Here is a 1,153,433-nt window from a genome sequence, read left to right as displayed (position 1 = left end):
GCCCCCCCCCCCCCACAGGTTTGGGAGTCTAATACATCTATCATTATGATGCATTAGGCCCTTAGGCCCCAGTGCCACTGCACATGCTGCACCATTGATAGCTACGCCCCTGCACTGGGAAATGGCTGGTCCATTGCTTTGGTTTGCAAAATATTTATTAGGCATGGGTCTACTGCTAATGATGCCATGAAACTGTGGTGCCACAGGGAATTTTGAGTCTGAAACAATGTCCGAAGTTATACTGTCAGGATTTCAAAGCCAGGCAAACTACTGTAGGAGTTGAAGACAAATAAATATTGCTTCTGCGATTGAAAACAAATATATAGGAATCAAGAGCAAACTCCTCATCCCACCAATACTCAATCCAAATTTGGGTGGATTTATGTGTGGCATAAACTGGATAATATTTAGAAGATTGTTAAATTTTTGGGACAAGGTATGATAAATGCAAGAATGTGCCACACTAGACATAGTGAAGATCTTTAATGTCGATGTTCCACAGTTTTAATGGAAGAAAATCATGATTTTATAAAAGGCACGGAGGCTAATATTGTTGCTGATGTGTATCAGGCAATGAAAAGAGATTATGCATAATATTGGCCTCTGGGTCTTGCCATAAATTCGAGATAAATACAATGAGGGTATCCACTCAAACTCTCAGGTGGTGGATGTTGGGGACTGAATAAAAATTCAGGATGAAGGAGTATCTTTGGGACAAATTCTATTTGCCCACAAGGTTGGCACGTGTTCCATACCTATCCTGTTTATCTCACAACCGAGTCATAACAGAGTCTTGCGTGACGTAAGAGTGCCATAATGCTAGCATCAAAAGTACCTCATTGGAGATGGAGTATTTAACCTTTCCTATTTTCAGATGATAATATTCTTGTATTATTCCTGGACGTGCTTCAATCAATGGTGCACAAATTGCATACTAATATTCTCTAGTTTCAATGTCAACGTCAATAACTCAGAGAATTTGAACCTCTTCTGAAGCAAGAAGTAGCTGAGGTGACTGACTGTCTTAGTCCCATTCAAATGAGTTGCTTGTTTCCGAGACAATTCAGCAGTAACATAACAGATGTTTATCACATTATACGCATAATTAAAGTCAAGTCTTTCGATGGCACAAAATGCCTAATCGCAACCTTCTATCAACACATGGTGACAACTTTTTAGACAGTTAAATGGAAGTACGCAAACCAATGGGAACATGTAGTAGGAAACAAAATACCCAGTGAAGGCTGGAAATGCTTGTGTAAAGACATCAATAGCCACAACAAGTCGGTTCTTTGCAGAGAATCCATAAAAAGTGATGGTAGGCTGCTACAGAATCTTAAACAGATTAAACAAAATATTCCAAGGAACAGACCGTTGATGTAAGACACGGGTACTCATAGTACGGCCCGCGGGCCGCTGGCGGCCCGCCCGGCCTTCGTTGGCGGCCCGCGGTCCGTTGTCCTTGAAGGATTCTTTACCAGACGCCATTCGTCCGTAATTTTAACCGGGCACCGATCGCGCCGGCACGGCTTCCACCCACCTCCCTGCTTGACTCCGATGCTGTTGAGGTCGGGTGTAACAGACTCCATGCAGTGCCAAAGCTCAGATCCCCAGCAGCATTGGAGAGGCACAGCGGGATGGCAGCCCTCGCACCTTCCGCCCTTGATGAGCTGTTAAGAGGTGCTTGAAGGTGACTGAGCGGGAGGGGCTGACGCTTCAGGAGCAAGGACATCTATTCAGCCCTGAATGCGTAATGTGTCTGCAATTTAGAGGGGCCTCACACATTCCTTTTCTGCCCAGGGCCCCAAACATCCTAGAGCAGGCCCGGATTACCCCGAGGCAGCACGTGTTTATCTTCACAGAGCTTAATTACTGTCACTAAATTGTAAGCAAACCTCGGTTCTTCAAACATGCAGTCTATAATGTAATTTAAAAGAAGAAATGGCACAATCACACCCACACTGATTAACAAAGTATGGCGGACAATCAGTTAAATCAGTTCTCTTGAAGTATCTCCTTTAAGTACTGTATATCACAGTGGGGGATGGCAAAACTAACATTTTAGAAAGAGAGCCTGTCTTCTCGTTGTTTTGTCCAGGAGTGGGTGAGGAGCCCTACCCCACCCTGGAAGAGACCAAGATACTAGAATAATGCATGCCCACCCTGGTGGATCCTGTTCCCCCTCCTGTGATGGCTCCTGCCCTTCCGCCCCCCCAGTGATGGCTCCTGCCCCCCCCATGTGGTGGCTCCTGTAACCCCACCCCCCGCCTCCTGTCCCCCCTGTTGTGGATCCTGTCTCCGCCCTGGGTGGCTTCTGTCCCAGTCCTGGAATGGCTCCTGCATCGAGGGTGAAGTTCTTGATGGGCCTCTTCTCAAAAGGCTCAGCTCAAAATTAATATGAAAAGTTGAGCGAGTGAGTAAGTGAAGGGATGGGTGGATGGCTGGATGAATTAGTGAAAGGGTGAATGGATGAATGAACGATTGAATAGATGGATAATGAGAGGATGGATGAATTGATGAGTGAGTGGAAGGATGGATGAGAGGAAAGGTAAATAGCTGGATGAATGGGTGGAAGGGAAGCTGGATGGGTAAAAGGGTGGATGGATGAATGAATGAATCTATATTTATAGAGCGCATGGCTACCAAAGGCCTCCCAGCGCTGAAGACAAAGAAAACAGTAATAGGATCATTTCAAGGGAACAGCTGGGTCTTTAGAGCTTTCCGAAAGGAAGAGTGGCTAGTTTCCAGCCGAATCTTATCTGGGAGTAGATTCCACTTTTTAGAAGCGATGGTGGCAAACATCCGACCCCCGCTCCTAGCTCTCAGCACTCTAGGGGTTATCGCTAGGCATTTTGATTCCGAGCGTAGAGTTCTCTTGGGGAGGTAGGGAGAAATGATGGATCTGAGAATAGGAGGCGCCCTCAAGGACATTACTTTGTGCGTGATACAGAGAGCCTTGAACTGGATTCTATCCGCCACTGGTAGCCAGTGCAGCGAGGCAATCAGAGGACTGGAAGCAGTCATGTAGGGAGCCTGCATCAGGGAGCGGGCCGCACAGTTCTGAACCCTTTGGAGCTTTTTTATCACGGAACTGGGGGCTCCAAGGTAGAGAACGTTAGCATAGTCAATTCTGGAGAGAATCAAGGCCTGGACCATCAATTTCCCAGCCTCAAAAGGCAATACTGGGAGAATATTCCTGATCATTTTGAGGATTCCAAAGCACGTGGCTGCCACTTTTCGTGCTTGTACATTGAAGTCAAGTTTGTGGTCAAACCACACTCCTAGACTCTTTATATGTTCTCTAGGCGTGGGCATCTCCCCTAGGCACTTCGGCCAGAAGGCCTTGGGGTTAATGTTGGTGGGTTTCCCTAGGAACATCAGCTCCGTTTTTTCGCCGTTTAATTTAAGAAAGGAGTTATCCATCCAGTTGGCAATGTGCTCCATGCAGTTAGCCAAACCGAACTGCTCCTTGTCCATATGATTTAGGGAAACAATCAGTTGTGTGTCGTCTGCATATGAGACGATCTTCACCCCGAATGGCCTAACCAACTCACCCAGAGAACGCATATATACATTAAAAAGCGTGGGGCTCAGGGAGGATCCCTGAGGAACCCCACAATGCAATGGCATTCTCTCCGAGACAGAGTCATTCTCAAAAACTTGAAATGATCTATCACTAAGAAAGGATTCTAACCATTTAAGCAGGATTCCTGAGACTCCGATCTCTCTGAGCCTTTCCAACAAGATAGGGTGGTTGACAGTATCAAAGGCCGCGCTGAGGTCAAGTAGCACAATGGCTACAGACCCTCCCGCGTCTAAGATTTTCCTTGATTCTTCCACCACGATTAGCAATGCAGTTTCAGTGCCCTGCTGTGGTCGGAAACCGGTTTGAGAGGAGTGAAGACGGTCATTTTCTTCCAAAAATGTAGAAAGAATGTTGTTAACATACCTTTCACATATCTTAGCGACCCCAGGCAGCAGCGAAATGAGTCGAAAATTAGCAAGGATTTCTGGGTCCAGAGAGGGTTTCTTGAGGAGGGCTCTTACCATGGCCTGTTTCCATAGAGATGGTACCACCCCCATAGAAAGAAAAAGGTTAATAAGGTCAAGAGTAACAGGACCAATGGCGTCAAACGCCTGGTTAAAAAGAGCAGGGGTAATCACGTCATGAGGGGAACCGGATTTAAGCTTATGAGCATAGACTTTTAAGGTGTTCAGATCCATCGAGGGGATAGCATCGATTCCAGACTCAGACATTTGTACAAGGCCATGGAAAGGGTAATCTCCTCCTAGACCTGAAGGGGGCGGGAAGGTAGAGTAAATGTTATCAATCTTTTTAAAGAAAAATTGAGTCAAGTCATTACACCGTACCAAAGGGTCAGCCAGTAACGGAGTAGGTTCCGGAGGCCTAATAAGGGTTTTCGCAATTTAAAAAAATTCGCGAGGAGCGTTCGCGGCAGAGAGAATCTTCTTCTCATAGTATTCTGCTTGGGCCTGTCTAATTGCGGCTTTATAGGTTTTGATGGATTCACTATAGTTCTGTTTTTTAGTCACAGAGAAGTCCTTTCTCCAGCCTCTTTACAAACGTCTACAAGTTTGTTTAAGCGCCCTAAGTTTGGGGTTATACCATTCAGGACCATGAATATCTTTCTTATTAATGGTCCATTCTTTAGGGATTAACGAGTCTAGCGAGGATTCCAACCAACTAGTCACTTTTAAATTGGCTGTTTCGGGATCTTTTCGTAAAAGAGGGGTAGATTCTTTAAGAGTCGCTGTCCAATGGTCAATATCAAGTCTAGACCAATTACGCTTCCAGACCTTAGTCTTGGATCTTAAATGGGCCCCATCCTGGTGAGTCCAGGTAAAAGGAATCAGAAAATGGTCGGACCATGGCAGCGGAGAATGGTTACCTATTGTAATGTCCATACTATTGGAGAAAAGTGGGTCCAATAAATGACCCATTTGGTGGGTAGGGCTGGATACTTTAAGTTTCAGCGCCAGGGCACCAAGACAGTCCGTTACGGCCGCAGCCTCCGCAGACAAGGTATTGTCAAAGTAGAGATTGAGGTCTCCTAGTACAGTGAAGTTTGAAAAAGAGCTGACCAATTTGGAGAGATTGTCTGGGAGGTCCCTAGTAAAATGTGAAAGGATGGATGAGTGAAAAGGTGGATGAGTGAGTGTGTGGATGAGTGAAATGATGGATGGATTGATGAATTGATAAGTGCAAGGGTGAATGGATGGACGGATGAGTGAAAGGGTGGATGTAAGGATGGATGAGTGAGTGAAAGGGTAGGTGGACAAAAGGATGAATAGATGAGTGAAGGAGTGAAAAGATAAATGGATGAGAGAAAGGATGGATGAGTGATAGGGTCAATGGATGGATTCATGAGTGGATGAGTAGATGGGTGGGTGGAAGGAAGGATGGCTAAGTGAAAGGGTCGATAGAGAGAGAAAGGGAGGATGGATGGATGACTGAAAGGGTGGATGGGTGGAAGAAAACTAATCGGTGACATGAAATGTAAAATAAGTTTGGAGTGTTTGTCTTTAACATATCTATTTTTGGGACTCTGAAGCCTGTGCTGCACTGGGCATGTACTGAATATCCGGTTACTGCAAATTGCCATGCAATCCCACTTAAGATTGCTATTGTCTGCTAATAAAAAAACATTATAACCATGTGCTCCATGTAGTTACATCTGCTTTGGAAATACAGCATTGTCTAGTAATGTTTTGAAACGGCAGTGATATTTCCCCCCCTATAGCCCCGCCCCACTGACCCCGCCCCTACTGACCACGCCCCAATGACCCCGCCCCTACTGACCCCGCCCCCAATGACCCCGCCCCCACCAGTGCGGCCCTCGGCCAGAAACCACACTGTAAATTTGGCCCCCGAGAGAAAGTTTGTGAGTACCCATGATGTAAGAGATGTTGACTTCGGTGTGATCCATGACATATTGGGTAGTCATATTCAATAAAAAGAGAAACATAAAAAAATTAACTATAACGCTGAAAGATATACTAGGTTTTCAAGAAGAAAACACTGCTCTTGGACATGAGACATGAGAAGCAGAAGAATCTCATTGGAAAAGAGTAGAAGTTGACATTCCAGCTCTCAGACTCAACGAGGATGATACTAGCAAGGTGGTTCTGGAGGTAAAAGGCCCTGTCTTTTAATACAAATGTAGCTGGGGAAAATATATTACACAATGGCCAAGGAGAGAATGTCACTCAACTTACTCCAGGATGAGAATTGCTTTCTACCTAGCTGGAGATCTGTGTTACCGTACCTGGAAAAATACAATAGAGATGTCATTAGAGATGCTCTCACAAGACCTATCTGACTAAGGGACAGGAACTGCATGAGAGTTCCACAACACAAATCTTAGCAGGCCAAAAAGACAATTAACACAGAAATATGGGGCTTGAATTCTGACTGAGAGAGACTCCATTAAACTGGTTTGTAAGAGGGAAGGAGTAAGGGCAAGATTTCACAGTCAGGGTTTGATTCATTATTTTTTTTACAAAAGATTCATGTGAAAATATGTAGCTGAGATGTAGGTGACAGTGGCACATTGGTAAGTAAATATTTGTAACTTTGCATGCAAACTTAAAAAATGTATTTAAAAAAGAAACACACTGAAAACACTGTACAAGATTAAATATCTCTTAGTTTTGTATTCCAGTTTCAGTGTGCTTCTTTAATGAAAACAACATCATTGCATCTTTAAGAAAGCCTATGTACACGCGTGTTTACTTTGTGGATATAAAAACTGTAAATCAAATAACATGTCATCAGGCAGTAAGGTAAAATAAATGAATATGCAAAGGTGATTAGTGAATAGCAATGCACCTTTAAGACTGGCTGCTTGTGTCAAGCTTTATGTCTTGTCAGATCTGCAGTCTAACAAAAGGACTACTAGATGCCCCATCACCAAGCTTAACAGAAACACTCACAAGGGAACGTAACCATCAACAACATGACATGGCCTTGATGAACAGCCATCTGAAACAATGGCAAACTATGAACAACATTAAATGGTGGAAGGTAGTTGACCCAAAGTCAGTTCTCTATGTGTGTTCTTCTTATTGCACATTGAATTGGAGACATTATGCCCCTTAACAAACTAAAGCTGTCTGTCTACACAACTCAAATGTGATATTTGAAATTAATACAATTAATCATACAGTCCCAGATAGCAAATTGTGTTAACTAGGGTTTTAACCAAATAAAATAAAATGTTTAAAATACAACCAAGCTCCATAGGGCATACATCACTTCTATAAAAACTGCTTGAACCCAGTTCCCAGGAATGTGCTTGGAATTCCATCAAGACCTGGAGCAAAGATCAGGTAAATCACATTAGCCAAAGTGAATGGGGAAACACCATGAGAAGGACAGTGCACTTACCCACCTGTGCTGAGCACAAAGAACACAAGACAAATTATTTCACAACACTCAACTTCATCTATCCTTTATGTACGTCACTTACGTCATGTGAATTACTTTTTTTCTCCACATCTTGGGGTCCAGCAATATATCACAAGTTTCCTAGAAAGAGATATCTTCCAGAAATAACGATGAATATGTGCTATCAGTCTGCATACCTATAATGTTATTCAGATCCTTTATGGCTAGTGTTATGATATGAATACTAAAGCAAAACGTTCATCACTGTTAAGTAGAACTAGTAGACCAGACGTGAGCATGGGATACAGCAGGTTCTGTGAGAGCATAGTAGAATGCAAATAAAGATATTTCATTATAAAACAACATTCTGAGCACATATGTTCCTTGTTATTGTACATAACCTAACAAGAGATGTGACCTGTCATGAGACAATATCATCACCTAATTTATACACTGTCCAGTGGATTGGCATACTGGCAATGACTAAAGCAAACAAATGACTTCGTTGTATCTATTGTATGTATGTAAGGACCTCGGATATTCTTGTCTAAACCCATCCTGTTTTTAACACCTTATTTGACCTTCAAGGAGGTCTGAAGAATGCATTTTGTGTCTCTGCCACAGGTGCCTTTGTTAATTGTACTAACCCTTCATCCCAGTGCAATTCATATTGGTGAAGATTAAGGCCTAGTCATTCCTGTTAGTCTTTGAATAGGGATATAACACACTAAGGGGCATATTATCAAGAACGGCGTTAAAATAATCGCCGCTTTAGCGGCAGGAAACTGCCGCTAAAGTGGCGATAATGGGCTTGATATTATGCACTTGAGAATTCCAATAGAAGCCCAGGTTCACACCAGAACATGGGCTTCTATTGGAATTCTCAAGGGCATATTATGAAGCCCATTATCACCCCTTTAGCGGCAGTTTCTTGCCGCTAGAGCGGCGATAATTTTAACGCCGTTCTTGATAATATGCTCCTAAGGCACCACAGAATTGTTACATTACAAGGTGCTGTGTAGTGTACATTGCCAATCCTAACACTGTCTTGGAGACAAATGTTAATTTGCCTCCATCTGCCTTTTCCTGCCATTGTCTCCTGTTTGCAAGTATGCATTGCTTATTTGTGTTGTTGATCCTTCCAACCCAGCATCTTTTTCTGTATAAGCATGGAGCACACCACACGCCACCCAAAGGAAGAGAAGAAGGGTACTTCAATGTGGTCTTTAGTTTGCCTCCGTGACTCCTTAAGGCCTGGATGTGATAGATATGCAACTAGATCAGACTTTAGAATTCATAGCCAGGTTTCCACCTCAACCTTGCCAAGGAGATTCTTACAATAACATAACACATTGATGAGGGTAACTGCAAGCTGTTTGTGGACATCTGGTATCATTGTATGGATGCAGAAATCTTGGCTCAGAAGTGCGGGGGAATGTATTTTTTTAATCCTGTTATAGCAAATATACATTTCAAGCCTAAACGTGATGGCTGTTATGCACAGTTCTTGTGCGGCACTGTGTAATAGGCACTTTATTTATCAAGCAGACCTCTCATAATGACTTCTTAACTAAATGTAAATCCAGTACTTGTATAGCGCACAAATCACCCCCGAAGTGGTATCTCGGCACTGGGGGCCATTGGGAAGATTAAGCGAGCTATTGCCCAGAGTCGCATGGTGCTGGGCAGACCCCTGCCGCCGGAGCCGGGGATCGAACCATGATCCCCAGCGTCCAGCGTCAGTCGCCCTGGCCGTGGCGCCACACATCGCCCCCTACATGAAATAAGCAATATCTGTATGATTGAAGAGAAAGCATTTACTTTAGGTAATTTGTACGTAGACCTTTTTTGTGTTGGAAGTAATTGAATTTGCCCTGCGGGACACCAGCTGTAGGTTTTCTGGTATCATGGCTTTTTTGGGCCTGCACACAGGATGACACTAGACCACGTAACTGACCATGAGACCCAGGGACTGGCTCTGAGGTCTATAGAAGTGCCTCAAGTGCTCTCACTAGTTGAACTACTGCCCATGTACTGTGATATATACATTGAGCGCTGCAGGAAGCACAAATATTTCTGATCAATAACAAAACAGACTTTTTTCATGTTTAGGTATGAGTGTAGTGCCTACAGGACCCACTCTAGTAAAGTTCCTTTTGAATGTATGCCCAGACCCTTCACTGACTTCCCTGTGTGCTATCATATGTGTACTGTACTTATGGTAACTAGAAGCAGGACTCCGTAGTTATTGTGAGCATATGTTTGCAGAGACCAATGGAATCCACTCTAGATGTCACTTGTTCAAACATGGCACAGTATTGAAGCTGTGGTACAGCCCCTTAGACAGTTATAGTGTATTGCTGGTATTGCAGATTAGAAGGGTGTAGCCTCAGACACTGAAATGAGGGAGGGTAGAGATGGGCTGCATTAGAAATGCAAGTGTGAACTTTGTTAGCAAGAGCCTTCTGTACCACCTCTTCCTGATTACTGCAATTTGGCTTATAGTGGATGTGTGTAGGTGAGAAGGGGGCTCTCTTTTGGTGTGGAGGGGAAATTGCCATGCTGTGCAGGCAGCTTGTCTCTTCGCAGAGCTCTACTCTAGAAGGTGCAGAGTCTTCACACTTCATTGTGCTTATGTATTGGGTGCTCCAGTTTGGAGACAGACTTGTCACCACCTGCTGTGAGAGCCATCACCTTCAACAAAGACTGTGTCTGCTCTGCAGAAGAAGAAGCTACTTTTAAAATGGTACAGATTCATATTGGGTCCAGAAAACCAAATGTGGGAACAATAATCCCTGTTTGAAAAAGTGCTATAAGAGGGGAACCAAAACTATGCCACTTCCATCATGGGTTAGCTTGTAAAGCTGGCTTAGGTTTTTCATGTATACTGTATCTCTCTGAATTCTCTCACGTCCTGAGGACTCTACTCTCCATTTTGGCTTTTCGGCTCCTGTGTACCTTGGTCTGCCTGGTCTGTTGAGGGTGCAAGAAGCAAGCAACCCTGCCAGGAGACGATTGACCTAGAAGCAGAAGCCCAACAGCCATGCCCAGATTAGGGGACAGCCCTGAAGAGCCGACTTGAGTCTAGTAGAGGTCAAGCCAACCTCCCTGTAAGTTTCCTGATGAAGGCTTGTTGTTTTTTGGCCAGTGAGACTACCTGGTCCTATGCTGCTGCTTTGTCTGAGACCTTGCATTCCATGACTGCCACCAGGAAACGGAGTTGGGCCTGCATGACTGTGCTGCTGCTGTGAACCCTAAGATGTAGTGCTCACACTGCTGTTGGCTGCAGGCCTTGAACTCAAGATTCCAAAATGCCTGATATTTCAGGTAAACAAACCAAGTGAACTTGAGAATTGAATGTACCACTGACAAGCATTCTTTGTAGAGGGCATCAGGCCTTCGCCCACCCAAATATCTCAGTTATGCTAAGAGCAATTACCATCTGCATAACTTCTTAAATTATTAATAAACTAAGGGCTTTAAAGTCAGTGCTGGGTGCTATCCTCAGTGTGTGGCTGCCTCTCATTCTTGCGGACACATGTAGCCAGGCAGTATTGTGACGGACACATGCACTAGTGCGCATGGGCTAAACAACATTTTCATAAAAAAAAAAAAAAAACCTAAGCAGTCTAAGGGCTAATCTAGTGCCAGCCCTGGCCTGCAATTTTCGGAGGTCCCATTCCTGATATGTTGCAGCATCATATTTACAAGCAGTGCCAGGCGTCGAAAGCATAAGCGCTGTATTATCGAGACGCTTGTCAATCACTTCACAGTCTGCAGGTTTCCAACTTGTCACCTGTAACGAGTTGGGAAAGAGTAGGGTCTACATGCTGCCTGTGAATGACTGAGGTCATGGGATCTGATGCCACAGAGTCATCAGACACACTGTGCATGTTTTAGGATGTGCAGTGTAGCTGTTTACGGTATATCTCCTCATTTTCATTGGAGTCTGAGAGGGCACAATTGCAATTTTCAATTCTAGCTACACAGACTGGCACAGCCGCAGGAGCACACCTTGTTTTGGGCCGGCGTACATCTACCAGAGCAGGAGGATAGGATCCCAGATAAGTTGGGGACGGAGCCCTCCCCCATGCCTGCCAGCCTGTGGTTTGTTTTTACTATCTAGAACAAAAACAAACTACAGGCTGGCACTGTTTGCTTTCAGCCTCAAGGCTGGATCTCTGCATTTTCTCATCTAGCCTTGGGGCTGAAAACAAGCACAGTGGAGCGTGAAGCTTCATTGCTTCCAGCGTGCACATCCTCACCTCATGTATTTTAAAACGCTCTCTTGTGTGCTAAAGAAGTCCTTAGCATATATGAGAGTGCCTTGAAATACATAAGCTCAGGATAGGCGCGGTATAACTAGGCTGTGCCACGTGTGTGCTGTTAGCCACTGATAAAAGTATGTTTTTCAAGCATTTTACTTTTAAATGAAGTTGCTATCTTTAAAATAATGATTTTTAAAATTAACAAATTCATTTAAAGGCAAAATGTGTGAAAAACATACAGTAGAGAAATCCTCACGCTGTATTTTATCAGTAGCTAACAGCACACATGCGGCACAGCCTACAATTGTTTTACACCCCAGAGAAATGTGGGCCCCACCACTTTTAAATTCCACCAGCCGCCCACTGGTGCTGCTACCACTAAACTGAATGGTCATTTCTTCATTATGCATTGAAGTCCTGAGAAAACATTTTTGTAATGGAGCATGATTGACTGACCTACCGTTTATTAAACCAGGAATGCCGCTTACAACTGTGCCATAATCATGCATAGGCATCTGCTGTGATCAGATTCCCATGGCACCTGTATTAGAACCCCATGCCTGATTTACCTTACTTTGTGCAGTATATGTGATCCAAATCCCCTGGCACTTGTATTAAAACATAAACACACCAAAAGAGCCCCTGGGTCTAGTTTTCGAAAGAGTGCTAGGATATCCCTTTTGCAGGACGATTTCCCTCACCCACCTGAAGGTGGCATGGTTCATTACAGGTCAACCACCTCGCATCGCAAACCTAGTCGTGATGCGGGCTACAACCCCCTCTCAGAGAGGGAGGAGCTCAAGAATTTTTTTTTAGTGTCAAGAGAGAGATATCCTGTAACCTATGAGAGAGCAGGGTGTGGTGAAGGGAATAGAAGAGAAATATATGTGAACTAAAACTGAAACTGCGTGATGCTGAAGTAGACTTTAATGAGCGTCTGGAGGTCAGGATTAAAAACAAGAACAATGTCTGGGGGTTATTCAACCAGTCATTGGACAGTGGGGGTCGATATGTTTCAGCCTTTTACCCTCCAAAGAGGTTTAGCGGCTTTCTTCAGGACCAACAACAAAGAGAATACGGTGGAGTAATTCTCTCCACATTAAGAGTAAATAGGGATTTATACAGCACCAATGAATGGAATGATTCGACACTTCAAAATGTTGGATCCACTGGTCAAAACGTTACCCGTGATTGCGAGTAAGCATATGGCACCTTGACCTCGGCTCGAAACTCGAGGTGGCAACCTAATCCTGTTGAGTCCGATGCACCAGGGAGCTCATTTACTTTTTGTAGTATTTCTGATACAAATTCCATAGCACCTGTGTTAGAACCCCATGCCTGATTTATCTTATTTTGTGCAGTATTTGTGTTTCGAAACCCATAGCATCCGTGTTAAAACCTTGTGCCTGATTTTCCTAATTTGTGCAGTATATGTGATCCGAATCCAATAGCACCTGTATTAGAACCCTGTGCCTGATTTTCCTAATTTGTGCAGTATATGTGAGCCAAATCCCATAGCACCTGTATTAGAACCCTTGCCTGATTTTCCTAATTTGTATAGTATATGTGATCTGAATCCCAAAGCACCTGTATTAGAACCCCATGCCTGATTTACCTTACTTTTTGCAGTACATGTGATCCGAATCCCCTAGCACCTGTATTCGAACCCCGTGCCTGATTTATCTTACTTTGTGTAGTGTTACCTTTTGACAAGCAGTAAAAGTTCTTCTCTTTTTCTATAAATGAAAAGCATTGAGCTGAACAGCATGTATTATCCCTGTAGGATAACTGCTTCAGTTCTGAATCTTTTCCACTTCACTGTACACCCTTGAGAAGCCTTTCACTGATCACTCTTGTTAGCCTGAGAGTCAAGTGTGACATGTGTGTTAGATCAGTCCCCAAGACATCACTAGTAAAAGACCCCCACATGATCAAGGTGCAGTAACTCCTGCCTGTCCCATGGGCCCCCGAAAGGGTTCTGACACAGTTTATTTTTATTGAGTTACCACTGGTAGCAATGAGAAATACTTGACATGGTGCAATATTGCGCTAACATAAAGCGCTCTGCTATTACCACTATTGAATCCAAATCCATCCAAATCATGGGGCACATGCATTCGGAAATGGCGCAGTGCGGCTGCAAAGTTTGCAGCGCCTCACTGCGTCATTTCCAAAATGCAGGGATGCACTGTATTTACAAGAATATGGCGCCCCCTGTGTTATCCCTAGCACTGGTGCTAAAAATAGCTGCCTAGCGCCAACAAAGACATTCTTGAGCCATAATGCAAGGGTGCCTGAATTTCAGGGATGATTGTTTATGTGCAGGATGAACAATCATTAATGGAGATTTGCTCTTTCTAGCAAAAGCAAAAACGAGGGTAAATAAAACTATTTCTACTCATAGCGCCAATGTAACGCCTGCTTTTGCACGGCGTTCGTTTTTGGCTCTACCTCAGATTTACACATCTTTGTAAATCTGGGGCAGCGTCAAAAAGCAGTGGGTGTTGCGGTGGAATGCCAACAGCAACACCCACTGCATGCCCCTTTCGCGCAGATACCTGCATGACAGGGTACCATATTTACAAATTTCGGTTAAGCCATGCACAGTGGCTTAGTGCCACTTTGTAGATATGATGCAGAACATTGCACCACCGGAACATAGAAAAAAATGACGTTCCAGTGGCGCAATCCCCTTTTACGCAGGAAGGCTGATACAGACGAAAACTCCCATGCCTATAACACAATACTAATGTGACCCCTGAACTAGCTCCCTGAAGCCTGAATTATTCTGAGTCATTACAAGTAACAGAACTAACAACGAGTAAATAAAAAAAATAACAAAGTGGTTCAACATTTTACAAATACAGATCCCGACTACTCCTGACGACACATCTGCACGCACACGCGGCTGCCCCCGGTCTGCGGAGCGAGACAGTTTCCTAATATAGACCACGTCTTTCTTGCCTCTGGATGAGACCACTTACCAGGGCTCATCTCTAGTTTCCTCGCTTTGCTTGTCAGGGCGCATCTCCATTCCAGTCCTCAAATGTGCTGCAGCTGAAGCATAAGTGATGCAAGTGGGCTAACATGTCCACGAACCATTGCTGCTTGTAAATACATCTTGATTCAGGGTCCCCAAGGCCGTCGGATTAAAATAATGCTGATGCTAAATATGAAGTTTGAGACCAGAGTCTGGCTGCAGAGCCACAGCAACAGGACTTGGCATGAGCTCTGTTGAGTTGTGTTCTTGATTGCAGTTATTTCCCCCTAAAGCATCACTTAATTAGACAGATTAACAGTTAATTCAATATTGCTCTTTTTTGCATTCCGCTATAACTCCATGGCAATATTTCACCCATGGTTCGTACTTTCATAAACATCACTACATAATAGCTGATGTAAATGCACCAAGGCCAGAGACTATTTTTTTCACTGGTGTCTCAAGTTGTGATGTTTAGGGGGCACACAAGGGACTACAGATACAACTATTGGGGCCACCTACAATGGGTGATCATGGAGATTGTACGTGTGTCTGTTTGCATGTATATATAGGTTTTTAACAGACTGTGAATTAAAGATTACTATGGTCTGTGCAAGAAGCACGGTCTTCTGACTGTCTCAATCACTCCCTCCTCCTGCAGTCTCTTTGTTAGACATTTACACTCGTTTTCTCCTCATATCTTTCTGAAGCACTCACTCTGTAAATCTCACATCTAATCTATTTCCTCTTTAGGACTCTTGGACCACTTTCTCCCCAATTCCCCCCACACACAACGCTCCCACTCACCTGTACGTAGTAACTTTCACCGTGTCAACATTTCTACAGCTGTGCATCTCCTTCACACACTTTTAATTATAATCACAATTACAATTGGCACACCTGACCATTACCCTCTATGCTCTGCAGAGAGGCCAAGGATTGGATGAGCATGTATGCCAAACCCCTCTATGATACACTGAAAGACACTGTGAGGAAGCCGCAATGCATTCGGGTTGAACTTCACAGCTCTCAATCATGGACCACCCACAACATGAACTTACACAGCTGCATAGGACCAACTCTTTTCACTTTACACACTATAAATGAGTAATACACATAAACAACTACAGAAACTTACCATTCCGAAAAAAGCAAATGCTCATAGGAAATGCAAGAGTAGGTTAATCGTGAAATATGAACGGGAAAATCGCTTTTCCCAGGCTGATGTCAATATTTGTTTTTTTGACTGTAGCTGGTACTGGTGCATGGGCACTAGGGGGCGATAGATGGAACAATTAGAGGTAGGGCACTGGCCCCACCCACATCCCGAGGCAACACCACTGATTTCCTTAAAGCCAGACACTGCACAGTACAGGGAAAGAGGCACTTATCATTGTGGGATGATCATTATTTCCAGACACTTTTCTTACATAAATGCCTTGCTTTGACTGATATAAGAGTATTTGTAAAGTATCAACCTACCTTGGGTACCACAGACGCTAACAGAGGATGTATTGTTCCATATCCTGAGTGCATGGGTATGAAGTTTTGACTTTGCATTTTATTCTTCATACATGGCTTTGTTTCTAGTTTCCAATGAAGAAGAAACCTACTACTAGTGATATAATACCCAGCACTGGGTGAAACATTGCACTGAAAGGCAAATATGCAAAATCAGTGCTTGGAAAAAAATTCATTCGCAAAATCAATTCAATAACTTTTTTACACTTTCAAGAATTTTGTGAATTTCCCAAGATTTTACAGTGGTTGTGGAATTTTGACACTCACCATGCCCACACGAATTGATGAACGTCCACAAACCAAAGAAACTTAATAGATTCCTATCCATAAACGTCATTGGATCCTATTCACAAACTGTATATGAAGCAGTTCTACAGTAGTAGTATTCTTCTTACAAAATGCTGTTCACCAACTCATGTGAGGAGAACTCTGCTTCCACCGTTCTCATCTTTTCTGTGTGGAGTTCTCCGCCACATGCACCTAGATCTCTGCACAGGGTTTATGCTTAGTAGACATGTGGGAGGAACAGGGGCAGTGCCTGGAAAAAGTGGGCAGTACTTAAGTGGGAGAGCAATAGAAAGAGATAAGGAGGGATTTACAGCAGGGCATGCTTTGTTACAAGCATCCTTCCTTTTGACCTGTGGTGAGAAGCTGAGCTGGAGGCAACGAAGCCCTGAAAGTTTGCAGTGGACCCTGTCTACGCTGCAGTGTCTCTTTGAGGGGGACCTCTCTTGTTTCTGGATCTTCTCGTTTTGTTCTCCCGCTTCCCCAGGGACCCTGGAGCTCCAGTACCTGGCTGTTGGCCTCTTCCCTGTTGGTCATTGGTGGAGTGCTGGACTGAAGGGGACTTGGCCCCACACTGTGTTTTGGACTTGGGGCCAGCGCAAGACCTGGTGCACATTGTGGAGGAGTCTGCAAGCATCCAGAGACATTCCTTGCATGCCGTTGTTACTCCACTTGGAGGTGGGTGTTTGATATGTCCACATGTGGGGCATCTTCCTCACTTGAATGACTGTGGGTTCTTCTATCCTCATTTTCAATGCTATAGTCTTTTGCTGATTTGTTCCCCTTTGTGCCGTCGGGAGAATTGGTGACTTTTCTAGTGTCTCTGTCTGTTGTGCTTTCTTGCGATTGGTTCCACATCCTAGTGCTAACATGGGGCACACCCAATGCTCTAAGGATGACGTGGCTGAGAGCACCACCTGCAGGGGATTAAGCAGGGCACTGGCGGCAGAGACACAACATGTATGGATGACATGGTCGATAAACTTTGCTGCCATCTGAGCTTCTGGGAAAAACTTAGAGGGCAAAATCGACTCCCTCTCTGTTGAACTGGGTCTGATCCATAAGGATTCGCTGGACTTTGTAGGGCTGGTAGCTACTCTGGAGAACTCAGTGCAGACCCTAGCTCCAGTGGCTCCATTGGCGTATCATCGTATCTCTGCTCTCGAGGTACAGCCTGAGTGCTTGGCAGCCCATTTGGATGACCAGGAGGGTCAGGCTGGGCGTAATAATATTTGTGCTGTGGGGTTGCCTGAGCATGCTGAGGGGAACTCCCTGCTGGCTTTTCTCAAGAACTGGCTCCAGGAGGTCATGGCCATGAAGGAAACTTTTATGCATTAGAACGTGCGCACAGGGGGCCTGCCCTCCTCCATGGTCCCAGAGCACTGCCGTGAACTGTGATGGCCTGCTGCCTGCATTTTCAGGACCGGGATCATATCCAGCAGCAGGCCTGTGCACAAGACTCATTTGCGGTAGACAATGCCAAAGTGTCTCTTTACCCTGACTTCACTCTTTAGGTTCATATGCAGCAGGCATCCATAGCAGTCAAGAAGAAACACATGCGGGTCCAGTCTGGGGATAAGATGCATTTTTTCACTGAGCTATCTGCGGCCTGGGATTGGATCGAACTCTACGACAAAGGCAAGGTGTGGGCCGAATCGTCTGGAGCTAATCAATTTATGCCCCCCAAGCACCAATGGTCTGTGTACCAAGGAGCAGCTTGCCCTTCTAACACACAGGTGGAGCTGGAGCAGTTGATGGCAGAGGAGACTGCTACTACTTTGGTATCTAGCCGTTCTTTCACTTCAGACTCATAGGATTCCACGTGTCCGAGTCTCAAAAACATTCTGCCAGGCATTATTTCTGGGTCTGTGGACAAACTGGTTTGATATGCTCCCTTGGACTGCCTTGAGTGGCTTGCCTTGTTTATGCACACTGTGTTTTGGGTGGGGTGGTTTGCTTGCTCTGTATTAATGTTTTTTTCTCCTTTTACCTTAAGGGTTGGCGGGGTCTGGGTGGGAGGGTCTAGGGGGTGTTTGCAGGCCATACTGTATTGTCTTACTGTCTTCCTTGAGTCTTGGTTTCCACTTGTTGATGCCAACTATCTCCACCACGTTTACTATTCCGTTATTTATCTTGCTGGCCTCTTGGCCTTTGGTTGGTTTCTCTTGGACCCTATGTGTGGGTTTGTTTGGACAGGATAATTGCATCAATCGGTCCTTGGGGTGGGGTGGGGATTACTGTTGGGGTTTTTATTTTATACTTTGTTATTGTTTTTTGCCGATAGTCATACATATGAGCTTATGGCACTGTATGCTTGGTGCAGTCGGGCCCACTTGGTTCATTGAGTTCCTTTTTCCCAGTGGGTCCTATGGGTGGTTCTTTTTTCTTTTTGGTTTGTTAAGAATGGCCAAGCAAATTAGGGTACTTGCGTGGAATGTACTGGCCTCTCTTCTCCCTCCAAGAGTTATAATGTATTGTCCTATTTGAAATGGTGGGGAGATATGTTGCATTTCTTCAGGACACCCACCTTACTTAAAATAAAGGCCACACTATTTGGGGATGCTGGCGGGGCCAGCTCTATGCTACTTCTTACTATGCCTTTTCTTGAGGCATCTTTTTTTGGGTTAGACCTGGTGTTAACTTTCGCATGCATATGGTGGTTGTGGACCTGGAGGGTCATTATGTTCTGGTATTGGGGAGTCTGAGTGGTTCGGATGTTGCCTCCTTAAATACTTATGCACTGAACGTGGCTCAATCAACGTTCCATACCAGCTTGGCTGCATTGCTTTCTCTTATGGTCTCCAATGGAGGGTGGTAGGGGGGATTTCAACTGTGTTGAGGACTTAAGCCTACATCGCTGACATCCGCCTACATGTTGCGCCTGCAGGAAGGCTAGCAATAGCTGGCTGTCTATGGCCTGGACAGCGGGAGGTGGGTTTGTTACCTGGAAGATTCTGTGTACTCCTACTGCTCTGGTCTACATAATCTTGAGGTTCGCCTTGGCAGGCTTTATACCTGTAGGGTGCTTTGTGGCCGAGTGGCAGGATTTGAATATCTGGTGAAAACATATTCTGACTATGCTTCCATGAGGTTAGTTGACTTTTACTCAGTGACTTGTTGCACTATTTGATTCGCACAGGTAGAGAGCTTTTTTCTTAGTGTGTACTACTTATTTCCCCTGTTCTCTCTACCTCATTCTTTTCAGGGGCCCCCTCTTTTGAGTGGATATGCTCCCATGCTGGGCACACTCAAATGATTCTCCTCTATGCCTAGTATTCCTACCTGGTGCCTTGATCCAGCTGTTGTGGATGATCAGGTCTTTCAGGTTTCACTGAGGGAGCACATTTCTCAGTACTGGACTGATAACGCAGGTTTGGCTTCATCGGTGACAGTGGGACGCTATGAGGGTGCTGATTTAGAGATGTTGTTATTATAGCAAAGTGGTGTCTCGCACCCAGCTCCTTACCAACCTTTGACACCAGGAAACTGTATTGGATGACCTTCTGGGTGGGCTGGAGAGGACCCCAGATGATAGTGAGTGCCTTCCAGAGGAGCAGGAGAAGATGTTTTAGCTTGTTCAGCGCCTTCGCCGATTCGATTATAAGGCGTATGTGGCTGGTGCAGATGCAGAGCAGGATAGGTCAGGCAGGATGTTGGCTTGGATGTTGCAGGATGTTGGGAGTGGTAATTCTATATGTCAGGTACATGGTCCTTCAGGGTGTGATGTCTTCACGCAGGAGGAGATCAATGCGTTATTTCTGCATCACTATCGGGAGCTGTACTCCTCGGGGGTGGCGAGTGATGAGAGGGACATGCTAGGGTACATTGCTATTCCAGTGACCCTTGAGTTGACAGTGGTGGGTCAGCTGGGTGTGTATATTACCAAGCAGAAGGTATAGGGAGCAATTAAGGAAATGGTGAGGGCTAAAGTGCCTGGTCTTGATGGGTATTTCTGATAGACATTTATGCCACCTTCGCATCTGACCTTGTTCCTAGGCTGGTGGAGCTTGCCAATGACTACGACACTGTGGCTGGATCCCACCTTCCCTGCAGGTAGCAGTCATTGCATCACTCCCTAAAAAAGATAAGGACCCCGTTCTTCTTGGTTCATAACGCCTTCATTCTATGCTTATAAAATTTTAAGTAAAATCTGGCGACCCGGTTTCTCCTCCATATGTGCTCTTTAGTTCACCCAGATCAAACGGGCTTAATCCCCAAGTGCAGCACTATGCCTAATATCCAGCAATTGTTTCTGGCCTTGGACCATCAGGAGCACCTCCCACCAGAGGCTCTAGTTATCTCAGTTGACATTAGGAAGGTGTTTGACTCTCGCAGCTGGGACTTCCTTTATGCTACAATGCTTAGCATCGGCTTGGGTGTGCCCCTTGTCTAGTGGACATAGCTTATATATTCTGGTCCCCGGGGCAGGATCCGTACCTGTCCCTTGACATCTGTGGCCTTTGTTTAAGTAGCAGGATACCCGGCAGGGTTGCCCTCAGTTTCCTATATTAATTTAATTGGCTATGGAGCCCTTTGCCTGCAAGGGTCACCGGGGCTTCACTATCAGGGCCTGAGCTTTTCCTCTAACTGTACTTTCCTTTCTCTGTATGCTGACAGCATGTGGATGTATCTTAGGGAAAGAAACAATGGCCTCCTAGCAGTGGTGGAGGCACTGACTGACTTTGGTGCTCACTCTGGGCTACATGTGAATTGAAGTCCTGTGTTTGTTTATTACTTGAGGGTGGATGCTCCTGACGGTGGTCCTATTCCCACGGCACCAACATTGAGATAGAAGTGAAACATGTGCGGTACCTTGAGGTGACCATTTATCCCTCCCCAGATTTGCTGTATGAAGGTAATTGTGGGTGTGTAAGGTGGGGCTAAGTTGCTCCATTGCCTTCTGGACTACCTTGCCTCTATCGGTCGGTGGCAGCGTGGCAGTTTCCAAATGACTACTACCGCAACATCTTTGCTTGTTTGCAGCACTTCTGCTTGAGTTGCCTCAAAGTTTCTTTTGGGAGCTTGATAGCCTGATTCTTTCTCTTTACTGGGGGCACTTCATGTCGCCATGTTGCCATCTGGAAGTTGTGGTTGCCCATGACCGAGGGGAGTCTTGCTGCATCCAACTTAGAATTATACTACTTGGTGGAGCAGCTACACTGGGTGGTTTGTTGATGGGCCTTGTTATAGGAAGGTGTGGGAACTGCTGAGTGTGGCTCTCCTTCCAGGGATTGCTTGTTGGGTTTCCCTTTGAAGTCCACTCCTGCTTCCAGATTGTGGACTTTGAAATTCTGATTTGGACTGTGCTGCATGTTTGGGCCAATGCCTTGCAACAGACTCTTGCCCCAACTCCGTTCTCCCATGAGCCTCCTCTTTTGGTGATCAGGTGATGGAGACATCCGGGACAGTCATCGGGTCTCTGTGAGTGGTCAGCGGTGAGGATTGATGTCCTGGGAGATCATTTGTGGAGGAGGGGGGTTTGTGTCCTATTTCAGACCTCCGGGAATCCTATGATATACCAGGGGACCATTTAATCCTCCATGATACTTTGGCATGCAACGTACGGGTGAGGAACTTCAATTTTCGATCGTGATCGTATCGACCCACCATTTTGTGCTCCGCCGCCATTTTGTGTTGCCCTCACTCAGGCAGCACGACGATCAAAGTCTTTTTCTGCTTTTCCTGCCATAGTGTGTCGAAATAACCTTGTGCCTTTTTTTACAAAAGCTGGTGTTAGAGACTGGCAGAGTACACTAATCCCTGTCTGTTTTTCCTAATCCCTGTCTCAACTATCTGTTGGTTCACACTTTTCTCTTCTAATTTTATCTTATCGTCTGGCCTTCGCTGTCCTCTGCTCGTATTCTCTTGTTTCACAACTATCCTCCAAAACACACAAACGTATCTCGTCACCTGCAAGACAGCTACAAGTCAGTTCATGAATTAGCTCGTGGGGTGGGGTAACAAACACAGTTAGAGGAGAGGCTTCTTCGAGTTACTCGATACTTTATTTTCAAACCTTTCCTATTGGTTCTGTTCTGTTTTCCAACTTTTCTTATTGGCTCCTTTTATATGTTTTAGGTGTGTTCTTAGTTAATGTATATGTCACCTATGTACTATATAAGATTGTGCGCCACGGAGTGAAGTGGCAGTCTCCTGAGAACATACCGTGTGTACTTCTAGGACAACTGTACTAGCTGCAGCTAATAAATCTGATCTTTTACGCCGACAGAGTGTCCCCGTGTCTCTGTGTAGCTAAGCAGGAGAACCCAGGAGATTAAGGCGTACCCTGCGCCGCCAGGCCCAAAAGGTTCTGGTTCTTCAACTGGCGCCCAACGTGGGGCGGCTTCAGTGGTACCGGTTCTGCCTGAAGGTCGTGAGGAACCCCGCAAGACAATTCTGGAGGAATCGCGAGCCACGTCAAGCGACCCCTGTATGCCGAAAGTGGTCCGAAGGTCTTTTTCAGCGCGGTTACTCCTTCCTGACGGCTACTAACGACAGCTGCCCTGACTGCCGCCCTGCTTTGGCCCTTCCTTTGGTGATGTATGGTAAGGCGAGACGATAGAAGGGCCTCTGTTGGCGTAAGAAGACGTCCTTAGTTAAGTATTTGGTGGGTCGCGCCCACAATTTTGGTTCTTTGTTTCTTAGTTTCTTTGGTCCTTAGATTCGACTATTGCAATAGCCGAAGCCGAGGGTAAGTGCATTTGTGCTGCGTAAACTGAGTTTAACCCCCTTGATGTTTGTTAACAGTCCGGTGAAATCACGAGATGCCTGGTCTGACTAAGTTTGGAAAACTTTATTGCTTTGGTTGTAATAGGGATTCCCGGCTTGAGGACTCTTGTCCGATTCCTTCGGTTGGAACTCCCACATATGAGCTCTATTCTAAACATGGTGTTGGACCCATTGCCTTTAACGAGGCATGGACCCGATACACGAAGAAAGATGGTGTTTTAAAATGGCCAGAAAATGGTAGTTTCGATTCTGATGTGCTAGATAATTTGGAAGCAGTTTTATTCAAAAGAAAAGCCCGGCCGGCAATGTTTGACTCTTTTCGCCTTTGGCGTAAGGAAGCCAAACAGAGAGAAATTAAACAAGCAAAACGAGATAGGAAAGCACAGGGTATGACAATTATACAGGCTGCCCAACAATTCAAAGATGATGAAATTAATAATGCGATGGAAATTTCAGAAAGACAGCATCGTATGGCGATAGATAAATGTTATCCGGTGTTGCCTGTTTCCCATTCCGATAACAAGAAAGATTTAGAAGAAGATCCCCTAATGTCCCATTTATTGAGATTGCCACCGCCCTATGCACAAGGTGCTAATGCACCCCAGTTGTTACAGCCTGTTCAGCTGCCAGCAGTACCTCCGCCTGTTCCGGCTCTTCCGCCTTTGCCCCTTTTAGTATCTCCGCCTCTACCAGTTTTGCCTTTAACTTCAACTTCTTTGCCCTCATCTCCTGATCTTCGATCTCCTTTGCCTTCTCCTCCTTCTGCAATTACCGGTTCTCCTTCCGTTAGTTCACCTAATACCTTGTCCCCTATTCTTATGTCCAATTCTCCATCTGTGCGTAAGCGTCTCACGGACACCGTCACTGGTATTCTATCTCCTTTCTTTGAAGCTTTAAATGTGTCTCCGGCTTTTGCTCGAAGACAATCTCGTAGTCAGTTCCCTGATTCTGAAGAACGAGAAAGGTTGGACTCTCTCGCACATAAATGGATCAAGAGGGGTCCCCAGTATAGCGTGCCTGATATTATGTCTACCTTCTCACAATGGAATGCGCCTACGCACAGATATGTTTTTAATGTAATGTGTGATACTCTCATTAAAGAATGGGAGGATGTGAATTCGAGTTCAATTTCACAGGGTCTGTTAGATGTTCAGACTGATTTTGACAAAGGACTTGTTGTGGGTTTTAAGGTTGAGAAAGCTGTAAGGACACTTATTTCCTTTAGATCCTTGTTGTCCTCTCAGACTTTCTCTGATTCCGATCCGTCGGTTAGACTGACACTGAAACATTATCCCATGAGAGAGGTTCCTCCAGTTTGGAAGGAAGAAGTTGCGGCTCAAGGTAATAATCCAGCTATTCCTGCTCATTTCCAACGTATATGGGTACATGTTTCATGGAAACGATCTGAAGTTTTAGCTCTTAAGCAGACTCTACCGGATCCTCGTAAGAACCCTGCAGGTTATTATAAAGAATTATCACAGACGGTTGATGCTTGCATCATGAATCTAGCTGATATCGATATGTTGATGGGAAATGTAGTTCCGCAAGCATTATGGGCTAAGATTCGTAGAGAGAATCATGATCAAGCATTAGGTGGTGATTGGGCTGCTATAATTGCCGCGGATGCAGCTCAAGTGGGTGGTGCTAAGACTTATGCTTTGGTTTCAGAACTCCCTGGTAGGATTATTACATTAATGAAAATGATGATGCCTGCTTTGAGAGTTAACTGGGATAAATTAGCAGCATGCAAACAGAATAAAGATGAGAATGTCTCTGATTTCTTTACTCATTTCGAGGAGACATTTATTGATCACAGTGGTCAAGATATGGCTACAGAGGGTGGTCAGCGATTATTTGTGGACAAATTTGTACTTAATTTGCTTCCCGAGTTGTCACACAAATTGAAAGATTCTGAAAGTTCATGGGCTGTTTCTTCTTCTGCCCAGATATTGGCTACTGCACAATATTATGGAAATAGAGATAAAGAAGAAAGAGAAAAGCAAGAGAAAAAGACGAAAGAATTGAAAACAAAGGTTCTCTTGCAACAAGCTTATCCTCCTCGCTATGTTCAGCCTCAGTTTCAACAGCCTCTGCAGTTTCAGAGGTTGTATCAAAAACCTGAGTCATATATTCCGTGAACTTTGTTAGGACCTAATAAATGTGCCTATTGTAGAGAAGAAGGTCATTTTAAGAGTAGTTGTCCGGTTTTATTACAGCGCAATGGAGCATTATCTGCTCCACGAGGTCGTGGTGGCCTCAAGTCTCCAAACAGAGGTAGAGTTCGAGGTGTGTTGACTCAAGAACAGCGTTCCCTTCCTCTTCCTAATTCCGTGAATTATTTTGATCAGCAAAATGTTAGGTCTACTCAGTATTACAATGAGGATTGTTATGTTGAAGGCGAGAATGAAAGTCTTCATGCTAACTAGGACAGCCATGGACAAAGTAAGGGAGTTGTGTCGATTCCAATAGATCAGAATGGACCCTATGTTAATGTCACTACAATGGGTGTTTCAGAGCCATTTCTCCTAGATACTGGTGCGATGAGAAGTTCTATCATTCATTCCAAACTCCCTGGGGCACCTTTGTCTGGCTTAACGAATGTTTCTGTAGGATTTTCTGGCGCCCCTGTTCGTAATCCGGTTTCTTGCCCTTTGCATATTTCAGTTGGCCCTTATGATTTGGAAGCTCCGCTTCTTTGAATGAATGGTTGCGGTGAAAATCTGTTGGGTTTGGACTTATTAAAAAGAATGCATGCTACGATATATTGTTCTCCTTTTGGTGTACATCTTACTTTAGGACAGAAACTGACTTCTCCATTGTATGTGTCCAAAGATCAGTTTCCACCTGAATTGCTTTCTTTTCCGGCAACGCTTTGGGCCACGGGTCCGAATGATGTGGGCTGTCTGGAGATTCCACCTTATGTTGTCACTCTTAAGCCTAATGTTGAATTGTCACGTATTCCGCAGTATAGAATTTCCACTGAAGGTGAAAAAGCGCTTTTGGAAATCATTCATGATTTGATTCAGAAGGGTGTGGTTGTGGAAACAAGAGGTAACATATGCAATAGTCCTATTCTTCCTGTTCTTAAATGCACTGATCCTTCTCAGCCTCCTGTATATCGTTTCGTAATTGATCTTCGGGAGGTAAACAAAATTGTTGTACCACAATTTCCTGTAGTCCCAGATATCACCGCTCTGTTGACGATGATACCTTCCACAGCGACTTGGTTTTCTGCTATCGATCAATCAATCAATCAATCAAGGTATTTATAGAGTGCACTACTCACCCAGAGGGTCTCAAGGCGCTTGGGGGGGGGGGGGTTGCCGCTACTGCTCAAACAGCCAGGTCTTGAGCTTCTTCCTGAAGGACAGGTGGTCTTGGGTCAGGCGCAGGTCGGTCGGGATGGAGTTCCAGGTCTTGGCGGCCAGGTAGGAGAAGGACCTTCCTCCTGTTGTCGCTCTTCGGATGCGGGGGACGGCGGCGAGGGCGTGACTGGTCGATCGGAGGTGGCGTTTGGGAGCATAGAAGTTGAGGCGGTTGTTGAGGTAGCTTGGGCCTTGGTCGTGTAGGGCTTTGTGTGCGTGGGTCAGGAGACGGAAGGTGATTCTCTTGTTGACGGGGAGCCAGTGCAGGTCTCTCAGATGTCCGGAGATGTGGCTGCGTCGGGGGATGTCGAGGATGAGTCTGGCTGAGGCGTTCTGGATCCGCTGGAGTCTCTTCTGGAGCTTGGAGGTGGTTCCGGCGTAGAGGGCGTTGCCGTAGTCCAGTCGGCTGGTGACGGGGGCCTGGGTGACCGTCTTCCTGGTCTCGGTGGGGATCCACCGGAAGATCTTGCGTAGCATGCGTAGGATGTTGAAACATGATGAGGAGACAGCGTTGACTTGTCTGGTCATGGAGAGGGAGGAGTCCAGGATGAAGCCCAGGTTGCGTGCGTGGTCTGTCGGTTTGGGTGCGGTGCCCAGGGCGGGGGGCCACCAGGAGTCGTCCCAGGCGGAGGGCGAGGAGCCCAGGATGAGGACTTCCGTCTTGTCTGAGTTCAGTTTCAGGCGGCTGGTCGTCATCCACTCGGCTACGTCTTTTATCCCTTCGTGGAGGTTGGTTCTGGCGGCGGCGGGGTCGTTGGTCAGGGAGAGGATCAGCTGGATGTCGTCGGCGTAGGAGATGATGTTGAGGTTGTGTTGGCGTGCGATGGCCGCGAGGGGGCTCATGTAGACGTTGAAGAGGGTGGGGCTGAGCGAGGATCCTTGAGGGACGCCGCAGATGACTTCGGTGGCCTCTGACTTGTACGGTGGTAGGCGGACTCTCTGTGTCCTTCCGCTGAGGAAGGAGATGATCCATTCCAGTGCCTTCTCCTGGATTCCGACGTTGCTGAGGCGCTGCACTAGGGTGCGGTGGCAGACAGTGTCGAATGCTGCGGAGAGGTCTAGGAGGATGAGGGCCGCCGTTTCTTCGTTGTCCAGCAGGGCTCGGATGTCATCGGTGGCAGCGATGAGGGCGGTCTCGATGCTGTGGTTGGCTCGGAAGCCAGACTGTGAGGGGTCGAGGGATCCATTCGTCTCGAGGAAGGCGGCCAGCTGCTTGTTGACGGTCTTCTCGATGACTTTGGCTGGAAACGGGAGGAGCGAGATGGGGCGGTAGTTTTTGAGTTCGGTGGGGTCCGCTGTTGGCTTCTTCAGTAGAGCGCTGAGTTCGGCGTGCTTCCAGCTCTCAGGGAAGGTGGCGGTGTCAAAGGAGGTGTTGATGATGTCCCGCAGGTGGGGAGCGATGACAGCGTCGGCCTTGTTGAAGATGTGGTGAGGGCAGGGGTCGGTCGGAGATCCGGAGTGGATGGTGTTCATCGTGCGGGTGGTGTCTTCTGTGTTGATCGGGGTCCAGGCGTTGAGGGTGGTGGTGGGGGGCGTTGGTGCGGTCGTGGGGAGCGTTGGTTGTGTGCTGAAGCTGTTGTGTATGTCTGCGATCTTGTTGTGGAAGTAGGAGGCGAGGGAGTTGCAGAGGTCTTGCGATGGGGTGATGTCGTTGGTTCCGGCGTTGGGGTTGGAGAGCTCTTTCACGATGTTGAAGAGTTCCTTGCAGTTGTGTGCGTTGTTGTCCAGCCAGTCCTTGAATGCTGTTTTCTTGGTGGCGTGGATCAGTTGATGGTGCTTCCGGGTGGCGAGCTTGAGGGCAGTCATGTTGTCCGGTGTTGGCTCCCTTCTCCAGGCTTTCTCGAGGGCTCGGCAGTTCTTCTTGGAGCTCGTGAGTTCATCGGTGAACCATGGGGCCTTCTTGCTGCCGGGTCTGCTAGGCGGGGTCCTCAGTGGGGCGAGTTCGTCCGCGCAGTTGCTGATCCACTTCGTGAGGTTGTCGGCGGCCTGGCTGGGGTTCGCTGAGCTGGCGGGAGGGTGCTGGCTCAGGGTAGCAGCGAGCTGGTCAGCTGTGATCTTGTTCCAGCTTCTACGAGCAACCTGTTGCTGGTGGTGGTGGGTCGTGGTTCTTCTGAAGGTGAAGTGGACGCAGCTGTGGTCCGTCCAGTGGAGTCCGGTGGCGTGGCTGAAGACGATGTCCTTGCTGGATGAGAAGACAGCGTCGAGTGTGTGTCCGGCGAGGTGGGTGGGGGTGGTCACCAGCAGCTTCAGTCCGAGGTTGGCGAGGTTGTCAAGCAGGGTGGTAGTGTTGCGGTCGTTGTTGTTCTCCAGGTGGAAGTTGATGTCTCCGAGGAGGATGTAGTCAGCGGAGGGGAGGGCGTGCGGGCTGATGAAGTCGGCGATGTCGTCGCTGAATTGTGTGCGTGGTCCCGGGGGTCGGTAGATGAGGGTGCCTCTGAGGGTGGTCTTGGGGTCGGTGTGGATCTGGAAGTGCAGGTGTTCGGCGGATGTCAGGGTGTCGTCGGTGTTGGTCGTGATGCGGATGGTGTCCCTGTAGATGATGGCGATGCCTCCTCCCATCTGGTTGACGCGGTCCCTTCGGGTGATCTTGTATCCGTCCGGGATGGCGATGGCGATGTCGGGTGCTGAGGAGTCGTTCATCCAGGTTTCCGTGAGGAAGGCGACGTCAGGGGCTGTGGTGTCGAGGAGGCTCCAGAGTTGAACGGCGTGTCTGTGGACGGAGCGGGTGTTGAGCAGGATGCACTTCAGGTGGTTGCTGCTGGTGTTCGGCTTGGTGGGTGCTGGTGCAGTGCCGGTCCGGGTGCAGGTGAACTTGCAGGCGTGGCAGCTGAAGGGTTCCGTGGGTGCGTCTCGGTAGCATCCAGGGGATCGGCCGGTGTTGAGTGCATTGAGGGTGGCGGCGTCGTACGTCCGGCGGGTGGGGTGGGCACTGCGGGTGCCAGGGGTCCTGGCACTGGGCGCGGTCCAGGCGCGGACGGGCGCAGACGGGCTTACCTTTGGCGCGCCTTCGGCGCGCTTAGGGCGCGCCCGCTGCGCGTCAAGGCTGCGCGTTTGCCACTCTGCCATAAGTGGAGAGTGGGGGGGCGGAGCGAGGGAGGAGCAGCTGGGAGGCCTGAGGAGTGTGCACGGTGCGAGGGGGTGACCGGCCCAATGGGACAGAGGTCACTGCTCTCCACCGTGTACACTACGCCCTATATGGTCCAGTGGGAGGGAGGAGCAGCTGGGAGGCCGGAGCGGGGCGGCGAATGGGTAGGGCTGTATAGGGAAGGGGGCGGGGCCGCAGGGGGCAGTGGCGGGGAGGTGGCGGGAAGCGCGGCAGGGGCCGGGAGAGACAGGAGGGGAACAAAAACACAGAGGAACAAAAAATAAACTACACGGGGCACAGGAGAAAACAAGGAGCAGAATTACACAGACAATCGGATTCGCAATACAAACGCGGCGCAGGCGGGGTCTGAGCACCAATCAGCGGTGCACAGGAACACAGCTTCTGGCAGCGGCGGCGCTGGTGGCAACGAGGGGCAGCCTGGGCTCAGTTAGCGGTGCGCAGGGTCACAGCTGCTGGCAGCGGCGGCACTGGCGGGAACGAGGGGCAGCCTGAGCTCACTCCTGAGGAGTGTGCACGGTGCGAGGGGGTGACCGGCCCAATGCTAAAGAATGCCTTCTTTAGTATTCCCATTGCAGAAGAGAGTAGGGATATTTTTGGCTTCTCTCTTGGAGGCCGAAGCTTCCGGTTAATGCGCGCACCTCAGGGCTATTGTGAAAGTCCCTCTATTTACAGTCAAGCTTTAAAATGTCATCTTGATGCTTTTCATTTGCCGTCTGGTGCTGCTCTTATTCAATACATGGACGACTTGTTGATAGCTGCTGATTCAGAAGATATTTGCAAAAATGTGACTGTTGCATTGTTACGCCATCTGTTTAATCTGAATCATAAGGTTTCACCTTCAAAACTACAATATGTTCGTCGAGAGGTTACCTACTTGGGTCATCTCCTATCAAAGGAGGGACGACGATTAACCCCAGAACGAATTCAGGCGATTGCGCAAATGTCTGTGCCATCCACACAAAGGGAGGTACGTGCCTTTTTGGGTATTACTTCTTATTGTAGGCAGTGGATTCCGAGCTTTTCTCTATTGGCTAATCCTCTGTTGGCACTCACTTTGAAAGATACGCCTCAGCCCCTTCCATGGACTGACGAATGTCAGAAGAGTTTCACCGACTTGCGTACTGCGCTATGTTCTGCTCCTGTATTGGGTACTCCCGATTACAGTAAGCCTTTCACGTTCTACGTTCATGAAAAAGAAGGTTGTGCATTGTCAATTTTAACGCAGCGATTTGGAGATAAACAGCGGCCATGTGCATATTTTTCGGCTACATTAGATCCAGTAGCTAAAGCATTGCCTAGTTATCTTAAAGCAACAGCAGCAGCAGCAATTTCTATTCGACAGTCTGCTGGAGTAGTGTTAGATAATACACTTATTGTTATGGTGCCGCATGCAGTGGATACCCTATTAAACCGAACGAAAACACAACATCTTACGAGTGCTCGTTTGTCTGGATATGAGTTGACGCTTTTGGCTAGTCGCGTGCACATCAAATGATGTAATACTTTAAAACCAGCTACTTTGTTGCCTCTTCCAGTGGACAAAGATGACCAAGAACAACATGATTGTTTCCTCCGTACTGAGGAAGAGACAAAAGGAAGAATTGACTTGAAAGATACACCGCTAGAAAATCCGGATGGAATTCTATGGGTGGACGGTTCTTGTTTCAAGCTTCCTAATGGAGATACAGTTTCAGCCTATGCTGTTACTACTTTACATACAGTCGTGGAAACAGCACGTATCAGACACAATTCAGCTCAAGCAGCAGAACTGATAGCTTTGACGAGAGCATGTGTGTTGTCAAAAGGAAAAAGAGGGAATGTGTACACTGACAGTCAATACGCTTTTGGTGTGGCGTTCAATTTTGGGCGTCTTTGGAAAGAGAGGGGATTCCTTACTTCACATGGCACTAAAATACAACATGGTCAATTGGTGACTGATATTCTTGAGTCACTTTCTTTACCTGCTCAAATAGCAATTGTGAAGTGTAGTGCACACAAAAAGATTACAGATGATGTTGGTCGAGGAAATGCATTTGCAGATGAAGTAGCGAAAAAGACAGCGAGAGATGCTACAAATCGAATGTATGTTGCGGGTCCTGCGAATTGGGTTAGAGAGAGAGGAATGTATGAGGATACAGTAGAAAGTGTAAGGTCGATTCAGAAAGAGGCTACAGAGAAAGAATTGAGCAAGTGGAAAGAAAGTACAGGAATGTTGGATGAGATGGGATGTTGGGTGGAATTGTCTGAGCACCAACGTTGGCTGTTACCAGACGCTTATGTGCTACCAGTAGTCACTATGGCGCATGGTCCAGCCCACTTAAGTGCAAAAGATATATGCAAGCTTCTGGCTCCAGTGTGGCAGAATGAAGGAATCCCAAAGTGTGCAGACAATGTAGTGAAACATTGTATTGTTTGTTTGATGTACAATCCGGGAAAGGGAACCCCAACTCCGGCAGGTCACTTTGCTCCTCCGACATATCCTTTTGAGGTGTTGCAGATTGATTACATTCATATGGAGCGATGCAACAACCTCAAATATGTTCTGGTGGTAGTATGCGCCTTTTCTAGATGGATAGAAGCATACCCTCTAAAAGACAATACAGCCTTATCCACAGCTAAAGTTCTACTAAAAGAATTTTTCCCCAGGTTTGGTTTGCCGCGCATTGTCTGGAGTGACAATGGGAGCGAATTTGTGGGCCAAGTCATGCAAAAAGTTTGTGCGGGTCTTGGTATCAAGCAAAAGTTCCATGCGGCAAATCATCCACAGTCAGCGGGTTTAGTGGAATGCTACAATGGAACTTTAAAGCTCAAACTAACGAAAGTACAGGCTAGTACAGGACTTAATTGGCCCGATGCATTACCATTGGCTCTTCTATCCACCAGAACAGCAGTACACTCTTGTTTGGGACTTAGCCCTTCCGAAGTGGTTTTTGGACGCCCAGCTAATGTATGGGAAATCCCTCGCCCTAAGAAATACTCAGACTTACCATATCCAATGTTAATTGATTACTTGCATGACCTTACGACTAAATTGCGTGTTCTCCATCAACAGGTTCAGAGTGCTTTGCCGGAGGTTTCCAGAGACCCAGGTCATTCCATCCGGCCAGGTGACTGGGTCTGCACAAAGAACTTCCAAAGGATGAAAAAGTTGGAACCCAGGTGGAGAGAGCCCCGAATGGTGTTGCTCACCACGAGAACAGCAGTGAAAGTCGAAGGAAAGAAAAATTGGATTCACGGTGTGCATTTCAAGAAAGTGCCTTTGCCTCGTCCGTTCGATCAGTGGGTATGTAATTGCATTAGAGACTCTGAGAGCGAAAAGGTTCCACGATTTGTACCTTTTAGTGATGCACGCCTGAATGGAACAATGTCTGAGAAAGAGGACAACGACATTCTTCAGGAAGCAATACCACCACATCGTCACTTGAATACGACCAATCGGCGAACATTGTTCCGAGACCAAACTGTACCTGATAAAGAACACTATAACTTAAGACCTAGACTAAAGAACACTTAAGATTTCTCTCTCCTATGTAGTATTCTATCCCGGTTGCAGGGTCACGGTAGGAGTCTTGATTGCGACCTGAGTAGTGGCAATAGGCCTGCAGGACTTGCAGTGTCATACGACGGCAGACAATCGTGATTAAGTGATTGAGGAAGATTGCCGTGAGCATTCACTTAGAAAGATGGAGACTACATTAGGCAAAAGAGAAAGTAAAGATAAAATGAATCATTGTAAAGAAATGTATAGTCGTTGTGGTATTGCTTTATGTATTATTATATTATTGTGTATTCTTTTGGCATGTATAAATTGTATTGTTATTGCTCTGCAGCGAAAAGTTGTCTCTCCTTCTACCTCTTCGTCTTCTTCTACTGTCTCTCCACATCTATTTCATACACTTCCTCAACATGAACTCATTAGAAGGACCGAATATTACAACAATTCATTTGTCCAGTTATTACATCAACATCAATTAGTGATAAATACAACAAACTGTTGGGTGTGTGGACTTATGCCACATACCGTAGAAAAAGGAATGCCATATTTCGTTCTTCCGTTCTCCTATGAAGGTTCTGCTTGGGCTTATTTTGTTATCTTCTCTAATGCCTATCAAAGCAAATTCAGACGATCCGTTAGTTCATATATTGGTGATCCAGATTTTAGTCATAGTTCATTGATAAAGGGAATGGTAGCTATGGCTAAAATCATGGAAAATAGTAAGATCTCCATTGATGAAAGAAAAGCGTACACTAACTGGAACGTCACCCATTATGTCACTAGCCTTAGTGATAAAGTTAAAAAAGGAAAATCTTCACCGATTTGGACTATACCACATCAGGGCAATTTCTGTCTACAGATAAATGGTCAGTCTGCTGACACCGTACAAAGAAATAGCTGTTCCCACACATACGTCTACTCCTCTCAGAATTCACCGCCTCTAGTACCATCTCAGGGTACATATTTCATCTGTTATAATAGGGCTTACACGTGGTTGCCAACTGGTTTTTCTGGTACCTGCTATATAGCTTTCCTTCTTCCCCCTACATACACCGCTTCTGCAAATCATCATCGAAACAGATATGGCAGAGGGATTATTAATTCCAAGGACACAGCAGGAAAAGAGGGAGGAGATTTCCTCAAAGGATTTCTTCCTTTTTGGGGTCCAATGGCCAACAGCAGAAATATAAGGCAATTGGTTTGTGTCGTAGAAACCACCATAGACATCACTGTAGGAGCCTTAAGTAATATCACGGCAGAACTACAGGCAGATCGTCTTATGACTTTACAAAATCGAGTTGCCTTAGACTTTGTTCTTGCAGACCGTGGTGGAGTGTGTAAATTGATCGGGTCAAGTTGCTGTATTTTCATACCTAATGACGCTCCGACACTATACCAAGCTATCTCTAAATTACATATAATCTCTGAGTCGATTCATCAGGACTTAGGAGATTGGTCATTATTGGAGTGGTTTTGGGGACTACTGTCCAAATGGGGTTGGAAGGTATAGACATTCCTTGGAGTAGTTTTAGCCATTGTATTCTCTTGTTGCCTTTGTATGCACTGTGGCCCCGCCATCTGCGACCTATGTGCTACTATATGCATCCCTAAACCCAAGCCACAAAGAGCAGAGAATATCAGAATGATGCTACAGCAACAGCTCGATGACCTCATGGCCATCGACATAGACTCAGATTAATGTGAGTCTGAGTATCTTGCCTGAGTTCTGGCAAAAGGAGAGTCTGAGGAACTTCGATTTTCGATCGTGATCGTATCGACCCGCCATTTTGTGTTCCGCCGCCATTTTGTGTTGCCTTCACTCAGACAGCACGACGATCGAAGTCTTTTTCTGCTTTTCCTTCAATAGTGTGTCGAAATAACCTTGTGCCTTTTTTTACAAAAGCTGGTGTTAGAGACTGGCCGAGTACACTAATCCCTGTCTGGTTTTCCTAATCCCTGTCTCAACTATCTGTTGGTTCACACTATTCTCTTCTAATTTTATCTTATCGTCTGGCCTTCGCTGTCCTCTGCTCGTATTCTCTTGTTTCACAACTATCCTCCAAAACACACAAACGTATCTCGTCACCTGCAAGACAGCTACAAGTCAGTTAATGAATTAGCTCGTGGGGTGGGGTAACAAACACAGTTAGAGGAGAGGCTTCTTCGAGTTACTCGATACTTTATTTTCAAACCTTTCCTATTGGTTCTGTTCTGTTTTCCAACTTTTCTTATTGGCTCCTTTTATATGTTTTAGGTGTGTTCTTAGTTAATGTATATGTCACCTATGTACTATATAAGATTGTGCGCCACGGAGTGAAGTGGCAGTCTCCTGAGAACATACCGTGTGTACTTCTAGGACAACTGTACTAGCTGCAGCTAATAAATCTGATCTTTTACGCCGACAGAGTGTCCCCGTGTCTCTGTGTAGCTAAGCAGGAGAACCCAGGAGATTAAGACGTACCCTGCGCCGCCAGGTCCAAAAGGTTCTGGTTCTTCACGGGAGTGGTGGGATACCGGCATTGCTGAACATCTGGAACATGACTGCCTGCATCATCCCTTCCTTATTAAGGGTTGAACAAAAGTGATCATGTTACTTTATAGGGCTTTATTGGAGGGTGCTTGTCCACCTCTCATATCTCTTTGATTTCATTGGGAGGCAGATCTAGGGTTGCCCCTATATTAATTTAATTGGCTATGGAGCCCTTTGCCTGCAAGGGTCACCGGGGCTTCACTATCAGGGCCTGAGCTTTTCCTCTAACTGTACTTTCCTTTCTCTGTATGCTGACAGCATGTGGATGTATCTTAGGGAAAGAAACAATGGCCTCCTAGCAGTGGTGGAGGCACTGACTGACTTTGGTGCTCACTCTGGGCTACATGTGAATTGAAGTCCTGTGTTTGTTTATTACTTGAGGGTGGATGCTCCTGACGGTGGTCCTATTCCCACGGCACCAACATTGAGATAGAAGTGAAACATGTGCGGTACCTTGAGGTGACCGTTTATCCCTCCCCAGATTTGCTGTATGAAGGGAATTGTGGGTGTGTAAGGTGTGGCTAAGTTGCTCCATTGCCTTCTGGACTACCTTGCCTCTATCGGTCGGTGGCAGCGTGGCGGTTTCCAAATGACTACTACCGCAACATCTTTGCTTGTTTGAAGCACTTCTGCTTGAGTTGCCTCAAAGTTTCTTTTGGGAGCTTGATAGCCTGATTCTTTCTCTTTACTGGGGGCACTTCATGTCGCCATGTTGCCATCTGGAAGTTGTGGTTGCCCATGACCGAGGGGAGTCTTGCTGCATCCAACTTAGAATTATACTACTTGGTGGAGCAGCTACACTGGGTGGTTTGTTGATGGGCCTTGTTATAGGAAGGTGTGGGAACTGCTGAGTGTGGCTCTCCTTCCAGGGATTGCGTGTTGGGTTTCCCTTTGAAGTCCACTCCTGCTTCCAGATTGTGGACTTTGAAATTCTGATTTGGACTGTGCTGTATGTTTGGGCCCATGCCTTGCGACAGACTCTTGCCCCAACTCCGTTCTCCCGTGAGCTTCCTCTTTCGATGATCAGGTGATGGAGACATCCGGGACAGTCATCGGGTCTCTGTGAGTGGTCAGCGGTGAGGATTTATGTCCTGGGAGATCATTTGTGGAGGAGGGGGGTTTGTGTCCTATTTCAGACCTCCGGGAATCCTATGATATACCAGGGGACCATTTAATCCTCCATGATACTTTGGCATGCAACGTACGGGTGAGGAACTTCAATTTTCGATCGTGATCGTATCGACCCGCCATTTTGTGCTCCGCCGCCATTTTGTGTTGCCCTCACTCAGGCAGCACGACGATCAAAGTCTTTTTCTGCTTTTCCTGCCATAGTGTGGCGAAATAACCTTGTGCCTTTTTTTACAAAAGCTGGTGTTAGAGACTGGCAGAGTACACTAATCCCTGTCTGGTTTTCCTAATCCCTGTCTCAACTATCTGTTGGTTCACACTATTCTCTTCTGATTTTATCTTATCGTCTGGCCTTCGCTGTCCTCTGCTCGTATTCTCTTGTTTCACAACTATCCTCCAAAACACACAAACGTATCTCGTCACCTGCAAGACAGCTACAAGTCAGTTAATGAATTAGCTCGTGGGGTGGGGTAACAAACACAGTTAGAGGAGAGGCTTCTTCGAGTTACTCGATACTTTATTTTCAAACCTTTCCTATTGGTTCTGTTCTGTTTTCCAACTTTTCTTATTGGCTCCTTTTATATGTTTTTGGTGTGTTCTTAGTTAATGTATATGTCACCTATGTACTATATAAGATTGTGCGCCACGGAGTGAAGTGGCAGTCTCCTGAGAACATACCGTGTGTACTTCTAGGACAACTGTACTAGCCGCAGCTAATAAATCTGATCTTTTACGCCGACGGAGTGTCCCCGTGTCTCTGTGTAGCTAAGCAGGAGAACCCAGGAGATTAAGGCGTACCCTGCGCCGCCAGGTCCAAAAGGTTCTGGTTCTTCACAGGAGTGGTGGGATACCGGCATTGCTGAACATCTGGAACATGACTGCCTGCATCATCCCTTCCTTATTAAGGGATGAACAAAAGTGATCATGTTACTTTATAGGGCTTTATTGGAGGGTGCTTGTCCACCTCTCATATCTCTTTGATTTCATTGGGAGGCAGATCTAGGGTTGCCCCTCACAGATTCCTCATGGAGGAGGGTCCTGGAATCCAGTGCTAAAATATCTGGAAATTCAAGCTGCAAACTCAAATAGTTCTTTTATCTACATTGGGCCTATACAACTCCCCACTATATACATGCTTTGTTTCCTACAGCGGCCTCGGAGTGTCCCGTTGCAACATTGAGATTTTTCCCATTTGGTCTGGTCATGGCCAATCTTACTACTCTATTGGGTGATGGTTCTCCAGGAGTTTTGTGGGGCCACAGACAGGGAATTCCTTCTGAGCCCTTCTGTGTGCTTTTTACGCCTTTAATGAACTTTCGGCAGCTAGAAAGGCCACTGATAGGGTTTTAGACCTTGCCTTGATCCCTGCCCACAGGCGATTGACTTTGTGTTGGAAGTCAGTCTGGAGGCCTGATTTTTACTGTTGGTGGTTGGAAATGATGAAGTGGGAAGACAGTGAAAGGGGCCAATCCATACGGGTGGGTCCCGATTATGCCTGCATACGATGCCAACTTGTTAGCTTGCCCACAATGGATCGTGGTGGCAAGGTGCTTGTTGATAGTTCACCCCCGGTTGCTCTGCACTGGCCTCGAATGCTTGAGCACAGATTTGGGCCCTAGCTGGCTCTCCTTAGTGGCATACTACTTTCTTTGTTTCCTTTCTTTACTTCTTCCCACCTGTTATGAATGGGGGAATCTGGAGTCCATGCATGTTTGATGTATGGGGAGGGGGATTTTGCTTGAGTAATTCTTTAATGTGTATGTCTTATTTGTGTGTCTCCCTTACCTTTGTCTTCTAGCTAAACCTGGGTGGAGTTTGCTTTAAAATCAGCACGACTGCGCCGTGCAAGAGGACCATGCTGCTTTCTGCCATCTCAAGTAGACAGTCTGCTCGAGCGGCAGCTTCCTCAACGCGAATGGCAGATTTCACAATGCAAGTCGTTGCGACATGCCACGACTGCCCGTAATGAGAAATCTCACCAGGAGGTCTAGAGCATGATTTTTTCCCGCAAGCGCTTGCCAACTCACCGATGGCAAGCCGCTCGAGAGAAAAACTCTGAACCATGTCACTTCGTGGAGTATTTCGGAACTCTGCACTCACGTGGAGCACAGAGAGGGCAAAACCCTGCAAACTCTGCCCACCCCTACTTCTAGCTCTGATGCTGTCCTTGTTGGACATGGCGTGGTTCCCATCACTATGAGATGTACCTGTATTATGTTATCAGCCTACTGCTATTCTGTCTCTGTATTATGCCTGCCGGCTTTTATGTTTTCAATGTTTTGTTGAATTGTCAAGATGAGTTGAAAAACCTTAATAAAAGATTTTCTCTAAAAAAGAAAATATCTATATATTTATAGATATATAGCTACATAGCTGGATAGATAATTTATATATATACATATTACTCCTTGTGGCGTCATGTGATCAAGGCTTCCCTGAAGCCGAAACGCGTCATGGCGGCAGTGCCGGTTTAAAGAAAATAAATCAATCAGCACTCATACCTGGGTCCGTACCGTCTTTTTGTGCAGAGCTTGGGAAGTGGAGTACTGCGACGGATTGTGTGTGCATCTGTAAACTGATTTGATTCATCAGTATTTTACGGACCCCTCCTGGTGTTTTGGGCAAGCGGCAGGAAGTATTCTTTTGTGTACCGGAAGAGATTGTTTGTTCCCGTGTGGTTCAGCCACGGTTGCCCCCGGACAGCTCTACGTTCGCATACCGAAGTTACAAGGCAACACAGCGCATCCCGAAGGATGCAAGCAACGCTGGAATTGACTGTCGAGGTAGGAGTGAAAGCTGGAAAGTCCGGTACAGGAGTGTCCGAGCAGCACAAGCAGGGACATTGTTTCTGCTTGTTTTTGCCAAGCTTAATTTTTAAACATAACCATTGTTGCACTATGTCTGCCGACGCTATGAGGGGTCACGAGGAGGCGGCAAATGAAATGTTTGATGACTCGCCTGTGAGTGAGATAACAACACGAACAAATTCAATTAATCAACCTGCAGAAAACATTAGTCTCTGGGGGAAATGTTTAAAAAACTTGGAAAAGACTATGCGCAGTGAACAATCAAAGTGGTGGGAGCATTGCTCTCTGTCTCGATACTTGGTGGTTGGGCGCATTCCCCGGGGGCTGCGCATTATGTTGGCCCCCAGCTACGAAAATCCAGACCCCAGGATGCTATCAGAGTGGGCGGAATGCAATTTGGAATCCTCTTGCAAACTCGTTAAAATTCTAGTCAAATATGCTGAGAGTGACCGTTTGGTCCTACAAGGTAAAATAGATGAATTTAATGTGGAAATAAATAATTTAGGACCATCAGATAATGAGAAAAAACTGCATGAAGAGATGCTAATCCGTTTAAAGAAGGAGGAAGATATAATCAAATAAACGGAAAGCTTTCAAATTCCAGAGGGATAAGCTTGACTATCAGAATGGTCAGGTCTTTACCTTTGCAAAGAAATTTCAGACTTTCAAGATGGCAAAAATAGGTAGCACAAGCAGAGCTACAGACTTGATTCAATCTTCTACGTCCATATCTGATCTTAGTTCTGCTCCTGGAAGTGAATCTGAGGGAGAACAGGCAATGGCATCAGCTAGTTTGGGGTTTACAAAGCGGTCCTTGGCGCAGGAGGTGGATTGCCTGCGCCAGGACAGAAGGCAAACCCTGAGACCAAGAATGCAGAAAGTATCCAAAGACGACAAAGACTCAACCAGAAGCGCAAGGAACGACGACAAAGCCATAGAACTAAAAAGTGGAGGGAAACAAAACAACAGAAAACCCTACAAGAAATGGAATCACATGTAGATGTAACTATGGAGAATAACCGATTGTCAGTAATCAACTTAACTGACATGAAATTGAATGATAACGAACGTAACATTCTGGCATTGGGATTGTCTCATAGCCCTGCCAGTGACTTTAATTATGTGGAGACGTGCATTGACATTTATAAATTTACAAGGAAATTGAAACTGCGCAAATTTCATTTTTTGCAAAAGAAAGGTCAATTGAATAATGAAACAATGGTGGTTCCTGCAGCAACAAGTCCATCCATGCTTACAGTTAAGGATATGGAGCTCTTGCGAGATTTACAGGAATTGCGCGAAGAAAGCACCAGCTCGCAGTGTTCTCAGATTAGTGGCAAATCCAATATATCAAACATTGGCATCGCAGGTTTAACGCACTTTAAGGCTAAGTCCACATTTAATCCAATCATGTTACATGACAATTTGGATGTCTTTAATGAGTTGTTGACCAATCAATTGAAAACACTACACATCTCTACGCTGAAATCACGGCGCAGAGTATCTAGGGAGAACAACTGTTATGGTCAACTGATACGAAAATTACAATCCAAAGACAACATAATTGTCAGACAGTCCGACAAGGGTGGCAATGTGGTCTTATGGCCACGTGAGATGTACTTGGAGGAAGCTTATTGCCACCTAAAAGACAGAGACTGTTACAAAATCAGTGATATGAAAGCAGTCAAGCAGGCATGGAGTGAAATTTATGTCAAGCTTGTAGGATGGAAGAGTGCGGGTCTAAGTTTTTAAAATGATTATCCGGTGATTCCGGTTATCTATTTCATACCTAAGATACACAAGGATGCCAACAAACCACCTGGGCGGCCGATAATTTCAGCCCGTAACAGTATTCTAGAGAACACGTCCACATATGTTGATTTTTTCCTGCAAGAACATGTTAAACATCTGTCTTCATACATTCAAGACACCAGTGATTTCTTGCGGAAAGTTCAGGACATTGTCTGGCAGGAAAACTACCTCCTCATTACCCTAGATGTCAGTACGTTGTATACAAGCATTCATCACCGTGATGGCATTAAGGCAGTGGACTATTTCTTAAGCAAGAGACCATTATGTATGATAAATCATAGCAAGATGTTGTTGAATATGATTTTATTCTGTTTAACCAACAACTTCTTTTTATTCAATAATCAGCTTTATCAACAGATGAGAGGAGTTGCGATGGGGGCTTGCTTCTCCCCAAGTTATGCCTGTCTGCATATGGGCCTTTGGGAGGAGCAGGTCCTCATCAACAAATTTGCGGAAGTGATGGCCAACAATGTAATTCGATGGTATCTTTACATTGATGATCTGTTCCTTGTATGGAAGGGCAATGTACAAGAAGCTTTGACCTTCATAAATGACATCAATGACAATGAGCTGAACTTGCACTTTGTTGCACACGTTAGTAGGGAAAGAGTCAACTTCCTAGATGTAGAGGTATACATCAATAATGGTAAGTTGGAGACTACTTTACATCGTAAGCCAACAGCAGGTAATACAATGCCCCACGCATCTAGTCATCATCCTGAACATCTGATTCGCAGCATTCCATATGGGGAAATGCTGCGAATCAGAAGGATATGCAGTGTTGAGTCAGAATGCACGCTAGCTCAAATTGAGAGTATGAAAAGATTCCTGACCAGGGGATATTCTAGGGAAATTCTTGACAGGGCAATGAACAAAACCAAGGTGATTTCCAGAGCAGTAGCCCTTGCACCCAGAATGTCCAATCAACTTAATGGCAGGTCTAACATCAGTAATGATTCACCTCGGTTGATTTTAACTTACAACAGGCAGCATTTGGCCTTGCGCAAGTTGATCAACAAAAACTGGGTTGTAGTACGTAATGACCCAGTTATAGGGGAACTTCTTCCTAAAAAACCTGCCATCACATTTAGCAAGGCACGCTCTATGAGCGATATGTTGGTTAAGAGTAGTCCTGAAATAATATCGTCTAAAACATGGCTCCACAACATAAAAGGTTTTCGCAAATGTGCTACATGTAAAGCTTGCAAGTATGGTAAAAACAAAACTACTTTTACCAGTCCATTCAATGAGGTGCCCATAACTATATTGAGGAGATTAACCTGTAAAAAAGAATATGCCGTATATGGGCTGGAGTGTTCATGTGGCCTGCAATATGTGGGCAGTACCAAGTTGCAGGTTCACAAAGGGATACTCCAGCACATAAGGGCAATCAACAACAGTGATGCGGCATATCCTGTCGCTCGTCATTTCAAAGAATGCCATGATAACTGCCTTGATCATCTCAGTTATTATGTGATTGATACGGTGCAGAAAATCACAGAAAATTAGAGACCAAATACATCCTGGAGTTGGATTCTAAAGTGCCCAATGGGCTCAATTCCAGTGATGATCTTTATACATGTATATAAAGTAACTAATAATGCTTCCTGTAGAATTTGATTTCTGGATTGAACAGTTTTTTAGCTGTAGTTTCAACCACCTCCTCTGCAATATAACTTTTAACATGATTTTTTTTATATGTAAAGAAATGAATTATTACATGTTTTCAAAACTTGTATAGTTGATTATTGCACACATGCACTTTTTTTGATTTTGTAGATATGGGTTCTTTCGACAGCGATTTATCAAGTAGAAGTATAGGGACAACAAATATATTACAATCTCTGCAAAACATATACTATTTAGCATTATTGCATAGAGTATATGGGTACCGCACATACGATGCATGGAAGTAGGGACGTTTAGGTGAATATTATTTAAAATCCATACATGGCCATTTTTCATGTGAGGAGTAGTATGATAGCCCACATGGGCTTGATAGGCGTAGTATTGGATTTTGGCATTATCGCATTTTTGATGTGTCTATTTCACCACAATGTCCATAATAATAACGTTTTCCCCATTAATGGTGATATAATACAATATAAACGGATATGATTGTTATTATTGAACGCTATTTCACATTTCAAGTTATTACGTGCATATTAAGGTCTGGATTATTGACCAATGCGGGCTGAAGCAATGTTGGCAGTTAATACAAAGGATTAGTTTTAATGTGTTTCTGAATTTTAATAGACATGTTTTTAAATTCTTGCGATTTTGCACATAACATGCAGCTATTTGCACATGCATAAAGCATATTTTGCACAAGTAGAAGCAATATATATTTGTCCAGGCTTCTGAAGATTTGGCTTAAACGTATTTATGAAGATAATAGATATGTTTTTTAACCAATGCGAATTTGCACAAAAAAGTGCAGCAATTTGCACATCAATAAAACAGTGTTTGCACTAGTCAAAATATGTTGTTGATGTCTATTATTGAGAAATAGGTTTAAAACGTTTTTCTCTAGACATGGTTTTGAATGTATGCAAATTTGCACAAAGAAAGCAGTATTTTGCACATTTGAGAAACTTCAAAGTATTTTGTCGATGTTTATGAACCCATAATCACATGTTTGTTGCACTGTCACTTTAAATTCAATGGTTACTCCTTGTGGCGGCAGTGCCGGTTTAAAGAAAATAAATCAATCAGCACTCATACCTGGGTGCGTACCGTCTTTTTGTACAGAGCTTGGGAAGTGGAGTACTGCGACGGATTGCGTGTGCATACATATATGTATATATATATTATTTGTTAAATGTACAAGTGTTCATATATAATATACAATAAACAATTATATATTATCAGAACATTTATTATACTGATTTTAATATAAAAATTAAACTTTTACACTTTGTTAAAAATTTAAACAATTTTAAATAAATTAGTATAACTTTTAATAAATGGCAATAAATATTAAATAAATATAAAACGGTTTCTGCCTATGGGATTTCCTAAATTCCTCTTTTAGATATATTATTTAAAATATGGAATACATTTCAGTTAATTATGACTTAATATACATTTAATCGGAGGGGCTGGCCAAGCACTTTGCCAGGGCCGGTTTTGGTTCCCAGTCCGGCCCTGATGGGGAGATGGGGACCCCGAGGCCGAAAATGGCCCGGGTAGAGGGTGGCGCTCTGGCCCGCTTACACATTTTTATTTATTTAAAAAAAAAGAGGATGTGACCATGCCCCGGGGGATGGGATCCACAGGGCAAAATCGGCCTCAGGAAAAAAAATCACTTAAAAAATAAACAATAAAGGGCAGGCCCCAGGGGAAGGGGTCCCCATCGCTGAAAATGGCCCAGGTAGGCGGGCTGCCTGGCCCCCCTCCTCAGGCCGATATCCTCTTTTTTTTTTAAATAAATAAAAATGGGTAATGGGGCCTGAGCGGCCCCCCTACACGGGCCACTTTATCCCCGGGACCCCATACCCCGGGACCTTCCCTTTATTTTTTTTAAAGTGATTTTTAAGTCATTTGAGATGTCATCAGTGATGTCATCCGTGATGTCATCGGTAATGTCACTGACCATGGCATGAGTTATGTGATATGTTAAGTCATGAGTTATGCATTGCGGGGGCGCGAGTTATAGTTAGCTCAGCTAACTATAATGGCTGAATTTCTCTGGTTTTGTATGAATGAAATGTCAGCCTAACTATGACGTCTCTGTAACCTTTGTTTTTTTCCGTGAATTTCGAAGGTTTTTTAAATGTCAATTCCTGACTATAACATTCCCAAAACCTGTATTATTTTTCAGTAAAAAAAAAAAATATATATATATATATATATATACAAACACGAATCCCGGAAGTGCGGGGCTTCAGATTACGGCGGTCCTGGATGGGCTCCGGTGGCCCCAAACATTACACACGCTCCTTTCTGAAAATCACGAAAAGAAATCCAGGACACCCAGGACTGCTGTTCACCAAGTTTTTAATCCAGGCAAGTGATAGCCTTCACCAACGTGTTTCGCAATAAGCTTGTTCACCGTGAACAAGCTTATTGCGAAACGCGTTGGTGAAGGCTATCACTTGCCTGGATTAAAAACTTGGTGAACAGCAGTCCTGGGTGTCCTGGATTTCTTTTCGTGATTTTCGGAAAGGAGCGTGTGTAATATATATATATATATATATTCACTGAAAAAACCATAGGTTTCACACACGTTATAGTTAGCTGGACATTTTACTCGTAAAAAACCAATGAAATTCCCCCGTTATAGTTAGTTCAGCTAACTATAACTCGCGCGCCCGCAATCCACTGCTGATGACGTCACATATTACATCACTCATGACATGGTCAGTGACATCACTGATGACATCACTGATGACATCTCAAATTACATCACTGATGACATCACTGATGACATCATCCAGTGAGTATGTGTTTTTGAAAAATTTCAATATGTTTAATATATATAGGGAAAGGCCTGTTTAAGAATGAGTGGGTGTACAAGTGTGTAAATGGATGATTTTCTGTGGTGCATAACATGATTCTTTAAGTTAGTCATTAAATGTATCTTACTGCAGACTAGTGACTAAACTGTGTAAATGTATGTATGTGTCTGTATGTTGGTGTATAAGTGGCTGCATGGTTTTGAGAACAGCTATATGAGTCTCTACATGGGTAATTCATTTGTTGTCTAAGTATCTATATGTGTTCATGAATGTTTGTGTGGGTAGGGTGTGTGTCACTCTATGCATAGATGTGTGAGTGGGTGATTCAGTGGGTGCATGGTTTTAAGACTGCATCTGTGATGGACTGTATGGTTGTGTGAGTGTATGTAAGGGTGTGTTAGGGATTGAATGTATATCTCAGTGGTACATGTGTGACTAACTACATATGTGAAAGGCAGTATATATGCGTGTAAGAGTATATAAGTGGTAGATGTGAGAGTGTGTGATTGTGAGAGTGACTGTATGGATGAGTGTGTGCTTGAATCAATGATTCTCTAAGAGCGTAAGAATGTGATGCTATTTTTATGAGTAAGTGAACTTGAGTGTGTTTCGCTGCCTAGGTGAGTAAATGGGAGTGTGATTATTTGCATGATTGAGTAAGTGTGAGAGTACCTCTATGGATAATTGGTAGTGTGTGAGTGTCTATATAGGTGTGTGTATAAATTCATATGATACTTTTGTATGGAGTGACTGTAAGTATGAGTGACTGTACAGGTGAGTGTGTGGAGGTGTATGTAGGCCTAAGAGTTAATAATTGGGTATGTAGTTATTGGTATTGCAGTATGTATGGTTTTGAGAATGCAACTCTTACATTTTTAGTTGGTGTATCAAAGGTTATATTAGAGTGTGAGAAGATGTGCTACTCTATCACAAGGATGATGTCACCAGTGATGTCATCAGTGATGTAATTTGAGATGTCATCAGTGATGTCATCAGTGATGTCACTGACCATGTCATGAGTGATGTAATATGTGACGTCATCAGCAGTGGATTGCGGGCGCGCGAGTTATAGTTAGCTGAACTAACTATAACGGGGGTATTTCATTGGTTTTTTATGAGTAAAATGTCCAGCTAACTATAACGTGTGTGAAACCTATGGTTTTTTCAGTGAATTTGCAAGGTTTTTTAAATGCTAATTCCTAACTATAACGTGTGTGAAACCTATGGTTTTTTCAGTGAATTTGCAAGGTTTTTTAAATGCTAATTCCTAACTATAAGGTGTGTGAAACCTATGGTTTTTTCAGTGAATTTCAAAGGTTTTTTAAATGCTAATTTTTGTATTTTTTAATTATATTTTTTAAATATTTCTTTTTCAAAAACTTCCCTATGTATACATTTATATATTTTCTGTATCCTTTAATTTGGTGTGGCTCATTTTTTTTAAAAGTTTTAATTAAGATGAAGTTGAACAGCATAGTTAATATCTTCTATTAAGTTATATCCACTTTTTTTTTAAATATAATTTCTTGGGGTGCGCGCTCAGAGGGCGCACGTAGTACGTTTGCGTACATTTTTCATGAATTCCGGCGTACGTTATTTACGTACGCATACATACGTTTTACTGCGCGCTCGGAGCGCGCACCTAGTACGTTTGCGTACATTTTTCATGAATTCCGGTGTACGTTATTTACGTACGCATACATACGTTTTACTGCGCGCTAGGAGCGCGCACTTAGTACGTATGCGTACGTACGCATGCTTACGCGCGTCGTACGTACTCCACGCGGTACACTTCTGTATACGCGTAGAGTACGCGCGCTGACGCTTACGCATACGCGCGTGCTGCGTATGCGCGTTACGTACGCGAATAGTACATAAGCGCATGCGCGCATACGCGTTCGCGCATGCGTAATTGTACCGTGCGCGCAGGGGGTATGTGATGAATAAAACAACACTTCTAATTGGTTTTCATTACTTTCAGTTTCAGATTGTTTCAACACCACTCATGGCAAGTCATGTGATCCAGAAACATCACTTTTCATTGGTTCAAAGTAATTTCATTTCCAGATTCTTCCAAAATCACACCCACCCCCCTCATTGTTAGTTCTGATTCCCTAGGAGAAGGAGCTAATCTGTGTGTTGAGATACAATGGCAGAGCAGCAGCCATCTTCTGAGAGTGAGCAGGACACTCTTGAGAGACAGAGGCAGAGGAAGCAGAAAGACTCCTTTATATGGCAGTTTTTCACTTTTCCAGAGGGACAAAAGAAGGTGAATGCACCAAAGGCCACCTGCAAACTGTGTCAGCGCGTCTTGTCACGTGGGAATCCTAACAAGAAGTATTCTTTTAGTATTCATACTATGACGAGGCACGTTGAGAAAATGCATCCAGTGACTTTTCGTCGAGCTTCTGGAGCAAACCCTCCACCTGCTCAGCCGACGACATCTGCAGCAGCTCAGCCGAGCACATCTTCGGCAGCTCAGGCAAGCACTTCTTCTGCAGTGGTGCCTTCACCTTCTACCACACCTCTGGATATTCGTCCTTGTTTTTTGAGGATGAGTACACACTGCATGGATTGTGGTCGTCTTATTACTTTGGGTGAGAGCAGTATTGATCTCATTCAAAGAAAATTTGAGGAGCATCCTTGCGAGAGACCATCATTTTCTTATTTTTTTTATCGTTTTTCTCTTCCTCTGTCCCTACATTAACTCAAGGGCTCTTTTTAGAGCCACCTAAAATCAAAACACCACAACTTGATTTTTACAATCTATTTCTTTTTTTTTTTTTAGAGTGCGCGCACCCAGCGCGCACCCAATGGGTTTTTTAAAAAAACACAAAAACAAACCTTTTTTTTCACCTTTAGTAAACCTTCAGGAACTCCCTGAGAAAGAGAGGGGAGTGGCAAAGTAATTAAAAAAGAGATGGTGTACATTTCACAGATGAATGGAAGACAGTCTTCCTATTAAACTTTAAACTCTGCATCAGTATTTATGTATAGGTACCCAAAAAACATAATAGCTCATTTTAGTGCTGTATTTGAATTGGCTGTATGTACAAGGAGAGGAAAAGACACACAGAGAGGCTTATCCTCTCCTTGTAAATATGGAGGAGCACCCTGCGCCACTAGTTCATCAAGAAAATTGACGTTGTGGTGGCGCAGGTGGCTTGTAAATGTGCCCCAGAGATGTTAAGGAAATTAAGGGTAAAACAGACAAACCAAGAGTGACAGATACAGACACAGAGAGCAAACAACTGACAAGGAGTAAGGCAGTTAAAAAGACTAAGATATATGGATACAGAAAAAGAAACATGGATGAAAAATTAGTGATGGAGGTAGTAAAGGTAGGGGAGTAGTATAGAAGGAGTGAGGAAGTTACAAAAGAGTAGTAAAGCAGGAAGAGAGAGTGAGAAGAGAAATGAGAAAAGTAGAGTAAGGAGAGGTGAAGAAAAGGAAGCATGAAACGAAACCAGTGACACATACAGATATGTTAAACTTACCTGACCATCAAAATAAATAATTTAGAATTAAATGTTTTTATTTAATTGCAAAGATAACTGAATAACATCTTCTAAATTTTCTTTCTAGTTCTGAAAAAAAGAAAAAAAGTATTAATATTCAACAATACACTTTATTAAACAGTACATGTTTTTTCATATTTAGCAAAGCAATTTTTTGCCCTTTTTTTGCTGTTTTCAGAATGTTTTGATGTTCACTGAAAATAGTGAAATCAATTGTATTCATCATTTAACAGCGGGCAAAAAAAAAAACAATCTGAAAGATTGTTTAAAAAAGCCCCAAATGTATCCTCACTAAAACATACCTTAATGGAAATGTTAAAAATACCTTTTAAAAGAATAACAATTTCCAAAAAATAACGTCTGTAAACCTTGTTGCAAAAGAACATTTTCCAAAATAATATCTGTCAAAGAAGTCCAAAATTGTTTGTTTTACCTTTCCTTACGGCCAAATGATAAGTTTAAAATCTCTTTTGAGCGAAATATCCAATTTAAATCCTTTTAAATTTTAATAATGCTTTCTTCCAATGATGATGTTAGCATTTAAAATTTGGGTTTCAGAAAAATTAGGTAACAATTGGGTAAATCATAAGGCAAACGTTGCTTGAAAATCAATTGAGAATCATTACACAGTGTCCATCCTTTTTCACATTTAAGATAAACTGTGTAATGACCAGAAGTTATAGAAGGCCCATCATGAAAAATTATTGCAACTGCAACAAAAGTTTTTCCAGATATTGATAATTGTTGTCCTGTAAACTTCTTTATTAAAGTGTCCAATTTTGAACCATCAGCTCTACAACGTTGCATCATTAAAATTACATACTGTCCATATTTCTTTAAAAATAACGTTGACAACATGTCTGATTTACATTGAGAACATTCCATTTTGTGATTAGCATCTTTAACTAATTTACTAAAAGTCACTGTTTTACTCTCTGGTAATGGTAAATATATGAACCTTTCAGAATCTACATTACTACTGCTTGTGTTCATACAGTTATCACAACAATGTTCCCATTTATAAGAGACACCAAATACATTTTCTACTTCTACCCCTTCATCTTCCAGTACCATCAGGATATACATCAAGAATTCCTGTGCATCTTGCTGGACATTTTGTGTAAACTGTGTACGTCCAGAACATACATCTAAAAGATTTCTAACATCAGAAGCACTTTCTATTTTAGTTTTATCATTACTCAGCTTCTCATAGAGGAGACTCAGCAAAGAACAGAATCTTTTTTCATGATTTAGTGTTATCTGCTCTTGCAAAAATTCAAGATAAAATACAACATTCAGCACTACATTTGCGTAGCAGTTGACACCAGAGCTATTTTCAAAATGACAACCAACAACCTCTTCAGCATTGTCCTTTTTCTTTTTGCTTGCAGTCACATCACTATCTTTTTGTTTTCTCTTCTGTACATCCTCATTACAGATATCCTCAAATCTCCTTTTCCGACAAACAACACGTTTTTCAAACACAGGATACTGACCTAAATGAGGAGCATAGCTTCTTCTTAATCTATTATACTCCTTTACACAGTTTGCATCAGCACTTACTTTTGAGTCATCAAAGTCTATCATGAATAAACCAGATAATTTTTTCACGCGTGACAAAGCAACATATGCCATACCTTCTTTAAACACACTAGATCCAATGTTTACAAAAGCACTATCTACAGTTAATCCTTGAGACTTGTGAATAGTTACAGCATATGCTAGAGAAAACGGAAACTGCTTCCTACGCACATATAAGTCTTTCACAAGCAAGAAACGAACTGAACAACGACAAATGTCTTTAACCTCTTGTATCTGATCAAATTTTATTTTTAAACATTCAATTCCAACTTTTTTCTGGTAATTAATAAAACCCACAACTCTTCCCATAGCTCCATTCACTAAACCTTTCTCTACATCCAAATTCCGTCTTAAAATTACTCTACAGTTCATACACACATAAAGATTCTTTTCCAAACCTGCTGTTTTTTAAATGTTTTTCTCCAGAGAATCCAATTTAGTACCCAATTTGCCTGTCAATATAACAGTTATTCGTTCATGTTCTATTTTATCCACAGCTTCCAGTTTTATAATCTCTTCATGTTCCAATTTCAAAAGTTCTTGATTGAATACAGAACATTCATGTAGTGTTGGCATTAAGCAGATTACAGTATTTGCTTCTGCAATTTCCTTGTATATTTTCTCTGGAACTATTTGTTCTGTTGGAAACAAATTACTCAGCAATCGACTCTGTAATGCTTTTCTGCCATGTTCTGTGAGTAGTCCAATTCTTATATCTTTCAGAATACTTGCATAGTCCTCATCATTTGCTTGCCTCATATTGGTAATGAGTTCCTTATACTCAAAATATGTCCAAATATTTACATTGCCTATACTTCCTAATGACTTTTTTGTGTCTTCATGTGTAAGTGTATGGAATACCGGTTGTCCTTTAACTGGAGTAAGTTGCAAAAGATCTCCAAAAACTATGACGTGTTTTCCTCCAAATAGGACGTCAAAGTCTGTCTTCAGAATTTGCTGCATTTTTAAATGCACAAAGGCAAGCATTAAGTTTGATACCATGCTAACCTCATCAATAATGAGTACTTTCATTTTCTTCAATACTCTTGAAACTTCCAAGCATGCTTCTCCTGCTAGTTTGTGGTACTGTATTTTGTTCTCATGCTCTACTGGTAACATTAGCAAACGATGTAAGGTAACTCCTTTGATGTTATACGCTGCTAACCCAGTTGGAGCAGTAACATCACAAGACAAAATGGAATCCATTTTCTTCTGTAGGTAGCTTCTAATTACATTAATTAAGAAACTTTTTCCAGTTCCTGCTTGTCCACTTACATACATTCTCATTGGTTCAAAAGATGTGCATGAGCACTCTTTATTTTCATGTAGTAATCCGTGATCAATTTTTTGTCTGACTTCTTCATAAATTTGTTTTTGTTTTTCATTCAGTTGCTCCTCCAAATATGTTAAGTCTACTAAATCTTCCTGAGCTTGATTCATAGCTGTTTCCCCTTCGTTCATGGCTATTGCTGCTTCATTTTCGATGATCGGTTGTCCTAGAGGATCTTGACTGAATGTCCCAGAACTTTGACTGTCTTGAGAACTGTCTCTTGCTACTTCAGCTGCAATTGTTGCTTCTTGTTCAATTTCTTCATTTAACATTTGAACATAAGTTGTGAAAGTACTGCATTCGACGCTGTCTTTGCTAGCATTGAAGGAATCTTCATAGCTCTGAAATTCTCCAAGTAGTTCCTCCTCTGAACGCCATGGTTTAAACAGCTGCAAAAGTACCAAGTAGTAAAATTCCTTTTTATCAGGAGTGTCGCAACTCAGCTTCCAGTGATTTATCAAACTTCCTTTTGTTTGCTTCACCAAACATCCTTCCTCACCAATGACTTTATATTTTCCATTGTTGATATCTTCTGTGACATTCCGTTCAAAAATAAAGTTCTGCAGCACTTCATTGAGACACATGTTCTCAAGGTGATTACTTCTTTGTGGATAATATGTGTCCAACATGTTTGTTCTTAAAATGTCTGTACTTTCTGGTTCGAACTCTGCTAAATATTCAATTTCTCGAATAGATTTCAGTACCCGATTTCGCATTCCTGCAAGGCCTAAACTTGCCCAAATTATTCTTCTGGATTTTGAGTACAGACTTGCAGATGATAACCTATCTGAGCAGTCGTAGGATCCAATTTCTCGATGCGATAACATCTTTAAACTGAAACTGTATAGCTTCTTACTGACAGTCTTCTCGTGAGAAATCTCATCCCACATTTCCTTCAATTCCGTTTTCTCAGATTTAGTGATGTAAGATGTGACATAGCGAGCAACAGCAATAGAATTGTCAGCCACATACTGTATATCCATGTTAGCATTCCACATGGATAAAATGACTGGGTTGTAGTCATTTATATATTTTGACTCTTCTTTTCTTCTTAGGTTGTAGGTATTCTTAGGCGATTTTCTTGTAATAGTATGTCGCACAGCTGACATAAAACTGTTTACTCTTCTTTTTGAAAGAACAGGTCGTGGAAATCCAAATCGACATTTTGTGTAGAATTTATCTTTACTCTTGTACTTCCGTTGACAGTATTTTCCACACCGATGACTTTGGAAACGTAAAACTTGCTCTTTTAAATTTTTCTCTTCTGTGCTTTTAGGTATAGCACATGTTGCATATCCTTCGATGAAACTTAAAACTGCATCATCAGAATCTGTTCCAAATTTTGGAGCATCCTTGATCCACAACAGCATATGAATATGAGGAGCACCTCTGGCTTGGTACTCTTTTCTCCAAAAGAAATCCATAACTTCTCCAAGAGGTGGATTTTTTTTATTGCAGATGAAGGACATCATAGCCTCAAATCTATGATTGAAATATCTACAAACATTAACTGGAGCCAATGAGCACAATTCTCCTGCTGTCTTGTATTGGATGTTTTCAATATTTGAATTTGCCTCTCGAAGAAAATCCAGAAGATCATCCCAAGCGTACTCAGCACAGCTTAGGGTAAGGAACCATGTAGGAGTTCCTAAATTCCGTAACATACATTTCAATTCTCCATGGCGTCGGTACCAATATTCATTCGTCCCACGCTGACAAGCCATCAAATTGATCAATTGAGATTCCAAATGATCATCTCGCTGTTGCACTTTGTTCATAAAATTCTTTGCAGTCACATTACATAGATGTACTCCAGTTTTCAAAATGTGATTTACTGCATAAGATAGTGCTGACAAGTCACTTTCAAATAAAAGATGGAACAAATAAGGAATACTTTGATGAAATCTCGGATCTTCAGCATAAATTCTTGTAGTCCGATACTCAGAAGCAGGAATCTGTACTGGACGTTCATCATATCGTCCTCCTTCTCCTGTAGGAAACAGCTGGGGAAAACAACGAGCTTCCAAGCTCTCCTCCCATACACTCACGGGAGTTCCTTGTGCTTTCTTCATCTGAAACAGATCAATAGCGTTTCCCATAACTTCTTTAGAATGTAGAGGATGTATGCTGAAATGTTCATAAATTTCTTCTTCTTTTGACTTATCCACTTTTTCAAGTTGCCCAGTTGGTATTCCTGTGTCTTCTAGTATTTCTTCTTCATCTTCATCCATATAAATGGCTTCATACCATTTATTATTTTTTTTCAAATACAAATTTGCTCTTTGTACTTTTCGTACATCCACCAGCTCCTGCCAAATTTTCTTATTTTTTGTAGGTACACCATTAACCAGAATAACTAATGGTTCAGTTTCCAAAGTATCTGCATCAATTGTTTCCATATTTCTTTTCAAATCTAATGGCAAATAGACAACTCTTCCTTTTAAACCTCTTTGTAAATCCGAAGGAGGTAATTTACCAGTTTTTGGCTCCATACGCACTATGGTCTGAAACGGATGGACACATTGAATGAGTATAGACTCATACGTATTTAAATCAGAAAGTTCTGGAGGAATATCAACCAATTCTAAATTATTATGTACAGCTCTAGCTGGCATTCTATTTTCTTCTAACTTGTTATAACAGTATTTACAAATATGCTGATCTTCACCCAAATCAAAACAATTTTCCAGAAATATATATGTTGCAAAATCTTTCCACTTATAATTATCTTCATTTTCACTTTTTTTATACAGATCAACATTCCTTGTTTGATTTTTGTAATGGCTTCTCCGGCAACATATACAAGTAATATTTGGTCTTTCATTAGAGATGATAGCAAATTTTGTCATTTCATCATCAAAATTTTTACTAACAGTGAGTTCTACATTCTCTTCCACATTTTCATCAATAACTGTGTCATTTTCTGCACTTTCTTGTTCTGGACCAAAGTAACAAAACTGAATTTCATCAGTAACCTTCACTACATCTGATACAGAACCACGGAACAGAGCATTATTCAACTCATTTACCTTTAGTGCTGGACTTTTAGCAAAATACAATGTTCTCACAAACTTTCTCATTTCAGTATGATGAACAGCCAGCATCCTAAAATGGTGAAAAACACTTTGACACACTTTCCTAGATAGACAAGCCAGAGAATGTCCTTGCAAACCAGTATTCTCTCTCACTCTGCATGGATCTAGTCTTTGAAGCACCTTCATTTTCTGTTTAACACTCTTTTTACTATATTCTCTTAGAAAGTCACGTAATTTATCAATAGATTCCTGATGCACAGTACAAATACTACTACAATTCCAAGTGTACACTGGGGCTTTAGGGCGTCTTCCCATAACCTCATCAGCCATCACTTGTTCCTCATTTCTTGGAACCATTTTCTCATTTTCCATTACACAACCATCCTTAACTTCATAAGTTCTACCATTGGTGTCAACTGCATGCAACAAACTATTACTTTGAAGATAACTCTCTTCAGTAAAAAATGGTTCAGTACTTGAACTATGTTTCCATTCTCCTAAGAACAATTTACAAAAGTTGTTTTTTTTACTTCTCTTTTCCTTTTGCTTTGTGACTTCATTGCATTCACTAATTTATCTAATCTACGCACCCTGTTCAAAATTAAAATGAATAGTTTTTTTTTTATTTCTAAAGCCTTTGTAACAATACTTTCAATAAATTTCTTTTTCTTATAAAATTTTGTTTTTTTCTTATATTTTTTCACATCCTTCAGCAAATTTAACATCACTCTTCTCTGAAACATTTTTCGACGAATGTTTTTAAAATCTATTTTCCGTGTTTAGTCACTCTTCCTAACTTCTGAGTCTATATTAGCATTTGCTTTTTGCTGTCGACTCTGTTGTTGTTTTGTACTTGAAACACTGTTTGAATGTATCTTCCGATAATTTTTTTTTTTTTTGAAGATATTTTAAAAAAATTCTTTAGTTTGCTTACCAGAAGACTTTTTCTGTTTTCCAACACGTGCTTCGCCTCCTATTTTTTTTTTATCAGTCGTCTTCAAATATAGTTGTTGTTTCTTTTCTTTTTCTTGACTTTATAGGCATCTTTAGATTTTTTCACTGTTGCTCACCAATACCTGCAAAAAACTAAAAAAAAATACCTTTATGTAATTTAAATTCATTACATTTTTTAAAAAAAAACTTTTCAAATCCTATCACATGAGCTGATCCTTTCCTACGAGTCAAACTCTTACAAAATAGAAGAAACATAAATTAAATCTCTGACAACAATTCCTGTGTGCACACAGACTCATGGTCTGATTCTAGGCAGAAAGCGATATTTCCTTTGGCAATTTGAAAGCACATTTACTACTGGGGTAGAGCAAGTGATCATTACTGTAACAGCCTGACACATGTTCCTTCTAGTTTAGACAGGCAGAAAAGAGCACATGTCCTAACAGCTCCTTGAGACCATGACCATGTGTTAGAGGGTGACTGATTAGACTAGAGCAAAGGAAATGAGCCTTGGTGATTTAGATTCTGTTTGCGTTACACACTGCTATCTGAAACACCACACTTAGCTGACTATTACACATGGGAGTGTAGCAGAAGCTGCTGTGCGTGTGCAAAGAGTGTGTTTCTGGAGACTGTGTATTGTCAGCTGCAAGAGAGATCTGCATGGAGACTCCCACAACTGCATGAAGAGTACAGACATGTGTGTAAGAGTACATGTGTGGTAAGGGTTCATTGGAGTTTTCAACATGTAGGAACCACCTCAGCCATTGCAAGAATTGATGAAAACTCTACCATGCTATTTTCAAATGTGTTTGCATTTGCATCACATTTTTGAGATACTGATTTCTGCTGAGTGATAACCAACACATTGGAAGAAAACAAGCTGGGCCTTTCCTGACTGTGCAAGTTTTACAGAACAACAGCAACACAAATTAAAAAGCTAACAACAATTCCTTTGTGCACACAGACTCATGGTCTCATTCTAGGCAGAAAGCGATATTTCCTTTGGCAATTTAAAAGCACATTTACTACTGGGGTAGAGAAAGTGATAATTACTGTAACAGACTGACACATGTTCATTCTAGTTTAGACAGGCAGAAAGGAGCACATGTCCTAACAGCTCCTTGAGACCATGACCATGTGTTAGAGGGTGACTGATTAGACTAGAGCAAAGGAAATGAGCCTTGGTGATTTAGAATCTGTTTGCGTTACACACTGCTATCTGAAACAGCACACAGACCTGACTAATACACATGGGAGTGTAGCAGAAGCTGCTGCGTGTGTGCAAAGAGTGTGTTTCTGGAGACTGTGTATTGTCAGCTGCAAGAGAGATCTGCATGGAGACTCCCACAACTGCATGAAGAGTACAGACATGTGTGTAAGAGTACATGTGTGGTAAGGGTTAATTGGAGTTTTCAACATGTAGAAACCACCTCAGCCATTGCAAGAATTGATGAAAACTCTACCATGCTATTTTCAAATGTGTTTGCATTTGCATCACATTTTTGAGATACTGATTTCTGCTGATTGCTAACCAACACATTGGAAGAAAACAAGCTGAGCCTTTCCTGAATGTGCAAGTTTTACAGAACAACAGCAACACAAATTAAAACACTAACAACAATTCCTGTATGCACACAGACTCATGGTCTCATTCTAGGCAGAAAGCAATATTTCCTTTGGCAATTTGAAAGCACATTTACTACTGGGGTAGAGCAAGTGATAATTACTGTAACAGACTGACACATGTTCATTCTAGTTTAGACAGGCAGAAAGGAGCACATGTCCTAACAGCTCCTTGAGACCATGACCATGTGTTAGAGGGTGACTGATTAGACTAGAGCAAAGGAAATGAGCCTTGGTGATTTAGAATCTGTTTGCGTTACACACTGCTATCTGAAACAGCACACAGACCTGACTAATACACATGGGAGTGTAGCAGAAGCTGCTGCGTGTGTGCAAAGAGTGTGTTTCTGGAGACTGTGTATTGTCAGTTGCAAGAGAGATCTGCATGGAGACTCCCACAACTGCATGAAGAGTACAGACATGTGTGTAAGAGTACATGTGTGGTAAGGGTTAATTGGAGTTTTCAACATGTAGGAACCACCTCAGCCATTGCAAGAATTGATGAAAACTCTACCATGCTATTTTCAAATGTGTTTGCATTTGCATCACATTTTTGAGATACTGATTTCTGCTGATTGCTAACCAACACATTGGAAGAAAACAAGCTGAGCCTTTCCTGAATGTGCAAGTTTTACAGAACAACAGCAACACAAATTAAAACACTAACAACAATTCCTGTATGCACACAGACTCATGGTCTCATTCTAGGCAGAAAGCAATATTTCCTTTGGCCATTTGAAAGCACATTTACTACTGGGGTAGAGCAAGTGATAATTACTGTAACAGACTGACACATGTTCATTCTAGTTTAGACAGGCAGAAAGGAGCACATGTCCTAACAGCTCCTTGAGACCATGACCATGTGTTAGAGGGTGACTGATTAGACTAGAGCAAAGGAAATGAGCCGTGGTGATTTAGAATCTGTTTGCGTTACACACTGCTATCTGAAACAGCACACAGACCTGACTAATACACATGGGAGTGTAGCAGAAGCTGCTGCGTGTGTGCAAAGAGTGTGTTTCTGGAGACTGTGTATTGTCAGCTGCAAGAGAGATCTGCATGGAGACTCCCACAACTGCATGAAGAGTACAGACATGTGTGTAAGAGTACATGTGTGGTAAGGGTTAATTGGAGTTTTCAACATGTAGGAACCACCTCAGCCATTGCAAGAATTGATGAAAACTCTACCATGCTATTTTCAAATGTGTTTGCATTTGCATCACATTTTTGAGATACTGATTTCTGCTGAGTGATAACCAACACATTGGAAGAAAACAAGCTGGGCCTTTCCTGAATGTGCAAGTTTTACAGAACAACAGCAATACAAATTAAAACACTAACAACAATTCCTGTATGCACACAGACTCATGGTCTCATTCTAGGCAGAAAGCAATATTTCCTTTGGCAATTTGAAAGCACATTTACTACTGGGGTAGAGCAAGTGATAATTACTGTAACAGACTGACACATGTTCCTTCTAGTTTAGACAAGCACAAAGGAGCACATGTCCTAACAGCTCCTTGAGTCCATGACTATGTGTTAGAGGGTGACTGATTAGACTAGAGTGTTACAAAAAACAAGCTGCCCCTTTCCTGCGAGTGCAAGGGTAATAGAGCAAGACCAACCGGAATGAAATCTCTCTTTACATTTCCTATGTGCTCACTGTCTCATGGTATGATTCTAGGTAGAAAACAGTATTCCTGAGTGATACCAGTACACATTAACTTATAATGAAGACATACTCCATAATATATAACATGTTCAAGCCACTTAAATATCTTCCTTAACATAAAATGTAAAACACAACTTTTAAAGTGGTAGGAAAATGTACCATACTATTTTCAAATGTGTTTGCATTTGCCTCTCACTGATCAGTAAATGATTTCTGCTGAATGCTAACCATCACACTTTAACATAACAAACTACCCCTTTTCTGCGAGTGCAAGGCTAACAGAACAAAAACAACACAAATTAAATCTCTGTCAACAAATCCTGTGTGCAGACAGACTCATGATGTGATTCTAGTCACAAAACAATATTCCTCACTAATACCACTACACCTTAACTTACAGTGAAGACATACTCCATAATATCTTACTAGTTCAAGACAGTTAAATTTCTCCTAAATCACAAAATGTAAAACACAACTTTAAAACAAGAATGACAATTCTATCATTTATATCAAAATAGACCACATACTTCCCCTCTCAAACTCATAACTCACCTTTAAAATTAATTAGTTGAGAAATAAATGTGGCACTCAAACAGCAGATTATCAGAGCCAGAATCTCAGAGCTGTACACCTCTCTCCTCTCAGCAGAACCAGTAAATGGCAATGTTTCCCTCTCTTTTTTCCCACATATACATGTTAATGTAAAATCACAGTCCTTCCCACATTTTTTCAAATGGAATCACACATTTCTATTGGTTGCAACTTTCAACCCCTTTGCAAATCATCCCTTCCCCCAACTTGACTTCTGCCTGCTACCATAGCAACAGCTCATGGAACACAGGTGTGAGCAGAGAGGTCAGAAGTTCAGCAGACATTGTTTCAAATCAAAACAGCAAGAGAGCTTGACTTTTCAAACATAACAGCAAATCCAAAGTAATGTTCAGTGGGAACACATTTTTCTGTACCAATCCAAAACATGCTTTTAAAAATTTAAACATACAGCCTAGTTTTAACTGTAAAATGGTTTAAATCAGCCAATGAGTTCTTTTTATCAAAAAAAGTATGTATGCCTCCATTTTCCAACTGTGTTTCTTTTCATATTGCCATTCTACTGAAAGACACCTTCTGAGTGCATCCAGATCTCCTTGAAAGATGTTCACAGTGTGGATTGTAGGTCATAGCTATGTCTTCTGGAGTGAAACATTTGCAGAAAAAAGAGGTATGGTGAGAGACCTTGCTTTGCCAAATGTAGACATTAAATGGATTGGTCAGAGAGGGTTAAAGTGGCACCAATTAATGCCTTTGGTGAAAACCTTTCTACATCTCCCACAGCCTAACCTTATTATTGTGCACTGTGGTGGAAATGACCTAGGCACTTTAACTGGGGTAGGTCTGGAAATGCTTATTAAGGACACCTTTGTGCAATTGATGTCGCTTTTTCCTCAATCTGCCTTTGTATATTCTAACATATGCCAAAGGCAAAAGTGGAACTGGTCCAACCAATTTTGTCCACAGATTGACAAAGCAAGAAAGCACGTCAATAAGTCTGTTTCTGCTTTCCTCAGAGACTATGGTATGGGTTCTATATACCACAACAACTTGCGTTACAACATGCAAGACATTTATAGAGGAGACGGTGTACATTTCAATGATGAAGGGAACAGAGTCTTCCTCTTGAACTTTAGACTCTGCATCGGTACTTACTTGTAGGTACCGAAAAACACTCAATGAACACAAGGGCTCTTTTTAGAGCCACCTAATATCTAAACACTTAAATGTGATTTTTCTTTCTATTTTTTTTAATGTTTTTTTTCAGGTGCGCGCTGGGTGCGCGCACGTCGTGATGTTTTAAAGGTTTTTTTGGGTATGCGTAGAGTGCGCGCACTTCGCGATGTTTTTTTAAAAATGTAAATCTTTTTTTTTGCCCTTCGTGGTCCTACTGTGCCCCCCTGACAATGGCTAGGGGGTCTAGAACTCCCTACCCTGCCCCCTTTTCACGGTCTCCACCTTTCCTTTTTAGTGTGACAGACAAAATGGCGGCCGACACTTCCTGATTTCGACCGATTCGAATGTTTACTAACATGTAACAACAAATCAGAATTACGCTCGCGCACGGCAGGGTGCGCGCACAGGGCTTGCTCAGTGCGCGCACGCTGCGCGCGTATAGATATTGATATGCTTTTAAATGCTATTTTCTCAGGAAATACTGAACAGATTTACACCAGACCAGCAAAAGGCACTTCCTTGGCCTTATGGCTACCTCTCTGCCAAATTTCAAGTAATTCTGTTCAGCCGTTCGGGCTGTAGCTGTGTCTAAAGGTCCTATGGAAAAATGCATGGGGAAAACGAGTTTTGGGACCCCCTTTTTTCTCGGCCCCCGCTTGACGAATCACCCCGAGACTTTCTGGGTAGGAGCTGAACGGTGCGCCCCATTAGTTTTGAAAATTTCGCGAGGATTCGTCAACCGGCGCCAAAGTTATTCAAAATACAATTTTGAGATTTCCTATGGAAACATGGTCCTAACTATAACTATCTACTGGCGACCGCCAGTAGATAATATATATATATATATATATATATATATTCACTGAAAAAACCATAGGTTTCAGGGGTGTTATAGTTAGCTGGACATTTCCCTCATACAAAACCCTAGAAATTCCCCTGTTATAGTTAGCTCAGCTAACTATAACTCGCGCCCCCGCACTGCACTGCTGATGACGTCACATATTACATCACTCATGACATGGTCAGTGACATCACTGATGACATCACTGATGACATCTCAAATGACATCACTGATGACGTCATCCATTGAGTATGTGTTTCTGAACAGTTTTATTATGTTTAATATATATAGGGAAAGGCCTGTTGAAAAATAAGTGGGTGTACAAGTGTGTGAATGGATGATTTTCTAGGTGCGTAACTGAGTCTATAAGTGAGTCATTAAATGTATCTTACTGCAGACTAGTGACTAAACTGTGTGAATGTCTGTATGTGTCTGTGTGTTGGTGTATAAGTGGCTGTATGGTTTTGTGAATAGCTATATGAGTGTCTATATGGGTTATTGATTGGTTGTCTGAGTATCTGTATGGGTGCCTGAGTGTGTGTGTGGGTAGGGTGTGTGTGACTCTGTGACTAGATGTGTGAGTGGGTGATTCAGTGGGTGCATGGTTTTAAAAGTGCATCTGTGATGGACTGTATGGTTGGGTGAGTGTATGTATGGGTGTGTTAGTGATTGAATGTATATCTCAGTTATACATGTGTCACTAACTACATATGTGAAACGCAGTGCATATATGTGTAACAGTATATAACTATCTATATGTGAGAGTGTGTGATTTTGGGAGTGGCTGTATGCGCCATAGTGCAAGGATATCTGTGTCATGTGCTGTTTGTTTTTCTGCAGGAAGACACAGAATTTGTTAGTATTTTTATGAGTAAGTGAACTTGAGTGTTTTTAACTGTGTAGGTGAGTAAATTTTACTGTGATTAATTATTTGCATGACTGACTAGATGTGTCAGTACCTCAATGGATGATTGGCGGTGTGTGAGTGCCTATATAGGTGTATAAATGCACAGAGTGACTAAGTATGAGTGACAGTACAGGTGAGTGAGTGGAGATGTATGTAGACCTAAAAGTCAATGAGTGGGTGAGTAGTTATTGGTATTGGAGTATCTATGTTTGTCAAAATGGCCGTCTGAAATTTTGAGTCGGTGTATCAAAGGTTATATTAGGGTGTGAGAAGATGCACTAATTTATCACATGGATGACGTCATCAGTGGTGTCATCAGTGATGTCATTTGAGATGTCATCAGTGATGTCATCAGTGATGTCACTGACCATGTCATGAGTGATGTAATATGTGACGTCATCAGCATTGCATTGCGGGGGCGCGAGTTATAGTTAGCTGAACTAACTATAACAGGGGAATTTCTAGGGTTTTGTACGAGGGAAATGTCCAGCTAACTATAAAACCCCTGAAACCTATGGTTTTTTCAGTGAATTTCTATGGTTTTTTAAATGCCAACTCCTAACTATAACGCCCCTGAAACCTTTGGTTTTTTCAGTGAATTTCAAAGGTTTTTTAAATGCCAGTTCCTAACTATAACGTGCATGAAACCTATGGTTTTTTCAGTGAATTTCAAAGGTTTTTTAAATGCTAATTTCTATCTATAACTTATCTCTGAAGATATCATGAAAAGCATTCTTTTTTAAAAGTAGGGTGCAAATTAGTTTTGTGGAAAAGCATCTTTGTGATTGGTTAAGAAAAAGCAGTTTCAACGTGGAGTACATATCATAGGATAAAATTTGCTCAGCTCAACCACACCTGCTACTTGCATTTGGAAGGCACTGTTCGAACTTAAAACAATCGTCAACTTTTAACCTGCACGGGTCGTTAAATGTTCAAGAAAATGTTACAAAAAAATATCGTAAGTTTTAAAAAATTGATGAACTTTTAACCTGCACGTATTGTAGAATGTTTTAGAAAGTGTATTGATAGAATACATTGCACTTCTGACTTCTATGTGTTGTTGAATATAAAAAAAACGGTTCATATGGAAAATTAAAAAGAAACCAATAGAGAAGTTTTGAAACCTAAAAGAATCAAGGAACTATTCTAATTTATTCTTTACATGTATTTATGTGTGCAGCAACCAAATTATAGACACAACAGCACTAGGAAGAGGAAGAAGAAGGGAGGGGGGGAGGGGGGAGATGGGCAGAATGGCACACATGCACAATTAAGTACAACACACATATAGACTAACAATGGCCAAAATGAAACACACCAACAAGGAGCACAGGTCACACAACCTGCCAACATCACACCACTGAACGAGCATAGAAGTGAAAACCACGCTGCATTCATACAGGATGTGTACACAGGCCAGTCGTTGGTGTTGTGGGATGTCTGCAACCGTGGTCATCATGGATGAGATGCCCAGCATGTGGCACATGGTCGAGTTCACTGTGTGTTATGTTGCCAAACCGCTGCTCCTCCCTCCCACGAGCCCCCACACTTTTGTACGGTGAGCTGTTGTATCTCGTGCACTCGTACGGCATGCCATTGTAATGCCTATTTGTGCATGTCCTGCTACATTCCGACTACAACATCACAGTGCCGTTTGGAGGTGGTGCATGCCACTTTACAACATCGACTGCTTGTAACAGGCCACACCAGAACACAGAGACACACTTACCGCACTTCCTGTACACGGACATATCCCAGACACCCCGTTCCCCTTGCCGGATAGGCACACCCCTGCACTGACCTGTGAACGACAGACCAGCACATGCCAGTTGTGCATGCAGGAGGATGCGTACGTAGCTACACATCCAGGCTCACTTCCAACGCTGAGGTGACAGCACACTGTGATGTTGCAGGGCTCGTGCCTATCATGCTAAGACAATGACCACAGGGACACACTTACTAAGATGTGGGTTTGGGGGGCATTGGCGGTCCTGGAGTTGTTGAGATGAGTCTTCTGGCCCTCATGGGTATCCCTGTATCATGCTCATTGACTCTATGGCACCTGTGGGTGTTCTGGTGTGGCTCTTGGGTGTGTTCCCTTTCATGGTGCAGGTAGTTGTCCTGCTTAACACCAGCAGAAAGCAGGTGTAAAATCCCTGGTGCTAACGTGTCTTATCGCCGGAATTTGTTTCGCATTGCAATTGGTGTGAAAGTTGTGATGTGATTTTTTTCGTGTGCACAACAATATACGAACTGAGCAGTGTATCTCGTCAAGATCCAGCACCTGACGCACTATTCCCAATCAATATAAATACAATGAGATTTCTTAATAGATTTTGTGTGTACACTGTAAGTGCAGCCAATACCTCAGTGCAATACAATACAGGATTTTACTATTTAGAATAAATCGCAAAGGTGCACCTCGTGTCTTTTTGCACGGGAACGGCTACTCTCCATTTCATTATCAGCACTTTAACGGAAGTAAAGTTGAGATAAATCTAACACACTAGTCAGAAGTTGGTGCAAACTGCAGATATCACCAGTATTCCAGCGATAAGTGCCCCAAAATTTAACACCATGGTGGACTCCATCAAATAACAGTAATAAGAACGAGAAAGAGTCACACAGCAGTTAAGAGAACAACCAAAAACATTATTAATATTTTTTTCAAACTTTATTTTTTATAATAATAAATATATAAACGATAAACTATTTTCAAACTTTATTTTTTTATTAACATAAATATAAACAATAAACTAATAAACAAAATGTAACAACAATAATACAAAACAACAAGGCGGAACACTCCTGTGGGAACCACGGATGTCGACGACAGACCTGGAAAATCTGAAAGATTGTTAAAAAAAACAACATGGTATTCTCAACAAAATACCACAAGAAACAAATCACAGATATATAAAATGTATACAGCTAACAAAATTTTATAAGTTTAACTTACAAAAACTGTAAATGTTGCTGCTTTAAAATATTTACCGAATCTGAGGAAATTTTTTGCAGAAGGCACCACGCCCACAACGTTTTTCTTCAGTGGTGAAGAAATTTTTAACTTTTTTCAAGGGGCCGACAAAGACCAATGCCACCTTCTTCATTCGCAAGATTTGCCAAAGAGTTCTATTACGAGGGGATCCTAACAAAAAATACTCGTGCGGCACAGCAAGTATGATGAAACACCTAAGGACCCTTCATCCAAACAATCTTGCACGAGAAGAGTGCAAACAGATGAGAAACACTCCTGTTCTGTATCTGTAAAAAAGAATCACAAATAAATGTGTATTAATAACTTTCAAATTTATACTATTCCATTACTGTACAAACACATTTTATATAAAAACTGACTAAGAAACTATAGCCCTGAACAACAAGTGTGACGATCGTTAAAACACTACATGCATAGTGCATACTACTTTGAAGCAGTTCATGCCCTAAAGCCTACCTCCCTAAAAGACTACATGCTAACTGACTAAATTATTACAGTACTATAAGGAGACACACTGGGTGAGTGACAGGGTGTTTGCTAGAAGAGTATGAATACTAACTAGGGAATTGAAGGTGTGAAACACAACTGTGTAGGTGATTAGGGGACTGCATCCATACTGCATAGGCATTTAAAGCAGTCCATGTGCTAAGGCCTGGCGCACTGCATGACTACTTGGGTACTGACTGAATGATTAGAGTACAGCAAGGAGAGTGCCTAAGTGAATTTATAAGTGCTAGGCTTTTCGCACAGGGAATGGATTAGTACTTGGTACTGAATGGGTCACTAGAGGAGTGCAAAGGCAGTCACAAGTGCTGGACTGTATGGATACTGACTAGGAAATTGGAAGTGTGAAAGACAAGTGTCTAGGTGGTTAGAAGACTGCATGCATAGTGCATAGGGGTTTGAAGCAGTCCATGTGCTAAGGCCTGGCTCAGTGTATGAATACTTAGGCACTGACTGAATGAGTCGAGTACTGCAAAGATAGCATCTTGGTGAATTTATAAGTGTTTGGGTTTTAGCACAGTGAATGGATTAGTACATGGTGCTGAATGGGTCACTAGAGGACTGCAAAGGGAGTGACAGGGTATTTCCTGGAAGTGTATGGATACTGACTAGGGAATTGAAGGTGAGAAAGACAAGTGTGTAGGTGGTTAGAGGACTGCATGCATTGTGGATAAGGGTTTGAAGCAGTCCATATACTAAGGCCTGGGTCACTGGATGAGTACTTGGGTACTGACTGAATGATTAGAGTACTGCAAGGAGAGTGCCTGGGTGAATTTATTAGGGTTTGGCGCAGTGAATGGATTAGTACATGATGCTGAATGGGTCACTAGAGGAGTGCAAATGGAGTGACAGGGTGTTTGCTGGAAGTGAACGGATACTGACTGGGGAATTGAAGGTGTGAAAGACAAGTTTGTAGGTGCTTAGAGGACTGCATGCATAGTGGATAGGGATTTGAGGAAGTCCATGTGCTAAGACCTGGCTCAGTGCATGAATACTTAGGCAGTGACTGAATCATTAGAGTACTGGAAAGAGAGTGTCATGGTGAATTTATAAGTGTTTGGGTTTTGGCACAGTGAATGGATTAGTACATGCTGTTGAATGGGTCTCTAGAGGACTGCAAAGGAAGTGACAGGATATTTCCTGGAAGTGTATGGATACTGACTAGGGAATTGAAGGTATAAAAGACAAGTGTATAGTATGTTAGAACACTACATGCATACTGCATAGACATTTGAAGCAGTCTATTTGGTACTTAGAAACGGACTAAATAATCAGACTATTTCTAAGACAGTGCTTAGGTAAAACTTTTAAATTTTCAGTTCTGCCACAGTGAACAGAATAGTACATGGCACTGCACCCTAGTGTCAAACCCTGACTCATTTTATCAATGCATAAGCAAAGAATAGCTTCTAATGCTACTAAAACTTGACAACATGAGAGGTTTTAAATTAGTTATCTGGCAGCAAATACACGATGTCACCAAATGCTTCTCTCACAGTGGTTCTCAAATGCACACAGACTCACAGTGTAATTCTAGACAACAACCACTATACCTAGGAGTTTACCAAAAATCATTCACTACTGTGGAAGTGGTAAGCGAACTGCACAAAATCTTCATATTTCAGGACTGCACTTTTATGTCAAAGCCTGACTCATATAATCAACGCATAAGCAAAGACTGGCTGCTAATGCTACTAAAACTTGACAACATGACAGGTTTTAAAACAGTTATCTGTCAGTAAATACACAATGTTACCAAATGCTTCTCTAACAATCCTTACCCAAATGCACACAGACTCACAGTGTGATTTTAGACAATCAACACTATCCTAGGACTTTACCAAAACTCATTCACTACTGTGGAAGGGGTAAGAGGACTGCACAAAATCTACATATTTAAGTACAGCACATCAGTGTGAAAGCATGACTCATTTAATCAACATATAAGCAAAGACTGGATTCTAATGCTACTAAAACTTCACAACATGACAGATGTTTAAACAGTTATCTGTCAGCAAATACATGATGTTACCAAATGATTCTCTCACACTGATCCCAAATACACACTAACTCACAGTGTGATTCTAGACAGGCACCACTATCCCTATGAGTTTACCAAAACTCATTCACTACAGTGCAAGTGGTAAGGGAACTGCACACAATCTACATATTTCACGACTGCAATTTACTGTCAATGCCTGACTCATGTAATGAAAGCATAAGCCATAACTGTCTTCTAATGCTACTAAAACTTGACAACCTGACTGGTTTTAAAACAGTTATCTGTCAGCAAATACACGATGTTACCAAATGCTTCTCTCACAATCCTTACCCAACTGCACACAGACTCACAGTGTGATTTTAGACAATCAACACTATCCTAGGAGTTTACCAAAACTCATTCACTAGTCTGGAAGAGTTAATGATGCTGAACACAATCTACATATTTAAGTATAGCACATCAGTGTCAAAGCATGACTCATTTAATCAACGCATAAGCAAAGACTGGATTCTAAGGCTACTAAAACTTCACAACATGACAGGTTTTAAAACAGTTATCTGTAAGCAAATACATGATATCACCAAATGCTTCTCTCACACTGATCCCAAATACACACTAACTCACACTGTGATTCTAGACATGCACCACTATCCCTAGGAGTTTACCAAAACTCATTCACTACAGTGCACCTGGTAAGGGAACTGCACACAATCTACATATTTCAGGACTGCACTTTTCTGTCAAAGCCTGACTCATTTAATCAAATCATAAGCCATAACTGTCTTCTAATGCTATTAAAACTTCACAACATGACAAGTTAAAACAGTTATCTGTCAGCAAATACACGATGTTACCAAATGCTTCTCTCACAGTGGTTCCCAAATGCACACAGACTCACTGTGTGATTCTAGACAAACAACACTATCCCTTGCACTATATCAAAACAAATTTCTTCATCTAGAAGTAGTATTACATTTTAGTACAGAAACATAACATAACTCATTTCACAAATTCATAAACAATGACTGGTTTCTAATTCTACCAAAATATAAAAACTGCACAGTTATCTGTTTACAAACACGTGAAAAACACAAATGCTTATCACAGAATGGTTTCTACATGCACACACATTGTAGAGAAAAAAAGTACTCCCTACACTTTAGCAGGAAAAATACATTAGTCTGATTAAAATCAAAATAGTCTACATACATCCCCTCACAATTAAATAACTCATCTTTCAAGTTCATTTGTAGATTAAGGAGTATATCAATCACTCACCATATTTTCTTTTACAGAATCTCTGCACTGTGCACCTCTCAGCAAAAGCAAAGAATGAAACAGTTTCCCTTTCATTTTCCACACATATACATGTAAACATCAAATCACAATCCTTCGCACATAAACTCAAAAGCAAACACACATTTCTATTGGTTAAACATTTCAACCCTTTCCAACTGAAATACATTTCAACCCTTCCCCCAATCGGCCTTCTGCCTGTTACCATAGAAACAGGTCATGGAACACTGCACTGAGCTCACAGGTCACAAGTTCAGCACACAATGTTCCTACACAAGACAGGAAGTGTGCTTGACTTTTCAACATATCAGCTTATCATATATAATGAGGCTTTCCTGTTTTCAGTTTCTATTTTTGGTAAATTCTGGTGGGGTTTTTTCAGTTATTTCAATACCTTAAAAAACAGTGGTTATCAGTGGTTACACATTTTCGCGCCATTAAAAACAACAGAAACAGTGTTTTTAAAGTGTTTATGGAATTTTAATTTAATTTTAATTTTTGTTTGCTTTCTGCACTAATGAGGTATATGAGGTCCAAATACATTTTTACTGCACCAGAATGGACTACAGAGTCAATAGCATTCTTCATTATCTGTGAAGATTATAAAGATGTTTTCAGCATACCGTCTAGCAAGTGACAAGGATCTCTTACAGGGAAGCACTTCAGCTTAAGTATCGATTTTGACAGACCATCATACAACTTTTTGACTTACTTAGCTGAATTACTGAAAATACAAACAATATCACTCCAATCTTTATTTAACTTGGTAGGAACTTTTTGCAGCAGCATTCCAAGCGATACTGCGTTCCATTTTTACCAAACGTCTGGTGTTATGTTTTCACCACTATCTCAGATGCTTGGTGACAACATTTTTTTTCACATATACCAGTCCCTTCCTCTTGCATTGAATGTTTAAAGCTTGGGGTGTTTGGCAATTCACTTGCAATCAACAATGACTTACTAGAAAAGGGGGGTTGATGTATCAAAGGATTTCACCCATTCTCTGTCTGTGGGTAAAAGTGATGGTACAAATTAAGAAAGATTCTCATGAAACCAGCCAAATGTAACCAAAATATCAAATATGATTTTGATATTTCCAGATTCTCTACAGTTTATAAAATAACTAAATAAGACCGAAAACATGCTTCTAAACACTGCATCTTTAGACCAAAGACCACAAAACTTAAAAAAGCAGAAGGAAGAAGAGACAATGTTTTAGTGACATCCCTAAACAACAAAAATCAAGCAGAATAAAGTTAGTCCAGTCTTTCTTGATGCTACCTTGCATAACAAAGTTACATTGTATTGCCCCCTCCAGGAAGAAATAAAAATGTCTCTTTCACTCATCTTTTCCTTTCTTTGAATGACACTCAGTTTGTGGTTGCAAAGGTGTTTTTTCAGTGTTTATATGTTTACACCAGTGATAGCTATTTTCCTTTTGGTGGGGTTTTATCAGTTATTATAGGTTTAAACCTAAAACCATACAGCCTATATATAATGTTTCTTACAATCTGTTTTTGTTAACCAATAACAATCATACCTTTAAAAAACAAAAATATACACCCTACCTTTCAGTGTAGAAAGTTGTCATACAACCAATGATTTCTTGTCGTTTTTCAAAAAACGTTGTCGTGGATCCGCGCACCCACCGCGAGAGAATCCGTGCATCCAACGCAATAGGATGCGCGCACCGTGCGCGCATCTCCCTGTGTTTTTTTTTTTAAAAAAGGGGGGCCCCAGGGGGTCCTTCTGGGACCCCCTAAGCACCTCTAGAGGGTCAGAGTATTTCCACTCTGCCCCCTTTATATGTTTTACACACTTATTCCCCTTGCTTCTTCAGCCTCGCATCTACCGAGGCAGAAAATGGCCGCCAACAGTTCCTGGTTTCGAATGTAGAGAGACACTCAACAGCCAATTAGCCTTCAGCGCGCGATCGGGAGGGTGTGCGCTAGGTTCGAGGAGGGTGCGCGTACAGTGCGTGTACGTTCCGCGGATCCTCCGCGGCCATAGATATCACTAACTTTTTTACCCTCATTTTCTCAGGAACTACTGAACGAATTCACACCATATATGCAAAAGGCACAAGTCCGAACTGAGGACTACCTCTTTGCCAAATTTGGTGTCATTCCTTTCAGCGGTCTGGGCTGTAGCTGCGACAACAGATCCTATGGGAAATTACATGGGGAAAACGTGTTTTGGGACCCCCCTTTTTTCTCGGCCCCCGCTTGACGGATCACCGCAAAACTTTCAGGGTAGGAGCGGAGCGGAGCTGGCCAAAAGTTTGGAAAATTTCACGAGGATTCGTTAACCAGCGCCAACGTTATTCCAAATAGAATGTTGCGGATTTCCTATGGAAAATAGGTCGTAACTAGAACTATCTACTGGCGACCGCCAGTAGATAATATATATATATATATATATATATATATATATATATATATATATATATTAAAGATTAATAAACCTTAATGATTTGCCCTGTACTGTCCTGTAGGGAGATTTCTTGCATGATGTATATATTTGTGTATGAGCATGGCATTTCTATAGCACAAACCTAGCCAAAAGGTAGCAGAGTGCGTTATAGGGTCAAAGACAAGCATAAATTCAAGTAGTGATAGAAGAGGTAGCTGGGATGTGAACAATTCATGCAGTGGGATGTAGTCTTCTGTAAAGAGGTGAGTCTTCCAATCTTTCCTGAATTGGAGCAGTTCTGATTGATGTTGTTCCAGACCCTAGGTGCATAAGTGGAAAAATCTTGATGCCCTGATTTTTTTTCTTTTTTACATATATTAGTCTGCAGTCTGATGGTGTCGTGGCTGCGGGTGTACCGAGAGTCACCAGAGACAGTGAGCTTGCCTGCAAGGCAGGCTGAAGTGGTGGTCATAATGACTGCTGTAAATGATACTGCTGGCTTAGAAGATGGTGCAGGCTGGCAAGGGAAGCCACTGGAGTTCCATCAGGATGGGGTGATATGATCATACTTCTTTAGGCTTGGATGAGTCATTCTGCAGTGTGTCAGATGACCTTAAGGGATGCCAGGGTGGAAGCTGGAAGGCCATGAAACAGGGAGTTACCACCATCCAGATGTGAGAGTATGAGGGCAGCAGTTCAGAAGTTGCTTTGTGGAAGTTATGATTTCCCTTTTTTGTCAGTGGCGGAGGTCTCCACTTTTGTGTAAAAGTTACAAGCAGCAACCTTGCACTCGTAAGTCCTGGTGCAGACATTTGCGGCTGGTAGGAAACAGGGGCGGCGGGGCAGAGTGACGGGGGGTTGAAAATATCAAAAAAGAAAACTTCCGTTTTCCGCCTCAACTTCTCTTCTCAAGTCCGGTACGGAAGAAGCTGCAGGAAGCACCCAGGCACACCGGCTACCCTGAGCCAATCACAATGCTGCAATGCAGCGTTGTGATAGGTCTGAGAGCCGTGGATCGGCTCTCCGACTGGGACAGGGAGCCTGTGCATATTCCCCACCAGGTTGTCCATTACAGCCCTGTGGGGAATATGCAAAGTGCGCATGACTGCTTGGCCCCCAGCCCGCCCTAACCCAGCCCCGCAGCAACCAAAACTAAATGATAATAACGTTCATCTATTATCATTTCATTTTGCCCTCTTTCACTGTTCTAAGAGCAGCGGGGCAACGCTCCTCTGCCTTAGCGGAGGAGCCCCCACTGTTTGCAGGAGGATCCACCAAGGGATTTGATCCTAGGGGTAACTTTACACTTCAAAATGGTGAATAGCAAAAAAGCATAAAGTTACTCCTAGGTGCAATTGTCGATTATAACATGAGTAAATTTGCATGTGTTAATTTACCTTTGAAAACAGGCTAGATAGTTTTGTAAGGTTGCAGAAAACTGCGAAAAAATGCAATTCCTGACACATTTATTTTTTCAAATGCTGAAAAACAAAACAAATATTTCTCCTGGGATAATAATATCTACAGAAGTTTAGAAGCTATTATGATCTATGTACATGGTTGAACAAAAGCAATCTATCTACCAATAATCTCTTACCAACAGTCTTCTGTGGTAGCACTTCAGCATATAAAGGGTCATTTATGAGGAAAAACTACTATATTATGTAATGACATGTATTATGTTAAGACGCTGGACAAAAATATTTCTTTAAATTGGTAGACCTTAGTTACGCTGACCACGACTTTTTGTCATTGTTCTTTTAATGGAAAAGATAACTTGCAGACCTATTTATAGACACTAACTGTGTGGATGTGAGAAACTAGCACAACAGCCCAGGGGCTAAATTACACCAATTACTTTGAGACTAGAAATAGCAACAATTGGCTCGTTAGTCCTCTCAGTGCATTCTGGCATTAGAGAAAGGGCTGCACGGATGCATAAAGTCCCTTTTGTAATAAAAAATGCTCGAGAGGAAATGTAATCCCAGCACAGTCCCAAGAATGCGATCCTGCTCTTGCATGGGGGTGCATCCAACTGAAAAGCTGTGACTACCTCTGTGTACATACATATATCCTGTATCCATTATGTAAACATGTGCAAAGATGCCCCAAGAAAGACAAACAATATTTAACATGATGTTTTGAAATGGGATATGGGTAGCCGCGGTCGGTAGTAGGAGTAGCTGCCGGGCGGTGGGGTGACGTGGGGAGGGGGAGGGGCAGGGTGGGGGGTAGTAAACTATGGTTTACGGAAGTTTACAGGTAAGTTAACATATAAATTAATAAAACGAATTTCGTTGCGTGCACTGCATCGCATTTGGGGATGCAGTGCACGCAACAAAATTCGTTTTATTAATTTATATGTTAACTTATCTATAAACCTCCGTAAACCATAGTTTACTACCCCCCACCCTGCCCCTCCCCCTCCTCACGTCACCGCCCGGCAGCTACTCCTACTACCGACCGCGGCCGGATATGGGACCCCAACGTATTCACAGGCTTGCCATGTATAGTTTTTGCCCCATTCAAAAGTAAACTTTTGAGAACCGGCAGGTTGGGCAGCTCTGCAAAGCGGACTGCTGAGAAATCTCTCCCAGAGCTGGATGCAATGAGAGGGCGTGTTTGCATGGGAGAATTCTTGTTTTGCATTTCATGCAATGATGCTCATGGTGCCAGTGTTGACATGACACAGCAACTTCCCACATGTGCACAAGCTCCTTCATGTAATACATTCGTAGGCGAACTACGAACCTCTCTGGTATGGAAGGCAACAACAATTGTTTTTGGCATATTAAAGCCAGTGCTAAGGAAGAGATCAAGGCTGTATATTCTAGATCTGTGAATTATTCTGATATGAACGCTTTTTATCAGAGTCTGCATGCATAGAAGCTCATTATACGGTGCAGGCTAGCAACCAAACTGTATGAAAAGGACTCATAAAGTTTTCACTGACAGCAAAGGGGTAGAATCTACCTGATAGATCATATACTATTAATGGGCTTGTTTCTGTCTGGTGCAAATTAGTGCAGTGCCAATGCACATTGCACCAAAAGGGCAACCTTCTGTTGGCAGTGTCCTTTTTTGTTCTTTCTTCATTCTTATTTCATATCTGTTCATACTTCTGTGCATGCATATCTACTCATGTTAACCTAGGATCTGGGGAATCTATTTCGTAAACTAAAAAGTTGCCACCTTTTTAGGTCTCGCCTGTCTCGAAGAGACATGCTGTATCTAGGACATGGGCTTAAAAAACTTGCATCTTTTTCATTGGTTGCTCTTGCTGTCCTTTGGGAATGCTGGCTTTTCATTGGTAAATACATTTAGTAGCCCCTCCTTTTGGAATTTTGCATCCTCCCATGAGGACTGCCCCTGTTACATGTGTTCTTATTGTTCAGGTTTTTTATACTTTGAGAGAACTCTTTTTTTGTTGCCCTGCTGCTTTGCTTGTTAAGTGCTCTGTTTACTTGTGCAAGGAAATCTCTGCTTCATTGCTTGCCATCCCTCAATCTCCCTGTGCCTCCCCCTCACCCCTCCCACAACACTGCTCGCAGGCCCCCACCATCCCTCTGAGACCACTGCCCATTTTGCTAATCTTCTCCCCTGCCCGTTTGCTTAATTTTACACATGATTTGCAGTGCACCTACACCCACCCCCTTGCCCTCCCCCACCTCCCAGATGCTGCAACGATTTCTTATCCTTATTTTAAATTAATAGCTCTCATTTATGTTGAGCCAACACCAGACTCGAGCACGTATCCTCAGCTCTCCAGTCGGCAACTCTCACCGCTGCACCATATCCTTTCTCTTTCCATGTTTCAGGATGCAGTACCTTATGTTGCCAAAGATGTCCCAAGGGACATCTAGTGACAGCCTGTGGTACTGCATCTTCACAACACTGCTTGTTTGTAATTGTTTTCTGCCTCTCATGTTCTGATGTACGTGTTTCTGCCCTACCCATTCACCCAACTAGATTTTTTTTGTTTTGTTTCATATAGCGCGAACTCAATCCGAAGGTTTCAGAGCGCTTTAAATGAGCACTAGTTGCGTTACAGGGAGACACATTCCTTTTTTGTTAGGCATGGGGAGATTACTTTATTTGCCCATAATCATAGGATGTTGAGTGTCCCTGCCGTGACTCGAACCCAGTTCCCCAGCTTTGAGGTTGACCGTTCTAGCGGTTATACAACATCCTCTGACCAAGTTCATTTGCAGGCAGTTTCTAACAGCAACGTGTTTCATTTTATAAATTTGTGAGCAATGAAAGTCTGCCTTCACAGTGTGGTTTTGTAATGGTTACTTTATTTAAAAATAAAAATGTGAGAATTTAAAATATGTATAATTACTTTCGGTTCATTTGTGCATTTAAAATATGTGTAGTTACTGTTTCTTTATGTTTAAATAGAATGTGCAGAGCAGCGTGCGCATGAGCCCCACCTCTTCCACTCCCACAGCTTTGGACGTCACGACTCCTTGCTGCTCACAGAGAATTGTGTGATCGGCACAACATTTTAGAAAGATCCATGAGCCTACTAATGCTTCCCCGTTTGACAACTTAAATAGTCGATCCCCGACACCATGATCAGTTCCTAATTGATGTATGCTGCTTCTGCACATGCTCGTGCTCATCCACTGCACTCGGTAAACAGACCGCCAAAATAACCACCCGTCATTGTCCATTTGGACTACCCTCTGTGCTGCCTCCAACCCCGCAAAAATACATAAGTGGTCAGACATGCCCAGCGCAGTCTGTTTTTTATCAGCCTACTCAACTGTTGTCCATGTTGCCCCCCACACACACTCACCCTCTATTTTTCCTCCCACCGTCCCTCCAATCAACAGTCACACCAAAAACATGACTTTTCAAACCGAAGGCATCCTACCCATAAATGTTGTTGAAAAAGCACAATACACAAGAGGCTACTTAAAACTAGTGCTTTCCTCACGTGCAGAGCCCTTAGTATCTGTAAATGTTGAAGTGTGCTCATCTTGTTGATGAAATTAAGGCACTTTCATGGAAATATTTATTCAAATATGGTACTAATAGAAACATTTTTCAAAATCATTGGAATTTTTACAATAAAACCAAAACACGGATTCCCACCGCTGCTGTGCAAGCAGACTGGCATTCATTTACGTAATCAATTTTTTAAAATAACTTTCTTAATGTATTTGCTCCCTTTAAATTATATACATTATGTACAAAAATGCCTTTTTTCATCAAAACTGGTCATGTGCATACATACAAAACATGCACAATTATTTAGTTGCAGGACTTCCAGCCAATAAATCCAGCTGCTCACCAACAGACCCTACGCAAGCGCACTAGTACCAGAGCATTCCTTAAAATACACAGCTCTTGAATCACCCTCCAAGCACTCACTGCACTCCAGTCCATTCCTCACGGTTAATATCTGGAAGTTTTGATTAAGAAACAGTAGTGCTGAGTAACATTGAGGGACTTTTTATTGTTTTCACAAATGCTGTATGTGGAAATGGTGTTTTCATGGATTCCAATATCCATTTTAACAAAGTTGCGTGACCATAAAAATTCTATTCTAGCGTTTCCTTCTGCAAATCCTCCCTCAGTCAGAAGCTTGATGGACAATGACTTTCTAAAGTATGTGCTCAGAGCATTACTTTAGTGCACAGAAATTCTGGGCAGGGATCTGATTTTACATATGACCCCCCAACATTACAAAAATAATGAGCTGTCATAGCAATTCATGTTAATTTGGAGTTTATACCGCCTTCTAATTTTATGCTACAATTGTGTATTGTTCTGCTTGTGCTGTGCAGAAAAACGAAAATTGTAATCCTATTTCTGCCACACAAATGAGAGATCACATTGCCTCTCACTTCTCAGTATTGTCAAGTTTCAAAGAAGGACATTTGTTGTTTGACTGAGTGTGGACAGACAGAGCAAAGCCAGTCAGCTTTTTTGCCTCATCAGGGGTCCTAAAAGCTATATAAATAAATTTTCAGTTGACTCTGACTGACATGACTTTTCAAAAGAGACTGTAAAAATTCCCCAAAAATTCAAGTCAGATCAGAAAGCGATAAAAGGTGATAGAATGTCTATAGTTCATGCAGTCGCACGTTTCCAACTTATAGCAATTCTAAACAAAAGACCAGATTTCATTTCAATGAAGTATTTGACTTGATCAGAGACTCTGAAGACTACTATTTCATCTTGCATACATTTAACAGGCAAGGTGAGCCAGTGTTCACTTATCCAACCATCCACTTTATAGACCCATCCATCCTCTCTTTCACTCAACCATCCATCCTTGCACTCAGCCATCACCCTTTGAACCATCCATTGATCGATCGATCCATCCATCTACCTTTTTTACTCATACATCTTTTCACTAACTTATCCATTACTCTTTCACTTATTCGTCCACCCATTCACCCTTCCACTCATCAATCCGTCCACCCTTTCACCCAGCCATCCATCAACCCTCACTTTCACTCATCCATCCCTTCACTCATCCATCCTTACAACCATCTTACACTCATCCTTCCATCCACTCATCCATCCACCCTTCCACTCACTCCATCCATTTACCCTTTCACTCATTGATCCATCCTTTCACTCACTTATCCATCCATCCTTTCCCTCATCCATCCATTCATCCACCATCCATCCATTCACTCACTCACTCATCCATCTGTCTATTCATCCTTTCACTCACTCATCTATCCACCCATCCTTCCTCTTACAATCATCCATCCCTACATCAATCCTTTTATCATTCATCCATGCATGTATCCACCCATCTTTGCACTCACCCGTGATCCACCATTTCACTCAAACATGTATTCATCCATTTATACTTTCACTCCTTCATGCACCTTTTCACTCACTCATCCTTCCATCCATTCACCCCTTCACTCATCCATCCATTCATCCACCCTTTTATCCAGCAATTCATCTGTCCTCCCTTTCACTCATTAATGTATTCTTTCACTCATCCATCCTTACACCCACCCATCCATCATGCATTCATTCACCCTTTCAACACGTCCATCCATCCAGCCTTTCACCCATCCATCCAGTTACTCTTTCACTTATCAACCATCATTGCACTCATTAATCCATCCATCTTTTCGCTCATCATCCATCCACCCTTTCACACATCCATTCATCCATCCATCCATTTATCCATCCTTCCTCCCTTTCACTCATCCATGTTTACATCCATCCTTTCACTCATTCATTCATGCATGTATCCATCTAACCCGTCTCTCACCCACCCATCCACCATTTCACTCATCTATCAATCCTTTCAATCATTCACCTTCCTACCCATTCACACAGCTATGCAGAAATAAAAGTTACACAATTTTAACAAAAGTTTCTTTGCTGTTTTTATTAGGTGACAGTGTACACTTGGAAAGTGCAGGAGTTTACCAGAGTGAGGAGTACTCAAAGAACGATTACACAGAGGCAACCCAATTATGTCATTGGTGGGGAAAAAGTTAAATGATCGCTGCCCTTGTCTTTTTTTTACCAGCCACTCACTACATACATCCAATCCACACCAAAGTTTTCCACATCATGCCACAAAATCCAACAGCATACACATAATTTAACTCCACTACATTCCACTCAACGACACAAAAACCATTTCCCATAATTACACTCCATAACACACAATCCCACTCCACATATTTCCAGTACACTCAATACCACATAATTACTATCCACATATTTCCACTGCACACCGTGCCACATAATTCCACTACAAATCCACTCCACACCAAACAATTCAGCGCCACACATTTCCATAACTAACAATTCGAATCCAACCCACATAATTCCCCTACACACCACTTACATGCGCTCCATAGCACATCGGTAAAAGACATTGTCATTTACAGCGCCAATAGCTCTAACTCAACCAAATGCGAGACCTATTGCATTTCCAATGCTTGTTCAATTTAGAGACCATCCTAAAAAGAATTTGCTCTAAGTACTTCTAAACAATTTGCAGACTATTTAATGCGGGCAAACTCCTGCCTTTTCGTGACGCGAGTGTTTTCCCCACGATGATCGCTGTGTTTTTTTGGGGGTGAGTGTCCCCCTGTTTCCCCACTGCCCTCCCCACCCTGCCCACAGGCATTTCACCACCTGCAACTGCAGTGCTGTTTAATTAGGCGCTGCAGTGCAGGAGGCGAAATGCCCTTCAGCTAAATCAACACGGTGCAAAGTCTGCATACCCTTCAAATCATGTCACTGTCTAATAAACCATTTGTACATCCATCTTACAGCAAGCGTAACTGATCCTCCAAGCCACTAAGGCTATATTGAGCCATCCGTTTTTTTTTGTATTTGTGGGAGCATTAGTTTACAATCTCCCCTTCGACAGGCCATCAACATGATTTGTGGCAATGTATGATTCTTCTCGCTATATTGAAGAGTCATAGGTGATTTTCGATCCCTGCGTACATGCAAGACCTATTTTTTATCCCTTCTGGTCTTGACTTTTTTTGGTTTATACTGGCATAATACAATCTGATTGGGCAGAACATTTCTGCTGTCATTGCAATGTTGTCTAAACTGTGTCCCTTATAATAATATCAGCACAAGAGAAATTGTCTATCTTTTATATACTGACAAAACAATTTGCATCAAATAATTATACTTGTGTACTGCAAGCATTGCAGGCAACTCTAGCATATGAAATGGAAAAAAACAGCAAGACCACAAGCGCGGAGAAAAATAGGACACAGACAGAGGAGGCCGAGGACCTCTTCAGTCTGAGTCCAGTCTTTTTTCTATTTTTCTCCATGCTTGTGGTGTGAGAAAGGTTGTACAGAGGCACAGAACAAATAGTGCACATTTTAGCAGTTTTCATGCATTAGCACATTGTAGCAAAGTCTGTTGACTTTACCAATGCTTGTTCCCAGTGAGTTTGAGATATCCAAATGTTACCATTTTTGCCTCTGGTTCAGCATGGGATAATGCGTTAATGTAATGATTTTCAAATAAGTGAAGAAGTTGTCAGAAGATTTCAGATTTCTAGACAGTGTTTTTACATCAGGTCCAGGTTACAGCTTTTTTTGCTGCTAAGAAATGTGTAAAGTCGTAATTTGTCCTCCAATAGTAAATATTCAAGGAGGGATGGGCGGGTATATTTGTATTTTCCCCAGTGGAGGTGGAAAACGTATAGGAAATTCTGGTCACAAAAGGATGTTTGTTGATCAGTAGCACAATCAAAGACACCATCAATTAAATATTATTTTTGCTGCCAAGAGGGAATAAGATATTTGGCATCAGCTACTTACACATCATGTTCATAATGTCCACAGTGAGGCACTGGAATGAGTTAATGAAGTAGGGAAGACACTGGTTGCAGTTCAAAGAAGAAGTTTAATGTGAGATACAGAGAGCCGCCCCAAACACCGCAAAGGCAGAGGAGGCAACTGACGCTTTCCAATTCAAAGACAGCTCGAGATAACATTCTCAGTGACATCATAATATACAGACATTCTACTAACTAAAGCACATCACCACACCTCCCCCCTTTAACAAGACTTAAGAAGTAAGAAAGAAGAGAGAAAAAGAGAGACAAAGAACATGAGAATCAATATAAACACAAGTTGAATGGATTTACATATAATCTTGCAACTTTCGTGGTCTAGCACAAATCCTAGAACTTTTCCTAACACTATCCTCCCCCACAGCTTTGGGTTTGACTTTACTGACCTCATGGGAAATACAGGGATCCTTCGCAACACGCGAAGTGCTCCACCAATTCCCATTGGACAATTTCACTGCATTCTTTCGCATATCAACAATTTGTAACGAGTCAAGAAATTTTGAATAACCTTTTCTCACTGACACTGGATTCTTGATTCTAACCCAGTCTCCTAAATTGAGCTTGTGTGTGTTACTAGTTGAGGAAAATTTACAAGATTTAGAAGAAACTTCATTCGAGGTTTTCCTCACAGAATCCCACATACACCTCATGTTGCAACCAAGATGAAATGATTTAACCATCCAAAAAGGGTAAACCTGAGAAGAGGCTTTTCTACCTCTCATCATTTCAAAAGGTGAAAAATTAGTAGCACTATGGGGTGAAGTGCGATAAAACCAAACTAGATCCTTAACAGCTTGAAAGACACATGATCTTGATCTAAAAGCAGCCTGTACACATTCCACTATTACTCTGTTGAACCTTTCTGCCTTCCCATTACTCTGAGGATGATAAAGTGGGGTCCTTGTGTGTTTGATGTTACAAGAATTCAAAAATGAAGTCATTTCGTGAGAGACAAACTGAACACCGTTGTCGGTGAGAATTTCCTCCGGGTAACCTTCCCTACGAAAGATATTTTCTAAACAGTTGATGACACTTTTGGAATCTGGTACTGAAATGGGTTCAACCTCTACCCATCTAGATAAATGGTCAATAAGAACAAAAAAATACTTTGAATTTGAAGGAAAAATGTGAAAAGGCCCAAGAAAGTCCATGCCCAATTTTTGCCAAGCTCTGCTAGGAGATTGCACAGGGGAATCAACTGCACCTTCAAGTACCAACACCTTGTCACTCGAGTTGCATCGTGAACACTGCTTCACTATCTCCTCAATTTGAGTGTCCATTCTGGGCCACCAAAAATCATCCCTGACCTTCCTCTTCGTAATGGTTGCACCAAGATGACCAGAATGTGCAGCGAGAATGATCTTTTCTCGGTAACAGGACGGTGGAATAAGTTTATCCCCTCTAACAACTTTCCCATCCTCTACCGATAATTCATCATTAACTTTCCAGTACGTTTGAAGATCAAGTGGAAGACACTTTTCCTTTGGCCAACCTTTCTTGATCAAGGAAATGACTTCCTTGAGGATAGCATCTTCGTTGATTTTCATGACCCAGTCAACTTCTGCAAAAGATAAATTTCCCTGATTGATTGCTGCAATGAAGCACTCTTCTACTTCAGTTTCCCATTCTTGGTCATCCGTTTCAGGAACTGGGAGTCTTGATAGGCAATCTGCTCTGCAGTTTTTCCCCCCAGGAATGTATTCCACATTAAAGCTGTATTCCAATAACTTTGTAGACAAACGAGCTAGACGGGCTGTTGTGCGCTTGATTTTTCTTCCTGAAAGAATGTCAACCAAAGGACGATGGTCTGTTCTGAGAATGAAAGATCTGCCCCACACGTACTGTTTAAATTTTTCGATGCTCCATACACAAGCAAGAAGTTCTTTTTCAATTACCGAATACTTTCTTTCAACAGGACGAAGCGTCCTGGATGCAAAACCCACAGTATCCTCTTTTTCACCAGAACGTTGAGAAAGAACAGCACCCAAACCATACTCGGAAGCATCAACGGTGACCACTGTTAGTTTACCCTCAACGAAAGCTTGTAAAGCAGGAGCTTGCACAATATGATCTTTGATGGATTGAAAACCTTTCTCACATTCTTCAGACCAAATGAAAGTCGATCCTTTCTTTAACAGTTCTCTAAAACACTCTGTTGTCTTCGCAAAATCTTTCAGAAATTTGGAGTAAAATTCGCATAATCCAAGAAAAGACATGAGTTGTTCTTTATTCAGAGGAGGAGGGGCATCAATTATACTTTTTATGAGACCCGGTCTGGGTCTGATGCCATGTTCGGAGATAACATGTCCCAAATATTCAATTTCTTTAACTTTTAACGTGCACTTCTCCTTTTGTAAAGTGACTCCTCTATTCGCCAGAACACTAAACACTTGGTCAAGTACAGAATCGTGCTCATCTTCAGTTTGAGTAAATATTAAAATATCATCCTGAAAAACAACAACGTTAGGATTATGTTCAAACATTTCAGTCATTAGTCTCTGGAATATGGCCGCAGCCGAAGCAAGCCCAAAAGGAAGTCGACAAAATTGAAATACCCCATCTGGAGTGACAAAAGCCGTGAGATGTCGGGACTGAGGATGTAGTTCAACTTGGTGGTAGGCTGCCTTAAGATCAAGTTTGGTGTACCATGAGGAGGAACCTACTTTGGCAATAAGATCTTCAATTCGTGGTAAGGGAAATCCATCCACCCAAATGGCTTCATTAAGGCTCCTCAAGTCAACGCACATCCTCAAGTCCCCAGACCTCTTTTTGGCTAAAACAATAGGTGAAAGCCATAGAGTAGATTCCACTTTTTCAATAATGCCTTGACTGCATAATGACTCTAGATGTTTTGACAGATCACCTCTAATTGATAATGGAACATTTCTAAGTTTATGCTTGATGGGAGTAACGTTTTCTTTTACCTTAATAAAATGTTGAAAATTTGTAATTTTCCCTAGGCGGTTTTCAAAAATGGTACTATATTTTTGTTCCCAGAAGGAAACAGGTCGAGAATCAGATAAAGAATTTACACTCTTATTAGAGAGGGAGTGATTATTGTCAATAAAAACTGGATTAGCTAAACCTGGTTTGATAGTGAGCTCAAACTCGGCTTGATGAATAAGGCCCAGAACATTAATTCCACGCCTGGCTACATATACTTTTCCCTTAATTTATTTCTCAAATACACTTATGGTCGCCCAGAAATACCCAATTAAGTCTATTCTACTGCCTTCGAAAGCCACAGTAAGAATGTCAGGAGGCAGTAAGCTCTTAGTGGACTTAAATTTCATGTACTTCTCATGAGAGATGATCGTTATACAAACTCCAGTATCCACCAGAAGTTGGATAACATTACCATCAATCAAGACGTCAACTTCAGGGTCAGGAATGTGTGATGTGGTCCCCTTTTCCAAACAACTCCTGACAACAACGACATACTCTTGATTAACAATATCATCAGAGCATGGTTCTTCCAATTGTCCATTAGAATCATCAAGAACACAACTTACACCTCTTCTGTTCCCACTCATACACACTTTAGCAAAATGGCCCATTTTGCCACACTGACCACATTGTTGACCCAAAGCAGGACAGTTTCTAAATGATGAAACATGCATATTAGACCCACATCTATAACAATTCACTCTGTAGTTGTATTGTCTATTAGTTGTGAAAGTTCTTCCTCCTCTATATGATCTCAAATTTCTTCCTCCCCTTGATATGGCAAACCCTCTAGAAAAGGAGGAGGTTTGCTTGACACAGCACCAGAAATGGAAACATTCGATAAAGCAGATTCAAGTTGTTTGGCATCCTCCTTTGATCTTTCGATGCTCTTTGCAATATCCATGGCTTCATCCAAAGTAGGATCTTTACAGGCGAGTAATCTCTGTTGTATTTTCTTGCAATGACATCGCGCAACCAGTTGATCTCTAACAAGTTGAGATGTGAACTCTCCGAATTCACACTTCGCAGCTAAAACTTTTAGTGCAGTGATGAAAGTATTTATGCTTTCATTAGGTTTTTGTGTTTTAGTGAAGAAATTGTACCTGTGAACAACAATGTTTTTAGTCTTCGTAAAATACTTGTCCAACTGTAAAACTGCCAATTCAAATTCATCTGGATCTGCACCTTCAGCTGGCTCAAAAGGTGGAAGGTGATCAAAAACATTTTGTCCTTCAACGCCCAAGTGATAGTACATCAGGTTTTTTTTTCTTTCTGGTCTATATCTTAGACCATCGATAGCTCCTAAATATGCGTTGAATGATCTGATCCACAACTTCCATTCAAGTTGTGGTTCTCCAGGTTCTTGTAGGAAAGGCGCTGGTGGTATAACACTTTGCATCTTAGAAATTAGGCCAACATAGGTTGCATTGAATAATTGAAAAGAGAAAAAAAAATAATAATTGGGTGACAAAATGGTACAGATTAGTTGCAAATGAATATTCAATAAAATAGGCCACAAGATGGCAGTGTAGACTTAACTTTCCTCCATTTTTGTCAAAAACCATATGCCTCGGTGTAATCAAAAACCATATGAGGCAACAGCAGAACACAAAAATAAAAAAAAAAATTATGCAAAAATAAAAGTATGTAAGTATACTACGCACAAAATTTCCTCTTTGCATGTATTGCAACCTTGTAAATATTACGTTTTTTTTTTTTGTAAGAAAGACGACTTATTGAGTTCCTTAATTTTTCAGGAATTGCAGCAACTGTGTGTGCCAGTTTTCGCTCCCAAAATGAATGACACACAACATCTGTTTGTGTTAGTACGAAACGAGTTCTCCACAGGTTTCTAAGCAATCAGCACGGCGTTTCAGCTCCAATTGTATCCTGTTGCTATGGCAACTTGACAAACGCTGCCTGCGTATGACGAACGCTGCCTGCGTATGATGTACTGTGCGTGTCAGCGCTGCGTTCCAGCTATCTTCACGTAGCTCGAGGATTGAATTCTACTTGCGTCTTCTAGTTACGCCTCGAGACTAGGTAAATTGTTTACTTTCGTTAAAATATATATACTAAAATGTCTTTTTCGTTATGACGCCTTAAATCCCCAAGTCCACTTTGCTCCACGGTGTGTGATTTCTTAGATCGGGGTGGCTCGGGGTAAATAAAAACACGGGCACGGCTCTCTGTCTGTGCGAATCTCACAAAGATAAAGATGCGCCGGAGTATATAAAAAAAATACTCACAGTTGGCAGAGTCTCAGAGACACTTCTGTTCCGCTCACGAGGCAGAAAGGAAACAAGACGATACGGAAATCTTTGAAGTCTTGTTGGAGATTACGTTCGGGTCTTACAGCTTGGTGGTAGAGTTCGATATACGACGTGTAGACACGCATCTCATCCTGTCGCCAAATGAAGTAGGGAAGACACTGGTTGCAGTTCAAAGAAGAAGTTTAATGTGAGATACAGAGAGCCGCCCCAAACACCGCAAAGGCAGAGGAGGCAACTGACGCTTTCCAATTCAAAGACAGCTCGAGATAACATTCTCAGTGACATCATAATATACAGACATTCTACTAACTAAAGCACATCACCACAGTTAATTACTGAGGTAATAACTTCACAGTTAAGGGACTGATTGTGGAAAAATACAACCCACACCATTTTTCTCTGTCGAGTTGAGGCTGTATCTTAGTGGTAAGAGAATGTATGGAGGATGTGCAGATAAAGATTTCTATGAGTGCAATAGTGTCAAGGTCAAATCCATGTATGAGGGCATATGTGGAAGTTGCTGCAGACCTACAATTCATCAGGGCAGCTTTGAAGTGATGCATAGGTGATGGGTCAATGGGTTGAGAGGAGATGATTGTTCTGATTCATCTTTGATCATATTTAGAATGTCTAGCACTGGAAAATGTGGTAATAGGGTGTGTTCTGATCAAGGACTGAGTATACGCTTGAGGTAATATACCTCAAGCAACGCTGGTGGCCCGGCAGTAGTGTGTATGTTAGCCAATTCAAGAATAGGCTCATTTTGGGTGAGACATTATTGATGTGGAAGACAAATAAAGACACTGGGAGACAGTACTTGTGAGGCAGAGAGCAATGGAGAGTCTGATTTGCATAATTTGCATCAACTCGTACAGAGGATTAATATTCCATTTTAAGTCAAGCATAGTATACTGGGAAGTGGGTAAGAGATTTCTGCACTGGTCAGTAGGGGCTGTAATAAAGTATGAGGCAAGTACTCCTCATGTGAATCATGCCTATGGGTGGTTGAGTCTTTCTGTGATGAGTTGGTTTACGTGCTGTTGTTGTGGCATCATCAAACTGGAGTGGGAGAGTGGTTTACAGAGGGAGGCGATATCGATGGCTGTGGGTTCGTTCCTTGGCAGTCTTTTGGTCTGTGTCAGTGTATTGCTCTAAGTTGTGTTCTCAACTACCTTGAATTATGCTGGCATTATGCCACCTGATCTCATTCGCCAAGGGGTGTGTTTGTGATAACAAGAAGAAAGGGAGAGTCAGTAATGAGGATAGGTGAGGTATCAGTGTTAGCATCCTTAGCAGTGGGAAGAAGCTCATAGGGTCTTCAGTGTATCACACAGTCTGGTGAAGAATTAGAGGGGGATATCCATGGATTGGAGAGACCTTTAGGTGAAGAAATACAAACAAAAGCTAAAATCACATTTAGGTGCAAAATCACTCAAGGTGAGAAGTCAGCAGTTACAGTGCCAAATTACTCATCCCTGAAAATGCAGTAGTAAAATGTTGCATCAGGTATCAAAGGTGTGCAGAATCATGACATCACATTTGCTTGGAAAGAACATTGAGGTGCAAAACCATTCTTGGTGGAACATCAGTGAAGATTAAGTTTGGGTTGAAGAATAACAGCAAGGTACAAAACTCCTGACAGCAGGAAAGAGTCAAATGCAGGTGAAGAATCCCAGTGGACTGTCAAGACGCTATAAACAAAAATCTGGGGTAAAAATAGAAACAAAGCGGCAAAAAATATGCTGAAAAATAGAGAAGGAATGAATGGATGAGGCATCCAGCACTTGAATACGGCTACTTGTATATGATACTGACAGGTACTGATATCACAGGAAAAACTAAACCTCATCTTGGATTGGGAACCTGTTAACATTCCCTAGGCATGCCATCAACTTGGATTGTGCCGCTCTGTAGAACTTCTTCATGCTCCATTCTGGCATCAATGGATTTCACCAGGTGGACAATGGAGAAGCCCAAGTTTGACAACAGCTCACGCAGTACATTCACTCAAAAAGTCACTGGATGCACCAAGATATATATATAGACATATATTGTGGGGTGCTTGGTGCTCTGCCATTGAAGGGCAGTATACTACTCTCCTCTTTGTCTAAAAATTCGAAGGGACTGGACTTATCCCTGTACATTATCTACCTGGTCATGGGTAGGAAAAGCCTGCAATGGAATTAAAGTGCATCCTGTTAGCTGTAGGTGCTCTGCTGACAGCAAACGATGCTGCTGTATGGGGCAGCAGCTGCAGTACTAAAGAAACATAATGACCTCCAATGTGCTTTGGGTTGTTTGGCTGTGCTATTCACACTGTGAATGTAGTTCATTTTACATTTTTTGAGTGTGCCAATGGGATTTTGTGTATATTTGAAAGCCAGCATAATGACTCTCAAGCACTGATTATTTACCAAGCCTGAGGCCCTTGTTTATTTGGAAGCAGTGCGGGGACTATGCTCATGTCAGGCATGTGTGAGAGTTGCACAAGATACTTTATCTTTGTGTTATGTGAAGATTGCACTGCTCTAGGTCATTTTCCACCTTGAGGGACAGAACAAGCACAGCCCAATATATTCCCAATAAGTGTGCATCAGGGAAGGTGAACAAATGGGAAACAGCCTTCAAGACCCGTTATGGCCACAATGAATATCTAGTAATGCCATTCATCCTCTGCAATGCCCCCGTTGCTTTTCAGCACTTCATCAATGACTGGCTCTCATCATTTTCAATTTCATATTATTAATGTACACAATAATGGTTTTTCTTATTCTGTCAATAGGAATTTCCAGATTTTATTTAATATTGTTGAGAAACCTGTGTCTAATTCTAACTCTGCTCAGTCGGAACGTAACATTATGATCTGTGCTGATTTTAATGCAAAACTCAGCTATATGAATTCTGATATTAGCTCCACATGCTATTGTAATATGGGTGCTACGACAGGCCTCTCCTATATGAGAGGTATTGAGTTAGGTCACCATGTTATGGCTTGTGACTTTGTCAAACATACATGAATCAGTATACAAGAGATTACCCAGGTTGCCTACTTTCCATGTAAGGGGTTGCAATTCAGTAATTGATTACTGTTTTATTACTCATGGTTTAGTACAGTATTTGTTTGATCGCTCAGTCTTCAGTGATCACAAATTCAAATTCAAATATTCTTTATTCGGTTTGTGAAACCGTAAAAGATATTTACATATATAATTTAACCCCTTCAGTGCCCGCCCCTTTCCCCGCCCTGTGCCGGCCGTTGTATTAGCGGGCGGGGTCTATGACGAGCTGGACTCGTCATGGGCACAGCGCCACCGCGGCCCATGACGAGTCCAGCTCGTCATGGGCACTGAAGGGGTTAAAAAATCATAGGATATACAATTTTAAAAAACAGTAAAAAACAAACACTGTTTTATTTTGTAATGTCAGATGATTTTATCAGACGGTCAACATTGCTAACCAGCTTGATGATGGCTACAAGCCTCATTCCCCTCTGTCACAAAATATAAAACGCGTGTATACATCGTGAAAGAGTATAATATTCAAGGATTATTGGACACAAAGGCTAACATTCACAGTATTCCTTTTGATAGCCATTTACTGAGATGATAATAATGACACTGCTTTATTAAATGGCAAGTTACCACAAGCTGTGCGTGCTATATCTAACCAGTTAAAATAATTATTGTTAAAACCATTGAGTGTCATTCATAAGTGCAAACATTTCAAATTATCAGTTATATCTCATGGCACTGTTATATAGGCTGCAATAATAATTTCCCTACTTGATTCCGTAGGCGTACGGCAGCAGAGATAAATGTATATATCATTAAACATATATATTCTGTTTGAAAAAGCTGAAGATAATACAATGCCAGCCTACACCTTCTGATGTTTAAAGCCTTTAATAACAGAATTATGAATACTTTCTGCGGTTAGATGTATAATCGACAGAGGAGAGTTTGAGTCGCATGGGCTTGGTTAAGGATGGGGTCATGATATACGTTGTTGAGGTAGGAGAGGTAGGAGACAAGGAAATGTTCAGTGCTGAACGTGAACCCGGTCAGGAAATATCTTTGTGAATGACATAGGGGAAACAAGAGGTATGGTTCCATGCATTCAGTGGTTCCAAGGGGGAGATATTCTGCCACTCTCTTTGTGTCCAACTCTGCACGTTCTCTTTGCTCTTTAAGTGTAATTAGAACTTTGGAATGCCGGTAAAGGCCCGCAGAGCAACATTCCAATGTTTTACAAAGGCCTCTTGGAAATCCCCCCGAGCTTTCAGAGGCCTTGGTTTTATTTGTTAGAACATTCTGCCCTCTAGTGGCAGAATGTTCTAATAGCCGTATAGCCCTTCGTAGCAGGGCTATACCGGCTATTAAAGTCCCACTCCCTTGTTAAAGTCCCTCACCTTCGTCTCAGGCCCTTAACGCGGGAGCCTGCTATGGCAGGCTATAAGGCTATATTAAAAGATCGTACTTTAGCTGATGCGTAAAAATGGAGGTGATAAGTTGTGGTTTATAGAAGCAGTCAGCTCTAACTAAAAGTTCAACCTGCTTCTTTACATATCTTAACCATGGCATTTTATGTGCATGGTCAAGATGCAGATCATCATGAATTATTGCTCAGTTAAGTGCTGGTTCGTCCTTTGCACAAATGGCGCGCCATATCATTAGTGGTGCAATTTGGATACGACCTTCTAGGGTGACCAAGCCAAGTTCAGTGTCGCATAGAATTATCAGAAGACTGTTTAGTACTGCCAGGAGTCTTCTGAAAAATACATTTTCTGTTGTTTGTAAGGGTAAGACATCACAAAACCCCCAGAGTCCTGCTCCATACATAATGACAGAGCAACAGCGTGCAACATAGATGTGGATTGCAATTTGCCAGTATCTTTAATAAAAACAAGGGCATCCTGCGTAAATGGGCATCAGTGAACCCTGATGCTGGTTTAAGGGAACTCATAAAGAAAAAGAGAGGGCAGTTTTTAGCTTGTTTAGAGAAAGAACTAAACCCGAGGTTTATGTTGGAGGCATTCAATGGTATGAGCCAGACAATCAATGAAATACTGTTGGATGACGGAGGAGTAAGAGCGACTAGGCCCCATTAATGGTTCGATAGAGATTGCTCCTTGACCCACAACATTTTCATCTCCGCCCTGAAACAGAAGCCCAGGGATAAGGGGTTGGTGAGACTATGTAGGAAACAATACAAATAAGCAATTATTTGCTGAAAGGCAGCTATAAGGCTAGAGGTTTGGGAAATATTACATGGAGCTGGTGCAAGAAAGGACTCTTGTCTTTTCTGGAAGTCCATTAATGTCCCCTATTTTGGAGATAGCCACAACACATGTATTGATGCCACAGACGCACCTGACAAATAAGTTGAACATTTTACCAGGGTATATGGGAGTTATGGGGAGAATATCAGCCACTTTGAGATTAGAGTCTGATGGGGGTGATTTGGAGCTAGCATTGCCCACTTATCAGGAGGTCAAACGAGCCTTACAGCAGACTGACAAGAAGAAAGTCCCTGGCCCTGATGGGGTTCATGCCGACCCTTTCCTTGAGAATCCTGATTTATGCATACCATTACTCATAAACATCATAAGATTCGCTGTAATAGCAGGCCCCACAAAATCATGGTCAAATGCGATCATAGTCCTATTTTTAAAAAGGGTTACAGGGCAAATTCCAAATGTTATCGTCCAATCTCTTTAATTGACACCACAAGCAAGCTCATGGGCAGAATACTACTAGAATGATTGGATGCTTGAGTAACAGAAAAAGGGAACTTCTTCAATGTACAATACGGCTCACCCTCCACCTGGTCAGAAGCAAATATGCAGTGGCAAATAATGGCACTCTCCACTTAGGATTAGGGTCAGCTTTTGACTTAGTGGACAAAGGGAAACTGTGGCTAAACATGCTGGGAATGGGCATAGATACATCTTTTTCACATAGATGCACAAAGATGTGACAGGGCTTATAAGATACGGAGTGACTAACTTACTGCTCCAATTAAAATGAAGTGCGGAGAGAGACAAAAGTGCGTTTTGGCCCCTTTCTTATTGTGCCAACATATCAATGATCTTAACGGTCACCTCAACCAGGGTGTGGCAGACACACCTAGAGAAGGTTCTAGAAACTTACCAGTCCTGGCGTCGGTCTGCAAAAACTCCTAAGCAGATTTACTTCATTCATGAGCGATTTGGATTTAAAAACAAATACGGCCAAATTGCATGTTATGGTAGTTGGAAAATCCCGACCCCCTCTGAAACCCTGTGATAAGTTCCAACTTTTACTTATTTAGACGTACTGTTCAACTAAAAAGGTACGTGGCGCTATCTCATCAAGGCTATGGAGTTGCGATTCGGTCAAACCATTGGAACCCTCTTTAGATTTACCAGGAAATTAGGCTCAATGATCCACAATTCATTGATTGCCACACCACTCTTACCATTAGATATCACTAAAGGTCCTGAGGCAACAGTTTAGCAGCCAATGCTACTACATAACGGTCTTATGCTTGTATGGCGTTTGCCAGAACCAATAGCATTTTCGAATGGGTTAGTTAAGTCGAATTTGGATATTTTCCTACTTTGTTTGGCTGAGGTTCCTTTGGGGGATAATGTGTGCATGTATTTTATAGCACTATGCAATGTAATAAAAGACCAGTTACTTAAACCATCTGCCAGCCCAGTCCGTGCACCAGTTTTATGGTTTGATAGATCGATTGATTGATTGATTGATCCTGTTACTCTGTAGACAGAGATCTGAGACTTGTTCTGTCAGCCAAACACAGAAATCCTAATGCAATTGCTTTACCTCAAGCATGCTATCGAGGCCCTGGGAATTAGGAAGCATAAAATGTAAAGAAATAACTGGGATCGACTTACTAACGCTGCCTGGAAAGTGGTTTGCGAACTTCATGAACAAAAGTCTGCTCTCACTTTATTGAGCACTCAAATTACGGAGGATCAGTGGGTAATTCATTTTAATAACATTAATTACAGTACTTCTGATGCCACTGATTATGTAGAGCCATCCTTCCCAATTGATAATACTGGTAGGCAGGGCTTAATTTGAGCCGGTGGTTTCTGGTGCACGGCACTTAATTGGTTTCCAGTGCTCGGAACCGGCATGTAATTTTCATCACCACAATTATGACACACTGTCACATGGTGGCAATGTTCATCTAATTTAGGGATCAACAGAACAACGGTTGTTTGTGAATACATTATACATAAAAAATACTAATAACTGCCTCCCCAGCCATTCCTTTAGCTTTGGGGACCCGGAATAATTGGAACTGTCTCACTTGAAGGCAAGAGAGATGGTTAGTAGTTGTTTTGGTAGAGTCATTGGCAGCAATGACGCGGCAATGGGTGGTGCAAGCTGCAGGGGCCTCTTGGTCAGGGTCCTGGCACTTATTTCTTTTTTACAAATTAAGCACTGCTGGTAGGCCTCAATTCACTGTCGAGGAGGTGATTACTACCTTCATAGTAGTTCACCCTCTAAAGTCCCTAGGTCGGATAGAGTACCCATCCATATTTTCAAATGTAGAACTGACCTCTGGGCACCGCTGTTGACTAATGTTTTTTAGCAATTTAGATCTGAATGCTCTCCGACCTTCATGGTCTAGCTCCATTATAGTTCCTGGTCGTCACACTGATCCTAAGTGCTACAGACCCATATCTGTAATTGATTCAACTCCCAAAGTTATGGATAGAATAATTTTTAACAGGTTAAGAGATTGGTGTGATAACAACAGTGTTTTATCTCCTTGTCAATATGGGTTCAGTCAAAGCTCAGGAACAATGCTTAATGTTAACTTCCTGCTTGGGAGATCCACTATTTTGAAAAAATTGCCTTTATACTGTGGAAATATGGATTTTTCTGGTCAGTTATGTCCCCTATCTTGGACCCCAACGGTTCTATGTGCATGTCGCAAGTACATGTATGTTCCCTCCAGTTCCAGTTATGAAGACGCAAATACATGTGCGTCCACCGTCAACATGTCCTCTGTCAGATCCGCCATGAATAGGCCAGATATTCCATTCCTAAGTATGAAAAGCCACCGGCTTTATATGGTTCACTTATGCCATTTTACAGTCCAGGCAAGTAGGCCCTGATTCTGCCATCAAACTCTTCTTGCCTTCTGCCTCTGAAAGCTCCAGTCTGAGCCTGCATCTGTGACCATGAACTTTGTCTCATTCTCTGCGCGGCTCACGAAGCCTGACATCAGCCTATTCTCTGCCAAGAACTGTATTTCACCTTCGAATTATCTGCTTCCCCCTCAGCCGATGCATTCCTGCCTAGTAGTTTAAGTAAACATTCTTCCAGTTACCAAGCAAAAGGCCCGGCTTCTCTGTCCTCATGCAAGTAATTCATAGCCCTGTTACCATGGAATATTTCTACCCCCTCGCATTTAGTGTAGACACTTAGACGCTTGTACACGCACGCACAGTCAGTATAGAATAGATTCTGTCCGAGAGTCCTTCTTTTGTGGATAACATAGTTCTTTAAACATAGGATGTTAGATATGATTTGGGATTAGGTTGACTTGACCCCCCAGACTTCTTGTCTCCACATGTAGAGCTAAATGTCAAGTCCCCTTCACCCCCTAGTTGCACGTCAATTACACGTCATGCTGCTGCGCGCGCATCTATGCCAAGTATTATCTTATAGATCCACCTATATGTGACATCATAACCAATTATGTTCCTTTTTACTCCTTGTTCCACCCATTTTTGGTTACGCAGATAAATCGTCATTTTCCTTATCAATTGTTACGCCTATTGCATTCGCTTCATTGTAATGTATGATCTATAAAAGTCATTTCATGTCAATAATGTATGTACTTCACTTCCTGAACCTCCGTGGTGATGGAACTTGGAGCAACCGATTATAATCGTTCATTGGAATAAAGCCCATTCCGAACCTCTAATACCACGGATTCTGCCTCTCATTTTTCTGAGCTATTTTATTATGTTTCTGTATCAAATTAAGTCCAGGTAAAGGAATTTTATTTACCACATGAATGGCGCCCGAACAGGGACACTTTCTCATCTCACGCGCCGGCGGTGAGTTGCAGGCCCGGTCTCCTGCCACAGCTGGACGGACAATAACGCGTACCAGCAGGATTTCCTGTATCTCCCTCCGGTCAAGCGGGGGCGACTGAGGCTGCGATCAACACCCAGACGAGGCGGTGAGAAGTGCGAAGTATCCCGACCAGAGCCTAGCTGAGAGAGCAAGATCCGAGGTACACAGAGGCCCACCAAATCGAAGTCGAGTCCAGTTTCCGACGAGTCGAGTCGAGTCCAGTCCGGTCCAAGTCCAGTTTCCGAGGCCTTCCGTTTCCGAAGCTACCCGGTGAGTACCATTGCTGGGGAGGCATTTCTGACGTGCACATAGGTTGTGCCGGTCAAGACGGGTTTGGGTACACAAATCCGGTCTGCACTGTTTTAGCAGTGTATCTGTACTGTTTAGCAGTATATCAAGTATTCCGAAGTATCTAGTTATTGTCAAGAATTAAGCTTGGTGATTAGTTATGCAGACGATCATCATTGTTGTTTCAGTTAAAGGTTTAATGTTTAATGATTAATGTGTTTAAAAACGTCCTGCATATTGTGGTATGAATGGTTGTTCATTATTGTGCTTTTGTATTAAGTGTGTTCAAGATTAAGTATCGGATCAGTTGCCAATATGCCGTTCTTTTCGAAATTAAGACAGATCACTACAAGAAAAGGGGTACTCGAAGAAGCCGTCCCTATTCCTCCTAGGGATACTCCAGGGCACTTCATGTATCACAAACATGGCTTAGACGCTATATTATTTCTTGATTTATGGGTAGACTACACCAAGGAATTACCAGAAAGTCAGAGGTGGCCCGCAGCGGGAACCTGGGATGCAGAGTGCATCATGAAAGTAGAAGAAGAGTTATGGAAAAGGAAAGTCAGACAGTCACAGAAAGACGCCGTTGAATTATGGCGTAAAGAATCTCATAGACGTATGGAAAAAGCATGTAGACAGGAAGAAAAGAATAAAGAGAGTTCCAATAAAGTTCGAGAAAACCTATTAATTGAGGAAGGTATCCGAGTGAAATCAGAACAAGTAGACAGACAAAGAAATGCCCATATGAATGGTATGTACCCCCTTCTGGCCGAAGGATTACCTAAAGCTACTCCAGAAATACCGAAAGACTTGCCACCCCCATTATTTCCAATAAAGGTACATCCTAAGGGGCATCCTAGAACCGCAGAAGATGTTTTTCTTTCTTCATATTTAGATGACGCAGCTCCCGAGTATGCTAATTCCGCCCCACATAGACCGCCTATCAGGGAGGTTCAACGCCAAGATCCAGTGCCCGTATCCCTACAGCAACAGATCGTGTCACAAGTTCCGGCAAGCACATCTGTTTCTGCATCTGTTCCTACAGCTACTTCTATAGCTGTGTCCACACCTATAGTTGCTGTGTCACGGTCAACGAATCCTTTCACACCCGACACCCCAGATGGGGCTACGGGAGGTGCTAGTAACATTTTTTCTACGCCACCCAGAATAAATAAACTTACTTTTCAAGAGTCAGCACATTCACGTACACCCAAACTCATAAGTGCCCGTACGCTGAAGGAACTTCTTATAGATTGTAGATATGACCCTGTGCCCGGTAAAGAGGACGAAATGACCCTGGCATCATTGCGTATCAGACGAGCCGCAGTGTATTTAGGGAAGTTACCAGGAATGACTGCGCATCTAGATAAAATATATCATTTTGTACAAACAGGGCGAGATCCAGAATGTATTAACAGAGCTATGGAATACCAGAAAGTAGAGATACAGGGGGAACTGTTACGTTTCCTCATAAATTGTGTGATCAGAAATCAAGACCGACCGGGGGTAAACCCGGAAGCAATGCAAATTCTTACCAGATGGAGCCAGAATATATCAGAAGGGAGACATGATAAGCAAAACTGTATAATAGCCATGTGCCGAAAGATCCGTAAAGAAATAGAATGCCTACACGAAGAGAGATTAGAGGTAGACGAGTTCGAACAAAGCGAGGAAGAAGGGTCAGGACTGCCCGCGAGACAGTCGGACACCATAGCCTATGTAGGAAGAGGAAGATCTTGTAATAGTAATAGATGTCTTATTGACCCGATACGTCCGATATGTCCAGATAATAACAGGAATTTCCAAATACCTATAATTAATATAAGGTCTAACGAGCATTCGTTCCAAACCGCCGACAAACTACTCCGAGAACGAAGGGGTTATCATTTTCTCGATTCTATGGATGAACAAGATTTAGCCAGGGCAGCTGTCCATTGGGTGGACAGTCCCGGAAAATATAGTGATGATACAGTAGTACGCACATTTTTGAATCTCACCCCAGATGAACAGAGGTTAGCTGGGATTTATATGATTCAACAACTCATTATACTATATCGGAGTCAACATTCAGATCCTGGTCCCTTACCTGACATATTGACTGAATTGCTTATGAATAAATGGAGAGGTTCAGGTACTAAATTAATTAAAGAAATTCTAGAATCAAGAAAGCAGTATATTCTTTTTGTATGTTCAGACCATGTCTCATTACCCATCAAGGAAAGAACCACGTATCACATGGATAGACAGAATCCCTTACGAGAAGTGCACCCAATAAAAGGCGAGGACAACGAGTTTAAGCGCGTATTTGTATATACGCCCATATCAAAAATAGAATTGTTACAAATGAAGAAAGTGGTACCCAGTCATGACAAAGATCCAGCGGGTTTTCACCGAGAAATTAAAGACATGTTACTCATGGGAGAGTATACCTATCCCGACATTATGACAATATTAAAAGTATTGATGCCTGCTGGTATTTATGAGAAACTCAAGGAAAAAGAGTGGGAGGTAGGAGACCAAAAGATAGAATGGTCAGTGTTAGAAGCGGAAGAAAAGGCCCGAACTGCAGGAGCAGGACTTGGGGATAAAACTAAAGCACTACCAGGTTTATTAGTACAGGTACTGCCACGTTTATTAACTACGAAAAAGGAAGATTGGGGTACAATTTCAGCCTGTAAACAGAAGCAAGATGAAGACACTAGTGATTACTATGCCCGATTTGAAAAATGTTTTGGTATAAATAGTGGCATAAAAGCAAGTAGCGAATCATACCCACATCTGTTCGTAACAAAATTAGTAGAAAATGCCCTGCCCCCAGTAAAGAATAGAGTATTAAAATTCGAGAGTACCTGGCAAGGTAACACTCCATCACAAATGTTACAAATGTTACAGTACCATCACAATAGAATTAGAGAGGAACAAGAACATGAACACAGACGCATGAAAGACACGAAAATGAAAATGCTAGTTTCCCAGACAGTTCCAGCTGAAGGACATAAAAAGGGTATGACACATTCCGATTCAGCAGGACCTGTAAAAGGGACATGTAATTATTGTAAAAAGCCAGGTCATTACGTACACGACTGTCCAGTTTTAAAACATAATATCGCCATAGGTAAAACACAAGAAAGATCACGGCCACTCAGACAAGATCAGAATGAACAAGGAGCTCTGCAGCATGCCCAGGCCATGCCAGCCGCACAACAGTCTATACAGTTTGTGCCAGCTGCACCACCGCTGCCTGTTGCTGCCACACAGACAACAACACGACAAATGTATCAGACCGCACAGTATGAATATCCTGAGTATCAGAGATACGCATGAACTAGCCTAGAGAGGGAAGTTGACTTACCCCTTATCGAGATCCCTGTAGATCAAGAAGGACCTTATATACATAGTGAATTATTAGGCCAAGATAGAAAATTTCTACTCGATACAGGGGCAAGTCGAACGACCATAAAACGTAGTGAAGTTCCAGGGGCACCCCTCTCAGGCTCACAGAATATTTCCCTTGGTTTTTCAGGAAAACCTATTGTTAATGAAGTATCACAGCCACTTCCACTTACGATAGGACCTCTGACCCGAACTACAGATTTATTGCTTACTAAATCATGTCCAGAAAACTTGCTAGGAATAAAAACGTTGAAAGCTCTAGGAGCTATAATATGTTGTTCTCCGGAAGGAGTAAGGTTGTTTTTACGTGATTTTAAAGGTCACTATGTGTCTAGAGACATGGATCCCCGACTGCAGACTTTACCTACACATCTATGGGCACAAGGCCCTACTGATGTTGGATGCATGAATATTACACCATATCGAGTCACATTAAAGGCAGGAGTGGTACTACCACGAATGCGACAATACAAGTTACCACCAGATGCTGTAGTGGCTTTACTACAAATCATTGACGAGCTCATTGCCCAAGGAGTAGTTGTGGAAACCGACTCCAATGTATGTAATTCACCGATAATTCCGATTCTTAAACGAACAGATCCAAAGGCCCCGCCAGTATATCGATTGGTTATTGATCTGCGCGAGTTAAACAAATGCATTGTGCCACAATTCCCTGTGGTCCCAGATATCTCGTCATTACTGACAGCTATTGATTCCGAAGCAACATTCTTTACTGTAATTGATCTCAAGAATGCTTTTTTCAGCGTCCCAATAGATCCGGAAAGCCAATATTTGTTCGGATTTAGTTTAAATGGACGTAGCTTTAAATTCTCACGCGCACCTCAAGGATTTACAGAAAGCCCCAGCATCTATAGCCAAGCACTGAAACGAGAACTAGATAGTATCCACATGCCAGTTAACACTGCTCTGCTTCAATATGTCGATGATCTGCTGATCACCGCGAGAAGTGAACCGGAATGTGAAAAAGCATCACTGACAGTTTTACAATTTCTAGCCGAAAAGGGGCACAAGGTGTCCGCTTCTAAGCTGCAATTCTGTGTCCAGCGAGTTATTTATCTTGGACACTCGCTGTCCAAGGAGGGAAGGCAGCTTACACCCGACCGCATTCAGTTAATAGCTAACATGCCAATACCCAAGACACAAAAGGAAGTACGGGCTTTCATAGGCCTCACTTCATATTGTAGGCAGTGGATCCCCCAGTACGCATTTCTAGCAAAACCACTCATTCAGTTGACAACACAGGAGGCAGCCACATCGACTGTTCTCCCTTGGACTCAGGAACATACACAAGCTTTTGAAAGCCTAAAGAAAGCTTTATGTCAGGCACCTGTCTTAGCAACACCATGTTACAGAAAACAGTTTACACTCTTTGTTACAGAACGCGAAGGTACTGCTTTGTCAGTACTCACACAGGAACAAGCAGGAGCACACAAACCATGTGCTTATTTTTCTAGTACATTAGATCCCGTAGCTCAGGCTTTGCCTGCATGCCTGAAATCAGTGGCAGCGACAGCTTTAGCAATCAGACAAAGCGATGCCATAGTGTTAGGACATCCATTGACAGTTCAAGTACCACATGCAGTAGAGGTTCTTGTAAATAGAACGCAAACACAACACTTGACTATAGCGCGACTTACAGGGTACGAACTTACATTGTTTCAGCCACATATAGAAATCAGACGCTGTAACACATTGAATCCTGCCACACTTTTGCCAGTAACCGGAACAGACCCACTAGCTCATGACTGTATTGAAGTTATTACTATAACGACAAAACCCAGACAAGACTTAACCGATGTCCCATTGTCAGATCCAGACCTGACATTGTATGTAGATGGTTCATGTATGAGAACAAGTACAGGAGAATTAGTGGCCGCTTACGCAGTCACAACAGATACTGAAGTCATTGAAACTAATCGTATAAATACTTTGTCAGCTCAAGCCGCAGAGCTCATCGCTCTGACACAAGCCTGTATTCAAGCCACGAATAAAAAAGTCAACATATACACTGATTCACGTTATGCATTCGGAGTTGTACATGACTTCGGCGTGCTGTGGCGAGAGAGAGGTTATTTAACTTCCCACGGTGCCCACATTCAGCACGGACCCCTCATTCATGCCTTATTAGATGCAATACATCTACCCACTGCAATATCAATTATGAAATGTAAGGCTCATACGAAGGTTACTGATATCATTTCCCAAGACAATGATCTAGCCGACAGAACAGCTAAACAGACTGCTCAAACTCAAACCCCCGACATGACAAAGACAATAGTCCTGACACCGACACATTGTATGACAGTTAAAGATCCTACTCTTGACGTAATTGACATACAGACACATGCTACACCAGACGAAATAAAGAAATGGACTGAATTAGGAGGGATCCAAACGGACCAAGGATGGATGATGAAGGAAAAGTCTGTATGGTTCCTTCCTGATTCAATGGTCCAAGTTATAATTAACACTATACATAGTCCAGCACATCTAGGAGAAAAGGCTATGCTAGACAGCATTCAACACATTTGGTTCAATAAACATTTACGAGCAGCAGCCAAACAAAAAGTCCGTACCTGTATGATCTGTTGCCAGTTCAACCCAGGAAAAAGCGTTCCCGTAGAACAGGGTGGATTTCATCCTCCTGATCACCCTTTTGAAGTGCTCCAGATGGATTATATCCAGATGGAACGATGTCGAGGATTCAAATATGTTCTCGTAGTTGTCTGCGCTCTGTCCCGTTGGACGGAGGCATACCCGGTTTCAGATTACACTGCCCCGACTACTGCCAAACAGTTGGTTCGAGAATTCTTTCCACGATACGGTTTACCACGTGTTGTCTACTCAGATAACGGCCAGCCGTTCTCATCCGAATTAATGAAACACGTGTCACTTCTGTTAGGATATCAGTGGAAATTCCACTGTGTCCGACACCCCGAGGCAGCAGGTCTCGTAGAAAGACATAATCAGATACTGAAAATCAGGTTGTCCAAAATATGCAGAGAGAAAGGTGTCGACTGGATAGTAGCGTTACCAGTTGCACTCTTCTACATGAGAATGATAGCACACTCTCGAACAGGGCTATCCCCGTATGAGGTGATCTTTGGCAGACCACCAAATATGTGGGGGACGCCTATACCACGCAAAATAACTGATGTTGACTGTAATATGCTGACAGATTACTTGGCTTCCTTGATGTCTGCACTACAATCTTGTCGTTCACAGGTAGCTGCAGCCTTTCCCGACAACACTGAGGTGAAACCCCATGACGTAGTTCCGGGTGATCTCGTATTTGTGAGAAATTTCGACCGAAAGACTCAGCTGGAGCCCAGGTGGAAGACACCCAAGTTGGTTTTGCTGACCACAAGGACAGCCGTGAAGATCGAGGGCCGCAAGGGCTGGATTCATTCAAGTCATATCAAGAAATTTCATGGACTATCCTCGGATATAGACATTGTGCCCTGCACTCCCTCACAGACTGATTCAAAACTTCCTTTGGTTGAAAAGACGAAAACCGAACTCTATAAAGTAAAATTGAGGCCTAGAACGTCAGACAATTTGATTGTTTAAGTCCTCTCCAAGGTGAAGCGGTTGAATTTGTCTCTGACATGTATCCTCTAGACCTGAATCATGGACAGTCGCGAAAAATGATGAAACGACAGGCGTATTGTAAATCACTGCGTAGCCATTGCATAGTGACATTAATAATCTTGTTTTCCTTAAGTCTTTTAATAATTACTGCAAGTATATTGTTGCACATATATTACCCTATTGCCAGAAACGTTTACAATGTTACCGCAGAACATTCTTTTAGTGACCTACCGCCGCATGAATTGTCTTATAGACTTGCGCTGCGCAATAACACTTTCATTAGTATGTTACATCATTCCCATCAGACTAGTAATGCCACCAATTGTTGGGTGTGTGGTCGGCTCCCTCCCTATCAGAATTATGAAGGAGTCCTGCCATTCTTTCCACATCCATTTACACATAATGGCTCCTGTGGAGCATGGTTTAGTTTAATCAATTCCATAGACTCAGACACAGCAGTTTACCAAGATCAGTGGGTATGGGGAAACCTGAACCTAGTTTTACTCAAGGTCTGCTACCCTGACAAGGAGGGTCGCCCCAAAAGAACAGGAACTGATCTAGAAAATGAAGTATATGGATTAGGTAATTTTACACCTAATCTCATGATTCTAAATGTCGTATCCGAAGTTGAACTAGTCTTACCCACCATGTCAGTATTCCCAGCGAAGGGTGAATTGTGTGTAAGAAAGGTTGGTTCCATACATATGGGCCATAGTAAATGCACTACTATAGTAGAATTCAGTGATCAAGGCAAATCTTCATTTAGAGCTTATCGCCACTCCTACTTTATATGTGGTCAGACTGCATATATGCGTCTACCTCTAGATTGGGATGGTACCTGCTACATTGCATTCCTTTTGCCACCTGTTTTCCTAGCTCCTCCTGATTATTACAGAAATATTCATTTAGTACACAACAGAGAGCGGAGAGATCTCCCAATTGTCGATTACACTGAAACAGCATGGGAAAAATACACAGATTTCAATAAAGGCATCTTTCCCTATATAGGTACTGTTACTAATAGTAAGCTGATACGTAGATTAACTAGAACCCTTGAAGCAGTAGTGAATGAAACTATTTCCGCCTTAGGCAATTTAACAGAAGAGCAGTCTGCTATGCGGATTGTTGTGCTTCAAAATCGTCTTGTCCTTGACGTCATCCTGGCTGATAGGGGCGGAGCTTGTAGGGTCATCGGATCAAGCTGCTGCGTATTCATACCAGAAAATTCGCCATCAGTATATAAAGCCATAACTCGCCTTCATAAGATTGTAAACCAGATACACCAGAACCCAGGCACTTGGACTTGGTCCAGTTGGTTTTGGAGTGTGATATCAGCCTGGGGATGGAGAGTTTTATCCTTCCTAGGTATTGGCCTTCTCATACTATTCAGTTGCTGTCTATGTCTACAATGTGGACCAGCGATCTGTGGTCTGTGTGCCACATCGTGTATTCCACCACCAAGATTTCATTCGTCACGGAAGAAGAAAGAAGAACAAATGATGTTATATGAACAGATCAATGGATTGATGAAGATTGATATCTCTTAACGGGCAAGTAGGGGACAAGGAGGGAATGTGGAAATATGGATTTTTCTGGTCAGTTATGTCCCCTATCTTGGACCCCAACGGTTCTATGTGCATGTCGCAAGTACATGTATGTTCCCTCCAGTTCCAGTTATGAAGACGCAAATACATGTGCGTCCACCGTCAACATGTCCTCTGTCAGATCCGCCATGAATAGGCCAGATATTCCATTCCTAAGTATGAAAAGCCACCGGCTTTATATGGTTCACTTATGCCATTTTACAGTCCAGGCAAGTAGGCCCTGATTCTGCCATCAAACTCTTCTTGCCTTCTGCCTCTGAAAGCTCCAGTCTGAGCCTGCATCTGTGACCATGAACTTTGTCTCATTCTCTGCGCGGCTCACGAAGCCTGACATCAGCCTATTCTCTGCCAAGAACTGTATTTCACCTTCGAATTATCTGCTTCCCCCTCAGCCGATGCATTCCTGCCTAGTAGTTTAAGTAAACATTCTTCCAGTTACCAAGCAAAAGGCCCGGCTTCTCTGTCCTCATGCAAGTAATTCATAGCCCTGTTACCATGGAATATTTCTACCCCCTCGCATTTAGTGTAGACACTTAGACGCTTGTACACGCACGCACAGTCAGTATAGAATAGATTCTGTCCGAGAGTCCTTCTTTTGTGGATAACATAGTTCTTTAAACATAGGATGTTAGATATGATTTGGGATTAGGTTGACTTGACCCCCCAGACTTCTTGTCTCCACATGTAGAGCTAAATGTCAAGTCCCCTTCACCCCCTAGTTGCACGTCAATTACACGTCATGCTGCTGCGCGCGCATCTATGCCAAGTATTATCTTATAGATCCACCTATATGTGACATCATAACCAATTATGTTCCTTTTTACTCCTTGTTCCACCCATTTTTGGTTACGCAGATAAATCGTCATTTTCCTTATCAATTGTTACGCCTATTGCATTCGCTTCATTGTAATGTATGATCTATAAAAGTCATTTCATGTCAATAATGTATGTACTTCACTTCCTGAACCTCCGTGGTGATGGAACTTGGAGCAACCGATTATAATCGTTCATTGGAATAAAGCCCATTCCGAACCTCTAATACCACGGATTCTGCCTCTCATTTTTCTGAGCTATTTTATTATGTTTCTGTATCAAATTAAGTCCAGGTAAAGGAATTTTATTTACCACAATACCTCGCCTTCATGGATCTATCTTCCGCCTTTGATAAAGTTAATCATAACAAATTGTAGACTGTTATGTTGGAGGCGGGGATAGGTGCCATGATTGTGCACTTTTTGGCCCACCTTCATTGAGATCTAAGTGCCAGAGTTAGGTTCGGTCCTAACGGTGAATTATCTGACCCTATTGAATCCCAATGTGGGGTTAGGCAAGGATGTGTTTTAGCACCTCTTTTATTGATTTTATATATTAATAAACTTAATGATGTTTTAAGTACTGTCACTCAGGATGTCCCACATGTTAATTCTGTTCCCATACCCGTACTGTTGTACGCTGAGGATACCGTGCTTATAGCATGGCCCCCAAATACTCTGCGGTGCCTGATACAAGCTTTTTCTGAGTTTCTGCTTGACCTGGATTTGCCTACTAACTATACTAAATCGCAAACCATGGCATTTGATCCCAAGCGTTATTTATCTATTGCGCACTCTACGGGTTGATGGGAATTATTTAGAGAGTGTTTTTAAATTGCCATAGCTTGGCCTAATGTTTGATGCTAATAGTTCTTGGGCAGAGAATAGGAGATATAGAAATACTAAATTCAAGCAAGATATTTGCTCACTTTTCAACGTTTTTAAATCTGTTGAGGGTAAGCCCATAGCCTCCCTCATAGATATATATTCAAAGAAATGTGCATCTGTTGCAAGCTATGGGTGCGGGATATGGGGTTACAGAGACTGTTGTGTGTTACAGAATAAAGAGAATCGCTTTTGTAGGCGTCTTCTCTTCCTTCCTCTTTCAACTCCTCATTATATCTGCCATGAAGAGATGGCCTTACCTTATCCTGAGGATTCCATTAAGCTTTTGTATGGCTATCAATTTGGAATAACCCGAGGGCTTTCTTCACTCATACATAACATCATTAACGACTGTATGCACAGTGCCCGGGGCCTGGATATCCCTTGGCTTTATTATGTTAAACCAAACTTTACTATTTTGGGTAAACCCATTTTATTTGATAATCCCTCATCTATATGCAACGCTGATAAGAATATTGTGGACCGTTTATTCATGGATAAACGCTGTGCTGAAAGGAATTATATAGAATTAGGCAAACCATTTGCTCTGAATTATTCCGTTTAGAAGAAGAGTCCTCTCTTCTGTTCTTGTCTTCGTCTGTCAGATGCCTTCGGACAGTGATGAGTTTTTGGATACCGAGGCAATAGCCTCATTACTCCACATTCATTTCGAGTTTTTTAGTCGCTGTTTCCGTTTTCTTACCGATGTGTGGCCCAGAACCCTATTTAATGTACGTGACTAATAACTAGGAAAGAACCCTATTGTAAAAATTCAGAGTCTGTACTATAGGTTACATGTTGTGCTTTCCGCAGGGACTCTATGGGGATTTAGCTAACAGGAAATGTGCTTGTGATAATCTTTCCATTCAATATTTGTTGCACTTTACAATATTTTCACACATTATATACATCTTTTAGAATTCTTTATTTATTACCTCTTTTTAAAATTCGTAATTTTAAACAGTGCAGGGTCGCCCTCAGATTTTTACAATCGTTACAAGTGCTGATGTTTGTTTTAGAGTGAGTGGTTTTCTCAAGACAGCTGTGTTTTATCGTAAATATCTTGATTTTTAAGTTGTAATATCCCTGTATTTGCCATTATTAACTGTGTGTATTTTTATAGTCTGTATGTTTATCTTTTATGATTGTCAACGAAATTCGAATAAAGAAATTAATTGATTGATTGACTAAACCTATATATACATTTTTTTGAATCAATAAATTCCTCTTTATAGCCAATTTTCAAACAGATATGGGTGTATTACCGAGTAGTTCAGGTTTCGAAAGCAAAACATTTTTAAGTTTAAGTAGGCACACATGTTTGAACGAGACCGTATAAACACTTTGAAAAAAAATCTTATTTTTTGGATTAAAAAAATATGCATGTCCTCATAGGATGAGGAGTATAATGTAAATTCGTTTGGACTGGACACTGTGCATTGGCTGAATTATAGCGTTTATGCAGCACTGTGAAAAGGTCATGTTTTGTTATACATTACAAGGAAAGTACTCATCAGTGTACATGCACATGACTGTTGAACACACTTGACATTTTCTGTTCTTCAAAGAGAGATGAACAGTAAGCATTAGAGCACACACTCTGTGCGGCCCCTGTGCAGACAGGACCAGGTTTAATTTGTGGCAACTGCCCTTGAGAGGCACTAGAATATCAGTGCCAGGAAAATTGTAGCCTGGACACTGTTGGAGAAGTGTTTGCCCAGCTGTCAAAATATTTGGGCTGCGTAAAATGCAAACACTTTTGAAAAGAAAGAGCTAATGCCCCCTGATGAAAACGTGAAAATCCATACTCATTTTAAGACAGTGTATTTGCTCGGATCAATATTTCTAATAGCTGCATGGCCTTTTCAGAGAAGCTTCCTCTGTTAAATGTGAAGGGCTGCCTTTTTTCCACCGGTGGGGGCTGAGGGGATACAGGCATCTGCACCCCCACCTGCCCCTCTGTAATTCATTGTTCCAGAAACAGCAGGCATCTAGAGCCAGGCTTCCGCACTGACATCATTTGTGAGCTTACTAAAGATTAAATAAATACTTGTGAAATTGACCGGATTAAGGGCCGTATGGCAGCATCTGCTTCATAGATTTCACGTTCACATTAGCATTACGCTGCTCCACAGTGTTGCTGCTTAATTAAAAGGAGGTTTAAAAATCTGCACTCCCATAACATTTAAAAAGAGACAGATTAGCCATTTAAGAACAAATACAATGTTATCAATGTAGTATTTAATAGTCATTTAATATTCTGTCTCACAGCAATAAATCAAGTACAACATCCAAGTCGATGGCTTCTTGAGTATATGAAAAGGCATTTATTTTTGTTCTCAAGCGCAGAGCCGCGGTACATTCTCCACTGCCACGGCTGCCAATTTCATTCTACAAAATTCAGAATAATGCTTATTTTGGTCATGTCAGGTCCAGACTCGGAATGGTGCAGGAGCAGCATGAAATGTGCAAAACCCCAGACTTCCAACATCAGTTTACGGATGGGGAAAACATAGGCAGCTATTCTAGGCAACAGCTAACACCAAGCTGGCTGTGCAATGACAACAGAAACAGCAAGGAAAAGCAGGCGATTGGCTGATTGGAAGGTTTGAACCGCAGCTGAAGGCAGCCGCAGGTCTTCAAGCACCAGTAGGCGGCAGATGGAGGGTGGAGGAAACAACTAGGCTGTCAGGATCAAAAGTAGGATGAAGGCTAGGAATGTATGTGAAAAATAAACAATAACAGAAAGGAACAGAGGGATAAGGAGTTCCTCTGAGGAATGCATTGTAAAGTGTGTACTTGCAGTGGCGGCTGGCACGGATCGGGGTGGGGGGCTGAGGGGGTGTAACAAAAGGGGAAAACAATGCCTCCTTGCGATGTCCCTCCTCCGCCGTCTCTCCCGGCCGGAATAGAACAGGAAGCACCCAGGCTGCCCTAAGCCAATTACAAGCTGCAATGCAGCGTTGTGATTGGTCTGAGTGCCGTGGTTCTGCACTCAGACAGGCAGTGGAAGCCTGGCATGTTCTCCACCCAGGCTGTGATATAGCTTAGGTGGAGAACATGCAAAGTGCCCATGAATGTTTGGCCAGCCCCAGACGGCCAACCAGTCATGCGCACTTACAGTGTGCCACCACTCCTCCCCCTGCTCCTCTGTCATCAGAGCAGCCTCATCCTACCCGCAAAGCTGCTGCAGCAGGAACAAATTTAATGATAATACCCTCGAGTTATTATCATTTTATTTTTCCTTTAGTTCACTGTCGCAAAGCAGTAGGGCAACGCTCCTCCACCTTGGCGGAGGAGCCGCCACTCTGTATTTGCTTTATATGTGGGGCATAAAGTTGTTTTTTGGAGAGCTGCCTTTTCCAAAGACACCATACTTTTTTGTGATTAGATGTGCATTTGAGGCATGCAAGGACTTGTTAGCGTTTGCATGGTCGGCAAGTGGTGGAGGCAAAGATTCATCAGATATATACTGTGGTTCAGTGAACACAAACACGCACTGGCAATGCCAATAGATCTGTTTTATGAATGCATTGTCAAGTCAGACCTAAAAATCTATGTAGGTTAATGACTATCCTCTTCCCATCTGTGCTACTGCAAGAGAAAATCACCATAAATTATCTAGTCATCTCAGGCACTTTAATAACTTTACAATGTAATGTATGTGTGCCACTGAAAGTTCAACCTGTCAGCTGGATAAAAGAAAAAATGATCATAGCTGTTTGGGAGCAAACACTTTTTTTTGTGGAAGTACACAACTTCTGCCTAATCAAAACATGTATTCCTAGCTCCTACTTTGTGGGTGGAGCTAAATACCCTCTCCTGGTGGTTCTCACACAATTGTCTGGCGACAGCTGCAATGTGAAGCCAGACCATAGAAAGCCCTGAAAGGTGTCAGGCCCTTCCCCCAACCGGTGTGGGCAGACAACTACAGTACAGGTTAGCCTGAAGGCTTAGCTGGTCTCAGGCCCCTCAGCTAGCCACCCGTGCACCCCATAAGATTATCCAATGATAGCCTTGATTGTTTTCTTTTTTTTCAAATTAAAAACCATGATTTTATGTGCTTGCTTTGGGCATACAAAATGGTGACTGCAGAAAAAATCGTGATGTAACTGAGACATATTTATTAATTTTCTGGTTTTTGCTCCCATTTACCACTACTCTAAGTGCTTAGTAGTGCACCCCTGTAGTCAGGCACTTATCACAGGGACTACCCTCAGCAGTGGAGTTTTTTTTCCATGATGGTAAAACCATGATTTTTGACCAAAATCTAAAATTTTAAAAATGGCAATATGAACCCCTTCATCGGCCAATCACATTTCAAGAAAAAATGTAAACATACTTAACAAAATTCGTGAATTTGGAAAGAGAAAAGTAATAGAAAAGACTTAACCCTTTTAAGCACACCGGTATCTTCTTTAAATGCTAATATCTTAAAATTTACTAAATGGGTTTACACCTAACCGCAAAAAGCACATTTTCTGTGTGAGGTTTTACAAACCAATGAGGGTTGGGTTGGGGGAGGTGCATGCCCATCTCCCCTTTTGTTCTCAATAGGTCCAGCAGGATGGGGACACCAGTGCTGGGAAATACCCCCTCTACTTTGTACATAATTTGCGCCCTCTCCCCATGCCCTAGCCCACCCCAGTTTATTTTTTGGAAGCACCCGCACATCATTTATTTTCAATTTTATGGTGGATCATCCGCTAATTTAATGTAAAATGTCACAACAAAAGGCATTTACTGGCTTAGGAGGGCAGGGTATTCCCTTTTTGTACCTTTTTTTTGGACAGGGGACAGAGTTGCCGAGTCCTAAAATGGCTGCAACCACATCTTTGTTGAAGTGGTGGCAGCCAGTATTAAAATCATTCAGCTCTGACAACTGTCCGTGGCGTGATTTTTTTTTAACCTCATATCTCTAAAATTACTGTATGGACTTACACCAAATCACAAAAATCTGGTTTAATTCCGTTCAGCCATTTTTCCTGTAGCTGTGTCTAATTCTTCTACAGAAAATGAATGGGTAAAATGTGTTTTGGGACCCCCCCCCCCTTATTTGTTTGGGAAAGTTTTGTAACGATTCATCAAACGGAACCAAAGTTATTAGCAAAACCAGAAATACTTTTCCTGTGGAAACATGGTCCTAACTATAACTAACCAATGGCGACCGCCAATGGGTAATTATCTACTGGCGGTCGCCAGTAGATAGTTATAGTTAGGACCTATTTTCCATAGGAAATCCGCAACATTCTATTCCCAATATGTCTGGCGCCGGTTGATGAATCCTTGCAAAATTTTCCAAACTTTTGGCCGGCTCCGCTCCGCTCCTACCCTGAAAGTTTTGCGGTGATCCGTCAAGCGGGGGCCAAGAAAAAAGGGGGGTCCCAAAACGCGTTTTCCCCATGCAATTTCCCATCGGATCTGTTGTCGCAGCTACAGCCCGAACCGCTGAACGGAATGTGTGAATCCGTTCAGTAGTTCCTGAGAAAATTAGAGTTAAAAGTACATATATATCTATGGCCGGGGAGGATCCACGCACCCTACCCGCACCGTACGCGCACCCTCCTCGAACCGAGCGCGCACCCTCCCGATCGCGCGCTGAATGCTAATTGGCTGTCAAGTGTCTGTCTACATTCGAAACCAGGAACTGTTGGCGGCCATTTTCTGCCTCGGTAGAAGCGAGGCTGAAGAAGCAAGGGGAATAAGTGTGTAAAACACATAAAGGGGGCTGAGTGGAAATACTCTGACCCTCTAGAGGTGCTTAGGGGGTCCCAGAAGGACCCCCTGGGACCCCCTTTTAAAAAAAAAAACGTCGAAATGCGCGCAGGGTGCACGCATCCTATCGCATTGGGTGCACGGATTCTCTCACGTTGGGTGCGCGGATCCAAGGAAAAAAAAATTGAAATTGTTGGGAGATAAAGATTAAGCTTAAGTGTTTTGTTCTTGAGTGGCTCTAAAAAGAGTCGTTGTGTTCATTGAGAGTTTTTGGTACTTATAAGTAAGTACCTATACAGAATCTAAAGTTGTTGAGGAAGACTCTGTTTCCTTCATCAGTAAAGTGTACTCCATCTCTCCTATACATCTCTTGCATATGAAAGCGCAGATTGTTATTGTAAATGGACCCCATTCTATAGTCTAGGAGAAAAGCAGAAACAGATTTATTCACATGTTCCCTAGCTTTCTCAATCTGTGGACAAAAATGATCGGACCAGTTCCATTTCTGCCTTTGGCATATGTTAGAATACACAAAGTCAGTTTTGGGGAAAAGTGAAATCAGTTCTGCAAAGGTGTCCTTCATAAGCATTTCCAGACCTACCCCCGTCAAAGTGCCTAGGTCATTGCCACCACAGTGCACTATTATGAGGTCTGGGTTTTGGATTTGTATGAAGGATTTCACCAATGGCATCAATTGGTGCCACTTTAACCCTCTCTGTCCAATCCATTTAATGTCTACATTTGGCAAACCTGGGTCTTTGTGAATGCCTTTGTTTTCTGCATACCTTTGGCTCCAGAAAATATAGCTGTGTCCCACAATCCACACTCTAAGCATCTTGAAAGGAGGTCTGGCTGCACCCAGATGGTCTCTGCAAATGAAATGGCAGTTTGGAAAGTAAGATGTTTCTAAAATGGTGGCTAAGATGCAATTTTGAAAAAAGACAAAAAATCATTGGTTGTTTGACAACCTTCTACACTGAAAGGTAGGGTGTATATTTCTGTTTTTTAAACACATAATTCTTATTGGTTAACAAAAACTGATTGTAAGGAACATTATATATGATAAGCTGATATGTTGAAAAGTCAAGCACACTTGCTGTCTTGATTAGCAACATTGTGTGCTGAACTTGTGACCTGTGTGCTCAGTACAGTGTTCCATGACCTGTTTCTATGGTAACGGGCAGAAGGCAGATTGGGGGAAGGGTTGAAATGTTTAACCAATAGAAATGTGTGTTTGCTTTTGAATTTATGTGGGAAGGAATGTGATTTGATGTTTACATGTATATGTGTGGAAAATGAGTGGGAAACTTTGCCATTCTTTGGTTCTGCTGACAGGTGCACAGTGCAGAGATTCTGTATATGAAAATCTGGTGTGTGACTAATATCTGGTGTGTGACTGATATACTTTTTAATCTACAAAACAACTTGAAAGGTGAGTTATTTAATTGTGAGGGGATGTATGTAGACTATTTTGATTTTAATCAGACTAATGTATTTCTCCTGCTAAAGTGTAGGGAGTACTTTTTTTCTCTACAATCTTATTGACAGTGTGTGTGCATGTAGAAACCATTCTGTGATAAGCATTTGTGTTTTTCATGTGTTTGTAGACAGATAACTGTGCTGTTTTTCTATTTTGGTAGAATTAGAAAACAGTCCATTGTTTATGAATTTGTGAAATGAGTTATGTTTCTACACAAAAATGTAGTACTCCTTCTAGATGAAGAAATGTGTTTTGGTATAGTGCAAGGGATAGTGTTGCTTGTCTAGAATCACACAGTGAGTCTGTGTGCATTTGGGAACAACTGTGAGAGAAGCATTTGGTAACATTGTGTATTTGCTGACCGATAACTGTTTTAAAACCTGTCTTGTTGTCAAGTTTTAGTAGCATTAGAAGGCAGTTTTTGCTTATGCTTTGATTAAATGAGTCAGACTTTGACACAAAAGTGCAGTCCTGAAATGTGTAGATTGGGTGCAGTTCCCTTACCACTTCCACTGCAGTGAATGAGTTTTGGTAAACTCCTAGGGATAGTGGTGCTTGTCTAGAATCGCACTGTGCGTGTTTGTGCATTCGGGAACCACTGTGAGAGAAGCATTTGGTAACATCATGTATTTTCTGACAGATAACTCTTTTAAAAGCTGTCATGTTGTCAAGTTTTAGTAGCATTAGAAGCCAGTCTTTGCTTATGCGTTGATTAAATGAGTTAGGCTTTGACACAAAAGTGCAGTCCTGAAATATGTAGATTGTGTGCAGTTTCCTTACCACTTCCACAGTAGTGAATGAGTTTTGATAAACTCCTAGGGAAAGTGGTTGTTGTCTAGAATCACACTGTGAGTCTGTGTGCATTTGGGAACCACTGTGAGAGAAGCATTTGGTAACATCGTGTATTTGCTGACAGATAACTGTTTTAAAACCTGTCATGTTGTCAAGTTTTAGTAGCATTAGAAGCCAGTCTTTGCTTATGCATTGATACAATGAGTCATGCTTTGACACTAATGTGCTGTACTTTAATATGTAGATTGTGTGTAGTCTCCTTACCCCTTGCACAGTAGTGAATGAATTTTGGTAAGGTGCTAGGGATAGTGTTGCTTGTCTAGAATCGCACTGTGAGTCTGTGTGCATTTGGGAACCACTGTGAGAGAAGCATTTGGTAACATCGTGTATTTGCTGACAGATAACTGTTTTAAAACCTGTCTTGTTGTCAAGTTTTCGTAGCATTAGAAGGCAGTTTTTGCTTATGCTTTGATTAAATGAGTCAGGGTTTGACTCAAAAGTGCAGTCCTGAAATATGTAGATTGTGTGCAGTTCCCTTACCACTTCCACTGTAGTGAATCAGTTTTGGTAAACTCCTAGGGATAGTGGTGCTTGTCTAGAATCACACTGTGAGTGTGTGTGTGCATTTCGGATCCACTGTGAGAGAAGCATTTGGTAACATTGTGTATTTTCTGACAGATAACTCTTTTAAAACCTGTCATGTTGTTAAGTTTTAGTAGCATTAGAAGCCTGTCTTTGCTTATGCGTTGGTTAAATGAGTTAGGCTTTGACACAAAAGTGCAGTCCTGAAATATGTAGATTGTGTGCAGTTCCCTTACCACTTCCACAGTAGTGAATGAGTTTTGGTAAACTCCTAGGGATAGTGGTTGTTGTCTAGAATCACACTGTGAGTCTGTGTGCATTTGGGAACCACTGTGAGAGAAGCATTTGGTAACATTGTGTATTTGCTGACAGATAACTGTTTTAAAACCTGTCATGTTGTCAAGTTTTAGTAGCATTAGAAGCCAGTCTTTGTTTATGCGTTGATAAAATGAGTCATGCTTTGACACTAATGTGCTGTACTTTAATATGTAGATTGTGTGTAGTCTCCTTACCCCTTGCACAGTAGTGAATGAGTTGTGGTAAGCTGCTAGGGATAGTGTTGCTTGTCTAGAATCACACTGTGAGTCTGTGCGCATTTGGGAACCACTGTGAGAGAAGCATTTGGTAACATTGTGTATTTGATGACAGATACCTGTTTTAAAATCTGTCTTGTTGTCAAGTTTTAGTAGCATTAGAAGGCAGTTTTTGCTTATGCTTTGAGTAAATGAGTCAGGGTTTGACACAAAAGTGCAGTCCTGAAATATGTAGATTGTGTGCAGTTCTCTTACCACTTCCACTTTAGTGAATGAGTTTTGGTAAACTCCTAGGGATAGTGGTGCTTGTCTAGAATCACACTGTGAGTCTGTGTGCATTTGGGAATCACTGTGAGAGAAGCATTTGGTAACATCGTGTATTTTCTGACAGATAACTGTTTTAAAACCTGTCATGTTGTCAAGTTTTAGTAGCATGAGAAGCCAGTCTTTGCTTATGCGTTGATTAAATGAGTTAGGCTTTGACACAAAAGTGCAGTCCTGAAATATGTAGATTGTGTGCAGTTCCCTTACCACTTCCACAGTAGTGAATGAGTTTTGGTAAACTAGGGATAGTGGTTGTTGTCTAGAATCACACTATGAGTCTGTGTGCATTTTGGAACCACTGTGAGAGAAGCATTTGGTAACATCATGTATTTGCTGACCGATAACTGTTTTAAAACCTGTCATGTTGTCAAGTTTTAGTAGCATTAAAAGCGAGTCTTTGCTTATGCATTGATAAAATGAGTCATGCTTTGACATAAAGTGCAGTACTTAAATATGTAGATTGTGTGTAGTCTCTTTATCCCTTGCACAGTAGTGAATGAGTTTTGGTAAGCTGCTAGGGATACTGTTATTTGTCTAGAATCACACTGTGAGTCTGTGTGCATTTGGGAACCACTGTGAGAGAAGCATTTGGTAACATTGTGTATTTGCTGACAGATAACTGTTTTAAAACCTGTCATGTTGTCAAGTTTTAGTAGCATTAGATGCCAGTCTTTGTTTATGCATTGATAAAATGAGTCATGCTTTGACACTAATGTGCTGTACTTTAATATGTAGATTGTGTGTAGTCTCCTTACCCCTTGCACAGTAGTGAATGAGTTGTGGTAAGCTGCTAGGGATAGTGTTGCTTGTCTAGAATCACACTGTGAGTCTGTGTGCATTTGGGAACCACTGTGAGAGAAGCATTTGGTAACATTGTGTATTTGACGACAGATAACTGTTTTAAAATCTGTCTTGTTGTCAAGTTTTAGTAGCATTAGAAGGCAGTTTTTGCTTATGCTTTGAGTAAATGAGTCAGGGTGTGACACAAAAGTGCAGCCCTGAAATATGTAGATTGTGTGCAGTTCTCTTACCACTTCCACTGTAGTGAATGAGTTTTGGTAAACTCCTAGGGATAGTGGTGCTTGTCTAGAATCACACTGTGAGTCTGTGTGCATTTGGGAATCACTGTGAGAGAAGCATTTGGTAACATCGTGTATTTTCTGACAGATAACTGTTTTAAAACCTGTCATGTTGTCAAGTTTTAGTAGCATGAGAAGCCAGTCTTTGCTTATGCGTTGATTAAATGAGTTAGGCTTTGACACAAAAGTGCAGTCCTGAAATATGTAGATTGTGTGCAGTTCCCTTACCACTTCCACAGTAGTGAATGAGTTTTGGTAAACTCCTAGGGATAGTGGTTGTTGTCTAGAATCACACTATGAGTCTGTGTGCATTTGGGAACCACTGTGAGAGAAGCATTTGGTAACATCATGTATTTGCTGACCGATAACTGTTTTAAAACCTGTCATGTTGTCAAGTTTTAGTAGCATTAAAAGCGAGTCTTTGCTTATGCATTGATAAAATGAGTCATGCTTTGACACTAAAGTGCAGTACTTAAATATGTAGATTGTGTGCAGTACCCTTATCCCTTCTAGACTAGTGAATGAGTTTTGGTAAGCTGCTAGGGATACTGTTATTTGTCTAGAATCACACTGTGAGTCTGTGTGCATTTGGGAACCACTGTGAGAGAAGCATTTGGTAACATTGTGTATTTGCTGACAGATAACTGTTTTAAAACCTGTCATGTTGTGAAGTTTTAGTAGCATTAGAAGCCAGTCTTTGTTTATGCGTTGATTAAATGAGTTAGGCATTGACACTGAAGTGCATTCCTGAAATATGTAGATTGTGTGCTGTTCCCTTACCACTTCCACTGTAGTGAATGAGTTCTGGTAAACTCCTAGGGACAGTGGGGCTTGTCTAGAATCACACTGTGAGTGTGTGTGCATTTGGGAACCACTGTGATAGAAGCATTTGGTAACATCGTGTATTTTCTGACAGATAACTGTTTTAAAACCTGTCATGTTGTCAAGTTTTAGTAGCATTAGAAGACAGTTATGGCTTATGCTTTGATTAAATGAGTCAGGCATTGACACTAAAGTGCAGTCCTGAAATATGTAGATTGTGTGCAGTTCCCTTACCACTTCCACTGTAGTGAATGAGTTTTGGTAAACTCCTAGGGATAGTGGTTGTTGTCTAGAATCACACTGTGAGTCTGTGTGCATTTGGGAACCACTGTGAGAGAAGCATTTGGTAACATCATGTATTTGCTGACTGATAACTGTTTTACAACCTGTCTTGTTGTCAAGTTTTAGTAGCATTAGAAGCCAGTCTTTGCTTATGCGTTGATTAAATGCGTTAGGCTTTGACACAAAAGTGCAGTCCTGAAATATGTAGATTGTGTGCAGTTCCCTTACCACTGCCAGAGTAGTGAATGAGTTTTGGTAAACTCCTAGGGATAGTGGTTGTTGTCTAGAATCACACTGTGAGTCTGTGTGCATTTGGGAACCACTGTGAGAGAAGCATTTGGTAACATCATGTATTTGCTGACTGATAACTGTTTTAAAACCTGTCATGTTGTCAGGTTTTAGTAGCATTAGAAGCCAGTCTTTGCTTATGCATTGATAAAATGAGTCATGCTTTGACACTAAAGTGCAGTACTTAAATATGTAGATTGTGTGTAGTCTCTTTATCCCTTGCACAGTAGTGAATGAGTTTTGGTAAGCTGCTAGGGATAGTGTTGTTTGTCTAGAATCACACTGTGAGTCTGTGTGCATTTGGGAACCACTGTGAGAGAAGCATTTGGTAACATCGTGTATTTGCTGACAGATAACTGTTTTAAAACCTGTCATGTTGTCAAGTTTTAGTAGCATTAGAAGACAGTTATGTCTTATGCTTTGAGTAAACGAGTCAGGGTTTGACACAAAAGTGCAGTCCTGAAATATGTATATTGTGTGCAGTTCTCTTACCACTTCCACTGTAGTGAATGAGTTTTGGTAAACTCCTAGGGATAGTGGTGCTTGTCTAGAATCACACTGTGAGTCTGTGTTCATTTGGGAATCACTGTGAGAGAAGCATTTGGTAACATCGTGTATTTTCTGACAGATAACTGTTTTAAAACCTGTCATGTTGTCAAGTTTTAGTAGCATGAGAAGCCAGTCTTTGTTTATGCATTGATAAAATGAGTCATGCTTTGACACTAATGTGCTGTACTTTAATATGTAGATTGTGTGTAGTCTCCTTACCCCTTGCACAGTAGTGAATGAGTTGTGGTAAGCTGCTAGGGATAGTGTTGCTTGTCTAGAATCACACTGTGAGTCTGTGCGCATTTGGGAACCACTGTGAGAGAAGCATTTGGTAACATTGTGTATTTGATGACAGATACCTGTTTTAAAATCTGTCTTGTTGTCAAGTTTTAGTAGCATTAGAAGGCAGTTTTTGCTTATGCTTTGAGTAAATGAGTCAGGGTTTGACACAAAAGTGCAGTCCTGAAATATGTAGATTGTGTGCAGTTCTCTTACCACTTCCACTTTAGTGAATGAGTTTTGGTAAACTCCTAGGGATAGTGGTGCTTGTCTAGAATCACACTGTGAGTCTGTGTGCATTTGGGAATCACTGTGAGAGAAGCATTTGGTAACATCGTGTATTTTCTGACAGATAACTGTTTTAAAACCTGTCATGTTGTCAAGTTTTAGTAGCATGAGAAGCCAGTCTTTGCTTATGCGTTGATTAAATGAGTTAGGCTTTGACACAAAAGTGCAGTCCTGAAATATGTAGATTGTGTGCAGTTCCCTTACCACTTCCACAGTAGTGAATGAGTTTTGGTAAACTCCTAGGGATAGTGGTTGTTGTCTAGAATCACACTATGAGTCTGTGTGCATTTTGGAACCACTGTGAGAGAAGCATTTGGTAACATCATGTATTTGCTGACCGATAACTGTTTTAAAACCTGTCATGTTGTCAAGTTTTAGTAGCATTAAAAGCGAGTCTTTGCTTATGCATTGATAAAATGAGTCATGCTTTGACACTAAAGTGCAGTACTTAAATATGTAGATTGTGTGTAGTCTCTTTATCCCTTGCACAGTAGTGAATGAGTTTTGGTAAGCTGCTAGGGATACTGTTATTTGTCTAGAATCACACTGTGAGTCTGTGTGCATTTGGGAACCACTGTGAGAGAAGCATTTGGTAACATTGTGTATTTGCTGACAGATAACTGTTTTAAAACCTGTCATGTTGTCAAGTTTTAGTAGCATTAGATGCCAGTCTTTGTTTATGCATTGATAAAATGAGTCATGCTTTGACACTAATGTGCTGTACTTTAATATGTAGATTGTGTGTAGTCTCCTTACCCCTTGCACAGTAGTGAATGAGTTGTGGTAAGCTGCTAGGGATAGTGTTGCTTGTCTAGAATCACACTGTGAGTATGTGTGCATTTGGGAACCACTGTGAGAGAAGCATTTGGTAACATCGCGTATTTGATGACAGATAACTGTTTTAAAATCTGTCTTGTTGTCAAGTTTTAGTAGCATTAGAAGGCAGTTTTTGCTTATGCTTTGAGTAAATGAGTCAGGGTTTGACACAAAAGTGCAGTCCTGAAATATGTATATTGTGTGCAGTTCTCTTACCACTTCCACTGTAGTGAATGAGTTTTGGTAAACTCCTAGGGATAGTGGTGCTTGTCTAGAATCACACTGTGAGTCTGTGTGCATTTGGGAATCACTGTGAGAGAAGCATTTGGTAACATCGTGTATTTTCTGACAGATAACTGTTTTAAAACCTGTCATGTTGTCAAGTTTTAGTAGCATGAGAAGCCAGTCTTTGCTTATGCGTTGATTAAATGAGTTAGGCTTTGACACAAAAGTGCAGTCCTGAAATATGTAGATCGTGTGCAGTTCCCTTACCACTTCCACAGTAGTGAATGAGTTTTGGTAAACTCCTAGGGATAGTGGTTGTTGTCTAGAATCACACTATGAGTCTGTGTGCATTTGGGAACCACTGTGAGAGAAGCATTTGGTAACATTGTGTATTTGCTGACAGATAACAGTTTTAAAACCTGTCATGTTGTCAAGTTTTAGTAGCATTAGAAGCCAGTCTTTGTTTATGCATTGATAAAATGAGTCATGCTTTGACACTAATGTGCTGTACTTTAATATGTAGATTGTGTGTAGTCTCCTTACCCCTTGCACAGTAGTGAATGAGTTGTGGTAAGCTGCTAGGGATAGTGTTGCTTGTCTAGAATCACACTGTGAGTCTGTGTGCATTTGGGAACCACTGTGAGAGAAGCATTTGGTAACATTGTGTATTTGACGACAGATAACTGTTTTAAAATCTGTCTTGTTGTCAAGTTTTAGTAGCATTAGAAGGCAGTTTTTGCTTATGCTTTGAGTAAATGAGTCAGGGTTTGACACAAAAGTGCAGTCCTGAAATATGTATATTGTGTGCAGTTCTCTTACCACTTCCACTGTAGTGAATGAGTTTTGGTAAACTCCTAGGGATAGTGGTGCTTGTCTAGAATCACACTGTGAGTCTGTGTGCATTTGGGAATCACTGTGAGAGAAGCATTTGGTAACATCGTGTATTTTCTGACAGATAACTGTTTTAAAACCTGTCATGTTGTCAAGTTTTAGTAGCATGAGAAGCCAGTCTTTGCTTATGCGTTGATTAAATGAGTTAGGCTTTGACACAAAAGTGCAGTCCTGAAATATGTAGATCGTGTGCAGTTCCCTTACCACTTCCACAGTAGTGAATGAGTTTTGGTAAACTCCTAGGGATAGTGGTTGTTGTCTAGAATCACACTATGAGTCTGTGTGCATTTGGGAACCACTGTGAGAGAAGCATTTGGTAACATTGTGTATTTGCTGACAGATAACAGTTTTAAAACCTGTCATGTTGTCAAGTTTTAGTAGCATTAGAAGCCAGTCTTTGTTTATGCATTGATAAAATGAGTCATGCTTTGACACTAATGTGCTGTACTTTAATATGTAGATTGTGTGTAGTCTCCTTACCCCTTGCACAGTAGTGAATGAGTTGTGGTAAGCTGCTAGGGATAGTGTTGCTTGTCTAGAATCACACTGTGAGTCTGTGTGCATTTGGGAACCACTGTGAGAGAAGCATTTGGTAACATTGTGTATTTGACGACAGATAACTGTTTTAAAATCTGTCTTGTTGTCAAGTTTTAGTAGCATTAGAAGGCAGTTTTTGCTTATGCTTTGAGTAAATGAGTCAGGGTTTGACACAAAAGTGCAGCCCTGAAATATGTAGATTGTGTGCAGTTCTCTTACCACTTCCACTGTAGTGAATGAGTTTTGGTAAACTCCTAGGGATAGTGGTGCTTGTCTAGAATCACACTGTGAGTCTGTGTGCATTTGGGAATCACTGTGAGAGAAGCATTTGGTAACATCGTGTATTTTCTGACAGATAACTGTTTTAAAACCTGTCATGTTGTCAAGTTTTAGTAGCATGAGAAGCCAGTCTTTGCTTATGCGTTGATTAAATGAGTTAGGCTTTGACACAAAAGTGCAGTCCTGAAATATGTAGATTGTGTGCAGTTCCCTTACCACTTCCACAGTAGTGAATGAGTTTTGGTAAACTCCTAGGGATAGTGGTTGTTGTCTAGAATCACACTATGAGTCTGTGTGCATTTGGGAACCACTGTGAGAGAAGCATTTGGTAACATCATGTATTTGCTGACCGATAACTGTTTTAAAACCTGTCATGTTGTCAAGTTTTAGTAGCATTAAAAGCGAGTCTTTGCTTATGCATTGATAAAATGAGTCATGCTTTGACACTAAAGTGCAGTACTTAAATATGTAGATTGTGTGCAGTACCCTTATCCCTTCTAGACTAGTGAATGAGTTTTGGTAAGCTGCTAGGGATACTGTTATTTGTCTAGAATCACACTGTGAGTCTGTGTGCATTTGGGAACCACTGTGAGAGAAGCATTTGGTAACATTGTGTATTTGCTGACAGATAACTGTTTTAAAACCTGTCATGTTGTGAAGTTTTAGTAGCATTAGAAGCCAGTCTTTGTTTATGCGTTGATTAAATGAGTTAGGCATTGACACTGAAGTGCATTCCTGAAATATGTAGATTGTGTGCTGTTCCCTTACCACTTCCACTGTAGTGAATGAGTTCTGGTAAACTCCTAGGGACAGTGGTGCTTGTCTAGAATCACACTGTGAGTGTGTGTGCATTTGGGAACCACTGTGATAGAAGCATTTGGTAACATCGTGTATTTTCTGACAGATAACTGTTTTAAAACCTGTCATGTTGTCAAGTTTTAGTAGCATTAGAAGACAGTTATGGCTTATGCTTTGATTAAATGAGTCAGGCATTGACACTAAAGTGCAGTCCTGAAATATGTAGATTGTGTGCAGTTCCCTTACCACTTCCACTGTAGTGAATGAGTTTTGGTAAACTCCTAGGGATAGTGGTTGTTGTCTAGAATCACACTGTGAGTCTGTGTGCATTTGGGAACCACTGTGAGAGAAGCATTTGGTAACATCATGTATTTGCTGACTGATAACTGTTTTACAACCTGTCTTGTTGTCAAGTTTTAGTAGCATTAGAAGCCAGTCTTTGCTTATGCGTTGATTAAATGCGTTAGGCTTTGACACAAAAGTGCAGTCCTGAAATATGTAGATTGTGTGCAGTTCCCTTACCACTGCCAGAGTAGTGAATGAGTTTTGGTAAACTCCTAGGGATAGTGGTTGTTGTCTAGAATCACACTGTGAGTCTGTGTGCATTTGGGAACCACTGTGAGAGAAGCATTTGGTAACATCATGTATTTGCTGACTGATAACTGTTTTAAAACCTGTCATGTTGTCAGGTTTTAGTAGCATTAGAAGCCAGTCTTTGCTTATGCATTGATAAAATGAGTCATGCTTTGACACTAAAGTGCAGTACTTAAATATGTAGATTGTGTGTAGTCTCTTTATCCCTTGCACAGTAGTGAATGAGTTTTGGTAAGCTGCTAGGGATAGTGTTGTTTGTCTAGAATCACACAGTGAGTCTGTGTGCATTTGGGAACCACTGTGAGAGAAGCATTTGGTAACATCGTGTATTTGCTGACAGATAACTGTTTTAAAACCTGTCATGTTGTCAAGTTTTAGTAGCATTAGAAGACAGTTATGTCTTATGCTTTGAGTAAACGAGTCAGGGTTTGACACAAAAGTGCAGTCCTGAAATATGTATATTGTGTGCAGTTCTCTTACCACTTCCACTGTAGTGAATGAGTTTTGGTAAACTCCTAGGGATAGTGGTGCTTGTCTAGAATCACACTGTGAGTCTGTGTTCATTTGGGAATCACTGTGAGAGAAGCATTTGGTAACATCGTGTATTTTCTGACAGATAACTGTTTTAAAACCTGTCATGTTGTCAAGTTTTAGTAGCATGAGAAGCCAGTCTTTGCTTATGCGTTGATTAAATGAGTTAGGCTTTGACACAAAAGTGCAGTCCTGAAATATGTAGATCGTGTGCAGTTCCCTTACCACTTCCACAGTAGTGAATGAGTTTTGGTAAACTCCTAGGGATAGTGGTTGTTGTCTAGAATCACACTATGAGTCTGTGTGCATTTGGGAACCACTGTGAGAGAAGCATTTGGTAACATTGTGTATTTGCTGACAGATAACAGTTTTAAAACCTGTCATGTTGTCAAGTTTTAGTAGCATTAGAAGCCAGTCTTTGTTTATGCATTGATAAAATGAGTCATGCTTTGACACTAATGTGCTGTACTTTAATATGTAGATTGTGTGTAGTCTCTTTACCCCTTGCACAGTAGTGAATGAGTTGTGGTAAGCTGCTAGGGATAGTGTTGCTTGTCTAGAATCACACTGTGAGTCTGTGTGCATTTGGGAACCACTGTGAGAGAAGCATTTGGTAACATTGTGTATTTGACGACAGATAACTGTTTTAAAATCTGTCTTGTTGTCAAGTTTTAGTAGCATTAGAAGGCAGTTTTTGCCTATGCTTTGAGTAAATGAGTCAGGGTTTGACACAAAAGTGCAGCCCTGAAATATGTAGATTGTGTGCAGTTCTCTTACCACTTCCACTGTAGTGAATGAGTTTTGGTAAACTCCTAGGGATAGTGGTTGTTGTCTAGAATCACACTATGAGTCTGTGTGCATTTGGGAACCACTGTGAGAGAAGCATTTGGTAACATCGTGTATTTGCTGACAGATAACTCTTTTAAAACCTGTCTTGTTGTCAAGTTTTAGTAGCATTAGAAGGCAGTTTTTGCTTATGCTTTGATTAAATGAGTCAGGGTTTGACACAAAAGTGCAGTCCTGAAATATGTAGATTGTGTGCAGTTCCCTTACCCCTTCCACTGTAGTGAATGAGTTTTGGTAAACTCCTAGGGATAGTGGTGCTTGTCTAGAATCACACTGTGAGTCTGTGTGCATTTGGGAATCACTGTGAGAGAAGCATTTGGTAACATCGTGTATTTTCTGACAGATAACTGTTTTAAAACCTGTCATGTTGTCAAGTTTTAGTAGCATGAGAAGCCAGTCTTTGCTTATGCGTTGATTAAATGAGTTAGGCTTTGACACAAAAGTGCAGTCCTGAAATATGTAGATTGTGTGCAGTTCCCTTACCACTTCCACAGTAGTGAATGAGTTTTGGTAAACTCCTAGGGATAGTGGTTGTTGTCTAGAATCACACTATGAGTCTGTGTGCATTTGGGAACCACTGTGAGAGAAGCATTTGGTAACATCATGTATTTGCTGACCGATAACTGTTTTAAAACCTGTCATGTTGTCAAGTTTTAGTAGCATTAAAAGCGAGTCTTTGCTTATGCATTGATAAAATGAGTCATGCTTTGACACTAAAGTGCAGTACTTAAATATGTAGATTGTGTGCAGTACCCTTATCCCTTCTAGACTAGTGAATGAGTTTTGGTAAGCTGCTAGGGATACTGTTATTTGTCTAGAATCACACTGTGAGTCTGTGTGCATTTGGGAACCACTGTGAGAGAAGCATTTGGTAACATTGTGTATTTGCTGACAGATAACTGTTTTAAAACCTGTCATGTTGTCAAGTTTTAGTAGCATTAGAAGCCAGTCTTTGTTTATGCGTTGATTAAATGAGTTAGGCATTGACACTGAAGTGCATTCCTGAAATATGTAGATTGTGTGCTGTTCCCTTACCACTTCCACTGTAGTGAATGAGTTTTGGTAAACTCCTAGGGATAGTGGTGCTTGTCTAGAATCACACTGTGAGTCTGTGTGCATTTGGGAACCACTGTGATAGAAGCATTTGGTAACATCGTGTATTTTCTGACAGATAACTGTTTTAAAACCTGTCATGTTGTCAAGTTTTAGTAGCATTAGAAGACAGTTATGGCTTATGCTTTGATTAAATGAGTCAGGCGAAACCCCAACATTTGATGGTTTTACCCAATTGCATAGATCAGCCAGGAAAAAAAGATTTGGGCGTCCTGCGGGGGGGATTATGACCTTATTGTCTACAAAAATAGCAACTAATGTGACTCCGGTAAAAGTAAAATGTAAATGGCTTTTGGTATGTAAACTGTCATTATTGATGCTAGGGAAAAAATATGAAAATGTAATTATTATAAATGTGTATATGCAATGGGGGGACATCAAGGAGTATGAAAGTGAGTTGGAGTATTTTAAAGAAGATCTAGATGTTTTATGTGAAATGTATGAATTGGATATGTTTTTCATAATGGGAGATTTTAATCACAAATTGAGTCCAAAGAAGGTCGATCTCTGGTATAGGGATATAATGGATGCATATGAGATAAAACAAGCAATTTTTCCGGTCTGCGACCCCCAAAGACGGGATGAATGGCTGGGAAATTATTTAGGGTCGAAGGGCCTTTATTGTCTGAATGGTAGATTTGAATCTGATTGCCCAGCAAAGAAAACATTTAAAATAGGTACACAAAACTGCCCAATAGATTATATGTTTATGTTTGCTTGGAACTTCCCTCTAATAAGGAAATTTAGGATACTCCAGTTAGAAGGGAGTGATCATCATCCCCTGCAGCTGACAATCCAAGGTGGACGTACGAAACCCTGTGATAAGGTAATTGAACAACAGGTTGAATACCCAAAAAGAGTAACAACTAGATTAACGGAAGAATATTTAGAAAAATTAAGGAAATTGCAAGAGAAGATACTTTTAGGAGATATAGCGGGTCAAAATCTGGAATGGTACGAGGGAAAAATAGCGCAAGTGGTGCAATGTCTACGAATCGAATTGAAGAGAAATAAAGTAAATCAACATACAATCCCTGTAAACTGCTTGAGATGGTTCACGGTAGATTGTCAGAAGAAAAAAAGAGAGATAAGGAGAGAAATTAGAAGTAGTAAAAAATCTAACTGGAAGAAACAAAGGCATCTTGAAAAATTGAAAAAAGAATATAAAAAGTTACTTAGAGATACAAAAAGAGCCTATAGAGAAAAATGTTGGGAAAACTTATTGGTATCTATTGAAACGAAGAACCTAAGACAGTTTTGGAAACTAGTGAAAGCAGCAGAAGACCATCCTGTCGGGGCCATGAATTGTGTGGTAGACGAGGCAGCATGGGAAAAGTATTTGAAGGTATTGTACGGCGTACGTAGAAAACCAGAAGAAACAGCCCCAGAGCAATGGCCAGGGCTAACGGATGAATTAAAATCAGATTTCTCAGTACAAAATGTAAAAAATGTTATAGCTGATTTAAAACTAACACGGGCTGCAGGGCCAGATAACCTCCCAGCAATAATAATAAAGTCAGAGATGCAGTGGTGGGCGAGTTTTTTTTCTCAGATGTTTTCGGTAATTTTAGAGGTAGGGAAAATACCTAAGAATTGGAAGGGAGCCGTAATAAGGCCAATCCATAAAAAAGGTGATATGAGCGCACCACAAAACTATAGGTTAATTAACCTGTTAGATATTGGGGAAAAAGTTTTCTCAAAAATAATTCTGAATAGATTAAAGAACTGGGTGGAGGAATTTTCAATTGTACCAACTGAACAGGGGGGCTTTAAAGAAGGACACTCCACAATCGACCACTGCTTTGCCTTATGGGCAGTCGCACGCAAGTCATTGGAACAAAATGGTAAGATGTGCTGCTGCTTTGTTGACTTTCGAGCAGCGTTCGATTCAGTTGATCGGAACTGCCTTTGGGAAACTCTAGTAAACAAAAACATCCCCGTGGGGTTGCTGAGTATAATAAAAGAGTTACATTGTGGCAATTGGGCCCAAGTAATAAGAGATACAGAGGGGTCACTGACACCAAAAATAGTAATTGAAAATGGCCTAAGACAGGGCTGCGTGTTAGCCCCCCTGCTCTTTGCAATATTCTTGGCTGACCTACCAGCAACCTTAGAGGTTGAAAGAAGTGCAAGCCCAAAAATGGAGGGTAAGAAAATTTCATGCTTGCTATATGCTGACGACCTGGTGATTTTGGACCAGACCGAAATAGGCCTCCAGAGAAAATTACATGCGTTTAGAGAATACTGTGAAGGGAAAAGTTTAATTGTAAATATGGATAAAACAAAAATTTTATGTTTCGGAAATAAAGACACGAGTTTTAAATGGATGTTAGGAGATTTTAAACTGGAAATAGTGAATGAATATCGCTATCTGGGCGTATGGTTTGACAGGAAGTTAAAATGGTATACACATTTAGAAGCTCAAAAAGCAAAGGCCGTCTCATCAATCTGCGGATTGAAGAAATTTAATCGGGACTATGGATATATGTCACATAGACCGCTGTTAAAGGCTTTTAGCTCTATGATCCCACCACAGGTATTATATGGAGTAGAGATCCTTTATCTAAGCGGTAAGCAAGTTTGGGACCAAGAGGAAGGTATGTGCCTGAAAACATTGTTGGCGTTACCACGCTCTTCGATGATCCAAGCAATAAGAACCGAGATAGGTACAACTGCTTGGAGTATTCAGGCTCAAATGGCTTTGGTCAGATTTTGGAAACGCCTGGATTTAGAGACAGGCCAGAAGATATCACATTGGTAGGAAAGAGATTATATCAAGTAGCCTAAAATGGGCGAAAAATACAAGAAAGAAATTATTACAGGCCAGTGAGAATCTAAAGGTAAAAATCACCCAAAGCCAGTTGCAGGTAGAGTTCTCTAAGAAGGAGCTCATAAAATATGGACAAGAAGCCTCAAGAAGAGGAGATATGGTCTACTTGGAGAAGAAAAAATCTGTGCAATTAATGAGGGATTCATGGCGAAAAGAAAATTGGTTCCCCTATCTGGAAATTTTACCAAATATGTGGTATAGATAGGAGATTTTAAGAATAAGAATAGGTATAAATCCCTTGTTGGCAAATGAGGAACTGAAAAGAAAAATGTTATATTTTGATGGCCATTGTAAGTGTAATTTGGGCACTAAAGGCGATATATTGCACATTCTGTTGGACTGTACAACGCTACTAGAACAGCGTAAATGTTATCTCCGCCCAATATTTTTAAAATATGAAATAAGGCAAAGGAATAAGGCAGCAGAACTACTTACTGAAATGCCAAATCTTGATATAGCGATTGCAATTGGGAAATATATGAAAGAAATTAAAAATAAATAAATACATTTCCTAGCAATGAATTAGTTAATAGATTTAATGATTTTAAACCATTTTAACTTTTGTATTATGGTACTAATATCGTATTTTATAAGAATATTTTTATATTGCATATATTTTAAAATGTGTTGAGCCTCCCTGAGCAGGAAAACTGGACTCATGTACTATTTATTGAAAAATTGATCAATTCCCTAACATTGATAATGTATATATTGTGATGTTTTTTTTTTAATTGGTTCCATAATTGTTTAAAGACCAAGGTCTAAATAAACATTGTTTTTGACTGTTTTTGACTGAGTCAGGCATTGACACTAAAGTGCAGTCCTGAAATATGTAGATTGTGTGCAGTTCCCTTACCACTTCCACTGTAGTGAATGAGTTTTGGTAAACTCCTAGGGATAGTGGTTGTTGTCTAGAATCACACTGTGAGTCTGTGTGCATTTGGGAACCACTGTGAGAGAAGCATTTGGTAACATCATGTATTTGCTGACTGATAACTGTTTTACAACCTGTCTTGTTGTCAAGTTTTAGTAGCATTAGAAGCCAGTCTTTGCTTATGCGTTGATTAAATGCGTTAGGCTTTGACACAAAAGTGCAGTCCTAGGGATAGTGGTTGTTGTCTAGAATCACACTGTGAGTCTGTGTGCATTTGGGAACCACTGTGAGAGAAGCATTTGGTAACATCATGTATTTGCTGACTGATAACTGTTTTAAAACCTGTCATGTTGTCAAGTTTTAGTAGCATTAGAAGCCAGTCTTTGCTTATGCATTGATAAAATGAGTCATGCTTTGACACTAAAGTGCAGTACTTAAATATGTAGATTGTGTGTAGTCTCTTTATCCCTTGCACAGTAGTGAATGAGTTTTGGTAAGCTGCTAGGGATAGTGTTGTTTGTCTAGAATCACACTGTGAGTCTGTGTGCATTTGGGAACCACTGTGAGAGAAGCATTTGGTAACATCGTGTATTTGCTGACAGATAACTGTTTTAAAACCTGTCATGTTGTCAAGTTTTAGTAGCATTAGAAGACAGTTATGTCTTATGCTTTGATTAAATGAGTCAGGCATTGACACTAAAGTGCAGTCCTGAAATATGTAGATTGTGTGCAGTTCCCTTACCACTTTCACTGTAGTGAATGAGTTTTGGTAAACTCCTAGGGATAGTGGTGCTTGTCTAGAATCACACTGTGAGTGCATTTGGGAACCACTGTGAGAGAAGCATTTGGTAACCTCGTGTATTTTCTGACAGATAACTCTTTTAAAATTGGTCATGTTGTCAAGTTTTAGTAGCATTAGAAGCTAGTCTTTGCTTATGCATTGATAAAATGAGTCAGGGTTTGACACTAAGCTGCAGTACCATGTACTATTCTCTTCACTGCGCCAGAACTGAAAATGTAAAAGTTTTACCCAGGCACTGTCCTAGCAGTAGTCTGATGATTTAGTCAGTTTCTAAGTACTTATGTTGTGAACCATACATTACCAGATAGACTGCTTCAAATGTCTATGCAGTATGCATGCAGTCTTCTAACATACTTTACACTTGTCTTTCACACCTTCAATTCCCTAGTCAGTATCCATACACTTCCAGGAAACACCGTGTCACTCCATTTGCACTCCTCTAGTGACCCCTTCAGTACCAAGTACTAATCCATTCACTGTGCCAAAAGCCAACCCCTTAATAAATTCACCAAGGCACTCTCCTTGCTGTACTCTAATCATTCAGTCAGTACCCAAGTACTCATGCAGTGAGCCAGGCCTTATCACATAGACTGCTTCAAACGCCTATTCACTATGCATGCAGTCCTCTAACCACCTACACAGTTGTTTTTCACACCTTCAATTCCCTAGTCAGTATCCATACACTTCCAGGAGACACCCTGTCACTCCCTTTGCACTCCTCTGGTGACCCATTCAGCACCATGTACTAATCCATTCACTGTGCCAAAACCCAAACACTTATAAATTCACCAAGGCGCTCTCCTTGCAGTACTCTAATCATTCAATCAGTGCCTTAGTATTCATGCACTGAGCCAGGCCTTAGCACATGGACTGCTTCAAACCCCTATCCACTATGCATGCAGTCTTCTAACCACCTAGACACTTGTCTTTCACACCTTCAATTCCCTAGTCAGTATCCATACAGTCCAGCAAATATCCTGTCACTCCCTTTGCACTCCTCTCGTGACCCATTCAGTACCAAGTACTAATCCATTCCCTGCGCCAAAAGCCAACAACTTAAAAATTCACCCAGGCACTCTCCTTGCTGTACTCTAATCATTCAGTCAGTACCCAAGTACTCATGCAGTGAGCCAGGCCTTAGCACATGGTCTGCTTCAAATGCCTATCCGGTATGCATGCAGTCCTCTAACCACCTACACAGTTGTCTTTCACACCTTCAATTCCCCAGTTAGTATTCATACACTTCTAGCAAACACCCTGTTACTCACCCAGTGTGTCTCCTACAGTACTGTAATCATTCAGTCAGTTAGCATGTAGTCTTTTAGTGAGGTAGGCTTTAGGGCATGAACTGCTTCAAAGTAATATGCACTATGTATGTAGTGTTTTAATCATCGTCACACTTGTGGTTCAGGGCTATAGTTTCATAGTCAGTTTTTATATAAAATGTGTTTGTACAGTAATGGAATAGTATAAATTTGAAAGTTATTAATATACATTTATTTGTGATTCTTTTTTACAGATACTGGTAAGATCACAAAGCAATTTATTAAAAATGTTTGTAGGAGCAAACAGAATGTAGATAATGCTGGAACTACTGAGAATTCTTCAAGTAAGAAAAAAATTCAAAATAAGAGGAAAAGTAAAAAAGCAAATGGTCAGTCAAAGGAGATAAAGTATGGTAAAAGAAGGCAACATCAGTATAAGGAATTACGCAAAAAAATATTTTACAAGAGAGTAGTGCATAATTTGCTGAAAGATGTGAATAAATATAAAAAGAGAGCTTTATTTTATAAAAAGAAGAAGCATATTGAAAACATTGTGGAAAAGGCTTTTGAAGTATAAAGGAAACTGTTTATTTTAGTGTTAAACTAGATAAATCAATCCATGTAATGAAGGCCAAAAGTAGGAGGAAAAGAGTTATTAATAAAAAAAAAAATTGTGATTTTTTTTTGGGAGAATGGAAACACAGTTCCAGTTCAGAGCCTTTTTTTAACAAAGAGAGTTATTCACTGAGCGAAAAATTATTGTATGCAGTTGACACCAGTGGTAGAGGTTATGAGGTTAGCGACGGTTGTCCAATTGAGAAAGAGAAAATGGTTGAAAGAAATGCAGAAGAAGTGATAGCTGATGAAGTTTTAGGGAGATGTGCTAAAAACCCTGTGTACACTTAGGATTGCAGTAGTGTTTGCAGTGTACGACAGGAATCTATTGAAAAATTATGCAGTTTTTTACGAGCCTATACTAAAAAAAGTGTAAAACAAAATATTAAGCTGTTGCAAGGACTAGACCCTTGCAGAGTGAGAAAACATACTGGTTTGCAAGGTCATTCTCTGGCTTGTCTTTCTAGGAAAGTTTGTGAAAGTGTTTTTCACCATTTCAGAATGCTGGCAGTACATCATACTCAAATGCAGAAGTTAGTGAGAAGGTTGTATTATGCAAAAAGTCCAGTACTAAAGTTAAGTGAGTTGAACAGTGCTCTTTTGCGTGGGTCAGTATCAGATGTGAAGCAGGTCTGTGATGATATTGAGTTTTGTTACTTTGGTCCTCAGCAAGAGAGTGAAGAAACTGACACATTAGTAGAACAAAATGTTGAAGACAATGTACAACCCGTAATTACAGAAAAAGTTGATGATGAAATCACAAAGTTTAAGGTAATTTCAGGTGAAAGACCAAATGTTTCTTGTATTTGTTGTCGGCGAAGTCACTATAAAAATCAGACTAGGGGTGTCAATCTGTATTTAAAAAGTGAAATAGAAGATAATGATAAGTGGATGGAATTTGCAACTTATTTGCTGGTAGAGGATTGTTTTGATTTGGGATGTGAGCAGCATATATGCAAATATTGTTATAAAAAATTAGATGAGAATAAAATGCCTGCTAGAGCTGTTCATAATAATCTAGAGTTGGTTGGTATTCCTCCAGAGCTGATAGATTTAAATACGTATGAGTCTATTCTCATACAATGTGTTCACCCGTTTCAGGCTATTGTTGGTATGGAGCCCAAAACAGGTAAATTACCTCCATTAGAGTTGCAAAGAGGATTGAAAGGAAGAGTTGTGTATTTACCGTTAGATTTAAGGAAAAATATTGAAACTATTGGTGTAGACCATGCAGAAAATGAGCCACTAGTCATTCTAGTAAATGGTGCTCCTACTAAGAATAAAAAAATTTGGCAAGAGTTAGTGGATGTTAGAAAAGTGCAAAAAGCATCGTTGTATCTGTTAAAAAATAATGAGTACTATAGAAATGTGTTTGTAGGAGAAGAAGAAATAGATTTAGCAGAATATACTGAAACATTAAGTGGACAAATAGAAAAAGTGGACATGTCCAGATGTGAAGAAATCTATGAACATTACAGTGTACATCCACTTCATTCCAAAGAGGTGATGGGGAATACAATTGAGTTGTTTCAAATGAAAAAAGCAACAGGAAGTCCCATGAGTGTATGGGAAGAGAGCTTGGAAGCTTGTTGTTTCCCGCAGTTGTTTCCAACAGGAAAAGGTGGACAATATGATGAACGCCCTGTGCAGATTCCTGCATCTGAATATCGGACAACAAGATTATATGCAGAAGATCCAAGATTTCGACAGTGTATCCCTTATATGTTTCATCTTCTGTTTGAAAGTGACTTGTCTGGACTTTCATATGCAGTAAATCACATTTTAAAAACTGGAATGCATCTTCAAAATGTAACTGCAAATGATTTTATGGATAAAGTGCATCAGAGAGATGATCATTTAGAATCTCAGTTGATTAATCTGATGGCATGTCAGCGTGGGACTAATGAATATTGGTACCGTCGACATGGAGAATTGAAATGTATGCTACGGAACTTGGGAACTCCTACATGGTTTGTTACACTAAGGTGTGCTGAGTATGCTTGGGATGATTTACTTGAATTTCTTCGAGAGGCAAATTCCAATATAAAAAATATTGAATACAAGACACCTGGAGAATTGTGCTCTTTGGATCCTGTCAATGTATGCAGATATTTCAATCATAGATTTGAAGCTATGATGTCTTTCATCTGCAATAAAAAGAATCCTCCTCTTGGAGAAGTTGTGGATTTCTTTTGGAGAAAGGAGTATCAAGCAAGAGGTGCTCCTCACATACATATGTTGTTATGGGTCAAGGACGCCCCCAAATTTGGAACAGATTCAGATGAAACTGTTTTGTCTTTCATTGAAGATTATGCTACATGTGCTCTTCCAAAAAGCAGAGAAGATAAAAACTTAAAACAACAAGTCTTACGATTTCAAAGCCACAGGTGTGGAAAATACTGTCGACGAAAGTACAAAGTCAAAGGATAAGTTCTATACCAAATGTCATTTTGGATTTCCACGTCCTGTATTATCCAAAGGAAGAGTGAACAGTTTTGTGTAAGCTATGCGACATACCATCACAAGAAAGTATCCGAAAAACACCTACAACTTAAGAAGAAGCGAAGAATCAAAATACATAAATGACTACAATCCAGTTATTTTATCCATGTGGAACGCTAACATGGATATTCAGTATGTTGCGGACAATTCCACTGCTGTTGCTCGATATGTAACGTCTTACATTACTAAATCAGAAAAGACTGAATTGAAAGAAATGTGGGAAGAGATTTCTCACGAGACGACTCTAAGTAAGAAATTATACAGTTTCAGTTTGAAGATGTTATTGCATCGTGAAATTGGAGCATATGAATGTTCAGATCGGTTATCATCTGCAAGTCTATATTCCAAAAGTAGAAGAATCATTTGGGTGAGTCTAGGTCTTGCAGGAATGTGAAATCGGGTACTGAAATCTGTTCAAGAAATTGAATATTTAGCAGAAAATGAACCAGAAAGTACAGATATTTTGAAAACGAATATGTTGGACACATACTTTCCAAATAGAAGTCATCATCTTGAGAACATGTGTCTCTATGAAGTGCTGCAAAACTACACTTTTAAACGGAATACTACAGAGAACATCAACGATGGAAAATATGGAGTGATTGGTTCCGAAGGATGTCTGGTGAAACAAAGGAAAGGAAATTTAAATAATCACAGGAAATTGAGTTGCGACACTGCTGACAAAAGGGAATTTTACTATTTAGCCCTTTTGAAAATGTTCAAACCACGGCGTTCAGAACTGGAATTACTTGGAGATTTTCCCAGCTATGAAGATTCATTTCATGCTTCTAAAGATAGCATACAATGCAGTGCTTTCGCAAATTATGTCAAAATGTTGAATGATGAAATTGATCAAGAAGCTACAATTGCAGCTGAGATTGCTAGAGACAGTTCTCAAGACAGTCAAAGTTCTGCTGCACTCTGTCAAGATCCACTAGGACAACCAATTGTTGAAAATGAAGCAGCGATTGCAATGAATGAGGTAGAAACAGCAATGTATCAAGCTCAAGAAGATGCAATACAGTTAGGAAACTTGGAAGAGCAACTAAATGTTGAACCGAAACAAATATATCAGCAAGTGAAAGAGCAGATTGATCATGGATTACTTCATGAAAAGAGAGGGTGCTCATGTATATCATTTCAACCTATCTGAATGTATGTGAGTGGTCAAGCTGGAAGAGGAAAAAGTTTTTTAATTAAAGTAATTTGTCTTGTGTTGTCACTGCTCCAACTGGGTTGGCAGCACATAACATTAAAGGAATTACTTTACATCGTTTACTAATGCTCCCAGTAGAGCATGAGAACAAATTGGAATACCACAAAGCTATCTGGAGAAGCTTGCTGTGAAGTTTCAAGAGTCCTGAAGAAAATGAAACTTCTCATTATTGATGAGGTGAGCATGGTCTCAAACTTGATGCTTGCCTTTGTGCATTTAAGAAGGCAGCAAATTCTTAAAACAGAGTATGACGTGTTATTTGGAGGAAAACACGTCATAGTTTTTGGAGATCTACTGCAACTGACTCCGGTAAAAGGACAACCGGTATTTAAAACACTTGCCCATGAAGATACCAGAAAGTCTCTTGGCAGTGTTGGTAATGTGAACATTTGGAGTAATTTTGAATACAAAGAACTGACAACAAATATGCGACAGGCAAATGATGCTGAATATGGAAGTATTCTTCAAGATATAAGAATTGGAATTCTTTCAAAACAAGGCAAAGAAGCTTTGGAGAGTCGATTACTTTGCAATGTCTTTCCAAATGAAAATGCAGTTCCTGCAAAAGTGTACGTGGAAATTGCTAAAAATAAGTCAGTGATTTGCTTAATGCCAACACTGCACGAGTGTTCCATATTCAACGAAGAATTATTGAAACTGGAAAATGAAGAAATTGTAAAAATGGAAGCCATCGATATAATACTGCATGAAGGAATCACTATTATTTTGACGGGAAAGTTGAGATCAAAACTGGATTGTTTAGAAAAAAAAATATCTAAAACTGCTGGTTTAGAAAAGACACTATATGCGTGTGTAAACTGTCGGGTAATTTTAAGGCGTAATTTGGATGTAGAGAAAGGTTTAGTTAATGGTGCAATGGGCAAAGTGGTGGATTTTGTGAATTATCAGAAAAAAGAAGGAATTGAATTTTTAAAAATTAAATTTGATCAGATTGATGAAGTTAAAGAAATTGGTCGTTGTTCAGTTCGTTTTTTGCTTGTTAAAGATTTATATGTCCGTAGGAAACTATTTCCATTTTCTCTGGCATATGCAGTGACTATTCATAAATCTCAAGGATTAAGTGTAGACAGTGCATTGGTGAACATTGGATCTACCGTATTTAACCCCTTGCGTGCGCTTGACGGAACCACGACGTCATGAGCCACGGGCGGCGTGTGCTCATGACGGCGTGGTTCAATCATGCTGCGGCCGCTCCGCCCACACGGCGGAGTTGTGACAGAACCACGCCGTCATGAGCACAGCTCGCCCGTGACTCATGACGGAGTGGTTCCGTCACAAGCAAGGCGGCGCCGCGCTCACCCCACACCCCCCCCAGCGCCGCGGCGGAATTTGCACCGCGGTGAAGGGGTTAAAGAGGGTATGGCATATGTTGCTTTGTCGCGAGTCAGATCATTATCTGGTTTGTTTTTGATTAATTTTGATGAGACAAAGGTTACTGCAGATGCAAACTGTAAAAGAGTATAATAGGTTAAGAAGGGTGTATGCTCCAAATTTAGGTTAATATCCTGTATTTGAAAAGCGTGTGGTTGGTCAAAAAAGAAGGTTCCAGAATAGCTGTTCTGAAGGTGTCAAGAAGGGAAAAGAACAAGATAATGTTGTGATTGCAGGTAAAAAGAAATTGGACACTGTTGGAGAGACTGTTGGTTATCAGTTTAAAAATAGTTCAGGTGTCAACTGCTATGCTAATGTAGTGGTCAATGTTGTTTTTTATCTGGAAGGTTTAAATCAGGAAAAAAGATTTTGTTCTCTGTTTCATTCTGTTTATGACAAATTGACAACAGATAAAAGTAAAATACAATCTGTTTCAGATATTCGTAGTCTTTTGGATGTGTGTTCTGGTTCTACACAATTTACACAAAATATCCAACAAGATGCTCAGGAATTTTTAATGTATATGCTGACCATTTTTGAAAATGAAGGTGTAGAAATAGAAAATATTTTTGGCCTTTCGTACAAATGGGAACATTATTGTGAAAATTGCATGTATACATGTAGCACCAATGTAGACACTGAGAGATTTCTGTATTTAACATTACCAGACTGTAAATCAGTATCTTTCAATAAATTAGTTAAAGTTGGAATTCAAAACATGGAGTGTAGCCAATATAAATCAGAAATGTTATCCACATTATTCTTAACAAAATATGGAAAATACATCATTTTAATGATGCAACGTTTTACAGCTGATGGAAGAAAATTGGATACTTTAATAAAGCAATTTGTAGCAGCACAACTATCAATATCAGGAAGGACTTTTGTAGCAATTGCAATAATTTTCCATGATGGTCCTTCCACAACATCTGGACATTACACTGCCTATCTAAAATGTGACAAAGGCTGGACACTTTGTAATGATGCCCAGTTGGTTTTCAAACAACGTTTGCCTAGTGAATTACCAAATTCCTACCTAATATTTTTCAAGCCAAAGTTTTAGGAAGATAATTCACTCTCTGAGGAATTTATTATTATAATTTAATAGGACTACCATTGGACAATTTACATAAAGAAGGAGTCCAAAAATACGATTTGGCCTCAAGGAAAGGTATATTTTTTAATTATGGACTTTTTCGTGCTCATTGACTTGGTGAATATTTTTAAGTGACAACATTTACAGTTTTTATAAGTTAAAGTTATACAATTTTGTAAGCTGTAAGCATTTCATATATGTGTGATTTGTATTTTCTGGTATTTTACTGAGAATAGTATGTTGTTTTTTTAACAATCTTTCTGATTGTTTTTTTTTTTGCCCGCTGTTAAGTGATGAGTACGATTGAAATCACTATTTCTAGTGAAATTCAATATATTCTGAGAACAGCAAAAAAGGCAAAAAATTACTTTGTGGAAATTATGCAGTGTTGTAAAAAATGTATTATTACATGTTATATTTTTTTTTCTTTTCTTTCACAGATCCAAATTTTAAAATAAGCAATTTATATGAATTTAGATTGCAATGAAAATCTGAAAATAATGTATACCATTTTTATTCCTATTATTGTGAAGGTAAGTTTAACTAAGTCTCAATATGCAGAATGAGGAGGTCTGCAAGAAGCTACAAAGTTGAAACACGTTTCTAAAAACACTCTGTGTATACCTATGTAGTTTTGAAATCTGACCATAATCAGATATCATGTGACCTGCAAAAAAAAGAGATTTGAGGGGTTCATAATATTTCCCATTGTACCTATTGAAGGACCGCAATCATTTTAATCATCCTTCTTTGAACATCTTTGCAGACAAAACTCTGTGCTTACCTTCTATCATTCGCAAGGAATTTTACAACCGGAAATATGTCACTTTTTGTAACATAGTTATTGCGCAAGACACTCTTTTATATTTACAAAGAGAGGAAAAGGCACTCTGTGTACTTTTTCTACACCAAGTAAATACAACCTCATCATACACACCACTTTGCGTTGAAAGGGTGTTCTATAAGTGTTGTTGTGCATGATTGCACTGAATACTCATAGAACAAGATACATCTCTAGATTTATCAGAAATCATAAATTTCGATGTGAATGCTGCACCATTCTAAAATTGGTGTAGGAAAGCACAATAAGGAGAATTATTTTTATTTCTCCACATTTTTATATCTTCAATGCATGCTAAAATGTTCAGCATACATTGAAGGAGAAAAATGCATTTTCTCAGTGTGTCTTCCTGCAGAAAAACAAACAGCACATGACACAGATATACTTGCACTATGGTGCAAGGGTGCCTGTGTCACCACATGGTTGTATTTTAAGCAGCCGTGCAGAGAGAAGCATAGATTTGCAACATATTTATGTACATATGTTGCATCCCTGTGCTTCGGAAGTACTACAGCACACTGCAGTTAAAGAGGTTACTGTGTGATGCTGCAGCACTTCCCCATAGTTCTGCACTTATACATTCACCATACACTATACACCAACACACAGACACATACAGACATTCACACAGTTTAGTCACTAGTCTGCAGTAAGATACATTTAATGACTCACTTATAGAGTCAGTTACGCACCTAGAAAATCATCCATTCACACACTTGTACACCCACTCATTCTTCAACAGACTTTTCCCTAGATATATTAAACATATTAAAACTGTACAGAAACACATACTCACTGGATGATGTCATCAGTGATGTCATCAGTGATGTCATTTGAGATGTCATCAGTGATGTCACTGACCATGTCATGAGTGATGTAATATGTGACGTCATCAGCAGTGCATTGCGGGGGCGCGAGTTATAGTTAGCTGAACTAACTATAACAGGGGAATTTCTAGGGTTTTGTACGAGGGAAATGTCCAGCTAACTATAATGGCCCTGAAACCTATGTTTTTTTCAGTGAATTTCTAAGGTTTTTTAAATGCCAATTCCTAACTATAACGCCCCTGAAACCTTTGGTATTTTCAGTGAATATATATTCCAACATACAGGTTGCCCCAATAGAAGACGCCAACTCGCGAGGAGGTTTGCTTCCTTTAATGGAGGACTTCAGCAGGGCAGCAAAGAATACCATTCCATTAGTACAACCGCCCAACGCGTTTCAAACACCACTGTGTCCTTGTTCACGGGCTTGAAGAACTGCAAACAGCCGCGCCTCGGGAACACCAGATAAACTGTCCAAGTCCCGCCCAAGTGGGCGTGTCCGAAGGTATGCTGGTACTTGTGGTTCCCTTTAAGTTTGTCTCAAGTGAGTGCTGCTGTGCCTTTCCAATTAATCCTTATTTTACCCCAGTGGGCTGAAAGGGTAAAAAACACTGCTCAAACTGTCTGTTCCAATGTCCTCTCACACGGACCACCTCGTTCCTTAACGCTCTTAGTATTAACCAAACGCAGGATCTGCCGGGATAGCAGGGGGGCGTCTTCGCGACCAAGCAGGCCACCAACATTCCAACATACAGGTTGCCCCAATAGAAGACGCCAACTCACGAGGAGGTTTGCTTCCTTTAATGGAGGACTTCAGCAGGGCAGCAAAGAATACCATTCCATTAGTACAACCGCCCAACGCGTTTCAAACACCACTGTGTCCTTGTTCACGGGCTTGAAGAACTGCAAACAGCCGCGCCTCGGGAACACCAGATAAACTGTCCAAGTCCCGCCCAAGTGGGCGTGTCCGAAGGGATGCTGGTACTTGTGATTCCCTTTAAGTTTGTCTCAAGTGAGTGCTGCTGTGCCTATATGTATATATATATATATATATTCACTTAAAAAACCATAGGTTACACACACGTTATTGTTAGGAATTAGCATTTTGAAAACCTTGCAAATTCACTGAAAAAACCATAGGTTTCACACATGTTATAGTTAGCTGGACATTTCACTCGTAAAAAACCATTGAAATTCCCCCGTTATAGTTAGTTCAGCTAAATATAACTCGCGCGACCGCAATCCACTGCTGCTGAAATGCAATCAAAATCATTAAACATGATATCTTTAGAGATAAGTTATAGATAGGAATTAGCATTTAAAAAACCTTTGAAATTCACTGAAAAAACCATAGGTTTCATGCACATTATAGTTAGGAATTGGCATTTAAAAAACCTTCGAAATTCACTGAAAAAACCATAGATTTCAGGGGCGTTATAGTTAGCTGGACATTTCCCTCGTACAAAACCCTAGAAATTCCCCTGTTATAGTTAGTTCAACTAACTATAACTCACGCCCCTGCAATGCACTGCTGATGACGTCACATATTACATCACTCATGACATGGTCAGTGACATCACTATGACCATATTAGTAGGGTTGCGTCCTCTTGCTTTTTCATTCTTCGAACCCTCGGGAAAATTAAACTTCTTCTCCCTGAAGATAGCCTGAAGACAGTAGTCACAGCACTCATTCTGTCGCGACTGGACTACTGTAACAGTCTCTTTAGTAACATCCAGGAGAGACATTTGGTCAGACTCCAGATCGTGCAGAATGCGGCAGCCAGGCTGATTACAGGGACACCTAGATTTGTCTCTGTAAGGATGGGCCCCAGGACACCTCACTGGCTGCCCGTAAAACAACGAATTCAGTTCAAGGCACTGTGTATTGTTTTTAAGGCACTCAGTCAAGCTGGTCCTGACTTTCTGAAACATGCCTTTCAGTGGTATGTGCCCGGAAGAGATCTTCGTTCGGCTCAGGCTAAACTAGTTACTCCTTCCCGCTTTAACAAAGCTAATTGTGGAGGTAGGGGTTTTTGCCATTGTGCTGCTAGGGCATGGAATGGTTTGCCTCTCCAGCTCAGAAACATCACCGAGCTCCTTGTCTTGTCTTGTCTTTTTATATAATCTTTTCTTTTAGAATAATCATTGGCTAATCTCAGGTGGGTAATGCATAGCGCCAGGACACCTCCGGGTAACAGAGCGCTTTAGAAATCATTTTAACATAACATAACATAACATATATGTGTGTGTGTGTATATATATACACACACACACACACACACACACTTATATATTATCTACTGGCGGTCGCCAGTAGATAGTTATAGTTAGGACCGAGTTCCCATAGGAATTCTGAAAATTCTATTTTGAATAACTTTGGCACCGGTTGACTTATCTTCGTGAAATTTTCAAAACTAATGGGGCGCTCCGCTCAGCTCCTACCCTGAAAGTCTCGGGGTGATTCGTCAAGCGGGGGCTAAGAAAAAAGGGGGTCCCAAAACACGTTTTCCCCATGCATTTTCCCATAGGACCTTTAGTCAAAGGTACAGCCCGAACGGCTGAACAGAATAGCTTGAAATTTGGCAAAGAGGTAGTCCTCAGGTCAGGCATGTGCCTTTTGCATATATGGTGTCAATCTGTTCAGTAGTTTCTGAGAAAATCAAAAGTAAAATCACATATATATCTGGGCGGAGCCTAACCACACATCTCATCGTGAGATCTGATTGGCTGTCAGCACTTCATCCAAGAAGTGTTGGCAGCCATCTTGGGACCAATATACATGATAGCACCTCATTAAAAAGCATTGCAGTTAATAGAAGGTTTTAAGACTTTAGTTACATTATAAATCATTTGTTGATGGTACCATACTCATTTTAGGAATTGTGGTGTGTTCTAAGGTGATTTTAGCATGTGAAAAAGCCTTCTGCTGTGATATCATGAATCATGTTTGAGAGAAAACTATTTTCTCATGCTTTTCCCACAGAGGTTTGGAAGGTGATCTATAAGCTAAACTGAGAGCATATTTTCTGTAAATTCACATTATCTCTCTCAGTCATGTGAGAATGAAGTCTGACATTCTCAGTAAAACATGTACATCCAACAAGGGCAGAGACTGTCAGTTGATTCCTTTGTGTTCTACTGCAGCTTCTCAGAGTGTTCTAAAGAACAACTAGAGCGCTAACAGTCCTACTTATGACAAACGTATGGCACACCTGAAGCCATCTTGGTTGGAATAAAGTGGTAACTCTTAATACATTTAATTTAAAAAGGAACAAAATGAGGGGGTTCATTTTGCCATAGAAAGTATGATTAGTGCTGCAGAAAGAAAAATTAGGGCACATTTTGAGTGACTTCTGAAATCCTCTTCTATTTCATTAAAAGATTCTGACATGCAGACTGAAACATGCACTTTCAATACCAGCAGCAGACTTCCCTGGTGAGCAGTAGCTTTACTACAGTGATCTAATAAGCAACTAGAGTGCTAACATTCTGAATTTATGGCAAATGTGTGACACATCTGAATACCTTCTTGATGGAATCAAAGTAAAAAACTGAAAGTATTTCCTACTGAGGAGACTGTAGTAAATGAGGAAATTAGGAAACTTCATAACAAATAAGTCTCCCAAGATGGCCACCAGAGACAAAAGAGCCCAAATGTAGCCCAAATATCACCCAGATGTAGCCCAAGTATAGCCCAATGACAGAATGTCCCAGAGTGTTCTAACGAACAACTAGAGCACTAACAGTCTTACTTATGACAAAAGTATGGCACACCTGAAGCCATCTTGATTGGAATAAAGTGGTAATACTTAAAACATTTAATTTACTAAGGAACAAAATGAGGGGGTTCATTTTGCCATAAAAACTATGATTAGTTCTGCAGAAAGAAAAATTAGGGCACATTTTGACTTCTCAAATCCTCTTCTATTTCATAAACAAATTCTGACATGCAGACTGAAACATGCACTTTGAATACCAGCAGCAGACTTCCCTGGTGAGCAGCAGTTTTACTACAGTGATCTAATGAGCAACTAGAGTGCTAACATTCAGAATTTATGGCAAATGTGTGACACATCTGAATGTCTTCTTGATGGAACCAAAATAAAAAACTGAAAGTATTCCCACTGAGGAGACTGCAGTAAATGAGGAAATTAGGAAACTTCATAACAAATAAGTCTCCCAAGATGGCCACCAGAGACAAAAGAGCCCAAATGTAGCCCAAATATCACCCAGATGTAACCCAAGTATAGCCCAATGACAGAATGTCCCAGAGTTTTCTTAAGAACAACTAGAGCGCTTACTGTCTTACTTATGAAAAAAGTATGGCACACCTGAAGCCATCTTGATTGGAATAAACTGGTAACACTTAAAACATTTAATTTAAAAAGGAACACAATGAGGGGGTTCATTTTGCCATAGAAATTATGATTAGTGCTGTAGAAAGAAAAATTAGGGCACAGTTTGAGTAACTTCTCAAATTCTCTTCTATTTCATTAAAAAAATTCTGATATGCAGACTGAAACATGCACTTTTAATACCAGCAGCAGACTTCCGTGGTGAGCAGTACCTTTACTACAGTGATCTAATGAGCAACTAGAGTGCTAACATTCAGAATGTATGGCAAATGTGTGACATATCTGAATACCAAAATCAACAATGAGGGGGGGAATAGACCACTTGTCCTGTGTACCAGGGTCTTAGTTAACGTGAATGGTCGTCGTTAAAAAACCCTCATATACGTACACAAGTATTGGGCGGTATATGTTGGTTCTCCGCCTTCGTGTATCGTAATAGCATGATCATTGGGCTTTTTTTGTCCATATGCTTGCCTCCCCATGGAGGAAGACCAACTGGTTCTACAGTAGTGGTCAAAGAGATAAAAAAGAGGGTGTGCTCGTGCTCAGTGAGAAGTGGTTTTGAAGATAAAATTCCCGGTTATCGAAACTCGTTTCCTTTATTCTTGAGATATATGATATTGGGAAATTTAAAATCATGAACGTGCATACGAAAACCTAGTTATTGGTCTAATGCACTGACAGTGATCTTGTAAGGTCTGGTCTACATGTTTCAGCCTCGTGCAGAGTCTAGAGGCTTTCGTCAGGACCAAAATCGTTTAGGGGAGCATTTCTGGGCTCACCTGGTGAATTCTGGGGGTGGTTATTGTGTACTCACCGCCCTCGGTGTAAGGAGTCAGAACTATTAGTATCTGTTCCTGTAAAAAGAAATAGTGCGTATTATCACATTCTAACAACACATTAATTGCTAGTGTTTCTCTTAGAATTATGCTAGAACGAATATTTAATCTTTATGAACAATCGTGGTATACTGTTTTAATTGCGCATTCCTAGCGCTTTTTCGTACACAGAGCGGACTGAGAAATGTGAAGATAGATTTAAAATCGAGTTAAAACAGAGGTAAAGCAAATACCACATCGGTTTTCATTACAAGTTCTTATTTGTCAATTTGTATTCAAAATTGACCGTTCACGTTATATAGTCAAAAATATGTCGTCATTTATTGTTTGGGTGACCAGTTATCTAACGGGATGAGTCTATGCGTTCGTATTAAGACTAAAAACACTATAGCACTGTAGGTAGATAGCTTCTCTTTGTTCATCCCCTATGTGATTCATAGCGCAATGGTAAGAGTCTGTATGTATACTCACCCAGTTACTACTGCCTTTACAAACGCGATGTCTCTGTTTGGTCTACTGAGAGTTATTTGAGTGAGCAAGGCGGTTACCTTTTTAGCGATTAGGACATCTTTCTTCAGGGTGTCAGTCAGATGGTAGTGAGCCTTTTGCTGTTGGAGAGGGGGAAAAAAATTAGTTACTTTACTCACTGTTTGACGCTTTTTGGAGACAGCTTCAGCGTAGCTTACCGGTTCCTCTAGCAGACCCACTTGTTCTGACTCTGACGTTATCCCTGGGATAACGTACGTTCCGGTAGACTCGCGTTACATAGCCTGTCGCTAGTGAAATCAAGGTAGGACTTATCGGTATTGGATGGCATTGAAGTAGGTGAAATGGTTGGCATTATTGCTCTTGGTTGTCAAGACAATGCGCAATGGTCAGTAATGGTGGAGGATGAAAGGACACTTTTAGGTTTTGGTTGGTATCTTAGGTGACTCATGTGGGTGACATTTCCATGATTGTATGAGTGTTTTTAGGCCGATATCAATGGTCAGCCTGTTATGGGAAAAATAGTAGGGCTAACGGGTCATGGTTGGCATTCCGGTGGGCACTCGTGATTGGCAATGTTGTTGTTTAAGATAGGGTGCCTGAATTAGGTGGGTAATGGTTATCAAGTTCGGGTTCATAATTATATGGAGTTTGGTATTCCTGATGTGGTATCTTCATGAGGGTTACCCTCTCATTGGTCTTTCTGAAAGTGGCGGGTGTTCATATAGTCTATATAGGGAGTTGTTATCACTTGCAGAGAGTAGACCAGGGTATGGTGTCATTCAGTCCCTCTTTATCTGTCTTGAGACGATGGACCCAGTGTTGTTCCTTTTCAAAAAGTATTTGTTCCACATTGTGGCTTTTGAACACTAGGGTCTCTAGGATTACCCAATTTAGATCTTCTGGGGTATGGTTTGCTTCAATAAAATGTTTGCTCATTTTTGTTGTCGCTCTTTTGCATGTGATGTTGCTACGGTGTTCAATGATCCGTTGTTTAGCCTTCTGGCAAGTCATTCCTATATATCTACGGTCGCAAGGGCAGACAATCATGTACACTACATGTGTGGTGTTGCAATTTGTGTGGTTGCGTAATTCCCATTTGAGGTTAGGAAGAAGTTGTAAGGTTTTCGTCATTTTGGTTAACTTACAGACTGAGCAAGAGCCACATGGGTAGTGACCCACTACCGGACTTAAATTCCATGCTGTTGTTATGGTTTCTCTTGTAGTTGTGATCCTTGGTCTTGTGTGGACCAGAATGTCTTTAATGTTTTTTGTCCTCTTATTGGCGAATCTTGGTTTGGGCCATTTCAGTGTGTTTGAAGTTAAAATTCTCCAGTTCTTATTGATGATTTTCTTTACTGTGTTTGATTCAGTATTGTATGTTGTTACACACATCAACAGATCCTTTGGTTCTTCTCGTTGTACAGTGGATAACAGACTTTCTCTAGGTTGGTTGCGAGCTCTCTTTTGGCATTTTTTTATAGTTTTGATGGGATAATCTCTTTTGGTGAGTTGATCCTCTAGACCTCTTGCTTGCTGTCTGTAGTCCTCCAAATTACTACAGTTCCGTTTCAAACGAAGGAACTGACTGTAGGGGAGATTGTCTCTTAGAGGTCGAGGGTGAAAACTTTTGTAAGAGAGAATACTGTTTCTTGCCGTCGGCTTGTAGAAAGTCCTGGTATGTAGTGAGTCATTCATGGAAAAGATAGTTACATCAAGGAAATCCAGTTGTTGTTTGTCTGCTGTCGAAGTAAATTGAAGGCAGTCGTCCCTTGTGTTGATCCAGGTCAGAAAGTTGTTTAAAGCTTCTTGGCTGTCTTCCCATATCATGAACCGTCATCTATGTAACGTCGCCAGAACTTGATCTTCCTGTAGAAGGGGTTGTTGGGGGTTTGTATGTGTTCCTGTTCGAAGTTGCTCACATACAGCCCTGCTACACTAGGAGCAAATGTGCTGCCCATCGAAGTTCCGTGGCATTGTCCAAATAAGGTCCCTTCGAATTCAAAATAATTTTCCGTGAGGGCTAATCTACAGCATTCCAACACGAAATGTCTGGGTGTTTTGTAGGTCCAGTCACAAGTGAATAAGATGTTTTCAAGAGTATTTAGAGTCTTTTCTTGGGGTAAGCTGGTATAGAGACTCTCAACATCTAGACCTACTAGGAGCATGGTGTTTTCGTTGTAGGTCTGACCTTCAAGTAGGTTAAGGAGATCACGGGTGTCCTTCAGATAAGTGGGGGTCTTCTGTACCAAAGGTTTCAGGAATTGGTCGGCAAATTGGGAGAGTGGTTCTAGGACGGACCCAATTCCTGACACTATGGGGCGTCCTGGTGGTGGTGTTTTGTTCTTATGAATCTTTGGCAGAGAGTAGAAATAAGGGGCTCTCGGTGTTTTGGTATTTAAAAAGGCGGCCTCAAGTTTAGAAATCCATTGATTAATTTCTGCCTCATCAACCGTTAGTTCGATAGTTCTTTGCAGTCTTTTAGTAGGGTCAGACGTGAGTTTGATGTAGAATCTTCCATCTGAGAGAAGGTCAGTACATTGTTGATTGTAGCCTTGGTTAGTTAGTAGGACAATGGCTCCTCCTTTATCCGCTGGTTTTATTATTAAGTTGTCTTTTTTGCTCAGTTCGTCCAGCGCTCTTTGTTCCTTCTTTGATAGATTAATGTAAGGTCTTTTGCTGTTAGTACTCAGATTGTCTACTTCTTGCATAATTGCTTGTTCAAAGGCTTGGATTTCAACTGGTATCTGAATACCTTCTTGATGGAATCAAAGTAAAAAACTGAAAGCATTTCCTACTGAAGAGACGGCAGTAAATGAGGAAATTAGGAAACTTCATAACAAATAAATCTCCCAAGATGGCCACCAGAGACAAAAGAGCCCAAATGCAGCACAAATATCACCCAGATGTAGCCCACATGTAGCCCAATGACAGAAGTGTGCAAAACACTTATTTTTTGTGTATTTGCAGTTTTATATAGTGCAGACTTGTCAGGTATTGGAGTGCTTTACATGAGCATTGGTTACATCACACAAGATCAAATTCACTTTGGTTGTAGACATGGGGAGATTAAGTGATTTGACCAGAATCACAGAATGTTGAGCTGACGCAGAAACTCCAACCTGGTTCCTCAGTTGCAAAGTCTGCAGCTCTGGAAGTAACATCACATCCTCTCCCCTAGGTGCAACATTTAATCAAGTGGTCAACTGGATAAAAAAACATAAAGATTACAAATAATTTAAAAGTTCTTTGTCGCTATTTGAAAACTCAGAAAATGTGTCCTCATTTTAGTTTTTTAGAGCACTAACCATAATTTTGATGCAAATAAGACCCTCTCATATATGTAATTTCTAAAGGAAATGCTCTAGGTATTACAGTTTTGATTACATCAAGATGACGTCAGACGTTCCACACTTTTGTAATAAATATAGAATGTTAGCAATCTAGTTGTTCATTGGGATACTGCTGAGAGGCAGAGGCCAGGGGCACGGACTCTGAAAATTGAAGGCAGGTAGGAGAGTGCAGAGGCAACAATTTGACCACACTGGGCAGGCAGGAAGGGCAGTGGCAGCACAACAGACTATGGAGGGCAGTGGCAAGGGGGGCAGGGGCAACAAACCAACAATACAGGACTGGCAAGAGAGGCTGTGGCAATATAATAGACCATTGTGGGCTGATGGAAGAGGCAGTGGTAGTACAACCATGCATGCCAACAGACCCTTTTCAGCCAGGAAACGTCCAATGTTTTTAAGCTCAAATGGGCTTTATTTGATCTGCCTCCTGTCTACAATCTCCTCTTTTTCAATGTACCTCAAAGGGGAAAATCAATACCACTGTTTTTTTCAAAATCTCCCTCTTACCAAGTTCAAAATGTTCGCAAGTATGGTACATTGGATCACGGTAGGCAGGAGGAATTGGGGTAGGGACATGGACTTGGATAACAGAGGACAGGAGGGACATGGAGAGGTGCACCAAACTGACCCTACAGGGCAGGCATCTGGGTTTGCAGCAGCACAATACACCACACAGCGCATGCGGGACGGGAGTGCAGCACAACAATCCATAGAAAGCAATAGGGAGGGGACAGGACCATGCACATGGACAACAGAGAACAGAGGGGAAATGGTAGCTAGCTGACCATAATGGAGAGACAGGAGAGAAAGCTGCAGCATAACAGACCATAAAGGGCAGGAGGGATGGATCAGGGGCATTACAATGGAACAGACAAGCCAGGAGGGAGGGAATAGGGGTCTGCACATGGAAACAGAGGGCTGGGGGCAAGAGGGCAGGGCAGGAGCAGCAAGATGACCATGACGGTCAGGCAGGATGGGCACTAGAAAGAAGACACACCATGGAGAGCAACAATGAGAGTATGATGGCATACACACAGATCATGGAGGGAAGGTGGGAGGGGGTCAGGGGCAGCTAGCTGACCACACAGGGAAGGTGGGAGGGGCCATGGCAGCACAGAAGACCATGCATGGCAAGCTGGAGGGTTAGTGGCAGCACAATGGCTATGATGGGCAAGAAGGAGGGTGCAGGGGCATGCACAAAGGACCATGGAGGATAGAAGGGAGGGTCAGGACCTGGGCACAGACAAGAGAGTTCAGGGGAAGGGGCCTCACAACAGACCGCGCGGGGCAGGCAGGAGGAGCAGTTGCAACACAACAGACCAGGGAGGGCAGAAGGGTGTGGCAGTAAAATGGACCATGGAGGACAGGATGAAGGGGATAGGGGCATGGCATGTGGACAGGCAGGGTGGAGGTGGCAGGGACAGGTTACAGTCATCTGACAATGCTAGGCAGGTGGGAGGGGAGTGGCAGCTCAACAGAACACTCAGAGTAGATAGGAGTGGCAGGTCCATGGAACATGGTGGGCAAAAAGGATGGAGCAGGGGGAAGGAGAATAGGGGCAGCAAGCTAAGCACAGAGGCTAAGCAGGATGTCAATGATGGGCCATAGAATTGGGCAATGGAGGGCAGGAGGAGTGGACTGGTACATCATGCTAAATGGAGGGCAGTGGCAGCACATCAGACCATGCATGGCAGGCGGGAGGAGGCTAGTCCATGGATTCAGACACCAGAGAATAGGGAGAAGGTGGATGGGGCAGCAAGCTAACTGTTCAGAGAAGGTGGGTATTAGGAACTTTATTGTTTTTAAAATGTGCAAACTACTTAAAATATGAACAAGTATGCAGCATAATCTCACTTTTATTCAGGAAGAAGAGGACGTTTGGAACTGTGACTCCAGGCTCACTTGGCAGAAACACCCCCTGACCCTCCACCCCCCCATCGCAAAATGTAATGCCCGTGAAAAGGGTAGGTGGACGCAGTGTTATATAGAACATAGCCCTGAGAGCACGATTGAAAATGAAAACTAGATATAGTATATGATATAAACTATGCACCAAAAAGTGTGATATAAGTTGAACCGGGGCATGAAACATAATATGCAATACATTGTGACTCTAAAGTGAGGTTTGTCTCCTTTCCAGAGAGTAAAATAAAAAGTATTACACATCCGGCGGTGGATGTGTGTTTTATTAAACGTGAGGGGGGTTTCTTGCATAGTTTGGTCGAATTTTTGTCGAATCCCCTTTGAATGGCTTGGTGTGCGTTTATATGAAATGTGCCCGTCAATAGCTACCCATGTTTGTATAAATAAACGACAAGGGTGTCTACTTGGAGAGTACCCACCGGCGGGGGCGCCGGGATTAGGCACGGTAGGGCGTCAGACACGTCAGAGCTTCACTAGCAGTGTAAATACATTCCATGTGGATTTATTCTATGCATAGTCGCCTTTTAATGAATATCACGCAAATCTTCAAGGTGATAGGTACATACGGTTTGTCATGAGTGATGTCACTGACCATGTCATGAGTGATGTAATATGTGACGTCATCAGCAGTGCATTTCAATGGTTTTGTACGAGTGAAAAGTCCAGCTAACTATGAACGCCCCTGAAACCTGTGATTTTTTCAGTGAATTTCTAAGGTTTTTTAAATGCTAATTCCTAACTATAACGTGCCTGAAACCTATGGTTTTTTCAGTGAATATATATACACACATATATATGAATGAATGAATGAAATGGAATTTGTAAAGCGCGTTGGCCACCCGGAGGCCTCCCAGCGCTGCGGACAGAGGACAAACGGAGAGCAAATCAAAGGACGAGCTAAAATAACCAGGTTTTTAAAAGCTTGCGGAACGATAGAAGGTTAGATTCATTCCGCAGAAAGAGAGGGAGTGCATTCCAGCCAATAGCGCCATTATACGCGAAGGACCGGCCCCCACATCTGGCCCTCCTTATTCTAGGTTGACAAGCAAGGAGGGATACAGACGACCGAAGGTCTCTTTTCGGGTGATAGGGGTGATCAGATGCTGAAGAATGGGAGGACTATTCTTCCAAAAAATGTTATGGACCATACACATAGCTTTAAATTGGATCCTTTCCCTGATAGGCAGCCAGTGCAAGGTTTTAAGAGCTTGTTTGGCTGAGTGCCAACGGGGAATTTGAAGCAATCTACGCGTGGCGGAGTTCTGAATGACTTGGAGCTTATCAATGGTGGACTGGGGAGCTCCTAGATATAATACATTCCCGTAGTCCGGGCGGGAAAGGATCAGAGCTTGAACCATGATCCTTCTAGCATTAAAAGGGAGAAAGGGCAAAATCTTAGAAAAGCATCCTTAGTATCCCGAAGCAAACTGCTGAGAGTTTCGCTGCTTGGTGACTAAAGGTAGGGAAGTGGTCAATCCAGATGCCTAGGCTCTTAATTTGCTCTTTGGGGGCTGGAGCAGGGCCTAGGCAAACTGGCCAGAGAGATGAAGGGTTGAAAACAGGAGAATTACCCAGAAACATCAGCTCTGTTTTGTCCCCATTCAGTTTCAAGCATGAATGTTCCATCCATTTAAAGACCTCCTCTAAGCAGGTGCTTAGGGTGCCAGGAGGCCCTTTACAATGGTTAAGTGCCACCACAAGTTGGGTGTCATCTGCGTAAGAGACAATTTTTATGCCAAACAGTTGGACAATCTCTGCCAAAGGTCGCAAATATACATTGAAAAGCGTAGGACTAAGGAACGAGCCCTGAGGGACACCACAATTAAGGGGGAACTCGTTGGAGACCACATTTCCCTCAAAGACCCTGAAAGAGCGGTCACTGAGAAATGAATGAAACCACTGTATTGCCATACCTGAGACTCTCATATTCTTGAGTCTGAGCAGCAGGGTGGCATGGTTAACAGTGTCGAAGGCGGCACTAAGGTCAAGAAGGATAATGGCCACCGTGCCACCCTGATCCATAATCATTTTTGTTTCTTCTATCACTGCCAGAAGAGCAGTTTCCGTACCCAGTTGGGGACGAAACCCCATCTGAGATGGGTGGAGCAAGTTATGGATTTCCAAAAAGGTTACCATAATATTATTTACGTATTTCTCTAGAATCTTGCTCACCCAGGGGAGAAGAGAGATGGGGCGGTAATTGGCAAAATTGTCCTGGTCCAGATAGGGTTTTTTTAAAAGGGCTTTGACCATGGCGCATTTCCATGCTACCGGGACTATTCCTGAGGAGATGGAGGAATTCACCATATCCAAAATAAGCGGCCGAATAGTGTCGGCAACTAAGGTAAGAACCTGGGGGGGCGGGGTCCATCGGGGAGCCTGATTTTATAAGTGCCATGATTGAATCCACCATGGAAGAATTGAGGAGAGGAAATTGAGCTAGTGAAGAGAAGGGCCCTACAGACGGCCCAGCAGAGGTGGTGATGGGAATAGTAGGCTGGGGGGCAGAAAGGCCTGATAGATGTTCTTAATTTTCTTATGAAAGAATTCTGCCAGAGTATTACAATGCGTTAAAGGATCCTGTAGCCTAGGCTGAGTTTGAGGCAGTTTAGACAGGGTTCTGGCAATTTTAAAAATTTATTTGGGCGAGTTAGCGGCTAATTCAATTTTCTGTTCATAGAAGATTGCTTGAGCGTTTTTAATTTCCAATTTGTAACATCTAATGGATTCCCTGTATTCTGTTTTACTAATGTTAGTGTAATCCAGCCTCCACTTCCTTTCCAACCGTCTGCAACGCTGTTTAAATTCTCTCAAATTACGAGTGAACCACGGTGCAGTGTTAATCCTGTTAATTATATATGAAGCTTTTTTGGGGAGAACTGTATCTAAAGAACATTGTATCCAGGAATTAAATCTCTTATTTGTGTGTTCTAGGTTCAGATTTTCCTCCAGGGATGGCCTGTTAATTCCCAGGACAGATTCCCACTGGTCCACAGAGAGTTTAGACCAATTTCGCTCACGTACCGGGATCGCCTTGGGAAGGCGAGCCGGGCCAGGGATTACCCAGTTAAGCGGAATTAAAAAATGGTCAGTCCAGGGTAGGGGGATGGGCAGCCCACTAGTAAGTTCCTTACAGTTACTGAAAACAGGGTCAAGAAGATGACCTTTAGAGTGAGTAGGGTTCGATACTTTCTCCGTAAGCTGGAGGGCTGACAAACTATCCATTAACTCTATAGTCGTTTTATCAGATAGACAATCTAAGTGTAGATTAAAATCACCTAATACGGTAAAATTACACACACACATATATATATATATACACATATATATATACACACACACATATATATATACACACGCATATATATACACACACACATATATACACAGACATATGTGTGTATATATATATATTTTTTTCAAATATATATATATATATATATATATATATATATATATATATATATATATATCCTGTGTCTGAGTCAAAACTTTGTTTCTGCACTGTGTTGCTTGAGGGGGTGCAGGAGATAAAGTGGGTGAGTCGACCCGCTCAACATTGCCACATGTGTTCTGTGCACAAGACATCCAGTACTCCACACGCCATATCTTGGCTGTGTATTATTTATTCAATCAATAGAGTTGTGATGGTGAGAACCAGACTCAACATGTTTCAGATATAGATATATATATATTAAAATATACAATCTATTACTGAACAGGGCACTTCATGAGCATATAAGGACAAGGGAAGAAGCATATAATAATCATGGCAGATAGACGGGCCAAACGAGAATTGAAGGCAAAGGTATTATTTGGTAAAGACTTAAATGACGGTGGAAAAGGCTTCAGAACAACAGAAATATCTCCTCTAAAATTGGTTAAGGAGTTAGAGAAAACAAGAATCACCAAAATAAATAAATGGTGGGAAATGATAACTCTGAAAAATTATCTGGATTGCGGAAGAATACCTAGAGGACTCCGAATCTTCGTATTCCCCACTTTAAGTGACAGCCGCTTCGCCTGATTTGCCGCGAGGATCTTTTGGAGGACTACAGTTCCCAGGGGGCCTGCTGCCATCGCCCACACCTGGTTGCAATTTGCCATCCCGCCAGGCGCCTTTAAAGCGCCTCGCCGCTCCCGCTGTCGCGGGAGCCGCTTCGCCTGATTTGCCGCGAGGATCTTTTGGAGGACTACAGTTCCCAGGGGGCCTGCTGCCATCGCCCACACCTGGTTGCAATTTGCCATCCCGCCAGGCGCCTTTAAAGCGCCTCGCCGCTCCCGCTGTCGCGGGAGCCGCTTCGCCTGATTTGCCGCGAGGATCTTTTGGAGGACTACAGTTCCCAGGGGGCCTGCTGCCATCGCCCACACCTGGTTGCAATTTGCCATCCCGCCAGGCGCCTTTAAAGCGCCTCGCCGTTTACGCGCAGCGGACGCGCACGGACGAAGCCCGGACAAAGGGCGGACAGTCTGTGACAGTCCGGGACTGTCCGAGGCTGGGCTGGGCCCTACCCTGCATGTCGACCCTAGCAGCCACAGAACACTGAAGACTTCCAAGTTGGTAATTTCGTCAAAGGGTTGACTGTACAGGCGAACTATTAACTGGTGTTAATTGCTTCGGCTATTGTCTTTTGTCTTTTTCTTTGCCTTGACCATGCCTAAAAGCTTAAGGGATCCAGGGCTAACGGGGACCGGCCCTCTTGATAACTATTTAGTTAAAAAGGTCAATAAAATTAACAGTGACCGACGGGCTTCCCTGGGGAAGGATTGCCTCCAGGTGAGCCCCCAAAACCCTTTAACTAATGAGAGTTCGCTTTCGGACAAAGTTATTTGTGTTTCCCCTCCCTTTATTCAAGCAAGCGCTACGATTACGGCCACTGCCCAGGTTCACAAGGGCCCTTTAGATCAGGATTTGGATGTGAACTCTGCAAGTGATGAGACAGTTGAGGATACATATGTTCCCAGACCAGTTAGGACCTGCAGAAGGAAACAAAGGAATAAGGGGGGGGCTTCTACCAAAGGAAAAAAAAGGGAGAACATTGGAGAAAAATCTCATATCGAGCCAGACGAGCCTCTAAACAGCAGTCCTGGTGCAACAACTACTTTACTCCCTGATCATTTTTCAAAATTGTTCAGCTCCTTTGAGGTTTTACTCGATACAAAGCTAGATCTACTTTTCCAACCTCTGGTAAGGAAACTCGATATGGTCGCTGACGAGGTAAAAAGGTTGGGAGGATTATTAACAAAACATCTTGATTGGGTTGACTGTAACAAAAAGAAGGGGCAGTGTGTAGCTGGGCACGACAATCTGGGTAGAGTAGAAAACCCACATTCTTCTTCTCAGCCCGTTAGCTTTAATGCTAGTGTCACGCCATCATCACCTATGATTACTATAGCCTCAAACACAGCTTGCCCAATAGAAAAGGAGCGGGTTTCAGTGTCTAAAGGTGAGGCGGTAACGAAAGCTAGATCTATTAACCTACCCCCGGCTTGCTCTCCTTACGTTGTGATCTTAGCCAATGTCCCTCCCCAGGATAGGTTGGCAGTTCCACTTCAAGAGGAATCGCACGACTCACTCAAGCAAAAGACAGTGTCGTGGTTACATAGGAAGTGTGGGTTCCCTTTTAACATGGCGAACGATATCTTAAGTACTCGCAGGGTAAACTGGATTGGGCCTTCCAAAAAAACGTCAAATGGAGATTGTGTTATAGTTAATTTTAAACACACACAACATGTGGCTACTGTTTTACTGAGAGCAGCTTCACTGCCATTAGATATTAATAGTATTCAAGTACGCCCCCTTGGATTCTTCTACTCTCAATTTCCACGGAGAGATAGTTTCCATCTGATTAGACAGAGAAACTTCATCTCAGCATCAAATTCGTTGCCTCTTTTTCACCAGGGGGCAGGTGCTCCCCACCAGGTTATGGGTGGGCTAAATATTCCCACATCTAATCGCTTTGAGGCACTCTCCCTGTTAGATACGTGCGACTGACAGGAGGTTGGTATACAGGGGGGGGGACGAGTCATCCTCGGTTAAGGCCCTTCACGTAGAGGATCAGCCCCCCGCATTACCTACAGAGATTGTTGTTAGTCATCTGCCTGCCGATGACCGCAAGGGGGGCCCACCCAAAAACTTGATCAAACTGTTAACATGGAACATTGCCGGTTTACGTGCTAAGAGTGATAATTTATTTTGGTTAAGCTTCTTGAAGGACTTCGATATCTTGGCATTACAAGAGACCTGGGAAACAGAAAGTAACTTTTGGCTAGATGGTTTTACTTCTCACTTTGTTCCAGCTTCTAAATCAGTTTCCGGAAGGGCCTCAGGAGGCTTAGTGGTTTTGCTCTCGGTGAAATTAAAAGGAACCGTTAGCAGGATAACTTGTACATGTAACAACTTTCTTATTCTGGAATTTAAACTCCCCAATGATAGGAAGTTGTTACTGATAAATTGTTATAATTCTCAACAAGAGGTCGTGCCGAATGAACACTTGCTATGGTTGGCGAATTTTTTAAAAATGTATTCTTTGAAGCAAACCACTTTTTGTTATTATATTTTGCTTGGTGATTTTAACGTACACTTATGTAGTCATAATTGTTGTTTAACTGATATTGATGGACCTGATCTGACATCACCCCAACATTTTGAGCACTCAAGTAAGGGCGAAGCACTGGAAAATCTTCTTATTGAAAACCAGCTGTATCAACCAGGCTTCCACGAACAAACCGTACGGGTGCCCACCTTTATTGGAAGGGACAGTAACACCATTATTGACTACATATTTCTTTCATCTGGACTTTTACAACTTGTATGTTTTTATAATGCAATTCCATCTATTTTTAGTGACCACAATCCGGTGGTAATCGAAATGTTAGATGGCCTCTCTCTCTTAAATTCCCTTGCCTCACCCATGTTGGACAACAATCTTAGGGCAAAGGATCAGGGTAGAAGGTTAAATTGGTCTAAGGTAGTCCCAGAGGATTTTTTTAACTCAATAAAGCTAGAGGCGGCCCTAGACTTGGAAATATGTGGGGACCAACTTGCTACAGGGAAGGAAGTAATCTCCTCGTTTGAAGCCGTATGTTCCCTAGTGACAAAGGACCTAACTAGTAAAAGTAGACCAGTACAAACTAAAGTAGCCTCCGGCTGGTTTGACCATAACTGCACTAAAGCTCATAATAATCTCAAAATTGCACTTCAGGCCAGCCCGAGGAATAAAATTTTAGTGTCGCAGTTAAGGAGCGACTATAAAGAAGCACTGTTGGTCCGGAAAAAAGAAATAAAACTTAACGCCTGGGCCGATCTTATGGATAAGGCAACTCTAAAAGACAGTGCGAAATTTTGGTCTATTATCAACACTCCTTTACTCTCTGATGTTAAAAATGGAGTGTTGGATACTAACATAACAGAGAAGGACTGGTTAAGCCACTTTAAAATTATATATGGTAGCGACTTAGATTTAGAACCCTTAAACAGGCAAGATTCGGCTTCTACTTTAATTCCAGTTAATTTTCATTTAACTGAAGTTTTAAAAGCAATTGAAGACTCTGCGGGTAAGAAGGCTCCCGGACCGGATGGGGTCCCCACCGACCTGTATAAGGCAAATCCTGTTTTTTGGGCCAATATATTAACCAATGTATTTAACTCCTCAGCTATCGCAGGTTTTCCTAAATCCTGGTCCCATTCTATCATAATACCAGTGTTCAAGAAAGGCCAAAGGGCAGACCCTAAGTGCTATAGGCCCATATCCTTGATAGACTCCTCTATAAAAATCTTGGGGAAAGTCATACTTGCTAGGATAACCAATTGGGCCTCGGACAATAACATCTTGTCCGATGCTCAATATGGCTTCAGAGCTGGCCGGAGCACGGAGGATCAATGTCTGAACCTCCTATTAGTAATAGACAAATACACTAGGGTGGCCGGGGGCTCTTTTTACTTGGGCTTTATGGATTTGTCCACGGCCTTTGATCTTGTTAATAGGTCAAAGCTGTGGACAATGCTTCTGGATTTGGGACTCGACCCCCCACTTGTGTATTTCCTTTCAGAGCTCCACCAAGATTTGAATGCATCGATAAGGATGACGACGGATGGGAAGTGTACGGCCAGCTTTAAGTCTAGCAGAGGGGTACGACAGGGATGCATTCTTGCGCCCATGTTGTTTACCCTATACATAAACTCCCTGGAACAAAATCTGCTGGCCGCAACGCAGGACATTCCGCGCATGGGAGGTACCCCGATACCGGTCCTCCTATACGCGGACGATGCTGTCCTGCTGGCTAGGACTCCCCTGGCGCTGCAAAGATTGCTGGACTCGTTCGGGGACTTTATGCATAACCTGGATTTGGTGGTTAATAACGGCAAATCTCACGCTATGTCGTTAGGCCTTGCGAAAAATAAGGTAAAGCCTTTTTATTGTAGGGGAGCCGTAATCTCAAGAGTAAAGACTTTCACTTACTTGGGAGTAGTCTTTGACGACAAGGGCTCATGGTCCCCCCAGCTTTCTATAAAGATAAACTCAATAAAAACCTCAACTGCGGCTGTACTTGGCTTTGCAAAAAGGCTGGGGGGTAAACCGACAGAGGCAATACTAACAATCTACAAAGCCAAAACAGTTTCCATTGTAAGGTACGGGGCGCCAATCTGGGGTTACATTAAACATGATGCGATCCAAACGGAAGAAAATAAATTTCTTCGCACCCTCCTCGGCCTCCCACAATCTACTGCTTCTTTCTCAGTCCATTTGGAACTCGGGTTAGGATACATAGCAGACATGATTAAATTAGCCCCATTATTGCTATGGATTAAAATTTGGCTAAACCCGAAACTTACTTTAAACCGTAAAATACTAAAGGACTGTACTCGACTTGACAACATGAATAAAATTCCATGGCTGTCAAATATCGAGAGGTTATCTGCCTACATTGGGAGACCGGAAATTTTTTCTAGCCCTGAAACTCTCTGTAAGGCAGATCTTGACTGGGTAAAATCCAATTTCACGAAGTTAAGGGAGGCCGAGCGGGAAGAAGTTGAACTACGTAAACCTTCCGTCAGGGGACACGTCCTGGTATCTCAATCCTCAGGGTTGTCTTTATATCTTACAGTGGTAACCCACCCCTTTCACAAATGGTTGTTGACCAAATTCCGGTTCAACCAATTACACCTTGTACTTTGGGATGTGGCTGGCTGGCATAAGCCTGAAGATGTTGCACCTTGCAAGTGCGATGATATTTCTCCACAAGACACTACGCACTTTATGTTATTCTGCCCCTTTTTCAAACATGCCAGGAAGAGGTTTATTATTCCCTTGCTAAAGAGTAGGAATTTTACTCAGTATAAACCAGCTTTATTGTTCCTAAGCATGCTTGATTGTCCATTAATTATGTTCTGTGTCGCTAGTTTTCTGGTGGCAGCTGTTAGAGAAAGGAGGGTCAGACTAAAACCTATACAGGATGTGGAGCCTATCTGATATATGGAATTTGATTCTGTATTATTGATCGCACGTTGTTTATGGTCTTTTATGAATTTTTATTAGGACCTGTTTTTAACTGTAGATTTGTGAATCGCAAGATTTTATGTATTTATTTGTGTAGTATACTTTTATGATTTTAAGTAATCGAATAAAGTGGTTTTGACTTGACTTGAAGTGACAAGGATCCGGATTTGACTAAACAATGGCAGGATGACACCACAGAATGCTTCAATAAGTTAATGCAAACATTAATTACACATGCAGACAGAAAACTACTAAAAGCCGTTGAAAAAATTGAAGAATTAGAGGAGGCTTTGGAAACCTTGCAAGATAGGGAGGAAATAAAAAACGCATTAACCAACATGCAAAAGAAATTGGAAAAACATGAGCAAGAAGTGGAGTTGAAGAAGGCTAAAAATTTCAATCGAGATAAAAGAGATTATGCTGTCAGACGGGTTTACACATTCGACAGAAAATGAAACTATCTATAGTCGAGGCAAACAGCAGTGATCAAGATGACAGGGGCAAAATCAGCAGCCTCAAGTGTGGAAAGCTCAGAGGTGAGTTTGGGGGTTGAGGAACCCACAACAGCATTTCCCCTGTTGGATTTTTCAGGGGAAATGAGTCTCTTTCAAATGACAACCAGAGAGGAAGGGGAAAAATGAACAAAACATAAGGGGGTTCTACAAGAAAAGAAGATCAAAGGGGAGTAGCAAAAAGAGGGCGAAGAATGCAAAACAAAAAGCAATAATAAAGAAAAGGGTACAAGATAACAACTTGATTATAAACCTCTCTCAAAATATCACTGAATATCATACAAGCCTATTGAACATAGGCCTAACATTCTGCCCAAACGCAAGATTTGGTTTTGTGGATGCTAGAATTGATCTTTACAAATTTACGAGAAAAGTCAAACTAAAAAAATATTATGCACAAAAGGTAGAGTTAAACCTATGTTGTCGTAAATTACAACCAAGGAGTTGACACCTTTACATTACCTAACTAGTTTGGAGATTGAAGCATCTGGGATAAATGCACAGTTGATAGAACATGTATCGGAAGGGGTTCTATGTGAATTTTTGTAGATTACCACAGATTTGGCCCCAGAGAGTGGATGTAAATCCAAATCAAAATTTTCTCCTAAACTTCCATTAGGAAATAAAATTGATTTGTTTCATGAAACTGTGACTGGTGGACCAATAAAAATGGTGTCTAAGGAAGCAAAACAGAAAACAAAGACTGGTAAAAATCTGACTAATAAAGAATGGGAAGCCCTAAAAGATTTGCAAAAAGATGAAAATATCATCCATCGAGTGATAAAGGAGGAAATATTGTAATTATGAGTCTGGAGAAATCTATGGCGGAAGCCAACAGACAACTAAACAACATAAATCATTACATAAACCTTCCTGGGAATCCAATCAAAGATCACATGGAGTCTTTTCATCTCATGCTTATGGAATGGTAGAATAAAGGCCTTTTGGATTTAGAGGAATATAATTACCTAAAAATCACACATCCAATCATGCCAATGATTTATTTTCTGCCTAAAGTGCATAAAGATATGGTAAACCCTCCAGGTGGACCTATAGTTAGTTCAATAGGTTCACTATTAGAAAACACCTCGGGATTCATTGACATATTTCTCTTCCCATATGTATAAAGTCTTCCCTCTTATTTGCGGTATCCGCAAGATTTTTTTCATAGAATAAATGAGTTACCATGGAAATCAAATTATCGTATGGCAACTCTGGATGTTGTCTCATTATACACATCGATACAACATTCAGATGGGATTGAAGCGTGAAATTATTTTTTTTTCAGACTCGCTTCAATTCTTTGTTCGGACACTCAGTTATGTTGCTGGATATGATCAATTTCTGTTTTCATCATAATTTTTTTTATTCAATAATAAATATTTCTTACAAGTACAAGGAACGGCCATGGGCACATCATTTGTGCCCACATATGTAAATCTTTTATGGGTCATTGGGAAGCAGAAACAGCCTGAATGAACAGAATAAAGTAATATGGGACAAATGATTTTATGAGTTCGCTTCATAGACTACCTTTTTTTAATATGGGAAGGTGGGAAGTCAGATCTGGAATCTTTTTTAAGATCTTTGAATTGAAACAACTTCAGTTTACTATTCACTTTTGATATTCAGGCTAAAGAAATACATTTCTTATAAATCAAAGTCTATATTGAAGAAGACAGAATTTGCACCAAGATGTACAGGAAACCTACGAGTACCAACAGTATAATCCATGCCAACAGTGGGCATCCCTTATCACTTAAATGGAGTGTCTCTTACGGAGAGTTCCTAAGGGTGAGATGATGTTGCTCCGAGGAATCTGACTTTAAGGAACAAGGCAGTGAGATTTTGGAAGGATTCAGAGTGAGGGGATATCCAGAAATGATCCTGTATGATGCCTTAAGGAGTGCTGGATTGAAGAGAGAAAGATTCATTACTGAGAACTAAAGATAAAGATGAGAAATCAAAGAATGAAACTCAGATCATCATATACATTGCAGATTATTATAATTAAGGCTCCCTGTTTTCCATTTTTATGGATCTTTATAGATAAATACAGACAGAAAATAATGTGTTTTCTGCCTGCATTTATTTTTAAAAGTGGATAAATACAGAAAATCTTGCTGCTTTTAAGTGACTCTCCATGCTGTCTTTCATGAATTATAGCCCAACAGCTGAGCAGATGGACAGCTTGGGAATTAAAAAAACAGGATGACATTTCTTTAAATAACGGCATGTGTCAATATACATTTGTGGTATAATGCTAATATTTACCAGTGGATGTATTATTATGTAATATTTGGCAGCTTAAATAGCTAAAACACGACAGATATCAAAGAATGAGTGCATTTCTATCAGTTAAATGAATATGGAAATATACAGTTTTACACCTTCATGTATACGCAAAACACAAAATAAATATGGATAAACACAGATAAAATGGCCCAGAAATAAATTTATATAAATACAGCCGGAAATGTTAAAAAAATAAATACCATAAAACCGGGAGACCTAATTATAATACATCGAGTGGAAAAGTAAGGAATTTACAATAGGATCATTGGAAAATTTTACAAATGGATGAGGATTTGAGAGACACAACTCCCAAAATACCGAACATTACTTACATAAAAGCTCCATCTTTAGGAGACCTTTTAACATGCAGTTACATGAAACCAGTGATTTCGCAAGGCAATATGAATACTTGGCTCCTGATCCAAAGGAAAGGGTTTTTTAAATGCACTAAATGCAAATCCTGTAGATATGGCCAAAAAAAATAGAATATGAGACTGTATATGGAAGGAAAAATAAAATACAGGAGAGAATTACATGTGAAACAGAATCAGTAGTGTATGTTCTGGAATGCTATTTTCTGCGAGGGGTTTCAGAGGGAGCACGAGGGTGGCACTCAGGCAGGTAACCAGTATAATGTATTAGGGGAACGAAGAACAAATGCTTCACGGCGCAACCAGGGTAGGGGTAGACCCCAAACCTCTGAATGAGTTATGAGCCAAAAGGCCCTAAACACTGAAATCACAAAACAAGTCCTGGGCACACGTATATGATGAACAGTTAATACAATCATGAAAATGATATGGAGGTTGACACCGGTAGTTCCATGAAAGTTGTTTTATGTAGGAGGTATTCGTGAAAAAAACAATGCCAGTCGACATGTGTTTCGTCAACAGGTCACTGGCTGTGACTCTTCAGGGCTGGAAACAATATAATGCAACATAATCATAATGCGGTAATTCACAATGTAAACATGTACGTGATGCTCATTATTGAAAATAGTGAGGTGACTTCACACGACACCCAAATAACCGTGAAAACCCTAAAGAAACCTGTTCTAGGAGAGAGAAAAAAATATATAATTTGGAGAAAAAAATGGCTAGTTGAACGACGCTGCAGTAAAATACATACATAGTAATGGGGATGGAAAGGAAAATAACCAAGAGGAGAAAATGTCTTCAAAAATGGGTAAACACGCATGTTTCGCACTAAACGTGAAGATCACAACAGGAAAGCAAAACCGTCAGGATCGAGCGTGCGGGAGTGACACAAAAAATAGTGCATGCGCGGGCGTTAGAGTGACATATGGTGTAAAACATGAGTACAATAAATATGAGAATTAAAAGCCAGACTAAATGTTCCTGTTCCTGTGAAAGAAGATAAACATAAGTACCAATGTAACTGTAAGGCTATTGAATCATTGCCCAAATGGGTAGCATGACATAACATGTGAATAAAGGAATGAGAATTAAAAGCTAGTCTAAATGTTCCAAATCATGCGTAAGTAGCTTAACACAAATACTAAAATTGCTATAAGGCTATTAACTCATAGCCCAAATGGGTGAAAAGAGCACTCATGGTAGCCCTACCCCAACATACTAAAACGATAATAAAGAACAAGAACACGGTGCTGAAATAGCTGAAGTTGGCACTGTAACATACATACTAAGTAAGCGAGAATAAATAGGCGGTGTGGGAGAGTGGCCGGGCCAGGGGGTTTACCGAACAGAGTATAGAAAACGGCATGCACGTAAGTGGAGGTCGGGTGGAAAGAATATATAACGAGGGCAAAGTTTTACCTAAAAGATGCGTATAGCGTAAATCTAAAGTCGGGAAAGGAGAGATGAACTCGTAATGAGTAAGCAAAACCGCATAGGAAAGGATAAAAAACAGTGAAATGGCGATGTGAAACATGAGAAGATGGCTGGGAAAACTCACCGATGAACCGGTGATAGTTCCGACCCGGTTAACGGGTATGATCGGGAGCCGGAGGTATGGCTGTAAAGTAAGCGGAAGAAACACGGGCGGGTGCGTCTGTGAAAATGGCAGAGCCTGCAAGGAAGCATGAGTACCGGTAAAAAAACGGGTACAGGGAAAATGGCAAACAATAATCAATGACCACGTGGGTCGGGTTCGTAAGGTGCCTGAAGGTGCAGGATCCAGCCTATGCTCATCTCGTCCTGGAGAAAGGGAGCCCGAGTGACTACAGGAAGTGGTTTAAATCACGATGGGTGTGGAAAGGCTGGAGTGCTAACCGTGCTGAAATGCCGGTGTGTACAGGAAGTGATGAGCAGTGAGGGTTACGCGTGAGAATAAAGTGGAACATATAACTTAGAAGTGCATTAGACACGGCTAGAAAAACTGCTCGCAATGGTTATTACTAGAGCTACATGAATAAAAACCGACTGTACAGTCTAGTAGTCGGCACACGATGCAACGCGGCTACGCATAAGTAATAATACGTCTAAACGTTCATTAATAGTAACAGTGATAAAGCTAACAAAATCTGTGCATAGATTTCGGTACATTTGTATGAGGGTGTGACATGTGTAACCCTAAATATTGGCAGGTTACAGTCAGGAGTGCCAGAAGGAAAATACTTGGTGGACATTTCTTTGTTAACAGACACAAATCACAAATTCAATAATAAAAAATATAATAACTATAGCTAGAACAAAGGGAAAAGCAGGAAGTGTAGTAAAGCATTCATATCAGGTTGTGATGTATGTATCCTGGCAAGCTATGTGTTATAGTCAAAGTGACAAGAGGGCTATTTGCAGGTATAAGGAAAACAAGACAGGAAAATCAAACAGAACTAGTGAAAAACAATCCAAAGGAGAGCTAAAGAGTTGAATCATGATGTAGTCATGTATGAGCAAAGTGGGACGGGGATTACAGGTCCCTAAGTTGCAAGCGGTGAAACTAGTAAGAGGTATAACTGGGAAAGAACAAGCGTGTCTTGAGAGGGGTTAAGGGGCGCTTGTCATTGCTTGCAAAGTAAGAAAGGCAAGACCATTGTAAGGTCCTAAGTGCCCAAAAAGTATTGTAATTCATGGTCGGTGTTCTGGCCATGTCTCACAGTATGTAGGCGCATGATCCAGGTGGCCTCCAGGCATCTCAGTCTGAGTTCACGGTTAACCCCCCTTATGTTAGGTTGGGCAATGTCAATTCCAAAAAAAAGAGAATCTTTTGTGAGTGCCCTGTGATGGGCACGACGACATATGTAGAGCCATTGGGTAACGGGTGTCTTGTTGGTGTATTGCTCTGCCGTGTTCTCCGATGCGATCTTTTACGGCCCTGATGGTACTGCCAACATACTGGCTCTGACAAGTGCACTCAAGCACATACACTACAAATTTAGTGTTACAGTTAATGTTCCCTTTGATTTCATAGTGACGTTTGTGGTAACTCTTGAATTCCTTGACTCCATTCTGTGTCCATTTGCACACTCCACAACATCCACATTTATGAAACCCTTTGGTATGTGGTGTGAGCTAGGTGGTGGTATTAGCAGAGTGTGGAACAGTGGGACTTAGTCTATTCCTCGGAGTCCTGCCGCGTCTGTACATAATTAGTGGCTTGGTGGGGATGTTTTCACTCAGTGCTTTGTCAGCTAGTAGGATGTTCCAGTGTTTCATGAGGCTCTTTCTGATCACTGTGCTGAGGTCATTGTAGTCTATTATCAGCCTGGTTTGCGTGATTTGAGGTGCCTTGCGTGTCTTGGGTCAGAGTGTGCTGTCTCTGTTCGCTTTCTTTATTCTAGTCATGGCTTTGTTAATCGTTCTGGGTTTGTAGCCTCGTTTGCGGAATCTGTCCTCCATATCTGACATGCAGTTGAGGAATTCAGTTTCTTCGCTGCAATTCCTACGTGCTCTTACGAGTTCACCATAGGGGATGGACTCTATCTGATGTGCAGGGTGGGAGCTGTCGGCATGAAGGATAGCATTGCAAGAGGTCTCTTTGCCATATAATCTACTGTGTAAAGATATATCGACCCCAGTATATGATAGAATTAGTCCATTGCGCACCTTTCTCACCCCAGATCCAGATTGCCTCTAATGAGCCCATGTAGAGGTTAGCGAAGAAGGTGAGAACCTAGAGCCCATGGCTACTTCTTTGGTTTGCTTGTACCATTTCTTATTGTACATGAAACAGTTATTCTTGAGTATAATGTCCATCATGGCAATTAGCATGTTCGTGTGTTGCCACAGGGTGGCCGGTCTCATGTCTAGATATTTTGTCACGCCTCTAGGCCTATATCAGGTTTGATCGAGGTGTAGAGACACCACATCAAGTGTTGCCATAATTATGCCTGGCTGCCATTGAACGTCACGGAGAATACCAAGGATGTGCTTCGTGTCTTGTATGAATGACGGGAGGTTTTTGACTATGGGGTTAAGAAAAAGGTCAACATATTCCGCCAGTCTTTCAGTCGGTCCCCCTATACCAGACACAATGGGTCTGCCAGGTGGGAAGGTAGATTGTTTGAGAATTTTAGGGAGGGTGTATAGCCATGGTGAGATAGGTCTGTCCACTCTCATGTAAAGGACCTCATCCTCATCTAATAAACCCGCAGAGTGCCAGTCATTTAAGTGTTTGTTAATGAGGATGACCAGAGCGCCTGTAGGGTTGTTACCCAGAGGTTCATAGCAAGTGGGATCATTGAGTTGTGAAAGGATTTCATGATGATAGTCTGTTCTGTCCATTATAACGACATTGCCGCCCTTATCGGCCTCTCTTATGAATAAGTCATGGTCAGAGGAAAGGGTTTTGAGGGCCATGTGTTCGTTTCTTGTGAGATTATTCCTATTCCTGTGTTTGTGTTTGTCCAGTTTTTTCTTGTGTTTGTCAATGTCTTCTAAGACCAAATTGTAAAAGGTGTCAACTGGGTTGCCACCTGGTAGTGTAGGGGTCCAATTGGATTTAACCTTAAGCCCACTTGCAATTGTAGTGTCAGTCTCATTGTCGAGTTCATGTAGAAGCTGTTCAAGTGTGCAGGGATGATCGTCCAGGTCACTCAGTGTCATGAGTAAGTGAGTGTCTTTGATGTCTTTGATGCTTTGCAGAGTTGTGAGGGAGGGATTGTCAGGGTTTCTGGTGTTAATGATGTCCTTGGGGATATTGGCAAAGTGTTTTCTAAGTTCCAGACCCCTGATGAATTTGAAAAGGTCAATCTGAGTTCTGCAAAGCTCGCCTGTTTCATGGGGATTAAAATTGAGGCCCTTGCTCAGTAGAGAGACCATGTCCTTATTTAATGGTTTGGAGGAGAGATTGACTACCTGAACTTCCTCTTGGTGATTAGCTATTTCCTCGTGTCCCCTGATCTTAATTTTTTCTTGTATTCGTCCTTCGCCGGATCTTTTCCCTCTGCGGGTTTCCTTTCTTGCTTGCCCTGTCTCTGCGTCTGATTGTTTGGACCTCGCATAAAAAATTAGAGCTGGTGGTTCCTCTCTGTGGTTTGGGTTCACTATCACTAGGGAGGGTGTTAGGTGATGAGGAGCTAGAGGAAATGGAGGATGCGTCCACTGTCTCTGGTTTGTCACTGTGTTTTGTGGTGTGGACTAGTTTGTCGTACTTCCTGGCGAATGTAAATACGCGCCCTTCTTTATAGTCAGCCTCGTCTCCTCTTCCTGTCTTTGATTTCGTTTTGGTGTTTGTTAAGAATCTCTTTCAGGATTATATAGTTTTTCTCTGTTGCCTCCTTGAGGTCCAGATGCCTTATCTCTAGTTCTAGTTGTGAGATGTCTGATTGTAGTTTGATCACCTTTCATTCGGCGTTTTCAATTAAAATGTGGATAAGTGTGTTTGAGTTAATTGTGAGTGCCTCTTCCCATCTACCTAATAGATCGTCGTCAAGGTCATCGAATGTCGGGAAGATCTGTGAGGGCAGTCCCCTTGGAACTCTGTTTAACCTAAGGTACTGTTTGAGGGTGGCACTGTCCCACCACCTGGAGTTCTCAGCTTTCTTTAGCCTTTCTAATTTAATGAATTTCTCTTTGAGACCTTCTCTGCGTTGGGGGTTTCCACCTGTCGATGTACCCACTGTTGGGTGACTTCACACGACACCCAATTAACAGTGGAAACCCTAAAGAAACCTGTTCTAGGAGAGAGAGAAAAAACGGAACATTTAGTCTGGCTTTTAATTCTCATATTTATTGTACTCATATTTTACATATGTCACTCTAACGCCCGCGCATGCACTATTTTTTGTGTCACTCCTGCACGCTCGATCCTAACGGTTTAGCTTTCCTGTTGTGATCTTCACATTTTGATGCGAGACATGCCTGTTTACCCATTTTTTAAGACATTTTCTCCTCGCGTTTTTTTTCCTTTCCATCCCCATTACTATGTATGTATTTTACTGCAGTGTTGTTCAATTAGCCATTTTTTTCTCCAAATTATATATTTTTTTCTCTCTCCTAGAACAGGTTTCTTTAGGGTTTCCACTGTTATTTGGGTGTTGTGTGAAGTCACCTCACTATTTTCAATATTGAACATCACGTACATGTTTACATTGTGAATTACCACATTATGATTATGTTGCATTATATTGTTTCCAGCCCTGAAGAGTCAAAGGCAGTGACCTGTTGACGAAACACGTGTCGGCTGGCGTTGTTTTTTTTCACGAATACCTCTTACATAAAACAACTTTCATGGAACTACCGGTGTCGACCTCCATATACTTTTCATGATTGTATTAACTGTTCATCATATACGTGTGCCCAGGACTTGTTTTGTATGTTCTGGAATGCATCTGTGGAATGCAATACGTGGGCAGTACCATCAATGAAATGAAGATCCGTATATTGCATCATCTGAGAGCTATAAAGAATCGAGATTTTCAATATGCCATGGTTAAACATACATGTGAAATACGTGATGGAGGACTGAAAAATATAAAATACTATGGCATCAAACATGTTATGAAATGACCTCGAGGAGGCAATCAGGAATTGGAATCACGCAGAGAAGAATCTAAAAAGATATTATGGATGGGTACTGAGATTCCGAACAGTTTGAACATTGATGCCAAAATGTATGTTAATCTATAGAGAGGCCCAAAAACTAACGTTATATTCTCCTTTTACCTTCCTTTCACTTTTACTTGTTGGAAAGAGTTAAGAAATGTAAAGGAGATGAAGAGAAAATGAACCACCAAAAGGAATCAGTGATCTTTTCCTAAACAAGGAATTAGAGCTAAGGCTCCCCCCTTCCCATTCCCCCCTGTTATGCATTTGCACTTTATGATACTAAGTAGTAGAAATTGATGCTATGTGCTAATATTGCTAAAATTGATTATATTCTTTCAATTTGCTCTTGTTTGCAATGAACTGCCACTTTATAGTTAACAACATCTCTCGTAGGTTATCTGAACACAGGACTGTATATAATTCTTTTGTATAAGATTATTATAATTAGAGTACTCAATGCAACTTTTGCATGAGCTAGAAGAGATTATTGTTTACAACGAAGAAGCACTTTAACATCAAGACATTTGTAGTAAGGTATCCAACTTTAGCACGAATTGGAGAAAATCCATATTTTCAAGGAATATGCACTTTTATGTTAAGAATAGATTATTTTGAACTCAGTGCTCTATATTTTTCCCTTATATATGCTGAGTGTGTTTGTTTACAACAAGTAGACATTTGTGTAATTGTTTTTGTGACAAAGAACTGGAGAGAGGAAAAAGAAAAGAAAGAACATACATAGTCCCTCTAAATCTCTTTACTACTGTTTCTCTCCTTTCATAGATCTATATTTATTCACTCTTCCTTTTTTTGGCTTTGTATTTAATACGCTTACGTTTTGACACTAATGCGTGATCTGGAAAGTGAATTGTACTTTACAAGGAATGCAAATTGAGGAACAATATGAATTGAATAAGGGTACTTTACCTAGGCTGATTATAACTGAATCAAATTATTAATATTTGAAATATAGATCATAGGAATGCAAATGAATTTTAGTGTCACATACATAAAAATGCAAAGGAATTGAGAATGAATGTATAAAATTCCAATGAATTTGGCCCAGTGGTCCCTGATGAATGTCTTAGAATCTTAAAGGCCTTAAAATCTGTATCTCCTTCTGATCCATGTCCGGCCAGAACATTGGCAAAAGTCTCTGAGACCGTCTATAGAGAAGTTACCACCATCATTAATTTTTCCCTGAAGGAAGCGGTTGTACCTCTTCCCTGGAAGGAAGCAATGATTCTTCTTAAAAAACAAACGCTTGACCCCCTTTGCCCTGGAAATATCATCCTATCTCTTTACTTCCGGCTTTAGCAAAGATATGTGAAAAGGTGGTAAATAAACAGCTGACCGACTTTGTGGAGAGGGAGTTGATTTTACACCCAGCCCAGTCTGGCTTCCGAGCGGGACATAGCACTGAAACTATGCTGGTCGAGGTGGCGGAGGCCATACGTGATTGCCTGGATGCGAGCGGGAGGGCGGCACTTATCCTGCTTGACCTCTCGGCCGCATTTGACACGGTCCCCCATCCATTGCTCCTATCTCGCCTGGCTAGGATTGGGATATCAGGGGCGGTATGGGAATGGCTTCGCTCCTTTTTGGAAGCCCGGACGGAGCAGATATGGATACCACCTTTTTCCTCCTCTCCACAGAGGGTATCAAGGGTCTTGCCTTAGCCCCCTTTTATTCAATATCTTCATGACCCCATTGATCTATCTAGCGGAAGGATTGGGAGCTAAGGTGATGGCATACGCGGACGATACCCAGCTACTATTCACCTGGAAGAGAGAGGTGAGCTCGGTATCTCAGGCACAAACTTGCCTGGCCTCAGTTTTTAACTGGATGGCGGAGGCAAAGCTCAAGTGTAATGAAGGGAAATCGGAGGTTCTACTATTTGGTATGTTTCCCCCGAATTTTAGAGAGCAACTTTGGCCACCTGAATACCCCTGTACAATATCTTCTGAGAAATCGGCAAAGAATCATGGGGTTTGGTTTGATGAGCGTCTCTCATTTGAGACGCACATCAAGAAGGTGGCTGGTGGCTGCTTCGGTCTGCTTAAATCATTTAGAAGTTTTTTTCCCCCTCTGCCAATAGCTGCAAGACAAACACTCATATGTGCATTGATTATGTCCCGTTTAGATTATGCTAATGCCCTCTTCTCTGGTATTCCGGCCTATATGCTAAAGAAACTGCAGGTAGTCCAGAATACTGCTGCTAGATTGTTATCTGGGCTGTCCTCTAGGGACAGTGTACAGAGCCAGCTCCGTTTGTACAACTGGCTACCAGTAGCAGCCAGAGTTAAATTTAAGCTACTGATTTTTGCCCACCGGGCACTTCATGGTAGCGGGCCCATATAGCTTCAGAAGCGGATCGCTTTTTATGTACCTGGGCGGGCTTTGCGCTCCGCGGCTTTGTATTTGGTTCATGTCCCTCGCTTTAAGCGACAGAGGATCGGAGGTGGCTCCTTCACAGTGAAGGCAGCTACTGTATGGAATACACTCCCGCTGAGTTTGCGTACCATCCAGGACTTGGGTACGTTAAAAAAAAAATTGAAAACTTTTCTTTTTGTTTGATGATGAGTATACTACTTCTATAGCTTCGCGCCGGGACACTCTTGAGTATCTGTGCGCGTAATAAATGCATATAACATATAACATAAGCTATGTATGAAACGAAATCCAATATGGTTGAAGAACTGTGTCATTCACTTAAATGCACAGCAGTCTATGCATTGTGGTGGTGTTTGAAAGGGTGGGTACCCTTTAAAAGTACTGTTTGCGCATTTGAACTCTATGACAGCGTTGAAGGCTATGGCTAAAACACGTAAAATCTTTTAAGAATACCTACTTTTGACTGTCAAGCATCCTGGTACTTTGAAAATGTGGCCTTATATTTATGCCAGTGTTCATGCCAGAAAGCCAGGTCCGCATTCCACCCCCACTGTATATGGTGAAAAACTGTGCTCACTGGAGGTTGGTTGCATTGGAGATAGGTGCAAGGCCTGGTTGAAGGTCAGCACTGCACTCATATTCGATCGTACACAGCTGAAGGACATGCACTGCAGCTAATGCCATGGGGCTGAGCGCAGTGCCAAGCAAAAGGCAGGGATAAGAGCTGGGCCTGGCTAAAATCAGCTAAGATGAGGCACTGCAGCCAACTCCTGCAGCAGACAGCTGAAGGTCGTGCACAGCTTGTGTTTTTTTGCATGGACGGTTGTTGCAGAGCCTGGCCAGAGGAAGGGGTCTAATTTCTGAAACGTCAAGCTGAAGGCTTTGCACAGTATTTTATATGTACATACATGGAAGGTGCATACAATATATTGTAAAAAAACAAAAATATATTAAGAGACTTGTCAATCAGTCATTCAAACAATCATTAGTTATTGAGCACAGCTATTCACCCCGAGGGAATCCAGGTGCTGAGGTTATATATATATATATATATATATATATATATATATATATATATATATATATCACTCAACAAGATGCCTCTGAACAAGAAGACGCCACTCCGTTGGTGCAGGTTAACAAACCTATTTATTTCAAGAGACTGCAACTGGTGTCCGGTTTAAGAGTTCCCCCAACGCGTTTCAAAGCCACCGCTTCTTCTTCATGGGGCAGTTTGGCAGCATATGACGGGTTGAACCACAGCGCTTAATTTATACTCCTCCCCTTGCATGCTCCCTCCAGTGAGGCATGCTGGGTGCTGTAGTTAATGTTTTATCCCCTCCAGTGGGGTCCGTTAATATGCCTCAGTGTATGCCATTTTAATATATATCATTTCCAGCCCTCCAGTGGGCTCCCAGGCAACCAGTTCAATCTCGCCTTTATGAAAACACCATCGCCGTTTTCAGACCGGGAAATCCCAGCCTTCGTAGACCTGCTCACAGCCTTCGCAGACCTGCTGGCAGGCGGTGCATCCTCCGCGGCTGAGGCCGCCGCGTACAATATCACTCAACAAGATGCCTCTGAACAAGAAGACGCCACTCCGTTGGTGCAGGTTAACAAACCTATTTATTTCAAGAGACTGCAACTGGTGTCCGGTTTAAGAGTTCCCCCAACGCGTTTCAAAGCCACCGCTTCTTCTTCATGGGGCAGTTTGGCAGCATATGACGGGTTGAACCACAGCGCTTAATTTATACTCCTCCCCTTGCATGCTCCCTCCAGTGAGGCATGCTGGGTGCTGTAGTTAATGTTTTATCCCCTCCAGTGGGGTCCGTTAATATGCCTCAGTGTATGCCATTTTAATATATATCATTTCCAGCCCTCCAGTGGGCTCCCAGGCAACCAGTTCAATCTCGCCTTTATGAAAACACCATCGCCGTTTTCAGACCGGGAAATCCCAGCCTTCGTAGACCTGCTCACAGCCTTCGCAGACCTGCTGGCAGGCGGTGCATCCTCCGCGGCTGAGGCCGCCGCGTACAATATCACTCAACAAGATGCCTCTGAACAAGAAGACGCCACTCCGTTGGTGCAGGTTAACAAACCTATTTATTTCAAGAGACTGCAACTGGTGTCCGGTTTAAGAGTTCCCCCAACGCGTTTCAAAGCCACCGCTTCTTCTTCATGGGGCAGTTTGGCAGCATATGACGGGTTGAACCACAGCGCTTAATTTATACTCCTCCCCTTGCATGCTCCCTCCAGTGAGGCATGCTGGGTGCTGTAGTTAATGTTTTATCCCCTCCAGTGGGGTCCGTTAATATGCCTCAGTGTATGCCATTTTAATATATATCATTTCCAGCCCTCCAGTGGGCTCCCAGGCAACCAGTTCAATCTCGCCTTTATGAAAACACCATCGCCGTTTTCAGACCGGGAAATCCCAGCCTTCGTAGACCTGCTCACAGCCTTCGCAGACCTGCTGGCAGGCGGTGCATCCTCCGCGGCTGAGGCCGCCGCGTACAATATCAATCAACAAGATGCCTCTGAACAAGAAGACGCCACTCCGTTGGTGCAGGTTAACAAACCTATTTATTTCAAGAGACTGCAACTGGTGTCCGGTTTAAGAGTTCCCCCAACGCGTTTCAAAGCCACCGCTTCTTCTTCATGGGGCAGTTTGGCAGCATATGACGGGTTGAACCACAGCGCTTAATTTATACTCCTCCCCTTGCATGCTCCCTCCAGTGAGGCATGCTGGGTGCTGTAGTTAATGTTTTATCCCCTCCAGTGGGGTCCGTTAATATGCCTCAGTGTATGCCATTTTAATATATATCATTTCCAGCCCTCCAGTGGGCTCCCAGGCAACCAGTTCAATCTCGCCTTTATGAAAACACCATCGCCGTTTTCAGACCGGGAAATCCCAGCCTTCGTAGACCTGCTCACAGCCTTCGCAGACCTGCTGGCAGGCGGTGCATCCTCCGCGGCTGAGGCCGCCGCGTACAATATCACTCAACAAGATGCCTCTGAACAAGAAGACGCCACTCCGTTGGTGCAGGTTAACAAACCTATTTATTTCAAGAGACTGCAACTGGTGTCCGGTTTAAGAGTTCCCCCAACGCGTTTCAAAGCCACCGCTTCTTCTTCATGGGGCAGTTTGGCAGCATATGACGGGTTGAACCACAGCGCTTAATTTATACTCCTCCCCTTGCATGCTCCCTCCAGTGAGGCATGCTGGGTGCTGTAGTTAATGTTTTATCCCCTCCAGTGGGGTCCGTTAATATGCCTCAGTGTATGCCATTTTAATATATATCATTTCCAGCCCTCCAGTGGGCTCCCAGGCAACCAGTTCAATCTCGCCTTTATGAAAACACCATCGCCGTTTTCAGACCGGGAAATCCCAGCCTTCGTAGACCTGCTCACAGCCTTCGCAGACCTGCTGGCAGGCGGTGCATCCTCCGCGGCTGAGGCCGCCGCGTACAATATCACTCAACAAGATGCCTCTGAACAAGAAGACGCCACTCCGTTGGTGCAGGTTAACAAACCTATTTATTTCAAGAGACTGCAACTGGTGTCCGGTTTAAGAGTTCCCCCAACGCGTTTCAAAGCCACCGCTTCTTCTTCATGGGGCAGTTTGGCAGCATATGACGGGTTGAACCACAGCGCTTAATTTATACTCCTCCCCTTGCATGCTCCCTCCAGTGAGGCATGCTGGGTGCTGTAGTTAATGTTTTATCCCCTCCAGTGGGGTCCGTTAATATGCCTCAGTGTATGCCATTTTAATATATATCATTTCCAGCCCTCCAGTGGGCTCCCAGGCAACCAGTTCAATCTCGCCTTTATGAAAACACCATCGCCGTTTTCAGACCGGGAAATCCCAGCCTTCGTAGACCTGCTCACAGCCTTCGCAGACCTGCTGGCAGGCGGTGCATCCTCCGCGGCTGAGGCCGCCGCGTACAATATCACTCAACAAGATGCCTCTGAACAAGAAGACGCCACTCCGTTGGTGCAGGTTAACAAACCTATTTATTTCAAGAGACTGCAACTGGTGTCCGGTTTAAGAGTTCCCCCAACGCGTTTCAAAGCCACCGCTTCTTCTTCATGGGGCAGTTTGGCAGCATATGACGGGTTGAACCACAGCGCTTAATTTATACTCCTCCCCTTGCATGCTCCCTCCAGTGAGGCATGCTGGGTGCTGTAGTTAATGTTTTATCCCCTCCAGTGGGGTCCGTTAATATGCCTCAGTGTATGCCATAGGTTTCACACATGTTAAAGTTAGCTGGACATTTTACTGATAAAAAACCAATGAAATTCCCCCGTTATAGTTACTGTAGGCAACTATAACTCACGCGACCGTAATCCTCTGCTGATGCTAATACTGTATTTAGACACTTATTTGCCCATGTCTTCTTCCATTAAATTTTAGCTATACATATATTACAAATATTTTTTTTTCATAAAGACACATATGTCATCAGCAGAGGATTACGGTCGCGTGAGTTATAGTTGCCTACAGTAACTATAACGGGGGAATTTCATTGGTTTTTTATCAGTAAAATGTCCAGCTAACTATAACATGTGTGAAACCTATGGTTTTTTTCAGTGAATTTGTAGCGTGCCCACGTTACGCTAGATGGGCCATGAACGCACGATGCGCTTCGCGCACCGTGCGCACATGGAGGACATATGATGAGCATCGTTGTGACAGGTAAAATATATGTTTGGTTTTGAACAAATAAGCCATGCACAAATGGTGCCCTTCAGAGCACCATTTGCACGCGGGGTGGGGAGAATGTGGATATATATATATTTTTTTTTTTTATTACCGTACGCGTACGGTAAGCGTAATACGCGAAATTTTCGAAAAAATTAAAATTGCCTTTTTTCACTTGGGGGATCGTTGGGGACTCCCTCGACATGGCTAGGTGCTTGGGAGCTGTCTAAACGGCCCCTTTACATGTTTTTGCACTTTGTTTTTCAACCCCCTGTCAGAGTGCGAGAGAGAAAATGGCGGCCGCCGCTTCCTGGTTTCGACCGATTTGAATGTTTACTAAGATCTAACGGCCAATCAGAATCGCGCTCGCGCACGTCACCGTACGCGTACGGTAAGCGCACCGTAAGCGCACCGTAAGCTGGCTCAGATATATATATTGATTTAAAGGCTATTTTCTCAGAATCTACTGAACAGATTTACACCAAACCTACAAAAGGCACTTCCTTGACCTGAGGACTACCTCTCTGCCAAATTTCATTAAATTCTGTTCAGCCGTTCAGGCTGTAGCTCTGTCTAAAGGTCCTATGGAAAAATGCATGGGAAAAACGCGTTTTGGGACCCCCCTTTTATCTCAGCCCCCGCTTGACGAATCCCCCCGAGACTTTCAGGGTAGGAGCGGAGCTCAACGCCCCACCTATTTTGAAAATTTTGCGAGGATTCGTCGACCGGCGCCAAAGTTATTCAAAATAGAATGTTGCGGATTTCCTATGGTAAGAGGGTCCTAACTATAACTATCTACTGGCGACCGCCAGTAGATAATATATATATATATATATATATAGAGAGAGAGAGAGAGAGAGATATATATATCTATATATAGTCATCGAACAGGAACCCATAAATGAAGCCTCTCAGAGAATAATGCTGCTCATTTTTCTTTATTTCAAATTTGGCACCCTGCCAGCAGGACCCAGTTCATGGAACAAAAAACACCATTCCGTTTCAGGATGTGCTCCTTCCTTCAGTGGCATTTGAAACGGGTATAAGGAAGCGCTGCTGATCGCACACAAGTTATTACCAACACCTGCCTCAGTGGGCGCGGCCATCAAGGGCTTCTGGGTGATGTAGTGCGCTCCCGTGACTCCAAGTGGATGTGATCAAGGGCTGTTGAGCCCGAAACGCGTCATGGCGGCATAGCGCACGAACAAAACAAATTGGGAACAATTAAGTGGAGTCCGTCCCCTTCTTGATCGATGGTAAAGACGATCGTTTGAAAGAAAGGTTTACTGCGATATATATATATATATATAGTCACTGAAAAAACTACAGGTTTCAGAGACATCATAGTTAGTTGGACAGTTCATTCATAAAAATGCAAAGCAGCTAGCTCTATTGAGAATATTGTGTATTACCCTAAACTATTACATATTCTTATCTCAGAGGCAAATAAGACTGAACAAAATGCCGGCAAAATAGAAATTTTAAAATCATTTTCTATTCCCAGATAAACCATTGGTCGACTTAAAACATGGTCTCTCCAAGGTTGGAGTAAAGAACAGGTTTAAAGACACTTGTCCCATTATTAAAAGCCCAGCACAACTTAATTTAACCTACACATCCTTTTTACTGTCATTCTGAAAGGCTAATCACCGTCTATCTGACACTCATTGGACTGGAAACAATGATCCAAGCATCTGTCATAGGGAAAGTGCCTGTTGTAATATTCGACTTCTGATTTATGATTCAATAGGTTTGTGCACCAGATTGACATGGATTACACATTTGTTCAATAAAAATGATTTGTTTCCAGGAGGTTAAATTTTCAGCCGCAGGAGCATTGAAAAAGCATCCGACAAATGCATCAGTTCAGATCTAATTCTTGCATGTGTTCCAAGCAAGTAATATATGTATCGCTGAGGATTTTTAATGAAGCTAAAGAAGTGTAGATCCTGGGTGATATAAAGCGTTTGAAAAACATTTAGATCTTCCATTTGAAAAGCAAGTTGCAGCATTTAAAAATGACTCCGCCGCCGTCACTTGTGACCTTCTTTTGTTCCCGAGAGCACAGAGCAGGCTTTGCAGAATGTGATTGACAGACAGTGCTGCAACCTGATGCGGGCTGCCATGGTGTTATTACATCAGGCTTCATTTAGCTATCACAGGCCTGAGTTCACTGAAGAAGTATGAAGTGGAGGAGCATGGCTGTCAACTAGGGGGCGCCAAAGGTCGTAGCTTCTACCCCGGCTTGACCTTTAATATCCCTGGAACGGTGTGCTCAGCACGTTTTGATGCATTCACAAGCATATTTCTGTGAAAACTTCAAATTGCACTGGAAAACGATATATATATATCAAAACCAGTGAAATTCTGCAGTTATAGTTACAAGTTATAAATATGTTTGCAGTTTAAAAAAAAATCTTTTTAGTAAAGAAACAATAAACAAGACAATAAGAACAACAACACAAAAAAGAAGAGCAGTTGTCAAAATGAGCATATCACATAAACTAGACACATTGTACATGTGATCAATAAACTGAAAAGAAACAATACAGATAAGGGTACCAGCACACAGTGACATTAAATCATTAAAGAGTCTCTTTATCAACATTGAATGGGGAATCATCATCAAAGGGGGTGCACAAAAACCCTCTGCTTTCGTTCCAAGGGCCCCATATTTTAGTCCATTTGCCTGGGCATCCCCTGCTCTCATATACCACCCTTTCGGCCTACATGCACCAGTCAATGTCCTCGGCCCAGTCCTTATGTCAAAGCACAACTACCCCCTTCCACGTTCTGGCTATATTGCGCTTTGCTATGGTACAGCCCAAAGAATCCCATATTTGTTTGGTGCGATTGAGGTCAGTGGCATCCCAAATATTTAAAATACAAAGTCGAGGGGAGGGTTCTATAGATCTCCGACATGTTCGGAACATAGTGGACAAGATCGCACTCCAATACAGTTGAAGAACTGGACAGTCCCACCATTGGTGCAGGAAGGTACCCAAGGAGCCACAATCTCGGGGACAAAGCGGGGAGATCTTTAGACCCATCTTAACAAGTGCTGTGCTGGTGTGATAGGCCCTGTGGAGTATTTAAGTTGTATAAGCTTAAATAGAGAACGGATCGCCACCTCCCAGGGTGATGCCAGGGCCTCCTTCCAATCTTCGTCAAGTAAATCTCCCACGTCATCAGACCATTTCGTTCGGAATTTATCGAGAGGTTCAGGTAAGTTATTGAGTATTTTGCGGTAGTTCAAAGAGATGGCCTTATCTGGAAGGTAGTCGTCAAGAAGCCTATCCTCTAAAGGTGAAGTAACGGGCAGATCGAAACCCTTGGGAATGGCTTTACTTAACGCACTACGCGCCTGAAGATATCGGAAAGTTTCCCCCTCATGCAGCTGGTATTTTTCTTGCAACTCACCAAATGGAACTACCGCTCCCTTCGCCCACATGTCCCCCACTGCAGAAAGACCAATCAGGTCCCATTTGTCAAATCCAGGTTGACCCGACAGCATGCCCAAGTAATATGTTTGCAGTTTTGGCAGATATGCACGACACCTCTGGGGATGAAATGTCCCAATCAACACCTACAATCCCTACTGAGATTATTGAAGAGCAAACTCCCCTGTCACATGGCATTTTTCAGATTGTTAGCTCCCTTAAGCTGGAGATAGGAACCATGAGACACATGATTGAAGAACTTATTGCCACGGTCAAACTCCTATCTTTGAAGAACACACCCCACAGGAGCTGCCATTCAGTCATACGAGAAGACATTGTTAGGGCCCGGAGATGTACGTCCCTCACCCAACCCCTGGATTGTATCGAGCTTACTCTGTCTAAGGCCGACTTGGCCGAAAACCTCCTTGCACTGGAGTACCGTATCTGCCCTCTGGGCTCCTCATCCATACAGTTCCGGCAGTTCCAAACAATCACAGCAGCCAGGCCACATGAAAAGCAATCATAGATGGCCCTAAGCGGAGGGACCCCCTGGGAAGCCATCGATTGACTGCAACGAGAATTTCAGCCACATCAGGAACCACACAGCACCCCCTCAACTACTAAACACAGCTCCCAAAACACCCCCTCGGATTGATCCCAAGCTATTGAAAACTAGATTGGGAAGTAATGGTCGAAGTAATCACCCCGCTGATACTTTAAGGGTTTAGGAGGTTAATCCCCCCCACATATCCAGACCTCCTTGCTTTGCCTTCTGTCCCATTGTCGCTCTGCCAACATATCCCTAGTAGAGGCACAACCCCCGCTTCAGCTTTAAACCATGAGCTAAAGATTATCTCCTGGAACGTTGCAGGGCTCAGTAGGTGACCACCTCATGCCGACCTCGCTAGCGCTAATTGCGCTTTTTTACTTGCTTATCAGTTTTAAAACTACCCGTTTTTGTATTTTATTTTTATTGTGTTCTTTACCTTGTTTTTAATGCTGCTACCCCCTTGGCCGCATACTGCACCTTAAAACCCCCCTTGGGGACCACCACCACTGCCTTTGGCGGGTCCGGAAGCACGGGAAACCCGGGGGACGAATTTCAGCGCCATTTTGGATTGGGCACGGCCACTCTCGCGGATTATCGCGAGATTTCGGCCTTCTGAGCCTACTTGAGGCAGCGAGAGATGGCAGGTCAGCCTGGAGAAGGTGACCACCTCATGCCGACCTCGCTAGCGCTAATTGCGCTTTTTTACTTGCTTATCAGTTTTAAAACTACCCGTTTTTGTATTTTATTTTTATTGTGTTCTTTACCTTGTTTTTAATGCTGCTACCCCCTTGGCCGCATACTGCACCTTAAAACCCCCCTTGGGGACCACCACCACTGCCTTTGGCGGGTCCGGAAGCACGGGAAACCCGGGGGACGAATTTCAGCGCCATTTTGGATTGGGCACGGCCACTCTCACGGATTATCGCGAGATTTCGGCCTCCTGAGCCTATTTGAGCCTCTGTTGGCCGCGCAGCGGTGACGCGCAGCGGAGTGCCCTCATCGCGCCTGAGTCCAGCCAGAGTCCTGCCCGTCTGCGCTCGTCCGCGCTAGGCAGGGCCTGGCAGGGCTCCTCGTCGCCACAGGATGTTATCCTCTGAGGACATACGCGCATTGCACTGCGAGGTAGGTGGATGCCGCCATGGTACCTTGGATCCTCTTTGTGGTCCTTATCAGTGCCCTACTTGTTCGTTCACCCTCCCGGCACCACAACCCATCCTGCTTTTTCAATCTAAACCCCCCAGAGCACGCACTACCGGTCCCACACGGGCTTCTGACAGCTGTTCGGCTCTTAAAATATTCCATTTGAATGTAAGGTCATTGGCTTGCCATTTGCAAGTAATTTTTTCATTGATTACTGATGAAAACCCAGATATTTTTTTCTTCACGGAAACATGGCTTCACGATAACTCTATGGCTGTGATTAATTTAGCCCTCCCAGCAGGCTATACCATGCACTCATTCCATCGCAATGGTAGAGGTGGCGACATTGCTGTCGCGGTAACAACCTGCTATGCGTGTGCCTGGCTACCCACCACTATAGCTGGATGTGAGAGTGCGCACTTTAACATTACTGTAAGTCCCCATCTCACATTCGCGGGGCTTTTAATCTATAGGCCTCCCGGCCCTGATGGAGTTTTTCATGCTAGCCTTCCGGACGTGGTTTCTTCTTTAGTTATGAAAACCAATAATTTCACGATCATTGGTGACCTGAACCTTCACATGGAAGCACCGCTTTCCAATCCAGTCCAAAGCTTGCTTTCTGATCTTGAGGCATTTCAATTGGTCCAACTGGTTAAATTCCCGACTCACATCGGTGGTCACCTGCTGGATCCATTTTTAACAAACATCTCCTCTAATATTGAAGTGTTCCATCCCAAGCCTATGGCTTGGACTGATCACTATTTGATCGAAATACATATTGCTACTAACATCCCTCCAGCTAATAACAACCTGCCTAAGACCCTCAAGCGCCCTTGGAGAAATTTAAACTTGGAGCACTTTCACAATCTGCTGCTGCAGTGCCAACCTCAACCCCCTCAGGAAGTCTCCCGTGGCTATGACGATTTTTGTAAATGGCTTGCCCAGTCTCTAGATGTCCTTATACCAGCTAGGTGGTGTAAGGTTAAATCCGGCCCCCCCAGTCCCTGGTATGACGAATCTCTTAGGGTACTGAAAGCTTCTTGTAAGAAAGCAGAATGCGCTTGGCGCAAAAACTATGATACTGAGCTTAAAGCAGCCTATAGATCTTGCATCAGGAAGTATCATAGGGCCATTTGTTTAGCCAGGGCTGCTTTTTATTCACAAGAAATAAAAAATAGTACCAACCCTACCAAGACCATCTTTAGGGTGTGCAAGGACCTCACCAACAAAAGAACTGCCTCCACGTTCATTGCCTCTATGACACACTGCGAAGATCTGGCCTTGTTCTTCGTTGAAAAAGTGGAGTCTATATACAGGTCGTTCGCTACGCCTTTTGTCAGTGAAATTAACAGTGCCCCTTTGACCTCTAAATTTTTATTAGCCATCCAAGGTCCTACCCAAGAGGAGTTTCTAAATTTGACGATCAAAGTTAAATCTGGTTCTCCGGATGATCCTATGAGACCCATACAATTCCGTGATTTCGCCGATTGCTGCTACCCGGCGATGCAGAGCTTAATTGATCTTTCTTTTAGAACTGGTAGTGTACCCACTGCTTGGAAGCAGGCCACTATTATACCAATCTTAAAAAAGCCCTCTCTTGACCCTTCCAAATCAGAGCATTACCGACCTATTTCCCTCCTTCCATGGATGGCTAAATTAGCCGAAGCTCACGCCAACAGGGTTTTATCCCTTCATTTGCAAGAAACAAACATTCTAGATAACTCCCAGAACGGGTTTCGAGCTGGTCACAGTACTGAGACCGCTCTCTTGGCGGTCGTGGAACATATTAGGACAATATTAGACCAAGGTCAGACGGCGGCACTGATCCTATTGGATCTAAGTGCCGCTTTCGACACGGTCTCCCACCATATTCTTCTACACCGCCTTGTGGAGGCAGGAGTTGGAGAACTAGCACTTGATTGGTTTCGATCATTTCTTACGGGTCGAACCTTTAAAGTTTCTACTCCTCCCTATACTTCTGCCCCACGCCCCATTCTGCAGGGAGTACCACAAGGTTCGGCTCTCAGCCCCACTCTTTTTAATTTGCATGTTGCTCCGTTGGCGCAGGTAGCTGCCAGCTTTGGTCTTACTATAGTGTCATACGCCGATGATACCCAGCTGGCGGTCTCACTTAATGGCGATTCTAACATGACTGCCCCTACCTTTCAGGCAGCCCTCAAAGCTGTCGCCGGTTGGTTGGCGAACAATCGCTTACAACTTAACGCCACCAAGACGGAGGTCATTCTTTTTGGTAGAGACAGCGCGCTCTGGGGAGACCAATGGTGGCCTCCTGAATTGGGTCCTGTCCCTACTCCTGTCGCCGAAGCCAGAAACTTGGGCGTATGGCTTGACGATTCATTGTCTTTTATTCCCCACATCAAGCGTGTTGCGGGAACTTGTTTTGGTGCCCTACAATGCCTACGGCCTATTTTTAAATTTTTTGATGCAGACACCAGGCAGACCATAGTCCAAGCTCTTGTGCTGACCAGATTAGATTACGCCAGTTCCTTATTTTTAGGTGTTAATCAAGCTGAGCTTGCCCGCCTTCAACGGGTACAAAATGCTGCGGCCAGGATGCTGGTTGGTCTCCCTAAATTTGTTTCTGCTCGCAGCACTATCCATGACCTCCATTGGCTTCCAGTGGCCCAAAGAATTAAGTTTAAGGCGTTGTGCCTTACTTTTAAAATTCTCAATTTGGCCTCCCCTCCTATTCTCGCCCAGACTATTCTCCACTATGTCCCCTCATGAGCTCTTCGGTCTGCGGGGTCCAATCTAGCCATTATCCCTCGTTTTAAAAAGTCCAGAATGGGTGGACGCTCCTTTTCGGTAATGGCGGCGACACTTTGGAACTCTCTGCCTGCCTCACTTCGCTCCATCCATGATTTATTTCTGTTCAGGAAACTATTAAAAACTCACTTATTTTCTTCTGTATAGTTTAATATGTCGGTCTTCATTGTTGTGTTGTGTGTTTCCATCTCCTGGAGCGCCAGGACGCCTCTTGGCTGCGGCATCTGTGCGCTATATAAGAAATAATAACATAACAACATAACATAACAGTAGCAATTTGGCATTGCCCCACTGGAACAAACCGATAGAGGGCTTTGACATTTGTATTTTTCAAGAAACTTGGAGCCTGGTCCCATTATACAAGTCAGGCTACACCTGTTTCCACTCACCAGCCATCACCATGGGGAGAGGGCGCCCCTCGGGCAGTCTGATTATCTGGGTTAACATTGCTTTGGGCTGCAGAATCGCTGAACAACAAAGTGCAAGCCCTGACATCTTGAGGCTCACTATCAAGGGACCCAGGGCGGGGAGAAACTCTTGACCTGTTTAATGTTTACATAAGGGGGACCATAGGGGGCAAACAATCATCTATTGTCACGCTATTGGAACAAGGTTTATCCAGCTGCCCGTGGAACTCTAGAGTTGTGGTTGCAGGAGATATTAACTGTACTTTTGAGCGGATATGTTGGGGGTTGTGGAAGATGACAGAAAATGGGCTGTTCCCCCACTAAGTATACCTGCCGTTAAAAGATGGTCCCAGATAGCAAACCAACTCAATGTACTTACCTTGGAGTTTGGCTTGAGGGCAGCCAATGGCAGAACTTTATCAGATGCAAAGGGGGCTTACACTTATAACAGAGCCAGTTGCCTGTCTCGCATTGACTATGTCTTATTAGACATAAGGCTATGGGGAAATATGATAGACATGGTAGTGGGCACTACCACTGACAGCGACCATAACCCCCTTTGTGTGAACTTGAAGATCCCATGGGTCCTCCCGTGTCCTTCTCCAAGCACCAACACGCTATATCTCTGACCAAGGAGGTTGTCCCCTCAAATTGCAGAAGGTTTCTTAAATGGTGTAAGGTTGCCGTACAAGATTCAAAAATAGCCGGAATCAGGCAAGTCCTGAGTAAGAACACCTTAGAGCTTCAGGAAGCAACTATAGGCATAGACGGGTTGACAAACGTCCCTGCAGTCTATTCGCGCACAATTGAACAGATAGGTGTATATTTCCAAGCACCTAATAAGCGTAGTAAACCCGGTGTACAACCAAAGAGTCGGTAGTCATGGTATACTAAGGACTGCAGGCATAAGAGGCAGGCACTGGCCCTAGCAATTAGAAGCAAAAACTGCCCTTTGATTAAAATCGCAAGGAAGGAGTATAGAGCGGCTCTGCTCCAAGCAAAGTTGGATTGGGACGAGTCTCATTGGCAGGATCTGATGGACGCGAGCATAGCAAGGGACACTAACTCTTTTTGAAACCTTGTCAGACAGGCGGACAAGAAACATTCAGATCTAATCCCCAACCACATTTCAAGCAAGATTGGTATGATCACTTTGGGAAACTCTACTCCGGGACCGATTATGTTTGCCTGGAAGGGCCATGTGACCAATTACACACTCTCTCTGACTGTAATACCAGCGAACCCTTCACGCTGGTTAAAGTAGAAGCTGCCATAAGGAGGATGGTCCCTGCCAAAGCCCCCGGATCAGACGACCTCCTAAGAGACTTGTTTCTCGCAGATCCCCGAAACTGGGCACAGTACATTTTGCTTTTAATTAACTCTATCTCTAATGGCTGTCCAGTACCAGAATCTGTGAAGGGTGCGGAGGTGGTCCCGGTTTTCAAAAAGGGTGCCAGAGAGGACCCTGCCAACTACAGACCAATTAGTCTGATTGACGCAATCCAGAAGGTAAGAACAAGTGGAGCGGTGCACTACCCCAGTAGTCTGTTTCAGTAACAACGAATGGTAATTGGAGTCCGCCGTTGATCCTCGCCCTCCTCGCAATCCAGAAGGTAGTTGGCAGAGTCCTCCTACAGATGATCCATTCCTGGGCTGAGGACGAAGATGTCCTCTCTCAATATCAGGCGGGATTTAGGGCCAACACTGGAACGATCAATCCAGGTATTCAGGCTGCTACTTATATATTGGAAAGTTGTTGTGATTGACAAAGGCAGTCTTTATCTCGCTTTTATTGATTTAATGACTGCCTTTGACCTGGTTTCCAGGAAAAGGTTGTGGCAAATATTAGAAGATATGGGCATCCCTCCTCTAATCCTCAACTTACTTATCCGGCTTCACGAGGGCAACTAAGCACAGGTGAGATGTGGGTCCCAAGGTCAGCTGACGGAAAGGATCCCAGTCAACAGGGGAGTCCGCCAGGGCTCTGTCATAGCACCCACCCTGTTCTCCTTATACGTGAATGGGGTGGTCAGTTTTCTGCAAGAAGTTCAAGCTGATGCCACAGCCCTGGCGGGTGACAAGGTACCGACTCTCCTGTTTGCCTATGACACACTGCTGGTCTCTAAGACCCCAGCCGGGCTGCAAAAACTACTAAACAGATTTCAATCTTTCTGTGACTCTTGGGGGCTGGTCATTAACACCACTAAGAACAAGTTTATGACATTTAAGCCCCACAAATCATTCAGAAACAACCTCACCTTAGATGGGACCCATTTGGAAAGAGTCAGTACGTTTGACTATCTTGGTATCTGCCTCTCAGAATAAATGCAGTGGAGGTCCCACCTGGACAAAATGCTCTTGAATCATAAACGTGCGGTCAGGGTACTGGGCAAAGAACATCGCTCATCGCAAAGCAGGCCATTTGCCCTGGCACTCACGATCTTTGATGCAAAGGCAGTTAGCTCGGCCCTCTTCAGAGCCGAGCTATGGGGATTTGACAATGTTGATGAGATCTGCAGATAAGAGAACAAGTTTTTGAGGGATTTGGTGATGCTCCCCCGGAATGTCCCATTAACACCCTTGATGTATGACATGGGCAGGCGCTCATTTAGTGATATTGCCAAGCTGCGCCCACGGCTTTTTTGGGCCCACTTTAGGCGAACTCCCAAACTCACTAAATATGCGACAGCACTTACCGAGGTAATGAGATTAGATGTCAACCAAAGGGTTAATTGGATAACCAACGTCAGGAAATCAATGACAGCTCATGGCCTTAAGGAATTCTGGGATAACCAAAACCCCCCTAGTATGGCAGAGCTTAAATGCATCTATTGCATCTGGATACCCAGGAGCTCTGTAATCCAAAAGTGGGAAGGCTAACTGAAGAATTTCACCAGCACAAGCAGCGTAGAAGCCTTGAACCATATCTGGATATAATCTGGACACTACGAGATAGGGCGCTTTATATCCAATTTAGGCTTGGATCACTCCCGGTCCATGAACTAACTGCAAAATGGCGCCCCCCAAAACAGACAATAGAAGATTGTCCTTGTTGCAGGGCACTGAAGGAGATTGTTGGACATCTTATGTTTGCATGCCCAGTGCACGAAACATCAAGGTCTAAATGACTAAAACCAACCGGCAGACAATTTGGCACTCTTGACCATCGTGTCACCTTTCGTATTCTTGAAGTCGGACACAAGAACCCTTTTTGTTTGCGGAGTGGTGAAGTTCCTAAGCTGTACCTGGATAGTTAGGCGTAAAGCCTTGTGAAGGGCGATTTAGTTTTATACCACAGGTCCCAAAGTTGATTGACCAAATATTGCAAGAATTCATCTCTATGCTCTGTCACTTATAAAAGCTACATTGGGTATCATTGTTTTAACCATATATTTAAAATTTCAGTTTTTATTAAAAATTAAATACTTTTATTATTGAATTTTTTGGATCTGTGCTACATTGTCTTGGTAATATCTGTTTTATTCCTAGTGATGTAACAATGTGTCACCATGTTTTGGCCACGTAGACATCATGTACCAGCTATGTTTTTTATGATGACCTTTTTAGCGTGAAACCTTTTTTTATATATAAGATTGCCTGATGCTTTCAACATATTTGTTATCGAAATAAAGCAATTTGACTTGACTATAAGTTAAAGCTAACTATAACTTATGCCTCTGCAATGCACTTCTTATGACCTCACATATTACATCACTCATGACATGGTCAGTGACATCACTGACTTCTCAAATTACATCACTCACTGATGACATCATCGACATAATAACTCACATACCCACTGACTCCCCATAAATCCTCTTGTACGCCCACTGACCCGCACAGCCACACACCTACCCATTCATAGACCCATACCAGTACTCATATACCCACTCACTCCTCCATAGAGGCATTCACACATCCACTCACTCACTCATAGAGCCACTCACACAACAATTCACTCATCCATACAGCCACTCACATAGCCACACTCTCATCAATACAGCTACTGACACACCCACTGATTTACATATACAGTTACTCACACACCCACTCACTCACCCATACAGCCTCTCAACACAGCTACTCACTCACTCACTCACACATCCACACAACCACTTACATACCCATTCACACATCCATACAATCACTCACACATCCACTCACTCACCCTTAGAGCCATTCACACACATACTATCCAATACAGCCACTCACACACCAACTTACTTAACCAAACACCCAATCAAACAGCCTCTCACTCACCCACACAGCCACTTACACACTGGGTCACTCACTCATACAGCCATTCAGAACCCCACTCACTCACCCATACAGTCACTACACACCCACTTACCCACCCATACAGCCACTCACACTGCCACTCACTCACTCTCACAGCCACTGACACACCCACTTACTAATACCCTCACTCACACAGCATGTTACTCACCCACACAGCTACTCACACACCCACTTCTTTACCCATACTGCCACGTACACACCCCTACACACAAGGACACACACAGTCACATAACCACTCATATAATATATGTTAAAAGTAGTTCCACTCAGTAGTGGAACTAGTATACTAAGTTAATTTTTGTAGTAGGTTATTATATATTATTAACACCCATACACTCTTGAAAACACGTACGCTCACTTGATGATGTAATCAGTGCTGTCATTTGAGATGTCATCAGTGATTTCACTGACCATGTCATGAGTGATGTATTATGTGAAGTCATAAGCAGTACATTGCAGGGGCGAAAATTATAGTCAGCTCAGGTAACTATAACTGCTGAATTTCACTGGTTTTGTACGAGTGAAATCACGGCCTAACTGTAACGTCCTTGTATCCTTTGTTTTTCTAGTGAATTTCTAAGGTTGTTTAACTAATAGTCACATTTGGTGGAGAAAGAGGGCGGTACCTCTGACCAGTTCTCAGTAATCCAGCAGTAAGGGACTTATTGGAGGTAACAGGAGGGCTTCCTGGCACCCAAGGTCCCTCAGCAGCCACTGGGATTTTATGCCCCAAGTAGTAGTGCACTAGCACCAGGAAGCGCATTTGCCGAGTGGTGGAGAAAAGGGTCATTGTCTTCAAAGTCCTTACAGCAATCTTGCTGTGTTGGACTTAATGGAGTTAACAGGAGGGCTTCTCGGCCCTCACGGACCCTCTGGAGCCAAGAGGACGTCATCTCCCAACCAGCAGTGCGCCAGGAGGCTCGTTTGCAGAGTGGTGGAGAAAGGGCGTGTGGCCTCTAATGTCCTCTCAGCAATCAGGCCATGTGAGACTTACAGGAGGTAAAAGAAGGGCTTGTTGGCCCCCCAAGGACCCTTCGCATCCAAGGTGACCTCAAACACCCACCAACAGGGCTCTAGGACAGTGGCTCCCAAACTGGGGTCCGTGACACATTCACAGGGGGGCCGCAGGCAGCAGTTTTAAAAACACTGCAGAGTTCCTTATATAATCAGCAGTTTTCAAAGCAACAACAAAAGTGTCAAGATAACTCCAGCCATTAATGTTCCTGCTGGAGAGAGATGGGAGTTTTGTCTAGTGGCAGCATTGACTCCTCTAAGGAAGTGCAGAGGTTTAATATGCCTGCTGCAAAGAATGTGTGCCATGCATTAGAAAAAACAATCTTTTATGTGCATAGCTCAGTGGGTTATTGTTTTTGTCACATTGCTTCTGTTGTTACTGTGCAGTTCATAAGTTACAATCGTAAACTAGCACAGTGAGCTATGAACTGCCATTCAAACTGCATGGTACAAGTTAGTAAGTTATTTTTATCTCAGTCTTTCATTATCCTGATGCTGCTAATAAAGGGTAGAAATAAATTCTTATTATTAACGTCAATGATAACCACTGTGTTATGTTCTGAATCCTGAGTTTGTGCTTCTCCAGACCAAGCAATCTTACAAAATGCCTACCAGTGTAGATGACATGTGAATCCTACACCTTGAAGTCCCCTTAGCCTTTTGTAACATTTTCTATACACTGATGTACACATATATGATTCATGGTCTCTGCCCTACACTGGTACGAGAGATGCTATAAAACAAATGCAAGACATGTGACAGGGGCTATGGAGAGATGGTAGTAGTCAGGCTCACTAGCTGCACTTGGCGCGCACCGTACAGGGACTGGTCTGACAATATTTGCCAGGGCTGCTTTGGGTTTCCAGTATGGCCCTGGCAGGAGCAGGAACCTTGTACTGTGAAATAAAAGCAAACTTCTTTGGATTTTTGCAAATTATTTCAATATAAAATAGTAAAATCTTTAGCTATTTGAGTATTTGTTTGGTGTGCACTTGTTTGTGTATTTTTCACAAATTACTGTTTTAATTTTTGAAATTTAAATAGTACAAATTACTTGGGAGTCCCCAGCTTCCAGTAGTGACTCACTGGGGGTCCTCAGGAGTCAAAGGTTTGGGAACCACTGCTCTAGGAGATGCATTTGCAGAGTGGTTGAGAAAGGGGGAGTGGCCTCCGAAGTCCATTCAGCAATCCCACTGTGTGGGACTTACTGGAGGTGACAGGAGGGCTTGTTGGCCCCCAGGGACTCTCTGGAAACAAGGGGACTTCATCCCCCAACCAGCAGTTTGCCAGAAGGCATGCTTGCAGTGTGGTGGAGCAAGAGGGCGGGGCCTCCGGCAACTTGCCAGCCTTTTTCTTTATTTATTTCTTTACTCTGGGAGGGGGGGCTGTGTGCCCCCTTCCCTGGGCCAATTTTTGCCTCGGGGACCCCACTACCCCCCCACAGGGCAAGACCTATTTTGAAAAGAGGAGGGGGGGCACATGGTCCAGGCTTTTTATTTCTTTCTTTATTTTTTAATATTGGGAGATAGGCCACGTCGCACCCCTTCCCGGCCAAATCTGACCCTGGGCACCCAGTTTTTTGTGTTGGGGACCAAGGGGGAAGCCTCAAGGCTTAAAGCAGAGCTCAGTTTGCTATGGCTTGGTGTGAGCATTAAAGTTCCCACCAAGCCATGGCAAACAGCTAGGAGGAGCCAGCCCTAGGGGGTGGCAGTCCCCAGGGACATGTTGGTACCTGGAGGGAGGCTGCATGGCCCCCCGCATTTCTTTGTATTTGCCCCAGGGAGGTGGTGCTCCGCTGAGCTGCAGACCCACGTTGCCCCCTCGCATTCAATACAGAAAAAGCCCTGGGGAGGGGGCGGTCCCTAGGGCTGCAGTAGTGAACGCATTGCATACCGGAAGGGTGAAGTTTACTATTCCTACTCCAGTTTCTGCAACAGTAGGGAAAGCGTTGGACACCGAAAGGGTAAAATTTTCTATTCCCACTCCAGTCTGTGCAGCGGTAGGGAAAGCGTTGGACTCCACTCAGTGCAATAGTATGGAAAGTGTTGGACACCAAAGGGATAACATTTGCTATTCCCAATCCAGTGTGTGCAATAGTAGGGAAAGCAGAGGACTCAGGAGGAGTAAAATGAACTACTCCCATTTCAGTGTATGCAATCGTAGGGAAAGCATTGGACTCAGGAGGGGTAAAATGCAATAATCCCACTCCAATTGGTGCAACAATAAGGAAAGCTTTGAACAATGGAGCTGTAAATGTACTCCCACTCCAGCCTATGCCGCAGTAGAGAAAGTGCTGGACTCAAGAGGGATAACATTTACTATTCCCACTCCAGTGGGTGAAACAGTAGGGAAAGCATTGAACTCAGGAGGGGTCAAATTTGTTATTCAGACTCCAGTGTGTGCAACAGTGAGAAAAACATAGGACTCAAGAGGGGTAAATGTTCTATTCCTGCTCCTGTGTGTGCAACACTAGGGAAAGCGTTTGACTCAGGTGGGGTTAAATGTATTATTACCACTCCAGTAGGTGCAGCAGTAGGGAAATTGTTGGATTCAGGAAAGTTTAAATTAACTATTCCCACACCAGTCAGTGCAACAATAGGGAAAGCATTGGACTTAGGCAGGGTTAAATTTACTATTCCCACTGCATTCTGTTCAACAGTGGGGACAGTGTTGGACTCAGAAAGGGTAGCATTTACTATTCCCACCACTCCAATCAGTGCAACAGTAGCAAAAGCTTTGGACTCAGAAGGGGTACAATTTACTGTTCCCACTCCATTTGGTGCAACAGTCAGGAAAGCATTGGACTCAGGAGAGGTTAAATTTACTATTCCCAATCCAGTCTGTGCAACAGTAGGGAAAGCTTTGGACTCAGGAAAGATTGCATTTACCATTCCAACTCCGGTCAGTGCAACAGTAGGGAAAGCTTTGGGCTCATGAGGGGTCAAATTTACTATTCCCACTTCAGTTAGTGCAACAGTAAGGAGAGCATTAGACTCAGAAGGAGTAAAATGTACTATTTCAACTGCATTCACTGGTATAATACAGGGAGAGTACTTCACTTCAAAAAAATAACATATTTATATTTTAATAACTCTATCAAATACCCAAAATATACATTTCTCTACAAACTAAACAGCACACACCTAAAATATAACTTAACAAATATGATAAGTTCACAATTAACATGATTATCAATTAAATAAAGAATAATGAGGTAATAATTAATCATCAATAAATTATTTCTAAATTTACTTCCCACCCTGTACCCCTATAAACTCCACAAACTTCAACTAAAACATAACTTAAAAAATACATTTCATAGTTCACATAATTAATTATCAATTAAATAATGTAAAATAATTTACTTCCCACCCTGTACCCCTACAAACACTTCAACCCACACCTAAAACAACTTAAAAAATAAATGAATTGCACGTTTTACATATTTAAGAATCAATTAAATAATTACTAATTAATTAAAATTGAATTACTTCCCACACTGTAGCTCTGCAAACCCCACAACCTGCACTTAAAACATAACTTACAAAATAAATTAAATAATTAATAATAATAAAAGCTTAATTATTAAATCATTACAATGAAGTTACTTCCCAGCCTGCATCTCTACAAACCCTACAACAAGTGCCTAAAACTTAATTTGAAAAATAAATGAAATCTAGAATTTACATAATTGTCAATTAAATAATTAATGATAATTATAAACTAATTATTTATTAATTATAGTTATATTACTTCCCACCATGAACCCCTATAAAACCCACAAGGCGCTTCAACACTAAAAATTACAATAAACAATTAAATTAAATAACAACAAACAACGAACACACTATATTAAAAAACATTAACAATAATTATACAAAAAAATATACAATATATACAATTAAAAACATATATTAAAATACATAAAAATAATTAAATATTAAATAATTTACAATATTTTTGTAAACAATATTAACAACATAGATATTGATATTTTTAACATTGATATTAACAACTTGATATTAAAAACATAGATTTTTTGTAAACAATATTAACAACATAGATATTTTTTATATAACTTACCATAGAAAATCGATATTCTTGTCAACGATATTTCTAAATCCCGATATTTGTGTATTACGATATTAAAAACTTGATATTACCCATCCACAATCACAGAAAATTCCAGGCATGAAAAAGCAAACCGTGAATAAGCTGAAGACAAGATGCAGTCCACTGGAAACCAATAAGGTATATAAACTATATGGCTTTTCTCCACAATGGAAGACTCCAACGAGAAAGTATGGTAAGTCAACGACTCAAACGTGGGACTATGCTTCCCATTGGCTCACCTTTGGCACACCACAGCTGCATCAACAACTTAAACACACTACCAACTATCATATATTCAATTGGGAGCAATGTTAGTGGGCTGGCCCTATAACCTAGTGTTGCTTACCAAGCCATACAGGTGTGGCCGAAGCAATCTCACAGCGATAAATAGAAGCTGTACAGGAAAAGAAAAGTTGTAATGTATCCTGACCAAAGGACACAATAAAGAGCAGGGGAGTGGGTGGGGATCACACAAATAAACCTACATTAAAGAAAAAGGAGGGGCCAGTAAAAAAGAAAAAAATAATTAGCAAGTAAATGCATTAAAGTGTCCCTGCAGGATATAAAAAAATCACAGTCAAAAGAACTCAGCAGCAACATCTAAAACTAGGTGCCCAATCTTCCAAACAGCACATATGACAGCCAGAACTTAACTCAGCGTTCTGAGACAAAAATTTGGAGTTGTCCGTCAAGCCTTGCAGTCATGAGATCAGAAAACCTTTAGGCTACTGTTGGAGCTGTACAAGGAAAGAAAAAGTTTCTAACTAATGGATACAAGAAAGGGGAGACTATAGAGTCACAACCAGCACCCAAATACTGAGAATGACCCTTATATGCCTAGTGGAGAGTGCACTGCTGACTGGAGTTCCCTTTCTACAGTAAATTTCTATACTTTCATTTTTCACGGCACTACACAAAACAGTTACGCATGTTTGCTGCGGGCAGTGCGTGTAAAATGACTTGAGATCAAGAGCACAGCTCTGTATGCAACAGAGAAACCTAAAGTGCATTCCTACTTTCTCTGGTTTACTAAAGTTTGACAATAGTGGCTCCAGTTTATATTGGACGTATAATGGTGGCCTTATTCCTGCTACCTTGAAGGAGACACTACATACTGGCATATTACATTGGTCTGCCAATGATTTTCAAGCTGATTAGTTTGCTACATGCATGCGTGACATGGATGGTGAGTGCTAATGTACCCGACATATGTGGGTTAGCATGAACTTGGTGTGCATATATGTTCATCACTGTACAGAGACATGGACCCATTTTTATAACTCCTGTGTGGAAGTGGCCAACAAGATGGAAGTCACATTTGAGATTTGCGTGTTAGAGGAAACTCCCAGAACATCCCTGAGGTCTGGCTACAGTGGACCAGGCTGCTATGAAGGATGGTTGGGGATCAGATCATCTTTGATTGGGAAGATAACTCCTAGCCACCTTCCTACATTTTCTCTTCCCCAGAGGTGCGGTGCAGAGATGTGTAGTTGCCACTTAGGAAAGTGCCTCACTTTTTAGTGCCTTTTTTCTTTTACTTCAAGTGGCTGATGCGGGGTGTTACCCCGATCCCAAGATGCTTGTTTCTGGTCCAGGGAGGAACTGGCTTGGCAGTTTGGGCTGTACTGCCATGAAAAGTGTGGTGGTGAGGAAACGTGCCTCACGCCAACATGAGGAACAGGGTCAAGACTGATTTGCATATGGCTGGGTCTGAACTGGGGTGGTGAAGTGAGCTAAAGAACGATGATGGATTCAACCAAGATCTGTGACTGGAGGTGAGTGTCTGAAAAGTTTCAGCGCTCCATCTTTCATCTTCTTGTGTTTTCTTTATTAAATAGGATACTCCACAAATGTCAACCTAGTTACTGACCCTGGATGGGTTCTTAATTCCTGCTTGATGGCATTAGAGAGAGAGCTGCTTTCATGTCTCGTCATGCTTGACCTTTCTGCAGAATACAATATAGAGGACCATGCTATTATGCTCAGCCAACTGAGGACATGGCCTGGCATTTCAGTCTCATACCCCAGTTTGCCTGTCCTGTTTGTTCCTCATTGTTGTCACTATTTTCTATTTAGGCAGGTGCCATGTGCTGTGCTATGCTCTTCTCACTGTTTTCTGGTTGGCAGGTACCCTGTACTCTGCTATGTACTTTCCACAATGTTCTAATTAGCTAGGTGACGCACTGTGTTGTGCATTTTATTTAGGCGTGCTATGCACTTTAGTTTGACTGCATTGTTTCAAGATGTAGGACAAAGAGGTGATGATGATTAGTTAAAAGCTTTTGTGTCCTGCTGACCTCAAGTTCACCCCATGTGTGTCTGCTGTTCAACTGCCCTAAGCAATGGTGTGGATTAGTTAAAAACCTCTGTTGTCTGCAACCCCAAAGTCATCTGGTATGTTTGCTTGCTGTTTATTTGTTCAGCTGCCCTGTCATCTAATTAAAGGACTCCACTCCCTGCCTCTGTTTCCTGCTGGAGACAGAATTCTAAATGACAGAAAAGACTAATAATAATGAACTGATCTATGTTGGAAAAAAAATATAGTAAGTGAAGGGCACCAAATCAGATATAAGTTTATATGGACAAACCAAAATTATAGAGTAATCCAAAACAGGAAATCAGGTGTAGGCACAAAAAATGGTGCGGGGCTAGAAAATATGGATGAGGTCCTTAATTTCAGGAACTATCTAATTTCTTTATGCTTTTCTTCCAATAGGCAAATGCACAGGGAAATGAGATCTCCAGAACTAAGTGAACAAGTCAATCAGATCAGTATCATCACCCATTTTTTATTATATGCACTGTTGAAGCACCCATTAAGTAATTACTGTACAGCTTAGCAATACCACCTGATTGTAGATAACATGGATTCTTTCAATGTATTTCGTTTCCTTCTTTCCTTGATGTTATTTCCTGGAGCAGAAAGCAGAGCCCTGTAGGATCAGAGATACACCGAAATGGCGTAAGCAAGGATCATGAGCCGGCATTCACCAAACCCGGCGAGAAGCCTCCGGAGTGAAGATGTAGGGCAGGATACACATGCGTCAACTAGAACGCAAAGTACTCTTACGCCTGGCCGGCAACCTTTATTCGTGCTATTGCTCAGCACTGTCTGCAACCGCGATCAGGAGTGTAGCAATCTTGGCACCGTTTCTGGGGAGGCCAGGAGGGAAGGGAAGGCACAAAGAATGGTGGGGATAGGTTGAAGAAGGCATGTATTTTTTGTTCTGGAAAGGGAAGAGGCCATGTTATATATGGATTCCCCATTACTCTTGTGGGACAGATTATTAGGGGGCCATACATAACATAAAATTATAAATGAACAAAAAGTGAATTTCAGGGATGTTTTTCACCTTGGGGTTCTGAGTGACATCATACACAACTCGAACTTCACTCTTGTTATCTATTTGATGTCACTCAGAAACCCTCAGTGAAAACCAGCCTTATAATTCACTGTTACTTATCTATAATTCTGTGTTGTATGTGGCTTCCACAGTAAGCCTTTGTATATGGATGCTGTTTTTTTCAGGAGGGTGATGCGGGTGGGTAGCAGGATTTCAGATTTTTTATGTTTTTTCACATGTTCCATAGGGCTGCCCATTATTCCTCTGCTACTACTTATATATTGGATGTAGCGACAAATGGTTATGTTGACCATACATAATATAAAATTATAGGTGCATATAAACTGAATAACTGGGATATTTTTCACCTCATGGTTCTCAGGGACACCACAGGCAAACCAAGTTGTATTCTCGTTCTTTACTGGATGTTATTCAGAATAATTTGGTGAAAAACATCCCTTATTCACTGTTACCCATCTATAATTCTATGTAAACACTCCATTTTGCCATTTTGCCACAATGTGACAAAAAAAGTGATGAGTCCTGTATGTTAATTCAATAAACAATGAAGGAAAATATTGCAAAATTAATACATTGTGTCTTTTTAAGTTGAACATTTAAGCTGTTTAAGCATTTATTTCCAGCATAATCTAGAAACGCAGTCACTGAGTCAGCATTCAAACTAAAATGATTGTGCAGTTTCAAATGATACCCACGGTTCTATGTGAAGCATGCACCATCGGAGAGACATGATATTGTTGAACAAGATTTTTCAGCAAAGGAGAGTCTTCATTTAAGTAAAAGTCATCCGTTAGGAAGGGAAAAAGACGTACTTGGGATTGTGTTATTTTTCCCTAAACTATTTGGTGGGCAAGAAATGGCCTGTAACGGAAGTGCCTGGTGAGCAGCAACCACTGGTGTGGTTCCCCGGCAGCAGTGATGTGTGTTTAGTGGCTGGGAAACCGAGAGTGTCGGAGTAAGTCACAGCCCGAATGAACTCTGCTGCCGCAGGTGTGGAAATAATAAACTACTTACAAGTTATTTTGGTTAATGAGGCGTGACTTATGATGGCTGGTTTTCTGCTGCAGGATTTAAAGACCTGGCAGCAGGGCCGGCAGCACAGCTCTAGGAGGAGCAGGCACACTGTGAGAGCTGGTACTCAGCTTGAATTGCTTAAAATGTGTGCTGACACCTAAAAGCGTCTCCTTGTGCTACTAAAACAACTCTTGCCTACAAACAAAACACGCAAATAAACAGGCCAAAATGTCGACATGTTTTGAACTGCCTGGATTGTTTAATTTTGCCCAAAAATGTCCTCAATGTATGAAATGTTTCACAAACAGGCGCTGTTGAAATAGGTTTGCAGATGTTATGGGTCTTTCGCTTCCTTTCCTTTTCTACTCTTTACACACCAGCACTTTCTTTTGAGCAGATTGTTATGTTTTTTGGAGCGACCAATGTATGAAAATAGTGGAGGTATAGCGTTAATATCAATTGATATGTTTGTTTTGGAGTAATATTGTGTTATGGGTGACGATTCTTTGACTCATATATTCTTTCCCAGTTGTTTTTATATTTTTCTGAAGATTGATTCAGGATGGTTGAATTGAATTGGTCTAGCCTTTCTGCCTGTCAGGACGATTGTTTTCGGTATTGATTTGCAATATCAACACAATTTTCCTTGATGTTCAAAGTAGTCCCTCCGTATGCATTTAAGTCCATTGCCCACATGTTCTGTTCATCAGGTGACTAAGGCACATTGCATATCTGGAAATCATGGTGCATCTCGTTTGCAAATCAGTCAGTGTATGTGTATTAATTCATGGATTATGGGTAAGGTAAACAGGTCTCTTTCCTCTACCTGCCCGTGTCAGCAGCAGGGTATCTCAGAGCTTCCAGTACCTAACATTCCTGGTCTCTTTCATTTGACATCCAGCTGTGATGTTCCTGCTCTCTGACCACTGAGTCTCAGCAACACCAGTTACCTCCTCCTTTCATCCACTACCACGATACTCTCACTGTAGCTCTTAACCCTCTTCCTCGTTGCTGTTTGAACATGGGTAATATATGGCATGAATGTTGTTGTTGATCAGTGCAAGGTCTGGGGTTACAGGGCCCTTCAGTTGGGCTCAGAGGGCTCTGGTGCTATAGTACATCAAAACAACTTCAAGAAGCAGACCACATATAGTTCTGTGCAGTGCAGCATGCAATCGATTTGTTGGGATACACATATGTCCGGTGGGGTTCAGGCGTCCAGGCCTTTTATTGTGTTAGCTCCAAAATTGTATTACTGGGACCACCTGCATGAGACGCTCTTCCCCTAGTGTCAGTCACCACCGCACTGAAGTGACTCTATATGGCAAGCGCCTCTTCCTCATTGGAGTTTTCAGCTTCACTCTTTTCTCTGCTACAGCCTCCTCAAGTCTCTGACTGCCTCGTCCGCCTCCATCTATTGGAAATCCCTTTGGCCGTTGACCCACTCCATTACTTACGTGCTGTTTCCGCTTCTGCTGCATGGATCGTCAGAAGTCCGCACAGGTATTTGTGGTGTTGATGTGAGCCCACTGTGCATGGTAACTGGGCCTGCAATCACAGCACCATATGGAGATCAGTCATGGAGAAGCCACCTTGGCCGGGTCCCGGTCCCACCTCCTATATTCTAGTCTAATAAATCTGGTATACATTTTCAGCATGTTGTTTGTAAACAAGGGAGATTGAAGTCTTGTTAGGCAGATTTAGCAAAAACATGGAGTATCAAAGTTTTAACTTGGGGTCAAAATACATTGGAAAATGAAGCATGCACTCTGGCTTGAAAATAAGGCTTAATGTTCCTTTTCTGAAAAAACTCGCAGTTCAGCTTGAGATAAAGTAACTTCTTTTTTGGAAGGTGTGTCGGACAGTTGATGAGAAATTCTTATATGCAGGGCTTTGGTGTCATTAGACAAACCTCTGCCCCCCTCCAGACACAAATAGTGTATTTAGCATACTGCTGCAATGCCAGGCAGACCAAGAAACATTGTAGATCAATTTTGGCTTGCTGATATGAGAGAAAGTAAAGCAATGAACTCTAAAGTTTCTTCCATAAACCAGTGTTTTCTATAGGAAACATTTGATCTCTCAGTCATGACAAAGTCAGCAGCTTGTTATAAATCATAAAAACAGAAAAGGTGTTAAATACTTTTGATCGATCAGATTTATTATGATCCTTAATTTAGATGCATTTGATGGAACTGGATGTATTAAATTTCAAAGACAGTGAATTAGACTCATTGGTCTAGAAGACTTGGAGTCTGGAGAGGAAAACTGAATGTCTAGAGAAGCTTCACTTTAAAAAATAATGTATTTTTTTAATTTTGTATGCAAAAAGGAGCATAACATGTGCTGCAATGCAAATTTTGCCCATCCTTTACACGTCACAACTTCATAACCGATACCCGAAAAGAATGTGCATTTAGCATTCAATACTTATATGGTCTAACATTATTAAAATGAGTGTTGCATTTGACCATATTACTAAAGTGCATTTACTGTAGGATTAGTGAATTTACTAGATTTTGGTGCCGATTACGATCCGGCAAAAAAAATCCCCGTACGACTCGTATCCGGTCTTTTTACCGTACGAATCGTACAAGTGCCGTACAAACTGCCAATTACGATTCGCATGGTAAAAAGTCCATACGAATCGCATTGGGAATTATTCCCCACACGTCCTCGGGTCGGAAAATGTGTCCGACACGTCCTCGGACGATTTACCGTACAAATGTGAAAAGTGAAGTCCGACCGCGGAATCACGATCCATCCCGTGCGTCCGATGTTACAACCGTATGGAAAAAACACCGTCCGCACCGAACTCCCATAGCAACCATGGAGACATGTGCCCGCAAACGCGCCGACTCCCCCCAGCCCCCGTATGTACGTGCCGTACCCCCCCAGCCCGCGTACGTTCGAGTCGTACCCCCCCAACCCCCGTACATTCGAGTCGTACCCCCCCAGCCCCCGTATGTACGCGCTGTACCCCCCCCAGCCCGCGTATGTTCGAGTCGTACCCCCCCAACCCCCGTACATTCGAGTCGTACCCCCCCCAGCCCCCGTACATTCGAGTCGTATCCCCCCAGCCCCCGTAAATTCGAGTCGTACCCCTCCCAACCCCCGTACGTTCGAGTCGTACCCCCACCCGTGTATGTACGGTGCGTACCCCCGCGCGTAGCGCAGGGGGTACGCACCGTACATACACGGGTGGGGGTACGACTCGAACGTACACGGTTATACATACATGGGGGTTCGACACGTACACGGGTGTACATACACGGGGGGTTCGACACGTACAAGGGTGTACTTACGTACACGGGTGTACATACACGGGGGTTCGACACGTACAAGGGTGTACATGCACGGGTGGGGGTACGACTCGAACGTACGCAGGCTGGGGGGGTATGGCGCGTACATATACGGGGGCTGGGGGGGGTACGGCGCGTATGTACGGGGACTGGGGGGGCTCAGCGCGTACATACGGGGGCTGGGGGGGGTACGGCAAGTACGTACGGGGACTGGGGGGGTCGGCGCGTACATACGGGGGCTGGGGGGGGGGTACGGTGCGTACCGGGCCACCTACTTTGGTCGTTTCGCGCCGCACTTCGCTTTTCCGGCACTTTTTGGGTGCCGTGAAAATATTGCCGTCCGGACTGCTGTCGATTCGAATCGTAATTCCTGGGTCGTGAAACGCTGCCTGAAAGCGTCCCGACGTCACGTCGCAGCATTCCCGGATCACATTCGTATGTATATTTTCGTCGGTCGGTGTTTTTTACGATTCGTACGGAAATGGCGTTTCCGTGCGAATCGTAATTCCATGTTTGTAAAGTTTTACGACCGGGTACGAGTCGGACGGAGAAAACGCTCCGACCGACGGTTCGTACCCGGTTTTTACCGGATCGTAATCGGCACCTCAGTGTTTAACCGTGTTACATGAGAAATTAATAAACCATCCGTGTTTAGCAGAGATGTACTCACTCATAATCTGTGCCTAAACACATTGAATCGTGTTAACTGTTTAGATAATTAAATATAGACCATCCTTATACATGTAGAATGTGATTACACATGAAACGATAAAGAGCTTATTGAATGTGTGCATTAATATTTTATATATGACATAAATGTAGTTTCTTAGCTATACTTACACATGATTATTCAAAGAATTTACTGTATGCCTTATGTATAGTCAACCCAACACCCTGATTATTTATATTCATCGGTGTTTAAACGTGCACATGCATATTACATGTACACTCTTGCTAACTTTAAGTTTACAATTTAGGCCTATATTTCTTCATACTACATAAATGCTGGTTTTCATTTTCTGCTAGCGGTGACATTTCTTGCAGGCATTTACCCAATTGTTAGTTGTAGAATAGATATATTAATGTACTGGAGATAGAGAAAGAGCCTGAGAAGATGACCTTGATGCAACAACATGGAGGGTGATGAAGCAAAATATTTCAAAACCACATTACATGACACTTTAGCGATTTAGATAAAAAATCCTGAATGTGCACATTAAACAAAATACACAAAGTGATACAACAATAGAGACAAGTAAAGTAACAGAACGGTAAAAGCATGCTTGAAAGAGTTTGAAAAAGAGAAAACACATTGTTAAATAGCTATCTGGCACATGCATCAACAATGCCATTTGCGATTCCTTATCAGCGAAAAATAAGGGTTCGCTACTAAGGAATAGCAAAAGGCTAGGCATGTAGAAATCGCTTAAAAAATAGCGATTTCTAAACATTCCTTAATTGCGACTCGCAAATTGCGAATCGCAATTAAGGTATACCTCCCCATTCATTCCTATGGACCTAAAGGCCCATAGGAATGAATGGGAAGACATTCTCAATTTGCGATTCTCAATTAGAGAATCGCAAATTGAGAATGCAATTTCAAGGGTGGCAGGGTGTCAAAAGGACACCCTGTTGCACCCCTGAAATCTGCATGTGAGTACATCTTGCACACACACATGCCCCAAGGGCATGTGTGTGTGTAAAATGGAACTTTGAAAAATGCACTTTAGTGCATTTTTCAAAGTCTTTGCAAATTACCATGAAGTTCAGCTTCATGGTAATTTGCTCCCTCTATTAGCGAAATCGCTAGTTTTTTTACTTTAATACATTGCATTTAAGGAATCTCAATTTGCGATTCCTTAAATGCAATGGTAATTTAAGTAATCGCAATTTAGAGATTACTTAAATTGCGATTTTTGCATTTGGGATGATGCATCCCAAATGCAAAAATAACGGTCGTAAAGGGGCAGATTCTGAGAATCTGCCCGTTTGCAACCGGTTTTTGCTTTGATGCATGTGGGCCTAAATCGCTTATTAGAACAGTGAAATGTTGGGAGCTTCATTGAAGAAAATGGAATGTTCCATGCTTTTACGAGCCGGTAAAGGCCCGCAAAGCAACATTCCAATGTTGTTTTCAAAGGCTTCTCAGAGCCCGAGGGAATTTAAACCCCTCGAACTCCAAGAAGCCTTTGTTTTATTTGTTGGAACATTCTGCCCTCTAGTGGCAGAATGTTCTAATAGCCTTCTAGCCCTTCGTAGCTGGGCTATACCGGCTATTAAAGTACCGCTCCCTTGTTAAACTCCCTCGCCTTCGGCTCGGGCCTTTAAAGCTGGAGCGGGCCTTTAATAGCTGGTATAGCCCGCTACGGTGGGCTATAAGGCTATATTAATAGATTTTCATAACAAGCTTATGAAATTATGTTTTATTATTAATGTACAGATGAAAACTAATTAATCTAATTATGAGGCATAACAGTTCTATTGCCATTCAATGAAAATGCATTATGAAATAGATTGTGGTGCAATTATGCAATACAATTAGCTAGGAAGCTGAAACTTGCAGATGGGATAATAGAGACCCTAATGATTTTAAAAATTAGGAAACAATTTTAGTTAAATGGTTTTTAAGAATAATTTACATGTATGGATGTTGAGAAATTGTGGCAGTAGACCATAGGTAAAGCTAATCAATTTCTTGTGATGATATATTGGTGAAACATTTATAATTTTCTTTGTATTATGAAATGATGATCTGATTATATTTTCTTCCAATTAAGTTTACTTCATTTAGAACTGATGTATGCATTTTAAGCTTTAAGCGTATTCTTTATAGAGTGTTAATTTTCCCTTAGCAAGCATTATAATTCATTGACACTTTTGTAAATGTTGCTTTATTTGTTCTGGTCATGTTTCAGTATACATACAAAGTACATTCTTTCGAAGTTCGTGGTGGAATGGTTCAGTGGGAAAATAAATTCTCACCTGATGCCATAGTCTGTTGCATTGTATATTTTCAACCGTTGCCTAACCTTTGGGACCAGGAAACTTAAGTCGTTCACATGAAGTACTTGGGAAAGAATGCGGAGTAAATAAATGTATTTTGTGATAACATACGTAAACTAATCGTTCCACTGACTAGTGGAATGACAACACGTCATTAAGGTGTCATAAAGACTATATAAGAAGAATCCCCAAAGGAGGGGCAACGCCATTATTGTTCTTTTTCCTCTCAATGCAAGGACGCTCATGTCGCAATGCAATGCAATGCTAATTTTTCCTTTCTATGGGACACAACTCATCACGCTTTGGATTTTATCCTTTTATCGCAACACCCTTATTTTCCCTATCTTTGACTGCCTTTTTTTTGCTAAAGGTGCTGCATTCATGCAGTTGACCTGGAATCCTTCTTTGCCGACCTAATTGATTTTTGCTTCATATTTTCTTTTTGCCAGTGCTCATGGATTCACCCTTAGAGGACTTTAAAATCGATTATTTTACCCTTTTGCTTTAAATCTTTATATGTTGTTAAAAATAACTGAACTGTTCTGCTTTTAATGGTGGTAGAAGTCTGTAATCTTGTATCTGATGTTTGTTTAAAACCATCCTCTTTAGATTTGAACTGCTAACTAAATGTGTGGTCTAGTGTTTTAATATTTTTGACTGAGATGCTTAAGAAATTGCTTATTTGTATCAATTTTGGCACATTAATACAATTACTATCTAAATTTCAGAATTCTATTATTGTGTCTTGATGTTCTTTATTTGAAACTGTATTGAATTTGTCTTTTAATCTAAATTAGTTGTAGGGAAAATCAGAGAATCTTTTCAGAATATCAAGTTCGACTTCTTCTATTCTGTGTCGTAGTAGCAGAGCATCTAGTTTATATCATTCTGGTTAGACTTAATTTCTTTAGGAGACTGGGTCTCCCCATTTGATACTTTAGTTTTACAGTATGGTCCTGAGAGTAGTGTGTTTGAACCTTATTTCAAACTTGTGAGTTAATCAACAATTATTGCACCTCATTGGGTAGCTAACGTTGCGTTTCCGACATCCTAATTACCACCCTTCCTATCGGTGGAGAAAGATCCACCAGAGGACCATTTGCCTCCGTGGTAAAAGTAATGTTGGAATCTGTCTAGCTGTAGGGGGCCCAGTACACTTAGAGGGATAGATGAGTTAGCAGTGAGTTGAAATTTAAACTTTAAATATTTATACCGCTGATACGCTGGATCAAGGGCCAAGGCATTAATTGAAAGACCTACTCAGCAATGTTTCAACCTGGGATGTGCATGAGAAGACAATGTCGTTCCCATGTCTGATGTGGGATATTTGGAAATTGTTGCAGTCTGCAACGTGAGAAGTGGAGAAAGACAATAGACCCCTGATGATGTGCGCAAAGGGGTGTTGCCGAAGAAGATTCTTGTGTGTTATACCTTAGGGGCTGATTTCGATATCGACGGTCGATATCCCGGTGTTCAGGAGACCACCCGACAGGCAGGTGGTAGTCCGACCGGCAAATTAGGATGCAACTGCCGGGCTGGAAGTCACAAACTGCTCATTTACAAGGTGGCTTGTGCTGTTGCCCAGGAAAAGGGCCGCAGCACAAGCCGCAGTGTATAGGAGCACTTTCTGCACATCCATGCACTGTGTGCCATGCACCAGTGCATGGTACACAGTGCATGGAGGTGCATGGGGGCACTACATATGCCCCCAGGGCCAATTAACAGTGGGCCACGAGGGACGGGGCTCTGTTTAGGGCCCATAAAGTCCCTTTCAACAGCCTTTCCATGGCAGTCGGACCACCATGAACAGGCTGTCAGAAAGGGACATTGTAATTCCGACAGCGGTGCCTCAGCACCACAGTCATTCAGGGATTATATTGGGCTCTCCGATCCTGACGGAGGTGGTGGTCACTCCTTCGCCCGCTTGGGGTCCGACCGCCTGCATTATAATGCGGTGGTCAGCTCGAAGGGCTTTCTGTCGGTCGGACCACAAGTGACAGCCTGTCGTGGTGGTTCAACCAGCACCATAATGACGTTCTTAGTATTCACACCATTGAAGTTTCAGATGCTTTCCAGATTCATTTCAGATGCCCTTTAGATTCCTTGCAGATCCCTTCAGAGACTTTCCTCTGAATGCTAAGTGCACTTTTCCCTCTACTTTGAGAGGTTTAGACCCCTACCTTTTCCTTGGATTCTTTGTTGAGTGTGGCTTAGGCTAACGCTTGCTTGCATGACCCAAGAAGACACTTGAATGAGCTCCTGAAATGCTGACACTATTCCTACTTATTTTTTCCTTGCCTAGTTTTTATTTCATTTATAGAATCACCTGATTTTTGAGAATCTTTAGATTTCTAGAACCATACTTTTAGCTGGACTTCTACCTAGGTCATTTATATGTATCCATGCATAGACAACAAAACTTGCGACTCTTCTCTGAGCATCAGATACTACTCTTGATCTTTTGTATTGCTGTGACACAACTGCTTATTTGCCTGATATTGGTCCGCCTCAATTTCTTCCGTAAGTTGGGCCTGCGTGTTGTTATTCTATTGCTTTATAGCATGGTGCTATGAGTCGTGTATCTGAACCTGATTCTGAAATTTTAATAAATCTTCTTAACCTTTGCTACCAATTCCTGGTCCTCATTGTGCAGCCAAATGCGTTGCATTGTTAATTATTATTGATTGATGAAACACTAACTCTACTCACCCCTCAGTGCGGATAAGAAAGGTTCATTGTATGAAGATATATGGTAAGAGAGTGGGCCCAGAAAACGCTGGATCAATTTGGTAGCACTTTGGATGGTTTATCCACTGACATGAGGGAGTTAAGCTGTCCTATTTAGAAATTGCCCAAACCCCAAAAGCCCATGGTTAGGTCCGAGGATTGATGGAGTTCCGGCTGTTCAGAAACTAATTGTAGCAGTGGAAGAATGTGAGTATTAATAGGGTTGTGCATTGCAATTGCTATGCTTAGATTGTGGTATTTTGCAATCATGAGGTCTTCTGCGGAGATTATTTGAGTTGTTCTGTGAATGTGTTGCTTAATACAGAAAAGTTGAAGTGGTTATTGGTATTGTCATGGCCTAAGAGCCCGTGATAAAAAGATGAAGTTCAAGTTTCAGTGTAGAATACACTGGGTGTAGTTGTCTGATGTGTGGGTTTTCTGGTTGGCTAGGTTATGCACTAAGCCAGACAGAACCCAACACTCTAGTCAGGGTAAGTCAGATATACACCAAGGTAACCTGTGCTCCCCCTCTGGTAGCTTGGCGCAGGGTAGGCAAGCTTATCCTTAGAGGCAATCTGTAAAGCGTTAAGAATTATTCCCTGTAAGACAAACCGGGAAACAGCCAGAACACTCACAAGGTAGTTACTTTAAATGTTCCACATCTCGGGAGGCAGTCTCACGCTCTTCTCGGGGTCCTCCATGGAGGATTCACCCCAGAATTTAAACAAAGAGCAATGCCCCCAAGTTTGTCAAGCCCAAAAACCGAGCCACCCGTGAAGGAGCGGCGGATGGCTTTACCCCCTCTATGGCCCTAAGTAGCCACCCCAATACCTTTTGGTGAGGCCGGGCCAAACTCAGGGGAGTCCGCAACCTCAGGAATTGTTGGCGGGCTATGGAAGCAAGGGACACATTGCCATCTTGACAAATGCACTGATCCTGGGGGCAGGACTTGCCGGCACAAGCATTGTGTGCCTGGCCCGTCTGTGGTTGCTGGGAAACGTGTCAATGTTGGGGGTCGTGCTCAGAGGTGCTAAGGTGGCTCCTTCTCACGTCGGTGATTTCACTCCACACCCGCCGTAATTTAGATTCTCCCATGCTGCTCTTCATAGGGACAAATTCAAATAAATCTTTATTCAGATAAAAGAAGTATCCATAAAAGTGTCACAACAGATAAACTTTGCACTGTTAAGTCACAATGAACATTAAAGTCATATACAAACACATGCATATATTGGTATATGTTATCATCTTAAAAAAAAACACCTCTCTCATTATGTTAGGATTATTATATTACAGCACTACAATAATGTACAAAAATCTCCATATAAAAACACAGATGAATAAAAACCAATAATAAAACCCATACTCATTGGCGTCAACAATAAATATTAAAAAGCCAATAGACTTCCTTAACTCAACTTCATATGTAAGAGCATCCTTCTACATGTAGAATGGGCAATATAAACTGATACTCTGTAACATAAGGCCACATTATCGAGTTTACACACCAAGTTAAATGCATCTTTATGATAGATAAGTCTTTCTTGCAAAACCAATGATCATGATATTTGATCCTTAGATCACTCTAGGATTTACAAAAAAGGATAAAGTGCAGAGTGGACTGATTTGACTTGCCATCGCATGAGCATATAGGCAGCTTTTGCGACCATGCCCCTGTCTTAGAGAAAGCACCATAAAATGTGTAATGCACAATTTCAATCGAGTTAGATAAAATATGTTTGAATATTAAAAACGAATAAAAAATAGCTTGGAATGCTTTGTTGTACCAGGCCTGCAAAATACATTGATTCGGTTGGCTTAGAGTACTCTTTAGATTCCCTATCAGCCCTCCTTTTGTCTATAAGGATTTTCTTTAAATCTTTCTTATCTAATTGTAGCACACTAGCAGGGTCCTCTCTCTTAGTTCCTTCCACTTTCTTTAAATGGCTATTCATATAGGTAAGCCATGGTATTTTATATCTATGCTCCAGAATAAGACAGTGGGTTATCACTTCTCTAGTAAATTTAGTGCCGGCCTTACTTAATATACTATGCCATAAAGTAATCAGGCTCATCTTCAGGCCATCTTCTTGGTAGGGAACCGCTAGTTCATTGTGGACTATATAAGAGGAGGTTGATCGTGGTATGGACAGAAGCGTGCGTTAAAAATCAGATTCCCCTGTGTCTGTTAATGGGGACAATTAGCCAAGCCCCAGAGAGAGGACCCATAATTAACACTGGGTATATATTTACTTTTGTCTAGGGTCAGAAGTTCTCTAATGGGCTTATTCCCTATTTTAGCTGCAAATATGAAGAGTGCCTCAGAGGATTTTATGAATTTCAGTCTCGCTGCTTTTAGATGTGACCCCCAATATCCATTGCTAGTAACGTGAATACGCAGCTAAGTGAAACTTTTTATCATTCAGCAAGTGCCTCGCCCTTGTTATAATGGATTTTCCTTTTGGGCTTCCCTTTCCCACATATCATTGTAAATGTTTTCCTTAAATTGATTTTCATGCCCCTGTTCTCCATATACGGGACGAAGCTATCTATCAATAACTGGAGACCATTTGCGGTTCTTAAAATCAGAACTGGGTCTTCTGCATAAAGGACAGGGGTTACACACTCACCAAACTTGGGGACATCCGCCTTGATCTTTTGCAGGGATTCATCAATCTCCTCATCTTATAACAAGAATAAAAGCGGCACAAGGACACAACCTTGTTGGATTCTGAATGTTACTTTAAAGCATGATGTAACCTCTCCCCTTGGCCCATAAGGTACTCAAGCTGTTAGCTTTGCATAAAACTGGAAAAGGATGGTAACAATCTCAGTGGGAGCACCCATCTTAACCAACGCCTGCCCCAATTTGGAGTGACTCATCAAATCAAATGCACTGCTTAGGTCGGCAAAGCATAAATGAATGTGGCCCTCTTTGGCTAGAGTATATTTGCCAATGAGGAGATATAAGTTGACACATGGTTCAATGGTTCCCACATCTCTTCGAAACCCATACTGGGCATCTGTTCAGTGGCGGCTCGCAGTGTGAGTGCTGCGGGGCGGTGGGGCGTGGGAGGGACAGGGTGGAGGGGTAGTGGAGTCAGGCATACGACGTCCACGAGTAACGTAAGTAAATAAATGAATAAAACCATTTACCTTGCACTCGCTGCACCGCCAACTCGGCTAATAACTAATAATAAAACCACAGGGTGGTTCGATCAGGACTGTTTATGGGCTGATCGGAAACTCAAAAAGGCTCTCCAGACTCAGCCTAGAAATAGAGACACTAAATTTGAAACGGTCCTATAAACAGGTTCTAAGAAAACAAAGGGTGAACTTGCAGCAGAAAGCATGGGCCAATTTACAACAGGCAGCTGAAAAAGGGGATGCCACTCTTTTCTGGAAAATCATCAATCACTCCTTTTTAAAAGGCGCATCACCTCCTAGGGTGGAGTCGCTTGTACAGCAGGCTGACTGTGTAGACATTACGGTGGTATTTTTAACCCAGGTAACCAAGACCTTGTTGTACTCTTACATGAAGTAGACGCTGATAGCCATGTAAGTTCTTTAGTACCTTTATTCCAGTAGTACAGCAAGATGGTTCACTGGTACATCCAACAGGTAGTACAGGTAACAGGATAAGGTAAAGTAGGTTAGCCCAGAAGTAAGTCCTTGGTCCTATGCCACAGGTAACACCGTTGTAGTATCAAACCCCCTTGGTAGTATCTAACCCCACCAGGAGCAGCCTGCCTGCTACTCAGCCCATCTGTAACTGTCATCTGTCACCCAGTCAGACTCCCAACGTTCTATGCATCACAGCATTCTCAACATTCTACTCCAAACACACGCTGTGGCTGATCAGCAGGAGAACTGGGAAACTGCAAGATATGAAAATACTATGCAGGGCATAACATATACCCCTTCTTTTAAAAAGAAAAACAAAAGTGACATTTGTACTATGGAAATGCAACAATGCAATATGAGCAAGCCATACACAAAAGAAAATACACTTGTAATAAAAGGAATACAATAGATTGAGACAATAAGTAGCGTATAGCAAAAAGGGGAACAAACCCACATCAAGCACATATTGCCAAGTCTCAAACATAGCAAAATTACCCAAGAAAAGAATGAAACAAAACCAGGGATGTGCAAATAAGAACATCACGAGAGATAATGAAACATTCAAAGTAGAGAACGGATAATATACAACAATTGTAAAAAATTGAGTACAACAACCCATCCTCTCCCAAAAACAAAAATGAGAAAGTGTCATCGCGTTAGACAAAAGGTAACCACCTTTCCACTGTATTCGAGTCTAACTCCCATGCATGCACATCCTGAGTAGGATTGACCTAGAAAAACATGGGACCCATCCGACACATACCAACTCTATAGTACAATCCCTAAAGAAAGGGAACAAATGAAAAACACAGTTCCTAGCATAAGGAAACTCACCTACGTTGTGAAGATGACTAAAAGCAAACCTTCACTCCTCTTGTGAGGTACAAAAACTCGGGATTATGACCCTAAAAACCACCCTAATGAAAGGGTCTAAGACTATAACAATGAATATGGGACCACATAACAAAAAGATACACCCTGTGTAGGGGAACCGTACCCATAAATCTAAACCAACCCTGAGAGGGTAAAATGTTATGTTAACTGGTGGAAACCAAGCAAACATGACCCGCGTCCGGGTTACCATAAGAAACTAATCTGTAAACCTTGAATGGGAACAATACCCATAAACTCACCTTAGTAAAGGCTGCGTGTAACGCACTATGGAAAAGGGGTCGTACCCAAACCATGACCATCCCTTATGTAAGGGAACTGTGAGTAGAAAACACACTCACCAACTCGCCTCAAAGGCCGCGAGTACCGCTTAATGTGTAACAAGACCACATACCCACCCCAGAGCAGGGGTTCCTATAACTCTAAATGGGAAGAAACTAGAACCAAACCCATACCCATCCCTAAAATAAGGGAACGTGTAAACACAGCCCCTTAAAGACACTAAGAGGGCAACCTGTGGAATTTGAACCACTGAGGACAAGACACCTCAACTTTACACTCACTAACAAAACCAGGCATACGTGTAGCCTCTGCCCAATAACACCACTAAATGGGCATCCCTAAACTAAGGGTACTGTAACTATGCAATGAGCGTAAACTGAACACATCCCTGAAACTAGAGATGAACCTGTGATTACCACCCCGACATAGATGTCCAACCCATATGTAGGGCAACGAATACTGTGGAAAATCACACTCCAAAAACACATTACATAAAAAATTTGCAAACATTTTACATGCAAAACATCTTAAAACTGTACGCCGCACCGGTGAGCGAACTCTCACCCGAAAACGTTTCCACCGTTAGTGTTGCTAAATCACCAATGCTCCGAATAGTCATACCATAATATTCAGCCCGAATGATCAGAAGAAGGATCAATCTCTGAATATAACTCTCTAAATGTCCAGCGCCAAAAAGTAGATCCAAGAAAATTTTGCCACCGGATACTCTTAAAGCTGAAGGAACCATAAACTTCCACTCACCGCTGGTGTACCAAACAATCACCTGGATCATCAACATCCCGCTCACACACCAGTTGAGACGACCTTCTCGATCATCTTCGTGCTTTAGATAACTTTATCAAACTTTGCGCACATGAAAAAAAAACTGGTTGGCAAAATTGGCAAAATTGCGTGGTTGTCAAATAACGTGGTTGGCCAAGTCTTCTCTCGGTGAACAATACTTGTGGGCGATTGCCAACCTCAAAATGGCGCCACGCTTCATCACGCCGTGTCGAGTGGCTCACGGCACGCTGTGTGTGCCAAGCGTCCAAAACAAGGCAAAGCAAACTCTGTAAGACGTCACAGAAGAACACCCTGAGCAGCACGCGTCCCAACTGAGGTAAGATTTCACGCGCTATACAGAGCTCGTGCCACAGTTTGAATTTAAACTTAAATAGGCGGTTGAGAGTCACCGCGAGCAGGGGTCTCAAAACGGACTAAAATTCCATGACAAACCAAAAATTAGGTCTCACCTGCCGCTCCACGAAGAAAATCGTACTTGACCATAACTTGCCAGTGTCACTGCACATCACACACTTTCCATCATGTGAATTATCCACGCTGAGAATGGCCCACAATGCTCATATTTCTTTAAAACCACATCGCAGTGAGAGGAAACAACCATAAGATCCATCAAAACGTTGTAGAACCTTGTACAAAACCACGTAAAACCATGAGACAAAACGTATTTTCAAAGCCTTAAAATCACCACCAGATGTCAGACTTGACTTGCGCTGTATCCAAAATACACTGTAAATTGTAACTACTCCATCAAGCTCCTCCAAAGTAGCGCCAACAGCAGGAATCCCCAGAATATGGCACTAAACAGCAGTCCATGTTTGTCTTGATCTTTGCTGCGCCTAAGAACATGAAGATCAATTTTCCCAAGACTTTAACTTTCCTTTTAGGCGCAGAACTTGTGGGTGTACGCACAACCACACTGTACAGCACTCTGTTGCTGGGGCTGTCCGATGTACAGGACACTGGTGGGGTTGCGAAGAGTGCTGTGCCACTTTCCTTTGTAGCTTGAGTCATCTTGAGTTACTTCTTTTGTTGCGCTGTTTAAAATTTCTTCTTCTTGTTACTAAATCATCTCCAAGGGCATGTAGGGCAGTGAGTAAGTCTCCAACTCTCGCTCGTCGCCAAAAATAATGTTGTACTCTTACATGAAGTAGACGCTGATAGCCATGTAAGTTCTTTAGTACCTTTATTCCAGTAGTACAGCAAGATGGTTCACTGGTACATCCAACAGGTAGTACAGGTAACAGGATAAGGTAAAGTAGGTTAGCCCAGAAGTAAGTCCTTGGTCCTATGCCACAGGTAACACCTTTGTAGTATCAAACCCCCTTGGTAGTATCTAACCCCACCAGGAGCAGCCTGCCTGCTGCTCAGCCCATCTGTAACTGTCATCTGTCACCCAGTCAGACTCCCAACGTTCTATGCATCACAGCATTCTCAACATTCTACTCCAAACACACGCTGTGGCTGAACAGCAGGAGAACTGGGAAACTGCAAGATATGAAAATACTATACAGGGCATAACAGACCTGGATACACTTCCTGCTGAAAAATGCTTTGCGGGACCACCACATCTTGATTCTTTTAGCCTAGACTCCTGTCCAGCCTCAGGGTACAGACCCTGGGCTGAAGGACTAGTCTTAGGATATCACACCTGAACTGGTGGGAGGTGGAGTGGAGAAAGGATGTGATGCACCTGGGGCTACCACCCACCACTTTGAGGAACCAAGGATGGCAGAGACCCCTGGATGGCCTTGGGTCTGGCTCTGGACATTAATAGCTGTCAGTGGCCTCTATTGGTTGCTGTCCTTGTGGACAGAATGTTCCTTGGATTGGGAACAGAAGTCAGACCACATCACTTTGTTGGCCATGGTTGTACTATCTGCCTACGTGGTTGCATTTGTGAGCAAATTTAAGTTAGGTGCTTCACAGATGGGTTCCACAGATGAGGAGAAGGATTCCCCATGGGTTAGATTAGTGGGCCCTGAGATTATAGACAGAGGGATCCAACTGAGTTCAGAGAGGTGTAGAACTGGCACGTGCCCATGCAGAAGTGGGCCAGGGTCCTTGCTCTATCGCCTGAAGCAGGAAAAGCCCATAAAGGTATTGATTAATCTACCCTGGCTTTAGGCCATAAGGAGGTTGTGTTGGACCTTTCCCTTTCTGCAGGGTTATCTCCAAACTTTTTTGCCTTCCTCTGCCTATTTTTCTGACCTTCGTTTTATTAGCTTTAGGACTCTGGGCACTTTACCACTGCTAACCTGTGCTAAAGTGCATGTACTCCCCTAAACATGGTATTATTGTTTTACACCTGTTTGGCATATTTGATTTGCTTGTAAGACCCTTGTAAAGTGTTATACCATATACCCAAGGCCTGTAAATTAAATGCTGCGAGTATGCCTGCATCTCTGCTTGTGCCACCCACAGAAGTAGCCTTTCAAACCAGTGTCTGGCCTGCCACTGCAGGACTTGTGTGTGCAGTTTACTGTCACTTTGACTCATCATTTAAAACTACTTGCCAAGCCTTAAACTTCCCTTTTATTACACATAGCTCACCCCTAAGGTAAGCCTTAGGAAGACCTATGGGCATGGTGCTGTGTAAGTAAAAGGTAGATCATGTACCTTTATGTTTGGCATGTCCTGGTAGTAACAAACAGCCTATTTTATTTTTCACTGCTGTGAGGCCTTCTCCTCTCATAGGCTAGCATTGGGAATACCCTTATATACTTTTAAGTGCAATTTCCTGATCAGAAAGGAGTGGCGTTGCCATGTTTGGTATCTTTAGAATAGTAGTGATAAATCCTACTTACTGGAGAAGTTGGATTTCACATTACTATTTTAGAAAAGCCACTTTTCGAAGTGGCCATTTCTCTGTGCTTATAACTCTGTGCTTTGCAGCCTGTCTCCAATACACGTCTAGGCTGCTACAATTTGTGCATACTCTCTAGACAGCCACAACACAGTAAGGGCTGGGTGTGACAGGGGATACATATGCTTTCATCTGCATACTAATAGTCTTCCTGGGCTGAAAGAGGTGGTTCACACTTACACTTGAATAGATTGTTTCCTGCCCTCACACAAAGGGCTGATTTAAACCCCTTATGATCTTCTGGAACCAGGGCTGGGCTGAAAGGGACTGTTGTACACTTCTAAGGGTTCTTTTGAAGTCACCCCCTACATCAAAGGCATTTTTGAGTATAAGTACTGGGGCCCTGATCCCATAACTTTAAACACTGTGTGGGACTTGTAACCAGACACTTCTGGCTCTACATCTGCACATTGAAAGGAAGACTGCTGTGCTGCTAGGAGGAACCGCCATTCTTGCTACTTGCTTTGCAGTGTTGGCCTACTGACATCTGGGCCGCAGGAGGGATTGTCACTCTGCAAACTGCCTTGATGAGCTGGCCTGCTACCTGCTTCCTGCTATTATGCCACAAGCGTTCTCCAAGGGCTTGTTCACTTGCCCCAGTTTCTGCAATCTAAGGGCCTTCAAAGTTTGCCCCCAAATACCTCTGCTTTCGAACTCTACCTCCTTTGAGTACGGCAGTAGTGTGCTTCATCCAGGAGCTGTGATTGACTGCTCTGTACTTTCCAAATCAGTGCATGGTGCACACTCTACATGTCCCCCAGGCCAAGGTTGAAAGTATCAGCGTGTTTGGGGCACCCACGTCACATCAGCACATGCAAAGTACTTCGGACCCTGTGGGACATCTTGCCGCATTGGAAAGGGGGGGGTATGAGTGCCATTTGTCTTTGGGCTCTAGGGGGTGGACCTCGGTCTTCCCGCATCCACAACTTTGCTGCAGTGTGAAAGCACTATATAGCGCTTAGAACTCCTACGGTTTGGGACATCTTGTCACATTAGAAAGGGGGACTACAAGTCCCAGTGGTCTTTGGGCTCCAGGAGGTGACCCTCTGTTCTCCCTCACCTGTGCTGAGGTGTGAAAGTGCTGTTTAGCGCAATTGAACTCCAGTGGAGCAGGACATCTTTCCACATGGGAAAGGGGGACTATGAGTCCCAGTGGTCTTAGGGCTCCCGGAGGCCGTCCTCTGGTCTCCCACAGAACCTATGCTGCAATGTGAAAGCGCTATATAGTGCATTGGAACTCCAGTGGGATTCGTGCAGCACGCGCCCAGGCAAAGCCCAGGCCAAAGGCAGGCCCATCTGTGCCCATCCACAGCTGACCAAGGCTGGACTGAGCCACCCCTCTTCATGCTACCATTTGGTAAGAAAATCATTGGCATTCTCCTTTTAGCAGATAAGGAGGTTATACAAGTTGTCTGTTCTGTCTATATAAAGGAGCAAGCATGGGCAAGTGGAAACTAACTAAGGCTAACTAAGGCTCCCGAAGGGAAAAACACAAAAATGAAGGCTGGTGAAAGCACTAACTCCATTACAAATTATTTAAATAGTGTTGTGGGTATGTTAAACAAAGAGATTGACAGTGCAGAAGAAAGGCTGGCTGCAAAAATAAAATCCGCCCTCCAAAGTACCGTCAAGGACGTTAGAGAGGAGATTGTCGACTTAAATGTGAAGCTTAACCACCCAAATGAAAGTGATTCTACTGTAAACAATAAGTCCACACATGGTCAACCCCCCTGTACTTCAAACTGCCTTGCTCAAACTATTGAACTCTCTCAAAACAGTGAACCGAAATCCCCTCGGCAAAGAAAAGTCACCAACCACCGGCGCCTTTGGTTGCAAGACCCAAAAAATTAACCAGCATTTAAAGACACAATGGTAGGGGGGTGACATCAATAGCCTCACTCATGAACAGTAGTATGAATCAGTGCTTCAAAGAGCTTTGAGATAGAGATAGTGATAAAAAGGGTTCATGCTAAGCTCGACAATCTCGAAAGAAAACCTCTAACCGAGCTAAAAGACAGTAAGGAGAGAGTTCACAATCTTGAGAAGTCGGTCAATAAACTTGTGGCCCGTTTTCCTAACAATTTAATTCCCTGCAACCTAGGTACCTTGTAGCCACTGAGCCTAAACCTATACTTAAAAGCTCAGAACCTTCAGGCCTGTCGGTAGCAGGCCCTACAATAAAGAAATCCTCTAGTATTCCTGTAAGAGGAACTACTGGAACGACTTTTGATTAAGGCTCCCAGTTTTCTGTTTTTACTGATTTTTACAGATAAATACAGAAAGAAAACAAATTGTTTTCTGTCTGTATTTATTTTAAAAAGCAGAAACATGCAGAATATTGTGCTTCATGTGGGTGACTCTCCATGCTACCTTTGTGACTTCCAGGACAAACGCTGAGCAGATAGAGAGCATGGGAAGTTAAAAAACAAGTTGATATTTCCCTAAATACAGGCATACATTAATATATATATTTGTATTATAATGCTGATATTTACCTGTGGGTGTAGTGTTTCGCTATATTTTGTTGTTTAATTTGCTAAAACTCGACAGGTAAAAAAGCGCAAGTGCATATTTATCAGTAAATAAATGTGGAAATATACCAATTTACGACTCCATTTATTCTCAAAATGAATATGGGTAAATACCAATAATGTGGCCGAAAAATAAATATGGATAAATACAGACGGAAATGTTAAAAAAATAAATACCATAAAACCGGGAGCCCTACTTTTGATCCAAGCCCTGTTACCCAGCAAATGGTTTTAGCATCCCAGAGTTCCAGCGCATCAGTACAGCAAATGCGGGTCTTAAATATGCCTTTAATGGAACCTGTGTCAGCCACACCCCATTTACCACCGGATGCTATCCCTTATGCCATCATCATGAAAGATGCTCCAACTCTGGACCCTCATACTTATGAGTCTTGTTGGATTTAAAATTCAAAGTGATACATTGGATATCCAATCAGATCTGTGAAACAAACTTTATTTTTCAGATCATTCTTATGGTGAGAAGGGTAAAGTGGATAGGCCCTAAAAGGAAAATTGGGCAGAGAGATTGTATTGTCGTAAACGTTTGTTCTCCCATGGTGGTAAAATCCCTCCTTTTTGCTCTTGGATGTAGTCCAGCCACTATAAGCAATTTTACGAGGAGAATTAAAGTTGTACCCCTTGTGTTGTTCTATCAATCTTCCGTGTATAGTTCGATTCATCCACTCAATCTGTCCCCTCTACTCCTAGACTCCATGCACCCATCCAAATGTCCAACAGATTTGCCCCTTTTACTGGGTGTAGCGAGCAAGACTGACTACAGAGAATTCCTGACCCTGAATGGTGGAAATCTGGGGGTAGTGCAGCAGCTTCCGCCTTAGTGGAAAGTCTAGGCCGTCTTATTCTATACAGTATGGGTGTCAAAGTTGAAATTATGTCGAGGAACATCGCTGGTATTAAAAACAAACTGGGGAACAAGGACTGGATGAGTCTATTTAACACAAATAGCTGATTTGCCTTCAGAAAACCTGGCTGTGGAGGGATTTCCATTTAGAAGGGTACATGACTTTTAGTACACCGGTGATTCCCTTCCAACATGGTTGAGCGAAGGAGGACTTAGCTCTACTAGTATGTATCACCTGCCCATTTATGGTAAAAAAAGATATCAGCTAGTCCACCTTAGTTTCAGATATTCCACCTTCACACTGCTGAGAAATTGAACCTTAGTCTAATTAATTATTATATTAATATCTTTGACAATACAAGGAACAGGGTCATAGTTAATCTAGAGAGGGAGCCGGAATCTTTAGAGAGTCATGTTCCAGATAATTGTATTTGCTTATGGGTTGATGATTTTAACATTAGCAAATGCAATAGGGCCAATAGTAGGATTTGTTGCTACAAGGATGCATTTTTGGGCAAGCAAACTAATTTTCAACATAACCCATAAGTTGAAAATTAACTGCCACACTGTAGGCCCGCCCACCGTATTCAGAGTGTGGCAATCGGACAGCCACGTCCCGTGGCGGTCGCGCATCAGTCAGGAGCTGGTATATGCCGGCGGTGCCATTGCGGCACCGTCGAGCCTTTTCTGAGTTCCCTGTCCAACGCCCATTTCATGGCGATGAGCTTGGCATGGAAAGGGTGGTGAAGAGGTAACTAAGGAGGCTGTTCCTGGGCCTGGAGGTGCATGCAGGGAGGTACATGTTGTGACCCCTGGAATTGCACCCCTGTTCCTGCATGATGTGGCATGCAGTGCCATACCGTGTCAGAACGTGGTGCAGATGCTCTCATGCCGGCGATCTGCATGTTAGGCTCTGCTAGGAGCCTAACAGACCACCACCGTGAGACTGCTTCACGACCGCCCACCCGACCAGGATTACACTCAGGCAGGCAGGCGCATCGTGGCTTTGGCCGACCCCCAGCAGATGGCGTGGTGCCATAGTCGTAACAAGGCCCTTAGAGTTTTTGGTAAATACTCAAGAGAGAGATGGAACTTCAATCACTACTTTCCAAGATTATAGCAGTAGTTCTATCATTGATCATGCTTTGATCTCAGAAAAGTGCTATGGGGTTGGTAGATTCCTTTAAAGTCAAACAAAGCCAATTTAGTGACCATCACACTTTATTGATGGTATTTAGCATCAAGAATAAGCGGGCCAATGGCCCACAACTAGCTGAACATATTAAGCCCAGGTCACAAATGGTTTTAGCCTCAGGGGGATAAACATTAATGAAACTGTCCTGTTGGAGAAGATTACCAAAGATAAACCATCTGCACAGAATTAAACTCCCTCTTACATCAAATCATAGTTGCTTTCAGTAAGATATTAACAGCAATTGCTGGGAATCTGATATCATCTGGGGTTCGATACCCCCAGAGTCCCAAACTGTCAGGGCACTTGTGGCAGCCATCCTGCTCAGTTCTCCCATTCATGGGTGCTATCCTGCAACTGGTCTACCAACCCAGGGTCTGTACCCTTAGGCTGAACAGGGGTTAGGGGAAAGTCCTTCCTCCCCACCCTAATCTGCGTAGTGGAACTTCCAGACACCAGAACTGGTTGGATGCTGGTATCAGTCACCCCCCTCCCAAGCTGTCTAACACTAGGGGGTCCCCCACAGTGGTTGGTCTCCCAGTACAGACTAGATGGTGCCCCTCTGGGTACTATCCATTCTCTGGAACTGGGCGTAGGGCACCTTGGGACTATGCCCACCTCCACCTCTCCACCTACCCTGAGAATGGACATTGGATCCTTTACGCACCCCACTTCACTGGAACCCCTCTGGGCTACTGTGAACCTCCCCCGGCTCGGTTGCGGGAACCTAAGCCACTCCCTTTAGGATCAATCCCAAATACCTTTCTCAACTCTCTAGTACTCCCCCGGAGGTCTGCCTCCTTTTAAAGGTCCCTGGTATCAGAGAACCTACACTCCAACAGGTGTTGGTGTAGGCCTGGAAAACAACAATGGAACATGTACTCTCTGACAATCAGATAGTACAGCCCTTCAAAAGTGTGTACTGTGCTTTCCTTCACCCATCCGTCCAGTGCTCTACAAAAATACTTCACAAATTCCTTCCAAGACTGGTGAGGCAGTCTGTGGCTGCCCCTGAACCTCCACCTATACTCTTCTAGAGTGAATCAACGCTTTGTTATCAGGGCTTCCTTCATGGAGATGTACCTCTGCCTGTCTCTCCCTTCAAGGTCTAGTAGGGCATCCCTCCCATCACCAGGAACATGACTCCACATGACAGTTCCCCAATCCTCCCCAGGGATCCTGTGCACCTCTAGAACTGTCTCATACGCCTGAAACCACTGATGTATGTTATCCCCCTCCTTGAAGCTAGGCATCAAGTCTCTGGGCATGCAAATGGTATCTTAAACACAGGACTCAATACTCTTGCTGCCACCACTGAACTCTACTTGCTGTGTTTGGAAGTCCAGAACTTTCACACTACGCTCAAGGGCCAATTTCCTCTTCTCAAGAGCACATTTTCCCCTTGCAAAGGCCCTTTCGGCCTCTGCCATCCTCTCCTCGGGTAAGGCTCTGTCAGCTTCAGCTCCTTTCGCCTCTACAGAAAAACAGTGGTCCCTCAAGAGGGAAGGGTGAACCTCTACTTTCTTGGAGAAAATTATTGTAACCATCAAAAGATTGGTTCCATTTCTAATCCAGACAGTTTTATTCAGTTATTTCAATAATATAAAAAATTATTGCAATTTTATACTCATGCCAATTCGAAAGTAAAAAGGTGATCCCAAACTGCGCAACGGCGCAGTGCAAGTGAAATATGAGAGTGTAAAGTGTGCTGGTGCTATACTCTCTCTGTACATAAATAGTGACTGATCCAGGATGCAAAAGTGGTTGATACACACTCTGACACAGAGTGAAATGCTCCAGAATCAAATAAAAACAGTGCACTATTATTGTGTCACCATTTCGACCATATGCATACAATTTAGACAGAGTCATCATCAGGACACAGGTTTTGGAAGCTTCTGATATGCTGACACCTTTCCTAGATATTTTTTCCTTTCCTAGTTTTTATTTCTTTTATGGAAATGCCTGATTTTTTCGATACTTTAGATTTCTTGAACCATCCTCTACCATAGGTGATTTAGATGTATTCATGTATAGACCGCAAAACTTGGAACTCTTCTCTGAGCATCAGCTACTCCTCTTGATCTTTTGTATTGCGGTGACAGAACTGTTGGTTTGCCTGATATTGGTCTGCCTCAATTTCTTCCATAGGTTGGGCATGTCTGTTATTATTCTCTACCTTTATAGCATGGTGTTTAGAGTTGTGTATCTTAATTGATTCTGATTTTGTAATAAATCTTAACCTTAGCTACTGATTCCTGGACCTCATTGTGAAGCCAAATTAGTTGCACTGTTAATTGATATTGATTGACGAAGTACTAACTCTCCTCACCCCTCAGTGGGGATAAGAAAGGTTCATCAGATGAAGACATATAATATTAATAGGGAAACTTATAAAGTGCATGGCTACTTCAACAGAAGTGTCCCAGCGCTAGTAGGTCTAACTCTTGAGAAAAGTCGCAAAAAGCCTAAATAAAAAAGACAGCCGATCCAAAGAGCCATGTTTTTACTGTTTTTCGGAAAAGAGGCTCAGTCTTTGATTGCATCAATTGAAGCAGAAGAGAGTTCCATAACTTGGGTGCAAGAAACCTAAAGGAACTGACCCCAATGAAAACTTTTTGCACTCTGGGGACCTGAGCTAACAAGGCCCCCGAGGACCTGAGGCACCTCGAAGGAGAATAGGATCTAATGAACAGGTGCAGATAGCCTGCACCTGTCTTCCTAAGGACCACATAACAGTAGCAAAGGTCTTTGAAAGAGAGACGGTTCTTCAGTAGGAGCCAGTGTAATTTGTAAAGCTCCCAGCCCTGTTAAGCCCACTTAGGAAGATTTAGTAAAAGCCGGGCTGTAGAATTCTGAACACATTGGAGTCTCATAAGCCAAGACTGAGAGACTTCCAGATTTAAAATGTTGTAGTTATCCAGCCAAGAGCTAACTAAAGCTTGGATCACTGTTTTCTGGGCAGATTCAGGCAGAAGGCTGATAATGTTCTTAAAAAATGTTAAACTCCTCAAGCATTTACCTGCTAAAGCCATGATTTGGCTGTCGAAGGTAAGGTTTTCATCAAACCAAATGCCTAGGTTTTTATTTTAACCCTAGGCTATGGTGAAGGGAGAGGACCCAGTAGTGCTGGCCACCAATTGGGGGCCAATTTGAAGATTGCTTACCCAGGATAAGGGCTTCGCTCTTACCTGCATTTAATTTCAGGCAATTGAAGTCCCTCCATTGGGCTACCTCCGACAAGCAAGCCCTCAAAGAGATAGCCACACTAGCAGCGTTCTTTGATAAGGTGACAATCAACTGAGTATCATTGGCGTACTATTTGATGTAAAAACCATGACGCCTGATGATATCAGCCAGGGGGCGCATATATAGATTCAATATATAGACTCAAAGCGAATCCTGTGGCACCCCCTGCTGCAGTGGAAGAATCTTCGATCGAAAAGGATTCTGCAGCGCCTAAAAAGTGCAGGCCTGTAGAAAGATGCAAACCATTGCAGAGCCCTGTGACCAACAGTACAACTCCACTCCTGCTCTAATAGGAAATTGTGGGATACGGTGTGGAAGGCCGCACTCAGGTCCAACAGCAGCAATGCTAAAGTGTCACCCTTATCCATGATCTGGCGCATGGACTCAGAGGCGATCAGAAGAGCCAACTCTGTTCTGTGCAGCAAGTTCTTGGCTTCAATAAACATTGAGAGCTGCTGATTGATGTAATTTTCAGCCACTTTTGAAAGAAAAGGAAGTAGTGAAATCAGTCTGTAGTTCTTAGGTTTAGTGGGGTCAAGAGAAGGCTTTCTTAACAGCGGAACCACTGAGGCATGCTTCCATCTCTGATGTAATTATTAATCAGTTCTCTAAACACTGGGAGAAACTCTTCACTCCTTGCTCTAAAATAGCAGGAGAGGCCGGATCAGAATGAGATCCAGATGTTACAGGTGACAAAAGAGACTGTAGCTTATCCAGTTCAAAAGGTTTAAACTTAAGCAGGCTACAGCGGTTTGTTGCGGGCTCAAACCAGACCTCAAGACATGGGGAACTTCCAGAGACCTCCTCGAAAGAGGAATAGATGGAAGCTACTTTGTGAGAGAAGAATTTAGCAAGAGCATTGCATCTATCGTCCAAAGAGAGAATAGAGATGGAAACTCGGTCCATCGAGGAAAGAGATTTAGCAATGGAGAATATTTCTCGTGTTGAGTTCTGTGCCGGCTCAATTTTGCTGGCATAAAATTTATGTCACAACTTAGTGTATAATACATCTATGGTAGATTTTTAAGGCTGAGCGATATATATCCTTACTGGCATCAAAATCTTTATGCCAGATGCATTTGTAAGCTCTTACAGTACCTTTTGAGCATGGCTAGTTCTTCATTGAACTACTCCGCCATATGCTTGGTTCTACGTGCAGTTCTATCAACCACTGGTGCAATTTGGTCCCGTGCCTCAGATATCCAATCTTCTAGATGGGTGTTAGCTATGGCAACACAGTTATCAAGTTTAGGGCGGTTCACAGCCAGGGCATTAGTAAAGTTAGCAGGGGTAACCTTAGCCCATTTCGTAGACCTGACCCTTTGTCCAGAGGCAGAGTTAGAAAGACATTTGCACATAGGAAGCTGCAAAGGAATAGATAAATTGTCATACCATAGAAGAGGCAATGGAAGATCAACAACTAGCTCACTTAGGTTGGAAACGATAGGATCGAGCGTATGCCCACACCTGTGTGTTGGAAAGGAAACTAATAGTGGTAGCTGAAGTTCTAGGACTAGCGCGGTTACAGTGGGGCACGCAGGATCCCCAAAGTTAACCCTGAAGTCTCCTGCAACTGTAAAGTAAGAGTAGTGCAAAACCAGAGGGGGCATATCAGCAGCAAATCATGCAATAAAACTAGAAGCTGGACATGGTGGAAGAGAAGTTACTAGAGTAGGCCAAGCAGTGCCGTCTTAACGCATTGGCACACTGGGCAGTTGACCGGGGGCCCCACGAGCATAGTGGCCCCATGCAGACCAGAATTTAACACACATTTTCCGTTAAACCTTTTTATTCCTGTGAGTGGTTGTGAAGACCGGGCCCAGTGCACGGCTTTGCCCAGGCACCGATAATGGTGTTAAGACACCCTTGAGGCCAAGGTAAAAAGAGCCACCTCGCAGTCAGCTATAGTTAGTTCTGTAAAAGTACATGACAGGGACTGTTTAAAAATGATGGCAATGTCTCAACTTCGTTGGGCTTCCCTATCTAATCTCACTATTGTCTACCCTAGTGGAATAGCTGACAGAATATCTGCACTTGGTACATAATATAAAATGAAATCCGACATTTCAAACTTAAGCTTCACCAAGGAGAGACAGTTGAGGGAATAGAAAGGAGCCATAAGTGGAACCCGGAGGGGCCCACTCACATTTAGGATGGAGGTTGAAACACCCAAAGGCACAAACCCACAGACATTACACGCCAAAACTGCGCGAGTCAGGTCGAGCGCCTGATGGCAAGTATGAGGGAGCGTGGTTGCTTGCTTCCTAAGTTCCAAGGATGAATACTGCTTATGGGCTGAGACCTCACAGCCAGGGTTCCTAGCCCCTGGGGCCATCTAGGCATGGACGGGTGCTGACAGACATGCCTTAGCCACACTTTCGGCACGCTAGCGGCATGCCCGCTACCATACGGAGCCACATCTTGCATCTTCAAGTAGCCCATCTCTAAAGGGGTTGTGGCTAAGGCGTGACGATGCTGAAAGACAGGGAGGGTAAAACAGCTAACTAGAGTAAAGCAGCTACCCTACCTCCTGGAAGGCTTCCCTGCCAAGGAGGAGTACTAGCAAAATCAAGATAACAAAACAAAAAGGTGCGAAAGTAAAACATAAAACAATTAAAAACATACGGTGGGCAACCTGACCACAAGATGGCTCCCAAAGGTGACTGGAGCCAGGCAATTTTGACGCCTATACGTGCTACAAGGAAAGTAAAAATGCCTTAGTAGTTGGCAGGTAACAAAGAATCGTTTGATATCTTTAAGCGTAGAATGCTCCACTCTAAAACTCAGACCATCTGGTAAGAGAGTGGTCCCAGAAAACGCTGGATCAATTATTTTGTTATTCCCCAGATGTCTGTAGCTTAGGGAAATCTCCGGTATAAACCCATTCCTCATTGGAAGTTGAATTGTTTGAAGTTTGTTGCGGTTTTTATTAAAAGCAAGTATACTGATGTAATGAAGTTAGCAGCCTAGTAGTTGGGGGGGCGGAGCGAGTGGGGTTGAGGGGAAGAGGAGGAGTTGACACAGGATGGGGGCAGTTAGAGTAGGGACAGGGCTGAAGTTGGAGGCAGAGAATAAAGCTACTGATATAATCATAAGAGGTGTCCGTGATTACTTGCAGCGCGATGCCACAACTGGCGACGAGGGTGGGATGACCAAACCTCACCGCTCAGAACCCCACGAGACACCGAAGCGCCGAAGGGCGACTCACGCCAGAAGCGTGTGCTTTGGGTGAGGCTGGCGAGCACCGAAGTCGGGAGCCCACCCGACCCTGCCTCGCACCCGAGAGCGAAGGAGAAGTGCCCCAGCGTGGAGGACGCCGTCCCTAAAGGCCTGCTGGCGCGCGCCGCCGAGTGCCTTGAAGTCCGGGCTTGAGTGCCCGTCGATGTTGGAAGGTCTCACGCCTGATGCGTGAGTCTTGGCACGCTGTCGCGAGAAGAAACGCGGGAATCTGCAGAATAAGGCAGGAGCCCACCCCAACCTCACCTGATAGTAGCCGCCGTTGAGGTGAGGCAGGCCCTGATGTGTGCTGCCTCTGAAGCTGCCCGTCGGTGAGTCCAGAGTGAAAGAGGACCGAGTGAGCCATGAGAGCAAGCCTCGTGTGCATGCAGTGACAGCGGCCATCTTGGAGTCAGGCACTTTTCAAGACAGACCCCTTGATTGTTGTAGAGCGGCCATTTTGAAGTCAGGCATACAGTAACAGAAACAAGCACTGACAAGAGCAAAGAAACAAGCATTGGCAAGAGCAAATAAACAAGCATTGGCGGTAAGAGAAAAAATAAACAAGCATTGACAAGAACAAGTAAATAACCATTGGCGAGAAGAAATAAGCAAGTATTGACAAGAGCAAATAAACAAGCACTGACAAGAGCAAGTAAACAAACATTGGCGAATGGAAATAAACAAGCATTAACAATAGCAAAGAATAAAACACTGGCGAGAAGAAGTAAACAAGCATTGTCGAGTGTGAATAAACAAGCAGCAGTGAGAAGGCATAAAGAAACAGGCACCAACAAAAGGGTGAACAGGACACAACGACACCATGGTGACCCCCAACGCCTCGCCACAGCGGAAGCCCCTCGTCGCGGGAGGATCACACCTGCGAGCTCCGGAACCTCTGACCGTGACCACGGGAGGGAGTATGGGCCCCAAGTGGCAAGAATGGTTGGAAGACTTCGAAGACTATATCGAGGGATCCAAAGTGACGGAAGACAAAGAAAAGTTAATTGCCCTCCGCAACCTAGCAGGACGGGAAATAAGCAAAATTATCAAGGATTTTTCGCCTGCAGATACTGGAACATATGACAAGGTGCGTGAGGCACTGAACAAAAAGTTTCTCCATAAAAGAAACGTGGACTATGAGCGCTACGCTTTTCACCAAGCGCGTCAAGGAAAAGAGGAAGCAATGAGCGCATTCATCACCCGGTTACGACGGCTGTCGAGACACTGTGAGTTTGAAACCTTCTCGCCTGACGCTGCCATCAATTCGCAAATCATAGACGGCTGTCACTCAGAAACACTCAGGAGACGGCTACTGAGGAAACCCCATGAATTGGAAGAGATCGAAGAAATGACTCGTATATACGACCAAGCGGAAGAACACGCCGCCACCATCGAAACAGGACACAACGGCCGTCAGGCGCAAGCACACCATGTTCAAGAACAACCTCGTAGCAGAAGGAAGTATTCGCGGGAGAATCAATGGAGACAGAGACCGTCGTCTCACCAACGACGCCCGGAGTACAGGAGAAGAGAAACAGGGTGAAGGGACCGAAAGCCAGAAAGGACTAACCGATGTTATCGGTGTAGTTATGACTATCCTCATATAGACACCTGTCCGGCCATGGGTCAGCGATGCAGGAAATGTGGGCGATCAAACCACTTCGAAGCCATGTGCGGGGACTATCACAAAGAAAGGCGAAGTGAAACAACGAGATCGCCCCGCTCTGACACAAGGAAACATCACATACGAGCTGTTCAATGAGAGCCCATGCGGTCCCCAGGCTCATCACATTCCAGCCGGGAATCACACAGGTCACGATGGGAACGCAGATCCCCATCTCGGGACTCGAGATCATCATCCTCCAAAGACTCGACCTACACTGTGGAATACTTGAACATGATTGCGGACCCTGATCAACTGAAAAAGTATCCACGCCTAGACATTAGAGTAGGGAATCACGACACCAAATTTGTAAAGGACAGCGGAGCCTCGCTGAATTATATTCCAGTCACGGAACACAAGAAAATGGTCCCGAAACCCCCACTAACTTTTGCACCGGTCCGCGTCTTCACGTGGATGTCCAAAAAACCACTCCCCTGCCTGGGTAAATTCCACACAACACTCACCCATGACAACATCACCATACAGGCGGTCATACATGTCATCAAAGGGCCTGAAGCCGACTGCCTACGTAGCCTCCCCACGGCTGAGCGTCTTCGTCTGGTGGGAATCTTATTCAAAGTCAACGATAATCATAACTGTGTCAGCAAGTTTCCCAAATTATTTCAAGGCTTAGGCAAGCTGAAAGGTTGTCAAATTCGGCTGCACATTAACGAACGGATCAAACCCGTTGCGCAGCACCCACGACGTGTTCCATTCCATCTTCAAAGTGCCGTCGAGGACGAACTTCAGGAACTCCTATCCGCAGACATCATTGAGCGCACGGATGGCCCGACCCCTTGGGTGTCGCCGGTGGTCATCGTACCTAAAAAAGGGACTCCCAACAAGGTGAGACTGTGCGTTGACATGCGCCTACCCAACACCGCAATTGAAAGGGAGCGACACCCTGGACCGCATCTGAGCGATATGATTGCTGCACTGAATGGTGCAAGGGTCTTCTCGAAGCTAGACCTGAACAAAGGTTATCACCAGCTAGAATTAGACACCAGATCTCGCTACATCACCACGTTTGCAACTCACCTAGGACTTTTTAGGTACAAGCGGCTGAGCTTTGGTGTCTCGTCGGCCGCGGAAATCTTTCAGGAGGCAATCTGTCAAATCATTCAACACATCCCCAACACCTTGAACTATAGCGACGACATCCTGGTCTATGGGTCTGATGTTCGTGAGCACGACATCGCTCTTGATCGCATTTGCCATGCCCTGTTGGATGCGAATTTGACGCTGAACAAGGGAGAAATGTGAGTTTCACCAGGCCACTTTGAAATTCTTTGGCCACATTTTCTCGGACGAGGGCATGAAACCGGACCCGGACAAGATCGCGACCCTGAATAACACCAAGAGCCCGCAGGATGTAAATGACTTGAGGTCCTTCTTAGGGATGGCCAACTACTGTGCCCGCTACATCCGTGACTATGCGACCATCAGTCACCCCCTTCGGATTCTCACCAAGCTTGGTCAACCGTTTGACTGGGCCCCTGAGTGTGAACGGGCGTTCAAAGACATCAAGCGCGCCGTAGAGTCGGCCGACAGTCTCTCATACTTCAACCCTCAACGGAAGACTGAGATCACCGTCGACGCTAACCCCGTTGGATTGGGGGCCATCTTGGCTCAATATGAGGATGACTCTGATCTGAGGCGGATCGTTGCCTATGCCAGCCGCAGCCTGTCTGACCCTGAGAGGAAGTACTCGCAGCCTGAGAAGGAGAGTCTTGCTGTAGTCTGGGCATGCGAACACTTCCATGTCTTCGTATATGGCAAGCACTTTACCCTGATCACTGATCACCAGGCGTTGGTCACTATCTACGGCAACCCGACATCCAAGATGCCTCCGAGAATCGAGAGATGGGGTCTCAGACTTCAGGAGTACACGTTTACTATTGTTCATAAACCGGGGAAGGCGGAGAACCCGGCTGACTACATGTCCCGCCACCCTCAGCCGTCTTCAGACTCCAAACCATCGATCGCTGAGGAGTATATCCACTTCGTGGCTGACCAAGCATTGCCACCTGCCATTCCCATGGACGTCATTCGGGAGGTCACCGCTCAAGACACTATCTTGCAAATGGTACTCCGCCGGATCCAAACTAATAGATGGAGATATAACCCGCAAGAAGAAGACACAGACCCTACAATCCGGAAAGAGATACAAGCATTCCGGCACGTCTGCGATGAACTGCCGGTCACCACTGATGGAGTCATCCTAAGAGGTCAACGACTTGTCATCCCCAGTCAACTACGGCAGGGAGTTATCAATCTGGCCCATGAAGGCCACAGAGTAGTAGTATCTACGAAGCGAGCTCTACGGGAACGCGTCTGGTTCCCCTTTCTGGACCAAATGGTGGAGTCTACACTGAAGGAGTGCCACCTCTGTCAGTTGACCAGCAAAAGCAACCCACCGGCACCCCTACAAATGACCACCCTACCCAGTGGAGTGTGGCAAGAAATTGCCATGGACTTTTATGGACCGCTGCAGTCTGGAAAATATGTGGTTGCCATAATTGACGAATATTCACGATTTCCCATCGCACAAATAATATCGTCTACAAGCGCCTCCTGCACTATCAAGGTGCTGGATGAGGTATTTGCAACATGGGGTGTCCCCAAGAAGTCAAAACGGACAATGGGCCTCCATTCAATGGACACGAATTCAGTGCCTTTGCGAAACACATGGACTTCAAGCACAGAAAAGTTACACCACTCTGGCCACAAGCAAATGGCACCATCGAAAGATTTATGGCTACGATCAAAAAGACAATTCAGCACGCCACTGCTGAGAAGAAAGAACTGCAGGCAGCTCTGAATGAAGTTCTCAGAGCCTACAGGACAACTCCCCACTCAACCACCGGACAATGCCCTGCAACCCTCATGCTAGGGCGGCCAATGAGAAATCGCATCCCGACATGGGAAGGTGCCTTGCAAGCGGTATCGCCAAACCACATTCACCAGTAAATGGCTGTGACTGACAGGCATAACAAGGACAGAATGAAATCGTATGCTGATGTCAAAAGGAGAGCGAGGTCTCCATCCTTGCATGAAGGGGATCATGTCTTCATCAAACAGGAGCAGCAGAGAAAGACTGATTCCCGATTCCGGGACGAGCCACTGTTAGTGACCCAACAGAAGGGCACCATGTTGACAGCGGAATCTGAACAACGCAGAATCACCAGGGACATCTCCCACTTCAAGAGGTGTCCGCGAGACATACAGGGACCTGGGATGAGCCCTACTGGCACCCCCGCACTTGAAGAGCCTGACCTTGGTGCCACAGAAGGAAGAGGTCAGCAGAGTGAGCCCAGGCCGAATGTGTCCACCGGGAACATGTCATTGCGGCCACGTCGTGATATCCAGCCACCAAAGAGACTCATTGAAGAGATGGACTGAGGCACTGTTGTTTGTTTTATTAAGAAGAGGGGAGATGTAATGAAGTTAGCAGCCTAGTAGTTGGGGGGGGCGGAGCGAGTGGGGTTGAGGGGAAGAGGAGGAGTTGACACAGGATGGGGGCAGTTAGAGTAGGGACAGGGCTGAGGTTGGAGGTAGAGAATAAAGCTACTGATATAATCATAAGAGGTGTCCGTGATTACTTGCAGCGCGATGCTACAACTACAATCCATGTCACCTCTGGCAAATGCAGTTGATAAGGGCTGGACCAAGACGTTTAACTTTACTCGGAGCTCCATTTTGTCTGTTTGAAGTTGCACACAGTTAGAAGTAATCTTAATAATGGCGGGTGGTGGTTCTTTAGATTCAGCTGAAGCTGCTGAATTGGTGTTAGATAAGACGCCTGTGTGTGCATCCTGCTACCTCTAGGGAGGTGGAGATAGGCACAAGAGACAACACTTGGCCAGCCCCAAGCCAGCCTCCACTAAAAATACAGGTAATATGACATGCATGTATGATTTGATTCTTGCCCTTTGGTTTACATTTGTATTTTTTTCAGGGCTTTGCACAAATTGAATGCTCCTTGCATTCTGTATATTTTTCTACCTGGGCTATCTTGAACAAAAAGTCACACACGAGCTAGATTGAGACAAAACACATGTAAATCTGACAGCTCTTTCTTTTACCAATCACATCATTTTAAAATGTGCATGTATAATTAACTTCTGCATCGCTTCACAGACAAAGCAACTGCAGCGACAATAAGATGAAAAGTCCAAAAGCTCAGCTTCTTTGTAATTCGCATAATAATAGTATGATAAGATTTTAAAATTGAGATAACAATATACAGATCAAAGGCTTTAAAAACACATGCATGATTTTATTGTTAGCAAATACTCACACTGCCCACCGTTACATCAAACAAGACTTTCTAAGCTGGTAAACTTCAATTGTTGTCAGAAATAGAGAGTTTCTAACTTATATCACTGCCCAGAGTCAGAGCTTGTTTTGTTATTGTAGATTAAATGTGCCATGACGACTTAGTTAATGAGAATTGATGGCACAATGTTTAATACTTTTAGAAGTAGCATTTGTTTTTCCAAAGTGATATTTATTCCATCTCTGCATCATTAGTTTAATGACCGAAATAGCTAGTTTCCTCCATAGTGCAGCCCCTGTTTTCAACATAAAATATATGACATATATGTGGCACCGTCGTTGAAGCTGCATGCTTGAATTTGCAGGAGTGCCAAGTGCGTGAACTCATTGCTAGGGTAACATTGTGCAGAAACATTTGTTGAAGGCTCTGAAATATAAGCGCACAGTGGCATTTTGGAAGAGATTCAGGGGCATATTTACAAGGGCATTGCACCAGCGGAGCCGTCACTTTTTCCGATGTTCCGGTGGCATAATGCCCTGCTCCATATTTACAAGGCAGCGCTAAGCCACTTTGCGTGGCTTAAGGCCACCTTGTAAATATGGGCCTCCTCGCCGCAGTTTTCTGCGGCAAAGGGGCGTGCAATGGGTGTTGCTTTTGGCGTACCCAGGCAACACCCATTGCTTTTTGACAGTGCCCTATATTTCCAAGGATTTGTAACTCTGAGGTAGAGCCAAAAATTAACGCCTCTGAAAAGGAGGCGTCAGAGTGGCGCAACAAGGAGAAATATTTGTATTTCTTTGCGTTTTTTGCTCTTTCTATGTGTGCTGCATTCTGTAAAACACCAATAATAATTGTTTTTGAGCAGGAAGATGTCCCTTCCTGCACAAACACAATCATCCCTGCATCGCAGGTACCCTTGCACTGGCGCTAGATAGCTTTTTTTGCACTGGCCCAAGAGCAAACACAGGGATGCTCCGTATTCTTGTCAACACGGTGCATCCCAACGTTTTTTAAATGATATGTCACTGCTAAATTGCTTACCCTTGGAACTAGCGTTCACATGGAACTCATTTAGGAAACTTTTCTTAAGTATCACAGATATTTCTATGTAAAATAAATCTTTGTAACATCAACCTTGTTCTGCAATAACAAAGGAAAAACTGTGAATACAGTATTTATGAGTAACTACGGTTCAGACGAAACAAATTTTATCTAAATAAGATTATCCAGATCAACATTTCATCGGTGTATCTCAAAACCATGAGAAGAAGAAAGAAGAGAGATGGGTGGACCCCAGGTGTAAAGACAAATCAAAACTGAATTCAAAGAAAAACAGTGAAGTAAAATGTGAACATCAGCGGTGTATTGGTTGCTTTATATCAAAGGACAGCACTTTGAATTCAATCCAATTCAGGACACAGGGAATACATCGTATCACAGGAAATGAAAAACAGTCTGCCTTTGTACGTTTGCCGACATCAAGGATGCATCGCCCAACTGAGGTGATGTGAGGTCCTGGTCGGAGATGAGCCACGTACTGCATGTTCTAAGAAGCTACGAGGCTGCGATATGAGGTCTTTCGTCATCATTGAGGAGACCGTGGATGAGGGGGCTTCCAATGCGAAGTGCTGCATCAAGGATGCGTCGCACACCGGCTGGTTCTGAAGAAGCTGTGGCACTTGTGATGTGGAGTCCTTCGTCATCAGGCTTGTGATGCGAGTGTCTGCGTCAGGGATGTGTTGCCCAGGGGCAATTTTGATGGGGCTGCGAGGGCGATGTGAAGTCCTTGCGCCAGGAAAATCCACACAGCAAAGGCGATGAGTCAGTTCTGCTGGGTCCACAGATGGGCTGGCAGAGCACCTTCATGCTCACTTCCAAGGGTCCAGGACTGGGATAGCATCACTTTGCAGGGTAGGACCCACAGATGGCAGAGTCCAGCTGTTGGGTTCAAGGTTGCGGGAAGCCTGTTATGTCCCTGATGCTTTTGATCAGGAAGCCAGCCAACTAGCCCTTGGAGTCATTCTGGCATCCTAGGTTTAGAGATACAGGTCTAGTCCTTCTCACCTAGGCAAGAGATGCAGGGCAACAGGGTAGCACAGTAGGGCAGCAGTCCTTCAGAGCAGCAGTCTAGCAGAATGGCAGTTCTTCAGCAGCACAGCAGTCCTACTTCCTGGCAGAGTCCACAGATCCAGAGTTGCTATTTGAGGTCAAATATTTATACCTAGTGCCCACTTTGAAGTGAGAGAAGCTTCTGGAGGACCCCCCTCCCCCTCCCCCAGAAGTAGTTGGAATTCCTGCCTCCATGCCCTGGCCCCAGATTGTCGTATGTCTACAGTCACAATAGAGTTGTGTCTAACCCCTTTGTGAGAGTACTCCGGCAGGTCCATCCTGCAAAAACCTGGCAATAACTGTCTGGTAGTAATACACAAGGACCGATTGCCAACTACACCTACGCATATGAACCAGGATACTAGCAGCAGACACCAAATGGTTGGGGCGAGAAAATGCCATCTTTCTAAATGTGGCATTTTCAGTAAGTTGGTAAACACTGCTCCACCGGCAGAGTTCACAGATCTCTGCCACTCTGTGCTACTCTTCAAGAAGCGGAGTTAGGCAAAAAAAACTCTGCTAACTACAGGCGGAGCAGAGTTCAGTTTACTGACATGTCAAGTTTGGCAACCATGTGTACCAGATAGGCAGTTCGCCTTCTCCAGGGTGGAACGATTCCACCCTGGAGAAGGCACTCCGGGGGATTTCTCCTCTGGTGGGAGGAGCCTGCTACAACAGTAGTTAACTTTTCACCTCCGGCTCAGAGCCCGGGACCTCACGATTCACTGGCTATCTGCATGCTTATCTCCCCCTCCTGCTCTGGCCTCCTCCTCCCTAAGTCTCGCTGTGCTAGCTTGTGCTGTCCTGTGACTTTCTCCTGGCTCAGAGAGGAGAAGGCTTCGGTGCTCAGACAGCAGCTGGGATCACTTGGCTACAAGGAAATCTGCTGGGAAGCAAGGAACAGGGTATTTCCCACCTGGGAGCTTAGACCCTCGGAGTCCACTCCGCACCTGCACCCCTGGAAATCCTACTTGAAACCCCGCAGGTGATCATGCACTTCCCAATTAGATATGCAGGTTGCTGAGAGTAGCCTCGGGGATGGAGGCATACAGGGGTAAATAACAGTGGCTCGGGGTGCATGGGGTAGACTGGGGGTGTATGCCATCGTCTCGGCAGATGTGGGCTCCTCTCAGGGTGCAGTAGCTGACCTGTATTCCGGGCGATGTTGTCTCATGGTGGAAGAAACTAAGTTCTCTGAGGACAGCCTTTTTAGTATCAGACCAAGGGCAAGACTTCTCTTCAGAAAAGATAGACAGATGTACATAAGAATCCCGATTTGAGGAAATTGGTAATGTTATGCATTATGCACGTTTACAAATAAAATCACTCAAATGTGTTTAACTGTCTGTTACCCTGCAGAGTGTTACACAACCCAGCAAGAGCACTTCCTAAGGCTAGTAGCACTCCAGTCGCCACCTTTGCTAATGCAAGCATGTCCAAAATGTCCAAAGGTGAATTGTATGAACTAATGTAATGTTTGTTTGTTATAAATGTTTTGCTTCTATTAACATAGAACAACTCCAAGATGCCACCATTTTACTGGCATAACTCCTCACATTTAGCAGGGGTGATCTTGAAAGCACTGTGCTTCTGCGGACAGCAGCCAGCAGTGTCCAAAAATTAATTGCGTTCTGGGCAAATAGTGAGCAAAGCGTCTGAAATGGATTTGAGGTTCTTTTTTATTATAATGGCTGCATGCTGATTGTCAGAGTCAATGTTGTGTTATTAAAGTATTAAAGATGATCAAAGTTATAAAAAGCGAACATATAATGGCTGTTATTCCATAAAATGGATTAGTCGACCATGCACAAAATTAACAGTGTTTGCAGTTACACTGCCATGCTGTAGACTAGAGAACACGGCTTACGGTTGCAACAGCCTCTCCCTGTTGAACCCTAAAGGTATTTAGGTTCACTTAATGTCAGCTTTTGGCATAACCCCAGGTTTGAAACCGCCCTTTGGGCTGGCCACTGTGTTCTAGCTTCTTGAGAACAATGGTGATATTCAATAGGCAAATAATCTTGTCACCACAAGCTCTGTTTTTTAGCATTCTCAGCTGTTGAATCACCCCATACGCAACTGGTTACAATTAGGGCAGAGCGGAACTCTGCAGAATTTCACTTATTTTATTTGCAACTCTGCAGAATTCCATGTAGTGCAGCTCCGTGAACTCCACCCACTCTTAATTTTCAGAATTAAGTTAAAAAATCTGAGTTTACCAATAAACAGAGTTTTCAATTAAAATTCTTTAGACACCAAACCCAACCTGTCGACTTGCTCCAATTGGAAGTTACAGCTAATTAAATGTAATAAGAAAACCCCAATGTTATCCTATGGGAGAGGTAGACCTTGCAGTAGTGAAAAATACACCAAGAGGTTTTCTCTACCAGGACATGTAATGTCGTACTTTTTCAATATACTGCACCCTGCCTTCTGGGATGTTCAGGGCCTACCCTAAGGCTAACTTATATGTATTAAAAAGGAAAGTTTGGGCCTGGCAAAGGATTTATTTTTGCTAGGTCAAAAGGCAGTTTAAAACCGCACACACAGGCTGCAATGACAGGCCTGAGACATGTTTAGGAAGGCCACTCAATTTGGTGGCACAATCTGTACTGCAGGTTCACTGGTAACCACAACAAGATGATGGACGTAGTGCTGAAACTTTTCAAACACTTAACCCCAGTCAAGCGATCTGGGTTAAATCCATCATTCTTTTGCTTACCATGCCACCCCAGTTTGGACCCAGGCATATGCAAATCAGTCATGACCCTGCTCCCCATGGGAACAGTACAGCCTGATCTGCCAGGCCTGGTCCTCCCTGGACTGGAAGCAGCATCCTGGGACAGGTTTCAGGGTATCATTACTCATCATCCAAGTTAGCTGGAATACAGTGGCATGGAGAGCACAGGACCCACGTCTGGGCATACCCTTGGCCACTTGGGTCCAACATAGCAAACAGAACAAGATGATGGACGGACTGCTAAAACTTTTCAAACACTCACCCCTAGTCAAGAGATCTAGCTTAAATCCATTGTTCTTTTGCTCACCATGCCACCCCAGTTTGGACGCAGCCATATATAAAAACGTCTTGACCCTGCTCCCCGTGGGAAAAGTCTAGCCCGACTGCCCTCCCTGGACTGGAAGCAAGCATTCCAATGGGAGCAGTCCAGCCTAAACTACCAAGCCTGGACCTCCCTGGGCTGGAAGCAAGCATCCTAGGGCCGATTTCAGGGTATCACCCCTCATCAGCCAGGCTAGCTTGAATCCAGTGGCAGAGCTAGCAAAGGATCGACGTCTGGGCATACCCTTGGCCACTGAGAGCCAACATAGCAAACACAGCAAGATGATGGACGGAGTACTGAAACTTTTCAAACACTCACCCCCCCCGGTCAAGAGTCTGGCTTAAATCCATCATTATTTTGCTCACCATGCCACCCCTGATTGGACCCAGCCATATTCAAATTGCTCAAACTGCCAGGCCAGGTCCTCCCTAGACTGGAAGCAAGCATCCTGGGATTAGTTTCAGGTTATCACCCCTCATCAGCCAAGCTAGGCTGAATCCAGTGGCACAGCGAGCAAGGGACCCATGTCTGGGCATAGCCTTGGCCACTTAGGGCAAACATAGCAAGATGATGGACAGAGGTCTGAAAGTTTTTAAACACTGTCCCCCAGTCAAGCAATCTCGGTGAAATCCATCATTCTTTTGCTCACCTTGCTGCCCCAGTTTGGACCCAGCCATATGCAAATCAGTCTTGACCCTGCTCCCCATGGGAACAGTTCAGCCCGAAATGCTAGGCCAGGTCCTCCCTGGAACAGAAGCAAGTATCCTGGGACCGGTGTCAGAGTAGCACTTCTCATCAACCAGGCTGCTTGAATCCAGTGGCACAGCGAGTAAGGGACCCAAGCCCGGGCATACCCTTGACCACTTAGAGCGGCCAATGCAAACACAAAGTGATGGATGGAGTGCTGAAACCTTTCAAACACTCACCCCCAGTCAAGAGACCTTGCTTTAATTATTCATTCTTTAGCTCACCATTCCGCTCCAGATTGGACCCAGCCATATGCAAATCAATCTTGACCCTGCTCCCCATGGGAACAGTCCAGCCCGAATTGCCAGGCCAGGTCCTTCTTCGACCGGAGGCAAGCATCCTGGAACCGGTTTGAGGGTATCACCCCTCATCAGTCAGGCTAGCTTGAATCCAGTGGCACAGTGAGCAAGGGACCCACGTCTGGGCATACCCTTGGCCACTCTGGGTGATCATTGCAAACACAGCAAGATGATGGATGGAGTGCTGAAACTTTTCATGCATTCACCCCCAATCAAAGGATCTGGGGTAAATCCATCATTCTTTTTCTCACCATGCCACCCCAGTTGTGACCCAGCCATATGCAAATTAGTCTTGACCCTGCTCCCCATAGGAACAGTCCAGCCCGAACTGCTGGGTCAGGTCCTCCCTGGACTGAAAGCAAACATCCTGGGACCAGCTTCAATGTATCACCCATATCAGGCATGCTAGCTTGAATCCAGTGGTACAGCGAGCAGGAACCCATGTGTGTACATTTAATTTACAGGCCCTGGCCACATGTGGTACCACACTACAAGGGACTTACAAGTCAAATAAATGTGCCAATTGGTTTTAAGCGAATTCCACCATGTTTTAAGGAAAGAGCACAAGCACTTTAGCACTGGTTAGCAGTGGTAGAGTGTGCAGAGTCCTAAAGCCAGAAAAAATCGCTCACCAAAAATGGGGTGAATGCAAAATATTTGGGGGAAGACCACTCTAAAGCTGACAGGTCCAACACCCACAGTTTATGTAATTTTTCCGTACAGATATGTGAGGAAATTGTGTTTTTTAGCCAAAGTCTGAGTTTTGAAATGCCTTCTGGATAAGCACACCTGGGGAGAGCCATGCAACACACCCCACCCTAGATTCTCCAGTGTGTCTAGTTTTCAAAAGTGTGCAGATTTGCTTGGTTTCTGTAGATTCTGGCTGCGCTAGGGTCCAAATTACACAACTATCCTCTTTTCAGAAAAGGGTCAGTTTTGAGGGAGGGAAATGTGTTACATTCATGTTGCATTTGGGCCCTTTCCAGTTACGGCTGCTTGGCCTACCCACCCACGCGAGGTGCCATTTTTACTGGAGACTTGGGGGCATATTGGGTGGTAGGACATTTGTGGTTCCTCACAGGTTCCAGATGTTTTCCTCACAGAATTGTGAGGACAATCATTGTTTTTATCAAAGTTTAAGGTTTGCATAGGCATCTTGGTAAGAAAACCTGGTCAGAGTCATGGCAGTCACTCTGCCCTGGATTCCCTCAAGTGTCTATAGGGCTCAAAATCTAGAGCTTCCACACTGCAAAAAACAGGTCCGTTTTCAGTGGAAAAATTTGATGTGTCCATGTTAAGTTTTGGTCCTTTTCCTTTCAAGGCCACTTGGCCTACCCACACAGGTAAGGTACCATTTTTATTGGGAGATAAGTTGGAACACACAATAGAAGAACATTTGCTATTATCAATTGGGGTTCTCTGCATTTTTGCTTTACAAATGCAAGCCAGTGTGTAAGAAAGAAGACATTTGCCCTATGAATCAAATGCTAGTACATAAATAAAGACGTGTACAAATAACCACTTCTCCTAAACTCAGTATTTTATGTTTTGCCATTTAAATTGCTCTGTACTCGGTACACAATGATTTTTTTTCATAAAGTGCAGCTCAGTTGTTGGCTCTGTGTGACTTGGTTTCTTGGACAACATTATATATTTCTGGATCAGAAGAGTCTATTACACATGATATATTGCTTCTGTAAATCGGCCATCGTGACAATATTTTACAGGTGATAACCTCATCACATATAGTCATTTTTTCCTACTCATTTTCAATATTTTTTATTTCAACAGTTAGCTTCTTTGGGAAAACCTTGCAAGAGCTACACAAGTGGCCCCTTGCTGAATTCAGAATTTCATCTACTCCTCAGAAATGCACAGCTTTCCGGGATCACCCATGAGATTTACAATGGTTTATACCACAAACTGGAAGTAGGTTTAAACCACAAAAAATAGGAAACATGGGCTACCTCTGTGAAAAATGTCAAACTGTGGTATAAAAATAGTGTTTTTAGACTCAGTTCTGCATGTTCCTGAAAGCTGAGCAGATGGTAACTTTAACACAGCAAACCTTTGTTGATGGCATTTTTAGGAGGGAAAATACACTTTTTTGTGGAGTACTTGTTTTTCCTACAAAATGTACCAATATTTTTGCTATTTTCTTGGTCGCCAGAAGGGGAATCGACAAACCTTGGGAACCTTTAGAATGCTCATAATGCCGGGGGAAAAAGAGTGCAAATTTGGCAGGGATACCTTCTGTGAAAGAAAATAATGGAGTCTCAGCACTGGATTGACAAAATCTCAGCAGTTAACAGGTTTAGTATCTCTAGGGACCTGCTTCTGTCAGTATTGTATTCTGCTCATTAAATCCTCTTTTCTTCTAGCTCATTTTATTATTCATCCCTCTTCTTATCATTCCTTCCTCTAACTTATCCCTTCTTGTCTTTCTCTCTCCCCTTGTGATACTTCTGTCATTTCCTCTTCTCTCCCTATCCACTCCATCCATACCCTGCTTCATCTTCTCATTCTCAAGTAGTGGTAGCTAGTGAACTTTCAAGTTAGTTGGTGGAAAGATCCGACGACTTAAACTAAAGAATAGGCCACGCATCCACCACCCATCCCACACAGAGCAATCTGGTGGGATTCTCCCAAGCATGTAATTTGAAGTAAAATGTGGGTGCTCATGCACTTACATGATGTTTTGAGGAACCATTTGTGAAATAGATTGTTATGTCTCAATAAATATTCAACCACTGTGATCTTGAATGTCCTGTCTGCTTTGCCGAATTCTTTTTAGCTCTTGGCGCTGTCTTGAAGGGACATATTGTTCAGTGGGCTTTAGCCCGCCCATAGGCTAACAATTTGTATGCTCCATTGTCCCTCTAACATGCTTCGTTCCCGTTTGCGACAGCATGAATGCATCATGCCTCTTCCTGTGTTTGGCGCTCCCCCAGAGCATGGACCACTTGTGTACAACGACTGCTCCTGTTTTAGGAGCTACTTTTTTCTTTGTCTTTGAGCACTCCACACGAGTGTTCATGTTTTCACTCACTCTGTCTCCTCCTGCCCTCCCCAACCCTGTTGCTTCTTTGTCTTCACAGATCGACTTTATTATTCACTACCTCAACTGCCCTTGCGCGTTCCATTTTGAAACTTGTTTTTGTTATATTATTATTATTATTAAAAAAAAAAAAATCACAGATCGGCTATATTATTCACCTCCTCCCCTGCCCTTGCGATGTTTCTGTTGCATTTTGTACCTTGCTTATGCTGTTTCATTATCTTTACAAAATTGAAATAGAAACCGACATTCTGAAATGTAGCAAGGCTCTTAAAATGAAGCTTCACAAGGGATATTGGTTATCAAGCCAGGCGCCACCCACATGTCCTCTTTTATTTAAATGTAACTTTCATTTTATTTTTCACTCTCCCAGTTCACCCACGCACCTCTCTCATTTAAACATAATTGCCAACTTCTGGCAGATGAGTTGGAACGGATTACACTTCCGCTCAAGCAGGCACAAACAGGTCTGCTGTTGGGGTCTGGGCACGCTCCCGAGAATAGGCCTGGTCCCGGACCACGTATCGGAGCTGGGCTCAGGCAGCTGGTGCTCCAGCACTTTGTTTCAGTTTCTCTAAGAGCTGCTCTTTTGTGCGCTTGCCCAAATATTTTATTGCACCAAACCTTTTATCTTCATTATCACGTATGACTGCGCTTTCAAATATGTGAGTTCAGAATACAGTGCAGTGTGCTTTTTCTTCAGGTTTAATAAAGGTGGGGGCAGGGGTCCATGGGTGCTCCAGAGTGGATAGATGTTCATTATGGCTGTTGTGCTCTGTGTGGTGAGATTTAAACATTCCTCATTCACACTCAAGTTTCCCTTTATTGTTGGGGTGGATGGGAAAGATTTAAAACAATATTAAGGTTTGGAAGGATTTTGGCCAAAAGCAGGGGAGCAGAGTCGAGGAGGTTGCAAAGTGGGTTGGGACCTTTGACGCAGGTTTGACTATAGAGCCACCCACTCATACCCCACGGAGGTAACAGCTTCCATTGCTCTGAGAACTACCCAGATTGGCATGTATTAGCACTGCCTGTGCATGCTTTGAATGTAATTGCATGCCACACACAAAAACACACAATATTTAAGTTTGTGGGGGTGATATTTGCACGATTCCACCCTAAAGAAAGCCCAGGACCGTTTAGGCTATCAGTATAGGACTGAAACGTGGTGTTGGTTTTGGGTCATAGGACTATTATATCCTTCCAACCCTTAACATAGTTTTTAATCTTTCCCATCCATTCCACCAATAAAGGGTACCTGAGAGTGGATGAGGAATTTTTAAAGCTAAGCCCCTTTTTTTTTACAATCTACATAAGGGCTCCCTGGGATAAGATCGAGCCCACCCGGGCCTTTGGGAGCTAGGGTGAACCCAACGATGAAGCATGCCACTTCTAGAGTGGGTGAAGGTTATATAATAAAAAAGGATCTTTGCCTTTACCTTATTAGAGTTTTGCTTTTATTTGACATGTGATCCCTTTGTTCCCTTGTACCTACAAAGATAGTCTAGAGGGGATACTTTTTAGGTCAAAAGTAGTCACATAGGGAGGATGTATCCCTCCATTCTTGGTCAAAGGATCTCTCCAACCTTTTGGTGCTGTGGGATTCTCCTGAATCTCCAGACCTTCAAGTTTCGAGTGAAAACCTCCGCTGGTTCCTCATCCAGAAAAGATATACCAATTCAAAATGCTGATAAACAATAACAAGGCCCTCCACCACCAAAAACCAGTGTACATCAACCACTGTCTGAACTTCCATCAGTCCTCCAGACACCTGCGCTCTGCTTCCCTTCCCCCGCACAATTTATCCGCATCTGCTGAAGCTACAGTGGAGGACAATCCTACTCCCACCTCGCTGTCAAGTCCTGGAATGAATCAAGACCTGGCTTTTCAGCTGATCCCAGCAAGAACCTAGTGCCTGGATACCATCACGGGTGATTAGCTGCACTCTACAAATCCGAGTTAATTGATTGATTGATTATTCAGTTTTCTCCTTCACCAGTTTTTGATGTGACTACAGTGGTTATATAACTTCCCTATTGGGTAATACGTTTTTCAAGCTCTTCTTCAAATGTTTTATTCTTGTAGTCACGTTGTAATTACAGGTGAAGTTAACCTTTGGATTTAGGACCTACTGACCCCTCTTTCCCAGACGTTGCTTTGAAAATTAAAATCTCTAAGTTTCAATGGTACATTTCAGCACGTCGATTCATTTGGGTGGGCACCTTCTTCATTTGATATTTGCTCCTTTGGGCATTGTTGTAGATGTTAAAGTGGTGTCAATGGTGTGGTTATACCGCAGCAGAATGCAGTTCTTTACATCTTTACAGGAGCCCAGAGTAGACTTCCGGATCCTGGGGTGCCAAAGTGTGATTCAACTAAGATTACTCGGAACTTCCTCATGGAGAATGTGGGTTAATCTTCTTGTTTTCGCAAAAGTCAGATTGTAAATAGCAATAGGTGGCCTTCACAAACTAGGCTATCTGCTTTTCACAATGCAATTCCTGTCCGATTTAAGATCAAACTGGTCATGTTGGTTTTCCCAATTCATTGCCAGTCCATCCCTGGGATAACGTTATTCCTAATAGGTATCAAATTGCGACATACGTCATTAATATTCATGAGGTAGATCGATTAAGGACCCACTGGAAATCGTTGATTTAAAAACAAAACATTCATACATTAAAAGTAGCAATTAAACAAAATAGCAATACAGAAAAAAATTGCTATTTGGAAATCAGTATTCTAACCGTTAGTACATCTGCCCCTTACTCCTTTAACTTTACCTAAAATCTGCATCACTACATGGTCCATTACTGACCTGGCAGCTGTCGCAGACTGAGACTTTTGTTATACTTTCTATATGCACAGTTAATTGTAGATGTGGCTGTGGGGCCTCAGTTAAAAAAAACGTGGTTTACAGCTCATCGGCCAACCCATCGATGACTGATTCTCCGGATTGCTATGGGTCCTAAACTTACAATAATTCCAAGTTGCTATACAGCTGCAATGAAACTTATTTAGACCACCAGCAAAAATCTTTCCATACCAATAGAATGACAGAGTCAGTCTTGGGGCCATATTATATGATCTTCTTAACTCTTTTGATATTGGTGGATGAGAACACTGATTCTATTAGACGGATTAGCAGCATTTTTCAACATTGACAGTGTAATTCTTAACAACATGTGGGAGAGTATATTTTTATCTCTGTTTTCTAAGTGTTAGGATAGTGTTCAACTGACCTAACACATTGTGTCTATTCCCCCTTCCCTCTATATATCCTAGGCTAACCATTTTTGGTGTGGGATCCCTCGATCTGCTTCCTACCGTCCTCTAAAAGCTACGTTAAGCCTGTGACAATACTCTTCCAGTCCTGCGACTCCCACTTTTTCATGCGTAGATTTGATACCCTAATCTATTACCATTTGGGGCAGTGGTAGCACATCCACAATAGAATGTAAACAATGTATGGTGGAGTGGTGGAGGTAAGTTCTAGATGAGATGTCATCGGTTCTCCTAATTACCCCAGTTTACAACCTAATGCCCAGATGTCATCAGTGTCTTTGGTGTGTTTCTTTCATTTGCAACAGCTGTGGAGGATCACATCATACATTACGTTTGAGGGTATTCATGTGAATATAAGGACTGTAACAGGTTGCAGGTCAGAAAAAGGTACTGCAAAATATTTTTGTATTTCTAAAAAGCCTCTGTTATGTTTGCATGCGTGACAAATCACTGGCCATCCATTGTGAAAGAGCATCTTAATGTTTTCATTACACTCCCATTTTACACATGTTTTATGGTTTGCAATCTCAACCAGTGGCTGCTGATCCATAACGGCGGTGAGGGGAAAACAGAGGGACTAAACAAATAAAAATGAACTTACCTTTCCACAGTCGCTGTCTTTCTCGGTCATTTGTCCTCGCTTCTCTTCCCGGAAGCACACAGGCTCCCCTGAGCCAATCACGACACTGCTGTCACCATTACAGCAGCGTTGTGAGTGGTCTGAACGCTGTGGTTTGGTGCTCAGATGGGGACTGCAAGCCTGTGCATGATATCCACCCAGGCTGTGCATCACAGCCCGGTTGAGAACATGCTAAGTGCACATGACTGTTTGGCCGGCCAAACTGCCATGAGCACTCAAGTGCGCATACCATTCCTACCCCTGCTGGCTGTGAAGACAGCCAATCCCTGCCCGCCCCAAAACTGGCTGCAGCAAGGAAAAATAAAATGATAACAGCGAGTTATTAGCATTTTATTTTTCCTTTTTTCCATTGCTGAAAAGAAATGGGGCGACGCTGCTCCGCCATAGTGGAGGAGCCGCCGCTGATATCGACTCAGGTATCCTTTTAGATACTATGTGTAACACATAGGATTTTATGTGGCAAGGCCCCTATATTTCTGAAAAGGAGACTTGCCTGAATGTGCCTGTCAGTCACTCACTTCCTAGCTGTGGTGTCATTTTCGGATTAATAGTGGTAGAGCCATATTTAGGAACCCATCAGGCTTCTAGACCTTGCCTGGCAAATTGCCGTTATTTGCATTGGCTTCAGCTTCCATACTAATTCGCACTCGTATTTTTCCCTCATGTGTGTTGTTATTGTTCCTCTCAGTTCCCTCCATTCCCCAATTAGTTGCTCATGCTCCTTACTACATTATCCTATACTTTATACGCTACATCTCTACCTTTTGTTGTAGCTTCTCTCCACTGTGCTACTTGTAGTAACATGTGGCTCTCCACTAGATTCTAGGTTGGCACAAGGCTCAACAAAGCAATATCCATGGACGTCATTTAGGAATTGCCAGGGTTCGCAGCTGTAACCACTGGCTTGCCCCTAGTGACTGCTGGCACTGCCTTTGCAACCCCTGGCCTCAGAATTGGCAAAATCTTTGCCTGCAACACAGGAGTAGCTCATCCTAATGGACATTGGTTGCAGATAATTTTTCTGTTTTTACTATGGTAAGTACAACATGCTTTTAAATGTATATTTTACGCATGCTTGCACGTGAGTGTGTTTATCTGAGAGAGAGTGTGAATGTGTGTGTTTGTGTAAGCATGCGTGTGTGCAATATCTGTTACAAAACCCACTCTCCGTAAAGCTATATGAACATCATATTGTTCAACTGACTGGCCAAGCATACCTGTTGTCCACTGCCCTCCAGTTGTTTAAGACCTACTTGTCTACACAACATCAAGATAGAGTTGTGCTGTCTGAGATGATTCCATGCTACAGAGTGAGCACAAGTTTGGTCTTTCATATCCCAATTCACTGATTTTCGCCAGATTCTTGAAAGCAGATCTCTGTTCAACGAGTGGTGGCTGGCATCTAAGTAGGGGAGGGCCAAAAAGATGTGCACAGTGAACCGTGCACAGACAGCCCATCCTCCTCCCTGCTGCTGTCACTCAGCAGGCCCCACCCGCCACTTCCTGATGCTATGTTCGGGACAGATGGATGAAAAATAAAATGGTAATAAATTAACATTTTACTTTTCACCTCTGGGGCTTTGGGGAGCTTGTAAGTGATACTTTTCATTTTTAATAACTGAACTAATTTTCTACCCAGGATCAGCCTGTAAACCCTGGTATTATGTTCAATATTCACCAATAGTTGTATGTACCCATTTACCACCATCATATTCTAAGAACTGGTTAAAATACCTACATTCATAAATCCTGTGTGTAGCCTCGTGCAAATTGAAAGCCTCATATTACTCATCACATTCTCATGTGCCCATGATTCAGCGTTATGTTCCATGAGTAGTTTTTGAAACCCAGGTTCAGTTCAGCATCTCATGACAATCTCATATGCCCATAGAGCAATATCCAATGCCAGCAAACACTTCAGATAATCATGTTCATTCTCAAATCCCCAAAATAGCATCATATTCCTTAATAATTCCCCAGTCTAAGATGCTACATTTCAGCCTCAGTGCCATTGTACCTTCTCATGTCCATGTGCAATATCGTATGACCATATACAAACTTACATAGCAAGTAGAACGTATCTGTTGTCCATATACCGATACTAACAAAGGCACCTGCACATATTTCAGGCAAAGGAAGGTGTGCACTGTCCAGCACTGGCAGCTTCCACTCTGGCTTCTGGAATGGTGATTCACTATCTGCAATGCCTAACAAATGCTTAAAGGAAGTGGGGATGTGAAGGGTTTGACAGTGCTGGAAGCAAGAACTTTCAGAATTCTGGTACAGGCAGTATTGCTGTATCTTCCAATGGAACCAGTCATTACACAGCAGCCTTACATGAAGGTGAAGTAACGGAGGGAGATGGGAGGGATGAGCAGACAGGGGGGGGCGGGGGTTGACTCCAGGACGGGCAACAGGAGATCCGTCGGAGTGACCTCGTAGGGTTTCACGCATGACTTACACCTAGATTGGGTGATGTGGGAATACGCAGCTACACACAGGATTATGTGCCGTAGCTTACTCACTGAACATTACCAGGGGAGAGGGGGAGTATACGGGGGGCAGAGACGGTGATATGAACAATGGAGCTGGTCTAATTTTGAGGTGGTTGAGGTTTTCTATGTTTGTTTCATTATTGTTTCTTGAAAGTAGATATGGATTCGGCTGAGGGACTCAATGGGACATCCTGACGTGCTCATGTAGGGGAATAATGGGCTGCACACACCAATGCTTAAGATCTGTACTTTATTAGGGGTTCCGAGCAACTGGGTGGAGTCTCCATGCTGCGTCCCAACTGTGTCCCTATCATGTGCACCATATAATGCTGTTGCAACGAAGGAACTCATATGCAAGTAAATCGAATTCCTGTAATTGTGTTTGAAAAATCAATAAAAACAGATGATAAAAAAAAAAAACAATGAAGGTGAAGTAACCTAAAAATGACCCCAACGAACATGTAAATAGTAACTAAGTATGTGGTATCTAAATGGGTTAGCCACCAGGCCTCTCCCTTTGTCCTCGTCCTTTTCCTAAACTCACTCTACCGTGTCTCCCTAGCCTCATTTTTCTCACCTTCTGTACCATATCTGCTTCATCTCTTTCTCTGTTCCCTGTTCCTCTCATGCTCCTGCCCTCTCCTCTCCTCCCTTCCTTTTCTGTTACCTTTTACTACCGTGCAACAAGAGTAGCAAAATCATAGGGTCAAAAGATCTCTTCATATCCCACAAACCTCCTCAATGTTCCATACTGCCATAAAAATGCATAGGATGGATTCAATCCCAGTGCAGGCCACTAACTACAGAGCAAATCTCCAGAAAAGTTATGCCAATTTGCATCTTTTAAAGTTACAGACCATTCAATACAAAAACATGATTCTTCCCAGGTATAGTCCTAACCAGAAGACATCCACACATATCCTATAGATTGCCTTTCATCATTTCCACCTACATATAAACAACCATAAGTCTAAAAGGCATACCAAAGGAAGGCATGTTAACAACTAGTAGGTTCACACTATGAAGCAACAAATAAATGTCAAATATGGTGCCTTATCTAAGCGTAGTGATCAGAACAAAGAATAAGATCCCTTTGACACCAACACTGAAGATGAGAGGAATACACTCCCAGACCTGGGAAGAAAACAGCTGAAAAAGAGGGCCTTGCTGGAACAAAGAAGTCTTCCAACGCGAGGCTCCTTCTGGAAGGACAGGACTCAATGATTCTTGACTGCTGATGGCATCAAGGGACTGGAACGACTATCCTTGGGCCGCGTGGTTAGCCTCCTGTATCACGATGTACTCTATGGACACCAGCAGAAGGACTCGTAATGGCCCGCTGACAACAGATGACTGGGCCCTGCAGGAGCCCTCGTTAGAGGGAGACCTAATTCCTAGAATCCTGCCCTAAAGGCCTTGGAACTGAAGAGCTGGCCAGGAGTTTTCTCAGTAGTTGGTGAAACGTGAGAGTTAGTCGTTTCCTTTCACCTACAAAGGATTAGGAGAAGGGCTGGGCTTGCCCAGAGAGCTTGTACCCAAGGCCAGCAGAAAACCAGGTTGGTATCTCTCAAAGCTTTTTGTTGCACTAAAAGCAGGCCTGTGATTTTCTGTACTTAAGTGTCATGTAAGGTACCTTGAGACCTGGGCAGTAGTGTGATGGAATCTAGCATGTGGGGTTGGTTGGTAGTGTGAAATGTAGATCTCGGAGTAAAAGGCAGCTGGACCTTCCTTGAGTGTGGATGGGGTCTCTGCTGATTTACTAATCAATAAACTCATATTACCATGGTCCCATGTCGTTCTTGGAAGATAAGCGTTCGACACACTTCTACATTTTGGCGACCATTGACCGGCTCATGCGCATGAGCTGCAAAGAGACCTCAACCTCGTTTTCATCAAATCTAGCCAAGCATCTACATCTGGCAAGCTACTTACAAAAGCTTTACCTGTGCAGCCGTGGATGGCTTGCGGTGGCGTCTTGACTCTGGAGCTCCATTGGTTCCCTTGTCTCACTGCTTGTTTTCCTTGTGAGGCCGACGTCAGGCAGAAGACGAAGTAGGGTGAGGCTGACATCGGACAGAACACTGAGAAAGGTGAGGACGTTCAATGTGAAGGGAAGTGAATAGGAGTTTCCTTTTGACATTCTTTGTTTTGGGGACCCTGTGTGCACGGAAGGCAGGTGATACACAGGTGTCATTTGCTGAGTGAGGATGAAGTTATTGCACATCCACCCTCCATTTGCTGCTCGAGGACAAATTTGTTGCGCGCACGCTCCAAGTGCTGCGAGTCTCCCCTGCATGAGGACACACTGCCCGGTGATTTCTCCACATCACAACAGAGCAATGTCACGTTTGTGGTGGTCATCTTAAATGAGGACACGCACAGGCACGATGTTACGTTGATGCCGGCCATTTTGGATCAGGCAGGCTGTAATTCTGTGCCGCGTGGAAGCTTATGCACGCTGCAGGTCCGACTTGAAAAACATCAGTGTGCATTTAATTACCACGCTGATACACACAGCTTGTGGGGGTGGTCTTGAGAGTCCTCAAGGCACATGGGATTTTTGGAGCTGATGCACACAGCTGACATACGTCTGGTGCCAGTGGCGGCTGGTGGATTTTGAAAGTGGTGAGGCGCGAAAAATGTTGTACCCTAATTGAATAAACGAAACAAAAGGCTGCGCATGGTTTGAGTTGGGCAGGGTTTGATAGTCTTTTGGACATTACACTGCTTTGTTTGGCAAACATAGCAAACTGTTATTGGGAGACAACATTGTGCATCACAACACACAAACAGCACTCCACACAACAAACCAATGAGCATTGCACCGGCGAAAATATAATGTGTGGCACACAGCACAGGCCGCTCTCAAGCCTTTCTTATTGCCTGCATCCTGAGGTCTCAGCCTCGACACTCAGATAATGCTTCCCACTGTCAGACCCTAGGCATCTTACTAACAGAACATCTCACTGTAGTCGGAATACATTAAAAACCTTAAACACAAACAATAACACAAACCCTTCTAAAACTGCGTCTACAGATATAGTCTTTACCTGACAATATGCGCACATATAATGCTACAGGGAAAAGCAGCCCTTCTTAATTTTGCATGATTTACATGGTGTGATAAGTTTGGTCAATGAGGCTCAGATATGTTCAATGGCCTGTTAAGGGAAAATCCACGTCATTTGTGACCGCTCATTACATAAAACAAAACTCAGACATGGCTTGCATGGCTTACGTCTCCTCTGGTTAACACTGCCATTTACCATAACATGAAACAGATTGAGAGAACAAGTTTCATTGTCCAAAGCAAGTCTCAACTGTTTTTGTTAGAACTTTGACTAAAGACCTAGCCTCAGACAGGTTAGTAGTGGATCTCTGTGCAAGACTTCAATAAGCTAATTCAATGCGCTACATATCAAGGTAAGGACAATGCACAGTGCCAAACTCTCAGAGCTGGTACTATTCATTATGCAGAGCAAAAATACAGCACACAGCAGAAGTCTGCTAATTTAATTACAAAGGACATAACCCTTCAGCATTGCATATAGATGGGTAAACCTGATTGTATTTAAATTAAAGCTACAAAAAAGTGCCATATTACTACTCCAAGAAGCTATGTTTAATTTCTGAAATGGTTACAGTGAGACCGAGATGGGCTTCATTTTTTAAAGCGAAGTGACTGCACTAAGAAACATGGCGAAAGCCGAACTTTGCATTATGTTAGATCAAGATCAAGGGGACAGCAACCATCCCTTACACATGAGCACTGGCATGTACTAAGTGTCTGCTTACATTATTTCCCATATTCACCATTTTCAATCTCATCTTTAATTGAGTCAAGATGCAGCTTTCACGCAATGTGTGTAAAATACAATAAATCAGTGAGTTTCCAGAATAATCAAGTCAGGGGCTGCATGTGACCACTGTCTGAACTACCTCAACCCAACTGTGTGCATGCAGTTTCTGATATATGCATGTAAAACACAAATTCGGCAACATGAGGTTTTTCATAGGCACGGGCAGCTTGAAAAGTGCAACCCCTGAAACTGGTGTGGCTCTGACATACCGAGATCTGCACATGTTGCTTGCAGTCCGAATAGACAGCCACTTCACCTTTTCACGTCGCACCTGCGACTCCACTAACCATTTCAAAACAGATTGGAAATTTACCTCTTGAGGATAGTAACAGTATTTCTCAACAGGACTGTGTGCTTTGAGTGGGACCCCCATCCTTACAGACCGGGCACGCAGGCATCTTAGCATGCCATGCAATCATGTGCTAGTGCTCGTGGTACTTTAAGCCTGCATACTGTTAACGTACTAGCATAGTAATAAAGGCCCTTACAAATGCCATTCATTCTTGGGCCGTCAACTTCAAGCAGACAGTGGTAATCACGCCGCATTGTAGCGGGTGTTGGGATGACGCAGGCACCCCCTCTCCCCCATAACTCTGAAACACAAACACATGCAAACGAGCTAAAAAAAAAAAAGCACTGCCTGCCACGTTGAACAAGACGTGTACAGCAAATCACAACAGATAATCTAGCTCCAGTCGCGGCTCGCGGGGGGGGGGGGGAGTCGCGCACGGGGGGGGGCTATGAAATATTAAACGAAAAACCTACCTCACAGCCGGTCCCGGGTCCACGGCACGCCACCTCTCAGACCTCTGCTCCCCTGGACTGCGCGCCTTTCACGAACAGCACTGGAGGGGCCTGCCAACCCCTCTCAGCCAATCCTGGCGCTGCCAGCAGCGCCAGGATTGGCTGACGGCACAGCTTACGCTACGCCCGCTGCCTGCCCATTAGGAGACCGAGGGGCTCCTAATGGGCATGCGCAAGCCAGTGCAAACACAAGTGCGCATGACTGGGCACGGGTGAAAATTCGCTCACCATCCCCACTCATGCGCACTTGTGCTGCTGCGCTGCCTGTTGCCCCTGGTCTGACAATCATGTCAGTCAACATGACGCCGGACTGCCCACCCCCTTCAGACTCTGAAGGGGGTGGGTGGTCCAACGTCATGCTGACTGACATGATTGTCAGTTGGTTCTCTCTGCGTCTCTGAACTTAAGTGTACTTAAGTTTAGAAACGCCGCGGGAGCTACGGGCGGGAGCTACGGGGGGGGCGACGCAGCTACGGGGGGGGCGACGCCCCAACGCCCCCAATGGACGCACCGCCACTGTCTGGTGCCCTGTGTCAGGTACTGGTACTGTTGACACATTTACTGTCACATCGATGTCGCTGCGCTGCTGCGGACAGCTGACATATCACATTTCTTCTGCTCTCTGTCAGCCACTGCTACCTTTGACACGCCTAACTAGTACACATTAAGTTTTGTAGTGCACTCACTGTTCACGTTGATGTGCACAGCCTTATCTTCGAATTTTAAAGTTCCACTGGAGACGGATGTAGAGTTCTCATTTGTCTGTGAGATTTCTACGAGTCAAAGTCAGTTTGTTCTTCATTGGCAATTTTAGTGTTGTTTACGGGTCTTCTTGTGTTTTCCTCATGCAGAATGTTACTGCTCCCCCCCGCCCCCCTCTTCCTCTCTTCCCTGGAGACCCTCCTCTCTCCTGGTTGAAATGAAGAAGGTTTTTGGGCAATATGCTTGGGTTTGTGGCACATTGCTCAGTGCAGAGAGAAATACCTCATTACTCATGCATTGCTTGGGTTCCGAAGGTCAGGATGTTTTTGAGCACCTTCCTGATCTCGCGGAAAACGAATCCTCCAGTCTAAATGAGCACGAGATTTGCATCAAGAAGTCAGACTTGCATTATCTCCACAAAGTGAGTACTGTTCTTGAGCGGTATCACTTGGGACCTTGACAGTCATGTGATGGAATCTAGAATGTGGGGTTGGTTGCTGGGGTGAAATGTAGATCTCAGAGGAAAAGGCAGTTGGACCGGATATGAGTGTGAATGGGGCCTCTGCTGATTTACTACTGAATAAACTTGTAGTTTGTCGTTCTTGGAAGATAAGTGTTCGACACACTTCTACACAGCCCCTTGTGGTAATACCCCATTTGTGAATTCTGCAAATAAGAAACAATTATTAAGGGACTGATTACAAGTCTGGTGGTCGGAGGACCGCCAGACTTGTTGGGGTGCGGAGGTGGTCCAGCCACCACCGTATCGGCGGTCCGACCACATATACCAACTTTGGTGGTCGAACCGCCATTGTACTACCACAACCGCTAGGGAACCGCATTCCCTGGCAGTCTTGCTGTGGTCTTGAGGCCGCAATATGCTTGGTGGTGCCCTGAGAAGCTGCCAAGCATATTACGAGTTTCCTCACCACCGCAGCATTCATGCCAGTGAGCCTGCCATGACAACTGCAGCGGTGAGGAAACAAAGAGGGGCCCCTTGTGCTTCTGGGCCATGGCATGCATGCAGGGGGGGCACATAGCGTACCCCCGTCTACATGCACCCCAATTTTCTTCATGTCATGGAGTATGCAGTCCATGCCATGCAGAAACTTGCTTTGGCGTTCCCATGGCGGTGCCTTTTTTGAAAGGCTCCACTGTGGAAATGCCAAAGGACCGCCTGCCTGACCAGAAACAAAATCCTAATCGGTGGGCGGGCACTGGTGAACTTTGGCAGTGCGGGAGCGGGCGGCGTAGCTCGATGACAACGTACCTAACTTTAACCGACCATTGATGGTCCTAACCCCACTGAAAGATTTTTACTTCCCTTTCAGGAACTAAGCCGAAAGGCAAAATCATGGACATTCTGCTTGGTGTATCCAACCTCCACTCCATTGCAGTCAGCCTAAAATCATGCCTAGATCCTGCATGAAGCCATGAATTGTTGTTTTTCAATTTAACTTTGCTTTTTGTAGCAGCTTTTGCCTTAAATCGTTCTTTCTGTAGCAGAGAGCAAAGATTCCTATAGGTTTAATGTGGTAAAAGCCTGCCACATTTCATGCAGATTCATTACAGAGCCTCAAACCTCTTAGCACAGGAAATCAATTTTGGCCACCCTTGATGGATCTATCTGAAACTAGCCATGCCCATGGAAGACTAAACTTGCTAAATAGCTGCCAAATTTAATGTGGATTCAACACATGATGTCAAAGTTATTATCAAAAGAACATATTTTGAAGCCCCCCATTTTAAAAGTGCCCCCTTGATGAATCTGCACTAATTTGGAAATGCAAAGATAAAGCTGAACATGCTAAGCAGCTGCTAAATTTCGATCAAATTCGCCCAAGAGAACTAAAGTTATGGGTACTTCACAAATACAGCTTTCCAACTTTAATACATTTCTAAAATTTGACCTCTTAATGCCCAACCTACGCACCTCTTCAAATGCCAACTTCTCAACAAACCATCAAAAGCACAATCTCGTATACAAGCATGGCCGGACTGGCCGTAGCAGGCATCGGGCATTTTCCTGGTGGGCTGGGAGGGTGGAGGCCAGTTTTTGAGCGGTAGAGGCCGTTTTTGATACTGAGGACTGGTTTTGCAGTAGTGCTGCAATATTGGCGCCCATCAATAAATGCAGCGTAAGTGCTTCACACTAGCACCCCGTCCCATGACACTTACCCCCTTCCCCTCTGGAGCAGTACGGATGAATTGCCAGGGCGGGTTTGTGTTCCCTGTATACAAGCCCTAACTTTGTGGCAAGTTGGTGTAATTCTGTAATTATTTTTTTGTATCGAACAGCAGAGAACCCCCTGCGAATTAAGGTGAAAATCACGCTTTTGGGACTCCCATTTTTGTTGACCTAGGCCTGATGGATCTCCGCAAAACTTCCAATGACCGAAGTAGGTGGACATTTTCTTACAAAGTTTAGTGCAGATTCTTCAATGGCCACAGTTATTAAAAATACAAAAATGCCTTTCCTATTGACATCATGACTCAACCATAACTATTCTGTCTCTATCACCGCCAATGATAAATATTTTTATTTTGAAAAGTTAATAAAATGGGACATTATCATTTATTACATATTGTTTAATCGAGCATTTCCTTTGTAAATTTTACGTTCTGTTTAGGATTATGTAATTTATTTAGATGGCACAGGGCAATATTTATTCTTGTGTTCAAAGTTGACATTGTTACATATTAATTATAGATTCAAATATGTATCGTGAATTCAGGGGCCCATTATGAGTTTGACCAGCAGTGGCGGTGCAGCTACCGACCCACTGGCAGTCTGACCTCCATATTAGGAGTTGGGAGCCGGACACCATAGGACTGCTGCCATGGCCAGGGATCTGCGATCCCTGCCGGTCTTGCAGTGGTCTGAGGCTCTCAATATGCTTGGTGGTGCCGCTGCTGCACTGCCAAGCATATTGCGAATTTCCTCACTGCCACAGTTTACATGGCTGTGAGCACGCCATGAAAAGTGTGGCGTGAGAAAATCCCTGTTGCCTCAGGGTCAAGGTATGCATGCAGGTGGGCACATTTTGTGCCCCCGCTGTATGCGTGCACTCTAAGTTCCTGCATGGCATAGACTTAACAGTCCTTGCCGTGCAGGAACGTGCTGTGGCGCTCCCACTGCGGTGCCTTTCCGAGGCTCAGATATAAGTCTTCCGATCTGTATTCCAATCGGAATACGGCGGGGGGGGCGGCCAGACTACGGGTTTGGAGGGGGGCGCTGGCATGGTGGCCAGCTCCAAGACCGCCAAACTCATAATCAGGCCCTCAGTGTTTTACAAAGTGGTAACACAATTCTGTTTTGAATAAAAGCTTTTCAAGCGACCTAATATGCATGACGTTATAATTGTATTGTATTATATAGTGATCTATATAGCGCTTTTCTATTCCTTTCCAGGTCTAAAGCGCTTCCTTTGTTGTCGAGTAAGTAGCAACTCAATATACTCCATTTATATGGTGCTTCGAAGCCGTGACCTGGCCATGAACCATCGGTTCCTGGGCGCCCTGCAAGGTTGGAAAGAAAGTTGGTTGTAGTTTGGTCTGAATGGAAACAGTTTGGTCAGTGCATGAGACTTAGACGGGGTTTTTATGGTTGGTTTTGTTTGGTTTATTTAATTTTGGTCTACAGCAGTAGATTTTTTTAGCAGCTCCCTTCTCAGGGAGGCCCTGGTGCTGCCCACGCGCAGCTATATTCTCCGCCGTTTCAGCTCACAGACAGTGACAAACTACACAGGAAATGAAAGAAGAACAGGCGAACATGAAGATAATAGCTGCAGCGTTTCAGGCATTAACCAATAACACACACAAGGCAAGCAGGGCAGAAACAAATTGATGTCTCACTGATATAAAAATAAGTAAGACCACCAGTGCTTTTATTAATTATGATCTCTCAGGGGGCGAAATTGATTTCTTCCCTCAACCATGGGAAATGTAACACTGCGTTTTAAAATATTAAGTTAAGTGCTGTGATGTTGCTAGGAACAGGGTCTCAGGGTCTGATGTTTTTTAGTCAACGCATGTTTCTGGTTAGATTATGTTATTTATTTTTTAGTTTTCTAAGAATCAGGAGTGTACTCTGCCTATGCCAGGCTATTTGGAATTCATTTATTGAATTTTTAAAATATATTGCTGGTAAATTTCATGAAAATAAATGACATAAATAAACAATAGTAGTTATAGGTTTTTGTGTCAATATTCAGGTCTTACATAACTGCATGGGCAGAAGGGAGAAATTTCGGGGCAGGATTTAAAATGGCAAAACACCAAAGCCATTCACAATGTAGTAGTCTCATGGCCTCACTTTGTATGGGCGACCGGGACCCAGCTTTAAGACACCAACGTTTAGAGGGGTGCTGGGAATTGCCTGCACATTGGGCAAGTAGCAGTCTGACTAGATCCAAAGAAAAGTGTTTTTAATCATTTTTTTTATTTTACACTTAGGCTGCAATTGTGTTCACCTCGTGTGTAAATCTCCTCATCCTTCCTTCACCCTCCCATTTATTCGCACATTTCAAATGCCTAGCTGCATATAAATGCAAAGAAGGCTTTGCATGGTTCCATGACACAATATAAAACATAAATATAATTGACAAAAATATAAATATTGTTTACCACAATATTGTGTTCCCATACATATATTGGAAATGACAAAAATGTAAAAAAAAACAAATTGTGGACTGTAATATCAGCCAAAAACATTGCTTTTCTTATATGCAGTTTAAATGTATTAATATAGTATATTCACTTAAAAAAACATAGGTTTCACACATGTTATAGTTAGCTGTACATTTCACTCGTAAAAAAACAATGAAATTCCACGTTATAGTTAGATCAGGTAACTATAACTTGCGTGCCCACAATAAACTGCTGATGACGTCACATAGTACATCACTCATGACATGGTCAGTGACATCACTCATGACATCAATGATGACATCTGAAATTACACATTGTGGATTGCGGTCGCGCAAGTTATAGTTACTTGATCTAACTATAACGTGGAATTTCATTGGTTTTTTACGAGTGAAATGTACAGCTAACTATAACATGTGTGAAACCTATGGTTTTTTAAGTGAATTTGCAAGGTTTTGTAAATGATAATTCCTAACTATAACGTGTGTGAAACCTATGGTTTTTTCTGTGAATTTGTACGGTTTTTTAAATGCTAAGTTATGTATTTATTTTTTATTATTTTTTATGGTTTTTCACTATGCGCACACCCTGCGCGCATGGTGCGCTTCGCGCACCGTGCGCGCGCTGTCCATGCCGCGCTGTCCATGCCGCGCAGTCCATGCCGTGTGCACCTCGCCTTTTTTTACACAGTAACATTTGCTTTTTTCTCCCTTGTGGGTCCTTTAATTTATTTAATAAATGTGATTGTTACTTCTTTCTTTTTTTTTGCCGTGCGCGTACGGTAAGCTTACCGTACGCGTACCCCGTGATTTTTTTTAAAAATTATTAAATTTATTTTTCGTACTTTTGGGTCCTTCTTGGACCCCCTGACAAACACTAGGGGGTCTGCAACTCTCTTCGTTGCCCCCGTTTCACGTTCCCCACCTTTGTTTCTCAGTGCGAGAGACAGAAAATGGCGGCCGACACTTCCTGATTTCGACCGATTCGAATGTTTACAGTCATGTAACCACCAATCAGAATTGAGCTTGAGCACGGCACCGTACGCGTACGGTAAGCTTACGGTAAGCGCACGGAGCGCGCTTACAGATATATATATTGATTTAAATGCTATTTTCTCAGGACCTACTGAACAGATTTACACCAGACCTACAAAAGGCACATCCTTGACCTGAGGACTACCTCTCTGCCAAATTTCAAGTAATTCTGTTCAGCCGTTCGGGCTGTAGCTGTGTCTAAAGGTCCTATGGAAAAATGCATGGGGAAAACGCGTTTTGGGACCCCCCTTTTTTCTCAGCCCCCGCTTGACGAATCACCCCGAGACTTTCAGGGTAGGAGCGGAGCGTAGCGCCCCATTAGTTTTGAAAATTTCGCGAGGATTCGTCGACCGGCGCCAAAGTTATTCCAAATAGAATGTTGCGGATTTCCTATGGAAACACGGTCCTAACTATAACTATCTACTGGCGACCGCCAGTAGATAATGTGATATATTAGAGATATGTATTAATATGTAACTGTAATATAATGTATAGTGAATAAATTCACTAATTATATATATATTACCTACTGGCAGTTGCCAGTAGGTAGTTATAGTTAGGACCATGTTTCCATAGGAAAAGTGTTTTTGACTTGCCTATACCGTTGGCGCTGTTTGAGGAATCTTCGCAACATGTGCTCAAAAGTGCCCCAGTGATTCTAGTAGTGCATGGAAAGTTTCGGAGTGATTTGTCAAGCAAGGGCTGAGAAAATGATGGGGGGTCAAAAAAAATGCACTTCCAATGTTAATAGTGACTTTGAACACAGCTACAGCCCGGACTGCTCGACGGAATTGCACCGAATTTGGCAGAAAGGTGTATTACCCTTTCAGTTATTCGGTGTAAATCCATTCAGTCATTCAGTAGGGTGCGAGAAATTAAAGGAAATCCAAATTCGTATATCTACTACTGCAAAGCCTTCGCGAATAATGATGAGCTCGTGCAGAGATCTCCAGAGCTGTAACTAGCAGCCAACACTTCAACCAGGAAGTGTTAGCAGCCATCTTGGGATTCCTGAATAAAAATACAGAAAAATTGAAAAGGGGGCAGGGTACGAATACCCTAACCCCATAGCCTTGGTCCTGGGGTTCCAGAAGAACCCCGGCAGGGCAAAATAGCTATATATTTTTTAATTCATGGAAAAATTGGCAAATTTTCTCAAATATTGCTGTGAATTAGGAAAAAAAAGTGCGGTCTCCAGCGCTTGCTTTCAATATTGCACCCTGGTGGGTCAGGGCATACTGAGTTTAATTAATAAGGGGGTTGAGCGCACAGGCCTATTCCCTCCTAGGGTTTATCTATGCACCGGGGACCACCACCTCCCTGGGGCTTATGTTTTACTAATGTGGGAGTGCACTAAGACCCCCCAGATCCCAGGGACCACCATCACCTCCCTGGGGCTAAAACACACATTAAAGACATGGTCCACGCAGACCCCCAGGGACTACCACCTCCGTGGAGCTTTCTATGTATTTATATAAAGGAGGGGGGCTGTGCGGCCCTCCTCCTGAGCCATTCTCTGCACCAGGGACCACCACCTCCTTGGGGCAGGCCCTTAAAAATCAAATGCGGGGGCAGCACGGCCCCACTCCTGGAGCCATACATGGCCCTGAGAACTGCCACACCCTCACTCTATGCCTGAAAGGGTATCGTTTTGACTTATACTGGGTGCTCCCTTGTATCTGGACAAAGCTATATCTTTCTGAAGAGCTCTAATGAGAGCAAAACACGTGTCAGGTGTTGCTTTAGACAATTTTAGGTTGGCTTGGTTGGTATTTTACTAATTCAAAGCTGTAATACAGTGCCTGAAGTGGCAAAAGGCTTTTGTTATTTTACAGCTTGGCGTGGATAGCACTGTGCTAGTCCTATGCTTAAAAACTTTGAGGTGAGCAGATTTAGTGTCGCTGGTGTTGAGGGTGCTCTATACAGGAGCTGCTTTCCACATAAACTTGAGACCTACCCAGCGTTCTCTGCTTCTTTTTTGCATACTTTATGCGGCACTCTATGCCTGAAAGGGTATAGTTTCAACAAAAATATATACCTATATATATATATATTCACTGAAAAAACCATAGGTTTCACACATGTTATAGTTAGCTGTACATTTTACTGATAAAAAACCAATGAAATTCCCCCGTTATAGTTACCGTAGGCAACTATAACTCACGCGACCGTAATCCTCTGCTGATGCTAATACTGTATTTAGACACTTATTTGCCCATGTCTTCTTCCATTAAATTTTAGCTATACATATATTACAAATATTTTTTTTTCATAAAGACACATATGTCATCAGCAGAGCATTACGGTCGCGTGAGTTATAGTTGCCTACAGTAACTATAACGGGGGAATTTCATTGGTTTTTTATCAGTAAAATGTACAGCTAACTATAACATGTGTGAAACCTATGTTTTTTTCAGTGAATTTGCAAGGTTTTTTAAATGCTAATTCCTAACTATAACGTGTGTGAAACCTATGGTTTTTTCAGTGAATTTGTACGTTTTTTTAAATGCTAACTTACTTTACGCCATTCGTGGCGTGCGCGCCCAGTTAACGCAGTTCGTTCCGTGCGCGCAGGGTGCGCTTCGCGCACCGTGCGCGCACAGTGAGCACGCGGTGCGCTTCGCGCACCTCGCGCCCACTTTACGCAGTTAGTGCCATGCACGCACGGTGGTCACGCGGTGCGCGCAGCGCACCGCGTGCCCACATTATGCGGGATGGGCCATGTACGCACGATGCGCTTCGCGCACCGTGCGCACATGGGGGACATATTATGCGCATCGTTGTGAAATGTTTTGTTTATTATTTTCGTTTAGTTGTTAAGCCATGCACAAATGGTGCCATTCGGGCACCATTTGAACATGGGGTGGGGAGAGAGTGGATAATTTTTTTTTTTTAAACAAATTTTTACCGTACGCGTACGGTAAGCGTAATCGGCGATTTTTAAAAAAAAATATATATATTTTTTTTGGCCTTGGGGGTTGTTTGGGGGCCCGTATATCACTGCTGGGTGATTATTATCTCAATATACTGCCCCTTTACACATTTTTGGGCTTCATTTATGCTGCCCCACTCAGAGTGCGAGAGAGAAAATGGCGGCCGCCGCTTCCTGGTTTCGGCCGATTCGAATGTTTACTAAGATCTAAGAGCCAATCAGAATCGCGCTCGCGCACGTCACCGTACGCGTACCGTAAGCGCACCGTAAGCGCACCGTAAGCTGGCTCAGATATATATATTGATTTAAAGGCTATTTTCTCAGAATCTACTGAACAGATTTACACCAAACCTACAAAAGGCACTTCCTTGACCTGAGGACTACCTCTCTGCCAAATTTCAAGTAATTCTGTTCAGCCGTTCGGGCTGTAGCTGTGTCTAAAGGTCCTATGGAAAAATGCATGGGAAAAACGCGTTTTGGGACCCCCCTTTTATCTCAGCCCCCGCTTGACGAATCCCCCCGAGACTTTCAGGGCAGGAGCGGAGCGTAGCGCCCCACCTATTTTGAAAAATTCGCGAGGATTCGTCGACCGGCGCAAAAGTTATTCAAAATAGAATGTTGCGGATTTCCTATGGAAACGTGGTCCTAACTATAACTACCTACTGGCGACCGCCAGTAGGTAATATATATATATATATATACACATATACATACACACATACACACACACTTAACTAAACTAAAACAATTTAATATGTAAAGGGAAAAATAAAATTACATATAATAATATCAATTCCCTTACCTATCAAAACAATAACAAAATAATTAAATCATTACTTATGTAATTAATTTGTATTAATACAGAAAAAATAAAATTTAAATAATAAACATAATTCCGCAAACAGAATTTCGCAAACACCACAGCTACTTAATATAACTTGCTATTACTAATAAACTAAAACAAAGAGTAAAATTCTATTTTTTTAAGTATAACACTTAAAAATGCACATTAGTAATCAACAGTAGCAATTAACAATAAAAAACAATTACGATTAATTTAAAAATATTTCTAACTTAATGATATCCCATCCTATCTCCCCACAAAGCCAACAAACAGCTAAGACACTGTAACTTACTGATAACATTTTTTTTTAAATACTGAGTCACTTGAAATTACAAACTATATTTTATAAAATGAATACAAATTATATTAACAATCAACAATTCTAACACCTAAAATAAATCTATTAACTAAACCACATGACAATAATTGAAAAACATGTTTTTACAACTATATTACTGAAAACAATATTAAACACAACAATATTCTTCAAAATTAGATTATTTACCAAAAAATAATATTCTTGACAATTATATTTAATGCCATGTAATTTTTTTACTCATAATATGTTTTGGCTTCCAGGACGAGAGCAGCTATGGACATTCAGATGACGTGGGGGGGGGGAGCGTGCAGTATGCGTGTTGTGTGAGATGTCTTGCCCTCATCACAAGAGGTTTTAATAGCTAATCAAGTAAGAAGAAAGTGTCCTAACTTTTATTGGGGCAGTTCAACAAGTGAGTATGGGGAAATTGGGTAGGAAGGATCTTCGAAGCAGCATATGGTGTATCGCAAAGGAGGAACTCTGTCACATATATTTATGATTCGTGAAGACTATCTCGCATGTGCCCTCCTGTTATCCAGATTCCAGATTTCACTTCTTGTAGCGCAGTTCAGAAACTATAGCACCACTATTTCTGCCCACATCATGAAAAAGGAATTTCATTGACTAATAAAGATTTGAGTGGCCTGTATAGTCCAGTGAGACTAATGAGTATTTTGTGCACTTGATAGAAACTCTGCTATTGCAGCGGTGAAGGCATGATAACCAAAGTTCCTCGGTATGCATCCATCCCCCGGGACAGTTTGCTTTGCGATCATCAAAAAGTATTTTACCTTAACAGCACACAATCGCTTGCCAGATTCCGTACCTCGGTGAGCACTATTCACTTGTGTGTGTGCAGTACTTCATGTGTCCCAGTCATGGTAGCATCCCCAGAAATTAATGGATTTATGGTTTGTATGCTGACTGCAGGAGGTTACACAATTTTAACAATGTAGCAGATATATTATTCGGCTTTCAAGGACGCTCTAGTTCCTTTGGAGAGAGAAATCTTGAGAAGTAATCTACAGTGCTATGGGGGCTGGGGTCTTTCCTCTGGGGAGGTCTAATGTGGAATTTGGAATCATGCAGTCACAAACCACTATTTCTCAATCCCAGATTAAATCTGTGCCTTTGAGTTTCTTAAATTGAAGAGGAGCACTTGGTCATTTTTGTCTTTAGAAGAAAATGTGGAAATGTTTGCAATGTTAGGATTTCTTTCAATTCCTGAACATTGGCACACTGCGTCCATCAAGCTATTCATTTCAAAGGCTACTATCTTACTTGGTTTATGAACTACTGGTTTTTGCTGGGCTAAGATACCCTTTAGAGGAAATGAACCTGTCTCCACAGTGACTTCCATATAGGAATCAGTATTGAAATGGGCCATGCATCCTTTGTGTGAAATATAGAGTTTTAGTGCATTAATAAGTTTGACAGCAATCAATTTGCGCAAATCTCTGTCTCTTTGATATGAGATTTTGCTGGGGGCACACAGAGAGGCAAAGTTTGCTATTACTGGGATATGAATAGGGATAGGATGGGTTGTGAGGCCCTCCACAGTGTCAGTGTTTTGTTTCATTCCTAGAGTCAAAAAAGATATCCATAACATTTCATAAAAAACTTATTGCGGGCAAATTTCGTTACTGAGCATTAGGTTGGCATTGTCCAGATAATGTTTATCATGCTCTGTCTGAGTCTTGACCAACACTGAGAAGTTGCCACTGTAATGCAAGCATTGTGCTATATTTGAACCACTCAGCAGTTGTTCTCTGGAAAATCTTCAGCTGTCGATGAAACACCAAACATAAAACTTTTTGTAGATGACCAGTCGTGGATGAACAGCAAATTCAATAATATAATTTTAAGTTTCCTCTAATTCAAGCTGGTGGTATCCTTTGTTGAGATCAAGTTTTGAGAGCATAAAAACTTCATTAAGTTGGTGATCAGTTTATTGTTGTGTGGACACATGCTTCTCGCTCTCTGTCTGCATGGGTGTATTGTGTTATTTCAAATTGATTCGCATTTTAATCTGAACACTAGTATTTTTTCTTCAGGACATAAATGATGGGATAACACGTGGTGTTGTCTCTATTTCTGGTTCCGTGATGCTTTCTCTAAATAGTATGGAGACCTATCTTCCCCCTGCTTATGGATGTTGTAGGAGATCACCTAACAGAGCTGGATAAGCTTCCCTAGCAATTATTCAAGGTCGAACCACTTTGTTAACAACTTCTCAATTCTGAACCCAGTAGCTAACTATGCATTCAACAGAAGTTAGCATATGAAGTACTGTAGATCCATCTTGACAGCAAACTGGAAGCTATGTAGGCATCCTGTATCTGTTTCAGCCTCCATACTAAAAAATAAAAGCCTCCAGGTGAAACTTGCAGCTATTTGTTATATGAAAGTACCCTTTGCACATAAAAAGCACAATAAAGCGGTTGGGGTAAATCCAGGCGTTGAAGGAGGTCAGTTGACACTTGACAGGTAGATTTGCGACTTCTTCTAGTTTACTTTGGTTTATTATTTATAATATATAAATTACAGTTGTGCCTTCTGGTGAAACACAACACAAAGCAAATGATGAAGACAGAAAACCATCCCACAAGACACATTTAAAAGGCCGATTAATAAAATCAAACCAACATTTTCTGTAAACAAACTATCATTAGAAAATAATCAAGAGGTTTTTTTGTTAGAGGTAAGTCTTTAAAGATTTTTAGTATGGCTGGACATAATTTCTATTAGGCTGCAGTAACTGCAGCAATTTCAGTAATTCCTCGTTACTCTTTGATGTGGAATTTCCGATAATCACGCAATTATTCCTGCTCACATAATTAACAGTAATTTGGGGGGATAAATCCTACCGCGAGAGCACATTTAACAATCACAAGCAGACATTTATGCTTGGTATTCTTTTTCTGCTGCATTTAGCTCTGTTTCTTGGTGCCACAAGCATCCTTGCATTCATTTTGAACGTGAGGGTGCATTTCGCACTAAGAAAATACTGTTAAAAGCTAATAGTAAATTGGGGGAAAATCCTACACCAAGAGCATATTTAGCAAGCAGCTGCTCACGCTCACTTTTCGTGTTCTGTTGCATTTAGTGCTATTTCTTAGAGCAAAAAGCATCCTTGTGTCCACTATATAATATATACATAGAATATATAATAAACATTGCTAAACGCAGAGTTGCTCTTTTCATGCAATTTAAGCAGAATCTCATGATAACTCCGTGTGATTGTGCTACAAAGAATTATGTGAGTTACACCTACCCTTGGTTTGAGAGGATTGTAGCTTTGCAAACAGTTTCCGTAAAATGTTGATGGACAAGGCCTTCCAATATTGTAACAAGACCTAATCACGAATTGAAAAAAATACTTTCCAATCTTCCGATCTGCCAGCTCAACCAGTAGGCATATTTTTGATTTTGATTAAAAAAAAATGTGCAAATGGTAATGAGATAAATCTGTTACTGGATTCATCTGCAGGTCAGACAACAGAGTTTCATAAAAAATGGTCTTTGTAGACCTAACCGCAGCTTTTGACTCGGTAAAACATGCAAGATTGTGGGAAGTTCTTGAGGACCTAAAAGTAGATCCTCAAATTATTGTCTTCTTAAGGACTCTTTATAGCAGCCTCAGCTTATGTACGTTTTGGAACAGGGGGGGAATGTACAGCTGACTTTCCCGTTAGAAGGGGGTTGAGGCAAGGCTGTGTCCTGGCCCCCTTTCTTTTTAATCTATATACTAACGGGCTAGGAGAAGCATTAGTTAGAACAACACATGACTTTTCCCATGTAGCCGGCCGACCCATCCCGGTACTTCTTTATGCGGACGACGCAGTTATGTTGGCAGGAACCCAAATTGCTCTCCGAAGGATCCTCAATGGTTTTTGTGTTTTTATGAAGGATCTAGGCCTCAGTATCAACATCTCAAAGACATATGTAATGAGATGTGGCCGTGGACCTATGCGAGTGAAGGACATCTTTGTCGAGGGGCAGAAATTAAGCTCAACTAAGAGTTTTTCATATTTGGGCATTATGTTTAATAACAACGAATCATGGGCCCAAACTATAACTGCTAAAAAACTGATGCTCATCCGGACAACAAATGCTTTGGTGGGGTTTTCTAAGAAACTGGGCAGGAAACCCCCGGTGGAGCTGATACAAATCTATAATGCAAGGTGTATCAGCTCCACATTGTACGGAGCTGAAGTCTGGGGACTAGCAAATATTTCACAGCTGCAGCAAGTGGAGAATTCCTTTCTAAGATTTATATTATCCCTCCCCCCGAGCACATCAAGTTTTGTATGTCACGAAGAGCTGGGCTTCCCTTTTCTATCTGACCTAATTAAAATAGAACCAATACTATTGTGGCATAGTATTTGGATTAAGGAGCAGACCCAGTTGAACCAGGATATACTAGCTGATTGTCTCAAACTAGATGGAGCCTTAAAAATACCATGGATCAGCTATATTCTGGATTTTATGACTAACTTAGGACACCCTGAGTATTTCATAAATCCGAGCTCCTTACAGAAAATCTCACGGGAAACATTAAAAAGAGAGGGGCTCTGCATGTTAGAAGAGGCTAGACTGCCCAGCGAACTCATTAAGCCCGCTGTTAGCCATCACCAAATGATTGTAACGGCTTTTGGAATGGAGCCATACCTGTCTTACGTAATTGTTATTTTTGACAGACTGTTATTGGCTAGATGTAGGTTAAACACATTCCATAGAATGGTGTCGTGGTCCAAGATGAATGATTGGTCGAGACAACTCCCATTGTGTTCTTGCGATAATCAATCATGCCAGACTACAATTAAAATTTTGTAAATTTTATTGTGAACTAAGAAAAGTTTGGCTGATCCCGCTTCTAAAATCTTACGGGCTAAGACAATGTCGTCCTGCTTTTTTAAAACTTCAATTACTGGATAGTGTTCATGTAGTATGGAGACTTGCAATGTTCTTAAAGAGAGTATTCTTTTTGAGCAAAAGCATAACTACCATTGACAAATTATAACCTCTGATCGAATGATTTTTAACTTTTTATGTAATACCATTGCACACTGTATGAAAGCATTTTACACAACATGATAGCTGATAGTTTGCAATCTCCATTTTTATTGAATATAAATGTGAATATATTTTTTAATTTGTGCTTTTATGATTGTAAATTTTGTAACAATTGAATAAAGTTTTATGATGATGATGATGATGATGATGATGACACTCGGGTTGCTCGCCTTCTCGACTGGAATATTTGGTGTACTCAACTGCAGCAAATTGTCAAATGCCATCAGAAAGGGGTCAGTGTAGGATTGTGCAGAAATCCCTTGACACACCCAGCTTCAATGACACTAACAGTGTTGCTAAAATATGACCTGTGCTATTATGAAGAAGACCTTCCTTAACTTAACACCTCCTAAACCATAACACACCTTACAACACCCAGTTTTAGAGAAAGGAGCGCTGGATGTACAGTGATGTTGTCTGCAATGTGGAAATGAAGTATTGCGTTGCAAAGGCATTCAAGCCTAAAATGTACAGAGGGATTTTACACATTTAGGTGGGTCTCAAAAGCAAAGTGAGAACTGAAGACCTCTGTTAGATCTGGGGGTCTCTAGTTGGCAGGGTAATGTAAATGTAAATGTTTTTGTACTTGTATAGCGCACAGCTACCCGCAGTGGGTTTCCCGGCGCTTGTACGAATACCGCAAGGGAACCCTTCCTGGTTTTTCCTTGTGAAGTGTCCACTCCTGGGTACCCCCATGGTGAAACCAGGCATCCTTCGCGCTGTGGGGGCCGTTGTGGAGACTAAGCAAGCTATTGCCCAGAGTTGCAGCGTGGGACCCATGATCAGAAAGGCACTGAGGCGAGAATATCCGGTCAGAGGAATTTATGAGCCCAAGACCCGCCGAGGCGGGAATCGAACCCTGGTCCCTGGCAAGAGCTCTGCATCAAGGTCTGCCTGTTCTAACCATTGAGCCACACTGTCCAAGTAGGGACCCTTGCTTCTAGTCAGGGAAAGGGGGATACACTGTTAAGATAACCCCTGCTCACCCTCTAGGTAGCTTGGCCTGAGAAGTCTAGGCTATCAAAGGCAATGTGTAAAGTATTTGTACCAACACTCACAGTAACACAGTGAAAACACCACAGATTTACTCCACACCAGTTTTAGAAAAATAAGGTATCTTTACTAAAAACTTCACAAGACCAAATACTACAGAAAAACCAACATACAATTAAAAAGGTTACTTTAAAAATAGTTCAAGAGTTTGCAGAAAGTACTCCAGGATGTAAAAGTCAGTGTCTTGCACAATGCGACTCTCAATGCACAAAATGCGACACTTTCGTGCCCAACAGTACCTGTAGTTGCGATAAGGTTCCCAAAAGCTATAACAAGGAAGATGGCAAAGGCGATGCGATACTCCTTAGATCCTGGGGAGGCTTTGCAGCAGCCCTGCTTCACGCAGCAGAGGTGGATGCGCCGGCTCCGATCTGTAGGGGGAGGATGCGATGACTTTGGCTTTCGTTGCGTAGGTTTCTTAGGGGGAAGCTTCACGCACAGGTTCGATGCGACACTCTTCGATGTGGCACAATGCGCGGCGCAGCGTTGTCTTCCGGCGCCGCAACTCTCGATGCGCCACGGAACGGGACTCTGCGTCGACGCACGCAGCGACTGGATACTTTCACGCACCGGCAGTGGTGCGGCCCGCAAACTGGTTCTGCGACGACCCTCGCAGCGTCAGGAATCTTCTCGCACCGGGACGATGCTCGACGCACTCGGCGATGCGGGGACCCTGCATGTTGCGATGGTGCGGCAATGAAATTTTCCTCGCACTCTCGTTCTTGCGACACGCAATCGGATGATGCGTTGGGTACCAGTTACTCTTTTTCATGCTTCTGCTTCCCAGCTCCCAAACACAGCAAAAACGACCTCCTGAGGCCCCAAGACTGGGAAAGCACTCCAAGGCAGGTCAGAACTCTCTCAGCAGAGTTCCAGGGGAGCTGGTGGTGAAGTCCTTTTGTTCCTGGGACTTCTTAACAGGGAGCCAGCTCTTCTCAGGCCCTTGGAGATCAGAATCAAAAGAAGGGGACACAGCAAAGTCCTTCCCCTCTCCTTGGCAGCAAAGCAAAACAGCAAGCAGGCAGTCTTCTCCTCTTCAGTCCTTTTCAGCTTTCTCCTTGGCAGAGGTTTCTTCTTAGTTCCAAAGTGATCTAAAGTTTAGGTTTCTGGGGTCCTCTTCTTATACCCCTCCAAGTCTTTGTCTCTCTTTGTTCCAGTGGGGGGATTCCCCTGCTCAAACCGGTTCCTGGGTGTGCTCTGCTCTGGAGCACCTGGTTCCTTTCAGAGTGAGGGGCAGGGTCGTTAGACGCTCAGCAGGAGGTGGAGCCTTCTTTGTGCCAGCAGAGGCAGAGTCCTCAGCCTGGCCAGCAGGGGGTGGAGCCAGCTTTGTGCTGACAGGGGCAGCCCTATTCAAACCAAGGGACTACTCCTCCCACCCATCTAAAGCAGATCTCCCTATTCACCCTGCTGCTGACTCATCCAGGCTCCTGCAGCCACCTAGCCCATCACATGACACTAGTCAGCCAACCAGCACACAGGCACACAGGAAGGTTAAACAGGAGAATAGCTACTTTCTAAAAAGTGCTATTCTCACACAGTGAATTTAAAAACCATCTTGCTAAAAAGATGTATAATTAAATTCTGAACACAGAGATACCAAACTTGGATTTTCTATCTTGCCCTTATGGGAAGATAGGCATGTAAACAGCCTTCCCCATTCTATCCTATGGGCAAGATAGCCTCTCAGCAGTGAAAAACGAAAATGGCTGTAATTCACTACCAGGGCATGTTACACACCTCAGTACATGCCCTACCTTTCAGATACACTGCACCCAGCCCAGGGGGTACCTAGGGCCACCATAGGGATGCCTGACATGTACAGAAAGGGAAGGATAAGGCCTGGTCAGTGGGTGCACTGGCCAGGTCGACATGGCAGTCCTGGACTACACATAGGCACTGCAAGCAGGCCTAAGCCATTATTTTAGCGCTACTCCTGTGGGTGGCACAATCAGTGCTGCAGCCCACTAGTAGCATTTGAATCACCAGCCCTGGCACACGCAGTGCACTTTACTAGGGGCTAACAGGTGAAACAAATATACCAAACATGGATAACCAATCAATATAACAATTTACCAAGGGAGAACTTGCACTTTGACACTGATCAGCAGTGGCAAAGTGCCCAAAGCATCTAAACCAGCAAAAACGAAATCCAGCATAGCATCAAAAATACAGGTGGTAGAGGCAAAAAGTCAGGGGTAACCACGCCAAAGATGCCAGGTCTAACACGTGTCCCCTCCAGCTGAAAGTGGGGAGAACTACCCACCCTCTTGGGAGTTCTCATCGCTGAGGCGGAAAAACCTGGACAGACCATCAGCGTTGGCTTGTTCTGTACCGGGGCGGTGTTCCACCGTAAAGTCCATCCCCTGTAGGGAAATGGACCACCTCAACAGCTTAGGATTCTCACCCCTCATCTGCATCAACCATCTGAGGGGCCTGTGGTCCGTCTGAACCCGGAAGTGAGTCCCAAACAAGTAGGGTCTCAGCTTCTTCAGCGCCCAGACCACAGCAAAAGCTTCCGTTTCAATCGCACTCCACCTCTGTTCCCTGGGAAGTAGCCTCCTACTAATGAAAGCTACAGGTTGGTCCAAGTCCTCATCATTTAGTTGTGAGAGCACCGCTCCCACTCCATGCTCAGAAGCGTCTGACTGCACTATGAATTCCTTGGAGAAGTCAGGCGCCTTGAGTACAGGTGCTGTACACATGGCCTCCTTCAGGGCATCAAAAGCTTCTTGGCAGGCACTGGTCCAAATCACTTTCTTCGGTAACTTCTTGGAAGTTAGTTTTGTCAAGGGAGCAACAATGGTGCCATACCCCTTGACAAAACGGCGATAGTACCCGGTGAGTCCTAAGAAGGCTCTCACCGCTGTCTGGGTCTTGGGGGGTTCCCAGGCCCGGATGGTATCTATCTTGGCTTGTAGGGGCGCCACCTGGCCGCTTCCTACTTGGTGTCCCAAATACACCACCGAACCCTGCCCTATCTGGCACTTACTGGCCTTGATAGTGAGGCCTGCACTATGCAGAGCCTTCAACACTGCGCAGAGGTGTTGCAAGTGTTCTTCCCAAGTGGAGCTGAACACAGCAATGTAATCCAGATATGCGGCGCTGAATTGCTCCAGCCCGGACAATACCTGGTTGACCAGTCTCTGGAATGTGGCTGGGGCGTTCTTCAACCCAAAGGGCATGACACGGAACTGGAAGTGCCCCTCTGGCGTTGAAAACGCAGACCTCTCCTTGTCCCCATCAGTTAAGGCAATCTGCCAGTACCCAGAAGTTAAATCAAACGTACTGAGGTAGTTGGCAGCTCCCAACCGATCCACGAGCTCATCAGCTCTGGGGATGGGGTGTGCATCAGTCTTCGTGACCGCATTGAGCCCACGGTAGTCCACACAAAACCTAAGTTCTGGAGTGGCACCTGGCGCAGCAGCTTTCGGTACAAGTACTACTGGGCTAGCCCAGGGGCTGCTGGAGGGCTCAATCACCCCTAGCTCCAACATCTTAGAAACCTCCTTCTTTATGCTGGCCCTTACCTTGTCAGCCACCCGGTAAAACTTCTGTTTCACAGGCATGCTATCTGCCGTGTCCACGTCATGGACACACCAGTTGGTGATACCGGGGGTCAGGGAGAACAGAGATGCAAACTAACCCAGCACATGGCGACAGTCCCTCTGCTGTTCTGGGGTCAGGGTGGGCGAGAGGACCACTCCATCCACTGACCCATCTTGCTCCTTAGCTTCCAGGAGGTCAGGAAGAGGATCGCTATCCTCCTTCATCCCTGCATCTGTAGCAAGTAGCATTGTTATTTCAGATCTCTCAAAATGGGGTTTGAGGCGGTTCACATGTAGGACCCTCATGGGGTTCCTGGGAGACCGCAAGTTGACCAGGTAGGTCACTTCACTCTTGCGCTCCACCACCTCATATGGCTCAGTCCACTTGTCTTGGAGCGCGCAAGGCTCCACTGGCGCCATTACCGACACCATCTGCCCAGGTTGAAATTCCACCAGAGTGGTATGCTGGTCATACCACCTCTTCATCTCATCCTGGCTGGCTTTCAGGTTCGCCTGAGCGAGGGCCCGGAAGCGCTGTGTCTGGTTGCGGATGGCCAGCACATAGCTGAACACATCCTGGGGGGTTTTCCCAGGGGATTTCTCCCAACCCTCCTTCACCAGACTGAGAGGTCCTCTAACAGGGTGCCCGTACAAAAGCTCAAAGGGACTGAAACCTAGAGACTTTTGTGGTACCTCCCTGTAGGCAAATAATAGGCATGGCAAAAAGACGTCCCACTTCCGTCTCATGGGCTCTGTCAGCCCCATGATCATGCCTTTCAGGGTCCGGTTGAACCTTTCAACCAACCCATTTCCTTGAGGGTGGTAAGGAGTGGTGAACTTATAAGTTACCCACACTCCTCCCACAGAGACTTCATATACCTGGAGATGAAGTTGGTACCCCGGTCAGATACCACCTTGTTGGGGAAACCCACACGGGAAAAGATCCCCATCAACGCACGGCCCACCACCGGGGCTGTGGTTGTCCTGAGAGGGATAGCCTCCGGGTACCGGGTGGCATGATCCACCAGGACCAGGATGAACCTGTTGCCTAAGGCTGTCCTGGGGTCCAGTGGCCCCACAATATCTATCCCCACCCGCTCGAAAGGGATGCTCACTACAGGAAAAGGCTGGAGAGGGCCTTTGCATTTTCCTCCAGCCTTGCCACTTGCCTGGCAAGTCTGGCATGATTTACAAAAGGAAGCGACGTCCGTCTTCATCCCGGGCCAGTAAAAGTGGGTGGCAAGCCTTTGTCGGGTCTTGTCCTGCCCGAGATGTCCTGCAAGCGGCACGTCGTGAGCCAGACCCAGTAGGAAGTCTCTGAACCCTGCGGGTACCACCAGGGTACGTGATCCACTGGGCTCAGCAAACCTAGGCTCACTGTACAACAAGTTGTTCTCCCAGTAGAGAAAGAAGTTCTTCGGATCAGCACCTGCTGCCTGGTCTGCAGCCTGGTGCCGCAGACCTTCAAGAGTAGGGCATGCCTTCTGCGCTCGGCAGAACTCCTCTCTGGAAGGACCACCCTCTTGCTGCCAATGGGTCAGCTCAGGTATGTCTCCCAGCTCAGCTACCTGTTCCCCTGTAGACTCCAGGGCATCCCCCGCAGGTTCTGCTCCTTCCTGGACCGTGGGAACAGTGGGAGGTGGACGCACCACGCCCCTTGCCCTTCCTCTTTCTGGCAGGGACCTGGGCCACTGTTTCAGGCTCCAGGTCTGCTTCACAACCCTGTCTGGCTGCCATGGACCGGGTGGTCACACAGACCCACTCGGGCAAACCCAACATCTCCAAATGAGCCTGGCGTTCCACCTCCTTCCATGGGGAACTCTCCAGGTCATTACCTAGCAGACAGTCTACTGGCATGGATGGACTCACAACAACTCTGAGAGGACCTGAGACCCCCCCCACTCAAAGGGAACATGTGCTACCTTGCAAAGGCGCACAGAGTTGTCAGCTGACACTACAGGGTGAAGTACATCGGGAATGATCAGCTCCTCAGGGACCCACTGACACCTGACCGTGGTCACACTGGCTCCAGTGTCCCTGAGAGCCTCCACCCTCTTCCCATTGATGGTCACCCACTGCCTGTACTTCTTAGTGTTATCAGGGACAGGGGTTTCCTGGACCATCTCTGTGTCTCCTAAAGAGACAAGGGACATAACTGTTAATCCCTCCAAATCGCTAGAAATTAAATCCCCACCAAAAGCTACACTAGCTATACCTGGTGTTGGGGCACCAGAGGGTGCCTGGGATTTCTTGGGACACACAGGAGACTTGTGACCCAATTCCTGGCAGTGATAACACTTAATGGGACCCTTGTTCTCCGACCTGCCCTTAGGGGGCCAGGTTGGTTTGGGTTTTGACTTGGGGGGCTGGGACAGGTTACCCTGGGAACTGTTTTGGGGCCCTTGTGAGAACTCCTTTTGGTTACCCTTGTCCCCCCCACTCTTCTGCTGGGGCCCCTGCCCACCTTTGGCAATGGTACCCACAATTCCTCTGTGGACCCTGGTACTGGTCCAGCGGTCCGCCTCCTTAGCAAGCTCAATGGGGTCCGTCAGCTTGCTGTCTAAAAGATGCTGGCGCAGCTCTGGAACACATAGACTACTCAAGTGCTCCCAACTAATTAAATGTAACAACCCCTTATAATCAGTTACCTTGCTGCCCTTCATCCAACCTTCCAGTGCCCGCGAGTACAGATTCACACACTCCATCCAAGTCTCAGACTCTTTCTTCTTGGAGTTCCTAAACTGCAGTCTATACTGTTCTGGAGTAAGTCCATACCTGAGACATAGGGCCTCCTTCATATTGGGAAAGGTCATGGCACCTGCTAATTCTAAGGGCTCTAGAGCACTCCTCCCAGAAGCCTCAAAATGTTTCCACAGGCCCGCCCCCCAATGCTGTTCAGGCACACCATTCATTCTCAATGTTATTTCATACGATGTAAACCAGGCATATATATCTTCACTCCTATTGTAATTCTGTACTAAATCCTTGGGGATATATACTTTACCCCCCTGCACTGGCTGTGCGCTGCCACCATTTGAACCGGACTCCACCTGCTTGGCCTTGATGTCCAGTTCTCTCATGCTCACTTCATGAGCCAGAACCAATTTCTTCTCCTCCACCGCCTTCTCTACTTCCAATTGCTTCATTTTCATTATTTCCAATTCATGGTTTCTCACCCTTTGATTCTCCTCCAACTCCTCTGGAGTGAGCCCCCTACTGGAATGGGAGCTGCCAGCCCTTGAGACTGCTCTGCCCACGGGCAGATCTTGGGGAACAAAACCATCCTCTTCATTTGCACCACCTTCCTCTTGGGCCTCCCACCAGGCCTTCAAGATTCTTTGTAGAACATCCTTTCTAGCTCCGCTTTTCACATGGCAACCAAGGTCTTTGCAGAATTGTTTGAGCTCCTCAACTTTGTATGAATATAAATCCGCAATGGAAAACTCCAATTCTGCCCTCTCACTTGTTGCCACCTGAGACATGATGCTCTTGAAGAGTTACTCCAAAATAGAATCAAAAATAATACAGTATGTGGTTGTGTATTGGTCTGCACTTAAACTAGTGATGTACACCAATTACTGTGGGTCAAGTACAAATACAAGTTCAATCCTCACCGCTGACCACCAATGTTAAATCTGGGGGTCTCTAGTTGGCAGGGTAGGTACCACTGTCCAAGTAGGGACCCTTGCTTCTAGTCAGGGAAAGGGGGATACACTGTTAAGATAACCCCTGCTCACCCTCTAGGTAGCTTGGCCTGAGCAGTCTAGGCTATCAAAGGCAATGTGTAAAGTATTTGTACCAACACTCACAGTAACACAGTGAAAACACCACAGATTTACTCCACACCAGTTTTAGAAAAATAAGGTATCTTTACTAAAAACTTCACAAGACCAAATACTACAGAAAAACCAACATACAATTAAAAAGGTTACTTTAAAAATAGTTCAAGAGTTTGCAGAAAGTACTCCAGGATGTAAAAGTCAGTGTCTTGCACAATGCGACTCTCAATGCACAAAATGCGACACTTCCGTGCCCAACAGTACCTGCAGTTGCGATAAGGTTCCCAAAAGCTATAACAAGGAAGATGGCAAAGGCGATGCGATACTCCTGAGATCCTGGGGAGGCTTTGCAGCAGCCCTGCTTCACACAGCAGAGGTGGATGCGCCGGCTCCGATCTGTAGGGGGAGGATGCGATGACTTTGGCTTTCGTTGCGTAGGTTTCTTAGGGGGAAGCTTCACGCACAGGTTCAATGCGACACTCTTCGATGTGGCACGATGCGCGGCGCAGCGTTGTCTTCCGGCGCCGCAACTCTCGATGTGCCACGGAACGGGACTCTGCGTCGACGCACGCAGCGACTGGATACTTTCACGCACCGGCAGTGGTGCGGCCCGCAAACTGGTTCTGCGACGACCCTCGCAGCGTCAGGAATCTTCTCGCACCGGGACGATGCTCGACGCACTCGGCGATGCGGGGACCCTGCGTGTTGCGATTGTGCCGCGATGAAATTTTCCTCGCAATCTCGTTCTTGCGACACGCTATCGGATGATGCGTTGGGTACCAGTTACTCTTTTTCACGCTTCTGCTTCCCAGCTCCCAAACACAGCAAAAACGACCTCCTGAGGCCCCAAGACTGGGCAAGCACTCCAAGACAGGTCAGAACTCTCTCAGCAGAGTTCCAGGGGAGCTGGTGGTGAAGTCCTTTTGTTCCTGGGGCTTCTTAACAGGGAGCCAGCTCTTCTCAGGCCCTTGGAGATCAGAATCAAAAGAAGGGGACACAGCAAAGTCCTTCCCCTCTCCTTGGCAGCAAAGCAAAACAGCAAGCAGGCAGTCTTCTCCTCTTCAGTCCTTTTCAGCTTTCTCCTTGGCAGAGGTTTCTTCTTAGTTCCAAAGTGATCTAAAGTTTAGGTGTCTGGGGTCCTCTTCTTATACCCCGCCAAGTCTTTGTCTCTCTTTGTTCCAGTGGGGGGATTCCCCTGCTCAAACCGGTTCCTGGGTGTGCTCTGCTCTGGAGCACCTGGTTCATTTCAGAGTGAGGGGCAGGGTCGTTGGACGCTCAGCAGGAGGTGGAGCCTTCTTTGTGCCAGCAGAGGCAGAGTCCTCAGCCTGGCCAGCAGGGGGTGGAGCCGGCTTTGTGCTGGCAGAGGCAGCCCTATTCAAACCCAGGGGCTACTCCTCCCACCCATCTGAGGAAATATGAATTTTGTGATCAGTTATGTCCCCTATCGTAGACCCCAACGGCTCCATGTGCATGCTATAAACACATGTATGTTCCCTCCAGTTCCAGTTTTGAAGACGCAAATACATGTGCGTCCACCGTCAACATGTCCTCTTTCAGATCCACCATGAATGGGTCAGATATTCCATTCCTAAGTATGAAAGGCCACCGACTTTATGTGGTTCACTTTCCACATTTTACAGATTCAGGCGAGTAGGCCCTGAATTCTGCCATCAAGCCTTTCCTGCTTTCTGCCTCTGGAAGCTCCAGCCCGAGCTTGCATCTGTATCCATGAACTTTGTCCTACTCCCTGCGCGGCTAACGGTGCCTGATCCAGCCTGATTGCCTGCCAAAAACTGTATTTCACCTTCAAGATTATCTGCTCCGCTCCTCATCTGATGCATTCTTGTCTAGTAGTTTAGGTAAACATTCCTCCAGCTACAGTGCAAAGGGCCAGGCCTTGCTGTCCTCATGCAAGTAATTCATAGCCCCTGTTACCATGGAAGATTCCTGTCCCCTCGCATCTCATGTAGACACTTAGACGCTCGTACACGCACTAAACAGTCAGTATAGAATAGATTCCGTCCGAGAGACCTTTCCTTTTGGATAATACAGTTCTTTAAACATAAGATATTAGATATGATTTGGGATTAGGTTGACATGACCCCTCAGACTTCTGTCTCCACATGTAGAGCTAAATGTCAAGTCCCCTTCACCCTCTAGTTGCACGTCAATCACACGTCATGCGGCTGCGCGCGCATCTCTGCCAAATATTTCTGCTGACATTGCAGGATTCTCTTATGGATCCACCCACTTGTGACATCATGTATAATGACGTTTTCTAAGTTACGCCTATATGTCCGCCTTTTTGGTTACGTATGCATATTTTATCTCTCTTATCAACTGTTACACCTCCTGCATCTGTTTCACTATAATGCATTTCTTATAAAAGTGATTACCTGTCAATAATGTATTGCCTTCCTTCCTGAACTTTCGTGGTGATGGAATTTGAAGCCTGCAATTCGAATTGGATTTCCTTTGTAAAGGAATAAAGCCTTTTAGAACCTCTAATACCACGGATTCTGCCTCTTATATTTACTGAGTTATTCTTACTAGATTTTACCGCATAAAAAATAGTACCGGTAATGAAATATTTACCACATAAATTGGCGCCCGAATAGGGACACTTTCTCATCTCACGCGCCGGAGGTGCGTTGCAGGCCCGGTCTCCTGCCACAGCTGAACGGACAAAAACGCGTACCCGCAGGATTTCCTGTATCTCCCTCCGGCCAAGCGGGGCGACTGAGGCTGCGATCAACACCCAGACGAGGCGGTGAGAAGTGCGAAGTATCCCGACCAGAGCCTAGCTGAGAGAGCAAGATCCGAGGTATACAGAGGCCCACCAGGTTCCGAAGTTCCGAGTCCAGTCAAGTCGAGTCCAGTCCGGTCCAGTTTCAGTTCAGTTCCGAGGCCTTCCGTTCCGCGCTACCCGGTGAGTACCATTGTCGGGGAGGCATTTAAACGTGCACATAGTCTGTGCCGGTCAAGACGGGTTTGGGTACACAAATCCGGTCTGCACTGTTTTAGCAGTGTATCTGTACTGTTTAGCAGTATATCTAGTATGTCTTGCATATAAATAAGTATTACCTAGTGTCAGTATTATGTCAGTAACTAGTTTCCTATTAGTCATCATTATTCGTTAAATGTTAAATGTTTTAATACGTTCTATACATTGTGGTGTGAATGACTGTTCATTATTGTGTTTATTTGTATTAAGTGTGTTTAAGATTAAGTAACCAGATCTAAAAATGCCGCTCTTTTCGAAATTAAGACAGATCAAAACTAGAAAAGGGGTACTCGAAGAAGCTGTTCCCATTCCACCTAGGGACACTCCAGGATACTTTATGTATCATAAGCATGGCCTAGATGCCGTATTATTTCTTGATTTATGGGTGGACTACACCAAGGATTTGCCAGAAAATCAGAGATGGCCCGCAGCGGGGACCTGGGATGCAGATTGCATCATGAGAGTAGAAGAAGAATTATGGAAAAAGAAAGCCAGACAGTCACAGAAAGATGCCATTGAATTATGGCGTAAAGAATCATATAGACGTACAGAAAAAGCGCTCAGACAGGAAGAGAAAGGTAGGGAGAATTCAAATAAAGCCCGAGAAAATCTATTAATTGAGGAAGGTACCCGAGTTAAATCGGAACAAATAGATAGACAAAGAAACACTCTTATGAATGGTATGTATCCTCTTCTGGCCGAAGGGTTACCTAAGGCTACCCCGGAAATACCAAAAGACTTGACTCCTCCATTGCTCCCGATAAAAGCCCATCCCAAAACATATATATTCTTTTTGTTTGTTTTGGTCATTTTGACCTTTTTTTAAATTGCCCCTTACCTGCACCATAAATTGTGCCCCTTCACCGCCGTTTCGGCGGGTCTGGTCCTGGGGTGGGTGCCTGGTTCGTTTTTGGCGGACATCTTGGAGTGGGGTGAGTGGAGTGAGGCTTTTCCACCTGACAGCGCTTGAATGCACATGTGACGCCTGGGAACACCTATTTAGGGCGAGTCCCTCCTGCTTTCAGCCCCTGACAAGGTAGCTGCTGCTGCGAGAGCGCTTGCGCGTTTTTGCAGTAAAACTGCTGTTTTAAAAACGTTATATATTCTTTTTGTTTGTTTTGGTCATTTTGACCTTTTTTTAAATTGCCCCTTACCTGCACCATAAATTGTGCCCCTTCACCGCCGTTTCGGCGGGTCTGGTCCTGGGGTGGGTGCCTGGTTCGTTTTTGGCGGACATCTTGGAGTGGGGTGAGTGGAGTGAGGCTTTTCCACCTGACAGCGCTTGAATGCACATGTGACGCCTGGGAACACCTATTTAGGGCGAGTCCCTCCTGCTTTCAGCCCCTGACAAGGTAGCTGCTGCTGCGAGAGCGCTTGCGCGTTTTTGCAGTAAAACTGCTGTTTTAAAAACGTTATATATTCTTTTTGTTTGTTTTGGTCATTTTGACCTTTTTTTAAATTGCCCCTTACCTGCACCATAAATTGTGCCCCTTCACCGCCGTTTCGGCGGGTCTGGTCCTGGGGTGGGTGCCTGGTTCGTTTTTGGCGGACATCTTGGAGTGGGGTGAGTGGAGTGAGGCTTTTCCACCTGACAGCGCTTGAATGCACATGTGACGCCTGGGAACACCTATTTAAGGCTCCTCCCCTAGCGCAGCGGGATCGCGCAGCGGGCGCGTCCTCGCGTGGCCGGAGTCGTGCCAGAGTCGTGCCAGAGTCCTGCCCGTCTGCGCCCGTCCGCGCTCGGTTGCGCTGGCTTCGCGGCGATATTTACATCAGGTGCATCTTTAACCATGCTTATGTATACCAGGGATAGTCTCCTGGCATTTAATACCTGTCTGCCTCCCTGCGCCGAAGTCCGCGTTGACCCTTTGTGTGGCCCCCATCGCTGTGCTTGTGGCGGCTGGCTACTCGAAGCCCCTTCCTGTTTGGGGTCTTGTATAGTGCAGCCTGCCATAAGCAGTAAGGTCTCTTCGCGACATCTCACCATCTGGAATTTAAACGTCAGATCGGCGGTCAAGCATTATCAGGATATTGCTGATCTTGTGGACAATGACCCCCCTGACATCTTTTGTCTGACAGAGACATGGCTGCAAGACACCGATTCTACGGTATTGAATCTGGCGTTCCCCGTTGAGTATTCCATCTACACGCTCAACCGCTCTTCGAGAGGGGGTGGCGTCGCTCTTGCTGTTAAATCGTGCTACTCTTGCGCCTGGAGTGTGCAGAACATCACGGGCTGCGAAAGCGCCCTGTTCAAGGTTGCGGTTACTCCGCATTTTACCTTGTCAGGATTGCTGATTTACCGTCCACCTGGTAGCTCAGTGGCATTTCGAGAGGCTCTCCCTGAGGCGGTTAGTTCACTAGCAGTAGGGTCTGCCAATTTTTCTATCATTGGTGATTTGAATCTCCATTTTGACACTTTGTGTCTTTCTTCTGTGGGAGGGATGGTGGCGGACCTTGAGGCCCTTCAATTGTTCCAGCTGGTCTCGGACCCCACTCATAGTGGTGGCCACACTCTGGACCCCTTTTTTTCTAACTTAGAAGGGGTTACAGTGGCCCCCCCCCTCCCCCTGACCTGGTCAGACCACTCACTCGTGACCATTCACTGTAGTCTTGATGAAGCCCCACTTAAGGTGCCACTGCGAGCCATGCCCAGACGGCGCTGGAGCAAATTAAAGGCGGAAGATCTCCACCGCCTTCTCACTGACGACCCACTGGGTGCAGTGGAGAACGTGGAGTCTGGTTATGACCATTTCTGCGGATGGGTAACCAGGGCCCTCGACTCCCTTATCCCGATGGTTTTCAGTAAGTGTGGCTCCCGCGCCCCCAGTCCCTGGTATGATGGCAATCTGAGGGCTCTGAAAAGTGTCTGCAGACGTGCAGAGAGAGACTGGAGGAAGAGGTATGACAGCAGCAAAAAAACCCTGTATATGGCTGCGGTCAAGTCTTATCACCGCGCGGTTTGTAGAACCCGGGCTGAATACTACGCTCTGGAGTTTCGCAATAGTGGGAATCCTGTTAAAACCATCTTTAAGGCCCTTAAAGACCTAGTGGCAAGGAAGCCGGCCGGTAACTCCATCAGCTCCAATACTCATTGTGAAGCGCTGGCGGCTTTCTTCCTGGAGAAGGTCCAGACCATATATAGGGCCTTCCCCTCCTCCACTGCACAAACCAGTATGGGGCCTCCCATCCGGTTGGATCAGGTGGTGCTAGACTCTCTCCCCTCTCTCTCTTTGGAGTCTTACACGGCCTTGGCTCTCCGAGTTAAGTCGGGGTCGCCGGACGACCCGCTCAAGCCACCTATGTTCAGAGACCAGGTTTTTGCTCGCCCGGTTTGCGACTTAATCAACACGTCGCTATCATCAGGCCAAGTGCCTTTGAAATGGAAGCATGCGGTAGTAATGCCCATTTTGAAAAAACCATCTCTCGACCCTACAAAATCGGAGAACTACCGCCCGATTTCACTTCTCCCGTGGCCAGCCAAACTCGCCGAGGCGCATGTCAACACCGCCCTCTCTGGTCATCTGTTGCGTGCCAACATTCTGGACGACACCCAGAATGGTTTTCGGGCTGGCCACAGTACGGAGACAGCACTGTTATCTATGGTCGAGCACCTCCGGGTAGTTCTGGATGCAGGTCAAACGGCGGCGCTTGTTTTGTTAGACCTAAGCGCCGCCTTTGACACGGTCTCCCATGACATTCTCCTGCAACGTCTTGAGGAGATAGGGGTTATCGGCACTGCACACCAGTGGTTCCGTTCGTTTCTCAGGGATCGTTCCTTCTGTGTGGCGTCCCCGCCCTACCAGTCCAAATGCCATCCTCTGTCTCTTGGGGTCCCACAGGGTTCCTCACTGAGCCCCACGTTGTTTAACATCTACGTGAGGCCGCTGGCTGAGGTTGTGAAGCTCTGTGGTATGACCATGGTGTCGTACGCAGATGACACCCAGCTAGCGGTCACGATCAGCGGGGACTCTGGGGTGGATGCCCCAAGATTCAGAGAAGGACTCAGGGCGGTGGCTGGTTGGATGACGTCCAACTGTCTCCAACTAAACGCCAAAAAAACGGAGGTGATGATCTTTGGGAAGCGGACGGACCTATGGGGAGATACTTGGTGGCCCTCTGAGCTGGGGCCGACCCCCACTCCGGTTGCGAAGATCAAAAATCTTGGTGTTTGGCTGGACCCTTCCCTCAACTTTGTTGGCCACACCAAAAGGACGGCGGCTTGCTGCTTCGGCATCCTGCGCAATCTGCGCCCTGCCCTTAAATACTTCGATGCCGCAACTCGTCAATTTCTAATTTCTAATTTAAAACACTTGTAGAGCGCAGCATACACCTAGCGGTTTCTTGGCGCTGAGGGTTCATTGGCTGAGGGAAAGGAAGACCGGGGCGATAGTTTTTAAGCGGGGAAAGCCTGGCTGAATAGGAAGGTTTTTAAGTCTCTGCGGAAAGGAAGGTATTGGGTTGCGGAGCGGAGATTGTCAGGGAGGGAGTTCCAGAAGGAAGGGGCCAGAGTGGAAAAGTTGGACCCGCCCCACTTTTTGCGCGAAAAGCGGGGGATCTGGAGAAGGGACTTGGAGGAGGACCGGAGATTTCTAGCGGGGACGTAGGGTTTGATGAGTGAGGTGATGAAAGCAGGGGCAGTGCCCTGACGGGCCTGAAAGACCATGCACCCGATTTTGAAAAGGGAACGTTGTTTCACAGGGAGCCAATGGAGTTTTTTCAGGAGGGGAGTGGTGTGGTGATAACGTGGAAGGCCAAATATCAGTCTGGCCGCCTGGTTCTGAATGACTTGGAGTCTACGCAGGCTGTAGGCTGGGATTCCATGGAAAAGGGCGTTGGCGTAGTCCAGACGCGAAATCACCAGGGCGGCCATAATGGTCTTCAGAGCCTGGGGGGAGAAAAAACGGGATACAGAGCGAATGGTTCGAAGAGTGAGGGAACAGGAAGAAACCACGGAGCTGATGTGTGAGTGAAGGGTGAGCTGATTGTTCATTTTGACACCCAGTGTTTTGACAGTGGGGGAGGGGGATGGTGCGGGACCGAGGGAAGAGGGCCAGAAGGAAGAGTTCCAGGGGCTGGATGAACCACCAGTAAGAACCAACTCGGTTTTGTCAGGGTTCAGTTTAAGATGGTTGTGGTTCATCCAGTCCCTGATGAATGTCATAGTAGACTGGAAGTTAGTGACCGAGAGAGAAGAGGAGGACAGATCAAAGATGAGCTGGAGGTCATCCGCATAGTTGAAAACGGTGACCTCCAGCTGCTGAAGAGCAAAGATAAGAGGAAAGATGTAGAGGTTAAAGAGAAGAGGGGAGAGAGAGGAACCCTGGGGAACCCCGCAGGTGACAGGAAGGGGAGTGGAGGTGAAGTTGCCTAGACGGACCGCCTGGGTGCGGTCCCTCAGAAAGGACGGTGCAAGCAACGGTTTTGGCACGGTTGGACTATGCCAGCTCCCTTTTTATAGGATTAAACCAGGCTGAGTTAACCCGACTTCAAAGAGTGCAGAACGCTGCGGCCAGAGCGATCATAGGTCTTCCTAGGTTTTGCTCGGCCGGTCAATCTTTGCGAGCCTTGCATTGGTTACCCGTTAGGCAGCGGATCCACTTTAAAGTTTTGTGCCTCTCCTTCAAAATTCTGAAGGGCCTATCACCTCCCTTACTGCACCAACTCTTGCGCCCTTACATCCCGGGCCGCACTCTGCGCTCGCTAGACCAAGAATTAGCGGTAGCCCCTCGGTTCAAACTCAGTCGGGTGGGGGGTCGCTCTTTTAAGGTGCGGGCAGCCGCACTCTGGAACGCTCTCCCTTTGAAACTCCGGACCTTTGGTGACCTGCTCTCCTTCCGCAAGGCCGCTAAAACTCATTTATTTTCTGAGCTTTGTTAAATCCTTCACTCCCCAATTTCTTAATAATTATTTCTGTTCCCCAGTTGTGTTGTGTTCGCCACCTTGTCGGTGCGCCGGGACGCTCCTTCGCTGGAGCAGCCGTGCGCAATACAAATAGCACTAACATAACATAACATAACATAACATCCCAAAACAGCAAAGGACGTTTTCCTTTCCTCCTATTTAGATGACGTAGCTCCCGAGTATGCTAATACCACAACACACACACCGCTTGCCGATGGTGTTCAACGTCAAGATCATCCGTCTGTATCCCCGCAACAACAAACTCCTACGCCCATTCCCACAGGTCCGTCCGTTTCTACTGTTTTTCCGGCATCTACAATTTCTATCTTACGTCCAACGAATCCTTTTTTGCCTAGCACCTCAGATGGTGCTACAGGAGGTACGACAGACATGTTTGCCACACCGCCGCAAAATAAACAGACCCTTAGAGATTTAGCACTCCAACGTACACCCCAACTAGTGACATCCGACATGTTTAAAGAACATCTTGTGGATTGTAGATACGATCCAGTGCCAGGAAAACAGGACAGATTGCTAATATCATCACTACGTATACGACGAGCTACATTATATCTAATGACAATACCAGGAATGGTTGAACACCTAGACAATATATATCACTTTGTCCAAACAGGGCGAGGTCCAGAAAGTATTAACGAAGCTATGGAATACCAGAAAGTGGATGTCCAAAGACAACTACTACGTTTTTTCATAAACTGCGTGATCAGGAACCAAGACAGGCCTGGGGCAGATCATGATACCATGCAAAAACTTGCCAAATGGGGTCAGAACATATCAGAAGAGAAACATGATAAACAGGCGTGTATAATCGCCATGTATCGAAAAATCCGCAAGGAAGTAGAACGAATACATAAAGAAAGACGAGAAGCAGACAGAATTGAATCAGAGGGAGAGGAGGAGCAAGAATCAGAACAAATAGAAACGATAGCTTACGTAGGTAGAGGACGACCCCATAATAATACTAGAGGCTTCAATGATCCGATATGTCCGATACGTCCAGAATGTAACAGACATTTTCAAACCCCTATGTTAAATACAAGGTCCCCTGAACACCTATTCCAAGCCGCTGATAAATTACTCCGAGATCGAAGGGGGTACCATATGCTCGATTCTATGGACGAACAAGAATTAGCCAGGTCAGCAGTACAATGGGCTGACAGTCCCGACAAATACAGTGAAGATGCACTAGCACACACATTTCTGAATCTCACCCCAGACGAACAGCGTTTAGCTAGTATATACATGATTCAACACCTCCTTATATTATATAAAAGCCAACACTCCGATCCAGGACCCTTACCTGACATATTGACCGAATTACTCACGAATAAATGGAGAGGTTCAGGTACTGATTTGATTAAAGAAATTCTAGAATTTCGAAACCAGTATATAATTTTCGTATGCCCAGAACACGTTCCAATTCCCACGATGGGAAGAAAAATGTATCACATAGATAGACAGAATCCCTTACGCGAAGTACACCCAATCAGAGGTGAAGGTAATAACTTTACACGCGTGTTTGTGTACACGCCTATAACTAAAATTGAATTATTAGAAATGAAGAAAGTAGTACCCAGCCATGACAAGGATCCAGCAGGTTTCCACCGTGAGATAAAAGACATGCTACTCATGGGAGAGTATACCTACCCCGACATTATGAAAATACTGAAAGTGTTAATGCCTGCCGGTGTTTACGAGAAACTCAAAGAAAAGGAATGGGAGGTGGGAGACCAAAAGATAGATTGGACCGCATTAGAAAACGAAGAAAAGGCCCGAGCTGCAGGAGCAGGGCTTGGGGAAAAGACTACAGCACTACCAGGATTATTAGTGCAGGTACTACCACGTTTATTAACTACGAAAAAGGAGGACTGGGGTGCAATCTCAGCCTGTAAACAAAAGCAAGATGAAGACACTAGTGATTTCTATTCCCGATTTGAAAAATGTTTTGGTATCAATAGTGGCATAAAAGCAAGTAGCGAGTCATATCCACATTTGTTTGTGACAAAATTAGTTGAAAATTCCCTACCGCAAGTTAAGAATAGAGTATTGAAATTTGAGAGTACCTGGCAAGGTAACACCCCGTCACAGATGTTACAGATGTTACAATATCACCACAATAGAATTAGAGAAGAACAAGACCATGAACAAAGACGTATGAAAGATACAAAAATGAAAATGCTTGTTGCTCAGTCAGTTCCAGCTGATGGTCATCAAAAAGGTGATTCAACAGGTCCGGTTAAAGGGACATGTAACTATTGTAAACAACAAGGTCATTATATACACGATTGCCCAGTCCTGAAACATAATATTGCCACAGGTAGAACACAGGAAAGACCACGTCCACCTAGACAGGATCAGAATCAACAACAAATTTCTCAGCATGTACAACCTAGGTCAGCTCCGCAACAACTAGCTCCGCAACAGGCACCTCCACAACAGACCATAGCACCACCACAAGCGCAGCCTATTGCTGCCACACAAGCGACAACGCAACAGATGTACCAGTATGCACAAGCAGATTATCCCGATTATCAGCGATACACATGAAATAGCCTAGAGAGGGAAGTTGGCTTACCCCTTATCGAGGTTCCTGTAGATCAAGAGGGACCTTATGTACATAGTGAACTATTAGGGGAAGACAGAAAGTTTTTACTTGATACAGGGGCAAGCAGAACAACTATAAGATGCAGTGAAGTTCCAGGGGCACCCCTCTCAGGCTCACAAAATATTTCCCTTGGTTTCTCAGGAAAACCTATAATTAATGACGTAACACAGCCTCTTCCACTCACGGTTGGTCCATTGACACGTACTACAGATTTATTGCTTACTAAATCATGCCCAGAAAACTTGTTAGGTATAAAAACATTGAAAGCTCTAGGAGCTATAATATGTTGTTCTCCGGAAGGAGTACGATTATTTTTACGTGATTTTAAAGGTCACTACGTGTCCAGAGACATGGATCACCGGCTGCAGAGTTTACCTACGCATTTATGGGCACAAGGCCCCACTGATGTTGGTTGCATGAACATTACACCATATCGAGTCACACTGAAAACAGGAGTAGTACTACCACGAATGCGACAATATAGGTTACCACCAGATGCTGTTGTGGCCTTACTGCAAATCATTGACGAGCTCATTGCACAAGGAGTGGTTGTCGAAACCGACTCCAATGTATGCAATTCCCCGATAATTCCGATTCTTAAAAGAACGGATCCAAAGGCACCACCAGTATATCGATTAGTTATTGATCTGCGCGAATTAAATAAATGTATTGTACCACAATATCCTGTAGTCCCAGATATCTCTTCATTACTAACAGCTATTGACTCAGAAGCAACGTTCTTCACTGTAATTGATCTCAAGAATGCCTTCTTTAGCGTCCCAATAGATCCGGAAAGTCAATATCTGTTCGGATTCAGTTTAAATGGACGAAGTTTTAAATTCACACGCGCACCTCAAGGATTTACAGAAAGCCCCAGCATCTATAGCCAAGCACTAAAACGAGAACTTGACAGTATCCACATGCCAGTTAACACTGCCTTGCTTCAATATGTCGATGATCTGCTGATCACCGCCCGAAGCGAACCTGAATGTGAAACAGCGTCACTGACGGTTTTGAAATTTCTGGCAGACAAGGGGCACAAGGTGTCCCCTTCTAAGCTGCAATTCTGTGTCCAGCGAGTTGTTTACCTTGGGCACTCGCTGTCCAAGGAGGGAAGACAGCTTACACCCGACCGCATCCAGTTAATTGCTAACATATCACCACCCAAGACACAAAAGGAGGTACGGGCTTTTATAGGTCTCACCTCGTACTGTAGGCAGTGGATCCCTCAATATGCATTTCTAGCTAAACCCCTCATCCAGTTGACAACACAGGAGGCAGCCACATCGACAGTCCTCCCTTGGACTCAAGAACACACATATGCCTTTGAAAGCTTAAAGAAAGCTTTATGCCAAGCACCTGTTTTAGCAACACCATGTTACAATAAACAGTTTACACTCTTTGTTACAGAACGCGAAGGTACTGCTTTATCAGTACTCACTCAGGAACAAGCAGGATCACACAAACCATGTGCTTATTTCTCTAGTACATTAGATCCAGTAGCCCAGGCTCTTCCTGCGTGCCTGAAATCAGTGGCAGCAACAGCTTTAGCAATCAGACAAAGCGATGCCATAGTGTTAGGACATCAATTGACAGTACAAGTACCACACGCAGTAGAGGTTCTCTTGAACCGCACACAAACACAACACTTGACTATAGCGAGACTCACCGGTTACGAATTGACATTGTTTCAGCCACACATAGAAATCAGACGTTGTAATACGTTAAATCCTGCCACACTGTTGCCAGTAAACGGAACAGATCCATTAGCACATGATTGTATTGAAGTCATTACTATCACGACGAAACCCAGACAAGACTTGACAGATATCCCTTTATCAGATCCAGACTTGACATTGTATGTAGATGGTTCATGTATGAGAACAAGTACAGGAGAGTTAGTGGCCGCTTACGCAGTCACAACAGACACTGAAGTCATTGAAACAAATTGTATTAACACTTTGTCAGCTCAAGCAGCAGAGCTCATCACTCTGACACAAGCCTGTATTCAAGCTAAAAATAAGAAAGTCAACATATACACAGATTCACGTTATGCATTCGGAGTCGTCCATGACTTCGGCGTACTGTGGCGAGAGAGAGGTTATTTAACTTCTCACGGTGCCCACATCCAACACGGACCCCTCATTCAAGCCCTATTAGACGCGATTCATCTACCTACTGCAATATCAATTATGAAATGCAAAGCCCATACAAAAGTTACCGATATCATTTCTCAGGGTAATGACCTAGCTGACCGAACAGCTAAACAGACTGCTCAGAATCAGACTCACACAACTGACACGACACAGACAATAGTTCCGACACCAACACATTGCATGACAGTTAAGGATCCCTCCCTTGATGTAATTGACATACAGACACATGCTACACCAGAAGAAATAAAGAAATGGACTGAATTAGGAGGGATCCAAACGGATCAAGGATGGATGACGAAGGAAAAATCTATATGGTTTCTTCCCGATTCCATGGTTCAAGTCATCATTAACACAATACACAGTCCAGCGCACCTAGGAGAAAAAGCTATGCTAGACAGTATTCAACACATTTGGTTCAACAAACACTTGCGAGCAGCAGCCAAACAGAAAGTACGTACCTGTATGATATGTTGTCAGTTTAATCCAGGTAAAAGCATCCCCGTAGAGCAGGGTGGATTTCAACCTCCCGATCATGCTTTTGAAGTCCTCCAGATGGATTATATCCAGATGGAACGATGTCGAGGATTCAAATATGTTCTCGTAGTTGTCTGTGCTCTTTCCCGTTGGACAGAAGCCTACCCGGTTTCAGATTACACTGCCCCGACTACTGCCAAACAGTTAGTTCGAGAATTCTTCCCACGGTATGGTTTGCCACGTGTTGTCTACTCAGATAACGGCCAGCCATTCTCATCCGAACTAATGAAACATGTTTCCCTTTTGTTAGGCTACCAATGGAAATTCCACTGTGTCCGACATCCCGAGGCAGCAGGTCTCGTGGAACGCCATAATCAAACTCTGAAAATTAGATTGTCCAAAATATGTAGAGAAAAAGGTGTCGATTGGATAGTAGCCTTACCAGTTGCACTCTTTTACATGAGAATGGTAGCACATTCTCGAACAGGGCTATCCCCGTACGAGGTGATCTTCAGTAGACCACCAAATATGTGGGGGACGCCTATACCTCGCAAAATCACTGATGTTGACTGTAATATGCTGACAGATTACCTGGCTTCCTTGATGTCTGCACCACAATCTTGTCATTCACAGGTAGCTGCAGCTTTTCCCGATAACACTGAGGTGAAGCCCCATGACGTGGTTCCCGGTGATCTGGTCCTAGTGCGGAATTTCGACCGGAAGACCCAACTGGAGCCTAGGTGGAAATCGCCAAAACTTGTTCTACTAGCAACAAGGACAGCCGTGAAGATCGAGGGACGTAAAGGGTGGTTGCACTCGAGTCATATCAAGAAATTTTATGGACTACCGTCCAGTATGAACACTCAGCCCTGCATTTCCTCACAGACAGACTCAAAGCTCCCCTTGGTTGAACCCACGAAAACAGAACTTTATAAACTGAAATTAAGGTCTAGCAAGTCAGACAATTTGATTGTTTAAGTCCTCTCCAAGGTGAATCGGTTGAATTTGTCTCTGACATGTATCCTCTAGACCGGAATAGAGAAAGAAATCAACAGATGCAGCTTAAAAAGCATGCGTATTGTAAATCACTTCGTAGTCACTGCACAGTAACATTATTAATTTTGTTTTTTCTAAGTCTTCTGATCATCATTTTTAGTATATTGTTGCATATGTATTACCCTATTTCTAAACGTGCTTACAATGTTACTGCTGAACATTCTTTTAGCGCATTACCTCCGCATGAGTTGTCCTATAGATTTGCGCTGCGCAACAACACATTCGTTAGTATGTTACATCATTCCCATCAGACCAGCAATGCTACAAATTGTTGGATATGTGGCCTACTCCCTCCCTATCAGAACTATAAGGGAGTTTTGCCCCTCTTTCCATATCCGTTCACACACAATGGCTTCTGTGGAGCATGGTTTAGTTTGATTAATTCCCTAGATTCAAATTCCGCAGTTTATCAAGACAACTGGGTATGGGGAAACCTGAACCTAGTTTTGCTTAAAGTCTGCTACCCTAACAAGGAGGGACTTCCCCAAAGAACAGGAACTGATCTAGAAAATGAAGTATATGGATTAGGTAATTTTACACTTAACCTCATGATCCTGAATGTTGAATCCGAAGCCACACCAATCTTGCCCGCTATGTCAGTATTCCCAGTTAAAGGGGAATTATGTGTAAGAAAGAATGGTTCCATACACATGGGCCATAGTAAATGCACCACTATAATAAAATTCAGTGATCAAGGCAAGTCTACATTTAGAGCTTCCCGTCATTCCTACTTCATATGTGGCCAGACCGCATATATACGTCTACCTCTAGACTGGGATGGTACCTGTTACATACCATTCCTTCTGCCACCTGTTTTCCTAGCTCCTCCTGATTATCACAGAAATACCCATTTAGTACATAATAGACAGCAGAGAGATCTCCCGATTGTCGATTACACTGAAACGGCTTGGGAACAATATACAGATTTCAATAAAGGTTTCTTTCCCTATATAGGTACAGTCACTAATAGTAAGCTGATACGTAGATTAACTAGAACCCTTGAAGCAGTAGTGAACGAGACTACTTCCGCCTTAGGCAATTTAACAGAAGAGCAGTCTGCTATGCGGATTGTTGTGCTTCAAAATCGTCTTGTCCTTGACGTCATCCTGGCCGATAGGGGCGGAGCTTGTAGGGTCATCGGATCAAGTTGCTGCATTTTCATACCAGAAAATTCACCGTCAGTATATAAAGCCATAACCCGCCTTCATAAGATTATAAGCCAGATACACCAGAGCCCAGGCACCTGGACTTGGTCCGGTTGGTTCTGGAGCGTGTTGTCAGCCTGGGGATGGAGGATCCTATCCTTCCTAGGTATTGGCTTTCTCATACTATTCAGTTGCTGCTTATGTCTACAATGTGGGCCAGCGATTTGTGGCCTGTGTGCCACATCGTGTATCCCACCTCCAAGTTTTCGTTCAAAATCCCGGAAGAAGAAAGAAGAACAAATGATGCTATATGAACAGATCGATGGATTGATGAAGATCGATATCTCCTGAGGGTCCGTAGGGGACAAGGAGGGAATGAGGAAATATGAATTTTGTGATCAGTTATGTCCCCTATCGTAGACCCCAACGGCTCCATGTGCATGCTATAAACACATGTATGTTCCCTCCAGTTCCAGTTTTGAAGACGCAAATACATGTGCGTCCACCGTCAACATGTCCTCTTTCAGATCCACCATGAATGGGTCAGATATTCCATTCCTAAGTATGAAAGGCCACCGACTTTATGTGGTTCACTTTCCACATTTTACAGATTCAGGCGAGTAGGCCCTGAATTCTGCCATCAAGCCTTTCCTGCTTTCTGCCTCTGGAAGCTCCAGCCCGAGCTTGCATCTGTATCCATGAACTTTGTCCTACTCCCTGCGCGGCTAACGGTGCCTGATCCAGCCTGATTGCCTGCCAAAAACTGTATTTCACCTTCAAGATTATCTGCTCCGCTCCTCATCTGATGCATTCTTGTCTAGTAGTTTAGGTAAACATTCCTCCAGCTACAGTGCAAAGGGCCAGGCCTTGCTGTCCTCATGCAAGTAATTCATAGCCCCTGTTACCATGGAAGATTCCTGCCCCCTCGCATCTCATGTAGACACTTAGACGCTCGTACACGCACTAAACAGTCAGTATAGAATAGATTCCGTCCGAGAGACCTTTCCTTTTGGATAATACAGTTCTTTAAACATAAGATATTAGATATGATTTGGGATTAGGTTGACATGACCCCTCAGACTTCTGTCTCCACATGTAGAGCTAAATGTCAAGTCCCCTTCACCCTCTAGTTGCACGTCAATCACACGTCATGCGGCTGCGCGCGCATCTCTGCCAAATATTTCTGCTGACATTGCAGGATTCTCTTATGGATCCACCCACTTGTGACATCATGTATAATGACGTTTTCTAAGTTACGCCTATATGTCCGCCTTTTTGGTTACGTATGCATATTTTATCTCTCTTATCAACTGTTACACCTCCTGCATCTGTTTCACTATAATGCATTTCTTATAAAAGTGATTACCTGTCAATAATGTATTGCCTTCCTTCCTGAACTTTCGTGGTGATGGAATTTGAAGCCTGCAATTCGAATTGTATTTCCTTTGTAAAGGAATAAGGCCTTTTAGAACCTCTAATACCACGGATTCTGCCTCTTATATTTACTGAGTTATTCTTACTAGATTTTACCGCATAAAAAATAGTACCGGTAATGAAATATTTACCACACATCTAGAGCAGATCTCCCTATTCACACTGCTGCTGACTCATCCAGACTCCTGGAGCCACCTAGCACATCACATGACACCAGTCAGCCAATCTGCACACAGGCACACAGGAGAATAGCTACTTTCTAAAAAGTGCTATTCTCACACAGTGAATTTAAAAACCATCTTTCTAAAAAGATGTATAATTAAATTCTGAACACAGAGATACCAAACTTGGATTTTCTATCTTGCCCTTATGGGAAGATAGGCATGTAAACAGCCTTCCCCATTCTATCCTATGGGCAAGATAGCCTCTCAGCAGTGAAAAACGAAAATGGCTGTAATTCACTACCAGGGCATGTTACACACCTCAGTACATGCCCTACCTTTCAGATACACTGCACCCAGCCCAGGGGGGTACCTAGGGCCACCATAGGGATGCCTGACATGTACAGAAAGGGAAGGATAAGGCCTGGTCAGTGGGTGCACTGGCCAGGTCGACATGGCAGTCCTGGACTGCACATAGGCACTGCAAGCAGGCCTAAGACATTATTTTAGCGCTACTCCTGTGGGTGGCACAATCAGTGCTGCAGCCCACTAGTAGCATTTGAATCACCAGCCCTGGCACACGCAGTGTACTTTACTAGGGGCTAAAAGGTGAAACAAATATACCAATCATGGATAACCAATCAATATAACAATTTACCAAGGGAGCACTTGCACTTTGACACTGATCAGCAGTGGCAAAGTGCCCAAAGCATCTAAACCAGCAAAAACGAAATCCAGCAGAGCATCAAAAATACAGGAGGTAGAGGCAAAAAATCAGGGGTAACCACGCCAAAGATGCCAGGTCTAACAACCTCATATTAGCAATGTTCTGTCTGATCAAATGTACATGTTCAGTTCAGAACAGACTGAAGTGTGAATAAAATGTATGTTGGTTAGAGACAATTGTTCTTGGATGGTGGATGTAAAGCTATTGTCAACATAGAGGTGGAAGCCAAATCCCCAGACTGAAGAAATTCTTCCAAAGGGCACGTGTAGGCAGCAAACAGTGCCAGGATGTGATCAGGCCCTTGAGCATGTCACAAGACATTTTTGATAGGAGACTAAATGAGTATTTGGCTTACTTGAGTACAAGTGCTTGAGAACCAAATTAAACATTTGCAGAACATGTGAGCGGGAGACCAGTGCAACCGACGTGTGTGACAAAGTTGGACCAGTGTGTCAAAGGCTCCAGAAAGACCAGGGAGGATAAGGAGAAAGCAGGTAATGGAGCTCAGCATTTGTAGAAGTTCAACAACAGTGCTACCTTGGCAGATTTAAAACCATGGATCCCTGGCAGCCCGATGGAAAGAACTGAAAGCTCAAACATTGTCAAAGAAGATCCACAGTTTACATGCGATGACGGATTCCAGGAGTGTAGTTAAGAGTTGAATGAATACTGCTTGTAGGACGTTGGCTTTGACATGGGTTGACGCACTTTTTTCAATTGTTGGTTTGAGCCAAACTAGATTCAGGGCACCTGAGGTACAACTAAGTAAGAAACCCAGTTTGCATAGGGTTGTAATGGGTAGGATTGCACTGGCACAATAGTCATTGATCAAACAGGGCAAGCATATGTCATAGGGGAGCTAAATAGTTTGCGGATAGAGTTTCTAACTTCCTGAGGTGCTAAAGGAACTATTTAGAAGGGAGGTGGGTCTGGGGAGCTGGTCAAGGTGTAAGTAATGGGTGCACCGGTACTGATGCCTTAAAAGTTTATATTTTGGATGAGAGGATGTTTGGATGTTTTTTTACCACTTTAAGGAAATAGAAAGTCTGGCAGTTCCGGCACAGAGGGTGTATCAGTCAGAAGACCATCCGGAATAAGACACAGGGCCTAGCTGGCAATTTGCTGATCTTCTATGATATTTGACTGGTTTTATGAAGTGTTGGGATTAGTATCCCTGGGTATTTTTGTACTTGATAAATGTGAAGTCTGTACATGTCCTTAGCTTGTGGTGAAGCTCTTGTTTGAGAATCATGCAATCTCCTGAGAAGCAGCTTCTGCTGAATTCTTTGTCCTTGTGGCTCGTTTTGATGGATAGCGGAACACAGTTACTCAACGACTGCTGGATGTAGAGCTCCTGGAGCATCAGGGGATCATCTATGGATGGAAGACCATGTAATTTAGGGATAGAAACTGATCATACTTCAAAAATAAAGGTCAGTGCTGTTCTGATTGTGAAATCATTGGAAGTGCACATGTCATCCTTTACTGTGGAGCAACTATAGGAAATTACATTTTCTGTCCCAGACAGAAATTTACTTTGAGTCCATCTGCATGCATGGATGGGCCTAAAGAGTAAATAAGTAGTGAGCCAGCCAAATGGCAAGACTGACCAAGACTACAATATCGAGAGCAAGGGATCTGAGGACAAGAGCAAGGTGTGATCTTCAACGTGGAGGTGGCTGCAAAGCAATTAAAATAGAAGCTACAATGGTGTTTATTGATGGAAGTACAAATGTTAGTGGCCATCAAGAGTAGTCTGAAGTCACCAGTAGCAATTACTCATTGTGTTAATTTTAGAAGGTGATAATGAGATCTAGAAAGCCTCTGAAGGCAAGGAAAGTTGTCCTGGTCAAATAGCAAATGGAAATAGATGCTTCAAATGAGGGGTAGGAAATGCTTATTTAATATTAAAGTAACTCCAGTGACCTCACGCTCTTGGCATTAAATGCACTGTAATCACTGGATGTGTCATCTCGGACTCCCGGGGAGCACTGTCATCTGTGGTGCACTACAAAGCCCCGGGCATGGAAAGTGAGAGACACGCTTCAGGCTTATCACGGGTTAAGAGCAGCCTCCTAATGTTGCTGAGGAAACTCCCAGGGGGGATGACGCCTGCTGTGAAAGACAAGCAGACCATAGTGCCTGTGGCCTTTGATGCTGAGCATAGCGAGAAGCACCGGCAGGGCAGGGAGAAGGCAGTGCGGCCAATCAGCGCAGAGGACGGGGAGCATCCTTCTTCCTGCCTCCCTGCTCTCTCTGTGGGCGGGCTAGTGATGAACACGCACCGCTCTCCGCGGTCCCCGCCTGCCTGCCGCTCCCTCCTTCCCACCGCCCACTCAGCTCCTCATTGGAAGGCGCAAGGTGCCCCTGCCTCGGAGCCCGTGCGCTGCACCGAGGGGTCATTACAGAGCTATTCCCATTAAAAGGGCACGAGCGGGGCGTGGCGCGGGAAGCAGGCATCGCCAGCAACCGCGTGAACGCAGCGTGTGCATCGGTGACTGCTCCCCGGGCTGCTCACCTTGCAGCGCGCGCGCCAGCCTGGACCGTGCAGAGCGTGTTATCATAGCCCGAGAATAGGCTTCTTCCTGCACTATCAGAGCCCAGCAGCCGCCGCATCACAGCTGGGAAGCAGGTCAGTCCGCGGCATGGCATGGCTATGCGTCGAACAGGCCTCGCGCACATTTATTTTAAAATAAGTCACGCTCCACATAGGAGGTGTGCCTCCCCCGCCTATAAGGACTTCCTGCAAGTTTTATTTCAGGGAGCGGGGGTGTAGCCTGGTCTCTCAACTGGGCTCTGCAGAGCCACTCTTGAGGCTCTTGTGGGTGCCGCCGCCGCGTGGAGGTACAAGGCTGCTCTGTGCGTGTGTTGTGGTGCTGGGACCCGGGGTCTGCAGCGGCACACTGAGGTCTGTCGGTGGTGCCTTTCAGTCCTGCATGTACTGTGTCGCTGCATAAAGGCCTGGTGCACAGTGCCTGGCCCTGCAGGTGGTCAGTCCTCAGGCAGAGTGCGTGACGGAGAATACAGTTTTAGGATGAAACGTTGTACGTTTTCACCTGAGGCTACACGTTTAGTGCAGTGTATTTCAGTAGAGCACGAGGTGTGTCTCATTTCAATACCAAGTTGTTGCTTGTGCTGTTTTGATGTGTGTGGCGCTGCAGGAGAATCTGGAGGTAGTTACGCCCCTTTTGGTGAGGTGCATTGAGCACAGGGTGGCATCACTGCTCCCTGTGTCTGATATGGCGCTGCTTCGGCCCAAGGCTTCACGCTACTTTGTCTGGTGGGCGTAGTTAGGTGGCGGCGGCATGCTCCATTCTAGGGTGAGCCTGATGTAGGAGCTGAATGTGAGGTGTTTAGATGAATGGGTTGTGCATCAGGAACATTTATAATGGTCTATGTTTTTATTTTAGTGCGTCTGGGAGATTCTGGTGACAGCGTTTCCGTGTGCCTGTCAGAGTGGTGCTGCAAGACCACAAGGCGGCCGGCTCGTTTTGACCATCCGCGGGGGCAGGAGGGGCGTTTGATGGAGCAACACTTGCTTACGCACTCTTTTTTTGGCATGTATGTGATGCAGATTCACCTGTCAATATACCCTGTTGTTGGGCGTGGGTGTGTTAAGTTGCAGAGCCACCTGTTAACATACTCTTATTGTAGGCGTGTGTAGTGTAGGGACACCTAGTAATACATGTTTTTGTGTGTGTGGTGTTGAGGATGCACAAGGTGGCACACTGTTGGCCTAGTTATGAGTGGCTCATTAAATTCCATCTGTGAGTAAACGGGAGATAACCTTTACATTGCGGTCATCACACTGCAATGCTATTATAACGCAGTTGTTACAACGACTGCGTTGTTACCACGCAAAGCCATTACTATGCAAGTCATTACATCGACTTGCAGTAGATGGCATGCTACCATTAGGAATAGTATAGTTTACTATTCCAACACCTTCCCTACCGTTACGTAGGCTGGAGTTCGAATAGTAAACTATAAATTTCTAATGTCAGCGCGCCATCTACTGCAAGTCGATGTAATGACTTGCGTAGTAATGGCATTGCGTGGTAACAACGCGGTTGTTACAACGACCGCGTTGTAATGCCACACAATGTAATGACTCGCGTTGTAACGAGTCACATTCTCCAACATTCGTTAAATGAATTTAACAGGGGAAAATATGGTAATTAACGTATCATGTAGATTTTGGTGTGTGAAACACCAATGTGTGCATGTTATTCCCCATAAACTCATTATAGGTATTATTTATCGCACCCGGTAAATAACATACCCTGTGGTATCGCTATTTATGAGGGGCAATAAATAATGTCTCAATTCATAACCATGCCCATAACAGGTGCTAGTTATTGCACCTGATAAATAACGCAACACGTGGTATTGTTGTTTATCAGGGGCGGTAAATAATGCCTCATCAATTTGTAAACTGGTAGAGTATGTTGTGCTTTAGGGGCATAGCTACAGCACTTTGGTCCTGATTACGAGGTAAGATGTTATTCATCACCCCTGATAAATAATAGATAATACCTTTACGAGTTCATAGGGAATAACATGCGGATGTTGGTGTTTAACGCACCAAAATCCGCATGATACGGAAACTACTGTATGTCCCTGTTAAATGTTGTCGGGTTTGGCCTGCCAAAATTTAATAAAGGTTGAGCTACTTAAAGCTTCTGATAATTATCTGATGTGTTAAATACCTTCCAACTCGTAATTCTGACCACTCGTGAACAGGAGTTTACGCATGGGTCGAAATATTACGTGGAACTCATAATTAGGCCCTACAACTGCGCAATCGAGGAGAGCCTAGTGGCACACTGTTTTTGTGGGCGCTTTGATTTTGATAGAGTACCTGAGGATACATTATTTTGTAGTGTTGCTGCAAAAGCACCTTGTAGCACACTTTGAGGGTATGTTCTACATTGCAGGAAAACCTGGTGGCAAACGGAACGTTAGTGTGTTTGATGAGTCCGCTGCACCTGGTTGTGCACTTTCAGTGGGCGTTTTGTTGTTTGAGGGGCACCCGGTGATACTTTGCGAGTGGGTATGCGTGGTGCTAAAGGTGTGGCTTGGAGCCAACTTTCTTTCTGTGGGGGTTTTTGATGAGGCACAACTTTCTATTTGTATGCTTGAGGACTGGAGTCAGGTGTACCGGAGGTACTCGCTTTGGATGGATATCTTTGATGCTGCAGGAGTGTCTGGTTGTGGCACGCTGTTTTTCATCTTTTTTGGATAGGCGCAGGGGCGTCGCGGCACAGGCACACTGTCGCATGCTTCTGAATCTCATGAATTTCTCAGCTGCGGCTCGCAGGCTCCTGTTGGACGCCCCCACCCCTTCTCGTTGCGCTGCTGCGGATATCAGGTTTACTATCTGCTGCAGGACCCGTGCTGCAGTTCACTCCTCCTCGTGCTCGCTTCCGGGGCTCGCCTTGCGCGCGGAGCGGCTGCTGCAGCGCACACGCGGCAGGTCCCCTTTGTAAACTGTTGTCCTTTCCTCCCACAGAGTCAGTGCAATATCCCGGCCAGGATCACGCTCCCTCCGAAGAGTGTGAGGCGTCCCAGCAGGCTTCTCACACCTGACTCGATGGAGGTCACTGAAGCCACTACTGCCCCTCGCGCCCGGTGCCTGTGCGCCGGGCGCTGCAGGTGATCGCCCTCCCGTTATGATGATGGACCCTGATTGGCGCAGGTCGAGGAACCGAGGCGCAGCCCCCTCGGCTCCCAGGAAGGCTGGGGGCGAGGCCAGGCGCGCGCCAGCTGAAGCCAATGCTGCACATGATGACACGCACATGAATATTGATGGTCCTGCCGCTGCTGCAGGCAGGCGCGTGGCGAGCAGGATCCCGGCTGCTGCAATGCTTCCCACCGCTGAGCGCCCCACGCCTTTCGCCACCGCGGCCAAGGACCCCAAAATCGTCAACCTCCGCTTCCTGAGGCGGACTGTGGTGGAGTCAGACCAGGAGGAGCCCGTGCTCGAGCTGGCCGTGCCTCTCCAGCAGAAGAAAGCCATCCCTATTTCCAAAACCAGGAGGGCCATTGCCAAGAGGGCGCAAGGGGTCAGCGAGGAAGGAGGGTCCAGCGGCGGGGAGGGCTCCTGCGACCCGGCGGGGGTCACTCCGGAGAGCGGCAGCCTCCACGAGCTCCGGGAGCAGGTCAAGGTTGCAGAGCAGAACCATGTCCCCGACGCCCCTCAGGAGCCCCCCAAATCCACGCAGGGGGGAGAGGTCAAGGAGGACGAGGAGGAAGAGGCCGACAGCAAGGCGGTCGCCACCTCCCCCGACGGCCGCTTTCTGAAGTTTGACATTGAAATTGGACGGGGCTCCTTCAAGACGGTTTACAAGGGCCTGGACACGGAAACTTGGGTGGAAGTTGCGTGGTGTGAGCTCCAGGTAAGCGCGCGACTTCCTGTGCTCCCTGGGGCACCACTTCAGTCTGTCTACTGCATGTACGCAATAGTTTTTGAGTGTTGAGTAATTCCCTTGGTGGTAAATAATGAATGTACAGCTAAACAACTCGTGCCTGACTCTGAAAGTTAAAATCTATTGCAAATCTTTTCTCACTCACATTCATTGTGGATATGCTAAAAAAAAAAGTGGATTTTTATTTTTGGTAGGCCTGCAATTTAAGACACAAATTGGTTTCAGGGGTGTCCTGGGCCAGTTGGTTACACAGGTTTTTCATCAGCCAGGGCTATCTGTGCACGTGCACACATCAGATGGTCTCGTGTGTGCGCATGACGTGCTTCTGAGGGAATTGGATAAATAACCGTGGCTCTTGCTTTCTATGTCTGGGAGCCTTGTTTGGGGCTTGGAAGACCGGGCCTCTCTCCATGTTTGTTCCATTGCTGCCAAGTTTCCCAGGTCCGTGCGTGATCTGCTGGTCCAGTACATTTTTTTCCCCTTTGAATTCTGGGGCTTTGTCTAGTTTGTTTATTAAACAAACGAGACTACAAATCCCATAATTCAAAGAAAAAATCTGGACTGATGCATGGACCGGGGAAACTCGGCAGGGCATTGATACCAGTTGCACTTCTCTACTGGTGCTTTGAGTCGTACAGTCAAGCAGTATTTCTTCCAATTTGTCCATCTTCTGCCCTGGGTTATACAGATCTTGCCTCTTGTGTGCAGCTTTAACCCCCAGCTGTCAATCGACTTTCATCTTGAAATAGGCAAAATGATAAATGGAATTGCTTGACTCGGTCTGACCCCTGGCAATCTTTCTTGGCTCATTCCATGCAATAGTTTTGATCCGATTTTGAACAAAAAACATTGGAATGGAATGCTATGGAGAGTAATTACCGGTGGATGAGATTCCAGCAGTGTGCCCGACGCCTTCTTGCTTTCTTGGATAACACGGACGAGGTTGGGTAATTAACCAGGCGCGCGCTAGCCTGCAGTAAAAACAATTGGAATCGACCTCTTGTTATCATATCTTCCCCCTCCCCTGATTTCGTCGTTTGCCCCCCCCGGTCATTGCGCATCTCCCATCCTGAAATCCCACACTCAGGCAGTAAACTTGATTTACTGGGTTAATTTTGGAACCGCAGTCGCGTGTGTCGTGAAGCACCACGGGAAACCGTGTAGCTGCGTTTTTATGCCGATAACCATGATTGGACTTTAAAGCAATAAACCGCCTGGGACTACTGTCATGTGTGCAAAGAATATCCTGTTGGAGACGTCATTTTTGTGCCGTACTTAGCAATGTTTTGTTTTGCATTCTTCAGCTGAGTAAAAATTGTAATGAAGACTCAAAAAAAGTTTTATAAAATAGTGTTTGGAAATATCATTGTGGCGTTCGGGGAGAAACGCCATGGGTTCTGCATCGACCCCCACTTTTTAAAGAGCAACTCCACTGTATTTGTATACTTTTTAATTGTCACTTATATAGCGCCCAGCTGCTGCTCGTGTGGTGTTGTGGCACAATAAGGGCCTCGTTTTTGATTCTCTGTTAAGTCTTTTTATTTTTTTACTGTGTGTTGTGTCCGTTTTTTTGTTTGTTTTTTTTACTTCAAGAGTTGCACACATCACAGTGCAGGTGGTCTCACATAATCATAAAGCATGGAGTATAACTGATATTTATCAAGCATGTCAGACTAACATTTCAGCCAATCCAGTGGCTCCTGTGCTGGTCTACGCTTCCAGTCCTGGAGTAGCATCAAAAAACCCGACTTCATGTTTAATAGGTAATACAGTTCCCATAAAAAGGAGTTATGTAGATGAATGTACAGCTAGAAGTAAAACCACGAAAGGGCATGGCAGCAATGGGCAGTCAGGTGCTATTCCCTATAAAATCCCCGATCGGAGATGGATCTGGCTTTTCTCTCGAATCTACCTTTCCCGGTGTCCGGAGGTAGTCCGCCGTCTCACCTAAGTATAGGGCAGCATGTAAGCAAACGTGTAGTGCTGGTCCAGAACAGTCCTATCTGCTGACACCAGTGTGTGGGCCATCTAATCCTCAATAAAATCCAGCAGGAGCATATGCCCGCCCCATACAGGTCTGCAGTATCCCTCTCTGAGGTCACCAACTCCACCACATTGGGTGGTGCCATGGGACATGACCCCCATGTGCACACTTCACACTCGCAACCCACAGGTACACATGTCCCTGTCCTATACAGGTCTGCAGTATCCCTCTCTGAGGTCACCAACTCCACCACATTGGGTGGTGCCATGGGACATGACCCCCATGTGCACACTTCACACTCGCAACCCACAGGTACACATGTCCCTGTCCTATACAGGACTGCAGTATCCCTCTCTGAGGTCACCAACTCCACCACATTGGCTGGTGCTGCAGGACATGACCCCCATGTGCACACTTCACACTCGCAAACTGCAGGTACACATGTCCCAATCACATACAGGTCTGCAGGATCCGTACCTGAGGTCACCAACTCCACCACATTGGGTGGTGCCGCAGGACATGGCCCCCATGTGCACACTTCACACTCGCAACCCACAGGTACGCATGTCCCTGTCCCATACAGGTCTTCAGTATCCCTCTCTGAGGTCACCAACTCCCCCACATTGGCTGGTGCTGCAGGACATGACCCCCATGTGCACACTTCACACTCGCAAACTGCAGGTACACATGTCCCAATCACATAAAGGTCTGCAGGATCCGTACCTGAGGTCACCAACTCCACCACATTGGGTGCTGTGGCAGGACATGACCCCCATGTGCACACTTCACATTCGCAAACTGCACACCGTGCCAATCAGTCAACCAAGAGGCTATCCTGCGGTGTAAAAATTGCTCCGTTTTATGTAGAAAAATTGATTTTGTTTGCAGATTGTAGTCAGTGTGCAGTACAGATTAATTTATACAAACTGTTTTTTTCAATGTTAATTTCTCCACTAGTTTAGCCTAGAGCAATTGTTTTTTTTATGCCACTCTTGTGTTACGCCCTGACGTTCTGCAGTCCCAGATTTATTTACTTTTGTCCTCCCACAGTAGCCAGGAGTAGGCTCTGCTGCGATACACGACACCCACTGGTGCCACATACCTCCGAGCTCTAGCCAGATGCACGTGCCCTGCCCACCCCAACAAACACTGAAACATTCATCATAGCAACTCTCTGCCCTCCACTTTTAGCTTATTGGATCACCGCAGCAGCCCTTTGTGTCTAGTGCAACAGATGGAGTCACAGGCTGGGTAAGGGAGAATCTCTTAATTGCTGAGCCACTGGCAGAACAGGTGCCATCTTCACTCAGTCGTACTTTTTAGTACCCTACTTCCCCCTTCTGCCTTCCTCTTCCTTCCCCAGCTACACCTACAGGGAGTGATCATTTGGGCCCTAGGTCACTTGGCAGGGTCCTAGTGAGTAGCAATGATCTTTTGTGCTGTGCACAATTCTACATCCTTTATTCACCAGCCAGGCCAAGAAACGGGTTTTGAGGGTATCCCCATCCAAATAAGAAAATAAACATATGTTTTCCACCAATCACAGGTAACTAACTGAGCTATGCAAATTAGCAATAAGAATCCTTTAAAAATCAAGACTATTAAGGGTCTCGGGCTAACCATTCAACGTTGAATGGTGTTTGTTCATTGCTCCAGAGATCAGTGGAGTTAAAAAAAAAATAATCTCACGTGTAATGTTACTCACAGTTTCCCAATTTTCCAAGTTCTTGTCAGTGTAAGGCATCTTTCCACGCTGTTTTCAGGGAATAGTTATTCTACTACAATAAATAGATGATGATAGCATGATCATTTTTTTTTTCCAGCTGAAACTTTCATATAAGTGTAGCTGGAATTGGCGGCAATGGCTTTGGGGTGGTCCCTGTATCCACCAGGACCACCCCCAAAACTGCCCAGTTTACAGTTGAGGAAACAGTTTTTCATGAGCATCACAACACCTTAACAGTCCACATACCAGCTACCTCTCCCCATCACCTGTTGACTGCATGCTTGCCTTTGATCATGTACATTGCTCCGCCGCCTTTTTGGCTAGCCTCTCCTTATACAGATGCCGCATGCATACATACAGCAATCGCATGAGAGTGAGCATTATGTGTCACTTTTCCTCATTATTCTAATGTCCCAATCTATTCTGGTCTGTGAAGTTGGATTACAAGCAAAGCTTCCAGGATCAGTAAATTGGCCTCCATCTCATACAGTGCATGGAAATTGCTTTTCCCACAGCCCCTAATTTTATAGAGGGAGGAATCGAACAAGGAAGAGAAAGTAGGGGAGAGGTGGCGAGGTGAACCAGTGCTCCATATCAATCTTGCATTGCTTGGGGTATGTTTAGTCCAGTAGATTGATATGTGATAAAATATGAGCTTCCATTACATAACACTTTTGATTGTGTGTTGGTGGGCGTGCCGGCAGACTACCCTATGAGATTACAGCAAGATAGCTTGAGGTTGTGAAGCCCCCAGACCATCTGTCTGTGCCATTACTGTGACCCCCTTGGTAATTTGTTACAAACTTTCTTTCAATACTAGTTTATTGTATTCCATTTTTTAACATTATTTTTGCAACCATGTTCAACAGTCTGCTTCATTATTGCCTGCAGGCTGTGCACTCCCTGCGGTAGCAGTAGTGAATACACAAATAGCATTGTATCTATTTTGAGTTTGATGTTGGATTGTGCCGACTCTGCCCTTTCAATCGCCCTTCATTTGACATGGCTTCATAGTGTGGAGAATTGCTCACCATTCTCTCCACTGTCTTCTGGTGTCATGGTGAAGGTTTCTATTAACCTCCACTTGACCACTGAAACCTTTTGTTTACCTTGCAGCACATTACATTTTGTTCACCGCAAGGCTTTTGTGACCCAAGGAGCTACATAATTGATTTTCTGTGAAGGAATGTTTCATGAGCAAAGCAAGGCTATTGGCGGATTCGTTTATTACCAGGGTGAAAATTGCAGATTGCGCCTGGTCAATCTTTGACTTGTTAGCTTTGTTTTGTGAACACCACTAGCATGCAACTTATGATGTACGTTTCTGACCACTGGAACGTTTCTCATAAGGAAGTTCAGTGGTTGCATTTTGACTTTGTCAGCAACCTGGCCTTTATGAGATCAGAAGGTGAAATTGTGGGCGTGCTCAATGCCGAGATAATTGTTGGTACTGTATTCCAAGTGAAAACAAAAAAACTCATTTTTAAACTTGTATCTGTCCTCCATGCATCTGCAATGTGCCACTAGTCTTCACACCTTGATCCATTGTATGAGCCTGTTGATGCTATATTATCAGATAGTCAGAAGCTAAAGTGCCTACACAGGATCAGGGGCGCTATTGTCCTTGAATTTATGAGTTTACCATCGATGAAGATTATCCATACTTCCAGTATCCTATTCAATTACATACACCTTCTCAAGACAACACATGAGTTCTAAGCCATGAAGGTATGTTTAATAGGTTAAGATCGTACATTCATTCATAGGGTATTACCGAAACCCTGAATTGAACTCAGTAATCCATATTTGATTCTAATTTTTGTCAAGCCTACAATATGAGTAATATTAATCTTATTTCTAAGAATTGAGGGAAGCAGCTCCAGAGGCTCGAGATTGAAGTCTGTCTCGCCTCCAAAATCACGACACTTTATTTTTTATAGCAAAATACACCAGAAAAGTCAATACAGTCCGCATGAGGTGGGTGAAATGATACATAGACTCAGCAAATCACAGCATTGAATAAAATGCGACATTGCATAACACCATCACCTAAGTGAATAAAATATAGTCCCCTTTTGCCCTAATATCATCGGATATGAAAGTAGAAGTCTAGTAACACATATAGCATTGAAAGGCTTATGACACACAGGCTCACTGAGCTTCAGGCAGGAAGAACCTCGAGCATTGACATTTGAAAGAAAACTTCCCCTAGAGTTCACCAAGGAAAATATCTAATTTAAAACGGAAATAACAGAATCAACAAAACAAATTAATACATTTTCAGTGCACATTTTGCTGCATGGGAAGACAGAAGAAATGAAAACACAGTCCTGTTTGAAATACAAGATGGAGCCAGGGCCTAGTGTTACCACTTTAAGGAAAACCTAGTTTTGTAGTGTGCAGCAAGTTAGTAATGCAAATCATTCATGATTTTATTAATTAAAAATTCTCTCTAACATGCCCCAAGATTGATCAAAACCCTTTCTTTGCACCCTTCATTTGAGATAGTAAGTAATATTGTTCACGTGTCATAGAGCAGTTTCTATTCATTTTCATTTTGTAAGAGTCTGGATTTCTTATATTGAAAAGTTGTGGGGTTCCAGTGGTGCTGAAGAGGATTAATGTAATATAATAAGATAACAACCATCTTTATACCAAAATCTAATTGGGTTGACCTCTTGAATATCTAAAGGCAAAATGGATGATCCCCATAGATTTGAACAAACCTTGATAACCATTCCAACATGATTGAAAAAGACAATTGGTTTGTTGTGGTCCTAAGACCTTTCAGTCACATTAATTAGTTTATGGTAAGGTCTGAAAAAAGTTTTTTGTTAATTGCTGTAGTTTACCAGTATATAGTTTACTCTTTGTTTGTAGTGTTTTCCATACCACTGATATATGGACTACTTCTGCTCTTCAGAATAAGTTATTCCAGGAATACCTGTATTTCAGGGATTCGCCAATCGTATAACGCACCTGCTTTGCCACCTACTTCAAGCAGATGACCTGCTAAGGGTGTGGCTTGCAGACCTATTTCAAATATCGAAATTCCCAAGGTGACGAAGAATGTTACCCTCTTCCTCCAACTACAGACGAAAGCTGCCAGTAATGTCGCTCATCCTACTTAGTATTTCTGCGAGGTTTTTCAGTTTGGCCCTAAGGTGGGCTATGGAGATTTGTTAAATCTTCAAATTATTTCAGTAAATATTGGTATCGGCCCCAATCTCTTGTTCCCTACCTCGCTGCTATGCAATGCACACAAGTTAGCAGGAGGAATGGCACACAACACGTGGAGCAAAATATTCCCATAGCCACGACTATGTTCTTCCGACATGTTTAAGAATGATACAGCATGTGTCACTGCTGATCTGGCATTGAAGACCATACACCCTTCTTTTATCACTGCTGGTTTCTACTGACTTTTATATTAGCCACTGCCCTGTTCACTGGAATACCTAGATCCATTCCTATGTGCTCAGTGCCGTTATGAGCGTTGTTTTAAATAATTATTGGCATGCCACAGGTTTCTTGCTTCAACGTAACCAGGCAGAACTGGAATCTGAGGTGCTCCAATTATGTTAGTCAACTTATGCTTTGCTTTTGTGATCTCATGTTTTTTGGACCAACATCGAGTTGCTCCAATTTAAAGTAAAGCACTCCTCTATTGTAAATAGGGAGAGGGGTAAGAACCATTCCACCCCAAAGCGTCTTTGGGACTTTCATCCGTGAGGATCGATCTTTCGTTCCATTAGGAGTGAACTCTCTTCATCCACAACGCATCAGTTCATTCTTAATACTAAGGCTTTGCTTAAGAAGTGCATTTGATGCTGTTATTGCTAGTGAGCTTCCTATTATAAGGCATGTTATATTTTACTGCCTTTTTATAAATCTGCCCACTTCTTCAATATATGGATGAAAACATCCATGTAAGGCCATATTTTTGTGTTCCAGTCATATTTCGAATTTATGTTCATTTATTTAGTCAATGAGGAATCGGCATTAAAAGGTACGGCACCTAAACCTTACCACCAGAACGTTCTACAAATGTAATCTGCAGAGAAACACAAGATGGTGTTAGACTAATGGGCCCTCCCTCTTTCTCACTGGAGTTAATTTGTATTGGTATTTACACCTTAGCAACCGCCAACAGAGATGCATCAGAATTTAAATTGAACTTTACGGCACCCCTTTAGAAGATGCCTGGTCCATATCCAGAATATTCTTCAATGTGTCATTCCCATCATTGAACTTTACGGCACCCCTTTAGAAGATGCCTGGTCCATATCCAGAATATTCTTCAATGTGTCATTCCCATCATTGATTGACCAATCAACTACTTGTCCAGCATATGGACCGACCTCCACAGCCTCCTCGCGAAAGCAGACATCACCGACAATCCTCCACTCATCGCTTGGAAATAGCTCACCACACAGGACACTATGGCCATCATGAACTCCATCCACTCAGGAGCACCCTCTGTCCCCACTACTTTTTCAACCTCCGGAGCATGGAAATCTGCATTCAACTCACCCCCATCCTCAATGCATCCATCTCCGCGGCCACATTCCCAGAGCAATGGAAACACACAGAGTGCAGACCCCTCCACCAAACCCTCCCTCCCCCACCCTGCAAACCCAAAAACTACAGACCCAACTTTCTGCTCCCTTACCCCACCAAAGTCCCCGAAGGTTAACAACTCGCTGAACAGCTAGAAAACAACAACCTGCTGGGCACATCCCAGATCGGCTTCTGCACCAACTGCAACACCGAGACCGCCCTGACCGCCACCACATCAGAACCCTCCTCGACCCGGGTGACACAGTTGCTCTTAACCTCCTCGACCTCTCAGCAGCATTCAACACAGTATCCCATCACACCCTCATCAAGAGGCTTCACCACCTCGGCATCCAGGGAAATGCCCTCTGATGGGTTGCATCCTTCCTCACAGGATGAACCCAGAGAATCCACCCACCTTCCTTCATGTCAGAACACAATAGCATCTGCGGCGTTCCGCAAAGATCATCCCTCAGGAACTGCGTTGCCTACTGAATGAAAACCAACTGCCTGAAGCTCAAAACAGACTAGACTGAAGTACTGAACTTCAGAAACAACACCTCACCGAGGAACAATATGTGGTGCCCCCCTCTCCGAACTCAGACCCACATCCTCACTAACAGATCACACCTGCAACCTTGGCATCATCCTAGACCGCAAACTCACCATTAAATGTCAGATCAATGCAGTTGCCTCCGCCTGCTTCCACACCCTTCGTATGCTCCGAAAGATTTTAAGATGACTTCTCGCCGACACCAGGAAAACAGTCACCCAGACCCTATTCACCAGCCGACTCGACTACGGCAACACACTCTATGCAGGAATTTCCACCCAACTCCTGAATTGACTCCAGACCATTTAGAACTCAGCGGCAAGCCTCATCTTGGAGCTCCCCAAAAGGACCCACATCAACCTCTACCTCAGGAACCTCCACTAGATCCCTGACCAGAAAAGATGCCAGTTCGAGGATGTTGACAAATGCCTACAAAGCCCTCCATGATCAAGGACCTGCATACATCAACCACCGCCGAAACGTTCAAGAACCCTCCAGACACCTGCGCTCCCCACCCTCGCCTGGCACATACTCCTCGCTTCCATCAAAGCCACGGTGGAGGTTGCTCATTCTCCTACCTCATCGCCAAGACTTGGAATGACCTCCCCCTCCACCTCCGAACAGCATCCTCGTTCACGGAATTCAGAAAGGGACTCATGATATGGCTTTGACTCACAGCAGCATGATTCCTGCACCTGGATATCCTACCACACTCTATGTCCTACCTGATGATGATGATGATGATGATGAACTGATGATGTATTTCCTCTCAGCCCAGGAGCACTAAGTGATGGCTACCACTGAGCAATATCGCATGGTGGGCTGTGTACTTTACCACTGAGATTCCCGGACTTCCCATACTGCTGTACTACAAATTAGTAACCAAGATACCACTTTTACACACCTAATAATTCAAGGTTCGTGAATGTGAGTCAAACGCAGAAATGAAACCACAGTTCTCCCCATTTAAAGTGTTCTTCACAAAGTGAAAATCCTTAACGAACAGAAACCAGGCTGGCCCTAGCAACAGAGGATGCTATCTCCACTAGATTATAACTTTGACGAAGCATTCTTGTGAAGGCACTGTATGCTACTGTGGCCTGTGTTGCTGCTGTACGACAATTATTTTAGCTGGGTAATAAAACAAAGAATTATTAATCTGGGCCCCTATATCTGTCTCTCTCCAGCTGTGTTGTAGTCTGTGCCGCGCTACAGGGTTTGTATCCCGAAGGACTATGAAGTCTGTGAATTGATATGTCATGTCATTATGTTGACCAAGGGAGCTATCGGTCAAGGCTTACTCCAGGAGTTGAGCTAGTGTACTGCTTTACACATATAACTTATTGTGCAGTCCTAGCTTTGTTTTGAAAAATAATATTTTGATTAAATTAAGGAAGCACATTGAAAGTGTGCACCAACTAGTCAAGACTTCTTAATACACGATCTTTGTAAAGGAGTGTTTGCAAGCAGTGTGTGCTCAGTTATGGCCATGTAATGGGCAGGGTAGTAGTCTTGTCTGATTCGCAGTCTTCTCTTGGGACCCCTACATGTCAATGATGCCTAGCTAAGAACATGCAAAAACAACAGTTGATTGACAGAATGCAGAACAATGTCATACATTCACCCCAGTACAGAGATCTGGGCCTAAATCCATCGTCTTTTAGCTCGCCATTCCAGTTTGAACCCAGCCATATGTAAATCAGTCTTGACCCTGTGCCTCATGGGAACAGTCCAGCCCGAACTGCCAAGCCAAGTCCTCCCTGGACTGGAAACAAGCATCCTAGGACCGGTTTTGGGGTTTAACCCCTCTTCAGCCCAGGATAGCTTGATTCCAGTGGCATGGAGAGCACAGGACTTGCGTCTGAGCATACCGGTCCCACTCGGGGTGACAAATGCAAAAACAACAGTTGATTGACAGAATGCAGAACAATGTCATACATTCACCCCAATACAGAGATCTGGGCCTAAATCCATCGTTTTTTTGCTCACCATGCCATTCCAGATTGAACCCAGCCATATGCAAATCAGTCTTGACCCTGTACCTCATGGGAAGAGTCCAGCCCAACTGCCAAGCCAGGTCCTCCCTGGACTGGAACCAAGCATCCTAGGGCCAAGACTGATTTGCATATAGCCAGGTCTAAACTGGGGTGGCATGGTGAGCAAAAGAATGATGGATTTAACCCAGATCTCTTGACTGGGGGTGAATGTTTTGTTCTGCATTCCGTCCATCAATTGTGTGTCTTAGCTGAGAACATAGCTTGGATACACTGTGGGTTCAGTGCTGTTCAGAACATAATGGTGGATACTCCTCATGCGTCACTTGTACACAAGAATTTATAGTAATTTCTAAGTTAAAAATCTATCTAAATAAAGCAGTGCAACAACAACCTTGTTCCACCCCTTACAATCGTAATTGATTGATCAATATTAGTTTGCCCTTCTAAACACGCGCTCAGAATAACTTGTACCAGAACATATTGATATATTTTCACGTCAATTTCTACGAGTTGAAAATGTTACCTACCAGAATCAAGTCAATATCATTACCAGTTAAACATGCGCACTATTTTGAGAACAAACGAGGAATGCAAAATAAATGCATGAAGATACAATGTAACTACTGGTCCATACACTGGCGTTTGAGTGTAGCGAACTCCTTTTTTATTTGTATCTTAAATCAACTTCGCCACATTGCAATGCCTAACCGCCTCAGTGTATGCACAGCTTACTATTTAAAATGTAAATTAGATCTGTATTTCTCATCTGACACAACCATTGCACAGTGTGCAAGCATATTAATTATTCAGAGATTTTCTTAAACATTTTGAAAGTAATATATTCTATTAAAATGCTTGTAATGATGACACTGGAAGTTGTAAAAAGTAAGTTATTTGATTCATTTTTGCTAATTTGCTGCATGAAAATGTTTGTTCTGGTTAGCATATGACTTTAAAATATTCCGAATGCAATTAAACAAGTTGCGGTGAGGTTTACTCTGATTCTTCATATAATTTCCCCCCATAATGCCCCACAGATTACTCAGCAGTTCAACCATCAGTGCAGCTAATCAGTTACAACTAAACTTGGAGCTATGGCCACGCTGGTGGCTAATGGTAGCTCTGGTGACCTCCAGCCCTTCATCTCCTATGGTGATACCTACAGTACAAATACCATATGTGCCTACAACGCTCTCATGGCAAAGTTTCAGCATGCTGACTTACACTGGCTCATGTTCACTGTCGTTCAAATAAATGATGCCAGTTTTTTTTTCCAGTGTTTTATTAAATCTTCAATCTTTCTTTTCCCCCATGGATGTTTTCCATCTGATTTAAAAGATAGAATTTTGTTTTGGTTCCTCTGTTTTTTGTTCAGATTTCATATGTTTCTCCAATTCTATACTCTCTCCATTGGTACACAAAGATATTAGCCAAGGAGTTTCCCCAGGCGGTAGCTATATGCCATGGCTTGTGTATGACTTGCAGGACAGTTTCTGTCCCACCAGGTCCGCCAAGTCGTTCCTGCAGCCAACCTGGCTCACCCATCAGCAGGTCACCTAGGCTGAGAGTCTTTCCCCTAACACTAGCTATTGTATCCGCAGCTTTTCACACCACTAACCATCCTGCACATTGCATTTTCTGATGTTCTGCAATCACTACTCGGCATTAAGAAGGAAATATTTGATCCCGATCCTAAAGGAGGCAGGGTTTATACAGGTTAAACCAGCACACCTGTTTTTACAGTTAATGCAGACCCCCAGGATTATGTTCCATGTTGCTAGTTTTCTAGTGGGGGCGGTTAGGATCAAGAAAAGTAAGTTGTCCAATAATCTAACTAACATGGTTTTATAATGGTTGAATTTTAATATTTTAATATTGTCCATATGAAATGCTTACTTCATGAAATTAATATACATATATGTAAGTGATGTGAAGAAATTGTTTTATCTAATTGACCTTTTTAATATATTTTAATAACTGACCTCTTTTTAATACATTTTAATAATTCAGTTTTTATAAAGAACTTACTGTAAATTTATCATGATTTGATTTTGTATTAATTATGAATTGATTGTGTGAAATTGTATTGTTCCTATGTCTTTTTATGATATTAATTTATCGAAATAAAGTATTTTGACTGACTGTCACTAACCATCCTGTACATCTGGAGCACATTGGACCTGGGGCTCAAGCTCTGACATGGTTGACCAGTGTCCTGAACATTATTGTACATTCAGTCTGGCTTCCTCCTTATTCTACAGACTTGCTGTGCACCCAGGTTTTTTACCTCTGTCTCTCTACCCCCCCCCCCTCCCCGCTTGAATTACACCCTTTCACCACCCTCACACCTTCAGGTAATTTACTGCTGTTGATACATTTTTGATTGTTATCTCCAGTTGGGTGTCTCGTTCTTGATTTTTCATGCATATTCCAGCCCATTTCACAAGATAACAAAAAAATGGTTGAAATCTTTTCTTAAAAAACCGACTCACTGGTGGAGAAGACGACTTTGGGCTGCCATGAAAGAGTGAGCGGCAATGATTATTACTGAAACCCTTCCAGCGACTTCAACTGTAACCAGAAATAATTCCAAAAAATCTGATTACTGCAGACCCAATTAGCACCCACAAAATGAAGAAACTCTGGCTTTGTTTTGGCTCAGATTTTTTTTTTTTTTAGTTTACCAATCACAACGCTACAATGCACTGTGGCTCGGCACTCAGCCAGGGACTGGGGGCCTGGGCATGTTCTCCACGCAGGATGTAATGCAGCCTGCATGGAGAACTTGCGAAATGCGAATGACTGTTTGGCCGACCCAAGAGGGCAGACCAAACAGTCATTGCGTATTTAGACGGGTGCTACCCCTCTTCCCCTGCCCTACTCTGTGAGCAGAGCAGCCCGCCCCGCCACCTCACGCAAAGCTGCCAGCAGGATAAAATAAACTGATAACATTACATTATTTTCAATCTATTTTACTTTTTCACTGCGTCAAAGTAGTGGGGCGACGCTCCTCCACCTTACAGGAGGAGCCGCCACTGCATATATTCTCTAACCAACAAAACCAGAACCCCCAACCCTAGATGGTTTTATTTTAAAGTGATCTCCAGGGAAGAAATGCAGATGCCAGATTCGCTCAGTCTCGCAAACTGATGTTGAACAAGATCACTCAACCCTGGTTGCTGTCATGAGAAATTCCTATTATTGCGAGCTTCCAAAGTGTCTAATAGGGATCTGTTAAGTCATTCACATTTGTGTACCGCTATAGTCCATTTCCTTGGACTTGTACTGTGTCTGTAAGTGGGTGATATTTCTGCTAGACTGGAACGCCATCAATCGGCTGTCTACCATTTGTTAGTGTTTGGTTGTTTGAGTTTAGATGAAAGGTTGTTTGTGTAGTTGCTTGTGAAGAGAACTTGATGCTAAAGACTCATGGGTTTTCTTATTTTAGAACCAAAACGTCACTTAACCCATTGCTTACTGTAACTACTGACATGTTTCTAATGTAGATGACCGTCCCACTGTAAATGCTCGAAGGCCAGAACCTGCTGCAGCAGCAAAGATTAATGAAGAAGCACTATGCATTGGCTGAAAGGTACCCTAGGTTTCGCCCCAGTACGGGCGCAAAGTCTATACCTCTGGGTGTATAGTAGTTCACCTCTGACTTTCTGGATGATGAATTAATCTCTGTTAATGCTTTTGACGCTCTAGATGATGTATTCATCCTCTAGGAGAGAAGGATTGATGTGTTGGTAATGTAGGATGAAGCTAGGGTCTGTTGTATTTAGGTGCATGATGGCTAAGGGTGAGTCTCTACTGCAAATCTGAGGCAACACAGCTCATTTGCGAAGCTCTTGTGGCTCCAACTTAACCCTCATTGTTTAGTTGTACGTTGGTCTCTTAACTAATTTCTTAAGAATTACACTGTTACACAAATGGCCTTTGAGATGTACATATGGGGGGGGGGGGCGCATTTTCAAGATGGCGCCCTTGTAAGCGTGTTCTCCGAGAGCTCTACTGCCCACGCTCTGCATCAGGGCAAACGCTGCCCTTCCCCTGGCCTTTTCTCACCTGGGGCTGCATCTGTAACTGGTTTCGATTTAAAAAAAAAAAAAAAAAAAAAAAAAAAAACAAACAAGGTGTAAGCTGCTCTGGCATGTGCAGTGCCTCAATTGGTGGCAGTCAGCTGCTTATCGTGTCACTTCACCCCGCTGCACCCCTGCGAAGACCGGCGCTCTTCCGGCAGGGACTTAAATCTCCAGCAGTGTCCTCCTGATTAACTGCACGCCTGCAAATCCCAGTGGCTAGCCGCCTGCACCGTCCTGGAGCTGTTTCTTCAGCCCAGGCTCCTCCTGTGGTGAACGGCCATGCATCCCCAACTGGATTGCTGACCAACTCTGCTCTGCTGCTCCGAGCTCTTCATCTACCAGGAGTTGCCGGTACCTGGAGCTGGGGGCCAGGAAAGAGCCCCATGAACGACTTTTCTGCCACCCATAGGGAGCTGGGGGGGAGAGTTATGTGGCGGGGCCTGGTGCTTCCTAGTGGGATACCTCAATCGCGCTAGCTTTCAACTGCACACTGTATTACTGAGGAAGGCCATTCTTGGCTCAGCGCCTTTCCTCTAATTAAGCGCCACAGCCACCTGGTGTCCTATGAGCAGGGGGAACATCCAGAGGAGAAGACTGGCCTTGGGCTTGGTTGGATGGGCCTTTGCATGTAGAGGGAAAGTGCTGGGCTGCGCTGAGGACTCTGCCTCCGATTTGAAGTTTCCATGTCTTTCGTGGGAATCCTCCTCCTCGGCTTTGATGAGCAGTGCCATTGTGGCCCATTGGAAGCCTTTTAGGACTATTGAGGGTTTCGTCTCACTGCCTGCACTTAGCCCTTCTGCCTGACTTAGGAAGGTGGACATTTTCTGGTCACGCATACCCCCAGAAACAATCAGGCTACCACTAAGGGCACACTCCAGTGCCCTGAAGCAGATGATTCGGACTGTGCAGCACGGAGTGGTAGATTTTCCTGCCAGAGGTGCTGTCTTCAGCCCTCCATTGACTGTACATCCCTAGATTACACCAGATTCTAGTGGGGGACACCGGGCTCGGAGTGTTCTGCCTACCTCCTGGTGCTGGCGGACACGTTCCACACTTCAGTGATCCTCTCTTCTGCAGAAATAGGAGTCCGTCTGCAGCACTACCATGACCTCCCAATGCAACCCAATATGTTTGCTAAAACGGTGGCAAAGAAGTCTGTTCAGAATAGAGAAGCATCTCTGCCCCACCTCTCCTCAATTAGACTGCGACGGGAAGCTCCCACGGGCCCGCGCACCTGTAACAAGGGCACTTCTTGAAAAACTCTTTGGGACCCTCAGGGAGGATTTTGCAGCACCTAAGCAAGATCTAATGATGGAGGTGAAGGACCTCAGTCGAGATCATGGTGACCTGAGTTAGCGAGTGGACTCTTGGAACAAACCTACAGCACCCATGAAGAGGAATTAGACGGGCACAGCCAGGAACTCCTTGAGCTAAAAGACAAAAACGTGGAACTTCAAGATCTCTAAAATAGATCTTGGTGTTCTAATATTCACATAAAAGGAGTATACTTGAAGGCTGTACCTGGAAAATTGGAGGACTGTTAGCCACCTGTTTCACCATGTGGCCCTAGAACTTGCAGACCAAGACATCACCCTCGACTGAACCCGTACAGCGGGTCGCCCAGCCCGTTCCCTGAGACAAGTGCAAGATATTCTCTCTTCCTTAGACTACTATAGACAAAAGGAGGCCATCATGTCCGTGGTGCGTGACAAGAATAATGTTGACTTGGAGGACATAAAAATGTGGCTTTATCAGGACCGTTCCTCAATAACCCTGCAACGCCGTAGGATGCTTCGGCCTTTGACAGATTTCCTACGCAGGAAATAATTAGATGCAAGTAGGGGCACCCCTTCTGGCTCCAATTAATCTGGAATAGCAAGACGCAGAGTATCTAACCCTTAGAGGAAGCCCGATCACTGCTGGACATGGCGGCTCTTCTAGAGAAACCCTCCCGCTTGCTCACCTTTACGGGGTCCGGCCTCCCTTCATGTAGAACTGCGCCATTCTACACGCTCAAAGAAGAAAAAAGTTTGTAAGCCCTCTGAAGCCGAGAGTGGTAGAGAAAGGACAGCTCTTCTCTGCCAGCTGCAATATTGTGACAGCGCCTCAGATAGCGAACACTGATGGCCTAACGGATCGGAGGCTGTTCCTACACCAACTAGCCGGCGAAAGATCGTCCTCCCTCCCTCGAGGCTCCAATTTCATTTTGTTTGTAAATTACTTGGGCCTAGGGATCTGCTCCCTCCTCACTGCTGCTGTCTTCTTGGTGGCACAGCTCCTTGGTTACATCTAGTTGGAGAATGGAGAGACTTGTTGCTGATGACATGGACCCTCAAACTTTGGTTATTGGTGTTCTCAGGCGGGGGACATTTTTGACTTGTTCTCTTCTTCCCCCCCCCCCCCCCCTTTCCTCCCAGCTGACAACATCCATGTTCTCACATGTGCTACAGAAACCACATAACCACAATGAATTCAGGGGATCTGTGTGCTTCTTGACCCGTTAGACCATCCCTGGACTCCACATCCTCACCTATGATTAACACACACTGCAGCAATGTCAGGGGTCTTAATGTACCAGCGAAGCGTTTTGCGCTCCTTTCTTTCCTCAGGGATGCTAATTACGACGTCTGCCTCATACAGGAAACTCATTTCCTCAAAGCCGACTGGAGGCATTTACGCTCTGTGTGGTTTGACCGCCAATACTTCTCCTCGGGTCAAGGGAAGAAGGCAGGGGTGGCAGTTCTTCTAGCAACTAATTTTCCAGGAAGGGTGTCATAAACGCACATTGAGTTGCCTGGTAGGCTCCTTTCGCTGCACATCGATCTGAAGGGTCATAGGCTTATGTTGGTTGATCTCTATGCCCCCAAAGACCACCAGGAAGTCTTCCTTTAAAGACGCAATAGGCCGCGTCCTAACCACTCTAGACACAGACATCATTATTGAGGGTGGCTTTAACATAGTATTTGATTCATAGCTGGATAGATCCACCCAGATGCCAGGGCAGACTGGTGCTCTTGCACATGTCTGTAAACAATGGCTGTTATGGGGTAGGGAGTGAACTCCTAAAGTTAATCAAATTATTCACTTTTAATGTGGTGCTGCAGCAAGCAAGAGTTGTCAGCTGATGCTATGGGAAACCTAGTGAATAACAAGTATGAGAGCTTGTGTTTGCTGCGCACAATTCACGTGGTGTGTACACACCGGCATGTAAACATGATTTCACAAATGTTTGTTTTATTCTTGAATTCATTTTCAATTCAAAAGGTGCATATACTTCTATACAGTTACACAACTTTTTCAAAAGAAATGTTTAACATTGTACATCTGTTGCTCATGCATGTGAGTTTCAAGTAAACAATGGCTGGCAGATGCAGGACTCAGACGTGTGGCGACAAACACACCCAACTGTGTAGGACTACACTTTGTTTTCTGCGGCACACCAGACGTATGTCTGAATTGATTTCTTCTTTATTCCCTCATCCATCACTAGTGCAACTGTGGCAGTGGATATTGGGATAGCTGCCCTTTGGCACCACTCTCCTGTCATCTTCAGATGTGCACCTCCTAGCTCCACACATCCTCCCCGTAGTTGGCATCTTAATGCTAAGCTTCCTACCTATGAAAAAACACTCCTTGAAATAACAGCCACTGTTAACTCATTCCTGGCTACTAACAACACACCATCCACGCCTATAACACTACTGTGGAATGCATTTAAGCCATAGTACGGGGCCCATTTATTGCTATAGTGGCCCGCCTCTGCAAAGATAGAAGGGATATGTTAGCCCACCTGGAGACTAAAGTCAGGAAATTAGAGGGATCGCATAAGAGCTTTGGCTCGCTTGCAGTGTGGCGTCAACTTGCAGCGGCTCGCATGAAACTAAAGGCCCTAGATATGGATAAGGCAGAATATGACGCAAAAGTATTCTGTAGGAGGGAACAAAGTGGGACACTTAAATGCCCACTGCCTCCGTTCCTAAGCTGTACAACATAGGGTTCATTAACTGGTGGGTTCTGATGGAGTTCCAAACCATCAGGAGGAGCTTATCATCCAGGAATATGAGCGTTTGTATGCCGCTCTCTATTCACCTGAGTATCTTGATGCTCAAAAGCTTGACGCCTATCTGGTGCCGATCCCTCTAGCCTGCATCCCTCAGAAATATATCTCCAGTTTAGATAGAGACATCACTCCCAATGAAGTCCTTCTGGCTATACAATTACAATGTCTACAATGCAGTAAGGCCTCTGGGCACGATGGGTATATCACAGATTTCTATAAAATATTTGGCCCATTGCTAGCCCCCATACTGACTAGGTTATACAATGCCTTTAGCACTACTGGTACCCTGACAATCGCAATGCAACTTGCCATGATCAGTGATGCCCAAGCCAAGTAAGGACCCTAAGCACTGCTCCTTATACTGCCCTATTTTGTTACTAAATATGGATGCTAAGATCTTTACGGGCATTCTGGCAAATAGACTGGCTCCCTACATGTAAGGCCTGGTGGACCCCGACCAGACCATGTTTATACCTGAGAGGGGCTGCAGCGATAACACAAAACGTATGTCATCTCTTACACCAGATTCAGCCCTCCAGTACACCGTCCTTTTACTCTATTGCTGCAGAGATGGCCTTTGATTGGGTACACTGGCCGTATCTTTGCTCCATGTTGACACGGTTTGGCCTTGGTCCACAGTCCATCAGGGGATCCAATGTAGTTATTCCTCCCCTAGGGCAATGGTGAGGGTTAACTGGATGCTGTTCCATCCCTTTCAAATCTCCAGGGGCACTCGACAGGGCTGCCCCCTGTCACCCTTACTATTTGCCTTCTATATGGAACCATTTGCCGAATGGCTACATAATTATCCAAACATCACAGGTATGCAGGTATAGGGTGGCAGGGAACACAAAGCCATGCTATACGCTGATGATGTATTACTAGCTTTATCAAACCCGTATGATTCCCTGTCAGCAGTGATAAGAGAACTGGTGGACTTTGGTGGGGTCTCTGGCTTAAAAACTAATCTCAAGAAATCCTCTATTCTGAACCTCACCATTCCAAAGGCTGATCAAGCTCACCTTGAAACTGGATTCCCGTTCTCTTGGGTCGCACAGGGGATAGGGTACCTGCGGTGCTCCTCATGACCGCCCGCTCATATCTATCCAAGAGGAAGAGGTACAGTCCTCTAGTGGCTGGGACGTTTAGTGGCTGTCAAGATTACTGTTTTACCGAAAATTCTATGTTATGCAAACTCTGCCACTCCAACCCTTCCCCACGCTTGATATTTATTTATTTATTAATTTTATTTTTATTTTTTTAGAAAGTTTTGTATAGCGCAAACTAGACCCTTACGGGTATCAGAGCGCTTTACAGGGTAGAAAGTAAAACAGAACAAGCATGGAAAAAATGTAGGTGAGTCTCATACAAACCAGTAAATAATACCAACCAGGAAGTATATAACATGTAGATATAAATAGTTCAGGTTTATTTAGCCATGAGAATAGCTTTCACTTCCTTTTTGAGGAATGCAGTAGAAGGATTCTTTCTTGTTTCTGGGGGCAAAGCATTCCAAATCCTGGGAGCCATTCCTGAGAAGGACCATTTATGTTTTCTTCTTGACAAATCGTTGAGGTTTCAGTAGAAGATTGTCGGAGCTCCTTGTGGATCTATTCCCACAAGAGAGCACCAGTTTCTGAGCTAGATAACTCGGAGTTTTGTGATGTAGTGCCCTGTGTGTCATACAGGCGATTTTCAGATGTTTCTAGCCTCGAAAGGTAACCAGTTGAGGGTTTGAAGGTCATGGGAGATGTGACTGTTTCTTTTGGAGCCTGTGATGAGTCTAGCAGCTGCGTTGATTGAGGTTCTTAGGGGGGCCGTTTTTGTTCTGGGAAGGCCGCAGAGCGTGACACTCCCATATTCTAGGGATAACAAAAGCTTGAACTGCCTGTTTGAAGTCATTAGCTGGCAGGAAGGGTTTCAGTCTTCTCAGTGTGTTCATCTGAAAATGTGCTCCTTTTGTAGAGGCGCTGATGTGTTTCTGCATGTTTAGATTTTAGTCTAGGGTCACTCCTAGCGATTTTGCTGAGTCTATAACGAGAGGTTGCCGTTTGAGTGCTGTTAGGTGGTTCATCCAATCGAGGATGGTGGTTGATTGGTTGGGGGAAGCGATTACGAGGAATTCAGTTTTGAGGGTGTTTAATTTCAAATGGTTTTCTGCTAGCCAGGTCTGTGTTTTTAGAAACGTTGAATTGAGAGATTTGATGTCCTCAAGCGAGTGGATTTTTATGTAGAGGTATGTGTCATCTGCGTACATGTGATAATGGATATTCGAGGAGTTAAGAAGTTCTGTGAGTGGTTCCATGAACGGGTTGAACAATGTTGGTGAAAGGGATGATCCTTGTGGTACTCCTAAGGTGACTGGGACGGGCTTCGATAGTGATTGGTTAACTTTGAATCTTTGGGATCTATCTTGGAGGAAGGAGGTGAACCAGTTTAGAACAGATGCATATAAGCCCATTCTGTGTTTCAGGAGATCGATTATATTGTCATGTTTGGTGTCAAATGCAGATGATGGGTCAGGCGAAATTAGTAGACAGGCTTCGTTTAGGTCCAGGATTTTTAGCGCGTCATCTGTTATGTTGGTCATGGCTGATTCCATGCTGTGGCCTGCACGGAAGCCGGATTGGAATTGGTTGAGCAGGTTGAATTGATCTGTGTTTGCTGAGCTGCGTGTGAACACATTTTTCTAGGAGTTTTGCCAAAGTGGGGATGTTGGATATTGGGCGGTAAATATTTAAATCAGAGGAGTTCGCTGATGGCTTCTTTAGGATAGGGGCTACCTGTCCTGCTTTAAGGATTTCTGGGATGTTTCCTTGAAGGAGAGAGGTGTTTATAATCTTTGTCCATAGAGGTAATACCAGTGGAGTGAAGTCTTTATGTAATTTGCAGGTAGATGATCTTTGAAATGGTTGGAAGGATTTAGGGCAGTGACCGTTTTTAACATAGTTTCTTCACTGTAGGTGCTGACGGAGGACCATGATGCGTTGTTTTTGAGGTAGAACCATGTAGGACACACGAGTGGAGCTCCTAGCTGGGGCAATGAATTGACCATGTGCGAGTCAGTATGGGACATTAGGTCGTTGAGCAGGATTGATTTTAAGTTTTCTGTCTTCATAGTTAAGAAGGAGGCAAACTCCTCGCAATTGGGTAGTGTGTCTGGGTTAATTTGGGGGCGGTGGGGTGCACCCTTTGATTGTGATTTGATAAGCTCGAATAGCTTTTTGGGGCGGTTCTTGGCTTGGTCTAATTGTTTACTGAAGAAGTCTGCTTTTGACCGTCTGATCTTTCTGTAGTAGGAGTTTCTCGTGCTCCTAAGTAGCTAGGTAGCAGCTGATAGGTTGCAGCGTTTAATTGGGGCATTCATATGGGAATGTAAGAAGGCGCAGATGGCAGCGTCTTATTTGGGAGTTCATATGGGACGGTAAGCAGGTGCAGATGGCAAAGACGCAGGCATACCCGTCTCAATCAGATGGTGGACTTAGTGTCCCCAATCTAGTGTGCTATTATCAGACTGCGTAACTGGGTTATATGGTGGAGTGGTCTTGGCCTAGTGCTGAAAAGCACTGGTGTTTTATCGAGATGGCAGGCATCCATATTTGGAAGGTCCCATGACTTACAAAACTACACCGGCCAGTCGAGCCTATATTTCACCGGTACTACGTGCCACCATGGGTGGTTTTGGATAGGGTTCAACTCCAACGGAGACTTATCTATTCCCTGCATGTTTGCAGTACACGGCCGTCCGTCACTGGTTATCACTGCCCCTGATCCTCCCCATGCCAGTAGATCTCTCATGCCGTTTGAAAAATGGCTCTATATCTGCTCTTCCAATAAGCACCTCCTCTCAGATATCTGTACCTTTCTCATTGCACCGCAGAGACCATAAAACATCCACACGACGAAGGTGGGATGTGGAATGCAAACGCACCATTACTGATAAAGAATGGCGCGATATTCTCCATTGCACCTGGGATTTGGCCCACAGTACCTGCAGCAAAGCAGTGTTTCTTAAAATTGCACATCATTGGTACTCTACACCGGCCTTGGTTGCCCAGTGGAAAGCGGGCAGGGACAGTATATGGCGGCGCTGTGGACAGACTGGCACCCTCACTCACATTCTTTAGAAATGCCCCAAAATAAGTTCCTTTTGGAGTAAGGTATTGTCTGCGGTGGATGAAATGAATGGCACAGACATAACCAGGTTTCTCCGCTACACCTTACTGAGACTCTCAAACTCTCTGATGTACCCCCCTAAAATGTGCAAAGGAGCACACCGTTACTCTAGCGCTGGGAACCACCAAACAGCTCTTGCTCTCCTGCTGGGGCTCAGATGCAATCCCAACACAACTGGACTAGATGCACAAACTAAGGGAACTGCTGGGACTGGAGAAATTTATGGCGGTGACGACAAATATGTTGCAGTAGTTTGATAAGACATGGGGGTCATGCAACCGGTACCTGTCGGATGAATTTAGAGAACCAACCTGCCCGATATATCTGCAAGTTCCCCGTCTGACTCACCCGGACTGTATGCCTACCTAAACCAACAGATGATGTGTTGCCCTTCGCCACTCTCTCATTCCCCAGCCATTCTTAACATGTGACTTGTGTCCCGCCTCACTCAGGTTATCAGCACACACATCCACACCTTCTCATACCCCTATCCTGACTGTTCTTCCTTCTCTTTTCCTATCGTGACCTCCCATGTTATAAATTGAATCAATTGCTTGGCCAATGGGTGGACCCATGTGGGCTAATTGTTGTATCTTGTTCCCTATAATAATAATAATAATAATAATAATTAATAAAAAGATCTTAAACCTAACATGTACGTATGAGAAAGACCCAGGTCCAGTCTGCACACTAAGAAGTCTGTATCTGTATTGGTTAACTCTGCATGAATGAAGAGGACTGAGCATGCCATTGCTTTGCAAAATCAAATTCCAAAAATCTAACTTCCATAATCCCCAGTTGTGGTTTGTTATTTGCATTTGAATACCACCAACCATGTTCTCTTGGTCCATTGTGGATTATATGATCTGGACTCAAACTAAAGCTAAGCCATTCGTAATTTATGTCTGAGCCACTGTTGTAAGGAATCTCATGATAACCAAGTTGTCTTTTCCTAGAACTGCTGTTTCATTCTTCACATCCGTGGCTACTTTTTTTTGTTCTTGTAGTCAAAATCACCTAGGAGTAATCATAAAGCCATCATTGGCTCGAAGATGAATCACTGTAATTCCTTATATATTGGTATTGATGAGAAACTACTGTCGAAAGAATTTGCAAGTTTTGCAGAATGATGCTGACCCGTTTGTACAGGAAGTGTGTGATACCAATCCTAAAGGCATTTCATTGGGTGCCTATGGATCCCATAATTCAGTTAAAGCAGTCTCATTCGCCCACTGGGCTACTTACCAAACTGATGCAGCCAGCCTTAAAAAGAGGATAATAAACTCCTAACCCATTCAGTTTATCCAAATCTAGAAAGTTCCCAAAAGTGACATGGGGCTGCTATTCAGGTTCGGGTTGGGCAGGGGATCTTCAGCTGGGGCGATGGCCACTGTTGTTGATACCTGAGCTATGGCCTTGCTGAGCCTGACACCAGTGACCTGATGCATTCTGTTGTGTTGGGCACAGACCTTGAGAATAGTTTTGGGAAAGGTTATGTCTGACAATGAAGGTGCTGTTCTGGTTGACCTGGCGTGCAGGTGCTTCAGAGCCCGACCCAGCTGGGTGGGCTTGGCAGTTCGGGCTGGACTATTCCCATGTGGCACAGGGTCAGACTGATTTGCATATGGCCATGTCTGAACTGGGGTGGTGGAGTGAGCTAAAGAATGATGATGGATCAAACCCAGATCTGTGACTGGGGGTGAGTGTTTGTTTGATTTGCTCAAGTGCTCCGTCCATCATCCCCTTTGGAATCGCTGGGTGGGGTGTCTCTGCATTTCCACAGCTACAGCTTGTTGACTGGTCATGGTTCTAAACACAAGCCTGCAGGGCTAGAGGGGCAGAGATGCTGTCCTGTCTAACACTACAGAGTGGGGAGCTTCTGAGCCCAAGACTGGTGGGCAGTAGAACTGCTACACCCGATGAACAGTAGTCAGCCACTGTCACTTGGGGCCCTACCACTATATCGAACTGTGAGGGGGTGAGTTCACGTTGTATGGCTTGCCAGGAAGGTGAACTTCCTTTGTACGACAGTGCAGGGGTTGTGCCTTATTTAGTAGTGGTACACGCTGGCTTCTAGAGTGCTGGTTCGCGGCTGGCAGATGAATCTGGAGTGCACATTAATTATCTGTCCTTACAGAGGACCAACTCCTACCTATATTTAAAGAATGTTATTGATTTTACAGAAATAAATGGAGACTTGCACTGTTGGCGTTCTGCGGTAGGGACGCTGGAAGCTTTTGCTCTGTATTGCTCTGTGATCTCGTACAGGGAGTTAATGGCATTTTTAGGTTCATCGTGAAACGAACAGACTGAAAGGGTCGTCTGCTAAGTTGAAGATTGAGTGCCGAGGAGGGTAAATGAACTGCACCAAACATAACTCCAAGGTCACGCGAGGCTGGGGAAATTCATGAGGTCGGAATAGAAATTAGCAAGTAAAAAAAGTGCAATTTCTTTGGCATGTTATTGGGCAGTATATCGCTTTTAATTCTGTTAAGTTAAATGCCCATAAAGTATTATTTTAATTTGTCCCACACATACTCCCATAAAGCCTTCTCCTCACCCTTCTGCCACCATTTCATAGGCCCATTTAGACTTAATATTACGAGGGTATTTCATCAGCTAATTTAGTCAGCCTGACTAATCCTAAAAACAAACATTGGCAAAGCTAATGGGTCTGAATTACATTTGGAGTACTGACTAAAATAAGAAAAACATCCAGCAGTAGTAAAAAACACAACCTTTGCCGTTTAGTGTGTGATGATTAAGCTTACTTTTAAGATTAAAAATAGCCCATAATACATGGCAATGCAAACACTCAATGGGAGGACAGAATGTTATAACAGCCAATAGCATGTGGCGAGAGAATGATGCTCCTACGGTGGGAGGCAGGGCCCACCTTTGCATAACCTAAAGAAATGGAAATAGTAGGTCACCCGGCCCAGAAAATGCGTCTGATGGAGCGAAACTCCTTAGATCTCAACCGCTTCATGACATTTTACTGTTTAAATGCTGCATAATTTGCTGCTATTTTAGGAAGTCTGCAAATGTATAGCTTATCTGATAACATTAGCACAGTGGAATTCAAAGTCAATGTATAAGGTGTTGTGGTGTATTTCAAAACGTATGCCACATTTTCTTGTTTCTACCAAGCCCTTGATCCATGGGCATGCAGTTGCTGTAAGGAACAATAGTATCATTCCTCATTCCAGCTCAAAGTTGTTTCTTTGTATCGGTTGCTGATTTGAGTTCAAGCGCTGGTACAAAGGTGGAAGAGAGAAGTTACTTTTCCTTAAGTGTATTGCCTAAAAAATGCGTAGAGTGGAATACTTCAGTCCATAAATGCAGATTTAAGCTTCAGTATCACCCAAGGAATTTATGTGTTAACAACAAGCTGAGTAGTAAGCCATTTATCAGAAGAAAATCTCATGTAGTTTTGCTTTATGCAGAATTCTAGAGATAATGCTTTTATGCCGGGTCGCAAGCTGTTAGCAGCAAAAATGTACCAAGCTGGTAAGCAACGTGGATAACCAGAATGCGAGCGACTTATGTTTGTAGCACTTGTGAGTTTTGCGGTAATTTATTTATTTATTTATTTATTTATTTTTTTTTTTTTTTAAGCCAGTTATGTCCTCACATCCAAAATGGAAATGGGGATCCATTCTGCTCTAACATATAGCACCAATTGTCGGCTTTGCATTTCATATAATTTACCCCAAATTTTGTTTGATTATGCAAATTACACGAATTTCACATTCAGTTGAAGGATGACTGGTTGAGCAGGGTATGCTACTTTTTGATTCTCGGACCTAGGGGCAGTGCTTACATGAGGCATGGTGAGGCACCATCGCTAGGTGGCTTCCAAATGCAATGCAAGGCAAGAAAAACTATCTTTTTAAGGTATTGGCTGTGGACTACTTTAACAGTCTTGAACTCATGTCTCCATACACAACAGCACACTTGATATGCACACACACAGGCATTTCAGCAGCCTCCGGTAGCCATTAGCTACTGTCATTCAGATGGCCATCGGGGTTATCAGCCTTCGCCATTTTGCAAATATGAACTACTTACAAATAGTCCACATTGGCATTGAACTAATTGGCAAAGCTTTTTACTTTTGTATTTATTTATTTAGTTTTTATTGGGAAAGCCACTGCGCCCTCTGTACTTCTGATCCCCTCCGCCCGCTTGTCCTCTTCTCCAGCGTGCTTGCTCACCAGTTCATGTCTTGCCGTCAGCGGCAGCTCCTCCGCTATAGTGGAGGAACGTCGTCGTCCCCACCCCAAAATGGCAGGAAAGGAAAAATACAATGACACTTGTTTTATTTCTCCTCTCCTGCAGAGTCTTGGGGGGCAGGTCTTGGGGGTGACAGCACTGAGGGGAGTGGTAGTGCACTCCCTTCACTGGGCATGACTGTTTGGCCGGCCGTCTCAGGCCGGCCAAACCGCCATTTGCAATGAAGCTCTCTCCAACCCCAGCTGCATTGTTGATGAGAGCAGGCGCTGGATCGCTTATTGAGTGCGTTCAGGCCAATCCTTAAGCTACTGTCCCGTGAAAGCCACTTCAGAATTGGTTACAGGGCAGGCAGGGAGCCTCTTTCTGAAGAAGAGGAGCGTGACGCAGCCGTTTGAAGGTGTTTATTTTTCATTTTGCCCCCTACCTTCTTGACCGCTATGCCCCCCACCACACCACTTATAGCAAACATTGTCGGCTAGTGCTTGTTCTGCATAAAAAAGTTTTTTTAAAACATAATGTGTTCAGTGGTATAGCAGGTTCAAAGGGCTACTGGGTGTAGTTTTAAGCTACCGGTCTACTTTATTATTTATAGTTAGCAACTACTTCAACGTAGTCATGCGTGTTGAAATGGCAAACTTAAAAACAAAAGAAGCTAAAATAGCTGCTGGTGTATCAAAATGCATGTGCGTTCATGGTGGCCATGGTGGAATCACAATATCTTAACTGGTGTTGTGCGTACACTTGCCAGAGCATGTATGTGTGTATTTGCTTTTGTGTTTGTGTGTATGTATATGTATGTGTATGTGTGTGTATGTGTGTGTGTATGTGTGTATATATATATATATATATATATATATATATATATTCTTTTTCCAATACGTGCACCCTTTGTCAACATTTTTGAGATTTATATAAAAATATTTGTAATGTATATTAAATAATTTATTTACCTGCCCACTACTTTTTTCACATTTTCTTTTTTTTAATTTTCTTAACCTTTTCCCTGTCGTGTGTGTGTGTGTGTGTGTAACACTTACCTGCAATGTAATAACTCTTGCAATTTAGTCACTACAATAGAGTGGCTTAAAGTGTTGTTTTGCCAATGAAGGAGGGGGTATGCTGCTGGAGGTATTGCTGCCCTTCTCAACTGCCACTCTGGGCTGATGGTGTCAGTGAACGTTGCTCTCTCAAGGCAGCTGTTTTCCTGCAGCTGGATTACATCCCACTCCCTTTTTAGGTCTCGCCTGATTCAGCGCTTGCGCTGATCTGTCCGAGACATTTTGTAAACGGGCTTTTTCAAAGTGCTGCCGTGGCCTAAAGCTACAGTGCACGTGAAGGTGCACGCGCGCCCTCCGTTGCACGCGATCGTAATCGCGATTGCGATCACTTTCACTTTTGCGGCCGCGTTGCCAAAGCTTGTTAATGCTTGTGGCCTGGCCATAGCTAACTAGATACCCCTGTCATGAGAGCAATCCTCAGCAGACCTAGTTTGGCAGCCTCCAGCACTAACCACGCCGGGGCATGTCAGGACTTTTAGTTTTTCTTTTCTATTGCATGCACCAGGCTAAAAATCGCAGTTGGTGCACTGCTGCCTAAAGCGTGCCAGTGAAACCCACCCTCGCGCTGTGGCTCTGGTGGACAGATGTGTTTTGGGGGCTGTTTTCTGCAGCTGTAGCCCTCCGATGGCTTCCTTCCTGGCTGGAACAGTAAATGACTGCTCTCACACCAGCATTACCAGGTCCTAACAACGGTGTAATCTTTTTTTTGCAGATTTGTAGCGCTAACTCGACCTGAAGGTGTTGGAGCGCTTTGCATGCGCACCAATTACATTACACAACGGCACATTCATGTTTGTAGGCTCTGGGAGCTAAGTGATTTGCCGAGAATCACAGGATGTTGAGGGGACGCAGAGACTCGAAACCAGTTCCCCAGTTCTAAAGTCGGCAGCTCTGGTTGTTAAGCCACATTCTCCTCAACCTTTAACAGAGCATTGCATTTCCCTGTGCCTGATTTCACCGTATGACTGAGACCCGTCTCTGACTCCCCGCAGCACCCCTCTCTCCGCTGCCAGCCGCCGCTGATAGAAACGCCTCTGTGCTGCAGGCCAGCCTCGGCCTCGTCATTTGTCATTCGTTTAGCCCACACCTGTTTGCGTTCGCCAGAGCTGTCCAGGGGCAGGGAGGAAGGCCGGGATACAGGCTCTTTCATCCCTGGGACTCGGTGTGCTCGCAGCCTCGGCCCTCAGGGACCCTGGGGTCACATGCGGGGGGTCGAAGACATACGGTTCTCATTATGGGATCTCTGCCAGACCCGGGGCTCCGCCACTTTCCCATTTCTCTCAATTACTGTGTGTGCCCTTTATTAGCTCTGTCTTTTCATCCTTTTCAAAGGAGCGGTCTGTTCAGGACAGGTCTCAGCCCCCTCCCGTGTCACTCCGCGATGCGCGCCCCTCACCCAGCTCAGCGTTGAGTTGTGCGTTCCTATGATCAGACACGTCCCCTGCAGGCCCCTCTTCGGTCCCCCCTCCATGGATGGGATTGCTGTCTGTCTCTCTGCATGGCAGTTTATTTGCCTGTCTGCCTCTTACCTATATACCTACCTGCATGTGGTGATCTATGTACCCAATCGCCCGTCCTGTCCGTCTGTCTGTCTGTCTGTCTGTCTGTCTGATGGACGGACAGACAGACAATCCATCCATCCATCCACCTACCCATACGCTTGTCCGTCCGTCCGTCTGTCCATCCATCCGTCTGTCCATCCATCCATCCACTTACCCACATGTTTGTCAGTCCATCCATTCGTCTGTCCGCCGGTCCATCCATCCAGTCACCCACCTACCCGTCTGTCTGCCCAGCCATCTATCTATCCACCCACCCACCCACCCACCCACCCATCGCTAGTATGTTCTTCTGTTTATCGATCCTAGCAAGAACAACCGGGACGATGGATGACTGAATTTAAAAAGAAAAGTTTATTAATTTTTGTAAGTTTATTTGAGAATTGCCCGTGGTCCCCTTTGGACCCCTTTCCCTTTTTGAATTAAAAGAAACCCATACTAAATGTTTATTTTTAAATGTAGTCCCATTTCCTTTAAGGAAAATGGGCTACATTAAAAAAAAGTTTCTTTATTAAAATGTGGACACAACATTGTGGTCTGATGACCCCAGCAGGTCACCACCTGTCGGTGCGTGTCCTTTCTTTGTTTCCTGCTCATGTTTGCCTTGTGTTTCAGTGTGTGCCCAACCCCAGAATTTAAGGAGGAAATAGGCACGAAGAGAGGGTTGTCACAGAGGGAAATTAAACGAGCATTTGCAATGCAATAGGTCTCGCATTTACGGGAGTTTGAGCTATTGGCATTGTAATTGACAATGCGTTTTATTTATGTTTTACAAAAAAAAACATAAATAAGAGGCATTGTCATTTACAGTGCCAATAGCTCAAACTTGTATAATTGCGAGACCTATTGCATTGCAAATGCTTGTTGGTAAAGTCACCCAGCTGAAGCAGACTTTTTAAGTTTAGACACTGGTAACTGTTCAACGTATTTTGCAACAATCCCTGGTAGGTATATCTTTCTCAGGACCAGCCCATGTATGTATGGATTGACTACCCCCCACTGCTCAGAAGCCATGGCTGAGTCAAGGTCGTTAAAACGGCTTCATTGCGTTCTGTTAATATAACATTTTAAAAGAAATAAATGTGGGCAAAAAGAATGTTATCCGAGCTCTTCTCTTTACCCCTTCTCCTACGATTCACCAATACCCCAATGATGCACAACTCTACTCTAAAGTTTTCTCTGCTTTAGACAACTGATGCCTAAAACACAGCCTGCACATCATCCAGACCTGGATGTCTAGCGCCTACCGCCTACCCGGAGCTTGACCCAACAAAGACGGAATACCTATTATTTACCAAGACCTACAAAACAAACCCAGTTCAAACGTGGCGCAGTGTTATGCATCTAGATGCTTTCAAACCCCAGATTTCACCAAATGCCAATCACTTAAATTAATCCTGAACAGCCTCCCCCTCAATGAACACATTGTCTAAAAAACATAGCCTAATACCAGCTCTCCCTTTATAAAGAAAGTGATATATTTTTTTTTGCAGAAAACTAGTTCGGACCTGCTGTTCAACCCACTGTACTCTTGCATTTGAAGGTGGTAACACTCTACTCCATGACCTCCTAGGCTACATGCTGCCACCCCTTAAGTGCATCCTGCATACCACAGCACTAAAATATGATATTACCCCCATCTCAATGGAACTCCATTCGCTCCTCTTGGCGACCCGCACTATATTCAAAACTAGCTGCATCAGTCATCACTACAAGAAATCCCGCTTATCTTGCATGCAAGCTCACCATCTTGGATGGTTCTCAGCTTACCCACCACCAGACAACCATCAGACTGCAGACTACATAGTACGTATATATATATATTTTTTAAACCACAAAGCAAAAAGCATTTTCCATGTATGCTCCTGGGACCGGGAGCAACTTCCCTGTGCCCATAAGGAGAGCCAAACCCTGCTTCAATTTAGAAATTAATTGAAGATTCACCTCTTTAAAGAACACTGCATCACAATCCATTAAGTATCCACAGACCAGCGACCTCTCCCATCACTCGTTGACGTTTTTGCTTGTATTTCACCCTGTACACTGCTATGCTACTTATTAGCTAGGTTTGCAGTTTTGAAATACCCCACATACATAATCACATACTATGATAGTACTATTAATTATAGGGCAGACTAGGTAAGCGTTCAACCCAGCGGTTTCTAGCTACTTGGGATGCATCAAAGCCAGGCAGAATCCGCTGTCCTAGATAGGATGAATATGATGCGCTTGTTTGATAACCTGTGCTCAGCCATGGGTAGCTTGGCACAGAGCAGTTGGGCTTATCCCTGGGGTCAAAGTGTTAAGTATTGGCACAGCCCCCACCCTCGCAACATACTGTGCACACTACGAAAAGTCTCCACACCGTATGTATAAAACACTGGTCTTTGTATTACACACACATTGAAATCAAAATGACCTACACATTTAATGTATACTTTACAGTTATAGGCAATTGTCAATCCCTTTCATTAGCAGCAGAACGACATGAACAATATATGCACTAATTATAGGTATTCACTTGTCCCTTGTACACAACATAAACCCATATGCATACTTCCCCAAAGTGGTCACGATCCAAGCAATGCCTCCCACATCAAAAGCGACAAACATATATGCAGGCTGTTCAGAGATATTGCACTTTACCGCCAACATATTAGCATAATCCACAACATTCTCAATATCACTTACCCCATACAGTTGTAATGGTCAAGAAATCACTGGTTCTGATTACACCTCGTGACCCAGCTCCTCAGCCACTCAAACTAAAGCAGCCAAAGATGATTGTTGGACCTGCTGGCAACACTTTGATTTGACTGACCGGACCACCTGAAGTGGAAAGAAACAGTTACGTGTTCTCGTCCATCCAGATTAGGCCCTCGGGCACCCAGCGGAACCTTCACAAGTGCAAGATCACTATTCCCCCTTAGGCAATAGACTGTGACATCTGAAGCTGGCACGCTTCTAATTTGGATAATTGTTCCCCTCCGGTGGAGGTGCAAACTGCAGTTGTTCCAGGCAGCCAGCCGTGGGTTCACACAAGGCACAACGAGACCCCTTGGGTCCAGTCACTGTATTCTAAAAATGAGTACCTTGTGCTGTGTGTCCAGGGTGAGGGATCCAGTGACCTCTGACTGAGGCCACGATGTCTGGCACGGTCTTCCTCCCAATCTGGAGGTCACAGACCGTCTAGGGCGCCAGTTCGGGTCCCTTGTACTCGACAAACTTCCCCGAACACCCCTCGGACACCACAAGATACAGAGTGCGAGATAGCACAAGTTTCCAGTTGTAAGCTCGGGTCCCTCAGACAACTTCCCCCGCACTCCTCTAACTCCTCATGCTTCAGCACCCCCAGGTAGGCTGCTAATCATCACGAGCACACTCCTTGGCACAGTGTGATTACTGCACACGTCGCGACAGTCCTTGTCCCAACTGACTATCACTTGCACCAAATTTCCGCCACACCCTGCGCAGTTCTTACGATCTTGTGGATACTGGGAGATCCTTTCTGTCCCTGGGACCACGTGGACAGGAGGCCAGCCAACCAGCCCTCGGAGAGTGCACAGGGACCCGGGCCACAACAGTTGGTTATTAGCCGCAGGCTAGCAACATCCAGGCAAAGTCCACCAAGTGGTAGTCCCCTTCCTAGAGCACCATAAGTTTGCAGCTAATTTGGTTGCAGTCTCTCCTGTCCCAATAGTTCCTCTTGTCAATGTCCCAGTATCAAACAAACCTGGTATGGTTCTAAACCCCAAAGCTTCTCTAACTCCTAAGGGGAGAACCCCAGTAGTTCTACCCACAATGGTCTTTGAGATGATATCAGTTCAAAAGGCCACCTTTGAAATGCGCGGACCCTCCTTAATTTTGTCCTGTCTACCATCCTACCCCAGGAGGCTTGAGCAATATGTTTAGTGGGTCTACGACCATGCCCCTTGGAATCCAGGTGCAAATTCCACCCCCTCTTAAGCACCCCAAGAAAGTCCATCGGAGTCGGAGGTCTGCAGTGTACCTTGAGCCCCTAGTTTATGGCTGTCTTATCAGGAATGCACAGATGTAGATTGGAAACAGGCTGGCAGGCACACAGAGCCACAAGCACATAAATGTCCACTTTTCCAAAGTGTTATTTCCACCATAGCAATGTCTAATCCACTCGCACCACCAGAGAGGATTCTTCTGCACATAGGAAATACAGCTCAATAAGCTTTCCAAAGATCCATCATGTCAATCCAATGCGAGAAGCAGGCCCTGCCATACCGAACACACACCATCTAGTGCCATTTATTACCAATGCATGTATCGCACATGCCCTACCTCTTCCCGATAATGCACCCTGTCCCCAGGGAGTACTGATACAGCAAGAGACATGCAGAACCTTGGCAAGTAGCTTTTTAAATGCCAAGCCAAATAACAATAAGCTTCACACACAGGCCACGCCATGGCAAACCTGTGGCATGTTTGAAGAGCTGCCTCCGTGGGTGGCACAACCAGTGCTGCAGGCCCACGGAGGAACACTTGAGTTACATACCCGAGGTATATGTCTTACCCGTAGACCAGGGACTCGCCACCAACTTAAATCAGCCAATCATGTATGCACTAATCACCAGTATGTATATGCCAAGCACAGCGCTTTGGCTTTGAATGGCAGTGTCAAAAGCACTCAAAGTCCTAAGTCTAGCACATTGATCAGTGGAAAACCAGGAAGGAATCCGGCAGAAAGTCGAGGGAAAGCGCCCTAGAAAGGACCATTTCCAGCACCAAGTATTCATCAAAACAAGAGAGTAAGTAGACCGTTTATCTAACGATTACACGCCAATAGCTAAAATTCCTAAAAAGTACTTGTATGTTTTAATTGCAAAACATTATTTTAAGAATGCATCCTCTCTCTTGACTTGAACGTAGAGTAGCATTTTAGAAAGTGCGGCTTTGATTGACCTAACACAAGTGTTTTTACTAGCACTGTAGGCCCAGATCTAGGCCCAGGTTGGAAAGAGGTAAAGAATTACACTATATCTATGCACACATTTTGCTGAACGGGGGAATGAGCCACATGGGTTGTAAACGGAATGCCCTGGATCAGTTAATTAGTTCAGATGGTGAGCATTGATTAGCACTGTGGTTTTCTGGCTCCATGTGATGAACCTGGACACAATGGCCTAAAATACAAAATTGATAGCAGTGCAGTTTCGCGGCAAGCAAACTGTACAACAAACATTGGCAAAGCAAATAAGTGTTGCTTTTCAAATGCCTGCACTGAGCAATGAACTTCGCCAATGCTTGTTGCTTTTGGCATATTTTATTGGCAAAGTTATTCCAAGATGGCCTCCATTCCTCCATATGTGTGCCGATGCAATAAAGGATATAATGGATATTTATTTTTATTTCTTAGAATGTATTGTTTAATTTTTAATATACTATTCCAACATGGTGGACAGCATTTTCGAAAGGTAAATAAAAACAAATATTTGCACAGGATGCTGTGATATTGGGTAAAAGTGAGCCGTCTGTAGCAGAGTGTAGCTGTCTGGCCTTTACAAAAAGGGAAAAAATGCTTTAACAAAAATATAACTATCACTGGCAAAGCTAGTTGGTCTGTTGTTGGCTGTAGACCTTTTGCTTTGCCTACACTTATCTGGGATTTTTTGTGTGGAAAATGTAGCCTTCTTTGAATTGAATTTTAAACTATCCTAAAAATGCATTACAGAACATATTTAAAGAACTGATGCTTATAGTGCCTGCATGAGATGTGGTGCTCTGCAGGCAGCAGTGAGGGCTGTGTAGAAGTGTCTGGGAAGAAGTAAGGCACTCAAAATATATGTTTTTTTAAAAGGGTTATTACAAAAGCAAATGGGCCATACTGTCCCTGGCACTGCAGGAATTTATTTTTGAGTGGGTGAGGACATTGTACATGGACAGAGAGCCATCAGTCCCACAGTAGAAAACCTGTGGCTGAAGTGGTTTGAACTTTTGCCTTATGTTGTAGTGGGTGGGTGGAATAAAAATGTGAATATCTCTAAAGAGATACGTGGAGAAAGGCAATGAAAGCCTCTGTATGCAGAGGTAACTCCAGACCTAAAAATAGTACCTTTTATGTGAGCAGTGGAAGAATAAATCTCATCCACATAAACGATGTGAAGAAGAAATGCGCCACTGATGGGTGAAATTCAAGAATAAATATGAAAGCCATTGAATAAGGAGCAGGAAACTGAAATAGACAAGAATGCTATCCAGTCATGAGCAAGGGTCTGACCCAAAGCCCACTATGTTTTATATTCTAGAAAAGCTGTCCTAAGGCAAAACCTAAAAATATGTTCTGTGCCCACTGTCTGATGTCCAACTGACACGAGTTATCTTTTTTGTGTTTACTAATCATTTGAGATGTCGTTTTTGTTTTTCAGTGGTAATATTTTTGCAAAAGTGCAGTGATGTAGCTTTGCACACTGTCATTTGGTTTACAATTGCAGTGGGATTGCATCGCAAAGTATAATTTGATACTAGAGCAATTTCCCAAAGCTTCTATAAAACGTTGCTGGCTTGGCTTGACTTGTATCTCCTTTTGAGTATTGAAGTGAGAGGAGAAGGTCATATCCATATGATGATTAATCTCTTCTAAATTTCCAAGCTGGAGATTCTGCTAGATCATTGAGTAAAGGATGGGAAATACAGACTTTCCAAAATAGTAAGGGTAGTTCCAACTTTAGAAAGCTAGGTTTATTCAGGAAGCAGTAGAACATAAAATGATATAACGAAGGGTCTCCGGTGCTTGAGGTCACAGACATGAGGGAAATAAATAGTTGGATGGGAAAACACGGTCTTAAGCTTAACTCTGAGAAGACCGAGGTAGTAGTCTTCAGTAATGTACTACCCAGATCTGATAACCTCTGGTGGCCGGCAGAAATGGGTGAACTTCCAAAACCAGCTCAGAAAGCCAAAAACCTGGGAGTAATGATTGATAATAAACTCGCACTATTGTAGAAGTGAGATATCTTATCTGTCTCACTGGTGCAGGGACACCCTTAGTCTACAGGTTCACAGAATGAGGATCGACACTGGAGTGGAACAAAACACAAGTTTATTATATCTCATGAGATTGACTCCATCATACAGACACTACAAGTGCCTGAGGGAACAAACTAGAACAGTTTCAAACCTGTCTTTTATACATTTTGGGTACCATAGGAATTCACCAAAAACCCCTTTGTCATGGTTACATCACACTTTACATAACCCTCTTATGGCATTTTTACATAACGCTTACACGGCCCCTTACACAACGCTTGTATGCTGAACTGTGGAATCCTGATAAACCCCTACCCACATCTTTGTAGATAGGCATGGGAGGTTACAGGCGTTGGTGGGCAAACGGATAAAGCATCTGTTCACTTAGGCCCTTTGGCAGGGCAGGCCTGCTTACTGTGACACGCGAGCATTATCAGTATAACCAGCTACCCAGTGAACATGTAACTTCTGACTTTATGAAAGTCCCCGTAGAAACACAAAAATGGGGGCTGGGAGACAACATGGAAGAGGAGTAGAGGCTAACTTAACAGAATACATTTTTTACTGTTCAACAGTCCCTCCTATTATACTCTACTAAACACATTTTGTATAATTAAATAATAAAAAACATATATTCAAGATACATAAAACTTCATGAGTACAGAAAGCATAAAAGAGAACATGTTAACATACTTTGTTATATAATCACCATATTCCTCCACTTCTAAGTCTGATCCTTTTGCCTGTGGGTTACCATCATCTGGATAACATGGTATATTTAGCTCTTTATTAAGACCTCCTATATCAAAGGTAAAAATCTTACTAACGTGTGCTGCCCATAAATTCCAAATCAAGCCATGCAAGAGCCATTGTGGGAGAATGGGAGTGGTATGAGAGGCATTCCCCCTTTTCCTGGTGTGCAGGAAATAATCCACAAACTCAACAGTCAAAAAATATTAGCAATACTATGCGTACAAGTATAATGCAACATTTGAATAAATGAATTGTTCTGGTAAGAGAACCTATGTTTCTCATCTAACAATGAAAGAATAAAAAAATAATATTCGGGTGAAGGTGTTGGACATACAAGTGTATGTATAGGACATTTCACATGTAGGAACCAAGCTATTACACAAATACTCATAACACTAAATAAACTAGCTGCCAAATAAATTAATGTCCATATAGGTTTAGTCTCTCTCGACGCAGGGTGTTGAATTTCCAGGCGTTCTCCCTACATGTTTGACATCCAAAAATCAACAATGTCTTTAACTGTATTGTCTCTTAAAAAGTTTGCACAAAAATGTTCTTTTTCAAAAATGTCTATAGTTTATGTCCAATGCATATATCAGTCAATGGGGATTTTCAGAAAGAAAGGAAACATTTGAAACAATCAAAGCGCATTTCCACCTCAAAGTCCCAGCTAAAAGAAAAAAAATTGTTGAAGACTTGCAGTTCAATAAAACCATAGTAGTGAAAAAGAGTCAATATAGCAAGTGTTCTGGGCCAACTGGTGGAAAGTTCAGATTCTATTTCCAACCCTGGGCAGAGCAAAGTAATGTACACACAGATAGTATCGGTGGATTTCTGCACCACAAATCATCTTCTTTCCATTCAAAGGTTATTTTCTCTTCAGCTCTTGACAGTTCTCAGTTATTTATTTCGGCATTTCTTGACTCTCAACTGTATGAGCCACCCTGATGGCAAGCTGATAACAAACTTTGCATTGCACAGTTCATTCAATGTGGCATTCTTTTTTTTCTCTTCATGCAAATTGACCACTCGGGTGCTGAGAAACTCTGACAGAGCACCATCTATCCTTTGCACGTTTTCAATCCAAGCTTTTCACTTTTATTTTCACTTTGATCATTTTCAGACGTTTCGACTATGGGTGCAAATTATTTTTTAAGGGACTACTGCAGACCTTTTGGATAACCTTTCAGACAGCTTTTTTCTTCCTTCACTCGTAGGCCCATAGCACTAATTTTTCCTTCAAAGGCTGCACCTGACTCATTCACCTCTTTGACACCGCTTTCATCTGAGTCAGGTTTCACTTTTTGCTTTTCCAGTGCAGTTTGCTTTAGTGCTGCTTCAGACTGTGTGTGTTCCCTTACAGCTTGACTGACCCTCTTCTGTTGGCTTTTGACCACTGCTGGCATCTTTTCTTGAAGAGGAGCTGTTTTATCAGGGGGACACGGGACCATAGTGTGTGAGAGGCACATACCCAATTTGGAAGGCCACCACATTTCACAACCATCTTTGCCAGGATCATTTGGAACAGGCCTTTCCATTTCATAACATCTCTCAGATAAAAGTTTTGGCACCAACCATTATGCAGATCTTGTGTAGCCACTGCAATCTGGTGAGAAACTGCACGCTCCACATCAGCCAGACCTTCACAGCAATGGCTAGTCTTTTCATCAGTGATTTTCACAAGTGCATTGCATGTACATATTCAAGCCACTTCAGTGATGCTGAAACAGTCTTTTGCAAAGTATAACTCTGTGCTGTCTTTGTGTTGCTTTATTGTGCTTGAAACTTCAGGCAGATAGCTACAATCCAATCTGTGGTTCTGCACTCCTCATCTTTGAGACCTCATTATGATCTTATTTCAGAGAAACTGGCATTCTATACCTGGGCATCAGTGTTTGCAATTACACATTTGCTACTATACAGTCGTAATTTTTCTAATTCTGTTCTGATACAACCTTGTTGTTCTGCTTTTAACATATTTCTTGTTCCTCTTTAAGTCCTTAACATCAGCATTAAATAAACAGTATCCTTTTCATATTCACCTGTGAAAATTCCTTTGAATGTATATGCTGACCGGACACAATATTGTACAACTGAATTAGCATTTGTCTCTCCCATGACAATAATGACTCCCATTTGAGCAGTTATACTGCATGTTATGGTGAGGGCAATCAATTTCGAATTTTGGGCTGATGTAACTACTGAAAGCCATGAAGCTTTGACAGCATAATATATAGAGAGCACAGCATGTGCTGTTCCTAATCTGCCATTGTTACCTTTCAAACCTGGGCAATCTACAGAATGGACATTGTTGGGCCCAATCAGACGTTCATCCTTAAAATCTAACTTTGGCTTTATGCATAGATTCATGACACCTAGACATTCAGATTCAGTTTCATTACAAACAATTTCATTTGTTGGCTGTAAGCTCAATACATTTGAATTCGGACATTTCTTGGTCACAGTATTATCCCAAAACAACTTTACAAAGGCAGGCATTATTTTCTCACTCTTTTTGTGACTGACATTTACCATAACCACTAAATTAAGGCAGCTGGGCATTTCTGTGATGTTTGGGTCAAGGGTCATTGGGGAAATATGTCTCAGACCTTTGAACACATTCATGTCTCTGAACAGGCACTGAGAGCGCGCAGCCCTCCCTCTCACTGCAAATTGGTGTATTTCCTTTTAAATAAACTTGCACTCCTAGTGCCGCGGCGTGACACTTTTTTTCTCTTTAAACTCTAGGAATGCTTTTGTGCAATTGTTGTCCAATGGAAGCAGATCAGACACATCCTTGTGTGTCAGCGTCCATGAAGGCTTAGCCACTAGGGAAAGGTTTGGTAACTACTCACTACAGCAGCCAAACATTTCCAAAAAACATCTTGACTTCTTTCTGAATTTGCGGTGGATTCATCTGGTGAAGTATTTCAACTCTCTGGTGACCCCTTTCTAGCTCCTTTTTCTAATTGTGTCCCAGACGTTCATCTTCTTTTTGACAGTATTCCTGACTATATATATATATATATATATATATATATATATATATATATATCTATATATATATATATATCCAAACACAAGAGCAACCCATATGTCCCTGTGAACTGGGTATTTTGCAGTAAGCAATAACAATGTCCACAAGGTTTTGCAGTAAGCAATAACAATGTCCACAAGGAACTTATTTGAGATAATACATTTTTCAATAAGGAGTACAATTATATACTCATAAATGAATCAATCACAAAAACGAAGAGACAATTATTAAAAATAATTTTGCGACAGTAACCTGGACCCTTATTTACTTCAGCCTAAGTAAAATTAATTTATTAGGCAAATAGCAATTCTTCACATAAGCATTCAAGGTCAGATGCTTGACATTATTCCTGACTATTCACATACAATAGCACTGTGACATGAACTTGACAAAAATCAATAACAGTAAACCATTCTTCAGCATAAGGAATGTGAAAAATATATTGGCTGGATTCAGTACCATAGGACAACCTAGAAAAGTTATACTTCTACTCTCCTGCATTATTCTGTTATTTTCATTTAGTTTCTGTGAACCTTTGATCCGAAAACTACATAAACATCCAATCAATTCCATCAAAAATCCTTCACTGAGTTTATCTCCAATTATTAGTAAAATTTCTGCAACTGATGGTGTTCTTGAACACATGTTTTATCAAAAAGAGCTAGCTCTGGAGTGGGTGCTCCTAGCGTATGTTTGTTTTTGAAAGGAAACACATTATGTTTATAGTAAGACCCTCATTCACCAACCTAGTTGGTGGCATGCTTTCATCGGGCCCCACCCAAGGCACCGAGTGCACCTTGGGTGTGCTACGATGCCTGGATACAGCGGAGCTGATATTGTGCCGTGAAAGGAAGTGAGTGAATGTTAAAAAAGCTGTCCTTAGGGTCCCTGGGATAAAACATGACTATTTTAATGAGTGGGGGTGGTTAATAAAAATGTGAGTCGGATATTTAAGGAGATCTTAAGGTAACTCCATTATCCTAGACCGACTAGGATATTGGATATGCACCAACTCCCCCAGCTCTTTCGTACATTCTGCTCTAGTCTCTTCCTCACAAACTCACCACTGCTCTGTTTCCCACTCCCGCTTACATTTTTTTTTTTTTTTACCTGCCCCATGCTACTCTAACCATCTGTTTCTCCCTGTCACTCAGACACACTTCTCTCTAAACCCTCTTTTGCTCTGTCTCTCACACACTTATCCTGCTCCGTTAACACACACTGTCCGGTCATGCATTATCCTCGACCCACTACAGCAACTCCTTCCCCATTTGTTTTCATTACTTTTTCCATTGGTGTCTTGGTTTTTCTACCTCCCCTCCCACGTAACCTATTTCCCATTTCCTGGTTCTCCAGCACTGCAAGATAAGACAAATTACAATAGCACTATACAAATATGATCACTCGACTGTGAACAAAAAACAAAAGTAAAAAAAACATTGTCATTTACTCTGCCAATAGCTCTAACTTTCACAAATGTGAGACTGATTGCATTGCAAATGCTTGTTAAATCTTGCTACAGCGAGCAACCAAATATTTCACAGAGAGGAATTTCTACCTGCCTCTCACCTACCCATTGGGTAGAAAAGTCCTTCAAAGTAGAAAATCTGACCGATATTATAGTGCCTGTGTCACGTTTGCTTAGTTCAATGTAAATACTAATATTCTTTGTAAATAGGCATCATTGTGGTCTCTGCTGACACCACTGCTGCATGCATTTATTCAGACTTCTGCAGAGTCTTTAGCCTCTGAACTGCTATAAAGGCCGTTACATCTCAGGTGAATATTGCATTTCAATTGCCTAGCATAATGAGCTGAAAATACACCATTCTAAGCTGTCTGCAAACTATGTGCACCCCATTTACAGAACAGTGATGTCAGAAAAATCCCGTTAGATTTACTTTCATGACACTCAAACATGAAGTCGGTCTTCTGTAAATGCCAAATAAAGAGAAGCTCAAATATTGGCCTGAGGTCCGCCTGTTCTGTTATATCCTGTACTTCAAATGAATTCTCCATGGTGAGGCTAAACAAAGGGAGGGAGCATGCTGTGTTTGAAGCCAGTGAGGATAGTCAACAATCCTGTTGGAAGCAAGCTGCACTTAATTTCTTAAGATTCACCATCATTGGCTTTATAAATACTGGCCCAAGCAAAGCTTCCCACATTCTATCTTGTAAATTCATTGAAGGTTGAATTAAGTTTTTTGTGTTATTTTTTAACTTCATATAGCCTTAGAGCCTGCTGTAGCGGGCTCTATCGGTCATTAAAGGCCGCTCCAGCGTTAAAGGCACGAGACAAAGGTGAGGGCCTTTAACAAGGGAGCGGGACTTTAATGGCCGGTAGAACCCGCTACGGAGGGCTCTAAGGCTATTAGAACATTTCACTCTTCCCCCCCCCCCCCCCCCCCCCCCGAGGGCAGCATGTTCTAATTTGTAAAACAAAAGCCTCATGGAGCCCGAAGGGATTGAAATTCCCTCTGGCTTTGTGAGGCCTTTGTTCACAGCTACTGCTGTGAACAACAAACACTGGAATGTTGACACTCCGGGCTTCTACCAACCATTAGAAGCCAGAAGCAATCCATTGTTTTAAATCGAGCTCCCAGTATTCCAATGTTAGAATATGATTTGAAAGCATAAGCACAGAAAACATATTTGGGAGTTCACAGGGCTGATATTTCTTACAGCTGCTGATTCTACCAAGACGCAAGCATCCCATGCTGTTAAAAAATGTACATTGTCCAGCTCCTACAAAACACTAAAATTCAGATTTTCTATTGTCCGTATCCAAGGTGTTATCCAATTGCTTGTGATGTAAGGAGAGATTGAGGGTTGTTTTTGAAGCATGCGCAAAATATTTGGTAGTTGGACTGTAAAAACACAGTTGCTCGTGTACAGAGGAGCATCCATCTCCGCTACTGCATCACACATTCTGAACTGACTTCACCTGCACCTCAGCCAGAACAAAATCTCATTTGATGCTATGCCACATTTGCTTTCTCTTCCTCCGAACCCAGTCTCCTAAATCAATTAGCAGTCCTTTTGCAGAGCACCTCCAATCTCTGCGAGTAATATAATCTCAATACTTCATGAATTGATTGAGTCAAAGACTATCATTCTGTGCAAACTTGAAGTTTTCCTGAACCATTAAATTCCATACAGTTAAACTCCCTACTGTTTTGTGAATGTGAAATATAGGGGTGCGGATGGTGGGGGGGGGTGGGTAGAGGGCACAGGTTTTGTTTAGGATAGGGAGTATGCAACTAAAATAGGACGGTCCTTACGTTCAGTCTTCTTCTAACGTTCACTTCCCTCAGAGTAGTCTATGGAAGTCTTTGCATGCTAGGACAACCCCCTGACTCCAGTTGAGAAGCAAATAAAAAATGTGGCACTCCTAGAGGCAAGAGGAGAGCAAAGTGTGCCTGACCATGGTGCAGTGGTCCCGCAATGCCTAATGATCTCAGAGCTCCAATGATTTGTGGCCCTTTTCTAAATTTGAATGGGAATAATCTGTGAGTGAAAGCGTGGGGGCAGGAGGTTTGTGAGTGTGCAAGAAGCCTTGTTGAATTGAACACCTGCTGCTATCTCTGGGTCACTTGTTTGACGCCCAACAATATCAAGTCAAGCTTTATTTCTAAGGTTGATAAAATGAGTACCCGTGATTCTGGTACTAATAACTCATCTACGCTTTAAAAATGACCAAACCGCTTTAATAACTACTGAACTATGAATGCATACATATAGGTTATTCTTATTTGCTCCTCAAAGCATGCCAACACCACTACACCAATAGTCACTGTTGCATATCTTCCTTCTCCATTTCATTTTACTTCTTGTGGCATCAAAATTGTTTATTTGATTGTAGAAGGCAAATAAATGGACAGCTGCTGTCAGCAGACAGAGCAAAAGACCCGCTTGTGGGTGGGTCCATCGTCTTCCGAAACGTGGCCTATCGGAAATCCATGTGAAAATATAAATTGGAAAACTATAGACTGCAAAAATATTGCTCAAAATATCTTGCATTATTAAGAATGCATGACAAATGGTTTTTTTTTTTGTTTTGTTTTTTTTAATTCCGGAGTCCAATGATGCTGCTTTCTAGGGGTGGGCAAAATTTGCGTAATTGCGTTACGCAAATCTCCGCGAAACGGTAAAAAATCTCCGTGAACACGCAGAAATTCCGCGAACACGCGTAATTGCTTGTTCGCGATGCTTTTTTCCTGTTCGCAATTGCTGTTTGCGTGCTCGAGGAGAAATATCTCGCGAACATGCATTTTGAGAACGCGAACAAGCTAAAATTTTGCGAAATCGCGGAAAGCAGACTTTTGAGCAATTTCGCGTTCTCCGCGGAATGCGAAATTACGCAAATTCCGCAAATTCCGCGAGCGGAACGAAATTTGCCGCCCAGGCCTACTGCTTTCCCACCTGCTGTAGGGCTTGGTTTGTTTGCGGTTATTTTACTATTCTAATCGCAGTTCTAGAAGACTTGGGGCATGTACTTGACAGTACATTTTAAATTATTCTAGATATTTAAGATACAACTGTTGGTTGGAGATGTTCATGCAGTCTATATTTTAAAGTCTGGCTTAAAACTGATTTAGTTGTTTCACCAGCCTTGTGCAATAAAAAGAAGTCACAAATAATGTACGTTATAAATAGTACATTAAAGGGCTTTTGGTCAGCCCACTTCAGCGATTCGTTATCTTGCACTGTGATTAACAACGTATTGCCTCATTACATGTGCGCATCAGTTTAATAAGAACTGCACTTTATTGTCATGAGTTTAACGCAAATAATACCTTACTTTGCCATGGGTTTTTTTTTTTAATCCCTTTTAAACACACTTGATAAGGGAAAACTTTGTGTTCAGGTTACTTTTATTTAAAGCCAATAGTTTATTTTCTTTGCGTGGTTAAGAATTATATTTTCCTTTTGATATGCATTAAAATAAAGGTGTATGTACCTGTTTGAAGAGCAATGCTTGTTAGTAACCTCTTGAACTGTTCTATTAAGTGTGTGTTTACAAGGCCATACTAATTTGCTTGCCAATGCTCGTTTCAGTTTGTATTTTGACATGTTGCTGGCAGTAGTGGTGGTGGGCAGTGATGTACATGATTTTCGAACTGACTCTACACCGCACCACGCTAAACCCCGAATTTCCCGAGATTCATAGACCTGTTCCCTGGACTGCATAATGAGACCAGTTTAATTTAAAGACTCTTAGGGTGTTTCTGCTTTATGGAAACCTGACTTGAATCCAGTACCTGCTGCCAGTGTCCAGTTCCCTGTGACGTCTTGCTTCCCTCCCAGCAGGGAGCCTCGTTTGCCGTCTCATTTCCTGCCTATGGATTGAAAGGGGACGGTCGCTGTCCCGGCTGCCGGATGCGCGTTAGATGAAGCACACGCAGATCACGCGTTGCATATTCAGCGGTTTCTGGACAGGCTTGGTGTTTCTAACAGTGGCCGCTGGGATCTGTAATCGATGCCGCTGCCGCGCGCTCAATCACTCAGCGATGCTTCTGGTGACACGGGGAACATTTTGCTTCGTTGGTGATGTTTTAATGTGCAGAATAATGCAGGACAGGCCGAAAGGAGTGGTGAATATTTACTCCTCGGGAAGAAAGGAGAGCTGTGCAATCTGCCTTTCACCTCTTAGTTAATGGCTCTTCAGCTATATGTTGCCTTGCTCTATTTGTGAAAGCTCTATTTCTACTGATTTTGCCCCTCTTCCCCCCCCCCCCCCTTAATGTCCTAAGCAGAATGTTTACAACACTGCATTCCAGGCTGACAGCAAGACAATGCAGGTTCACATGAACTGCAATCACCCATAGGGGTAGCGAAAGTGACGTCATGCATCCCTTGACCCTCCCACGCTTGGATCACAGGACTGATCCCTCTGTCAAGCCCATAGTTAGCAATGAATACCCTCCCATTAACTACCGAGGCGCTAGATAAAGGGGATGGGGTAGGAACTACAGGAAGTAAGACGCACCCTTCTTTTCCTGTTTAACTTGTGTTCCTGTTGCTGACTTTTTGACCTCTGTGACCTGTGGTTGCAAGGGGCAGTGCCAGGGCTGTGAAAGGACCAGCCTGCTGCTATCATTGTCTGCACCCAATTGGCACCCTTGGTAATTAGCTCTTTATGTGTTTGATTGTATATTATATTGCATACTGTCTTTCATGCAGACAATATCCCTGGAATTTGGTAGTAGAACACAACTGATTTCTACATGAGGGCCTGGGGCCCAAAGTCGGAAACGATGCCCATTTAGGATAGTTTGTGTTCAGAAATTACATTTTCTACCATTTTAAAATGCTACATTAATGATAATGTTGCTTCCGACTATCACAGGCCAAAAAAACAAAAAACGGAGTATGGATTGAGGATTACATTACAGGCAAAAGTACTACAACGGCTTTTATTGAATTGACAGTAGCATTTATTTTATTCTCTATGGTACTGCCTTTTGCAGTCGTTCTCTGCTTCGATTAATATTTTTGTGTGCTGTGAAACCACATTTCTCACGATTTTCACTTCTGATGTTAAGTCGGAGTGAACCTGTTAAGATGGGGCGACACATCACCCCAATGTCGAACGCACAGCATTGTTCAAGCATAACTCTGATGCCATAAATTCATCCAACTTCATCATTTTTATTCCAATTTCATCCATATTTCACTTTTCATCCGTTGTCCTCTTGTCACATGAGGGACATCTTATGTATTTTACTACATCCTTAAAAACTGCAGACATGCCAATCCTGGCCTTGTACTGTAGCGCGGAGTTCTACATGAGCAATCCTCATTTGTGTGTCCTGATAACCCAATGCATTTCGGGCCCATTCCTGGCCCTTCGTCAGGGGTACTCTACAATTTAAAAACATAATTGTGAAACCATGTATTTGAGTCGGTGCAACATATTAAGATCTACACTAAATGATACTATGCTTGCCTTGTATGCATTAGCTATAATCGACGTTTTCCCGCTAAACGTAATCAAAAAGCTACTGTTAAAAGTTGATGCCCAGAGCCACCTCTCTCATCCTCCCACGTTTCCCTCCTGTAGCAAACCATCATTACAAGCCCTTAAACCTTCTTTCCAGTAAACCCACATAAAACCCCTTTCTGAGCCAATTATTACCTAACGAAAAAATCTCCCCGTGCCTTTACCTTCAAAATCTGCTTCTGTGAAAATCGGAGTGGCCAGACATTTTAAACTTTGCCAAACGAAGCACCTGCACGGTGGTCATCCCGGAAACAGAGTATTGGTGTTGAGTACATAGGGCAGTAAGCAGGTTTATGTGTACTCCTTTATTGTCTGGAGCCTCCTGTAACCACGTCTTCCTCCTCCGCTCCGTCCCTTTCCTAGTGACACATCTCCTGCCCCAGGTCCCACAACAGAATCCCTTTTGTTGCCAAGGAACACATGAATACAATAACATCCCGGTTCTAAACTAGTACAGAATGGAAAAGCTAATCTATAATGGAATTCCTAAAATAGTCAAACAAAATAGTTAGCTTGAATACAGTACCTAAACAAAACAATAACTATCACTCCAGAATTATTTATATCCCCAAGTGCTCACCATCACATACATAATCTTCCACCCATTTAGGAGGTCTCCTGGTTCTACCCGCTTTGTTTTCTTCGTACTCTCCAGGAAGATCTTCCTGTTCCACCATTGTCACCTCAACACTCTCATTATTTTCCTCTGTTACATTATTAGGCTGTGTGTCCACACTACACCCATCATCTCACTTCCTTCTGCACCCTCCTCAACCACCGTTCATTCACTGTCACCATCCTTTCCATCTCCATCGCTGGCAGAATCAATACCCAACCAATGGAAGTCTCCACCAAAACATGGTATGGAACCTTCTCCCAGCATCCTACAAGTTAAGGCAACCCGATCCATATTCCACACCTTTCCACTTCTGACTCTAACGGCATTCTTCAAGACCTCCACAACTTACTCCGGCTCAAAAAACTGTCTTTCACCTTCCTTTAGTTTACCAGGTTTCTTTATACGGGCCCAATCCCCAGTATCAATTCTAGCAGGTTTAACTCCTTGTTTTCCACCATAGTAATTCTTTATTTTAGCATGGCATTCCATCAACCTGTTACGAACTGACGTTAAGGAACAATGATAATTGCCCGAGTTATGCAACCAAACAGGATTGTACTTGGACCTAGGTTTACGCCCTCTCATCACAAATGGAGAAAGTCCTGTGCAATCACTCTTTGTAACTCTGTATGCCCAAACTGCCTTATGCAATTGTACCACCCAATCAAGCTTGTTATTGCAAACGGATTGTATGACCCTTTTAATCACTCGATTGAACCTCTCCACAGCAGCGCTCCCACTAGGATTGTACAGTGCTGTGGTTTTATGGATGATGCCAACTTTCTTAAAATGCTCCTTCGCTGCATTTGACAAAAATTGCATGCCATTGTCGCTTAAAATAGTCCTAGGTAACCCTTCATACACAAGTCTTATCCAAAAACTCTAGAACCACAGAAGTGTTGATTTCTTCCATCACAGGCCACCTAGAGAACAGATCCAGTAAGACAATTACCTATTTTTGATCAGTGTCAACCGGTCCAAACAAACAACCGTGACCTTAACCCAAAAAGGTCTTAACTTTCCGTCACTCTTAGACTTATTCGCCCTATTGTTCTGGATGCTTTCTGTGACTTTTCTGAGCACATCATCCTTCCCACACTCCAGTAACCATTCCTCCTTGCTCACTGCACAATCGCCGTTGCCATGCACAAATTACACTTGAAAATTGTTGCATGTGTCATCTTCAGTCTTCTAGTTTAACAGGCACCCTAGACCAACAATCTGCTAGCACTTTGTCCTTACCAGGTATATATACAACCTTGTGGATAAAACTTGCATACACATAGATAGTCTCGCAATTCTTGTGGATGCTCCCACAGTACCTTCCGTCGTCAGCAGTTTAACTAAATGTTTGTTTGGAAAAAATTGTAGCTGGTTTACCCCCACACAAAGGCTGTAAAATGATTCAAGGTCCAAGTGCAAGCCAGTGCCTCTCTTTCTATTGCATTATATTTTTCTTCTGTGGCACTTAAAGCCCTCAAAGCAAAAGACAGGATTAGTTCTTTACCATTTTCATCTTTCTGCGATAGTACAGCTCTTTCTATTGCAGGATATTTTTCTTCTGTGGGAGTTAAAGCCCTCGAAGCAAAAGACACGATTAGTTCTTTACCATTTTCATCTTTCATTGATAGTACAGCTCCTATTCCTTTCCCTCTTGCGTCAGTGGTAATGTAACTATCCAAATTAGGATCAAACCTTTCCAAGGCCTGAACCTTATAGTTGTAGTGAGCAAAAGGAATTCCTCCTGACAAGCTCTTGACCATCCAAATGTTATTATTTTTTAATAACTGCCTTATATTGAAACTCCCAGGAGCAAAATATGGAGAAAAAAATTGAGCAATATTCGACTAAGCCTAAAATGGACCTCCATTCATCCTTGCAGCTAGGGGCTGGAGCTTCCTTAATGGCACTTATTAAAGAAGCCTTAGACCCCATCAACACCAATTTCATGTCCCAAATACGACACTTTTTCTTCAGCAAACTTAAATTTAGTTAATTCAACTGTAAGACCATTATCCCCCAAAATGCTCACGACCCTCTTAAGTCGGCTGTAGGGAACTTTTTTGATCTCTCCAAAAATGAGGATGTCGTCCTGAGAAAATCTAGTGCCATCAACTTTACTAAACAAATTAAACATTAATCTTTGCACTACTGTGGCGGCTGACTCCAACCCGAATGGCATCCTCCTAAATTGGAAACATCCAATGGGTGTAATCAACGCTGTTAATGTATTAGAATCTGCTGTCGGCAAGATCTGGTGATAGGCCGCTGACAAATCGCTTGTGGAGAAAATGTTTGCGCCTTTTAAACTACTAACCATCTCATCGATTTTTGGTGGTGGAAAACGATCAATGACTATGTTATCATTCAAATGGCGCAAATCAACGCTCAAACTATTTTTTGCATTGCTACATCGTGCTATGACTAAAGGAGAAATCCACTCTCAGCCTTCAATAGGTCCTATGACCTCAGTCGCTACCAGTTTGCTAAATTCATTAGACACTTCCTCCCTGAGCAGAATGGAAATGTTCCTAACACTATGTATTTTCGGAATCGCATTCTCCTTCAAAACTATGCGATGCTCAAAATGTTTTTGACTCCTTAGTGTTTAGTAAAACAGACATCCTGCTGGCCACAAAGGTTCCATCATCCACCACCTTAACTTGATCCTCACTGTTGTGGTCCAAAATGATGTGCAATTTACCTTGGTCCTTCCAACACAACACTGGTGGACCCTTCTTTCAATGTACAGTTTAGCACGTGTGCTTCTTCCTTTAATCTTAAATGTAAACCATCTGTATCCCAACATTTCAATTGTTTCTCCAGAATACCCTTGCGGATGTATATAAGAATCGTATCAACTGTCACCCATTTTACCAACAAACTTACTTTTCCATAATTATTTATAATGGTGTACAGTGAACCTGAATCAGCAAAGATTCTGATCTCCACCCCGCCTACACTTAACATGCATTCAGGTTTATTCATGTCATCTATATTAAGAACCAACTTGTTAGACAGACTTCCAATATTATTGACATTGCCGTCATCAAACTTTGTGTCAAGGTCGTCATCTGGATTTTCCTCTTCTAACACGCAATTCATGACAACTCTTTTCTTTCTACACACTTTGGCATAATGTCAGATTAAGCCGCCATTTCTACACTTCTGTTTTCAGGCAGGCCAGGATTTGCCATAGGCTAAGTGATCCTTACTGTCACATCTCTAACATCTGTTTCTACCTGCAATACCAATTCATGTTTGTGGCTTGAACTGCTTAGGAATAACTTTACTATTTACTTTAGCAACAATTACCATGCCTTTGCTCTTTCCAGTTAACTCTTTTGCACACCCACCGGAAATTTCCCCTTTATGCACAATACTGATTATATCGACCAAAGTGGCGTTCCCATTCACCCATAATCGCTCCTGAACAGCTCGAATATTTGTATGCATTACAAGCTGATCCCTGATAAAATCATCCAGTGGAATTTTAAACTTACAATCCAAGGCCGGCTTCCTCAATTTTGTCACATACTGATCGACAGATTCACCCTCCAGCTGAAAAGATTTGTACTTAATTCTGCCAATACATACTTTAGCTGCGAAATAACCATCAAGGTCTTTCAAGGCTGCAAGATAAACATTAGCATCACCCACAAAAGGTGCCTTTTGACATTTGGTTATAAACTTACAAACAATACGGGCCTAAGAAATGTAATGAAACTCACTTTTGTGCAGCAGGCTTTTTTTCTGACTCCTCAACTGCTGTAATGTAGTTTAAAAAAAAATCCTTCCATTCACTCAATTTAAGTGTAGGTTCCACTCCGGATGGACAAAATTCACCCGTCGTCGCTATTAAAAAAATTTAGAGTTGCCCTATTGCTCCAAACAGTTTGCAAAACAAAGATGCAGTAGGATAAAAATGATATTGGCAGTCAATATATATGTTGCGGTGAATTAAAAAAAAAAAAAAAAAAAAAAAAATTTCACAACAACCTAAATAGTCCAAATGTTAATCTCAAATGTACCTTGAAGTTGTTGTGTGCCTGTGCAATGCGAAACATGCAGCTCCCTGTTACAAGGTTAATATAGAATGTACCTTTTAGTTGTTGAGCGCCTGTATGATGCGCAACGTGGAGCTCCCTGTCACTTTAGAAACATCCAACTCCCTGTTACCTTGGATCCGATGAATCGCTTCCTGTGACCTTGCTATCATGGTTGCGCTGCTCCGTGTTGTTGATCCTCCCCCGGAGGTTCCGATAATTTTAGCAATATTGCAAAAGAAAACAAAATGGAGTCACTTAAGCATCACGTAGGGTCATGTTTATTGACCTGAAACGCTGAAGTATTGACGCCCGTCGATGAAGATCCTTGGCTCAGATGGTTCCAATTCTTCGAGCTTACGGATTTCATCTCGGAGTCTTGGGACAATGCAGATTCATGGCTCCACTGGTTCCAAATCTAGGTCGTAGAATCAGCAAAGTTTCTAGCGGTTTCACACCTGAACACTGGAGTGGCGGTTGAAATAACCACCAACTTCAAAGGTAATCAAGTCCCTTTTAACGATCCGTAATGATCTGTACTTACAGCGAGTAGATTAGACACGCAGAGAACCACACAAAAAAATACTTGCATTGATGTTCCAAATACTTCCTCGATGCGACCTTGTTCCTTGTCAGTGGCTGTCTCCTTATTCTCTTCAAGTTGGATGATGTACTCCACATTGTAAACGATAACAGTCGAGTTTGATGTTGTGTTGAGCCTAGTATACGTGGCTCTTCCTTGTAAGGTACCAAAGATGACCCAATCAGTTCACGAAGCTGCAGCGAACTTCCACAGGTCCCAACAGTAGATGTCGGTTTCTTGCACTGCTATACGGTTATTGCTCCAGACAATCATCGCCAAATTGTTAAGTACATAAGACAGCAAGCAGGTTTATGTGTACTCCTTTATCTTCTAGAGCCTCCTGTAACAACGTCTTCCTCCTCCACTCCGTCCCTTTCCTAGTGACACAGCTCATTCACCAGGTTCCACAACAGAATACCTTTTGTTGCCAAGCAACACATGAATACAAGAACACAACAATTGGCAAAGCCAGTCGGTTTCACAGACAAGATATTTGCTTTTGCCAGTGCTTGTTATTTTGAATAACACCCTTTCACAGCTGTGAACAAATATGAACTTGTGGGTTGAAGTTCTGAATAACTTTTACAGAAATCTCATTTGATATGAATATCCTATACTAAATATCTTTCATGAAAATCTCTCATTTAGGTGCAGATTTTCCATTCACTCCAAGATACAATATTTGTAAAACAATATTCTGACCATGATATTTTGGGAGTACATCATACTGGTGTTATCTTATGTGAAACACAAGGTGAAATTTAGATGCTTTTCTTGGTCAGGAGACCTGGTCCCCAAAAAGGCATATGCACGCATGTTTAAACTCTTTTGAAGAACCTAACTAAGCACATCTAAAATAACTTTCTTCTAAATTTGATAACGCCAAAATATATCAAAAGAAGCAATTGAAATAATCAACCTTCACCTTTCTCCCAGGCTTCCCTTGATCTGTGCCTACCAAACTCCTTATTGACCAAACTCTGTTCCCTTAGCAAGGAGTCATTAAAAAGTCTGGAAATTAAGGTCAGAGTATCTAATCTCTCAATGGAGTAATGTCACTCCAACTGTTACATCAAATTTTCTGTCAATGTACGCATACATCACAAACATGCTAAAATGATTCTTCCTCAGATCTATATGGCCAATTGGGCATGATGGGTGTTCATGAAATGTGTGCGTTGGCCAGGCAGGTGTAAGCAGACTTGTCTACAAATATCGGGGAGCTGGATGAAACTTTCCGCTAGGAGAGAATAACAGGGACCATAAAGTGACTCATACCAAAGAGCCCTGACCCAGATGGCAGTACGACTCATTTTACTAAACTTTCCAACCAGCTACATTAGACTTTCTAACAGGTCTCTTCAACTCATTTCCCAGCACTGGGAGTGTAAGTCATTCAATGGAAGAAGGATAGTGTATCACTTTAAGCCTGGAAGGTATAACAAGTACTTGTACATTTTCACAAGTATTCTGGCGACAAGAATTAACACTGTGTTGCTCCAGCTAGTCCGTTCGGAACAATGAGGCGTTGGTGAAGGATGCTGAGTTGGTGATAACACCATAAAAGTGGTACAGACGCTTGCCGCAATTCCACTCAAGGGGGAGGTTGTACTCCTATCCCTTGATGCCATAAAAGCTTTTGGAAAGGTGGAATGGAGTTTTTTTTTTTTTTTTTTTTTTTTTTTAAAGTCCATGACAGTCTGCAGATTTAGCCACCCCTATCTTGGTGAGCTACGCTGCCCTGAAGGCATGAGTTAGAATTGATTTGCTTGATTCCCAGGAAAAACGGGGCTAGAGAACAGAGTGAAACGAGGTTCCCCCCAATCTCCCTTCTCCTCTTCTTGTCCATGGAGCCATGGGCAACAAGGGTTGAGGCTGAGCCCTGAACTGCCCAAACATACGATCTTTGGGTATGATGTGTGAGCATCACTGTCTGACCCGGTTTCACCCATCTGCTTGTTGCGTCTGGAGCTTTAAGTATTTCACAGGGTATCTAGTTTTAAAATAAACATGACTAGATTGGAGACTTTGAGCCTTCTAGTGGGTCAAGAAAAGATGACGTTGTTACTAGAAACCATGAAGTATTTTGGAATAAAAGGGGAGTCTTTTTCTAAGGCTAAATATTCAACGTTAGCCGACTCAATCAAAATTAATTTCAGACATTGGTATAACCTGCATGTGATCTAGCGGTTTGAGCTGTTGCTTTTGAAAGCGGGGGAGCCTGGTTTGAATCCTGTCCTCTGCCCTAGACTCAACATTGTGATTTTGAGCAAATCAATTCATTTTCCTGTGTTTAAAAATTTGAAAGGTAATGTGTGTAAAACGTATTTGTGCGATCCCCGTTTGATGCCCATAATCTTGTAGATCATTTCCCAACCACTTATATAATATACAGCGCTCTTTTGCTTGACAGGTTTGCAGCATATAAATAGCAGTTCAGGGCATACATGCTAGGTTGTATAGCAGTCATAAAAACGACAATCCTCCTAAAGATTGTCATCCTTCAAGCTCTGCCAGTACTAATACCCACTACTAATGTGGTGGATCTACAGTGGTTGTGCACCAACTTTATAGAGGGAGGGAAGAAACTGAGAGTAGGTCAGGGGCAGAGCTTTGTACACCCCAAAGCAGAAGGATGGAGGATACCACACTTTTTTTTCTTCTACAATTAGTTACTGAAATCAACCAGTGCCACATTTACCTCACTTGTGCAGCTCTAAGAACTGCTGCTTTCTTGACCATATGTTAACTGGTCTCTCATTATTGGAGTATCCTTGTATATGTAAGCAAGATGGGCCCTCTCATCCACTAGCAGCTGGAGTGAAAGGTTAATCAAACTATCAGTGAGAAATTGGGTTGTAGCTTGTGGGGGATGAGGGTGTCAGCCCTTTTCAAGCAACCGCCTCAATCATTGTCCGGGTGAACCACAAAACTCGCTTAATGAACCTGAGCTTGATCCTCGGTAGCTTGGTACAAAAGCAGTGAAGCTCGACTTGGAGGCAAGGTCTAAAGTATTTTATGCACCACTTCAAACAGTAATAAAATGAAATACACAACACAAGAAAAATCCCACACTAATTTAGAAAAATAGAGTAAAATGTAATAAATTATTTGACACCAAAACAACAAAAATCCAATTGGTGGAGCTGGAGATATGCAATTTTAAAGATTGAGGTAAGTATAGCTCCTAAGAACACGAAGCGTTGGTTGTCTGGACCGAGAAAGTCACAAGTTCAGGCTGACTGTGATTCACGGCAGGCTGGATACAGGGACTAGGTTGAGCCTGCAGATAAAGTTACCTTCTCAAAGTTAACCTCTCAAAGTCCTACGCAAAGTGTCCAGTTGCAATAGAGGAGGTAGCAATCGGAAAGCGTTGCGGGTGGTCTTCATTGTTGCACGAAGAGCAAGCCAGGTGTCATGGATGGTCATTGTGGGAGATTTGCTATAAAGGTCACAGTAGGCTATTGATGCTGTAGCACGAAGTGCAGATCTCATGTTGCTGGTCGTCGCTGGCTGTAGCGCGAAGAGTCCAGTCACCCAGAACTTCGTGTTGACGGTCATCTGTGGTGGTGAGGTCTTCAGGATTTCTCTATCTTCTGATGCCAGCTAAGGGCTCAAAATCTGAAGAGGCACCTCTTGGGGATCAGGACTAACTCTTAAAGAGGCCAGCAGGGCTCATGCAGATCCAAGCAGGGCCAGTTGCAGCAGGTCAGCAGGCATTTGCAAGGAGGCCCCTCGAGCTTATCTCCCTGTAGCTCCGAACAGGTCTGTCAGCTGACCCTTGGAGTCAATTCAGGTAGCCTGGGATGAAGGGAGCAGGTCCAGTCTTCTTTCTTAAGCAGCAGGGCAGTCCTACTTCTGTAGTATCCACAGGTCCAGGAGCGATTGAAGACTTGGAATGAGGATCCAATATTTATAATTGGTGCCAGCTTCGAAGTGGGAACAAATTCTAGTCTCTCTCCCCTCTCCCTCCCACGCCACACACACTCACACATCTGGTTCTGGAATTTCCTTTCTCCCTAACCTGGTCCCAAGATGTTTGGAGTCACAAAACACTAGTGTGGAGCTCTTTGTGTGTGCTGAGGCAGCTCATTTGAAGTGCAAGTGTCATAGGTGGCAACTCCACCCTTCCCATCAGGATGACCCATCATGCCAACACCCACTCCACCTCAGTGTTTGTCTGTGAAAATTCACAAAGGCCAACTACACTTAGTCATGTGTCTCAGGATACAGGCACCAAATGGTTATGACAAGCAAAGGTAACTTTCTAAAAGTGGCCTTATCAGAATTGGGACTTAAAATCTGACTTTTAATAAAAGAGGGCTTTAAATTGCAATTCATTTGAGTGTAAACATGACACTTCTGCCTGTTCCCAAACAAAAGTTATCACTTGTTAAATGTAATAATGAAACCCAATGTTATCCCATGGGAGGGGTAAGCCTTGCAGTAGTGAAATACAAATTGGTGTTTTTCACTACCAGGACATGAAAAACTTAACAGTACATGTCCAACTTTTTAAATGTACTAAACCCTGACCCATGGGCTGTTTAGGGCCTACTCTAGGGGTGAATTGTATGTATGTATCCAGGTTTAGCCTGGAAAACAGTTTACTTTGCTAGGTCAAAATGTGAGTTTAAAACTGCGCACAGACTGCAATAGCAGACCAGAGACCGGTTTATAAAGACTACTTAAGTGGGTGGGACAATCGGCGCTGCAGGCCCACTAGTAGCATTTGATTTACATGGCCTGGGTACATATAGTACCGCTTTACTAGGTACTTATTCGCAAATTAACTTATTGGGTCAGTCGGTTTTCTAGTATGTGCAGTACAGAGTCATGCAGAGTGCCACCTGGTCATCCCTGCCACCCTTCTTCTATATCTATATCCCCACTCTGGCATAGGTATTTCAACAGTATCAAGTGCACTCTGAAATGTTCGTCTAGTTGTCTGTCCTTTCACAGGTCCTCTTGTTCAATATGTTTTTCAAAACACTTTAAAGAAGGCAAAACATGTGGATTCCTATTTGAAACAGCACTTTTACTCTCATCAATAATATTTTAGTATGTCTAACATATGGGTGTCCCTACATAGATATTTTAGAGTTCTAGATATCCTTTTCTACCTGGAAGAAGCTTTGATGGTCAGCCTGGGACACTGCAAGGTAAACTTTGAGCTCCCAAACAAATGTAACCAGCAGGCTAAGCAGTTGATTGACCCCCGTTGAGTCCAGGTCAAGATTACGTGCACAATCCGTAGAAGCTGTTGGGGCAAAGGGATCTGGTTGTACCAGAAGCTTTCTTATATGCTCCAGTCAGGGGCCGACAGTTTTTGATAGGACACCAGGTTAGCTACTCCGCTCTCCCACCAGCATTTTAAATATGGCGGAAGATCATGGTGAGACTGGTGAAAAGAATTCAGAGTGTGTTAAAGATAAACCTCAACGCAGAATGTAATTGTGTGCATTTCAGAGAGGTCCTTCATATGGTTGGACAGTATCACCAAAGTGCCACCATCACAAATAATAAACCTCCCATCCGGATTCATTTTTACTGACCTTTATGTTCTAGTCACATCAAGTGAGCTTTTAATCTCTTTCTAAATGTTGAAAGCCCTCTAATTACATAAGCATATAGTTAAATGGTCATGCTAGTATTTTTAGGCCAGTATCCTTTAATTTCCCCACCATTCCAGGTAAACCTCACTTTTTAAGGCTTATATTTTTGGACACTTATGACCCTCTTTGTTTTAGATTCTATAATTTTGTAAGATTGCTTTCCTGGTACATTCTTAATTACTTTTTGTCATACTTTTACTAAGAGTGTTAAGCTGACTGTCAACATGTTGGTCTTATTGGGCATGGAAAATGAAGGCCCATTACACACTATGCCCAAGTAGCACTTGTACGGATAGATGGCAATTTGAAACTGGCACCCCGAGGTAGTGAGTCGTTGCTGAGAGGATGGCTATGACAGCTCTTTCAATTGACCCATCAACATTAGAAATGGAATCTGAGGTCTTTACACTGGTACCTTAGCTCGGTCTATTTCACGTTCCCAGAGATGGCAATTTCTCCCACGTATGTTACAAGGAAGAGACCTCATCAGAAAACACCTACTAAGATTTCAAAGGATCGCTCTTGCTTTAGAAGAAAGTAATTTGGATAAAACGGTCCCACATCTGTCTGCACAATGGAGGTGGAAGACTGAACATAAATATTGTTTGTTTAGTATTTTATTTGTATTGGTATGCCAAAAAGGCCATCTAACCACTGTAATGCAGTATACATTCAAATTAGGCAGACTATAGGCCGATTGTTAAGCTTTTAAGAGATCTTCATAGCGCCTTTTGCCTAGTGTAGCTCCTCGGCTGCACTTGTTCAGCACTGAGGCAGCCTTTTCATTTGTGCTGGAGAGTTTTTCCCCTAGAAGTATTTCAATGCGGATGCGAGCCCAAAGGCTCCCTCCTTACTTTCCAGTATCCCATCTCCAGAGGCTTTAGGGAAAGTATGGTTGCAAGTTCAACCTGTCAGATCTCACGAACCTTTCACTGACCCTGACAACTTGTGTGACGGTATTGCCTCAAAATGACTCCCTTCAAAGACCCCAAAACAATACATTTCGGGAGGAAAAGAATGCTGTGTTCTTATGAAGATAAGTAAATCCAGTCTTTTCCCATATTTGCATGTAGTTAAAGTCCATAGTGAGTTTTATTTGTTTGTTACAAGTGAGTCCTTGAATACTTCCAGTAATGATGCTAAACTCGTGCTACTGGCAGGCAAAATGCACATTTTAATTGTAATCCTATTTCTAAACGTGTACTACTTTTTATAACGCATTATTAAGTGTCTGATTATCATTAGTGGGAATTGACTTTACTGTGAACAGTTTTAAGTGAATCAACGTTTTTCTTGTTAATTGGCCTTTTAGTCCCACAACAAGAAACATTTAAGTAAAAAATTTAGACTGATATTTTATTAAAACATGCTAATTCATAATGAAATTGTTCAATTTGAAGTGAAATTGAGTAATTGGCAAATAATAAAGAACAATGCGGCAGATATAGCTTTTGGTCTGTGTTCGCGATTCAGTTCGGAGGCTTCAAATTATGCTGCACTCCATTTATTTGACCATCTCTGTATTAGTGTAAATGAGAACACATTACACAAAAAATGAAAAATTTAGTTGAGAAAAGAAACCTTTATCATCCTGTTTACTGGTTTTTCTGCCCTCAATTTTGTTCATAATTTTACTATCATTGAAGGGTTAGGGAACAAAGTTGTCACAAGACCCTCTGGTCTCTCAGTTTTTGTTCCTTAATACATTGGCGATTGCTTTAACCTGTATTTTGTTATAAACAAGCGGTGGGTGGAATGATTCATATAATTCTAGCTACTGGTATTTACTCGAGTGTCATTTAATTGCACCCAAGACGTATTTGCAGAGGGCTAGTTCCTTTTTGAGGTGAGATAGCGGGCTAAAGAAAGATGGACTGGAATTCCGGTGGAGTAATTGAAAGGCTAAGGTCAATTTAAGCTTGCCACCCAACACCTTTTTTTATTTTCCTGTTTATTTTATCGTACCTCTTGTGTGGTTCTTAATGTACCACATCTCTGTGATAACTGATGTTGGAGGCCAGAATGGGATCCCTTTGTCCTGTTCTCCATTGAAATATTTCTACCCACTGGTTTGACTCCGTAACCTCCTACAACCAGGTTGCTGTGCATGTGTCCATGAATGTTTCTAATATAATCTTAGAGCCTGCCGTAGTGGGATCTACCGGCCATTAAATGCCCGCTCCAGCGTTAAAGACCCGGCCGAAGGCGATGGCCGTTAACAAGGGATCGGGCCTTTAACAGCCTCTAGAGCCCACCACGGAGGGCTTAAAGGCTATTAGAACATTACGCCCCTAGAGGGTTCAATGTTCTAATTTGTAAAACAAAGGCCTCACGGAGCCCGTGGGGGTTGAAATCCCCTTGGGCTCCATGAGGCCTTTGTTCATAGCTGTTGTTGTGAGCAGACATTGTAATGTTGATGCTCTGGGCTTCTACCGGTCATTAGAAGCCCAGATCACTCCATTGTCTTCAACGGAGCGCTCAACATTCCAATGTTCTATTAAAAAAAAATATGGCAACCCAGTATCCCTTGGAGAACCTAGATAAATGTAGTTGTACAAAAGCAGAGGTTGAGACGGTCGTATTATTTTATTCTAACAAATGTGAAACTAATTCTTAATATCAGCATAAAAACATGACTTATTTCACTTCTACAGTAGAAGGCAAGTCCAACAGAATAATCCTGTTTATTTAAATGTAGGTAAAATACACAAGAACCACATATTCAGTGCAGTTTCTTGGCTAGCCATTTGTGTGTGGTGATGACCGGCCACGCACTGATGGTTTTCTTTGTGCAGTGTTTGGACACCGAACTTAGGTTATTTTCTTAGGAGCCGCTTTCGAAAGAAAGGGGTCTACGGCCTTTAAAATGTGCAACACAACATTAGTGAAGGCAGTTTCATGCACCCCCCTACATTCCTTATAGTTTAAGTGAGACTACGAGTGTAGATCTCGGTTTGAGAAAATACATTAGTCTGCTAAAGTCTGAGCCTAAAGTAGAGCAGAAGTTCATTTAGTGTGCTGTCTTCTGTTGCACATCTTGCTTCAGGCGAGGTACACGGAACAAAGCTCCCCTTGTCATCTTCTAAATGGTAAGTCGATCATTCTCTCTGCCACTTCTAAAACTCATTTGTTTCCTCTGCCTGTGCTCATTGGTGAAGTCTGTTTGGGTGGGGGTGGTGGTCCGTAGTCCTAGTTTGCCTACCTCCTCTGCATGAGCTTATTCTGTGTGTCCAAAGTCCATACTGCTTTTGGCATAGTAGCATGGCAATCCTGGCACACTTGTATGTGTTTCCTGTCATACGTGTGTGTATGTATGTGTGTATATATATATATATATATATATATATATATATATATATATATATATATATATATATATCTTTGTGTGATATTTATTTCTAAAGCAACCTGTAATGTGGGTCAATTATGCCCCTTAAATCCCTGGGCCCTTCTGCCTCTCTTGATAGCTACGCCCTGCTCTGGCCATGCATAATTCTGCATCAGTGGGCCTGACCTACACCCGTTGGCAGCTCCCTGACGACTTCAGCTTCCTATTGCTATTTTCATCTTCCTCGTCCCAGGAGACTGCACATGTCTCGGTTTCTGAGGCAGGGCCTGCTGGGTAACATTGCAGGGGCTAGGGGAACAGAGGCCTATAGGCCCCTTTATGAACATTCTACCAGGCATATTTGATCAGAGAAAGAATGCCTGAGCATTTAATGCAAAACTAGGTCAACATTGCTAGAGGAGCCAATTTATTATGTGCCGCAGTGCATGGAAATGGTTGTGGAGTCGGTTGCCAACAAATTGTTCTTTTTTTAAAACCATGCTGCAGACCATATTCTATAACAAGTTAAACTTCACAGCCTGCAGCGGGTAGGGCAGGGAGTCCATAGCCTTTAATGTACAACGGACCCTATAAGCTTGTTCAGATACTCTTGTTTTGCTTTACATATGACTATTATCAAGGCGTTTAGCTGCATTTTCTCAGCGTCTTTGTACTATCGTGTCCATCAAACATTGGAACTTACTGGTGCATTTTTGCTGGTACAAGTTTAAATTGGCATGGCCCTTGAGAGAGTGTTTATTTTTGGTGGTCGCAATTAAGAGGAATATGCCAATTATCCCTTTGACGATCTGGTGTTGAAAGGTAATGGGCCTTTTCAATTGTGTAACTTGAAAACATGTGGTTTATTTTTACACCCATTTTCGAGCAAGAGTCACTTGCTTTTAGCCCAAATTGTGGCTGTTCAAATGGGACGAATTCTCTAGCAGTAACAGAGTTGACACATGTCTAAGCATTAACGAGTGTCTTGTCATGCTTTTCATTTAAAAAACTATCATAACATTTGAATGAACTTTTCACAGTGAAATAATTCATATTGCACCATTTTTCTCTTTTTCTCTCTCAAATGAAGAAGGGAAACAGAGAGAGGATGTGGCTTAACAGCTAGGGCAGTCAACCTCAAATCTGGGGAACCAGGTTCGAGTCTCGGCAATGCTCAAGCGGAAAAGGCAAATTTGCATATTCTCCTTATGTCACAGACTCATTCATACATTCATTCATTGGTGGGGCCCATAACACCAACACTCATATGTCTCACTCGAATCTGTACACAGGAGGAAAAGTGCTGGACATGTGGGGGTACATTGTTACCTATCGGGAGTAATTCCTTTACATTATATACATCTGCACCTATAGAATCCTGACTTTGACATCAAGGCACTCCACCATTTGGTCGACGGACCAATTAGTTGGACTGGTTGATGCTGATTTAGAACCAGCTAAAACACAATTTAAAGCCTAGGAAACATTTGTTTAAATTCCAGTACTCCGTTAAAGAATCACAAACTCATTCCTTATTAATCCAAAATTTGTTTATCTAATATTAGTTGGCTCTGCATTAGCATTTAGGCGCCTCAGAATATAACATAATTCGATTTATTTCAAGTCTTTAGAATATAAGCATAGATTTTGCATTGCATTATATATACCGAAATCTCGGAATTGGCGACCCTCCGATCACAGAGGATTATTCAAGTCTCTGTGACAATCTCCAGGATAAACTGTCCAACCCACGACAATCAAACCATCAGATGGAATCGCTCTCTTGAATTTAAAGCAACCCAAGGTAAACCATGGAAATCTTCATCAGTTCAACGTAGACTTCACGCCATAGACGACCATCCCAGTAAACCACCCCCCTTTGCAGATCAGTCTTTTATACCCTTTTTCCCGCTGACTTCAGATCAATATGCTACAATTTTAGGGGTAAAAACTGTTCCGATTGGCTAATCCTATTCAATTTGTAAGTTCTCCCAGTTTTCTCATGTCCAACTGGTTTCCCGTGAGACCTGGCATGGCAGAGAACAAATGTATATCCTTCTCTGTGTTTCACAGGCAAATGTTCCAGAGTTATAATGAACTATTGTCCCCTTGGTAGTTCACACCGTTCATCACTTGGCAACCCTCCATGCTCCTATCCTTGACAAGGGACATGACGGTACAGGAACTAAGGTCACTTGGAGATCACCCGAGCCATCCGATTGTGTGCAGTAGACATTGCGCTCACATAACGGAGACATCCTCGGAGCTCCATCTTAAGTACTGTGGCCTAGCAGGCCCGAATGCCAACTTAAAGCAAAACACACATCAGTAATTAGAATATAGAAATTAAGATGCTAATGTTTAATCCCACACTATATATTAGTATTTTCCTAGCTTGTAGCAACATTAAAAGCAATAATACTCACCATTTTGCATGTCTGAAAGAACAAAACATCACAAAAGCAACATGAATCATGCAATTCTCTATTTCACCACAATCCAAAGTTAGTTTGCGTACCATAGTTAATTAATTTAGTTGTTCTGCCATGCAATTAGCATTTTAGTCCCACGTGTATCTTGTTTATCGAGGTGTAAGGATTGGTTAGTTGTTCCACCTCGAACTAATTAGTACGAGTTAACGCTTAGAATGATTACGTAATTAATTTCATGCAAATAGAGGAGATATACAAAATTTTGTTTTACCTGCTCCATCAGCAATGACGCTCACCATCCTGTGATTCTGGGCAAATCACGGGCAAATCACTTAATCTCTCCATGCCAACCCAAAACATGAATGTGTCCGGTAACGAAACTGGTAGTCATGTAAAGCGCTCTGATACCCAATACCTTCGGGTCAAGTTAGCGCTATATACAACTCTGGGAAAGATAAAAATATTTTTATTAAGATAATTCTTAAGGTAGAATAACCCCTCTGTGTAATGTTGGCTCTGTGGATAGCTAGTGGATGTTTTTTTGTTACCGGACTTGATAGTAATGCACCTCCTGGTCATTTTTGGCTCTTTGTTCAAACGCCCTCGACTAAAAAAGCCTTTCACTTTCATCTGCCATAATTTTGGGTGAGAGGTAGACACAATATTTTTTTGTGGTTCAATTTTTTATTGAAATTTACAAAAGAATACATATAGTATAATAACTGTTTGCATTATCATACAATAAATATATAAGAAAATTGTTATATATAAGCATATAATAAAACTTTCTGAATAATTAATCATATTATATAATTTAATAAATACATAAACAGATCCATGCAAAAACAAATATTTGACTTTATATTGAGGCCATAAAAGATGGAATTACGGGAAGGGGGGGAGGAGAGAGAAAGGGAAGGCAAAGAAGGGAACACAAAAGAACGATAAATGAAAATGTACACAAATATAAGACATAATGCTATGTAAAGCTATATAAATATGTTCCTGAGAAAAGAAGACACTCTAGAAAACCAATAAGAATAGAGAAAAGATGAATATAAGGGATAATAATTTCACTTGATGTATAAATATATATATTAAAAGATACAGAATTATATGTAAGTGTTCTGGTGAGTAGCTATTAAAAACAACAACAAATAGGTAGACACAATATGTATTAAGATTTATTAACCACCAATAATGAATGATGAATGAGAATGAAAAGGGATAAGAATTAAATTACTGCGTAGATGGGTCATTAATATTAGCATCGGTATTTAAAGCTAGAAAAGGTGACCATACTCGAAGAAAGAGATCAGATTGATCCTGTATGTTGTATATAATACGTTCGTAGGAAGCTGTTTGAATCATGGCCACCATCCATATTTCTTGTGATGGTGGTTGAGGTGACTTCCATTGCCGTAGTATACAAATTTTGGCTGTAGCTAAGGCTGTGTGTAAGAGTCGGGCTTGTGGTTTAGAGAGTGATTGTGATTGACGTGTATCATGCAGAAGAATGGTAGCATGCGAAAGTGGAGTTTGTAGAGGCATCGTGGAATGTAAGGTTTTACCTATATAATTCCAAAAGGGTTGGATCACTGGACATCCGCAAATGATATGAGAAATGTTACAAGACGTACTATCACATCTCCAGCAGTTTGAATGGGGAAGCAAGCCAGCTTTATGCAGTTTTGTTGGTGACCAGTGCCAATCATGTAAGATCTTGAATAAGCAAAATTTCAATCATGCTTCACGTGCACCCTTGTTGAGATTGTTAAGAATGTCAGACCATTCATTATCAGTATAAGAGACTGATAATAAGGTTTGCCATTTAGTACGTAAAGTTTGCGATAAGGTTTGAGAAAAAAGATGCGAAGTGAGAGTTTGGTAAAAGCCAGATGTAGCTCCTTTCATCTTACCCCAAGTGTGGAGATATGTTACAATTGGTGAGTCAGGCAAGAGCCATGGTGGAGGTCCTAGACTCCGCCGTAAGGATTGTCGTAACAAGTTGTATTTTGAGACTTGTATATCAGGCAAATGGAATTCTTCCTGCAGTTGGGCAAATGATTTAATATCTCCTTTTGAAAAAAGTTGATCTAAGGTGGAAACACCTGCTGTTTCCCAAATAGGCCAAGATATTGATTGTCTATTAATACGAATTGCAGAATTATTCCATAATGGGGCTTTTCGATGAAGACGAGGATGTGAGCCCAGTAAGCGGTGTGCCCTTTGCCAAGCAGCACGCATAGCCGACAAAATAGGATTAGTGGTGGAGTCTCGGGGACGAAATTCCGAGCCGTATAAAACAGAAAGACCTGCGTTTGTTAATGAAAGGTGGCGTTCAAGATGTACCCACTGTGGTGTATCCGATGAATGTGAAAGCATATATGACATTTGAGAAAGCTGTAATGCCAAAGCATAATGCTCCACTGAGGGTAGACCTATTCCTCCATAGGAGCGATGAGCCTTTAGTTTTGAAGCTGAGACACGGGGTTTGGCAGAGTTCCATATAAAGGATTTTATCTTAGAATCAATTGAACGTAGCGTGGTTAAAGGGATTTGAATCGGAAGCATCCCGAGGACATAAAGAAAACGGGAAAGAGTAACCATTTTCACGGCTTGAACCCTTCCCCACATTGAGAGACCCAGTGCCTTCCATTTTTCAAAATCACGTTGCATTTGAGCGATGAGGGGATTGAGATTATCCGTAACCATACTCTCTAGGCCTTTGTTCACTAGTAGGTAGACACAATATTGAGTTAGTTTCTGGATCACAACTTCAGCACAGATGTTATAGGTGACTTTGAAAGGCCTCCGGACAGAAGACTACTTTGGTGAGCGAGTATAGTTTGTCAGTGTTAATGTGAGATGGGCTCCACTTCTTCGAACGGGCTTCTCCAACGAGTAGCTCTCCAGCTACCTGGAAATAGCTTTACTGTGTGAAGCATATTAAATTTGAAGCTTTTGCTTGCTTTAATACATGCATACTAAAATTGAAAAGCATATGTTTGAGATGTAAATGTGTGTATTTTCAGAACTCTTTTTCTGAAGCTGATGTTAGAAGAAAAATGGTTGTATTTCCAAAATATATTTAAAGTTTATATATGAGTGATAAACCACGTGGCATCTGGGAGGATTATTACCTTGCCAGGGGCATGGAGCTATGACTTTTATGTATTGCTCATGTAGAGGCATTCCAAATTGTTGAAGTATTTTTAGATTGAGTCTGCGAAAGCACACGCGCTCTTGCTTGCAAGAAAACAAAAAACGAAGTAAAGGGGTTGGAGCCCACCCATTATTTACTATTTGTTGCTTTCAGTGTCACTCTTCTTTGCTGCCTTCAAATTAGCCAATGCTTGTTTACATTTTTGCTTTCAAGCCTGTCTGATGCCCTGAGGTGATCACAGCTGACAATTTTGCACGTGGCTGTAACAACTGTTATTGTTTCTGATATGGTCACTATTACAACACTAATATTAGAAGCTAGGGATTAATTTCATTGAACAGAAGTAGCTCTTACTACAGAAAAAGTCTGGAGACCCCTGCCTTTCAGTGTTGTGGGAAGCTATTTTTTAAGAGGGCTGGGAGTGTTATCTAGCCTTAAACAAATGTGCAACCCAAATTATACAGCAAACTGGCAAGGGCTTTAGGTGCCAGCCATTCAGGTGTGGCTCACACATCCCCCGCCCTTCAGAGGTCCATTAATTTGCTGCATTGTTAATTCTTTCAGTGCAGAGTGTAGCTCTGATAACTAGAACAGCTTTGTCTTTCTGAGTTTCCGCAGGGGAGCATACCTGTAGGTAACGGAGGAAATAAGTATACTGTTTCTTCTCAAACCTAGTGAAGTAGCACTAAACTTTTTGATGAAGCATGTGCAAGCTATCTTTAGGGAATAGCACTTTGTTCGTTTTTTTTAATTATGTTTCCTTCCAGAGTGTTACTATTCATTGTAATTTCATGTGAAATTACATTTGCTCTGAATTTTATTAAGAGATTTCAATTTATTTCAGAATTAATTTTACATTACTACTATGATCGCTAAAATAATACTACCTAGACAATTCCCTCCTCTATCCCACCTTTGACTCATCCCAAACCTCATCTAGCTAAAATGATCTCCTAAATAACACTACCTAGACTCTTCCCTCCTCTATCCCGCTTTTGTCCTGTTCAATCAAACTAACAGATTCACATGTCCACTGCACAAGTTAACAACTTATATTTCCTTATATTAATCCACCAATAATCCTTGAGTTCCGGAGTAGCGTCCTACTCTCGGAAAATCACCTCACTGCCACTTCAGGTGTAGTAAGCGCTATTATAAATACAATACCATACAATTACATTGTATTTTAAAAGGTATAGCACAACTTCTTTTCACTATTCAACGCATACACAAGAGAAGGGGAAAGTACCACACTAATCTCTTAAATTCTCCTTTAGAAATGGGCTTCTTCAGGACTGTTTGTAGATATGTTCAATGCCCATACACGGTAGTTTGAAAAACTGTGTCAATGTCAGAAAATGTGTTTTCCTATTAAGAACTTTTGATACTAGAGTCTGTGACTTGGAGGAAGTACTTTTTATTCAGACGAAGCTGATCATCTGCACTTATTGTGCATCCAGGCATGGCAAATTATCAGCTTGAACTGGGATTGGTGTAGTCACTCAACATTTGCTGGACATGGTCACTGGAGGCTTGTCCTGAAGCTTTGTAGAGGAGAAACGTGTTAACCACACTTATAATCATTATATTGGATATACAGAATGCCTAAGGTTTTCTGAACTATCCAACCATGCACACGCTTTAATGGCTGCCCCTTTAGCTGGGGTAAAGGTCTGCCATATTTAAGTTGGCCCTAATACCTAGCCTGTTTCTTCATGTGAATGGGGGAGGTAGCAGTGGTTACTCGGGGTCAAGGACGTAATATCTTTTGGTTTGTGTCTCATATAAATAGATGAAATTATAAGCCCTGCTTGGTGTTTTCATATGGTACCAAAACTTTAGCCAAACAATTTAGTATGTGTTTTTCTCTTTCTTTTTACTTTTGTGATGCCCAAACGAGGTGCCTTTTTTAAGGCTCATAGAAAAGTAATGTAGCTCTTTGAAGCAATCCCATCTATTGACCACAGAGAAGACCACTCTACAGACCGCAAGAGATTTCCACTCAGATTTCTGCATTCCGATTTAAATAAACTGGCTTAATTCAGTCAAACTGAAGTAGTCTCACAGCTGGTCTGGGCTCATAGGTGCCAAGTGATATATTTCTGTACTATTAGAACATTAGCACAATCTCTATATGTGTGTCCTTTAGTTATTTGAGAATGTCTTTTGTTTTGTTGGTGTTCGGTTTAGTGTGGTCATCGTCCATTTATTCACTTATGTTTTTACTTGGTATATGTGTGGGTTATAATGAAAGTAAAAGGAGTTTGATTCAGGAAAATATGTATGGTGTTTGTGTGCGGGGTCAATGTGCCAGAGGACTATTTGTCTCAATTTTAAAGTGGATTTTCCTTTGGTCAGCTAGAGTGTATTGCTTTCAATGTAATTAACATAATCCATGATGGTGTTTTACAATCCAATATTGTGTGCATGAGTGACATTTTGCAAGCGTATCTGCACTTTTCTAGGTTGTATGTTCGGGTTGGGGGGTAGTCCAGTTTACTTGACAACTGTCTGCCACCTATTCAGTTTTGATGCTGTGTTGTGCACATGATTGGGTTCTGTCTAGAGTATGAACATGTGCAGGTCAAATTGGAACAATGATGTGTGGTGCTAATGTTTGGTAGAAAGTGCTGTTGAATGCAGAGTGAAATCTAAATTACGGGATATCCATGGTGCTATTGATGCCTGTGGTAAGGATGGTAGGGGAGAAGCAATGCTAGCATGTCAGGCAAATAAAAAAAACATTGCAGTTTTAGGATCAGCATAACCTGCTTAGAAGCGGTAAAGCCCCTTTTGTACCGCTTTGTTCACCATAAGTTGGCAGGGTATGCTCAGACGTGAGTCCCTTGCTCACTTTGCCACTGGATTCAAGCAAGCCTGGCTGAAGACGGCTGAAATGCCAGAAACCGGTCCTAGGAAGCTTCTTTCCGGTCCAGGGAAGGCATGGCTTGGCAGTTCGGGCTGGACTGTTCCCATGAGGCACAGGGTCAGACTGATTTGCATGTGGCCATGTCTGAACTGGGGTGGCAGAGTGGGCTAAAGAACGGTGATGGATCAAACACAGATCTGTTGACTGGGTGTGAGTGTTTGATTGGTTCTTATGCTCCGTCCATCACCCCCCCCCCTTTTGTACCGCTTAGAAGCGGTAAAGCAACAGTCGCGAGAAGTGACAGCTCTCTATATTGGGATCTGCTAGGAGCCATTCTGTTTTGTGTGAGAAATTGCAAGAAGAGGCTGTGTACACACAATTCCCTGACTAATGACCCGCCTCGAGATATGACCTTTTTCTACACAATACTGTCCTGAACTACAAGCCAGGTATATTTCCATCTGATTGATACCTGGAAGCTCTCGTACCACCATGTACACATAGTTGGGATATACTCTGAGTGATTACAGCTTGGACCTCTCCAACATGGGTTGAATCTGAACACACAGGTCCCTGAAGATGTTGAGTTTTAAGTGGCTCATTAGTGTAAGATGCTCATTGGGTGGTTTGTATTTGCTTCAATAAATGATGCTCCAGCTTTCATGCCAAGCTCCCCATACTAGTTGAAGAACTAGCATAGATTAATTCTAAGGTTTAGGCCAGAGATCATAAATTGGACCCGAAAAAGGAAACTCAAACATGCCTGCACCAAAATTTCCATGCCCACTCCCAGTCGAGGATGTGAAAAAAAAATCTCTCCTCATTATATCAACAGGAAATCAGTTTGAAGCGCTCCACGAAACGTTCCTGATGAGCTTTAAATCCAGTGGACCAATTCACTGTAGTTAGTAGGTTTATCACTGTAGCAGTGCCCAAGTTATATGAAGGAGCTGTAAATACCTGTAATGCCTCGGATGATCTGGTCATTGGGCTTTGACACTAATAACCAATGCACTTGTGTAGTTGGCTTTAAAGGCCTGGTGTAAAGAACAGTATATCAAGATTCAAAGTTCAGTCTTCTGCAGACCTGAGCAATGAACATCATGTAGATTATTTGTGCCTCAAAATCTGAGCTCCTGTGCCCCAAGATGGCAAATTATCTTCCAGAAATCTTTGAACATTGAGGTCCGGACTGGCAGGTGCTAGAATGCCTAAGGCCCAACATGCAGGAAAAAAGTGGATAATGCAAAGGTGCTAGCTCCTCATGCTAATCTTTGTTTCCAAATGCACAATGTCATGTAAGGACATGTTTCCACACTTATCCAGCCACAATTGATGATATTTGAGGTACTAGAAGAGACCATGTGTCCAAGGCTGGATGCTGAAATGTCCTCTTTGTCTAGTTCTTTGCCTGCCCAAGGTATGGGTGACTACTTTGAGGCCATGGTCCTGTCACACTACTGATCTTACTTGTGATCTGCAGGTGTCTGCAAGAAGGACCACAGTCTGTGGGGGAAAAAGTCAGTTGTACAAAAAACCTCCAGGAATAAGCAGCCAGAAATATAAGATGTTCTCAGGAAGAGCCGTTAAAAAAGATTCTTTGAGGACACAGCTGAACTGCTAGGAGCAAGAATACAGTACGACTGAAAACAGCGTAGGTGCAGAAGGAAAAGACTTCAGAGGAAAATCATGGATGCGTTGTGACACCCTTCGACTAAACCAAGGTCCCGTTAAAGGATAATGACATGAGCAATAAATGCAGGAAGTCACAAGACCAATTTGTCATGCTGGATTGGGGAAAAACCCATAGAACACAAATTCCTCCATCTTGGAATAGGAGTAACCAAAGCTCGAAAAACCTGGAGAGGAAAACCTTCAATGAATCAAATGAAAGGATTCTAAAATCTTTCAGACGAGTGATTGCCATTTTATTTTTCTGCTGCTCACCTCCAGCCTAGGAAAGCTGATCTCCAGCATGCAAAGCTGTGGAGGAGACGAGACTGCCAAAGAAAGGCGGTGCTATAGGCTAAAGAGGAGTGGGCACCCCAAAACCCCAAGGACTCCTGTAGTGTAATCCAAGATGTGCTCCCCTGCTAGTCACCGCCAAGAATCTTGACCCCACTATAACCCATCTGAGCCATGTTTTCTTTAGTAATGCCACAGATCCAGGAAGTGGTGGCTGCCAGAAGCAGAGGGCGCAATCCAAAGCTGTCTCCTGGATCTGTGGACCCAGACCTTTGATGCTCCACCTGCTCATAAGTTTTATTTGTTTCATCTCCATGGACTGGAAAAATTATTATTTTTCAATATTTACTCGCTGCTTGTCAGGCTTGTAGTCCCTCAGATGCAATATGACATGTTGACTGTTCTCATGCCCTCTCTGTTTTTGCCCATCTCTAGGGCCACCGGTGGATCTGAAAAAGTGGGGGAAAGGGAAATCTGATGAGACCAGACTATATGCCTTCCCCTTCTGGTTGCCTCAGACCTGATATCTTCCAAAAGCAGTCTCCTGAAAGAGGAGACAGTCAAATGCAAAAGTTCAAAAATATAGTCCTACATTTCAGTGAATACATAAAATGCATGATCTGGAGCATTATCTCTTAGTGTGTGTGGTATAACAGCTGCTCAACCTCTTGCAGTGATGAGAAATCGAAGCAACATTAATTCAAAACAATATCTGAATCAGCACAATTGTCTCACTAGAGCAGACTAAACATCCTATGTTGTTCATTGTCCAAAGCAGAATCCACTGTTATCTCCCTGAGGTTGAACACACATTCTTGTTAGATTACAGTGAGTGCCAAAATCTTACTGTTTAATCAAGTTTTGGGTCACAATTTCTGAGAACACAACTGGCTCTAGGGAAACAGTGGAAATACTTCAGAGATGGCAGGCTTTCTGGAATATGATTCAGAATGAGCAGGATCTTCAGAGCCAGAACACGACACAATGCAGACCAAATGATCTAGGGGAAGCATATCAGGGAAGTTCAATTGGAAATCAGCATGACTGACATCAAGTTAAAGGCACTGGCACAAAAGACAATGAAGGGTAGACCGCTACGTGACTTGGAGGTAAGGCGCTGAGGTGTGCATAGACCCGAATACCGTTGTTTTTTCCCCTCCTAATATCTCAGTTTCCATCTCTAATGCTGCGTCAAAGGACTGTGACAATAGGCAAGGTAGTTTCCATGTTGCAGCCTGTAAAGCAGGCAGCACCCTTGGGGATATATTCTAATGTAAATGCAGTAATGCAATGTATAATGCCAATGGGTTTCTGACACTATTGGCAAACAATAGATACATTAGTGCACTGTGATACCAGCTCTGGTGACCCAGAGCCTGCTTGACCCTTTTTTTGAAAAAGATGACCAATTTCATATCCACATACATCACTCTTGACAAGGCCCAGTTATCAATCTGTGGGTAGAATGACAAAGCCCTTAAACAGGATCCGCTGAGGTCAAGGCTGCTGCTGTAGACATTTTTGAAATTGTGTATGGCACCTTGCAGAACCTGCATCATTGCAACACTCACATCTGCAGAGACTGCAGGCATAGTGGTTGATAGAAAGCCATGGGATAGTAATAGTTTTTCGCAAGTGATTGCTCCCATGTCCCCATTTTCAGGACTAATTACAAAGGGAAATTCTCATTCCTCAGGCAATTGTCCCAGAAGTGGTGTTCTCTGAAACATTGCAAAGTGAAATAATTTAATTGGATAGGGAACATTTTACCCTTCGTTTTTCACTGAAAGATCTCAGAGTGACCCCTTTTTGGCGATTAAAGACGTCCAGGGACCGCAAACGTAAAACAATGTAAAGGAATTCAAGTGACTGTTAGTTTACGGTCATTTCAAGTTTGAAGGCTTTGGTTTTGGTTCATATTATTCTTTGAAGATGGGCTAGCAAGATGGTATCTAGGAGATGGATATCGGACATACTGTCACATAACCCTCACCACCAGGGCCGGACTGGGAACCACAACCGGCCCTGGCAAAGTGCTCGGCCGCACCCCTCCTCCCCCCACCCGGGGGTGGGGGAGTGACGCCGAACTCTTTGCCAGGGTCGGTTTTCGGGCGATTTTGTTACAGGGACGATTTTGCAGCTATGCTGCAAAAACGGCCCAAAAACAAAAACGGCCCCCAGGGGCCCAAAACTGGCCCCAACCCGTGCGGCGCACCGGGGGATTGCCCGGTGCCCGCTACGGCCAGTCCGGCCCTGCTCACCACTGATGTTTTTGGTTTCTTTGTGAAGATCAGGTCAAAATGTTCTTGACCTGCTATCCAATTTCAGAGTGTGGGAATTCATCAAACTTCCCAAGACCGTGGCGGTGGCCCTGTGAACAATTATTTGTCATGTCCCTGAATGAGAGCACCTTGAATCATCATATATGTATGCCAAGACCTCTTCCTGGACCTAGAATTAACAATCTATCTTCTTTAGACCCTAGTTGGACATGCTGTACTTCATATTGGCAGCTGTGAATGCTACTTGAGATTCTTTGGGCAGAAGATGTTTCCATCTAGATTAGGTTACAAGAAGAGAAGTTGATTTAACTCTGTATTGAGAAGTAAGGTATGGCTCCTTTCTCCTGAAGTCAGTGAAGAGGCTCAAGTTCCAATATATGAACAATGGTTTATTTTACACCAAAAGAGTTTATCTTTCAAATCTAGTTCTGTAGTATTTTCAGTGAAGAATAAAGCAATATTAGAAATTGGTTAGATACTGTTCACCATGCTTACCAGAGCCCTCAGCTGAGTGAAGTGGGAATGTAGGGTGCCACTCTTCAGTGGTTTCAGTCTAAAGTAGAGGGCCTTTCTTATACCCTACTGTTCTTTACATTCCGGTGTAAGTCCTACTGTGTAGAATCGAGTGCCTCCGGTCTCTTCCCTCCCAGCTATTATTAATAATAATGCCAACCAGCCTAGGAGGGCCGCACCACCTCCGTCCCTGATCATGACCTCTCGCTGAACAACCAGATAAATGCTATTTGTGCTTCCAGATTCCATCGCCTCTTCTTCCTTTGAAGGGACTTTTTACCATACCTTTCATTGAGATATCCTGATTAAGCACTCTGCAACCTCAACTTGTCCAAAATCTAGGAGCTCTTGTTTTTTATTATTTATTTTGCTCACCTTGTGAAGTGAGATCCTGCTTCACGTAGCTGGAGTCTGCATTCGCTCACTATGGCAGAGTATTCAATTTTAAGTCCCTTTACTTCTGAAAACCAAAATCGGAGCATGTCTCTACTGTAGATCATTGTTTCATTGCTGAAACTGGATATTTTGCGCACACTACGGTGCGATTTTGTCGAATAAGATGACCTATTTACCATGTATATGTTATGTGTTTGTGTCTTTGATGGTTCCCTAATTAACAGAGTAAAGAATTTGACTGATGGGTTTAGCAGCGTGAAGGAAACTAAATAGGAATAAATAGTGATCCTCTAGTTTAACCTCAATGCAGGTAAATGGTATCCTAAATATTTAGTTATGTCAAAATGCACATGTAAGGTATCTCCTTTATAATAGACCAGGATATGCTAGATTTGTTCATCTACAAAGCAACCCAAGCCAGAGATTCAAATCCGTGAAATTGCAGATGCTGTATAAAGTTAACAACACATTTATCTCTGCATCAAACTTTCCACTTTAGAAGATTGGGTATGGTTTCATTCTGTAAAAGTGACTAGTAGCATGGCCATCACAAATTTATAAAAAAACAATGAAAAAATAGATGCAGTGGTATCTATTTTTGACAGCTGTGTTAATTTGTGAAATCACCTTCTACTGTCTCACTACACAACCTCAACCAAGCACAGGAAATTCGGAAAATGCGTTCTTGGGTATGGGGCTTGGTGTGTTCTTTTATGTTTTATTCCCTTTTGCCTTTAAGAGCATAAGAAAAATATCAAGTTGTCCTTATAAAAGTAAGTAAGAAAGCAAGAACGCGTATATTGGGTTCATGAAAGCTTTCTTTGTAATCTTTTTCCTGCTCCTATTTTCCTCTGGGCAACTTTGTTTGAATGTCAGCGGTTCGTGTGGCATTTTGAACCTATCCGGCCATGTGTGCTTGGTTCAAAAGGAGTAGGCATAGTTTTGCTGTCCTAAAGCACACTCCAGGAATAAAGTGCATAACTGCAGCAACAGGTGGTGCAGGAAGCCTGTTAATCTTGCTAGGCATTGAAGGGTCTCATCACCATTGAATGTCTACTCATTAAAGCGAGCTGCTTGACCCATTCCAAGATGAGAATTTGAATTGAAATATAGACGACTTCCTTGATTGCTGCTGGTCTGAACAAGCCTGCTTTCCTGCCGTAGGGGTTAAACAACATATATATCTCCTAATTATGTCAAAATGCAAACCTCCAGCAAAATCAAGTTGCTTCTTTTTATGGAAAAAAAGAGTATTTTTAACATGTAAATCCAAAGAGCAAGCCCATGCATAGAGTTAATGTTACTATATTTATTCACTTAGACTAACCTATAAAACTAACACATCATTTACATTTTTTTAATGAAATCAGTACATTCTCTAGCAAAGTATGTATCGTGACTATTGTGTTTCCAGTTCATTAATTAATCTTACAATGCAAGAGATTTGTCTCGCTCTTTTTCTTGTAACTACTACTCGGGTATTTTTTTTTTACTAGTACTGCTGGTGCTGGTCTCTGGCTGACCCGGAAGGGGTCGGGTACTGCCGCAGAGGTCCGCTGGCCTCTGTGGGATGCCTCCCCTGTTGCTGGAGGGTGCATAAGGTTCTGAGACAAACTAAGCTATTGCCTGCCTAGATCTATGCCTATGGAACAGATGGCACTGGACGTTCCCTGTGGGCCTGAAAGCAGAATTGCAAGAACTCTCCTCTAGCGAGAGCAGATTGGGTGGAAAAGGGAACTGCAAAAAGGGAACTGATAATGTCCATGAAATAACTCTCAGGAAGCTAAATAACTAATTAAAACATAAATGAGCCGACTTCGAAACTGCTTCTTTGTGATGGGACAATCCTGAAGATTTGAGGATTTTGCTTCAAGGTATCTGATGTGCCAGAAATAGTGAAAAAAATGTAGACTTTAAACATTTCCCTCCTGGAGGACAAGAAACTACAAAGCATAGAAAACAAAAAAAATCTTCACATGTGACTACATCTTATCAGTTTCCTCTACGCTTTGGTGTGAAGTTCGAGACCCTAATGGAACTGCTCAATCAACATCTGATGGAACTTTGCAATTCCTTCTCCGCTACATCTGCTAGACTTGCCTCTCAAGCTCTTTGAACTTAAGTAAAGTTTGTAAGTTTGTTGGCCCAAACTTTCAGAAAATTGATCTATCAACTTCTACCAGGTCACGGTCACTCGTTGCCACCACAGAAGTCCTTGGTTTTATTAACAACATAGAAGGCACTTTGATACCCTTTTATCTTTCTTATTGTTTGCTGCAGTAAAATAGGAGTGGTGAAAATCTTCTGTCTGTAGTACATTTCTTCCAAAGTAGGTGTCCGTTTCCCTTGTACCCTGGAAGCAACCTCCTAGCAGAAGGGTTGAGTTCCTGGAATAATTCTCATTACCCCACCACTAATTCCCCCATGAACTCCTTGGCCCGCCCCAATAATTTACCACAGGTACACCTAAATGTGACTGTTGACTCGCGGTATGACTGATTGATTTATTATTCTAAATATGGGTGTGTTTAGCAAACCATGGACACCATGGTAACTGTGGATCTTTTTCTATTGGGCACTTCTTTTTCTTTAGGTTTTCTTTCACAAGATTTACAACGGTTAGATCTTCCGCTTAGTTTTCCCACCAAAGTCGAATTGGTAAACCAGAGCTATAGAGATGTGTGTCAAATGGCCTGCAAGCTGTGTTGCCAGTACACCACTCTCTGTAAAGCACTTGAAAAAACACTATTTATTATGAAAGGTCTGAATCAAACCATGAACCCAAGCTTCTTTTTTATGTACGGTATCTAAACCAGATTCAATCTGCTGGCCAGATTGAGTTTAAACAAACTAGTAGAGGCCGTGTGTTGGATGAGTAAAGGTGTTCATACTGTATGTTGGAACAGAACACGTTAATCATCTCATATGTATGGGGTATATCTTTAAACCTCCATATAAACATGTACCATCCCACTTAAGGCTTGCACGGTACAGGGGACCTTCTTATTTTGTAGTTAATTGATATTTTGTATTTCGGTTCTATGTTTTTCCTCATTCACATAGTTCACTGACCTATAATAGTAGTTACCTCCTTTGTTCATATAAATCCTTAAATAAAGAAATGAAGATTCCAAGAAATAATGGGAAGGTGTCACTGCTATTAATCAGTTGGTAACCGAATACAGTGATGGACAAACGTGTATCAACTTTCAGTTGTGTAGGAGGTCAGTCGTTAGTTTTACACACTGTACCTGCCAGGGTGAAGATGCAAGTGTATGGAACAGGCTCCTTTCCATCCCACTCCTCTTGTCGGAGAAGGGGCAGGACCTCTAACTTATGGTCGAGTGATCCTGTATCTGCAGAAGGAGTGGCCAAAGTGTTTGAGTCTGCCAAAAGGTACCTGATCACGACCAGAAATCTTTCTAAGGCCGAAACGTAACACCAAATCGGTCCCGTTCCAGGCACTGAAATTAATATCGAAAATAATTAATATGCTTTCCTAGAAGACTGCAGGCATGTTTTGATCTGAAGAGAAACGAATGAATGAAGGGATTGTATCCCTGGGCTCGTCTTTCGACCAAGTACCTGGATACCGCTGACCACGTGCTGCATCGATGGGATTTTTGTTATCTTTAGACATAAATCCTTCACTCGGCCATCTTTACTGCACGGGGGAGCAAAGTAATTAATGGGGACAGAGGAACTGCTGCAAAAAGGGAACTGATCTTGTCAATGAAATACCTCGCAGGAATTTAAATGACAAATTAAACATAAATGAGCCTTCTTCGAAGCTGCTGATTTGTAGTGATGTGGGATTTTTGTGGTGGTAATAATTCTCCTGGTAATATTAATAAGAAGTGTGGCTTCTAGAGCGCATGGCTACATTGGGCGAGGCGTCCCGGCGCTGGTAGCGGTAAGGAGGGGGTTGTTATTTAAATTCATGATGAGGTCATTACCAAATGCTCAGTCCCACACCACTGCAAATTCTGCACTTTGGAATAAGGCATAATGCTGTAATATTGGTACATCGCTTTATATAGCATGTGTTGGCTAATTACATGGCCACTTAATGGGTTTTCCCCATTTAAGTTAACAAAACTTAGAATGATGCAGTTTTTCCCCTGCAATAATTCTTCCAAGTTGAAATGCTGAAAACCATGTGGGAGAAAAGCCTACGAGCGTGGCAATTACAAAAAATGTTGGAAACCTAATTCAAGGCCAACTTCCAATTGTGCCCCTATCGGGATGTAAACAACACTCCGTATGAGGGTTTAAGTGGGCATGAAAAAAGATAAAAAATGTAATTCCTAGATTTTCTACTTGGATGTGGGGGGGGGGGGGGGGGGTAGATCCCCAAACTATTTCAGGGCTGGATTTAGAATAATAAATTAGCACTCCCCGGACCACTTCGAGTCCTTTCCCAAAATATTTTAGGATGTTTAGAAGAAGGGTGGTGCGGCCAGAGCCACTGCACCGGGGACTGACTTTAGGTGGGGGCGCTTTCTTTGCAAGTACATTGTGGTTTTAAAAGCGCCAGCTGCCCGTTCTTAGCCTGCAGAAAATTTCAGGCAACAATAAAAATGTCAAAACTCCAGTTATTTATGTTCTTCTGAAGAGACATTGGAGTTGTCTAATGGAAGTTTTGACTCATCTTAAGGGATATTTTGCCTGCTGGAAAGAATGTGTACTATGGAGATCACACAGTGCATAGATTGTAAATATGTCAATGGGCTACTGCTTTTGTCAGAGATCCTTTTGGTACTTGCAGTTTATAAGTTAAAATCCTCATATAGAACAGAGAGCTAGAACTGCCATCAAAGAGCTGCATGCTAACTGCATGGTATAGATTAGAGAGTTATACATTTTCCCATAGTCTTTAATAATGAGAATTTATTTCTACCCAAATGAACCCTTTTTGCAAAAATAGGATAATAAAAGAGAACACACAACCCTGTTACAGTGTATATTCTGAGTTTGTGCTTCGCCAAACGAAGCCTCTTAAACTATACTGCCTACCAGTATGATTAACATGACTCCTACACCTGTAGCCCTCTCTCATGTAACACATCCTATACACTGACAGTCTCTGATTGATTGTCTCGGTTCAATATGTGTGATGTAAAGTGTTCAGACGCCCTACACTGGTATGAGTGGTGCTATAACACTAATTAAATGCATCTGAGAAAGTGGTTATGGAGGCTTGAGGGGTACTGTTAAAGGGTAGTAATGAGGGAATCCGTAGCGGAGGTGGTCCTGATGGGGGCACCAACAGCGCTAAAGCAGGCCCTGCTTAGAAGAGTGAAATAGCCTTCCCAGCAGCCACAAAAGTCTGTGCCTCCTTGCGGGAGTCTCTGAAAGCAAGGTACTGTGAGAATGCACATGTTTACTGTAACTATGAATGAAGATCTGTGCTCTGCCTTACTATTGGGGCCTTGGATATAAAAAGCGTATAACCACATTGTGTGTAACGTTTTGCGACACAAGTATTTCTGTAGGTTAAAGCAAACCGTATCTTAAAGCATACAGTTGTAATCTCGAAACATTTCTGGACTGGCTTATAATGAAAACGTCAATGCAATTTTGCAACCTAAGCGCACTAGATGCAACCGTGGTGAGGTGATCAATTGATACAATGACTGGCTGGCAATTAATTTTACCCAGACCTATTTACCTGAAGTGCATAATCCAAACCTAGCTACAGAGCATCCGTGCAGTGTGTTGGGTAGCAATGGGTAGAAGTGCGATACAACGCCTCGAGGGTTTTTACAGTGGGGAGTGTAAGGCGACTGATGGGGAGTGTAGTGTGGTCCATTGTTGTGTAGACCAGCACACACGTGAAGAATACCAGTCCACTCCACTTCTGCCCAGTTGCAGGTAAAAAATGCAAAAACAACAGTTGATGGACAGAATGCAGAACGCAGAACAATGTCATGCAGTCACCCCAGTACAGAGATCTGGGCCTAAATCCATCGTTTTTTTGCTCACCATGCCATTCCAGTTTGAACCCAGCCATATGCAAATCAGTCTTGACCCTGTGCCTCATGGGAACAGTCCAGCCCGAACTGCCAAGCCAGGTCCTCCCTGGACTGGAACCAAGCATCCTAGGATCGGTTTCGGGATTCCACCCCTCTTCAGCCAGGATAGCTTGATTCCAGGGCATGGAGAGCACAGGACTCACGTCTGAGCATACCCGTCCCACTCGGGTGACAAATGCAAAAACAACGGTTGATGGAAAGCATTCAGAACAATGTCATACATTCACCCCAGTACAGAGATCTGGGCCTAAATCCATCATTTTGCTCAAACGCTCTGTCCATCATCCCCTTTGGTATCGCTTTGTTCGCCCTAAGTTGGCAGGGTATGCCCAGACGTGGGTCCCTTGCTCACTTTGCCACTGGATTCAAGATAGCCTGGCTGATTAGGGTTATGAACCCGAAACCGGTCCCAGGATGCTTGTTTCCGGTCCAGGGAAGACGTGGCTTGGCAGTTCGGGCTGGACTGTTCCCATGAGGCACAGGGTCAGACTGATTTGCATATGGCCATGTCTGAACTGGGGTGGTGGAGTGAGCTAAAGAACGATGGATTAAACCCAGATCAGTTGATTGGGGTTGAGTGTTTGATTTGCTCAAATGCTCCGTCCATCACCACCCCCTTTGGTATCGCTCAGTTGCAGGTGAAGGCACTCCGCATCCTAAACTACTCCTGCATCACCTTTATCAAAAACAGGGAAAGGCCATCCTCAACCTCGCAAATTGACTGGGGGGGGGGGGGGGAGGCGGTAGCACAACACATTAAGGAGAGGATTTCTCTGCGTACTAGTTTTGTTGGTTAAGTTTCCCACCAATGCCACAAAAGCTGGCCGGTGCAATTGTCTCCTGGGTTTGTGGGGTCTGCAAACGCTAAAACAAACCTTTGTCGAGGACCTAAAGTGCAGGAGTATTCAGACAAATTGGCCTCCCCTGAGAGTTTTCTGGACTTCAGTCTCCTTTTGGTCTTTTTGGCGTGCAGATATATTTGTATGCGTCTAGTTAACAAACGTGGTATTTTTGAAAATGTTCTTGTGAATGGAGAAGTTTTGATGTTTCTAAACACCCGGGAGGCCTACCTTGAGTACTATTTCAGGGTCTGTGGCACCATCCGTCTGGGCCACTGTGTTGCTGCAGGATGTCGAACTGAAGGGCCGAAACCAAGTGTGCTGTGAGCTGTTCCTTATTCTGCCCTCTTGTGGTTAACTCCATGCTTTGGGAGATTAAGGGGGGAGTGGGGGGCAAGCCGACACCAGACCATTTTATTGTGTGTGAAAAAGGCCGCTTTATTGAAACGGGTGCATATCACAATAAACTCCTTGGCCAATGCCTTACAAAACTAACACCTCGCTATACAATAACCTCCTGACCCCTTGAGTCTTCCCCCCCCCCCCCCCACCCCTACGATCCCACATCCTTTCCCCCATCCCCCAAAATACAACATAACATTCCATAACCAACATATAACCCAATCCTACACCATGTAGCCTTTTCTAACTCCCAAACTCCCCTGACCGTAACCCCTACCTGCCTTCTGTGCAACTGTAACTATCCAACCTTTAATCTAAACTTATCCAACCTGGATACCCTTTACCTGTCCCTGTACCCAAATTACCAAACCTATAACAACAAACTCTAGCCAATCCCGGCCAACTGTCAAACCACCCCGGAAAAAGGGGGGAAAGTGTCGGCGATTACGCCTCTTCCTCCCCTTTTTTCTGCCCCCCCCCCCCGAACGCCGCGATCCCGCGTGATTTAACGCCTAGCAACTCCCAACAATCGTGCCAAAACCTCCCTCAACTCCAAAAGGTAAAGGTCCATTCCCATCCGGGACAAATGGACCCCATCATCCCTGAACATTTCCCGTGCGTCATAGCGGATGTCCCGATGCACCACGCGTCCAATCCCGACATGCCTGCAAAACCTCACCATCTCCGTATTAAGCTTTCGCCGTGCCTTATCCACCGCCCCGGGGTTAACCGCCCCTCTCCAACTCCTCCTGGGGACAAACTCCGTCCACACAATGGAACAACCCGCCCAACGCTCCTTAATCAGCACCAAGTCCTTCTTCATTGCCCGCATCAGAGCCAAACCCGTCTCCCTGACCATGTCGTTCTCCCCCAAATGGAGCACCAACACATCTGGGCATCGACCCGCTCTCATAATTCCGTTCAACACCGGCACCAATTCTTTCCATCGCATACCACCCCTGCCCCGCCATCCCACTGAAAACAATTCATTATTGAAACCCAAACGCTCCCCAAAATAGCTCTCCTGCGACTGAATTTGCGCCCTCCTCACGAACGAGTGCCCCACAATCCAAATGGACATTTCTCTGGTGAGGGGTCCCATCACTGAACCTGAAAAGAAAACAAGAAAGAGAACCAAGCCACTTCCAACTAAAACCCAACTCTTTTTTTTTTTTTTTTTTTTTTTTTTACAACAAACCGCCCCCATTTCGCTGCGCACATAACGACGGTAGCAATTTGACGACCACCTACCCAACTTCATGATGTCCCCGGTGTCCCAACCCCTCGCATGCGCTTCCGACGCTGCCCCAATGCGAAAGGAATGCGTACCAAATCCCTTATCTTCCATCCCCAATCTCCTGAGCGCTTTCCGCAGCACCGCCAGCAGTTGTGAAGCTTTAATGCCCCGTCCCCGCTGATGGGGAAAAAACCAGTTCCCCCAGCCCTTCTGAACACTCTTTCCACCTTTGCCCCCAACGAAACGGACAAACCGTCGGAGAGCGCCCTTCCTTCAGAGCCACTCACTTCCCCCTACGTTTTTGCCTTCCGAAGCCAAACACTCACTACCTTCTCTCCAAAGGAGACCTCCTCCCAGGTCAAACCCTGCTCCCCTTTCGATCCCAACAATTCCGACACCCGAAAGGCCCCAAAAAACATCCAAGACATGAGAGTTGCGAACAGCGCGGCCTCCCCTTCATCCCAGCACACCTCGGGCAGGACCCCCAGTACCATGTCTAACAGCTCCCAAGACAGTGGCTTCCTCACCCGGGCCCATCTACCGCATTCCCTCACCCAGCCTTCCAAAATCCGGGCCCCCAGTTCACCCGCGGAAGGCGCATAGCCCCACAACAACTTCCCGACGAATGCGACCCCTGCCAATTTGCCCACTATCGTCACTTTCGTCAGCCCTTTCTCTACCAGGTCCAGTATGAACTGCACGACATCCTCCCGCCTCGCCGCCCCAGCAGCTCGCCACTTCGCCCCAGAACAGATAAACTCTTCCCACGCCGCCCGGTATGCCAGCCTTGTAGATTGCGCTAAAGAGCCTAGAACCAATTGTAACATCCGGTATTGCCTACTTCCCATAGTTGGTTCGGCATCCTGGTCGGGTCCGCGTCCTTGGCGAGCCCACGGAATCTCCCCCACTGTGAACGAGACAAGGCATCCGCAATGTCATTGTCCATCCCAGGTACATACACCGCGCGAAACGCAATATCATGTCGCAAGCACCCCAGCACAAAGACTCTCAACAGCTTGAGCACCTGCGCATCCCGTGCCGACTGCCTGTTCACCACCTGCACCACCGCCATATTGTCGATCCTGAAAGTGACCTTCTTGTGGGCCAATAAAACCCCCCACAGTGTGACCGCCACCACTAAGGGGAAGAATTCCAAGAACGCAATGCTCCTGCCTCCCTCCAACCATTCCTCGGGCCAGGGCTCTGCACACCACCTCCCCTGCCAGTACAGACCAAACCCCTTGCTCCCCGCTGCATCCGAGAAGATCTGCACGTCCCACACCATGTCCACCTCTCTCATCAAAGGCACCCCATTAAACTGGTGCTAGAAAAACTGCCACATCCTTAAGTCCTCCCTCACTCCGGCTGACAGTCGCACATGATGATGCGGGGGTCCCTGTCCCTCCAACGCTCTCCCCAGTCGCCTACAGAAAGTCCGCCCTACTCTGACCACTCTACAGGCAAAATTAAGATGTCCCAGCAACACCTGTATGTCTCTGACAGTCACCTTCTGTCTTGCCAACACCCCGGTCAGCAGTTCCAACATGTTTTGCTTTTTGTCCGCCGGGAGGCGCGCCTCCATCAGGACGGAGTCCAGTTCAATACCTAGGAAAGCCAGTGCCGTACTGGGACCCTGTGTTTTTTCCGGGGCCAGTGGCACGCCTATGTCCCCCATGATCTCATGGAAACTGTCCAGAGCCTTCTGGCAGTCCACGGAGTCTGAGGTGCCGACAAAAAAGAAGTCGTCCAAGTAATGTGTCACCCCGTGGTGACCCGTCCGTTCCGTAAACAACCATTGTAGGAACGTGCTGAAGGATTCAAAAAGTGCGCAAGACATGGAGCAGCCCATCGGCAATGCTTTGTCCACATACCAGTGACCGCCGAATTGTATACCCAACAGATCCCAGTCATCTGGATGAACTGGCAGCAACCGGAAAGCCGACTTTATGTCGCACTTTGCCATCTGCGCTGTTGCGCCCGCAGTCACCACCAGTGACATTGCCACGTCAACAGATTAGTATGACACAGTGGCCGCCCCTTCCGCAATGAAGTCATTGACCGACCCACCTTCTGGCCATGACAAATGTTGTATAAGGCGAAACTGGCCCACCTCCTTTTTGGGTACCACTCCAATGGGTGACACGATCAAATTGGGCAACGGCCAATCCTGAAAGGGGCCCGCCATGCGGCCCTCCTGTACCTCCTTGTCCAGTTTCGCCTGCACCACCTGCGGGTGCTCCCGCGCCGATCTCAAGTTGTCCGCCCATCTCCGGACCCTCGGACCCCAATCTGAACCCCTCCCGAAACCCCACTCTCAGCTGCTCCGCCGCCTCTCTGTCTGGATAATCCCCAAGAGCCTCCTCCAACATCCCCACCCTAACCGGCGTATGAGCCCTTTGGCCCAGGCCCCTTAGCCCCCCTCCCCCCCCCCCCCCCCCCCCCGCTTGCTGTGACTGCTGCTGGGTTCCGGCCCTAGGGGCTCCTGACTGCTGCGCGCCTGACCCTGAGCGCCCCAGCATTTAACCAACGCATGCCGCTTGCCGCATCCTGAGCATTCGTGCCTGAACTTGCAGTACTCCTGTGTGCAGAGTCCCTTGTTATAATCCCAGCAGGCACCCTTCTCCCCTGTCGACCCCTTGCTGTCCCCACCCAGCCCCCCTCGGGTGGGACCCCCTCGAAAGGGCTGGTATACGAGCGGTAGCCCGCTGGCCGTAAAAATAGTCTTCCCTGACCCAGCCAGCCCCATGGTATGCTGCCACAAGTCCGTATCCAACTCACCCCACTTTGCCTCTGCATCCCATGCCATGCGCGCCCGGAATTCCTCATCATACTGAGCCCAGGCATAGCCGCCCCCGGTGATCTGCGCCTTTCGGATGACATCCATGTATTTAAACATGGCCACTGACCTCTCTGGGAACTTTTCACAGTATACGCTGGCATATATGAGAAACGCCGCTGTCCAGTTCTCTATCGTCAAGGGCACTTTAGGCCTCTTGGCCAGCTCGAACTCCTCCTCCTTAGAGCCCTCCTTTGCCCTGACCTCTCTATGCAGGAGTTTGAGCATCTCAACGTATTCCCCTGTCCAAATTCTCTCCTTCGTTGTCAACATCAAGTGTGCCCCCAAGGGCTTGGTCACCCCCATATATGGAAACCGTTTAATCTTCAATTCCTTACTCTCCAACTTGGTGTCCTCTGCCTTCGCCCCACTTGTCCCTGTGTCGTCCGTCCTCCCCGTCTTGGTCGCCCCTGCGTCCTGGCCTATTCCCTCCGTGCCCACTGCCACATCCACCACGTACGCACCCCTGCGCTGCCTACCCCCGTCCCCCCCCACCTCCCCAGCCCCCCCACTCCTCTTGACACCATCCTTGCGCGCCCGAGCAAATGTTTATTACCTGGTGCCAAGTCCTCCGTCCGCCGCTCTTCCCGGCTTCCAGTCCTGGGGGCCGAGATGCTTTCCCACCGCGATGTCCGACCCGTGGGCCGCGCCTGGCGTCGTGACACCTGTAAGAAACTATCCACAACATTACTCGGCCCCCCGTCCCTACCGTCCCCCCGTCCCTACCGTCCCCCACCTCACGCAGCTCCCCTTCCTCCATGCTCTCCTCATCATAATCTAATTCCTCCTGTCCTGCACCCCCAGCGCTCCCCGCTGGACATGCCACCTGCTGCTTAGGAAAACAAAAAACATCCCTGGCGGTGCTCCTTCGTCGCTGCCCCCCGGGGCGCTGTAACCCCGTGGGTGTTGGGGCTGGCGAGCCCGTCTCGGGCCTACTTGTGCCAGCCGCGCCGGGATCCCTCGCCGGTACTGGGTACGCCGCCCCAGGCTCCACCCTCCCTTCTCCTTGGCGTCGCCGGGCCGCTCCCAGCCTTGCCAAGTCCGGCACCCCGCGATGTTCCCGCTGTTGCTCCGCTACCTGCAAAGAAAAGGCATGGTCTGGTATGCTGGGCCTACCACCTATCTTCCTGCCATCCCATCCCCGCTTACCTGCCCCCAACGTCCCCGTGACCCACGCCTGCCCCACCGCGCTCAACTCCACCACGTCCTCTTCTCCCCCCTCTCCGTCGTCACAGTCACTCCACTCCCATCCCTTGCCCCCCCCACCCCGTGGCCGCTCGCCCCCACCCCTACTGCTCCCCCCCTCCCAACCCCCCTCACCGTTACTCTCCGTCCTCCCCGACCGGACGCCCCCGTCTCCAACCCCTGACGCCCCCTCCAACCCCTCTGCCCAGGACTCAAATATGTCCAGGCCGTCCCAGTCCCTCTCACTACCCTCCGATTCAAACAGCACTGGGGATTCCCCCCCGGCTGCTCTCCCTCCAATAGCCTCCGTCTGGCCCCTCCCGCCGCCGCTAGGTGTCGCCACGCTCCTGTCCCCTGCTTCCTGCCGCCCACACTACGCCCCCCCACCCCTCCCCCACTCTTCCCCGGTCGCTTCCTGCCCCTGTGTAGTCCTCCCCCCCCCCCCCCCCCCGCTGTGCCCCGGGCCCCTCCCCCTCGCGCAGCCCCCTTCTGCCTGTTGCCCCGACCTAGCCTCTCCCTGCAGGCCTCGCTCCAGCCCGCCCTCCCCTGTTCCCCGCCGTCCCTGTCCCCCTACCCCCTCCCCGCCGACCCCCAACCGCGAGGCGGCGCGGCGCTGCTCTGCGCCGCCCCCTGACATTCCCGTCGGCAATATTCCCCATGTGGGCATTTCACTCAGCCCTTCCTCTGCCTCCAGCTGATCCGCCCGCCCCCGCGCTCTCCTCTCATCGCTATTTGAGGTCTCCCGGCCCACCCAGGAGCGTCCCCGCGCCCCCGCCGTTGCCCTGACAGTGGCCGCTCCCCTGCCTGAGGAGCGGCCCGCGTACGATTTCGGCCTCCCGAAGGAGGCACCCGATGCCTTTCCCTGTCGCGCCGCTCGTCCCCGCCCACTCCCGCCCTCATTCCCCACCGCGCACTCCTCCGCCCCCACCTCCGCCGCAGGGGCAGCGCTCCTGGTATACGCGCTGCCCCTTGCATTCACCGCTCCGCCCAACGGACTCCCGGGGGGCGAACACGCCGCGACTGCGGCCACCACCCCCGCGGACTCTCGCCTCGCCGGGCGCCGTGTCCAATTCGCGTCCTGCACGAGGAGGTCCAACCTTCCCGCCTCACTCAGCAAGCGGATGGCCTCCAGAACACGAAAATCACCAGCCGCCATGACCACGGTATGAATTCTACTCGAGGCCTACCACTACTACTACAACAAATTAACTCGCACACACCCAGCCACCAGGTCACCAAGTCTAAAATGGTGACTGGGCTGGCGCGCAATTTCTCTATATACCCCTTGGGCTTATTTGGCTGTATTTGGGCTACATTTGGGCTATCCCCAAATGTAGCCCAATTTCCTCAAAATGGCCGTTCGGCCACTCCCCCCCCCCACCCCTCCCCCCTCCCAATCTGCCCGGGAGGCAGACCTCGCGGTGCTCGGCTGCCCCCCAGGCTCCCATTGTGAAAGTGGCACTTGTGTTTACTGTGTGTTTTTATACTTGATGAAGCACTGTATGTTGGTGAGGAATGGATCTCCTAAGGGTTCTGTTGATTCTTTAGGGCAGATTTACAAGCCCCTTGTGTCACTTTAAACATGGGAAAAGTGACGCAAAAGTGGCGCAAGGGGATTGTAAATCTGCCCCTTAGTGTGTACATGTACAGCGATATTTTTCTGGCAGCCATGTGAGCGGTTTAAAGGCATTGAATATTGCATTACTCTAAAACAGGGATTGCCTGTGTCGCTGTAGGGTGTGATCTTTAAGCTATAGGTGCACAGTTATGACACAAGTCTAGCCGACGTCATTGCTCCATTGATGCTCTTTCCCAAAACATAATGTAGCCTTTTTTTGGAACTAATCCTTGAAACTGCTCAATTTGGAGTAAGATTTTTTTCCACGTCATTGTTATATTTTCGTTCTCCGTGTCACTCTCTGCCCTCCCCCTGCCCAGAAAATAGGAGGTCATTTGCTTTTTCAGTTGCCTCATCTATCCGGGCTAGAAGGTCTGATACCGGCTTTTCCACCACCTGATCATTTTGAAATGTTCTGCCTAATCTGTAATGTATCTTTAAGACCTGTTCAAAATATATATTTACCTTTGTGCATTATCTGCTTATCTCGCAAACGTCTCAACTCGCTTTACTTGTAGTGTAAGCTAAGGAGGCCTGCTTCTTCTTTTTCTTCTAAATTTTTTTTTTTTTTTTTTTTTTTTTTTTGTACGTTGATTGCCTCAAGGTGCAGCCAACATCCTTTCAAAAAATAACTTCTCTCTGCCGGTTTTGCGAACTCTTTAAGACTTGGGCTTTTGTTTTCTAAAGCCGTGGATTTCTGGAAAGCGGATTGTTCCATCCTTCCCATGCTCTGTTTTCCCCCTCTCGGTCTCTCATTGCATATGCAGTGTGTCTGGTGTTGAGTGTCCAGAGATCTGCCAGGTAGTGTGTAATGCCTCACCGCTGTATAAATGAAACTAAAAGAACTAAGGTGCTTTTTCCACACTCCCTTTTTAGGTCGGGCTTTAGTTGAGACCTTTTGGATTTTCTAAAATTAAATGTATCATATACTTAAAGGTGCTTTCACCCACCTCTCTTCATTCATTGGTCTTTTGTTGCATCATTCACATTTTGCCTCCTCCCGCTATAGCATACAGCATGGCGCAGTGGGTCCGCCTACTTCAGCCACTGGCAAACTGCACTTTGAGTGACTGCGTTTCACTCTTTCACATCAACCACTTACACACACACATTCACATATAAGGTAGTTCTCATTCGTGCCAGTGTTTTTATTCTCACTTTATTGTTCAGTGTTGCCTTCATGTTTATAGCCTGATGTGATAGCAGGACACTAACAGATGTGAACATGGGGCGCAGTCCAGCTTTATCCGTTCTGTTTCCTGCTAGCGCAGTTGTAAATTCTTTTTCAGTGGCCTTTCTTTATCGGACTTCTGCTGTTTCACAGCATACCAGATTGTGTCCGTTTTATATCTAATACATCTATCCATCTATCTGATAAATTTATCCATCTATCTGATACATCTTTCCATTTATCTAATACATTTATCCATCCATCTCAGATATTGGCAGCTAGGGGACCCGTTACTGCACTTCCAGAGATGTTTTTTATGTCTTGAGCAAATGTTGCTCACATCTAATGACCAGCTACCAATTCGTCATACATTCGATATATTTGGACACAGAGAGGCAACAAAACAGTGTACTCTCATGGGTACTCTGTTTTGTTGTCTCTCAACTGTGTCCAAATCTGTCTATCAAGCCCTATCTGTCTCTAAACCAATCTGTCTAACTCGATCGATCTCCCTATCTATCTCTCTACCTGTCTTTTCCCCTATCTCTCTACCTGGCACTCTGTCAACCTACCTTTTAAATGCACCAGTCTGTCTCCCTGCCTGTCGATCTTCCTGTCTATTTACCCGACAGTCTGGCTTTCCGTCTTCATAGCTCGATAGGTCTGCCTGGCCACTGTGTATCTATCCAAGCAATCCTATCCAGATCTATCTTCGGAATTCTACCTAACTATATCAGTCTGTCTATCTTTGAAACACTATCTGTCTACCTATCTGCCAGTCTGATCTGTTTATCTACAGGTCTACCTCCTTGTCTGTCATGCGATCGGTCTGCCTGCCTATCTAACTGTTTGGCTATCTGTCTGTCTGCAACTCTGTCAAACTGTCTGTATATCTACCAATCTCTTTGCAACTCTATCTCTCAAGCTCTCTGTGTATCGATCTTCACAACTATAGCTACCTATCTTTACAGCTCTATCTTTACAACTGTGTCTGTGTACCTATCTCTCCGTTTCAATAGCTCTATGTCTATCTAATCTAGCTATTTTAGCAACCCTCTGTCTGTCTAAGCAACCCTATCTCTAATCTGTCTAACCAACCGTATCTATCTCTAATCTGTCTTTTCGAGCCCCTCTGTATGAAAGCTTTACAAAAATATTACAAGAAAGCATTTACAAAGGGAAGAGGCCAACCGACTAATTGATTTTTTTTTTTTTAGGTCTGGTGTTAGCCAAAACATTTTGATTCTACTAAAATTATGTGTATAACCTAGTTATAGGGGTTTTCAGCCTCACTGTTGTCAGCCATATTTTTCTACCACCCTCTCCAGTATGCATCATGGGGCAATGGTTCACCCCACTTCAGCCATTGACAAATTTCACTATGAGTTACGGCATCGTGCCCCTTCACAAGAATCGCATCCACACACAAAGTAGTCCTCTTCAGTGCCAGAGACTTTAATGTTAATTTGTGCTTTTTTGAGACCAAATGAATATTTTTCTGTAGCCAATATTTATTTTTACATATAGATTAATTGAAGGCCTGGCAGCGTCCCTAACAACGTTGAGCAAAAACCCTGAGAGAACAAATTAAGAATTGTCTCGACTAGCGACCATCGCCACACCTATTGGCTTTGCCATTGCTTGTCTATTTTTGAAGTCCGACTCCATTTCTTACTCTCATTTGTGGACAAGTTGATCTTTCCCAAAACAAATGTAATCCACAAGTGTTCTCTTCTAGGCATTTGCACCCCATAGCATGTAGAATTAATTATACCAATAGTTGTGTTTCAAGAGGATGGGCTTTGGGATTGTGGTGCTCAACTCTCTGTGAAAGAGCTGGCTGTAGCTTACTCTTGGGCTCATGAGTGGCAAATGGATAAAACCTTATCAGTTCCTCGATGAGCAACTTTCCACATCCAAGGAATAATTTGAGGTCTGCTAATTATAGTTAAAAAAACAAGAAGACAAGGAAATAATAGAGAATAGAGGGTCTTGTACCAAATGAGGACTCCTCTTCATAATATGGTAATTTGCACCGTGGTTTTCTGGTGTCCCCGGATCGAATCCCTCCGTTGTACTGACGGTTAGGTTCTTGATATACTCTACCTCAAATGTGTAAGCAAGATTATGTAAACCAATCCAAGCAGCATTGCTTTAAACCAGAACCAGGATCTTGGCTATTTAGATGCGGACGACTGGGTCAGGACTGTGTACTGGGCTTGCTAGGTCACTATATTTACTTGAAGAGAAATAACGATCAGAACCAGTTAGTGTCCCATACACTAGGTCAAGAAAATTGTTCATCGGCCATATTGCCCATCAGACAGTATCGTGCATTTACTGCTTCTAGTGGATGAGCATGTACAGATGATTTCACCATCTCACCCATTCTATCAATTTCATGCATGCGCACACTCATTCTTGCATTAACATGCACTAACTCTGGTATCAGCACACACTCACACTAGGTCTGCCACATTCACTGATTTGCAGTGGTAGGAGGAAGAGAACATCTGAGAAGATCAAAGCCTAGCAGTGGTGGTCTATTTTTGCCAAGCATGAGTGGGAGGACAGTTTAGGCTGGCATGTGCACCAGACTGCTGCGTAACCTGATGAAGAGTCTTGAATGTGAAGTCACTTTGCTGGTGTTGCTGCTCTATATGAGAGCCAAACTGAGAATCTTGTAGGACTTTCAGATACATCTGTTGCTGCATGTTCTGATGTTCCTTGCCTGCAGCAGCCTTTTTTACATTGTCCGGATGAGTGCCCAGGGACTTCGTCATTCAGAATAACTCTCGAGTCAAGGTTGGAGGTTCCTTTTAACAGGGTAACTCTTTAACTTTCCAGCTCACAGCTTTGGATTTGGGGCACCAGCGCAAGAGCTCCTAGGGATCACAATTGTTTCTATTGCATATTGTGATCTGAAAGAGCATTTGTAGTGACCCTTAGAAAAGAGAAGCAGACTAAAGTACGTGTCAAATGGCCTGTTTGGATTAGACACAAATGCATAGTCTTTATAAATATCTTGACAAATATTTTGACTCCGAATTGTTTGATTAAAGTAAGGTTGTAAATTTGAGCCCTTATTTATGTAAATTTTTGCTTCAGTGTCTTGAATTCCCATTCCAGTCGTGGATGGAATTCGGTGAGCGGCGAAGAGCTAATTGCCAGATGTTGTATTTGTATCGCAAATGCTACCCTCAGTAGGTTACAGAGCCTTTTCCGAAGTGTTAAGGTGCCAGTCTAGAGTTACAAGAGAGGCTACTAATTATATGTGAAGAAATGAAACAAAAGAGGGAGATTGTAGAATCACAAAAGAGGCCAAGCAACAGGTCCCGTTAAAAGTGCTATACAGTATAAAATGGTGGACAAAGGAATTGTCTGCTTCAACCAATCTCGAAACAAAATTGTACTGAATCATCAAGAATTATAAATCGATTTTCATATTGAATTAATATCAACACAGTTATGTGTCACTCTGGTTGTGATGCGCCGTTAAAATGATAAAGACTGCAACTATTTTCAAATTTTCAAATGTACACTCAACAGATGGTGTTCTGATGGCTGGAGGCAGGGCCGGCTGTAAGACAGTGCGACTGGTGCAGCCGCACTGGGCGCTGACCTGGGGAGAGGGCCCTGACCTCGGGGAGGGGTGCTGGGCTTAACAATAACTACGATTTCAGTACACGCTCTGCAAAGTTCCTTGGGCAGTCAGCTTTCAGGCAGCAATAAAAATGTAAAGATACCTCTTGTGATTAATGTTCCTGTTAGAAAGGGAGATCAGAGTTCTGTCTTGTGGCATAAAGTATTGCAGAGGATTAATATGCCTGCTGTAAGGAACACTTACCTTGCGGATCACAAATCTGTATTTTGTATCGAGAGCAAAGATCCTTGTGTTGCCGCAGTACATTCAATACATCCCTAATATAGAACAGTGACTGTTACAAACTGTCATCAAAGAGCTACATGCAAACTGCGTAAGATAGTTCAGACATTGTTTTTTCAGCGGCGGCTTCTCCGCTATGGCGGAGGAGCGTCGCCCAACCCCCGCCAGCAGCTACAAAACTCAAAAAATGATGATAATGTAGGTTTATTATTGTTTTATTTTCAACCTGAATGAATCTTGAGGGCCGGGCATACAATAACAGGCTGGAGGGGGAGTGGTGGGCAGTACTGCTGTCTGCTGGCCACACCGACATGCACACTAGCCGTCTCCAACCCGAGCTGTGTTGCCGGGTTGAAGAAAGCAAAGCGCAGGCTCCCAGTCTCCCTGGGAGCGCAAATCAAGGGCGCTCAGGCCTATCCTGATGCTGCTCTCATGCATAAGAGCAGTGTCGGGATTGAGCGCAGTGGAGTCTGTTCTTCTGCTGCACTGCACAGGCTCCCAGAGTCTGCGGTGCAGCAAGAGGCAGGTAAGTAGTTATATTTGTATTTCTTTTTTATTCCGCCCTTGCCACTCAGACCTGATACCAGCCACCACAGTCCCCCCGCCCCCCACTCCCCATTTTGTATTATCTAGTTCTAATGTTGCTAAAAGGGGTTAATTTGGGTAGATGTACATTCTTATTAGTAAAGCCAGCCTTTACCGGTGCTTTAAAACAAATGAAATGTCTGTGAGAGAGGGGCTATGGAGAGAGAAGGGGCACTTTTGCCCAGTGGTAGCCAGGGAATCTAAGGAAGAGGTCATGTGGGAGGGGTGCCAAAACTGATTGCCCGACTGGGCGCCACCAGCCCTAAAGCCGGCCCTGCCCGGAGGGATGGCATATCAGATTTTATGTTAACTCTTGGTAGAATATTGTTTTAGCACCTTTGCCTTGTTGAAAGATGGTGTTTAAAGGAGGAGGGAGTCAGAGCCACCGTAAATGGTTCGTTTCTGTACCAGAAAGGAGTTGGGTTCAGAAAGGAGTCCTTTTATGATTAACGCAGGCTGCCCCATAGATGCTTCTTACCTCGTTTAAAGCCTGTTCAAAGTGACTAGCACTGGAATGAAACAATCAGATTTCTTAGTGCCATTGTTTTGTGGATTTCTACTGACATTGTGTTTCCTAGTTCAGTCACAAGAGCACATACTTGAATTGCTTTTTTGAAATCATTGTCGGGTTTAATATTTGTTGAGAACCTTTCCTGATGATGTGATCCTTTTTGTCAAAGTACTGATGTAAGCTTGTCTGTTTCAATTTCGATATCCTTGATGGAAGAAGTTTTCCTAAACACCTGCTGCTGTTAGCATAAAGTGGTAAACAATGCTTTTGTGACTTGGATAGGATGACCGTGGTGCCATATAAAGGCTGAAAAGGACGGGGAGGAGATGAACCTGTATGAGACGCCTTGACAGAGCACTGAAACATTTGGGGGAGATAGCTTCTCATTTTTACATACTGATATCTATGGTGAAGATATGACCAGAACTGAATTGAGAAGATCCACCACATTTCAGAGTTTTCAGTTTCAAATTCTGGTGGAAGGTCCAGAAAGATGAGCAGACTGGAGTCTCCTTAGTGCAACTCACAGAGCGTATCATCTACTTTCAAAATTGCTGCTTCAGTGCTGTAATCTGATTTAAAGCTGGATTTATGCAAGCCCAGGAGGTGACTTTCGGCAATGAACATTAGCTAACCTTCAGTGTGACTTTTCAGGTCTTGGTAAGAATGGGAACTTTGGAGCCAGGGAGGACATTGTTTGGATCATCCAGGGCCCTGTATTTCTGATTGCAGTACTTCACTTTTGGGAAGTGTTGATTTGAAAGGATTTAAATAAAAGACAAGGTAGGTTTAGTTTTGACAACCATGTTAATCATTTTAAACTAATCTGAACGATGGCTAGGCGAAGTTAGTTGTTTTGTTTTATGAAGAATCATTTGTGGGCTGTGTTCAAATTTATCGCCTTTTCGACAAAGAAGGTAGAGAATTTCTAATTTTTCTGTTCATTAGTCTTTGTTTACTTCTAATGTGTGGGTGCGGTGTGGGGGCGAGTGGTAAGAAGGTTTCTCAGTCTTTAAGCTTTCTAGGGACATAGATTCTTGTTCAATTTTCCTTCTGATAAAGCTGGACTTGGCTTCAGAAATGTTTTGTATTTATTCCTCAGTCATGTGTTTAGCCAAAATTCAAAAAGGATTTTTCTGCCATGGGTGTTCGGTGTTTCTAAAAGCCTTCCTTTCTTTGCTCTTGACTTTTTATTACCCTTGTGGTGATTTGATTTTTTTATTTTTATGTTTAGCAATGTTTGGAGCAAATTTGTTCAGGGTATGACTTTGTAGAAAGAAGGGAATAAGGAAGGGATCCAATGAGTTCATTGACTGGTGCCTCTATCTTGAGCTTCTCTTCCTTAGCAATTGTCTAGAACGGAGCCTGTAATGTAAGGAGTAGTGCAGATCTGTGTGTTTTAATTATTCCCTTACAATGAAGAGAACTCGATTAATCAATATGGTACTGTATTGCCAATATATTCAAAGTGAACACTGATGCACCCACCCTCTTTATGTGGTCTTAGTGGGAGCTTAGTAGTATAGGTGAGAGGTTTACAAATATTTAACTTGCCCCTCAGTCCAGTATTTCAAGTTTAGAATTCTGGATTTCTAATATTTGCTGTGGCCCCGGGTATGCTAAACAGACTCCAGACTTGTGCGTTGTGTAAAACCTGCCTTCCTTTGCACCCCTGAGTACAGCCTCAACTGATTTGACCTTGGGCTGTCACTGATGCCTGTTAAAATGCTAATTACTAACTCTTTATAGCTTAGTAATATTTTTCGTGCTCGAAGCTCCGCTATTAAAGATGCATCAATATCTTATAGCTGTCACACCATAACCATGTATCTAATAATAAACACTGCTGCTTTTGGCATAATTGAAACACTGCTTTCAAAAATGTAATCAAAATCCTATCATGAATATCCTATCTCAAAGGATATCTGACCTGTTCCAATCAAACCTGTAATAATGCGTACCTTCTTGTTTTTGTATTTGAGGTTCCTTGAGTAATTTTATGTTGGGTGCTCTGATGCTGTAGTGAGATGCCATCATTAAAGCCGTTTAAACATCGACTAGGCATGTCTTCTAAGGTGCCAGTTTCCGTGTACTCCTTTGAACAGTATTTCTGGGGTGACATCCATGGCCCTAAGGTAACTATAACGCGCTCCCGCATCATGCATAGTTTATGCAGCAATAATTTCACTGCAGATGTTAGCGCTATTATCAATGATGTCATAGAAGATGTCATGAGTAATGTAATATGTGGGGTAATTAGCAGTGCATGGTGAGTTGTAGATACCTTGGGGCATGGGTTATAGTTTCTTGAGATAACTAGAACGGCTAAATTTCTATGGTTTTGTGTGTGTAAAATCTGAACCCAATAGTGACATCCCAGTAACCTGGGTGTTTTTGCAGTGAATCATTAAGTTCTTTTAGTTCTATTTCCCAACTATCACGTCCCTGTAACCTTTGGGTTTTGTTCAGCTAATTTTACGTTTTTTTTCTGCTATTTCCTAACACCAGTAGGTAAGATGAATGGATGGATATTACCTACTGGAGGTCACCAGTAGGTAGTTATATCTAGGACCTAGTTTCCATAGGAATTGCACTTTTTGTTTTTTTCATTTTTTTAGTGCTGTTAAACGAATCTCCACGCAATTTTGAATAATGGTTTGCCATTTAGTTCAGCTGTTGTCTGGAAGGATTTGAGGTAATTTATGAAGTGGGGGCCAAGAAAAAGTAGTGGTCCAAATGCATTTTCTCTATACAATTTCCCATTTGACAAGACTACATCTCAAGCTGCTGAATGGAATGACAGCAAATTTGTCAGTAAGCTAGATCTTGGTCCAGAAAGTACGTTTGGAATTAATAAAGATTTATGTATATCTAGAGACTCGGATCCACCGTGGTAGACATGCGGATCCACACACCTACAGCAGTGCCATGAATGGCTGACTGCAACCTGAGAGGATATGGTTCCTGAGGGTGGTGGTGATGGAATTAAAGTGGAAATAGGATATATGGGGTCATGATAGAGGTATCCTGACCTCATGGGACTGATGGAGGGGTCTGTGAGAAGAAATTGTGAAACTTGTTTTGTGTGCCTTAGGACCCCCACGGCGCTCAGCCTGGCCCAGTGTAAATCCACAGTGCATTTAGTTAAACTTTTGGCATATTGTGGATACTCTTGCTGTGATGGTGCACACACATTTACAGTGATTACAATTAACATAATCTTATTTTGGATTATGTTAAAGACCTTTGGATAGCACTGTATTGTGAATAATATGCCATTGCAGCATTGTTGAAGTTTGGGTACATTTATGCTGTAGATCGGAGTATCCCATCCCAGACAATTTATTTTCTGGCTGCTAGAGTATAGATCATCGCTACTAATAATGGTAATTCTTAGCATTATGTTGGCATACCTGGTATGATATCTATCCTAGACATAATACTGGTCTTGATATAATAATGCTAATTTTTGACATTTCAATAAATTTGTCTTGCTGTGAGGTTGCCACCCCGACAAATTCTGATGTTGTAATGGTGGTTAATCTTGCCACATTGGCATCAATTGCATGATGGTCGCAACCCCCAACATAATGCTGAAGCTGGTGTTATGGTCATAATTCTTGGCATATTATCTGTGTAGGAAAGTAGATTCTAACGTGAGAATCTCTAGGTTTTTGTTTGGGGCATTTACTTCTGCTGTTAGTCTCCCAAATGAAGGCGCACTCACTAAAAGTTTCTGTTTAAAATGGTTTAGAGCTGTAATGGTCAGTGCCTACCTTCTAAAATACTGCTGCACAAATTGGAAAGGGGCTCCATGCGGGTCCTTCCCAAACATTGTGCAGGCTGAGCGAGGAAGACTGTTGTCTGACTTTGGTCTCGGGCATCTACATAAAGGGACTGTGGCAGATGGGGTTTAGAATACGTTGGTTATGGCCTCCTGCAGCCTGATTGTTCAATTGGTAATCTCTTGATTGGCTGAAGTGTGCATTCTGTAGTTTTTACACTGTTTTTGCCCTTTGGAGAAAGTATGCCTAGGCCATAACATTTGAGTGGAATTAAGTAGGAAAATTAGACTTGCTTTTCTATACCGCACTTTAGGTCCTGAATAAATATCCAAATTAAGTTTACTATATGTGCATCTTTTATACATTTTAATTTTTCTGAGCTATAATCAATGGAATTTAAGCTTTGAGCTACCCTGTTGGGCCAAGGTCATTACTCTACTAGCAATCAGGCACTTCAAAGCTCCCTCTGAACAATAGGCTCATTATGAGGAATGTAAATGTAAATGTAAATGTGTGTGTGTGTGTGTACTTGTAAATTATGAGGAATTGGCCTTCTCCTTGGAAAGAAGAGGGGTGAGGATAAACTCAAAAATGTAATTATCTGTATGTCTTGGAGAAGCCCTGGCAAGATGATCTCCCGAATGAATGAGAGAGCAGGCCGACTTGGATCTCGCCTTGTTTCAGAGTGGTTTCTTTGAAGCATTGATGGGATGTAACCAGATCTGACTGGGAGGTGTCTGGCTTAGGAGAAGTATTTTCTAATGTCCTTGCAAACTGCCGTTTTAAAGCTTTCCAGAATGATGTGTAGGGGTTTGGATATACTGAGGGCTACTCATTGGAATTGCTAGCCTGGGATGGAGGACTGCTTTGGCATATCCGGCCTGTGTAGTGACTCCCACGTCTAGAACTCTGTACCTCCTATTTTAAACCCCAGCAGAGGTGAAACCGAGGAAGAAAGACTCACCCACCCTGATGATAAACACATTACTGGAGTGGGAGGACACTTTGTAATTGTACTACTTGAACATCTGTCACCAGAACCTCCCTCCTGTGACAAGTAGAAGGTGGATTTGCTGGAGACCCTAAAGGAAGGGTAGGCCCTTAGCTGACAGTTTGCTGGTTCTGGCTTTTGGTGTGCTATTAGTGGGTGCTACAGGAATCTACTGGGCACACATGGACTCTGCAAGTGGCAGAAGGCTTTGCATGCTTGCAGAGTGCAGGCAGGGAGAGTGCTCTCATTTGAGGACCATTTATACTGCTACAGCACACCCCAGGTCAGAGGACTAGAAAAAAAACTGGAAAGAAGGCTGGGTCCTAAAGCGTTTTTAGTGTGTTGTTGCTAGGAAGAGGAAAGTTTCTGTGTCAAGGGGCTGTAAAAATGCCTTTAAACTATTCAGAAATTTACCAACCATAACTTGAGGACCACAAGACCCCACTGGAGTATTGCTTGTGGCCGGTTCGTGCCACCTGGAGCAAAAAAGAGCAACACTCCATCGCAATTAGCTCAACTGGATTTCTCAAAAAAGAAAGACCATAAGGTGCCATATCTTCGGATTGCAAGTTGGATTTTCATCACACCTTGAGAGCCAGAGTCCTGTTGTGCTCCTCTTACTCATCCTCACGTTATTATGTGGGAGCATCATTGTTTGGCTGCTCAGTTGCAGGGTCAAGAGCAGTATAGTATGTGACCACACAGAGGCCCTGGGCATGGGACATGATCTTCTCTGTTGTTGGGGATCCCTGAAACAAAAGGGACACAAGCATGCTGTAGGAGAAGGCACCAAGCATGTCTGGCCTGGAGTGGCAGCATGTCACCAAAATAGCTCCTCATAAATCGTTTGAATTTACCCCCCTAGGCGTCCCTGGGTATTGTATGTGTTACCAGAGGAGTGGTTTGGGATGGTTTCCAGCTCCTGGGGCTCACCTCTCTGTGTGCTATGTGAGTGTCTGAACCTAATCAGTTTCTTAGGAAGTCAGAGTTTGCTAAGCATCTTATTTTAATCCTAGAAAGCTGACTTTAATTGTAATGTAAACACATAAGGGTGCCTACAAGGGATTTGTTTTACAAAAGTTTTTTATAAGTCTATATCTAATATAGCATGTCCAACAATGACGTCGCAAATTAATTGAAAAAATACACGCGCATTATTTGTCTGCAGAAATAAATTCAATTAGCTGGATGTATCTCTACTTATTAGGTTTATATCAAAATACAAAGAATTAGGGGTTCACACTGTAATTCGCACATAGTTTGAAACCTGTGAATGTTTTACTAAGATAATGAACCAGTCATTAATGCACAACTAACCATCTGTTAATAACAGGATCTGAATCTGTTCTGAACACAGGATCTAGCTCTCCTCACTTGAATTTAACAATAAGAAAAAGGAAGATTGGATTAGATGTGGACGTTTCGATCTCTGTTGTAATATATTTGGTGAGACCATCTTCAGAAAATAAAGATTTGTGTGAAGATCCACGACTTTTCTAGAGAAACAATTTATTAAAGAAAACAACCAGTACCACTGGCTATTCACCCGGAATTTGGTGTGCGAGGTTTATTTTTGAAGAAGACACATTTCTATTGACGGATCCTCGCCACTGAATATAAAATTAAGAGATTAATATAATAGGTCATTTAAAGTGATCAAAGACCTCATGAATTAAAAAAGAATCCGATATAGAGAACTAAATTGTTCCTCCACCCATAAATACATGCATTTAGTGAATGATTAAAATCTTACTGGTCAATAACTTGAAAACTGAAATGTTGGAAGAATGGTCTCTTCAAATCAATTGGAAACAGATCTGAAAATATCTTCTAAGGAAGGAGAATCAGGACCTCCTTTAATTTGTGTATAATAGAGTGTGGTCTAGAATTAATATTTGCTTTGGATTAAATTTATGTAGCCTCACAGGGGACTCATACAGTATTCATACACAATCCTATAAGTAATATATAAAGTGTTAGCCGACTAAATAGAGACTATATAATATAGTGATAGCATTACGGAAATAATCTGAGATACTATATTTCATAGATTCTCCATGTGTAAGCTTCTGTTTATTCTTAATCATAGTTGACTCTGGCTTGCCATATAATAATAATCTTATTTGCATCATAAAGGAATTCAAGGTCTCTGTAAGGATAATCACTGAGCATTAACTTTAAAAAATCCCTTCATGCAAAAAGCATAGCCCTAATATGTCATAATAGAGACATCAGCTGTAATGCGTAATGTTGGTATTTAATTTAGTGTACATTTTTAAGTCAACAGACTTGTGCAGTGTATGGAAAGAGTTATTATCCTTTACAATGCTATGTGCTGATGTCTATTTTCTTACAGCGTGCTGCTAACAGCAACAGTGTAACTTTAATAAAAATGAATCTGTATATCTAGAAACACAAGAAGATAATGGAGTGCTGAAACATTTCAGGCACTCACCCATAGTCACAGATCTGGGTTGAATCCATCATCATTCTTTAGCTCGCTTTGCCACCCCAGTTCAAACCTAGCTATATGCAAATCAGTCTTGACCCTGTTCCTCATGGGAACAGTCCAGCCCGAACTGCCAAGCCACATCTTCCCTGGACCGGAAGCAAGCATCCTGTACCCGGTATCGACGTAGCACCCCTTATCAGCAAGGCTAGCTTGAATCCAGTGGCAAAGTGAGCAACGGACCCACATCTAGGCATACCCTGCCAACTTAGGCCGAAGAATGAAATTACAAGGAGATCATGGACGGAGCGCTTAAACTTTTCAGACCCTCTTCCCCCAGACACAGATCTGAGTTGAATCCACCATCATTCTTTAGCTCACTTCGCCACATAAATACACACAATTCATCAAAAACAATTCTGTATAATGCAGTGTACTAGTGCCAACTTTCTTGCACCGTGCTATTTATAGGTTGTCAGTTAAATAATCTAAAATTAAGCATAATAAATGTGGTCAAGAAATGCTGGTTCTCAAAATAATATATAGAAACGCCGTGTACTTTAATAAACAAATTTGTCAAAAACCGGTTCTTACTTTTGAAAGTAGTTGCCGCAGCATCGTTTTGGCTATCTCTTTTTTGTATTTGTTATGAAAGTATGTCACAGACCAAAGGTAATGCTTCTTAATTCAAGCTCCTATGTAAGGCATCTTAATACCTTAATCAAAATCTGTCAATTTTAGTAACATGCTGAAATGCTTAATGCTGGTTAAAGGCTCATATTCTGTTGAAGTTGTGCTTAGACCTTACATTTTAAATTAGTGTACCATATGATTGCTATAAAAAATATATTCATGTATTTTGACTTCAGGAATTAGGGTTTGCTGGCACATAAACCATTAAATGTACCTTGGATATTACTTTTGATCTAAATAGAAGGCTTTGAGTACTATGAGCTTTCCTGAGTATGCTCCCTGTGTACTTTGTGATGCCTTTTAGTGTGAGTTCCCATTGGATGTGCCAGCTGCAATTTTGTAAATAATTGTAATTGTGTTTAGTATTTAGTTTTGCATGTATTAGATTACATTTTCGTCTTTAAAAAAAGCATTGACTTGACGTCTATTTACCTTGACATTTATCTATTGTCTGGTATTTGTGTTGTAAGCTAGAAAAATCTGAAGTCAAAACTACCACCCTTAGATAGACTTGAACTGCTCTTTGTCGCTACCCTGAGAGTCCAGTGTTAAAAGGGTTACTTTGTTCTCAGTTTGAGGATCTTTAGGGCAAGAACCCCAGACATCAAACAAATTGGAGCAATAGAGGGATAGTAGCCAGGTCGCCCTCCACTCACTGATCCATACACAAATGACCTGGTTACATAGAACACTGCAGCCTTTCAATGTTGTATCTACAAAAGAAAGGGAACAGGTTTTCTTGAAATCTATCTTCTGAAAGTTACCAATGATGACAACTTGAGCATAGTTGAGTACCAACCAGCAGCTCTACAGGTGTTGCTTACGTGACGTACGTTCTGACTTTTCGCACCTTTTTTCTTTTCTGTATTTGATATGAGGATGTGCTTGATGGATTAACAAACTGATTTTTTTCTTTTGAAAGAAAGACTACTTTGGGTTGGGCACGACTGCTGAATATGAGTAGACTGACATAGGAATAGATGTACTAACCCTGTTCTAACTGGAATTTTTGGCATAAGATTGTTTTTCTGCACCTCGGGCCTAAGATTGCCAGTTATGCAAGGAAGTATTCAGCCATGAGTGGCAGGAGTACTTGTGAATGTAAGTACTTGAAAATTAAGAGCTGATACTTGCACCAAACATTTTTAACAAAAGTTAAAATGTTTGTATCACAGCAACATTACTCTATCCTCCTTCCCCAAGAGAAAAGCTTGTATTTATTAATAAAATATGTATTTTGTTCATAAACTGAAACCATATGAATGTCTTTCCAAATACATGTTTGTAAACGTTTTTTAAGTGATAAACCCAATTGCTATTTTTTTCGTTGAGTTTTCTATAGCGCGAACTCGACCCGAAGGTATCTAAGCGCTTCACATGACCACCAGTTGCAGTACAGACGGACACATTCATTTTCTTAGGCATGGGGCGATTAAGTGATTTGCCCAGAATCACAGGATGTTGATCATCCCTGCCGAGGCTCGAACCCACTTGCCCCGCTTTGAGGTCGATCGCTCTAGCCATTAGGCCATGTCTGAAACTGACGTTGTTGTAATGCCAGCAAGGTCTCTGTAATCCGAGTGATGGTACTGCTTAGTGAACCTGTAAAATCTGTGTAGCTCTGCAGTTTACAGTATAACATTGTGAGATATTTATAGTTTCAGTATTCGCATACTCCAGAATCTGTGTGGAAAAAATGAAAAGGAGAGATCTAGAAGCATAGAATAAATCCTAGAAAATGATGGATCATATGAAATTACTTCCTGAACAGGCTCTGTTATCTACTTCTTTTTTTGCTGAAAACGGAAATATTTTGCCCCTTCTTGCCAAAATGTTATAAATTTCCAGTACCTCTGGGGAGGGCCAGACACACCATGAACATACTGGAATATTAATCAAGGGTCTCTTCAGAACATATGGCTTTTTAGGAAAACGATGTGAATTATTCACCATGCACCATTTGACAGATCTTTTCAAATTTCTTGGGAGGGGGCATTGGATGGTAGCAGAGGTCCTCCAATCCCACCCCCTTCTTGTATCGATGTGCGGCAATGCGAAGTCATGAGTTGCCACAGATGGCCTTCTAGTTAAGTGACCTGTCCTACAACAGGCACCCTGACTTTTTATTTTGAATTTGTACCCAAGGCTTTAAACCCCACGTTTGTAATTCATAATATTGAAACTTTATTTCGGCAACACATGGCTTACAAGTTATGGACGTCGGATACAATTAGATACAATTTATGGTGCTTAAAAATGGAATAAGACCTTAGACCACAAGAATACCTCGGTTATAATTTCATGTGAGAAGAAAAACGACCTTGTCATTTCAGAATTTCCTTTTCAAAGTGCAGTAAGATCGTCCAGAGTGCAATACATTACCTTGTTTAAATGTTGTCTTTCTTCAGTCCTTCAATCCGAGTCGAAATTGAAATAGCCGCATTTGTTCCCCGGTTGTTCGAGTATTCAGAAACTGAACTATCTGTCCATCAAAGCAAGACTGGGTTACATTTCTAAGGAGAGAATTCCTCCCGTGAGCACAACACATAGAGGCCTGGTCTATTATCTTTGCGCTTAAATTGGCACAGTAATTTATTATAACAAGGTGAAGCAAGCAGCTCTATGACCCACTCGGCACGAATGCCACCCAGCGAGAAGGAGATTACTATGGCAGCATTGAAGAGTGTTATTAATGTCGCTCTGCTGCACACCCACTTAATGACGGGGCTTGCCGCTGCACTCGGCTCTGCTGGAGGCAGCATGATTCAGCAGGACTTGGCTGCCGAGGGCAGACCTCGTACGCTCGTGTGCACTACCAGTCCACCCAAAGATTGGATCTCTTTGGAACAGCAACAGCTCAGACTGGGAGTGGAAGGGCCAATTAAAAAGATTTGAGGAGGACAACGCAAATATGGCGAGCATATTCATCCCGAAGAGGACCAGTGTATTTATGTACCAGTGCTTGTTTGATTCAAAGCTAGGACTGTCTGCTGTGTATCTATACCAGTGGTCGAAGTGGGGGGAAAAAAGTAGGGGAACTGTGGGCGGAGAATCAGAGGGCGGGAATAACCCAAGTATTGGATCAGTGGGCGGAGCCAGAGGTGTGGCCAGAATGCGCAACCATCCCAATTTTTAGTATTTGTTTGGCATTTTACTGCCCAGTTTAATCAACCAATGGATACACATGATTATTTAAGGTTATAATGAGTTATTGACATTAAAATACATTCACGAAGCGGGATAAACTTCTAATCACCGAATGTCCTAAATGCGACAAAATGTGGAAGCACAAGCCATTTGTCTCCGAGCCATGGAGTTTCTGTTATCAGCACTTCTCCCTTTTTCCACAACAGCAGTTCAAACATAAATGGCAAAATATCTAGTTCTCAATTGTTTTCTATATAATTATGGCTCTGCCATATTTGCCTCATAATGCAAGATCTACTGCATGATCTGACCATTTAAACTAATACATTGTTTGTAGTTCAAACGTATCAAAAGCTAATCAGTCAGTCAAAGAGGCTTTATTTTGATATAAATATATCTTAAAAAGCAGAGCAACAACATTGTACAATAAAAAGATAAAAGGGAAGCAGTGCAAGGAAAAATATTTAAACAGTTCATGCTACTACTAAAGCCAATAAATTAGCTAAAAACAGAAATTAAAAAACAGATTAAACAACAAACAAAAGCCTAGATGACCTAATACGCCAAGCCCAGCCTAAGAACTTGGCTAAACCACAAGCAAAGAGGGGCCTTGAATCGTTTTTTAATATTCGTAAGGCTTCTATGCAATGTCTGGTACCAAGTTCTCTACAAAGCGGTTTTAACCACCTACTCCGGGGGGGCTGCATAAGCGGGACATTCAAACAAAAAGTGAGGGACAGACTCAGACCGCTTATCACAAAATGGACAGAGGGAAGTTGTTTGAAGTGGGACTTTCCACCTGGAAGTTAATTCTCCTACAGGAAGTAAACCTATTCTAAATTGAAAATATAGGGCCCTGTCTTTACGATTAGAGATAACATCCAGGTACGGTTCACAAAAGTAAATTTCTTTGACCAAAAGAAAATCCAGAGTGGACCTGCACAGATTGGCATTACTGCTTCTGGTACCCGCCACCCAACTCCAATAAATCTTTTTTAGCTCAGACTTGGGTGGTGCAGTTCTATTGGACCAGGCCTCACCAAGACCAAGGCAAACAAGGAGACGCTTAACCTCCCTCAGCCAAAAGATCTTGGACCAGCCTGTTGACCCCAGCACCTCATTAAGGCCCTCCGCATAGCTAGATAGTTCAGGTGTTCTCCATATGCGTGCCCATAAAAGGAGAGGGCGGAGCCTAGCCTGATCGCTGATTGGCCGGGTGCCCAGGTCCAAGAGCAATGGAAGAGTTGGGGTACTATAAGGGAGCCCCATAAGATCTTTATGGAATTTATTTTCTGAGCGGGACAAGTGGTCAGCCTTATGGACGCCCCAGAGTTCGGCCCCATAAAGAGCTGCGCTAACCCCCCTTGCCCTATATATATCAAGGACAGGAGCAATGGGTTTCAATAATGAAGCACGATGTTCCTTAAGCAAGGCACCCATCACCCTCTTGTGGGTCAGCAACATTTTTTGATGGTGGCCCTTCCATCTCATGGAGTCGCAGAGGCGGATACCAAGATAGTCAAATTCTGACACTCTTTCGAGGGTAACAGAGTCCAAAGATGGAGGTTTAGCCAACCTTTTCGGGGGGTTAAGGACCAAATACTTGGTCTTAGCTGTATTAATAACTAACCCTCTCACATCACAAAAAGACTTGAAGTTGGTTAATAGACTCTGCAAACCCACCGGGGTTTTAGAAATCAGGAGGGTGTCGTCCGCAAATAGAAGGGTAGGGATTCTTCTACCAGCCAGGGTTGGTGCATCTGCAGGATGTTGTAGCAGGTGCTCCACCACTCCGTTGACATACAATGAAAACAGAGTGGGGGCAAGAACACAACCCTGGCGTACCCCTCTATTTACTGGAATACGGGGTGTTTTTTGTCCCTGATTTCCCCACCTGATCTGGGCAAAATTTTCCGAATGGAGGTTTATCAACAAGCTCAGCAAATAAGGTGGGATACCCTGTTCGCTGAGCACACTCCATAATTGGCTACGGGGAACTAGGTCAAAGGCAGTCCGTAGGTCAATAAAAGCAAGATACAGGCTGCCTTTGCCCAGTAGAACCACCTTCCAGTATAACATTAAGAGGCGAAAAGATTGCTCTATTGTCCCCGTGCCTGATCTAAAACCAGCCTGAAAGTCCGAGAGAATGCCCTTTTCCTCTATCCATTGTAATATCCTTGCCAAAACCACTTTTCCTGCCACTTTTTGTGAGGTATCTAGCAGGCTTATTGGGCGATAATTAGCTGGGTCGTTACGACATCCTTTTTTGAAAATAGGAACGACCTCCGCGCCCTTCCAAGAGGTCGGCAGGGCGGCCCCACTGAGGCTGACATTCAATAGTGCGGAGATGAGTTTTCCCCATTCCTCAGGATTGATGCGTAGCAAATCTCCTGGGATCCCATCCGGACCAGCAGCTTTGTTGAGCGTAAGGGAAGTAATCGCCTCAACCACTTCCTTGGGTGTAAACATAATCTCATCCATAAATTGAGAATGAGCGTAAGGGTGGCATATTCTCAGGCTTTTAACCTGGTCCGGAGTCATTGAATAGAGTTGGGAAAAATGAGAGACCCATGCACTCTCGGGAACATTGCAGGTGATCGGAGTATCCACAGGTCTTTCTCTATTTCTAAGTAGATCCCAGAAACCCTTGGCGTCCTTCCTAAGACTTGCAGCCTTCAGGTCACACCAAAACTGATCTTCCCAATCTGACTTTGCCTTTAATAGTACCCTCCTATAGTTACCCCTCGCAGCACAAATTCGCGCTCTAGTCTTGGATTTAACTGCCATTAAAAGATCCCGTTTGGCCATGCGGCATGCAACTGAAAACCACCCAGCAGGACCCTTCCTGTCGCCACTCTTGTTGGCCCTCTTCGCAACATTTGGGGCTATAAATAGATCGCCTATAGCCTTTGTGGTTTGTTCAAAGATTGTAGGTACCTCTTGCACACTGAATGAGGGGGAATCTAGATAGAGTATGATATTAGCCATCACAGATTGCACCTCCGACATTGTCAACAATATTTTTCCATTTCAGGCGCCTCCCGCAATTAGAGGGGCGCACTTCATGGGTTGTTTTCCATACATGAGGGGTTTGGGGAGGAGACCAGCCCTTCCAAGGTTGAGACAGAGACAGGATTAGGGGATTATGGTCACTATCAATAGAAGGCCAAACCTCCATGTCCACCAGAAAAGACCACAACCGAAAATTCAACATAATGTAGTCAATTCTAGAGGAATGCCCTATTCTATTAAACGTATGTGCCCCCATTTGGTCCGATTTGGATCTGCCATTTGTTGCTCTAAGACCATGCTCCAGGCAAAGAGCATTAAGGTCTATTGCATTTTGGGTCCATTTTCTAATAGGCGAGATAGACAATGGAGGAATGCCTCTCCTTGCATCATCCTCACCAATGCCCAGCACATCTTCCAGAGCAAGAGGTTCGAATGTGCAATTAAAATCCCCAGCTAATAGGACATGGGAATCTGGACCACAGCGCTTGAGTTCCTCGTCGATACCAGATGGGGCTAGAATAGATAGACCACCTCTAGTACTCCTAACATAGATATTGAATATTTCAAGCACTCCTCCACCAGACGGGCATCTTACAGTTAGTCTCAAGAGGTCTGGGGAATTGGTGGCTATACTTTTAATAGAGTACCGCAAGGAAGTGCTTACCCACATTAACAGTCCTCCGGAGGGGCGCCCTTTGCCTCCATTCGGTCGGACAGCTGGTGCAAAATAAGTAGTGTATCCCAGCTTATATTGTGGGTCCATGCACCAGGTTTCCTGGAACAAACAGATCGAGAAAGATTCGATAAATGTGTTCCAGTCTGGGATACTTATATTTCGGGTTAAGCCGGCAATATTCCAGCTTACGACCTTCAAGGGGTTGTTGGGAATCTCTCCGTGCTCCGAAACCAAGTCTCCTGTAGAGGGGGTACAATCCGTAAAAATATCCTTATGGTCAACAGGTGGTACCACAGTAGAGAAAGTTGGGAGATTTTCGACAGGCGTCTCCCCACTAAGTTGGGACAACGCCTGTGAGTATCCCCCAAGCATAGGGGTAGGAGGAGGAAGGATAGTGATTGGAGAGTTCACCTGCAGCTCTCCAAGGGGTAAACTTTCCAATAAAGGGTCCCCAGATGGTTCAGCGTGTAGCTCACATATGGGGGAAATTACCTGTCAATTCCCCTTCCACATTCGACCCTGCAAGTGACCAGGGCCATTATTAAGTATACTGGATTGAGAACTACAGCCACCAATATGTCTACGGACCCAACCATCCCTCATATCAAAACCGGTCTGCCTTGGCAAAATTAAGGGATAAAAATAGCTGAGGTCACAAGTGCCAATTGAACCCAGGCTTCCTACTAGACTATGTTCCTTTGTAGCGCCACTACATATAAAACTGGCAATCCTTGGATCTTCGAAATTCACTATAATACAATCGCCAGAAATAACTTTTTCCCTAGAGCCAATCCAGCCAACTCTACGTACGTGTAGTATCCTGCCCCCCCAAAGCTCGGGCAGAGGTCTGTTCTCTTTGAGCCAAAATAGGGTCTTATTAAACAGTTCAGCATAGGACTCTTTCTTGCCTGGACTAAGGGCGGGAACCCCAGTCAAGACGACTACATAGGGCTTACACTCAGGGGGAAGATTAATAATAATAGCGTTTCTCCCGCCAGGAGGGGCCTCGCCTGGATACAACACATGGGCTTTTGCATTTTCTGATTGTTCCGTGGTCAAAGATGTAGCAGTGCTAGTAGAATTATTCTCGCCTATGCTAGCCAATGCCGGGGGACAAGCAGTTTTTTTGCCCAAAGTGTTGGATGTAGCTTTGGGGGATTTAAACTTCTCAGCCGGCTTAACGGAAGACAGGCCGACGGCACTAGAAGTGCCATCGACAAACGCCGTAGAGAACAAATTGTGATCAGTCACCTCCAAGACTACTGGTTTATCAACTGTAGGAGCTAGATTGTGTCGGACAGTAGACGTCGCCTTTTTGTCAGAGCTCCTACCCAAGCTGTCATCCCTAGATTTTAACTGCATTTTTATAAAAGATTTTAATGAGAAAAAATTATCTAAGGTTGTCTGCTCCATTTTATCCATTCGCTCGGATAGCCCTCTGATTTTGTCTAATACTGGCAAAAGTAGGGATTTCATTATTTCCTCAATTTTTTTTGCCAGAGGTGAATCTGAGGGAGGGGGCTCTAAGCTACCGACATTTTGGGTATTAACGGCAAAAGTTGCATTCCCCTCAACGGTGCCCTCTTCTCTATCTACCTGGAATAGACTGGATTCCCCTCCTGTAACCTTAGTGAGGCAGCCCCTCCTAACAGCCACCCGCCTCTTGTTTTTACCAGTTCTAGAAAATCTATTTTTCTGTAAGGTGGTAAGTTTTCTAGATTTAAGGGGGGCAGGGTGGATATCCGCCTGTACCATGATAGATTTCGGGTTAGGTATAGTTGAGGGAATGGTGGGGACAGTCAAATGGGAAATAGCAGTAGCAGGCTTGCTTAATACTACAACTGGTGTCACTAGGCTTTGGGCATTAAGTGCCGTATCTGACAAGTTTTCAAGCCCTTCTATATTGGCTCTCAAGGCCGCCACACGAAGATGGTCCGGAGGAGAGGGGCCAAGAGGGTGCGAAAGTGGGACCAAAGCATGTTCCGGTGAAGATATCTGGGCTATCGGGCCAATCGAAGATCGTCTGTCACCAAATGGGCTTCCAGATAGCCGCCGCTCAGCCATAGATATTTCTTTGTCGATGACATTGGCCACACGGGTAATAAACTGGTCCATGGTTCCAGCCATGCCCCCCACGTTCCCCCTCAGACTTTTACCTGAACGTGTTGGCATTAGTAATAGTACAGGGCCGGGCCGTGAGGCAGGACAACACAAACCCCGGTCGGGTATACAATAAGCAGCAAATGTATAAATCAAGAACCAACAAGTAGGTAGAAGGGGGGGTTCTAGACACAAAAACGCCTGACGTAAGTAGGGCGGCTAATGCAGGAAAAAATCAGTCAATAGGCACTACCCAGTCCAAAACCACCACAGGTGGTGGGTGACGGTGCTACTCGATCACAGTACCTGTTTAGTGTTCAACACATCAGTACCAACGATTTAGAGGGGTGGCCCAGCCCGGCCTCTTCCGGCCCCGGATGGCCACAGATGGTCCCGCCCTTGTCCCGGGCTTCTCCCGGCGCCGACCCGCGCGCAATCCCGCGACGCGGAGGGAGCGTCTGTCTTTTAAACGCCTCCGGGCGCTGTGGTGATGTCTGGGGCGCTAAGGCGCCTGGGAGCAGTAGTCTCCCCACACCGGGCCGCGAGGTGATCTGGCGGCGGCGGCGGCGGGGAAACGCACAGCGGAGCACCAGCGGTGCGTGAGTAAGGCAGAAAAGGGCAGGACACCAGCGACTCCCTTCACAGCTCAGGTAAATGTCAGGTCTCAATGCACACACCTCCCGCTCCACCGAGGGAGCGACTGTCTTTTAAACGCCTCCGGGCGCTTTGGTGACGTCTGGGGCGCTAAGGCGCCTGGGAGCAGTAGTCTCCCCACACCGGGCCGCGAGGTGGTCTGGCGGCGGCGGGGAAACGCACAGCGGAGCACCAGCGGTGCGTGAGGAAGGCAGAAAAGGGCAGGACACCAGCGACTCCCTTCGCAGCTCAGGTAAATGTCAGGTCTCAATGCACACACCTCAAAAGCTAATAAAAAATGTGACTTGTGTTGCTGGGGAGTGGATGGCATATTGCAAAAGATGACTGATCACCTTTCTCACTGCTACAAATGTATGTTACATTGGTACTAATAAGGCAAAACCTTTCCAGGTACGGTTAGCGTGGGTACACGTGTCAAAATAATAAAATGTCAGAAAATATACTGCATTACGCTGCAGCCTTTTTTTAAATACAGAATTTAGTCTACACTGTAGCATATGTTTGTCCTCCTTTGCTGCATAATTAATTCCAGTGGCCCCACAGCAGGTAAAAATGCTAAATGTTAAAAGTGCTTGTGAATGAAGCAGAGAGATTGTAAAGTTTTCGAACTTAGTTTGGTGTGAGTGCATCTCCTGCATTGCCAATCCCTGGTGAGTTGCAGCTATTACTGTTGAAACCAGGCCAATGGAGTTACCCATGGGTGAGGCAGAATGGCCTCAAGGGCAGGGCCGGCGTTAGCACTGGTGGCGCCCTATGCATTAATGTTTGTTGGTGCACCCCAATGACCACCTCCGCCATGGATTCCCTCACTACCACCCTTTAACAGTGCCCCTCCAGTCTCCATAACCACACTATCTCTTAGATGCATTTAATTTGATTTACAGTGCCACTCATACTATTGTAGGGTGTCAGAGCACTTTACATCATACACATTACACAATCAATATGTGTAAATCACTGTATAGAAAATGTTACATAAGACTAAGGACTACAAGGTGTAGGAGTCACATGACAACCATACTAGTAGGCTGTATAGTTTAATAGTGATTGGTCTGGAGAAACACAAACTCAGAATTTAAAACATAAATACCATGGTTAGGGGTTCTCTTTAATCAAAATTGATTTCTATCCAAAAGAACACTCTTTGCAAGGTATAAATTAGAGCGTTATGTTTTTCCCCTAGTCTTTGATTACCCTAATGTTGCAGTTTGTATGCAGCTCTTAGATGACCGTTAATAGCTCACTGTTCTATGTTAGGATTTTTACTTATAAACTGCAAGTAACAAAAGGATCTCTCTGACCAAAGCAGTAGCCCACTGACCTATTTATATTATGTGCACTTTGTGATCTGCATGGTACATGTTCTTTGCAGCAGGCACATCAAATCTCTGAGCTACCTTTCCATAAGTCAAAACTTCGACTAGACAAAACTCTGATCTCTCTCTTTAGGAAGAATTTTAATCACCAGAGTCATCATGACATTTTTATTGTTGCCGAAAATTGCTGGAGGCCACAAAGGAGGCAGCAAGCGCTTTTAAAACCAGAATATACTTACAGAAATGATGCCTCTACCCAAAGTCAGCACCCGGTGCATTCACACCGGTTGCACCGCCCTAGAGCTGGCCCTTCTCAAAGGTCTTGTGACTTCAGTGACAGTCATTGTTGTTCTTGGGTGAGCTGCTTGATAGGCCTGCCCGCAAGACTGGAGGTGAACTTCAGTATGGATTGTGGTGGACAAGCCTTGAAGGTTAACTTAAACTTGTCATGCGAGGGTCCACCTGGTGGTGCTAAGACACAGGACTTCTAAAGTCTTGCGAAGCCATCTAAGGTCTAGCATGGGATTGTGCTCCCTCAGGAGAGTGGTCTGGTTGACTGGTTTTTAAGGCTAAACCTGGTTCCCCAGTTCCAAATTCAGCAGGTTTGGCCATAGTGTCACATCCTCTCCCCCACTGAACACCATCCTGCCCCACTGAGGGAACTCACACTTCCTTCAACTACAACCCAATTGTTGCCGGCTATAAACACCTGGATGCGGCTCAATTTAAAATTACGCACTAGACCAGAGCAATATGCGGCCTACAAAAAAAACGTAACATCTTGGAAAAAGCAAACACTTACAGGGAATGCAAAATTTAGCAAACCATGCGAAATGTAAGCAGGAACAACATGGTTACCTTAACGCTTTTACACCCACTATTCAGAAGTCAGTGAGCGCTTTTGCCTGAAAAGTAAAGGACATGACTACAGGGCCCTGTCCATTGCTTATATCCTTACAAAACGTAAGCAGTTTTTGTATAAAGACCACATCCCTGAACGCGGAGCCGCAGTACACATTTTGTTTTCCAATCCATGCATTACAGTACCTCCAGGATTGGTGCACTAGTTCCAAGCCCAGGGAAAACAAAGACAAGCAAACAAACAAAATAGCGCTTCACTAAAAACTTTGTAAAAGTGGCGCTAATGTGTTTGGGTGTGAATAAAATACATCTGGGCAGTTTGCTACCACTCTGTCTTACTTTATTTTTCATATTTTTAACCTTTTATTCCCTATGCTTACTTTGGAATTAAAATGTCAAACGAGTAAGACACTTCCAGCAAAAGTGTTTTTTCTTTTTTGCATCCATTTCACAGGGTAGCAAATAAAAGAAAGTAGAGGAAAGAGAGTGAGAGCCCCTTCTTGAAGTCACGGTTTTCAGTAAGAGTGGAACTGCTAGACAGAAAGAAAGGGGAAGAGGGAAAGCGTGAGGGGGCAGCTGAAGCGGCAGAGCACAAGTCGACACGGTCTTTGTCTTCTCTGGGCAAGAAGGAAAAGACAGAGTCCTGTTACTTCTCTGCCTCCCCACCCATCACGAATGCCCAGCTTTATTTATAGGCGATGGCGATTTTCTTGCGTCCTGGGAGGCGTTATCATAATAAATAAGTTGGGGAACGGAATCTGTGGAATTTAAGAAGTAGGGGCACACCGTGCCCTACCGATCCCGCCCACTTCGACCACTGATCTCTACGAAGATATTTATATGCATCGCAGACAGGGCACAAATTCTAAAATAAAAAGTGGGGGGGACTGACCAAGTTAGGCAGTATGCAAGTGACCTTGACGCGTGCCATCAAAACACATGACATCACGACGCGTGACATTCCATGTGGCATCACAGGAAGTGAAAAACTTCTTTTTTTTTTTTTTTTAAAGTTGTCTCCTGCAAAGCATATCATGTAACATGCAGATCACAGATTTTTATTTTATGTAGATGGGTAAGTGGATTACTGGTTTGAACACAGATCCTTTTGTTACTTGCAGATGATTACAAGTTAATAAATTGTAATCCTTCTAGTAGACCGCAATGAAGGGTATTTGACTCCTACACCTTGTAACCCTGACTGTCTCATGTAACACATCTTGTACATTAATTTACACACTCACATGATTTATTTGGAATGGATAATTTGTATGTTATGTAAAGCGCTCTAACACTCTGCACTGGGATGAGTAGCGCTATAAAAGAAATAAAATAGTGCTATTTAAATTATTTGTGTAAATACTGAGACAGATCAACCCATCTGACATTCTTACAGTGCATGGACTTATATACAACAAAGTAAAAAGCATGCATCTCTTAAGTACCTGCGAAGAGATAAGCTGTGTGCTTTTGTTTCCTCGCTGGTGCATTTGCGAGGTTCAAGGACACCTCCAGTCCCATACTCGATCAAAAGGTCCCTTAACTTCTGTTTTTATCGTTGCCCAGCTGGAGGTAAAAAAATTAAAATCCCGTTGCTGCCTGCAAGTTGCTGCTGGGAATGGAAAGCAGCCAACGTGCAGAAGCTGAGGAACTTGCCCCAGTGGAATTTTTGAGACACCGGACATGTTGAACATTTTTCTGCAGGGCTCAACTTCTTAGCAGGGTGGACGGCATCCACCTTGTGAAAATAGTGGTTGGATGCCGTGTACCCGCGTGGATCCCCGACTCGTGCCCTGATCGCAGAGTTGTACTGCAAGGTTAGGGTAACACACAGGAGCTGAGCTATCAATAGTGAATCGGGCTCAGTGCCACCTGAACTCAGAAGTCTGAGCCCTCTTGCTACATCCTCGGTTATGCCAAAGAATTAGCTGATGATTTAATTCATTTGTTACATTCATTACAGTTGTTGAAGGAAATGTTTGTGCATGTGCTTTTTAGGCAGTTTGTTGCATTACACAATAGATCATTCATGTGAAATGAGTTTTTTGAGTTTTCCATGCAAAACACTCCTGATATATTCCCACACACAGATTTTGGCATTTTTCCGGTGCTATAAATCGCGCCTTTTTAAGATGATCGCCCTCATAATGGTAATGCAAAAAAAGGTACAGAGTTCCTCTAACAAACATGACCATACATTGTTTCTCCCCCTTATCTTTCTTGTATCAAGGGGATCACGTGGGCCTGGCTGTCAGTGGAGCAGGTCGAAACAAACAAGGGGGGGGATTCCCTTGTTGGACCTAGGGCTCTCACACACCCAGCAAGCTAGGTGTCATGCTTCATCATATGAGCCTGCCCCTCGTCAGGTCGGCGCAGCAATACTTGATGGGCACCCAATATTGGGGCTCTTTGGCAGGCATCTTTTGTTTCTGCCGATGGGTGCAGCGGGGGTAAGGGGCCCTAGCATGTGTAGATGTGAGTGATAAGTGTGTGAATATAAAATAGGTACTGTTAGTCCATAAGCAAAATTTTATTATGATGGTAAACAGCCTAAATAAAAATTAATTGAGGTGGGTATTAGAACTAGAGGTTACGATACTAGTTGTACATGCCCTACTCTCAAAGAGATCTACATGTTTCGTGCCATGGTGGCCATAGAGGTCAGGGCACTTCCTCAGGATCAGTGTTAGAACTATCTACAATTTGTGGGTACGTAAAAAATATACATACCTAACAGGCTTCAGCAAGGTAACCTGGAATAAAAAGACGTGAAATGACATTGAACAATACATGTAGGTGCACTCGCATAACGAAAAAAGATCTTGTCTACTGAATGCAGAGTTAGAGAAGCAGGTATCATAATAAATAGTGAGGCAAAATGTTATAAGAACAGGGGATAAAGTGGTGCGTATAGGCATCACAAAAATAAGTGAGTATATTAAAATAAATATCTCATAGTAAAGATATGGGGGGTGCGGTTATTAAAACAAGGTGGACACTCACCTATACAGCTAACAAGGAGATCTTGCAGCAGTGGCCGGCGGGCGTGTAAGGACTCCAATTTGGGTCCTAAAGGCGTATGCCGATAAAGTAGAAACGTAAGTTTTATGGGACTAAAAGGTGGTTGATGCGATAATAAAAAGGGAGCATGTTGCTGCTAGGAGAGCTCCTGGGGGGGGGAGAGAGAATGGGGAAGGGAAACTACACCACCAACAAGGTACACACTCCCATACGTGATGCAGTGTGCAGCCATGGTGATCACGCACCCAGAGACGGGCGGTCAATGGCCGAACATACCAGAGGAGACCGGGTGAATTGACCGAACTCTCCTCATGGCGCCGGACGATTAAACCGTCACCCCTGAGTAACGCGAAGAGCCATAGACGGTAGCGCCATACCAGTGCAGCCCGCGGAGTGCATTCCGTTCCTCGATTGAGATCTCACCTCGGACGAATTCCAAGTTGGAGCGCACACGAGGGGAGAAGAATAAGGTACTCCCCAGCATGTAACGACGCAATGGCTCGTAAACCTACCCCTGCCGCCGGACCGGGGATGGTGGAGGCAAAACAGGAGTGAGTGCCTAATGTGCTGCAGGATGATGACGTGCGTACGGTCATGTGACCGGAAGTACGGAGCATCTCATTGCGCACAGAGGTTCTATGTCGATGGCAGCAGCCATATTGGAACGGGGTGGCGGTAAAGGTGATGCAGTGAGCAATCCATAACCGGATAGTACCGTGGATACACAAAGCGACAAAAATAGGATTACTAAGCGATAGAAAGACTACAAAATAATGTAAACAAGAGCCAGTGTGGTGTATGACGTGGAATCACAAGTCATGAACACTGGTGGAATATGTTTGTCTGGGAAGTAAGCAAGGGGGAGAGCTGTGCCTACTGGGCAACCGATCTAAGGGGGGGTATGTTCCTTCCATAGCTAGATATGGAAGGGGTTCTCTGAAAGTAGGACATGTAAGGGGTGCAGAAAACGGTTCAATACTAGGGGTAGCCCAGTGGGGAAGCTAGACCTAGGGACAGTCAGATCCAATCACGTGAGTGCACCCCACGGAATGTCATCATTCAAGCCCGTCAAATGTGTAGATAATCTGAGGACCCATCTCTGTTCAAGCCTGAACAGTGCGTGTTTAGAAATCTGTGGATGAGCCTCTAGAACTAACCAGCTCATAGAGTCAGCGGGATGTCATGCTTCCTTGAAATGTGTGTATAATCTAGTAGTAACTCTCTGACAGCGTATGTTACTCCTGTGTTCAGTTATCCTAGTCTTTACCGTAAGCATGGTCATACCTACATATTGTAGGCCACATGGACATGTAATCATGTAGATACATTTTTTAGTGTTAGTTTGTGTGTTTGGTCAAAACTCAGTGAAAATCATTCTTAAAAGTAATATCCTTAGTGGTAGTGGTCAAGCTACATACCACACATGAGCCACAGGGAAAGTGACCAGTAACTATGGGTAGGTCCCACATAGTGCGTTGTTTGTTGGTTGTATTTTGCCTAGGTCTTGTTTGGACCAAGAGGTCCTTGAGATTTTGTGTTCTTTTGTAAGCAAACCTAGGTTTCGGTATATTCAGACTACCTGCGTCTAGAATGTTCCAGTTTCTCAGGATGATTTTCTTAATTCTTGTAGAGTCTCATAATGGGGCATGGCGGACCGATTTCAGTGCTTAATACATCAAAATCAGCATGTCCTACTATTTAGGGAGCAATTTCCCCAGGGAAAGTAGGCCTGATTTTACCTGCTGAGGAAATTTACTGTTGAACAATGCAGGGCAGGTGTGGGTGAAGTTTCACGCTCGAATCTTAATTGATGTGTGTAGGGTTACTGCACACATCTAGCAGACCAAATCCGGGACATTGTTCTGGAGAGCTAAATAGCTACTCCAGACAATAGTTTTGCAAATTGAGGGTAGTCTGTGGGGATGAAGGAAGATGGCATGGTGGCACGCTTTGAGTGCGTGAATGATGAACTGTTCTCATCAGAGTAGGGTCGAACCAAACTGATTTGAACATGGGCATTTAAAAAATGATGTTCCATGGTGTGCAAAATAATAAAGGACTGGGATGCTGCTTGAGTAATTTCAAGTGGGAGAGATTAGTTAAAGAATTCAATCATCACTTTTTTGCATGATTTTAGTATATTGCCCTAAGTGGGACAGGTGTTTCCAGATGTGGGTCCCGTGCTATCTGTGTCACTGGAACCAAGCTATACCTTGCTGATGAGCCCTAATTAGGGTGAAACCAATAATGGGTTGCTTGTATTCAAGTTCAGGGAGGGCCTGGCATGGCAGTTTGGGCTGGACTGTTCCCATTGGAGGAGGGTTGAGGCTGATTTACACATGGCTGGGTATTTAAGTGAGGTAGCATGGTGTGCAAAATAATGAGAGACTGGAAATCAGCCAAAGTAATTTCGAGTGGCTGAGATTAGTTCAAGCGTTCCAGTGCGTATTATGCTACCTCATTAACATCCAGCAGGATACCAGCATTCATCGTTCATGTATGGTTTGTTGGGCACTGCTTTGTCCACTGGTGTCGTGGTGTGCCTAGGATTGCCTCATTGCTAAAAATCTAGGGTTTCCAAATGTGGATATTACATGGATTGCAAACGGGGGTGAAATGGCACCAAATTATACCTATGACTTAAAGCATTTCAAATTCTGACCATGTGATGTGATGGTAGTGCATTGTGAAAGAAAGGGCACAGTTGCAAGGGCAGCGTTATCAATTGCAATGAAACTCCAGGAGAGTTTCCCCCACACACCCTTTTTGTATTCCAAAGGATGTTGAAGGCAGAAGTAGTAGTGGCCCAATGAATTGTTTCCCAAAATTGAAAAATTCTGTAAATATGTTCAATTAACTAATTTCTGCTTTTCTAGACTATGGCATAACGTTAATCCACCATAGCATGTGCTTCGACATGCCTGGTATCTACAGAACAATGGAGTTCATTTTACAGCAGAAGGAAGCAGGCACTCCCTCCTTAACTCCAAGAAATGTATCAGTTCTACCTCTTAGTTTATGTAACGCACTATGAACACAAAATGCTTTTGTCAAAGCGACCCCATATTCAGTATTACGAGTCTTGCTTCTACTTAAAACTGTGTGATAAAATTTGAAGGTATAGCAGTGCTTCAGTGAACTCGGACAAATATTAATTTTTCCCAAAGTTTGAGGTAGCTCCCATGCCAGGTCCGTGGATGTACAGTTGATCGTTGTATTACCCCCCAAAATAGTATCACTCATTTTAACCAATCCTCTGCATGCAGCCAACCCTTCAGCCTTGCGCTGCATAGGGTTGGATGCAGCAGAGTGTTGGTTGCATGCCCGGCATCCAACCCTCCAGAGCCAAGGGAAGGATTGGACTAGAGCCTGGCATCTGACCAGGCCTTACCCTCTCCCCTGTATATGCAGCCAGCCACTCTGTTGTGCACATCATACGCAGGGTGGCAATCTGCAAGCTTTCTTTCCAAGGTGTTGCTGTCCCTTGTAACCGTTAGTTGCTGGTGTTGGTACCACGGTACTGTGAAACTGCCACAAACAAAACTTGTACGGGACTGCAGCACCATGGTGGAGAGCTTGCTGTGTGAGACCCATGTTCGTACTGCAGAACCACACTGGAGCCTCACTGAGCCCCACGGTTGTACTGCAGATCCAGGTCCAAAATACTTTTTTTTCTTTCTTTCTTTTTTTCCCCTTTTATTCTTAACCACCACAGGGCTCATTTTGGATGCTCTCCACATGGGCAGTGGGATCAGGGCCTCCTGTTTGAGCCTAAACAGCCTGTTTTGCAAGACTCGAGGACTGAGTCCCTGAGCCTTGCATTGAGGGCCATAACTTTTTATAATGACGTTGGGGCCAGCTAGTGGCATCACTTCTGTACTGCGTATCCTTCTGTGGATCTGCAGTACTGAAATGAACAACTGGAGAAAAGCTCTAGTGTAATCAAAATAAATCCTGGAGGTGCTGCAGTACCAGATATCTCTAACTTTTAACCCCTTCGTGCGCACTCTGAGCACATTTTTAATCTCTAATTTCTTTAAAACTAGTAAACCTACTTATACCATCGAAAGGCATGGTTTCTGAGTAAAAATCTAACCTTGTGCCAAATTTCATGTAATTCCATCCAGCCATTTTTTGAAATATCAGATGGCAACCTTTGCTAAGAGAATTGAAATGAGAATTGCCACTTTTATGACACCCCTTCCCTATTTGTTCAGAAAAACTCAAAGCTTTCCATGAAAGAGCCAAAATGGATGAACGTTGTTTTAGAAAGCTTTGCTTTTTGGTTCATATTCATCAAACGGTGTCACAGTTATAAAAGGCCTTTCCAATGGAAATAAATATCTGTTAAATCTTCACAAAATGTGGCAGGCATTTATCATTTTTCGGTTACCATTAGCGTTTTCAAATGTGCACTGATTGATCATGGAGGGGAGGGGTATTGGGGGGGCACATTTACAATGAGAGGGGGAGACCAAAAAGTGGACATTTACTAATAACTGTGATACTGTTTCATGAATCAGCAGGATAATTGGCAGATCTTTAACATGTTGATTGTTCTCTTGGTGTGTCATGTTTAACGGAGGCTCTCGCCACCTAGGAAGAGCCGCTAATATGGCAGGGGAGCGGGGGACCCCCTGCTGGGAATGGCGCATTGGTCTGCGTGCCCGCTGCACAGGAAGCACTTTAGGCGGGGGTTTAATCCCACCCCTATTTAAGCGGCTGCGAGCGGGTCTCTTGTAGCCTCTATCGCCCCAGGAGCAATGTGCTGTTTGCGGCAGGTTGTGGGCCCCCTCCCTTCGTTGTGCCTTATCCGGGAGCAGCACAGGCTCAAGTTTTACCCACCCACTATTCCCAGAGCAAGGGGCCCACAGGGGTGCTCAGAGGGGCTGTTGGGGCGATAAAGGTTTTTTTTAATTTCAATGGTAACATGGGTATTGTTTGATGGATCATGACATAAGTATGGTGTTTAATCATGCGTTTGTTCTCTTGTATGGTTTGACAGTAATAGAATTTTGCTATTTCAATTGAATTGTAGTATTTTAGGTTGGCGGGTGAGGTCAAGATTGGGGGGGAACACTTAGGGCCCCTTTACGGCATCCACTTTTACTAAATTTAACATCTGCATCCATGGACCCTCCAGGGGGTGCTGCCACCAGGTCGGAAGGGGGGGGCAGGGGTTTAGGGCGTTCGCTGACACGCGGTCCTTTACCTATCAACCACTGCACAGGTGCATTTGGGCACAACCTAGCAGTGGCCCTTGTGGAAAGGAAAACCTGGGTTTCAGAGATGGGAGACTTCCCCCATAGGGACGGGAGAGGAAAAGTGGGCTCATCCATAAGGAGGGCCCCGAAGGGGTAAAAGAAGGGGCAGAGCCACTCTTGATCTCACTTGGAACAGTTACGGAATAATGTTGGTTTATTACACAGGCACAGACTAGCTATGGTTGGGTGATTCCCATGTACTAGAGTCTCTGTTAAGGCTAGATCACAACTGTAAGCTAAACTGTGAATAATGTGGTTACTGTGTAAAAAAGGTTATAAATTGTGCTTTTATTGTGTGTGAAATGATGATAAAATACAGCAAACACAAGGAGATGATGGACGGAGCGCTGAAACTTTTCAGACACTCGCCCCCAGTCACAGATCTGGGTTTAATCCATCATCGTTCTTTAGCTCACTTCGCCTCCCCAGTTCAGACACAGCTATATTATACAAATTGGTCTTGACCCTGTGCCTCATAGGAACAGTCCAGCCCGAACTACAAGCCATGTCTTCCCTGGACCAGAAACCAGCATCCTGGAACCAGTTTCGGGCTAATAGCCCTCATCAGCCAGGCTAGCTTGAATCTAGTGGCATGGAGAGCACGGGACCCATGTCTGGGCATACCCATCCCACTTGGGGTGACTAATGCAAAAATAACAATTGATGGACAGAATGCAGAACAATGTCATACTTTCACCCCAGTACAGAGATCTTGGCCTAAATCCATTGTTTTTGTTTATCCCCATGTCATTCCAGTTTGAACCCAGCCATATGCAAATCAGTCTTGACCCTGCACCCAATGGGAACAGTCCAGCCCGAACTGCCAGGCCAGGTCCTCCCTGGACTGGAAACGAGCATCCTAGGACTGGTTTTGGTGTTTCACCCCATATCAGCCAGGATAGCTTGATTCCAGTGGCATGGAGAGCATGGGACCCACGTCTGGGCTTACACATCCAAATCAGTTTTGACCCTGCGCCAATGGGCAGCCTGAACTGCCAGGCCAGGTCCTCCCTGGACTGGAAACAAGCATCCTAGGACAGGGTTCGTGGTTTCACTCATCAGCCAGAATAGTAATAGGCAAAATGTTATTTATTTGCTAATATCACAGGTGCTGTAAAATGAATCGGTATGAAATTTGGCAGGTGCTTGGCATGTTTGGGGGAGCACAGTTCCAGGGGGCATGGATGGCAAAAAAAGTTAATTCGCTGGTAATATGCTAACCTACTGCAGATTGCCAATCAACGCATTGCAAAGCCTTCAAACATGTAGCAATGGCTAGGGCCTGGTATAACCTGGCCAGGTACTTTATTTGTGAACAATATTTTAATTGGTTCGTAGACCAAAAGTTGGTACCGCAGACTCGAAAGGGATAACAGGAGGTAAACGCTTCCTTGTCCAATGTGGCTTTTTATTTTTAAAATAGGACTACAGACCGTTGACAGACCTGGGCTTGAGGTGTAGCCGCTCACTAACAGTCCTGATGTCTTTAACTTTAAACACTAAGCCAACGGATGCATTATTGTAATGATAATTTCTTGAAAAGTACTGAATGGATTTAATCCAAATCAAGCAATGGATATTCCCTGATTAAAGATTTTCGTGCCAAGTTTGCTATAATTCCCTTCAGGAATCCGTTTATAGCTGAGAGCAAAAAGGTCTATGAGAGTTCAATTCGGAAATACTGCATTTATGACAATTTAGTTGTACTGCTCATTCATTGGTTTGCAGGAAACTCAACATTTCAGAAGTAACCTAAACATGGTAAGTGTCTGGTGTAGTTTTACAGATCTGCATATTATTTGTCAAAGTTATGAGCAAAAAACTGTTTTTTTTCTTTTTTTACCCCTTCATTTAACTTCACCTCCTAAATATACATGACCCCTTGGATTCCCACAATGTGCTTAATGTGTTAAGACCCTGTCAAACGTCATGTTGATTCGTTACACAGCACCAAAGGTATTAACATATGTAATTGTTTTTGCCATTCCCCCAACTTTGATGGATCTGCATGAAACTTTCCATACCAACACAAGTTTAAACAAGCTACTTATGTGCCAAATTTTATGTGGACTCATCAAATGACACCATAATTATTAGCAGATTGACACACTTTTAAAAAAATCTCTTCTTTAAAAGTTACCCTCCTTGATGAATTTGAACACATTTAAAAATACAAATTTGTGAAGCAATGCTTGTCATGGGCCAATAAAAAGAAAATACAGCTTTCCAGCTCTCAGTTAATCTCGAACGTTTTTGAGGGTTAACTTCATACCTAATGTCCGCCCCTCTTTATACCCTAATTTATCAAATGATTGAATTGTACTAACACCAAATCACTAAAAAACATAATCCTGGGTGAGGTAATAACTTTTATTTGCCACGTTTGGTGTAAATTCCATTGAGCGGTGTTTTCCTGTATCAGTTAGCAATTATTCTTCGTGGAATCAAATGGGAAATTGCATGTTTGGGGCCCTCTTCTACTTTCCTGCACACAACGTTTCATGAAGGAGCCAAAGTTGAGTAAATTTTTCTCTTTGACGTTTTGTGTGGATTGTCAACCAGTCCTAAAGTAATTAAGAAAACAAAACTTTACTATGGAAACGTACTCCATACTATAACTACGCTGGTGCTATCGCTGCCAGTGTAATAAATATATTAAAATGTATATCTCCAAGCAAAGTCTCAGAGACTGAACGTGGCACTCCAAGAGCTGAAGTCAGTAATCTCAGGTTTATTGGCAGTTAACAAAGGGCTACACTTTTCGTCATCTTTTTCAAGACCCAACAGTTTTGGCTAGTGATAACATTTGGAGCTCCATTCCTGCTTACCCTTTAATGATTCTGAGTCCATTCATGTGGTGTTTTGCTCGGGAATCCGCACTGATTACAAATTTGGTTACCACATTCTCTTCTTTCCAATTGGCTTTGTGGATACTTTTTAACTCTCCCAACCTTCTCCTTCACTAGTGAGTGGAAGTAGTTCCACAGTTTCCTTCCAATAAATCGTTCTTATACTTAATTGATTGATTCAGTCTCCTATTTGGAGGATCTTTGCCTACCTCTGCAGTCCTGCAACCCAAATTTCCAAGATTAATCTGCCTCCAACTATAGTGGTCCTCACTGTTCCCTGGTCCTGATGATGACTTGCCATGTAAGGTTGAAATGCTATTGACTGTAGACAAACTCATGGACTCATTGACCCTAATGTTAGGAAATGTTCACCTGTCAAGAATGATGACTTTGTATGTATACACATCACTGATTTCATGTTTGTTGCACCTTGTCATGATTGATCAGAGCACATAAATTCTTTAAACACCAATGCATGCTTATAAACAAATACAAAAAACGTATTGATTTTTTTCAGTAGTTGGCTGGTTGGTTTTAAGTAATCTACCAATTGCTTTTTGTTTCTATATGGATTATGCATCCTCATATTAATGAATATTGTCTCAAAAGGTGTCTACAGTGACCCTCCTGTTGTATCTACAAGTTATTAAGAAAACAAAAAAATGCCTTTCCAGTAGAAAGTCTTAATCGGAACTACAGAGGAGCCATTGCCGAGCACAACTCTCCTAATAAACATTCACACTATAGTACCAAAAGTTAAATTCGAGTTTAGTACAACAGTAGAGCAAAATAGACCTATGAAAAACACTGTTTACTGATCAGATTCCATGTTATAGTTCATTTACAAAGAGAGACAACTCTCCTATTAGTCTGGAAGTCTCTGAAACGTGATTGTAACTTACTTAATATTAAACTGCTTGCATCACGATTTTGATTAAATTCCTCATTTAAAGCTAATACACATGAACAAATGGAATACACAAACCATATATGCAGATACTTAGTCTAAACTGATGGTTTGCCTCAGTACAGCTGCATGTGATTTATGCCACGCAGTGAAAGTTAATGTGGCCCAGCATCACATGTTATTTAGAGCAACTGTACTAATAAATGCCCATTCACACATTAACTTGTACAGTGCAAAGGTCAAATTCGAATGGATTAACCATAGTAAAGCAAAGTTGACATGAGCAACACTTCCCCACACATTTCATGTAACAATTACTTTACAGAGGGAAACAGTTCTCCCTATAGTGAAGCAGTCTCTCCAATATGATTTTTAAAATAGTGTACATATTTAACCCCTTGCTTCCTGATTGTGAGTAAATATCTTCTGCTAAAACAAGTACACTTGAAAAAATACCATAGCATACAGCATGTATGAAGATCCACAAAGTAAAATACAGTATTTCCTACCATTTTTGTGGTAGGAAAAGGGCATCTTGACTCACCTGAGTTTTTGAGTCATTGTCCCTCCATACACTGTTAACAAATGGCATACAATATTGTGCATCTGCATATACTATATTCAATTAAAAAACAAAGTTTAGGTAGAAGTTATTTTTTGGGAAACTTTATATAATCTTTCTATACAACCCTACTAAACTACACAAACATTAAAAGTTCTATAGTTGTAGCTGTAATTTATGCACAACCCTCAAATTAATATGTGGTGGCACTCCGTACCCAGTGTTGTCACCTCAGTAGCCACCTTATTAACTATATTAACTATAACTCATCAATCTACCATGCACTGTGTTCTCAGAAATGATGGGGTTTGAGATGTCATAAGTGTTGATATAAATACTTTGATTTCACATAGTATAAGTGATGTGATATGGAAGGGTATACGTAGTGCATGGTAGAATGGCAAGAAACTGTGTGTATGGAGGAGTGCTAGTTACTATAATGTGAAAGTGGTGCACAAATTATAAATTTAAGGTATAACTAATTTTTTTTTTTTTTTTAATGAACTTAGTTTGATTTGTATAGAAAGACATAGTTATTGTAATTTAAATGTGATGTGTACATTAGAAATTTAAGAGAACAATAACTTTAGAGTTTCTAATGTGTGTGTGTATATGTATGTGTGTATATATATGTGTGTATATATATATATATATATATATATATATATATATATATATCGTTTTCCTAATTATAACTAAGTTTTGACCTTTTATTTTTTTGTGTGAAGGTCAATGTTTATTTTTTATTATTATTAATAATGTGTTTCAAATCCTAGTCCATTTCGTCGAGTGGAGTGCTGTTATATGGCGTGTCGTGCAGTACATTAGAAAACAGTGTCATACAATGTAGTCTTGTAGAGTAAAGTGGTGTTGCCTATAGTGGAGTTAAGTGCCATACAGTAGAGTGGCCTCTCCTAGACTACAGTAGCATGGAGTGGCATAGTGTACGGTGGAGTAAGTGTCATAAATTGGAGTTGGGTCTTGTAAAGTACAGTGGAGTGCTGTGTTGGAAAGTCTCAGTGGAGTACAGTGTTATACAGTGGAGTGTATGAGGATAGGGTGGAGTAGTCCCATAGAGTGGCATACAGTGTAGTATAGTTTTGTAGAGTGGATTTGCATAGAGTTGATTGATGTGGAGTGTCGAACAGTGACATACAGAGGCGTAGAGTGTGCAGGACAGTGTGGTAGAGTGGAGTGGACTAGAGTTAAGTGGTCATAGTCAAGTGCAGTAAAGTGTGATGGAGTGACATAGAGGAAGTTGCGTAGGGTGTCATACAATGCCATACTCGAAACTTGAGTGGTGTAGACTGGCATTGACTGGAGTACATTGTTGTACAGTGGAGTGCTATAGAGTGAAGTATAATGTGGTAGAGTGGTGAGCCTTAGACTGCTATTTAGTGGAGTACAGTGTTGTGGAGTGGTGTAGAGTGGAGTGGCATATAGGGGCGTGACATTTCATAGATCGTATCCATTTTACCACCTCTGGAAACTATATCTTCCTTTAAACTTGAAATATTGGCTTATCCAACATAGCTAAGTTTATTTTATTTTCTAAACAGCCAAAGTATCTTGTAAGAGCCACCCTGTATTATGTATAATATAATGCGATATTGTGAAATAATTTTTCTATTTTGCTGGTACCTTCAGTTCCTAGAAACTACCACGGTAGTCTGTAAAAAAAGAATTTCTTTTTATAAATGTGTACATATTAAATGGCATAAAGTTTTTGACATTATGCACATTTAAGGTATGTGCCCTCCCTTCCAACTTGACTTTCAGCCATGTTGCACCTTCAAAAATTACAAGTGGGTACAGCTTACATTGGAGCATTATTCAGGTGGGTCTTCATTTTACAAGGTACTGGGACAGCGAAATTCTTTCCTGACAAATATAGTTCATTAATCAAAGTGCCATGGTGATGGACTGCTAAGTGGCTTGGGCTGTATCGTTCAAATTGGTCACTGTTGTCTGCAAAGTGGTTTGACTGAGTGCTTTCGAAATTGATTGTGACCTTCAAACAATTAAATGAATGATTGCAGGGACTCTGTCTTCATGGTGTGACCAGGAGAGCATCATGCTATCCATAAGTCGCCTACAAAGATAGGTGTGAATGCCATCTAAGTAGCTCTGTTTAGGAGGGCATGTTCCAGCCAGGTATTGTTTGGCATCAGGTGCTACTTACTTTGGAGTTAAAAATGCATTGCCAGAGAGTGATCTATTATATCATATACATATATTGTATATCTATTACATCATATACATGTATTATGTATCGTGGTTCTCTGTAAATGACCTGAAACTAGACAGAACGTTCGCGTGCTAGTGTGCAACAGAAATCTGGTTAGCTAATTTTTAAAAATAGTATAGTACAGAATACATCAATACAAACCTTGTAGAACCCTGTTTTTGAATGGCATGCACAGCTCGTGCCTGTCCACACTAGCGAACCCCTTCTCTGCAGGCTTTCATTGATGGGAACCCTCCGTTCTTGCTGGTGCCTACCGATCCACTTTCTGCAGTCTGTCCCAGCGAGTAGAATCGTTGTCAGTCTTTCTCACTCAGGAGAGCTGGCTACGCAAGACAGCACCTACCCTGCCTGACTCCCAAAGCCTCCTTTGTTATAGAAGTTGGATGTGCTGCTTGCCCAGCCATCTAAACTCTGCTGCTCTCGACTAAAGAAGCTTTAAGCAGGGCATTGGAGATGGAAATAGACCTGACCCCACTCGTGCTTGTGTGCCTGCCCACTATTACTGATGCAGGACCTACATGTAGGTAGTGCTGGGGCCCAATTTACTTGTTTCCATTTATCTCCAAGAACCCACTCTGGTCGATTGAACCTTTTTATTTGCCCAATAGCGTGGAGGGAGCAAACACAATTATCAGAGAATACTTTCCGCAATTTGACATAATTAAGGACTCGAAACTCAATCTCTATTGCTCTCGGGATTTTATTATCAACATAAACATCTGCAGATATAGGCACCTTAGCACAAGGCACAACAGGTAAATGGGTACCAACACAAATGCCACTCTACGAAGAATCCGCATTCGACTAAATATAAACAAAAGTACAGCTTCTAAAAGCATGAGGTAGATGACTACCAAGCTAATGTCGATATTAGGAATCATTAAACCAAAGCATCTCTGTCCCTACTCTATGCTAGATGACATCCCTGCTTACCATTCCCTTAAGACCCAAGAAATCGTGAAAAGGTGTCAGAAGTGAACTTCCTAAGAAGTCTTCACTTGGAGAGCTTGATCTAAAACGCTCCTTCTAGCTCCTCGCCTACCTCTTCTCTGCTCAACCCTCGGGGCGCTGTCCCTAATACAAAACCCCAAATCACAGAACACGCCCTCCGACACACCTCCTCGATCAGGTCTTCTTCCAGTAATTTTCCGTCCAGCTCTGTCCATCTTCCGTCGTCTATCTGCTTGGCCTTGAGTCCCAGACACCGTCCGCACTAGGAGATTGCGATTGGCACATTCCAATGCACTCCCATGTCTGGCTTCCCTCATAATTCAATTCTTAGACAAAGACCTGTTCTACTAACGAACCAACTGTCCTTGCACCTGCGGTGAGATCATGGGATGGAGAAATACTTCGCATCTTTTAACTTTACAATTTACTGCAGCCCAAAACCTCTACCAGAATAAATCAATTGAGGCCTACCGCATTCAGCTAACATAAGAAATACCAGGCCTTTCTTCTCAACGATATATGTGTAATCGGGCCTCTACTAGGTTAAACACGCTATTAAATCACATTCTAAACATTAGTGCTTTTACTTTCATATACATGAATAAACGACATACATGAGTAAATTTAATCAGGTTACACGTTTAGCCTAATACATTGCATTGGACTGAAACTAATCGTTATGCATTTTACTGAATACATTCACTATGTCTTCACATCTTATAACGCTTCTACATTGCGGTACAGCTGATACATTTCTTAATACATTTCGCACAACACATCTAAATATACATTGATTATATGCGGGTGCCAACTAACGGTGAATATGATGCACCCCTACAAATTTCAAAACCTTTAGGCGCTACATCAGTAGGTCGGTCATCAGTCGAATGGCGAGCAAGGGCCCACGTATCCCCTTGTCCTCTCATGCGCTTATGAAGGCACTGTGCCTTTGACCTCCTGCCTCTACGTTGAGATGGAACCCCTTGGTGACCTTCATTATTCTGATAATGTACAGTTGGGGGCATATTATGCTCTATATCCGAATCCAGACTCCTAGTCCTTTATTATCTAAGCATATTATTTAGAAGTATTCCTGAATCAAGCAGACTGTTTGGACCACCTACAAGTCCAGATCGGAATTCAATAACTTAAGTTTTATATTTTTGTTTGTTGGTCTGCTCCACTAAATTGGTGTTCCAAGTTAAAGAGGATTGTTTCACAAATGCTGCAATAATTTAACGCATATTAAGCACATTCGGCTTCACTGCTTATGAGCAGAGAGTATTGCACCAGTAGTTCTTCTTCTGCCATTGCTAATACAGTGGCCATCTCTGAGCAGAAATGTGCCTAGCCTGCAAAATGGCTAAATGGATCCTCTTCTCCTGATGGACGATTCTTTTGCTGATCTGTGCAGGAAGCAGAGTGCTGGAAGACTAGACCGGGGCTAAGAAGCAATGTATGTTTGTTGTAATAAATCTTGTGCTTTTATCTCTTCTGAAAGCTCAGTTTTACATGCGGCAAAAAATCACCCTTCTCCTTCCTAATGGATTTCAGGGATGAGAACTGAATCACTAAACAGCTGCTGCTAGATTGGTATGTTATGTGGAAGTTTAACCCCCCAAAAATATTTTAGGTATGTATTTTAGGTAATGCAGTAGTGAACCTCAGGTGACAGTAAAAGTTCATACGCCTGTCAGCCTGGCTTACGCTTAAACCACGCGCTTTATAACCGGTTCTTCTACTTGAGGATTTTCAATGAATATTTTTATTTGAACATTAATGAGGATTTTGTCTATTTATGGAGGTAGTAGGTGAAGTAATGGAACAAGCTGAGGATGGGTAGAGCTGGTTAAAGCTGTGGAAGCGGTAGCAGAGAGCATGTGGGTGCAGCAAAGCCTCTAGTGCACCGGCCTGGTACTCTGATGGTCCCAGGCCATGCTGCTTCTCGGAGACATCTGCATCTGGACCACCGACTGTTTGTTGTTGGCCAAGTTGAATGTGTCCGCCTGAGATGGGCCTATAATCGCAATAGAGTTTTCGGATGAGAATAATTTAACATCGGGGCAAGCATTGCCGCTGAATTCCACACATTATTATAATCTTTGTGGGGCTCAGGGCGCCCCTTCTGAACATTTATTTGTTTATTTAATTAACTTTTTACAGATCCTATTGACTCCAGTGACTTATGAGGGCATTCTGTAATGCAGAATACAGAGCGGTATGTATGATGCTGAAGTTGCCCTCTGTGTACGAGGGCTACATCGCAGTCTCCAACCTCACTGCATGTGCCACACACAAAACTGGTCTCTGGACGTCGCTGTGACTGGGGATGCTTGTGTCGCACTGCTTGTGTTCTTGGTGCTCACCACCCTAGCGGAATCTGACAATGTTGCCAAATTCCGCCATTCATTCATTCATTCATTACTGAAACTTTCAACACCAAATGGACTTTGGGCTGATAAAAAATAAATAAAAAATAATTCTTCCAACAAGGCAAGCGCTGAAGGGTGCTAACCTGAAGCCCCTCTCTGTAAAGTGTGTTGTATCCATCACGTAAACTCTGGCAGACCGCTCAAGTTATCTTCATGCCAGACATATGTCATCCGAATAGCTCTATGGACACTATTCCCATATGGCAGAACTCGTTGAGACCATGCCTTGTCTCCCTACTACTAACCGTTCTCACTTTCCCCCTGCCACCCTCCCTATAACAACAAGCATTTGCAATGCAACAGGTCTCGCATTAGAGTTAGTTATTGGCCTTGTTATACAATTTTGCTTAATGTTTGTGTGTTGTGTAGTGAATGTATTTGCCAGCTAAAGAGCTGCATGTATGTGTGGAGTACTTTGAGGGTGGCCTGTAAAATGTACCATGTTAAATGACGTACTGTTTAGATAATACAGCTCTACAACTATAAAGTTGTAATCCACCCTAAAGATGCCTTGCATAGGTTTGCAAAATGCACACCACTACCCTCCGTGCACGATTGCAGACACATTTCAACATTTTGAAACAAAATTTATTCTAAATTATTTTAAAAAAATTTGTATTTCAAGCACAAATCTCAAGCTTTCTAAAACTATTCATATAACAAACATTCAACATACTTTCACTTCAGCTTATGGACCTTACGGTATTAAACGTATACTATTAATTATCAAATATAAGAATTTTTATCTTTACATGGATTTTACTCCATGGTTCTAATCAAAAATGTGTTTTACACATAGTGTCACAAATAAAAGCACGGAATGTCCCACATAACTGCGCTTAAACTATAGTAATGTCACACATAAACAACCTGAAACGTGGTAGGTATGTACAGGAGGATGAATTGGTGAATGTGCAAGTTCTGAAAGCATTCTTGTTTATGTGCTATTCCAAGTCGGCATCCTGAAAGTCCTGCTGCTGTCAGTTGGGAAACCCTCTGTTTGTGTCGATTCTTTTGTCATTCTGTGTTTTCAGATGTAGCCGTTAAATCGTAGGTCATTGTTATTTGGAGTATCCTAGGTAGCAACCTCTTAGAAAAGGTTATAAATGCATGCTCTCGTCATCCCAGGCTCGGTGCTGCACCTGCTCAAAATAATCAATGTTGATAAATCAAAGGACTCTCGCTCAGCTTCACGTGGCACTTCAGCAGCAACCGTGAGACTGTTGAATAGTTGTGGGGTCATCCCTGAGACGCCATCTGGGTGAAAGGGTGCGTGGCGCGTCACATGCTACCCCCGACGTTAAGTGCGTTGATGTCCAAGGAACCGGCCTCAGAAGCTTATGGTAAGGCTGACTTTTAATGGCAGTTTAAATTGTCTTGTATATAGTTTTTATAAAGCGCAACGATCACCCGAAGGGTACCTTGGCGCTGTAGTACATGACTGATCATCAAACGGTCGGGTGGAAAAATGAGTGAGTCAAGTGGGACCGTTCCAAGACCATCAAGTTTTAATATTCTTTCTAAACTGCATAAGATCATGAAACTGTCTAAATTCCAAAGGAAGGCTGTTCCAGAGTTTAGCTGCAGCATAGCTGAAGGCCCTACCCCCTGTCCTGACTCTCCAAATCTTCATAACTTTCACCAAACAAGCAGTGGCAGAACGGAGACACCGTGTTGTATACCATGTAAAGGTTTCTTGAAGGGGTATGGGTCCAAGGCCATGCAAGGCCTTAAAGACCAAGCATAGGGACTTAAACTGGACACTCTGCATTAAAGGCAGCCAATGAAGCTCTGCTAGGGCCAACGAGCCCGATGAACGACGTGGTTTCATCAGAGCCAGTTTAGCCCCAACAGTTTGAACTCTTTGAAGGCGTTCAATCAAAAATTTAGGGGCCTCCAACAATAGGGCGTTACAATAGTCTAAAGTACTGAGGATGATACTACCAACGACCAGCGCTCTGGCCATCACTGGTAGTACCGGGAGAATCTTCCTCAGAGCTCTGATCGGAGAAAAACAGTTCCCTACCACCTTGTTTACATGCATTTCCAAAGTTAAGGTAGCATCGAGCACCCCTCCCAAATTACGTACAGATTTGACCGGAACCACAGTAGACGTGGATGAGGGGGGCCAAAAATTTCCAGGAAAAGGGGAGGAGCCCTCCCTGTAGTACAGTATAAAACTTCAGTCTTATCGGAGTTAAATTGAAGTGAGTTAGCGCTTAGCCAACATGCAGTATCCGGCATGCAATCATGGAAAGCTGTCAAAGGAATCGACTGATTTCCCTCTAGGGAAAATAAGATTTGGGTGTTGTCTGCATAGTTCACCAATTTCACACCATGCGCCTTTATAATTTCAATCAGGGGTCGCATATAAACATTGAAAAGAATAGGGCTTATTGCCTATCCCTGTGGGACGCCATGGTGAGCATTGGAAAACTTAGATTGATATGTCGGGAGAGAGACCGCCTGACACCTATCAGAAAGATGGGAACGGAACCCCTCTAGAGCCATCCCTAACACCCCAACTTCTTCCAGCCTGGTCAGCAAAATATCATGCTTGACCGTATCGAAAGCGGGAGACAGGTCAAGCAAAATGAGAATGCCCGATTGCCCCCTGTCTGCCCGCAATCGGAGATCATCTAATACGGTCACTAGAGCAGTCTCAGTTCCATGGCCAGGTCGAAAACCAAACTGAACATTATCCAGCCTGAGGTTGGATTCCAGGAACTGAGACAAACTTTTGCTGACCAGTCGTTCAATGATTTTAATCGGGTATGGTAGAAGAGAGAATGGTGTATAGTTAGCGGCACAGGTCGGATCCAAAGTCGTTTTTTTCGAAAGTGGGGTAACCACTGCCCGTTTCCACCCCACTGGAACTGATCCAGAGGCTAAAGAACTGTTACAAATCTGACGCAAAATGGGAAAGCATTCAGAACCCAGCTCCTTCCAGATGTTATATGGAAGAGGATCCAAAGGGGATCCCGAAGACACATTTGCAGCAGCTCTATTAAAAATCTCCTCCGAGAATGGCTCAAAGTGGTTCAAGACGGATGTCAGACCTATCTCTGGCCTTTTTTTACTCTTCCCGGCTCCCTCATTTCATTAATTTTAACAATAGAGCCATCTTTCCTAGGAGGGTCATTCATCTTTAATCCATCAATGATGTTACTTATTTTATCCATGAAAAAAGTTGCTAGACTATCACACAGGGCCTGGGTTGGCATGATTTAGACTGTGTGCACTCGGGGGGCAGTCATATCTTTCACTATTTTAAAAATTGTTCGAGAGTTATTTTTAGAATTTTTAAAATAGTGTTATCAAAATATTCAGATTTGGCCAGAGCGATTTCCTTCCTGTATTCCATAAGTACAGCCTTCCAGGAAGACTTAACCTCATCCGAATAAGTCTTCCTCCATTTTCTCTCCGCCTGCCGGCAGATCAATTTCAAGGATTTGAGATGATCATTATACCAGCAGGCACACGGCCTGCTTATCTTCTTACAGTTTTTTATGGGGGTGATTTGGGCAAGTTGGCTTTCAATCTGGTCACAGAAATTCGTATAATTATCTTCCACTGTTCTTTCATTATTAAAAATGGTCCCAAGGGAAAATACCGAGGAGGAACTGGCCTTCCTTTTAAGGAGTCCCTTCCAATCTCTACTCCTGAACACCCTAGCCTCTCTGGTGGCGGGCCGTACTCCTCTCAGGTCAAGTAACTGAAACTTGACCAAATGATGATCGGACCAGCCAACCGGGAGGATCTCTACTGCTCCCAAGGCCTGTTCCTTAGAGAAGATTAAATCTAATATATTTCCTCCCTTGTGGGTAGCCTCACTAATCCACTGGCACAATTGCAAACTCTCACAGGCCTGGATAAGATTACTACGTCCAGAGTCCAAAGTTCCATTGCACCATAAATTAAAATCACCCATTATAAACAGATTAGAATGGGTAAGGGCCATATTGCAGATGACGTCTATCAATCTCTGCAGCTGAGATAAACTTACCGTTCCTGACTGTCTATAACAGACAATACCCGCCAGTACACAACCTTTAGGATCTTTAGGTGAGAAACCAAAATGTTCGAAGCCCTCTACTTCATCATTCTCCAGTTGAATGAAGTCCAGGGCTTCCCTAAAAATAATTCCCACACCACCTCCTCGTCCTCCACTTCGGGGTTTATGTAGAATTTTATAGCCCGGAGGACAGGCCAGGCCTAATTCCACCTCCAGACCCAAACGTGTCCAGGTCTCTGTCATAAAAAGGGCGTCTAGACAGTGAAATTTGAGCAGCAGTTGCATCTCCACCTGATGCTTTGGTAGAGATCCAACGTTGATCAACCCTCCCATTATGACATCTTTCCTAACAAAGTCATCCTTGATGCCAGCTGTACCCTCCAAATGGGGTGTGCCAGTTCTATCACTCGCCAGCTTACCAATCTGTTTTAGCACCTCACTGGAATAGCTAATATTCTTGCGGCGATCACCCCCTTCATTGATTTTAGCAGCATGGCTGGCGCTGTGAGAGGCCGGTGCGTGGACAGGCGCAGACTGGCTTGCCTTGGGCGTGCCAGCGGCACGTCCGCTGCACGGCCACGCCAGTGTGCTGCTTAAGTAGGGCAGGTCGAGAGAAAGACTAGACTGCTGACCTCAGAAAAGAACACCGCGAGGTCAGACTAAAAGTGAAAATAGTGGCGTAGTTTTAATTTCTAAGTAGTTCTGAATGCCAGACAAGTTAGTGCAAATAATTCTAATAAAAGCACAGTCACAATTTAAAAACAATACAAAATGTGCAAATCCGCGATTAAGATTCCCCCCCACCACATAAACAATCAACAAAAAATTCAAGTTGGAGGAGGACAAATGGATGTGCTCATGAACGGTCCTGTCTTTCACTTGCATTTGCACGATAGTAAAGCCTGTCACAAAGGTTTCCCAGAGTTCTAACTCCGCCTCGCATGCCCACGGCCGACACAGCAGTCCCGCCCCTGGAATACAATCGCCTCCTCTCACACCCCACCAGCCAAGTGCTCACAGCTTCGGACGGTTGGCAGGGAGGAAACGGGATGCTTTAAAAGGCGGGGCTACGGCCCTGTGACTAGTGCTGTATTTTAAAACATCGCACCACTATTGCCACAAAGTATATGTGGAAACAGAAAAACATGTTGCGCCCTGCAAAATCTCCAGAACGCCGTGAATGGCGTATTTTAAAACATCGCACCACCCATGTAAAACATATTTGTAATAAAACACGCCATGACTGCTGTATTTTAAAACATCGCACTACTATTGCCACTTAAAGTATATGCGGGAACAGGAACACCTGTCACTCCCTGAAACAACTCCAGTCCGGGTGGGCGAGGAAAAACGGAGACAGGGAGGGAACAAACAAACCTCATTTCCAGTAAAAAGCGAGTGCTTATGACGCGCTCCAATAAAAAGTATGGGTGGAGCTTCCACCCCACTTCCAAAGAAGCCCGACAGAAAACCATCGACTATAGAACTCGCAAGCGTGCAACGCATGCGCTGCAACGCTAGGCGAGACCTAAAGAGTGGTTTACACTTTGCCACCCTTCCCAACTGATTTCTGCACCATAGTATTTTTTTCTTTTTAGCTCGAGTACTAACACTGCAACTGTGTGCCCCCATACACTACACTCCTCTATTTCCGCACTGTTGGTTTGCGTCCCTTAAACTTTCATTTACTGTTTGTAGGCTTTTTGTCCATGCATGCCACCCTTTACACCACTTCCTAAATTCAGTGTAGGCCACATGCACCCCCTTGCATCAACTAGCAAAGAGAGGATTTGGTCCGTCGGCTAAACTGCCGACTTTGGTGCTGGAAACCAGAGTTCGAGCCTCGAGGTCGCGTCCACATCCTGTGATTCTGGGCAAATCACTTAATCTCCCCGTGCCTGAATGTGTAATGTAAATACGGTGCTCATGTAAAGCGCTCCAATACCTTCGGGTCGAGTTCGCGCTATATAAATATGCAAGAAAAAAAAAACGCTAAATAAACTGAATGGTTAAAATGCTCGCCGCTGACGCCTCCAGTGATCTTTGGGTCACAGGTCTGTGTTGTGTCCTGGCAAGGTGAACTTAACCTTCCACTCAAGTCGGTAACATCTGCTATGTATGGATTTATTAGTGGTAGACGTTCGATGTGAAGCACTATCTAAAACCAGTTAGGATTACTGACCAAATATGTAGAACACTTATTTCGAGGGACACTTTCCCATTAAATAGCAGGATTGCATCTTGCACGGATACCTTTGCAAGCACCAGATTTAAAGTGTTTCTTTTTACGTGAATATTTGTTATTAAATAAATTAGAAGATTTTGTTTAAGCATCATTACAGCAATATTAAACCACGTTCTGTGAAATATTTACTTAACACATTTTCTGGATATATTGTTATGAGGGTTTCCTATGCTCATTTACTTGCGCAAAGAAGATGGAGAAGAAAAATGGGCATAGGGGCAGTCAAGAAGGCCAGAGACAGGCATGGAAATCCTGGCACAAGTGTAGAAATAGCATATCCTAGTAGGGTCCGTCCCCCTTAGCACTACCAGGTCCCCAATTTCTGATGTTGATTTAGTTTTTCAATGTTGGACATGAATAAAATGTTTTTCAATGAGTAGACACTATATAATCGTTCTTCTTTTCTTTGAATTAAATTTTCATTCATTGCTTAGTTTCAATAATAATGTGAACATCCATCATGTAGTTACATACAATCCTCTTTCCTTTTTCTCTATCCCTCCCGATGCATTTCGGGCATGTGCCCTTCGTCAGGGGATAGTTCTTGGGGTCCCGGGAGCCGCTAAGTCGAGCTCTCTAATGGACACGGCGAGTTAGGAGAAAGAAAGGCATATCCTTTGTAGTGGGCTGTCTTCAATATGATAGTCCCCGAAGGAGCACGGTTAGCTCCTGTAAACGAGGATGCTCCTGTAAGGGTTGGGATGCTATGGGCAAGTACATAGGATGGGTGATTTATCATGGACGGGGGCCATGGGCCCAGCGTTGGGCAAGGGGCTGCAAGGTAGCCGCAGGCTGTGCAACGATGGTGCAGTTGCTTGGGGGATCAGCGACGGAGGATGAGAGCATAGAAGAAGAGGACGAATTGCTGAGGGCGCGGTGTGAGAAGAGAAGTGACGAGGATGTGTAGTTTTAAAGGAAGGTAAACCAATAACCACTTTTATTGGTTAATAAGCCATACTCCAAGATGCAGAATCACTGAGCCCAGAAAACAGCATCCAGTCCCCAACGATTTCTCTCTGTGTAACCTCCGTATTCTTTTACAAAATCTTAAAATGCCTTTAGCTGATAATGGATGATGACATACACATATAAAAAAGCCACCCATAACTATACCACACATCCCCCCTCCCCTTTTTTCACGAAACCACTCCACAAACCATGCATACGCCAGATAAGAAAGTAAAGAACTTATTCAACATATCTTTTAGGCACTCTTTACAGGTGAACTCTTCCTTAATCGACTAACCAGATCCATGGACTGTAGGCAGTTCACCTGACCATGAGTGTCCTCTCATGAGACTGTGTTTCCACCAGCGTTGTCCCTCACATCATTAAGACTGTCTTTATACACTTTTGTCACACAGGACAAGTTCCACCACTGTCTATTAGAAATTTGAACTGAATTGGCACACACTCTCTTCACTTGAATGGGTTAAATTTGACAAACTCTTTCTTAGCCGCAATGGGTCTTTGATATGGACCTAATCTTGTACGACCATAGCTTTCTTGTGCCTTTTTCTTAACACACAATCCATCTCTAATTTTAATCCTCACTAGCAGCTTTTGTCTTCTCAGACAAAAACCAGCACATCAACACACACACTGAACATCAGAAATCCACACAGGAGATAGACATGATCTCACACTCCTTTCCCTCATGATTTTTAAAAGTTGTTGGGTATTGCAATACGCCCATATGGTATCCGGGCAATCAACATGAGACTTCAACGCACTTTGAATACACTCTACTTAGACTTTGTTAAATCTTTCCACTTTGCCATTGAATTGTGGACAATAAAATGGAGAATGTGTCTAATTCTATTTTTCTTAATCCCTTGCCTGGTTGCCCAAGTCAATTTCACTCTGTTGTGTGACAGTACTTTAGCTGGGGTACTCTCTCTAGAAAATACTTCTGTAAAGAATTTGATAATGCTGGCGATTATTAGGTTCAGTAACCCCTTTCACTTCCACTTATCTTGACCAATGGCCATTCATAGCATCAGATACTTTATGTGCACTGGCAAAACATGAAAAGGATCCAAAAAATCAATTGACACTTTTTTCCATATTTTTTCAGGACACAGACACTCTGGGTTCTGGAACTGAGGTGACCAAAGGTTCATCACTAGGACTACATTTCTAGGACCCACGGAGAACATCGTCCACTTCACGATCCATAGCCTGTCACCAATGCACACTCCTCACATGCCTTTTAGTGGCAGTCATACCCAAGTGCCCTGTATGCGCTGTGCTGGACTTGGCCTTTTTTTGCAGGTTCACCCCTAAAACTTATGGCCTTTTCTCTGACATGGTGTTGGTGGTTTTAGGCCTCCTGGCACTTTAGCACTGTGGTCCAGTGTAAAGTGCGTGCGCTCTCTAGGTACGTTTGGTAAAGTTGGCCTGCTCTCCCATAGGAATGCATGGGGGATTCCCTGATTAAGTGTCAGTGGTAATTCCTGAAATGAGAGGAGCAGCGTGGTCGAGTTTAGTATGTATGAAATTGTAAGAATAAATGTTGCGCAATGGTGTGCGCAGATTTATTATGACCATGGGAGAAATGCCACTTTTAGAAGTTGGCATTTCTGTGTACTATGTGTCTGCCTGCCTGATGTGAATTGCATGTCTGGCTTGTGAGTGACAGGGGCTGGGAGGTGTGTGTGGCTCCAGGAGGGGCAGGGTGAGTCAGCACTAGGCTGAATGGGACATCTGTGCTGAGAGTAGTGGGAGGAGTAATCCCCTGACCATGAATAGGACTGTGCCCAGCCTGGACAATGCTGGCCCGCCCCCTGTGGTGTCTGATCACCTAGCCCTCACCTGACAAAGGGGAAGAGGAGATTGGAAAACAAAGTGCTCCAATTCCCCCCTGAACCAGTTAAATCTGGTTCCCCATGCCCTGTACTGCTGCCAAAGAGATGGTGTAGTAGAAGTATAGGGGCTGTGACCCCATGAAATTTTTCTGTTCTCTGCTTGTGCTGGTCCAGACGTGCTGGGGGCTTGCTACTGCTGGGGCCCAGGAGGAACCACCATGGGTGCTTACCTCCCTGCTGGATGGCACTGTGTGCTGGCCTCCCTGGGCCCAGCTTTGCCCCAGAAATTTTAAGGACTTCCTGCGCCCTGTGAGCGATTTTTATTTTTGACTTTCCCCAGAAGAAAAGGAAGCGCAAGGGCTTTGCAGCACTGAGCTGCAGCCCCTCTTAGAGGACAGCCTGGCGTGAGGGATTCCCCCGTGATGCTAGAAATGGCGGGTGCCCACCCCACGTTTTTCTCTATTTTTAGCGGGAGCCCACCCCGCATTATGGTGCCTTTTTGGTGGGTGCCCACCCCGCCTTTGTGATTTATGTAGAGCGGGTGCCCACCCTGTGTTTGCCGAAGGAAAATCACCGCCACGACCCGGGGAAGAGGAACGCCGAACCGGAAGTCAGACGAGGCTGCCTGACGTTGGGTGGAGCTTCAACCGCCATGGCGAAGAGTAAGTTCGGTGAAGCGGGGCTCCAGTGTGTGAGGGAGAGCCCCGGGGTGCCAGCGGTGTGGTTATTGCAGTGCAGGGGGCATGAGGCACATTGTCGGTGCCAGCCCCCGCGGCATTGAATGAGAGAGAGGGAGCCCCCGAGGAGAGGGGCTCTCCTGTGCATGTTGCCTGGGACCGGAGGAATATCCAAATGAACTCCGGTGAGTGGGGAGGCATGCGGGCACATTGCGAGTGCTGATGTCCTGAGCAGCCCCCGCCTAATAGAAGGCCGCTCCAACGATGGGCGCCATGGTGCCGGGCCCCTCTAGAGATATGGTCACAGCTGCGCCGCCGTAGAGGGCAGCTGCAACGTTATGGGCATTTTATTGTGTAGCCCCAGTGAAGGCCCCGAGGGCACAGTTGTGCCAGGGCTGATTATTGCTTCCCAGCTACGCTGCACCAGCACGGGCAGCTGCAACGTTTTGGACATATTTGTTCAGAGGGCAGAGTGAGTGCCCAAGCCCCACATTTGATTGTCACAGCTGCACGGCAATTAGCGGTAGCTGCAAAGTTTAGGCTAACATTTCTTTGGGGGCATTTTGAGTGAGACAGGAGTGAGATACACTTCTGTGCCCCAGCGCAATTGCACACTTGTGGATTCTGCTGCATTGGCAGCCGCCCTGACATTTGGGACATAGGGCATTTGAGCCCTCTCAGGAGGCCAGTTGGCCAGGGGGACTGTTGGGTTGATAGGGCGCCAGGCCCTAATGTGATTTATGTGGTGCGCAGGAAATGTGATTCATGCCTCTACTATGGTTTGTTATGAGGTTTTGCATATTGTGGGTTATGCTTGTGAGGTAATGCCCCTAATGTGAGTTATGATTAAGAGGTTATGGTCTAATATGTTTAGGCTTATGAGGTTGGCGTATAATGTATTTTCCGCCTGATGTGATACTGTGCATAATATGATTTGTGTTACAGGATGATGCGGAGTACAGTGTTTGCCAGTAATTACTGGTTGTGTTTTATGCTTATTGTATGTTCTACATTTACTAAGTTCACTTTGTGATGTTTCTGACAGTGGTCCAAGTGGCCCTGTCATGTGTATAGAATCCCCTGTGAATATTGCCTAGTGCCAGGGAGCACACTGTATTTTGTGTGATTACTATTCTAATGTGCTTTATGATAATACAAAGGCTACTTTTGATATAACCTTGTGTGGAGCTCTTTTTGTGGTGTGCCTAGTGTGTTTTTGCTGTGGGTGTGTTGCGCAAACGCTTTACACAAGCTACCAAGGGTGTGAGCAGGGGTTATCTTTGGCGTGTAACTCCCTTGCCCTGACTAGAGTGGTGGTTTCTACCTGGCTTTGGTGCAAGCCTTAACCAACCAGAAATCCTATTTCTAACACGCTGTTTCAATAAATCTTTGCTTGTAGCATGCAGGAGGAATTCATTTCTTTCCACTGACAACTTATCCAGAATTTTCTGGAATGGTTGCAAGCTCATTAGGTCTCGCCTGACCCAGAGCATGCGCTGGTCTGGCGAGACTTATTGAGAGGGCTCCAAAAAGTGCTACCAGGCCAGCCAAGAGCTACAGTGCATGTGCGCAGGCGCACGCGCTGCTTTTACCGCGATTACTTTCACTTTCACGGCCGCTTTGATGTTTGATCGCATCGCGATCACTTTCACTTTCGCGGCTGCTTGGCATAGCCAATAGGTCTCGCTTTTGCCACCTTAGAAGTGTTTAGTTATGCAACTGTTGCATGGCTTAACACTTATAAGGTCCCAAAGGCGAGACCTATTGGCTATGCCAATGCTTGTTTTTACATTATTTTCTCGAAGCCAACTCTTCAATATGAAATCCATGACCTCTTGTAGATCACCAATCACTGCATTACACCACTCATCCAGGTTTTCTCATATAACATGCTACTCTACCTTCGGGATGATGCACTCTACAACCTCCTCTTCCTCCAGAGGATCCACCCGATTTACCTCTCGGCAGCCTTGATAAACAGTCTGCTTTACAGTTTTTACCTCCCTCTATATAAACTGCTACAAAACAAAATTTCAACAATTTTACAAAAACTCTGTCCACTCTAGCTGCGGGCTTCTTTATCTTGAGACCTTTGAGGATGTCTTCTAATGATCTATGGTCTGTTCATAAACCAAACAACCCACCCCATAAATATGATTTCCTTTTTCAACACCCCAAGTATATGCCAACATTTCTTTCTCAGTGACAGAGTACCTTGTTTCAACTTCAGTCAACCTTCGTGAAGCAAACCCTACAGTGGCCTTTTTGACTCCATCCCATTGGGAAACTACAGCTCCCAGGCCACACGCACTAGCATCCACAGTGATTAATGTTCTGTGTCCTTCTACGTAAGACTTTAAGGCTGGAGCAGATTCAATGCTTCTCTTAATGAAGTCAAAATTCTGTTGACATACAAGACTAAATAAAATCTGAATCCTTCTTTAAAAAACTTCTGAAATACTGTCTTGTCAGAATAATTACGCATGAATTTAGAATAAAATTTGCAGATCCCAAAAAAGGATCGAAGTTGGGCCCTGTCCTTGGGATGATGAGCTTTAACAATTCCATCCACCAACCCTAATTTGAGTTTGACCCCCTTCAGATGACCGAATGACCAAGTTGCTATACCTCGTTGACTGTGAATACACTTATCTTTTCTTAGAGTAACACCATTGTTTCATAATGCATTCAGGACAAGTCGTCATGTAACATTATGCTCTTCCAAAGTATTAGCAAATACCAAGATGTCATCTTAAAACACAGCAGCATTTGTTATTGCATGAAGTATTTTTGTCATTACATTTTGAAAAACTGAAACATCTGAGGTCAGACCAAATGGCAACCTGCAAAACTGAAAGGCGCCATCAGGTGTCACAAACACCATCAAGTGAAGTGATTCAACCCCTAAAGCAACTTGGTAGTACGTGGCATTTAGATTCACTTTTGTGTACTGTTTGAATTGACTCACTGATGTAATAAGATCCTCTCTGTGAGGAATTGGAAACTTTTTCACCCAAATAGCACAGTTTAAACTCCTCAGATCCACATGCAATCACAGTTCTCCTGATCTCTTTTTTGGCTAATACAGCTGGGGATAACCATAGTGTGGCATATAGAGGTTTGACTATACCACCCTGTTGCATTTTAATCAAAATTGCCTCTCACACTAAAAGGCACTTTGTGTTTCATGGGTGTACAGTCCTCCTGTACCATAATTTCATACCTAAAAATTTACATTTCACCATTTTTGTCTGTGAATACCTTGGTGAACTCTGAGACCCATTAGACCTTTACGTTAGTAAGGGTCCCCCCAATATTGTGATTGTCTTCTTGCATTACTAGGCGTATTTTTCCAGACCATATAACAATACTGAAATCTGCTTAATGCCACCAACCTAGCAAGTTGATACCCTTTTTCGTTACGTACATTTTCCCCTTCGATTTACCTAGTGAAAATTCAATCGTTGCCCAGCAATAACCCAATGGGTCAATCCTGCTTCCCTCAAAGGCAGTAGTTATCACGTCAGGAGCTGATAACATCTGATCAGCCAACTTATCATTGAATTTGGTTGGAGATCAATTATAGTAACCCTAGCACCAGAGTCAACCAGGAGGGTTATGGCACACCCATGAACTAAAAATTCAGCCAAAGGATCGCAATAACGTTTGGTAGTTGGATCACCTTTTGCTTCTGTAACATCTACTGCTAGAACCAATTCCTCTACCTTATTCTCTAGACATTCAATGTTTTCAATGGCATCCTGACTTTGAACAAAGCAAACACAAGGAGATGATAGATGGAGCACTGAAACTTTTCAGATAGTCACCCCCAGTCACAGATCTGGGTTGAATCCATCATCCTTCTTTAGCTCTCTTCACCACCCCAGTTCAGACACAGAGAGATGGGGATATATATATATATATATATATATATATATATATATATATATATATATATATATATGTCTTTTTTTCTACGGAGTTTTATATAGCGCGAACTTGAGCGCTTTACATAGCACCAGTTGCGTTACATGAGGACACATTCATTTTTGTTAGGCATGGGGAGATTGTGATTTGCCCAGAATCACAGGATGTTCAGTGTCACTGCCGAGACTCGAACCCAGTTCCCCAGATTTGAGGTTGACCGCCCTAGCCGTTAGGCCAACTCCTCTCCCCTATATGCAAATCAATCTTGACCCGGTGCCTCGTGGGAACAGTCCAGACCGAACTGCCAAGCCATGTCCCTGGACTGGATTTGCATATGGCCAGGTCTAAACTAGGGGGCATGGTGAGCAAAAGAATGATGGATTTAACCCAGATCTCTTGACTGGGGGTTAATGTTTTGATTTGTTCTGCATTCCGTCCATCAATTGAGTCTCTTTTTCCATCCTGACTTTGAACAACATGAACAGACACGCCTTTTGCTGTGCCTCTACTACCACCAGAACGTACGTCTGCCTCCCCTGCATACCTTGCCGAAGTTCCCTGGTTTGTTGCATTTCCAACACTTGAGAAATTGCAGGACACATTTTAAAACTAGAAACATAAGAGGAACCTCATTTAAAACATTAAGGATTAGTGCTTTTCTGTCCGTTGCGCATAGATGTTGGGCTTGGCTCCTGATGACAGTTGTCCTCTGTTGTGCTACAGTTCACAATATTATCTTGTTTCAGACTGTTTTCCAACTGTTTTGAATCTACCCTTGAAGTCTCAATGCTCTTTGCAATATCAGTAGGCATGTCTAGTGTTAAGATTTTACAAACTAATAGTCTCCTAATTATTATTTTTTTTTTAGAACTGCACCTTGCCACTAATTAATCCCTTATAAGTTACGCTGTCAAATTCTCAAACGGCAGTGATGTACGCATCAAACTATTGGGCATGGGCTTGCACTCAATCAATCAATCAGATAATTTGTAAAGCGCACTACGTACCCGCAAGGGTTTCAAGGCGCTGAAGGGTGGGGACGAAGAGGGTGCTGTTGCTACTGGTCGAACAGACAGGTCTTGAGTTGTCTCCTGAAGGTTAGAAGGTCTTCGGTTTGTCGTAGGATGATGGGGAGGGTGTTCCAGGTCTTGGCGGCCCGGTGGGAGAAGGATTTGCCTCCGGCTGTGGTTCTACTGATGCGTGGGACGGTAGCCAGGGAGAGGTCTGCGAAGCGGAGTTCCCTGTTGGGTATGTAGAAGGAGAGTTGACTGTTGAGATAGGCTGAGCCGGTCTTGTGGAGTGCCTTGTGTGCGTGGATCAGGAGCTTGAAGGAGATTCTTTTGTCGACAGGAGCCAGTGCAGGTTCCTCAGGTGGGGGGTGATGTGGTCGCGGCGTGGGACGTCGAGGATCAGGCGTGCAGAGGCATTCTGGATTCTTTGCAGTCTGTTGATGAGCTTGGTCGGGCTCCGGCGTAGAGAGCGTTTCCGTAGTAGAGTCTGCTGCTGACTAGGGCCTGGGTGACTGTTTTTCTTGTCTGTCGGGATCCATATGTAGAGTTTGCGGAGCATACGGAGGGTGTTGAAGCAGGAGGAGGAGACAGCGTTGACTTGTTTGGTCATGGTGAGTTTCGAGTCAAGGATGACTCCCAGGTTGCGTGCGTGGTTGGTGGGTGCGGGGGTGTCCCCAGTGATGCGGGCCACCAGGAGTCATCCCAGGGTGAGGGGTTGGGCCAGAGGAGGAGGAACTCCGTCTTGTCTGTGTTCAGTTTAATGCGGCTATCCTCCATCCAGTCGGCGACGGCCTTCATTCCCTGGTGGAGGTTGGATTTGGCAGTGAGGGGGTCCTTGGTGAGAGAGAGGATCAGTTGTGTCGTCAGTGTAGGAGATTATGTTGAGGTCGTGATGTCGGGTGATGCGTGTGAGAGGCGCCATGTAGACGTTGAACACCGTCTTGCTGAGGGAGGATCCCTGCGGGACGCTGCAAATGATCCCGGAGGCTTTGGAACGGAACGGGGGAGGCGGACTCTCTGGGTTCTGCCGGAGAGGAAGGAGGAGGTCCAATCCAGGGCCTTGTCTCGGATCCCTGCGTCGTGGAGTCGTGTGCGGTGGCAGACTGTGTCAAAGGCGGCGGAGAGGTCCAGGAGGATGAGGGCCGCCATCTCGCCGTTGTCTAGTAAGATCCTGATGTCGTCTGTGGCGGTGATTAGGGCGGTCTCGGTGCTGTGGTTGCTGCGGAAACCTGACTGGATTTTCGACCCCCGACGTTGCCCAGCAGGAAGGAACTGAGGCAGTGTGTCCCGAGTTCAACGCCTCACCTCCCCTGCTTAGCAGTAAGGAACCAATACATCACCTCCCCTGGTAGTAAGGAACCGACGCACGGCTTTGCTTTTCTGGTGCCTCACCTGGCCTGTGCCTCGCATCATCTTTGAGTTTTGACGCATCAAAGGTACTTAGTGCTAAAAGAAACGCAGCCATTAATTTCTATGGGTTGAACTTGCTTAATCTTTGAAAAGTGATATCTTTACTTTGGTATGTTAGATTGCTGTCATTTTGGTCTTGTTTTCTTCAGTGAAATATTGGCTATTTATCTAAACTGGTGTGGACTCCTTTTGCAGTGTTTACACTGCATTACTTTGTGTGTATGTACAAATGCTTTACACGTTGCTTCTGATATTAGCCATACTGCTCGTGCCAAGCTACCAAGGGGTGAGCAGAGGTTATCTTAGCTGTGTGACTCCCTTACCCTAACTTAAGAGAGTCCCTACTTGGACAGGATACAAACCACTGCCAACTAGAGACTCCATTTCTACCAAGTGTGCTAATTACGGTCAGTACAGAGTCATTTGAATCAATATAATCACTCCACTGTAAGGTGTGCTAATCGCTGTTAACACAAGTCTTGTAGTGGGCAGTGGTTAGAGCTATAGGCCAAGTTGGGGAGAGGATGTAGCCTTACGGCTAGAGCGGTCGACCTCGAAGCTAGGGAACCGGGTTTGAGTCTCAGTAATAACAATGACGCTCAACATCCTGCGATTCTGGTCAAATCACTTAATCTCCCTGTGCCTAACAAAAATTAATGTGTCCATCTGTAACGAAACTGGTGCTCATGTAAAGTGCTCTGATACCCGAAGTCTTGGGTCTAGTTCGCAACTCTAAAAAATAAATAAAAAGTAACCAAAAGCTGCATGACTTCTGTAGTCAGAACTTCAACGCTGCAGAGGGAGGTGGTTGCAAACAGCTGAGTACATGATCCACTTCCAGGTAGGGAAAGCGCACGGCAGCAAAGCCCAATATGCTGAAGTGGCTGTGTTAAAAATATAAAATTGTGGCCTGCAAAGCTATATGGTTGCACACAATAACACACTATCATTCTCTTTGAAGATCAGCTGCACACGCTGACTGTAAGGTGCCTTGAATGTGCACAGGGCCTTTAACGTGACTCGAGTGGGAGCAGCTACTCAAGACCACTGCACGATGTACGCTCGAGCCGGAGTGGCCCTCTGTCAAAAATAATTTGTGGCTATTAAATGGCAAAAAAGAGTTATCATAGGCTTGAAACTTGATGCGTCCAATACATGCGCTCTATATAGAGGTAGATCTCCTGGGCTCTGAATGTAGCTTCAGTCCAAAGTTCACCTGGTTATCAAATACGAAGTGATAAGGACCTGTAGTCAAAGGAAGGTAAATCAATAACTACTTTAATGGTTATTAAGCCATACTCCAAGATTAAGAATCACTGAGCCCAGAATACTGCAACAATTCCTCTCAGTATTCTTTTACAGAATCTTACCATGTCATTAGCTTATACTTGGGGCTCCTGGTTTTACTGCATTTCTTTTTTTGACTTTTCAGTCTGTATTTATCTAAATTTATTTTTTGCTATTTTTATCTGTATTTATCTATATTTATTTTGGGTTTTGTGAAAAAATGGAGCTGAAACTAGTATATTTCCATATGTATTTAACCGATAAATGTTCACTCATTCTTAAATGCCTGAGGGATTTCTATGATATGAAAACCAAGAGACGATAAATCAATGCACTGATATAAAAACATATGTATATTAGTATCAACCTTGTGCATATTTACTGCTGTTTGAGCAACTTTACTAAAATTCCTTTATTTTTTAACACCCATGCCTGTCAATCCGCACAGCTATACGCTTGCCAGCCATGACTGACAGGATTTAGAATCATGTAAAAAAACGCCCCATTTCCATTTTTATCCACATTTAAAAATAAATAGACAAAACAATAAATGGGTTTCTGTCTGTATTTATCTGTAAAAATCCGTAAAAACGGAAAACAGGGAGCCTTACTTATAATGGATGATGACGTACACACACACACACACACACACACATAACAAAGACACCCATAACTATACCACAGGATCCTTCACCAAGGATGAGAGCATAGAAGAAGAGTTGCGATTCACGGCAGTGGGCAGGGTGTAAGTGACAGATTACTGTGGGCAGATTGAAAGGATTGAGAGTGCGTTGCTGCGTGAAGCAGTAGGCAAATAGAAATATGAATTGAGGAACATGCCAGAACAGGTTGTCCATTTGAACTTTGTTTGCAATGTAGAGGCCCCAGATACTGACATTTGTAGGCACATACCACTGGTAATGAGGGTGGGGGCATCAAACCCCCACCACAGGGTCAGGATAACTGAAGGTGTGAGGCAGGACCTGGAAATATAGATGAGGTACCTGGACAAATACAGTGCAGTGGCACTGTGGATTGGAGACAGACGCCTAAACTTGGGTCATGGAAATCTACTTTGATGCATCTCGTGCAGAGGGCTTTGTCCTGTACTGGAAGAGAAATTGATGCACTGAATGGAGGCTGGAAGACTTGGGGATACTGAACCATTGCCTTGCTTTCCTAAATTTCTTTTCAGTTGTATTGGCTTTGGCGAACTCTGAACTGAAAACCAAAAGATAACTTTCATGATAGAGGGTGAAGTATTGGTGAGAGTACTAAAAAAGCTGTTAGCACGTGACAAATGGCTTGTGTGTCTGTTGGGGGAATTGGTACTGAGCCTGAACATTTTGTTTAGGACAAATCTGATACCAGGACTTAAACAAGGTGGCTTATTCATTATTTTATTTTCAATGGCCGAGATTCTGTGGTTTGGTATCGGCAGCCAACTGGAATGGATCTAGCGTACCCGAAGAGGTGTGGGAGTTGGAGAGATGAGAGCGCTGGGCTAGCTGAAAACCCACAAGATTAGCATTTAGACAACCCTGAGCAGAACTTCTGAAGAGCGGAGCATGGTGGACCAAGGAATAGTGTCTGGTAAGGGAATGCAGGGCAAGAGAGAGTATGTGATTCATTTTGTCATTCCTTTGTTAGGCATGCATTGTTCACTGCTGACAATTGTTGGAAAACTAGCAGGGATAACATTCTATGGGAAGATTTTCTGGGGTTATGTGCCTAATTTGGGGAGTGTGAAGATTGTTGGGGTGATGAGGTTGAGCATGAATGAAAGGAAATGCGAAGGACAGAATGTAAGCTATTCCTCTGGTTATGCTGGGAGTATTAATTACCCAGGTGAGAGTTGTATGCATCTGCCCGTGAAACCTGCTTGTTTTGAGCTGTAGTCTCAATTTTATTTATTTGCTCATTTGTTTTATTTGTTAAGCGCACAAATCTTCCCTGAGGGTATCTCGCGGTGCCATAGCATCGGGGGGGCATTTCGAAGTACAATATTGAGGCTAGAGATTAAACAGCCAGGTTTTCAGAAGTGTTTTAAAGTGCGTGAAATCAGGGTAGGTCTGATGGACATTTACAGCCGGTTCCAGCGATGCGGAGCTAAGAAAGAGAAGGAGCGACTCCCAAATCTGGTTGAATGAATACGTTTGGGGCATGGCACTAATAGATCACAGGATCTAAGCTGGCGAACTGGGATATATACGGCTGTAGTTTTTTCAGATAACAAGGTTCCTTTCCGTGCAAAGTTTTGTAGACCAGACAAAGAAGATTAAGTAGTGCACGCTCTTTTATCGGTAACCAAGGTAGAGAGCGCAGAAGGGGTTCTGATGAGGAACATGGTGGAAGATTATGGATGAGGCGTGCTGCAGTATTCTGCCCCACCTGAAGCCTAGCAAAAGACGTTAATTTATACAGACCAATAGGGCGTTTCCATAGTTGGGACTACTTACTATCAGAGCCGGGACTAGAGTTTTCCTTGCCTGTAGAGGGGTCCACTGAAACACTGTCTTGCGCTTCAGGCCAAAGCAGGTTCCAGAGATGCTTTTGATGTGCTCATTCATGGAGAGATTTTTATTTAAGGGGACCCCTAGACCTTTTACGTATTTTTGAATCTGAAAATGATTGTTTCCTCAGCCTTCAGGGTGTTTTAGATAATGGATACAAAGACAAATAACTGTTTACAGTTGGAGGCCATGCAGATGTAAGGGGACGTGATATGACTGAGGATTAAAGCAAGATAGGCCAGAGGCAAAAAGGGCGCTAGCTGATTTTAATGCAGGTAGGAAAAAATTCTGAGAATTGCCCGGTGCGGGCTTCTAGAGGAAATTGGAGAATGAGGACAGCAGTCGGGTAACTGATCAGCAAGTGCTACTGGTGTTACATAAATGCTTGCAGTTGGGGGGGGGGGGGGGGGGGGTTAGACCAGTCAATTTTAGGGTTACCATCCTACCAACCTTTTGCCTTCCTCCTCCATTTTTTTCTTAACTCGTTTTTTGCTGGTCATAAGACACTGAGCACCTTACCACTGCTAACCAGTGCTAAAATGCATGTGCCCTCTCAACATGATATATTGACTCACACCCAATTGGGATATTTAATTTACTTGTAAGTACTTTGAAAAGTGCACTACATGTGCCCAAGCCTGTGAATTAATTTCCACTAGTAGGTCTGCAGCACTGATTGTGCCATCCTCCTAAGCAGCCCTCTAAACATAGCTCAGGCCTGCCATTGCAGAGCCTGTATTTACAGTTTTTAACTGCCATTTCGACCTAGCAAAATAAATATTTTGCCAGACGCATACTTTTTTTTTTTTTTTTTTTTTTTTTTTTTTAATGCATATAAACCATCCCTAGGGTAGGTCCTGCACAGGGCCCCAAGGGCAGGGTGGAGTGTATTAAAAAAGCAGGATTTGTGCTTTGAAGTTTTACATGTCCTGGTAGTAAAAATACTATAAACTGGAAAAAAATAGTTTTCCACAATGGCAATCTCCTATAGGATAACATTGGAATTACCTTACTACATTTTATGTGTCATTTCCAAATGGGAAGATGTAACGGATTCAAGTTTGGTGTCTGTGAAATCCTACTTTGAAATCCTAACTCCTGGCGTAGTCTGATTGTAAAGCTACCTTTATAAAGTTGGCATTTTCTTGTCTTAGCCACTTGGTGCTTGCAACCTGTCTATGGTCACATGAATCGGTGTAATTGGCAGTTTGGCTTTGTGTGATCCTCCTAGACAGCCACACACAATGGGAGCTGAGGTGTGACTGAGTGGGCCATACTGGCAGGATGGGAGGGAGGAGCTGGTCCCAGTCTCACTTGCACCTCATTAGGCTGTGTCCTCTCCCCTCACAAAGTGCTTCAAATCTCCTTTAGTGAGTCTGGAGACTGAGCAGGGAAGGCAGGGCATCTATGCACTTCAAAGGAATGCCTCTAGAAGGGGTAGATTTGTCCCTTAAGGGCAGGACTTAATTTGAGCCTGTGGTTTTCCAGTACTCAGCATTGTCACCTAATTTTAAGCACCTGCACTTATGACAGTCTGCCCCATGGTTGTTTTGTTTGCGCAATTCAGAAGCACACAATACTTGTTTAGTAATTCAATATATATTAAAAATGACTAATACTTGCCGTACTAGCAAATCATATAGCTTTAGGGACCTGGAATAGCCTGAATTATCACACTTGGAGTGTGACGGTTAATAGTTGGGTTGGTACTGGAATTGGCAGTGCTGACTGGGGCAAAGGGTGATGCAAGCTGCAGAGGCATCCAGGCCAGGGTGCTGACACTTAGTGTTTTTGCAAATTAAGCACTGCTTCTGGGAAATTGGATTTTCTCTAGGGGGTGTTGGAGGAGTGATGGGCAAGGCAGTAAAGAAAGCGAGGGTGGTGGGCAAAAAACACCTGGGGATGTTTTTTCTAGACATAGGGGAGCTTGGGATAAGGCACTGGTATAAAGGGGTATATTAGGATAGGAGAACTGCAGAGAGCAACCAGAGCCTGGTGCATGCAGGCAGAGTAGAAAAGTAGGATGTTAATGACAAATGTTACAAAGCGGGAAGAAAGTTTTTATAGGAAATATGTTAAAAGGTTAGTTGTTGACTGGGGGTGGGAATGTTTGTGGACGGATAGAACTAGATTTCAATGTTAGCAAAGATGTTATGGTCATTTAGAGTGTGTGATTAAGCCATAGGTTGTAACAGTTATGAGCTTTGCTTACTTCCAGAAAGCAGCCTTTTTCACACAACTTGCATTGGGAGTGATCCCTCCCGGACCGAGTCAGGAGCTCTCAGGCAAGGGGCCCGTGCACAGTCAGGGGCTACGGGGGCTAATTTTACACCACTGCGGGGGGAGGGAGGGTTGATATACGGATTTTCTTTTACTCTGGGGTTCAGAGTAAATAATCAGATCTTCTTTTGTTGCCTATAGTGCTCAGTGAATGTGTGAAGGAATGTTCTACTGCAAGGAACTCTTAGCAAGCTGCTGATGTAATACAATTGATCGCTTCAGATGGTTCTTATAGACATTGCAGCTATATAGATCTCTTTCCCGATACCTAAGAGTACTATCCATGGGAGTTAACTCGCAACAGCTGACCCCTTCCAAACTAGGTTTATGTGCCTGTGGACAAGACTTAATGATTGCGGTGTAACCTACTTGATGAACAGTACAAGGCGGTGTACTTCTGTTGCCTTGATAGGCCAATATGAATGTCAAGTTTCCTCTTTACACTGTGAACTCGTCCAGTCTTACTTAAGAGTCTGATGCATGATTCTGGTTCTACTCTGGCCATCTTAATGTCAACAGCATTACTCAACCTACTGCATTTGAACTGGTTATCAATACTAGAGCCTGTAGCATTCTAGTTTGATTGTTCTCTCTACCAACCTTAGTTGGAGATCAAAAAACTATGAAATGAAGCTCTCCTCTCATCCAAGTCTGCTGCAGTTTGTAAGTTGTTTTTGGAGATTGGTCCTGCAAAGACCATCCTTAGAAGTAAAACCCGTCCAATAGACCATTTGGAGCCCTGTAAAAGCTCTCGGGATGATGGAACATCAGAAGTGATTAGACGCACCTATCTGAACGTATCACGTCCCTGCAAACACCTGCATCGTAGACCAAACTTCAACCTACACATTGTCAACCATGCATCGTCCAGCATGCAATGAAATGAACAAAAATATTGCATTAAAGCCGCACAGGGGGTATACAGTTCAAGTAAGAAAAAGTAAGCAAGGCAACCCTGCATACACACAATTGATTCAATATTTTGTCACCAACATCTTGTAACTGTGCATTTTTCTCATTTCGAAAGTATTTCTAGCTTGAAAGCCATGCCCTGTAGCCCCAATTCGGTTAAATTATTTTAAAGGTCATTTTTAACTTTAATACATTTTTAACTTTAATACATTTTTAAGTCAGTTTAACTTTGGTAATGGTGTACAACGTAACCTACCTAAATATCACTTCAGGGGACAGAATTGATTTTACTGAAAATAGCAAATAGTTAGTGGTCTATATTTAATGGTTCTAAAATGCGTCTGTCTGCAGCCAAAACGTTTTATTTATTTACTGAACGGCTGCCAACGGGTCGATCCGTGTTTTGAAGCCCGAGTTGGCAACTTGAAATCGTACTAATCATAACATTGTTATAGAAATGTGAATACCACGACAAATGTTGTCAATTATGGATTGACTGGTCTCCTTGTCAGAGCAAACGTACAGAATAAGTAAATCCGTTAGATGATCCTTATTTCCAAATTTACACTGTTATCAGAATGTGAAATGTGATGTTTGAGTCTATAAAAGTACTATATGGATGTTTAGCTGGAGTTAACTACCCTTATCCTGAATTCTCAGATAGGTCGATTCTTACACCATGAATCACTACACCCCAGTAATTTCCCGACCTCCTGCTGAGAGGTAAAGTAAAAACTCTAAACTTAAACACAACTTGCTAACAAGGAACGGCGCTTTAAACCAATCATGCAGACATTAAAACGTAATTTTAACTCCAAGGAAAGCACTGAATACAATGAAATGACAAGCATTTGCAAAAAGAAGAGTTCTAGCCTTGGCTGGCACAACTGTTTTTTCCCAATTCTTTTTTTTATTGGATGCATTGTTTAAAAAAACTAAATAAATAAAACATTAAAAAAACATACTGCCCTAACTAAACATGGTGGTGGTAGGCTTACAAAAAAAAAAAAAAAGTTTAAAAAAAAAAGTTAAAAAAAAAAAAAAAACATACACACATGTAATACAGTAGCACGAGTGCTTCCTACGACCCAATGAGTAATTAGCACCAATATGGAGTATGGGGACCATTTTATGTTTAATGCACTACATGAAAATGTAAGGTTTATTGGTACAGAGAAAAGGTACTGGTGACTTTGAATTACTGTGACCTGAAAGCATAGTTTAAGTATCAGCCCTGTCAAGTTCAGTAAAATTGTGTCTGTGAAGTGCACCTCTGTGATTGCCCTCGAAAGGACTTGCTCTCGGGTTGACCCATTGCCACATGGGTGAGTGCTGTGGTGGGTGACAGAAAAATGTGGTGACACCTGTACAGTACCAATGGATGAAGAGGGCTTAACTAAAGCAGTATGTGTGTATTAATGAATGTGTTTGTTTTTTTTTTGTTTGTTTTTTTTTAAATGAGGTTGGCTAGACAGCCAACTCTGTCTGTGTCAGACCTAACATGTTAATTCAGAGTTTGTTGAGTGATCCTTTTACATGTCTTACAACTTCAGTAATTTTAAGCTTTTGAAATTAACAAATGTGTTTCTGTAGTCCATTGAAGACCGTCTCAATACCGAATTAGACCATACCCTAAGGATGGTACTGATGTGTAAGTATTTGGTGATTCTCCAGGAGCAAAAAGAAAAACTTAAAGCGAATTAAGATTTGAGCCCCATGAGTAATGCAGACATTGCAAAGCTTTTAATTTCATGTTCCAGGGAGCTGAACATAGGCTTGTATTCAGATGCTCTTCTTGGGAAGTGTGCAGTTAGCTCAAAACCGACTCTGAATCAGATTATCAATTCTCCGGTGTCTCTCCCAGCTTGGAGTTTGTATTCGATAATGGAAGATATATATATATATATATATGTGTGTGTGTGTGTGTGTGTGTGTGTGTATGTGTGTATGTGTGTGTATATATATATATATATATATATATATATATATATATATATATATATATGTGTGTATATATATATATATATATATATGTGTGTATGTATATATATATATATATATATATATATATATATATAGATATGTGTGTGTATATATGTGTGTGTGTGATATATTTTTTGGCTGTGTCCAAGTAGAGCAACCTGGTTCCCCAGAGGCTGCTTCTGTATGACGTTGGTATGTGTTGCTTACCAGAAAAAGAAGGAAAAGGCCAGTTATAAAATTAACCTAGTGCTTGTCAAGGCCTTCCTCAAGAGCATGCTTGCTTTCTTAAAGAAGGCACAAACACTGTAGGGCAGTATTGACTAGCTAGTACTGCAAAGTTTAAAGGACTTCGCATACTTTCATCTTCTAATGTCAACAAGGCAGATCACGAGTCATTTTTGCAATGGGAAGGGTCTGCAGGACAGGACCAGTTGCTTAGAATTTAGCAAGGGTAGCCTGAGACATAGTGCTCAGCCTTAAAGTAGTATGGGGTGGTCTACCTTTTCCTACAATGTGTCTACATGGCCCAAGGCTGGAATTCCTGACCGACCAAGACAGTCCAAAGCTCTACTTTCCCAGGGCAAAGCGGAGCTGCAGTATTCGGTAGACGTCTGGCTGGAGCCATCTTTCGGAGAGGCTGATTTGGGTGTTGTCTAGGACAGGAAATAACACTCATTGGCTACCGTTGTTTTAGTTTAAATGACTTCTGCTAGAGGCGAGCACAAAGTTTATGAAGGGGCTAGTGGGAGGTTGAAAAGACCGGACATAGGATATTGAAAGGGAAGTTAACTTGTGTATAACTATATAAAAGTTGTTTCATAAGGGTCTTGGGCAGACATCTGAGCTAACATTGAACAAAATGAAAACTACCAAATCTGTGCCATTTTGCTGTCCTAGCTGAAAGAACGGAAAAAGGGACAGTCTCCTTTCACCATAGCCTTTTTTACTCCGAAATGTTATGCATTGCTAATAAAAATGGAAGGGGTTCTGAGAGGACATTCTAGAAGGTCAGGAGGATGTCTTATGTAAATTAGAAAAAACTCGGGGCTCTATGATGTAAGAAAAGTGTTGTGCTGGCATGGAGGGGTGATGAGAGCTGGATAACGGGAGGCAGGCCGTTACGCTCTTGTGCTGGCAGAACACAACCCTACCAAGCGCTTCGCCTCTGACACTCGCATGTGCTGGATGGCAGTGTGGCAGGGGTCTGGACCACAGCCCGACTAGAGGTACCCGACATGGGCTTATCCACCTTTGGGAGTCTAAGGGAGCTTGAGAGGGGCATGGAGTGTGAACCTTCCGCTTAAAAGCGGAATCCTGTATATTTTAAAGTTTGCGTGACTGGTCCGGTTGGCAGCCTGAAGTGCTCTTCCATTTCCTTCCTTCAGGTGGTGTGTTTATTCGTCATTAAGCAGTACCCCTGCCTTAAAAAGCAAAAGAAGGAGAAAAAAAATTAAATGGTGCATAGCTACTGCTTATGTGACCAATTCCCTTTGCAGCACTTGTTGGCATCCTTCAACAGCATCTCTGGTGCATATCACCGTATGGATTACTGGGCCCTCTCTGGTTACCCCTCTTTTTGGTGTGCAAGCACACAGCATCCTGCAGTCTGTTTAAACCGGTTAGTTCTTACAATTCTCATTTGCACATCTGTCTCCTATATACCCTCACCCATTTCATCTACATGTGCTGTGTCCCATAACACCATAACCGCTCCTCTGTGCTAATCACGCACACCATGAAAACACTAACCACATACGCTCAAAAAGGAAACACCCTTCCAACCCCACACCGTACAAGGTGTAGCTTGCTGTCCCTGTGGAGAAGTGCTTCAACCCCCCCTCCCCCCCCCCCCCCCATAGCGGTGTGAGGGGCTATACAAATGCTACAGTCTCATATATTACAATACACGGAGTTGATATAAACCGGCTCACTCTTGGAAATCCCTGCTGTTTAGGCAAGGCAGTCATGCCTTCAGCTTGCGATTAAAATGTTATGTGCATGAGTTGAATTTTTCTTTTGAATTATGTATGCAGCTGCATTATTTATATCTCCACTTTCGCATCCTTTTCGGAGCGGTTTGCATGGAGAGTGGTGAGCAGAGCTGCCAGTGTGCCACGGCTCTCCACTCCAGGCGCGCGCACGGTGGAGTGCCTTGTAAGGGCCACAGGCTCTAGAAACCACGGGTTGTTGTGTGACCTCCACTCCTCTGGCAGTGGTGCGGTGCCTTGGTTTAATGGATTTCAGTTGCACTGGTGATGGTGAAAAATGATTCCTCTGTTTATCATCCAGTGGAATGCCGGAGTGCGAGCTCTGTTGTTTTTCATATGAAGTAAACCGGTTATGTCAGACTTAAATTCATTTTACTGGGCGGAAACATGTTCGTCTAATCCATGTCTGTCCTCTTAGCGTCCTCTTAGCCGATTTTTTTCCGGAACTGTACCTCCACGCGCCCTCCCCTTGCATTACCCTTTATCGGAGCGTACTGATGCTGGATGTAGGATAGAATTCCGTTTACATCTACAGTATTGAGCCACTGATGCAGACTATATGGACCTTTCATTCTTTGAGAAACCCCTTATTTACAATCGGTGATACTTATCATCCGCTAAAAACTGGCTGCAAATCTTACCTTCTGCACCCCAGTTATTGTTCACAATCATTCCTTCCTGTTCTCCAACATAGATCTATGACGCCCCCCCCCCCCCCCCACCCCTGACTTACATCGCTCCTTTGTTCCCAGTCTAGGTTTTGTTTCCCTACTAAATGCCAATATATAATATACACATTGAATCAATCGAACATTAGTGCTTAATTTGAGCCGGTGGTTTCATGGTGCTTGGCACCAGCACTTAATTGTCAACACAGTCACTTATGAAAGTCTGCCCCCTGGTGGCACAGTTTGTTTAATTTGGAGATGAACACAACAACAGTTGTTAGTTAATACAATGTACATTAACCATGGCTAATACCTGCCTCTCGAGGCATCCTTAGTGTTTGGGGCCTGGAATAGTCTGAATTGCCACATATGTCGTAGAGTGATGGTAGCTGTGTTGGTACTGTCATTGGCATGAGTAATGGGTGGTGCAAGCTGCAGTGGCCTACTGACGAGGGCACTTGCACTTACTTATTCACTTGAAAATTAAGCACTGTTTAACATTACATTGCATAGTACCAGATAATAAAGCATAAATGAACGCAGAAACACAAACGCACACTGCCAGGAACTGGATGTAATGGTTGAAATATTTCCCGATTTGATGGCGATAAAAACAGGCGAATACTTCATGGATTCTGGCTGCCCAGTTAAAGAAAAAATACATAAAGCAGTAGGGGTCTCTAAAAAACTATTGATGAGGAAAGAGAAGACCTAAACTTTCTCATTTGAATTTCAAGCTAGGGAAGCTTGATTTGTGCAAGTGCTGAATACAAAATAAATTCCATGCACAAAATATGGAGCATAGGCAGAATATGGAACAAAATTCAGCAAGGGGACTGATGAGAGTGACAAAAGAGTGAAAAAGCTTTTAAGTTTTTGTGTGCTTCATTGTAGGACCCCAAGTGGGACAAGTATGCCCAGATGCGCAGGTCCTGTGCACACTGTGCCACTGGTACCAAGCTATACCTGACTGATGGTCCTTAATCAGGAAGAAACTGGTCTTGGGTTGCTGGTGTTCCGGTTCAGGGAGGACCTGGCCTAGCAGTTTGGGCTAGACTGTTCCCACTGGAGCAGGGTTCATAATGCTCTGCATATGGCAGGGTCCAATATAACATGGTGGCATTGTGGGCAAAATAACAATGGACTGGAATGGGGCTCTAGTCCCTCCAGTGGCTGAGATAAATTCAATCGTTCCATCCATCATTTTTTTGCATGCTCAAGTGCAATATTTGGGTAACAGCAGGCCCGACTCCAGGAATTTTTACTTGGGTGGGCCAAGGATGCATTCGGGTGGGCCACTGCGTGCCCGGTTTGTCTCTTATGACTAGCCAGGCATGCTTCAGGGCTCTCCTTTTTCGCTCCTTAGTCTTACAAGGGCCCGGCAAAACGCATTATTTTCTTTCCAAATCTTTCTAAATGTTATCGCTCTCAAAAAGTGTTTTTTTCCTATGAAATTTCCCTTTGATGGGAAGAGGAGGTTTCTGAGGTGGGAGTATCAGGCAAGTCACACTTTTCAGACTCTCCCTCATGACCTCCTCCTCGGACTCCCTCACTGCCACCTTCCACCAGCACCCCTTATCTCTCTGTAGTCACTCTCTCATATGCATTTCATTTGTTGTGTAGTGCTACTCATATCAGTGTAGGGAGTCAAAGTACTTTACATCACGCACACATTATACAGAGAATCAATCATGCAAGTATGTAAATCAGTCTACAGGGAATGTCACATAAACCAATGAGGATTACAAGGTGTAGTAATCACGTCATCCATACTGGTGGGCAGTATATTTAAAGAGGGTTTGGTCTGGAGAAGCACAAACTCTCAATTTAAAGCATACCCCAGTGGTTAGGGGTTGGCTTTACTGATAAAAATGTGTATCTGCCCAAACAAACTCGTTTTAGCAGCATTCCAATAATGAAAGTCTGGGAAAGTTCTAACTAAATTACAACACACACACAAAAAAAAGCTAAGTTCTAACTATATCATTCAGGTTTGCATGCAGCTCTTTGATGATAGTTCATAGCTCACTGTCCTATGATAGGATTGTATCTTTTGAACTGCAAGTAACACAAGAATCTCTGTGACAAAGGCAGTAACCCACTGAGCTATCCACATAAAATACAGTTTTATCTGCATTTTAAAAGTACCAACCGACCAGGGATTGGCAAGATCATTAATCACCAGTTATCTGGACATTTATATTGTTGTCTTACATCTGTGGCAGAGTTGGCCTTGATAATGATAAACTGTTCAAATAAAGCATACAGGAAGTATGTGTCTTGCTGGGCCTTCCCTGATGATTTTAAAAAGAACAGTTAGCCAGACAACAGACCGATCTGATAACCAGCTGCAGGGGCGAGGAAAGATGAATCCAGAGAGAAAAACTTTGTTATTTCCCAGCGTGGAATAGAAAAGGAAATATCCACACAGTAGAATGGTTAAGGTTACCCGATGCCAAAGAGAGGATTTGTCCCCTTCGCCATGCCCCTATTTTAGCTGCATGAGTGGGTAGAGACGCAGCCCACCTTTCTAAAAGGAGATGTGTGATTAGGGGTGCCTGTGAGAGAGCCCAGGCCCAATCTTGCAATTCCTAGAACAAGAAGAAAAATTACGTTCAGAGGAACGTTTTAAATGAAAGTGGCAATTTACCACTGGCCTTCGTGCCGTCACTGCCAGGGTCAAGGCTCATGTTTGTGTGGACCTGGCCCACCCACTAGACAGGGCCTGCGGATGATCAGGAGTCTTTTTGTGAAGATGCAGATGTTTGCTCACCATGTTGCTTTGGAATCATACATTTGAGAGCCCCTGGTGACGAGATCTTGGATTGGGTAAATCGGGAAAGACCCTTCCTTCACAGAGGTAGAGAATACTAGGAAAAAGGCAGCATGAAGGGTGGTGTGGCATGCTTAGGGCTTTCAATGCAAATGTTTGTACCACAACACCCTCTGATGTGGTGGGGTACCACGACAGCGGACTGTTTGGTTTGTGATCAAAGCTGATCCAGTAACCGTGATTGCCAGGGAAGAGCTCCTGTGCTGCTGCCCCGTAAAGGGAAGAAAGGGAAACGAAGGAGAAGAGCTCGAGAATCTACTGAAACCCGTGTCTCTGCTCATTTGCAAAGAAGGTAGAGCTATTATAGTAGAAGTTAAAAGGAAATTGCACATGGGGCAGATGCACTACATGCACTTGGCCTCTAGCAAGGAAAGCCCTCTCCTATTCCACCCACTCGATTCTTCTACCTTTGATGTAATGTATATCACATGTTCATGCAACATAAAGACCCTAGATCTCTATGGCCTGGCATTTGACCACTGCACCTTGTGTCCTGCACCTGATAACCTGCAATATTACTCTGCCCCTTGCCGCCGCTGCAGGCGGGCAGCCAAGAGTACTGCAATAAATAACGCATGCATTCTAGGGAGTCCGTTCTTTCCATGATCGAACCGGGGGAAAAAACAGGCCTGGGCACCAAATAAAAGTGGACCCCATTAGCAAAGCAGCTAGCTAAACGAAAGTGCTAATAACCGGTAAATTAACTGTAAAACCCGGCCCGCAGATCATTAAACCGGCTCACAATTGCAGAAGAACTGCCCCACACATTGGGCATTACCTGGTTGGCCTATAGACCACTTCGACACCGGTTATTTCTGGAGATAATAGTTGTGCTTTATGTTAACATTAGGACATTTGAACGCTGCCCTCCGATGGACCCGAGCCTTGCGTGACTCAGAGTTGGCCACTAACTTTCATCTTGTGCATGGTTCAGAGAGTTCCGTTGTAGAACCATGTGCCTCAGGATTAAAAGATTCGGGCAATCCCAAAAGCCTCTCTTATTGAAAAGAAACCTTATGTTGGAGTTTTAGTTCCATGTTTGGAGTTAATGTTCTTTGAAAATGATTGCAGCCGGCATATGTTTCTATTTATTACACTTTTCCTGCAAAATTGATACAGTCTTTGCTGTGGGCGATCCGACGATCTTATTAAATTCTTTTTAAAACCATGCACCTCTTGAAAATTCAATTGCGGAAAACAAAACCTTAATGCTGAAGGCTTCATAAAAGACGACCACACTACATGAGCACCAAATTACATTACACAATCCTATTTTTTCTTTTTTTCCAAAGGCACAGGGAGATTGTGATTTGCTATAACATTGTGTTGATGCCAGAAGTGAATCTGGTTCCCCAATTCCAAAGTTGACAGTTCTGGGCAATTGCGTATCTTATCCCTACGACTATGTAAGATGCCTTCCTTTTGGTGCTGTTAATGTGCTTGCTTTAGTTTGTTTTTTGCAAAACCTTACTGTTAATGGGCCTGTCAGCATGTCGTCAATATATATCAATAACATGCATATTACCATAGTGGTCCATGGCATTGACTGGAACTACATTGTGTGGATGGGATCCTTGTGAAAGATTGCAGACCCTCACAGTGAAGGTAGCCAGTGACTGGAGTGGGATGCCACACTGCCTCATGCTATAAGCTGTTTGCAAAGCAAAATCTCTACGATACATTAGGCCTAGGGATGAAGAAACCTATTTTTAGTAAAATCGTAAGGTCTTGGCTAACCCCATACCTAAAAAAGAAATGGGTGCAAACCAGGGACCAAACATGATTGTGTACTGTGTACGTCATTTCTAGTGTTTTGCGCAAATTGGCGGTAACGTGAACGCCCAACACGAACTGAAACCCTACTGTAGAAATCGGCCTTTATGGAGGAACCCTAGGTCAAATGCATCCCTTTTAAACCCAATCTAAAATGCAAGTATTCTTGGAGGGACCTTTTATAGAAAAGTCGAAATTCTGACCAGCACCCGGAAAATGGCGATTTCACATCCCTATTCATAGAATCACAAGAGAGTCTGCCCAGGGATCGGAGCTTCAGGGCAGCATTTAAAATAACACTGGTTCCTGGAACTAGTGGGTCTGGTGTACGTGCCCATGAGATGCTTCGTGGGTCGAGCCTTTGAGATCATCCTTTTATTTAAACACTGGAAAGGTTAAGCTGCTCTGGTTTTAAACAAGCGAGTCATCTTATAGCATCTATGGCTCTTAAATACATCAGGACACCGAGAGGTTCATTTGAATAGTAGTGCAGCTGCCAAGTAAACATGTGCGATCCAGTGCATGGAACAGTTGTGTGCAGTTGGTAAAATAAACCTTGCACATATAATTTCAAGCTTTTGTTTTACCAGTCTCTATATTGTGTGTTTGTATTTTCTCTGCGGTGGTGTCGCTAAAGTCATGGATGTTTTTTCTGAGATGAGAATGTTTTCAATGCCTTCCAGCAGACGAAGAGTGCTGTGCTTGCTCCTGTGTCTTCTCAGTGCTCATGCTGCAGCCCACTTGTTTCCAGGATCCTGGGCTCAGACAATCCTCGTAACTTGTTTGATTACTTCTCCGCCATCTTAGTCATAAACAGTTGTAATAGGTAAAGTAAGGGAAAAATAATGACAGTAAAGGTGTGCATAAGAAATGTGAACCAACAAAGAGCCCTTAATTTGCAATACTAATGATATTGTCATGTAACAACAATTTAACAAAACCACTAGTCAAGCTTCACGTGATATTTAATTTCCTCATTTTTTATTTCTATTTTAAATATTTTTTGGGGGTAAATGAATAAATATTCTATTTCTTTCTTTGTATCAAAATTGTTACATGTTTTGTTAATACACAAATATGCAAGGGCATGAAACATAAATATTCAGAAAAGGTTATGAAAATATCTTTTTCACAAAATTGTTCACAAGACTAACAAAATTACAAAAACACAAACATTTAACAACACCTAATTAATAATGGTGGTTTGTTAATGATGATTATCTTCACAGTTATAGACACGAGAAAATATGACAACCAATTGATAATGACGACTATTGATGATGATTGTCTCCATAAACAGTTGTGTCAGAGGGCTGGCATCCTCGGAGCATGCCCTCCTTTTCTTTACAGGAACTTAACTTGATCAGAATCAAGAAGAGGCCTTTTATTTCGCTAGTATCTAGTCTGGATGAAGTCCTCTTCCTTTAGACTCTTCCATCTGGAGAGAGACCCTTGCTTGCTGCTTGTGGGGTGTGTGCTAGATCAGGACGGGACCTGGATTTCCACTCTGGATGAGATGTGCAAAGCCGGAATATTATCTATGCCCCGTGTTTCCTGTGAATGCACAGCATGGGGGAGGGATCAGGAGTTGGTGCTTTGTACCAGCAGGTCCTGCTTTGGATCATCTCTGAGTAGGACCTTTGCTCCTCCTATGATGTCTTCTTCTCCTGGTTTTTTTTCTCGCATTTGTTGGCAACATCCTCAATCGTCTGACGCATTTCTGCAACCTGCCCTGCTTCAAACAATTTGCTTGTCCTTCTTCCTCTGTCTGTAGCTGCCTCATGAGCTCCTTGTAACTGACACTTTAGTTGTATTTGCACTTGAGAAATCTTCCGAGGCGAAGTTTGCCTCCCCCCACACTTTATAGATGGTGGTGTGGTTGCGTGCATGTATGCAGACATTGCCTAAGAGGCAGCGGAACACTTCACAGATCTCATTGAGTGCTTATAATAGTACACAACGTAGAAAGAATGACATGAACAAGTAGCATAGAGAGAGAGAGTGAAAGGCTGTCTCACGAAGATGCGACTTGTACAAGTGACCCTTAAGGTTTTTTCTGAACGAAAGACGATTAAAGTTAACTCTAGTGGTTTCCAGGATCCAGCACCATAGTCTGGAGAGTAAACATGAGAAGGCTTCTGTAAAATGTCTTACTGCTCTTTGTTTGAGAAATCTCTAGCAAAAGACTGAACTTGGTTCTTGTCCTCCTTGTTTCCTCTGGTAATATGCATTTTGTCCTTAAGGCAGAACTAAAGTCAGAAGTGCGGAGCGTTATGTATTATGCAGACTAATTTGCAGAAATGCGTCTCTCTAAGGTCTAGAAGAGCTGTTTTTGGATCAGTGCTATTTATTTTTGCAACTAGAGACCGAGGGGCTCATTACGATATCAGGCGAAAAGCCTCCGCCCGACACCATCTCATATTTGGGACCGACTACTTGCAGATTATAATGCGACCAAAAACTGTTCGGTCGGATTCCCATTGTTTCCTATGGGAGCTGATGTTACGCCAGAGAACTGCCGTAACACAGGCTCCTATGGGAAAACTGTGTGTGTGTGGAAAATCCTGCACCCTGTCACAGGCACCCCATGGTGCCTGCCACACAGTGCAGGGTTTTACAGGGGGGTACCTTTGGTACGCCTCGACCACCAACCATAGTCCACAGGGGCAAGGGGGCCCAGCCAGGGGTCCCCAAAGTCACTTGATGACAACCTTTCCATCTCAGACAGGCTGACGCAGAAAGGCTGTTGGAAACTAACATCTAAATCCCGATGGCGTAAACGCCATTCATAGGGGTTACAGTGCGGTTCCGACCGATTACTCCACGAGTTGGAATGATCGGCTGGTTTATGTTCCGACCGTGAACATCCTAATCAGACGGTTGGACTGTAAACCGACCGAGCCAGTCGGAAGGGCTCTGATACGATCGTGAAGATTCCGACTGTCGAGCGGAGGCTTTCCGCCCGACATCGTAATGAGCCTCCAAGTGTGCTGTTGGTGTCCTGCAGAGGTGTAATTGTTTTTTGTCTCGCCCTATACCACCCCCTCCCCCCCCCCCCCCCTCTCCCCTCCCCTCCCCACCCCCCACCACCACCACCACCACTACCTTCCCCTCTGCTTCAATTTTCCCTACTAGGATTTTGATAGGAGGCAACTTTTGCCAGGTTTTTGACATGCTAAATAAGTTTGAGGTTCACATCGAAGATGAAGCTAATGCAGTGGTGAGTTATACTATTGATGAAAGAATGCCAAGAAGAGTTTATGCTCATTATTTGAATTGCTATATCTGAATAAATCCCTTTCAAGAGTCACTAGATTCAGGGAAATTGTATGAGCTTGTATAACTCCCCAGTACTACAGAAGTGAGCAGGTATGCACAGACACTGGAAAGGAGGGGTGCTGGTGATGCAGCACCATCATGATAACCTTGCAAGAGTTTAGTAGATGAAAGAGCAATAAAGGTCTTTTCATTTTTAACTTCTCCATTTGCATGGGGCTTGTGTTCTGATAATCTTCTGCTTATTTAGCAGCATTATGTATACTTTGCCTTTCCTTCACTGAAAAGTGAGGCAATTTATCTCTGTGAACTTCTGGCCAGATGTACAAAGGTTTTTTGAGATCATAATCTTCCAGATTTGTAGAATCGGGTCTTTTGCGAACACATAAGTTATTTTAATGTACAAAAGGCAAATTGTGATGAGGTAAATTTGTTACCGACTCACATTTTGCAAATGCAACTCGTATTTTGAAGGGGCATGTTTAGGGTGCGGCTTCCAAATATCGATTCACAGTAGTATGTATTAATGTTTTGGAAACTTATTACAATTGCAAAGCATTGATACTTTACCACCAACTCAAAAGTAGTGGTAACCTATTCGCAAATGGGAAGGGGTCTCAATGGGACCCCTTACCCTTTGAGAATGTAATGCAGTTGTATCTTAGACTCTTAAAAAACAAACTTAAAATGTTCATTTTCTTTTTTTAAATATCCTGTTTTGCTTTAAGGATAATGGACTTCATTTTTTTTTTTAATGTCTTAATAAAAAATAACCACACACGGTGATCCAAAACAGGCCGTCATCCCTATGATGGTGGCAATTCCGAATGGGCTGCAAGTTGCAAACTACATCATTAATATTCATGAGGTACGTCAATTTGCGACCCCTGAGGAATTGGTTTTTGAAAATGTAAAGCTTAAAACATTAGGAATTTGATTTCCTAATTGTGATTCAGCTATTATTGCAATTCGGAAAACAGTATTCCCAATTTTCATACATCTGGCCAAACATCATGAAGTTGCTTGAGTGTAGGAAGTGTGAAAGGAAAGGCTGCAGGTTGTCAAATGTTTCCTTACACAACAAAAATTAAAGGACTTTGTTTCATTGTGTGATGGAAACGGAGATTTTAATAGGATCAAACAAAATCAAAACACCTTGTTACTGTTTTTCATACATGGTGAATTTGTGCAAAAATATGGTTTTCATTGTGTGTGCTTAAGATTGGTTTAGCAGGAAACGTGTCGGATGCTACTTTAGTAGTCATTTCCAGAGGGCCTTTCAATGGAAAATGTGCCCTCTAGAAACGTAGAACACAATACTTTAGTCCTGTTTGAGGCAGGGTATTCCAAAATGCACAACTGCATGCAAAATACTCCCCGAAACAATCTTTCTGAACAGGCAAGGCTTATTTACTACACTTGTTTTTTGTGTAATGCTTGGATTTTTTACCATCCCTATGGCTTCACTAATGTAACATTGGTGACAGCACCCCACTCTAAAAATTGTTCCAGCACCACAGAATTATGTGCCCAAGATGTGATGCACTTCAGCTCCTCAAGGTATATTCTGGCTTTGTGTGCACCTACTAAAATTATATCTGTGTACTTTGTAAACGTAAGAGGCAAGTTACATTTCCACCTACATCTGCTCCTCCAGGCAGAAATGTTCAGCATAAAATGATGTAGGTAAGGAGATCTACCATTGCATGGCCATTTTCATTCGGAATTCCATTAGATTCTATGCCTAGGTGAGTTCTAAATCTTGTACACAACTTTCTAACTATTGTTGCACAGTGAATTGCTGGTTCTCAGCCTTCCAATATGTAAGTACTGCACCAAGAAATATTTGTATTGAATCGATTCCCTGAATCCTCAACAACAATTTAAACTAATACTTGTCAAATAATTTTGAACCATGAAACAAAAACTGAGTGATCTTCTAGATGCTGTCCTCCTAAAGAAAGTTTACTGTATGTAGCATTCTTCTGAATTAAAGTTCTAGACTCTGAAATGCCTGCCAACAGAGTCTTAGATCCACATCGTAGCTTTGGATCTGTTAAGTCCGTTACTTCTGTTGTTGCATCTTACCTCACTAACAATACTACAACCCATCAGCTTCACTTAAGCCAAACAGATGCACATACTCCGTACACACATTTCTACCAGCATAAATAGTCTGACTAAATCACCAAAAGCCAGTCATCTGACATTTCCCGCTAAACATTACCACTACATGTACAGAATCGATGGCTGTGCCTTCACTTTTCAAATCCACCTATTATCCCACATAGTCATTATGACTGTTTCCAACATTTCACTTAAGGTGGTGCTATTAAAGCAAATATTGTTTGGAAACCCAAAAGATTCTGCCGTGGTATACATTTAAAATCCTTGGCTTAACCAAAACCTAGTTCTTGGATAACTTCGCAGCAATGCGGAGGGAGTGACCAGAGCTGACCCTAGGGCTACCTTTAGACGCTGCTGGCACAAACTTGAGCTGCAAGATCGCCTTGCCTGTTTGGCTTCTTGCCCTCCTGTTCTTGATACTAGTCCGGAGCAATCGTATGAAACAATCTGTGAGTGGATACTTCAGGCATTAGACACTCTTATTCCTGCCAAATGGTCCAAAGGCCGCGGCTCTAGTTCCAACCCTTGGTACAATGACTCTCTAGCTGCCCTGCGTACCACATGTAAACACCTAGAACGAGCCTGGAGAAAAGACTATGACTTCACAGATAAAAAGCGGTATCGGGACTCTATCAAACGCTACCATAAAGCCATACATTTGGCCCGAGCTGCCTATCTCGCCAACGAGATAGCATCCAGAAAAAGCCCTATGAAATGCATTTTTAATATACACAACGATTTCAAAAGGAGGAAGGATCCACCTACCTCAACTATTACAATCTGAACAGCAATGCGAGGATCTAGCCACCTTTTTTGTTCAAAAGGTAGAAGCTATCTATAAATCCTTCCCTAACTGCTCCACGGACTTGGTGACCCCTTTAATATCTAAGCCTAACGCCATATTGGCAGTAATACTCTCCATCTCCCAGGATGAGCTTCTTGCCCTGAGCACTAAAGTCAAATCTGGCTCCCCTCATGATCCTATGAGACCGGCCCAATTTAGAGACTGTCTACCCATACTTCTTACACCTATATGGCAGATGATTAACTCCTCTTTCAGCACGGCAATGGTCCCTTCGGCCTGGAAGCAGGCAAAGGTGCTCCCCCTTCTGAAAAAACCTTCATTGGACCCCATCAAGCTGGAAAATATCCGACCTATTTCTCTTCTGCCCTGGGTCACCAAAATGGGGAAGGCCCACACCAATTAAGTCCTTTTGGACTTCCTGAACAATAATAAGATCTTGGACCACTCCCAGAATGGTTTCCGCCCCGATCATAGTACAGAAACAGCGCTCTTAGCAGTGAGTGAACATCTGCGGACCATTCTGGATGAAGGTCAAACGGCGGCGCTCATATTACTTGATCTGAGAGCCGCGTTTGACACAATCTCCCACCAGATCCTCCTGCGCCGTCTAGAGGCAGGGGTAGGCGGCTTGGCACTGGAGTGGTTTCGGTCCTTTTTGTCCGACAGATCATTTCAGGTCTTTGCCCCTCCCTTTGCCTCTCACGTTCACTCCAAGCAGGGAGACCCCAGGGCTCGGCGTTAAGCCTGGTTCTGTTCAGTATTTATGTCCAACCCTTGGCAGAAATCATGCAAGACCATGGTTTGACCATGGTCTCCTATGCTGATGATACCCTGATGGTGGTAGCCCTCTCTGATCATCACGCTCGGGATGCTACAAAGTTCCGAAATGGTCTAGAGGCGGTCGCATGCTGGATGACTAAGAACAGTCTCCAGCTTAACGCCAATAAATCTGAGGTGCTGCTGGTGGGGAAGGACAAGGGGCTTTGGAGTACGCAGTGGTGGCCTTCATCTCTGGGCAGTGCTCCAACCCCTAAGTTGCTGGTAAAGAATCTAGGGCTCTGGCTCGACTCTACTCTGGGATTTCAAGATCATACCAAAAAAATCGCTGGCACCTGCTTCGGACTCCTACGGGGGGTCTGTGGCCAATATTGGGGTTTTTTGATTTGGCCACACGTCAACTAATAGTCCAGGCGACTGTCTTATCGAGACTCGACTATGCCAATTCCCTTCTGTTAGGTGCCAATAAGGCAGAAGTGAACCGCCTTCGAGTTCAGAACACAGCTGCACGAGTCTTGCTCAGACTTACGAGAACGTGTTCCGCGTCGGGCGCTTTACGCCGCCTTCACTGGCTACCCATCTCTTAAGGGGATAGAATTTAAGACTCTGTGTTTAGCCTTTAAAATTTTAAAACTGTCTACGCCTGAGATCCTATCTAATCTGTTGGTCCCCTATGTCCCTACCCGCCAGTTACGCACAGCCGAGCAGATCCTGGCTACTGTTCCCAGCGTGAAATGCACCTGGGCATGGGGCAGATCTTTCCGATTCCTGGCCGCTAAGTTGTGGAACTCCCTCCCTGTGAAGAGTTGTCGTTTAGACTGTCTGTTATCCTTCCGCAAGGCCATTTAAAACGCACCTATTTCCCACAGCCTAGCCTGGCTCTCCCTGGACACTGCTGTTCGCGCCGGGACGCCCCATCGCTGGGGCAACTGCGCGCTCTACAAATGGCTATAACAAAACAATGAGTAACACACTTCTGGTAACAATCAACATTACCTGCAAAAATAGAGAAACTAGGAAGATGGTGGAGTGGTCACCATCTATCATAAAGTTCTAAACTTTGAGATTCTCTGCAATAAAATTCCTCCTTCTATTTCCTGGCAATCCGATTAAGTTAATACCAATTTCTCAGCTATTGATAGTTATTATTTATTGCCCACCAGGTTGCAATTTATCATTCCTAGAAGAAATCCTGAGCTTCACATTACATCTACAATCCCACTCACACAAAGTTTTAATTAATGGCAGCTTCAATCTATGGATATACTCTGCCTACTTGTAACCTGTCTGTAAACTTTATTGAAAGATGGTGCTAGTATATCTAATTTAACTGGTCCGCTCACCCACACACAAGGCTGGTCACATGCTTAACTTTATCTTAAATTCTGATACCAGCCTTGTATCTTCGTCTGCCCACTCACTGATACAGGCTCAATTCCAATTAACCAATTCACCTCTACACAGTGCCACTTCAGATTCCACATTAGAAGTTCCTTTCGGACATTTGATTAGTTTCCTTAAGTTTCATCAATCGTTCACTAAAGTTGTTACAAAAACAATCTCCAAATACTCAGACTACAATTTCAATCATTTTTATGATGACACCTTCCAACATTTGGCGTACTTGGGCCCACTTTGTAGAGGTGCAACAAATCAGCCACAGAATCAGCAAAGAAATAGTTCAGTGCAGAATTGGCTGAAATTGAAAGGATAGACTAGATGAGCATGAGAGAAATTCAGATTGGAAACAAAAATAAAATTGAAATGTAAAGCCCACATGAGAGGCTAACATAAAGCTATTAAGGGTCAAGAAAAGTTGTCTGCTCACTGCATACGGACTTCTTCTAACAAGCAAAATCGAAGGGATTTTTTGTATGTTTTTTTCTGAGAAATCTAATTCTCTATCCGGTTAAAAAACAAATCACACTAGTTCTGAAAAGCATCTCATTGTTTGAGGAAATGAGCAGGTGACCATCACACCACTACTAAATAAAAATAAAACACTGTAGTAGCCCCTGATCTGATGGAATCTGATTTTGGATCACTTTCTGTACATTTTTAGGGTAATGGTAAGAGAAATATTGAACGTGTTTAAGATCCTCTGGAATCTAACAATCTCATGCATGACTACCACTCAAGCTTTAGGTCAGGAAGAGAAGCAGAATCTGCAATATTACATATCTATGTAAATATCCTGGCACCCATGGATTCAAACTGGTCCGCATTGTGGATCTTTTTCTATCTTTAAGCTGCTTATGTCTATCAGGATCCACATTGGAGTAGATCTGCCCATTCTTTTCTAACCAGAAATTCCAAGTTAGTTTGGAAATACATGTGCTGTGAGGCTCCACAATGCTTACAATTGTCATCTGTGCTATTTAATGTCTACATTTATCCTCTGGCTCAAATTATTGATCCAGTTCTAGTTGCACACAGTGACAAATTCCAAATGTTTCTACCTCCAGATTAAAGTATTCCCGAACATACCATCTTATTTGCTTGGAACATAGTCTCCCTTGGGTGTGGAAATGTTTTATTTGCCCTTATGGGGATGAAATAGAGATGCCTTATTCACCATCATAGCTGAAAGACCTATTACGGAATGGAAACCGCTTTGCTTCTAAAAAAAATATACAATTTTTCATCAAGGCAGCCAGTTTCTAAAGACTCAACCTAATATTACCAGGAAGTGGCTCTAGTTTTAACACAACTGTCTTCCCAGCTTCTTTCCATGTCGTCATGCCTCTCTGGACAAAGTTGTACTGATGTGAATGCAGCAAAGGAAGGCCTATAATTCAGTCCTTGTTAAATTAGAATTCATCCTCCATTCAAGACTGAGATTTCTTGTACAGTTCATTATCTCCTTCAAACATCCAATACCAATGGAATAGCAACAAGATTGCTTCCTTTTCCCTTTTCCTGGCATGTACCCATCAGACTTTGAAGGGTGGTTATGTAGGCTATCCTAAATGCATTTTGCGTGCTTATAACTGTTGTCGCAGTTTATTGTACAATGTGCAATTTAGCTACAAATTTGAAAGGTGGTAAGGCATTAAGTAGTTGACAATGAGAGTGTTGGACTAGGTTAACAGAGTTCCCTAAAATGGTTTGTTTTCCCTTTTCAAGAACGTAATCTGAATTAACTGACTGGACAATTTCAATGTGTCCACTCAATGCTAATTGGGGCCGGCTCTAGGGCGGTGGGATCGGTGCAACAGCACCCGGCACTGACTTGAGGTGGGGGTGTCATGTTTATTGTTATAAAAGCACAAGATGACACTTTTCTTGTCCCAGCAATCTTCAAGCATCAATAAAAATGTCACGGTAAATCCAGTGTTTAATGTTCTTCCTGGAGAGAGACCAGAGCTTGGTCTGGTAGAGGACATTTTGACTTATCATAGTGCAGAGGGTTAATATGCCTGCTGCAATGAACGTGTGGCATTCAGATCACAAAGTGCATGCACTATGAATAGGTCAGTGGGTTACTGCTTTTGTCAGAGATCCTTTTGTTACTTGTAGTATAATAGTTAAAATCCTAATATAGATCAGTGAGCTATTACTGTTGACAAAGAGCTGCATGCAAACTGCAAGGATTATATTACAGCTACATGTTTTTTGCCCAGTCTTTCCTTATCCTAATATTGCCAAAAGGGTTCATTTGGGTAGAAATCAATTCTTATTATTAAAGAAAACCCCTAACAATGGTGTTACATTTTAAATTCTGAATTTGTGCTTTTCCAGACCAACTCTACTGCCTCCCAGTATGGATGACGGGACTCCTACACCTTGTCAGCCTTTGTCTTATGTAACATTTCCTTATCAGTGATTTACACACGTATGATTGTTTCCGTGCAATGTGTGATGTAAAGTGTTTTGACACCTTAAACTGGTATGAGTGGCTCAATAAAACTAAATGAATCTTAGAGACACTGTTTATGGAGACATGGGGGACATTGTGAAATGGTGGTAGTGGGGGAATCCGTGACAAGGGGGTCATTGGGGGCGGAGGGCACAAACATTGTCGCACAGGGCGCCACAAGTACTAAAGCCGTCCCTGCTGCTAATTTCTTAGCACTTTCACAATAAACATACTTTTGTATAATCTCTCATTACTTCATAATGGGTTGGTTTTAGTTTGCTATGTTGATGCTTTCACACGGTCTTTTCCATACCAGTTTTATCCTTCTGTGAACAAAAGATTTATGCATTTATGGATTTTCAATTAAAGTGTTTCAGGCTTGGAAAGGTTGTTGAAAATGTGTGACAAGGCATTAGATTATCAATGGATTTTACTGATATAGTTGAATGTGTGGCTGTACACCATTTTTTCTGAAACAGGAAAGAGATTGGGAATTATGCCTGGCTAACAGAATAAAAGGGGAAGGGCGTTAATACTGAGTAACCTTAGGAGGAAAATTAGGAGTGAGAAGACTAACAAAATTTGAAGCTGCAGAAAAGATTATTTTAGTTTCTATAGGACTGCGGTGTAGTGGTTGACGTTAATCTAGGTATTGACTAGTGTTTAAGAAAATTGGAGAAAAGGAACAAAGATTTGTTAATCGGCCAAAAAGAAGTGAGAAGATGACCCAAGTGAAGCTATCAAGTAAAGCAAGAGGGGTCAGGATAATAACAAACTACTGAAACTTGATGTAGGACAACAGAGCTCCATCAAAATCGAACAATAAATAAATGTAAGATAGAAAAACGCTGATGCTAAAGCACTGCTTGATCAAGGAAGGAAAGGAATTTCAAATGAGTTGTGAAGTATGCCTCTTCCAAAGTTGTAAAAATCAAATTAAAGAGGATGCCAATGGTAAACAACTATACTTGAAAGTCTCCTCTCCTTCAAACACTGCTTGCACATCAATCCACTTTATTCAATCTAATGAAACATAGATCATAAAAGTAGAAAACAACGTTAGATTTCAGTTTTGTAAAGTGTCGGTGCATAATACAGAGATATTGACAACGTTACAGGAGCCATGAGGCAAAAGATCGGGCATAAAAATAGAGAATTGAATGACAATATCAAAAAAGATCAGTGAATGATGCAAAGTTAATAACATGAATGCTAAAACCTTACTCAAGGGTCCGTCAAGCACTCCAGTTACCTTGGTGTAATACAACAATATGGCTATATTTCTTTATTCATTAAATTCTTTCTATAAGAGTTTCATAACAATGAGCCTGGGCAGAATTAAAAAGTATAATCGCTATTGTCTATTGTGTTATAAATACACTATAGTAAAAGATTAGAAAAACACGCAGACCGTTAAGAAAAACCTTAAAATTGCTATCAGCATAACAAACTTAATCAATTAGACCTTTCTGCTGAAGAGGTCGCCTAGTCCTTAATGACAAACATAAATAAGATGCTAAGCAGTAGCAGAAAAGGTGATCAGACAACATTGGTAAGAAATAGTGCTAGGCGACACTGCCTGAATTTGTGTTTCCACCTGAGGGGAAGGATACATCTTTTGCGATGCACTGCATAAAATTAGCAAAAAAAAATAATGTGCAGGTTTGTTTGAGGAGATACTCTATTGCACGAACAAGTCGGCAAAGCTTGCAGAGAGAATTCCCATGGGGTGGCCCAGCATTCATGGTATAAGGTTTAAACGAAATGTTACTAATACATATCGATGTTGAGGATTAGTCACAAACGGGTATGAATTTGCATCATGGGGACGGAGGGTGCCATCAGATATATTACAACCATGGATTTGTTACGGTTATTTTCGTATCTCACTATCCATTTTAGTTCAAAACAAACTTTTAATTAGGTCTTTAGGGATTGTCAAGCAATTAGCTGGGTTCGTAAACACAACTGTAAACCCAAGTAAGTCCATGTGTTTTTAGCATAATGGATCCAGGTAACCTTATATACATGGTCAAGGGTTCCGCAGTTCATAATAATATTATGTGCCAAATTAGCAGTTTCCCTTCTCCACAGTTAATGCCATAATAAAATCAGTGCCTGGTGAACCACGCCGGATATATAAGCGAAGTGCAGCTCAGAGTGGGTGTTAAAGTTTGAACAACTTCTGGGGAGGGCTAAGTTTTTTCATCAAGGTATCTTCTATGCTTTGAAGGGAGTCTGTTTGCCAAACCCCACACCCATGCCTAAAATGTGGCTACAGAGGTGGCTTTTGCTGTATAGGTCTTTTTGATTGCCTCCAGTGACTTAGACCCTAGTTTTTTATTAAAAGAAAATATGGCCATAATACTTTTTTTCCCAGCAGTAGACCTCTGTTAGCTACCATATTTGAGCACATGGTCATTCTGTTGAACAAGACCCCCAAATAGGAGAAGGTTTCTTTCACAATAACTTTGCGTCCCACTATGTGAAAGGATGGCAATTTCTTTATGCCATTTCTCTGTTACCAAGATAAAGGTTTTTGATTCATTGACTTAAAATGTAACATTGTCATAAATATGACACACTCCTCTGAGTTTCTGCCGTGACACACCTGTCTGCGCTAATAGCACTTCATCATCTGTATAGAGTAGAATAAGGATACAGACTTGATTTACCATGGGGGACATCTGATGTAGAGTCGAAGAGGACTGCTTCCACACCATTCGTGTAAATAGAAAATAGGAAGGGAGCGAGGACGGACCCCTGTCTGACTCAACTATTAATGGGAAACTTCCTTGTTCATTCCCCCTGGCTTTCATACCGAATGGAAGCTGAAGCTTGAGACTACAGCTGACTTATAAATGGGCATAGATAAGCCAATAATCCTATCTGCTTCATAATTCTCCAATGAAGGGAATGGGTAATGCAGTCAAAGGCTGCTGATAGGTCTATCAACACCATATAGGTCCTACCCTGTTTGGCTGCAGTATATTTGGCATCAGACTCTGGTTTAGACATTGGTCCAATGTCCCTTTCTTAAACCCATACTGTACTGGAATTAGAATATTTTTTGCTGTGGCCCACTCCTCTAATCTGTTCAGTAGTAAGCGGCCCGATTGCTTGACTGTGCCATCCAGTACAGAAATGGCCTTTAATTTTTTGGCAAGCATTTATCCAATTTTTTGTGAATGGGGATATTAGTCTTTTTCCAAGATTCTAGCGGCCCCACCACTGCAACAGCGTTAAGGACATTAGTTAACAAAGGTACCCAAAGGTCCAAGTTTTCAAAAGTCTATAGGGGCCCCGTCGGGGGCCTTAGCAGTGCTGCCCTGCAGCAATTCTTATCTGACCTCTGCCAAGGTAAATATTAAGGTGGGTGAGGGGTCAGCTATGTTTTCATTGGGGAGGGGAGTTCCCTATCTTTGCGAGGAAGCCCAAAGTATTTTACGAAGTGTTCCACCCAGGTGTCTTCATCCACATGGCGGTCTAGGCTAGGGTCTGTACCCTGTTTCAGGGGCATTGATTACAGCACAGAAGTCCCTTGCATTTTTTGTGGATGTTTCCTGTAGGAGGTTTTCCCATGCCGCCTCCTAGACTCTGTCTAGCCTTCCTGGTTACTTTGTGTAGGTGTCGCAAATGCCTGACTAAATCCTTGTCTCTTGGATTTCTTCTAAGGGCCATATGGAGGTTATTTAATGTCTTAGTGCAAGCTGCATCGAACCAAAGAGGTTCAAAGGAGTTAAAGGATGACACTGGGTGTGGTAAGTTATTTCTTACTTTGCCCAGAATTATCTCAAAGACTAGCACTGCTTTAATATGATCTATTTAGTGGTTGAGGTAGGACATGATCTCCTCCTGGCTGTTGGCTACAATCGGAGGAATCAATTTGTCCTAGTTGATCTTGTCCCATTTCAGGACTATACAGTTCTTTCTCGTTGTATGGGGTTTGGGAACTCTCCTGGACGGAGACTGTCTATATTTCCATTTTAGTTGTGAGGTTATCGCTGCATGATCACTAAAAGCTGAGATGTTGATTTTAGTATTACTAAAAAGGGCTTTTTGGGGGACTGGTACAACCAGATAGTCAATGGTAGAACCCTGAGAACTGGTGCCAAATGTTTTTTCTAGGAGGCCAGAAATCGTATCAACTGGGTTAATAATTTCCAAGTTCCTTATGGTAAGGAGCCTGTTTAACAAGTTACCATATGCATTGTGTGTGAAGTGTGGAGTTACCTCCCCCTACTCATCAATTAGACCACACATTGACTTTAACACGCACAGTTGTGGCAGAATGTTAGTCTCCCATCCATAAAATGTTGAGTGTTATGGTGGGCTATGAAGGTTGCTTTGAGCACCTTCTCAAATGAGTTGGCTACCCATGATACCTCACCCTCAAAGTTATTATAGGTAATTAGCAGCATGTTTCCTTCGAAGTCTCACCAGAAGATGAAAATATGTTGAATCATTATAAAAACCTTTAGATTTACGGTGTTTCAGATTAGGATTAGAATGCCCCCTCTCACTTTACCTGCTCTCGGAGGGGGTCACTGGAGTATAGAAAGAGTGGAATCTGTCTGTATGGGTTGGCCCAATTTTCCAGGTTTCCTGTAGACATATTAGGGCGAAACAAGTTCTATACCTAACCCATTCAGGATCTTCCAATTTCGACCTTAGCCCTGATATATTTCAGGTTATTATTTTTGAGTCGTTACCGGTGTCTTTTATGGGAGAGTTCTTCGGAGGGTTACCTGGAGAGCATGTGAGTGCTTGTTGGGCCACCCTATCTCCCATCAATCACAGGCTTCAAGGCAGTGCCGGCTTTAGGGCGGTGCGACCGGTGCCACCGCACCGGGTGCTGGCTTCCTGGGGGCGTTGTGTTTGAAAGTTTATTATGCTTTTGAAGCACCTGCTGCAGCGTTTCTTTCCCCCGGCAATTACCAGGCCTCACATAAATGTTAAGGTAACTCGTGTGATTAATTATCTTCCTGGAGAGAGACCAACATTTCCTATAGATGAGATTTTGACTTGGGTGAAGTTAGTGCAGAGGGTTGATATGCCTGCTGTAAAGAACGTGTACCAAGTAGATTACAGAGTGCGCATGATGTAAACAGATCAGCAGATTACTGCTTTTAAAAGAGACATCCTTTTGTCACTCGCAATTTATAACTTAAAGTTCTAATATAGGATAGTGAGCTATTAACTTTCATCCTAGAACTGCATACACACTGCAAAGTATACCTTATTAGAGCATTGATTAATGTTGTAAAAAGGGTTAATTTGGCTAGAAATCGATACTTATTTTTAAAGAAAACTCCCAACTATGCTGTTTCTTTTTCGACTCTGAGTTTGTGCTTCTCCACACCAAGCACTATAAACTATACTGCCTACCAGTATCGATGACATGTGACAACTACACTTTTAGTCCTTTGGCTTATGTAACATTTCCTATACACTGATTTACAGTCATATGATTGATTGTCTCTGTGTAATGTGCGTGTGATGCAAAGTGCTCGGACACCCTACACTGGTATGAGTGGCACTATATAACTAATTCAATGCATCGGAGAGGGTGTGGTTATGGAGACTTGGTCACTGTTAAAGGGTGCTAGTGAGAGAATCCGTGGTGGAGGTGTCATTGGGGGTGCGCCAACAAACATTGTCGCACAGGGCGCCACCAGCACTAAAGCCGGCCCTGCTTCAAGGCCTTCCAAGACAGCAAATTGATTGTGTGTTTTGGGAAGGTACCCGGATTCTTGTGTGAATGAAAATAAAAGGGGGAGGGGTGGAGAAAGTATCCCTGTGTCCCTATTCCCTTGTATTTTGGCCTCAGTCTGTAGAAAAAGCCTAGCGGAAGTGCGTAAATCTGTGCCTGTATCAGTAGAAGGTTGGTTAGCTAATATATGCCACAAGTGCCTCAGCCAAATTATGGTCATTGAAGTTAACTATTATGCAGTCCCCCTCTAAATGTTTTGATTTAGTTGCCCACCCACGTGACTCTCCTAGCCATAATGATATGATTGGAAAGGTCACGTCCCCCTTTAATATGTTTGGACATCCAGTGTAAGGCTTTAAACATCAATTGATGTGTTGACTCTGTATGTGTGTGGTTCAAATCAGGAATGTTTGCCAGGATGAAAACATCAGGGCAAACTGCTGGGGGGGGAGGGGGAGATCGAATGTTTTATGGGTCTTCTGCCATTTACCACCCTCCCATCTTTCCACTGATCGCGGCTGCCCCCCTCCGACAGTTGCTCCCGATCTGGATTGTGTAGGGGCATTCTGCCTTTGCGTTGCTGGGGGAACTTGTGGAGCAAGACCACTGCTATGTGGAAAAGAGGAGATTTGGGCGGGATGGGGGCATTAGCTGAGTGTTAGTGTTGGAATGGGTTTTTCGGGGTTCCTTGACATTGGATGAAGATTAGGGTTATTTAATCCACCCCCCCCCCCCCCCCACAAAGTCCCCGTAGCTGGCCTGTCTCTGATGGTGTTGTTCAGGGGACTCAGTTGTGCCCGATAGCTGAGAAAAGGGGATAGCATTGATATTTGGCAGTTCCTGTGTATTCTCTCCCGGTTGTTCTCTCCCCCTTGGATTTTAGCCCCTCGCGTGAAGAGTGATGCTAAGTTATCTTCGACCTTTCTTATTTGGTCAAGAACTGATTGCAGCAGTAAGGAGAGGTCCTACCCAATTTTTACACAGAGGGCCTCATTCTCGGTCAAAATATCTGGCTTTGTTCCCACTCTTGTGCGTGCATCTGCTCTTGTCTTCATAGTTGTGGCCTTGCTAACTCTCCCTCCCCCTCTTTTCTTCTTCACTGGTGGTTCCGTAGGGGAACCAATACCCCCTCCACTAGAAACTAGAGGGTTATTAGATTGACCTGTATCATGGGGGGATTGGGGTAAGGTAGAAGTATCACATATAGGCATTAGAACAATGTTTACAGGCACTGTTTGGGGGAGGGTCTCACCTCTCCTATGGAGAACTGGCATTCTATGAATTCAATCTTTTGACAGGACGTCCGCAGCTCTTGTGAGGAAAGAGTCCAAGGTATTAATGTTCTCACCCCCTTGTTTACCATTTTTGCTTTCCATTTACCCATTGACTTTCAATGGCGGGAGACATGGCTCTAGTGCAACAAAGTAGTGGGGTTTTGAGGAGGGGCCCAGCCCAGCCTCTTGTGGGCTTTGACAGGAGTTTATGGGCCTGCCCTTGGCCTTGCGTTCGTCCCGCGCCACAGGTCAGCGTCATGCTTTTATGTGCCTGTTGTTGTGAGGGATGTTTGGGATTGTACTTTTCCCCCAGCGGTTGCAGTAAAGTAATTCAGTTATACATGGCGGCTCCTCCCTCTGCTGCTGTCAGGCAATGGGAATTCAGTCCTTGATGTCCAAATCCTACTGGAAACAACCCAACCAAGAGAGAACTCCTGTTTATTTGCCAAGAACAGCAAACAAGATACAGTAAAAACCTGGATCAATGATCTGAAATGTGGCCGCAATTGTATGCCAAGTCACTTGGATTCAACCTGTACACTGACCTCACCCTCAAGGAACACATTACCTAAATAACATGGACAGCCAGGTACCAGCTCTCTTCTAAAGAGAGTCAAACTGTATCCTCCAGAAAGCAACTTCAGAACTGCAGTTCAGGCCCTCGTACTCTTGCATACCGAATGGTGGTAATGTCATCTCCACTGCCTTCTAGACTCTACATTGGCACCCATAAGGCCCTCCTCCAAGCTGCAGCTCATCTCCACCAAAGCATGAAAAAATACGATCACATCAATCGCATCATGATGGAATCCATTGCACCCACTTGCTAACCTGCACCATATACAAAACCGCCTGCTTCACTTACAAAGCCATCATAAACTGTACCCCATTTGTCTTGCAGACAGTCACCATCTCTGGTGGTTCTCAGCACACCCTTGGCCAGGACACCTTCAGACTACATACTAAGAAGAGTAAAAAAGCAAAAACAAGACAGCATGCCTTTTCCACCTGTGCAGGATATTAAAGAAAACACCCCATCCATCTACTTCAACTGTCAAATCCACAGAGAAAACTCAATCTTTACACATACATTTTATTACATATTATTTTTTCAAATTACTTTTGTTTAAGGATTGTTTTGTACAATTTACATTGTATCAATTACATCACATCAATTATGCATCTTAACAGAATAGTGTAGAATGTATCTCAAAATTAACAAAACGTAATACACAAACACCTGCAGATCACATACCATTTACTATATTTCTCTAAAACTATTCCAACACACTCCCCATCAATCGGTCAACACAATCCACTCACCACGACCAACAATCTCTCATTTACTACGGCCTTCCATTCAATAAACATGCCTCTGCCTATAATACAGAATACAGCTCTCCCAATATAGGATTAATATTACCCCAAAAAAATGGCAAATGATCAGTTATCTTTTTACAATTGTACCTTCAGTAGATGTAGGTTATATACATTCCTGCAATGACCGAACATTTATTTTCATATATTCCTCAATGGCTGTGACCATATATATATATTAATTGGGTGGCTACGGGTATGACTCGTATGTATTTGTTAGGTGGCTACCAGTATGACTCCTATCTGTAGCCACCTAACAAATGCATACGAGTCATATCTAAAGCCACCTAATGAATACATAAGGTCCACAGCCATTAAAATTATATTAAAATAAATTGCTGGTTTGGATGACAGGATTTACAAAATGTTGGTTTGACAGTTGAAGTAGTGGAGGTGAAGGCTGGGGTGTTTTCTTTAATAGATTGTATTTTCTCTGTTCTGGTACCCTATTGAAGCAGGGCTTCCTTTAATTTGTATTTTTTTCCACCTGTGCGTCCAGGAAATGGAACCTCCCCTTATCCATCAGGACTGCCCCAACACTACTTCAATTTGGGAAAGAGTTAGACTCACCTTTTTAAAGAGCACTGTATCACTACCTCATAATTAATTAACCTCCCAACACATTTCCTCACATATTGCTCATTGGCGTTATGCTTGTCTTTGACCATAGACCACTCTCCACTGCCTTTTGGCAAGGAATGCACCATAGAAATAACATAGAAATGCATGCATACCTGCATATCCGTATCCAGCAAAACCGTAAAGAATTCCTAGAGAAGGCGTATCGAGTGTCTATCCTGGGGGGGAAAGAAAGCACAATTTAATGATTGCTTTCTAAAGGTATCCAAGAAAGAGAACCTGTCCGTGACTGGGCCATCCTTCACCTTTGTTAGATAGCTTTCTTACTTCTCCACTTTAGACTGCTTCTCCCATAAACACTAATAACCCATTGACCGTGAACCCAAAGCTGCTCAGACCCATGTCTTAGCTAGAACAGAACACTCCATGTATAAATAATCTGCAGTTTGCCTCTCCCATCCACTGTATACAGCACTCTTTTCCTTAGGAGTTTCACGTTAAGTGCATACATAAGGTGTGACACCTTACCCTTCAAGAATTTATTATACTATGTAGGTCGTGGCCCGTATGTGTGGTGGAAGATGGTGAAAATTCATTTAAAACATCTAGGCATCCTAATGAGAACTCAAATTAGCAGCTAAAAATACATTAGCGAGATTAGTGCTGAAGGAGCTCTCTTAAGGCTAATAAAAGCATTTTTACAAATAAACATTGGTAGTGCAGAAGTATGTGAATGTTTTAATTGATTTCTGTAAAACTTTAGCTTTATTCATACTTTCTTGCAAAAACTTGATAGACTGAAAAATCTTAACTATTCTTATGACTACTGTATGATATTGTAAAGTACAATTTGGTTTTTGTGACAATTAAATCATGTAAAATAAAATGAGTTCAACTTTGTTGTAATAGACCTATATCTTATTTACAGGATCGGAAACTTACAAAGATGGAAAGGCAAAGGTTTAAAGAAGAAGCAGAAATGCTGAAAGGTCTCCAGCACCCAAATATTGTTCGTTTTTATGATTTCTGGGAGTCCTGCGTGAAAGGAAAGAAAGTCATAGTACTGGTGACAGAGCTAATGACGTCAGGGACGCTGAAGACGTAAGTGTTTAAGAAAGGAAAGTTAAACGAATAATGGTGCCAAAATCATAAAATAGCCAATTGCTCTTCAGTTGTAGCTCGAAAAATGCACTCTGGGGTTCAAGATTTTCTTAAAAATATATGTCCATTGAAAAAGCCAACAAGAGATTAAAATCACGTACAATGTTCACATGTATCTGGGAGATGTACTCTAAATGTTCTTAATTTGTGACGTACACGTGAATTACGTTCATTCTTGAAGAATAAAGTGACGTCCTTTGGTAGCGCAACATCTAAAACTATTTAAACTTCATTAAACCACAAACTCCTTCTGCTTCTTGTTTAACTTGAAAACAGATACATCCCAACCAATTGTTTTCAGTGTAAGAAGATATTTATTCAATGTAAGTCTCATAAGAGCCAAAGTTGGGCTGAATCTTTAACAGTTCATGATTGTTTATTCAAGCCTATGATTTCAGTAAACCTTGCACAAGCACTTTATGATCTAACTGTGGCACATGGAAAACTGTGATATTGTATTTGCACTAAAAAGTACCTGTAGCTTTTAGAAGATCATATAAGAAACTGCACGGGAAAGTATAAATAATGGAAGATGAGGTTAAGCACTCTATACAAATGATTTTATAACATAATAAATGCCTAGTTTTAGTGTATTTATTATATTGTATATTTTTTAATCGTGATATTGCCGAAAGGTCATACTACTTCTTTTTTCTATAAATGCCTCTACCTTGCTGAATTGTCATTAACACATTTGCATCAACTGTACTTAAACAATTGAAGTGATTTTATATATGTATCTTTTATCGTTTTAATTGAACCGAAATAAAGAATTTTGAATTTGAATTTGTTTAACTTTATACAACTGTAAATTAATGTTTCTAGAGAAGACTGAATCAAATCCCGTTTGTCTTAAGTAATACAGAATAAAGGGCACGTTTCTACTAGCATCCTTTAATTGTAATATTTTTTTCCAGGTACTTGAAGAGATTTAAAGTGATGAAACCCAAAGTTCTTCGCAGCTGGTGCCGACAAATCCTGAAAGGGCTGCATTTTTTACACACAAGAACTCCTCCGATTATTCACAGAGACTTGAAATGTGATAATATCTTTATTACTGGGCCCACTGGATCTGTGAAAATAGGAGATTTGGGCCTGGCAACCCTGAAAAGAGCATCGTTTGCCAAGAGTGTAATAGGTAAGTGGCATCCTTTTTCCGACATTATACTTTTAGTGTAATTCTTAATTCCCTGTGTTTGTGACTTATTGTACAGTATTACAGAAACTGGGAAAGCAACTTTACTAGGAGTGGTCGTAACTTGCAGAATTTGACTCTGCGGAATTCCGCAGAGTTAAGTAAAAACTACACGAGATTCTGTGGTGTTCCTCCAACGGGCGGAAATAGGCATATTGCGCTGCTCGCGCTGTGATTTAGCACCAGGAGAGCATTCCATCCTGACAAATCAGCACACTGGGCTCAATGAGGCTCACCGGAGGATGCAGCTACTTGAGCTGATTATGCTGCCGCTCAAGTAGATTTATACACGACTGGCAGCCTTCTGACCTCGAACTGTCACGACCACTCGCATTGGAAAAATCTCACCAGATGCCCTGCTGGTGAACAGAAATTTACGCTAGGGTATGCCAATTCTCAGTCGCGAACTTACCGTTCTGGTACGGCGTGTGAGAAAACAATCTGTTAGATGCAGATTGCCGGATTTAGCAGGAACTCTGTGTTACAAGAGTAATGCGGAGTCTCGAATTGTGCCAATTCCGGGGGCGGAATGGAATATTTCACCCACCTCCTGGTTTTCACACCTTTCAAACACTCTACAAGAATTTGGAATATGAACTTGTGAATGAAAAACGTATTAAAGCATAGGCGTGGTGGTTGCTTCAACGCTCCAGCGTCTTTCTGTTTTTAATTAAAGTACATTTATTGTTTGATTAATTAAAATCTTATAATGTAAAATCCTTAAAACAATTCTATTATACAATCAAGTACAATAAAAATTAATCAATACATCATTTTATACAACTGAGTAAAAAGATTCCAGGTTTGCTGTTTAAAAACTTTCTTTAAAAAATTGGTAAAAGGCAAGCAGCTATCAAGACATCAATGACTGACTAAAAAGTGCAAAGTAGTCCTCTTCTTGATATGTTTAGTTGCACCTACTAAGATTAGGTTACTTAAACCAGCAGCAATTCATGAATGTTTCCTAAAAACAGTGCATCTGTAATTCTATGCTATGTGTAAATTAAAAATTCAGCCACTAGCAGTAAATTCAAACCAAGATAGCATTGTGAGTCCAATGTTCTTGCTGCAAGCTTCAATAACTTTGTAAAAATACAGTTCAAGGATGTATCTGATGTTTTAAAGCAAGTAATCATAGCTTGCTTCAGGCATTTGATGTAAGTGCAAGGGGCTCTTTGTCTTTATACATCGAAATATTTGTTCATTATTCTGTTGATTGCTTTTTTAAAGTACTCTGGGGGTGAAGAGATTTCCCATAAAGTGCAAGCTGGTAACTTATCAAACGCCGGGTCTATATACTTCCAAGATGGAGATTGAATATGTTTGAAAGTCTTGCCAAAGGACTTGGCATAAATGATATGAATTTTAAATTTTCTTTTCGAAATTTTAATATAAGCTCCTTTCCTTCCGATAGTTTTATTCAATAGTCCAAATACAGGCCTTCACTTTGCCGGGGAGGCTTTGCACGGGAGATGGAAAAGAGATCTAAATGTTATTACAAGAATTGTGTTTAGAGTTACTGCGTCTCCACCACGCAGTTCCTCGCTTCCATAAGAGATGCTTGGTCAGAGTTGTGTGGTTATAGCTGTTAAAAATGGGAGATGGGTTGGACTTCCTAGTGACCTCCTGTAGTATGCGAATGCTAGAAGCAGAGTGTTGTCTTTCCTCTGCAAGTCTTGCTTATGCTGCTAAAAGGAACCCTCATCAAATAGTACTCCAAGGTATCTATAAGTTTTGACCTGCTCCAGTTGTCAGCCTTGTAAGTACCACTTATGCTTTTTCTCTATCCTATTGCTTAGTTCCTTAACTTTTATTTTATTCTCATTTATTGCCATGAAATTTACTAATAGTTTGGTACAGTAGCAATATGTCGTTGCAGGCCATTCTTTGTTTGACTTAACAAAATCACATCATTAGCATTCAAATGGTCCGATATGTGCTTGTCCGCTAACTTGGGAGGATACAAATGTAATTCATCCAGAGCTTGCATTTGATCAGTCAAATATAGGTTAATTATGTATGGTGCAAGAATGCACACTTGTTTTAGTCCCTGTGAGGTTTCAATTTACCTTGGCAGGAAAGAACCATCACCTATTTTCACACTTACCCAGGTATCCGAGTACAACGTCTGGATTGCTTTTAAAAAACAAGCTGGAATGCCTAGATTAGACTGCTTTTGCCAGGGGAGGTGGTGCTGTATGCAGTCAAACACTGACTAAAGATCAAGAAAAACAAAAAGGTAGATTGGTTGCTAACTTAATTTGTAATTATCTATAATTACTGAAAGTTCTAAAATATTGGTCACTGTACCTGACCCTTGAACAAACCCCGATTGGTTTGGAGGGATAATCTGCCTCTCTACCGACCAATGTGATAATTCGGTCAGGAGGATCCCTGTGAAGAGTTTTACCTCCGTATCTTGCAACATGAGAAGGTAATAATTTTCAAGTTGGGACCAGTCTTCTCATTTAAAAATGGGTCTTATTTTAGAGCCTTTCCGTGAATTTGTCATGGTCTCTACCTGGAGTGAAAGCGGATAGGCCTTCTATAGGGCTTGTGGGATTCCGTTCGGTCCAGGTGTCCCATTTAGTCTTCTTATTTTATTAAATTTGCATATTTGGTCTTCTGAAATAGTAAGTGCAAGTTCACCTGGGTTTATCAACTTCATTGAAATTTTACTTTCTGTTTCTCAGGTAGAAAGTAAATTAGTCTCCAGAACTTGATTAAAATGTTTTGTTAAACTGACCCAGTCTGCTTCTGTTGAAGATGAAGTTGTGATCGCCATTGGGGTCCCGTTCAAGCTGTTAAAAATTCTCCAAAAATCCCTGGAGTCTTTCCATTTACTAATATATAGTGCTTTTGCCAAACGGGTTTGTTCTGCTGTTAGTTTCTCTTTCCCAATTAACCTCCAGTAATCTATATAGTCTTCAAATCAATTTAGAGCTCTTGGTTCCCTGGTTCGCTTCCTTGCTTGTCTTTAAATTCTATTAAGATTGCCCTTCAGAACAGAGGGAGAGGGAAACTTGTTAGGAGATTGATGTCTGAGGAGGAAAGTGTTCACTTGGGCAACAATATAAAGTATGGCAATGTAAAGAAGGACAGGCATTCAACTGAAGATGTGCCCTATATGTGGGGGGGTAATTGGGTTGAAAAGAAAACTTTATAAAAATATTTTTTTTTTAAAAGATTGCCCTTCAGAATGCAGCATGAGGTCGATGTTTTAATCCTGTTTAGCTTTTTGTAAATTTTCTTTAAATTGCCGGGTAGTAGTATTAATTTCTGATGAGTAGATATTCAATAATGTTTCTGTGAAGAGGGCCCACTGCACCACTGAATCGCAAGAGTCAACTGAAAATCTGTGTTCGACAAAGATTGAAGCTGTGGACTTAATTGAGTCTATTGTTCCTACAGACCAGCGCAACCTCCTGTAGTTTGATGCTATTAACTCTCCTGGGAGCAAATTTGCCTTTTGATGGGATGTGCATTGGACCTGGATCTCAATGATTTGTTGAATAAGGTTGCTTTTGTTTGTTTTATTCCGAAATGAGGATATTAATTGAAATCCAGGTAAGGTTACTGCTGTCAAATCAATTGAGTGCAAGCCTGCTACTTCATAGGTCGATGTAGGTAGAGTATCTTGTTGATGCTTTCGATTCAATACACTTAGGCCAAAGGATTTGAAGTGTTTTACTAGTCCTGCTCCCCTTGCATCTCTAGGCCTATTTAGCTCAGGGGTGACGGACTGGTTGGGGATAGCCTATTGGTGGTCTTGTTGTATTATATTTTCCTCTCTGCTAAATGGCCACAGCGAATTCATATTGAAATCTCCTCAAATTATAATGTCCATGGATGTTACATCTTGCGATGGTTCTAGTAAAATATTTATCCATTTGCTGGACATAGACTTCCTTGCATTTGGCTCCAGATGGTTGCAGTCATTAATTAATTGGACAACAATATCTCATTATTTTAACATCTGGACTAAAGTAGCCAATGAATCATTCCAACGCAAATTTCTGAATTTCTTGTAATAGAACAATAGGAACTTTTCTAGTGAAGGTATTCAGATATGTTATGGTCTTTGGATTGCATGCCATTTATTTTCCATAACCATAACTTTAGAGTTTCCTTTGAGTTAACAGTTAAGATTTTCTGAAAGTGCTGTGTTTTTGCTTGTCAAGCACAAGAACCACTATTTGAGTTGGTTTAAACTCAGTGTTCTGATTAGAATACCCCAATTTATCAAAGGACTCTTTCCTGAAGGACTTTCCCTGCTACATGATTAGAGGTCCAGGTCACCAGGGTGGGTTCTTGTCCTACCCTCTGTATGGGGTAGAAATTCAACGGATTCAATATTTTCTGTAGTGATATTTTTAAGAAATGTGATTGCCATTATAAGTCTTAGGATGTTGCCATGATTGTGAATATTGTGATTTCCCTTAGTGTTGTATTCTGGTGTGAAAATTGTTTGGCTACTAACGTCTGAAGAAGCATATATATGGTGACTACCTAACCCAGTCCAAAATTAGCATTACCATTACCGGGTGGTACATTGACCCAAAGTGGGTCTCTTGGTTTTCTCCAATTGCCTTGTTAAGCTGGGTCAAGAACTTTTTTTTAAGGTCTTGTAAGTCGTAACTTTTGGTTTTCTTTCTGCGGGTGAGGGATGAGCCGTGGCTACTACAGATGTGAGTCTATCCATACTGTTAATTGCCAGATCTTGATAAGACCAAGTATATTCCCTTTAATGTTGATTTAACATACATGACCTCCCAGAAGATCTAGGGATCACTGGAGCTGTAGGTCATGTTAATGTTGAAGCTTTACATTCTACAAAGGAGGTGGTATTTTGGGGGCTTTCCCTGATTGTTTTGTCAAAGAGGGAGTAGAGCTTCTTCCTTTTCACTGATCCCTTGCAAACTGTCTTCCGTGCTTTTCCTGGCTCGTTCTTAGGCTTAGTTAAATTATCGGCCATTGTAGTAGTGGTGCTTATACAAGGGATATTTACTGCAGTTTTTTTATTTTATTTCTGGCTTTTCATTGTTTTTTTTCTGTTTCTTATTCATTGTATATGATGGAGAAGATGGTGAGTGTCATCAGTTATGCACGCACACAAGGTAATGTCTCTATTAGCAGCCTCATCTGTCTTCCCTAATGGCTCTGTAGTTTGACTATAAATCACTGATCCAATGTTCTTACTCCTACTGTTATCAAATCGGCAGTTTTTTTCCGTTGATTGTGCGGGCAGAATGGAGTCCTTATTACGCCCAGGAACATCTTGATTTACTTTTATATCTTCGATTAGGGTGGTTAAAGCATCTGGAATTGTTGCTAGTTTGAGCAGTGGTGCGCAAGTGCAATCTATGCAGGATGTTGCTGCTTGTGTTTGCTCTCAGGTCATTAGATTATATCAGAGACTGATTTTGCAATGACATTGAGGAGGTCCTCTTGTACATCCATTTGATGTGATTGAATAGTCATGGCATCTAATGTCAATTGCGATGTTCTTAAGAAGATATCCCATATGGCTCCTGGTTCGATAATTAGTGCAGCTGAGGAGCTTGATTTTGAAAAGAATCGGAGTAGCATTTTTAGGGTCTTGCTTACTGATGATTGACCTGGTTGAATCTCAGTTTCTAGTTTAACTTTTGTGGGTTGGATTCTATTGATTGATTTACTGTATAACACAGAGTAGTCCAAAGGTGAAGATTATCCTTTTTTTATTTTTATATAAGATTATCAGTTTTCTAATGGTCTAACCTTTCTGGAGTTGGACTAGGGCAGCACAGCACCTCCTTTAACATACCAGTTTGTATATCGGAGACTAACTGCAGTGAGCTCATAGTGCGACTGGGATTTAATTGTTGCTGGTCCAATTGTTTGCTTGCTGCATGATATAATTGATTTATTTGGAAAGTGTGATTCACTAATTTCCCAGAATCGTTATGGTTTTGAATAATTTTTACATTCACTTCAATTGGCAGTGGCGCACCAGTTCTTAGTGACTGTCTTTGGGACTTTTGAGAGGACTTTTGAGGTGGACGTAAACTAATAGAAAGTTGTGGCAACAGTGATCCCAGTGATGACAACCCCAGGTCGGTTATAGGTCCCCATTGAGAGTCTTTATATTCTCTCGACTCCAGATTTGGTTCCATTTCAGCCAGATACAAGGTGCCATTCATTTTTATCGGCAGAAATAAGTTTAGTACCTGTCGTTAGTGTGATTGGTGCTGGGAGGGTACCTGTATTCTCTTGAATGGTCAATATTGCCCCAACTGGGTCATTCAGGGAGTCAAACCTGTGCAGGATTTTAGTGGACTTTACAGACATTCACAACACAGGTGGAATTTTGCGTTAGTAGTTTTTTATTGTTGACAATGTTTGGAGTTTTTTCTTCCTCCTTATAGGAGGAAATGGCTCGCTGTCATGACCTGACAGCATAATTGACTTTTTGTAGTGTGAACAAGTAGTCAATAGGTATTCCTGATATTTCGTGATATTCCAAGTGGAGTTTTAAACTTATGAATGTTCCAGATTTTTCCAAGTGGTACTTTGCGCTTATTGATCCCAATTTTATATAATCAGTGTATTATAAAAATATTCGAATGAGGATATTCAATATTCCCTATGTTTCCAATCCAATGATTGCTGAAGAGGTAGGTACTCTGTTTCCTGCATGTTTCCACTATGAGGCACTCAAGAAGTGGAAGCCTGTCCCGTCCGCAAGGATAATGGTTCACACAGAGGTACTGGTCTGATAAAGAAAATGCTGGTCCGTGGCCCCTGGAGATCCGAGGCTGCGGGGAGCACCAAATTGACTTTGTACAGTGCTGCCTTCTCCGGTGTCTCACGAGCCGGTCTTCCTGAGCTATCGGCAAGCACCCAGCTTGCAGAACCACAGCAGCTTCCGCACTGGAGGGCACGAGTGCAGTGGCTGTCTCAGTTTCTCAAGACTGGTTGGGGTATCAGGTGGCAAGGGGCAGTCAAGTGGTGAGATAGGGTAAGAGGGTAGAGCTCTGATTCCTGGTATTGGGCTCCCCTTAGAGAGCCGCTCGCTGCAGCTGGGCTTGCATCTTCTGCAACATCCACTGCTCTCTATGCTAGGACATGTGATAAATGATGACTCCTGTCTTCCTGATTCTGTTTTACAGTTCTGTGTCTTGTCAATAGAACTGTAGGACAATAATGTATAAGGGGTGGGTGGAGTACAGTGGCGAGCCCTCCACAAGAGCAAGCAGCAACGGCCTAATGCCGGCTGCTTCCGAACCTGCACTGAGGAACCCTCCGCTCTGAGCCTCACCTGCTCTCCCTGACTACTCCCCCAATGTCTCAAACTGCTCCCAGGTACCTTTAAGCAGTCCTGAAGCCACTCTCGCCACATCGTGCTCCCTGAGTTCGGTGGCCAGAGGTGAGGGTGAACATTTTATATTGCCACGTCCGTCTGCGTGGTCCATTGTCTGGGAGCAACAAGCGGAAGGTGTGCTCTCGGAGTGAGGCACAGCGTAGGCAGAATGTGACGGCTGTTGCTTATACCCCCCCCCCCCCCTGCTATCGTGGTCAGTCCAGCCTATACAGCTGCCACGGAGCTGGGACCTGCCAATTGGGGTCCCCCGGCCCTAGACTCTTCAAGCCGCACCGAGCGCTCAGGCTCTTGGACCTCTACATTTGTCCTCCTCAACCTCTCGCACTACCCTTTCCACGTGCGTCATGACACCGAGAACAAAGCTTAACCGATGAGAAAAAGCAGACAAGTGACATAATTTACAACATTCTACTCTTCTTGGGTGGAATTTGTTATTAGCTTTATAGACTTTTTAAGCCTTTTTATCTTGAACTATACCAGACCTTACCATCATCAGAGGTCCTTACCTGAGGCGTAGCACTGTAATTTGGGAGAGGGGCTGTAACGACTCCTATAGCACTCTGCAGCGAGCTGTAATGCAGTAGTGAAGTCAATTGTAGTGCCCGTGTGTATTGTTTAAGCCAAAAGTATCCGGTGTGTGTGCTTGGTAAATTTTCAGGATAAGTACTGCTTGTTCACCCCTGTTGAAAGCATATGGATTTCTAACATCTATGTTGAAAATATATGATTTCCATTCGTAATGGAACAGAGATGTTCAGCCTCCTGGATCTTAAAAGTGCGTTTAATTAAAGGATAATTGTGGTCAGTGGCCTATCAGAAAATGATGCCCTCACCCGCGGAATGTAATGAGGCCCCTGAGTTTCCCCCAAATCTCACAGAAATTAATTGACATTAAGTTGAATTGGACCACTTTAAAGGGTTGAAGCCCTCTTAGCGGTTTGGGTACCCCTTGCAGTGCAGGGGCTACAGTGGCCTGCATTACGCCCCTGATGCCATTGGACCAGAGCACTTGTGAGTGAACTACACACTTTATCTTGTCCTTCAAACAAGTAGGCACAGTGCCTTGTAGACATTTGGGGCCACCCTGCTGCTTTTGATACATCCCTGCAGAGACGTTTTAAGGCATGGGCAAAGTGGGCCCTGGCCCAGGGCGACAGGATTTATTTTAGGGTTCCCCCGCATAGACCCAGCTCGGTTCTGCAGAGACTCTTACCCTGATGACTTTTAATAATTCTTACATTGTTTTAAATACCGTTTTTATTTATTTTATTTTCAATGTAGGTGATGTGTGAAAGGTTGCTGCAGACAATTTGCAGAGAAATGTTTGTTTCATGCAGCGTCCATAAAACAAGTTTCTTTGAGATAAAAACAGGACCTCACATATGACAAATGGGAGGAAGTCACAGATTTTGTTTCACAAAATTATTAGCAGTAATACTAGTGAGCTGCTGCTGTTACAATAGGCAAAACACACATCTCTATATGTGAATATTGGATGTAATTACATTTAAAATTTGGACAAGTGCAACTGTGACCTGGCCAGAGATTGCACAAAAGAGCTGAAATTGGTTCATAAATTCAAAACTAATCCAAACAGGGCCCCCCAAATAAGTTTGGCCCAGGGCCCCCAAAATCCTTAAGATGTCCTTGCATACCTGTATGTACAACAGCAAGCTAAAGAGGGGATGTACAAATCTAAGCCATGATGCCGCCTTGAAGTGCTACATCAATCAATCAAGAACTTGTTTAGCGCTACTATTCACCCGTGTGAATATTGGATGTAATTACGTAAGTGACTATTTCTGGGAGTGCAGAAAATGTAAACTGCACACCAACACAGCATTTCAAGGGGTATGTTAGAGGGAAGAAAAGCTGCAAGATTTGTTGGCTTTGTGAAAGTCCTAACTTTGAAGGCTGACTTGACACCCTTACAGAACGACCTCAACATTGAGGCACTGAGCAGTGTGAGGGTTTTGAACATTAGGCGGATTGCATGCCTGGCCATTGGAGAGACACTGGGTAGTTGGTCAGAGGAGCTAATGGAGGAGTGAAGACTGCATTCAATGTGGCAGGTGACCTGCAAGGTATCACTGGTGATATCACAACTAAAACCCTTAGTCATGAGGTAGATATCAGGCCTGGGCAGAATTTTCTATTTCGTTGGCAGAATCTGAGGAATTTTGGTAATCGTGTGTTACTTGTGTAACCCATAATTACTGGTAAATTAAAATTGCATTGCTCTGCCAGTCTGAATAAAAAATTATGCAGTGGTTTCTGAAGATTAAAAACCACTGCATAACAATCGGCGCTCACACTCTGAAGTGATTAAAGGTTTTAATCACTGCAGAGTATGTAAGAAGGGATTCAAGTGGTATACGGAGTGGTTTCTAAAGTTTAGAAACCACTGCATACCCCTCGTCAGCAGTGTCTTCCATACTCTGCAGTGACTATGCAGGGCGCCGAGGGACATTTGGCTGTGCTATTCCTTAGCGCAAAATGCATTCTCGCATCCATTTTTGGACACAAGGCTGCAGTTCATTCAAAGTAATTGCGACGAATGCCCATTCCGCTGCAGAGTTTTAATGGAATCCCGCTGAATCAAACCCTGCAAATTCAGACGCGGCCTGTGCAGGTAAGAGCGGTGGGGTGGTGGGGCCGTGGGGGGGCGGATTTCGACAGACGATGACGAGGGAAAATGATTTAATATTCCTTTGTGGTAGTCTCTCGAATCCTCTACCCCCTCCCCCCCCCCCCCCCCCAACCTGGCCCCACCACTCTTAACTGCACAGGCTGCAGCTATGCGAATTCCTCCCACCCCTATTAGATCTTTACCGAGATTGTATGAAAAGGAAAAGACTATGAATCAGACTGATAAAAACATCAGTCACAAATAGATCTCCTTGCACAGAAGACTATTTTATAAAAGAGCTGGAAGACCATAGCTGCATTTTTTGTGTCATTGACAAAAAAAGAGAAACGTGCATATTCCCACACACCCAAAGTTCTCCTGACTCGTCAATAAAGGCAGGGGAGGTTTGCACCGAGTAGATTCCTTAGGCTGCACTGACTAAAGATAAATATTTTTATAATTTTCATTGCTGTCCCAGGATTGAAATGTTGTTTTAATTGTGCACTATAAACGGAGATTATTCGTGAAGTCACCGATATGCACGAACATTGAATGTGTGCCGATGATAAATCTTAAATTAATACACCCAATAGTGCAATTTTGCCAGGATTTGCATTTCAACGTTTCTTTAGTTGGCCTCCCAGAAATTATGTTTGCCTGTTCAACAAAGTGTGTAAAAGATCAAATGGTCCGAACCTATTTCATGACATCTTCAGTGTACGAGATATTCATGGAGGGATGCACCAGTAGATACTCCTGAAAGTGCTGGAAAACATTTTATGGGAGCTGAGCAGGAACGTGCGTTAACAGCTTAGTGTTTTGAAATGTGTACAAGGGTTACCAGACGTCCCAATAGTGAGCAGGATCGCTTAAATCCTGGAGTGTGACGTGGCAGATCATGAAGCCTGGGCAGTGATTACATTCATAGATTCATTTTAATGGCCTGTTTGTATCATTGTGTTTAAATATTCAGTCCACATTTCTCCGACTGGGAGTTTAATCCTGTCCTGAGAATCGATGTCAATTGCTTCTGTTGGGCTCATCGGATGCTATTTGTGGCTGGCTTTAGAGTGCTGGGTGCTGGCACGGAAGTGCTGCTGTAGATGGTTCAGCAGCAGCGCTCTTCAGCAGGAGTGTGAGTTTTTCTATCAGATGAAACCCGCTTGTAAAGCCCAGCTTGGTAAAGTATGATATCCTTTGAATGCAGAACGCAGAAAATATACTATGAACATAGCATAGCAGGTACGGTTTCCTTGAGATTAAACGGGGCTTGTAAAGCTGAGGAGGAAATTGTAAACTAGGTAAAATTGTAGCTATGATAGCTTTTCAATGTAGGACACCTTGTATGTATTGTGAGCTAAGCGTAGCAAAGTGTAAAGCTGCTCTCGCCACGTCATGCAGAAACCTAATGAAATGAATGTTTGTATACATGTGTGAGTGCGTGTGCACGCTGATGGAGCAGCACCGGAGGGCCTACTCCTTTGTAGTCCCAAACTGAGGGGATCCTGCACACTGAGGCGGCCCCCTCCCCAACACAGGCAAAGGATCAGCAGCAACATACACTGGAGGCTGTATCTCATCTGGCGGCAGAGCGTTCCTTCCACCCCCCCCCCCCGCCACAATTACCTGAAGATTCATTGAACCCCACAAACTACTGATTTGTTGGCTTAGCTTTTCAATGTGGTTGGGATATATATATATATATATATATATATATATATATATATATATATATATATCTACTGGCATACTGGCAGTTGCCAGTAGGTAGATATGGTTAGGACCTATTTTCCATAGGAAATCCGCAACATTCTATTTGGAATAACGTTGGCGCCGATTGACGAATCTTCGCAAAATTTTCCAAACATTTTGCCAGCTCCGGTCTGCTCCTATCCTGAAAATTTCATGGTGAGTCGTCAAGCGGGGGCCGAGGAAAAAAGGGGGGTCCCAAAACGCGTATATATATATATATTCACTGAAAAAACCATAGGTTTCAGGCCTGATATAGTTAGGAATTAGCATTTAAAAAACCTTAGAAATTCACTGAAAAAACAATAGGTTTTAGGGGTGTTATAGTTAGCTGGACATTTCACTTAAACAAAACCATTGAAATTCTTCCGATATAGTTAGTTGTACTAACTACATCTCATGCACCCGCAATCCATTGCTGATGTCACATATTACATCATTAATGACATGGTCAGTGACATCACTGATGACATCTCACATGACATCACTGATGACTTCACTGATGACATCCAGAGAATGTGGTTTGGTTCGTTATTTAAATATGTATTATATATATATATATATAGCAATTTGCATTGAAGAATGAGTGGATATATAAATATAAATATCTGGATGGAGGATTTGGTTGCAGTGTGATTGACTGTTTACTTGACTAATTTATGGTGTCTCACTAAATATATTGGATAGTGACTAAACTGTGTGAATATCTGTATCACTGTCATTTGTGTAAACTGCTGCACTAGTTGGTTACTAGCTACGTGAAAGTCTATATTATTTGATTAGTTAACTGACTATTTGTATGGGAGAGTGAATGTGTGTGTGGTTCGGTGGGGGGGTGTGTGACTGCCCAAAGATGTGTGAATAGTTGATTCAGTAGGTATATGAAGTTAAAACTACATGTTACAACAGTTGTTTGGGTGAGTGAATATCTTTATGGGTGTGGCGATGAGCAAATGTATGTCTCAATGGTACATGTCCAACAAACTAGAAAAATAAAAGCCAGCGTATGTGTCAGTTGTTGTATATAAATAAGTATACATAAGACACAGTGATTGTATCAGTGACTGTATGGATAACTGTATAGTTGTAATAGTGATTTTAAAACACACCAAGTATGAGCTATTATCTATATGAATAGATGAAGTGGTGTTTTTATAAGTGTATAGCTAAGTAAAAGTAAGTATGATCCATTGTTTGCGTAAGTGAGTAGGATGACTTCATAAGTGATTAGGATGTGTGCTGGTGTGTAATGTTGATATAGGTGTATAAGTATACTTGATAGTGTTCTATTGATCATTGACAGCATGTATGAGTGAATCTATAGGTAAGTGATTAGATGTGTGTATAGATCTAGGAATCAGTGAGTGGGTGTTTAGAAACTTGTATTGGTGTGTCAATGGTTTTAAATTTGGCACTCCATTTTACAGTGAGTGATGAAAGCTTATACTAGTGTATGATGAGGTGTATCTGATTGTCACGTGGATGATGTCATCAGTGATGTCATTTGAGATGTCATCAGTGATGTCACTGACCATGTCATGAATGATGTAATATGTGACATCAGCAGTGTATTGCGGGCGCTCGAGATGTAGTTAGTACAACTAACTATATCGGAGGCATTTCAATGGTTTTGTTAGAGTGAAATGTCCAGCTAACTATAACACCCCTAAAACCTATTGTTTTTTCAGTGAATTTCGCAGGTTTTTTAAATGCTAATTCCTAACTATATCTGGCCTGAAACCTATGTTTTTTTCAGTGAATTTCAAAGGGTTTGTAAATGACAATTTTTAATGTATTAATAGTTATACTGATTTTTTTGATACTGATTTACTACATTGTTTAAACTGTTTATTTTTAGATATTTTTTTTTTTAATTACATTATACATTACAATACAAAATATACTTTCTCAGAATGAATTACTTTAGTTTAAATACTTTGCAAATAGGCAATAGACTTAAGTACAGTAGTTACAGTTGTTGCAATGGGCAACACAATTTCAAACACAAAGCAACATTGAGCTCAATGTGAATTTCTAGTCAAATGCAATTAGTTACTTTATGGATTACTTTTCTAACCACAGGACTGGATGCTAGATTCAGTCCTTGGACATCTCCTGTAAACAGTTGAGTAAAAGCGTTTTGGTTACAGTAGTGATTTTTAAGGATTATTATTGTTTTTTTTAAAGTTGACACTTAGAAACTTTTTCACACAGAATCACCAATGTTATCCTATGGCAGTTAATTCACTTAGCAGGTAAGTACTGTTATCGTTACTTTTTCTTACTCAGTGGTGGATCCTGGATCCAGCACAGGTGAATCTCCTGTAAACAGTTGAAAGAATGTGTTTGTCATACAGACGATTTTTTAGGAATATTTTTAGTTTGTGATAATAGTCACTTAGAAACTTTTCTACTTCAAAGCACACGATGGATTCCTATGGAAGGAAATACAAGTTACTGGTAAGTACGCTTAGAATTATTTTTCAGGGTCAGTGCTAGTCTAAAAGATGCAGCCCTGGGTTCTCTCCTGATAACAGGTGAGTAAATTGGAATTCGTAGTTCGGCTGATTTTAGAGGAATATTTCTATGTTTCAAAAATGGGCACTTAGAAACTTTTCTGCTGAAAACCACACAATGGATTCCTATGGAAGGAAATACAAGTTTCTGGTAAGTACGCTTAGAATTACTTTACAGGGTCAGTGCTGGGCTAAAAGATGCAGCCCTGGGTTCTCTCCTGATAGCAGGTGATTAAATCTGAATTCGTAGTTCGGCTGATTTTAGAGGAATATTTGTACAATGGTAAAGGAACGGGGCGGGGCCTGAGGTGACGTGTGCAAACACGCCCTGTGGCGCGTTTTAAGTTGGGGAATTAATTCCTCTTCAATCCTGCGGTCCCCTGGGGGCCGACTAGCCCACCAGGTACCTCCAGTATGCGTCAGGGAGCTGCGTTGCAGAGAGGTGTTCAGAGGCCATGCCCCTTTTTACAACCCTCTGCAACGCAGCTCCGTGGCACTTACTGGAGGTACCTGGTGGGCTAGTTGGCCCCAGGGGACCTCTCGATTGAAGAGGAATTAATTCCTCTTGCACAGTATCACCTCAGGCCCCGCCCCCTATCTTCACCACTGTGCAAACACGCCCATGGTGCGTTTTAAGTTGGGGGATTAAGTCCCCTTGAATCCGGAGGTCCCCTAGCGGTACCTCCAGTAAGCGCCACGGAGCTGCATTGCAGAGAGGTGTTAAAAGGGGCGTGGCCTCATTACACCTCTCTGCAACACAGCCCCCTGGCGCATACTGTGGGTTCCTGGTGGGCTAGTTGGCCCCCAGGGACCCCCAGTATTCAAGTGGAATTAGTTCCCCCTCTGCAAACGCGCCAGTGGGCGCGTTTGCAGAGTGGTGTAAGGAGGGGGCGTGGCCTCCGGTCCGATCCCGTTTTTTGTTATTCCTTTTTTTTTTTTTAGAAGGGGGGCTTTGTAGCCCCCCTTCTTTTTCTATTTTTTTTTTTTGGCCCTGAGGACCCCATCCCCCAGGGCCTGACCCCAATTTATACGTTTGAAAAAAAAAATTGTGAAGGGGGCCGCGTGGCACCCCTCCCGAGGCCATAATTTGCCCCGGGACCCCATCTCCGGGGCATGGGCCTTTATTTTAAAAAAAGATTAGGGAGGGGGGCTGCGTAGCCCCCCCTCCTCTGGCCACTTTAAGGCCCGGGGACCCCATCCCCGGGGCCGGCCATTTTTTTTAATTTAAATTTTTATTTAATGGGGAGGGGGGGCTGCGTGGACCCCTCCTGGGCCACTTCTGGCCCCGGGGACCCCATCCCCGGGGCCTGGCCTCTCGTTGGAGACCGTGGGGGGGTCCCCAATCCCCCCACGGTCCCAGCCGGCTCCCCGCCTCCTGCGGGAGCCGGCATTGCTTTTCCACATGGGGAGCAGCTAACCTGCTGCTCCCCATGTGGAAAAGCACTCTGCCGCTTGCCTCTTGGACCGTTATTCTCACTCTCTGTGGGATACAGTGGAGGACGTGCTGCCCCAGTGTCCGGAGGAGGCCCGGACGCGGCTCGCCCAGGTTCTTGCCGACGGGCGGGATGCAGCACGACATGCTATTCGATGTGGACTAGACACTACCGACTCGCTGGGTAGGGCGATGTCAACCACGGTGGCGCTCCGCGGCCACGCCTGGCTGCGGTCCACGTCTTTCTCAGGGGATGTCCAGAGAACCCTCATGGATATGCCCTTTGATGGCACTCTCCTTTTTAGCGAAAAGGCGGATAGTGCGCTGGTGCACTTCAAGGACTCCCGGGCTACGGCCAAGTCTTTGGGCCTCTCAGGCCGCGACCGCAAACTTCCGCTTTTTGTCCCTTTCATGGCCAAGGAAGGGGCGCCCCCTCACGTCCGCCTAGCCACCGGCCGCAGAACCAACCTGTATGCGGTCGCGGACGTGGATTCTGCCGAGGCTGTACCGGGGGTCAACGTGCCGGTCAGTCTACATCAACCCCGGCAGCATCCGCCTCAAAGCCCTCCTAGTCTGTGCTTTCAGGCCCATTCCACGCAAGTGGGAGGCAGAGTTCGCCATCACCTGCTCCACTGGCGTTCCATCACTTCGGACAGGTGGGTGCTGCAAATCGTCCAAAGGGGCTACTCCCTCCTCTTCGAGACGACCCCTCCAGCCATGCCACTGCAGTGCCACCGCATGTCGCGGGATCACTTGAATCTTCTACGGGAGGAAGGTGCAGCCCTCTTGCCAAGGGGGCCGTCGAACACGTTCCTGGTCCAGAAGTAGGTCGTGGTTGCTATTCCCACTACTTTCGGGTTCCCAAGAAGGGCAAAGGGGGCCTACGCCCTATCTTGGACCTCAGGAGCGTCAACGCCTTCCTTCAGAAAGAGAGGTTCAAGATGCTTACCCTAGCTCAGGTTCTGGCTGCCCTGGATCCAGGAGACTGGATGGTAGCGTTGGACTTGCCGGACGCTTATTTTCACATTCCCGTCCTGCCGGCCCACCGGCGTTACCTGCGGTTCAAGGTGGGTCAGGAGCATTTTCAGTTCATGGTGCTCCCCTTCGGCCTCACCAGTGCCCCTCGGGTGTTCAAGAAAGTGATGGCGGTGGTCGCAACTCATCTGCGCAGATCAGGGGTTCCAGTCTTCCCCTATCTCGTCTCCCACCTCCAGACTACGGCCGACCTCCTGCATTTGCTGGGGTTCTCCATCAACGTGACGAAGTCGCATCTGAGTCCCTCCCAGAAGCTCCTTTTCATCGGGGCGGTTCTGGACTCTGCGCAGTTCCGGGCTTATCCTTCGGAGCAGCGGGTCCGGGATATTCAGGCTCTGATTCACATCTTTCAGCTTCTATCCCGGGTTTCTGTCCGGTTGGTGCTGCGGCTTCTGGATCTGATGGCCTCCTGCATCCTGTTAGTGCATCACGCCAGGTGCCGAATGCGGGCTCTGCAGTGGGACCTGAAGTTTCAGTGGGCCAAGCATTGGGGCAACCTGTCCGACCATGTCTTGATCTCGGAATGCACTGCAAAACAGTTGCAGTGGTAGCTCACGAGCCGCGATTAGGTCAGCGGCATATCCCTCTCCCTACCCCACCCGGAGCACGTAGTGGTGACGGATGCATCCCTCCTGGGATGGGGGGGACACATGGGGGAGGCAGAGATCAGAGGACTCTGGTCTCTGGCGGAGTCTCGGCTCCATATCAACCTTTTGGAGCTGAGAGCGATCCAACTTGCACTGAAGGCATTCCTTCCCGTTGTCCGGGGAAGTGTGGTGCAGGTGTTCACGGACCACACCACCGCCATGTGGTATTGCAGCAAATAGGGCGGGTTGGGGTCATGGACCCTTTGTCAGGAGGCTCTGCACCTCTGGACATGGCTGGAACATCAGGGCATCACCCTGGTGGTTCAACATCTGGCGGGCTCTCTGAACGCCAGAGCAGACGAACTCAGCCGCCGGTGCATGATGGATCACGAATGGTGTCTCTACTCGGACGTGGCGCAAGGCCTCTTTCGGCAGTGGGGAGAGCCTTGGTTAGATCTATTCGCCACTGAAGAGAACGCACAAAGTCAGCAATTCTGTGCGTTGGAGTTTCCAAGGTGGCACTCGCTTGGGGACGCCTTTCGTCGCGAGTGGAGTTGCGGTCTGTTGTACACCTTTCCGCCTATACCACTTCTGCCCAGAGTGCTGAAGATCAGGCGCGACCGGGTTCAAGTCATCTTGGTGGCTCCGGATTGGGCACGAAGGTACTGGTATCCCGAGCTACTCAGTCTGTCAATCGATGCCCCGATACGACTGCCTCTTCAGGAGGACCTTCTGTCTCAGCAGCAGGGGACGGTCCTCCACCCAAACCTGTCCAGTCTCCACCTCCATGCGTGAAGATTGAGCGGCGACAGTTGATGCCATTTGACTTGCCTCCTAAAGTCTGCGATGTGATTCTGGCAGCCAGACGTCCTTCCACTAAAAAGGTATACGCCTGTAGGTGGAAACAATTTGTGGCATGGTGCACAGCAAAGGCTGTGGATCCCCTTTCCACCCCTCTTTCTGAGGTTCTCCTCTTTCTTCTTTCTTTGGCCCAGCAGGGATCTGCTTTGGGCACTCTTAAAGGTTATCTTTCTGCTATCTCTGCCTTCCTCCGGATTCCTGATCAGCCTTCTCTTTTCAATTCCCCCGTTTCTCGATTCCTTAAGGGCATTGCTCGCACGTTTCCTCCTGTCCCTTTCGTAATACCTCAGTGGGATTTGAATCTTGTTTTGACATATCTGATGTGCGCTCCCTTTGAGCCACTTCATAATTGTCCTCTTCATCTGTTGACGCTTAAGACTGCTTTCCTGGTAGCCATCACCTCTGCTAGAAGGGTGAGTGAGCTCCAGGCTCTCTCTCCTAAACCTCCTTTCCTTTCTATCCATCCGGACAAGGTTGTGCTCCGCACTCGCCCTTCCTTCCTAAGATTGTGACTGCCTTTCACATCGGGCAGACCACCACTTTGCCCACCTTCTTTCTGCCTCCGCATCCCTCGAAAGAGGAAGAGAGGCTCCACCGTCTGGACCCAAAATGTGCGCTCTCCTTCTATCTGGACCGCACAAAACAATTCCGGGTGGACGACCAACTCTTCGTTGGCTACGTGGGCACTAAGAAGGGGCGGGCGGCGAAAGAGGAAGAGAGGCTCCACCGTCTGGACCCAAAATGTGCGCTCTCCTTCTATCTGGACCGCACAAAACAATTCCGGGTGGACGACCAACTCTTCGTTGGCTACGTGGGCACTAAGAAGGGGCGGGCGGTGCACAAGCGGACCATCTCTCGGTGGGTCGTTTTGTGCATCAAAGCTTGTTACTCCTTAGCTAAAAAGGAACCTCCTGTTGGGCTGATGGCCCATTCCACCCGGGCCACGGCAGTGATGACTGCCCTGGGTCGGGGAGTCCCCTTGCAGGACATTTGTCAGGCAGCAACGTGGGCCTCGCTGCACACGTTTGCCAAGCATTATTGCTTGGACAGCCAAGTCCGGAGAGACGTTTGGCCGTTCCGTTCTCCAGGACTTTCTGGTGTGATCTTGGTTCGCAGACCCACCACCGGGATTGGTATTGCTGGGGTATCTATTCTAAGGTGAGGAATCTAACTAACGTGTTTCTTTCAGATGAACAAGTTACTTACCTTCGGTAACGATGTATCTGTAAGAAACATTAGTTAGTTAGATTCCTCACCGACCCACACATCCTCCCCGTTCTGCGAACCGACATCTAGGGTTAAGGTTATCCTTTACAGGGCCCTAGACTTTTTTGGCACCAGTGTCGGTCTCTTGCATGGCTCTGCGTTCCTGGCGCGGAAAGCTATGTACAAGAACTGACGTCAGCGCGCGAGGGCGGCATCCAAGTACTCCAACGTCATTCCGGCGCACAACGCCAATGACGGAGGCGGAGCCCAGACGACGCCGAGCGACGCGCAAGGGGTATTGCTGACGAAACATCTTTCCGGATCCAGCCTGACGCCTGGGTATATTCTAAGGTGAGGAATCTAACTAATGTTTCCTACAGATACATCATTACTGAAGGTAAGTAACTTGTTCTTTACTGCATTTAGACCATCTTCATGTTTTATACTGGTATATAACGTTGTAACGTCCACAGTAACCAGCAAAAAATCCTGCTCCCAAGGTAAGTCATAAATTACTTTTAGAAATGCCCCCCTTATCTTGGATATATGAAGGAAGCATTTGCACCAATGGGTTCAGAAATGAATCAATAAATTTAGAAGTATTTTCCAGCCCGCTGCCTATTGCTGATACAATTGGGCGGCCAGGTGGGTTCTCGATGTCTTTATGCACCTTGGGTAATAAATAAACAGGTGTCTCCGTGTTACTGATCTTCAAGAATTTTAACTCATCTTGTGTAATCATGCCCTGGCTATGCCAATCTTGCAAGTGTTCATTCTGGCGATAATGGCTTTGTAACATAGTCTCCATGGGTATTCTGACGTAACATGCCCTGTTGTTCAGTTGTTTATAGGCTTCATTCAAATATTTTTGTTTCTCCCATAGCACCACGTTCCCGCCCTTATCTGCATTACGTACTATGCAGTTCTTATTGGATTTTAACTTTGCAATGAGTGCCGAATGGGCTTAATAATTACAAAAGCATGGTGACATGATTGTGAATATTGAAAAAATGCGATAGCCCACTTGGGCAGTATGAATTGTAAATAACATTGTACAAGCTTAGTCATTAACCTGAATGGAGAATGTGCTCCAATGATCGTATTCTACCAATGTTGATGAAGGGTCTATTGAAATCATTAGTTTCTGGCCGTTTTTTATTTATCTGCTTTGTGCAATGTCAAAGTATCGTATATGCGCTTCTTCTGTAAATGATAACACTATGTAAGAAAAATATCATGTTTTCATTGGGAGACGGACGGAAAACTAGGAGTCTGTTTTCCAATGCATTAGTAGTGTAGTTCAACGCGTGGCTGAGTCACATGCACAGGAATTTAAAAATGGTGAAAATTGTCAAACGTTGTTGGTGAACAAGCCTACAGGTTCAGGCGAAACGCGTACAAGCAACTGACAGTCTATTTGTGTCACAACATGGCGTCGTCCGTCCTTTGTGATACTGAGGTATTAGCAGTGATATATATATAATATATATATACACTGAAAAAACCATAGGTTTCAGGGGCGTTTTAGCTAGCTGGACTTTTCACTCCTACAAAACCATTGAAATTCCCCCGTTATAGTTAGTTCAGCTAACTATAACTCGCGCTCCCGCAATGCACTGCTGATGACGTCACATATTGCATCCCTCATGACATGGTCAGTGACATCACTCATGACATCATCCAGTGAATGTGTGTTTTTCTGAAAATTACATATGTTTTATATATGTATATCTCAAGGTCGATGGAAGAATAAATGGGTATATAAGTGTCTAAATGGATTTGTTTTTGAAAAATTTATTGTATAACTGACTCATTAAGTGTATCTTAGTGAATACATGGCTTAGTGAGTAATGTTTAAATACGTAAATATCTGTATCAGTCTCTCACTTTGTGTATAAGTGGCTGCATGGGCTGGTGAGTAGCTACATGAGTGTCTATATAGGTTATTAGTTGTTTTTTTGAGTATCAGTGTGAGTGTCTGTATGGTTCGGTGGGGGGTATTACGTAGTGCATAGGTGCATGAATGAGTGACTCACTATGTGTTGAAGACAGCATGTGTGCAGGACTGTATGGGTGGAAGAGTGTGTGCATGGGTGTGTTAGTGAGTGAGTGACTGTCTCAATAGTGTCTTTATGAGTAACTACATATGTTTTAAACTAGTACATGTGACTATTGGTATATATAAGTGAGTATATGTGAGAGTGAGAGATTGAAAGAGTTCCTGTATGAATAAGTATGTGTTTCTATAAGTGATTGTTTAAAAGACTAATTATGTGTAAGTTTCTGTAGAAGTAAGTGTGGTGGTGTGTGTATAACTGTATATGCAAGTAAATGGATGTTTGATTCGTTATTAGCATGAGTGACTGTGTGTGAGTAACTCTATGGATGAGTGACGTTGTGTAACAGGATTTATAGGTGTATGAGTACATATGATGAGTGAGTACATGTATGAGTGACTGTATAGGACTGTTGGTGAATGGGTGGATGTGGATGTGGATCTTAGAATTACTGAATAGGTTATTGTGACTGTTATTGGTATGTCCATTGTTTTGAAAATTTTAGTTTCTATTTTTGAATGTGTGTATCAAAGGTTATATTAGGGGGAGAGGAGGTCTGCCACTCTATCGCAAAGATGATGTCATCAGTGATGTCATGAGTGATGTCACTGACCATGTCATGAGTGATGTAATATGTGACATCATCAGCAGTGCATTGCAGGCGCGTGAATTATAGTTAGCTGAACTAACTATAACGGGGTAATTTCAATGGTTTTGTACGAGTGAAAAGTCCAGCTAACTAACGCCCCTGAAACATATGGTTTTTCAGTGAATTTCAAAGATTTTTAAATGTTCATTTCTAACTATGCCTACTGAGATAGGACATGTGAAGAAAGCAGAAAAAACGCACAGAAAGAAAAAAAAGAAATGCAGAAAGAAGCAACAGAAGTTCTCAAAGACGAAGAAAAGTGCAGGAAGAAGGATAACGTGCAGAAAGAACAAACAGAAGAGCAGAAAGAAGCCATGTTGCAAAATCATGCTGTATCCTCAACTTTTTCAGACGGATACTGGTGGCAACTGAGTCTGACTAACCAGTCCTAGAGCCAGTGCTATGTTAAGACACTCAGAATACAGTGAAAACACCTACATACACTAGGGAACACTATGCGTTGGGGTCCCCCTGTGATTAGCATGACCTCCTCTGTAAGCCCCTAGTAAATAATAGGGCAGGGGATTAAAACTACCTCTTAAAATGCGCCACAGGGCGTGTTTGCACACGTCACCTCAGGCCCCGTCCCCTCCCTTCCCCACTGTGTAAACACGCCCTGTGGCCGTTTTTAAGTTGGGAGATTAAGTACCCTTGAATCCTGAGGGTCCCTAGTGGCAAAATAGCCCACTAGGTACGTCCAGTAAGCGCCATTGCAGAGAGGTGTAAAAAGGGGCACGGCCTGCACCACCTCTCTGCAACGCAGAGCAGTGGCGCTTACTGGAAGCACCTGGTGGGCTAGTTGGCCCCCAGGGTCCCTCAAGATTGAAAGGCAATTATTTCCCCAACTTAAAACGCGATACAGGGCGTGTTTGCACACGTCTCCTCCGGCCCCGTCCCCTCCCTTCACCACTGTGTAAACGTGCCCTGTGGCCGTTCTAAGTTGAGAGATTAAGTTCCCTTGAATCCTAAGGGTCCCTAGGGTCCAACTAGCCCACTAGGTACCTCCAGTAAGCGCCACAGAGCCGCGTTGCATAGAGGTTTAAAAAGGGGCATGGCCTCAACACCTGTCTGCAACGCAGCTCCCTGGCGCATACTGGAGATACCTGTTGGGCTAGTTGGAAGGGGGAATTAATTCCCCAACTTACAACTGGAAAGGGGGCACGTTTACAGAGTGCTGCAAGGAGGGGGCGTGGTCTCCGGCGCGATGCCGGTCTTTCATTTTTTTTTTTTTTTTTCAGAAGGAGGACTGTGTGGCCCCCCCTTCTTTTTCTAATTTATTGGCCCTGGGGACCCCATCCCCCCGGGCCTGAACCCTAATTTTTTTTGTTGAAAAAAATTAATTTGGCCCTCCCAAGGCCTTAATCGGCCCCGGGGACCCCAACTCCCAGTTCATGGCCTTTTAAAAAATATATATTCTTTAGGAGGGGTCTGCGTTGCCCCCCTCCTCGGGCCACTTATGGCCCCGGGGACCCCATGCCCCGGGGCCGGCCTTTTGTTTTTTATTATTTTTTTTAAATATATATTTATAGAAACACCTAGGACAGGCTGGACAAACCGTATGTACCTATCACCATGACGATTTGCGTGATATTCATTAAATGGCGACTATGCATACAATGAATCCACGTGGAATGTATTTACACCGCTAGTGAAGCTCTGACGTGTCTGATGCCCTACAGTGCCTAATCCCGGCGCCCCCGCCGGTGGGTACTCTCCAAGTAGACACTCTTGTCGTTTATTTATACAAACATGGGTTGCTATTGACGGGCACATTTAATACACACGCACACCAAGCCATTCAAAGGGGATTCGACAAAAATTCGACCAAACTATGCAAGAAACCCCCCTCACGGTTAATAAAACACACATCCACCGCCGAATGTGTAATACTTTTTATTTTACTCTCTGGAAAGGAGACAAACCTCACTTGAGAGCCACAGCGTGCTCCTGGCTGAGCTCAATGCTGTGTTACACCCACCAGTGCCTGCCTAGTGCCACACACCTCTGTGTTGTATTCCACCAGCTAGTGCGTATGCTATGACACTCTCTAGCCCATGTGCACTGTAACACCACCCCGTGAATATGACATGCCACACTTGCCTTCGCACGGGTTATATTACCCCATCTAAAGTGCCTTCCTCGATGCCTATGCTATAACGCACAGCGCTATCCCATACATATTACAATCTGGGATCCATATCTTTGTCACAGTGCATATGCAACGTTACACTCCCCAGCACATATTTTATATTACAACTTTAGAGACTAGTTAGGTTACACAACACTGCCCTGTGCATATTACACTCCTTCTATCTCGCGCTCTCCTATGAATCTGTCATTGCACACAATGTATTGCATATTATATTTCACGCCCCAGTTCATCTTATATCACACTTTTTGGTGCATAGTTTATACCATATACTATTTCTAGTTTTCATTTTCAATTGCGCTCTCAGGACTATGTTCTATATAACACTGCGTCCACCTACCCTTTTCACGGGCATTACATTTTGCGGTGGAGGGTCAGGGAGTGTTTCTGCCAAGTTAGCCCAGAGTCAGTCACAAACGTCCTCTTCTTCTTGAATAAAAGTGAGATTATGCTGCATACTTGTTCATATTTTAAGTAGTTCGCACAGACGCACATTTTAAAAACAAAGTTCCTAATACCCACCTTCTCTAAACAGTTAGCTTGCTACCCCATCCACCTCCTTCCTATCCTCTGAATCCATGGACTAGCCTCCTCCCTCCTGCCATGCATGGTCTGATGTGCTGCCACTGCCCTCCATTTAGCATGATGTACCAGTCCACTCCTCCTGCCCTCCATTGCCCAATTCTATGGCCCCTTATTGACCTCCTGCTTAGCCTCTGTGCTTAGCTTGCTGCCCCTATTCTCCTTCCACCTGCCCTCCGATGTCTTTGTGCATGCCCCTGCTCCATCCTTTTTGCCCACCATGTTCCATGGACCTGCCACTCCTTTCTACTCGTGAGTGTTCTGTTGACTTGCCACTCTCCTCCCACCTGCCTAGCATTGTCAGATGACTGTAACCTGTCCCTGCCACCTCCACCCTGCCTGTCCACATGCCATGCCCCTATCCCCTTCCTCCTGTCCTCCATGGTTCATTTTACTGCCACACCCTTCTGCCCTCCCTGGTCTGTTGTGCTGCAACTGCTCCTGCCTGCCTGCCCCGCGCGGTCTGTTGTGAGGCCCCTTCCCCTGAACTCTCTGGTCTGTGCCCAGGTCCTGACCCTCCCTTCTATCCTCCATGGTCCTTTGTGCGTGCCCCTGCACCCTCCTGCTTGCCCATCATAGCTATTGTGCTGCCACTAACCCTCCGCTTGCCATGCATGGTCTTCTGTGCTGACATGGCCCCTCCCACTTCCCTGTGTGGTCAGCTAGCTGCCCCTGACCCCCTCCCACCTTCCCTCCATGGTCTGTGTGTATGCCATCATAGTCTCACTGTTGCTCTCCATGGTGTGTCTTGTTTCTAGTGCCCATCCGGCCTGACCTCCTTGGTCATCTTGCTGCTCCTGCCCTCCCCCTTGCCCCCAGCCCTCTGTTTCCATGTGCAGACCTCTATTCCCTCCCTCCTGGCTTGTCTGTTCCATTGTAATGCCCTTGATCCTTCCCTCCTGCCCTTTATGGTCTGTTATGCTGCAGCTTTCTCTCCTGTCTGTCCATTATGGTCAGCTAGCTACCATTGCCTCTTTCCCCTCTGTTCTCTGTTGTCCATGTGCATGGTCCTGTCCCCTCCCTATTGCTTTCTATGGATTGTTGTGCTGCACTCTCGTCCCGCATGCCCTGTGTGGTGTATTGTGCTGCTGCAAACCCTGATGCCTGCCCTGTAGGGTCAGTTTGGTGCACCTCTCCATGTCCCTCCTGTCCTCTGTTATCCGAGTCCATGTCCCTACCCAAATTCCTCCTGCCTACCATGATCCAATGTACCATACTTGCGAACATTTTGAACTTGGTAAGAGGGAAATTTTGAAAAAAAACTGGGGTATTGATTTTCCTCTTTGAGTTACATTGAAAAAGAGGAGATTGTAGACAGGAGACAGATCAAATAAAGCCCATTTGAGCTTAAAAACATTGGACGTTTCCTGGCTGAAACGGGTCTGTTGGCATGTTTGGTTGTACTACCACTGCCTCTTCCTTCTGCCCACAATGGTCTATTATATTGCCACAGCCTCTTGCCAGTCCTGTATTGTTGGTTTGTTGCCCCTGCCCCCCTTTACACTGCCCTCCATAGTCTGTTGTGCTGCCACTGCCCTTCCTGCCTGCCCATTGTGCTCAAATTGTTCCCTCTGCACTCTCCTACCTGCCTTCAATGTTCAGAGTCCGTGCCCCTGGCCTCTACCTCTCAACAGTATCCCAATGAACAACTAGATTGCTAACATTCTATATTTATTACAAAAGTGTGGAACGCCTGATGGCAACTTGATGTAATCAAAACTGTAATACCTAGAGCATTTCCTTTAGAAATTACATATATGAGAGGGTCTTATTTGCATCAAAATTATGGTTAGTGCTCTAAAAAAACTAAAATGAGGACATATTTTCTGAGTTTTCAAATAGCCACAAAGAACTTTTAAATTATTTGTAATCTTTGTTTGTTTTATCCAGTTGACCACTTGATTAAATGTTGTACCTAGGGGAGAGGATGTGGTGTTACTTCCAGAGCTGCAGACTTTGCAACTGGGGAACCAGGTTGGAGTTTCTGCTTCAGCTCAACATTGTAACTCTGGTCAAATCACTTAATCTCCCCATGTGTACAACCAAAATGAATTTGATCTTGTGTGATGTAACCTATGCTCATGTAAAGCACTCCAATACCTGATAAGTCTGCACTATATAAAACTGCAAATACACAAAAAATAAGCGTTTTGCACACTTCTGTCATTGGGCTACATTTGGGCTACATTTGGGTGATATTTGTGCTGCATTTGGGCTCTTTTGTCTCTGGTGGCTATCTTGGGAGCTTTTTGTTATGAAGTTTCCTAATTTCCTCATTTACTACAGTCTCCTCAGTAGGAAATACTTTCAGTTTTTTACTTTGGTTCCATCAAGAAGGCATTCAGAAGTGTCACACATTTGCCATAAATTCAGAATGTTAGCACTCTAGTTGCTTATTAGATCACTGTAGTAAAGCTACTGCTCACCAGGCAGGTCTGCTGCTGGTATTCAAAGTGCATGTTTCAGGCTGCATGTCAGAACTTTTTAATGAAATAGTAGAGGATTTGAGAAGTCAAAATGTGCCCTAATTTTTCTTTCTGCAGCATTAATCATAATTTCTATGGCAAAATGAACCCCCGCATTTTGTTCCTTTGTAAATTAAATGTTTTAAGAGTTACCACTTTATTCCAATCAAGATGGCTTCAGGTGTGCAATACGTTTGTCATAAGTAGGACTGTTAGTGCTCTAGTTGTTCTTTAGAACACTCTGGGAAGCTGCAGTAGAACACAAAGGAATCAACTGACAGTCTCTGCCCTTGTTGGATGTACATGTTTTACTGAGAATGTCAGACTTCATTCTCACATGGCTGAGAAAGATAATGTGAATTTACAGAAAATATGCTCTCCGTTTAGCTTATAGATCACCTTCCAAACCTCTGTGGGAAAAGCATGATAAAATAGTTTTCTCTCAAACATGATTCATGATATCACAGCAGAAGGCTTTTTCACATGGTAAAATCACCTTAGAACACACCACAATTCCTAAAATGAGTATGGTACCATCAACAAATGATTTATAATGTAACTAAAGTCTTAAAACCTTTTATTAACTGCAATTCTTTTTAATGAGGTGCTATCATGTATATTGGTCCCAAGATGGCTGCCAACACTTCTTGGATGAAGTACTGACCGCCAATCAGATCTCACGATGAGATGTGTGGTTAGGCTCCACCCAGATATATCTATCTTGTTAACTCTAATTTTCTCAGGAACTACTTAACGGATTTACACCATTTAAGCAAAAGGCATGAGTCTGAACTGAGGACTACCTCTTTGCCAAATTTGGTGTAATTCCGTTCAGCAGTTCGGGCTGTAGCTGCGTCAACAGGTCCTATGGGAAAATGCATGGGGAAAACAAGTTTTGGGACCACCCTTTTTTCTCGGCCCCCACTTGACGAATCACCGTGAAATTTTCAGGATAGGAGCGGACCAGAGCTGACCAAAAGTTTGGAAAATTTTGCAAAGATTCGGCAATTGGCGCCAACGTTATTCCAAATAGAATGTTGCGGATTTCCTATGGAAAATAGGTCCTAACTATAACTACCTACTGGCGACTGCCAGTAGGTAATATATATAATATCTGTCTCTGGCACACACTTCAGTTGTCCCTTTCTGTTACAACACAGGGTTGGACAGACCTAGAGGGGCAAATGCACCAGGTGTCCTTTGCCTCTGCTCTCCCTCGCTGGGTGTTTGGGTACTGATCTGCAATACTGGTTGCCTCCCTCCTTTTTAGACAATTTTCCTCTAATTTTTAGGTGGAGACTTTTGAGGCCTCACTACTAGAGTTCCTCTGCTATGGGTCTGTTTGTTCACTGTTTGGGTATTCGCTGTTCTGCATCTGCCCTGGATGGGCGGGGCGATTGGGTTTATGTTAGTCTTGCTGTTTTTCTCTTTTTGCAGGTCATACATCACACACCTATCAACACTTGGTCATGCTTCCACCCCACGTGTTTAATATGCCATAACTAGATTACAGGTACTTACTTGGTATGTGCATGGAATGGGGACAGCACGTAAGTGACACCTAGTTCACCAATACATACGGCAGCGCAACACATTCAATTTCTTCAGGAAAAGCACATGGTGGGAGGTGAAGATATTCGACTACATGAACGATGACGAGGACAATGTTATTGTGCTACGTCCTTTGGGTTTGCCCAAGGGGTGTTGGTCTAGATCTGTTCTTCTGCTCCCTTTATTTGCCTGGCCATGGAAGTTGACCCTGAGGGGTGCTACATTTTTGTGTAGGGTCAACTCGATGGCCGGCCGCTTCGGTCGGGCAGCACATGTGCACTGACTGTGGCCCAGCAGGCCTTCGTGTTCACAACCCCGCTGCTGGCCTCCCCTATAGCGGTGACTGCGGCAGGACTCAGACAGTGGCTCTTTCATTGGTCTCTCCTAGACAGCTGGCTTGGGTTGTGCCCTCATGTGAAGGCCTACTCCTAATACTCAGCATCTCACGATCTGCACGTGCGATTAGATCACATTCTTTAACCTCGCATGAACTGCTGAGTGGCAGTGACCGGAGAATACCTTGGTCAGAACTTCTCCGATCGTAACCCGCGCAGCTCCATTTCGACTGGGGGACCCATCGTCCGCCCGTCTCCATGTGGCGATTTCAACCCACCTTATTGGAGGACAGTGTGTTTTGGAGAGTAACCGAGAGGTGCTGGCTAACTATATGGCAGAAAAATGGGGCTCAGCAGCGTCCAAGCACATAGAATGGGAGGGCACTGCATTAATGTGGTAGTGGGGGTGCAGGCTTACCTGCACAGGGAAATAGCGACTCTGGAACAGTTCTTGGGCGCGTTGGGGGTGACATTTCGCAGAGCCCTTACGGGTCGCCATGCGCTCACAGATGCCTGGGAGAGGCATGCCCAACTGGTAGCTCAACTGAGCTGCTTTGATTTCCAGGCCTATCAGGCTAAGATGCACACTGAGGAAGAAAAGTTGTGCTGCTTATTGGCATGGCTACTCCGCAGTGCATGCCCAATCACACCCATCACTATGATTCCCCAATCCCTGATACAAACCATCAACTGTCAGTCAGATATTCACACCACTTTCACAGCCTATTACAAGGCGCTTTATGGCCCGCCAGCTATGGACCAGACTGATAGTCTTTAGGAATTCTTGGTGAATATTGAGCAGCCCGCAATTGATTGATTGGCCCAAGAAGAACTGCAATTTCCCCTCACAGAGCAGGAGCGAAATGCAAAACTCCAGGCCTGGATGGTTTTCCTGTTGAGTTTTATAAGGCTTACAAAGGTATTCAAGTTCTTAAATTACTGGAACTATATCAAGCGGCCTTGGAGGAAGGAAGATTACCCTCCACACTCCTAGAGTCCCTTATAGTTTCACTGCCAAAACCCGACAAGGACCCTCTAGAGGTGGCATCCTACTGTCCCTTATCGATGTTGGGCACGGATTATAAGATTCTCAGTAAAGTCATCGCTGGCTGCCTCTTGGAACATATGCCCCAGTTGGTACAAGCCAAACAAAACTGCTTCATTCCCAACTGTTCTAATACCCTTAATGTCTCCAGACGCTATAGAATATTAGAACTGGCCAAATCCCACTGGCCGTATGCTGCCTGCCTAGTTATAGATCTGGAACGGTCATTTGATACTGTGGCTTGGACCAACATTTTTGTGGTGCTTTCCCGATTTGCCATCCCAGCGTGTTTTTTGCGCCTCATCGATTGTTTTACACGGCCCCCATTGCCTGAGTCAGCATGTGCCAACTCATTTCGGCCCCAATAGAGATCAGCAGGAGCACGCGTCCGGGCTACTCACTGTTGCACACTTATTTGCATTGGCAGTGGAGCCATTAGCTCAGCGACTGCAGAATAAAGGGGAGGACTGGGGAATTCGATTGAGAGAGGAATTGCATTGTCTCCCTTTATGTGGACAACATCCTCATTTATATCCATGACATTCAACGGGGACTCGGGAAGATCAAAGAGGCCCTAACAATTTCAGGAGGCTTTCGGGCTTGATGTGAACTGGGCAAAGACGTTCCTGTTCCCTGTTAGCCTGGACTGTCCACCACAGCATTTGATGGTAGGACCCAACCTGGTGAGATGGGAACCTTGCACCTTCTTGTATCTTGGTGTTCAGATGCATCATGAGCCCCGAGATTTAATAGATGGTAACCTCAACTGGTCGCATGCCTCCTTAAGACCGCAATTGGTATTAAAATAGCGCTTCCCCTAACAGTGTGCACTTTGCTTTCTTCAACCAAGCTGTATTCTACAGCCGGGTGGAGAAATGGCACAGACTCCCTGTGCCTGAACGAGCGTCAAACCAGCCCACTCAGGGCAATCCCGGGGCATGAGAGCAGCATCTGTATTGGATGGGAAGTCTGTCCCAGGGACTGACTGAAGCAGCAGGCGAGCGGAGAGGCACGAGGCGTCTGGAAGCATAATGTAAACCTTTCGGAAAAAGAAAAAATGATCCTGTACTCTGTCCCTCCCCCGTCCTTTCCCCCTGAACCCTACCAACCACCCCCCTTGCCCCGGTACTGAATATTTGCAGCAGCCGCGACTGTTAAGTAGTAGTTTGAGGACTGAACCGTGGCATTGAATTGACACACCATGGACATGATATCATTGAACCATATTCCTAGGATCATAACCCAATTGATAACTTTGAAGTATTTTCCTACACACGTGTACAGTGGTGGTCCACTGATTTTTTTTTAGCTGGTGCTTGATACTTGGAGTGATCGTTTTGCTTTGTAGTGTTCAGACATGTGGTATTTGCATTCATCCTATCCTTGATCCTTAAATATCTTATCCGCTTCTGGGTTGCATGATAACTGTACCACTACTTAAGTGGCATTGGTATTGTTTTGGAAGATGACTTCCTGATCCAGTAGAATATTGTGCAGAGGTTTTATGTGTATGATGCAAAGAGAAGTCCCAGGCATCACCTCTGTGGAATCGCATAGTTCACTAAAGCAGCTTCTTCATGTTGCAGAGTGAACTACCCAAGAAGGAGACACTTAAGTTGCCAGACAGACACTTAAATCTGTTTGTTGATGGCTTCAAAAATAACGGTTAATAAGCGCACTAAATGCAAGCCTTTTTTGTCCCTATGCACACAGCGCCAGCGATGCTTCCAGTTTTTAACATAGGGGGAAGTTCCAAAACAAAAGTGTACTATTCTCAGGCTTGCTTGCTGGATGGTCAAAGGAAATACTAGGGCCTGAGCATTTTGTAGGTAATATTAAGGCTTTAGAGTAGAACAGAGTATGGCTCTACCCAAGCATGGGGGAATAATATGTAGTCTGAGATGATGTATAATACCTATACAGAGGTGGTGGGGACAGATTGAGGAGGAAGAGGCACATGGCACTTGCGTGAAAGGGCAGGGAGAGCGACTCACCAATTAAATGGTACAATGTTGCCTGATTAATGCCAGCCCTAGAAATCCATGACCTCCTACTTGATACAACTTATGATATGTTATGCATCACAGGAAACCTGACTTACAGAAGTGGTTCGAACCTAATGTTTATGTGCCTAGATCGCTTCAAAATTATGCACCTCATGTGGCGTAATCAGTGCAGAGGTGGATTGGCAATCATTCTCCAGGCGAATCTCATGGTGATGGAGTTTCAGTGAGGGCTGCAAAGTTCTGGAATGAGCTACCAGGTCCCTTAAGACTTGCTCTTTCTTACTATGGTTCAGGACGGCTTTAAATACATTACTTTTCAATAACTAGGACTGGTTGAGCTGATCCCAAGTGGTTGACCACGCTGTCTCTGTGCTTCGGTTCGGACACTTCATTCCCTGTGTTTACTTGGCTCCAGGACAACTTTTGGGGTATTTTCCGTGCTTTACAAATCTGGTAACATAACCTACTCAATCCATAAGGAAGAACTTAAAGAAACTTAACGCCACCTCCTGCAGCCTTTTGACCAGAATGTCATGATCTGTTGTATCAAAAGCTGCGGATAAATCAAACCACATTAGGAGTGCTGAATCTCCAGAGTCTAGCAATCGGAATTGCGGACTGTATGTTAAGTGCCTTCTCTGTACCTATGTTTGGATGGAAACAAGATTGAAATACCCTGAGGTGCACAGTGGATTCCATGTGATTCTGAAATGTTATGGTAGCTGTTTTTAGGTCAATCCTAGTGCAGCACGCATGTGCTGTCTAGGAGAGGACCTTTAGAAATCGGTCTGCACTTTTCAAACTCTCGTGCTTGTGTTGGCATCCACCTTGCGGGAGAGAGCAAAGGCGCGCAGGGGCCATCTGTTTGTAACTAACGTAGCCGTGCGCGCTTGTTTATATTTCTTCACTTTCCCTTCCACTGCCTGCCTCACCCTCCCTTGTCAACCGGTTCCTTTTAAACGACTTTGTGGCTTTTCGATCTCTGCAATTACTGTGCTACATATCTAGCAGTTGTACTTAAAAAAAAAAAAAAAGTTTAAAAAAAAAATCAAAAAAAAAAATCGTAGTTTGTTAAAAGTATATGCTAGCATGTATTTTTGTATAATACATTAAAACAGGCTCTGCTCTCTACACACACCATATAAACAAGTGCTCTCTCCTAGCACATGCTGCCTCTCTTCTCAAGTTATAGGAAGGATGAAACTTAAAGTCAGCCCTGCTTTAATTTGAACCTGTGGCTGCTGTGTGCGCACAGATTTCTGGGGCCATATGTTTTTAATTAGCGTGGCCGCGCCCGCTTTTTTATATTTGTTTACTCTCTTCCCCATTCCTGTCTCACCCTTGCCCTCCCTTGTTAACAGTCTTCTCTTAAACAAGTTTGTGTCTTGTTGATCTCTGCCAATAACTGTGCTACATATCTAGCAGCTGCACTAAAAATAATCGTATTTTGTCAAAAGTATCGGCTAGCATGTATTTTAGTATAATACATTAAAACTGGGGCTGCTCTCTACACACACACACACACACACACACACACACACACACACACACACACACACACACACACACACCATATAAACAAGCGCTCGCTCTTAGAACAAGCTGCCTCTCTTCTCAAGTTACGGGAAGGATGAAACTTAAAATCAGCTCTGCCTTTATTTGAACATGTGGCTGCTGCGTGTGCACAGATTTCTGGGGCCATCTACAATAACACAAGTGCACAATACTAAAACACATCAATCTATGGATATTAGCAATGAACTTCTAATGGACTGGTTTATAATCAATACAGATGTGGAAGACTTATCCGATGCAGTTATGCCATATTTACCGCAGACATGTGAAGTAATATTTTGCAATGGCATTATTACAAAAATATTAAAAGATATTGCAACAGAATGAATATATTTAGAAAACATGTATAAATGTACATCATAAATGTATTTTTCCCACTCAAATTACTTTAAAGTACTAAAAATGTTAACTAAAAATGTTTACAATAAAATTTAAACTAACAAACATTTGTCAGTTATTCCTGGACAAACCATTGCCAATATCTTTGGATACACACTTATAAGGTGCCAAACAAACACATATTAGCAATGCCAATAGCTCAAAAATAAAATCCAAACTACCAAGCTCTAATTGGGTGTTTTATGTATGCTAAAAAAATATATCACTGCACATTGCTCAGGAGGTACTTTTTGTATTTTTAGCCTTCAGGCTACTTTAGCATTAAAACTAATTGTAAAGCTGTTCCACATTTGCTTTTTAAGCAAAAAAACTAGAACAAGATTGTTCAGTAGCACACAATTAATTACTTTGTAGTAGTGTTTAGAAACATAGTTATGCTATGAAAACATTACCATAGCCAATATGTTTTGCCTTTAAGAACATACAGGTATTTAGTTATGCAGCACAATATCCTTGGTGCAACAACATCAACTGTTGCATGGCTAATCACTTATAAGGTCCCAAAGGCAAGACCTATTGGCCATGCCAATGCTTGTTTTTTTTCAGTTCCAGAAGCCAAGGGTTGCTGGAGTTCGAGCAATAGTCTGTACAATCCACGGTATCCAAGCCAGGTTTCTTAAGGAGCATGGTATATAACTATTTCTCTAAAGGAGGTCTAATGTAAGGAACTAGCTCCAGATAACCTACCTGAGCAATTTTTGCTGAACACGGATCTTCCAGACATCTATTTTTGCCCATCTTAATAATTCTGGACGAGCTCTCACCTCACGGCGTCTTTAATCAATGACCCGTCCGCAGACTGCTCAATGGTGGTGGTGGTAGTGGTCATTTCAATCTTGTGTGCCAAACTGTAATGTAATTTAACTTACCAAACAAAGTTAAAGACCAGCCTATACTTTACTTATTAGGAGTAGAATTACGGCATCTATATTTCAAACCTTCAGCTCTGGAGGCCTATGGAAAAGGGAAACCGAGCACACAAGTATCTGGGTCGAAAGCTTATACTATCTGTAACTCTACAGTGGCTAAACTTGTCACTGAGTACGAGGTTGCTATAATGGAAAATCCATTGACAATGTGATAAGACGTCAGGCTTATGTGATTAGTCTTACCCAAGCCCTCTGACTGCGCATAAGATACATGATAAAAGTCCTTACATTTACACAGATCGTTGAAAAACTATTGTCATACCTCGGTGATACGAGGTGTTTAGATCTGTCATTTATATTAAATGGCTGCTTATTATCGCAATTAACTGCTGTCAACCAAGAAGGAAGTAACTGCGTGGGAGGCTCTTTAAAATTGTGTCGCGATTCCATTCCTGCAGGTTCTAACTCCACCCACTCTTCTAACCAGTCAGGGAGAGCTGAGGCTAAGTCATATGGATATCTATAACGATCCCACACATATTGATGTAGAGGATGACTTGGCCATTGTATCAGGATGACCTGGGAGGGTCAGAATACATTTTATGTTAAACAACTGTTCAATGTCGCTGCTAATCGCCTAAGTATATTTGCCTTCAGCTCTTTGTTTTCCTAGATGAAATACAATAATGGCCGCTAAAAGCTATTGAGCAATTAAACCACTAAATAGAAAATGGGAATCTCATGCAGTGGATGGGAAGAGAAAGTAGCAGCAAGCCGTGCCTCCCATGCCTACCCTATCTTACCAGACTCTAAACCGATACATGCATAGGTGGTGCGAGTCAATGCAACTTCTTTAGAGACCTGTTGCGGGCAGAAGACAGGCTACCAAAAGCATCTTAGTCAACTCGTGGGAGATGTAGCTCCATAATTAGTTTGGCACAGCAATCAATCGCCTTCTGCTTTCACAGAGCAGCAATTCCACTCACGCTTGACTCCACAGGGAGCTGCAGTACGCGTTGGTGCAACATTTATGGGCTAGCCCCCTTAAGGCCATTTTTTTCTGTGGGTAAGCCCTTTCCAGCCATTGGCATGTGAGATGGTCCGTCACTCTGTGGGTGAGCTCGAGAAGTATTTTAGTCTCAGTATCCTGCTATTGACTGTTTGGTTGTATCTGTCTAACTCCAATGAAGTGCTTCCATTTTAATGCATGAGGATTATTATATATCTGAAGAGTACGCGCAATCAAACTTTTTATCACATTTAGTTGCAATTTATTCATACAAAAAAATCCTTATATTAATATTTTTTTTTCACTGCAAGACCCAATGGTTTATTTAACACCAACAAAATAATTGCTAGAGATACCAGCGGTCTGCCTTGCTAATAGTTTTCATTACAGGAATAACCCTTTAGTATCCCTAGCAATCGCATTCGGCCAACGGGTCATCACCAAAATACAGCACGCCTGGCAGCAACACTGCTCCTGCTGAAAGGCCATACCTGAAAACACATTCAATACACCTGGACCTTGTGGCAAACCAGTGTCTCTGGCTTATAACTGCATATACAAACCAGACCTAGTGGATTTGCCAATGCTTCTTTTTCCTACACCCAGTTTTAAATTGAAATTTGTATTTATATAGCGCTTACCACCCTTAACGAGGCGTTGAATCGCTCATAATGTACTGATTGTCACATTTAAAATGTTGGAATAATTCACAAGACTTTGTTCCTTGCATCCAGGTACTCCAGAGTTCATGGCCCCAGAGATGTATGAAGAACACTATGATGAATCTGTGGATGTATATGCCTTTGGAATGTGCATGTTGGAAATGGCTACCTCAGAATACCCATACTCAGAATGCCAGAATGCTGCTCAAATTTATCGCAAAGTTACAAGTGTGAGTACTTGGAGATGTGCTGTTGTCAATCATTTTTCTAATTTTGTAATTGATTTATACTTTGAGGTCTGTAACACTTCTTATTTATGCTTAAGAGGTGGAATTTATTGTGATTACGGGATACATTCCATTACCCATAATTATTGATATCATTGAATTCTGCAAATTTGATTTGGTTTGTTTCGTAACACTTTTTCATACCAGCACACATGGTGTCATGCAAAGACACAAACATGTAAGATGACTATCTCAATTTGGTAATGATTTGTGATTCATGTAGTGAACATAATTCAGCATAACAATTTCTTTGTTTTCCCATTAAAGTTCCTAATCAATATGCATCCGTTCGGTAAGTGTGTGCAATTTTACCCAAGGCACACCTATATCATTTGTGAAATTATACAATTCTTTTGTTGTTACCCTCTGGTGGATCGGAAGGCAAAATGTCATGACCATAAAAAATAATTGAATGGAGGGCTATATCATATCCACTAAAATGCCGCATGCAGTATCATTAACAAGAGTAATGTTCATCCTCTTGTGCAGAACGATTACAAATGAAGAATCTTCACATCCATCAACCAAACAACACAATAGAGCTACAGCAATGGTCCTCTCTAGCTAACGATTTTAATCTGTGTATATTTGTCTTTGCTCATCAATTATGGCAATGCCGCTGTTTTCTTAAATCCATATGAGAGGCAGGTAAGCAGCAAGTGCTCTGGAATCAACAGAAGCTTGAACCACCTGCACTGATTTTCTGTTTCAAGCGTAAAACTGGACAATCAGAAGCCAAAGGATCTTCTGTTGTAGCTCGTTGCAACAGAGGTTAATAAAGCAGGTTTGGATGAGGAAGAACCCTCAGAGTTCTTGAATATCTCACAAAATAAAAAAAACACTGGTAGAGGCGTGCCTCTTTCTAACCAGTGAAATTGCCAAATGGTTAATTATGAGTTTTCCATTGAAATTAAGCTGGTTGATGTACATTTTAGGAATTTCGAAAATCTGAACTTTTGGACGATAAAACAATGCACACCTTGAATAAAACGCATGCTACGTTCGATGTTTGATACCCTTGCATTGAATTGTTTTTTGTTAATCTGTTGCTAAATTGAGTCCACTTGGTGTATTTGTGGCATTTGTGATGGCATGCGACATTCTGTTCTTTTTGAGCAGCGACAGACACAAACCTTCACATACTTGGTAAGGGCAAGCATTTTAAGATTTCACATGGTTGGTGCGTGTGCCATTATTGGCCAACATTTTATATTCCAGATTTACTTTAACCCTTTCACCGCGGCGGGAATTCCGCCGCGGTGCTGGGGGGTGCGGGGGGGCAGCGCGGTGGCGCTGTACTCATGACGGAGCCGCTCCGTCATGAGCCACGGTTGGGCTGTGCTCATGACGGAACGGTTCCGTCATGACTCCGCCCATTTGCGTTGTCCCCCCGCACAGGCGGGGAAACAGCGCCGCGCAGGCGGAGCGGCCGCCAACGGGCGTGTCATGACGGAACCGTTCCGTCATGAGCACACGGCAACCGTGGCTCATGACGGAACGGTTCCGTCATGAGCAGGGAAGGGGTTAAGGGGCTTTGGGCCGGACCCGGTCCGCTATTTGCTTCTTTTCTCAGACCTTTCAGACACTGGCTTGGGACATTGTCAGTCACACTTTGGCTCAGCCCAAAGGAGTATTTCAGTCTCAACATATATTTGGGTGTGACCACTCACCTTTATTACAATGCATGAGGGACGGTCAGTTTTTCCCAACTGCACTGGGCGGCTAGTGTTGACAAAACCATCTGAAAAATGGATTCGACAAAGTGTCTTTTGTAGCGTTCATTTTTTGTAATTCCTTTGTCTGTGTACGCTCCACAATACACAAACTACTACTGAGAAAGCCTATAACCATGGCAAGCTTATCCGCTTTGCCAAAGCCCATTAAGCCTTATCCTTACATCAAAATTATTCTTGTTCTGACGTTACAACATTGCTTGTGCGTTCATGGTTTTATTTAGATTTGGAAAACAAGCATCTGAGATGCAATATGGACTACCCTAAATTACATTCATTGGTGATTCATCAGCATATGTTTGTTCACAAGGTTTCATATTTGTGTGAACTTTTAAAATAAACTTTTATTAAGGTTTGTTTTAGAAAACTAGCTGCTAGATTATCTCTGTATGGGAAAAATAACTTCTGCCACATCTTGTATATAAAACATCACGTGGGTAAAAGATTTCACCATCTAAAGTTGGAATTCAAATCCATGGTAAATGCCATACTGAGGTCCCTCTTCCTCTGGATGCTTAAAGGGAGTTATTCTATCTCACCTTTTCCTTAAGGGTTGATTCAGGGGTTTCAAGCTGTTTGTTTTAATCCAATAAAGTTTACTTCCGTATTCTAAGGTTATGGCCCCTTCTTCTTTGGCATCTATAGAGATTACATCATGCCGCAGAATCCCTGATGAGAGATAATAGACCTCCAGCTTTACATAGTATCAGGAGTTCTACAATCCATAATCTCAATGGGTCACAACTAGTCTCAAGAGGATGCAATCAAGTTTCACAGACCTATCAGTACAAACCAACTATGGGCCAGTTTTTAAAGCTATGGAGGATTGGCCACTGGTGGCTGGGAAAGTGAAGGGCAGGTGGAGTCACAGGGAGGCACAGCACACCACTACCGGGGCAAGGTGGGAAGAGTTGGATCACACTGCACTTCCAGGTCAGTATGAACCAGGCAAATATAAACACCAGTCATGTTGCACCTTCCCTGACAGCAGCAGACTGTGCCCTCTCTTCTCTGATCACCCAGTTTGCACCATGTTCAGTCCTTGTAATTTTTTCCCCCCTTTAGGTCCTCTGGGGTGGTTAGGGCAGCTTAGAATTTCCTTCCATTTGCAGACACGGAGCATTGCTTATCACCTTACAAAAATCTTGCTCAAATACAGACTCTACAAATTGTCTTGCCACCCAGCATATCTACTATTGCGGTGGACCTTTATATTTGGTTGCAAGATTATAACTTGGTCATCTGGGAGCTAATCACAGCCTTTCAATTTCCCTACTTTGGTGAGCCTGTTTATATCAACAAAGGCCCTTTTTCAGTAATTTAAGAATGCACATCTTCAAAACACAGGTAAGTGGTTTCAGTTAATATTTAATGAAAATAAGTGGAATTATGGGGTGTAAGTAATTTTAAGGGTTCAGGGATGGGTAAGAGTATAGGTTGGGGTAGATCTTTTAGGCCTTAGTGCTGGATTCGTTCAAGTGGGTTGTTGGGGTTTTCAGGGTTCCAGTATGGGAAAGTGAAGGCATTAGTAACAGTTATAGGGTTCAGGGTTGTTTAAGGGTAGGTAAGTGATTTTAGGGTTAATATAAGAATGTGGGGTTTTAAAGGTTTTTCTAGGATTTTTATGGTTCAGGGACAGGTAAGGATTAGTGGGTTTCTATGCTTGAGGGTTGAGTAAGGGCATAGGCTGGTGAGGGTTTATTAGGGTTTTTAGGTTTCAGAGGCCAGGTGGGGATTAATACGTTTTTATGGGTTCAGCTGTGGACAGGTTAGTAAGTGGGTATTGGGTTTCAGGATATGGGGCAGTATGCGGTTGTTAAGTTGAGGGATGGGTAAGAAGTTAGTAATGGGTTTTTAGGGTTTATGAGGTGATTAGGGATAAAGGTATGCTAAGGATTTAAGATTTTTAGGTTTCTGAGTTGGGCTAGAGAAGAGGTTAGTAACAAGTTTCAGGGTTGGTTAAGGGTGCATGGTGGTTGGGATTTTTAGGGTTCGGGGATGGGGAGGGTGTTAGTAGCAGGTTTTTAGGGTTCAGGATTGTGTAACTGTTTGGGAAGTAAGGGTTGTTTAGGGTTCAGGTAAAGGTAGGGGTGTTATAGTATTTTGTATTGATGTTAGGGTTTTGTGATGGATAAGAGAATGGATTGGAAAGAGGTATTTGGGGATATGGGATCGGTAAATGTATATCATCTTAATGGTCATTTTAGTTTGAGAGGTGGGTAAGGTTAGGTATAGGAGTTTAAATGATCAGGGATTGGGAGGTATCTAATTAGTTTTTTACATAACTTGATATGCATTTTCCAAGTCCTGAGACCGGCGACTCCCAGGTATATAGGTCGGGGTTCAATGTGGTGGGGGTCTCTACACCCCACTGACAGATTCAGCAAAAGCTTTCCACACTCTTCCACAACCAGGGGATTGCTTAGCTGTTTTCTTTTATTGTCAGTCAGAGGACATGACCCGTTTCAACCCCTTGAAGTCTTGATCACATACCTGTGCCCTACAATTCTGTGCAGAATAAGTGGCAGAAATCGATGGTGCACAAAACATTTCACTGTGAAAAGGTCTAAAGAAACCAACAAATACAACAGTGTGGATTGTGTGACAAATTGAGTCACGCTATTATTAAAACAAAAAAGTTTAAGGATGAATAATCTGATAAAACCAAGGTCAAACGTTATACATCCAGCCTCTTACAGTTAAGCGAGCACTATATATATATATATATATATATATATATATATATATATATATATATAATATACACCTACTAGCAGTCGCCAGTAGGTAGTTCTAGTTGGAATCTATTTTCCATAGAAAAAGCACTTTTTGTTTTTCCTATAACTTTGGCACTGTTTGGTGGATCCTCACAAAACTTGCCACTCGCTTTAGCTGCTGTGTTGAAAGTTTTGGGGTGTTTCATCAAGCGGGGGCCAAGGAAAAAAGTGGGGTCCCCAAAACACTTTTTCCCCATGCAAATTTCTAGGGGGATTTTAGACACCACTACAACCCGAACCTCTGAACGGAATTGGACCAAATTAACAGGAAGCTAGATCTTGGTCCATAAAGAGTGCTTTTTATGATGTGTTGTAAATCTGTTCAGTAGTTTGGAGTTATTAAAGAAAAAAGAAATATAGATATCTAGGGACGTGGGCCCTCAGCTGATCCCCTATGATGGATACGCGAAGCCGCGTGCCACCAGCAATGCCGTGATTGGCTGGCCACAAGCTGAGAAGAAAGATATGGCTACCATTTAGATGACCGGGAACGGTTGCCAGTTCTGAGAATTTATAAAAAATGGAATTAAAGGTTGTAGGGTAGAGGTACCCTGACCCCTTATGTGTAATATAGGGGTGTATGAGGGATCTATGATTAGAAAGAAATGGGCCTAGACTTATTTCTTCCATGTGCGGAATTCCCAGATCCACCGTGACCCTCCATGCAGCCCTAGTGTAAAATTGTGACAGATCTGTGACTTTGGTCATAAATACAAATAAAAAAATGTAATCCACTCAGTGACCCACTCAGTCAGATACCCACTCTTCGACACTGACACCCTCTTACAGACCTACACACACTCACTCTCCCACTCAGTCACAGATCCACTCACAGACACAGACACACAGCCACACACTGACATACCCACTCACAGACCCACACCCACCTCAGACCTACACCCACTCTCATAACCACTCCCACAATCACACATGCACTGGCCGACTCAGACACTCACATTGTCACAAACCCACTCACACTTTCACACACACACTCAAACATTCATGCACACATTCACAGACTCACTCAGACACTCACACACCCACTGATAGACCCACTCACACATCCACTCATAGGCCATCACAGGCCCACTCACACACCCACTCACAGACCCACTCTCGCACTTGTGCATCCACTTAAGACCAGCTCAGACACCCACTGAGCCGCTCAGACACTCACACACCCACTCAAATACTCGCACACCCCCTCACCCACCCCCTCACCCACCCACCCACACACTGATTCACAGACCTACACAGACCCACTCAGATGCTCACACATGCACCTAGTCACTCCACTAATACACCCACTCACACACATTAATCCACTTACAGATCAGCTCAGACACACATGCTCACAGACCCACACAATACTTGCACACTTACATTCTCACTCATGCAACCACTTGAAGTTGTGACCACCATTTTAGATAACAGGGAACAGTTGCCGGTTGTGAGAATTTACCAAAACATGAATAGAAGGGGTTTGTGTAGGGGTACCCTGACCCCATGTGTGCATTATAGGGGTGTATTGATTGAAAAGAAATAGGCCTATAAGTATTTTTTACCACATGCAGGAATTCATGAATCCACGACAACCTTCATCGCGGCCCCCCCCATGTAAAATCGCGGCAGACACATGACTTGGGTCATGAATTAAAAAAAGAAAAAATACATCCAATCAGTGACCAACTCAGATATTCATTCACCCACTCACACATCCAGACAGTCACTCATACTCTGACACATCCATTCACAGACACACTCACACTGTCATGCACCCACTCACAGACCCACATAGACACTCCATACAGTGATGTGTTAGATTTGTAAATAGTATTGAATCTTCATTAAAGTCAAGAAACTACATTTCCAACCAATGTTCTATAAAGGATAAAAAATAGTAAGAAAATGCCACCAAAAAGGTAAACATTGGATTGAGGGAAACCGAAGTATCTACAAAGCATCTATGCTTGGGTTGACTGTCACCTAGGTGCAATTTCAGTCCACTTGTGATAGAGCAGGTGTTGGGTGAGCCTAGTGATCTGTTCTGCTCAAGAGTTTTACTATACAACTTAGTCTTTTTTTGAAGTCCTACTCCTTTTTGCATGGAAAAAATGTAAGCTGGTGAGATCTTCATGAAGGTGAATGCTCAATGTCCTGGGGCCCACTGAAGCCTTGAAGAAATCCTCAGCGAGGGACATTCTTAAACAAAATTTTCATCAAATGCCTTTCGTTGCCAGGATCGCTTTGTGACCTTGTCCCATTGTCCAGGTTTATCTTCCCCCTAATTAGTCGGGTTTTTTGGAGATCAAAATCATGAACTGGCTCAGAACTCAACATTGTATAGAGAAGCTGAAAAAGGAAAAAGTTGCATGTTTTTCCAGATTCTGTATATCGTCCTCCTGATTGGTCCTTAAACTCCTGGGAATGGAAGGCATGTTCAACCACTTACATAAAGGGCTACAGCAAAGTCCAGTCTACTTCCAAATTGCAAGATCTTTCTCTGACAAAGAACGCCCCACCCTCTCTAGCTGGTTGATAAGCACCAGGTGGTTAATCATATCAAACACGTCTAAGAGATCCAGAAGGTTCGGTGCAGCCTTCCCTACCTTGTCCACCTGCATTCGAATCTCCTCAGAAGCAATAACGGCTTATTCTGTACAGTGCTGCGACTTGAAACCATGTTACGATGGATCCATAATGGTTTAAGCCTCCAGAACCACCATCAGATCTTTATTTATAGCCTTTTCCAAAATCTTTGCAGGGAGTGGTAGAAGGGAAATGGGCCAGAGGTTTTTAACCTCTGCCGGATCCTGGGAAGGTTTTTATGATTTCAGTATTGCACCTTTTGAATTTTATAATAAATCTCTCAATTTTACATTTGGTCTGGAACTCACTTATGGACTCTGTCTTTAACTGTATTTTGAAATGCTGATTGGTTCCTTGTCTTGGGACACATTGCCTCATGAAATTGAGGTTTAACACTGTCCTCAATGTATCCACCCCAGGACGTGTCAACTGCTGAGATTGATGACTGCTTGCGATAGCAGATGAAGGTCTCCTTGGGATAGCAGACCTTCTCCCCATCATTTGCAGTGTGCAGTCATTGCAGCCCCTGCCCTTTCGCCTGACAGGGCTCACAAGTACTGGTACGCTGTGAATGTGACGCTCTGCTTCTGCAGATGTCGAGGCTTACAGACTTTAATCCTGTGTCTCAATACACTGCATGGCAAAGAAGTCCCATATTTGACATGTGATAGTGAAAAGAGAACTTCTCTGCCCCTGAAATGTGCATAATGCTGAGCCATTTGCGTGGAGTTCCAGAGCTGGTTCACTGGTTTGTGTGCCCAGCTGTATATGGTAAACTGGATTGAAGTGAAAAGGATGGAGCACAGATAGCCATGGACGTTACAGGGTCTACAGATGTGTAGGGTTACAGTTGGGGTATAAATTATGGGGCATTAAATAGACCAGTTCTTCTTATGATTCAAATCTGTTTATTCGCGTTTTCATATCAGATATAGCAACAAAAAGTGTCGTAGCGCTTAGCGTATGGCATATATAGCGTTGTTAACATTAGCAAATAACAAAACAGTCCCTCCAACAAAACCTCCCTCCCTCACTCCACCCCCTTAGCACTCAAAGAAGGAAAAGCGTTACGACGCAGGACAATTTGCCTAATTAACATTCGCCAATGGGCCTGTTCTTTTTAAAGATTGTATAAAGCTTTGGGGTTGGTAGAGGCTTATGTTACATGATTTAAATGTGGTTTCAGGATTAGGTTTTCACTATTGCGGCACCGCTAAGATGAACATTCAGACGCATCAGGCTCTTCGAAATGCAGCATCAGACTGTAGTAAAGCCCTCAAAAAAGACTTATCCATATGTCAATGTTTCCAACATGATACAAGATATTCTCCCATATGCGAAGTCTTCATAGAGAAAAAGTCCAGTTTTGGAAGATTGGGCCGGCGTCCATGATAGGCCAGGTTAAAACCCAAAGTATTGACACACCAGTGTCACGGACCACCTGAGCAATAGATGGTTTACTATCTTGCAGGAGCTCTTTGCTCTGAAGGCACATTCCTTTCAGCAGATCCAAGAACGTGAAGGCTTCACGCAGGAGGTGCCTCGTGTCCTTCACGAGGTTGCTCATTCTGGAGGACACCGCCACAACAATGTGTGTAAACATTGCGAGCGTTCACACGGCTCTCTAATCTGTTTTGAACATCTGGAATCATTCGCTTTGATGCACGGCGCTCTGGTGCCAGGTCTGGGATGGTTGGCACTATACACCTGCGCACTGATCACATCTTTGGCACATAGGGCAAATAACATTCGTATTCTGATCCGCCATGTCTATGCTTAGGATATTTCTTTGTAGAGCGTGTGCTCCAGAATGTAATTGCTTCTCTGCCATAGATCTGATAGGCCATGTGTTTGTCATTGTAGTCTGCTGACCAGGTTAATTATCATGCCTTGCCCTGACATACATGCATTGGATAACCATACATTGGCTTAGTCATATCTATTACATGTAGGCTGATTTCCCGCGTTTTGGATGCCATGTTACAGGCTAGAAAGATGGAATTGGGGCTACTATACCACCTGGATTGAAGACTTTTTATCTATGAAGACTTCGCATATGGGAGAACATCTGGTATCATGTTGGAATAATTGACACATGGATTGTCTAACCCTGATGAAGTCCTAAGGGATGAAACGCGTTGGCGGGGCGGATTGACTTTTGTTTGAAAAGAAAATACCAATATTTTAAAAATAAATACATGAATCTTTTCCAGTGCTCTAATTGAGTGATACTCGTGTTATATTTTACGCTCCTTTTTCAGTTGTTGCACTAATTAAATTGAGTGTGGCTCCTAAGCAGTGGGGGTTACTAAACGTTAAGCAAAAGAGTCTATATCACAAGAATAATGCACTAGTGCGACACCAGACGCCCACACTGCTGATGCCAAGCTTCCATGTCTATTACTGTTGCATCGAAAGGGTGAGGGGGTAAGACACAATGAACGCGACTTGAAGATGTAAGAATTGGGCAGAAGGTGAGACAACAGAACAGAGGGCAGTAGTTGGAGGGCAGAGCAGTGAGTTGGTCTGAAGAGAGGTTTTGAGTTTGCTTCTGCATTGAATTAGACTTAGTTTTGTTCAGATGTTTGAGTCGCTCTGCTGTGAAATGCTTTTGTGGTGCTTTAGCAACGTTCGTTCGAGAGTGTTTGTGTCCTGTGGTATTTTTAGCCGGGGTTGTGGGTCACTGCAGAGGAATACATTTCTGTGACGTCCTTCATTCGATTAGTGTCGCCCCGCACCCCGCCTCTTCTGCAAGCCGCAGTGTTGGCGTTTATGAAATATTTATAATGCTGCCATACGGATAATAATGTACACGTTGAAATTCTATCTTTCAAAGGTTTCAATGACTTATTGCTAATAATAGGCTTTTCTGTCCTTGCACGCGTCTGCTGCGTCACAGCCCTGTCTGAACTAATGGACGCGGCACAAATACTTTTAAGACTGCATCACAAATATTTTTCTTTTGAGGGCTTTTTATGTGCTTGAAAATTTGGGCGGGTGATGGCAAGATACCACAAGCGCGTGGGATATTAAGCATTTAAGGCATCCTCACATTGTTAGTTTAGTTGGTGATCTCCTGTTTTGGTCTCGGCGGAGCCATAATGATTATTGCCCTTTACATGAAAAAATCAATCAATGACGCAGCAACATTTTTCCACTGGCTCCGAGAACCAAGGTCAGTTTGCCCCGATATAGTATCGGAACACACGGGCCAGTTAAAGTCTGCAAGAGTCTCTTGTTGTGCGAGGTTTTTATGGAAGGTTTGTTTTTGTACACACAGTTTAAAACAAAAAATACAATGGTAATACAATTCCGATCTGTATCATTATCTAAGTCGGTCGCTTTTCTGTGCGGCCTTTTTTTTTTTCGTGCATTGGCTGCCTTGTAGCATTAGGGTAACGCTCCATTTGCTGATCAAGGTATTCTGGCGTGCAAGGCAAAGGGCACATTTTACATTCATTATGCCTGGCAGAACTCTTCTTTCGGAGTGCTTGAACAGTATGATTAAAGCTTCTTTCTCTCTAGTTTTCCATCAGATTTGGTGTTACATGCCATTTTAAGGATTTTGTGGGCCGCGGGTAAGGCATTTTTGGGGGGCCCCTACAACAGAACAAAATTGAATTTTATTACCCATGTATTGCTAATTCAAGCCTGCATGATGCCAAACAATGCTTAATAATATTTTACACTTTATCAGAGTCTCAAAACACTGTTGAAATATATATTACCCGGATCCCAAAATTCCTTAAAATGGCCCTGGGTGGAGAAACAGTCAGAAACAAACGTAGGCAGAGAGGGTGAGAGGTTTAGATATAGAATCGGATTAGAAAGAGGTCTAACAGAGAGATGGTTCACTTTCTTAGGGGGCTCCTTGGAGGGTAGGGGCACCAGAAAGGTGAATGTAGATTGTACAATTCTGTGCCGGCACATATGACACAACTTTTCTGGCCAGGGGAGTATTGCGATTTCTGTGTACTGCTTTGCAAAACAAACATGGGCCCTGCCAAACCCTCGGTCCGTCTACCTCATTTCAGATGGGCAGACATTTAGTATGCTATCAACGAAGCTCCCGTTGGGTCCATCACCAGAATCCTTCCACCAACAGAATCCAAGTGGATTAGGGGCTGTCGGAAAACGGAAATTACACCGCCTGCCATATATAGGGTGGATGGTATAATGTCTTTTTCTTTTTTCTGACCATCACTGCCAGGACAAAGAAAATTACGCCAGCGTCCCCTATTCTATGGAGAAAACTCCCTGGGTGTGGGGATCATTAGTTTTTGTTTTTCAGAAACAAGCTCCTGTTTTGAGAGTTTTTCAGAAAAACTAAAAGTTAAGCTTGGAGGACGGCTGTCAAAGCAAGTGGCGAGCATCTACCAAACCTTCGAAGATTGAAAGGAATGCTGTGGCGGAGATGATTGCTGGGCCAGCGGGCATCTCTAAATTTGACAGACAGCAGTCCATTGAAACTGCAGGCCATCATGATATCAGTGGTAACAGACTGAATACCATCCGTCAAAGTCGTAATCAGCCCCATAGTGATTTAAAAATGACCCATTGCTTTACAGGTAGCCAGTGAAGGTCACAGAGAGCAGGTGTGACTGAGTTAAAGTGCCAAAAAATTGCAAATCAGTCCAGCAGCACAGTTTAAGACCAACTGGAGCTTCCTAATGACTTTCTCTGGTAGATCTAAAAATAAAAAAAAGGCCTTGACAATCTGTTCCTGTGTTTTTGTAAAGAACAGAATGTTTCTCAACTTGGTCAGCTGAAAAAGCACATTTTAATCCTAATTTAATATGCTCCCTCCGATCTAGCTGCACATTAATTACATTTTACACCCAGGATTTGCACACCTTCTGATTTCTCACCGAGACCGGCAGTACAAAATTGGGGGAAGGGTGTTAAAATCCATGGGTATTAGCATTACAGTCTCTATTAACCTTCAGCTGTTTGCATATCATCGATTTTCGATCATATTGAGGTATCAAAATAAAATCATTAGCACTGTGAATTTCATCTAATTTAGAGATGATTTAACATCCACATACATGAAACATTCCAGTTTAAATGACTGAATTATGTATGTCAATAGGGGGGGGTGTATATGTTTAAAAACAGAAGGGACAAGAACAAACTGTTTGGCACTACACACAGGATTACTTTGCCGTCCGACACACATGACTCTAGTTGGACCTAAAGGTTTCTACGCATCAAGAAACTATGTAGCCATCTTAGCGCCATGGGTTGTATACCGACCTCCCCAAGCTGTTTCGGTAATCTAGGACGATACCAGTATTAAAAGCAGTTGATAAGTCCAGTAGCGCCAGCACTGATGGAACAGCTTTATCGCAATGCCATAGTAGGATGTTACCACCATCTTGGCACTGCAGCCATGTCTGAAGACAGCTTGCAACGGATGTAACCTGGTATCTGTATTGACATGGGCAGAAAGTTGACTACAAAAGAGCACACATGAAATTTTGCCAAGAACAGCAATTGAGACACTGGTCTACAATTCTCTAATCTGGATATATCCACAGTAGTTTTTTTTTTTAATTGTGTTTTTCTGTTGTTTTTTTAAAGTATGATCAGGGCTGATTTTATGCTGTCTGGTACGATACTCTATGATGGTGAGGCATCAATTTTATTTTTACCTGCACAAGGATTTGAGAACATGACCTCTTTAAATTCTATGGGCGGCAGTGTATGTGCTCTGGAACCAGAAGCTTTTCACCTTTTAATCAAATAAATCCAGTCCGCATCAGATAAAATCGAAACTGTTGTCATCTCTGGCTGAACTGGAAGAAGGATTACAAGTGGTAATGGAGTTTCCTGTACTGGCTGATGCATTTCTACAAATCTTAGAGTCCAAGAACTCTGCAAAGTTGTTGCAACTGGCTTTAGACTATTTTATTATTGAATTTCTAGGAATATTCTAGAAATTCTAAGACTCTAACATATAACCCCAGAAATGACCACCATGTTATTAGGCGCCCACAAACATCCTACTAGGAAATCGGAATTTAGCAGTTATTATGGATAATAAAATCATATTTCAAGTCTAGCCAGTTTTGTTTTGCAGTTTGAGTATTCTCCAAGTCATAACCTTCCAAGGTGGGGTACACATTCTCTTGCTTTCCATAAGTCTTCTTAGAACCCTTGTTAATAAATTACCCTTTCTGCAGGGACACCCAAAACCTTTGCCTTCTTCCTCCTACTTTTTGCATCATTTATTTTGATAGGCCTTAGGACTCGGAGCACTTTACCACTGCTAACCAGTGCTAAGTGCATGTGCTCCTCAACATTGGGTCATACCCAATTGGTATATTCAATTTACTTGTACGTCTCTAGTAAAGTACACTACATGTTGCCAGGGCCTGTGATTTAAATGCTACGAGTGGGCTTGCAGAAATGATTGTGCCACCAACTTAACTAGCCCTGCAAACATGTCTAAGGCCTGATTTTTCACTCTTTCCCAATTTGTGGTATTTTCTTTCAATCAATCGATCAATCAGTAGATTTGTAGAGTGCTACTTTGTTACCCATTGGGTATCCAAGCGCTCGGACAGAGGTCAGTGTAAACCATATTGCAATATATCAAACATGTTATTACCAGAGCACATGTAAGCTGTGGCGGTCAGTTTGAACGTTCTAGGTATTTTTGAATAGGTTTATTCAGATTTTAGTTCTCTGTGCATTTTACCTGTGTGACCCAGTACTAACGTGCTTGTGCTCTCCCCTTTAAACATCGTAAAATTGTCCTACATGCAATTGACACATTTTAATTTACCTATAAGTTCCTAATGAAAGGGGTACAACATGTATCTAGGGCCTGTACATTAAATGCTGTCAGCCGGCCTGCAGCACGTATTGTGCCACCCACTTAAGTAGCCTTTTAAAGCCTGTCTCAGGCCTGCATTGCAGCCTCTGTGCAGTTCAAACTGCCATTTAGACCTGGCAAATTAAGCCTTTTGCCAGGTCTAAACCTTCATATTTAGTACCTATAAATCAATCCTAGGGCTTTAAAGTGCTTATAGGGTAGGGTTCATTGTATTCAAACGGTTGGACAAGCAGTTTTAAGTTTTACATGTCCTGGTGGTTTAAAAAAAACCTACAATTGTTTTTCACTACTGTGAAGCTTGCTTTTCCAATAGGCTAACATTGTGTGCTAACTTTTGTTTGAGAACAGGTAGGACTGTCACATTTGGAATCTAAGGAATTGTGATTTAAAACCCTCTTTAATTGTAAAGTCTGATTTTAAGTCGCCATTCTGAAAAAGCCCCTTTTAGAAATTCGACATCTTCTGGTTCTAACCTTTAAATAACACTCTAACCTTTTGGTGCCATCAGCCTGTGTCCTGGGTCACATGACTAGGTGTAGTTGGCCTTTTGTGTATTCCTCCCAGACAATATCACAAAAGTAGACTGACCGTATGGGCCATCCTGACCTGGTGGGAGGTGCAGACCTGTCGCCTACCACATTTGCATTTAAAATGAGCTGCATCAACACACACACCCACAACCTCTCTCTCTCTCACACTAGCCTTTGGTGACTCCAGACATCCGGGGACCAGGGCAGGGAGGAAGTCTATTCCAGAACCAGATGTGGGGGGAGGGGTAGAAGTATAGAAGTTTCTCCCACTTTAAAGCTGGCACCAGGTATCAATATTGAAATGTATACAAGTAGTAGGGACTAAGGGCTTTTTTTTTTACCAGGTTCAGCATACATGCCCAACAATTAATCAATACAGAAGGGTATGCAATTCCTGTTTGAACAGTACAGGTTGCATAAGTGAGGCAGAGCTTACTTAATAGCCAGATGGAGGGGGATTCCTCCTTTTGGAATTAGGACCCTCACACACCCAGCCAGCTTGGTGTCCTGCTTCATCGGGTCTGCTCCTTGCCGGGTCGGCGCTGCAATACCCAACCGGCACCCTAGAAGGGGCTCTTTAGCTGAGATCTTTTATTCTTTGCCGTAAGATGCAGTGCATGTGAGCGGCCTAGTGAGTGTGGATGTGAGTGTAAAAGTGAGGCTAAAACCGGAAGTAGAGGTACAGTCAAAACTACTTTAATGAGTGTGGCCCCTATCCTGGTTAAAACGAAGTGTGGTGCACCCCTGCTGTAATGTTACAGGCTACCGCTCTCCAGGGTCGACATGTTTCTTGTCTAAATGTCAATTAGACGGCAATTCATCAGGACTAGTAACAAGTTCTGTCTACACTGTCGATGGTGGTCCAATGTAACAAGAGTGATACACAGCACCCTAAGTGTGGTACCTGTAAATCTAGGAAGTCAACCTGTAAGAAAAAGAAATTCACAACATAGTCAAGTGGATATTCATGATGTTCGTCGCTCAACTTTATAAATAACTGTGCAGCACTCAACCTGTGAGGAAAGCATGCTTCACGCTGAAGTGCTGTGACCATGCGTGAGGCAGCGATGTTAAAATAGGATAAAAACATTTGATTGTCATGATCTTAGCGTGGCTGAGTAGTTGAAAAATAAGTGAGGACTCACCCCACTGGGGTCAATGGCTCGTATCACTGTGTTCCGGCAGGTGTTGACACTGAAGGATGCAGTGTCCTATGGAATGGAAATGCGGGAGGAAATTCGTAGTAGGGTGAAAAGCAGTATAGTACAGCTGGTCAATGGGTGTCCCCACCTGTCGCAATGGCCAGGGATTCAACGACACCGTCGGGCCAAGGTGTCCAATAAGATTGATTACGAGTACCAAAACGGGGAACACAGGGTGGGGCCGTGTCAGTCATTGAGCAGCGTGGCATGGCGTGAGGGGGCACAGCACATCCCAGCACCCAAATGGCATGCACCATGATGGGACGGGAACGTGCCCAACATAGGTGCAGTTTGGGGCCATGGCGGCTGCACCACTCTCTGCGCAATATTGAAATCTCAGACCAACTCTTTAGGACTGCCTTACTGCCAGAGGACTGCCCTGCTGTTTTAAATTAAAGACTTGCACCCTTCATGGCAGGCTTAATTGAGTGCAATTATCAGCTGCCTGACCTCCTGTTCAGAGCTACAGAGACATAACAAGCTCCAGAGGGCTCTCTGAAACTGCTCTGCTGACTTGCTGCACTGGACCTGCCTAGTCCCATAACTGGACGTGCCTGAAACTTGTTCGCCTCAGTACCTGATTCCCAGGAGGTGCCTCCTAGGTCCTGGATCTTTGGTGTGGCATCAGTTGAGCTTCTCCTTGAAGAAAAGTAGGAATCATAAAGATTTTGCCTCTTCGCAACCACGAACAGGCCTGTTCATGCCAAGATCTTCCTGCTCTCCAACACAAAGCTTTGGTGAACCTGACTCTTCGCACTATAGCAGCGTCATTTACGTGAGATCTACACTTGGCATTACAGCATTAACAGTCCATAGTGGCCACCAACGTGAAGCTCCAGCTTCCACTGTCTGCAAAGCCTGACAGGGTCTTCACACTATGGCAGCGAACATCCGCAATGCCTGGTATGCTCTTTGCGCTGCAGCGGTGACCTTTGACGGCACTCGCAGCTTTCTCCACTTCTGACTTTGAGAAGGTAACGTATTTAGCAGGGCAAGCCTGGTCTCTGTATCTGACCCACGCTCCATTGTGGTCAGCCGGAACTTGTGACTTTCATCTGGTCTAGCATGATCAGGTGACCACAAGTGGCTCTTTGTGCTTTTAGGAGATATACTTACCTAAATCTTTAAAATTGCGTATCTCCAGTTCTAGTGATTTATATTTTTGTCGCTTTGGTGTCAAATAGTTATTTCAATTTTACTCTATTTGTCTAAAGTAGAGTGGGAATTTTCTTGTGCTGTATTTTCACTTTATTACTGTTTGTGTGCCACATAAATATTTTACACATTGCTTCTACATTAGGCCTGCCTGCTTTTGTGATGAGGTACTAGAGGGTTCATCACGGGGTAATGTGATGTCTTATTGTGGTTACCCTGACCAGGATGGTAGTTGTACTTGTTGACTCAAGTTGAAAACAATGGAAGGAATCCATTTGAGGACAAAACCGAATAGCCCTGGCATGCATTTTGAGCTTGTTAAAATGGTGGTGCTGTGGACCCTGTAGGAGGCAGCAGAAAGGTTAATGATGATCAGAGCCGCTTGCTGATCTTTATCGAAGGTACCCAGGAATTCTGGCCAGTACTAATTCTGTCTTGAGATGGTCTGAAATCAGACTGTCAATCATTTCTCATATGATTGTGTTATGTGTACTCTTGTCGCTGGCTGGTGACTTAACTTTCTACTATTTTGCTTGCAATGGGGAGTTTTGACATTGGCTCATAATTAAACAGTACCCGCAGCTCTGCCACTGGTTTCTTGTACTGGGATGTGGAGGTGGGGATAAGTGTAATTTTTTTGTGTTTCAAAGAGTCCGAAAAAGAATCATATAAGAGAAGTGTTTATTATGTGTGTAACAGCCTCAGAAATGGACGGGAGAACTTTCTTCATAAATTCAGCTTGGCAGTGCTCCTCTTGAATGTTGGTGGTTTGTTTACTATGTGTAACTTTCTCTGAAATAGAATTGAAAGATTGGAGTGATGAATGGTACCTGATTTTAAAGATGATTGTGCTGCTGGTGACATATTTGCACACATTCAAGATCTAATTCTTGTAGTCCATTGTCTTATCATTGTTAGGCCATATACTGTTAAGTTCAGGACCTTTCTCCCTGCTGGAGATGTAAGTTGACTGGGACCAGGGTCCAGGATTAGAATAATTTGGAAAAGTCTTTGTTCTGTTGGATAACATTTGGAGTGCAATGCTGATTCTCTAAGGCAGCATTTGGAGATCCCACCCAAAGTTGGGTTACTGGATAAGAGAACCTTGGCGTTTCCATTCCAGATCAACACACTGCCTGGGACGTAAGAAGGCGAGTCAGAAGCATTTGTTGTTGTAGGTGACCGTAGTCTGCAGGACCCAGCAGGCTATATTTAGTCTTAAGCGGAAGGTGGACTATTTCTCCAAAAGTGCTCAGATTCATGTAGTTGGCTCGGGTCATGATGGTGCGTATGTAGTAGATGAGTGTATACCTTCTGTGGGAGGTGAGATTCCTACGGTGTCTAGCTTACAGCATCCTTGGATCTCCAGGTTCTTGGGGGAGTGGGAGAAAAATGAGAAGTCTGTTGCTATGATATTGATTTTTAAATTAGCCTGCGATGAGGGTTTTTCTAAGTTCTTCCTAAAATCTGTTGCATAATTTTGATGGTGGGAGTAATTTAAAATCACTTTCTCCTCACAATCACCTGATCTTGAATGCAAGTTTAGCATGCTACTGCAAATGGATCTGTTCTGATAGGACAATGCTGTAGGTTCACTTCACTTCATGGAAGTATTTAATACTTTGATTGGTTTGTGTGCACCATATGAAAAAGATATTGCACTAGCAGTGTAACTATGTGTAATTAAATGTACCTTAAACATTAACTAAGAGTAAAGACCATACGGGCCAGCAAATGCATATAATTCGAAAAATGCCAAAGTACTTCATGTTTTAATGGTAAAAACAAAATGTGGTAATTCAACGTTTGAATGCTTACTTTCAGGGTGTCAAGCCAGCTAGCTTTGAGAAAGTGTCTGACCCTGAAATTAAAGAAATTATTGGCGAATGTATCTGCAAAACTAAAGAAGACAGGTATTTTTGCTATTGTTTTTTATGCTTTCAGTTTGGTTGGATCACAGACCAAAGCAGTCAGTAGCATATTGTGTTGCGTAAGAAGCGTAAGCTTTCTTGTATGGTAACATTTGCTCCGATTGTTTACCACTTTACTTTAACCTCTTCAGTGCCCATGACGAGCTGGACTCGTCATGGGCCGCGGTTGCGCTGTGCCCATGACGAGTCCAGCTCGTCATGAGCCCCGCCCGCTTATGTAACGGCCGGCACAGGGCGGGGAAAGGGCGTGGCACTGAAGGGGTTAATAACGAGAGATGTTTTTTGAAATCTAGACACATTGCCCAATTTCTTGCAATACGAGTCACTTTATATATCCGAAATACTATTTTATAGATATACAACATTATTTCTATATCTAATCCTATTTGCAAATATAGCCATGTTGATGGCAGACATTTATTATCCTTGTAGCAGGAGTGCATACCTCAATTCCAGTCAATAGAACAAGCCATTTTGAAAAGTGTTAGCCTAATTTTGATCGTTGCATAGATAACACATCTATAAATAGCTTAAGTAGTCAGTCAGTTTGTAACCTTAGTTTTGCTTATTCCATCAGTGGTATATTCCGCTCACTTTTCTGTATTGCTAATCAGACATTCCATGTGGTTGATTCATGGTGCAGAAAGCGGAACGGAGTCTGTGGTGGTGATATCCTCCTAATCCTGCCTACACATCACTAGATGTTGCACTTCATACAAGTTTTGGTCTAAGTTGTTAGTTCCCTCTAATTAACTCTAAATAAACTATGATATTTAAATAGTTTGTGATTACCAAATTCAAATTGTATTTATTAACCACTGGCACTGTTAAGATACTCATTGATTGAATGAAATAAGATATTGATTTTTATTACTGCAGCTACTGAATGCTGCATGCATGCCTCGTAGATCTGTTAATCAAGCTTAGTGACAAAGTGAAATGTGCTATGACTAACGTTTCCTAAAAATTATTTGTAGATATGAAATTAAAGACTTATTAAGCCATGCCTTCTTCGCTGAAGATACAGGGGTACGAGTGGAACTTGCAGAAGAAGACCATGGAAGCAAATGCTCTATTGCCTTAAGACTCTGGGTGGAAGATCCGAAGAAACTGAAAGGAAAACCAAAGGATAATGGAGCAATAGAGTTTACTTTTGATCTGGAAAAGGAAACTCCTGATGATGTTGCACAAGAAATGGTAAACAGTTTTTGAAATTTCTTGTACCTTCTCTTTTGAATCATCTTCTGTGGGCCCGAAAAGCTAATGTAAGGACTTCCTTCACATAAGGCAGATTATTTCTGAAGGATTTTAGAACATTAGGTTGTGAAAAGTATTACGTTATTCAATGTTTCCTTTATGTGGAAAGCTGTGTATATTTATTGGTCTCTCTAAAAATAGATGCAGGTTTGAGTTAGTACAATGACTTATAGAATGGGTTAGATAGTCTATAGCAAGCAACTATTATTGTGCCAACCAGGAACAGCTTAAGGATTTTATGGGCCCTGTGCCAAACATGATTTGAAGCCCCCTGCTTGGAACAACTCTGAATGTATCTATTTTCAGCTCATTCACACCCTCAGCAAATTTGGTCAGATCATTGACAACCCTCTTCTTTGGCCAGCCTACATCTGGGCCCAACTCTGGAACAAACAGTTTCTCTCTGACAGGCAGCACCAGAGGAGCAGAAATACGAGCAGCCTGAACAATCCTGTTGCATGTGGTACAGTGGACTGGTGCCTTAACTTTTGACATTGTGTATAGGGAGGGTGTTATTTTGTTTACTGCACTCCCGTCGCTGCTCTGTGAGGTACAGGGTTTCCGAGTCAGGTGGCACTAGGCTTTGATCGCCCCATCTCCACATGGACAGTGCAGTCTTAGAGGAAGCATATATTGCCAATCTAAACTGCTCATTGACATATGGCCGACCATTGGACCCCACCTCGGCGCAAATGGTCCCCAGCTGGAAGGCACCAGAAAAGCAGAAAGACTAGTGGTCCAGCCAAGCCTTCCATCCACAACGTAGGTCTGCACCATTTGGGCATACTGTGTAATGGGACCTTTTGTTTGATGCACTGCCTCTCCTGCATGGGGCTGGTTTTCGGAGCCAGATGGTAGCAGGCTATTATAGCACCAGTCTGGAAGCAGCTCCAGAAACGTAACACAGTCGCAGAGGGAGCACACTTTGCTAATCTCTACTGCACAATAAGAGACACATGCTGCATATAAGTCAGTTGGACTGGGCCTATGCACCGGTAAAGCGCTTGCTCAATCTCACCAGAATAAAATAGGTATTTAATTTTATCCCTTACTATCTCTCAGGTGGATATGTGCTGGTGTTACATCCTGGGTTGACTTTAAAAAAAAAAAAAAAATTAAAAAAACCAGAAAGCAAGTCAAACAGTTAAAGTTAAAACATCTCTGTTGCCAACTGATTTCTTTGTATGGGCAAAACAGGGTATTTAGTTGTGCAGCTTTTTTTTGCAAGCAATTTATTCTTTGTGAAGCCATCTCCATGATCATTGGTAGTTTAAATTGTTTCCATTGTCCATATGTTAATTATTTAGGCCCGGTTGATTGGCAGGTGTTAAAGTAACTGAGCGAAATGTATGTCACCAGCTGTATATTGTAAGATGCACTTAACTTCTTGAGGGATGAAGCACAAGAGCATAATCACCCCATTGTATTGGGTGTTCACTTTTACAAGTAAGGGAGGAGATGTGTCAAGTGGTTATCCTGCTGTCTTTAGAACGCGGATCTTGTGCACAGTGTGTCACTGGAACCAAGCAGTACCCGGCAGATGAGCCCCAAACTAGGGCGAATGCGGTCCGGGGTTGCTTGTGTTTCGGTTCAGGGAGGACCTGGCTTGGCATTTCTTGCTGGACTGTTCTATGGGAGCAGGGTCAAGACTGATTTGCATATAGCTGGGTCCAAACTGAGGTGGCATGTTGAAAGAAATAACCATGGCTTGGTATGCGGACCTAAGCAATTACCAGTGGCTGAGATTAATTCAAGCATTCCATCCATCACTGTCTTTAGAACAAGAACACCAGGGTTTGAATCCCAGCATTGACACTTCACTGAGACATATGTGATTCAGGGCAAATCCCCTAATCTCCACGTAATTAAGACATTTGTATGCACACATCATCTGGTATCCTCTTCCAATGCCCCCATAATGGGCAATCCTTTGCTCACCACATGAGTTTGTGTTCTATACATTTCTCAACATACATAGGACTTTATCTCCTTAAATTGCGCAGATGCTACCCTTGCCTGTGCTTTCTGCTGTTCCTACATACCGACTCATGACCATTTTAAGTTAATTCATGTTTTATATTAATTCAGAATTTGAGTCAACTGTTCTTGACAGAAGTTAATTTTTGTGATTATCATATTTGAAATGTCTGATAATGGTTGTGAGATGCATCTTTTTTTCCTTTTTAAAAAAAATTAAAGTGACTGATGGGCCCAGTTGTTGTAACAGGATGTATTCCACCCTGCTGTAAACATGTACAATATTCGCCTGTGGTAAGTTATTAAGTCCAATGCACCCTGAGTCTAAAACCCAGTGACCTTTTTCTGATGTGATTCACTGGATGATACTAATGCATATTCAGGTAAATCTAGCACTGGCATGCTGAAGGACTGAGTTAAAAGCTGTTGAATTTATATTATTTTTTGTTAGTAGGTTACAATAGTGTCAACGGAAGGAGGATTTTTTTAATTATCCTTATGTGCACAGGTGTTCTGCCAGGCTTACCAAAAGGCATGCCCCTTTTGTTGCTTTGCAAGCTAATTTAGGAATGATAGTGAGTGCAATTTAATTTGAGTTATGCCTGAAGGAAAAGCATGTAAATGTCTCTTTGCTCGCTGAGTAAGCACACAGGAACGAGAATTCATGAGTTGCCTCAACATAGTCTTATGGCATGCCTTTCAGTTTAGGAGTTATTTATTTACAATACCTGGTGAATGGGTGAGCATAAGCATTTGTGGTCTGGGCTTGTAGGGAGGGTGTATGGTTCTCTTTGGCACACCGTTGAAGCTCTGGTTGCTGAAGATCCGCATTTCTGTCCGAGTATGAACCCAACTCCCCATCATCTACAAGACACTACGGATGCTTGGTGTGTTCTCTTTTTCTTGCTTCTTCCAGTCTGTGAGTTATTCATTCTTTTTGTCCAAGTCTCCATGGTCCATAACCAGAAGGTACTTTATATTGTGCTCTGCTTCCGATGCATCTATAGTGGTTGCAACAGTTGAGTCTGGTTGGATTTGGCTGTCATTCTTTCCTCTATGAAGACAGTATCTTATCTTTTCGTCTCACCAATCCTTGGAGAAGATTGTACCCCATTTTATGGGGGGGGGGTTTATAAAGCGCAAACTAGACCCAAAGGTATCAGAGCTCTTTACATGTGCACCAGTTGAGTTACAGATGGTCACATTCATTTTGTGTTAGACACAGGGAGATTAGGAGATTTGTCCAGAACCACAGGATGTTGAGCGTCCCTGCCGATACTCCAACCCGGTTCCCCAGCTTTGAGGTCTACCGGTCTAGCCATTAGGCCACATCCTTAAAGAGTAACCCGTGCCTAGTTACTCGGTTGGGGACTAGGCTTGCATTGGTTCACTTTGATATTGGATATTAGCTTGCACAGGCATTTACCTTTTCTATGCAATTTTATTGAAGCCAGTCAAATTGATTTTCCTTTTAGAAAAAAAAAAAATCCTCTTCCTCAACATGTCATTTAAATGCCTGTTGTCGATCTATTGGTTCTCTTCTCACACTTGGGATAGATCAGCCAGCTTGTGTTGCATGCTTTATCATAGAACCTCCTTCTTACTTACCTTTTCGAAATATGAGAGCTCAAGACTTTTTTTTCTCTTGAACAAAAATGCTATTGCTAAGCTTAACAGGGCGAGAGTTCAATATTTTCTGTGTGGAAAGAGAGTGCTCTTGCTCCACTTCAAGCTGAGCTTTCTGGGCCTTGGCAGACTGGAAGGGTTCTTCTGTCAGCATACTGCTATATAAGGCAAATCCGACTGATCCGGTGAGACTTCAATAACAAGGACCTTATTGATGAGGCCTGGCAGATCAAACCGATGTCCTTGTAAGATGGAAAAAGCAAGGAGAAGGATACAATTCTTCCCTTCTTCCTTATGTCCTAAACGAAGCTGTCCATTTTTTATTACATTTCTTTAACCTCTTAATTGCAGAGGTTCTACCCTAGGCTGAGCCCTTTAAAAAAACATGTGTTCCAGTTCCCTGTTAAAACTTCGTAATTGTTTTCTACAAAGTTAACGAGGCTAAACTTGCATCTTTTTTTTTTTTATGTTGGAATTTTGAAAGAAACCTAGGCGCTGTTTATCCTGGAACAACTGACAAAAAAGTAGTTTTGATGAAAATGGGAATCCTAGGTGCTGTGCCAGAATGTTTCATTTCTTAAGAATACAAAAAGTGATGGATGGAATGCGTGAATTAATCTCAGCCACTAGTAATTACTCAGACCTGCATCCCAGTGCATTGCTACTTTGCACACCATGCCACCACTGTTTGGACCCAGCCATTTGCTTTTCATTCCTGACCCTACTCCAGAAGGTACAGTCCAGCACAAACTGCCGGTCCAGGTGTGGACAAGACCTAAATCTAGACATACTCATCTCACTTATAGCAGCTGGGACGAAACCGGTCCTGGGTTGCTTGTGTTCTGGTTCAGGGAGGCCCTGGCCTGGCAGTTCAGGCTGGACTATTCCCATTGGAGCTGGCTCAAGACTAATTTGCATATGACTGGGTCCAAACTGATGTGGCACGGTGAATAAAATTATGAAGGACTGAGGTGCAGCCCTGAGTAATTACCAGTGACAGATTAATTCAAGCCTTCCATCCATCACTTTTTGTTTTTTTAGATTAATTTAAGCATTCTATCTATTGCTTTTTTATGTATACTTTTCTGTCAAAAGATGGCCTCATTAAAAGGTTTGTTCTGCTAAAATCACTCTCTTCCTATCATTCAAAATGGATATAGAGGAAAACATTTTAACTACTTTTTCGGACTTTTCTAAGTGGTATGCATAATTTTCTATTTTTGGTGTTTCTAACTATTTGCAGTTTGTAGATGTAACACAGAAGCCATATGCTTGTGAAAACTAGGCAAAATTCCGAATTCAACAATTTATTTGTTTAGATTGCTGGTGGTTTTTCTGCACGCACTAATTGTTCAATAAAGAAATAGTTAAATAAACAGGAAAAACAAAATGTGCCAATTTTCATCTGTGTTACTCCGCTGAAGGCTGATCTGCAAGAGTAATTTCACGTTACATCCAGCAGATTTGTTAGTTCTGGCAATTTCAGGTTTTTGAAAGTAGACTATCAACCAAGCTGGAAATTGCAATTAATTTTTCATTGTGTACTGACCATGCATCACTTTATTAGATAAAGTCTAATGAATAAAAATGCAACTGAATGTAAACTATGCATGTTTGAACTGCAGCAAAGAATATGCATCTTGGCATAGAGGTTATTCAGCCACTCAGAATTCTACATTACCCACAGTGCCAAGTAATTTTGGAGCGGTTTAGCAAAATCGTTTCTTTGCACAAAGGCTTGCAATTAGAAACCAAAACTAAAGAGAAATGCAGTATATAATTGCAGGAGTCCTACCATTTTTCATTTCCATACACCAACCGATCAAACCTATACTCCACATGTAAGTGAGCCTGTCGCACAAGACAGGAATGGCCCAAAAATGCAACCATGTTAACTAATGAATGTTTGGATAAGAGACTTTTGTGCTGGTGGTTTCCTGTCTTATTTAGGCCAGGTTCAGCCATCACCCAAAGAAACCTACCAATCCAAGATATTTCTGAAAACAGGATATCTGGGGAAGAAAGGAGTAGTGTGGCTTGTATGTATTCTGCCACTTTGTCTTATGTAGTATGCCTTTAAACCTTCAAACTATGCTTCAAGAAATCAACATTTTCACATTTGTTGGCCATTTTGAGGAAGTTGCAGAGGAAGGCAAAATTCCGATCACCCTGCATTTCTACACTTGTCGAATAATAATGGTATGCGGGGGACTGCTGGAAGAGTATGGCTCACATAGATATAGAACATTTTCTTACCCAGAATTCCGTGCAAACCTCTTAGTTATGCCTAAAAAATACATGGAAATTCGTCTCACTTTCCATAGGAGATAGATTTAATATTTTGGGGCCAATGTCTGTCAGCTTGCGAAGCATAGTTTTGACATCTAAAGTCATTCGGAGTAGGAAAAGGTGCTGGGATCCATGCAAGTCAGACCGCCCTTCATTCACCCTGTCCCTAATTTTCACAAAGGCGAAGTGTTCATCCCAAATACTGCAGCCATGCCCCATGGAAAGTGTGAGTAGTTTGCAGCGGAAATGAGCCCATCAACTGGAATATCTGTTGAAAAGGACCTGGTAAAACAGGACCCTGTTGCCCATTCCAGGCCCATCATAGTTTAACAGCTGCATTGTTGGTGTGCGAATACTGGCAGGAATTAAATTCTAACCTTCCACCCATTGTTTTTCCACAGCAATAACCACTTTGCTTGGAATGAGCGTGCCCTGAGGATAGGGAGCTATCACCCAATGCCAGGGAAAGCTGATCCTTCTCACCGAAAACCTACTTTTCTGGGGTCCAGTAGGTTTCTTGGCCTCGTTGATAATGTTACACCTCACCCCCCAATCTGCCACCCAAGTGGTACAGGAAACCGTCAGGGTACAGTGTGATGGAGAGCAATACCTCAGCCTGGTTTTAAACTCTGGCATTACTTCAGTGATTTCTTGGTGTCTAGTGGGCTTTCTGCCTCCCCTGGATGAACAGATTATGGGTAATCTCCTCACATAACTTGGCCGCAGAAAGTCCATCACAGGTCCTTAATGGGCTTTCTACACCATCTTGGGGTGGCTAATTGCGGAAACCTCCTCAGATGGCTGTGCTCATTATCAACAAGATCATGGTAGTCCCTACTGGGGGCATAAATGTCAATAACCGTGCAGTTTCGATCCCAGTATCTTAAAAAGTGCATGTCAGGGTATCCAAATCAGGGTTAGGTTCCCGAAGTCAGAGTGTAGGGGAAAGTGCCGGGTTAGGGAAAGCCAATGCCTATCTGCACATAGCATAAGTAACAGGGATGAGGTCAGTTCTCAAAATTGTGAGTACCAATTCTAAAGTTACAAAGTTTTGGGGCAGCACATGGCCGGAGCAAGTTGGTATCAGTCATTGTATGTCAGAAATGTCACAAATGAGTAATCCGGTATCAGTCATTACATGTCAGTAAAGTTCCAAAGTTTTGGGGAAGCGTGCGGCTGAAGCAAGCTGGTGTTAGTCATTCTATGTCGGAAATGTCACAAACTGAATTGGGTTCCCAATTTTGAGGCTTTAGAGGTGCTTGGTGTATTCCAGTGCTGCGGTGTCCACAGTGGGTTAGGTGATAGTAGACATGAGGTCCCACGTAACAGTTTCAATGTGAGGTAAGGGAGTAAGAAGGTTCATAATTGCCTATATATCATGTCTCTAAGTCGGGGGGAAAAAACTGTTGGCCTCATGAGCGTATGTTAGCGCGTAAATATATGCTGGCAGGACCACCTTAAAAAATCCTTGTTAAGAGGCAGCTACCGTAATTGACAATTTGTTCTAGACTAATCTACGTCAATATTGACATTGCGGGTGACCTGTCTAAAAAATCAGGCTTAAAGCTTACCTGTAAGTATAAGTGTTTTTGTTGGTTTCTGCTGTCCCGTTCAAAATGTAAGTGGATTTTAGTTTGTGCAGCTATTTATTTCAACTAAGTGCCCTTTGCTCGTCAGTTATGAACAAAGTTATGCGGTCTAAATTTACCTTGGTGGTCGCAATCTTAAAAGGGGGACCTAATCTGTAATTTGAACTACAGTTTTAAGTAAGTGTGAGTGGGTTGGTTATCAGACAATCTAACCTTAATTGAGCTTTTCTTTAATCTCAAACTTTTGTGTCCACAATGTTTGTCCCAAAAAATTCTGGTGAATTTTTTACTATTGTCATCTTACTTTTGGTCAATTAAGTTTACTTCGCAGAAACTTTTATTGCAGCAAAGTGCGATTACTGACACCTTGTGTATTTATCATTCACTTTATTTATGAAAAATGCAGGTATAAAAAGGAACTCTTAGAGGTTTAACTATTGCCAGTGTTTCTTGACATTAATTGCACACCCATAATAATGATAGGCCACAAAGGAATCTTTACATTCTTTCTTTGCTACAAACGTCCAAACCACTTTTTTCTAACTATTTAGTATGGGAAATTTCCTTTATGTTGATATTCTTTCTAAATCCCACTCTTATACGCTGGAATACCTTTTTGGAATTTACAATGTCACAAGGTCACCTTTTCTCAGGCTACCACATCCTTTTAGTTTTTGAAATATGTGCCAACAAAATCCCCTGCCACACAACATGGTTCCATAAGTTTGTTTCTTATCTCTTTAGCCTTGAAAAAGCCACAGGCTTGCATGCTTCTGGAGGGCAAAAGGTGTGTTGGCTACAACAGTTACAACAATGTTACTTTGGCTACAATGAGTTACAACAATGTGATCTTAGAATAATAATAAAAATAAAAATACATATCCAGGACCAAATTGCTGTATGATTGGCTTTATACCCAACTAATATACTCCACACTAAACTTCACCCTGAGAATTTTGTGAAGTTCTGAATGATAACAAGAAGATTTTGGAGGATACACTAATTGTTCCTGAATTTAAATTAAAAATAGATGTGTAGGTGCCCCTACCCTTCCATGAGTATCTCTAGATCCTCCAACTAAAAAAAGCAAGTATACGAAACGGGCATTCACTGGAGGGCCTAGATTGTGTTGGGCCTTTGGAATTGTTCATACTGCTGAGTAGAGTATCGTAGAGTGCAGTGGTGTACAAAAGAGTGCCATAAAGTACATTGGTGTTGAGTTCAATGGTGTAGAGTGTCGTAGAATATTGTGGCGTCCAGTACAGTGATGCATACTAGATTGGCATAGAGTGCAGCGGCTTAGAGTGTATTGATTTTGATTAAAGTGGTGTAGATAGCATTTGTGTAGAGTCCAGTGGCATAGAGTGCAGCAGTGTAGAATAGAGTGGCATAGGGTGGAGCACCGCAGAGTAGATTAGTGGTGTAGATTGCAGTGGCATAGATTGTTTCAAAGTAGAGTGAAGTGGCATAGAGTGCAGTGGTATAGGGTAGAATGTCTTAGAGTGCTGTTTGTGCAGAGTAGAGAATACTGGATTAGAGTGGATTGGCATTGAGTACCGTGGTATAGAGTGGAGCAATGTAGAGTAGCGTATAGTTCAGTGGCGAAGAGAGCAGTGTTGCAGAGTAGAGTGCAGTGGCATAGAGTGGTGCAGAGCAGTGATGTAGAGTACAGTGTAGAATAGAGTGGCTTAGTGCATTGACATAGAGCACAATGATGTAGAGTATAGTGGCTTAAAGTGCAATCATGCAAAGTAGTATTGGTGTTGAGTAAAGCAGTGTAGAGTGAATCGGCGTAGACTAGTGGTTTAGAGAAGGACAGCGTAGAGTGGCGCGGCGTAGAGTGACATAGAGCACAGTGGTGCAGCGTGGCATAAAGTGCAGTTGCATACAGTGCTGTGGCGTAGACTAGATTGTTTCAGAGTAAAGTGGCATAGAGTGGCATGGTGCAGGGTAGAGTGAAGTTTCAGAGTGGAGTAGAGTGGTGTAGAGTGCAGTGGTGCATAGCAGAGTGGAGCAGAGTGTACTGGCATAGAGTAGAGTGATGTAGAGTAGAGAGGCATAGAGTGATGTAGAGTAGAGAGGCAGAGTGAAGTGGTGTAGAGTGCAGTGGTGCACAGTAGATTATAGTGGCATAGCTTGCAGTAGAGTGGCGTTTGATAGTGTAGAATGCAGTGGCACAGAGTAGAGTGGTGCAGAGTAGAGTTGAATAGAGTTCAGAGGCAAAGAGTGCAGTTCTGCAGAGTAGGGTCATAAAGTGCAATGGTGTAAAGTAGAGTGGCGTGCAGTGGCATAGAATATAGTAGCATAGTGCAGCGGAATAAAGTGATGTGTACTGCACTGGCATAGAGTAGATTGTTTCAGACTGAAGTGGCAGAGTGTATTGGTGCAGAGTAGATTAGAGAGGCATAGAGTGCAGTGACATACTGTAGCAGAGACTGAAGAGTATACAGTCATCGAGTACAATGGCTACAGTGCAGTGGTGCGGAGTAGAGTGCAATGGCACTGAGTGCATTTTTTTTTAATAGTGCAGTGATGCAGAGCAGATTAGACTGGCATAGAGGGGATTGGCATAGAGTGCACTAGCACAGTAGAGTGCATTTGCATAGACTGCTGTGGCATAATGCAGTGTTGCATAGCAGAGTAGTGTGGGTTAGAGTGCATTGGCGTGGAGTGGTGTAGTGGAGTAGTGCAGAGAAGAGTGAAGTGACGCAGTGTGGAGTGGTGTGGCGTAGTGTGGAGTGGTAAAGTGTAGAGTGCAGTGGAAAGGTGAGGTGCAGAGTAGAGTGGGGTAGTGTAAAGTACGCATGGTATGGTAGCATACTGCCATTACAGACAACACATCTTCAGTTGAAATGACCATTACGTTTGCACTCACATAGTTCTACGAAAAAAAAGTATACAGCGCGCAAACAATGTGTGGAAATATCATCACCTATTGTATTGATTTGATCATCAGCACAGTTCATTTACACACATTTAAATTAATAAATCATACAGCCTTCCTCAAGCACTGATCCAGAGCCAGCATGATTGTCACATAAATCCTCTCACTTTGAAGTTAGAGAAAGAAAACTAAACACCAAGCCCCCTGGAAGACACAGCCTGACATTTGACCTCTGAAAATGTGACAAGAAAATAACAAGTTTTAAAGGCCTGTTTACCAAAAGCAAGTCAGTGGAAGTATACCGTAAACAAGTGGGGGCAACAGGAGGGACGAACTGTAGCTGGACAACCTAAAGCAAATAAAGCCAGCAGAAAGCCAGAAAATGAGTTACAAACCACAAAGCCAATGGTAAGCAACAGGTGGCATGCATTCCTAGGTCCGCTTTCTGAATGTAACCAAACAGCTGTGCTGCAACCTTAAAGAAAAGGTCTACCCTTAAAGTTAGCAGTGAAATGACACCAGTAAAGAGTGTATGTTCTAGGGGAAGGGACAAATGCAAGATGGACAAGGAAAGCTATTGAATAAGAAGAAAGTAAATGAGTGCCAAAGCCAGGAAATGGTAAACAATTGGCGGGCCAAGAGCCCACTGTAAATTCTTGATAAACAGAAAAAAGCTCTTTTAGAACCACCCACAAATTGTAGACAAGCCTTTAAAAATGTAAATGCAATTTGTCCATAATGATTTTTAGTTTAGAAGGTTATTACAGTTTCAAAGAAGTACATTTATGACCATGCTATTTCTAGCATTTAAGAGCAGTTACAAATATTTGTTTTTGTTTAAATGTTGTTTAAACATGTGGCTTGTTACAGTTGATTTAAATATAGCAAGTTTGGATTTTTTCACTACTGATTAAAACGTTAAAAAAAGGTATTTTTACTTAGCCATGAAATAAACATTTAAGAAAGTTCTGGCATTCAATTTTTACTTTTCCTGTGACAAACAGACTTCCAGATGGGGAAAGTACCATTGCTAAGAGGATAGTAGTGTGCTTACCGACTTAACATCCTCAACCTGAGCGGTAATCGCTCTTTCATCATGGTTGTATGATGGAGCGATGCAAAGAAAATTATTGCATTCCTTTATAGCGCCTTTTTTTCCTCATGTTTCTTAGCACACATATACTTTTACCTCGCATGCCATTACCAAACATTATTAGTCTAACTAAGGTAAGTATTATGAAGGTTTGTTTAAATATATGTGTGTATGTATATATATATTTTTTTTCTTTTTCGGGGAGCTCCACCCCCCAACCCCCATACTGACCTTAAGTGCATTGTGAAGTCATGTGTGGTAAAGGTATATACATGGTAAAACCTTTGCAGGGTAATAAATGTGTGGTAAAGACACTGCGATGTAAAAACACATAGTTAAGACTATTCCCCTAATCATCCAGTTTGACTTCATGAAAAAGAATAAATTGTTGTTTTTAAATATGAATGACACTGTTAGTTTGAAAATATAATGAAATCTGCCTAGTGCATACTTAAACAAGCAATTTTCTTAAGTTAACAAAAGTTCCCACCCATTCTGGAGTAAGGGTCACATTATTGAATGGAATATATTGTCATAAAAATACAGGTCACAAGGCAACTGTATGTACTTATTTGTGATTTTGTAGCACAAGTAATGTATTGGCATTTGGTCTTTCTGCAGGTTGAATCTGGATTCTTTCATGATAGTGATGTCAAGATTGTAGCAAAATCAATTCGAGACAGAGTTGCATTAATTAAGTGGAGAAGAGCGAGAATGTGGCCTGCAAAAGTGGTGGAAGACCAGAGAGAAGTAGAAACAAGTGAAAAACCTACACAACTTCAAGCACAGCCACAGGTTCAAATTGCACACCCTACCAATGTTGGACAATACATTTCCTGTGAAACAGAAGAGTCTGAACTTGACCAGCACCCATTTCAGCAGAAACTTCCTGCGAGCATTACATCTGTTGCATGTAAGTCTGGTGTTTGCATTTATTTTTGTCTAAGCTAATAGTTCTTCTCCACGTTGATAGGTCAGATGTTTTGGGTTTAGTTTCCTGCATGATTCTGCAGCAGGGTTTGCAGCTCTTTTGTTCTCACATCTGGTGAGGCATTGTAATCTGTTGATGGCTCAAGAACTACAACATAATTGGTTTCTGGTGACACTATTCACCATAAGAAATGCAATAAAAGAAGTAGAAATTCCAGTAAAGGTGTCTCCAACCTTTTCTGTAGCGAGAGCTACTTGTGATCAGTGAAAATTATTGAAAGCTACTGAAGACTAAGCAACTTGCGCAGTTACCAGACACCCCCATGCCCAACTTCATTGGCTTTAACCCCAATGTCCATAGAGCCAGATAGTATTGTTTGAACAAAAAACTTTGACTAGGGGCACTATGACAGGGCTATCATATATGTCAGCGAGAGTGTTGCCTTTGGGGATGTATGAACATGTGTGCATATGAATAGTATTTGTGTATGAGTGACTGAGAGCCCATGTCGTATGTACTTGAGGCACAGGACATACCTTTCACAATATGTTGCAATGTTGCATGTATACCACAAACATACAAACATTTTTTTTATGGGAGAATTCTAAAGTGCAGAAAATTGTTCTGCAAAAATGTTCATAATATGGAACATTTTTCTGCACTTTAAAATACTCCCACCTAAATTAATGGCTGTATTTCTCAGTTATAAATATGGTACAGTGTTTTACTACCCACTGGGAGCAAGATGTCTGCTGTGTGCAAAGGCAACTCTTGAAACTGAAGAGAACTTTATTTATATGGATTCCATAAAACTCATTTAAATTTTCTCCCATTTCCAATTATCCCACTTACAAATATCAGGCACCTTGCTTCCATTGGCCTGTGCCATATTTGCCATTTATTTAAATGAGAGGAATTTAAAGTGAAGAAACATGCTTCATAAAACATGAAGTAATTGAAAGTGGAGAAAGACATTAAGACTTAATGTTTCATAGAAATATTTTTCCTCACTTTAAATTTCTCCAATAAAAAAAGACTATTTTTCAGTTATAAATATAACAGCATCTACTAGCTATTGAGAGGCCTGATGTTTACAAATGCGACACTTTGAAATCGGAGAAAATTAAAATGAAGAGCTATCTTAATCATTAAGGTAACTTTTCTTTTTAATTTTCTCCTCTTTAAAATCATTCAGAAACATCATGTTGATCTCATGCTTCAATTTTGAGGTAACAAGGTCTTTTGTTTAAGAGTTAAACACCTCAATGATTCAGTTCTTCACCTCTGTGCCCCAGCTCCAGCCTGGGTCATAACTCTGACTGAGCACTGCTCATTCTCAGGCCCTGCTACCTGCAGCCTGATGATAAAAACAAACTCATTCTTCCCTTACTGTAAATGAAACATGTGGCCCTTTGCTTATTTAAAAATGAACTCCAGGCTGTGAGCTACTTTGACGGTGTCTGCGAACTGGTGGTAGCTTGCGCTTGACTGGCTGGAGACACCTGTTCTTACAGTTGTGGTAGATGAGTGTCTCTCAAATTATCCCCTTGGCCCTGCTGCATTTCTGACTTCTTCTGCATTGTCTAGCAAGTGGTGGAGTTGTAGACCACCTCTCAGAAGTGACCTGCATTTTTACTTTGTAGCGTGTTTCCAGCATGTGGATGGAGACTCGCATGGATGAATGGTTGGTGCTTTTATTTTAATTTTGTGTTTCAGAAGGTAGGAGTGAAGGGCTGCCTCATCTTAAAATGGTGTTGGTTTCTGGAGACAGTAGAAAGAAGTTCACGTTTGTGTAACACATTATTAGTGAAAAATGTTGTAACTGATATAAATAGTAACCTCTACTGCATCTTCCATATGCATACAACTCCAATCACAATCCTTTTATCATTTTAGAAGTCAGTGAGGCGGTTTTCAAGATGTATTGTATTTATTTGTGGTAGGGAGTGGATTATTGAATAAGGCATTCTTTTAAATTGTCTACCTTACAAAATATCAGCTGTTAAGACTGTAAACTTGCATGTCTCTTCGTGGGTTGTTATTATCAGTACATCAAACCACACTTGGAGCTTTGTTTTCTGCATTAATAGCCATGTTTTAATGTATAGGTTACAGAAGAAGCTCTAATTCCTACATTCTAATGAGATTGCACTGTATTTCGGCTCGCTGTTTAATGCATATGTTTTAAGGAAATACATCTTGTGTGCTTAGGCTTGAGGCTGCATTAGGATCCAGTATGGTTCTACCTTACTACACTGAAATGCAGTTGAAGGCTAGCTAGATGTCACACTAGACTCTGAAAAAGAAACATTAATGTGTGTGTGTAAGTTTCATTTCTAGTTCATGTTCTGAGGATTTTATATTGGTAGTCTAACTTTAGCACTAGAGTTCTTTGGGAAGGGTTGGGTTTACGTCCAGCAAATAATGTATAAAAGAACATCTTAATCTCAACTTTGATATTAAGAGTTGGTTGTCTCTCCACTCTGCTTGATTTCTATTTTATGAGCCCCCGTGCACCCCCTCTCCTTTCACTGCATCACTGCCTACCTCTGTCTCTGTGCCCTTTCCCTTTCACCCATGAACCTTTGTCTTCTATCCCCACAGTCCAAATCTTGCCTTCCTTCCCTCCAAACTTCTTAGTGTACACTAGACATGATGGCCCTATTTATTATGAATTCACAATAATTATATTTAACACCTTCTAATGAAATCCTATTTTTTGGGATGCTGTACCCACTCTAGCATTTTAAAGACCCGGTTTTATTAAACCGTTCCAAGAAAAGTCGATAACTGTTTACCTGTTTTCCCTGTGGTGCAACCCTTAAAATACGTACACTCTAATGTATCTTTATTTGATTTTTCATATGCTTTTTAAAATAAAACAAATTTAATGCAGTTTTTGTAACTTGCATAGAGGTTTTTAAAATATTGACAGTGGGGATAGATTCATCTTCGTGTAATTTTTTATTGGAATTCGTCATCTTTGTACTAAATGGGTAAGTCAGATGAGGATTAGACAAGATATAAAGATTTAATCTGTGCTACGATGTTTCCACAGAAAGCTATGCCATAGCCCAAGCAAGCTTACAAGACTGCATTTCATTGATCCAGTTGTCTACTGCTGGAGTTAACATTTCTTTTCCCAATTTCTTCCCAGAGCTCTTTCTGATTGAGTATTTTCTAGATCTTTGTTGATGGTGGTTTCTTTTCTCTGCGACACCTTGTGGATCGGGTCAGTGCACAGAGGTATACTGACACTCAATCACAAAAACAATGCAGTTAATTCGGCCAACTGAACAGTTGTGTGTGTTCTGTACAGGGCCTGGGGAGAGGTGGATTGCCACAAGTCTCTTAATCCATGGTGAAATGCAGCTTTTCAGCACATGTAAACTTTCAAGTGTCCCTAGACCTTTTTAGATTATTGGTTCAAAAAATAAATGTTCTATGTTCCTTTACTCAAGTCCCAGAGTAGTACTTGGCACCATCTTGCCTGCTATTCCCCCACAAATACCCCTGGTATGGGTCCCTCCTACTCTTCAGGCTCCAAGTGCTGTATATAAGATGAACAAACACTTCTATCACAATGATGATCCAGGAGCATGGATGGGCATATTACAGCTCCTTTTCTGCTCAGATGGACTCCGGCTCCAGTCCTCCTATTGATCTGTGTTCAGAAGATGGAGGATAAGATGGTAATCTAAACTAATTTTGAATTTGAATAGTGCCTAAACCCTAGTCACACCAGCAGAATCCTTATTTCCTAGCAAGGGATCTTTGATCCCTTTCTTCCTTATTTTAAAAACAGAGGTCCTCCATCTCTCTTTGGGAGGCTGTCTTTATTGTGAGCAGTAGAATTTGACTCTTTGCCCAGCAGCAAGAATAGGACGGACAACTTCCCCTTAAGAGATTTATACAATCAAGGCTAATGTTCTACCTCTCATGCCTCTGCTACAAATTAAGTGTAGTTGCCAGTTGAACTGGAAAAGTTGTTACCAGCCTTATTGGGGATTTCAAGGAATGTGGAAATATTGCTTTTCCGGGAGTAGGAGTAAAAAGAGTAAGTGAATTAGGGGTCTTTGTGGTGTGAAGCGTGCAAGAACTCGCTCAATTGCTCCTTTGTCTGGCCTGGAGCAAATCTGGGATCTATAAGGGCTTGTACAAGGTATATCGTTTCTGTCAATGACTATGTTCAGGTTCATAGAATTGAAACATTTTGGTAACTAACTCCAAAAGAATATTTACAAAAAAACAGTTGTAGCCTGAAAGGGGAGAACTTGACGGAGGTTTTTTTTTAGCTATCTCAAGGAGAGGAAACTCCATTCAGGGCTTCATAAGGAGGACCATTACTATCCTTACCTCACCAGACTCTGGCAAATTCATTTGAAAAGAAACACACTTCTGCGGCACAAACTCTCAGATAATATGCATCCGACATCTTAGTTAGCAGTGTGCCTCCTGAATATCGAAACTACAGTATCAATGGGACACAACAGAAATTGACAGGTCCCTACATTTTATATGCCTAACTTTACAAATCTGTAACTACGCTCTACATATATCTTCAAGGTACTTAGATGTGGAGTTGAGAATATCACATCTATACTTCCCAACATGCACATACCTCTTCATATTTTGTCCCTCAATATTGTTGTACCACGATGTTGGTAGAGTCCGTATTTAGTGGTTCAATGTCACCTAGGTGTAATTTTAGAAAACAAAATCCTCGTGTACATCCTAGTAGGTTTGGCCTGTGCTAAGCTTCTCTTATCACTCCAGTGTGATGGGAAAATGAGGTAAGGGTTGGTATTTTGAATAGAAGCATGCAATGCCCTAAGCAGATAAATAGGTCTCGGACCTCTGCAGAGTCAAATTTGGGGTGTAGAAAAAGTCAGCAGTCTGTGCTTCCCAACAATCTAATAGTTACATCTGGTCATCTATTTCCCACCTTCTGGGAGCTATTTAAATACTACTGCTTGTTGTTTGAATAATGTTCTAGGAGGAGGGCACTTTTAGAGCTTCACTGCCTTAATTTCAGAAAAAACTGGAAGGGAACTGTGGTCATGTTTTACTCTATAGTGACATGGGACCTTTCAGTACAGTAATCTTTTCACACAACAAGGTCCACCCCAACCACAGATCCCTTTGACTCGCACCTGGTAATGACTGGAAAAGTGTGCTGCAAGTATACCATGAGGCTTGTGAGCTGTCACATGGCGACAAATTTTAAGAGGGATTTATGATGCTGTCCAGTAAGCTCAAAATGGAGCATTGTCGACGTGTGCCTCATCCCTAAAGAGGCTGAGATTGAATTCTACACCATCGTAAAGCTAGCATACTAGTGCCAGCTCTGTGAGCCTGCACAATTTCTCAGGTTTATCAAACATAATGTGCCACTTGGAATTCGCTTAGCTGTGAGATGTACAAGCTATCGATCAAGCAAAGCAGCCTGTGTAATACCGAGCCCTGGGATCGTACAGATGCTGCAGGAGATTTGTAAATTGAAAAATCAATACGCGGCTAAGTGTGCAGTGCGCTTGCGTGCTGGAAGTCGATCTGAAAAAGGATCCGTTTTAATAAATCCGGGATTTTATTAGACCCTGTACTTTGATAGTCTGGTTCTGCATTGAGTTCTATGTGTTGTAGACTCTGGCAGTAAAAGAAGTACTAAAGCAGTTTAGTGCATTACCTTTTAGGACAATATCATTTTTGCTAAAGATTTCGAATGTATTATGGCTCTATTTCTAAAGTGATCAACAGCCTTTTTGGCTAGTTTATCACTGTGCAGGGACAAAAGCTATGATACAATCAAGTAGATTTTAGACGGGAGGCTGGGTTTTATGAGTTGAATGGACTGTTACTTCGTTGTGAGGTAGTGCTCTTTAAAGAGGCGTGTCTTCAGCTTTTTGTTAAATTGGAGAAGGGTTGGGGCCAGTGGTTAATTTGTGTATAATTTTTTTTAAAGTGATTGTGCTCTTGCCAGGAGGCAGCTTGCACCAGCCCATTTCTCCTGTTAGTGCTACCTAAAACAGAACCAACTACTACCCATGACAGTGGGGAGGGGGGGGTTGTGGCATAATGGCCAGAGCTGCTGACTGCAGAGCTGGGGAACCAGGTTCAAGTCTTGGCGTCGGCTCAACATCCTGTGATTCTGGGCAAATCACTCAATCTACCCGTGCCTACCATAAATGAATATGTCCTTAATGGTGCCCCTGTTGATGATTAAGTGCCTGTGCTGACTGGAAATTGCAGGCTCAAATTAAGCACCAGTGGGTCATTCGTGTTGAATACAGGGATGTTTTTCCAGATTCTCGGAGCATACCCAGAGAATGTACTTTTTCGGGGGCGAGGAAGTTGTCCATGGACGTCAATTTACCAAGAAGCCAGGGGTAGCGTAAGTGATATTACACGCCATTTGGCCTTTACCTTGACTCACAAACATGCTTACACATTCACATACACACTCACGCACATAAACACACTACTGGCAAGTATGCATATAACATACATTTAACAGCATTTTTTACTTACCTTAGCTTCCAGATAGGGTCATATTCCAGCTAATGTACTCCATTTTTTATTACACTAATAGTGAATATTCTATCTGAAAGAAACACGCAGTGATAGATTCCTCACCTTAGAATTACCCCCAGGTGTCAGACTGGATCCGGAAAGTTTTCATCAGCAGTACCCCTGCGCGTCAGGCGTCGTCGTGCGGCTCTGCGTGCGTCGTTGGCATCGTCGGCACCGAGATGACTTCGCTGGAGCTACTTAGACGCACCCACGAGGGCTGACATCAGTTCTTTCTTTTTCCGCACCAGCAAGCGCAGATCCGGGAAGAGCAACTACCCCCCCAGTCACTTTTGACTTCGTTTTTTCGAGGCCTTTTGTCTCATATTCTTGGAGTCAATCGACTCCTGGTGTCGTAGGGATGCCCGGCTTAAGGAACTGTGGGGACTGTCACCGCATGATGTCAGTGACGGACCCACACCGCGTGTCTCTACTGCCTGGGGCGCGACCACGACTCCAAGTCGTGCCCCGACTGCCGGGCCATGGCCTGAAGACTTTGCGGGAGCGGTTCCGAAAGTTGCTGGAAATCCGGCAGTCGGCTCAGTGCCGCTCAAGATCCCGGTCCTGTGGGAGGTAGAGGGACCGGTCGCGGAGCAGTCACCATCGTTCCTCTGGATCTAAGTCTCTGCACTCGGGGTCAGGTAAGTAGAAGCATTCCAAAAACAAGTCAAAGAAGCGTAGTCACTCCTTGGCTTCCCCTCGCCTGTCGCGGCTGAGGGTGCAGTTGGTGCCACCCCCACGCCTCCGGCGGAGCCTGCGATGTCGCCGGCTCCCTACCCACCATTTCCAGGTCCGTCGGCGACACCTGCTCAGGTGCAAGAGTTTCTTGCTGCCATGGCCCGACTCTTTGGGCCATCTGGCCCCAACGGTGCGCCTACGGGCCCCATGGGCCCGACTGGAGGTCCTATCCTTCCATCGCCGGCGACTCCGGCCCCGGCATCACCGATGGCTCCGGCGCCACAGGACTTTCCGGGATCGGACCCCGGTCGACGCCGGATGACCTTATAACACCTCGACTGACGTCGACCAAACCGGCACTACTTCCAACATCGCCTGCTCCTCGAGACAACGTCAACCCCAGTTTCAGCCCTGAACCGAACACTGAGCCGAATCGGCGTCGCTCGGCACCGATTCAGACACCGATGGGGCCATTTTTCCCCTATGTCCGTCCTCCTTATTTTCAGCCTGTTTCGCAGACTTCGGAGGAAGGGGAGGACTGGGAGGGGTCTAAGGACCCTCTCACACAACAGTGTGATTATGATCCGGACTGGGCAGAGGATTTGGGGGATGCCAGTGGTCTTGACACCTCATCTGACCTTGGCATGCTGTCTTCTCCTACCGTAGCTACGGCGGAGGGAGCCAGTTACGCAGTGGTAGTAAGTAGGGCAGCCGAGGCCCTCCATCTCGAAATCCCTACAGTGGCCATCCAGACTAACCTGACAGAAGTGCTTCAGCCAGCGGTGACTTCTTCGGAGCCCTTGCTGCCGTTTAATGACTCCCTTTCTGACGTCCTTTTGGGCACTTGGTCCAGGCCCAACACAGGGGCTCCTGTGGACAGGAACGTGACCCAATGCCATCGCCCATCTCTGGGCGAACCCCATCTGTCTCTCCCAACACCCCACTCCTGAGAGCCTGGTTGTCCAACGCCTCTGCTTCCCAGAGCGCGTTCCATTCCGCACCTCCGGATAGGGAATCCAAGAAGCTAGAGCAGCTTGGCAAAAAGCTGTTTTTATCTGCCAGCTTAGGGCTACGGTCGGTGAACACTGCATGCCTCTTGGGCCGTTATTCCCACTCGGTGGGATACGGTTGCGTAGAGGCTGCCCAACTGTCCGGAGGAGGCACGGACAGTACTCTCCCAAGCTGTTGCAGCTGGGAGAGACGCAGCAAAGTTCAACTTCGTTGTGGGCTCCATACCGCCGACTCGCTGGGCAGGGCGATTTCCATGACGTGGGCGCTTCAGCGCCACGCCTGGCTGAGAACAACTGGCTTCTCGGGGGATGTCCAGAACACTTTGATGGACATGCTTTTTGATGGCATTCGCCTTTTTGGCAATAAAGCGGATGGAGCGCTTTAAGGACAAGGGCTACGGCCAAGTCCTTGGGCCTGTCAGCCACTCGCCCTCCACCGCCTTCTGCTCCTTTCGTGGCCACAGAAGGGGTGCCCCAACAAGTTTGTTCCAGAGCCATAGGCCTGCGCAGCAACCTCCTCAGCGCGGACGTGAGAACCGTCGAGGCGGTTCTGGGGGCCAGCGGGCGGGTCAGTCCACTGCAAAGCCTTCCTAGTCCGACCTTTCAGGCCCACCATGACTCCCTCTCAGAATCTCCTCTTCATTGGAGCAGTTCTGGATTTGGCGCAGTTTCGGGTTTATCCTCCCGAACAGCGAGTCTGGAATATTCGGGCTATGAATCCGATCTTTCAGCCTCTATCCCGGGTTTCAGTCAGGTTGACCCTCCGGCTACTAGGCTTGATGGACTCCTGCATCCTGTTGGTGGATCATGCCAGATGGCATATGCGGGCTCTGCAGTGGGACCTGAAGTTCCAGTTGGCACAGCATCAGGGCAACCTGTCCGGTCACGTCCAGATCTCGGAGGGCACTGCACGACAACTGCAGTGGTGGCTCACGAATTGCGATTGGGTCAGTGGCAGATCCCTCTCCCTTCCCCAACCGGAACACACAGTGGTGACAGACTGGTCCCTTCTGGGATGGGGCGGCCACATGGGAGAGGCGGAGATCATAGGACTCTGGTCTCTAGCGGAGTCCCGGCTCCATATCAACCTTCTGGAGCTTCGGGCGATCCGACTTGCACTGAAGGCATTTCTTCCCTCTGTCAAGGGGAGAGTAGTGCAGGTGTTCACAGACAACACCACCGCCATGTGGTACTGCAACAAACTGGGCAGGGTGGGGTCGTGGACCCTTTGTCAGGAGGCTCTGCGTCTCTGGACTTGGCTGGAACATCAGGGCGTTTCCCTGGTGGTTCAACACCTGGCAGGTTCTCTGAACGCCAGGGCGGACGAAATAAGCCCCCGGTGCATGATGGATCACGAATGGCGTCTGCACTCGGACGTGGCGCAAGGTCTCTTTCAGCAGTGGGGAGAGCCTTGGTCAGATCTATTCGCCATCGAAGAGAAGCGCAATTTCATCAGTTCTGCGTGTTGGAATTTCCAAGGCCGCACTCACTAGGCGACGCTTTTCGTCCCGAGTGGAGTTGCTGTCTACTATATGCCTTTCCGCCTATACCACTTCTACCCAGAGTGCTGAAGGAGATCAAGCGCGACTGGGTCCAAATCATTCTTGTGGCTCCGGACTGGGCTCTCAGAGTATGGTATCCCGAGCTATTCAGCATGGCTATCGCTCCCATGCTCTGACTGCCTCTTCGGGAGGATCTTCTGTCGTAGCAACAGGGCACAGTTTTCCACCCGAACCTGTCCAGCCTCCACCTCCTTGCGTGGAGATTGAGCGGCAGCAGTTGACGTCTTTTGACCTGCCTCCTGAGGTTTGTGATGTAATCTTGGCAGCCAGGCGTCCCTCCACTAAGACTGTATACGCCGGCAGGTGGAATAAGTTTGTAGCATGGTGCAGAGCAAAGTCTGTGGATCACCTTTCTGTCCCCCCTTTCAGAGGTCCTTCTATTCCTCCTTTTTTTGGCCCAGTAGGGCTCTGCTCTGGGCACTATCAAGGGCTATCTCTCAGCCATTTCAGACTTAATCTCCCCATGCCTATGGACAGTGCCTGGAAACCCTCACGGGTGATAAGCTGCACTATACAAATCCTATTTATTTATGTTTAAAATGTATACGCACCTTACACTGAAGCACGTGACATGACAGCTGTGATTTATAGAGCAGCCACATGGGGTACTCCTAACGCAACACTTTCTCAATGCAATGTGTGTTGGAGGCTAGCACAAAAGCTGGTGCTCGTTCCACTCGGGCTCTTTTATTAAATATCTGTGGCTAAATACAGCGGCGGCTCCTCCGCTAAGTTGGAGGAGCGTCGCCCCACTGCTCTGCGAGCAGTGTATAAAGGAAAACGAAAATGATAACCAAACGTATTATTTGCATTTTCCATCCTGCCGGGGTGAGAGGTGGGGTGGGTGGGGTCGGCTGTCTAGTGCAGGGAGCAGGGGAAGGAGTGTTAAACACACTCCTTAAGTGCGCATGACTGGCCCTCTTGGGCAAGACAAACAATCCTGTGCACTTTGCATCTTCCCCACCAGGCTGCGTTACACAGCCTGGTGGGGAACATGCCCAGCCCCCAAGCACCTATCTGAGCGCCTTAGTCAGAGCGCTGCTGTAAGGCAGCATTGTGATTGGACAGGGGGATTCTGGGAAGGTATGTGTGTTCTGTTGCTGCAAGAAGACTACAACGGAGGAGCGGCGGCGGCACCCAGGTAAGTTCTCCTTTTTTTTTTGTGTATTCCCCTCCTACGCTCCGTTTCACCAGCCGTGCTCAGTAGCAGTCGCTACTGGCTAAATAATTATGTCCTTAGTACCTAGCTCCCATTTCGACCTCTTGACTGACACACACTCACTCACTCACTCACTCACTCACTCACTCACTCACTCACTCACTCACTCACTCACTCACTCACTCACTCACTCACTCACTCACTCACTCACTCACACACTCACTCACTCACTCACTCACTCACTCACTCACTCACTCACTCTCACACTCACTGACACTCACACTCACACACACTGACACTCACACACACTGACACTCACACACACTGACACACTGACACTCACACACACTGACACTCACACACACTGACACTCACACTGACACACACACTGACACTCACACTGACACTCACACTGACACACACACACACTGACACACACACTGACACACACACTGACACACACACTGACACTCACACTGACACTCACACTGACACTCACACTGACACTCACACACACTGACACACACACTGACACACACACTGACACACACACTGACACACACACTGACACTCACACTGACACTCACACTGACACTCACACTGACACTCACACTGACACTCACACTGACACTCACACTGACACTCACACTGACACTCACACTGACACTCACACTGACACTCACACACGGACACTCACACACGGACACTCACACACTGACACTCACTCACACACTGACACTCACTCACACACTGACACTCACTCACACTGACACTCACTCACACTGACACTCACTCACACTGACACTCACTCACACTGACACTCACTCACACTGACACTCACTCACACTGACACTCACTCACACTGACACTCACTCACACTGACACTCACTCACACTGACACTCACTCACACTGACACTCACTCACACTGACACTCACTCACACTGACACTCACTCACTCACACACAGACACTCACACTGACACTCACTCACACTGACACTCACTCACTCACACACAGACACTCACACAGACACTCACACTGACACTCACACTGACACTCACACTGACACTCACCTTTTTAATTCTTAGGAATCCTACAATGGAAAATAAGAGAGGGTGGCTGGACACTGGAGTAAAAGCAAGCTACTTTGTCCAGTAAAACTACTCATTTTTTATCGTAAGCTCAATTCTCTGTGCGATGGCCTACTCGTTCTTCCTTGTCTGCGCTCCACCCTGTTGCTTCTTGGTGGTCATAATGGACATTGTCCAAGTCATTACTCCTAGCCTTCAATTTTGTATTATGGACACATACTGAAAAAGGGAAAAACTGCTTAGGAGTGTTAGACTTATTAGACCTTTATCTGGCGGCGTGTTGCAAAATATTCTCACAATATTTTCTGCTTATATGTTTCACAATCTCAGTGTAACTTCATTCAGCGGGTTTTTCAGTGGTTCACAAACCCCCAATACCACTAGTGAATAGTTTCCGATATTTTAAAAGCTTCCTACTGCGATTACAGTGGCAGAGCAGACTGCCGGGTCTAATCCCTTGGGATAATGTAGATGAAGTCTTCCAACAAAATGAACTGTGATCACTGTTTCCGTGGCCTCCTGAAGGAGAATGGGATTTGATTTTAATAGAATATGGCAACCTCCTGCTGGACTTCAACCCACTCAAGGAAAGCCTCGAGATACTGCGATATGGAAGCTGGCATCCCTTCTGAATCCATTTGTGGCAGCTCAATTCTGGACAATTGCATGATGAGCTTGACAGTAATGTTTTCTTTTTGACACAGTGGTAAGAAATCCCTGTGCAGGGCGATGGGGACCATTCGTTATTTGTACTTGCACAGCCCAAATTCAATTTGTAAAGTTCGTTGCCCTTTTTGAAAAAAGACTGTAACTTGCAGCCAGATTAGTAAAGGTGAAGTTGGATACAAACTCGGTTGTTTTTAGTCTGTCTACGTTTTATAAAGTATTTTTTGTATTTGATTCATGCACAGTTCTGACCTACATCTGTGGGTGTCTAATACATTTGAATTGCATAGACTGATAGTTTACCAACATCAAAAGCTCTAAATGACTGCTTTTTTTTTGTGAATTTGTTTTTATATAGGGTGAACTTGACCCGAAGGTATCGGGTATCCGAGCACTTTACATAGCACCAGTTGCATTACATGAGAACACATTCATTTTTCTTAGGCACCGGGGAGATTAAGTGATTTGCCCAGAATCACAGTATGTTCAGCGTCATTGCCCAGACTCTAACCCGGTTTCCCAGATTCGAGGTCGAACGCCCTAGTCGTTAGGCCAACTCCTTCCCCCAACTCCACTGCTGCTGCAGTAAGAGGAGCCAACAAAGGGTTTAACACCTTTATTTGGGGCTTCCTGCTTTCCTGATCCATAGGCTGCAGATCATACAGAATGCGGCTGCCAGGCTGATTTGGCCAACACACCTCGCCCCATCTCAATCATCTTCATTGGCTGCCTTTTGCAACAAGCACTGTCAAAGTCAATAGCCTATGGTAACTTGAGTGCTAAGGTATTGTTAGGGCCACTTGCATTATGTGGCTGGAGAGGGCAGGGCCAAAGTATGAAGCTGGGTAACCAAGCATCCTTTTTAGTACAGATTGGAGCTGACAGTCCAATGACCTCCCCCCCTGAAAAGAGCTCGGCTTTTAAAAGGAGCTTTTCAAAAGAATAAACTATTTAATAAACGCATATGCGTTTCAGACAAGCAGACTAACATGCATATCCACAAACTTTTTCTTATTTGTGCCTTGCTCTGAAATGGGATCTCAGCCCTCCCCCCACCCCCTTCCTGTTGTGTTTGTCAGCCTGGGCTGAGACAGCTTCCCGGGGGGGCACACACACAGTGTTTGAGCTGCTGTGGCATGGTTGGTAGGGCACCCGAGTACTTCACAGGTCTTTAAAAGACCCTTTACATGTTAACAAGGCTTGGTTGTTTTTTCACCCCCTTCTTAGAGCCCCTGCATCTCCACTCTGCCTACTGAACCTCGACACCGAGTGCTTTGATATTTTTTTAGAGAAAACTGCTTGTCTGGCATTTCGTGTATTTAATTTTTTTAATGCGTGAATACTATTTGCATTGTCCCATGGAATTTTTGGCGTCCTCACAACAAATCGTAGCACCGCGAGCACGGAACCCACACCTGGGCATGCACGTCACGAGTTCAGCCATTGCTTGAAATTAAAATATTAAGGTGGAGGTGCTCTGACTCCCAGGGTACCTGGCTGCTGCTAGATAGTAGTGCTGATACGCTATGTAACTAAGGGTCTTAATTCAGCAGTTGAAAGGCATCCATTGGTATCCCTCATGTAACACCTTGTGATGCCGCTGTTGATCTAACAATAAGTTGTTTATATAGATCAAATATAATCATCATTCTAAAGACGTTTAAAGATAATTATCGACTCAATTAAAAAGGGCAGGCATTTTTTTATATTCTTTCCCCCCTTTTCTTTTTCCATTAACAATTTGGTTATGAATCACTGACTATTTTTGTCTCCGTTTCCAAATCTCTTTCATAGGACATTATGCCTATGCCCGTTTTCCTTATGAACCCCGTCTGCCACAACACTGCAGAATGTGTGCCCCAAATAGAAAGGATGTTGTCATTGATCTCATGCAGACATTCAGTTTTCAGTATCTCATACTATGATTTTCAATCACCTGATACCATCAAATATAGATTACCGTGTCCTACACGACACTTTAAGATGGCTGCCATATTCCGTTCAAGGACTTCAGCACCATTCTATAAATACTTCTGCTATATAATTTGTTTGTTTAACTCAATCTACCCTCACATAAATACTATTAGTTTGGTCTTGGTATCTTTTTTAATCTGTCTTATTGGTTTTATTGCACAATAAAAAACCTAAAGCATATGAACTCCATTCCCACGACATTTCAAATTGTTCCATTACCTCATTGTTATTGACATGGTGTTTGCGCTGACAATCTGCAGCGCCCAGTCGCTGCGAGCTGTGACAACGTTGTGCTGCTAGTACCTCCAGGATTCAGCAGGACTCCACCCATTCCCCTTAAGGTTCTGTAATCAATAGTTTCCTCTCTCTCCCCCCACAGCCCCATCAGTGTTTGATTGCGCAAGGAGATACTGTTAAGGGATCCCAAATGTCTCTTGGGCGGGACGAGGGGTGGTAGCAGTTCAGCGTATGTATGCAGTTGTTCCTGACAAAATATCAGGCTGTTTAACCAATCTTTAAATTTGGGTGCTCTCCCTCTCCCCCATCTACACGCCACTGTGCGTTTGGCCAGTAAAAGCGCCAGTGATATTAACCGTCTGAATAGGGCATCAAGATCCTTAGTGTAACCCAGCAGCTCAATGAGTGGGGAGTCCGGTATGTAAATTCCAGTCATCTGGACGAGCGCCTCGAGTACCTCTCCCCAGTATCGTTGGACCGGGGCGCAGTCCCAGGATAAGTGGCAAAAGCCAGCACCCTCCCTACCGCATCTGTCACAAAAGTCAGTATCTCTTAAGTGGAATTGCTTAAGTTTTGCAGGCATATAGTATAGCCGGTGCAAATATTTGTAGTGGATCAGTCACAGTCTGCTGCTAGCTGACACTCTGCCCAGCTGCTGACAGCAATAAGGCCATTGTTCATCAGTTAAAGGGAGATGCAGATCCTCCTCTCAGTGTGTTTGCGCAGCGGAGGTTGTGCGTTGTCTGTCTAATTGGGTGGTCCGGTATGGCATGTATACAACATGTGTGGGATTATCTTTTTAAAGGAGGTTGTGCAAGGGACCCATGGTGGGGGGTTCATGTGGGGAGTCTGGGGTAGTGGATTTGACTTCCTGACGTACAGAAAAAGTCCAAGAGCTGTGGGTGGGTTGCTTCCGTAGAGCTCCTCTTGGGTGCGGAATTTCCTGTTTTTATACAGGTCACTCAAGTTTAAGACCGATAGTTTTCGGAGCATTTGACGCAGCTACCCTCCTGAGTGACCGGGAGGTCATGTCTGTCATGAAGAGGCAGCAAGGGGGAATATAATAAGTCAAGTTTGAAGTGGCCAGCTAATTCTTTCCAAGTGTGGGTTGTGCACTCAACTGTGGTTGGAGTAGTGCGCTTATGAATGATGGGCGAGCTAAGATAGGCCGAGTATGGGGTTAGGGCCATATAGCAGTGTTTCACTGCTAGGTGGGGCATGTAGGGTGGAGGGTCCATCCAGAAAGCTGCATAGTGGGTTTGTGCGCAATGGAAATATAATTCCATGTCCGGGAACTCAAATCCTCCGGCAGCAAATGGGCAAGTGAGGGTTTCCTATTTTAGTCGCGGTTGTTTCCCTCCCCAGGCGGATAAGCTGAGATTTCAGAGTTTTGAAGAAGTGTCTGCTGGGGGCGTACGGGATGTTAATAAATAAGTATAGGAGCTTAGGGAGGATTACTATTTTTATCAACGACGTCCTGCCTGCCAGGGAGATTGGCATCTGGTGATCTTGTCAGTCAGGAGATCTAGTGTTCTCCCGTAGTTGGCTCTCATCAATTCCTCCCTATGCCTAGTTACTACAATGCCTAGGTATGTGACTGTGTCTGCACACCAGGTGAGAGGGTAATCTGGATCAAATTTTGGAGCTGCTGCGGTGAGAGGGACTATTTGTGATTTACTCCAGTTTATCTGGATGCCGGAGAGCATCCCAAAAAGTATCCGTACCCGTAGTATGGGATTTAGGCTGTCTGCTGGATTGCGGAGGTGGAGTGTGAGGTCATCCGCATATAGTGAAATTAACAGTTGCCGCTCGGAATAGATGAGGGCATGTTCTCTGTGTTGCTGGCATAGTTTAGAATCTAGTGGCTATATTGCAAGGGCAAAGAGGAGCGGCGACAGCGGACACCCTTGCCCCTCGCAATGCTGAAAGCTGGTGAGCGGATGCTATTTATCAGTATACTGGCCTGTAAATTGGTGTATAGTAGTTGGATCCAGGACAGGAAGGGTATAGGGAAACCCATCTGTTGTAATACAAAGGCTAAGTAAACCCATTCAAGGAATATCACCGGCTTTGGTCGCGTCGAGGAAGACGGCCACCGCATTGGTCTCTGGGTCAATGCCTTGCAGGACTGCAAATAAGGTGCGGTGGTTGAGCGATGTAGCCCTGCCGGGAATGAAGCCTGACTGGTCTGGCAGCACCAGGGCAGTCATGAGGGGGCTGATGCGGTTCGTGATGATCTTGGCCAGGATTTTCGCATCAACGTTGGATGAGGGAGAGCGGCCTGTACGAGTCGCACTGGTCTGTACGTTTCTCAGGCTTTCGGAGGGAGACGATGAGCGCTTTGCGCATCGTCTGGGGCAGGGTCCCTGTATCTCTAGCTTCCTCGTAGACCTGCCGGAGGATTGGGGATGAGGGCGGAGCTGAAAGTTTTTTAAAATTCGACTGAGGCCATCAGGGCCAGGGGCATGATCCGACTGTAACTGCATGATAGCAGCTCTTATCTCATCGTCTTCATAGTCTGCCAAAAGATATTCCCGGTGGGAATCTCCTAGCCACCTGATTGCTGTGTCCTCAAAGAAAGGGGTCAAGTCTACCGGCTGTGTCCTGTGAGACTTGTATAATGTGCTGTAAAATTTCTGAAATAGTGCTAGGATGTCTGGGGTATCCCTATGTGTGTGGCCCTCGTCGTCAAATATTTCGAGTATCGTATTAGAAAATCTAGGTGGTCGGATAGTTGCTGTGAGCGCTTTCCCTGGTCTTTCGCCCTCGCCATATTGCCGGGCCTGATGGTATTTGCCCCTAAATTTACACTCTTTCCGCGGTTTCTTGATATTCAGTTATGGTCTCTTATTTTCGCCTGCCATACCATGGCGTACTGTGACACTGATTTTATGTTGCGGGGAAAGAAGTCCTCTATGTCTTGCTCTAGTTCTGATTTGAAAACTGGGTCCAACAAAGTGTGTAGGTAGGTGCCAGGATTTGTATGGTGAGTCTATTTTGGGGGGTGTGAGTCCGCAGGACGGGCGAGTGGTCTGAGTAGGTGCGCGGCAGGTGTGTGACACAAGTTATCCAGGATATCAGACCTCTGGCTAAAAGCCACCCATCAATGCATGACCAGGAGTACTGCACAGTGGAGTAACAAGTGCCTTCCCTGCTGTTGGGGTGGAGATGTCTCCAGGCGTCAATCGTCCCGTGGTCTGTAACAATGTTGTTGAGGTGGCGTTGGGCATTAGAATAATGTTGCGGTTGAGGGTGCGAGCAATCTATTGTTGGATCCAGTGTAAGGTTAAAATCGCCTCCCCAGACCACGTATTTTGAGCCAATGTCTAGGATCTTCCCCCCACAGAATATGAAAGAATTCGGAGTCATCTATGTTGGGGCCATAACAGCTGATGAATTTGATGGATTGTGAGGCTAGTCGTCCCCAAAGGATGCAGTATTGTCCTGCTGGGTCCGAGTAGGAGCCTATGGCAGTGTATGGGAGAGTATGTTTAACTAGTAAGGTGGTACCTCTTGCGTATGTGGAGAAGGAGGGAAAGCTGTGATGAGCTGTCCATCGGGCTGCGAATGAGGGTATTGCTATTGGACTGAGGTGTTTCTTGCAGCATAGCACATTGTATGTTGTATCTGTCTAGGCACGCCAAAATATTCCTCCGCTTCCGGGGGTTACCCAAGCCGTGCACATTTCATGTCAGGAGGTTGTAACTAGGAAGGCGAGGCTGAGTCGTGCCGGCTGTTTAGTCGGTTCAGGACATTGAGTGTCATGTCTGTCATGTAGTCTGTTCATGTCAATGTGGTTTGTCTTTACGACATTGTAGAGCGGTGTTCCTTGAGTGAAATCCCCCCTCCCACATCAGCAGTCCAAACCTGCTGTGGTGTTTGGCCCTCCCACCTTCCCTGCCGTCCCCGTAACAGTGCTCCCAACAGGGGAATAAACAATAACATTAGTAACGTTCAAATACCCAATCAGATTAGCGGTTTCCTATTGGGTGTAGGATCGAGGGTGACACAGAGCCTCCTCGATGGTGCAAGGGTGCTCAGGGACAAATAGAATGTCTCATGTAGCCGAGTGTGGTGTGGAAACGTGTAGCATGACCGCTGGGTTCGGTATCGCAGGACGATGCATTCTGTTTGCTGCTGCCCAGGTTCAGTGTATAATGCACGGAGCCAGCACCCTCCATCACCTAACGATATCCACGGTCTATTGTTAAGCTTGCCTATGCCTGAGAGGTCCGCAGCAGCGGTGTGCGAGTTGTTTGGTGATGCTTGGCCAGGGGATGCCTTAGGCAGGGACTTAAAAACTCATTGACCTGCTGAGAAGTGGTGAAAACATGCTGCTTATTATGGTATATTACTTTTAAGTGTGCTGGAAACAGCAAGGCATACGCTATGTTCACTTGCTGAAGCTTCTTCTTGGCAGGAAGAAATTTTCTGTGAGCGTCCTGGACAGCCGTTGTGAAGTCTGGGTATATTGATATTGCTGTGCCCTCGAAAGATAGTGTCTGCTTGTCCCTTGCCAGTTGTAGGGCGGTGTTGCGGTCTCGATAGTTAAGTGTCCGTGCTATAATTGGTCAAGGGGGGGGGGCTCCTGGCGGAGGTCTGGGGCTAATGACCTGTGGGTTCGCTCTACTATCAGCATCACGGAAAACACTTCTTCCCCAAACAGCGTGGTGAGGAGGCGCTCAACATATTCAACATATTCCTCCATTTTGACGATGTTTTTGGACTCAGGCACGCCAACAATGCATAAGTTGTTACTGCGTGATCTAGTTTCTAAGTCCTCATTATTGGTGGCAATGACCTTCAGGACTTTTTCCATATTCAGGAGTTTCTCTTTGCTATCGTTGGAAGTGTCCTCTAGGTCCGAGATGCGCTGCTCATCTTCTTTTATACCAGGGGTCTTCAAACTGTGGGGCGCGACCCCCAGGGGGGCCGTGGAGTGATGCAAAGGGGGTCGCGCCTTCCCAGTCACACTTCTGCCCAGGCCCAAGGGCTTCAGCATCCCCCCACACTTCCCCCCGTCCTGTGTCTCAGCCCGGGCTGCTGCAGTGAAACTTGAGCTGCTGGGGGCTCAGCTGGGCAGTGTCTGGATTCCTATCTCCGGCACCCCCGTGTTTTTTCACAGGCCATTTGCATTTTAACATGCCTTTGTAAACTGGTTACAGAGGCTTAGGTTTTTTTGCTGGTTCCAGTACCCCCTGGGTCCCCACTGTGCCTATTCCTTACATTTGGATTTTACATTCACTGCTGTAGTGTGAGAATGCATTTCATGGAAAGGAATACAAAGTTGGCTTTCTGGGGGCGCCGTGTGTGAAAGTTTATTGTGCTTTTGAAGCACCTGCTGCAGCGTTTCTTTCCCGGCAATTACCAGGCCTCACATAAATGTCAAGATAACTCCTGTGATTAATTATCTTCCTGGAGAGAGATCAGAATTTTGTATAGTTGAGGTTTTGACTTAGGTGAAGTTAGTGCAGAGGGTTAATATGCCTGCTGCAAAGAACGTGTACCAAGTAGATTACAGAGTGCGTATGATGTGAAGAGATCAGCAGGTTACTGCTTTCAAAAGAGACATCCTTTTGTTACTTGCAATTTATAACTTAAAGTCCTAATATAGAATAGTGAGCTATTAACTTTCATCCTAGAACAGCATGCACACAACAAAGAGTACATTATTAGACCATTGATTAATGTCGCAAAAAGGGTTAATTTGGCTAGAAATCAATTCTTATTATTAAAGGAAACTCCCAACTATGCTGTTTCTTTTTCGACTCTGAGTTTGTGCTTCTCCACACCAAGCACTCTTGAACTATGCTGCCTACCAGTATGGATGACATGTGACTCCTGTACTTTTAGTCCTTTTGGCTTATGTAACATTTCCTATACACTGATTTACACACTTATGATTGCATCACACACACATTACACAGAGACAATCAAAGTGCTCGGACACCCTACACTGGTATGAGTGGCACTATATAACTAATTCAATGCATCTGAGAGTGTGGGGTTATGGAGACTTGGTCACTGTTAAAGGGTGCTAGTGAGAGAATCCGTGGTGGGGTGGTTATTGGGGGGGGCACCAACAAACCTTGTCGCACAGGGCACCACCAGCACTAAAGCCGGCCCTAGGAAGTATGCACAGATAAGCGCTGAAAATACCGCTTTAGGTGACTGCTTTTTTTTGTACCGACTGGGCCATCAAAATAATCTGCTGGTAACCCCAACCATAGGACTGGAAGTTTGTTGCAGGATCAGCACATTATTTATTTCCTTCACCCTCGATCCCCGATTAATGCCGCAATAGTTTAACTTAGATCTTAAATTCTACGCCCGTCAATAACATGCTGAGTTACTTCATGGGTCTGGGAATGCACCCTGCATTCAGACAACTCATTCCTCATTCTCGCCCTTTATTGTCACGCTCACCTTGCACTCACAGTGATCACAATGCACTCACACTGATCACCATGCACTTGCACCATTCACCCTCTCACCTTGCACTCACAGTGATCACTCTGCACTCAAAATGCACTTGTCCTGCTCACACTATACCTCAACCTGCAGTCACACGAGTACACTACTCATCCTGCACTCATGTGACACTTCACTCACCTGTCCCCCTCACTACTCAATATGCAACTCACTCAAACAAGCCCATCAGTAATCATACATTCATTCATCCCATTCTGAACTTGCATCCGCACCCAAAATGAGAGAGGACCGCAAGGGAGTGAGAGAATTTGATTGAAAAGGTCAGGGATGAGGAGAAATGTGAATTGCCGAAGAGAAGTGTGGACACGCAAGAAGTGAGTGTGATCCAAAGGTGAGGGCTTCTGTTAGAACAAAGGGGAGATGTGAAAGAGGAATGGGGGGACTGGAGAGGTGTAAGATACAAATAGACAAAAATTTGAATGAAGAGACGAGGTGAATGAGAATTGCTGAGGGGCACGGGAGGTGACAGGGCCAGAGAGGCCATGAGATAAATGTGAGAGACTGTTCGAGATGAGGGCAGTGAAAGGACAGAATGGCAAGAGGTGATTAAAGGTGAAGTGAGAGGTTGAATGGGGAGAGTTCAGAAGTTGTAAAAAGGGGTGAAAGAAAATGTCCTGCAAAGTGAGAGAGGGATCCGGGGTTAGGAGAGGAGAGAGGGATGGGAGGGAGGGGGTGAGAGGAAAGCTGCATGGGTAAACGGCTTAACTCTACACAAAACCGCCAGGGTTTTAAGGGACCCCTGCTTCTTCCGGTCAGGGCCAGGTGAGCTTCTAATGTGGCAGCACGTATTACTGCAGAGTGGAAGGCCCTTCACAAAGGTTGACTTGAAATCTTTCTGATGATAATTGCTGTATTTTGGTTATAAATGGGTACTGATTGGGTGAAATCTTTCCTCAGCGTTACTGTGTGTAACAAATATCAAAATAATGAAGCAATGCTATCCCAAAATACGCGGCATCACATAACCTCATTTACATTTTCATCCCACGCAATTTAGTCAACAGGTTTAGACATTTTTGTCAGGAGGGGGTCCTTACGCCTCAAAATGTTGACAGGGGGGTCTCGGCATCCAAAAGTTTGAAGACCTCTGTTTTATACGCTCCTCGTGCTGATCAATCTTGTGTGTGGCGTTATCGAGGCACGTACACATGGAGTCCATCTTGGCATCTATGGAGGTTAGGCTGGATATCATGGTGAGGAGGAGGTCTCTCAGATCTGTTGATATGGGCGCTCCTGGAGGGGGGCGTCCGTCATGTTTTCCTCAGTCTCGCCTTGTGTTCTGGCTGATTTGCGAGCTTCAAACTGAATTTTCGTTTGCTTCCTGTCTGGTTTCCCCATGATGGTCCCTGTGCGTCAGGTATGCGGTCTTGGTATGGCGAGGTGAGTAGGAAAGAGTGAACGGAAAGGGTGTAGGAGCGTCGCTTCACCTACGTAAAGCTGTGGCCGGGGTAATTACGCCGTCGTTGCAGGGTTAGCATCCGATTGCATTCGGTAGTATTTTAGGAATGTAGGTGTATTCCTTTGCCACAATGCTGATAGATGGGGAATATTGCTCCACGTGCCCAGATGTGTGGTCGGCGTTATTGTAAGTAGGCTGTCGGTAATAATTTGCAGATCCAAAGGCGGTGACCAGGAGGGAGGTCCAAGCTTGACTAGTCTTGGCGAGCGCAGCAGTTGGTTTGTCTGTGACTGTGATTGTTTATGGCAGCGCCGTGGGGCGCGCGGTTGCTCCGGGCACAGCGGGTCCTGAGAGTGATCTCTAAAAGAGTGGCAATGGCGAAGCAGCAGTCCTCCCCCGTGGACAGCAGCGCCTCAGGCAAACTGCCGGGCAGGATGGCTGTCTGGCACCCATGACATTGAGTGCCCAATTGATATTGCAGGTGCAATTTTTGCCCTCACTGGCCAGACTGGCCCCGCAGGAGCAATGGTCGGCAGGGTCCTTCAGGACGTTTTGGTCTGCACTCCGCCCCACAACCGGTAAGTCCCGGGACCACGTAGGAGGTTGAAGCGGTGGGGGCCCAGACCGCACCACTCGCAGTATGCTGCGATCTCGCTGGTCTCAGCTATCTGAGCAGCGGCTACAGGCCCGGCGATTCAGGCAAGGATTTTGAGGCGGGAGGGCGGGGGGGCATTTGAGCGAGGCCGTTCCCACCCGCAGCTCACTTCCACGAGTTGGCTCCCACTCACCGGGTGTGCTCCGCTCCGTCGTCGGCATCTCCAGGGTGGCCGGCAGCTGAGGGCGATGGCAGACCACATCAGCAGCAAAGGGCACAGACACTCCACCGGGCCGCAAGGGCGGGAGGGCAGCATCCGTATGTGTCAGCTGTCGGGTGCCGCAGTAGCCAGCGGGCCACGCCACCCAGCTGGGTCAGGGGTGTGTCACTCAGCGCACCACCCTGGGTCCCCCGCCCCGCATCAGTGCCGCCACCGTTCACCGGCCACAGAGTCATTGGCTCCCTCCGGATCAACGCGGGCAGTTGGGTGGGTGGTGCGCCCACCATCATGGTGTCATGGCGCCGCTGGGTTCGGAAGAGAAGAGCTCTGCAGCGAAGCTGGTTCCAGAGAAGCCACTGGCAGCAAAGTATGGCGGCGAGTTTCCAATTTACTTTCCGGAGCTTTCTGGGTCGATTGCTCAGCTTATGAGGAGGATTATCATGAAAGGCATCCCTGAGCAGCAAGAGCCTCACACAAGTGCGGCCATCTTGCTTGTGCGCCCTCTAGCGCCCCCTGGTCTTGGTATCCTTGAGTGGAACCTGACAATATTTACAATCAGAGCAATTTATTGCTACACTTCGGTCTCTTCACCACTGTAAGATGGCCACCACTCTTTTTCAATTTTATATACACATACACGCCCCGATTAACACGTCACCGCACACGGAAATATTTATATACTCCCAGGTTCCTCCTTCAATTCTACACTGGATCGTATGAGTGACGCGACCTCCGCATTCGAATTAGTTAGTGTTGCTTCTCTAATGATTCTCTTTCCAAGTCCATAACGATATGTCATCTAAAAGTTTCTTTTCATTTAGCCCGAGTTGTGCCTCTCTGTAAAGTAGTAGAAGGACCACCCTATATCGAGGAACTTTGGTAAGACCGATTGTATTCAGACAGATCTTTTTCACACCGATCAAGTACGTTTGGGTTTTGTTGCTCAACAGTTTGTTCTAGCTTGCGAGCACTCCATTACTTATAAGTATAATTATAACTTTTTACCAGTGCTTAGATTTATCATTAGTCATTCTCCAACTACATGTTTAGATCTCTTGATAACTTGGATGGTTCCCTATTCATGATTAAGGATAATATAGTTAAGGCTAGGACCTTTTAATCCAACAACTTTCTTAAGAAGAGCCTACAATTTCTTGTCATGGGAGATTTTCAGAACGATCCATGACAATTTCCCTCCAGTAGCAACTATTTATGTAAACACAAGGCAAAGCACCATTTCTTGGTTTGGTAAGCTGCTGGAGCTGTATTCACTTCTCAATTTCTACTCTGAATTTGGTTTAGCATTAACATTACGATATTTCTTCTTTAAACAATTGGAGTATAATTATTCTATTGCAAATTGAGTTGCACTCCACACAGCCTGGAACATATATCTTATGTTCATTCCTCCCAAGTAAGCATATAATTCTTTTTGTGTGCACATGGTGGGTTTAGGTTCTTTCCACTCTCAGCAGAGAGTGTTCTGTTAATGATATAAGTCTTCAAATTAACAACCTTTTACTGGATATTTCTGGGTATTTTTACCCTTTTATCTGTGGGCACTTTATTTTAATTTCCTTTTTTTTCACCCTTTGGTGTATATTCTTCTTTTTAATATCTTTCATTGATGCATACAAATTTTATTGGAGATTTCATTTCTATAGGGGTCTTCAGTTCACATTTGAACACCTTGTCCTGAAGATGGTCTTGTAGATGACTACACAAGATAAGACACTCAACCCATTTTCATTCATATTTGTATATAGGAGTTGCTCATTGTGTTACGATAAAGTTATCCTTTCTACTAAGTACAAGAAAAGGGTTTTTACAAAAGTGCTCTTGAGAAGATCTGTGTAAAAATAAGCATTCGTCTCAGCTTCTTTTGTAAATGTGAAACGTTCTTTGTACCCTCTTTTGCTTTATTTAAATACATTTGTATTCAATAAGTATACACCCTCTTTTGCCCCTTTTTCTTGTCTATTGTCCATTTGTTTTGGATGAGTGCATTTGGAATTGTCACAAATTAATGTTTGGAATTCCTTTACTAGAGGCCAATAATATGGGCTCTCACAATTTGCTGAATATTATCGAATAACTCTGTACATGAAAAAATCCCTTGTGGGCATCGTTACCCTATACTAGTTCCTATTACCCAAGCCTCCAAGGGTTTATTGGGTTGCCCATTTCCCCCATCTGCACTCTATTTAAGAACCTGCACCAGTAAGTTTGCAAAGATGTAGTTTCATTATTTCAGTTTTTCTCTCCACTTAAGTCTTTTATTGAGCATAGACACACCGAATGAAACATATATTACTATAGTGCGCAAATACAAAAGCTGGTGTTGATGGTAAATGGTGGTATGAATGACAGATATCTAATACAAACAATTGTTTTAATGCCGCTTCCTATGTTGTTCTGGACTTTATTGTACTTTTTCAATAATGTTTCTAAGAGCTCTATTGCCAGTTCTAGCCATCGGCTGAAAAATCTGGTAAAAATTATACTATTGAGACTACAATACATTCCGGATAGCTGGCTAGTGGCCCTGTCATCATGCTCGACACTTTCAGACAGTCTCAGCCTGGTATTCAGCCGACTGCACTTTGGAGTCTGGGATATGGAAACCAACTCTTATGATGGGGAAAAAATATTACTATTAGCCCAGAATTCAAAGAGCTATTTACCAAAAGCACGGACTGATTGAATATGTCACAATTATCCGTAGTAGTGGCAAGCAATTTTTATCTCGCCGCCCATGGGATGTCATTTAAAATATATGGTATTATGTTGGCCAGAGTGTGTACACTGTATACAGCCAGAATTTGAGGGAAATTATATATATATATATATATTTAACGCTGTTTTTATTTAGCATTATTTTTTTTAAACATTGTTTTTAGTGCATTTTTAAAATCTACTTTAAAAGTTCAATATAGCTAATTGCCATTGCACCAAAGCCCTGCCCCATCACCCATACCATAGAAATGACACATCCAGTAGTATGCAGTAATCCACACATTTACGAAAGACTCTACCTTCACACCATTCTTGATTGTCACAAGGCATCCATGTTGAGCACATAAATTCCCACCAATTTGTTTTAATTTGAGTCGAAGTGTCCAATCCAAGGCCCATACCACTTGTGCTTTTTGGTGAATTCCATACGATTGCATATCAACGCTTCGCAGCCATGCACTAGACATTTATACAGCACGTTTCCAGTGGCGGAGGTGGGGGCTGTGGGCTGCTCCCTTAATCACTGACCTTAACAACCAAAGCTAGGTTTGCCTACAGTCTGACATTGATGGAGTTCTCAAAATTCCCAGTAGGCTGTTCTTGACCTGTAGGCACAGCGGCACTGCCATTATTCTACAAATGCGTCCCTAAAAACATTGATTCCTGAGACACTGCCGTAAGATATGATAGGAGGGACCCTCTTGACCTCAATCCCCGAGACATGCACAATGGAAGTTCTATCAAACATTTGTTTCAGCATCCTCTTTTGACAATGGCTCAGGCTGTGTTCTGAAAATCAGACATATGCATGTTTTCAGAAACCCTTTAAGAGGGCCAAGGGGCAAGCAGGCATTACTGGGTTCAACTATAGTGGTTCAGGCCTTTCACGCCCTGAAGTCCCGAGGTCTGGCCTACTATAGGCCAGAACAACTGGGTCAAGTAACACTTCAGCACCTGACTCTCAGTAGTAGAGCAGATCGAGCAATCTAAAGCTTCTCGGAAGGAAGTAGGTGTAGGGCGACCACAAGTTCACAACTCAGAATATATCAATTAAACCCAATAAATGTCCACACCAATACGTGCTTTTATGAATAAAGGAGTATTTATCTACTGACACAAAGTACAATATGGCACACCACATACAATGTACAGTCATCATAAGGCAGGCACGCTACTGTTAACTGGGTCAGCTATCAAATCAAACTTCCCCTTCTAAGGATCTTGTTTATTCCCCATTTACATGTGGCAGCATCATACTTGCTATTGCTGGAATAATGGTTCAGAGCTCCCGGGTGCATGTCTCCAGACTGGCAGTGAGCAAAGTGAGGATGTTGCATAGAGTCGTCAGGTGTCCATGGCACTTCTCCGATCATGGGATAAGTCTTTCTCTTTGTGCCCGGTGGCAGGTCTTGGGTGCTCCTAGATTCAGGGAGTTGAATCATTACTCTTTTTCGTGGGTTATGACCCACTTTTCCTTCATGGTTGCACACTTGCTCAGGATGCCACCCCTTACACTTTACCACACCCTCCCTCCTGATATATGAAGGTTGTAGCAATGTACATAGGATAATGACCCCTTCAAGGACATGGAGCTACCCAGAGTGATGGGCCTCTTCTTGATGTAGCACAGTACCAGGGTGATGGCCCTCACTCTTTACTGGGCCCTCACCTGGTATATGGCATTCGCATGTGGCACAAACACGGTGACAGCCCTTTCAGTGCTGCAGCGCTATACAGGGTAGCGACCCTTATCTTGACGCAGTGAGGCACCAAGGGTGAGGACCCTTGTTCTTGTTATTAGTCCCCAGCTGGAAAGAGGGCATGAATTCCACACGTGGACAGATAGCCCGATCGGTGCAGTGGTGCATATGAGCAGACTACCTGATCAACGCGACAAAACTGACTGACGCAAATCTCACACTCTACTCCCAGAATCCACTTGATAGGATCCCCACTGGACCTCACTCACTCCAGCTGATCATTCTCCTCACAGGGTCCTCTTGGTTTGGGTCAGGCAGGCAGAAACTGGTGCTTCAGGCGTGTGTTCTTGATTCTCCTGCGTGATGTCCCCTCACCCAGCATGGAAGTCTGGAAGACCCACAGTTCCCAGTCCTGATCAAAATAGGCAGAGTTTGTGCTGAGCTTCTCCACGCTGATGCAAGGCTTCAATTTAACAATCTTGAAGTCTCAAGCTCCTATTTTTATAATCTGTTTCCAGACACAAATGTGATTTAGTGTCTGTCTTTTGAAGTCTGTGTTCTGGGGGTAGTGCCTATTGCTTTGTCTTGGTCTTCCTCCAGAGAACAGTTTATCATAACAGGAGTGTCTCCAAATCTAATTGCCCCAAACACGGGCCATGATAGTGACTAAAGGATCAAACCTGGATATCCACCTCAGTGATATGTCTATCAAAAGGTTACAAAGGGCCTAGCCCTACTCTCTGATTCCCTTTTCAGCCCTGTTGCCATTGGTCTTCCCTTTGACCAATTACCTCTTTCAGAATCAAAGAGCCTTTTTAAAGAGTACTAAAGAGCCTAGCTCTTCCTTCCTCCAGTGTGTGTCCCACCCAGCTCTCAAGAATACACCAATCCACTAATCTGTCCGGGGGCACCTCTACATACCTCCAGCAAGCACTGGCATTCCCACTGTGGGATCCAGAGGGCCCTCCTACTCTGTGCCACTCATAGGCACTCGTGTATCCTTATCACTGTACACAAATACAGGTGTAGCCCTTTATGTACTGGACCACTCCTGCGCACCCGAACATAGCAGTGATTCCTAGAAACATTCATGCTGTGCCCCCGTGTATTGTACCACTCACCTGCTCATGTACACTCCAGTGGGAAGCACTTAAACATTCATGGGCTGTCTCTATGTACTGTAGCACACACTGGCTGATGTACACACCAGTATGGTGCCTTCAACCAGCATGCTCTGTCTCAATTTACTATAACACACACTGGCTCACGTACACACCTTCGCAGTACACACAACAATGCCTGTGTTAGCCCCCCCACATCTATCCTGGTGTAGACCAAAGTTTAGCTGAGCACACAGCAGCAGGACTTTCTAGGAGTGGGCCAGTAGGCCCTACTCCCATAACACAGGTCAGAAGACCTGTCCATATTACTTGTTATATAAATGGTATGCTGCCAACACTGCTTCTGGTAAAGGTGGTAGCCCTCCACAATTATGAGGATAGCATGTGGTGAGCCTCTCCCTGTCTAACCAGACTACAATCCCTGAGACAGTTCTACATTATAGTACACATGCATGATCCGTGTTTGCTCATGACCAAAAAATATTTACCAAGTATCCAGAAATCAACAAAGCTGGGGCACTCAGGGGTGAGTTTGCATCTGCTACCATACTAGGGATTATTCCATCTCAACACATTTTCACCTATTTAGTCAAACCGATTAAATCTCAGCTTTGAAAATTTCCAGCTGGGTATTTTTGTAAATGGGTGTGACCTCCTTTTGTAGTGTTTTCACTGTTACTGTGAGTGTATGTACAAATGCTTTACACATTGCCTCGGAGATCAGACTGACTGCTCGTGCCAATCTACCAAGGAAGTGAGCAGGGGTTCTCTTAGCTGTGTGACTCACTTACCCAGAATAGTGTGAGGGTCCCTACTTGGACACGGTGCAAACCACTGCCAACTAGAGACCCCATTTCTAACAGTTGGTTACATGATATAGAATTTCATTTGCTTGTAGGGTATCCTGTCCTCCCATTTCAAATGCCAATAAATCCCCCTGACCAACGCATCTCTTTGAATTTAACTGGCCAACTGCTCGAACGTGAAGCAAACTGCAATGGGGAGAGGGAAGCACGCCTGTGTTCTGCCTCTCCCTAGGCCTAAATCATCAAACACCACCCTGGAAGTCTTGCAAGGGGTTGGAGTACAGAAGTTCAATCCACAATAAATGCTGTACGATGAATACAGTTTTCTTCAGTATCATAAAGATTAAGGGACTTTCCACTCATTTGAATTCCTTCTTGACATCCAACTAATATATTTTAACATTAAACATTTACATTACATGCCCTACTTTTAAAACCATGCACCCTGTCTTATGGGCATTTAAGGCCTACTCAAGGATGAATCATTAATATTTAAAAGGAGAGATCAGGCCTGTCAAAGAGGTTATTATTACCTGTCTGAATTGCAGGTTTAAAACTGTGCAGGCACGCAATAGTGTCCTGTTTTGCACTGTCACTCCAGTGATGTCACGAGTGGACTGCAGCACACATTGTGCTATTTAACGTACAGGCCCTGGTACACTTTCTACCATATCCTAGGGACTGATGGGTAAGTTAAATATGCCAATTTGGAGAATAGGCAATTACGGTATGCTTTAGGGGTCAAAGCACATGCAGTGGAGCCTGGTTAGCAGAGGCCCAGATCACAGAGCCGCGAAACAGCAGTATCAGTCTAAACCAAATGGGGGTCATCAAGCAAAAAGAGGCAGTCTCCTCCAAGTCTTAAACTGTTTTGGAAATCTGTTTTTATTTTGTACCTTTCCATATTGCCACTGTGATTGGACTTTTGAGTACATCTTTGTCAAATATTCCTTCCACAAGTCAATCCTATCCCTCAATCTTTCCTCCTCACCACTCAGTAGAGTGACTGACCGTGTTTGATAGAGTTCTGCTAAAACTGTATCCATCATCTAATTTTCAGTGGTTTGTCATCCAGTTGAACCCTTATCTTCCTGAATCCATTTTCAATATAATCTCTATTGCTAAACAACGCAATTAATTCTCCCTGATGAACACAGTTTATGCTATAACCCCCAATCGTGCCCATGACCTGCCCCATTAAAATGTTTTGTACACCTCATGTAGTACCAGTTCCTAGTCTCCCTTGCCTGAGTTACCTTTAAAATAAATTTCTGCTAACTGATTTTAGTCCGCGTTTGCCCCATCCCGCAGTGTGCATGCCCCAGGCTCACCCATCCCTCTTTTTACCTGATATGATGTCTAGTATCAGAACAAGTAATGCCTGGAGGTTCCCATGTACCCAAATAGGATTTTTTCAAACACCATTGTGCTGGTCTGGTCAATCAGTCTACGAGTCTGCCTAATTCTCTAGATCTAACCGGAATGCACACAGCAGAAGATGATGTGCCAGTAAGATTATAAAAATAAAATACCAGTTACAGTCCAAATATGTAACCAGCATTGTCAACCTGTGTGGACCCTCCGACCCACTAGGGTGTGATAAATCACTGAGCAAACAGTCACCATTGGCCTAAGCAAACCTTAGGTCCTTTACACTTCACAGACACAGCTCACATAAGCAATATAAAAAAGTTCCCACATTGGTACACATAATCAAACACTAACAGTGGTAAGGTGACCAGCAGCACTCGTGTTACCGTGAGACACTCAAAGGTGGAACAGTAATAGAACGAGCATTAATAAATGCATTAGGCTTTCCGTACGTGATTAATAATAGGCTGCTTTTTAGGTCTCGCCTGACCCAGCGCATGCGCTGGTCTGGCGAGAAATTTTGTGAGGGCTCCAAAAAGTGCTACCAGGCCAGCCTAGAGCTACAGTGCATGTACGCGGGGGCGCGCGCCGCGCTTTACCATGATTACTTTCACTTTAGCGCCCGCACGGCCGTTTTGATGTTCTCGTGAGGCTTCAATAGATTGCAGCAGTTAAAACAAGCATTGGCATAGCCAATAGGTCTCGCTTTTGGGACCTTATAAGTGTTTAGTTATGCAACTGTTGCATGGCTAAACACTTATAAGGTCCCAAAGGCGAGACCTATTCGCTATGCCAATGCTTGTTGTAAGTTGTAGCTTGCTGAGTAGTTGAACAATATAAGTTACAGAAAGTCTGTTAAAGTGTTATGACTTTCTATATGTACAAAAAGGCAATCTAGTGTGCTGTTAATAGTGGTATAGTGCGGGTAGGTAATTGGACATTTTCAAAAATAAAAAGAAAGAGGGAAATGGTATTAATTGATGTGGAAGTAATATGTGTTTAGAGGAGTTCTGACAACTTTTGGGCCCAGTGCCACTGCACCATTCAAATTCTGTCCCTAGTGCCTGCAAGATAACAGCCTTTGTGACTGTCTGTTTAGAAGTAAAATATGGCAACATTTGGTGTTTAGAGGAGTTATGACAACTTTTGGCCCAGTGCCACTGTACCTGCTACACCATTCAAAACATGACTATTGCTTGTGACTGCTTATTTAGTAGCTAAATATAGCAATATTTGGTGTTTAGAGTAGTTCTTACTAATTTTTGGCCCGGTGCCACTGCACCTGCTGTACCATCATGACCCTATTGCTTGCTAGATAAATGCACTTGTGACTGTCTTGTGTAGAAGTAAAATGTTGCAATAATCTGGGCTTAGTGGCGTCCATAGAGCGTTTGGCCCCAGCACCACTGCACCTGCTGCACTATTGCAATTATGACCCTAGTGTTTGCTAGATAAATGCACTTATGACTGCATGTTTAGTTGTAAGCAATATTAGGTGTTTAGAGGAGCTCTGATAACATTTGGGTCCGGGGCCACTGCACCTGTTGCACCATTCAAATAATGACCCTGTTGCCTGCAAGACAACTGCACTTGTGACTGACTGTTTAGTAGTAAAATATATCAATATTTAGTGTTTAGTTGTTATGACGGCTTTTGTCCCTGGTACCACTGCTGTCTGCCTTCTCCAGTGGGAAAAGGTCTTATCTTGACAGCAAACGGGGCTTAAACAGTGTGAACCGCTTTAGTAGAAGTATCATAAATATGTGCAGTCAGGGGAAGTTAACAAAAAAAAAATCCTTACAAAAGTGAATTTAACAATAATTCAGTGATTGGAACTGATAAGAGTCCCCTTTTTAAGATGTATTAAATACAAGAGATTTCACAAGCACAGTGCAAGCTCTGTGCAGACGAAACCTAAAAAGCATGGACTATTTGCACCCAGTGATAATTGTATCATTTGGTTGTGTATCTTGATGACTGAGAAGAGATGAGATAGCTCTTAGAAAAATGCATTGGTATGTGTCCTCCTAACGCAGAGCACACCCTGGTGTTGAGCATCAGGGATAAATCGTTTTATGAGTCTTTACCAAGTGTGGTCGTCGTCTTTGTCTTTTTTTGAGCCGTTAGTATAGACTGAATGAGAGAGGATTGCAGACATCTGACTTAAGAGTCACTTGTGCCCATTCCAATTTTCCAAAAACCTATTTGGATAAGAAACTAGTCACGCTGGCAAATTGTCACACGTCCGTCCCAGGTGCTTTTGCAAAGGGTGTATAAAATTTGTGTAATTTCCTTTTGCTCAATTTTGTGAAAATCTGAAAAATTAACAAAATGCCAATCTGGCATTTAGTGATGTACATTAGGGCAAAATGGGTCCTCGTATTGCCATTTCATGCTAAAGAAAAAACAGAAGTGCTGTGAACGGCCATTCAGGTTCTGTCAGTCAGTCAAAAACATCTTTACGTTCTATTTATTCATGTTTTGCTCATTTGTGTTCTTCCTGTAGTCCAACAATCGGATTTTTATCTGAATGGAAATGAAATTACGCGGCGTAGTGGCGTAATGTTTTTACATTTTGCGTATCGGGCATCGTGTGCAATGCCAGAAGTACAGAAATTTTAACCAGGCCTACTTTTGAGTTTGTTTTAGTGCCCTGATTGACCTAAACGTTTAATTTTTTATGTTCAGCAACTCTAAATTGCTCGCTTAGTTATATTTTTTTCAAGACACCTTTAAGAAATACAAACATACGTGTTCTGTGGAAACGAGGCCAAAATAAAACTAAAGCAATCCTATTGTGTGTGCAAGCAACTAAATGCAATACAAAACGAGCATTGGCATAGCCAATGGGTCTTGCCTTTGGGACCTTATAAGTGTTTAGGTAGATCTATTGGCTTTGTCAATGTTTGTAAGCTATGTTATAGAGAAGTTAAGGATTAAAATGGTTAATAAGCTGTCATTGAATTCCAAGGTTTCTTTGGCAACAGGAGAAACAATGTAACTGCATCACAGAGGTACATAGCTGTAGAAACACACAATTAAGGAAATGTATACATGTATAACTACATAGATGCATAATAGTCAACAATTAGCGGATCTGCCCAGAACATATATCAAACATAACTCCCTGCCCAGAACATATATCAAACGTGACTCCCAGCCCATAACATATATCAAATGTGCTTCCTTTAGTAAGCAGTGCACATTGAAATATAAATGCACAAATTGATTGCCCCGTCAATCCGTCGAATATCCTGCATAACCACCGCCATCCAGCTGTCATATATGTACTTCTCTACAAGAGAGGAACAAATTGCTGGGTGATACATCGCCATACGAGAGCTCTGTAAACAGTTTTCGGCAGAAGCGAGAAATGCACAACATGGCGGCTCCTGCGAGTCACTCTCGCGCTGACGATCTCATGGAGCTGTAGGCACTGCTGAGGGCTTGGCAGGGCCTCTGTCCGGTGCTCTGATAGCGGACAGAAGTGAAGGACCTGAACACCCCCCTCCGCCCGAAGAGACGCGGTAAGGTGTTGCCGCTGCACGCACGCAAGCAACCCGGCCGGTCAGCGGGGGGAGATATGCAGCCTAAGCATATGGGCGGTGTAGCGGAGAGCGCTACACTTTAATGAACATAACCGGCTGCTTCAGTGATATTAATGCGGGTCCTGTTGGGGCAGAGGAGCGAGCGGACTGCTGCTGCGAGCACCGCAACGAATAATATGCTACATTGAGGCCATCAGATATGCGATATTGGCCTGGAGTAGCCTGAATTGGAGCGGCCGCCCGCAGACATAACAAAAGCGAACTACAGCAAAATCACTAACCCTCACTTACAGGGTTGTCCTGCTGCATCATTACTGTCTGTGCCGGCCAGGCGGGAGCGGAGAGGAGTGAGAACCACTGCTACGGGCACTACAGCGACGTATTGCAGCCAATGAGGAGCAAGCTGCCGCGCTGCCTACAGAAAACAAGCCCAGGAGTGGTGCGTGCGCGCGCAGTCTTCACTTTTCAAGCACTGCACTCGTGGTGCGCCGCTGCTTGCTCCCTCAAGGTGGATGTCGCCACAAGCATGAGTGCAGTGCTTGAAAAGTGAAGACCGATGGCTAAAGGCCCTCCTAGAGCAACGTATGTGCGCTGCCGAGGCGAGACCCAAAAGTGAAATTAAATTGCAAATACCACAAGTTTGTTTGGTGTACAAAAATACATTTGGTTAACGGATGACTCAGACTAACTTGGGGTGTCTGGGGTGGCATGACACGGGATGTTTGACACGGTGTGGGAAGAGGGTGTTGGGGTCCTGAGGAGACAGAATGGAACCTTTGAAGCGCGGCAGCGGCTGACACGAGCAAACTATGATGTACTTTATTTTGCACGATATGGTATTGCAGTATTGGTTACAAATGAAAATGTTAATAAAAAGAGTTTTAAAAAAAAAAAAAAATACATTTGGCACGGTTACTGCATGCGCGAAACTAAGAGCGCCAGATCTCTGTATAAACACTAAATGCCATGTTTATAGTTTGGAGCTTTCGTTCAGTAGATGAGTGCACTTTGGGAGTCCTGTTTCTTGTTAGCATGTTTTTAACCAAATTTGACTTACCTCCTAGGTGAAGCTAAACCCAGTGAGGGTAGGAAAATTTGCTTCTTGAAGGTTGTAGCGAACATAAACCCCAATCAGGAGGCAGTAGCAGCCACTACCGAACTGGTGTGGGGAGTGGGAGGGAGAGGGGAGTGGAGGGAATTAATAATTAATAAAAATAAAAAACATACCTGGATGTGGCTGACCGCCGCCTTTTCGCCCTCCTGTCCCTCCTCTTCCTGGCTTCTGTGGAAGCAGGAAGCACCCAGGCTTCCCTGAGCCAATCACAACGCTGCAATGCAGCATTGTGATTGGTCTGAGTGCCGTGGTTCAGCACATAGACAGGGAATGGGACACTGGGTATGTTCTCCACCTAGGTTGTAATGCAGCATGGGTGGAAAACATGCAAAGTGTGCTTGATCTTTTGGCTGCCCGAGATAGCCAGCCAAAATGTCATGCGCACTAAGAGGTCCCTACCACTCCTCCACCAGCCTCGAAACATCCCAGCCCCGCCTTGCCCTGCCATAAACAACTGAGCCAGTAAGTATAAATAAAATTATAATAACTGTTATTGTCATTTTATTTTTCTGTGTTTAATTGCTCACTCAAGGAGCAGTGAGGCGACACTCCTCCATCTTAGCGGAGGAGCCGCCACTGTCTGGAGGAAGTATTGCATTCCAAAAGGAACTCCTTGAAATAAGATGAAAAGATGTGCTAGACCAGAAAAGGTTCTCAATGGCCTGGCTTAGATCTAAGTCCCAATGTTGGGAGAGCTTCTACATGAAGTGTCATTGCAAGTTCCATTGGTGAGTATATGTGTGCAGGGCTGAATGAGTTGACATCTTAGTTAACCATGCTGCTGTGCTTAGCAGCCACCATACCGTTGTCTGTTTTTCTCCTCGGGGCTGAGTGGGGTGTCATCGGTCCTTAAGCCTTCAACACCCTGGAGTTAAGGTGAAGTCAGTACCAATATGAGAGGAGTTTTGCTCCTCTTCAAATAACCTGGATTGCAGGCAAGTCTGAATGCTCTTTGCAAAGTTCAGTGGTTGCGTGCTTAACTCCGCCTTGGCCTACATCAGTTAGATGTGGACGGCTGCTCAGCGAGGCAGTAGTGACTCTGTTCAGGATGTGTGTGTCCCTGGGAAGGGTACTGTGCAGTGCATGAGCACTTAGTGTGTGTAGGTCTGTGAGGAATACATTACATGAGAGTTGCTGAGCAGTGCTTGTGCAATAAAAGAGCAGATGTGCTTGCCTGGAGTACAATACATCAAGGGTGAAGTATTGTGCAGCTCACACCTATGGGGGGTGTGTGTGATCTATCCATTTGTGCTCTGAAACACTTGTAAATCAGTGCAATTCAATGCACGTATTCTTCCATCGATTGACTCTTTCTAATTTCTTACACAACCCAATCCAAACAACCATAAACAAAACTCTCCCGTACATGAAGATGTATGCGCACTGCTAAGGTACCCAGACCTATTGGTTTTCCTAATGCTTGTTCTCAGTGATGTTGCATTCTAGGCGGCTGGGGTTTATTTTAAATCTGTGGTATGTGGGAAGTTTTGTACAGCCAGTGAGTTATTCAAATGTTTGTTTATGTCCCAAAAAGATTGTCTGCTGTGCTTTGTCCCAAATAAATTGTTGAAGGGACTATCTGTTTCTTTAACATTGATTAAAAATATTATATCAAATGTTGCCTAGGTCTTGAAAAGCATACATTGGGTTAAACAGCTGGAAACCATAGATACGTCTGCTGCTGTACTTGCTGTTTGCTCAGGTCGTTATTCAATGCAAGGCATCTTTGCCTCGAGCTGATATCGTCCCAGAACAGAATTACACTTCACTGTGAGAAGTAACAAAAGTCATGTTGTCAAGAAAATAAAAACCATTGTCCAATGGCTAAATTATTATGTAAATCCATTTGCCGGGGTTTGTTCAACAGTAACTGAAGTGTATTGTAAATCAACAGGAAAGGTAACCTGTATTGTTCTCATTTTGAATGTTGTTGCTCAGAAATTCGTTTTAAAGAGGCTTTACCATTCTTTGTTTGATTTTGTAACACTGAAAAATGACCTTGTCTAGGTTTGAGACAGTTTGACGTGTATATTTCATTAGACTATAAAGAAGGGCAATGTACAGCGCGAGCTCCTTAAGCAGTTACGTCACTGCGTAGGACTGGCTGATCCCTTTGAGTAAACGCAGTTTCTTTTTCAGCCGACAGCACTTTTGACAGTGGCCAGGGGTCTACTGTTTATTCCGACTCCCAGAGCAGCCATCAGAGTGTCATCTACTCGTCTGTGCCCGAGTCCGCGTCTCCTGCCGTCCAGCGTGTTTACAGCCCCCCTCTCGCGGACCACCAGGCCGGGCCCCACAACCTGCCGCAGCAGGGGCACTTCCAGCAGCCGCCCTGCGTGAGTTTACACTCCAAGACGCAGCTCAACGCTTTATTTAACGCGCGTGTTACTTGTATAATGATGCTTCATGCAACTGTGCGGTTTGTGGTGTGATTTTTCGCAGTGTTGTTCCAAAGTGTTTCCTTTGCAATATCATGCTACATGTTCACCATTTAGTCATCTTATCGCAAAAACTGCAAGGTATACAATTGCAGACAATTTTAAAAATAAAATGGTAAGTCTATCTACGTGTGTATGCACTCACGTGTGTGTGTATATGTATAGAATGTAGTGTGTGTATATAATGTTTGTGTGATTATATATTTTGTTTGCTCACTTGTTCTGATTTTGTTTATTCATTTATACATTTGAACACTTTCATTTTCTCCATTTTGCTTTCTTCACTCTGTTATAGCCACGCATTGATATTTCTCTGTCTGGGTCAAATGCTCCCATGATTGGTGATAAAGGGCAAACATCTGTTAATTTACTTGCACAATCTGTTTCTGAATATAACCTTGCTCTGAGGCGGAGTAGTACTTCAGTCATTGAAGCTAAAAACTCCAGTAGTCGCTTTGGCGCTCCCTCATGTCGTATGTGCTGCAATGCGTTTGGTCAGCAAGAATACACATCCCCTTTGCTGCAAAAAACAGGATATTCCTTTGAAACTGGACAGTCTGGTCCAACAAGGACCATGCACAAAGGTGTTGTCTACCCAACGGAAGCACCTGACGTACAGACCTCCAGTGGCGTTCAATGTTTATTACATACACTACCTCATGCTTACTGCACCTACCGTCGTCACAGTGATTCTGTAGTTGACTCTGCTTCGACTGTTCACTCACTTCCAGGACCTTTTCCAACAGAGCAAACGGAGGAAGACATTGAAAGCATTCAGAAGAACCAGGAGCTAGAAAATGGGGCTAGTTTGAAGGCAACAAACCAGTTAAGTTCCTCCGAGGGAATGATCAGTCGGCTCCAATACAACAAGCATTCCCCAAAAACAGCATTGTTGCTGCCTAAACATCAGTTTAGGCCAGGTTGTCATTGCTTAGACAATGAGTCAACAAAGCATGTGGTTGCTTCATCACTACTTAGAGAAAGCAGGCCTTGCAGAAAAAGTTTGGACCTACCTTGGCTGCACGAGTCCCTACATTTCATAATTAGCCAGAAGACTAGTTCTTCAAGGCTAGCAAACTATCCCTGGAAAAGCCTGTGTTGCTCTTGCTTTGCAAGGGAAGCCATTGCCGAAGACACCAAAAGTATTTCACGGGCTCAGGACAGAAGTGGAGTGGAAAACCTGTTGAACGAAGAGCCCTCGCTGGCGCCTCCAGCTGTACTTTGCAACAGGATTCCTTCAGCTGTTGAAATCAACACCTATGATGTGGTAGGTTTGAGAACTTCCTTACTCTGCTTAGTGTTACCAGAGTGGAAAACTCCTGTCCTTGTTCCTTCATTTCATATCCGAAAATGATGGGATACCTTCTTCCCATTCTTACCTATTGTTTTGTCCTCAACCTACCTCAATGGATGTACCTTAGACCCAGTGCCCTGCATGTAAGTTGAACTGTTGTACTTAAATAGTACTACATATAAATATAATTGCCAGTGTATGTGTTCCTTGGAAGGTGCAGGGACTTATGAAGGAAAGAGTAATATGACGATAGAGATTAAAAACTTATCTTATGGAGGTTGGGCAACTGTCCAGGCTCCCAAACCAAGCCTCCTTTTACATGCATTAGTATTGTGTCCTGTATCTCCAGTATTTGGTAGTAACATCACCCTTGGTTTGAATCCATCAGTTAAGGTCTTCAGCTAAAGAAAAACAGCACATGAAGCAGCACATTTCTTTTTTCCAGAGCTGTTGCATCGCTCCTCTCCGTCCATGCAAAATAATATTTGATTCTCATAGTAAAATCATACAAGTCAAAAGCAATAAATATTGTAATGTTTGTATAGTCGAGATGTATACATCATAGTAACCGGCTCCAATGGAATAATAGTTTTAGATGACTAATTAGTTTATTTCATTATAATAAGTACTTTAGCAAGACTTGCAGAAATATGAATCTTAAACCAAAATCAATTACTTAATAAGAGAGTAACTAGGGTATATAACAAACAAAAAAACTACCACCGTGTATAAAATTAAAGAGACTTCTGTACACAACGTTTGAAAATGATATTGTAATAGATTGTAAACATGTGTAATCATACCTACAGTATACATTTATTCAATACATGCAACGTTAATACTAATAGGTTTACTGGAGATTATGGGCGTATGAGAAATGATACAGGGGGACCCATAGAACATGTAATTGCATCATTTCTGTAGAGCATTAGTTTGAAGTTTAAATAATTATTGGCCTCTTTATATATGAAAATCATAAGTTCCACGCTCTATTGTAGTTCAAGATTTCTCCAGTTTGCTACTATACTTGAAAAATGTTAGTCAGTCTCATTGAGCAGCTTCTGATTTTTTTTTTTTTCCACTCCCGGAATAGCATGTTGACTTAGTCATATTTAACAATAGCAACTGTGTGCTGTTTCTCACTGGACTCTGCTGATTAGTCTAATCCATCTTTGTGTGCCTCCCTAGCCAATGAGAATGCTTGAGCATGCTCTGATGTTGTAGTTAGGTTGTCCTTCGAAGTATACAATCACAATTGAGTGGTTTAAAATAGTGTCCGCACCCATCTTCCTTACACTCCTGGTCTTTCGCTGTCTAAATCTCCCATGTTCCTGGTGGAACAGTACAAAAGATGCACCTACAGTCCAAGCTCACACATGCTGATTAGCATCATGGATGTAGAACCAAGATCTTATCTGCAAATAAATACTTAAGAACCATGGCGTTTTGGTACTTGAGTAAGACCTGCTACAGCTGGAAGCTGCTAGTAGGGATCATTTCTCATTAGCTAGGCAGGCCCACATAAAGATACATTTTTGCTCTGATGCTAATAATCCATGCAATGATCCTGTTCTCAGCAAACTGGCTTTACTGTCCTTATTCGGATCAGCTGTTATTCTCCCTGTCAAGCTATTGTGGTTTATGGCATATTCACAATATAACTCGGCATTACAAAGATAATTGGTATCGCCAGCAATATGGGTTAAGAAATGACTTTTATACTAGTGTCTTGTGACCAGATGTACGACGGTTATATGCATGCGCAAATGGGTTTTAGACCCGTTTGCGCATGCAAAAAACCTGTGGGCCATGTACTAACCCTATTTTGCAAGTCGCTAATTAAATAGCGACTCACAAAATAGGGTTAGCGACTCGCTATACGTAAGGGGCGTTCCGAGGGCGTCCCTTCCTAATAGCGAGTCTGACTCCTATGTAAGAATGTTTTGCGACCACAATTGCGGTCGCAAAACACACGGTTTACCACCCTGTTCAAGAGGGTGGTAAACCATTCGCAAACAGGAAGGGGTCCCCAGGAGACCCCTTTCCCTTTGTGAATGGGCGCCCAAACATTTTTTCAGAGCAGACCGTGGTCCTAGGGACCACTACCTGCCCTTAAAAAATGAAATAAAAACGTTTAATTTTTTTTTGTTTTTGAAAACATCCTGTTTTCCTTTAAGGAAAACGGGCCTCTTTAACAAAAAAAAAAACTGCTTTATTTAAAAGCAGTCCCAAACATGGAGTTCTGCTGACCCCAGCAGGCCACCATCCCTGCGAGTGCCAGCCATTCCCTATGGGGTTGCAAATTGCGACTGCCTCATGCATGAGACATGCAATTTCTGACCCCATTGGGAATCGCAAACAGTGTCTCAGACACTGTTGTACATTGGCAATTGTGACTCGCAAATTGCAACTCGCAGTTTGGCGCAATTTGCAAGTCGCAATTGCCAATGGTCGTACATCTGGCCCTTAATGTCATGATCTGCAACTGAAAGCTTTTTGCGGTTTAGTACAGAAGATGTTGCCCATGTATTTTTACATTAGCTAAACAAAGCCCACAAGAAGAGATTCAGAGATTTCTAATAAAAAAAAAAAAAAGCATCAATCGAAAGTGTCAAAGTGGAAACCTCAATGCTTCGCTACGGGCCGCTGTTTATGCTCTTTAATTGGCTAAAATAACTACAAGTACAGATCATTCTTAAACCATTTGTGACTGAAAAACAATCCCTGCACTCAATCTACCCTAGAGGATTCTGGTCTTGACCAGGTGAGTGTCTTATAGACTCTTAAAATCCTCTGACACAGTGATTTATCCATAGAAAATTCTACTTGTACCCAAGCAATCAAACCACTGACAGCCTACATTAACAAAAGCCTCCAATTCGAAGACCCTTGTCTGCTGAAGTGCCTCTTGGCCACACCCCTCACGTAAAAGTCCTTCTTTAAATCTGCAGACCCTTAGAGCTGCTGCCATATTGCAGGCTTCACTTCCATATCTAAAATATCTAAAACGTGATAACTTCCCACCTTGAATCCAGCTTCATCCTGGACACCTCTCAGTCTGGTTTCCATCTCAAACATGACACTGAAACCAATCTTCCTGAATGTATGGGCTAAAAGTCTCTGTTTGTCTGAGCGATCTAGGTATATGCTAATCCTCCTTGACACCTCTGTTTACTTTCAACACAGTGGATCACAATATCCTTCTGGATTGTCTTGAGGTTTTAGTCCAGGTACTTGACCACTTTCTGCTCTGGTTTAAGCAAGGGGAGCGGTCTGCCCCGGGCGGCATAGGTTTGGGGGCAGCGGACCCCACTCTTACCTGCGGCCATCGCGCAGTGGAAAATGAAGGGACCGCCACAGCTGGCCAAAGGTCTAGCTACGCCACTGGGCTTAAGGCATTCCTCAAGTTCAGTATTCAAGGATTCAAGACTTGGAGAGTTCACCTCCCAGTCTAGCCCTTTGACTTGTTTGGGGGGGGCGGAGGGGGGGGGGGAGATCCCTCAGGCCTCCCCTTTTTTGCCCCTCCTCATCAATATTTGCAATAAACCATTATTTACTTTATTCACTCATTCAGTCTCTAATTCCAGCCCTATGTAGATGACACTCGACTTTACCTTGAAGTCACAGGAACTGAAAACCAGTTCACTAATGTCTCCCATGGACTCAAAGCTGTAGAAACATGGATGTAGCAAAACAGCCTTAATCTCAATGGCTCCAAGACTGAACTTATGGTCCTTTGGCCTCGCTACTGCTTGAGAAAAATCAACCTACTCTGCCCCACCTGCATTTAGGGAGACAGCACCTCTGTCGGAACCGGTGCCAGAAATGTGAACACCTATTTGAGTGCTGATAGTCCGCCTTAATTCACAAACTGGAACTATGGGCAAGTGAGCCTTTTACCAACTCAAGCTGTTCAAGAAAACCCTACCCTTCATCACCAAACGTGCCAGACCCTCATAGTGAACTAGCTTGTGTACATCAGCTTACATCCTACCAGATGAGTAGAATTAAATGTGTCTAGAGTGCTGGTGTTCTCCCCATCCATGGCCAGAGTAAAAAAGAAACAAAGAAGCCCCTTGCTACCAAAAAGAAAAAACTCCATTGGTTCCCAGTCAAAGACAGGATACCTTTCAAACCCACCATCTGACGTTCAAATGGCTCAGTGGTTCTGCACCCCCACCTTAAACATATTAAACAATAAACCCTCTCCTAACCCCTAAACTCCAACATGCAGAAGTTCCTATGCATTCCCAAGTCCAATGGCAAATCCAGAGGTCTCTTCTAAGTAGCTGCCCCCTCCCACCAATCCCCACACCTGTGCAACGCAAACAACCTGCTCACTTTCAGGAAACTGCATCTCTTCTAGAACACGTTTCTGGCTTTCTTGCATCCTTCTCTTTTCTCTCTGCTCTTAGAAGCAATTCATTTTTGCGGTGCACACTATATAAATATACGTAAATAAATATTCAGTGACAGTGCAGCTTGCATTGCTCTTGTGTGGGCACGCCACCTACAAAATCGTATGCAGTGGTGTGCGAGGAGTATAGGGTGGTACTTGGGCAGGCACAGCGGTCTTCCCTAAAGGGCTGTAGTGACTTCTCTGAACACCCTACTCTACACTGTGCGAGGTTGGACCTGAAGAAAGGCTCCAATGTACAGTAGATCAAAACAAACACTCCTTGGTGCATTGTGGTGTCGTATTTACCAAAGCCTCCATCAATCTGGGTGTGCACCTGGCTATGGAATAAAGGACCCTCCCTGGCAATTGAATGTCATTTATTCTCTACCACAGATAAGCAAGTAGAAATAACGAACTCCAGTTCTCAATTCAATCCAATGAAACGTTATTTGGTTGTGAAAAAGTGTGCATAAAATAGATACAATGCAATGTATTTATGGGAGACAATGAACACAAAAGAATCGAGCGTGCATCAGATACTTCTGGGTGTAAAAAGGGCTCCTGCCAGCCTAACCAACACTCTGATTCAATCTGTGTGTATATAGGACCCGAGGAACTGGAGATGCACATCTGTGATTGAGCAGAATCCCGATCGTGGATGAGAACATTCACTGGCAATATTAGGCATCGTTGCTACTTCTGCCAGCAAAATTCTGTTCTACATCCTGCGCAGTAGCAGATCAAGGATGTCCTGGGCTTTGTTGCAAGCAATGAAAATGGCTCCATTAACTCATGTTCACATAGTAAAATAGAGCAATTATCAGGGTTCAGTGGGTCCCTCAGGGTTCTGGGCCCTGGTTCTACTGCAACTGCAGTTTCAAAAACTTAGCCTAGCATCGGACTGGCGCGGAAAATAGGCCAGTCCAACCCTAGCCTCGCCTTTAACGTAAATCGTGAAACTGAAAATGTATTATTTACATTCTTGTTGCCATTTTCTCAGCCAAGAAGTGTACAGAGGTGCATCACCATGCAGGGGCTTGTCGTGCAAATCTCTTCACCGATTCGACTCCTTATATAAGAGACGCTGGCAAATTAATTCTGCGATTTAATATTTTCCCTGGCATTTGTGCAGTTGTTAACATAAAGCGTTGGTTTTTAAAAATGAAAAGGCATCATCCGTTTCCATTTACGAGTCACAGGGGCCAGAACGAAAACCAATATCTCCCTTCCATCCTCGTTAGTGTAAATACATCGACCACTCTGACCTGTAGGGCAGAGTACATTTCATAATGCAGTTAAGGTTTCTGCGTCTGCGGAGTATAATGATGCAGTCTCTGCTGCGTTCGTGGAATATTAATGCAAACTGCTGACTCAGAAGAATGTAAAACTGAATGAATCCATTTAATTTCATTTCCTCTTCTAAGCCTGTCCTTTGCATTCTTCGAAAGGAGCTCGAATTCTAGGAATGCGTCTGCTTCCAAAGTGAGCTTCCGTGCTCGGTCCTACATTATCCTCCAGACAGATGTTAGTAGAAGCATCTCCTTGGCCTGGCTTATTTCTTGGCAGGCATCTGTGCTGATAACTGTGGGTGCTGCAGATAGTTTATTGGCAATAGTTGCCTGTGCAAGCCCCCCTTTAATTGATTAGAGGGTGCCTCTTTTCCATTGCAACATTAGAACTCCTCTGGTGCCTTTCTTTCTTCTAGTGAGACATCGGGGTTCAGCTACCACTGTTGCCATAGCATTGTGCCCACACGTTCAGTTACGCACGCACAACAGTGTCCCAAGGCCTTCCCCTGCTATTCCTTCCATGCAGTGCTTAATTTGTAAAATAATAAGTACCAGGGCCCTGACCAGGAGACTACTGCAGCTTGCACCACCCATTGCCCCGGTCATCGCGGCCAAAACAACTACTAACCATCTCTCTCGCCTTCAAGTGCGACAGTTCAGATTATTCCAGGGCCCCAAAGCTAAAGGAATGGCTGGGGAGGCAGGTATAGTAATATTGAATGTATATTGTATTCATAATCCTGTCAATCTGCTCATCTCTAAATTAGATGAGCAGCGCCACGATGTGGCAGACTGTCATAAGTGCAGTGTTTACAATTAAGTGCGGGTGCCAAGCACCGGAAAACACCAGCTCAAATGAAGCACTACTTCCATGTCACAGGGTTATCTCCCCTCTCCCGACTTTTCTTAAATCCTGTTTTGTGCGACTAGTCAAGTTCATTTCATTACATGAGATAGTAAAATGGTTCCCTTCCCAGGGCTTTCTATCCGAACCACAGTGAAGTCGCCCTACCCTGGACATTTCACAAACTCCATTGTGAAACCATACCCAGACCACTCCAAAGTGGCCATCGAGGAAGCGTCTCCTCCGATGCACCATTATACAACACCACCATGAAAACCAAACTGGTGCCCCCAACAGGCGATTCTATACTAAACATAGTCCAGTTGTACCTAGATCTTTCCACTCAGATCTCAGTAGAAAGATTCCCCATAAGCCAAAGTCCACAAATACCACTGAGCTACTCCTCAAGTATAGAAATAAAAGGGGAAAGAACTGGTTGGATATTTTATTCATAGGTTTCCCTGGCAAGATTAAAATGGTACAAAATATACTGCGTAGGGCTTTTACCCTGCTGCACATTAATCTGTGAGCCTTATCCAATATATTGCATAGATTGCACTTTGGAAAAATACCTGCTGCGTTTGTGTGCACGTTTGGTAATACTTTCTACTGGACAAAACTGTTGTTGCTTCAGTGCATCCACATCACAGCAGAGGTTTATGCCAAATCTCATACTTTTGGTAGTGCCCTAATTATTTGACTTTACAGTATACCACACCTCTTATTGCAGTTCATTACTGTCGGAACCCCTTTTAGAGGGGCACCTAGGAATTACTGGGCCCAACCGTGGATTTTGAGGCCTTTTACTCACTAGTGGTTGCATCCTTGGAATGCTCAACAGTATTCTTGACCCTGTTCTGGGGGGAACAGGGTCAAGACTGATTTGCATATGGCTGGATCCAAACTGGGGTGGCATGGTGAGCAAAAAAATTATGGATTTAAACCCGATCTCTGACTGGAGGTGAATGTTTGACAATGTTCAGTATTCTGTCCATCTTTTTGTATTGCTATAAATGCTCACTAGTAGGCCTTACTTAAGAGTCCACTCTCTCAGGAAGTAGCCAAACATGTCTTTGATGCACCAGCACCTAAAGCAGCAAGCCCCCCAGGGCCAGGTGTGCACGTATCAAGTCTTACACGCTCCAGCAGAGAGGAAGCATTTACTGTCTCTGTGGGTGCCCCAACCGTGGGCACTCGGAATGATCCAGTCCTGCTTGGTCAAGTCAGGCTGCACTTGGGAGGAGCAACAGCACCCAGTAGACGTGAGCCCCCTGTGTGCTTGTGCAGCCGGATCCAGCAGCTATCGGAGGTGCTCTGGTGCTTCCTCCTCCAAGAGAAGTTCAGCACTCCCCACTGGGGGATGGAAGGATTTATCCTGGCACTCCTGTTCTGGTCCCAGTGAGGTTGATGAACTTACAGCATCCTCAGTCCACAGGGCAGGTTTGAGGGGCAATTTGTCAAAGCTTGATTCTGACCGTCTCACTTCAGTTCATGGGTAGCTTCCCAAACTCCACAAGTTAACTAGTACTACCAGCCCCTTCTAGAATACAGGGCTGCAGTGGTACTTGCACAAAAGTCACCAGTCCTTCCTTCATGGCAGTCCACACCACAAAGGCCGCTACTGACATACAGGGTCACCACTAGGCCCAGCAACAGTCTACTGCTTGGCAGTATTCACTTGCGCAACAGCCCCTTCTGGCATACATGGCTGCAGAAATGGTACAGTACAGGCTTCACGCTCCCCACGTGGTACTTCACTTCCTTCTATCTTCATGGTGGCCATCTCCTGACAAAAATGGGTCAGCAACCTGATTGTACACATGGACAACGGCCCACTTGGTGCAGCAGCCTTCCCACTGGATTTCGCTGCCTCCAACTCCTCTTCCTCACTGGGCACACTGGTCCTTGCAGGCAGGCAGGTGCTGGTGCTCCAGAGCAGGTGTTCTTGGTTTCCCTGGATGATGTCTCCTCACACAGCAAGGAGATTAACCGGCCTTGCCCCCCCCAGTCCTGGTCACAGGCAAAAGTCTTGCCGAGCTTCCCCTCCTGGCTGTTTGGCAGATGACACATTTTGTGGGTCTCAACCTCGCCTTATAGTCCATTTCCATTCACCAAAAGTGATTTAGGATCTGGGCCTTTGAAGTTTTCTGTTGGCATTCTGATGCTTTTGAAATATACACTTTTCTTCTCTCTCTTCCTCTTGAAAGGCTGTCTCTCAAGTCAGAAGCCATTTTAAAGTTGATAGTCCCATAGCACAGGCCTTGGTACGTGACTAGAATTTACACCTTGATGTGAGCAACAGTGATATCTGCATTAAAGGGTTAAGGTTGGACTCCAGTCCCACTCGTCATGATTCACTTAGCCTCCTCTCCTTCCTGAGAAGTGTCCAGGTCACTTCTTGTGAGCTCTCACTGAATCAAAGAGCACCGTTTCAAGTTTAAAGGAGAGTCTCTTTATACCTTCTCCAGTATGCTCCACCCAGCTCACAGGAATACAACAATACACAAATTGGTCTTGGGGAGGGGAGGGGGGGGGGGAGGGGGGGGGGGGAATTCCTCTACTCCACATGACTTCACCAGGCAGGCCTAGGCATCCCAAAATGGAAACTGGTGTCCTCCATGTAAAGTACCATCACAGGCACACTTGTACTCAGTGTATGTACACAGCACACACACTGTTCAGTACTGTTACCTCCGTGTATTGTGCTACCCCAGGCACACACAAATTCAGCACCCACAATCATTATGAGCTCTATTCTGTACTGTATCCTTTCTGTAATGTGCCATGGTGTGCTACATGCAAGCCCACCCACTGCTAGTTCACACATTCACCATGAGAGCATTGCACCACACTTTACCCGGCATGTATTGTATTTTATGTAAGCACACATACACCCAGCACAAGTTTTAATTGAGCACACACTGCAGAGCACTACATCTCTCCTTAAACTTAATCCTCTCTGGTCCACATACTCCCATTGCCTGCACTCACCATGCATGCATGCACTGCACAGCACTGCTGTGTCCCTGTACTGTACCCTTCCCAGGCAAACATTCATCCAGCTCAGAGTGACCACTCCTGTGCTGCTCGGTGCTCTAAATACAGCTGATGTAGGTCAAGGGTGAGTTAAGCACACAGCAACGGAACTATGATAAGATGAGTAAGCCTGTAGGCCTCACATCATTGCCACAGCTTAAAAAGAACCTGTTCACTTCTACTGACCACTACACGGTATGCTGCCACCACCGCGCTTGTACTGCTTAATTCTTGCTGAAGGCAGTAGCCTTCCACCACTGAGGGTACAAGACCGCAATCTGTGAAACAGGCCTATATCATACTGCACACACATGATCCGTGTTTGCCTATGACAACAAAAATCAGCATTAGAGAGTCAAGACATAAGAACTGTTGGGCACACAGGGCAGGGGTATATTTCCATACCTATGCAGAGGACTTTTCCTTCCTAACAATGACACATTAACCAAGGCATCTCAGTGCAGTCGTACTACAATTGGACATTCATTATATAAAGGATTCCAATCAACCACAAAGCAAGTTGGGCAGCCTTTGCACAGCCATAAAAAGCATTGGCAAACCAATAAGTCTCGCCATTTAGACCTATTGTTTGCTGATGTTGTGCAGCATTGGGCAAAATAAAAAATGGACAAAAGCATGATACAGCCACTGGTTACATCATTTAGGAGACTTTCATATGTCATCATGTATGCGTGCCTAGGAAATGACAGTCCCATTTTATTTATCAATCTGAGATGCATCCGTAAGTTAAAAAAAAAATGTATATAATTTAGTACGCAGCACTTTATGATAATGGGACAGGAACCATTTCCTCTCTGGCCTTCCCAAAAATTGTGTGCATATTTATTTAAGGTCTGTTGTAATGTGCACACATCACTGAATGGCAGAGACTCAGATACCTGACAGAGAAACGCATTCCATACCAGCCAAGCAGACCTTTGCAGTCCCGGGTGAAATCTCTTCTCACTATGCCCCGCATTAGAAAAACACGCTAGGGGGGGGGAGGTTTCTCTTATCTGGCCCTTTTATATTGGAATCTGCTACCCTCCCATCTACGTAAGTGCATGGACCACTTTCATTTTAGAAAACATCTCATCTGTTTCCGATACTAATACTGCTTGCCTATGTGCACTGTGGCGCTGAGATATCACTTCCCGGGTGATTCATGCGCATTATAAATTATATTAACATATCATAGTAACATATGTATACATGTTTATATCCATCCATGTGGCTGGGGCAGCAGTCAAGGAACGGGTGTGGGCAGTGATGGGGAGTGGGTGATAAAACTAAAAAGAAAAAAATTGGTGGTGGGGAAGTGAAAATCAGCACACATGGAGGTCCAGCTCAGGGGTGGGGGAGAAGCTCTTGAAAGATAGAGGAACATGAAGGATCAGGGAAGAAGCACACAAGGGAAAGCGAGCAACACAGAGCACAGGGAAGAAGCACACAAGGAGAGCGAGCAGGAAAACATATGCATCCTTATGAAGTGCTTGAACAAAGAAAAAAGTAGATCCTTAAAAGTGAGCAGTAGAAAGGTACAAGGTAGCCAATCAAAAGGATAGTAAAATGGTTGTGCTCTAGGTAAAGGACAACTGCAAGAAATGGAGGGCAAGTCATGAAAATAAGAAGCTAGCAAATGAGTGCCAATAAAGCCAACTCCTGGTAAGCAATGAGTGGACTGTAAATGCACTTTAAGTTCTTGGGAAACCCACAGTCGATCTTTCACAAAACCTAGCAAAACAAACAATAAAAACAAAAGTTTGAATTGGCGATACTAGGGGTTTCATATAGGTCGACGAAGGTGTGAGTGTAGAGATGTTATATAATGCCCTTATTCGTGTGTTGAAATGTATGGAGGCCCAGTGAAATTGAGTGCGTTCATCCAACAAGATACTTCTCTCATATTCCCATTTCACCTACCCACTGGATTAAGATGGAATGAGCAACGGTGTCTAGAGGTCCAAAAGGACCATAATTGACACCACAACTGTGCCCAATGTGGTTTGTAAATCACGCACTGCTGCATTTAGGGTATGTTCATTTACATGGTTGAATTTGAGGCTGGGCTCATGAGCTTGTAGTAATTTCTGTAATTAGGTAGCTGGAAATTCACTGCACAGTTGCAATTTAGTAGCAAGTAGGAGTGAGATGGACCAATAGAAATTACCATGAGATAGGCATTGAATTAGCAAGGGGTACCTCTTGCTCCCCCCTACTCCAAGTCTTTGGTACTATCACTCTTCTAAGTGGCTAATCACATAAATCGGCCAACTTAAGTGCACTAATTTCAAGCACTTTGGTGGATCAAGGTGAGTGGCAGTCTTTATTCCAGGTAATTTGACCTCCATAAACTGTTCAGGTATAGGTGCAAACTTGGTGAGTCTGGATGTTGAACAAGACAGCAGATCAGAATTACATTTAATCCGAGAGAACCCTGTATTTCCTGAAAAAAGTAGATAGATCTAACAGTAATATTTGATGGACAGTATAGATGAATGAACTCTAGTATCAATGAAGTGAGGTACTTTGCAATTACAAAGGAGAACAGATGCACTTAAAATAACAAGCTTCATTAGTGGTCTCGTGGTGCATAACCTTTGGTTTTTATTTGTGTGGGAGGAATGCCATCAATTGCTCCTGTGATCCATTGGTGACAGCTAGTGGAACAAAGAAGCTTATAAAGGGTTTTGCGGAGTGGGAGGAACATAGTAACTAGCTTTCCTACCAGCCTACCATACCCACAGAGCCTCCACTGTCTTTATTGGTGATACCACTTGACCTTGCAGTACTTCTGCCACAGGACCGCTGGGTTGCAATGACGGTCATGCCGCCCTATTGAGGGCTGGATGACCATCTCTTATTTTCCATGCCTGTGCCCCCAATGCAAGGCATGGAAGAAAGAGGTAGGGAAAATGAAAATATTAAATGTCCCCCAAGTGCAGGGACACATCTCCTTGCTCATGTAGGACATATACATTTTGTTCAGAAAAAAGCAAACTTCCACTTGGGCACCTTTTTGATCTCAGAAAAAAGTTTGTTGAGCAGGCATTTTTAAAAAGGTGCCTGTTTGGCAGCCTTCACTATTGTGAAGGGGGCCGCCATGGAAGGAACCTACCTTTGTAGATGTGGGATTCCTCCTAGGCAGGTGGGGTCTCAAAACTTGGCGGTATGCCTCCACCAAGTTGGCAGAGGTCAATGACCGCCACCAAGGTCTAAAGAAAGCCCTACTTGTTAATAGCTTTGAATTGTTGATAAATGAATTACTTTGCTTGATTTCTTTTTTTGTTGTTGTTTGTTTTACAACTAATCCAATGCAAAATGTTTAGGCATTGTGCAAAAGATATTGTACCAAATTATAAATTTTCGCAAAGAAGTGTATCAACACCTAAAGGAGTATAAAAACAGGATCATAGCAAGCATCCAAGCCCCTGGAGAGGACAGGAGGCTGCTAGTCAGATACTCGTACCAAAGAGATGTACACTGGCTGGTGGCCAAAGTTGCTAAAGCTCTTCTCAAACATAATACACAATCCAAAACAGTCTGGAAAGCTTAGAGAGTCCTTGCTTAAAAGCATCGGAGTTGTATTTTAAAATGTTGAATTTAACGAGGAATTCATTGCAATTCTCCACCTTTTTCTCAGCCTCAAAAATTTAAATTATACCCCTGGGCCTCTCAGCTGCTTTTTTATGTCTTTGTTTTATTAAAGTAGACCGACTATGGCACCTACTCTCCCTGTGCATCTGATCCCTTTGCTTACCCTCCTCTCTTTGTCTGATATGCGTATGTGCACATGGAGCCAATACTGAAAATATTGAAGCGTGTATGTTTGTCATCATCAGCAGGGTCTGGGATTGGTCACAACTTCGGTTCCCATCGTCCCACAGCCAACACAGCAGCATTACCAAGAGCCTACAGTGACTTTACCAGCAGTGCCCCCACCTACAGTTACTTCCATGCAGTATGGACTGCCTCAGTCTCTCTTGAACAGCCAGGTGAGGACAGGACTTTCAAGTAACATTTCCTAACTTACTGTCTAACCTATTGATACTCAACAATAGTAGAATTAGATATTTCTGAATAGTTTGTATTTGGTTAGGCTTACCTTGATTTGTGTTAACTTCGCTGATTTGAAAACCATCTTTTATGGTGTACAATACAATTGAGCGACTCGCATGACCAGGCAAAGCCATCTTGCCCTAATTTCAACAGACACAATGGAGGGAACTCATTTCAGGAAGACTTCTTTTACGACCTACCGGATGTTTGTTGCGTTATGTTGTACTCCTACTTATATGCTAGAAATACTTCTATATTGTCACATCCAGGCCTTATAATTCACTGGGCATTTTCCCAGTGGGCTTGGGGCCCTTGGAGACAAGGTTTGAAAGCCTTGGGCAGCTCCTGGTTCCTCTTTCAGCTTCCCCAGCTCCCCGGCGTTACTTGCAGCAGGATGGGGGAGGGGAGGCTTCAAGAAGAACAAGGAGAGAGAGAAAAAGTAACAAGAAAGTGATCAGAGTGAGAGAAAGAGGAAAGGGAATGGATGGATGGAAAAACTGAGGGCACGCAGAGGGCAATGGGAGTGGGACTGGTTTGAGCATTTTCGACTTTTGGTTCCCCAGTCCAGCCCTGGGCATAGCTCTGTAGTTAAAATTGATGCCTCACTCCATAGGAATTCAGATTTTTGGCCTCCCTTTGTCCAGTTTGCACCAATCTTGGGAAAAAATAGTCCAGGAGGATATCTTATAGCATGCCAAATTTGATGTAGATCGGTAAACAGGCCAAAAGGTATAAGTGGATACCAAAATTGTATTTCACTAGCCTTTACAATTGGATTTCCCATAGACGTATTTATGCATGCAACTCGGAGACTGCTGAATGGATGGTCACCACATTTTTAATAGCACAACACCCTTTCGGTCATCGTGTGCCTTTTCTTGGTTTGGTGAAAATCGGTTTGTCATTTTGAAAATGGAAGGGAAAATCATTGTCCAATACACGTCAAAGTATGTTTTCTAACAAGTTTCCAAACTCCTAATGGGGATGCAAACAGTAGGACTCAAGTTTGCATGTTGTTCATGCGCACTGGATACCCAGAAATGTTTTCCTCCTAATGGTAACAAAATTGTGTTCACAAGAAACGAATCCCTATGTTCCTCCCAATGTTTGCAAGAAAAACTTAAGTATAAAGGCGGTAGAGCTGACGCATGTTTCATAAGAGAATGACAGGCCGGAGACCGATTAAAATATGGCCTTTAGACCCGACCCTCCCCACCTCATGGGGTGTCAGGCCAGGGACCTAATCTTGCTCGCACACTGCCTTGCCCGAAGGTGGAGGGGGGGGGGGTTAATTCCCTCCACTTAGGTTTCACTGAGGGCTGCTGCACCCCAAATCTACAAGGGCCTGCCCAGGTTGAGTGATCTGCCATCAAGACTACAGTATGTAATGACCTTGCTAGGGATATCTCTTGCTTTAAAGTACAGCAAATGTTCCCGCACTGGATTTGTAGTGTGGGGTTAGTTGGGAATATGCAAAATCATCTGAAAATTAAAAAATGCTGGAGAATCTCTGGCACAAAACAAACAAGCTCTGGCACAAAACAAACCAGCACTGACAAGGCCTGTAGGTCTAGTTTTGCTATGCCAGCACACACCTAGGTGATAATGCAGCCTGGGTACAGTATCTGTACAATTTAAAGCACCTGAAGCTCAGCAGAAAATTCAGAACAAAGGTATGGGATATAGAGAAAGATATGTTCCAGAGAGACACTGCAAATAGTATTTTTGCATGTCTGAGTGTACATGCTTTAGCACATTAATGAAAGACCTATTGGCTTTGACAATACTTGTTTTAAAGGATGCCATTCTTTTAAGGCATATTACCTGCTAGATCTTCTGCTCAAGACCACTGAAGTACCATGCGTATATGTAGGAGCAGCTGAATTATCTGTTATTTTCCCACATTTTCATATGCTTGGATTTACTGTTAATTCATAATGCACTTTCATTCTAGCAGTTGGATGGTTATTTTTATTCTCCATCACAGGAGCTTTAGGTGGTGTTCATCCTTATAAACTTCTTGCTGAATTGTAGTTTACGGCTCTTCTTTCTGCATTTTACCATCTTCTACCCCATCTGCAGAGTACCTGGCTAAATTCTGTGTTTATTGAAGTGGAATATTTGAGAATTATATTGATTCATTCCTTGCCTCTCACTAGCTACTATAGCCCAGTTGTAAGGTGTATGTTATGCCTTTAACATCACACTCTTGAATCTGTGCAGTAATGCACACTATATGAACATTTGAGGAAATTGCAAGGGATGAGATGGGTCAATTGTTGGCAGAATCAGGGAAGAGGAAGTCCTACTGGTCATTTATCCCTCTGAGAGAAAGCAGAGGTGTTGCGGTAGGTGAAACGACCCTTCCAGAAGAGGCAACTCCAGACCCCTCCGAATTAGCACCGCTGACCTCCACCCAAAGTCTGTTGCAATATGCGATGGTCTACTGTATTGAAAGCAGCGGCGTGGACAAATAGCACCAGTGTTGTTAGCTTCTCTGTGTCCCTTATCCTTTCAATGCTCTTCACTATAACTGAGAACTGTTCCTGTTCACACCCAGAAATATAACCCTAATTGATATATATCTAGAGCACTTGCTGTGTTTGTTTCTTTAAAGTTACACAACCATTTCATCCATTTAGCTGATTATCGGGGGCTGTTGGTCGGTAATGCTGCATGTCTTCTGGGTTTACATTAGGTATTTTCAGAAGTTTAGTCACTTTCTTTAAATGGTACAAACATAGTATCACACCCCATTATTGTGAGCTTTGATGTTGAAAGGCCCCCCTCTAGCATTACCATTTGCAAACCCAAAATGTTTAATGTATTCTAGCGATGCTAACTGCTCCTCCATTTGACAAACCGTGCTAGTTCACAGGTAACCTTTGAAAAATGCCCACACAGTACATTCCAGTGGCCTGTAGGATGCAATGAGTTTTCTAGTAAAGGTACTTTGCAACTTCGAATATCTCACACACCTTGTTGCAGAAAATTGTCAACTTATTTGGTATTTCGCTCAAGGCTCGTGCTCTCAGCATATAACATGAAAGAATCTTTGTACTTGACACAATTTACTAATTGTTTTTAACAATGTCTCTTTAAGATCCTTGGTCTTTGTTAGATTTTTTTTCTTGGAACATAGTATTTTGTGATGACGAAGTTTTTGAGTTTGTGACAGATTTAAAGTGAGCTTGGCCTAAACAGGATCTTGTACTTTTCAGGACATGAAGATCAGATTTCTTGACAAGCTTTTAATTAACGTTTATAATTCAGTTAGGGACTACTTGGTATCAAAGGCATAAAGAGTACAGGCAGACTTCCACTCTGCCTTTATTGCATAGCATATTAGCGAAGCTTTAGAAATCTAATATATTAATCGTTGTTTTTCCTTGAACTTATTGGCTCCACAGCAGTCCACTCAGTGTCCCATGCAACCGGGTTGTGCAGTACAGCCAGTTTGCCCCCTGCCACCAACCTCCCACCCGTTTACACAGTACCAGACTCAGAGTACTGTTCCCCAACTTGCACCTCTACTGGCTTCTGGCATTCCGCTGCCACAGCTTCCTCAAGGGAATGTTGTTCAGGTAGGAGGTCGCAAGACTACAAAAAGCATTCATCCATGTCAGAATACCTTGCTTAATGTTTTCCAATTGTTTGATTGCATGGGTAGTGTATATTACAATTGCGCTGTAAAATGTTCTGTTTATTGCACCGGTGGGTCCTATGTTGGGAGTCCAGAGCTGGAGTAGAACTTTTAATGAGTTTGGTGAGTAGAAAATAGTGCTATTTATGCATGCATTGTGCCTATGTTACAAATTGATTGATGGCCCCAAGAACTTATGGTTTCCACTTCAGGGAGGTGGTTTCACCAGTTAATTGAGGTCATTACAAACTAATAACAAAACATACATATCTAATCATTTATTTCTTTGCATTGTTCTACTCTTGTGACTACCAACTCTGAATTGATTTAATTTAAATTGATTTAAATATTTCTACTCAGGTTTCCTGATGTGAATCTAGCCTAGGAAATGGATGAGCCTACTTGACAGTCACTTGTGAAAACAGTTTGATAACTGGAATTCGCTATATAGAAAGTTATGCACTACTTTCGCAGACTTAAAATAGCAGTTTTATATGGAATTAAATATCCTCTCTGCTCAACCCATTCCATTAAGACTTCTTTGTGGTATAATAAGTCATTTGTCATATTTTTGCAGTGCGCAATACAAAAACTTGGTTCTTCGTTTCGAGTGCTACTTGACGGACAAGAATTGGAAAACTGAGTGGCACCTAAATCAGATCTGGAATAAATCATGGGTATTTAAAATTTCAAATGAGCTGAGGTTTTGTATGCAAAGGGCAAACGTTTTCAAACCAAAAGCACAAATCTCCTGACCGATCAATTGTTTTCAGTGCTACGAGGGATTTATGCAGTAGTGTCCCAAGGCGCATATTTCTTCTACTTGCCGTCCCTCTATCGCTTTGACTTTTGGTGCCCTCTTAAAGAATTTATCATGAGCATACAGAATAGGTAGAATAAATTGGCTTTTTATGCTTCCAGTAACTCAAAAAAGAAAAATCTGTGTGCTCTTTTCTCTTTTATAATACTTGAGGGCAAATTTGAATCAGATGCCCTTTGGGTTTTGTACTGTTCATGGATTAAATCTTCAAGTGTTTAGCTTGACTGTTTTCTTTATAGGCTTATTTATCCTTTGTCAGACTCTCTGCAGTCAGACGTTTGTTGTAATGAATCTACAAATACTGTGTCATGCCCCAAAAGTAAGTAGTCACTTTACATCTGAAAGTTTTTAATCATGATTCAACTACTACCACCACCTCCCCTGCCAAGCGGTGCCTGACAGCCATGCAGTAGAGATTGAACCTGATGGAGAGCCTTATATTTACATTTATATGGTGGTTGAACCTCAATCAATTAGAGTGGGAGTAGGTTCTATACAATGAAATCTTGGCATGCACAAATTTGCTGTACAGGAAATTGCAGTGAATTAGTCTTGAGTTGAAGAACTGGACAAAACCAATCAGTGTGAAAAGTACGTGAATCAATTGTGAACAATAGTCAATGCTTCGATTTTGGTATTTAGAGCAATATGTCCTTCAGCTGAAGCATGCCAAAGAAGACTTGCATCTTCATATTAGCTTCATGTATGTTTATGTTGAAGATCTCATACAATTATTACAACTCTCCAGGCAGGAGCGTTCTCTACTAGAGAATGAAGCACAAGCGAAGATTGTTCTATAAGTGCGCACTAGCTTCCAGTCCCTTTTTGTTGATGTGTTGATGAGTATCGGGTGATGCCTGGTCCAGGTTTTTTGCTGATGTCACTAGATTTCCTATTCTGCTTCCTCAGTTGATTTTATTTAGCACTTTGCAAAAACAGTAATATTTGGAATGAGTTTTTAGTAAACATTAATGACCATTTTGCACTGTATTTTTGAGAGCACCTGCCATTTTTGTTGCATTCTTAGAGTGCAACTTGAAGTGCTGCAAAGGTCTTCCATGGAAGTTATGAATACCTGAACAATACAGGTATGCCCTGTAGTCCAGTCTGCTCAGGTAAAACCTCCGCTCACCTTTTGGTGGCATGCCTTTCGGTGACCAGGCATTATTCAGAGAAAATGTGTCTAGCTGTGGTGCAAAATAAAGCAACCACTGAAACAATCCAGTAAGAAAAAAAGAATTGTATCGTCAAAGTTTGAGTAAAGTAAGAAAGCATAATTTAAGTACATTGGACAAAGAGTTCAATTGTTAAAACATACTCCACAATCACTTTCAAATCAAATGAAACGCAAAATACATAGAAAAATTCATGCATCACCTCTTGTTGACTTTTGAACATTTGCCATCAGGTCAAAGTAGTAATAGGTAAAGATGACTTGAAGGGATTTCATTAAATACTCAGTCAAATCTGTTCAAAATAATCACTTGTTGGTCTAGCCCCAACTGGTAGCTAACTATTGCAATCAAAACATCAATGTCGTTATTTAAAACATGAATATTCAGCAAAAGATAATTTTCAGACACTGGTATGTCTTCTTTGCAATGATAAACAGTTTTTAATGTGAACAGAATTAGAAAGGGTACATTGGAATACAACAAAACACCATGATGGAGGAGATACAAAAAATAAAACCTTCAAATCATAGGCGTAAAAATCTATACCAAATAATAATAGAGAAGGAAATGAATCTGGAAACAACATACAACAGTTCCTAAAAGCAACCAATGCTGAGGAAATGGATGTATTTGTCGATGTTTGTAGCCACTACATATTTTTCTTGAAGCTCGATCCCATTGAGCGGCGTTTTTTAACATTCCTATTCGGACTGAGACTATTGCCTTTCCGATGTAGTTTTGATATCTATAGCAGCTTATTCATAAGGCCCCTTTAAAGTTTTTAGATCAAATTGCGATTCCTCTGGTTCAAATTGAGTGCTTGACCAGATCTAAGGGACTACTTTAACAATCTACTCTTCGTCCTGAAGATGGTCTGATGGACAAATCTGCCACAAAAGACCGAAACGTCGACAAATGTATCTATTTCTCCAGCATTGGTTGCTTTTTAGGAACTGTTGTCTATTCTTTTCAGATTCATTTCCTTCTCTATTATTATTTGGAATAGATGTTCACGCCTATGATTTGAAGGTTTTATTTTTTGTATATCCTCCATCATGGTGTTTTGTTGTATTCCAATGTACCCTTTCTAATTCAGTTCACATTAAAAACGGTTTATCATTGCAAAGAAGACATACCAGTGTCTGAAAACTATCTATTGCTGAATATTCAGGTTTTAAAAAACTACATTGATGATTTGATTGTTCAGTAGTCGGCTACCAGTTGGGGCTAGACCAACAAGTGATTATTTTGAATAGATTTGACAGAGTATTTAATGAAATCCCTTGAAGGCATCTTTACCTATTACTAGTTGTTTTGCCCAAGCCTCCAAGGGTAGATTGCGTTCCCCACTTTCCTGTTACTACATCAGGTTAAAGTGGAATGTTGTCTCATGATGAATTTTACTTTCACACTTAGAAAAAAATCCAGAGGTCACAAATGAGAAGCTGACCCAAGCTGGATGGACTCATCTGCTTTTAATTCTACAATGCATTGTCTCTTTTAGCATACTATTATCCAACACTGCCTTTGACAATGCTTGACAATTAAATGTTTATAAAGCTCTCCAATACCCTCAGGGCTTGCGGGCACCATATAAATCTCTTTAAATAAATAAATATGCTCCCTGTGGATAAAAGTGTAAAATCTATGCAACTTTCAAGCTCATATGATTGGCTTGACCCACTTCCGAACAATTTTTTAAAATTTGGGACATAGATACTTTTACTGAGCTCAAAACCTTTCCACAGGACCAGCCTGGAACCATGGCATAGCTACGCGTTGGGCCGCCAGAGGCGGCCCCTGCGTTTGCCACCGGCGGCACCTCAATCTAAGAGTTGAGGGTGCTGGTGATTTCTACTGCCTCCGCCACGCTACAGCCGCAAATAAGAGGGGGGCCACCCCAAAACTCGCCCTCCCTTTGCTACACCACTGGCCTAGAAGCAATTAAATGAGCAGACTCCAGGATGCCTGATATTTTTTGCAGGGGCCTTCAATCAACCAAAGTCCTCTGAAATCCTAGTGGTAAGTCACATTGAGTGGCTATCATCTGAGAAGCAGTGACCGACTTGTTGCCTTTCTCCTTTCAAACTATGGTTTACAGTTTGAACTTCAATGGAGTAAAGATATTTTTTGTTTTCCTAGTCTTCTTTAAATAATCAACCCACATCTCCAGTGATCCTGCCCACTCTGAAAAGGTTTTAGGGGTGTCCTGCCACAGGCGCAGGGCGAGTTTGTTGCTCATAACTGATTTAAGTCCATTTCAGGTTTCAAGAACTCAAGTTGATTGTCAGTTCCACACATGTCAGCAGCTCCCTGTAGTTTCACAGGGCCTGCTCCAAGCCAAAACATGCCAGAGCAAATGTCCACCAAACACCACCAAAGTTTTCACCAGGGCCAGGTACCTCTTTAGACCTGGAGGCCCCATTCAGGAGGCACTATAGGGTACACAGAAATCTCTACACTGAACTTGCACTCTTCAACACACAGAATAGTAGTTATGTATATTTAAGAAAAACACAAGATATTTGAGAGAGGATATCTAACCAACGCTAAAATATTTTTCACTCTTATCTTTCCCTTCCATTCAGTAAAGTGATATAGGACGTTTTGTTAATTCAATCTAATAAGATCTCCAATTATTGATGAGTAAAATGACATTGGTTACGGATTCCTCCCAGTAAACAGCCTACATGTTTCCCTACAGAAAGAACAGTATCTCACGTGTTCTGTAGGAAATAGGCCAGCATCTGCGGATCTGTATCCCAGAAAGCCTTAAATCACTTTCTTGGGGAACAGTAACACCCATAAACATTTTCTAGGCATAGGAAGATGTCTTAACAACTCCACCCCTTGTCTATACTATTTGTCCACCCAGGCATTTGATTGGATAACACGTTCTATGGTAGAAGCTAATTGAACTTTGATCTGCAGGCCAGACGTTTTCCTACAAAGTCATCAGTTTCTTATTGGGAAATATTAAACTATCATTCCTCATAGCATTTTTACAAAGAAGAAATCCGAGTCGGATTTATTGTAACAATGTGCTACAAGCTAAACCACATCCTGCTGAAAAATTATAATATTCAGTAAGAGCACGCCTGAAATAATAATAATAATTTATAACAACTTGACGTTATTTGAAGAAATGTAGCTGCAGCTGTAAGTGACTTTAAGCCTGCTTGTGACATTCAAGTCACAGCGGTATATTTTGGTATTTTGAGAGCAATTAATTTATTCCCCATAAACCTTTAACTGCCCTTGTGCCAGGCATGCGTCATGTACTTTTACTGTTAACATACAAAATGCAAATTTTTCATTGAAATGCCTGGCTTTGTGCCAGCCAGGCGTTCTAACTCAGAGTAGGCTCAGGAGCAGTGCTGCAGGACAAGGTCCTTCTGCACATAGGCTGGAGCATGTCCAGCTGCAGCAGAGGCCAGCAGCGGGCAAATCCTAGGGGGTCAAAAAACATAAAAATCTAGGATTTTGGCACATGAACAAAGCAAATTGAATTTATCAGACAGACTCTTTATTTGGGTTGGCTAACTATTTTACACCTATCAAGCAGAGATGTTTGGGTAGCAACCAGGTGCCTGGCACTGGTATTTGAAGTCTGGCACATGGGCATCTGGCTGAGGAAGAAGTCCCACTATAGCAGAAGGGATCACACAATGCATGGTGAATGGGTCATGGTATGGGCCTTTCCTGTTGCAAAATCTCTTCATAATCCCTCAAAGGCAATTTGGCATTGTTTTAATGATCATATTTATTGCCCAACGTTGCCAACCAAATTGGCTCATTTAGTCGGATCAGTGAAACTAAATTCTCATTACTGTTGCATGAACCAAAGAAAATGTTGACACTGGGGATATATAAATTCACAGAGTAGTTCACCTAATACATGTTCCTACCACTACCCAGTCTCTCTGATAGTAATCATTACTAACCTGGAATTCATTCCATACTCTGAAATGGTGGCAGATTCAGTCACTCACCTGCTCCAAATAATTTTACAGTTGCATGTGTTCCTTTCTCTTAAACCTTTCATTATCCTCTTTATTTTCACACCTTTTGTTTTGTTTCCTTTTGGTTTTTTTTGTGTCAAAAAAAATACTTTAAACTTGATATTGCAAAAATGGATGTTCTACAAATACATTTCAATTGTAGATGAGAAAAAAAGGAAAACTCCCTTGCAAATGCAAAATGTCCTTGAAACCCAAGAAACGTATACACACATTCTTATTTAGGTTTAAAAACAGACATAACATAACGAAAATATCAGCGATTGAAAAAAGAAAAATACATTAATATAAAAAATATATAGCAATTGACATATTCAATTAAAAACATAGTTGTAGGATACCTATAGCATATAGTTGGGCATAAATCCAATGATATTACTTTTAGAGTTCAACGTATAACACTTGTGTAGTAACGAGGTCCAGACGTATAGAGGATCTTCAGGTGTTTATTTGTAGATAATTACAGGACATGTAGTTAAGTCCAGTACAGACCCCACCAGGAGCAGCCAGCATGCTGCTCAGCCCTTCTCAACTGTGACTTCTGACTCCCAACATTCTGTAATACATCATCCTTGGAACATTCCACTGGCAGAGCATGAGGTGATATGAACAACATTAAAGCCAGGTTACTACAACTTGCTATATCAAAGCAATCAATATAGTAGTAACTGTGAACAATTGCAGTAGTAACTGAACAATTGCAAATGATATCAACAAGTAGCCTAGGCTACGAAGAATAAGGAACCACATTCATTGAAAAAAGTTTTGCAGAAGATATAGTGAAACTTCAGGAAATGCGACCTTTTCTTCTTTACTTTTCGCGTGCACCATTTTAATTTGTGTCGGTTTCTTCGCAGAAGTTGTGTGTAGAAGGATCATTTTTAGCCACTTTCACTTTGAGTGGAGGAATGACCAGAGTTCCCCTAGATTGAGTGGTTCTACTGGTAATAACAGTGTTCTTTATTACATTTTTCGTGGTGAGTGATCAAAAATCCCACCACATAGTCACTCAATGCAGTTATACATTTGGTTTTGTTTTCTTGGGGTCCTTGTCTGAGCTCCTTCTATGCCTTATGTTTGTGTTACTCTCAACTGAAGGCCACCTGTGATGGAGCTCCTGGTTAGCAGGCTGACACATGATGGTGTGGATTCAGTTTTGAGGTTTTGGCATTCTCAAGAACTCACCAGACTTCAGGTGCAGTGTAAAATCAGATCCGTGGTAGCTCTTTGTGGGTTAATGGTCTTCAGGGCTCTGGACTTCCTATTCCGTCATACAGATTGTGGTAAAGGAAACCGCTTCTGCAATTCTATTTTGTATAGACACCTTCCAAGATCCTTTCAGGGAAGACTTAACAAGAGACCTCAATGTTCTGTCTTGGCATTCATTCACAGGAAGATAACACCTCCCCTACCCCCCCCCCCCCAGATGTCCATAAAAGGTTTGATGGCTGGGGTCCTCCCTGGCCCAAATAAGTTGCATCATGGTCCCACATTCCTCTTGAACACAGAAGGGTAGGGGGCCCTGGATGGTAACTTGCAAGCTGGTTGGGTTGGTAGGTTGCTAAATTGAAAGATGCCTTTGTGTGCCTGTCTTATTCCACAGTGCTCCACTGTGCCATCTGTCAGTGCACCAGCCCCCTGGGGCCTTTCATAGGACCCCTCGTTCTCATGATGCTGGCACTGTTCTATATCCCTGTAGCTGCATCAAGGGCATCGTTGATCATCTTTTATTTTGGGGCTGTGCAATTCTCAGATAAGATCTTGGGCACCCTACAGTTTCGTTTTACAATCCTGTTTGAAGGGAGCTACATGGAGCCCAATAGAACTAGGCAATTTAATTTAATTTGCTAAATGAAATAATGCATTTTATATTCCTAGAAGTTCTTTCTCACTGGGCTTTGATCAAGTATTAAATATTTGAGTAGTTGTGACAAAGGGAGATTGTTCTTTCTTTGATAGCTTCATTTCGGTCGGATGACCATAAAAGCACAAGTAAAATGTGTACATACAAGATAAAATACATAAATAATTTAGCACTTAAGAATTAAAAAGTTATTAAACAGAAGTTATCAAAGAAGAGATAATAGGCAATTTAATTCATCATTATTAAAACAATTGGTTAATTGGTTAGTTTATCAGGGCAGACCTACAAGAAAATGGAATATTAGTTGAGGAGGGTAAGTACCTACAAAAAAAAACGCCTTTAGAATACGGTTACGCGTATGCCAAACGTTGGTAAGAAATTTTGTTAATGCAAAGACAGTTGGGCCGGAGACATCAGATTTTAAAATCCTATACATTGGTGCATATTCCCTGCAGCCCATATTCCTTATCAGCGGGAGAAGCCAGTATTTTCGTGCTACCTTGTAGGCTGGGCAGAAGAAAGCCACATGCAAGTCAGTTTCCTCCGTAGCATCACAAACCGGACACTGCTTTGTGGTGGGAGCCGATGACCAGGTGCTTGTAAGAGACCGGAAGGGCAGTGTGCCGTATCTCCATTGGAGAAACAGCTTCCGGGCCAGTACAGGGGAAATAGGATCCAATACCTTCTCAAACCTATAGAGATCCTTGCTTTGCAGAAACACGGAGGATAAGGACCCTTCTGCCTGGGTGGCTTGGGCCCTGGCTAATTTGTGTTCGTGATATACATTAGCCAGGGACTTTTTGGAGATGTTTAGTGCGGCTTTCGCTGGCTCCGTCCATAAATCAGGGAGCCCTATTTCCATGCAAGTGGCTAGGATGTTTTTGACCCAAGGGATATTGAGCACTTTTGGGTGATTCAGAAGTTCGACCAGTTCCGCCCGATATTCTGCAAGATCATTGCTACTCCACAGCCTACGCCAGAAGGCTATGGGTCTCAGGCTTATTTCATCAGCTAACGGTCGTAAACCCAAATCAAGCCTCAGGGGGAGGAGCGGGGTGCTGGGCGGGAGTGCGGCTATCTGTCTTATAAACTTATTTTCCGTTAGTGACAGACTCCGGCAAGACGTGTGACCCCATAGTTCCGCCCCATACATTATCGCTCCCCTAGCCTGGGCCTTATATATCTGGATTAGTGCCCCCAATGGACGGTATGATGAACCAGTCATCATTCGGGCGATGCCCCCAGTGGTTTGTATGAGTTTGAGGTTAGCCCTACTCTGATGAGATCCCCAAGTCATGGTTTCGTTTAGAGTCACACCAAGGTATTCAAAGGTGGCTACTCTCTCGAGCCGTACAGCTCCCAATTGCGGATTTGGCCGCAATTTTTGGCTCGGATTCAAAACCATGAATTTGGTTTTTGCCGCATTAATTTCCAGCCCCCTATCAGTACAGAAGGCCACGAAGGAATCAAGAATCCTCTGTATACCCATAGGGGTTTTGGATAGCAGCAGGGTGTCGTCCGCAAACATAATTGCGGGCACCCTGCTGCCATTTAATTTGGGGGCGTCCGTATAGTCAGTGGCATTCAGATGGGCGATTACCCCATTGACTAAGAGGCAAAACAGGGTTGGTGCCAACACACAACCCTGTCTTACCCCCCGGCCAACGGGGAATCTATCGGTCAGTTCCCCCGACCTCCCGCACCTCACTCGGGCGTAATTATTGTGGTGCAGCCTCTGTAAGATCAATAGGATGTCCGGGGGAACACCCATCTCTGCCAGGCCGCTCCAAAGTTTCCCCCTGGGCACCAGATCGAAGGCGGCCCGTAAGTCCACAAAAATTGTGTACAGACTACCGCCCTCGAATTTTGCTGTCCTCCAATAGATTAGGTTCAATCTGAAAACCTGGTCCACTGTGGATACCCCCTTCCTAAATCCCGCCTGGTAGGGACTAAGGGCACCCACCTCCTCCATCCAGTCCTGGAGCCTATTCAGCAAAACCCTATTAAACTGATTGGTCTGTAGTTGGCTGGGAGGAGAGGCGAGCCCTTTTTAAAGATGGGGACCACCTCTGCCCCCAGCCAAGTACTAGGGATTTCCATGCCACCAAGAACTCCATTGAAAAGGGCGGCAAGGTAAGGGGCCCAAACAGTGGGCTCCTGTTTAAACATATCCCCTGGTAATCCATCCAGTCCCGGCGCCTTTCCAGAAGCCAGTCCTGAGATGGCAGCGGTGACCTCGCCCAGCGTTATTGGCTCCCCTTCACAGTCCGGCCAGGCCACCTCAACAACAGCAGGAGATTCTCCCGGCTCAGAACTGTATAGGGTCTGGAAGTGAGCCTGCCACACCCCTGGGGCAATGTTGGGCTCTAGTGCCGATTGTAAATTCCCCGACCCCCCGTTCACTATCCTCCAAAACAGACGTTGGTTTTGGGTCGCTAAGGCCTTGGTGAGTTCTTCCCACTGATTTTCCTCCCATTCTGCCTTAGCGTGGGCAATGAGTTTCTTGTAAGCTCGCCTGCTTTGTTTAAGGCTATCCCCCCCTTAACCCTCCTTGATTAGTCTAAGGAGTTCTGTTTTTGCCCTTCTGCATGCTAGGTTATACCATGATGTTTTGCCTTGCCGCCCCCCTTTTAGTTTTCGTGAACTACAGGTGAAATGAGGTGCCGCAGTTTTTATGAGGTCCTCATGAGCCTTGTACAATTTGCCCTGGGAGTCTTTGTTGTTTGCCTCGGTGTCCAAGCTCCCCACAGTTTCCAAGATGGGGGTTATCCCATCATAGAGCATGGGGAGTTTATTCTTGCTTGTAACCAAGTGCTCCCACCTGATCCTTCTCCTGCTGTTGTCAAGGAGGAGCGCAGGGTTGTTCCCTTCCGCGTTAGTCACGAGAGCTTGGGGGCCAGGGTGAACAAGGTCAAGCTCGAGTGCATTATGGTCACTATCGGTCCTTTCCGTCACCCTAAAATCCTGGATTGTCGGCCACTTCACTATTTGAGCTAAGACATAGTCCAGACGGGACTCTCTTCCCGGTCTGTTGTAGGTGGTTTTACTAGGTATGTCGGATTTCATTAGCCCATTACAAGCTCTGATTCCGAACTTTAGGGTGAGGGCTGTAATTTGTAGTGCTAGTGGGGTCCAAGCCTTCGGAGGTGGAGCTTCCACTAAAGGCACTGCCCATCTGGCCTCTTCTTCCGATGATAACCCGTCCAGAAGGCCAGGGAGTGGCTCAAAATGAGAATTAAAATCCCCTCCCACTACATAGAATGAATCACTCGGTAGGTCAGATATAAAGTTGGAGAGTTCATCTATGGTCGGTGATTCCTTTGCAATTCCCATTGGCCTAGAATAAATGTTAATAAACACAAGTTTAGCTTGGTTGGGCCATGATAATGAAACCGCAAGGATATCTTCAGAGTTAGCCGACAACCGCGTTGCCACACAGCCCAGATGAGATGCGACCCAGGTCGTAAGCCCTCCTGACGGACGACCTTTGCCTTCCCACCTCGCTGGAATGAAGAATGACATGTAGCCTTGGTGACCATAGTCCTCTCTGGCCCAAGTTTCCTGGAACATACATTCGTCTCCAGTCTCGATATAATTTGCCCAGTCCGGGTCACCCAGTTTATTAGCCAGTCCAGCAACATTCCAGCAAATTAGCCTCAGATGTTCAGGGGTATTAGTTGCCGTACCAGAGGGGTTAGAGGAGATGGTTCCAGACTCTACTGCAATCGGGAATTCTGACGCATTACCAACAGTAGGGACCGATGGTTCGGAAAGTCCACTGGAGCCGTTCTCCACAGGTGTTGGCTCATTCAATATTCCAGAGGCATTGTCAACATTGTGGGCAGATAGATCAAAAAGTCTGCTGGTGCCATCATCCAGGAACACTGGATCGTTCAGTGGACCAAGGGTTTTACCAACAATCGGGGTGGATGGCTTGGAAAGACTACAGGAGCCACAGTCTTGGGTCATTGGCGTGTGAGCGGAAAGTCAATCAACCCCATCCAAACCATTCAAACAATTGAAACGGTTGAAATGAAAATAGGGTGTGTCCTGCAATTGGAGATTTGGGCGTTGTACATAGTCCTTATGTCTGCGTCTATGTTCCACCCTTACCCACTCATCATGCGATGGAGCATGGTGCATGCGGATAGGGGGGAAAAAGAAGGATACTGGAAGGGTCTGAATAGTGGAATCCAGTGATCTATTTATTCCTTCACAGATATGCAGAACAGTGCCCGGATCTTTAAAAGTTACCAAGATGCAATCCCCTATTATTGTTTTTCTGGTCTTCCCTAACCAAGGGACCCTTCTAACCATAATAATCTCATTATTAAAATGAGATGGTAGGGGTCGGTTCCAATTTAGCCATTTAATGACCTTTTTCTTTAGGGATTGGTAGTCTTCATTTTCCCCTGATCTTAGATGGGGGGCACCTGCTAGGACCACCGTTAGACTATTAGCTTCTGGCGGCAGATCTGGTCTCCGTGGTCTTGGGGCTTGCCGGCCCGGGGAGAATAGAGGGGCGCTGCCGGCTTCTTGGTGGCCGCCATTAATCCCTGTCTGGGAACTTTGAGGGGCAGAGTCTATTGGTTGTAAAGGCCTATTGGTTGAGTTACTGCGCGGTGCCTGGACTGAAATAGCCATTAATGGCTGCAGGGGGGGGGGGGGCAGTAGGCACGCTCTGAGGGGGGACTTTGTTAGCACCCTGTGGGACTCCTATTTTAGGAGGGTTTCCTGCGGGGAGATGAGGTCCCATATTATTAGATTGCTTACTAACTAAGGTGTTCAAGGTAGTAAGAGATGTCTCTAGTAGAGTGAGCCTAATCTCCACTTTTTTCAGGCTATCGCTAATGGGCTGCAGAAGGGAACAAAGTAGGAATTCTATACTCCCTATAGATGTGAGAGGGGGATTTATATTAGATGTATTGGCCACTGGGTCGTTATTAGTAACAGCTATATTGGAGCTGGGGGCCTTGGAGGGAAGAGCAATAGGCACAGTCTCATTGTCCCTCCCAGATTGTAGTGCGTTTGTGTGTTTTTTGCCAAAATCTAGATGGGATAGTTTGGCTTTCCCCCTCCCCCCCATTGACTTCCTACTACGTTTGCTTGGTGGAGGCCTATGCAGCTCCACCACAACACTTTGTTTTGGCTTACTTTTCTTAGTTGCATGCAAAGGGGGAGTTTGGGTAACCAAATTAACGGGGGTAACACATGTCATGGGAGGAGTTGTGTCTATGGACTTTCCAGGGACCAACCCAGGGGAACTAGGAATTTCCCGAAATAAGAGGGGGAAGTCCTCAAGAGTCAGAGGATTTAAGCTATTGGGGGGCGTACCTTCCTCTTGGGAAATAGGATACGGGATGATCTCTGTCAAGGGTCTGCTCTTCATGGATTCAATGGAGCGCCGCCGCTCCGCCCTGCGTCTCTCCAGAGAATTTTCCTTGCCTGCGTCTCCTTTGGCAGATTTGAAGTAGTTGTCCAGTGTCCCTGTGTTGCTGCCCCCCTCCCTTAACCCCTTCAGCGCTGCGGGAATTCCCCCGCGGTGCTGAAGGGTTCGAGCGCGGGCGGGCCCATGACGGAACGGTTCCGTCATGAGCACAGCGCAACCGATGCTCATGACGGAACCGTTCCGTCATGGGCATGGAAGGGGTTAAAGGAGTTTCACGTGGTCCTGGCGAGGGCATCACCTTAATCAGATTTGGAAGTAAAAGGTAAGGGATATGGCCCAGCCCGGCCTCCTTTGGCCCCGGACGGCCACAGACGGCCCGCCCTTTGCCCGGGCTTAGCCCGGCGCCGCCCGCGCGCGGTCCCGCGATGCGGGGGGAGGAGTCTTTTTTAAATCGCCGTCGGGCGCGAAATGCCTGGTGTCCGCTTCCGGGATCTGCGGCAAAGGAGCCTGGGATATGTAGGCTGCTGGACCCTCCACGCAGCAGCCGCTACACACACCACCACATCAGCCGGAGAAGAAACAGCCGCTCCGCAGCGAGGACCCGCCAGCCCCCAGGGAAATGCAGCAGGTAAGGAAACACCACCGTCAGATGTCCGCAGGTGTTCAAAGAACCCGCTCTGCCAGGGGCGGAGACTTTTTTAAATCGCCGTCGGGCGCGAAATGCCTGGTGTCCGCTTCCGGGATCTGCGGCAAAGGAGCCTGGGATATGTAGGCTGCTGGACCCTCCACGCAGCAGCCGCTACACACACCACCACATCAGCCGGAGAAGAAACAGCCGCTCCGCAGCGAGGACCCGCCAGCCCCCAGGGAAATGCAGCAGGTAAGGAAACACCACCGTCAGATGTCCGCAGGTGTTCAAAGAACCCGCTCTGCCAGGGGCGGAGACTTTTTTAAATCGCCGTCGGGCGCGAAATGCCTGGTGTCCGCTTCCGGGATCTGCGGCAAAGGAGCCTGGGATATGTAGGCTGCTGGACCCTCCACGCAGCAGCCGCTACACACACCACCACATCAGCCGGAGAAGAAACAGCCGCTCCGCAGCGAGGACCCGCCAGCCCCCAGGGAAATGCAGCAGGTAAGGAAACACCACCGTCAGATGTCCGCAGGTGTTCAAAGAACCCGCTCTGCCAGGGGCGGAGACTTTTTTAAATCGCCGTCGGGCGCGAAATGCCTGGTGTCCGCTTCCGGGATCTGCGGCAAAGGAGCCTGGGATATGTAGGCTGCTGGACCCTCCACGCAGCAGCCGCTACACACACCACCACATCAGCCGGAGAAGAAACAGCCGCTCCGCAGCGAGGACCCGCCAGCCCCCAGGGAAATGCAGCAGGTAAGGAAACACCAAGGGAGATTGTAATTTTGCCAATTTTACAATTTATCAAATGTAAAACGGCTATGCCAATTATGACTTTCATGTAAGATACTATATACAATTGTCATTTTGAAAGAGCAAAACAAAAAATCACTTGATCAGATAAGTAAAATCTTTTAATTTTTTCTGCATTTTGGCTGGCACCTTCCCCACCGTCCTCAAAGTGCCTTGAGACCCTTATGGGTGAGTAGTCTTGCTTTACAAGATGATTGATTGATTAATTGGCAAAAGAAACACAGAACCAATTTTCACAAGTATATAGCCTCTTCATAATAATAATAATTGGTAATTTATTTGATTAAAAATATAATCATAAAAGTAAAACATACATACAATACATATACAAAACTGAGTGGTTAAGATGACCAAAGTGTAATAAGACAAAACATTTTTTTTTAAAACCACATTGTCTTTCGGCATGTCAAGACAAATTAAAAAAAGAACTTGCAGCAAAAGAAGCAACATCCCCCTTTAGTAAAGGTAAGAAGCAAAAAAACTCTTTTATGCTGAGCAAAGTTGTATCTTTTCCATGTAGGAGTTAAAAAAACATTTTGAATAAATACAGTGCAATTTGCTGAAAGATTCAAAATGTAAAAATGCCTGGACAGAGACGCCATCAAAGTGACAAACACGCGAAGTGGTAGTACCGACCCAGTGGGAAACAGATTTAGAAATGAGTAATAGCGGTCCGACAACAAATAGGGAGTGTCCTATTCACGCACCCAGCCACCTTCGGTGAATCAGATTCAGTTCTAAGGCATGACTGCAGCATGATCTAAGGTCTAAATAATGGTTTAAATAGTTCCACATCTTCATTTTCCAAATATCTATTGTTCAAGAACTGAACCGTTATATTATACATATCATATTTATAAATATTAGCTGGAACTGTGGGTGGACTAGCTTTCCCCAGGACCTTTAAAACATCTTTCATATAAGGCAACCAGGGAATTTTTAGACGCTCCTTGCAGCCTAGACAATCCTTGATAACCCATTAAGTAACAAGAGGATTGGATCAAACTGGGATTGATTGAAGGTAGCAAGAAGATTGGGCCGAACTGAGAACCTGGGAGATAATGAGGTTCATTTAATGAAATGTATAATTACGGAAAACCAAGCTCCTCATAGCATATAGAAGTAGAAGACACCACACAAACATTGGTCATCTTCAAGTTGTAAAGTGATTGATGTAGAGTTTCTTCTAATGCAAAATAACCATCACTTGCGTAAACCCGCGTCGTAGCATAATGTCATTGAAAAACAGATAATATAAAAAGAAAATAAAAGTTGCTGCTAAAAGCCACAGATAGGACACGAAGTTGTAAAGTGTCCCCAAAAATAGGTACAGATCGATGTGGCAGCTGTCAGTTGTCTGTAGTAGATGTCGGGTCATCAGGATCGCGTTCCATATTATTGCAGGGGCAGAGTACATAGATTTTGCTGAAATTCGGCTTCGTGGATATGCCGTTGTTTTAGTCACCTTTGCACATTCCTCGAGGTTGGTACAGGGCCTGGAATTTGCTGGTTGAGCTTGCGATATGCACGGTGAATAAAGATTGTGAAGCTTATGTTTAATGTAGTATTCTCTGGATTCAATGCCGCAATGATTGCCTGCCTACAAGACCGGACTCCCAGTCTGTTCCACTCTGGCCTCCGTTTTAGTCTGCACTGGGCCAGCAGTGCTGGGCAGAAGCATACAACGTGCTCCAAAGACTCCGCCAAGTCCCCGCAGCCCCTGCACTGTAGCTCGTCTGATGGACTGTAGGACCCACCAGAATTACTAAAGCGAATATCAGACCATAACAGAGACTCGAGGGAACCAACTATGGCCTGCCTTAACTTGAGGCACAGTTTTAGATAGGCACCTGCACTTAGCATTTCGTGATTTAGAAGGCCCAGTTCTATTCGGATATGTGCAGCAGATGCGGATTTTGGCATTTGAAAGACTTTTGTAGATCTTAGTCACATGTTGGTTTAATATTGTGCTCAGTTTGCCCCGGAACATTTCAATGCCATACGACAGCATGGGGCCTATTTTGCTCTCATGACTTCCAACATTGGAGTTAAACTCTGGCTTGTCAATTTTTTGTAAAGTTTTGAAAGATTCACTTGGAGAGCCATACCTTTCATTGAGATGTCGCTGCGATGTTTGGCAAAGGTGCCCCTAGAGCCAAAGTTAATCCCCAGGCATTTGTAAGATTTTCCTGCCACGAGTCCAGAGTTGTTATACGTCCAACCACCTCCTCTATAGTGCTTGCTGCCGAATATGACCACTTGGGTTTTCTTTAGGTTTACCTCTAAGTTGTTCATAGCGGTATAACTATGTAGTTTGTTTAACAAACGTTGCAGTCCTACTCGAGGGAGACTGAAGAGCAGTGGCGGCTGGTCCATAGTGGGATCAAGGGCGGCAACCTCACATCACCAGCACACAGGAGGAGAGAAAAGCTACTCTACGTTTCCAGCCTCCAGAAATGCAAACGGACGAACTGACAGATTTGTCAGTTTGTTTTGCTTTCATTTCTGTGCAGGTGTCAACGGAACAGCACAGAGAAGCAACACAGGGCATGGGTGCTTCAGCTCGATGTTTTGCGCATGTGTGAAGAGCGCTTTTCATTTCAGCCCTCTTCACACATTCGCAACCCATAGACTTGCTGCGCATGCTATTTGCAGCTCAGCATGTCTAAGAATGGATGCGTGCTCGGGCGCTGAATAAAATCGCTCCAGGGCCTATCAGGAGTCAGGATGGAGCAGGGTTGAAAAGAGGGTTAAAGCTCAGCTCTAACCTGATTCCTGATACGGCCGTGATCAGCACGTTCCTGGCGCTATAATAAAAGGACCGAATGGAGCCATTCAAGACGCGCAGAAAAACGCAGGTAAGTAATCTATGGAAAGGAATAATTAATTTAAAAACCTTTCCAATACGTTTGAAGACTGCACGCAATGGTTAAGCACTCTCCTCGGATAACAGCTTAGCAAGGGTGGCCCACGATTATACTCTGCCACTAATAGCCTATTGTGGGAGAAAACTCACACTAGGTTGAAAAATAGGAGGCCCTGTTCTCCCGGAATGTGGCAGTTGCCTTACACACTACTCCAAGAGTGCAAGGGGCATCAGCGGTTGTAGGCACTAGCATCTGAATCCTGTGAGGAGTACTGCTTTCCTTGGTTGTAAAGGTCCTGGGGAGTTGCCAGCGATTGACACACACTACTAGAGCTTAGTTGTTAATGAGGGGTAGACTAATAGGCACCCATCTCTATGTTTGGACCATTTCAGAGACCTCAGAATCTACGGTGATGGGCATTTTTAAACTTAGAATTGGTGAGAGGAATTCTCTGAGATTGCAATATTTGAGAATCATGGGGAATCAGCAGTACTAGGCACCTTCACTAATGGCACTCTTCGCTGAGATAGCAGTACTTGAGATTCTTGGGTAATTGGCAAGGATCGCCACCTTCACCTGGGGTTGGTGAGAGGAATGATGAGTACTCTTTGGTAAGATTTTGGTTTTTCAGAATAACGGAGATCAGCAGTGAAGGGCACATTCCTTTAGGGGTGACATCCTGATTGAGCACAAGATCCTGAAAAAGGCAGCAGTTATCAGCACAGTTCTCCAAAACCGCATTGTTTCAGAATGCTGAAGTTTTGACCATAATTAACTGACTAATATCCACCACTCAAATTACTTTCATATTTCACCATACTAATTCACCACTAATCCTTTATGGGTTTCCGGAGCAGCGTGCTTCAACACCCCATCAGGGGTAACACGCGCTATATAAATACAAACCTTTATTTCCTCTTCTATCCTTCTGCTATCCTTCCTAATCCAAATAACTGACTAACCTATCCACCACTTAAAATATACTTGAATGTTTCACTATACTAATTCAACACTAATCCTCTATGGGTCCCAGAGTAGCGTGCTACTCGCCGAAAAAGCGCTTCGACGCCTCGTCGTGGGTAGTAAGCGCTATATAAACGCAGTTACAATACAATACATCGTACATGACAATCACGCTTCTGTACACGTTTTATTTAGATATTCTGTACTCATTTTTCTGGCTTTGTTTGCTGTAATTATCCGGGAGTTGAAGTGCTTAATTTGGAAAACATACTCTAATGTTGGCACAGGAAAGGGGGTTTAATTCATGAGGGCCAGAGCTTGAGAACCAGATTCTGACAGTCTTTTTCCAAATGTATTTCAAAATAAATCTGCTGCAATGAAATTGGCATCACAGATTTGACTGTAAATCTGTTTGAGATTACCTAACTGGTTAAAAAAAGAGGCTGTATTGGTTAAGACACCTGATGCAGAGGTCTGTGTCCCCAAGCAATTTTGAGGAGATTATGCTGGAAATGATGACTCTAGTGATTAACACAGCTCTGGGAGAGTTCTTTGTTTTTTCCAATCACAGTTTTGACTCATGAAGTAGTATAGAGGATGAATGTGCCTGACGCAAGGCACACTGTGTAACATGTAGATCACAGAATATTGAGCTAGGTAAGTGGGTTACTGCTTCTAACACTGAGGCAATTTTGTTCCTCCCAGTTCATAAGTTGAAATATTCTAATATTGTACAGTAATCGATTTACTGCTATGAAGGTGCTGCATGCAAACTGTTAGTCTTGGGTTTACATCCTTATTTTTTCTCAATCTGTTGTTCTAAGATTGCAAAGTAGAGTTCCTTTGGGAAGTGATAGTCTTGTTAGAGCAGACAATTACAATCAACTGCATTACGTTTTATATTCTAACTATATGGTCCTCCCAGCCATTCACTCTTAACATAGAACGTCTAGAAGTTTGGATGATATGAGATTCCTACACCCTGTAAGACTCAATGTCTTGTGTAACGTTTCCTGTACATTGATTTACACACTTGTATGATTCATTGTCTCTGTTCAATGAAAGCACTCCGACACCCTACACTTAGGTGAGTGGTGCTATAAAATAATTACATAGAAGAATTTAGGAGATGACAGTTAAATCGATATTACACTATTTAAAAAAAAAAAAAATGTTTTCAGTGTTAGAACTCCCTGCCAATTCCCATCGGGAGTCGGGCTTACTCCCTTCGCATACTCCTATGATAATATAAAGTGATATATTTTTGCCTCACCACTTTCAAAGTTCACCAGCAGCCACTGCAGAAGAGGGCAAGGTCATCGGCATACAGAAGGTTGCTTAACTGGGCACCACCAATCTTTGGGGGGGGGGGGGGGGGCATGGCTTTTTATCGCATCTAGTTCCACTGAGAGATCGGCGATGAACAAGTTGAAAAGCAGTGGAGCTAACACACATCCCTATTTAACTCCTCTTGTCGTCTTGATTTTTCGAGACAGATGTGAGCTGGTGCCAAGCTTGACTTGTATCCAGGTGTTAGTATGTAGTTGGACTATGGCCTCCAAAGGTTTGACCGGGATTCCCCATTTCATTAGCTTCGCCCAGAGTGCTGTCCTAGGGACCCGTCAAAGGCAGCTTTAAAGTCAACAAAACAACCTTAAATGAGATTAGTGCTTTATCGAGGAGTATTGATAATGCCAATAAGTTGGACATGGTGCCTGAGTTTGCAATGAAACCAGTTTGATTTTTTGGGATCAGAACTTTCAGGTCAGCCCAAGAACTCAGTTCTTCGAGTAAGATACTCGCAAAGTACTTTGCCTCATTGTCCAGTAAGGCTATCAACCTATAATTGTTTGGGGACGAGTAGCAGCCAGACTTGTGCATTGGGTGGATTATTGTACTTTGCCAGGAGGAGGGTATGGTTGAACTCAGTGTAAAATTGAAGAGTTGTTAGTTGTTTTTACCAGAGAGGAATATTTGATTTAAACAGGACCTGTGGCAGGCCGTTTGGACCTGGTGCTCCGTCTGGTCTTGCTTTTGATAGTATTTTTGCCAGCCTTACTTGGGTGATTGAAATGTTCTCACATTGATATTTCATCGACTCATGTGAACAGTCCTGGCACTTTGTAGGGCAATTTTTAATCATTGTGGAATTGTTTGTTTCTGTAGGATCTGCTCCTCCATTGGCCCTAAAATGGCCAGTCAGAAATATGACCCATTCTGCCTCTGCGATGTTTGCACTCCCCTGGCTGGTTGTTCCGTTGATTTGTCTATTCATTAGCGCCCAGAATTTTCTTGTATTCTGGTTTGTGCTTTCCCAGAGAAGCTTACACCCGAGTTGTTCAAGGTGGGATTTTTGGTCCTTTTGGCAGGCCTGTCTGTGGTTTTTTTGTGCAATTTTATAGTCGTGCAGTCGATCGTTAGTCGGGGTGCTTCCTGATTGCCCGTAGGGCAGTGATTCTGATTTTCTTTAGCACCATGGTTTGATTTGAAATAGGGAACTGGGTCCTGCTAAAAAACATATAGGGGTGCGAATGAGATGGAAAAAGGCTTAACAAATGAGAACAGAAGTTTGACCAATCAGTGATGGGAGAGGCTGTCAAGGGGAAGCCACCTGATATAAATAAGAGGCATTCCTTCATGATGTTAATGCTGATATCATCATTCCATCTTAAACGTTTTAAGTTTTCGGAGTGAACTCCCTTGTGAGAAATTGGAGCAGAATCGTGGTGAGCTGCGTTTAGGGTGACGGTGACAACTTGTGGGTGGTGGTCACTCTCAGGTCACGCTATGATGCTATAGTTTTCCAAGTATGAGAACAGGCCTGAGTTACAGATAGTGTAGTTCAGGTAAGAGTGCTTTCGACCATTTGTCCATGTCCAATTCAGGGGAATATCCTGTTTGAACCTATCGTTCATTACGATGAAACCGGCGCTATAGAGTAGCAACACACAAAGCTCCCTAAACCACAATGTGGTAGATTTGGGGGTTTGAACTGATCCTTCAATGCCGGCGGAAGGAGTGGTAGAAGACCTCCAAAATCCGATGGGTTTCCCTGAAAAAGGTTGGTGTTAAAGTCCTCAGTGAGCAAACAGTCTGCCTGAGGAAACTCCCCAGCCAGATCGCACAGAATTTTGAGCAGACAGTTTAGGTGAGCCCTTTTTGTTCGTGCACTTGATTTGATATAAACATTAAGAAGCAGCAGGGATCGCTGTTGTCTCCATGAGTTGATTTTAACTCCACGCAGCCAGTCCTCATCGAAGTTTAGTGACTCAATTGAACCCTTGTTGTATGTTGCTTTATCTAAATACTGTGTTCCTTGTGTGTGGTTGGAAGTAGAACCATCTGATTTATTTGTGAGAATTCTGAGGTTTCTGAAAGCAAAGAGTGTGAGCTACAAACAGTACTGGGACATGGAGATGCGAGGCATTGGTAAGGAACATCCAAGATGTCGCCTTGAGGGGTTGGGGTTTCACAACATTTGTATCATTATAAATTATGAAAAGATAAACTGCAAAGGAACCTTATTTGAACATCACCAGTAGTTCGCAGTTGTTTAGTGTTGAATGTCTAGCTTTACATTTGTGTTTTAAAATATGCTTCGTAAACATTGTGTAATTAGAATTAATGTTTCCTTGGCTTTTGCCGAAATAATTTTCTTCTTTTGTAAGGGCTGGTACTGTGGTTACATAGCCATTCTAACCATTATGAGCATTTATTTCTCTGCTCTTGTATGTTGTTTTGCAGTTTTCGCAATATGCCACCCTGCCTCCAGTTATTTCGATGGCAGGACTTGACATCCTTCCTTCAAATGTGTCTGAATTACCTTCTGCCACCACTGTGTCTATTCCCACTGCAGCGGGTATGCCAAGTCTTTCAGTGAACGCTCTGACATCTCTAGCTCCAGCCTCTCCGGCTCCTCTTGGGCAGCCAGTTAGCCCATATTTGTTCTTGCCTTTCCAGGCAAGTGTGCCAAACTTTTCAGCTGCTCCTGTACCTACAGTAACTGCAGTACCTTCTGAAGTGGTACAGTCAACGTCAATCCACCTACCACAGCCACACAAGTACCAGCCTGTTTTTCCACCAGTAATCCACTGTGAGACTCACTACCCTGTTCACTCTCAGAACATGCAAGCAGTGCCACAACTTTTTCCTCCACTCCCTCATTTACTTCATCCAAGCATAATTCATCCTTCAGAGCATGCTCTTTCTACAGTTGGGCCTAGCAACCAGGTAATACTTTTGATATTATCACAGTTAATGAAGAAAAGTACAGTGTAGCATGTGTCATAATAAATACATTACTCTGTTCATAGGCAACTCATGAACGTCAACAGGAGAAGCATGGGCTTTCTGGTTGCAGGTCCTCAGTTGCTCTGATATAGTGAGCTGTAAGTGATCTGACCTGTGAAATAGTAGTCTCTACATTGGCATTTTAGGTCAAACATTCATCTCTCCTTCCCAACTAAAAGACACTGATTAAATTGTACTGTATCGGTGTTTGGATGAGCTTCCACAGTTTCACTAAATGAGGAGCCATAACTGCCTCAAAAGAAATCTAGTATAACCGATGTTAAGCGTGTATCAAAGCAACAGGAAAAGATAATTGTGCATTTCTAGTTTAACACAAACAAAATATGCTTTTAATTAATCGATCTTAAAATGACTACTTGAAGTGGAAGAATAGCACATTTAAAAAACACAGAAGCATCACTTAGGGAAACAAAATCGGAGTGCTGTATGCCAGGCTGCCTTTCAGAAGTCAAGGGTTTGTATCTGTTTGCAGTTTTATTATTTTAATGATCTTTGAACTTTCTCCAAACAGACCATCGTTACAGGTCAACATTTTATTAGCAAATTAAAGATTAAGTGAATTAAAGTATGATTACATTGTACCACTTCAGAGATTACCTTGAAACTTGCAAACATTGCCAGTTTAGAGGGCCATTTCTCTGTGTGGCGGTATGCCTTAGCAATTCCTGACTTACCCAAGAAGCAGCATTACCAGGTTTTTACAGGTTGCCACTGGCCTCAATTAATTCCTTGGACTGGCTCCTTATTTAAACTAATAAAAAAGTAGCACTCACATGGCATAGTTTTCTAGGGTATTAATCTAGCTATTGATGCATTCATGCATATTGTGATGTGCTTTCAAAACCATGGGTTCATTGTTAACCCTCTCTTCTCCCATCTTGGAAGGTAGTGTGCCAGGGAACCAAGTGATACATTACATCACCATCCAGAATGTAACCTTAAAAAGCATGATACATGAGCTATATATTCTTCAGGAGGCTGACCATGCTAACTTGTTTTACACAGTTACACGCCTCTTGTAAAAATATCAGTAATGCTCAGTTAATTAATGAGCTGTATGTTTAGAAGTAATCTGTAGCCTAATTGTGCAGAGTGGCAACATGAAGTTCAAATGTGTACCAGGCATTTGATGATTTATTTTTCATAAAATATACACTGTCCAGTTGGATCATCCACAACCACCCCTCAGATGTTCTGTTTGGAACAAAGCAAATTTTTCAGTCTAAGCTATATATTTAGGATTCAACCAAGTACTCCATTTTCCCCGTCTTTAGCACTGGAAATGTTATGGATATGACCTACAAGATTTGCTACTTCCTCCTTTCCCACAGATGGATGTGTTCAACTTCTGCCTACATGCTTGCCAACATTAATCTCCCACTGCATCCTTGAATTTGGAAATTGTTGTCTTAGTTTATCTATAATAGTGCAATGTTTGTTTCCTTGATACTGTTCCTTGAACAGTAAAGGCTGGATCCTCGCAAGCATATCAGAATAACCATGCATTAACTATTTTCCATTAAGAATCCCTGTATGTAAATTTACTTTCTCTGGACATCCTGAAAATCTACCATAATCTTATGGACTTGAATCTAAAATGAATATCCCAGGTTTTAGCCAACCCACTTAGTTATAAGCTGGGAAATGGAGAGATGGAAGTCAAAAGTGCTCAACTTGCAATGTTTAGTAGTCCCTTTGCCATCTTCTTGAGCCTTTCAGTGGAATTATGAAATTCCATTCCCATATTCTTGAAGCAAGAAAAAAGAATCCCAAGTGTGTGCACTCATTAAATGTCTCATCCTTTCCGATGGCTGGCTGACCACACCTGGAGTGTGTTTAGCTGTCTTTACCAATTTGAGCCTGGAGAGAGAAATGGAAGAGTATAATATAATATATTTCATCTGTGCAATTGGCTGATCAAGTGCTACAGATCTGACTGCCATGTAAGAGTGACAGGCATTATTCTCTTGATAAAATAATTATATTTTAGAATTTCTATAAAATAATTATATTTTTTTGTTTTTCTACACTGAGGTCATGACACGCATACAGTGTATCCATAACGACTGCACTCCTATTGACAATACAAATGAGTCGGTCTATGCACAGTAAGTGAATGTATGCATTCTCAGATGATCTTCTTTTCAGAATTACCACTTGCATTGTTCAATTGCTTCTGAAGATCCTATGCCCTACATTTAGGAAAATTTGATTGTAGTCAACTGAGTGTCATTTGCAAATGCTTGATTTATGAGCCGTATCCCAATAATTCATGCAAAAGGAAAATCAAATTAGCTTTTTCGTGGATGGTTGCAAGAATGCCTATTATTAGAATTAGCTCTTCTTTTGATAGTTGTATGAATTCCTGTTATTACTTTCGCTCAGTTTTGGCAAGCATCCAGCTCTCCTTACCATTTAGGAGGCTATGGAAGGTTGCTGCACTTTTGGGTGTTGTATCTGTTCCTCAGGTCAACAGTGCTTTTAATGAATAAAAAAACACTTTTACCTTTGCATTTTCATGTCTTGTTTTTTCTTTGCCATCATTGGTTCATTTCTCATGTTGGCACATATCATAGCAGATACGCGAGTCCCACTACTTGGATTGTGTACACTTATTATAGAAAGGCTGTGTGCAGCTGACCTGGTCTGACTTAAAAGGAATGGGTTTCAGGTTAAACCTGCTTCCTTCCATTCTGGTTGCAGGCTGTGATCCTGATTGCTTATAGTTAGGGTAATGGCTTGCTGCAGGTCATGGTTGCAGATAATTTCCAGTTCTGTGTCCCCTGTGTTTTCTCCTCGTTGTGTTATGCAGTGTCCTGTAGCATTCTCTGTGACTAGTCACTTAACTCTCTAGACATTTAAATGTCCCACTTCTCTGTTGGTAAGATGCTCTGGCGAAATGAAATCTATTTAGTGTTTATTTTGTAGATTCATATAATGAATTTCTCTGGGGATTTACTGTTTCTTTGCAAATATCCTTTGCAACATCCAATCAGGAATGAGTACGCTTTTCACACACCTATTGTTTCCTGACTTATGCAAAGCCAGTCGCCCGCCCATGCAAGACAAGAGCGAAGCAGAATCTGCGTGTTTACGCTGCTTAGTTAAATCTGCTCCACAACGGTGTCTTAGTGTTGAAATCTGTTGATATTTGTAGACCTTGAAAAGGCCCTCAGTTAAGTTGTTGAAGACCTGTGGGTTGCACTTGAACTAAAAGGTAGGAAGGAGCTATGCTTGCGATACTGAGAGAACTTCACCTTGTCACCAAAGTAAGGTAACACTGTGGCACAACAATTTGAAGTAAGCACAGCACATAGATAGTATGCCCTCCTACTACGTGGCAGGCTGTCAAAAATACCATTCTGGAGGTTCCTGCTATAGACTCTGATTTGTATAGAATAGTTTAATCATTCCCAACACGGGTAGAGAAGCCCCATTGTTGTGCAGACCCCGAGTTTAGTTGCAGTTTTACTGTTATGCTTGACTTGGCTTTTGTAGGGAAACTAGCACTAATTCATCGTGTTATGGTCGCAGGATCTGTGGTGGTAGCTCAAACATTGAGGGCAGTGTCGGAGGTACTCACATTTCACCCATACACACAACTCTTGTATGTTTCATCTTCCATTCCATCTAGCGTAGACTGAATCTTAGCACACAACGCTGCCAAACTATTATTATTTGTGTATCATCCACATGTGTGAGGTTTGAAGCTTTGTTTTTGCCTCTGGAATTATTGGAAGAGCATTTGTAGTGATTTATATCAATACCTTGCAGGTCTTGGAGCATTTAGATGAAATAAAACGCTAGTATCACAGGCCCAAATAGTTGACCAAAGTATGACCAAACACACAGAGTTTTTTCCAACTTGCTGATTTGGAGTTGTCGGAACTCTGCTAAAAAGTGGTTTCTAGGATCCTTTTGGAAATATTGATGGCCAGAGGGGTAAGCCTGCTCGAAGTACATCTGAGAATGATTATGTACTGTACATTTCATGTGAAGAGTATTACACTACAGTTATAAGGTTATTTTGTAAATGATGTACATACTTGCCTTTTGCATATATGGCGCAAAAATAGTCTGAAATTGAAAATAATTGATCTTCCATCAGCTCTCACAAGGTTGGTCTGTGTAAGTATTTGTGAGAAATTAATCAAATGCATATTTTCTAGCAGTTAACATGCATTTTAACTTGTTCATAGTGAATGCCCAATTCATTCATTCATGACTGTTAAGATTTCAGAGCGAATTAAATGAGCAGTGCATTCCTATACACCAACACTTGCGCGCTCTTAACATTGTATTTCTTCACAATGGGTGAATCTTCAAATCATTCATGAGCAGCAGTGCTGCCCAAAATCAAAACAAAAAACTAAATTACAATTTACTAGCTTTTAACATTTGTGTTTCTTAAATTTTATATCTGTATTGTTTGTGTTCCAGCGCCATAAGTTCTATGAACACGTTAATTCTTACTGGACTGTACTAATGCAAGTGCCTCAGTATTTTCTCAAAAGGGGTGGACTAGAATACAAGAGTGACACTGCCCATGTCAGTCCGAGGCTGGCACTTGCCCAGTTGGCTGCCACTGCCCCAATCTATTTTTTTATCTCAACCTAGCAGGCAAATGGTGCTTAGTAGTTCTTTATTTGTTATTTCTGTGGCAGGGCTGTGATTTAAGGGTTGTAAGAGTTTCCTTCAGTGTGCCTGCCTTTCAGAACTTTCTCCATTTCAGAAGTAGTGAATCAATGATGAGTGGCCCTCCCTCTTTCCTGATCCACACAAGTGTGATCTCCTATGACCGAGTCATCAAAATCACCAAAGTAGCTTAGATTATTAAATGTGCTTTCTTGAAAGAGAAGACTCCGTGTCTAAGGAGCTACAGGATTTTGGTTAAAAAAAATAAGGTGAGAAAATGTTTACTTACACAGCTGCTTACCATGTAGGGGCTCCAAAGGCTAGAGAACACTAGTCACCCTGCTGCCCAACCAGCTTCGTGTGCTCAACAAAATCTATGTCTTAAACTAGAGGTTCACCAAAGTACGCTCTGTTATTGCGCTCACACTCAAAGCGGCCTTTAGGCCTGATTAAAATTTTTTTTACAAAATCCTTGCACTAGAACTACCCAACACTGGCGGCTTGCTTGAAAAACCAGACCCAATTCACAGAGTATATAAACTGAAGTGGTGCAGCATAGCTTTGCCTGCCGCCCACTTGGCCATACCAAACTAGTAGCATGTTGCATTGGATGGACAGCCAAGGCCTAGAGGGTTAAGCACTGTGCTAGAAGTACATTGTGCAATTGTTCCAGCAAAATCGAGTGACATTGTCAGACACCACTGACATGTGAAGCATCATTAAGGTGGCAGATTGACCCAGGTTTAAACTCATTATAATAATTTTAGAGGCTTCCGAAAGCGTTGATTCAGTACTATAACTCGGTCTGAAGCCAGATTGTGTGCTATGGAGCAATTTATATGCATGGTGGTAATGTGGAAGCTGACCGGTTACCTTTTTCTCCAGCATTTTAGAAACAACTGGGAGGAATAAAGGCCGGTCATTGGGCATACAGTCCGCCTTTTAAATAACCTACCTGGGCTTTTAACAGCTTTTTGGAACAGTTGCTGAAATAGGAGCTTGATTAAATAAATTATCTGCAAAAGACTGAAATTCTAAGTGAATTTTCTCAATTTTATTTTGCAAGAATTACAGACCAGTTTTCGGACAGTTTTGCTGAATGGGTAATCAAGACTTACAATCAAGCGGTTCTCTCATGCGATCAATATATTTATGTAGAAACCAAGGTATTGGGTCATATCCACCTATTTTTCCCAAAATCCTCTTGAATTTAAATCTGGACCAGCAGTCTTCCTTCCAACCTTCCAGAATATATTGGGATGCTTTCAGAAGGCCTTCAACTATTGGATGTTCATGAAGCCTCAAGACGTTTTCTGTAAGAAATTCCGAATTTTTACTCACTTGTTGACCAAGCCTCAAGCCAGCAGCCAAGGCTGCTGCAAGAAGATGAGATGTCATCTGTTTACTACAGTTGTACGCCGTGGGATTCCTTTGGCTAGATAGAATTTATGCACTTGTGCTCATGGCTAAATAGTGATATAGAAGCCATGTAAGTACACCTCACTTTCTTTTATAAACACAATCCATGTTGTGTCCCCGGCAGGGCAAAGACCACTTTTTACATGCTTTGATTTAGAATATCTTTAGCTACTCCTTCAAGCACTATTGATACAGCAGTCTGTGTGTCTTAGATGCATGGGAACCTTTAAGTCTATGGGAACGAGATTGGGGTACTATATTCAAGGAACTCACCATAGTTTCCCCTGTTCCTGCAGTCCCACAGAATCTTCCTCTAGAAAACCTTTTTCCTGTGTTCGCTTTGTGGTGCACTTTTTCGTCAATATCTGGAGTGGAAACAAAAGTAACCTAACTTGGTGCCCATTTTGGTGGTCTTCATCATCTCCCTCTCGGTTGATGCTTGTGGTGTGCTCATGGTGGCCCTTTTGTGTTCACAGGTCAGGTTTCTGCCTCCCCCCCGCCCCCATGCTACAGCATACCGAGCTCCTTCAGAATCAGATTGGAAAAGGGAAACAAAGTGAGGGTGTTGGGGCTAGATGTGAGGGAGAAGGAAGATAGATGAATAGAAAGGGAAACGGAAACCAGAATATTTATGGACCGCCAAGAATGAATCAACAGGTTTAGGTGGGCATGAATAAAAAAAATAATTAAAGCCGTTCAACAGGTGAGCTCCAGGTGTGCAGAACTGAATCTAGGTGACACGGGCCTGGGCCCATCTCACCCATACATACACAAGACCTGGTCATGTTATGAAATAAGTTTGCCATTTTCTTTTTGAGAAAGTGGTGAGGGAAGTGCCCTGTTACTGTCTTAGAGTGTGACGCTGCATCCGAGAAACAAAGTAGCAGTATTACTTACAATGGTAAAACTGGTTAAAACATTTTTGCCAATGTATTACGTCTTGTGCAATCTGTGATGCTTGTACTTGCACATAAAATGCTAGAACCAAACCTTTTCAATTGGCATGTTAAGAGGGTTCAAACATTGTGAATAATGTTTTTGGAGGAATACAATGAAATTTCATGAAAATACCTTTATGAATGTTTTGGTTTTGTCTGTCTCTTAACTATTTTTTGTCTCAGAAATTTTATTTGGTAATTCTACTATTTATGTGTGCCTAGTTATACATAAATCTTTGTCTGCTACTGATTACCTAACAATGTACTAACTCGTGTTAAACATTATCTTTGGCTGTTTTATTTGAAGTAATTTGCATGCACGTGACATAAAATATGGTGTGTTTATTGAAAACATGTTCAGTAAACCAGCTGACTGTATTGGGAAAAACGTAATTTTGCTACAATGCAACAAACTAATTTTTGGTTTGTAAAGCAGAGAAATGCGAATATTCTTTTAGCAACCCAATACAAATCCATATTTTTATTTGCATCCTGGTTTCTTCCGACGTAATAGAGCATTTGAATGCAATAATTTAAGATGCGCATACATGCCCTGCTTTCAGAAATTCATTGACCTGCTGAAAGTAAATGAGAGTTCACAGAAAGCAGTTTGCACCCACTGCATATTTAATGCTATCAAAACAATGCTCACTCAAAGTATTGCCAGGGACTAGAGCTGTTGGAGGAGGAGATGAAAAGGGCAGAAGTGCCAGGACTGGCAAGTTCATTTGCAAATGACATTAGTGACCGGAGCTGGTCATGTTATCACCGGGCGACTTCGGCGCTATTGCTTTGAGTCACCTCATTATGTACCCTTTCCAGCAGCTTGGACTCTTGAGTCGAGAGGAAAACTAGTACTGATGTAATTTACCAGCAGTTATTCAACCTTTATCAACCGCTATCAAGTTAAAAACAAACTAGAAGCAAAATTAAGAAAAGAAAATGAATTTAGACTCTGTATTTAAATGATATAATTTGATAGTATGTGAATGAAAAAATATATCTGATAGAGACATCTAGCCACCGATTGCTTAGCTTGGAATACCTAGGCGTCAGGTTGGATCCGGAAGACTTCTGCTCGAGCAACACCCTTGAGACGCCAGTGGGTGACGTCAGTCAGCTCCTCATGACGTCATATGCGCGTCACCTATTTAGGTGCCACCTCAGCTTGCATGACGTCAGTTCTTTTCTTTCGGCGGCAGCGTGCGCAGATCTGTGAAGAGAGCTACCCTCTCACTTTTTTACAGGCTTTTTTCGATGTATTGTCGACTATGTTTGATGTGTAGGTTTTTCCTCAATGTCGAAGAAGACTTTTGGATTTAAACTATGTGACTCCTACCATAGCGCCATGTCATGATGGATCCACACTTAATTTGTCTCTGGAGCGTGACCATGACTCAAAGTCGTGCTCCGACTGCTGGGCCATGGCTCTGAAGGCTTTGACGGAGCGGTCCCCAAAGCTGCTTGCGTACTGGCATTCGGCTCCACGTCTCTCGCCCCAGAGGTCTCCTTCCCGGTCAACAGGAAGGTACGGGCACTGCTCCAGGAGTCCTAAGTCCCTGTCCCCCTGCTCGAAGTCAGTCAATTAAGAGGCATAAAAAACATAAGAAGTCAAAGCATTCTTCCACCTCTCCCCATCCGGCGGCCAACGCAATGGAGGAATCTCGGCACACTAGTCCTCGTTCTGCTGAACCTGCATCTCGGTCGGCTCCGCGCTTCTCTGCCTTTTCAGGAGCCGGAGCGACTCCTGCCCAGTTTGAAGAATTCTATGACACCATGTGCCTCATGTTTGGGCGACCTGACTCCCAGCGTGCCTTCAGCTTAGAGGGGGCTCTATTAGGTGCCCTCCGGCGGTGCCAGTCCCATTCTTATCCCCAATGACCCAGAACTAGATGAGGTCCTAGGTCGGAGCCTTATTTTGAGGGACTGCCAAGGGTCAATAGACCCTGTACAAGACCAGCCTGTGCACAAAATGGACTGGTATGAAGGATTGGGTGAGGCCAGTGGACTTCTACCTCAGCAGAATCTGGCCTGCTTTCTCCCCCTACCATGGTATACCGAGGAGGGAGCTTCATGTGCTGTGGTGGTGAGAAGGGCAGCCGAGGTTCTTGACCTTCAGCTCTCTTCGGTGGAAGTCAAGAAGCACATCTTGACAGAGGTCCTGCAGCCTGGTGGCTTCTATTCGCAACCCCTCCTGCCGTACGAGGCCTTGGCTGATGTCCTTCTGGGAACCTGGTCCAAGCCCAGCACAGGGGCTCCTGTGAATGACAATTGCCCACCACCATTGCTATGCATCGGGTGACCTGAAATTTCTCTCACCTACCACCGAGAGTTTGGTCGTCTAAGCCTCCAACTCAAAGGGCATGTTCCCTTCCACACCCCCAGACAGGGAATCCAAGAGGCTGGATAGTTGGGGCAAGAATAATGTTTCTTTTGCCAGCCTTGCATTGTTGTCAGTGAACACTGCATAGCTATTGTGCTGTTATGCCCACTCCTTGTGGGACAGAGATGCACAAGTCTTTCTCTCCCAAACAGTATCAGACAGGATAGATGCGCCCAAGTTCACCACTGACTCAATGTCCGACGCCATCGCTGGCTGAGAACTTCTGGCTTTTCTGGGGATGTCCAGGCTTCCCTTTTAGGCATGTCCTTTGATGGCACTTATCTCTTCGGAGACCATGCAGACATAGCCCTGGAGTGCTTTAAGGATTTATGGGCTACGGCCAAGTCCTTGGGCCTATTGGTGACCACCCGTCCCCCATCTGCTTTTCTTCCCTTTTGTGGCCGCTAACGGGGCTCTCAACTGCACCAGCCATATCCTAGCAACAAGACCGTGCAAGTTCAGCAACCTCTGCGCAGCCGTGGGCACGGCTCCTTTCAACCCCGTGGGTCAGGCAGCCAGAGGTCGAGTCAGTCCACTCCTACGCCTGCAGCCTCTAAACATTCCTAGTCCAGTCCTTCAAGATCATGGGTGGCCAGATGGTGGCAGGATCAGCCATCAACTCTACAACTGGCAACACATTACATTGAACGAGTGGGTTTGTCAGATAGTCCGAAAGGACTACTCCCTATCTTTTGAGGCTTCCTCTCCAGACCAACTCTAACTGCACTGTGACCATAGCTGTTCTGGACACAGTGCAGTTGCAGACATATCCTCCTGAGTGGCGGGTTCAGGGTATTTAGGCTGTGATACTGGTGTTTCAGCCTTTATCCTGGATTTTGGTGAGATTGACTGAGGCTGCTGGGCCTCATGGCCTACTGCATCCTGCTAGTGACACATGCCAGATGGCATATGTGGGCTCTGCAGTTGGATCTGAAGTTCCAGTGTGTGCTGCATCAGGGGAATCTCTCCAACACTGTCCAAATCTTGGTGGAAACTGCACAGGATCTGCAATGGTGGCTGGCCAACTGCGACTGTATCAGAGGCAGACCCCTTTCCCTTCCAGATAACACAGTAGTGGATCACGATTGGTGTCTTCATCCGGAGGTGGAGCAAGTTCTCTTTCAGAAGTGGGGAGAGCCTTGGTTGGATCTGTTCACCTCGGCGGAGAGCGTGCAATGTCAACAGTTTTGCGCGCTGGAGTTTCCAAGGCGGCCCTTACTTGGCAATGCTTTTTGTCTCTAGTGGAGCTCAGGACTCCTATACACCTTTCTATCCATACCACTCCTGTGCAGAGTGCTCAAGAGGATCAGGAGTTCAGGAGTGACCGGGCCCAAGTCATTCTGGTGGCTCAAGACTGGGCACGGAAAGTCTGGTATCCCGAGCTTCTCTAACTGAGCATCAATCCTCCAATCAGGCTGCTCCTTTGGGAGGATCTTCTGTCGCAGCAGCGGGTGAGGGTCCTCCACCCGAACCGGTCAACTCTACGCCTTCTTGCATGGAGATTGAGTGCCAGCAGTCGATCTTCCTCCTAAATTCTGTGATGTGATTTTATCAGCCAGGCGTCCCTCTACCAAGACTGTGTATGCCTGCCGGTGGCAGAAATTTGTAAAATATTGTGCAAAATGGTCTATTGATCCTCTTTCTGCTTCCTTCTCTCAAGTCCTTCTGTTTATGTTGACCCTTTCCCAGCACACTCATAGGGTACTTTTTGGCACGGTCTCCCTGATAGAGGCTGCCAGAGCAACCCTCCTTATGTAAATCTCCTATTGTAAATAGATTTCTTAAGGGGCTTATACATATGTTCACACCTGACCATTCATCATGCATCAGTGGGACCTTAATTTGGTTCTCACCTTCCTGCTGTGCGCTGCGTTCGAACCTCTGCTCAACTGGCCACTCCTGCTGCTTTCCTTCAAAACAGCCTTTTTAGTAGCAATAACTTCTGCCAGGAGAGTGAGCGATTTGCAGGCTCTGTCATCCAAGCCTCCTTACCTGACCATCTTCCCTGAAAAGGTGATGGTTCGCACTAAGGCCTTTTTCTTACCGAAAGTGGTAACACCTTCCCACGTGGGGCAACCAGGCACCTTGCCCACTTTCTATGCTCCTCCACACCTGTCAAAAGAGGAGGAGCGAATCCACCACCTGGACCCAAAAAGAGCGCTGCTCTTCTACCTTGACCACACTAAAGAGTTCCTGGTGAATGACCAACCCTTCGTGGGGTACGTTGCATCTAAGAAAGGTTGTGCTGTACAGAAGAGGACTATCTCGCGAATGGTTGTCCTCTGTATCAAAAGCTGCTACACTCTGGCCAAGAAACCGCTCCTGAAGCTTAAAAGCTCATTTCAACAGATCTAAGGTTGCGACCTAAGCGTTGCAACATGGTTTTCCTGTCCTTGACATTTGTCAGGTAGTAGCATGGGCATCACTTCACGCGTTCTCTAAGCACTACTGCCTGGACAGTCCAGTCCGCAGGGCGGTCTTTTTGGCCGCTCTGTCCTGCAGGACTTCCTTGTCTAAAATTGTCAGCAGTACCTCCCCCGGGGATGGTATTGCTGGGGTATCTTTTACAAGGTAAGGAATCTGTGGCTAGATTTCTCTATCAGATGGTCAAGTTACTTACATTCGGCAATGCCTTATCTGGTAGAGACCTAATCTAGCCACAGTTTCCTTACCCACCCATCCTCTCCTCACTGCGGACAGGTTTTTTGGGTCAGGGCTGATCCTTTTCAGGGTCCTAGTTGTTCTAAACACACCACTATTGGTGCCGTTCATGGCTCCGTGCCTCTGGTGTGGAAAGTCGTGGAAAGTAACTGACGTCAGGGTGTTGAGGTGGTGCCTATATAAGTGACGAGGACATCCCTTCCAGCGCGGACGCTGCCGTCATGTGGAGCCGACTGAAGCCACCTACCGAGGTGCAATGGTATTACTCAAGCAAAAGAATTTCTGAATCAAGCTTGACGCTTGGGATATTCTAAAGTAAGGAAACCCTGACTAGATTATAACTTGTGCTTATTGAACTTGTTCGGTGAACATAGTTTAGTGAAAATTGAGAATGAATATAAAACTGAGTTCATAGAAAAGTACAATAACATGTCCATACCAGTGACTTGTTTGAGCTCAAAGTTCCTAGCACACTGCACCTTGAGAATAAGACCTGTAACTCATAGATGCAACTCATAGATACAACCCAACAAGCATGGAGTGGGAGTGCTTGTGTTCTATGCTCAGGGGACTGGCCCTAGTAGTTATTTCTGAATTGCTCCTCCACGTACGGTTTTGCAGATGTTTAAAACCTTTCTCTATGGTTGCAGATGAGCTGGCAAAAGTCCAATTGAGTCCTGTCAGGTTCCAGTGCTTTTAATTTTAACCCCTTCAGTGCCCATGACGAGATAGTCTTGTCATGGAGCGCGGTTGCGCTGTGCCCATGACGAGACTATCTCGTCATGAACCCCGCCCGCTAATGAAACGCCCGGCACAGGGTGTGGAAAGGGCGGGGCACTGAAGAGGTTAAGCATCTTCATTCTCCCTTAGAGCTCTTCCCAAATGTTTTTAAAGTAGGTACCAGGTTTAAAGGTGAATGATGTTAGACCTTGCCTGTATTTACAGTGATCAGACCCTTGTCTTGCCTCCAATTCAGAAGAAAAAAGAGATTTAACCGAAGTGTCATCTGCCGGAGAAAAAAGGAATAGTAGAAGTCAGATGTAGACAGATCTTGCAGTGCAGCTTTATATGCCTTGACACTTGAGTGAGTGATTCGTAGCGTGAGAGAGATTCATATACATGCCATGAGGCATCATTTTCAAAGGTTTGCTGCACAATTTAGATGATAGGGGAAGACCATATTTTTTGTAGAAGAGCTAAGCAGCACAAGCTATGGTGGTCATAGTGGCTTCTTCCTTGAGCAGGGCAAAAGCGAAGTTGCTCACTTTATAGTGGAAGGGCCAGTAGATAACACTTCCAAAACACGTTCAGTTTCATGCAGTGTATTTGGCCTCAGGATGAGTTCATGCACACTCGTTAGAGAAAGGTTGTCTACTACAGCAGATCCAATTAGTGCCTACATTGTACTTCACAGCCTTGTGGCAATATCCAACTACTCCATTACTTGGCGTACAGAGAATCGTAATTTGATATCCCTACTTCAACTGTCTTGACAGACTATTTGATCTTTTTCTGGAAAGCAAAGTCACAAATGCCAAGCTTTTCATTAATTATGCAATAATTCATTCATTATTCGGTCTTGCCAAACATTCAAATACAGTGCACAAACATTCTGCTCACGGGTACCAAACACTTCCCCAATGTATTACAACTAATGGCCATGCTTATCTGCTGTTTTTCCTAAGTTTAAAATAATGGATGTTCAATTTGTTACTGTTTTATCTCCAAAACTAGAGATATTTAAATTGTTCTCATACTGCAAAGCCCATGTGTTAATGACATCCCACACTCTGTATCAGAAAGTAGACGGACAATGTCTCATCTGTTTAATACTGAACACCAGTATTGTAGATGTTTTTGTGCTTGAATCTAGAGTAGTGGTCAAGCAAACTAAGGAGAATGAATCCACCTGGAAGTTAAAATCCGCATCAGGTTTGCCCTTTCTTATTACAGCCATTCATAAGACATTCTCCTTCCTCAGCTTTAAGATGGAACTTTGAGTTGGCGGTTCCTGAAAATTAAGAGTAACTGAACACCACAGTGAGCTGGCTTTAACTGTCAGTTGGATACAAGTCCATGCTGCTGTCTTGAAGAGAGAGATTCAATGCAATGTATTTTAACAAGTTGGCTAACTTTTGCTCAGAGGTGTTGGTGTCCATGTTGAACTGGATAACTGTGAACATCTTGGTTAACTGGATAGTTGCTTGCAGTTTTATAATTGATGACTGTAAGATTGGCATAAGTACTGGTGGCTGGTATTTCTTGGGGCGTGGTAGGGTATTTTAAATGGAGAATGTGCTGTATTCACCATTAGAGATCAAACAGCCACCTATTCCGATACAAATTCAACGGTTCACCGAGGGCTAGCTTCCCCCATTCTTGACTTGAGCAGTGTGGGAGCTGCATATTTGTTGGTCATACATACAGGAAGTGAGAATGAAGCGCTACCTACTATTGCCAAATGACCCACTTTCATTTTTTTTTTTACTGCATCCTCCACAGCCACTGGTAGCATACGTTCAGGAACCTATGCAAAACCACAATTAAATAGCAAATTTCTTGGGAAGATAGAGTGCAAATAAAAGTAAACTAGTTGCGGGGGGTTGGAGGTGAGGGAAGGCAGAGTGACCTCAGATTTCTAAATAACACCATCCATTAATCTTAATAAACACCATGCATTAAATCCTACATAGCTGAATGCATCTAGAGAACTGCAAAACTCTTTTGCAGTCCCTGATCCCCTTTACAATTGTTACCTATTAGTCTAATGAAGAACAAAACTAAAAGTAATTCCACACCATTGTGCTGAGAGATAGCACAAAGTCTCATCAACCATGACTGCAGTGCCTGTGCTTGGAGTTGTAGAGGTGAGACATTGAGTGGAGGCCAGGGACCCTGCCCATCACCTGGACACCTCCGAGATTGAGGCCCCAGGAGGTGTACATGAGTCAACCGTGCTACACAAAAAATACTTCTGGTTAAGCAATGCAGAAAGGAAGGATGCAGCACATTAAGTATTGATGGGTGCCATGCTAGATGCTTCTAGATATCTGGGCTTCACTTTATCATGCTAGGAGGACCTCCGAATGAGAAACTGTGATCTGTGAACCAGAAATTGGAAGTGCAGCCCACCTAAGACTTAGATCTGAAGAGGTCCAACAGGTGTTTGCTACATTTAAAGTTTAGCTTCTTCAGAAGTACCTGCAGTGCATTAAAAAGAAAAATGCCAGTTAAGAAACTTAAGAGCACATATTTTGCAAAGCACAGGTGATGAGTGCGAGACTAGGAAGAATGTGAGCATTCTTTCGTAGCAGAGCACAGAGTTTTCCCCAGTGAGAATGCACCAGAAATGCTGGATGAATAAAACATTAAGAATTTATACCATGAGGTTTAACAAATACTTCCCACGGGTTTTCGGTGAATATTTTTTGCATTGTACCTACTTCACCCAAACGAAATTAGGGCTCCAGGTGAGGAAGATGTAGTTGCATTAAGAGATAGCTGGGCAGGTGATAATCAGTGGCCCTATGAAATTGGGACTGAACCTGCTTAGGCATAGTGAAAAGTGATGAGATAAAACATGGAGCCTACCTCACCGATTCTAGAACCCTGTTATTCCCTAACCTTAGGGAGTACAGAATTTCTATGTGTCGGAGTGATATTTTTTTTTATGAGACTGTAGATACTCAAGGTGAAGGAAAGTTGCTTAGCTGTTTTAGGTTGAAGAAGTGTTGCAGCATTGACTTAGTTCATTGTTTTGAACTACAAGAGTATTATGAATCCCTTGTATTGACCGTAATCTTTTCCTGCATTTATTGCCTTAGTTTCTATCCGGGTATGATGGTGTGTATTGAAGATGTTGTATCGGAGTATATTAGTTGTATACTGACATCACAAGCCCTGGCAATCAATATACAAAGTAAGTATAGGCTGCTATTAAGCAGTGGTGGCCGCCACCTATTGAAAGTGGTAGGGAAGATAGGGTGAGGGTGTCTTGGGGGGGTGGGAGAACGGGGCTTGGGTGCTAAAATTGAAAAAACGTACCCGCTGCTCCATTTCTGTTGACACTGCTGGCCGCCTCTGGCCCAGAAGTAGATTGGCCTCAAAGCTCAGGCTCCCCACCCAATACAGGCACAGCTCTCTAGCATGAGATTAGTGCCAAGATTGGTCTGAGCTGCCTCATTTGCCGCTCAGACAGTGCCTGGGAGCTTATGGCTTTTCTCCAACCCGGCTGTGCAACAAAGCTGGGTTTAAGAAACCTAGCGCGCATGTCTGTTTGGACAGCACTTACAAGGGCACACTACTTCTCCCTGCCATGCCTGGCCCTCCCAATACTCATTGCCTGGCTCAGACAGCGTTAAATAAAATTATAGTAACGTTGTGATATTATTGTTTTATGTATCATCTGCTGGCTCTGGGTAGTAGGGCAAAGCTTCTTCGCCAATACGGAGTAGCCGACCCGCTATTAAGTTGAGGAACTAGTGTATCAATTTGCAAATCCCTCTGTTTTTATTCCACCTTCCATTGTTTAGGTATTACTCAGCTGGCACAATGTTCTTAGAAGTGGACATAGTGGCCTGACTCCTTCATGAGAGAAATGTCACATGCAGTGCTAAAAACGTCAATTTGCATCTTTAATGGTTAAATGTGTATATGCCATAGTTTGAGATGTTCGATGCCTGTGGCATAGTTAACGCAATATTTGGATTGTGTGGCATGGCTAACGCTATATTGTGACTGGAGTGATCTTTTGTGGAATCTGTCCAAGATCCAGAAGCTGTCTGATGCAAAAATAGCTCCTTCAAATTGATGCCAAATTTAGCCACAGCAGAGAAATAGTGGGAATATTCAGGAAATGGATGAGATATGGAATTAGCTTGCAAACATCTGAACCTCAGGAGTTTATTTAAAATTAATCTTACACTCAGCTCAGCTGAAAAGATTAATGACCTGATTTAAAGTAAGGCTGAAGAGTACTCCTTCACAAACATGATTTTTATTTTATTTATTTCATTCATAAAGTGCATGGTTACACCCACTGGTGTGTCACCGTGCTATAGATCTAATCTCCCAGCAATAGGGAGAAAGACAAAGGAGATCCAGGCTGAATAGCCTGGATGCCTTATCACAAGTACATTAGGATATAATGCACTAGCAATAAGGGGATGGGATAGCTGTCACATTTGTGACTTTAGTGCCCGACTGCCAAAATCTAAATTGAGTCCTAAGTCCATCCAGATGCTCTAAGTGGCAGAAATGGGCATAATTGAGCTTCAGTTAACCACAGACATAGGTGAAATTGTGTTTTCTATGAATACAATTTAAAAGGGGTCATAAGTGCAAAAGAGAAACCCTAACCCTACAAGACCACCTAGTGCAGCCTGACAAGAACTGTAGGTTTCTGGGGACATGAAGGTGTATGTTCATGGCCACTGCCCTGTGTGTTGATGCCCGAAAAGACGTACAGCGAGCTCATGTAAAGCCTATATGGAAATGTCTTATTCACAAGTATTGGGTGTGTGTTTCTTGTGACTGTCATACCCAATAAGAGAAAAGATTTCTAGCTGGACCAACTGTAGGTAATTGCAGAAGGTTTCAAATTTATAATAAGGCCTCTCATATCATCAACAGGCCAATGTGAGCAGGAGCTTTGGAGTCTCATTGATTAAAAAAAAAAAAAAAAAAACTAGAGCAACTACATACTTACCTTGCTCTTGCAATCTAAAGGCGGCAGGTTATTTTTACATGTGCAACTGTTGGAGGAACTGTTGAAAAAATCCCTTTGAGTAAGCAATTGGCAGACGTTATTGGAAACCTACATGCCTAAACACATCAGATGACTTCATTCACTGCCTGTAGGTGCATATGCATATGAGACTGGAGAACTGTGCTGGGGCCTACAATCTCACCTGGATATATTTTATTCAAAGAAAAGAAATGGCAAAAATCAACAAACGTGAGGGGTACTATTGAGAGCAATTAAAAGCATATTACAGAATCAGATCTCAAGCTCTTTTCCATTCTAATGTAGTGTGCCATCAAATGTACACCATGGGATATAGTGAGCACGTGGGAGGCATGGAATTACAAACTCCAAACGTGACCGCATGTGACAAAATAATGCTAAACTGTGACTTAAATAACATGGTAGAAGGTCCACTGTCTAAATTTCATGGGTAAACTTGTAAGAACTAGGCTCCTACAACTGTTTAATGATGCATCTCTGTGAAGTTGGTATACCACTAGCACTCCCTATTGACAGGCAAACATACATTTTCTTCAGCGAAAGTGTCCAGCAGAGAAGGTTTTTTGAAAATCTAAAGAGCTTACATTTCGCTAAAAGCAAATAAGCACGGCTGACTGGTTTGCAAATACATTAGGCTGAAAACCTATTTACCACTGAGTACTTTTATGGCCATTAGTATTGACAATAGTTTAGTTCACGTGCAGTTCATAGTGCAATCAGCCAACATGCCAGGCATAATATTGTAGGAAGCAAATTGTACATGGTTATATTGCTAGATCACAAAAACATAATCAATGTCAAAAGCAGGCACCATCTCAAAATGCCATTTACTGCATCTGTCTTCTTGAAATGCGGCGGTAGTAGCACATGGAGTAGTGTCATTCTTACATTTTCTGCTTTAATAGCAGCAGTCGGGATTAAACATTATGTTAAGGAGAAGCTTTTGTACAGTAACAACATGAATTGGTGATCAAACTTCTTTGCATCATGCTAGCACCGATCTACAGGATTTCAATAGACAACATTGAAAGAATAGCCAACAAGATGCACTCTTGACCATGAGATGTTATGTGGATTCTCCTAAAGTGTTTTTAATGGCACACGACACAAATTGATGTAGATTTGGATACTAATGTTTGTGTAACAAATATGAGCAAAGGCCAAAAAACGGAAATCCTGAAATCCAATTTGATGAAAGATCAAAATTGGAACAATTCATATAAATTTCATTTAAATACTAGAAGAACATTAAATGTTAAACAGTTTCAGCGATGTGGTTATCTTAACCAGGTGATTGATAATATTGATACCAGAATGTATGGTGGGAGATCAACATGATTTTTATATTGCACGGTAATGTGCATGATAAATTGAAGGTGTTCACTGCGATCATCAACCTTGTAGGCACTATGGCAAAGCCTATAGAAGTTAGTGGTTTAGAAGTCACCTCCTATGTGCATTCTTGAACCATACAGATGTATCTAATGGTTCTTAAAAAACATTCAATCTGTTTATCAAAACACGCTTGTTATCATGGTTCATTCAAATACTTTATCATGATTAATGCAGAAGGAGGTACAGTGCAGGATATGCTCCAGAGCCTTTATTTATAGTCTTAACTAGACCTATGGAATCACTACTTTGGCTTTGTGTATGAATTGCAAGACCGCGATTAAATTAAAGGAAACCGAAGAGCTCACTTTATGCCCATGACCTTGTTACATTGTATTAAACCAATGGAGCGTTTAATATTGGTAGCAGTATTGTTTGAAGGAAAAATTGTTTCATCCTACATGGTGAATAAAAATTCCAAAAGTTTAATAAGGACAAATAACTTGAAGCTGTTATTGCTCCGATTATAACGAAATGTAGTGTCTGGTTTTGCCAATGCCAAATGTCAAGCTCCGATGTCAGTCCGCCGCACTCCTCAATGTGTCTTCGTCTGTGCCAACGAGGACATACCAGTCACAGCCAAACGCCAGATGGAATGGGGAATTTAAGAGACAAACTGCATGATTAGATGTTCTTTAGCATAGTGATCTCTGGTGGTACATCATTGGTTGCCATATAAATGGGTATTCATGGAGATTCTTGGGTGGTAGGACCATCCACTAATCAGAGAAGGTATATGCAGCATTATATTATTTACAAAAAGCGCTCCACATTCAAAATAAACATAGAAGCATGTGTACTCATGGTCTTCGGAAAGGTGGATGATAGTGAACCTAAGCAAATCTGACGCGTATCTGGTAAGTCCAATACTTAAGAAATGGATCAAGGGTTGTCTGAGCCGCAAAGGGAGAAACAAAGCAATACAGCAAAGCCAAAACAGATTTCAGAGCACAAGGTGAGCATAACAGGCATGGAAGTCAACAAACCGTGATCCTAGAAATACATCACGGTGTAAATTCTCAGGAGACTGCTCATTTTACTAAGGCGAGATGTCTCCTTTTATACCCAATATTCACATTATAAATGTACACCCACTGCACAAAATTCTAGCCAATAAGGTACATTTTCAAACGGTGTCACATAACCACTCCATTTACAGTATCCCAACCCAAAAGTTAATTATTAAGAATGTCCCAAATTCAATCTCCACAAGCCGGACAAACCTATAATTGAAAGCATAATCCATGTAATGAAGAAACATAAAAAAAGAAACGGTAACAGATGCTGAACAAGATAAGGCATGTGCAAGGAAACTAAAAGTTAACGATGTCCTGAACATTGATTGGCAATCTCAGACAAAGATTGATCAGGGAAATTGGCTTTGCGGGGTCAGTTTCAGGTGCAGAGTTCAGTTTCTTACAGTTCATTTCAGAGTCAAAATGAAACCTAGTTAATGTATACATGAACTAAGAAGCCAGGCCACTTTATTCGCCAGGCTACCTTCACAGGCCTACGTAAGGGTAACACAAAATGGTGGCACAGAACAAAATGGAGTCAAACTCGAGAATTACAGAACCTCAACAACATGAAAGTTGCCTGGCAGCTTTATCAAGTCTTTGTGATATTTAAATACTGCAGCTTTCTGTCATGACCCAGAAGTCCTCTCCTTGACTAAGGATGTCTTGCTATTCATGTTGTCCCAGCCACCATAGGCCAGTTTGCCACAGCCTGGAAGGAATACCCCATACAGGTGTTCTCATATCGATCCTCAAACTCTGAATACCTTACTGGTTCCTGAAATGTATAAACCAAAGTCCAAAATTGAGTTGCCTGCTTAAATCTTGAATTGTTTAGCCCCACACGTTACCTTAAACTCTTCTTGGTACAGTCCTTCGTAGTTCCAAGCCCATGAGTGTTCAGGATTCAAAATGATGCATGGCAGGAATACTTTCCCGCATACGTTTTGCCAAGATCTCTTATTCGAAACAGCTGAGTTCTAATGACAGTAAGGAGGGATTCTCCCAACTGCCAATAGAAATATGCTGTGACCACTGGAAAGTGAAGTTTAGTTTGTTCAGAAGTAAGAGGATAGAGTTACACCTACATTTCTATGTCTCATTGGATGTAATATGGATTTCTTCATCAAATCAGCCACCTCACTGCTGTTGGGCAGTGTCTGGTGCATTTTTAATCAAAACTCAGGATCACTCTATATATCTTCATGTGAAATAACCATGTGAAATAGCACAATGTTCCTGTAGGTTTTACGGAAGGAGGAACATTGGCTTGTTGTAATTAGGCAAATGCTAACAAATTTAACAATTTTACCTCACTATACTTATTTATGAAATTCAAGATGGCCTCAAAGTAATACATGCAAGTGAAATTTTTACAATTCAGAATCTTACTGAAAATATTTTAATAGTCTGATTATCTCTTCCTTGGTATTAAATTGTTTGGAACAATTAGTTGTCGCAAGTGATAAGGGATTACAAAATAAGTGGACACAGGAACTACATGAACAAATATCAGAAGCTCAGTGAAATTTGTTTTTTAAACACAAGAACTACTATTACCCCAGCTTACAAGCAGAAAAACAGTACTTTACTATGCACAGGTGCCTATATTCAAATGTGGCATGTACATATGTAAGTGAAATAGCAGGACAAAGGAGTGTGTTTTGTCCACACTGTCAAAAACTGATTGTAATAATTAAGATAACAATGAGAATAGGCCAAACTTCAAAACTGTGGCACGTAACTTGCATCAGGAAATTGGTGGACCATGCTACTGCTAAGCAGTGAGTGAGGTTTTCTTCTGTACCTTCAGCAATTTCGCGGTATTGTCTTTTGAGCACTAGGATGAGCAACTTTATTCCACATAATTTTGTGTCGCGTTAATATACAAACTATTGTTTTCGGCTCAAAGCCACAGTGGGTGGTGTGTTTTTTTTTCTTTTCTTTTTTTTCTTTTTTTAATGAAAGTAGCAGAATGCCTATTCTGGTAATACTATTACCTTTAAACTAAGTCTATTTTTATTTTTTGAATCCTATTTTTGTCAAACCTTTCTACAATATATAGTCATCCAGGTTGAAAACCTCAATGGATGTTAGTCAACAAATTGGTAGGATAGATGAATTGAAAAGTACCAATACCTAAGCTAACATTGCTGTGGATAATATACTAACGGGAACTGAAAAGCATTGCAACCAATAATAATCAGTAAATATTTTGAGTAGTGTTGCGTCCGATTGTTATGTATGCGACACTGAACCCCTAAGGTAGAAAAAAAGTAAACAGTACACCAGCCAGGTCCCCTCAGGGGCTACAAAGGGGAGCAGGAAACTCTGGCCACAAGTCTGTTTTAGTGCGGCACCTGGAGGGAGAGTACACCAATTATCCAATGTATCAAAAAGGAGACGAGCGATTCCAACCCCAAAGTAGATTAGAAGGGTGTATAAGAGGGAGTGTGAAACAAGGTAAGAAGCCAGATTATGTAAGGCCACGACGGTGAGAATTTGTAAGAGAAATGGTTTAGGGAGTCTCTCTTGCAGCTCTAAAAGGATAGAGCACTGATACGGTTGGCAATAGCATGGATTTAAATAGGGTTCCATGGCATCATCCTTATCCTGCTCCATAAAGGCATCAAGCAAGACATCACAAATTGCGATCGGTCACCTTCGGATACTGTTTTTCCTTCCCTGAGGAGAGTTCTACCCTTCACTCTGCTTAGGGCCTCATATCTCCAGTGGGCAAAACGGGGCGTAAAGGGGAGTTCTCCAGCACATAGATATGGCTGGCGTGGTAAAGAACAGCGAGAGGTACATTAATCTACTAAGGAGGCCAAGCAGTCAACCTCCCGGGTCCACAGCTATCTAATGTTCTATTATAGTAGATATGTCTGCAATTACTTAGGAGCAAAGCAATTGTAAAGGTGGGCAGTTCCAAAAACATATGGAGAATATCAGCCAGAGCTGCATAACTGTATAGCACCAGAGGCAAGCATGGGCGCTGGGTATATCCTGTGAAGTTTGTGTAAGGTCAAATAAGCTCCATGCTAGACGTGAAATTGAAAACACTTTAACCAGTCATTGTTTGGAACCTTTTGGGGGTATTCCAGGATTTTAGCCACCCTACATCAGTGAAGTGCTGCCCAAGTGTTTCCTCCAAATTATCTCGCAAAGGAAGCGAGCTAGTACCCATGTATTGTTGGATAGCTTTCAATAACCAGATAACCAAACGTCTGCCATTCACAATTGTATGTAGTCTTTGCAAGAATATATTTTTTGATCCTGGTTCAGCCAACTGTATGTTCCACTGCTTTTTAAGACTTCATGAACTCTACAACATAACAGGAAGTTACTTCCACGTAAATCATGCATTTCCATCAGGTCTTAGGAGCTAGTTAGGAAGCCCTCCTTGAAGAGGTCCCCCACTGTACTCAAACATACCTCTGTCCATTTGTTGAACTCTGTAAATCGGAGGGGACCCTAGTGGTTGGAAGACCCTGTAGGGATGTTGTTGGGGCATAGGAATCTAGCAGTTTTGCATAGGAGATAGCATGTTTAAAAACTAGCTAGGTCTCTCTTGAGTAAAAGGGGAAGTTTAACAAACTTGGCCGTACGATGGAATAGGACTGAGTGGAGGGCCCTGTTTCAGATCGGAGTTAGGAAGAAGCTGGTCTCTCGTATGTGATATTCAGAGAGCCATTCCACCGGCCATTGCAGTTGTTGTGCTGCAATATAATAGCCAAGAAAGTCTATAACCTCCAAGCCTCTGCCTGAGGTTGGGAGTTTCATCTTGGATAAAGCAACGCGTTTCCTTCCTGTCTTTCAGATTAGCGTGACTAACAATGACTCAAGTTCCTGGAAGGTGGTAGAGGGAACCTGTAGTCGAAGACTAGTGAAATGATATAGGAGCTATAGTAGCATTATCATTTTAGCAAAGGATATCCAACCAGTCACTGTGAGGGAAATTCTTTTTTTTTTTTAAAGATAATTTGTGAACGGAGTGAGCTAATTGCCTTAACCAGGTTGCCCTCCAACAGATCTGAGTGTGTATGTATTTTTATACCTAGATGTTGAAGAGTGGCCAGAATTAAGGCCAATAACCTTTTAACTGATTCTATGTCTGATTCTCCCTTTAGTTGTTACTCAAAGTGTATTATGTTTAAAAAAAAAAAAAAAAAGTGGCCATAGGTAATGGAAAGAACTGTTGTAATTTCTAATATGAGGTGTAGCTGTGAGCAAAAATTCAAATATCTTCAACCTGTATACACCATGTGGGGACAACTGACACAAATGTACACACAGGGTTGTTAATATTAACTTAAATCACTTAAGGATGCTGTTCCATTTGTAGAGTATAGTCGGGGGATAGTATTACGGTCTTGCAGTGCTGCCTCAATCATCTTCTCACAAGCTGTTTGTGTAATTGAAATGTCCATGTCTTCATTTTTACCTGTGAAAGTGCAGCATTTCATAGAATGCTAATTAATTTCCTGGGCTATTTTTTTAAATGGGGGTGTCTGGTAGGGCATATTCAGGACTTTCTTTTTAAATGCTTTTGTCTAAATCCTTTGAGTTAAGGCTGTGAAAAGTAGAGGATCTTATGTTTATTGAGCTTGATTATTTCAACAAAATGGGTCTTTTTGCAAGAAGAGAACATGTTATCATTGTTTCAACAGTGAATTTGGTCCAGGCTCTCACCACAGTTTGACTGATGCGATGTGCACATTTGAATCTGTGTTAACCCAACTTTGTAAAAATTACATTGAACTTCAACATTCTTTAACAATCCCTTAACTGAGACCATAAACTAGATCAAAGGTGCTGTCAGGAATTTGTCGTTTTCAGTAATCATCCCTGCCATAGACTAATCCAGATGTCCCATACTGACACCATTTGAAAAATCCTTTAAATCATGTGAATGGAATAAAAGCAGGAAGATAATTCTACCGCTGCACTCCTCACAATTCTTTTAAATAATGATAAAATGGCTACAGTTCTCTTCATATTTGTATTCATTGTGTTGTGTGCTAAATTACATTTATTATGTTTCAGGAGCATGTATCTCAGGAAAACCAACAAACTCAAGTACAGACCAGTGATAGGTAATTCTCACTGATATCTCATTTAATTGTTAGACGTGTCCACCTGCAATTGAAGTGTCTTAGGTACTGCAGTGTGTAAATATCATGAAATATAACATTTCGGATACATAGGCAATAACTCAAATCACAGGGTTCTTTGTGAAAAAAATGTTTGTTGATTGTTTTAACCTATAAAATGAACTCTTTAAAGTAACTGGTATATGGTAGGAGCATAATGTAGTTACTCGACTAGTACTATCAAGCATTGTTAAAGGAAAAACCTGACTACAAAAACTCATTGAAACCTCCCCCCCCCCCGCCCTTGCTGTTGCTACTTACCACATGAGGGGGCAGTGCCTGATTCTACTCCTCAAAATACTTTATGTAACACTGTAAAGTGCAACGGGTACCTTTTTTGAAAGGGAAAAAAAAAACTGAATTGACTTGGTGATTACCCCCAACTTTTTGTTTTGATTAAATCATGAACATTTTGCAAAATGTAACAAAATAGCACTTCTATTTACTTTTGTGAAACTTCACGCTTTACCTTCATTCACGTTTGTACACACAGCATCCTGGGGAGTGGAGTACTACCCAGCTTTGCTTTTTGTATGCATGAACGAGCTGCCACCTTTCTTACTCAGCCATTGTAAGAATGGTAGTGTACTGGTTCAAAGATATTTGGCTAACCTGTCTACCTTTTAACTGTGGATCCCATTCTGTAAACAATAGAATTAAGTAGGAGTAACACTGCTTCCTCCTTAATGTCATCCAAATAGCCTTCTGCAATTGCTAGCTCACACTACCACCACTCACTTTTACCCATTTCTTAGTCAGCCATTTCCAGATTCCCATGTCTTCGCTTTGCTCGATATCACCCACTGCCATAACCCAGGTTTCAATTGTCCTATGGTTACACAGTGTTCCCCACAATGCTTTGTGTATTTTCACTCACCCCCAAAAGTGTTCTTAAAGGTTAAAACCCCACAACACAAAGACCTGATAACCTTGACCTTCTTGTCTGTCCTTCTTTTAAATAACACGCCAGTCCTCCTATTGTGCACACACCATGATGTTGAAGGTCCCATCAAAGAACTATACTTTTCTTACAGTCCACAAAATTCAACAGACCTTGCCATTCAATGCCCAATGCTATACATATACCCAGTGTGGTGCCCTATCTATCGCAAATGAGCATGACAGACCACTTGAACTAATGGAAACTTTGCTGAGTAACCTGTTAGCGCCCCTGGGCCTTCTTTGTTTACAGACTTGGTTGAATAGTCTACTGGAGCTCTAGAGGTAGGGGAACTTCATTTTTTTCTGAAACCATCTAACTGACTCTCATTTAATCTCTTTGTATATCTGCTTGTAACATGTATCACTGTGCTTGCATCTTCCTTTGCCTGTGGAGTTCACTGTAACCCCGCACTTCCCCCTCCCCCCCCAAAAAAAAACATTTATGCAACATTCTACTCAAATGTACTAGATCAAAACATGCTGTCTATCTTGGAGTAAACCCTTCTTCCAAAAACATGGAGTGGTAGAAGTCATGGATAACCATGCATACTCCCATATAAAAGACCGGTAATAGCTTTGAAGTGATCTTTGCTCTGATAAGCCACCTCCTATAAAAGCATCAATCCCTGTCGTGACCCATACTCCGCTTGTACAATGCACTGTTCTTGATCAGTTTGTTAGTGCCACAAACAGGTCTACTTCTGTGACCAGAAACTTGAATAACAATCATGGTAACTTCTGCCACACTTATCTGGGCATTGACGTATCAGTAAGAGAGTCACCTTCAGACATTTGAACTATGATGACCTTTAATAACGTCCAGAAACTAGTAAAGCATTGTGAAAAGGCAAACCTCACTTGTGAATGTAAAGTGAGATGCATTTACTGTCCTGCATGCTACCATGGGAAAGAAATTAAAAGTCTCCTTTTGATCCCAAGTTATGGAAGCAGAAACTTATTCAGTTATATACTACACTCTGTTGTCTTTTTACCCGTTTCCCCCCCCCCAGTGTAGGTTCCTTCCAATACCAGAGGGATGACTTAATGACCTTCTCCCATATGGATAACTGGCTCAAAATCAGTAAGCTAGCCAACTAGCCCCTCTCACCCCCAACAGATGCCTATGCAGAAAAACAGCACTGGGGTGCTAAAATGTCACTTTAAGTCATCTGAGTCGGTTACGTCACCCACACTCCCCATAGTTGGGCCTCCACACCACACCCTCATATTCATTCTCTCCTACTCTCATATGACCCAGCACATCCCTACACCATAACAAACCTCCAACTTGAATCCATCCCCACAGATCCCTTCAGGGAACCTACGCCAAACACCAGAGCATTAAATGAAAACAACCTGTCAAGAGTCACCACCTCACTACCTGCACCAACGGACACCAACATAAGTCTAAAATGCGTGCTCCTAAATTGTAGATCGGAAGTTATACATGCTGCGGACATTGCCAAACTCATCCTTGCCCAGGACCTTGACCTCGTAATGCTGACTGAAACCTGGCTAAAAGACTCCGCTTCTCCCATCCTGGACATTTTAGTGCCTCCCAACTACGATATCATTAGGTTGGACAGAACAAGTGGACAAGGTGACGGCATTGCATGTTTGCACCGTTGCAATCTAACAGTGAAAGTACTCAATCCAACCTCCTGCCGTCTTGTGAATACCTATGCATTGTAGTGACTGGTAACAACACTCAGTCTTGCAAACTTCACACGTACTGCCACCCCCCTCGCGACAACCTTCCCTTCACAGAACAGATCATGGACATTATCTCAGCCAATGTGGATTTCCATGGCCCTCAGGTCGTCTTGGGAGATTTCAACCTCCACTGGAATGATGGGAATGATGTGGTGGTCAATAGCCCTAAATCCTTCCTACTAGACCTCAACCTAATACAAATCTGTGATAGCCCTACTCATATCAAAGGAACTACCTTAGATCTTGTCCTTAGTAAGCCCAACTCCATCCTTCTGGACTCGATCCTACTGTGTGACTGGTCAGACCACTAGTGCATCACATTCCTCATCCTCGAGTCGATAAGAGCAAGCAGAGCCCAACCTAAAAACACTAAACAGTTGAAAAGATGTTTACGGATCATCAACTCTCAACATCAGACTGCTTTCTGCGAGAACATCCTGCCCCCTCCCGCGAACATGTCGGACGTCCACGACCTTACAACCACTCAATGCTCAATGTTCTAGACTCAGTTGCACCTCTACAGCTTAAAAGAATATCCTCTAAAATCTCCAAACCGTGGTTCAATGATAGTCTTAATTCCGAAAAAAGAAATTTAAGACTTGCAGAAAGGTCGTGGTGATCCTATCCCTCCCTTGAAGATCTCTACCATCTGAGATCCCTAAAAAGCATGTACAATACACGCATCAGATGCTCGAAGGCCGCCTTTTTCAGAAAACAATTTGAACTCATCAAGTCCCAAGCTAACAGTCATCCTAATCTCTCGTTACTGGGTCAATGGTCACTGCCGAACTGCGAAGAATTTGCTTATTTCTTCACTGGTAAGACCACTAAGATTGAAACTGAATTACGCTGTGCCCTTGATCACCTGTCTACCAGTCCACTGAACACCCTCCTTCCCCCAGGTTTTGATACCACAGTCCCTGCGCAGCCCCACCTCCCCAAAAACAATGCATCCTGTAGTCTTTTCCAAACTTTGGATGAATGCACTATTCGCGAAATGCTGTAGACTCTGAAACCCTCCAATCACTACAACGACCCCCTGCCATCGAACCTTTTCCCGGAAGTCAGAACCTCCTTATTAACTCTTGGCACTACGATTGTCAACTCATCACTTCGGCAAGGTGCTAATCTGGTTTGCCTTAAATCGGGTCATGTTACCCTGATTCTAGAGAAACCATCTGCTGATCCCACTGACATTCACAACTTTCGCCCAATCTCTAACATCCCCACCTTGGCAAAGCTCCTGGAGAAATGTGTGCTAGCCCAACTCTGTAATCACATTGACCATTTCCAACTCCTGGACCAATGCCAATCTGGTTTCCGCTCGGGCCATAGTACAGATTCTGAGCTAATGCACATTGTTGTTGATGCGCTTAGAATGTTGGACCATAATGAGTTGTACCTACTGATCCTTCTTTACCTTTCGTCAGCATTGGATACTGTTAAACATGATAACCTAATTGACCTCCTAGAACACAGGCCTAAAACACAGGATGGGGTTGTCTGGGCCTGTTCTAAACTGGTTCTCTTCATTCCTCCATAATAGATCCCAAAGCTTCAAGGTGAACCAATCCCTGTCCCATCCTTCGGTCACTGTGGGGGTTCCCCAAGGCTCAGCGCTTTCTCCCACGCTCTTTAACCTGTTCATGGAGCCACTGACAGAAATTCTGAAAGCATCCAGCATTCTCTACCACATGTATGCGGATGATACCCAACTATACCTGAAGATCGCCTCCCCGAGGACATTCAGGCCTTCAACTCAGTCCTTCTTGAAACACAAAGCTGGCTGACATGTAACCACCTGAAGCTAAATGCTCTCAAAATGGAATTCCTCCTAATCTCACCTCGCAATCAATCTCCGGTCTTGGAACAATGGTTGAATCAGCTTACTGCTTTCAACTGTAGACCTCACCTCGTTGATTCGGCAACCGCTCTGGATATTGTGTTAGACAAATTTTGAACATGCAGAAGCACACCAGTACCCTCACCAAAGGAGCGAACTTCCAACTCCGCTTCCTAAGGGAAATCAAACCCTATCTCCCTGCTCCTGACCTAAAGGTTGCAGTGCAAGCATTAGTGATTTCAAAGCTGGACTATGGTAGCGCAACGCTTTGCGGCTTGCCCAGAGTGATGACGGCTCCTCTTAGGGTTGCCCTCAAATCTGCTGCTAGGCTCATAACTGGTACAAAAAAATTCAACCATATTTCTCCGGACTTAAGGGCCTTGAATTGACTAACACATGAAGCTTGGATACAGCTAAAAATCGTATGCATGGCACAGTCATCCACTTCAATACCCCGCTATACCTCGCTAAGAAACTGGAGCTCTCATGTGGTTCGAGAGCCTCCAGAAGTGCCAGTACTCTATTGCTCAAACCACAAAAATTCAAGAAAAAGACCACCTACATTCGTGCCTTCTCAGGGGTGGCTCCAAAGATCTGGAACTCCCGTCTTCCCGAAATCAGAGTGAACCCTTCCACTGTCCTCTTCAAAAAAGAAGTCAAAGGGCTCCTGATGAAGACATTTCTGCTTCAGTCGGGCGACTCAATTTGATATGGGGATTCTGCCGTGGACTTGTAGCCCAGGTGCCTGGTTCACAAGAATTTCGGACTCTATTAGACTGTTTTTGTTTGCTTCTACCCTTTCTGGATGTATAAACTGTAAAGCGCTCGGATACCCTCGGTGGTCATGTTCGCGCTATATAAAACTTTTAAAATAAATAAGTCAAGAGGTAGGAAACCTAAGGATATCAAGCTAAATAACATTGCATTTGCAATAGCTATCCCATCAGGGTACATGCGGAGAGACTGGCAGTTTAGAGGGCAGTAACTAGCCTTCCTTGCATGGAAAGATCTTTACTTCACACATACCATTTCATCAAGAACAAAACTGCCTCCTCTGCTGTTTCTAATCTCGCTTCTGCCCATGTCTTGGGCTCAAAACTACTCACCAACACTAGAAAGAGCTGTTTCCATCCAAAGGCCATGCTAGTGCCACACTCCTTAGTGAACTTTCAAAGATGCTGGACAAGTTGGATGACAGCAAGCACATCTGCCATCTACATAGGTCTACCATAATCGGTTGCAAGATATCCTTGTTTTCTTGTCACAAATACTGGTCACAATTTGTGAACCAGAAAGTTTTTTTGCAAATTGGCCTATGCACAAATAGGTTGGTTCACAATAAAAGAATTACGAGTAGGTCGCATTCAGACCTACCACATTAATTTAATTGTCACTCACTTAGATTTGAGAATACCGCAGTAATGGTTGCCTACTGGAGCCAGCATAGCACCATGTCTGTTTGACTTTAAAGTACCTTTTTACGTTTTACAATTTTTTTTAGAAACTGACAGATTTCCTAAGAAGTTTTCTTCTTTTTCTTATATTTTTTAAGTTTCTTTGAAAATTGGCAGTGGTCCCCTTGAACTCTATGGAATCAGTAACTTTTCAATGGTTTGCGACCAGAATTGCAGTTTCAAACTATCATGACATATGAGGAATCGCTATTTGGAAGCAACCGCCCAACATGCCCCTTCCAAATAGCAATTCATAAACAATTTCTAAAATCATTTAACAAACTGCAAATACTTTTGAAACTCTGTAAGTGGGTTTAATATGAAGGTAAAAACATTTTAGCAGTTGCAAACCCACTAATTTAGCAAATCGCAGGTAAATCGTTTTATACATATGGCTCTCTGTTTCTTGACTTCATTAATAATAGTATCCTGCTGGATGGTGACCGAAGAGTCAGTACTGTTCCAAGTCCTCTTCATTATGTACATGCCACCACTCAGTCCTTCAAGGGCCTCAGTTTAGCACATCATTAGTACATTTGTGGCACCCAAATTCAATTCATTTACGTGAGGCACTGACTGCCTCAACCACGCACATGTGAATGAACCAGAATGGGTTGTGCCTCAGCACATCAGACCAATGTCTTGATGCCTTGTCCATGCTTCTTTCATGGTCTTCCTGTAAACTCTATTCTTGAATGCTGCCATTTGTACTGTAATTTTCCTCAGTTATCCTTACCTCCTCTGCTGCATCTCATTTCTGCATCCACAATGGATTGCTTCTGTCGTTTTCCTAACTGATTATTGTAATGTTGTGTGTGGTGGTCGTCTACCCAAGCTCAAGGCTAAGCTAGGAGCAAACATGAATGCTGCTCAACTAACCCTTTCTAAATAAAAAGAAAAGACAGATCGCACCATAACAGCAACTTAAGGCTACTATCACTGCCAACATCCTCTCAAATCAATTATTTGACAATAATCAGGCCTATCTTTGATCTCTTAAACCCTCAGGTGCCATTAATTACTCTGTACCAGAGCCAATTTATAAACAACTGCTCACCTCTGTAGATACAGCATAGAAGATGGAAAGCTCACTGTGCCACTGGAATCCAGCTATCCTGGCTGAAGAGGGGTGAAACCCTGAAACCGGTCCTAGGATGCTTGTTCCCGTTCCAGGGAGGACCTGGCTTGGCAGTTCAGGCTGGACTGTTCCCATGAGGCACAGGGTCAAGACTTATTTGCATATGGCTAGGTCTAAACTGGGGTGGCATGGTGAGCAAAAGAATGATGGATTTAACCCAAATCTCTTGACTGGGGGTGAATGTTTTGATTTGTCCTGCATTCCGTCCATCAATTGTGTGTCTTTTGCTTTCTCACTCCAATAAAGAGGTGCCAGATATGAAAATGCTTTTCCCCCTGTCCTTAACTTCTTAATCTTCAGTATCTTAAGGAGAGATTTCGAACCAGAGCGGGGATCTCTTTGGGGAATGTAACGGTTATGTTTCTCTACCAAGTAGATAGATTCTTTACCCCACACTGCTTTGTGAGTAATACAGCCAGGGCCGGACTGGCTGTAGCGGGCACTGGGCAATCCCCCCAGTGGGCCGCATGGGTGGGGGCCGATTTTGGGTCCCTGGGGGTCGTTTTTTGTTACAGGGCTGTTTTTGCAGCATAGCTGCAAAATCGGCCCTGTAACAAAATTGGGCGAAAACCAGCCCTGGCAAAGAGCTCGCCGGTGGGGGGGGGATCCGGCCGAGCACTTTGCCAGGGCCGGTTTTGGTTCCCAGTCTGGCCCTGAATACAGCAAACTTAAAATTGTATTAGTTTGCGTACAGGCAGCCAGTGGAGCTTTTGGAGAAGGGGCAGTGAGGCAGTTCGATAAGGGGCATTCTGTGTTATCAGGGCCGCCGTATTCTGTACTACCTGTTGGCGATCCAGGGAAGACTCATTGGCTGCAATCTGCAAAGCGTTGCAATAATCCAACCTGCCCAACACAAGAGCCTGAACAAGAGACTTCCTTGTAGAATCATGAAGGAAAGGGAAGACTCTCCTTAAGCTTAACACGTGAAAGCAAGAGCTAAACGTATGGGTCACGTGTTCCTTCATGGTTAGGGTCTGTTCGATACGAACCCCTACGTTTTTTTACCATTGTCTTTGGTACTGGAACAGTCCCAAGCTCTCTTGGCCACCACTCTGGGGTCCACAACAGTGGAGCCGCTCCCAACAGCATGATCTCAATATTTCTGGCGTTTAGTTGTAAAAAGTTGTTACACATCCATTGAGAGATTGCCAGCATGCCGGAGGAGAAGGTGGCTTGAGCCCTCTGGAGAGGTTTCTTAAAGGAAAAAGTAAGTTGGGTGTCATCTGCATATGATATCGGGATGAACCCATAGTTCCTTAGAAGTGCGGCCAAAGGGGCGATCTAGATGTTGAATAAGGTGGGGCTTAAACAAGACCCCTGGGGCACCCCCTTGGTCAGTTCTTTGGGCTTAGAACGGAACGGCCCTAGGTTCACGGTCTGAGAGCAATTTGTAAGGAAGCTTGTCATCCATTGCAGTGCCACACCACCAATACCAGATTCCTCTGTGCTTAAATCCTTACAAAATCAACCATCTCCCCACCAAATGTATCTCTTGTAGCCTAACAACCTTCCAGTTGGTAATATAAAAATATTTTCATACATATATTCCAGAGGAAAATACATTTCTATTGAAGCCCCAGCACTTTGGAAATCAGTTCTCTGGCCATCCACTACAAGGCAGGCTCTGCAAATTGCCGCAAAGGATTTAAGGAGTCGTCTTAAAATAAGCAATGTAGACCTGACAATAGAAAACCTTCTATCTGTCTTGTTTAGTGTAAATCTAGAGATGAGTTGGTTATAGTGAATTAGTTGCAGAATAGGTTAAGGCATTTGGAAGTAGAAGAAAGAGATAAGAAAGGGGGAGGGCAAATACAAACAATATAGAAATGTGGCAGCATCAAAAGAAGAAACATCTAAATCACAGACGAGAGTAACAGCTGGGTGAAGACCAATTCAACACCTATAAGGATGGAATACAAACCAGAGAAAGCCAACACAAGCCTCATTGCGATGTTTGGAGGAAAAGAGATTTGTCTGGGAAGCTACATTTAGGCAGTACAGTGACTGTGCCCATTTTCAGGTCTTTGTCTCTTCCCCTTGCTAACACCCCATATAGAAATTTATTTTCTTTTAAAGCTATGCAGGTTCTGATGCTGCTTCAGGAAGAGAATTCAGCGATGGGTGTGAAGGTATGCAAGCCGGAGGGAAACCAGCAAAGAAACATCATAGGAGATCTTCTCGTACTCGTTCACGCCAAGAAAAGACGTGCAGACCCAAACTGACCATCTTAAATGTAAGCCTTTTGCTTAAATCTGTTGATTAGAGTTGTTATTATAGGGTACTGTGTTGCATATTCCTCAATTTATGTTACCCCATTGTGTTTCTAACAACTTATTGTGTTCTAGGTTTCAAATACTGGTGATAAAATGGTGGAATGCCAATTGGAAACTCACAATCACAAAATGGTGACATTCAAGTTTGATTTAGATGGTGATGCGCCAGATGAAATTGCAACTTATATGGTAAGAATAATGGCCTTTTACTTTTGTGTCTGTAATAACACAAGACTGGCTATATTTGAGTGATGTGAATGTTCTATGTAAACGTGATGGTGCGTATCCATTCAAAGCACACACATAAACTGTCCTTGGCTCAAAAAGATAGTTTGCATGAGCGCAAATTTAATGGATTTGTCAGTCTAGCGTGCTTCTGCTGTAATCCATTGCTACATTTTCCTTGTAATCACGTTGCAAAGAGCCATTTGGGTTTTCAATAACTTTTATAAGTACTACAGTACAATGCAGAATGGGCTTTGCCATCTCGAATGCCATATAATTTCATAAAAAACTGAAGAAAACCTAAGCAGAAATCCTACTTTGCAACAAAAGAGAATTCTACTCCGAGCACTCCCAGCTCCCTTGTAATTGGCCTTGGCTACACTTTTTGGGGGAGCTTTACATAGCGCGAACTAGACCCAAAGGTATCAGAGCACTTTAAATGAGCACTAATTGCGTTACAGACACATTCATTTTTTTTTTTTTTAAACAAATTTGGGCCACTGTTGGATGGAGTATACACGTGCCAATCAATAAACAGCAACCCATTCCCTAGAACCTTGCACTAGATCCCCTCCAGAGTATGGATCCCTGTTGTAACCAAGAAGAATAAACCCCCTATTTCTCATGATTAGAATTCAGAATGACCATCCAAACCTTGGTCCTCTCAAATGTGACTTTGTGTCAATGTCCTTCTAATGGCACCTTGATCTCCACAACACGTTTTCTGAAGGTTGTCCTGATTAATGAAAGGTTTACAGAAATACTATCAAATCACACAAAACACTACTAGATTCAAGGAAGCATTCTGCTGTAGCAAAGCAAAAGCAGAAGACCTGATAGGTTTGGCAGGCTCAACATGCATTCCTTCAAGTGGCCCTCATGTCTGAGGTCCCACCAGCCGCATCACGAAAAGAAAGAAACCTGGGTGTCATTTGTGATGCCGAACTTTAATCTACCCCAGACTCATAACAGATGTTATAGCGGGCAATCTGTTTGTTAGTACTTATGAAAATCCTTGCTCCTTTGAAAACAAGGCACTGGAACCAGTTGACATGATGATTGAACTGTAATCTCCAAAAACATCCCACAGACTGCAAATGCTACCAGCCTAGACTGCCAAACTATTTAAAAAAATTCTTTCAACTACTCTGCATGATTCCAGTCCTAATTCCTGTATGTTGAAGATCAAATTAGGTCTTTACACCAATCTAGGGTCTTTATACCATTCTTCAGCAGTGAGGGCCGAGGCTCCAGAATGCTTTGAACCCCACCATGAGAGTTGAACCCAAAAACTTTATTTCGGAGAACCACTAAAATGGAACTCTTTAAGCTGCTGTTTTGTTGAACTAGGACAACTAATTACAAAAAACTAGGGCAGTTAATTACAAACTAAAAATTAGTTTATACTTTGCATTTTTTTGAAGTCTTGCTGTTCCCTGTTTGCAGTTTTCAGACGTTCAACTGGCTCTGCAAGTGCCCTGCAGTGGGCAGAAAATGATAAATTGCACTTCATAAAAAATGTCAATAATTAAAGATTAATTTTACTCTAATGGGGCTCGACTGACTGCCTCTTAATCCTTTATCTTCAAGACCTGCTGCGTTTTCTAGAAGAGGATAAACACCAGCTCACCAGCATACCCATCTAAATATTAACCCATCTCAGGAAGCGAACTCCACATAAGTTAAGAGATGGGGAGAATCTAAATCAAGAAATGCCCCAAAAGGGAAAACCAGGAGACAGTACTTTTCTTAATAAATTGCTGTACAGGGATGCGATGACCACCATCCAGAATAATGCTAATTCATGAGCAGACATATGGCCTGTGCCCTGATAGTCCTACTGTCAATGACTTCTCAATAAAGAAAAATGAAAAATTCAAGCTTTCAACTTGCCAAGTATCCCATTTGTTGACGACAAATGTCGGGCTCAATGGCTATGCTACTGGTTTTTCTGAAGCTCTTTGCCATTGTAGGAAAATCTGCAAAGTGCATAATTTAGGAGTAATGGCCTCTCAGATCCTCTTCAGAACACCCCAACTTGAAACTGGCAAGCACATGTGAATATGTATATATGTACAAACAGCATGCATTTCAAATTCACCAGCATTAATGCCAATATGCACAGAATGCAGCCATGGTACATGCTTACAACGCAATTTGCATCTCCAAGATGAACTGGAAACACCCACAAGGAAGTGAATCTGGTGTAGAGGCCTCTCTTGATCCTTTTCCAATTCCCAATTTCCAAGCTTTATTTCGATCATTACAGACCATAAAAGCAGAAGATAAAAAAGCATATAATACATAATTTTTTTTAAGCATCACAAGGTATAACCAATAGCAGTTCATTATACAATCTTTATAACAAGTTAAAAAGTTATTGGAATTTGGAAAGCATTTAAAACCGTGAATTCATATTTAGTAAGTTCGAAGCTGTGGAAGACGGAAAAGGTACGTTTAGTCTGCACTAGTGGAAAAAACTTACGACGCCGAAGTCACATGGAGTTATGGAAGTGGGACACAGCAAAAACAATCGGGGGGGGGGGGGGGGGGTGTAAGGGACTCTTTCTGACTCTCACAGGCCGGACAGCCAGATGGGGAGGCTTTGGTCCATTTGTTTGTGAATGCATGAACTGGCAGGCAACCCCATCTAAACTGGACATAGTTTCCTTGCCATAAGTGGATAGAAGTCATCGAGAAAAATCTCAAATAAATATTGGTCTTTAAAATTTAAAAAATCTGAAGTTAAACAGCCATTTTTAGCATTCCTATAGAGGTGTGTAAACCTCTATGAACCAGATTTTTTAAAACATATATATATATATATATATTCACCAAAAGGTTTCCCTTGACTTGAGACCGCACTCCACATCAGGATAAAGTGTCCACTTTCTTTTATTTTGAAGACATGCAGCTTTCCATCCTTATATATCGTCCCTAGCCTGACGCGTTTCAAAGCATTGTGCTTCTCTTCAGAGGCCCGTTGCTGCAGCCCTTTCAGGATCGGCCAGCTACCACCATCCCCTGCGCTGCTCAAAAGTACTTGGCTTCCGGTGTGCCACCATGACGGAACTCCTCGTTCTGCAAGGCACGCTGGGATTCGTAGTTTTTGGCCTTCATTTTCATACCCTCCAGTGGGTGTGGCTGCTGGAACGAAAAATTGGGGACACAATTAATCACCCTCTATTGGGCTTTGGAGTCGAGACTGCATGGCTGACATACATACATACATACATACATACACACACACATATATATATATATATATATATATATGTGTGTGTGTGTGTGTGTGTGTATGTATGTATGTATATATATATATATATATACATACACTGAAAAAACCATAGGTTTTACGGAAAGTTATAGTTAGTTGGACATTTAACTTGTACAAAACTAGAGAAATTCCCCCGTTATAGTTAGTTCAGCTAACTAACTCGCGCCCCCGCAATGCACTGCTGATGACATCACATATTACATCACTCATGACATGGTCAGTGACATCACTGATGACATCTCAAATTACATCACTGATGACATCGTCCAGTGACTGTGTCTTTTTGTAAAGTTGAAATGTGTTTAATATATATAGGGAAAGGCGCATTGAAGAATGAGTGGGTGTATAAGTGTCTGAATGGATGATTTAGTAGGTGTGTGACTAACTCTATAAGTGAGTGATTAAACATATCTTACTGAATGCATGGGTTGGTGACTAAACTGTGTGAATGACTGTATCCGTCAGTCTGTTGGTGTGTAAGCGGCTGCATGGGTTTGTGAATAGCTACATGAGTGTCTATATGAGTTATTGATTGGTTGTCTGAGTATCTGTATGGGTGCCTGAGTGTTTGTGTGGGTGGGGGGTGTGTGACTCTGTGTATAGATGTGTGAGTGGGTGATTCCCTGGGTGCATAGTTTCAAGAGTGCATCTGTGATGGAGTATGGGTTAGTGAGTGTGTGTGTGTATGGGTGTGTTAGTGAGTGAATGTGTATCTCAGTGGTACATGTGAGTAACTACATATGTGAAAGGCAGTATATATGTGATAGAGTATATAAATGGCTAAGTGAGAGTGTGTGATTATGAGTAGCTGTATGGATGAGTGTGTGCTTGTTTCAGTGATTGTAAAGAGCGTAAGAATGTGCTAGTATTTGTATGAGTAAGAGAGCTGGTGTGTGTATAACTGTATAGGTGAGTAAATGGAAGTGTGATTAATCATTTGCATGATTGACTAGGTGTGTGAGTACCTCTATGGATGAGTGGCGGTGTGTGAATGTCTATATAGGTGTATGAGTGTATATGATAGTCCTGTACTGAGTGACCGTAAGTATGAGTGACTGTACGGGCGAGTGAGTGGATGTGTGTAGACCTAAGAATCTGGGAGTGGGTATGTAGTCAGTAATGTTGGAGTGTCTATGGTTTTGAGAATGGCAGTCTGTAATTTAGAGTGGGTGTATCAAAAGTTATATTAGGGTGTGAGAAGATGCATGAAACTATCACATGGATGATGTCATCAGTGATGTCACTGACCATGTCATGAGTGATGTAATATGTGACGTCATCAGCAGTGCAGTGCGGGGGCGTGAGTTATAGTTAGCTGAACTAACTATAACAGGGGAATTTCTCTGGTTTTGTACGAGTGAAATGTCCAACTAACTATAACATTACCTAAAACCTATGTTTTTTTCAGTGAATTTCTAAGGTTTTTTAAATGCTAATTTCTAACTATAACGTGCCTGAAACCTATTGTTTTATAAGTGAATTTCAAAGGTTTTTCAAATGCTAATTTCTAACTATGCCTACAGAGGTAGGACATGTCAAGAAAGGAGAAACCACGCACAGAAAGAAGAAAAAGAAATGCAGAAAGAAGCAACAGAAGTCCACAAAGACTGAGAAAAGTGCAGGAAGAAGAGATGTGCAGAAAGAACCAACAGAGCAGCATAAAGTCCTCCTGTGCCCACAACTTTTTCAGACGGGTACTGGTGGTAACTGACTCTGACTAACCAGACCTAGAGCCAGTGCTATGCTGAAAGACACTTGGAATTCAGTAAAAACACCTACATACACCAGGGAACACTATGCGTTGAGGTACCCTGTGAATAGCATGACCTCCTCTGTAAGTCCCTAGTACGTAATAGGGCAGGGGGATTGAAACTACCTCTTGCACACGGGTGAAGGGAGGGGGGGGCATGAGGTTACATGTGTGCAAACACGCCCTGTGGCTATTTTAAGTTGGGGGATTAAGGGGCGTGGCCTCTGAACACCTCTCTGCAACTCAGCTCCCTGGCGCATGCTGGAGGTTCCTGGTGGGCTAGTTGGCCCCCAGGGACCCCCAGTATTCAATGGGGATTAGTTCCCCCATCTTACAACGTGCCAGGGGGCACGTTTGCAGAGTGCTGCAGGGAGGGGGCGGGGCCTCCGGCACGATGCCAGTCTTTTTTTGATTAATTTTTTTTTTAAGAAGGGCTTTGTGGCCCCCCTTCCTTTCCTTTTTTTATTGGCCCTGGGGACCCCATCCTCCAGGGCCTGACCCCTATTTTTTATTCTTTTTTTTTTTTAATTGGAAGGGGGCCGGGTGGCCTCCCTCCCGAGGCCATATTCGGCCCCGGGGCATGGGCAGTTTTTTTGTTTTTTTTTAATTATTGGAGGGGGGCTGCATGGCCCCCCTCCTCAGGCGATTTATGGCCCCGGGGACCCCATCCCTCGGGGCCCGCCTTTCCATGTTAGTAAAAAAAGAAATTTTATAATGGTGGAGGGGGGCCGTGTGGCCCCCCTCCCGGGCCACTAATGACCCCAGGGACCCCATCCCCCGGGGCCTTGCCTTTCGTTGGGGACCATGGGGGGAGCCCCAATGACCCCACAGTCCCGCCGGCTCCCTGTGTCCTGCATGAGCCGGCATTGCTTTTCCACACGGGGAGCTGCTAACATGCAGCTCCCCATATGGAAAAGCAATTTGGTTTGGACTTTTAAAGCGAGAGCAGGTTTCCCTGCTCTCACTTTAAAAATCCAAACCAGAGTTTACTATGACAGGGCGGGAGCCACGGGGCTCCCGCCCAGTCATAGCAAACAGCAGTGTACCGGGGGTGGGCACCCCGGGACACTGCAGGAGCCAGCCCTGGGGGGTGGCAGCCCCCAGGGCCATGAAGGGCTCCGCGCGGCCCCTCTCCCACCTAGTGCACAGGTGGTGGTCCCCGGGGCTGCAGGGTCTGGAACAGACCCCCAAATTTAAATATTTAGTGCCCCGGGGAGGTGGCAGTCCCTGGGCGTGTGGGGGGCTCGAGCCCTCCACACAGGTTATTTTTTCTTTTTTTTTTTAAAAAAAGCCTCGGGGTGGCAGTGTTCGGGGCTGCGGGGGTCCCCCTGGGCACCCGCATAATATTTTTAAGATGCCCCCGGGACTTGGCCCGCCTGGAGGCTAATTTATAACGAAGCCCGGGAGCCCACGCTTCGTTTTTTTTATTTTTGCGGCCGGATCCGTTGGTCCTCCACGCATCCCGCGATTTAAAAAAAAAAATATATATATATATATATATATATATTACCTACTGGCGGTCGCCAGTAGGTAGTTATAGTTAGGACCACGTTTCCATAGGAAAACCTCAACATTCTATTTTGAATAACTTTGGCGCCGGTCGACGAATCCTCGCGAATTTCTCAAAATAGGTGGGGTGCTACGCTCCGCTCCTACCCTGAAAGTCTCGGGGGGATCCGTCAAGCGGGGGCTGAGATAAAAGGGGGGTCCCAAAACGCGTTTTTCCCATGCATTTTTCCATAGGACCTTTAGAACGAGCTACAGCCCGAACGGCTGAACAGAATTACTCAAAATTTGGCAGAGAGGTAGTCCCTAGGTCAAGGAAGTGCCTTTTGTAGGTTTGGTGTAAATCTGTTCAGTAGATTCTGAGAAAATAGCCTTTAAATCAATATATATATCTGAGCCCGCTTACGGTACGCTTACCGTACGCTTACGGTAAGCGTACGGTGGCGTGCGCGAGCGCGATTCTGATTGGCTCTTAGATCTTAGTAAACATTCGAATCGGCCGAAACCAGGAAGCGGCGGCCGCCATTTTGTGTATTTCACTCTGAAAAAAAAGAGTGAAAACAAGGAAAGGGGGCAATGAGGAGAGTTACAGACCCCCTAACATTTGTAAGGGGGTCAAAGAAGGACAGAAAAGTACAAAAAAAACATTTATTGATTTTAAAAAAAATCACGGGGTACGCGTACGGTAAGCTTACGGTAAGCGTACGGTAGAAAAAAAAAAAAAAAAGGAAATCAGATTTAAGTGTTTAGATATTAGGGGGCTCTAAAAAGAGCCGTTGTGTTTATGAAATGATTTTTAGTGGTACCTACAAGTAAGTACCGATGCAGAGTCTAAGGTTCAAGAGGAAGACTCTGTTCCCTTCATCATTGAAGTGCACACCATCTCCTCTATAAATGTCTTGCATGTCATAACGCAAGTTGTTGTGGTAAATGGCACCCATACCATAGTCACGGAGGAAAGCAGAAACAGATTTGTTGACGTGCTTTCTTGCTTTGTCATCGCACCGCGTGCCCACCGTGCGTGCACGGCACTAACTGCGTAAAGTGGGCGCGCGGTGCGCGAAGCGCACCGCGTGCTCACTGTGCGCGCACGGTGCGCGAAGCGCACCGTGTGCGCACGGAACGAACTGCGTTAAGTGGGCGCGCACGCCACGAATGGCGTAAAGTAACTTAGCATTTAAAAAACCGTACAAATTCACTGAAAAAACCATAGGTTTCACACACGTTATAGTTAGGAATTAGCATTTAAAAAACCTTGCAAATTCACTGAAAAAACCATAGGTTTCACACATGTTATAGTTAGCGGAAATTTTACTGATAAAAAACCAATGAAATTCCCCCGTTATAGTTAGTGCAGGCAACTATAACTCACGCGACCGCAATCTTCTGCTGATGACATATGTGTCTTTATGAAAAAAAAATATTTGTAATATATGTATAGCTAAAAATGTATGGAAGAAGACATGGGCAAATAAGTGTCTAAATACAGTATTAGCATCAGCAGAGGATTGCGGTCGCGTGAGTTATAGTTGCCTGCACTAACTATAACGGGGGAATTTCATTGGTTTTTTATCAGTAAAATTTCCGCTAACTATAACATGTGTGAAACCTATGGTTTTTTCAGTGAATATATATATATATATATATGCTTTTTTTGGCCCTGGGGGTCCTTGTGGGACCCCCTAAGCAGGCCTAGGGTGTTTCTACCCAGGCCTCACGTCACAGCTCCCTCTTCTTTATTTTTAGAAATGGCCCTGGGGGGTGTGGTCCTCAGGGCCTTACAAGGCTCTGGAGAGAACCAGGCCACGCAGCTCCCTACCCTTTAATTAAAAACCAAATTGCCCTGGGTATGGGGTCCCCAGAGCTGATCAAGGCTCAGGGAGGCATGGGCAGTGCTGTCTCCCTCCAATCATATATGTACTGCCCTGGGGGATGGGGTCCCCAGGGCCTAAAGAGGCAGAAAGCGAGGGGCTTTGCTTCATCCCTCTTATTTTACCTTATATGTATGGCCCTGGGGAATGGGTAGCCCAGGGCCTAAAGAGGCTTGGGAAGGAGATGGGGGGGGGGGAGGGGCACATGGCCCTCCGCTCCTTTTATTTAAAAAAAAAAAGGCCCTGGGGTTCCCAAGGCCAGCTCTATAGCCAACCCCCAGCACACCTGTCCAAAGGCCATCTGCATTGTGTTGTTGGCCACAGGGCCTGACCACACCCTAGCCTTGTGACCTTCCCCCACCGTGTGATGCCAAAAGGCCATGCACAGCATGGGGTTGGCTGCATGCGAGCGACTGGCCATAGGGCCTTGCTGCAGACCAGGTTCTGCAGCCAAGCCCCCACTGTGCACGACCGAAGGCACTGCGCAGTGTGAGGATTATGCCGCCTACCTAGCTCATTACACAGGGTTGAAGGGCATGCAAAGCCATGGGTTTGGCTGCATGTGGGCCGCCAGGACTTACAGCCAACCCCTCGCTATGCAGTGCAAAGGGTTGCTTTTATGTATGTAAATCAAATATTACTTTAAATGTAAGTCCATAAATTAACTGAAAAAAACGAAGGTTAAAGTTACGTAGTTGGGTGTGATAAAAAGATCTGTTTTGAGTCTGAAAAAAAGTTAGAAATTTGTTGAAAAAAAGCAAAGGTTAAAGTAATGTTTTTTAGGTAAACGCCAGTGACAGCATTCAAATTTTGAACTAAAAACCCACAACAAGCACATGTACTATAACTTGCACCCCCACCATGCACTTCTTATGACCTCACATGCTATTCATTACTTGTTCTATGACATAATTTATGACATCACTAATGACATCATACAAGCTTCTTTTGTATACATTTCTCTATAAACAGGCATAGCATTACAGCTATGAAAGCAAGTGCAAAATAGCTCAGAATAATATAAAGCATTATTACTGTTAAGATACATACAACCCCCATAGGTAAAGCAAGTTTGTGTTATGTGTAAGATTGGCCATATACCATGCACTTCATGGGTAGCAGAGTTCATGTTGACTGAACCACAAATGAAAGGGTAACCTATTCTGCACACAGTGTTCAATCTGTATACAACTGGTCAGGGAAAACCAAGTTCCTCCAGATACTGAAACTCTGTGGCATAATTAATACCAGTCTATGGACCGTCTACCTGCATTAAACCTATTTTGAGGAATTGAGTGAATGTATGTAGAAAAGTGGGTTCTGTTTTCTCTATGGAGAGAGTTTACTTTGCACCACACTGTTGGCAGACAGTGAAACTCTCATGAGAAATACACCAGAGTATTAAAAAGTCTCTACTAACCACAGTGTACACTCTTATGCAAAACATGTCCAAAGAGCGACAATTCACTTAAAATAACCAAGTTCTGAAGGTGCAAAGAGACCATACTACCTGCAGCCTTCATACTGTGGTGAAACCTTTACAGATATCCCATCCTCTGAAGCAAAACAAGCAAATGTGCATAGCTTAGTACCTGGTGCACCCAGCCTTCTATGAAAGTAGAAACGGTCATGCTGAGATGATTCTGCCTAATAACTCAAGGCTGCTTACAATATTTAGTATGTAGTACATAGAATATTTTCCCTGCTGCAAACTTTTTCTGCAGTTCCAAAACATGTGTGGAATATTATGAACACAAGTAGTAAGCTGTCACCTACACACAGTTAGTCTTCAATACAAAGATTTACAGTGTGTTCAATACCTCTACACACCTATGGTGCATTAGGAGAACATGTGTTTTGTAAACACTTGCACTATTTAGCTGGACCCAATCTGTACAAATCTAGGTAGAAAATTAATATGGTAGTTATCCACCTGTATGTAAACTAGAAATCAAATTAACACTCATTGGATGATGTCATCCATGATGCCATAAGTGATGTCATGAGTGATGTAATATGTGAGATCTTAAGCAGTGCATGTCAGCGGTGCAAGAAACACAGAAATTAACCAGTTATAGTTGGCTTTGCTAACTATAAATGGTTAATTTCTGTTTTTTTGTTGTTGTTCAAAACGTTAATGTTGTCACTGAAACATATTCACCTAGCTTTAACTTTTGCGTTGTTTGATGAATGTTCGTGAAATTTTAAAAACTAGTTTGCCACTCACTTCATCTGTCTTTAATGTTTTGGGGTTATTTGTCAAGCGGGGCCGAAAAAAAGGGTGGGTCCCAAAACAAGTTTTCCCCATGTTAATTTCCATAGAAAATTTTAAACCAGGCTACATCCTGAACTGCTGAAGGAATTGCACCAAATTTGGCAGAAAGGTAACTCTTGGTGCAGAAACTGACCTTTTACTTAAATGGTGTAAATCTGTTCAGTAGTTGCCGTGTTAAAGAAATTTCTAGTTGTGTACATAAGGACATCGTAGCTGCCATCTTGTGACTAAGTTGAACTGACTCACAGGAAAAAACATTAAAAGAAAAGGGGGCAGGGTAGAAACACCCTGACTCCCCTGGGCCTTTTGGGGGGCTCCCACAGGGAACACCGCAAGGTCAAAAAAGCTTTTCTTTTTTCTTAAACAAATTTGTCAGCAGCTGCGCTGGATCCACGACTCCTACGGAACGTTTTTTAAATATCGAAGTGTGGTCTCCCATGCTTCGTTTCTAGTCGGCCCTCAGGTGGTCCAGGTCCCTGGAGCATGTCCAAACATGCAGGAGCTCGGTGCATGGGACCCACCCCCTCCTAGGATCCCTAAAGCCCTGGGGACCGCAACCTTCCTGGGGCATTTTTTAAAAATATATGCGAGGTTTGCCCTTGCTGCAACCCTCGTGCCCTGGGGACCACCACCTACCCAGGGCAAATGTTTTAATAATGTGAGGGGCCTGTGCAGCACCCTCCCCACAGCCCAGAGGACCACCACATCCCTGGGGCAAAACATTAGTGGTTTTTCATTATTCCACAAACATTTGTCATGTTTACTTTGGGTTCCTAGGCAGTTTCTTTTTTGGTTTAAATAATTTCTTCATATTGTGAATCTGCAACGTTCAGAAATAATTTAAAGTATTTTTGACCATTTTTGAGGTTCTGTAAGATTCACCACATTTTGTTCACCTTCTACAAAGAAACCTTTCTGTCATCTACTGGGCTCCCTCAACATTAATCTACTTTTTATGCAGATATGAGGTATTTCTGAAATTCCTAACAGAGCAACAATCTGAGAGTGATAATACCAACTAGAATACAGGACAGCTGTCACAGCCTTTACACCAAAACAGTCATTATAATTGATATAGTAGCTATGATCAAAACCTAAAAAAAGACCTCCAGGCTATTTCAATGATTACTTCTTCAATACTTGAGTCCTGGAAATCCTTATCCATGCATAGTGTAACAAATAAACAATGTTCATGGGACACTGCAGGTACAGAGTGTGGTATACAAAAACCTTTCCCCATGCTGGTTAGTTTGTTGTATCTTGTTGGCCAGAGAGCCTTTGCATTCTAAACAACTTAAAAACCCCTCTGACACCCGTCCCTGACCCCCCTCCTCGCGCCTGTGGACCTTTCCGATCTCTCCCGCAGCCCGGCCATTTGACTTTGGGTGGTCTTCTGTCTTGGCAACAGCTCTGGCGGCCCGGTCCCGCGGCTGGGGCCTCCACCACGGACCTGGACTCAGCGGATTTCCGCTCATGCGTAGCAGTCTAGGCCGGAACACTTGCATCCGTACTTCTGGAGGGGTCCACCACGCTCTTGACACCGAGCGCTTCGCTTGGGGCTTTTGTAGTACTTTTGTGGTTCTTTTAGTTTGGGTCTGGTTCTTCTTGGGTGCGCCGCATAGCAGCTTCCTGCGTGCGCTACTGCAAAGCTCCGCGCTGGCTCACACACACACGATCTGCTGCCGCCCGCTCCCAGCCTGGCACCCCTGGTCCCCTTTTGTCTGTCCCCTGCTCTCCCCATGGGGCCTGGGCGATCCTCCTTTCTTCCCTGCACACCAGCGCGGCATGATGTCCTCCTGGCGCCCCTGGGGTGGCCCCGATCCCGCGGCGTCCCAATGCGACCCTTGCTTCCATGGCTGACATAGCCCCCAGGGCGCAGCTGCGTATCCTGTCCTGGAATGTGAACGGCCTGCTGGATAGGCTTAAGCGCACTGCAGTCCTTGAGTATGCTCAACGCGTTGGGGCCGACGTGCTCCTCCTTCAGGAGACCCATCTCCTCGGGGAAAAATGCCCCTTCTTGGCGCGTTATGGGTACGACCGGGTGTGGCATTCTGGGTTTTCCCGTGGTTCCCGCGGGGTGGCGGTCCTGCTGCGTCGTTCCTTCCCCTTTGTCCTTCAGCGGGTGGCCCGTGCTCCCCATGGAATCGGGATTGCTATTTGCGGTACGCTGGATGGTCGACCGGTCAGCTTCCTTTCGCTCTATGTGCCACCCTCGGGACTGTCGCAGGCTTTATCCCATGCCGCCTCTTTGTTGGAATCTCTCCCCGTGGGTGCTGTTGTGCTTGGGGGAGACTTTAATGCTGTCTTGGCCCCACAGCTGGATTCGTCGGGACCGATTTCGGATTCCCGCGCCGCGCGAGCGAGACAGCTGGCGGGATGGGCAGAGGCCCAGGGCCTCTGTGACGCCTGGAGGCTCTGGCATCCTCACGATCGTCAATACACCCACACTTCGGCCGCTCACCATTCTCACGCCCGTATTGATGTGATTTTTGTCCCCCCCACCGAGCGCGGAAGCGTCCAGGATGTCTGCATCCTTCCCAGGGGCATTTCGGACCACTCGCCGGTCCTCCTGGGTCTGGGCCCCCCGCCTCACGCGGCTAGGCCGGTGTGGAGGTTCAGCGCCTGGTTCCTCCAGGATAAGACATTACGTGAGGCGGTGGGCACTGAGATTACTCAATATTATGGTGCCAACGAGGGCTCGGTTTCGTCGGCGGGCACCCTTTGGGAGGCTTGCAAGGCAACCATCAGAGGGGCGGCCAGGGCACATGTGGTGCGGCACCGCCAGACACAGCTGCGGCAGCTCACTGCTTGCGAAGCCCGGGCGTTGCGGCTGGAGCAGTCGCTATCTGAACACGAAGACCCGGCGGTGGACCGGCAGCTGCGGCTCCTTCGCCAGGAGATTTGTCAGCGGTCCCTCGAGGCGGCCAAGCTTCTTTGGCAGTCCTCGGTGGCGAGGGTGTATGGTTGGGGTGACAAGAACGGCGTGCTGTTGCACCGCCTGGTCACCTACCCCAGGGCGTCGCGCATCATTCCGGCGATTACCGACTCTTCGGGGGTGCTCCAGTCCTCCTCCGTGGCGATGGCGGCAGCATTTGCCCAGTTCTATTCTCAGCTCTACCGAGCTTGTGCAACAGATCTTTCCCTGGACGCCCTGCTCGCGTCTGGGAACGCCTGCCTGGCCCGGCTTCGGCCGGACGAAATGGAGAGCCTGGAAGCCCCCGTCTCCATCGAAGAAATTGGGGAGGCAATCGGGCGCACATCAGCGGGGAAGACACCGGGACCGGACGGCTTTCCCCAAGAATTCTTTGCAGCCTACAAAGACACCCTGGTCCCGCGGTTGAGAGCTCACTATGCGGAGGCGCTTGAGAGGGGTTCCTTCCCCCCGGAGACTGACCTGGCCACGATTGTGGTTTTGCCCAAATCCACGCCGCCGTCCACTGATAGAGCTGCCTATCGCCCAATTTCGCTCATCAACACCGATGTGAAGCTCTATGCGGCGGTCCTGGCCCAACGGCTTCGGCCCCTGTTGTCGACCTTGGTCCACCCGGATCAGTGTGGCTTCATGCCCGCTCGGGGCACGCGCCATTTTCTGCGCCGTCTCCATGTGGCCTTGGCCCACCGCCATCGTCTGACCCCGTACCTCGCTCTACTCCTCGTCGACTTCGAAAAGGCTTTCGATTCGGTGGGGTGGAACTACCTCTTCGACGTCCTGACCCGCATGGGCTTTGGCCCTCGGTTCGTGGGGATGGTGCGAGTCCTCTATGCCCAGCCCCGTGCCCGAGTATTGGTTAACGGTGCGTTGTCGAGGCCCTTTCGGATCGGCCGGGGGACGAGGCAGGGTTGCCCACTGTCGCCCCTTCTCTTCGCTCTCGCGATGGAACCTCTGGCCGCCCTGATTAGATCCGACCCCCTCCTTCGGGGCTGGAAATGGCCTGGCCTGGAAGCTGACAAAATCGCCCTCTATGCGGATGATGTCCTGCTGTACCTTGGGGACCCGGCGCGCTCCGGGCCACGTGCACTATCCATTCTGAGCCGTTTCGGCTGGGCGTCAGGTCTCTCCCTCAACCCGCGGAAATCGGTCCTGGTTCCGTTGCACCCCTCCAGGGAATGCTTTGACTGGCAGGAGACCACCCCTCTGCGCCGATTATCATTTCAATACCTGGGCATCTGGGTCTCCCTCCTCCCGGAGCTGAGCTGGGCGCTTAACGTCGCCCCCCTGGTCAAGAGAGCCAAGGTAGATTTGGCGCGCTGGCAACAGCTGCCCCTCAACCCGCTAGGGAGGGTTGCCCTCTACAAAATGATGATCCTTCCCCGGTTTTTATATGTGTTGCAAAACACTCCCCTCTCCTTTCCGCGACCTTGGTTCTGCGAACTGGACGGGATGGCGACGAGATTTCTCTGGGGCGATGGGAGGCGGCGGCTGGCTCTGTCGACGTGCCGCATACCCACCTTTGACGGGGGCCTGGGCATGTCTGATCTCTACCTCTACTACATGGCCACCCGCCTTCTGGTCATTCATGACTGGTTCGGGGGGGGGGGTTGGTCCGACCCGGCCTACAGGGTGGAACTTGACGGCTTGGGTTTCTCCGGTATCCAAGATCGCCTGTACGGCGCCTCCATCCCGGCTTCTTGCCCGGACATCACCAGGGCTGTATTCCTGTCCTGGCGAGCGGCACTCCGCCTCACCCGATGGACGGGATGGTTGACCCGGGTCACTCCCCTGTGGCACGGGACGTGGTTGCGGGAGGTCACGAAGTTGGAAGGCTTCAAATCATGGGATCTCATTGGCATTTCCCAGCTTGGGGACGTCTGGCGGGGAGGGCGGATGTGTTCCTTTTCAGAGCTGCAGGCGTGTTTTTCCCTCCACTCCTCTCAATTTTATAGGTACCTCCAGCTGCGCCACGCCATACGCACCTACACCCCGCTGGACGTCCGGCTGCAGGACCACAGCCCCCCGGAGGCTCAGGTCCTGCTGGGCAACCTGGGGAGGGGGGGCATTTCCAGGATTTACCGCTCCCTCGTCAACTGCACCCCTACGTCCCTTGCGGGCCTTAAGGAGCGCTGGGAGGGTTGGGTGGGCCCCCTGGATGAGGCCGACTGGCGGGACGCCCTTATGGCCCCCCGCTTGGTGACGGCCTCCGCTAAGCTGCGACTCATCCAAATTTATTAACTCCACGCTGCTTACCTCACACCGGCTCGCCTTCACCGTGCGGGCCTCTCCGGAGACGCGGCTTGCCCCCGATGTGGTTCCGAGCCGGCAGACTTCCTGCATATGGTGTGGTCCTGCCCTGACCTGGAGGGGTTCTGGAGGGGCATTGAGACCGAGCTTACGGAGGTCCTGGGGTGGGAGGTGCCGCATGACCCTCGACACTCCCTGCTGGGCATCACAGATGGCTTGGATGGCACGCGTTCAGAGCAGCTGTTTCTCATGACGGCCTTGATGGTGGCCCAGCGCGACATTGCAGCGGCATGGAAACAACCGCTGCCGCCAAGTGTGGCTAAGTGGGGTGCTGGGGTGGACTGGTGCGCGGCGCAGGAGCGGACTCTATCGGGCACGAGGTTGCCCCAAGAAATACCGAAAAGTTTGGGGGAAATGGCTAGGCAACATACTTTAGTAGGGCGGTTTGGAGGGTGGAGGAGAGCTCTTGGGGGCGGGGGGGGAACGGGGTGTGCTTTCTAATGTATTGCTGTGTGGTACTGCTTCGGAATGCCAGACTGTTTCTGTTGTTGTACTGTTTAAAACAATAAAAGCTTGTTTATCAAAAAAAAAAACCCTCTGACAATACCAGCAAGAAGTAGTCTATTTCACTATAACATGGTTAGAATGGATGTACTAGAGTTGTTAATCTGCATCATTGCAGTCCTTTCATGCATGTCCTGAGACAAATACATTGACCACCATACGATCTTGTCCTTACATAAAATACTTTAAGTATCTTGTTGTGCAATATGATCATATTCCCCTGGCTTACCAACATGTCAGTCAACACTGGGACAATAGATACTACTTGGCCCTCATGAATCTATATTGATGTGCCATTGTTGATATGTGAAGTTATGGATCTTAATATTACTCTTACATTGATCATTTTAAAGACAAGCCATATGGCGAACATATGAAAACGAAAACATTTAATGCCATCTATTACATTAGAAGATGTTTTCTCATATCAAGACTGCAAGGAAAGATGCAGAGAAGCTCATAATCACAAATTACACTTGCCAAGTAACAAATGGCATGTTATTTTAGTGTAGGCAGCTACATATTCACATTTGTATTTATATTATTGCTAATGCTTGGGACTCCTAAATGTATTCAGATTTGGCGCCGAACATCAAAATGTAACCGATGCAGTCCATCAATAAAAAGGATTTAGTGGTGGCTGGTTATCCTGTTTTCAAGTATCTTATCTTCTGCAAACTATGTTCACTTTTATGACATTCCAGATGAGGTGTATATTTTGCAGGTTAAACAATTTCCCCACACTTTCTTGTGTACATCTGTGGAAAATAGAATGTCCCACCTCTGGTGCTGTAGAACATATTCTTTCTGTGGCATAAGCTTATCTTCTGTCTCCTCAGCTTTTATTTAGTAAAGAGTACTCCAGTCAAATAGGTGTTTGGCAGGCTATTAAGATAACTTCTTTGGCTGGTTGTGTTTTTTTTTTCTTAGTATGTGAAACAAATTAATTGGAACTTTGTTAAACTGTGTACAACGACAAATTAGCACTGCTTGGCCTGATCTCCATACATTAAAGGTTGTGTTACCAAAACTGCCACCACAGTTCTTTCACATTAGGGTGTTCTACATTTCCAGGTAGAAAATGAATTCATTCTTCAGATAGAACGAGAGATATTTATTGAGCAAATGAAAGATGTTATTGATAAAGCAGATGATATGCTGAATGAAGATACTGAAGGAGAAAGAAGTTCTGACCAAGGAACAAGTCCTCAAAAAGCTGACAACGGCAGGGTGGACATGAAAGACGTAAGTAGGACCACGTTTGCTGTGGTTTATTTATTGCCCTTTTCAAATGTTGTAAGAAGCATATCCTGATTTAGTGAAATCTAAAGAAATTCTTGCATCTTAAACATCAGTACTCTTTGCCTGGTCAGTCTCTCACGTCCATTAGCTGACCCCATGAATCCTCTTGCAAAGGCTGCAAGACTAATATTGTATTGCTAGCCGGACTTTGATTAATTATAAAGTTTGTATATCTTCTGCCTTGTTTACTTTTTCATTGCCTACAGTTTTCAAAATGTTGTCGGTGATTAGACATAGTAATTTGATGTCTGAGCAGCTTGGTTTGTGAATGCACATTTTCATAAAATGTATATGGTGTATAATGTTATAAATAGTACAGGTACAATACACATGTTCCCCATCACACAAATTCCCTAGCAGATTGCCACCATATTTGGATGCAAGTTTAATTGCTCTTCTCAGGATATACAACAGTGCAGGCCATTCATTATCTGGCTCAAGAAACTGCACATTTGTTTGGAGTGTTGTAGTCTGGAAATATCAGTTCTTCTGTCAACATCCCTTTGACATGTGAAAACAGCCTCTGGACTACTCCACTGTTAATAAACTTTTTTTGTCCTTTTTTAGGCCAGAATAAAATTCAGTTTTGCTTCCATTTATAAAACAAATATTTATGGTCTGTTTCTCTTGTCGAAATGTTACCCGGCCTCTACGTGTAACATGTTTCAGCCTCAAACTCCTTGGTGATCCTAGCGCATTTGTAAATTATTCTCTGCACAAATTAAAAGTGAAGAATATATTTGTAGTCATAAAACCCTTAACTAAATGAGAATTTAAATTGTATATTGAATTACTTCCAGTCGAAAGTTATTTCGTACAGACAAAATCTGTGCAGAAGGGATACGGACGGAACTATTGAACAAGGCTAAAATGGAAAATCTGAACCCACTCTATCACACAGAATACAGAACTAAATAGAGGACAGGAAATTGCATGAATTAAAAGGGGTGTTGTGCAGCTGCAGTGTGATTTGATATTTTGTTTTTATCCAAATTTCTCCTATGTATCTGAATTGAGCAATAAATGGATCAGGCAGAGAAAAATGGTGAGATGGGGTGGAAACTGTACAGAAGCCAGTTGTCCTTGGTGATGTTCATAGAGGCACATGCACCTTCATCAAGTTGATGTTAAAGTGCCAGTAAAAAACGAAGTATAATCTGGAAATGGTGCATTATTGCGCTCTTTCTTTTCTCTCTTTTGTGAGTTGATTAAAAGATTGATGTATCGAAATATATTCTGGCCTTGAATTGGCATTAAAAATATCACTGCACTCTACATACTGATTGCCTTATCCTCTGCAATAGTAGAGCAGTTGTTTTTGATAGGTGTTAATGTCCTTAAATTGTATTAATCTTGAAAATGGACAAGTTATAAATGTAAAGAGAACGTATTATGATATTTTGAATTTCAAGATATAGGGGGAAATGGTGCTTGCGGAACTTTAGGTTCATACAGGTAATTGAATGTAGGTGCATTGGATTGTGTATTAACAACAAACTGTCCTGGACAACTCTTCAGCAGGCTAAGGGCAGGTTCCTGCAAGTGCTGAGTAATTGGTTTACTAATCCTATGGAAAGTCAGTAGATGATTGTTAGAATTTGGGTTTCTGGTTGACAGAGATATGCTGCCTATCCAAGCAGGAACCAAAATCCTAGTCAGGGTCAGTAGGATACTCACTGAACGTTTACCTGTGCTCACCCTCAGGTAGCTTGGCACAAATGAGTCAGGCTAAACTAAAGAGGCAACGTGTAATGTATTTTTGCAACACACTCACATAGCAACACAATGGAAACACCACAAAGAGACCCCACACCACAAAAAAAATTGATTTTATAACTAAAACTAGACCAAAACAACAAAAATCCAATGCGTAGGAGTCAAGATATGAATTTATTTTTTAAATAAAGAGTTCTAGCAAAAGGCGCCAATGGGGGTTAATTGGTGGTGCTGGACCAGGTCAAAGTCAAATGTTCAGGTCGCCCAGGATGAAGCACAGCCCGGCTACAGAACCCATGCAGTGCCCGCTGAGCAAAAGTACCTTAATCCTTGTCGCAGAATGAGATGCTTCAATGATCTCCATGCAGTGGGGGTGTTGCGCCGGATTCCTCCACGCAGCGATGTATCTGGTCCATTGAGCGAAGCGCCGGTTCTGAGTGCAGTGGTTCAGAATGCAATGCGCTTGGTTAATCCACGCTGGAGAGGTGATGCGTCTATCTTCTTGAACAGTGGCGCCAATGATTTTGTTCTAAAGCAGTGGTTTTGGATGTGATACGGTGGTTTTAAATGTGATGTGCCGTTTCTACTCCTGCAAAAGGGTTGATGCGCCGGTTCTGATCCAAGCAGACTGGAGATGCATCAATTTCTCTAAGTGTCTGGGTCCACTTCCAGTGAACCAGGAGCAGGGGTAGAGACCTTGATATCCCTGAGGTTCAAACAGGAGTCCAGCCAACAAGCCCTTGGAAATCACTCTGGGATTGAAGCAGAGTCCTGCTCTCCCTCAGCACAGTCCGAGTGTTGCAGGGCAGCACAGCAGAAAAGAAGTTCTTCCAGAGCAGTAGAGTGATAATCCTTGGAGCAGCACAGCTGTTCTTCTGACAGAGGTTCTTTACAGATCCAGGAGGCTCTGATTTGGTGGGGTCAGAGACCCAGTACTTATCCCTAGTTGTGTCTGTGAAGTGGAGGTGACTTCAAAGAAGGGTCTTTAGAGTGCACAGAACCCCATTCTTCCCAGCCCTGGCTCTAGACAAGCTATAAGGGATAATGAGCCCTCTGTATGGGCACAGGACCCGGACTATTCAGGTGTCGGCCCCTCCCTCCCTCCCCAGGAAGAGTCACCTGAATGAGACAGACAAACCTAACCATCCTGTGTTTGTGGCTGTCTTGAGGGAATGCACAAAGTGTTGCTGTCACCCATCCCAGATGTTGATTGGAGACCGGCTGCAGGCACACTGAGCTGTAAGAGCAGTGAAATGTCCACCTTCTAAAAGTGGCAATTCAAAAATAGTAATGGCAAATCCACCTTTACCAGTAAAGAGGATTTGTCATTCTCATTCAAAAGATGTACAATATGAAACTGGTACTCTTTTCTAATCGGGAATTACAGATTAAGTGTATTAAGGAATTACCAATGTTCTACTATGAGAGGAGAAGACCTCACAGTAGTGAAAAACAAATGTAGGTGTTTTTCACGATCGTGATATGCAAAACGTAAAAGTTCAGCTTACCTTTTACTTACATAGCACCCTGCCCTATGGGCTTCCTAGGACCTACCTTAGGAGTGCCTTATGTGTAATAAAAGGCAAGTTTAAGGCTTGGCAAAGGGTTTTAATTTCCAAGTGGCAGTAAAACTGCGCTCACAGGCTCTGCAGAGGCAGGCCTGACACATGTTTGTAGGGCTACATGTGTGTGTGGGACAATCTATGCTGCAGACCCACTAGTAGCATTTTAAGTCACAGGCCCTGGGTATATATGGTATACCACTTTAAAGGGACCTACAAGTAAATTAAATATGCCAATCGTGTTATACACCAATGTTACCATGTTTAGAGGAGAAGCAAATGCACTTTGAACACTTTACCACTGCTGGCCAGTGCTAATGTCCTAAGGCCAACAAAAAGATAAAGCAAAAGAGGAGGAGGAAGGCAAAAATCATGAACCTAAATAAGATCTCATAGGGCTTATAATGCAAAACATTTGAGTTATTACATATTGTATTGTAAAAAGTGGCTAATGTCACGAATATAGATTATAACGAAGAGTATTCCATAATGAATACTGGCCTAAGAAAATTGAGGGTATCTCTGGTCACAGTGATGTGCAAATCCGATGGCCCGTCCTTGCCCGTCAGTGGCCGGTAGAGGCTGGGCTGGGCTCCTTCTCTTGGATTTTGAGTTTATTGTATAGTAAATTGTATTGGGGCCCGGAGGTTTTACTTGGTATTAGGGTACAGCGCTATTGGTGGGCTGTTTGTTGTGTAGTGTCCCCCTCAACATGAGTAAAAGGAAGTTGGAGGGAAGGATAGCGGGCACTCTGGATGATTACCTTACAAGGGTTGAATCAGAAATAACTGATAAAATCCTAGCTGTGGAACGGAGGCTGTCATTGGATCCATTGGCAACCTTGACCAGTGTTGCCCCTGTTGCCACTAATGACATCCTGCCGGACGCGTGCTCGGCTCCCTGTTTATTGGGGGGCTTGTCTAATGCGACCTCATGTACTGGTCATATTGATCTATCTCCTCCTTCTAGTCTCCCTCCCACTCCTGTAATGGTATCCACACGTGCGAATAATAGAGCAGCTGGTTCTAAAGCCAGAGAACCCCCTTGTAAAAAGAGGAAGAGCAGGGTACAATCTAAACTTCCCACTTCTAGAGTTCCCACAGGCCCACTGGATATGCAGCCCCCAACCCAATTCATTGCTCCTATAAGTACAAGTAACTTACAGTGTCCAGGCCAACAGAGCTTTGAAAGTTTAAACTCCTTATTGCGGGACCAATTAACGTTACTGATCCAACCAGTCCTTGCCAAGCTTGATACTGTGGTAACTAGACTTAACCACATAGAAGATAACTTGGCGAAACTCCAATTGCTAGCAGTAACTACATCCGCGCAGCTTACTGTGGAAGGGACCAGCAGTACTAGTGCTAGGCCTATGATGGCACAAAATGCTATAGGACCCTACACAAATAATTCTGCGACCATAACTTCTCCAAGGGCTCAACCTCTCAGACCTCCCACTGCTCATAATGTTCTTAGAAGTCCTCTGACCAATCATCAGCCTACCGAGGAATTGACAAGGCCTGTACCACCAAACGTAGTGGCTTTGGAAGAACCAAGGAGTCTTCATCTCCCCCCTGAAGCCACACCCTATACAATTATCTTAGCCAATGTCCCACACCTGGCGGAGGGGTCTAGTGAGCATTGGTCTAATTTAAAAAATAAAGCTTTGTACTTCCTAGGTAGGAAGTTTGGGGCGACCCAACCACTTTTTGAAGAGTTTAAAATGGTCAGGCGTGTGCCCTGGGTTGGGCATGATCAAAAGGCCATAAGAGGTGACTGTGTTGTACTAAGCTTTAGGTCTCCCCTACTGGTAGAACGTATCCTGGAGCAGGCAACACATCTTGCTCCCTCCCAAGAAGAGATTCTAATCCTACCCCTAGGTTACTTCTACAGGCCAGTAAGGGTATTGACCCATATGTCACTACGTGGGTCCCATTGTGGCCCTTTATTGGGACCTCGTCCAATTAGGTTAACTAATCGCTTTGCTGCACTGTCCACTCTGGAGGACAACGATTGACAGGGGGATAATTCAGTGTCGACCTGTCCTGTGTTAAACGGGAGTTTATTGCGGGTCTGTAGGGAGCCAGTTCTTCCCCTACAATCCTTGTCACAAGACAACGAACTGGCCCCTTCTGCTACACCTGTACCCATGAGTGTATCCCCCGTCTGCCTTATTAATGACCCCCCAACGGAGGCACAGCTAGTAAATTCGTCAAATATTAATGCCTGCTCATCAATTTCTTCCTGGAATATAGCCGGACTTCATTCTAAACTGGCTTCTCCTGACTGGGTGGCGTTTGTAGATCGGGTGGACATTTGGTGCTTCCAAGAAACATGGGCAGTTGACCCAATTTATCGAGTAGGGTACCTAAACTTTTATAAAGCAGCTACGAGGGGTATCAGAGGCAGACCGGTGGGTGGCTTGTCAATATGGGTACGCCAACGTGAAGGTATAGAAGTAAGGGAAGTCCCCACGGATAGCCCTGATATATTGGCCATACATATTTCCTCTACTAGGGGCCTCAACGTTTATATATTTAACATCTACCTTAGGGGTGTTCCAGGTGGAAAATGCCCTCCCCCCGTCTTTGTATTGGACCAAACTCTACGAATTTTACCTAGAACTGGCCACAGGATAGTGGCAGGTGACTTTAATGCCTGTTTCGAACCGCTTGGCTTCGATGATGGGCTTCTTTCAGAGGCTGAGGATTCCGTGTGGGGCATTCCCCAATTAGAATTAAACCCCATAGGCAAATGGTCACAAATAGCCCTGTTCCTAAAAGGGCTCTGTTTGGAAATGGGGTTGCGTGCTGTCAATGGAAGAACACCATCGGATAGGGTTGGCAAGTTCACCTTTGATAACGGAAGAAGTAGGAGCAGAATCGACTATATTTTAGTTAATTGTGAGCTATGGGCAGATGTCATTGACATGGTTGTGACGGACAGGCTAGAGAGTGATCACAATCCCCTGATGCTGACCCTTTCCGATAGCAGTTTCTCAGGAGGTGCTACGGATGATGTATGCTCCTTTCAGGTCCAAGTCACCACGTCAAACGATTTGAGAAGGGTCCGTTGGCCTAAGATTGCCCCTGATCCTACTGCTAGGGCTGCTATTAGGGTACTGGTTAATGATGCTCTGTCTAAGTTGTCTAATTGTGACTCAATGGAAGAGATTATTAACTGCACCCCAGACATACATTGTGAATTATTTACTGCTCTTAAAATCTTTTTCACTAAAAATGTCCCAGCCACTGTTAAACCCATTAGCCAGCGGGAAAACACGTGGTTTGATGCAGGGTGCAGAAAGTCACGTAAAGCCCTAATTCAAGCTATCAAATTAAGGGAGCCGATATTGATCAGGAGCTGTAGAGCCGCATATAAATCCGCCCAAAGGGCAGCTAAGTTAAACTGGGATGAATCTCGCTGGCGTGAGTTATTTGAGGCTTGTGTGGGCAGAAACATGTGCCATTTTTGGCACCTTTTGAAATGGGGCAGTAACCCGCAGGCTATGACCCCGGCCAACCATGTTGTACCCGACCAGTGGGTTAGTTACTTTGAAAATCAGTTTAAGTCCACTAATACCTCACTTAATGCCTCGCTGCATCTCAGTGATGCAGGTGTGTTAGAGTTTACCTGTAGTGAGGTGACTCTAATACTAAAATCTCTCCCCAACGGTAAGGCCCCAGGTCCTGACTGCATACCTGCTGATCTATTTAAACAGGACTTGGATCTATGGGTCCCCTATCTAAAGAACTTAGCTAATGCCCTGGCCTGTGGTGCGTCGGCACCGGAATCTTGGTTCGGGGCTGAAATTCTGCCAATTTATAAGAAGGGCGATCGTTCAGTCCCCGCCAATTATCGCCCAATTAGCTTAATAGATGCGGCCCAAAAAATTACTGCGCGGTTGTTGTTGGGCCGCATCACTAGTTGGATCACTGATAATAATGTCCTGACGCCCCTTCAGGCCGGGTTTCGGTCACATGTTGGAACCTTAGACCAAGCCCTTAGGTTTACACTTTTATATTGGAAGGAAGTCTATTTAGGGGGGGGTATGCTCTTTGCAGCATTTGTCGACCTAAGGTCCGCATTCGACTTGGTGCCTAGACCAAAACTGTGGGAGGCTCTTCGGGAGATGGGCATGCCTGCCGAATATCTGAGGCTTTTAGTTAAATTGCACACTAACACATATGCACAGGTTAGATGGGGTAAGCCTGGGGAAGTGACTACGAGATTCAAAGTGTCTAAAGGGGTCAGGCAAGGGTGTGTCCTGGCCCCCACACTGTTCTCCTTGTTCATCAATGGAGTAACTGGATACTTTTCTGACTGCCCGACTGATGCCCCCTCGTTGGCAGGAATGAAAGTGCCCCTGCTCATGTTCGCGGACGATACGCTCCTCATTTCTAAAACCCGACAGGGGCTTCAATTGGCCCTCTCTAGGTTTGAGTTACTCTGCCGCGAACATGAGCTCGAGGTCAACGTGGGGAAAACCAAATTTATGGTTCTTCGTGGCCCACGCCCCGTTAAAGCTAGGGTTGAAATGGGTGGTGCAAGGCTGGAACAGACCTCTACATTTACATATTTGGGGGTCACCTTTAGTGATAACCTAAGTTGGGGGCCCCAGATAGAATTGCTTAGGTTAAAGCACTCCCAACTTGGTGGTGCCTTATTAAAGGAACATATGCATTCCTGCACTAAACCCATTGCACCTGTGATACAAATTTATGGTTCTAAAATCCTCCCTGCAGTCATGTATGGCGCCGAGCTATGGGGGTTTAGTAATCTTGACTCCTTGAGGATGGCCCAAAACAACTTCTTGAGATCATTGATAGGGCTACCCCCCTCCACCCCACGTATCCCCTTGTTATTCGATCTGGGCTGCCAACCCATAGAGGATATGATCCGGTATAGGCCCCTGGCGTTTTGGCGACGCCTATGGACTACCCCGGAGCTTTCCATCTATACTAAAGCGCTGCATGAGGTAAAGGATATGAGAGGCTCCCATAGAATTTGTTGGCTTACAGAAATTAAACTTATTCTGACAGAAATGTGCATGGGTGACTTGTGGTCCAACCCTGTGTCTGCTGTGTTTCCCCCTAAAAAAATATATAGGGATGCCTACTGGCTTTGGGCCTCACAAAAACGATTTACTCCTTCTACTGGTGGTTCCCTGACCTCAATTTATTTGTCTATTAAGGATCAATCATCTTTAGAAGTATATTGGGACGTAATAACCAAAAAGCTGGATCGGAAATTATACCACCAATTCAGAATTGGTACCCTTCCTCTAGGTTCCTTTACTTCTAGCTGGTCCTTAAATGGCACTGATAAATGCCCATCCTGTAAAAATTTGGTCGAAACAGAAGATCATTTTTTATTTGTATGCCCGGCATATTACCAACCTAGGCGAGTCTGGCTGCGACCTGTGTGTCGTGAACTAGGTGTCAGATCAGCCCAGGCCGCTAGAAGGATCCTAAAGACTGATACATCCTCTCTTGTGGTCATCGGTCTAGCCAAATATATTAGTTGGGCGTGGCTTATACGGAAAAGATGAAATTTTACCACTGGTTATACATACTATAGCGTAGCATTACCCCCAACTGTAGAATGAATTTCAAGTCAAAGTCTATGTATGTTTAATACTTTTTTATTGATCTTAACCTGTTATTTATTAAATAGCTTTTAGTCTCAATTGTTATAAATAATACATTAACTTTTTAATTGTATTTGATGAATTTTAAATGTCTTTTAAGATGAAATATTCGAAATAAAGACTGTTTTGACTGACTGGCAAATCCGATGTTGACTCCCTAAGGAAAGAAACTGTTCTGCTCATTATCGTGATGTACTTTTGGAAGACAAACTGATGAATTATATTTTACTTCTGTGAAGAGCTGACTACTATTTTTGAATTTTAGGTTTGGCCATTTGCTTAGATTGTGTACTGAAGCATGATCAAGTATTGTTGAATATGACTAGAAGTGTCTTTTTTTTTTTATCGATGTCTTTTTGACCTCTATTCATATTTTATTCCATTGTGGTGGACTTGATTTTTTAAGACACTTAATTATTATTTACAGGATTTTAGACCAAAAAATTTCAATTTTGATGATTGCTGAGTTGAGAGTTATTATTTGTTCAATGTTTAAATGTTTTAAACATTCGTCTGATTTGTTTTCAAAATCGATTCTATTAAAAATAAACAGAATAAACAATTGGAAGACATATGTTAATCCTTCCTCTGAAGAGTAATGCTACTTTGTCCATTTTAAGTCCGTCTCAAATTAACCCTGCAAGGCATCAAAATTAGCATACTTTAATCCATCTAGAAATGTTATTACTTTGGTCAAGTATTCAATATTTGTAGCTGTCACCTCAGCCATGACTTGTTGCCTTACCTTTTGTCAATCCTCTCACTTGCAACTATGTAGAAAATAATTGCAAGGTCGTTGGCTATGAAGGTGGAGCACCTTGGACTGAAGAGATTCTCAATGTGTCAGTTTGTTTCCATATACTTGCAGTTTGAAGGGGCCTATCTCACTGCTCAGTATCCTCTCTTTAGTGAGAGGTTCTATGTAAAGGTCATGGTGACCGGTTATATGTAAAGGTTTTACTGCCCCCTACCAACTTGAACATGTCAATTTGTGTACTGATCATCAGAATTCAGCATCTTTGAGTATTAGCAATTTGTATTTCCCTTATTCTTAAAACCAGTTATAACTTAAAGTTTATTCCCTCATGTTCTCCAGCCTGCCCTGTTAAGTACTTTTTCAGTAATTTATTTTGTGTTGCTGAATACATTCACCTTCTCTATATTTTGTGGTTTCTAATAAAAATCTGAATTATGGTCTTTAAGTTCTTTATCATTTAAATGCATCATTTTTCAAAGTGCTATTTCTGCACATAGCTTTAAACAGTAGACATTGTGCTCACCAAAGATACCAAAGGGGATCCAAAAGGATACTTTATGAGGAGGTAGAGGTCAATCAAGCCAAAGTGAATGTAAGTTCAGCCAAGAACCTCAATAACCCTTGGCTGCCAGGTGGATTTCTTTTACACCCTTGGCTATACTGCAGGAGCCAGCGTTTTTTATGAGTTTGGTACAGTGGCTGTAGGTAACGTGCCGTTCAGTCTGGGGGAATATGGGAGCAAAGGTCGATTTTAAGAAACCTGTTGCAGCTATCTGCTGTAGAAGTGGCTATGAGGGAAATATTCCCTGCCTATGAAATCTGTGTCTGGATGGTAAATTTTCACTGCCAAAATATCGAAGTGCAAAATATAGAAGTAAAAAATATTGATGTAAAAATATAGAATGCAAACATATCGACCCCCTATACTTAAATAGGCAAGTACAAAAATATCGAAAAAATATATAATTATAAACAAAAATCACTTCCCACCCTTTACCCCTATAAACCCCACAACCCACACCTAAAATGAATTACACAATTTCCGTAATTTTCTATCAATTAAGAACTAGTTATTAATTTTAAAAAATTACTTCCTACCCTTTACTCCATAAACCCCACAACCAAAAAAATCACACAATTACCATGATTACAATTAATTAGTTGATATAAATTAACAATTAATTAATTCAACATAAATTACTTCCCACCCTTTACCCCTAGAAGCCCCACAACCCGCACCTAAAATTATTAACACAATTTCCATAATTCATTTTCAATCAATTAATATAAATTAACTAATTAATTAATCAAACCTAAATTACTTCCCACCCTTTACCCCTATAACCCCCACAACCTGCACCTAAAATAAATTAGTTACCTTAATTATCAATTAATTAACAACCAATTAATAATTACAAATAATTACTTCCCGCCATTAACGCTATCAAATATGAATTAAATAAAAAAACATGTAATATATAATAATTAAATTACTTTCCACCCTATTCCTTATAAACCCACAACCCGCTACAGAACTAAAAAAAATGCAAAATTTTATTTAAAAAAAATTCATAACTACTAAAAATTCAACACGTATATTAAACATAAACAATGCTTATACTAAAACATGCATCACGTGCATTTTAAATATAAACTAAAATACATAACACTAATAAAAAAAATCGATATTTTAAACTTCTATATTTTTGCAAAAAATATTGACTTCTATATTTTTAAAAACCGTGTTTCTTACCTTAAACACGATATTCTTGCTGTCGATATTTCTGAATCATGATATTTCCGACTCGATATTTGTGTAAGTCGACATTTCTAACTCGATATTCTGTCTCAGCTCGGTTATAAAAAAAAAAAAAACATTATTAATCTAACAGCAGGGTTATTCATTGGGTACTGAAAGTGTGTAGCATTTTGGAATTTAGTTTAGACAGAAGCCTTAATTTGGGCCAACATTCAGCTATTGAGTAATTGCCAAAAAAAAACAAGCATTCGCATTGCAATAGGTCTTGCATTTGCGAGAGTTTGAGCTATTGGCATTGTAAATGACCATGCCTTTTATTTGTGTTTTGAAAACCTGAAAGCGGATAGGTAAACACACATTTTTACTGTCAGCCTTGCTTCTTATAAGCAAAGACTACAAGTCCAAAGGGCATGTTTATGCACCACTTGCAGGTTTTCAAAGCACATAAATAAAACGCAGTGTCATTTACAATGCCGATAGCTCAAACTCTCGCACCTGTAAGTTTTAAGGCAAACTTAGTTGTGCCCAGCCAGGTATAAAATTCCAAGATGGTAACAAACCAATTAGATATTTCAATAATTTAATGTAAACGTGGAAACTGGATCATAAGTAGGATTGCCTTTGACTATGAATATAAGAATTTATGACCATTTAAGCATACAACCATTTGCTCAGGGTCAAATAGGATAAATGTTTGAGATGCAATTTATTTTCTTTTCCCAATAAATTATTAGATGCATTGGCATTCCATTGCTCCTGGTGAGGAATTTCCATAGTTTGTTAATACTTACTCTTTAACACTAAGGGGTTGATTATGATGGCGGGCGGATCGCCACCGCCCGGCGGCAGTGGCGATCCGTCCGCCATCACAACCACACTTGCCCCCTGCCATTTTACCATGGTGGGGGGTACTGCGGCGGACGGAAAGTCCGTCCGCCGCTTTTCCGCTGGTCGGCAATCATTAGGATTGCCGGCCGGGAGGAGCTGGGGCATAATTTGGTGGCAGTGCCTAGAAGGCACCGCCATCCGTATTATGATACCTGGTTCAGAAGACCTTTCCATGGCGACAAAGCCGCCATGGAAAGTCTGGCGGAAATTGCTTTGGAGGCCCGTTGTGGGCCTGGGGGGGATTGGGGGGCTGCACTTGGGGGGTACCTATTGTACCCCCCTTCATTGCTATGCACAAGGTGGCTGGCGCCGTGCGGTGCCTGCCACGTTGTACATGGCAATGTGCAACATGCCTCGTTGGCATTGCAGCGGATGCTGCTTACAGCAGCACCCGCCGCAATGTCAAAGATGGGAATGCAACCACCACGGTGTCGGTAGCATCCTAATTGGCGGAGCGGAACCACCGCACCGCTGGTGGCCGGTCCCACCACCACTAGGGTGGCGGGCGAACGGAAGACCGCCTGCCATCCAATTGGGGCCCATAGTTTTTAATGCAGGGCCTAAGTAATTAAACTGACGTTTTAAAGTTAATATGTGTTGTCTAAAGATGGTTTGCTCAACACACAATATGTCTAGATGGAAACTTATTTTATTGGAATTAAAATTTTATGTGCAAAGTTTCTTGATTTTTCAACCAATGACTACTACTTTGGGTTCATAAAGGTTTATTTCCTTATAATTATTTCAATAGAATTGCTGAACAAGAAAGAGGGCAAACGTTTTAATAAGTCTAAGCAGACAGACTGCCTTTTTGCTTTACAAGACAATATACTCAATAGTGACTCTAAAACGCATTATTATTTAAGCCCTTTCTGGTTTTCATTTTGCAGGGAAATTATATTGCCTATCTCAATTTATCATTTGCCTAGTTTTTGGAAAACAGTTGCTATATTGCACATAGGAAGGTTGTAGGGGTACCCATCCTACTTAATTAATGTTGTATATGATTTCTGTTGATTCTGAATACCAATCGATGTCCAAAAAACAGAGATAAATAAGGTTTTACTTGAAATCTATGTTTCAGCTACTATAGACAATGCAAGAATAGTAACTAATGTTCTGAGAGTGTTTAAAGCCTGTTAGATTGGTGTAAGAAGTTGGATTATTATTTGGTGACGGTGGCTACCCACCTGAAGGAATAATCACAACTCTTGTCAGGGTGAACTTTCAAAGTCACTAAATGAATATGAGCTCAACCCACTGATAGCAATGGCAGAGAGCATTCAGGCTTGTATGGTAAAGTGTAAAATATTTATACAGTACCAAAACCGTAATGCAAAACAATAACAATCCCAGACTGAATTGGAAAAATAGAGTAACCTTTTGTTGGATTTGGGCCTCTTTGCAGGGTCATCCTCAAATGTTATGTCTTCACCCTCATGTTTTCTGAACTCATTTATGTTGGCTTTTAGAACTCTGTGTACTTTACCACTGCTAACCAGTGCTAAAGTACCGGTGGCGCTCTTCAAACTTGGTGAAATTGGATTACACCCAATTGGCACATTTAGTTAACGTTTAAGTCCCTAGTAAAGTGGTACTACCTGTGCCCAGGGCCTGTACATTAAATGCTACTAGTGGGCCCGCATTGTGTCACCCCCTTAAGCAGCCTTTTAAATATGTCTCAGGCACCTGACATTGCAACCTGTGTGTGCAGGTATAAATCATCATTTGCTATACATATACATGGTAGTCCCTGAATGGCCCATGGCCCAAACGAGCAGGGTGCAGTGTATTAAAAAAGTTGGACATGTACTTTTAACTTTTGCATGTCTTGGTAGTGAAAAACTACATTTGTTTATCGCTACTGCAAGGCCTACCTCTATAAAAGGATAACATTGGGTTGCCCTATTACATTTAATTGGTGAAAACTTACAATTGGGAGCAGATAGGAATGTCGAGTTTGGTGTCTAAAGAACTGTAATTTAAAACTTTCTTTAATGGTAAAGGCGGATTTTTAAGTATCATTCTGAAAATGCCACTTTTAGAAAGTTGGTGGCTTCTTATCGTAACCATTTGGTGCCTACAGCCTGTATCCTGTGTCAAATGAGTAAGTGTAGCTAGCAGTTGGTCTTTGTGTATTGCTGCCAGACAGGGAAACCAAGGGGGAATAGGTATTGGCAGGATGGGACTTCTCTGACCTATCACACTTTCACATCACAAAGGCTCTACCTGAGCACACTCACAAAGGTTTAACACTAGTCTTTTGTGACCCCAGACAAGCTGGAGCAAGGACATGGAAGCAGGAAAATCCAAGCACCTCTGAGGGGTGGAAGCCTCTAGAAACTTGTCCTACATGAAAGTGGGCAACAAGTATACATAATGGACCTTCAGGCCCAACTCTTCAATACACCTCTGGACCTATGGAATACTCAGAAGGACTGGTGTGCTTCTCTCAAAGAAGGACTGCTACTCTGTTGCCTGGTGCCATGCTGCCTGAGTAAGAAGGACTGAACTTGCATCTTGAACTCAGGACCATCAGAGTCGTTCCAGGGGCTAGTGGGCTGGCTTCCTGATCAGTGCCTTCGGGACCGAAAAGCACCAACCACCTTGAACCCAGCACCTGCACTGTCTTATGTGAGTCCTACCCCCCAAGTGGTGCCACCCCAGTCCTGGCCCCTTGGAAGTTGACCTGAAGGAGCTCTTCCAGCCCATCTGTGGCCCTGTGAGCAGATCCTATGCAGTGTGATTCTACACCAACTCAAGACCTCGCATTGCAGCCCGCAGCCTCCTCTGAACCCCCACTGTGCGACACATCCTTGACGCAGGCCTTCTCAGCGCAAGTCCCTTGTCTGCAACATCCTCCACGACATAGGACTCTGCATCGCAGCCCCACACATGTATCCTCGATGCGGGATCTCGCAATGCTTCACAACCAAGATTTAAGGTGCTTTGTTCAGCTGCCCAATTCGGTCTCTGTACCCAGCCCTCACTCTATCGTGGTCAGCCTGAACTTGTGACTTTGTCCCGGTCCGGTACGACCAGATAACCTCAGTTGCTGCTTAGTACTTTTATGCACTATTTTCACTTAAATCTTTAGAATTGCATATCTCAAGCTACCTATTGAATTTTTGTTGTTTGGTCTTGAATAATTTGCTCAATTTTACACTTTGTAAAATTGGTGTGGGATTTTTCTTGTGGTGTTTTCACTTTATTACTGTTTGAAGTTTCACCCCTCAACCAGTAATCCACTTTCCTACACCTTTATTACTATTATTATAATGCGTATTCTTTAAGAGCATGGCTACCTAAAAGGTTTCCCAGCACTTAGCGCAATATGGAAAATGGGAGGAGCCTCAGAAACACTCTGACCTTTTAGGAAGGGTCAGAGGTTGAGAACAACCACGTTTTTAGCAATTTACATAACCGGGGGAGTGAAAAAAAAAAAGAAAAAACTACAGTCTCGGATGCAGCTCATGACGAAGTTTTGGTCCCAAAAAGAAAAATGCTCAACAGCCCAGCAAGATTAGGATGACTAGAGCACTACGAACTGCCAGTTTTGTACCAGGACACCAAAGGTCTAAGGTAACCAGGACTACTGTTTGCCAGGCATTTGTGCATGTAGTACAATGCCTTAAATTGTACCCATTGTTCAATGGGCAACCAGTACAGGTTTGTTTACATGCTGGCAGGGGAGGTGAACCTAGGAGGGTGGAGAAGGAGACTGGCAGCTGTGTTTTGTACAATTTCGAGGCGTTTAATCAATGTTTTTGCCACCCCAGGTACAGACTATTCTCTTAGTCCGGCCTAGAGATAACCCGTTTTGGACTGCGGTCCTCTGAGTAGAGGAACGAAGGCAATGAAGGATCCTCCTAAGCCATTTCAAGATCCCAAAGCATGTAGCTGCTACCTTATTAATCAGTTGGCTTGTATGTAGGTTTATCATTCAACCAGGCTCCTAAGTTCTTCATAACTGGCACAGAGCTAGGGAGAAAACCCATAGTTGTGGGCCACATGTGCCCTCCTCAAAGATTGAGGATGTTGATCACTAACAGGACCTCCATCTTTACACCGTTCAGTTTTAACTTATTAGCACCCATCCATAGTAAGACTCGCAAGAGACCGGAGTTAAGGGTCTCTACATTCTGATTGTCCCGAGATGAGAGATACCATGATTTGTGTATCATCCGCATATGAAAAATGAGTGAGGCTACAAGTTTCTACTATCTCAGCTAATTAATGTACATAAAGGTTGAAGAGCAAAGGGCTCAGTGTCAGGTGTGTCTCAGGGATCCATTCTATTAGGTGGATTTTGTACCGGTTTGTTGGTGTGCACCTGAAGGGATACGGTCCTACAGAAAAGATCTTAGCCAAGACAGGGCTGTAACTTCATTAGCAGTCCCTCTAATCTCTCGAGGAGCATTATGTGGTTAACAGTATCAAATGTTGCATTGAAATCTACCAAAACCAGTGTAGCAGCTCCACCATAATTCCGGCCATGCCTGAGGAACTTAGTAACACCAAGAAGTGCCGATTTGCTGCTATGACCGGCTCGAAACCACAATTGTGAACGGTGGAGCAGGCCATTAAGTTTAGTGTTCTCTGAGTTGTAGGTTCACGTGCTCACCTTTAGTAAACAGAATGACACCACAATGACAAAAATCCAGCAAAGATCACCATAGATAGGATTTTTTAAGTAGAAATTGTGCCAAAAGCACAAAGCAACAATGATCATCTAGGGTCTCTTTTAAACTTCTTCACCAAGCATCGTCCCCCCACCACGGGTCCGAAAATATTAACAATACATATTATATTTACAAGCAGTGAGAAACAGTCAGTCAGTTATAATAAGAATTTTAGCATTATTTAAACAAAAAAGAAGAAACATCCTATTTTAGAAGAGAGCGGAAGCTGGATTAGCAGAAAAACAATCCTAGACGGGGAGTGGAGGGGGCGGGGGAAAGGCACCAAAAGGGGGGGCAAGGGAGACGGGAGGGTGAGCCCGAACGGGGAGGGGGGGCGGACGGGAGACTGGGAAAAGAAAACGGAGAGAGGGAGTCATGAAATCAGAGCATAATAGTGGCGTAGTACATTTATTATACTTCCTGAGTATTCAAGGTATTAATCCATCTGGCCATGGGGTCCCAGACCACTAAACCCTTTTTTGTTTTTGCCCGTCTACCTTTTTTAGCATAAATTGCCTTCTCTAGTCTATAGGTGGCAAGCAATCTAGCTTTCCGTTGGCCGAAAGAAGGAGGGTTCAGGTCTTTCCAATACATAGCAATACAAATCCGGAGAATGGTCATTGCAACAAACAGTAGTGCACCCCCTTCCTTAAGACTGATCATATCATATAGACCTAACATAATAGTAGTTGGTGTAAGTTGGATGTCTAATAGAAGAACTTTGCTTAGAGACCATTGCACTTCTGTCAGTAAAGGCTCTAGCTTTGGGTATGTAGCAAACATATGCACGGAGTCCGCACTATATTCTGCGCAGTGCGGGCAAGTAGTTCCACAGCCAGTAGCCCATTTAGCAATCCTGTTAGGAGTAATATATAAAAAATAGCCCGTTTTATGTGGTAGCAGATATGTTTGCGCAAGGCCCAGAGCTGTACAGAAGGTGTTAGATGGAATATTTAGTTTCAGCTGCCATTTCGCATCTATTTTGTTTGTCATCAGGTCGTCGTTCATTCAGCATATAATATGTTTCCTATCCTTGGTAAATTAGAACCAAGCAGTTTATCTAAAAGTTCTAGCCTTGTGAACCCTGCTGATCCCCTGGTTTTGTTTGTTCGATATCTTGCGATGACTTGATACTGAAATATCTGATTGTTATTCAATTTATAGCAGATTTTCAGATCTTCAAATGGCCGAATGCCGTCTGAGCTAATCAAATCTCCTAGTCTGAAGATACCTGCCAGATACCACTGTTGAAGGGGTAGATTATCATTATTTCTGATAGGGGTATAATAGTCTAATTTAGTCAATCCAACCGATTTGCGAATGTTAAAAATGACCCAATAAGCACTAGTCATTGTTTTAAATCTAACTCGCTTGTAATAGCTGAATTCCAGGTGACGCTAAAGACCGCCTCTAACGTTTTCCGCTAGTAGTAAAAAATAAGAAGAAGGCAATCCTGATGAATTTAGGATACAATCCTCATGCAATAGTTCGGAACTGTATTGCAGAGCAGCAGCCCAATAATAGAGTTTTAAGTTGGGAAAAGCCCACCCTCCCCTGCCTCCGGGGAGAGAAAGAAGATGGAAAGGCCTTCGTGGCTGTGAGTAGGCCCAAATGAACTGAGAAAAAATTTGTTCAAAAATTCGGAGCATGTGGTTGTTAAAATCTAGCGGGATTGTCCGAAAAAAATAAAGTAACTTAGGAAAGCAAGTCATTTTTAAAACATTACATCTCCCTACTATTGTAAGGTGTAGGTTATTAATTTTTTGGAGTGATTTCTTCTTGTGAGCTGCCAGCTGGGTCAGATTTCTTCAACTAATAAGTCTAGATCAAAGACTATGTTGACTCCTAAATATTTGGCTTTCTTGGTGATTCTGTCATCCGCCCAAATTATTTTCTCATTTATAACAATCTGCGTTTTTGTTTTATTAAGGGCATATCCTGAAATCGTTACAAATTCTTGAGCTTCTTGCTCCAGGGCCCGAATAGCGGACTTGGGTTCAAGTTTTGTTATAGCTAAGTCGTCGGCATAAGCTGTGATCTTTGTGTCAATACCAAACCTACTCCCTGGCGAAAAGTGCAGGGTTTAATTCAATTCTTTTAATCAAAGGGTCGATGTAAAGGGCGAAAAGTAAAGGGGAGCAGGGGCACCCCTGCCTAGTTCCTCGTGATATCTTTATTTGCTCTGACAGGTGTCCATTAATTAGTATTCTAGCTGTAGGGTTTTTATATAATGCCTGTACAGCCTGAACTATCCTTGGACCGAAACCAATCCGCCGCATGATAGCCCACAAGAATTGCCAGGAGACCCGATCAAACGCCTTTTCAGCGTCTAGAAGGATTAGTGAGATCGGGTCTCCTGTCACTTCTGCGGCATCGAATAGGGTAATGGTCCGACGGACATGTTCGGCAGTGCCTTTTTGGGGGATAAAACCATGTTGCCAGCTAGAAACAAGTGGCTCGATGTTTGAAGATATCCTAGAGTCAATAACTTTGGAAAAGATTTTTTAATCTGTATTGATTAGCGTTATGGGTCTGTATGATGACATCTCCAGTGGTGATTTATCTTTTTTGGGAAATATTACAATTTTAGCAGATGACCAAGAGTTCGTGGTGAGGCCCAGTCAAAGGTGGATCTTACAACATCAGTGAAGAGGTCTTTTATTTGTTGTGAGAACTTTATAAAATTCAACTGGAATGCTATCCATACCGGAAGCTTTACCATATGGGAGACTAGCTAATGCGACTGCGATCTCCTCCCATACTGGAGGAATTTCCATTATATCATGTTTGTCAATATTAAGTTTAGCTATTGGTGTTGTCTCTAAATAATCACTAATCTTGATTTCTCAACATTCAATAGACCATACAGTCTCTTCTAAATATAGCTTCTTGTAGAATTTCCTAAAGGCTTCCTCTATTTTTTTGGGGTCAGTGGTTATGCCCTCGGTGTCGGTTTTAATTGAGGTGATGGTGTTCGCAGTTATCTGTTGTCTAGTAGAGATGGCTAGCTGATGAAAAATAAGTTCTCTCCATTCGTAGAGTTTTTCTCTCGACGCTGCCCATTTTGCAGCTATTTTCTCTGCTAAGACAGTCCCCATCTTTGATTTAGTGACGGATAACATTATCTATACCTCTTCTATTCCTGTTCCTGCCTGAACCGCCTGTATTATTATTTTTTCCGCGTCTATCATTTGCTTTTGTAATAAATTACCTTGTATTTTCTCTTTTTTATTCCGCCTGATTGAAAAACTAAGTGTCTCGCCCCTTATGCCTACCTTTAGGGTATCCCAAACCACCATTGTTGATGCAGTCCCGACATTTATATTCAGAAACTCCCGTATCCAGCCCGCCATATATTCTCGATCGTTATTAGCATATAGCAGTGCCTTTTCAAATGTCCAGTTCGAGCTTGGCCCCTGATCGACCCATCCCTCTAGATTTAAAATGAGCAGGTTATGATCCGACAGTAGCCGGGGAGCTGTATCGATACAACAATCATGAGTTAGTGAAGATGAGACAAAAAAATAGTCAAGCCTTGCCAGCGAGAGATGAAGGGCTGAAAAAAAAGTGAAACCGTTTTGATCAGGTTTCAGGTGGGCCCAGACTCTTAAGCCGTGGGTGTTTATCAAGTTAAGCACTGCCCGGAAAACTTTAGGCTTCCTTCCTCTGTAACTCAAGGATTCATCCGACTCCCAGGCACTAGGCAGATTTAAATTTAGGTCGCCACATAAGATTACCAGGAGCGGCCAATGCACTAGTTCTTCATTTATGCAGTTAATTGCCCCTGGGTCATCTAAATCACTTGCGTAAATAGAACAGATCGTGAAAGCAAAATTAGAAGGAAGAGAGTACCTTACAATCACCCATCTCCCTAATGTGTCAGATTTTACCTGATTCACTGCTAGAGGTAGTGTTTTCCGTACCAAGATCCCAACTCCCTTCACCCGAGCGCCCTGCAAGGTTGCCCCGGCAATTTTAAATCCTAAAGAATTCAGCAAAGATTTCTGGCCCCCTTCAATGTGAGTCTCTTGAAGACGCACTATATCCGCCCCATTAATTTCAGTACCTGAGCAGTTTTTTGTCTCTTCAGAGAGTCGTTCAAGCCGCAGATATTTATCGATACAATTCTAAGTTTATTTGGTGTATTCATTATCTTATTTTAAGCATAGTCTACATGTGGCTCTCGGGGACCGTAGCCCACTTATACTGTTTGGTTCTATTTCCTCAAAAGAGCAATTTTTTTTTTTTTTAAAGTTGTTTCATCCTTTGATTAAAAACACATAATTGACTTCCACCGTCCCCCTCCCCCAGGCCCACCCAGCCCCACATCACCCACCCCCCACATCCCGCTCTCCTGCAGATCACTGCGAGTGTAGTTTTTCCTAAAATGGCAAACCAACATTTTAAGTTTTAGCCCCACTGCATTCATTACGGACCCCCATTCCCTCGGCCCCCACACCCCCCCAAGAAAAAGCAGTCCGGGGAACCCTGAATGATGGTGAACTAATGTGAGACCCCAGCCGCCAACCCACTCCGTTTTTGATCTGCTGGTCATCGAGGTTAGGCTAGTCTGACCTCCCAGTGATGAGAAAAAAATAAAAATAATCTTAAAAAATGAAAAGAAGCATGCAAAAAAGGTTTATAGTAAGAAAAAAACAGTTAGAACCCCCATCGCATTAAATTTTGAGTAGTCCATATCGGGGTCTTTAGCTTCGAGCCTCACTTTTTCTTCCTCCCCACGATATCTTTCAGGTACTCTCCAGCTTTAATATCAGATAGAAATCGATCCTTCATGTGTTACTTTCAGTCTTGCTGGGTTTATTAGAAATACTTGAGCCCCTTGTTGTTGCAGGGGAGTTATCATTTGGTGCAGTCGCCATCTTTGCTCGACTGTTGCATGGGAGAAATCTGGTTTGGACATTTTTTTTTTTATTCCACCTACTTCTTTCTGGGAGTTGGGCCTGGCCTGGTCATATAAAACCAAAAATACCCTAGGTTTCTCATTTCCAATGTTACTGCCATCACGCCTTTGTTTCAAATTAAAAGGGAAACGGTGTGCCCTTTGGACCTCCTGATCCCAGTTCCATCTAGTTTGTGATGGGAAAGTGGCCCGGAGTAATTTGACAATGTATCCTCTGGGGTCCTCACCCTCCACGCCTTCCGGTATCCCCAACAGCCTCAGGTTGTTTTTCCGTAGCCTATTTTCTTTTTCCTCTAATTTAGACATTAAGTCAGTGAGGCAGGCTTCGTGGGAAGCTCCTTGTTCCTTTACTTGGGATACTTCACTTTCAAGGATCTCTGTTCGCCCTTCGACCATTGAGACCCGATCGCCAATATCGGTGCATATTTTGTTTAATTTCCTGATGCCACCGCAAAGTTTTTTGGACGCCCCCTTGGCGGCAAGATTGTCTGATCTTACTTCTTCCTGGAACTGTTTGATGGAATCAAGAATGGAGGACAAGGAGGGCTCAGTCGGGGTTTCAGCGGTTAGCTGCGGGCTCGCTTCGTGTTGAAGATTGGAGGCCCCCACGGGCAGTGGCCCATATGAATCGGAATAGTCCCACTTCAATTGGCTACGTCTTTTACTCCTAGTCTTTTTCTTTTGGGTGGTTCTAGATGTGGGGTCGGAACCTTTTCCTTCAGACTTGCTGCTTTCTGTTGAACTGAGGGACTCCTTTCCTGTTCCAGAAATGGATCCATCCGAGACAGAAAAGAAATTCTCGACCATTAGATCTGGGGTCTGTGGATCTATTGGTCGGGGGCTCAGGTGCTCAGAGCCTCTTTCCTCAGCCTCTTTCCACCTGGGGAGTCTTTCCTACAGCTTCGTAGTTGGGGGAAGCGGTAGCAGTAGCAGGGGGAGTATCTTGGGCACAGGTAATAGGCTCCAAAACCTGCTCTGTCTCACTCGCGAGAGGCCCTCCACCAGAATCATCTGTGACCGGCTGCAAGATTGGTTGTGTGGCCCCTTGTTCTAGATTCAGCTGGTCAGATAGCTTTGGGTGATCTAAGTTACCCCCAGCAGGTGAGCTTAAGTCAGTAGAGGTGGAGGTAGGTGCTGATGGCACTTTAAGAACAGTAAAATGCTTGGTGATAGATGGAGAACCCCCAGCACCTACCGCTGCATTCTCTTTTATAATGTTTGCTCCTCCCTGCCTCCCCATATTCTTTTTACTGGTCCCTTCATCCCTTTTACCTTTGGGAGGAGGGTCCGTTTTATCTGCCGTTTTCTCCATTTTGTCCTTCTCTGGCTCCTCATGGGTTACCACTCACGTTAATTTAGAAGCCTTCTGTCCGCTGGTAGTTATTCGGCACTCTCTGCCGCAGTTCTTCCAGGACGATACTTCGGGCGCCTCCTCACCGTTTCTGCTACCACTGCCCGGCAGCTTGAAGCACTCTCGGGTCCAACCAGCGATAATGGCAGCCGTCCGGCCCTTGTCTGCAGCAGGCCTCGCGCTGCAGAAAAAACGTAATTTCACAGAAATCCAGGCTCGGGTTTTTGCCCTTCTACTGCCGCTCCAAGTGTGGAGAAAAGCTCTGGATGTCCGGAACTCTGGTTTGAATGCCGCCGAGACTGCCGCAGACATCTGCCAGGTGTGAATCCTTACAGGTCAGGTCAGCTAGCTGATCACCGAATGCTGTTAGTCAGAGCTCCTACACGTAGCATGTGGCATGGCGGCTGGGAGGAAGAGCGCTCACACTAGCGCCATCTGCTAGTACCTTAAGTTCCTATGCACAACAGGAGTACACTTCTAAAGCCCTCCAGGACCTCAGGGAGTGTACTTTAAGACTCAGGGTGTCAGGAAGAGACAAACCGCAGGGTTGCCACGGGTCATCTGTGTACTTTTAAATAGGCCTTTTGTAGCTTGTTGTATCTCTGTAGCTTGCAATGGCATCCATGTGACCCTCGGAATCAACTTTTTCATCCTGGGTACAAGAAAGAGCTGGTCCAGTCCTTCAAGGCTCCTCCTAGGATATCGACCACATTTCCAGTCCACTTCTGTTCTTCCACAGGTCCAGACATTTTCTGAAGTTGGTGTATGAAGGTCCCACATTTGTGCCCGGCATTACTTAGTGGGTTGGAATTACTCCTTGGCACTCCATAACCAATGGGAAAAATATTTCGGGGCATTTTCAAGTTGGCTAAAGTCTTCAACCACAGTAAACTTGGGCTCTGAGACCGGTAGGTAGATGTGTGTGGTGTCCCATGATAATCCTAGTATCCTCCCACAACTAGCACTAAAATGCAGTTTAAGGCAGTCGCTGTATCTACAACAAACCCAGAGACAGACGTCTAGTAGGACAAGCGTAGTCTTTCAGCAACCAGATAGTGGATCCACAAAATTCATCTTGGCATTCTTCACATGTGCCCCAAGTGTTATATATAAACCCAGCAGAGGAGTCAAGCAAGATTTGACACTCAAGCAGAATTTGACTCCTAAATGTTAAAAAGATGCTCAGAGCTTCCACCCTGCATATTCTGCGGAGTACAGAAGAATCAAAAATTCAGGTCAGCCTATTGTTTGCTCCTGGGAAGCATCTCATATCTATTCACTCCCATTCAAAGCTACTGTCTGGGAGAAGCTGGAGAGCTAATGAAATCCACCTCCAAGAACGTCTGACATGCAGGGAAAAGGTATTTCTAAAAGTTACTTTTCCTTAATATTTATAAAAAATCTGACCACTATTGAGTTTTATTTTCAATAACTATTAAAAATAGTTGTTTAAATATCTTGTCCCATTCCCAAAAATAAATTAGGAGCATTTTAATCTGTACTCTGGATTCTACATGGGACAGCTAGGCCTCTAACAGTGAAAATAGCTTTTGCATACAAGTCACTGTAAGGACATGTTGACATTAAAATTCTATGTGTCCTATTTTTTAAAACCGCACACTTGAGCTGAAGAAACAAGTTCCCCCCCCACTTGCAGTTTCTCTGCAACAACAAATCTGTTTCAGCTGGACCTCGGCAAGACGATATCCGCCTCATGGGGTCTTTGTCAGATACAGCTTGCAGCCTTGCCGCACTATAGAATTTGGAGCTTTCTATACAATTTGGAGCTTTGACAAAGAGCCTGTTTGAAGGTAAAAATCTTGACTGGGCAAAAGCGCCAAAATTATCAAACTGGTGAAAGGACTTCCTGGGTGCAAAATTCACATTTTGACGCTCTAAACTTTTCAAGCCTAAACCATTGTCTTCACTGAGACCTTGTCCAATGCCTAGCCAACATCATGGAGCCCTCCTCAGATAAAGCCTTGTGTAGCTGTAGTATTTTGACATCCGGACAAAGACGAGGTCCCAAGGTAAACCCTCTGACCGGGTCGAACCTGGTTGGTGTATCAGACCTGCGCTCTTTTCCGTTTAGCATGAAATCACGTCTAGGTACCAGTCTACCACAAACATTGACTACCATTGGCGATTTGCACTTTTTGGTGCCACTTTTTCTTAAATCATTAAAAATGCATATTTCCAATTACCCTTATTGGATTTGTGTCATTTTGGTGTAATTTGGTGTAATTTACTTCATTAAAGTATTTACTACTTGTGGTGGACCTTAATCGACTTCTACAAATAACCACTTTCTGACTACAGGTCTTTTGCAAAATTCTTTGATAAGGGTTTTGTAAAATGTATCACCTGTACATTTTTTTCAAATTGTCTTCTATGAGGTACTTTGCTTTCCCACTCAGTGCAAGTTTTGGATGGTGCATCACTAGTTTTAAATCTTGCCAACTACAAGGAGTTTGTACTCTTATTTGCTTGCTGCTGCTGTAACATTCTACTTTCATCTATTCACAGTCTTTGGTGAGAGAAGAAGCCAGAGTAACAGTGAGAACAGTTAGCCATGTGGTTACTGCTACCGGGTTAATCCTTAGGCTGTTTCTTGTTGCCAAAAAGAGCTTCCACCCCAGTCCTGCTGGAAAAGTATAAAGATCTGAAACAGGCAGAAAGAGTAGGAAAGTGATGTTTCAGGTTTGCCATGTTCATGCACACAACTGGAGTTGCTCCTATGGGAATTTTAACAGTGCAGAATTACAGATTGTAGTCCCACCTCGAATGACGGATGTAGAAGTGATTTTAATATATTCCAGTTTATTCTTGTACATGGCCCCACCTCTGACTGGTGTAGAAGTAATGCCAACACATCCCTGTAAGTTCTTCTACGTAGTTGAGCTGTATAAGGGGACATATGTTCAGGTGGCTTGCTTGGGTCACTGGTGTCCTGTAAACAGTTGCAGAAATTAGTAATGCTAAAAGGAGTGGTGGTGGTCAATGTCGAAATCATTGATGTGTTTTATCTTCACAGGAGAGTCAGCAGAATCAATCAAAATCCCCAATTTATCAACAAAATGGTAAACATGTAATTTCTTAATGTCTGTGTACGTTATGGCGGTGTTACCCACTTGTTTCTCATTTAACTGCTATATCCTGTAATCGCTGACCTGATTGATGGCGTGGAAGAATTAAGGTGGCCTTAAGCATCCATTTGATATTTTTTTTTCCCCACATTGTCCTCAATCTCAGAATAGCAGACATGACACCATGTTCTAGTGCGGTCTGAGCAATATTTCCTGACTGATTGTGTAAAGCACAGTCTTATGTCCCACCACATCTCGAAACCATGTCCTGGGATGTAGGACGGCAGTCGTGTTCATGGAAGGTGGTGGCTTCCATGCGCGCTGATCTTTTCTCTGGCTGCTACCTTCATTCGAGTTAAAGGGTGCACAATATTCCTTGATTGTGATGATCATCTTGAGCAATATCAGTCCTGCAAATGGGAATTTTTTGATATGTGGAATTCCTTTGCTTCGAGTATGAGTGTAGAGAATCACTGGTGGGATTACAATTACTGAAATCCTTCAGTGGCACTTTACAAGCTTCACTGTGTATGTATGTGGGTTCTTTAGTCAGGCTAGTAAACAGAATATTCTGCCCAATCCATGACCCTCCTGCTGCCTCACATAATACTCCCAAACATGTAGACCTGGCACAGAATGAAAACCTGTTGGAGATGGAAACCTTTAATAATGATACAATCCCCCCTAATGTTCCCTTTAAGGAAACTACATGTCACCTTAGGACACTCATAAAGGCTACTGGTGACTTTGTGCCTCCATATGGTCCTAGTGACTTGCAATTTTATTCTAATATACACTTGAGGTATTATATCCCCAAAAAACTTTCCATGTCATCCCTCTGAAGAACTTGAGTAGCAAAAGACTTATAAATGTAATATGGTTATCTAATGTCACTTGGGGGACTTGACAAAATATTAGATATACATGGTTAACTTTCATAAGGTTAGCAGCCCATTAGAAGTGGTTTGTATTTCTTTACCAGTGTTAAATTAATCCAATTTCAAAAAAAGTATTGAAGCAGGCCACTATACAATGAATTTGCTGCATGTCAAAGTATTAATAAAAAGATTTTCCTAGAAACAATATTTCTTTATATTGGCACGAGGCACACCGAATATCTCATACGGAACCCAAACATTGCATTTTGAGACAAAAGAAATGCAAGATTTCATAATCTCCATTGAGCAACCTCTACTAGAAGACATGCCTTTGATTTTTCGTTCACTGTCTTAGTGTGTCATATTCCTCAGTATTCTGATAATTAAAATACAGTTCACATTGTTGCCTAGTGGGAGTTACTTATTGTTATAAATTAATCTGTTTAGGGCTGATCGTCTTCTAATGCTGCACAAGTAACTTTGACTTTTACGATTGCAGTCTTACATACTGGAAAAAGATGGTTCATTGTGTGTCCTGTTGTGGAGACTGCATCTTCTGAGCGTTCGTCCTCTGCCACTTTGCCTGCAGAAGATTTTAAAGGTATAGTACTGTATACTAACCCGCATTCTGTATGCTTTCCAGTAAAACATTCAATGTGTGTATTTTGTTGACTTTCCAACTGTTTGTAGTACTTTGCCAAAAAAGGAGTAGAATGTCTTAGTATGTGGGGTTAAAGCGAGTAAATACACTCATAATGTTAAAGGTAAAAAATATTTTTATGTCGTACTGTGTGATACAAAGGACCTTGATCATATAGCATCCACTAATTACTGTGCCATGGCCCAATGCTGCCATTCAGATTTCCATCCATTCAGCTGGTCATTCAAGAAACTTTCAGGGGAAACTTCCTCCTTCCATTAACTCTTTCCTCAAGGGAATTGCACAGGCTTCCAAAAAAAAAGTAACATTAATCCAGGTGATTTTTGATTGTTGTTTTCATAGCAAACACAATATATTGTTTCCTCTGCACGCATATCTTCTGCGCTCTGAGATATGGAATTGAATTGTAGCCTAGCCAGGCCTGCTTTAGTTTCCAGGATGGTGCATGGAACATGGATGGTGCCTACATGTGCTCCTTTGGTACATTGTTTGTGCCAACTGGCTCTTGGGGAGGGAGGGGAGTCTAAGTAACTTTCTTGACAACACATTACTGGTATCACAGTATGCATCCAGATGTCAAAACATGCAGGCTCTATTAGTCATGAAAGGGGAGAGGCTGTCTGGATAGCACAATACTTGTGTACATTGCTGTGCCCACTCCTGTCTTCTTCAAAGAAATCTCTGCACCACATTTGACACTTAAAGGCCATTCCTATCGCATCGTAATCTCCTGTTTGGATTAATTTACGACCGACCCATTTTGATGGAGTCGGTCGGAAATTAATCCAAACAGTATTTCTGAATGTCTTACGACGGGCTTGGAGAGCCCTTCTGCCATTCGGAAAGGGACCTGTAATCCCAAGGTCAGCTCTATCCACCCGAGGGATTACCATGGCAGATTCCACCGGACTTTCTGTGCCGCCTTTCCCACACAGAAAGGCTGTGGGAATCAGACTTTGGGGGCCCCCAGCAGGGCCCTCATGAGTGCAAGACCTCCGGATGGTGGCCTACTGTTGATCCCTGCACCTCGAGGTGCCTGCCACGGGGTGCAGGGATGAACTGCACCTCAGCTCTTTAAATCGAGAGCATGCATTCCGGTTGTTATTTTAGCATACTCGCATAACTTTGTAATTACATTTATGCTATAAGGTTCGTACTTCATTAGCGTCTACATTCCCCCTTACCTCAAAACAACAGGTCAAACGTAGACTCCACTAATCTCTCTACAGGATTATTCCACTCGGGTATTAGTAGGCTGCACTTAGAACTAGTTATTCTTCACTCCGTGCTGGCAGATGCTCCTGTCGTCGCACCTCCGATGCTCTAGGCCTTCAAGGATAGGGAAGGGTGGGTGGGGGAGGGAGGGAGGTGGTGGAGGTTTTGGGGATTTTGGGGGTTTCTGTTTTTATTATTGTCATATTGGTTATTAGTAGTATCATTATTGTTTTTGCTGCTATCTTTTTCTCCGCAGTTTCTTGCTATACATAGTAAACAGCCATCACACCATTCATTTCTGCATAGTAAACATCCACTATACCAATGTTCGAGCTCATATCTGCACAGTAAACACCCATCACTCCAGTGCTCGTGCACATATAACTCTGGGTTTATCTTCTCACCTTCTACTAGCCCTTACACAGAGCTGGTTCCCCTCCTGAGCCACTGCACTAAATGACTTTCTACATGCACAATGGGAGATCACAATAAAATACTCACTCATATCTTTATATGAGAAAACTCAATTACCTGCACTAAATAGAGAAACTTGCTGTTGAATGTATTAATTTTCTTCCGCCACAAATTCACGCACATATGACTAACAATTTTACAGATAATCTTAATGTCATTTCTTTCAATGTGAAAGGGTTAAACCACCCGATCAAACGTTGGACAATTATGGACTACCTAGCAAAATCAAAAGAAGACATCATACTCCTTCAAGAGACCAAACTAGCTAACAAAGATGCTGAGTTGCTAAAAAAATAACTGGATAGCACGTCTTGCTCCCCAGCAAACCACAAAAGAAAAGGTGCAATTACCCTAATAACAAGAAAGTGTAACATCACTCTTGAATCAACCTCACACGATGCGGATGGTAGGCTATTGATTACTAACCCACATAGAGAAGATTCCATTCATGTTGTAAATATGCATGGGCCGAATAGATGATTTTTCCTTCTGGGAAAACGTATCTAATAAGATCGGTCACTTACCTCTGGATGACCTGATCATAGTGGGTGGTGACTTTAATCTTCCCCTAGACCCCATTCTAGATTGTCAATTCACCTGCAAATAACATACATCGAGATCTCACTGCATAGTTCAGAAAATTTGCTCAAAATACAATCTTAAAGACTCATGGCAACTATAACACCCGGACTGAGACTACACTTTTTACTCCGTGCCACACAACTCATACGCAAGGATAGACTACATACTAATATCAGGCCCTTACACCGATCTAATTGACCAAACTAACATATCCCCAAAATTTGTCTCTGACCACTCATGTATCAACGTACTATTAGCTGTTAGTCATACAAAACCACTGTTAAAAAGATGGCGCTTCAAAAACGAGGTTTTGTTGGATCCCCCGTTCTGATAACCCCCAACAAACAATTTACGTCCTTTCTTTAAATCATTGATTTCATTATACTTTCATAACCCAAATGTATACTCCTTGACCAGCTCCAGTTTTTTTCAAACCAGTTCCAGGAAAATTTGCTGTTGAAGCTCTAGTCTTCGGTTATCAGAAGGAAATATCCAGCAACTCAGTTAAAGAAAGCAATTTGTGGCTTTTGCAAGAATGACAATGTGTTTTTGTTCTTACAGATTCGGAGCAACACATAGAGGACAAAAAAGCATATTCTTCAGCAACAGATGAACTCACAGCATCAGGCTTACAGAAGACACCTTTGCAGCCAGTCATCATGGATGGACCAGTTGCTCCTCCCTCCTCATCTTGTGCGGATGCTTTGGGCACTCGTCAGAACCAGTCAGAGTGCCCAGCACAAGCACCACAAGGACCTACTCCATATACTAAAGAGGCTATTGATGTCAGCCAAATTGCACCAACAACTACACAAACAGTTTCAAGTAGGCAGACTGATGCAACAGAAAGTGTTGATTCTCTACAAGACTTTTGCTCAACCCAGTTTTCTACAACATCACAAAGTCTGTCAAATCCACCAACAAATGAGGCTTCTATTGCCATGGCCATTCCTTGTAGTACAGTCAAGCCTTCCGAATCACACTCAACTGTTTCAACGCTAAAAGCGAACATAGGTTTACTTCCTATTTCTCCTGGCAGTGTAGGCTGTCATTCTGAAATGCAGATTTCCTCTCCATCGGAACCCAATCAGCATCTTCCTAATGGCAAGCAGTTTGCTGGCCTTGAATCTCCTAATCTGACTGGATCTCACCCTCCAAGTCCTACCATAGTCCCTTCTTCTACATCTGAGCTTGGATTACAAACCCAGTCTCAGGCTTCAACCTCAGTCGGCGGTAATGCCGGGGTACAGCAGTCCAGTATTATCGAGTCAGATGGTGAAGGCCCACCTAGAGTTGATTTTGCTGATAATACCATTAAAAGTCTAGATGAAAAACTTCGCACTTTACTGTATCAAGAATATGCTCCAACTTGCCCCTTGGGAGAAACTCCTGAAAATGGTGGGCAATTAGATTTTCCAGTTGACTTAAATCATGTGCAGAAGTTGAATGATGAAACAAGTCTTGCTTCTGGCCAGGGAATAGAATCTGACCTTGAAGACTCGAATGTATGCAAACATTTTAAGGCAGGTTCTGACGTGGATCAGCAGCCTATCCCATTAAAGCATTTGGAACAAACACATAAACACCAATTACTTCATAGCCAATCGGGCAATATCCCTGATGTGCCAGTTAAGTTATCAAAAAGGAATTCATATGAGGTAAGCCTTAATGCTGTATTTTGTTCATTTCCATCCTTATTCACTCTGTAAACTGCATCTTTTATGTAAAACCATAATGAAAACACATTTTATTTAGATAGTCCACACAAATATTGCAATCTTTTGGAACCTACTGCCTTAGACTTTTAAACAAAATGGTTGGCCCTCTGTTCTGCTAGGTCAGTAATTTGTGCTCTCGCTGTCACTCTGCTGTGACCTGTCTCTAGAGTCCTGTGTACTTCAACTCCATTTTTATTTTTGTGTGGCTATAGTAGAATGTCACTTGTTATGGTTGAACTGTTGTGGTTCTAAATTGAATGAGGACAGCCTCTTGTATTAATCTCCTAATGCAAGGCAGGCCCAGCATACGGAAAATGCAAAGACAGTTATTCCCTGGGGTTTGAGAATGGGCCCTTACATGCGTGCAATGATTATTTTGAAAACTTTGGTATGGATTATGGAAACTATTAAACATGGAACATATTTTGTTCATGAACCATCAAACAAAGGGTAATATTGACCAAAAGAAGTTCCCTATTTGATTGAAAAACATGTTGGCCGAATTGTGGACTGTCTGTGAAAATAATTGAAAATTAATCTGTTGGAAAATATACAACAGATTGGATTCTAATATTGAATTTCATTATATTGTTAAAAAATTGATTACAAAAATGTAATGATGTAAAAGCAAAATCACTCTTGATATGAAAAGTGAGTGTATCCCCAATTATAAATAACCAGTGTTACTGAGAACTGTTAAATTGGAGCTCATATGCAGCTGAGATATGAGGGTTAATGTATCACTTAATATTATCCGGGGGGGCTTGTTGAGAAGGGTATTCACATCTAGAGCTTCTTTTATAAAGTAAAGAAGATGGCAGAGCAGTAAATCAATAATAAAGTATGGCAAGCAGCCTGGTAGAAGTGTGCAGCTGCCGGGTACTCGCAAAAACAGTAGGGGAGCAGAAAGAGTAATAGGGAGTAAATGAAGTGTAAAAAAATGAACTGGTGGCTGAAGGTAATCGGACAAGCCTTAGGATGGAGTGGTGAGTCCCCGACACAGGAGAGCGGGGGAGAGAAGAGAGCAAGGAAAGCAATGAGCTTCTATTGAGATCAAGTGATGGAGAATAAATTCCCGGGGGGAGAGGGGTTCAGAGCAAATGCAAGACATAAGAAAGCTTTTGAATGAGAAGCCATTCAGTCATGACCAATGGGCTGCCCTGGAGCCCACCCCAAGGCCGCAATCACAAGTTGTGCAGTGTAGAACTCTGATGTGGCAATTATCAGCTGGCCTGCCTATTGTGGCTATTTTTGTCCAGAAAGATGCTATTTTTAGGCTTCTAAACCACATATAAAGGAGTAGTCTCTTGATGACTCAAGTGCATATATTCGGAGAGGCTCCCTCTCACCTTCATCACGTCTTCCTCTCATCAGAGGACCTCTGCCTTATTTATTATACCTCAAGGTCCTCTAGTTTTTCTCTAAGTTGGTATAGAATTCTTTATGTGCATTGGTGTGTTTTTGTAAATTGTAATCTAAAACCTTATTACAAAAAAGGATTATATTTGGAACACAAACTTGGAAGTATTGGCGTTTTGGCTGTCTCAACTAGGCCAGCATAGTGCAGAACGACCATTGTAGCCTGTTTGTTTCAAGGTTCTTTTTGGTACAGGCAATATCAGTTATCCAGTATTAGGGTATCTTTCATAGATTCACATGCCTGAATCATTCCCCGTCATCGGGAATGGGAGTCACCGGTAAATAACAAAGTAATGTCCAGAAGACATAAAACAGCCATAGGCCTCAGAGGCCTTAGCTTAGTAAGCTATCCACGTCCTTATGTAAAAAGGACCAGATTTTGGCCAGAGCCAATCAGCTAACACCACCCTCTAGAACCTTCCTGGTAGGAGCTCTAGTCCCTCAGATTTTCTACCGCACGTCGTGCTAAGGGAGTCTCCACTGAGCTCTGCTCATTTCCTTGGATTTAACAGTATTTCTTCTCAACTTTCTGGATTTTCAGCATGGCTGATACACCTAAGAAGGGTTTATTCAGGCCCTGTGCCTCTTGCGGAAAGAAGAGGCTACATATCGACGACCAACACAAGGACTGCTTGTATTGCCTCTATCCCAGTCACAGTTCTAAGGACTGCAAGGTATGTCGGACTTTCTCTTCTAAGACCTTGAAAGACCGAGAGGGGCGCCTTTTAATCTGGCTGCAAAGGCTAAAGGACAAGGAGGCTGTGGTGTCCTCTGAGGAGAGTGAGAGTTCCTCAGTTTCGTCTCACTCTTCACGTAAAAGACCAAGGGTGGCATCGCCGGGCCCTTCGTCGCAGCCACCTCAGAAGAAGACGCAGAAAAAGTCTTCAGAGGTCCAGGATTCGCCTATTCCAGGGAGCTCGTCTCCTAAGGTGATGCCCCACACCTTCAAAAAGCCTATTGCCACCTCGTCGACGACAATGTCGACAGTAGCGTCGACGAGAAAATCTCCGTCTACAGCGATTTCAGTTACATCGTCGACGACGACTCTATCGACGATGACGTCCCATTCCATGTCCTCGACGACGACAACTCCATCGTCGACGGCAGGCAAGTCAATCTCGTCGACGTTAGCCATAAAAAAGTCATCGTCGTCGTCGTCGAGTAAGCTGTCGACCGGAGGGTCGACGACGACACCGTCGACGAGAGCTCCATCGTCGACGACGAGGACTCCGTCGACGAAGCTGCCAACAACGAAGACACCGTCGACGACGAGGGTACCGTCGACGAGAATATCACAGTCGACGCCGTCGTCGACGCCATCGTCGACGAGGAAACCGTCTTCATCGTCCTCGTCGCTGACGACGACCCCGACGACGATCCCGTCGACGACATTGACACCTGTAACGTCGGTTACAGCTATACCATCGAGCCCCTTGAGGGGTATGGACACGGAAGACCAGAGTACATTTGTGCATGTACAAATAACGAAACGTGCATTAACTCCGGCCCTCACTTCACCCAGTAAGGTCCCAACCTTGCCTCCTACTCGCCTCTTTGAAGAGGAGGATTCGGACGACGCTAGTCTCTTTCCTGCGGCGACTAGTCCATCACAGCTCCATGTAAAGTACCAGGATGTCTCGGATTACGAAGACATTCCCCAGGATTATGAGGAGGTTCCTCATCAAGAATACATGCCGCCTCCACCTTCCATGGTGTGTCTACCGGCCTCCTTGGTCACAGACCTTCAGTTCTTAATATCGGACTATAAGCAACGATTTCCGACTCAAGCACCTCCACCGATGCCTGCGGGGCCTTCCACTCCACGGTCACGACCGCCTCCACTACTTTTGCAACCGGAGAGGAGGGCATCTCCGCCTCGTCCCACCACGGACGACGAGGAGGAGGAACCTGAGGAAGGAGAACTCCAGGACGTCCAATCCCAACAAGATGAATGGGACGATTACATCCTTCCGGGTCCGGTTTCGCCAGTCCCTACCGCAGCCGACTCACCGCCCGACGACATCGGCGGTTTCCACAACATCATTGAAAGAGCGGCCCAGCGCTTCCAGATCCCGATGCCTTCGCATCAACAAGACTGTTTCTTATATGACTTTAAGGAACCCTTCAAGAAGTCCGTCCGGGCGATTCCGATAATTGATTATATTTGGGACCAGGGCATAAAAATAATGCAGAACCCTTCATCAGTACCACCGGTTCTACCACGCCTGGACAAGAAATATAAAGCTCCGGACACTGCTCCGGTTTGTCTTACAGGCCATCCAAAGCCGGACTCTGTTATCACTCAGGCTGCGCAGAGGAGGTCAAACAACCCAGCTGCGCTGTTGACGGCTCCGCCGGATAAAGAAGGACGACGTATGGATAGTATAGGGAAACGTTTCTCCTCTGTCAGCCTTAACAGTGCGTGCCTCCAACGCTACTGCACTATTGGGACGGTACAACCGACAAATGTGGGCGGACATTGCCCCATACCTAGCGGATTTGCCTTCTGAATCAAAAGAAGAGGCAAGGAAGATTCTGTTGGAGGGTGAAAGATCTGCCACGGAACTGATAGACTGTGCAATGGATATTGCTTCCACAGGTTTTAGACAGCTGGCTGGTGCGGCTGTTCTCCGGCGCCAGGGTTGGCTCAAGGCAACTTCTTTCAGGCCGGAGGTCCAGACAAAAGTCCTGGACATGCCTTATGATGGCCAACTTCTATTCGGTTCTCTTATTGACGAGGCATTGCAAGGTATCAAAAAAGATACAGATACTGCCAGAGCCCTGGGGTCTCTGCAATCTCGGAACCCTTCCTTTCGTGGGTCAAAAGGAAGAGGTCAGACTTCCACCAGAGGAGACTTTCAACAGCCTTCCTCTTTCTCCTCTTCCCAGCAGTACCGTCCACAGTATCAGCAGCGACAACAGTCTTCTTACCACAAAACTTCCTTTCGTACCAGAGGAGGAAGACAAAAGGGTGCCGCGCGGCGGCAATGACTTCCGGATGCAGCCGGTCTCAAACTTGTCTCCACCCTACAAGATTGGCGGAAAAATCTCCCATTTTCTCAAAAATTGGCAAACGATAACTACGGACCGATGGGTCCTCCAATTAATACAATTCGGCCATTCCCTGGAATTCATACAAATTCCTCCTCAAACTCCTCCCCGCCAAAGGACTCACAAAAACCTACGCCCATTACTCCAAGAAATAAAGATTATGCTTCTAAAGGGAGCTATAGAGAAAGTTCCCCTAAGCCAACGAGGGAGAGGGTTCTACTCCCATTTCTTTCTCATCCGAAAGAAAGAGAAAAAATGGAGACCCATATTGGACCTCAGAAATCTCAACAAATTTCTGAAAAAACAGTCGTTTCGAATGATTACCATACAGGAGGTTTTGCATTTACTCAACTCAAACGACTACATGGTGTCGGTGGACCTTCAAGACGCCTATTTTTATGTCCCAATACACCGCAACCACAAGAAGTTCCTGCGTTTCATGGTGGCGGGCAGGCATTACCAGTTTCGGGTTCTGCCATTTGGGCTCAAATCGGCGCCACGCATTTTCACCAAATGCCTAGCACCAGTGGCGGCGTACCTACGCCGTTTCCACCACCAAGTCTTCCCGTATTTAGACGACTGGCTTATCAAGTCCCCATCTCAAGAAGGCGTGATAAGATCTTCCAACGCTTGTCTGACACTCTTCGAGTCACTGGGGCTCACTCTCAACCGCGACAAATCTGTCCTGCAACCATCCCAATGCATGCAATTTTTGGGAGCTACACTAGACACCATTCACAAGAAAGCATTCCCGTCACAGGAACGCCAGGACAAACTTCAATCTCTGGCACTCCAGGTAATGACAAGAAAGACGCTGTCGGTGCGCCTCTTCAAATCCCTCCTCGGGATGATGTCCTCCTGCATTCTATTAATCCCACATTGCCGCTTACGGATGCGACCCCCTACAAGAGGCTCTGTCGAACCAGTGGATCCAGTGTACAGCGTCTTTCGACGACGTCATCCAAGTAACCCCGGCGATCAAACAGGCTCTGCAATGGTGGGTTTTCCCCAAGAACCTTTCGCAAGGCTTGCCTTTCTTGCTTCCTGCTACTCCTCATATAATCACCACGGACGCCTCCTTAGAAGGCTGGGGAGCTTTCCTTCAGGAGCTACAGATAAGCAGAAAGTGGTCCCCTTCTGAGAAAATGCTTCATATCAACCTTTTAGAGCTCCGAGCAGTCTACCTAGCTCTAGTGGCTTTCCTCCCGAGGATAAAGAACTCAGTAGTGCTTGTCCGGACAGACAACACCACGACAATGCACTACCTGAACAAGCAGGGAGGGACTCGTTCACTGACGCTTTCGCACGAATCGCAGAAAATCTGGAACTGGCTGCTCCGCCACAACATCTCTCTCCGAGCAGATTATGTTCCAGGCACCCACAACGTGTTGGCAGATTATCTAAGCAGGAGGCAGGCAGCGTGCCACGAGTGGGAACTGGATCAGCAGGTCCTCAACAATATCTTCGCCCAATGGGGCACACCTCGGCTGGACCTATTCGCCACGCAACGCAACGCCAAATGCCAATACTTTGCAAGCTGGCATCCCCAACCAGGATCCCTGGGGAATGCCTTTTCGATAGCATGGTGCAACGTCTTTGCATACGCCTTTCCGCCATTTCCCCTGATCCCCAGGGTACTACGGAAGATGAAGGCGGAACCTTGCACTTTGATATTGATAGCCCCAGCTTGGCCACGCCAACACTGGTTCTCGGAACTTCACCTCCTCTCCCAGGAACCTCCGATCAGACTGAAAACGTTTCCATCTCTTCTGACGCTCAGCGATCAGCAGATTCAACATCCGGATCTAGCCTCTCTCAGGTTATCAGCTTGGCTCCTGAGTTCAAAGAGTTTCGGGGCCTAGACATTCCTCCAGACTGCAGACGAATTCTAGCTCGGGCTCGAGCAGATAGTACCAACAAGACATACTCACTCAAGTGGAAAAGATTCTGTATCTGGTGTAAGACGAATAGGTTGCATCCTTTCTCTTCCACCCCAGGACAAGTCTTACCCTACCTTTTACATCTGGCAGAATCTGGTCTTGCTCATGCCTCCATTAAAGTTCACCTAGCTGCAATCTCACGTTTCAGAAGATCTTCTTCCGGCCCCTCTTTATGGTCTCATAGACTCATAAAGCAATTCATGAAAGGACTGTTTCGCACATTCCCTCCAGTAAAGCCTGTTCCACCGGCTTGGCACCTTAACATAGTTCTAGCTCAACTAATGAAGCACCCGTTTGAGCCCATCCACAGAGCTGACCTTAAATTTGTTTCTTGGAAGGTGGCACTTCTACTAGCTCTTACCTCGGCAAGGCGAGTGGGGGAGCTCCAAGCGTTCTCTATCCAGGACCCATTCCTGCAATTCAAAAAGGATAGAGTCCTTCTCCGCACAAATCCAGCTTTCATTCCCAAGGTTCCATCTCACTTCCACCTCAACGAACCTATTGTTTTACAATCATTCTTCCCAAATCCACAAACAGTGGCGGAACGAACTCTACATTCACTAGACATTCAACGTTGCTTGAAATTTTACATTGAGAGAACGAAATCTTTTCGTAAATCAAATCAGCTATTCATAGCCTACAGCAGACCTCGCAGAGGGCTTCCGCTCACAAAACAGAGCATTTCCCGCTGGATTTCTTCGGCCATTTCCTTCTGTCACCAACAGGCAGGACGTCCGTTGAGAACAACGATCCGTGCCCACTCCACAAGGGCCATGTCTACTTCCATGGCTCTTTTTGCTGGGGTGCCCATTGTGGACATTTGTAGAGCGGCCACATGGAAGACGCCGCATACCTTCACCAAGCATTACTGCCTGGATGCGGAGATCATGAAGGATGCGTCAGTGGGTCAAGCGGTACTACGTCATCTTTTTAAATAGAGGTGAGCCCTTTCTTTCATCCCACCATCCTGAGTTTATGCACATTTCGCACTATAATGTATGCATTACTTACTCATTGATTTACAGTAGCACTGTTGTTTATCTCAGATAGATGTGGTTATCTAATACCTGTATGTTATCCATATCTTTCGAAATATGCTTTTCACTGCTTGCTACTCTGATTCAGGCATGTGAATCTATGAAAGATACCCTAATACTGGATAAGGAACGTGTTACTTACCTGTAACTGCGGTTATCCAGTATTGGTATCTTTCATAGATTCACATGCAACCCACCCGCCTCCCTTGGAAGGGCTCTCTCGGATCTCTCAGTATACAGCTGCTTAGCACTGTGCTCACGAAAATCTGAGGGACTAGAACTCCTACCAGGAAGGTTCTAGAGGGTGGTGTTAGCTGATTGGCTCTGGCCAAAATCTGGTCCTTTTTACATAAGGACGTGGATAGCTTACTAAGCTAAGGCCTCTGAGGCCTATGGCTGTTTTATGTCTTCTGGACATTACTTTGTTATTTACCGGTGACTCCCATTCCCGACGACTGGGAATGATTCAGGCATGTGAATCTATGAAAGATACCAATACTGGATAACCGCAGTTACAGGTAAGTAACGCGTTCCTTCTTCTGCAAACATGTGGTAGAGAATGATCTTTTTAGAAAATTAAAGATGGGCTTGTGATTTGACAAGCACACCTCTTTAGTCTCATTCTTGAAGGTCCGCCAAAGGTTATGCTAATGCATTCTTGATTAATATCTGAAGTATAACTGTATTTCGCATTGCCTGCAGAGGTTACTTGCATGCTAAAGTGAGACTTACTAAAGATTCCTTGGCTTCTGACAAGAAAAGGTTTCCTTCATTTGTGTAAGGTTTTGTAATGGCTTAGAACAACATTAAGACAGTCAAAACAATTTTGGAACTGCTTTAAGGTCGACAATTCTGTAGTACACCAGACTTATTTCTAGTTGTATGCAGTCTCGTAACTTAGGAAATCTTAAGTAAACCAGGCTCTAACTACTTGGAAGAGCAGCAGACTTTGCTTTGATGAATTTTGCATAAGCTTGGGATTTTATTAAGATATCTTTTTAAACTCTGATAATGAAGTTTGTACATTTAAAAACTAATATGCTTTTGCAGGCTGCTACGTCCACAGCAAAGAAGACTGATCCCATCAAAAGGACAAAGATGAGGATTTCATCAGGGCAAATGGCTGCCTCTTCATGTGGATACTCTGGAAACTCTCCTGGAAAGCAGGCAAGTGGTGCACCATCTAAAACTGTGGGAAGATTTTCTGTGTCTGCCACAGAGGCGGAATCGTCCATAGCTTCTCCGCAAAGTTTGAGATATTCTGCACCCCCTGATGTCTACCTGGGTGATCTTCCTTCCAGTGTTCAAGTATCCGTCCCTCGTGCGCAGACTGCATCACCCATTTGTGGACATGTTTCGAGTGATTCGGAAGGTGGTGGGTCCCTCAAAAATAAAATGAGATACACTAGGACTTCTTTGCCAAGCAAGGGTTCAGCAAATGATTTCATGAAGAAGGCAGCAGCTTTTTTGCATCGATCCAAGCAAAGCAGTATGAAGACGCCTGCTTCTCCTAGTGGCAACGCCATAAAGATTCCTGCTATAAACATTAGCAATTTTCACTCCCAATCTTCATACATGAGCAGCGACAATGACTCGGAGTTTGAGGATGCAGATATGAAGAAGGAGCTGCAGAGTCTCAGAGAAAAGTATGTTTTGGTAAACCTATACTTTTAACATTTTCTGTGAAATCCAGTGAAACAAATTATTATTTTGTACCAGTAGATAAAGAGAAGAAACATGTACATATCCAACATCTAAATAGTTAAGCCATGTTGTTCAACATGTATATGTATATATATATATATATATATATTTCCTTAGAACCAACTGTATACCCTTCTCTTAATTTGTTTTTTACCCAGTTAGCCTGGTGTCCATATTTGCTTATTGACATGGGGTGTAAAGGCTTCTTGGACTTTGCACTACTCAGATGGGAAAATTTGTAAGATATCAACGCCTGAGTAAAAGGTTACAGTAGAACTCCCAGTCTGTGAATACCCTGCAACTTAATAGCTTTCCAGAAACTTTCTCAATTCTGTTTAACCAAAGACCAGTTCTCTTTTTTTCCCCTGCGGATCAGTGTGGACTGGATTATGTTCCTGTCACAATACATTTCCACCCCACAGAGAGCAAACCTGTCTCCCTTCCCCCCCCCCCCCCCCTGAAAAATGAATCTGACTTTATGTAATGTACCTGGTCCCCGTGTAAAGCGCTCCAATTCCCATGGACAGAGTTTGCACTATATAAAACAGTATGTTCAATACAGATATGTTGTGCTGTATGCATTTTTGTACTCACTAACCCACATGCAAACAGCTTTCCTGTGTGTGGAACACCAATTTTGTCAAAAGTGAATGATCTAAAAATTGTTTTATTGGTATTTTGTAGGATCTTTTACAAATTCAGTCTGAAATGGCGATGTGGTGTGGGGCGTTATGGTAGTTATGGTTATCTATAATTTTTAATATACTTTTTCTTTGCTTCTGGTACACTTTCAAATGAACAGAAGGATTCTTGGCACTGTGGCAGGTGGGACTAGGATGGGGAGATGGTGTGAGATGACTTCCTGGAGGATGGCATTCTGGAATGCAATGAGGCTGAGTTCTTGCATAAAGTCAGAAGCAGAAGGTGCTAAAGCCTGTCTTTAGCAAATCCAGAAAATTCTAAATTGGTTATTAGGTTGAAATGTCATGTGTTCTCCTGTTTCTTCTTGTACGCAAGTGACGCGACAAAGGGTAAGGCCACCTTTACAGATTTAAAGAATGGGTGACTGGGGTGGAGTAGTGTTATTGAGTCAGGTTGCTTAAATGGCTGATCAGTGTTTTATGTCACCATTGTGGACACAGCAATGATATTTTTGGAGGTAAAGCGTATATGCAGCATTTTAAGGGTCACTTTAATGGCATTGGCTGAAGACTTGTTCACATTGTTGCACAAGGCTGACTATCCTGAAGATCTTGCCCATATTGTTCCTCAAGATGCTTTGCAGTTAAGTTCTAGAATGTGTGATAGAAGGCCTTCACCTGGTAGACATAGGGCGATCTCATCACAACTCCTGCAATAACGATTATTCATTGCTCTCCTGGCACTATTTACCCACAAGATCTGAGTGCTCTGTTTGTTGGCACAGAATTTGAAAATTAGTTTTAAGATATGGAGATTCTTGAAGTACATTTGCTGAATATTGGTACCTTGTCGTGTAGTGCCCACAAACAAGTCTGTTTATAAAATGTGTATCGTAGCAGTAGAAGGAAGTTAAAATTTACATTTCTATCATTGAATACATACAAGAGATTTTCGAATTAAAAATGTAGTAATGTACATGTCATACGTGGTGAAAAAACTATCGCAATTGTGTGCTTATTTTGGATTGAAGTAGTGGCTATACATGATATAGCACCTGGACTGATAAACAGTATTTAATTTGGGGTGTCAGAAATACACACATACAAATTGTATGTCTCCCTGGGTGCCTCACCGGTTCTGTCTCTATAGGAACATTTTGGGATGTCATTGAAACTACTTTCAGGAGCACATGAACACTGGCTGATGTGGGGATGAAATGTGAAGCAATTAAGTTCATAATGAATGTGTGTCACTTGATCAGACATTTAACCAGCTTGCTCCTGTCATGGAAAGGAGGAGTTAAAACCCTGCACACAAGATTAATGCTTGGTTCACTAAGGGAGTGAGAAAGGTTAACAGAAGCGTTAGGCATTTTGAAGGGCTGTGGAGAAGCTCAGGAAGAGCAGTAGACTGACATGCAGAATTGATGAAAAGGGACTGCATAAAATGATCTGCAGGGATTAAAGTGTTAGTGTTAGAAATGGGGGTCTCTAGTTGGCAGAGGTAGGTACCTTTGTCCAAGTAGGGACCCTTGCTTCTAGTCAGGGTAAGGGGGATACACACTTTAGATAACCCCTGCTCACCCCCTTGGTAGCTTGACACGAGCAGACAGTCTTATTGTTACAAGGAAGAAATGTACATAGGCCGAGTGATGTAGAATAAGATGGATTTATTCATCAAGTTACTTCCTTGCTGGTTGGTTACAGGAAACAAGATAGATACATATTAGGCCCCACCAGAAGCAGCCTCCTTGCTGCTCAGCCTATCCATTCTAACTGACACTCTCGCCAACTCAAACACTCTAAACATTACGATGACTTCACCAATGGCTGAGCAGCAAGGCAGAGGACATCAATAGCGAGGATGCATTAGACAAGCAATACATTACAACACATCTCCCCCTTATAATGGTTATACTATGTTGTATGCAAGATGAAATATACACAAGATGTCCAACAATTTCATAAATATCACATGCCCAGCCCCACTTAGAAAAGATAGGAAAAGGACAAGAAAAGCGTTCCATTTTATAAATCAGTGAGAACACACCCACGTTAACTCACACTAGGGTATTAGACAACCACAAAATAGTGGCAAACCAGAGAAGCTTAACAAAAAGGAGTCTTCTCACATGCAGACCCACAACGCACATTCCAAACACCTCACACGAGGCAGCAACCATTCAGTGGGTATAAACAAAACCGGTAAGTCAGAGAAGCTTCATAAGAAGGAGTCTTCTCACGTGCACACCCTCAACGCACAGTCCAAACACCTCTCATGAGGCAACAATCACTTACAGGGTAACCCCACAACCGGTAAATCAGAGAAGCTCCATACGGAGAAGTCTTTTCACAACGCACAGTCCAAACACCTCTCACGTGGAAACAATTACTCAAACGTAAACCAACACTGATCAGGGACATTCCCTCTATTCCATACAGATTCAAAACAAGGACACAACACTCTCACACCCCCACCCATAGGAAAAGGCCTAGTAGGAAAGCAGAAAAATGGAGCAAACATGTGACAGAAAAACAAGAACATGTAAAATATCGAGCACTTGCTACCAAGAACCAAAATGTCCCCCATTACCACCAGTGAGCAAAATCTCACTCGAGACGACCGTCGCAACAGCTTGAGACCCGCACTTTTGCTTGACGTAAATTCTGCATGCGTGATGCAGTGCTCTAAATCCAGTGTGCTCCATATCCCAATCGGCAGAAGAATATCCATTAAATATGCTGGTGACAGGAGATTCCTTCGATTCCCAGAACAACGTCTCCACACCGCTCTGTTTGTCAAAACATCAGCAATTTCTTCTTTAATCATGCTGGCTCACCATATATCCTCAAAGAAGTTTGTTTCCCAAGGTGTAAGGCGGAAGACAACCGGAACTCAAAAACACTTGGTAGGCAGAAACGTGGTTGGCACATCGGCAGCGTACAATGGCACCTGCAAAGGGGAAAGGAAATCGGTGGCCGCCAACCACAAAATGGCGGCACACTCACAGACACCACGCCGGATGGCTCACGGCGCGTTGCTGAAAACAGGCGTCACTAGGCAGCAAAGAGGATCGCAGGAAGAAGAACGTCATACAGGATTCCCTTAGCCAGCGCGCGGCAGCAATAGACGGTAAGGCTGCACGCATTGAGGGCTCCAGACCAGTTTGAATGGCAGAGGTTCAACTGCCTAGTTTGAAAGGTAGCGGTACAACTGCCCAGGTGCAGTGGCAAACAGTTAAGCATGCAAACAGTTGAAAATAAAGTGCCCCCACTCGCCAGACTTCACACGGCCACAGTCCCTGCCTCTCCAAACATGGGCATTGGCTCACATGAGATGCAGCTCCTCAAAGATCAAGTCGCTCGCCAGACAGCAAAGTGCCCCCACACACCAGACCTCACACGACCATAGTCTCCATTTGTCCAAACATGCAGATGAGGTCACCAATGGTGCTGCTGTTCCCAGAAGTTGTCGTGCCTCAGTATCCTCAATGTCCCAAAGGCTAGACACACTCAACATAACAAGGGTGTCTACACTGTAGAATGTTGGATCTTGTTACTGCCTGCGCACAAAGCACTTCCTGAGCACAGACACACGAGTTGCTTGCAGAAATGAAATGCTGCCCACACTGTAGGAAGAACACACTAGTCCTACAGTAGATACAGACAAAACCTGCTGTCAGACCATGACACTTCTCACGCAGGTTAAAGGTCCAAACAAGGCAGGGAAAACACAGCAGGATGTGCAAACCTACTGTGCCTCTGTGAAACTAGTTGCTGGAGAGACAGTTCAAGGGGCAGAAGTCCTCCAAGTGACAGCAAGGTGACGGCAGGCTCCTCAATGTGAAAAGAAAAACGCCCAGGCTGCAGGCTGTTCAGGTGGTATAGGACACTGCTGGGGCTTACCAGGGCATTTCTTTAGTTTCAGTTGACGAGATTTACAGTCTTTAATAAAGTCCTTAGTTCCGTAGTCCCGGTCTTCCTTCCTCAAAGCGTAGGTTTGTTTAAGATTGTCGCCAGTGTTACAGAATAAGATAGTAGATTTATTCATCAAGTTACTTCCTTGTTGGTTGGTTACAGGAAACAAGATAGATACATTCTAGGCCCCACCAGGAGCAGCCTCCTTGCTGCTCAGCCCTTCCATTCTAACTGACACTCCAAACATTCTGATGACATCACCAATGGCTGAGCAGCAAGGCAGAGGACATCAATAGGGAGGATGCATTAAACAGGTGTAAAGTATTTGTACCAACACTCACAATAATACAGTGTAAACGCCACAAACGGACACCACACCAGTTTAGAAAAATAAAGTATCTTTATCTTAACTAAACAAGACCAAAACGATATCATTCACGTATTCAGAGAAAAATGTCTTTCAAAACGGATGTTACCAAAAATCAACTGGTAGACTCTGTAGTTCTTCAGGCAAATGCAATGTCACAAGTTCAAATCCCCTTTGGCACCGACATATGGTGCTACTGAGGTTACTGGACCTTTCACCGCTCTAAGACTGGCTCCGCGGTCACCTTCCGTTCAAGTATGGGCCGTTTGGGTCACCAGGAGAGGAGGCCCCATTGTTAGATGGCAGTCAGAGCAGTCCCTTGCAGACCCTCAACCCGCCCCAGGCAGAGACGCATGCAGCGGCTCAGGACTTCGGTCCGAGCGTTACCTGGGTGTTGCTCTTTTCTTCCTCTCGCAGCTGACGTCCTGCTGGGTAGTTCCAACTGCAGCAGCTGATCGATGCAGGGGAATCCCGGTTGCCAGGCAACGCCTCTTACCTGCTCAGGTTACGGTGCTGCTCCTTCCCTTGCACGGTCTTGGGCAGTCGACTCGTGGCGGTGATGGGCACGCAGCACTTTCGTAGTTCACAGCTCGGGCGGCGGTGGTGAAAAGCACGCAGCTCTTTGTTGATCACGCTACAGGTCACAGTGCAGGCAGGGCTGTATACAGACACACGTACACAGCGCAAACTTCACAACGGTCTCAGTGCAGGTAGAGCAGTGGGCAGACACGCACACAGCGCCGCCGAGACGTTTTTTGGAAACTTTTATGTCCCTGTGTTTCCTCAATAGGAGGCCAGCTCACACTGGCCCTTGGAGACTCCTCTTCAAGCAGAGGGTGGACCCAGCACACAGCGAAGTCCATTGTCCTTTCCTCCGCAGCAACAGAAAACTGCAGGCCAGCCCCAGACACACAGCAACGGTAGCGTTTCTCTTCAGTCTCTTTAGCTGTCCTCTTCGGTAAAGGTTCCTCTTGATCACAAAGTAGTCTAAAATTCAGGGGTTGATACTTATACCCAAAAATTTCTTTGATCCCTTTGTACAAGGGGCTCTGAACCCAGTCCAAACCAGTTCTGGGGGCACTCTGCCAGTGCACAACATCTTCCTTTGTTAGTGTGGGCCAGGGTCTTCAGACACACCACAGGGGGCGGAGCCAGCATTGTAGAAGGCAGACACAGCCCTATTCAGGTACAGGTGCTACTCCTCCCACTACTCCCAATGCAGATAGGCCTATTCAGCCTAGTGCTGACTCACCCAGACTCCTGGAGCCACAATACCTCACCAGCCCCTGTCACTCTTAAAGTCAGACAGTCAATCCACAACCAGGCAGAGGCACACAGAAAGGTTGAACAAGAAAAATAGCCACTTTCTAAAAGTGCTATTTTCAAACACAGAATTTAATAAGCGTTGAAAATGCAATAGGTCTCGCCTTTGATTAAGTTAAAACCATTTGCTTTGCTAATGATATTGTATAGCAAAGCAAATGGCTTTAACCTAATAAAAGGCGAGACCTATTGCATTTTCAATGCTTGTTTTTTCTACAGGTGCCATTACTTCCTAGTGTTTCTATATGTGCCATTACTTCCTGGTGTTGCTACGGGTGCCATTAGTTCCTAGTGTTTCTCATGTTCCATTACTTTCTAGTTTTTCTACAGGTAGCATTTATTTCCACAGGCTCCAGCATTACCTCACAGTATTTCTGCAAGTAGCAGTATTACCGTCAATCTACATGTATGCTGCACAGTCGCCTCCTTGCGTTTCTCCATGTACTATTACTTTCTAGTGTTTCTACAGGTACCACTATTTCTCCCTGCGGGGTACAGAATTACTTCCTAGTGTTTCTCAGGTACCATGTATTTCCACAGGCTGCAGCATTGCTACTTAGTATTTCTACAAGCCTTCACATTGCCTGCCAGTATCTCTATAGTTTAGGTGCCGTATTTCCCCTGAATGTTTAATAGGGAAGTATTAATAACACATAACCATACAGATTATATACCTACTCGATAGCAGGCAGTTCACCAGAAGGTGCACTCTGGGTGAAGGCATCTTACCCTGTGCTTGAAATGGGAAAATAGAAGTGCAGGTACTCTGTAGCAGAGTACCTGCTTGTTTCTGAGAAGTGCTGGTACTCTCCAATTAAAAGTATAGCTAGCATTTCTCTTGAGAAGTGCAGGTACTCTCACTCTCAAAATAAAAAAGTGCTGGCTCTCCGTATTGGACAGTACAGGCCTATTTAAAGCACTGATCTTACCTCTAAAATAAGATTTCAGAAATCCTTCCGGGTAGTGACCTCATCCAGGTTCAAGGGCCCCATTGCATTCTGAAAATTAAACAAGAAATATTGTTTTAGTGGGTTGTCTTCTCTGTGACGTCATCTGTTGCACAGCGCCTCTCACACACTGAAGAGCTCAGAGTAGGTGGGTGCCCTTTTCTTCTCCCACGCCCTTGTCATCAGAGTGAGGGGTATGTTTTGCTGCGGAATATAGCATTGGCGTTTGTTTAGCAACGTGCACCAAACTTACCTTTGAATTTGTTTTGGCGGCTATTTTTGAAAGGGATGGAGAGAGTCTGGATACATACTGTCCAGAAATCGAATCTCTTAATTAAAACAGGTTATTATTGCACAGTTTGAGGGCGTGCATTAGTCATCCTGGCAGGAGTTTCATGTATTTATATTTGCAGCTTTATATAACGTGGACTTGTCCTAACGGCGTTACAGCACCTTCCATCAGAACCAGAATGGGAGAAGTTAAGTGATTTCCCCGGAATCACAGGTTGATAAGTTGTGGCCGGGATTCTGACCTGGTTCGCAACTCCAAAGTGGGCAGCTCTAGCCGCTAGGCCGCAGGTAGCCCATCCAAGCTTTAATCTGAGACCATCGGATCTCTGCAGTAAGAGCATTAACCGAAGCGTTATCTTACCTCAATGGAAAGAAGTGACTGAGGTGGACAGTGGCCCAGATCAGAGAGCGCGCAGAGTTCAGGCCCTTAGGTATACACTCTGCCCCACCCACAGGCTGAATCAGTTTCCGCTAGGGGGTCGCTCTTTACCACGGCCGAGCCCAGTGCCGTGTGGCCAGTCGTTCAGTGTCTGTGACTCACACTGACCATCAGTGAGAGACAGTGACTCACTCTCTTGCCCCTCCTGACTTCCTCTGACCTACCGCAAGCACGACCAATCAATCTCTTAGGAGGAGACGAAAACACGCCGGTGACAACTGGTGTCCACATAGTGTACAGAGAGACCAATACTGCCACCTCTACAAAAATTACAATGGAGGCACTGGGTTTTACTGTAAAAGACTGACCCGCCACAGATGGCTACCAGATCACAGCAGGGGCCATTACACCTTAAAAGACAGAGGCTTCATTACATGCTCACCGGGTCCCACTGACTCCGTGAGAGACAACCCTCAACAAGTGCAAGACCATGATGCACCTAAAAACAAGTGTGGCCCGTCCTGGGACGGACAGAAGATGTGCACGCGGGGACTGCCTTTACTGGCGGCAAAAAAAAGTCCCCTGTGTATCACGCCGCCAGTAAAGCATCCAAACCCCACATGCGCATCTTCTGTCTTCCCACGTGCACGCTTTGAAATCGTATTGATTCAAAAAGGCCCTCGTCCTGGCCGAGAATAGCACGTGTGCGCTGCTAACGCCAGACGAGACCTGACAACCATCCTTCCTAAAAGATGTTATTAAATTCTGAGTTCAGGGATACCAGACTCCAATTTTCTATCTTACTCCCATGGGATGATATGCTTGTAAAGCATTCCCCATTCTGTCCTATGGGCAAGATAGCCTTTTGTCACAATTAAATGAGATGCGTAGTCCAGAGATGTATATTAGAATCACACCTTTATTCTTCAGACAGGATCCAAGTTATGTCTCATGCTATGCCTCATACTATGCCCCACCAGGAACAGCCTCCTTGCCGCTCAGCCCTTCCACCCCAACTGATCTCTTCTTCCACTCAAACACTCAACTTTCTGATGACATCCCATAGACTGAGCAGCAAGGCGAAGGGCAACAGAGAGGATGCATTAATCACTTACTAGATTATAACACATCCCCCTCATCAGAATTGTAAAAATACAAGCATGCGAGATCATTGTACATACTTGCAATATGACTAGTTATAAATAAAATGTGCGGAGGTGGACATACACACATACAAAAAGTCAACGAGGTTCAAGAATAACACAAAGCTTCAAGACGTAACACTATCCAGGTAATTTTGCAAACCCTAACCACAGGGTAATAGAAATACCTCAACCATAAACAAGAGTAAATCCAGAGAAGCTAAAAAGCATTCTCTTCTTCCCAAACAAGGGTAAATCCAGAGAAGCTAAAAAGCATTCTCTTCTTCCCAAAACAAGGGTAAATTCAGAGAAGCTAAAAAGGAATTAGTCTACTCATGTGCGCACCTGTAACACACAGTCCAACACCTCACACGAGGTAACAACCAAACAGAGGGTATAACCAGGAAACGTTGTGTCCGCATTGGTGGCAGTTTGAAGGCAGAGGGCAGTAGGCATCCAGAGTAAACAGCATAGAACGTCTGAGGGGAACCACAATGACATCATGGAAACAGGCTCGTGAAAGTAAGAGCGCGCTATTCGTGACACGCGCACCGATTTTAAACGACAATGTTGCAGTTAAACTGCCAACCGAGTGCCAATGTTGAATGTAAAATAATCACAAATATTAACTTACTTGGGCAAATGTCACAAAAGAAGCAGTGAGCTGAATCCAAACAGAGTGATGGGGAGACACAGTCCAAGTAGTAACACCGCAAAGCACTGCAAAATGACCCAGAAAGCAGCTGTATAAAACAAGCAGTGGTTGTAGATCCAGTTAAGCTGAAGTGGACACAACAGAGTCCAGAACACTCTGTTAGAGTCACAGCAAGCAAAATCCCAGGGTTACGAACAAAGAAAATGCAGCACAGCATGGTAGACAGCAGAACAGAAAAAACGCTTTTCCAAAGTGACTGCACAGGCAACAAGGCAAAGACAGTTCATCCAAATCAGGAGGGCAGAATTCCACCAAGACAGGCAGGCAGTGGACAGCAGGCAGGCAGGTAGGAACTGGCACCTTAGATCACTGGTAAAACGTTCCTAAAATCCAACAGGTAGCAGGAACCAACCCAAATCCAAATCCACACTAGTACACGCAAATAATGTCCAGGTTACAGATAATGTTCTCTGTCAACATGTTACAGGACACGAACAGTTCAGCAAAGATAGTCCGGCTTCAAGACCATGAAGTAAAGTCTAAGACAAACTGGCACTTACTAGTTGGGGCGACAGATTAAATGGTCATTGGTGAGGCATTAGGGGTGCCAGGTTTGTTCAAATCCACAGGTTGTAGTTTCTTCAGTTTTTAAAGTCCAATCTCCATTGAAGTACCACGCAGGTTCTTTAAAATCGTCACCAGTGTTACAATTAAATGAAAGATACGTAGTCCAGAGATGTATATTAGGATCACAGCTTTATTCTTCAGATAGGATCCAAGTTATGTCTCATGCTATGCCTCATACTATGCCCCACCAGGAGCAGCCTCCTTGCCGCTCAGCCCTTCCACACCAACTGATCTCTTCTTCCACTCAAACACTCTCAACATTCTGATGACATCACATAGACTGAGCAGCAAGGTAAGGAGCAACAACGGAGAGGATGCATTACTCACTTACTAGATTATAACCCCTTTCATTAATGAAAAACGAAATTGGCAGTATTTCACTATCAGGACATGTTACCCAACACAGTACATGTCCTACCTTTCACATACACTGCACTCTGCTCAGGGGGGTACCTTGGTCCTTCCATAGGGGTGTCCTATGTGCAAGGAAAGGGAAGGGTAGGGCCTGGCAAGCGGGTGCACTTTCCAGGTCGACATTGCAGTTAACAAGCCGTGTCCAGGCACTGCGGTGGCAGGCCTGAGATCTCTTTTCTGGGCTACGCATGTGGGTGGCACAATCAGCACTGCAGGCCCACGGGTAGCATTTGGTTGACCAGCCCTAGCACACGTGGTGCACTTAACTAGCGACCTACTAGTAAACCAAATATGCCAAGCAGGGAGAACCAATCTTATTCACACTTTAGACGGGGAGCACTTGCACTCTGACACTGATCCGCAGTGGCAAAGTGCCCAAAGCATCTAAACCTGCAAAACGAAATCCAGCACCGCATCAAAAACACGGGAGGTAGAGGCATAAAGTCAGGGAAAAGCACGTCAAGGATGCCAGGTCTAACAGTTAGTATGCCAAGACAATTGAGGAGGCGCAGAATACTACTTCTGGCTTACAATGGTACAATAACCTGACCAATCCAGTGTCCTTGCACCTGACCATTGTATAGTTGCTTCTAATGACCATAGCAACCAGTTTTAAAGCTAAAATTATTACCTGCCATTCAATCAGGACACAGGCTGGATAGTTGAGAAGGGGCACAATAAGGTTTTTCCAATCAAGTCGGTATTAGTATAGTGCAACACTGTCACCACCTCAAATCTACTCTTAAAGCATCTTAAAACTTCCTCTAATGTAGTTCTTTCCCATGTCTTGTTGTTTTATTGTCAGAGCATATGTATATCTATTTGGTATCTCTTTTCCAGGCATTAGCACAATTACATTGCCTACATAATCTCAAATTATTCTGGAACTATCCAGTCTATAGAATTTTTTTGTGGGAAAGACATGGATCAGAAAACACCAACGAAAACAAACAATATAGAGAGAGAATGGATGGAAATCAGAAAGTAGAGACAAAATAAAGCAATGAAAAACAATGAACTACAGAATAAGACAGAGTTCTGACATGCAGATGTTTGTCGATGGGTATATATCAAATTGGCCTGAATGCGTTCTTTCTGGATCATTCGAGAATTTAAACAAAACTGCACAATCTTAAGTTCCACTTTAGTGGATCCGTGTGTATTCAGGTATACTCTTTGTCCACATAAACCATCCACTACATCTGATACTTCTGGATTCATTTATTTCAAAGTCCACACATCCCAATTTCCAGCTGGTGAATGAGCCTCATTGTAAGTCCCTCCATGACTCCTGCATACCAGAATGCCAGCCTCCAGGAAGCCATCTCACACTGTCTCCCCATCCAATTCCACCCGCCTTAGTGCCAAGAATCCTGCTGTTCATTTGAAAGTGTAACAGAAGTAAAGGGAAAAGTATATTAAAAATTATAGATAACCATAACTACCATAACGCTCCACACCACACTAAATTGACACTTAAATCTGAACAGACTTAAGCCTCCTTTCCTCCTAGATGTACACTCCCCTTGAATCGGAGAGGCCCTCTCTCTTCCTTCAATTATTTTCCTCCTAGACCCATCCCCGTTTTTCCTACTAAACTTAGCTTTTATCTGTCTTCTACTGTATTATGTGCATCAGCTCCTTGGTTCAGGGTCATGATAAACATAGAAGTAAGACTACCATTGCCTGTTTTTTTCTTTTAGTCATTTCATCTTTTTTAAACTAGTTTTCCTAATAATTTTTCTTACTATTCCTAATTTTGTAGAAATTGGAAGATTACATTTTTAATACCCATGTAGACGATATGTGAGACAAATTCTGGTCCTGCATATTTTTTCCATAAAAATTATTTTATTGTCATGGAAGAGGTATTTAGCCATTATGGTGTAGTGTTTCATCAGACCGCCAGACTTTTTGAGTTTTTGATCTATGACTGAATGCCATACAGCTTCCTAATGACAACCCTAGTCTTTCAATGGAATATGAAGTTCCACTTTCAAAATATTTTGCAGTCCACGTCACTTTGGAAAGAATTTTACGCTCAGGCTGTCTCTGCAATGATCACACATTGTCAGTTTGATAAACATGAATACTTCTTTCAAAACCCAGTTTCTAATGTTTTTTATTTTTATATATATTTTAATGATGGATACTTCGAACTGCAGAATCCTCACCTTTAGAATATTCGTAGATGCCATACTGGATTCAGTGATTTTATTTTTTTCATTTTTCTCCCCAGTAGATGATCCCATATAGCTCTGCGTTGACATGAGACAACCCCAAAATTGAGGGAGAAGAGATGCATTGATTCCAGTTCTTTTCTTTCTGTGCCCTTCAATGTAGATCTGGAGCTGCACGCCCAACTTTCAGTTTCCAACAAATCCAACTTTTATTGTATTAAAGTGTGCCAGGAAAAATGTTTCCTCTGGAAATGACAAGCTGTTCCATGAACGCAGAAAACGGGTTTTGATCACGGACCCGCACATTTGTGTGCCTATGGTGCTTGGGCTTTGGCCGCAACTTGAAGTGTGTAGTAAGTTCAGCTTCATCGACCTGAAGGCAATGAAGGGGCGAGATGCAAAGCTTTGTGTCGCCTTGCATATGGAGTTGCGGGGCTGTTTTCAATGGCAGTCATGATGCCTGTCCCACGTAAAATCCCACTCCTGCTTAGTGTTTGGTAACTCGAAGTAAAAAATATGACATAAGCTCGAAGGGTACAGCATCTTACGATTCTAAGCTGGTCCCACATTTGGTCCAGACACACCCTGATTTCCCTAAGCCATCTTAGACTCTGAAGCAAATTGTGACCTTCCAGGGTACCATGTTAAACATTTTACAGATGCTACCTCCTCACTAATGTGTGCCTTATGGTCCCACTGACGGCAGGGTCTCCCAGTTGGCTCTCTGAAAGTGGGATTTCCCCTGATGCTGACTGCTGGATTGGTTGTGGTCCCTGGGCCCATTCCAAAGTCAGTCACAGGGTCCACGCCTGTTCCTTTCATTCTGGCTTAGGTGCCAGATCCAATCACACTGCTGGTCTCCAAATCCGAGCTGAGGCTTATGCCACACTATGAATTAATAAGGCACAACTAGTGGTTATGCAGGTAAAGTCTCAGCCCCACCATTGATGCTAGTACTAATTGAGGATACAAGCCTTCTTCAGCTCAAATTCCAATGCGGTCGATTGCATACCCAATGAACCTCACAACGTCGATGACAAGGAGGCAAACAATCTGCTCACCTCCGTATTGCATTGATGTAGGACTGTATTTAGACTTGCTGAATGCCAATATGCTAGATGCTGCACCAGAGAAAGAGATGGACTTAGCACTTGCTCCACCAGTAGAAGGAAGTGCCTCTTTTGATGTAGTAGTGTGAAGAGCAGCAGAATAGCTGCAATTACCTACTTTGGAAACCAAAGCAAATTGATTGACTCAAATTCCTCTGCTTGGTCCAACTTCACCCGAGTCACCAGTACCATTTAAAGAGACCCTTACAGATGCTGTCATGGCCACTTGATCTAAGTTATGTTCACCCACTCTGGTCAGCTGACCTGTGGCTAAACGTCATAGACCACTCCCCAGTGACCAGGGCTTTTTGATGAAACACCCAATGCCTGAAAGCCTTGTGGAAGACGCGTCTACAAATGAAGTCAGTCCAAATGCTTTTCCTTTAAGTCCTCCATATAGTCAAAACATATCAATGCTTTTCACAAAATGTTTTCTTATATATAGCCTGGCTTTACTCTTTAAATGCGATCTATCTTCTGTGCAGGTACAACAATGCCTTATTGGACATGGCCTGTTGGATCTTGCTGGTTGTTTTGAGAAGACCTCAGGAACTCACTAGCCCCAGTGTTCTAAGACAGAGCAAAGTATGTTTTGCTTGCAGGCCATGTAAACCTCCCACTGCACCGGCAAGCTGCCTGGATGCCATCAACTGGATTTTTAGGAGGTGTCGAATGGACAACACAACTGCCAAGTAACACTTTAAAAAGTAGGGTGGAGTCCTGGGTCTTATGTGGGGAGGCTGTATGCCCAGGGCCGGACTGGCATAAGGGACATCTGGCATTTCCCTGGGGGGGCTGGAAGGGTGGGGGCCAGTTGTGGAGCAGTGGGGGCTGTTTTTGTTACTGAGCGACGGTTTTGCAGCAGTGCTGCAATATCGGGACCCAGTAACAAAAGCAGCAGTGCTGGGGGCCAGTTTAGTTAAGCAGCAGTACTTCACACTAGCACCCTCTACCACTCCCCACTCCGGGGCCAGTCCGATAGAATTATCAGGGTTGCTTTGTGTTCTCTATCCAGCCCTGTGTCTTTGGAGGTGGCTGGACTAGCATAATAGCTTTCTGGTAGCTAACCAGCTAGCGCGGTTTCTGAATGCCAAGGCAGATGAGCTGAGCAGATGGCTGGTGGACCACTAGTGTCTTCTCCATCCAGAGGATGTACAAGGCATCTTTGGTCAATTAGTGTGCTCTGGCTAGATCTCTCTGCCACCATCAATAATGTGCGATGTCAAGGCTTCTGTGCTCTGAAGATTACTCTAAAAAGGTAGTTGGGCGAGGCAGCCCATCTACAATAGGGAACTTGTCTCCTGTAAGAATTCCTTCCACTCCTGCCTCGAGCGAGGAAAAATCGCTCCCAAGTCATCTTAATAGCCTCAAACTGGGAAAATTAAAGTGTGGTACTCAAAGCTCCTTAGAGTGAACATTTAACCTCCAATATGGCTACCCCTGCAGGTGGTCCTTTTTTCTCAAACAGGGGAGGGTCCTGTATTCAAATCTCCTCAACCGTGCACCTCCATGCATAGAGATTGACTGATGATAGTTTAAGTCTTTAGACTTGCTGCCTGAAGGGGTAGATATCTATCTTGTAGTCCAACACCCATCCATGGTGTGATGTATTGTTGTTGGCCCAGCACAGTTTTGTGGTGGTCACAGTGAAAGGTTACTTGGAACTTTTGACCTTTTTATGTTTTGTCTGATCAACCATCTCTTGAAATCACAAACCCTCTCTTGAAACTGTTGGTTATGATGAGTTTTCTGAGGGGCCTGATTCATATGTTCCATACAAAACAGTTTGTCATACCCGAGTGGTGCCTAAATCTAGTCCTACATCCAGCATGTGTGGTTTTAGACATATATGCTCTGCATACTACTGCCATTCAGTGCTGGAAACGTATCTTTGCCCAAAAAAATTCTTCAACAAGACCGGTTGAGATTTCTCCTTTGGTCCACAATGCGCCAGGACACAGCTTCACATCAGATTGTTTCCTTCTGCCATCAGGTTCGGACCTCTGGGTCCAATGTATTCTTCTGGATTCTTTGGGACCAGCCTTCAAGTGTTCCATCCCAACAACATCGAAAACAACTGCTGCTTATCTAATGCCCAGTCGGAGGATTTTCTACAACGCTTAAGATCTTTCCTTCAAGACGCTTTGTCAATGACTCTCTGACCACAATTGACTCTCCCACCTACCAACATAGACAGGACTTCGATACTGCTGGTTCTCATACTGAGTGACTGTGTTTTGGATGGCTGGGTGGTATTTTGGCGCAGACACCTTTTCAGTTTTGACCTAACTGCAAAGCCATGGTTGGTCCATCACAGTTTGTGCAACCTCTGTCAGTTGCCAGAGCTTTACAAGGCTGTCTGATTCAGTCTCTCTTTGCAAAAAGACACTCCTTAATCGACAAAAGTATGGGGCACACTATAGGATGCAGCAACAAGCCTCTCAAACTCCTGACATCTTCGAATAAGGAGGCTTGTTCGAACCAGAGGAGGAAGCTGGCTCATAAGGCCTTCAGCCACCCAGGGCAGTGACAGCCTGAGATAGTGTCCTCAAAAGGCTCCGATGTCAATCAAGAGGAGCCTGTGTCAACAGCCCTGAAGCCAATAGTGACTGAAGACCAGGTCCACAGCTAGGGTCCCAGTAGCACAGCAGGGTCCATCTTCTCAACCCTATAAGCATCCCCAGATGTAGGCAGAGCCCATCCAAAGGGAGTTGGACATTAAGCCCAGAGTCCAGCCTCAAGAGGCACCAATCCTTATGTCCAGATCAGCCAGCAGACACAGCTTGATCTACAGATCTTCCTTTGATGCCAAGTGAGCCTCCACCAAAAGGTGCTGAACCATGCTGCTTGTCGATGCCCCCTCAGCATTAAACACCCAGGTTCACAGATAAAATAAACACTGAAAGACCCACCCAGATCCTCATCGACACTGGCACTGATATCAGTCACCACTGAAGAAGCTAGATGGAACTGCCAGAGGTCCTTGAAAGGAGGCAAAAGATGACATTTATCCACCCCTCTACTGGGAAGATGCTTGCCACGTCTCCAGCTTCCACCCTTTACCATCCTCCTGAAGATGGAAATTTTCTTTCAATAAGGAAGAGTCACCATTTTAGTCTTCTAGATCTCTAGCTAAGGGACGTGCCTAAAAGCTCATCAGTCAACACTCCCTGCTGATTGGCATTCCCCGTCTCCACTGCCGCTTGTAAGCCCTTGCACACCTCCACAGCTTCACTCTCTTCAATACACTCCTGAATCCTTCCACTCTGATTCAGATCCCTGCTCTCCTCACCACCCTCAGTACCCATACATCTGAAAGAAACACGTTAGATTCCTCACCTTAGAATATCTCCGGGCGTCAGGCTGGATCCGGAAAGATTTTTCATCAGCAATACCCTTGCGCGTCGCTAGGTGCCGTCTGCGGCTCCGCGTGCGTCGCTAGCTTCGTGTGCCAGGATGACGTCGTCGGAGTACTTAGACGCCGCCCTCGCGCGCTGATGTCAGTTCTTCTTTTTTCCGCGCCAGACAGCGCCGATCCGGGAAGAACATACCCTTAAGTCACCTTTTGACTAAACTTTTTGACTATTTTGGTCTCTGTCGACTCTACTCTGGTGCCGGTAGGATGTCTGGTTTCAAGCCCTGTGACTCCTGTAACCGACTGATGTCGGTTACGGACCACCACCACCGCCGGTGCCTTTACTGCCTTGGGGCCAACCACGAATCCGCGTCGTGCCTCGACTGCCGGGCCCTGACTTCGAAGGCTAGGCGGGAGCATTCCCGCAAGCTCTTGGAGTACCGGCAGTCGGCTCCGCGCCGTTCACGGTCCCGGTTGAGGAGGAAGTCGTGGGACCGGTCGCGGAGCCGCAGTCATCACCCCCACTCGTCTGGTTCCAAGTCTTCGGGTAAGTCGAAGCATAGTAAGTCCAAGAGGCGATTCGGACTCCCCTCGCTGGTCGCGCGACTCGGCTGAGGGTTCGGGTGGTACCACCCACGCGGCTCCGTCTGAGCCGCAGGAGTCGCGTCCGTCCCCATACCCGCTGGTCCCTGGGACCGACGCGACTCCGGCGGAGGTCAGTGCCTTCCTCTCGGCCCTGAGGGGCCTGGCTCCGCCGTCGACGCCTGCCGGCGTGCCTTCGGGCCCTGCGGGCTCGACTGGGAGACCTAGCGAGCCGGCGGCCCTGGCGCCGGCGCCGACTTCGGTCCCGACGCCGCAGGTCCCCGTGCCGGTCGACCTCACGACCCCTCCGCCGGCACAGACTCCAGTACAACCTCTGGCGCTGCCTTTGGATGACGCCGTTCCCTGGTTCAGTCCCGGTACGGGCCCGGCGTTGGAGTGGCACCGCCCAGCACCGCGGCCGCGTCCGCCGCCGATGGGTGGCAATTTCATCTTCTGCCCGGCTCCGATCATTCCACCTGTCTACCAGGAATCGGATGACGGTGACGACTGCGAGGGGTCTGAGGACCCTCTGGCCCAACAGGGCCAGTTATCACAGGACTGGGCAGATGAGCTGGGGGATGCCAGTGACCTCCCCTGACACTGGCTTCATCTCTCCTCTGACCGTGGCTTCGGAGGAAGGTGCTGCATTTTCTGTGGTGCTGTGCAAGGCGGCCAAAGCCTTTGGGCTGGAGCTGCCTGCTGTACCCGTGAGGACGAACATACTCACAGAAGTGCTTCAACCGTCAGCAAGCTCCTCGGAGCCTCTGCTGCGGTTCAATGAGGCACTCAGTGACGTTCTGAAGGGCACCTGGTCCAAGCTCTCCACAGTTCCTCCTGTGGACCGGAACGTGGCCCGGCGCCACCGCCCTGCACCGGGCAACCCCAGTTTTCTGTCCCAACACCCCACGCCCAAGAGCCTGGTTATCCAGGCCTCTACCTCCCAGACCTCCTTCCCGTCCGCTCCCCCGGATCGGAAATCCAAAAGGCTAGAGCAGTTTGGGAAGAAGCTGTTCTCCTCTCTGTTTGGGGTTGCGGTCTATCAACACCTCCTGCCTTTTGGACCGTTACTCCCACTCCCTGTGGGATACGGTGGAGGACGTGCTGCCTCAGTGTCCGGAGGAGGCCTAGACCCGGCTCGCGCAGGCTCTTGCCGATGGGCGGGATGACTGGGTGTGAGTGCTTGATTGGCTCTGATGCTCCGTCCATCACCACCCCCGTTTGTACCGCTTTGCTCGCCATAACTTGGCAGGGTATGCTCAGACGTGAGTCCATTGCTCACTTTGCCACTGGATTCAAGCAAGCCTGGCTGAAGACGGCTGAAATGTCAGAAACCGGTCCTAGGAAGCTTGTTTCCGATCCAGGGAAGGCATGGCTTGGCAGTTCGGGCTGGACTGTTCCCATGAGGCACAGGGTCAGACTGATTTGCATATGGCCATGTCTGAACTGGGGTGGCAGAGTGGGCTAAAGAACGGTGATTGATCAAACCCAGATCTGTTGACTGGGTGTGAGTGTTTGATTGGTTCTGATGCTCCGTCCATCACTACCCCCTTTTGTACCGCTTTGCTCGCCATAAGTTGGCAGGGTATGCTCAGACGCGAGTCCCTTGCTCACTTTGCCACTGGATTCAAGCAAGCCTGGCTGAAGATGGCTGAAATGCCAGAAACCAGTCCTAGGAAGCTTGTTTCCGGTCCAGGGAAGGCATGGCTTGGCAGTTCGGGCTGGACTGTTCCCATGAGGCACAGGGTCAGACTGATTTGCATATGGCCATGTCTGAACTGGAGTGAATCAAAACCAGATCTGTTGACTGGGTGTGAGTGTTTGATTGGTTCTGATGCTCCATCCATCACCACCCCCTTTTGTACCGACGGGCGGGATGCAGCACGGCATGCCATCAGATGTGGATTGGACACTACGGACTCGCTGGGTAGGGCGATGTCGACCACGGTGGCGCTTCGTCGCCACGCCTGGCTGCGGTCCACGAGCTTTTCTGGGGATGTCCAGAGCACCCTCATGGACATGGCCTTCGATGGCAGTCACCTCTTTGACGACAAGGCGGATAGTGTGTTGGAGCGTTTTAAGGACTCCAGGGCTACGGCCAAGTCCTTGGGCCTCTCGGCCCCGCGCCCGCAAACTTCCGCTTTTCACCCCTTTCGTGGCCAAGGAAGGGGCGCCCCCTCACGTCTGCCTAGCCACAGGCCGCAGAACCAACCTCCACGCGGTCGCGGACGTGGATTCCACCGAGGCGGTACAGGGGGACATCGTGCCGGTCCGTCCACATCTGCCCCAGCAGCATCCGCCTCCTAGTCCGTGCTTTCAGGCCCATTCCACGCCAGTGGGAGGCCATCACTGGCGTTCCATCACGTCAGACAGGTGGGTGCTGCAAATCGTCCGAAGGGGCTACTCCCTCCCCTTCGAGGCGACCCCTCCAGCCATGCTCTCGGGGGATCACTTGAATCTTCTACGGGAGGAAGTTATGGCCCTCTTGGCCAAGTGGGCCCTAGAGCGCGTTCCTGGTCCAGAACTAGGTCGTGGTGGTTGTTCCCTCTACTTTCTGGTTCCCAAGAAGGGCAAAGGGGGCCTACGCCCTATCTTGGACCTTAGGAGCTTCATCGCCTTCCTACGGAAGGAGAGGTTCAAGATGCTCACCTTAGCTCAGGTTCTGGCTGCCCTAGACCCTGGAGACTGGATGGTAGCGTTGGACTTGCAGGACGCTTATTTCCACATCTCCCGTCCTGCCGGCCCACAGGTGTTACCTGCGGTTCACGGTGGGCCAGGAGCATTTTCAGTTTACCGTGCTCCCCTTCGGCCTCACCAGTGCCCCTCTGGTGTTCACGAAAGTGATGGCGGTGATCGCAGCTCATCTGCGCAGATTGGGGGTTCCAGTTTTCCCCTATCTCGACGACTGGTTGTTGAAGGCGGGCTTGCCCCAGGCAGTCGTCTCCCACCTCCAGACTACGGCCGACCTCCTGCATTCGCTGGGGTTCTCCATCAATGTGCCGAAGTCGCATCTGAGTCCCTCCTAGAAGCTTCTCTTCATCAGAGCGGTTCTGGACTCGGCGCAGTTCCGGGCTTATCCTCCGGAACAGCGGGTCCGGGATATTCAGGCTCTGATTCCCACCTTTCAGCATCTATCCCGGGTTTCGGTCCGGTTGGTGCTGCAGTTCTGGGTCTGATGGCCTTCTGCATCCTGCTGGTACATCACGCCAGGTGGCGGATGCGGGCTCTGCAGTGGGACCTGAAGTTTCAGTGGGCCCAGCATCGAGGAAACCTGTCCAACCACGTCCTGATCTCGGAGGGCACTGTAAGACAGTTGCAGTGGTGGCTCACGGACCGCGATTCGGTCAGCGACAGATCCCTCTCCCTACCCACACCGGAGCACGTGGTGGTGACGGATGCGTCCCTCCTGGGATGGGGGGGCCACATGGGAGAGGCGGAGATCAGAGGCCTCTGGTCTCCGGCGGAGTCCCGGCTCCATATCAACCTTTTGGAGCTGAGGGCGATCCGACTTGCACTGAAGGCATTCCTTCCCTCTGTCCGGGGAAGTGTAGTGCAGGTGTTCACGGACAACACCACTGCCATGTGGTATTGCAACAAGCAAGGCAGGGTGGGGTCGTGGACCCTTTGTCAGGATGCTCTGCGCCTCTGGACATGGCTGGAACATCAGGGCATCGCCCTGGTGGTTCAACATCTGGCGGGCTCTCTGAATGCCAGAGCCGACTAACTCAGCCGCCGGTGCATGATGGATCACAAATGGCGTCTACACTCGGACGTGGTGCAAGGCCTCTTTCGGCAGTGGTGAGAGCCTTGGTTAGATCTATTCGCCACCGAAGAGAACGCGCAATGTCAGCAGTTCTGCGCGTTGGAGTTTCCAAGGCGGCACTCGCTCGGGGGCGCCTTTCGTCACGAGTGGAGTTGCGGTCTGTTGTACGCCTTTCCGCCTATACCACTTCTGCCCAGAGTGCTGAAGAAGATCAGGCGCGACCGGTCCCAAGTCATCTTGGTAGCTCCGGATTGGGCACGAAGGTACTGGTATCCCGAGCTACTCAGTCTGTCGATCGATCCCCCGATATGACTGCCTCTTCAGGAGGACCTTCTGTCGCAGCAGCAGGGGACGGTCCTCCACCCGAACGTGTCCAGTCTCCACCTCCATGCGTGGAGATTGAGCTGCGACAGTTGATGCCATTTGACTTGCCTCCTGAAGTCTGTGATGTGATTCTGGCAGCCAGGCGTCTCTCCACAAAATCGGTATAAGCCTGCATGTGGAACAAATTTGTGGCATGGTGCACAGCAAAGGCTGTGGATCCCCTTTCTGCCCCTCTTTCTGAGGTCCTCCTGTTTCTTCTTTCCTTGGCCCAGCAGGGCTCTGCTCTGGGCACACTAAAAGGATATCTTTCAGCTATTTCTGCTTTCTTAAGGCTTCCTGATCAGCCTTCTCTTTTTAAATCCCCTGTTTCTCGATTCTTTAAGGGCATTACTCACATGTTTCCTCCTGTCCCTTTCGTAATGCCTCAGTGGGATTTGAATCTGGTTTTGACGTATCTGATGTGCGCTCCCTTTTGAGCCACTTCATAATTGCCCTCTTCGTCTTCTAACTCTTAAGACTGCTTTCCTGGTTGCCATCACCTCTGCTAGAAGGGTGAGTGAGCTCTAGGCTCTCTCTTCTAAACCTCCTTTTCGTTCTGTCCATCCGGACAAGGTTGTTCTCAGGACTCGTCCTTCCTTTCTCCCTAAGGTGGTAACTGCCTTTCATATCGGGCAGTCTGTTACGTTGCCCACCTTATTTCCGCCTCCGCATCCCTCGAAAGAGGAAGAGAGGCTCCACCGTCTGGCCCCAAAACAGGCGCTGTCCTTTTATTTGGACCGCACCAAGCAGTTCCGGGTGGATGACCAACTCTTTGTTGGCTACATTGGTGCTAAGAAGGGGCGGGCGGTGCACAAACGGACCATCTCTCGGTGGGCCGTTTTGTGTCTCAAAGCTTGTTACTCCTTAGCTAAAAAGGAACCTCCTGTGGGGTTGAGGGCCCGTTCCACTTGGGCCACAGCGGCGACAACTGCCCTGGGCCGGGGAGTCCCCTTGCAGGACATCTGTCAGGCAGCAACGTGGGCCTCGCTGCACACGTTTGCCAAACAATATTGCCTGGACAGCCAAGTCCGGAGAGGCGGCTTCTTTGGCCGTTCTGTTCTCCAGGACTTTCTGGTGTGATCTTGGTTCGCAGACCAACCACCGGGGTTGGTATTGCTGGGGTATCTATTCTAAGGTGAGGAATCTAACTAACGTGTTTCTTTCAGATGAACAAGTTACTTACCTTCGGTATCGATGTATCTGTAAGAAACATTAGTTAGATTCCTCAGCGACTCACCCCTCCTCCCCGTTCTGCGAACCGATATCTAGGGTTGAGGTTATCCCTTTCAGGGCCCTAGACTTTTTTGGCACCAGTGTCGGTCTCTTGCATGGCTCTGCGTTCCTGGCGCGGAAAGCTATGTACAAGAACTGACATCAGCGCGCCAGGGCGGCGTCTAAGTTCTCCGACGTCATCCCGGCGCACGACGCCGATGACGGACGCGGAGCCACAGACGATGCCTAGCAACGTGCAAGGGTATTGCTGACGAAAAATCTTTCCGGATCCACCCTGACGCATGGGGATATTCTAAGGTGAGGAATCTAACTAACTAATGTTTCTTACAGATACATCGTTACCGAAGGCAAGTAACTTGTTCCTCAAGCACTTATTACACAAAGAAAGTGATGACCTGTGGGAGGACTACTGCATGGATCCCACAGATGAGCTTGACCTAAAACCAAAACTGTTCCCACAGGATGACACCACTGCTTATGCACCATTTCAGAAGGCTGCACACCACCACAAGATGAAGATGTCAACATCAATTATTTCTCTATCAAAACCCTCTCAAAGTCTGAGAGATCAGTGCAGTATATCCCTATGCTCAAAGGCATGCTGAAGTCTGCACCTGAGAATTTTCAGGAGTGAGTCAAAGCAAGGGTCATCACTCCAAAGCTTGAAAAGAAGTACAAACCTGCTCCAGGTGTATATTTGTGGTCAGGTTCCACCAGAATCAGCGGTTGTACACACACAGCACTCAAACCTGCTTCAGCCTGACAAATTATGAAAATAGATAGATGCTTCTGGCAACATTGTTGCAGTGGGGGTTGGCACACACTAGCGTTTTGCAAACTCTGACTTGCTGTCCAGCTACAACAAGCATCATTGTGAGGAAATTAAAGATTTCATCAAACTCCTCCTTTCAGCACCCAGGAACTGAGGAGCTGGTAGCTTAGGGAAAACTCCTATCCAGTGTGAACACAAGATGTTTTCTGGATGCTGGAAACACTGCCTCCAAATGCATGAACACCAGCATCCTCCTATGCCACAACGCCTGGCTCCAAATCTCAAGTTTCCGGCCTTGGGTGCAACAGCACCTCCTCAACATGCCATTTGTACCTGAGATTCTCATCAGCCCCCAGGTCAACGGGATGATAGAAAACACTCAAGGACACAGATCTTTCCAAATCCATGTGTGCCCTTCAGTCCTTTACATAAAGCTCCACCTTTTCGTAAACTCCAAGCCAGAAGAAGATTCAAAACTCCTGCATCCACCCCAAAGCAAGGCAACCGGCACCAGCAACAGTCCTTTCAAGACTCGGAGCCCTTCCTTTCTCATGCAGTGTCACAAAGTTAATGGCAGGGGCAAGAGCTAAGGTAGCGTCATTCAGAGCACCTTGGCATCAAACAAGTGACTCCTCTGCATTCATTCACACCTCACAAAACTTGACTTGTCAGGGAAAGACTGAGTAGTACCCCCAGTTACTTTGAAGAGATGTGTGCTGAACAGATGAGTGTTTTTGGAAGTATAGGACTGGTGCTGCCCAGATTTCCACACTACGTCACTAAACCTCCTCAACATCCTGTCCTCCATGCACATCATCTTCAGCTGCTCAAAGAGGAAATGCAGGCTATCCTAGCCAAAGGAGCCAGCGAGCATGTTAGAACACCTTTACAGGACTCCCCTGCAGCCATCATCACACTGCTTCTAAAAGTGGACTTCATGGTGGCACTGGACTTTTAAGACCTCTCTTTCCACACAACCTTTCATCCTGCTCACCACCTGTATATTCACTTTGTGGTAAGTGGACAAAAGTACCCATTCAGAGTTCTACTTTTCAGGGTCAACGCAGCTCTTAGCATGTTCAAATAGGGTCTAGTGGTGGTAGCTGCACATCTGTCAAACTCAATTCACATCTTTCCATATCTAAAGGACTGGCTGATCAACAGTGGCAGCAAACAACAATACCTAGCACAGACTCAAACAGCAGGGTTGTTTCTCTACAAGTTACAATCCGCACCAAATGGTTCACCTACAACCACAAGAGATCTAGTCCTTCCTAGGGTCCAACCTAAATGCTGTCATTGGAAAAGCATACCCCAACCAAGAGATGATAATGGTATTCTAAAGACTGCTGCATCTTTTTCAGATATGAGGTCTTCTTACTGTAAGGCTAGTAACGATGTTATTTGTTATGATGGCCTTTTGCTTTGCCATAGTGCCGCACACCAGGGTGAACATGTGCCTCGCTGGCCAATGGTCACAAGCGAAGGGTTTGTGGGATAATCTAATGTGCAGCACCATTAAATGAGGTGGTCTGCAAATTCCCATTATTACATTTAAAATTAAATGGGCAATCAAAGAGGTAACCCATCAGAAAGAGGAAAAGATCTTGCCTGTTTAATGTTTCTTCAAGAACATCGTTGGATGTATACTTTGGACATTGTTTGGAACTTGTTCAGTATGGGTTCGAGGAGAACTTTGAATGGATACCTCTGTTCACCATATTTCATTAATGTTTTCTTGTTATGCTTACTGGATATGTTGAGAATCTGTTCTCGGCCAGTGTTTGACTTTCCACCATTCTCTTTACGCTTTCTATGTGTCTTCCAGATACATAATGTGCCACTATGTCATTGCTTGAACAACTGTATCCCATATGTCAATAGATTAGAAACATTCTTTTCTGACTATAATTGCCAATAGGAACCGAAGATTCACCTTTCTGTGTTAACTAATAGATGGTTGACAACTTTGGGTTAGTCAAAATTTCCTTCGTAGTTTGATACATTTGTTGTGATTGTCTTTCTCATTTCCTTCTGTTCATAGTTGGTGTTACAACTATCCATTTAGGGCTGGTCATTTGATTGCATTTTAATTTAACAGATTTGTATGTAAAAAAACAAAACCTTGCAGTTGATAATTAGTGTGGCTGACTATTGTCTTATTTACTGCACTGTTCCCTTAATCAATTGTGTGATCGCACCTGAGAATAATTCTCATTTCTTTCCATTATACGTTATTATGGTACTAGGTATTACTAGGATTTAGTGTGTTCCGTTTCTAAAGTCCTTCTTTGCTGTCTTTCAATTTGACTTGATGAGTTGCATTTAAAGAGACGTGTGCTCCACTAGGTCTCCTCTTTGGGGCTGAGATAATATGGGCTCAAATAATTATGGTGTTCATGCCAGAAACCATTTAGAACTTGGGAATTGATAAGTGCTTTTTCTGGTTCTTGCCTCATCGATGGCATTTAGTTTGCTGATTATATTTATGTATGTATTGATACATTTCAGCATGATAAAGCCTTGTACAGCACTACCAACCACTTTAGAGGTTCTGTAATTTTGTAATTGGTTCGATACCATTATGCTAATAATTTGTTTACTGTGTAAAATTACTGATTTGGGAATTTATTGAATCTTTCTTAGTATGATTTCAGAGCAGTATTCGATGATCACTGAAGCCTTCCCGGACTTTTTTGGTTTAGATTTGCTTTGTGTAAGAGGATGTGATCTTCACATGGCCCTTCCCTTTGTATATGACTACCATTGCAACTCTTCAGCCAGACCTCACCTACTACATTGCTTTGTGCAGTTCAGTTTGTGAATTTTATAGACTTTTTCTAGGCCTGTTCTTTTTTTTGTTTGTAGAATGGTTGCTACTGCAGTTTTGTTATGTCCTGATGATGACTTCAACCACTTTTGACTATTGAGGTTGAAACGCCAACATTAATAGAACAGACTGACCACTTTTCTGGATTCAAGAATATATTGAAAAATGGCTTTTATAGTAGGCGTTCTGGAAATTGCGTGTGCCCTTATCAACGCTGTACATAATTTACCACCAAAATCACATTCTCACTGCGCCTTTTTTCACACTTTTGCCACCATTCTATCTTTAGGTGAATATACTACATTCTGATAAGGTTTGTAATAATAGGAAATTTCAGGCCTCCTCATTTATTGGTCATGTACAGAAGTTTCTGACAATAGAATTCATATCATTCTGAACAATGGTTTTGCTGGAATTTTAGTACCCAGGCGCCCAGTAGGTTATTGGTTTGCTCTGGGGTTTTTTTTAAGGATGAACTGGTCGGGAATATTTGCACTTGCTTTTCTTTATATCTCACACATTCCATACGCAACCAGAAAAATAAACCAGGTATCCATGACTCTCATCAAAGTGATGCCTTCCTGTGCTAGGCAACCTTGGTAGTTAATGCTCCTTGAGCAGTCTTTAAGACCAAATCAGAAACTTCCCCTGATGCTCGACCTTCTCACTCGGCATTAGGGCCTGCTCAGACACCCAGACCGCATCCAGCTCAATTTGGCACCTAGAATTCAGGTACCTCGCACTCCTAGAGAAGTACATGCTCATCATGCGTTGGGTGCACAGACCTATTGTGCGTACCCATCATGTGGCAAAGTGGAAAAGGTTTGTCCACTACTGCATAAGTAAATAAACAGACCCTCTTAAGGTCTCCATACAAGATATCTTATGCTACTGGCTACATCTCAAAGGTTGGATTAGCATATACTTCCATCCTCCTACACTTGTCTGCAGTTGAAGCATACATGCAGAACAAGGAACACACGCCCTTTTCAAAATTCCTATTAAAGCTTTGATGATACCTCCCAAAACCCCCAGCCTGGAACTTGAATGTAGTTCTCACATGCCTCAAAGGCCATCCTTTCCACCATTCCGCTCCTGTGCTAGACAGTTTTGGCATGGAAGGTGCCCTTCTTAGTAACAATTAACTCCCTCACACACACCAGTGAGTTACAGGCTTTAACCATTGAGGAAACTTTCAAGTGCAAATGGTCAGAGTGGCCCTTGAAACCAATCCCAAATTCTTGCCAAAGGTAGTGTCATCTTTTCATATTAATCAAACTATGGACCTGACCATCTTCTTCCCACACCCAGACTCTGCAGCAGGAAGAGCTTTATATATGTTAAAAGGATGCTCATGTATTATATTGGTTGGACCAAGTCTTTCGTAGAACAACTGTTTGTAGTCTTTGTACAAGCCTCACAAAGGACACCACATTTCGAAGTAATACATTGTAAGATGGATTCTTAAATACATACAGAACTGTAAGGCCAAGCACTCATTAGCAGGACCTTCTGGAGCATGTGTTCCTACTCTTCCACTACTCGAAGCAATTGATTATCAGATTTTCTAATGAAAACCAGCTGCAAATGTTCAGGCCCAACACTAGATGGAAGGAGTAAGCAGAGCATGCGACTCTATAGCACTACACATTATGAATAGATCGTTGCAGGGTAAATTGTAGTTTCCATCATCAGTCATCTTTGTTACATTGGTGAACTACAGGACCTCTCTATACCACCTTTTTCCTGGGAATACTCGTGTAGTATATTTTAACATCTGTTCTGCCACAGGTGGTATCACCTTTCCATGTTGGTCAATCGATCAACTTGCCTCCATTTTTCTCTCCACCTCACCCCGCAAAAGAGTTGGAGGGCTCTACTGGTCCGGCCCTGGCACAGCTTTGATAGTCTACGTTGATTGTACTAAAGACTATTGTGAGATGATCAGCTCTTTGAGTTTCAGTGGGACCATGAAAGGAAAGGTGGTGCAAAAGAGTACTTTCACCAGCTAGATAGCCCTTTGTTATAAAATCTGCTATGTGCTGGTGAGGAAGGAACACCCAGAAGGCCTGCAGGCTAATTTCACCATTTCCACTACAATGGCATTAGAAACGGGGGATATCTGCCAGGTCTGGATACCTGCAGGCTGGGACGTGGGAATTGGTGCGCACGTTTGCAGATCTCTACAAACTTCACAGCCATTTTGCCTACTATGACATGCAAGACTTCCTAATCTGAGGCCAGTCCTCAGTCCCTCCACCTTTGGTCGGTACCTCTGTGGTATCTATTCTAACGGTGAGAAATCTGTAGTTATAAGTATCCAACAGAAGAAATATTTCTCATCTTTGGTAACACTCTTTCTGGTGGCTATTCTAACTGTAGAGTCCTCACTTTCCTCCCAAATCCTAGTTCTGTGGAGTTGTGAAAATTATAATAAGATCCCACGGTAGATTTTGGCACACTGTGATCTGCAATTAGTTTGTTCCGTGACTGCGGGTCTGCGATAAGAACAGAAACTGACATGAGTGCACAGAGCTAGCATTTGTATTCCGGTACGCACCATCACTTCTGGGCAGTGTGAATTTACCAGAGAGCCATACAGTGCCATGGCATGCAGTGAGCATCGCTGAAACAAATCTCCTCATCCAGTCTGATGCCTTGAAATATTCTAAAGGTGAGGAATCCTTAGTTTGAGTATTTACCATCAAGAGTATTACCAAAGGTAAGTAACTTGTTCTTCAGAATCACATTTACATTTCCTTCATCTAATTGATTCATTTTGGTCAACTCAATACTAAAATAATGTGCAAGTAGAAAATAACAGCAAGCATGGTTGTTGGCTGACTCTCCAGTGAAGTTTGAACAAATTCAATATTTGTTTTCATCTGACATTATAAAGTCAACCAATTAGTGAGACTACCTCTTAAACAACTAGACGTCACACCCTGGGCATCACAGCAATCTCTCCAGATGCCTCTAAATTGAAAGCCCGCAAGGATTTAAATATATGTATTATTATTTTAGGTGATTGTATCCAAGGGATTTATCTTTGTTAGAACCAATGTCATTAATTACCCGCTTTGGCCTACTAATGCTCATGGCATGTAGTATGTGTGTAAGTCAGGGTGATGGGACTTGATTCAAATAGTTCAGATGCTCAGCTAATTATATTTGACTGTCTGAATGTCTTCCATGTGTGAATCTGTTCCCTGCAGGCAGTGATTCAGAGCCGTCTGCTCTCTCTAAATGACTGACGGTTCATACATGAGAATCCTTTAGTCAGAGTGTGTAAAAATGTCCCAAAATAAAATGAATAGCAATCTGTTCTCTCCAAGTATGCATACGCTAAAATGAGTCTGCAAGCAATTGGGATCTTTAGAATTAGCTACTAGAAAATGTTTAGCTCTTTAACAATCTGTGTTTGTTTCCAGAGGTTTGTAAATAAATGAAAAGAATCAATCCATTCTCTCTTAAGCTCAATTTTAAATTAATCCAAACTCACTCTGACTTGCAGGAAACTCATATGTGTTGTGCTTCTGCCTGTTTATTTCAGGTCCAGCTCACTCAGACTATCAGCTGCTCTCTCAGACTTGAACTGACTTCCTTGTTAAACTGTTCTCCACTAACTTCCTTACTCTCATAACCTGTTGATATATAACGGATGCTGGCCCCTAATTGCATTTCTTGTAAAGTGACTTACAAGCTGAGCCTTGGGGCCTAGTCTTGTGTATCGTAACATTGCACCTTTCTTCAGAGCCAAAATTGGTTCCAGCTCCCAAACAATACCAGGATTTTTTTCATCCGATAGTCCTGCGGGTGATACGATGTACCTAAAGAAATATATTTTGGTAATTTGTTCTGAGCTCGTGCTGGTTAGCACTGTTTAGGGCTCACAATGTATTTACATCTAGGCTCTTTGGATTTCAGGAATGGCTACTATTTTAGAAGAAATGAAACTCAACTTGTTCCCTGTAAGCAAAGTAACTGAAAGCCTAACTCATGGGTTAATGTGGTGTAATTAGCAGAGTATTTACAGAAAGCTTCATTATTCAGAGTCCTGGTCTTTCTCGTCGCAGTCCTCTCCTCCTGGGAAATTTGCCTCCATTCTCAGCAAAACCTATTCAAGTTTACAAATAGCCCACCATTACAATATGGCTCTTTCTGATACTCCACCTCCTGTAGGAAAGGAAGAAGCTTTTGCTAAACACTTCCTGTATTTCCTTGATTAACCAAAAATAGGAAATCAATCTTAAAGTTTAGGCAGGGAGGGTGGAAACTTTGGTTGTGATGAGGAAGACAAGGACTCTGAATAGTGAAGATTAACAACCTACCTTGGCTGAGGAAAACCATTGAGAGATGCCCTGTGATCCAAATGAAAAATACAACTCTATTCTGGTTTTAGAGAAGGGAGCAGTACTGAAATAGCAATGTTAAAAGTACTGGATGACATCCATGATTTGTTACAGGAAGAGGAGACATTCAACACTGTGGACCACGATGTTTTACATCTACATGGTGCTAAGCTAGTTCAGATTCTTCCCGTCAGACTACTCTTAATTATTCATACTGGGGAACTTTAGGTCACAACCAAAATAAATGTCATGCTTTCTGCAGCATCCTGCAAAGCTAGACTCTTTCCTTGAGATGTCTTTGTTGAGCAGCTTTGCAAAAGCATGGACTAAAAGTTACACGGATAAGCAGATGAGAACCAACTGTATATAAAGATTTCCTCTAACCATGATCTTCTCATACTATAGAGAGGTAAAAAGAAATGACTCAAATGGGTGTCAGTTGCTTGAAATGTAATCCTCAGAAGACCATATTTCTACTACTCTCCTGTAGGTTCAAGAATAAAATGGATCCTACTCTGTTCACAGAACTTGTAGATATTGGCTGAGTACCATCTTCCCTGGCTTCTATCAAAATTGTACGGTTTTGGATTGAACCTCCATTCCTATGCTACCATTGTTGAACAAACCTGCTCAGAGAGCTAATTACTTTTACCATTTAAAGAGAATTAAGTGCTTTCTTCCGAATGACTAACTGAAGTGAGCAGCACATGACCTAATCATTTCAATAATCGATGGGGGAAATACCATCCCAGAGGATCTACTAGCTAACACTGTGTCAATCTAAAGGCTAGCCTCTATTCCACAACCTTCATAATTGATGGTTGAAACACGTGATTGCATTACCCCTGTTCTAAAGGAAGTTCACTGGCTTCAGCTAGATGCTTAGATAAAGGTTAAAGATCTGCTGTCTCACACGCTAAACCCCCCTTACTGATGGACCAAGCTCGTATAGCTAATTTACATAATATTTCTGGAGGCCTAGTACTTTCCAGCAGCAAGAACATGCTTCTTTTGGACATTCTAAAATTGTGATCTTCTCAAGCTCTTTTCTGACTGTCACTGCCACTTGGAACTCTCTCACATTACATCTAAAATTAATCCTGTACTGCCTTTCATCCAAAACTGTCTAAAAATTCATGATTTCCAGGCAAACCAAACCTCTGTTCTGAAAGACTTGGTTCTTGAGGTAAGGCATATAAAGCTGTGTGGACATCAACTTTGTGGATTGAAGCATCGGATGCAGAAGAAGGAAAATGGAAAATACAAGAACACCAGGTCTTGCTCAGAGTGAACAGATAATGGAACCTTCAGAGTAAAATCCAGACTAGGCCTCAAAACTACTATGGTAGGAAAAAAATGTAAAATTTGTTCTCAGATCAGCAGTGCTGCAATCTCACCAGTTCCCCTACCTGAGTAAATGGCAATCACAAATAGAACACCCAATTATGAGAATTTAAAATCAGGACTCTGACGGTTCACAAAGTGATTCCTGTAATATCTGTAGGACTAAAGGTCAATCCCAAGGTGCAGCAGGAGGATTTATCACCAGTCTTTGCAGATAGAACGTATTTAGTTATATAATAGCCTAAAAGCAAATGGATTATACTTGCGAGCCTCTGAATAACTGCCCATTGGCTATGCAAAGTGGATACTGCTAACCATCTCAGAAAACCATCCATCAAAAAAGACAGGTTTTTTGATAGTTCACAATAGTAGGGTTGCAAACCTTTGGGAGAACACCACTTCTCAGAAGTCTTCTAATGACTAGAATATACTTTTAGAGTGAGGGCTAGTTGGACTGTATTCCTGGCCTTGTAATCTTGAGAGGTCAGAGTCCAAAAGTGAAGATGTTTCACTAAAGTATTAAGATAGTCTTGACTAAGGATGAAGTACCAAGGACGCAGCTATATATCCCCCTATACTACTCTCAAGCTGTCTGGAACGGCTTGCTGAGAGGTCTAGAAAGACATCTATTTTTTTTCCCATATCGAGAGAAGAAAAACGTCTATCAGATCAGTCCTGAAGACAGCTACAATGAAGGTCTTATAAAATCATCAGTTGGGGTTTCTTTATTTTGATGAGAGAGCTATGGTTCCAAAGGGCATCGCATACTTTTATCACTTGATTGCATGCCTTTGAAAAGAAGAGGAAATTAGCAAGTTATCGAAGTATGGAAATACTTTACTACTAATGGAATTAATCGGACCCACCACAGCTGCCTTGACTGAGATAAACATTTTGGGGGCTGACTGTAGACGAAAGGGAAGTACTTTGAAACAACAATGCTATCCCTGATCACAAAATCGAAGTTACTTCTGATAAGGGTTTTGAATCGGTATGTGGATGTTATCTCCCCTGGCAGCAACTTCTTTTCTGTATCAGACAGTCTCAGGAGTTTCCTTTCCACTCACCATTCTCCTAACGCTCGCGCTTCGGCTGATGTCTCATCTGAATATAAGCTGTGAAATGTACTACATATTAATTCTTGTATCTTTTCTTGATTGTATGACCAGTTTCCCTTAAATATAAAGCTCTTGTATACCATTCCTCGCTCTATTTGTACTGGCTTTCCATACAAATAGTCTTCCGTACTTCTCCCCAAGCTCAAATCGTCTTAATTTATTTGCTTACCACTGTTCCTGTTTATAAAGATTTTTCAGTCTCCTCCACAATAGGTTAATCCAAATTTGTTTCTTAGCTGCAATAGATGATCCTGGCACAGCAACCAAAGCGGCCAAGAAATCAAAGAACACCTCTTAAAGCAAACCTCTAGAATATATATCATTTAGATTTTTAAAAAACATGGGAATGTTTGTTTTGCCATTTCATTCTACAGCCTTGTGAACTTCAGCATGGAGTGGCAGGGACTCTGGTTCTTTCTTATAATATTGAATAAATAAATAAATGGTTGTCCTCGGATTGCAGTGTAGACATTGGAAAAGATGGATTGTTTCTTAGTTTTGGACTATCTCATCCAGGTCAGGATCCTGAATGAAGTGGCTTCCTGTTTCCTTCTCTGTATTTTCCAGCATATCACAAGGGCTAGAGATTTCTACATGAGGTGTATTAGATGTAGAATTGTCTCTGACCATGAAAGGTGCTGCAGCAGCTTGTTTACATAGCTAAAATGTCCCATAAAGTTGGGTTTTGTGACAAAAGTGTAATTCTCAGCTTTTTACCACTGGAGAACTGGAAGAATGTTCTTGCAACGCTTTCTCTTTGGCACATTTTTTAAGTGATACCATGTTTGGCAATACTCTTGTTCCAGACAATGAACAACAGCTTTGTGTTCCCTCTGGTAAAGAGAAATCGCTGTAAATGAAGATGCTGATACTTGCCTCACCGGTCTGAGCAAGCAACTTCCGTTTCCTCAGTTACCTAGGAGAGAGGAGATCACATCTCGCCCAAGTTTCCTGGTACCACCACCATTGCTGGGTAAGGCATGGAGGTGGTCACACTGTGTCATAATACTGCCATCAAACTAGGGTATGCTGAGAATTACTCAGCTAGAATTCTGGATTGCGTCAGCTGATTCAAAGACTCAACAGCCAACCTAAAGAAAATGTTTCATTTTTTTCAATCCTCTAAACTGCTACAGTGGAGTTCCATGATGATCGTCCTGGATACATATTAATGGAAATGAAATGCTACAGCAAGTTCAACAACTGAAAGAAGCAAAATATACTATATAGTAACTTAATGTTACTTGCCACATTACTTTACGACAGGTAGCTGTCACGCTTCCACAGCAAACAATAAACAGGAAGTTTTTAGGGAAGGCTACCACCTTTTCTAGAAGAGTGGGAGTTTTTGAAGTCTGCTTGTAACACATCCTAATAGATTGCAATAAGTTGTATCCTGAAAAGTGTTTCTGGAGCTGTTACAGTTCATTAATGCAGAACTAACATGTTTGGATATTGGTTGAGACTTCTAGCACTTAATTTAGCAACAGCATAAAAATAAATGCTCCTATGGCTCCAAAGAAGGTTTGGTTAGCAGCATGCACATAATGGGAGTCAAAAGGATGTCCTAAATGAAGAACAACATTCTGGGAAGGTATGTGGTTTTCTAAAAAATGTCTGTTTCTTAGAAGGTAACTCGCAAAGGAGAAAAACAGATACATCTTTTAGAGACTCATTGGTTTTTTCCAGGGTTGCCAGGCTCATAACCAAAAGAAAGAGGATGTGTCCTGCTTGTGGAAAGCTACACGCAGTGCAGATAGTTGGCTTTCCAGAAAGGAAATAACCAAATAGGAATGTGTGGGACATTGATCTTCGAGGTTTACCCTGTGATTCTGACTTGCCTCTAAACTATTACCCAAATCTATTGATACTGTTAAAGGTATAAATAAGTTTGATTCCATAGCTGTCCTTTGGGCACTGGGTTTAGCCAGTCCTTGCTGGAAGAAACAATGGTTGGGCTTGACCAGCAACTAGGGGTTGAGCATGATTACCCTTTCCCAATTTTTACACTTCAATAGTTTGTTATTCATAGTAGAAGTTCTCTAGGCTCTAGCCTTTTCTTACAATGCAAGCTAGGAAAAAATAATAGGCAACAGCGGCCCAGGACATTGGTATGTAATAATGTAACCACCCTGAGACTGGGAGGAAAGGGCTTCTACCATTACCTGCTGAAGAGGAGATCTAAACTTTATAGATCTAGAACAGCAGAATCAATAAAACTGAAGCAGTTCAGCCTGAAGACCTGCATTTCTGACTTGTTTACCAGGTGCTCTTGGTTGGAACGTTTAACTATTGTTCAAGATTCCTCTCTGAAACCTCTGACAGAACCTGTCTAGTTTTGTCAGATGCAGATTTCAGTCGACTGTCCGTGGAGAGTATGATGCTTCAATAAAGCTTTAAAGTGTAAAGGTAATCGATTTCTCTGTAGCAAGACCAAAATTCAGCCTCAATCACAGTTGAATTAGACTAACCCCTCTCCTAAGTACTTCTATAAAATCCCCTCTTCCAAACTTAGTTTCTTTCATTGTCACACAATTTCTGACTTTGCTACTGCATCTTTTCCCCATGTTATCAGTTGTTTACTTTGACTTTTACTGAAAATAGTTATAACTTTTTTTGACCGTTTTACATTTTCTGCTTTCCTTTAATGTTTAGTTGATTCCTTTTCACTATTTTATAAATACTTCGCGTCTTCTATTTTGTATTCATATACCGGTTTTGCTATTGACATGCCACTCCTGCATCACGAAGCACCTATCTACGAGTAAACCTGTCTACTAAAGGGCGGGTCGGAGATATTCATGACTATTTTATTTTTCATCCCCCGTCCTGAACAGAGCGTCTGAATGGGACTGGGCCGGCTGAGTGACAGCAGTAGGGAGGAGGGTGGACTCTATAAGCAGTGTTTAAAGTGCGCATGCCTTTTTGGCTGGCCGTCTTGCAATGGCCAGCCACATATGCACACTTTAAACATCTCCAACCCAGCTGTCTTAAGACAACTAGGTTAGAGCAAGTGCAGGCCTCCCGAGTGAAGTGGAGCGCCGAGTGAGCCTACACCTCCCAATCAGGGCGCTGCTCTCATGCTGCATGCTGCATGAGAGCAGTGCCAGGTTGGTCAAGGGAGTTTCCTTGTGGCTGGGCTGCAATTCAAGATAGAAGAGGACTCAGTAAGTATTTAATTGAATTTACTTTTTTTTTTTTTTTTTTACTTGCACTTGCACGAGTCTTCCCCTCCCCCCCCCCCCCCCCACTCCACCTCCACCCCCTTTGTAGATGACCGCAACCACTGCTTAAGGAGACCTTAGGATTGCCTCTTCTGAAGACTTCCTAGTCAGGGTGTCATGAAGTGACAGATACAGTACATATAGAGGTATCTAGCTACTTTCCCTCCATTTATCTAACCGAGAAATGTCCTAATTATGGTATTAAAGGTCTTCAAGTTGCACATTGGGTCATGCACGGTTCCAAAGTCAGTACTTACCTGGATTTCCACCATTTTAATAATTATTTACAGAGATATGTTATTGTAAATATCAGCATGACAGCATAGACCTATTGCTGTCAAGCAGGGCTTGTATACAAAGAAGTTTACTTTAGTTAGCTCAAGAATGAAGTATGGAATGAATTTCAGTCATCTTCCAAAAGGCACAGCCTTAATTTAGCCATTTATTTCATTACCTCCTAGACACATGAAGGAGATTGCAGAACTTCAATCCCAGCAAAAGAATGAAATCGAGGCTCTCTTTATTCGACTTGGAAAGCCATTACCCCATAACGTAGGGTTGTTTCAGGTGGCGCCACCAAGTGGCCGGCGGCGAAGAGTGAGCAAAAGCAAACTGAAAGCGGGAAAATTGATCAATCCTTTGGTTCAGCAGCTGAAAGGCGTCCCATCAAATTCAAGTAAGTTCATTAGTTTTTGGTTGATATTGTACGTTTTTTTAGCCCTATGAATAGATCACCAATTAACCATGATTTGATTATGATATTTACAGTTGAAAAAATGCAATACCCAGGGCTGATGCTAATGTGCTACAAGGAATTATGTTACTACGAGGAGACCTTCATGAAAAACAGTATGGATCAATAATACATTTTACTATTAGGTTACTATAATGTAGATAAAACAGAAAATCATTGAAAGGGACTATTTTTAGGCAAAAGGCATTTATAGCTTAAAAATAACTTGTGTTGTAAAGGGCAAGGTTTACATCTAGATTTAGGATTAGGGTCTGGGCAGGGTATTAGAAGAGTGATGATGAGGGTTTTTATAAAGGTAATATTGGGAATAGGGCTATTGTTAGGTTGGGGGAGAGAAGATAAAATACACTTTTTTCTTAAAGGAACATCTGGGCCTGCATTATATAAAGGGTGCACTGTTTGAGCTATGGGGCACTTTTAAGCAATTGAGCTGGTGCAAACCGGAAGAATGTGTCCTACAACCAGTGGTTAATTTGTAATAAAGAAAATAAGTGCTGGGGCTCTTATCAGGAGGCAGCTTGCACCAGCCCGTTTCTCCTGTTAGCACTGCCTAAAACAGAGCCAACTACTAACCATGAAAGTCAGGAGAGGATGTGGCGTAGCTGCCGACTTCTGAGCTCGGGAACCAGGTTCAAGTCTCTGCGTTGGCTCAACATCCTGTGATTCTGGGCAAATCACTTAATCTCCCGGTGCCTACCATAAATGAATGTGTCCTTAAATGGTGCTCATGAAAAGCACCTCTGTTGATGATTAAGTGCTGGTTCTGAGCACCGGAAACCACCGATTCAAATTAAGCACTGCCTACTTCAATCAATGACCTGCCGCCAGGTCATCCACGAACGTTTGCAGACCCTGGGGGCAGCGCATTCAGTGAAATACAAAGTGGCTGATTACATCTGTGTTTCACAGTGCAGGTGGTAGATGCCTACATTTAGCGAGGGGACAGATCCCCCTTCAGACGGATTTAGTGAATGACTGCGCCTGCTTTAGGGGGATCCATGGCACCCCCTTTACTCCTCAGGAGGGCTGCCCTCAGCAGGGGGGACCCTAACAGTGCTCCTTCTAAAGGCTGGATTGCTGCTGCACCCGCGCACATAATACAGTTTGTATGCCGGGGCAAAGTGATTCCATTATTTTCATGGGGCCATGTCTCTGTGCAAATGAGGGAATGCCCTCTGAAAATAGTGATGGCATTGCATGTGCACCATCACTATCTATAGAAGGGACTGTCCAAGAGCCTGCAGGCCCTTCTTCAATACCATGAAGTCGCACTATTCGGCGTGCACTCCCGCTGTACCCTCTGGGCACTGTGTGTAATCAGACCCCTAGTAAAGGTAATGTTATAATGGCATAATGTTTTTGAATATGCTTCATACAGGCTTCTTTGTAATAGCTTTTATTCTAAAATTTGTCTTCATTTGAACATAGTTCTGTGCCCTGATAGATCATTGTGCAGTTAACTTTACGTTGTTCTTCATATCTTAAAATATGTTTCTAGATCAATCCGGTCCATGTACTGCCTTTTGGCAAGTAGAGTTTTTTTTTATTTTTTATTGTAGCTGAACCTACCTCCCATTTCTCGTTGAATTATATCAATAAATCCTACGGTGCACCTAACTGAAAGAATGCTTTGGGTATTACATTTTAAAGGGGAATCTTGGTACTTTTAGCAATGTTTAGTTCCAGTATATAATATTTTAAAGGTCATTTTACTTCTTTACTTGTGGGTAGGTTGGAGAGAAGAGCAATTGGATATTCAATTTAGTTATTTTCATATAGCGCATAGCTACCCGATCGAGCCTTCCAGAGCTTAATTCAACCACCTCTCCTGAATATCTGCATGAACCTTTTGGCTAAAGCCCCCACTTGAGAAGATGGGTTCTAAGACGTTTTCTGAAGCAGACTTCCAACTAATGACTTCTGAGGGAGGTGGGGAGGGTGTTCCAGAACTTGGGTACAAGATACGCAAAGGAGCGGCCACCACTTCTCATTCTTTTGACCTTGGGCACCGACAAGAGCTCTTGACTACTTGATTGGCAAGGCCTCCCTGCAACAGATAAGTAGGCCTATCCCCATGGATGGGCCGATATACGATGCAAAGAGCCTTGAAGAGAATTCTCTGAGCCAGAAGTCAGTAAAAGGCTACTAGGGCTGGTCTGGCTAATTTTTTATTTATTTTTTGTGTTTGTTTTTTAAGGATTCTGGACAACTTGGTCTTTTTATTAAGTATATTGGACTCCCCAAGTAGAGAGAAATCCCGTAATCTAGACAGGAGTTTATTCGACCCTGCACAACTATCCTCCTAGTGGATTGTCGTAGGATGTGTAGGAACTTTCTGAGATGTCCTCTAATTTCATCCAACTAAAGTTTATTGGATTTTTACAAACTAAAACGAGAAGTAACCACACCCCAAAAGTAGGCAAATACTCATTCTACTACTTGGGTATACTTTGTGACTAAATCTAGCCGCACTTGACCACCTCCCTTGAATCCAACGGAGGAAAAGGCTTAACACCCACATGTTTACTCCTCATCAAGCGTACAGTGTTTGCACTCCCAACAGATCCAAGAGCCCTTCAATAATGTACAACTGTTACACCTGGCACCATTGGCTTGGGTCTCCCCTGCATTTTTGCCTTTGCCTCCTGTGTTTTTGCTTTGTGTTGTATACCGTTTTGCTGGTCCAGATGCTTTGGGCACTTTGCCACTGCTGTTCAGTGCCAAAGTACAAGTACTCCCTTTGTAAATTGTTGTTATGGATTAGTGATTCCATGATTGGCATATTTGATTTACTTGTCAGACCCTAGTATAGTGCACTGTGTGCCCAGGGTCTGTAAATAAAATGTTGCTAGTGGGCTGCAGCACTGATTGTGCCACCCAATGCAGCATCCTGTAAAATGTAACTCTGGCCTTCCATCGCACAGCCTGTGTGCAGTCTGGACGGCCATGTTGACTTGGCAAGTGCACATACTTGCCAGTTCCTAAACCTTACCTTTTCTGCATATTAGTCACCCTTAAGGTAGGTGCAAGGTACCCCTGTGAGCAGGGTGCATTGTGTGTGAAAGGTAGGACATGCCCTGATGTGTGTGGCATGTCCTGATAGTGAAATACTGCCAATTTCGTGTTTCACTATTGCAAGGCTACCTGTTCCCCTAGGACAGAATGTGGAGTTTGTTTAGAACATCTTAAAAACCTAACTGGCCCTGGGAACAAGGTCGAAAAATAAAGTTTAGTATGCCTGAACTCAGAATGTTAAAATGCATCTTCTAGTGATGGTGATTTTTACATTCTGTGTTTGAAAATACCACTTTTTAGAAAGTGGGTATTTTCTTGCCTAACCATCCAGTGTGCCTCCGCTAGGTTTGTGTATTGAATGTCTGACTTCTGGATGACAGGGGCTGGAGAGGGCCCGCGGCTTCAGAAGTCTGATGAGTCAGGGCTGGGCTGAATAGACCTGGGTTGCATTTAGAGAAGGGGGAGATTTCCTTTCACCTGAATGGGCCTGGTCTACCTTCAACAATGCTGTCTCCACCTCCTGCCGGGAAGCTGCATCAGTGAGGACAGGACTGGTTTTGGCTAGGTACAGACACTCTGCCTTCAGAGAACAAAGGATTGTTGTGTATAAAAAGTGGGGCCCAGACTTTTAGATCACTTCTGGAAATTTAAGAGGAACCTTTGCCAAGGAGAAAAGCCAGATAAGCCGAGTAAGAATACTGCCCCTGTGCGGTTTGCTCTCTGGGGTTGATCTGAAGTGGCTACTTGCTGCCAAGGAAAGGAGAAAAGGACTTTACTGTTTGCTTTGTCATCTTGAGGTAGATCTCCAAGGGCATGAAACTGAGCTTGCCTCGTGTTCTGAAGTCTCAGGAACACAGACTTCACCACCAGCTCCCCTGACCTTCCTTGCTGGGAGTTCCGACCTACAAGAGGTGCCTGCTGTTGTTTTGGGCCTCTAGAGAAATGTTGTCTGCCGGGAGCTGGAAAATCGATGCAACATCGAAGAAGCATGACGCATCCCTGCCGGTTTTACGATGCATCGCCAAAGAAACCGTCCCAGCGCCTGCTGCGGCTCAAGAAATCGCTGCACACCGCATCGAGTGCAATGACCTCCGAAGTCACCGCATCGATCCCAACACAAGGCCTCACATCGTCCCGGATCGTCGCATTGCATCGGGTCGCCAGGTCGGTCGCATCGTTGGGGGATGCAGTAAGAAACAGACGCATCAACTCCTCACGCGGTAAGAAATTGACTCATTAACTCTTCTCCAGTAAGGAACAGACACATCAACAACTACTCTGCATTACAGTAAGGAACCGACACATCACCTCCCCCTGAGCAAGGAACTGACGCATCATCTAACCTGAGTGTAAGGAACCGATGCATCATCTTCCCTGCGGCCCGTTTTGTTTGTGTGACGCATCCAAGGTACTTTGTGTGAAAAGTGTTGCATCTGCATTGCTTTGAACTAAACTATTTCTAACATCTGAAAGTCCTATTTGTATTACTGTATTGTGGATTTTTGTCGTTTGGTCTTTTGGTTTAGATAAAGATTACTTGTTTTTCTAAACTGGTGCGGTGTCCATTTGTAGTGTTTTCGCTATTACTGTATGTGTTCACAAATGCTTTACACTCCACCTCTGAGATAAGCCTGTTTACTCGTGCCAAGCTACCAAGGGGGTGAGCAGGGGTTATTTTAGAAGTGTATCACCTTTACCCTAACTAGAAGCAAGGGTCCCTATTTGGACAAAGGTACCTACCTCTGCTGACTAGAGACCTCCCTTTCTAACAACGACTAAACCGGGACTGTGAGCTAATCTGCACACCAAAGTCACCTTAAGCGTCAGAGACATATTCTCACCAATTCCTTGAGCAAACATGTCAGAGAGAGTTGTCTTATCACTCATGTTTTTCATGGGAATCATTAAGCAAAGTGAGTCTGCCTTTTCAGGGCAAGACAAGCTCACAGTCCATGGGCCCAATACTCCACATGGTTGGATTAGTCTTTTCCGCGCACATCCAGCAACAAGCACTATCTTGCTACTTCATCCCTTCTATCCTAGGGTGTCTCATTCCCAGAATCTGAAATTCTGGGTGTTCTTTGAGTAGGTACCCCCCAAAACCCCTCCATCTAGTAGAGCGCTACAAACATGGTTCACTCCTTCATATCACAACCCCAAATATTTCAGTTCAGCATTTGGGTATATTGGTTTATTTGCTGGGTGACATGTACCAGTTCTTCATTAATGTAGATTGTATTTCCCGACGATGTACAAATCTCTCATGTATCTTGGCAGGCCCTCTATAGCTGCTCTCATATTACTTGATCTGTTTCTGCTGCAGTGTTTTTTTGCAATACGTCAAGTGTGGCACTTGTATGTGGTATAGACTGCCCGCAGAGATAATAATTTAAAGTCTCAAAAGCTTTTGGAAATAGTCTTAACCCTAGTACCAGTAAGCCGGTTTTGTGACCATCCACCCAGTGTCATATCTGCAGATAGTCCAGTCAGTCCCCATTCTCCAAGACTGATTTCTCTACTCTTTTGCATGGGATAATGGATCTAATATTTCTGCATGCAAATCTACAATTTTATCACTTCGAATTCCGACTAATTAAAAGTAACACCTGTACTAGATGCAACTGCGATGTCAGAAATACATTTTTGTTAGTTCAACCATCCAGCGTTATGAGACATAGAGAAGCTTCTAGTAAGTCAAAACCTTGAGGTCATCCTGCATTGTTGGATGAATAGCCTGATACAGTGCTTGCAGTTTTGAAGTGATACTGATACTCCCTTATATGATACTTTATGATGAATACTTTGATCGGCATGTCATGTGCCTGGATCTGGAAACTTTTACAATGGCCCTTGTGTGCCAGCAGGTGGCACAAGTGCCCACATTGTGGCTCCATTCTGTTTCTGGACACAGCATCCCAGAGCTATTTATAAGCATACTAGGCCATAATGAAGACCATAAGGTCACAGACCACTTACTCACTCATTGTACTGATGTTGGCTGATATTTTTAGCTCCAAAATGGCAGTGTATTGGACACTTAAGCAGGGCACTACGGCAGACCATTCTTCCCTACTCCTTCAGAGGTTGAAGAGGTCACCTGGACTATGTGGAAATTAGAGGCCTTTAGTCTGTCAAGAACCAGCACCATCACATCAATTGTTTGGCGATGCGCACAATCTATCAGGCCCTTTGGGCCTTTCTGCCTTCCATCAAGGGTTGGTTTATCCAGGTGCTAATAGACAACACTACTTCTATGTGGTACTGCAACAAGCAGGACAGAAGTGGGTCCAATGACCACTGGATACTGAGATGCTGCGACAGTGTTTGGATCTTCTTAGGATCATGCAGACAATCGATTACCTGGCAGGTTCTCTCAATAGCAGGGCAGGTGAAATGGGCAGGTCTTATTTGGATGAGTAAGACTTGTGTTTACATCTGCACGGAGCACATAATATCTTCTAACAGTGAGGTATATATGTGGTAGACCTCCGAAAACCATGTCTGTCTCTTACGCACTAGAGTTTCCTTATGTGCGTTTGTAGGTGATCCATTCCTGCATCAGAGGGGTTCTGAGCTCCTATAAGTATGCCTGTCTCTACCGCTGATCCTGCGGGTCCTGAAAAAAGATGAGCAGGAGCGAGCGCATGGGAACAGTCCAGCCCAAACAGCTTAGCCAGGTCTTCCCTGAACCGGAAACCAGCATCCTAGGGCCGGTTTTGGGGTAACACCACTCATCAGCCAGGCTAGCTTGAATCCAGAGGCAAAGTGAGCAAGGGACCCACGTCTGGGCATACCCTGCCAACTTATGGTGATCAAAGCAAACACAAGGAGATGATGGACGGAGCATTAACTTTTTAGACACTCACCCCCAGTCACAGATCCGGGTTGAATCCATCATTCAGGGAAGACCTGGCATGGCAGTTCGGACTGGACTGTTCCCATGAGGCACAGGGTCAAGACTGATTCGCATATAGCTGGGTCTGAACTGAGGTGGCAAAGTGAGCGTAAGAATGATGATGGGTTCAACCCAGATCTGTGACTGGGGGTGAGTGTCTGAAATGTTTTAATGCTCCGTCAATCATCTCCTTGTGTTTGCTTTGTAGACATAGGTTCCCATTACATCTCATCAGAATTGCAGAAGCCAATCATAAGTAAAGTACATCTGACTTTTGGATAGATGATCAGGCTAATAATTTTGCCCTGTACTTAAATGTCACGTCTTGTTGCAAAGAAATATATCAAAACTAAATGATTATGTAATCTGGCATGGGATTCCTAACCAAGCAAAGGCAATAACAGTTTAATGGCCCAACAGAAAAATCATGTGTGTTTCTGTCTTCTGACCCAACAATATGGTCAAATCAACCTGATTCAAAGCTAAGCCAGCACATGTGTCAACATCCATAATTGCATCAATACGACAAAGATATAGCTTTTCACTCAATGGACTGAGAGAGCGGGCTTTTCTTCTATACCTTAATCTTCAGGTGTAATCAATAAATAACCCCCGTCACTGGTCATAAGGGCCTTTGAATGAGACCAGGAGAAGTAAGGAGCAATCATTTACATCAGTCCAATAACATGCTTAATCGTAAATGACTTTTAGTTCGGTCAACAAAGAGAATTAATGTAAATTGAAGAGTTTTATTTTCAGTTTTTAGTTTTCCATGTTTCATTCATTAGGTTTTCATCTTTGGATCTGAGCGTTAAACGTTAATATGATCCATCAATTGATATTTGATTATAAAATAGGAAACAATATTTGTTAAAATAACAATGAATATTGTAATAATACAGCAAGCGTGTTCCATAAAGGAGAATTCCCTAATCTAAATTAAATTGGAATGACATGAAAAAAGGGTCAGTTCAGATACGCATAAAGAGTAGTCATGAGAGTCAATGCTCAAGCATAAAGCGTTTGCATAATCGGATGGGAAAAATTCTCAGCTTAGAATTCAGCAGACAAGCAGTAAAATCTAAGTAAGACAGCCTCTCATGAACAAAATGCATGAGAAGCTCAAATGTCAGTCTCCAGTCAGAGTTGGGGATAGGAATCCGGAATCTAGCTGCTACTCAAGAAACACTCACTAATATAAACACACAGTATTCTATGTTGCAATGTTTTCTTTAATCTCCTGTCTCCTCCAATAGAATTTGAGTAAACTCCTGGTAATAGGCGAACTTTCCATTTTTCCAGACTGGAGTGTCTGTAGAGTCTGTAGAACTAGACCTTGAAAAGTTAAATCGTTGAGATTCTGTGGTCCTGACTGTTCTTCTCATGACTCATTCTTCCTGTTGCCTCCTCTCCTCCCGGCGTGAGCCTTACTATCAGTTGTCTAATACAAAACAAGTTTCTTTTCACTAGCTAACAGAAGACTTTTGGAAAATTACAACATCTGCAAAAAGAGAGAAAAATATTGTGTGCAAACAACTATTCTATGTGAAAACAGGCCTTTCAATATTTTTTAGTTAACATGGCATCAACAGTTAGGTTAACTTAAATCGGCCCTTTTATTTCACATTTAGTCCTATAATATTTAAGTATGATTACCTACTACAACTTTTGTGTTTAGTATATGTACTGATTTAAACTCCGGCTTTACACCTTAGTAACATAGTGTTTCTGTTTGCAAATACAATTTTGGGTTATCACTTTAATCAACAAAGTCAAGCTAGCAGGCTTTTTTCCTTTCCACCTGCATCATTTCCCTCTCATCTCCCTTATGCATCTTTGTCTTACATGTGTAAATATGTTAAACATATTTAAAATTTGAGGTGCGAATAGACTAAGTAAAAATGGATTTTTGTTTATTCACCTGAAACAAAAATAACCTAGCATTGCCCTAGTCTCCCTATCCGTTATACTACTTTCTCAAGTGATGGTGTTTGTGGATGACTAGCCCCTCACTAGACTCCACTAGGTAAAAAGACAGGTTTTTTGGGAAATTATTCCTGTGTAGTAGAATTTGCACAGTCTTATCAGTGGGGGCTTCCACGAGGTGGAATCACACACTTGAGAGGGAAACCCGTTTCTCAAATACTTTTTTAATGGCATAATGTAGCATGCTCAAACTGTTGTTGGAAGCTATTGGTTTTAGAATTCACTAATGGCATGGCATTTGTTATATTTTTATGCACCAAACATATTGAAAACCAAAACTAAAAACAGTACAAACCTCACCTAAAACTCTAAAAGGAAGTATCAAGCAAGCTCATTAATTTCACCCCTCCTGGATCTATGTCCCCACAGAAGGCAAACTGGCTTTAACTGACCAGTATGTATATTTTATTCTGCTTTCTGGGTCCCTGACAATAGTACCCATGCAAAAATGTGGAACACCGAAGTTGCACTACTGTGGGTTAGGACTGAACAATCACTCCACGTCCAGCAACTGAGCAAAGTTGAGTGACAATCAGCATGGTGATAATAGCCTTGCTGTCCAGACACCTCAGAGGGCCTGGTGGTGTTTGTCTTGTAGCTCTGGAAGCTCTGACCTATACTTTGTGGTGTGGTTTCAAAGTTTCATGTACATAGTATTGTCTTTTTCTGTAGCCTTAATATTCAATGCCTGTTGTTCGCATAGCCTTCCCTGCCTATAGTCAATTCCTGCCCTTCAGACTCCACCAGGTTTGTCACCACCTCAATATCACTATCATTTCCACCAGATAGATTAATTTACCTTGTATATCTTAGGCAGGTTCTCAGTTTAGCTAAAGAGGATCAAATACATTTTTCTCTCTTCCTATTCAACCATTGAGCACCTCAACATCTCTTGACTGACAAAATGTATTTAGCACATTATTCAAGGGGTCTCCTATGGGTGGTGTTAGAAATCGCTATCTAACACAATTATGACTTTAAAAAGGTTCAGAAGATGATTATGGTGAAGGCCATTGTGGCGGTGAGAAGCAGAGCATTCCACAAGATAGTGATCTGCAGTGCAAAATGTTTTCTCCTTTGAAAGATCAGTAGGGAAGGCTAGGGCTATTAGTACATTTTATGGCACTCCTAAGGTCCTAACTAGGAGTGTAAGGTATGATGCTGGCTTTTAGATCAGAGAGGGCTTACTGTGTTGGTAATTGATAATGTAAAGCAAATGCTTACAGTGGAGAGACTGATTGCTTCCATTGACATGGTCCAAGCCCAGCTGAACAACTGCATGCTCTGTAGCCTTTAATGTAGATTACTCTTAGGCCAGCATAAAGGTTATTGCCACAGTCATTGTGTTAGTTAATGATGGCACCTTCTGCAACCATTGTTATGTAGAACACCAAATTGGTATTTTTCAAGCTGTTGAGTTGGAGGAAATGACTACACACTACATTGTTCATTTGCAGGACTTTGGTAGTATCACAGAATAGGCTCCCAGGCAAGACTTGATTACAGTGTGTGGGTTGAATGTTTGTCAAACACCCTAACTGTAATGGTTTGTCAAACACACAAAAGTTAATGGGAGAAATGCTTGCAATAAGTCCAACAAGTAGCAATCAATCTTGGTAGCATCCCAACCCATAGTTCTTTTGCCCACCAAGCCGCCTCAGTTTGGGCCCAGCCATATGCAAATCAGCCTTGACCCTGCTCCAAAAGGGACAGTCCAGTTCGAACTGTCACGTTAGGTCCTACCTGAATCGGAACACAAACAATCCAAGACCAGTTTCACCTGATTGGGCTTTTTCAATCGATTGTAGCTTGGTTCAAGTGGTACAGTGAGCACAGGGCCAACATCTAGAAGGAACTTTGGTCAATAAGGGCATGACATCTAACAGTCAAAACGCGATTGAATGTTCAGCCTGCATTGCCAGCTGGCCTTTAGTTATCAAGATTGTGGCCCCAGACTGAGAGAGGTATAGTTCCATCTCCTGCTTCCAGTTTTAGGCTTGTTTTAGGGAGGTTTAAAGAGCGAAAACTGATTCCTCTTACGGTTTAAGTTAATATAATTGTTTTGCGTAAGATTGCACAGACATCAATTTATGAAAGAGAAAATTGACCTGTAGAAGTCCCAAGGAAAATGTGGGGCTTAGTCTACTTTTGTTCAGTGCATAAGGAAAGGTTGCAAAACCAATTGTGACAGGAGTGGGGCACACCACACTATTTTGGATAGTATCTGTAGGCTATCCAGGGGATAAACATTGTCGATGAGAGTTCTTAGAGCACCAGTAGGACCCCAGCATATTTACGTGCAATATGAAGGGCATCATCAGAGAATCAGACAGCAGTGCTCTGGTAGGCACCTATGATTACATGGAAGAGATGCAATGATTTATTTTCAAGGAACTTCGTAGCTGTCCGTTACTTTCTCAGAACCCATTGAGACTTCCAGAAAGGTGGTTGTAGAATGGCCCTTTCAAAGGATAGAAGAGTCCACACTAAGTTTTCCAAAACTCAACAACTCTTCTGTACCCATGTCAGCTGCTACTGTACCTTAGACATCATTTAAATGGCGTATCTCCAGCCTTTTCTGTAATAAAGGCTACTTGTGTTCAATGGAAATCCTTCTGAGGTAATAATATTAGACATGTGGTGGTAACCACAATGGACTAGATTAAATTAGCAGCCACCCTATGAAAGATTGCTAGCAGTGATCACCTCTGTGCTTCTGGCACTGTTGCCAGCAGCAAAGTAAAAAAAAAGCTTTGTCATTGTGGAATGCCTCTACATGGGTAATACCCAATAGCCATAGCTATAATGCACCAAGTTAATAATATTAGTAATAGTCTCCCCAACGCAGTATAATTTTGGTCAGCTTTAAATATATTTTGGGAAGTCATCCGTTTTTCTCCAAACATTAGTTTATGAATGCATAAATTACACATATTTGTGTTTCAAATACACGTTATTCAATTCTGGAAAACATATATTAAACCTACCAAGCAAAAGCTTCTCATTTAGTTCACTGGGCTGCACACAGGAAAGCTGCTTACAATTGCAGGTGGGTAGAGGCCTACCAGTAGCTCACAAGCTTCTCGTCCAAACTAATCAGCGAACAGACTAAACGAGTTAAAGTGAGGCGTCTTCTGAGGATCCAGGAATAGCCTGAGTAATGGCGAGCATTTGTGTTTCACATTTGGCAGATTTAAAGGGGTAAGAGCTGGAAAGCCACACCACAGGGTGACACTCTCTCCTGTTATATTCTTGAAGGAGATTTAGCAAAAGTCTGTTTGCTGCACCAATTTCATGTTAGTTTTCTATCTGAAGTATACATTTAGGTTTTTGTGTTGTGCCAGAGGTTGTGAATTATTAGCTGATGAAATAAACTTTACCAAGTTACAGACTGCTTTTTAGATGGTATTTTACTTCATCGGGTGAATGTTTTGCCAAGTCATAGCTATTCTTTGATTGTTTAAGTTTAATAATAGTGAAGGTTTACCACAGTAATATTTTAATATCTGGACTTGCTTAGGGGATACCTCCAGGCATTGGCTATTCCATGGTCTGTCCATGAAGAGAGAAGGGCTGAAAGCAGTTAAAGGGAGTGCGGTTGTGTGTCTCAAAGGTTTTTTACAAGTGGTTGTAAGGTATTTTGCAGATAGCGTAGGATGTGTTGATTTAAGACTGGAATTCCTGGGATTAGACGTAGTGGACAGGTGTCATTCAGTTGTGCTGGAACAGTGCATTATGAAATCTTCAGACCAATGTATCTGAAGTGTGATCTATAACTTGAGCTAGTTCAATAGTAAATTTGTCTCTGTAAATGAGGCTACTCTGTCAGACTGGTATTTTAGTCAATAATTGGAGTCTCCCAGTGCAGACCAGGGGGAATACTGTAGAATGATGAAATATGTCTAGAGACACCAGCGGTGAGATCCCGTCCAGGGAGCTATAGAATTAAATATTAGAAGTTTTCATGTGAAGAAAGCCTGCATGCAAATGCCACACAGATTCTGGTCCTAGACCGAGGATGTACAATAAGGATACTGATGGATGTTTGTTGTGAATAATACTTGGCTCTATGTTGTCAAAATAAATCCACATGAGAGATGAGACTCCACTTCTCGAGTTGAGCCAGGCTTTTTATAGTCTGCGTAGGAAATCCATCTTTTTGAGTGTATCCTTAGATTTCTTTTTTATTTTTATTCATCTGGGTACATTGCAGATTTGACACCTGGACAGCGAGGAACTGCAAGCAGCCCCGTCGCAAAAGGCTTTTCGAAAAACTGTGGTTATTGTTTGGCTTGATTAGTGCATTTTGAAGTTTGTCTTAGATGCACAAGAACACTGCTGGTAGAATACCAATTAAACACCCTTTTTGGGCAGCTACACGGTTTTTGAAACCCACATGTGGCGCAAATACCTAGCAGATTGGATGAAAAGAAGTTAGGTGGCACGAAAGACGAGAGGTGTACAATTGTTACATTGCCGTCTGAACCCGTTGTTGGTTTTAAAATGTTAGAATTGTCATCAGGTAAGTCAACTTACTGGTTCCTTTTAAAGCCATATCCAGCAGCCCTATGCGCAAAAGTAACGCACAGTCTGAAGACATATTCTATAGGTCTGGCATAGAGACAGCTTTACAGAGTTTCGCCAACCTCATGTAATTTAAAATAAAATCATAATAAGAAAACCTATATACATAAAGGCATTTTAGAGTTTGTTTTTTTCATCCACGCATTTTCTCTGCAGTGTGATTGACTGCATTTTGGATGATCATCTGTCACAACTGCCTAGAAACACGCGCACTTTGGTGCCAGGGCTGTTTGGGTTAATCCCATATTTTGCTAATGCTGGTCTTTTTCTCTGTTTACTTTGTTTAGCCGTCTTTGCTTGTTTAAACTATATCTTCAAGTTAACACAATTGAATGTCAATAGTTGTTTGGTCTTTTTTTTTGCGCCAATAAGAATCACATTTACTTGTGAAGTGAATTAAAATGTTACGGGATTTCTATGCCTCGTCCAAGTACAACCTCCTGCTAAGAAGCATTAGTAGTGTTATATTATAATTATATGCAGTGGTTATTTATTTTTCAATTAAAATTTTTTATTGTATTCATATTGTGACTATGTTTAGACGAAGGCAGGTTTGCTTTCTATTTTTTTTACTTTTATTTTTTTTGTGGGATATTATTGTAAAAATAATAAACGTTTTAACCATCGCCCCGGGTAGTCAGGCAAGCCCTTTTGGCTCTGCAATAGCTGTTCTCATTTGGATTTGGGATAAGCTAGTAATGTAGCATAGGTCTAATTAATGAAAATGAACACATTTCTGATGTACATTTTTATTATGTGTCAAAAGAAGACAATTGACTTCCTGAGCTTCAGCATCCTATTGGTTGATAGCCATTTGTAAAAGCAGAATATCTCTAATCAAAGGCATGTTTAAACGAAGGACGGATGCCTAGGACTGCTTTCTCTTCTAATAGCCTGCTAACAAGAAAGCAACCATAGCCAATCCTTTTGAAGGCGTGTGGTCTTTTGATTGGGAGGGAACACAAGAGTGCCTAGAAGGGGTGTGCTTCACTTTATCATGAAGGGACTGAACAAGGTGGGCTTTGGGTGGAAGTAGAAAGATGGAACTGTAGTATAGAAATTTTGAGAATGTATGAAGTGTGAACTAAGAAGGCAAGCTGCTACAATTATGACTAAAAACCACATTTTCTAAGAGGAAAAGAAATCTACAGTCTCCTGAAAACAGAACTAAGAAAGCAAAACATAAACACTATTCACTATTGTATTCACTCTAAACAAATGTAAACATCAAAATATTTTGTAGGTTTTATCAATTATTGAACTCTCACTCCTCTCCCGATATAGCGTTGGTATATTCAGCATTTCTTCACTCCCGGGACTATATACTACTGATACATGTCCCAATGCTTTGCTAACAGACTTCTAAGCATTAGGTTCTAGTGCACTCTGACAATCCACAGAACCATCCTGCACTTATCTATTATCCTCACAACGTTTTCCTTACTTTAACAGCTTTCTTCAGCTCTATGGTGATGACTTTCCTCCAGGTCATTATAGACTCTAGTCATGGATTTCTCACCTACAAATGACTGTTGTGGTAATGTTATAAAGTCAGAATAAACAATGCAAGACTGCAACACAAGATAGTGCATTATGTGATCACTCAAAATTTCAGGACTGGAAACTGCATCTGGAATGACCTGAAAGGAGGCCACTTTACTCTGATCTACTCGTATCCCATTCCTCTGCATCCACATCTTCACATCTTCTGTAACCTTGCAAGGATATAGCTTTTTATCTGCTCTCCGCAACATCCATACTGAACAGGCTAACGAGTTAATTTGCTTCCCAGAATGGTTCCCTTTTTTATAGTTTCTTTTTTGGGCCATCTTTGAATCACATACTGTTCTATGCTTTACAGGTATTGATTCTTCTCATATTCTCCTATCTGCTTATCCTTGTGAATGGCATGTAACCAACTGTTCACACCCATGCAAAACAAATAATCAGACAACTCTCTACCATTTTCCATAAGGTGTAGTCGGTCTTATGAGGTAAGCCACAAAGTTTTTCATCCCAGGCAAATACTCCAGTTTATAAGCAAAATATTGCAACTGAATGGGCAGTCTGATAGAGACATCTAGCCGCAGATTGCTTAACTTAGAATAACCCCCCAGGCATCAGACTGTATCCGGAGAATGTTTTCTCTCAGCAGTACCTCTGCGCGCCGGGGGACGGTGCTGCATGTCTCCGCCCTGACGTCGTTCACGTACATGACGTAAGGGGAGCCATATAAGTCGCCCTCCGGCGCGCTGTCAGTTTTCTTCTTTTCCCCATCTCAATGCAGATCCAGAGTAGCGGTTACCTCTGGCCTGTTCCGGCCCTCTTGACACCTTCAGGCGTCCGGGTACAGTGTCCGATGCCTTCGTGTTTCAAGGAGTGTGCTACCTGTACGCAGCAGATGTCTGCGATGGATCCACATGCGATCTGTACGTGGTGCTTAGGAGAGCACCACGACTCCGTGGAGTGCAACACCTGCCGGCACCTAAAGCCGAAGTCCCTGTGGTAACGTTGTATGAAGTTGTTGTCCGCCCTAATATCCTGTTGGGAGTCCTCCCACCGCAGGTCTCCCTCTCGTGCTGGGACATCGGGTTGGGACAGGTCACGTAGTTGTTCCCACAGTCTACCTCGCATAAATGTGACATTGTGGCCCGCTGCTCCCGGTCTCTGCCGGAAACGGGCCTTCAAGGAGTCTCCCCCTCCATTTACTGGAGCTGGGGCGACTAGGACCCAGATGGAGGCCTATTCGCTGGCCTTACTGGCCATCTTTGGGTCACCCCCTCTCCCTGGCGTGCCTTCGGGGCCCACAGAGGGGGTAGGGACCAAGATCAGGATTTCACCAGCGGGTTCGCCCTTGGCGCCGGTCGAGTGCCTTGACTCCTGAGTCGCTGCGACATCGGGACATGGCCTATCCTATTTGCACGTCCAAGCCTGCTATGCCATCTCCGCACAGCACTATGGGGCTCCCTGCGCCAACGCCAGCTGAGGCGCAGCTCTTGACTTGACTCCGTTCCTCTACGCAGTTTCCCATCTCGGTGGAGGTAATGTCGATGCCGGGCAGACGGGACTCCTTCGGGGGTCGTCGACGTTGAGACGACGCCGTCTCGATGTCGATCGATGCCGGTGTCATCCTCGGTGGATCCTCGGTTGGTAGTAGATGAGGAGGCTGAACTTGAGGAGGACCCTGTGGGTTCGCCACCCCCTGGATTGTTTCGCTGCCCCTCAGAGCAGGAAGCCATGCCCTGGCTGGGCCTTGGTTGTCCTCGGGCTATGGAACCCCCATGGTTTGGTGGATGGGTTAGCCTCCTGCCGTCACCTACGGATGACTTGTTGCCACCTAGGATGGCCATGGTGGCTAGTGCAGTGTTTGCTAGGGTGGTTCACATGGCTACAGATATTTTACAGATGCAGCCGCCCCCGGTCTCTCTGCCCTCTGATCCCTTGTTAGATCTACTCCACCAGTGCGCCATGGCCCCCTTGTTGCTTTTTGGTGAGTCGTTATATGACCCTCTTCTTTGGACTTGGGCGAGACCCTCTTCGGGGGACCCGGTGGATCATGCTATTGCACATCGACATCGCCCGGCTCCAGATGACCCTGCCTGTTTGTCCCTGCATTCTTGGGCTCAAGGGCTGGTGGTCCAGGCAGACTCAGTCTTGCTGCCTTCTGCCCCCCTCCTCCATTACTCCCTCCCACTTGGGAGTCTCGCTGGTTGGAGTTGTGTGGCCGCCATATCTTTGCATCCACCAGTGCGGGCCTTAGATCCCTGAACACGTCTTTCATGTTTGCACGGGCTACCTCAGCCCTTTGGGACTCGGTTGAGTGCCTCCTTCCCTCTCTTCCAGAGGGCCCTCGGACTGACCTGGATCGGTTGATACGTGATGGCCGGGACATGGCCCAGTTTTCCATTCGGTCGACCATAGACACCATTGATTCTGTAGGTCGGCCTATGGCCAGGTCAGTTGCTCTGCATCGCCATTTCTGGCTGCGCGATGGCCGTTTCCCTGCAAATATTCAGGAGCGTCTTTGGGATTTGCCCTTTGATGGGGTCGCCCTGTTTGACAGACATGCTGACTCGGCAGTTCAGCGTCTCATGTCTGGGTTTCCATTAATTCCGTGGTTTCTATTCCTTAATGCAGACTTTGTCTTTCAGTTGCAGTATTGTCACTACTTTAACCTGATGTCAGTCTTTGGGTTCAAGACGTTATTTCCCGGATGGACTGTATGGCTATTTCTTTGTCCTTCTTTTGCTATAGCTGGCCAGCTGTTTCTTCATTTCTTTTAGGGTACCTCGGCCTACGATCTCGTCTCAAGAGGTGTCCCTTGCTTTTATAGGGATGTTGTACCCCATGTGGGGTGCTCGTTGGCAATTGTATGGCTGCTCTTCCTTGCATGGGAAGTTTCGAAGGCTCCTCTGGAGTCTTCTTAGGTTTCTTCTCTTCTGTCCCTCTGGGGACTCGTTCTATGGGCCATACTACAGGCCTTCCATTTCGTCACGTTCCTACTTTTGTAGGATGTACCCTCTGGTGAGATCCACTGGGTTGGGTTTTTTCCTGGGGTTGTGCGCTGTAGTCTACAGTTGATCCGTAGCGCACTCTTGCCTCTATGGAGGCACACGTCCCCACAGTGTTGTGGAGTTTCTGCCACGCCTGGGTCTCCCCGGTGTGTTCTTTCAGCTTTCGCTCTGCTTTTTCTGCCTACGTGGCCTGCCTTAGATGTCAACACGTGTCCTTTGGAGGGCTTGTTGCTCTGTTTCGACTTGAACTGTTTCTTCCGTGTTCTGTGTGGGTTCGACATGAGAGTGCACACAGGATATGTTCGCTTTCACGAGGTGCCGGCAGTGTTCCTTGCGCCCCTGTCTTGGCAGTGTTCTATTCTGGTGGTTTGTCTCTCACTTTCTGGTGTGGGGAATTGCTTGTATCTTCTATTTACGTATGCACTTCCTTGTCAGGGGCTACGATCCCCTTTCGCTTCTCGCCGCTCAGGGGTTTAGGTACTTCCATTCCTAGCCTCTACTGATGTTTTATGACTAACTGTGGACTTGTGGTTGAGGTCTATGACTCTTATTTCAAAGGTTCAGTGTTCTCCTCTAGGTGTTTCACTGGTTGTGTCTCTCCCTCATGACTAATGCAAAAAGAACAATTGATGGACAGAATGCAGAACAATGTCATACATTCACCCCAGTACAGAGATCTGGGCCTAAATCAATCGTTTTTTTGCTCACCATGACATTCCAGTTTGGACCTGGCTGTATGCAAATCGGTCTCGACCCTGCGCCCAATGGGAACAGTCCAGCCTGAACTACCAGGCCAGGTCCTCCCTGGACTGGAAACAAGCATCCTAGGACCGGGTTCAGGATTTCACAGGCACATCCTTGTGACTGGGGGTGAATGTTTGCATTGTCCAGCTTCCGTCCATCAATTGTTTCTTTTGCATATGTCGCCCTAAGAGGGAAGGGTATGCCCAGACGTGGGTCCCGTGCTCACTACACCAATGGATTCAAGGTAGCCTGGCTGATGATGGGTGATGCCCTTCGACCGGTCCCCTGATGCTTGTTTCTGGTCCAGGGAGGACCTGGCTTGGCAGTTCGGGCTGGAGTGTTCCCACAAGGAACACAGTCGAGACTAATTTGCATATGGCTGGGTCCAAACTGGGGTGGTGTGGTGAGCTAAAGAATGATGGATTTAACCCAGATCCTTGTGACTGGGGGTGAATGCTTACGTTGTCCAGCATTACGTCCATTAATTGTTTCTTTTGCATAAGGAAAACAAAGTGACAAAAATAAAAGTCAAACTGGCACATGAGACAGGCTAGCCAACTACACCCAGGGGTGAACCAACAGGCAGAGAAAAAGAAGAGCAGACAATTGGAAAACTCTACAAGGAGGAAGGCAATCCGAGCACATGCCTGAAGAGGAAAGGGGGAGGGGAGATCACACATGGAAGACCTGTCTCCAAATTAAGACAGAACTGGATAGTACTAGAGGCTTGCAGGTAGCTATAGCAGCAAAAAAGATTGGAGTTTGAATAGGAGAATATTTTTAGTATGGGGTAAGTGAATTGCTTGTCTTCTTGGTGAAGTCATACTTCATTGTGTATGGACCATGACAAAGTGTGATGTTTAAGCCCCGACCTACGTCAGTAGAGACCAAAAATATTTCCAACATGGCTGGCCGGGGCCTTCGGAGAAAGGAATATTTGGGGTCTCAGTTTAGTGGTGGGATTGCCAACTATCATATGGCCATCCTTTCCAGAGCTGGTGACAGTCTCCATAGAGAGGATAAGGATTGGATGGCGATGGAAGCTAGCCTGCCCAGGAACAATGTTGGCTTACAATGTGGGGACCGTGTGGATCAATGGGGGGCCGTTACCCACTAGGAACCGTGCACTGTGGGACCCGTGCAGCAGCTGATCTACTGAGAAACAGATGCAGGAAGAACCAGGCGTGCAACACCCATTGGACTCACAGGGCTTCAGCCCCCCCCCCACCACCCCCCCCCCCCCGTCGTGTGTGGCAGCCCGGGATGAGACAGCTTCCTGGGCACACACTCAGCCGCACCCGAGCACTTCACAGGTCTTTAAAAGACCATTTGCATGTTAATGGGGCCTCGCTGTTTTCACCCCTTCTAAGAGCCCCTGCAGTTCCACTCTGCCTATGGCTTAAGATTCAGCCCACCCCCCCGAATTTTTTCTTAGCCCCCCCCCCCCCGAAATTTGGCTCTAGTTGCGCCTCTGGGAAGAACGCATGAACCACTGCTCCCATGTGCAGCGAGGTAACGTCAAACACAAACAGCTGTTTTGAAAAGCGTACGAAAGGCATCATTTCTGGCATGTTGAGTGGCCATTGTAAACTAGTGTTAGGTTCTGCTTCACACAATCAGCTTCGCCAGTTTTACTTGGTGGAAGCGAGTGGTTTATTGTGCTTTGCATCTGACTACCCCCTCTCCCCTACCCTCCCCCCCCCCCCCCCCCTGCAATGTTGATGCATATTTTTGGACGTTTATTTGCTAAAATGTCTGGGTGAATGACTGTGACGTCACGCCCCCATTTGAAACCACCGGTGACGTCACAGGGGGACCCCTTTTGTCTCATAATAGCATCCCTTACTGCTCAGCCCTACGTATACGCAAGAAAGGGTTAAAGGCGAAGGGTAAACACGACACACAAAACGCTGCATTTCTAGACCCCGGTGGCCCAGAAAAGGTCAAGACCGGGGTCGCAGCACCTGACTACATCCAAGTGCCGTTCATGTGCATTTGTTGCTATTGGCTGTCCGGAGACTCATAGATTGTGAAAGAATGCTCTTGAGGCAGCATTAATCGCACACAACTCGTACTCTGAATGTGAATTTAGCTAGCACAATAAAATTCAGAAGAAACGGGTACTTTTAATTAAGGTCTATATAAGAAATCAAATCTGCGCATCAAGATACCGAAAAGTTTAGAACATTGAAGTACTTCAAATAATAAAATAATCTGCGTACATGAAACTCAAAGTACAAATAGTGCTCTATCATTATCTAAATAAAGAATTCTCGATTGTAGCAGCCACGCCAAAGCCCGAGCAATTTCCTTCATCAGAGAAGCCCGGGTACATTACAATCATTAAATTGCATCCTCGTCGTTCGTGCTCTCATCTAAATTATGTGACCTTTTTTGTCTCCAGCAGAGATTGCTCTCGGATTGCTCTCTAAGGCGCGCTATTCAAGAGAGGAGATGGCCCTCTAGTGGCCTTTATTTTTATTCATACCATCCTCGCACTTGTTTTCCAATGTTTTCCACGGGTTTGTTCCCTCTCGTTTGAGCAACTACTTAGCCGTGCTACCTTCGTAAACATGTTAATGTTTCTCATTTGATGTGTGGAGCAGAAATGTTTAAAACGAGAACCTGAACCATCAATTCAAGAATTACAAAAAAAAGTGTTTCATGTGTGCTTTCCTAACAACTGGTATATTTGAAATGTGTGCACTGTTCATTTACAGATAATTAGATATTGTCGTGTGTTAGGAAAAAAACTGACATCTAACAGCCTTTCCTTAAGCACTCATTGTATCCCAGCAAGATTGTTCACTGTACAAAATCCTCTAACTCTGGAGTTGGAGAAATAAAAGTAAACACCAACCTCCATGTTAAAATACTATTTTGTCAGAAGACAGCCTGAAGTTTGACCTGCTTTTGAACGCAAAACAAATGTGAAAAGATAAAAAAAAAAAAAAAATTAAATGCATCTCTATTGCTCATTCACCATCTGAACGCCAGCATGGTTATTTTTGGAGTAATGCAGCACCCCCACACCCTTACTTCCAGCGCCGACCCTTAGCGCGACTGGTCAACAGTGGCAGCTGCAACTTGACAGGGGAGGCGTGGTAATTTAAAGAAAAGGCATTTAAAAAACCCTTACCTGCCGGCAGGCTGGCCGCCGCCTCGTGGTCCTCTTCGGTGGACTCCAGGAGCAGGAAGCACATAGGCTCCCAAACTCCCCTAGCCAATCAGTCGTTGTGATTGGTTTGAGCGCCGTGGTTCGGAGGTTCAGAGAGGGACTGGGATGCTGTGCATGTTCTCCACACAGGCTGTGTAATAGTCGGTGGAGGACATACAAAGTGCGCATGACTGTTTGGCTTGCCCAAGATGACCGGTCTAACAGTCGTGCACACTTAAGAGAGTGTCCACCACTCCTTCCCCTGTTCCTGTGACAGCCAGCCCCACCTCTAACCAGCTGAGCCATGACGGAAAAATAAAATAATAACGTTGCGATATATTTTTGTTTTTCCTTTTTCAACTGCTCCCAGAGCAGTGGAGCAACACTTTTCTGCGGCCCTGGGGTCAAGATGTTTTTTCAAATAGCAAACTTAATTTCGCTGCTGTCACAATACCCATCTAGGGTCAATGCCCTAAAATGTAAGTTTTCGAATTATGAATCTGCCTCCCTCAGGTAATTAATATTTTCCTTGATTGAGAAGCAGTTAATTTATGGATTTATTATGTAAATAGCGCTGTTATTGCCAGATTTTCCATCTTTCCACTTTCAAGGTACCAAAGAGAAGCTCTGTTTCTGTTGTTTTAAAGCGCAGTTCTTTCAAATTCAGGCGATTATAATGATTTGCATAGTGCATGTACATCCGCTAAACGTCTTTGCACTACTCACCTGCTGATTGGATGATGGGGCCTAGTTGGTATAGAGGAACATCAAGGTTATCTGCTAACGTGTCGTTTTTTGTTTTTTTATAGACAAGAGACATTCTTGCATGCCAAGTGCTGTTGACTTGAAAGTGTCAACTGTCTAAATGTGTCACACGTGACATGGAGAGAGAGGGTAGTAAGGAGCACTCTCGTTTATGCGAGTAGTTTAATTAAAGATCAAAGCTGTTTAATAAAAAGTTCTTTTGGAGGGTGCTGAGGTACAACATCCGAAGTCACTACGGGTGTATAGTAAGTAAAGAACAAAAGGAAGTGGGAGAACCCACTGAGTACCTCGCACTGTTCACTGTGCGGGACAAAACCCCTTTAAATGTGTGTAGTCAAAATACGAGTTTCAAACACAAATAACGTTCATTGTAAACCAATAGTCTAGTGTTAACTCACAAACAATTCAAACCTTAAATATAAGGCAAGACCAAAGGTATTTCATTTTCACATGTATATTGTTGATTTCACAATATATTATACAGTAAATGAAAACATCTTGTATACATTATACAATTTCTCATTAAGGAAAAAATGCATTGGGCTGCAACATCTATGAAGATAAAAGCAATTCGCTTGATTTGTTTTTTCCTTAACTTACTATACACACGTGACATGGAGCCACTTCTCAGCTATGGAGAAACTGTTGGTTCAAAGTGGATCACTCTTAGGCAATACTGCTTCTAAGGGGGATGTACAATATGGTCCCCAATCAATGCTCACATCGACTGCCAATAAGATACCTCCCCCAAAAAATCCTAGAGCAATAGGACAACTCCAGCAGCCCCTGGTTTTTGGACACCTTCAGACTGAAAAAACAGGAGTGTCGAAGACAGGAGAGATGTTGGAGAAGACATTATGAGGAACATGAACTTGTAAAGTACAAAATTACATTAGCCGATTATTTAAAAAAAAAAAAAAAAAAAGTCTGAAAAGAGCTCCTTCTCTAATCAAATTAAGGCGGCAGAAAACTCCTCCAAGGAGGTGGTGACTTAATTATCCACAACACCCGAAAGAAAGGGGAATGATCATTCTCAGGAGTTCTGCAATTCACTGGCACAGCACTTCCAAAGCAAAGTGGAGCTAATCTTTACTACTTTTGATAATAGAGTAAAATTGGATACTTACAATACCATAAGTCCACAACAACAGAGTGCCTCCACCTTCTTAGAATTCAGAGCAGTAACAATGGATGAGATAACTTCCAATATTTAAAAAACAAAAATCGGGCTCTCCCTATGATCCTATTCCTCCTATGATATTTAAACAAGCCCCTGAGACCCTAGGCTCAAGTTTAACCTCCATCTTTAATTCAATGTTCACAGAAGGTGTTTTCCCCTCTATCTGGAAGAGGGCCTCGATTTTGCCCCTTATGAAGAAATCCAGCCTTAATGCACCTGACCCAGGCAACTATAGACCTATCTCGCGTCTTCTATTTCTAGCTAAGTTGGTAGAAAAAGTTATGAATAACCAGCTAACATCATATTTACATGAATATAACTTGCTAGATGAGTCCCATTTTGGACTCAGGGCAGTACATAGCACCGAAACGGCCCTAATAAAAGCCACCGATGAAATCAGAGCAGTACTGGACACAGGGGGTGCTGCAGCTTTGGTCCTGCTTGATATGTCGGCAGGATTTGACACGGTAGACCATAAGATGCTGCTTAACCGTCTGAACTCACTAGGTATTTCTGAAAAGGTATTGGCACTAGTCCACTCATTTTTAGCTGATAGGATACAATCAGTTGCCCTGGGCGACTGCACCTCCCTGTCCTTCACGCTGCCATGCGGAGTTCCACAGGGTTCCTCTTTGAGTCCCATGCTTTTTAATACAAATGTATCTGAACTGGCGGTACTAATAAGATCCTTTGGGATGGCACTGACACCGTACACGGATGACACCCAAATAGTCGTATCCATCTATAAAAACATCCAACCGCCAGTAAAAAGATTTAGGGACTTCATGATAGCTGTCAATTCATGGTTGAGCTCACACTGCCTGAAGTTGAACTCTGGGAAGACCGAGGTTATACTTTTAGGTAATTACTCCCCCTCCTGGTCCCAGATCTGGTGGCCAGATGACCTGGGAACAGCTCCAATCCTGGTCCCCAAAGCCAAAAATCTGTGTATAATGATAGATGAGAAACTGGACTTCGAAGCACATGTCAAGGCAGTTTCATCATCCAGTTTCTTTATACTCAAAGCGATCAAGAAAATACTACCTCTGATTCCAACAGAAAGCAGGAAAACTGTAGTTGCATCTTTAGTCCTTTCCAGACTGGATTATTGCAATGGGTTATATCTCGTTATTACCATGAAGCAACTTCATAGGCTTCAGATGATGCAAAATGCGGCAGCTAGGCCCCTCCTAGGGATTCCCAAATTTTAGTCAGTGGGAAAACACTTACAGACTCTGCATTGGTTCCACCAGGGTGGCGGTAGGGGGTATGGATGGGTCAGGGATTGCGTAAGGAGGTCTAAAAACATGTTAAATAAACGGGCAAGCATTACTTATAAGGCACTACACGGTACCGGTCCTCAGTTCTTGAAGAGGTCACTGCACTGGTACTCTCCAAATAGATGCCTTCGATCACACGGGGCAAAATTGATACTCTCTCAGAGATTTTTCAAATCAAAATGGGGCGGTAGAAGTTTTGTGGTGGGGGCTACAAGGCTCTGGAATACCCTCCCTATTACCATCGGAAACCTTCCCTCCTTGATATCCTTCAGGAAAGCCATTAAGACTTGGTTGTTTGTTGAATAGTGCTTCTGCTCGCTTCTTGACTGCTTAGTGCCAAGACACCGTTGGTATTTGTGCACTGTATAAATTTATAACATAACGTCTAATTGAGCGCAACCCCTATGCCAGCTAAATGCGAAGGAACTTGCAACAAAACTGTGATTAAGGCTTGAATAAAACTATTCAAATGAAATGAGGATGAGCTAGACCATAGGTACTCACAAACATTTGCCTAGGGGCCACAAAATACGGTCTATGGTGTGACCGAGTGCCGCACTGATACCACCAGGGTGGCGGTAGGGGGTATGGATGGGTCAGGGATTGCGTAAGGAGGTCTAAAAACACGTTAAACGGGCAAGCATTTATGTGCAGTTTAATAAATGCTTGTCTGTTTATTTAACAATTTTTCTGAATATTAGTGCTCAGCAGCTAGTGCTGCTGTTCACCAGAGGGGCCGCATGTAAAGGTCAAAGGGGCAGCAAGCGCCCCCCTGGGCCGTACTTTGAGTATCACTGAACTAGACATTAAGTTTCTTTTTGAAGAAATAATGTTTATTTATGTTGTTGCGCCAGTAGCAAATTCAAGCCTCTGCCTTGAGAGTGGAAGTGGGGAGGTTGACCTCAATGCACTTATTTCAGTAAAACACTGAGGAATTGGGTATCCAAGACAAATAGGGCAACCTGCAAAAAAATACTCCATTACAAAGGCTGTAACTTTATGCATTAAATAATGCACAAAAGCTCGTAGAATCCAAGTGTGAGGTAAAAATTCTTCCAAATGCATGTGTATTATCTGAGTGAGGACTTTGTTTTGGAAAAAGAGGCCTAGACTGGCCAAGCATGTGGTATTGTGCGGGGGTAGGCCACAGTACAGGATGAACCCTTCAGTGTCCGAAAATTACTTGGCCTTCACGTGTCGCACAGGTGTATCATGCCAGCTATAATGCAGACCAAAGCCTCATAAATGCTTTCTGCTGCATTACACCTGGCAAGAAGCTGTGAGATAAACAGCTGAGTGAGCAGCGTTCATGCATCCCCTGGAAGAAATCTGCAGATAACTGAGCAGGTCTTCTGAGATGCAGGTGACAAGCCCCATGCATGGCTGCATTTCACAAGCTTGAATGAGATATTGAGCAGATGGTGGATTTTCAAACTATGGGCCAGCTTTATCAATATTTTACGCAATGCAACAAGACAACTTGCTGTGCTGCATCAAATGGTGAGGGCAGGAATGCACCATATTTACTAATATATGGCACATTCCTGTTCTCTTTCTGCGCTGGCATACAATGGAAAGCCTAGCACCAGAGAAGGCACCCTTGAGCCATGTTGCAAAGGCACCTTCTTGGCAGGCAGGATTGCTTTTATGCACGAAGGGACACCTTCCTGCAGAAAAACAATCCTTAGAGGTGTTTTCCTCTTCCTAAACATGCTGCAGAATTCAGAGCACTTAAAAAGAGGAAAAAACAAGGAGAAATAAAGTTATCCAGTATTAGGGTATCTTTCATAGATTCACATGCCTGAATCATTCCCCGTCGTCGGGAATGGGAGTCGCCGGTAAATAACAAAGTAATGTCCAGAAGACATAAGACAGCCATAGGCCTCAGAGGCCTTAGCTTAGTAAGCTATCCACGTCCTTATGTAAAAAGGACCAAATTTTGGCCAGAGCCAATCAGCTAACACCACCCTCTAGAACCTTCCTGGTAGGAGCTCTAGTCCCTCAGATTTTCTACCGCACGTTGTGCTAAGGGAGTCTCCACTGAGCTCTGCTCATTTCTTTGGATTTGACAGTATTTCTTCTCATCTTTCTGGATTTTCAGCATGGCTGATACACCTAAGAAGGGTTTATTCAGGCCCTGCGCCTCTTGCGGAAAGAAGAGGCTACATATCGACGACCAACACAAGGACTGCTTGTATTGCCTCTATCCCAGTCATAGTTCTAAGGACTGCAAGGTATGTCGGACTTTCTCTTCTAAGACCTTGAAAGACCGAGAGGGGCGCCTTTTAATCTGGCTGCAAAGGCTGAAGGACAAGGATGTGGTGTCCTCTGTGGAGAGTGAGAGTTCCTCAGTTGCGTCTCACTCCTCATCTAAAAGACCAAGGGTGGCATCGCCGGGCCCTTCGTCGCAGCCACCTCAAAAGAAGACGCAGAAAAAGTCTTCAGAGGTCCAGGATTCGCCTGTTCCAGGGAGCTTGTCTCCTAAGGTGATGCCCCACACCTTCAAAAAGCCTATTGCCACCTCGTCGACGACAATGTCGACAGTAGCGTCGACGAGAAAGTCTCCTTCGACAGCGATTTCAGTTACATCGTCGACGACGACTCTATCGACGATGACATCCCATTCCATGTCCTCGACGACGACCACTCCATCGTCGACGGCAGGCAAGACAATTCCGTCGACGTTAGCCATAAAAAAGTCGTCGTCGAGTAAGCTGTCGACGGGAGGGTCGACGACGACACCGTCGACGAGAGCTTCATCATCATCATCGTCGACGACAACATCATCGATGAAGACACCGACGACGAAGACACCGACGACGAAGACACCGACGACGAAGACACCGTCGACGAAGACACCGTCGACGAAGACACCGTCGACGACGAGGGTACCGTCGACGAGAATATCACCGTCGACGCCGTCGTCGACGTCATCGTCGACGTCATCGTCGACGAGGAGACCGTCTTCATCATCCTCGTCGTTGACGACGACCCCGACGACTATCTCGTCGACTGCATTGATACCTGTAACGTCGGTTACAGCTATACCATCGAGCCCCTTGAGGGGTATAGACACGGACGACCAGGGTACATTTGTGCATGTACAAATAACCAAGCGTGCATTAACTCCGGCCCTCACTTCGCCCAGTAAGGTCTCAACCTTGCCTCCCACTCGCCTCTTTGAAGAGGAGGATTCGGATGACGCTAGTCTCTTTCCTGCGGCGACTAGTCCATCACAGCTCCATGTAAAGTACCAGGATGTCTCGGATTACAAAGACAATCCCCAGGACTATGAGGAGGTTCCTCATCAAGAATACATGCCGCCTCCACCTTCCATGGTGTGTCTACCGGCAGCCTTGGTCACAGACCTTCAGCTCTTAATAACGGACTATAAGCAGCGTTTTCCGACTCCGGCACCTCCACCGATGCCTGCGGGGCCTTCCACTCCACGGCCACGACCGCCTCCACTGCTTTTGGAGAGGACGGCACCTCCGCCTCGGCCCACCACGGACGACGAGGAGGAGGAAGAGGAACCTGAGGAAGGAGAACTCCAGGACGTCCAATCCCAACAAGATGAATGGGACGATTACATCCTTCCGGCTCCTGTTTCGCCTGTCCCTACCACAGCCGACTCACCGCCCGACGACATCGGCGGTTTCCACAACATCATTGAAAGAGCGGCCCAGCGCTTCCAGATCCCGATGCCTTCGCATCAACAAGACTGTTTCTTATATGACTTTAAGGAACCCTTCAACAAGTCCGTCCGGGCAATTCCGATAATTGATTATATTTGGGACCAGGGCATAAAGATAATGCAGAACCCTTCATCAGTGCCACCGGTTCTACCACGCCTGGACAAGAAATATAAAGCTCCGGACACGGCTCCGGTTTGTCTTACAGGCCATCCAAAGCCGGACTCGGTTATCACTCAGGCTGCGCAGAGGAGGGCAAACAACCCAGCTGCGCTGTTGACAGCTCCGCCGGATAAAGAAGGGCGACGTATGGATAACATAGGGAAACGTTTCTCCTCTATGTCAGCCTTGACAGTGCGTGCCTCCAACGCTACTGCACTATTGGGACGGTACAACCGACAAATGTGGGCGGACATTGCCCCATATCTAGCGGATTTGCCTTCTGACTTAAAAGAAGAGGCAAGGAAGATTCTGTTGGAGGGTGAACGATCTGCCACGGAACTGATAGACTGTGCAATGGATATTGCTTCCACAGGTTTTAGACAGCTGGCTGGTGCGGCTGTTCTCCGGCGCCAGGGTTGGCTCAAGGCAACTTCTTTCAGGCCGGAGGTCCAGACAAAAGTCCTGGACATGCCTTATGATGGCCAGCTTCTATTCGGTCCTCTTATTGACGAGGCATTGCAAGGTATCAAAAAAGATACAGATACTGCCAGAGCCCTGGGGTCTCTGCAATCTCGGAACCCTTCCTTTCGTGGGTCCAGAGGAAGAGGTCAGACTTCCTCCAGAGGAGACTTTCAACAGCGTTCCTCTTTCTCCTCTTCCCAGCAGTACCGTCCACAATCTCAGCAGCGACAACAGTCGTCTTACCACAAAACTTCCTTTCGTAACAGAGGAGGAAGACAAAAGGGTGCCGCGCGGCGGCAATGACTTCCAGATGCAGCCGGTCACAAACTTGTCTCCATCCTACAAGATTGGCGGAAAAATCTCCCATTTTCTCAAAAATTGGCAAACGATAACTACGGACCGATGGGTCCTCCAATTAATACAATTCGGCCATTCCCTGGAATTCATACAAATTCCTCCTCAAACTCCTCCCCGCCAAAGGGCTCACAAAAACCTGCGCCCATTACTCCAAGAAATAAAGATTATGCTTCTAAAGGGAGCTATAGAGAAAGTTCCCCTAAGCCAACGAGGGAAAGGGTTCTACTCCCATTTCTTTCTCATCCGAAAGAAAGAGAAAAAATGGAGACCCATATTGGACCTCAGAAATCTCAACAAATTTCTGAAAAAACAGTCGTTTCGAATGATTACCATACAGGAGGTTTTGCATTTACTCAACGCAAACGACTACATGGTGTCGGTGGACCTTCAGGACGCCTATTTTCATGTCCCAATACACCGCAACCACAAGAAGTTCCTGCGTTTCATGGTGGCGGGCAGGCATTACCAGTTTCGGGTTCTGCCTTTTGGGCTCAAATCGGCGCCACGCATTTTCACCAAATGCCTAGCACCAGTGGCGGCGTACCTACGCCGTTCCCACCACCAAGTCTTCCCGTATTTAGACGACTGGCTTATCAAGTCCCCATCACAAGAAGGCGTGATAAGATCTTCCAACGCTTGTCTGACACTCTTCGAGTCACTGGGGCTCACTCTCAACCACGACAAATCTGTCCTGCAACCATCCCAATGCATGCAAGTTTTGGGAGCCACACTAGACACCATCCACAGGAAAGCATTCCCGTCACAGGAACGCCAGGACAAACTTCAATCTCTGGCACTCCAGGTAATGACAAGAAAGACACTCTCGGTGCGCCTCTTCAAATCCCTCCTCGGGATGATGTCCTCCTGCATTCTATTAATCCCACATTGCCGCTTACGGATGCGACCCCTACAAGAGGCTCTGTCGAACCAGTGGATCCAGTGTACAGGGTCTTTCGACGACGTCATCCAAGTAACCCCGGCGATCAAACAGGCTCTGCAATGGTGGGTTCGCCCCAAGAACCTTTCGCAAGGCTTGCCTTTCTTGCTTCCTGCTACTCCTCATATAATCACCACGGACGCCTCCTTGGAAGGCTGGGGAGCTTTCCTTCAGGAGCTACAGATAAGCGGAAAGTGGTCCCTTTCGGAGAAAATGCTTCATATCAACCTTTTAGAGCTCCGAGCAGTCTACCTAGCTCTAGTGGCTTTCCTCCCGAGGATAAAGAACTCAGTAGTGCTTGTCCGGACAGACAACACCACGACAATGCACTACCTGAACAAGCAGGGAGGGACTCGTTCACTGACACTTTCGCGCGAATCGCAGAAAATCTGGAACTGGCTGCTCCGCCACAACATCTCTCTCCGAGCAGATTATGTTCCAGGCACCCACAATGTGTTGGCAGATTATCTAAGCAGGAGGCAGGCAGCGTGCCACGAGTGGGAACTGGATCAGCAGGTCCTCGACAATATCTTCGCCCAATGGGGCACACCTCAGCTGGACCTATTCGCCACCCAACGCAACGCCAAATGCCAATACTTTGCAAGCTGGCATCCCCAACCAGGATCCCTGGGGAATGCCTTTTCGATAGCATGGTGCAACGTCTTTGCATACGCCTTTCCGCCATTTCCCCTGATCCCCAGGGTACTACGGAAGATGAAGGCGGAACCTTGCACTTTGATATTGATAGCCCCAGCTTGGCCACGCCAACACTGGTTCTCGGAACTTCACCTCCTCTCCCAGGAACCTCCGATCAGGCTGAAAACGTTTCCATCTCTTCTGACGCTCAGCGATCAGCAGATTCAACATCCGGATCTAGCCTCTCTCAGGTTATCAGCTTGGCTCCTGAGTTCAGAGAGTTTCGGGGCCTAGACATTCCTCCAGACTGCAGACGAATTCTAGCTCGGGCTCGAGCAGATAGTACCAACAAGACCTACTCACTCAAGTGGAAAAGATTCTGTATCTGGTGTAAGACGAATAAGTTGCATCCTTTTTCTTCCACCCCAGGACAAGTCTTACCCTACCTTTTACATCTGGCAGAATCTGGTCTTGCTCATGCCTCCATTAAAGTTCACCTAGCTGCAATCTCACGTTTCAGAAGATCTTCTTCCGGCCCCTCTTTATGGTCTCATAGACTCATAAAGCAATTCATGAAAGGACTGTTTCGCACATTCCCTCCAGTAAAGCCTGTTCCACCGGCCTGGCACCTTAACATAGTTCTAGCTCAATTAATGAAGCACCCGTTTGAGCCCATCCACAGAGCTGACCTTAAATTTGTTTCCTGGAAGGTGGCACTTCTACTAGCTCTCACCTCGGCAAGGTGAGTGGGAGAGCTCCAAGCATTCTCTATCCAGGACCCATTCCTGCAATTCAAAAAGGATAGAGTCCTTCTCCGCACAAATCCAGCTTTCATTCCCAAGGTTCCATCTCACTTCCACCTCAACGAACCTATTGTTTTACAATCATTCTTCCCAAATCCACAAACAGTGGCGGAACGAACTCTACATTCACTAGACATTCAGCGTTGCTTGAAATTTTACATTGAGAGAACAAAATCTTTTCGTAAATCAAATCAGCTATTCATAGCCTACAGCAGACCTCGAAGAGGGCTTCCGCTCACAAAACAGAGCATTTCCCGCTGGATTTCTTCGGCCATTTCTTTCTGTCACCAACAGGCAGGACGTCCGTTGAGAACAACGGTCCGTGCCCACTCCACAAGGGCCATGTCTACTTCCATGGCTCTTTTTGCTGGGGTGCCCATTGTGGACATTTGTAGAGCGGCCACATGGAAGACGCCGCATACCTTCACCAAGCATTACTGCCTGGATGCGGAGATCATGAAGGATGCGTCAGTGGGCCAAGCGGTACTAAGTCATCTTTTTAAATAGAGGTGAGCCCTTTCTTTCACCCCACCATCCTGAGTTTATGCACATTTCGCACTATAATGTATGCATTACTTATTCATTGCTTTACAGTAGCACTGTTATTTATCTCAGATAGATGTGGTTATCTAATACCTGTATGTTATCCATATCTTTCGAAATGTGCTTTTTTCACTGCTTGCTACTCTGATTCAGGCATGTGAATCTATGAAAGATACCCTAATACTGGATAAGGAACGCGTTACTTGCCTGTAACTGCGGTTATCCAGTATTGGTATCTTTCATAGATTCACATGCAACCCACCCGCCTCCCCTGGAAGGGCTCTCTCGGATCTCTCAGTATACAGCTGCTTAGCACTGTGCTCACGAAAATCTGAGGGACTAGAGCTCCTACCAGGAAGGTTCTAGAGGGTGGTGTTAGCTGATTGGCTCTGGCCAAAATTTGGTCCTTTTTACATAAGGACGTGGATAGCTTACTAAGCTAAGGCCTCTGAGGCCTATGGCTGTCTTATGTCTTCTGGACATTACTTTGTTATTTACCGGCGACTCCCATTCCCGACGACGGGGAATGATTCAGGCATGTGAATCTATGAAAGATACCAATACTGGATAACCGCAGTTACAGGTAAGTAACGCGTTCCATATTCGCCTTGTTGCGCCTCTATCAGGAAGGTATAGTTTTGACACATTCCCAGGTCAGGCCACCATTAACAAAGGGAGGCGTCGCGCACGGAGGGGACACAATATTTAAAAATGTAGAAAACATAAGTTTTTCCGCCGCGGCCGGCTGCTTCCAGCGTCATGTTGCCCGCCTCTCATCTTCCTGGGTCCTAGCAGCCCCTGGGGCCCAGTCTCCCATCCAATCCCTGTACTGCAGAGCAGCGCAGGGTTTGTCGGAGCAGGCAGGAAAGCCCCCTGCTCAGACCAGGGAGTGTGTGGGGTTTCTCCAGCCTGGCTGCTCAATGCAGCTGGGCTGGAGAAACCCTCAGTGTGCATGTGTGTTTTGGTCAGCCTGAGACGTCCGGTCAAAACACATATGCGCACTTGAGAAGTGGAGTGCATGTAGCACTCCTCCTCCCATGCCTAAGCCCCCTAAGCCCCACCCCTCCCAATACCTCTGGCAGAGCCAGCAACTGTAAAATAAAACTATGCAAAAGCATCATTTTATTTTACATTTGCTGGCTCCACGACAGGGAGTGAGGCTACGCTCCTCCGCCATTGCGGAGGAGCCGTCACTGTCCCAGGTTTACTTATGGGAATGCACCAAAAATACATGGAAGGATGCGTGTGAACACCCATTTTCCACCCATGTATTGAATTCCCAGGGCAGAGTAACACAAGGCAGCAACTTGCGTTGCCTTGAGTAACTCCAGATTTACCAAGCCACTCAGGGCCAAGCATAGTGGCCATGCATTGCTTGATAAATCTGGATTATGGATTACATTACACTTGCATCACCCTGCATGACACAAGGGCAACAGTCCTTTGATAATTCTGGGCCTTGGTAACTATCACCATTTTATAACAGATGCCACAGCTAAGCACCTTCATCCAGACAGTAGTTTTTTTTCTTTTTCTGAGTCACAAAGTGCCTCATGGTGGACTACAGTTAATCGCGTCTGAAAGGGGTACATACACACCATGGGTGGATTTGGGGAGATCGGTCACTGGGCCATAATGCACAGTTAGCAAATTGCCTGTACTCTGTTCCCCTATGGAGACTGGTTGCATTTTATAAGCCATGACCCGTGCAAATGTGCATCATCGCCACGAGTAGTGGTAAGGTCCCTTGGTTGTATAATGTGCAAAAGGAGGTCAAAACAGAGAACGAGAGTTGGTCTAATAAGTGATGTCTACGGCCTGGCAGGAGGCACCACATATTTTTATATTACAACCAATATCCCTTATTTAGAGGTGCTCACAGGTATAACCAGAATTTTCAATGCCAAGAAGTCTGAGTTTACAATGATACTGCACACAATTTAAAACTGGAAAAGACACACTGTAGGATCCTGTACGAGCGGGCAGAGAGGGCTATTTTTGTAAATCAGTCCCTCATGTAGTCCTGTGCAGGCACTGCAGTGGAGGCAGATGGATACACCCAAACAGCCAATGGCGTCAGATGAGTCATGTAAACTCCACTGGGCTGAACCAGGACGTGTTTAAGAAATGTCTCAACCTAGTGGCTGAAAGAGCCAATGATTAAAAGGGACGGACCCAAATGCCACTTTATGTATATTATAAAGAAAAGGTCTGTTTAACAGCTTTGCTGTCAAAACCCAACAAACAAGATCATTCAGTTATGAAGTATTTGGAACAGTCACCCAACTGTAAACTGTTCATAGTTCATCTGCATGCAACATAGTTCTAAATGATGTCTCTTTAAAAATATGTTAATGGCTCAATAGATAGTCCATGTTGAGTTGTGTAGAGCTGGGCCGGCTTCAGTGCTGCTGTTGTCGAACCAGAAAATCCATGCCATGCATTCCTTCCACAATGTGCACTTGAAGGCATCCGTTCCTAACTAAGTGTCTTTTAACCTTATCCAACAGCTCACATTCGCACAATTGTGTGGACCTTTGTGACTAACCCAGTATCATCAAACTGCACATACAGAGTTCAGTACTTGTGCTTGACCAGATGTTTCACAGGGAGTCGAACATTAGTGTACCAAAGTCCGAGGTGTTTGGGCTCACACTTTGCAGGATACAGTGATGAGACTTAGACCTACTTGGATGGAACAGGGTGGAAAAATCAAAAGTTACACATCTCATAACTGCTTGCCATAGACAATGGATCCAGGCATATTTTTCAGGTTTTTACAGCAGTGCTGCTATTGAGAGAGTTTGAGATTAGACCGCAGACTGGTTACACCATTTCTAAATGCTGGAGTCTCCAACAACAGTAATGATAGTATTAAAACCTTTATCGGTTGAAATGATGAAGTTCCTCCACAGGAATAACAGCAGTCCGGATACTCTGGCACCAAGATCCTCATTAAGCTTTTGTGCTCATCATGAATTAACACTCAAATATGAGCTTTAAATATATTTCAGAAATGCAATCCTTTTGTTCCCAAACATAGGGCTGCAAGTTTTTTAATATAAAACACTTTTCTAGCAATTGCAAACCTTTGTTTTTGAATAAATACGCTCCGTTCTTCAGAACCTTAACATTTTCATGAAATAAACCACAAATTTTATCCAAAAATTGCTAGATTTTCATTCAATGAATCTGGATGTATAAAGCGTGGCTAATCACCCGCGAGTGTATCCAGGTGCTGACGTCCTTGCTGCTTTGGAAGGGTTCAGGTGAACAGCCTGGTCTTGAGTCCTTTTCTGAATTCCAGAAGAAAGAGTGAGGTTCGGAGGTGTAGGGGGCAGTTCCAAGATTAGGCGGCGAGGTAGGAGAAGGAGCATCCGCCACTGTTTCAGTGGATGCGGGGGGTGTGAGAGGGAGGCTGAGTGCAAGTGTCTGGAGGGCTGGTGGAAGTTCATGCGGTGGTTGATGTATGCTGGTCCTTGATTATGAAGGGTTTTGTAGGGGAAACAGCCTTTACAACAAGATAAATACATCGCATGCCTTTGCCTCGCATTTTTTTAGCTCGCATATTTTTACTGCAAATATGCATTTACAACGCATGCCAAGACTACGCATTTAAGGTAAGTTGGGGGGGTCTCCCCCCACAAATACATTGTTTTTAAATCTAAAAACAATGCGTGGTATTGGCATGCGATGTAAATGCATATTCGCGGCAAAAACATGCATGCTAAAAAATGCGAGGAAAGGCATGCAATAAAATACCAGCATTGTACCGTCGTACAACCGTTTGTAGGTGTGGAGCAGCATCTTGAATTTACATATCTTCTGAATGGGAAGCCAGCAGAGCTTCTTGAGGTGGGGGTTGATGTCTGGGGAGGGTCGAGGATGAGCCTGGCCTCTTCAGGAGGTGAGGAGAGTGATTTGCTGTAGTCCAGCCAGCTGGTGACACGGTCTTGAATGACTGTTTGTCTGATGTTTCGGGAGAATCATTTGAAGATTTTCCATAGCACACAAAGTGAGTGAGCAGGTGGATGATACTGCATTAATCTGGCGTTTCAATAGTGAGTTTGCTGTCCAGGATTATGCTAAGGTTGCGGACATGGTCTCTCAGAGGGGGTGAAGGACCCAGTTTGAAAGACCACCAGGAGTCGTTCCACGAGGTGGTGGTGTTCCCAAAGATCAGCACTTCCGGTTTGTCAGTGTTGAGTTTAAGGTAGTTGCAGTTCATACAGTGGGCAACGCTCATCGTGAACCTGTGGCAGTTGGCTCTTGTGGTGGAGGAGTCTTCTGAGAGTGAGAAGTTTTTTTTAGGAATTTCACATTTGATCCCCAACATCACTTAGTTAGTTTCATCAAGCATATTCATGTCAGAAGTGGACGTATTCTGTATTTCATGCCCATTTGTCATCCTCATGAAATAGCTATAGCTTCCATAATATGGCTGAGATTTTCACCCTCCATAAGCAAAGTATAGCCTGAAAAATATAAAGAATGTTTACCGTATGTCAATTATCAGAACATTGTCATATCTAACAACAATTATGTCAATTTCCATAATAAGCCATGTGGGCACCATTATGTTAGGGATATCTAGAGCCATTTTAAGAACTCATATTAAATGTAGAAAAGTTAGTAAGCAGTTGACACAGCTAACGATAATTATGTCAGGGATTCCCCAAATGTACATGCAAGCTGTTATTATACTAGTGATAGCCTCAATGATTTTAGTAACAGCCACAATATTATGTTGTATAGGCACAATTTGACCAGCAACATCATTATGCCAGGCACATTAATGCTAAGAATGCCCACAGTATGGCAAGGATGAGCCAGTGTTACCCAAGGGATGACAAGAATGTCTAAAATATATCTGGAATGGGCCACTGTTATGTCAGCAGCTGCCAAAACTTTGGCCACCATTCGACCAGTACGAAAACAAACACGTCAGACATGTTGTCCACATTTTTTTTTTTAAACATATTTTATTAGTTGTTTATAATAATATCATTACATTTCAGCAATATAAATCTGATCATCTAAAGTAAGCTCTGTAGGATTGTTCGCTGCTAGTATCGTATAAACTGTAAAGAATTAACATGCAAAGCTACAAAATCAAACCTCCCCCCTCCCCTCCCTGCAAGTTCTCAGCAGCAAAGAAGGGTTTATATGTATGATATGGAATCCTATATGCATCCACCAGCTAGCGTGTAGTATGGAGGGCTAGGCAGTGTTGGGTCAGTATGGAAGTCTATGGGGTCCAGATCCTATAGGAGCAATATGAGTAGCCCAGTTATTATCATTGCACCTATGTTGTGAGGCCATGCTCTATAAGTCTCTTTCCTCTCCTTCCCTATTCTCCAGATCCGGATGTGTTAGTTCATCTATTTGGGTCTCCCAGGGCTTGGCTACTTCTGTGTCTCGCAATCCTCTGTTAGCCTCTCTCATCAGGATCCTTCCTTCACATCCCACCCACTTTTGGAGTTCTGCTTTCCAGATGGTCATCTTCGGGCCCCTCATTGATTTTCAGTTCCTGGTTGTTTCACGTTTCGCTAGTACAGAAGCCAAATCCTGGAATTTGCCAATGACTTTATATTTTGCGGAGTGGGGAACCACCCTACAGGCAATGAGCTTGTGAGTAAGAGACCTCCTTGCCAATGACCTCTCCTACTGTGCGTGTCACCCCCTCCCAGTATTCACGCAGGTGGGGACAGGCCCATAGTGTCAGGAAAATCAGGAACTCTTTAAACTGTAATGTTTTGTCATCTATGGTGAAGTTTAGAAATGTTAAATACCTTGCTACTAGAAGATATCCACATTGGAAAAGGCAGTCTCCTTTCCTGAAGATTGGCTCAAAGGTTTAAAGGGAGCACAGCAAGCAATGTGGAGAAAATTACAAAATGACTGCTTGGATTCAGAGAAACAAGTCCCTGTGGTCTAGTTATTGTTTTTTAGTAAATCGGAATAGTCGTTATTGCGCATACTTTATGCTGCACACTTCAAGTGTTTTCCTGATTCAATCGGTAGTGTCTCTGAAGCGCGCATTCTCAGTTTTCTTAATTTTATGGACAAGACACTCATTTTCACGCATGGCCAACAGCTTTTCAGTCATCCTAGAGTTTACTTAAGAGAAGTGTCTCGCAGGATGGAGTAATTCCATTTGATGGATCCAAGATTGACAGCACAAGAGCAATGGGACATTCTACAACTGAAGAACCAATACAGATAGGTTCAGTTTAAGGGCCTTTGTCCAAAGAAGAAAAGGAGATTGAATCAACTGTGTTTATATTGTGGTCTTTCAGGACATTTTTTTATGCCCTGATGAAAGCAGCTACACAGTCAACCCGTACAACTCAACAGGTGAAAAATACTCTTCAGTCTGTAGCACCCCACTTAGTGGTACCTTTTCCAGTTAAGTTTCGGAGTTCAGAAGTTCAAGGAATATCAGTCATGATAGATTCTGGAGCCACCAGGAACTTTGGTGACATTAAGAATACCCAATGTATTGGAATTCGAATACTTAATAAGACTATCCTAGAAGTAGTGAGAGCAGTAGATGGCACAAATATATCCACGGGCTGATTACTCATGAAACTGAGCCAATCTGGTTAACGGGTTTAAAGGGTCATCGGGAATTGATAATCTTTAACTTGATTGATCGCGCCACAATTTCAGTTGATTTTGGGGTTGCCCTGCCTCACAGAGCTTAATCCTAAAATAGACTAGAGTAAAAGAACTGTGGAGATGGATTTGGCTTATTGTAAAGAAAGTTGCTTTCACAACAGAAATGAAGAACCACATCATATTCCAACAATTAGTGTAGCAGCGCACCATTCGACAATTTGTGCTTGAAACTAAAGAGATTCCTGAGGAATATGATTTAATTTCGGTTTTTGATGAAAAAGAGGCGGAGCATTTACCACCACATCGACCCTATGACTGTAAAATTGAAGTGGAACCTGGAGGTATATTGCAGTCGAATTTATGCCCTGACAGAAGCAGAGAATCGTCATCTAAAAATATTTGGATGAGTATTTGGCCAGAGGATTTATAAGACACTCCCGGTCTCTTCTCCTTTTTTCTTTGTTCCAAAGAAGAATGGTGACCTTTGTTCTGTATTGATTATAGAGCCATCAATCAAGTCACCATTAAAAATCGATACCCTCTGCCATTAATATCTGAACTTCTCTATCAGGTGAAGGATGCAAATTTATTTACTAAACTAGATCTAAGAGGAGCATATCATCTGATTCAAGTAGCTTCAGGTGATGAATGGAAAACAGCCTTTCGGACACGTTATGGGAATATCAAGTGATCTAATATGGACTGTGCAATGCTCCTGCTGCTTTTCAACATTTTGTGAATGACTTGTTGCATGAATTTTTGGACAGATTTGCTGTAGTCTATATCGACGACATTTTGATCTTTTCAAATAATTTTTAGGAGCATGTTCAGTCAGTACTTGAAAGGCTTCTAGAAAACCATTGTTACATAAAATTGGAGAAGTGTTCTTTTCACCTGGATCAAGTGGAGTTTCTTAGATTCATTACATCTCATGATGGAGTTAGTATGGATCTGGCAAAGGTTAAGGCAGTTCATGACTGGCCCTCTCCAAGGAATGTTAAGGAAATCCAAAGTTTCCTTGGGTTTGCAAATATTTACAGGCAATTTATTTAAAAATGTTCACTTAAGTTCAGTCCCATAACTCAATTATTGAAAAAAGGAGTAAAATTCGAGTGGTCTCGAGAAGCTGAGTTGGCTTTTATATTTTTGAAAGATTCTTTCATTTCAGCACTGATTCTTCAACACCCAAATGCAGAAGAACCCTACTTTGTGGAAGCGGAGGCTTCAGGATCAGAGATTGCAGGAATTATTTTCTCAACGTCATAAAGATACTGGGCAGCTGCATCCTGTTGCTTATTACTCAAGAAAATGTACTTTACCAGAAATTAATTATTCCATATCTGATAAGGAACTTTTAGCAGTTAAAGAAGCCTTTCGTGAATGAAACCATCATTTGTTAGGGGCCAGACACAAGGTGTCAGTATTCACTGATCATAGGAATTTATAATTCTTGAAATCAGCTTGAACCTTAACTGCAAGACAGTTACGCCTGTCATTATAATACCCAGATTTTGATTTTGTAATTGCGTACCATCATGGAGTGGCTAATGGCAAAGCTGATGCCTTATCAAGAATAGACACTAAACCTGCAAATGAATGTCTTGAAAAAGTTCCAATCATTCCGAGCGAGAAGTTTGTGCTGGCCATTCTATTTGAAGATTTAACTACTAGAATTCAAGAAAGTCTAACCAGGAAAAAGATGTTGAAATGGGTCAAGGAAGTACCTGAGAGGGAAATAAGAAATTGATTACCTTCTCATATAGGGAGCCTTATACCTACCTTCGGAAGAAACACAAGGTCTTTCAGGCCTGTCATGATCATCAATTGGCTGGACATAAAGGAGCTAAAAAATACACAGGAATTAGTCAAGAGAAATGTTCAGGTGGCTGACAATGTAAGTTCAAATAAGACTATGTGTCAACTTGAGATAAATGTCAAAATGGGAAGGAGAGTAGACTTGCACCTCATGGTCTTCTTCAGCCTTTGCCCACCGCTGCACATCCTTGGCATACTGTTACAATGGATCTCATAGTGGATCTTCCTCCCAGTCAAGGTTATAACACAATTTTAGTATTTGTAGACACTTCAATAAGATGGCCCACTTTATTCCCTTAAACATTCCTCGAGCTTCTCAGATTGCACAATTACTCAGCACATAGTAAGAACTCATGGGATTCCAAAGATTTTAATTTCTGATCAGGTGGCCCAGTTTATTTCTCATTTCTGGAGGGCTTTTACAAAAAGATTAGGAATTGATTCACGCTTTGCCACCAGTCATCACCCACAAACAGATAAACAAACAGAAAGGGTCAATCAGGAGCTTGAACAATATTTGCGTCTTAATCTTTGACCAAAAGGAGTGGCCGGAGTTGGTTTGGGAAGCAGAATTTGCGTATAATAACACTGTTCATTCCACCACTGGTTTCATGCCTTTTTACTTAAATTTGGATAGGCATCCAAATGTAATCTTAGGAAAGGTAGATCAGTCAGTTCCAGCAGTAGATGATCTAATAACTAGGTTACAAGAAACTCTAATGACTGTAAAAAAGAACATTGCTAAGACTAACATATTGTTTAAGACACAGGCAGACAAAAAAGCGAGAGAAAGTCCTCTATTCCAAAAGGGAGACAAGGTGTGGTTGTCTACTCGTCATTTGCATTTGAAAAGGGAATCGCAAATTTCAACCATGATATATAGATCCTTTTCAGTAGAGGAAATAAATCCAGTAGCTGTAAAAATTATTTTACCTTCACACTTCAAAATGTGCCCAGTTCTTCATGTGTCTCTATTGAAGAAAGGTTCACCTGATTTACGGTCAAGTTTTCAGCCAACTCCATTCCAGGTTGATTTCACAGAAGAATTTGAGGTAAATCAGATTCTAGATTCGAAAATAAGAAATGGAAAACTTGACTATTTATTAGATTGGAAAGGTTTTGGGCCTGAGGAGAGATCATGGTAACCTCATTCCAAAGTACCTGCTCCATGGTTAATATTAAACTTTCATAGGAACTATTCTAACAATCATAAAATGGGAGGTCATTTTTTGAAGGGGGGGGGTACTGTCAGGAAAATCAGGAACTCTTTGAATTGTAATGTTTTGTCATCAATGATGAAGTTTAGAAATGTTAAATACCTTGCTGCTAGTAGATATCAACATTGGAAAAGGCAGCCTCCTTTCCTGAAGATTTTTCTTGGCTGTTGGCTCAAAGGTTTGCAGGGAGCAATGCAGCGAGAATTCCAACATGGCCGCTTGGATTCGGAGAAACAAGTCCTTGCGTTCTAGTTGTTGTTTTTTTAATAAATCAAAATAGTGGTCATTGTGCATGCGCGTACTTCATGCTGCGCACTTCAGCTGTTTTCCTGATTCAATCGGTAGTGTCTCTGAAGCGTGCATTCACAGTTTTCTTAATTTTATGTAAAAGACACTAATTTCCACGCATGAGCAACAGCTTTTCAGTCATCCTAGAGTTTACTTAGGAGAAGTGTTTTGCAGGATGGAGTAATTGTTGAATTCTGATCGAGTGAGTAATGTCGTGAATTTAAACTCCTCTTATAAAGACGTTTTATGGTCAGATCGTCAAGAGTCAAGTAAGCGACTTTCGTTTCTTGATTAAAGATGAAGATACCAATATCTACTAATAAATAAAACTTCCCAGGAATAGTAATTCAAATTGTTTCTGACAAAATAACTCTTCGGAAAAGACTTTACTTTAAAAATAGGAAGAAACTGATTTTGAGACAAGACCAGAAAATATATATATTCACTGAAAAAAACATAGGTTTCAGGCACGTTATAGTTAGGAATTAGCATTTAAAAAACCTTAGAAATTCACTGAAAAAACCATAGGTTTCAGGGGCGTTATAGTTAGCTGGACTTTTCACTCGTACAAAACCATTGAAATTCCCCCGTTATAGTTAGTTCAGCTAACTATAAATCGCGCGCCCGCAATGCACTGCTGATGACGTCACATATTACATCACTCATGACATGGTCAGTGACATCACTCATGACATCACTGATATCTCAAATGACATCACTGATGACATCACTGATGACATCATCCAGTGAATGTGTGTTTTTCCGAAAATTACATATGTTTTATATATGTATATCTCAAGGTCGATGGAAGAATAAATGGGTATATAAGTGTCTAAATGGATTTGTTTTTGAAAAATTGATTGTATAACTGACTGATTAAGTGTATCTTAGTGAATACATGGCTTAGTGAGTAATGTTTAAATATGTAAATATCTGTATCAGTCTCTCACTTTGTGTATAAGTGGCTGAATGGGTTGGTGAGTAGCTACATGAGTGTCTATATAGGTTATTAGTTGGTTTTTTGAGTATCAGTATGAGTGTCTGAGTGTCTGTGGTTCGGTGGGGGGTATTACGTAGTGCATAGGTGCATGAATGAGTGACTCACTGTTTGTGTTGAAGACAGCATGTGTGCAGGACTGTATGGGTGGATCGGTGTGTGCATGGGTGTGTTAGTGAGTGAATGACTGTCTCAATAGTGTCTTTATGAGTAACTACATATGTTTTTAACTAGTATATGTGACTATTAGTGTATATAAGTGAGTATATGTGAGAGTGATAGATTGAAAGAGTTCCTGTATGAATAAGTATGTGTTTCTATAAGTGATTGTTTAAAAGAATAAGTATGTGTAAGTTTCTGTAGAAGTAAGTGTGGTGGTGTGTGTATAACTGTATATGCAAGTAAATGGATGTTTGATTCTCTATTAGCATGAGTGACTGTGTGTAAGTAACTCTATGGATGAGTGGCATTGTGTAACAGGATGTATAGGTATATGAGTACATGTATAAGTGACTGTATAGGACTGTTGGTGAATGAGTGGATGTGTATGTGGATCTTAGAATTCCTGAATAGGTTGTTGTAACTGGTATTGGTATGTCCATTGTTTTGAAAATTTTAGTTTCTGTTTTTGAATGTGTGTATCAAAGGTTATATTAGGGGGAGAGGAGGTCTGCCACTCTATCACAAGGATGATGTCATCAGTGACGTCATGAGTGATGTCATTTGAGATATGGTCAGTGACATCACTCATGACATCACTGATGACGTCATGAGTGATGTAATATGTGACGTCATCTGCAGTGCGTTGCGGGCGTGCGAGTTATAGTTAGCTGAACTAACTATAACGGGGGAATTTCAATGGTTTTGTACGAGTGAAAAGTCCAGCTAACTAGAACGCCCCTGAAACCTATGGTTTTTTTCAGTGAATTTCTAAGGTTTTTTAAATGCTAATTTCTAACTATGCTTACAGAGATAGGACATGTGAAGAAAGAAGAAAAAACGCACAGAAAGAAAATAAAGAAATGCAGAAAGAAGCAACAGAAGTCCTCAAAGACGAAGAAAAGTGCAGGAAAAAGGATAACGTGCAGAAAGAACAAACAGAAGAGCAGAAAGAAGCCGTGTTGCAAAATCATCCTGTACCCTCACCTTTTTCAGACGGATACTGGTGGTAACGGAGTCTGACTAACCAGTCCTAGAGCCAGTGCTATGTTAAAAGACACTCAGAATACAGTGAAAACACCTACATACACTAGGGAACATTATGCATTGGGGTCCCCCTGTGATTAGCATGACCTCCTCTGTAAGCCCCTAGTATATAATAGGGCAGGGGATTAAAACTATCTCTTAAAATGCGCTACCGGGCGTGTTTGCACACGTCACCTCCGGCCCGTCCCCTCCATTCACCACTGTGTAAATACGCCCTGTGGCCGTTTTTAGTTGGGAGATTACGTTCATTTGAATCCTGAGGGTCCCTAGGGTCCAACTAGACCACTAGGTACCTCCAGTAAGCGCCACAGAGCTGCGTTGCATACAGGTGTAAAAAGGGGCGTGGCCTCAGAACACCTGTCTGCAACGCAGCTCCCTGGCGCATACTGGAGATACCTGTTGGGCTAGTTGGCCCTCAGGGACCCTCAGTATTGAAGGGGAATTAATTGCCCAACTTACAACTTGCCAGGGGGCACGTTTGCAGAGTGCTGCAAGGAGGGGGCGTGGCCTCCGGCGCGATGCCGGTCTTTTATTTATTTTATTTTTTTTAAGGAGGGCTGTGTGGCCCCCCTTCTTTTTCTAATTTATTGGCCCCGGGGACCCCATCCCCCAGGGCTTGCACCCTAATTTTTTTTGTTGAAAAAAATTAATTTGGCCCTCCCAAGGCCTTAATCGGCCCCGGGGACCCCATCCCTTAATCGGCCCCGGGGGCCCCATCCCCCAGGGCCGGCCTTTGTTTTTTTATTTTTTTTAATTTTTTTTAATACATTTATAGAGACACCTAGGACATGCTGGACAAACCGTATGTACCTATCACCATGACGATTTGCGTGATATTCATTAAAAGGCGACTATGCATACAATGAATCCACGTGGAATGTATTTACACCGCTAGTGAAGCTCTGACGTGTCTGATGCCCTACCGTGCCTAATCCCGGCGCCCCCACCGGTGGGTACTCTCCAAGTAGACACCCTTGTTGTTTATTTATACAAACATGGGTAGCTATTGACGGGCACATTTAATACACACGCACACCAAGCCATTCAAAGGGGATTAGACAAAAATTCGACCAAACTATGCAAGAAACCCCCCTCACGGTTAATAAAACACATCCACCGCCGGATGTGTAATACTTTTTATTTTACTCTCTGGAAAGGAGACGAACCTCACTTGAGAGTCACAGCGTGCTCCTGGCTGAGCCCAATGCTGTGTTACACCCACCAGTGCCCGCCGAGTGCCACACACCTCTGTGTTGTATTCCACCAGCTAGTGCTTATGCTATGACACTCTCTAGCCCATGTGCACTGTAACACCACCCCGTGAATATGTCATGGCACACTTGCCTTCGCACGGTTTATATTGCCCCATCTAACGTGCCTTCCTCGATGCCTATGTTATAACGCACAAAGCAGAAACCAAAGGAAATGATGGACGGAGTGTTGAACATTGCAAGCACTCAACCCCAGTCAACTGATCTGGGTTTAATCCAGCACTGTTCTTTAGCCCACACTGCCACCCCAGTTCAGACCTGGCCATATGCAAATCAGTCTGACCCTGTGCCTCATGGGAACGGTCCAGCCTGAACTGCCAAGCCATGTCTTCCCTGGACCGGAAACAAGCTTCCTAGGACCGGTTTCTGGCATTTCAGCCATCTACAGCCAGGCTTGCTTGAATCCAGTGGCAAAGTGAGCAAGGGACTCACGTCTGAGCATACCCTGCCAACTTATGGCGAACAAAGCAGAAACCAAAGGAAATGATGGACGGAGTGGTAAACATTGCAAGCACTCACCCCCAGTCAACTGATCTGGGTTTAATCCATCACCGTTCTTTAGCCCACTCTGCCACCCCAGTTCAGACATGGCCATATGCAAAAGAACGATGGATTTAACCCAGATCTCTTGACTGGGGGAGAATGTTTGCATTGTCAGCATTCCGTCCATCATTTGTTTGTTGTAACGCTTTTCGCCCTAAGTGGGATGGGTATTCCCAGACGTGGGACCCGTGCTCACTACGCCACTGGAGTCAAGCTATCCTGGCTGATGATGGCTGATAGCCAGAAACCAGTCCTAGGATGCTTGATTCCGGTCCAGGGAAGACATGGCTTGGCAGTTCGGGCTGGACTGTTTCCATGAGGCACAGGGTCAAGACTGATTTGCATATGGCCATGGATAAACTGGGGTGGCGTAGTGGGCAAAAGAACGATGTATTTAACCCAGATCTCTTGACTAGGGGAGAATGTTTGCATTGTCAGCATTCCGTCCATCATTTGTTTGTTGTAACGTATGTTATAACGCACAGCGCTATGCCATACATATTACAATCTGGGATCCATATCTTTGTCACAGTGCATATGCAACATTACACTCCCCAGCACAGTTTATATTACAACTTTAGAGACTAGTTAGGTTACATAACACTGCCCTGTGCATATTACACTCCAAGGCGCATATCGCATAGCACACGCTAGTGCCTGTGCTATCTAGCGCTCTCCAATGAATCTGTCACTGCGCACAGTGTATTTCATATTATATTTCACGCCCCGGTTCATCTTAGATCACACTTTTTGGTTCATAGTTTATACCATATACTATATCTAGTTTTCATTTTCAATCGTGCTCTCAGGACTATGTTCTATATAACACTGCGTCCACCTACCCTTTTCACGGCCATTACATTTTGCGATGGGGGGTGGAGGGTCAGGGGGTGTTTTTGCCAAGTGAGCCCGGAGTCAGTCACAAACGTCCTCTTCGTCCTGAATAAAAGTGAGATTATGCTGCATACTTGTTCATATTTTAAGTAGTTCGCACAGACACACATTTTAAAAACAATAAAGTTCCTAATACCCACCTTCTCTGAACAGTTAGCTTGCTGCCCCATCCACCGCCTCCCTATCCTCTGTTGTCTGAATCCATGGACTAGCCTCCTCCCTCCTGCCATGCATGGTCTGATGTGCTGCCACTGCCCTCCATTTAGCATGATGTACCAGTCCACTCCTCCTGTCCTCCATTGGCCAATTCTATGGCCCATCATTGACCTCCTGCTTAGCCTCTGTGCTTAGCTTGCTGCCCCTATTCTCCTTCCCCCTGCCCTCCGATGTCTTTTTGCATGCCCCTGCTCCATCCTTTTTTCCCACCATGTTCCATGGACCTGCCACTCCTATCTACTCTGAGTGTTCTGTTGAGCTGCCACTCCCTTCCCACCTGCCTAGCATTGTCAGATGACTGTAACCTGTCCCTGCCACCTCCACCCTGCCTGTCCACATGCCATGCCCCTATCCCCTTCCTCCTGTCCTCCATGGTCCATTTTACTGCCACACCCTTCTGCCCTCCCTGGTCTGTTGTGCTGCAACTGCTCCTCCTGCCTGCCCCGCATGGTCTGTTGAGGCCCCTTCCCCTGAACTCTCTTGTCTGAGCCCAGGTCCTGACCCTCCCTTCTATCCTCTATGGTCCTTTGTGCATGCCCCTGCACCCTCCTTCTTGCCCATCATAGCCATTGTGCTGCCACTAACCTTCCTGCTTGCCATGCATGGTCTTCTGTGCTGCCATGGCCCCTCATACCTTCCCTGTGTGGTCAGCTAGCTGCCCCTGACCCCCTCCCACCTTCCCTCCATGGTCTGTGTATGCCATCATAGTCTCACTGTTGCTCTCCATGGTGTGTCTTGTTTCTAGTGCCCATCCTGCCTGACCTCCATGGTCATCTTGCTGCTCCTGCCCTGCCCCCTTGCCCCCAGCCCTCTGTTTCCATGTGCAGACCCCTATTCCCTCCCTCCTGGCTTGTCTGTTCCATTGTAATGCCCCTGATCCGTCCCTCCTGCCCTTTATGGTCTGTTATGCTGCAGCTTTCTCTCCTGTCTGTCCATTATGGTCAGCTAGCTACCATTGCCTCTTTCCCCTCTGTTCTCTGTTGTCCATGTGCATGGTCCTGTCCCCTACCTATTGCTATCTATGGATTGTTGTGCTGCACTCCCGTCCTGCATGCCCTGTATGGTGTATTGTGCTGCTGCAAACCCTGATGCCTGCCCTGTAGGGGCAGTTTGGTGCACCTCTCCATGTCCCTCCTGTCCTCTGTTATCCAAGTCCATGTCCCTACCCCAATTCCTCCTGCCTACCAAGATCCAATGTACCATACTTGCGAACATTTTGAAAAAAAACTGGGGTATTGATTTTCCTCTGAGTTACATTGAAAAAGAGGAGATTGTAGACAGGAGACAGATCTAATAAAGCCCATTTGAGCTTAAAAACTTTGGACGTTTCCTGGCTGAAACGGATCTGTTGGCATGTATGGTTGTACTACCACTGCCTCTTCCTTCTGCCCACAATGGTCTATTATATTGCCACAGCCTCTCTTGCCAGTCCTGTATTGTTGGTTTGTTGCCCCTGCCCCCCTTTCCACTGCCCTCCATAGTCTGTTGTGCTGCCACTGCCCTTCCTGCCTGCCCAGTGTGGTCAAATTGTTGCCGCTGCACTCTCCTACCTGCCTTCAATTTTCAGAGTCCGTGCCCCTGGCCTCTGCCTCTCAACAGTATCCCAATGAACAACTAGATTGCTAACATTCTATATTTACTACAAAAGTGTGGAACGCCTGACGTCATCTTGATGTAATCAAAACTGTAATACCTAGATCATTTCCTTTAGAAATTACATATATGAGAGGGTCTTATTTGCATCAAAATCATGGTTATTGCTCTAAAAAACTAAAATGAGGACATATTTTCTGAGTTTTCAAATAGCGACAAAGAACTTTTAAATTATTTGTAATCTTTGTTTTTTTATCCAGTTGACCACTTGATTAAATGTTGCACCTAGGGGAGAGGACGTGGTGTTACTTCCAGAGATGCAGACTTTGCAACTGGGGAACCAGGTTGGAGTTTCTGCTTCAGCTCAACATTATGTGATTCTGGTCAAATCACTTAATCTCCCCATGTCTACAACCAAAATGAATTTGATCTTTTGTGATGTAACCAATGCTCATGTAAAGCACTCCAATACCTGACAAGTCTACACTATATAACTGCAAATACACAAAAAATAAGTGTTTTGCACATTTCTGTCATTGGGCTACATGTGGGCTACATCTGGGTGATATTTGTGCTGCATTTGGGCTCTTTTGTCTCTGGTGGCCATCTTGGGAGATTTATTTGTTATGAAGTTTCCTAATTTCCTCATTTACTGCAGTCTCCTCAGTAGGAAATGCTTTCAGTTTTTTACTTTGATTCCATCAAGAAGGTATTCAGATATGTCGCACATTTGCCATAAATTCTGAATGTTAGCACTCTACTTGCTCATTAGATCACTGTACTAAAGCTACTGCTCACCACGGAAGTCAGCTGCTGGTATTAAAAGTGCATGTTTCAGCCTGCATATCAGAAGTTTTTTAATGAAATAGAAGAGGATTTGAGAAGTCAAAATGTGCCCTAATTTTTCTTTCTGCAGCACTAATCATACTTTCTATGGCAAAATGAACCCCCTCATTTTGTTCCTTTGTAAATTAAATGTTTTAAGAGTTACCACTTCATTCCAATCAAGATGGCTTCAGGTGTGCAATAAGTTTGTCATAAGTAGGACTGTTAGCGCTCTAGTTGTTCTCTAGAACACTCTGGGAAGCTGCAGTCGAAAACAAAGGAATCAACTGACCGTCTCTGCCCTTGTTGGATGTACATGTTTTACTGAGAATGTCAGACTTCATTCTCACATGACTGAGAAAGATAATGTGAATTTACAGAAAATATGCTCTCAGGTTAGCTTATAGATCACCTTCCAAACCTCTGTGGGGAAAAGCATGATAAAATAGTTTTCTCTCAAACATGATTCATGATATCACAGCAGAAGGCTTTTTCACATGGTAAAAACACCTTAGAACACACCACAATTCCTAAAATGAGTATGGTACCATCAACAAATGATTTATAATGTAACTAAAGTCTTAAAACCTTTTTAATGAGGTGCTATCATGTATATTGGTCCCAAGATTGCTGCCAACACTTCTTGTATGACGTACTAACAGCCAATCCGATCTCACGATGAGATGTGTGGTTAGGCTCCGCCCAGATATATCTATCTTTTTAACTCTAATTTTCTCAGGAACTACTGAACGGATTTACACCATTTAAGCAAAAGGCACGAGTCTGAACTGAGGACTACCTCTTTGCCAAATTTGGTGTAATTCCGTTCAGCAGTTTGGGCTGTAGCTGCGTCAACAGGTCCTATGGGTAAATGAATGGGGAAAATGTGTTTTGGGACCCCCCTTTTTTTCTCGGCTCCCGCTTGACGAATCACCGTGAAATTTTCAGGATAGGAGCGGACCGGAGCTGGCCAAAAGTTAGGAAAATTTCGCGAAGATTCGGCAATCTGCGCCAACGTTATTCCAAATAGAAAGTTGCGGATTTCCTATGGAAATTAGGTCCTAACTATAACTACCTACTGGCGACTGCCAGTAGGTAATATATATCTGCGATAGTCTTTAAGACCCAAAAAAGAAAAAAAGACAAGTTTAAATAGTCAAGACAAACTTAAAATAAACAAGTTCTTCATTAATAATTAATCAGAAGAGAAAAATCCATTTAACTAAAAAAATACTTATTTTTGGTTACTGGTGTTGATGGTACAGAGAGAAGCAAATCCTCCAGTAATTCAGTTAAAGGGTTCACAGGGCTCAAGTTTTAGATAAAAGGGTAAGGAATTGTGAACGTTGAGTTCAATGTGTCCCTAGTAACTGTTATATTTTGTAGGTCAAATCGCTACTAGTAAGAAAAGACGAACCAGGACCGAGTGAGTCTAGAAGAGCGGAGTCTGGAAGAGCACAATCTCTGCGGCAATCTTTGTCCACTTCCCCTTTCCCCCTTGCTGGTGCTTGAAATAGATTTTATCATTCCGCGCAGTAGTGAAGGGGACTGGAGTTTTTCTTCTGCTCCCAAGGAAATTGCATCTTGGCAGTCTGACACATAGCATGTGCAGAATATGTGCTTGTACTTCACCAAAACATGGACAGGCTGCCCCTTCCACCTGAAAGTATCTGCTTATGCGTTCGGGGGTCAGGTAGGCTTTCTGGAGGACATAACTTATCAACCTAAAGCGTGCATTTCTGGACACCTTCGGTATCCCCTGTAGTATGTTGTCCCAGTCCTTTGTCGATATCCGGGTGCCCAAGTCTTCTTCCCACTGAAGACGTAATGCCCAGACATGTAGTCCACATCCGTTCTCTCAGACATGCTTGTGTAATCACAGACCCGCACACATATGCACGCAGGTTTAGTGCCTTTTCACTTCCCTCCTCATTAACCCTCTGACATCAATGATGCTGCATTATTACACCCCCCCTGCAGTAGGGGTAGGTGGAAGTTGTCTTGACTGAAGGCATCCACTTTTCCTGCCTAAGACGGAGGAGCGTCGCCCCAGTGCTTCTCAGCAGTGAAGTAAAGGAAATATAAAATGATAATAACTCGCGTTATTTACACTTTGTTTCCTCCTGCTGCAGCTTTGCGGGTGGGGCGGGCTCCTCCCATGATAGAGGAGCAGGGGAGGAGTGTTTTGCCCACTCCTAAATGCACATGACTGTTTAGGGTCGGCCAAACATTCATGCGCACCTCACATGTTCTCCATGCATGCTGCATTACAGCCTGCGTGGACCATTTGCCCAGGCCCCCATTGCCTGGCTGAGCGCTGAACCACGGCACTCAGACCATTCGCAACACTGCATTGCAGCATTGTGATTTGCTCAGGGGAGCCTTGATGCCCAAATGCTTCCTGCCTGCTGCTTCCTGCATTGGGACCGGAATACACGAAGAAGAGGACAGAGTAGCGGCAGCGGCCGTCCGGCCATCACAGGTACTCTTTTTTCTTTTTAACCTTTTTATCCAGCCCCTATCCCCGCCCCACCGCCCTGGTCCGGTAGTAGCCGGTACAGTTTCTTGCCTAGGTCAATGACCATTACTGATGCTGTCTGACAGTCGTATTCATAAACACTGTGATCAGGAAGCTTTTATCTTTTCAAATGACACTGCTTTGATAGTCTGCAGTTCGTTAATGCTTTAATCTGCATATGAGTTCAAGGGATTGGGATTTGAAGTAACTTAATAGCTCTAGTTTAGACTTCCCCAAATATATATATTTGCCTGGGTGTAGATGCCTGCCCTGGAGTGGAGCTCAAGACACAGACTTTTAAGGAGAGAGCTTCTGACATTGGGGAGGGGCACGTATGATCCATTGCATGGTAAGGTTTGGAACTATAAAGCAGATGATAGTGTAAATAATAAGCCTGTGCTGCTCAGGTGACACCCCTGGGCCTAGAGGATATATGACTTGATTGGTGTCCTGAGAAACCGCTCGGGGAAACTACAGAACAGCCAAACCTCCGCGGCCAGACCAGTGGCGTAACGAAACCTGAGGGGGGCCCCCCCTTGCAAATTTCACAGAGGCCCCCCCCCCATGCCCCGGACTCAGTCAGGAGCTTTAAGGACAGGGACCTCACCGCCCATGCACAGTGCAGGAGGGGGCACCCTGGAGCCGTGGGCCCCTCCTCGCCATGGGTGTTGCGGGGGTTATTGTTACACCACTAGCTACACACCAAGGATTTAAGTGGCTTGTGGGAAAGGTGATGGTGTGACCATGTATTACATGGAATAAGGTACCTGCTGCTGTAGATGATATTGTAAGTCACCTTCGGCCTCGTTACGCTGTGGTCATGGGACTCCTCAGTGAGTTGCAATATCCTTATAATGTATGGCAGGGGCTACTTTATCTCATAAAGTACAGCCACGAGTTTAACTATGGCCTAATGTATGCGACCCAACAATTTGCTTCTAAGGACACTACAGATAGTTTCACTAGTGATATTCTAGACAATGCATACAATAAAACGCATAGAGAAAATAGTGGAGATGTCTGTGATAGTCCACTCAGGCATGGGTAATTGCTGATTTGCGTAATACATTTTAAATACTTATGATTGAATTACCTTTTCAATTTACCTGCTTGGATTGAAATATTTTACGTCCCCACACAACCAGTGCTTAATTTGAGCCGGTGGTTTCCGGTGCTCAACACTGGATCTTAATTGCTTTCCGGTGCTCGGCACCTAATTGTCAACACCACACTTAGGACAGTCTGCCACATGGTGGCGCTGCTCATCTAATTTAGAGATGAGCAGAACAACGGTTGTTTATAAATAAAGTATCTGCTAAAAATTACTAATATCTGCCGCCATAGTCATTCCTTTAGCTTTGGGGACCTTGAATAATCTGAACTGTAGCACTTGCTGGAGAGAGAGATGGCTAGTAGTTGTGTGGCAGCTATTGACGGGAGCAATGGTTGGTGCAAGTTCCAGTGGCCTCCTGGTCAGGGGCCTGGCACCTAATATTTTACAAATTAAGCACTGCACACAACAACTCCCCTTGGGCACAGAGGACACCATGCCTGCAGTTAACTATTTAAAAAAATGTTATCCCTGTCCCCTTACAGCAGACCATTAACAAAAAGCATATATCAATTTCATAGTAAAGTCCAGAACTCCTGTAGCTCTGTCCATTGAGCAAATCATTGCTGCTACCAACACAGAGCCATGCTCCCACTCAAGGACATAATTCCTACGCAATCATGGAGAAAACATACTTGACCTCTCACAGATGATGTTGAATATCAAAAATTCAAAGTTTTACAGGAAGAGCTTACGGTCACGCAAGAAGGTATTATAGTAAGAGGTTTGAGAACTTATACCTGAGAGCTTGAGGCTACAAGTCATTCAACTGGCACACGAAGGACATCGTGGCATTGTAGCCACTAAGAGTGCTCCGACACAGAGTGTGGTTTCCTTGCCTTGATGAACGAGTCGAGAAGGAACTAAAAGCATGTCACCTGTGTAACCGCTAATGTCCCAAGACAACACAGCATCCACTAAATGTCTGACCTTCCTAAACATGCATGGGCGAAAATTGCAGTTGATTTCTTTGGACCTTTGAACAATGGCAATCATATGGTAGTTATTGATGACTACTCACATTTTTCCTTAGTGGAAGATTTATCATCAACTATCCACTGCAAAGTCATTGACAGGTTTGATGATATTTTCGCAGCATGGGGTGCTCCCTCCATTTATCAAATCTGAAAACAGTACACTCTTCAATAGCAGAGAACTTTCTTAGTTACTTGAACATCAGAAAAGCGAACCTCTCTGGCCAAAGGCAAATAGCGTTGTTGAACACTTTTTTGACACCCTGAAGAAAGTGGTTCAGCGCAATCTCAAGTCAGCCTTATGTCCAGCCCTTTCTGCCTATCGGTCAACCACCCATTCTACAACAGGTGAAAGTCCTGTCACTTTGCTGTTTAGGAGAGCCATTGGGACAAAGCTACCACAATGGACCATGCGCTGAGTAATAGACACTGATGAGATTTGTGTCCCAGACACTTCTCGCAAAAGCAAGATGAAGGCCTATGCAGATGAGCGCTGATGCGCTCGGGACCTGGTTTACGAAAAAGGAGACCGGGTCCTAGTGAAACAAACAGAAATGCAAGTCTGCCGCTCCGTTCCATGCTGATCCATTCAGAGTTGTGACAAGTAAAGTACATATGGTGACTGCTCAACGTCCTGGAAAAGTCCACCTTGAGAGACTTATCACATTTCAAACATATGTCTGAATGTTGGCTCCAGAGATCACGAGTGAAAAAATTCCACCTGAGTGCATAAGTCAAGCATCTGAGGCTACATCTATGATGACAGTGCAACTCCAACTCATTCAACTCCAATCTGGAAGATTGGTGCGAGCACCTCGACGACTCATTTAGGAACTCTGATGTAGAAATGTTTTCAGCACTTTTTTTTTAACCAAGAGCAAGATGTAGTGTTGTGTCATCATGTGCAGTAGGATCCTTCTGGTCCTCTGTTGAAGCCTTTCAAAGTTACGTAATATGTTGGGAGATAATTGGGTGTGTCTGGGTGTGGCCAATAAAGTTTATAAAGTAGTGCACTCAGTTAAACGTTGCATGTCTAAGAATAAAGACGTTTTACAGACCTCTGTGTGTGACGTGGTCATTTGCATGCTCCAGAACTGGGGTGGACGTGATACACCCTATCTGGGAATAAGCCCTAAACAATATATATTTTATTACTCTATGGGAAAGACACTTATGTTGAATAGCACGACACAGATGCAGCTTTTCAATAGAAGTAGGTTTATTCAGCAGAGATGAAACCCACACCACAGCTTCGCCAGACACAGCTGGGCCAACTGCCAAACCGTCCCCCATGCATCGTGACATCACGATGGAACCAGAGTACATCATAAAAATATGCAGTCTCAGCCTTAGCTGAGACAGCCTAAGTACATCACAACAGACACGTGCATGGCGCAAATTGTAGGGAAATTCTCACTTCGAGCAGTTTCCAATTCCTCCGCTCTTGCCTCAGGTGATTTCACTCACTCACTGGTTCACTCAGTGCCTTTCATCATTAAGACTCCAGCTGATGCTTGAGATGGTCGTCACCTCAGCATGATAAAGTAACTAAGGAGAGCTGACAAGTTCGCAGGCGCTGATCCTCAGCCTGGCCTTAAAGACACATGTGCCTTGGCCTAATGGACACGTGCTCGCGGACCACGGGAGACGTCATTAACCTACTGAACTGAATTATTTAGTTAGAAGTGACACAGCCGAACACTCACATGATTTCCAGCCCCATGACAGTCACCATGCTCTTGGCACACAGACGTGTCAGCACAGTTTACATTCCTACTTTGGTTCTCATGCACCAGCCATCCAGAGAGTTGGAGAGAGTCCAGACCTGTCACCTCATCCACAACTCAACATGTAGAAAGGGAAGAGAGAAAGGCGTGAGAGCAGGAGCCACTTTGGGCGAAGCAGAACTATGAGAAGTTCACTCACACAACCTGGCAGAAGTTCTTATGACTACAGAGCATGCGCACTGCATCCATTCAGGGACCACCGTTACCTGACAGTTTAAGACTGAGGTACTTAGGCAAAGTTATGGGACACCTAGGGAAAACGCAGGGGCTGCTGCGGGTCAGGATTGAAATGCATTGCCAGCTTGGCATGCCAGGTCCAGTACTTGGATAGAAGGGGTACTGAAGGGCAGCGTTGACCTGCAATGTGAGATGTCTGTGTGTTGCATTGTGAGCGTTGCCGAAAGGAGTGAGGTTAAAATGCAAGAAAGAGTTACATTGACAGGTCAGCGTGTTTGTGTGCGAGTGTTATATTGGATTAGCATGGTGCCATGCGGAATATGATGGGGTGCACTGACGGAGCTATGCGTGGCATGCAGTGCGGAAATGAAGGAATGCAGCAGGACTAAGGTGCATTACGAGAGCTATGTGTTTGTATCAGTGCTGTGTTATCAGGAGTGCTTCAGGCCAGGACTGAGGTGCACTAACGGAGCTGTGTGTAGCATGTAGTGCGGAAATGAAGGGATGCAGCAAGACTGAGGTGCATTAGGAGAGCTATGTGTTTGAATCAGGGCTGCATTGTCAGGGGTGCTCCAGGCCAGGACTGAGGAGCATTGACAGAGCTGATTGTGGTATGCAGTGTGGTACTAATGGGATGCTGCAGGGCTGAGGTGCATTAGGAGAGCTATGTGTTTGTATCAGTGCTGCGTTGACGGGTGCTCCAGGACAGGACTGAGGAGCATTGACAGAGCGGATTGTGGTAGCAGTGCGGAACTGATGGGATGCTGCAGGGCTGAAGTGCATTAGGAGAGGTATGTGCTCGTAATGCGTTATCAGGGGCACTCCAGGCCAGGACTGAGGTGCATTGACGGAGCTGTATGTAGGTCCCAAAGCTGCATTAGCATACGGTGTACCCGTTCAAGGTAGAGATTTACTGGCAGAGGTTTTCGTGCACTCCTGTGCTGAAAAAGCAGGGTGCGCTGAAAGAAGTGTTCGTGTTTTTGACATTGGCTCCTACCTGACACCACTGGAGTTCCTGCAGCGATCACACCTACAAATGGTCATCTCTGCTCTTGAGTTCTCTTCCTATGGAGGTCAGGTACCTGCAGGATTTTCTTCCTCGCCCAGTAGTCCTTCACGCTCTTCTCACCTTATGGTTTCTGCTGTATTGTTCTCTTTAGTTTGTCATTCCCGCTGTCGTGCCCCCTTAAGACGTGCCAACTCTGTTGTTCCCCTCATGTGTTACTTCCTGCAACAGTGTTCTCTTCACCTGGAGACGCCTGGCACAGCACGTGCATATTTAGCTAGAATTTCCTGCATAAGTACTGCCTTCCTGCAGCGTGAGGCTGTATAGAAAGTTTGCCAGTCCTGGAATTACTGTGACCCACCGGCCGCCTCACGTGCAGGTTACACTGCGGCTGCGCATGACAATACTGGCCCAGCCTTGCCCCACCCTATGCCTCACCCCGAGGCTGAAAACCACTCAGCTGCGTGCCGCGCAAAATTCCATCACATTCGCGCCGGTTTATTTATGAGGCGCGGGCAGCGGAAGTTACTTCAAAAGTACCAGACGGACCCTGCTGTCGGCAAATAAATGTAATGTGTGCCGAGGGGGCCCCTGGAGCTCGCCCCCCCCGCAATGCGGGGGCCTGTGTTACGCCCCTAGGCCACACTGGTCGACAGCCGCAGCCACATCACAGAACACCTTCAACAACTCCGCTGGTTGCCAGTTAACAAGAGCATCACCTTCAAGCTCCTCACACATGCCTACAAAGCTCTCTGCAACGTTGGACCAGCATATCTGAACCACTGCCTCTCATTCCACGTACCCATTAGACAACTGTGCTCCGCCCAACTTGCCCTGGCCACCGTCTCACGGATCCACAAGACCAGAACTGGAGAAAGATCCTCGGATCCACAAGACAAGAACTGGAGAAAGATCCTTTTCTTGCCTCGCCACCAAGACCTGGAGCACCCTGCCCCTCCACCTCCGGCAATCTCAGTCACTGACCCAATGCAGGAAGGATCTCCAGACCTGGCTCTTCGACTGGACCTCCACACCTAGGTGGATCAGCAGCCCCTTCCCCCGCTTCAGTGCCTTGAGACCCTCATGGGTGAGTAGGCGCGCTGTGCAAACTCTTGATTGATTGATGGAAAGGGGTACTATCAGATTTTTCGACTGAGACTACAGACCGCTCCAGCCCCACTACTGCTTAATTCTTATGCAGTGTGATCCAGACTGCATGAACAGCCTGCAGCTCACTAGGTGGCCTGCAGCATGGGCGGGTGTGGGTACACCATGCTCAGGCCTCCAGTGTGGCGATTCCAATGGCTTAATACCGAGAGGCCCAGTGTCAGGGAAAGTGCTTTTCCACACTTCTGTTTCTCTCCCATCCATCTCTTACTGACCCCTGCCTGATGCATATGTTGGAATTCGAGGAGGTTGGATCTGGACTCCAAGTCCCGAACGATGCCACTGAATGAGGGGGCACAGGGTGGCAGTTGCAACTGCTTATCCACAGACTTAACTTATTAATGGGGGTTGTATGTTGTCTTAGAAACCAGTTTTATCTGGACTCTTAACTTCAGTCCCTGGATGCTCCAAATAAAGTGGGACATAGCCAGATGGGCCACACATCTGTTGAATATACTGGGCAGGATAGCTCTCTATAAGATGATGATCCTACTGAATTTCGTGTATGCGCTTCAAAGTCTCCTGCTGATTATACCCCAGAGCTGGTTTCAAGACCTACTCTCCAAAATGTGTTCTTCTTCATGAGCGGGTTGGTAAATGCACCCAATCGACTTATTATGGAGGGATGGGTATGGTAAATATAAACCTGTATTACTGGGCATCTCAGGCTCTGGTGGTAAATGACTGGTTGGGTGGGGGGATGTCCAACCCGGCACTTCAGTTGGAGGTGGCATTGGTCAGCCATGACAAGACTGTGGGTATCCTCTATGGATTCCCTGTTACCCGTACCCTTTCAGAGATTACCAGAGTGGTGTTTCTGCCCTGGTGGTTGATCCTCAGATGGATGGGATGGGAGTAAAAGATCATGCTGGAGACCCCCCTCTGGCAGGGTTGCTAGCTGGAACATTGCATACAGCATGAAGGGTTTCATAGACAAGACATCATCAGTATATCACAGGTGGGAGATATTTGTGAAGGTTCACAGATAGTCTTTTTGAGGCCTTCAATAAGAGAATGACCTTTACAGTCTGTTTTATAAATACTTACAGCTATGTCACACTCCTACACAGTATAGGCACTTTTTAGTGGTTGTCTGTGAATATAGCGCACTGGAAGCGAAGATCTTTAAAGGTCCATTAGGGAAGGGAGGGATATCCAGTATACATAAATCATTGGTTCTTAACTATCCAGATCCCTTTACAGCCTTAAAAGCACAATGGCCATGTGGTGGGTCCCTTGGATGAGGACAACTGGAGGGAAACGTGTGTGGCCCCAAGGACATTGGCCATATCCCTCTGACTCTTCCAAATTCATCTTAGCTATTTGAATATCGCTTACCTTTAGCCCAAAAGTCTGTGACTGGCAGGATGGTGCCCTACACAGCAGTGGTTTTACAGCTCAGAGGAGGAAGGGGACTTCTTTCATGTGGTATGGCACTGCCCAATCATTGCTACATACTGGTAGGAGGACTTCATTACTCTATCCAGAGTTCTTGAGCAACCAATAGACCCTTTCCCACCAAGTTGACCTCTTGGGGATTTTGGAGGATCTGGGGGGACCAGGGAAGAATTCACATTGGTGGGGATTGGTTCCCTATTTGCTAAAAGAGACATTTCAAGACACTGGAACTCAGTGAGACCGCTGACCCTAACTAAATGACAGCTGTGGACTGTTGTGCAAAACTGGAGTAACCCATGTATGTGGCAAGGTGCTGCTAATAAAAGCATGGTTAGGTATGGGGGAAATGGTGGAATTATTATGGTCTATCATATTGCATGTACTGACTAATTAAAAGCGTCAATAACTGAGGACTTCATACTATGAATGCACTGTATGTTGTGCTGTTCCTTTCACAAAATCTGTACAATTTTGGATTTAAAAAATGTACATTATTGGTGTATTTTATAGACTTGTGTGCTAAGCAGAGAAGATTTAAATGCATCTTCTCGTGTTGCACGTTATAAATACGGTATTGATTTAAAACATTTTTTGCACACTTTAAATCAAGTTTGCATCATTGTAATTGAACCCACCAGTCATAAGCCCCATTCTATATAATTCTCCACCTTCGTCCTGTTTTTTCTAAGTCACAGAATTGTTGCATATCAAAAAAGCATGCTTAAAGGTTTTAGTTTGTTTAAAGGAGCAGCACTGCCAAAATAAATTCCTAAAAGGCACTTGCTGGTATCCCCTAAGACAAAAAAAACACTTGCTATTTAGATAGTCCTTCCTCCTTTGCTCCCTAGACAGGAACTAAGATTTTTGCAGGTAATGAAGCATTACTCCAGCATTAGAGGAAACCATGGCAACTAGCAGGTCCCTATGCCTTACTGTGGGAGACTGTTACATAAATGAAGTTTTGCCATAGAACAGATGATTGCAGACTATAATTTAACTGTTGGGAAGTTCCTGACCTATGATCCGTACATTCACACACCTATGGCAACATGAGGCCTTCCCTCAGCTCATGACGTTGGGTAACTGATAATACTTGATAACCTAGCTTTACAAGGGTACTCAATGGTATGCAGAGGATAGAACTTTTGAATCTTAGGCGCAGATGGGAAGCAGACCTTGGCCATGGAATATCAGATAAGGAATGGGACAAATGCTATCTCACACACAACAGGTGTCCTTGAATGCACAGCTGAAATTTACACAATTCAACTATTTACACCAAACCTACCTCTCCCCTAAGAAAATAGATCTCCTCAGAGGTGACCCTAGATTATGTCCCTGCCCAATTTTCTTAGTTAATCAATATGGTATGGTCTTGCCCAATGAGCCAAAGATTCTGGTCACGTGTTATAGGCCATCTGAGTAGGTGCAGTGACCAGGGGCTGGAGCTGTGTCCTGAAGCATATCTGTTAGGTGGAATTCATCATCCGGTACAAAAAAGAGCAGGTAATAAACTGATTGACCTTTCACTGGCTATAGCTAGAACATTTTCAGCCAGGAAATTAATATCAGGCCTGACATATGCTAGATGGGCAGTGAAGGTGAAATGCTGTACTAGAGTAAAGGAGGAGGCTCTACTAAGGGAAGATGCATGCTTCTCTCGCAGACAGCCTTTTTCTGATGTGTATTGAAGCCACCCAGGCATTCATCAACTAGTCCTATAACTCCAGATCCTGGACTGAACTTCAACCTTAGTATGCCACTCGTGAACGGGACCTCAGGGAGGATAACCCTCTGGATTACTCTAGCTGAAGTATGGCTGACCCAATCCATAAGCTCCATGCTGCCGATACAATCCTTAATGTAAATGAGGAGATGCAAACCTGCCTGTGGACTTTTTGGTTTTGTAATTGATTGCTCATGTTTTGAGGACTTCAACTTCACAAGTACATGAGCTGTGCAAATGGTGATATTTCACATAACAGCAAATGATATGTCAAAGTTGTGCACTTTGAGATTGCTGTCAATAAAAAGTGGTTTAAAAAACATATCTGGTCCCAATGTCTGCAAATCACTCAAGTATGAAAAGGGCACACTTTTGCAAAGAATTCTCTCAAAGCAATATCTTTTCTAATTGACTGATTGAATGTCTCTCTCATGGATTTATTCACTAGCTTACTAACTAACCAACGTAATGGCTTATTCGGTGACTGCCTCAATGTCCACCTCCCTGGCTCGTTCATTTTCTGATACTGACTTGCTGAATTATTCCCTTACAGACTGATTGACTAGTTTGCTTTTTGATTTATTGACCAGCTCTCTCACTGACATATTCACTGTTATTCTCTGACAAAATGGCTCCCCTGCGTATTCCCTCCTACATCACTTCATGCAGGTATTAACTAATTGAGCTGCCAAAGTACATACTTGATAATTTGTTAGCTCGTTCACTCCAATGACGTAACTACAGCTTTGCTCAAACCCCACTCATTAGGTGTCTCATGAACATTTACACACACTCCGTAACTTGTGCACAACCAGGCAGAGAATTGGGCACATTTTGACAGTCGCATTGACACGCCCATTCACACAGCAACCTCTTTGTAGATATTCACCCCCACCCCAATCTGGAGGGTGTGTAGGAGCACCCCCCTCCATTCGTCTTAAGTATGAATGGAAAATTTGAAGGGCTAAGTGATCTAAGGGGGGTACAGCAGTCCATCTGTTTAGTAGTATCATATCCCAACTCACCATGAACGTGTCCTTGTCTTCGAAAGAGCACAAGTGTTCCCAGGAATTCACAAGTACTATACCTGCTTCAATGGAAATGGATAGACTCCATTAACATTAGGAGGATACGTTGTTTTTAAATTAATTATTGTACTAGTAGATACTTAATACATATTACTGTTGCTTTAAATACTTTGTCCTGCAGAAAACCTTTCTGTAAGGCTGGATGACACCCAAGAGCAAAAAATAAGTTCATCATGGTGATAAATACCTCGTCCTCTAGATTGATAACACACATCATTATTGTATTACTTTTGATGCAGATATTTTTTCCCTTTTCACAGGTAACCTATCATTGGACTCCAAAGGTTCTCCTGTCAAAGGCTCTCCTATCAAAAGCTCTGATAAAGCTCATGCAGGCTCACTTGCAGAACCTCCAGTAACCTCCCCAGAGCCCCTACCAGTGTTAGCTCCCCCAGATGAGTCCGTGCAGACCCAGCAGCCCTGTTCAGTCAAAGTCTCCATGTCATCTGACAACATCTGTTCTGGGTTTGCCAACGATGGAGTTGATGTGCATGGACATTCTGGCCAAGGTGATCTTTCTTTAGGTTTCATACTTTATGCTAAACCCTTATGGTGCACTTTATGCAATAATAACGAGGTGGACCTCGGTCCATCTTACTATAGTCTCACATAGCATGGCTAGAATAAGTGTAAAGTAAAGACCTTGGAAAGTGCATACAGCATGAATTGAACATGTAAAGGTCATTCAAAATCTGTAACATTAGAACTGAATAAGTGTTTGGGAAGAAAATGTATCAAATTGCAAACCAACATTGTTTTTTGTTTGAGACACTCTAGGCTGTGCAACCAAGCCTGGGAGTGCTGTTGAAACTCACTGCCGGCCTGTCTCTTGTTTTTTTATGTTCAAATAAGACCTACTTTTGGAAATGCTGACGTGTGGTTACTCAAACCGGTTAATTGCCCTTTCTTTAGAGAGAGTGATTTCTTTCACTTGAACTTTCCTAGAGAATACACTTTTCAGTTCTAGCATGAGATACCAAAATTCTTGCTTATGTAGGCTTTGTTTGACCTTGCTTGTCACTAATGTACAAAAAAGTATTGCACGTTTTGCTAACCAGTGTTCACAGTATCCATTCATCTGCTATTATTGCAAGCTTTTACATCAAATGTACTTCTTGGCTAGGCTGAAAGTGTGCGGATGGTTATCAAAATTGGTTTGCCTGAGAGTTTGGGATATCCAATGATAGCAGTTTGTTCTTTACAAGTGTCTTTTGTTTTTTTCCTTTATATTCATTCACAGGCTGGACGGTTTACCATCAAACATCTGAGAGAGTGACCTATAAGTCTAGTAGCAAACCTCGTACCCGATTCCTCAGTGGACCCGTGTCTTTGTCCATCTGTTTGTATTTGTTCTTCTATATTTAAATACAGCTCATCCTTGCCAAACCCATTTTTTTTTTTAAGTTCATCTTTTTCTCTCTTTAATATTTTTGGCAGCTTTATCGTTTTTCAACCTCATCCTTTTATCCCACATGTTTGTCACCGCAATGCTTTTTTGTTTTTTATTTTTTCCTTCCGAATGCTTTTGTGCACTGCTTTTAGCTATGCCTGGACACCAAAAGCATGTGTGGAAGAGTTCATCTTTTATAACGTGAAGTAAAATTTTACTCAATGCGTCTAGACTTTTCAACTCCAAGTAATGTCAATTTTGGAAGGTGAGAAGGGTCCATCAGTTCGATCCAGCGGCAACAAAGATAAATACGACGTTCTTTACAGAAATGGTCTCTTTCACACATGTTCAAACTAAGAAGACATGCATGTAGAAGGCATGTACAGTCCAGAAGGTCACTAAACCGTGTAACCTTTGCGGAAGGAATGTATAAAAGTACTTTATTAATATTCACTTGCATCCTGCGCCCTGCATGTGGAAACTGCTCCACCAGTGTTCCAGCTAGTCATGTAATTGTTGGGCAAATGTTTACAAAATGAAGTAAACCTAATTCTATACCGGATTTTGTTACAACTGTTAAATTCTAAATGAACAAGCCATTTTCTGAATCGTGCTTTTTAGCTTTAGCATAATGATTGTAAACTGGCTGGAGCACTTTCTTTAATTTATCTTTTTGTGGCCCTATGTAATAGTGGAAATGTCAACTATAGCAGTTCATTAAAGTAAGATTTTGATCCAACATTTTTCTGAAGTTGTAATAGAACTTGAGCGAACAATTAATTTTATTCTCGTAAATAATTAATCATAAATTGACTACTTACAAAACATTCTATAGAATATATTTCTGTTAAAACCCTCACACTTTTTCAAGATGCTGTCATATGAATTTCGATTATGATTTATCTAAGATAGATCAACCAGGCTAAACCTAATTAAATTGTTTACGAAATTTGTTTGCATCACTAGAAAATGTGCTTTGAGAATTTGAAGTGTATTCAATTTCCAGAGCCTATTGTAGCAATTTATTTTTTAATGTAGTAGATGAGATGAACAAAGCTCAGTAACCATGACAAAGTTGTATAGAAGAAAGTGTGCCAAGTTAAAGATACTGGCACCATTTTACAAATTATTCATATAGACTCACAATAGCAAGGATCCAGAATGGATCGACGCTGGAGATGATAGAATGATCAATTAATCGGTTATGTGAGTTCTGTCTGATCCTGAAAAATCCACAGACTAGACAAGGCAATATATCAAAATATATGTATACATACAGTGGTTAATTTGTTAAACAATAAGTGCCAGGGCACTCGTCAGGAGGACACAGCAGCTTGCAATATCCATTGCCCCTACCAGTGATGCCAATTTCAGTACCAACACAACTACTAATCATCACACTCTTACAAGTGTGACAATTTATACTATTCAAGGCACCACAGCTATAAGAATGGCTTGGGTGCCACTGATTGGTGATGCATATTAAAATAATAAAAGCTGTTGTTGTGCTCATACCAAAACTTAGCAGCAGCCCACCATCTGGCAAACTGTCACAAGAGCCGGTGCTAAGAATTAAGTGCTGGTGCTGAGCACCGGAAACCACTGGCTTAAATTAAGCACACTACATATATATATACATTCTGTTTACTGGAATGGGTTTAAGTAGGCATCCTGTGCGAGATGCAAATTTAATTTGAAAGATGCACAATTGAGGTGGTTCCATATTGTAAGTGTTGTGGAGCTCAAGGGCCACTCTGCCATTTTCTTCCTCCGCAGTTTGACTAAATAGTTGGCATGTCAATTTACTCTACGGACCTCTTTCAAATTAAAGATGTATTGTTCAGTTGATCTTCTTCATTGACATCTAGACATAAACATTTTCAAATCCATGCTTTGAGTTAAACAATGTTCTGCAAAGGCTAGTGTGCTGTATTCAGATTTGAGTCTATGAACAAAATGTATGTGCCTCCTCCGTAGGAATCACACATTTTTCCTATTATGATTCTTTCTTTGCCAATACCTAGAGGACTCTTTTCCTAATTTTCATTAACTTTTTACTTTTTATGGTTTATTCATTATTGTAAGTCTGTATATATTGACATTTTGAGTTTGTATGTGGTTTGTGATCTATATGCATTACTTTATACATGTCCTGATCAAGCTCCCTCTACCATTGATCTTTCCATTCACTATTGGTTTTGAGATCTCTATTTGTTAGGATCCCATTCCCTTTATATGTGCTAATTCCCTACTCCTAACATTTGTTGCAATATTGAGTCTATTTCTGAAGATAAATATTCCCTTTCTCTATATTGTCCTAAAATCACAGATTTAGTTTTAGTAATTGATAGAATATTCTGATAGGGTGCCCAATTCTTTTTAATTGACTACAATGAGATACATTTGGCATACCATGATGAGCAGTATCACTTATAAACACACGGGTCATATTACCTCAATTCCGTCATAAATAAAAACTCCGCCTCAGTGTAAAATACTAATTGATTGGCAAAAATCCTATAATACAAATGGTTGACATTGTAAAGATTTATGTACCTTAAAGTTTCATGAATAGGTCTGCATTTGGCACTAAAAATGCACCCCAACAGGCAGATATAAAAATAAAAACTATTCAGTGTAAGGGGTAACTATAGGCATGTGTGGTATTATCGTGCTTGGCATTAGCATAGAGATTTATGCCTGCGGACTAACTAAAAGCTTTCGTGTGGTCAATCTTAAACTTTTCCTGTATACATCCATTCCCTTTATACTCCATTTCAAAGACACTAACAGGTTTGGAGATTTAAATGTGCGCATGCACTATTTGTCTGTGTGCAACACTTATGCATCATACGCAAAATCTAAAGAACCTATAACGCACAAACCCTATACGTGTGTGTTAACTTCAATCGCTGTACTTTTAAAGTGCAGAGTCGACCTCAATGGTTCAGGATACAAACCTGCTTTGCTAAGCATAAAGGAGCTAAAAGTAATTGTGCAGGAATCCACCAACTGTTACTCTTGGCTCAAAACTAAGATTGACCGCAGTTTGGAGGTTTTTGTGGTCAGTCAGTCAGGTTACGGTTTTGTTGACTGAACTGCTAATCTTGTCCTATTTCTGTTGCATGCCGGCAGTTATCGATTGCCTGCAGTTGTCTTAACCATTGCATCTGTTGTGATCAAGCCTGTTTAACTGTGTTTTTCATTTTGTACTCTTTTTAGGGTCCACCCTGAAACGACTGTGTCTAGGCAAAGAGCACAGCAGCAGTAAATATCACACTTTCTTTTCTCTTTTTACCTCATTTCATGAGAGGTCTTGTATGTGGTTATCCATTTCATTGGTCATCTTGTGCTCCAGTGTGACTGAGAAGTATACATGAAGCTAGGCTGTGAGCATGGAGATCTACTTTCATGTGCATGACCTTTGACACCGCTGATGGAATGCATGCTGTTATGTGAGTTTATGTACATTACCTTAAATTCGGCCTAGTTCCTCAGCATAAACAAAAATACCAATATATTGACAATTAAGATATTATTATACTAATTTACTGCTATGTGAAGGGAATTAGTTGGGTAAGCTATTTACACGTTATGCTATATAGTGAGTGTGTAAAAATTAATGCTCCACAAAGCGTTTTTAGAAAGTTGAAAATTGCACTGTACATGTAAGTTAAAATGGTTTAAACAAGTGAGAGAGAGTGTGAATCAAAGGAAAGAACAAGGGAGCAGTGGTGCAGGAACAGTTTCTAAACATGCTTCAAAACAGTGGACAGTTGTTTCACCTGGCTGAGCTTTCAGAGCAGTACTGAGAAAGGTTATTGCTAGCGAACCCAAGAGGAGAGGCTGGTATTCATGAAAACACAGTAGCCTAACCATTACCACCTATTCTAAGATAAAAGGCTTAATCCAGCTTGTCACTTACCAACATACTAGCCCTTCCGTCACCCCCAGTCATGTGATATAATATTGTTCTATGATATAATTGGTAACCTGAAGTCAGCTAACAGTTTGAGTGCCCATGCATCTGCTTTTGTATTTAAAAAGTATAAGTTTTAGAAGGGTTTCCTAAAGTTTCCCCTAACTAAACAGTAGCTCAAGGCACTAAAAGTGTATTGAATTATGAGATACCACCATGTTCCTCGCAATGTAATTATGCCAGCTAAAGTTTGCACTGAAATCTAAAATCAATTATTGAAGTTTCACGAAAAACCCATCATTACAGGCTCCTTTATGAGTTAACGTACAGTAAAGTGTCTGTGATAGGTGTAATGTGTCCAGAAAGTACAGGTTTTCTCTTCAGTAATGGCTGACTGGTGTTTCTTGTCCCTGTCCTTCCCCTCTGAGATCTGTCGTAATCTGTTACAATGGAGATCACAGGCTTGGGCGAAGGAGGGTGAGAAATCAACAGGTGATCAGGTACAAGTTCTTGGACAATTGGGAAACCAAAGTGAGCTTGATGCTACCATAGACGCTGAAGCTTGCATCCTGAATGATGTGAGACTGTTACCTCACAAGAGGTGAATGGGATAATGGACCTATCTCATGACTTCGATAGAATGCATACCACTCAATCTTCTATAGAGGGGTCAACATATTTGTGTGGTGCCTCTGGAAAGTCTTCTAATGTAGGGTTTCAATGGGAGTCTAAATTGCCATACTCCCATTCGTGATACTTCTGGCTTCACATACGAGATACACAGAGGAACTTGTAAGGTCCCACTGGCTGTTCAGGACTTATTAATGAGACCTTGAGTGACTGCATAGATCAATGTATTATAATTTAGTTGGACAACACCTTGGTGTATTCTGAAACCTTCACCAAACACGTACAGATTGTGAGACCAGTATAACATGATTATATGTCAATGTGGAAAAGAGTAGTTCCCAAAAAGAATCATTTTTGTGTTATTAGCCAGTGGGAACCAGATGGATACATAGAAAGTTGAAGCTATTGTGACAATGCGAGCAACAACCTCAGTTTGGAAAATGTAAAGTGTTTGGGACTTGTCAAGTTATTCGGGCATTTTATACAAGAATTATCGCAGTTAGTAGCTCTCATTACTAGACTAACTCGAAGAAGAGTTTCATTTGAAAAGATGAAGAAAGCTGAAGATTCCTTTCAATCCAATAGGGATTGTTGAAGCTAATGCTTCAGGCACTGCAGTATTGTGCATTTCTCCCAAAAATAACCTGAAACAAAGCATCTTCATCCTGTGTAATTAATTTTTAACAAAGTGAGTCCGGCGGAAAAAGTCATATTATCACTGACAGAGTTGTTGTCTATATAGAAGGCCTTTGAAGAATGGGGAAAGAACACAATTGTGGTTCTTGGAGTGATTTTGGGATGCCGTGTAGACCAGGGAGGAAAACATTTAATTACATGCAAAGAGTATCGTGCTTGATTTGCAAAGGGAAGACTGAACACGTTTATGTTCATTGCATGAGAGAGTCATTGCAGAAACCACGAAGGGAGACCTGCATCGGAATGTACTAAATGTCATGACAGATCAAGAGGTAGGAGAGTGGGCATCCAAAGTCGAGGACTTCTCCTTGGCGGGTTTTCTTCATTTCAAGAACACTTCATTCTTACCCAACCTTTCCCTAAAACAGAATACATACTAGGTGACGCTGGTGACTCCTGCCTGGTATGAAAATGTATCCTAAAGAATACTTTCAAATAGGTGAAAATATTACATTATTGGGAAAAAACGACAGACGTAAAGGATTCTTTAGTTTGCATCTCAGCTTAGACAGATCAGACTAAGACCAACTTTCTGTCAGAAAGCACGCTTATTACTCCTTAACATACTTAATCGGTATAAACCACAGACTTTATCAGAGTCTAAAGTCAGAAGATCAAAAATATAAAGAAAATGTTGAGGTAAAAGTGGTCTCTGAGACTACTCTTTTCGTTCCTCTGAATGAATTACAGAAGTTGTCAAACGAGTCATCTGTTCTGCAGCATATTAGAAGAGTACATGGATTACACATTTAGTTATATCAGATAGTGAGACACATTTGATAAGTGTTGAGAGGCCGTCTGTACTCTTTTAGGCATGTAGTTTGTATTGTCTTTTTTTTGTACCATACTAAGACAGACAGGCAGACTGAATGAGTTCATCAGGAATAGGGGAAATACATTTAGGGCTTATTGGCAGATCACACCTATTGGGCGCAGCACAGTCTCCTTTTATATATTTGTAGTGGTACAGTCCCTAGAATACTGACCAGTATCGTGCCCCAGCATGACATTTCTCCACAGAATTGCAAATGAGAGTAAAGAGATACGATTGAATCTTCAGCTGCCTATACAATAATGTTAAAAATGTCAATAAGTGGAGGATTTGAGGCACTCGTATACACCCATTTTTTTTAGTGTGGCTGTCTACCAGATATTTCAATCCTAATGAAAAACAAAGCTGTTCCCTGGTTTAAGGAACAGAAACATATTAATTCAGTGTTGTTTAGGTTGATTCATCCTTTTCTTTTTTAGTTTTACTAGTTTGACAACTCTGTGCACCTTTGTATATGTGTTCTGCCTGCCCTTCCTGTCTTGCTGGAACCCCTAACTAGAATATGAATTAAAAATCTACTTACATTGCTAGGGGATATTAAAACATTTAGTTCAACTGCAAGAGGTATGGACCAGAGGAACAGATTTGGAAGCCTGCATCTCCAGTTCATGCTGCTCACTTGTTGTGCCTTCCACCATCATTACCCTTTAAGCCTTGTTCTGGAACAGGGCCTTGTGGAGGGAATACTTTCAAGATTAAGGTAGTGGTGGTCACTTAGGCACCTAAAGAATGGCCATGAATTTGCGGAGTGTTATATTAAGTCCTGACTCAGCATGACTTGTCCTCTGCCAAACTGGAGATGAAAATCAAAGGAACTCATTCTGATGAAGAAATCGCCAAGCTCTCCTAGGGTAGTTTTGATAGATTCTGTCATATTGCTTGGTGTGCTGTAATGACTAGACCCAGTCTAGTGTTTTGGCCTGAAGACTTTAAGGAATTGGGGATGCTCGCCCATACTTCCCGGTGTAGGAGCAAGTGACAACATGAAGCTGTGCACAAAGCACCTTCAGTTGTCATGGTAATTAGTGAACCGTCTGCTTACTATCTTTATTTTGAAGAGTGAAATTGCACAATAAGTCACGTGACCAATTTCAATATTTTTATTTCCATTGGCAACATTGTTGGTGTTTGGTTTTCAGGGTGAGGAATTTTACAAACTCTGTTATGTGTGGATACACCCTGCTTTATCTTTTTATGATCTGACACTGCATTGGCATTTAGATCTGTAATGCTAGATTGTATGACAGAACAACGTGTGCAACTACCACACATGCCTTTACTTTTCTGCCAGTACAATGCATGCGTCATTACCACACATGCATTTACAATTAATATATTTACCACGTATATGGCTTTACCACGCATGGTTGGTAAAAACATCAGTAGTAAAAATGTGGCATGTGTGGTACAGGCATATGCTTGATGGCATTAGTGCTGTTTGGGCACACAGGCGTGCTTTTGCCTGGTCCATGGCCCTGTTTGACTTTCATGTTTCGTGGTAAAACATTACTCAGAGCGGTCTTATCAGAATGGATTGCCCGATCGCAGCAACTGCAATGTTGTGTTCCATGTGAATGCAGTCTTTCTTTGGCAAGTATCTTTGGGCACAGTGCTGTCACATACATAAGCAGAAGCTATGGGCCAAGTGTACTTCCTTAGGGAGTGAACGGATATTACATGAGAGCATACGTGAGCCGGTCAGAGATAAATGGACATTGTGAGCGGACTTTCATTTCTGCGTTTCAACGGAAGTATTTAAGGAGAAAGGTAACTGAAGTCACACTAAAAGTGATTAAATAATTGTGCAGTCTTTTTCTTTAAATCTGGAGGGAACCACCATACAGTTTCAACTCCGAGGCAAGGTACCACTGAGCAGGGGTGTCTAGAATGTTGAACCCGAAAATCATTTCCCTAGCCCTGAACCCTAAAACCACCCCATTTCCTGGTATTGAGCCCTGAAACCACCCACTGCCCAGCCCGGAACACTAAAATCCTTCCTCTACCCTAAGCCTTGTAACCCAAACCGCCCCTTTTCCTGACCCTGAGCCCTAAAACTGCCCCCCTACCATGCCCCTGCCCAGCCCTGAACTCTAACACTGTTGTGGGGCACCAGCCCCTGGGTGAATGCAATTCTGGTCTTTGGGGGCCAAGGTCGCGGCACCCACCTCTGGAGGATGGTCACACACTTCACATGCATAGAATAAGGCCTGTCCATTCTTGGGAGTTCCACTCTGAGCAGGCACTGTGGCTGTCTCTATTCTATCCTACCTCAGTGAGGCAAAGCAAGTCACGGCACTCCGCTCCTACGTCCAAGAAAAGGATGGATCAGCAAGCGCTTTATCCTACCTCAGTGAGGCAAAGCACTTCACGGCGCTCTGCTCCTGCTTCAAAGAAACAGGGTGGCCATTCCTAATGTATGTGCACTTTCCTCCCGGTGCACCTCGGCATCCACTACAACGCAGTCATAACCGTGCATCCTTTACAATGAACATGTCTTTACCACGCATGCCTGATTTCGTAGTAAAGGCATGCAAGAAAAAGGCATATTCGTTGTAAATGATGTGTGGTAATGGTCATGCGTGGCTATTTCCCGTAATGCTAAAGAACCACATTTGGTTGTGCATTCATATATTTTGTTTACTTCTTAGATAAAATAAACCAAAAACTACGTTTGAGTGTTGAAGTTTCGTGAAAAGTCTATCGTGGCAGGCTTAAGTGTTATGAATTATGAAATATAAAATGAAATCTGAGTGGTGGATATAGAGGTCTCTGAAAGTACGCGTTTCTGGTGTTTCTAGTCTCCTCTCCCTTATCCCTTAAGTACCTCTCCTTTGTCTGTTACATGGTAAGTCATGCACTTGTGTGAAGGAGTGTGAAAAATCAGCAGTTGTCCATGATGCCCCTTACAGGTACATATGCTTGAAAAAAATAGTGAAGCTGTTTACATAAAATGAGAGAAAAGCAGTAAAGAATATACGTATAACCTCAATTAGAACAGCCAGTGTGGAGAAATCATAAATTCAATAGAAGTATGGGTGATTTCTAGGGGTAGATTAGAGAAGAGCTAGCTGAGTGCACAAGTGTAGCCAAAACTAGGCGCAAGAAGAAACAAACAAGATTAGAGCAGGTCAGAGGCAAGGAGTGTGAAAGGAGGTTCCAAAGATGGAAAAGATAAAACAATCGATCTTAGGAGATGGAGAGAGAGGTTTTTTTTTTTTTTTAAAACAAACTTTGTTTTTTGTAATTGTTTCTTGTCCTTGTTATCAAGTAATAAACATATGGCATACATTATCTTATGAGATTATACATCTATCTAGAATGCTTCCATACAATGAGCATTATTATCCTCGATAACTATCTGCACAGCATAAATAAACGTGCAAGAAAAAAAAGGGGGTGAATTCGTACACAGTATGCCTTTTACACGGCAGAATGCAAACCATTCCTAAATGTCATAATTTAACTAATATCCATTAACTCCGCCCTGCTCCCCTTTGGATCCCACCCCACCTCCCATGCTCTGACTGTGTGTTATAATGTCCTTAATATTTATCCCTCTCCAAACAATCTTCTTTGATTACAATCAGTTGTCATATTGCTACGTCCAGAACCAGGAGTGCCTAGCTACTCTTAACAATCTCAGTTTTCCATCTACTATTGAGTATGTGGAACATCAGAGGCATAATCGGGTATGTTGTTTTTACAGGCTTCTTCCATCGTGTCCCAATCTAGGGAAATTGCATTTTTCCTTAGGCCGCGTGCCTCCTCCCTACACAGCGCAGCGCTTTCAGCTCCTGCCCACCTGATCAGTTTGCTATGCCACATGCGTAATGTAGGATTTCTGGCTGACTTCCAGCGCATGGTAATGGCCCGTTTTGCAACCATCAGCGCCAAGTCCAAGAAGCGTAACTGGACCTTTTGTGTCTTCTTGCGTCTCCAGATACGTGCTGCACCCTCCACCGAAAGGTCAGTAGTATCTTCAATCAACTTCTTAACTCCTTTCCAAAACCCACCTAGACGTGGGCCAGCCCAAAACATATGAAGTAGACCTGCCTCTGGCATTTTACATCAGGGGCATTAATGGGCAGTGGCCGGGTACATTCTCTGTAGCCTATGCGGGGTCAGGTAAGCTTTATGTACGATCATACATTGTATAAACTTGGCATTGCGCGGTATCTTCCGCGGGTATTCAAATATGTCTAACCATTCCCTGTTCGATTATTCCCATCCTATATCCTCTGTCCAGTGTATCCGAGTGGAATCTAGAGGGATTCCTGCATGCGCACAAATACCAATATAGAACCATTTAATGAGATGGCTGCCTTGTCCCATATAATAAAGAGCTTTAACAAACTCGTTCACTTGGGGTTCCTCTCATTGTGGGGATCACTGTCTCTTAACATAGTTCAGCACAGCTCCGTGTGTTACATATAGCGTGTTAGGTGCTCCCGTGCCATGTGTAAAGCTATCCTAATCCATAAGTGACCCATCACCAAAAAGTGCCCCAATAGTCTCCACCCCGCCTCCAACCAGGGCCCAAGTGCCTGTCGTCAGCCTGCTACTCGCCAGCGGTATCCCCACTAGTGGGATGTTATCAGCATAAAGCCCACCACTAGCTGTGTATTTCAGGGCCTTCTTCCAACACTGCAATGCGGTATGTAGTAGAGTGGGCAGTACTTGGGAGGGGGGGTTTGATATGGGGTAAGAGTAGAGCGTGGAGTACTCCCTGTTCTATGTGTCTGGATGTGTAGCCGATCTCCTGCAGGTTACAACCTGCCATCCAATAGGATAACCACTGCAGCTGGCATGCATAATAATAAGCTCTAAAGTCAGGCGCTCCCAGGCTTCCCCCTTTTTTCCTTTTTGTAGTTTCTTAAGACTTACTCTGCAACGACCCGCACCCCAGATGAGGTCTAGCAGTCTGGTATCCAGCGAGTTAAAAATAGAGGCCGGTACCAGCAAGGGCAGGTTTGTAAAGTAATATAGGAGACGAGGAAGTACCACCATCTTAGATAAAGCCACCCGGCCTATAGCCGATAGGCGTAGTGTGGTCCATAAAGATACCTGCGATCGTATACCTCGGATGGCCTTAGTTAGATTGCCCTCTAACATATCCGCCTGCGACCGGTAGATGTCAATGCACAGATATTTAAAGGTATGTGGGGCTGTTGGTATTGTGAGTCTCCCAGGAGGTGGAGAGAAAGTTAACATGAAATAAGGTATAGTATGAATAGAAGGAAGTATTCACTTCTTCCAATACATCATATGGGTTTTAGTGTGTCTGATGTTGAAATGTTAAAAGTTTTACCTTGCTACCTCTGAGAAGGCTTGAGTTTCCGAAAAGCACATTTTGGGTCTCCAGGGTTACAAAGAATCCTTAAGTTCTGATTGGTATCAGATAACTGGAGGAAAAAGTATAGATATTCATGTTTTACAGGTGTATTGATTTGTGATGCACTCCAATTTAAATGCTATTCTGTCTTATAACCAGAACCAATTCTTATCCCATGGCACTATTGAAATATGGTTGGGTTTTCTTGAGCCAGATAAAAGCTTAAATAAAAAAATCTGAAAAACTCGGGGCAAATTAGTATGCCGGAACTAAACCTATAGCTGAGTGGAGAACTGCATTCACAGGTGTAAGTATAGAGGGAGAAGGGGTACCATCCAAAATGGTCACAATGTTTGTTTCTGGCTAATGCAGCATCATGTGCGCCAGAACCCATTAGACTGAGGAACTAATTTGAGTTCTTTAACAGCATGTAGTGTGCTACAGGTTCAATATGAGTTGACATGAACCAACATAAACTATTTTACTTCCTTCAGTAGGTATGGAGTGAAACAGTGGCTGTGAATTATAGCAAATCAGAAAATGTTACATTTAGAGATATGTGCGGCCGTCAAGTAAGGATGAATTAATTTTCTCCGGCTTCAATTTAATAAGTTTGTTAGTTTTATTTAGCGTTTTGTCAGTGCATACATCTTTCAATGAGTAGTTCTTTACGTAGATTTGTGTCTCACCTGCGTGTTGGTAAATAGTAACAACAACGTTCTCCATCTGTATTCTGATGGATCCCATTTACTGATTGAACAGCATGGGTCCTAGAACAACCCTTGGTGGAACACTACATGCAACAGGTGCAAGGTCAGAGAATAAGCTCCCTAGTCAGCCCAATAGTTTGTGGTTAGTCAGACAACAGGCAAACAAATTTGAGACTTTGCCTGAGTCACATATGGGTCCCCAAAACCTAAATAATTCAATCAATCAGAGTTTGTAAAGCATGCTATTCACCCGTAGGGTCTCAAGGCATTGGGGAGCGGGGGTGCAGCTGCGTTTGGGTCATTCGAAGAGCCAGTTCTTAAGGTCTTTCCTGAATTGGTCCAGTCTCAGGCTTCGCCGGAGAAGGAACTCGGTCCATGTCTTGGCTGCAAGGTGGGAGAAGGACATTTCACCCGCTCTATTCCTGTAGAAGCGTGGGTCAGTGGCTTGGGTGAGGTCGGCTGATTGTAGGTGTCTCTTGGGTGCCTGGAAGGAGAGGCGGTTGTTGAGATAGTAAGGTCTGAGGTTGTGGATGGCCTTGTATGCATGTGTGAGCAGCTTGAAAGCTATCCTTCTTTCGACAGGGAGCCTGCGGAGGTGTTGGGTGTTGGGTGTTGGGTGATGTGGTTGTGCCATGGCATATCGAGGATTAGTGTGGCTGGGGCGTTCTGGACGGTCTGGAGTCTGCGGAGGAGTGTTTTTGTTGATTCCGGCATATAGGGTTTTGCCGTAGTCCAATCTGCTAGTGATGAGGTCGCGAGTGACAGTTTTCCTGGAGTCGGCGGTATCTATTTGAATATTTTACATAGTATGCAGAGGGTGTTGGAGCATGCAGAGGAGGTGGCGTTGATCTGGCGATTCATTGCGAGTCCAGTATGATGCTGAGGTTGCGTGCATGATCTGTCAGGGTGGGTGGGTTTCTGAGGACGGGGGGGCCACCAGGTGTCGTCCCATGCTGAGGGGGCGGAGCCGAGGATGAGAACTTTTGTTTTCTCGGAGTTGAGTGTCAGGCATCTGTTCTTCATCCAGGTTGCGATGGCTTTCATCCCTTCTTGGAAGTTGTGCCTGGTGAAGGTCGGGTTCCTTGGTGAGGGAGAGGATGATTTGGGTATCATCGGCGTAGGAGACAATGTTGTGCACATGGTTTCTGGTGATGGTTGCGAGAGGCCATGTAGACATTGAAGAGGGTGGGGCTGAGGGTGCTGTGCTTGTTGTGGAATCTGGATTGGGCGGTGTCCAGGATGTCTTTGGGTTCTGTGAAGTGAGCTAGCTGGGCGTTGACGGCCATCTCGATGACCGTGGCTAAGAAAGGAAGCCGCAAGATGGGCCTGAAGTTCTTGAGGTCCGTTAGGTCTGTGGGGGGTTTCTTCAAGAGGGGGTTGACTTTGGCATGCTTCCAGTTATTGGGGGAAGTGGCAGTCTCGAGGGAGCAGTTGATTATCTGGTGCAGCTCGTGTGCGATGGCTCTGTTGGCTCTGTGGAAGATGAGTTGGGCAGGGGTCTGAAGGTGCTCCAAAGTGGATGCTCTTCATGGTTTTTATGTTGTCTTCTGTCGTGAGTGGAGTCAATGTATGTAGAGTCTGTTGGGTGGCATTGCTGGGGGCAGGGGTTGGGGGTGGTGCAGAGGTCTTGGTCATCGAAGGTATCGTAGAACATCTTGATCTTGAGGTGAAAGAAGGGGCGGAGTCTGTTGCAGAGGTCTTGGGAGGGAGGGACGTCCGTTGTTTGGCTGTTGGGTTTGGCAAATTCCTGTATAATGGAGAAGAGTTCCTTGGAGTTGTGGGCATTGGAGAGGTTTCTGTTTTGGAGGAAATTCTTCTTTGTGGCTTTGAGTTGGTGGTGGTGTGCCGTGGTGGCGGTTTTGTAGGCGGTGCGTGATTCCAGAGTTTTGCTGTTTTTCCATGTCTTTTCCAGCCACCGGCAGGAGCGCTTGGATTCTTGGAGAGCAATTGTGAACCAGTTTGCTTTCTTGTTGTGTCGTCTTATGGTCTTCTGGAAGGGGGCAAGTGTGTTGGTACAGTTGGTGATCTATCAGTGAAGGTTGCTTGCTGCGGTGATGGCATCTGTCGGAGTGGGGGGTGGGGTGCAGGTGAGGGCAGAGGTGAGGTCTTCCACTAAGACTTTGTTCCAGAGTCTGCATGGGGGCGGTGCGCTTGATTGGGAGTGGTCGGTTTTCTAAAAGCGAAATGGATGCAGTGGTGGTCCTTCCAGAGCTGTTCTGTGGTGTGGCTGAAGGAGATGTGGTTTCATCCTGTGAAGACTGGGTTGAGTCTGTGTCCAGCTGTGTGAGTGGGGGGTGGAGGCAAGTTGCTTCATTCCTATGTTGGTGAGGTTCTTTAGGGCGGTGGTGGTGTTGGGGTCGTTGTAGTTGTCCAGGAGGTAGTTGAGGTTTCCGAGTAGTATGTGGAGGTGAGGGCGTGGGAACCGACGATGTCGGTGTTGGTGAATGGGGTGCGAGGGCCGGGTGGTGTCTAGGTTCCGCGGAGCATCGTTCTGGGGTTGGTCTGGGTCTGGAAGTGGATGTGCTACCTGGAGGGCAAGACTTCATCCGAGTCGGTTGTTGTTATGCAGAGGAATCTTTTGTGGACGATGGTGAGGCCTCCTCTGGGGCATGTGAGGTGGTCTTTCCTCAGGATCTTGTATTAGTCGGGAATGGCATCTGCGATGTCTAGTCTGGAGCTGGCATTGGTCCAGGTCTCTGTGAGGAAGGAGACGTTGGGCGTGAGTGAGGAGGTCCCAGATTTCTGTGGCGTGTCTGTGTATGGAGCGTACGTTGAGGAGGATATATTTAAGTGGCTCTGCTTCAGTGTTTTTACCTGTATCCGTCTGCCACGCTGTGGTGAAAATCTTTAGTCCATTTGTCATCCATAACTCTGAACCAATATTTATCTACACATTTGGACCTTACATCCACAATGTCCTGGGTGTGACCTTAGCAGTGCATGATAAAGAGATGTCGGTCTCCTGTGGCCCAAAGTGTTTGTTGCACATACTTTTAATACCACATGACTCTGGTTCTGCTTCTCTCTTTAACTGCCCTTACAACATAACTATTAGCTAATAATGGGCCTGGCTAAATCCTAATTTCTCCCCATAGCCCCTGAAACATATGAAAGACACTAGCCTCTTTATAAATTGCCCATTTGCCCCATGCCACTCCTTCACCATGCAATACTTTACTGTGTGAATCACAGAATTGGAGAACATGAGGAGACACAACAGCAGCACCTCAGATGTTAATGCCATCAATGCCAGGCAGTGCTTCAAAAATTGTCTCATCTTGGATTGCAAAAACGTGGCCTCATCGTTATCGTCCATCGCCAGTCATTTAGATGCCAGTGCAATACAGTACCGCTCAAAGTTGGGTGCCCTAATCCTCCTTCCACTAGTGACAGCTGCACATTCCCCAATGCTACTCAACATCTGCTCTTTCACCTTATCAACTCCCACAGCAAAGGCTATATTTCAAGTAACTGTTAATAATTATTGCTATAATTTAGATTGTTATTTTTGTGAGTGCATGACCAGTGGTGGGTTACTTAAAAATTAATACAGCAGTTAATGTAACCTAATCCTTCTTTAGGTTGAGCCTGAGCTAGTGTGCAAGCGCTGCTCTGGGGATGATCTCTGGTAGTTCAGTAAGGAAGAGAAGCCCCGCCCACTCCCCTGCCCATAGTTGTCAATGGCTTGTCTTTGTCCTTTGTAAATGCTGGCATCTGATTTGTTAATAGGCTTCTTAGTCCCACCTTAGTACCCCCTTGTCGTCATTTGTAACCTCCCATGGCTACTGGTCCCTTTACTTCGGTTGTTACACTGTACATGTTATTTAGTGTTCTAAGCACTAATTTTTGCTTTGCCTCTTAATTACGTGTACAGCGGGCTCTTCATGGAGGTCACACTGTAGGTTTTGGATTTTTAGGTCTTGCCTTGCGTTGCAGCGCGCATGCGCTGCCCACGTATCGAGACATATTGGGGGAAAAGTATTTTAGGAGAGGGACTTGTAATCCCGCCCATGATTTCTATTGGGCAATGTCAATATTTATTTAAAACCCTGTGTTCTCATTTCTCTGCAGGGTTTTTGGATACCGCCCTGTGGCTTTTTTGTACACGCCCTTGGGACACCGAGTCTACGGCTTCTTTCAGTTTTATGGTGGTTCTGTTATCTGAGGCGGCGTGCTAAACTAAGGTTCAGGCAGAATTCACCAAGGCATCTGCTTTACAGGCCATCACACGCGTCTTCTCTTTCCCTCCCCTCCCTCCTCCACCCCCACCCCACTCTCTGCTGTTCCTCCCCCTTCCTCGAATGCTCTGTGGGGCGCACCGGCAACAGCTTGTTTAAAATCCTGGGACAAGGAGCAGAGACCGCATTGGCTCCTTTATATGGGAGGAGGTAAGCGGGGAGTAACGCAGCTCTTTCCTCCCACAATGCTCACAGGACCCCTTCCCTGCACACAATCTATCAATGCACTAAAAGCATGAATGGGTAAATGTTACTCCTTTCTACACAGTGGTGGCCTTGAGAATAAAGATGCATACTGGGTGATGGTTTAATGAGTAGAGCGCCTGCCTGCTGAATATACTATACTGTTCCGTCACTAATATAGGCAGTCCGTGAACACTGGAATGAATATATTGCTGATAAGATAGCTCATTGGGTTGCGCGCCTGCTGAGGTGCCATTTTACTTCTCTACATAGCAGTGATTCGAGCATCCAAATTACTACTTGTTAATAGCTCCTTGAGTTTTCTGTTTAGCACTGATGAGGCTGTTGTAAATCACTGGCTAGTGGCCCCAAATAAGGATGCCTAATTAGGTGATAATAGCTCTATGGGCTGCACGAGGTGCTATGTGTATCAGCTTGGGTAATGTGCATATTTGTGGAAGCAGGCCTCTTGGCGCTATCGATAGGCTAGAAGGTATTTATTGTTACCCAACGCAGTGGTACGCATCTCATCACCCTGAGAAGGATGGACGGCTGATTGAACCTGCCGGGATTCGAACCTGAGACGAGGAGGTCTAGCACATTTTCTGGAAGTGGCTGCATTCAGCCAATGAACTACCAGACCTGGCTACATATGAGGCATTAAGAACGTGATGTCACACACACTCAACGAGAGCGCACAATAGCGTAGCTCTGTGAGCTGCACGAGCCGCTAGATGTGCATCAGTTCCCTTAATAACGTGCATATTTGTAGAAGCAGGCCTCTTGGCGCTATGAATAGGTTAGAAGGTATTTATTGGTACCCAACGCAGTGGTACGCATCTTATCAGCCTCAGAAGGGTGGACGGATGATTGAACCTGCCGGGATTCGAACCTGAGATGGTGAGGTCTAACACGTTTTCCGGAAGTTGCTGCATTCAGCCAATGAACTACCAGACCTGGCTACATATGGGGCATTAAGAACGTGATGTCACACAGACTTAACAAGAGTGCACAAGAGCGTAGCTCTGTGGGCTGCACGAGACGCTAGATGTGCATCAGCTCGTGTAATAACGTTGCCATGAATGATAATTTCAACTTTAGCGGCCCTGCTTAATGACTGGCTGTACTTCAGGAATGTGCCCAACACGTCTAAAAACGCTCAAATTAGAGTAGAACTCGTCCGTGCCTACCAAAAATAAAATGACGTTTCTGGGCAAATCACTTAATCCTCCGTGTCTACCAAAAATTAAATGAAGATTTCGTAGTTCAGTTTAGCAATACTGAACTGCAAAAAAAATATAAGTTGCATCAAAAATAGTGAACTGCTGCAGAGTTAAGATTTTTTTCTATTCTCAGACTGAGGACGAAAATAGAGAGCCCGATACGGACCTGTCTCTGCTCCTGCTTTTAACAACTGCCGGTGGTGAGCACCGGCAGGACCTGGCCCATTTAAAGTCCTGCGTGATATGCTGTTTTCAAAGGTGTGTTTTACCTAAAGCACCACAATGCAGCCTGCATCACGGGGAGGACAGGGGTATTCCGGCAGACTGTGGGGCTGTGCATTGGGGGATTTTTGCCATAGATAATTTCAACTTTAGCGACCCTGCTTAATGACTGGCTGTACTTCAGGAATATGCCCAACACATTTAAAAATGCTCAAATAAGAGTATAACCGTATCGGCTCGGAGACCCAAAAGCTTTGTGGGCTGGAGAGCAAAACAAACCGCAACTTTAACACAGAATCGCCTCAGCCCGGTGCAGTTAGCACACAAAAACCGTTGGAAAAATAAAAACAGCCAGCTCGTGTCCTGTAGTGCAGGGGGCATAAACCTAGGCGTGCTTGTGCACAGGGGCTTTCTAGAAACGTGTTGTGTGGCTCATATTTCGGTTTTCAATAAAAGGACCCCCCACCCGAGCTTGTGGCGTAATGGCTACAGCTGCCAAATTTGGACCTCAACAACCAGGTTTCAGTTTTAGTGTGGGCTTCATATCCTGTATTTCTGGGCAAATTACCTAATCCTCCGTGCCTACCAAAAATTAAATGAAGATGTCGTTGTTGGTGCTTACATAAAGCAGTTCCAGTTTAGCAATACAATACTGCAAAAAAAATAAAACTTATATCAGAAATAGTGAACTGCTGCAGAGTTAAGATTTTTTTTCTATTCTCAGACTGAGGACGAAAATGGAGAACCCAATACGGACCTCTCTCGGCTCCTGCTTTTAACAACTGCCGGTGGTGAGCACCGGCAGGACCCGGCCCACTAAAAGCTGTGCGTGATATCCTGTTTTTAGAAGTGGGTTTTACCTAAAGCACCACAATGCAGCCTGCATCACGGGCAGGACAGGGGTATTCCGGCAGACTGTGTGGTGTCATCTCCAGTCTAATGGTGCATAATTGATAATATATACTGTATACTTTTTGGAGAAAAAAAAAACAATATAAAAAAACTATCATTTACAATGCTAAAAGCTTTAAACAATGTCACTGCGAGACCTATTGCATTGTAAATGCTTGTTTTATTTAGGCATTGCCCACGCCTGGGCAAGAATAGTAGCGACCGCCTTTCTTTTACTATTTACAGCGTGGAACGCTGCCCCATGCCTTTCTTTTTATGTTTTTTTTTTTTTTTTTTTTTACACAATAGCGGCACCATGATTTAGCTTTAAACATCCTGCGGTGCCGCCATTGTACCAAAGAAATAAATAGAAAAAAAACGTCCGGCAGCTTGACAAGAAGCAGATCTGCTTCTTCTGCAACATTTCCTTAATTTTAAATGGCTTGCGCTATTTTCGTTAGTACGAAAACGTAAAAACTCCACCCTCCCCGAAGTGTAAATACTAAATTACCTTCCTCCTAAATGGTAATCTGCTAGCACCGCCCATCCTCTGAACTCCAGCACAAGCTTCTCCCGCGCTCCACTACCCCAGCCCAGAACTGTAACCAAACACAGCAGCATCATGATAAGTGACAAATGACCCCCAGATCAATAGTTTTACTGTTTGCTCAGGTCAGATTATATATTATGCCTAAACAATAATCTGAAAAATATCTAAAACCTCTGGGTACTTATGGAAGCTTGCCGAGTTTAAAAAGCCAAAGCCATTCCTTCACGCTGCACTCAGTGGCGTTTAAAGTTACCAAAATCAATACTTTTTCAAACTTTATCAAAAAAGCAAAGCTAGGGAAATGTAATTTCTCAAAAAAGCAAAGTGAGAGCAATGTAATATTTTCTCTTTTCCAGCAGTCGGCTTCGTCAACAGCTACTCAGGATTTTTCTGGCCCTCTCAGGTCCATAGTTTATATCTTCGGCCAATGCAAACATCACATCAGGCCCAACCTTGCTTTAGCTTGCGTTTATTTATTTCTGTCTATGCCCAACATGGTACTGTAAAACTCTTCTTTACCTTTTTTAATTCCTTCCATGGATCATTTTCTGTATTTTCCTGTTGCTTTTCGTAAAACGATGTATTGAAATAAGCACGTCAATAGGCCACGGAGGTGGAATTGCCGAATGCCTTATGAGTCAAGCAGGGCATTTTGCACCAGTCTTTTCATTGGACACCAGTGTGTGGTATTTAACGTTGGAATAATGTTAAGATTTACTGATGCCCATACGTGTATTGTGGAGATGAATCCTCCTGTAAGTGGTATTTTGCGGCACCCACTATAATTATGTGGCAGGGGAGGTCCAAATTATGCGCCAGAGTTATTAATGCAGCAAGAAGACACATTTTGCAGAATAATGCGACACATTTTCTGATAGTATTCATTACGTTGTAATTTTGGTACATTTTAACACTTTCTAGGTGAACGTTTCACCTCTTTAGTACAGGTTTATCACCCTAATACAGCCCCCAAAAAAAGCAACCTAAAGCTGTCCAGTCCAGCTCTGAAGAGGGCTTTCCATTGCGCAGCAACTTGTGTCTCCGACTTTTTTTGTAACTTTTGAATGAATTGATCTATAAAACCATTTTTTGTTAAAGTCTGCAAATCATGCAGGTGATTATGGATCTTTCAATAATACGAGACTTATTGCTTTGCAAATGCTTGTTTAAAAGAGCCATCATCACTTAATCGACAATGAGAGCTTACACCAAGCGCTACAGGGCTGTTCACGATGGCAAATGCTCTTCTCAGTTTTGCCCCCAGTATACCATTCTTAGTAAGTATAATTGTATTCCTAAATACATAATTACCATCTCAGTGGTTCACATCTAATCAGTGACCGCATTGCTTATTACTGCAGCTTTAATGGATATAGGCAGAAGTTCCCTGACTAACCTTCAATTCTGGAAATAAACCAAAGGCATTAGTGGTGTTGAGGTCCATCGTGGGATCCCTAAAAGACAAGAGAACGTTGTCAGCACACAATGTGAGGCCATGTTACACACCAGCCTCCATAGCCACCCGACCAACTTCCTCCTAATAAATCCAACAATGTAAGGATTCCATCACCAAATCCGTGAGAGTGGTCACTACTGTTGAGCATCCCAACTGACATGCCTGTGTAGAGTTAGCAAGTCGATCGTATGAATTCTGAGCAAGTTTAGTGTTCCAGCATGTGCTACAAATAATGCCATCAAAGAGGCAGCTGACATCCCAGAATCAGCCTTGGGAAGAGTCGCAATCAGATCTATCAGTCTCCTCAATTTAAGCAGTGCACTCCTCCCTAGGATAAACTTGTTTTTGTCAGGGGGTACTAAGGTGTTAAGGACTGCAATATCCTAGTTGCGGACATCTTCCCCTAAATGTTATAATCTAGATTTTAGCATTGAGGTCTTATATAAACAGTCAGACACAGGTTTTAGAGGAAGTCACTGTTTTACTGCTTGTTCTTCTATGAATTGCAACATTTAATTTCTGTGGTTAGTGTTAAACCTGACAGTATTAGAGTGGTCTCCCCCCCTTTTAACTTTTTGCCTGCCTCCCTCCATTTTTCTGTACTCGTTTCTGCTGGCTTCAGGATTCTGCACACTTTACCACTGTTAATCGGTGCTAAAATGTTTTTGTTCTCTCCCCATTTGGGTATAATTACTGGGTCTCTGGCCCCGTCAAATCAGAAACTTCTGGACCTACACCAAATCTCCATCAGAAGAACTTCGGTGCTGTTCAAAGGACTCAACTGGATTGCTGTCCTGGGAGGACTATTGCCTTCTTATTGCCCTGCTGCCTGTGGCCCTCTGACTCTGCTGAAGAGAGCTGAACTCTGCCTTCCCTCTGAAAGTGATTTCCTAGGGCTTGTTAGCTTGCTTCCTGTTTTTGAAGTCTCAGGGACACAAAAGACTTCCTGCAGTTCTGCTGGTGCTGCTGAACTCCTACCCTTGCCTGAGGTGCCCCCTCCATGTTCTGGGCCTCAAACGTTGGTTCTGCAGCAGAGTTGTTGCCATGTCTGACTTAAAGCAGGGCGAAGCCCCACAAAGCCTCGCTGTGCAGCCACTTGGAGCCAATGCTGGATGACGCACTGCCTTGCTGTGCAGACTGCACCCCAGGATCAAAGGCACTGTGTAAAGCTGGCCCAAATGGGTCCCTGCAGTCAGCCTGCACGCCATCTCAATCGGCCAGAACCTTCGATTTGCACCGGTCCCTTGTAGGCTGAAGTAACCTTGCCTACTAAGTTAAGCCTGCCTGCTCTGTGCCAAGCTACCGGAGGGTGCAAAAACAGTTGTCACACATTCACCCCAGTACAGAGATCTGGGCCTAAATCCATTGTTTTGCTCACCATGCCATTCCAGTTTGAACCCAGCCATATGCAAATCATTCTTGACCCTGTGCCTCATGGGAACAGTCCAGCCCGAAATGCCAAGCCAGGTCCTCCCTGGACTGGAAACAAGCATCCTAGGACCGGTATCGGGGTTTCACCCCTCTTCAGCCAGGATAGCTTGATTCCAGTGGCATGGAGAGCACGTGATAATTTGGGATTGTGTTGTGACTTACCCTGACTAGTATTGCAGTCCCTACTTGACCGGGTGCATACCTCTGCCAACTAGAGACCCAATTTAAACAGTTAGCTCCCAGAGTGGCATAAAAACTGGCCTATAAGCCCTTAATTCCTATCTGCATACATCTTATATCCCCTCTTGTCCCCTGACTTGTTGCAACTAACAGGGGTGCTTCTGAGGATGCCAGGAACCAATCTCCCCCTGCTTTGGCAGTGTATTCAAAATATTCCAAACATTGTAAACTATTAAGTGTATTATCAGATTTTTCTCTGCATAACGAGCATCTCTCTACGTTCAGGTTTCGTCACCATTTCCCTTTCGAGGTTGTGCATGTCTGTACTTAACGTGTCCCCTTCTGGTAGTCTTATCAAAAGCAACCAACCCTTTTAACTGGGAAAGGGAATTGGAATATCTGAATTTTGTACAGATTTCTTGTTGGTCCAACTCTTAGTTATGGCAGAACACAAGAGGGAAACATGTATGCATTAGTGTTTCATAGAGCACACCGTAGTAGATGGGGACTTCTGTAGAACTTCCCACACAACAGGCCAGAGACCGGAGTAAGTCTAGAGATGTGATGAAAGTTGGAAGAATATAAAACTGAGATACATCTTTAGCAAACTAGACACCTGGATGAGTGTCAGGTGTCAGCAGCTCAAGAAGGAGTCAGGAATCGCTAACCTCTGCGTGGCAGCCAGCAGGGACGATGTTGAGCTGAGTAAATTCCCTCCTCCGCAGGACACTGCCTCTCCCCACAGTGTGACGTAACACAGCTATGAGGAAGCGCACCCCGGGGAAAAGGAACAGGGAATAAAGCAAAAGACTTCTGGGGATCTTGTGTTTGGGGTCTGGTCTAGGAGTGAGTATAGGCGATCTGCAGGGAGGACACAGACACACAACACATGTATCAAAACATCAGCTTAAACCATCAATGTCACCCTCCTTCAACTTCCCTGGTAACCAGTCATAAGTACCTGAGAGTTTCGCGGCTGGTGGAATTATCGTAATATTTCCGTTCCAGAAAATTCACGATTTGTGTCTGCGGTCCCTACACAATCAGAAAAAGTGCCACTCCTCCGCTGTTTCCTCACAGCAGACAGGATAGCACTCCAAACATGTTTTTTGAACACTGTTGAATTCGCACAGCATCTGATGCAAATATCTCTTCCTGGTTCCAGCACTCACCTAGATTCGAATCTCTAAGTGTAGCCTGGAATACCCATAGGAACACAAGGCAAGGAAATATATCGTAAATTCAGAAAAAGGGAAATCCTACATGCGCCTCGGGGGGGTTGTAACTCTGTACCTGTCCGTTCTCAGCAGGAAAACGGTAAGCGTCACCCAAATGGTGAAAAAAGGAACACCGGAGGAGCGCTCTCGGTCTTTGGCTGCTCTGCAATCGCCGAAAGGTTTAGGGTATGTGTTTGTAGCTGCCGTTTAGGCACACGCACCTCGAGCAAGGTTCTTGTGAAGTCCTCTCTGGAACATGACCCTCAGGCAAGATTCTTGTGAAGTAGTCTGGAACACACAATTCAGATAAATCCAAGGCAATGATCGGCTTATTCCGATCTGCGGGAAGGAAAGCGTCCGCTCGCCGCCTTCATCCGGAAGGGATTGTCAAGCGCCTCCCCCTCGCCCCGGAAGCGCTTTTGTAGGTAGCCGTTTGGAAAACGAGTCGCTACCCGGAAGCGGCCCTCGGCCTTCGGGGAGTTGTAGTTTGAGGTCGCCTGCCCTTTCGCACCTGCGCCCTTTCACTCGGGGATGGAAGACGCGATAATCACATGTCTACGGTTCCGTAAGTGAAGGAGCATGACAGAACCCCCTCTTAAGGATCGCCGACTCGGCGGTGGTCCCGGCTTTCCAGGGTTAGCCTCGTGGAACCGTTCAACGAGATCAGGGCAGTGGAGGTTCTGTACCGGTTCCCATGTCCTATCCTCCACCCCAAAACCTTTCCATTCCACCAAATACTGCGCTCGTCCCCTTACCAAACGGGAATCGAGGAGTTCCTGAACTTCATATTCTTCCTGTCCCTCAATTTCTAAAGGGAGGGGACGTTCCAGTAACCTAATGTGGCTAGGACAAGGTTGGAGCAAGGAAACGTGGAAAACTGGGTGGATGCGCCATGATGGGGGTAAGGATAGCTTCATTGCCACGGGGTTAATAGTTTCTACTATGGTATAGGGACCTATGTATTTAGGTTTCAGTTTATTGGCCCCCTTAAGATGCAAGTTCCTAGTAGCCAGCCATACCATGTCCCCCACCTTATATTCTGGTTCTTTGGTTCTCTTCCGGTCTGCAAATCTTTTGTGTGCCGCCTGAGCCTTACTGAGGTGTTTTGCGTCCTGGAGCACGGCTCTTAAATGCGCATGATGTTCTTGAACGCTAGGGACCGGTGAGTGGATGGGCCATTCAAAGGGGAGCATGTTTGGATGGTATCCGTACAAACAGAAGAATGGAGAACACCCTAGTGTGGAGTGTTCTGAGTTGTTGTAGGAAAATTCCGCTGTCCACAGTAGGGTGACCCAGTTCGTAGCGCTCTGGAGGGTAAAACATCCAAGGTATTGTTCCAGGGTCTGATTGAGGCGTTCCGTTTTTCCATCGGTCTGGGGGTGATAGCTAGTGGACAGCCTGGCGTCTATGTTCATGGCTTTGCATAACGCTCTCCAAAATCGGGAGGTGAATTGTGTTATTCTGTCCGTGATGAGAACGCCAGGCAGTCCGTGGGCTCTGACTACATGTTGCAGAAAGATAAGGGCTAATTCGGATGATGTAGGTAGTCCTTTCAAAGGTATGTAATGCCCCATCTTGGTCAAATGATCCACGACTACTAGCACAACCGTGTATCCACTGCAGGGGGGCATTTCCACGATAAAATCCATTGAGACTGTGTGCCAGGGTCGAGGAGGGATAGGCAAAGGTCGCAGTAGTCCCACCGGTTTGGTGTGATCAGCTTTTCCTTGAGCGCACACTGAACATCCACTGAGGTACTCTTTTGTATCTTTCCTTATCGTAGGCCACCAGAAGGAGCGTTCAATACAGGCGATCGTTTTGTAGGTTCCCAAGTGTCCTCCTAATGCGGTATCGTGAGCCCATGACAGGACCTGTAACCGAAGACCGGCGGTTGGCACATACAGTGCCCGGGAATGGTACAGCAAGTTCTAGTCTTCCGCTCTGTGTTCGGGTTCTTCTTGTATCCAGGCCTGTACATTGATACCGGCTAAGGAAGTCCTCACTTAATCTAGGAAGTTCTGGGAGGAGAGTACGGCTAGGGTCGGTTCTTCGATGGTGCCCTCCGCGAGGATCAAGGGGGGTTCCGGAGTCTCTATGTCTCCGGGGTCCTCAGGGTCTTCAAAGCGGGACAGTGCGTCTGCTTTCCCGTTTTGGGGTCCGGGTCTGTATTGGATGATGAAATCGTAATCCGCAAAAAAGTGTCAATCGCAGCTGTCTGGGTGTAAGTGCCCTAGCCGTTTTTAGGAACAACAGGTTCCGGTGATCGGTGTATATTTCGATTAAGTGGCGCGCACCCAGGAGATAGTGTCGCCATTCCTCACAGGCCCGTTTTATGGCAAGCAACTCCTTGTCGGAGATGGAATAATTAATTTTGCTGGCGGGGAGTTTCTTGGAGAAGTATGCCACAGGGTGTAGCTGTCCCGTCCGTGGATGTCGATGGGACAATACCCCTCCTAGGGCGTACTGGGAAGCATCCGTTTCTACCACGAAAGGGAGAGCAGAGTCAGGATGCCGCAAAATAGGGGCCTGGGTGAATCTAGTTTTTAAGTCCTGAAATGACTGTTCAGCCTCCTCTCCCCACACAAAAGGGGCGTTCTTTCTCAGTAACCGGGAAATGGGTTGGATAATCTTCAAGAAGTCTTTGATAAAACGCCGATAGTAGTTGGCGAATCCTAGGAAACTTTGTACCGATTTTACATGATGTGGGGTTTTCCAGTGGGTGATTGCCTCCACTTTGTTGACATCCATTTGAAACCTATCAGCGTTGATCACGTAGCCCAAAAAAGCTACCTCTTGAACATGGAACAATCATTTCTCCAACTTGGCATACAGGGAATGTTTCTGGAGCCTTTCCAACACTGCCTTAACATGTGTGATGTGGTCCTTTAGACAGGGAGAGTAGATGAGGATATCGTCTATGTATACCACGCCAAAGACGTCCAAGAGGCCTCGCAACACCTCATCCATGAAATATTGAAAGGCCGCTGGGGTGCTACAGAGCCCAAAAGGCATCACCCTGTATTCGAATAGCCCAAATTTGGTTCGGAAAGCGGTCTTCCACTCGTCCCCACTCTGTACTCTGACGAGGTGATATGCGCCCTTCAGTTGATCCAAGAGCACAGGAATCAAAGGGAGAGGGTAGCGTTTTTTTACTGTCACACGGTTTAATGCCCTATAGTCGATGCACGTCCGTAGCTCGTCACAATCCTTCGGTATGAAGAAAAGAGGGGACGATGCGGGAGAAGAGGAATGAGTGATGAATCCGGAGGCCAGGTTCTCCTCCAAGTAGTTTTTTAGGTATCTGGTTTCTGGCTCGGTCAGGGCGTACACCCGACTGCATGGAATGTCCGCTCCGGGGATTAACTCGATGCAGCAGTCATGGGCTCTGTGTGGAGGTAGCTGGGTTGCCTTCTGTTTGTGAAAGAGGGTCTGGTAATCCTGGTAGGCATCCGGTAACATGATCAGTTTCTCATAAGCTACTGTACTACAGGCGTTTGCCATCAGAAAGGCTTGAGTCGTGGAGTCAGTCTCGGGCATGGTCGTCTTTTTTGTACAGTGCGCCTTGCAATAAGGAGAACACATGGACACTGTGCGGGCAGCCCAGCTGATAATGGGGTCATGCAAGGTGAGCCATGGCATGCCTAGGATGAGACGAAACTGGGGTGCGTCGATAAGGTCAAATGATATGCGCTTGTAGTGCTCCGTACCAAGCCGCATCAGGAGAAGTTGGGTATGACTTACGACGGGTCCGGGCGTTAACTCTGAGCCGTCCACGGCTCTCACGTTGTCAGGGTTCTTTTTTCTTTCCCAAGACACTCCAATGTTCTGTGCGTATGTTAGGTCCATGTAGTTTCCTGTGGCTCCTGAATCAAGTAAGGCCTCCAAATGCAATACGGTAGACCCTTCAATCCACAGGGAGACGCCAACATTCAAATGTGCCACCGCAGGTTGGATGGTGTTCGCAATGACAGATGAGATCGGTATACGTGGTTTACCCGAACCAGTGACCTCAGTCTGACTCGGGCTCTTCAGTTTTCCGCTAGCCCTTTGTTCTCCAAGGAGGCTTGGGTCCTTGGCGTGCTGCTCCGTTCCGGGAGCTGAGCCCTGGCACGGCATTCTCGTATGAAATGCCCTCCCTTTCCACAATAGAGGCAGAGTTTCATCTTTCTCCGCTTCTCCCGTTCTTTGGTAGTGAGGGGGCCTCGGATCCCCCCTATCTGCATTGGTTCCGGACCGTCTGCGTCCTTGGAGCAATCGTCAACCGGAGGTCTAGGACGGGGATATAGAGGACGCACCTCCCCTCTAGTCCTATGCCCTTTTTGTCTCCTGTAACCGGTGTTCTAATTGTACCGTAAGATCAATCATTTCTTCGCACGTGGGGGGCAATTGTACCACCTGTGCCAAGACATCCTTCAGATCTCCTCTCAGCCCTTGGTAGAATAGAGTGGTTCTTTTCTCCTGGGGCCAATCGGTCTCCACAACTAAACGGTTAAATGAGGTGATGTAGGATACTAGGTCCTGAGACCCTTGTCGCAGGGTAAGGAGTTCGCAATCCAGGGACATCACATGGGACTTCCGATCAAAGAGTTTCCTCATCTCTAAACAGAAATCCGCGAACTTGTGTAACGCAGGGTCGTTTCGTTCCATCAATGGTATGGTCCAGCTGGCCGCGTTCCCTCCCATGTAGGACATCATGAAGGCTGTCTTTGCCTTTTCATCCTGAAAGACGGTAGGCTTACACAAGAAGTGCAGTCGACATTGATTAAGGAAAGTCTCAAACTTCGTGGGGTCACCATAGAAGCGTTCCGGGGGCGCCAATGGAATACTATGATTCTGGATCACATGGACAGTTGGAACGGACTCGGAGGTCGGTGGGGGACCTTGAGAGGCTGCGAGGAACCCACCCCCATGTGTAGTAAATGACGAGGGAGGGTGGACGGTTTGAGAAGGGGAGTGGAGCGTGGCTTCTTTGATATAAGGACTCGAGCCTGGGCCCCTACGGGATAAACCCGCAACCTCCCTACGTAACGTGCTCACTTCTTTACGTAAGTCCTGGTTCTCTAAACGCGAGGTTTGCACCTCCTGCTGCAGCGCTGTCAGGCTCTCCAGCAGTGAGGACAACACGACATTAGTGTCCATCGTCCGGGCTGGGCGTTGTTCTTGGGCTTGACAATCTGTCAGGTGTCAGCAGCTCAAGAAGGAGTCAGGAATCACTAACCTCTGTGTAGCAGCCAGCAGGGACGATGTCGAGCTGAGTATATTCCCTCTTCCGCAGGACACGGCCTCTCCCCACAGTGTGACGTAACACAGCTATGAGGAAGCGCACCCCGGGGAAAAGGAACAGGGAATAAAGCAAAAGACTTCTGGGGATCTTGTGTATGGGGTCTGGTCTAGGAGTGAGTATAGGTGATCTGCAGGGAGGACACAGAAACACACAACACATGTATCAAAACATCAGCCTAAACCATCGTCACCCTCCTTCAACTTCCCTGGTAACCAGTCATAAGTACCTGAGAGTTTCGCGGCTGGTGGAATTATCGTAATATTTCCGTTCCAGAAAATTCACGATTTGTGTCTGCGGTCCCTACACAAGCAGAAAATGTGCCACTCCTCCGCTGTTTCCTCACAGCAGACAGGATAGCACTCCAAACATGTTTTTTGAACACTGTTGAATTTGCACAGCATCTGATGCAAATATCTCTTCCTGGTTCCAGCACTCACCTAGATTCGAATCTCTAGGTGTAGCCTGGAATACCCATAGGAACACAAGGCAAGGAAATAGATCGTAAATTCAGAAAAAAGGGAAATCCTACATGCGCCTTGGGGGGGGTGGTTTTTGTAACTCTGTACCTGTCCGTTCTCAGCAGGAAAATGGTAAGCGTCACCCAAATGGTGAAAAAAGGAACACCGGAGGAGCGCTCTCGGTATTTGACTGCTCCGCAATCGCCGAAAGGTTTAGGGTATGTGTTTGTAGCTGGCGTTTAGGCACACGCACCTCGAGCAAGGTTCTTGTGAAGTCCTCTCTGGAACATGACCCTCAGGCAAGATTCTTGTGAAGTCCTCTCTGGAACACGCAATTCAATAAAATCCAAGGCAATGATCGGCTTATTCCGATCCGCGGGAAGGAAAGTGTCTGCTCGCCGCCTTCATCCGGAAGGGATTGTCAAGCGCCTCCCCCTCGCCCCAGAAGCGCTTTTGTAGGTAGCCGTTTGGAAAATGAGTCGCTACCTGGAAGCGGCCCTCGGCCTTCGGGGAGTTGTAGTTTGAGGTCGCCTGCGATTTCGCACCTGCGCCCTTTCACTCGGGGATGGAAGACGCGATCAAGGTTGCCAGATTGGGCTATTTCCCGCACAATTGGGCTACTTTTTCCCCAGTTGTGCGGGAAAAACCCATGCCTGGCGGGGGGCTACTTTTTGGGCTGGTTTTGTAACGTTGTGCGGAAAATACTGGCCTTGGGCGGGCGCCCACACCCACTACCACTATCACATGCCTCTCTGTCTCTGCCCTTGCCTAAACTGCGCGCCGCGCCGCGCGGTCAATCAAAGTTTCAAAGTTGTTTCCAGGCCAGCAGTCAGCAAGCATTAGCCCATCCCCCTAGGCCCCTACCCTGAGAGAGGCAGCACTGCACGTGACGTCACATCACGTCTTCAGGGCAGCCAGCCAGGCAGGTTCCAGGTAGCATAGCAACTCAGAACTTGCCAACAACGAACCAAGCCAGGCAACGCAACAGTCATTGGTCAATGTTGCAGTTGCCATTGCCATTGGCTAAGTAGTTGACTTGACTACCACACTACTAGTTGATACATTGTTGCTGGTGCTGCCTGCGACTGCCGGGCCTCCCTCACGTCACGTGTGCCACTGCCGCCCACACCAAGTCTGAGTCTTGTGTTAGCAGCAGCACAGTGCACACACACTCTACGGGCGTGACGTCACACACGGAGAGAAGAGCCCCTGACAACGCACCACCTAACTTTTACCATACCCCACGTGTGGCCGTGGCAATTATTAGCCAATGTGGGGGGGTCTCCAGGGCCGTCATGGTGTAACGCGCGAAAACGCTACCAATGACGGCCCTGGGAATGAATTTTAGGTCAGCCCCCACGGTTCCCATAAATGTGGGGGTGACGTGAGCACGCCGCTTTTCGGCGGCGGCGGCGGCGATGGCGATCTACTACTTGACTAGAGACTCTCTGTGACAGTCTGAGTCCGAGTCGTCTCTCCTCTGCTGAGTGAGTGCTGAGTTGCTGACGGTCGACGACGAGAGTGACTGTCTGTGCGGGACTGCGGACTCGGAGTCAGTGAGTCACTACTAGTGTGAGTGCGGGTGCAGCGTGCAGCATGCATGCACAGGCAGGCAGCAGTCACGAGTCACCTCACAGTACTGTGCAGTAGCGGCGTTCGCGCCGCGCAGGCACCAGGCAGTGAAGACGTGTGAGACTCACTGAGGAGAGAGAGACAGAGTCACGAGTAACGACGAGTCGACGACACGAGTCCGCAGGCCCAGGCCCCAGGCCCACCTTGCTCCAGCCCCAGACAGACGAGCGGCTCCAGCCCCAGCCCCCAGTCACTCCAGCCCCCACCAGATCAGCCCCAGTCACTCGGAGTCCAGCCCCCAGGCCCGCCAGCGGCCAGGCCCAGCCACTGCCACCGTGCCTGCTGCCAGCCTGCAGTGCCAGTCAGCGTTAGTGTCCAGTGTGCCAGCCACCCACCACCGGTGACCGCGTGACTCACCAGCGACCAGGTAAGTGACAGTGAGACATGATACATCATGACACAATCGTGTTTTAGCAGCGCGCTAGTGCGAAAGTCTTTTCTGGCGCCTCATCAATGACCTCTTTTTCAGCAGATACCATTACTACCAACCTCCAACAGTGCCTTCATGTCTGTGTTTTGCCCCCTATCATATGCATTTCATTTGTTGTATAGCGCTATTCATATCAGTGTAGGGTGTCACACACACAATATACAGAGACAATGAATCATACAAGTATGTCATTCAGTCTATAGGGAATGTCACATAAGTCAATGAGGATTACAAGGTGTAGGAATTAAATGTCATCCATACTGTTGGGCAGTATATTTTGAGAGGGTTTGGGCTGGGAAAGCACAAACTCGGGATTTAAAGCATACCCAGTGGTTGGGGGTTGGCTTTACTAATAAAAATGTATATCGGCCCAAACTCATTTGAGCAACATTAAAATAATGAAAGACTGGGGAATTTCTAACTATATAGTAACACAAAAAAAGGTCTAACTGTACCATCCATGTTTGTATGCAGCTCTTTGATGACAGTTCATAGGTCACTGTCCTATGTTAAGATTGTAATTTCTGAACTGCAAGTAACACAAGAATCTCTGTGACAAAGGCAGTAACCCACTGAGCTATCCAAATAAAATACAGCCTATCTGCTAGTCACGCGATAATCGCATCTCTGTCTACGGTTCCGTAAGTGAAGGAGCATGACAATGAGATGACATTAACTATGGCCCCTGAAGGACAGGAGGCTACTCAAAGTTGGATGACATGCTCACAGTTGGCCATATAAAACATTTTAAACAAATTAAAGTAAGATTTTGAATGTAAAAACATGAGCGCTATCAATACTCATAAATTTCATTGTGACGTTTGGACACTATAGCTAAGACAGGAGCAACTAGGATTCACTCTGCTTTTGATAGACATTTGCAAAGTCTGGCGACAAAGGGAGTCAGGAGTCCAGTAATCTTTCCCAAACAGAGAGAATTGTCATACGCAAATAATTCAGATTTGTAATTGATGGACGGCAAGTACATGTAAATGGTTTCCCTATAATCTAGTTGATGGACGGCAAGTATGTGTAAATGGTTTCCCTATAACGTAGTTAGACCATAGACTTCAACAGTAAATATTCATTGGCAGGGGCCAGTACGCCTGGCCTTGGCAAGCTAGAGGCATGGTATTCCCAAGCTATACCACAAGAATAAAAATAAAATGTGACACCATCCAAAAGTAGCCATCATTTTTGCTTTCATTAAAAAATTTATTAAAAAACATTCCTTCATATGGGCTGTTACTAGTTCTGTTTTTCAACTAAAAAGCCCTTCAGATGAGCCATACAATTTATTATTACTGTTTCTGACGAGACCAGAGTAAATCACAACCTAACCAAGTACTCCTATTGCTAGCAGCCGCGCCTTTAAAAAGCCACGTAAACGTTTTACAATAGCAGCCATAAAATAGCATGTGTAAAATAAATCATCATCTAACTGGGCACCTAAGAAGCAGGCAACATAAATAACTAGTATCTAAGGTTAATATATTTAAACAATCAATAATATTAAAAGAGCATACTTTGTACCAGCTTGGTCACTGAAGACACAGGAACTATGTTTAGGACTGTGTATAAAATGTGCACAGACTTAGTGCAGTAACGCAACTTTATTAGAATAAGAAAATACCCCAAGTGAACTCATTTTGTTTTAATTTTTTTAAACAATTGTAGTCCTGTTTTTCTCCTTTTAAACAGTTTTTTATGCATGTAAGCATATTGCAAATGGTTTTAAGTAACTGTGCAATAAAAATAAAATTAATTCAAAAATAAAATTCATTCATGCGGTCTCCGTGTTGTATGCTATGGTGCACAGAAGCAAAATGTGAATGAAAATGTAACAGACTAATGTATGAACCCCATTGACCAAAAGCCCTCTGTCTCCATTACATATGGATTTCTTCAAAAACCGTAATGTGGCAATACAGCGAAGGCTGTCTCAAATGCCAGACCTAAAAGAATAGGGCTAATAGGCGCTGCTGATTACATTTAGAGTGAACCAGGCTACAATTTGTGAAATGAAACAATATACCAACAGCAGGCAGTGAGTGCTGAAAGAAACAGTGTACAGAACCAGAACTGAAAGTAAAAAAACAACATATAAAGGAAACTCGGATATTACTATTCAAGGAATGTGGATGCTACAGGGGAAACCTATTTGGGCACTGTGTGAGCTCAATGAATTTTTTATTAGCTTAGTTAATAAAAATGTTCTATCACACGATGTAAAAACAAAACGCATAAGGAACATTTTATTCATGCATTGCATTTTAAAATAAGTTAACATTGAAACAAAGCAAGACCAACCGGTGTTTTCAAATGCCTGGTGGAAACGAGAAACCCACTTTCACTACAGAAATTAAACCAATATTAATCAACGGAAACATAGCGCCCGGGCCACCATTTTATTTTGAGCCAATTTCATAAACCTGGAAAAAATGCTAGTTAATTGCATGCTGGGTCTCCTAAGACAATTCAGAATAGCCTCTTGGCCAGTGCACATAGTCCATAATTACAAGAGGGTTTTACAAAGATCTTCCCGCCAGCAAAACAGGACAGCAGCATGTGTGCAAGATGTTTTCATTCATATTCGCAAAACAGACGTCCAGCTTATTATACATGAGGGGGATGCATTGTCTCCAAGCAAACCTGCGCCCAGGGATCACTTTATAGCATCTATGCTGCTTTTCACAATAACATTGGAATTCTAAATGCGTTTAGCTTTCCCCAGAACCTGCTATGGCAGCAAAGCGGTTTTGAAGTCTATAAAACAGGCATATATATATGGTCGGCTCAGGTGAAAAACTCGATAGTCCACCAGATGTTATTCACGGTACCACTTTCCGTTTTAAAGCCCATTTTATAAAATGGGTGCCCATTTTTGTCCGTGGCTTCAATTATTCGATAATCTTTGTTCGGAGTTTAATTCTATAGTGACCCCTTTTTTGTAGGGGATAGAGGATTGATCCTTCAAGGAGCGTGGAAGTATTGAGGGAAATAACCAGCATGATGGAGGAGGAACCACCCTGCCCAGTAGGTTGCATCACTTTGTATAGATTGAGCATCCTTGTCCCCTCTGGTTTTCTTGGGATCATTAGGGCTGTTATTCTCCGGTGAGTAGTTTGCTAGAACCTCAGTAATTGAGCAGTCTGCTGCACATTACTGAACGTTGACGTACATTGGAATGAAGTGATATACTACTCTCAGACAGACAGTGACACTTACCTCTCGCCCTATAACTGTGTGCTAGGTGTATCTATATACAAATGGCATGCAAGTCTTCCCAGTCCTGTTCTTTATGGGTGCACTTAGCTGCCCAATCATCATGATTATATTGATTTCTCATCCCTCCAATTGTTTGGAGATTGGTCTCAATCTTCAAAGTCACTTTAAAGATTCGCACAGCCCCATCAACAATCTTTTTGGTATCGCTCTGCTTTTGGTTGAAGTATTGTCTAGGACAGGGCTTGAAGAAAGCTAGTTTAGAGTTGGGCTTCTCTCCCATCAGCCGTGTTGATAATTAATTGGTGACTATTGTCTAGTGCTTGGCCCTACTGGAGAGTCCTGCTTCCATAAGGTCCTGGCATAACTTCTTCATTGAAGTAGCTTCCATTTCTCCAACATACCGGTGGCTGGGGGGTTTCACCTCATATGCCTCATCTCTCGGAAGCCAATTGCACTACCCATATCACATGCCGTCTGTGTCTGTGTGGAAGCCTTTGTCATGGCAAACTCCTGAGGACAAAAGTTGCTTTCAGGGCTGAATCTTACTGTACATATTGTATAAAAATGTAGCTAGAAGGCGTGTATAACCTCACAGCCCATTCTGTATTTTGAAATGTGAGTGAGATGTGGGGAAATTAGAGTGGGGTGTCTGAAAGTGGCTATTTAGTGCACAAATGTGTTTAGTAGTTCACTCCCAATCTTGTCTGTTGCAGAGTTTGGAACTGAAAAGAGTCAAATCTCCTAAATAAGTCCTGTTCCACATTCCATTAGTTATCAAGATCACTATGTGTGAGGGGTGGAGGTTTAATCAAAACTGCTTGTTAAAATAATTGTTGTATTGCTGCTTTAAATCGTTTTTTTTATTCTTACTGATTTTTGTTTGCTAGGAGAATGAATTCAGACCTTCTTAAGTAAGGTTTTTTTTTTTATTGTCAGGGCTCCAAAATTATTAAAATTGCCTGCACAAACAGAGGTCAAGCTTAAGGTCCAATCTTTTGATTGTATTTTGTTGAAACAATGGATAGTTAGGCAGCCCTTCCTTTTCACAGTGGCGTAGCACAGGCAACCGCTACCCCCACAGTGCTGGGCTGTACCGAGCTCCGGGGGAGGGGAAGCCCTCAGCACAGTACCCTGGCCTGAGAGTGACTGAGTGAGTTTGGTGATGTGGTCCCACCATGTACTTTGCAGGGGGGCCACCTCAAGTTTCATTACGCCTCTACCTTTTCGTAGCCGATTTAGCAGAAACTGCAGCCACCCCCCAAATGGCGGTGTTTGAATGAACTCCAGATCTCCCAAAGACAAATTCGATAATAAGAGGGAATGCAATCAACAACATTATCTTCTATAAGTCTTTCCCAGACGCCTACATGCCACAAGCAGAAACTATAATTTTGATCAAAGTTTTGGACTTTGTGCTCACTTTCTCTTATTAAGTTGGCACTAAAAAGGCAAATTAGGCCCTGTGCTCCCACCTGGGCCTTCACTAAATGGTAATATGTGTGCTGCCCACCCCCACATCTCTATCTACAATACTTGTGTACTGATTTGTAGATCTAAAATACTAGTGGTGCTGTCACTACTGGATACTACCATACTTTTTTTATTGATCTGGGGTCGACCTTTTGCCATGCTTAAGATTGACCTAATTGGATCAGCTGGAACCGGAGAGATTGTGACTGCTTTAGACATAAGATGGATGGGTAGGGGTTGGGCCCTGGTTTATAAACCCTAATAACTTATTATGCAAAGGAATCTCTATGAGGAAGTACTAGGTCTGCAGCCGCCTGGTTTGCCCAGGTTAAGATGCAATTCATATCCTCATTTGCCCTTCACAAACGGTCGCCAGGTCCACCATTCAAAAGATAGGGAAGTGGGTTTGTAGACACAGGAGGTGTGTAGGCACTTAGGGCACCCAACCCCACATTAATATGCACCATAATGTTTGAGGCGGCCTGAGGTCTGAGCAAGGTTCTGTTCACTTTGTCCTCCCCAAAAATGCTTGGAGTTTTCATTCTTGGATAGCCACTGATCAAAAATACATTTTATCACTGATGGCATGGGCTTTCGATTCCATATATCCTTCAAATCCCTGTGATTTACATAGTGTTTCAATAGGTGAAATTGTCTCCAAGGGATTTGGCATCAAATGGTGTAGCTAGGGTTCATAATTTTTCCTCACTTTGAATGTTTTGATTGGGTGGTTTGTGATTCAAACAACTCACTACTTCTACATAACTGTAGTTAGTCTCTGTAGGAGATGTATTTAATTCCACTGAGGGATTTATTAAGTTGTTCCTCTTTATTTTTGTCATTAAGTATGGTAGAAGTCCGCTCCTGTGATTTAGCTGTCTTTTTCTGTTTCTGGTCATTTGTATTAAGATCACTGCAGACTCTAGCCAAAAATAGGTGGATCTCGCATCCCTGCCAAAATAATATCAATGTAGTTTATTACCCTTATTTGTTTGTTGAGGTTATTTGGCTTTAAGTAGATCACCTTCCAAGAAGGGCACTTATGCAGGTGATGTGCCTTCTTTGGCAGGTGGATTTATATAGTGTGCACTTAACTTATTTGTTGATCATTGCCTTTAATACCATTAAATTGAACAAATGTACTTTGATACTGTTATTGGAGCTAATGCTGACACCAGCTTTCATACATTCATCCTTAATTTCATTTAATAAAGACTGCCTTATTTCAGGCAGAGAACTTAGTTTGTCTGAGGTGGTCAATCAGTGGGCCATTGCTGCACTAATGCTTTAAGAGCTGTATTTAAACAAATTTTCCCATTTTGAGAATGAGATATACTTCCTTGTGTTAGAGCCTCTGTACTGTCGGCATAATCTTCAGTACTGAATAAATAAATTGAGCCCTTGAGATAGTTTTCACCTATCACAAACCTCTTTCACTGCACTCTGCCCCTCATTCACCTATACTACTTTGTGGCACCCCCTTGTCTGAAAACCTCTGCTCCTCTCTACCCACTACATTAGGTGGAGAGTCGAAGCCCACATCTGGGACCATGCAGCCCCGATGTGCGGAGGGAGCCCATTGATGAAGCATGTCACCCTTGGGTGAGTGAGGGTTCTTGTCCTTAAAAAGGATTATTTACTGTTGCACCTAGTACACAACCCCTGTTTTGGAAGAACGTATCTTTTGTGAGTTTGCACATTCAGATGGGGAGCGATACGTTCTCTGGTGGGAGTTACTCCCTTGGAGCCCAAGTGTGGTATTATTAAACTTCAGCGTACTCATCCGAGATATTCCCCAAAGATTGTATCACAACTCACTCATATGGCAGCCCTTATTCAAAGTATTTTGTTCAAACCATAGTCTTTAGCATTATGAACATCTGAAAGAAACCCGTTAGTGATAGATTCCTTACCTTAGAATTACCCCCAGGCGTCCGACAGGATACGGAAAGTTTTTGTCAACAGTATCCCTGCGCGTCGGAAGGTGGCGTCGTGTGGCTCTGTGTCCATCGTTGGCGTTGTGGTCACCAAGATGACCCCCTCACACGCTGACGTCAGTTCTTTCTTTTTCTGCGCCAGCAAGCGCAGATCCGGAGAAAGCGGTACCCTCAGTCACTTTTTGACTGAGTTTTGTTGAGGCTTTTTGTCTCTGTTTTTTCTAGTCGATCGACTCCTGGTGCCGTAGGAATGCCCGGTTTCAAGTCCTGCGGGGACTGTCATCGTATGATGTCGGTGACGGACCCGCACCGCATGTGTCTCTATTGCTTGAGGGCGACCACAACCCCAAGTCGTGCCCCGACTGCTGGGCCATGGCACCGAAGACCTTGCGGAAGCAGTCCCGGAAGTTGCTGGAAGTCCGGCAGTCGGCTCAGCGCTGTTTAAGGTCACGATCCCGTGGGAGGTTGAGGGACCGGTCGCGGAGCCATCACCATCAATCGTCGGGATCGAAGTCTTCACACTCTGGGTCAGGTAAGACTAAGCACAAGAAGTCCAAGAAGCCCCATCGCTCTCTGACTTCTCCTCGCGCGACGCAGCTGAGGGTGCGGTAGGTGCCACTTCCGCGGCGTCAGCGGAGCAGACGCACTCGCCGTCGGCCTACCCGCCCTTCCCGGGTCCATTGGTGACTCCGGCCCAGCTGCAGGAATTTCTGTTGGCCATTGCCTGCCTCTTTGGGCCGTCGGGCCCCACTGGCACGCTTTTGGGCCTTGCGGGCCTGACTGGGGGCCCTCGCTTTGCATTGTCGGCGGCTCCGGCCCCTGCATCTCCGGGCCCCCAATGATCCGGCCTGGATCCCGGTCGACGCCAGTTGCCTGACGCCTCCACCGACCCCACCGGCACCACTTCCGACGTTGTCCCCGGTTTCAGCCCCGAAGTGGACACGGCGCCGGAACGGCGTCGCTCGACGTCAATTCTGACGCCGATGGGTCCTTTCTACCCCTATGTCCAGCCTTCTTTTTTTTGACCTGTTCATCAGCCTTCAGAGGAAGGGAAGGACTGGGAGGGGTCTAAGGACCCTCTCACAGCACAGTGTGAGTATGACCCGGACTGGGCAGAAGAATTGGGGATGCCAGTGGTCTTGACACCTCTCCTGACCTTTGCATGCTCTCTCCTCCTACCGTGGCTACGGTGGAGGGTGCAAGCTACGTTGTGGTGTTGCGTAGGGCGGCGGAGGCTCTTCACTTCCAACTCCCTACAGTTGCAGGCAGGACTAACCTCCTGCAGAAGTGCTTCAGCCGGCGGCTACTTCTGCGGAGCAAATTCTGCCTTTTAATGATACACTTTCTGAAGTTTTTTTGGGCACCTGGTCTAGGCCCAACACAGGGACTCCAGTGGATGGGAACGTGGCCCGGCGCCATCGCCCGGGACCGGGTGACCCCCGCCTCCCCCCTTTTTCCTCTCTCAACACCCCACCCCCGAGAGCTTGGTTGCCCAAGCCTCCACGTCCCAAAGCGCATTCCCTACCTCACCCCCGGATAGGGAATCCGAGACACTCTGCCAGTTCAGGGCTGCGGTCTGTGAACACTGGATGCATCTTGGGCCGTTATTCCCTCTGCGTGGGATACGGTGGCGAAGGTGCTGTCTCAGTGTCCGGAGGAGGTCTGAACAGTGCTCTCTCAGGCTATTGCTGAGGGGAGAGATGCAGCCAAGTTCACAATTCGATGTGGCCTTGACACCGCCGACTTGCTGGGCAGAGCGATTTTCACGACAGTGGTGCTCCGTCGCCATGCCTGGCTGAGGGCTACTGGCTTCTCTGGGAATGTCCAGAACACTCTCATGGACATGCCCTTTGCTGGCATTCCCCTTTTTGGCAACAAGGCAGATAGTGCGTTGGAACGTTTTAAGGACTCACAGGCTACGCCAAGTCCTTGGGCCTTTCGGCCACCCGACCTCCTCCACCTTCTGCTTTTCGCTCCTTTCATGGCCATAGAAGGGGCGCCTCGACACGTTCGCTTCAGAGCCACAGGCCTGCACAGCAACAGTCTCAGAGCTGCCATGGATGCGGGACCTGCCGAGGTGGGTCTGGGGGCCAGCCAGCGGGTCAGTCCCCCTCCACCCCGGCCTCCACTGCATCGAAACCTTCCTAGTCCGGTTTTTCAGGCCCATCAAATGTCAGTGGGCGGCAGGATTCGCCATCAACTCCCCCACTGGCGCACCATCAATACGGACAGGTGGGTTTTACAAATAGTCCAAGGGGGCTACTCCCTCCCTTTGAGACTACCCCTCCAGCCATGCCACTCCAGTACCACTGCATGTCGGGGGATCACTTCTTCAACAGGACATTGTGGCCATCTTGGCCAAGGGGGCCATCAAGCACGTACCTGCACAAGAAGTAGGTCATGGTTGCTACTCCCACTACTTTCCGGTGCCCAAGAAGGACAAGGGCCTGCGTCCTATCTTAGACCTCCGGAATGTCAATCTCTTCCTCGGGAAGGAGAAGTTAAAGATGCTAAATGGAGACTGGATGGTAGCGTTGGATCTGCAGGACGCACATTTCCATTTTCCCATCCTGCCAGCCCACCGGCGTTACCTGCGGTTTACGGTAGGCCACGAGCACTTTCAGTTAACCGTGCTCACCTTTGGTCTTACCAGCACCCCCCGGTTGTTGATGAAGGTGATGGAGGTGGTCGCTGCTCATCTGCGCCGATCAGAGGTTTTAGTCTTCCCCTATCTCGACGACTGGCTGTTGAAGGCAAGATCGCCCCATGCAGTCGCCTCCCACCTCCAGACTACGGCTGACCTGCATTTGCTGGGGTTCTCCAACGTGCCAAAGTCGCACCTGGTTCCCTCTCAGAAGCTCTTCTTCATCGGAGCGGTTCTGGATAAGACGCTCTTGCGGGTATATCCTCCCGAACGGCGAGTCCAGGATATTCAGGCTCTGATTCCGATCTTTGGGCCACTATCCTGGGTTTTGGCCAGGATGACCCTGAGGCTCCTGGGCCTCATGGCCTCCTGCTGTTCACTCATGACTGATGGCATATGCAGGCTCTGCAGTGGGACCTAAAGTGCCAGTGGGTGCAGCATCAGGGGAACCTGTCCGATTACGTCCAGATCTCGGAGGGCACTGCACAACAGCTGCAGTGGTGGCTCACAAACCGGCATTGGGTCAATGGCAGATCCCTCTCTCTTCCCCAACCGGAGCACACAGTGGTGACGGATGCGTCTCTCCTGGGATGGGGCGGCCACATGGGAGAGGCGGAGATCAGAGGCCTCTGTTCTCCGGCGGAGTCCCAGGTCCATATCAATCTCCTGGAACTTCGGGCGATCCGGCTTGCACTGCAGGCATTCCTTCCCTCTATCAAGGGGAGAGTAGTGTAGGTGTTCACAAACCATACCACCACCATGTTTTTCTGCAACAAACAGGGTGGGGTGGGGTCGTGGACCCTATGTCAGGAGGTTCTGCGCCTCTGGACATGGATGGAACATCAGGGCATTTTCCTGGTGGTTCAACACCTGGCAGGTTCACTGAACGCCAGGGTGAACGAACTCAGCCGCAGGTGCATGATGGATCACGAATGGCACCTTCACTCGTACGTGGCGCAAGGTCTCTTTCAACAGTGGGGAGAGCCTTGGTTAGATCTATTCGCCACCGAAGAGAACACGCAATGTCAGCAGTTCTGCGTGTTGGAATTTCCAAGGCGGCACTCGCTAGGCGACTCTTTTCGTCCCGAGTGGAGTTGTGGGCTGTTGTACGCCTTTCCGCCTATACCACTTCTGCCCAGAGTGCTGAAGATCAAGCGCGACCGGGTCAAAGTCAACCTTATGGCTCCGGACTGGGCTCGAAGAGTTTGATATCCCGAACTACTCAGTAGTGACCATCGATCTCCCGATCCGACTGCCTCTTCAGGAGGATCTTCTGTCACAGCAGCAGAGGAGGGTCCTCCACCCAAAACTGTCCAGTCTCCACCTCTTTGCATGGAGATTGAGCGGCGGCAGTTGATTCCTTTTGACTGGTTTCCTGAAGTCTGTGATGTCATTCTGGCAGCCAGGCGTCCCTCCACTAAGTTGGTATATGCCTGCAGGTGGAACAAATTTGTGGCATTGTGCACAACAAAGGCTGTGGATCCCCTTTCTGCCCCTCTTTCAGAAGTCCTATTGTTCCTACTTTCTTTAGCCCAGCAGGACTCTGCTCTGGGCACTATCAAGGGCTACGTTTCTGCTATTTCGGCCTTTCTCAGGCTACCTCATCAGCCCTCTCTTTTAAAGTCCCCTTTTGTAAATAGGTTCCTCAAAGGCATTAATCACCTTTTCCCTCCTATTCTTTTTGTGATGCCACAGTGGGACTTTAATTTGGTTCTTACATATTTGATGTGCGCTCCCTTTGACTCTCTTCACAACTGTCCTCTACGTCTCTTAACCTTGAAGACTGCTTTCCTGGTTGCCATCACCTCCGCTAGGAGAGTGAGTGAGCTCCAGGCTCTTTCTTGTAAACCTCCTTTTCTGTCTGTCCATCCAGACAAGGTTGTGCTCAGCACCAGTTGTTCGACCTGGCACCTTGGCGTGGGTCTCCCTTCCAGTTTTTTGCTGTTGCCTCCTGTGTTTTGCTGGTGTTGGATGCTTTGGGCACTGTGCCACTGCTGTCCAGTGCCACAGTGCAAGTGCTCCCTATTGTAAATTGATGTGTGGATTAGTGATTCCATGATTGGCTGGTTTGGTTTACCTGTCAGGCCCTAGTACAGTGCCCCAGGAGTGCCAAGGGCTGTTCATCCAAATGCTACTGGTGGGCTTGCAGCACTGGTTGTGCCACCCACAGAAGCAGCCTGTAAAAGTGTCTAAGGCTTGCCATTGCAGAACCTGTGTGCAGTCTGGTACTGCCATGCTAACTGGGCAAGTGCACCTACTTGCCAGTCCCTAACCCTTCCCTTTTCTTAATATCAGACACCCCTATGGTAGGCCCACGGCCAGGTGCATTGTAAGTATAAGGTAGGACAAGCCCTGGTGTGTGTGGTATGTTCTAATAGTGAATGACATCCATTTTCGTGTTTCACTATTGCAAGGCTACCTGTTCCCTATAGGCCAGAATAGGCAGTTTGATTATTACATCTTATATTCCTAATTGACTCTGGGAACATGGTAGAAATTAGAGTTTAGTATGTCTGAACTCCGAATGATAAAATGCATCTTTTAGTAAAGTTGGTTTTAATATTCTGTGTTTGAAAATACCACTTTTAGAAAGTAGGTATTTTCTTGTCTAACCATCCAGGCCTGCCTCTGCTAGGTTGTGTATTCCTTGTCTGGAGTTTGAGTGACAGGGGCGGGGGGATTCCAGGAGGCAGGGTGAGTCAGCACAACGTGAATAGAGAGCTCTGCATCTAGATGGGTGGGAGGAGTTGCACCTGGGACCTGAATAGGGCTGTCTTCCCTCCACAATGCTGGCTCAACCTCCTGTGGTGCATCTGATGTGTCTGCCCTGCACTGTGAAAGGAAAGGAAGAGGCATGTAAACAGAGTGCTCCAGGACTGACCAGAACTGGTTTGGACTAGGCAAAGGCCTCTCTGCCTTCAAACAAAGAGAAACTGGGTATAAATATTGGGACCCAAACCCAAGAACTTTAGATCACTTTGGGAAACAAGAAGAAACCTTTGCTGAGGAGAGGAACCAGAGAGACTGAGGAGAGACTATCCCTAAGCTGAAGTGCTGCTTGGGGGATTGGACTTCAGTGGTTGCCTGACTGCCAAAGAAAGGAGAAAGGAACTTTGTATGTACTTTATTCAACTTGTGATGGATCTCCAAGGGCATGAGAAAAGAGCTTGCCTCCTGCTGAAGTCTCAGGGACAACAGACTTCAACCACCAGCTCCCCAAGAGTTATTTGGAAGTGCCTGCAGCTGTTTTATGGCCTCCTAAGGGACAGCGTGTCGCAAGGAGCTGGCAGCGCGGCTCAAGAAGAAGCAGCGTGTCGCCACCGCAGCATCACTGAAAAAGGGTGTTGCTGCTGTAGCTATCGCATCATAAGAAACGTCTCGAAACATCGAAGAAGCGTGTCGCAGCTGCTGCCGTCGCATCACTGAACAAGGGTGTCGCCGCTGTCGCATCGAGCCGAAGCGTCTCACATCACCGGAGAAGCGTGCCGCCGTCGTCACATCACTGAACATGGGTGTCGCCGCTGCAGCTGTCGCATCGAGCCGAAGCGTCTCGCATCGTCTAAGAAGAGTGTCGCCGCCATAGCCGCTGTCGTCGCATCACTGAACAAGGGTGACGCCGCTGCTGCTGTCGCATTGAGTCGAGACGTCTTGCATCATCAGAGAAGCGTGTCGCAGGGCCTGTCGTAGCTCAGAAGAATCGTTGAGTCGCTGCATGGCCGTCGGGCGTGCATGCATCATGTCGCATCAAGAAGACGCCATCTTTGTTTCATCGCACCGGATCTTCATCGCATCACGGCGTTGTGAGCCGCATCGCCATGAAACCACAATACGAAACAGACGCATCACCATTCCTGCGTGTAAGGAACCGACGCATCACATTTCCTGCAGCACGTTTGTTGTATAGAGTTACGCATCCAAAGGTACATTGACTCAGTGTTGCATTTTAACATCTAAAGAGAACTAAGCTAATTCTACCATTTTTAAGTACAGTATTGTGGATTTTTGTTGTTTGTGGTCTTGTGATAAGTCTATATAAAGAATACTTATTTTTTATATAAAACTTGTGTGGTGTCCATCTGTAGTGTTGTCACTGGGTTACTGTATGTGTTCACAAACGCTTTACACACTGCCTCTTAGATAAGCCTGTCTGCTCGTGCCAAGCTACCAAGGGGGTGAGCAGGGGCTATTTTAGGAGTGTACCCCCTTACCCTACCTACCTCTGCCAACTAGAGACCCCCAAATCTAACACCCGTCCATCCTTTTTGCCAAAAGTTGTCACTGCCTTTCACATTGGGCAAACCATCACTTTGCCCACCTTCTTTCCGCCTCTGCATCCTCCTAGAGAGGCTCCACCGTCTGGACCCAAAACATGCGCTCTCATTTTAATTGAACCGCACACAACAGTTCCGGGTGGATGACCAGCCCTTTGTTGGCTACATTGGCGCCAAGAAAGATCGGGCCGTACACAAGCGGACTATCTCTAGATGGGTCGTCTTGCGTATTAAAGCCTGTTATTCTCTTGCTAAGAAGGAGCCTCCGGTGGGACTACGCGCCCATTCCACCAGGGCGACGGCAGCCACTACAGCATTGGGGCGTGGCGTCCCCCTGTAAGACATCTGTCAGGCAGCTACGTGGGCCTTGCTGCACACCTTATTGCCTGGACAGCCAGATCTGGAGAGACTGCTTCTTTAGCCGTTCTGTTCTCTGGGTCTTTCTGGTGTGATCTTGGTTCACAGACCCACCACCGAGGTTGATATTGCTGGGATATCTATTCTAAGGTAGGGAATCTATCACTAACGCGTTTCTTTCAAATGCACAAGTTACTTACCTTTGGTAACGATATATCTGTAAGAAACATTAGTTAGTGATAGATTCCTTACTGTCCCACCCATCCTCCCCGTTCTGCAAACTGATTTCAAGGGTTAAGGTCATCTCTTTCAGGGCCCTAGTTTCAAGGCGCCAGTGGTCAGTATCTTGCATGGCTCTGCGTTCCTGGTGCGGAAAGTCGTGTACAGAATTTTTGTCCGCGCGCGAGGGCGGCGTCTAAGTAGCTGCCGCAACATCATCTCGGTGAACACGACGCCAACGACAGACTCTGAGCCGCACGACGCCACCTTCCAACATGCAGGGGTACTGCTGACAAATCCTTTCCAGATCCAGTCTGACACCTGGGGGTAATTCTAAGGTAAGGAATCTATCACTAACTAATGTTTCTTACCGATATAAAAGGTAAGTAACTTGTGCGTTAGGCATAATCAATGAAACTGGGTGTGGGATGTCAGATATCATTATATGAGTTGCTTAGCCTTCAGTAGCTCACAGTGATTTTCAGTGAACCGAAGTAGCTCTCACTACAGAAATGGCTGGAGACCCCTGATGTTAAATATATGCAGATATTAATAGATCCTATTTCGCAGAAAAATGTCTGATTACCTTATTTTGACATTTAATATTACCATTAATATCACTCACACTGGTCTGGGGCCAGTGTGCTGATAACAGGGTTAGGACAGTGGTTAAGTCATGTATCCAGAGTGTGCTTGGCCTAGCAAAGGCAGGCTCAGCAGGGGCGGGTTCTCCTCAGGGGGTGTAAGGGTGTTGCCCTGCAGCCTACTCTTAGTGGAGTCCACAGTAGCATCATTTTCAAAAAATGAAATATGTAAAGTCTACTGGGCCCATGGAGGTGCCATGGGTTGGGCAGTGTAACTTGTGGGGACGGAGCGGTGGTGTAATGCGGCAGAGATGGCCAATCTGTCTGATTGGCAATGCAGGCAGCGAGATGGCCAGTGTGCATGTCGGGTTGGACAGGTCTCTGGCTGTTGCCAACTTGATATGCGTACTTCAGAACTCGAACCAGCACAGCCCTCCTGGGTTCTTTTCGTGGAGCTTTGGGTTCACCTGTCCAAATTAATCCTTGCTCTGCTCTAATTTAAGGTTAAAGTATGAGAGGAGATCCTGGATTGGTTTGGGCAGACAAGTCTGTCTGCTGTGGGCAGCGCTTTCAAAGCAGCACAGGGGCCGGGTCATTATAGCCATGACCAATCACTCTGTAGCTTTATTTTAAAGCCACACAGTGATTGGCCACTTTTCTTTAATGGTGACGCGACGGCTCTGCTTTCCCCTCCTGCACATTGCCAGTGATTGCAATGTGCAGGAGGGGAGTGAACGTAGCAGTCACCATCTCACACTTTCTAGGCCCCCACTTTGAGTACGGTCAACCGGGCCCGGTGGTGGTTGAGGTCCTGTTCTGAGTAGACTAGGCCGGCTTACTGTTGGCACCGTTGTGGTCAGTCCTCGGTCAGCATCCTGCATTGGGGTGTTTCTCTCGGTTTGCTGTTATGTGGTCTTTTGTTTCAGCGCCGGGACACTCCTGGGAGTAGCCGCGCGCTTTATAAATACCATATTACATAACAGAACATCAGATCAGATCCCAAGAATAAAGAGAGGTCATTGTTATTATGCTCTTAATCGTCGCAAAGTCTCGTAAGACTTGAATGTGGTTTGTCTATATCTTCTCAAAGGAAAAACCCAGTATTGTGTGGATTCCTTTCCGACAGGCCGCTAAACTCGAGGCTCAGTAAATAAATAAAATTACTTGATCTCCCCATGCCTATAAATATGTATGTGTACTTGTGTAATGTAACTGGTGCTCTTGAAAAGCGCTCCAATACTTTCTCTATATAAAACTGCAAAGGAAAAAAATGGTGAGGCCTGGAATAAACCAGTGTTGTGTGCTTTTTCAGGCCAGCATGACTCCCAGTGTTTTCAAATGCACACGTTTAAGTTGTGTGCAGCGGAGAGTAAGATACCTCTTGCACTAAAATACCATTATTAAAATGTAATGCTTTAAAATATGAACTCCTTATTTCGGTCCTTAGTCTCTTACAGAGCACGCGCCCCAGAATGGAGATGGATGTTTAGTCTGGAATCACTGGCGCTGATAGCGCCGTGACTCGAGCTGGCACACCGACCAAGCTTCCTGACCATGGAGACTTCTCGGGAGCGCAGGCTGGTGGCCCGTGAGGCTGCTGGCTGGATCTGGTTTGCCCCTCTGCACCCCAGTCCATGACCGGCTCAGATGAACTTGGAGTAGACCATTTGCCACAGCAGCCTCATGTTAAGAACATGTTCAGATGCACTGGGGTGGATCATGTGTGTAGTCCCCACCCCACGTCCATAACACGCTTAGATGCGCTCAGGGCTGGCTTTAGGGCAGTGCGACTGGTGCGGCCGCACTGGACGCTGACCTGTGGAGGGGGGCATTGTGTCGTCAGGGGAGCGCTGTGTTTAGCAATATCTTATGATGTGAGAGATGAGGGGCACTTTTGCAGGTGGCAGTGAGAGAATCCGAGGAGGCGGTCATGGGACGTGCGGGCGCCAGAAGTTATTGTTGCACCGGGCGCCACCAGCGCTACAACCGGCCCTGGATGCGCTGAAAGTGCATCAATTGCCCACCAGTCTGATAAACAGGTGGTGACAGCACCATTTAACCTGGGTGGAGGGGGTTACGAGTCAGTTCTATTACAAATTCAAATTAATAAAAGGCCACTCTCACTGTGGTGTAGAGAGCTACTCCCTGCATATTTCCTCCTATCACATGACACTTAGTTGTGCTGATTGACATAGATTGCGGTTTTTGTGATTCTTCACATTGAACGGAATGCGTGCTAGCCCAAATTGTAAAAGATACTATTGTGCACGCAAGTAGGTCAATTTAAAGAAGCAGTTGGTAGAGCGTTTTTAAATTCTCGACGCCAGGTCTAATTGTATGTAAAATAGTTGTGTTAAAATGCCACTCTTTGTTTTGGAACAAAAAATACTTTTTGCTGAGGGGACCAACCTGAATTCCACTTTTGTCCGTCGGGCTTGCTTCGCTTGCTTGTGATGCTACACTCATCCCCAACTTTTACACCCCACTACTTTGAAAAGTTACCAGCCACCACTGCACCTCGGTGGGCTCTAGAGGAAAAAGCTGAGGTCCAGAGGAATCTGGATATGGTTGAAACAGGCGTCCAGTAGACTGGGTCAGATCCTTCTGGATATTAATAGAGAAGAGGCCCACACACTCTGTGGGAGAGTTGGCAAATGCACCCAGAGCACTCTGGTATGGCTGAAGGCCTGAGCGGAGGCTACTTCCTCACCCTACACCCACTGATCTGTTCTGAAGGCCATCTTAGTGTCCATAGTGTCTGGAAGTAAGGGTTCAGACCCTACAGGTAGGTCCTGGTTCGATGACCATCCATGCGCACAATGGACAAAGTAGCGTTCAGGTTCTGCACCCCCTTCACCATCTATGCAGGATCAGCACAAAGGTGAGACCCTGAGCCCAAGGAAATGCACCTGTCACTCATTCCAAGTGCAATGTTGAAGGCCACACCCCCTGTTTCTTAGGTTGAACCTTAAATTATTCTTTGTGTGTTGTGGAGTTTCCATGAGTTGCATCATTTGTCATCAATGATATAAACTTGGCTCTGACGTGGATGTTGCCAATGATGTGAACTATGTCGTTTGTGATGTAGTGTGAGGTCATGTGAAGTGCATGGCCGGGTGGGAGTTAATGCTGCTTAGCTGTCTTAACTGGTGAATTTCAGAATTTTAGGTTTTCTTTACAGACAATGCCTCACGACTATTCAGTTTGTATAATTTCGTTGTCCTGCTTCCAAGAAAGCGCCCACTGAACTGTACCGGAGGTGGTCTCAGTGGACATATATGTCATTGCATAACTTGAAATTCTTCTGTAAAGACTTGGAACGGTGATGCAGGCAGGACAATGTTCTGCTGCAAATAAGCAGGAACCATTATCAGCATGTGGAATTCGGAGTTCGACTTGCATAAATCCGCATCATTATCTTAACGGAAAATTGTTTTATCTTCTAATCTCTTTATGCGGTTTGATGAGACCGCTGACCTCTTTTTTTTGCGTTGGCTGGACAAATGAATTAATGTCATTGCAGGGGCGCAACCTATAGAGTGTAAAATTTAACAATCACCTTATTTCGTAACGTCAACAGTTGAGCACTACTAATGGACAAATACGACTTATTTCAGTGTGAAAGGATACATGTGTTTAATCACTGCTTCGTACTATCTGTCAGGTGAATTATTCTTACTTCTGATTTATGATTGTGAAGCTTTTTTGAGAAAATACAAGGTGACCAGAGTGGCCAATGCGGACCCCACGTGCCTCCTGAAAGGTAGTCGTGTGTTCCAAGAGAGAGTTAACCTTCAACCTTACACAGTTGAGACAGCACAAAGTTTCCTGGAGTGCTTTAAAGTTGACACCATACTTGGAGCTGCCAGAGGTTAGCGATGGTTTTTGGCGGTCAGTCCTGGAACGAAAGCAGATGCCTCACCTGCTTACTTTGTGAGCCAGCCAACAGCCATTAGGTGGAATCCCTTGTTTGGACTCAATAGAACACTTCAAGCAGAACTATTATAAAACCACCGCTTCAACATAATTCTGAGGGAGTGTTAGTAGGGAACAGAAATCCACCATAAAAAGACAGTTTCAAAACGTATGCGACATTAAAGAAAGTTTTTGTTTTTAGAAACCGAGTATAGGGATTAAGACAGTCGCATTGACACAAAAGTCAGAACAAAATGAACCATGTAAGGATTACAAAAACTAAATTAACTATAGTTGAAAACCTAATAATTGGGCAAGACTGATGTTAGCTGTGAGCATTAACTTGAGTTGATTAGCAAGAATAAATGTTTTCTGAGATATTCCTGCAATGGAGTGTGAGCGTTCTGAAAAGAGACGGGAATGAAGTTTAAAGTACTAAATATTATAGTTTGTCCTCTGCAGCTGCATAAATTGCTTACTTGTACAAAGTCAAAGTTTCGATGTAATTGCATTGTCCAGATGTCTAATGTATTTAGATCCTGGCCTACCTGACGTCTATTCTGCAATACCATAGGATCATCAACAAACAGCCTTCCAACCGGCACAGACCCTGCTCCACCCCCACCACTGCTGCCAGGCCTCCAACCCCAGGCCCAAACCAATAACAGCAACAACAAGAAGGGGATGTTTACGGACGACCTTCACAAGCTGGTAGATGAGTGGGCAAGTAAGACTATTGGAGCAGCACAGATGAAGCCATCTCTGAACCAGCTGAAGCATAACCAGCAGAGGCAGGACATGGAGCCCAAACCAGCACAGACGAATGATCCATGTGGCGTAAGTAGCGCTTTTGAACTACATGCCAATGTTCCATTTTTTACTTCAAGGATCTGTGCAAAACTCTGACATGACTAAATAACACATTAACAATTGTACAATACATATGTATGTATTTATACAATGCGAAAAGATATACTTAAGCTAGATTTCAAGATAGATTGATTAAAAAGTAATACATTTCTCAAAGATTTTAAAGGGGACTCCATTATATATGCAAGTACTTCAGGGGTGCAGAGCAAGCCATATGCTCCACATGGCATTTTCTGGGTGTCGTTGGCATCACCCCAATCCCTCGGGAGAAACAAGCAGTGCACAGTGCAGTTCACTGCACATTTTCCTAAATAAACTGGCTAAGCGTTCTTAGGCATAGCAGCGGTTTTGAAATCGATTCCATCAACTATTCCAACATTGTAGGTTCAGTCACCGTATCCAAAAGTCCAATTTCTCTGCCTCCGTAAATCCTGCATTATGCTATGAGAATGTTGGGCACCCAATTGAAACACACTAGATGCAGTCGAATATTAGATTTCTAGGAGAACAGTGCCTGTCAGACACATTGTGTCACTACCACACCTGAAAACGAGGCCAGTCAGATTGTAGGACAGAGTTGTTACTGCTTTTAGATACTGTGCAGTCACATGGATGGGTGCTGTCACATGGATGGGTGCTGTCACATGGATGGGTGCTGTCACATGGATGGGTGCTGTCACATGGATGGTTGCTGCCATTGTTTGCCCTGAATCTTCTAATATGCAGCTCCATGTGCAGGTAATATTCTGGGAAGGCATGCCAGATTCCAAAATGGATATTGCCATATTTCCATGGGTTTATTTGAGAGACATAACCTCTCTATGTAGTTTTCAGGGATAACAAAAGAGACTTTAACACATCACTGGGATCAATTGATGCTGGTGTTGAGCACATTGAAAGGAGTCAAGTTGGAGACCGAGGTCAGAGTGTGAAACTGAGAGACTTCAACCATTGCATAGTTCTGAAAAAGAAGCATATTCGGTGATCCATAAAGTAATGCATGTTCAACACATAATGAAGGAAACTAAAAGGCGGCGTTCAGAATGCTATTCAAGTTATTAGATGTGTCTCAAGTGACTACAACTCCTAAACTAAAGGCCTTCCATGCAACTATGTGATTATTCTGAATATCTTCAAAGTTGCCAATTGGATCAAGCAGTTTTATTCATTTGAAACTTTCCCAACTTGGCCGCTCAAAAAAAAGGTTCACATTTACAAAATCATCAATCCTGCCAATTTCTGGCCATTGTCTGAATTATAGCCAAGAACATCTTTCAGTCCAAGAGTAGCGAGGTGCGCGTTATTGGCAACGTATTCTTTAACAAAATGGTCATTAACTGTGCAACTTTGCAAGCAAAGATGCAAGCAAGCAGTTCAGGTATCCATTTGCCCGCTACTCTTTGTGAATGGCAATCTGGGGCAGGAGCCTCCACAGCTCATTACAAGGAGCAAGTACAGACCATTTGAGTCAATAGAGAAATGACAATTTAAAACCCCCATAATATTTAGCATCTCCTCTTGATGTCTGTCCATTACTGTGCTCAGCATTTCAAGCATTACAAGAGCTCCCCCATCCTTTTTCTGCGGCCCCCGGGGAGGACAAATGAACGTAATATTTATATACAATGAAATTAATGTGTCCTATTTCTGTGATATAAATGAAACGTTACAACTAACAGAAGAGCAATATCACCCACTGTCACTCCTTCCTACCCATGCCCGCCTCCACCCAAAAAAATGAGTTATCCTTCAGGTCGTTAGATGGACAACTTTTGGTCTGTAGTGCTCCGACTTTACTGCCTTGTATTCAGATCGCGAGTAATCCTCAACCTCAGCCCTGCACATGCCATATTTCTCAAAGTTATATAAGAGCAAAAGTCTGGGCAGGGAGCATATCTGCAAGGCTGTGGAAGACCATCTTATTGAAACTATCCTTGAAGTCATGACTTGATGAAAATGCTTGTCATTAGTATAAAATGTCAAGAAAGAGGTAAAAAAATATCAGAGGTCAGAAGAAAAACTCTTGCACCCATATCGTCCACTTGAGAGCGATATATAGCGATGTTACAAGAGGCGGAGAACTATGTTATGAGGTTCTCATCAAAGTTGCCTCCACTTCTTCCCCGCAAACAACCACCCAAACTTGTATTGATAATTTACAGATGCTGGCACTAAATTGTTCCCTGTACATTATATCACATGTAGTCTTCAAATCTGCAAACGAACACACTCACATGAGTTCACCTTTTGCAAGAGGCTGGTGGCCTATACCTTCAGAGAGTTGACTGGCTGAAGAAAACGTAACATTAGCACTTTCTACTTGTCATAAGGGCCTTCTAAAGCCCTGCTGCAATAGATTCTCCATTAGACTGGGGGAGTAGAAGTGGGGGGGGGGGGAGGCAGGAAGGGGTGGAGTTTACCATTCTCCAGACCTGGAAAGGAAGAGTCACAGGACTGTTTCCAATTCCTTTTTAGAAGGAATGTCAGGCCTTCTCTCTGTCAAGTTCTGATAACTGAGAAGATCATGAAAGTTGCGGACTGCTTAAGCCTCTGCAGTTAGGTTTATATAATCTTGTTGGGCTAGGTTTTTAGATGGTTGGGGTTGCTTATGTTTCACACAGCACAGAAGATTGTAAGTGTGGAGGCCCTTTCTCAATTCATGGTCCTTCGGTAGTACAAGGCATCAGGCTCTGTGGCATCCAGGATTCTGAGTTTCTGTCCACTGATACTTGGTATTTTTTCTTTTTGGCCTAACTTTTGATATTATTCTTATTTCCGGTTGTAAGACACACTTGCCATGTGAAATGATTCTCATTTAGCACAAGTGATTCATGTCTGCTCAACCCAGTGATGTGGATGAACTCTACCTTTAAATTCAATTGCCATTTTCACTAAACCCAGGAAGCACAAGTCTACTTTAATTCTCTTTAGACACTCATTTCACAGTGTTTTTTAAACTCTTGCTTTGCTTTGGATTCAGATGGACCTATACACCAGGTCTTTGGCCTGTTATTGACTTTCAGGCATGCTTGGAAGCTTTCTGTTTTTTCACCATTATTGGTACAGTAAATCGGTTGATCTCACCAAATATTTTCCTACAGCAAAGATAATTTTGAAGAGCATTAAGGAAGGACCTTTTAAATAAACGTTAGTATTATCTGTGCTCACATCTGCACAGGATTTTATCATGTGCACTCAAACATACAACTGCATGAGAATCGGTTTTTTTTTATTGCAAATAAAGGCTGGTCTAGTGTGCACTATGGTCATTATCCAAGGATTCCTAGCAAATATCCCTTTTACCTTCTCAGAAATGTTATTGGGTCAGTGCAGAAATGTGACTGGTAAGGTTACTTGACCAGAAGCATCTAATCTAAGTAAATAAGCTAAAGGAGTGGATTAAATACCTCCTGCTGATGTATGTCTGAAAAGGCAATTTTGGCTTGAATCACAGTGGGTTTAAGCAATACTCCATTACTCTGAGATAGATAAAATGCATACCATGAAAGTAGGTGTAATTGATCTGGTTATTTGCACAGTTTAGAAGTGCAGTGCCTGGGGCTCTAGGGGCTAAGCAGGTGCTGTTGATATTATTACTACCCTACATGTTTGCAACAAGCGGATTTCCTCAATGTTCATTACTAAATTTGGACTTTGAGATGTTACGAAAATTGCTTTTGTTGCATTTTGTTCTTATATTTTGAGTTTGTGGTTGAATTTATTAGCTCTCAGTTCATGTAAGATATGTCTCACTTAAAATATGTGCTACAACACCAGACTGAGAAACGCAAGGAGATAATATGGTAAGGAGAAAGCTTCTAATTTTAGAATTGCGGGATCCAAGCCATCTGCCCTGGCACCCTCCCTCCCTCCCTTTCTTTCATTGACTTTACTGGCATATCCCTGTTTCATGGGATTAGTGCAAAGGCTCTCTAAAGGCAGTTAATCTTTAGATTGCATGGCTGCACTCAGACTGCTAATCCCATACAACTGCACACTGATTGATTGATTTAGCATTTTGTATTAAACTGTCTTCGGTCAATCTTTTACATATGTATGCATTCATTGTTCAAAACTGATTTACGCTCACACGATATCTCATGAGGAAAATGTCAAAGCTGGTATGTTGTCTTCTGATATGGCTGAAGTCTCTGGGTCACGGAGCTTCGCATGACGTGTCTTTGACGAATAAAATTTGTTTACAAAAAAAAAACTGATTTACGCTAATTGCATAATTCCCTTAGTTATGTATTGGAAAAGAAGAATTTTTACAGAGGTCTCCTGCTGGATTTTTCTTCCTATAATATTGCAGGCAATCAGATTTTGAAGGTTCATGGCTAAAAATGTGTTTGTAACAATACATGATTCCTGTTCCATACCACTTTAGCTCGACAGCTTTAATAACTGAGAAGTAAGCCTTTTGAGCTTACTTCAATTTGAAAACATTGTAGTGACATTGAGTACTTGAAATGGTGTAACACTCTGTCGCAGTAAAGGCAGGGTAAACCTTTAAAACTAGAAGCAAGTAATTGGAACAGTATTTGCCAATCAGTAAAGCAATTTATTGATTGGATCTTAAACCATTGCAATCCATACATGTGCAAAACTGTGTGCAAGTGTGTGTAAAAACACCCCACAGCTAAATCACACATGCTAGCTATGGCATAAATCTGTGTCCCTATGAAAAACAACCAAATGTTGGTCTGATGAGACATTTCTAACTTTATATGATACCTCTATAGCGGAATGATGCACTCTGCCCAACTGCTGTTGCTCTTATATTCTTCTACCCTGTGTGCCACGCCGGGGGATGGGGGGGGGGGGGGGGGGTGAGGGAGGGTATGTGTGGGTGGGGGGGGGGGGGAAGTATTTCTGATTAGTTTTCTTTTCAAATACATACCTCACACGTCATTATTGTGGTCTTTATTGCCTTTGGACTGATATTCCTGATCATTCATCACGCCGTTCCGGGTGAGCGGCATTGTTTTGATTAACTGAACCGGTATAAGCAAATGTGGCCCACGATTGTACCACTCCTTAGAGCCTTTGGACTTTCTTAATGTCAGGAAGATGTCTGAAGAAATTATATCCTGTATATGCCAGAATGTTTTGTTTTGAAATGAATAAACATATGTATATATTTTTTTTTAAATGAGACCTAACTTTATAATACTAATTAAAAAAAAAACAGAAGCCTTTGCACACTTGATACTAATTTCTCGACCGTTTCTTCCTTTAAACGTTTATCACAACAACCACAAACTTGCTGTTGGGTAGCTGTATTTCAACCACACATAAGCGCTAGAGAAATATGCACTCATTCCCCTTGTGGTGATGTATTCAAGTTGTATATTTCCACAGAACTTTGAGATCCGTCCCATTTTCTGCTACTTTAAATTGCATAGACGGATGAGTTGGTTTCACACTGAACCCTTTATCGCGTGATACTTATTTGCATTGAACGTAGTGTTTTGTCTTTAGTGCCCCTCATCCCTACACTCTTTTTTAAGGGAGTTTCGGTGCAGGCCTAGTTAGGAAGCCTGGGAAGCCTCCTATCAACTGGTCTCTACTTGTTTGTAGTCTAAATACACCTGATGTATTCATAGGAATAGTTTCTATGTTACTTGTCCGCAATTTTTTTTTTAACTACTAACTGAAATAATTTTGAAACAAAATAAAGTAATAATGTACCTTTATCAATCTCGTGGGACTATTGGTATTTGTATTTCGTACTACATGAACTCCAATCTGAGATTAGTTTTAGCCCTTGCCATTAAATCAGTGCTTTTCTAGGATTGCATTTTATTTGGCCACATGTTCAATACATTCCTAGTACCAAAAAACTGTATACAACCTTAAACGTTGAAACTTGGATATAGTGGCTAAATAATTCATAGGTTTGGTAATAAAGGCACCATTTTGGAATTCAAACTGTATTGTCTGAGCTCCCATGTAATTCTTTTAGAAAATATGAATTTTGGTAATTAATGCTTAGCAATGGGAACCTACTACACATTAGAAAACCTTAAAAGAAACTAGGAACATTTTAAATGTAAGAAGAACACAAGGGACTAGAAAATATTATTATTAGCATCTTATAACTTGCACAGCTATCCCGAAGGTTTTCCCGGTGCAAGGCAGACGCCGATCAAATGTCCCAAAACACCGACTTAGAATAGGCACGTCTTCTGATTTTTGTGAAAGGCGAGAAATGACTTCAAATTTCTGAGAGCGTCCGGCAAAGAATTTTACAATTTTGGACCTACGATAGGCAAAGGAACGACCTTTCATACAGGTTAACAAAACCTTGGTATGATGAACAAAGCTTGATTAGAGGATCTCAATGACCGAGTGGGCTAATAAGGAACTAGCAGTTCCTGGATGTAGCGTGGTGATAGGCCAAATTTGGTCTTGAACATATAACACTGCGCTTTAAAATCAATATGTTAGCAAACCTTAAGCCAGTGCAGTTCCTGGAGCAAGTGAGAGACTTAAGCATTTGGGTAAGCGAAAGTGCAACCTAGCGGCCACATTTTTAACAATTTGCAAGTGATGAACAGAGGTCTTGTCCACACCCAGGTACAACACATTGCCCTGATCCAATCTGGATATGACTAGAGCCTGAATTAGTCAATTGAACCGCCAAGGGAATTAATCAAAGAATCTTTTTCAGCCAGTTAAGGACTGCAAAACAGGTGGCAGTTACCTTAGCCACCTGCACCTTCATGGAGAGTTTTTAGTCAATAAGAAAACTCAGATTTTTCACCTTAGTAGGCGGAGTTCCAAAGGATTCTGGTCAATGTCTTGGGACACAAAGGGAAGAGTTATTACCCAGAACCATGACCTCATTCTTGTCGCCATTAAGTTTGAGTGAATTTATGTTCTTCGATGATGAAATTGTCATCATGCCCAGGTGCAACAAGGATGGGTCATGGCTCTGTGCCTAAGAAAGAGAAAAGATGATCTGAGTATCATCCGCATATGAAACCAGCATTTGCAATGCAAATAGGTCTCGCAGTTGTGAGTTAGAGCTATTGACGTTGTAAATGGCAATGTTTTTTACCTACACGTCTTATTTGTGGAGGGAATGTATGTAGTGTGCAAAATCCCTTGGAAAGGTCCTGCACTTCGTAATGAATATATTGAAAAAGACGCAAAGTGTGGATCGTGTCAACAATTGCTTGGAACGTCCCTCATGGGTGCAGTGTCACCACACATGCACCCTGTGGTGCTTTACTAGTGCGAAACTCATTAATAAAAGTAGTGCTTACAGACTAACCATTGGGATCGGAGCATGTGAATCCCAATCCCAGCTTCTTTCATTTCTAAATTTGACTCGTGCTCCTGCGTCTTGGTTATCCTCCAAACACTGGGAGGCAATGAAGTTTGCCACGGGGGCGGGGGGCAGGTGGGGCTTCGGGGGTACATGAAAATGTATTCATTGCCTAGTTGTCAAACGTCGCCCGGTGCTATTAGTTAAGTGTGCAGATTAAATTAAGATACTAGGAGTACTTTGCAAATATCTAAGAGAAAATCGACATTAACTAAACAAGATGCCAGAATGCGTGTCAGTTTTCACAGTGTTTTAGACAGAACTAGTTGCTTAGTTTCATTGCATACATTTTTGTATTTACTTTTTTACACAGCATCCAAAGTAGGTTACCTAATCCCAAAACCTTGAGTTGTTAAATGACCCATAGAAGGGAGTGTTTTACAGTTGAGCAAATGTGTCCAAATGTAATTTTGCAAGTGCAATGGATATATCAGCCAATGATGTACTCGATGAGCAGGTATTTAACTACACGTGCAAAACGTACGGTATTGTGGCTGTTGTTTGTACACAACCACCTCTCTGAATGTGTTTAGCACAGAGCTCCATCTACCAGACAGTGCTCACAGAGGGGCGACTAAAGCACAGAACAAAATGTAGTCGTATATCCTGAGTGTGAAGGCACCCGGAAGGCTTAGGTGCCTGCCCGGAGATGCTAGTGATTCCAGCGCTTCTACAGACTCTGCCGTGCTCCTCTACACCAGCAGAGCACAGTTCAGAATCTGCCGCTTCTGCTAAGAATAGGTGAAGGGGATGAGGTTGGGGCATGCTGGAGTAGCCGGCAGATCTCCAGGTTATTGAAAGTGATGATTCTGACATGAGGCAATGGAGACTGACTTTGTCTGCACCAGTCTATTTCTCTACCATCTACCGGGCTCACTGTCCTGTATCCATTCATCTCTCTTTGTTAGAGGTTCGCGAGCCAATATATTTATTAGCAGGTAGAGTCCGCCGGAGACGAGCCAAGCGTATACGAGCCAGTGGGCGAGGCGTGTGACCTGACCTCAGGACACCCCCACGCCGCACGGCCCCCAGCTGTAGGCGAGTCTGTGCCCCAGCACCTCAGGTCCGCCCTTGACCTCGGTGCCCCCTTGCTGCTGCTCGTTCTTCCTTCCGTTTTTGCCCTCCTGTGCCTCTGTTTTGCTTCGTTTTTGTATTACACTGTAACTCTCTATTTTTTGCTTCGTTTTTGTATTACACTGTAACTCTCTATTTTTTCACTAGGTTAGCGATTTTGCTGCTTGTTCCCCTGGTGTGACTCCCCCCTCCGCTCCCTGCTTCCCGCCGCTGTTACATCACGGCCCCGCCCCCTTTTCTTTCTGTGTCCTCCCCGCTCCCAGCTGCTCCTCCCTCCCACTTGGCCTTAAATGGAGACCGTGCAGCGCAGGTGAGTGTGACCTGACCTCAGGACACCCCCACGCCGCACGGCCCTCCAGCTGTAGGCGAGTCTGTGCCCCAGCACCTCAGGTCCGCCCTTGACCTCGGTGCCCCCTCGCTGCTGCTCGTTCTTCCTTCCGTTTTTGCCCTCCTGTGCCTCTGATTTGCTTCGTTTTTGTATTACACTGTAACTCTCTATTTTTTCACTAGGTTAGCGATTTTGCCGCTTGTTCCCCTGGTGTGACCCCCCCCCCCCCTCCGCTCCCCGCCGCGGTTACATCGCGGCCCCGCCCCCTTTTCTTTCTGTGTCCTCCCCGCTCCCGCCTCCCAGCTGCTCCTCCCTCCCACTTCGCCTTAAATGGAGACCGCGCGTACGCGCAGCGGTCACGCGCCGATTGTGCACCGCAGGCGCGCCAAAGGCAAGCCCGTCTACGCCCGTCCGCGCCTGGACCGCGCCCAGCACCAGAACCCCTGGTCCTTGTCGATGCCAGCGCACCCGACGAACCTACGATGCCGCAACCCTCCTCGCTCTCAACACCGACCGGAACCCCGCCTGCTACCGAGCCACCCCGAAATGCACCCACGGGCCCTTCACCTGCCAAGTCTGCAAATTCACCTGCCTCCGAACCTGCACCGCACCCGCCAAGCCGAGCACCAGCAACAACCACCTCAAGTGCATCCTGCTCAACACCTGCTCCATCCACAGGCACGCCGTCGAACTCTGGAACCTCCTCGACTCAACATCTCCAGACGTCGCCTTCCTCACTGAAACATGGATGAACGCCTCCTCAGCACCCGACATCGCCATAGCCATCCCGGAGGGTTACAAGATCATCCGGAGGGACCGCGTCAACCAAACTGTAGGAGGCATCGCCATCGTCCATAAGAACACCATCCGCATCACGACCAACTCCGACAACACCCTCACTGCAGCCGAGCACCAACACTTCCAGATACACACCGACCCCAAGACCACCCTCAGAGGCACTCTCATCTACAGACCCCCGGGACCTCGCACACAATTCAGCGAAGCCATCGCCGACTTCATCAGTCAGCACGCCCTCACCTCCACAGACTTCATCCTCCTAGGGGACCTCAACTTCCACCTGGAGAACAACAAGGACTGCAACACCGCCGCCCTACTGGAGAACCTCGCCAACCTCAGACTCAAGCAACTGGTGAACACCCCCACCCACTTCGCCGGCCACACGCTCGACCCCATCTTCTCCTCCAGCAAGCACATCCCCTTCAGCCACTCAACCGGACTACACTGGACAGACCACAGCTGCGTCCACTTCAGCTTCAGGAGAACCAGGACCCACCACCATCCGCAACAGGTTCCCCGCAGAAGCTGGAGCAAGATTACCACCGACCAGCTCACCACCGCCCTCAGCCAGAACCCGCCCACCAACACGACGGACCCCAACGAAGCAGCCCGCAACCTCACACAGTGGCTCATCAACTGCGCCGGCGAACTCGCACCACTGAAGAATCCTCCAAGCAGACCCGGCAGCAGAAAAGCCTTGTGGTTTACCAACGAACTCAAGAACTCCAAGAAAACCTGCCGCACCCTCGAGAAAGCCTGGCGCCACGACCAGATGGCAGAACACATGACCGCCCTCAAGAACGCCACCCGAAAACACCACCAGCTGATCCGCACCACCAAGAAGGCAACATTCAAAGAACGTCTGGACAACAACACCCACAACAGCAAGGAACTCTTCAGCATCGTCAAAGAGCTCTCCAACCCCAGCACCTGCAACAACTACATCACACCCTCACAAGACCTCTGCGACTCACTCGCCTCATTCTTCCACCGCAAGATCGCCGATATACACAACTGCTTCGGCACGCAGACCACGGACTCAACCACCGAACCAATGCCCCCCACCACCACCATCTGCACCTGGACCCCGAGCAACACTGAAGACACCACCCGCCTGATGAACTCCATCCACTCCGGCTCCCCTACCGACCCTTGCCCACACCACATCTTCAACAAAGCCAACTCCATCATCGCACCCCAACTCCGGAACATCATCAACAGCTCCTTCGCATCCGCCACCTTCCCGGAGAGCTGGAAACATGCCGAGCTGAGCGCCCTCCTGAAGAAACCCACTGCGGACCCCACGGACCTCAAGAACTTCCGCCCCATCTCGCTCCTCCCCTTTCCAGCCAAAGTCATCGAGAAGACCGTCAACAGACAACTCTCCGCCTTCCTCGAGACCAACGGATCCCTCGACCCCTCACAGTCCGGCTTCCGAGCAAACCACAGCACCGAGACCGCCCTCATCGCAGCCACCGAGGACATCGGGTCCCTGCTCGACAACGGGGAAACTGCTGCCCTCATCCTCCTGGACCTCTCAGCAGCCTTCGATACCGTATGCCACCGCACCCTGATACAGCGCCTCAGCAACACCGGAATCCAAGGAGCGGCCCTGGAGTGGATCATCTCGTTCCTCGACGGAAGAACGCAGAGAGTCCGCCTCCCCCCGTTCCGCTCCTCGGCCACCGAAGTCATCTGCGGCACTCCGCAAGGATCCTCACTCAGCCCCACCCTCTTCAACGTCTACATGAGCCCTCTCGCAGCCATCGCACGCCAACACAACCTCAACATCATCTCCTACGCCGATGACACCCAGCTGATCCTCTCCCTCACCAACGACCCCGCCTCCGCCAAAGCCAACCTCCAGGAAGGAATGAAAGACGTTGCGGAATGGATGAAGATCAGCCGGCTTAAACTGAACTCAGACCAGACGGAAGTCCTCATCCTCGGACCATCTCCCACCGCCTGGGACGACTCCTGGTGGCCCCCCGCCCAGGGAACCGCACCCAAGCCAACGGACCACGCGCGCAACCTAGGCTTCATCCTGGACTCCTCCCTCACAATGACAAAGCAAGTTAACGTCGTCTCCTCATCCTGCTTCAACACCCTGCGCATGCTCCGAAAGATCTTTCGATGGATCCCCACCGATACCAGGAAGACCGTTACCCAGGCCCTCGTCACCAGCCGTCTGGACTACGGGAACACCCTCTACGCTGGAACCACAGCCAAACTACAGAAAAGACTCCAGCGCATTCAGAACGCCTCAGCACGACTCATCCTGGACATCCCCCGCCACAGCCACATCTCTACCCACCTGAAAGACCTGCACTGGCTCCCTGTCAGCAAGAGGATCACGTTCAGACTCCTCACCCACGCTCACAAAGCTCTCCACAACACAGGCCCGAAGTACTTCAACAGCCAACTTGCATTCTACACACCCACTCGCCAACTCCGCTCCGCCAGCCTCGCCCCCGTCCCACGAATCCGCAAATCCACCGTCGGAGGAAGATCCTTCTCCTACCTGGAGGCCAAGACATGGAACTCCCTCCCCACCCACCTACGGCTGACCCTGGACCATCTCTCCTTCAGGAAACAACTCAAGACCTGGCTGTTCGAGCAGTAGCGGGTTCCCCCCCCCCCCCCCCCCCCCCCCCCCCCCTCAGCGCCTTGAGACCCTTACGGGTGAGTAGCGCGCTATACAAATTTTGTTGATTGATTGAAAATGGTCGGCATGTTAATCATACAGTAAACATGATGTAAATGTGCGATACTGTCTCTTTCAGAATTAAAAAAAAGTGCATTTCTTTAGCGCGTCACCTCAGTACACAAGATTATAGCACTGAAATGAGAGGAAGTTATTAAAAGTGCTTATTTTGAGCATGAGTTAATACACTGCTGCTCCTCCCGGCCGATAACAATGCCATTTGTGAACTAAGGGGCGTCTGTTGCCATGCATACCCTGAATGTTGCTTAGAGTCTTATTATATTTAGAGTAACATTAAAATCTAGTTAATTAAACACGAGAAGTTTTTGTACAGCACACATCTTGGACTCGCATATTTCAAGGTGCCAATAATAAATATGAAAACGGAAGTGCCGGCAGGCAAGAAAACATGAACGGGAGTGGGGGGTGGATGAGATTGAGAAGTCACAGACTGAGGGAGGGGGCGTTGGAGTGGGGAGACAGGGGAGAAAATAGTGTTAGGAGTAAAGGGGCCAATAGCCGTGGAAGGATACAAATGATGAATGAGGAGGGACTAGCAAGCCTCAAACCAATCGGAAGGCAGCATTTAAGACAAAAGCCAATGAGCAGAGAGAGGGCGGAGCTTCCACATTAAAGTATATACTGCATGCCTCGCAAAGTGATGGCAGCGCATTCGCACTGCAATGCTAGGCGAGACCTAAAAAGGGTAAGTCCGCAGCTCTCTAAGTCAGCCAAAGGGCGGACATAAATGTTAAATAGTAAGCGGCTCAGAATATAACCTTGTGGAACTCCAGAAGTCAAAGCCTGTGATTTAGATCTTAAGTTGGCTGAAGAGACCTGAAATGTACGGTCATTTAGGAAGGAGACAAGCCACCCCAAAGCTGAACTTTCAAGGCCTAATGACTCCAGTCTGTTAACCAGGATAGAGTGGAACACTGCGTCGAATGCCGCATTCAAATTCAACAGAATGCGCGCAGCCATACCTCCCTCTTCCGGATATTGTCTAAGATCTTCCATCACGCCAAGAAGGGCGGACTCAGCGCTGTGCCCTGCCCTGAAACCTGATTGTGAAGGGGATAGTGGGCATCCACAAATGCAGTGAGCTGGGCGCTAACATGTTTTTCCAGAACTTTGAAAAAACTGGTAGCACAGGGATAGGTGGAAAATTTGAGAAACAAGAAGGATCCAAATTGGCTTTTTTCAAAAGAGGAAGGACCAAAGCATATTTCCATCTCTGAGGCATAAACTCCAATCTGTGATACATTATGGTGCTACAAGATCGAAGTTACGATTGTCATATCTGACAAACTAAGCTTATCTGGTGGAAGAGGATCCAAAGCAGAGCCTGATTTAATAGATAGTAGAGCAGCCAGAAATGATGCAAAATCCAAGGGAGACCATTCACTTAATTTGGTAGCACACTTTACCTTGGTTGCCAAATGATTAGCCTCTAGTAAAGCTACTTCAGTGGCATCCTAATTAAGGTTGGCAACTATCTGCAGGAAATCTTTAGCCAACTGTAAGTGAATATTTTTCACTTTGAGAGTGAAAAACAAAGCTTATTTATCACATTGCCATTGTGAGAGGGAGGGCGTAGGCGAGATGTTACTAGCATCCGATAAAGCTTTCACCACTTAAAGTGTCATCTGACAATACCTGGCTTTAGTTATTTTTCCTATGTAATACAAAGCGCAGGCAGACTTGCAGGAGATATGATAAGCTTTTAATGATTCTCTGTATTCATCTGCAGCATATGACTTCCACCAGCATTCTTTTCAGATCTTAGTACAGGGGTCTCCAACGAGTAGCTCGGGAGTATCTGAAAGTAGCTCTCAGAGTTGAAGACAAGCCAAGACAATCCCAGAGAGTCTATGCATATTAAAGAAGGCAGCACTGCTCATCTCAAAACACTTGGAGTGAAAGCCAACCAAACCAATAGCAATAGCTACGTCTCTAGAGTCAAGGACCGTCAAATGTGCATGCTGGCCTGCATCATAAGTTTTATCTTTGGTGCAGTTGTTTCCGTTCATGGCATAATAGTGCCCATGCTGTAATAATGGTCAGCCTTGACTATTATGGGTATTTTTTTTAGAGTAGTTTTCCCATACAGGCTGCCATCATTGACATATTGACTGGCCTACTTTTAGCCACCCCTGACAAAATGATGACTGTTTCTTGCATAAAAATGGCCATAACTGATACATGTTGGGCATCCTGGATGTTATGGCGCCCAGCCTTGGTACATTGGCCCTGGTATCACGGTGGGCATTATTTGCATAAAAAAGCATCCTTGGTGCTATGGTGTGCATCCATTACCCTATGATTGTAATACCTGGGCACTTTAAGCAGAATCTGTCTATGTGAGGCATTTTTACATGATAGTACTGAGATTTGTGGATTGTGTGTTTTCTAAAATTGAAAACTGAAATTTTAATGGCAAATATGTATTTTAGAAAAGATTTTTATTCTGGAATCTGAGTTTGCCTGCCCAAAATGGAGAGTGGTATTTGATAGAAAAAAATATGCGTATTTTCAGTAACTAATATGCTGACGAAGACAAAATATTTTACTTCTAAGACACATTTAAAGTTGATAGCCGAATGCTAATTGAAGCTGAATTGGGGGGGACTTACTTCTCTGGTTCTGTCCTCTGTGCCGCAGAGCCTTTGATAATTTTAATGTAACTTCATTAGTGAGGGGGTGGCATTTAATAGTGAGAAATGCTTTCCTGCTATTTCTGCTGGTAAATTGTCTGGAATGCTTGGGTGATTACTACTGACATTCCAGCTTAGAGTGGTCATAGTGTAATGTTAACACATGTTGCCACTATTATACAGTGATAACATATGCTAGTAGCTCAGCAGGACTTTCCTTGAGCAGAAGTAGCTCTCAACACAGAAAAGGTTGGAGACCCCTGTCTTAGTACATCTGTAAACCAAGGGGCAGGAGGATGAATTCTGCCCATCGAGCTGTTGTGAAAGAGTAGGGTTAGTACTAAGTAGTTGTTCATTTAATACTGTGTAGTTAAGTTTGGACCAGTTTCTGACCTTGGCTTTCAGAAAAGGCAGTGCTGTGGGAGGATGAGAAGGAACCCTAATCTTAAACAGCACTGTTAAGTGGTCTGACCAACAGAACTGAAGCAGAGGTCCTATCAACAAATCCTTGATTTTAGAAAAAATAGGGTCCAAAAGATGCCCTGCAAAATGAGTAGGTGATGAATTTAGTAGTATTAAATTAAGAACACCCAAATCCTCAATCCTTGATAAAGGACATATTACGGTTACTAGTCAAGTCCTCATGATTGAGATTAAAGTCCCCAAGTAAAGTAAAAGTAGCAGTACACAAAATGTGAGGGGCCAATAAGTCCGGTAGAGATGTACACCACTTCCCAGGGTATACAGGGGTACGGCAGATCAGCACCTCAGAGTGTAAATTTAGGGGTGAGGGAAAGTGTGACTGTCAGAGCTTCGCAGTCGGGAATCTGAAGTTGGTCAATTCTGCATTTATAATCATTTAAAAAAATAATGGCAATTCCCCCGCCCATTTTATCTTGTCTATCTATTCTCACTAATTTAAAATGAGCTGGTAGCGCTGCAATAATATCGTGCAGAGAACCTGCATGTAACCAGGCCTCAGTGAGCAACAATGCTTCAGGGTTATGGTCGCAAAGGAAATTAACCCCTTCAGCGCGGCGCGGATTTCCGCGCCACGCTGTAGGTTCCGTGCGCGGGCGGGGCCATGACGGAACGGTTCCGTCATGCGCACAGCGCAACCGACGTGCATGACGGAACCGTTCCGTCATGCGCGTCGAAGGGGTTAAATAGGTGTTATTGATGTTTGGGAAGCGAATGACAATTCAGGTTCTTCTCCTTTGTAAATCTGTAGTAAAATGAAAAGGTTACTGGAAGGATAAGATCTTCGTAGTTTAACCATTTTTGTGGATATTCAATTCTAGAGTTATACATATGTAAATTAAGCAGAAGTTCTTGGACTTATACCCTAGTTGTAAACAAGTTGCTAGTTTGGCTTGTTATTTAGATTTAGGGATGGGTTAACAAACAGAATCTGTTCTGAGAAAAAGGAAGTAACAAGTTGAGGGCCACAGGGATTTCTTACAGGACTAGTGCGCTTTGATGAAGTACAGTGTCGCCCTTGGCATGGTTTCCCCTAACTTTTTGCCCTCAGGCCTCCTATTTTTGCTGACATTCGGATTCAGCGCACTTTACCACTGCTAACCAGTGCTAAAGTGGATGTGATCTTTCCCTAAAATGGGGTTACCTTGGCTTATCCAAAATTGGCATATTTAATTTACTTATAAGTCCCTAGTAAGGTGCACTACCTGTGCCCAGGGCCTGAAAATTAAATCTTAGTAGTGTGCCACCACTAAAGTAGCCCTTTAAACATGTCTTAGCACTGACTTGGCAAGTTAAACCTCTTGCCTGGCCCAAACCTTTCTTTTTAATTCATATAAGTCACCCGTAGGGGAGGCCTTGAACAGCCCAGAGGGCATGGTGCAATGTATTTAAAAAGCAGGACATGTATTTTTAAGTTTTACATGTCCTGGTAGTGCAACCTGTCTCTCCCATAGGATCCAATTAAAGTTGCCTTTTTACATTTTATAAGAGTAATTTCCAAATGGGAAGAGGTGACCCCTTCAGGTTTGGTGTCTCTGGACTCACAAGTTAAAATCCTAACTTATGGTGAAGTCAGATTTTAAATTGCAATTCTGGAAATCCAACTTTTAAAAAGTTGCAATTTGTTGTTTTAGCAATTTGGTGCCTGCTACCTGTCTCTGATCACATGTCAGAGGTGGGTAACAGCTGGCTGTTGTATATTCCCCCTAGACAGTCACACACAATGGGAGCTTAGGTGTAACTTGATGGGCCATCCTGGCAGGATGGGAGAGAGGGAGGGAGGAGCTGACCCAGTTAGCCCCAGCCTGAATGATCTGTCTCCTGTCCCCACACAAAGGTCTACAAACCGCCCTGTAGTGAGTCTGGAGCCAGGGCAGGACATCTGCGCACTTCAAAGACTAGTCTTGGAAGGCTCCCCCACTTCAAGGGCACCACTGGGTATAAGTACTGGACCTCAGACACCACCACTTCAGTATGGTGCTTGTGGATACTGCCAGGATGGACTGCTGTGCTTCTAAAAGGACTGCCACTCTGCTGGACTCCTGCTTTGTTGTGCTGACATGCTGCCTTCTTGCCTGGCTGTGATGGACAGGACCTGCATCACTTGAACCCAAAACCGAAAGTGACTCCAAAGGCTAGTTGACTGGCCTTCTGATCTGAAGTCTCAGGGACAAAAGACTTCCAACCACCCTGCTTTTGCACCTGGACTCTCCCATTTGTGAGTCTGCCCTGCGAGGTACTGCCACTCCACTCCATGACGACCCATGGTGATGTTTGGTATGAACGCACAACTTAATGGGTTGAAACGTTGACAATACCAATAGGTGTTCCGTATCAGTGTCTTGCATACTTCACATCCAAGAAATGAGGTTATATGCCTGAACATACATATGTGTTTCTAACAGACACCCAACTGAGTCATTTATGTATTTTGTTTTTCATGTTTGGTACACTTTGTCAAATATTTACTTTTGTTATTGCATATGTTACATAACAGTCCTGTGTGTTTTCTTGATATGTCATTATCTGTGTTGCTCCACGATATATGATTGATAAGATACCGTGCTCAATTTAGTTTTTGAGTCAGTTTGAGTTTCTGCCTAGTAGCCAGATGTGTTGTACCCTTTACTTGGCAATTCCTAGTCTATCAGGAGATAAATAAGGCTTGGTACAAAAATATTACACTTCCCTACAGAACCAATTGTTGCATACCACTAAGGTGTTTTCTGCAGCAGAACTAACGCATCCTGTTGAACTGACGCATCGTCACTGCTGCACTGACCAGAACTGATGCATCGCCTCTGCTACGCAGATCACAGCCAGAGCATTGCCTCTGCTATGTGGTTCGGCACCAAAGCATTGCCGATGCTGCGTGGATCTGACCCGATGTGTTACCTTTGGAACCTCCATTGCGCTATGCTCTTCCCAGTGCATGGTGCTGGCATTCCCATTGACGGCAGCCTCGATGACTAAACTCCGTATCACAGCTACCCACTCATCAGAGCTGCTGCAACGCTACTGCTGCAACGCCGCTGCTGCGTGGATCAGCATTGCCTCAACTGCACCACGCATCTTCAACACATCCAAGATTAAGTTCATTTTGCTCAGCGAGCCTAACTGGGTCCCTTGAGCCGGCCCGCACTCTATCGCGGTTGGCCTGAACTTTTTACTTTGTTCTGGTCCCCACGTGATCAGATATCTTTTTGCTTTTAGGTGCTATTTTGACCTAAAAACTTTGAAATTCAATATCTCAATTTCTACTTATTGGATTTGTGTAATTTTGGTCTTTTATTTATTACAATGTATCCTATTGTTTTAAACTAGTGTTGGATACTTTTGTATGTTTTTTTTCACTGTTTTACTGTTTGAAGTGTTGCACAAACACTTTACACATTATCTTCAAGTTAAGCCTGACACCCTCTGGTAGCTTGGCACAGAGCTAAGCACAGGTTAATTTGGGGACTGCTGATGCCTTACCATGACTAGTATTGTGGTTACTGCTTGACCAGGGCTCACACTATGGCTAACCAGGAACCCAATTTCTAACTTATGGCCTACCAGTTTTACGGTTCATAATGCAACAGCTATTGGTTTCATGGTCCTGCATCCTATGGGTACAGGAACTCAAGTCCTCACTGAGGTTCCAGGTACTCGTGCTCACAGTATTACAAGCTTCATTGTGATGCTCTGACTCTCCGGTTAATTTTGTCCTCAGTTGCAACCTGAGTTGCCTGCCATAATGGGTAGTTTATGTATTACATCTATTCATGGTATATCCTAAACTGTAAAACTAGGTCAGATCTTTACCAAAATGGTGAGATTGTTACATAGTGCTTATTACATTGTGGTGCCTACATTTCCAACGCAGATTGGGTCAACAACCTTTCTATACTAATTATCAGTCCAAGAAGTTTCTTTCTGCCTTGTAACTTTATTAAGTGACCGGGTTAAAGCAAGCTCATCTGTGTTTGGTTCTGGACAACTTTCTTTATTGCGTACCTTTTATTCTCTTATTACCTTTTATCTTTCCGCTACACTTTGAAGACTCTTCAGTAGTTCTTCAAAATCTTCTGAGGCTTCCATACATCACAGGAGTTCAAGGTAACATTTGCCTGGCGTTTCATGTGTTTCTCCCTTTGCCTCGTATTTTCCCCAGGCTTTTTTACCATTGACAGGTTTCTCTCGTTCAGTAGAGGGATGGGGATTACTAGTGTACCTTGGTCATCAGATGGTCAACAGATATAAAAAATGGAAAGGAGAAATGGTGGCAAATTTCACACAAAACAACAACCTAAATAGGTGGTCTATGAAGTGGCCCCTAAGATTTAATGTGTCAGTGTTCTCCTATTCACATAGACTTGTTCTCTGTGAGAATCCAACTAGAACGGGCAAAAAGCCACACATTTCAAGTTAATCAAGTCTGTGAGAATGGAAATATGGGAAACGCATTAATAAGCATAATGTCAGACCGTGCAAGACTATCTAATGTTGGGTATTTGTGAGTCAATCTGCGTTGGAAGTTTGAATTAAGGTACTGGGGGAGAAGACAGTGATTCAGTTACAATTGTTTATAGTAAATACTATGGGCCAATGAAGCTATATCTCCTGCTGACATAGCGTAGAGGAGGCAAATGCTGAATCTTATTCTCATGGGAAGAGGTGAGATTCTGGAAGACTGTGCAGGAGCACAAAGTAAAGTAGGATTTCTCGTTCAGATGTGACAAAAGCCAGGATAGGGAGGTTCAAGAGATGTTCATATTTACCATTGTCCAGAGGAGAGTATTAAGGCCTAAAACTTCAAAGTGGCTGCAAGATTAAGTGTTGGTGATGAAGTTGATGTGTTTGTGAGCACACTTTCATTTAGTGGAATCTTAACTGCAGCAGGTTGACTAGGCTGTCGGTACTGGAAAGTGAAGATGATTACACCAATATTCTTTGAGAAACCTGAGAGGCTGATATGGCGGTAGAAGAGTGGTGGAATGATCAGCTGGTGATTTTTAGAGTATGGTAAGTTCCACCCTATCAGTTTCAGGTAGGAGATGATCCTCCTTCGAGTCATAAGCTGTGATGAAGTGAGAGTAGATAAGGGTTTTGTTAATCTCTTATTAAATAGGATTCAGAAATGTGTTGATTGAAAGGAAGTCCAAGCTTGCTTTGCAATGCTAAGGAGGGCTGGTTTGAGAGACCTTGTATGTTCAGAAATGTATAGACCAGGTAGCAAGTTGACTAGATGAAAGAATTCATTTGGAGGCCTGTAATTGGTTTGTAAGGCATGCCTAAAGTATTTGAGACCTTGAACAAAATTATTTGTGCACAGAGTAGATGAAGCTGATTCTTAGAGCTTGGTCATCTAATGAAAAAACATGCAGAGAAGAAGAATGTGTGTTTGGCGAGCAGTGCTAAGATATGCGTTTTCACATGTAAAAAGATGTGGCAACATTTTGCTAACATTTTGACTGATGGCACGGGACCTCCAAATGTGTAGGAGAGGTTTGGACTGTCATGTGGTCACATTAGGCCCGAGTACATCGCCATTTTACACGCGCCATTTAAAAAGTTGCCATCTTTTCTGAAACACTGACATTTGACACACAGCTTGCGTGCATGTGTAGGGTATTATTCTCTGTAATGGCTATGCTTACATTTGCACTTCTTCGTAGGTATATAATCGAGTGCCTTGAACATTCTGTACAAGGGCTAAGTTCATTGTGCAAAATGCTGTATGTTGTCCGCTCAGCGACGGAGCTATCACAAAAGAATCAACCATAGCGGCCTGACTGGGGCTTCGGTATGATTACATGAGTGAAGATTTATTATATAAACATCACTTTTTGTTAGACAGGAACAATTTGGTGACACTGTTGAGGGCGCCCCCATGCCGGAATTCCAACCAAGCTGATTCCTGTTTCCCTCCTGCAAGAGATGATGCCCAGCTCTCAAACAAGACGGGCTCCCTGATGACACTTGCTCGTAGGTAATGGGGGAGTTAGATCACCCTACAGGGATTCTGGCAGATTCACCTACTCTAGTGCTAGGTAGGAGCACAAAATACAACCGTACTCTTATGTGAGCTTGTAATCTATGTAACAGCACAATGATAGAATTGTTCATTTTCTTTACCACTCTCGTGATGCTGATTACTTTGCTTTATTTCCTTCTATTGATTATTGCAGCACACCTATTTTACACAAGAATCATATTGCTTCAATAAATAGTGAAACGCCAAATTGAGTATGCATGAGTTATCAAATGAAAGGGTTCTAGATCTGTTTCCACAATTTCCTTGGGAAGTCAGGTTTATGTTCTGAGTTTGCTCATGCCACCACCTTACGAGGTTAGGGATACAGATGGTGCATGGTGAGCTAGCAGGACTTCAGCCAACATATTCCGATAGTGTGCGTTGACTCAGTCTTGCACAGTTTTGATGTTTATCTTGTCCAACAACGCAAAGTTTATTGAGAAAGTTTGAACCATACAACATGCGCCACAACATTCCAGCTTGGGTTTTTATATAATGAATAGCCCAAGTAGTTTTCTTTTGTGTACCCAAAGACCATTACCAACAACTTACCAAAGATGTCCGTTGAGTTAGGGAAAATCCTTCTCCGCTGAGTAGGGGACCCATATGTATTGGTTATGGGTTGTTCAACCTTGAACCTTTAAAAAGGATCAACCTACAGAGGTACTATCTCTAAATTCCACATATTCAAATGGCTGATGCAGTACCAGTTAACATACAAGTGAACTGGAGATTCAAAGTCACACAGATATTACAGCAACATGCGCTCGCCCTTATGGGAGGAGACGTGACCTTTGTGGTAGAGGACCACCGCTCATGCAGGACAGTTATTTTATTGAAGGGTCACTTTCCCAGCAGTAAATGCACAATCAAGACATTGTCATGCTTACACTGTAGCTGCAGTTCCTAACTACTATGCAGCTTATGAAGCAGTAGAAATATCATTAACATTTCAAGGACACCAAAATTGGTTAGAAGGTGCCCTATCACATATAAGAAACTGTTAGCCTAGGTCCCCTCCGCAATGTGGGAGCAACATGACCAGTCCTAGCCCGTTCTACACCCTACCCAGACATAGCAAATCTGACAGCAGCAGTGCTACTTACGCTGTATTCAAGTCTGATCAGAATATACAGATGTTTGACACAAAACGTGATGCAAACAATGACCATAAACCCCGCAAGGGCTGCTCCCGCATGCACAACCACAATTGGCTATGTCTGGAATTACGCCAGTGACCATTAATGCAGTCATGGGTAAGGTTCCCATCAGAAGGAAAGAGATTCCTTTCTGGATTGAAGAAATAACAAATGAGCTTGAAGCAGTTTACCTGTACGGGACCCCAAGAAAAAACGAATTCTCACAATATGCTTGCCAATGGGGATGACTAACCCAGTGGAAGACTGCACCCCTTGCTGCAGTATATACCAGAACATATGGTACACGCTCATTAGCTGTATTGCAGAGGTGCTTAAACCGATTCAGAATGAGAACTGTTCAGCCCCTGCCCTGGATTTTGGGATGAAACTGATGGGCAATTTTGCTGCAGTATTCTCAATCATACTAAGAAATATAAAGGGGGACACCGCAGTGTTGGCTATACGTCAGCGAAGCACGCAGGTTGCTCCAGGAGACCAGGCACGAGAACTACCAAAAGTTATTGAGGAAACCTATGCGACAATAGGTAGAAATAAATTGGGATACAGACCTAGTAAATCACAGATTAAGTGTAATCCTGAAAAGAATAACTCGAAGCAAGAAACCAAGTCTTCTAAGAAGAAGTGGGATAATAAGAAAAATAAAGAAAAGACAGGAGTCCTCAGACAAATGCTACAATCTGCGCAACAGTGATACAATTAAAATGCCTGATAGGTATAAGGATACTGATACATGTCCGTCTCGTTCCTTTCAGAAATCATCCAAAAAACACTCAGTGAGGTGGCTGATCAGAGCACAGACCAGTTTAGAGGAGTATGTTAAATCGAAAGACTCGCAATGCTCTTCTAACTTCATAATTAAAAAAAAAAAGGAAGATAAACCTACACAGTTCAAGCCTCAATTCAAAAAGAAGGTAGCTGGCATCAAAGTCAAGAATGGGGACAGGGTTATGAACATGCTGGACACTGCAGCAGAAATCCCAATAGTTAGCTGCAATCTTACAGAATGTCTGGCGGCAGTTGCAATAAGTGACTATGTCCAGGTGGAAACACTGAACCAGGATCTGAGCGTCCCTAGTCAATTATATGAATTGCAACTCCAGATGGAGGGGGATATACGACCTACCATAAATGTTCTCTTTTGGGAGAACTTGTTGCTCTGGTATGACATTCTTTTGGCCAAAAAGGATTGGTCACCGGAGTTTGTTATGGATTGCCCCAGTGGAGAAAATGTAATTTTACCTGCCTTTTCCGACCTCGTTCCAGAGTCAGCTAAACACACATATGCCAAGGAGTGGTATGACCGATCTACTTATCACATCATACCTGTGAGGTCAAGCCCACACCTACAATGGCAATCTATCATTAAAAATTATGCTAAAAAACAAGTTAGAGAAATACTCGCACAATTTGAACATCAAGGTGTAATAAGTTGCACCTCTCCAGTGAATAATCATTTGTTTACAGTAAGGAAACCAAACCATTCATATTGTTTCGTCTTAGATTAGACACTTGAATACTGCTACATGCACATTTGCTGTATAAAATGCACATAGTGCGGCACTAATGAGCAATATAGTGCTTACAAAATACAAAACCACATTAGACATATCAAATGGGTTTTTCTGCCAAAGTATAGTGCCTGAAAGCAGATACTTGACTGCATTCCGCACTCTAGGTTCTCAAAACAGTTATGTCGTTTGCCACAAGGGTATAAGAGCAGTCCAGGGTCGTCTGTTTTCAGCCTGTGTAATGGAACTGTTACAAGACTTCGATGATCAGGCATAGTCTATTGTCGATGACATATACTTGATAGATGATGATCTGTCAACTCACTTGGCTAGAGTAGATTGCATAGTTTGGGGATTTACTCACATGGGCTGCAAATTTAATTTAAAAAAAAATCAAACATTGCCCATCTCAGTGTCCTGTTCTTGGGATACATTTTGTAGAGCGCACTACATACCCGTGAGGTACAAGCTATCAAATGAAGACAGAAGTCTCGCAATACAATTCCTAGAGAAGTGTGTGCTGTTACAACCACCAAATACATTGAAGAAACTCCAATCAATATTGGGTTTCCTGAATTTTGGCAGAACTGGGGAAATGGGGGAAACCTTTCTACAACTTGATTCATCCAGACTTTTCAAGCACACATTGGACATCTGAACACACGCAGATTTTATGTGTTCAGTACAAGCTGACGAGTTCACTTCAAAACACTTACACACACATGTAAACACCACAAACTAGGTGATCCATATAATTGCGGGTGCATCGGGATACACTGAATGAATAATGGAGACACTGTACCTATAGCACATAAATCATATTTATATAGAAATGTAGACGTGCTGTAGTGAAAGGTCATTTGCTCAAAGAAAACAAATAATTGTTGTGACTCCATTCCAGTCTTTGAGGCTGTAACATAGGCCAGCATTACAAATGCAAAAGCTTTACATCCGAGATGGATACAATGGACCAACTCACTTATAGCAACAGATGTAGGTTACATATTTGACTCTACATTACAAACACAAGCATATCTCTAATATGAATACAAATATCCTCTGCCCAATTAAGTCCTGCCTCTAGATCAGTATGATTACATAATCTACACTGATGGCTCTGCTCAGCCTGCAGTTGGGACATAGCACCAATACTCTGCTGCTTGCGCAGCAGTAACCAGTAGAATACCCGATAGAGAATTCCAACATCATAAAAGATGTATGCAGTCACTTGGGGATTGCACTGCCCAGCTGGCTGAACTGAAAGCTCTATTTCTGGTACTTGAAAATACGGATCCTGGATTCCCCACATTCATTGTGTATGATTTGTATTATTGTTTCCAGTCTTACAATGAATACTTACACTACTGGAGCCAGAAGATTCAGAGATTCCAAAGGCTACACGATAAAGTACGAGATGCTCTGGGCACCAGTGGCCAAACTAAAAGCATGTTTTACATGGACTTAGCAAACTGAGTCATCAGTGTGCAGGAATACACGTTGCAGGGGATTCAATGGCTGACAAAGCTGCAAAAGCAATAGAGCAAACTACTGCAGTCTCTGCAATTACTTGTTCCAGTATGAGAATTGATGGAAACATCATGATGGCTGTCAACGTTGCACGCAAAAGCACCCTCTTGCTGAAAGGCTTTCCAACTAAATACTTCTACCAGTTAAGTGTGCAGAACAATTCTATTTACTTGTATTCCCAGAGTGGGGGATAGAGTAATACGTAATTCGGATCGCAGTTTAGGATTGATCCTAGCATGAGGACATGAGGGTCTAGCATCTGCGAACGCATGGGTGGCAGCTACAATTTCACTATTGCAACAACGCTATTTGTGGCCAGGTATATACAAACAGACCAAGGATTTTGTCCTTAAATGTGACATCTGCCAGAAATGAAAGTTTCCACCAAAACATGCCCACCAAAAACACCTACTTTTCTCTGATAAGCCTCTGACTAGAGTATATTTTGACCACTGCGAACTGTTACACTCAGATGGGTCTTACAAGTACATCATGGTAGCAGTGGATTCCTGCTCTCTATTTCTACGTGCATGGCCACAGTGATCGGCTGACGCTTAAACTGTTATAAAGGACTTGCAAATCTTTATCGGGATATACGGAGTGGCCACATTATATTTGGACCAGGGTTCTGTGTTCGTCTCCATGGCTTACAAAGACACCATGGAAAAATTGGAGGTGACTGTGCAGTACTCCTCCCCCATCATCTTGAGGGAAATGCAGTAGTGGAGAGGAAGACCTGGGACTTAAAGCAGTCTTTAACAGCTAGAGTACTGGGTTCAGGTCGCAGTTGGGTTCACCACCTATACGGGGACCAGAGAGCCTTACATCTGCCTACAAAATCCCAGGGTGGTTGGATTCCCATTGAGATCCTGTTCAGGGTTAAGATGCGGGTTCCAGACCTTGACAGTCCCAGCACAGTGGCAGTGGAAACACCTTTTTATATCAGTGAATGTTTGGATGTTTTACAGGACCTGAACAAGTTCATAGAAGCTCAAAGTAACATCCAAGAGAAAAGGTTCTGCCACTGGTGAAGTGAAGGAAGCACCGGCAACTCCTCATTGGATTCCAAAGATCAGTGATCTGGTCTGGAAGAAAATTGTGGACAAGAAGGAATTTGGGACATAATACAGAGTGCCTGCACCTGTCTTGACTGTTGAAGGTGCCAGAACTGTACTTTTACTTCCCCTTGCTGGTAGCAAACACAAGAGGTTTGTGTCTATCAACCACATCAAACCACATCATGTGGCTGGTTCTACATAGTAGGCCTCAATGGTTCCTGGCTAGTTACCTGCCTCCTCTCACTACCCTACAGAAAGTCCTACTGCAAGCTTTGACCAATGATGAAGCTTCTTCTCCCCGACAGGGGACAGCTAACACTAAAGTATCGCTTCTTCCCGTTACATCAACAAATGCCATACAATAATCATGTACGGAAATACAGATTTCAATTCTGCAAGCAAATAGTGATGGTGTCTACGACGACGTACCACCATTGGAGTGATCCATCAGTTCTACAAAGCTACACCAGCGGCCCAACTTTGTACAAACCACCTCCGGCTAATTTGTTAACTTTAATGACTTCTCTTTGGAATTGTCAGACCCAGATCCACATCCACAAAGGGGACCATGTGAATTTTACATTTGGCTCAAAAAGACTTACTTTATCCCTCCGTGGATATGCATTTGGATTACAATTTTGTTACTTTTTCTCTTCATTTGGATTGGTTTTGTGACAGTCTTTTTCTTGCTTCTGAATGGACACTATCTCCCAGAACGCTCTGCTGTTGAACTGGTAAACGAGGTTTTGAACTCCAATTCTTCATTACACAAAGTGTGAAAAGACCTTTTCTTGGTGAACATTTCAGCTGTTCCAGTTCCCAATTGAATTGATTGGGATAAGATATATTTGGACCGACTGAAACTTTACAAATACCTTATATTTTTTGCATACCTTTGAATGATGTTATTACAACTGAAAATCTGAGGATTGGTAAATGCTTGCTGATTTAGAGCATTATACTGTGAAGAAATGTATGCTGGTACATCTAATTATGGTAAAATGTTCTGTTTTCACCATTATGGTCACCATTATTTACCTGAAGCAAGTACTCCTTATGCAGTATTTAATTGCACACAATGGGAGCACTGCCCTACACCACCACAGGGCAGCTCAAAATCATTTGCACTGAGATTTGCATATTTTTCTGGTCACGATTCAGTACAACCAAAGCTGTATTATAATTTAACACCTTCTGCAGCCAAGAAAATGATGCTTACTGATACAATGTTGATTTATTCAGCATCTTTTATTTCCTAGTTGTCGACACAAGGGAATTACTTTTGGAGAGACCCTATTGCTTTGAAATCTATTTGGTGACAAAAGATTGGCAGGTTCAGGGGAACAAGGCTTTATTTAGAGCATGCCTTATACCACACCAACGTATTTTCCTGAATAAAACTGTGCAGCATACATCCTGTTTTCGGCCTAGCCAAGATAAAGGATTTCAATACACATAATATTCCCACATTTGCACATTTTGAGAATTGACAACAGTTTACAAATTACATGGAGGAAACATTAGACGGCATGCTTAGCAATGGTACATACATTTATTCATGTTGTGATCAATAAGGATGGCTAGTGTGATGTTGGACACTAACAGATGTCAGGCACACTTTCTTGACAACATGAAAAGGTTTTGGATAAATAGGCCAGACCGACGTGACATGCAGACACAACACGCAGGAGTGGTAACGGCATACAGCATTGGCAAGTTGTGCCTAGAATGGCTAAAACATTCAGCTTTGCTTGAGGTGAAACAGCATTTGTCCCTTCTTTCTGATGACGTGGGTCCACAGGATTTTTTAATTCCGTCCTTGTAAACCACGTCAAAAGCGCTTTCTGTTTGCAATATACAACGAAGTGTGGAATGTATCACAACAGGAAGCTGCTGAAAGACAGTGTGCGATTGACAGAGCAAATTTGGAAAAAGCTCTAGCAGTAGTAGACCATGGTATGTCTACCTTATCCACTAGGCTGTATTCTCTGGGTAACATTGTGTGGTCTGTTATCGACATCATACAGAGTGACATGTCCTCTTTGCAACATGGGAACAGACCGCTTATGTCTATTGTGCTACTAAGTTGGACTCTACAGACATTACGTACTGGTCGCATCCCATGAAAGCACCTAAATACCAATAGCTTGTTTTTGTATCACACACAAGGGGGTCTCAAGGAAGTATAGAGGAATCTATCCTATACTACTTACATTAGAATGCCTCACACTGAATATAGGATGTATTAGACCAAGGGAAAAATGTCAGAGTGGAAAGGGGCAACAGGGAAGGGGCACAACAATGTTATGGACAAAAACCCTCACTCACCCGAGGGTGACATGCTTCATCATTGGGTTCCTCCAACACAAGGGTACCGCAAGGTACTCCATGTGGGCTACGTCTTTCCCTAGAGCAGAGGTCTTCAAACTGTGGGACGCTCCCCCCCCTGGGGGGACGTGAATGGGTTCCCAGGGGGGCGCAAATGCCTCTGCAAGAACATGTAAATGAAGATGGCCTGGAAATGCGGCAATGTTTATTTGCTGCATTTCCAGGCTTTTTTCATTTACACCGAAGCCTTTGAAGTGAGATCAGTGTCGTGAGGCAGGAGAGACATTGAGTCTGGTAATTACTGGGATCTAAACATAGAATATTTATCATTCTAAATTAGTTAATACTTGTGTTGCTAATGTGGACTTTCGGTTTTTTTCTATGCATATTATGTTGTCAAAAAAGGTGTGTGATTTCATATCCTGAAAACATTGAAGATCTGTTTAGTTAATTAATTGTTTCCCCACAATATCGGATGCAAATGTCTGGCCAGGGGTAAAGTAGGGTCCTCGTTGCTTCTGCTACATCACTTCTGATGTGAAATTATTTGGCATGTGCCTGTATACTGAGTAGATGAAATACTTAATTCAGAGAGGCACATCGCATTAAAGAGAAAGTTATATACCTAAATGAATATTAAGAAATATTTTTCCAGAGGAGTACAAAAAGAGGATCTATGTAAACAAGAGCAGCATCCAAATTGATGTGTGAAATGATGCGGTTAGTGCATGTGGGGGCAGCAAATGGTACAGGAATGCGCAGAACGAGTAGAAAACATGGTGACTAGTGAATTGAGGTGATAAGAGATCCAGGAAGATTATTTAGCAAATTCAGTACACTGATAATTATGTGGAAAACGCTGCTGCTGAAGAAACTGATAATTCCAGTGGCCCTTGATTTAAGTGACTCAATCAATTAATGGCTGATAAAAAGGCTTGTTTCTTTTTTAACTTTCTGCACTACCACCACACCCTTCGCCTTCAGGCAGAGGCACATCTAAGTCAGTATTAACCATTTAGGGGCAGTTTAGTTTTTTGTGACAGCTGAGTACATGGGGTGGCAGGTAGAAGGCCAGCAGGGTTGCATTCAGATGCAGAGCCCTAATCCTCTCGATCCCTGGGGCCTTACAGTAATGGTCTGGGAGACAGAGGAGAGGAGCGAGATTTATAGATATTTTATCAAAGAGAAGGGCCAGCATAGGGAGTACTGTATGGGGACTCATTTTTATGTTTGCAAATGGCCAGAGACCGCTTTTTCAGAGAGATACCTCAAAGAAGAGGACAATAGAAGTTTGTTTTTTTAAAGGGTCATTCAATAGTGAAACTGGTACTGCTGGCAAGTGTGTAAGTGGCCATTGCTGGTTATCATTAAGGAAGCAGATGCAGCAGGACTGGGGCCCAGGGATTTGAGGGGCCCACTGCATCACAGTTATGACTGTCTACCTTTAAACAAGCATTGGCATAGCCAATAGTTCTCGCCTTTGTGACCTTATAAGTATTTAGTTATGCAGCACAATATCATTGGTACAACAGCATCAACTGTTGCATGGCTACACACTTATAAGGTCCCAAAGGCGAGATCTATTGGCTATGCCAATGCTTGTTTTGTTATGGGGGCATAAATAACAGGAAGGTGAAGGTCAGTCAGTCACTTAGTCAGTTAGTGAGTGAGAGCGAGTCCGTGAGAGCGAGAGTCAGTGAGTCATTCAGTCAGTGAGAGTGAGTCATTCAGTGAGAGTGAGTCATTCAGTGAGAGTGAGTGAGAGAGTCAGTGAGAGTCACTGAGAGTGAGTCAGTGAGAGAGAGAGTGGGTGAGTCTGTGGGCAAATGTCTGTCAATGGGAGTGAGTCAGTGGGAGTGAGTCTGTCAGTGAGTCAGAGAGTGGATGAGTGAGTGAGTCAATGAGTCAGTCAGTCAATGAGAGTGAGTCAGTCAGTCAGTGAGAGTCAGTCAGTGAGAGTCAGTGAGAGTGAGTCTGTCAGTGAGAGTGAGTCAGTCTGTCAGTGAGAGTGAGTCAGTGAGAGTGAGTCAGTGAGAGTGAGTCAGTGAGAGTGAGTCAGTGAGAGTGAGTCAGTGAGAGTGAGTCAGTGAGAGTGAGTCAGTGAGTCTGTCTGTCAGTGAGAGTGCGTGAGTCAGTGAGTCTGTCTCTCAGTGAGAGTGCGTGAGTCAGTGAGAGTGAGTGGAAGAGTCAGTCAGTGAGAGTCGGTCAGTGAGAGAGTCAGTGAGTCTGTGAGTGAGTGAGTCCGTGAGTGAGTCTGTGAGTCTGAGTGAGTCTGTGAGTGAGTGAGTGGGAGTCTGTGAGTGAGTCTGTGAGTGAGTGGGAGTCTGTGAGTGAGTGGGAGTCTGTGAGTGGGAGTGATCTTATGTTCGCATATGGCCAGAGACAGCTTTTTCAGAGAGATACCTCAAAGAAGAGGACACTAGAAGTGTTTTTTTTTTTTAAAGGGTCATTCAATAGTGAAACTGGTACTGCTGCCAAGTGTGTAAGTGGCCATTGCTGGTTATCATTAAGGGAGCAGATGCAGCAGGACTGGGGCCCAGGGATTTGAGGGGCCCACTGCATCACAGTTATGACTGTCTACCTTTAAACAAGCATTGGCATAGCCAATAGGTCTCGCCTTTGTGACCTTATAAGTATTTAGTTATGCAGCACAATATCATTGGTACAACAGCATCAACTGTTGCATGGCTAAACACTTATAAGGTTCCAAAGGCGAGATCTACTGGCTATGCCAATGCTTGTTTTGTTATGGGGGGCATAAATAACAGGAGGGTGAAGGTTAGTCAGTCACTTAGTCAGTCAGTCAGTGAGAGAGAGTGAGTCATTCAGTGAGAGAGAGTGAGTCATTCAGTGAGAGTGAGTCATTCAGTGAGAGTGAGTCATTCAGTGAGAGTGAGTCATTCAGTGAGAGTCCCTGAGAGTGAGTCATTCATTGAGTGAGTCAGTCAGTGAGAGAGTGGGTGAGTGAATCAGTGAGAGTGAGTGAGTCAGTGAGAGTGAGAGAGAGAGTGTGAGTCTGTGAGAGAGTGAGTCTGTGAGAGAGTGAGTCTGTGAGAGAGTGAGTCTGTGAGAGAGTGAGTCTGTGAGAGAGTGAGTCTGTGAGAGAGTGAGTCTGTGAGAGAGTGAGTCTGTGAGAGAGAGTGAGTCTGTGAGAGAGAGTGAGTCTGTGAGAGAGAGTGAGTCTGTGAGAGAGAGTGAGTCTGTGAGAGAGAGTGAGTCTGTGAGAGAGAGTGAGTCTGTGAGAGAGAGTGAGTCTGTGAGAGAGAGTGAGTCTGTGAGAGAGAGTGAGTCTGTGAGAGAGAGTGAGTCTGTGAGAGAGAGTGAGTCTGTGAGAGAGAGTGAGTGTCAGTGAGAGAGTGTCAGTGAGTGTGAGTGTCAGTGAGTGTGAGTGTCAGTGAGTGTGAGTCTGTGAGTGAGTCTGTGAGTGAGTGAGTGTCAGTGAGAGTGAGTCTGTCAGTAAGTCAGTCAGTGAGAGAGTGGAAGAGTCAGTCAGAGTCTGTCAGTGAGAGTGAGTGAGTGGGAGTGTCAGTGAGTCGGTCAGTGAGTGAGTGGGAGTGTCTGTGTGAGTGAGTCTGTGAAAGAGTCTGTGAAAGTCAGTCTGTGAAAGAGATTGAGTCTGTGAAAGTGTGAGTCTGTGAAAGTGTGAGTCTGTGAAAGTGTGAGTCTGTGAAAGTGTGAGTCTGTTAAAGTGTGAGTCTGTGAAAGTGTATCTGAGTGAGAGTGTGAGTCTGTGAAAATGTGAGTCTGTGAAAGAGTATCTGAGTGAGTGTGCGAGTCTGTGAGTGTGCGAGTCTGTGAGTGTGCGAGTCTGTGAGTGTGCGAGTCTGTGAGAGTGTGCGAGTCTGTGAGAGTGTGCGAGTCTGTGAGAGTGTGCGAGTCTGTGAGAGTGTGCGAGTCTGTGAGAGTGTGCGAGTCTGTGAGAGTGTGCGAGTCTGTGAGAGTGTGCGAGTCTGTGAGAGTGTGCGAGTCTGTGAGAGTGTGCGAGTCTGTGAGAGTGTGCGAGTCTGTGAGAGTGTGCGAGTCTGTGAGTGTGCGAGTCTGTGAGTGTGCGAGTCTGTGAGAGTGTGCGAGTCTGTGAGAGTGTGCGAGTCTGTGAGAGTGTGCGAGTCTGTGAGAGTGTGCGAGTCTGTGAGAGTGTGCGAGTCTGTGAGAGTGTGCGAGTCTGTGAGAGTGTGCGAGTCTGTGAGAGTGTGCGAGTCTGTGAGAGTGTGCGAGTCTGTGAGAGTGTGCGAGTCTGTGAGAGTGTGCGAGTCTGTGAGAGTGTGCGAGTCTGTGAGAGTGTGCGAGTCTGTGAGTCTGTGAGTGTCTGTCAGTAAGTGAGAGAGTGGGAGTGTGAGTCTGTGTGAGTGTGAGAGTCTGTGTGAGTGTGAGTCTGTGTGAGTGTGAGTCTGTGTGAGTGTGAGAGTCTGTGTGAGTGTGAGAGTCTGTGTGAGTGTGAGAGTCTGTGTGAGTGTGAGAGTCTGTGTGAGTGTGAGAGTCTGTGTGAGAGTCTGTGTGAGAGTCTGTGTGAGAGTCTGTGTGAGTGTGAGAGTCTGTGTGAGTGTGAGAGTCTGTGTGAGTGTGAGAGTCTGTGTGAGTGTGAGAGTCTGTGTGAGTGTGAGAGTCTGTCTGAGAGTCTGTGTGAGAGTCTGTGTGAGAGTCTGTGTGAGAGTCTGTGTGAGAGTCTGTGTGAGAGTCTGTGTGAGAGTCTGTGTGAGAGTGAGAGTCTGTGTGAGAGTGAGAGTCTGTGTGAGAGTGAGAGTCTGTGTGAGTGTGAGAGTCTGTGTGAGTGTGAGAGTCTGTGTGAGTGTGAGAGTCTGTGTGAGTGTGAGAGTCTGTGTGAGTGTGAGAGTCTGTGTGAGTGTGAGAGTCTGTGTGAGTGTGAGAGTCTGTGTGAGTGTGAGTCTGTCAGTGAGTGAGTCTGTCAGTGAGTGAGTCTGTCAGTGAGTGAGTCTGTCAGTGAGTGAGTCTGTCAGTGAGTGAGTCTGTCAGTGAGTCTGTGAGTGTCAGTCTGTCAGTGAGTGTCAGTCTGTCAGTGAGTGTCAGTCTGTCAGTGAGTGTCAGTCTGTCAGTGAGTCTGTGTCTGTCAGTGAGTCTGTGTCTGTCAGTGAGTCTGTGTCTGTCTGTGAGTCTGTGTCTGTCTGTGAGTCTGTCTGTGAGTCTGTCTGTGAGTCTGTCTGTGAGTCTGTCTGTGAGTCTGTCTGTGAGTCTGTCTGTGAGTGTGAGTCTGTGAGTCTGTCTGTGAGTGTGAGTCTGTGAGTCTGTCTGTGAGTGTGAGTCTGTGAGTCTGTCTGTGAGTGTGAGTCTGTGAGTCTGTCTGTGAGTGTGAGTCTGTGAGTCTGTCTGTGAGTGTGAGTCTGTGAGTCTGTCTGTGAGTGTGAGTCTGTGAGTCTGTCTGTGAGTGTGAGTCTGTGAGTCTGTCTGTGAGTCTGTCTGTCAGTGAGTGTGAGTCTGTCTGTCAGTGAGTGTGAGTCTGTCTGTCAGTGAGTGTGAGTCTGTGAGTCTGTCTGTGAGTCTGTCTGTCAGTGAGTGTGAGTCTGTGAGTCTGTCTGTGAGTCTGTCTGTCAGTGAGTGTGAGTCTGTGAGTCTGTCTGTGAGTCTGTCTGTCAGTGAGTGTGAGTCTGTCTGTGAGTCTGTCTGTGAGTCTGTCTGTGAGTCTGTCTGTGAGTCTGTCTGTGAGTCTGTGAGTCTGTGAGTCTGTGAGTCTGTGAGTCTGTGAGTCTGTCTGTGAGTCTGTCTGTGAGTCTGTGAGTCTGTCTGTGAGTCTGTGAGTCTGTCTGTGAGTCTGTGAGTCTGTCTGTGAGTCTGTGAGTCTGTCTGTGAGTCTGTGAGTCTGTCTGTGAGTCTGTGAGTCTGTCTGTGAGTCTGTCTGTGAGTCTGTCTGTGAGTCTGTCTGTGAGTCTGTCTGTCTGTGAGTCTGTCTGTGAGTCTGTCTGTGAGTCTGTCTGTGAGTCTGTCTGTCTGTGAGTCTGTCTGTGAGTCTGTCTGTGAGTCTGTCTGTGAGTCTGTCTGTGAGTCTGTCTGTGAGTCTGTCTGTGAGTCTGTCTGTGAGTCTGTGAGTCTGTCTGTGAGTCTGTGAGTCTGTCTGTGAGTCTGTCTGTGAGTCTGTCTGTGAGTCTGTCTGTGAGTCTGTCTGTGAGTCTGTCTGTGAGTCTGTGAGTCAGTGAGTGTGAGTCTGTGAGTCTGTCTGTCAGTGAGTGTGAGTCTGTGTGAGAGTCACTGAGAGTATGTCAGCCATTAATGCAAGGCATTTGCAGCTAGGGTGAGTACACTAAAGCTCAACTTTCATTGTGACAATGGTTCGAATATAAAACCCGTACATGTTTGCAGAGTTTAACGATTTGTGGCTATTCCTAATGGTTTGAGGATTCTACATTATTATATGCAAATAAATACATGCAGAACAAATAAAATAAACAATTATAGTGAAGACTTGAATCCGCATGTTCTGAAAATCTTTCAAAAGAGTACATGCAGCAGCTGTTTTAAAGCACTCGTGCTTGTGCTCGTCATTGCTAATTTATATTAATCGATTTCATTTTAAAGTGATTCTATTAAGATAGAGACAGCGCATCGGGTAAGGATTACAACGCACCTGAGAAAACACGTTAAACTCTATCTTATCAAGCCCGGGAGTGGTGCGTGCGCGCAGTCTTCACTTTTTCAAGCACTGCACTCGTGCATGTGGCGCGCCGCTGTGCGCTCCCACACGGTGGATGCCACCACAAGCACGATTGCAGTGCTTGAAAAAGTGAAGAATGACGGCTAAAGGCCCTCCTAAGCAGCGCATGCGCGCTGCATAGATGAGACCTAAAAAGGGGCATCGGGGCATATTTTCCTTTCAAGCATTAGGACCGAGGTGATCCGTCATGGTGGGGAAGAGGTAAAAGATGAAGAGGAGATAGCTTGCTACTCAGGACTGCAGTTATCAATAGTGCAGGAGGTGTAGTTGCATTGGGGTCAAAGTGTGTGAGGTGCTCATAACACCCCAATTATGGGGAGCAGTTTGTTTGGGATAATATCTGTTTTTGTTTGATGCATTTGCTGTTTTATAAGTCTCATATTTATCGCAGTTCATAAGCACCGCTCCCTACACACAGCCATGTCCCTCCCACTCCCCCAAACCTTGCCATAAAGTTTTGGAGGGGGGCCCGAGCTCAAAACATTTTGCTTAGGGGGGCCTCAGAGTAAAAAAGGTTGAAGACCTCTGCACTAGAGGGAAGGAGCGGGAGTGTAAAGCACGTAGTATTAATACCTCAAGGGGGCAATGAGGGGCAGAGTGCAAAGGAAAAAAGAAGAAATCTGATAGTGTATTAAAAACTATCTCCATAGGGGCAATAACTTTATTCTTCCATCCCACGGGATAGTAGATAAAAACAATTGCTATAGGTTAGAAAATAAATACCCTAGCAATTGGTCAACATGTTTCTGCCTTGGTGACAATTTAGTTTTAGGCATTCGTCAGGACCAGTATATAGCAGTCACTCTGCTTACATAAAGTGTGTAAAGTGATAAAAATTGAAATGATACTTAGGACTCAATTCTTGACAATCAATCGCGGTATCCATCAATACGATTGGTCAGAAGGTACTAAGATCAAAGTGTTTAGTCCAACTCAACCGTCTACAGAGTCTCTCGCCGTGGTGATTCCTCTCAAATAATGCTACGGCATTCCCAGTAGACTGAGAGTCTACTGTCTGAGAGTATTAATAATACTACATGCTTTACTCTCCTGCTCCTTCCCTCTAGGGGAAGTCGTAGCCCACATGGGGTACCTTGCGGTCCCCTAGTGTTGGAGGAACCCAATGATGAAGCATGTCACCCTCGGGTGAGTGAGAGTTTTTGGCCATAACATTGTTGTGCCCCTTCCCTGTTGCACCTTTCCACTCTGACATTTTTCCCTTGGTCTAATACATCATATATTCAGTGTGAGGCAATAGCTTGTTTTTTGCCATGCAATCTAACTAAAGAACAGACCGCTATGGCTAGGAAAGACGCGACATACACTACGGTACACATAGAAAAGTTGGAAAAATTGCATTCACTGTTGCAGAATTCTATCAGCAGATTGGTTAATACATGGGTTTATTGCTTTGCCAATCATAATGTTTCACTTTAAGTACTGCTTGCGACACCATCAAGTGGGCAAATATGAAGCACTAGGAGAGGGGTTTGGACACGAGTCATGGATCTTACCTTTCACATACAGATGTAGGAATGGTGATAATGAGATTTTTCTTAGCGGTATAGACAGTGAGAATACTCTAGGCCACTCTCTAGTTTGCAGGGAGGTTACACTCCATGATGCATGTAATGCATCCAAGGTGAACTTGTCAATTTATCTGAAGGTTCTATAGCTGCTGTGATTCATCCAGCATTTAGATTGCTTTCCGATGGTAGCTATTTGATGTTGAATGATCAAGGCTGCTGTGGGATGAGACCAGGAACTGCCTATCTGGTGATGGTTTCTGCGGTCGTGACCTGTTGTGCACAAGTACTGTTACCACCTGTCCATACAATTAGGGATGCAACAGTTTGGCTGTTGATTAAGGTTTCTAATGTGAACTTTGATGGTTTAAGCAGACTGAAAGCCTCTTTGTTTCAGAAGGACATGTTGTTGATCTTCAAGTTGCAAGGTCTTCCTATGAGTTAGTTGTTACTCCTCACCAATTTCCCACACCATTTTTTGGAACTAGTGCACCGCATTTTCAACATTTCCAGTACTGCAGTGGAAGGGCATTTTTTAAGACCATTGGCTCCGGGTTGGTTAGCACCTTCCAGATGGTCTTCAGCGTTATTCCATCTTGCATACACTCTATGCTTGGAAATATTTTTGGAAGCTTACCGCAGGTCCTATTCCTGCTTGTCGGTGTAATGATAATATTTTATCTGCTCCGCAATTAATGTTCTATCACAGAGCAAAATCGGGATGGCACTGCCACACGTGCTCCTGTATCGTGAGAGAATATTCCAGGCCTTTGGCACACCTTTCCTCCAATAACTAAACGACTGCTTCTTGTCCTTTCAGCCTGTCTAGGTACACTGCATGCAGCCCATATTCTGCTGTTTACTGTGCACATCCGAGTGTGCCCTGGACATATGCTTGGGAATGGAACCGGTTCAATCTACAGACATAGAACTGCTGGTGTTCCCTGAAAGCCCATTTGAACCGTTGCCCTTTGCAATAGCTGTTGCTTCAAAACGCATAATAAGAGCCTTCCTGGGATGCTTCAGCTCCTGGCGATTTGGATCCTGGCTCACCCTCTGTGGAGTAATTGCTGGCCATTCCTCCTTCGGCGGCTGCTGAGGGGGCTGTATTTGAACAAGTTTGCTCTATGCAGCTGGTGCGATGAGTGCCATCGAGAACATAGCCTGAGGTTGCTGGGAACAGCAATGTTTTGTCTGCTCCTCTGAACATTTGAACAGTCTGACAATTTTGAGCAGTGCAGATTTTGTTATTCAGCCTTGTTTTTACTGCTCTAATTTACTTCTACATTGTACCTTTTTATTAACTTTTTATATTAATTTTACTGCAATTTGGCTTTCTGTATGCTTTTATTATTAAAGGGCACAATGCTTTTTAGGTTTTCATGACTGTATTTTGTTTAGCATGCATTTTAGGAAGCTTTTAGTCACCTTGCATCCAAGGAGTGGGTGTCTTGTGGTCACATTAGGCCCGAGTAGGTATACCACCATTTTACATGATCATATTTCAGGGTTTAAGAAAAGATGTAAACTTTTAAAATGTGACCCACACTTGCTTGCGTGCCTATGCAGGATAATATTCTCTGAAATGGCTTTGCTTACATTTACGCTTCTTCGTAAGCATATTATTGAGTGCCTGGACCATTCTGCACAAGGGCTAAGTTCTATGCGCAGAGCGCTTCTGTTTGTTAATTACCGCTCTGCGACAGAGCTATCAGAAAAGAATCAACAATAGCGGCCTGAATAGGGCTTCAGCATGATTACATGAGTGAAGTTTACTATATCAATATCACTCCTTTATTAGACAGAGAAGCATTTTTGCTGACACTGTTGAGGTTGCCCTATGCCAGAATTCCAGCTCAGCGGATTCCTGTTTACCTCCTGCAAAGGATGATGCCCATCTTTCCACCAAGACTTACCCACACGCAATGGGAGAGTTAGATCAACCTACAAGAATTCTAGCAGATTCACCCACCCTAGACACACTAGGATAAGTAGCGCTAGGTACTATAACAGTGCTCAAATGTGAGCAAATCTATGTCACAGCACAATGGTTGAATTGCTCATTTTCTTTTCCGTTCTCATGATAATGAATACTTTGCTTCCTTCTATTGATTATTGCAGCACACTTATCTTACAGAAGAAATATATTGCTTCAATAAATATTGAAACAGCACATTGTGGATTTCTTTGGGTATGTATGCGTTACCAAATGAAAGGGTTCTAGATCAGTTGCCACGATTTCCTTGGGGTGCCAGGGTTGTCATGTTCTGAGGTTGCACATTCCACCTGTTACCGTACCAAGTTAGGGGTATGGATGGTGCACTGTGAAGTAGCAGGACTTTAGCCAACATATTCTGATGGTGTGCGTAGAATCAGTCTCGCACAGTTTTGATGTTTATGTTGTCCAACAAACACACAGTTTTACTAAGAATATATGAACCGTACAACAGGACTGTAAGATGCAGAGGGAGTACATTTGATCAATGTTTGAAAGGAGGGCCCAGTGTACTTATTTTTTTTCCTTGATGGGTGTGTGAACTGGAAAGAAGGGCAGATAAGTATTACATTTCATTAGCCTCTATTGGTGAAACTAGGATTGAATTTGGGAGGCAGTATTGGTCAAGTGGATCAGTCCAAGGTGAATGTATACTCATTAGATAGTAGAGTGGAACGGATTTGGAGCAAAAGATGTGTTCGAACAGTATTATGTCACATTTTTAGAGAGAAGTGCAAACCAAGAGGTTTGAAAGAAAAAGTGAGAAAAGCTATGAGAACAGCATTTGTTAGAAAAATATATTAGAAATAATGGCTTTTCGAAGTGTTGAATGGCCAAATAATAAATGAGCAACGCTTTAAATAGGACTGATTATTGAAAACCAATTGTATATTAAATTTTAATGTAACTTTATTTGTTGTTCATCTATAAGCCAAACAAACTACAGAAACGTACATTTCTAAACTAATATTGGACAATTTATGCGACACCTTCAAATTATTATAACTCGCGCACCACAATACAGTGTATTCAACTCTGTAGCCACACTACATTAAATATTAAATATAACTCTCGCCTCTTCCAAGCACTGCTTATTCCGATTTATATTATCTACTTATACCCTGCAAAATAATAGTATTTATAAGAATACTTATGACTTTTCAAATCAAATGTTTTGTGAGAACATAGTGTATGGTAGAGTGATGAGTTATGGTTTATATAGTGTGGCCACTAAGTTGAATAAACTGTGGCATAGAGTGGAGTGGCAATAGTGGAGTGGGGTGTTGTAGAGGCGAGTGGGGTAAAGTGGAGTGGTGTATAGTGAAGTAGCGTATAGTAAAGTGGTGTACAGTGGCATAGAGTAGAATAGCAAATAGTTGTGTGTCGTACAGTGGAAGAGTGGATTGGTGTACAGTGTCTTGGAGTACAGTGGAATGGCGTAGATTGGAGTGTCGTACAGTTGAGCAGCATATAGTGTAATAGCATATAATGGAGTGGTGCGCATTGGAATAGAGTGACGTGAGGTACAGTGTAGTGGCATACAGTGGAAAGGTGGAGTGATGTAAAGTGGAATATCATACAGTGGAGTGTTGCAGAGTGGAGTGTTGCAGAGTGGAGTGTTGCAGAGTGGAGTGTTGCAGAGTGGAGTGTTGCAGAGTGGCATACACTGTAATAGCGTAGAGTGTAGTGGTGTGTGGCGTAGAGTGGGCAAACCTTCAGTGTTTCTGACATACAGTGGGGTGATGTACACTGAAGTGGCGGACAGTGGAGTGGTGTACACTGAATTGGCGTCCAGTTTAGAGGTGTACAGTGTAGTCGCTTACAGAAGAGTACCGTGGAGGGGCAAAGAGTGTAATAGTGTAGGGTGGAGTGGCATAGAGTGGAGTGTGGTAATTGTAACAGACATAGCGTGAAAGTATGTGAACGGATGTAGATGTAATGTGGCAGGAAAATACATTAGGTGTAAATGGTTATTTGTGGTAGTATGTGTAAGTACTGCTAAAGTTTTAAGTTGTAAAATACTTCGTTATATAGTGTGCCGCTGTAAACCGCAGTACATGCCCATGATAAGGCAGTTTGTAATTGGCTAATGGCAGTGTGTACCAAATGTAAAAGGCAGCCATGTCGTTTTCAGCACATTTTGGCTGCATTCTGCGTTTAACTCCATTCTGGTTTAGGGTCTTACAAATAGATCAGCAGTATGTTTTATTATTTGTTCCCTACCTATCACTACTTTAATAAAGTGTTCATAGGTAGAACAATTATTTATACTTTTCTTTATATTTTTACAGCAGTTTGGGAAGAACTGCCTTTAAAAAAAATAAGTAGCACAGTGATTTGCAGATATTACCTTAGATAATGTAGTGTGGTGAGTGATGTGACAAGACAGTGTACAGAGGTGCATGATGTATAGTAAATTGAAGGTGGTGCGTAAACTATAATTGTAAGTTATAACCGGTGACACACATTAGAAATGTAAAATATAACTTTAGAGCTATATAACTATAACTTTAGAATTTCCCAAGTTTTTACAGTTTAGGTTGGGTTTGTATAGAAAGAATAAATAAAGATTAGAGAGAGAGAGAGAGAAAGAAAAAGATGCAAACCTCACCACGAATAATTCCTCTGGTCTGTAAACCAAAAGAGTGGGGGGGGGGGGTTACCTCCTTCTCTTGCTAGTTATGTAGTGCACTGTACATGTTGTGCTGCTCCTAAAATTACAAGTTGTATTGTATCTCATGTCATAGCTCTGTTTTTACTGCACAGTACTGAGTACAGTCTTGGCTAAGCTAAAAGATCTCGCCTTTGGTGGGGCCTTTTGGGTTGCCAAGGTCTTCTGGCTATACTGTACAGCATGGGAAAAAGCAAAAAATGCAGTGGAGCAGTAATGTCATTTTGTAGGCTTGTGCATGTGTTATTAGTCAGGCACCCTATATATAGGCATTTCAAATCCATTCATGATAATAAATTAAAGGATCTGAAATTTACTGTCATTGGGTTAGTTGCCAATCCCGGACGGGGTGGCAACCGTGACAAGCTATTAAGACAACGGGAGTCCCATTTTATTCTTGCTCTCGATACAAGAGTTCCCAATGGCCTTAACATGAATGAAGATTTGCACAACTTTTTATAATTGCTGTATTTTGTTCATTTGTACTCTTTAGATTCATTGTCTGTCTTGTTTTTACTATATATTTGTAATCTATTCTGATAGTTTTCTTCCCATTGACTTGCTGCTATTGCTCATTTTATCTTTTGTATCATATAGCGTTATTTTGCACTGTTCGTTTACCAGCACCTTAGTTTTTAGACTCTTTATAGACTAGTTATTATAGGGGTATTCTTTTTTATATGGAGGTCATTTATCAATTATAAATATATATTTTTTTAGGCATTTTTTTTAGCTTGAGATTTTAGCTATTTATGAAGTCCAGCAGTTTTTATTGTTGCACTGATATTGTTGAAATTTTTTGTACAGGTTTTACCTTGTCACCAATTGTTGTATTTTTTGTCTTTTTTGACTTTCCGATGTCTTTTAATTGGTGACAATATTAGTTGCTTGGTCTATTTTTGTATGCACATTTGAGTGGGATACTCGCCTGCCCTAACATAATTTTGGGATGGTTGCCTGTATCCTTTTGCTCTGTCATATTTATAGTTATATTCAGCTACCTCTTTTTGTGATTTTACCCCTTAATTGTTTCTTGGTCTCATCTTTAGGTAATTATTGAGGCGGCCATTATGCACTATGTATCAATTTTGATTACCGCCACTTTTTTACCTGTCTGTATTTTTTGACATTATTTAATCCACATTGCCAAAAGCATTTACTTTTTTGCATCTGTTATATATTCTCTTTACTTTCAGGGTGTTTTCAGATGCTTTGAGACCTTTTTGTCGATAGTTTGAGTCTGTTTTTCATTTTCACTAATTTTTGGTGTTGGCTCTCTATTTATTTCGTCATCATTATGCGTTGCATCATGTGATCAAGCTCCCTGCGTGGAGCGAAACGCGTCATGGAGGACACTGGTCCTAAGATAATTTGACATCTATTTTGGATGAATAAATTCCTGCTTCACCCACTCTCTGCTGTTGTGGGATTTTGTTATTATATATATATATATCTGAAATGGATCGATAAAAGAATATAATGGAGCAAAAGTGCTGTTATGTTAAGGAGGGGGTGGCAGCAATTTGCTGCCTGGTCGTTTTCCCCTGCAACTCCTCACAAAATATAAAACATAAAATATTTAAAAACAAAAGATTATGGGGTGCACCAAATGAAAGGTGGGAGTGGGCACACATGAGTGACAGTAACATAGAAGCACGGAGAGAAGCGACAAGTGAGAAAGTAACAAAGAGCATGAGGGAGGGAGGGTGTTTGGTTGGGGAGGAGAAGCACACGAGAGAGTTGTAAAACACATGCACTCTCATGGCAAGCTTAAGCAAAAAGAAAAATCTATTTCCCTTAAAGTGAGCAGAGGATGGATAGAAGCCAGCCAGTTAGAGAGAAGGTAATGTGGCTCCAGGAGAGGGACAAACTCGAGATGGACAAGCTGGGGCATGGAAAGTCATTTAATAAGAAGCAAGAAAATGAGTGACAATAAATCCAACTCTTGGTATGCAGTGGGTAGGTTGTAAGCCCCTATAAGTTGCTGGTAAGCCCACAGTAGTTCGTTTGCAACCTGCTGTCTGGTAGACTCGACCTAACAATGAGTAATCAAACGTGCTTGTTTTGGAATCTATACTAAGAGTGTTTCGGGTTTATAATCGTCACAAGAACACGTTTTTTTTTCTTTTTCTAGTATTACTTTGCCAAACATTTCACTGTCCAATGCAACAAAGGAGATATTGCTAAATCAAAAAATCAATACATAAACAATTTTAAAACCACAACCTTTTCCTATATGGGTGTATCTGCACAATGAGGAAGTTGCTTTAATAACTGATGGAGTACACACTATAACTGACTTTCTCAGACTAAACACTTTAAATATATAAATAATCTTTGGGAAGATATATATTTGCGATCAACTCTAGCTCTAGAACCTTGGTTCTTAGAACTCTATGGTTATTTGAACTCTGTCATCTTCAGACATTTATGAAAATATTGTGTACTGATACTTGGGTTGTGATTGTAATGAGGCTTAGGAGGCTTAGCTCGACTTCTGATTATGAATCTTCCTCGTATATTGTTACTGGATAGGAGTTAAACAGAAGGTATAATTTTGTAATTGTACAGCTGTCTGGTTTACTATAGTAGTTAAGACACACTACTACCTTGCATGCAGGAGCAGTTTTGTGTTTTCCCAATTGTCATTAAGCTACCATGTTCTACAAATGAGTTTGCTTTATTAAAATACTGTACACCAATATTGTTATTGTGTCTATGTAATAATTAGACTATAGAAAATGTAACCCTTAAACTAATTTCAGGAAACCAGTTCTTTAGGTCAAAATTAATCTTTCCCAATATTATTAAACAGAAACTGTCCCCTTATGAATAGCAAATTACACAATTTATTAAAGAGCAGAAGTTCATCTTATGTACTTATACCAGTAATTGTATGCCCAAGCGGGAGACTATAGGAGATAGACTTCAATATGCAATCTGTTTACTTTAATGCCAACACCAATATTTTACACACACAGGAAAGGTGTTCCAAAATAACTTACCTCTGACCTCACTCAGTTGACCCTAGCAGATCAAGGGTATGTGCTAATATGTTGTGAAAATAAAGAAGGAACCAGCAGGAGGGCACTGTGGAGGTTTATGCCCTTTAAAACAACATTTCTAAGCAGATGCGTTGCATGACAATGAGCCCACAGGATGCCTTGTAATTCTGGATTTCTGTTTTCTCTCGGAGTCCATAAACAGCAGACTAGCTCTACATGTGCAAGATTCCCATAGACATTTTTTAAACCCATTTTTTCATGAAATTACATTGAATAGGTGAAAACATGCATTTAAGATGGAAGATTTTACAGTAGTACGGTTTTCTCTTCCTACAGTTTAAAAACCCTTAAACTCCTGAAGAATCAGCTAAAACAAATTCAGTGTACAATTGGCTGAAAACACAATTTATCACTTTTTTTTTTAAATGGCAAATTAAAGGGAAAATGTATTCTAACAACCTGAATAACTCCGTGCTAACTCAAATGTAACCTTTAAGACTTCCATAAAGTGTCATCATTCCCATCATGCATTGCTGCCTCCGTGCACCTTTTTGTTTTTTGAAGAAAATTCAGTTGAAGGTACAAATGAATTGTTTGCTCAAGCGCATGGAAAACAGGGAGAGAAGATGCATCTTTATGTATTCAGGAAGAATCCTAAAGTCTGAGAATCAACATTAAAGGTAAATACCATTTCTTTACCTGTCATGGGATTTTCTCTGGTATCCATAAGCCATAGAGACACAAGCTAAAGAATACCCCCCTCATAGATGGGATCGAAATGCATTGGCAGAAAAATAAGATCTAATCTAGTCTGGTGTGTGCAATTTGTAAACATATTTTGAACTTCTTCATAAATTGAAAATCCAGAGGCTAGAAGGCTGATCATGCTGGTCTGTCTTCTGCCTTCCCAACCAGAAGGACATCTATCAAAAACAGCTGGCATGGTGACCCAAAAGGACAAGTGAGGAGGTAAACACCTCGGCAAAAAAGCAGAGAAATAAATGGCATTTACCACAAATAAGTTCACGCCAACCATGGTAGTCCTCAAAAGACATTGACAAGAGTAAAAAAAAAAAAACTGAAATTGCAGGGCTTCAAACAAAATTATCCTTGAACACAGTAGTGTTTGATGATCTTCTTAGAAAGTTGCTAAAATGGCCAGCCTCACTGACCATGATGAGAAGGCTGTCCGCTTCTGGGATTCTTAAAAGTGCAGTTCCAGCACTGAGTGAGTTCAGCTTGTTAGAAGCCCCAGTATGTCTTTAGTTTTCCCTTCTTAAAAAATGATGCAAAATAATGTATGTCATCCCAATGCGCAGTGGGATTAACTTGGCTGATCGCTGTTTTAAAACTATAAAAATAGAGCAAGAAAGTGCTGCCTTCTATAGACCTGTTCCATTTTACATCCAGTTTTTTTTTTATTTAGGAAAATGTTTTGTGATCCCTCCCACTCACTGAGGTCGTCTGCTATTGGTGGATATCAGGAAGAATCTCATGATGCAGAAGCAGGTGTCAACACCCCCCCCACCCCACCCGACAGCCCGAATTTTGTCCTAGCTATGGCACCAGTAAATCATTTATTCCTAGATTTTTCTCTTGATTCTAGCATTGACCGTTTTGCTTTTCAGATAGTGACCGAGAATTGCAAATTGTTGAGTGCAATAAACACAGGACTGAATTTGCTAGTCAGTCCTGGCCTTGGGTAATCGCAGAGCTTTCGACGAGGTCTTGTCTCTACATAGTTGGGCAAAGCTCACCCTCTTCCTTCTTTACAACTAAGACCCAGCTGTGGCTTTACTCATTAGCTTGGAGCTGTCCGTTGGGCCATGGAAGGGTAATTAAATGCCATATGACTATGTTGCACACCACTAGACGAAAGGGATTTTGATAAGAATGAACGCACCGTGGCTTGCGACTTCCCCAGGTCTGTCTATTTGTATACAGCCTGACATCTTAGGAGAGGCAGCAGGAAGGAGGTTGACCATCCAGGTGCCTGTCAGAAGAGTGGGTGCATGCTCAGACAGTAGTGCTGCCGGCACTGTTGCTGGTATCTGAAGCCATATAGAGGGAGGAGGGAACACTCAAACCAGCAGCATGGACAAACGTTGTAGCTAGCAATGTGATGTCACTAACCACTTGCATTACATTTTTACAAGGGAGTAATAATGCAGTTGACTTATTACATGTGTATTCGGACTTAAGAGTAAACCTGTAATTGAAAAATAAATAGGTGATAGGACGAGTACGATTGTCCGCTTACATATATTGACAACATACGTACAGTTTAGAAACATGGGAAGCCCTTATGGGTGAAGTAACTGTGGGCTTTTTTTTTTTTTAATTACTAGGACTTATTGGTTGTCCAATGTCTGTTGGAATCCCCTCACATATTTTCATGGTTCCTTACTGTCATCCCATTAGAGAGAAAGTTTCCATTGAAAGGTGTATCTTTTCTGTAGCCCCAAGGAATTATCTCCTTCTCCCTAGAGTCGGACTGGCCGGTAGGGCAATCGAGCAGTGCCTGACGAGCTGGGCTGGAAAGTAAGTGTGTTGGGTGGCTTTTTGGCTGTTGGTGAGCCAGTTTTTACTGTTGATTTCTCTGATATCAAAACACTTGTACAGCATGTATTTACAAGTTTTAAAGTGCCCCAAGTTGCAAACGTGATTAACTTCTTTTTAGCTATGCCCTGGGCCTATTTTCTGTCCCAGTCAGACTATGCTTATCCGCTCTACCTAACTAAATCCCACTCTTTGGAATTACACAGATTCAACACCCTCCACCTTTGGATAGCAAGATATGGTGGCCATGTTCTTTCTAGCAGGGTCAGTCATGAGTTGTCACTGTTGGGTATCCTCAGGCTCGGCTTGTAGCTGAAAATGGTCCACCTCTTGATAGCCCCAAGCCAGAAGAGCCATAAAGGCACAGGACAGTGGGATGATCAAGTGAGGGAAGGAAAGGAAGGGAACTGCAAGGAGGGAGACCTGTAAAGAAATAAAACAACACAAGGCAGTGTGTAGTTCCTATGGGACCCATTTGACAGTTCTTCTTGAGGGAAGAAGGTGTGCCTTCACAGACTCCTTTAGGCTTCACAGGGGGACGAGGGTAGTCCGTACCTCTCACGAGAACCCCTGTTAATAAGAGTCAAAGAAAACCGCACACCAATGAATCACACTAGGAACCATTAGATAGTCGCATCAACGAAAATAGAGAGCCTGGAACATTCATTTCATGCTCCTATTTCCCATATCAATACGCTTTGAATGCAAAGCTCTGGGAACCAAAGCACTGTAGCTGAGAAAACATCTCCTCCAGTATAAACGACAATCGCCCAGTCTCTGTATACACTCCGGGTAAGGTGAGCAACTGAGAAAAGGAACGTGGATGCTGGGGAGAGAAATGGCCTCAACAAGAGGCGGAAACAGAGTTCCAGACACAGTAGCCAGAGCGCAAGGCTTATCTTTCAACAGAAGTCCCGGAAGGCCAAGAGCAAAAAAACTATAGGCAGGAAATACTCGGTGAGCTGTGCAGAGCACCCTTACCTCACCAGAGCAAGATCGGCAACATTCTTCCTTCATGGCAAAAACGACGATGGAATTTCCGACCCAGTTCCGTAGTCCTTCGTTCATTTTCTAGCCGTTCGTCATTACGCCGATGTCAATTTCCGGAGGCTCATGGGAATCGTAGTCCCGCAATGTTCCGTATTCCCGGCATCGATACCGGGATTGGATACTCAAGACGTCCGTCCAGACACTCGTGGGGCACGCTCAGGTAATTTGCAACAGTACATCCCCCCCCTCACTGAGAGCGCGACACAGGACCCGGTTTCAAGGGGTACGTTTTGTGAAAAGAAGCGACTAGTCTGGAGGCATGGACACCAGTAGCCGGCTCCCAGGAATTTTCCTCCGGCCCGTATCCTTTCCATACCACCAGGTACCACAGTTTGTTTCTTCGTAGTTTGGCATCTATAATTTGTTTGACTTCGTACTCGACGTCATCGACCACAGCTGGCATAGTTTGCTTTTTCACAGGAGAGGCTGACGATTTCAGCAAAGACACATGAAATACTGGGTGAATGCACATGTGAGACTGCAACGCCAGTGTATGGCTACAGGATTGACCAGTTTGATGATTTTGTAGGGACCGATGTATCGCGGATTGAACACACTGTGCTTCTTAAATCAGATGTGTTTGGTAGACAACCATACCGTGTCCCCCATATGGTACAAAGGCCCTGTTCTTCGATGTTTGTCTGCAGCTGTTTTGTACTTTCCTTTGGCTTCGTTCAGATGTTTCCGAACACGCCTGAGTGTCTCCTGAATATGGGTCACTCTTTTGCCCACCTCTGGGAGTTTGGGGTGTGTCGTGGGATGAACAAAAGGCAGAAATCGTGGGTGGTACCCAAAAGAGCTGTAAAAGGGGGATACCCGTGTCGAACTATGTATGGCACTGTTGTAGGCGATTTCAGGCAACCAGAGGTATTCCACCCATGCATCGGTACTGTTATCAACATAGCAGCGAAGGTACTGTTTGAGAGTCTGTTTAAGGCGCTCGGTCTGGCCATCAGTTTGCGGATGGAAACTCGTGGTCAAAGCTGTGTTGATGTGGAGGGACACACACCACGCTTTCCAGAACTGGGCGGTGAACTGGAATCACGATCTGACACAATGGTCTGTGGTAATCCATGCAATCGTACCACATGAACCAGGAGGAGATTAGCCAAGACCCCAGCCGAGAGGATCTGTTTGCAGGCGATGAAATGCCCCATCTTCATGAGGTAGTCAACCACCACAAGAATAACAGAATAACCTTTGTCGTTCGGGAGACCAACAATGAAGTCCAACTATATGTTTTCCCAGGGCGAGTTAGGAGTGGGCATGGGTTGCAACATGCCAGCCGGTTTTTGGTGGTCTGTTTTCATCTTTGCGCAGATTTCACATGAGCGTGTCCAGGTCTTAATATCCACCAACAGAGAAGGCTACCAAAACAGCCTTTTGATGCGATCCACCGTCTTGGCGAACCCGTTGTGACCAGCGCTAGTTAACTCATGACACCAATGATAGACTGTCTTGCGTAAAGTCTCTGTGGGCACCAGTATGCGATTGGACTGCATGGGGATCCCCTGTTTCACCTGCCATTTTGGATGTCTCTTTAACCAGGCCCTCCATGTGAATGTGTTCATTCCTTTTCTTAAGTCCCTAAGGAATGTGTCAGGCTGTACCACACACAGGACTTTCTTAGGATCGACAATGGAGTTGTTCGGCATGTTTTCCAGTTCCTTTGGAGTTGACTGTCCGGTCAAGGTATCCGCTTTCTTATCGCTACCAGGTCTGTAGGTGATAATGAATTGGTATTCCGAAAAGAACAGCATCCATCGACGTTGTCGGGGAGTTAGGTGCCTAGCCGCGGTCATGAACTGCAAGTTTCGGTGATCCGTGCATACTGTTACAACAGAAGCGGCTCCCAATAAGAAATGTCTCCACTCCATGAAGGCTTCTCTGATGGCCATAAGTTCTTTTTCTGAGATGTTATAATTCCGTTCAGCTTACGGGACATATAGGCCACAGGATGGAGCTGCGCTGTTACGCAATGTCTTTGGGATAGGACAGGTCCAATAGCGACATCTGAAGCATCTGCTTCCACTACATAGGGCTTTGTGGGATCAGGGTGTGTCAGGATGGGGGCCGTAACAAAGGCGGTCTTTAATGCGCAGAAGGCCTCCTGTGCTTCTGGATTCCAGTCAAAGACCTGGCCCTTCCTCAACAGTTTGGTTATGGGTGCCACTAGCTTGGAGAATTGGTTTATAAAACGGCAGTAAAAGTTTGCGAATCCTATAAAGCATTGAACATCTCGGACGTTTTGAGGGGGAGGCCATTCTTTTACTACAATGATCTTTCTCTCAGCCATCTCCTGTCCAGATGGGGTGAGCATTACTTCAAGAAACTCGACTGTACAAACGTGGAACTCACACTTGCTTAGTTTGCAGAATAGGTTGTTGTTTTGCATGATGTCTAGCACAGTCTTCACGTGTTTTTCATGCGTTATGTCGTCATCGGAATAGACAAGGATATCATCTATGTATACCACTACATAATGATCCAGTATTTCATGAAATATGTCATTCAGGAAGTATTGGAACGCGGCTGGTGAGTTGCATAACCCATTTGGCATGACCAGATATTCGAATAAACCATATCGGGTCTTGAATGCCGTCTTCCATTCGTCTCCGTTCCGTATCCGCACAAGGTGATATGCTCTTTTGAGATCTAGCTTGGTGTATATGACTGCCTTCTTCACTTGTTCTAACAATACGGGAATTGACGGGAGCGGATAGCGATTTTTCACTGTGATGTTATTCAGCGCTCTAAAGTCAATGCATGCCCTGAGCTCGCCATTTGCCTTCGGAATAACCAATATTGGAGAGGCAGCTGGGGACTTTGATGGTCTAATAAATCCCGTTTCCAGGTGTTTATCAAGATATGATCTGAGGTGTTGGTTTTCAGGTTCCGTTAATGCATATATCCTACCACAAGGCACCACGGCTCCAGGAATCAAATCAATTTGACAATCGTATTGTCTGTGTGGAGGTAGTATTTCTGCCTGTATATCGTTACCTTAGCATTTTCCTGATATTGAGTGGGCAGCTGAGTGTCCTTTTCTGCTGCGGTGGCAATACACATTCCTGAGGCAAGAGCTGCAGCAGGTCCTTCAAGGCTCTTTATGCAGTGTTCCTGACAATACGAGGACGTCAAGTAAACTTCTCTGGTTACCCAATTGATTTCGGGGTTATGCTTTTGCAACCAGGGCAGTCCGAGTATTATACCATATTGAGGGGCCTGTATTATGTTGAAAGAAATTATTTCCCAAAAGAGGTTCCGAGCATGATTTCAGTGTTTCCGATAGGTATCCTATGGGTCCGGTGTTAAACTTTCTTCCGTCCACTGCATACACCACCTCGGGACTATCCTTGGGAATTAAACTTATGCCTCGACGTTGTGCCTCTCCCATATCCATAAAAAGGCCTGTGGCTCCAGAATCAATTATGGCAGGGACCGGGACCCACTCCAACTGGATTAGTAATTTCAAGTCTACGAACAAGTGGTCCTGCTGCTGGGTATTCCCATCATGAAGAGAAGGGATGTACGTCTGGCTCCAAGAATACCCTTCTTCGATCCTCGAGCGGGTTAGTTTTCCATTGGCTTGTCCATGGAAGTCTTCCCCAACCGGTTGCTCCCAAACCGATTGGTCTTCGGTTTCACTGGGCATTCTTTCACGAAATGCCCCCTTTTGCCGCAATAGAGGCAGAGTCCCTGTTTCCTACGGGTGTCTTTTTCGGCGAGGGTGAGAGCGTCTTGTACTGTGCCAATTTCCATGGCTTCTGGGGTGGGCGCCACAAGCTGTTCTGTAGTTTTGGGCCCTTCAGCTGGATACTAGCTCCGTTCTCTTCTTTTGTGCTTGCCCTTGCGCTCGCTCACCCGGTGGTCAAGTCGTAGAGCTAAGTTGATTAGACCTTCGCAGGATGTGGGCTGTGGATCGATTTGAGCGATTACATCCTTTAGCTCTTCATGGAGTCCTTGATGAAAGAGGGCAGCTTGCTTAGCTTCAGGCCACTTGGTTTCAGCCACCAATCTCCGAAATGAATTGAGATACACCAGTAACTCCCTGTTTCCTGTGTCAATTCCAGGAGTTCTCGATCTGCGGTAAAGGATTCGGCCCGTCTGTCGAACACTCTTAGGAATTCCTCCTTAAATGCTTCTCAGTCATGAAGCAGAGGGTCGTCTCAGCTCACTAGTGGTACTGCCCATTGGGCAGCGTCCACAGCTAAGTATGAGATAAGGAAAGCCACCCTTGCCTGGTTGGTAGGAAAAGATTTTTGTTTACAGGAAAAGTGTAACAATATTTGCGTCAAGAATACCTGGACCTTATCAGGTTCCCCATGAAATCTCTCTGGTGTGGCCAATAGAATGTTAACTGGCATTTCTACTACAACTGTACTGGAAGGTGAGGCTGGTGTGCTACTTATATCAAAGGGATTTCTTTGAAGGCATCCAACGCGCGCCCTTAAATCCGCAGTTTCCTGACGAGATGCAGCCAACTCCGCCTGCACTCATGTCAGGACGGCGATCACGTCCTCAAGGGTTGCCATTCTAGTACAATCTGACCGGGAGGATAGTTATTCATGGGTCGGAAATTCTGTCACTGTTGGGTATCCTCAGGGTTGGCTTGTAGCTGAAAATGGTCCACCTCTTGAGAGCCCCAAGCCAGAAGAGCCATAAAGGCACAGGATAGTGGGATGATCAAGTGAAGGAAGGAAAGGAAGGGAACTGCAAGGTGGGAGACCTGTAAAGAAATAAAACACAAGGCAGTGTGTAGTTCCTATGGGACCCATTCGACAGTTCTTCTTGAGGGAAGAAGGTGCGCCTTCACAGACTCCTTTAGGCATCACAGGGGGATGAGGGTAGTCTGTACCTCTCACGAGAACCCTTGTTAGTAAGAGTCTAAGAAAACAGCACACCAATGAATCACACTACCAACCATTAGATAGTCACATCAACGAAAATAGAGAGCATGGAACATTCACTTCATGCTCCTATTGCCCATATCAATACGCTTTGAATGCAAGGCTCTGGGAACCAAAGTACTGTAGCTGAGAAAACATCTCCTCCAGTATAAACGACAATCGCCCAGTCTCTGTATACACTCGGGGCAAGGTGAGCAACTGAGAAAAGGAACGTGGATGCTGGGGAGAGAAATGGCCTCAACAAGAGGCGGAAACAGAGTTCCAGACACAGTAGCCAGAGCGCAAGGCTTATCTTTCAACAGAAGTCCCGGAAGGCCAAGAGCAAAAAAAACTATAGGCAGGAAATACTCGGTGAGTGGTACAGAGCACCCTTACCTCACCGGAGCGAGATCGGCAACGTTCTTCCTTCACGGCAAAAACAACAATGGAATTTCCAACCCAGTTCCGTAGTACTTCGTTCATTTTCTAGGCGTTTGTCATTACGCCGACGTCGATTTCCAGAGGCTCATGGGAATCGTAGTCCCGCAAAGTTCCGTGTTCCCGGCATCGATACCGGGATTGGATACTCAAGAAGTTGTCCGTCCAGGCACTCGTGGGGCGCGCTCAGGTAATTCGCAACATGAGTGAAGGCATGGTAGTTGCAAAAGGTTGCCTCATCTGTACGCCAAGTGCTCCTTTACACACTAAACACTGTAACATTCTGCACTGTGGCACAACTGCAAACCTCTTCTAGCAGGGTCAGTCATGACTTTGTGCAAACTACTACACTTAAGCTGTTGCACGAACTATTAAAACATTGCACCTACCTTATATTTGCTCATCCCTTTAGCATCTGTGCAGCCTTTGAGCATACTACCAGTGTTGTGCCGCAAAGTGGGCAAAAAAGAAATGCACTTTGTGCTCCAGAGGCTCCTGACCTGGCTGTGGGGCACCATCAGGAGGGGTGTCCACCTCAGCCACAAAAGTCACCCAAACTTTCATTATAGAGTCTTGGGATGGACTCCAACTGCACTGCGTAGACATGTACATCTGCTTCTCAGCCTCCCCTTAGTATTCCCTCCTGACTCGGTCATAAGTTGTGCTGCTACCCAACTTTGTTTTATTTGTTTTATAAACTTGTATCACAAACTGTTCAGACCAATAAAACTCTACATCAAGTACAATAGAGAAAGGTGTTTTTAAATAAGTCATTTTTCTCTTAAGTAGCTTATACTGAGTGAACCATTATGATAACAGGTATAACGTTTCAATACAATGATGCAATCAAAGGTATTGCAATTTTTAAAGAAACAATAAAAACCATGCGATAAGAAAAGATTATTTTTATATAAAAAGAAGAAGAGAACGAAGCAGCAGAAGAAAGCAATAAGGGGTAGGGTAGGAAGAAGACATGAGAAAGAATAGTGATGAGAATAGAGAAAAGATAGAATGGTAATTAATTAAGATAACGGTGAGCGCAAAGAAAAATATGTTGTGATAAGGCAACCAATATAAATCTGATTTCACTTTATGGCATACGAATAGGGAGGAAACTGATATTCTATTTTCATCACAAATGAATTCAAGTTCCACCATGTTCCACTATGTTAATTCAGATGTATTGCTAATGGTATGGTACATTGGAATATATTTAGGCATTTAGACACCATAGCTTTTCAAAAGTTAGATACCTGAGAGCAAATAGTAAGTGAGTTAAAGTAACATGGGAGCTGGAACACGACCAACATAGTGGGGAAGCAGGAAAATTAAATTTAGAAATATATTCTTGTGTAATAACTCTATTATACATTAAAAAAAAATGAAGATTGTGTCACATGAGCAGCTTTGGGTGAGAGTTACCATTAACTTATTTATATTGCTTAATTGGCTGGATGTTCTAACAGAATATTGTGTTTTAAAAATCTCACCATAAAAATACGGCATCCAGAAAATCATTTACTACAATACCACAAACTTAAGGATAGATCTGTTGAAGCATAGATATATAAAAAAACATAGAAACTCACTGAAAAAAGTACTACTGTTTAGAAACCATAAAACCAGGGAAACTCACTATTCATTTGTAACTGACATAACTATAACTTAAACTTCCATAGATGTCAGATGTCATCAGTGATCTAAAATGTGAGGTCATAAGCAGTGCATCACAGCAGTGCAAGTTATACTTATGTCAGTTACGCATAGCTGACAAATTTTCCTGGTTTTATTGTTTTTAAATGGTAGTGTTTTTTTGCGAAGCTCTACGTTTTTTAACGTAAGATAATATCTTCTTCAATACGTTTGTGTCCAAAACCTCGCTGCGCGTGGCCTTTGGGGTGTGGGTTGTTTACTCCCACAGCACCACAACTGTTCCAAAAAAGGTTTTGTATTTTTAGCCCATTAGAGGAGCCGCCGAGTCCTGTAATCGTGGGAGCAACATTTTTCTTCATTCATGCTCGTGCCACTGGCCAAATCATTCAACCTGCTCTATTTTGCCACATGTTCCTGCACACAAAAATGTGTCTAAATTTTGAATCGTAATTTTTCTATAAGAGCATTGCACCAAATGACGAAAAACACACTCTGAATAAAAATCTAGCTTTCTGCCGAAGTTAGTGTAATTCTGTTCCACTGTTCTTCCTGTATCATTGTCCAATTTTTCCTATGGAAAATGCAAGGGGTAAAGGTTTTTGGGGACCCTATTTTTTTTCTCTGCCTCCGCTTGACAGATCACCTCAATACATTCCTGCTGAGGTGGCTGAACTATTTTTCGGTAAGCTTCTTGAAAATTTGTCTAATGGTGCTAAAGTCATTAGCAAAACAAAGAACGCTCTTGCTATGGAAACTGAGTCGCATATAACAAGACAGTGGAAACCGTCACTATGTGATATGTACATAGGTACAGATTTACTATTCATAACTTCACATATATTTACCTTAACAGTGTATATACTTTCAAGATATGGAATTAAGTATAGTCAATCTGTACCTACTAGTATAGACTTACTCTCACATTATTGCAGTAGTTGGTTTTCTGCCTATGGTATTTTTGTATGCTGATATTCTGATATCCACCAGGGCTCTGGCATCTGGATCTTCTTTGTAAGCATTTTCGATGGATGACAAAAACATTCTCAATTTAGGATTGAAAATATACTTTTTGAATTCAACGTTATTTAACTTGTTTATCCTTGTTTGTAGGTCACTTCAGGAGCAGCATTGGGACAGAAGTATATTGCCTCAACGGCTTGTCCCTTGTCCGCAGCATTAGCGGCCAGTGTTGCAGCACCCAATCCAGGCACAGCCTTGCCTGCTACAGTACCCCCTTATAGGATGCCTCACTGTCAATATGGAGGCTTCCCAACTGCAACGTTTGGTGTACAGTGGTCTGGCACAATAGCACAACCTGGGATTGCAGGCGGTCAGGCTATTGCACCCTTGCCAGCTTTCAGCAAATCGGACTTGAAGAAGTTTCCGGTGCCATTACAGCACTCAGTCATCAGCCCTGATTTTGGCCAACCTGGCACGAACATGAACATCACATAGCTTTTTCGCCTTTGAAGAGTGACAATTTGACATTTTCTTAGAGTGTTCGAGCCAATAATTGCCATACAGTATGCCATGGGTGGTATGGTTCCAATGCCGTCCCATAGTTTAGGTCTGACACCGCTCACAGCCATACACTACATCAAGCAATCACTGTGAAATTATTTCACACCAGGAATAGGTTGTTTGCAATGGCAATATTTGCTTCTTTTCCATCGCTGAAGACACTTTATTATACGTCGATCCACTGTTTTACACTTGCAATGTTCTAATTAATGTACTTGAATTGACGATTTCGAAAATATTAGCCGTGCAGAAGTACAGTGCCTTGACTTTGATTTCCAGCCCCAGCTGGAAAAATGTAAAAATGTTTGAAAGGTGAATTTTATTTTATGATCTGCTGACTTTCTATTTTTATTTGCGACAAAAAGATGCAAAGGTTTACTGTTTAAAGTATTTGTCTTGCACTGCTCGATTTTCTAATGTAAATGCTTTTATTTTAACTAATGACGTGTACAGATATTGGCAGATGAACAAATTAATTTTGTTGTTGAGTTTTTGAACAGCAGTTTCGGCATACTCAAGACTACAAACACATAGCTTTAAAATGAGAGCATTTACAAATGAAGCAAATTTTATTCTTTTATGTAATATTTTGTTTTGTAAAATGTCGTGGATATCTATTTTCTTTACCGCACTGAGTTGTTACTTGCCCCCTCCTAGTATCATTTCCATAGCTAACTCACAGCCAAATGTTCACAATTTAGTTTTAGTAAAAGGTGTTGAAGGTCATTCAACTTTTAAGTTGTGATTTTCTCTGTTGAAAATCAGTGAGTAAGTGGTCTTACAATCTGGAAATGTTTTTAGGATAACTTCTGTTGCAGCTGCACCCATTATTTTGTTTTTGCCATTGTTTATCTGAGAGCTTTAGTTTTCAAGAGCATTTCTCACTTTATCAGTATTAGCACACCACACAAAATGCATGCAGATTGTTTTGAGCTCCATTCCTATGTACAATTGTTTATGATAGCGTTACAGATAATTTTACATTTACTTTTCCTTTCAAGTTCAATAGTTATCACCAGGCACGATTTGTAAAGGGACATAGACTGGCACTGTATGTTGGCACTCCTGTTTGCATACCCTTTTCACAGTTCCACTCTTCTATGGTTTATTTCACTAGAATGTATTTTTTTTTGCAACAGTTCATTGTCAAAAAGGCTCCATCTCTGATTTGCATATTAACTGTTTGATCGAAAAAGGGGACATTGTGGATACAAGTAAAAATGAAGGCACAATACTCAGACTTCACCTGCCATATGTTTGCAGAATTTGCAAAAAGGCGGGCAGGTCTTGTGCTGCCAAGCTGTGAATTGTATAGTTACAGTGTAGTCTTTTAAGCAGTCTGATGGTCATTTTTTGTTTTGTTTGTACCCTTGAATATTGTTTTCACCAATTCATGTAGAATTGAATTTTGTAGACATTTACGCAGTTTCTTCTGCCAGTTCAAGTTACTTGTGGTAAGAGATTTCTGTTCTCTCTCTCATGCATCTTTGTGTTTTTAGATTTGGGTCTGTATGCTTCACAAGCAAAGATGGAAAACTTGCTCCCACCTCAATGACTCCTGCTTGCATCACATCTTGCCTTCAGAGAGACGCTTTTGCCTGTTAATGTACCCTTCCCTTGGATACTGACAACGTCAGTGGCACTAAATCCCCAGGAGATTGTATATTAAAGAAGAAAAATAAAACATTTTGTGCTCGAAACGGTTGAAAACAACTTGTGTTTTTTCTCTCGTGTGTCAGCCACTACTTAGGACTTCAAGCTGATATTTTGTGAACCGCTCTGTCTAAATCAGGGGTCTCCAACCTTTTCTGTAGTGAGAGCTACTTCTGATCAGTGAAAATTGTAGTGAGCTACTAAAGGTTAAGCAACTCACAATTTTTTCCGAGAGACTCCCCACGCCCAGCTTTTTTTACTTTAAAACTGTCTCATACCTCGTCACCCACTACACTGCTACGCGCTGCGTCCCATAACATAACTGCACCTTGGTGTTCATCAAGCAAGACATGGAAACACTACCTGTCCTACACAGAATCACAAATCAAAGAAAACACTTCCAGCCATCCACCCTACATGTGCCATAGCTTGCTCACCGTGTAGGTAAGTACTTCAGTGCCATACATTGGGTTAGTAAGTGCTATAAAAATGCTGCAACAAAATGCCTCTCATTTCCTCGTTATCAAATAAACAAAGGGAGAAAAGTTATGCTACAAATTAATTATGATTATCTTTCATGCCGGGCCTTTGCAGACTATTAAAACAACAACAAATGACCGGTATTTGGATAGGAGGCAACTCTAGTTTCAGCATGTGCATTATTTTATTTTCAAATGACAAAACATGCTCCTGCTCATTAAATGAGTGTTTGTACTAGCATCTCAGTTTTTAAAACCGAAGGTAAAAGTTGTCCCTGGGCACAAACCTGTGCCTTCATTGAGGAACTTCATTTTATGATAATTAAATCATGGAAAGAAAGTTGCTGATTTCAGTTTGCAACCTTGCAGCTAGCTCAGATAGATACAATTTATTTAAAAAATACATTTAAAAAAAGTCTGAAACGCTGCTTTATTACATGACAAATTTTCCAACTATGTACCAACATGAAACTTGTTATGGTAAGAGATGGTGTATTCTGGGTTTTGTTTTTAGTTTGAATTTCATAATAGCCAGACAGCTGTCCACTAAATAAAACAGTATGGATTACCAGGCAAAATGAAGATAGATTCACCACATGATATTGGAGAGGTATAAACTTATCATTATTATGAAATGGGAGAAACGTAGGCAAAATTGATTCCATAAATCAATGTTTGATAAATGGCTTCCTTGGGAAAACAAATATTTTATTAGGGCAAAATGCCCATAGGAGGCAAAAAGAGGTAAATGTTTTTTTTAGTTTGATTTTCTGGATTCTTCTAGGTTTGAACCATTTACATAATAAATGTTTTTGGAGGCACTTAGGTTTGCACATCTACCACAGACTTGCCTACCCACTTCTTTAGAAGGTAGGACTAAAGAGGGTGGGTTTATTTTACATTGTATTAATTTTAAGTAGCATGTGGAAAATCTGAAAACCCTGTAAAAACATATTCACAAAATAGAAATGTTGGTTTTCAAAAAAAGTAGCCAACAACACTGTTAAAACAGTTGCATGCCCCTTGAGTATTCTCAGCGCCAGGGTGTGTACCTGTATAAACATTGTTTTTCGTCCATCCAGCTTCACATTAAAAAACACCCAGAAAATAACAGTAATGTTCCCACGTCCCTACTTTTGAATTTAGCACCTGGTTCTGAGATATTTTAGCTGCATCTAATTCTAATCATTAATGTTTCAAACACAACTTAAGCTCGCCATCTGGTTACTTAGCCACATATCTCTTTCAGCTTCTGTCAAGTGACAAAATGCAGACTGGTAACTTTTTAATGAGAACCACGTTTTCCATGCTGGTCATATTATGGTTCCATAGCAGCGAACTCAATGGATTAATGTACCTGCTGCAGAAATAGGCATGCAAACTGAACCTCGCAGATTCAAACACACTACGAAAGCTCAGGAGGTTATTGTGCTTGATACAGGGCTCCAGATGTAACCCACAGTTTACCACCTCTTGCCCCGGTAAGATAGTTGAATAGTTTAACGTAGGACATCTCCCTACAGATACGTTTCCTGTTCTAGAATATACATCGGAGGTAAATGCACCTCCTTCACTAATCTGAGTTAACCTATGTCTCATTGGTTCCAATGAAAGTAGGATAGATCAGGGGCTTAATGCACTTGTTGCGAAGCACCGGAGGTCACAGTTTACACTTACAGTCTACGTGAGATAGTTCATGGGATTAATTCACTTGCAATAGTGCAAACGACAGAAGTTTCAGTCCCAAGAAGACAGCTCAGGTGAATAAAGGACCTGCTCAGGATATCTGTGGGTACCCTGCGGGTCACATCTTTCAGTCTTACTAAGGTTGCTCATGGGGCAGAGCATCTGCTGCATTACTAAAGAACAAAGCCTTGAAGTTTTCCCGGTTGTTCTAATCTGCGTTATCGGATGACGCATTTTAAGGTTACAAACAGTGGCTGTAAGCCTGGGCCCATGCTTTGCTCGTCCTCTTCCAAAAGCACTGCTAATTAATTTTCTGTCTGTTTAGTCAAGTGACTGCACCCACGTCTTGCCACTCTATGCTATCTCCCCGTGTACGCCCTGATCATCTTTTCATTAATCTGTTTGCTGACAGAGAAAGCAGGTAAACCGCCATCTTTGAGAACACATATCTTCACTTCTGCCTAGCATGCACTGAGACTGCTCGCTGCTGGGGCTGTCTGTAATGGCTGGGGCTGTCTGTCATCTGATTAGCACTTGGTAACCAGAACAAAGGGAAAATGAAATAACTTTATTTATTATCTGATTTATACCTAAAAAATTCCTATAAATGAAGAGTCACCTGACCACTCGGCAATTGTATTTCAGCTAGTGGACAGGAAGGGGATTAGCTATCCTTAAGAGCGTTTTGACTTGCAGTCATAGTACTTTTTCCCCGCGGGCTTGTTTCTTGAATTCCAAATATACATTTTTCAATCTGCTAACCGCAGCACTTGAAAGTAGGCCTTTGTTTACTGAAATGTTATAATGAAAGTTAAAAGTGCATGTTTTTCAGCTGCACGCATTTTTAAAATGAAGATGAGGACGGTGCTCCCCAGTGCGCGTGTTTGGTTTTCCGATTATCAGTATGCTGATTAACTATTATAGAATCATTAAAATTAGGCAGTGTTTCACTACGATTATTTTTTTGGGGGCGGGGGAGTATTGCATGCACGGCCGCGCACTTTCACATCAAAAGGTCTGACATCCACTGAGCTGTTTTCACTTACTATGCAGCTACTGAACTAAGGGCTCGCTTACCAATCTGTTAATGTGTCCCACTTCTCGCAGGATCAAAAGGCATGTGGCACGGTTTTCCGTCGCGTTGATAGATCACCATGCTTGTGCCACCTGAACTGCAGCTTACCGGGCTTTCCGTCCTGCTGCTTTGAGCACACGTTGCGCAGGATATAAAGCGCGCTGCCAGTTCGGAGAAGGCCAGTGAAGCAGTTCCTGCCTGTGCTGGAGTTCAGGAAGAACGTCATGTTCTTCAGCCTGCCCCGCCCCAGCTAAGCTCACTTCAGCCTATCCGAGCAGCTGGTTTGGGTGAGGGCGGGCAAGCGCTCATAACACACCTAAAAAAATAACGATGGGATAATAAATAGATACCGGAGCTTAGAATGAAGCAATAAAAATTGGATGCCGGGCCGAGCTACTCCCAGGGGGATCGCGAGCTACCGGTAGCTCGCGATCGACCGGTTGGAGACCCCTGGTCTAAATGATGTTTCACGAGAAGATAATTGACAACTTTACTAATAGAACATTTTTGAGCAAACTCTTTTGACTGCAGATTGTGTTTTAGACCACAACGTGTTGATGGCAATGGACACGTTGAGCATCATGCAGTGGTAAAGAATTATACAGAAATGGGTTAGTCGAAACCAGAGCAAATCTTGTAGGGGACCCATAGTCCTTTGATACTATTAATCTGGATTCAAAACTTATTTGTGTACCCTGTCTACACCTATAAATCGTAATAGCTTGAGAACAGGTAACATTTTATGATGATTTACATTGGTTTGCTCCAAACCTGTAACTGTAATTCAGAAATCATATTTAAAGTTGTTCCGCAGTACAGTTTCCTTATGAATACAGGCACACTGTACCGATGAACAAGTTAGTTACCTTTGGGAACACCTTTTCTGGTAGAGACTGTATCTAACTGCATAATCCCCACCTTAAAACATTCCCCAGGTGTCAGACTGGATCTGTAAAATCTTAAGCAGTACCTCTTTGCGTCGTTAGGTGCTGTCAATAAGCTCGGCGTCTACAGCGGCATTGGTGTGCCCATAGAAGCGTCATTCCAGTGTGCTGACATCAGTTTCTTTTGTGACTATTCCTGGAACAAAAACGCAGAGCTACGTGAAAACCAATGTTTTGACCAGTGTGCAGTATCTAATGGGATCTTCAGGGTGAAGACCTCAGTTCGCACAGCGGGAGGATAGAAGGGTCGATGAGGAATCTGCAGTTAGAATCTCTTTAAGAAAAGGCATTATCAAAGGTAAGGAACTTGTTCTTCTTATTGAGACTTCTAACTGTAGATTCCTCACCTTAGTATAGATACCAAGATATACCTCCCAAGAGTTGGGTGTGTGAACTGACAAGACAAAAAGTCCTGGAGGTTCGAACAGGCAAATGCTCATCTTGATGGACCTGACTGTCCAAGCTAAAATGCATTGTGAACGTGTGGAGTGATGCCCATTTAGTGGCTTGGCGGATGCCCTGGACAGATACCCCGCATGCCAATGCAGTAGTAACGGCTTTGTCCCTGGTGGAATGGGTCCGCAAGCCCTCATGAAGCTGCTTTTAAGGTGGTGCGTAGCAGATTTTAATGCACAGCACAATCCATTAAGAGATGGTCGGCTTCTGCACATCTTTGCCCTTTTTTGCTCCGGTGAACCCCATGAAGAGCTTATCATCCACCCAATGGTCTTTGGTGCGAGCAATGTAGAACAAAAGATCTCTTTGGTTCCAAGCAATAAAGTCTATACTCTTCCTTGAAAAGATGTAATAACCACTAAAAATACCATTTTGAGAGTCCAGAGACGCAGAGGACAGCGGAGTAGTGGCTCAAAGGGAGAACACAACAAACATGAGGACCAGATCGAGGTCTCAGTGGGGCATTGCAAAGGGGGTAGGAGGAAACATGTGCTGTAAATCTTTCAGAAAATGAGTCCCAACAGATGACTTCAAAAGGAAAGGCTGGTCCGGCAACCACAAGAAAGTAGAAATGGCTGATAAGTAACCCTTTACAGTGGCCACGGCAAGGCCTTGCCAGGCTAGAGATAAAAGCAACAGCAACACCTCCAACAGTGTTGCAGAAAGGGCTCCACATGATGTAAGGAGCACTAGACCACAAACTTATCCTAACAGCAGACGTATACAGTTTTAGTGGAAGGATGCCTGGCTGCCAAGATGCAATCACAGACCTCAGAAGGAAGATTGAAAACTCAATTGCCGCTGCTCAATATTCATGCATGAAGGTGGAGAGTGCGCAGGTTTGGTTGCAGGATCATGCATTCCTAATCCTCTCGAAGGGGCATCCTATACGGAGGACCAATGCTCAGGAGTTCAGGTAACCATACTTACTGTGCTCAATCTGAGCCACTAGGATAACTTGGGCCCTCCAGTCCTTATCTTGAAAACTAGGGGCAGGAGTAATATGGGCGTACTGGAGTCCCGAGGTAAAAAAAGTGTCTCCAAGCAAGAGTCTTTCTGGAAACTCCAACTCACAGAACTGCTGACGTGTGTTCATGGCGGTGATGAATAGATCAAGCCAAGGTTCAACACATTCTTAGAAGAGACCTCTAGCCACCTCCGGGTGTAGTTGATGTTTATAATCCACAAGGGATCAACAGCTGAGTTCATTCACCCTGGCATTCAAGGAGCCTACCAGGAGCTGTACCACCAGGAAAATGTCTTGGAACCCTACCCCAGACCAGAGGTGCAAAGTTTGTTGCAATACAACCTAGCAGTGATGTCCATGAACACCTGGCCCAGCTTCCTTTTAATAGATGGAATGAAGGCTTTCAAAGCCAAGCAAATCACTTTTCGTTCCAGAAGATTGATATGAAGCTGAGATTCTGCCGGAGACCAGAGTCCTCTGATCTCCACCTTTACCAAATAGCTGCCCTAACCCAGAAGTGATGCATCAGTCACCACTGTACGCTTTGGGCAAGAAAGAGAGAGGGGTCTGCCGCTGACTGAATCACAGTTTATAAGCCACCACTGTAGCTCTTTTGCAGTCTCCTTCAAAATCTGGACCAGGTGGAAAAGGTTCCCCTGGTGATGCGCCCACTGGAACTTCAGATCCCACTGCGGATCCCGCACATGCCACGTGGGGTACTTTACATGCCAAAGGCCATCAGACCCAGCAGCCTCAGTCAGTCTCACCGTAATCCAACAGTAAGGCTGAAACATTGGCTTATAGCCTGAATATCCTGCTCCGGAGGGCAGGGTTGGAACTGCAATGTATCCAAATATCTCAGATGAAAGGGAGCATCTGAGAAGGAGTCCAGTGTGATTTTGGCGTGTTGATTGTGAACCCCAGTGAGTGCAAAATGTTAGTCATAGTTTAGAGGTTGGTGACGACTGCCTGGCGAGAGTCCACCTTCAGCGGCCAGTGCAGGTAGGGGAAGACTGGAACCCCTGACCTCTGAAGATGAGCTGCAAACACTGCTATCACTTTCGTGAACACCAGAGAGGTGCTTGTGAGGCTGAACTGTAGCACAGCAAACTGAAAATGCTCGTGGACCACCATGAACCGCAGGTAAGGCATGTGAGCTCACAGGACTGGGATGTGAAAATAAGCATTTTGCAAATCGAACGCTATCGTCCAATCTGAGGTCCAGGCTGTTGAGAGGGCACAAATCTAGAATAAGGATAGCTCCTCTGTCCTTTTTCGCCATCAGAAAGTACACAGCTGGTAGCGGGCACCTATAGGTTCCCCGACCACATCTTCAGTAGGGACAAATGGATTGCTGCTGACACATGGCAAATAGAGAAAGTATGAAAGATCTGGCAGTGTGTCAGCTCTGTCGCCAAATGGGTGGGAGTCGTTGAAGGGCATGTCAATCAGGGATGCCTAGACATCCCCCGAGAACCCTGTGAACCGCAACCAGATGTGACGACGCCGCACCACTGTAGAAGTCATAGCTCAACATAGGGAGACTGTTGCATCCAGCCCACACCAGATGGTGAACTTTACTACATACCAACCATCTACAAAGACTTAATTAAGGATGGTGCAGTCCTCCTCAGTAAGCATGAGAAACAGCTGCTTAACTGAGTCCCAAAATGCATGGGAGTATCAGTCCAAGAGGCATGTGCACCGACCGCAAGACTAGACTATTGGAAGAAAAAATGTGCCTCCCAAAGGATTCCCTGTCCTGTGGGGCGGAAGTTAACACATTTGGGTTGACCTTAGATGTTGATGCTAGCACAACCAGGCTCTCCAGGGGAAAGAGTGCTGGGAGAGGAAGGCTGAGTCTCCTGGGGCAAGACGATGTCAGGCAATCATACGGTGCAAGGAGCAAGGTTTGGTTCCAGACTCCTAGGAGAATGTCGGTGAGGGCTTCATTGAAGGGGAGCAAGGGCTCAACTGAACCTGCTCCTGGGTGAAGCACCTCAATCAAGACATAGTTCTTGACCTCGACAACTGGCAGGTGTTATGTTATTGACATTTATAGCGCGCACAGATACTAGAAGAGTGTCCCGGCGCGGAACCTAATGGGGACTGAGATCACGGATCATTAGATAAAAAGAGTTTTCAGTCGTTTCCTGAAGAGCTTCGGGTCCAGGTGTAAGTCTAGAACTTCTGCGGCCCAGAGCTTCACAGTGGTGAAGGATGTACGTTCCTCTGATGAGGATTTGAAACTCAAGAACTCATTACTCACTTGGGTTGAGCAGAGCTTGGAGATATCAAGAGAGAGGTATAGCTATCAATGGTGGAGTCTGAGCACTGGCACCAAGACCTAGAGACGGATACTAAACTTGTACACTGGAGCCAAAAGTAAGTGATGCACTCTTCAATCTCTCCACCTTCGTCAGTGACCATATACAAGAGAAAATAATGGCCAGGAATGGATATGGTGAAAGGGAAATGGGATAAGTAAGAAAACGGAGACAATGGACTTACCACTCCTCTTGTCACTTCTGCTGGGCATCGTCTCTCCAGGGTTTAGTGGTATCTAAAGGCAATAAGTGGTACCTTTAGTAACATGGCCTGAAATGTCTGCATCCAACTGTTCACTCCTGACACTAAAGAGAACCCAATACTTTTGAAAGGTCTAACTCTACTTTTAGGGAAGAAAACAAAGTTTTTCGTAAAACCCTCACCCACCAGGGTACCCCTTGGTGGCAGGCTTCATCATTGGGTCCATCCCGTTCTGCTGCAGAATGGGGTGTGCTGCGACCTACGGATTACGTGGAGAACTATGAATGAATATACAATGACTTAATACTAGAGCTCAATATCTTACACATAATCATATATACATAGCATGTACAACATACTTCTGACTAAGCATCCTTGCTGTTCCATCACAGGATAAACCTCAAGTATGATGTGATAATCCCAAAGTCAAATTAAATGTTAAGAATATTTCAAAGTTTATTTTCACAAAACCACTTCAGAATACTTTTTTGTATTGCCAGTGTCCATCAAATAACTCCAAAGGAAGGATCTATTCTTTGCAAAGGAATTCCAAAATCGGCACTGCAAGGTCCTCCCAGCAGCAACATTGTATCACAATTGCCTAGCAAGAAGCCTGTGGAAGTTCTACCCAGTCATCCAAGATAGCCACTGCGTCCACAAACTACATGAGAGTTCATGACCTTCTAGGTAATCTAGTTTGTTGTACGGGTGCTTTTGCATAGTGCATTCTCCCCACATGCAAGTCTCCCTCCTAACCAAAGCGATACACTGAGAGGACTGCCAGCCTTTCAGAACTTATGCGAACGTGCCTGAAGTATCGCTCCGATGCACTTTCTGAGACTAGACAGCAATCCATACCTCCTGACAGGCTGCCTGACAAGAGGCACATGGACCGTTTCTGAACTGCACTGGCTGTTGCTATATTTTGGGCTTAGAACACTGCTTTGCAAAGAATCCGTGGCCTGCTCCTGGAGAGGCTGGATCTGTTTCCCCACCATGAAGGTGGCCTTGCTGGTGAGTGGGCATGAATATGTGCTCTTGTACACTGGATGAGCCGCTTGCATTGGCTGACTCCCATATTCTGTGTGTGAATGCAAGCATGCTACTAAACTCCTCCCTCAGTCAGTTGTGTATGTGTACTTCAATTGCAACTCCTCGACAAGGAAATTGGTAGCAGATTGGGATATGTGCTGCAGTCTATTCAGAGTTTTACTATGTGCAAAGGGAGTAATACAGAGGATTCGACACAACACAATTTTTAGTAGGACACATGCAAATAAAATCCTACTCTTCGGTACATAGTCCCTTCATATTTACTTGCTTAAATTTTTTCATCACACACCACCTCCAAATGCAACTGAACCAACTTATAAATTCTTTAATTATTCTCCTTTTTTCTACCCGCAACTTACACATCAAACAAAAAGGGGGAATTTTACCATTTACACAAACATCAAAAAGACAGACAAATTTATACACTTTGTTTTTCATTCCTTCCTACCCATACTATGAACCGAGAGGTTGCTACATATTTATAAGCAATCCGACTATGAAGTAGTCCAGTACACACATGAGGTAATCAGTTCACCCTCAATCAATCGAAAGTGTATTTATGACATTTCTTAAATGGTGCTATTGTTCCATCGGACTCCTCTATTCAGTGAAGTCAACGCGTTTTGGTCCAGCCATTCGGGCTTAGTCAGGACATGGGTGCAAGGAAAAACACCTACAAAATAATACCAACAATAATGTACGTCAGTTGCCTATACCTATAGCCAATGATGTGCTTGTAAAAGTCGAAGAATCCCAGATGTGCGAAAAATCAATACACACCAAGAGTTCTACACCAAAATAATGCAACAGGGTAAACCACGTGACTGAAAAGAAAAAAATATATAATAAAGATCGAATGTCTTAAATCGAATGTGGCCAACACCATACAAATTAATGTTCTTCAAACATGCACGGAAGAAAAGAAAAGTGTCTACACCAATTCAAAGTGAAGATACAAGCAAGAGTCAGTTGAGCGAGGCTTCTAATGTTGGAGTGAGAGAGGGAGACAAAGGACTTGCATCGCACAGCTGGGTCAAAGCTGGACACCAATATCCAATCCGTACTTCTAATGAGCCCTCAAGGGAAAGTGGGCATTTAAAAAATAACTGCCACAATCTTCCGGGAAGTCTAAAGAAGACCAACTAAGCAGCCCTTCTAGACACATGAGTGTTCTACCAAAACATAACAAAAAGAGGCACGTGCACCAATAAATACCTGTGCAAGGACGAACTAGTGTATCTCCCCACCTGTTCTGCAGTGTTCAAAATGTCAGGAGTTGTTTAGATGAGGTACCCAGGTTCAAGTGAGAAAATCCCTCTGGCATACTGTAAGGACCAGGAAAATGGGGGCCATTGAAACGTCAGATCCTCCCCCAAATAAATATGTAAAAGACCCCAGGAGGTCACCATCTAGAGTTCAATAATTATCTGGGCGGAAATGCACTATTCATATTGGGTCTAGCTGGCATTTTATAGAAGCCTTTCCAGTATGGCCATCCAACACATGACTATGGCAAAAACATTAATGAATTACTTCAGCATTTCATTTATTAACTGCGGGAATGGAGAGTGTGAATAACACTGGCAAAAAGCACAAGTTAATTAAATATGAACCAAATTTTGCATGGAGCACAGTTTTTCTTTACATTTCTCCCATTGGTGTATTATAACAAGGTGGTGTAGTGGAGATTTTTCAAAGAATATTATAATGCAATGATGACTGTGTAGGAGAAAATATGCAGCAGGATGTTCAGAGCTATATAACCCATCTACAAATGCAAATAATTGGTTGTAGCAACCTATCCTGCAAATAAAAAGTTCTGCCAAAGAATATTGTATGATCAATCAGGGTTCATAGACATGTTTTTGGTCAGAAGACATTCTAAGCCTACAATGATGAACACTCAATAGGAATGTTGAAGGATTATTTTCTGTAATGTTGAGATCAACATCTGGTGTACAAAGCAATAAGGAAGGATATTGAATATCAATTAAGGTGAGGCAAACGTATGTAAACCTGACATTCATGGCACTCAGACTCCTATTGTGACTCTGGACACGGTGTTGTGCATTTCCCCCACAGCCACCTTGCACTCTATGAACAAGCCTTTTGGAATGGATGTTGAAGTGCTGACAAGGGACATAAGCATCTACCTCTGCAGTCATATAACCACTGCAGAACATCAAAATCTAGGCTTTGGTAAATAAAACAATGGTTATTAACTTTTTGCAAAAACGCATTATATTGCTATATTTTTCTATCTGACTCCTTGCTGAGTGCCCATTTAGAATTGTCTGTCAAAAAGAGTTTAGGCTTCCGCAGGTAGCGGGACTAAAACGGTGGTATGCATTTCACAAATCTAGTTTGGTGTAGCTGAGTAGTGATCAAATTTAATCTGACAATAGCGGAATAATGGTAGAGAACATAGATTGTTTACTGTTACCTACTGACAGGATCTGTAATCGATGCATGTTCTTAATTCCTATTGTTTAAGAAAAAAAACACTAAGTCACTTTTTCTATTCTGTAACTGCATATACTCTACTGCAGTGAATAAAGAATCAAGGTAGGGTGTCAATTTGTCAGTCAAATCTTGGACATTGTGTTAGGCTTAAGCCATACTTTTCTCTGAATATATCTCCAAATCTGCATAAGGAGCCATAAGAGTTGAGACGGGAATTCCCTTGCAAAGTGAGGCCTTGTGTTCTTAGGAAGTCCTGCATTACAAGTAGAAAGAAAAGAAATGAAGGAAGTTCTGCATTTCTGGTCTAGAGACTGGGTTTCTAGACAAAGTTGCCTAGAGTATTGGTTTGGGAAATAGACAGATTGCAATCCCAAATCTGAAGTAAAATTGTGAAATAACAAGGGTACCCACTATATTAACTTGAAAGTTGTGAGGCAGGGGCATTTAAGAAGCCAAAGTTATTTTTTCACAAATTAGTTTCTTTAAAACGTGCAGTTATTTTGTATTATTGTCATGAGCCCTACGTATCTGGGACGGTCAGCTGCTTGATAAGGCTCTAATTTCCCTTACTGCCCTGCAGGTACACCTACGAGCTGAACAAATGTGGTGAATACAACTTTACTAACTGTCCCAGAGTCTACTAAGGCATACAGAGATTGTGGGTGACATTTTGGTCAATAAACAGTAACCAGTAGAAATGTTAGCTACAACTGTCTTAAGAATATTAGGCATAAATTGCATCGAACGTCTGTTCCTAGGTCTTGTCTGGCAATGGCTCCTGATTACCTCTAACCTTGGGTGTTCCCCAAAGGTTTACCCTTTGCCTTGTCTGTAAAACTTAAATGAATGGCTGCCACCATAAAGACAAAGCCTACAGTTTCTTCATCTTTTTTTTACAGATAACAGTAACCTTTAGTGTGCCGATTTCCATTGGTCTCCATTGAGATCAGAACAGTTGGTTTCTACTCTTGTGTGCCATTTTGTGATTGCTCGAACCTCTGCACCCCCAAAACCCCTGCCCCCGTTCGATTCTGAGAGTACAAAGTATTATAAATTACAGTAAATGCAATATAATCAAAAGAAAGCATAGTAGAAGAACGGGGAAACCTTTTTCATATCCAGATGAGAGTACATGAAAGAAAAAGAGAGGCAGGTGGGGAAAACTTATGTTTCTCAAGTTGTGATACAGCAAACATAATTACTACTAATTTAAGGTTACTTGGTGCTTTAAGTATAAAACCATACATTGAAATTATAACGTTACTTTGGGAATAAATATTTAAGGTGCTACTAAAATCTACTTCCAAATATGTTAGAACTACAATTTCATATGATTGCTACATGATATAAGTATAGGCATCTATATTTTATTAGAATGGTTTAGATTTTGCTAATTCATATATATATATTTTTTATTCGATATTCAGATGTTTACAACGATCGACGTAAAAGGATATATTCACTATGTAATGTATGACAAATGCCAAATTGTGATGCTCTTTAGTTGTGAAATATCGTAAAGAAACACCATGTTATTATCTGACATTCAGATTTTTACAACTATCGACGTAGAATGATGTATTCACTATGTAATGTATGACAAATGTTAAATTGCTTGAGAAAGTATTGGTATGTGTTTTTATTCACAGTCCTATGTCTGTTTAAACCGTAATTGTTTTGGCAATTTCTAAGCGTGTTTTTGATTAGTCACGTTATATATACTCACTGATTGGTCCTGCGCGTCATGTGATCAAGACTGCCGTGGGGCAGTCGAAACGCGTCAGGCTGAGCACTCGCTTGATAATTTTATGCACTATGCACTTTAATCTGCAAACAAAATAAAATAATTTATTTTCTACGCTGTGGTCCGTACCTGCTTTTGGATCCTATCAAGGATCGCTGCAGGATCTTGGTTAACTTGTAATTTTGACGAAGTACGGCTGTCTTCATTACTACGGACCCTCTCTCCATGTTGTGGCTGGCAGGCTCACAGTCGGCATCACGGAAGTGAATTTGTTGTTTAACCCGGAACGGGTATTCGCCGACCAGCTCCCTGCACCTTCCATGCTGAAAGTCGGATCTGAACTTGGCTGCTGTGAGGATTTTTTCGTAAGGACCCGAGGCGTCGGAGGACACTGAAGGTACCGGACTGATCATCCGTACGGTAAGCTGTTCAGCGGGCTGACTAGGCAGATATTGCAGGTGGAGGAGATAGTGGAAATATTACAGTTCATCCAACGAAAGTAAACGTTTGGACAATTTGTTATTGAATGCAGGTTATCTAATTATGTTATCGTCAGCGGACGCGCTGAAGGACCGTGAAACAGCAGCAAACGCTCTGTTTTCAAATGTTTCAAGGATAGAGGCTACACGCCCCACCCAAGACACTAACCCCAGTCACAATAATGATGTTAAGTCCTTGCTCAAGTAGCTAGAAAAGCTCCACCGTACTGAAATGACCAAATGGTGGGAGAGAAAATCATTGGAAAAGTATAAAGAGGTTGGGAGAGTCCCGCGAGGATTGAGAGTAATGATTGCGCCCTCATTTGAAAATCCAAACCCCATGATGCTGAAGGAGTGGGCAACAAATAACCTAGATGCCTCAATGAATATGGTATTAATTCTGATAAAATACGCTGAAATTGATAGAGAAAAAATACTGAAAGAAATAGAGGAAGTCAATGCTATATTGGAAAAAAATGAAAACCAAGAACAAATAAAGAAAGGACGTGAAGAAATACAATCCAGACTGAATAAACATGAGAACTATAAAAGAAAGGAAAATCTACAAATTTGCAAGGGACAAAAAAGACTACGAGACTGGACGAGTGTTCACTTTCTCGAAAACATTTGACAACATAAAACGCCGAGCACTAATTAGTGATGAAAGTAATATCATTAGTGCATCGACTTCTTCCATGCAAGTTGATGATAATCTATCCTCAGTTGAATCAAGCAGTGTGGAGAGTAGCATTGGATCAGATGACAACACGGGTCGCAAAACATCTCAAATACCCACCAATTTTGCACCTGGGGAAGAGCTATCTTTTTTTAGTGGAAGACCGCCGGCAAACTCTGAGACCACGCAACCAAACAATGGGTCAAGAAGTAGAAAGAACCAACGGAGGAAACGGAGGCAGAAAATCAAATTACAGAGGAAGAGGCAAGAAAAATTACAGCAACCGCAAATAAATAAGGTAAATGAGGATGTTGTGGATAATACTGTGATCAATTTATCAGAAATAACTTTATTAATTGCTGAACAGCAACTGATAGCTTTAGGTTTGTCATTTTGTCTGTCTAATTGTTTTAAATACACGCAAACGAGAGTGGATTTATTCAAATTTATTCGCAAATTAAAGTTGAAAAAACATTTCCAACTTAAAAACGCAGCGAATATTGCATCACAAATTAGACCACTGAAAGGATTATGTTCGAATCTGCAAGCTACAGATGTAGGCACGATGTTAGCAGTACACTCTTTGGCGAATGACAATAACCCAACAGGGAATTCCACACAGGAAGATCTTCGTGAAACTGGTATTATGTGCAATATTCCAGCTATTAGTCCATTCAAGCCTCCTTCTACATTTATCCCTATGATGCCACGGGACGCGATCGATGTGTTTAGTGATTGCATGATTGAAGACCTTAAAAAATTAAATTGCACTGTTCTTAAACAGAGGAGACGTCATAACTATTCAGAGCTTCAATACACTAAACTCATCCAAAAATTGCAGAAACACACAGAAATCATTATTAACAAAGCTGACAAGGGCGGAAACATTGTCCTGTGGCCCAGATCTCTCTACTTGGAGGAAGCCTGGCACCATCTTAATGATGCCAGTTGCTACAGGAAAGCTAGCTTCCAAGAATTGCGTCAAATCAAAGAGAATGTATTTGCCGAACTATTGCAGTGGAAACGAGTGGGTCTACTAACTAAAAACAAATACAACTTTATAAAGAATGATCATCCTATGACTCCCATTTTATATTTTATCCCTAAAGTGCATAAGAATATAATACCAGTTCCAGGCAGACCTATTATATCAGCACAAAAAAGTCTACTAGAAGCTATGTCGAAATATGTAGATTATTTTTTACATGAATTTGTGGAAAATCTGCCTTCTTATATTAGGGATACTGGACATTTCGTAACTAAATTAAAGAAAGTCAAATGGGAGACTGACTGTTATCTAATAGTGATGGACATATGTTCACTGTATACCAGCATCAACCATAGTGATGGTACAAATGCAGTCCGTTTCTATCTAGACAAAAGAAGTATACACATGTATGAACATAACAAAATGATTGTAAAAATGATTACCACTTGTTTGACTAACAACTATTTCTTATTCAATAAGGAAGTTTTCCAACAACTTCGCGGCGTGGCCATGGGAGCATGCTTCTCCCCCAGCTACGTGTGTTTGCACGTGGGCTGGTGGGAAGAGCATGTTTTGAGGGTCACCCACAAGGTTATGTTTGAACAACATGTTCTCCATTGGTGGAGATTAATCGATGATGTTTGTTTAATTTGGAAAGGTACCATCGAGTCAGCCAATAACTTTGTGGAAGAAATCAACAAAAATACATTGAATCTCAAATTTACTTCTGATATAAGCAATACAAAAGTACAATTCTTGGACGTTGAAATTTTCATTAGGGAAGGTATACTACACACTAAATTGCATAGAAAAGCAACAGGTGGAACTCTGTACTACATGCAAAGAGTTCCCACCCTCACCACCTTATTCGTAGTATCCCGTATGGGGAATTTCTAAGAACTAAACGGATTTGTAGCCATGAGGATGATCTAAAAACTTGTCAAAATGAAATGTTTGAAAGATTCTTAAACAGGGGTTATGAGGCTTCTAATTTGAAAATAGCTCGAGACAAGGCAAATAGCATCGCCCTGGATGCTCAGCAGCCTATCGCTCATGAGGTCCAAGAACCATCAAGGCAGAGTACCATTGATACTAACTCCATCATCTCTGAATCTATTGATAACATCAGACTAATAACCAACTATTGTAAACAAGAGAGACAAATTCGCAGAATTTTATATAAAAATTGGCCAATAGTTCGGACAGACATCACCATGTCACAAATTCTGACAGAACTCCCTCTGCTGACATTTAGAAGGGCCCCCTCAATGAGGGATGCTCTAGTAAAAAGTAGTCCTGAGGTGATGACTTCTAACACATGGCTAACAGCCAGACATGGTTTTTTTAAGTGTAGTTCTTGTCGCGCGTGTAAATTTGGGAAAAATGTATCTGAATAAGTCACAGCTTTCAGTCCCATTCCAGTTAAAATAAAAGGACATTTTACTTGCAGAACTGAATATGCAATCTATATTTTAGAATGTACTTGCCAGTTATATGTATATGTACAAAATTGCAAGTTTTTAACAGGATTTTACAACATCTTAGAGCAGTGGTCAATTCCGATCCCACCTATCCTGTAGCGCGACACCTTAAGTTAGTACACAACAATAACCTTAATGACCTCAGTTACTATGTTATCAGCGCAATACCCAAAAACATTAGAGGGGGTAATAGGGAAAAAAGGCTGAGACAAGTGGAGTGTGAATTCATTATGTTACTAGATACAAAAATGCCAAATGGCCTTAATAACAATGAAGATTTGCACAACTTTTTATAATGAATTATTTTTAAATGAATAGTTTTGGTGATGTTGATTGTTTGGTGAAGTCCTGGGTTGCTTTTAGACTGGCTTTTTATCCCTACTTTTGCCAGGTTTTATCTGGGTTTTCTAGATTTTATCTGGTTTTTGTGGGATGTATTGTCGGTTTTAGGTTCTTGGATTTTACTAATTTTAAGACATCATTTTATCAAATCTGTGCACTTTTGTGATTCCTTGGCTGCTAACATATGGTTTTATTTAGAACTATATGTTATTGTATGACAGAACAATAGTATAACTTCTCAGGTCTGCTTTTAACTCTAATATAAAATATATAATTTTCTTGTCTCATTAGTTGCTATAAACCAGAACAGTTCTGAAGATGGTGACGCGTGTATATATGTATGAACATCATACCTCCAATTAACAAACATGGGAAAACATTTGTAACGTCTATTATAAGCTGCAATGTAAATCATACTTGTTATTTTTGTATATACAAGTCTGTTATGATTATGCACTTTAGTATTAGCACTTTATTTGCACTATTTTGCACAATATTTTAGAATAACTGCAGAATGCGCCAAATGGTTCAATGGGCATGTGTAATGGGTAACATTAAATTTAATTCGTATACAAGCAATTTTGGCAATTAATATATCTCAACGAATATGCACTGTGCTAAAATTTATAGTTTGAGATATATGATAGGGTGTTTCTTGCATATGTGATGCTCTTTAGTTGTGAAATATCGTAAAGGAACACTATGTTCTTATTTGATATTCAGATGTTTACAACTATCGACGTAAAAGGATATATTCACTATGTAATGTATGACAAATGCCAAATTGTGATGCTCTTTAGTTGTGAAATATCGTAAAGGAACACCATGTTATTATCTGACATTCAGATTTTTACAACTATCGACGTAGAATGATGTATTCACTATGTAATGTATGACAAATGCTAAATTGCTTGAGAAAGTATTGGTATGTGTTTTTATTCGAAGTCCTATGTCTGTTTAAACCGTAATTGTTTTGGCAATTTCTAAGCGTGTTTTTGATTAGTCACGTTATATATACTCACTGATTGGTCCTGCGCGTCATGTGATCAAGACTGCCGTGGGGCAGTCGAAACGCGTCAGGCTGAGCACTCGCTTGATAATTTTATGCACTATGCACTTTAATCTGCAAACAAAATAAAAGAATTTATTTTCTACGCTGTGGTCCGTACCTGCTTTTGGATCCTATCAAGGATCGCTCCAGGATCTTGGTTATCAATATATATATATATATATATATATAATCTACTGGCGGTCGCCAGTAGATAGTTATAGTTAGGACCGTGTTTCCATAGGAAATCTCAAAATTCTATTTTGAATAACTTTGGCGCCGGTTGACGAATCTTCGCGAATTTTTCTAAACTAATGGGGCACTCCGCTCAGCTCCTACCCTGAAAGTCTCGGGGGGATTCGTCAAGCGGGGGCCGAGAAAAAAGGGGGGTCCCAAAACACGTTTTCCCCATGCATTTTCCCATAGGACCTTTAGTCGAAGGTACAGCCCGAACGGCTGAACAGAATTACTTGAAATTTGGCAGAGGTAGTCCTCAGGCCAGGGATGTGCCTTTTGCATATATGGAGTCAAGCTGTTCAGTAGTTCCTGAGAAAATTGCAGTTAAAAGCACATACATATCTATAGCCACGCACCGTGCGCGCACCGTGCGCGAGCGTTATTCTGATTGGTTGTTACATGTCAGTCAACGTTCGAATCCGTCGAAATCAGGAAGTGTCGGCCGCCATTTTGTTTGTTTTCAGTACGAGAGTGGAAAAGGAAGGTGGCAAACGTGAAAAGGGGGCAGGGTAGAGAGTTCCTGACCCCCTAGCCTTGGTCAGGGGGTCCCTGAAGGACCCCGAAGGCAGAAAAAAACCTTAAATTGTTTTTAAAAAAATCGCGGAGGTGCGCGCATTGTGAAAAACCATAAAAAAATAAAAAAATACGTAGTTTATTGAAATATATATAAAAAAAATTATAATACATACATAACTTAGCATTTAAAAAACCGTACAAATTCACTGAAAAACCATAGGTTTCACACACGTTATAGTTAGGAATTAGCATTTAAAAAACCTTGCAAATTCACTTAAAAAACCAAAGGTTTCACACATGTTATAGTTAGGTGGATATTTCCCTCGTAAAAAACCAATGAAATTCCCCCGTTATAGTTAGTTGAGGTAACTATAACTCACGCGACCGCCACTCTATCACAAGGATGATGTCATCAGTGATTCCACTGACCATGTCATGGGTGATGTAATATGTGACGTCATGAGCAGAGGATTGCGGGCGTGCGAGTTATAGTTATCTCAACTAACTATAACGGGGGAATTTCATTGGTTTTTTACGAGTGAAATATCCACCTAACTATAACATGTGTGAAACCTATGGTTTTTTAAGTGAATATATATATATATATATATATATGGGATGCTGTTCTTCGTAACTTCCTTTCTCACGGAAAAGGACTGAACATAAACCCAACTTTGTGCGTGAAGTATTTTATTTGCTCACAACCCCACAATCGCCCTGACGCGTTTTTTGCCTGAGACGGCCTTGATCACATGACGCGGTACTGAAGCCAAGATGCCATATTTAAAGTGCCAGTGCAATACACGTGATCACAAATTCATAGAGATGGAAACATTTTGCATGTTCGTATGTCGATACGCTGCTATTTGTGCAACAATCGCATTGAAATTGTGCAAATAATGCCATAAATATATATTTTTTACGAATAACAGTGGTATTTCTGTATATAAAAAAATGTGTATATATGTACAATGTTCGGTTAAATCCATCCCAAAAATGCATGTTAAAATACATAAAACACCTTTTCATGTAAAATACTTAAAAATGTCATAAATGAATATTCACATTGCATCACAAAATTAATAGCAATATTTTAAAAACATATTGTTGTAAAATTCATATGTTTCGAAAAAATCTGGGTAACTCCAATTATTAAAAATGTCGATATAATAGATATAATAGATTGGGCATAATGAAGCTTAAACCCAATCTATTATGGCAGGCGCGTATATTTGACCCTAACGGTATAATACCAAATGTGGATCCACTCATTATAAGGCAATTTTTCATGTCAATCTATTGTGTTTGCTAAAGTGCTAAAGTGAAATAAGTGCTATCTAAGTGCAGATCCCTGTTCTTAAATATGAATAAAACAAATATACTGAAAAGGTAAACAGAAGTTTTGTTCAGCAACCTTTAATTTCCTTAAGAACTGGGTTTAAAAAAAACTAATTATAAAAAGGCTAAAAATTACTTGTAGCAGCGTGATGAAAAAGACACATTATGTCTATCAATATAGAGAACATTATGTGTTTATAATGTTTTTAATGTTAATTTTGTTTAATTTTTGTTATTTTAGATTCTATTTTAATAGGAAAAATTGCCTGATTGCTGTACATATTCTCCCAACTTGGACATTCTGGTTAACATAGCCAAGTTGCTTATAACCAAGTCTTCACTTGAACTATGTCCATTGGGGGTCTTAGTATCAAGTTCCACAATATATCGCGTTTCCAGACGTTTCAATTTAGCCTCTGTTGCCCCCACGTCTAGATGTTGGGATAGAATCAATCCGGAAATACGTGAGGTGTTTCAGGTCGCTATTATGTTTGTCATTGAAGTGGCGGGCTATTGGGTATGTGGAGTCGTTGATGGTGATTGCTCTCATGTGTTGCAGTATCTGCTTGTGGGCCTGTAACTTGGTACTACCCACGTACTGTAATCCACAAGAGCAGCACAACACATAGACAACAAACTCCGTGCGACAAATTAAAAATTTGGTAATCTTAACATCTTCCTCAGAAAACGGTGTTCTGTATGAGGTTTTGTTTACTGCAAATTTACATGCCCGACAATTATTGCATTTAACAAATCATTTGCGGGCAATTAGCCAATTTGCCGATGTTAGAAGTTCTGGACTGCTCTTAACCAATGAATCCCGCATTGATTTTGATTTCCTAAAAGTGAAGGGATGTTTTGGTAACACTTTGCCAAGCACAGGATCACTTTTAACGACATGCCAATTTTTGTTGACAATCTTATGTAAGGAGTTATGCTGACGACTACAAGTAAGAATACGCCTGGTTTCACACTCTTTGGGGTCAGTTGTACTGTGTTCTCTCCAATAGTTTTTTGATAGATTGTTTCTGTCACACCCATTGGCTTTTCTTATGGCTATGTCATTCGTCTTTTCTTCATAGCCACTATCCAGGAACCTGATTTTGCTTGCTAGTTGAGATTGTGCTAGATCACGTGGGTTGCTACATGCACGACAGATCCTCCGCATCTCTCCATAGGGAATACTTTGGATTAGATGCCGAGTATGATGACTTGTCACGCGCAATAAGCTATTGCCAGCAGTTGGTTTATGGTACAACGTAGTCTCTATTTTTTCGTCTTTCATGTACACCTCTACATCCAAAAAGTACACATTAGTGCAACTGATATTGGCAGTGAACTGAAGATTAACGCTGTTTTGATTAATCATTTTAACAAAATCATGGGCTGACTGCTCAGTACCATGCCAAATGACAAATAAATCATCAATATAACTTAGCCAGTTTTAAATGACCATCTACAATTGCTTTATGTTCTCGGTTTAAAATCTGTTCCACCCACCAACCCATAAGGAGGCAGGCGTAGCTAGGGGAAAAACAGGCCCCCATAGCAACTCCGATTTTCTGCTGGAAAACAGAAAATAATTATTGTAAAGACAATATGTTAACATTGTGATAAGCATTCTGTTGTGATGACACAAATGTAGTGGTCTTGTGCTTAAATAGTGTTCTATGGCTTTAATTCCATCTTTGTGGGGAATACATGTGTACAAAGAGGTTACATCTAGACACATTAAGAGGTAACCAGAGTCCCATTCAAATGACTTCAATATTCTCAAGAAGTCTCCAGAATCTTGTACAAAGGAAGGCAATTTTTTAACGTATTCCTGTAAGAAAAAGTCTATATATTTCGAGGTGTTTTCTAACAGACCTCCTCTTGCTGAAATTATTGGTCTTGGAGGGGGCGTTACAATATTTCTGTGCAGTTTAGGGTTCAAATATAAAAGTGGCACTATAGGATGATCATTTTTCAGGAATTTTAGTTCTTGCATACTTAACAACCCTGCACGGCACCATACATTTAATTTCGAATAAAATTCATTTCCATGACATTCTAACCGTCTGCATGTTACATCTTTTATAACAGTGTCATCCAATTGCAGTGTTGCTTCCTTTGTATATTCATGGTGAGACCAAATAACAATGTTCCCTCCTTTGTCTGAATTACGGACAATTATTTGTTCATTTTTTTTGCAATTTTGCCATCAATTTGTTGTACTGATTCTGCTGATATCTGTAGTTCTTTTGTGACCTTGCCGTTTTGTATTTTAAGCTTTTGAATTACGCAGTCAGGAGTTCTCTAAAGATGTCCACGGAGTCTCTTGCCGTCATTGGTTGAAAAGTAGATTTACGTTTGAAATTGGTTTGAACTGTTCCATATGTATTGTCACTTGGACTACCCACGACAGTACCACTGGTTGCACTTTCTTCTGCTAGTGATTGGAAATTTGCTAACAGGTCTGCATCTGCTACCATCAATGCGCTGCCGGTTCTGCATCTGTCAATTCGAGTTCTGTAGATGTTCTTTTATTGCAGTCATTGGTCAAGAAATATTTTTTAAGTTTTTTTTTATATATATATATATATATATATATATATTCACTGAAAAAACCATAGGTTTGAGGGACGTTCTAGTTAAAAATTAGCATTGTAAAAACCTTAGAAATTCACTGAAAAAAACACAGGTTTCAGGGATGTTATAGTTAGTTGGACATTTCACTCGTACAAAACCAGAGAAATTCGTCTGTTATAGTTAGTAGAGCTAACTATAACTTGGGCTCCCGCGATGCACTGCTGATGACGGCACATATTACGTCACTCATGACATGGTCAGTGACATCACTTATTTTCATAGCCCTAATGCTATACCTATTTATCAAGCAATGTGTACAACAGAAGCTTGGATGTCATCAATAATGTAATTTGAGATATCATGAGTGATGTCATAAATGATGTCATAGAACATGTTTTGAATGATGTCATATGTGAGGTCATAAGCAGTGTATTGCAGGAGCACAACTATAACTGGTGAATTTCTTTGTTTTTTAGTTCAATATGTCACTGACAAATGAACCTAACTATAACATTACTTTAACCTTTGTTTTTTTGTGACTTTCTATTTTTTTTAATTAATTAATTAACTAAAACAAATCTTTTTATCACACCTAATTATAATGTTACTTTAACATTTGGTTGCTTTATTGAATTTCCAGTTTAAAAAAAACCTAAAGTAATACTTAATTACCATACGTAAATGCAACCCCCTGCCGCTCACAGCCTTTGGCCATGAGCAGCTGGGGTTTGGCTGAAGGCCTGCAGCCAATCCCCCTCTACATGCAGCAACATCTCACTGCGCACAGACTTGGGACGTGCGCAGTGTGAAGTTGGCCATAGGCCCTGGCCATGGGGTCCCCAAAGCCATTTGATTTTTATTAAAGGGGAGGCGGGGGTCACATGCACCCCCTCCCCACCTCCCCTTCCCCAAACCTCTTTAGGTTGTGTGGACCCCATCCACCTGGGCCGTGTATCTTTTCAACCGTTATTGGCCAAAGGGACCCCATCCCCAGGGCCACCTATTTAAATAAAGGGGAGGGCCATGTGCCCCCCCGAGCCTTGCTGGACCCTGGGGACCCCATCCCCAGGGCCACTCTTATAACTAAAAGGGGGGCGTACATGGCCCCCTTCCCTGGACCAGTTTTGGCCCTGGGGACTGGCATAATTTTCAGGGGATTGGCCCTAGGGTCCCAATCCACCTGGGCCTGGTGTTCTTTTGAGGGGGAGGGGGAATGAAGCCACCCTCCCTAGGACGATTCCTGCCCCAGTGACCCCATCCTCCAGTGCCCAGCAGAGTTTTTACGGGAAGGGGGGAAGGCACCTGGGCTCGGCGTTCTTATGAAAGGGAGGTCCTGTTCCCCGGGCCGATTTCATCCCCGGGGACCTTATCCCCTGTGGCTTGGCATAATTTTCATGAGGAGGGGGTACACTGTGCCCTCCCTGGCCACTTCGGTCCATGGACCCGATCCCCTGGGGCCTGGCGTTATTATTAGGGGGAGGGGGCATGCGGGCCCCTCCCTGGGCAGATTTTAGCCCCGGATCTCGGTGTAAATTGTAGGGGGAGGGAAAGCAAGTCGACCCCTCCTTGGGCCAATTTTTGGCTACGGTGACCCGATCCTGGAAACTTGTTGTAAATTTGAGGGGTGGGGAGGGACACATGGCTCCCCACCTGCTGGGATTGGCAATATTTGTAGGGGATGAGTGCATACTGCCCCCTTCACCGGGATGATTTTGGCTACGTGGACCACATCCCCCCGGCCACGTACTTAAATAAAGGGTAGGGATCTGCCCATGGCCCCCTCCCCAACCCTTGTTAGGCCCTGGTGATACCATTCCCTAGGGCCACTTATTTCAATGAAGGGAAAGTGCGTGCATGGCCCCCTTCTCGAGATGATTTTAGCCCAGGGGGCAGCATGCCCACGGGGCCCAGTACTCAGTATCAATAAGTGTGGGTGCCCTGGTGCCCTCCCAAGGCACCCACAATGCTGTTGGGGGCCAGGCATACATTTAAGGACTAGTGGGCCATGTGGCTTCCCCGGGCTGATCTTGGCCCTGGGCCCCCAATTGATATTTCTAGGAGGAAATACGACACCCCTGTGTGTGACAATTTTGGCCCCGGAGGCCCATTACCCTGGGGCCCACCCAGGGTGCCCACCATACTGTATTAGGGGCTATAGAGGGAGCAGGCATCGCTCTACCCCGGAGGGAGCAACTAATAATGCTGCTCCCTCGGGGCAGGAGCAATATTTAGATCTGTTTTCCTGCGGGCAGGGAAACGAATCTAAAGTCTGATCGCAGCAGGCAGTAGCATTTTTGAAGCTCTTGCCCACTGAGAGTGGACTTTGTGTTTGCTCCTGTTAGGCGAGAAAGTAAAAAATGCACCCGCCAAGCGAGGGCAAACACAGGCTTACCTACCCATGCCGCTGCAGGCAGGTGAAAATATTCTGTCCCAGGGGTGAGCTCCCCGGGACATATTCTGTGCGCCAGTACTGGGGGATGGGGTCTACAGGGCCATTAATGGCTCAGGGAGGGGCGCACGCAGCCCCTACCCCATTCTTACATTTCAGCCCGAGGGTGGGCTCCCCAGGGCATTTTGAGGATCAGGAAGTTAGATTGAACGCCCCCCTATTTTATGAAGTTTGGCACCGGAGGTGGGCTCCCCGGGAATTAAGTGGCTCAGGGAGGGGGGGAGGGGGGGGTCACGCCCCATTTACAAACATAGCCCCAGGGGTGGGATCTCCGGGATATAATGTAATTAAATGTGGCCTGGCTGCCATTTTTATTTTTTTATCTTGCAAGGTCTTGCAGGATTGCGGCTTTTTTGCCATTTTTTTTTATTTATTTTGGCGGGGGCATAGGGATACCCTGACCCATTAAATAATTTTTTTGTAACCTCAGGACAATGGTAATGGTCGTCAGCAACATTTTTTTTCATGTTGCTGGCAGTTAATCAGAGCACACTCTATTGTGAGAGTGAGATGGCCCACAGGAAAAAAAATCTCCCTGGGCCAATCGGAACTCTCTATTTTTTTAAATTGCCACTCCCGCGAGAGTCTGAGACTCTAGCGAACCCAACTTACCAAATATCTACATTGTTGTTGCCCTTAATTCACCACAAAATTTCCAGGAAGGAGCTAAGGTAAATTAACTCTTTTTTTGGGCAAACTTAAGAGAGATCCGGCAAATGGGGCCAAAGTTATTAGCAAACCTAAAAACGCTCCATCCATGGAAAAGCAAATCTAACTGGAACTACCTAGTGGCAACCACCACTAGGTAATAGATATAAAAAATCAGGCAATTAAGTATTAACTGTTGTTTGTTACTAGGCTTTGCATATATATACACTCACTGACAAAAATCAAAGGCTAAAATAATGTTATAGTAATGTGTGATAAGATCTGTTTTTGTTAAAAATTATTTTTTTAAATCTTAGAAATTCAATAAAAAAACTAAGGTTAAAAACACATAGTTAAATGAATGTCAGTGACAACAATAACGTTTTGAACTAAAAGAACCACAGAAATTCTCCAGTTATAGTTATCAGAGCTAACTAGAAACTTGCGCCCCCCCGCTCTGTTTATGACCCCACGTATTTAATCACTCATATGTTTTATGACATCATTTATGACATCAATGATGACATAATCCAGTGAGTGTTCATTTTTTTTTTGTAGTTTACATAGTTGCGAGTAGCTACCATATTACTACCTAATTTTGTACAGCCTATGTCCAGCTAATTGGAGTAAGTGTTTTACAAAGCGCATGTGCTCCTAATGCATCATAGGTGTGCAGAGAGATTGAACACAATATAAATCTTTGCATTGAAGAGTAACTCTGTGCGCAGGTGACAGCTGAAGACTTGTGTTCAGCATGTTCAACACAGGTTTATATACTACGTATTGTAAGTCGCGGTATCTTCTCGCGAGCAATTGAGTTGTATGAGCAGGGTGGGTCTGCGAAGACGAGTGTGATTGAAGGCAGGTCTAGCGAGTGCAAAAAGTGCAAACGCAAAGTATCAGGGAACCAAAGGAGTCTCAGTGGATATCATACCTGGTTGGGATCTAGGTGCGGTGGGGCTCCAGCACCAGGGAGCAGATACAAGGCAATGGCTGATTTGGTCAATCGGGTGGGCTGGCCAGGGCAGCACCCAACAGTGGGTGGGGGGTCCATGGCCCCAGTTGGGCGATTTAGAGATACGTGTACGTCCTGACACGAGTACGGTGTGGGCATCAACATTAGCACAGTTGCACATACAATGCCCTGGGTGGGAGTTATACATTGGAGTTCTGTTGTAGTTTGTTACACAGGTGTGCAGCATGGGGTGTCAGCAAGGGGTTGTGAGGTATTTGTGATAGCCACAAGAGTGAAATCTCGACCGAGATCAGATTCCTGAGCTCGAATGTCAGGGGCTTAGGCACATGCACAAAGTGCCATAGAGTGTTATCCTTTCTAAAACGTCATCATGTGTCAATAGAATGTCTTCAAGAAACGCACCTGGATGACTTCAGTGCAGCTATGTTGGCAAAGAAGTGGCGAGGCCAATTGTACCACTCCTCTTTCTCAACATATGCCAGGGGAACAGTGGTGTGGGTGGCTCCCGGGACACCATTCACCCCAAAGTACAGTGAAGCAGACATGAATGGCCGATTTTGTACTCCTCCGGGGAATGTTGGATGGAAGAGACATCTCTATTTTAAACCTAAATGCCCCAAACTCAGATGACCCCATGTTTTTTTACACTATCCATGACCTAAAAGCTACTGAAGTAAATGTGCCGCTAATATGGATGGGTGACTTTAACTGTTGATTGGACCCAGACATAGACAGGCACCCTCCAAAATCGGGAACTAAACCAAAGGTGACACAAAAGCTCCAGGAAGTCATGTGGGAGCAGGACATGCAGGATGTTTGTCGGGAGGAACACCCTACACTCTTCTTATATATGTTATTCCCCAACGCACAGTACACACAGTAGCCTGGACAGGGTGCTGGTGTCAGGCATGCCTGCTGTCCCTGATGCCGAGGTGACTCATCTGGCTCGATTTCTATCGGATCACACTTTGCGATGCGTGATTAAGTGGGGTGCTCCTAAAATGGGACTGCGACGATGGAGGCTACCCCCTGACCTACTCAGCGATCAAGTGAGGAGTGACGCCTTATCAAAGGTAGTAACAGAATACATGGCTTCCAACTGGGGGGAGGGGGGATGGCCAGCAGAGCTAATGAATAGGAGGCTTTGAAAGCAGTGTCTCTGGGAGCAAGCATGGATTTGATGTGTTAGTGTGCAGAAGGATCTTGATGAGGAAGAAAGTGCCCTGGAGGAGGTCCATGCCGGGCATCCAACAGACGCGGATATGGGAGATCGGGAGAGGAGGTTGCGCATGCTTGTTGGGGATATATGGGACAGGCTGGATAAATACACGTATCTGCCAGAGGTTTTCATGCCGAGGTGATAAATCCAGGCGCTTATTGGCCTGGATTCTGCATAAGGAGCAGGTAGCACCCTTAACGACTTGTTTGACAGATGTGGACGGAAACTCAGTCCCACTGGGGGGACGGAAATATTAGAGGTATTTAAATGCTATCTGCAGACAGTATACATAGCAGATCCAGGTGTGCACGAGGACCGCTATGTTCCATTTCTTAGGGGGTTGAAGTTAATGCAGCCGCCCGCCTACAGTGGTTGAGGACCTCGACACCAGGATGACAGGTGAGGAGATCCAAGAGGCATTGCTGTCCATGCCGGGTGACAAGGCTCCGGGCGGATGGCTTCCCAATGGAATTTCTGCCGGTGTAATCCGAGAAGCTCGCACAGCCCCTATTGCAGGTGTACGAGGAGGTGTATGAGTGGGGACTGCTGCCCCCGACCATGCAGGAAGGGGAAATAGTCATGCTCCTGAAGCCCGGGGGGAATGGCCGGGACCCGGCAGTGTACCAGCCCCTTACAATTATTAACTCGGATGTTAAAAATCTGTGTAAGATCTTTGCAGCCAGGCTGGCCCCCTATATATCCCACATGATCCACGAAGACCAGTGTGGGTTCATACCCGCTCGCAGCACAGGTATGAACATACGACTGCTGACACATATCATACATGAGGTGCGTCATAGAGATGAGGAGCTAGCCCTGGTGTCCATAGATCTAGAGAAGGCTGTCGACGGGGGTATCTGCTGGAGGTCCTGTGGGTGGGGGGATTCGGCCCTCGGTTTTGTCGCTGGGTCAAGTTGTTATACACAGTACTGAGCACCAGGGTCTGGGTGGGCCAAAGTCGGTCTGAGGAGTGGCTGCTGGAGAGGGGCACGTGTCAGGGCTGCCATTTATCGCCATAATTATTTTCATTGGCAATAGAGCCGCTGGCAATCTGGGTGTGTAGGGGCCTGGAACACTGGGGTATTTGCACGGGCAGGACCTCCCGCGTAATATCGCTATACGCAGACAATGCCTTATTTTATGTCTCCTCGCCCGAGAGGCAGTGCCAGAATTATTGCAGACACTGGAGGACTTCGGCGCCTACTTAGGGTTGCGGCTCAATCGTAAACTTTGATCTTCACTCTGGCCCGGTTTGCCGGACTTTTCCTGGAGCTGCTTCCATGGCTGGGGCTGTAATAGGAAACTGAGCATTTCAGATACCTGGGCATACAGGTGGCGACTGAGGCCGCACAGATACTGCAACTTAACATATTTAAAATGGTGGATGCTCTGAAGCGCTCAGTAGGCTTCTGGAATACCCCTCCACTCTCTTTAATGGGAATGCTGGCGTGGCCAAGATGATAGTACTGTCCCGCTGCCAATACATGCTACAGAATATGCTAAGCCCTCTCCCCAGCCATGTGTTTAGACTGCAAAATCCATACTGGTGGATCTCTACTGGGCTGGCCGTCGTAGCAGAGTGGCGCCGGTCACTCTGAACCGGTTATATGAGGAGAGCGGCTTGAAGGCCCCACGGCTGGACCTTTACTATTATGCGGCACATTTGCAGAATGCCTCTCGACGCTAGACGAAGGGGCAACTGGGAGAAGAGGCTGTTTAGGGGGAGGGTCGCACCGGACAGGCTCCCAACTGCATTAATGGAGGGGTCTGGCGTCTCTGACAATGAACCATATGTAGTAAAACAGACTGTAAGCATCTGGCAAAGCTTTGTGGAACGGATTTTGATGCTTGCCCAATTTCACCGGGAACTGTCGGTGTGGGTGCTCACTCTGGTTCGGACAATTATGACTAACGTGTCCTACCTGGCATGAGGGGGATGTAAAATATTAGCAGACTTATACCTGGGCGAGACCTTCATTTCTTACGAGCAAGCATGCAGGGACTTTGGGCATTGGAGGGGGTAATACTTGCACTATGAAGGCTTATCCAATCTATTTAAGGTAACGTGGCCTTTTTTTATCCAACCATCCCAAAGACCACACATACATTGGATATACTGCTTACATGCGGAGCTGGGCGACAACTTCTCTCTCTACTATATAATGCCGTGAGGGCTGAAAAAGAGGGCCTCCTTCCCAGGGCGCTTAGAGCATGGGATGCTGACTTGGAGGAGCCCCTAGACTATAGGGAGTAGAAGGCAGTGGCACACTTACGGTATCGTGCAACGCCCGCTTCAAACTCATGCACTACAACTACAGTCACCGCACCCATATGACCCCCGTGAAGTTGCACTGCATTGCACCGGACCACCCCGACTCCTGTCCCAGGTGCGAAGAAGGGGCAAACTTCCTACACCTAGCTTGGGAAAACCCTGGGTCAGACTCTTTTGGGCCGGGATGGTAGAGAGGGTGCACTTGGCTTGGCATGAGGCTGACGCCTCCTCATTACCTGCTGAGACTAGCACGGAAGCCCAAAAAACAAAGAAAGATAGCCCACAAACTCTTGCAGTTGTTCATAGTGTTAGCACAGCACAGGATATAGATATCTTGGACAGAGACACGAACCCTCGAGGTTGAAGCGTAGATGAAAGATGTACGTGAATGGACATTAGCGGAGGAGGTTCATATGAAAGCGAGTAATAAAGATGACAAGCTAGAAGAAGATCTAAGACAATGGAGGGAACTTTGCCATGAATTTCTGAATGTGGGAATACCAGCGAGTGCCCAGAATGAATCGGGGGGTGGGCAGACATACAAGCTCGGAGGAAGAGTCAGATTAGGTGCTTGACTTACAATGGACGATGACTGCAAGGATGCTTTTATTATATGTATCGAGGGATTCTGTATTGCGATTGCTATGCAAATGATTATACCACTACTATGTACTGACAATGGCTGAACACCTGATGTGTGTTCTGTTAAAACCCATAAATCAAGTTAATTTTAAAAAAAAGGGAAAAATAAATTGGATGGCGCCTTGAGTTATTAGACAGAATTGTCACAGCATGAAAATTTCTACATACCATAGAAGAGTGTGTGACCAGGTACTAACCTATGTCCATGTGTTTGTTTTGCTTCAGAAGATGGGCTATCTGTAAAGTTATCACCACAGTATGAAGGTTGCAGGTAGTATAATCTTTAGCATCTTCAGACCTTGGTTATTTTAAGCTAACAGTGTTTTTACAAGTATCCATAGAGTGTACACTGTTCTTAATAGAAGCATTTTGTAATATTCTGTGGTGTATTTCCCATGAGAGTTTCACTGTCTTTAAACAATGTGCTATAGAGAAAACTCTCTCCATAGAGTGAACACTGTTTACAGTACCCACATTTCTACTCATAGTGACTTCATTTCTCAATGTAGGTTCGGTAACTGTGAGGGGTTTGACCGGATAGTGTGACATCTCCGTTACCAGCACAGCCACTGAGGGTTGATGTTTCACCCCCTTTGATTCCATCTGTGCATGCAGTGTTGTACTGGGGTGTGTATGAGTGTGTGTAGTATGTGTCAGTGATACGATTGACGGGTACGTGAATGAGGTGTGAGTATGGGTTGCTTTCTGTTTTTTTTTTTAATAAGAGTGGATTTTGGTCCTCCAGGACGATAGATCAACTGCATATTGGATTTATATACAATGCACTGATAATGTTTGTCAAATGACAGAATTATATGGATCATGTACATATATTGTTTTGTTAATGAGGAGTATTGCTTCAAACTATGTATTGCCATGGAAAAATGTTTTCTCCTTTTTTAAACTAAATGACAAAAAATAAATTAACTTTGAAATGTAGGAGCCAAGATGGCGACCGGGACGGCAGCGTAGACTCCCGGCTCCGTGAACCTCCGCATCCCGCACGGATATCCTGCACGAGATCCTTAGTCTGCGCTATGCGATCGTGTTTGTGAATGAGAGTGGCACCCGAACGTGTGACTCCGAGGTTTCTGGCTGCGGTACCGCCGGAGAAATGTGCATTTGAACTTTGCGGCCCGTGCAGCCCTGGAGCCGGGACCTCGAGTGGACGCCTTGGCCGGGTGGCAGTCCAACAACAGCGGCCTGTGGTGACTGGGTGGAGTCGGTCCACCGGAGCGGTGCTAACCTCGGCCTGCATTTCGCCGTGGTCGCTCCCACTGCTGAGCGTAGCGGACTGAGGGCATGCCCGGGGGTGCAATTCTCAGATTCTCCGCCGTTTGCCCCTGCCTTTGACTGTGAGCTGCCCGGACGCCGCCAGTGGCTCACCCTGATCCTTGCGGGCTGCTCCCGGATTTTCGCGGGAGCTGGTCCGTGGTGGGGACGACTGTTGCCCGTGACCACGTAACGGATACATTTTCGCCTGCCCCCGGAACCCTGTCTCCAGCGACGTGGACCTCGAGGCGCTTGTCCCTGGGTCCCGGCCCCAATACGGGTCGGGCCTCCCCGGCGGCCATCTTGTTGCGATGCAGCCTACCATCCTGTCCACGGGGTCGCAGCAGGATTGGGAGTGTGTGACTTTTGGGAGTGTGGCGGAGCGATCGCAGAGAGCTGTGCTGGGGTACGGCGACCTCCTAGAGGCCCTTGGTGCCCTTCATTTCTCCTTGGCTCGGGGCGTCGGGGTCTTGGGGAGTAAGCTCGATGGTGTGGCATCGGCGTTGGGACAGTGGCGGCCTGCCTGTCCACAGGTACACAGGGACTTCCCACACTGCACACAGGAGGACAATGTCGCGGCCACCCCTGCGATTAGTGCACAGCTGGACACTCCGGACAGTATGCTACCGTGTGATCGGCTGGCTGAGGGTTTGATCTGTTCCGGAGGTATTGGACCTGAGTGGAAGGTGGTGGCCTCGTCCCGTGCACGGCCTCCGGCGACCCAGGGACAATTTCAGCAACGGTTATCTGCTTTGGCTGATTCCGCCTTCCTGGACCTTGTGTGCAGTGCAGATCCTGGGGCAGCACTGGGAAAGACGTCCCTCCATGATGCGGATTGTGTTGGTATTCAGAGACTTCCACCCCACCTGTGTGCGTCGCTTCCCGGTCGTTTTTGGACACTCCTTTACCTTGGAACATCGGACATGGCGCTGGGTCGAGGGGTAGGCATGGGCAGAATTGCAAAGAGTGGTCAAGGATAAGGCTGATCCTTCGGGGGTGGTCATCTAGTAGACGGGCTGACTCAGGGGTTGCGTACTCTCATGACATAGCTATTAGCATATTAGGTGCATAATGCTCCCCATCCCTTTTTGATATGGTCGATTTTGTGCTGCTTATTGTTTGCTGTGGGGAGACCTCACCGTGCGGGAGGGAGAAGCCGGGGGTATGTTTTGAAGGCCCTCCTCCAGTTTATTATACTTTCTCTAACCCCCCGTCTGGTGGGGTTCTTTTCTTACTCCTTTTTCCCTGTTTCTTCTATATTTCGGGTCTAGTTCCAGGGCGACAGGCACACTGCTGGGGGGGGGGGGGGGGGCCGTACTCATTTGCAGAGGTGCAGGGTGGGGGGTTGGGGGAGGGGATTCTTTAGTCTCTCATCTCTTTTTCCATGGCCTCCTTTTTCTTCTCCGCTTCTTCTTGTTTATTTTTTTTTTCTGGGATCAGCGTGGTACATCTCCTTTGTTGTGAATCGTTGCCTTTTCATGTGTGCCACAGTTTCCGGGGTGTTCTTGGGCGTTAGGGCGGGGGTCTGCAGGCGCAACTGTTTATGATATTCTTCCCCATCCTGAATTTCCTGTGTTTGCGCCATTGATTCAATAGATTGCTGTTTATTGCTTACGTCTATTATTCTGCCTGCCTCTTATCGCTGTTGGGAAATTGTTTGGCACCTGATCCTACTGTCTTGTTCCATTATAAAATGAAAAACCTTTTTTCTCCTGGTGTCCTACCTGCGCTGCTCACTGGCCAGACTATATTAGCATGAACATTCTGCCCTCCGAGGTGCCGCCTGTGTTCACATTTGATCCTTATTGCTCTGATTGCTTAGCGGCCGGCCCCGGGGGGTTGTAGGCCCATACTTGTTATTGCTTGAAATGTCAAAGGTTTTTCAAAAAAAAAAAAAAAAAACTTTGAAATGTAGGTAATGCTTGGACACATGTTGTGTAACAGCGATGACCCACTGTATTGCTAAATGTTAGCCAGTAGTAAAGAAATATAGGTCAAGTGGGAGGCTCTTATGATGTAATTGTTTATTCCCCTTTACTCCCAGACCTGCTCAGTTGTTCTTCTTAGGGGAGCGCCTTTCTTATACAGAAACTTTGAGGGGTTTGATACAGATAAAAGCTGTACGTAGTCGGGCATTTGCTTTGGAACAGACGTTGAGTATCTTGAGTAACTTGGCTTTCTCTGAAAAGTTGTATATGTATTAAACACCGTGTGCAATAAGGATTCCCCCATATATCTGTGGTTGATAAAGTGAACTAAGCTACCTGTGAAGTGTATGATATAGGGTCAATGATGCACATAACACATGCTTGCTACACCCTAGGAATTTGTATCTGTGATGGCATTAATGATGATTCATAATATTCTGAGCTATTTCGTACTAACTTTCAGGCGTCTAATTCCATAACCGTTTAGAGAGTAATCTGTACAAAAGAAGCTTGGATGATATCGGTGATATCATAAACAATGTCATAGAACATGTTATGAGTGATTTAGTATGTGAGATCATAAGCAGTCAATGGTGGGCGCACATTATAGTTAGCTCTGCTAACTAAGGTTGGTGAATTTCTGTTTTTTTTTTTTTTAGTTCAAAACGTTAATGTTGTCACTGACATATTCTTCTAACTATAATGCTACTTTTAATTTTGGGCTTTTTCAGTGAATTGTTTCCTTTAAACAAGAACAGATCATTTTATCACACTTAACTATAATGTTACTTTAACCTTTGGTTTTTTTCAGTGAATTTATACGTAAAGTAATATTTTATTACCAGACGTAAAGCCAACCCGCTCCGGAATGGCTTGTGCCCATGCGCGGTGGGGAGTTGTCAGCAGAACCTGGCCTGTGGCCAATGCCCTGCATTAAAACCCCACACATGCAGCCAACCCAACACTGTGCACAACCTTTGGCCGTGCGTAGTAGGAGTTTGGCAACAGGGCCTGGCCTGCACAGTATGGGGTTGGCAACAGGGCCTGGAATGCTTCCAGGCACAGTGGCCAACCCACCTGGACACAGCAATGATGCATACTACTAACATGTAAGGGGCGGGGCCAAATGGGCAGCGCTTGTAGAGGATTTAGCACCTTTGCATACTCACCCACACTTAAAAAGGAGAACCGTGGACTCTGCTCTCAGACCAGGAGATGACAAAAAAGAACCCACTTGTCTTGGACAGTCACTACAGAAGAGATTGCGCCCCAATAATTCAACGATGCATTCACCTCCACCTAGGATTTCAACGTGCAATTGTGAAGATAAACACTGTCCATCAGCCTGGAAAATGGCGGGAACGCAGTTGCATACTGCTAATGTGGAATTGGCGGGGCCAAACAGGCAGAGCTTGTAGGTGATTTGGCACATTTGCATGCGGAGGAGCAATTTAAAGGGAGATCCATGGACTGTATATTTCTTTTTTTAAGGGGAGGAGGGCCACGTGCCCCCCTTTCCCAAGCCTATTTTGCTCACCTAAGGCACACGGGGCCTTGGGCAGAGCCCCAAGTCGCCAGCTGGCTCCCTGCATATGCGGAAGTTAGCTTTGCTCACACCCCCAGCAAGCAGCTATTTATGCTGCTCCTTCTGGGTGGGAGCAATATCTTGATCTGTTTCGCTGCCCGCATCAGTGCAGGCAGGAAAAAGATCAAAAGTCTGCTCCCACCTGGCAGGAGCATTTTAAAAGCTCCCACCATCTGGGGGCAGACTTTGTGTTTGCTCGTGTTTGTGGGAGTTTAAAAAATGCTCCCCCAGGTCAGGGAGCAAACCAGAGTTTGCCTGCCCACCCCGGTGTGGGCATGGAAACTGCTGTGTCCTGGCAGTGGGCTCCCCAGGACACCTCAAGTGAGCCTGCACCAGGCGATGGAGTCCCTGGGGCCAATAATGGCCCGGGGGGGCTGGGTGCCCCCTCTCATCTTAATTAAACAATGGGGCCCAGGGGTGCCATGTTTTTCTCCCGATCCTGTGGGAGTCCTGCAGGATCATGAAAAAAACTGCCTATTTGTTTTTGTTTTCTGCCCCCTTATATCAATTTTTATTTTTTTTTACTTCAGGACAGGGTATTAAGTCTCTGAGTCCTGTAATGGCTGCCAGCAACATTTTTCTCATGTTTCTGGCAGTCATTCAGAGCGCTAGCTGCCATGGGAATCTGACTCCTGAGGCGCGATTAGTAAATCTATATTTCTCTTGATGATATTATTGTAGTTGATATGTTGGCTACTATGTTTTGCAGCAGAACATTCAAGAGCTGGTTTTTAGTACTATAACCCTGCAAACAGACTGACCTTGTACAACCACCATGTTGGGGGAGCTAACCGATTCAATTCTGAGGCTTCTTAAAACATGATTTTTGTTCTGTATAACAAATGTACGCTGTGAGTGGACTTCCTTAAGAAGAGTGTTTTTTAAAACACTACATAACAGAAGCAAGGCTAGAAGATTGACCAGTTGCTGACGAGAGACACTTATGCTAAATTAATGTCAACCTGTAAGCCAATTGAAGTAATATGGTTAAAGAATTAGTAAGTTAAGTATGGCTGCTGAACAATATTTGGAATGTAACTAGCTTTCTATCTTATTTCATTTTTAATTTTTTTTTGCTGAGATGCATAGGGTTAAAATTTCCGTTTGCACAAGAATAGTACAAAATACTTAATTTTGAAATACTATTCTTTAGGTGTGTATTAATCCTAGGATTCAGTATGGTGCGAAGGTGTCTGGCCGGTACGTAGAATGAGAGGTGGAGGTTCAGATCTGATTGTCCTGCATCATGGAGGGCTTTGTAAGCTTGTGTGACAAGCTTGAAGGTGATTCTTTTGTTGACTGGGAGCCAGTGGAGTTCTTGAAGGTGTTTGGTGATGTTGAGCACCAGTCTGGCTGCGGCGGAGAGACAATTGCCTGTTTTACTTTCCTCTGAAAAGGGACTGATCTTCTTTTGGGGAATCTACTGCATGTCACCCCAAAATATCTAATTGAAAACTACACTGGCAAGCCCTTGAGTAAAAATCCAGACCCATTGGCCTTGCTAATGACTGTTATAGGCGAAGTGGTGGTAGGATACGAAGGAACTGCCAGGCATGCTCGATACAAACTGTGGTGTGGCTGCAAGGTGAAAAGTAGCCACCAGGAACACAAAGATATCAGCAGGGTGACAAGGAGCTGCAGGGGATGCTGAAAGTTAGTCACGTCAAAGTCTTAAAAAATTGAGTATTTGAGATGTCCATCAAGGAGTGAGGCTACCAAGCAGTGGCAGGTTCAATAGAGAGGATTGGCGACTTGTACTTAAAAGTAGCAGCTGCCCGGTGTAAGGATGAAAAGGAGCATTGGCCCAGTAGCGGAATATTAGGGAGCAATTGGGTGCTCTGAAACTTAGACGGCTGCCTAAAGTTTTGAGTCTTTGGGACTCCAGCTTGAGGTCAGGCCATCTTCATATAGGAGACCATAGGGGGCCATCTCAGATTCAGGATAGTAATTGAGCGCTAATACAACTTAACAAATGTGTGCTACAGAGAAAAAAATGATTAGTGTATAGCATCATAAGATAAATGTGTTGTGACTGAGTGTACTGTGCAGATGTAAAATAGTCCATTATGTATTACAGTTGAAGGTGGAAGAATACACCAAATAGTCAAAAGCATAAGATAAGGTTGGGGGGGTCGCTTTGGTTCCACTCTATGTAAATGTTAAAGAATTGCAACATTATATGTGGTAGACAGTTAAGACTTATAAAGGGGGCAAAGGTGAGTTGTAACTGGTTATGAGCAAAGACTGCAACTTTCTGTGTACAGGTCCTTTTATTCCACTGGGCATTTCCTTGTGGGATGGAGCCCTTTGAGGCTAATTTTCAAAGCCCAGTGTCACTCCTGTGTATCTCCCCAAAGTTAATTGCAGCAGGCACAGGTAGGCTTCAAGGGAGAGAGGGGAAGAACAGAGTGGATGGAAGGAAGGAAAGATACTGTGTGAGGAGACGTGCATGGTCTTCTTTCATAGGGAGTTACGATAAATTAGTGGCATTCTAAAATCTGGTTGGAGCAGCATCATGAAATGAATTGCAATTTGGATTTGTTTTAAATTTGCTGATTGACCTGTTGACCGAATTGTAAGACCGCTGTTTGGATCGAGATCGCCAGAACAGAGTGCTGCCTCTGAAGGCCCCGATGAACTGTACCTAGAGTTGATCGAGGGACACTGTTGTGGTTCTGAATCGTTCTTTAGTTATTTCAGTACCTTACATACTATGTAACCCTCCAAGTCCTGAGGATTGTCCTGTGAATTAACATTATTGGGACCAAAACATCGACCGTGGTTCCTTGCATCGGAGTACAAGGAAGGGTACGTTTCCTCCTGTTGGGAATGTGGATGCCCTCGAGTTTACCTCCCTTGTTTTTGAAGTGACTTGGATGTATTGTATTTTTTACTTCTTTTTTTTTTTTAAGAGTAATATTTCATGGGGTTATAGTGACTTTGTTTTTTGGAGCACTATAAGGGTTATCTATGGTGTGTGCATATCGGACAGTCTATGTATAGAGAATAATTTTTTTTTTTTTATTTAGTTCCTTTATGGTTTTGATTAATTTCCAAGAGTATAACTATTGTATATGCAAGGGGTATTCTTTGATGTTACTTAGGTAGGGTGAACTTGGTAATAAAGAACCTAAATGGTTGGAAGATCCCAATACTGAAATAACAGTTGAACATTTCTTACTCCAATCAAGCCTGTGTTACAGGAGGAATGTTGTAACCCTAGATAGAATTGTTTAAAGGATTCTGTATTAAAGGGGCAGCAGTGTGATTATGCGAATAAACCAATGGCTTACAAAGTTACTTTAGAAGGAAAGCTCTAATTTACAAGAGCTATGACCACTGTAACTGAGCCATTGACAGCTTTGTTTGCGGGTGCCTCACTATCAGGTGCTAGTGTACTGGTCAATCTCAAGGAGTGCAAGTTGTTGTGGACAAGAGATAAACATCCATCCAGACTGTCGTTTTCAAATCAGAAGGTGCAGAGGTTGTGATAGTACTGGTGATTTTAAAATTAATGAAGCGGCTGGTTTGTGTGCAGATTTTGAAATAGTCTAGTAATCAGATACTGAAAGTGAGCAAGTGCATGCAGAAAGATGAACCTATCCAGTGCAGACTACACATGCACAAATTGAGGCAATGTCAAACTAAGCAAGGATTTTTCCCTCTGGATGATGACTGTGCAGTGACTTCTGCGGTAGTGTGCATGTTGGAATCTGCAATAATTCAGGATCAAGCCAAAGTGGAGAATATGGCGAGTCATTCACGAAAGAACAACTTGTGCATTTTGGGAATAATCACAATTATGCCTTTCAACTACATGTACAAACTTTATGGAGTCTGTCCTGCAGAAAAAGCTAGATGGACGATATTCACCAAATAATTTACATAAGAACGAGAACACATCCCTAATCGTTAAATAGGTTACGAGTAAAAAGCAAGACAGATCATAGTACTGAGAATGACCAGGAAGAATGCCTGAAAATCTTTTCTTTCTGGACCCCATATTAAAGTTGTTCATGTCTGGCAAAGCTTTGAGTGGAGCTGAAGGGCAAGGCCTATTTCTTCAGGGCCATGGTAGATGCTATGGAATTACTAATCCCAAATAATCTAGAGTGGTGTATTGTAATTTAATTAATACTAATTTGTCTATGGCCCAGATTGAGTTACGCAATTCCACCCACAGTGGTATATCCAAATAGAATTATGCCACTTGCTGCCATGAATGGCCTGGAGTCTCCAGCCTTGGATTCCAAGGTCTCCAAATTCCAGACCCTATCATTCTGGACCTGTTTTAATAGGCAAACTGCTTGAGGGATTGAGGGGAGCCACAGAGTGCAGATCCCACCCCCACAATCCCTGTACTACCATGAGGGAGGGGGGTGTACAACATTGAATCCAGTCAGGCCTAGGTCTTCAATGGACCTCCCCTCCCATTTCTGCCCCCAACCCTCAGAAGCAACAAGGCAGATGTGCACTAAGCCACATCCAGATATCCTGGCCAAAGACTGTGACCTGGGGTAGAAAGGTACTCGGGCACTCCAACACCTGTGCAGGGGAGCGGACTACACTACTCAACCCGGTATACCTCTGACAACCCAGTTCAACTACCTTCCTTGGTAAGTAAAGCAGGGCCAGTGGCTGAGTAAACACCTATCCCATACTGCCCTGAGAGGAGCCGACTGTGTTCCACCCCAATTGCCCTACTCTATCAAAGAAGGTATTGGCACAAGCAACAGTCTTAATCTTGAATTATCATCCATGTTTGGAAATTTTTAATGTGTTCTTAAATGATTTCAAGGTCCTCTACAGTAAAAGACCAGACAAAATCTAAAGCAAGGGCAATGTGATTCGGTTTGGTATATGAGTCTGTTCAAACAATTATTGGGAGTTGCTGCCTGGACAAGTGAGTCAGCTGCTGCTTCATACCATAGGCTTTGTGATGAGATCAAGGACACCCTTGCAGTAGGCCATCCTGGTTCCTTAACCTGACTGATTGCATGTTACAAAAAGAATATCAATAGACCGGATATCACTCAGAAAGGAGATGGATTCTGCGATATCTTCTGGGGAAGGCTAGAAATGAAACACCTTCTATGTCTGAAGCTTCCGCAGACGAGCCAATGCAAATTGGAAATTTAAGAAACTTTGACTCTGGATTAATGAGAGGGTAATGTGAGAAACCCTATGCATTTTTCATGTAAACTGTCTACTAAGCTGTTCCAAAAAATTGGGAAACTACTTGGTTCGACCTAAATGGGCAAACTAGGGCTGAGCCATAATCAGGATAAGTGCTTTGCCTCTTCAAAGACACATTAGTATATTGTTTTGGAAATTGCAAGGGTCCCATTACTGATATGGGCATTGACAGACTGTGGAGCATCTGGGTACTTTATGGACATACTGTTCCCATAAGAGAAACAGATTTCTTGTGTTGGGTAGGAGGTACAAGAAGTCAAAGGGTTTAATGGTTCACCCACCCCCCTTATCTTGCAATACCAAATGGAAAAGGCTCCATTGGGCACAGCCACTAAAACAGGATACAATGAAAGTGTTTTTTATTTTTTTGATGCACCAGTCTTTACCTTAAACTGGGGGTAGAACATTGCCTCTGCGTCGATTACAGAGAGGTGAATCACATTACTATCTGACACTGGTACCCATTGATGTTGATTCAACTAGATCAACTAAGAGACGCCTGGATCTTTACGGCACTCAATTTTAGAGACCTACATTCTAGTCTACCTCAGAAAGGAACATGAATGGAAGATAGCCTTCAAAACTTGATGTAGGCATTTTGAGAATTTAATCATGCAATGCACTGGCTGCCTTCAAGCATTTTATAAATGACATCTACTGAGATTTACTAGGCTTATCATCTATCTAGATGGTATATTATTCTATTCTGCCTTCTTAAAAGAGCATTGTCATCATGTCAAAATTGTCTTCGAATACTTAACATTTCATAGATCAAAAAAGGGATTTACATGGATGATGAAAAACTTAAAGCAGTAAGGGATTGGCCCAATCCAACCATCGCAAAGAAAAGTCAGACGTTTTCAGGATTCATTAACTTCTATAGGCAATTTGTTAAATGTTCTATTTGTACCACTGTTTTCCCTATAACAAAGCTTACAAAGAAGGCATGTCCCTTTCATTGGGGTATTGAGCAAGAAAAGACCTTTAACCACCGCCAAACAGCCTTTATTGCTGTGCCTATCATTTAACATCCAGATAAGTCAGCAACTCTTTCGCTTTAGGAGCCCCACTTCCCCAGAAATATGGATGTCATACCTGAATCTGGCCTTAAGTATTTGCTCCCTCTAAATCACTCTGTTCAAACCCTTCAGCAAAATCTCCGTGAGGCATAAAGTTCAGCCATTCAACATCTATGGAATGCAAAAGCTATCTATAATAAGTTTGCTGACCATCACCGACAACTCCATCCCCTGTATAAAGTAGAAAATTTAGTGTGGCTTTCTTCCAAGAATCTTCCATCCAAGGGTTGTGGTCCATGTTTATATGGTTTAAAGGACTCATGCACCTTTCACCATCCCCCGGGAGCATTTAATTGTCCTGTGACTATGAAGCAGAGGAATTGCTCAACTCCCATCAAGTTTGGGGTCATTGATTGGATTTGGTAGTATGGAAGGGATATGACTCCTCCGAGTGATTATGGGAACCTGATTTTTATGTAAAAGCTCTGAATTTGGTCAGATCTTTCCACAAACTATTTCCTTCAAAATCAATTCCCCCAAAAATATGGCAGGTGGGGACTTTTGAAAAGGGCCACTGTCCGGAATCAACATGATACTCAGGGTGGAAGAACAGCCACTCATGCCAAAAAATGTAACATCATGCCGTAAAGTCCCTATGGTCCGACTTCATTTTGGTCAGGCTCCCAACTCCATCTTGGACAACAATCCTCTGGAATTTTGTCAACTCACTGTCATATCTGTTATAAACAATAATAACAAGGATGTCATCCACACTTATCATTCATAGAACTGAGAGAGTGTCAAGTCATTTCAATAATGACCCAGATATAACACCTGACGAGACACCCAGTCTGGAACAAGTCAATATGTCATGGCCATCAAGAAACCTCTCTAGATAATTCATCAAAGAGGAACTGATGTACCCTCATCTCCCATCTTCTTAAAGATATGTCTAGAATCCTTACTCTGGTGCCTGTAATCTATGTACCAGATTCCTGAAACTGTCAGAAATTCCATCCCTGATAATTTTCAGTATTTAAGGACCACCACTCGACTCCTTAAGATAGGGAAGTCCTTCACCCCCGATCATCCTACAAGATTTTGTCCCAAGCAGACCTTGGTTATTGCCTGCACTCAGAGAAGATGATGTATCTTGCTTGAGGTTGCTAAGAGTGGAGTATCTGAGAGAGGCTGCCCCCGCAGCACCTGTTTGCTTTTCACAGTGAATGCTTCCTCCACGGTTCTTCATGTAACGTCAGCCTTAGCTGTCAACAATATATGTAGTGCGCCACTTCTGTCTGAGAAACTCTAGACTGCAAGTTACTCTATCATATGCTCTCCTTGGGTGGTGCATAGAAGTAAGGTTTAGGATGTTAGACTTTTAGATTACATTTTAACCATAGTTGAAATATTCATTTTATTCTCGCTCTTTACAACGTGACTTCTTGCTGTTTTTCTGAAATCCTTTGAGATTATTTTAGATGTACCAAAACAGATTTGCTCTGTTGTAATAAATAATTTTAGTTAAAAGTGTCTGTCCTTCATAGTACTGTGTGTGTGATACTGTGAAGAGCAAAACAGGTTCACTGTTACCACAGTGCCCCTGATCCCTTTTAAGGGATTGTTAGTAAACCAAAGCAATGTTTTCCCTTCAACTATGTATTGAGTAAGGTTATGTGGGACTACAATAAATTGTCTTTCACTTTCAGCACTGGTGTATTGAACTAAGTTCACTTGGCTCACCCGTGGATGTGGAAGCAAACCTTGCATGAACTACGCCAGAGTTGTAGTTCATGCAAAAATTGAGGGCTTTTCACACATTCAAGACACTTTCCAATCATCCATAGTAAGACACATTGTTGGGGTAGACCTAAACAGCCATGGAAACTATGGAGACTACAAAGGTCCTTTTCAGCTGGGTGAGAAATCTTTGTACGTGTTGGTGATAAGGACTGAACACACAAGCATGATTGGCACTCCTGGGGTAGAAGAGGCAGCATCACTTAATGGGCAATAAAGATAGTATTTGACCCTTGGCAACAGTAGTTGTAGAGATGGTTGCACTCCGCTCAAGCTTGTACCTGTTTGGCGTATCTTCACTTTAGTTATTTTTATCTTCCTCAGCCATTCAAGAGTTAGGCCCTCATAAGTAGAATGCTGTTTTTTCCTCTTCCCTTTTTTATGTAGCTGCAGTTTAGTTTTCCATTATTGGCAACTGAAATTTTCACATGCCTCTACACCCACTTTCCAACCTGGTTTTCCGGATGTATTAGGAGTACTCTCCTGGCTCAATGCACACTATCTTCTTTGGTTCTCCAGCTCTATCCTGGTAGCCATGGCAGCTAGTCATCGTGTTCCATCATACCTTTGTTTGTAGAGACCAGTGCAGGGTTATAGATTAACTCCCACATGAATGTTCATACAAAGTGATCTGTAGTTTGTGTCATTATACAGAAGCCCGTATGTTTCTCCAGAGAATGGTGTGTGTCATTGCAGACGCCAAGTCCGTAACCAACTCCAACCCTTCCAACCAGTGCTTGGTAGAGAGGTGGACCCTGTGGCAAACCTCTGCTGTGCATAGCTTTAGGGGCTCACTGAGGCCTGGGTGCAGAGCTTGACTAAACGCCGGACACTGCGGCGATCCAAAGCTGTACACTGTCAAAGTTTACTATATGTGTAGTAGGGGTGGGTGCCCATGGTGTGTTGTAGTCCAGGCTCTGCCGCCAACCCCTGCTGTGGATAGCTGAAGGTCACGCACATCCTTAAATCGGTACAATGAAGTAACAAAAAAATATCAAGTTATGGTTGAGTTCAGTCTTTTGATTTGCTAATAACTTAACATTTGGCAAATGGTTGGTGTTTCTAGCTCAGATTCATAATTTTTTGTGTTCTGCAGATCTGAGATTGGAAAGTGGGGACAAATGTATTCAGACTGATCTAAAAGTAGCATTTCTCCAAAACGTTTGATCTCTTCTGCAGCAAAAACTGCTGACCAGCATTACAACAAACTTGACATGTAGACAGAACTTTATCTAGGTCCTTCTGTGATGTAGTGCAAATAAGGGCAGCAATTCTTGAGACATTTATGTCACAAAGAAGTGCTGGGTGAGCATGAAAGGTTTATTCTTTTGTATATTTTTACAGTCTGAGTCAAGAACAGTGCAGTTCGAGAACTGCTTGTGAATTGGAAAACCTATGATTTGCTGAGCCAGCTGTTTGTCCTGCAAGCGTCTTGGTAGCTGCTACAACTGGTTGACTGTCAGTGGTTAAACGTTACTCAATCAGAGCAGTTCCTGAACTGTTCTTGTTGATTATTGAAAACAAATGGTGGACATAGTAGAACGGTGAACGTGCCCTTGTGCAGCAGGCTATAGGATTATAGGACTTTACCAACACCCTGTTTCCAGACACTGCTGTGCATGGGCAAAGGTCGTGGACTAGCAGTGTCTGTGCCACAGGGAGTGCTAGTGGTTGGAGGACAATAAACAAATATTTATACTTTTGAAAAAGTATTGGATTTTGGTAATGTAGCAGTTTTAAGCTACTTCAAAACAGGTTTACTGTCACATACAATTTGAAGGTCAATGTTGAAAGTTATGTTTTGCTTTATTAATGTACATGCAGGTTTGCGCTGTGCAGGCTGATATAGGAAGTGAAAATGTATTTACTTCCTAACTGGAATTGACAGTTCTGAAATTAGGTTTTGTTTGGTTAATTTGGGTTTTATACTTAGGGCTTGGAGAATCAAAAACAAGTTCTGTTGAAAGAAGAAAGAAAACAAATGCTTGTTCGTTAACATTTTCAAATACAGAGAAAGTGCAACCCAGTACAAATTGCTGGTAAAGCAGGACAGCTGATTTTGTCTGAGCTCTCTTTCACTGGAGCTGGAACTCTGGTACCACAATAAGTTGTTGGGTATCAAACTCGGATGTGCTTGACAAGGAACTATTGGTACCCATATTTGCCACGAGAAAGCTCTCGGTTGCAATGTGTGGAAATCTGATGATTGAATTTGGTGACTCCTGGTGCCTGATGGAAAAATTCCAGGCACAATATGGTCATGGGTGCTATGACTCAGTTTCTACCTTTTTCAATAAATCAGCATCCTCGCTGACCCCGTTTTATTGAATTTTAACCAAGTATTCCTGGAGCAAGTAAAGCCATCATGTTCTGCAGATCTTAAAGTTGAATACAATGTATGGATACCTAAAGCAAATGACCCTTGTAAAAAATAAAAACAAAATCTGTACACCTCTCACCTGTTGATGACTCGCTAATTCCTTTTGGGTCAAAACCCCATCAACGAGCCAAGACAAACCATATTAAATGCAGTTAGAGTATATAGTAGAATACATTATTTATTGACATCATCATACAATGCAACTTAAAAAATAGAGAATGTTGCCATTCTTTTTTCTGATCAAATATTGTGCAATCTATTCTTTCTAGTACTGGCACCCTGTGTTCACTGAGCACTTTCTATGTCCTAAAGTGATTTTTTTTTTCTATAACATGTTCAAAATATAGACAATAGTTTTTTATGTTTCATGTGTGCTCATTCTTTCTTTAACTGTCTATGGGCCTGATTATGAGTATTATTTGTTAAAGTGATACATCTTTTCCTATTATCCCTTGCTAAGAGGCTGCCTTAGAAATAGGACATACATTCCGGCTCAAGGTGTATCCCTTCTCCACAAATGTATATCATACAAGATGGTATATTACTCTCCAGGTCTAGGAGGTGGCCTTTTGAAACTGTCCATAAACCTTTCATGTGATCATGAAGGGACCAAGACAGGTTCAGGATATTTGCACTTCATAATTTGTTTAAAGGGTACACCCGCTTTTTATTATCCTGTTTTAAGAGGCTGATTTTGTAAACATAATATAGATTTGTGTAACCACCCCATTAATCTTTTAAACTGTAATGCAATGGTTTTTTATTAACTATGCAAATAAAGTTGACTTGACATAGATTTTACAACTCTGTTGCCAATGTGCACACTTTGTTTGTAATGTTTAAACCTAAAATAACATTTACCTAAGTTGTGCTGCAACCATTATTACGCCCTGTCCCTTGGTGTCGGTATTGGTCAGTCTAAATTGGTGTGCAAGCTGGGATATCCTTCTTGCTAGTAGGAGCACAATTACATTAACACTCAAGTGTTATTGACTATTTTGTATTCTCTTTTTTCAAAGAATAAGACTCTTGCTTCCAAATTTAGTTCCAAAGTTAGAAGGTTTACGGAGTCATTTAGAATGCATTAAACAACATGCATATTCATAAGTAGTAACCATCCACAAACCCAATGCATTTTCGGGTCATTGCTTGATCCTTCATCAGGGGGATATCAAATGGAATTCTACAAATAAAACAGAAGGCGATTAGTCATAAAGTCCTTTAAACTATGATTTAACTCACAAAACTTGTGCTCAATGTGTGTCTAAACCTTATGTCACTCAATAATGTTCACGACACACTGGTGCTTAAAAGTGAAAGAATGATCTTGCCCCACCATAAAGGGTATTATCCTAGCGCTCCGCTCAAGCATGCCTAAAAAAAGATTGATATAAAGCGCAAACAAGAGCGGAGAGTAAGGACAGCCCTGACGTGTACCTCTTGTGATCTGAACTACCTTAGATGTTAGACCCATAGAACAAATCCGAGCCATGGGGGGAGTGATACAGGACCTGTAAAGCCTGAATATAACACTGAGGAAAACCCATCACAGATAAAACTTTCCACAGAAAGTTCCACAAGACCTTGTCAAACGCCTTCTCGGCTTCGAGCAGCACTATTCCAACGTCTCTAGCCTCCACTTGGGCAATGTCCAGTAAGGTGATAACTCTCGCTATATGATTCACAGTCCCCCTAACAGGAATAAACCCATGCTGGCTAAGGAAAACTAGGGGGGATATAACCTTAGCCAGTCTATTCGCCTAGGATTTTCGCATAGATCTTCCCATCACAGTTTGTAAGCGAAATTGGGCGATACGACCTCGGGATATCCGAAGGCTTATCCTTCTTTTTAAACACAATAATAGTCGCATCGCTCCATGATTTAGGTGCCACAGCAGTTTGAGCGGCCTGACACTCTGCCAAAAAAGTAAATTTTGAGGTCTTGAAAAAAAAAACTGATATAGTTCTGATGGAAGTTTATCTGGGCCTGCAGCTTTGCCCCGAGTCATATAGGTAATGGCCTGCTCTAATTCATCCATTGTAATAGGACTGTCTAATGCTCCAGCCTCCTCCTGAGCTAACCGCTGGAGTTGGGAATCCAAAAGTCAAGGGCCCGAGTCATCAATTTCTCCATTTTGTTCAGTGTAGAGTTTTTGATAGAAACTGTGAAAAATCTCTAAGATCTCCTGGGGATCATGTGCGAGTCTGCCCGAAGCATCCTTCATACCTTCTACTCTTTGTGATGCTTCTTTAGAGCGTAGCCTTTGAGCTAAGCAATGCCCTGTAGCCTTCCCGTACTCATAGCGCTCTTTCTTAAAGAGCTGGTATTTTGCGGCAATCTCCTTGCTCCATGTCAAATTAATATTGGCTTTACATTTGGCCACTTTAGTTTTCACTTCAATAAGATTAGTTCCGGACTGAATCCCGTATACTAGATATCCGTCTGCTAGTTTCAATCCGAAGCTCAACACCTCCCCTCTAAAACAAGCATTAAAAGCATCCCAAACGTTCCCAGTTTGTAGAAAAATGGTTATTCAGAAAGAAATCTCTAATCCATTTACTCATATGCTCAATAAAACCATTGTCCAAAAGAAGTTTTCTATCAAACGTAAATACCCTCGGTACCACGTTGCCACCCAAGGCTGGGATATCCACATTAACTGGAGCATGATCAGAAGTAATTCGGGGAAAGACTTGGATTTGAGCTTCAGTTAATAATAAAGGAGAGAGAAAAAAATAATCATGACGGACTAATTTATCGTGCGGGTATAACCAGGATCAAATGTTTTAAGCGCACCCCACACATCAACTAGCCCATGATCCGAAATTAGATGAAACAGAGCCTTAAACATCTTGGGTTTCCGACCCTTATACTGCTGAGTGCCAGCCAATAGTTCGCCGTGTGGCAGATTAATATTAAAGTCCCCACAAAGCACAAGAGGGGTGGGCCACGATGCAAGTTCAATATTTAGGTGTTCAAGAAAGGGAGCTTCATCCAGATTAGACCCATATATTGTACATAACGTAAATTTAGAGCCCCCCGTTATACATTCAACAATTGCCTACCGCCCATGACTATCTACAGCTATACGTCCGGATGTTTGTATAGCAGGTTTAGCCAATACGGCCAACCCCCGATTCATAGTTGTCTGTTGTGAGGTAGCTGGAAGTGTATACCCCAAGTCTAATAACACTTTGCGTTTCCCCCAGGGTATGGGCGATTCCTGAATGCAAACAAGATCTGGTTGTATCACCTCGAGCTCTGTAGCCAATCTTTGCCTTTTATTAAAGTCCACAAGCATTAAACGAGCATATTCGAAGCCCTATTTTAGCCATATGAAAGGTATGGATACCTCCCCTAATTATTTTACAGCAATTTTAATGTTCCTCATTTTCATCAAGTCAAAGATACTGTGGATTAATTTTCTTTCCCCCCAGCCCCTCACCCACCCAAACCCCCTGCCCCCCCTCCCCGAACCCACCTCCCCCTCCTCCCCCCTCCCCATCCCCACAAGAAGGCAGTAGGACTCAAGGTCCCAATAATGACAAGCTCCCGCTACCCGGGATTCCCCCGTCCCACGCTCAAAAAGACACCCTATGTGTATATAAATCCAACAATATATCAACCAATCGGTCTATCAAAGAAAACAAACCTCAGTTAGTTAGCGGCACATACCTTGCTGAAATCCTGAGTACTTTTTAACCAAAAAACAAGAATACATATACTCCAAGCAAGATGTACCCATAATACTAGCCTCCCCTCAATATTAAAGAGCAAACCATCATACATGTACATGGATCATTCTATATTAAATAGAATTCAGATACTCCGTGGCCTGAACTTCAGAGGAGAAGAATCTAGTATGGTCTTTAAACAACACCTTTAGCTTTGCTGGGTTGAGCAAAAAAGCTTGTGCCTCCTTGGCCTGAAATAATGATATAAGCTGACGAAGCTGCCAGCGTTTTTCGACTGTATAATGACAGTAATCAGGTCGAACAAAAAATTCCACTCCCTTTCCTAACCTCTTTCTATAAGGGCAGGTAAGCTCATACAATGCCTCACGAGCAAGAAAATTATTAAGAGAAATTAGGATTGCACGAGGCTTCGCAGTTTGATTTGCACAAATAGAAAAGGGAAATCGGTGTGCCCTCTGCACCTCTCTGTCAGTCCCAGTTTTTGAGTTCCGGAAAAGCCTTGAATGATGAATGAATGAAAACAATATTTAATAAAGCGCACTGCTGCCAAGCGGCTTCCTGGCGCTGGGGGACCTGGGTCAGAACTCACAGAGGGAGACACAGGGGACCTAAGAGGGGAAAGCCAAAGAGAAAAGAAAAGTTTTTAAGGCTTTACGGAAATGGCTAAAAATAGGAATGGAGCGAAGATGAAGTGGGAGACTATTCCAGAACTGGGGAGCCAAGACGGAGAGACGAGTGCCCCCAGATCTGGATTTGCGGAAGCGGGGAATATGAAGAAGGGAGAGAGAGGAAGAGCGGAGAGTGCGACTGGGAACATAGGAAGAAATGAGGGAAGTGATGTAGGCAGGGGCGGAGCGGGAGTGGGCGCGAAAAGCAAAGCAAGCAAGTTTGAAAAGGGATCTGAAGCGGATGGGGAGCCAGTGAAGGGATTTCAAAACCGGGGTAATGTGCGAGGATTTGGGAAGGGAGAGAATGAGACGGGCAGCCTGGTTTTGAATGGCCTGTAAACGTCGGGATTCGTGGGAGGGGATACCCACGTACAGGCCATTGCCATAGTCGAGGCGTGAGATGACTAAAGCCAAGACTATGGATTTATGCGCGTCGGTAGTGAAAAAGCGTGATATTTTCCGAATAAGACGGAGGGAGAGGAAACATGAAGACACAACAGAGCTGATCTGGCTGTGCATGGTTAAGTCAGAGCTGACTTTGATGCCAAGGGTACGAACAGAGGGAGAGGGCGTGGGGGGGGGGCAAAAGAGGGGGGCCAATGTGCAGGGGACCAAGGGTTAGAGGGACCACCTGTGAGGACAAGTTCCGTCTTATCGGGGTTGAGCTTAAGATGATTGGCGCTCATCCATTCCGAGATAAAGATAAGGGAGGAACTGAACTTGGGAATAGAATCAGAAGAAGAAGACAGATCAAAGACAAGCTGGAGGTCATCTGCGTAATTATATACAGAGACCCCCCGCTTGAGAAGAGAAGAAACAAGGGGACAGATATACAGGTTAAAGAGGAGAGGGGAAAGAGAAGAGCCCTGAGGAACACCACAAGTGACCGAACAGGAAGGGGCAGAGAAACCGGAGAGATGAACAGCCTGATGCCTATCCTGAAGAAAGGATGCTAGCCAGGAGAGGGCCGCGCCCCGAATGCCCGCTGCGCAGACACGGTCGAGAAGGATGGAATGGTCGACCGTGTCAAACGCAGCGGACAAGTCGAGAAGCACCAAGGCTTGGGGAAGGTTAACATCTGCCTTACCCTTGAGTTCATCCAAGACCGCTAGAACCACCGCTTCTGTAGAATGGCCAGGGCGGAAGCCCGCCTGGTGGGAAGCTAAAAGGCCATTGTCCTCGATGTATGAGGAGAGGCAGGAGGTGACGTGGGTCTCTAGGATCTTACCCAGGTAGGGAAGAAGGGAAATGGGACGAATATTAGCTGGGAGGGAAGGATCTAGACCAGGTTTTTTTAGAATAGGGAGGACAACAGCAGATTTAAAGGAAGAGGGGACAGCACCGGAGGCCAGTGAGGAGTTGAGAAAAGAGAGGGGGGGACCAGGACAATTAGTGAAGAGGATTTTGAGGATCCGTGCAGGAACACCGTCCAAAGGAGAGCCAGATTTAACTTTAGACAGGTAGTTGTGAAACAAGTCAAGGGAAATAGGGGGGAAAGTGTCGAGGGAAGAAGAAGGGAGGGTAGCAGGGCTGGTGAGGGTAGGCTGAGGCACAGTAGGAATGTCAGCTTTGATTTTCGCAATCTTGTCAATAAAAAAGTTATTAAGTGACAGACAGAGGGGTTGGGAGGGAACCAGGCTGGGGGTGGAACGATCAGAAGTAGCAAGATTGCGAACCAAAGAAAAGATTTCACGAGGTTTATTCACGGAGAGCGATACTCTCTCCGTGAAGTAAGAGGTTTTGGCATTAAGGACTGCTTTTTTGTAGTTGGTAAGGAGTTGTCTGTACTGAACTCGCAGAGGAGGGGAATACTGACGTCTCCAAAAGCGTTCCGCCCGTCTGAGATCAAGTTTTAGTGCCTTGAGCTCAGTGGAGAACCATTTGTGCGCGTCGTATGGACGAACCGCTTTGATCTTTTTAAGCGGGGCCACACGGTCACACGAAGCAGCAAGCCATGTACTTATGGCTTTGGCCTGAGATTCAAGGGGGAGACAAGTGAGATCAGGAGCAGAGGATGCCAAAGAGAGTGAAAGGGAATCAAGATCGGTTTGGTTCCAGTTGCGGGCTAGAAGGTTTTTAGGGGGAGAGGGTTTGACACCCATACCTAAGTGAACAGAAAAAGAAATAATAAAGTGATCAGACCAGACACAGGGAGAGATAGAGGGAGGTAAAGCAAGGGGGCAAGACGACCAGATTTGGTCAAGTATATGACCATGCACGTGGGTCGGGGCTGTGACATAAGAGGTAAGGTTCAGACATTGGAGAGTGACAGAGAAGTCTTTTGAAGAAAGGTCTTCCTTAAGGTCTCCTGGCCAGAAGTTAAAGTCACCAAGAAGGAGCACAGAGGAGTTGTTGACCACAAGGGTGGCCAGCAACTCCTGGATGGAGGCTACAAAGGAAGGCATCGATTGAGGGGGGCGATAGACAAGAACCACAGTGAGGGGGGAAGGAAGGTTGAGGGAACGGGCCACCAGGTAGTCCACGTTAGGAATGAGGGGGTGAGGGAGGAGCTGAAATTTAAATGGCGACCGGACAATCATCGCCACCCCCCCGCCAGCATTGCCATCCGGGCGGTCAGCTCGGAGAGCATAGTAGGTGTCAGGGAGGATGGCTAGCAGATCAGGGAGAGAGTCAGAAGTGAACCAGGTTTCGGTCAGAAATAAAAAGTCTGGAAAATCAGTGGTTAAAAGATTAAAAAGTGCCGTCTGGTGTTTAACTGCGGACCGGGTGTTAAGTAGGTAGGCAGAGGCAACCGTAGGGGCCAGAGGGGAACGAGTAACCAGAGGGGAAATAGGGGGGAGAGGAAGGGAATCGGGAGAAACAAGAGTCGGGCGAAGTAAAGGAGAAGAGAGAATGCCAAGTGATTGTAGGTAATGAAGGGGGAGAGGGGCAGGAGAGGGAAAGGCAGATAGTGCAGTAAGTTGGGCAGCAGTGTAAACCAGGCGAGAGGCAGAGTGGGTGGCCCCTGGTCCCGGCCCGTCGCGGACGGGCGCAGACGGGCTTAACTTAGGCGCAACTTCGGCGCGCCTTCGTCGCGCCCGCTGCGCCCGCCCGCTGCGCCGCCGGAAGACAGGAACAGTTATGTGGGGACGACACATGAAGAGGGAGGGTCAAGGGGGCGTGGCAGGGGGGGAGGAGCCAAAAGCGCTGCAGCGCCGAGGACAGACCCGCCCAAGATGGTGGAGCCGCCCGTCCCCTCCGAGAGTCAAGCGAGGAGGGGGCGATCAGCGGCGGCGGTCTGGTCTCTGGTCGCGTGCAGGGAAGGGGCAGCCAGGAAGGATCCAAGCGCCGGGATCGGGGCGCAGTGCAGGTGAGTGAGCGAGTGGTTTAAAAAAGCAAAGCAAAGCTGCTTAGGAAGTCTCGTTGCTCCCGGAGTCGCCTCGGGAGATCACAGCAGGTCGAAGAGCCCAGGTGAGTGAGCTCCTTAAGAGCTAAGCCAGGGGGGAGGAGCCAAAAGCGCTGCAGCGCCGAGGACAGACCCGCCCAAGATGGTGGAGCCGCCCGTCCCCTCCGAGAGTCAAGCGAGGAGGGGGCGATCAGCGGCGGCGGTCTGGTCTCTGGTCGCGTGCAGGGAAGGGGCAGCCAGGAAGGATCCAAGCGCCGGGATCGGGGCGCAGTGCAGGTGAGTGAGCGAGTGGTTTAAAAAAGCAAAGCAAAGCTGCTTAGGAAGTCTCGTTGCTCCCGGAGTCGCCTCGGGAGATCACAGCAGGTCGAAGAGCCCAGGTGAGTGAGCTCCTTAAGAGCTAAGCCAGGGGGGAGGAGCCAAAAGCGCTGCAGCGCCGAGGACAGACCCGCCCAAGATGGTGGAGCCGCCCGTCCCCTCCGAGAGTCAAGCGAGGAGGGGGCGATCAGCGGCGGCGGTCTGGTCTCTGGTCGCGTGCAGGGAAGGGGCAGCCAGGAAGGATCCAAGCGCCGGGATCGGGGCGCAGTGCAGGTGAGTGAGCGAGTGGTTTAAAAAAGCAAAGCAAAGCTGCTTAGGAAGTCTCGTTGCTCCCGGAGTCGCCTCGGGAGATCACAGCAGGTGAAGCCTTTATGGTGGGGCAAGATCAGTATTGAGTCTGTGCATATGCGGATGATATCACCATTATAACATCTGACCCAATGATGGCGCTACCCGAAATTGAACACCTTGCGTATGAATTTGGCCGCATGGCCGGTTATAAGCTTAACACATCTAAAACCCAGGTTTTGTGTACTAACCAAAATATTAACAATGATCCAAGAGTTGTTAAGGAGGTTACATATCTTGGTATCAAGATACGAATGTGTTTAAAAGAACTGGTTGAAACCAATTGGGGGACCTTGATAGGAAGCATTAAACAAGCTCTTGACAGGTGGCAATGCCTTCATCTATCTCTGGTGGGGAGAGCCAATGTGCTAAAAATGAATGTTTTGCCGAAAGTGTTATACTTTTTTAGATCGGTAACTTTGGAAATCTCTCACTTGCAATTACAACAATTGCAATCTCTCTGTTCTAGATTCTTGTGGGCCCCAGGGAAACCACGCAGGGCAGCACATTTTATGACTTTACCCCGAGACAGAGGGGGGTGGTCTGTTCCAGATTTTGCACTATATTATTATGCCTGTATTTTAGCAAATATTCGACTTTTGTTAACGGGGGAGGTAGTTGATAATTCTTCTGAAGCTCCATAAATTTATCAGATGGTGCTTGGGTCTCAGGCAAAAAATTGCCTCTTTTTAAGAGTGGATGGTAGTTGCTACAAGAGAACTCGCTTTAAGATTTTTGGGGCTGTTTATAAAGTTTGGAAGATAGTCCGAAAAAATCTGCAGATTAACAGACTCATTTTATACACCCCTGTCTGGTGCAGGGATTCTCCCATCAATATTTCAAGATAGCGTGGCAGGGAAATTGAGACTCTCTGGAATTACACAATTGGGAAATTTCATGGATGCAGAAGGGCAGCTTATTTCCTTTTCTGACTTGTCGCTTAAATATAAGCTCCCTAAATGTCACTTTTTTAAATACCTTCAGATACGTGATTTTCTAAACAAACATGTCACTATTTTAAAACCATATAAGATAGTTGAAGCTATTAGGACTCAGGTAAGTATCGGGGTTCTTTATAACATATTACAAGCTGCCAAAACTGATGATCTTGAGAAACACAATCTTAAGTGGGGGAGCGTCCTTGAGTTACAAGATGTGTTTTAGAGGATTCGATTGACATAGCAGGTAACATTGTTATGGCAGCGAATTTGAAAACACAGCATTATAAAACAATATTTACTCTTTATTATACTCCCGCAAAGATGAAGAAATGGGGGAGCCAGTATGATGGAAATGCTTTCGCTGTGGCGTCGACGATACTGATATTTTGCATTTTTTTTTCCTGCACTAAATTAGCCTTATATATACAGCATATTGAGAGGTTTCTGTCATAGGTTACGGGTGTGGTCATTAATATTTCCGCTTCGATCATGTTATTGGGTACTGGGGAGGATTTGCGTCAAGGGACATTGATGTTTAAATATAGGTATCTTATTTTTGTAGCTATAGGGGTAGCAAGGTTATGTATAGCATCTACATGGCTTCACCCAGAGGCACCTACTTTTGAAATGTGGCGTGCTAGGTTTTATAATATCTTTAATTTAGAATTCAGTTTGTATTCGCTTAAAGGCTCACGGAAGCGTGCGTTGGGTATGCAAGTTCAAGTTTATTTGTTTGATTAATTAAAATCTTTAAAAAATTGCTAAAGTAAAAAAAATCATATTTATATTTTTTAAAAACGTACTTATATAATATATATTAGCACAATCCATTATAAAATCAGATAAATACATCCAGCCTTTTCCCAACAGCACATATAAATTTTACAAATGCAGAATTCATTAGTAAGTCTTCAGGATTAAAACATGCTATCAGGGCTTGCCTACACGTCCTTACACCACGATTATTAAATATTTTCTTAAGAGTGGATTTTCTTTCATATTCCAACTCCGGGCAAAGACACAGTAAGTGGATAATGTTCTCCTGGCCGGATTTACATAGCCTGCATAGTTTGTCCTCCTCTGTTCTCTTCCATGGAGGTAAGTGACATAATCCTGGCAAACAACCAAATCTAGCTTTAATGAAGATGTGTTGGGTATGCGAATATGGGGTCCTATTTGTGATCACTTGGCTCTTTGATCTTCTGATGTGACATGTATGGTGTGGAATGAACTTATCTGTATGTATGTATTATTGGCTTGGAATTATGATTTATTGATTATGTATATGCTTGATACAGTGGACTTTCAATAAATATTTTTTAAAAAGTGAAAGAATGTATCGTCCAACGTAAGCGAAAAAAAATGTGGCAAACCGAAATATAAGTGATACATCAAGCATGTGTTACATGCAAATCGAACTTCACCTGAATCGAGTTAGTGCGACTTGGTACATCAAACGTACTAACAATGCGAAGGTGCTCTGTGACGGAAACCACAATGTGGGAAAGCTTAATGCAGTACATCATGAACCGCGCTTACTACATGGTGTGCCGCGAAGAGTCCACGAGCATTCCAGGTTGTCTCAAGATAGGATCACGCATATGGGCTAAATGCAGAGTTGTGCACATCAGAAAGAACCGAGTAGGAACAAACTCAATGCGTAAAATTACCGGGAGTTCACCCGTGTTAGGTTCACCGCCGCACAGTGAATAGGTAACGCGGTTCGACGTTATAATTTAACGTGCTGATAACGTCTTAAAGACACAAGATACATTAGTAGCGAGGTTTAACAAGCGTTAGTACTTCCGCCAAACGGTGAAACAATGACGCAGGGCGGCGTGCTGGTGTCACCTTAAAGAAACCGTATGAAGGGAAATAAAGTTTTAAAGTGCGTGCAAAAAAGCATGCAAAATAAACACAAGTGTCCGAGTTTCATACCAAAGGGGAAGATCTCGGCGCGTAGTGAACCCATAACTGGCTCTTACATAATTAGTCTCCAATTTAGGACTTCGATAATACTATAGATATACATGAGACAATACATCATGCAAATAATTGAAGCGCAACAAATTAATCTAAGTAGCAAAAAAACAATCAGAAGATCATCAATTCACAGTAATTCATAAAAAGCAGTTATATTCAATCCTGTCATTCATCCCTACAGGTTGTAATGATTGTAATTTCTTAGTCCACAAAAAATTCAGCTCTGGCCAGCTCTTTTTGGGGGTCTAGATCCTTTCTTGGCTTTTGCACCTCTAACACTGTAAAGCGCAATTGTGCTATGTTATGCTTGGCTTCCATCCAGTGTGTTGCACCTGTAGATTTCTCTTTCTTGTTACATATATTGCTTTTATGTTCTCCTATTCACGGTTTTATTTTTCTCTCTGTTCTTCCCACGTATATCTTCCCGCAGGGGCATTTAAGTGCATAAATTACATTGATAGTGTCACAAGTGCTGGAATGTTTTAATTGGATACTGTTGCCTTTGGTGGGGTGAATGAAACGATGCAAAAACAACAGTTGATGGAAAGAATGCAGAACAATGTCATACATTCACCCCAGTACAGGGTTCTGGGCCTAATCCATTGTTTTTTTGCTCGCCATTCCAGTTTGAACCCAGCCATATGCAAATCAGTCTTGACCCTGTGCCTCATTGGAACAGTCCAGCCCGAACTGCCAAGCCAGGTCCTCCCTGGACTGGAAACAAGCATCCTAGGACCAGATGAAACTATCACAGACAATAACGTTATTACAATGCACGCGGTTCATGCATTTTTGCATGCCTTTAAAAGTAGTCAGGGTGGACACTGTCTTTCTTGCAAGTAATGTTTTTTGATCGCTGCATTGCGAAGGTGGGCTGTTGAGAGAATAAGGATTTTAAATTAGGTTCTGTACGAATAATTGTCCAGTGCTTCATGATGATGGATTTTATCACATGCGATTGGGTTGAGTCTTTAAGAACACAAACCAAAGGGTTAGATTATTTCGGAGTCGTGCATTTTAGTAAACAGTCCCTGTCTACAGTTGCAATTCTTTGGCAGGCTTGATCTAAGACAGATTGCGGATATCCTCGTTGTTGAAATTTATCCATGAATTTATGTGTGATAACCTTTATTTCTTCAGGATCAGATGTAGTTCTTTTTAATCTAATCAATTGCGAATATGGCAAGTGTTGTTTAAGTAAGTTTTGGTGAAAACTGAAAAAATTAAGGGAATTGTTCCTGTTTATTGGTTTTGTGTATACACTTGTTTTGATAGTACCAGAATGTATTTGGTTTAGAACATCCCAAAAATTAATCTGAGTTTTTTCAATCTGATGGGTGAATTTAATCCGATGTGTGGATTTGATTAAGGGCACAGATGTTATTTTCCAAATGTTCTACATTGCCTTTCCAAATGATTAATATATCAATGTACAGTTTGAATAGGACTAAGTGTTGGGTCCAATTCGGATTTTGGAGAATATGTTCTTATTCCAGTTTGGCCATAAAGATATTGGCATACAAAGGGGCTCTGGCGAAGCCCATTGAAGTCCCATTGTTCTGAGCATTGAACTCCATTCCATTCGAAATAGCTGTGGTACAGTGCAAACTGTAAAAGTTCTAATATCAGCACCTTTTCTGCTCTGATCTCACTCTGTTGTAGCAAAGCCCATTCTATTGCGTCAATACCATCAGTGTGTGGAATGGAAGTATAGAGAGCAGTGACATCCACTGTACATAAGTGCCAATTTTCAATGCCCTTCAGATCGAGTTCTTGTAGAAAATTCAAGAGTGATGTGGTGTCTCTGATGTATGTGTCATGTTGTTGTGCAATAGGCTGTAAAAAATAGTCAAGATACTTTCCTATGGGTTCAGACAATGATCCACATGCAGAGACTATTGGTCAAAAAGGTGGTTTTTCCAAGTCTTTGTGAATTTTAGGGAGCATGTAGGGTTTAGGGGGTCTATGATATGCTATATATAGAAAGTTTTTTGTGTTACTAATACATCCCGTTTCTAGGGCTCGTGTAAGGATCTGATCCAAAAGAGTTTGGTAAGCCTTGGTAGGATCTTGTTCAAGTTTAGTGTAAGTATCGCTGTTGCTGATGTGTTGCATCACACTTTGTTCATAAAATTCCATATCAAGTACAACAAGTGCTCCACCCTTGTCAGCTTTTTGGTATGTTAGTCATCGGTCATTTGCTAGTTGTTTCAAAGTGTACCATTCTTTTGCTGTAAATTTCAATTGTTTTTGCTTGCTAAAGTTGATCTTCGTAAGTTCTGCTTTGACTAATCACTCAAACGCATCAATTGCTTTGTGCAAAATTGGTGAACAAAAAGAACTTTTGGGTTTGAACTCTTTGAAATCAACTTCTTCTTGAGGATAAACTGTGGGTTCCAAAGTGCTAAAAAAATACTTCAATTTGAGGATTCTGATAAACTTGAAGAAAGCGATTTCAGGCTCTGCCAAATTACTGCAATAAGTTGGTACATATGAGGTGCCTTTATTCAATACTACAGTTTGAGCCTTAGATAATTGCACTTTTGAAATATTGATAACTAAGTTATTCTCGTATTGCTGCGGAGAGATCTCTTGTCCAACTCGGTTTCTTTTTCTTTTGCCCCACCTTGTTTTTTGTTCGGATTTGTCTGGTAGATGATTTGACGCTAGACTGGTGGATAAAAAAGTCGCTTTCGATGTCTGGGCTTCTCCTGTCAAGGTTGTAGTTTTCATCCTCGTTACAACGTTTTTGCTCACTGGTGGACAAAACCTCGCTACTAATGTATCCTGTGTCTTTAAGACGTTATCAGCACATTTAAATTAGTACGTCGAATGGCGTCACCTATTCACTGTGGGGTGGTTAACCTAACACGGGTGGACAGTAAGTTTATGGGTTGAGTTTATTGTCACCCGGTTCTTTCTGATGTGCACAACTCTGCATTTAGCCCATATGGTTGATACAATCTTGAGACAACCTGGAATGCTTGTGGACTCTTCTCGGCACACCATGCAGTAATCGCGGTTTATGATGTACTGCATTAAGCTTTCCCACATTGTGGTTTCCGTCACAGAGCACCTTCGCATGGTTATTGTGTTTGATGTACCAAGTCGCACTAACTCGATTCACGTGAAGTTCGATTTGCATGTAACACATGCTTGATGTATCACGTTTATTTTGGTTTGCCACATTTTTTTTCCGCTTATGTTGGACGATTCATTCTTTCACTTTTAAGCACCAGAGTGTCATGAACATTATTGAGTGACATAAGGTTTAGACACACATCGAGCACAATGTTATGAGTTAAATCATAGTTTAAAGGACTGTATGACAAATCGCCTTCTGTTTTATTTGTAGAATTCGATTTGATGACCCCTGTGAAGGGTCAAGTAATGACCCGAAATGCATTGGGTTTGTGGAAACATGAAGGATTAAGTTGCACAAAGGATTGAATTTTGGATGCTTACTACTTATGAATATGAATGCTGCCTAATGCATTCTAAATGACTCTGCTTAATGCATTCTAAATGACTCAGTAAACCTTCTAACTTTGGAACTAAATTTGGAAGCAAGAGTCTTATTCTTTGTAAAAAGAGAATAAAAAATAAATAGTCAATAACACTTGAGTGTTAATGTAATTGTGCTCCCACTAGCAAGAAGGATATTACAGCTTGCACACCGATTTGGCTTGACACAGATGTTAAACAATTTAGTAGATAATGATCACTGATGTCTGCCCTATTTATAGGGGAAGTGAAAGCAACTAGTAACGACTACCACTACTTACAAGCAGCACCTTCTTTGCAGATGTCGTCATGCGTCTAGCATGGAATATGATGCTGATTATGATGGCGGTCGGACGAGTGTCTGACTGCCATCCTGTCTGGAACGGGACCGGCCTACAGGGAATCAGCGGTCCCGCCAGACAGATTACGATCCGACCGCCGTGGAGGTGGTTGAAAACGTACCTCGTAGCAAATGAGGTTTGTGCTGCGGCCCGAAAAAGGGCTGCAACACAAGCCTTAATGCTACAAGGCATGTTTGTAAACATCCCTGCACTATGTGGCAGGCACCATGCGGTGGCAGCCACATACTGCAGGGATGTTTAGGGAGGCACCATAGGTGCCCCCCAGGGCGGAGTGCAAGGGGGACCAGCTAAAGGCCCCCAAAGTCACTTTCCACCAGCATTTTCATGGCAGGTTACCCGCCATGAAACGGTCGGCGGAAAGGGTCATTGTAATTCCTACGGGACCACCATCATTGTAGGGATTGCAGTCGGTCTGCCCGCCATCGTAATGCGGCGGGAGGGCGATCCTGCATGGGCCGATGGCAGTGGTACAGCCACCTATGGCCCGATGGTGGCGGTCCCACCGCCATTGTAATTGGGCCCATAATCCTGAACGGTATCAAATGTGCAGATGTCGTCCGATAGGATCAATCCCACCTTGTCCTCCTCATTTAGTGTGGCCCTCACTTGGTCAGGTGTGACCACCAGTGGTATTTCTGTGGGTCACCCTGGATGAAAATGAGCCTGCCAAGAATCGGGATCATGTGGTCTTACAGGCAGTTGAACAGCTGTTTAGCCATTACCTATTCATAGAGCTTGCTTAAGACCTCCCGCAAAATTATAGGCCTGCCTGTAATTGATAGTATCTGTAGATAGCAATCCAGACTCCTTGAGAATAAGAGCCTTTGTGTTAATTTTCCATTGATTAGAAACAGTACTGGCTGCAAGACTAGCATTCATAATTTTAATCACGCTGCCAGAAATAGCAGGTGTTAAAAATCTCAGAATGACAAGGGTTGAAATCTTCTGGAGAATCAGATATACTAAGAGCAAAGCTGCAAAATCTCCTTCAGGGAAAAGAAGGAATTGATACCAACAGGAATTTACCCACTTTTTTGCAGCAGGCTAGAGTTTTTGCTCATCAAATAAAGTCCCTGATAGTGGTAGATCTTTTTGACCTTTTCCAGTAGGCAGGCTCATCAGAGAACAGGAGACAGTACTGGACATGCATAGCTCAGAATAATCTTTGAAAACTACCCCAAACCTAAAATCTTACCAGGAACAAAACCTTTTCCAAAATAGTTTGCAGTGGTAAAGCTATAGGCAGACGTAGAAAATTGAATCTTTCTCTGATGGAGGAGACCGGGATAAAAAGGACTTTTTAAGGAATTATGCCCAACTTGTCTCCAGTGAGAGCCCAATAAGACAGTGGCCCATATCTCATTTAGTGGGAAAGGAGAAAACTTAGTAAGGACACTTGCTGGAGATGAAATCCCTCCAAACCTTTTAGGCTCCAATACCATCTGTGACTTCACCCCAACCAAGTCTGAATCATTAGGTCATCTTAATGGTGATATGGTTTTGGAACACTAAATGATCAGTGCAATTCATATGCTATTTAGGTATTTTTGGAAGGCATGTTATGCTAATAATCATGCAAATAGGTGTAGCCTCTTCATTCTGGGCTGAGACACTTGTACCATATTACTTTTAGACCTGCCACACTTAGAAAGCATATTAATAAAAAAAGAAGTTGGCACACTTGTGTTAGCTCTCCAAACCAGGATAATAAGGTGATGTGATAAATATGCTGTGTGCTCTTTCTTACGTCACTTGCAGAGTAGGCCATTCTGCTATCTACAGCTCAGGAAGGGGTACATTTATGTATTTTTTATTCTGCAACCTCACCAATACTGGGAAGTCTATCTTACTTCCCACCAACAATCATTAAACGCCTGCTTTAAGCACCTAACTACTGTAAATCGAGAATGACACTTCATTTCATCAGTGCCACGAGAAGGCAGCCAATGCAGGAGCACAGCCCAGCTGGCAGCAGGAGCAGTGGGAGGCAACGGGGTTCGTCCCCTTCTTCACCGGTTGTTGTGTGTATGTATTGGGAGGGCCGGGAATGAAAACGCAAGGCAGCCCTGAGTAATGATGACCCCAGACACTGGTGTGTGATAACAAACCACAAGGTTAGTCCACCGGGCAATTTTATTACCTTCGCTTCTCCACGCGTAGGTGGAGGGTTCAGGTAGTGAACACCCCTCCTACCTCTGCTTGCAGTGGGCTTGACCATTAACACAACTTAACATGTATAATTCAGTATAAGCTATCCAAGGGATGGCTAAACACTTATCTAGCTGAAGGCGGTCTCTGATAATGTCCCTATTCAAGCTCACCTCTGGGTTAATGCATACTGAAATCCACAGTAAATTGGGGCTAATTTAAAGCGGTCCTCCTAGTAGGACACGCCCAGCTCGCCATGACAAATAAAATGCGAGCTAGAGGGTTGTTGGTTCAGTAGACGCCTGCAGATACAATTCTTCTCTAGCTGTAAGGGGGTCAATGTTAGTGTAACCCCAGGGTACTGTACCATAACAAGCACAATGGAACTATAAATAGATGTAAGGGGGGGGCCAAGGCCTTGCACCATTCTGGCTAGGGAAGACTCGAGAACGCACCTGCTGCCCTGGATATCATTAGGATACTGGCTAAAATGTGGGTGCCCCATATCCCATAACTATCAAACATTACACCTAAATAATGGGAAGTGTGTACAATGTCTACTCACAGCCCCTCGCATGCTATAAAAGGCACCCTATAATATGTGACTTACTAAAGTTGGTGATCAAATCCAGGTAAGCCATAAATACAACAAAGGAATCTACCGACCTACAAAGTACCATAGCAGTGAGGGCTATTAGAACAGCATTGTCTGCATACAATAGGGCTGGAATGGCTTCACTACCTATCTTTCGTACATCCTTGAAGAGGTCCAGCAAAAAAGGATTTCAATTGTTAATGTATAAGATAAACGTCAGTGGGGCCATCATAAAACGTTGGTGGACACCAAGTTCCAGGATAAAAACTTTGGTAAGCTCCCAGTCAGAGCCAAAACGTACCCTAGCCCTCAAGTTCTCAGTAATTGTAGACACAAAGTGTACCAAGGTAACATCAAGGCCCAAGTCTGGCAACATCCACCACAATTTGTTGTGATTCACACAATCAAAAGCGGTAGATAGGTCCATGAATACCTGGCCTGGCAGTTCGGGCTGGACTGGTTCCATTGGGCACAGGGTCAAGACTGATTTGCATATGGCTAGGTCCAAACTGGAATGGCATGGTGAGCAAAACAACGTTGGATTTAGGCCCAGATCTCTATACTGGGGTGAATGTATGACATTGTTCTGCATTCAGTCCATCAATAGTCCTTTTTGCATGAATGCTAGGCAGCACCTACCAATGGTAAATTTCTTCACAGTGAGGTGAAGATTCAGGCACTGATCTACTGTAAAACAAATCACCACCCCCTTTTGTACCGCTTTGTTCGCCATAAGTTGGCAGGGTATGCTCAGACGTGAGTCCCTTGCTCACTTTGCCACTGGATTCAAGCAAGCCTGGCTGAAGACGGCTGAAATGCCAGAAACCGGTCCTAGGAAGCTTGTTTCCGGTCCAGGGAAGGCATGGCTTGGCAGTTCGGGCTGGACTGTTCCATGAGGCACAGGGTCAGACTGATTTGCATATGGCCATGTCTGAACTGGGGTGGCAGAGTGGGCTAAAGAACGGTGATGGATCAAACCCAGATCTGTTGACTGGGTGTGAGTGTTTGATTGGTTCTGATGCTCCGTCCATCACCACCCCCTTTTGTGCCGCTTTGTTTGCCATAAGTTGGCAGGGTATGCTCAGACGTGAGTCCCTTGCTCACTTTGCCACTGGATTCAAGCAAGCCTGGCTGAAGACGGCTGAAATGCCAGAAACCGGTCCTAGGAAGCTTGTTTCCGATCCAAGGAAGGCATGACTTGGCAGTTCGGGCTGGACTGTTCCCATGAGGCACAGGGTCAGACTGATTTGCATATGGCCATGTCTGAACTGGGGTGGCAGAGTAGGCTAAAGAACGGTGATGGATCAAACCCAGATCTGTTGACTGGGTGTGAGTGTTTGATTGGTTCTGATGCTCCGTCCATCACCACCCCCTTTTGTACCACTGATCTACTGTACCCAGTCACTCTCTGAAACCATATTGACTGAAGTGCTGTATGTTGCGACCCACTCGACTTGTGCCTGTACGGCGTGTGTGTCATAGGTGTCAGCAGCTCATTTACATGAAAGGTGACATTGTCCCGATCAGATGACCCCCTAGGCATCCCACCACTTCCTGAAATCAGTTATGCTTTAATTAGGTTTAGTGTCTTCTTTGTTGAAACCATACCTTTTGTGGTGGTTAGTATGTCCCTTTCCGCATCTTGTAGTCTTTGGAATGGGTGCAGAGATATCGGGAGAGTTCATACTTGCGTTTGATCTGGCAGTAAAATTGGAACGAGGTATTGTTAATATGTTGCATCCTTGGTTGAAGCTGCGCTTCACTTCATGTTCCTTTGCGGGGGGTTCTCACTTCCCGCATATTGTTTCCTGCATCCAGTGTCTCACTACCTGCACCCTACAACCCGCATCTCTTATCCCACCCAGTTTGTTCTAAAAACCACACTGACCTTTCTCCCAGCTCATCGGTCTAACTCCACGTCTCTGCCACACAGCATCCAGACCTCTTCAAGTTCTTGCCTCGCATTTCTGCTCTAGAGGAGACAAAACAACAATCATTAACCCCTTCCCCGCTCATGACGGAACCGTTCCGTCATGAGCCACGGTTGCCGTGTGCTCATGACGGAACGGTTCCGTCATGACAATCCTGTTGGCGGCCGCTCCGCCTGCGCGGCGCTGTTTCCCCGCCTGTGCGGGGGGACAACGCAAATGGGCGGAGTCATGACGGAACCGTTCCGTCATGAGCACAGCTCAACTGTGGCTCATGACGGAGCGGCTCCGTCATGAGCACAGGCCCACCGCGCTGCCCCCCTGCCCCCCCCAGCGCTGCAGCGGAATGTCCGCAGTAGCGAAGGGGTTAAACAGGTTCGTGCACTGAGCATGCGGCTCAAACAGGCAATACCTCATATCAAAACCAACTGTAATATCAATACCAAAAACAATAATATAAGGCAATAAAAACACACATTTTGAACATAACAAAACACTGGTGACGCAACCGCTCACTGAAATAGCAGACTATGGACCTACAACCTTATCATCCTAGGATTGTGAGCTCTTGAGCAATCAGAATGATCTCTCTTATTACCTTCAAGTGATGACAACTTGAAGTGTGGAGACTTTGTGTTTATTCTTATCCAATGGGTGAGTGATAGTTGGAGGAGGGATCAGGTTTTGATGTATGCCTGGTCTCCTGATGTGTCAACTCAAATTGTGCCCGTGTAGCTTTTCAGAGCAACCCAGTCACAGGGATAGTGGCACTTCAGGGTGAGGTGCATGCCTGCTGTAGTATCGAGCCCAAGAGTATAGTCTTCTCCTTCTTCCCGTCCTTTACATTGCCTAAACCACCTGTTCCTCTCTGGCACAACCCATCGGTGCTCGTGAATACTGGGTGATGAGGATTGTTCTTAAGGGGTATTTGGAGAACTGCCTTCCCTCCTGTAGATCCTGGGCTTCAGGTGAGTGAAGTCTTGACACAGTATATTATGCACACAGTTCAATTCCTGCATCCGATTAAAAATGACCTTCCCAATGAATTTTACTTCAGAATTGATCAGGGAAATGGGATGTTCCCACCTGGGCTCCAACCTAATGCCTTTCTTGAAAATTGACACTATTGTAGAAGGGAGTCAAGATCTTGGTAAATTGCTGACGGACAGGTTATTGAATACATTTGTGAGAAGAGTGGCCCGGAGCTACAGGTTACATTCTATGAGATCGATTGGTACCCCTTTCTGGCCAGGAGAAGGGAGCTAGGGCTTTCAAAAATAGCAGCTGTCAACTCTTCAACTAGAAATATTGTATGATGGTGTCCCTGCCAATGCCCTTTTAGGGAGCCAAGTGAAAACAACAGCAACAAGAGAGCGATACATGCTGAAGAATTGCTTGCCCCAATCATTGACATTAATATGACAGCATATGTTCTTATCTGCTACTCCCCTTGCTTTGCAATGCCTGAGTATAGCCCAAAAGGCCTGGTGATCTCTTTGATTAGCAGCAGTTGTAAGGCGATCCCAATCCTCATCATTAAGCTCATCCCTCCTTCCTTTACTATGCGGTTTGTACTGGCTCCTGGCACTCGCCACCTCAAGCAGGATCTTGAGCCTGGTTGTAAGTGCTTTGCTGAGTTGCCTATTGGCAAGTGAACATGCAGTGTCAAACCACCTGCTTACCCGGTGACATCCGAGCACCAGCTGTGAAAGAGATGTTCTAATAAAACAGCAAAGCTCCTCAAAATGACACGGAATATTAGGGCCATTGGAAGCTTCTGAGAGACAGCCAATGTGCTGCTAAAGCAATTTTGCTCACTATGATTTTGCATGTGCCAATGCAACCTTATATCCTTATCCCAAACCAATAGTTCCACGGCCTTCAGTTGTGCAGTATTTTGCAATAAAGGTAGGGAGAGAATCGCAAATAAGGCATTTTGATTGCTAGATGCCGCGACTGACAAATATATAAAAAATTGTAGTTGTGTGCGCCCTCCCTCGAAACAAGGGTGGCTACCCATCACCAGTAAATTTACCAAATCATGTTTGGCAAGATATCTCCCCAAATCTTCACCCCTCTGTTCTTGCCTCATTGCTAGGAGATGCTGAGTATCAGTTACCACCTCAAGAAGGTTGGGGCACACTTTGCTTTAAAATCACCAAAAAGCATACACTTAAATACAGAAGTATGTTGGTCGGCTTTCAAATGCATTACATAATTGAACAAGTGCATGATATTACAATTATCTTGATTAGTTAAATTCATTAATATAAAAGTGTATCAAGTAAAAACTCCAATGGCCTTCTTAAAAAGAATGCATTCAAAGGCATCGTGTGCCATGGGAATCTGCTGCTACTCTAAACATAAAGAGGCTTTAACCGAAATAGAAAGGCTGCTTTTTGCTCACCGGGCATGGGATTGGGAGAAGCAAACAAACCCTTCTTGAGCCACTAACCTTGTATCCCATGTTCCCCGGAAAAGGCTGATGTCATACTTTATAATGAAGAATATTCAATCTGCCTTCTATATTTTGGGCCTCAGCCCTGCAAGATTCTAACTAGGTAATGTCATGGAGGATTGGAAAGCAAGAGTAGGAGCTGCAAGCATAGAAGTGGAGGGTGTACCGGAGTTTGACGGGAGTCAATCAATGGCATTTAAGTATGTCAAAACATCAAAACAGTTTGAGTTAACAATTGAGGTGTTAGAACTGAGGTACGAATTTAAAGCAGGTTGTGACATGTTTGCATCTTCCCCATTTGTCCTCTAGCGGGATTCTGAGCATCGTAGTTCAAGGCGTCCTAAGCCCCAACGAGGCTGGAAAGCACTGTGCACTCCGGGTGGCAGTGACGCTATTAAAGCAATGAGAGGAAATGGGCCGCTTCTTCACCAGCAGGATTCTGGCTTCGTGGTCCACCTAGGCACACCGAACAAGCCCGAATGAGGCTGGAAAGTGTCCTCCACTGAGGGTGGCGTTGACGCTACTGAAGTGCTGAGAGGAAATGCCCCGTCTCCTCTCCAGTGGGATTCTGGGTCTCGTAGTCCGAGGTGCTCCCAACAAGCCCCAATGAGGCTGGAAAGCTTCCCCGATATTGAGTCTCATTACACGATCACCTGTTGAGGAGCCGACGTCACAAGGTGTGCACAAAATGAGGTGGAACCCCGAGTAGTAGGCAGGTTTCCAGTGAATTGTTAGGAGGTTCTGCGCAGCCCATTTCAATTATGCGGCGTGGAAAAAAAGAAAAGGAGGGAGGTAAATGATGAAAGACATGACCGGAAAAAATGTGAAATCTTCACTACACAAACAGAAGAAACAGCACAAGCACAAAAAGTAAAAAATGAAACATGAAAGAAGGAAAGAGTTTGAAGTAAAACTCCCTGCTATCACTGTGTTAGTGTTTCTCACCTGGAATTCTACGGAGTGTGCTCAGCAGAAAACGAAGACTGGAATGCATGTGGCCGGACAGGCCATTTTGCCAAAATCTGACAGGAGGGCATGTCTTAACAATGAGTAGCACAAGTGTCTGAGGCTTTGAACATGGGTTGGAAACCAGAAATCCAGTTCTGGTTATTTCTGGAGTGAATAGCATTGCCTTCAAAAGTGGCGACAAACCTTTTGTGTGTGAACTCCAAGTGTGGGGAATAAATGTGTTAGTTATGGCAGGCTCTGAATCTCAAGTAAATCAAATGAGAGGGGCCCCACAATTCAAAGGGGAAGGGCTCCATAGAAGACTGATAAGCCATAAGTTTTTCCCATTAAAACCCCACTTTGCCACTCCAGTGATTGACTATTCATTCATACATTCAAAGGCAGATTCTCATATACCATACATTCATAGCCCTAAACCTGAGTAAGTCTAGTGCTATGAACAATTCTAAAGATTTTTCTAAGGGTTTAATCACTAATCATTCCATGTATCATTACAAATATTTAAAAAAAAAAATCATTCTAATCAATTAGAAAGTACATAATGCACATTGAATCAACAATTTAATAACAATAGAATAAGGAGAGATCATACAAGACAATTACATCTATGTTAAAGTCTTGCTAATTTGTAATAATATCAATGGCACATGCTTATGACCAAATCCTCTTCTACTGTGCCCATCAGTTCCTCAAATTTAGAACAAATTGGGCATCAACGCGTTTTGGTGGTTAAGTACAGTATATGACCACCTTCTTCTGAACAACAGTATTTCTCTCACAAGAAGGCCTATTATCCAACTGAAAGCAATCATCTTTCATGTGAAGTTGGTTCGCTGTGGTCCGGATCCAACAAAGTCAGTTAAGATGTGCTGGTCCCAGGCTTGAAATAAAGCAGAGACCAACTGGTCATCCTCTAGACCAATCACTCCAATAAGGGTAGAGTCGCCCTCCTTTTCGAGCTACATTAATCATCGCAATGTGTAGCGAGGCTTAAAAAAGCTCTCGTCACTCGTTCCACTGCAGGGGGCTGTAAACTTCTCAGGCCTCCCAATGCCCACTAGGACATACGCTGAATGTGAGCATCCGTTCTCCTCCTTACCTGGATCTCGATATACAATTAACACCAAGGAAAGGTTTGAAAACGTATTTGCTTCTAAAGTGAATAATCTGTGAAAACCTGATGTCAAGTCAGTATCTTTTAATGGGTGACAACTTTTTTTAACAATGGTTTAGTTCAAATCAAAGGTTTTGTATCCCTTCTAGATGGTGCTACAATGTTTCAACCCTGAATCCCTTCCAAGCAGGTTGTCCAATTGAGCTTGCAGTAGAATCCCACTCCCTTACCGCCTTCATTACATATTTTTGGGTTAATCAGATACAAAAAGATGCTGTTCGGCCTGGCAGTGAATAATATTCCACCTATGCAGCGATTTTGATGATTGAGTCAATATGAGACGATATCTTGGTATATACTGGAGATGTGGAAGAGCATGTCAAAAGTGAGAGAAGTCTGTGTATGTTTGGAAGCTAAATGATTGATAATTCCACTTGGAAAATACAATTTGTTTCATTTCAAGTTCATTACTTGGGGAATTCTGTTTCCACACAAATTGTCCCTAAAAAGTTGCTTGTACATGCCATAAAGGAGGTATCTTCACCCGACAGTGTAAACGAGCAAATTGCACTGGTCCCTACGTTAAGACCTGTTGTGGTAGGTAACACGTTGGATACCTGTGTCTATTGGCTGGGGGTGGTTTTGTACCAAAAAAGTGGAAGGAGGGAAGGGGTGGTGGACTCTGCATCCAAGACACTAAATACAATGAAGTGACGTTATGCTGTGATCAAGAGGGAACTGCTTGCTTGCATATGGGTCACAAACTACTCCAGAATTTAGTTTGAGGTAGCAAGTTCATCTTACAAATGGGAGTCTGCAAATTCACCATGTAGGTGACATCACTTTTGCGCTCCACCACCTCAAAAGGCCCCGTCCACTTGTCCTGCAAGGCACAAGGTTCCACTATGGTCATGACCCACACTTTCTGACCAGGATGAAACTGTAACAGAGTGGAATTCTGGTCGTACCAGTGTTTCATCTCCTCCTGGCTTGCTTCCAGGTTCGCCTGAGCGAGTTTACTGAAGCGAGGAGTTTGGTTCCTGAAGGCCAGCATGTAGCTAAATACACCCTGGGGAGTTTCCTGGGAGCTGCCTCTCAGTCTTCCTTAACCAAACCAAGAGGTCCTCTCGCAGGGTGCCCATACAGAAGCTCAAAGGGACTGAACCCTCGAGACTTCTGTGGTACCTACCTATATGCAAACAGAAGGCATGGCAAGAAGACGTCCCACATATGCCTCATGGGTTCTGTTAGACCCTTGATCATGCCCTTCAAGGTTTGGTTGAATTTCTCTACCAAACCGTTACCTTGTAGGTGGTAAGGAGTGGTGAACGTGTAGGTTACACCACACTCCTTCCACAGGGATGTCATATACTAAGATATGAAATTGGTCCCAGGGACAGAAACCACCTCTCTGGGGAAACCCACATGGGAAAAGATCCTCATTAATGCCCGGCCCACATTGGCGCTGTCGTTGTCCAGAGAGGGATTGCCTCCGGGTACTGGGTAGCATGGTCCACCAAGACCAGGATGTACCTTTTGCCCATGGCTGTCTTGGGCTCCAGTGGCCCCACAATATCCATACTAACCCTTTCAAAACGGTTTAAAATAACTGGAAATGGTTGGAGAGGCGCTGTCTGCTTCCTCCCACTCTTACCACTTGCCTGGCAAATTTGGCAAGACCTGCAATGTCTATCTCACTGCCTTCAAATTTGGGGCCAAAAGAAGTGGGCGACAAGCCTGGCAAAGGTCTTATCTTGCCCCAAATGTCCTGCCAAAGGCACGAAATGAGTCAGACCCAGTAGGAAGGTCCTGAAACGCAGGGGTACCACCAGCACATAAGCTGGCACAGGCTCAGCGACCTTAGGCTCGCTATATAGGAGACCATTCTCCCAGTAAATCCAGTGTGATCCAAACCGATCACCAGCTGCCTGGTTTGCAGCCTGCTGCTACAAACCCTCTAGAGAAGGGTATTCTTTCTGCTCCCTGCAGAATTCTTCCCTGGTAGGACCACCTACTTTCTGCCAATGGGTCAGCTCAGATAAGTCCCCCAGTTAAGCTATCTGCTCCCCTGTAGATACCGGAGCATCCCTCTCAAGGTCAGCCTCCTCTCGGACCGTGGGAACCTCAGGGGGGGGGGGGTGTCCTCCACCCCCTGCCCTTTCTCCTGGCAGGAACCTGGGCCACTGTTTCAGGCTCCAGGTCCTTCTGATCACCCTTTCCGGCTGCCATTGACTGAATGGCCATGCATGCCCTCTCTCACAACCCAAGCATCTCCAAATGAGACCTGAGCTCAACATCCTTCAACAAGGACTGCTTCAGGTCCTTCCCTAGCAGACAATCTACAGGCATGGTAGGGCTCACAACCACCCTCAAGGGACCTGAGACCACCCCATTCAAAGGGATCCTGCGCCACCATACACTGGCACACTGAGTTTTCAGTGCCAACTACTTGGTGAAATGCCCCAGGGACTACTTGCTCCTCAGAGACAAGGCAACGCCAGACTGAGGTCACAAAGGCTCCAGTATTTCTGAGAGCCTCTATCCTTTTCCCATTGATGGTCACCCAGGTGCTGTATTTCTTTGTATTAGAGGGCACCTGGTTTCCTGGGACCATCTCACTGTCCCCTAGTGAGACAAGGGTAATTTCTGCGGGATCCCCACCGTCCTGTGGGTACCCCTCCTCCTCAAGCGCTACACTAGCCAACACCTTGGTATGCCCACTGGTAGGTGGCTGGTCCCTCTTGGGGTCCCACCTTAAGTGACCCAACTGCTTTCAGGTGAAGCACGTCTGGGGCCGGAATCAGCAGGCTTTCCTGAAGAGACCCCTTGTTTCGTTTCTCCTGAGGGATGAGAACCTTTACCCTGTGTATTAGTTTGGGGCCCTTTAGAGAACTCCTGTTCTTTACCCTTGTCCCTCACACTTTTCTGCTGGGGACCCTGCCCACCTTTGGCTCAGTCTCCCCCAAACGCTTTCTTGTGGAACGTCCGCCTCCATAGCAAGCTTCCTGGGGTCAGTCAGCTTTCTATCAACCAAGTGGTGGCGCAGCTATGCAAAACATAGACTAGACAAGTGCTCCCACGCAATCAAATTGTAGAGCCCCTCATAAGTGAACCATACCTGGTGAGAAGGGCCTCCTTCATGTCAGCATAAGTGAGGTTACACCCTTTTTTCCTCCATGGCTAACTTAAGCTTCTCCAGTTCCACTGCAACTCTCCTTGCTTCCTGCCTGTCCTCCAGCTCCTCTGAGGACAAGCCGCTGCTGCCTGATTTAGAGGGTGCCTGCCCCCGCCCCCCCCAAAAAGCACATCAACCCTTGGAATAGGCTTCTCTGCGTCCATGCAAAGATCCTCAGACAGCTCGCTAGCATGTCTGGCTGCTACACAGGCCCTCAGCGCCTTTTGTAGATCCTCTTTTCTGGTGAGGCCCCTGATTTAGATTTTGAGGTTTTTGAAGATCGCCTTCAATTCCTTCACATTGTAGGTTTCTAACCTCTCCTCCTCAAAGGCCACTTCCAAGGATGTAACAGATGATGCAATTGATTCAGGCATGTTGTACTGGAAAGTTCAAGACTGATGGAAAGGCAAAAATAGACCATCCAAAAACAGTACGTGGTACGTAATGGTCTGCGATATGGTAGTAGTGCACACCAATCACTGTAAGTCAAGTGCAAACGCAAGTCCTATCCTCGCCGCTGACAACCAATGTTAGAAATGGGGGTCTCTAGGTGGCAAGGGTTTGCAGCTTTGTCCAAGTAGGGACCCTTCCTTCTAGTAAGGATAAGGGAGTTACACTCCTAAAATAAACCCTGCTCACCCCCTTGGTAGCTTGGCACGAGCAGTCAGGCTTATCTTAAAGGCAGTGTGTGAAGCATTTGCACCTAACCAACAGTAATACAGTGAAGACACTACAAAAGGACACCACACCAGTTTAGAAAAATATCCAATATTTTTATATATCCAAAACAAAAGACCAAAAACGATTAAATAAAATCCACCATACAGTTCTCAGAAATCTTCAGTAATCGAAATAGACTTGAAATACAGTTCTTTGAAGTCGATAGCTCAATCTGGGGCTATCACGGCGTCGTGAACAACAAACCCAAACAGTTCTGGCTGACCGCGGCGTCGCGACCAGCTACAGTGTCGGGAAGACCCGCAAATCAGTACCTTTAGAATTGTAGGGCGTCCGCGACCGCTCGATGAGCTCGGAGGGCCGGCGTACGCAGGCGTCCATTCCGGAGGTCGGTGCAGGAGTTGTCCGGCCCTTGAAGTCACACGCGTTGCAGATCCAACTCCTCGTCGGAAGCACGGGCGTCGGGGCTGCGGTGCAAAGTGCAGCATGCGGTGCACTCAGCTCGTGGTGCAGGCAGGGGCTCGGTGACGGTCGTCCACCAGCGTTGATGAGACCAGGGGTGCGGTGTGAAGTGATGCGGTGCTCTTCGCAGTGCTGGCAGGTCACGGTGCAAGCAGAGGCGTTGTCGTTGCTGAAGCGCTGTCGTCAGCTGACAAACTGGAGTCAATGGCGCCAGTGGGCCAAGGCTGCGGTGCGGGATGAGGACGGTGCATCGTGTAACTTATGAGCGGTGGCCTCGAACCACGGTGCAAGCAGCGGCGTAGATGTCGGCGTGGAGCGTCGTCATCGGGGATACCAGGGCGACAGCATATAGTGAGGCGGTACGGAGTGCAATGCCCATAGGTCGCGGTGCAAGCAGCAACTCTGTGGCGGCGGCGGTGAGACCAGGATAGTGTGCCAAGTACGGCAGTGCCCTCTGCTGTGCCTTCAGGACAAGGAGTCAGCAGCGGCTTTGTAGACGGCGTCAGGTTGATTTTCCTTCTGTTGTAACACAAAACACACAGTCCCCAGTGCTGATGGCAGAAGAACTTGAAATCATGCTGTTCCTGAGACTTCTTGAATGGGGGCAAGCTCTACCTCAAGCCCTTGGAGAAACTGAATAAAGAAGTTGCAGAAATTTCAGTCCAGTCCTTTCACTGCCCAAGACAGAAGCAGCCACTGCAGGCCAACACAGCAAAGCACACCGCAAAGTGGTAGTTCCTCCTCACAGCTTCTCCAAATCTTCTTCTTGGCAGTCTTCTTGGTCCAAAAGAGTTCTAAAGTTCTGGGCCCCAATATTTATACCGCCAATTCCTTTGTCCTCTCAGGCAGCGTGGGTCTGTGCTCAGTCCAAACCAGCTCTGTCCTCTCTGGCCCAGCTTCCTGGCAGGGAGTGGAGACAGCATTGTGGAAGGCAGACCAGGCCCATTCAGGTGCAAGGAAATCTCCTCCCACTACTCTAAATACAGCCTAGTTCTATTCAGCCCAGCCCTGAACCATCAGGCTCTCTGGAGCCACTGCACATCCCCAGTCCCTGTCACTCCAAAGCAAGACATTCAATACACATCCTAGCAGTGGCACACAGGATAGTTAAGCAAGAAAACACCTACTTTCTAAAAGTGGTATTTTCAAACACAGAATGTAAAAACAACCTTTACTAAAAGATGCATCTTTAGATTCTGAGTCCAGGCATACTAAACTTTATTTTCCCATCTGGTCCCAATGGCAAGTTATATTTATAAGATGTTATAAATTAACTCCCATGCTTACCTATGGGCCAGATAGCTTTTCAATAGTGAAAAACAAAATTGGCAGTATTTCACTATCAGGACTTGCCACACACATCATGGCATGTCCTACCTTTCACATACACTTCACCCTGCCCAGAGGGGTACCTTGGGCCTATCTTAGGGGTGATTTACATGTAAGAAAAGGGAAGGTTAGGGCCTGGAAAGTGGGTGCACTTGCCAACTCGACATGGCAGTAGTAGACTGCACACGGACACTGCAGTGGCAGGTCTGAGTTACCTTTGAAGGGCTGCTTGTGTGGGTGGCAAAACCAGTACTGAAAGCCCACTAGCAGCATTTGAGTTATAGTGCACTGTACAAGGGATTGACTAGTAAATCAAATAACCAATCATGGAATCACCAATCCATAACAATTTACAACAGAAGCACTTGCACTTTAACACTGAACAGCAGTGAGAAAGTGCGCAGAGACACTAAACCAGCAAAAACAGAGTCAAAGCTGGGAGGTCAGAAAACAAAAAGTCAGGGGAAACACGCCAAAAGATGCCAAGTCTAATAGTAGCAATATAGAAAATGTGTTTGGAGTCTAGTTCTTTGGAAAATAACCTTTTATAAATGAATCTCAAGGTCAGTTATGTATAACTTGTTGCATGTTTTCTGATTTTTTTTTTTAAACTTTAATTATTGATAACACTGATGGCCAAGGTTTTAAGATGGTGGGTGTGTGTGTTTGATGTAAGACAAGATTTTGAGCTGCCATGGTTCTTCCATTTCCAGTACCCCATCCTGCTGGTTACTGAAGTGTGGTCTTGCAAAAAAGAACTTTGCAAGAGTGTTTAACAACATTTGTTTGGGGTTCTTAATCTCTCTATGCTTTTGTTTAATCCTAGAGCTGAGCATGCTTGCACTGAGAATTGTTCAGTTTGCTATTTCACTTTATCATAGATTTACTATGAATTTAGCTGATCTGTTCCTTTCGGTGATGTAGAACTTCATGTTTCAAACAGAGACGTGGGTTAAAAACAACGGTGGAGTGTGGGGTGAAAGGGACTGCAGGCACATGCACTTAGAGTGCATGTCGAAAATTTAAAAAACAGAGTACCTGCGGCGAGTGGAAGTACACTGGCCACAGGAAACAGTACTTGGTTCAACCTACACAGCATGAACGAAGACTCTGAAACCCAGGGGGAAGCTGGAGGCGAGGAGGAGCAGCTGACCAATAGTATTGACATGTCTTATTTTCATTAAAGTTTAAGCTTACCTCGTGGATATTCAGGTAATTTTTATGACACAACGTACCATGTGCATGTTATCTGTGTCTGGATGTTGTTGAGCCCAACATCACCTTTGGGGAGTGGGCCCTTTAATAGTACCACAATACAATACTTCTGTATAACGTGGTGAGGGGGCCCTCAGACTGATAACTCACATTCATACTTTTCTTTTTTTTTAAACAGTTTTTATTAAAAACAAAACTGCAGCAATAATGACATTACATAAACATCTCAGTTGGGGATACAAGCATTTTAGCATTACAATGTGACTTGCAATCCATCGGGAGCACCTAAAAGTACACAGAGGAAAAGGCTGAACAGTAAAATGAGGGTTACACTTACACCGTCGGGTCTGGGAACACCACTTACACACAATTATCTTGGTGGCTCGGAATCTCATGACATCATGTCTGCACTTGCCTCCTCTAGTATTGCGAGTCTCTCCCGTCTAAGTTCCACCGTGGGCGAAATACAAATGTCCCCCCTGTATTTATTCCAGCGTCCCCACTTTTGATCCCATTTCCGTGGGCAACCTCTACCTTTATATACAGTTTTCTCCGCTACCATCGCGTGGTCCATGTCCTTAGCCCAATCCTGTAAATGTGGCACAGTGTCTACCCCCCACTTCTGGGCAATGTTTCGTTTCGCTATGCTCCAAACCATGGTGGCCCACGACTGTTCAGCTTGGGTGAGGTCAGTTGCCTCCCAGATGTTGAGGAGGCACAATAGGGGAGATGGGTGTATGGGTTTGTCGCAAGACCTTGACATTTGTCAGGTGACGTCTGTCCAGTATTGGTATATATATAGGGGCATTCCCACAGGATGTGTATGATTGTCCCAATTTGATTGCAGTGTCTAAGACAGAGTGCATCTGGTCTCCTACCTAGTTTAAATAACAACTTAGCATCAAAGTACACCCGATGGAGAATCTTAAGCTGGACAAGCCTGAGTTGCATCGGGATCGACACCTCTCTCGGGGAAGCAAGTGCCTCCACCCAGTCGTCATCAGCCACTGCCCCCAGATCCACCTCCCAACTAGCACGCAGCATCAGCATTGGGTCGGCTCGGTTGTTGATCAATTTCTTATTTGTGAGGGAGATGGCTTTACGGTCCATTGGATCCAGAAGTAATCGATCCTCGAGAGGGGAGGAGTCAGGAAGTGGGGTGTCTTTAGGGAGGGCACAGTCTATGGCATGGCTGATTTGGAGATAGCGAAAGTTCTCTGACGGCGCCAGCTGATATTTGAGTTGAAGATCCGCAAAGGACGCTTTCTTGCCCTTGATCCACATATCCCCCACAGTGGAAATTCCGATCGTGTCCCACTTGTCGAACCCTGCACTGGCACTCAGATGTCCCAGGATATCAGGCTTCCACAGGGGGGTGGCTTTCGTGAGGCGCCCTCGCCATCCCAACTGCCGCTGGACATCATGCCATACCTCAACAGTACAGGCCGTGGTGCCAGTCAACCGTATTTTCTTGTGGTTTGTGTATAACTCTCTGGAGTAGCTTCCCTTCCCCATTAACTACAGGTCGGTGCGGAAACTGGGGTCGTCGTGGGGCTCAAACACCCATTTATTGATGGCGATTAGTTGCGACGCCTGGTAGTAGAGACGCAAGTCCGGCAGCCCGATACCCCCATCGTACCAGCCCATAGTGAGCTTACTTATTTCTATCCGAGGCGGCCTATTTTCCCAGAGTAGGTCTCTAACTGCTGCCTCAATCTGCAAAAAATAGGTTTAAGGGACCGGAATGGGAGAATTCTGCAGGGCGTAAAGTAAATGTGGCAGAGCAAGCATCTTAAATAAAGACGCCCGTCCCAGAATGGTAAGGGGCAATGCTTTCCAGTGGATGACATCAGATTTAAACCTCTGCAACGGTCCTAGTAGATTCTGTTCATAGAAAACTGCTGCGTCAATCGTTATAAAGATGCCACAGTACCGGAAACCCCGGGTCGCTACTGGAATGGTATATCCACGAGGACTTTGCGGAGGGTCACCCGAGAGGGAATACATCTGAGATTTGGACCAGTTTATCTGGTAACCAGAGTGGGCCCCAAATATGTGGAAAATATGGAGAACACGGCAGAGTGAGCGCGCTGGTGAGGCAAGATAAAGTAGAATGTCATCTGCATATAAAAATATAAAGATATACTGTCTTCATGTTCGTTCGTCCATTTAAGGCCTCTAATACCGCTTGATCCATATAGCTAAAGGTTCAAGGACCAGGGCAAAGAGGAGCAGCGACAATGGACAGCCCTGTCTCGTACCCCGACAAAGGGGAAAAGAGTCTGAGCGATGGTTGTTCACTGAGACGTGGGCAGTGGAAAGCATATATAAAAGTCTGATCCACCCAATCAGCTTGGGCCCGATCCCTATGCGAGTCAGAACCGCAAACAAGTAGTCCCATGCCATGGAGTCCAATGCCATTTTTGCATCAAGCATGAGCAAGATTGCTTCTTCCTCTATTGTCTCAACCCTGCCCAGTGCACCATGGACTCGACGTAAATTATGTGCCGTGTCCCAACCCGGCATAAATCCCGATTGGTCCGGGTGAATCAAGTCAGTGAGAAAAGGGAGCAGACGGTTAGCTAACAGCTTGGCCAAGATTTTGGCCTCCACAGTTATCAAAGAATTGGGTCGGTACGATGTGCACTCGTCCACTGGTTTTCCAGGCTTGTGAATGACCATGATGGTGGCCGCGCGGATATCCGCCGGTAGGAGGCCGATCTCATAACATTCATTGTATAGATTCAACAAGTGGGGGGCGAGCGTCAAAGCCATGGGCTTCAGCAGTTCAATCGGAAGCCCATTAGGGCCCATCGCCTTCCCTGCCCGGATGTCCTGAATAGCTTTCTGGACCACCTCGACCGAGATATCAGCATCTAAATTCTCTCTATCCTGTTGGGAAATACTTGTTACCTCGATGGTAGCTAGGAGCTCTGTCGCCCATTTTGCCTGTGAGTGCTGTGGGAGTGTGTATATTCGTTCATAGTATGTTGCGAACGTCTCCGCAATGCCCTGGAGGTCGGTAATCAGAATGTCATCGGGCCCTTTAATTGCGCGCACACATCTCGCTGCCTGTTCTTTACGTTCCAGTCATGCCAAAAGTTTCCCAGTTCACTCGCCCTGTTCGTAAATTCTATGCCGGGTGGCGAGAGCACGCCTGTTGGCATCCTCCAAAAGCAACTGTCTATAATCCTGCCTCTTGATACTGAGGATATGTTGAGTATCCTGATCAAGGTTCTGCAATGCGGCCCGTTCAAGATCAAGGATCTCCGTTTCCAATTTGCTCACACTCCGGTTGCGCTCTGCCCTGTGGCCCACCATCATTGATAGCGCCCTTCCCTTTATCACCACCCCACATGCGCCCCAGAGCGTGATTGCTGACATCACAGACCCCAAGTTCTCCTCAAAATAGTAATCAGTGTCATTCCGTAAGTTGTCTCTGATGTGCAGGTTCCTAAACAGCCAGGGCAGGATCATGATGGGACTCGGTTGTGTGGCACGGTGAGCTCCGAAGACTACTGTGACCGGGGAATGGTACGACACTCCCCGCACAAGGCAGGTGGCATCAGTAAAGTCCTGTATGTGTTGTGCATGGGTAAACCGGTAATCTAGTCGTGATAGGCTGCCATAGACACCGGATTGGAATGTGTAGAGTGTGTCATGGGGATGTGACCACCTCCAGATATCTACCATCCCCAGTGCATTAGTAAAGTCATGTAATTGTGAGCCGTGCGTTGTCACGTATGGGCGGGGATCGGTCCATTTGGCCATCCATCGTCAGGTTAAAGTTGCCCCCCCCATCACTAGTGTGCCCACGGGTAGGTTCAGTAAGAGCACTCCTACATCTGCTAGTGTCATGCGTTGAAGACCCGGAGGGGCATAGATAACATTAAGGACTCTGCCCTCCCACATGCCCATACAAGCTGCATATCTGCCCTGTGGGTCAGCCCATGTATTTTGTATCACATAGGGGCAGCCTGTCTGAAGGAGGATTCCTACCCTCTGGACCCCGTGGTGAAGCCCGAAAACACTACCATATGATATCCCTTTCTGTTAAGAGCCATACAAGAGTTACCTATTAGATGGGTTTCCTGGAACAACACCATATCCAGCCCGACGGTGTAGATATGGTAGCACTATCCCTCGCATAATTTTGTTCCCTAACCCGTTGACATTCCATGTCATGAGTCTAAGTCCCTGACCTCTTGCCATATGTCTCTAATAACGATAAAATGGATTGTATGGAGTGTCTGTCGGGTAGAACCCTCTACGGTGACTTTCTGTGCAGCTTCCACTGTGCTGCATCGCACTTTGGCGCTGTAAGATATGAAATCCGTGACTTGACCATCTGTACCAATAAAGATGCTCTTATATAAAATGACAATTTGTCGTGCTGCATTTAAACAATGAACCCAAACGTGCATACATAAGCAATCATGTAGATTTGCTGCAAAACACCCCCCCAAAGTAAACTCCAGATTACCCCCATCCCAGTGAACGCACCCCCCTCCCTGCTTAATGGGACCAGAACCGCCCGCCCACCCCAACATGCAGAGTGCCTGTCGCCCACCCATGAACAATTTCAGGGAACGCAAGTAACCCCACTCCCAATTTGCATAACTCTGTACACAGACATTTCTCCACCCCCCAACACTACCCCCACCCCAGGAGCAGTACATGAGACCGAGCTCTGGTATGATCCTCGTTGGATATCCTGTGGGACCCACGATGTCAATAACAGTGCAGCGACATGTTACATAAGAAAACCATTGCGTCCCATAACAGCCCTACATGTTGAACAAGCATAGTAATCAGCAACGTAAACAACTCCATCCTGTACTAGGGCTATCCCCATAGAGTAGACAACCAACGTGACATAGGCATCAGGAAACTGCACTAGTATCCCCCCCAGCACTAGATTTGTACGAACCCATGTTAGAGTGTCCATGACACTAAGACCATTTTCTACAGAGTTTGTGAGGGCGTCAAGAGGACACTACAATCTCACCCAGCCTTACCGGCCATCGAATCAGCGCCCTCCCGTAGGTCCCTGGGAGGCAGAGTAAGAATGTGGAGGAGATCGTCTCTGCTGGCGCCAGTCAGCGTTGTCGTCAGCTGCTGAGTGTCTTTTTTCCTTTCTTTTTGACCGTCCGCCATCCCTCCAGCCAGTCCCAAGCCTCTTCAGGTCGAGTGGAGAACCATGACTTTCCATTCGCTTCCACTCGAAGCTTGGCGGGAAACATCATTGCATACTTGATTTCTTGATCACGTAGGGCCCGTTTTACCTGAAGGAAATTCCTGCGCTGTTTCTGCACACGCAATGTGAAGTCTGGAAAGAACATTATCCCACTGTTCTCAAGGATAAGTGGCGGGCCGCCCTTGCTGCCTGTAAAATAACATCGCGGTCTCGAAAGTTAAACACCCGCGCCAGCAGTGGTCGAGGGGGCGCTCCCGGCCTCGGGCGGCCTCCAGGCACTCGATGAGCTCTTTCAATTTTAAAGGATTGGGAGAGTCCTCTGGGTTGTAGATGTTTAAGGACCAGTTCCTCCACAAAAAGGTCTGCCGTTTGCCCCTCCGCGCATTCCGGCACGCCAATAATGCGAACATTGTTCCGCCGCATTCGACCTTCGTAGTCGTCCAGCTGTAGGGCCATCGCCTCGTGGGAAGAACGGAGGTCAGTAATTTGTTTTTTGAGCAGGGCAGTGTCAGTAACCAGTTCCTTGGCAGTGTTCTCTACAGTTCCAACCCTTTCTGTGATTTTCTTCATGTTCTCTCGGATCAGTGACACATTGGTGGCCACCGTGTCTATCCGCACCTCAAAGGAGGTCCTTATCGCCGTTAGTGCTTCAAGTAAATCCTTGACTGTTCCTTGGCGTCCGCCGGCGTCCCCGCCTCCGAACGGTCGTCGGTCTGCTGTTTCTGCCAGGCGAACTTCTCTAGCTTGGTCTGGGTCGTCATCTGATCACCTCGGCCGGGCGCCATTTTCTATTGCCATAGAGACCCCACAACTGCTCAAGGCGCCCCCGCTACTCCCCGCCGCCTGCAGTGAAATCCTTCACCCGGCCTGTGGTTTTCGTAGGAGGCACTCTACACAGAGGGGTATCAGATCGAGGCTGCCGCGCAAGGCCGGGCAGCACAAATCTCCCAGTTGGTGGGATCACTTCTTAGTCATAGTACGTGTCACCAATAACACATGGCATGCAGGCCGCGCAGGGGGACAACAGGCTCAGGGGCCCTTCAGGCAAGAGTCCCCACACCAGGCACTGCAGGCGCGCCAGAGCCGCAGCACCTCCACCGTGCTCACCGCTCCAAGGGCCGAGATGTTACACCTAGGGTGAGTCAAAATTGTTCCCCACACTCCAGGGCCCCGTAGTTGTAGCCACTAGGTCTAAGCGTTCCAGCGGTGAACGGTCCGATTCAGGCAACCACACCAGAACTTTCCAGCCTGTCACTAGACCAGTAATTATATATGTGGGGTAGCACACTGTTCAGGAGTCGAACTTGTCGCCTGTAGGGGCTTGAAGAAAGCTTATTTATTAGGCCCCCGGCGGCTAGACCGTGGAGGATAGCAGTGCAGTCCGAAGGCCACTTCCAACCCTCTCGTGTTGGCTCGTTAGGGCCCACTACTATCGGTAAGACGGGGGGCCACATCTATTTCCTTTTTTAACCTTCAGGCAGGTCCCCGTTCTGTCAGCTGACCAACTGCAACTCACCGCTCTCCTTGGGCCACACTGCTCACTGCACCCGGAAGTTCAGGGGGTCCCCAGCGTGCACCTCCAGGACGTCATCATTGATCTGCCGGTCTGCCTCCACAACCGCATATAATCCTCAGGGCTGCCTCGGGCCCACACACACGTGGCAGCAAAAGCACACACCCTCACTCCTGAAGGGGGCCGCCGCACCATTCACTTGGCCCCCCCGTCACTCACCCGGCTGCTGGGATGGTCGCTGTAGCCACAGCAGGGAGTCGGCAGCGCTGGCTTCAAGGAGTCCCTCAGTTCACCGCCGCGGGTCCCGTCACTCTAGGCCTCAGCCGCGGTCTCGCATGGCACCCGTACCTCACTCTCGCGGGCAAGGGCACCCGCGAGGTCGCAGTCTCCGGAGCTCTCGTGGGGCAATGTCTTCGATGGACCCAAAAATTATACGGGCGGTAGCCGTGCTCCCCAGGAGTACCCCGGCAACACCAGGGCAGGAATCTGGCCAGTAGGGGTGAAGATATTACAGATAGTGCGGGAGTGGCGCTATGGAGTGAAACTACCGAGCGTCCATTCCCGTCGGCAGTTAGCCACGCCCCCCCCTCATACGTTTTTGATTGAAATAGTGGATGTGGTGAGCTGGTGCAGGGGGTTGGGTCTAGTACCAACGCATGCAGGTCACACAAACAACACACTCCAGTAGTACAATATGTGCCAAAGACCCAGAGCGGTCTTGCACCCTTTTATTTTATTTACATCCTATGCCACGCCCGGCTCACAGGATTGCATGATTCACATCCAGGTGTGGGGGTCCCCAGGTGAGCGCAGAGTGGCTCACTACAAATCCCCCCCCACGTTAGTCTGTGTTAGTAACTTTGTCCACGGACCACTGTAGCGCACACAAAGTCATTCATTCTCTGGTTGGGATGAGGGTTTGGAAGCAGATTATACTGTTAGCTCCTGGAAGTGTTGCCTTGGTCTGAGGAGTTTTCTGGGTCAATCTCTCCTTCCGCACTGTTGTTCGTCCCTTGCTTGGGTATTTCTGTCCGTGCGGCAGTTTCCTCGGGCTGGGAGTCTCTGCTTGGACCACTGCAGACGACACTAGGTCTGACTCGGGCTTCCAGTCGTCATGCCTCCCTTCCGTGGCGGTGTCTACTAACTTGAACCACAAGACATTTCTGCTTACTATCTCGGATCACGAGAGGCTGTCACCATGGTCCTGTCCACTGCCGTTCCAGTCCACACTCCCGGCTCGTAGGCGTGCTGAACTTCCATTTGGGTCGGTCACAAATAAGAACACTATGCCCGGGATCCAGGTAGCGTCTATGTGCATGCGTCTAGTGGCTTGCTTTATTGTTATTCTGTTATCTCAGCCTTTGGGTGCCTTCTGGGTCATATTTAGGGGTGCCACTCTGGGTGGATGGGACTCAAGTCCCACCGGTAAGCATTTTGTTGAGCAGGGCAGGATCCCACTGTATTCTCTTAGAAATTTGCTGAGGCTCACTTCCGGGTCCGACTACGCTTACACTGTGATGTACAATGCCTTTTTTAGAGTGCGCATTAAGCATTCAAATTCCCCATTGGCTTGCGGCCACTGGGGAGTTGTCAGTGATGTGTGCAAAGACTTCACAGGTACTCTTGAATCTCCAAGCTCTGGAATGGTGGGCCATTATTCGTCCTAATCTCTTTGGGACGAGTGCAAAGACTCTCTACAGGGCTGGGACGACCTTGGTGAAAGCCGTTGACTCAGTTCCACTACGGGGTATTTAATTGATTATCCATCAGTACCATGGTGGTGATCCCGTCGGGGAAGCTGCCAAAGTTGAGGCTGACCTTGGCCCACAGAACGTCACGTTTTCCTTGCAATACTATTGGCACAGGAGCTTTGGGTCTGCCTGATGGAGGTCAGCCTCACAAAACGGGACAAATATCAACAGAATAGGGCCCCTCTAACTGTAGATTAGGTAATCTGGTCCAGAAGAATTGCCATTGAACTTTTTGGATGCAGCAGGTAAGATCATGTTGACCTCTTGGGGAAATACAAGTGTACATTATTTCCCTTTATATTCCCACCTCTTATTTTTAACCTTTGACAGGGATACTTTGAATAAAATAGTTTTCAGGGATCCCAAATTAATTTTAATTTAGTTTGGTTAGACCATTCTAAATTTCTAGTCATTACTGGGTGTCAGAGGGGATTCCCAGTCCGATATGGCAAATTCGAGAAAAGGACTCTGGCAAAGGGTCCCTTTTCAGTGGCCCGTTGGGCTTTGCAGCGCCGGCCCAACAAGTAGCTAGCCCAATGATGAAGCATGCCACCTCTAGGGGTGGGTGAAGGATGTTACTCCAATATTCTCTATATGCCATGCGGCCCGGGATAGGTTAGGTTACATAATTTTAATTTTTTTTGCAGAGTTTTATATAGCGCAAACTTGACCCGAATCCAATCAGGTATCAAAGCGCTTTACATAGCACCAGTTACGTTACATGAGAACACACATTCATTTGTTTTGTTTAGGCACGGGGAGATTAAGTGATTTGCCCAGAATCACACGATGTTCAGCGTCATTACCAAGACTCGAACCCAGTTCCCCAGGTCTGAGGTCGCGCGCCCTAGCCGTTAGGCCAACTCCTCTCCCCCAATTGGTGTCAACCCCAACGCTGCTTAGGAATAGCACATTGTTTTGTAAATCATTATAGATGTGTGTTAGAAATGAGGGGGCTCTGGTTGACGCAGGTGTGTACCCACAACAAGCAGGGACCCTTTACTTCTTGTCAGGGCGAAGGATGACTCCCCAGACTAACCCCTGCTCACCCTCTAGGTGCGTGGCGCGAGCAGTCTAGGCTAAGTCTCAGGCGTACACGGTTAAGCAAATGCAATTACACATACAGTAAACCCCTTGCATGCACCACAAACGGACACCAATCAGGAATTATATAAAAATAAGCTTTTATGTAGATTCAGCAGATTCAAATACAAGGCCCAGTAAGGTTGAACTGATGGGGCCACAATTCTCAGGAATACGGTAAAGTTCTCCTTTGTTACGGAAAGTTCTTAGGCGGCCCAAGGTAACTGTGGGCCTCAGCGCACTTCGTGCTGAGGCGGCGACCGGGAAGCACACGGCAGGTGACAGGGAAATCAGAACGTTGCGGACCCTGGATCCGATGCGAGCTCGCGGTCGAGTTCGTAAGTTAAGTACCTTGTTTCTTGACGCGAAGGCGGGATTTCAGCGGCTCTTCGACAGAAGGGCGAGGCGGCGTCCGGGGTTCCCACACTTCACGATGGGGGTCTGATCTTCAGGCTCACGACAAGAGCGGGGTTTTGCAGGTGGCGGGTGAACAAAGCGGGGCAGCCGGGCACGCAGGTTACGTCCGGGCCGTCCGAGGCTTGGAGATGCTCACAACGCCGATTCCGGCGGGAGGGTGAAGGTGCACAGCGAGCCTCCAGCGAGCGAGGTGACAGGGGCAGCCCAGCACAGCGTAGGGGGAGCGGCTCCGATCGAGCGAGGCTCTTCCCAAGGCGGGGGCGGCTAAGCAGTCCTGGTCACGGCTCAGGGAGGGACTGGGGCACGAGGGTCACAGCTCCGGCGAGGGAAAGGACAGAACAGTCCAGCGGCAGGCGAGTAAAGATCAGGTAGAGCCCAATGGTCCTGGGGCTCAGTTCAGGGGGCAAGCTCAGTTCCAAGCCCTTGGAGATCGTTTTGGAAAAGCACAAGTCTTGAAAGTAAAAATAAAGCAAAGTCTTCAGCAACAGTTTCTCTTCTCCCCTTTGGCAGCAAGGTCACCACTGCAGGCCAATCCCCCAGGATAGGGACAGTCTTCCTCCTACAGCTTTCCCGGTGCCTCCTCCTCAGGCAGAGATTCTTCTTGGTCAAAAGCGGATCTAGTTTCTTAGGAGCAGGGCTCCTCCATTTATACAGCAAATCTTTTGTTCTCCCAGGCCAGGGGGTCCTTTGCCTAGTCCAGTCCGGTTTCTGAGCACTTTGTTTACGCGATGCAGGATTCTCCTTTCAGAGTGCAGGGCAGAGTCCTCAGACGCTCCAGAGGGGGCGGAGCCGGCATTGAGGTGGCAGAGCACAGTCCTATTCAGAGCCTAGGAGCACTCCTCCCACCCATCTACCTGTTGATCGTCCTATTCACCACCAGGCTACCTAGCCCTGCCCATCTGGGTTCCCCCAGCCCTGTCACTCACACCAGCCAGACATCAGATACACATCACGCAGAGGCGGGCTGAAATGTTTAGGCAAGCAAAGGCCAGCTTTCTAAAAGCGGCATTTGCAAACCCGGAATATTAAAATAAACCTTGCGAAAAGATGTACCTTATTATTCCGAGTTCAGGCATACTAAACTCGATCTCCTACCATGTTCCCTGGGTCGGTTAGGATCATAGGGTGTAACAATCCAGGCCGCCCATACTGGCCTATGAGAACAGGGTAGCCTTGCAGTAGTGAATAACAAGATGGCGGTAATTCACTACTAGGACATGCCACGCATCTAGGCTTGTCCTACCTTAGGCTCACAACGCACCCTGCCCGTGGGCCTACCAGAGGGGTGACTAACATGCAGCTAAGGGAAGGTTTTAGGGACCGGCAAGTGTGGGCACTTGCCAGTCAGCATGTCAGTACCAGACTGCACGCAGGTTCGGCGATGGCAGACCTTAGACATATTTTACCGGCCGCTTCTGTGGGTGGCACAACCCGTGCTGCAAGCCCACCAGCGGTGTTTGCATTTACATGCCCTGGCGCTCCTGGCGCACTTTACTGGGGTCTGACAGTAAATCAAACAATCCAATCATGGAATCCAACCAACATATATAATTTACAAAGGAGCACTCGCACCGCGACACTGGTTGGCAGTGGCACAGCGCGCTGAGCGGCCAACACCATAAAAGCACATGAGGCACAGCGACAAAAAGAGGAAGGGAGACTCACGCCAAGGTGCCAGGTCTAACACGTGTCCCCTCCAGCTGAAAAGTGGGGAGAACTACCCTACCCCAGGGAGTTCCTCATCACTAAGGCGGAAAAATCTAGACAGACCGTCAGCATTGGCGTGATCTGTACCAGGGCGATGTTCCACCGTGAAATCCATACCCTGTAGGGAAATGGACCACCTCAACAGCTTTGGATTCTCACCCCTCATATGCATCAACCATCAAAGGGGCCTGTGGTCCGTCTGAACCCGGAAGTGAGACCCAAACAAGTAGGGTCTTAGCTTCTTCAGCGCCCAGACCACAGCAAATGCCTCACGCTCAATAGCACTCCACCTCTGTTCCCGTGGAAGTAACCTCCTGCTAAGAAAGGCTACGGGTTGATCTAGGCCCTCCTCATTAATCTGTGAAAGAACAGCCCCCACACCATGCTCTGAAGCGTCTGTCTGAACGATAAACTCTTTGGAGAAGTTGGGAGCCAAGAGCACGGGCGCCGTGCACATAGCAGTTTTCAAGGCCTCAAAAGCTTTCTCACAGGTGTCAGTCCAAATCACTTTCCTGGGCTGCTTCTTGGAAGTCAGCGCTGTCAAGGGGGCAACCATGTTGCCATACCCCTTGACAAACCTCCTGTAGTACCCAGTGAGACCTAGGAAGGCTCTCACCTCTGTCTGGGTTTTGGGCGCCTCCCAATTCAGGATGGTTTCTATCTTGGGCTGAAGGGGTGCCACCTGGCCACTCCCAACTTGGTGTCCCAAGTACACCACGGAACCCTGCCCGATCTGGCACTTACTCGCCTTGATCGTGAGGCCTGCCTTGGCAGCGCCATCAACAATTCCCAGAGGTGTCGCAGGTGTTCTTCCCAAGTGGAGCTGAACACCGCGATGTCATCCAGGTAGGCTGCACTGAACGAATCCAGCACAGCCAACACCTGGTTGACCAATCTCTGGAAGGTGGCAGGGGCATTCTTCATCCCAAATGGCATAACCCGGAACTGGTAGTGCCCATCTGGGGTGGAAATTGCTGACCTCTCTTTGGCCCCCTCGGTCAAGGCGATCTGCCAATACCCAGACGTTAAATCAAATGTGCTGAGGTAGTTGGCAGCCCCTAGCCGATCGATGAGCTCATCAGCTCTGGGGATGGGGTGTGCGTCGGTCCTAGTGACCGAATTGAGTCCTCTGTAGTCCACACAGAACCGGAGTTCGGGTGTGGCTCCCGGCGCTGCAGCCTTTGGGACCAAGACCACTGGGCTGGCCCAAGGACTGCTGGAAGACTCAATTACCCCGAGTGCAAACATCTTGGAGACCTCCTCCTTGATGCATGTCCTCACCCTGTCAGTCACCCTGTAGGCCATGTGCCGCACAGGTGGACTATCCCCAGTGTCCACATCATGGACGCACCAATCAGTGACACCAGGGACCAGGGAAAACAGATCAGAAAATTGTCCCAGCAACTGGCGACAATCATTCTGTTGCTCAGGGGTCAGGGTGGAAGAGAGGATGACACCATACACTGACCCATCTTGTTCCTTGGCTGACAGAAGGTCAGGAAGAGGTTCTGTCTCCTCTTCCATTCCAGCATCTGTTGCCAAGAGCATGCCCACTTGGGACCTCTCCAAGTGGGGCTTGAGGCGGTTGACATGTAGGACCCTTAAGGGGTTCCTAGGAGACTTCAGGTCCACCACGTAGGTAACAGGACTCTTGCGCTCCACCACCTCAAAGGGACCGGTCCACTTATCCTGGAGCGCACACGGCTCCACGGGGGCCAAGACCCTTACCTTCTGTCCAGGCTGAAGCTCTACTAGAGTGGCATTCTGGTCGTACCACCGCTTCATCTCCTCCTGGCTGGCTTCCAGATTTGCCTCAGCAAGTTGCCTGAATCGCCTAGTCTGATTCCTGAAGGCCAGCATGTAACTATATACATTCTGGGGAGGTTTCCTGGGAGATTGCTCCCAGCCTTCCTTGACCAGACTTAGAGGTCCTCTGACTGGGTGACCATACAGAAGCTCAAAGGGACTGAACCCCAGAGACTTCTGTGGCACCTCACGGTAAGCGAAGAGAAGGCATGGTAAGAGGACGTCCCACTTACGCCTCATGGGTCCTTCTAGGCCCATTATCATGCCTTTGAGGGTTCGGTTGAATCTCTCAACCAACCCGTTTCCTTGGGGGTGGTAAGGTGTGGTGAACTTGTAGGTTACACCACACTCTTGCCAAAGAGATTTCATGTACTTGGACATGAAATTGGTACCTCGGTCAGACACCACCTCTAGAGGGAATCCCACTCGGGAGAAAATTCCCATCAGTGCACGTCCCACCACGGGGGCCGTTACTGTCCTCAGAGGAATGGCTTCCGGGTACCGGGTGGCATGGTCCACCAGGACCAGGATGAACCTATTGCCCATCGCTGTCCTGGGGTCCAGTGGCCCTACAATGTCAATCCCCACTCGCTGGAATGGGGTACCGACCACAGGGAATGGCTGGAGTGGAGCCTTCTGCTTCCTTCCACTCTTTCCACTTGCCTGGCAAGTCTGGCATGTCCTGCAGTGAGTATCCGAACTCCTGCGCATTTGAGGCCAATAAAAGTGGGTGACAAGCCTTTCAAAGGTCTTGTCCTGCCCCAAATGCCCTGCCAATGGCACATCGTGAGCCAGCCCCAGTAGGAAGGCTCTGAAGTCCTGGGGTACCACCAGCGCACGGGCTGACCCAGGCTCAGCAACCTTAGGCTCTGTATATAGGAGGTCATTCTCCCAGTAAACGAAATGTGATCCTGACTGATCACCTGCGGCCTGATCTGCAGCCTGCTGCCGCATACCCACGAGAGAAGGGCACTCCTTCTGTGCCTTGCAAAAGTCCTCCCTGGTGGGACCCCCTTCCTGCTGCCAATGGGTCAGCTCCGGCAGGTCTCCCAGTTCAGCTATCTGCTCCCCTGTAGGCTCCAGGGCATCCCCCTCAAGGTCTGCGTCCTCCTGGACCGTGGGAACTTCAGGGGCCGGCTTCCCGCGCCCCTGGCTCCTTCTCTCTGAGGCCGGTTCCTGGGCCTCCCTCTCAGGCTCCAGGACCTCTTGAGTCCCTCTACTGGCTGCCATGGACCGTGTGGTGACACACGCCCAATCCGGCATACCCAACATCTCCAGGTGAGCACTCCGCTCCACCTTAGCCCAAGGTGAGCTCTCCAAATCGTTCCCTAACAAACAGTCTACAGGCATGGCGGGCCTCACAGCTACCTGAAGAGTACCAGAGACCCCCCCCCCCCACTCGAAGGGAACCTGAGCCACCTTGCAGTGCCTCTCTGTGTTGTCAGCGGCAACAACGGGATAGAATGCATTGGGGACCACCTGCTCCTGAGACACCAGGTGACACCGGACAGCTGTCACACTGGCTCCTGTATCTCTAAGAGCTTCCACTCTATGGCCATTTATGGTCACCCACTGCCTGTACTTTTTAGTGTTCTCATGCAGCTGGGTTGGAGGGACCACTTCACGGTCTCCTAGCGAGACCAGGGACATCTCTGTGGGACCCCACCCACCTTGGACATCCCTCTCCTCCCCCAAGGCTACACTAGTCACCTGCTGGGGTGGAGCACCAGTGGGTGCTGGTTTACCAAACAATGGACACTTTACATCAGAGGCAAAATGCCCCAAATTGTTACACCTGTAACATCTGACGGGCCCCTTCTGAACAGGAGGACCTGTCGGGGCCCCGGTCGGTTTCTGGGGTGGGGGAGGCTGAGAACCCTTCCCTTGGTTCCCTTGGGGACTATTTTGGGGCCCTTTTGGGAACTGCTTCTGTTTACCCCTGTCCCCCCCACTCTTCTGCTGGGGACCCTGCCCGCCTTTGGCGGAATCTTCCACGGGACCCTTGTGGACCCTGGTACTGACCCAGCGGTCCGCCTCCTCAGCAAGCTTCCTAGGGTTAGTCAGCCTACTATCTATCCGGTGCTGGCGTAGCTCAGGAAAACAATTACTGGACAAGTGCTCCCATGCCATTAAATCAAGAAGCCCTTGATAATCATTTACCTTACTACCCTTTACCCAACCATCCAGTGCTCTGCAAAAGAAAGTCACATACTCCACATACGTACTATTGGGAATCTTAGTGCAACCCCTGAACCTCTGTCTATATAACTCAGGGGTCAACCCATACCTAGTCATCAAGGCTTCCTTCATATGGGCGTAAGAATTATGGACATCAGCAGGTAAATCTAACAGTGTGTCCCGCCCTTCACTCAGGAACCGTCCCCACAACCCCGCTCCCCAATCTCTCTCAGGGACCCGGTGGGAAGACATGGCTACCTCGTAGGCTCTGAACCACTGCCCGATGTCGTCATTCTTGAAGAACTCCTTCACTACATCCTTGGGAATATAAACTCTTGGTTCCGCCGGTACTGGCGGTGTGCTGCCACCAGAGGGATTAAGCTCCAAACTTTTTGCTTTCAGCTCCAGCTCCCTCAGCTTCATGTCATGCTCTAATTGTAGTTTCTTTTCTTCCATGGCTAATCTTTGTTTTTCCATATCCATTTGCCCATGAAGTTTTGCCATCTCTACTTCGTGTGCCCGGGTTGCTGCCCTGTCTGCCAACTCTTCTGGCGACAGGCCTCTGCCAAACTCATGGACACTTTCTGGTGGAACCATTTCCAACTGATTCTCTGGCGCCTTTGACTCATACCAGGCCCTCAGCGCCTTCACGAGTTGGGCCTTGTTTTTCAATCCAGTTTGGGCAATCCTGAACTTGGAGCAAAAACCTTTCAATTCTTCTTTGGTATGATTCTGAAGTGCGCCTTCTTCCCAAACTATGTCCTCAAATCCAGAGATTATAGAAGCTGCCCTTCCGGCGGGAAGTGAACCAGGCATGGCTCTAACAACGGAGATTCTTGGCAAAACGAAAACAATTGCTAGTCTTGTGGCTGTGTTACTGGTCTGCTCTCACTACGTGGTGATCAGTGGTTCACTATCCGCGAACCACAAATGCAAATCCGTAAATCCTCACCGCTGCCACCAATGTTAGAGATGAGGGGGCTCTGGTTGACGCAGGTGTGTACCCACAACAAGCAGGGACCCTTTACTTCTTGTCAGGGCGAAGGATGACTCCCCAGAATAACCCCTGCTCACCCTCTAGGTGCATGGCGCGAGCAGTCTAGGCTAAGTCTCAGGCGTACACGGTTAAGCAAATGCAATTACACATACAGTAAACACCTTGCATGCACCACAAACGGACACCAATCAGGAAGTATTTAAAAATAAGCTTATATGTAGATTCAGCAGATTCAAATACAAGGCCCAGTAACGTTGAACTGATGGGGCCACAATTCTCAGGAATACGGTAAAGTTCTTCTTTGTTACGGAAAGTTCTTAGGCGGCCCAAGGTAACTGTGGGCCTCAGCGCACTTCGTGCTGAGGCGGCGACTGGGAAGCACACGGCAGGTGACAGGGAAATCAGAACGTTGCGGACCCTGGATCCGATGCGAGCTCGCGGTCGAGTTCGTAAGTACAGTACCTTGTTTCTTGACGCGAAGGCGGGTGCGGGATTTCAGCGGCTCTTCGACAGAAGGGCGAGGCGGCGTCCGGGGCTCCCACACTTCACGATGGGGGTCTGATCTTCAGGCTCACGACAAGAGCGGGGTGTTGCAGGTGGCGGGTGAACAAAGCGGGGCAGCCGGGCACGCAGGTTACGTCCGGGCCGTCCGAGGCTTGGAGATGCTCACAACTCCGATTCCGGCGAAAGGGTGAAGGTGCACAGCGAGCCTCCAGCGAGCGAGGTGACAGGGGCAGCCCAGCACAGCGTAGGGGGAGCGGCTCCGATCGAGCGAGGCTCTTCCCAAGGCGGGGGCGGCTAAGCAGTCCTGGTCACGGCGGGACTGGGGCACGAGGGTCACAGCTCCGGCGAGGGAAAGGACACCACAGTCCAGCGGCAGGCGAGTGAAGATCAGGTAGAGCCCAATGGTCCTGGGGCTCAGTTCAGGGAGCAAGCTCAGTTCCAAGCCCTTGGAGATCGTTTTGGAAAAGCACAAGTCTTGAAAGTAAAAATAAAGCAAAGTCTTCAGCAACAGTTTCTCTTCTCCCCTTTGGCAGCAAGGTCACCACTGCAGGCCAATCCCCCAGGATAGGGACAGTGTTCCTCCTACAGCTTTCCCGGTGCCTCCTCCTCAGGCAGAGATTCTTCTTGGTCAAAAGCGGATCTAGTTTCTTAGGAGCAGGGCTCCTCCATTTATACAGCAAATCTTTTGTTCTCCCAGGCCAGGGGGTCCTTTGCCTAGTCCAGTCCGGTTTCTGAGCACTTTGTTTACGCGATGCAGGCTTCTCCTTTCAGAGTGCAGGGCAGAGTCCTCAGACGCTCCACAGGGGGCGGAGCCGGCATTGAGGTGGCAGAGCACTGTCCTATTCAGAGCCTAGGAGCACTCCTCCCACCCCTCTACCTGTCGATCGTCCTATTCACCACCAGGCTACCTAGCCCTGCCCATCTGGGTTCCCCCAGCCCTGTCACTCACACCAGCCAGACATCAGATACACATCACGCAGAGGCGGGCTGAAATGTTTAGGCAAGCAAAGGCCAGCTTTCTAAAAGCGGCATTTGCAAACCCGGAATATTAAAATAAACCTTGCGAAAAGATGTACCTTATTATTCCGAGTTCAGGCATACTAAACTCGATCTCCTACCATGTTCCCTGGGTCGGTTAGGATCATAGGGTGTAACAATCCAGGCCGCCCATACTGGCCTATGAGAACAGGGTAGCCTTGCAGTAGTAAACAACAAGATGGCGGTAATTCACTACTAGGACATGCCACGCATCTAGGCTTGTCCTACCTTAGGCTCACAACGCACCCTGCCCGTGGGCCTACCAGAGGGGTGACTAACATGCAGCTAAGGGAAGGTTTTAGGGACCGGCAAGTGTGGGCACTTGCCAGTCAGCATGTCAGTACCAGACTGCACGCAGGTTCTGCGATGGCAGACCTTAGACATATTTTACCGGCCGCTTCTGTGGGTGGCACAACCCGTGCTGCAAGTTCACCAGCGGTGTTTGCATTTACATGCCCTGGCGCACTTTACTGGGGTCTGACAGTAAATCAAACAATCCAATCATGGAATCCAACCAACATATATAATTTACAAGGGAGCACTCGCAACGCGACACTGGTTGGCAGTGGCACAGCGCGCTGAGCGGCCAACACCATAAAAGCACATGAGGCACAGCGACAAAAAGAGGAAGGGAGACTCACGCCAAGGTGCCAGGTCTAACAATGTGGGAGTGTATATGATAGACTTTGATTACTTTCAGTCCCTCTATTTCTCTATATTTGTTGTCACTTATATTTATGACCCCTTGCAGGTCCAACAGTACATACTGTATGGTGTGTCACAAAATGCCTACTCAAACCCTGCTAAAAGAAGGTGACGCAGAACCATTCCCCTCTCACCTGTATCTTCTCCTCTGTTTCCAGTCTGCCCCGGACGCCGACAATCAGGAAGTGCACTGTCCCTTTAACAATAAAGTGCCTCCAGACCCGGCCACGGCCCACGTGCTCTGGTCACATGCTCCAATCAGCGATTACGGCACCACTACGGACGATTTGAAAGGAGAATCGCCCCACGTAACAAGCACTGCAGAGCCCCGGTGGAAAAGCGTAAGAGAAGAGGACGTCGGCTGTGACGACCGGACGGAAGGATTCGAGGAGGAGCCCCTGCTGCCGCTGAGAGAAGTGCCTGACGTAGAGGACACCGACCGACCCAGAGTAAAAAGGGAGCCGGACCCACTTTGGTAACACGCAAGCCCCAGCCAGGCTCCTGGAGGAGCGTGGCTCCACAAGGTACGTGCTCGCATCCGTGCTGTGTGGGGTAGAGGGGACCAAGGTGGAAAGCCACCAAGTGACGTGCCGGGAGGTCTGTAAAGGATCTGGCGCATAAATGAAGAAGCAGCGTGCCGCTGTCTGCTAGCGATCCACTGGTGACGGTTTTGGGTGCATTGTCCCACACTCCCTTCTCTGCATAAAAAATAGACCGGTTTTTAGTCTCCGTTCTTACGGACTTATTTTATTTTCTCTCTTTTGTCATCTTGCCAGCCCCACTGAGTCTCCCGGGGAACACGAGGGCCAAAAGGAGGAAGAACAAGACTCTTGGGGACTACAACCGGATGCGAAGAAAGGGACTAGGCTTCCCTATCTTTGAGACTATGTTCTTACATTGCCAAAATAAAGAACTTTGTAGCAAAACCAAAGTGAATTCCCGTAGTCCTTCTGCTCTGGCCCACATGGTGTTTTGGAATACTTTGGCCGCGGTGGATATTCCAAAGTTTAGCCGCTATTCTCTCTGCAGGCTGAGGTGAGTCAAGAAAGTGGTGGTGTAACGCTTGCTGTTGTCTAGCTGCATTTGGTGGTATCTGGCATTTAGGTCCAGTTTGGAAAACCACCCGGCTGTTAAGGTTAGTGATTCTGTTATCCATGGTGGGTGTGATATATCTCTCCAGTCTGATTACCTTGTTAGAGAGGCACATATCAATGCACAGGATTCTGCCCGGTTGCTCTGGTTCTTATGCAATGACCATCGGGGTCACCCATGGGATGGGTCCGGAGACTTTTTTGATCACATCCAGCTTTTCAAGTTTCTCTAGTTTGTGCTCCACCAGTGGTGGTAGGTGGAAGAGTATCCTATGGTGTTGTAGAGCCACCGGCTTAACTGACGTGTCAATGTGCAGCTTCACCGGAGGGCCGTGGAGACATCGGAACAGGTAGGGAAATTTGCATTCAAAGTCCTCCACTTGATGAGCTTGGACCTTCTGGTAAAAGGATACAAGGCCAAGGTCCTCCGCTGTGTTACATCCTGTTAGAATTTCAGCATCCCCCTTGATGACATGGAATTTCACCGGCATTTCCTTGCCATTAGCTCGCACCAAAACCTCAATTGAGTCTTTCAGAGGAAGGGGTGTTTGACCTTCGCAGATATACATTTTGGCTGTGTGCGGAGACAGTGTCGGCTTGGGTAGCAGGCAAACGTACCGGTGGCTGCTCATTATGTTCACTGACGCTACTGTCTCAATGACAGCCTTGACCTTCAAGTCTGTTTTTTCTTCACCCCAAGGCAGAAGCCACCAGCTTGTTTTCAGGTGTTATATGGATAAAAATAATAATAATAATAATAATAATAATAATAATGTGTCCTCAGATGGCATCTCGCTTTGCTGGATCCTTGCCCATGGTTACTGTTAAGCATGGTCTTGCTGCTCAGCGTCATTCACTGACTTTGCCGGTGGTGTTTTTCATCTGGTGCCTTGGCCCCGCTGTCCTCCTCGGCATACCTTTGCAAAGTGATTTGGCTTCCCGCAGTTTGAGCATGTCTTCCCCCAAGTGGGACAGTAATTGATCAGGTGTTCACCCCTCCCACAGTTTCTGGAGTGGGCTTCTGGTGTCAGGCCTGGCGTTTTCGGTTTCATACCTCATGGCCGAGCTTTGATGGTGTTTGTGGTCTCCGTCTGAACTGTGAACTGTTTGCAGGTGGGGGCTGCACCGTAACTCTGGGTAGGCGCAGACTCCAATTTCTGGGGCCCATGCCACAGAGAGATCGTGGGACTGAGCAAGAATCAAAATATTGTCTAGACTGATGCCCTGTTGTCGTAGAATCAGTCAGCTGAGTGTCTTCGACTGCGTGCTTGAATTAGTTGCCCCTGCACCTCCTTCGGCTGGCCGTGGCTGTGCAGGTGAACACCCGTAGGAGATCAAAGAGGATGTCAATCGATTCACCTTAACGTAGGCGTGCCTGTTGCAACTTGAATCTCCCAAATCGGTGTTGAGCGGCAGGTCAAAGTGGTCGTGGAGGGGCCTGATGGGTTCCTAGTGGTCATCATTTGTGCCTGTCCCAGGCAGACGCTGGAACAACTTATAGATTTCCTCCCTCCTGAAGTGGAGCATGGGGGACCTCATGACAACCCCATACCTTTTGAAGTCAGTGTTCAGCCGACCCACCCAGGTCCTCTATCTGGGGCTGCGGTGGCCGGGTCCGTCAGTTCGTTGAAGGACTGCAGTGAGTGCGGAGACTGGGTTGTATGGGTAAGCAACTGAGGCTGGCAAGGGCGCCAGAGCCTGCACTGCCTTGGCTTCGTCCACTATAATGCACTTGGCTGCACTCCGATTCGAGCAGGCAGTGGCACGTGGAATAACTGGTGCGAGGTGTCAGAAGTGCTGTGACAGTCCAGTGCCAGGAGGCGCAGCAGCAGTAATGCAATGGACGGTGAGAGCAGAAGAGAAACAGTACTTGCTGGGAGATCGCTCTGTGCCAGAGGCATCAGGGCTGGTTCCTTTGTGTCTCTCCGCCAGAGACAGTGTGCGACGCTCCAGTGGCCGGAGGAGGTGAGACAAGACAAAGGCACCATGGGCCAGTAGAAGGAGAGGCCATTGCGTGGATGATGTGCTGCTCCCGCAGATTTAGGTTGGGGAGAGGCACACAGCATGCACAACAACACGCGGAGCTCAAACGGGTGTGGCAGTGGCTTGTCGGACGCCGGTGAGGGCCCACTGGCAGAAGGCGCTGAGGTGTGTGCGGCCTTTGACAGGCTGAGCGTGCAGGGTATCCGGGCCGCTGTTAAAGGCCTAGGCGGCACAGGAGTGGAGTCTCATGGGTGACACAGGCTGCCAGCCGGGGCATCGAAGCAGGTTACGCATGGAGAAGGCCCACATCGCTAATAACGAGATCTGGTACGGGAGATGGGCCCCGTACCAGCGCAGGCAAGTCACACAAAGAAAACACTCCAGCCGTACAACACGTGCCGAAGACCCTGAGCGGTCTTGCACCGTTTCGTTTATACCCTCGGGCCGCGCCCAGCTACCAGGGTTGCATGCATCACATCCGGGTTGGTGGTTCCCCATGTGAGTGCCGGAAGGCTCTCTACAGTGGGGGGCGCTGCAGGGGCCTTAGTTAAGCCTTGATCACTGTCTAAACAATCCCATAGCTTTTGATATCAATGTATTTCAAACCGGTGTCGCTCCCTGACCACTGCAACTCAACATACACGCTGCCTTGCTCTCTACCCATCCCTATGACAGGGAAAGGCTCACACCCCACTATCTGTCATAGGGGCAGGGCTTTAAGTGGGCCGGGTCTTGCTGGTGCTGAGCACCGGCAGTTTTATAAAGCAAGTGCCGAACTGGGTCTCTATCGGGCTCTCCTTTTTTGCCCTGAAAGTGAAAAAAAAATCTTACCTCCGCAGCGGTGCCACCCTTCACTGCCTTTGATGTAACTTCAAAGAGACTAGTTATAGTTTTTTCACAGTCTCATAATTTCAGTACTGAAGCATTTTCAATGTGTTATAGGTGTAATGTTACTTTTTGTATCAGTATTATCTGTATGCAATGACGGAAGCAGCAAAATACCAGTTGGGGGGGGGGGGGGGCACACTATGCTAAGCACGGATTTTTAACTTGTGTATATTTAAGACACGCCCCTAATTACATCGGCCTCGCCCCTTAGAGAGACCCCCCAGGTTTTTCATTCCACTTAAAGCCCTGCATATGGGTATACATTTTAAAACTGAAAAGTCCTTATTGGAAAGAATTGTGGAATATATTTTCCCGATTGACTAATATTGAAGCTGAGGCGATTTTAGGCGGAGACAGTTAAAATAAAAGCATGTTCTACTTAAAAGCACAGTGAGCCTCCCGTCTGAATCGGGCATGATCGCATGTATGAGAAGCTCCTTCCTCGCTCGACTGCCGAGCAGCCCGAGAGGAGAAGGCCGCAAACGCACCGCGCCGCTCCGTCAGAGTCTAAGCCGATCCCCTCCCGTCAATCAGGAGCACGCCGCTCACCGCACTTCCCTCCTCCCGTCTCTTCTCAACTGCGCCTCCCCTCCCTGCTCGCCGCCACTTCAGCCTCCTTCCCTCCCCCGTTTGCCGTCACTCAGGGCAGGGGGACGGCCGAGGCCTGCTCGCCCCGCCAGTCAGGGAACGGCGGGCGCGGCCCTCCTTTTCCTGTGGCCGCTGGTTCCTGTGGTACGTCAGCGCTCTTCCCCGATCCCCAGCACAGATCCTCCTCCGGCCATGGCTCTGTGAGACAGCACATGGCGGCCGCAGCAGCCATGAGCACCCCCCCTACACTGCCCCCCATGACATAACGACGGAGCCGCCACCACCCCCACGGGATCAGTCCCCCAACAACACCCACCTCGCCTGCATCCACAGGAGCCTCCAGACCCAGGGGGCTTAATCTTCGGTCATTCTATTTTTGAACGGACTTTTCCCCGGCAGGATATTAGTTCACTCCCCGTAATCTCTGCCACCATGGGAGTCCAGGGTTTCCAGGATTACATCGAGAAGCACTGCCCCAGCGCCGTGGTGCCGGTGGAACTACAGAAGCTGGCCCGCGGCAGCCTGGTCGGGGGAGGCCGGCAGAGGCCTCCCCAGACCCCGCTGCGGCTGCTGGTGGATGCCGACAACTGCCTACACCGGCTCTACGGCGGCTTCTACACCGACTGGGTGAGCGGCGGCCAGTGGAACCACATGCTGGGCTACCTGGCGGCGCTAGCCCGCGCCTGCTTCCAGGGTAACATCGAGCTCTGCGTGCTCTTCAACGGCGCCCTGGAGAAGGGCCGCCTGCACGAGTGGGCCAAGCGGCAGGGCAACGAGCGACAGACGGCGCAGCAGATCGTCAGCCACCTGCAAAACAAGGGTACGCCGCCGCCCAAGGTCTGGTTCCTGCCGCCGGTCTGCATGGCGCACTGCATCCGCCTGGCGCTGCTGCGCTTCCACATCAAGGTAAGAGGAACTGCGGCCTGCCTGCTCTCCCAGCCCGGTTTAGCCTCCTTCCTGCACGTACCCGAGTGTTTAAACTGGCACCCCGTCTTTTCCCACGCTCTTGACTCTTTGCATCCCTGCCACCTGTCAGAACTGGCCTCCCCTCAACGACCCCCATCCCTACTTTCTGTAGCTCCTAGCACTTGTAATCCAGGCCTCCAAGTATGTCTCCCGTTCCGCCCCCGATCTGTCAACCGGCCTTTCCACAATGCAAGTTCCTCGCAGAGCCACCCCTTCGGTGTCCGACATTGCTCCCCCCGGTCTCTGCCTCTCAGGGCCTGCCTGGCCAGGGCCGCCATGATGAGTGCCGAAGTGCTGGCAGTAGCCACCTCCCTCCTGCTGACAGGGCTTCCTGCAGTCACGGCCTGCGCTGCAGCCTGCCCGGTGATGGTAAACATAGGAAGTTAATGAGCGGGAGGCCAGCTAGGAGGGCAGAGGCCACAGCTCAGCCTTTCGCCCGACCCTCCCATCTCTGCCCATAGAGCCAGGACCTCACGCCTCTCCCGACCCTCTCATGACCATCTTGCCTGCCACCTGTTGATGGCTGGTCAAACCCCCTGGGCACGACCAGTGTCGTTTCCATGTGATTATCACACAGTGTCCTCAAACTCCACCCCACGGCTTGTCACACACCGCCTAAATGCCACTCCATTAGCCCGCCGACTTTACCGTTTTCATATTCCGCCAGTAAAAACCCAAATATCGTAACGAGCTTATCTCCTCACTCTCATTTTGTACTCTACAAGCCATGCCTCTCAAAGCCAATCTTTCCTCACTTCAGCACCTCCGTTGTCCTTTAAAAAAACTCCCTAATTATCACGAACACCCTGATGTCTTCTGGAAGGCAGTGTTGTTACTTATGTGAAACTCACTGTAAAAGTTAAGATATCTAAATGTGTGTAAATAAATATGTTGTATATTTGTAATGTACAAAGTGCCCTTATAGTTAAGTGGCCACAGTTCATTATTATTTTGGTGCTATGTTAATCTAATTGGTGTAATGGAGGTAAACAATACTGCAGCACCTAGAATGGGTTTAGTTAACACAGTAAGTCCACAGGTTTAAACGACACCCTTGATGACCTGGATGGAGGTGATCACCCTATGGATACTGGCCTGCTCTATACTACTTTCAAAATACAGTTGGGTTTCTCGATTTTTTCCATTAACTTTGCTTGTTTCAAGGTATATCTGGCTGTAATGAGGATCTAATCTGCCTTTCTACACAAACTTAAAGGCTCATCGACAACGAAACGATTGAAAACAAATGCATGAACCAGTGATTTTGCCCAACTGTATTGATAATCAATTAGGAAAAAATAGAAAGTCCTTCACAAAACCCCATCCCATCGCTCCTCCTTAAGGCCATTTGCATACTGTTCCCGCAACTTTGTTGCAACTTTTGCGATGCTGTCCTACCGCCATCTTTTAATTAGTCAACATAGCAGCATTACCCCTAACCATGTTTCTTCCAGCTTGACTGGTTAACTATCACCTTGTAGAAAGCTGCTGTTGTACTCATTTCTCTTTTGTTCAGTCAAAGGCGTATCTCTTGCCTAACAGTTTTCTGTCTCCTCTAACTTTAATTATCGTTCCTTTCTGTTATAACCCTCCTTGTCTTACTTCTCGAATCATCCCGTACTTTTCTGCAATGTCTTCAGTTCACGGTCATATTTGGCTGCCTCACATCAGATTCCGCCTTCTGACATCTGTCTGTCACCATGCATTCTCTTTTTTCTGCACTGTCTAATTTTCTCTCCACGTGAATCTTACTTCCCTACTTGCCATCCCTTTATTTTGAATGCAGAGCATTACACTTTGATGTAATAGCTCTAAAAAGTGTACGTATTTTTCAGTCAGTCAAAAATAGTGATTATTTTGGCCATGCTCTTTAAATAACAGTAAAAGCAGTGTGCACAATATTAAATGATGCATATTTTTGTTAATTACACACTTGGGTCATTAGCTGGTAGAGAAAACAACTGTAAGAATTATTTTTTGGCTCCATTTTTGATGTGGATAGAAAATGAGAGTAAAGTCAACCCTGTGTTACTCACAGGTAAGCAAGAACGCCTGGATTGAAAATGTGGATATGGTGCACAAGTCTGGGTCATTTAGAGTATATGAATAATACATACCTCTGTTTAAACCTCGCAAACATTTTGTATTTTTCATATGCATTTATTTTGCGCAGGCATGCTCATGCAGCACAGGTTGTGCCGTTTTGTAATGGCCCGCATTATGTGCACGAAATGTTTAATTATTGTGCATTGTAAATACGACAGACGTTTTTATGGGCTGCCTTGCGAGTTGTCTATTTTCTTTACTTGAAGCCACATAAAGTCATTTCTTGTCAAAATAAATGTAGTCGGACAAGCAAGCACATGATGAGTATTCAGTTACTTTAATATTGAATTTAGAGCGACCTTTGGTTCTGACATTAGTGGGAGTTTTAATGCGTTAGCGAGCTTTTGTCTTAATCTGGCGCAAATGCTAACTCTGAGGGAAGCAAAATGTCCCCATGAATGGTCGTAAATCAGCGGTTTGCTAGATCACCTTGGAATGTATGCTCGGTAATAAATGTAGCTTTAAAATATAACACATTTGAATTTTGTAAAATGTATTCTTCATAGTTTGTACCAATAGATGCTGACGCGCACCTTTTGAGGTAAAAGTGAATTCTCTATTTTGTTACTCATGCATGCAATATGTGAAAAAGTTAATGTCTGTTGCCTGTGTATGGAGCCTTTAGAAGCACTACGCCGATGAATATTTGACATTGTTGCGTACAGTTCAAACAGTTGTTTTGCTTGCCCTCCCACCCGCTTTCTTTGCCTTCGAGTGTCTTTAAAACGAACGCGACCCCTGCACATCTGTTTTGTGATATGTGAGGGGAAATTCGAAGGAGGTTCGTCAAAGGATAACGAATCCTAGGGATGGGTATGGGGATGTGTATATATATTATGCATGCCACTAGACCGGTAGGCAGACGGTTTTTAGTGGTTGGTCCTGCTTTGCATTTGTGTCATGCCACCAATTCGATTGGTTTCACGGCAACCCTGCACCAAGGGCTGAGAATAGGCGTGTCGTCTATGTGAGAAGTGGGAACCCGTTTTTACCACGATTGGAAGTTGGCTCGTACAATATTGTTTTTTCCTCGCTGTAATGTTCAAATGGGTAAAGATATTTAACTTTGCACACTTTTTAATTTATTTTTTATTGCTTGTGTTATCTGCTTAGGTTAGTTTTTCTTGTCTAGTGGAGGTGTAGTAGATAACGATGTAGAGGTAATATTTCCGCGTTCTTTTTATTTTTTCCATTCCACACTACCAGCACATTGTTGAACATAGCCTTCTTAGAGAAAATTGTCCCAAAACTTTTTGCTTGTTCCTCCTAGTCTTTGCTGATTCTGCTTGCCTAACCTTAGGAATCTGGGCTCCTTTTCACTGTAGTGTAGCGGGAAGGTGCATGTGCCTGCATTGGGCTGGGTGTACGTAGTCTATGGGTTGAGGTGCCATACCTCCTTGCATCCTGTAAACAGGTACACCACATACCTGGGGCAGGTGCAGCACTGGCTTGGCAGTTCGGGCTGGACTGTTCCCATGGGGCACAGGGTCAAGACTGATTTGCATATGGCTGGGTTCAAACTGGAATGGCATGGTGAGCAAAAAAACGATGGATTTAGGCCCAGATCTCTGCACTGGGGTGAATGTATGACATTGTTCTGCATTCTGTCCATCAATTGTTGTTTTTTGTAGTAGTGGGACATAGCACTGAGTGTGCCACCCACCGGATATCATGTCAACCGTGTACTGGGGAACCTAGGCAGGGGCGCAATGGTAGACCATTACGCCTCAGCCAACCCTGAGTGGGTCATCCCACACCATGAGGGTACCCCCCCCCCCCCCAGGGAAGTCTTGACAGGCATCGAGGGGGCAGTAAGCTGAAGGCTAGGCGGATCCATTTGAATGTTCCCTGGCCAGGTAGAGAAGAAACACTCCCACCCCCCAAAATGGGTCTTCCCCTTCCTTGGAGTTAGGCTCTTCCCCATGGATACACATGCCCTTCCTATCCGTATTGGGAGGTGATGCTGATTCAATATTCTGAAACATGTATTTGCAGACTGGCTGGTGCACACTGCCGTCTATCAGGAGTAAACTCATGAGCAGCATATTGTAGGCTGCCGTCTGTGCGCACCCGCATCTATGGTGCCCGTAAAGGCATGTGCCGCCTGCCATCGCAGGCTTGTGCGTTAGCACGGACACGCATATTAGTTAAACCCGTGTCCTGTCTGTTTATGTGAGAGAGAGAGAGAGCGAGAACTGTTTATTTAGACCGTAGTCTTTAAACACAAAAGATCTCATAAACAAAATACAACCATACAATTCCTTAAAACTATCTTAGCTTAGTACATGTTAAAAGGTCCGATATCCACCTTCTCTCCCAATAGTATCAACGTTTTCAATATAATATACGCAAATTAAATAATTAAAATAGCATAAAATTCATTGAACAGCGGTACCAGTAATACTCTTAATTTAAAAGGGGTACATTATCCACATCCTTTACCCAGTAGCAGCAGTAATTTAAAACAGTTGGATCCATAAAATGTTCGTTAGGCTAAGATATTTATATACTCAAATAGGGGGATTTTTAAAGATAAATAAAATTTCTAACCTCGCTTGAGTTTATCCTGTACAAAACTATTTATGCTTTTCATGTAGTTTCCTAGTGCAACAGCGAGACATGTCATTTCTGTCAGTAAAACAATGGCTTGGGCTCGTGACCTTATTCCATATTTTAAAAATACTGGGCGTAAAAACAATTTTCTCAAATCGAAAACCGCTTTCCCTCCATTAGCCATGGGTTAATGCCGATTAATACTCTTAGGATTTCGCACCTAAGCCCATGGTTAGGCAGAGTTTCCAAATACAGATACCATGCAGCATTTACCCAGGAGTTTATTATACCTTGAACTGATTTTTTTCTTACTCTGGTACTCCAGATCGTGCTTCCTTGACTGCTCCATGCCTTGGTACCTGAGTGATCTCTTGGTAAAGTCTACATCCAGGGGGTGCTGTATTAAACTCATGTTTAAACTCTGCTATTACCTGGATTTTCCTTGTGTCCAGTCTGCTGTGCAAAACTGCAACGCAGGTCTGTGTGCGCAGTAGCGCACATTTGCCCAGGTGGTATACCTATTCATGTTTTTACTACCTATGAGGCCTGCACTTCACATACGTTAACATGGGGACGTGGGTGACATTGCTCCACACTGCAATAGTGGATTGCAGTGGAGCAGCCTCATGATGTTTTCTATCAGTGGATTCGCAGTGCCAAACCCTTTCCATTGGTAAAGGGAGTTTGGCATAACTCGCTTAGAAACGCCCCATATAGAATATGGATATTTATATGCTCCAAGATTTTTGGGGACCATGGTGCCTGGCTTCAGGTGATAGCAATCACTAGAAGAACTCCACAAAGTGTGGAGGGGGGGAACAGGAGGCACGGGGTACTAGGAGCTAGCGGCCTCCAATACTACTATTGACCACAAGAAGCTGCTCCTAGTGTGATGTGACCTTACTACAGTTGTGAGTAAAGTGTGGACATCTCACAAAAAGTGACGGACTGGCCTCACACACCACCTGGTGTCATGCTTCATCATCGGCCAGTCCTCGCCCTCCAAAACCTTCGTTTGATGGAGGGCGGGCATACACCTGGAGACAGGGATGCACTTCTAAACTAAAGAGTGGGGGCCCATGGGGTAGAACGTGAAGTTAAAAATCATTATAGTTACTAAAAAATATTTTTAATGTGATCAGTAACTATATGATGCTAAAAACAAATAGCGGCAGGTGGGGTATTTTAGGTGTCCCCTAGCCGTCTAGTGTTAGGTCGACATGTTTCTGCCTTCTTGGCCCGAGCGGGTCCAGGGCATTCATCAGGACCTAGGTTTACAAGAACACACTAGGAGCAGCTTCTTGTGGTCAATGGCTTCAGGTGATGCCAGGGGTCGGGGAGAGCTAATTTGTGCATTCCCAGTGTGACAGCCATAAAGCATGGCCATCTCACTGGAATGGCAGACTTCTGCCATTTGAGGGCTGAATGGGATAGATTGAAGATAGATGTTTTGACACTTCATCTGTAAGGGCCGGATCAGGCCCCCACTAAAGATTACAGTCTGCATTCTATGGTGCCATGGCATACAGGCCTACAATTTAGAGGAGACATCTGTGGTTTAAAGGGAAACCCCCTAAACCACCCCGAACTGCAAAGACGCAAAACATTATACCTATTGGTGCCATCCTTCAGCAGAGGGGGAGATACGCTTGTGGGGATGTGGGACTGGAAATCCCGGACTATGTGGTGCACATTGCCAGAGGACTCTGTTGTGCACATGAAGGATAACTGACCGACTAGTGACTGGCCTGGGCCGAGGACCTGCTAAAATGTGGCTCCCTGAAGTGTGATCTCTAAAGGGCACGATCACATACCTTCTGGTCTCCTGGAGATCTCAGTAACATCAAAGATCTTCTGCGAGGGATCTACACCATCTACCTGTGCAATCCGGAGAGCAGTGCCCTCTCAAATGCCCACCTCGGCTACTGAATCCCAACTGGTAGTGCGGTGTGAGCGTCTAATTAAAACTTGTGTCTGGAGACTGGATTGCCTAGTGTGGAGCCACAGAATACCTGCCTGCATCTAAGGCGTATGGTTCCTGCACTGTGGTTATCCTGACCATAAATGTCTAGTTGGTGGTGACCGGATTCACCCATTGTGGGACCCCATGTGGCCCATTTCGTAGATCGTGCTACATCTCTCCCTTGCGACACTCAGACTACATGCTCATTGCGTGCTGTGTCCGATTCACTGGGTGCAAGCATTGGAGGTGTGGATGTACCCATAGTAGTGCCTCATTCTACCTCATGTGGCTCTGCTGAAATTGCACCTGCGTGCGTGACCTGACTGGTGGGTTGCAGCCTGTATCATCATGCACCAGATGTTGTGCCTCATATCCAGGGAGGTACGGAATTGCATCTCTTCGCTGTTTGTAACAGGAAGTGCCTGGTGCAACCCATCTCAGCGTATAACTGTCGTTGTGCCGCATGTCCAGGGAGGTGCGGAATTTGCAACTCGTGTTTGAAAACTGAAGTGTCTGGTGCGACTCATACTAACACGCATAAGGTGCTGTGCCCGGATTGCCTGTGTACGACTTGTATCAGCGTTTACTGATTGGGGCTCCTCATCCTATCGAGAGGCTCCTCTATGTTACTCCCCCATTCATCGGTTGTTCCCTTGTTGATCCTCATCGCTGCAGACCAACTGCCCTCTCCTCACCTGGCCCCTCTCGACGACATCTTGTTGCTAGGTAGTAACAAGAGGATTAACTAGGTTGAAGCAACACTTCTGAGATAGATAGTTTAGAGGTGGTTCAAGAGACCTTTGTGTTTTGAGACCTGTGGATGAAGTTCTGAGTGGCTGCTATCCTTCCCTTGTTTACGTCTACTGCCTAATTAAAACTGCTACAAATTTCTCACCTGCTTCCCAACGACCCAGACTTCGGAAGCCTGCAGCCTGGTAACCAGGAAGTGGGGTTAGTTATATTGCATCAAGTGGTATAGGACAATTGGGGTGAACTTGTGGGTGGAGGGAGGTTTTGGCCAAGGAGTCTGCAGAGGGTGAACCACTGACCTACCTGCTGGGTACCAGTGGCACCGCATTAGGGTGTTGAGTGCCTATGTGTGAGAGCGTTCAGTACGGATTAGCTACCTGTTGCACTGCATAGGGGGGGGGTGGAGTGAGTGAGTGGGGTGATTGTGTGCGGACCACCTGCCATTCACGACACTGGCCAGCGATGCCACTTCATATGTTGATTGCGTGCCAAAAAAGCATAATACATTTGACATTGGGCATGTGGTGCCGGCCTGCGGTGCTGCTTAAAAGTGTTCTATTTTCGTGTATGTACATATTGTTGATATCGTGCATAGCATAAGGGTGCTCTCTCTCAATTGGGGGAGAAGGGGTGTGCGGTTAGATTAGGAATTGTCCACAGAGTATATACTAGTGATATCGTAACAATACAAGAGGGCTTAGTCCTGCTAGTAATATTTCCAAATGTGTTTTATGCCCAAAAGTATATGATGCTAATGTTACAAGGATTGATTATGTGTGTTGAATATAAACGTTTTTTACATACATCCTGTGCGAAGTCTTTTTTGTGATGCTTGGAGTATTTCTCGTGTGTGGATACTGCGCCTTTACTTTACACATTGCCTCTGATATAAGCCTGAGTGCTCAGTGCCATGCTAACCAAAAGTGAGCACAGGTTTTACAGTAAGTGTAATCATCTGCCCTTGAGGGAAGCAGTACCATCCTCCTGGCTGGGGGCATCCCTTCAGCCAACCAGACACTGCTCGTTCCAACACACATCGTATACAATAAAGCCATAACCGGATTTTCCTGACCGCTAACATCATTTACAGAAAGCTGCAAAGTGAATCTACATTATTGTGTCAGAGTTGAAAGCTTTTATCTTCTCCCTTCTACTCGTAGAACTTTGAACCTAGCTATACATTAATTATGGCACGTGAAATAAGCATAGTTACATTTCGCAAGCGATGAGTAACTTTAGAGTTGGTGGCTTCCTGTAGTAATGCGTGTTTTTTAATATTTTTTTTTAAAGAAAGTTGTCAGCTGCTTCACGAAATAGATCTTTTAGTTTTCTTTCTACCCCCAGTGTTCTGCCAACTGTGTGATGTCACTTCAACCCTGCTTGTGATTGGAGTGTTGGCCTCTAAATCGATGGGTCGATGTGGCTGTGCTTGTGATTGGTCGTTCAGAATGACAATACACACACATTCAGTGTTCCTGCTGATTGTTAATTGTGTGAATGCTTGATCTGTATGCGTTTGGCCTGGATTGTATTTTTCTGCATTTGAGATTGAGCAGATGCGACACTGCGTGTAGCTTGCAACTATAAATAAATCAAAACAAGAAAGACATGAAGGCCCCATCGAGTAAGTTAGCTACTTAATTGACAAGCTGACAGCAAAGGATACCTTTTTTATTAACGTATTTGCAAAAAAAATTAGAACTGCCTACTGGATTCATATAAAGATGCAACAAAGCCTACTTGCTGTGTGACCGTTTTCATTTACTTGCGTTCTGGCTCCCCTGAGAATTGTATGGGGGTGTGGGCGGGTAGGTATTCGTATGAATTAGCACATCTCATTTTTAAAGGTAGCTTTCTTACTTGACAGTTTTTTGGATCTTCCCTTGTTTTTAAATGAAGAGGCTTGTTTTGAAGAAGAGGACAAAGGCAGACCCCTTTCTCGGGCAGTTTGTCCCTCTGTGTTTCCTCCATCATGGTGCAGAAAGTAGTCTTTGCTCTGTTGTTCAAACACATTGAGAAATCTAATTTTCTTGTCCAGTGATTTTTTTTTTTTTTTTTTTTTTCTTTCTCCATTTGTTGAAATAGTTGAACTACAACTCGTTTTATATAACCTATCAGTTTTATTTTTATTATTTACATTTCAGTCAAGGTTCTAAAGTGAAATGCACCAAATAAAAAAATTCTACTCTTAACTTTGCTGTGAAATTTAAGCTAAAGTTTGATGGTGCACAGTCACTTTTACTTAACAAATATGCAGAGTAGTAATTAACTTAATCTGTACTCATAATGATAAAGGATGAAAAAAGCGATATTGACGTGAAATACTGGTAATGGGTGGGCAGCATTAAGACACGGTCTGGACGAAATTACATTTTGCAAACAAAACACAATGCAAAATAATTTTGGTCTTTAATTGGCTGGGGGCACTGGGTCGCACAAAGCAGCTGAAGATCATGTCATATCTTATGATACATGGACGTCACATATGGGTGATCTTTATACCACCAGTTTTACATGCTTGATCTATCGAATCGCTCTAATGCTGATTTTTTTAATTGCCTGAAAGGAAATGGAAGCATTGATTAAGAAATCCCGATCTTCAAAAACAGCTTGCCCGAATGGGATACAGACTGATGTGTTAAAAGCCGACCCTAATTTTTCAAGTGCACTCTTTCACTTCCTATTTATACGGGTCCTAGAATCAGGTAGCAGTCTATCTTTGGGGAAAGGGACCGTATTACATCCTGTATATTTAAAAAAAAAAAAAAAGTCATTGAAGAAGAATCCAAAAGTTATAGCCTCATTTCTCTTCTTGATGCTAAAGGAAAACTCTTTGCAAATACGTATCAGATAATCTTTATCTTTGGGCTACCAACTAGAAATTAATATCATTGAGTCAAAATGGGTTTACATTCGACAGCAAAGAATTACAATATTATAGCCCTTAAAATTTTACTGAACAAAGTTTTAGGAAGGAACCCTGCTCTATATGCATGTTATATCGACTGTTCTCCTGCATTTGATAAAGTAAGCCGAAAACAAACTCAAGGAGAAACTATCAAATTGGGGAGTTAGTCAGACAGTATTGTAATTTTTGATATCTCTGCATAATAAAACTTGTCTTCAAATTAAACTAGCAAGGAGGGCTTTGCCAGTTACGCTTGCAACCACAAATGGCATAAAGTGGGTCTGTAATTAAGGCTCTCTACTTTTTTCTCTGTACATAGCAGATTTTTTCATCATTTATAAATTGCACTGAAGGCCTGTCTACAAAGTTAGGAGGTAAACCAATTAGCTGTCTGACCTATGCAGATCTCTTTATCTTCTTGTTGTCTTGCATCCAGTTTTTATCTACATTTATCCAATCTCTATGAATTCAACCATGAAAATGAGTTAAACATTAATCAATGGAAGATAAAAATCATGTCATTTGGCAAGACTAAAAGTTGATGACCATATTTTAGAATTCAAAAGCTATAGCTGCTTAGGTGTACCAGTGGTTGATAATTTATCATGATGAAATCGCATCTCAAATATGAAAGATAAAGCCCACGTTATTGCGCAATTAGTCGAGATTTTCCAATGTCTATGGAGGCCGAGCGAATTGTCAGTCCTGTAAGGCAGTAAGTACTCTATTTGTTTCAATTGCCTTGCGGGAAAAGATAACAAATGAACTGAATAAAATTTATGTAAAAATAATCAGATTTTGACGGAATCTTCGTTCATCTACTCAGCTCAGCAAATTATGGCTCAAACTATTATTTACCTATAACTGCAAGATGTACGGGCGCAGTGTTAAATTGTGTGTGATTGGATTGCAGCAGATGAACTCTTTAAGATTCTTGATATAAGAAATTAACAAATATAAATGGCTATACCACTTAATTGAGCCTTGCTGCTGCAACTACGGTCGTTGCTGAGAATAATCTGCTGCTACTGTTGGTCCTTACAAAGTTGTCTTGACCGGAGCTCAAGGTCCTAATAAGACGCATTATGAAAAATAATTGTTGACTAGTGGGCCGTATAACTTTAGAGAAGTATAAGCACTGGCATTCTACATTATAATGATATACATGTTTTAAAACAGGAATACATAGCCTGTCCTTTAGAGCCTGGATGTAAAATTACATACTTGAGATTTCGTCTTATGTTAGTTCCAATATCTCAATTTGAAGTCTTTTGGAATCCATTCTGTTCACTTTTGGAGACATGCACTCCCTTTGATTATAAGAATGAATCAATTGAGCATATCATTTGTCTGTCCTGCACTATTGGACCCTAGGAAAAAATATTTGAAGCCGGCTTCTAATAATGATAATTGCAGCACTATTAAGGAAGCTATTATGTACTGTTTTTCTGCAAATTATGTATGTATCTAAGCTTGTGTTCTTAATTTTTGTATTGTATATTTTATTTATAGAAAATGTATTTACTTACAGGTAACTTAATGTAAGTCCAGTTTTTTTGGCTGTTGACTTGAAAACAGTTTTCAGTATATTACATGACAAAATGCTTAGGCACAGGACACTTTTATGTAATAATGGTGGTCCTCAAGCAGGTACACATTTCATTAGGGCCCTCATTTCTCATGTTCTATCAAGTTTGCATCTGGCACAAACTGGAGATTGTGCTTAATTTGAAATAACAAGTTTTGCAGCGTCTACTGCGCATCCGAACATTTCACCACTCGCATTCTGCTGTGAAAAACCATGCAGACTATAAATGGGGAAAACTTATCAGAAAGATCAATCAAACAATCACTCAGGCGTTTATTAAGCGAGCTACTCACCCGTGAGGGTCTCAAGGCGCTGAGGGGGCCGGGGGGGGGAGGGTGTCGCAGATCCGTTAGCCGAAGAGCCAGGTCTTGAGGGCCTTCCTGAAGGTGTTCAAGGAGGGGCGTGTCTGATGTCTGCCGGGAGCTCCTTCCAGGTTTTGGCCGCAATGTGGGAGAAGGATCTTCCACCCGCTCTAGCTCTGTGGATGCGCGGGGTTTCAGCCAGTGCGAGGTTGGAAGATGGGAGGTTTCTTTTGGGTAGGTGGAAGTTGATTGTCGTTGAGGTATTTGGGTCCGGTGTTGTGTAGGCATTTGTAGGCGTGGGTGAGGATTTTGAAGGTGACTCTTTTAATCACTGGGAGCCAGTGGAGCGTTCAAATGTGTTGGCTGATGTGTTCGGGCCGGGGGATGCCGAGGACGAGTCGGGCGGCGCTTTTCTGTATCGTCTGGAGTTTTCAGAGTAGGGACTTAATTATGCTGGCATATAGTGCGTTTCCATAGTCCAGTCTGCTGGTGATTAGTGCGTGGGTGACTGTCTTCCTTGACGCCTGGGGTAGCCATTTGAAGGGCTTGCGGAAGATCGTCCGTTTTTTCCCCCCCCTTCTTTTTGTTCCCCACCCCTACATTTTTTCCCCGCCCCCAAACTAGAAGAAATATTTCCCCAGTATGTCTTCAATATGACTGACTGAGACACATCAACATTTTATTGTTTAGACCCAGAGAAGAACAACGTTTTGTGTGTATATTTTTATGATCTCATTATGGGCTTGCAAATGTTTTCTTTCAGACAGCTGTGTATGCAAATAGTGTCCCACCATAGAAGCGTGTGAAATTAATTAATAGTTTTACATTGATTTCCTGGAAAAGCTCCCTATAATGTGGGATGCCATGTCACCTTGCTCTGCTATAGGTAACTCCATGCGCACAAGTACTGGTTACTAGTGGTCTCACCCACTCTTGGTCACCAAGTGGTGACTGTAACTCCTCTGGCAGGTCTGTTGTCCCACAAATGCCTCTTCCTAAGTGTATAGCTGGCATCAAAGGGTGTAATTAACATGTCCAGTTACTCTTACTACTCAGAGGCCTGGCCTTGCCATCAGCCTTGGGGGGGGGGTGGCTTGGGAAATCTTGCCTCGTGTGCACCAGGAAAACCTTTGGTAATTGGGTTTACAAATCCTGATACCGTAGGTGGTTCTTCCTTTCAAGCAGTAAACTGCTAAATAGGGATGGGCTAGTGCATCAGCGAACTACTTAACCCTTTAGTACTGATGTTCACGAGGGCAGTATTATCTTAAAAAGGCCACTTGGAATGAGACACCTTTGTCTCCCGCTGTGCCATCATGGATGTAAGGGCACCCATCGCTCAGAGCCAAGAGCAGTCTGAAAAGCAGGGTAGTAAGTTGCTTAGTATAGACAGAGGATTTAAGATGCAAAATGCACAACGTTTGTGACTCTCCCGGCAAGCAAGTAATTATCTAGCTCCCGTTTCCTAGCTTCCAGTTCATTCACTTTAGGTTGTAGACTTGCTTAAATATGTTGAAATCAACAGGAGAGGGAGGGAGAAATTAGGAACACTCTCAGTCCCCCAAGGTAAATCTAATCATATCAACAGAAGAGTATGCCTTGCAAACAATGAATGTAGAGCATGACAGAAGAATCCGAGTTGGATCTTTATAAAGCCCTCACTCACCAACCTGTTTGGTGACATGCTTCATCATTGGGCCCCACCAGGAGAGGCCGAGTGCCACCCTGGTGTGCTACGACGCCAGAACTACTGCGGAGCTGGTTATTTGTGTGTGGTGAATAGTGAAGGAGTGAATGTTAAAAGTATCACAATTGTGTCAAAATTCTTTTTATTAGTAGCCAATCGGACACACTAAAAACAAGGTGGAGGACGAAACACTGAATAAATTGTTCAGCAGAGTCCACTTAAGAGGTGGTCAACATGTTTCTGCCTATGTGTTTGTGATTTAAACGGGCATTCTTCAGGACTAATAAGTGTAGCCCGCGGCGGTATGGGCGCGCTAAGGCCCACCTTGACCTGAGGTGCTAAGTGTGAAAAAAAGGTAAAAAGTGTAAAAATCATCTGTATACACGTGTCACCTGGTATCCCTCATGCGTGGGAGAAACAGAGTTTATTCTGGTTGGACATAACAAACACAGACACATAAGAAAGAAGACAAAGATAGTCGTTAGCCGTAATTCAATCCGCAAATCACAGATGAAAATACAAATATTGATGCTCTACGCAGTGCACATATGCCGTAACACTTAACAGTACGTGCTGCTTATCAGGAACAATGTGCACTACAGGTGGTCAAACAAAAATCAATTCAGTGTAAGAAACTCACAGAAAGAGTCAAGAAATATGCCCATTGTGAGTAGTATTGATAAGCAAAAACTTATGTGAGAAACACTAAGCGTAAAGCTTTATAAGTTTAGCGCATTTGGGCACTAAGTATTAATAAAAATAAGGAAGAAGGAATTCACATAAGATGCAGTCACTAACTACATCATGGTTCTCGGGAGGGGGGTGGTAGCAACAATGGCACACCCTAAGGGTTTGAAAGAAAGAGAGAGAAAAGAGCGCGGTTATTAAAGGAAGAACCAAAATTCCGCGTTACTTATCTGGGCGGAGGAGGAGGACTCACGCCTTCAGTGCTTGACACCCGCTTAGTGCCTGCAATTACCCTCTTGAACCGGACCCCAATCACAGGGTAACGGGGAAAGCGGCTTCTGTTTTATGCTGAGTTACCGGATGCTGCCAGATGGGCGGAGTCACATCACGAGTGACGTGGGTACCAATGGTGACTGGGTACGTTAACCAATCCCGAATCAGATTGCTCGAAACGACATCCCTGGACCAATCGGAGAGTTAGTATCAAAAGAGTGGTTGCAAGGGAAACAACGCGCTCGTTGTAAGCGCTGTCATAACAAAATAAATGTGGAAGGGGTAGATTGACATCAGAACAGGATACAACTGTAATCAATCATTACGGGGGGTCAAAAGAGCAAGTGTGTACTGCTGAGTATCTTTGTAGATGATACTACAAAACGACTAGATGATACTACAAAACAAGTAGAGTCCCCAATGAGGCCGACAGTTATGGCAACCTGGAGTGGGTAGACCACAATAAGAGAGATCACAGTAAGGTGAATATGGTTGTCAGAAAAAATGTGTTTGACATCAGAAACTGATACAAATTTATTCAATCATTATGGGGGGACAAAAGAGCAGGTGTGTACTGCTGAGTATCTTTGTAGATGATACTTCAAATGAGTGAAGTCCCCAATGGGGCCAACAGTTATGGCAACTTGGGGTTGCCATAACATAACTCCGCTTAAAACAGAAGCCGCTTTCCCCGTTACACTGTCATTGGGGTCCGGTTCAAGAGGGTACTTGCAGGCACTAAGCGGGTGTCAAGTACTGAAGGCGTGAGTCCTCCTCCTCCGCCTGACCAGATAAGTAACGCAGCATTTTGGTTCTTCTTTTAATAACCGCGCTCTTTTCTCTCTCTTTCTTTCAAACCCTTAGGGTGTGCCATTGTTGCTACCACCCTCCTCCCGAGACCCATGATGTAGTTAGTGACTGCATCGTATGTGAGATTCCTTCTTCCTTATTTTTATTAATACTTAGTGCCCAAATGCGTTATACTTATAAAGCTTTACGCTTAGTGTTTCTCACATAAGCTTTTGCTTATCGATACTACTCACGATGGGCATATTTCTTGACTCTCTCTGTGAGTTTCTTACACTGAATTGATTTCTTTTTGACCACCTGTAGTGCACATTGTTCCTGATAAGCAGCACGTACTGTTAAGTGTTACTGCTTATGTGCACTGCGTAGAGCATCAATATTTGTATTTTCATCTGTGATTTGCGGATTGAATTACGGCTAACGACTGTTTGTCTTCTTTCTTATGTGTGTCTGTGTTTGTTATGTCCAACCAGAATAAACTCCGTTCCTCCCACGCATGAGGGATACCAGGTGACGCGTGTATACAGATTTTTACACTTTTTACCTTTTTTTCACACTTAGCACCTCAGGTCAGGGTGGGCCTTAGCGCGCCCATACCGCCGGGGTCTACACTTATTGGTCTTGAAGAATGCCCGTTTAAATTATAAACACATAGGCAGAAACATGTTGACCACCTCTTAAGTGGACTCCGCTGAACAATTTATTCAGCGTTTCGTCCTCCACCTTGTTTTTAGTGTGTCCGATTGGCTACTAATACATTTTTTTTGACACAATCGTGATACTTTTAACATTCACTCCTTCACTATTCACCACACACGAATAGTAGTTCTGGCGTTGTAGCACACCAGGGTGGCACTCAGCCTCTCCTGGAGGGGCCCAATGATGAAGCATGTCACCAACCAGGTTGGTGAGTGAGGGCTTTATAAAGATCCAACTCGGATTCTTCTGTCATGCTCTACATTCATTGTTTGCAAGGCATACTCTTCTGCTGATATGACTTGCCTAAATATACTGCTCAGGCTAAAATAACAATGGACCATACTAGTCGAGGGCAGTCGTTTGATGGATATGCATTTGCATCAATATGTGCTTGACCCAGCTTTATAGTGTTATATACTCTGCACTATGACATGAACGAAACTAGTGAATATCTGGCCACCTCCATAAGCACCACAAGTCCAATTGGTCTGGTTTCATGCCCCACAAAGCATCACCACAACACACCAAAAAGCAAAGATCATGCCTCGAACGAGCTCACATCCATTTTTTGATGGAGGCAGGAGGGTGGGGGAGGCATATTGTTAATGCGTCATGCTGATTAATTGGTAGGTGATACTTAGCAGCATAACTATTGGATAGAAAATTTAAAAAGTCCAATATGTCCAGGGATTACAAGCTAGCGAGAGTTAAGCAAGAGAGCAGGGAGCTTATCGCCATCAAACTGTGCGACCCCCCCCATGTCCCCTGGCTCTATTAGCAATTTCCAAGAGAAGATTGAATGTTACCTTCCATGAATTTGCAGGACTGATGTGCACTTGAAAGCATAACGAAAAAACAGCCGCTTACCCAACTACAAGTCCTGTTTAAATGGTTGATTCTGGAAGTAAGCTAACAGTATTACACAACTGCTAGATAAAAGCTGGGACATTTTGTCAATAACAGATGGCCAGGGTAGCATTCCCCATCCACCTTGGCAACCTCAACGATGATAAGCAAGGGTCTGCTTGGAAGAGGAAAACGAGATCTGTCGACATGTAATCCTTGAAGAGATCTGTTCATCCAGTAGTCCGAGATGAAATTATTTTTGCTGGACATATATAGGGCATACATAAGTGAGGGACACTGGCAGTGGGAGAGATAAACCGAACATAGGTTTTGCAGTTAATCTCCTCCTCCTCCTCCTTTACCCACTTTCCTTGCCACTGGTACACAGTGCAGCCATTGCACAGGCAGTTGACCAGGAAGTAAGGCCAGTGTTGGTTTATCCAGGAAGGACAAGGAAAAGAGGCAACCTACGTTTGAGCTCTCCAATGGCTTCAAAGAAGATAAGGCACATAAAAGATTGTCTTCTCTGAAATAAATCCTTTTTGTGCATTGAGGCATATTTCAAATTTGCTGTGCAACCAGGGCTCTAAGTGGGCTTGGGTCCCTTTGGGTCTTAGACCTGGCAGTAATAAAAAAAAACAAGGATTTGCAGTGCAATATGTCTCGCAATTGCGAGATTTTGATCTATTGGCATTGTAAATGACAATGCCTTTTATTAGTGTTTAAAAAAGCTGCAATAATAAAAGGCATTGTCATTTACAATACCAATAGTTCAAAGTTTCTAAAATCCGAGACCTATTGGATTGCAGATGCTTGTTGTTAACAAGCGCCCCATGCTGCGCTTTCACGTTAATAGAGGCCTCACAGCTATTAAAGTGAAAGTGCGGTATAGGGTGCTTTTACCCCCCAAAAAAAGCGTGCAAGGAGCGCTGAATGTTGAAGGAAAGCATGTAGTACCTGCAGTCAGAGAAACCATTAAAGAAAACAGTGCTTACAGACTAAAGAAAACGTACCATGTAACAACCAAATTAACAAGCATTTGCAATGCAATAGGTCTCGCATTTACGCTAGTTTGAGCTATTGACATTGCAAATGACAATGTCTTTCATTTTTTTTTCGTTTTCAAAACCTAAATAAAAGGCATGGTCATTTACAATGCCAATAGCTTAAACTCGCGTAAATGCGAGACCTATTGCATTGCAAATGCTTGTTTTGGTAGGCACGGGGAGATTAAGTGATTTGCCCAGGATCACAGGATGTGGAGTCTAACCCGAGGCTCGAACCTTTGTTTCCCAGCTCCAAAGTTGGCAGTCTAGCCGTGAGCCCACATCCTCTCCCTGTGAGTTGTGAGTGGATACTCACTTGAGGTGACTTGTGCTTCAATGGGCACAGCACCAGGCTGCCCAGGGTCCAGAGGCAGGGACCTGTTTACAGCAGCCCATGGCCCGGGGGTGGGAGGGGCAGGCCCAGTGTGGCACTGACCGCTCCGTCCATCTGGGATATGACCCTGCCCCTGCCATGGTGGGATGTGGACAGCTGTTCCTGGACAGCTATGAGGTGTGAGTGGACACTCGCCGGAGGTGACATGTGCTGGAGTGAGCGCAGTTGATGGGCGGGGTGGTGGTGGGGAGGGGGGGGGGGTCAAGCCAGGGGCCAGTTTACAGCAGCCCATGTCAGGGAGGGGGTTGTCCAGGCCCAGTGCCGCACACTGTGACACCCCCTCCCTTGGCACACAGTGACACCCCCCTCCCTTGGCACACAGTCCGGAACCTTCCCAGGCAGCGGAACAAGTTGTTGACTGGCTGGCTTCTTTGGAGCAGGGCAGACTTGCAGAGCCTCACATACTCACAGGGGCCCCCTTGCCCCCTGCCATGGGCAGCATAGATTTACCGGGCACCTTTTGTAGGCAAGAGTTTTGGTGTTGGTTACCCCCTCTGACAAATCCTGTGGGTAGATGTTTTGTACTTGGAGGATCCCTGTAAAACACTTTTAGGACAGGTTGCATATTTTTCCAAATGTAATCTGTATACATTAATTGATGTTTAACAGGATAGTCTATTGCCCCCTCATCGATAGAAGATATCTTATTAGACACCAGTTCTTGTTTATCCCACATAATTCATTTGGTCTATTGGAGTCTCCTTCTACGTAAGTCTTGTTGAAAATACGAAATTCATTTCATCTAGACTTAAAAAAAAAAATACATTAAAAAAAAAAACAATAAAGCCCTACGAAAAAAAAAATGCAGTAGTATCTAGCCCTTTCAATGTCCTATGATATGCATTGTTTCCAGTTCACTGATGTTCCCTTCTGTAGGCCAAGGGGACTCTCCCAGGCGGTTGCGTAAATCGTGTCTGAAGAGCCCAAAACCAACTGGGAGGGGAGGCTCCTTCTGAAACAGAGGGTCTAGGGGGCTTTCACAACTGCAAGGCGGCATCGCCTCTCCCGCGCTCACCCTTCCAACTCACAGTAAGGGGGGGGCAGGGGATGTGAGCAGGAACCCCCACGCGGAAGAAAGACATGACTGAATGGGCAAAGGGAAAGGCACATGCTCAAGCTCACGAGCTAAACAGGTGTTCTTGTTGAGGTGAGGGGGGGAGATGGAGTGGGTTGGGTAGGAGGCAAAGGGCAGGCGCACCTTGTGCATGGATTTACTAAACGAACTGTGGGACAGGGTGGAGAATGGGGAGAGAGGAAACAGGGTTGCTGTTGGAACGAGAAGAAGGGAAAGGCAGAGGTTCTTACCATTTTCCTGTAAATGGGTAATCTATGTTTTTACAACACTTAAAAAAAAAAAAAAGAAAGTGTCTTGAAATGAAAAAGAAAAACAGAAAATGCAATGGTGACCCAACACCCACCACTATCTTTTGTCTCGTTGTCTTTCTCACCCACTACCTTCACTGCTGCCACAGAACGTGTTGGCACAGGAGGCCGTAGCTGCCGGCCTGCTTGTAAAGTACAGGAGACAACTGGATGGCGCCCACTGCAGACTCTTGGCCATAAACATATGTCTAACACCTCAAAAAACAGCTGTGACCGTCCGGGACGCACTTATCGGAAATGAGTTTTGAATCACTTTAACGACACGGTGCTTTTAGGGAGGCAGTTTAAAAAAACACTTTAAAGTCAACATGTTTGTAATGTAAACCGTCACTGTCTTCAACTAATGTTTTCTCTATATTGTCTTTCTTTCAGCCAAAGTGTGATTAAAGCACCTTAGAGACAGAACATGGTTCACAGATAAACTGACTTTGAAGCGTTCTGCAGACACGCCTAACATGAAACCGTATAAAGAAAGCTTCCACGTTTTCATGCCTTCAGCTTTAGTGTTTTCACGCTGACCGCCGTCTGCTGCGAGTATAAAAAAAAAAATGCACTTTTAACACGGCTATTTTCACTTGGACAGAGTTTAGAGACGCATTGACAGAAACTGACTGCAGAGTACTTTAGAGTTGCACGCAAATGTTTCCAAAGCTACAACACCGTCTATGCGAAGTATTTGAAGCACTGTAAGATTCAATGCGCCCATGTGGCGTATCTTTAAACATTCTAGATCTATAATGGACTTCTTAATAAACAAGCTCTCGCCATTGCGCAAAGTCAGCCGCGTGTTTATATTTGCATTGCGCTTTCACTTTAAGTGAAAGCGATATGCAAAAATAAACACGTGGCCGCCCTTGCCAAAGGCGACTGAACGACTGAAAAAACATAGTGCCTACCAACTAATAAACGAGAACATGTAAAGCCTCAAGTACATGATTGAGTCTGGATGGGCGGGGCCTAAAGGAGACCGGGTGTTCACCCAAAAGCCTCACTTTCAATCGGAGGCCAGCGTTTACCATAAAGGATGACGCCGGCCAATAGAAAGGATGGGCGGAGCTTCCACTCCCGAAATCTCCTCGATGACGAGGTCTTGCAGAGTGAGTAGCGCATGCGCTGCAACGCTAGGCGAGACCTAATCAGGCTATCCTCATGGGAGGTTACAAATGAAGACAAGGCGGTACTAAGGAGGGACAAACAAGCCTATTAACGAATCAGAAGCCAGCATTTACGAAGGACAATGACACAAGCCAATGATAAATATGGTTTTACAGTTGGTGGTGCTTGAAGTCCATACTCCAATACAGCATGGTTCGCAGGGCAGCGCATGCGCTGCCCAGGCTCGACGTAATGAACATCGATGCAGGTCCCAATTGTGCCCTATTTTCATGGCAAAAACACTGATTAATATCTGACTAATGAATGTAAAAAAAAAGATAACCAATGTCAGCTAGTTAGTTCCTGTTTATATTTCATATGTTTTACTTAATCGTGCATTCCCTAATGGTAGCTATTTCCAGAATTTCTTTCTTTGTACCGTATTACGCTTGTATACTGCATATATCCAACAGTCACAGCCAGGTGTTTATAAAGGTTCATGATTGAGGCTGAAGGCTGTGCGAGTTTCTCACTGTGCCTGTAAGTGGGCCAAAAGAGTTCAGAATTCAGGGTCATCCACTCCGTAGCCTCTCTGTAGAGCTCTCAAAGCAATGGTCACGTATTATGTTGCAGTTGTGAGTCTGTGCAAATGACTGAGAAGGAGGTACACAGTTGCCAACATTTTAACCAGGTGAAAGGATATGCAGTGCTTACAGGTACAGGTTGTGTGTTTATGGTAGTGAAGTGAAGGAGCTGCAAGGGAGTGCATTCAGCAGAGAGAGAAAAGAGGGTGCTGAAGAGGAAAGCGTATTTACGCGGATGGTGACAACATAGAGTGAATATAATGGAAGGGATTGAGATACTTTGAAGGCCACTACTCCTACCACAGTTGCCACTAATATTTAGTTCACCGTTACATTTTCACAATTGAAACGTTTTCTGTATTATTTGTTTATAACAAAATCATTGTTGAAATTGAAAATTGAAATTAAATTTATAAAGCGCAGCATATACCCGAAGGCGTCTTGGCGCTGTACATGATTAAAGAACATACAGAACATAAGGAAGGCTGCGCTCAGATTTGGAAGTTTTAGGCGATTTGTGTAAATAGCCATGTTTTCAGGTCTTTCCTGAAATGGAGCAAGGAGAGAGCGGATTTTAAGGTGATGGGTAACGTATTCCACAACCTAGCTGCTGATCTAAAAATGCTCTTTCCTCGCCAGGTAGCCTTTTTATAATGGGTGATTGTCACGTTCCTAGCTGTTCTGGACCGCAGGGTTCTGTTAGGAACATACCACTTCAGTTTATTTCTAAACTGTGTAGGTCCAAAACCATGCAGTGATTTAAAAGCCAGGCATAAGACTTTAAACTGACACCTCTGTCTGACTGGGAGCCAATGTAATTTTTTTATGGCTTCTTTGGCCGAGACATTCTTTGGAATGTTCAAGATGAGGCGTGCTGCCGCATTCTGTACAATCTGCAGCCTGTTAAGCAGGCCTGAGTTGGTGGTAAGGTAGAGGCTTTTGCAACAGTCTAGATGGGAAAGGACCAGGGCCAGGGTTACAGTTTTTAAGAGCTCCTCTGGTATAAACTGCTTTATTTTGGTAATTAATCTAATGGCCCCGAAAGAAATGGCTGTGATTTTGTTAATTTGGGCCTTGAATTTAAGTTCTTTATCTATGATAATACCCAGGTCTTTAGTTTTAGCTACGGGTGGTGGAAGCAATCCAAGTACAGGTGGCCACCAATTGGGTGTCCAGAGAGAGGGTTTATTTCCAAAGATGATCACCTCTGTCTTAGTTGCTTTCAATTTTAGACAGTTGACATCCATCCATTCGCTCACATTCTTCATGCAGTTCTTAAAGGATTCATCCGGGAGTTTTTCTCCATTTGTTAAAGACACCACAATCTGTGTATCGTCAGCATAAGAAGCTAAGACGAAACCAGCTTCTTTTATTATTGAGGCAAGTGGTGCAACATATAGATTAAAAAGTGTGAGGCTCAGGGCAGAGCCCTGTGGAACTCCACAAGGTAAAGAGAATTGTTTAGAGGTTGCTGATCCCATAGCTACGTTAGTTGCCGATTTGTTAAAAAGGATTTTAGGAGTTCTAGTGCCATGCCTTTTGTTCCTGCTTCTTGCATATGGGCAGCCAAGATCTCATGGCTGACCGTGTCGAAGGCCGCCGAGAGGTCAAGCAGCACCAAAGCGGCCGTGCCTCCATCTAAAATTGACCGAATATCCTCAGTAGCGGTGATTAAGGCTGATTGGGTGCTGTGAAAATTCCTAAAACCATGTTGTGTTTCATCCAGTAAGCCAGAGAAATCAATGTATTGAGTAATTTGTTTATTCATTAACTTCTCAACATTTGGCAGCGAAGGGTAATCTTGCGATAGGGCGATAGTTACCGACTTCTGAACCATCAAGATCAACTTTCTTCAAGAGAGGGAGAATTGAGGTCAGTTTCCATTCAGTGGGAAAAATTCCACTGGTGAATACTGTATTAATGATAGAGCCCAGATACACTGCCATTTGTGTGGGGATCAAATGCATTATACTGGGTGGGCAGGGATCATATGGAGAGCCTGATTTAATTGATAGAATAAGGTCTGATAATTGTTCAACTGAGGGCATTATAAAATCGGATAAGCCGGTTAGGTCTTTCTTGGAGTAGGTTTTATAGTTACTCTGACGGTCGATGCTTGTAAAGTTATCATAAATGTCAGTCACCTTTTTTTGAAAAAAGTTTGCCAACTCATTACAAAAGTCCTGACTTGCTTCATTATGACAGCCCTTATTAGGTTTAGTCAATTTGTTAACGACCGAAAAGAGTTTTATTGGTATCACAGGCATTACTTATTTTTTCAGTAAAATAGTCTGACTTGGCCTTTAACATAACTTTTTTATGTTTAGCAATTTTCACTTTGTATGCAATTTTCTCCTCCGCCTCGTGATTCCTATTCCATTTTTGTTCCTGTCTCCGACATTCCTGTCTGGATAAACGTACATTCTCATTATACCAAGGTTGAGACAGCTTCCTTTCTTTTTTTAATGTATGGGAAATGGGGGTTATATTATCCAGGATGGTATTTAGCCAGCAGGAGAAAATTTCAATATTGCGGTCTGCGGCTACATTCATCTCAAGTTGGCAGGGAGTGGTGGCAATCGCCTCTGTCAAAGCGTATGTCTTAATTTTGTGCCAGGCTCTACTAGTAGTATATAATGTCATCGGTCTATGTTGTCCTAATTTTGTAGTTAGCACAGACCAGGTAACCACCCAATGATCAGACCACGTTATAGGGAAGGATGGAGATAACATAAGATTTTCCCAATTGGAGAATAAACCATCCAACATGTGGCCAGCTTTGTGTGTTGGACCTGTGTTAACTAAGGGCAGTCCAACTGAGTCCATAAGGTCAATGAGTTTAATGGAATTGGGGTCTACCAAATTCTCTAGATGAAAATTAAAATCACCCAGCAGCATGTATCTGTCATTAATAGTAACCGTTTCCATCAAGGAACTGAGTGTAACTATAAAACAGTTCATATCTCCTGGGGGACGGTATATCGTGACTCCTTTGATAGCGATTGATTCTGGAGGTTCGATCGTGAAGGTCATAGCCTCAGTACCCAATATTTGTAATGGATCAAACCTGGCCTTGTAATTGTCACGGTATAAGATTGCCAGGCCACCACCTCTTTTGTGTTGCCTATCTGATCTAAAAATATTGTATCCAAGAGGTGTGGCGGCAATAATATCGGGATCAGAGCTCTCATCTGCCCATGTCTCTGTTAAAAAGGTAATGTCTATGCTCATTGTAAGAGCCAGCTCATGAAACTCTAATTGATGTTTCACCAGAGATCTGGCGTTGAGAAGCAGGCAATGGATATTAGATTCATCTTTTGTGGGGGGCTGGGTTATTTTCACTGATAAGCACCTGGTATTCAGATCGCACTCCCATCTATAGCCGATATATTACTTTCTCTTAAGGCCAGCAGTTCTTCACAGGAGTATTCAATGATGTATTTATGGTCCGGAATTCCAGGACCAGGGGTTGTGACGCTAGGCGCTGTTAGCATTTATCTTAAATAAAACCAAACAAAGTCCAACCTTTAACTACAAAAATGTTACTATCCTTCTTTCTTCAAAATTGGAGAAAGTTGGTCAGTTTTCCTAGGTCTGTATAGGAAAAACACACTGATTTGTTAAAATAACCCTCACCCACCAAAAGGTCCCTTGATGGCACACTTCATCACGGGGAGGCATTGCTAGGGTGAGAGAGCAGCTTTGATAACTGTGCGACTACAAGCGCTCCTCCCCTCCAGTGCAAAACCTCTTGGGGCTATATAGTTTGGTAACATTAGTAACTAAAATTTGTATGATCATACCAATTATGTATTGTATCAGTGCATGTTTTTCTATCTGCACTAAAATCTGCAAAATTGAGCTGGCAAAACCACAAGGTTGTTTTCTAAACATAGAGTGGTACAGGAATCACTTTTTGGTCCTGAAGAGAAGTCGGGGGGGATGGCTTCGAAATATGTAGACTTGGGAGGTATTAGCCCATCGTAGCATTCACACCTCTACTCCCGGCTTTTAATAATACCAGCTATAAGAAGTATTAAAATGTAGTTTCCACACAGCCAGGTATTTTTTTTAATCCCACTATATCCACTCTGACCCTTCCACTCTCACATCACACATAGCATCACTTCACTAATAAGTGCTCACACGTCATCGTATCACGCCCCGTCTGCAGTGGGGCAGGAAGAACCCGATGATCAAGCATGCCACCAAGAGACCTTTTGGTAAGTGAGGGTTATATGAACAAAACAGTGTTTTTCCTATACTGACTTAAGAAAACTGACCAGCTTTCTAAAATACTGAAGAATGAAGGATAATAACATTTCTGTAGTTACAGGTTGGACTTTGTTTGGTTTTACATAATTTACAGAGGAGTGTAAGTCCACTACCTATTGAACCTCTTCACTCCTTTTCTTTTTTTATACTCATTTATCTTAAACAGCTAACAAAGGTTGACAAAGCCAATAGTGCTATCTAGTTTAGGTGTGTGGCAGTTGGTGTGTTGTATATCTGGGTGCAATAACAAAGCTCGGAGTGGAATTAAAAATACCAGTTAAGTAGCACACTATGGCCACTGACAACTGGGCTTGAGGCAAGATGGCGGACGCGCTCCACGTCCGTGAGAGCAGCTGAGTTGTGCTCACCAACCTTTTGCTTCCCTATGCACCGCTGAGCTCGGCTATCGGTCTCCTTACGCTTCTGAGTTTGCTATTTTTGATATGTTAAACGCTGCCACTCTTCATCGTCGCTCTATTACCCTGCTTTGGCGGTCAGTGCTCACCTGCTTACTGCAGCTGAAGGGGGTGGGTCTGCGCTCTCCTCCATTGTGTGCGGACTACGACCAGGGCTTCAGGCACTATTCAACCTCAGAGTTGGCACTTTCTACTGCAATGCCGCCGAAAAACTCCAACGCCGCCATGAAGGTGGCTAAGGCAAAGCCAAAACCGAAGACACACGGGCGGCTACTGCAGCAACGGAGAGTCAAGGTTCAAAGACTGACATTCCTGTGGCTGCGATGGAAATATCTTCAGTAAACCTGCCGACAACATCAGGGCGAATGGCAGTCCCGGCTCCCCTCCCGGATTGTTCGGCGTCCTATCTGAACTGTGAGGAGAGTTCAAATAATGTACATTGCAATCCACCGGGAGACCAGCTAGAGGCGGGTAAAGGTTTAGATATATCGAAACAAAAGGCTGCAGTGGTGTCTTCTGGGATCTGTAGTTCTGGGGCTGTTCCAAAAATCCCTGGAATGTTCAAAAAGAAAAATGTGATCTTGGCGAATTCTCTGAATCCCAGCTCAGACCTCTCTCTTACTGAGACTACTCCTTTTAAGTGCTGCATTTAATAAAGTATTTGAATCGGCTGTCGAGTTAACACCTAATGCTTCTCAGCTAGTAGGACAGACTCCGACTGTGCCCTTATTGTTAGACTTGCCTGAAAGTACTTCAAGGGGGGTCATCTGAAATCAAACAAGGATCTACACATCATCGACCCGGTTTCTCTTGTTTTGTCGGCAGGTTCCATACCTGCTGATCATACATCTTCGGAAGTTATTGTGGATACAGAATCTGCCGACTCAGCTGGCAATTTCTATTCGATGGCCGATCTCTCCAATGCATTGGAGTTGGGGAGTATGGACGCAGAGGAGGAGTGGGGGGACGACACAAGTTTAACTACCTCGTTCCAAGAAGAAGATCAGGACTCACCAATTGAAGAAGAGGCTGATAATGAAACACCCCTGTCAGCTAGAACGGAGTGGGGTGCAGGAGACAACACGGTGTGTAAGGCTCCAGTACTTCCTGGAAAGAGCCCCCCCTCTCGAAGCCTGTTAATACCTTCTACAGTGGCAATATCGGATGATCAACCCCATCTACCAGAGGTCACACTTACCATGTTATATCAAGTCATGCTCCAACATAGAGAGGAAACCAAGATGGAGAATTTGCGTATACAAGGGGCAGTCCGTCGACTTCAAAATAACTTCAGGAGGGTGGCGAAAACTTGCAATGAAACATCAGCTAGAGTTTTGGAAGCTGAAGGCAGAATTTCGGCAATGGAGGACGCTATAGTTGAACAGAAATCCCAGCTCTCTTCTCTAGACACATTAAAGGATGACATCAATTGGAAGTTGATTGATTTAGAAAATAGGTCTAGGTGAAATAATTTACGAATCCTTGGAATCCCCGAATCCAGCGAAGGGTCAAATATCAGGCAGTTTGTTATTGAGCTCTTTACAGAAGCATTTCCTGATCTCTCCCAGTGGCAGTGGGAGGTTGAGATACAAAGAGCTCACAGGTTTCCTTTTCTACAGATGAAATCCAGAGATGCTTCAAAAGTGATGCCCAGAGCCATTTTGATAACTATTAACAACTGTTTGGCTCGAGAAGCATTATACGACCTGGCTCGCCCAGACCGGAAGCGTAAGGGGAAAAATCTGGAATTCTTTGTTCGCCCGGACTACTGTCATGCTATGGTCCAACAACGTTGGCAACTTCGTGAATTGATTCCCTCTTTTCAAGCCAAGGGAGCCCAGGCCTTTTTACTTAATCCATCAAAGCTTAAAGTCATCCATAAGGAAAGAATACATTTCTTGACTACAGAGAAGGCTGCTAAGGACTGCTTACAATTGCTTTGATGTCACTGTAAATTTTTGTTGTAACGGATGACTATCTGGCTCATCGGGGGTATCCTGGCTTATTTTGGATGAGAAAGGGAAAGGAATATGTTCAAGCATTTAAAAATATTTTGTAGCTTGCGCTAGGATGCAACTCAATTTTTCCTCTTCCCTTTCGTCTTTTCTTTTCCTTTTGCAAATTCTGTAGAGTTGGGATTTCTATATTCCTTATTCTTAAAACTGCTTTGTTAGCGAGATACCCTATGTGGCGGGAAGCGAAGGGTGAGACGCACAAAGCTTCTCTATCCATCATTAGAGGGACTTGTCAGTCCCCATGCCTTATGTGGGTGGGTGACGGGAAGGGAGGGGGGAGGGACTGTAATGGGTGTGGGGGGATTGTGGGGCTAGGTGTGGGGGCAATCAGGGACGGCTTTATCAACTCCAAGAAACATTGTGATTGTGAAGGACTCTTGTATTTGTTTATTTTTTCACTGTTCAGTATCTTCAATATTTAAATTAGATTATAGGTTAGTATGTGATCTATTGCTCAGACACGGGCTAACTTGTTGTGATGGCTAGAATTAGAGTATGCTCTTGGAATGTCTGTGGCCTTAATAATAAAAAGAAAAGGGGAATATGCGCACAAATAATTCAGAGCATGAGGTTAGATTTCCTTTGCATACAGGAAACTCATCTTAAATGGAATAATAGAGCCTGGTTGGGTGATTTGGGCATGTATGTAATTGGTTGTACTAATCAAGGTACCACCACTAAGGGGGTGGCTATTCTTAGCAGAAGAAACCAGGCTACCCTGAAACGGATTAAGACAGATCAGCATGGTCGGTGGGCAATAGCCGAAATTTTAATAGAGTGCACCTCGTGGACTCTTTGTTCTATCTATGGATCAAACACAGATGACCCTGTGTTGTTAAATTTATTAAGTGTAGAACTTGCAGGCTGGCCTTCTACTCTTATCCTCTGCGGCGATTTAAATATTCATTTGGAAGCAGACTTTGATATTTTTTCTGATTCGCTGTATACAGGGTAAAAAAAAAAGATGTTTAAATCATCAGGGGTGTGGAATTTTCCAAATAATCTAGTTGTCCAAGGGACAAAATGCCACTGAGATCTACATGTCCTGTAAAATCCACTTGTCCCACCTACCCCCGTTCCACATCAAACCTAAGGGCTCCGGCTGACGGAGAAACATTAATATATTTTTGCTTTATTAAAATCAGTAAACCATTGAATGCTGTGCAATAATAATGCTAAAGGAAAACTTGTCAAGCGATATTATCGCGTCCCTGCCCCCCTGCGCCCCCTCCCCTTAACCCTGACGGCAATTCTTTTATTTCTATTCCCCTTTTTTTCCATTTTTTAGGGGCTGTGTATTTATTCCCACAAAATACGTACATTTCAAACCATACGTAATGTACTAATTTACCGTCACCCTTGGCTGTGTATTTATTTCCACAAAATACGTACATTTCAAACCATACGTAATGTACTAATTTACCGTCACCCTTGTCAAAACGTATGGGTGGGATATAAAAGGTGTCAGCCAGCGTGCCTCCTGCCATTTCCCCCTCACTTTTGCAGCTGGCCAGACGTGAGCCCTACGTTCCTTGCGAATCGGTAAGTTGTATCGAAAAAGAAACGGCAAAGTTGGGAGCTTCCTTTAATAATAAGAATCGTTTTTTCGCCAAATGTACCCTCTTTGCAACATTAATCAATTTTGTAATGTATATTTGTCGGTGTGTTTACGCAGTTCTGGGCTGAAAGTTAATAGCTCACTATTCTATATTAGGACTTTAAGTTATAAATTGCAAGTCACCAACGGATGTCTCTTTTGAAAGCATTAATCTGCAGATCTGTTTCCATCCTATGCACTCTGTAATCGACTTCGTACATGTTCTTTGCAGCAGGCATATTAACCCTCTGCACTAACTTCACCGAGGTCACAACCTCAACTATACAAAACACGGATCTCTTTCCAGGATGGTAATTCATCACACGAGTTTTCTACACATTTCTGTGAGGCCTGGTAATTGCCGGCGGAAAGAAGCACTGCAGCAGGTGCTTCGAAAGCTTTTAGTGCTGGCTGCGCCGTGTGCGACAATGCTTTTTGCCCATAAGCCAAAGGAGTGAAAGTGTAGGAGTCACATGCCACCCATACTGGTAGGCAGTAGTTTAAGAGTGCTTGGTGTGGAGAAGCACAAACGCAGAGTCGAAAAAGAAACAGCAAAGTTGGGAGCTTCCTTTAATAATAAGAATCGTTTTTTCGTCAAATGTACCCTCTTTGCAACATTAATCAATTTTGTAATGTATATTTGTCGGTGTGTTTACGCAGTTCTGGGCTGAAAGTTAATAGCTCACTATTCTATATTAGGACTTTAAGTTATATATTGCAAGTCACTAACGGATGTCTCTTTTGAAAGCATTAATCTGCAGATCTGTTTCCATCTGCGGTATGAAGGCTCCGGACCCGCGATGTTAAACCCGCGTTGCGATGGCAGCGCGTGAATCTGAATTTGTTGTAATGGGTGTTTCCCCCATGAAGCGGTGGTAGCGCAGCGCGCCTGCTTGCGATACGCTTTTTTGACGTCCTCATCTGAGGCGCCGAGGCGGGCCAGGCCTAGGCTTTTGTACTAATTATTTCTACCCACGCACGGTTGCTAAAAATATAAATAAAAGAAAATCGCAGCACCTCCGTCACAATATCACACAATTCAAGCGGGCAAAACTGCTTATTTTACCTGAATGCTTATTGCAAGCCTCGTGGCGGCCACGGACTACTGCTTGCAGAGGCTGAGTGACGTTTCACTCCCCCAGCCAATCACTGGCTAGAGCCCAGTCATGGGCTGCTAGCCAATCAGATGCCGCCAAAGGCTCTCTGCAAGCTTCGGATTGGCTGTGAGCCCCAGAGTGCCCACAGCCTGTTGTTTTAACGTGATTAATGTCTACATGTCCGTCGGACATAAATAGACAATAAATCTTCTTGCCCGTCAATATAAACAAAATGGTTTGGGCGTCGGGCGATATGATTCCCCCACCCCTGAGCATTATGTAGTTTGGTATCTGAATTGGGCCTTCAGGATGTAGGTTTTGTCAAAAGAAATCCTCTTCCAGGCTATACTTTCTTCTCAGCACCCCATCAAAAATTTGTCCGCTTGGATTATTTTCTCATATCTTCCCTTTTAATACCGGATTGCAAGTATGAGATTTTTCCAAAAATAATTTCTGATCATAATCCTATTGTAATAGAGATTAAAATAGACTCTGGATCGCTGGGCAAAGTAACAACATGGACATTCGAACGGAGGCTTTTAGCAGATCCATCCTATATTGAGCATATGGAAAAATGGATTAAGGATTTCTTTGAGCTCAATACAGGATCAACGTCTATTCAGATGGTATGGGATGCTTTTAAAACAGGGGTGAGGGGGGAGACTCTCTCTTTCTCAATCAATAAGCAAAGAAAGTATCAGGATAAATTAACAACTTATTATAACGCAGTACTGGAATGTGAGACAAAATTAGCTGTAGCCATTAAGAATTCTCTAGATACTGAGAATATCAAAGCTACTTTAGCCATATTCAAGTCTAGGCTATATGAGAATTTTGCTTCCAAACTTGCAGAACAGCTTGCTGCTTTCAGGGCACAGGAATATGAGTTGGGGGAGAGATCAGGACATATTCTGGCAAAAAAAATTCGGCAAAAAGAAATCCTTAACACTATAAATAAAATACAGGATGAATCTGGTCAAGTTCATGATCAGCCTGACAAAATTTTGGAGGTTTTTCGTCTGTTTTATAGGAATCTATATACGGAGGAGGTGATATCATACACATCGGACTCGATCTTAAACTTTACTGCTAATAATAACATCCTTAGGTTATCATCTATACAGGCAGCCTCATTAGACAAAGATATTACTTGGGATGAGATAGAAGCAGCCATCCTTTCCTTACCAGTGGGTAAGGCCATGGGACCAGATAGAATTCCCCTTGAGTTTTACAGAACCTTTCGACATGTATTAAAACAGGCGTTACTCCTCTATGCTTGGAAGCACAGAAAGGGACAGCTCCCCCTTCTTGGAGAGAATCAATTATCATGGCCTTTCTCAAAAAGGAGAAACCACCTCTACAACCAGCCTCGTATAGACCAATCTCTCTTTTAAACGCAGACCGTAAAATTTACTCAAAAATATTAGGCTCTCGCCTTTCTGGGGTTATCGCTACAATTGTTTAGCATCTGCAGCATGGGTTCATTCCTAACCGAGATACTACTGACCATGTCAGACGAGTGATTGCTCTAATGGACTGGGCCCATGGCTCAAATATAGATATCGGAATCACCCTGTTGGATGCCGAAAAGGCATTCGATAGGGTGGCGTGGCCATATCTTTGGGATCTTCTCACCCTAAAGGGCTTTGGTCCCAAAATGGTTACGACTCCAAAAGCACTTTATGATGCCCCTTCTTCCTGTATCAGTATTGGTGGGAAGAAATCTCTTCCCCTTAGTATTCATTGTGGGACTCGACAGGGGTGCCCTGCTTCACCTCTTCTCTTTGCTCTATATATTGACATTTTTTTAAATAGATTGAATAATGCAGAGGATATAAAACCAGTTCAGGTGGCTGCTACGATATATAGAGCTCTAGCTTATGAGATGACATAGTAGTACTGACACGGATATTAAAGGGGCAATGCCAATAATCCAAGATCTTGCATCCCAATTTGGCAACTTTTCTGGCTATAGATTAAATATACAAAAAACACAAGTTTTGTTGGTCGGTCTGAACCCCCCATCACAACTAAATATAGTTCCAGTAGCTACTTATTTGGGCATAAAAATTAAATCACCAGTTGCTGCTATTCCAGAACTTAAAGTGATTCCTGTACTGAAAAAAGTGAATTCATCTTTAGAACGCATTGACCATCTCCATTTATCTTTATTTGGCAGATGCAGTGTTCTAAAAATGATGATCCTCCCTAAATGTTTATATATGTTCAGGGCAATTCCATTAGTGTTCCCCTCGACCTTTTTTAAACAATTGGAAAGGATGTCTGCCAGATTTCTTTGGGGGTATAGAGGGCATCGTAGGTCATATAAAAAAATGATTCTCCCTAAATTAAGAGGAGGCTGGGGGATTCCTCATTTTCTTTATTATCTGGCTGCGGTGTTACAGTTTCTCACCACTGATAATTGGGCCTAGAATACGAATTCCAGCTAGTCATTCACCATCAATCTACGAATTTGCAATGGGTACAGAATGCTAAGGAAGCTTTTTGAGAATTATAGAGCCTAGCTACTTCAAAAAACACCAAGTTTAAGATTTTGAGAGCTGCGTATGGTGCTTGGCGGCTAATTAAAAGGCAAATGGGCTTTGATAAAATCTTGGTGTATACTCCGTTTACATCATCCAGTATCTTTCCAGTAATTTTTCAGGATGCAGTAATGACTCTGTGGCGTAACTTAGGAATTAGCTGCATGGGCGATCTTTGGCAGGATGGTCAGCTAATTACTTATTCATCATTAGTGAACAAATATAATTTAACCCGTAATGATTATTTTAAATATGTGCAGATACATAGCTTTTTTAATACCCATCGTCCGCAAGATCGATCCCGGTTAAGGAGGATCCCACTCATTGATAGTCTGTTTACCAAAAAATCGATTGGCTCTTACTATAACTTACTTTTGGCTTCACTCCCAGACGATATTTTGTTACATCAAAGCAGATGGAGTGAAAAATTGGGTATTGCTAATATCAAAATACAAGAATCTATAGCTTTGGCCAATACTATACTAATAACTGGGAGAGCCCGTACACAGCATTATATGGCCTTATTTGATTTATATTATTCACCCTCCAAAATTAGTAAATGGGGTACTACTGTAGGTACCTCATGCAACAGATGTGGACTTTTTGCAGCAGATGCACTTCATATGTTTTTTGTGTGTCCTCGACTGTCCTCTGTACTGTCTGAAATTCAAACTTTTCTTAAAGTATTGATAGGTCAGACAATTGTTCTGTCAAGGAGAATTAGTGCTAATAGGCGTATCGTCTCTCGATCTATCTGAAAGCCAGACAAACTTTATTTTTATTTCTATGGCAACCTGGAGGGCATGTATTACCCAAGGCTGGGTGAATCCAGATCCTCCCTCCTTTTCTTCTTGGAGAGCACGCTTATTAGCCAAGTATAATTTGGAAAGGGCTATATATAGGGCTAAAGGCAGGAAAAGGAGAATGGCGGGTGTACAACTTTGGGCGCCTTTAGAGAATTGGATTAATGAGACTTTGAACTAAGATGTTTATTTATCATCTGTCTGGAAGCTTTCTATCTTTGTTAACAATCATGTATACATTTAAAGGAAGAAAAGAGGGAAGAAAAAAAAAGATTTTTTTTTTTTCCTTTCTTTGTTTTGTTTTTGTTTCTTTTATATATTTGCTGTTCCCAGCTTGCGTTAAATGAAACTGTCAATAAAGAGATTTAAAAAAAAAAAGTAGCACACTATGGGCATCACTGAAACTTAGTTTAATGTTTAAGCCACCCCCTTAATTACACAGTCCACTCCACCTTTAGTGACTCCAACCTCCTTTTTTCATCCAACTTAAAGTTCTCGGTGCAAACAGTGAAAAGTTCCATGCCCAAGCCAAACCTAAATGCATTAGAAATCGGTGAATGGATTTGAAATTCACAGACACCAAAGTGAGGCTACATGCGTTGTTTTGGAGGTGGACTGGAGGTTTTATTACAATGCTGTGAACAGGCTTATTTCACAATGGCGCTGTCAAAGGGTCCTGTGACTTGAATTTTCTGGAAAGACCTATGATTGAAGGTAGCCTGTTATTAGGTGGATGTACTATAGTTCGAAGAGGAAAGGGGATCTGATAAAAACGTTTGTCGAATGAGACCACGTGAATGGAGATTTGGTATTGCAAGTAATAATGGGGAATAAGGAATACCGACCTTGTTTTGGGCAAAAGCTTATGGCGAATCTTGAAGAAAAAGCAGATAAGGACCTTAGTTTTTATTTGGTTTAAATTTTCAAAGTCTCAGTACAGCTAGGCAAAGGAAATCTTTTTAAGCACACATTATTAATGTTCTTATTTTTCTTTTTTGTGCTACCTCGAAGAAAGGCAATTATTCTATTATATCTCCAAAACCCTTCTTATTTCGATCTCTCGTTTTCATATTTTCCAGTGTTTTTATAGCACCTAGCACAGTTGCCACTGGCGGCATGGCTTTGCATTACTGTTTTCTTGTTTAATGGAATCGCAGCTTATGAGTCCGTTGGTTTAAGGTCCATGGATGGCGAATATCTTACATGGGTGGATACGTTGTTGTGTGTGGTATTTTGAGAATCAGAGATGTTGACCAATTAATGCACTGACATCTCAAATCTACAGCTGGGTGTGCTCGTGCCGCTGTGCGGCATGTAAAATTGTATAGATTGTGCACATTTTATAACTTACTGCGTTCACTCCTAGGCTGCAGTCTGGGTTCAATACCCTCTGATGGATTTCCGTTTGATAGTCCTTATTTAATCCTAGATGAAGAAAGTGGTCACATTGATAATCGGTGTTAAGGAGTGGAAGAACTTTTTTCGGACTCTGAAGAAGAGGATCTTGTATTTTACAGAACTAAACTGGTAGAGAATTCCTCAGCATTGCAATGCACCCTGCAAATGCAGCTTAACTTCTATTCTCAGAAAACTAAAAGTTGCCTTCAGTCAGATTCACCTGGTGGCTGACAGCTAATGGAGCAACTCCAAATCCAGAGAAATTAGTTCTCGCTGCCAGAGATGTAGAAGCAGCTGTGCTGCTAACCTTGAGGAGTTTATACAGCAGATATTCAGTGTGCTGAAGTTCAGAACTCTAGTAGTGTGGTGGCCTGTACCCGGTGCCGAATTTCCAAGAAAGGAAAGATCTTCCTCATCCGCATATAGTCATTAGGACAGTGGAATTATTCAGCCCTCATATTCTTTCTTCAAGACCTTTTCAATTTTAGTCGTTAAAATTCTAGACCGTTAAGACTGGGAGGCACAGAGCTGTTAATCTTAATGTTCATATTACTTCTGGATAAGTGTCACTACTTGTCTGTATGCGTGCATTCAGGAGAGATTGAAAATCCAAGTTGGGGAACCAATGGAGTGCTACAAGTTTTTGGGGGTATTCGGAGAACATGCTAGATCTTGTACATCAGCTGGGGTTCACATTTTGATTTCACATGTTTACATTTTTATGATCTTGTAAATTTTTTACGTTGAAGAAAACTTTATTAAAGAGAAATAAAAAATGTCTGTATATGATACAAAGTATTAAAACCATAACAATACATCGCAAATCTGATACAATAAGATATGTGAAACGGACTTTCAATAAGAGAGAAAAAAATCAAAAACAAACTAAAGAAAATATGAATGCTGGTAAAATACATGCAAATTAGGAACATATCCGGGAAGTCAAGGTGGTTGGTTTCAGAACTTCCTGTTGGGATGGCCTAAGTGTAGAAGCATTTTTGGCACAAGCATCAATGTACAATGTAACTGGTGACCACAAATCCAAACGTTTTGTTGCCATACGTAAGGGTAAACAAAAGTGGTATCCAATCTATGATTATGGCTGACGCATACCACCATGCTTTATAGGAGAGTTTCGCAGAGTCTTTCCAATTAGTCGTGATTTGCTGGAAAGCAATTGCTAACAATAAATCGATAACCTTGACATTGAATGAAGTGTTCTCCCAGACAGGAGAAAGACTGCCCAAGAAAACATGAGTAAAAGAAAACTTGGTATCAAAAATCAGATTAATTTGAGACCATACACGATGCCAAAAAGTACAAACATGTGGACAAGAGAATAACATGTGAAATAGATCAGCCTTGGATTCCAAACACGTCCAACACGTATCCGGAAAACTTGGGAATCTTTTATTTAAAGTAGCCGGTGATAGTAGGAGCCGATTGTAAACAAAAAACAGTGTTTGCGTAGTGGAAGCTGCCCTCGATGACTTGCGTATCTTAATCCATAGTTTTTTCCAAAGGGATAATGGCTATTCATTCAGAAAGTCCCGTTCCCAACTTTCCTCTACTTTGAATTTTGTCTATCTATAGCTGAATCTTGTAAATATTTATATATGATGGAGGCTTTAGGTGATGTTTTGTAATAAAGAGTGGAGTCGTGAAGAGACATCTAGAAGGACAAGAGTGTCAAGTGTAGTGGGAAGTTTAGTGAGTACATCCGTAATCGTTGACTTAAGCAAGTTATATTTGTGAATGTAGGAGGAGGGTAAACCAAAAGAATGGCTCAATATGTGAAAAGACATGAAGCTCGAATCCGAAAATAGCTGGTGAATCCATACGAGTCCTTTTTGTCTCCATGACTTCCAATAGAAAGGCTTACCTCGGATAGTTAAATGCCTATTGTGCCAAATTGTTGATGCAAGGAAAGAGTCTTTAGTGAGGTGAGTAGGGGGAGTTGTGAACTCAAGGAATTTGGAGGTATGTTTTATTATAGGGGTAGAAAGAGATTGTGGCTTACGTGAGAAGGAAAGGTATTCACGAAAGGAAAAGGGAGATAAAGAGTTGTTCAAGAGAGGTCCATAAAGGACAGTCGTCCGTAGAGTCAAGTAACCACCTGGAAGCTTGACGCAAAAGAAAAGCCTTCTGGTAGGCTTGAAAATCAGGATAATTGACTCCACCTTCTAACTTGGGGCATGATAACTTAAAAATAGACATTCGAGGTTTCTTATTACTCCATAAAAAAGAGGAAAGGATAGAGTTAACTTTCTTGAAAAGCTTAGCAGTAACAGGTATTGGAATATTAGAAATCGTGTAAAGAACTATGGGTGTTAACATCATCTTTATAGTGTCCAAACGACCCCACCAGGAGAGGTATAAGGGGTGCCATTTAGCAGTTAATTCTGAGAGGTTTTGAATACACTTTTGCATGCATAATGTTGTTGTATCCGTTACTGAAGAAGTAAAGTGTAAACCTAAGTACTTAATATGATGAGAACTCCATGTGAACTTAGAAGCAATGAACTCCTTTTTAAAAGTGTATTTGGTCAGGGGTAGAATTTCGCTTTTATCATTGTTCAATTTGTAACTAGATATGAGGGAGTATGACTGTGTTTCTGCTAAGAAAGCAGGGATTGATACCTGTGGTTGTGACATGAAAAGAAGGATATCGTCAGCATAGGCTGCGAGTTTAATATGGGCATTTGAAGCTTGAAAGCCATGTATGTTAGAATTCTGATGTAGTTTGAATAAGAAGGGTTCTAAAGCCAAATTGAACAAAAAAGGAGAGAGGGGGCATCCTTGGCGTACACCTCTACCTAGTTTAAGGGGAGATCAAGCCATTAGCCCAAACTGCTGCACAAGGGTTGGAGTACAGAAGAGATACTAAATTTATAAAATTCGGGCCAAAACCAAACCATCTAAGATTATAAAACAGGTATTTCCATTCAACTCTGTCAAAAGCTTTTTCTGCATCTAAAGCTATGGCTGCTAGCGAGTGTTTTAGATAAGAAGACTTAGTCAAGACATTGAAAAACACGCGTGTATTATCTGTTATAACCCGTCCTTTAACAAAACCAGACTATTTTTAATAGTCAATATTTTGTAATCCATGTTCACCAGGGAAATGGGCCTATAATTTTTGCAATATTTGGGATCTTTACCATCCTTAGGAATAAGGCAAATGTGAGCTTCTGAGAAGGAACCTATAGAACTGCTTTTAGAGTGAAAAAATTGTAGTAGGGTATATAATTTGGGTAAAAGAAGTGTGGAAAAATGGAGATAAAACTCAACAGTAAAACCATCTGGGCCAGGTGCTTTCTCTTTCTTAAGAGTTTGGAGAGCTTTTAAGAGTTCTTGCTGTGTTAATTCAACTTCTAGGGACAACAAATCCAGTGAATCACGTTGAGGGTAGTGAATAGTTGAGAAAAACTGTAACAGTGAGTGATCAGATGGCTGTGTTTCTGAAGAGTACAATGATTTATAAAAAAAGAGTATTCATTTAAAATTTCAGTGTCCTTAAATTTTAAAACAGATTCAGGGCTCGAAAAATGGTACTAGTCCTGCAGGTCTAGTCCCTTGGAAAATCCCCTCGAACTCACTGCAACCTACTTGACCTCCGTCTCTGAAAACGGAGCAAAAGTGACAAGATAACAAGATTTAAAGGCATCTTTATTGCTCATTTCCTTTGTGAGCAATAAAAATGCCTTTAAATCTTGTTATCTTGTCACTTTTGCTCCATTTTTAAAGAGAGGACAAAAGTTAGTTTGTCTTCCTACTCGCCAGAAAGGGCGAGTAGGACCTAAAAATAGCTCGCCCTCATCAATTCTCCCTCGCAAATGCGGGCGAGTGGATTTGTCGAGCCCTGCGATTGATTGTCATAAACAGAATCAATATTTAATTTGTTTTGTCGGACTTTTAAATAATTAGCTAATATTTTCCCAGCCTTGTTCTTGCCACCATAGAATTTTGCGCTAGACTTTCGAAGATATAAAGAGGCGTCGTCAGTTGAGCTTTTGTTGAATTGGAGCTTAGCTTTTATGAGAGCCGTTAGATTTTCCTGTGTTTGTGAGACATAGTAAGAGTGCTCCAGTTTCTTAATGTCTCTGAGGAGATCACTAGTGAATTGTCGCGCAATTCACCGCTTCTTTATAACATAACCAATGATAAAGTCTCTAGCAGAAGCTTTAAAAGCCTCCCAAATAGTGGAGAAAGACAAGGACTCATCTTGGTTTATCGCATAATATTTGTCGTAAAATGTGGTAAAGGAGGCTGTGAATTTTGGGTCTAAAAGGAGATTATTATTAAATCGCCATCGTCTGGGGGTATTAGTCTTGGGTAGTATATCCAAGCCAATTGAGACAGGGGCATGGTCAGATAAAAGAATGGGGCCTATATCCGCATATGAAAGAGATTGTGAAATAGTATGGGAAACAAATATATAGTCAATCCTTGACTGAGTCTGATGAACTGGGGAATAAAAAGTATATTCTCTAGTGACTGGATTGCATAGATGCCAAGCGTCTATAAGTTTATGTTGAGTAATAGTGTGAACAAAGGATTTGTGGGGCTTATTGGGAACATAAGGCACTTTGGGATTTCTGTCTAAAAATGGGTCAAACACTTGATTACAGTCACCTGCTAAAATAAAATTATCCTCAATGCAATGAGAAATATGTTTGGCTAAAGTAGGCCAAAAAGAGGCGTCTCCTCCAGTGGGGGCATAGACATTAAGAAAAGAAACTGGAACACCCTTCAATAATAGTTTGACAATTAACCATCTGCCTCCCGCATCTGAATCTTGTGAAATAAATGTAACTGGAATAGACTTACGACATAATATCAGAACTCCATTTCGTTTACCATCTCCTTGAGAAAAGAAAATTTCCCCTACCCACCCTTTTTTTAATTTCAAGGATTCATCCTCCTTAAGGTGAGTTTCTTGAAGAAAAGCATTGTCAGCATTCAGTTTGGCAAGATGAGATAAAACCCTTTGCCTCTTAATAGGAGAATTTAATCCCCTTACGTTCCAAGAAATTAATTTTAATGACATAGAAGTGCAGCTAGAGAATTGTGCATGAAATCATAACGAAAGTCCGATGCTGAACAATCCAGTAGAATAATGCTTAAGTAAAAAACAGACAGGTAATGAGAGAGATAGGACACAAGCCACAAAATAGCAAAAGGAGTAAAGAGTTGATGCCAGAAATGGGGTCGAGGTAAAGCATTGTAAAAATAGACAAAGTTAACAATCGAATAGTAGGAGAGTGTTGATGAAAAGGAAATCAGAAATGTGTAAACAGAAAGAATTGTTAATATAAGAGTAAGGGCAAGAATGAAGAAAGAACAGACATCCGGCGCTTTAAAGAAAAGGAGAAGTTGCAGAATGAAGCAAAAAAACAAAAAACAAGATGAACAACATACCTACTCTAAGGGAACAAGAAGGTATGGGTAGGTGGAACCAAATGAAGCAGACTAGACGACCAGTGAGGACTGGACCAGACCGAAGCGGACACACGCCCAAAATAGACGCAACTATGGAAGCAAAAGAGAAACAAGATGTGAGGAACAACTTATCATATGTGTTAAGACAAAAACATGAGAAAGATAAAGTCTTATAACATTAAGTAGTAGTGCCAAGACAAAACTAGAATGCAGAACCAGTAAAGATGGATAACAACAAAAATCCTGAATTCAGTGAGAGAAAAACCTCTTGAGTTAGAGACATAGGTCAGTCAGGTAACATGTGATGAGGATGGTCTAGAAGAATCCATAAGATCTGTCTTGTTCACATTAATGAATCTTTGCAAGCGCACTGGATCCTCATAGGAAGTAGTCTTATTGTTATAGGTGGCTTTAAAAAGGCACGGATGAAAAAGTCCGTATCTGGCACCCATAGAACGAAGAGCTGGTCTCATGTCGAGAAAGGCTTTGCGCCTTGATGAGTAATCTTGTGCAAAAAATAAGGTAGCACCAGACCAGGAGATTTTTTTAATAGCCCTGGCAGCTGTCAAAACTTTTAGTAAATCAGTATACTCCAAGAAGTACAAAATAACACCCCTCGGTCTCTGTGAAGATGCGGAATTGGTGGGGATACGACCCAACCTGTGAGCACGTTGTATATTCAGTATAGAGCCTTCTGGCAGATGAAGAATCTTGGGGAGAAAGGATTTTAAAAAAACGATGGGATCCGTACCTTCGACTCCCTCTGCAAGATTAAAGATGCGCAGGTTATTCCTCCTATTTCGATTCTGAAGGTCCTCAACTTGTTTTTGTAATGTTGAAACTTGAGAATGTAAGGAGGTAACGCATTTAGCAGTGTCCTGAAAAGAGGAAGCATTCTGTTCCACTATCGTAATTCTGGTATCCAACTGCATCCAGTTATCAGAGAGGATTGTAATTTGGCATTTGTTTCCTCTACAAAGGGTCTCGGGCCCTTATTTCCTGGAGTAGAAGCTCCATCGAGACTGGAGGAACCAATTTAGGTGGTGAAGGAGGCCTTTTTTCAAGCCCTTAACATTGGACTTTCCCGCTGGTAACTGTGCGGGCTCCATGTCTGTGGTACAGTAATCCGTGCGGTGATCCCCCAGACTTTCCAAACGGGAGAACTCAGAGAAAACTTTTGAGTTTTTAATAAAAATATGCTTTGGTTTCGGTTGCACAGAAAAGTTACCTTTTGTTCTGCCCATCAAACTGCAGCACTAAGGTCCAAAAGGCATATATAGTATTGATACTAAAGGAGGCAGCAAAGCGAACCAAAGTAATAAACTGTAGAGCTAGATAAGTAGCTACTTCAAAAAGAATGTTGAGAAAGGAAAAAATAAAAATAAAAACAGTTCAGAACTTGTTAGGAGCTTTGGAGAACATGGAGGCAGTCTATACCTCATCACAAAAGGAGCATATAAGCTGCATGAAAGGGTAGAGCGTACTATCTGAACCCCAGACAAAAGTTCAAAAAACAGTGTATATCAAAAAATAGGTAAATGCAGGACTTCATAGCGCTGTGAAAGTAGAATTCGCATTCCAGATAATTATGCTAAGAAAAAAAAAAAATCCTTTTGTAGACTGAGAGCTGCGGCAAAATGGTGGCAGAAACCATAACACCTCAGTGCTGAAAAGAAAATAATAAGAAACAGGGTTTCAGCGCCTTACAGACCCCTGCTAGTGGAAATGACTGCATTACTCAAGTAAGAACGAGTCAGGAATGAATAATGTTGCAGAATTAAATTGCCGCTTCTGAAGGGAGAAGAAACGTTCGCGCCGCGCTGTGAAACAAAATGGCGACTGATATAGCGCGACCTCCCAGACGCGCTTAAAATTATCAGAAACCAGATGAAATTACCGTCGGACAGGGCAGGAAGGAGGCATCATACCGACGTCAATTTGTCCAAAAAGCTTCGCGCAAAAGTCCTCCTGTGCGCAGTTCATCCGCTCCGGTCCGGGAGCCTCAACGGATCGCTGCCATGCCTGCCGGGCTCCAAGCCACGCCCCCTATGATCGTGTAAATTTTGAGTTGCCCGAAAATGTGTGTGATATTCAGTCAAGTGCAGAGCGACAGAATGGGATGGGCATGGATGAGAGACATAGATAACGTTTGGCACACATCTCGGTGATCTTCATTGTTCTGAGATCTAGTTTGTCACAGTCATTAAAAATGTGTAAGGACCAGATGCGGAAGTGTGACAAGTAGTCAGTGTGATTTTAAGACTCCTCTTGAAGAAACCTTGGTCTACATTGATATGGGGTTATGTCCCGTTCTGGGAAGAAGGCTAATTCTGGTCCAGTAGTTCCATCCTTTCCAAATTTCTAAGCGGATGACCCGTTAATCTTATTAGCAGTAGTGTCTCACTGCAGATGACCACTTAAATATTTAGCGATAGGTTACTGAATTGCAGGTAAATATTATAAATATTACTGACCAAAGTTAATGATTGGGTTATCATTGACAACCTGCATTAGTTATTGGTCACATTCTGCTCCCAAATAAAAGCTTTAACACACAGCTCACATCGTTTGCCACGTAAACTGGATTGGTAGTTTAAATACCAAATGCTTTTGACTTTGGGTAGAATTTCGACTTTGTTGAGTGAAAAACATCCTCTAATACATGGTTACTCATAGTACGGCCCGCGGGCCGCCAGCGGCCCGGCAAGCCTTCCTTGGTGGCCCGCGGACCTTGCAGACATCCTACCTGTGTTGTGAAAAAAAATAATAATTTGCAAACACTGCCGGGTGCAGCAGCCCGGACTCTGAGACTCTGCTCTGTGGGGCCGGGGGATTCCAGTGATTGTCAAAGTGGAGCTGCAGGGGCCTAAGAGGTGAAATACAACAAAGCTTTATTAACATGTAAATGGTCTTTTAAAGACCTGTGAAGTACTCTGGTGCAGCTGTGTGTGCCCGCGCTGGGAAGCTGTCTCAGCCCGGGCTGAGGGCTGACACACACACAGAGAGAGGGATACAGAGGGTGACAGACAGAGGGTGACAGAGAGAGGGTGACAGAGAGAGGGTGACAGAGAGGCGCAGTCTGGGGGAGACAGAGGGAGGGAGACAGAGGGAGAGGGAGGGAGACAGGGAGGGTGACAGAGGGGGGGAGACAGGGAGGGAGACAGAGGGGGAGGAAGGGAGACAGAGGGAGGGAGAGAGACAGGGAGAGAGAGGGAGGGAGACAGAGGGAGAGGGAGGGAGACAGAGGGAGAGGGAGGGAGACAGAGGGAGGGAGAGAGACAGGGAGAGAGAGGGAGGGAGACAAAGAGAGACGGAGGGATGGAGATGGAGGGAGACTGAGGGAGACGGAGGGGGAGAGACAGAGGGAGAGGGAGGGAGACGGAGGGGGAGAGACGGAGGGAGAGGGAGGGATGGAGGGAGACAGGGTGACGGAGGGAGGGAGACAGAGGCGGGGAGAGGGAGACAGGGAGGGAGACAGAGGGAGAGAGAGAGGGAGGGAGACCGAGGGAGGGAGAGAGACCGAGGGAGAGAGACAGGGAGAGAGAGGGAGAGATGGAGGGAGACGGAGGGAGGGAGAGAGATGGAGGGAGGGAGACGGATGGAGGAAGAGGGAGGGAGATTGAGGAAGAGGGAGGGAGACGGAGGAAGGGAGGGAGACGGAGGGAGAGAGACAGGGAGGGGGAGAGAGAGGGAGCCAGAGGGAGAGGGAGGGAGCCAGAGGGAGGGAGCCAGAGGGAGGGAGACAGAGGGAGGGAGACAGAGGGAGGGAGACAGAGGGAGGGAGACAGAGGGAGGGAGACAGAGGGAGGGAGACAGAGGGAGGGAGACAGAGGGAGGGAGACAGAGGGAGGGAGACAGAGGGAGGGAGACAGAGGAAGGGAGAGAGACTGGGAGGGAGAGAGAGGGAGGAGGGAGACCGAGAGGGAGGAGGGAGACCGAGAGGGAGGAGGGAGACCGAGAGGGAGGAGGGAGACCGAGAGGGAGGAGGGAGACCGAGAGGGAGGAGGGAGACCGAGGGAGGAGGGAGACCGAGGGAGGAGGGAGACCGAGGGAGGAGGGAGACCGAGGGAGGAGGGAGACCGAGGGAGACCGAGGGAGACCGAGGGAGACCGAGGGAGACCGAGGGAGACCGAGGGAGACCGAGGGAGACCGAGGGAGACCGAGGGAGACAGAGGGAGACAGAGGGAGACAGAGGGAGACAGAGGGAGACCGAGAGGGAGACAGAGGGAGACCGAGAGGGAGGAGGGAGACCGAGAGGGAGGAGGGAGACCGAGAGGGAGGAGGGAGACCGAGAGGGAGGAGGGAGACCGAGGGAGGAGGGAGACCGAGGGAGGAGGGAGACCGAGGGAGGAGGGAGACAGAGGGAGGAGGGAGATGGAGGGAGATGGAGGGAGGAAGAGGGAGGGAGGAAGAGGGAGGGAGGAAGAGGGAGGGAGGAAGAGGGAGGGAGGAAGAGGGAGGGAGGAAGAGGGAGGGAGGAAGAGGGAGGGAGGAAGAGGGAGGGAGGAAGAGGGAGGGAGGAAGAGGGAGGGAGGAAGAGGGAGGGAGGAAGAGGGAGGGAGGGAGGAAGAGGGAGGGAGACGGAGGGAGACGGAGAGGGAGACGGAGGGAGAGAGAGACAGGGGGAGAGAGAGACAGGGGGAGAGAGAGACAGGGGGAGAGAGAGACAGGGGGAGAGGGAGACGGGGGGAGAGGGAGACGGGGGGAGAGGGAGACGGGGGGAGAGGGAGACGGGGGGAGAGGGAGACGGGGGGAGAGGGAGACGGGGGGAGAGGGAGACGGGGGGAGAGGGAGACGGGGGGAGAGGGAGACGGGGGGAGAGGGAGACGGGGGGAGAGGGAGACGGGGGGAGAGGGAGACGGGGGGAGAGGGAGACGGGGGGAGAGGGAGACGGGGGGAGAGGGAGACAGGGGAGGGGGAGGCAGAGGCAGAGGGAGAGGGAGAGGCAGAGGGAGAGGGAGAGGGAGAGATGTGTGTATGCCGCGTCTGGTGGCTCAGTGAACGAAGGCGTCTGCTCCAGGGACCTGTGTTCATCCTCATGGTCACACATTTTTTTTGCTTTAGCCCGCCCCTCCACCTCTGACCCCGCCCCCACCGGTGCGGCTCTCGGCCACAAACCACACTGTAAATTTGGCCCCCGAGAGAAAGTTTGTGAGTACCCATGCTCTAATATGTTAATTACCACGAAATCCAGTTGTAGTTAATTTAAGAAGAAAAGCAACCCAAGTTTGGGAGAAAGGTTTGTAACCTCATGACATTTGCAACTATTGTTTTTTTCCCTTTTCTGGGAAATTGTCACCTAATTAAACATGGTGAATATCTTTCCAACGTGCAACTTCTACAAATGCTTTTCATTGTGATATTCATAAGACATTTGTTTCCTGTATCTAAGCCATAAAAAGATGCAAGTCGGTTTCTTCAATTTTGTTTGTGTTTATTTTGAGCTCTCGCCTGGCTACTTCACGTGAGTGTGTTAAAGCCACTTACTCGTTTTCAACCCCATGTTAGTAAAACCACGTGACATGATAAAATCCCTTCACCTCTGTGCACAAGGTCCTGTTAAATTAAACTGCGTTGTTGCAAGCAGACAGCACTTATTGTGCCAGCAATGTACAGACACTCGCTGCATTGAATTATTTTGTATCTATTGAGGCTACGCGTTCTGGAGGTGTATCATTTAAAAAGAAATGCGTCACCTAATTACGTTTTATTTTTTCATCTGCCGTCTTAGGAAATGCCTTTCAATCGGGCATCTCCTGTGTATGAAAGAAATGCACATTCTACATGACTGATGAAGAATTTGGCTTGGGTGTGTGCATGCCTCATGAATGGCGACCTCGCCAAACAAACAATACTTTGATTCCTCCCTCTGTATTTTAGCAGTTCGCAAATGAATACAGACACCAAAAATATGTGGCAAACTCTGATAGTGTTGGATATATTTCTTATGAGAGCAGTACATAAATAGGCAGGTTTTGCAATGCTACAGCGAATGGTAAGTGGTCCGTTTCAAGCAGAAGAGGCCCACCAACGCCTCCTGAGTCTGGTCTAGGGTCACCTAACAAAGTCACATAGTGGATGTGTATCTGCACAGGCCCTAGTGACCTTTACACATTGGGTACAAGGATAGTGGAATGGTCACAATTCCCCAGCTTACTGTTCTGCTTGGTCACCCAGGCTACCACAGTCCTAGCAGCTTTCCTTTTCGGTCCTCTACAAACAAGCATTGATAATGCAATAGGTCTTGCCCTAGTTTAAGTTAAAGCAATTCTGTTTGTAATTAGACGGCTTTTTAGCTTCGCTTTTATTAGTGTTTTTCAAACTTTCATGTACATAACATGCATATGTATGCATATATGTATGCATGCATACATTTGTATTTATGAGAGGTAGAGGTAGAGAGTAGTAGAGAGAGGTAGAGTGAGTAGTATATAGTGAGCAGTAGAGAGTGAGTAGTAGTGTGTGAGTAGTAGAGTGTGGGTAGTAGAGCATAGAGTGAGTAGTAGAGTAGTAGTAGAGAGTGAGTAGTAGAGTGAGTAGAGAGTAATGGAGTGAGTAGAGTAATGGAGTGAGTAGAGAGTAATAGAGAGTGAGTAGTAGAGAGTAATAGAGTGAGTAGTAGAGTAAAGAGTGAGTAGAGAGTAGAGAGTAAAGTAGTAGAGTGTGAGTAGAGAGTAGTAGAGAATGAGTAGTAGAGAGTGAGTAGTAGAGAGGTTCGGCGCCTTAGGATGCACTGAGTCCGCATGACAGTGTGTTTTGTGTTAAGTTTGTGCTACTTTCATCCGGTTGTAACCATTGTGTATGCTGATTTATGACAGTGCCCCGGATCTGATTGCACTTGGCAAACTATACGACTTTGTGTCCGTGCTGTGCGCATAAAGGTGAGAGGGCTCTGTGTAGCCGCTCTAGCGCGAGCTGTATTAGCACAACAGGTTACAAGCAGTGACTATCAGATGTTTATTTTAAAACTCCCTCGTGTCGATGTTTTTAGTATTCCGAGGGCGAGCTAAAGGCGAAAAATCTCCCATTCCTTATCATTGGGCGACCTCTGCTTTGCTCAAGCTTAGGGCGTGTCTGACTCCAAGTAAACCTGAACAGGAGGTCTTGGGCATTTCCCTCAATGCAACACGCCAAAAAGCAGTCCTACAAGCCGCAGAAAGCGTCTTCGGGACTGGTCTGTTCTAGAAGGGACTACACGCGTTGCACGTTTTATTTGATTTATTTTTAAAGTTTTATATAGCGCTAGCTTGACCCGTAGGTATCAGAGCGCTTTACATACACAGTGTAAAAAAAAAAACGGAAGGAAATTACATTACATAGTAGGCCGGCAGTAAGGAAGCAAACCAGAGATAACAAAATACAGCATGAAAAATAAATAAGCAGTGCATCGGAGGGGGAGAGAACAATAAAAAGAAAAAGGTGATTAACATAGTCCGGTCAGCAACTATCCTTGAATGTCAAGAGAGAGAGGAGTCAACTCGGATATTGAAGTCTAGGTTAGTTGACATAGGTCAGGAAAGTATTTGTTAAGGAGATGGAGTTTCAGGTCCCTTTTGAAACAGGAGAAGGAGGGGTTGAATCATCTGAGGACTCCAGGGAGAGCGTTCCACATCCTGGGAGCGTTGCAAGAGAAAGATCGGTATTGTGTGGTTTTCCTTTTCAGTTTCGGAGGAATAAGGAGGAGTGAGTTGGAGCTTCTCAGTGTTCTGGATTGACCTGCTCTTACCAGTTTGTTGTTCAGGTAGTGGGGGGGGGGGGGCGGAGGGGGCGGAAAGTGAAGGGTTTTGTGTGTGATGCAGGCCAGCTTGTAAATACACCTCCCTTCCATGGAGAGCCAATTGAGGGAGTTGAGAGCTGGAGTGATGTGTTCAAATCTTTTTACTCCAGATAAGAGTCGAAGCGGCCATGTTCAGCACTGCCCTTAGAGGGGCTAGGTGAGCTTTTTGAGTCCCTGTTAGGATGGCGTTCCCGTAGTCGATTTTAGAGAGAACTAGGGATTGGACTACTGTCTTGAGGTCATCATGGGGAAGAAAAGGTTTCAATTTCTTGAGGTGTTTTATAGAGAAAAGATATGGGCCTCCATTGATAAGTTCTTGTCAAGGGTGATGCCTAGAGAATTAACTGAGTCGACGAGGGGGCAGTTTAGTTCAACCAGATTCTTGAGCCACTCTTGGATTGGACGATGGTTGCTTTTTGGGGAGAATAGGATTAGTTCTGTTTTATCTGGGTTGAGCTTTAAGTGGTTAACGTTGAACCAAGTTTGGATCTCGGTTAGAGTGGCATTGAGGTGTTGGATGTCGCTGGGAGACTTGATTATGAAATAGATTTGGGTGTCATCCGCGTAAAGGTGGTAATTCACTCCAGCTTTTTTCAAGATGATTGTGGGGCTCCATGAAGAGATTGAAGAGGGACGGGGAGAGGATCGTGCTTTGTGGGACCCAAAGTGTGACTTTTGTTGGCTTCGAGAGACAGGAGTTGATTTTAATTTGTTGCACTGGTGCTGCACCGCCGCCATCATAACAGGGGCATGCTTCCGTTCAGTAAGACTTCACAGCATCCCATCAAATAACCGGCGTGGTAATAATGGCATTAATACACTTCAAATTACTAGTGTATTAGCCAAGCAGTTGCACATTTTATCGACCTTGGAAGGATGCAAAGCTTACCAAACACACACTGCATCGGCTTTGGAAGGATGAAGGTCTCGCCCCACCCATTAAGAGTTACCGGTAAGGGCCAATTGTACGCATCCACTGTATGGAAATATTGACAACACCTATACACCAAGCACTATATAATTGCAAACCTTTTCCCTCCACTCTCCTTCCTAATCCAAACAACTGACCAACATATCGACCACCCAAACCACCTCCATATTTCACCATACCAACTCACCACCAATCACTTATGGGTGCCGGAGTAGAGCACCACTCACTGAAAAAGCGCTTCAACACATTATCAGGGGTAGCAAGTGCCACACAAATGCAAACCCTTTCCCTCTTCTATCCCTCTACCATCCCTCTCAATCCAAACAACCGACCAACATAATCACCACTCAAATCACTTTAATATTTCACCGTACCAACCTAACAACAATCCCTTATGGGTTGCGGCGTAGCGTGCCACTCGCCGAAAAAAGCGCCTCACCGCTTCATCAGGGATAGTAAGCACTATATCAATGCAAATGCAATTGAATACACCACAGTAGAGAGGTGTGGTGCAGCGGCCAGGGCAGCTGACTTCGGAGCACAGGATTCATGGTTCGATCCCTGGCTCCGGCGGCAGCTCAGCTCAGCACCATGTGACTCTGGGCAATAGTTCACTTAATTTCCACGACGGCCCCCAGCGCCTTGAGACCTGTAAGGGTGAGTAGTTTGCGCTTTACAAATAAGGATTTCACAGTAGCTACTTCGACAGCTGGCAGTTATTATTAGCATTTGTAACATAACTCGTCTTTTCTGGCAAGCCGCTAAATCTGGGGTGCACCACAAAGATCCAAGAGAGCTGCAAAGATGCCCACCTTTCAAGCTAACCACGACATACATTTACAAACCATGAATGCCAATGAACATCATTTGCATACCCAATTGTTATCTCGGAGGTTGTTGGACATGCCTGCTCTAAAAACACTGAAAACGACATTTCGCTTTCTCTGACATTCTTAATACTCGGATCATCCACTTTTTCCAGTCAGCTCACCCCGCTTGTCACATTACAATTTCAAGACCACTCAGGAATATGTTGCAGCAGTTTTCCAAAGCTGGTGGCCGGTTGAATTGAAGTACATACGTAGGTAGTAAAAAAATAAAAATGCACCTTACTTCAACTAACAAAAGGATAGTACATGGCATCAGTGACTCTGCGAGTGAGCAAGAGTTAGAATGCTGATGTTCTCCTGTCTGCAAAGTAATTGTGAACGCACTCTTGCGATAGAGAATGAAAGGGTTGTCTGGGAAGGGCACAAATAACACTTAGGTGGAATGTTTTCGTCCTGCTTCAAAGAGAATGATACGGCAAGTGCTGAATAGATGGCGACGCCGATAACAAGGACATTTCCTGCAGCGCAAAGTAGGTGTAAATGTGACAGCATGTGTCTGAAAGCACAGACTGCTTTGCTTTAGGCGGCTAATTTTACAAAACAAAAGATGGTCCATAGACACTTTGGCAACACTTGCTTAGACGCTAGGAAACCGCCAGGCTGCAGTGCGTGTGGGCACCTAAGCCCGGGGGCACCGCTGTCACCATCCCCGCCGCCGGCAGCACACACGCCCAGGTGTACAGACACAAGCCGGGCTCTGGGCCTGCAGAATCGGGAGGGGAGGAACGCGATGTGGTCTGGAAATCAGCAGATCAAGAAAAAGCCAACGTAATCCAGGCAACAGAGAAAAGCCACGTCGAATTCCTCTACAATGCTGCCTAACGCGATCTACGAGGTGAGGCGGTTCAAAGTGCACTGGGTGAGAGCGCCCAAGTGCAGCTTACATGTAACAAGCGGCAGTGAAAGCGATCGCTTTTTCGTTGCTATGACAAAGAAAGCATCGCAAGATGGCGTCGGACTGTCCACAGTCCATAGGGACACGCGCATGCTGTCTGCTTTGGACAGATGGCGAGAGCAGCCATCTTTGTCCATGCTGGCGCGTGCATGAGCCCACGGGGAGAATTGATTCCAAAAGGTCCTCTCTGGCGAGAGCATTGCATGCACTGCTTTTGCCAGGCGAGACCTAAAAATAACATTATGAGCATGACTTTGTCGGGCCTATGGCAATCTGGGAGAGAACACTCCTTGATCTTCTTGTAAGTGATGACATGATTGCATTTGATTACTGTATCAGGATTTCTCTATGCCTACAAACTGCATTCCGCAAGGACTAGTGACAAGTGCCTGCCCAGTACTAGATGGGGAGACTTGTCCTTGCTTTCGGCCCCGGCTAGTGGGGGGAGAGGAGGCTCAGTGTGTGCATTGTGTCCAATACCTTGGGGACCAGCTTCGCTGAAACCCGTTCCATAAAGGCTCCTCCAGGGAGTACAGCTGGAGGTGGTAAGCATCCACTTCCTTGGCAGGCTTCCTCCTCACCATGCGCTCTCGCCTTCTGCTCAATCTCCAAGCAAAGGTTTGGACCTCTTTCGCACCCAGCAGTCCACATGGCCAATAATTCACCCTGCCCATAAAGTCAATGAAGTTACCCTCCTGTTGGATAGTTTCAGCCTATGGTTGTCCTCCACCTACTACTAGTCAATGGGAATCATTGCTACCTATAAGACAAGTAGGGGTTTCAAGTCATTCATTCTCCTAGACCCAACATCTTCTCCTGTGACCTACTTCATTTGCCAAAGTACTCACTTTGTGGCTAGAGACCTCTTAATCGTTTTCTTTGAATGTGTTCTTTGAATATGCTTACGTTGTATACGTTTATTACACTCTTAACAAATTTACTTTAAATGGAGAAAAATGAGTAAATTATTTTATGCCATTTGACGTTAAGCATTTAATTGCAAGACACATCTTTACCTTTAATCATGTGCACTTATCAACAATTAATCTGACTAGCCTATGTGAGGAGACTAGAAATAACTTTAATGCGTTGGAGCTGGAGTTTCTGGTAGAGCAAGTGAATGATACAGATTAGGACCGCCTGTTGCCTCCCGCCCCCCGTTTTTGTATTGGTTTAAAAAAAATTTTTTAGGAGGAACATAAGAAAATAAAAAGTGAACCTTCAGTAGAATAAAGTACTCTGGAAGAGAGTCCTCCTGGTAAATATTCCTGATCACACATTTCCTCACAATGATATTGTAATGCACTTTTTTGTTCTAACATGGTATTTATGAAAGATTTTGGCTTTGAGTAGTGCATTAGAGCATTACAGAGGGAGTGGATGAACATACAGTTAATTATTCTTCTAGTGTTAAAGATGTAGATAACAATATGGAAATAAAAATGAGGAAATAAGTTTGAAAAGACAGCATGGTGATATTGTATTGAAGCAGTGACAGCAGGTAAGTCAGGCAACAGGGAGATATATGTTGAACATGCCAGGAGTCCTGGTAGATATAGGGGAAGTCACAGAAAGATGTAGAAACGATGGCACTAGACTAGGCAAGTGTCTGCACAGATGTATTGCAGATAGTGACATCTGAGGCCAATCCCTAGATGAAGCACAAAAACAGAGTTGAAAAAAATGTGTGAAGCGAAGACGCAACATTCATGACCTGTATTTTGGAAAACTGTCCTGCTTCTAAGAGCTTTAAACAGTTGCTAGGCAAAGTGATGTCCTGTAGAGCACCTTAAACATTGCAGATAATGTAAGGGAAGAAAGTGTGAGATCTGAAAGCATATGGGATTCTTAAGGTAGCATTGACCTTTTTAGCTTCCTGTGAAGTCAAAAGGGGCTCTTCTCAGTGCCTAAGCTACTGGATCATTCCAGTAACTTTGTGCTACAGTCTCCCGTTTTGAACATAAATGCATCGCAAGCTTGAGCCACTGGCAAACAGCTAAGTCTTCCAGGAGTGTTTCAGGTGCCATGCGATGTGCCCTTCTGCCCAAGCACTAGAGAATGGTATAGAAGGGCAAAAACACTCCAACTGCATGGAATTATCAGGTGTTGAAGTGGGAGCAGGGAGCAAGTCCTCATTGAGAGCATATATTCTTGTGGTGGCGGGAAGTGGCAGAAGGGAGCCTTCACCACTGGTGTTCTGGGACTTGCCCTTAATATTATGCCCCAAGCTGAGCACCAAGTATACCGCTGATGGTCTTGACTGTTGCTTTAGCAAAGCAGACGATGGACAGAGCGCTGAAACCTTTCAGACGCACTCCCCCAGTTACAGATCTGGGTTGAATCCATCATCGTTCTTTAGCTCGCTTTGCCACCTCAGTTCAGACCCAGCTATATGCAAATCAGTCTTGACCCTGTGCCTCATGGGAACAGTCCAGCCCAAACTGCCAAACCAGGTCTTCCCTGAACCGGAAATAAGCATCCTGGGACTGGTTTCGAGCTAACAACCCTCATCAGCCAGGCTAGCTTGAATCCAGTGGCAAAGTGAGCAAGGGACCCACGTCTGGGCATACCCTGTCAACTTGGGGCGAATAAAGCAAGCACAAAGAGAGGCTGGACGGAGCGCTGAAACTTTTCAGACACTCTCCCCCAGTCACATATCTGGGTTGAATCCGTCATCATTTGCTTTAGCAAGACACAGTCCAAACATTACTCAGGAATATGGTGTGGGTTTAGAGACTCAGAACTCAATATACCATATAACATACATTGATTCCTAGCCAGTGTTTTTGCTGATTAAAAAGTGAAACAAATTGTGAGCAAAATAAAATGCTGTATGTAAAATTTAGATGGGATTTCACATGTTACACCAGCATAATATGTATGGGTAAAGATGTAATTAGTGGAACAATGCTGTGCTGTTCCAATAGAACTGATTTCTGTCCGTAAATGTGTAAAGTAGATTTTGCCCTCATGAGGGAATCCCAGGGGAAATATTTCTGCTATGCCTCTGCCCCTATTGATCTGGTTGACTCCTGTGTCCAGGAGCTTGTTTGTTCAAGTTAGAAGAGATCAGGGTAAGTCTGCCACTTGCCAGGTTCACAATTTAATCAGTAGCTTCTGACTTTGTTAGACTTCATGTTGCACATGTGGACCTGCTCCTTCAGGGGTTGGTAAGGCACTGCCTCGTAGCGTGGTGTGCACATTCTTGGTTTATTTAGAGTGGTTGTTTGCTATTTACCCTGGCCCAACTGACTCCATCTCGATCCACGGTTGTGCACTCCAGATCAGGTGAGCTCCTGTGCTAGTCCTGTTGGTGAAGTGGCTGTGCTCAGGTCCCACTGGTCATGCTCCAGGTTGTTACTTCACCAACCAACTGCTTGGAGCCCAAACACAAGCTCTCCCCACCCCCCACCCAAATAAAGCTAAAAGCCGACCCTTGGTTGCATTTGTGAGATTCTGGTATCAATCAATGATGATGATAAAATGTGATAAAAATGTTGACTATGCTTGTGGTTTGATCAGCGCCTTGCACTTTTAGCTAGTTTCTCCTAGCAAAATAGCCCTATCATTCATTTCCATGGTTTAACAGGCACAGAAGTGAGCCCTGGTCACCCACACCTCGCCCTTCAGCATGAACAATGCAGGTCTTTGCACAGACACCATCAGTTCTCTGCCGCTTCCGTTTCCTCACTGTTCCTATTGCAAGGGAATCTCGAATACCCTTCCTAAGCATTCAATCCGCTCCTTCCTTAAGGCTGTCCCATGGCTTCTCCTTGTAGACTGTATAACTTGCCAGGTTCCTTGTCCTCTACCTCTCGAGGGGGCGTGGCAGCCAAAACCCCAACCATGGACCACAAGAGTTTCTCTTTCGGCACCTGTGTGGGATCACAGATTCTGGTAGAGAGATTTTGGTGCCCTGTCTGGAAAGTTCTAGTCCCATCTTCATTTTGCGACAACATTTATGTATTCCAGTAGTCCTAATCTCTCAGACCTGTTTTGGACTAATTCCTTATTCCTCTGAAACTGGTCCAACCATAGTCTGTCCTCAAGTGTGAGCAGGGAGGTGTTGTGGAGTTGTCTACTCAAGGGAAACCCAAAACAATGGCACAAAAGGAGAAGCTAGCCTACTTAAACCAAACCTACCTGTTAATCTGTAAAGGTGGGAAAGAGGTTGCCCTTTCAGTGAACAATGGAGCAGGAAAGGACAGGGGAATCTTCCTGTGCTGCAAGGGGACCATCTGTCTCCTCTCTATCCCACCCTAAAGTTGGACCCTCTACAAATGCCGTCCGAAGTGTCTAGGAGGAGCTCTGCAATTCATATTGCGGTCTGGGGCGCTCTCTCTGCCCTTCATCTCAAGTACCACTTAGAATCAAAACAACAAAATAGATTCCTTTGTAGCTGGAACCACATGTAAAAAAACACACTTCTCAAACAGCCTCTATACACAGAGGTAGCACATGCCCCTACGCCATTCACGTGCCACATGGATGGAGCAAAGGACCAGTCCGGCTAAGGGAACCAGCAGACCAATTAAAATTAAAGGGACGCTGATAGAAGGGTAAAAAGTCACCACACTGTCACCACGTTCAGTCCTCAGCCACCCATGATACAGACCAACTGTCATGCATGCTGAGAACAGCAGTCTGTCAGTAAAATACAGAACTTGCTATGATGAACTCGAGGCATGGGTGCATGCTATCTAGAGTCATGCAGGTGACCTTTTTTTGTTATAGTGAGTTCTGTAATACCTAGCTGTATGGTTAGCTTACATTGATTAAAAGATTAATGCATGGACAGTCTATTCACTCAAGATATTTGCTTCTGTATTTTTAGTTTTACCATTACCTTTGGATGCCTGGTCTCCTTCAAACAGCTACTTATCACATATGTTTTAGGTTTTTCATTTTTTAATATAAGGAGCATAGACTATATTTATGCCTGGTGGAAGAACTCCCAACTGTTTAGGGTTTGGGTTTGTTTTACTATGGCACACCAGAAACTCCTACTTGTTGTTGGATTTGGGTATTACTGAGTTTGAGTGCACTTTTCAGGGCTGATCCAATCTGTGAGGTGAAACAGCTGCTTTTCTGTTGACGACATTAGTAGCGGTGTTCATTGCATTGGTAGTGGCACCTCACTTAATGATCTAGAAGGAAGCTCCTGTTTGTTGTCCTGCAACAGGAGTGGACTGGAAATGAAAATTGATGACCAGGCCGATCTTCTCTTCAACAAACGCCCACTTAACCTCTCAAGATAATTGTAAATTTGACTGGGTAATATTTCTTTCTGCTACACCAATTTAAGAATAGAGAGGAACCCAGAGGTAGCCGCTGCTTTGCTGTCTGGCGGTTGGCACTCATGCATGTAAGCATTGTCTCATGTAGTACTCTCATTTTCCCTTGATTCATTGATGCAGTTGCTATATGACAATAAAACCTCTTGATGACTCCCTCTGCTTCCCAGCAACAAATTGTATGTAACATATGCCTGCAGTTTTTGGAATTGAGTAAGACTTCTGCGTGTTGGACCTAACCGCTTAGACTTCCTGTCAAAAGGGAGAGCTGTGACTGAAGGATCGGAAGTGGTTTTGAACCGACTCCATAAGGAACCTCTTAATGCTTAAATATTATAAATGTTTTTCTTAACAACTGTCTCTTCCAAATGCTTTGGGCCAGTCATATTATAAGAAATTATTTTCATCTCTTGTCCAAAGTCACCTTTGTTTGGTCATGTTCTCTGGAATGACCCAAGTGTTGTCATCTTAAGATCTGCAAGATGTTAGGCCCTATTTAATCCATACTAGAAGGCGATGCAATTAAAGTATTACGATTTTCTCCTATTCCCATCACTTGATTTGTACTCTTGCTAAAACATACTACTACTTCTCCTGATACTTTGAAAGTGGGTAGCAGCCTAGGATTCAGCCAGAGAAAAGAAGAATAAGAAAAACATGGAATTAATGCAGATGGAGGTTAATGAAGTTGAGCAAATTCTTCAACTTGCACAGTCCACACACTTTTACAAAGAGAATAACCTGGATGTCCTAATTCTGAGATGCCCACAAATGCTGCTCTCTCACTGCTCCACAAGTAGTCTGAGCTTTCAGCCAGTCAAGAGCCACTCCAGAGACGACGTACAAGAAAATAAACTACTGTGTTTCAGGCTAACCTCATAGAGTTTTGATGCATTACAGGGTCTGAACACTCTTCTACATCAGAGCACTCTCTCCTACATCAACTTTGGATTTTGTTGATTTGAAGAAATGTGGCCTTTTTGGTGGAGAGGCATCAAATACAGACCACATTGTGAAATGGGAGAACCAGTGAACTTTTGGGAAATGATTTTTAAGGAATCCTCGCTACCATTTATTAGCATTGGTTTCCGTTGCCCTGATTTTAGTTTCATATTTGTGTTTTTAGCTAAAGAGAAATGAATAATTCATTGTATTCCATCATTCTGCCCAGCTGTGAAATACTACTGTTCCTCCCGTCCATTCCTCATCATAAAGACTTGAACCAGTCCCACCTTCTTTTGATTCAACCAGAAACCCTCCTCGGCAACGTCAAGATTATACTGACTAATACCATCAGACAGCATAACCATCAGACAGCCAATGTTTCTTCAGTACCTACCACATCTCAACCCTTTAGGGATCTGGCCGTAAGAAAAGCCCAGTGGTGATGCGGGTGCCCATGCACAGAAAGCTAAAAGTATACCCCAAAACAAGCCGTTAACAAACCAGTCATCCAGCAAAGTTCATGACCAGGCTGAAATCTTTGCTGACAAACAAGAAATCTTTTCAAATAAGTTGAGGTCCATAACTAAATAAAGTAATAATAATCTGAACCGTTTGTTTCACATAACTCACAGACTTACAGACCAAGCACATCTTACAATATAGCTCAAGAGACCCAGGCTTGAACACCAATTTACTTTCATAGCTATGGATTTCCAATAAGTGCTCCCCTTCTTGCAAGGTGTTTGTAGTCCTTCTATCATTACTGCAGTGCACGCAGACATCCTGGCCAAACCTGTGGCAGCATTTACTAACTGCTGCTTAAGTACTGGAATCCTCCTACCATGCAACCGAAACACATTTCTACTGCCTTATTTCCAGGTTTTGTGAAGCTTTACATTTGCATTAAATAGTTGTCAGCCAAATTTAGACACTTATTGAGTTTCATTGCTTCTTGGGCAGATGCCAGTCAAATATCTGCCAACGCAATGGCATGGAAATTGCGCTTCCATCAGCCTGAGACATCCTTCTAGACCTAACCGATAGGATCCACATCTTTATAGACTTATTTGCAACTGTTTGCTGGCACCAACCTCAGAGCAACTGTATATTCACATATTTCCCCATAACATATGCTTCTTACACTGAATAAAAATCGACACGCGAGGTACTAAAACATACAATAATTTGCCCTCACACTGTTTCACTGAGTCTCCAAACCCTTACAAGGGTCTCTTCCCAACTTGTACAGATATGTTTTGGGGTCCAAATTAAGAGTTAATGTCTACTTCTCCACAACAACCGGGCATACACATTCAGTCCTCATAAGACTACGCACTTCCTTTTCCAAATGTTTCCCAATCCACTTTCTAACGTAATCAGCCACATGTGTGAGTGGCCACCAATCTGACCCACGAGGATGCCTTGCCTCCTTTGGATCAAATAATTTCTGACCCAGCGGATCCACAATTGACCTCTTACTAAACTCTTTACCCCAAGAGCTCCCATCAAATTCCTCACCCAAGGAATCCTTGTCTTCTAAATCCAGGATGTACCTCACATTCACTCCCAATGCAGGGTTAACCTGCCCTTCAATTATGCCGCTTTGGGCACATACTCTTGTGAGCCGCTTGGGACTCCACTCTCTGTGGTTCTATCACACGCTTTCTCTTCCGAAGGCATTTAGCCCCAGGATCTCTTATCACACTGTCTTCACCTTCCGAAATCGAAAAATATTCCTCCTCCTCAATGACTTATTTTCCTCATCTTTAACACTTGTCTCGCTGAATCATGTATAATTTCCTTTAATTTCTGAGCCATCATAGACTAAACATTAACTCCTTTACCAGAGATAACATTCAATTGCTCTGCCATTGTATTTAATTCTCGTTTAACTGCTTAATCGAAACACCACCACTGGTTTAAAAAAAAATCATTAAAAACTTTCTCGCGAACCAATACCAAACTGTACTCCCAAAAACCGATCTGTTTCCCTGTGTGCTATCAACAAGGCCTATTTCCCTTTGAAATCAGCCTTAGACATGGGGTGGGTCCACAGCAAAGATGGCCGCCCTCTTCAAGTTTGAAACCAAAGCCACACAGGGCCAAATGCCCTTACTTCGATAATGCAGCATGAGCCAAAGAGATCTACACACTCCCCAATCGCTGCTTAACTAAACAGTTTGTGAAAAAACAATTTACAACCTACAATACTTACCGTGCGGCCTGAAAAGAGCCAAATTACTTCAAATATGGCGCATAGTAACCCATTTTAAATGTATCCATTTTTTACCTAAAAAAATGACATAAACCTCAAATCACTTAATAAAAAGGCATATGAACAACATCTACATCAAATAACAATCCATAAATTGGATCAAAAACCTAAAACATTATACAGCACACATCGTACAATTAAATAACCATATTTCTTTTTTAAATAAGCTCAATCAGAAACATATACTTATTGGCTCAGAAGCAGCAAACAAAGGAGGAGGAAGATGGCTGACAGGAGGCTATTATTGGACTGTCGTGTTCTATTCCATTATTTTGTTGGTGTTCTATTTGAGTTTCTTTGAAGGTGCTGCTTGGAAGTGGTGCATGAAAGTTAATGCATAATACTAGCTTCCTGTCTTGCTATAACATTCTGAGTTTCCTTGTTATGGTTGTTTTTTAAAATTCTTTCTTAAGCTTACGCACTGTAAAAACATTGTTCACCAAAATGCTTTTTCGCCATTTTAAAATAGCCAAACCCCTTGCTGTGTGAGGCCATCTCAGAAGGAATCGGCATTCCTAATGAAAAGAAGGACCACAAGTGCAGGCTCCTGAGAGATGGGAACTAGAAGAAATGGAAAAAAAAAGTCCATGTTCCAAACAGCAGGATGGATTCAAGGAGGACTACAATTACAGCTGAGACTAAATAAAGTCAAGTTAAAAAATAATAATCATTCCGAAAAGGTGATTTTCAACATTATAAGCAAGGCTGGTAAAATACACCTATATACTCCAAGTACAGTGAAGAAAAGTATTTTTGACAGTCTTTTTCTGCACTCCAATATTTCTTCTAAAATAACACCTAACAAGTAATAGAGTGTGTTTACATGCGTATCTATATCGCCATTTCAAATAAGCATTTGGTTAACATGAAAAATACGTTGATTTTAGTGGGGTAAGCATTGTTTGTATAATGGCTTCTGACTTCAACTAGTAGTCCCTACCAGCTGCAGTGGCTGTTGCTGATTTTGAAAACGAGGCACCTCATTCATTGAAATGGAAGCTCTCATTAAGACCCAGAAGAAAGACTATTAATTAGTAATAGCATCGCAGTTAGGCCAAAATATTTCTCTTAGCTGATCCAAAATGTGACTGACACTGCCTCAAAGCAATGGTGGGAAAGGTCTCACCCAGAGCTACCAAAGGCATGTGGAAGGGAAAATTCCAGTCTTTCCTTTACTTTTGACCCTCATAGAGGCTAGTAATAACTTGATTGCCTAAACTTAATGCTACTTTGAGCATTGGTTACCAGCTTCTCTTCTTCTAAATAATGTTGGATGCACATAAAACGCCCAAGGAAGAAGGTATAACACAATATGTTTGCCGCCATTTTTATTTTGCAGTAAATAATACCCCACTACTTTAATTTTATTTATACATAAAGTAGGTGTCCATTTACGCATAGTGTTATCAATAATTGAGAACTTGCCATATTTTTAATTATTCATTTGAGCACAGCAAAGACACCCTTAACAAAAACTAGATTTTTTTTCTCAAAAAAATGTATTGAATTTCTAATGCCATAATGAAAGAACAGTTCCCTTTTAAATTGATTTACATTCCTTTTATGATTAAAAAAAAGTACTGCTAAGCCTTCAAGGTAACCAATTAGATGTTTGATAAAGTTTTAAAAACTTGGTTAATGGATAGTTCTATAATCAGAGAATTTGATACAAACACATTTATCTGCGGGTAGTTCTGAGCTTCCAGTATACTTAGTGCTGTGCACAGTAAGTTATTGTCTCCAGTCAATGGAAAACCCAATTTTCCATCAGTCACAGTAAAGCAGGTTCCTGATGCATATTCCAATATATCTAGTCTCAGAGCCTAATAATTAGGGCAATCCAATATATTCTTCAGACTGCTCTTGAGCAGGTGGAAGTTGACACACACACTTTTTTTAAAGGGTATTCTTTTATAAATACTCGTAAGAAAGGTTTTACAAAATAAACACAAATTAGATTTTCTGGTATTCTCTGATCATTGCACCCTCTGTTAATTTAGATAGCCAGCTAAAGCTTCAGTTCTAGCGAAACCAAGAACTGCATTGGAAGGAAAACCAGTTGATAATCACACACACAGCGAAGTCTATGAAATCTTTCATTGTCACTAGAACCATCACTTCCTTTCCTCATGCATTGACCAAAAATGTAATCGATTTATTAAAACTCATTCAGCTTCTTGGGTATTTTGGTGAAGAATTGATTAAAGATCTCCACACATTAATCCTAATAATTTTTTATGAGGTCAATGTGGCATAATATAATTTTCAACTAAATTTCGAACATCCATGTTGGAATGATGCTGGCCATTCCAACTGAATCTTGCTACTAGATTTAGCACTATGAGTTTCTTAAGCAAATTAGATTTTTGTAGTCTTTGGCCAAATAGTCCAAATAGTCCATAATGGATGCCATACTTGTACAACTGCATGCAATCAACCAGTGTTTGTAAAAGTAATCTTTTCTATTATCGCAGTCTCATAAACGTTTTCATCAATTGGCAGTCTATAACTGGGCCGTCCTCTGTCAGTCGGTTTGTAAATATTCTCATGTTTAACAAACATCGCCTTAAGTGATGCCCCTTAATGCTGATTTTAGGAATATGGGTTCTTTTGTAAATGAGCGATGCTTTCTTTATCATGTGTAATAGATTGACATAAGAGCTTATGTATGTAAGTTAATGTTCCAGTTTCTCTTGCTTGCCAAACTAGTTCATGCTGTTCGCTTTGATTACGGTGTTAGTCACTGGATTCTTTTTTATCTTCCTTTTCTGAGTTTGATACAAGCATTGATTTTCTTTCTCCTAATGCTTATTCATATTAGCTCAATGTTAAATTCCGTTAGCTTTATTCTTTATGTATTATGAAAATCCTCTCCTAGGTGAAAGTTGGTGTCTGAGAGTCAGGTGTGGACCCTAGCTGTCTTCAAAATGACATTGGTTCTCAAGGCCGCTGCGCGGTCAGTGCCTGATCTGATAGTGATGTAGTTCATTTACTGTGAACTTCTATTCACACTATCAATTGACCTCTCTTTTGACATGTATTTTGAATGTGATGTGGCAGGCCCTGTTCTTGTAAGCCTCAACTACCCACTCTAGCATAAGTGAAATTGTGATTTTGATGTATAGGGGAGTTGAATGGTTGCAGGAATATTACAAGATTGATTTTTATCCCTTTGAGGCACTACACCATATGAGTCTCTTATTTTCTTAATTATTAGCTGTCACTTGCCTCTGCTGTTTTGGGGGGTTTAATACCCATAGCACTCTTGCTACCACTTCTTGATCCATAGTCCCTTAGTGCTCTTCACTCTCCCTCTTTCACTGTTAAGTTATTTTATGTCTATTGAGCTGATCTGCTGTTCAATCTATAATCTGCAGCTTTTGCCACTCTCAAGGCAAAATAAATTGAATCCTACGGGGTTGTAGATTCTTTCAGTGCCATCCTGTAGTATGGTATTTTGTCTGGAATAGGTGCAGTGGATGTTGACATTAAGATCAAATGTAGAGACCTTTGGATATTTCTGGGCACATGTTTTTTTCTGTTAGCCAGCAAAATCAGTACATTTTACCCAGTTCATGCTCCATGTCTGTGTAGTACTCCTAAAGTCCATACCTTGTCGAAAGACTTAGTGTGTTAGCTTGCACATCTGGAATAATTCTCAAATGCTTTGATTCATTTTGGACTATTATGTGTCCTGTGTAGATGCTTACATTGTAGTAGCCAAAATCTAGCGTTGTCGGATATCACTTAAATGCCTATGCATTTTTCCTGCACATCTTAGTATATTTAAGTCCGTGCATTGTCTATATAAGGACTTGTATATTAACATTATTAAATACTCGAAGTATTCCCACCTTTCTCAAAACGTAGCCTGGCTTGGAATGTTCCCATCTTTGTTTCACATTTCTCTGCTTTCCAGAAGTGCCTTCACGATTATGCTATGTTAAAGGAATGGACCATCTAGGATATGAACAACTTCTAATCTTAAGGGACGTTTGGAGTTAATGGTTGCTTGAGTAAATCACATATTTTCATGCTCCCTTTATCTAGAAAAAGGTAAGTGTCACAAGTGAATCCGGACAGCCGATAACTGAACATAGACTTGCAACGAAAAGGCCACTTCTCTTCTAGGCTTGTTGTGGAGTGTAAGCTGAGGGCCTATGAAAGGGGGGGAGGGGCAAGAATGCATTTGAAACTGTATGACGCAGCATCATTGCTTTTGCATTTTGTTCCACTTCCATGAGTACCAGGCTGCTCGCCGAGATAAAGAAAAAGCTACCATCTTTCTCATCGCTCCAACATGGGCAAGAAATACTGTTTGATGAACCTTCTGAAAATGTTGACCTGAAAACTGAAGCGATAGCATTGTGGAATCTGCACACTCTAGAGGTCTGGAATTTCAGGGTGCAGTATGCATCGAAGATATTCTCTTTAAAAATAGAAAATGTTCTGTTTGTGGTCCTGGCGCAGTCCCTTTTAATTGGAACTGCACCAGATTATAGCGTACCTAGTGTATCTTGTAATAGCCAGCCGATATGTTAGCTGAGCAGACATATACCCAACGTACTTGTCCTCCAGAAAATGACCATTAAAAGTAGCATAAACGACCGGTAATGATGAATTGGTTTTACATTGCGCATTCATTTTCAAATTCCTTCACGTTTACAGTGCGTTTTATATTTTTAAAATTTTAATTTATTATGGGCATATACTTTTTTATATATATTTATTCGCATTTATACATGTGCTCAAAATGAAAATAAAATCAATACAATCAGTGAAACACAGTAGAAAGGCAGTCCCTTTAGCATATCAAGAATATCATGAAAATAACGATACCCGCATTTCCTTCAAAACATAATGTATGCTCAGACTCAATATTGCTCATCAATACAGTACTACTGCACTGAGTAATTCCCAGTAGGTATCAGCATTTTTATAATAATCAAATTATATGATAGCTCCATTCCCGTGGGGGGTAAATGAGCATCCATTGTGTCAAACGGTTCTTCCCTTCTGGTTGCCCATAGACATGTCCTTGTTGTCTACAGTACCTTCTTCTGTACATAATCAAGTAATGTGAACACAACACATTGCACCAGTTCCATAGAAAAATCCGAATAAACAAACCTATAACAACTTCTAAACTTATGCCTTTAGTGTAAAGCATCCAATCAAAAGTCGGCAGGAGGGGGGTAGGAGAGGAAAACAGAAAAAAGAAAGTGAGAGACACAGGGTCTCAATACCCAACAGAACATCTGTAGCTATCCCTCAGTGTCGGTAGAAGAGGGGGTCTGAGTTTATTCCGGTGTGTGTCTCTGCTCCCACATTCTCACATCTGCCCAGGGTTCTGCCAGCGGTTTACGTCGTTTCGTAACCCTATTATGTGCATATACCTTTTCAATATGCTAATATTTAATTTTGTAAACCGCTGTACTCTGTCTGCTTTGTTACTAGACGGGATCATGTGACATCATTTACTGTAGTAACCACACCCTTGATGCACTGAGTTAAGATCAGATAGGCTTGCTTATTGTCGTGCAGTGCTCCATCATCTATAACTTTTTACTGATTTTTTTTTTTTTTTTTTTTTACTGCAACATCATCAGTTGTGTTACAAATCTTTGATATTGTGTTAATTTGTGATTTGCTTAATGCTGTAAAGCTTTGATTTTTAACATAATTAGCTAACTGTTTGTTGTAGAACAGCATATGCAAGCTCTGGTGTGTTCTGAACTGCTTTATGAAACACAATATCCTAGAGGGTACTATGTGAAGACATGAAACACAGTAGCAGGGTGTGGATGTTCGATTTTAATAGTAGGTCATTTAACCTGCCTCAGGCAGATAATTCGTGCTCACTGTGAAGTATCGAATGTAGTTTAATGGGTTTTTTTCTAGTCCGGTGAACCGTACCATAAATAGTACCTACATTGTATTTCTAATGAATAAATACACACAATTCTAGTATTGTATTCTTCTCACAGCACTTTGCTTCCATTTGTGCTGCTTTGTAGCATTGTTTAGATCATTTTAGATTTGATTCCACTTTGTCCTGCGTCACAGTTGCTGGGTGTCTTTCTTGGAGGCTTTGGGTGTTGTAAGTGACCACCTAAGAGGTATTCCAGTCTTCTGGCTTCACTTGATGTTACACGCTTCAAATTGGTATGATGGGATGGCTGGCTGTCTGGCTGGTTGACTAATCCCCCTCCCAACCTGTTTATGGGTTCTTGAAACAAATGTGCAGAATAAGCCAACAATGTTCTTTTCTATGACCAAAGAGATGCATTCTGGTGTGGTAGATTTTAATTTAGATCCTTATAGTTTGTGTGTTAGGGTAGGATAGTTCACTACATCAGACTCTCTTAAGAGGTCTGGCAAGAAGAAGGCTGCCATCCCTTTCACTTTGAGTATCAATTTAAAACTGTCCCATTGAGAGATTGAGGCACACTACTAGGCTATAACTCAGTTTGGATGTAAAACCATAAGTTCTTGTCTTCAAAACATCTTGATATTTGAATTAAGGCTGAACTTTTGATTAGTTTACCAATGAATCGTCCTTTGTCAGTCAAGTCTAATACTTGATGGGTCTTTTGGATGTTTACCTTGGTGCATCAACACTGGCTTGCTTTAGGTAGAATTCATATCTCTTGAAGGCGTTGGATACAATTGATGGTCCTGGCTATCATGACTGTTGATTCAAGGGTGCTCAGGATGCAGATGGTTAAGCCTTGTTTTGGCGTTCTGTTTAAGTTATTGAGAGCATGAAGTGTAACTTTCTGCCTAGATCGGAATTTAGGGCTAACAGCTAGTTAAAACAAAGAAGATAGTGAGTGGTGACTGCAGTGGGAGGCTGAAACAAGTGTGACTGATCGGTGGAAGCAACGTGGAGTTAGTGGGTAGGAGTTGGAAGCTTATTTAATTTGGAAAGTTCCGAAACATGCATACCACCGTGTTTTATTGTATTCATTATATGTTCAGTGAGTTTAAACAACTAGGTTTGGGGGAAAATTTATATTTCTGATTTATTAGCCCTCCACAGCATCTCTTCTAACAATACTGATACAATGGAAAAGTAGGTATTGACTAATTGTGGACCAAGTCATGCATTTAAAACACATTAGGAACTGTGTGAGATATACGTCCTAGATCTGGGAGCCATGATGTCTGACATTATTATAGCAGGCAAACAAATGTGCCTGATCAGCAGCTACTGCTTGACATCAACCTGTATTGTTATATAATTGTTTTTCTGGATTTTAATGAATGCAGAAAGTTAACAAAATATGCTAGTGTCTAAAATAGTGTTGACTGCTAAAGTTTAAATGGTACTCCGCTAGATGGGTATTACCTAAATTACCAAATTGGTGGTGGTCTTGTCTTTTTGTGTTTAGATATAACAAACCAAATCAGAATAGGTAGCCTAGTTGTGAAATAGAATCGTGGATGCTGTTGTGGAGGTTGGGAGAAGGTACCTTTCATGGAAAAGGTTACTGCAGACAGTGGCTTTTCTAATATCTGGTGGAATTTTATCCTCCTTATGTCATGTAGAACATAACCTAATTCTTACAATGCCTAGAAATAATGTGTTTTGAGAGTGGATACTTCTGAAACTTTTGGGTATATTTAAATGCTTCTAGAAGTGTGAGGGGTCAAAAAAATCACATCCGCAAATGAGAGCTGCCCAAGATATTCAATTTCTACTGGGTACTTCCAACGACTGATTTCTTAACTTTTAGAATATCTCCAGGTGCTAGACTGGATCCGAATACTGTTTCGGCATACTAGCGTGCCCGTAGATTGTGCCACGCATTTCAGCATGAAATCCGTTCTGCCCTGGAAGTGAAGGTTAGAGCTGCATATAAGTTTCACCTAAACATGCTGACGTGTGCTCCTTTCTTTCTATGCCTTTGTAAACGCATCCTAACTTTTTTACTCCATTGATGAGTTTGTTTGCACACTGGAATAGAATTTTGAAAGACAAATATGTCCCCTGACACAAGCAGATGTCTTTGGCAGATCCCCATGAGGGGTATGTCTGGTGTTTGGGTTCAAGCTACGACTATGTTGTGTGAGGAGTGTGCAATTGTGCATCCAAAGGCAATTTGGAATCGTGAAGCTAAGCTGTATGTCGTCAAACACTGCAGGAATTTACATTAACCCTATTCCTGCTTGAAGTTGAGACCCCGGCTCTATTCCTGGGGCAGATTTTCCGTTAAGTCTAAGAAGCTGAATGTGAAGTGGAACTTTTCCTGGTTTCACCACTCTCGTGAGAGGTCACAATGACTTCAAGATGTCCCTCAGTCCTGGTCCCTCACGAGGAGCCGATCACTTAGAGGATCCCGATACACCCTGAATTTCTGTTGCAGTTGGTGACCTCGCCACAGATTGCGGCTTTCAAATCTTTGGCAGTCTGCAGGCCCTCGCTGGAGCACCTTCAGGTCCCTAGAATGCACAGGGCCCCCAGTTGGGTTACAGCTGGTGGATCTGTCCTCTGCCCTCTCTCTGCCTCCTGAGCTCATTCCGAGTTCCGCTCAAACTTTAGATCAGGCTCCACATCTGGCACCATTAACCACACTGGACCAGGAACCACACTGCTGATGCCGGTGCAGGGCCCCCGAGTCTATTGTAGCTTTGTTTCAGAGCAGAATCCTTCTCGACCTCAACTAAGGTCACGTCGTGGAGTAATTCCGATGCAGTTGTCCCCAGTTCATTCTGATTCAGCATTTCTGGTGGTGATGGAGTTGATGAATTCCCCTCACAATATGATGGCAATTTCTGTTTAGACTTTCGAGAGGCCAGTGGATTTGACACTTCCCCTTACACATGGATGGGTTTCTATAACCCCCATTACTCCCCCCAGCCCTTCAACGGAAGAGACAGCCTCACCCGCTGTAGTCCTCATATAAGCAGTTGAAGTCCTGGACATCCAGTTGCCTTCTGTTGAGGTGATGTTTTGCAGCCTGGGCAGACCTCTGATCTCTCTGCCAGTTAACAAAACCTTGAGAGACACCTTCATAAGTACCTGGGTAAAACATTTTTCCGGGTCCCACATAAATAGACCAGTAGCACAATGAAACTACCTGCTCTGGATGACACTGCTTTCTTAGCTCAGAATCCTTGTCATGAAAGACTGGTAGAACAGGCGTCGACTAGCAGGATTTACCTACAACATCACCCCCAACACCCGATAGAGAGTCTAAAATGGAAATGGATTTTCTCCTCCTTAGCCTTGCCCTTTAGTTAGTCAGTACCAGCCGCTTCCTGCTTCTCACACGTTATTAGACACGGTCATAGATATCTTGTCAGCAGTCACAGAGTATTTCTGTACCAGCCTGGTGCAGCCTATTCAGTGTGGCCAAGAAGCGGCCAATTATGTCATATGGTCAGGACTGACCACTACTGATTGTTTAGACTAGCGCTGGTGCTTCGCATGGACGAGACACACAGGCTTTTTGGGTGACAGTCAGGCGTTGCTCATCAACTTGCCTTTTGATGGGTCTCGCCTATTTGGCGAAAGGCAGATTCTGCATTTTATTTATTTATTTTTATTTTACAGAGTTTTATATAGCGCAAACTTGACCCGAATCGGGTATCAGAGCGCTTTACATAGCACCAGTTGCGTTACATGAGGACACAATAATATTTTTTGTTTTTTTGTTGGGCACGGGGAGATTAAGTGATTTGCCCAGAATCGCAGGATGTTCAGCGTCATTGCCGAGACTCGAACCCGGTTCCCCAGATTCGAGGTCGACCGCCTTAGCTGCTAGACCAGCTCCTCTCCCCGTTAAAGTGCTCATATAAAATGGAGCAACAGCACACTCCATTGATCTCTCTCTACACCCTCAAAGCACTATCCCCAACAGTTTCACCCCTTTCGAGGCATTGCCAGGGGTTTTACTTACGGGCAACAACAAGGCTCACCACCCCATCAATAGACATTCTAGCCCTTTCAGGGATCTAGCAGATAATGTCCTGGCTTACAGCGACACCTCCCAGTCCTCCAGCAGCAGCCTCGAAGCTACTTTAGTTTGCCCTTAGCACATGACCACTCGGTGGGAGGCAGAATCGGTCATTTCCTCCCTGGGTAGAAGTCCATTAAAACCTGACCAGTAGACCGTGCAAATAAGTTAAACAGGGTATGTAATTCCAATCCTCTCCAACCTGCTGTTTAGGCAATAGGAGCTCTAGAGAATTTCCCGACCTGCAAAACTGTAACTGAATTGTGTCCCTGATATTTCCTAGTGTCAAAAAAGGACGCAAGCCCTTGCCCTATTTTAGATCTCTCACCTCATAATTTCTTCCAGCTGACAGCCACATCAAAGATGGTCAATCTAGCCCAGGTTCCTTCTGCCCTGGATCCAGGAGACTAGATGCAATGGTTGGACCAATATGAAGCGTATTTCCATGTTACTATCCAGCAGCCTCACATGCGCTACTTGCCGTTTAAGGTGGGCCAGGAGCATTTTCAGTTTGCTGTGCTTCAATTCAACCATAGTGCCTCAACAGCTGGATGTTGAAGGCGTGCTTGCCACAATCAGTGGTGGACCACCTCCAGACAACTGCAACCCTCCTTACATTGTTGGGAATCACCATCGGTGTGCCCGATGTTTCAGCCACTGTCTTGGGTGGCTCTAAGGCTTCATGAGCTGGACTGTTGACTTTCTGCCTACTGTTTGTTGACCATGCCAGATAGCATAGATGGAATCTGAAGTGTCTGTGGGCTCAGCACTAAAGGAACCTGTCAGACTCGATCCAGGTTTCAGAAGAGGTGGCTTCTCAGCTGCCATCTGACCGCATCGCTACTGGGTTGGAGAAGTCATCTGGGAAAGGCAGAGATTAGTGAGACCCATCAATGTACCCACCTGTTGAAGTTGAAAGCTATTTTGCTTGATGTTGAAAGCCTTCCTGCTGTCTTATCAAGGGGATGCTACTTGAGGTCCTCCGAGTGGGGGCTCTGTGCCTTGTAACCTGTGTCAGGAGGCCTTAAGCCTCTGGGTATGGCTAAATTATCAGGGAATTTCCATGATTGGGCACAATCTTGCAGATCTTTAATTACCAGGGTAGATGAAGTCAGCCGGCAATGCCTAGTGAATCACTAATGTAGGTGGTGGCACCGGGGGCCTTCTTGCAGTTGGGAGAGCCCTGGCTTGATCTTTTCACCATGCTTAGAATGTGCAATATCAGCACTCTTTTGTGCTGGAGTTCTCAAGAAGGCTGACTTTCAGAGACTCATTCCATCTGACGTCCCCTCTCATGCCCGGGAGTTCTGAATATCTGCTACTACAAGGCCCAAGTCATCCTAGTGGCTCCGGTTTGGCCAGGAGTGTGTTACTCAGACCTCTGGGCCTTTAAGCAGGCTTACGCATTGGAAGGATCATCATGTCGCAGCAGAAGGGAAGTGTCTTGCAGCTGGGCCTGCGCAAACTACATCTCCATGGGTTGAGATTGAGTGGCAACAGCTGACTGCGTTCAAACTTCATCCCGAAGTAGAGGACGTCATCCTTGCTGCCAGGCGCCCTTCAAAAGTCTGTTTGTGTCCGACAATGGGACGCGATTGTGGCTTCGTGTGGCGCCCATAATACTGAGACATTGCAAGCCAAACTGGTGGATGCATTATTATTTGTTTTGTCTTTTGCGTATCAAGGACTTGCAGTGGGCACTGTCAGCCCTTTCAGCCTTTTTGCATTTACTGGACCAGGCGTCCTTGTTCAAATCCACTTTTGCAGGATAATTTAGTGAAGGTCTACTTCATATGTTTCCTTCTAACTCTTTGTGATATCACACCGAGGTTTTAGTTTGGTCCTTACTTTTCTTATGTTCACCCCTTTGGAGCTGATACACAGCCTACCGGTTATGCATACTCACTTTGAAGACACTCTTTCTCATTGCATTAATTTCAGCTTGTCGTTAAAGTGAGCTTCAGGCTCTTTCCATCCAGCTGAACTACATCACTTCCAAAACAAACTGGTGCTGCCGACTAGAGCCTCCTTTTTACCAAAGTTTAGGGCTCCCTTTCCTGTCGGACCATCCATGCTAAACCTCATCCCTCGAGGGAGAAGAGACTCCATATGAATTAAGTCATGAATAGTGCACTTGTAAAGCGCACTGTCACATGCAGTTGAGCATCTTTGGGTTGTGCTGGGGATCGACAGTGATCCTTGCGTGAAGGCACTGCGAAGCAAGAGGCAAGAGAGAGACAATTGGTTAGATGAACGAGTAGCAGTGTGCATCAGGGGCAAGGAGGTGCAAGGTCTTTTGGCATTTTTTGAATTGTTACTCCGTATCAATGAAGCAGAGAAAGCTGGGGAGTTGGTTCCAGGCTTTGGAGCCCAGCACCACAAAGGACTCCACCCCACCCACCCCGGATTTCAGTCTGTAAAAGGCCTCAACTGATTGGCATTGGAAGATCTTAATGTTCTCTGGGTCCTGTAGTGACAAAAATGGGCAGTAAGGTATTTGGGTCCGGTTGACTTGAAGGCTCTGACGACTAGTAGTAGGATCTTAAATAGGATCCTTGGTAGCTACAAAGCCAGTGGAGTGTTTTTTAGGGTGTCTGATGCGGAACTCCGCTTCAGGAGTTGCTGCACCAATCTTGCTGCAGCGTGTTGTACCATCAGGAGCTTCTGGATTAGCTGTTTGGAGCAGTCTGCATAAAGACTCTTTCAGTAATCCAGTCTTGAAGTAATTAGGGCGAAGTTGATAGTCTTTCTGGCAGCGAGAGGGACGAAGTGAAATAATTAGTTTTAGGACCTTAACCAGGTTGAAACACATGCCTGCCACTACTGAGGCTTGTGGGTGAACAGAGAGAGTGGTGTCAAATTTGACCCCAAGATATTTTGCTACTTCCATAGTGACAGGGGGTCCGGGCACAGAGTTGGGTCACCATTGTGTCGGGGAGAATAGATTCGATTTGCCAAAAAGTAATATTTCATTTTTTTCAGTGTTGCATTTGAGGTGATTGTTTTGTATTCAGAGGATGGTATTGGGGAAACCGTGTTGAAAATTAAGTTCAGAGATGTAAGAACTTTTGCCTAAGGAGAGGTTCAACTTTGTATAGTTAGCGTAGGACGTGGTAGCAGTTGCATATGAGGCAGTCTGGGAAATGAGGTGGGATCATATAAATACTAAAAAGGCAGGGACGAAGGGATGGGCCTTGTGGCACTCCCATTGTGACTGATCTTTCTTTTGAAGAAAAATGTCCCACAGAAACTGTTTTGTCTTCTATTGGTCAGGAAGGATTAAATCCCGGATAGAACCTTGTAGGCGATCCCTATTTCTTGGATCCGCTGAAGGAGGATGGAGTGGGAGATAGTATTGAATGCTGCGAGAGATCCAGCAGTATCAACACCACATTGTTTCCAGCATCCAGAGTCATTTTAATGGTTTTAGAAACGTCAACTAGGGCTGACTCAGTGGAGTGTTTGGGTCTGAAACCGGATTGTTGGATGTGTAGTGAGTTTGGATTTTCTAGAGAGGAGATGAGTTGGCTGTTTACACATTTTTCGAGTATACTTGTAAATACTGGAAGTTGGGAGATGGGCCTGAAGGTCGAAAGAGCGGTAGGATCTGCTAGGGGCTTTAAAAAAAAAAAAGATTTTACAACTGCCAGTTTCCAGGCTGAGGGGACTTCTGCTGTGGTTAAGGATGTGTTGAGAATCTGATTGATTAATGGGTTGACAGTGTCTATGGCTGCGTGTAGTATGGCCGACTGGCATAAGTCATAGGAGGAGCCAGACTTGCAAGAGAGAATGACTTTGCGCCATTGGAGTAGACATTTCCTGGAAAGCGGTCAGTCTGGGCATCTATAGTATTGGGGGACTGCCTGTTTGGGGCTTGGTTGCGAGGTCAGTTGTGGTAGTGAGTTTGAACCCCTGTTGTATGGACTGAATCTTTTCCTCAAAAGAGGCTGAAATCTGATGGAAAGTAACAGGGATGTATGAGTTTCTCTTGAAAGGACTTTAGGCTTAGGAAGACTTTTTAAAGATTTATAAGATGGTTTTTAGGGTTGTGGCGGGTCGCCTCGATTTGAGCTGTAAAGTAAGATTTTTTGGTTTCCTTGATTAACTTGTGGTAGGATTTCTATGCCTTTGTTAAGCGGGACTGGCCTTCTGATTGATGGTCCTGATGCCATTTGCATTCAAGCTGCTTGCTGTGAAGCTTTTCTTCTGCTGGTGGTGGGGAGTACTTGGGTGTGTAATGATTTGGCCGGCATTTGTTGGGGCGAACTGGGGTGCTAGTATGTTAGCTGTATTGGGGAGCCATGTATCGAGAGTTAAAATCCTCTGATAACCTTCCTGTAAGGGTCAGGTGCTGTGGCTGGGGTTAGTCTTCATTGTTACCCATTTGTTCAGAGTGGTAGGGGTATTGTCTTTGGGGCGCAAGAGGGAGTCATGGGTTACTATTTGAAGGGGACTAGGTAGTGGTCCAACCACGTTTGGGTAATAGGATCTTCAAGAGTTAGCCGGGGATGGGTTCTGCTGATCCCATCGAAGGTGTGTCCTGCTGAATGGGTGGGAGCAGATATTAGTTGAGGGAGGCCTGTTATCGTTAAGGTGAGTATGAGGTTAGTGGCTTCTGAGTTGTCTGTCGTCAAAATGATAATTGAAATTGCCTGAGGCTGTGAAATTGGCGTATGACTTAGAGAAGATCTTTTTTCAGTTTAACACCAGAGGCGCCAGTGTATACCCCAGGTACTCTACCTCTTAAACACAAAATGCACACTTTACTTTTTTTAACTTTTAGTATTAAATCAATTTTTAATTGGCAGGACACCTAACAAGATGAATCGGGACACATGCGCCTACAACCCAGTGGGCCGGCGAAAAGCTGGTCAAAGCATTGCAACAAAATAGCCACGGAAAGCATACTGACTGATAACACAGCAAGTCACCTACAACCCAGAGGGCCGACCGCGTGGGAATAGAGAGAACAAAATGGCAACAAACGCAATTCCAGCATAAAGAAAGCAAAAGCACCTCCCCAAATGTTGGTAGGAAGGTGGATCCTGGGCTTAGAGGGCGATAAAGTATGAAGCCGGCAAAAGATTAGAAGGGGTTGATCTTAAGACCGAAGCCTAGACTTTCTGCTCCTTTAAGGGAATATGTCCAAAGAGCTGCATTGGAAGCCATTGTGGAAAATGATGGCTACGCCACCTCCTCAGACATTCTTCCTCTCCTGTCTCAGGATCGTGTATCCAGGGGCAAGGGCCGTGGCTGTCTGGTTTGCACCAAAGGTTTGAACCATGTTCATCTTGTTATAATAGAAAGTCAAGCTGGTAGTCTATGATTAGATCATTGAATTCCTGACTTTTTATGGGCTAATTTTTTTAATTGCTTGCACCGAAGACCAGTGGGTAGACTATCAACTTTTTGTGGAGTTCTCTGGGTCGAAGAAAGGCACACAGCAAGGCAGCGCAGGAAAGGAATTTGTTCAGTGAGAGTCTTATACCCTTAAATCTGCTACTCACCGCCCAAGAGGCAGCCCCCAGAAGGACTGCGGGCCCATTCCACCAGGCCTAAGGGTGTTATTATGGTGCTGGCATGTCCTGGATATTTGTTAGGATTTCAGTTCACACGTTCACGGAGGACTATTGCCTTAACAGGCAAGAATACTTGATCTAACCTCAATTTTGTCACTACCCTCACAACTCCCTTTTCTGTGGAATAGACTCTTTTCCATCTATAAATGTCCCAAATTAGAGATCTGCACACTGGTGCAGTTGATTTGTTTTTGGGCTCTGATTCATAGGGTGCAGCCATTGTCGAGAAAGAAAAAGGAGCCAGCTCGGCCGAGTAGTGCTGAACAGCGGCTCTCGTCATCACTTCCAGGGAAGAATGGAGTTCAGTCCGCTGCATGACTCCACCTACTGACGTGCAGGGGCTATGCTGAAAATCTTCCGGATCCAGTCATGGTTCCTGGGGATAGTCTAGAAAAGAGGAATCTGTGGTTGTAGTATCCACCAGAAAGAGCATTATCGTAGGTAAGTAACTTACCTTGGATGTGTATACGAGTCAGCACCCTTTTTTCATTGCTTGATTTGTTTTATTTAATTGAAAGTGTGGCAATTTTCTTTCCATATCAGAGAACTGATATCTGATCCACCTTTTATGAGCACATTAGTTGAAACATAATTGATCATGAACAGGTTTTCAGTTATGATTGTCAGCAGATTAAGTCTCCTTATAACAGGAAGCGGACGGTCATGATTTGTTTCAGTGGACTTTCTGTTCCTCTTGATGCCGAAAGAGAATTTGATAATTGTCATTCATGTTATGTGTAATCACTGTTTCAAATTAAGGTCTATTCTAGTAAGCACTAGAGCTCAGTATTCTTGGGAAACTACATTTACATCAAGAAGAACTTAAGCATTGTTTTGCTTTCCAACCAATCATAAATAAACCCTTATTCCCTCTTCAAATCATCAACCATTGCTCGCCACTCCCCACACTCTGCACACTATCATAATACACGTTCTGCAGTTTATACTAGTTACTGAAAGCCATGCCACACATTACACACCCTCAGGCATGTTCTGCAAACCTTTCTACCTGCTTCATTCTTGAAATGTTTAATAAATCCTTTACTTGTGTGTCATCCGCATACATATGGAAACATATGTTCATGGAAGATCTAATATTCACTAGTGGTTCCAGGAAAGGATTGTAGAGTATTGGAGAAAGTTCAGAGCCTTGCGAGACCTCCCTGGAAACTGCAGATGGATGTAATAAAGTATCACCTTAACTCTTTGGGATCTAGTGTGAAGGAAGGAAGAGAACCATTGTAGTACAAAGGCGGAGAGGCCCATCCTGTGTTCCAGAATAGCTAGAAGGTTGTCGTTGGTTAACCGTGCCGAATGCTGAAGAGAGATCAAGGAGGATTAGGAGGCAGGATTCGTTATGGTCTAGCATGTTTAAGATTTCATCAATGATGTGGAGGAGTGCCGATTCAGTACTGTGACCACTCCTCAAGCCAGATTGGTATTGATCCAGGAGATTTAGACTTTCAATGTGCGAACACAATTGCGATTGGACGCATTTTTCTAATAGTTTAGCCAGAGTAGGGATGTTGGAGATGGGGCGGAAGTTGTTGAGATCAGATCTGTCTGCATCCGGTTCCGTTTTTTTTTTTTTAGAATAGGTGAGACCTGGGCTGCTTTTAGACATAAGGGGATCTTGCCTTGAGATAAAGAGGCGTTAACAATTTTAGTCCAGAGGGGGATGAGGGCCTCCTTGATTTCTTTGAAGAGAGCTCTTGGCAGTGGGTCGCTAAAGTGATTGGAGAGGTTAATGCTAAGCAGGGTTTTGTAGATGTCATCTTCACTGATGGGCGAGAAGGCGTTCCACGTGGCCCTGTTCTTCGTGCTAATACCGAGTGGACAGGCTGGACCGTCCTCTCAAGTGATGTAATATGGGCCCTCTTTGCTCCAAGGTCAAGGTTGAGGGATTTAGTTTTCTCCATAAAGAAGATACCCAGATCGATGCAGGAAGGACACTTGTCTGCTGAGTCGATATTATTGGAAGCTATCACTGATTGCTGTTTGACAATTTCAAAAAGTTTTTTTGGGCGATTAGAGACTAGTCTAAGTTGCGATCTGAAGTAGTCTGCCTTAGTCGTCTTGATTTTCTAATTTTTTAATTTTTTTATTGTAGGAGCTTCTAACCGATCTAAGGGCTTTTAAGTGCAAGGCGGATGGTTTTGATCTTCATAGACGTTCATCTGCTCTTAAATTGTGGCGCTCAGAGTTTAGATTGTCGTTGAACCATGGTTTGGAGAATTTGGAGGCGGTATTTTTTAGTTGTAAAGGTGCTATTGAGTCCATGATATCAGAGATAGTTAAGTTGTAGAAGTCCGTGAGATCATGAACATCAGTCAGGTTGTCTTGGGGAGACAAGGCATTTTTACCGTCGGTAGCTAGATAGTCTGTGTTAATATTCCTGAGGTCCCTTTTCCACTGTTTAATTTTCTTGGGCTGGGTCTTTTTCAGTAACACCTCCCTATTGTTATTGAAGAAGATGCAGTAGTGGTCGGACCAATCACAAGGAGTAATGTCTACCAAAGTGATGGTATTACCCTTTGAAATAATGAGGTCCAGAATTTCTCCTTTGTTGTGAGTTGGCCGGTCACAGAATTGAATAAGATCCATCTCTGCTGGAAAAGTGTTAAGACAGATTTTCGCTTGGTCATTGTGCTTAGACCAGTGAAGGTTGAAGTCACCAAGTTAGATTTGGGATAGTGAGTGGCCATCATTAGAGGAGATAATTTCCATTAGCTGTTTGATGAAGAGTAGGTTATCGCCTGAGGGTGGTAGAAGGTATGTAGTTTGCATATTGGGAGGTGATTAGTAAAGATGTTGAGGCACAGGTATTCAGCTACTGATGAGGTGGAAGCCTCCATGTGAGATACCAATAGTGTGTTCCGGTATATACAAGCTAATCGCCTGCCCTGTTTCGTGGTTCTGTCTAGACGGATAATGTTGTGACTAGGAGATCTAATATAGGGGTTGGAGGAGGGATTTAGCCAGGTTTCCGTGAGGATTATGATATCTAGCTTATTGTTTTCACAGTTGACTTTGGGGCATGAATGTACCCTGTATATTGTACAGTTGTGTTCCTCTACCCTGTGTGCCCGACTGAGATTATCTGGTATCCTGATTTGTGATTTTGACCCCAACCTCATGTTCATCCAATGTGTGTGTAAAACCCTAGGCCTGTCCCTTGACATAAGTGAGGTTCCCTGTACAGCGACCTGGAGGGGCACACCAGGCTTGGCCTAATTTGTGTGTCCGACGACTGCAGTCCCATGTCGAGGGTTTAGCATAAAGAGCTGTGGTGGAAGAATACCATGTTTTGTCTAACAGTTGTTACCAGACCTTTTTGTGTGTGCGCCACTGGAGTGGAGACCTACTAGCCCACTGGTATACTGTTAAACTTCAGTGTACTGACCCCGATCCTAGTGCTAACATCCCATATATATATTATGCATGTGTTGTCTGTGTAGTACGTATATTGTGTGTATGAATAAACCAGAGTAATGGAGTCCTGAAAGTTATGTTTTGGGAGCCCCTCACCTCTTCGTATGCCCAAGATGGAGGTTGGGCTGTCTTAACAGACGTTGGCGACATTCTTGAAGCTAAAGGGAATTGACCTAGACACTGAGGTTGGGAAAAAATAGGCTGGTCTCCATTTAGAAATTCAATTAGGTCATTTGCTGAGAGGGGCTGCTGATCAGTCTTTCTGAGCACTGCCATTTGGTATATGGTGGGGTTGAAGTATGAGACTGCAGTCTATGTTAAGAGTGTGAATGTATTATAAGTGAGGTCAGCCTTTTTCGCTCTTCAGATCACTGTGTAGCTTGACTGTTGATAGCCAGGTGCAGAAAGCGCACACCTCTTTGTGCCTCAGCTGTGTTCTCTAAGCTTGAGACTACCCTGATGAGAGATTCATTGCTTTGCACAAAGGCTGTGTCTGCAGAGCGGCCTGGTGAAAGAACCCAAACCAGAATTCACACACCATTTCTGCTTTGAATGTATAAGAGTGGGAGCCACTGACCCACTTGTATCTCCAGTAGCAAGTTCTCATTCACCATGGAAAGAATGCTCCCCAGAGTACTGAGAGGACTGCTGTTTCATTCAGAGCTGGTGTATGCCCAACTGCCAGGTTCCCAGAGGTGAGGGGACATCATTTGACTCTGATCTCGAAGCAAGAAGCAGCCCCAGTTTTCTGAAGCTGCAGGATGCCACCCTGCCTGCTGATAGAGGGACTGACCATGCACATCGTGCAATAGGTATGACTGTCCAGGACGAACAGAAGCTGCTGATCCTGGACCTTGAGAGTGGGTTCCTAAGGAAGACAAAGGAGTGATGTGCGCGCTCCGTGGGCCAGAGTGGGGTCTCTTCTGGGGGGTTGGTTCCGCAGCAACATCTTAAAGTTCTGCCCAAATTGACTTAACTGCTGTAGGATCATGAATTTGTGCCCACAGACACTGCTGCTGCGGCATTGTGAAGGTATGCTCGACCAGACTGTTTTGCTGTCATCGCAAAGCTGTGCGTGAGTGCTCTGGTCAATTGTGATATTTAAACTGCACCTGAGCGGACTGTGCCACTAACCCAGTAATGAGATAGGTGGTGGAGTTGTGCTCCTGCAAGAAGAGTGCCACAAGGCAGCCCTTGACCCCACAGCCCTCCACTCCAAATCACTCGAAGCACAGAAGGTCCAGTTTAAAGACCTGTGACTATGCCGGCACCTGCTCATTGGTACAGACGCCGCATAATCTCACTTTGCTGCTGCCTTCTGTTGGTTTGACCTGAGCGCAGGAGCATTCTCAGCCAGTACATCTCCCAGAAGATGGAGCGAGCCAGACACAATTGGTACTAATAAGAGTAACTGAGTGTCCAAACTCAATAGATGGGCAGATTAAGGAACAGCTGGAGTTTTAACCCAAGACGGAACACAAACCTGTGAGAGGAGAAACAGTAAGGGGAGGAGGGAAGTATGGTTGCTCCACACTACTGAAGGATGTGCGTCTATCGCATGTACTTTGTAATATTGTATTTCCACTCCTACAGCACTAGCGTCTACTGGAAAGATAGACGTGAGATTGGTATCAAAAGGGGTCAATACTTTGGTAGAACAAATATGATGTTTCATGTTCTCAAAAGATTTTTGTTTTTCTTTTCCCCACACATACTTGCAACCTTTACTCAACAATTCTTTTATATGGTCCATCTTCTCTGCAAACTTTTTAAATAATTTTGCTTAGTATTCAATAAATCATAAAAAGGAAGTCCACTGATCCTTATCCATAGGATCCGGAGCTTTTCTTATGACTTCGAGAAGATCTTTTTTCAGTTTAACACCAGAGGCGCCAGTGTATACCCCAGGTACTCAACCTCCTCAACACAAAATGCACACTTTTTTCAAGTTTTAGTATTAAATCAATTTTTATTGGCAGGAGACATAGCAAGATGAATCAGGACACAGGCGCCTACAACCCAGCGGGCCGGCGAAAAGCTGGTCAAAGCATTGTAACAAAATAGCCACGGAAAGCATACTGACTGATAGTTAACACAGCAAGTTGCCTACAACCCAGAGGGTCGGCCGCGTGGGAATAGAGAGAACATAATGGCAACAAACGCAATTCCAGCATATAAGCATGCAAAGGGCCAGTGTGTTACTCGACATGCCGGCAGTGATAGCCGGGAGCCTGTGACAGATTGATGCTTCATGGTGGTGCCATTTACCCATAAGAGATTAAAAACAAAGAAAAACCCATGAACTCCCACCCCCACCCACCCTCCCCAGTGAACAGTAAACAAAGGAAAGGGTAAGGAGCCCGCCTGTTGACGATTGAGTTAGTGTGGCCTTCTTTCGACTAGGGGTTCGTAAGTGTGACAGGACGTCACCTCGGGTTGTGGGAGGTGTTGTCCTCCGGAATCAGTTTCAAGAGCCGGAGGTAGCTGGGACATGTCAGTTCCTGAAATTCAGTGGAGAGAATTTTGATAAGTGGGACCCAGGTCTTTGTATAATCTGCAGAGGTCCCCAATGTGGCCATCGAGAGTCTTTCCATACCCAAAAGGTACCAGTGCTGATGCAACCATTGACTATGGTCTGGGGTTCTGTCAGTCTTCCAACCAGCCAGGATCACTCGATGCGCAGTGTTCAGCGCAAGCTCCATCTGTCTCCCTTTAGTAGAGCACAGGGGGAAGGTCAGCGCATTGGGCAAGCCTAAAATGGTATAAGCCGGGAGCCTGGGTATGGTAGTGAAGAAGGCCTTGTCGATTTCATCTAGTACCCCTTCCCAATATCGTGTGAGCTTGGGGCAGTGCCACAATAAATGGAGGAGCGTGCCGGGACTGCCACAACCCCTCCAGCAAAGGCCATCACAATTAGGATGCCACTTAGTAAGACATGTTGGGGTATAGTACCAATAGGACGCGATCTTAAAGGCGGTCTCCGCATGACCCATGGAGTGTGCCGCATGAGGCGCTCGATGTAAAAAAAAAAAAAAAAAAATCCTCTCACTCTTTGGCGGTCAGTGTGCGCCCCAACTCCGCCTCCCAGCGTCTCTATCCCGCGGAGCGAGCCGGAACAGTGCCTGCCATGAGGAAGGAATATATTTCAGAGATGAGCCCACGATCATCTTTCTTGCGAGTGAGCCATTTCTCGAATGGCCGCATCAGTCTGTGTACCAAGGGGCGCGTCGTGGCTCCCGAGATCCAGTGTGTCATCTGGGAATGAAGGAAGAGATCAGAGCCAAGTAGGCCGTAACTCTTTTGTAGATCCTTGAAGGGAATAAGACCCTGTATATCGAACAGATGCCATAGGCGCTTGCAGCTGCCCTCTAGCCAGCGTGCTGCTGCCCCTGTGTCCACGCCAGGTGGGAAGGCAGGGTTGGAGAATATCGGAGTCATTGGCGAGGAAAACGTAGTAAGGTTAGCCCTCAGGGCGACCCTGTTCTAAACTAGAATGGTGGGGCGGGTGACTGGGGAGGAGTATAGCCCCCAGGCGCGAGCAGGTCGTGTTAGCCAGGCATCGCACCAGATATGGTGGCCTGCCACTGTTTGGTCCATGAAGACCCAGTGTTTTCTCAGTCATGGGGCGATTCCATTCCACCATGTACCGAAGAAGGGAAGCTTGGTAGTCGCAGTTAATGTTAGGGAAAACAAGGCTGCTTTCTTTCTGAGAGCGCTGCAGTAAGGTCCTCAGCAAGCAAGGGGAGATCGGCCCCCATACAAAGCGCTCGATTGCGGTCTGGATATGATGAAGGACCTGCGGAGGGGGCTCCAGTGGGAGCATTTGAAACAAGTACAGTGCTCGCGGGAGTACGTTCATTTTGAAAGTGGACAGCCTACCAAACCATGACAAAGACAGTCGCCGCCAGCGGGTCAGGTTCGCTCGGATGCGAGTTAGAAGGGCCGCATTGTTCACTTCCGCCGTTTTCGCGAAACTCCGATGTAGTCTGACCAAGGTATATGATGCCATCCGACACCCAGTCAAAAGTGAAGTTGGCCTGTAGGGTATCAATCGTAGGTTGGGCGGCGGTGATGTTGAACACCTGGGATTTCTGCATATTCATTTTGAAGCCAGAAACCCGGGTAGAGGCCTGCATGTCTTCCACAATGGTCGGCAGGGAGGTTAGGGGGTGAGCTGTTGAAAAGATAACCATCAGCGTAGAGGCTGATTAGATGACGGTCCAAACCAAAGGGGACTCCCTGCGCTCTCGGGTTGTCCCGAAGCCGTTGGGCGAAAGGCTCCATATAGAAAGCGAAAAGCAGAGGGGGTAGCCCTGCCGCCTACCCCTCTCCACTACAAAGCTGTTGGAAAGCCGACCGTTGACCTGCAACGCCGCCGTTGGGGAACTGTTAATGCTCGCTATCCACTGTCGAAATCTGCGTCCCAGTCCGAATTGCTCCATAGTAGTGAATAAGTACGGCCAGTGGACGCGGTCGAAAGCCTTTTCCGCATCGACCGCTAGTAATAGGGCTTTCTCCTTGGACCGTTATACTTTATCTATGATGGAGTCGCTTGGTGTTATCTCTACACTGCCTATCCGGAATGAAACCCGCCTGGTCCGGGCCGACCAGGCCTGGCATGTGAGTGTTCAATCGGGAGGCCAGGATGCTAGAAAATAGTTTTGCGTCGATATTGAGGAGCGAGATCGGGCGGTAAGAGCCGCAGAGCTCCGGGTCTTTCCCCGGTTTGGGAATCACGAAGATAGATGCATGTAACATTGAGGCTGTAAGGGACCCAGTATCTGCGAAGGAGTTGAACAAACGGGTGAGCAAGGGGGCGAGTTCAGCGCAGAAAGTCTTATAAAAGAGAGCGCTAAAGCCGTTGGGCCTGGAGCCTTCATGATTTCAATCGAGCGATAGCAGATATTACCTCCTCGGTACGTATAGGAGCCTCCAATGCCTCAGCCGAAGGGAGGGGATTGATCGCCGCGCCCTGCAAAAACTCGGTGGGGTCAGGCAATAAGGAGTGATCAGCGGTGTACAGATTTTTATAGAAGGAGCGGAAAGCTGACAGTATAACGTCCTCTGTAAGCTCCGAGCCGCACTCCCCCTGGATTGCCTTAACACATTGTGCGGCCTGTTGACTGCGCAAGCAATGTGCCAACATCCGCCCCCCCGGTTGGAGCCCACAAAATATTTGTGTTTGAGGCGGGCGACTGCATGTTTGGCCCGGTTCAAGTCTAGTCTCCGGAGCTGAAGGCGTTACTTCTCCAGCTGCTGCCAAATTCTAGGGGCACCAGTGCGTTTGTGTATAGCTTCCAATTCCCTGACTTGGGCCTCCACGTCTGCGCGCTTGGACTGCCTACTTTTGTTGTCGTATGCTGCCTTGGCGACTAGTGTCCCCCTCGCAACTAGTTTAAGCGCCTCCCACACTGAGGACAGAGGTGAAAGCCCCACATCATTAATTGCTAGCTAGTCCGTCAAGCAGCACCTCGGGTCATCCACCACTGCCGGATGTCGGAGTAATGAGTCTCGCATGCGCCACTGAGAGGTGTGCAGGGACCGCACAGAAGGAAGGCGCATGGTCAAGGTGGTATGCGCATGATCAGACAAGGAGCGGGCCTCAATGGTGGAGTCGTTAACACAGGCCCAGGCGGCTGGAATAACCAGAAAGTGGTCTAGGCGTGCGTATGTCTTGTGAGCTGCCGAGTACTATGAAAAGTCACAGTCATCTGGATGCATGCAGCGCAAGGCGTCGTGAATCCCTGCGTCGCACAGCCAGTCACTACCCCCTATCGATAGGGCCCCGATCCCACCTGATCGAGAGCATGAGCGGTCCTTCTCGGCATACATAACTATGTTAAGGTCACCCCCCCAACACTACTATCGGGTCTGGTGAGTGCAGGACGTCTGCATAGGAATCTAAGAGAATTTTCTCTGGTCGTTCATTTGGGGAGTAAATGGAGGCTATCGTGAAGTGTGAATGTCCTACACTGAGGCGTAATGCAAGAAGGCGACCCCTGATCTCTGCAATGGGACCCCCTACCCGGCCCCGGAAGCGCCTGGAGAGGAGAATGGTTACCCCACCCCGCTTACTATTCCCAGAGGACCAGAATTGCGTAGGGAAATGGCTATGACACATGCGGTGTGTATCACTATGAAGCAGATGGGTTTCTTGAAGGAGACAAATATCTCCCTCCCGAGCCCCGCAGATCCCAGCCGCCTCACGCTGTCACAGTGATGGTGCCGTCTGCCCTGTTCCTGAGCGCCTCTCCAACAGGAAAGTCATGTGGGTCCACACGCACAGAACCACTCCAGGGTCCACTGTCCGCCAAAGTACAGACCGCAAAGGCCTCGCTCCAGGATCGGCCATCGGGTTGGCCCTCCAGTGACTCTCCTCCGCCGCTCAAGCCGCTGCTCTAGAGCCCAGTCCGCCGATACCCGGACCGAAGGGACTCAACGCAGGCCCAACCACACTCCGACCTTCAAGGCCCTCAAGCACAGGGCGCATATCATGCACAGCCACCGCCTGTAGGACTCTCTGGGACCAAAGTCCAGGCACGCACCGTCTGCCAATCCACGGACCGATCAGGCTCACTCCTGTGCACCCTCTTCTGTCTTACTCCACAGGGGCCGTTAGCAATGAGTGTTCCCTTCCGGGTTACCACTCAGTGATCGCGCTACCCGGAGGCCTCCCAGCCCGCACCACCACCACTACAGCGTCAGGTGTTCCTCGGGTACCAGGGCGCGCTAGGCCAGCGGCCCCGCAAGCTGCGCCGTGCCACGGGTCTAGATCGCTGCGGAACTCGTTGCTCCCGGGCCCAGGACAGGCCTAATCTCCGCACTCGGGGCACACGTAGAGGAGGTAGAGCCTTTCCTGTACGCACTGAACCAGGCCCTCTATGCGTGCAGAATGTACTTAGCCTGTGGAGGGCCGGCAGTCCATAGACAGTGAGGGGGACCCACCGCTTCAACCCCCTGTCTCGCTGGTTACGACGACTGATTGCCAGCACCACCTGCAAGTGCTCTCCGTCCGCCGACCCACGGACCGAGCCTGTCCCCACTTAGGCCGCGCCGCACCACTCACAAGTCTGCTTACCGCACTCCTGCGGCCCGTAGGCGATCCAGACCACCTTCGGTGTTGCAGCTGCTCACAGGTCAATCTGTAGCACCCCTGCGCTCCACTGCGGGAGAATCGAGCACCAGTGCCCCACCAGTGGCGCTCGCCCCAACCACCGGGCCAGGCCACCTGCTCTTCACAGGCCAGCGGCCGAATATCTCCAAGATGGCTCCGGCACAGCTCGTTGCACTGTGCTGATGCTGCGATTCGTGTCGCCATCCCTTTTCACCGGGCAGCCTGCGGGGGGTCCTCGCCTGCCCGTGCCGCCGTTCGCCGCCGGCGGGCAGCACCGCCAGATCTCGTCTGCCGCTATGGGCTCACCGTCGGAGCTGCGCGCTCTTGCCAGCTTGATAGGCCTCTCACCCACACTGCCGCCGAGATCCATGGAGAGGTGGTTTCAGCTCGGGAGACCGGGTCCACCAATGCAGATCAGGGCGGCAGAGACACACAGGCTCCGCAGACGGGCGGATGGCACGAGAGGTGGGTGATAAAACAAGGCTAAAACTTGGCGGCGCCGGAGGGACAGGTTTTCACGTCCTATCTTGCCGCCATCTTGGCCACGCTCCCTTTTTTTACGTTTTAAACCCAGCTTTAGCAATCTTTTCTAGTACTCTTGAGAACCATATTATGAATCTCGGCTGCCTCCCCAAAAACCAAAATGTCGTCCTGAAAATAGACTACACTATCAATCCCCCTGCAAGATTTGACCATCATCCTCCTGGAAAAAACTAGCTACTGACGAGAGACCAAATGGCATTCTAGTGAACTGAAACATTCTAGTGAGACCGAAACACTCCTTTAGTTGTGATAAATGCCGTAAGCAGCTGTGAATCTTGGTGCAGCCTTATCTGATAGTAGGCACTTCTGAAGTCCAGTTTTGAGAAAAAACAACTTCCCCCCCCTTTAATGATAATACCAACTCATTAATGTTGAGTAGAGGGTAATTATCCACAGTAATGTTATGATTAAAAGTGCACAAGTCCACACAGAACCCGAAACTACAATTAGATTTACCCGTGATTACCACCGAATAAGTCCAACTGGATGTTTCTACAGGTTCAATTATCCCCTGATGCACCATATCCTCCATCCGTTTGACTTCTTGTCTTGCAGTGATTAGAACTTTGCGTACTTTATGTTGAACTGATATAGCCCCAGGTTCAACTATAATCTTGTGAACATATTTCTTCAGTTCACCTCCTGCCTCAGAAAATACCTTACTCGCTCCTCTCACTATCTCCTCCACGGGGATCTCATCCACCACCAAGGGTTGATAGGGTACGCTAGGATTGATGATGATCTGTAGATCATGTTGATGTTCCCATCCTTTTATTTGGGGTCCACGGTCTGTAACATACACCTTTCCTCTCACACATCTCTATTGAAATCCAATATCTGTTGGCATCTATCCTATTATGTGCATCCTCCCCTTGATAGCCTCTTGAGTTAATATCTTTGGGAAGCAAGCACACTTTTGGCCATGTTGCAGAAACAGTTCCTTTGGTATAATGATATACAGGGATCCTGAATCCACCATGAGCTGAACTATTTCCCCTTTTATTTTAAATGTTGCTTTTGGTCTGCAACGCCTTTCCATACCTTCTTGACCATCGGATATACATTGAATTCTATCTGCTTCTTGTTCATCCTCCCTATTTTTTTGTACTGCAGCTACTTGAAATGAAATCAGATTTATTACGCGCTACTTAGCCCAGTGGGCGTCAAGGTGCCTTAGAATTTATAGTTTGTTTTGCACATACAGGAAAAATAGCCGTTCCGGCCACATTGTCTACAATCCATGCCGATAGCATAGTAGTTCTAAAAATTAGTGTTATGAAAACTACTACCACACCGTGTACACATTTGCTCAGTTTGTTAGGAAGCATTTACCACATTGTCGGTATTCTTTCTACTAACGACACCTTCCTTGATATTCTTAGGGTGCCCCTTACCAGTACTGAGTACCTCATTATCCTCCTGCTCAAATAAGACACATTTGTGTTGCCATCTTTCTTTTCTATTTCCTTCATACATTGATCACATTGTTCTACCGCCATTGCTGTCTCAAAGCCATTTTCCAATTGTGGACTTTTTGCCGCCCACAGCCTCTCCTGCATCTTCTTACTCCCTCACTGTCCTAATAATTTATTACGGATCCATTCATCTCTCATCGCCACAAACTAGTCTGATGACAGACTAGTTTGTGGCAATATTTCACAAATTATCAGTGGTTGAGTATAAAAGCGGACACTTGTCTCTCATCTCAGTCTCCAGTGAAGAGAGGAGAAAACGCAAATATAACGCTCCGTCACAGAGATACTTATAAACCGTAACCTCTTTTGAAGCCAATAACTATTATCCAAGTCCGCCAAAATGCCCGCTGGTGCGCAACGTTGTTTTTCAAGTTCGTTGTGCTTGTTCTGCTGGCCTGCTGCACGTCGTCCATGCTGATTTCTTGATGCAATTCACCATGTTGGCTCTACTTCTCGTGCCCTCTGTTGTGTGCTTTGTAGCGCAAAACCCTTTCCGACACCACGAGCCGGCTCCCTCGCGCACTGGCCTTTGCACCCAGATCGAGCATGTTAGCCGTTGTGCATGTTTATTTTCCTGAATTACGCACATACACATATAGCTCAAAAAACCGCACAGCTACCAATCTCACTGCCTGCTGCCATAACATCATCTTGGAGCTAAACACGTTTGAACAGTGTTATCCTAAAGCGCCCACCATCTACCAAGTTCATGTTGTCATCAAAAGTTGTTGTTAGGGCTGGAACTCATCGCCAATATTATGATTCAACTCCAGGAGCCTGTAGAGGGTTGAAACGCATACTTTATTGGGATACAAGTGAATGCACTTGGTGGTCCCTATCCCGCCAACAAGCAAATAACTCCAGAGCGTACCCAGCAGAGTCATTGTACTTGAGAGTGCTAGAACATAGGCACAATAACATTCTACCCCCTAAGTTTAAACGTACACTTGCCATGAATAAACTTTGTACACAGATACACCACCACCACCTTCTTTAGACACGCTCTTCTGTTTGAAAGTCACCCTCCGTGCCCTGCAGGTGGTGTGAGTAAATCTGGAGAGGATTAAATTACCTGGCCATATCTTTATTTTCTTCTAGTATCTCTCTGTTTTAGTGATTTTGGCTATTGACACAGAATTGGCACCAGCCTCTTAGCAGCGGATAGCATTTTAAGAATCAGACCCTCACTCTTGCTACATTAATCGCGCAATAAGACAGACCACACCAAATTTTGACTTAGCAAAAAAGGTCACTTTATTAGGACAGGTAACTAAGAACCACTTATTGAGACAATGTAAATATTATCGAATTGCTTCCCAAACATTTTTGCCACAAACAATTCCAAAAATACCCCAACCAAAATTTAACATAAATTACCCCATGTACTGCCCCAATGGCATCATTTCCTTTTTGACCATTTTTGGTTTACCTGTCCAGCTTTTCCTCCACCCTCCCCCCGCCCCAGAGGGAAGGATAAGCCCGCTCCAGACTATCCAAACCCTCAAAAAAACGCATGAAAGAAAAACACATGAAATGAAACAAAATGTCACCTGTCCTAAACGTGACTTAAGATCAAAAAATTCATCAATATATTATATATATATATATATTTTTTTTAATTATTTTTTTATTTTTTTATTAGTATATATATTTTTTTTGTATTAAAATATATATATATATATATATATATATATATATATATATATATATATATATATATATTTTTTTTTTATTAATATATATATATTTTTTTTTTTACAGAAAAAAGAGGGTGGGAGGGAGGGTCACAAAAAACGACCGTCTCCCTGCCTCAGCGCTCGTTTCCCGCCTAAACGCCTTCCCAACGGTGAAAAACCTAAGCCCCGCCCCCTACCTAACACGTGATTCGCTGCGTGGTCTGTACCATCGCGCGAACCTTCCCAGGGGGACACCCGGCTCGCGCCGCGGTCCCCCCGGGTCCCATCGCGCAATAAGACAGACCACACCAAATTTTGACTAAGCAAAAAAGGTCACTTTATTAGGACAGGTAACTAAGAACCACTTATTGAGACAATGTAAATATTATCAAATTGCTTCCTAAACATTTTTGCCACAAACAATTCCAAAAATACCCCAACCAAAATTGACCATAAATTACCCCATGTACTGCCCCAATGGCATCATTTCCTTTTTGACCATTTTGGTTTACCTGTCCAGCTTTTCCTCCACCCTCCCCCCGCCCCAGAGGGAAGGATAAGCCCGCTCCAGACTATCCAAACCCTCAAAAAACCGCCACCCAGGAAAACCCAAAGAGTTTTCCTGGCCCACCTCCAAAAACAAAATTGCTCAAAAAAACAACATACTCTACTTTAAAAGATGATCACACCAAAGATTCTCATTCCAAAAACCCGCCAGCAAGTCCCGTAATTCCATCATATAGTAGGCTTGACCTAACTGGGATAAATGAACCCCATCCTCCTGAAAAAGATGATACTCGACACTGATAATGTTATCATGAGACAAAACCTGAATACCCATTGCATTGCAAAAAATCTTCATCGCACGGTTTAATTTTTTGCGAGCTTTTTCCATGGCTGAATGATTGCGGGCCCCCCTCCACTGTTGTCTATAAATAAATTCGGTCCACACCAGAGACGTACCCACCCAATTGTTCTTGATGACTGCTAGATCCAATTGCATTTGTTTCAAGAGCGATAACCCAGATAAAGGTACAAGATCATTCTCACCTAAATGTATGATTAACAAGTCTGGAAAACCTCTATCAGTTGATAATTCAGATAGCGTAGAAAACAACTTGCTCCACCTCATCCCACCGTTACCCTTCCTAGAACTTCGTGGCCTTTGCTAGGAAGTCCGAGCGACCTGCCGTAGATCTGACGTTCTGCAAAAACAGCAGACCACTTGACGAAGGAATGACCTATGATCCAAGTACGCATTTTTGAGGAAAAAGAATTGATGGCACGACCTAGCTAGAAAAGTAAAAATTAGCCTGTATCAAAGCAAACGGATAAGCCATCATAGTCTGACATAACGAGAACAACATGCAGACTTCCACCTACCAATCCTCTTAATGTCCTCCCAGTCCCAGCCCAATTTAGCCGCTTCCGTAGCTGCCCCGATCCTAAATGAGTGAGTCCCAAAAAGTAAGGGGTCCCTCCCAATCCTCTTCAAGGATTTGCGTAAAACAGCCAATAAATGAGCATCAGTAATTTTTGACCCATCTTGATGCAAAAATATGGGCCCATGTATGAAATCGGGGGAACCTACAAATGAATCCCATTCCCAAATAGGACAACATCCTTGAACCCCACTCCCACTCAACTTAACCCAAACACCTTTACCCAACTGGTCAGTTTTAGACTTTTTCAAAAATAACTTGATTGACACCCCACGTTGAAAATCAATTTCACTGGACCGAATCCCCATTTGTCCTCGCAGCCCCAATAATTCTGAAACCCGAAAGGCACCAAAAAACAACCAAATCATACATAGACGAAAGCGCAACACTTCCCAATGGTCATAACAACAAAAAGGCAATTGAACTAGTAACTGCTGTAACAATCCAAAAGTAATAGGTTCTCGTAAAGGCCCGGACTGTGTCCGCTCCCTGCTCAAACCTTTGAGCATCCGCCGCAACAAAACATCCCCAACTAAATCTTGACCCCACCATAGCTGACCATAAAAAGAAATCCCAGCCAATTTGCCAGAAATGGTTGTGTGTGATAAACCTTTATTGACTAAAGATAAAACAAACTGTAACATACAAAACTTGGAATCCAATAAAGGACCTTCAAAACAGTGTGATCTCATAAAAGTTAAAAATTCAGACCAAGCCTGCAGATAAGTGCGTCTAGTAGCAGGGGCTATCGATTTCTCGACCAAATCGATGATTCTCATTCCCCCAGCACCCAGATGTCTTGCGGGATTGGAGTTTTGTAGGTGTCTGCACCAGGCGCCAAGTTGCGGAATTTCTGCCAATTAGAACGAGACAAGGCGTATGCAATTGAATTATTGACACCTGGAATGTGCTTTGCACAAAAAACAATATTGCATTTTAAGCTGAGTAACATGAAAAAACGCAAAAGCCTCAACACCCTTAGATCTTTGGCCTTCTGATTATTTATGAGCTGAACCACAGCCATGTTATCAATGTGGAACATTACACATCTGTTACTGAATTCCACACCCCAAACCATCAGGGCCACAATTAATGGAAACAACTCAAGGAAAGCAATACTGCGCCCTTGTGATAACCAATGGCGTGGCCATGCCTCCGCACACCAACGACCCTCCCAAAAAAGACCAAAACCGTGTGCTCCAGAGGCATCCGAAAAAATCTGTATCTGCCAAATAGTATTGTCACCAAGAAAATATAAAGAAACTCCATTGAAATCTGACAAAAAGGTTAACCACACCCGAAGATCTTCCTTGATGGCTTTGGTAAGACGAATTCTGTGGTGAGGAAGATAGGCTCCGGACATCGCAAAACCCAAACTTCTGCAAAAAGTCCTGCCTGCCCTAACAACCCGACAAGCAAAATTCAGATAGCCCAAAAGCCGTTGACTTGCCGAAGCTCAATCTTATCCTTACCAAGAACCTCCAAAAGAAAAGACCTGATCTCTTCTACCTTTGCAGTTGGCAAACTAGTCATCATAGTTACCGTGTCTATCTCTATGCCCAAAAATACGAGCTTAGTGCAAGGACCTTCTGTTTTTTCAGGAGCCAGCGGAACACCAAACTCCTCAGCCAAGTCCTGAAAGAATTCGAGACCTTTAAGACATTGTTTTAGTTGTGCATCGCCAATGAACATAAAATCGTCCAAGTAATGACAGACGTGTGTGGCCACTCCTCACCGAAAAACACCATTGTAGGAACGTGCTAAACGTTTCAAACAAGGCACAAGACACTGAGCACCCCATAGGAAGTACTTTGTCAACGTAAAAAGCTCCATTAAAAAACATACCTAGCAATTCAAAATCCGATGGATGGATAGGAAGTAAACGGAAGGCCGATTGAATATCACATTTTGCTAATTCTGCACCAACCCCTACCTCCCGTACCAATCTCAAAGCGTCATCCACGGACGCATAAGAGACATTGGAATCCTCAGGGGAAATGAAATCGTTAATAGATTGGCCTTCCGGCCATGACAGGTGTAAAATCATTCTGAACTCACCAACCCGTTTTTTAGGGACTACCCCCAACGGAGATATTATCAAATTCTCCAAGGGGCATTGAATAAAAGGCCCAGCTACACGACCAGCTTGAATTTCAGCCTCCAATTTCCGTTGCACCACTTGAGGCAGTTCCTTAGCAGATTTTAGATTGTCAGCCCAACGGTGATCACGAGGCCCTTGGTAGCCAATGCGAAAACCTTCTTTAAAACCCCAAAACAGTTTGGACGCAGCTTCATAATCAGGATAAACTTCCAACCAAGGCAGCAAACGCATCAGATTAATTGGGGTATGAGCCCTTTGACATAAGTTGAGGGAATCCCCCTCCACCCCTTGGAAAACTCCCTGAACCCCCTTGAGGCTGTTTAGCGAAGCATTGGGTGATGGCATGTCTACCGCCACATTGGGAGCACTCGTGTTTGAACCTACAGAATTGCCTAGTGCATGAGCCCCGGTTAAAATTCCAGCAGGCCCCTGGCATCGGCAAGTGACCCCTTCCTGTAACCCCCGCCCCAACTGGAGCGGGGCGAGGCAAAAAGGGCCGATATATAATCGGCAGACCACTTGCAGTGTGCGTTGACGCAACCGGCTGAGCAGAGGACATCCACTGCAGCCAAAGCTCTTGATCTACTTCACCCCACGGTTTATCTTTAAACATACTGATCCTCGCCCTAAATTCTTCATCATAATTAAGCCATGCATAGCCCCCAAACTGCAAATGTGCCTTACGAATGGTGTCCATGTACTTAAACAATGAAATAGCCCTGTCCGGATACCTCTCACAATACACGCTAGCATATATCAAAAAAGCTGCAGTCCAATTTTCTATAGACTTTGGGACCCTGGGCCGCCTAGAAAGTTCCCACTCCTCCTCCTCGGACCCCTCTCTGGCTTGAATATCCCTATGAAGGAGTTTAAAAATATCGACAAATTCATGAAGCCAAATCTTATTCTTGGTGTTAACTGACAGATGTATGCCTAATGGCATGGCAAGACCCATATAAGGAAGCTTCTGCCGAGTCCCAGCAGTAGCCTTCACCTGACTTGAACCAGCAGGACCAACCTCAGCAACCCCACTACCCAACGAAGACCTTTTGCTGGATCTATCCGCATTACCTGAAATAGATGTTCGAAAAGCCTTGTCCCCTGTATCCCCACCAAAACCAACCCCCAACACCTTAGATGTATTTGACTCGTCCACCCCCACCGAGCCCGGCAAAATTTTGCCTACCCAAGGTTGTGACCAAGCAGCCCACCAATGAGGCTTACCTGACGTTAGTTGTGCAGCACGCTTCTGAAATTCCCGAGGATCATCACGACGCTGATAATCGCGATGCCGCTCTTGGTCCGCCGTGAAATCCGCACTTGACTTCTGTAAGACACTAGCAGAATTGGTTGCCCCCGCACCCGTTGAAGGCACGAAAGGAACATGTTCGGAACAACAATCATTACCCCCACGATCCTTTTCTGGAAAAACATCTTCAGTACCATCAAAATAACCCAGACCTTGAATACCCTGCACCTCTGAAGATTCACAAACATCCTTGCTTGTACTTGGCATTTCGCCATCACCCACCCCACCATCGTAAAACTCCCAATTGGTCACAGGCCTCCGATTAGAGAGCCCGGCTGCTATATTAAGATCCGCACCTGATCCGCTTGACGAAAATGGCACGTTACCAAAAGGCGAAACCTGTTTCTGAATTGCTTTTCGAGGAAAAACTTGAGCTGCCTGCTGGACTGAATAACCTACCGCCTCCTCGCCGCTCGTGCCAGAATGCGATAACTTACCATGACCAGAGACATGATTACAAGCATCCGCCTCCGAAGAGTCAGGAACAGCATGCTCAACCCAAATCCATTGACCACGTTGAGGACCAAAAGGAGAATCAAAATCCACCTGCGGGTGACAAGGAGGGGGGCGAGAAGCCGGGAAAATGGAGACAATGTCTGAAGAGTTAATAACAGTATCTTCTTGTAAAGGCCCAGCATCTTCCGATGACCTCTGTACCACCGTAGCCACATTCTCTGACACATCTTCACCCAAAGGGAGACAAGAAGGAGTAACTTGCTCCAAGCCAACTGCTGATGTGAGAGCATACACACCTTTGGACCCAGGGGGGCCCCTAGGTAAAGGGGACACCCCAGAAACTGAAAAACGCTTACCGAAATAAGTTCCCTTCGCTAGGCGTCCCCCACAAGCCTCAGAAGGGATAGAAAAAGATGACCTGTCTAGACAAACCTCCTCCTCCCCACCACTATCGCTAGGATAGTCCACCAAAGCTGCAGAGCGTCCCAATGACAAAACAGGAGGAGCAATGTCAATATTATGCCCAGAGAAGTAACCGGGTCTGTTCAAAAAATACTCTGCGCCCCTCAAAGACGCCCGTTTTGCAGGAGAAGGGGACTCAATAAACATAATGTCAGCACCCTCACTAGACATTCCCCTCCCCTTCCCACCTATACCTCTGCGTGATGATGCAGGCAGGCTTCTAGAAACCGCGCCTCCCCTGGCGCTGACTCGACGACGGGCTCGTCCCACCCGAGTCACAGAGACCTCCCCGGACTCCCTCACCGTGACTGCTGGTGCAGAGGCGCAGCGCGCTGTCAGGAGCCTGGAATGGGAGCTCGAACGAGCAGGCCTGCCGCGTGGATCCTTAGCTGAAAAAGGGGCGAGTTCACCTCTGGTGGCCATCTCCTGCACACGACCTTTGACAGGAAGACAAGCTGCCACTGCGTCGCTCACACCTTTCGCCGCCACTCTCTTCGGGCGCCTCACAGCTGAAGACATTAAGTCACGAACACCAGGGGCCAGTAAGTCCACCCGGCCTGCCTCATACAGAACACGGAGCGCATTCTGAACAGCTGGGTCGTCAGCCATGACCAGCTTCTTTAGTTAAATACAAATTAAATAAATAATGAGGCAAAAAACGGCACAAAAAACGACCGTCTCCCTGCCTCAGCGCTCGTTTCCCGCCTAAACGCCTTCCCAACGGTGAAAAACCTAAGCCCCGCCCCCTACCTAACACTTGATTCGCTGCGTGGTCTGTACCATCGCGCGAACCTTCCCAGGGAGACACCCGGCTCGCGCCGCGGTCCCCCCGGGTCCCATTGTGCTGTACCATTGAGGAGTCCTGCCCCATTCCCCAGAGAACCTAGTTCCTGAACTGCTGTTTCACTGAGGTACTCAACCAGTTTACCCTTGTGGAAGCAGAACTGCGTACTCGCTGGACCCAGCTGGAGAGCATACCCTCCTTATGAGTTTGAGTGGGATATGTGTCCTCTGCGTTCCGGTGACTTCTCTGGAGAGTGTTACTGTGCGCTTTCTATGGGTGTCCTCTTTTGCAAAACCAGCTTCACCTGGCCTATCCAGATCCTCATGAGGCCAGGGCGAAGTTCCCGGAGTCCTGCTAGGCGGAACTCTGCGAAGTGACCAAAGAACTTTGCCACGCTGCACGAAATGTGTTAGGTTGTGCCGTTTGCACTGATTTTTATGCTGGGTGTTTGTCCTGCATTGGGAAAACAGCTCAAATGGCACCATGAGCAACTTAAGAGGCCGCTGCTTCTTTTTGCCGCTCGAGTAGATGGTCTATTTGAGCGGCAGCTTCCCTGAATGCAAACTGAAGGTTTTGCAACGCGCGCAGTAGCAGCCACCTGCGATCGCCCGCACTGAGTAATCTTGCCGCAAATTGGTCTAGATGAGGATTTTGCTCGCTCTCGACAACTTAACGTTGGTGAGCGAGTAAAAATCTCTGCATGCTACGTGGAGCACGGAATGGGAAAAACTAATTGAGAGGAGCGTAATTGCACACACAGGCCTAATACTCACTTCCTCCATGTGATAGAGCATAGTTCCTACTCAGTGTGTAGTGATTGCTTAGAAGGTGAAAATGCTGAGTTAGCGAGTGATAACTGGCTGCAAGGGGAAATGTGAGAGAAGAGACTTCCGCATTGTTCTGCACCAAAAAACTTACTGCCCCCGCTGTCCGCCCAGCCCAGCCCAGCCCCACCCCCTTCACTCCCCCTTCATTCAAAAGTCAGAATAATTTCAAGCACAGATAGCAGCGTCCCAGCCTAGTTTCCCTTTCAGGTTTAGCATCGGGCAAAGTCTGCTTCCGTACCATAACAGTACTACCCAGGACCTCTCCGCTCACTACCATATCAGATCTTGGTATGAGAGGAGTTTGCATCTAAATCTTCAGTATAATAGGCTTCGAGTCCTTGCGTGCAAGAAAAAAAATGGATCTCTTCTGGCAGTGCCTAATAACAGAATCCCAGTCGCTTTTACTCTGGTGGAAGAGTTCCAGGAATACTGGCAGCCTACAAGACTTCCGGCTTCCTGGTTCTGTGTGCAGAGGCCTTCATTAGCAACGGCTAGCCTTTAAGAAACCAGGCGCTCAAGCTGAGCGATGGTAATGAAAGATAAAAGTACCGCTGCTAAAGACCTGTGGTGCTTAGCTCTGATGCAAGCATGTATTGTAGGCACTTAAGAAACTGCCATTGAAGAGGCTGGATTGCGCTTTTCGCTCATTAAACAATGTATTGTTCAGTAAACCTTAACCCTGTACACTCCCTCTGTAATATTGTCCTCGATTAGGATATTATCACAGATTGATGTCAGTCAGTCTTCCAATTATCTGTTCAGACGTTGATAGGAGTGTGCTGTCCCCTGCCAAATGTTTTTGTAGAAGTGAGGTCAGTTAAACTTAAATAAAAAATGTTTATTACAGGATCTATATGAAAAAAATTAAATAATAGTGGGCATGGAAATATCACAACCCATACTAGCTGTTAACCTCTGGCTCAAGTTTGCTTAAAAGTATCATTTAAATTCTAGTACATTTATTTAAATTACTTGCGTGTTAGTCACAGCTCTTCCCTTGTTCTATGAAAATATGGTGTTGATTGCATATATTAATAAAATGGTTTCATAATACACATCTGCCTGAAAAAATTCTGTGCAAGAGGTGTAATATTAATTTTCATTAAACCGGGTTGCCTTATAAAGGACCAGTAGTTTACTTTGCATGTACTTGAATGCAGAGTGACTGCTAAATAATGGCATTGCAGGCCTTTTGATTTTTTTTAGGTGCACTATTAAGTGGAATTTACTGGGTCTTTACAGCATTGAAGCAGTACAGCTAATATTCACACACTTTTCCAGACACCAGGTTACTGGCCATTCTCTGGTACTCGAGATAATTGCTACGCCATTGATTTAAATTAAAAAAAAATCCTCGATAATTTAAGCTAGCAAGTTTAAATGACCATATTGTCAGGGTCCCAAAAAGTATACTGTGGTGGTGTTATGATCTGATGTTGGTTGCCAGTGTAGATGTCATGGGTATGACATTCCTTGGGTTCTAGGATGGAATGTAGAGGGAAGAATTGGAGTACAGTTGGTGCCGATCTTGTGTGAGGAGGACTGCATTTCCTTGTTCAGTTCTATTTACAAGGCAAAAGATTACTGATGACTGGGTTGTTAAAGGGCCTGATGTCCTTTGACAAATTCATTTAGTATATTTTATTTCTTGAACGCTGCCTTTAAAAAGCTGCATTGATAACGACAAGAAAACATATTTTTGGCTACTAAAAATGCACCTGCATAATTTGCTTGAATGTGTGTGTCTTGGTTGCATCAGAATGACCCTGGTTCCTAGTAGCTGTCTAGGAGACTGAAAAGCCGGTGCAAGCACCCCTCTTCAGAGGTTTGCAAGTATCTCATTCAACATTAGTTTTTGTGAATTCCTGAATAGTTTTGAGCATGTCTGCAATATAGGTCTGATTGTTTAAGAGGCAGTTTTAGCTTCCCTCTCTAAGCTGTCATTTTTTTGTTAGCTGATTTTTTCGTGAAACATGGTCTAATATTGTGTAGCTAGCACACTAGTTCGGCAATCCTACTAGATTGATTATGAAGCAAGAAAAGGATCAGTGTAAGTGTAGGCTATTTGAGTATTGTGAAAGAAAGTAAAATGCTTGTCATCTCTATTCTGTTACCTTCATAAGTCCTCTAATTTTGCATGAAATTGTGAAAAATATTTTTCGTTTTCTACCAGATTGTACCGCTACAAGTGGGTGTACGGCAGGCAAAGAAGTCCAAAATACACTTGTATTTTGAAAAGTCTTTATTTTCCAATTAATTTTTCCAAGTTTTAAGGAAACATTAAACTCAGCCAACGCTTTTCGTTCTCAGCCGTGAACTTCATCAGGGCTGAAATCAACATGTAAAAGGACACACATCAAAAACACATAATAATAAGCCAAGAAACAAAGAAATAAAAAACAAAAAAAGAGAAAGAGGGAACAGCACTCTGATACAAACGAAGAACATTAACAGACCTTTACATTTTTAAGTGACCTATTCAAAGACATTTGTGATAAGATATTCATATTAAAAAAATACACAACTAAAAGGACAGGGGCACATACTCTATTTACAAACACCTTTTTTTTTTTTTAGTAAAATTGACTGCGAAAGTCACATTTACATTGTGTGATTGAAAGTTGACACAATGTGCAGAGGAATCCCTATATTGAGAGATTCTTTTAAACGCCAGGCGCCTCACAGTTTTAGAAGTACTCTGGGAAAGATAATTGTAGGGGAAGATTGCCCAAGTCACTTGGGCTGTGAGAAAGACAGACATAAAATACAGACCAGAGGGGGTGTGTGGCGCAAAAAGTGCCATAAAGTACAGTCCATTGTTCACAGAAGAACATGGAAAGGACAGTTTAAGAGAACGCGATCTCACCTTAAGTCAAGTCAAGTAAAGCAACAGTAGCGAAAAGGCAAGTCGATGTGGTCCAGTGTGAGTGCTCCAGTCCGATAACCTGGAAACACCAGGGAATTTCCAGGGCAAAGTAGTGCCCAACAAAGGAGATCTGTTGGAAATAGGATAAATTAGCTAAATGCTGACAAGTCCATATATTAATAAAAAAAAAAAGGGGGGGGGGGGGGGGAGTCATTTGATATAATCATCGCCGTCCACCAATTTGAGCCTAAGTAAAGGACTACAGAAATCAGTGCCCCTAACTTGTCCAATTGGACTAAGTAAATTGTAAAGAGCAAAGGGTCAGATATTTTTAAAAATTAATATATGGACTTGGTCAATTTCCCCCCGTATGCCTGCTCGTGGCTGTGCGTCACCGTCTGAGCCAAAACTGGGGGACGAAACTGATGCGATGGCCGCCTGAGGGGTAGATGCGCTGAGCGCGAAGCAGAGAATACGCGACTGCGAGGAAAGTCACAGAGAGAAGGAATTTCTGTTGTGAAGGGACGAGGAGACCGTTCCGGCGACTGTCTGAACTTGGCACTGGGCCGGCAAAAAAACTGCCTCGAACGGGTCCCATTAACTGGACCCACCAAATCTATATTTATACAAGGCCTTAAACAACCACTAGCGCAATGCAAGGCACAAAAACGACAAATATGCCAGAGCAAGAGAAATAGACTTACCTAGCTGATGGAGCAGCAAAGAAAGATGATCGAGCGCCTGCAGACACTGTTGAAGGGCTTAGATGACTGCTGATTGGTTGACTTGATGTGTTTCTTTTCCCATTTGTTGATGGGAAGTGTAGTGTTAGTGTATGTTCTCAAAATGGCTGCTGGAGTGAATAAAACACTGCAAGTTGAAGCCTAATCCTCGCCTCCAGGCCTAACATAGAATCTGCAGTTTCATATTGTATCCACCAGAAATAGTGTTAGTGAAGTTAAGTAACTTGTTCTACAATCCTACCTCTCTTAAAATAGGACCCTTAAAAGTTAACATTTCAAGCAACAAGTTCGACCAAACATTTGGATTTTCATTATTTGGCCCAAAATAGGTGCGAAGCATCAAACACGGATTTCTCGGCTTGTGTTTTAAGAGCACCCACCCCATTAAAGGTCTCTGATTTAAGGATTTTTTTTACTGCTAATCTAGAACAATGCCATCAAGGTCCTCAAATCTGAAACATTTCCTTGCCCAGACTTTAAATCAAAATGTAGACTTTTTTGCCTGACAATGAAATCAAGGTGAAACATGAGATAACTGAAGCAAGTACTTCTAAAAGGTTCTGTGACTACTGAGAAGTAGGAAATTGCTTGATTTACCACTATAAACCACTCATGGTTCTGTCCCACACCATATAGACACTTCAATGTTTTACCAGAAAGTAGTATTTATTATTCATCTATTGTAATGTGGCATGATTTTCCAAACCAACGAAAGGCAAAGCGACTAGATATTTTACAAAAATGTGTCCTGCCTACAAAACAGAGTATCACATGACCTCTGGGTAGGGTAGCACGGCCTGGAAGTTTTTTAATTAAGTGACATTTACTGGAAAAATAACTGACAGAATAAATAGGTTTGGTTCAGTTTACGACAGCATTTTTTGGGCGAAAGTAAACTGCTTACAAGGGAAACCAATTGTGATGGGTTCGATAGGATCTAAACAGTAAGGGAAAAAATATTCAGGCGGCAGAAGTTCTACATCATGCCTTTTCTGAAACTATATCTCTAACTGGGCGGTGCCAGAGTTGAGAAGGAGTAACTGTTCTGATTCATTAAAAAGCATGTGGTTGTTCTAGGAGTTCCTGCATGATTTTCTTTTAACATAATTCACCAGACAGGGCGGCCTCTGTTAATGTAATTGGAACAGACTGCATTTTTTAAGAATTTTGCCACTTAAGGCAGCTCTTGGTGCTCCTCCATTGTTCCAAAAAGTATTTATTTATGTAAAATGTATTTCTTTGTAGCATATTTGAAGACTGCGATAATACATACTATGTAGTTAGCGTAGTTAATAGAGAGATTCTTTTGGGCCAAATTCACATTTGAGGCATTCCAGGTAATATATTAAAATTGATTGCAGCCCTTTACACCGATACATAGTTCTGAGTGTGGTTGAATGCAACACAAAAGATCACCACAAAAATACTTAAAGCAAATGGACTTCCTTTATGGTTTACCTGGCCCTGGTGCACTTTTCTTATTATTGCAGACCTGCTTGGGCATTTTATGATTGCCTGTCTTTGGTCTCGCGAAATGGAATACTCGAAATAAAATGTCATATGAGAATTACCATGTATTGAACATCTCCCCCTGCTTTTCACATGAAGTCAGCCCCTGATAGCTTAAGTAGATTCTTTAGAAAACCACCACCTGAAATGTTCCACTTTTAACAGAGCCAGATGGCTACACCAGGGCAATATGGGTACAGTGAAAGTATATCCTTCTAAGATTCTGTGGTTTTACATATTAACATATCTGATATTGATCAACTCTTCACCAAGTCCTAAGGTAGTTGAGTATACCATCTTGTAACAAATAAGATTTGTAAATTGCAGTTTGTCATAATTATTAAGCGTAAAATATTAGCCAAAATCCGCTGTGCCCATTAGGATGCGGCCGCCACCCTGGCAAGCAGCACCCGCCACAATGTTAAATGTGCATGTTGTGCATTGGCATGCACACGATGGGCACCGCGCGGTGCCTGCCACCTCGTGCATGCCAATGTAGGGGGGTACCATAGGTACACCCCAAGTGCAGCCCTCCACCCTCCTGGCGGCCCGCAACGGGCCCCCAAAGCAATTCCCGCATGCCTTTCCATGGCGGCATCGCCGCCATGGAAAGGCCTTCTCCGCCAGGCATCCTGATATGGATGGCGGTGTCTGGAAGACACCGCCACCATATAAGGCCCGAGTTTCGCCCGGCAGGCAATCAGAACAATTACCTGCCAGCGAAAATGCGGCGGACAGTCTTTCCGTCCGCTGCTGTAACCCCCGCCATTGTAATATGGCGGGGGGTAAATGGAGGGCGGGTGGGGAAAGATGTCGAGTGGATCGCCACCGCCCGACCGGTGGTGGTGATAGTCCGGTTGGTCTGGAGTATTCAGGTTTGTGTAATACATTACAAGGACATTTCCAAACAAAATGAAGTCCATAATTTCATAGTTAAGTAAATACTTTGCAAATAAAGAATGTTCAAAACTGGTGCTCTTCTACCCTGTAATGGGTCTATTAGCAAATTTACCCAGGGGTAAACATCATTTTGTCATTAGGAAAATGGTGCAAGTGTGGCTTTTGTGCAAGATGAACCAGCCAGCATAAATGAGTTTGGCTCCAAAATTAACTTTGCAGTATTTGTTTGCGTTTGTAAAACTGCAGCTGAATCAACCACACGATTTCTGGAACAATTCCCTCTGGTCATAACAGTGCAGAGTGGAATTGTTTGGCTGCAATGCAGAACGACCTGTTTAGCAAATATTGAACACAGCGTATAACCACAAGAACCTCACAGTAGTCATCAAGCATGGTAGTAGATGTTTGATGATTTGCACCTGCCTTGCATCCACTGGTCCTGAATTCCTCACAGTCCTTGAGTCCACAATTTACTACATTTTACATTGGCACAGTCTAGAGAAAAATGTCAGACCATCTGTCCAACAGTTAAAGATTAGCCGTGAGCGGGTCATGCAAAAACACAATTATCAAAAACTCACCAGTACATCTAGAACTGGTTAAAAAAGAAAAGAATCTGGATTTGGAACTCGCTAAACCAAAATCCAGAGGTCAACCCCATTGAGTTGCTGTGGCGGGCCGTAAGGGAGCTGTGCGTAAATTAATTGCCTCCCAAATCAAGGAGAAATGGGCCATAATTCCTCCCAGGTAAAGCTTGATAAAAGTTTACATATTTGGTGCAAGTTATTGCTGTTAGGCATGGTTCCTCATGTTATTAAATCACTCAATGCACTTTGCTCTTTCACACAATGCTTCTGACAGTTGGTTGATATTCTTAATTTAATAAAGGAAACATTATTATTTTTGTTTTTCACTTAAGCATAAATGCATTTACTGTTAGAACTTGATGAGGAACAAATGA

At 44.0% G+C, this 1,153,433-nt stretch overlaps 2 protein-coding genes across 10 annotated transcripts in view; both read left to right on the top strand.

Annotated features, from left to right (window-relative positions):
- Positions 1-299,707: 299,707 nt before the first annotated feature.
- Positions 299,708-946,971, top strand: WNK2 (WNK lysine deficient protein kinase 2). Of its 8 annotated transcripts, none has more exons than XM_085624584.1 (26): positions 299,708-299,993; positions 302,874-303,759; positions 490,650-490,822; positions 491,800-492,020; positions 528,881-529,038; positions 547,747-547,835; positions 548,831-549,050; positions 561,190-561,481; positions 599,685-599,881; positions 614,688-614,840; positions 618,315-618,488; positions 640,830-641,315; positions 666,633-666,682; positions 675,906-676,062; positions 676,175-676,291; positions 693,824-693,994; positions 720,372-720,417; positions 721,801-721,902; positions 724,795-725,891; positions 734,449-735,044; positions 772,490-772,704; positions 836,193-836,441; positions 837,173-837,271; positions 840,545-840,589; positions 888,036-888,298; positions 944,861-946,971. In XM_085624584.1, exons 2-26 carry the CDS (start codon positions 303,034-303,036, stop codon positions 945,203-945,205), a joined length of 6,441 nt encoding a protein of 2,146 aa, XP_085480710.1. In that variant the 5' UTR covers positions 299,708-299,993; positions 302,874-303,033; the 3' UTR covers positions 945,206-946,971. The 8 variants fall into 8 exon arrangements, with proteins under 8 accessions (XP_085480710.1, XP_085480711.1, XP_085480712.1 ...); XM_085624585.1 differs by having other exon boundaries at positions 299,847-299,993; positions 614,691-614,840; XM_085624586.1 differs by lacking the exon at positions 837,173-837,271 and having other exon boundaries at positions 299,848-299,993.
- Positions 946,972-1,048,109: 101,138 nt separating this feature from the next.
- The window catches only part of FAM120A (family with sequence similarity 120 member A), a 439,339-nt gene continuing 334,015 nt past the window's right edge, over positions 1,048,110-1,153,433 (top strand). The window contains exon 1 of one of the 2 annotated variants that reach the window (XM_085624582.1): positions 1,048,110-1,048,968. In XM_085624582.1, the coding sequence (XP_085480708.1) occupies positions 1,048,495-1,048,968 (474 nt within the window). In that variant the 5' untranslated portion in view covers positions 1,048,110-1,048,494. The remainder of the gene's footprint in view (positions 1,048,969-1,153,433) is intronic. The other variant, XM_085624581.1, reaches the window with a different exon arrangement.

This window comes from Triturus cristatus, chromosome 9 (genome assembly GCF_964204655.1).
Source record: "Triturus cristatus chromosome 9, aTriCri1.1, whole genome shotgun sequence".
In the NCBI taxonomy this organism is placed as follows: Eukaryota; Metazoa; Chordata; class Amphibia; order Caudata; family Salamandridae; genus Triturus; species Triturus cristatus.
The sequence above is the reverse complement of the archived record's forward strand: the minus strand, read 5'-3'. Positions and strand labels throughout refer to the sequence as shown.

Bases quoted from the DNA above. Each gene is read 5' to 3' on its own strand.
- WNK2 (XM_085624584.1), top strand. From the start codon at position 303,034: ATGATGATGGACCCTGATTGGCGCAGGTCGAGGAACCGAGGCGCAGCC. The intron at 490,823-491,799 runs GTAAGTGTTTAA...ATTTTTTTCCAG, and splicing joins ACGTCAGGGACGCTGAAGAC to GTACTTGAAGAGATTTAAAG. The intron at 772,705-836,192 runs GTAAGTTCATTA...CCCTTTTCACAG, and splicing joins AGGCGTCCCATCAAATTCAA to GTAACCTATCATTGGACTCC.